This window comes from Microcaecilia unicolor, chromosome 7, assembly GCF_901765095.1.
Source record: "Microcaecilia unicolor chromosome 7, aMicUni1.1, whole genome shotgun sequence".
NCBI classification, from domain to species: Eukaryota; Metazoa; Chordata; class Amphibia; order Gymnophiona; family Siphonopidae; genus Microcaecilia; species Microcaecilia unicolor.
In genome coordinates, this window is record NC_044037.1 from 157,704,852 (window position 1) to 158,713,345 (window position 1,008,494).

Below are 1,008,494 nucleotides of genomic sequence, written 5' to 3' on the forward strand. Positions count from 1 at the left end.
AAGTCTCCACCCCTATCACTCCAGCAATATACCCATTCCCTCCAGGTAAAGGAAGACCACTCGGTTGCATGGCCCCACCCAAACTCCCTTGGGACATCAAACCAGCACCTAAACCCCCAGGGTGCATTAATGGGACCCCATACAACCCTCCCAACAGTGGGCCTCCACCAAACACCATCCAGGCCAGGCTCCAACCCAGAGACACTGGCGGCATAAAACCCCAAGGCCCAGAAGGTATCCAGTCATAATTAAAAGGCTGTGGCCACTCCAAAGTACTAGTAACCTCCTCCTGCTCCCCCCACAGGCACTTGCTGCCCAGGCTGCAGTGCAGCCACTGCACCATTCTGATTCCACTGCTGTACAGGGACACATAGCCAAAGCCTCAGGAGCAGCACTGCATGTCCCAAAAATGCCATGCCTCCCAGCATGACCCATGGCCTGCACCTCCTCAACTCCCTCATCTTGCCTTCCAAGCATTGGTTCCACACCAATCCCTTCCTGAACCTAACTCCATTCTTCCTGCCTTTGCTTACTCCCCCAGATGACCCCTTTTTTACCCCTCTTGCCAAAGCTTGAGGCAACTGCTTCAATAGCAGATAATACATTAGGTTTGGATCTGTAAGGTAACAGAGGTGTCATATCATGAGTACTTACCCTGCACTCAGAGCTCAACTCATTGAAGGAGTCGCCTGCGCATAGTGACACCTCCACACCCTCACTGGAAGCCTCCATTATGGGGTCCATCACTGAAAGAAGTCTGGAACGCTGCCAACAACGAAAGCCACCTCTGAGGAGCAGGAAAAGCCCTGTGCCCAGAGGCATTCCTTTATATAACCTTACCTACCTCTCCCCATCCGGAACTCTTGTCCATTGCCTGCCAACCAGCTCATTCCCCGGCTTGGCTTACGCTTTAATTGCCCAAAGGCAAGCCAAGTTGTCAGCAACTGCTGCCACTTGACCTTACTCCCTCCCCCCCTCCCATTCTCTAACTTCCTTATCTTCCCACTACTGCATACCCTGCCAATACCGCTGGTAAGGAGGGACCCCATCCTTCACTTAAGGGACGCCCTCCAGACAGGCTCTCAGACTAGTCAATTCTTTTTAATCTTTAACTCAGGTACTGGTCTTGATTGCAACCCTCCTCCCCCCACCCCTGTCCCCACAACCCCTCTTTGTTGTGCTGCTGTGACAGGGGAACTAGAGGGTTCCCGCTTCTTCCTCTCACAATTGCTATTGTATTTATAAAATGCATTGACAGCTTTTGCAATGAAATCCAACCACAGAGCAAATTCAAAGTGGGAATAAGAATAAAAATCAGAGGATTATTGTTGTGGTACTTGCAAAGGAATGACTGAATTGTTAATGGAACAAGACACTTTAGTAAAGAAAACTAGAGTGGTTAATGAAACTTGGCCATTGATTTTGTGCAAGTAAAATCTGAAAACTTGAGAATTAGCTTAGTTAAAGTTTAACAATCTTTGGCATAGGAAGAACATAAAGAATACTAATGAAGTGAATGACTAATAGGTTAGAAAAGTATGGGGAAATAACAAAGTAAAAAGACTTTATGGTATTTTATTTAAATTTTCTTGAACAGTTAAATAAAGTGTTTTTGTGAGGAATAAAGCAATAGAGAAAAACGATTATCCATTTCACTACAGTTACGCAGTGTCAGACTGAATCATGCAATAGATCATTCTGGGGCCCTTTTACAAAGGCACTGGAGGACTAACATGTGAGTAGCGTGTGCAAAATTGGCACTACCACCGGTAGTGCGCCAGTGGTAATTCCAAGGTTGGCATGTGCCGAATCCCGTGGTAGGAAATATTTTTCTATTTTCTACTACAGGGGGCGTTCCTGGCATTAATTGGCAATGTTGGCATGCGCTGTATGGTTACTGTGCGGGTAGTGCATGAGTCCTTACCGCTAAGTCAATGGCTGGTGGTAAGGGCTCAGGCCATAAATAGGTTCATGCTAGTTTTAATTCTTGCGCATACCTATTTCCCGGCCTATTAAAAAATAACCTTTTTCCCAGTCGTGGTAAAAAGTGGCCAAGCACACACCCAAATGACTTGCCCACACTACCATAGGCCACTTTTTACTGTGTCTTTGTAAAAGGACCCCTCTGTGACAGAGGGCTTAAGTGTGTTGCAATTTATGTAATTCAGAACTCATATACACAGGAGCACTTGCCAATCACAGAGCTTTCTATGAATAGCTCCAGAAATAACATTTTGACTCTAGTTTGCAGCAGTACCTCCTTAGGCCCTAAGGTGAAAGATATCAGAAGCATGAGGTGCAGCAGGATGGAAGGGGCTCCTTAAGGGTTATTCCTTCCTTCCAAGCCAGCACTGAACCAAGTTCAAGTTCTATTTTTTTTATAATCCAATCGTTTTTATTAAGCCAGATAGAAACCAACAAGTCAACTATGTAGATGACATTTTAACATTAATTCCAACAACCCCCCCCCCCCAAAAGGAACTATTGAAGGGTAGTGCTGAGTCCATCGCTGTCTAAACAGCGTGTCCGTTATATATTGAGCAGTCTACTCCGTGCAGTGGGATTTAGTGTGGCCCAAAATGGGCTCCAACATTTCTGAAAGTGGTCGCCTGCAGTAGAAGAAAAATCTTGAATTTCCAAATGTTCTAGTCTCAACAGGCAGTGGCATAGCAAGGGGGGCGGGAGGGGCGGTCCGCCCCGGGTGTCAGCTCGGGGGGGTGCTCCCTGCCAGCTCCTCCCCCCTCGGCGCATTGACACCCCCCCAGTGCCCACCCTCCTCCGTCCAACCAGCTCCCTACCTTTAAAAAAATATCGAATCCGAAGCGAGGCGCAGCGCCTCGCGCCTGCACATAAAAGAAATGTGCACCGTCTCATCGGGCCTTCTCTCGCTCTGTCTGTCCCCGCCCTTGCGGAAATAGGAAGTTGTGTCAGCGGAGGGCGGGACAAACAGAGCAAGGGAAGGCCCGAGACGGTGCACATTTCTTTTACGTGCGCTTTGGATTCCGATATTTTTTTAAAGGTAGGGAGCTGGTTGGACGGAAGAGGGTGGGCACTGGGTCGGGGGGGTGTCAATGCGCCGAGAGGGGTATGTCATCGTGCTGCACCCGGGGGGGATGCAACGGCGGATAAGATGACTTGTTTCGCAGTTAGTGTTGCCCTCTGCACAAAAGCTGTATACCCCGCGGGGGCGGGAGGCCCAGCTTTGGAAGACCAAATAAGAGTGCTGAGTCATAATGCCATCCCATCTGCCACATTTTGGAGACTTGTAATAAAATTGCCTTCCAAAAAGATGCAATGACAGCGCACTTCCAAAACTTGTGTCCCAATGTTGCTCTATCTGCTCCACATTTCAAGCAGAATCCTCATGGGGAGAGGCCTATATGAAAAGCCCTGCGGGGGGAGGGGGGGGAGATGTACAAGCGTAATGCAAATTTATATTGACGTTCCCAATGCACTGCAGATGTCGTCAATTTGCGGATGGTTAATATATGATTTTTAAATTGCACTACACTTAAGGTAACCTGGATGTCCCTCTGCCACACTGAAAGCAAACTTTTGTAATCCAGCTCTGGAATGGTGTCTCGGATATGTCTATAATGGAATGAGAGTGGTACGTTTTGCTGTGCTTCTAGAGAGAACGCCGTTACAAGCGCCTCTTGTACATCCTCTGCTAGAGCCTCCTACGGCAAAGATCGCACATAATGTTTCAGTTGAGTATAACAGAACTCATCCCTCCACTCAAGAGCAAATTCCCCCTGGAGATCCTCAAATGATTTAGGTTTCCCTTCTCGGGTCACCATATGATGTAGGTGAATGATTTCGCGTCTCCGCCATCGGGAGGAAAGGCCGGGTTGTTACAGACAAAAAGGAACAGTGTCATCTTGGAAGAGAACTGATGCAGTTTGCAGACCCATTGCCACGTAGCCTTGGCGGTGGGGACTATGGAAGAGATCTTTAGAGGTTGGGGAATAGGGCCGCCCGCCGTGTGCAGAAGGTGGCTGAAATGGACATTAGGTGATAACTGCAGTTCCAGAGTGGTATTGGAATATTCTGCGTGGATCGAAACCAGTCAATGTACCTCATGCCACTTGCTATTGTTATATGGCGCATACTTATAAGTTCCAGACCTCCATACTCCACAGGAAATCACATGGTGGTTAATGAGAGTAGTGCCCTCCTCCCTTTCCATAGAAACCTGCGAAGCATTACATTTAACTTTCTCTCATCAGACAGCTTCAAGAACAGTGGTAATTGTTGGAAAACATACAACCATTTAGGGACAGTAATCATATTATACAAGGATATCCGGCCCAACAGAGAAACAGGAAAGGCATCCCAAGACCTGAGTCTCTGTTGAGTGTCATTCAACTGATATAATTGAGATAGATCTGCTGAAATTTGTACCCCAAGATATTTAAGTGAATTCTGGACCCACTTAAGGGGAAAATCTGCTCGGCTGAGCCCCTGAAAACCAGGTAGGGAAGAGAGTACTCGAGACTTATCCAAATTTAATTTAAAAAACATCAAATTTCCCAAATTGCTGTATGCATTCAAGCAAATTGTTAAGTGAGTTAGCGGGATCAGTTAGCACAGCCAACAGGTCATCTGCGTATGCTTTGATTTGATGACCAGAAAGAGATACCCCCCTCACCCCCTCTAACAGGGAAAGTTTCCTTAGCAGTGGCTCCAATGATATTATAAATAGTAACGGGGAGAGCGGGCATCCCTGCTGAGTCCCTCTTGCAATGGGAAATCTCTTTTCTTTAAGACCATTAATCAGTAAACAAGCCAAAGGGCTGCTATATAGGGACTTGACCGCCTGTAAAAACCAACCCCGAAATCCCATGTGTGACAAGGTGAGAAATAAGTAATCCCATCCCACCCTATCAAAGGCTTTGTCTGCATCCAAACTCACATATAAGGATGGCGTCCCTGAATCCTGACAATGTGCCATCGCCAGTAGTAAACAACACACATTGTGAGCGGGCTGTCGCCTGCGGACAAATCCTACTTGCTTAGGTCCTATCAACCTAGGGAGACATTGAGCCAATCGTTCCGCCAATATTCTGGACAGCAATTTAACATCTACATTCAGTAAAGATACAGGCCTGTACAAATTGGCAATCTCTGGAGGCTGGCCTGGCTTAGGTATGAGTATTATCAATGCAGTGTTAGCATGATCAGGGAAACATCCTCTCTCTATTACTTCTTCAAAATAAGCCAGCAATGCCCCCAGAGCCTGGGGGCCTAGCATTTTATAGTACTCTCCTGCAAATCCATCTGGTCCTGGAGCAGAATATAGTTTTAAAGCTTTAACTGCTGCTTGCAACTCCAAAAATGATAATGGGGCATTTAGGTACTCTAGTTCTGTTGGAGTCAACATGGGAAGACCCAGTGTGGACAAATAACTCCTGAGGATTCGGTGGCGTTTCTGTCGCATAGAGTGAGGAAAAATGGTCTGTGAAAATTTTTATCTTTTCTAAGTTGTTTGTGAGGACTCCCTGATTGTCTCATATAGATGTCACCGACCGTGGCCCGCCCCAGATTTTAATAATTTGGGCCAGCATTTTACCTGGTTTATTACCAAATCGATACAGCCTGTATTTGCGATATAACAGCGAGTGAGATTCTTTCTCGTGTAACATGGTATTAAGCTCAGCCTGAGTGACGCGTAGGCTCTCCAATGAAGCTCTTGTCACCAGCTCCTCTCACCCGGGTTATCGGCTCTCGCTCCCACACTTGTCCATGCTGTTTGCTTCCGACACCACACGTGTCAGTGCTGTTCGCTCTCACCTCCACACAGTTCAGCTAGCCAGGCTTTTATACACAGTTCAGCCAGCCAGGCTGTTTTACACAGTCCAGCAAGCCAGGCCTTGTAACCCCATTCAACTAGCCAGGCTTTTATACGCAGTTCAGTTAGTAAGGCCTCAGAAATCAGCAAGGCCTCAAAACTCACTTCAGCCAGCCCAGCTTTAAACACAGTTCCACAAGCCAGGCTAAAAATGATCCACCACCCACAACTGTCAACAACTTATCTCTTGACATCCACCCACTGGATCTCTCCTGACTATTATACTTTCCTTGTTACTTTGGGCTCCTCCAGAAGTCACTCTTCTTCTCCAGTCACTTCCTCTCCCACCTCCATCTCTTCTACCACCCCTTCTCCTTCTACGTGCTCCTCCCATTCCATCCTCTCATTCTCCACCCCCTCACTCAGGTGTTCCACCCTCTCCTCAGCTGATTCCATTTCCCAATCAGCCCCTTCTCTTTCCTTCTCCTGCCACTCAGGTTCTCGTTTGTCATGATCCCTCTTATTCTTCCAGGCAGTCTGAAATCTATGTTCTCTATACTCCTGCCTTCTCCCCTCCCGCAGTGCATTCTGGGTTCTGTAGTTGTTCTGGTCTTGTCTTTTTCTCCCCTGCAATGCATTCTGGGATCTGTAGCTTTTCTGCTCTGGCTTTTCCCTCTCCCGCCATGCATTCTGGGATCTGTGGTTTCCCTGATTCTCATACTCTAGTGGGACACCTAGCATGGGCCAGTCTGGTTCTTCTCAGCTGAGATTCTAAGTGAACAATACCTGCTGCTAGTCGCTTCTTACGGGCTTGTACGTATGCTATTATGTCCCCCCGAATTACTGCCTTCGAAGCCGACCAGTAAAGGGAGGGTTGGTCTACATGTAAGGCATTATTGGTGGTATATTCAATCCACTTCTCTTGGATGTAATGACGATTGTCATGGCGGCATAATGTAAGCCAAATTGAGCATGTAAAAAGGTGGGAAAATGTGGGATACAAATGCAGCAAATAAATAAATAGGATGGATAGTGCCATCCCGTACCACCTCTTACATCTGCAGCTGTTTCCATATCTACCCACAGTAAAGCATGGTCCGAAATCTCTTCAGGGCCAATCTCTGCAGCCATTAACCTTGGAAATATTGTTTGCTCTACCAGGATGTAGTCCAGCTGTGCTAGTGTACCGTGTGCCCGAGATCTGTGTGTATAATCGCATTCACCAGGGTGTAATGTACACCATGTGTCAATTAAATTTAGTGTTTGCATAAAGTTGGCAAAAGTTTTTGTTCGCAGCCCCCTGTAATGCAGCAAAGTTGGGTTAGAACAATCTAAAGTAGGGTCGGAGACCATATTAAAGTCACCCAAGACAATCAATTGTAATGAACTATGCTGTGAGCATTGCTGCAGCAGTGAGTGATAAAAGTTAGGGTTATGTTGATTTGGACCGTACAAGACTAACAGCAAGAACTCTGTACCTTGAATCCAAATATGTAATAGTAAATAGTTCCCATCCGCACCTTTAAGCAGCAGTGAGGACTTGTAGGGCAACCCTTTTCTGAACAGAACTGCTACCCCTCCCCATCTACTCTGAGAAGAAGTTGAAAACACCTCTTCCACCCAGTGATGCTGTAATGCTGCATGTTCTTCGGATGAGAGCCATGTCTCCTGCAGGCAGGCAATGTCTACTTTGTGACGCTTCAGGGCCATCAGAAGTTTTGAGCGCTTAATTGGGAAAGTTATACCTCCCACATTCCATGAGGCTATTCTGGTAGGAATAGGGCTACCTGTGAAAACTAAAATGTAAAGAAACAGCTCTGATCTGCTAATAACATCCCTGGTGCCCAGCCTCACCTGGGATTGCCTTCTCTAAGCCCACTGACCGCACCAAAACGCAGCGTTGATTTCCTACCCATTTGTATATAATTGGTTCACATGTTATTTTGCATTGCACCACTTTCCCTAACTCAGCACTCGCCCCTCTCAAACACACATTTCCAAAACATAACACCTCTCCAACTCCCTGAATCTCACGGAAACCCACGTGACCCCATCCCTTAACCCCTAACCAACCCATAGTCATTCGCACTGATTCGGATCTAGGGAGAATGCAGGTATACACACTTATGATGCAAGGGACCCCCACCCCTCTTTGTGAAACATGTCCGAGCAGAGAACTTCCCCACACATGGAAAACCAACATTATCAGCAAAAAATAAAAAGAATAACTAGAAATACTTATCTGATGCCATTAATTGTTCATTGAATCGGGATTTCAATGCTGTTTTCTGCCAGCAAAGTTCTTGCCTCAGTCACCGACTTAAAAGATTGCCACTGTCCTTTCAAAAAAACTTTTAAATGTGCTGGGTACAACAACATAAATCAGATTCCCGGGTTGCTGAGGAATTGACACAGTGAATGATATTTTCAGTGCCGCTCTTGTACAGCTGGTGAAAAATCCTGAAAAATCAGAATACGTTGACCTTCATGGGTTAAGGTTTCTCTCTTTAAACGGAAACCTTGCAGGATTTCTAGCTTGTGACTGTAGTTTAGTAGTTTTAGCATTACCACTCTGGGCCTCTTTCTATCCTCGTTCAACCGGCTCACGTGGTATGCACGCTCCACCACTAAGGGGCCCATCGAGTCTCTAATCGCCAGTTCCTTTGACAGCCAAGATTTGATCCAAGAGGTCAAAGTCCGCTCTAGGATGGTCTCTGGAAGCCCTACAATCCGCAAGTTGTTACACCTTGAACGATTTTCAAGATCTTCTAATTTGGTAAGATGTTCTTCAAGCTGCTTTGACAGGCGAGCTAAATCTGGGCCCTGTTCACATGCATTGTCTTCCAGCGCTGAGACAGTTTTTGGGTAAGTTCTTCCCAGCAAGGCTCCAATGCTTTCGTTATTGCCATAGTTAACTGCAAGAGCTGAGTTTCCATAAACACCGCAGCATCGGGTGCCTCCGCCATCATGGCTTTGCCATTACAAGTTTTGGTCCTCTCCTTTCTCAGTGAAATTTGAGCCATTAGCGATGAACTCTTATCCAGATACTTGTCCATAAGGTATTTAATGGAACTGGCTGTCAAATGCGGGCAACTCCACTGTAAGGGTTGCTAAATTAGCTTAGTTGAGGGCTAGGGGTCCAGGAGCTTCAGCAACTCACAACCGCCCTGCTCAGTGCATCACGTGGTCTCCTCTATTTATTTTTATCAACTGCTTACAAGATAAATCCACCAGAGCGAAGTACAATACATAAAATATACAAAACAAATATGAAAAGAACACCAATAAATCAATAGAAAAGAACAGTACAAGTAAAAACAAATTGCTGTGTCCCTAGGACCCAAATGAACAATCCCCCTTACTGATTGCCCCAACATGAAATAAGCAGGCCCTATATCTCTGTATTGAAGGCCTCCATAAAAAGTGAGGCTTCAGTAAATGCTTAAATGCTAATTAGGAACATTTTTCTGTCTGCAAAAATCCAGGTAGCCAGTTCCATAACATGGGACCCACCAAACTAAACATCACGTCATGTATTCAGCTCAAGGAAACCTGGTGAATCAACGAACCAGTTAATAAGTATTGCTGACCGGACATCAAAGCTTGGGTTGGAGTGCAGGGTAATAATAATTGCCTAAGACAAAATGGACACCCTGTCTGTAAGTCAATACCAAAATTTTAAACAAAACACAGAAGTTTACCGGCAACCAAGGTTCCTCCCTTAAAAGGGGGGGGGGGGGGTTACATGGTCAAAATTCTTAGCCCCATACAAAAGTTTTACTGCCACATTCTGGATTACCTGAAGCCATTTAAGCTCTCTCTGAATATGTCCCTTAAACAAAGCATTACAGTAGTCTAAATTTAAAAGAACTACTGCGTGAATAATAATGAGCAATGTGTCCTTATCAAACAAATACTGTAATGAGTGAATTTGTCTCAATTTAAAATAAAACACTTTTTAACCGCCAAAGACACATGGGATCTGAAAGATATCTGAGAGTTAATATCCCCCCCCAGTACCTTCATTTCCTGAGAAAGGGAAATCTGCATCCCATCAATTAATAACAGAACAGAGAAAATTGTATATGTAGATCTACAAATACACACTGCCTGTGTTTTATTCATATTCAACTGCATTCTGTGTGTTCCCAGCCATTGAATAATCTGAGAAAAAACAAAACTCAAACCATTCAAGGACTGGATATCCCACACATCCAAAGCCACTAAACTTTGGATATCATCTGTATTTATAGGGTGCTTTTATCCCTCCCAACATCACATAAATATAGGGGATAAACCCCAAAGATTGAATCAGCACTGCTAAGGGTGCCAAAAAGATGCTGAACAAAATTGGGGCTAACAATGAGCCCTGAGACACCCCACATGGAAGGGAAAAGCCCAAGGAATATTCAGACCCCCAGAGATTCTGATAAAAACAGATACATAAGAATGAAACCATTGTAAAAGATTGGCAGGCAAGCAAGTATCCCACAAGCAGTTTAGCAGTAACTGATGGTCCACTAAATCAAACGCTGAAGAAAGGTCAATAGATAACGATAAGGCAATTTTCCCTTCACTCAGTATTTCTCGAATATTTGTCACAAGACCTACCAAACACACTCAGTACTATAATTAGTACGAAATCCCATCTGATTTGGGTGTAATACAGCATACTGATCCAAAAAAGAATTTCAGTAATCAGCCACCCAATATTCAGCAAGCTTTGAAACAAATGGTCTCGTGCAATATTTCACAGTCCGCAAGGTTGTTAAAACACATGTGGACTGTGAAATATTGCAGGAAGACCTTAGGAAATTGGAAGACTAGGTGTCCAAATGGCAGATGAAATTTAATATGAACAAATGCATGGTGATGCATATTGGAAAGAATAATTCGAATCACAGTCACCTGATGCTAGGGTCCACCTTGGGGTCAGCACTCAAGAAAAGGATCTGGGTGTCGTTGTAGATAATATGCTGAAATCTTCTGCTCAGTGTGCAGTGGTGGCCAAAAAAGTAAACAGGATGCTAGGAATTATTAGGAAAGGAATGGTAAATAAAACCAAAAATAATACTATAATTCCCTTGTATCGCTCCATGGTGCACCTGCACCTTGAGTATTGCGTTCAGTTCTGGTCGCCGTATCTCAAAAAAGATATAGAGGAATTAGAAAAGGTTCAAAGAAGAGCGACTAAAATTATAAAGGGGATGGAACTCCTTCCGTATTAATTGCATTATGGGACTGATATAATTTACATTGCCATATACTGATCATGGGCTTCTTATATTTTCAGTTTGGAGGTCTTTAAATATCCAGCGGGCACATGGTTCAGAGAGGTTTTCTTGTAATTTAGCATCCTTGACAGAGGAAACTATCAGGCTCATTTTCGAAAGAGATGGACGTCCATCTTTTGACATAAATCGGAACGTGGACGTCCATCTCTCAGAGACGTCCAAATAAGTATAATCGAAACCCGATTTTGGACGTCTCCAACTGCAGTCCGTCGCAAGGATGTCCAAATTTCAATGGGATGTGTCGGAGGCATGGTGAAGGCGGGACTTGGGTGTGCCTAACACTTGGATGTCTTTGAGCCATAATCGAAAAAAGCAAGGACGTTCTAAAGTAAAATTTGGACATTTTCATCCAGACATGTTTTTTTTTTACGAATAAGGCATAAATATTGAAAATAACAAATAGAAGGTTTATTGATTTTGCAACAAATAAAAAGTCCAGAATATGAAAGCAATTGTTCAAATATCAGCCTTAAAGGATTGCATGATTCTTCTGCTTGCACATAGAGGTCACGGAGGAGCAATATTTAGGTCTATTTTGTTTGAATGTTCTTGTAAGTATTTCCAGTGGTATTTTATATCCCTCCCTATGTGTGGTCATTGGAGCAACGTTCCTGGACCAGGACAATGCACTATGGCTCTTTTGTGAACCCTGCAATCATAGCTCTGAATCTGGCCATTAGGTATCACTCATTAAAGGACCATAACCTTTTCTCTCCCACTTCTTCTCTCAAGACTGTGAACATTGTCTTTACAACATTCTCATCCTCAGCTAATTTGGGACCAGAAGACTCAAATCATGGACCAATGTAATGAACTGCACTATCCTTTAGTGTTGCAACTTACTCCTGATTTTCACATGCTAATGTAAGCCCCACCAGGGAGCCAAACCATACCCTACCTTTAACTTATATTTGTAGTCTGTGGCCTATACCTCAGGTGTGATTTTATTTTCCCTGAAAGATGGCCTCATATAAACAATATAGAAATTCGGGAGAGAGAATACATTAGGAAATATGGAATTCTCACAGAAGGAATGGGGTAAATTTTCACCTTTACTTAAATTATACAAAAACATTAATAAATCTCAAGAACACAAAACTGTAAACAAATGATGTTATATATATTTTTATTATATATATATATTTTTTTAGTGTCCCAACTGGATCCAGTTTACAAACCAAAACATATACAGACAAGAAAATGTTTTAACATCAAAAAGAAGCTGTATCAGATAAGTGCCTCCTCCTCTTTAGTTTTTCTTTGGTTAAACTTGATATTAGCAACTAAATATTCAAGCTATGAGCTGATTGTGTCAATTTCTTGTTTTCCAGAACCAACACCCACCTCAGGCTCAAGTCTCTCAGGTAAGTATGACTCTGTATTTGTACTTAGTCTATCTGCTTTTAAATGTCTGTCACCTTTCTGTCTTCTCTTTGGTCTTTCTTGTAAAATTTCTTTTCTTCTCCTTTCTTTAGTTGGAACTCATATGCCATCTCTCTCAGGACTCTTCTGCCTGACTTTAACAAACCAAAAATGCAATACACTGCAACTATTCTAAGATGTATTATATTACTAAAACTTCTTATAACCCTAAACTTTAGATTGTAAGCTCTTCCGAGCAGGGACCGTCCTTAATTGTTAATTTGTACAGCGCTGCGTAACCCTAGTAGCGCTCTAGAAATGTTAAGTAGTAGTAGTAGTAAACTAACTAGGAAAAATAAATGGTTAATTCAAGTATCCCTTCTAACCCACCCAAATTGTATTATCCACATTCAGCACTACTACATTGCCTCACTTAAAACGTTGTTTTCCTTTTGCAAAAAAGATTGTTTAAAATTAAATAAACTTATGACCAGTATCCTCCAATAAGCAACTCAACACTGTCAAACTCCAACAGCAAGATAATGGTATAGAACTCAAAGACCCTGTCCAACAGCGATCATTTTACCACTGGTTTCTTTTATTGGCATTTTTTTTTTTTAAGACAGTGACTTTTTCCATTTAACTTTCACTATCTCCTCCCTGTTAGCCAAAACTACTGACCAGTTCAATAATGTTGGGCAACCATTACAAGCACGGAAGATGTCACAATTTTTGGGGTTTTTTTTTTTATTTGACTGGCAGCAACCCAACAATTATTTATTATTCCCACTGGTTAAATTTTAACAAGGGACTATTTCCCCTTCTTCTAACCTATCACAGCTTGTCAGTACTGGCATTTAAAATATTTGATTTAAAATCCATCAGAATTCACTTAAAAACCTAAGAGCCACTGACAGTTGGAGCTGTGGAAAATAGTTTTATTATTGATTTTCCCTGAGACCTCTTTGACATTTAAGCTCAATGCTCAGGAAAATAACTTTGCTCTTCTATACAGTCAAACACTCTCTCCTGAAGCCATAAAACACGCGGAGCTTCCAAGGCTAAACTAAATCATTAAGACTCCTTTCACACCTTCATTGTATATTACATTTTTATTTACATATCACTTTTTTTAAACACTGACTGACAGACATTGGCACACACATGTCTCATTCAGTCAAGGTTATCCTCCCAACTAACACGGCAGTTTTGGACCCTGCCCGCCGCTCTGTCAAAGTTCTGGGCACATGCTGCACATATAAAATTCTGACACAATTTTTTTTATACTCTACTTTTAAAAATCTCTAACCTCAAATAAAACAGAAAAAGCCAAGGCTCGTACCTTTCCCTGAGGAGGACACATCTCATTACACGGACCCACCTTTCACCGCACGGCTCTGCTCACAAGCACAAATGGCTCTGCCCAAAAGCCTGCAGCTTCCGATGCTGTTCTGTGCATCTCAGGAAACACCCCCCCCCCCCCCCAAAAAAAAAAAAAAACCAAGAGGCTCACCGGAGCTCTTCACATCTTGCCCAATCCATTTTACAGCAGCGCCCCACCACCAAAACCAGTCCAGCACTCCAAATGGTGCCGGTTCCTATGTAGGCCTGACTCCTATCACTTCTGCAAATGCGCAAACACACACATGCACCCAGACACCTGACGCATGCTGCTCACTCCGTTCCCTGCCAGAGACACACCCCCACAACGCCACCCGCCACCACAACACCCTCCACAAATGCTGCTAAAAACACTGCCCCCACATCAATACCCGCTCTTCCCCTTCTGGTGCCTCCCAGCACTGCTCCAGGCCGCCCTCAGGAACACCAGCAACACTGAATACTCCAGTGCTATGGCACACAAATGTGGTACCTGCGGCAATGCTCCAGTTCAGCCGCAGTCCTACACCCAACCCCGGACCCCACTAGGTATTTTAAAACATTTTTAACCCAACTGGGTTACATTAAGCTTACGTGTAATGTAATATGATTGAGGGGGGGGGGGGGGTTGTCATGGAAATTCAGAAGTATAGCCATTGCAAAACTCATGCAAAATTCTGAATCTGAAATTGCTTCTGATGTAAAAAAAAAATCATGCTAAATTTTGGTGTGGTTTTTAATTCTGTCGGTGATGTTGAATCTTTACCCCAGGTTAGGTTTGGAGCAAAAATTATAGTGCACAATAAAAGGATCATCTGAGGTAAGTGTAACACTTCACCTCAGATGATCTGTTCAGTCAAGATCCCTGGTGGCCTAGTGGGCCCCAGATATCCCCACCACCACACACACTTGCCTCTGAAAGGAGCGCCCTGGTGGCCCAGTGAGCTGTTGGCCATGGACCCTCTTCCCACACTCCTAGAACCCTCACCTTGAATCAGAAGGCAGGAGTTATGCCTATTTGTACCTACTTCTGCTGCCACATCTTGAAAAATTGTGTTCCTTGACCCCTAGTGATGTATTTTGATGCACTGCTACGTAAGGGAAGCCAGTTATTGTGCCAGATCAGCTGCGGCAGGAGTGATCCTCCAAAATACGCTCCTGCCCATGTAATCTCTACTCTCCATACAGAAAGTGACTATCATAAGTTTCAGCGGCAGCCTCACGAGATTGCCACAGGAACTCACAGCAGCCATTTTCAGTACAGAGAGTGGAGTGCATGGGCAAGAGCGAAGGAGAATCACTCCTGCCCCAGCTGACCACTGGACCACAAGGTGTGTGTAAGGTAGGCCCCGGGGAGAGGTAGAGGATTTGGGTTTGGGTTTTGAACATGCTGCCTGCTGTATGAGGGAGAGAAGAGGATAAGCTACATGGATGAGAAGGAGAGAAGAGGACAAGCTGTATGGATAAAGAGGAGAGAAGTGGACATGATGCAGTGGATGAGAAGGAGAGAAAGGGACAAGCAGCAGTGGATGAGAAGGCAAGAAGGGGGACAAGCTGCACGTGGATGAGAGGGAGAGAAGAGGTCAACTGTATGTGGATGAGAGGGAGAGACGGGAACAAGCTGTGTGAATGAAAGGGAGAGAAGAGGTCAACTGTATGTGGATCAGAGGGAGAGAAAGGGACAAGCTATGTATGGATGAGAGGGAGAGATGGGGGTCAACTGTATGTTGATCACAGAGAAAGAAGGGAGACTAGCTGCATGTGAATAAGAGGGAGAGAAGAGCAAGGAGAAGGAGATAAGTCGTACATGGAGAAAAGGAAAAATGGAGAAATACAACTCATAGAAGGGGATGGAGAGGAGAGGGAGATATGTTGCTCATGGATGGGAGGGAAAGGAAAGGGGAATATATTATTCATTGTTATTTGCTTTTTTGAAAATATATAGTTTTTCTAATTTTGTATTTAGCGGAGCATGGAAGAAAATGTATTTACCAGTATTTTCACTGCATATAGAATTTTGCTTTCTTAGGGGGTCTTCAGTTTTTGTCTGCATGTTTTTTGTGACCCCCCTATTTTGTATCAGTTGAGGGTCTGTCCATGTTCTGTATGTGCAGCTGAGGTGAAGGATTCTGCTGGCATGTAGTTTCTGTGTAGGAATCTGTAACAGTCCAGCTTGTTCCAGTTTCAAATTTAATGTCAATAAATTCATTGTGAAAAGAATTAGTAGATTGGGATGAATAGCAAACATCTTAGTAACATAGTAAATGACAGCAGATAAAGATCTGAACGGTCCATCCAGTCTGCCCAACAGTCACACTCATTATCAATTCATGATCAAATCAACAATGAATGTGATATTATATACTTTATCACGAGTCTTTCTTTGGCATTTGGCAGACATAGATTGTAGAAGTCCGCCAGGCTCTGTTCTTATGTTCCATCTACTGGAGTTGCCATCAAAGCTCACTCCAGCCTATCAAATCTGTCTTGTTATTGCGGGACCCAGACCATAAAAGTCTGACCAGCATTGTCCTCGGTTCCAGCTACTGAAGTTGCCATTGAAACCCTTTCCAGCCTATCCTAAACTGGATTACCATATACAGACACAGACCTACAAAGTCTGCCTGGCACCAGCCTTAGTTCTTCAGAGCCAGAGTAGCCGTCTAAGTGTCACTCACACATCCACCCTGTCGCGTGCTCGAGGACCTTGGCATACTGTCAGGCTTCTTCCCCGGGAGCACTGGGTTCGTGAGCCCATGGGCCACTACCGTGGAGCGGCAGTGGCAGGCAAGATCACCTCCAAGGTAGAGATGAGACAAAACTGGACCGGAACCCCGGACTGGAGTTCTACACCGGAATACACGGAACTGGAACGCACCGGACGGGTGTGCACTGGAGTGGAGCCCGCTGGACTGGAACACACTGGAGGGCCCCACAGGACTGGAATATACAGGAGTGAAACCCGCTGGACTGGAACACACTGGACCTAGGCTTCACCTACGCTTGACCACCTTTCCCCGAGGGTTGAGCCCTCAGGTTCTGGCAGCCGGTAGGACTTACAGGAAAACCCGGAACTGGAATTTGCAAGCAGGAACAGCAGGAATGAAGATCCAGGAGTGCCCCCTGGCACCTAGGCGCAGGCAAGGCCGACAGGCAGGGACTGTCCGGGTTCTGGCAGTCGGCAGGTTTAAACACAATGACTAGTAAACTGTACCTAGGCTAATAGAAACGCTATACCCAGGCAAACCAGTCATACACAAGAAACATACACAGAGCACACTCAGGAGACTTGAAAGCTATACACCAGCTAACAACAAAGCTGTGCCCAAGCTAACAAGTCCTGCACTGGAAACAACCACAGAGCACTAGCAAAGCTATACACAGGCTAACAAGCCACACGGTGCCTAAGCTGGCTAGTCTAAACAAACACAGAGCACTAGCAAAGCTATACACAGGCTAACAAGCCACACGGTACCTAAGCTGGCTAGTCTAAACAAACACAAAGCACTAGCAAAGCTATACACAGGCTAACAAGCCACACGGTGCCTAAGCTGGCTAGTCTAAACAAACACAGAGCACTAGCAAAGCTATACACAGGCTAACAAGCCACACGGTGCCTAAGCTATCTAGTCAAACATAGACACTCACACAGAGCAAACACTGAAACAGTGTACAGAGCACTCTATACACCAGGGCCCTAAATGAAATGCAAAGGCCAGGGCTGTAGTCTCTAAGTGATTAATAAAGCCCTTCCACACCAGTGGCACAGCTCCAGCAATCACCTTGCATCCAAACAGAGGCTTGACACACAGAGAAGTCAGCCCAGCGGGAGCCATCTTGGATACTGGCATAGAGGAGTCGGCGGCAGCCATCTTGGAAAAGGCATAGCCCACACAGGTGAGGTTCAGTAGGGCAATCAGCACACAGAGCCAGGGAGAAACTAAGACAGAGACAGACACAGAGACAAGCAGAAGCCAGCACAGCCACTGACTCCCAGAAACAGGGTAAGTCTGAGGGTGGTCACGGCCACAGACGTAACACACCCCCTGCAGCCATTTAAGATTTTTTTTTATTTTGCATTTATTTTTGTTTTCTACCATCTATTTTCTAAATAGGGTTCCTCTGTATTCATCCCATGCCTTTTTGAATTCCATTATTGTTTTTGTCTCTACCAACTCCCTCGGGAGGGCTTTCCAGGCATCAATCACCCTCTACGTGAAAAAGAATTTCCTGACATTACTCCTAAGTCTACCACCACACAACCTCAGCTCGTGTCCTCTAGTTTTACCATTTCCCCTTCTCTGGAAGAGATTTGTTTTTATAGTAATACTTTTCAAGTATTTAAACGTCTGTATCATATCTCTCCTGTCCCTTCTTTCCTCTAGGCTACATATATTCAGGTCTTCCAGTCTCTTCTAACATGTCTTATGGCAAAGGCTCCATATCATTTTTGTCGCCTTCCTCTGGGCCTCTAAAACTGAACACAGTACTCCAGATGGGGCCTGACCAACTACCTGTACAGGGGCATCAAAATCTCCTTTCTTTTGCTGGTTACTCCTCTCTTGATGCAACCTAGCATCCTTCTGGCTAAGGCCACCTTTTTGTCATGCTGGGTTTTTTTTCACTTTAAGGAACTCTGACACCATCACCCCAAGGTCCCTCTCCCAGTCTGTGCATATCAGCCTCTCACCAACAAGGATATACAGCTCCCTTGGGTTTCTACTCCCCAAATGCATCACTATGCATTTTTGTTTTTGCATTTAATGTTAATTGTCAAACATTAGACCATTCTTCTAACTTTTACAGATCCCTTTTCATGCTTTCCACTCCTTCCAGGGTGTCCACTCTTTTATAAATCTTACCTTTTAATCCTTCAGCAATGTCACTCACAAATATATTGAACAGAATTGGCCCTAGCACCTAGCACCGATCGCTGATGCACTCCGCTAGTCACCTTTCCTTCCTCGGAGTGAATTCTATTGACCACCAATCTCTGGCGTCTGTCTATCAACCAGTTTCTAATCCAATTCACCACTTTGGGTCCTAACTTCAGCCTTGCAAGTTTATTTAAGAGTCTTCTATGAGGGACCATGTCAAATGCTTTGCTGAAATCCAAGTAGATTACGCTTAGCACACATCCTTGATCCAGTTCTCTGGCCACCCAGTCAAAAAATTCAATCAAATTCGTTTGGTATGATTTACCTTTGGTAAAACCATGTTGCCTCGGATCTTGTAACTCATTGGATTCCAAGAAATTCACTATCCTTTCCTTTAGCAACGCTTCCATTACTTTTTTAACCACCAAAATGAGGCTTAGCGGCCTGTAGTTTCCCAATTCTTCTCTGTCAGCACTTTTGTGAAGAGGGACCACATCCATTCTTCTCAAATCCCTCGGGAACCTCTCCAATCTCTAAGGATTTATTAAATCTTTAAGAGGACCCACCAGAATCTCTCCAAGCTCCCTCAATATCCTTGGATAAATAACAAACATACCCTCTTGTTTATTAAGCTGCACTGGTGATGCGCTAATGCCGACACAGCCCATTCACTTTGAATGGGTTGTGTTGGCATTGCCGCGTGGCTTAGTAAACAGAGGAGCATAGGTTGGCTACAGATACAACAGAGTGAGGAAAATCAATTGGCCGTGTGGAATTTACAGTAAAGAATATTATATGTTTTAATATTATTTGTAAATTAGTTTCTGCCTGCACATATCTTTTGTACCAATAGAATGTATAGCACAGTTACGTACATATCTACAGGTGGTCTTTTTTTTTTTTTTTTTTTGGAAAGAGTGCCCATTGTTAAACATTTACCAGCACACCGCTACTCCCAGGCCTACCTCATATCCATGGTGGTCCAGTGAAGGCAATGGAGGCAGGAACAAAGCCCATTTGCTTCTGCCCCTTATAGCTGTTTAAAGAAAATGGAGGAACGTTCTGCCTGTCGCGGGCTAATGGGAGGGCACCCAGAGAAGGGGACCCTGCATTGGGAGGCAAGAGAGGGATTGAGGGGAGTAAAAAAGCTTTAAATAGTTAAGTGGGTCCGGGATGATATTCAGCCAGGGCCTGGATAACTGTCTTATTCGGTCCCTAGCTGAATATTGGCTGGGACCCACATAAGCTCTGGCAGCCCACCCCAGATAGTTAATGCCAGTGCCCAGACATAGCCCAGCACTGAATATCTGGGGCTAATTCTGCCCACAGCTGTCAGTATTTTTAAAAATGCTGACTGCTGTGGGCTGAATATTATCCCCTTAGCTGGTTAGATTCAGCTGAGTTTTCACCTGACAATAACTGGCTAAAATTATCTGATTATCCTACCCACTCACTGAGTCTTTGCATACCTACTGCCTTGTGACGTAGCTAGCTGGCAGCTGTTTGGGGATCTGTGAATTCACTCGGGTATGGTTTAGTAGCCTCTCTCCTTACTAACTTTGCTTTAAGGCTTAAACAGGTGCAAATGTTACTTTCTCTGTGTACCTAATACTCTTGTCCCACTCTATCTACAATATAAGTTCCTATTATGTTTATTGTACCTAATTTACCTCCATGCTACTGTTCGGCTTAATGGCACTGCATTCCTTTTTTCCAGTATGTAATGTAGTATATCTTAAATCACAAAAGTTTACAACTGACCTCTGCAAGAAGCACTGCTAGGTACTTAAAAGATCCAGTGTGCAGGCCCATGGATCCCTCTCTTTCCACCCCTCAGATTAGAAAGAAATTTAAAAATCATGATTGCCTCCTTCTTTCAAGCACAATCCTGTAAAAACGCATTACACATCCTACTAGCATATTATTCCATACTGTAAAATGCTACTTATTGCTATGTTAAATGAAATCAAAATCTCACTGGATGAAGATAGGCTGGTAGTCCTGGTCTCCTTAGATTTCTTATCAGCCTTTGGTCTAATAGATCGCTCTGTGTTGCTCCAACATCTTCAGGACCTTGACACAAATACTATGGTTCTATAATGGTTTACTTTGTCTCAATTTCAAACTCATTGTACTTTCAGGTTGCTTCAGGTTCATCCCTGTCTACGAAACAACAGTACTTTGCGATGTTCCACAGGGGTCACTGTTTGCTCCAATTCTCTAACATATTTTTTGCCCCACTAGTCACTGTGTTTCAATTGTGCAGATTCACTTGTTACATCTAGGTCAATGATTTTCAGATTCTTTTCTCTTTGGAGTCCATTACACATGACATTTACCATCAGCGGTCATTTCTTCAGGGAGCCAGTGAGTGGCTTCAGGGACATCACCTTATTTTCAATCTTTTTCTGTTCCAACCCTTTGGGGGGCGAGGGTTCCTATTGCCCTCTTTGGAAATTAAATTGGACTCAGATCGTAGTTGTAGTACAGTCTTCTTTCTATATAGTATGTAAAACCATATCTATTAAGCCTTGGTTTAAATTCAAGGTTCTTGCATTGGTCTTTGAAGCACTATATATTGATCACCCTTACTATTTAGCAAAATGTTAAAAAGAAAAAAATTTGAACACTGTATATTTAATATCCATAAAAACCCCAAAGAAACCAGAAACTACAATTCAACAAAATATTGTGAACAAAAAAATATTTTGCAAACGTTTCTTGAAATAACTTTAAACTGTCGAATGAAAAGAGAAAAGGAGGCTCAAGAATATTTATATCACTGTTGCTATCAACTATCTAATAAAGGAAGTATATTCTATGGTAAAAACTTTCGTCGGTGTCTCATACTTCAAAAGTGTTCTTTTTATATTACAATTTTCTCTGCACATTTTTTCCATGCACCATCAGACTTCATGTATCCAAATTAGACCAGAATAATATAAAGTCACTTATCTCAAACTGATATGTGACCCACTTCACTTTTATAGCATACTGAGCATTGATTGTCCCTTTGATTGCCAATCATTTAGTACCATATTCCCCATCATGTAGTCTTCACTTATTACAGGCTTTGCTGCTGTCACTTCCTCTGGTTTCCCATCTCCCTATGATTCTGCTTTTTCTTAACTAGGTCCCTTGCTTTGGAATTCATTACCACTTTATATTCATCAAGACTCTTGCTTTCATAAGTTTAAAAAGGCTGTAAAGTAAGAGCTTTTGGATATGACCTTGGGGTTTGGGTGCTAATCTGAGATGCCTTTCTTATTATTTCACTTTTGCTGTCATTCTGATTTTGTTTCCTTCCTTTAAAAAAAAAAAGATGTTGCCCTTTGTAAATTATTTCATTCTTTCTAGGTTTTTATTATTGCTGCTGTAAACTACATTGATGTTCTTTGAGTCTAAATGGTGGTCTGTCACATTTTTAATTAAGAAATAAAAGAGAACTGGGCTGGGCAGGCTGTGTTCACATCAGGCTCCTGCAACTTAGATTAAATAAACACTTTTTGTTTATTTACAATTCAAACTTTTACAACCTTCTGTTCAGTCTATGTTGAGGCACCAGTTCTAAGTTTTATTTCAAACTTCTTTCATTTATTTTGTCTGGAGAAAGGGAGAATTTATATTCTCTTCATATTACAAAAAAAGCTCGCCTCATGTCCTATGATCTGAGCAGGATCTTTATTTACTTCTAACCCTCCTCCTGGACAACAAAAGTAAAAGCTTACAGCAACCTGCCTCAACTGGACCATCCAAGGATATCAGAGCTAGAAACTACAAAGTGCATAACTACAATCTGTGAGTTGACATTTTATGTTAACTACATAATTATTTTTAAGATTCTGATTTTGTTAAAACTAAAGTCCACCATCAACCCCTCTGCATCAAAATCTCCAAAGAAATTCACACAGAAGTGCAAAGTACAATAATTTGTTTCTCTGTTACTGGAAGCCTTTGATCTCTCAGACTTGGTCTGAATGTACAACTTTAAAAGATCTGTTTTCTCAAACCTGTTGACTTAAAGCCTTTAATCATACAGTGCCAACCAGTGGCGTACCAAGGGGGGGCGGGGGAGCGGTCTGCCCCGGGTGCACGCCGCTGGGGGGTGCCGCACGCCGTCAGCTTCGTTCATTTCCATGCTCCCTCTGCTCCGGAACAGGAAGTAACCTGTTCCGAGGCAGAGGGAGCATGGAAACGAACGAAGCTGACCGGCGCGCGGCACCCCCCCCCAGCGGCGTGCACCCAGGGGGGGTTCTTTCGCCGGGGTGGGGGGGGCCTTTCACCGGGGGGGTCACGCTGTACTGGGGAGGGTGCTGCACCCAGGGGGCGGGGTGCATCGGCGATCCGCCCCGGGTGTCAGCCCCCCCCCTAGGAACGCCACTGGTGCCAACTAGTAAAATTGCTAATCCGGAGTCTTTTAGGACTGCAGTGCCACCCAGTGAAATTTGCCTAAGGAGCTGCTGACACAAAGAATGTGCCTTGGCCCAGCAGACCAAGAGACCTCTGGGAACTCAGTGGTTTGTGGGAGAGGAAACTATAATCCCCACCAACCAAAGGGAAGACAAAAGTGCAAGAAGTCAAACACTTACATAACAGTACTTAAAAGTTCACCTCAATGCTATTCTAAAACTACCCCCAGCACTCCCAGACCACCCTTTGGAACTATAGGATTGGTGAACTCCAGATCAGTTGCTAAGAAATGTATTTATTTATTGATAAATTTATAAACCACGTGGAGGGGCATAATCAAAAAGGACACCCAAGTTTTGCTGAGGATGTCCTCGCAAAACGTCCCGATGGAGGGGCAGGGAAACCCGTATTATTGAAACAAGATGGACAACATTTCAATAATACAGTCGGGGATGCCCAAATCTTGACATTTAGGTCATCCTTAGAGATGGTCGTCCCTAGACTTGGTCGTTTCCAATTTTTGGCAATAATGGAAACCAAGGACGCCCATCTCAGAAACAACCAAATGCAAGCCTTTTGGTTGTGGGAGGAGCCAGCATTCGTAGTGCACTGGTCCCCCTGACATGCCAAGACACCAACCAGGCACCCTAGGGGGCACTGCAGTGGACTTCATAAATTGCTCCCAGGTACATAGCTCCCTTACCTTGTGTGCTGAGACCCCCAACCCCCCCCCCCAAAACCCACTACCCACAACTGTAAACCACTACCATAGTCCTTACGGGTGAAAGGCAGCACCTATATATGGGTACAGTGGGTTTGTGGTGGGTTTTGGAGGGGGCTCGCTGTTTCCTCCACAAATGTAACAGGTGGGGGGGTATGGGCCTGGGTCTGCCTGTCTGAAGTGCACTGCACCAGGGACCTGCATACTGCTGTCACGGACCTGAGTATGACATATGAGGCTGGCAAAAAATATTTTTAAAGATATTTTTTGAGGGTGGGAGGGGGTTAGTGACCACTGGAGGAGTAAGGAGAAGTCATCCCCGATTCTCTCTGGTGGTCATCTTGTCAGTTTGGGCACCTTTTTGTGCTTTGGTCATAAGAAAAACAGGACCAGGTAAAGTCGTCCAAGTGCTCGTCAGGGCGCCCTTTTTTTTCCATTATGGGTTGAAGACGTCCATGTGTTAGGCACGCACAAGTCCCGCCTTCGCTACGCTTCCGACACGCCCCCATGAACTTTGGTTGTCCCTGCGACGGAAAGCAGTTGGGGACATCCAAAATCAGCTTTTGATTATACCAATTTGGGCGACCCTGTGAGAAGGACGCCCATCTTCCGATTTATGTCGAAAGATGGGCGTCCTTCTCTATCAAAAATGAGCCTGATAATCTACAATTCTAAACGGTTAACAATATACATATAAAATATTCACATATATAAAAAGAGTTACGTTAACAAACCATACTATACACTAAATCTTCATTTAGACATTAAACCAAATAAATTACCATTCTCCACTTCTTCACTCATTTTAATCTTTCACATAACCATAATAAAAATACTCTGATACAGGTGAGTTTTTAAAACTTTTTTAAAATGGTCATGCTTATCAGTCATTCTCAATGACAAAGGAAGATCATTCCACATTTAGTAGTATTCCACAACATAGGCCTGAAAACATTAAAAAATTGAGGACCTGTATCTCTCCAATCGAATCATCTTAAAAGAGGGCACATCTAATACCTCCGATGATGCTGACCTTAAAGATCTTGTTGGTTTGTGCAACTAAAAGGTAGTTGAAATTACCGGTGGCATTAAATCTATTAAAACTTTAAAAACCAATAATAAAATCATGTATCTAATCCTAAATTGTACTGGAAACCAATGTAAGCTAGCCAATACCCCTAAGATGTGATTATACCTGGACAATCCACACAAGACTCTAGCAGTCACATTTTGTTCTAACTGTAAAGCCCTCAACACCTTTTTTGGCATTCCTATCAATAGACTTACAATAATCAAACTGTGGTGTTATGCTACTTTGCATAACTTTCCTCAGTGATCCATGATGCCATCCATGAATAGCATCTTGATATTTTAGGAATAAGTGAAACCTGGCTAGATGAAAGCAGGACTGAACTATGCCCAACAGGTTTCAACATCCAACATCAACCAAGACCAGGAAGACGCGGCAGCAGTCCTGACTCGGGATACATTCAAACTGTGCAGAATCACTATTCCCCAGCTAAGGGGTCCTTTTACTAAGGTATGCTGAAAAACGGCTTGTGGTAATGTAGGTGTGGGTTTTGGGCGCACGCCAATCCATTTTTCAGCGTGCCTGTAAAAAAATCATTTTTTATTTTTGCTGAGGGTCTGAGACCTTACTGCCAGCCACTGACCTAGTGGTAAAGTCTCACATGGTAACCGGCCGGTAATGACCTATGCGTGCCAAATGCCACTTGGGGCACATAGTGTTGGATTATTTGTAGTAAATAATTAGCAGATTTTTATACACACAGCTTCAGCTTTAGAAATGTTAATTTCTTTTCTTCATCTCTCTCACATACACCCCAGAATAATTCACTGCTGAGTCACTTTAAAGTTGAATTAACAAAACATCTGTTTACTCACAGTTTTAGTTAGATTGATATTCAGGCAGGCTTATTTAACATAATACAATACATTTGGATTATCAGCTCTTTCCATGTGCTTAGATGGTAATGGATGCTCACACCACAGATTCTCAGGTTAGGAGAGATCATGAGCTCCATGTGCTGTTCCTAACCCCCACAGGAAGTTGCATGGGTGTGACCTCTCTAGGCAATTCACATCAGAGGTCACAGAGTAATCACAGAGAAAGAAAAAAACATTGCTGACAGACAATGCATGTAAAACACAATACATTATTCCAACAAACCCCTTCTCATGCATAACTGTCATGCAATTATTAATTCATACAAAGTCCAAGCTTTATTCGCAGATTCTCAAAACGTTCTCTGGGTAACGGTTTGGTCATGATGTCAGCTGTCATCTCACTGGTGTGACAATAGTCTAGACTGATGACCCCTTCTTTCGCCAGCTCTCGCACGTTGTGATATTTCGTTGCGATGTGCTTGGTGCGTGACTGAACCTTGTCATTCTGTGACAGTCTGATGCAGCTCTGATTATCTTCCATTATCTGGATTGGTCTCTGTTCATCTATTCCAAAATCCAGCAAAAGTTTTTCAATCCACATCAGTTCTCTGCATGCTTCTGATACAGCCACATATTCAGCTTCTGTAGAAGACAGACTCACAATACTTTGTTTATGACTGGCCCAAGAAATTTGTACATTTCCATACATAAACACATATCCACTTGTGGATTTATAATCAGAATGATCCCCTGCCCAATCTGAATCACAGTAACATATTAGTTTTGGATTACTATTGGCTGAAATCTTTAATTTACAATCAATGGTACCTTTTAAATACCTTACCATCCTTTTAACTGCAGTCCAATCTGATTTGGTAGGTGAGCTGACCCTTCTGCTCAAAATTCCTACTGCATTTGCTATATCAGCCCTGTATGTGGTAGTTAGATATAAAAGCTTACCTATGGCTGATCTATATTGGATGTTATCTGGTAAAGGTTCTCTTACTGTTTCATCCTTCAGAAAATCAGTGATCATGGGAGTGCTTACAACTTGGGCATCTTGCATACCTAAACTTTCAATAAGCTCATTTATTTTCTGCTTCTGGCTTAGAAGATAAGAACCATCATTTTGTTTCTCAATTTCTATACCAAGATAGTATGACACATTACCAAGTTCTTTTATCTCAACATTCTGGTTTAAATATTTTACAATGTCCTTGTACTCTTGCTCACTTTCGCTTGCAATGAGCAGATCATCAACAAAAGCTAAAATGTATGCATATTGTCCATTTCTGCACCTAGTGTACAAGCATTTATCTGCTTCACCTTGCTTAAATCCTAAATTTGTCAATATTTCATGCAATTTGTCATTCCAACATTTTGCACTTTGCTTTAATCCATAAAGGACCTTTGTTTAATTTACACACTAGCTGTCTTTGTTTTGTATTTATGAAACCTGTTGGCTGTTCCATGTACAAGTCTTCAGTTATATCTCCATGAAGAAATGCTGTTTTCACATCAATGTGGTTGACTTGCATGCCTTTTGAGACTGCAATGCTCAGAAGTGTTCTAATTGTCGTGTGTTTCACTACAGGTGCAAACACTTCATCAAAATCTTCTCCATATTTTTGAAGATATCCCTTTGCGACTAATCTGGCTTTATACCTTTCCACTTTTCCTTGTGCATTCCTTTTTAACTTGAATACCCATTTGCATCCTATAGCTTTCTTGCCAGGAGGTAATTTTGTAAGAATCCAAGTTTTATTTTTATGCAATGCATCAATTTCTTCTTGTGCAGCTTTATGCCATTCAGCAGCTTCTTCTGCTGGCATTTTCTCAATCTCATCCCATGTTAAGGGCTCTTGAGCTTCTGCTGACTTTGTTAGGTAAGACAGTCTTGGGGGTGGAACACCTTTGTTTTCCCTGGATGAGCGTCTGACAACAGGTTGGTCCGACCTTTCCGCATCCTCTAAATCTGAGAGTCCTTCTCCAATTGATTCCCCTTCTCCAACTGTACTGTCTTCTGCAATGATCCTTTCTGTGTCTGCTTCCTCTGCCTGTTCCTCGTTAGATACAGATGAGTTGCTTTCAGACATCTGCCTTGGTATGGCATTTATATACACTGGCATGTCTATTATGGTTCTAGTTTCATATTCTGGATGATAAGGCTCATCTGGGATAATCCAGCCTTTATCAACCCTTTTGTTTTCATCAAAATATGTAACATGTCTTATGCCAACAATGCCAGTTTTCAGATTCAAAATTCTATATCCTTTGTGTCCTGGAGCATAGCCAACTAAAATGCCCCTTTCTGTTGTGGAATCCAGCTTATGCCTTCTTTGCTTTGGTACATGAGCATACGCTGTACTTCCAAATGTTCTTATGTGTGACAGGTTTGGCTTCCTACCATGCCATGTCTCATGTGGTGTGCGCTCAGCGCCTTTAGTTGGCATTCTGTTTTGTAGGTACACTGCTGTGAGAATGGCTTCCCCCCATAGTCTTTTAGGGAGATTGCTATCTGACAGCATACATCTGGTCATTTCCACAAGTGACCTAAATTTTCTCTCTGCAACAGAATTTTGCTCTGGTGTATAAGCTACTGTTGTGATATGCTGAATGCCTTCTTGTTCTAGAAATGTGCGCATGCTTTGTGAAGTGAACTCACCACCATTGTCGGTCTGAAGAACCTTTGGTTTTCTTTCAAATTTATTGCTCACCATGGCTACGTATTTCTTCAGCATGTCTGTGACTTGACTTTTTTCTTTCAGCAAATAGGCCACACAGTATCTAGAGAAATCATCCAAGAATATTAGCACAAATCTGTTATTTCCCAATGATGGGATATTAAACGGTCCACATAAGTCACTGTGTATTAAGTCCAGTACTTTATTACTCCTATTTCCTGTGTATGCAGGAAATGAGGGTCTCACACCTTTTTGAGTAACACAGTCTATGCATTTCTCCATTTTACCAGTATCTTCACTTATTTGAATGCCTGTGGCAAGTTGCTCACTGTGAAGATCCTGGATCACCTTAAAATCACGATGTCCCAGGCGGCGGTGCCAGATTTCCAGACTACATTTACCATCATTCTTCCTTACTTGCGCCAGATGTGAGGCTTCACCTGAAATGCTCAGTTTATAAACATCATTATGCATAAAAGCTTCAGCATACACTTCATCATTTTTAGAGATTGTGCACTTACTGTTTTCAAAATGAATCACAAATCCCTTCTTATCTAATGTAGATACACTAAGCATATTGCAAACTGCTTGGGGAATATACAAGACATCACTTACAGGAATTTCTTTAACTTCATTAGACACTTTGCATTTTAAGAATCCAATGCCTTTTGCTTGGATCTTAGTAGTCCCTGCGTTTGCAGTATGAAGAATTCCTTCTTCTGGACTCATTTCCTGAAAGAAATCCTTACAATTGGTTAAATGGCATGTGCTCCCCGAATCCAAAATCCAAGTACTTTCATTTGAATTATTATTTACCATAGTCAAAGATTTTTCTACCATTAGAAAGCTCTTATGTTTATCATTGTTCTTTATACATTTCCTGCTTGGAAAATTCTTTTGTTCCATTGGCTTAGGTGAGCTAGAGGGGGTGTTTTGTGTTTCCTTACACCATTTAGATACATGTCCCTCCTTTCCACATGAATAGCAAATCAGCTTGCCCTTGGGTGGAGTTTTCCCATAGCTCCGCCTTCCTCTATTCCTTGCCAAGAAATTTGTTTCATTTCTCTCTGACTGTCTTTGAGAACACATCTCCTCAGAATCATTAATTATGCATTCCTGCCTCAGTTTTGATGCTGCCTGTTCAAAAGATTGCCCTTCAATGGCTTCATTTACAGACCTAAAAACATCAAACTTCTTTGATAGTGAGGTAAAAAGAAATGCTCTTTTCAATGCATCACACACGGGAATTCCAGAAAGTTCTAACTTTTGAAATGAAGACATAAGATGCATAATGTGATCATTACACTTACTTTTATCCCTTAATTTGGTTCATTCAACTCTGCCAACCAAATTGGTTGCTGTTTTGCATATGTAGTTGCATACATAGTTCTCAGTTTATCTAAAATTTCCTTTGCTGTATCTTTTGCCTCCACCAATATGGCTTGTTTCTCTGAGAGAGCTTCAAAAAACATGCACTTCACATAATAGTTTGCATTGTCCCATTCAGCCATATTTTCAGCTGTTCTGTTTTGGTCTAAACATATACTTAATTTCTTTGCTTGAAGGAGACATCTGAATCTTAGCTCCCATTGCTGATAATTATATTCAGTTAATTTAGGCACCTTGAGAGAGTGGAAAAATGGTGAATTTCCTCCCTCTGCCATTGCTTAGCCTTGCCTTCTGTTTGGTGTGTGGGGGGGAGAGAGAGAGACAGACTGAATCTTTCTTTTAAAACTTAAGAGAAAAATTTGGCTTTTTCACTGCCTGGTAATATTTCTCTTCTTCCTTTTTCAATTCCTGGGCTGGGCCCATAACCCTTTTGTTGGATTATTTGTAGTAAATAATTAGCAGATTTTTATACACACAGCTTCAGCTTTAGAAATGTTAATTTCTTTTCTTCATCTCTCTCACATACACCCCAGAATAATTCACTGCTGAGTCACTTTAAAGTTGAATTAACAAAACATCTGTTTACTCACAGTTTTAGTTAGATTGATATTCAGGCAGGCTTATTTAACATAATACAATACATTTGGATTATCAGCTCTTTCCATGTGCTTAGATGGTAATGGATGCTCACACCACAGATTCTCAGGTTAGGAGAGATCATGAGCTCCATGTGCTGTTCCTAACCCCCACAGGAAGTTGCATGGGTGTGACCTCTCTAGGCAATTCACATCAGAGGTCACAGAGTAATCACAGAGAAAGAAAAAAACATTGCTGACAGACAATGCATGTAAAACACAATACATTATTCCAACACATAGCTGATTGTATTGCTGTAAAAGTACAGCCTGCTTACTTTATCACTACAGACTGCTCAGAGAATAAATTACTGCAGATTCTTTTGGATTCATATTGGGTAAATGAGACTATTTATTAGATATAGATTCACCTCAAAGTGGAGAGTGTATAAGTCATTATTGTCTGAAATACACAATGATTAAGATATATACAATGATTAAGCTATATACCCAAAAAGAAACAATACTTATCTATAGTTAAAAGAAGCAATCATTACATCACTGCTCATTAATTACTACATTCAGGCTTTTTACATCAGCTGAGAGAAGCCCCTTTTCAGTGAAGCCAGGGTCTGACCAGGAAAAGAAGCAATAATCATTATACATGCATCCATCACTGGTCCTTAATCTCTACATCCAGGCTCTTTACATCAGCTGAAAGAAGCCCCTTTTTCAGTGAAGCCGGAGTCTGACCAGGAGTCTGGTTCCATGAGATGCGTCCACCCAAAGATGAGCCTCTGACTTCACTGTTCAAAGCTCTCCTTTTTATTAGTTTTTTTCAGAGCCAAGGAAAATTGCAAAGATGTGCAAGAGAATGTAGTCTCATGCTCTTGGTTTCAAGTAAACAAGCCGCTGGCCAGATGGATTATCTCTTGAACCTTAAACATGCTCCACTTCCCTTTTGCACAAAATAAATCAGAGACATGACTTCATCTTGTTTTGCAAGAAAAATTAGTTTCAGTCAGAAAACAGGAACTTTAAAGTAGACTGTCAGTTTAGAGCAGAATTGAAAAACAATCTTTAAAATCTTTAAAATATTCAATTACACTGACACACACCAGAAAATAAAAAATATTTTTGGGGCACGCCTAGTGGATGTGTGCCAAAAATGAAATTACCGCAAGGGCCACACAGTAGCCACGTGGCAACTCCATTTTGGCGCATGTTGGGCGCATGTAGACGCATACACGGCTTAGTAAAAGGGCCCCTAAATGAATCAGAATCTCTTTTAATCCAGCCTGTGATAACATGATCTGCTAGGGAGGAATGGAACCCTCAGAAACCACCAGAGGGCAGTGTAAGGTCAAGAGGAAAACTTTAGTACTAGGTACATGGGAAACTTTCCTCACAGGTTCAATACTCATAACCATAGTTCAGCAAGCAAGGGATACTGAGCCTACATTGGCAGTCTTCTCCCTTACAAGCACTTAACCCAGGAATTCCTTCACATATAAGCTTGAGACTTCTCAATCAGCATACAAGGTCTAATCTAGGGGCACCCTTCTTCCCTGGAACTCCAGGCACTACGGCATAAGCCAAATCACTTTGTGAGGATCCTTGCCCTCAGGGCATCTGCATGCGACCTTTTGCCACCCCTATGACTCAGCCTTAGGCTTGGCAGGCTAGTGCCACCTGCTACAAGGTGGCTCAACTGTATCACCAGTAAGGTAGTGCTCTTTACTATATCATTCTCTTCCTCACATACCTTCATCCTCAGCTCAACCCTCACAGATTGAGTGCCTGCCACAACCACAGGCATCCCCCCAAGGGCTGAGGGTAACCATCCCATATGGCATCCAGGACCCCCACTACCACTAGGAATCCCTGCGACCAGCATGACCAAAATACCATCCTGGACAAGCTATGCCTCATGCACACCCACGTGAACAGAGCAAGATAAATACAGCAGCTATTAGGCCAATGACCACAGACTGTCCAAATCCCCATCACAAGTATATCCAGTCCAGTAGGAGACAGGTGGACTGCAATCTTCCTATCTAGCAGGCAACAGTAATCTTCATCTTGGAACCTGTTATCATTTCCAAAAGACAGCACTTCCTCCAACACAGGTGCCTTCCTTCTCCATTCCGTTGGTGAGGCCCCACCTGGAGTATTGTGTTCAGTTTTGGAGGCCGTATCTTGCGAAGGATGTTAAAAAAATGAAAGCGGTGCAAAGAAAAGCTACGAGAATGGTATGGGATTTGCGTTACAAGACGTATGAGGAGAGACTTGTTGACCTGAACATTTATACCCTGGAGGAAAGGAGAAACAGGGGTGATATGATACAGACATTCAAATATTTGAAAGGTATTAGTCCGCAAACGAACCTTTTCCGGAGAGGGGAAGGCGGTAGAACTAGAGGACATGAAATGAGATTGAAGGGGGGTAGACTCAAGAAAAATGTCAGGAAGTATTTCTTCACGGAGAGAGTGGTGGATGCTTGGAATGCCCTCCCGCGGGAGGTGGTGGAAATGAAAACGGTAACGGAATTCAAACATGCGTGGGATAAACATAAAGGAATCCTGTTCAGAAGGAATGGATGGTCAGCAGCTTAGCCGAGATTGGGTGGCAGAGCCAGTGGCGGGAGGCGGGGCTGGTGGTTGGGAGGCGGGGATAGTGCTGGGCAGATTTATACGGTCTGTGCCGGGGCTGGTGGTTGGGAGGCAGGGAAAATGCTGGGCAGACTTATATGGTCTGTACCAGAGCTGGTGGTGGGAGGCGAGGCTGTTGGTTGGGAGGCAGGGATAGTGCTTGGCAGACTTATACGGTCTGTGCCCTGAAGAGGACAGGTACAAATCAAGGTAGGGTATACACAAAAAGTAGCACATATGAGTTTATCTTGTTGGGCAGACTGGATGGACCGTGCAGGTCTTTTTCTGCCGTCATCTACTATGTTACTATATTACTATGTATTCCAACACTAGATCAGTCTTCATCACTTGAGCTCTTTTCCTTTGCTATAGGCTAATAATCTTTCCTCTGGGGTCTCCGACAATCCCCACAACCAAGTCCTCATGAGTGACTGGGCTTGACTCCAGGATTCCCTGATCCTTTGACACATCCACAACTGGGAACAAGAAGAAGAATGTAAGCCTATCAAATCCTTTTGGACTACCCCACTTCCCTTTGAGGCATCTCTGTCTTGACACCTTCCATATCCCGAGCTCTCTACTCATGGCTTTAGGCTTCCTCTTTCAAGTGACCTTTCCACGTACTGGGCCTCCCTTACCCAAGGCGCTGACCATATTCACAAGGGAAAGGTCTTGACAGGTCAACTGATTTTTGCCTCTGATGCAGAGACAATATTCAATAACTCCTCTGTAGGCCTGACAGACGGGTTCCCATTTCCTCATCCATGCACCCCATTCCTTCTCCAGTACCTTTTTTTAGGCTACTTGTTCCTCCTCACATATTTCTAAATTCCTATCCAATAAAGGTTATCAATAGAAATCAAACAAAATAAAACATGGAAAAGAAAATAAGATGATACCTTTTTTATTGGACATAACTTAATACATTTCTTGATTAGCTTTCGAAGGTTGCCCTTCTTCGTCAGATCGGAAATAAGCAAATTTGCTAGCTGAGAGTGTATATAAGTGAAAACATTCAAGCATTACTATGACAGTCTGACAGGGTGGGAGGATGGGGGTGGGTAGGAGGTATGCATGGGGACATCAAAGCATATCATTGATATTCTAACAGGATGGGTGTGGATAGGTGAGGGGTGGGGTGATCAACAGAGACATACAGCTTTATGGTTTATAATGGGCTAGGAACCCCAGATCCTTGTTAAGTCCTTTCTGTTGGGTGTTAAAATATTCAATCATTTTGACTTCAAAGGTCTTACGTTCTTGTATGGTTTTAAAGTTACCTTGCAGGATTCTCACTGTGAAGTCACTGGTACAGTGTCCTGGTCCAATAAAGAAAGCATCTGCCTTCTTCCTAAAATTCAAGTAAGCTGTCACACTCCTCACTTATTTCAAAAAGCCTTCCATGGTCTCCAGCAGCCTCCCATGTCTGTTCTACTTTCTGGAACTGTGCACTTCCTATCATAGCCCTGTAAGATGATGCTGACTGATGACATCACATCCTGCCTTAATATATAAGAAAGTTCCGTGCACTCAACCAGTACCTCGGCAACAGGCTTCCTGATATCCTATAGACTTCAGTGTGCATTGCCTTGTTCCAGCATTCCTGCCTGTTTGTTCCTGCCCTGCCTTGTTCCATCATTCCTTGCCTGCTCAGTGCCTGCCTAGACCACTGCCTCATTCCTGACCTTGCTTGCTTGTTGCCTGCCTAGACCTCTGCCTCATTCCTGAGATTGCCTGATCGCTGCTTGCCTATATCTCTGGCCTATTCCTTACCTCAACTGCTGTCTGCCTAGACCTTGGGTCTGCTCCAGTCCTTGTCTGTCTGCAGCTGGCCCCAGCCTTCATCATTCCCAGCTTAGAGTCACTGCTGGATCCTGGACTTCATCAACATCTGTGTCAGCAGTCAGCAGCGAGAACCTGTGCTGTGCTTACGTCGCACACAGCCAACCTTGCTACGGTCCAAGGGTTCACTTCCCTCAAACCGTGACATAATCATTCTCGAGATGAATTTGATTAGTCAATTTATTCCCAAATTACAGGGGAAGGTACTACAAAGGTTCTAGGTTTAATTTCCACCTTCTTTTCTTCCTTACAGATGGAGTATTGAGCAGATTTTGTCCAGCAGAATGAAGGACCCAATCAAGAAAATACAAAACAAATTTTTGTTTAAAATATGTAGGACCAAACTTGGTCAAAACGTTTAAACCAAACTATCCTATTGAACTGGAAGCCAATGCAACTGTCATAAACTAAGAGCAATCTGTTCACATCTAGCTACTTCCATTAACATCCAGGCTGTAATATTCTGTATTAACTTTAATGATCTCATAACAAAAGCTGGTAATCCCAGTAATAATTAATTACAATAATCCAAATAACCAAATACTGTAGACTGAAGAATTGTACAAAAATCATCTGGTTCTAAAATAGATTTAACTTATGAAGCATCCAGAATCTATAAAATGCTTTATGAACTATGGCCTTTACTTGAGATTTAAACTTTGGATATTACAAATCACACACAAGGATCCAATCCCATGTTGATTTGGAATTTTATAGCCTCCAGTAATAATTGAACTAGACAAATCTTACCCTTCTGAATGTGAGATAATTAAAATTTCAGTCTTCTTGATTCAAAGCTGATTTATTTTTTTTTTTTAACCAAGTAGCAATAATTGTTAAGCACTCTGCTACACATGCTAATGTAGAGGAATTGTCAATGGACACCGGCCACAATAATTGAATGTCATCAGCATATAATCAAAACTGGCATCCTAACTTTCAAAACAAAGAATTAACTTAAGTAACTGTAATGATAATGAGGACTCCTATGGTAATAGCAGTATATATCTCCATCCAATATAATTCCTGCAATCCCCACTGATCTTAAACTCTATAGGGCCGCCAAGAGTAGGGTTACCATATGGCTCCAGAAAAAGGAGGACGGATTGAGCCAGCCGGGTTTTACTTCCATTGCTTTCCATTGAAAGCAATGGAAGTAAAACCCGGCTGGCGCAATTGCTTTCCATTGAAAGCAATGGAAGTAAAACCCGGCTGGCTCAATCCGTCCTCCTTTTTCTGGAGCCATATGGTAACCCTAGCCAAGAGGCCCCCCCCCCTCCTTACCACCGCACAGCCAGACTACAAAAATTGGGGCAGCTGGAGCCCACGGGGGGGGGGGGGCACATTTTGCCCCACCTCCCTGCACCCCGGCGCAACTCCACATACCTTGGCTGGCAGGGGTCCCCAAGCCCTGCCAGCAAAAGCCTTCCTCAAGTGTTGTTCTCCACCACATTGCCTGCCCTGCAGCTGCTTTTCCTCTCACATCTGTGACGTGAGGGGAAAAGCAGCCGCAGGGCAGGCAATGCGGTGCAGAACAGTGCTGGAGGAAGGGTTCTGTTGGCGGGGCTTGGGGAGCCCCGCCAGCCAAACCAGAGGCCCTGAAGCCCTGTGTCTACTCCTCCCAAGCCTTTAAGGGGGCTCAGTGCTGGCATTTCCTCTATCCTGCTTCTGTCAGGACGCAGTCACCCGGGTCCCATCAGGAGCAGGTGAGAGACAGACCCTGGTGCTGGTCCCCCCTTGGAGGATGGGCCCGGGGGAATCATGTCCCCTGAAGCCCTGTCTATAATATAATGGTATGAGTGATGGTATCAAATGTGGATGATATATCCGAAAACAGCATAATCATAAATTCTACCAGCATTCAAACCCTGACACTTAATAATATTAGTTTATCTAAGTATTAGGAATAGTTCTGGATCCCATGCTAACTTTTTATAGCCATGTATACCAATTGAGCAAAACAAATATTTTTGAAAGTTAAAACAAAACCATCAAGTAAGAAATTATTTCACCTCTGACAATTTTTCTTTGATAGTTCAATCATTTGTGATTAGTTAATTGAATTATTGTAATGCACTTTATGCAGGCTTTTTTTATATATAGATTGATGTGAAGATTGCAAACCATACAAAATACAGAAGCTAGAATGGTATGTCGAGCAAAGAGATATGATAGGGTCTCATCACTTTTAAAATGTCTTCATTGGTTATCCATGGAAGCAAAAGTAACATTCAAAGTTTGTACCATAGGGGTCCTTTTTCAAAGGTGTGCTAAAAATAATCATGCGCTAAACGTTAAAGATACCCATATATTTCTATGGGTGTCTCTAGCATTTAGCATACGCTAATCATTAGTGTGCACTAAAAATGCTAGCACTTCTTTGTAAAATAATTTTAATGTTACCCATGGTAAAATACCCTTGCTTATTCTAGCTGTATTTACTTCTTCATCCAAACGAAAATCATTACACACAAACGGTTCATTTGCCCTTTCTTTTCCTATTACAATACAAATACAGAACAAATGATTTCACAACCTTTTATTTTCTTATCAAGCCGCTATAACTTGGAATAACCTTCCAATATCTGTAAAACCTGAGACAAATTATATGGTGTTTAGAAGAAAGCTATAAACAAAAGAAACAGGAAGCCTATATGGTTCTCCAAACATGTAGCTGTAAAAATAAGCAAAGAGGCTTTGTTCAAGAAATACAGAAGACCGCAATGAGAGGATCATGGAAAAGATTATCGGATTAAACTCAAACAAAAAGGGAAATACAGCTAGCGAAAGCACAAGTAGAAGAAAAAATGGCTAAATAAGTAAACAGAGGTGACAAGACCTTTTTCAGATATATTTGAGAAAGGAGAAAAGATAGGAATGGAATTGCAAACCTGAAAGATAATGAGAATGGTTATGTGGAGAGTAATGAGGATAAAGTGAACGTGCTAAACAGTGTTCAAGGAGGAAAATCCTGGTGAAGGACCACGGTTGACTGCTGAGGGATGAGCAGATGTGGTCCATCTTCACAAAAGTGGAGACAGGGAAGAAGTGGGAACCTACAGACTGGTGAGTTGGTGGTAGGAAAAATAATGGAGTCGCTGCTGAAAGAAAAGATAGTTAACTTTCTAGAAGCCAACGGGTTACAGGACCCAAGGCAACATGGCTTTACCAAAGGAAAATCCTGCCAAAGGAATCTTATTGACTTCTTTGACTGAATGACCAAAGAACTGGATGAAGGATCTGCACTAGATGTAATCTACTTGGATTTCAGCAAAGCCTTTGATACGGTCCCCCAAAGAAGACTTGTGAAAAAGCTGAGAGGGCTGAACTGAGGACCAAAAGTGAGGACCAAAAGTGGTGAACTGGGTAAGAAACTGGTTGACCAACAGGTGGCAGAGGGTGGTGGTAAACAGAATCCGCTTGGAGGAAAGGAAGGTGAGCAGTGGAGTTCCTCAGGGGTTGATGCTGGGGTCGATTCTGTTTAATATATTTGTGAGAGATCTTGTTGAAGGGTTGGAAGGAAAGTTTTGCCTTTTTGCGGATGACACAAAGATAGCCAATAGAGTGGATACCCTGGAGGAAGTAGAAACAATGAGAAGGGATCTCCAAACATTAGAAGATTGGTCGACGGTCTGGCAGTTAAAATATACAAAAATCACTGCTGGAGAGTGTGACAATTATTCCCCCTGTGCTTACACATCTTCCAAATCACAGGTATAAATATACATAGAATACACTGTTTAATTCCGTAAATACACTCCTATAATTTCATATCCATCTGAGAAGAGATAATCTATCAAACATATGCTGCTGTAGTGCACATGTTTAAATGACAGATTGTTTAATAAAATCAATTCACTTACGATTCTTGAATTGAGCATTATATCTGAGCAATCAGGTGCCCCCTCCAAGCCAATGCAATTATTGGAAGTGGAGTATTGAAGGGAATTGCTTATGACAGTGCTTCAGCCTTAAAGAGTGAATAGATCAAGGAATTTGTGGTATGGATATCACTTGATGTCAATCAGTTTATTTTGTGTGATATCCAAATAGATGGGAAAATGTGGGATACAAATGCAATAAATAAACCAATTGCTCAGATATAATACTCAAGCCCATCAAGCCCAGCATCCTGTTTCAAACAGTGGCCAATCCAGATCACAAATACCTGGCAAGATCCCAAAAAAGTACAAAACGTTTTAATTGCTTATCCCAGAAATAGTGGATTTTCCCCGAGTCCAATTTAATTGTGGTCTATGGACTTTTCCTTTAGGAAGCCGGCCGACCCTTTTTTAAACTCTGCTAAGCTAACCGCCTTTACCACATTCTCCGGCAACAAATTCCAGAGTTTAATTACACGTTGAGTGAAGAAAGATTTTCTCTGATTCATTTTAAATTTACTACTTTGTACCTTCATCGCATGCCCCCAGTCCTAGTATTTTAGGAAAGCATAAACAGACGCTTCACATCTACCCGTTCAACTCCACTCATTATTTTATAGACCTCTATCTACCCTCAACCGCCTTTTCTCCAAGCTGAAGAGCCCTAGCCGCTTTAGCCTTTCCTCATAGGGAAGTTGTCCCATCCCCTTTATCATTTACATCGCCCTTCTCTGCACCTTTTCTAATTCCACTATATCTTTTTTGAGATGCGGCGACCAGAATTGAACACAATATTCGAGGTGCGGTTGCACCATGGAGCGATACAAAGGCATTGTAACATCCTCATTTTTGTTTTCCATTCCTTTTTTCTAATTATACCTAACATTCTATTTGCTTTCTTAGCCGCAGCAGCACACTGAGAAGAAGGTTTCAACGTATCATCAATGACGACACCTAGATCCCTTTCTTGGTCTGTGACTCCTAACGTGGAACCTTGCATGATGTAGCTATAGACTGAATGGCAATTTTGTTTTGAACTGACTTCATCTGGGTATCCCCCACATGATCCTCAGGGAATTCCTGAGAGAGGATAAAAGAACTATATATTTTTTGCCTTCAGACTATTAGGTAGTTTCTGAGCCACTATCGGGATTGGTATAGTGGCTTTAACAGCAAGGTTTGCAAGTGAATTGATTTTATTATACAATCTGTCAAAAAAACATGTACACTACAGCAGTATATGTTTGATATATTATCCCTTCTCAGATGGATATTAAATTATAGGAGTGAATTTTCACATAGGTTATCCCATTTAATCATGAAGTTGTTGTCTGCTGGAGGAAGAGAAGGATTATTCAAGACGTTAGACCAGAACGTTATGGTATTTATTTTTCCTCTAGTTTTGTGAGGAATCGTAATACTTTTATTTTTCATTGATTTTTGTATTTTCCCTCCAGGAGAGGGAAAACTCAAGTTTACTGTGACCTGACCAGGGAGTTTGAGTCCAAGTATGGTTATGCACTGAACAGGGGCGGGGCACCTCCATTTTGTTCCAGGTGGGCCCAGAGGCAGAAGGAAGGAGGTGTTTCTCCTGCCCCTCCTGCCTTCAATTTGGTAAGGTATGGGAAGGGGAAGAAGAGAGGGGCAGGCAGTACTAGACCACCAGGGTAGATCTTTGCAGGGGAGGATTCGAGAGGGGGTCAGGTCCACTGGACCACCAGGAGGGGAATAATCGAACAGCGCCGGCAAAATAGAATGCCGGCGATCTATTTTGGCAGCGCCGCAAACAGCTGGCCGAACCGTATTATCGAAAAAGATAGCCGGCCATCTTTTCTTTCAATAATACGGTTTGGCCTGGCCAAATGCCAGAGTTCGCCAGGTTTGAGATGGCCGGTTTTGTTTTTCAGCGATAATGGAAACTAAAAGCGGCCATCTCAACCCTGGCTAAATCCAAGGCATTTGCTTGTGGGAGGAGCCAGCATTTGTAGTGCACTGGTCCCCCTAACATGCCAGGACACCAACCGGGCACCCTAGGGGGCACTTCTAAAAATTAAAAAATATATATACAAATATCTCCCAGGTGCATAGTTCCCTTACCTTGGGTGCTGAGCCCCCCAAATCTCCCCCAAAACCCACTCCCCACAACTCTACACCACTACCATAGGCCTTATGGGTGAAGGGGGGGCATCTACATGTGGGTACAGTGGGTTTTGGGGGGGTTTGGAGGGCTCAACACTTACCACCACAAGTGTAACAGGTAGGGGGGATGGGCCTACTACTACTACTACTATTTAGCATTTCTATAGCGCTACAAGGCATACGCAGCGCTGTACAAACATAGAAGAAAGACAGTCCCTGCTCAAAGAGCTTACAATCTAATAGACAAAAAATAAATAAAGTAAGCAAATCAAATCAATTAATGTGAACGGGAAGGAAGAGAGGAGGGTAGGTGGAGGCGAGTGGTTACAAGTGGTTACGAGTCAAAAGCAATGTTAAAGAGGTGGGTTTTCAGTCTAGATTTAAAGGTGGCCAAGGATGGGGCAAGACGTAGGGGCTCAGGAAGTTTATTCCAGGCGTAGGGTGCAGCGAGATAGAAGGCGCGAAGTCTGGAGTTGGCAGTAGTGGAGAAGGGAACAGATAAGAAGGTCTGCCTGTCTGAAGTCCACTGCAACCAACAAAAACTGTTCCAGGGACCTGCATACTGCTGTCAGGGAGCTGGGTGTGACATTTGAGGCTGGCATACAGGCTGGCAAAAAAGGTTTTTATTTTTTTTAGTGTGGGAGGGGGTTGGTGACCCACTGGGGGAGTACGGTGATGTAGGGGTATTTCCCAGTGTGTCTCACCTTGCTGGTCTTGGCCTGTATAATCCTTTGACATCAAGATGGAGTCTGCAAGCTATGACCTGCACATCAGTGATTTAGCTAACTCAGCTTTCTGGAAAATCACTAGCAGTCATGTAGCACCAAGGACATGCTGTGGGCAACCAGCCCCCTTTATCTCCCTGAGAAGCTGAGAGGGAGTGAGACATGGCTCCAGCAAGCCGGGTGAGAAGCAGAACATGCATACCACAATGTAACAACTTGAAGGTCAAGAACAACGGTCGCTTCTTGCCATGCAGTGAGCTGAGGAGGATCCAGATTGGTCCCATCTGGTCACCTGTGAATCAGGGACTCAGGAAAGCGGGAACAGAAGGAAGTCAGTTGTTCAGAATCCCTGGAAGAAGGTCGAAGCTGACAAGAAGACGAGAGAGAGAGACCTGAAAAGGTCCACCATCTTGTGAACTGTGTATCTGGAGGAAGTATCGTTGGTTCAGCTGTACCAGCACGGGGTGACCTGTGCCCCCTGTTTGATGGAGAGTACCTGTCCTATCTCAGAGACTAGGACTCGCTGTGAAAATCAGCTTGAGTCTAGAGAAGTATCCTGTGCCAACTCCTGAGAGACTGCCCGAGAGACAGCCTGGTGAGAGAGACAGTGATTTATTTCCTATTAGTCTGGGTTTAGTGAGTGGTGATTACCTGAGCATAAGGCTGGTTTATAGTCATAACCGTGGTCAGGAGATAAGCTGCTAATAACCGTACTACCTCGCAACATAGTTGTAGCATTACCAGACATGTTTTGTAATTTTACCTAGTAACCAGTAAGAATTAGTGTGTAGTTGTGACAATATATTTTGTAACAGTTATTTTTGTATTGCATATCAGCTAATGCAGAGTTTCTATTTTGTATACTTTCCTTTATATATCTATACTAAAATCTAATATATATTCCAGCTGGGTTTTGCAGTTCTGTTCATATTGGAAGCATTGGCTTGGCGCCAATCCAGATTCCCGCCCTCCCCTAGACAGAGATCAGGGTAATTTGCTTGCAAATAATTCTGTATTGGGAATCTGGGCGCAGATGAGATTGGTGGGAGGTTTCTCCTATAAGTATCATTTGTGACTACCTACAGTGATCCCCCATTTCCTCTGGTGGTCATCTGGTGAGTTGGGGCACCTTTTTGAGGCTTGGTCGTGAAAATAAAAGGACCAAGTAAAACCGGCAAAATACAGATTAACGCCGGGGTTTTTTTTTCCATTATGCGCTGAAGCCGGCCATCTGGTAGCCACGCCCAAGCTCACCCATGCCCCGCCTTCGCTATGCCGCTGACACGCCCCATTGAACTTCCGCCGGCTCGGCAATGGGAAAGCGGCAATGGTGTCAAAAAAGCAGCTTTCAATTATACCGATTTCGCCACTTTTGAGAAATCGCCGGCCATCTCCCGGTTTATGTCGGCAGATGGCCGGCGATCACTTTCGAAAATAAGCCCACTGGGTGATTTAATGAAAGGGGCAGTGTCACTAAACTACCAGGGAGTTTCTTGAGTTGTGCAGGGGAGGGGGCATTTCTAAAATCTGTGCATGTTGTTATAGAATGCACCTGCTCTTCTCCTAATTTAGGCATCGGGATTTACACCAAGTAAAACATGGCGTAAATGGCTGTGACTAAATTTGGTCATGTGGAGAGGCGCTCAGCGTATTCTAAATACCGTACGGAAATTTAAGTTTATTCTATAAAATTTAGGCGTACTTTAGAGAATACACCTAGGTGTATTTTTTTTTCCACGTGGAACTTTCAGACACCATATGTACATTTAGCTCGATATGCCTTTATTTTTGCTTATGATGAGAATAAATATATTTCTATATAAAAACAATAGCAAACGCTTATGACTGCCTGTGTGTGTGTGTGGGGGGGAGGGGGGGGTAGCTTTTTTATTGATTTCTAAAATTTATGCGCATTGTTATAAAATACACCCACTCTGGGGGGATTCTATATATAACACCTAAAAAATCAGAAAACATTTTGCTTAAGCGTATTCTATAAAGGCACCTATATTTAGGCACAGTATAGAGAATATGCTTAGTTGATATCCCAGTGCCTAAAACCGCGCACATCCATTTACACCAACAAAAATATGGCATAAATCCCAGTACGTAGATTTAAGTGCACGGTCATATTCTATAACTATGTGCAGGGCCGGTCCAACCCAGTAAGTGAGGTAAGCATGGCAGGAGGGCGCCGACCTCTGGAGGGCGCCGCCGCGCCATGTTGACCCTCGCCGCTTACCTCAGCTCCCAGACCCCGACAGCAGCCCTGCCTTTGGTTTCCTGCTCCGGTACCCACGCCACCCTAGGGCATTTAAATCTTGTATTTAAGTTTACCTCCGACGTCGCAGCAGCTGCGCAGCATCAGTGAAAGCGCTGCTGCCCGACATCTCTAGCTTTCCCTTCGCTCGTTCGTTCCCTTCTCAGTGTCCCACCCTCGCAAGGAAATGAAGTCAGAAGAAGGCGGGACACTGAGGGAACGAACGAGCAACGGGAAGGCTGGGAGACGTCAGCAGCAGCACTTTCACTGATGCTACGCAGCTGCTGCGACGTCGGAGGTGAATTTAAACCTGAGAAGAGGGCGGGCAGGTGGACATGGGAGCGGGAGGGCAGGGGAGAGAGGAGCATTGATCGATGGACATGGATGGGAGGGCAGAGCCCAGGGAGACAGGAGAAATTGCTGGACATGGAGGGGAGGGAGGAGAATTGCTGGATATGGATGGATGGAGGAGGGAAGGGGAGAGAGGAGCATCGATGGACAAAGATGGACATGGATGGGAGGACAGGGCCCAGGGAGACAGGAGAAATTGCTAGACATGGAGAGGAGGGGAGGGAGGAGAATTGCTGGATATGGATGGATGGAGGAGGAAAGGGGGGAGAGAAGCATCGATGGACAAGGATGGACATGGATGGGAGGACAGGGCCCAGGGAGAGAGGAGAAATTGCTGGACATGGAGGGGAGGGCAGGGGAGAAAGAGGAGAATTGCTGGATATGGATGGATGGATGGATGGATGGATGGATGGAGGGCAGGGGAGTTGCTGGACATGGGTGGATGGACGGGAGGGCAGAGAGAGAATTGTTGGACATAGATGGAGGGAAGGGAAGACAGGTGTAATATTTTCAATGATGCCATGGCTAGTAAAAGGGGTGTGACTACTATAGGGGCGGAGCCATAGTGATCCTGCCCCTGGATGGGTAGGGGCGCCGACTAATAGGCTGCAGGAGGGCGCCAGAAACCCTAGAACCGGCCCTGACTTTGTGCGTAAATTTTGGAATGCCCATATGGTAATAAGAACATAAGAATAGCCATACTGGGTCAGACCAATGGTTCATCTAGCCCAGTATCCTGTTTCCAACAGTGGCCAAGCCAGGTCACAAGTACATGGCAGAAACCCAAATCATGGCAACATTCCATGCTACAAATCCCAGGGCAAGTAGTTGCTTCCCCATGTGTGTCTCAATAGCACACTATGGACTTTTCCTCCAGGAACTTGTCTAAACCTTTTTTAAACCCAGATATTGTAACCGCTGTTACCACATCCTCCAGCAAAGAGTTCCAGAGTTTAACTATTTGCTGAGCGAAAAAATATTTTCTCCTATTTATTTTAAAAGTATTTCAATGTAACTTTTTTGAGTGTCCCACCACTCAGGATTTTGCAGACCTCATTCATTTTTCCCCTCATCCGTCTCTTTTCCAAGTTGAAGAGCCCTAACCTCTTTAGCCTTTCCTCATACAAGAGGAGTTCCATCCCCTTTATCATTTTGGTCACTCTTCTTTGAACCTTTTCTAATTCCTCTATATCTTTTTTGAGATATAGCAACCAAAACTGAATACAATACTCAAGGTGCGGTTGCGCCATGGAGCGATACATAGTAACATACAAAGTAGATGACGGCAGAAAAAGACCTGCAAGGTCCATCCAGTCTGCTCAACAAGATAACTCATATGTGCTACTTTTTGTGTATACCCTACTTTGATTTGTACCTGTGCTCTTCAGGGCACAGACCATATAAGTCTGCCCAGCACTGTACCGACACAGAGGCATTATAGTATTTTCAGTCTTATTCGCCATACCATTCCTAATAATTCCTAGTATCCTGTTTGCTTTTTTGGCTGCCGCCGCACACTGAGCAGAAGATTTCAGCATATTATCTACAATGACACCTAGATCCTTTTCTTGAGTGCTGACCCCTTTCCAATGTGCATTACCTTACATTTGTCCACATTAAGTTTCACCTGCCATTTGGATGCCTAGTCTTCCAAATTCCTAAGGTGTTCCTGCAATATTTCACAACCTGTTTGTATTTTAACAACCTTGAATAGTTTTTTGTCATCTGCAAATTTAATCAACTCACTCGTCGTTCCAATTTCCAGATCATTTATAAATATGGTAAATAGCACTGGCCCCAGTACTGATCCCTGCGACACTCCACTGTTCACCCTTCTCCATTAAGAGAAATGACCATTTAACCCTACCAATTGCTAATCTACATCAGAACCTTGCCTCCTATCCCATGACTCTAATTTTTTCAGTAGTATCTCAAGAGGAACTTTATCAAAAGCTTTCTGATAATCTAGATACACTACATCAACCGGCTCACCTTTATCCACATGTTAATACTAGAGCCCAGCTAAAGAACAGGTTATTTTGAGTTAGTCTTCTCTGGACCAAACTTGCTTGCCTTGTGCCATCACCATTCAGTAGGATAGGCAGTGCCTTAAAAAGTGGAGGATAAAGGATTTTTTTTTTTTTACATGTGAATCCCACATTTTCCCAGGGCCGGTTTTAGACAGGCTGGAGCCCAGGTCAGAAATTAAGGAGGGCCCTCCTCCCCACCAACCATTACTGTCGCACATGAAAAAACTTTAAATGGCTTCTTCACACACAAAACACAGACAGACCTTCACCAAATACAGAATAAGGGATTAGAAATATGAACACCAAAATTGGAACTTGATAAGTACTGCAACACTGAAGAAATAAAAGCAGAAATGCACTTCCTTTTGTATTGAACAGAACTGGTAGCATCAACATAGGTCCCCTCTAATTTTGGATTCAGACCCCCCCCCCCCCCCTCAAATTAGCCATCACCCTTACTGTGGCTGGCAGAGATCCCCAAGCTGTGCCAGCTGAAGGCCACCTCCTCTAGTCCAGCAGCCAGAGCTTTCCAAGCTTTCATGTATGCAGAAAAACTACACATCAACAGGGGTGGGTCAGCAGTGGTGGCAGCAGCTCAGGGATACTGCTGCTGGCTGCAGAGCTTGGAGAGTTCTGTCTGTCGAAACAGCAAAGGAAAAGGAAGCCTTCACCTGGAGGGGCCTTGAGATCCCTGCCAGCACAGGTATTCATATTTTACATGCAGGTGGGGGGGGCAGGTGGCAGGGAGAAAATTTGGTGCCCACCCACATTTGAGTTCAGCTCTGCCCCCTCTCCAATGAACCACCTGACTATGCCACTAAACACGATACAAAGTCATCTATGATACACAAATTCCAAAATTAACATAGTCCTGTTAATAAATTCAAAATAAAACACTTTTTTCTATCTTTGTTGTCTGGACATTTTATTTTTCCATCATATTGGCCCCAGTTTCTCCATCTTTCTTCTGTTAATTTTCTTTACAGTGACCTTTTCTTCTCTCTCCTGTCTTGTTCTATTTCTTCACTATAACTGTCTCTGACATATTGATCCTTCACTTATCGGTTTTTCTACCCTTCTTTTCTTTTCAGCCTCTCTATCCACTGAGATTTCATCTTCTTTCTCACCTTTCTCCTTCTTTTAACTTTTCAGCTACCTATTAACTTTCCATATTCTTCTTTCATTCCTTAGCTATCCCATTTCCCTTTACTCCTTCCTCAGCCTGCTATTCCCTTCCATCCAGTGGTGTGCTGGTAAATTTTTAACAACAGGCTCTCTCCCCGGTCCACCTTGGCGCCTCCCCCCCCCCCCCCCCCCCCCCAAAATTGCAGAGCTGGCCATAGCCGGGGGGAGGGGGCAGTGCATTACTCTCTCCAGGAAAAAAAATTAAATGATCCCAGGTTTTATCCCATGTTTAATATGGGATAAAATGCCATAAATAAGTAAATAAATATAAACTTTTAACGTTCAGCACCTGATTCTCAAAGTGGACATATTCCAAACACTATAATGAAAATAAAATTATTTTTTTCTACCTTTGTTGTCTGGTGACTTTGTTTCTCTGATCATGCTGGTCCAGTATCTGATTCTGCTGCTCTCTATCTGTTCCCTTGACTCCGTTTCCAGGGCTTCCTTTCCATTTATTTCTTTTCTTTCCTCCTTTCTTCTTCATTTCTGATCCTCCGCAGACTTGACTGTCCAGTGGATCTAGCTTCTTCCTATTTTCTCCATCCATGTGCAGTTTCTCTCCTCAATTCCTTTTCCCTCATCTAATCTCCTTCCTCTATCTTCCCTCCATGTCCAGCATTTCTTCTCTCTCCCTTCCCTCCCCTCCATCCATGTCCAGAATTTCTCTTGCTCTCCCCTCCATCCATGTCCTGAAACTCTCCTCTCTCCCCTGCCCCCTCTCCCCATCCATGTCCAGCAGGTCTCTCCCCATCCATGCCCAGCAAGTCTCTCCCCTGCCCCCTCTCCCCATCCATGCCCAGCAAGTCTCTCCCCTGCCCCCCTCTCCCCATCCATACCCAGTGATTCTCCTCCCTCCCCTGCCCTTCCCTCCCGCTCCCAAACATGTCCAGCGAACGATGTCCTTCGCCCCCACCCTTCCCTCCCGCTCCCTTCTGTCTTTCTTAATTACCTCCATCGAAACCGCTATTTAAAGCCCTGCTGCATGCAGGCCATCTCTCCAGGATTCCCCTGCTTGCTTCGGTGATGTTCGTGTCCTTAGTCCCGCCTTCGCGGAAAAAGGAAATGACATCAGAATGACGTCAGAAGGCGGGACTAAGGGCGCGAACGTCACCAAAGCAAGCAGGGGAATCCTGGAGAGACGGCCTGCACGCAGCAGGGCTTTAAATAGCGGTTTCGACGGAGGTAATTTAAAAAGTCAGATGGGAGCAGGAGGGGAGGGTGGGGGCGAAGGACATCGTTAGACATGCCTTGGAGCGGCAGGGGAGGTAAGCATGGCCTGTGATGGCGCCCTCCTGCCATGCTTACCTCCCCCAATGGAGCCGGCTCGCCCCCAACAACAACCGGCTCGCAAGAGCTGTCAAAATTTAACAAGCGGCTCTTGCGAGCCGGACAGAGCCGGCTCCAGCACACCACTGCTTCCATCTTTCATCTACCCTCCATTACTACCTCTGTATTCACTATCGTCCTGTCCAGGGCTTTTTTTGTGGGGGTACTTGGGGGTACTGAGCACCAGCACCTTTTCCATTGTCTGCTAAAATTGACCCATGGTTCCCAAGTTTTAATGAAAGAACTCAGACTCTACACACCAATTCTGCCTTGCCATAGATTCTGTGACTGGTTGCAGGGGGCCTGGCTATTGTAGGGTGTGTCCCTCAGTGATCACCCCACCCCAAAGGGTGGCCCTGGCATCACTGGTGCTGTGTCGCTGCCGACGCCGCCTTAACCCCGAGCAGGAATGAGTTTAAAATTTCAGAGGGGGGGCGGGAACTGGACGGAGCGTGTGCCAACAGAGAGGGGAACGGGCGGGTGACCTGGTGCTCGGTAGGAGGGAGGGAAGAAGGCCTGATGCTGGGTGGGAGGGAGGGAGGCCTAGTGCTTGATGCTGGGTGGGTGGGAGGGAGGGAGGGAGGCCTGATGCTGGGTGGGAGGGGTGCCTGGTGTTAGGTTGGATGCCTGGTGGGGTGGGAGGGGTGCTTGATGCTGGGAGGGAGGGAGGGAGGGATGCCTGGTGCTTGATGCTGGGTGGGAGGGAGGGATGCTTGGTGCTGGGTGGGATGCCTGGTGTTCGGTGGGATGCCTGGGCTATAACACCTCTATGATCAAAGCTAATAGCATTCAAATTTATGCACATTATTAACTCTGATCATAGGGGTACTTCTGCTGAAGGATTGTGTCTAGGCATTGTTTTTAGGTCTTTTTAGCCCCCACCCCAAATTATTAAATATCCACTATCCAATAGATGGAATGAGGGAAGACCAAGGCTGCATATGAGAAAGGTTATGTTTTTTATTTGCTAAGTACAAATTACAAGCTATAGTTTCTCATGGGAGACCCGGCTGCTACACAACTGTGTTAGCTGCACAGAGTCTCCAATCATATATCTGGTATAATCACTTTTATACAGTTATTTTTGAACAACAGTTCATAGGCAGTTAATATGTTAATAAGGTGGTTACATGATAATAGGTTAGTTAACACTTCTTAGAAACTTTGTCATTTTCCTGTGGGAATTCATTGTTCTGTTTTTCTCCTGAACATCTGTTACCACAAGTTTGCTAGCCCCTGCAGTTCTGCTCTTGCACCCCTGCTCCTTCCTTGTTCTTGCTGACACTTGCATGTCTCAACAGATCATGAGTTCTTGAGCCACACTGGAGTTGAGTTCAGGGTCACTACCACTAGAGCCTGTCAGATAGTTAGTCTTAGCAGGCCTTGAACCAAAGTTCATGGTCAGGCTCATATTATACAGCATGTGCCCAAGGTACAATCCTCCCACAGAAGTTGTTTGACAGGTCTGGGCTGTCACAATCCTCCCACAGAAGTTGTTTGACAGGTCTGGGCTGTCACAATCCCAGACCTGTCAAACAGCAGAACAGGTTTGACAGGGCCGGGATTTTCTCCCAGACCTTTCAAACATAAGCCTACCCCCCGCCCCCCCCCCCCAAACACCTGGGATGCACTAGGCAGGGTAGGATGCTGCCATTTTGAAAAGGCGCCGGAAGAGGAGGGAGGGAGTGCTAGTCCCTTCCACCTTCAACTATGGACAAGGTAGACTGCCAATGGGGGGAAGGGGGTGCCTGGGGGGACAGAGGAAGGGAGAGAGGGCTAGCGGTCCCACTAGACCACTAGGCCATTTTTTTCAATGTTGGGGAGAGTAGCAGTCCCACTGGACCACCAGACTATTTTTTTCAATGTTGGGGGGAAGTAGCAGTCTCACTGGACCACCACACTATTTTGTGCGATGTTGAGGTAGAAGTAGGGGTCCCACTGGACCTCCAAGCCTTGCATTTGGGGGTGGGCGAGCTTAGGTTTGACAGGTTCAGGAGAAAGTCCAGGACCTGTCAAACCTCTTCTGTGGGTCTCCCCATTCCTCCCTTGCTTGGAAACCCTAACACCAACTCCGAGCTTGCATAGGGTTCGCAGAGGGATCAGCGCCTTTGTTTGGCACACTGCCTGCTGATCATTAGGGAGGAATGTGGGAGACCCTCGTTTGCATGCATTTGCATGCAATTTATGATCAAAGCTGGCAAGCATGTTGTTTCACGAGCTCTGATCCTGGGGCGCAAGCAAACGCGGGTGCAAGTCTGGCGCTAATGGCCTCTAGATCCCATGTTTGCTTCTGACCATTGGGGCCTGAGTACGTTATCAATGAGAGTTTGCTCTCACTTTTTGAATTATTTGGACCTGTGATGGGTTATTTCATTCAGAGTCCTCATATGTGACTGTTCAAAGCAATGGTGACCACTTGGGTGGGTGGGAAGTGTACTCGTTTGCATTTTACTCTATGCTATGTTGGTGATTTAATAGATATTTCAACATAAAAATATCTACCCTTGTATTGAAAACATTGTATTGTGGGGTAGGAGCAAAAGACATATGTGTCTATCACACATGAACCTTATTCTACCACAACATCACTTTATTTGTTCATACTGTAATTGATGAATGCCGTTACAGTACTATGTAAGCCACATTGAGCCTGCAAATAGGTGGGAAAATGTGGGATACAAATGTAACAAATAAAAAAATAAATAAAATACCCTTTTCCAAAATAGTACTCTCATTTGCTGTAAAATGTCTGTCTGATAAGTTAAATACTCTACATCTTGTCTTATGTACTTGTGCTAGAGGGAGTGGAGGAGTAGCCTAGTGGCTAGTGCAGCGGACTCTGATCCTGGGGAACTGGGTTCAATTCCCACTGCAGCTCCCTGTGACTCTGGGCAAGTCACCTAACCCTCCATTGCCCCAGGTACAAAATAAGTACCTGTATATATGTAAACCACTTTGAATATAGTTGCAAAATACCACAGAAAGGCAGTAAATCAAGTCCCAATTGCCCTGAAATCTGTTTTGATTGTTCCAATTGTTTTGTTCCTTTTCTGGTTGTAACCCTGTCTTCTGTTCTGATATACTCACCCCCTGCCTCTTCCCCCCCCCCCCCCCCCCTCCCTCTTATTCTGAATAAATCATACTTTGGTCTTTCTTGTTCTCTCTGTACTGCTTTCTCTAATGTTGTGTCTCTTCTCCACAGTTCTTCCATCCCAAAAACCCAATGTTTTACATTACTCCTTAGCGGTAAAGGGAGGCAGAGGGGTCAACAATCTCCTCAGATTCATTCATGCTCCTTTTACTATTCCTTTCTTGTATTGGGCTGTTGCTAGTTACTTCTCTCAATGCTCTCTCTTTTGACTTATTTGCTAAATTGTTTTGCCCAAAACTTACTTGTTTCTGTCCTTTCAACTTATCTTTACCTTTATGCAATGGATAGCCCATTTTGGTTCCATAATTACTACTACTACTACTACTTATCATTCCTATAGCACTACTAGACGTACGCAGCACATGGAGGAGTGGCCTAGTGGTTAGGGTGGTGGACTTTGGTCCTGGGGAACTGAGGAACTGAGTTCGATTCCCACTTCAGGCACAGGCAGCTCCTTGTGACTCTGGGCAAGTCACTTAACCCTCCATTGCCCCATGTAAGCCGCATTGAGCCTGCCATGAGTGGGAAAGCGTGGGATACAAATGTAACAACAACTGTACACTTGAACGTGAAGAGACAGTCCCTGCTCAACAGAGCTTACAATCTAATCAGGACAGACAAACAAGAGATAAGGGAATATTAATGTGAGGATGATAAAATAAGGGTTCTGAACAAGTGAATAAAGGTTAGGAGTTAAAAGCAGCATCAAAAAGGTGGGTTTTTAGCTTAGATTTGAAGACGGCCAGAGATAGAGCTTAACGTACCGGCTCAGGATAATCATATTCATCCCTCTTAAACTTTTCATATTTCATTTGTTTAGTTCCTTCTTAAAACCCTCTGTTTGCTTATTATAATCTTCAAGCAATACTATAAAACATGGATCTCTGTCTTTCAGGAATGTCAATTCATTATCTAACTTCTCTTTTGCCTCATTAGATTTAATAGTAGCTGTCTGAATAATCAGCAGCATCAAGTCCAGGGAGCATTTGTTTAAAAGAGCCTCCCACTTACTCATGAAATCATTATTTTCAGAGAACACTTTGAGTCCTTTATTAATTCTTAACCCTCTTGGAATGTGCTTGTATCTACAGTAATCTAATAAAGATGAGGCATGAACAGGGCCGGATTAAAGCATAGGCAAACTAGGCAAGTGCCTTGGGTCCAAAAGTTTTAGGGGGGCCCTATCAGATGTGCTGAGGACTAAGGAGCCCCTGGATTGACAATTGTCTGGATTTTTTTTAGGATTCTACACATTTGATAATTACTAGGCTCAAAGTCACGGTGATGGCTAAAGTGTCTGTATATTTTTCACAGTTTAGCCATCTATAACTCTCCAGTCCTCCCCCCTTCCAGTGTAAAGACTGTGGTAGGATCCAGCCAATGGAGAGGCTTTAGTCACAAGAAGGAGGGGCTGAGCTGCACCAGGTTTTGGAGAGAACTGTGGAGTAAAGTTGCCAATTCTGCAGTAAAACCACGGAATTGGGCTATTTCCCGTTTGTTTGTTTTTTTGAAAGCCTGCAGGTTGAGGCTTTTGGGGCTATTTTTATCATGGGTTGGGTGATTTTTCATCACTGTGGCCGCGGGTTGGCTGCTCCTTAACTGTTTGCCTTCCTATGCCCTGTTTAAAATGCTGCCCGCGAATGCCTTTTTTTTCTCTCTCTCTCAGCTCTAAACTCTGAAAGTGACTGACATGGCCCGTGCCCTGCACTGACTGCACTTCTCAACCGGAGGTGAGGTGACTGCAAGGCCCGAGGCAGGAGACAGACGTCGGTTGGGACGGTGTTGGCTCTGGTGGCAGGTCCCCTCCTGATCTGCTCTCTGATCTGCACCCCGTCTTCGTCGCCTTCGTCGCCCGACCTCCCCCACCCTCCTCCGCACTCTCCTGCTCCTCCTCCTGCTATCCGCGGGAGACATTAATCCTAATCCAGGCCCCCCCCTCACCTGTCCTCCTCCTATTCACGCAAATGATTCCGTGATGCCTCCAACCTCGTCTCTATTCCCCTCCTCCCCCCCCTCTTCCCTCCCCTTCTCATGTGCCTTGTGGAATGCCCACTCGGTCTGCAACAAACTGCCCTTCACCCACGATCTCTTCATCTCTCGTTCCCTTCATCTACTCGCCCTAACCGAAACCTGGCTCTCCCCTGACGACTCTGCCTCAGTCACGGCCCTTTGTCATGGAGGTTATCTCTTCTCCCACACTCCCCGCCCAGATGGCCGCGGTGGAGGCATCGGGCTACTTCTCTCGCCCTCCTGTAGTTTCCAACCCCTCCTCCTGCCGCAGTCTCACTGCTTCTCGTCATTTGAAGCTCACTCCATCCGACTATTCTACCCATTACCACTCAGAGTTGCTGTCATCTACCGCCCCCCTGATAAGCCCCTCTCTTCATTCCTTACTGACTTCGATGCTTGGCTCACCGTCTTTCTTGATCCCGCATCTCCATCCCTCATTCTTGGTGATTTTAACATTCACGTTGACATCACATCCAACTCCTACGCTTCTAAATTCCTCACTCTGATATCCTCCTTTAACCTCCGACTATCCTCTACCACCCCTACTCACCGTGATGGCCATTGTCTTGACCTCATTCTCTTCTCTTCCTGCTCACCTTCTAATTTCTGCACCTCAGTCCTTCCTATCTCAGATCATCACCTAATCACCCTCACACTTCATCACCCTCCCCCCTCAACCTCGCCCAACTATAACCACTGCCTTCCGGAATCTCCAAGCTGTCGACCCCCCTACCCTATCCTCTCACATCTCCAATCTCTTCCCGTCCATCTCGTCTTCTGAATCTGTCGACACGGCTGTCTCTACCTACAATGAAATTCTCTCCACTGCTCTGGATACCCTAGCACCATCTGTCTCTCGCCCCACTAAGCGCATTAATCCTCATCCCTGGTTAACCCCTTGCATCCGTTACCTTCGCTCCTGCACCCGATCTGCTGAACGACTCTGGAGGAAATCTCGCACCCTGTCAGAATTCATCCATTACAAATTCATGCTATCCTCCTTCCAGTCCTCCCTATTCCTTGCCAAACAGGAATATTATTCTCAATTAACCAATTCTCTTTCCACTGCTACTGTCCCTAACACCTTCAAGCACGCTGTAGTCACACCACTTCTCAAAAAACCATCACTTGACCCCACCTGTCCCTCCAATTACCGTCCCATCTCCCTCCTACCCTTCCTCTCCAAATTACTTGAACGCGCTGTCCACAGCCGCTGCCTTGATTTCCTCTCCTCTCAGGCCATCCTCGATCCGCTTCAATCCGGCTTTCGCCCACTACACTCAACAGAAACAGCACTCACCAAAGTCTGTAATGACCTGTTCCTTGCCAAATCCAAAGGTCACTATTCCATCCTTATCCTCCTCGACCTATCCGCCGCCTTTGACACCGTCAATCATTATTTACTTCTTGACACACTGTCCTCATTTGGGTTCCAGGGCTCCATCCTCTCCTGGTTCTCCTCGTATCTTTCCCAACGCACCTTCAGAGTATTTTCTAATGGCTCTTCTTCCACCCCCGTCCCACTCTCTATTGGGGTTCCTCAAGGATCTGTCCTTGGACCGCTTCTTTTCTCGATATACACCTCTTCCCTGGGCTCGCTGATCTCATCACATGGTTTCCAGTACCATCTCTATGCTGATCACACCTAGCTTTATCTCTCCACTCCCGACATCACAGTCGAAACCCAGGCCAAAGTTTCGGCCTGCCTCTCAGATATCGCCGCCTAGATGTCCAACCGGCATCTGAAACTGAACATGGCAAAGACTGAGCTCCTTGTCTTTCCACCCAAACCCTCCTCTCCTCTTCCCCCACTCTCCGTCTCTGTTGACAACGCCCTCATCCTCCCCGTCTCGTCATCCCGCAATCTCGGAGTTATTTTCGACTCCTCCCTCTCCTTCTCTGCCCATATCCAGCAGACAGCTAAGACCTGTCGCTTCTTCCTCTATAATATTAGCAAAATCCACCCATTCCTCTCTGTACAGACCACCCGAACCCTTGTCCACTCACTCGTTACCTCTCGTCTTGACTATTGCAACCTTCTCCTCACTGGTCTCCTGCTTAGCCACCTATCCCCCCTTCAATCTGTCCAAAATTCCGCCGCACGTCTTATCTACCGCGTGAACCGCTACTCTCATATCACCCCTCTCCTCAAGTCGCTTCACTGGCTCCCGATCCACTACCGTATACAGTTCAAGCTTCTCCTAATGACCTTCAAATGCACTCAATCTGCAGCCCCCCCATTACCTCGCTTCCCTCCTCTCCCCCTATGTCCCCACCCGTAACCTCCGCTCTCAGGACAAATCTCTCCTATCTGTACCCTTCTCCACCACCGCTAACTCCAGACTCCGCCCCTTCTGCCTCGCATCACCTTATGCCTGGAACAGACTCCCCGAGCCCATACGCCATGCGCCCTCCCTGCCCATCTTCAAGTCCTTACTCAAAGCCCATCTCTTCTCCCTTGCTTTTGGCGCCTAACCACCTTCCCCATTCATGATACCTACACTGACTACATAGCTTGTTACCTTTAGATTGTAAGCTCTCTTGAGCAGGGACTGTCCTTCCCCATGTTTTAACTTGTACAGCGCTGCGTAACCCTTGCAGCGCTATAGAAATGCTAAGTAGTAGTAGTAGTAGTAGTGATCTATCTGCTGCTTTTGACACAGTCGATCACAGCTTACTCCTCGATACGCTATCCTCGCTTGGTTTTCAAGGCTCTGTTCTTTCTTGGTTTTCTTCTTATCTCTCCAAACATACTTTTAGCGTATACTCTGGTGGATCCTCCTCCTCTTCTATCTCGCTGTCAGTTGATGTACCTCAGGGATCTGTCCTGGGACCTCTACTCTTCTCCATCTATACTTCTTCGCTTGGTACTCTGATCTCATCCCATGGTTTTCAGTATCATCTTTATGCTGATGACTCCCAGATCTACCTCTCTACACCAGAAATCTCAGCAGGCATCCAGGCCAAAGTTTCAGCATGCTTGTCTGACATTGCTGCCTGGATGTTTCACTGCCATCTGAAGCTAAACATGACCAAGACTGAGCTTCTTATCTTTCCACCTAAACCGACCTCTCCTCTCCCCCCTTTCTCTATTTCTGTGGATAATATGCTCATCCTTCCCATCTCCTCAGCACGTACCCTTGGGGTCATCTTCGACTCCTCCCTCTCCTTCACTTTACATATTCAACAGACTGCTAAAACCTGTTGTTTCTTCCTCTATAACATCACCAAAATTTGCCCTTTCCTTTCTGAGTATGCAACCAGAACACTCATCCACACTCTTATCACCTCCCACTTAGACTACTGCAACTTGCTTCTCACAGGTCTCCCACTGAGCCATCTCTCTCCTCTTCAATCTGTTCAAAATTCTGCTGCACGACTAATATTCCGCCAGTGTCGTTATGCTCATATTAGCCCTCTCCTCAAGTCACTTCATTGGCTCCCTATCCGTTTCCACATTCAGTTCAAACTCCTCTTACTGACTTACAAATGCATTCACTCTGCAGCTCCTCAGTACCTCTCCACTCTCATCTCTCCCTACACTCCTCCCCGGGAACTCCGCTCACTGGGCAAATCTCTCTTATCTGCACCCTTCTCCTCCACCGCTAACTCCAGACTCCGTTCCTTCTATCTTGCTGCACTGTATGCCTGGAATAAACTTCCTGAGCTGGTACGCCAAGTCTCATCTCTGGCCATCTTCAAATCTAAGCTAAAAACCCACCTTATCAATGCTGCTTTTAACTCCTAAACCTAAACCTAACCCTTCAACTGTCCCCTATCCCTGATATGTCCTGTCTGTCCTAATCCTTATCCCTTACTTGTCCTGTCTGTCTGTCATAATTAGATTGTAAGCTCTATCGAGCAGGGACTGTCTCTCCATGTTGAAGTGTGAAGCGCTGCATACATCCGGTAGCGCTATAGAAATGATAAGTAGTAGTAGTAGTAGTATACTGTGTACAACACGGGGAAATGCATAAATGCATCTCTCTCCGTTTCTCTGATGTTGTGCTACATGCAAGGCTGATTTCTTTATCTACATATTTTCATTTTTAAATTGAGGTCAGTTATTTTATGTATGGGATCTGTGTTCTATTTCTGTGACTGGAACCAGGTATTCTGCTAGCATGAACTTTCTATTTACTAATCTGAAGTAATTTGGTTTGTTCAGTTTTCTCGATAAATGTATTGATTCTCTATGGTGTTGAGGCTGTATGGCAAATTTACTGAATCCCATGTTGTAAATGTCACCGTATGCCACTGGCTTTTTATTATCACCATGCTCCAGCAATTCTAAACAATGTTTCTTTTGTTGGTCTAATTGTCTGTGTTTCTTTTCTGGCCATTATTATTATTCATTCAATTTTGTCATACAGAGAAAGGGGTGTTAAATAATGATGCACTGACCACCAGAGACCCCTCGCATGCAAGAGGAGATCATGAGGCAGCGCAACTTTTCAGAGAAAGTGTGTGACCTCCTGGCACTCCTAGTGATACAGAATGAGCACTGGTTGCTCCGGGAAAGCAAGCGGAGGGGTAAGGACACATACTGCCCACAAGCCCCCATGCTTATCTGACACCAAGGCAAGCCACACAACATGTACCAAGCTGAAGTCAGATGAGGTCACAGCTGAAGACAAATGGTCCACAGTACACTGTTACACTGCACACATGCTGCCTCATGCGGCTTATATGTAGTAGAACACATCCCTTGCCTTTAAAATCCAAAACACACATATCCAGCACGTCTACCTGCAACATCCAGCCCAGCCTTGTCAGGACAGCCTACAATGGACAGGTCTCCCTGTCACACCCCTTCTCTCCCCCCCCCCCCCCCCCAAATCCACTGTGCTGTGACAGAAGATGGTAATTGTAATGGTAATGCTAACAGTGCATGTAGTCCACCAGCTCTCAGTCAAAGGTTCAAAACAGATAACACAAGAATTAACTTACACAATAATGAAAAGAAACAGATACCAGAAAAGACTGCCTGATTTGGAAATTATGTTGATAGAGATTTCTTAAATCTTACTTTTACAAATGATGAAAAATAATGAAGGCTTGAATCTATAGCACATGATGAAATAGGAGATAGTGGAAATGAAAATAAGAAAATAAGTATTCTAGACATATACCATAGAACATCTTGTATACCCAACATGCAAGCCTAAAAATAATTCAGGCTTTAATGGGTAACCAATGGAAATTGATCAATGTAGGTGTAATGTGATCCAATCTCTTTTGTCCTTTGATCATCTTAGCTGCAGTGTTTTGCAATAATTGCAGTCTAGCAGTCAAGTTGGCTGAAAGAAGACAATATAAGCCATTACAATAATCTAATTTAGAGAGGATCACAACTTGAGCCAAAATCAAAAAATGTTTCATCTCAAAGCAAGAATGAATTTTTCTTTAACAATATAACATAAAAATAGATTTTACAACTGCATCAACATGAGACTTTAAAGATAATGAAGTATCTAAATATACACCTAATATTTTTGACACCCTGTCAATCTTTAATATGGCGCTATCAGGGAATATTAAATCTGAAGGTATATTCTTGACCACTCTATCTAACCAGAGCAACTCGGTTTTATCCTTATTGAGTTTAAAACCATGTGAAGAACATAACATTTCTATCTTCCTAATGCAAGACAAAATTTGCAAATAGGGCAACTATGCTAAGTCATGAAAAAGTATCAACAGGAACATATCATCAGCATATAAAAAGAATTTAGCCCCTGAATTGATTTGCACTTTTCTGACCACTGACAGACCCATTATGACCCATGAACTGCACAGCTCAAACTTAAAATGCCTGAAAGCTGAATCTTTCTGTGCTCTCTGTACTTTCTGCTGGAATCTGTAAATTCGAGGTCATGCTGATTCAGCGAGGAGCACTCTTCCCCTCCCTGACAGAGCTGACTGACTATCACAAGAACACAAAGAATGTACACAGTTTGAAAGTGAAGATGTGTTGAGATTTCTAGACAAAACAATGATAAAACTGGGTCTTGGAAAGATTCCTGTAGCAAGTGGCGACTACAATCTCCTGTAAAAGAAACCTTGGACTTGTTATAAGATGCTGTGTTCCATAAACATTTAGATATTGTGTTCTATATTCCATAACATTCAGATAGTGTTTTCCATTTTATGTAAACAATAAAGCAAGACAGAAATTAGCTGAAGTTACAAGGTTGTATGATTTGGGAGGGGAAATGATGCACAATCCACTGTATATAAAGCACTATTGTACTGTATTTAGACAGAGGCTGAGATGATCATAAGTGAGTAACTTTTTACAGCAGTGATCTCTCTCTCCCTCTCATAACAAATTGCTATTTCTTATTAGCTGATTGCTTTGTTATTATCTGGATTGGTAAGTAATAAAAACTTTCTACTTGGAAGAATATGTACATAAGTAATGTCACACTGGGAAAAGACCAAGGGTCGATCAAGCCCAGCATCTTGTCCACGACAGCAGCCAATCCAGGCCAAGGGCACCTGACAAGCTTCCCAAACGTACAAACATTCTATACATGTTATTCCTGGAATTGTGGATTTTTCCCAAGTCCATTTAGTAGTGGTTTATGGACTTATCCTTTAGGAAACCATCTAACCCTTTTTTAAACTCTGTCAAGCTAACCGCCTTCACCACGTTCTCTGGTAATGAATTCCAGAGTTTAATTATGCATTGGATGAAGAAACTTTTTCTCCGATTTGTTTTAAATTTACTACATTGTAGTTTCATCGCATGCCCCCTAATCCTAGTATTTTTGGAAAGCATGAACAGACGCTTCACATCCACCCGTTCCACTCCACTCATTATTTTATATACCTCTATCATGTCTCCCCTCAGCCGTCTCTTCTCCAAGGTGAAAAGCCCTAGCCTCCTTAGTCTTTCTTCATAGGGAAGTCGTCCCATCCTCGCTATCATTTTAGTCGCCCTTCGCTGCACCTTTTCCAATTCTGCTATATCTTTCTTGAGATGCGGCAACCAGAATTGAACACAATACTCAAGGTGCGGTCACACCATGGAGCGATATAATGGCATTATGACATCCTCACACCTGTTTTCCATACCTTTCCTAATAATACCCAACATTCTATTCGCTTTCCTAGCCGCAGCAGCACACTGAGCAGAAGGTTTCAGTGTGTTAACGACAATGACACCCAGATCCCTTTCTTGGTCCGTAACTCCTAACGTGGAACCTTGCATGACGTAGCTATAATTCGGGTTCTTTTTTCCCACATGCATCACCTTGCACTTGCACACATTAAACGTCATCTGCCATTTAGCTGCCCAGTCTCCCAGTCTCGTAAGGTCCTTCTGTAATTTTTCACAATCCTGTCGTGAGTTAACGACTTTGAATAACTTTGTGTCATCGGCAAATTTAATTACCTCGCTAGTTACTCCCATCTTTAAATCATTTATAAATATATTAAAAAGCAGCAGTCCTAGCACAGACCCCTGAGGAACCCCACTAACTACCCTTCTCCATTGTGAATACTGCCCATTTAACCCCACTCTCTGTTTCCTATCCTTCAACCAGTTTTAATCCACAATAGGACATTTCCTCCTATCCCATGACCCTCCAATTTCCTCTGTAGCCTTTCATGAGGTACCTTGTCAAACGCCTTTTGAAAATTCAGATACACAATATCAACCGGCTCCCCTTTGTCCACATGTTTGTTTACTCCTTCAAAGAATTGAAGTAAATTGGTCAGGCAAGATTTCCCCACACAAAACCATGCTGACTTGGTCTCAGTAATCCATGTCCTTGGATGTGCTCTGTAATTTTGTTTTTAATAATAGCCTCTACCATTTTCCCCGGCACCGACGTCAAACTCACCGGTCTATAATTTCTCGGATCTCCCCTGGAACCGTTTTTAAAATGGGCGTTACATTGGTCACTCTCCAATCTTCCGGTACCACGCTCAATTTTAAGGATAAATTGCATATCACTAGCAGTAGCTCCGCAAGCTCATTTTTCAGTTCTATCAGTACTCTAGGATGAATACCATCCGGTCCAGGAGATCTGCTACTCTTCAGTTTGCTGAACTGCCCCATTACGTCCTCCAGGTTTACCGTGAAGTCAGTAAGTTTCTCCAAATCGTCCGCTTGAAATACCATATCCGACACCGGTATCCCATCCAAATCTTCCTCAGTGAAGACCAAGGCAAAGAATTCATTCAATCTCTCTGCTACATCATTGTCATCCTTGATCACCCCTTTTGCCCCTTGGTCATCCAGCGTCCCAACAGATTCTTTTGCTGGCTTCCTGCTTTTAATATACCGAAAAACATTTTTACTATGTTTTTTGCCTCTAATGCTATCTTTTTTTCGTAATCCCTCTTTGCCTTCTTTATCTGCGCCTTGCATTTGCTTTGACACTCCTTATGCTGCTTCTTGTTATTTTCAGATGGTTCCTTCTTCCATTTTCTGAAGGCGTTTCTTTTAGCCCTAATAGCTTCCTTCAACTCACTTTTCAACCACGCCGGCTATGTTTTGGACTTCCGTCTTTCTTTTCTAATTTGTGGAATATGTTTGGCCTGGGCCTCCAGGATGGTATTTTTGAACAGCGTCCATGCCTGTTGTACAGTTTTTACCCTCTCAGTTGCCCCCCTAAGTTTTTTTTCACCGTTCTTCTCATTTTATCATAGTCTCCTTTTTTAAAGTTAAACGCTAACGTATTTGACTTCCTGTGTATAGTTACTTCAAGGTTGATATCAAAACTGATCATATTATGATCACTGTTATCAAGCGGCCCCAGTACCATAAAGTCCCTCACCAGATCATGTGCTCCACCAAGGACTAAGTCTAGAATTTTTCCTTCTCTCGTCGGCTCCTGCACCAGCTGCTCCATAAAGCTGTCCTTGATTTCATTAAGAAATTGTACCTCTCTAGCATGTCCTGATGTTACATTTACCCAGTCTATATTTGGATAATTGAAGTCACCCATTATTATCACATTGCCCATTTCCTTTGCTTCTCTGATTTCTTTTATCATTTCTGCGTCTAGCTGCTTATCCTGGCGAGGTGGACGGTAGTACACTCCTATCACTGTCCTTTTCACTTTTATACATGGAATTTCAACCCACAATGATTCAAAGGTGTGATTTGTGTCCTTCTGAATTTGTAATCTATCTGAGTCAAGGCTCTCGTTAATATACAATGCTACCCCTCCACCAGTCCAGTCCACCCTATCACTACGATATACTTTGTACCCCGGTATGACAGTGTCCCACTGGTTATCCTCCTTCCACCAGGTCTCAGTAATGCCTATTATATCCAATTTTTCATTTAGTGCAATATATCCCTACTCTACCATCTTATTTCTTAGACTCCTAGCATTTGCATATAGACATTTCAGAGTATGCTTGTTGTTCCTATTTGCATGATGCTTAGTATTTGGCACTATTGATTTGCCATCTTTTGTCTGATATTTAGTTGTATTTAAGGGCACCTGGCCTACCATGGTCTGTTGTGCAACCTCAATATCCAGAAACCCTATCTTCCCTGTTTGTGAGGTATCCTTGTAAGATACCTTATCTCGAACCATGCGCTTTTGAGTGTCAGCCTTTCCCCCATTTCTAGTTTAAAAGCTGCTCTATCTCCTTTTTAAATGCCGATGCCAGCAGCCTGGTCCCACCCTGGTTAAGGTGGAGCCCATCCTTTTGGAATAGGCTCCCCCTTCCCCAGAATGTTGCCCAGTTCCTAACAAATCTAAAACCCTCCTCCCTGCACCATCGTCTCATCCATGCATTGAGACTCCGGAGCTCTGCCTGTCTCTTGGGCCCTGCGCGTGGAACAGGTAGCATTTCAGAAAATGCTACCTGTTGCGATTGTGGTTGTGACCCCTCTCAAACTTACCTTAGTTCTGGTGGTCAGCTTCTTAGCTGGCTGCTGTCTGTTCTTCCTGAGTTAGCTCGGTTTCAGTGTGCTAGTTGCTTCCAGCGTGACTCTGATTGCTTCACTATACTGCACCTGTGTGTGTTGCCTGAGTTAGCTCTGCCTCTGTGTGCTAGCTGCTTCCAGCATGGCTTTGATTACTCCATTATGCTGCACCTGTGTGGGTTAAGCCTCTCAGTGTTTCAGTATGCTTGCTGCCTGTGTCCAGGAGTTGTGACATCATCAGTCAGGGCCTTGATAAGGAAGTGGTGTTCTTCCTTTCAATGCCTTTGCAAATGCTAAAGGTCCAGGTTAGTGTTTGGTTCAGTTGCACTTCTGCGTTGTTTTCAGGGCCAGTCTTAGCAAGTGCAGGGCCCTATGCAGACCAATTTGGTGGGGCCCCACCCTAGCCCCGCCCCCACGTAGCTCCACCCCATTGATAACATTATTCCATTTTAGAACATTTTTTTATTTATGAAATTTCAAATAAAGACAAATGAAGCTAAACTTGTACAAAAAAAACTGATTGAAATAATAAGCACAATGCTATCATGAAACCTCCCCTCCCCAGAAATTATTCAGTTCAAGTCCACTACAATTAGTAGTTCCAATTCTCATAACAAAGGAGAATAGAGGAAAAATATTAAGAAAAGATCCAGTACTTTCAAATTCCCCTATTACTCTGTAACCCATCAAACCAGAGAGGCAAGTAGCCACATCAGTTACTAAAATAGTTTGAACTGATTGTACCTACTTTATATCAGATTTTGCTACTTCATGATTTCCATTCTCAGATTTTAGCCTAGTAATCTTTTCTTCCTGTGATTGCAGTATAGCTTCCAAATGATTAATTCGAGGTGTCATATCATTAATTACTGGAAGCAGTGTTTTAGCTAAATATGCTATTGCCATCCAAATTTTTATCAGGAGAAATATCTGCAGATCTATGTGAAAATAACCCAGATATGTTAGGAACAGCCTCTTCCAAGCCAGAAGATCTTACTTGCTCAGCTTCTCCAGCAACTAATGTTGTTGGGCCAAATTCCTCTCAGGGAGGCAGACATTTCCAACCCTTGCACCGTCCGCAAGTGTCGTTAGATGAGAGAGACACTTCTGATCTCCTGCCTGCATGGAATCCAATTTCGATTTGGCATAAGTGCACAACTGTTGGCGTCAGCAATGATGGCTCACCTCACGTCCTCACCACCTCCGACCAGGCTCCAGCTTTTCCCGCTCAGTGACTCCCGCCCTCGTATCCGGAAACAGGAAATACATCAGAAGGCGGGACATTGAGCGGGAAGCTGGAGCCTGGAGGTGAGCCGTCTTGCTGCAACTGTCTGTCGTCGCCGTCGGGAGCGGGGCCGTCGCTGCCTGGGCTGGCATCGCTCAGTTAGTTGCCGGGGTCCGGGGACTCGGGGAGCTGATGGCGGGCTCAGCGGGCCCAAGCCGGGGGTGGGCGCCGCGCCGGTGGTGGTGGGAGCAGAGCAGCTGAGCCGCGGGAATGGGGATAATCTCAGGTGACTAAGGCGAGCAACGGCAGAGGTCGGAGCGGAGGCACAAGCGAGGCAGAGTTGAGGTGCGCTGCATGGGGGCCCCCTTAGGCGCGCAGTGCGGGGCCCCCTTAGGCACGGGGCCCTATGCGGTCGCCTTGGTCGCCTCTGCCTAAGACCGGCCCTGGTTGTTTTGCTTTGCTTTGCTTTATAGTCTTGCTGTAGTTTGGATTCCTTGCTATTTGTCTCCTGTTTCCTTTCTGGAATCCAGTTTAGATGGTTCCCTTCCCTTTCTGTCTGAGTTCCCTGAACCCCTTGTGCAGTTATCACTGCAGCCCTACTGTTGCCTAGGTGCCTGTGGGCACTTCTGAACCCTGTCTGCGTTTGGCTTCCTTCCCTCCTGTCTGAGAACCCTGAACCCCTTGTGCAGTTAGCACTGCAGCCCTGCTTTTGCCTAGGTGCCTGTGGGCACTTCTGAACCCAGTCTGTGTTTGGCTTCCTTCCCTCCTGTCTGAGAACCCTGAACCCCTTGTGCAGTTAGCACTGCAGCCCTGCTTTGGCCTAGGTGCCTGTGGGCACTTCTGAATCCTGTCTGCTTTTGGCTTCCTTTCCCTTCTGTCTGAGAACCTGATTCCCCAGTGCAGGTTGCACTTCAGCCTTGCTTTTGTCTGGGTGCCTGTGGGCACTTCTGTATCCTGGTTCCCTGGTCACCTTGGGTGTCTACCCTACCCTGGTTAGTCAAGCTTGTCTGAGGTCCTTTACCCTGTATAGTATCTGTCCTTCCTCTGTTTGTGGCTGGCTGTCTTCAGCTTCAGTTCCCCTCCTGCTTGTGTCTGCCCTGCTTGCTTTCAGTTTCCTTCCAGTCTGGTCTGTTGGGAAATCCTGAATCCTGATTCCTATCCTGACCCCTGTTTTGGCCAAGCTTGTTTGTGTCCCTTCTTGTGTGAGTATCCCGGTGTTCCAGCCTGCTAGTTCCAGTACCAGTTTTCCTTCAAGTCCTGCCGGCTGCCTGCACCCAGGTGCTCAACCCCTGGGGAACGGCGGCTAAGTGTAGGTGAAGCCTGATTCTAGCCCGTGTGTTCCAGTCCAGTGCGTACCAGTCCAGTGCGTTCCAGTCCAGTGCGTTCCAGTCGGTGTGTTACGGCTCGTTGGTCTGCATCTGCAATCCTAGCCTTGCCGGTGTGCTAGCCCAGAGTTGGTTGGTGGGTTTTGCCTGCTGCTGCCACTCCTCATCAGCAGCCCAAGGGCTCACGATTACTCTAGAGTCCGTGCCTGTGTGCTCCGAACCTGAGAACCTAACACTACCCTAGAGGATCTGGATTTGAGCTTTCTACCTAAGAGCCTAAATTTGGCTTCCAGGGCCTCTCTCCCACATTTTCCTATGTCATTGGTACCCACATGTACCAAGACAGCCAACTCCTCCCCAGCACTATCTAGAATCCTATGTAGGTGACGCGTGAGGTCTGCCACCTTCGCAACAGGCAGGCAAGTCACTAGGCAATCCTCACGTCCACCAGCCACCCAGCTATCTATATGCCTAATGATCGAATCACCAACTACAACAGCTGTCCTAACCTTTCCCTCCCGGGCAGCACTTGGAGACATATCCTCAGTGCGAGAGGATAGTACATCCCCTGGTGGGCAGGTCCTGGCTACAGGAGTACTTCCTACTTCACCAGGGTGATGTTCTCCTTCTAGGAGACCTCACTCCTCCAAGGTAGTACAAGGGCTACCAGACTGGAGGTGCGACGTTTCTACAACATCCCTGTTGGTCTCCTCTATGTACCTCTCTGTCTCCCTCAGCTCCACCAACTCTGCTACTCTAGCCTCAAGAGAACGGACACGTTCTCTAAGAGCTAGGAGCTCTTTGCATCGGGCACACACATATGACATCTCACCAACCGGGAGATAATCATACATGTGACACTCAATGCAAAAGACTGGATAGCACCCCTCTCGCTGCTGGACTGCTGACTCCATCTTAGTGTTTTTGAGTTTTTCAATAATTTAAAACTTGCTAAGGTATTAAGGATATTAGTCTAATATAAAAGTGTCTTTAATTTATATAGTATATTGTATGATTTATTTAGTGTTTCCTTCTTAGATGGTATTGAAATGTATTTAAAACTCTGTAAGAGCACTCCTTGCTTGTTACCCTAATTACAATAGCTGACTATAAATGAAGAGTTGTCTTAGGGGTGGGTGGAAATACTAAATTAGATCCTGCAGTGCCTGTTAGATTCTATCTGTTAATGCTGTGGTACAAAGCTTTTAAAACTAAGTGGGAAAGACTATGGAGATTAGTTGTTAAAATTTGCTTTTTATATTTTTATTTTGCCTAACACTAACCTACAATTCCTCCTTTAAACCCCAATCTTTAAGTTCCCAAAGCACAAAGCAAAGTAGCGTTCACTTACCAGAGAAATGTCCTCTTCTCTCAGAACTTCTCATAGCTTCTGTCTTTTCTGTCACCCCATATCTTGGGGGTGCCTGGTCCACTGTATCTTGGGGTGGGTGTAAGGAGGCAGAAACCCTATTGGTATATTTCTTATGGTAAGTAGAAATATCAGAGACTGGGTGGTTAACAGAGGGGACCATATAACCCCAGACTCCACTATAAACACCCCAAATGCAGAAAACAGACCACAGAAAGATGTCATATATATTAAATAATATGGGAGATAATGGCGATCAATGAGGTTCTCCACAAGGTGGAGTCCAGTTGGTGGAAACTTGATCAGACATTTTAACTCTATAATATCAACATGAAAGAAATTCTCCTACCCAAGATAAATCTTTACCAGAGATTCTTAATAAACTCAATTTATACAATAATATGTCATAATCGACTGTATTAAATGCAGCAGTCAAGTCAAATTGTAATAAAATAGCTGATTTACCATAAGCAAATAAAGATTTTATCTCAGAAATAATAGCCAATAGGACGGATTCTGTTGAGTGGTATGGTCTAAAACCAAATTGTAATGGATATAGAAATCAAATCTCATTAAATAATCTGACAATAATTTAGATACATATGCCTCAGCCATCTTAACAATCAATGGAATATTTGCCATAGCTCTATAGTTTACTGCTAGGCATGCATCAAGTGTGGCATTCTGTATAAGAGGAGTTAAAATAATACCACCCATAGTAGATGGAAAGTGTCCTTCATTGAAAAATAATTCTGAATTTGTGCAATCCATTGAGCTATTTGAAAAGACAGATCTGTCATTAAGTATGCAGGGCAACTATCCAACGCGGTGGAGGCGTTGGGTTTCTTCTCTCACCCTCCTGTAGTTTCCAACCCCTCCCCCTGCCACAATCTCACTGCTTCTCATCCTTCGAAACTCATGCCATCCGGCTATTCTACCCGACACCACTCAGAGTTGCAGTCATCTACCGCCCCCCTGATAAGCCCCTCTCTTCATTCCTTACTGACTTTGACGCTTGGCTCACCGTCTTTCTTGATCCCTCATCTCCATCCCTCATACTTGGTGATTTTAATATTCACGTTGACAACCCATCCAATTCCTACGCTTCTAAATTCCTCACTCTGACATCCTCCTTTAACCTCCAACTATGCTCTACCACCCCTACTCACCGTAATGGCCATTGTCTTGACCTCGTTCTCTTCTCTTCCTGCTCACTTTCCAACTTCGGCACCTCAGTCCTTCCAATCTCAGATCATCACCTAATCACCCTCACACTTCACCACCCCCCCCCCCTCAACCTCGCCCAACTATAACTACTGCCTTCAGGAATCTCCAAGCCGTCGACCCCCCTACCCTATCCTCTCACATCTCCAATCTCTTCCCTTCCATCTCGTCTTCTGAATCCGTCGACAAGGCTATCTCTACCTACAATGAAATTCTCTCCACAGCTCTGGATACCCTAGCACCATCTGTCTCTCGCCCCACTAAGCGCATTAATCCTCAGCCCTGGTTAACCCCTTGCATCCATTACCTTGGCTCCTGCACCCGTTCCGCAGAACGACTCTGGAGGAAATCTCGCACCCTGTCAGACTTCACCCATTACAAATTCATGCTTTCTACTACTACTACTTAACATTTCTAGAGCACTACTAGGGTTACGCAGCGCTGTACAAATTAACAATTAAGGACGGTCCCTGCTCAGAAGAGCTTACAATCTAAAGGACGAAATGTCAAGTTGGGGTAGTTAAGATTTCCTGAGAAGAGGTGTAGTGATTAGGTGTCGAAGGCGACATTGAAGAGGTGGGCATTGAGCATTGATTTGAAGATGGGTAGGGAGGGGGCACGGCGTATGGGCTCAGGGAGTTTGTTCCAGGCATGGGGTGAGGCGAGACAGAAAGGGCAGAGCCTGGAGTTGGAGGTGGTGGAGAAGGGTACTGAAAGGAGGGATTTGTCTTGCGAGCGGAGGTTACAGGTAGGAACGTAAGGGGAGATGAGGATAGAGAGGTAAGGAGGGGCCGCAGATCGAGTGAATTTGTAGGTGAGTAAGAGAAGCTTGAACTGTATGCGGTATCTGATTGGGAGCCAGTGGAGTGACTTGAGGAGAGGGGTGATATGAGTATATCGGTTAAGGCGGAAGATAAGACGTGCGGCAGAGTTCTGGATGGACTGAAGGGGGGATAGATGGCTAAGTGGGAGGCCGGTCAGGAGTAGGTTGCAGTAGTCAAGGCGAGAGGTAATGAGAGAGTGGATGAGAGTTCGGGTGGTGTGCTCGGAGAGGAAGGGGCGAATTTTGCTAATGTTATAAAGGAAGAAGCGACAGGCCTTGGCTATCTGCTGGATATGCGCAGAGAAGGAGAGGGAGGAGTCGAAGATGACACCGAGGTTGCGGGCAGATGAGACGGGGACGATGAGGGTGTTATCAACTGAGATAGAGAGTGAAGGGAGAGGGGAAGTGGGTTTGGGTGGGAAAACAATAAATTCAGTCTTATACATATTCAGTTTCAGGTGGCGGTTGGACATCCAGGCAGCAATGTCGGATAAGCAGGCCAAGACTTTGGCCTGGGTATCCACAGTGATTACTGGTGTGGAGAGATAAAGCTGGGTGTCGTCAGCATAAAGATGATAGTGGAAGCCATGAGAAGAGATCAGGGAGCCTAAGAAAGAGGTGTAGATTGAAAAAAGAAGGGGCCCAAGGACAGATCCCTGAAGAACTCCAACAGAGAGCAGGATAGGGGAGGAGGACGAACCATGAGAGTGTACTCTGAAGGTACTCCTTCCAGTCCTACCTATTCCTTGCCAAACAGGAATATTACTCTCAATTAACCAATTCTCTTGGCTCCAACCCTCGTCGCCTCTTTGCCACACTCAACTCCCTACTTAAAGTGCCCTCCGCTCCCACCCCCCCCCCCTTCATTCTCTCCTCAAACACTAGCTGATTACTTCCGCGATAAAGTGCAGAAGATAAACCATGAATTCACTTCCAAGCCTTCTCCTCCCTGTGACTTCTTAACCCACTCCCTCAACCAACCTAACCTGGCCTCCTTCTCCTCCTTCCCTGAGATCACCGAAGAGGACACTGCTCGCCTTCTTTCTTCCTCTAAGTGCACCACCTGTTCCTCTGATCTGATTCCCACCAATCTGCTTAACAACATCTCTCCTACAGTTATCCCCTCAATCTGTCACATCCTCAACCTCTCTCTCTCCACTGCTACTGTCCCTGACACCTTCAAGCACGCTGTAGTCACACCACTTCTCAAAAAACCTTCACTTGACCCCACCTGTCCCTCCAACTACCGCCCCATCTCTCTTCTACCCTTCCTCTCCAAAATACTTGAACGCGCTTGTCCACAGCCGCTGCCTTGATTTCCTCTCCTCTCAGGCCGTCCTCGATCCGCTTCAATCCGGGTTTCGCCCGCTACACTCGACAGAAACAGCACTCTCCAAAGTCTGCAACGACCTGTTCCTTGCCAGATCCAAAGGTCACTATTCCATCCTCATCCTCCTCGACCTATTGGCCGCCTTTGACACCGTCAATCACAATTTACTTCTCGACACACTGTCCTCATTCGGGTTCCAGGGTTTTGTCCTCTCCTGGTTCTCGTCGTACCTTTCCCAACGCACCTTCAGAGTATTTTCTAATCGCACTTCTTCCACCCCCATCCCGCTCTCTGTTGGGGTTCCTCAAGGATCTGTCCTTGGACCGCTTCTTTTCTCGATCTACACCTCTTCCCTGGGCTCGCTGATCTCATCACATGGTTTCCAGTACCATCTCTATGCTGATGACACCTAGCTTTATCTCTCCACTCCCAACATCACAGTCGAAACCCAGGCCAAAGTTTCGGCCTGCCTCTCAGACATCGCTGCCTGGATGTCCAACCGGCATCTGAAACTGAACATGGCAAAGACTGAGCTCCTTGTTTTTTCACCCAAACCCTCTTCTCCTCTTCCCCCACTTTCCGTCTCTGTTGACAACGCCCTCATCCTCCCTGTCTCTTCAGCCCGCAATCTCGGAGTCATCTTCGACTCCTCCCTTTCCTTTTCTGCCCATATCCAGCAGACAGCTAAGACCTGTCGCTTCTTCCTCTATAATATTAGCAAAATTCGCCCTTTCCTCTCTGAACAGACCACCTGAACCCTTGTCCACTCGCTCGTTACCTCTCGCCTTGACTACTGCAACCTTCTTCTCGCTGGCCTCCCCCTCAGCCATCTATCCCCCCTTCAATCTGTCCAAAATTCCGCCGCACGTCTTATCTACCGCATGAACCGATACTCTCATATCACCCCTCTCCTCAAGTCGCTTCACTGGCTCCCAATCCGCTACCGTATACAGTTCAAGCTTCTCCTATTGACCTTCAAGTGCACTCAATCTGCAGCCCCCCACTACCTCTCTGCCCTCCTCTCCCCGTATGTTCCCACTCATAACCTCCGCTCTCAGGACAAATCACTCCTATCTGTACCCTTCTCTACCACCGCTAACTCCAGACTCCGCCCCTTCTGCCTCGCATCACCTTATGCCTGGAACAGACTTCCCGAGCCCATACGCCCTCCCTGCCCATCTTCAAGTCCTTACTCAAAGCCCATCTCTTCTCCCTTGCCTTTGGCGCCTAACCACCTTCCCCATTCATGTTACCTACACTGACTACATAGTTTGTAACCTTTAGATTGTAAGCTCTCCTGAGCAGGGATTGTCCTTCCCCATGTTAAACTTGTACAGCGCTGCGTAACCCTGACAGCGCTATAGAAACGCTAAGTAGTAGTAGTAGTAATATGCAAGCTGATTTAGACAATCTTTTCAGTAAGATTTTAATCTTACTAATACTGATAAATGGGAATGAGGCCCAATGTCTATCCGCTGGGCAAGTCTCAGCAATACAACCTACAGAACAGCATATTACCTCTTCTGATTTGGGTGGAATAGCTGATCTAATTTTCAAGATCTTCTCTGAAAAATACTGAGCTAGTGCTTCAGCAGAAAGACAAGAATTTCCATTACCATATATCTATTGTCAATGTTAATTATCTATTTAAAAAAGGCCTATTCCCAAAGGACAGAGGAAATATCCTACTAACTCCCATCCCAAAAGACACCAAAAAAAAAAGCAGAAGACACGTCGAATTACAGACTGATAGCATCCATACCCCTAACAACCAAATTGACAGAAGGCATAGTCGCCAAACAACTAACATAATACCTCACTGATTTCAACATACTTCACAAATCTCAATCTGGTTTCAGACTTCACCACAATACAGAAACAATACTAACCACACTCCTGACCAGATTCAAGCAGGAAATAGCAAGGGGTAAAAACATCCTCCTACTCCAATTTGACCTATGAAGCGCATTCAATATAGTCGACCACCACATACTACTGAGAATCCTCGACAAGATAGGAATTACAGGAAAAGTACTCTCCTGCATCAAGGGATTTCTGACATCCAGAACATACCAAGTCAAATCAAACTCAGATATATCTCCACCTTGGAAAGCGCAATGTGGAGTACCACAAGGATCACTGCTCTCACCTATATTATTCAACCTAATGATGACACCACTGGCTAAATCTCAATCCAAACAAGGCCTCAATCCATTTCTCTATGCAGATGATATCACCATCTATATTCCCTTCAAACAGAACCCCACAGAAATCACCAAGGAAATAATAAACAGCATGGCCATCATGGAATCCTGGGCATCGGCATTCAAGTTAAAACTCAATAGAGAAAAAACCCAATGTCTCATTCTCTCATCCCAATACAATAATGTTCCCCCCTCAGCAATTAACACACAGGGTTCATCCCTCCCAATCTCAGACTAGTTGAAAATCTTAGGCATAACAATTGACCGTAACCTAACGCTAGAAAGCCAAGCTAAGAGCACGACCAAGAAAAATGTTCCACACTATGTGGAAGCTCAAACGTATAGAAACTTACTTTCCCAGGGATTCATTCCGCAACATGATCCAAACCATGGTGCTAACCCATGTAGACTCCTGCAATAGTATTTACATAGGCTGCAAAGATCAAATTATAAGAAAACTACAGACAGCACAAAACACAGCTGCCAGACTCATCTTTGAAAAACATGCTTTCAAAGCGTGAAACCCCTCCTAAGAAGCTTACATTGGCTTCCTATTAACGTGCGTATAACTTTCAAAATATGCACAATAGTCCACAGAATCATCTAAGAAACTCGCACCAGATTACATGATGGAACTTATCGATTTGCCAATAAGAAACGTGACGAGAACAGCAAGAACCTACCTAACCCTTCACTACCCCAATTGCAAAGGTATAAAATACAAATCTTCACATGCCGCCAGCCATAGGCGCCCGGTATAAGAGGCTTGGGGAGGCTATGCCTCCCCAGCCACAGCAGGATGGATCAGCTGTTTCTATAGAAATGCTAAATAGTATTAGTAGTAGTTCTCCTGCCAGTCCTGCTGCTCTGGGGGGGTTAAAAAGCAGCAGCTTCAGTGAAAGCCGTCTCTAGCCTTGTGTATAACCAGTTGTAATTTGATTATCTTACTGCTGGAAGAGCAGAGCAGTGGGGTTGGCTGGAGGTGTCCTGGGTTGCCAGGGAGATATTTAACTAGGATCATGAATTCCTGCACATGAGCAGTTCACACCAAAGAGACTTGCACTGACCCCTGACATTTTAGAAGTGCTAAAAATAAGTTTTAAAAGTATTTACATTAAATCTAATTGCAGAATTTAGGTGCTAGGAAGTGGGATTGGTATGCTCTGTACTCAAATTTGCTCAAGCCATATGCAAATTAGTCCATTTTTGGGAGGTTCTCATTTGCATATTTATGGGTAAAAATTGTTTGAAATGTTTACAGCCTTAATATGTTAGGGCATGGCTCTGATAAAAAATGTGAACTTTGATCCAAAAATGAAGGGTTTAGGTAGTGTTTTTGATTAAAAATTCCCATTAGAGTGTCTGTATGTTAATCTGCATTCAAATAGAGCTCTCTGATTGGATGAGCAGCTCCTGTTAGAAAATCTGCCCGGGAACAGAGAGGAGAGGAGAGAATCAATGGGTGGGTGGGTGTGGATGGCTGGAGGGGGGGCAGGGGAGAGGAGAGAATCAATGGGTGGGTATGGATGGCTGGAGGGGGGCAGGGGAGCGAGGACAAGAAATGAAAAAGAAAGGCAGAAAGTAAAGAAATAAATGGAAAGGAAGCCCTGGAAATGGATTTAAGAGGACAGATAGCAGCAGAATCAGATACTGGGCCAGCATGATCAGAAAAACAAAGTCACCAGACGACAAAGGTAGAAAAGATCATTTTATTTTCATAATAGTGTTTGGAATATGTCCACCTTGAGAATCAGGTGCTCAACATTAAATGTTTGTATTTATTTACTTATGTATGGCATTTTATCCCACATTAAACATTAATTAGGATGTTTTGTGGCTCTACATGAGAATTGTGATATTATGATCCTTGCTTCATATATTGTTAACGGTCTGCATTTTCCGTATGGGTGGTATATTGGTGTATTAGGTTCTGCCCAGTGTAATATTTATGGTACAGTAAGGTTCTGAGTGTGTTTTTGCACAAAGTTGTGCATAGTGTTTTGTAGTTGAGCGATAGTGGTTAGTATATGCTTTGAGCACCACTTTATTCTTTGACATATGATACATATCTAATATCTAAATTTAATAAAATGTATTAATTGTGACTTTTATTTTATTTATTTTTTCTATGTGTTATCAGACAATTATGGATTTAAGCTCCACCCCTGGCCCCACCCCTAACCCCGCCCCTTTAGCCTCCCCAAACAGTTGGGCCACCGACCGCCTGTGCCGCCAGCTTCTCGTTTATAGGCACACATCTTTGGAACTCACTACCCAAAGACCTGAAACTCACAGAAAACTACCTACAATTCAGAAAAAAACCTGAAAACACATCTTTTCAAGAAGTCTTTCCCCCTGGATCTGCCTAATCCCACACCACCATACATCACGAAAAGTTCAGAAATGGAAAACAATAATATTAACCTCTCTCACGATATGCTAATACATCAACCTAAGTGTCGTCGTCGATGATACGCTGAAACCTTCTGCTCAGTGTGCTGCTGTGGCTAGGAAAGCGAATAGAATGTTGGGTGTTATTAGGAAGGGTATGGAGTCCAGGTGTGCGGATGTTATAATGCCGTTGTATCGCTCCATGGTGCGACCGCACCTGGAGTATTGTGTTCAGTACTGGTCTCCGTATCTCAAAAAAGATATAGTAGAATTGGAAAAGGTACAGCGAAGGGCGACGAAAATGATAGTGGGGATGGGACGACTTTCCTATGAAGAGAGGCTGAGAAGGCTAGGGCTTTTCAGCTTGGAGAAGAGACGGCTGAGGGGAGATATGATAGAAGTGTATAAAATAATGAGTGGAATGGATCGGGTGGATGTGAAGCGACTGTTCACGCTATCCAAAAATACTAGGACTAGAGGGCATGAGTTGAAGCTACAGTGTGGTAAATTTAAAACGAATCGGAGAAAATTTTTCTTCACCCAACGTGTAATTAGACTCTGGAATTCGTTGCCGGAGAACGTGGTACGGGCGGTTAGCTTGACTGAGTTTAAAAAGGGGTTAGATAGATTCCTAAAGGACAAGTCCATAGACCGCTATTAAATGGACTTGGAAAAATTCCGCATTTTTAGGTATAACTTGTCTGGAATGTTTTTACGTTTGGGGAGCATGCCAGGTGCCCTTGACCTGGATTGGCCACTGTCGGTGACAGGATGCTGGGCTAGATGGACCTTTGGTCTTTCCCAGTATGGCACTACTTATGTACTTATGTACTTTATTGTACTTCTGTATTATGTAGTAGACTTCTACAAATCTAAATTTTGTAACTACCTTTTTAGCAATATGTAAGCCACATTGAACCTGCCATACGGTGGGAAAATGTGGGATGCAAATGCAATAAATAAATAAATCTTCTCCAAAACTTAAAACATCTTTCCACAGTGAAAAAGACATCATTCCTCAGCAAACCAACAGAGAAGTCCAAAAGAGGAAACAGTAGTCTGCAGATCATACAAAGCAGTGCACAAAAGCAGAACACACGTCTTCAGTTCTTAAAAAGGCTTTATTCACATCATATAAAATAACATCGTCTGACGTGGCCACGTTTCACCTTCTAAAAGGTTGTGTCAGGGACTACACTCTATGGCAAAAGATATACAAGAACAAAATATAAATAAAATATCAAATAAAAATCCATATAAACAGTAGCGTTCCTAGTCTGTTCGCCAACGGTGGTGGGGCGCCACTGCACCCCCCCCCCCCCGGCGCATCACCCCCAAAGCACATCACCTGACCTTTTCTCCCAGCAAGGGAGTGTATAGAGCAGGCGCGTGGCTATCAGCTCTGCCAGTCCCCTGCCCCAGAACAGGAAGTAACGTTAGAGGGGGCAGAGGACCAGCAGAGCCAACAGCTGCATGCCTGCTCCACTGACCCCCTTGCTGCCTGTACCCAGGGCAGACCGACCCCACTGCCCAACTCTTGGCTCACTACTGCATATAAACAAATCACTATTAATGTAAAATAGCACTAATGTTAGTAAAACACAGACAGGTAGGCAAGCTCATATCAATACTAAAATACAAAACAAGGCAGACTTATTCAAATCACAGCTCCAGATAAAACACCTGACTAACATCAAAGTCAGTTCACAAAAAGTTAACTAAAAATACAATCAATAACAATTAAAAGAAAAACATACTGTTCTGTCCCCATATTTATAGAGGATAGAGGATTTATAGAGGATATTGTGATGTATATTTGATATGAGTATTATTTGTATTTAATTGCATTGTTTGTGTAATAGTTAGCACTGTGTATTAGGACTACTTTTCCTATAGTTTGCAGTTCCTGTGGTTGATTCCTTATGAGCTTTCCCTATTGGCTATTAGCTCTGAGCTAGGGCCAGCCCTCCCTCTCTGCCCCTGCGGGCTGTGTGAGAGAGCCCAGTCTTCCTAGCATGCCTGTGTGATCAGCTGCTGTTCTAAGAGCTGATCCCTTCATAATCTACTGTAATTCCATCAAACGTTTCACCATCTCCTTAAGTCATCTTCTCAAGACATCTCCCAAACTCATTTTAGCTCAAGTCATTCCCCATTTATTTTTCTCTGAGTTCACCTTATTTCCTTGAGTGTTACAGCTGTCCTCTCAGCTGGGCTGAGGTTCTGGTCATCTCCTTGCCTCTGAGGTGGCTAGATACAGACTCTATGAGCAGAAGGTCACAATTCTTTTACATGCAACTGAACTGTGAAATGGATTTTCTTTGTTTATTCTGAGTACTACAGTAAAGAAGATTTGCTTAAGAATTGAGAGTCCCAAAGGGCACTTGCACTTAACAGTAAATTGTTAATCAAGACACACACAGCAAAAAATAGGAACAGTCTAAAAACAAAATAAAAAGAGGGGATTAGTAAAAGGAGTAAAAAAGTGAAAGCCAAGGCTAATAACCAAATAATAAAAAAAGAGCATTAACTTACAGCTGGCAACAGAGTCTCCTCTCACAAAGTGACTCCACCTCATTCAGGCATAAACCTGGAAAGCATTAAACAAGCAGGCTGTTTTATACTTCCTGTATGGGGTCAGAATACATTGACTTAACACACTCAAAACAACTGACACAAAACTGGCTGAAACAAAACACATTACTGAAAGCAGTACAACTGAAGAAAAATAGTTTTTAAAAAACACCAATTGGAATAAAAAATAAAAACGATCCGTGGAAAATCCAAAAATCTGAAAAGCCAAAGCAAAAAAATAAAAGATTCAATGCACCCCACTGCCAAAGGTCCATCAAGCCCAGCATCCTATCTCCAACAGTGGCCAATCCAGGTCACAAATACCTGGCAAGATCCCAAAAAAGTACAAAACATTTTATACTGCTTATCCTAGAAATAGTGGATTTTCCCCAAGTCCAATTTAATAATGGTCTATGGACTTTTCCTTTATGAAGCCGTCCAAACCTTTTTTAAACTCTGCTAAGCTAACTGCCTTTACCATATTCTCTGGCAACGAATTCCAGATTTTAATTACACGTTGAGTGAAGAAACATTTTCTCCAATTTGTTTTAAATTTTCTACTTTGTAGCTTCATCACATGCCCCCTAATCCTAGTATTTTTGGAAAGCGTAAACAGACGCTTCACAGTCTACCCATTCAACTCCTCTCATTATTTTATAGACCTCTATCATATCTCCCCTCAGCCACCTTTTCTTCAAGCTGAAGTGCCCTAGCCACTTAAAAATCAAATCAAAATGTTGCTTAAAACACTCAAAATAAAAAGAAAAATTATGCCTTCCAGGCAGCCATTTTGAAATGTGTTCCCATGACATCATCGGAACAGGGGACAAATGCAATTAGAAGCAGAACTGACCAAACTCATAATGAAAGTGGGGAACTACTAAAATCATAAAGGAAATAGCAAATAATGCAATCAAACACAAAAAATAGGCAGAAGGGTGGGCATGCAGAAATCTAGTACATTAAAAATAGCTAATATAAATATATAAATAACTTAGATATAAGAATCACAAATAAATAATTATCAATAAGAGTAGTTACTAACAAAATTAACAGAATAATAAAAACATCATTCATAAATACAACAAATAATATTAGACTATCTAAAAACACAGATATAACAGAAACAAAACTAAATATCCTTAATAAATATATAATAACATAAAATACAAATGTGCATGTACATCCTAATGCAAAACATATGACTCTCTTTTATTATAATCGTAGCAGGGTTAAAGACATTACTAAAATCTTCCCTATAGGAAAACTGACAAATCAATTTCTTGATTTAACCCCATAGGGGTTAATTTCTGCCATCTAAAGATAAATTTCTGTTCAGCTTGCAAAATCACTTTGTTTATATCTCCACCCCTCTATGAAATCATTGATCTATAGACAACTAAGAACCTGTAATCTTCAAATCTATGGTTTGCTTTCACTGAATGTTCAACCAGTGACTTCTCTATTATTTTCCTTTGACTTGCACTTTTGTGTTCTATTATTCTTTTATTAAGTGCTTTCTTTGTTTTACCTACATATAAGAGTTTACATGGGCACGATGCCAAATACACAACCTTATCTGCCTTAGAAGTAGTGTATTGTCTTACCTCATATCTTTCATTGGTGGTGGAGAAATAAAAACACCTAACCTTTAAATTAACACTGCACACTGAGCAGTTCCCACATGGGAAATGTCCCAATACCTTCTTGATACCACTAGAGTTGTTTAGTGGGAGTACAGATTGTGTTAACAAATCCCTAGGTTCTGATTTTTCTTATATGCTACTAGCAATCGTTTATCACTGAGTGCTTCTGTGTTCTGAATATTGTGCCAGTGTTTCTTTAAAATCTTAACAGGTAACATAGTAGATAACAGCAGATAAAAACCTGTACGGTCCATCCAGTCTGCCCAACAAAATAAGCTCATTACATATGGTATGTGATATTTCATATGTATACCTGATCTTGATTTGTCCTTACTATTTTCAGGGCACAGACCACAGAAGTCTGCCTTCACTTTCCTTGTTCTAAAATTTCTGAAGTTAATGCTACGCTCCAGGCCATCCAAATCTATTCAGCCATGATCAGGACACAAACCATAAAAATCTGCCCAGCACTAGCTTTGCTTCCCAATTACCGGTGTTGCCACCCAATCTCTAATACTACTACTACTTAGCATTTTTATAGCGCTACAAGGATATGCAGCGCTGCACAAACATAGAAGAAAGACAGTCCCTGCTCAAAGAGCTTACAATCTAATAGACAAAAATTAATCTAATCTTCTGTGGATCTATTCCTTCTAAACAGGATTCCTTTGTGCATTCTTGAATTCTGTTACCATTTTCATCTCCGATCTCCACCACCTCCCGCGGGAGGACATTCCAGGCATCTACCACCCTCTCCATAAAAAAATACTTCCTGACATTATTCTGAGTCTACCCCATTTCAACCTCAATTCATGTCCTCTAGTTCAACCACCTTCCCGTCTCCGGAAAAGGTTTGTTTAAGAATTAATACCTTTCAAATATTTGAATGTCTGTATCATATCACCCCTGTTTTTCCTTTCCTCCAGGGTATACATGTTCAGGTCAGCAAGTCTCTCAATGTACTTCTTGCAATGCAAATCCCATATCATTTCTGTAGCTTTTCTTTGAACCACTGCAAGTCTTTTTACATCCTTAGCAAGATACGGCCTCCAAAACTGAACACAATACTCCAAGTGGGGCCTCATCACCTCCTTTCTTCTGCTGGTTATACCCCTCTCTATGCAGCCTAGCATCCTTATGCCCACAGCCACTGCCTTGTCACATTATTTCATCACCTTCAGATCCTCAGACACCATCACCCCCAGAATCCTCTCCTGAGCCAATCTCTTTTGGGTTTCTGCACCCCAAGTGCATCACTCTGCACTTCTTGGCATTAAATTTTAACTGTCTCTCATCAAGAACCTTTCTAGTCTTCCAAATCTTGATCACTTAAATTATTAATTACATTTTTATAATTATACTCTAGAATTGAAAATGCAGAGTTCTGTAGTTACCACTCTGTGATAAAGTTCACAGTGGGATGCAAGAAGATAATCAAGTGCCATACAATTATAGGAGGTAATTGGCATATTAACAAAACATTTGATCACAGGATACAAAATAAAAAATACAAAACAGTAAACTAGTATCAGGGAATCTTATAGGAAATAATAGAACAAGGGATTAGGAGAAAGATAATGCAGTAATAAAAATAGAAAACTAGGAAAAGTCCATAAGGTTTTGTAAATATACAAAGAAGCCAGACTCTGCATATAATACAACAACCAGGGAAAGAGAAGCAGTGACACATGTCCCCCTCTGCTATGCGAAACATAAAGATAGCAGATGTAGATTTCAAAAACTGACATATTCCAATCATTACAATACAAATTGGGAAATTAAAAAAAAACAGGAAAATAAGGTGTTACCTTTTTATTGGACTAACACAGTATACCACATCAGCAATATACAGTCCAACCTGAGGAAGGAGGCTTTGGCCTTCAAAAGCTAGAAAACTATTCTTTTCTATTCTTCTATATCGCCTTTAACAAAGTCTTCAAGGTATTTTACAAGCAAGAAAATATCCTGACTGGACATGACCAACAATAATTTCTACAAACTTCCAATCATCAGTATACTAGGCGAACAGATAAGATTTTAAGGCCTGTCAAAAAAGACTGTACTTTGGAAACATCCATTTTGAAACTGGTATGTTATTCCAAACTTTTGAGCCTTGAAAAGAAAAAGAATGTTCCTAGACTGATTTCACTTTCAGATTCTGTAGAAAAGGAACATCAAGTGTCGGATTTTTAGAGCTCCTCAGATGACCTCTCAAACCCAAAGTTGGTAATAATTGTCCCACCATAATCAAATTCATCCCATAGACACATTTATAAACTTGACAAGCAATTATAAATTGAATGCACACTTCTATTTTCAGCCAATGCAATTGCTATAATAAGAGACTAGCCTCAATATACTTTCCCAATCCTAATATCAAATGAGCAGCTGAGTTTTGTAACAAATGTAAACGATGCAATTGCTTTTTATTAATATTATGATATAATACTACTACTACTACTACTATTTAGCATTTCTATAGTGCTACAAGGCGTACGCAGCGCTGCACAAACATAGAAGAAAGACAGTCCCTGCTCAAAGAGCTTACAATCTAATAGACAAAAAGTAGTCAAGTAAAGGGATCAAAATTGCCTGTGCTATAGTTCTGAAACTAGATGGACTCAAAGAGGATTTTATAATTCACAATTCATGTAAATGGAAAAAGAACGTCCTCAAAAAAATATTTAGTCCAATAAAAGGGTATCATCTTATTTTCCATTATTTTTCTTTTTATTTATTAACCTTTAAAGTGGCCTAACTTAGCTACCACATTACTTCATCCTAAATTTAAAATAAATTTCTTTTTCTACCTTTATTATCTGGCTCAGTCTCTGGTTATTGCTATCTATCTTCTTTTATTTCTCTTTCCAAAGATCTCCTGCCCATTTGTCATTTTTCTTTCTCTATCTGTCTTCTTCATCTCCTCCACTACATCCTGCTCCAGCACTTATCTGATCCTTTCAGCTTTCTTCCATGATTTTTTCTGCATCTCTATCCATTCAGATTTCATTCATTCTAATAATTCAGTACTCTCTCTTGTTACTGTGTCTACCTACAGCTTTCCATCTGTTTCCCTCACCTCAGCCCTCCCATTCTCCTTCCTTTTATTCCCCAGTCTTTCACTAACTTTTTCCTCTCTCCCCACCCCCTCCCATCCATCTTCTTTCTCTACCACCTGCCATCCAGCATCTTCTCTCTCTCTGTCTCCACCACCTGCTATCCAGCATCTCCGCTCTGTATATTCCTCCCCTTATCTAGCATCTCTTCTGTCTCTGGCCCTATTTTGGTTTTGTAGTATGACCTTTTGGTTTGTCTTATTGCATATTTGTATTTTCTTTGCATTTGTTTCCATGTGTTGTGTATTCATCTTTTATTTTATTCCATGCTCGTTAAAGCCTCCTAACTTGTGTTTTTAGTTTTTTCAGTTGTTCGTTGAACCATGGTATTGAGTTGTGTCTTCGTGAGGTTCTTGTTTGTAGTGGTGTTATTTTGTCTAATATGCTTCAGCACCTGTTGTCCCAATTCAGAAGATAGTGTTTCGAATCCATTTGTGGTTTCCAGTCGTTCTTGTAGATCTGTTGCCAGAATGTTACAGGGTCAATTTGGCCTTTTGTGGTGTACGTTTTGCGTTCTTGATTGTGGTATGAGCCTTTCTTTCGCCATTGTAGGGATAGGTTTAATTTGTGGTGGTCTGGCCATGGTATGTCTGTTTATTTTGTATCTGTTAATATTAGGTTTATGTTTGAGGACAGTTTGTGTGTGATGAGGTCGAGTGTGTGTCCTTTGACATGGGTTGCTTGCATATTTGGCCAGTTGAGGTCCCATAGTTGGAGGAAATCTTTGCATTCACATGCATTGGTTGAGTTAGGGTCTTCTAGGTGTAGGTTTATGTCCCCTATTATAAGTAGATTGGAATTAGATACACAGGTATTCAATATGAAATCCTTGAAGTGTGGTTGGCATTCATGCCAGTTACCTGGAGGTCTATAAAACAAGACAACGTTTCGGTGGTCAAGCAAGGTTGTATGGTGGATTCTGACTGAAGCAATTTCAAGTTGGGGTGTTATGGATTTGGCTGTTGTTGTTACGGTGAAGTGGGATCTATGGATTAGTGCTATGCCTCCTCCTCTTTTTTCTTTTCTTGTCCAGTGAGTGATTTTGTAGCCTGGGGGCATAGATCTAAAAGTATGGGGTCCTCATGATCGTGGATCCAGGTTTCACTGATGAATAGTAGGTCAAGGTTGTCTGCCATGATCCAGTCTGTTATTATTGTTGTTTTGTTGACTACTGATCTGGAGTTTATGTATCCCACTTGAATTGTTTGGTAGGGGTCAGCTAGGTTTGAAGTTGTATTGATTTTTGTTAATTGTCTATTCTCTTGTAGTGTGGGTCTGTTGTGTCCTTTCTTTCCTTTCTAATGATTTTGTCCACGTATAGTAGTTCTTCCATTGTTTTAGTTGTTGTTAGTTTGGTGAGATGCATTGTATCTGGGTAGTCTGTTGAGCTTGTGTATTGTGGGTATGTTGTTGGTATCTGTCAGAGGGGTGGTTAGTGTATGGTGAATTAGGGATAGAGAGTAAATTATTAGGAGCAGTTTGGTGGTGTTCATTTTGGTGTTGGTTAGCTTTGGGCTGTTAGATGATAAGGTATGACAGCCTGGCAGCTGTGTTTTGGGCTGTCTGGAGTTTCTTCATAAGCTGTACATTACATCCCACATATAATCCATTGCAGTAATCTGCGTGGCTCAGAACCATTGATTGTATCAAGTTACAGAATATTTCCCTCGGGACGTAAGGTCTTATACGTTTAAGTTTCCACATACGATGTCCTCAAATGTGACCTACTTCTGAGCAGAAGCCCCTGCAGGCATTTTAGTCTCTTCTTTTGCAGTTTGCAGGATTAGCATTGAATTTGGGGCGCTCTGAGAAGCTGACTTGTCTCCTGCAGTGCCTCAGCTCTACCCACTTATCCAGCAGCCTCTTGTCATTGAATTCACATAGGAGGCCAGAAGAAGTTATGCAGAAAGTGCTGTCAGACTTCTTTCCCCTTCCACATGCCACATCGGTGAAGAAATTATTCCTCAACTCACCCAACAAGCCTGAGCAGCCCAACAATGGGACGGTTGTATTCACCTGTGAGCCTTAGAATCATCATCTCTACTGCAGCCTTTATCCCAGCAGCAGTAGCGGCCTGTACTGGGTCTTCTAATCTTCTCGCTTTGTCAACTCTGGTCTCCACGTTGTTATCGCTGCTCCGGTTGTCTGGCCATGGGGCGCTGTTGGTCGGGCCTTCGGCGGTTCTGTTCGGCCTCTCCACGAGTGCTCTTGCATTTCCCGGCACTCCGACGTCCGAGGTGTCCACGCTGGTGTCGGGTCCTCGCTCTCCACTGCCCTTTCCAGATTGGCGGTGAGTTGTGTAAGTGCCGGCACACGGCCGGGGACAGGTGCCGTGGGTCCCGGGAACGGGGAGGTTTGGTCGCCACTCGTTGCGTTAGGAGCGGGCGGGCAGGAAGCAGGTCAAGCGCTCGGGTAAGTCAGTTTATTAATATTTAGTGTTAAGTGTATTGTGCACGCGCTGGTGTCTTTGGAACAAGAGTATGCCATCAGCAGAGAGGTTTGGATTCCCGACCCTGATGTGGCAGATGGTATATATTTTGGATCTGTACTAGTTTTTGTAGTGAGTTTGGTTAGAATTAGATTTTTGTGTTTTTATTTTCAGAATTTGGTCTCCTGAGGAAATACATTGTGAAACATGGCCCATGTCGAGACCAAGGCAGTACTATTTTAACTAAAATCCTCTGTTGGAGAACTTTGGAAGTAATAAGCTCTTTGTTGAAGAGCCTTGGAAGCAACAAGTTTCGTCATCTATCGACGGAGTGCAGCGATGAACTTAATTTGAATGCAAAAAAACTCTTTAAAGAGTTCCGTGGTATCTTTACCACTTACTGAGTTTTGAAGAATGTTTGCAGAACACCACAGTTGTTGGTAAATGCTCAACAGCTTTTAGGACTTTAAGGAGTTAGTTCCGTTGTGGAAGACACTTTTGAGCTTAAGTGTTTGTTGCTATTTGTAATCTAACATCATGCTCTGGGATAATGTCTAATGATGCATATATGTGAAGACATAGTTTTTGATTACATATTTTGTACTTGTAGAATGGCATTGTATGATGATTTGTATTGGGATGTAGCATGAGATACCAAGAAGGGGGTGGGTTTGAAGGTTTCTTTTATCACAGCAGGGATTTATGTGATGAATGTTTTAGGGTTTTGATTCAAGTAAAATAAAAAGTATATATTTGGAGTTTTGTTAATAGATTATTTTTTTTATTGTTTTAAAATAATTATAGTTTCATATTTTCAACCAAGTATATATTGATTTATTTTCATTGCTGATTGATTTGCTTGTATTATCATTATATATATTCATTGTGGAGATCCTGAAAACCTGAATGGCTGGGGTGCTTCCAGGACCAGGTATGGGAACCACTGTACTATCCAAAAAATGTTTGCTACTCCTGTTTACTAGGGAGCACAACAATCAAAATATAAAGAATTCAAAAAATAAGAATTGAAACCTCAAAGCTCTGGGATTAGCAGCTATACAAATTTCACAACCTCATATCACAGTGGTTCCCAAACCTGGTCCTGGAGGCACCCTAGCCAGTCAGGTTTTCAGGATATCCACATCGAATATTCATGAGAGATATTTGCATGCACTATTTCCACTACATGCAAATGTCTCTCCAAACCCCGGGATTAGCAGCTGTACAAATTTCACAATCCCATATGAAGACCCATGTCTTACCATCGGTTTCTCATTTTAAACCACAGAGAAAAAAAGAACAGTAGTAAAAACTCCACAATGCTCAAAAATACAATCTGTGGAGAAAAAACAACTGTTCTAAAAAACAAATGCATCTCTCAACGTACAAAAAATACTTGTGCTGCTTAGTAACATAACATAACAATAAGGCCCTTTTTTGCCGAAAATGGATGTCAGGCAAAATAAAAATCAGCGCGCGTCCATTTTGGGCCTGAGACCTTACTGTCATCCATTAACTTAGCAGTAAGGACTCATGCGTTAATCGGTGGTAATCATCAGCATATGTACACTGCCAATTACCGTGCAGTTAGAGCCATGTGGTAGAAAATAAAAAATATTTTGTTCTGCACTTGTAAAAAATGTAATTACTACCCGGGGCATGCGGTAGCCGGGCAGTAGTTCCAAATTGACGCACGTTGGATGCACATTGGCGCCTACATGCCATAGTAAAAGGGCCCCTCAATGAGACATTTTACAGTAGATGAAATTATTGGATTAGTTGTAGACATTGTTTTTAGGCTGCTTGTATCCCTTCTCAAATTAGCATGAACCAGCCATTCTCAACTGGGAGGGGTAAAAGAAACCAATGTTAAGTGCATATGAGAAAGTACCTTTTATTCACTTACCAATACAAATACAATAGTTTCTCATGAGAGATCAATTCAGTAACATAAAAAGCTGTTCACTGAAACTGCTTCTCTGAAATACTCTTCTGAGACGGCAGCTTATATCGTTTGTTTCAGACAATGATTTACATGACTCTTTTTCTGCAAACTGTCCTCACAGATTATTATCCGATTCCCAGCGTCTGGTTCTCTTAGGCTGCTTGGGCAACATTCTTCTGCTGTTTATACTATCCTCTTTTCCACGGTCTCCCTTGCTCGTAAGGGTATCATAAATACCACAGATCATGCAGGCTCATCAATCTCTGATAGATTCCTTTGTCACACAGACTTATCAATCTTTGGCCTTTTAACCAATTCCATAATGCATATCTGTGCTCATAATTCTATAACATCTCACAAGAAGAGCTAGAAATTAGATAACATGGCTTGAAAGGTTTCAAAAGCACCTCTTCAACAAATAACCATAAGGGAGTGTAATCAGAAGCTGTAAAGAACCAAGTACAACCTTGCTGCAACATAAATGCCTTGTGGTAAATAAGAAAGTATGGAAAAGCAATACCTCCATTAGAGCGTAATCTTTTCAATTTTTTGAGAGCAATTCTTGGTTGTTTAGATTTCCATAAAAAGGAAGCCAAAACTTTATCTATTTGAGAAATAAAAGGCTGAAGAAAAAAGAACAGAAATGATACTGAGAATTAAGTTAATTTTAGGTGCCACCATCATTTTCAATGTTTCCAATCTGCCCCATCATGACAATTGTAAAAGATGTCAAGAGAGTAATAAAGACGAGAAAATTAAGAATGTAGTCACTGTTGGGCCCCTTTTACAAAGCAGCGGTAAGCCCAATGCAGGCTTACCGCTCACTAAAAAGTAACTACCGCCGGGCTACAGCAGCAGCCTGGCAGTAGTTCCCACCCAAAGCGCCCCATCATATACAGCGCTATAAAAATATATTTATTTTTATAGCACCAGGATGTACCCGGCAGTAATCAGGCAGTGTGCTATGCGCCGCTGCCCAGTTACTGTCAGATTAGCATAGGAGCCCTTACCACCTCAATGAGTGGCGGTAAGGGCTCCCCCCACAAAAAAAATGGCCACGTGTCAAGTGCTTTACTTGGCACACGGCCATTTCCTGCAAAAAAGAAAGACCTACCTTTTACCCGGCTGCGGTAAATGGGGGCCTCGGCACACATCAAAAGCATGCGCCGACACCAGCGCAGGCCTCTTTTTGCCGCAGCTTGGTAAAAGTGGCCCTGTTGTTTTTTAAACTATCTTCCAGATTCATAAACAAATCAGTTCCCAAATATCTAACTTTCTCTTTAGAACATACAAGATTAAATGAGTGGACAATATCAGAGTGAGAGAGATGATTAAGAGGAAGAATTTCAGTTTTTTGCTGATTAACTTTGTAGCCTCAGAAAACAGAAAATGTTTGAATTTGTTGAAATACTGCAGGAATGGAGGTTTCAGAATTAGTTAGGTATAGGAGAACATCATCAGCATATGCTGAACAGTTAACTTTTAGATCTCTGATAGATATACCGACAATTAGGGGATGAGTTCTTTGGGCAGTAAGGAGGGGTTCTATTGCAATGTTAAATAAATAAGGAGATAGTGGGCAGCCCTGTCATGTACCTGGTTTGAAATGTATATCATCAGACAAATTATTATTAGTCAGAACCCGTGCAGTTGGGTTTACATAAAGAACTTTAACTTTCTGTATAAACTGAGTGGGAGCACCAAACCACTGTAAAACTGAAAAAAGGTAGTCCAACTCTACTCTGTCAACAACTGTCCCTCCTGCATACCTTATAAATAGCAGATCTTCGCCTGCAGGAAGCAGCGACTGATGCATACTGCTCACACCGGCCCCAAAGTCTTCCCCTCTGATGTATTCCTGCCTATGCAGAAACAGGAAGCTGCATCAGTGGGAAGGATGTGGGGTCAACATGAATACTGTGTATTAGTTGCTGCTTACTGCCAGTGAAAATCTGCTATTTAAAAGGTGTGCAGGAGAGGGGGGATATTTGAGAGACCATATGGCATGCAGGAGAGAGAAGGAGATCACCTGTGGGATGGGGTGGGGTTCTTCTTGCTGCTGGACTACTGTCTGCATCTTAATATTACAGATGAATGTATCGGCCAGGCAGGCAGCAGGTCAAGAGAGTAATCCAGGTACAAGCGGCAGTCAGTAGGCAGGCAAGAGAGTAATCCTGGTACAGGCAAAAGTCAGTAGGCAGGTGGCAGGCAAGAGAGTAATCCAGATGCAGGCGAAAGTCAGTAGGCAGGTGGCAAGCAAGAGAGTAATCCAGGTACAGGCAAGTCAATAGGCAGGCAGCAGGCAAGAGAATAATCCAGGTACAGGCAAAGTCAGCAACGAGGGACCAGTAGATAAGAAGCAGAGTTGGAAACACCTACCAAAGTAGAAGCCGACGCATGGAATCCAGAGAGAGCTCAGCTGATAAAGTGCTGGCGTCTGACATCAGCATGGAGAAGGGGCACAGCCATAGGACAAGAGCAGGGGAAGGAGGAACCGGAAGACCAATAGGAGAGAAGCAAGGGAAGCCAGGCAGAGGAAGAGCAGACCCAGGTGGGTGGAAGCAAAGCAATCAAGGAGCCTGCAACCACCACTTTCTGAACAAACCCAGAGAGGACTACACACACATGGCTCAGGTAGTGCCAGTCAAGTGTGCATGTCGACAGGACCCCACACAGCCCGAGGACGCAGCTTGCGTTGAGATAGGGGACATGAAACAATATCTCACAATTCCTCTTTTAAACCCTTATCTTTTTTTTTTTTTTTATTCTTTATTTATCAATTTAGATATATTAAACAAGCAAAAATAAACTTGTCAAGTAAATAACATCACTGTTTAACTATATAAGGAAATCAGTTAATATTCAAACATTTACAGCATGTTAATTAAAGTCCACATTATTGAGATTCAAAAATTACATCATGGATTCCAAAAGAAAATAATTAAGGAAGCTTTCCTTTATCGGATGCTCATAGAAGATATCTTCTCTTAATATATAGGGTTCTAAGTTAATTACTCCCTTGTCCTTTTGCAGCTAAGAATGAAGAAAGCTGTGCCGGCTCATAAAACACATATTTATTAGATTGATATTTAACTAGGCATTTGCACGGGTACTTTAGAAAAAACATACCTCCTAACTGAATTACACCAGGCCTCATAAGTAAAAATCTCTGTCTACGTTTTTGAGTTTCCTTAGTCACATCAGGGAAGAGACTAACTTTTAAACCAAGGAAAGTCTTATCCTTATTTTGGAAGAAAAGTCTCATCAGCCAGTGTTTATCTGGCGACAAGGCTACTGTGGCAATTAAAGTAGAAGCTTGAACTAGTTCAGTATCTGAGGATTCCAGTATCAATGAAATATCCAATTCTGACTTTTCTTGAGGCACTGGGCGCTTCTGGGGCAGGTAATATATTTGTGTAAATGGTGGAACCATTTCCTCTGAAGCGCCAAGTGTCTCAGTAATATACTTTCTAAGCATTTCCCTTGGTAAAACTCCAACTTTTTTTGGAAAATTTAAAAAGCGGATATTATTGTTTCTGGTTACATTCTCCAAGAATTCAGTACGTCTCCTCAAGGAAATTAAATCTTTAATCATAGTCTCTTGGTTTAAATGAACCTCTTTCACTTGTTTTTCCAATTCTTCTTGACGATTCGATATTGTCTCTACCTTGAGTTCAGTCTGTTGAACCTTGTGGTCCATATTAGACATTTCTTGAGATAATTGTTTAATTTGTGGGCTTAAGGAACTCCCCAAGTCCACAATCAAAGTGTATAGAGTCTCTAATGTAATTTCAGTGGGTTTCTGGGATTTAGGAAATTGTACCTCTGTAACTGCAACAGCGGTCTGTAGTGCTTTATCTCCGGTCACAGCTTCCATCTGGTGCTGGTTGTTAGATGTCATATCTCCCCCTCGAGAGGCACCTAGATCACAAAAAAGGTCCACACTGTCCGCAGTTCGACTCTCCTCCTCGGTCCTGTGGACAACTACACTCTTCGGTGGCGTCCTGTTAGGATCCGGCGTCGACGTGCTCGCTCCCGAGGGTTGCGGGGGAGGCGCCCTATCACCCGGTCGACCTAGCAGACCTGCTCCCGGTGTTCCTGATATCTGTGCTCCACGAAGGTAATCAATCATTGTGGACTGTAAAGGAAGACTTTGCCGTGGAGGGGCAGCGGCGGAGGACAAGCGGCCCCTTCTCTTTGGCATTTTTCTTTCCTGGAGCTTTCTGAGCATCCGAATTAGTCAGCGGCCATTTTGAATCTCTAAACCCTTATCTTTAACCTGTGGCCCATATCACCCTTGCATCTCACTGGTCACCTTACACCACCCTCTCCCAAAGCATTGTAGGGAATGTAGATGGGGAAAGAAATATGTAAAGTGCAGAAGGGGTCAAGGTGGGCCATTGGGTGGGAATGGGGGAGGATGGAGGGTACATAAGGATATTTCTTTGTTGGCTATTTGCATTGCAGTCGGCAAAACACCAATACACCATTATAGATATTTTATCCAATAAACAAATTGTGTCTGGATAAGTTGATTTCACACAACCAGTGCACACTGTAGGCCTTTAGGAGCTAATTGTTCCTTTCCTTGGCCAGCTTTTCTCTCCTCGTCACTTTCTGGCCATGCTAGGATATCTTGCATAGGTTCAGGCATCCTCTTCTGTACTGCTAGGCTGTAAAGCATGTAGTAGGCCTTTGCTGGAATGTAGAGCAATTAACCTCCAAAGCCTGTTCAGGCACCTGAATCCGGATTTCAGCATTCCAAAAGTTCATCCAATTACAGCCCTGATCCTGCTGTGGGCTTCATTATAGCAGTGCTCTGGGCCACTTTCTAGCTACACTGTAGGTGTCATTAGCAATATCCGTGATGGGTAGCCTCGGTCACCTGCAGGGTTGGAATAATGGGACATGCATGAGAATATTAGCGTGCAGTACTGTGACTTGGCAGCACACAGCATTGCAAGTGGTAGAGCTTAACAGCTATGTGAGTTACATGCTGCTGAATTCAAGGAGGAGGGAGGAATTAGAGGGTACCAATACCGCAGCTAGGAGTGAAGATGGGTGTTGTGACCTCAAAACAGTCATTTATTCCAGATTGGCACAATATATAGGAATCATGGCATCACCAGGCTAGCATGTACAGACGTCTGTTATAATATTTTATGCATTGCAGATCACTTGCATATTTATGAAATGGAATCCTTTTCTATTCCTGTAGATATGCTCCTTTCCTGAAAGTGGTCTAATGTGCACATGTGCAGTCAGTGGCCCATGGATGCATACAACAAACACAGAAGAACAAAGGACCCTCGCACAGGTAAAAGCAAGCAGATGAACACAGCAAAGGTGACAAGGATGATGAAAAAACGTCCAACAGACTCAACGAGTTCACATCAGAAGTTTATTCTCAAAATGCAATGGACTCAACACGAATCGTGCTTCAGCCACAGAGACCTGCCTCAGGAGTCTGTAAACAATATAAAATATATTTAAAAAAATAAATATATAAAAAAGAATCATAAACGTTTATTAAGCATATTAATAAAACATCTTTATATAAGGATTATATATATATATATATATATATATATATATATATATATACACTATATATAAAAATGTATAAAGTAATCAAAGTAAAAGCAAAATAACACCAGTAAAGCATGAATATAAAAATGTCAAACGTATCAAAATAAAACAAGTAAGGAATGCACATAGACATGACAGTAGGAATTATAATGTCCATAAAAATGAGCAGTAAAACTATAAAATGGGAAATGTAGTAATAAAACAAAACTGTATGAATATAGGGGCATAAAAGACAGAGACAAAAAATAAATCAATATTGAAAGGCACCTAGAAAGTGATATTAAAAAAGGTATATACGTATACGCATATCATGGAACTTGTTATAAATTTGTCATGCAGACCATATTAAAGGATATACTGTGCCACTTAGAGGCATATTTTCAAAGCACTTAGCCTCCCAAAGTTCCATAGAAACCTATGGAACTTAGCCTCCCAAAGTGCTTTGAAAATATGCCTCATAGGGTTATAGATATGATTTATATATGAAATGGAACCAATCTAAAATTGGTAATATGGAATCATGTAGATATGTAGGAAGAATGCAATGTGCTCAAAGAGTACATAAAAATAACACAAAAAATGTCCTCAGAAAAAGAGCGTGCCAAATAAAGAAAATACTGACAAACAAAAACAAAAAGAAATACAACAGCGTATATGTGGAGATCTTGACCAAACTATCAATCTGTACCTTTAGTGTGTAAACATAAGATGTTCTGAGTGCTATACAGAGAAAGGAGACAGCGCACCTAGAACAAAAAAAAAGGAATGTTGCAAGGACCAAACACAATGAAACCAAAAAATAAAAAACAAGGTGAAAAAAATATATAAAATCAATAGCACTAAGTGTAACTAAACAGTGCTAATGAGCACGAGATAAAAAGTGCTAATGAACAAGAGATAAAAAGAACCGGACAGAAACGGGCTAAAAGAAAAAGAACAAAAATATATATATTTAAATATATATTGTAAACAAGGTGAGACTAGGAATATTGTGAGTAAATGAAGTGCAAAAAATAAACTCCTAAAAACACCGTGAGGAAAGGTGAGAAACTGCAACTGCTTGTGAAGACAAGACCCAAAGCCAAGAGAAGCATCAGGTCTGATAAACAGCTACAGATGTAGCCAGACTGTGGCGCTACAAAGAAATCTATAAATATTTGAAACCACATACTGACGGAAGCTGTTGTACAGACTAGGTGTAGGAGAAGAATGTGACGATAGCAACTCAACCATGTAGATTGTGAAAGCATAATAAAATAAAAAATTATAAAGATAAAAAACTGTAAAATACAGACAAACCTACCGGGGCATAGATTTGCATTCCAAGGAAGAGGTGCATGCAAATTTTTCTCATGCATATTTATTGTGAATATTCGAAAACCTGACTGGTTGCATGTGCCTCAAGGACTGAGTTGAGAACCACAGCCCTAGTGAATATGAACCAATCAAATCCCATTTTATTTTAATCTCGGATTCTCTTTTCAACATGGCTGCTTTTCTAAGCTTGAGAAAACTGTATCTGCTTAGAGTATAAAAAGAAAAAGAAGTTAACTGATACAGGATGAGTATTATAGAAAATGTCCTCCTTGGCTGACCATTTGTAATTGACATTTCTTTTGCCATAGACTTTATTCTGTTTCTAGGCTTCTACTCTTTTGTACTATCAGTAATGTCCCTTTATATCTGGCACACGAAGGATTGACATTTCTTTTGCTATAGATCTTACTCAGGGTGTCACAGTGATGTTGCAGTCAGCACTGATTCTATATGAGGTAATTGTTCTGGACACATTCTGCGCCTACAGGTTCAGGATAATTGTAGGGAAGCCAGTTTAAAAATAATGATTTGTAGTCAAAGTTTTGATTATTTCAGGGAATACAGCTCCTCAGTGGCTGACACTGAGTTGCTCTTGCACAGATGAAGTGTTCTGAAACAAAGAAAGTGCTTCTTTTAAAATAACATCAGTTTTTAATCATTTTCAGCCATTTGTTTTATTCTGGAGGTAGCAGTGCTGCACTGAGTTGTCATCAAATACAGTATAAACCTTTGATAAAGAATGGGTAATGACATTAAAATGGAGGACCTTAAGTGCTTTTACTGGAGGATAATTATATTATGTTTCTTTTTTCTAATCACTCACTATTATCTTAAACATATTCCTTATGCCAACTATAACAAAGACTGTGTGGTACGATTATGATGCATGCCGTAGAGGATGTTCACCTAACATCTTTTAGAATACTTTAACTGTGGAATCCAAATCATGATCTGCCAATCTAATATCAGATAGCCTCCAATCACACCACAATCTCATCCATTATAAGATGAAAAATGCTTTTTAAGCACCAACTTGATCTGATTCACTGTACATCATACTTTCAACTGAGCTACAAGTCAAAACTGGAAGACTGCACCACAGAATTTCTTTTAAACTGAGAAAGGATATGCAGATTCAATTGGAATCAGCTCAGGCATTTGAAGAGAATAAGTTTGACATCATTTTGCTTATTGAACTACTTTTAAAATTTATTCCCTTCTTTAAAATAAACAAAAAAGCTTGACTGTTAAAAAATTCTCCTCTTGTATGTATTTCATAGCAGGGAAGGCATGAGGATTTCTTTTAGTATTGCTCAGTTTTGCAAGCCATATCTTGCTAAAGATGTAAAAACACTGGAAGCGGTGCAAAGAAAAGCTACAAAAATGTATGAGATTTGCATTGCAAACCGTACAGGGAGAGACTTGCTGACCTGAACATGCATAACTCGGAGGAAAGGAGAAACAGGGGTGACATGATACAGATGCACAAATATTTGAAAGGTATTAATCCGCAAACAACCCTTTTCTGGATACGGGAAAGTGGTAGAACTAGAGGACATGAATTGAGGTTGAGGGGGGCAGACTCAGGAGTAATGTCAGGAGGTATTTTTTCACAGAAAGGATGGTAGATACATGGAATACCCTCCCGTGGGAGGTGGTGGAGATGAAAACAGTAATAGAATTCAAACGTGTGGGATAAACACAAAGGAATCCTGTTTAGAAGGAATGGATCTATGGAATCTTAGTGTCAGGTTCTGTCAGGTTCTGAGCCCGCGGGACCGGGCTCTGGAGCAAACGTGAGCCCTTGGGCTGCTGACGAGGAGCGACAGCAGCAGGCAAAACCCACCAACCAACACTGGGTAAGCACAACGGCAGGGACTGCAGGCACTGCCCAGCGAACCGGAACACCTGGACTGGAATCCCCCGGACTGGAGGACACAGGACTGGAACACTGGACTGGAGCACACCAGACTGGAACACACACCGGACAGGAACACACTGGACTGGAACCCGGACTGGACCTAGGCTTCACCTACACTTGACTGCCTTCCTCCTCGGGTTGAGCCCTCAGGTTCTGGCAGCCGGTAGGACTTACAGGAACCGCAGGAATGAAGGTCCAGGAGTGCCCCCTGGCCCCTAGGCGATGGCAAGGCAGACAGGCAGGGAATGTCCGGGTTCTGGCAATAGGTAGGTTCAAAGCAATGGTCACAGAAGGGCTGGAAAGCCACAAGCGATAAACACAGAAGGGCTGAAAACCCACAGCGCAATAAACACAGAAGGGCTGGAAACCCACAAAGCGATAAACACAGAAGGGCAGAAAACCCACAGCGCAATAAATACAGAAGGGCTGGAAACCCACAAAGCGATAACCACAGAAGGGCTGAACACCCACAGCGCAATAAACACAGAAGGGCAGGGAACCTACAGAGCAAAACACAGAAGGGCTGGAAACCCACAAGCGATAAACACAGAAGGGCTGAAAACCCACAGCGCAATAAACACAGAAGGGCTGGAAACCCACAAAGCGATAAACACAGAAGGGCAGAAAACCCACAGCGCAATAAATACAGAAGGGCTGGAAACCCACAAAGCGATAACCACAGAAGGGCTGAACACCCACAGCGCAATAAACACAGAAGGGCAGGGAACCTACAGAGCAATAAACACAGAAGGGCTGGAAACCCACAAGCGATAAACACAGAAGGGCTGAAAACCCACAGAAGGGTAGGAGACCCACAGAGTAAATAACACAGAAGGGTAGGAAGCCCACAGAACAATAAACACAGAAGGGCTGAAAACCCACAGAGCAAAAGACAAGGAAAGCAAACGGTGCTAACAGCACACTAACCTCGGGACCTAAAGCACTGCGGAGGGAATGGCAATGCAAAGGCCAGGACTGTAGTCTTCAGGTGACTAATAAAGCCCATCAAGACCAGAGCCACAGCTGCAGCAATCACCTTGCAACCAAACAGAGGCTTGACACACAAAGCAGTCATTCCATAGGAAGGAACAGCGGGAGCCATCTTGGAAACTGGCAAGGAGGAAGAGGCGGCAGCCATCTTGGAAGAGGCATAGCCCACACAGGTGAGGTTCAGTAGGGCAATCAGCACACAGAGCCAGAGAGAAACTAAGACAGAGACAGACACAGAGACAAGCAGAAGCCAGCACAGCCACTGACTCCCAGAAACAGGGTAAGTATGAGGGTGGTCACGGCCACAAACGTGACAGTACCCCCTCCTCAAGACCCCCCTCTCGGTCCCCCTGAGGAGTTCAGGTGTCCAGGGGTAACTATGGTGAAACCTCCTGATGGGTCTCAAAAGCCCGACATAGATCACTGGACTGGAAGTCACAAAGAAGTTCCAAAGTGGCAGACAGGAGCGGAACTTGTCAACAGGAGGCTCCTTCCAATCCCCGCTGGGCCAACTCAGGAACTTGGAAGCATCAAGAGGAACCTCATTCAAAAGGCACCCTTCTCCGAGGGACCCCAGACTGAACTCAGGAAGCAAACCGGGACTGGGACCCGGACTAGAGTCAAAAGCAAACCGGGCCTGGGACCCAGGTGGGCGTCAGAAGCTTGACTGGAACTGGAACTCAGAGCAGGCTCAGCATCTTGGCTGGAAGTGGAACTAGGAACGGACTCAGCATCTTGGCTGGAACCGGAGCTAGGAGCAGGGTCAGCATCTTGGCTGGAACTGGAACTTGGAACAGACTCAGCATCTTGGCTGGAACTGGAGCTAGGAGCAGGGTCAGCATCTTGGCTGGAACTGGAACTTGGAACAGACTCAGCATCTTGGCTGGAACTGGAGCTCGGAGCAGGGTCAGCATCTTGGCTGGAACTGGAGCTTGGAGCAGGGTCAGCATCTTGGCTGGAACTGGAACTTGGAACAGACTCAGCATCTTGGCTGGAACTGGAGCTCGGAGCAGGGTCAGCATCTTGGCTGGAACTGGAGCTTGGAGCAGGCTCAGCATCTTGGCTGGAACTGGAACTTGGAACAGACTCAGCATCTTGGCTGGAACTGGAGCTAGGAGCAGGGTCAGCATCTTGGCTGGAACTGGAACTTGGAACAGACTCAGCATCTTGGCTGGAACTGGAGCTAGGAGCAGGGTCAGCATCTTGGCTGGAACTGGAACTAGGAACAGACTCAGCATCTTGGCTGGAACTGGAGCTCGGAGCAGGGTCAGCATCTTGGCTGGAACTGGAACTTTGAACAGGAGTTGAACCGGGACTGGGACCCGGACTGGAATCAGAAGCTTGACTGGCAGCGCCCCTCAAACTGGACTCAGGAGCTTGGCTGGGAGCGCCCCGCGAACTGGACTTTAACTGAGGCTTGGCAGAACACACCCTTTGGACAGGGATCGGAGGCTCGAGCGGAAGCACCACTCGAACTGGCCTTCGGAGCTTGATTGGAGGTACCCTCCAGACTGGAAGCGGAGGTGCCACCTGAACCACCCTGTGGACTGGCATCGGAGGCTTGGTTAGAAGCCCCCCTCGAACTGGATTCAGTGGCTTGACTGGACGGGTCACTTGAACAAGAACCGGAGACTTGACCCGAAGCGCCATTTGCACAGGAATCTGATGCTCCATCGAAGGCTTCCCTCGGACTGGACTCGGAGACTTCAAAGGGCGTGCCATTTGAAGGAGGACTGGAGGCTCGACCCGAAGCGCCACTTGCATAGGAATCTGAGGCTCCGTCAGAAGCACCCCACGGACTGGACTCCGAGACTTCAAGGGGCGTGCCACTTGAACAAGGACTGGAGGCTCGACCTGGAGCGCCACTTGCATAGGAATCTGAGGCTCCGTCAGAAGCACCCCACGGACTGGACTCGGAGACTCGAATGGAAGCGTCACCTGAACTGGCATCGGAGGCTCGGTCAGAAGCGTCCCTCGGACTGGACTCTGAAGCTTGGCTGGACGTGCTGCTCGGACTGGATTCAGAGGCTTGTCTGGGCGCGCTGCTTGAATGGGACTGGACTCCTGCTGGGCCCAGAGCATGGAATTCCCAAGACGTCTCCTCTCTGCGACAGCTTCAGGAGTATCCCACAAAGCTGGATTCAAGACCAGGCTGCGGCGATATTCAGCGAGCGTGATAAAAGGGTCCATATCTGAAACTGGGTTTTCAGCGATTCCAAGCCACCGGACACGTTTTCTCTCAGCTGCCGCTTCAGGGGTCTTCTTCAAAACAGGATGAGACAAAAGTTTCCCACGATACTGACGAAGAGTCATAGAAGGATCAAGAACAACGATGGAGCTGGACCCCAGCTGGGTCAGCTGGGTGGGGGTTCTTGCCGGGCTCATGGCCTTTGCATTCTGTCAGGTTCTGTCAGGTTCTGAGCCCGCGGGACCGGGCTCTGGAGCAAACGTGAGCCCTTGGGCTGCTGACGAGGAGCGACAGCAGCAGGCAAAACCCACCAACCAACACTGGGTAAGCACAACGGCAGGGACTGCAGGCACTGCCCAGCAAACCGGAACACCTGGACTGGAATCCCCCGGACTGGAGGACACAGGACTGGAACACTGGACTGGAGCACACCAGACTGGAACACACACCAGACAGGAACACACTGGACTGGAACCCGGACTGGACCTAGGCTTCACCTACACTTGACTGCCTTCCTCCTCGGGTTGAGCCCTCAGGTTCTGGCAGCCGGTAGGACTTACAGGAACCGCAGGAATGAAGGTCCAGGAGTGCCCCCTGGCCCCTAGGCGATGGCAAGGCAGACAGGCAGGGAATGTCCGGGTTCTGGCAATAGGTAGGTTCAAAGCAATGGTCACAGAAGGGCTGGAAACCCACAGAGCAAGAACACAGAAGGGCAGGGAACCTACAGAGCAATAAACACAGAAGGGCTGGGAACCTACAGAGCAAAACACAGAAGGGCTGGAAAGCCACAAGCGATAAACACAGAAGGGCTGAAAACCCACAGCGCAATAAACACAGAAGGGCTGGAAACCCACAAAGCGATAAACACAGAAGGGCAGAAAACCCACAGCGCAATAAATACAGAAGGGCTGGAAACCCACAAAGCGATAACCACAGAAGGGCTGAACACCCACAGCGCAATAAACACAGAAGGGCAGGGAACCTACAGAGCAATAAACACAGAAGGGCTGGAAACCCACAAGCGATAAACACAGAAGGGCTGAAAACCCACAGAAGGGTAGGAGACCCACAGAGCAAATAACACAGAAGGGTAGGAAGCCCACAGAACAATAAACACAGAAGGGCTGAAAACCCACAGAGCAAAAGACAAGGAAAGCAAACGGTGCTAACAGCACACTAACCTCGGGACCTAAGGCACTGCCGAGGAAATGGCAATGCAAAGGCCAGGACTGTAGTCTTCAGGTGACTAATAAAGCCCATCAAGACCAGAGCCACAGCTGCAGCAATCACCTTGCAACCAAACAGAGGCTTGACACACAAAGCAGTCATTCCATAGGAAGGAACAGCGGGAGCCATCTTGGAAACTGGCAAGGAGGAAGAGGCGGCAGCCATCTTGGAAGAGGCATAGCCCACACAGGTGAGGTTCAGTAGGGCAATCAGCACACAGAGCCAGAGAGAAACTAAGACAGAGACAGACACAGAGACAAGCAGAAGCCAGCACAGCCACTGACTCCCAGAAACAGGGTAAGTATGAGGGTGGTCACGGCCACAAACGTGACACTTAGCAGAGATTGGGTGGCAATGCCAGTAATTGGGAACCAAAACCAAAGCTGGGCAGACTTTTACGGTCTATGCCCTGATCGTAACTGAATAGATACAGTGGGGGAAATAAGTATTTGATCCCTTGCTGATTTTGTAAGTTTGCCCACTGACAAAGACATGAGCAGCCCATAATTGAAGGGTAGGTTATTGGTAACAGTGAGAGATAGCACATCACAAATTAAATCCGGAAAATCACATTGTGGAAAGTATATGAATTTATTTGCATTCTGCAGAGGGAAATAAGTATTTGATCCCCCACCAACCAGTAAGAGATCTGGCCCCTACAGACCAGGTAGATGCTCCAAATCAACTCGTTACCTGCATGACAGACAGCTGTCGGCAATGGTCACCTGTATGAAAGACACCTGTCCACAGACTCAGTGAATCAGTCAGACTCTAACCTCTACAAAATGGCCAAGAGCAAGGAGCTGTCTAAGGATGTCAGGGACAAGATCATACACCTGCACAAGGCTGGAATGGGCTACAAAACCATCAGTAAGACGCTGGGCGAGAAGGAGACAACTGTTGGTGCCATAGTAAGAAAATGGAAGAAGTACAAAATGACTGTCAAATCGACAAAGATCTGGGGCTCCACGCAAAATCTCACCTCGTGGGGTATCCTTGATAATGAGGAAGGTTAGAAATCAGCCTACAACTACAAGGGGGGAACTTGTCAATGATCTCAAGGCAGCTGGGACCACTGTCACCACGAAAACCATTGGTAACACATTACGACATAACGGATTGCAATCCTGCAGTGCCCGGCAAGGTCCCCCTGCTCTGGAAGGCACATGTGACGGCCCGTCTGAAGTTTGCCAGTGAACACCTGGATGATGCCGAGAGTGATTGGGAGAAGGTGCTGTGGTCAGATGAGACAAAAATTGAGCTCTTTGGCATGAACTCAACTCGCCGTGTTTGGAGGAAGAGAAATGCTGCCTATGACCCAAAGAACACCGTCCCCACTGTCAAGCATGGAGGTGGAAATGTTATGTTTTGGGGGTGTTTCTCTGCTAAGGGCACAGGACTACTTCACCGCATCAATGGGAGAATGGATGGGGCCATGTACCGTACAATTCTGAGTGACAACCTCCTTCCCTCCGCCAGGGCCTTAAAAATGGGTCGTGGCTGGGTCTTCCAGCACGACAATGACCCAAAACATACAGCCAAGGCAACAAAGGAGTGGCTCAGGAAGAAGCACATTAGGGTCATGGAGTGGCCTAGCCAGTCACCAGACCTTAATCCCATTGAAAACTTATGGAGGGAGCTGAAGCTGCGAGTTGCCAAGCGACAGCCCAGAACTCTTAATGATTTAGAGATGATCTGCAAAGAGGAGTGGACCAAAATTCCTCCTGACATGTGTGCAAACCTCATCATCAACTACAGAAGACGTCTGACCGCTGTGCTTGCCAACAAGGGTTTTGCCACCAAGTATTAGGTCTTGTTTGCCAGAGGGATTAAATACTTATTTCCCTCTGCAGAATGCAAATAAATTCATATACTTTCCACAATGTGATTTTCCGGATTTAATTTGTGATGTGCTATCTCTCACTGTTACCAATAACCTACCCTTCAATTATGGGCTGCTCATGTCTTTGTCAGTGGGCAAACTTACAAAATCAGCAAGGGATCAAATACTTATTTCCCCCACTGTATGGATGGGCTGGAGTGTAAATTTTAAGGGGCTTCGATTTTAGCTTCAGAACTTTTAGTTCAAGAACAGTGCTGGGCAGAATTCTACGGTCTACCCTGAGAATGACAAGATCAAATCAAACTTGGGTATATATATAAAGTATCACATACCATGTAAAATGAGTTTATCTTGTTGGGCAGACTGGATGGACCGTTCAGGTCGTTATAAGCCGTCATTTACTATGTTACTATGTTTTACTCAATATAGATAAGAACAGCAGTAAAGGTACTACAGGAAGCTGGTTTTACTTGCATGTTTATGATCTTAAATTCAGATCACTAGTGAACCTTTTTGTGTTTGGGTCTTAACCCAGCTCTCAGGACACACCCAGCCAGTCAGGTTTTCAGGATATTCACGATGAATATGCCTGAGATACATTTGCATACAATGCAAATAGTGCATGCAAATGTATCTCATATATATTCATTGTGGATATCCTGAAAACTTGAGAGACTAGGGTTATCCTAAGGATCAGGTTGAGAAACCCTGGTTTAGTTCAATATAAAAAGGGCACCCCATAGCTACCAAAACATGCTTATGAGATGCATCCAAATTTGGCAATTACTTTAAGCTGCTTCTAGATTGTATAGTTCATCCTTATTTGATACACCACCCTTCATGAAATATCCAAGCAGTTTACATAAAAAGAAGGTAGAATTCATAACAAGCATTAGCACCTATTTAACAATAAAATAATCAATTTAATGAAAAAAAATAAAATATCAAACATTATAGAAAACCTAATGAAACATAATAGAAAACCATCCTACTATATAAATGAAGACTGACCGACGTGCTGTGCATGCGTCACTTCACAGGTCTCTCCCAACGTGCCCTGCGCATGTGTCACCACACCCTAACAGATCTGACAGCAGCGTGGTTATCCGCTGCTTCACAGAGAAGAGACTAAAGGAAAACGAGCTTCAGTGCCCATAGCAGCAGAAACAACAAGACCCCCAGGCCCAGATCTGTGCCTCTGCTCGATCAGTTTCTCTCTTCCCCCTCTCCTCTTTCTCCCTCCCTCCTTATCCGGCTCTGTCTACTCCTCTCCTCTCTCAGAACAGAATTCTGGTTGCCGATCACTCCCTCCCCCGTGCTGTATCCATCCGCCTCTCACCGGCAGCCACGAGAAGATCTCAGCTGATCAGCAATGACAGAAATATCGTCCAGGCCGCGGGGAAGCGTAGAGAGGCGTGGGTGCTATAGACGGGTGGCATGTTTATATTTACAGTAACCTTATACTCAATGGTTCCCTCCAACTCCCCTCCCCCCTGGTCGTTTGCTGCCACTTTCTTCGCGTAAATCCTGGCCTTGCTCCACCAAGAGAAGCAGCTTCCCTCTCCCTCGCCTCTGAACTTAACTCGCCCAAACTCCGCAATAGGAGGCGTCCCTCTCCCAATGCAAACGCGTCAACAGCGAGCAATGAAGAGGCAGGGGCACCTTTGGAAGCTTTGACCCCAGAAGCAGCTCCCACACACACTCTTTTGTTGTTCATATGTGTGTGTTTATATATTTTTTTTCTCGGAGTAAAACTACAACACAGCCCCGACTGCTCTTCCGCCCTGATTCATCTACCCGCTCCGGGAAAGGAGCAAGAGATTACAGTAGTATCAGACAAAATGAACGCACGAGGGCTTTATTTTTATTTATCATCCCAAGAGCCAAAAGGCAGTTACCAGTGTCACTCTGCACCACCCCCCTCCCGTCACTCCAGCTCCAACAGATTCTTCTCAACGAAAGCTGACAATGCCTCCCATCCACGAAACTAGATACCTCTCAACAACAGAGGATATACTTTGCCCCTCCCCCCTCCAACACCATCGCATTAGGCTTGGAGAAGAAGGGATAAACCAAAGGGAGGGAGGGGAAACGTGGATTACTACTAAAAATGTTAGAAAAACCTGGCCTCATCGCCTGCTGTCTCTTGGATCCAGCTCGGTTCGGCTCTTCCTTTCAGAATTGTAAGGCCACACACACTCTCACTCTCTCTTTCTCTTTCAGACAGACACGCACACTTTTTCTGTGTGTGTGTGTGTGTCTCTCTCTCTCTCACGCTCTCTCTCTCTCATCAACTTTTAAATTACATTTCAGAAATAAAAAATCTTGCCCCTTTTAATGGGCTTAACGGCTTGTTATAAAATATTATGTAGAGAACACATATTAGGAAGGCAGGTAATACCCAAGTGAGACAAAGACAGTAAAGACAAAGAGAGTTACCACCCACAAAGGATCACCATGGTGCATAAACAGTAGCCCAGACTAGTCAGGCGGGAACACCAGAATGAAATAATAAGTTTTTCAATGCTGCTTTAAAACACTGAAGCGAGGATTCTGAGCGCTTGTACAAAAGAAGGTAGTTCCACAAGGCATGAGCAACTACATTGAAACAAGCATTCCATATATGGTCCAACTGAACTTTCAGATGAGAGGAAATAACCAAAAGGAATTACTGAGATGAATGTAGTGGGCTCACTAGAATATAAGGAATTAAGGTGTTGAACTGGAATTGTGGGGAGCCTGAGTGGAATGTCTGGTGGCAATAACAAGAATCCAGAGATGCCAAGATACCCAGTTCCAGGTTGGAGATTTTGCATCAGTCTTCAATTTCTGACCACTCCATCCTGGTGCATTATGAGACTTGCAACACTGATTTCAATAGGCACTACAAATCCCACACTGCTTTGGGATGTAGTTCAAAACCAAGACTGTCCCAAAATCTCCAGCCTGGAACTGGGTAACTTTGCCTCTCTGAGGATCTTGAATGGAATTGGAAAAGCCACTGGTAGCCAGTGCTCAACATATAATAAAGGAGTGTATCCTTTGTTCTGGGTGTTACAGCTTGGTTGTGGGCCCTGTATTTTTGCAGGTCAGATTCTAGCACTGCGAGCTGAGCATTGAGGTAACAAGGTGGCAGAGGGGAAGGAAGCCAGGGCTAAAATGTACAGTGAAAACAAAAACAACTAAGGTCAGATTTAAGGGGGCCAGAAAACACTAGAAGGCTAAATCAACAAATTATCAACATATAATTCCAAAAGATGGTCAGCATCCACAGAGGTGTTTTGATATAACCACCGTCAGCAAATCATTAATCAATAATTACAGGCCCTTATTTCAAATGAGGAATAAAGGAATAAGAAGACAAGATGTTCTGTGTACTAAAATGCAAACCACCTCGTTAACAGCACACAGCCTCACATTGCATAACAAACTGTCAGGCTCCCAGTTAAGAACCCAGTGGTCCCAACTCAATTTACAGTACAGGTAGTTCTTGCTAAGCTCTTTAAAATCATTTAGTAGATAAATAAGTAATAGGTCTGTACAACGCTGCTGTTTGGCAAAGTCAATGTGCTCCAGCAAATCAAATCCCATTGGATCCCATTTCAGCAAGCTGTAGCCTGCATGATGAAGCTCAATTCTTCAATGCATAATGAAGGGTGTCTCCAGCGAGGAAGCATTAATTCTTTAAATGCTGACAGTTGAAATCAGAAGCAAAGGATACTAAATTAAAGGCATGAATAGAAAAGATGGATTTCAGGAATAGGGGGTAAATAATATTGAAATGTAAAAAAATATGAACTACAAATTTCAGTGCATCCCATTAAAAGAGTATTAACTAAAGTTTACCATTTTTTGTATTATATAAGAACATAAGAGTAGCCATACTGGGTCAGCCCAATGGTCCATCTAGCCCAGTATCCTGTTTTCCAAACAGTGGCCAAACCAGGTCAGAAGTACCTGGCAGGAGTGGCCTAGTGGTTAGGGTGGTGGACTTTGGTCCTGGGGAACTGAGTTCGATTCCCACTTCAGGCACAGGCAACTCCTTGTGACTCTGGGCAAGTCACTTAACCCTCCATTGCCCCATGTAAGCCGCATTGAGCCTGCCATGAGTGGGAAAGCACGGGGTACAAATGTAACAACAAAAAAAAAACTGTGGCAACACTCCATACTACAAATCCCTACTTATACACAATAGAATCATTAAAAAAAAGTCTTTTCCTGGGATTTTATATACACATACTTGCATAATTCTGTTCATATTTTTAGTTCCTTTCTATTTCTACCTCTCACGAGAGTATGCCCTCTTATCATTGCTTTTACTCAAGTAATACAAAATGATGGTTACCACTGTAAAAGCTACTTAAGCCAGTAACCTCATCCAAGAACTGTTTATTTTGATTCTAGGGCAAAACATATTTCATTTTTGTGTTCTAGCCTGGCAGGTTACTTGGGAGCAAGATGTCACCTTTCTAGATTCTTTATTTTATCCAATTAAAAGAAACTTCTTAGTTCCTAAGGGTTTTATTTTAGTTTTCACTGCTGCTGATCAAGGCCTCCCACATGAAAAATGCCTGTGTGCAGATATGCAGTGCCACCTAATGGACAAATGTGTAAGCATAAGCATAATGAAGATGTGCATGCAACATGCATTATCTTTTAAGCACAGCAGATGCTTCAGAAGGCAGCTTCTCTGTTATCTTGGAAAGAATGCACACAAAACAATTATCAAAGACTGAATGCATTCAGAAAATATTAGAATTCCATTATGTAGCTCTTTGGGTAAAGCACATAACTGTGATCCTTTTTATATTACTAGACCTTTATAAACCATCCAATCTCTCTTTTCTTAAGCTTAACTTGTAAACTATATGTAAATATAATTCATCTTCTACAGTGCAGGATGCAAATGGCTACCTGGGGCAGAAACTACAGGAAAACGTCTTTACAATACCATTGCCATCTCAGGTCTGCACCCCTCCTGTTTCCCTCTTTGGACCACCACTGCCCTTCAATATGGCTTTATCCACTGCAGCCTCACCATCCCCCCTCCAAACATTCACCGTTTCTCCTCTTCACAGCCTTACCTTCCTTCCCAGCACTCTTACTACTACTACTTAACATTTCTAGAGCACTACTAGGGTTATGCAGCGCTGTACAATTTAACAAAGAAGGACGGTCCCTGCTCAGAGGAGCTTACAATCTAAAGGACAAAATGTCAAGTTGGTGTAGTCTAGATTTCTTGAGTAGAGGTGTGGTGGTTAGGTGCCGAAGGCGACATTGAAGAGGTGGGCTTTGAGCAGTGATTTGAAGATGGGCAGGGAGGGGGCTTGGCGTATGGGCTCAGGGAGTTTGTTCCACGCATGAGGTGAGGCGAGGCAGAAAGGGCGGAGCCTGGAGTTGGCGGTGGTGGAGAAGGGTACTGAAAGGAGGGATTTGTCTTGAGAGCGGAGGTTACGGGTAGGAACGTAAGGGGAGATGAGGGTAGAGAGGTAAGGAGGGGCTGCAGATAGAGTGCATTTGTTGGTTAGTAGGAGAAGCTTGAACTGTATGCGGTATCTGATCGGAAGCCAGTGAAGTGACTTGAGGAGAGGGGTGATATGAGTATATCGGTCCAGGCGGAAGATAAGACATGCAACAGAGTTCTGAATGGACTGAAGGTGGGATAGATGGCTAAGTGGGAGGCCAGTGAGGAGTAGGTTGCAGTAGTCAAGGCGAGAGGTAATGAGAGAGTGGATGAGAGTTCGGGTGGTGTGCTCAGAGAGGACAGTGCTAATTTTGCTAATGTTATAGAGGAAGAAGCGACAGGTCTTGGCTATCTGCTGGATATGTGCAGAGAAGGGGAGGGAGGAGTCGAAGATGACACCGAGGTTGCAGGCAGATGAGAAGGGGACGATGAGGGTGTTATCAACTGAGATAGAGAGTGGAGGGAGAGGAGAAGTGGGTTTGGGTGGGAAGACAAGAAGTTCGGTCTTGGCCATGTTCAGTTTCAGGTGACAATTGGACATCCAGGCAGCAATGTCGGATAAGCAGGCCAATACTTTGGCCTGGGTTTCCGCAGTGATGTCTGGTGTGGAGCAGGGGCATAGCCACGGGTTGGCCTGGGTGGGCCCAGGCCCACCCACTTTCCCTCCAGGCCCTCCCATCCATGATCCGACATCTTCTCCACCTTTGTGCCAAGTCTCCCGCATCCCGCTTTGGCGGGTCATCTCCCGGTCTCCCGCTGAACTCCACTGCTGCAGCTGCCGCCGCCGCCGCTTCTCTCCTGAGCAGCAGCAGGAACAAAAACAGGCGCTTCGCCGAGCCACCACTTCAGTTCAGCCGGCAGAAATAACTGTCTAGAAGGAAGGGGAGATAGAGGGAGACAATGGATGGATGGATTGGGAGAGGGTAATAGGTGGAAGGATGGAGAGAGAAAGAGGGATGACACTGGATGGAAGGGTAGGAGAAAAAGAGGGAAGGTGCTGGATGGAAGGTTAGGGAGAGAAAGAGGAGACTGGATTCAGAGAGAGGGAGAGACACTGAAAGGATAGGGAGAGAAAGGGGGAGAGGATAGAGTTAATGAAAGACTGGAGAATAAGAGGAAGGGGCATGGGGAGAACAAAAGTGAGGAAAAGATGAAAAGGGATAGGTAGATGAAGTAAAAAGAGGGAAATTAAAGAATGGATAGTAAGAATTAATTAAATCTGGACAGAGAGTGAGACAGAAAAATAAATTGAAGAAAACAAAGACAAAAGGAGAGAAAAATTACAAATGAACAGGAAACCCTGGCAAGAGAGTTAAGAGAAGACAAAGGAATGCAGAATCTTGACTGGGACCAACACAATTAGAAAAAGTAAATGGCTAGACAACAAAGGTACAGAAAATAATTTTATTTTTAATTTAGGATAAAGCAATGTGGTAGCTGTGTTAATGAAGGCTAATAAATGCAAATAAAACATAAAATAGAAAATAAGGTGATACCTTCACTGATTTTTAAAACACTTTTGATTAGTCTTCAGAGACCAGCACTTCCTTCCTCAGGTCAGGAGAGGATGTCCTGACCTGACCTGAGGCAGGAGGATTTGGCCTCTGAAAGTTAATTGAAAAGGGTATTAGACTATTTAATAAAATATTTTCTGAAATGGCAGTGGGATTAAGGTGTGTCAGGGCGTGGAGCCAATACAGAGTAGGGCAGGGCTGGGGTGTGTACTAAAAATCTCCCTCTCAAAAATTGGGACCCCTTGGCAGCTCTGAATGCGCCCAGATCGGATGAAAGTTCCGGAGCGCGGAGCTGCCTGGAATGAATGGCGGCACCCGCTCAGCTGCCAGTCCAGGACTCCAGTACAGCCCACCACGTGCACGCCATGCAGTGCACGTTTTACAGGAGGGTTGCGGAGCGGAGGTGAGGAGCACGAGCCTGGCCCTGGAAGGTTCTTCTTCATGATTCGACATTATTTCGAGGCAAGCCCAGCCCAGCAGCAATAGGAGCCGGTAATAAAAATTTAAATACTTTTTTTTTCATCATAATTTTTAACATTGTGTAAGGTGTGCTGTGTAATTTTTTTTAAATTGAGCTAGCCAGTGATTGAGGAGAGAGTGAGGGGGTTGTGGGAGCGGAGGGCACTTTGAGGAGGGAATTGAGGGTGGCAAAGAGACGACGAGGGTTAGAGCTGAGGGAATTGGTCAATTGGGTGGTGGTGGAGCTCACCTGGAGGTTGAAGGAGGAGGTTAGAGTGAGGAATTGAGAAGCATATGAGTTGGATGGGTTATCAGTGTGTATGTTGAAGTCACCAAGAATGAGGGATGGGGATGAGGGCTCAAGAAAAACGGAGAGCCAGGCATCAAAGTCGGTAAGGAAGGAAGGGAGGACTTATCGGGGGGGGGGGGGGGGGGGGGGGTAAATAACTGCAACTCTGAGTGGCAGTGGGTGGAATAGACGGATGGAGTGAACTTCAAAGGATGAGAAGCAGTGAGACTGAGGTAGGTGGAGATGTTGAAAACTGCAGGAGGGCGAAAGTAGTAGCCCGACACCGCCACCGCGGCCAACTAGGCGGGGCGAATGGGAGAAGAGATAACCTCCGTGGCATAGGGCAGCGATTGAGGCAGAGTCGTCTTACCACCCAACTCTCCTTCTGTTCCCTTTCTCCCAAATCAGGGAGAAAACACTGTTTACTGTTATCAGTGCATGACACTGGTGACAACACTCCCAACCCTCGAGATGACTGACAGCCAGATGCACTAAATCCACAGAAAGAGCCCTTCCCTAACCAATCCCTTAGCGAATCGGTAAAAAAATGGACATGCATGAAGGAAATCGCATGCAAATGAGCTGCTCGCTGTTAGTTCATTTGCATGCAATTTCCTTCCTAAGGAGAGGAAGCCAGTTGGCCAGCCGAGCATGCGCAGAGCAGCCAATCGTTAAGCTGGCTGCTCTGCGCATGCCAAAGACGGCTTCATATACGTCACTCTCAAAAAAAAACTGACGTCCCTGATGAGCACTTGGACGTTTTTTTCTTCAGATTTTGTGATGGGCGTCCTTTTTGGATGTGTTTTTCTTACATGCCCAAAATGACCACCGCCAGGGAGAATTGAGGATCAGGACGTGCGAGGACGTCCAAATCAAAACTATTTAGATGTCCCTTTCGATTATGCCCCTCCAGGTCTCTCTCAGTCCATCACAAAATCTGAAGAAAATAAATGTCCAAGTGTTCGTCAGGGATGTCCTTTTTTTTTTTTTTTGAATGAAGGGCTTGAAAGTACATCCCTGACGAGCACTTGGACATTTTTTTTCTTCCGATTTTTGCGATGGGCGTCCTCCTCTGCATGGGTCCCGCTCACAGGAGCCCCAACGAGAGGTGCAGACCTCCCGTTAGGTTTTCCACAGTGCATGGGGACGGAAACAATAGTACATCACATTGCATTATAATAGTAATTAGCTCATTTGCATTCTGTTTTTGTTAGCTGCTACCGTGACAGGAATATGGCTTGGAGAACCCTTTTGTGCATGTCCCAGTTTACTACTTTTTATTATTTATTAGATTTTGCTCACACCTTTTTCAGTAGTAGCTCAAGGTGAGTTACATTCAGGTACTCTGGATATTTCTCTGACCCAGGAGGGCTCACAATCTAAGTTTGTATCTGAGGCAATGGAGGGTTAAGTGACTTGCCCAAGATCACAAGGAGCAGCAGTGGGATTTGAACCAGCCACCTCTGGATTGCAAGACCGGTGCTCTAACCACTAGGCCACTCCTCTGTACTAAACTGGCTAGAACCAGTTTAAAAACCACGTTGCTGGCTCGTTAAGTTTAGTGTCTGGCCCTGAGTTTTGGCAAGCACTAAGAGTCTCCATGGCGGTTCCATTTTCTCTGTTTCAAACAAGAAACCCATAAAAGTGAAGGCGAGGCTGCTACTGGAACTATGAGCATACACTGGTTCACAATTCCTGTGTTTAAGGAGGGCATGTTGCTGCCTGCTGTACATTGATAACAGAGGGACAAAGGGTTATTCTGCAGCTGTGAAAGGAAGTCACCAGTCTGGGAAGGGGGAGGAACCATGCTGCGCAGTTCTGGGAAACAAGAGAAAAAATGGTATAGGTGTGTGAAGGCAGTGGGGAGAAAGGGTACCAAAGTTTAAAGAGGGGCATTTTCTAAAGAGACGTCCAAGTTGCGATTTGGATGTCCTTGCAAAACGGCGAAATCCAGGGGCGGGGAAACCCATATTTTTGAAACAAGATGGACGTCCATCTTTCGTTTTGAAAATACCGTCAAAGACGTCCAAAGCCTTAAACTTGGCCATCCCTAGATTTGGACGTCCCCAGACATGGACGTTTCTGACTTTCAGCGATTTTCAAAACCAAAGACATCCATGTCAAAAACGGCCAAATGCAAGCCATTTGGTCATGGGAGGAGCCAGCATTTGTAGTGCACTGGTCCCCCTGACATACCAGGACACCAACCGGGCACCCTAGGGGTGTACTTCATAAAATGCTCCCAGGTACTTAGCTCCCTTACCTTGTGTGCTGAGCCCCCCCCCCCCCCTCAAAACCTACTACCCCCAACTATACACCACTACCATAACCCTTACAGGTTAAGGGGGGCACCTAGATGTGGGTACAGTGGGTTTGTGGAGGGTTTTGAAGGGCTCACTGTTTCCTCCACAAACATAATAGATAGGGGGGATGGGGCTGGGTCCGCCTGTCTGAAGTGCATTGTACCCACTAAAATTCCTCCAGGGACCTGCATGCGCTGTCATGTACCTAAGTATGACATCTGAGGTATCATAGAGGCTGGCACAACATATTTTTAAAGATGTTTTTTGAGGGTGGGATGGGGTTAATGACCACTGGGGGAGTAAGGGGAGGTCATACCCAATTCCCTCTGGTGGTCATCTGGTCATTTCATGCACCTTTTTGTGCCTTAGTCATAATAAAAACACATCCAGGTGAAAATATCCAAGTGTTCGTCAGGGACGTCCTTGTTTTTTTCTATTATGGGTCAAGGATGTCCAAGTGTTAGGCACGCCCAAGTCCTGCCTTCTCCACGCCTCCAACATGCCCCCTTGAACTTGGGCCGTCCTAGCGACGGACTGCAGTTGGAGACGTCCAAAATCGGGTTTCGATTATACCGATTTGGACGTCCCTGGGAGAAGAACGTCCATCTTCCGATTTATGTCGAAAAATGGATGTCCTTCTCTTTCGAAAATGAGCCAAAAAATCACCTATGATGGCAAAATTCTATTACTATCCCTGATACAGTACTGTTCTGTTTCCCAGGCAAGACCAAAACCTGTAGCTTTCTAATCTACCAGATAGTCAAAGAGAAGCGCTTTCTGCTAATCAAGACTTTATTTCATTATCAGGCTCATTTTCAAAAGAGATAAACATCCCAAAAGTGGCATAAGTCCTTATTTGGACTTTTTTCTCACAAAAACGTCCAAATCAGCATTCTTGAAACCTATTTTTAGACGTTTTTCTCTGAAGTCCTTCAGAAGTGTGTTCAAATCTCAAGGGGGAGTGTCAGGGGCATTTTCAGGGTGGAACTATGGCGTTCCTAAGACTTAGATGTTTTTCAGCCATTATAGAACAAAACAAAAACATCCAGGACTAAAACTTAGACATTTTGAGCTAGACTTGTTTTTATAACGAATAAGGCACAAAAAGGTGCCCTAAATAACCAGATGACCACTGAGGGAATCAGGAATGATCTCCCCTTATTCCCCCAGTGGTCACTAACCCCCTCCCACCCCCCAAAAATGTGATGAAATGGATTCTCTGGTGGACTGGTCTAGCATTGAACCATAGGATCCATTCAGAAGTTAAAACAGTTGCATATAAAAAGTGTGGTAAAAGCGTAATTGAGGACAGCCTCATAGTCCATCAGAGAATCCATGTTGCAGTGAAACAATATACATGCCCTGAGTGTGGTAAAGGCTTTAGGCAGAAGGCAGACCTCACAATACACAAGAAAATCCACAATACAGTGAAACCACTTACATGTTCTGAGTGTGGAAAAAGCTTTGGTTGGAAAGAAAGCCTCACACGCCATCAGAGAATCCACACAGGGATGAAACCATTTACATGCACTGAGGAGTTAAAAGCTTCAGTTGCAATGTTATAAAAAAGAGAAAGCTTGGCATCAGGTAGAATAATGGAAAAGTGAGATCCCTGGAAAGCAATAGGGCCCCCAAGGGGGCAATGCAGTGGACTCCGTAAAATGCTCCTAGGTACACATCTGACCATTGCTCCCTTGTCTGCTAAGCCCCCCCCAAAACCCACTACCCCCAATTGTATACCACTACCATAGCCCTTACAAGTGAATGGGGTCACCTATATGTGGGTGCAGTGGGTTTCTGGTGAGTTTTGGAGGGCTCACAGTTTCCTCCACAAGTGTAACAGGACTGATTCTACAACAGTTTGAACTTTGTTATCCTCTATGAATGCTTTCCTCTGACTGAAACTTTTCTTATGTTCTGTATCCTAATGGCTTGATTTGTGTGTTTTGCATTTGGACTTTTTTGTTTGAAAATGGACTGACGAGTGAGTGGGGCGTGTCAAGATGGCGGCCTTGCAAGTTTGTTAGCAATCAGTGTTTGTCTGCTGGCGTTACCTTTTTCCTGATTTCCTTAAACAATGCCTCACACGAAAAGAAAAGGGACGGTGAAAGCCCGACTGCCATCGGACAGGACTTCGTCCCTGGTCCAGCAGACTTTGGACCGCTATACAACTGCTGCTTCTCTAATTGGAGTGAAGACTCCCGCTGAAAGAATCGAGACAGGAGAATTGATCCTTCTGGAAAATGAAACATCACTGTCTCCTCCAGATCTCAATCCTCCACCATGTCCTGTGCTTAATCGTGGTGAGGCAGGAAGTGCAGAGGCGTCAGAGGTCAGTGCGGACTGTGCTTTCGTTGGCAGTGCCTCTCCCATGGACACAGAGGGGAAGAAAATGGAAGCAGTTAATGCTCCCGTGGTGATAAACCTGGAATCCATTTGGAGTGCTCTACAACGACTAACAACAATGGTTACTACCTCAGTACAAGAAACGGCGCTGCTGGTCAACAAAGTTGATAGTCTTGTATTATCGATGGAAGAAATTAAATAAGAAACAAAACAACAAATTACACAGCTACAAACAGAGGTAACAAATATAAAAACTGTTTCAAATGCAACAATAGTGGGCATGACTATGATACGTCGTAAATTGGAACAGATAGAGAACTATAACCGTCGCCTGAATTTAAGGATCTTAAATTTTCCAATGGCAGTGGGTATAAATTCGATGGATTTCTTTAAGAAATATTTGCTTGAAGTTTTACATTTTCCCTCAGAAGCAATTCCTCCATTAAATAAAACTTTCTATTTACCAGTAGCGAATCGAAACCTAGTAGAACAAGCCGACATAGGAAATAAGGTCCAAAAATTTGGAATTGAGCAAGGTTTACAAGACATTTCAGCTATATTAGAAGACTCACTGACAGATATAACTCAAAGGTCTACATTAATAGTTTCATTTGTCTTTGAGCAGGATTTAAACTCTGTTTTAAAGATGTACTTTAAGAATTCTTTAAAGAATGTTTTGTGGGTATAGAGTTTGGATCTACCCCAACGTAACAAAATCCACGCAAGATAGAAGGCGGAAGTTTCTAGCACTTAGAGAAGAAACAAGGTCTGTATTATTTAGATTGTAAGCTCTTTTGAGAAGGGACTGTCTCTTTGTATCAGGTGTTCAGCGCTGCGTGCGTCTGGTAGCGCTATATAAATGCTAATAATAATAATAAGAGCAAAATTCTTGTTAGTTTACCCGTGTAAATGTATAGTAAAATATTTGGAAAATAAGTATGTTTTTTGGGAACCTGAACAACTCAGTGCCTTTCTGAAATTAAAAAGAGCACCCACTGGATCCAAGGAAGGAGAAAAATGAGACTAAGAAATAGGAGAGGAAAAAATGGCCAGGCCAATTTCTAATATATGTTTCTTTTGTTTTATACTCCTCATTTTTTCACATGTCCACCTCCCTATAAGTGGTCTAAGGAAGAGATGTATGATTTTCTTTGCATAACATGTACATGCCTAAACTTAATTTCTCTATATTGCAATTTGCAAGTGAATTTATATAACTTGTAAAGTTTAATTGAAATTAATAAAAATAAAATAAAAAAAAAAAAGAAAATGGACTGAAAAACAAAATGTTCAAATCATAAAATGTTTTTCAGAGCAGTATTTTTGGAAGGAAAACAGACCTTTTTTTGTTGAAAATGACCTTCTTTCCTGTTCAGAATTTGGACGTTTTGTGTAAAACGTCCAAATTCAGATTTAGACTTCATATTGAAAATGCCCTCACAGACCCAACACCACAACCCAGACAGAGAGACAATAAACTAATTATTGTTTATTGTCTTTTAAAAATCAAACAGTGGAAATAACAGATGGAACAGAAGGAGCACAGTGACACTAGTGGTCCGTAGAAGAAGATCGAGTGGTCAAGAATAATTTAAAGTTTCCCGCGCTGAGTATAAATCCCTAAGCTTTGTCCACCTTCAGATTCTCATGCTGTTTATAAACTCTTTCTTCCGTAAACGACGCAGTATCCACTCCATTTCCAGATGTTCCCTCGGCAGCCGACCGTAGTCGTCCTCCAGGATTTTACCCTGTGAACACTGAAGAAAAGTAATCGTTTAGCACATTTGCTTTATCCTCCTCACTCTCCACATCGGCATTCTCATTATCTTTCAGTCTTGCAATTCCATTACTATCTTTTCTCCTTTCACCAATATATCTGAAAAAGGTCTTGACACCTCTCTTTACATCTTAAGCCATTTTTTCTTCTGCTTGTGCTTTAGCTAGCTGTATTTCCCTCTTCGCTTCTTTGAGTTTAATTCGATAATATTTTCTGTGATCTTCTTGTTGTGTTATTTTGTATTTCTTGGACAAAGCCTCTTTTGCGCTTATTTTTTCAGCTATTTGTTTGGAGAACCATATAGGCTTCCTGTTTCTTTTGTTTACTTTCCTTGCATAAAAATCAGTAGCCATATTTATAGCAACCTTTAGCTTTGACCACTGATTTTCCACTTCTCTCTTACGCCTTCCCACACCAAAAGCTCCTTCTTCAGGTATTCCCCCATTTCATCAAAATCAGTACATCTGAAATCCAGTACTTTGAGTTGTGTGTGTCCGCACTACACCTTTGCCCTTATGTCAAACCATATGGTGTGATGATCACTATTACATAGGTGGGCACCCACCTGGATATTAGAAACACTTCCTTCATTCGTGAGCACTAGATCCAGCATCGACCCTTCCCTCGTGGGTTCTGTCACCATTTGTCTGAGCAAGGCACTTTCACAGGTGTCCACGATCTCCCTACTTGTTTCCAATTCTGCAGACGGGATGTTCCAATCCACATCAGACAAGCTGAAATCTCCCAACAGTAGCACCTTCCCTTTCAAACCAATCTTTTGAATATCATCTATCAGATCCTTGTCTAGTTTATCCATTGTGCCGGAGGTCTGTAGATAACCCCTCGTGTGGAAACAGGTTCCATCTTCTCTTTCCAGGACTATCCATAAATCTTCTTCCTTTTCCCAGGTTCCCCACATTTCAGTCACTCTGATATTGTCTCTCACATACAGAGCCATTCCTCCCCCTATTTGGCCCTCTCTATCCTTCCTAAAAAGATTATAGCCTGGTATGGTCACATCCCATTCATGGGAATCATTGAGCTATGTCGCTGTAATAGCAACAATATCCAAGTTTTCTTCAGACATCAGACATCTTTTTACTTAGGCTACGAGAATATGTGCTCATTGCTTTCCGTGTGCTTAGTGAGTTTAGGTACTTTTCTATATTTAGTTGACCTTTCCCTCTGCCATCATGTTTATTCTGGGGGTGACTTTCTGAATTCCCTTGTTTCCTTTTGTCACCCCGCCCTCTAGTTTAAATGTCTAGGAACATACTATCTGAATTTCTCCCCAAGGATCCTTTTTCCTGCCATAGAAAGATGTAGCCCATCATTACAGTACAGCCCGTTATTTTTCCACATGCTCCTATGTATCTAAAACCTTCTTCTTTACACCAAGACTCAAACCACTTATTGAACCCATAGCCTCACAAAACTACCTCACCAATCCTTCCAATTATTAAAGTCCACCTTCCATAATATCCTCCATACTATCCTGCCTAACACCTTCCTTCTCTCTTCCCTTACTTAATCTCTATACAATACTAAGTGTATCTGATATCATGGAATGACTATGTCATAACAAACTCTGTAAGCCACATTGAGCCTGCAAATAGGTGGGAAAATGTGGGATACAAATGCAATAAATAAATAAAAATTCCACTGTTTTGTGTAGTCTTTCCTCTCCCTTTCCCCAAGAAGGAATTACTTCAGAAAAAGCCACAGTCCGAACCAAAGATTTCAGTCCCTCCCCAAGCTTCTGGAATGCTCTCTGTGCTGTAAACTTGCTATTGTTGGCCAGGTCATTTGTCCCCAGGTGAATTACAACATCAGTATTTGAAGCCTTGCTCTCTTCCCTGATCACTTTCAGTATTTGGTCGCTGAAAATCCTGGAAGGCATTTCACTAGGTTGGAACCCTTGAACTGTGTTCTTAAGTTAATGACTCTGATAATGGAGTCTCCGAGTAGTAAGAGTTTTCTGCTTTTCACCAATCTGTCATTGTTTAGGGGATGTTTCCTGGGTTGTGCTACTTTCAATGCCTCTGGTTTCACCACAATACTTCTTTTTTCACCATCGTAAGGATGTAATGCAGCAAAAGAATTTGACAGGGGCAAAGACTGGGAGGGTGAGTTGCTTCTGTGTCACAGATCTTAGTCTAACAGAGCCTACTGTTGTTTCATTCTCTGTGGTAGTGGTGGTGGTGGTAAATTGGCTTGGAATTGAGAAATCTTGGATGCTTATTTCATTGTAGCTAATTCCTTCTTGAGTTTGTTGATCTCATCTTTCAAAGCTGATATTTGGAGACAGATAGGACAAGCTCTAAGATTCCAGATAGTTTGCCTTAGGATTAAAGCACAACATGTATTGCACTGAATGAAGGACATATTGTTGTGATTCAAAAGAGTGAAAAGGTGAACTATGATAGGGAACAAGGAGTAGGATTGACCAATTATGGTGAAATGAAGATATTTGCCCTTGTCTTTTCACTTGCAAAGGGACTATAGTGTCATACCTTTGCAAGTGAAAAGACAGGTCTACTTTTTTTTTAATAGGATAGAATAGGAGGTAAAGTCAGCAATTTATCAGGTAACATCATTTTACAATCAAACCAAGTCTGAAAATGCCCAGCTTAGCTCAGACAACTCTCAGTGTAAAATTAATTGCCCCTCCTCCAGAGGTATGCAGGCTATGAGTCACCAGATGCTATGTAACCAAATTGATCGATTTAAGTCTCTGGCACTAAAGACTCAAAACACAATTCTAATAAATACACCTTTAAGACAGACACCAGTTTCACCAGTCACCAGATTCTGTGTAACCAAATTGATTGGATTAAGTCAGTTGACACAGGTTCAAAACACCGTTCTAATGAGAGCACCTTTAAGAGAATTCCAGCCAGCAACTGCTGGGTAATTTTAAAATTCAGGTCAATCAGAGCCCAGTCAACAAGTTTTAAAGGTATACTGCTCACAGTACGGTAGATTCACTTCACTGAGGCCCAGCTGCACTAAACCTTAACAACCCTTTAACAAAGAAATTCCTAACCGTTGCATGCATTAAAGGCCTTTTTCCGACGAAGCAAGCAGCTAACAAAAACGGAATACAAACGAGTAACTACCATTGTAATGTGGACGATTCGGGATGCACTAACAATACCGACGACTACACCGAGTCACTTAACGCAACATATTTAACGTATGGTCAGAGCAGTTACAAGGGCCAGAGCTGTCATCTCCCCACTTCCCCCTGCACCATAAAAACCCAAGCTGGCATGTTTAAAAACAAAAGTGAGATAAACAACACCTCCCCGCTTTCCCCTGCATAAAATCCAAAATCTAAACAAAAATCAAAAAAGGATCGGGAGGGGGCAAGGCGCTCATCAGGAGCGTCCTGTATGGATGGCCTTGCCCCCCCCCCCCCCGCGCTGCTCCCCGCTTCCCGCCGCTTCCCCCTGCACGAAAAATCTTAATTTTAGCAGCCCCGGTTCCCTTCCCTTCCTGTTCCTTTCTGTCTTCTCTGCCAAAGCGCCGCCTCCCGTCATCCTCTGCCCCCGTGCCCCGCCCCCACCCCCCCTGAGGTCGTCGCTGCCGCTCCCCCCCTCCACCGGGACCCCCCTCCGCATTATCGGGCCCGTGCAGCGCCTCTCACCTCTGTCTGAAGGCGCTGCACGTGCAGGAAGATCTGTTCGTCGCCAAGTCTTCATGATGTCTCTCCTTCTCTGGCCTAGGCCCGCCCCCTTCTGACGTAAGTAACCTACGTAGTTACATACATCAGAAGGGGGCGGGCCTAGGCCAGAGAAGGAGAGACATCATGAAGACTCGACGACGAACAGATCTTCCTGCCCGTGCAGCGCCTTCAGACAGACGTGAGAGGCGCTGCGCAGGCCCGGTAATGCAGAGGAGGGTCCCGGTGGAGGGGGGAGCAGCGGCGACGACCTCAGGGGGGGTGGCGGGGGCGGGGCACGGGGTGGAGGATGAAGGGAGGCGGAGCTTTGGCAGAGAAGACAGAAGGAACAAGAAGGGAGGGGGACCGGGGTTGCTAAAATTAAGATTTTTTGTGCAGGGGGAAGCGGCAGGAAGCGGGGAGCAGCGCGGGGGGGGGGGCAAGGCCATCCATACAGGACACTCCTGATGAGCGCCTTGCCCCCTCCCGATCTATTTCAATTTTTGTTTTATTTTCTTCTAGTGCAGGGGGAAGTGGGGAGCCACGTGTTTGTGTTGTAGGTTTTTTTTTTGTTTTCACGTTTGTGGCATGCGCAGAGCAGCCAGCATAACGCTTGGCTGCTCTGCGCATGCTTTAGGGGCCGATTACCAACGGGGATTACAAATGTTTAACACATTGTGCTTTTCAATACCGCACCGAACGTGTGCGACTTGTTTTTTTGGTGCATTCTACGTTTTTTCAAATTCGTTAGGACTTTTACGTATTAGTTTTTTTAAACATTTGATTGATGCATCTGGGCCTGAGTGAAACTAAAAGACAGCATTCACTTTTCTGTAACAGCTTTAACATAAAACATGCACCACCTGCTGGCCAAAGAGAGAAATGCACTTCAGAATTGATAAAGGCAGTTCTTCAGGCTTAAAACACACTGTTCTATCACAAGAGGATCTTGGGATAAAGTTTATACTAAGTTTTAACACACCTGAGCATGTGGCATGGCACCCCAATAACCCACAGCCATATCTGGTACCTTTTCTAATGGATGCCACTGAAGCTTTTTGTGGTATATCCTCAGGCCACTGAGAGATGTAAGGTTACCTTAACAGAACTTGCATGTCCCATGTGCAAGCATGACATTGTTAATTGAATACCATTGCAAAGTAATGGATGTTATGTCTTTGAGCCTAAACATTCTGTTGTCAATACAGGGGCAGCCCTGCTACCTCACTTGGACCCTGATCCTGTGGAATACTGTGTAATCCTGTCCCTTGCCCCTGGGGAGGGAAAACACTTCAGCCCTACAGGCTGGAATAAAAGAGACAATCAGACTTAGATATAGGTGCAACCAGTAAAAATCTTTATTGGTATCTCACTAAGCCAATACAAAATAATTGTTCTCTCTGGAGCAGGTTGTCACACAGAAAAGCCAGGCGCAAAGATTGAATAACAAAACTGCTCAGCAAAAGCCTTCCTAGCCATCACATATATACTGTTGTTTCGTTTCTCCTAAATCATGTGATTTCTCCTAAACTAACTTCTGATCATTTATGGATTTTCCTGTTTCCTTCCATCACACAATATAGTAATATTAAAAAAATGGCAATTTCCTGTATTCTACCATCCTCTCTAACTTGTGTTCACATGCACACTTTGTGGCAATTGGCTACTGCCTTATCAGTAACACGTAATCACAGCGTGCAAAAAACCATGTAGCAAGCTAGTATGAAGTACCTGGTGTCCTTCCTCTCTGAACACATATTTCTATTGGAACATATTGGAGTCTGCAGAGTCCTCAATCTCTCATCACCACCAAGGTTATATCCATGTGTATCTGCCATATATGGGCCGCATAGCCTCAGTTCCTCCTGTTACCTTGACATGTAACATGTACTTTCCATTTACTCAGAAAGCACTGTAGCTTACATGCAGCTGCAGGGAGAAACTAAAAATATGTTGATGACAGCAAACTAGGAAATCTGAGGACTAGCAGGGCCATCTTACAGGCCTAGTATAGGGAGGAATATACAATACCCACAAAGTACCAATTTCCCCACCCATAGCCACGTCCCTTTTGAACTGCACACTTTAGAATTTAGGCGCAGTCCATTAGAGAATCTGCTTAGAGTTATGCGCGTAAATTCTAATAATAGCCAATTAGTGCTCATTATTGCTTAAGTGCTGTTAAATACGTTGAGTGGCTTACTAAGGCAATTAAATTATTGTCAGGTTCTCAGGTTCAGAGCCCACGGGGCCAGGCTCTGGAGCAAACGTGAGCCCTTGGGCTGCTGCCGAGGAGCGACAGCAGCAGGCAAAACCCACCAACCAACACTGGGCAAGCACACCGGCAGGGACTGCAGGCACTGCCCAGCGAACCGGAACACATGGACTGGAATCCCCCGGACTGGAGGCCACAGGACTGGAACACTGGACTGGAGCGCACCAGACTGGAACACACACCGGACCGGAACACACTGGACTGGAGCGCACCAGACTGGAACACACACCGGACCGGAACACACTGAACTGGAGCACACTGGACTGGTCCGTACAGCTTCACCTGTGCTTGGCCACTACCCCCCGCCCCCCCAAGGGTTGAGCCCTTGGGTTCAAGTGGCCGGCAGGACTTACCGGATACCGGATGACACAGGGACCAGGACTGGAAACAGAAGAGACAGCAGTGCTCCAAGGAACCGGACTAACCAGAGCACTCCTAGGCCTACACTAACAAAAGGACTTCCTAAGCCCTATACTAACAAGCTAAACATAAAACTAACAAGCTTTCTAAGCACTACTCTAGCAAGCTAGACACAAACTATCAAGGGGCTTCCTAAGCACTACTCTAGCAAGTTAGATACAAAACTAACAAGGTGCTTCCTAAGCACTACCCTAGCAAGCTAGACACAAAACTATCATAGTAACATAGTAGATAACGGCAGAAAAAGACCTGCACGGTCCATCCAGTCTGCCCAACAAGATAACTCATATTTGCTGCTTTTTGTGTATACCCTACTTTGATTTGTACCTGTGCTCTTCAGGGTACAGATCATACAAGTATGCCCAGCACTATCCCCGCCTCCCAACCACCAGCCCCTCCTCCCAACCACCGGCTCTGGCACAGACCGTATAAGTCTGCCCAGCACTATCCTCACTTCCCAACTACCAGCCCTGCCTCCCAACCACCGGCTCTGGCACAGACCGTATAAGTCTGCCCAGCACTATCCCCGCCTCCCGATCTTGACTAAGCTCCTGAGGATCCATTCCTTCGGCACAAGATTCCTTTATGCTTATCCCACGCATGTTTGAATTCCGTTACCGTTTTCATTTCCACCACCTCCCGCGGGAGGGCATTCCAAGTTAGTTGCTGTTGAGACTTGGAAGGAGGAGGAAGTGCTGCCAGAGGCTCTGCAGGCTTCCAGGGGGAAGGGAGTGAGGCCTAGCTCCTTCCCCAGAAATGAGGAAGGTCCCTGGGGAGCGGTCCTCAGGAAAGCCCCAGGCCAGGGGGTCTCCTGGGGCCAGGGACCAGAAGGCCAGGAGAAGTAGTTCCCTCTCTGGCAGGGCTCCAGAGAGGAGGGAAAGGAGCCCTGTGGATCGAAGAGTGCAGGCTTCCACGGGAGGAACCCAGACCGGTACCCCCCTCACAGTGGCACGCCATCTAGCAGGTGAGGGGGGGAGAGAGCTGGGGGAGGCCCCAGAGAACAGATTGGAGAAGGAGAGGGAGGAGAGAGCAGAGGTAATGGAGATCTGCCGGGAGGCCCTACCGGTTTCAGAGGAGGAGGACAGTGACTCCTCAGAGGAGGAAGATTTCACAGACTATAGTCAGGATCCAGAGGACCCGACCAGTGGCCTGATTCAAATGGTGAGAAAGATAAAAAGCACAGAAAAAGAGGTGGTGGAGTTGGGGAAACGGGTTAAAATGGCAAAAGCCCTGTGCAAACTAGCCCCAGTGGAGCACCGCAAGACTTATACAAAGGAGGTAACCCGTTTGCTCAAGCTTCTTCAAAAGAAAGAACATTTGCTGGGGGCATTGAAAAAGGGCCCTGGGAACCCTCTGAGAGAAGTTTACATTAACCGAGAAAGAATGGCCTTGGGGGGAAAGGCCCTGACAACCTTCAAACAGTCACAACAGCAAACAGAGAAGGAGAGTAGGAGCTCAGACCTTGGACCCCAGAACACCCAGGGGCCAGAGGAGCTTCCTGGGCCCAGTACCCAAAAGACATTACAGTATATGCAGTACCTTGCTAGTCAGTCTGGGTCCCTTCTGGCAGCTTCTGGAGCAAGCAGGGCTGGAGAAGCATCCTCGTTAAGGGAACCTGAGGTTGGAAAAACTGAACAGGAAAAAAGTTTTAAAACCCAGACTTTTCCTCTTGTAGAAACAGGGGCTGGAAGTTCAGGAGAGAGACTCTTTTCTACACCAGTGATGGTGGAAGCAGAACTGAAAAACTTACTTGAGCAAGAAGCAAGAGGTCAGCAGAGGCAGTTGCAGCCACAGGTTTTGTGCCCATTGCCTGCAGCAGGAGTTGAGAGCAGCAAACAAACACTGACTCCATTGCAGCTGGGGAGGCCCCGCCCACGCAGCACTGAGGGGCTGGAGGTCACGGCCAGGCAGGCTGCAGCACTGCCAAAGACTGAGAATGCTGAGGTTTTAGCAGAGGAAAACCTGGTGACAGAGAATGCTGCAGCTGGACAAACAGCAGGTGAAAAGGAGGGGTTCTCGATGAAGAAGGCACAGGAGGATCAGGAGTGTTTGCAACAAACCGGCCTGGCAGCAGAGCAAGAGGCTCCAGCCAATCGGGCTGTGGGAGCAGGAAAGACTGCAGAACAGCTACAAAGGCTGGCAGGAGAAATAGCTGCAGCGCCAGAAGATTCCCCATGTGTGAGAGGGCAGGCACTTCTGGAGTGTGGGAAGCCTCGTCTGCTTGGTGAAACAGCGGGGCTGGAGGATCCGACGGAGCAGAACGTTGGGGAAAAAAGGGACCCGGTCCAGAGAGCAGGTTTTGGGCAGGAGGGAGGGGTGCTTGCCTTGCCATGCGCACCAGAAGTAAACTTAACTGGTGGTACTAGGGATTCTGATTCTGGCCAGGCAGCGGGGTGGTTGGTTCTGGGGGGAGGGGTTGATTCGACGGGAGGGGGAGGGGGGCAGGGGCACCGGGAGGGGACCGGTTATATAGGGGAACCTGCTCTCAAAGTTCCTACGGACCAAATCGATGGGGAGACAGGCAGGGTTTCTGTTGCAGGAGGCATTGAACTGATGGACACTGTGACTGCAGGGGATACGAGTGCTCAGGGGGTGAGGGGTGCAGGGGACCAAGGTTTGCTGGTTGAAGGGGTACAAGGCATGTTGGGGGGAGGGATAGGGAGGGAGGCTGAGAAACGGGGAAGGCAAGAGAAAGAGGATATGGTGCATCAGGAGCGGGGGGGTCCCCGCGCTGGAGAAGGGGGGGGACGGTGGGGGGGCGGTCCGTCCTTTGCGGCGGTGGTGGGTGGAGGAGGCGGGCGCAGGGGAACTAGGGGGGTAGGGGGCAGCGGGGAAGGATGGGGAGGGGGGTGGGGGGGAGGCCAGGTTCCCAAAAGGAGGAATGTGGTACAATTGAGATGGGTGGGGGAGGGGGGGATGCCAAGCAGGGATGTGGTCCTGAGATTGGTCCTTGGTCTAGGATTCCTCCCAGAGGACCTCTATGCCTGTATTCATCCGGTGAATATACCAGAATACGATATCAGCTTTCTAACCCAGAGAGGCATGGAGGTCTTCTGGGAGAGATACGAAGGGGTACGGGGGAGAGGGGACTGGAAGAACTACCGGGCCGTACCGATCAGCAGACCCGACCTGGTGCAGGTAACCCTTCTGGTTTGAAATGAGTCTCTATCAGGGGCGGACCTGGCCTTCTGGCTACAACGGTACGCAGAATTGCGTACCCCCTTGTCCAAACTCCCGGACCCCAGTAGGGTGTGGGCTGGAGGTTGGGGTGCGCAGGTTAGGCTGAGGCAGGCAGGGCATGTCACCCAGCACATTCCCTCCTCGGCGTTCATCGGCAGGGATCGGATTCTCTGCTTTTATAAGGGGCAGCCACGGCAGTGTCACAAGTGCGGGTCGTTTAGACATTTTAGTATGTCATGCCCGGTTGTGCAGTGTGGAAAGTGCGGGTCTAAGGAGCATCCCACGGAGTCCTGTATGTCTATTCGGTGCAACTTGTGTGGGGGTCTGGGGCATGCATTTCGAGCCTGCCCTTGGGCCTCCCATAATGGGGGTGAGGAGGAGATAGATAGGGATGGTTCAGGTCAGGGGGAGGGGGGAGGGGGGAGGGGAAGCAGACCATGATCAGGTTCCCGGGGCGGGGGGGAAAGGGTCCAGGGAAGGACAGGTAGAGGGGGGGGGGCTTGGGGGAGGGTCGGAAGCGGCAGGAAGGGGAGGATGAGGGCTGGACGCGGGTGTCCAAGAAACAGCGGAGAGGAAAGGGGGGAAGGGGGGTGGGAATGGGGATAGAAGTAGGGAATAGATTCAGGGGTTTGGAAGAGGAGGGAGGGGTTGAGGAACTGGCTGGTGAGGAGGTAGAGGATGGGGGTAGCCGGCAGGATGGGTTGGGAGGTAGGGGAGAAGGAGTGAGGGGAACAGCGGGTAAGAGGAAAGAGAAACGGGGGGGGAGAGTTTTGAGGGACAAAGAAGGGGGAAGGGTAGGGGGGGAGGTGGGTGGATCGGGGGAGGTGATGGCTGATGCAGGGAGGGCGGGAGAGGAAAGGAAGGTAAGAAAGGATGTAGTAATGCAGGCCCGTGAGGGGAGGGAGGAAGGGTCGGAGGTGGGATTGATGGGAAGGGTGGAAGAAGAGGAGGTAGTAGGGGTGGAAGAGGGGGGAGAGGAGGGGGGCAGGTCGGTTGATGATCCCCAGGGAGGGAGGGAGGTGGGTGAAGACAAAAAGAAGATAGGGAGGAAGAAAGCAAGGGTGGGGGAAGGGATGTTTAAGCTAGGGGTCCGGGATTGGGCGGAGGAGGAAGAAGAGGGTGGAGGGGAAGGGACCATGGATGATGGTGTGGAGAGAAGGGAAGGCAGCCAGGAAGGCGGGGGGTGTGGTAGCGAGGACTGATGGCGGGACTGCTATTGGTGTTCGCCACACTTAATGTGGCTAGTGTCGCCTCCCAGAGGGCAAGAAGCTTGGCATTTGATGGCCTCTCTGCTGTGGAGGCGGATTGTTTCCTCCTCCAGGAGACCCGGTTGCAGACGCTGGAGGACATCCGGCGGGAAAAGAGGGCCTGGAGATGGGGACCCTCTATCTGGGGTCTGGCCGGGGAGAGGTATGGGGGGATAGGCATCCTCTTTAAAACCAATAAAGTAGAGATTCAGAGGGTGGTGGAGCTGGGTATTGGTAGGTGTTTGGTGTTGGACGTAATATTGAGGGGGGTGGCCTTGCGGGTGATTAATGTGTATGGACCGCAAAGCAAACAGGGAAGGTCTGCATTGTTCAACAAAATTAAGCCTTACCTATACACTTCAAGGCAGTTGGTGTGGGGAGGAGACTTCAACACTATCTTACGGAAAGAGGATAGTGGGGGGCGGGCAACACAAGTACGTTATGATGGGGTTCGACTAGCGGGGATTATGAAAGGAGCAGGGCTGGTGGATGTACATATTGCACTTGGTGGTGGGAATCAGGGTTTCACCTTTTCACGGGGCACCTGTAGGAGCAGAATTGACCGGTTTATAGTTCGGGAAGGGGCATGTAGGCAGGCACCTAGGGTGGTGGAAGTAGATTTCTCTGACCACAGGATGGTGATGATAGAGTTGGGGGGAGGGGGGGCGTGCAAGCTAGGGAAAGGGTTGTGGAGATTGAATCTCAAATGGTTGAAGGAGGGGGTGTTGCACCAGGAGTACCTGGAATTCCTAGCAGACCAGGTGTCCATTCAGGGTGTCTTCCCTTCCCTCAGGGACTGGTGGGAAGTACTGAAACACCGCACCAGAGGGTTTTTTCTCCGTCAGGCAAGGCGGGAGGGAAGGGAGGCCACCCGGTTGGGGATCGCCCTGAGGAAGCGACGGGATAATCTAATTTCCCGGGGGGGGAGGAGGGAGGATATTGAGGTACTACAGCAGGAGGTTGAAAGAGTACAGTACAACCGCTACTCTTCCCTCGTCTACGAGCGGGACTTCGGGAAGCTGCTTGGTCCGGACCCGTATGACTGCTGCAAGGAACGAAGGGAGAGGAGGGTGGTGGTGGGGTTTAGGGATGAGGGGGGGGGGGGGTGCTCCAAGAGTCCAGGGAAGGTATTTTGCGGGTGGTGGGAACGCATTTTGGGCGGGTTTTCTCGGACCTACAGTTGGGGACAGAGGCCATGGGAAGATATATTGAGGGGACCCCGGGGGTGGGTAACTGGGGGCCCCATCTTCAGGTCTTAACGCAGCCGTGGACGCTGGGTGAGGTGGAGGAGGCCATTGGGGCCTTGCGGCGCAGAACAGCGCCGGGGCCGGATGGACTTCCGGCGGAGTTTTACCAACGGTTCAGGGACCAGCTGGCGCCGCTCTTGCTGGAACTCTGGGAGGAGGCGCGAACAGGAGGATCCTTGCCGGAGTCTATGGGAGGATCAGCATTGGTCCTCCTTAGCAAAGGCAAGGATCCTCAAGACGTGGCGAACTGGCGACCAATAGCACTATTGAACAGCGACCGGAAGATCTTCGCCCACATGCTTCATGCTCGCATGAGGAAGGTCTCCGGTGAAGTGCTAGCAGTCTCGCAGAGGTGTGGGGTCCCAGGAAGGGGGGTGCTGGAGGCAGTAGCCTGGGTGAGGGAGGGCTTGGAACATAGCCGGGTGGGAGATGGTAGGTTGGTCGTGGCCTTGGACCAGGACAAGGCTTTTGACCGAGTGCAGTGGGAGTTCTTGTGGAAGGTCCTGGATCACTATGGCTTCCCGGGGGAGTGGATCGCACAACTGCAACTGTTGTATGCTGGGGCGCGATTTTTTCCCCTGGTGAATGGATGGAGGGGGGCGGAGGTGGGGGTCACGGCAGGGGTACGGCAGGGTTGCCCATTGAGCCCCCTGCTGTACGCTTTTGCCATAGATCCCCTGGTGCGGAGGCTAGGAGGAGGGGGGGAGGGAGGGCTCAGAGGGGTAGAGGTTGGCAAAGGGAACGTATTGAGAGTCATCGCTTATGCAGACGATGTCACCGTTTGGGTGGCAGACCAGAGGGAGGGGAGGATGCTGCGGGAGACCCTTGAAGAATATTCCAAGGCATCGGGGTCACGGGTAAACCTGGGTAAGTGTACTAGCTTGTGGGTGGGTCCAGAAGAACGGCGATTTAACCTAGGGGGCGGATTTCCTGCAGGGATTGAAAGAATGCGGGTGTTGGGAGTGTATTTTGGGGGGGGGGATTACGGGCGGGAGAGTTGGGAGCAAAAGATATCGGAGGCAAGGGAAAAGGTGGATCGTTGGAAGGGGTGGCGGATGTCCATGGCAGACAGGGTCCGGTTGTTGAAGACCCAGATAGTCCCCATGTTTCTCTTCTTGAGTTACATCTGCCTTTTGCCGGAATGCTGTTTCACTTCATTGTACAGCGTGTTTTTTCAACTTTTGTGGGGCAACAGGATGAACCCGGTAAAACGCAATATTACTTACCGGTCGCGGGAGGAAGGGGGGGTGGGGATGGTAAACCCTGTCTTGCTATTCTCCTCCCTGTTCATCCAGTTTAACCTCGGGTGGGGGGGAGGGCTGGAGGCCCCAGGGTGGGCACAAAGTGTTGTGCAGTGGTGGGAGGGATTTTGGGGCCCTTGGTGGGGAGGGGGGAAGGTGGGGAGGTTGCGGAAGGGTTTCCCAGAGGGGGTAGGCTACTACAAATCCTTAGTAAAGCTGGTCCGGTTGTGGGACATTACATGGGAGGAAATAAGGGCGGGGCAGAGGGAGAGCTGGGTGGAGCGGGTTCGCTCCCAGCATTTCTCATCTCCCCTGACTCTTAGGGATGCTCCAGGGCCCGTGCTGAGGCAGGGCCTGGGCTTTATTTCATCTAGACGACTCCCGAACAAGTACAGGGACATTGCCTGGCTGTCCCTTCACGGTAAATTATATGTTAGGGCAAATATGCACCGAAGCATGCAGGACCGAAACTGCCCGAGGGGGGAGTGTGCTGGTCAGCTGGAGACGATGGACCACTTCCTTATGGAGTGTCCATTCTCCAGAGCAGTTTGTGGAAGAGTGGCCGCCTTGTTGGCCATCCCCAGCTTCACGTCCTACACCTATGCAGACTGGGTGTACGGGAGGCAGCAAGGGACGGGGCGGCTGGAGCCAGGTACCGCCTTCCTCATATCAGTTATTATCAGGTACTGCCTGTGGGTGGCCCGATGCAGGGTGTCTATGCGCCAGGAGTGCAGGTCGGCTGAGCAGGTTTCCTGGGACGTTGTCCGAGCCGTCCAGGAATTGGCACGCTGGGAAAAGGTGGAGGGGGGGGGGTACATAATTTTGGGGTTTGGTGGAAGCATGTACGCTTGAAGTTGATTTGAATGTATGGTGTGGGGGGGATTTGGGGGGGACGGGTTTTATCGGGTTTGTATTTTTTTGTATAAAAGTGTAGTGGGGCTGGTTTTACAACGGCATGATGTAATGTCTTGAATATTGGTTTTTTCCGTTTTATTTAATAAAGGAATTCTCCAAGCATCCACTACTCTCTCCGTGAAAAAATACTTCCTGACATTTTTCTTGAGTCTGCCCCCCTTCAATCTCATTTCATGTCCTACCATCTTCCCATCTTCGGAAAAGGTTCGTTTGCGGATTAATACCTTTCAAATATTTGAACGTCTGTATCATATCACCCCTGTTTCTCCTTTCCTCCAGAGTATACATGTTTAGTTCAGCAAGTCTCTCCTCATACGTCTTGTAACACAAATCCCATACCATTCTCATAGCTTTTCTTTGCACTGCTTCAATTCTTTTTACATCCTTAACAAGATACGGCCTCCAAAACTGAACACAATACTCTTGGTGGGGCCTCACCAACGACTTATACAGGGGCATCAACACCCCCTTTCTTCTGCTGGTCACACCTCTCTCTATACAGCCTAACAACCTTCTAGCTACGGCCACCGCCTTGTCACACTGTTTCGTCGCCTTCAAATCCTCAGATACTATCACCCCAAGATCCCTTTCTCCGCCGTACCTATCAGACTCTCCCCGCCTAACACATACGTCTCCCGTGGATTTCTATTCCCTAAGTGCATCACTTTGCATTTCTTCGCATTGAATTTTAGTTGCCAAACCTTAGACCATTCTTCTAGCTTCCTCAGATCCTTTTTCATGTTTTCCACTCCCTCCCGGGTGTCCACTCTGTTACAGATCTTAGTATCATCCGCAAATAGGCAAACTTTACCTTCTAACCCTTCGGCAATGTCACTCACAAATATATTGAACAGAATCGGCCCCAGCACCGATCCCTGAGGCACTCCACTACTCACCTTTCCCTCCTCCGAGCGAATTCCATTCACCACCACCCTCTGGCGTCTGTCCATTAACCAGTTCCTAATCCAGTTCACCACATCAGGTCCTATCTTCAGCCCCTCCAGTTTATTTAAGAGCCTCCTGTGGGAAACCGTGTCAAAAGCCTTGCTGAAATCTAAGTAGATTACGTCCATAGCTTGTCCCTGATTCAATTCTCCTGTCACCCAATCAAAGAACTCAATGAGATTCGTTTGGCACGATTTCCCTTTCGTAAAACCATGTTGTCTCGGATCTTGCAACTTATTGGATTCCAGGAAATTCACTATCCTTTCCTTCAGCATCGCTTCCATTACTTTTCCAATAACCGAAGTGAGGCTTACCGGCCTGTAGTTTCCAGCTTCTTCCCTATCACCACTTTTGTGAAGAGGGACCACCTCTGCCGTTCTCCAATCCCACGGAACCTTTCCCGTCTGCAAGGATATATTAAACAAATCTTTAAGAGGACCCGCCAAAACCTCTCTGAGCTCCCTCAATATCCTGGGGTGGATCCCGTCCGGTCCCATGGCTTTGTCCACCTTTAGCTTTTCAAGTTGTTGATACACACTTTCTTCCATGAACGGTGCTCTATCCACTTCATTCTCAATTGTACTATTTCCAGTCCATCGCGGTCCTTCTCCAGGATTTTCCTCTGTGAAAACAGAACAAAAGTATCTATTTAGCAAATTTGCTTTTTCATCATCATTTTCCACATAGCGGTTCGCAGTATCTTTCAGTCTCACAATATCCTTTTTAGTCATTCTCCTTTCACTAATATACCTGAAGAAATTTTTGTCACCCCTCCTTACATTTCTAGCCATTTGTTCTGCTTGCACTTTTGCCAGTCGTATCTCTCTCTTGGCTTCTTTCATTTTCATCCGTTATTCCTCCATGTGTTCCTTTTCTAGAGTTTTTCTGTATTTCTGGAACGCCAACTCTTTAGCCTTTATTTTCTCAACCACTTGCTTGGAGAACCATATCGGTTTCCTTTTTCTCTTGCTGTTATTTACTTTTCTTACATAAAGGTTCGTGGCCCTATTTATAGCTTCTTTCAGCCTGGACCACTGTCCTTCCACTTCTCGTACTTCCTCCCAGCCCATCATCTCCTTCCTCAGGTATTCCCCCATTTTACTAAAGTCAGCACGCTTGAAATCCAGGACTTTGAGTTTTGAGTGGCCGCTCTCCACTTTAGCTGTTATATCAAACCAAACCGTTTGATGGTCACTGCCATAGGCGCCCCGTATAAGAGGCTTGGGGAGGCTAAGCCTCCCCAGCCCAGCTCTGACCTTCCCCGCGGCCTGCCCCTGCCGAAATCTTCTGCTGCTGCCGCCGCTTCTATTGAGCAGCGGCATCCAGGAACGACATCTATGCAGCTGATCCGCTGCTGCCGCTTCTCTCAGAGCCAGCACAAGAAGAAAAAGCAGCACGGGGCCGCAGTAGCGTTCAGACATGCGCTGTCGGCTCTGCCGGTCTCTGCCCCGTGACGTCAATTTCCCGTTCCGGGGGTAGAGGACCGGCAGAGCCGACAGCGCATGTCTGAACGCTACTGCGGCCCCGCGCTTCTTTTCCTTCTGTCAGCTAAAGAGGCCCGGGCCGGAGGGAGAGAAGAGAACGTGGCCACTGGCTGGAAACGGTAGGAGGGGAGAGAAGGAGAGCAGGGGAGAGCCAGGGGACATGGCCAGTGCAGTGGAGAGCCAGAGAGCAATAGGGAGAGAAAGAGGGGCCATGGAAAAGAGCAGGGGAGAGCCAGGGACATGGAAAAAAGCAGGGGAGAGCCAGAAAGAGATGGGGAGAGAAAGAGGGGCCATGGAAAAGAGCAGGGGAGAGCCAGGGACATGGAAAAAAGCAGGGGAGAGCCAGAAAGAGATGGGGAGAGAAAGAGGGGCCATGGAAAAGAGCAGGGCAGAGCCAGGGACATGGAAAAAAGCAGGGGAGAGCCAGAAAGAGATGGGGAGAGAAAGAGGGGCCATGGAAAAGAGCAGGGGAGAGCCAGGGACATGGAAAAAAAAAGCAAGGGAGAGCCAGAAAGAGATGGGGAGAGAAAGAGGGGCCATGGGCAGGAGAGAGAGAGAAGCTGCTGGGGAGAAACTGGGGGAGACCCTAGCTGTCAGACTGAGAAATGCTGGCTGGATGAAAGGAGGGAGAAAGAGGAAAAATGCTGGAAGGAGGGAAGACTCTGGTAGGGAGGGAAAGAGGAAAGACACTGGAAGGATGGGGTGAGAGAGGACATGCTGAATGGAAAAGGGTCAAGAGAGAACTGTCTAGAAGGAAGGGGAGATAGAGGAAGACAATGGACGGAAGGATTGGGAGAGGATAATGGGTGGAAGGATGGAGAGAGAAAGAGGGATAACACTGGATGGCATGGTAGGAGAGAAAGAGGGAAGGTGCTGGACATGGATGGAGGGGAGGGGAGTATATGCACATGGATGGAGGGAAGTGAGGAGAAATGATGGATATGGATGGAGGGGTAACTGTTGAATTTAAGAGCTGGATAGGGACATGGCTACAGTTGGTAGACAGGACGCATAAGGACACAGGAGGATGGTGGACATGGTGAGAGAAAAAATATCAAATGGAAAGAAGACACTGCATAAAACAGAAGACACTGGGACCAAAGCGAATAGAAAAACTAAATGATCAGACAACAAAGGTAGAAAAAAGTATTTTATTCAGAATTTATTAACTGGAATATGTCAGCTTTTGGAAATGTGCATCTGTGATGTTTTGCATGTAAATTTCAATTTTTCTAGTATTGCTGCATGCTGAGTCTGACTTCTTGAGGTAACTTTCCAGTTCAGTATTTTGCCTTCATATCTGTTGTGTCATGTATTTTTCATGTGTGATCAAGGTGCAGTATTCTGCTAGCGTGTAGTATTTTCAGCCCTTTTTGGGTTTTTTTTTGTTTCACTAGGTTGTACACTGGAGTTTTAGAGTCCCGTGTAATTACAGTGCTGCCTTTCCACGCATAAGGTTTAGCTCGTCCTGTCCTTGGAATTAGTACTGTTATGGTTTGGTAAGGCTATATGAGTGTGTTTTTGCACAAGTTTGTGTATAGTGTTTTGCAGTGGAGAGATTGTGTATTGGCCTTACTAAGGTGGCACCAAATCATCAGAAAGGGTTTTAGAGCCTAAATCATGACACACTACCTCTTGAAGGATCTACATATAGTCATTCATAAAAGGAGCTCATTGGGAACACTTTCCACCCTAAAAGGGTGTTTTGTGGCTCTACATGAGAATTGTGATATTATGATCCCTTGTTTCATATTGTTGACGGTCTGCATTTTCCGTATGGGTGGTATATTGGTTTATTAGGGTCTGCCCAGTGTTATGGTACAGTAAGGTTTATGAGTGTGATTTTGCACAAATTTGTGCATAGTGTTTTGCAGTTGAGCAATTGTGGTTAGTACATGCTTTGAGCAACCACTTTATTCTTTGGCATATGATACATATTTGATATCTAACTTTAATAAAAGGTATTAATTGTGACTTATTTTTACTTATTTTTTTCTGTTGTCAGACAATTATGGATGTAAGCCCCGCCTCTGGCCCCACCCCTAACCCCGCCCCCTTTAGCCTCCCCAAACAGTTGGGCCACCGACCGCCTATGGTCACTGCTGCCCAGGTGGGCAACCCACTCGGATATTTGACACGCTATCCCCATTTGTGAGCACCAGATCCAATATCGCTCCCTCCCTCGTGGGTTCCATCACCATTTGTCTGAGCAAAACACTTTGGAAAGCATCCACGATCCCTCACCTTCTTTCCGATTCTGCAGACGGAACCTTCCAATCTACATCCGGCAGAATGAAATCTCCCAGCAACAGCACCTCTCTCTTGCTTCCCAACTTTTGAATATCTGCGATCAGGTCTTTATCTAATTCCTCCAATTGTGTCTGAGGTCTGTAGACAACACCCATGTGGACAGAGGTTCTATCATCTCTTTTTAAGGTGATCCATATCGCTTCTTCCTTTCCCCAGGTCCATGTCATTTCAGTCGCAGTGATATCATTCCTCACATACAGAGCTACTCCGCCACCTTTACGACCCTCTCTATCCTTCCTAAATAGATTATAGCCTGGTATGTTTGCATCCCATTCATGGGAACCATTTAGCCACGTCTCTGTGATTGCAACAACATCGAAGTCTGCCTCCAACATCAGGGCCTGAAGGTCATGAACTTTATTGCTTAGACTGCGAGCATTTGTGGTCATCGCTTTCCATCTACATTTCCTGGTATGCGTTTCAACATTAGTGATTTGGGGGTTTCTTTCCTCTTTGGGTAACTTCATATCTTTTTGTTCCACTTTTATTATTTTTTCTTTGGCTTCCGTTCTGTTTTCAAGAACATCACAGTGCTGTAATGGAGTAAAAGAATTTTGTAGGGGTAACACTTGTGAGGTCGGATGTTTTCTTGTCACATAACGAAGTCTGCCTGAGCCTACAGTGATCCATCTATTTTTAGGTGGTTTTATCCTTTGTGGTAGTGGTGATAATTTGGTATGATTCTGTGCAGTATGATATTGTGCGGTCCTAGATGCTGCTTTAAGTGCATCTAGTTCCTGTTTTACTTTACTGAGCTTGTGTTTTAATCTAGTGAGTTGCAGACAGATAGTACAAGCCTTAAGTCTCCAGATAATTGGTCTTGAAACTAAAGCACCACAATTATTAAAGAGAATAAAAGTCATCCTGATTGGTTGAAATGGGTATCAACAGGTGTGATATAGTGAGAACAGCAGCCTATGGATCTGTTGGCTGAGATTCTTATTATTAGAGCAGTAATCCTTAGCTGGTGAGTAGAAGACTGGGGATTCCTGTAATAATGAGGGGTTTTCTTTTCAGAGACAGTTGTAATATGGGTGGAGTTCATTTGTGATAAGTAGTGTATTTGGGGAAGTTATTTATGAAGTGTCCGTCTTGGGGTGGGTGGGCTTAAGCTTAAGGCTATAGGAATGCCTCCGCTGTAACCTATCCGAAGAGCTGCACTTAAATTCACCAGAAGAAAAGTCCAGGTGTACAGCTCTAAGGATTGGGACATGCAAATCACAATTTTAGCAGAGTAGTGCTTCCTAAGCACTACTCTAGCAAGCTAGATACAAAACTAACAAGGTGCTTCCTAAGCACTACTCTAGCAAACTAGATACAAAACTAACAAGGTGCTTCCTAAGCACTACCCTAGCAAGCTAGACACAAAACTATCAAGGGGCTTCCTAAGCACTACTCTAGCAAGCTAGATACAAAACTAACAAGGTGCTTCCTAAGCACTACCCTAGCAAGCTAGACACAAAACTATCAAGGGGCTTCCTAAGCACTACTCTAGCAAGCTAGATACAAAACTAACAAGGTGCTTCCTAAGCACTACCCTAGCAAGCTAGACACAAAACTATCAAGGGGCTTCCTAAGCACTACTCTAGCAAGCTAGATACAAAACTAACAAGGTGTTTCCTAAGCACTACCCTAGCAAGCTAGACACAAAACTATCAAGGGGCTTCCTAAGCACTACTCTAGCAAGCTAGATACAAAACTAACAAGGTGCTTCCTAAGCACTACCCTAGCAAGCTAGACACAAAACTATCAAGGGGCTTCCTAAGCACTACTCTAGCAAGCTAGTTACAAAACTAACAAGGTGCTTCCTAAGCACTACCCAGCAAGCTAGACACAAAACTATCAAGGGGCTTCCTAAGCACTACTCTAGCAAGCTAGACACAAAACTATCAAGGGGCTTCCTAAGCACTACTCTAGCAAGCTAGATACAAAACTAACAAGGTGCTTCCTAAGCACTACCCTAGCAAGCTAGACACAAAACTATCAAGGTGCTTCCTAAACCAAGAGGGAAAAGCAGGAAAGCTAAACACAGACACCAGTGCCCACTGCACTAACACTAACCTGGACCTTAGCAAAAGCAAGCAGGGAAACTAGACACAAAGTGAGAAGTGCACACTGCACCACCCTACCTAAAGCAAACACAACCGTTGCAAAGGCTCTGAAGGAAAGAACACCACTTCTTTATCAAGGCCCTCCCTGATGATGTCACACTCCCTAGACCCAGGCAGCACACAAACACAGAGAGCACACTGAAACCCATAGAGGCCCAACCCACACCAATGCAGCACCGTGAAGCACTTTTTTTTTTTTTTTACATTTGTACCCCGCGCTTTCCCACTCATGACAGGCTCAATGCGGCTTACATGGGGCAATGGAGGGTTAAGTGACTTGCCCAGAGTCACAAGGAGCTGCCTGTGCCGGGAATTGAACTCAGTTCCTCAGTTCCCCAGGACCAAAGTCCACCACTCTAACCACTAGGCCACTCCTCCACTCCTTGAAGCCAGTACACCCAAAGAGAGGTAGAGCTAACTCAGTCCACACACACAGCTGTAGTAAAGTGAGACAATTAGAGTCATGCTGCTGGAAGCTGCCAGCACAGAGAGCGAGAGAGCCAGCTCAGAAAGGACAGACAAAAGAAACAGAAGCCAGCTAAGCTGACCACCAGGAAAAAGGTAAGTTTGAGAGGGGTTATGACCACAATCATAACAATTATGTGCATTGTTATAGAATATACTTGGATTTCGGCACAGATCTCTAAGTATGCTATATAGACTCCAGCAGTATATGTGTATGTGTTCCACATGTAGCAGTGTTGTGGAATAAATAAACAACAAATCAACCCTCATGAACACATATGATGTCCGTTTATGGTGCACGCAGAAAAGTTTGCTTTACGGCAGGAGACTACCTCAAAAGTGTCAGGATCCTTTTCTCTCACTATAAAACTTTGTTGCAATAGAGGCACGTTCTTTACAAGTCTATGATATAGTTGTTACCATAGTGCTTTTGTTTCTTAGGCATGAGCAGAACATCGATGCTTACCGCAAGACTAGTCTGTGTATGTGCTAGGTGCTGTCTCTACCAGGCTGCATGTGCACTTTCTTATTTGCATTATTTGTCGGTTTCTGTTCTGTTTTTGCATTGATTCTGTGTGGTTGGAGTTTGCCTCTTTTTCTCCATTTGTGTATAGTTGAACAGTCTCTCTTTGTGGATAGAAGGTCATTATTTTTATGTTTGGTTTTATGAGCACTATATGTTTTTATGGTATGAGTAAACAACACTGAACAGATCACGTGTAACTTTGTAAGCCAATAATGAGCACCAAAAAGTTCTAAAAGCAGTATAGAAATTATATAAATAAAGGAATAATTATCACATGCTATCTGCCATGGGACCCATTACATAAAAAGGACCCTGTGATAGATAATGTATGTTCATTTATTACATGATAACCATCTATTTTCAATATCAGGTCTTTGATGTTTTGCAATTTTAATGGCAAAATATAACAATTATTTTAGAAGCCATATTTGTGAATTTCACATGCACAAACTGATATTTAAACATTTTTCTAATCCCAATTTTAGAAAGCTGAACTATACACATCCAAATTGCAAATATCTGCATATTGCAAGAGGGTGTGGTCTGGGCATGTTTAGGGTAGGACTCAATTATATATTTGCATTCCCCATTTCAGAAAGGAAAAGCACATTCGTGTCTATGGAGATCAAACATTATGATTTACAGCTGCTCCCGTGTACATTTAGATTATGTTAAGGTGTTCATTTTGTGGCCCTTTTACTAAAGGGTTGGTGCACGGTGACAGGCTTGCCACACGCCAATCCAGAACTACTGCCAGGCTACCGCAGGTGACTGGAGGTAGTTTCCACACCCAGCATGCACCATTTCCAGCGCTATAATAATATTTTCTATTTTTGTAATCGGGCATCACCGCACGGTGCCCAGTTACTGCCAGGTTAGCATGAGAGCCCTTACCACCACCTCAATGGGTGGCAGTAAGTGCTAACCCCATGAAATGGCAACGCAGCAAGTAGTTCACTTAAGGCATGGCCATTTCTTTTTCAGAAAAAAAAAGACAGCCTTTTACCAGCTGTGGTAAAAGGGGGCCTCAGCGCATTTCAAAAACATGCACTGATGCTAGTGCAGGCCCCCTTTTACTGCAGATTAATAAAAGGATCCCTTTGTGTGGCACACTACTGGAGGGATTAGGGGAGGTTGCCCTCTTAATCTCATAGTGATTTTTTTGTGCACACACCTCCCTCCCTCCTTAAAAAAAAAAAGAAAGAAAAATGATACTGGCAACTGTACCAATAGAGACCTGTATGCAGTGGTGTGCTGGAGCCGGCTCGCACCGGCTCGCAAGAGCCGCTTGTTAAATTTTGACAGCTCTTGCAAGCCGGTTGTTGTAAGGGGCGAGCCGGCTCCATTGCACGAGGTAAGCATGGCAGGAGGGCGCCATGCTTACCTCCCCTCCCATCCATTTGTAGCGATGTCCTTCGCCCCCCCCCCCCCCCATCCTCCCCTGCTGCTCCCATCCGTCAGATTCAAATACCTGCCTGGAAGCGCCGCCTTATTTAAAGCCCTGCTGCCCGTCTCCAGCTGCCTTTCCTGCTTGCTTCGCAGGAGTTCGGTTTGCGCCCTTAGTCCCGCCTTCTGACGTCATTCTGACGTCATTTCCTTTTCCCGCGGCGGGACTAACGGCACGAAGAACCAAACTCCTGAGAAGCAAGCAGGAAAGGCAGCTGGAGACGGGCAGCAGGGCTTTAAATAAGGCGGCGCTTCCAGGCAGGTATTTGAAACTAACGGATGGGAGCGGCAGGGGAGGATGGGGGGCAAAGGACATCACTACACATGGATAGGAGCGGAAGGGCAGGGGAGGGAGGAGAACTGCTGGGCATGGATGGGCAGAGGGGGGCAGGGGAGAGAATTGCTGGGCATGGATGGGCAGGGGAGAGAATTGCTGGGCATGGATGGGCAGAGGGGGGCAGGGGAGAGAATTGCTGGGCATGGATGGGCAGAGGAGAGAATTGCTGGGCATGGATGGGCAGAGGGGGCAGGGGAGAGAAGAGAATTGCTGGGTATGGATGGATAGAGAGGGGCAGGGGAGAGAGGAGAGTTTCAGGACATGGATGGAGGGGAGAGCAAGAGAAATTCTGGACATGGATGGAGGGGTGGGAAGGGAGAGAGAAGAAATGCTGGACATGGAGGGAAGATAAAGGAGATTAGATGAGGGAAAAGGAAGTGAGGAGAGAAACTGCACATGGATGGAGAAAATAGGCAGAAGCTGGATCCACTGTACAGTCAAGTATGCGGAGGACCAGAAATTAAGAAGAAAGGAGGAAAGAAAAGAAATAAATGGAAAGGAAGCCCTGGAAACGGAGTCAAGGGAACAGATAGAGAGCAGCAGAATCAGATACTGGACCAGCATGATCAGAGAAACAAAGTCACCAGACAACAAAGATAGAAAAAAAATTATTTTATTTTCATTATAGTGTTTGGAATATGTCCACTTTGAGAATCAGGTGCTGAACGTTAGAAGTTTATGTTTATTTACTTATTTATGGCATTTTATCCCATATTAAACATGAATTAGATTGGAACCTGGGATCATTTAATTTTTTTTTCCTGGAGAGAGTAATGTGTTGGCCGCCCCCCCCCCCCCCCCCGGGTATAGTCAGCTCTGCAATTTTTTTTTGGGGGGGTGCAGAGGCGGGGGGGGGGGGGCGCAGTGGTGGATGGGGGCGCCGAGGTGGACGGGGGGGGGGGGGGGTGCCGAGGTGGACCGGGGAGAGAGCCTGTCGTTAAAAATTTACCAGCACACCACTGCCTGTATGTGCCAGCACAAACAGGTAAATGTTGCCGTATTGGCCTTATTGGTATTTAGATGCTGACATTTGTAAAATGGGTGCTGTCACTACACGTAGCCAGCACAAACACATTTATTTCTGCATATATTTTAGAAAAGGCTCTATATCAGCAAATCTTTATCCAAAATACTAGTGGAAATTGACAGATACTGACCTGGACATTTCAAATCCAATTTGCTACAGAGAAAACAAGTTGCCACTCAGTCTTACTTCATTAGATCCCAGTCTTAACAGTAACAGAATATTAATTGAAAGGCAGGTACAGAAGCTCCTCAGATGTCACATGCAGGAATTTTTGTCCTTCCTGATAACAAAGAAAGACTGGGGATAAAAGTTCATGGGGACATTTTATTCTATTAACAGCAATAAAACAAATGCTACATACTAAATCTAAACTGACTAAGCTGCTGAATCAGAGCACAAAAGAACAGATAATAAACAACTTCTACATGAACTAACCCACATTACAGGAAAATGTAAAGATGGGAAAAGTACAGGATGATCTTTTCAGAATAAGCAGTTTTATTATGAAAAGGGTAATAAGTAGACAGATTGTTAGCAATTAAATTTTAGAAGAGCATGCCAGCAAAGGCCAATTACATTTATTAAAGACCAAACAGGAATTAAAAAAAAATAGGTCAACAATTTCAGCATTGTGAGCAACTTAATAAAATAGAAAACAAAATGCCAGAGAGACCTAAGATAGTGTCAAAGTTTGGATGCAGTGCATTGAACTTGAGGCTGGTTCTAATAGAGAAGCATAAGGGAAAACTTTGCTCTTACCCCATCTGGGAGTGGCTCGCCTTCAACCCTGGTACTGGTCCAAACATCTATTGCAAGGTATGCTGGTTTGGCACCAACTACTGCAGCAGTGGAAGTCTGGGGGTAGGGGCTTAAAGGAGGAGGTTCAGTCCTTGGTGTTTGTGATGTGTTACTTAGTCCAAACTGCGCACAATCTCTCCAAGGCCAAAGACTGGACCACCACCAAAAACTGAGCAAGTTCTCCAGGTATCTAAGAACTTATTAATACCTATGATGAGAGCTTTTTATGTTGCTTCCGAAACAATGGGTGGCCTGGGGGGGGGGGGGGGGGGGTGAAAGGGCAACTGAAGAGGATAGTTTGGATGCCACAGGTTTTCTGGAAAGCTAGCCATATTATCATCTAAAACCACTTCAAAAGGGGGCAAAAAGTCAAAATCGTTTCTATACTCTATACAGATTACAATTAAACTACCTGCTTCCAGTAACTTACAGGACAGGTGTGGGAAAAAATAGGGTTGGAACTTTGGTAGGCCTCTTCACTTCTTTTATACACAGGTAATAAATAGCTCCTACAATTGTAGTATAGCAAAGAAACATTGTACCCTTAAAGCCGCAGCTCTCATTACAGCTCCTGCCTCTGTCCAGAATGAATGCTTGGCCCAAGAAAAGATTCTGGTTTCATGCAATAGATGCATGCACATTGAATCCCTCATGAAAGAAGTGCAAGAACTAAGAGAGGAGGTGGCAAAACTAAGAAGCATCTGTGACAACCAGAAATTCATCCCAGAGATGCATGATGGAGCACTGAGGATCACCAGCAAATGGAGAGAAGATTTTGTGCAGAAAGAGGTCAGATGGACACAGGTCACAAAATCCTGCAAAATCAACCCCCAACTATTTTTGTTGAACTGAACAATCGGTTCGTAGCCCTGGAGGCAGAAGAACTGAAAACCTCTAGGGAACAGGAGGAAGCAACAATTAAAAATCCCAAGGCCACCTGATTTATGGCCAATAAGAAGCGAAAGGTAGTGGTGGTCAGTGATTCTCTTCTGCTGGGTACTGAGGTGCCCATATGCCAACCAGACATGATGTCCAAAGAGGTGTGCTGTCTGCCTGGTGCCAAGATTTGAGATGTAGCGGAAAGATTGCTTAGACTTATTAAGCCTACTGACCACTATCCTAGGCTGCTAATCCATGTGGGCACAAATGATACTGCTAGGAATTCTACTGAAAATATTAAACGTGACTTCATGGCTCAAGGTCAGAAGGTACAGCACCTAGGTGCACAGGTGATATTCTCATCAAGTCTTCCTGTCGAAGGTAAAGGCCGAATGAGGGAAGCTCACATCCTGGAGCTAAATGTGTGGCTGCATGGATGGTGCTGACACGAGCGCTTCGGTTTCCATGACCATGGGATGATTTTCCAAGAGCTACTGAGCAGCGATGGTGTCCCATTTTTCAAGAAAGGGATGAAGCGTCTTTAGTAACAGACTGGCTAAAGTACTTGAGAGCTTTAACCTAAATTTGATGGGGATGGGTGAGAAAAGCCCCAAAGTTATTAAGAATCCTTAGGAAGGTAAGATATCAAATAGCCCTATAGAAAGGGGAAAAAAGGGTAACATCTGGAGATCCTTAGATCTAGAGACTGAAATGATAGAAGCAGACTTGGATATAGTGGTGGTCACAGAGACATGACTCACGGAGAACCATGACTGGGATATAATCTATTCAGGAAGGATAGGATAAGAAAAAAAGGGTTGAGGAGTGGAAATATATGTTAAGAATAATATCCACGTGACAGAACTGCAGCACATATGGGGTAAGGAAGAAGCGCTGTGGATTAAACTGGTAAGAGGAAAAGGAAAATGTATTTGCATTGGTGAAATATACAGGTCACCTTCACAGTCAGAAGAAATGGACAGAGGCTTAATTGAAGATATCCAAAAGATAGCTAGGAAAGGGGAAGTACTACTGATAGGTGATTTTAATATGCCGGATGTTAATTGGGGCATCCCTGCTGGGGGGTCGACTAGAAGCAAAGGGATCTTGGATTCTCTACAGGAAAAATTGTTTCAGCAGTGGGTGAGGAAACCGATGAGAGATGGAGCTATTCTAGACCTAGTGCTTACAAATGAGGACATTGTTTCTGATGTTATGGTGGGAGATCATTTGGCATCTAGTAATCACCAAATGGTATGGTTCAATATTAAGACAAAGGGGGAGAGGGCTTATTTGAGACTGAAGGTCCTAGATTTCAAAAGAACTAATTTTGCTGAGATGGGGGAATTTCTCAAGGAAGAGTTGATTGGATGGGAACAGCTGAAGGAAGTAGAATAGTAGTGGGTGAAACTGAAAGGAACTATTTTAAAGGCGACAAACCTTTATGTTAGAAAATTACATAAGAGTAAGAGGTAAAGAAGGCCGCTCTGGTTCTTGAACGCAGTAGCTGAAAAGGTAAGGGAAAGAAGATAAGCCTTCATAAGTTACAGGAGGACTCAGAAAGAGGAAGACAGGCAAAAATACCTGGAATAGCGCATCAGTTTTGAACTACCACCCGGCTACTGCATGGCCCGGGTGGTAATTTCATTTTTTACGCATGTCCGCTAAGCGTGCCAGAACCTTTCTGGCGTGTGGTGCTAACCAGGCAGTAATCGGCATTGTACGCATGTAGAACATTACCGCTTGGTTAACGCATGAGACATTACCACTAGATCAATGGGTGGTGGTAAGGTCTCAAGCCCAAAATGGATGTGCGTCAATTTTTATTTTGCCACTTGCCCATTTTTGGCACACTGAAAAATGGACCTGCACGTGGCCAATACATGTGTCTACACCAGCGTAGGCCATTTTTCAGCGCACCTTAGTAAAAGGACCCCTTAGAGAAGTTGTCAGGAAAGCGAAGAGACAAATGAAAGAAAAGGTAGCTGATACGGTAAAACTGGGGACGTTTCTCATATATATAAGTGACAAGAGGAAGTGCCAAAATAGCATTGTGAAGCTCAAAGCTGAGGGGAAGAAATATGTAGAAGCCGATAAGGATAAAGCTGAACTGCTTAATTATTTCTGTCCTGTGTTCATGAATGAAAGGCCAGGGGTTGGACCGCAGAAAACAAATGCTAAGGGGAATGGATGTGTGGTAGACTGGGACTGATTCTCAGAAGACTGTGTTCGTGAGGAGCTAGCTAAAGTAAAAGCAGACAAAGTGATGGGGCCTGATGGGATACATCAGAGGGTACTCTAGGAACTTAGAGATGTTCTGGCAGTTTCACTGTCTGACCTCTTCAATGCCTCCTTAGAGTCTGGAGTGGTCTCGGAGGACTGGAGAAGGAGGATGTTGGGAATTACACATCTGTTAGTCTGACCTCTGTGTAAGTAAACTAATGGAAACGCTTCTAAAGTGGAGGATTGTGAGGTCTCTCGAATCGAATGGACTGCAAGACCCGAGGAAGCATGGCTTTCACTAGAAGCAGGTCGTGTTAGACAAATCCGATTGATTTCTTTCACTGGGTGAACAAACAGTTGGACATGGGAGAGGCGCTAGATGTGGTGTACTTGGATTTTAGCAAAGTCTTTGACACGGTTCCGCACAGGCAACTGATAAATAAACCGAGTGCCCTTGGTATGGGTCCTAAAGTAACTGACTGGGTTAAAAACTAGTTAAATGGGAGGAGACAGAGGGTAGTGATAAATGGAGCTTGCTCTAAGGAAAGGGATGTTATCTTTGTGAGTGATATTGCAGAGGGGCTCTCTGGTAAGGTTTCTCTCTTTGCGGATGATACCAAACTCTGTAATAGGGTGGACACCCCAGAGGATGTGGATGGCATGAGGAAGGATCTGGAAAAGCTTGAAGAATGGTCTGAAAATTGGCAACTAAGATTGAATGCAAAGAAATGTAGGGTCATGCACTTGGGTTACAATAATCCAAGGGAACGGTACAGTATAGGGGGTGAAGTGCTTCTGTGTACAAAAGAAGAGCAGGACTTGGTGGTGACTGTGTCTGAAGACCTTAAGGTGGCCAAGCAGGCAGAAAAGGCTACGGTTAAAGCCAGAAGGATGCTTGGGTGCATAAGGAGAGGGATGACCAGCAGGAAAAAAGAGGCGATAGTGCCCTTGTATAAGTCTCTGGTGAGGCCTCATTTGGAGTACTATGTGCAATTCTGGAGACTGAACCTACAGAAAGATATAAACAGGATGGAGTCGGTCCAGAGTGTGGCTACCAAATTGGTAAATGGTCTCTGTCATAAAATATATAGGAACAGGCTTATGGACCTCAACATGTGTACCCTGGAAGAGAGGGGATATGATAGAGATGTTTGAACACCTCAGTGGTGTTAATGTACAGGAGGTGAACCTTTTTCAAATGAAGGAAAACTCTGGAATGAGAGGGCATAGGATGAAGTTAAGAGGAAATAGGCTTAGGAGGTATCTGAGAAAATACTATTTCACGGAAAGGGTGGTGGATGCGTGGAATGGACTCCCAGTGGAGGTCATGGAGATAAGAACTGTGTTGGAATTTAAGAAAGCATGAGACAGGCACATGGGATCCCTTAGGAAAAGGAGGAGCTAGTGGTTACTGAGGAATGGCAGGTTGGATGGGCCATTTAGCCCTTATCTGCTATCATGATTTTGTGTTTTATCTGAATGAAGGAGCAATTTTCAAAATGTTTTCCTCTCATGGTTTATCCATTTGAATTTTGCCCTCTCCATGTCCCCTAAAATGGAAGATCATCAAGTACAATCTTTTGAATACTTAATTACCAATTTTGCCACTCTAATTCAGAGTTTTGGTTTCAACTGTTTCATATGTTACAGATAATATCAAGTTGTTGGGCACCATGAACACCAACAAAGAATCACAGAACATAATGGCAGGTAAAGACCATATGGTGTATCTAGTCTGCCCATCCGTACCAACTACTAATCTCTATTATCCTTTCCTGATATTCAGGTACCTTTCTTCTAATGGAGGCCCAAGGCAATAGAAACATGATGGCAGATATGTCACATGGCCTATTCGGTTTGTCCATTCATACTATCTATTATTTGTTCCCCTCCCTAAGAGATCACACGTTCTTGTCCCATGCTTTCTTGAATTTAGATACAGTCATTGTCTACACCGTCATCACCGGGAATCCATTCCAAGTATCCACCACTGTTTCCATAAAGCAGTATTTCCTTAGATGACTCCTGTCTCTTTTCAGCTTCATCCCCTGGTTCCGGACCTTTCTTTCAATTGAAAAAGATGTCTCCTGTGTATTTATGTCACAGAGTTATATATCTCTGCCACCTTTCTTCCTAAATACAGATCTTTAAGTCCACCTTAAAGATTCTTTACAAAGGTTCTTTTACAAAGTTGTGCTAGCACTTATAGCTTGCAGTAAAAACCAGCTCACAATAAGCCTGTAATAGTCCAATGGGCATCTCAACATTTACCGCCAGCTGATTTTTACCGCAAGCTAAAAACACTAGCTTTGTAAAAGACCCCCTTTATGATGAGGACCACAGACTATTTTAATAGCCTCCCAATGGACCAACTCCATTCTGAGAAAATTGAGAGAAAATTAGTAAGCACTGTGAGTGCTTACTAATGAGCACTTCCAAACAGTAAAATCCTGCAAGAATGAATCAACAATTGTTATATTTTAGAATCAAACATTGTTTTCCTCGAGTACTGAATATAAATTAGCTTAAAAAAACCCTTTGGACTTTTTCCTTGTTTGTATAGAAACAAAGATAGACTTGCAAACAGAACAAAGCTATGAAAAACCATACAATAAGGGCACAATGCATTTATTAAATACTAGTAAAAAAAGGCCCGTTTCTTAACACAATGAAACAGGCGCTAGCAATGTAATGAGTTCCTGCCATTAATGTTTCCACGGTTGTATTCTGAATATAATTGTTGTTTACATGTGTAAGATTTCTTTATATACAATATTTTTTGTGTAAACTGTGTTACAATGTGGTAAAAGTTTTCCTTGTTCAGGCCCTTCAATCAGTTTAACGATCACATCAGAAGAGCTCCTTACTGGTGAGAATGCAACATACAGTTGCCCATGTGAGAGACTGAGAGTGACAGTGTGTTTTACAGACAGTGTAAGAGAGAGATACACAGAGTGATTGTGTGTGTGTGTGTCTCTGTGTGTGTGTAGTGTGTGTGTATGTGTGTGAGTGACTGTATGTGTGTGAGTGACAAAGTGATTAAATGTTTGTCTTCCCTTCCGTTCTGTGCACTTGCCTCCACTGATGTTCGTACCTCCCTGTATATGATTGTTTGTTAGAGATTCAATCCACTCCACTTCCCTCCTCCAAGTTCCGTTCTGTCTGATTGGTTCTTCGTTCCTGTGACGTCACGTTTGTTGGCTTGGCACCTATGCAGCATTCCGTTTCCTCGACATGAGGGCGGGGACAGTGAGAGCCAATGAAACGCTGAACTACAGACTTACGAACCCTACACTGCCACAGTGCCACAGAGTCAGTTTCAGAATGTTGGAGGTGCTTTTTATTATATAGGACTAGATTTGCAAAGAAAATAATAATTTTAAAAAACCTACAAAGCAAAATATTGAGCATTACATGTTGTACAATTTAGAGCTCAAATCCTGACTCAGTGCAGACAGAACTGTATTAGATTTGCTTCCTCTCATCAGCTGTCTTGATGCTGTAGCACGTCAGCTGCTACAGTATATAGCAGTCCTAAATCCTTAAAATCTGAGAACATTTCGTTCTCATGGAAGAAAATCATCTTAGACCTAGCACCACTGGTAACGTTATCTCTTCAAAGAAACATTTTGTGATTCTTGGGAATCAAGTTGATTCTGACCTAACTTTTAACTCAGAGATCTTTGCATAATTTGGTTCTCCTTTAAGTTCCTTCAAAAGATATGTTCCTTGAGACATCCTTTTGCCTATAGATGACTCTAAATGCATCATGCATGTGCTTGCCCTCAATACATTGGATATGGTTATGCAGTTTTAAATGGCTTGACTTGTTTCCTTAAAAAAAAAAAAAAGTACAACTCAATCAGAATGCTATCATTATGCCTCTTCCTCCCTGTTGCCTTTAGTTTTCAAAATCTTTTTCTTAACTCATTGAAGGGCCAATGCAGAAAGCGTTGTGATGAAGCCTGCTTAGCCCTCGGCTCTACCATGAAATTACCGCTCAAAAAATACTATAAGCAATTAGCATGCATATTACTGACGCATTAAAATCATGGCAGTAATCTGCAGCTGATTGTGAAAACATCACCTTTCCTGTCAGGAAAGGTGACATTTTTAAAAGAAAATTGCTGCCAGGCAGTCTGCATGGGCCATCATCTTCCTCTCCCTTGCCCCTTACCCATATTTAGAAAAAAACAACAAAAAAAACCCCATTTTCCATCTGGTGTCCACTGGCACCCTCCCCCTCTACATGACCAGCTCTCCCTCCCTTCCTCTTGACTTAAAAATGTTGCCCTTTTGAATCCTTCTCTCCCTCTCCCAACCTCACCTGACCTTTTTTAAAAATTAGTCCCTGGATATCTAGTGGGTCCCCTCCCTTCTTGCACTTATAATCCTATCCACTAACCCCAGATTCTATATAACATGACTTAAGATCGACGCATAAATCCAGTCATATTCTGGATTTGAATGCACAATGTAATTAGTTAGCAAGCCAATCAGTGCTGATAATTGCCACTTAACAAGCAATTATTGATACTAACTGGCATTAAGGTAAAATTATGTATCATACCTGATAATTTTCTTTCCATTAATCATAGCTGATCAATCCATAGACTGGTGGGTTGTGTCCATCTACCAGCAGGTGGAGATAGAGAGCAATCCTTTTGCCTCCCTATATGTGGTCATGTGCTGCCGGAAACTCCTCAGTATGTCGATATCAAAGTTCCATCCGCAGGACTCAGCACTTAGAGAATTACACCCACAAAGGGACACTCTGCCCAGCTCACCAACCCCGAAACGGAGGAGGGGAATTAACCCAGCTCATCCCCACACAAGTGGGGGAGGGGAATCCGTCTAGCTCATCCCCGCGGAGCGGGGGAGGGACACCACCCCGCCGATGCGGGGGGATCTGGCTTATCCTGCAACCGCGGGAGGAGCTGACTGACCCTAACACCGCCGAAGCGGGAGGGGTACAAAGCTGCCCTACAGCCGCACGAAGAGGGAGGGAGCGCCGGCAGAATTTAGGTCTCAATCCAGCCCCGTAAAACGGGGGGGAGAGGAATGCAGCAGCTCACTGTAACACAAAATCGTCTCAACTCCTGAAGAATCCAATCGAAAAAACTTGAACACGAAGTCCTCCTGAACAGGAACTGAAGACTAAACTTGAACCTGAAATGCAACCAGAATATAAACAGTACAGATATCTGGGAGGGGCTATAGATTGATCAGCTATGATTAATGGAAAGAAAATTATCAGGTATGATACATAATTTTACCTTCCATATCATCATGCTGATCAATCCATAGACTGGTGGGATGTACCGAAGCAGTACTCACCCAGGGTGGGACACAGAAATCCATGACCGCAACACTGAAGCTCCAAACCGGGCCTCCGCCTGAGCAGCCACAGTCAAGCGGTAATGCCTGGAGAAGGTATGAGCCGATGCCCAAGTTGCCGCCTTGCAAATCTCTTCCAAGGAGACGGACCCGGCCTCTGCCATCGAGGCCGCCTGCGCTCTAGTGGATTGAGCCTTCAGCTGGATAGGCGGCATCTTCCCCGCAGCCACATAAGCCGCTGCAATGGGTTCCTTGACCCATCGTGCCACTGTAGGCTTGGCAGCCTGCAGACCCTTACGAGGACCTGCAAACAGCACAAACAGATGATCCGACTTCCGGAATCATTGGTCACTTCCAAGTATCTGATGATGACTCGTCTCACATCTAGATATTTGAGAGCAGAGTACTCCTCTGGGTAGTCCTCCCTACGAAAGGAGGGTAGACAGAGCTGCTGATTCACATGGAAGCGAGGACCAATCTTGGGCAGGAAGGAAGGCACTGTGCGAATAGACACCCCTGCCTCAGTAAAATGCAGAAAGTACATAAGTACATAAGTAATGCCATACTGGGAAAAGACCAAGGGTCCATCGAGCCCAGCATCCTGTCCACGACAGCGGCCAATCCAGGCCAAGGGCACCTGGCAAGCTTCCCAAACGTACAAACATTCTATACATGTTATTCCTGGAATTTTGGATTTTTCCAAGTCCGTTTAGTAGCGGTTTATGGACTTGTCCTTTAGGAAACCGTCCAACCCCTTTTTAAACTCTGCTAAGCTAACCGCCTTCACCACTTTCTCCGGCAACGAATTCCAGAGTTTAATTACACATTGGGTGAAGAAAACTTTTCTCCGATTTGTTTTAAATTTACTACACTGTAGTTTCATCGCATGCCCCCTAGTCCTAGTATTTTTGGAAAGCGTGAACAGACGCTTCACATCCACCTGTTCCACTCCACTCATTATTTTATATACCTCTATCATGTCTCCCCTCAGCCGTCTCTTCTCCAAGCTGTATAGCCCTAGCCTCCTTAGTCTTTCTTCATAGGGAAGTCATCCCATCCCCGCTATCATTTTAGTCGCCCTTCGCTGCACCTTTTCCAATTCTACTATATCTTTCTTGAGATGCGGCGACCAGAATTGAACACAATACTCAAGGTGCGGTCGCACCATGGAGCGATACAACGGCATTATAACATCCTCACACCTGTTTTCCATACCTTTCCTAATAATACCCAACATTCTATTTGCTTTCTTAGCCGCAGCAGCACACTGAGCAGAAGGTTTCAGTGTGTTATCGACGACGACACCCAGATCCCTTTCTTGGTCCGTAACTCCTAACGTGGAACCTTGCATGACGTAGTTATAAGTCGGGTTCTTTTTTCCCCACATGCATCACCTTGCACTTGCTCACATTAAACGTCATCTGCCATTTAGCCGCCCAGTCTCCCAGTCTCGTAAGGTCCTCTTGTAATTTTTCACAATCCTGTCGCGATTTAACGACTTTGAATAACTTTGTGTCATCAGCAAATTTAATTACCTCGCTAGTTACTCCCATCTCTAAATCATTTATAAATCTATTAAAAAGCAGCGGTCCTAGCACGGACCCCTGAGGAACCCACTAACTACCCTTCTCCATTGTGAATACTGCCCATTTAACCCCACTCTCTGTTTCCTATACTTCAACCAGTTTTTAATCCACAATAGGACATTTCCTCCTATCCCATGACCCTCCAATTTCCTCTGTAGCCTTTCATGAGGTACCTTGTCAAACGCCTTTTGAAAATCCAGATACACAATATCAACCGACTCCCCTTTGTCCACATGTTTGTTCACTCCTTCAAAGAATTGAAGTAAATTGGTCAGGCAAGATTTCCCCACACAAAAGCCAAGCTGACTTGGTCTCAGTAATCCATGTCCTCGGATGTGCTCTGTAATTTTGTTTTTAATAATAGCCTCTACCATTTTCCCCGGCACCGACGTCAGACTCACCGGTCTATAATTTCCCGGATCTCCCCTGGAGCCTATCATCTCGACATGATAGCGCCTGGAGCTCGGAAACTCTTCTGGCTGAAGTGATAGCCACCAAAAGACTGCTTTCAACGTCAATTCTTCCAGAGATGCCCTCGACAAGGGTTCACAAGGCGGCTTCTGCAAGGCTCTTAGCACCAGATTGAGATTCCACGCAGGTATCACTGCGTGCAGAGGAGGGCGCAGGAGAATAACTCTCTTGAGAAAGCGCACCACATCTGGCTGCAATGCCAGGGAAACACACTTCAGGTGACCCCTGAAGCAAGCAAGAGCCACTACCTGGACCTTAAGGGAACTGAGCAACAGGTCTTTTTCCAGACCTTCTTGCAGGAACACCAACACTGATAAAATTGGAGCAGTGAAGGGAGAAAGTGAGCCAGCCTCACACCACGATGCAAAGGTACGCCAAACCCTGGCATAAGCAGTAGAAGTAGAGCACTTCCTCGCTCTCAGCATAGTGGCGATGACCTTGTCTGAGAAGCTCTGCTTGCCCCGACGCTGCCGCTCAATAGCCAGGCCGTAAGACCAAAGGGGGAGGGATCCTCCATCACCACGGGACCCTGATGCAACAGGCCCCGCTCCGCTGGCATCTGCAGAGGTCTGTCCACTGAGAGCCTGATCAAGTCCGCATACCAGGGACGTCTGGGCCAATCCGGACTCACCAGGATTATCCGGCCCGGATGCTTTGCCACCCGGCCTAGCACCCTGCCCAACATGGGCCAAGGCGGGAACACAAAGAGGAGCTCCTGTGTCGGCCACTGTGGGAGAAGAGCATCTACTCCCAGAGATCGAGGGTCCCGTCCTCTGCTGAAAAAGCGCGGCACTTGGCAATTGGCTGAAGACGCCATCAGATCTAGGCTCGGCTGGCCCCAGCGCTTCGTGATGTCCAAGAACGCCTGAGCAATATTCATGACTCACCAGGATTATCCGGCCCGGATGCCAATCCGGACTCACCAGGATTATCCGGCCCGGATGCTTTGCCACCCGGCCTAGCACCCTGCCCAACATGGGCCAAGGCGGGAACACAAAGAGGAGCTCCTGTGTCGGCCACTGTGGGAGAAGAGCATCTACTCCCAGAGATCGAGGGTCCCGTCCTCTGCTGAAAAAGCGCGGCACTTGGCAATTGGCTGAAGACGCCATCAGATCTAGGCTCGGCTGGCCCCAGCGCTTCGTGATGTCCAAGAACGCCTGAGCAATATTCATGACTCCCGCAATGTGGGCCGCTGACAGCTGTTCCAGGTTTGCTTCCGCCCACAGGCATAGCTTCATGGCCTCCATGGCTAGAGGGACGCTCCTGGTACCTCCCCGGCGATTGACATAGGCCAGAGCCGTGGCATTGTCCGACAGGACCCGTACTGGCTTCAGCGCCAGGCCCGGGAGAAACTCCAAAGGCGCCAACCGAATGGCTCTGAGTTCTGGGAGGTTGATAGACCACTCTGCCTCTGCAGGGGACCAGAGCCCCTGCGCTGTCCTTCCCAAGCAGTGGGCTCCCCAGCCCCACAAAGAGGCGTCCGCCGTGACGAAAACCCACTCCGGGGTCACCAGAGGCATTCCTGCGGACGGCTTGTCTGGCCTCAGCCACCAGCTCAGCGCCTTGCGCACCGCTGGATCCAAGAGAAGGCGCACAGCGTAATCCTCCGAAGCTGGAGTCCATCGCTGCAGCAGAGAGAGCTGTATAGGTCTCATATGCGCCCTGACCCAGGGCACTACTTCCATCGTGGCCGTCATAGAGCCCAACAGCTGCCCATAGTCCTGAGCCCGAAGAGAAGAGGCTGCTGGGAACTTGTCCACCTGAGCCTGAAGCTTGACAATCCGATTGTCTGGCAGGAACACTCTGCCCACTTGGGGGTCGAATCGAACTCCCAGATACTCCAGGGACTGAGTCGGGCGCAGCTGGCTTTTCTCCCAGTTGATGATCCACCTCAGAGAGCTCAAAAGAGCAATCACCCGGTCTGAAGCTCTGCCGCACTCTCATAAGAGGGGGCTCAGATCAACCAGTCGTCCAGATAAGGATGGACTTGTACTCCTTACTTGCGTAGGAAGACCGCAATGACCACCATAACTTGGAGAAGGTCCGCGGAGCAGTAGCCAACCCGAAAGGGAGGGCTCTGAACTGGGAGTGTCCTCAGAACTGCAAAACGCGGAAAGCGTTGATGAGGAGGCCAGATGGGAATATGCAAGTAAGCTTCCTTGATGTCCAAGGATGCCAGGAACTCCCCTGCCTTCACTGCCGCTATAACAGAGCGGAGAGTCTCCATTCGGAAGTGCCGAACTTCCAAAGCCCGATTGACCCCTTGAGGTCGAGGATAGGCCGGACAAAACCTCCTTTCTTAGGTACCACAAAGTAAATGGAGTAACGTCCCTTGCCAGGGTGATCTTCTGGCACCGGAACGACCACACCCAGGCGGATCAGATTGTCCAAAGTCTGCTGTACTGCCACAGCTTCACCGGAGACTTGCAGGTAGAGTGCACAAACCCGATTCTTAAGGGTCAGCAGAACTCTAGCTTGTAGCCGTCTCTGATGACTTCCAGCACTCAAGCGTCTGAAGTTACCCTGGTCCACTCACCCAGAAACGAGGATAGGCGTCCTCCAATCTGCTCTGGGCCATGGACCAGCGCCCCGTCATTGGGTACGAGACCCTGGGGGAGGACCGGAGGAGGCACCTCCGGGACGGCGGTCTCTGCGAAAGGAATGCTGCTTGGGGGAGGAATTCCTTTTGATGGAAGAGGGGGCAGAGGAGCTCGACTTGCCCGGGCAATACCGACGGGCTTCTTGAAACCGTCCTTTGGAGGAACCGGGGCGGGCACCATTGGCCCGATCCCTGACCTCCGGTAACCTCTTGCCCTTAGACGTGCCGAGATCGGTCACAATCTTGTCCAGCTCGACCCCAAAGAGCAGCTTGCCTTTAAAAGGCAACTTAGCCAGGCAAGACTTAGAGGCGTGGTCAACAGACCAATGCTTCAGCCAAAGCCACCGCTGTGCAGAGACTGTCTGAGCCATACCTTTAGCCGAGGCTCTCAAGACATCATATAGCCAGACTGCCAAGTAGGCCAAGCCCGATTCCAGGGCTGGCCAATCAGCCCTCAAGGAAGGATCCGAGGGGGAAGCCCGCTGCGCAAGCGTCAGGCACGCCCTGGCCACATAGGAGCCACAAATTGAGGCCTGTAAACTTAAAGCAGCCGCCTCGAAGGACGACATTAAAGCTGCCTCCAAACTCCTGTCTTGGGCGTCCTTTAGGGCCGTGCCACCTTCCACCGGCAACGCCGTTTTCTTAGTCACCGCAGTGATTAAAGAATCCACGGTAGGCCCAAGAAAGGCCTCCCGTTCACCTTCAGGCAGAGGATAGAGGCGGGCTCCCATTGAGCCAAAATCAAGGTGTGCATTCATGCACATGGAAGGTTCTAGGCGGGCGCTTAGTCCCCCGCATAATGGCAGAACCAACAGAGGCTGAGGGAGAGACGTCCTCCGGAGAGGAACTCTTCAAAATGCTCATGGCCTGCACTAACAGGTTGGGCAAATCCTCTGAGCGAAAGATCCGTGCTGCAGAGGGTTCATCTGCTCCATCCGAGTGGGAATCCGTCTCCTCCAAGGAATCCCCAAAGGACCGTTGGGAGAACTCAGATACGCTGCCCTCATCTACATCAGAGGAGACCGAGTCCTCTAGGGCCTGGAAGTCCACCCGAGGGTGTTTGCTTCCGGAGGCCTCAGCCCTTTGATTAGAGGGGGGAGCCGGGGCAGCGTTTATCATAAGAAAAGCCTGATGCAGCAGCAAAAAGAACTCAGGGGAGAAACCCCCTAGACTGTGCACTTCTGCCGTCTGGGCCACGGCCCTAGACGCACCCTCAACCGGCGCTCGCAAGAGCGGGGGAGAAACATGCTGCACATCCAAAATGGCGTCTGGCGTGAAACTCTGAGGAGCCGCGTGGGAAGAACGGCGCTTAACTTTCGCCGCTTTCTTGCCGTCACCCGAATCAAGGGTGACCATAGCATTAACGTCTCCCAGCTCGAGGGCGGCCCAAGAAGAAGCCGTCCGAGCAAAGTGGCCGGCCAACATGGAGTGGGTGAGCAGCGGGGGATGGGCGCTTATGGCGGGAAAAACCGCCGCACCGTAGGAAGAACCGGGACACTGTCCGGATTCCAAACTGATGCCCAACAAAGGCGATTCATGCTTTGAAAACCCCCGCATCCCTGCTAGACGCACACACGCGGTCCGGGGAGCGAATCTTCGCGCCCTCGTCCTCCGACGCCATAAGCCACGTGGAGACCGAACAGGGAACCCCCTGCCCGCTATAAAAAGGTAAAATTACCTGCTTCTCGCTCCGAGCTGTAACGAACTGGTGTCCCAGTGAGCAGCTGCAATAAACGCTGATATAAACGTTGAAATAAACGCCCTTAAAGGACGTCCACATTTTTTTTTTTTTAAACGGAGCCAGCGGGAGGGGGGAGAAAAGGAGGGACCTGGCACCACCAGGTTTGCACTTGCTCAAGAAGAGCCCTCAACCCCAGGTACTCAACAAAACCTAAAGATTAGGCTTGGAGACCTAGCCAGAGCTGCTGCTGTGTGTGACCACCACCTGCTGAGATAGAGAACATACTGAGGAGTTTCCAGCAGCACATGACCACATATAGGGAGGCAAAAGGATTGCTCTCTATCTCCACCTGCTGGTAGATGGACACAACCCACCAGTCTATGGATTGATCAACATGATGATATGGAATTAGAATTTATGTGCAGAACTGTCTAAGCATATTCCATAACGAGACGTGCATAAATTCTAAGTCACGTAGTTGAAAAGGGGGCATAGCCATGGGTGTGGAATGTGCAGGTCATGGGCATTTCTAAAATCTATGCACGTTGTTATAGAATATACCTGGTCTGCGCATAATTTAGGCATCAGTATTTACACAAAGTTTTATTTGGTGTAACTGCCTGTGACTAAATTTAGTCATGCTGAGGCACGCTCGGCATATTCTATAAACCACATGGAAATTTAGGTTTATTCTATAAAGTATGTCTAAATTTCTATAAAGTATATCTAGGCGTATTTTGCTTCGTCGTGATATATAGAATCTAGTCCTAAAAGGGTAACAGTAAAAACATATACAATAAAAGTACAAACACATACAACAGTATAATAGTATAAACCTACAATCCTCACCCCACTTCACATGGTCTAGTAGGCCCTCACCCTTTCCCCCTCCATGACCTGCCTGCCCATATGCCCCCGAGAGTAAAAAACAAAACAAAACACTTCATATGTCTAGTGGCATCCTAGAACCCCTATGGTTAGTATTGGTCCCATCTCTCTCCCCTCTGCCCCATAAAAATGTAAAAAATAATCTGGCACTCTCCCAACCTTCAAAATAATTGGTACCCCCCTTGACAAGTCTGGCCTCCTCCATCCCTAAAATATTGACCTATGACACCCCCCGACCTAACCTGACCTGGAGTTTTTAAAAAATTAGTCCCTGGTGGTCTAGTGGCCCGCTCCCTTCCTCGTCTGACTCACCCGCTCTCAACAGTAAAAAAAAATTTTTAAAAACACTCCCTGGTGTCTAGTGGTGCCCCCTCCCCACCCACTCAGAGGCAGGAGTAAGTGGGTAACTTTGCTGTTTATTCAAGTACCAGGGGGCTGCGGGGCTCACAAAAGGGGCTGGGGTGGGCAGCCACCACTAGGCACACCAGGGAGGTTGTTTTACTGTTGAGAGTAGGTGAGTCAGGTGGGGGAAGGAAGGGGCCCTCTAGGCCACCAGGGACTAGTGTTGTAATAATTAAGGTCAGGTCGGGGGGGGGGGGGTCACGGGGCAATATTTTAGGGATGAAGGGGGAAGGTCATTTCAGGGGGGTGGTGCCAGTCATTTTGGGGGTTGGGAGAGTGCCAGAGGAGGATTTATTTTACATTTTTATAGGGCAGAGGGGGAGAGAAATGGGACCGATGCTAACCATTGGGGCTCTACACCACCTCAGACCTGGCAGTAGGTTGCTGGTGTTGAGACACAGCAGATATTAAGGCACAGTCCTGCATTGCTATGGGGTAGTTGATAGGCTCTTTAGTATGTATTTTAATAGACTGTGAACTGATGTCTACCACAGGAGTAAACCTCAGCACAGAAACATTTTTAACATGCAGCGGCCATTAATGAGCAGGTAAATTGCTTGTTACAGATGAGCTGCAGCCCACGGTAGCTTTCTACATCAGTCCCCATCTTTTACACTGGAACTATCCAGGCTTCTCTCCCTAGGAACTCCACCTCACAAGGCAATTTTATGACCATTCTGTCCCCCAAGAGTATATGTTTAGACCTTACCCTTTGTTTATCTAGATCACTCGCTCTGGAATAGTTTGTCAGAGTATCTCAGATTAGAGTCCTCCTATGTGAAATTTAAAGCAAGTTTGAAAAGGTTTGAAAAGTTGGCAGACTTTCCTTTCATGAAGTCTCTTTTTGCTTAGCCTTGTCCTTTTGGTTTCAGCCAGTAGCCACGTGACTGGTCCTTCCTCCCTCTGTGATGGGCATCAAAGGCACAATGTTCCTTGATTATGCTGAACTTCTGCACCCTCTAGTTTTTATTGCACCATCATATCCCCACCTGTCTCCTTTATCTTTGATCTGTGTTATCTTAATTGCTTAATTAAACCAAGACCTGTGTTAATATTGATTTTGTTTGTATACTGCCTTGTTGTACTGTATGTTCTCAAAGATGGTCAGTCAAATTTATTAAACATGTGCAGCCTCATTTTAGATAGAACATAGAAATCAGAATTAAGATGTCCAGGTTGGAATGTGTCCAGTTCAAGTAGAATTTTAAAAAAGAGTCTGCCAATGTGGAGCCTTTTCTAAAATATATGCAGGAATGCACTTCTATGTACCAGTTATGTGCAGCAGGAGCAACCACTAGCCCCGGGATTCTATATATTGCACCTTAATTTCTGTGCAGAAATGGAAGTGTATTCTATAGAGTGGAGGAGTGGCTTAGTGGTTAGGGTAGTGGCCTTTGGTCCTGGGGAACTGAGGAACTGAGTTCGATTCCCACTTCAGGCACAGGCAGCTCCTTGTGACTCTGGGCAAGTCACTTAACCCTCCATTGCCCCATGTAAGCCGCATTGAGCCTGCCATGAGTGGGAAAGCGCGGGGTACAAATGTAACAAAAATAAATAATTCGTGTAACTTAATTGTTTAACTAGTTAATCAGCACTGTTAATTGGATATTAACAAGCAATTATCAGCATTAACTGGCATTAAAATTTATGCACACAACTCACTAAGCATATTCTGTAACGTGGTGCGTGTAAATTCTAAGTTGCATAGTTGAAAAAGGGGCATGGGTGGGCATGGGCATCTCTAAAATCTATGCACATTGTTATATAATATACCCGCTTTGGGCCTAATTTAGGCATCAGGATTTATGCCACGTAAAACATGGTGTAGCTACGACTAAATTTGGTCATGTGGAGAGGCGTCAGCGTAATTCTATATACTGCATGGAAATTTAAGCTTATTCTATAAAATTTAGGCGTACTATAGAGAATACACCTAGGCATATTTTTTCTGTGCAGAATTTTCAGGTGCCATATATAGACTCTAGCCTTATATAATTGTCAATGTCTAAAATATCAACAGAAGTAATTCACCAACATACATATGTAAGTTGGTACTTCATAGAACTTAGATATATACGTGCATAGACACATATGTGTGACATTTTGAATATCTACATGTCTAAATCATCTCAATTAAATATAAAGTTTTCAATCATATGGCACTATCAATTTTGGGGGAGAAAATGAGCACTCTTTACAAACATTATGCATACCCAGGAGCAGCTGTAAATCCCAGAGTTGATTTCTGTGATCAGACATGCATTTCCTTTTCAGACATGGGGAATACGCATGCATTTTTGGTTCTGCTCTAGTCTCTCCCAAACTATATTCCTTGCCATATGGATGTAGTCCAGATTTACCATATGTAAGGGGGTCTTTTATTGTAAGCTAAAAATGCTATCAATACTTAGTAAATGTGGAGGAGTAGCCTAGTGGTTAGAGCACCAGTCTTGACATCCAGAGGTACCCAGTTCAAATCCCACTGCTGCTCCTTGTGATCTTGGGCAAGTCATTTAACCTTTCATTGCCTCAAGTACAAAATTAGATTGTGAGCCCTCCAGGGATAGGGAAATATCCAGAGTACCTGAATGTAACTCACCTTGTTCTACTAGTGAAAAAGGTGTGAGCAAAATCTAAAAAAAACCTAAATCCTGGCTTTCTAAAATTTTGGTTTCTATATGCTAAAATGCCAGTATTTACAGCTGTAAATCATAAATAGGGTTCCTACAATAAAGGCCTAAACATTTAAGTAAGCCTTTTATAAAATACTATGGTAGTTTTGTATTTACAAACCTAAACATCAGCTTTCCAACCAAGGCGCAATATAAAAATTAGACTGTTATAAAATACAAAATACATATATGCTATGAATGAGAATATGATTTCAGAAAGCGAATGCTACATACCTGTAGAAGGTATTCTCCGAGGACAGCAGGCTGATTGTTCTCACTGATGGGTGACGTCCACGGCAGCCCCTCCAATCGGAAAACTTTACTAGCAAAGGCAAGATGCGGGAGACACCCTCTGACAGACCCAAAGAGGCAAAGTCTACGCTCTCAACATCCAGGCCGTGAGAGCCAGAGACTGGAGGTTGGGATGCAGAAGCGCCCCTTCGTCCTGTGTGTTGAGGGTCGGAAAACACTCCAATCTCCACGGTTCTTCGGAGGACAACTCCAGAAGAAGAGGGAACCAGATCTGACGCGGCCAAAACGGAGCAATCAGAATCATGGTGCCTCGCTCTTGCTTGAGTTTCAACAAAATCTTCCCCACCAGAGGTATGGGAGGATAAGCATACAGCAGGACCTACCCCCCAGTCCAGGAGGAAGGCATCCGATGCCAGTCTGCCGTTGGCCTGAAGCCTGGAACAGAACTGAGGGACCTTGTGGTTGGCTCGAGATGCAAAGAGATCTACCAAGGGGTGCCCCACACCTGGAAGATCTGTCGCACTACTTGGAGTTGAGCGACCACTCGTGAGGTTGCATAATCCTGCTCAGTCTGTTGGCCAGACTGTTGTTTACGCCTGCCAGGTATGTGGCTTGGAGCACCATGCCGTGACGGCGAGCCCAGAGCCACATGCTAACGGCTTCCTGACACAGGGGGCGAGATCCAGTGCCCCCCTGCTTGTTGATTTAATACATGGCAACCTGGTTGTCTGTCTGAATTTGGATAATTTGGTGGGACAACCAATCTCTGAAAGCCTTCAGAGCGTTCCAGACCGCTCGTAACTCCAGGAGATTGATCTGCAGATCGCGTTCCTGGAGGGACCAGCTTCCCTGGGTGTGAAGCCCATCGACATGAGCTCCCCACCCCAGAAGAGACGCATCAGTAGTCAGCACTTTTTGTGGCTGAGGAATTTAGAAAGGGCGTCCCAGAGTCAAATTGGACCAAATCGTCCACCAATACAGGGATTTGAGAAAACTCGTGGACAGGTGGATCACATCTTCTAGGTCCCCAGCAGCCTGAAACCACTGGGAAGCTAGGGTCCATTGAGCAGATCGCATGTGAAGGCGGGCCATGGGAGTCACATGAACTGTGGAGGCCATGTGGCCCAGCAATCTCAACATCTGCCGAGCTGTGATCTGCTGGGACGTTCGCACCCGTGAGATGAGGGACAACAAGTTGTTGGCTCTCGTCTCTGGGAGATAGGCACGAGCCGTCTGAGAATCCAGCAGAGCTCCTATGAATTCGAGTCTCTGTACTGGGAGAAGATGGGACTTTGGATAATTTATCACAAACCCCAGTAGCTCCAGGAGGCGAATAGTCATCTGCATGGACTGTAGAGCTCCTGCCTCGGATGTGTTCTTCACCAGCCAATCGTCGAGATAGGGGAACACGTGCACTCCCAGCCTGCGAAGCGCCGCTGCTACTACAGCCAAGCACTTCGTGAACACTCTGGGCGCAGAGGCGAGCCCAAAGGGTAGCACACAGTACTGGAAGTGACGTGTGCCCAGCTGAAATCGCAGATACTGTCTGTGAGCTGGCAGTATCGGGATGTGCGTGTAGGCGTCCTTCAAGTCCAGAGAGCATAGCCAGTCGTTTTCCTGAATCATGGGAAGAAGGGTGCCCAGGGAAAGCATCCTGAACTTTTCCTTGACCAGATATTTGTTCAGGGCCCTTAGGTCTAGGATGGGACGCATCCCCGTTTTCTTTTCCACAAGGAAGTACCTGGAATAGAATCCCAGCCCTTCTTGCCCGGATGGCACGGGCTCGACCGCATTGGCGCTGAGAAGGGCGGAGAGTTCCTCTGCAAGTACCTGCTTGTGCTGGAAGCTGTAAGACTGAGCTCCCGGTGGGCAATTTGGAGGTTTGGAGGCCAAATTGAGAGTGTATCCTTGCCGGACTATTTGAAGAACCCAGCGGTCGGAGGTTATCAGAGGCCACCTTTGGTGAAAAACTTTCAACCTCCCCCCGACCAGCAGGTCGCCCGGCACTGACACGTTGATGTCGGCTATGCTCTGCTGGAGCCAGTCGTGGGGCCTTGCTGAGGCGCACGCTGCTGACGAGAGCGAGCGCGCTGGGGCTTAGCCTGGGCCGCAGGCTGTCGAGAAAGAGGATTGTACCTACGCTTACCAGAAGAGTAGGGAACAGTCTTCCTTCCCCCATAAAAACGTCTACCTCTGGAGGTAGAAGCTGAAGGCTGCCGGCGGGAGAACTTGTCGAAAGCGGTATCCCGCTGGTGGAGCTGCTCTACCACCTGTTCGACTTTCTCTCCAAAAATATTGTCCACTCGGCAAGGAGAGTCCGCAATCCGCTGCTGGATCCTATTCTCCAGGTCGGAGGCACGCAGCCATGAGAGTCTGCGCATCACCACACCTTGAGCAGCGGCCCTGGACGCAACATCAAAGGTATCATATACCCCTCTGGCCAGGAATTTTCTGCACGCCTTCAGCTGCCTGACCACCTCCTGAAATGGCTTGGCTTGCTCAGGAGGGAGCTTGTCCACCAAGCCCGCCAACTGCCGCACATTGTTCCGCATGTGTATGCTCGTGTAGAGCTCGTAAGACTGGATTTTGGCCACGAGCATAGAAGAATGGTAGGCCTTCCTCCCAAAGGAGTCCAAGGTTCTAGAGTCCTTGCGCGGGGGCGCTGAAGCATGCTCCCTAGAACTCTTAGCCTTCTTTAGGGCCAGATCCACAACACCAGAGTCGTGAGGCAACTGAGTGCGCATCAGCTCTGGGTCCTCATGGATCCGGTACTGGGACTCGATCTTCTTGGGAATGTGGGGATTACTTAGAGGCTTGGTCCAGTTCGCCAGCAATGTCTTTTTTAGGACATGATGCATGGGTACTGTGGACCAGTGGCGTAGCTATGTGGGGCCTGAGGGGGCCGGGGCCCCCGCAGATTCACCCCAGGACCCCCCTCCCGGCGAACCCGCCCCCGCCTACCTTTACTTTTGCTGGCGGGGGATCCCACTCCCCGCCAGCCGACGTCTTCTCAGTCCTTCCTGCTCTTCAATTTGTTTGCTGATGTCCTGCACGTAATTGTACATGCAGGACGTCAGCAAACAAATTGAAGAGCAGGAAGCGACTGAGAAGAAGACGTCGGCTGGTGGGGAGTGGGATCCCCCGCCAGCAAAAGTAAAGGTAGGCTGCAGCGGCGGTGGGTTCGCGGCGGGAGGGGGGGGCGGCACCGGGGGAGGGCTAAAATGTGCCCCTCCCCCCGGGCTCTGGACCCCTCCCCCACGGAAGGCTGGCTACGCCCCTGCTGTGGACGCTTCCTTAGGTGGAGAAGGATAGTCCAGGAGCTCACACATTTCAGCCCTGGGCTCGTCCTCCACAACCACCGGGAAGGGGATGGCTGTAGACATCTCCCGGACAAAGGCCGCAAAAGACAGACTCTCGGGAGGAGAAAGCTGCCTTTCAGGGGAGGGAGTGGGATCAGAAGGAAGGCCATCAGACTCCTCGTCAGAGAAATATCTGATGTCCTCCTCCTCCTCCCACGAGGCCTCACCATCGGTATCAGATACAAGTTCATGAACCTGTGTCTGAAGCCGTGCCCGGCTCGACTCCGTGGAAACACGGCCACAGTGTGAGCGTCGAGAGGTAGACTCCCTCGCCAGCACCGGTGAAGCTCCCTCCGCCGACGTTGTCGGGGAGCCTTCCTGGGAGGCGGCCGCAGGCGGTACCGCAAGCAGCACCGATGTCGGAGACCTCACCCTGGGAAAGGGGCCAGCTGGCGCCTCACTCGATGGTACCGGTGGCGCAAGCACCCCCAGTACCGGAGGGGAAGGGCGCAACAGCTCTCCCAGGATCTCTGGAAGAACGGCCTGGAGACTCTCGTGCAGGGCGGCTGTGGAGAAAGACATAGAAGCCGATGCAGGCGTCGAGGTCAGAGTCTGTTCCGGGCGTGGAGGCTGTTCCGGGCTGTCCAAGGTGGAGCGCATCGACACCTCCTGAACAGAGGGTGAGCGGTCCTCCCGGTGCCGATGCCTACTGGGTGCCAACTCCCTCGGCGACCCAGAGCTCTCGGTACCGATGCGGGAAGGAGATCGGTGTCGATGCTTCTTTGATTTTTCAAACGAAGCATGTCACCGGAACTTCCCGGTACCGACGAGGACGTAGAATCCAACCGTCGCTTCCTCGGGGCCGAGGCCGAAGAAGGTCGGTCTCGGGGGGGGCTGTACCGCAGGAAGGGTAGGGGGAGACCCACCCGAAGGCTCACCGCCACCAGCAGGGGAATGGACAGCCCTCACCTGCACTCCAGTCGAAGCACCACCATCCGACGACATCAGCACTAGTGGAGGTCCCGGTACCACCGACGCCGACGGAGCCTTTCGATGTCTCGGTACCGATGATGCAGAGGGTCGATGCCTCGATGCAGTCGATACAGTCGATGCCGAGGTCGAAGGTCTTGAAGCTGTTGACGTCGATGCACTCGATACTCCCGGTGCTGTTGCCGAAGAAGAGCCCGAGAACAACACGTTCCACTGGGCCAATCTCTCTGAGTCCTCTTCTGTAAAAGGGCGCAAAGACTACAGGCCTGCGGGCGGTGCCCAGCCCCCAGACACTGAAGACACGACGCATGCCTATCAGTGAGTGAGATTACCCAGGCGCACTGGGTGCACTTCTTGAAGCCGCTGGAAGACTTCGAGGACATGGGCGGAAAAATCATGCCGGCGAAATCAAAACTCGTAATGGCGGTAAAGGCACCAAAAGAGGGAGAGAAAAACTCGAACCGAGGCCTCAAAAGGGCCTACCCCGAAAACGAAAGGAAACTTAGCGGGGCAAAAACTGGAAACACGGGAAGGGGAAAAAGACCGAAAAGGTCTTTCTCCAAGATCCCTTTTTTTTTTTTTTTAAGCAAAAAGCTCAAAGACGCGCGAGGGTCAACTTAAGGGGCGCGAACGGCGCAAACACGACCGTCCCGAGCGCGGACAAAAGAAGACTGACCAACACGAGCCGGTTCGGGCGGGAAGACGGCCGCGCATGCGCGGTGCGCATCGGCGCGCGAGGACTAGCAAAGGCCTTTGCTAGTAAAGTGTTCCGATTGGAGGGGCTGCCGTGGACGTCACCCATCAGTGAGAACAAGCAGCCTGCTTGTCCTCGGAGAAATATAAGTTACACTCTGTTATTCCCAAAGGACATAACGTATGTATAGACTAGAAACCAGTTTTATAAGGTATAGGGATGACATTAAAACCATCAGGAATTCAGTAATCTCTTTAAAAATTTTAAGCAACCCGATAGTTGGTTTAACTTACAGCATCTATTTAAATCCTTAGGAGCCATTTTTGCAGCATGTAGTGACTGATCCTATACAGAAATGAAAGCTGGTCTGAGCAAAGGTACTGTTGAGAAATTGTTTTATAAAGTACATTTTAGTCCACAGTACAAAGTTTAGAAAACGAGCCTTTATGTTTTGTTTTAGGACTGATCAGCGACAATATAGAATAAAGCTCCTGAAACAGCTGCAGTGAAACAACAGCGCTCTGTTGAGTTACTCGGTGTAAACCGGAGGTTCTATATGCCATATAATTCCCAACTGAAAAGTGGTAACTTATCTTAAATAAGAGTTATAAGGGAACAAAAAGTATTTTTTTCTTACATTTGTACCTCGCGCTTTCCCACTCATAGCAGGCTCAATGCGGCTTACATATTATATACAGGTACTTATTTGTACCTGTGGCAATGGAGGGTTAAGTGACTTGCCCAGAGTCACAAGGAGCTGCCTGTGCCTGCATTGGGAATCGAACCCAGTTCCCCAGGACTATGGAGGGGGAGGGGCTATGGATTGATCAGCTATGATTAATGGAAAGAAAATTATCAGGTATGATACATAATTTTACCTTCCATATCATCATGCTGATCAATCCATAGACTGGTGGGATGTCCCGAAGCAGTACTCACCCAGGGCAGGACATAGAAATCCCTGACCGCAACACTGAAGCTCCAAACTGGAGTGTAAGTTTTAAGGGGCTTCAACGTTACCTTCAGAACTTAGTACAAGAAGAGTGCTGGGCACACTTGTGCGGTCTGTGCCCTGAGAATGGCAAAGACAAATCAAACTTGGGTATACATATAAAGTATCACATACCATGTAAAATGACTATCTTGTTAGGCAGACTGGATGGACCACACAGGTCTTTATCTGCTGTCATTTACTATGTCGGCTCAGGGCAGCAAGTGAAGGACCGCACAGCGGAGAGCAGAGAGTAGCATCCAATGAATATCACTCAGCAAAGATAAGTGTAATAAGTATATATTGGATAGTGTGGTATGCTCGCTCCAGTGGTGATCTACGTACAGAAGACATATTATTCCTTTAAAACAGCACAAATTTTTATAAAATTTGTCTTTTGACCACAGAAAAAGTTTTTTTTCGGATCTGTGGTTTCAGGGTTTTTTTTGCCTATGATGAAGAGAAGACTATAGTGTCTACTTAAGTTCCGTTGGATTGATGTTTGATCTTGGAGCTCTTTGAGGCTTCTTCCCTGTAAACAGAGTAATTTGTCATTTTTTTTGTGGATTGTTTGATTGTTTTGGTCATTTACTATGTTACGTATAGTGCCGACTGAAGATACACACATAGGTTGTGACTGCATAAAAGTGCTGGTGATTTGATAAACAAACCGCTCCAGATGAGGAACATACCTGTGCATATAGCATCATTTCCACATACATACATACATACAACAAATTTTATAAATTTGTACACACAATACATGGGCAGAAGAGAACCTTCCTCAGATAGATAAACTTTGCTGCTGGGGAGATGAGATTTGCTAGTTGGAAATGAATAAATCTTGGCCATCAAGTATTGCTTCAGATCTTAGATCTCAAAAACAAGCCAGTCAAGAATTATGTGTAATTCCAAACAGTGTAAATGCCAAGGTATATGTGTGTCACTATTGTTTTAGTATATAGGGGCCAAATGCAGTTTTGCATCACCATTTTCTTATTAGAAAATGGAATGGTGGTACTGACCAATTAGTTATCAGATTCAGCATGCCTTAACTGACATAAAAGCTGCAGGATCTACCACTTCTCAATTAAATAATTTTCATTTAAAATGTCCATATTTAATAGCAATAGTCTCCTCAACTGAGATCATCATGGGCAATTATCTCATGATAAAACTGGCTGAGTGGCAAACAACATTTAATATTAACTTTCAAGTCCAGCAATAAAATAAAGAGAAGGCATACTCTATTATTAGTCTTAGTTTATTGACATTATTTATATACAATTCTTCAATTGGTCAAGGCAGTAGGCTAACCTTTTAAATAGCTCACTATGTCCTACTGTACAAAATACTACTAGAATCAAGTTCAAGTAGAAATGTATAGAGTGTATTATTACATATTGAGTATTCTGAACATCCGGCTTATCTTTAAGTGCTCAATAAACACTGTGCTATAACAAAAACAGAAAGAACAGTCTGATCCATTCCAGACATGTAAAAAAAAAAAAAAATTAAAATCTCTCAAAAAGTCATCATACATTAATACAAAAGAGAAAATTGAGTGGGAGCTTATTTCTGCATCAATAATGTCACTGTAATATATATATATAATTATATATTATACGGTACATAGATATATACACACATATACATAATTTATGCTACAAAGCAAATTAGCTATTGCAACTGCTTGTATATTGTGTGAGTTGAGACTATAAAGCCAAACAAAAATGTATTCATTGTGCCATTTAGTAGATTAATTTATTAACACTGTGAGGCCAGTGGGACACTACGGGGCTCATTTTCAAAGCACTTAGACTTACAATGTTCCATAGGTTACTATGGAACGTTGTAAGTCTAAGTGCTTTGAAAATACACATCAATATCTACTAGAGTTGTTTCTCAGCCACCAGCTCAAATCATGATTGGTTCCCAAACAGCTAACGGCTTGGATTTTCAGTTATGTAATGCAGTAGCTTGAAGCCATCACTTTTACCAGCTCCAGCACACATGAGCAGCACTAATGGATTGTGCCAGTTTCTCTAAAGCATTCTGTTCCTTAGAACACCTAATTCAAGTTCCCAGTATACTGTTTTTCTATGAACACTGCTAACAAAGCAACATTTGTATTTACTCCTGAAAAGTATTTTAACTGTACTATCTTTAAGAACTGAGGGGCTCTTTTACCAAGCTGTAGCAAAAGGGGGCCGGGCACTGGCGTCGGCATGTGTTTTACACAGCTGGTAAAAGGGAAGGTCTCGCTTTCCTGCATGAAATGGCCAGGCGGCAAGTAAAGCACTTGTCGCCTGGCCATTTTTTTTGGGGGGGGGGGGGGGGGGGGGGGAGGAGCCTTTACCACCACCCAATGAAGTGGTGGTAAGGGCTTCCACGCTAACCTGGAGGTAACCGCCGGGTACAGTCTGGCACTACAAAAATAAATGTTTGTAGCACCGGAAATGACGGCGTGGTAGGGGTGGGAAGTACCGCCAGCCTGCTGCGGGTAGCCTGGCAGAATTTCCTTTATAGTGAGCAGTAAGTCCGCATTGGGCTTACCACCGCTTAGTAAAAGGAGCCCAGAGAGCTTGTTTGAACAGAGGGTCCAGATTTATCCAAGAAAATGGGAGACTCTTATGTGCTTATGGGATAAATCTTGTGTAAATCAGGTCTGATGTGTCTTCTACCATCCTAGTTTCCTGGCCACTTTACCTAGAGCTTTCAATTGGAATCAGAGGTCTGTTTTTCCATGAACAGATGTTCTTCTTTTCAATATGATTAATATACTGTATCACAATCCCAAGAAAGTCTTTAAAAATTAAAAGAAACGAAAAGAAAAGAAAAGAAAGAAAAACACTATTTGTGGAAAACTGAGAACTCAGCCAAGTCTTCTGAAGACATTGATTACCTGCAACCAAATTACTTCCGTCAGTTTTACCAGAAAGCTCTTCTCAGTATAGGCCCACTTTGTGCCTGTAAATCAGTAGTACAATCTGTATGGCTCAAAATGTCAATGTGTTTCTTGACCGTTTCGTCCTTGTTTAATCTCACTCCTACGTTTTATGGTTTGCTCTGTTATTGCTGGAATAAAAATTATCTGCTCCTTGTTCTTAAAGATCTTTCTTTTCAAAATCAGTCTTAGTTCTTTGCACATTATTCATAGTTTGTGTGTGTATTGTTGTGATGCTTTTATAAAGTTGGGATGACAGCATGACACCTTGTCCAGTTCACTTAAATCCATAACGGTGAAAGGACTTTTGGATACCTTACCCTCAGAAACAAAACCAAAATGGGGGGGAGAGGGCATATAAGTTTGTCTGTCTTAACTCTGACCTGAGTTATCTATTTTTCCCTCTCTATCACTGATGTGTTAAGTGAATCAATTGCTATGCTGCCTCTTGCTCACCCAATGGAATATACATTACAGATGGTAATATCCAGTAGAATGTTTCTGGAAAAGTCACCCATAATGTTTTAAAGCTGACTTTTATCCCAAATGTCAAACGTTTTGTGGATCTTAAACAAATTCAACAGCAGTGGGGTTGAAAGGTGGTATTAGGATAGACCAAATATCCCTTTCCAGGTGGCTCTCTGGTTCCATATTTTGGTATGTCTTAAAGTGGATAATTCAAGATGGGTTCTTTTATGGATATTCTTGACATTACAGCTAGACAGCTCATGGCTCCTTTACAAGCTCATCCATTATTTCATCAGAGTCAACGATGTATTAAAAGCTATCATGACGATGTGAACAAAATGGACTGCAGCATGGACATTTCAAATGTGGAGATTGGAGCACTTGTAATATGATGTTGGAATGTAATGAGTTTATAAATCCTGCAGACAATAAATGTCATCAGATTTTTTCCAACTACAGACTGCACTTCCAAGTACATAATATATGTCCTTCAATGCCCCTGCTGTATAAATAAATTGTATTGTTTTAATGCAAAAGACGGTCTTTTTGATAGATAATAAGTGAGCCCTAATTAGTCAGCAGGCTTGAATGCAGTAATGAAATGAATAATTGAATAGATAGGTATTTTTTCTAATACATTAAATTATTCATTATAGGATTTTTTTTTTCATCTGTGTAGAATGTGAGAACTTTTATAAGTATTTTGCTTTGCAAAGCTTGTTCTTTTGTTACTTATCAAGCACCATAGTTTTATGACATCACAAATCGGGTGTTTGTGTCTTAGTTAAAGACACCGTGTAGGACAGTTTCTGGTGTTGAATATGAAAGTAACAGAATGCTGAGTACACAATTCTTTTGAATTGCTTTTTGGATGTTAAAAATTTACTGTATGTGAGCCACCTTAAACACTTAGTTACATCTATAGTTTTATATTTGGATTTCAGACCATTTCTGGGCACACTCCCTTGATAAAGTTTTGGGTGAAACGGGACCCCGTCATGACTATAAGATAAATGTGCTTGAAGTTTTGATCATATGAACTATGCTGGATGCACTATAAAAGTGATTTTTATTCATAAGAAAATTTACTAAAAAGGACTATGTTACACATAATAAAGTGACTGTGTATAAAAAGAAGTTTTTTGGTCTTGATTGCAAGTCTTGGTGGTGACTAAGTTTATGTGTGAAAGCACTGAAGTACCACTGGTGATTTATGAGGCCTTTTTCCTTCATTCTTTCATGTTTGTAACATATAGTGTTCATTTAACCCACAATATTTTCTGATATGAAATCTGTACAATAGGGACCTGCTGTTTTGTCTAAGAAAATATAGCAATTTAAGAAAAGTTGAACTGGTATTAGGAAGCATGCCTCTAACTATGGAATGCCCATATACATACATATATACACTTCAAGAGATTTCTCCCCATTCCTTGCCTACTGGAAAACCTTTGATTCATATGGCTTAAAGTGCCCTGATTTAATAAGCTCTATTTTTACTTGCGACACGCTGTGGAAGAATAATTAAATAAAAAATAAAAAAATAAATAAAAACTGTTTGCTCATACAGTGTAAAATCATATTTTAGAATGGCAAATAAAGAAAATCTGTAACAAACACTAATCTTTGAAACAAAGCAAAACCCACCCCAGCTGTTGATGTAATTTGTTAGAATGCAGGAAAGCAAAATGCAGAGAACTGGCCATAGCATCAACAGCTATGGAAGAATATGTCCAATGTATTTATCCAAGGAGTCCACAACAAAATTTTCCAAGTAGTAACTCTAAAGAATGATGACTTTCAATTTATCAAGATTTTGTCTCAAAATGTTGCATTTTAATGCAGTACTAGTTATGAAAATATTGTACTAGGACATTAAAAAAAAATGTACATATATACTTATGTCAACTGATAAGCCTATTGGGATGAATCTAATTTCAGGACTTTCACACATTGAGGCATATTTTCAAAGCACTTAGTCTTCCAAAGTTCCATAAAACCTTTCTCAGATAAAGGCCCAGATAAGCAACAGGTTTCACTCCACTTCTTTGGATTTTCATGTTTGAAGTATCTTAACATCCAACCTGTGAGAGAACCTAATGTACTTGTAAACAAAAAAAAAAATCCCAATCCCTTAAATTCTGACCTCCATATAACAATTACTGTCACCCACTGGTTGGACAAAAGCTAATTACACAAAGTACTTTACAGAAGCCTAATGTGAGATAAATTAATAGGTTCCTGAAACAGGGCAAGAAGAGAGATGAAGCAATTGCATCATTCAACAGTGCCACACCAGAAAGGTCATATTTACAGTATCACAGGACTGCAGACTACCACTGTTTACATTTTTACAATGCAGGGTTTATACATTATCACTTAATGCTGCACAACAAGCTTTACTGAAATGTGCAGGCTCTCTCTTTACAGGAATGCTCATTTTAAAGCAGCATCACTAGGAAGATCAGACATTGCTTGCTTTCCCCATCTTTGCCAACTATATTTACAACAGAGGTTCTCAACCCAGTTCTCAGACACATCTAGTCAGTCACATTTTCAGGATTTTCACAATGAATACGCATTGCATAAATTTGCAAGCACTAACTCAATTCTATTCAGATCTCTTTCATGCATATTCATTGTGGATGTCCTAAAAACCTGACTAGCTAGATGTGTCCCAAGGACTAGGTTGACATCTCTGCTTTACAAGTACTCCATTTCAGATCATTCAGTCGTTTGGTAAAAGGATTTATTCTATGCATGTTTAGAAATCCGAATTTGTAAATACTACCACAGCTCAGTGGTGCAAATTAGTTCAGGTCTGAGACACCAACATTTACAAATGTGCAAGTCTATTTATAAAGTATCCTTCACAACACACGATTTTGTGATTAACTAGGTTCACTGGAAACACTATTTCCCCCTTTCCTACACTTTGAAAACAGGTGGCTGCATCTTATGTCAGTGTCTAGGGGGTGTAGATCTTTCAGCTTATTTCATTGCCCATACTGTATTTCTCAACCTGCTGAAATGACAAAAAGGTAACCTCTGTATGACTTCCAAAAGTCTGAAAATGTAAGTGATACCATTAAATGTCAATAAAGATGAATTATATGATTCAGTGGCTCACTGTTGTCCTATCTGGGTGTTACGCATGCAATGAGTTGCATGTTGTTTTTTTGGATCAGGAGGCGAATGAAGATAAAGCATAGACAAAATACCATTATCAACTAGAAATTAAAGAAAGCAATGGATAAATCTATTAACTCTCTGCTTCTCAAATAACTGAACCAGCAATACAATGGATGTCAACCAATGAATATTTAGGAGGTCAGTTTGCTTGCATTTTGGAAACCACTCTCCTCACCTGGTGTTGCTGCTGTATCTTCTGCATTGACAGTGCTGTGAATGGCTTACATTATGGAAGTGATAACATCAAATAGGGGACAAAGCACAATTAAGAGCTCTTAAAAATGCTTCTCTCAAAATTAAGCTTCTAGAAAAATAAGTCACAATAAGTAACCACTGCTCCACATATGACAGGCATTCAGTCTGAAAATTCTATCGGGTTTAAAAACTACAGAAAAAGCAACCACAGTCATTTGTGCCCTTGTTTACTCTCAGAGACAAAAAGTGAAATATACAGCATGTTCACTGGCTTCACCACTGTTTGTATTCTAAAACATTGTGTCTTTAAAACTTGGAAAGGCTCAATTTCCTTTCAGTGCTTTGGGATGAACTGTGCAAATACGATCCTGTTTGTGTGTGATGTTCTCTTTTTCAAGTTTGGATTACCAGCTCGCATGCTGCCTTCCTGTCCTCTTCAAGCAATGCCTTGGACTTCGGATCCTCTTACGAAGTCTTGACATTGCTCTAATTTAAGATGGATATATAGCAGTGTCCTGCAATTTCTGAGTCCTTCCCTTCTCTTCTCAGGAAAGGTCTGCTAAAGTGCAGTAAAAGAGGGAAACTGGCTGTAAAGGTCTTGATGTGTTATTTTCTTTCAATGAAGATCTGCACAGGAGTGTTTGGGATCCATCTGTACTCTCCTTTCAAATGACTAAATTCCCTGTTGTGATTTACGTTACAGCTCACTACCAGCTCAGCAGTTCAAACCCAAACCTGTCCAATGGTCAGGTACCATGAGAAAATACTTGTCCATTGCTTCACAAAACCTGGACCGGTACAGCTCTGGAGAGACCACTGTTGGCATCTTACCTAGTGTTCAAAAGAAAAAGAAAAGAAAAACCATGAAACAGCTATCCTACTTAAAAAAAAATAACAACAGGCTATCATCAGAGTTGAGAAGTAGCCTAATGAGAAGCTGTCATCAACTTGTTATGAGATTCTGCTTTCTAAGATATCTTATTTCCTTGCAACCCTAAGTGGTGTCTTCTTGGCTGGGCAATCGCAGAGGATTAAAATGGCAGGAGTCGTATCAAACAGCTCTGTCTGGCTGCTGCAAAGACAAGCATTGCTTCTCACTGGAAACAAAGCAGTGGACCCACGTCACACAGTTGGATGGTGAAAATAAAACTGGTAGCAGAATTGGAGAAATTGACTGATCACCAACTAGGGCGTTATGATTCTACCGCAGATGAATGGACACATTTAGATCGACTAATAGGAGAACTTTGAAGGTTTAGGGTGGGGGGGGGAGGGGTGGGCTTATTAGTTTGCTTAGAGGGTTCGAGGGGGATGGGAGGATTCTGGAGAGATATTAAATTGTAATTGGTGTCTGATATCGGTTGTGGGTACTCTATCTTCATATCAGGGAGAAGGTACTTTATTGTTATACTGGAGCACTGTTGAGATATGTATCCATCTGGCTGCGATTTGTTATCACTTTAAAAATTTTCAATAAAAAATTTAAAGTTAAAAAAAAAAAAAAGTTTGAGGGATGGGATTTTGTATCATCTGAAATTCTCAGACTTATTCTAACTGCCAACACATCACCAGATCATAGGCGGCTGCACTCGTATTTGAGAAATGTCCCTTTGATAATGAACCTGCTGAAAAATGTCTCAGTAGAAATATCACTGCATGTAGAGCATTCCTCGTTCGATTCCTGAATCGAACCTTCCACAGACTGGTTTAGCTGCAGCTACCAAGCTCCTGGAGAAAGAAGAAGCAGAGGATGGGCAAATTGTGGTCATCATTAACCTGACACTTGATGGCTAGATTTAGAGTCTGTGATACGAAGTTCCAGAAGGAGCCCTGGTGCTTAGCGCTCTTGACTGTCCATTGCTATAATAGAGCAACTAGGACCAGTCCTCCTTAACAAACAAAAAAATAACAGAGTCTTGCAGTGGTGCCATGGCATTAATGACATTCTGGTCCAGTCTTTGTTAGCCAATGTCCCTCCCAATTCAGCCTCTAGGACACAAAGTCATATAGAAGTAATTTGCTGCTGACATGGAAGTCAGAGAACTAAGATTGGGCAAATAGATTATAATGTCATGGAGAGCACATAGTTCTGACTGTTATGAGGTAGGATCATAACTCAGTTTTTACTTCATTTACCTGCTATTGCTTGATAATTATTCAGTTGTGGGTTTTGCATTTAGACTAAATGTTAGATATCTAATAACTATGCATCAGTTCAACCTCTTATTAGGCTTTATGTTTATGTTATACCAAACTTCTATTCCACAGATACCTTAAAAGTTCTATGCGGATTACAGAAATTCAAGACGACTCGATAAACATTCCTGGAATTACAATGCACCTGCCAAACACGTGCAGGGCCCATGAGGCGATGGTGCAGGGAGGAGGGTTTTAGATTTGTAAGAAACTGGGCAACATTTTGGGGAAGAGGGAGCCTATTCCAGAAGGATGGGCTCCACCTTAACCAGGGTGGGACCAGGCTGCTGGAAATTGGCATTTAAAAAGGAGACAGAGCAGCTTTTAAACTAGAACCTGAGGGAAGGCGGACAATCGTTCAAAAACGAATGTTTTGAAACAAGATATCTTTCAAACATATCACCAAAACAGGGAAGACAGGGTATCCCGATAGCGAGGTTGTAAAAGAGACCATAGTAGATTCAAGTGACCTTAAGTAAAAAAAATCAGACAAAAGATTACAAATTAACACTGTCAACTAATGAGTAAGATGTAAATAGGAACAACATAGTTTGAAATGTCTATATGCAAAAGCCAAGATGGGAGAGTTAGGATATATTGCACTAAATGAAAAATTAGATATAATAGGCATGTCTGAGACCTAGTGGAAGGAGGATAACCAGTGGGACACTGTCATACCAAGGTACAAATTATATCATAGTGATTGGGTCAATCGAATTGGTGGAGGGGTAGCTTTGTATGTTGAGGAGGGCCTTGAATCAAATAGATTGAAAATTCTGCAGGAAACAAAACACATCTTGGAATCCCTATGGATTGAAATTCCACGTGTTAAGGGGAAAAGTCCAGTGATAGGAGTGTACTACCGTCCACCTGGCCAGGATGAACAGACGGATGTAGAAATGTTATCAGAAAGTAGGGAGGCTAACAAACTGGACAACACAATAATAATGGGTGATTTCAATTACCCCGATATTGACTGGGTAAATGTAACATCGGGGCATGCTAGGAAGGTAAAATTCTTTGACGAAATCAAGGACTGCTTTATGGAGCAGAGGGTACAGGAGCCAACAAGAGAAGGAAAAAATTCTACACCTAGTCCTTAGTGGAGCGCATGATCTGCTGCAGGAGGTAATAGTGATGGGGCCGTTTGATAGCGGGGATTATATTATGATCAGATTTGATATCGGCTTTGGAGTCAGTACACACAGGAAATCCAATACGTTAGCATTTAACTTTCAAAAAGGAGACTATGATAAAATGAGAAGAATAGTGAAAAAAAGACTTAGAGGAGTAGCTGCGAAAGTCAAAAATTTATATCAGGCTTGGATGCTGTTCAAAAATACCATCCTGGAAGCCCAGGCCAAATATATTCCATGTATTAAAAAAGAGGAAAGAAGACCAAACGACAGCCGGCATGGTTAGAAAGTGAGGTGAAGGAAGCTATTAGAGCTAAAAGAAAATTCTTCAGAAAATGGAAGAAGGAACCAACTAAAAATAATAAACAGCATAAGGAATGTCAAGTCAAATGCAAAGCGCTGATAAGGAAGGCAAAGAGACATTGAAAAAAAGATTGCGTTGGAGGCAAAAACACATAGCAAAACATTTTTTTACATATACTAAAAGAAAGAAGCCAGCAAAAGAATCGTTTGGACTGCTAGATGACTGAGGGGTAAAAGGGGCAATCAGGGAAGACAAAACCATAGCAGAGAGATTAAATGAATTCTTTGCTTCAGTCTTCACCGAGGAAGATTTGGAAGAGATAACGGTGCCAGAAATGGTATTCAAAGCTGACGAGTCAGAGAAAATGAATGAAATCTCTATAAACCTGGAGGATGTAATGGTGCAATTTGACAAATTAAAGAGTAGTAATTCTCCTGGACCAGATGGTATTCATCCCCGAGTACTGATAGAATTGCGGAACTACTGTTAGTAATATGTAATTTAGCTTTAAAATCAAGCGTGGTTCCGGAAAACTGGAGGGTGGTCAATGTAACATTGATTTTTTAAAAAAGTTCCAGCGGTGATCCAGGAAATTATAGACCGGTGAGCCTGATGTCGGTGCTGGGCAAAACGGTACAGACTATTATAAAGAACAAAATTACTGAGCATATTCAAAAGCATAGATTAATGAGACAAAGCCAACATGGATTTCATGAAGGGAAATCTTGCAATCTACTACATTTATTTGAAAAGGTGAACAAACATGTGGATAAAGAAGAGCCGGTTGATCTTGAGGCATATTTTCAAAGCACTTTGGGAGGCTAAGTTCCATAGGTTTCTATGGAACTTTGGGAGGCTAAGTGCTTTGAAAATGAGCCTCATTGTGTACCTGGATTTTCAAAAGGTGTTTGACAAAGTACCTCATCAAATTGGAAAGGTTCCCTAGGGGTCTGTGCTGGGACCGCTGCTTTTTAACATATTTATAAATGACCTAGAGATGGGGGTAACTAGTGAGGTAATTCAATTTGCTGACGACACAAAGTTATTCAAAGTCGTTAAATTGCGGGAGGAAAAATTACAAGAGGACCTTACGAGACTGGAGTCTAAATGGCAGATGACGTTTAATGTGTGCAAGTGCAAAGTGATGCATGTGGGAAAGAGAAACCCGAATTATAGCTACGTCATGCAAGGTTCCATGTTAGGAGTCACCGACCAAGAGAATGAGAGTGTGTGCAAGTGCGTTAAGTGAGAGACAGTGTGAGAGAGTGTGTTTCACACAGATACAGTGTGTGCGAGAGAGTGTGTGTGAGACACAGACGCTCTGTGAGACTGAGTGTATGAGACCAAGAGAGTGTGTAAGTGACTGTGTGACACATAGAGAGTGAATGTGATACAGTGTGAGACATACAGTGTGTGAGAGTGAGAGAAAGACATTGACTGTGAGAGACAGAGAGTGTGTGAGACAGTGTGTGTGTGACAGAGATACCCCCCTCTCTGGTGTCAGGCCCCCCCCCCTCCCTCCCTCTGGTGTCAGGCCCCCCCCCCCCTCTCTTTCTCTGGTGTCTGAGTGTTACTGTGCAGGACGCTGAGCTCTGGCTGTGCTTCAAGGAACTGACCAATCCTATTTAATAGAATGCACCTCCAACATTCTGAAGCCGAGAAACCTCGTGTGGTTGGTCACTTCTGCTTGTGACGAACCCGGAAGTACATGTCAATTCAGGAGATGGATACAGAGAGCAGGAATGCCTCAGCCATGCAGTCAGCTTCAGAATGTTGGAGGTGCATTTTATTATATAGGATTAGGAAAGATATGGAAAACAAAAATGAGGACGTTATAATGCCTTTGTATCGCTTCATGGAGCAACCGCACCAAGAATATTGTGTTCAATTCTGATCGTCACATCTCAAAAAGATATAGTGGAATTAGAAATGGTACTGAGAAGGGCAACGAAAATGATAAGGGGATGGGACAACTTCCCTATGATGAAAGGCTGAAGTGGTTAGGGCTCTTCAGCTTGGAGAAAAGACGGCTGAGGGGGAGGATATGATAGAGGTCTATAAATAATGACTGGAGTGGAACAGATAGACATGAACTGCTTATTTACTATTTCCAAAAATACTAGGAGGCATGCAATGAAGCTAGAAAGTAGTATATTTAAAACAAATTGGAGGAAATATTTCTTCACTCAACGTGGAATTAAACTCTGGAATTTGTTGCCAGAGAATGTAGTAAAAACGGTTACCTTAGCAGGATTTAAAAAAAGGTTTGGAAATAAAAATGTTCTCAGATTTTCCTAAATAATCAGGGAGTAATCGAATCTGAGATGGAAGTGAATTCCAGACTAAAACTGCTTGATACTTGAGCGAGGAATTAAATATCTTATGTGATTTAATCCTCCTTACCAATGGAAAGCACAACAACATCTGGTTACAAGTCCTATGAATAAGACCTTTTTGAAGAAATGCAATCCAATCGTATAGATAATTGGGAACATCACCATTCATAATTTTAAAATAATAGTATATAACAATCTGCATCCTGGCTTTATTGGGAGCCAGTGTAGTTCCACAAAAAAATGGGAGAACAGAACTGAATTTGTGGGATGTATATATCAGCCATGTCGCTGTATTTTGTTTGACCTGTACCTAATCTGATTAAAGCTTTGGAGCATCCAACATAGATAATATTACAACAATCTATTCTACATAGAATTTACGTCTGGACTGGTAATCTAAATTTCACTGGTTCAAAGTATTATGGATTGCTCTCAGTTTTTTCAGCATATAAAAAGACCTTTTGTACTACAGATTTCACAAGAGAGTAAATGACAGTGAGCTATCTCTCTCTACTCCACAATTTTAGATAGAAACTCAAGGTGAAAGTGTTTTGATGGTAAAACTCTGAGGGAAACCCAATCCTATCAAATGAACCTCTCCACATAACCTAGTTTTGTCTTGATTTAATTTAAGCCATTGGGCCAAGATCCAATCCTCAATCAACTGCTCACACACTGAGATGTGCTCAATGTAGTAGTCCAATCACTGGTCAATGGAAGTACAGTGATGTCATCTGCATATATAAAAAAACAAAACACCAAGTTTGACCAGAGCTACTTCTAGGGATTGGAGTAGAACATTGAACAGAGATGGAGATCTGCTTTATGGTGCACTGAAAGTTTATTCTCTTAGGTCCACTAACTGCTTGATGAACAAGATGTCTTATTTAATCTTTGATAAGTGGCTTTACACAGAGAAACCCATTTTCTTCATGCTCAGTTGTCACAATCACACTGAAACATACTGGAGTTTCCTTGTCACTCCGGGCAAGTCACTTAACCTTCCATTACACCAGGTACAAAATAAGTACCTGTATATGTAAACTGCTTTGACTAACCGTAGAAAGGCAGTATATCGAATTCTATCCCCTTTCCTTTTATGTAAAAAACCACTGAGAAGCATCAATTGTCATTGGATTAGTCTGCTGTGTTCTTAACTAAAAGAATGTGTAGTGAAATTTTTTGCTTCCAATCAAACAGATTTTACCAGCGTGAAAAGGGATAACTAATCAGAGACAAAAGAATGAATTTCTCTCAACAGTTGTTTAAAAGGAAACTATGCCCAGCATGCATTTTAGAATATTTCAAATGTATACAAGTCGGGCAGAAACACACTGCATGATGCATTTCCTTTTAAAGTAACTATTGCTTTTTATGCTATTAAACAGAATTGGGGTAAGCAGTCATGTTCAAAATAGCTTTAGATTGGATCTATTTAGTCCATATTATCCATGATATGATGACAGACATCTGACATACACAACACGAGCAAATCCCACACTAACAGATATCAAACATACCTCCTCCATGAGAATTTTTGAAATTGTAGGAAAGCATCTTCAACAAAATTCAGTTCTAATATTTCAAAAGTAACATTTTTAAATGACAAAGGGCATTTAACACTACTTGCTTTCTGGATTTCCAAAACTTTATACAATAACTAGGCTACACACTGGTTTGTGAAAAAACAACTGGTCCAACAGGACCTCTTAAGTCCTTTGTCTTCACTCCCAACCCTCGAGGGCTGCCAGCGGGCCAAGGTTTTCAGGCTATCCCTAATGAATATATATGAGCGAGTGATGCATGGAAATGCAGGGGGAGGAGGCCACATGAGCCCTGGCATCACCACAATAATTCATGCCGTGTCCGCTGCTTCTACCTGCCCCAGCACCTCTAAGTCTACTGCAAAGCAGCGAGCTTGTTCTTCACTCCAGCTGCTCTGTCTGTCCTCTGACTGCTAGCATCATGTGGGCTGTTAAAATCAGACAGCAACTTTTTCCTGTTTCTTATGCCATACAGGAAGTAGTTACTCTCTGCTTTCAACTCCTGGGTGGTGATGGCGGCCAAAGCAGAGACAGAGAGGTTAGAGCAAAGAAATGAGCTTTCTGTTCTGCAGCAATGCTGGGCAGGTAGAAGGGGGCTGATGTTGAGAATGTGAAAAGGGTACTGGGATCTCGGGGCTTACAAGGGGGAAAGGTAGGATATGGCATATGGGTCTGATGCATTGCTGGGTATGTAAAAGGGAGCTTACACTGGCAGATGGTAAGAGTAACGGAAGGGAGTTGATATTGGGGGCAAGTGGTAGAACACTCAGATCTAACATGTGGACTAGGAATAGGAGAAAGGACAGGAACTAAGGGATTAGAGTGCAAGAAAGGATCTCATACTGGGCCTGGCAGAAGGGGGCTAACAAGAGGGCAAGTGGGAGAGGGTGCTTGGGCTTGGAGATAGCTGGATGTTGAGGACTGAAGGAGGGGTTTAAATTTGGAAGAAGGAAGACAGATGCTTATATTGTATATGATTTATATAAAACTACGTTCAAATTGGGAAGGAGTGGAGGACTGGCCTAGTGGTTAGAGCACTGGTCTTGCATCCAGAGGTGGCCAGTTCAAATCCCACTGCTGCTCCTTGTGATCTTGGGCAAGTCACTTAACCCTCCATTGCCTCAGGTACAAACTTAGACTGTGAGCCCTCCTGGGACAAGAAATATCCAGTATACTTGAATGTAACTCACCTTGAGCTACTACTGAAAAAGGTGCGAGCAAAATGGAAAAATAGAAATGGATGGGAGCTGGGGTGAGCTTGCTCCCCCCCCCCCCCCCCCCCCCCCCGCTAGGAAAAGGATTTCTACCACCCTTGCATAGATAAGTATTATTTAATCTTTCTAACCCAGTGAGCCTTTCTTGAATAGGGTGTATGCATACATTACAAGGGTGGAGACAGAAAAACAGAGGCAAAGGTGATGAGACTGATGGGTTTAGTCAAATGCACATACATACAACCATACCACAGCAGTGCAAAATAAAGAATGTTACTTTCTAAGAGAAAAAAATTTCTTATGCAACTCCAATTTGCAGTATACTAACAATATTTCTTGCCCCCACCAAAGTGCCAAGCTTGAATGGCAAGGGATATTGTGGGAGATCTGTCAATTTCCATGAAATCATGATGCTGTATATAGAGCCTATAGTGCTGAAAATGACTGAGACCCAGAAACACCAGGAACTCCAATAACCATCAACTAGCAAAACCTGAAAACTAGAATCCTGCAAGGAATAAAAGTTTTCAAGCTCTTCTTTACTCTCACCTTGTCCGCCCAGAATTCCTGTTGATTTCACAACCATTTCAAGCTTTTTATCCCAAGTAAAAGTACGAATGTAATCTGTAGGGAAACAATTGAGATACACAAACTATTATATTTCATATTAGCATGTTTCTATTTGCAAATCAAATAGGACTTGACGTTAAAGCATTTTAGAAACACTAATTTGGTGAGGACTGCTTTATGTATATTGGGAAAAGAGGGGTTGAGATGAATGTTACATTGGAACTTGCTGAAAACCAACAATGCCGCTTTCATAGCTATTTTGTTTTCTGTGATTAATTTTTTTCTATTGATTTTATTTCTCATAGTTTCACAATCTTTGATGGGCGAAGGAAAATGTACAGGCCTATTTATGGTCACAGTAATAGGCCTGTACATTTTCCTTCGCCCATCCCTTAACTCAGCATTTTCCAAACCTGGTCCTGGAGGCATGCCAGCCAGTGAGGTTTTCAGGATCTCCACAATGAGTATTCCTGAGAGAGATGTGCATGCATTACCTTTAGTGCATGCAAATCTCTCTCATGAATACTCATTGTGGAGATCCTGAAAACCTGACTGGCTGGCTGGCATACCTCCAGGACCAGGTTTGAGAACCATTGTGTAAACTAGAAAAAAACTTCTTCCCTATAGATGCTTGTGATACACTCATTTTTTCCGAGTAGCATATTAAAAGCATGCAAACAGATCCAATAAGAACTGGTGCAACAGTGCCCTGATTCAATTGCAGTGGTTACAGAAACTCTATAATCCCTAGAATGTCTTTCACATTTTCTCAGTGCATCAGATGTGCAGGCATTTAAATGAGGTGAGATTGTTTTTTTCTATTCACCAACACCATCCCCCAAATTCTACATATTGCAACTCAATCTCTGTGTGGAAATCGAAGCATATTCTATAACAATGTGCGTACCTTAATTGGTTAACTAGCTAATTAGCACTGTTAATTGGATGTTAAGCAATTATAACTAATTGGCATTAAGTATTTTATAACGTGGGCACGTAAATTCTAAATCACACTTGAAAAGGGGGTGTGGCCATGAGAGGAGCATGGGCATTTCTAAAATCTATACACATTATTATAGAATACACCCGTTCTGTGTCTGATTTAGGCACCAGGATTTATGCCAAGTAAAACATGGCCTAAATGGATGCAACCAAATTTGGTTCTGTGGAGAGGCGCTCAGCATATTTTATATACCACACAGAAATGTAAGCCTATTCTATAAAATGTAGGCATACTTTAGAGAATAAGTTTAGGTGTATTTTTTAAAACACAGATTTTTCTGGCGCCATATATTTCAAGAGAAAAAAACGTTTTACTGGAGGATAAAGAATATACCCAAAACACAAATCTGAAATGCAACAACTGGATAAGTCTCCACACCTCTTAGTGGAAGCACCTTTGGCAGCAATTACAGTTGCTAGTCTGTTGTGATAGGTCTTCACCAACTTTGCACACCTAGATTTGGTAACATTAGACCATTTTTATTTACATGATCCCTCACATTGTATTCTGTATTCACGAATATCAAAGAGACAAGATTTTTGGTACAGATGGATGGAAATCCAAGTCATAACACAAATTTCAGATTGGATTTAGGTGGGGTTTTGATTAGATCACTCAAGGATATTTATATTTGTGCCCTTAACCATGCCACTGTAGCTTTAGCCGTGAGCTTTGGGTCATCTTGCAGAAAACTAAACTACTATTCCAGGTTCTGCTTTCTTGCACAAGGCAGCAGGTTTTTCTCAAGGACTTTTTTTTGTAATTTTCTCTATGTATTGTCCCTTCTATCTAGACAAGTGTCAGTTCTTGCTGATGAGAAACATCCCCTTAACTCAATGCTGTCACCACCAACCCCTGATGTATGCTTTTTCACGACTTTGTCTGGGAGTTCTTTTGAAATGCACTAACCATCAGAGGGAACTAAAAGAAACTGTTGTATTTATCTTGTCATTATGTGACTCATTATAATTTAACACCAGTAGGGTCAATTAATTTGGTGTGCGTTTTTGAAGGCTGTTACACCAGAGCTTATGGGGTAAATTCTATATGGGTTGCTAAAAAAGTCAGGTGCTAAGCTAGTTTTCTATAATGCCAGAAATGCATGCCAAACTGCTATAGAATACTATTTATTTATTATATTTGTACCCCGTGCTTTCACACACATGGCAGGCTCAATGCGGCTTACATAGTAATAATATAAATAATTATAAAGTCGTAAGAAGAATATACAGTTTGTGGTAAATGCAAAACTAATGGGGTTAACGGAAAGTAAGTTAAACATAGGAGGAATTGGGTTCAGAACAGTGGTGTGCTGGAGCAGGCTCTCACAGGCTCGCAAGAGCCGGTTGTTAAGTTTTTAAGGATTTTGGGAGCCAGTTGTTAAAGTAGGGCCCTCCATGACTACTTTAACAACTGGCTCTCAAAATGTGGGCTTGGGCCCCCTGCTGAATTCTCTTTTACTTTACTGGTGGGGATGCTGAGCCCTGCCAGCCAAGTAAATAGACTGCTGCTGCTCCCCGCTCTTTGTTTCCATCTCTGAGCAGCAGGCTGGGACTTCTCGAGCATGTGAAAGAAGTTTTTTTTTTTTGTTACATTTGTACCCTGTGCTTTCCCACTCATGGCAGGCTCAATGCGGCTTACATATTATATACAGGTACTTATTTGTACCTGGGGCAATGGAGGGTTAAGTGACTTGCCCAGAGTCACAAGAAGCTGCCTGTGCCTGAAGTGGGAATCAAACTCAGTTCCTCAGGACCAGAGTCCACCACCCTAACCACTAGACCACTAGCATGCTGCTCAGAGCAAGATGTTGGGAGTGGTGGCAGTCCATTTATTGGCTGCCATGGACTGCCAGCAAAGGTATGCCTAGCGTGCCCGCACGAAGGGAGGGAGTAGAGAAAGGCAAGTTTTGCTCTCCACCCCCCCCCCCCCCCACCCCTTCCAACTGCAGAGCTGGCTACGTCTGGAGAAAGAGCCTGTTGTTAAAAATTTACCAGCACACCCCTGGTTCAGAATGAAAAAGCGCGTTGGGAGGTAGGAGTAGAAAGATGGAAAGGAATGGATGTGGGGTAGTAGAAAGGATATAAAAACTATAAGTTCACAGTTAAGCACCAAACTTTAGTTACAACCACTTATGCCATGTCTATGGCTGTCATAAATGGTGGTGCCTAAATATGGCAGTTTGGCACATACATTCAACTACTCTATAAAGCACACGCAAGATTAGTCAGAACACCCCTGACATGTTAATGCCTCCTTTGGATTAGCCCACAAAAGAAGTTAGCATTTATACACAGGCTAACACATCCAACAGCAAATTAGTGCCTATTAGTGCATGTTTAAAGACAATGATCAGTATTTATCATAAACTATTTGCCAATATAGTGCCAATTACTTAATAATATTACACATATAACTTGCCCTATTCTCTAACTTTTGGCACCATTTATAGAATTTGGGGGACAGTATTTAGGATAGCTTCAGAAGTACAGGGGCAGGGGAGCAGACCTTAATTCTACCAACTTATTCCATTTAATCTTTCTTTCAACTTCATTTTCTAAGGATTTCTGGGATAGCGAATGATACATACCTGTAGCAGGTGTTCTCCGAGGACAGCAGGCTGATTGTTCTCACGACTGGGTTGACGTCCACGGCAGCCCCCACCAACAGGAAGAAAACTTCGTGTGCGGTCCCGCACGCAGGGCACGCCTACCGCGCATGCGCGGCCGTCTTCCCGCCCGTGCACGACCGTTCCCGCTCAGTTGAATGACAAGCAAAGGAATGAGCAAAACGCAACTCCAAAGGGGAGGAGGGAGGGTAGGTGAGAACAATCAGCCTGCTGTCCTCGGAGAACACCTGCTACAGGTATGTATCATTCGCTTTCTCCGAGGACAAGCAGGCTGCTTGTTCTCACGACTGGGGTATCCCTAGCTCTCAGGCTCACTCAAAACAAGAACCCAGGTCAATTGAACCTCGCAACGGCGAGGGCATAACACAAAATTGACCTACGAAGAACAACTAACTGAGAGTGCAGCCTGAACAGAATAAAATCGGGTCCTGGAGGGTGGAGATGGATTCAAACCCCAAACAGATTCTGCAGCACCGACTGCCCAAACCGACTGTCGCGTCGGGTATCCTGCTGGAGGCAGTAATGTGATGTGAATGTGTGGACAGATGACCACGTCGCAGCCTTGCAAATCTCTTCAATAGTGGCTGACTTCAAGTGGGCCACTGACGCTGCCATGGCTCTAACACTATGAGCCGTGACATGACCCTCAAGAGCCAGCCCAGCCTGGGCATAAGTGAAGGAAATGCAATATGCTAGCCAATTGGAGATGGTGCGTTTCCCGACAGCAACCCCCTTCCTATTGGGGTCGAAAGAAATAAACAATTGGGCGGACTGTCTGTGGGGCTGTGTCCGCTCCAGATAGAAGGCCAATGCTCGCTTGCAGTCCAATGTGTGCAACTGATGTTCAGCAGGGCGGGTATGCGGTCTGGGAAAGAATGTTGGCAAGACAATTGACTGGTTAAGATGGAACTCTGACACCACCTTTGGCAGGAATTTAGGGTGAGTGCGGAGTACTACTCTGTTATGGTGAAATTTGGTATAAGGAGCATGAGCTACCAGGGCTTGAAGCTCACTGACTCTACGAGCTGAAGTAACTGCCACCAAGAAAATGACCTTCCAGGTCAAGTACTTCAGATGGCAAGAATTCAGTGGCTGAAAAGGAGGTTTCATCAGCTGGGTGAGGACTACGTTGAGATCCCATGACAATGCAGGAGGCTTGACAGGGGGCCTTGACAAAAGCAAGCCTCTCATAAATCGAACGACTAAAGGCTCTCCAGAGATGGCTTTACCCTCTACACGATAATGGTAAGCACTAATCGCACTGAGGTGATTCCTTACATAGTTGGTCTTGAGACCAGACTCTGGTAAGTGCAGAAAGCATTCAAGCAGGTTCTGTGCAGGACAAGAACGAGGTTCTAGGGCCTTGCTCTCACACCAAACGACAAACCTCCTCCACTTGAAAAAGTAACTCTTTTTAGTGGAATCCTTTCTAGAGGCAAGCAAGACGCGGGAGTCACCCTCAGACAAACCCAACGAAGCAAAATCTACGCCCTCAACATCCAGGCCGTGAGAACCAGAGACTGAAGGTTGGGGTGCAGAAGCGCTCTGTCGTTCTGCAAAATGAGAGTTGGAAAACACTCCAATCTCCACGGTTCTTCGGAGGACAATTCCAGAAGTAGAGAGAACCAGATCTGACGGGGCCAAAAGGGCGCTATCAGAATCATGGTGCCGTGGTCTTGCTTGAGCTTCAGCAAGGTCTTCCCCACCAAAGGTATGGGAGGATAAGCATACAGGAGGCCGGTCTCCCAATGAAGGAGAAAGGCATCCGACGCCAGTCTGCCGTGCGCCTGTAGTCTGGAACAGAACAGAGGCAGCTTGTGGTTGGTCTGAGAGGCGAAAAGGTCCACCGAGGGGGTGCCCCACTCTCGGAAGATCTTGCGTACCACTCTGGAATGGAGCGACCACTCATGCGGTTGCATGACTCTGCTCAGTCTGTCGGCCAGACTGTTGTTTATGCCTGCCAGGTATATGGCTTTGAGAAGAATGCGGAACTGGCAAGCCCAACTCCACATCCCGACGGCTTCCTGACACAGGGGGCGAGATCCGGTGCCCCCCTGCTTGTTGATGTAATACATTGCAACCTGATTGTCCGAATTTGGATAATTTGGTAAATTTGGTAGGACAGCCGATCTCTGAAGGCCTTCAGTGCGTTCCAAACCGCTCGGAGCTCCAGGAGGTTGATCTGAAGATCTTGCTCCTGGAGGGACCACAGTCCCTGGGTGTGGAGCCCATCGACATGAGCTCCTCACCCCAGGCAAGATGCATCTGTCGTCAGCACCTTTGTGGGCTGCGGAATTTGGAATGGACGTCCCAGGGTCAAATTGGTCCGAATCGTCCACCAGTGCAGCGAATTGCGGCAACTGGCAGACAGGCGGATGACATCTTCTAGATTCCCAGTAGCTTGGCACCACTGGGAAGCTAGGGTCCATTGAGCAGATCTCATGTGAAGGCGAGCCATGGGAGTCACATGAACCGTGGAGGCCATATGACCCAGGAGTCTCAACATCTGCCGAGCTGTGACCTGCTGAGACGCTCTGGTCTGGGAAGCGAGGGACAGAAGATTCTGCGCCCTTGCTTTGGGAAGAAAGGCCTGAGCCGTCTGAGAATTCAGCAGAGCTCCTATGAATTCCAGAGATTGGACTGGCTGGAGATGGGACTTCGGGTAATTTATCACAAACCCCAGCAGCTCCAGAAGGTGAATAGTGCATTGCATGGACCAAAGAGCTCCTGCCTCTGAGGTGCTCTTGACCAGCCAATCGTCGAGATATGGGAACACGTGCACCCCCAGCTTGCGTAGATACGCCGCAACCACCACGAGACACTTCGTGGACACCCGTGGTGCAGAGGCGAGCCCAAAGGGCAGCACACAATACTGAAAGTGCCGTGTCCCCAGACGGAATCGGAGATACTGTCTGTGAGCTGGCAGTATTGGGATATGAGTATAAGCATCCTTTAAATCCAGGGAACATAGCCAATCGTCTTTCTGAATCATGGGTAGAAGGGTGCCCAAGGAAAGCATCCTGAACTTTTCTTTGACCAGATCTTTGTTCAGGATTCTCAGGTCTAGGATGGGGCGCATCCCCCCTGTTTTCTTTTCCACAAGGAAGTACCTGGAATAGAATCCCTGCCCTTCCTGCCCGGGTGGCACAGGCTCGACCGCATTGGCGCTGAGAAGGACGGAGAGTTCCTCTGCAAGTATCTGCTTGTGATGGGAGCTGAAGGATTGGGCTCCCGGTGGGCAATTTGGTGGGGTGGTGACCAAATTCAGGGTGTATCTGCACCGCACTATTTGGAGAACCCACTGGTTGGAGATTATAAGAGGCCACCTTTGGTGAAAAGCTTTCAACCTCCCCCCGACCGGCAGGTCGTCCGGCACGGACACTTTGATGGCGGCTATGTTCCCATGGAGCCAGTCAAAAGCCCGTCCCCGGCTTTTGCTGTGGAGGCGCAGGGGGCTGCTTAGGCGCACGCTGTTGACGGGAACGAGCGCGCTGGGACTTTCCCTGTGCCTGAGGAGGCCTTCGGGCCGGCTGAGTGTACCTATGCTTGCTGTAGGCGTAGGGTGCAGCCTGCCGGGCCCGGGAAAAACGTCCACCTGCAGAGGTAGATGTTGAAGGCGCCCGGTGGGAGAGCTTGTCGAGGGCGGTTTCCCGCTGATGTAGTTGGTCTACCAACTGCTCGACCTTCTCGCCGAAAATGTTATCCCCCCGGCAAGGGACATCCGCCAGCCGCTGCTGGGTACGGTTGTCCAGGTCAGAGGCACGCAGCCAGGAGAGTCTGCGCATCACTATACCTTGGGCCACAGCTCGAGATGCCACATCACAGGTGTCATAGATACCCCTGGACAGGAACTTTCTGCACGCCTTCAGCTGCCTGACCACCTCCTGAAAAGGCCTGGACTGCTCCGGGGGGAGCTTGTCGACCAGGTCCGCCAGTTGCCTCATATTGTTCCGCATGTGAATGCTTGTGTAGAGCTGGTATGACTGGATGCGGGTCATGAGCATGGACGATTGGTAGGCCTTCCTCCCAAACGAGTCCAGAATGCGAGACTCCCGCCCTGGGGGCGCCGTGGCGGTATCCCTCGAACTCCGTGCTCTCTTGAGAGCAGAGTCCACGACCGCCGAGTCATGAGGCAATTGAGGCCGCATCAACTTTGGGTCAGAGTGGATCCTGTATTGGGACTCCGCTTTCTTGGGGATGGTGGGATTAGATAATGGCTTCAGCCAGTTCCGAAGCAGTGTCTCTTTGAGGACATTGTGCAACGGCACTGTGGAAGACTCTCTAGGTGGTGATGGATAGTCGAAGACTTCGAGCATCTCAGCCCTCGGCTCATCCACAGTGACCACGGGAAAGGGAATGCAAATAGACATATCCCTGACAAAGGAGGCAAAGGAGAGACTCTCAGGGGGCGAGAGCTTCCTCTCCGGTGAAGGAGTGGGGTCGGAGGGAAGGCCCACAGACTCCTCTGAGGAGAAATATCTGGGGTCCTCCTCCTCCCCCCATGAGGCCTCCTCTTCCTCGGTGTCAGACATGAGCTCTTGCAGCTCAGACCTCAACCGGGCCCGTCTCGACTGCGAGGAACCACGTCCTCGATGATGGCATCGAGCGGTGGACTCCCGCGCCGGTGGGGACGAAGCTCCCTCCATCGACGTCGACTCCACCTGCGTGGCGGTCGACACCGGTGCCACAAGCGGCGTCGGCGGCCTCGGCATCGGGCTAGAGCACACCGGCGCCTCCATTAACGGAGCCGGGGGCTCAAGCACCCCGGTGCCGGCAGAGCCCGGCATATCAGCCCTTCCAGAATCCCCGGAAGGATGGCTCGGAGGCACTCGTCAAGGCCCGCTGTCGGGAAAGGCAGGGGGGCCGGTGTGGGTGTCGGAAGCTGCTCGGGTCCAGGAGACGGTACCGAAGTACCCGCGGACTGACGCAGCGACACCTCTTCAACCAAGGGGGAACGCTCCTCTCGGCACTGCCGCTTCCTGGGCATCGAGTCATCCCTTGAGGTACCGGAGCTGGCAGTCCCGTGCACCGTGGGCGACCGATGACGGTGTTTCTTTGCTTTCTTTCAATGGCCATCATCGGCGCTCGGCGGCAGAGACGAAGAGGAGGTAGAACCCCCCCCCCCCCCCCCGGCCTCGAGGAATCGGATCAAACACGGTTCGGTCCCGATGGCCCTGGGTAGAGGGAGTGGCCGGGGCCGACTGCCCGCGCGGCCGCTCATCCCCGCCGTCAACAGCAGGCCGGCGGGCCAACGGTACCTGTACTCCTGGGGTCGGTGCCAGAGTCGGCGCCGATTTCGTCGACATCGGTACCGGTACCGAAGATCCGGCCGTCGACACCGATGCCGTCGAAGTCAACGTCGAAGGGCTGGCGCAAGTTCCGAAAAGACGGTCCCGAAGAATTTGCCTCGCCACCTGTGTCCACTTCCTTAAGCTCCGGGCCGAGGCACTGGAGGCACCAAGCGTGGGTATCGGTTTGCGAGATCTGCCGGCCGCACCGACCACACTTTTTGAATCCGCTCGGGACCTTCGAGGATATCGATGGAAAAATCGTGTCGGCGAAGTCAAAGTCGTCGATGGTGGCGGTGAAAAGCACACCCGAAAAGAAAACTTCTTTTTTTTTTAAAGCGATAGAAAAAATTCGCAAACGCAATCCGGTTTCCGGGGCTGACAGAGAGATGATAACATGTCTCTCTCCAGCGCGGAATAGAAAAAAACTGAGCGGGAACGGTCGCGCACGGGCGGGAAGACGGCCGCGCATGCGCGGTGGGCGTGCCCTGCGTGCGGGACCGCCCATGAAGTTTTCTTCCGGTTGGTGGGGGCTGCCGTGGACGTCAACCCAGTCGTGAGAACAAACAGCCTGCTTGTCCTCGGAGAAACATTTTTCACATGGCTGTTGCAGGGTAGGGTATGCCAATACATGATACAAAATCCTGTTCTTATTGCATTTTAGTGAACAGAAAATAACAGAGATAGACAAGGAATGGAGGAAATGCCACAGGAACTGTGCGACATAGATAAAAGTTTATTTTATTATTATTATTTTTTAAATATATCTTTATTTGGAGTTCACAACTCAGTTATCCAAAGTACATAGATGGTAGTGCTTCAACATTCAGCACAAGAAAAACAAACTTGTACAATCAAATTGCAAAATCATAACAGACCGCCATCACAAAATACAAAATACAAGTTCACATAGGAAAGAGTAACATCCTAACCAACCACTATTAAACTCCAGCAGCAATTTTCTAGGTTTTCACCACCCCCCCCCCCCCCATACCTTCCCTCCCTCCCTCCCAGGACAAGACCAGACAAACCTCACTCCCTTCACTACCGTATTCCTGCACTTCATCTTCCCCAATACCAGGATTCAGACCCAGGGGACATCCTACAGGATACACAATCATCTACTCTAGTAGTAATAATGACAAGTGTTATAGAGGTGATATACAAAGTATACACAGCTGTAAATAAAAACTGTAAACATGCAAACATGATATCACCCCCCCCCCCCGAGGTCTCCAGCCCCCCAAGTCACTTTTACCCATTGAGGAGCAGACTACGTTCTCTATGCGAGATACTAAGCCAATAGGGCTCCCAGATGTTTTAAAAGCCTGTCCATTGAGCCTCCGCCCTCTGGTCCACTCCATGCCGCTCAAAAAGTGCCATTTCAAACATAAAGGTCTTCCACATATTGATTGAGGGAGCTCCATGCATACGCCAGTGCACCAGTATTACCTTCTTTGCTAACATAAGTGCCTTTGTCACAAACAAGTATTGTGCCACTGAGTCCAATAATAACCCAGCCTTATCATAAAACAAGAGACTAATTGGCTGATGTGGCATGGGCCTACCCAAACAAGTGGATAAAAAACCCCGGACCCCCACCCAAAACAATTGTGTCTCTTTGCAGGCCCAATACATATGCCCCAGGGAGGCAGCATCCATCCCACACTTAGGACAATGTCCCGACTCTGCAAATCCAGCTCGAAAAGCTCTTTTGGGCGCTATATGCATTCTGAAAAGGAATTTATATTCCTGCTCCCTGTGTAGCTCATTAATAGAAGTCCGCACAATGTTGGCCAGGAATTCCTGAATAATCCCCATAGTTACCAACCCATGCAAGTCAGCCGCCCAAGCCTCCACCACATGTTGCAGAGAAACCTCGGGCCGCAGCTCACAAAGAACACGCATGTAAGAGGATAACCTCGGGTGTGCATCATCCTCTAGTTTTAAACCCTCCATTACCCTCTGGGTAAAAACCGGTTCAAGCTGAGTTCCAGGTAACGAGCCCACATAATGCTGCACCTGCAGAAACTTGAACAGCTCTAGACCTCCCCACCCATGCTTCTCACTCAAAGTCTTAAAAGGAAGCATCTTCCCCTCCAAATCTAACAAGTCACCTATCCATCGAATCCCCGCCTCCCTCTCCCAACCCACAAACTTATCGCACTCAACCCCGGGTGAAAAATCCAAATTACCCGTCAGGGGCAGAAAAGGTGACACCACACTCACACCTCCAAACATGCGACACAAGGCCCTCCACACCAGTCTCATATATCTCCACACTACGTGCTGCTTATATTTCTCCTGCAAACTTGTCCGCCCGAGCATGAAGTAAATAGGGTGCCGACAAAGGATACATACAGCTCGACTCCACCTCAAATGGCGTATAACCCGACGTACCCAACAGCCAATCTCGAATATGTCTCATACCGCAGCCCGTTATACTGCCGCAAATCCAAGAGTCCCAACCCTCCTTTAGACCTAGGATTCATAAGTGTGGTCAACGGTACCCGCGCCCTCTTACCCCTCCACAAAAAAGAATTCAATGCTTTGTAAAGTTTCCTCAAATCAGTCTCCCTCAGCCAAAGCGGTAATGTCTGCAACACATAGAGCCACCTAGGCACTATAATCATATTATATAAAAAGATACGTCCGACCAACCCTATAGGAAGTCCCGTCCACATACGTAAGCAATCTACCGTCTTCCGTAAGAGCGGGCCCACATTTAACTCATAGAGTTTGCTCGAGTCCACCGCCACATGTGTTCCCAAATACCTCAAAGCGCCCTCTGCCATCTTTAGAGGAAAATCCACCCCCAACTCCTCTAAGTTAACATTAACTGCCAACGCCTCCGATTTGGATACATTTAATTTGAGCCCAGACAACAATCCAAATTCCCCAAACAGCTGCAATACCGGTTTCCAAGCTGTGCTAGGCTCAGTCACCAAAAGCATAATATCGTCCGCAAAAGCCATACATTTGAGTGGGGCGCATCCCTGCTGCAGTGCTATCCCCGGTATTCGCTCAGCCGCCCTTAGCCTCACCAAAAGAGGTTCCAAAAATAAAATATACAGCAAAGGTGAAAGAGGGCAGCCCTGCCGAGTCCCCCTCCATAGCTTAAAAAACTCCGATTGAGCCCCATTGATCATAAGAGCCGCCGAGGGATTAGCATACAATGCCTGTATGGCCTGTAAGAAAAAACCAGGGATTCCATAAAAGCCCAGCAGAGCAAACAGGAAAGACCATTCTACTCTATCAAAGGCCTTCTCAGTCGAAGCTAATGGCCAAAGCGGGAATACGCAACTGCACACACCTCTCCAGACCAACTATGAGCTTACGCACATTTACTCCAGCGTGCCTTCCTTTCACAAACCCCACTTGATCATCCACTACCAAATTCGGAACCACCCTTGCAAGTCGTTCTGCTAAAACCCTCGCAAACAACTTGAGATCAACGTTGATAAGCGAGATGGGGTGATACGATCCCGGCTGCAGGGGATCCTTCCCAGCCTTGGTAAGAACTGTAATCAATGCCTGATTAGCATCCTTGGAAAAAGACCCTCTTCCCACCACCGCCTCAAAGTGATCGCACAAAATTCCCAAGACCGGATCACTCAATAATTTATAAAACTCCCCACTATAACCATCTGGCCCTGGTGATTTATGCAATTTAAGACCCTTAATGGCAGCCTGTACCTCGGCTGCCGAAAAAGGCTCATTTAACTTCGCCTTTCTTCATCTGACACCTGTGGTAAATTACACCCTCGAATAAATTCCTCCACTTTTTCCTGTTGGCCTCCCCCCTCCGCCGTGTACAGGGAAGCACAGAACTGAACAAAAATCTGTTCCATCTTCTCTTGGTCAGTTTCTACTCGCCCCTGGGAGTCATATAAAGCGGAGATCTCAGATGTGCCCGACCACCTTTTGGTGAGATCCGCCAACAATCTACCCGGTTTGTTCCCATATTTAAATAATTTAAGCCTGTAATAAAAGGCATTCTTTTGAGCCTGTGTCTGCAAAAGACCATTAAGAGTCCCCTGCAGCCTTTCCAAAGCATGTTTACCCGCTACCGTGGGATGAGTTGCCATCCATCTCTTAAATATGCGAATCTGCCTTTCCAGCTCTACCATTCTGTTAGCCTGCTGCCTCTTTCTTTTTACAACATATGCTATGATGTCCCCTCTGATGACAGCTTTCCCAGCTTCCCATACTAAAGTGGGATTTGCAAGGTGTTCTTTATTATACTGCAAATATTCCTCCCATTTGACGCTCAGGTAGGTTCTAAAAGCCCGATCTGTATATAAGTGCACAGGAAATTTCCACCTCCCCCGTGGCTTCCCCCCTGTACCTCCTAGCTCTACAGTAAGATATACTGGAGTGTGATCAGAGATCACCATGGGTCCAATATCAGCCTTCTGCACCTGGTAGAATATGTCCTGGGAAATGAGGATGTAATCTATTCTAGATTTTGTAGCATGAGCCCTGGAGACATGAGTAAAATCCCTCTCCTGGGGATGCAATGTCCTCCACGTGTCCACCAAATCTAAACTTTGCAAAAAGACTCCCAATCCCTCAGAAGTGAGAGATCGGGACCTCTGCGGCCCTGCTGTAGTATCCCTAGCTGGGTCTAGGATTGTGTTAAAATCCCCTAAAATGATCTTGGGCCCAGTGATCCCCGATAGTGTTGCAACTAACTGCTTGAGAAAAGATTTCTGGGCACTATTAGGTGCATAGACAGACACCAATGTGAGCCGTGTTCGGTGCAGAGTACCTTCCACAATCACATATCTCCCCGCCACATCAGCTGTAACCTTGTGCTGTACGAAAGGTACCTGCTTGCTAATGAGAAGAGCTACACCCGCCGTGCTCTTCGGTGCTGAGGCCCAGTAACATTGCGCCACCCAGGAGCGCAGTAACTTCTGATGCTCAATGTCATTTAATTTTGTCTCCTGGAGCCCAACAATGCCAACATGGTGTGCCTTGAGATACTGCAAAATTTTTGCCCTCTTTATAGGTGAATTAACACCAGAATCGTTCCACGACGCACACACTACCCCCTTAGGTGACCCCATCATGCATTGAAAGACCCCGGTATGTCTGTCCCAACCTGATTGTATGGTATCCCCACTCTGAGGCCCAGCCTCCCCCACAGTGGGTTCGCTCAACACTGCACATCACTCCATCCATCCAAACCCTCAAACATTCACACTGCTCATCCCTATGTCTCGTCCACCCCATGTCCCCCCCCCGCCCACATATCCCCCCCTCCAAACATCCCCCCCCTTTCTCCCACTATCCCCTTACCCCTCAATAACCCTCCATAACTTCCAGGAATCATACCGCGACACATCTCAGCCCCCTCTTATCACAGCACAAATATCTTCCCCACTCTCTACCAGCCCAGGTCACAAGCAAAACCCTCAACCATACTCCAAAATCAACCCCCATACCCCAAAGGCATTAACTGACAAAAATGACAAACAGTAAAACCACAATAATACATTGTACACAGTTCCCCACCACACTCTCTCAATAGGAGGTAATCATCTTCTCACTCCGGATCCAAACACAACAGTCAACTGGGAAACCACTGCTGCACCTGCTTCCTGGCTTCATCGCTGTTCTCAAAAGTATGGACGCTTCCATCCTTAGTCACTCTAAGCTTCACTGGAAATTGTAAGCTAAAGCGCACTTGTTTCTCCACGAGTTTCTTGCAGACATCAGAAAAACCCTTCCGTAGTTGGGCGACAGAGAATAATCCTGGAACAATAAGATCTTAACATTCTGAAACTTTAGATCTTGTATGGAATGACATCTCCTCATGATGTTTTCTTTCTGCGCAAAATTAAGAAATCGCACCACTGCCACTCTCGGCCTGCTCGCTCCTTCCAGTCGCCGACCCACACGATGGGCATGCTCTATGATGATGTTTCCCGCCTCCGGATCTGCCGCCATTAATTCAGTGAACCATTTCTCCAAAACTCCTTTCAGGTCATGCTCACCCGATGCCTCAGGCAGACCCACCAGCCGCACATTATTCCGCCGAGATCTGTTCTCCAAATCATCCAGCTTAGAGGTACAGCCTTCCATTTCACGTTTCAATGTCGCCAGCTCTTCCAGCACACCATTCAGTCCGTCCTCCGCGGTTCCCACACAAACTTCTAGTTCAGATACCCGCTGGTTAAAATCGGCAACTGCTTGCGTGAGACCTTGTACACCGGCCTGAATACCGTCTAATCTGGCGCTCAACGCGGTGCTTACTGCCAAGGAAATCTTTCCGATCTGCTCTTCTGACATCACCACGCTATCCCCTGTATCATTCGCCATCTTGCTGTCCATCTGTGCTCCCGAACGCACCTTAGTTTGGTCTTTTTTAGTGCTCTTAGCAGCCATATCAGCTCCTGGTTTCAACAGAAATCTGTCCATAAGCGATGGGGCTTTCTTTTGCTGTTTACTCCGATGCACTATTCAACCGGGAAGATAGTTCAAAGCTCTTTGCTGACAGAGAGGGCCGAGGAGCTCAGAGAGAATGCTGCCTCTTAGCTCAAGCGCATCACGTGTCCCCAAAAAGTTTATTTTAAAGTAACCCAAATATGGTTGTACTTTGGTGAATGCCTACGTCAGGGGGTCCCTATCATGACAGAAGATTTATTTATCATATTTATATCCCTCTTACACCTACGTGGTTAACAAGAAACATACATAACATAAAACAATACCTACCAAAACAAGCATGAAACAGCAGACTGCTCTATCCATCTGTCCTCAAATTGCTTGTCCACCACACCAGTATTCAATTTCCTTTTAAATACATTAAAAGATGAGAAAAGACAGGGCCAAGCTTAACCATTAGACCAGGTGAGACTCTGGCCCAGGGTGCTGGCGATTAAGGGTGCCGGTGACTAAGGGTGCCAAATACCCAGCCTCTGACCTCACCTGGTCTACAGGTTAAGCCCTTTCTTCCCCCCACCCCCCTGCCAAGTCACTCATCTCTCTGAGTCCCCCACTGTCCTGTAAAGTTTATCTCAGTTGCCGGAAGGGCAGCAGCAGTATGACAGGCTACCTTCAGCTAGCCCCTGGATCTTTGCCACATCCTGCCTCTTCTGATGCAATTTCCTGTAGGTGGGAGACAGTAGAGGGAAGACCCAGGGGCTGGCCAAAGACAATCTGTCATGTTGCTGCTGCCACTAGCTACCAGCATAAACTTTATAGGACCATGGGGGAGTAAGAGGTGAGGGAGTAGTGCTGGGCCAGCAAGGAGGGAGAAAAGAGACTGGACTGGAAGGGGGGGGGGGGGGGGGAGAAGAAATGCTGAACCTGTGGGGGAGGGGCACCGGAAGCAATGTGATGGATGGGGGCACTACCAAAGCAAATTGGCTCAAGGCGCCACTATCCCTTGGGCCAGCACTGACAAAAGACAAAGCACCAGGAAGTTTATTCCGAAGTAGGGGTCCAAAAATGGACATCTCACTGTGGCTAATGAAATAGCGCACCCCTGGCAAATAAGGCACCACAAGTTGTTTTGCGCCAGTGAATTGCAATGGTCTGGCAGGGGCATAGAGTTACAGAGTCTGCTTGAAATAGTCCGGAACCAGTCCGTTCAGTCTTAAAAACAAGTGCCATTAATTTACAGTCTGTCCTGAACTTACTGGGAGCCAGTCACATGATCAGTTCAACCCAATCCCATAATTAATCTCACAGAAGCACATTGTGTTATCTCATTGGCTCGCAAACAAGACAACAATTTCATATACAGACTGTCACTATAATCCAGTCTGGTCAAAACAAGACTTCATACAACCACACAGAAGTCCAAAAATGGAATCATGGGTTTAACCTTGCTCAACACATGCAATTGATAAAAACATGCCTAAACAACTCTATCAATATGAACATTAAAATTCAACTGTGAATCTAATATCACTCCTAAGCTTGTAATCTTTTCCTTAATAACAATATTTCCTCTGTTGTCCATTCTTGTTTTTTCTCACTTCGTCTTATCTGGTCCCTCTGCAGCTATACAGACAATTCTGCTTGTGCCTCTCTCCTTTATTCATGTGTCTCAACCCATCTTGACTATTGTAACATTGTTTATTCTGGTCTGCCGGTCAGTTCTCTTAGGCACCTATAGACTGTTCAGAACACAGCTAATAGGCTTCTCACTCATGCTACCACACTCCTCATGCAAACACCACTGGCTCCATGTTTCTTTTTGTATTCATCACAAAATTCTCACATTGGTACATAAGGTTCTGTTGAGTTCCCTTTATATCTCTCCCTTACACCCCCTTCCTGTGCCCTTAGGTCTGCCACTGCACACCAGTTCTCATCTAGTATCTACTCGGCACTCTGCCTTCATACGTACATAAGTATTGCCATACTGGGAAAGACCAAAGGTCCATCAAGCCCAGCATCCTGTTTCCAACAGTGGCCAATCCAGGTCACAAATACCTGGCAAGTTCCCAAAAAAGTTCAAAACATTCTATACTGCTTATCCCAGAAATAGTGGATTTTCCCCAAGTCCATTTAATAATGGTCTATGGACTTTTCCTTTAGGAAGCCGTCCAAACCTTTTTAAAACTCCGCTAAGCTAACCACCTTTACCACATTCTCTGGCAACAAATTCCAGAGTTTAATTACATGTTGAGTGAAGAAACTTTTTCTCAGATTCATTTTAAATTTACTACATTGTAGCTTCATCGCATACCCCCTAGTCTTAGTATTTTTGGAAAGCGTAAACAGCCGCTTCACATCTACCCGTTCCACTCCACTCATTATTTTATAGACCTCTATCATATCTACCCTCACCCGTTTTTCTCCAAGCTGAAGAGCCCTAGCCGCTTTAGCCTTTCCTCATAGGGAAGTCGTCCCATCCCCTTTATCATTTTCATCGCCCTTCTCTGCACCTTTTCTAATTCCACTATATCTTTTTTGAGATACGGCGACCAGAATTGAACACAAAATTCAAGGTGCGGTCGCACCATGGAGCGATACAAAGGCATTATAACATCCTCATTTTTGTTTTCCATTCCTTTCCTAATAATACCTAACATTCTATTTGCTTTCTTAGCCGCAGCAGCACACTGAGCAGAAGATTTCAACATATCATCAACGACGACACCTAGATCCTTTTCTTGGTCTGTGACTCCTAACGTGGAACCTTGTATGATGTAGCTATAATTCGGGTTCCTCTTTCCCACATGCATCAAATGTCATCTGCCATTTAGACACCCAGTCTCGTAAGGTCCGCTTGGAATTTTTCACAATCTGTGCGTCTTGGCTAGATTGTAAGCACTAGAGGAAGAACTCTCTCTGATATGAATCTCTATAGTACTATGTACATCTGGTAGTACTATAGAAATTACTAATAGTTAACACAGCAGCAATCATACAGACCAAATTTTGAAATGCACAACAAGTATCTCACCTATTTGCTCTTAATATTTCTGTGAAGAGGAAAATTTGGAGGACTGCACTATTTTCCTCTTCCCATTAAAAACAATTAGCCTTGAACAAACTGCTAATTACTGTGACTACAAATCAATTTTTAACAATCATGAATATTTATAACATGTATAACAGGTTGTCAGATTGTGTTTTTTTAAAGCCTGCTGATGAACTTTTTCTTTTAAATTTCAGATTCTAAAGCTCTTTCAAAACTCAATGAATCATATTTTTCTTGATTACAAATGTGAACAGATGTCATACCCAGGCATAAATCAAACTGTTGCCCTGCCAAAAATTGGGAAGGGAAGCAAAGTCAGATGCATCTTAAAACAAGAATGATATGAACTGTAACACATATAATACCTAAAAGCTGTCCAAAGAGGCAAAAAGGAGAGTGGTACCTAGAAGATTATTTCAAAACAAGAATCCCATCTATCTCCTTTTCCCTTTATCCTCCTTGCCCTGTTCTCCCTTCCTTTCTGCTTTTGTCCATGTCCATCACTTATGTAGTTTTCTTCTCGCTTTCCCACTTTTCTTTTTAAGATTGAAATTTGCTTTCTTCCTTTTAAATTTTCTTTTGGATCCTCACTTGGATTTCAGAACTCCGCTCTTTTCTGGTTTTCTTCTTATCTCTCACAGTGTACTTTTAGTGTATACTCTGGTGGATCCTCTTCTTCCTCTATCCCGCCGTCAGTGGGTGTACCTCAAGGATCTGTCCTAGGACCTCTTCTTTTCTCCATCTATACTTCCTCCCTCGGTGCTCTGATCTCATCCCACGGTTTTCAGTATCACCTTTACACTGATGACTCCCAGATCTACCTCTCCACACCAGAAATCTCGGCAAAAATCCAGGCCAAAGTATCTGCCTGCCTGTCTGACATTGCTGCCTGGATGTCTCACTGCCTCCTGAAGCTCAATACGTCCAAAACTGAGCTCCTTATCTTCCCACCTAAACCAACCTCTCCCCTTCCTCCATTCTCTATTTCTGTGGACAACACGCTCATTCTTCCTGTCTCATCTGCTCGTAACCTTGGGGTCATCTTCGACTCCTCCATCTCCTTCTCTGCACATATTCAGCAGATTGCTAAAACCTGTCGTTTCTTCCTCTATAATATCGCCAAAATTTGCCCTTTCTTTCTGAGCATGCTACCAGAACCCTCATCCACACTCTCATCACCTCTCGCTTAGACTACTGCAACTTGCTTCTAACAGGTCTTCCACTCAGCCATCTCTCTCCTCCTCAATCTGTTCAAAATTCTGCTGCACGACTAATATTCCGCCAAAGTCGCTATGCTCATATCAGCCCTCTCCTGAAGTCACTTCACTGGCTCCCTATCCATTTCTGTATACAATTCAAGCTCTTCTTATTGACCTATAAGTGCATTCACTCTGCAGCCCCTCACTACCTCTCCACCCTCCTTCCCAGGAACTCCGTTCACTAGGTAAATCTCTCCTAACTGCACCCTTCTCCTCCACCGCTAACGCCAGACTCCGTTCCTTTTAGCTTGCCGCAACTTATGCCTGGAATAGACTTCCTGAGCCGCTACGTCAAGCTCCATCTCTGGCTGCCTTCAAATCCGGGCTAAAGGCCCACCTGTTTGATGTTGCTTTTTGACTCCTAACTTTTCACTTGTTTGTAACCTTTATCTTGTCTTCCTCTCTTCAACAGTCCCTTATCCCTATGGGGCTCATTTTCCAAGCACTTAGGCTTACAAAGTTCCATAGGTTACAATGGAACTTTGTAAGTCTAAGTGCTTTGAAAATACGCCTCAATGTGTCCTGTCTGTCTGTCCTACCCTTATCTGTCCTGTCTGTCTGTCTGTCCTGAATTAGATTGTAAGCTCTCTTGAGCAGGGACTGTCTCTTCTTTATGTTCAATTGTGAAGCGCTGCATACGACTGGTAGCGCTATAGAAATGATTTGTAGTAGTAGTAGTATTTTGTAAACTGCCTAGTGGCACATTCCTTCAATTAAACAAATAAATACAGTTGTGTGCAACAGTTTAGGCATCTCTGGTGAAACTGTATCCTTCACGAACCTTTAAGCAAATAGAAGCTGACACAATCTCTACATGGTACAAAGTTAAACAGTACAGGGCTAATAGGTATTTATCCTGTTAGCAGCACCTGCTAATCAAATAAGCGCTGGCCAGTGGAATAGTCAGTAAAACTAACAGGATAGTGTTGCTGAATATTTCCTCTGACCACCTTGGAATAATGCTAGGACATTTTGGGCGATGGCCTTGGACAGAGCTGCAGGTTATGGATTATTTTCCATAGTGTAGCATGTGGTAGACCAGCATAGATAATATTGCAATAGTCAAGGCATGTTGTAAGGAAAGCAAATCAATCATTCAGAAACCTCAATGTCAATCAAAAACCTCAATGCAATACCATAATGTATTCTTCCTTACCATGTATGTATGCACCTTAACGCAATACCATTTGTAATTCTGTACCCGTAAATGGCGATCGCCATCATGGCATAATGTAAGCCACATTGAGCCTGCAAATTGGTGGGAAAATGTGGGATACAAATGCTACAAATAAATAAATAAAATGAGTGGAAATTGGAAGTATCAAAGAGATGATGACAGTGGCGTTCCTTGGTCGGCTGCCACCCACACTTCGCCGCTGCGCACCTCCCCTCCCCCCGGGTGCAGCATTGTCCGCCCCCCCTGGGTGCATCATGACACCCCACCCAGGTGCAGTATTTCCCCCAGTGTATAACCTCCAAGCCCCCCCCCCCCCCCCGGTTGCATTCTTCTTACCTGCTGGGAGCAGCCACGCGGCTATCAGCCCCGCAGGATCCCTGCTCCCTCCGCTGTTACAGAGGGAGCAGGGAACCTGTGGAGCTGACTGCATCCCTCCTGCAGCGTGCACCTGGGGCGGACTGCCCCCACCGCCCCACCCTCGGTACGCCACTGGATGATGAATAGCTCTAACTTGACAGAAGACAAAAAAAAAACCTGGTCTTTGTTAGATGTGGAATTAGTGGAAGAAAAGAAAGAGAGGAGTCGAGGATGATACCTAAAGATTGAGAATTAGACACTGGGGTGATCAGAAAAGAGTAATAGGAGACAGTGGCGGTCAAGGAGCACAAGAGAACCAGAATGCAACAGTTTTATCAGTATTTAGTACCAATTGATGTTCTCTGAGCCAGCTGGCAACTGACTCGAGGCAAGCACTGAGTAGGGCAAGAGAAGATGATGGGGAGGTGGGGTATAATAAGAGAATGTCATCCATAAAGAAGTGCACCGAAATACCAAAAGACTGAATAAGAGTGGAGAGAACTAAAAAATAGATTAAAAAGAAGAGGGAAAGAATTGAGCCCTGCTGTTAGCACCTAAGCCAAAACTGGTTAATTTGTGGGCGGTCAATAGGTGGGAGTCTTCACTTGTGCAGTTAAGAGCCAATATTCAGTGCTTAACCGCATAAGCTAACTGCATAAATAGGACCGCATAAAACACAGTTCTACCTTTATGCAGTTAAGTGCTAAATATTGCACTTAAGTGTTAGCTGGTCACATATGCTCGGATATTCAGTGCTAGAGCCTGAATGTGGCCTGGCATTGACTATTTGGGGATAATGTGGCTGCGGCCAATAAAATGATGACTGCCACCAACTGAATACTTAACCCTTTTCATTTTTCCTCTAGACAGTTACTAAAGTTACTTTCAATCTCTACTTACAGAAGCTTGCTTATGCATGCCATACTCAAAGTGTCAGAAAATAAAATCTCTCTCAACCTACCCAAACACAGATTGTTAGGAGAGATGTCTCAAAAAGAAAAATCATTCAACTTAGTTGTCAGTTATTCCCAGGAACAGCAGCCTGGGTTTATTCATTAAAGGGCCAGGAAAAAAAACACACCTCCTTTGCACCCCCCCCCCCCCCCCCATTTTTCATTTAGGTCTGGATTTATGGAATAAAAGCAAACTTTACTTTTTTTTTCCTGGCTGTATAAACTGGATGACCATAGGAAATCCAAACTTTTCTGATCCAAGAAATCCTGTATCTCTGGTTTAAGCAGAAAAGAAACTAAAAATGTAGTTTTACGTAAAATCTTATCTTCAGTTTGCTAAAGATTTTGCATAACTGTTAATCCCTTAAGTGTTTAACTTAAGGGATTAACAGTTATGCAAAATCTTTAGCAAACTGAAGATAAGATTTTACGTAAAACTACATTTTTAGTTTCTTTTCTGCTTAAACCAGAGATACAGGATTTCTTGGATCAGAAAAGTTTGGATTTCCTATGGTCATCCAGTTTATACAGCCAGGAAAAAAAAAGTTATTTCTAGATAAATACAATTTATATGGCCACAGAATTGTAAGCCACTTTGAGCCTGCAAACATGTGGGGAAAAGTGGGGCATAAATGTGCTAAATAAATAAAATAAACTTGATGCCTGCCTTTGTGTCCAATAAAAATAAAGTAATTGTGGGGGGGAGGAGCCAAGATGGTGGTCTGACCCTTTGGTTGTCGCTCAAATAGTCTGCTGTTTGTTTACAAATCGTTGTTCTTCATGCCTCATACGAAGAGAAAGGGATTGGTGAAAGGCCAACTGCCGCTGGTCAGAACATCTTCCCAGATTCAGCAGTCGATAGACAGATACACAACGGCAAGTTCACAAGCAGCTGGAGTGATTGAGCCCTTGCTGAGAGCCGAAGGAGGAGCTTCGGCTCCCCAGGGCAATTGAAACATCTTTGTGGCCTCCTCAACTTAATCCCCCTCTGTGTCCTGCTTATGCTGGGAGAAATGCAGGGGCCCTGAATGTCTCTGAAGTCAATCAGGACTCCATTTGGCAGTGCACAAACCCAGGGAGCAGGGAGAGAGAACAAGGAGCTACTAGCGCCCACAGAGATTAACCTCGAGGCTATTTGGAAGTCTTTACAAGATCTGACTGAAATGGTAACAAAAACAGCCCAGACACTTCAGCAATTGTGAGTAAAGTTGATTTCTTAACTCAATCTTTGGAAAATACTAAGCAAGAATCTAAGAACCAGATTATGCAAATTCAACAAGATATAAAAGAAATTAAAAACACAGAGGAAGTACTGATAAAAGATAAAATTATCATTAACAGAAAAATTGAACAATTGGAAAACTTTAATAGACGTTTAAACTTAAGAATCCTCAATTTTCCTGTGGTGGAAGGTATAAATCAAATGGAACTATTTAGAAAATACCTAACAGATGTGTTAGCTTATCCAAACTCAGTTATTCCTCTGGTGAATAAAATATATTATTTGCTATTGCGGCCACTAACTGGAACAGAATCTTCAAAAATGGAAAATAAACCAACTGAACCACTGAATAAATCAGCTTTATTAGAAGACTCCCTTTCTGATGTTACTCAGCGAAGAACTTTAATTGCGTCTTTAGTATTTGAGCAAGATCTGAATTCGATTATAAAATTATACTTCAAAAACTCTTTAAAAATTTTTTGTGGACAGAGGATTTGGCTCTTCTATGACGTCACGAAACCAACACAGGATAGAAGAAAGAGATTTTTGGCTCTGAGAGAAGAAACAAAAAATCTGGGGGCAACATTTTCTTTAGTATATCCATGTAAATGTCTGATGAAGTTCTTGGGGATAAAATATGTCTTTTTTGAACCGGATCAGCTTCAAGTTTTCTTAGATAGTAAAAAGATTCCAGATAATGAAGAGGTTTAGAGAATAAGATTTCTGATTAAGATTAAAAGTATGTGAACTGACCAGGCCATTTTCCTTAAATTGGTGTTACTATATAAATATTTCCTCATTTATAAAGCTCCCCCCCCCCCCCCCCCCCCCCGCTTTTCTTCTAAGAAGGTGGTCTAAGAAGGTGATTGACTGTGGATAAAACATATTCTTGCTTTTATTTCTTTGCAAGTGACCCTTGTAAAATGAAATATTATAAATAAAGTAATTGTTATACATCTGTTATATTTTCACTACATTAGCACTTTAAATTGCTTTTCTATTGTAGTTTTTGATACTTATTGTAGTTTTTGATTCTTACTTTTATAACTTCTTATAATTCTGGGGCTTGAGCTTCTTGCTTTATTTAGGAATTTGTACATTAGAGAAACTATTTGAGTTTATGGTTTGAATTTGTAAGTGGACTTTTTGCCCATGTTTTTACCCTTTCATGAATGTTTTCTTAGACGTTTAAAAAATTCCTTGCATACATAAATTAAACTGATACCAGAAAACATATCAGAAAAATTATTTTGACAAAGCCACTTGAAAGAATACTTTTCAAAATGTAACATCATAGGTAGTGTACCACGCCACCTTGGCTGCAATGTTTATAGAACTGTAAAGGAGTCCTTTCCAGTGTTGGAATGGGAGGCTGCAACAAAACAAGCCCTCAAAATGCAAAACAAACAAAAAAACTACTGCAATCTCCAACTGTAATTCCAGTCCGGGATTTCAGTCTGGCTTCATCAAGACAAAGTAGAACTCAGTATTCCTTAGCATAAATAGTAATTTCAGATTGCACAGCACTCTGTAATATTAGTCCTCCTATGGTTTAAATCACTCCTCTTCTCCAGGGTAGAAAAAAACCCTCCTGGACAAATAATTTGTTGAGGGCCTGTTTTTCTGCAGGCTTCAAAAACTTTCAGGGAACTTAAATCTTCCCCTTCTAAGCACAGTCTTTCTGCAATTTTGAAACTTATCAGGAAACTTAAAGGTGGTCCACTTTTAAACACTGTCTTTCTGCAAGCTTGAAACTTATCAGGAAACTTAATTGGCTCACACCTCTAAGCACAGTCTTACTTCAAATAAATACAAAAGGAAAACTAAGAGGCAGATGCAGCAACCAAACGTAAAAAAATCTAAATCATTAAAGTCCCTAACGATTTTAAAATAACGAAAAATGCACCAAAAAAAAAAGTCACACATGCTGAGATCGGTAGTGAAACGTACAATGTATCAGAGAATCACAATACACATCGTTAATCGGCCCCCAAATCATGCGCAGAGCAGCCAAGCGTTATGTTAGCTGCTCTGCGCATGCCACAAACAGTCAAAACACAGTCAAATCGCAAGCACATGGCTCCCAAATAAAAACAAAAATAAAAAAAAAAGCGTCGGGAGGGGGCAAGGGCGCTCATCAGGAGCGTCCTGTACAGACGGCCTTGCCCCCCCCCCCCCGCTGCTCCCCACTTTCCGCCGCTCCCCCCACCCCGAAAAAGCAAAATTCTAGCAGCCCCTGCCCCCTCCCCACTTTCCGCCGCTCCCCCACCCCGAAAAAGCAAACTTCTAGAAGCCCCTGCCCCCCTCCCTTCCTCACTACTCTCTCACCTCAGCTCCGCCTCCCGACATCCTCCATCCGTGCCCCGCCCCCTTTTGGGGTCGTCGCCGCCATTCCCCTCCTCCATCGGGCCCCCCTTCCTCTTACCGGGCCCGTGCAGCGCCTCTCTCCTCTGTCCGAAGGCGCTGCACGGGCAAGAAGAAAGCTGAATCAGCTGATGCCTGCCTTCGCCTAGCTTCGATAGAGCGTCTTTCTCCTCCTGGGCCCGCCCCTGTCTGACGTCAGTAACCTACGTAGGTTACTGACGTCAGACAGGGGCGGGCGCAGCAGAAGAAAGACGCGCCATCGCGAAGGCAGGCATCAGCTGATTCAGCTTTCTTCTTGCCCGTGCAGCGCCTTCGGACAGAGGAGAGAGGCGCTGCACGGGCCCGGTAAGAGGAAGGGGGGCCCGATGGAGGAGGGGAATGGCGGCGACGACCCCAAAAGGGGGCGGGGCACGGATGGAGGATGTCGGGAGGTGGAGCTGAGGTGAGAGAGTAGTGAGGAAGGGAGGGGGGCAGGGGCTTCTAGAAGTTTGCTTTTTCGGGGTGGGGGGAGCGGCGGAAAGTGGGGAGCAGCGGGGGGGGGGGCAAGGCCGTCCGTACAGGACGCTCCTGATGAGCGCCCTTGCCCCCTCCCGATCCTTTTTTTATTTTTATTTTTTTATGTGTTTTCTGAGGTCCTTTGGACCAATCACAGCGCTTTTAGCTCTGCTAATGCGCTGGGATTGGCTCAAAGTTTGTTTATTTTTTCACTTAACACTTTTTCCTGCCACGGAGCTGTCCTAACGAGAGGTCCAGACCTCTCGTTAGTTTTCCTGCCTTTTTCCTGCGTAAAGGCAATCGGAAAAGGTTAGTGCATGTCGTTTCAATGGGGTTTTCACACTAATTGCTCATCTCCATTCCGTTTTCGTTAGCTGCTACTGTCGTCGGAAAATAGGCTTAAGTGCATGGAAAGGATAGGAAATTCTTCCCTGAGGGCTCATTTAACGATGAAAAACGTTTAGTGCATCTACCTCTAAGAGCATTGCTACTGCTTATCAGTTAAAGATCATTTCTCAGTTCAAAACAGTTCAGAAATAGTTAATTGCTTTTCACACCTCTTGCTGACAGACCCAGCCTTACACTGGGTGTTTTAGGGAGATGCATCAAGCAAACGTTAAAAAATCTAAATCGTTAAAGTGCTTAACGAATTTGAAACAACGAAGAATGCACAAAAAAAAACAGCTCAGAAATGTTCGGTGCGGTATTGAAAAGTACAATGTATCATACATGTTCGTAATCCCCGTCGGTAATTGGCTCCTTAAGCATGCGCTGAGCAGCCAAGCGTTATGCTGGCTGCTCTGCGCATGTCACAAACAGTCAAAACAAAAAAAACACGTGGCTCCTAAAATAAAAACAAAAAAATGAAAGGATAGGGAGGGGGCAAAGGCGCTCGTCAAGAGCGTCCTGTATGGACGGCCTTGCCCCCCCCTGCCCCGCCCGAGGTTGCCGCTGCTCCCCGCTTCCCCCTGCATTATAAATTAAAGAGCAAAACAAAAATCAGCAGCCCTGGCCGGCCCCCTCCCTTCCTCTCTACTCTTTCACCCCACAGCTCCGCCTCCCGACATCGTCCACCCTGTACCCCGCCCCCTCCAGGGGTCGTCACCGCCATTCCCCCCTCCACCGGGCCCCCTCCCTCTTACCGGCCTGTGCAGCGCTGTGTGAAGGCTGAAGAACAGCTGATGCCTCTGTGTACCCAGTCTTCTTCCTTCGCGTTTCTCTACTCTTGGGCCCGCCTCCGTCTGACGTAAGTAACCAACTTAGGTTACTTACGTCAGACAAGGGCGGGCCCAAGAGGACAGGATGTCCTCCTTTGCTCCTGGGCCCGCCCTTGTCTAACGTAAGTAACCTATGTTGGTTACTTACGTCAGACGGAGGCGGGCCCAAGAGGAGAGAGACGTGAAGGAAGAAGACTGGGCACACAGACATCAGCTGTTCTTCAGCCTTCACACAGCGCTGCACGGGCTGGTAAGAGGGAGGGGGGCCCGGTGGAGGGGGGAATGGCGGCGAAGACCCCTGGAGGGGGCGGGGTACAGGGCGGACAATGTCGGGAGGCGGAGCTGTGGGGCGAAAGAGTAGAGAGGAAGGGAGGGGGGCCGGCCAGAGCTGCTGATTTTTGTTTTGCTTTTTAATTTATAATGCAGGGGGAATCGGGAGCAGCGGCGACTTCGGGCGGGGCGGGGGGCAAGGCCATCCATACAGGACGCTCTTGATGAGCCCCCACTTTTTTTTTTGTATTGCTGCATTTTTGTTTACATTAGTTTTTAGCCGGACAGCCCTAACGAGAGGTACAGACCTCTCGTTAGATTTCTCGGCGTTTCGTTCGGTTTTCCTGCGTTAAACAAATCGGAAAAGGTTAGTGCATGTCATTTCAATAGGGTTTCTACACTAATTGCTCATCTGCATTCCATTTTCGGTAGCTGCTACCAACGTCGGAAAAAGCGCTTTAGTGCATGCAACGATTTGAAAATTCTTCATTAAAGGCTCATTTTTGGCTTGCTAAAGCTTAGTGCATCTGGCTGTTTGTCCCCAGCTCCCACTTTACCAGTTTTAACTGGTCCGGTACTCCCACAGGGACTGTGTGAAAGCAGAATGTACACATTGCATTGAATCATTGAAACTGCCAGCAACTATATTCAATCATTCTCTGTAGCTACCTCCATCCGTTCCTCCTCATCTGGAAGTGTGATCTCTGAAGCAGTTTGGGACACTTCCTGATCAACCCAATCCATCTCCTCACTTCCTGCCTCCTCCTTATTAGCCCCTGGGAGTGGGAAATGTAAATAATTGTCACAAATTGAATGCAGTGAAAAACAGGTTCAGGCTTCCTAAAGCAAACTAGGCCTGTAAAATCATAGCATCTCTCAGTCCTGATACAGTGAAACCTTGGTTTCGTTGACTTCGGATTTCGTCGGTTTCGGTTATCATCAATTTATTTCGCAAAATTTTCGTCTTGGTTTTCGTCGGCGTACCCACGCAGCTAATCTTGCGTTCTCACGTGTCGTTCTTCTGGGGCGTTGTTTTCGGTTGTGGGATCACACTGCTGCTGTTTTATGAACAAAATTTTGTCGTTTTGCCACACTACTGCTGCTGCTGGTTGAGTGCCTGTATAAAAGTCCCTGCTGGTTTTTTACCAAATTTTCGTTGTTTTGCCACACTACTACTACAGCTGGTTGAGTGCCTGTATAAAAGTCCCTGCTCTCATCATGGGACCCAAAAACGTTTCTATAGGCAGCAGTCCTTCAAAGAAGAAGGACAGGAACACGATTGAGTTGAAGAAGGAAATCACTGAAAAATACGAGAGTGGCATTAAGATTGCTGAAATCGCCCGCATGTACGGGAAGTCACCATCCATGATAAGTTCAATTGTGGCGAAAAAGGAAGCAATAAAGGAGGCAAAATTAGCAAAAGGTGTGAATGTGATATCAAAACAGAGATCACAAACAATTGAAGATGTGGAACAGTTATTAATTTGGATCAATCAAAAAACAGATGGTGATTCTGTTTCTGAGGCCATCATATGTGAAAAGGCCAGACTGCTGTATGCCGATCTCATTAAGAAAATGCCCGGGACGAGTGCTACTCCACTAAGAGATTTTAAGGCCAGCAGAGGCTGGTTCCAAAAATTCAAGAGGCGCACTGGCATACACAGTGTTACTAGGCACGGAGAAGCTGCGAGTTCGGACAGGTCTGGTGCTGAAAACTTTGTGTCTGAATTCAAAGATTACGTAGAGGCTGAAGGATTCATCCCCCAACAAGTCTTCAACTGTGATGAAACTGGCCTGTTTTGGAAGAAAATGCCAAAGAGAACGTTCATTACATAGGAGGAAACGGCACTGCCAGGACATAAGCCTATGAAAGATAGGCTTACTCTTTTGCTGTGTGGTAATACTAGTGGTGATTGTAAAGTGAAGCCCTTACTGGTGTACCATTCAGAAAGTCCTAGAGTATTTAGCAGAAACAATGTGATCAAAAGTAAACTGTGTGTGATGTGGAGGGCAAACAAGAAAGCATGGGTCACGACGGCAATTTTCATTGAGTGGATGAATGAAGTGTTTGGCCCGAATGTGAAAAAATACCTCCAGGAAAATCGTTTGCCCCTTAAGTGCCTCCTGTTAATGGACAATGCTCCTGCACATCCTCCAGGTTTGGAAGATGCACTGTTGGAGCAGTTCAGATTTATCACTGTGAAGTTCTTGCCCCCTAATACCACACCACTCATCCAGCACATGGACCAGAATGTCATTTCCAATTTCAAGAAGCTGTACACAAAAGCATTGTTTCAAAGGTGCTTTGAGGTGACATCAGATACAGAATTGTCCTTAAGAGAGTTCTGGAAAAACAACTTCAACATTCTCAACTGCATCAGCCTCATAGATAAGGCTTGGCAGCAGGGGCGTATCTGCGTGGGGCCACAGGGGCCTTGGCCCCCGCAGATTTCGCCCTGGCCCCCCTCCCCGCCGTCAACCCTCCCCCGCTGCTTACTTTTGCTGGCGGGGTCCGACCCGCAATCTCCATATTTCGGCTTCCTCCGTGGCCATGTGCTTCCAGGAAGTAACGCTGCAGTGCTGATTCGTTGAATCCAGTTCGGCGTCTGACGTCCCAGCACGTCAGACGCCGAACTAGATTCAACGAATCAGCGCTGCAGCGTTACTTCCTGGAAGCACATGGCCACGGAGGAAGCCGAAATATGGAGATTGCGGGTCGGACCCCGCCAGCAAAAGTAAGCAGCGGGGGAGGGTTGACGGCGGGGAGGGGGTGGAGAGAGGCGGCGGCGGCGGCGGCGGCGGGGGGGGGGGGAGGCAAAAATGTGCCCCTCCTCTCTGGCTCTGGCCCCCCCTACCGCCGGATTCCAGATACGCCCCTGCTTGGCAGGGAGTGACATCCAGGATGATAAACTGTGGCTGGAAGAAATTATGGCCAGGATGTGTGCATGAGAGAGACTTAGAAGGGTTAGATCCTTCACCTGATGACCCTACACATGTTGTGCAGTCAATTGTTTATTTAGGTAATTCCATGGGTTTGGAGGTGAGTGGTGAGGATGTGGAAGAGTTGGTGGATGACCACAGTGAAGAACTCACCACTGAAGAGCTGCAAGACCTTCAACTAGAAGTGCAACAGACAGCAGATGAAGAAGTTGCTTCGGATAAGGAGGAAGAAACAGTAGAGAATGTGCCTTCTTCAGAGATTAAGGACATCCTCTCCACGTGGAGTAAAGTACAGGTGTTTGTGGAGAAAAATCACCCAGACAAAGCTGTTGCAAGCCGTGTCTGCAACTTGTTTAATGATAATGTCTTGCCCCATTTTAGGCAAATCTTAAAGAGGTGACAGAAACAAACCTCTTTGGACAGGTTTCTTGTGCGGCATTGGTTCACAGACTCTGAATCTGGTCCTAGTGCCAAAAGAACAAGAAGGGAAGTAACCCCCCCAGAAGCTGGTCCTAGTGCCAGAACAACAAGAAGGGAAGTGACCCCCCCAGAAGCTGGTCCTAGTGCCAAAAGAACAAGAAGGGAAGTGACCCCCCCAGATAGTGTCCTTATGGAGGGGGATCCCCCTTCCAAACAATAATCTCTGCTCCTCTCTCTCCATCTTCCATACACCTAGAAGAGTCTTCAGAAAGGTAAATGCCATGTTAAATGTTTATTTATTCTATACATTAGTCTTTTTTATTCATTTCAAAGAAAAATTGCTTGTTGCCTTGGTTTTCGTCGATAGTTTTTGGACGAATTATCGACTAAAACCGAGGTTTCACTGTACTTCACTGAAGAAATGTGACAGCCTGATTAAGCTTGGCAGAGTTACAAAGTTGGCAAGGGTTATGTACAGCTGGACATAGGCATGCGGAGAAACTATAAGAAATAATTGGGCAAAGATAAGGCCAGGTGCAGAAAAGTTAAATTTAAGGATGAGCGAAGCTTGGAGAGATAAGAAAGTTGAAAATTGGTCCTAATTGGATGAGAGATAAGCAAACTTGCTAAGGTTGAAACTTGGTCCTAATTGGATGAGAGATAAGCAAACTCTCTGAAGTTGGAACTTGGTCATAATTGGATGTATGTGCCAATTATGACAAAAGTGCAGGTGGGAAAGTAAAATGTTCATAGGGATCTATGGGACCAAAAAAAAAGTATAAAAGGTCTGCTACTAAGCAGTGCCTGGGAAGAGAGAAAGAGAAGAAGCCAGTAACCTTTGAAGGCACATATCATCTGTCGTGAAGTGCTGCTCCACTATGTGAATATCTGAGATGCCTGATTTGCCTTGTGCTGCCTTTGGGTAAGATACTGATGCTAATAAACAATCTTGCTATATCTACTGACTATTGGGTTTCTTTCTAATTATGTAGTTTGCTACTGCCCAGACTGTGTAAAACTGTCATGAGCAGATACAAGGTTGGGGTAATTATGTATTTAGGGGGAGCCTGCAATCCTTTTCAGGATAGTAGAAAGCCCATGGCTTCCGCTGCCCAAACAGAGGTGGCAGACCTAATTATATTCAGAACTTCTCCCCCTCCCAGCTGCAGCCTGTGTCCATATTAAACTGCTTGGTAAGCCAGGGAGCTTCAGCTTGTCAGGTTCTCAGGTTCAGAGCCTGCGGGGCCAGGCTCTGGAGCAAACATGAGCCCTTGGGCTGCTGCCGAGGAGCGACAGCAGCAGGCAAAACCCACCAACCAACACTGGGTAAGCACACCGGCAGGGACTGCAGGCACTGCCCAGCGAACCGGAACACATGGACTGGAATCCCCCGGACTGGAGGACACAGGACTGGAACACTGGACTGCAATCCCCCGGACTGGAGGACACAGGACTGGAACACACACCGGACCGGAACACACTGGACTGGAGCGCACCAGTCTGGAACACCCACCGGACCGGAACACACTGGACTGGTCCGCACAGCTTCACCTGCGCTTAGCTACTAAGCCCCCCAGGAGTTGAGCTCCTGGGTTCGAGTAGCCGGCAGGACTTACTGGATACCGGACGACACAGGGACCAGGACTGGAAACAGAAGTGCTCCTAAACCTAAACTGATCTACGTGCTCCCAAGCCCTAAACCAGCAGGAGTGTTCCTAACAGTAAACTGACAAAAGGACTTCCTAAGCCCTATACTAAACAGGATCCCCTAAGCCCTGCTCAAGAAAGGGACTTCCTAAGCCCTAAACTAACAGAGCAGGGAACTAAACACAAAGCTAACACAGGTGCTACTAAGCACCAAGCTACAAGTGGAGCTCTACAACTCTAAACTAAGGTGCTCCTATGCACCAAACAACCAGAAGAGCTCCTACCACTAAAAGGGAAGACGGGAGCCACAAGGAAAAAGCAGGGAAGCTAACACATAAGTCAAAAGTGCTTCCAAAGCACCAGACCCAACCGTGCTGCTAAAGCACCAAACCCAAACAGCAAAGACTGCAATGCTCCCAATAGCACAAACACCAGAAGTACTTCTAACAGCAAACTCTGCAGTGTTCCTAACAACACCAAACCCAGGAGTACTTCTAACAGCAACAGAGCTTCCAAAGCCCTACACACAGCAAAGCTTCCAAAACCAAGAGGGAAAAGCAGGGGAACCACAAGGGAAAAGCAGAAAAGCTAAACACACAGACACCAGTTGCCACTGCACTAACACTAACCTGGACCTTAGCAAAAGCAAGCAGGGAAACTAGACACAAAGTCAGAAGTGCACACTGCACCACCCTACCTAAAGCAAACACCACTGTTGCAAAGGCTCTGAAGGAAACAACACCACTTCCTTATCAAGGCCCTCCCTGATGATGTCACATTCCCTAGACCCAGGCAACAGCACACTGACCCAGAGAGCACACTGAAACCCATAGAGGCCCAACCCACACCAATGCAACACCGTGAAGCACTTGAAGCCAGTACACCCAAAGAGAGGTAGAGCTAACTCAGTCCACCCACACAGCTGTAGTAAAGTAAAACAATTAACCCCATGCTGCTGGAAGCTGCCAGCACAGAGAGAGAGCCAGCTCAGAAAGGACAGACAAAAGAAACAGAAGCCAGCTAAGAAGCTGACCCCCAGGAAAGAGGTAAGTTTGAGAGGGGTTCTGACCCCAATCATAACACAGCTATATAGTGTCGAGAATTAAGGGGTCCCGAGCCCCCCCCAAGAAGGCTTAAATGACCTTAATCTGACTCCATCTCTGAATAGCCCTAGAACTGGGGCAATCAGGGGGTTGTGAAGTTCTAAGAGGAGTTGCCACTGAAAGAGACGTTAGATCTAAGAGACCCGCATTAGTCCGCCTCTCAGCACTGGCAAGAAACAGATACCAGCCTTATGACAAACTGGATTTAGGTTACAAGTTATATAATGCAGCGAGTGATAGCCTGATACAGCAGAAGCATTTATACTTACAGCCTTTCATCATTAAGTTAAGCCCACAAATCATCATTTCGAATAAGGATTTTATTTGTACATCAGACTTTAATCAGGTACATTCAGCAGACAGATTCTGGGTACAACCGCACAGGGCTTCGCCGTCTGACAGCTTTGGAGAAAAGACTCTCAAACTAAGCCAAAATCCCCCCTCTTTTATACACAAACCTCTCCATAGAAGTGAATGGTGAGAAACCTTGCTCCTAATCTTTCTCAACTTCCTGAGATCATACTTTCCCATGCGATCTGCTATCTGATGTACCCACCTCCTTTGGTTCTCAGCTACTGCTAATTATCAACATGTTTTGGGAAGCGTTGAGATAACAGTTTCACATCTTCCGGCTGCAATACGTCTCATACCTTTCTCATGAACTCTGTATTACCTCTGTATCATTGTATACCAAAACTAATAAGCTCCATTTTATTCATCTGATCTTTCATTACAGGTGCTATATTGGATTTAAAAATTGTACCAATTTTGTATCAGGACTCATTGTTCAGACCTGCTTTTTGCAGATTCTCAAATATTAAATCACTTGCTTGCTGTTTGGCCTAGTCAGTACTTTTTAGCAGTTTAGGCTGTTTAAGGTATGTAAATTGACCCACCACTATTCCAGTGGATGGATCCCAAGCGGGGACACATATTAACTTACAGGAAATGCAAGTCCTTGCTCAGCCAGTCATAGATTTTTAAACCTAGCTGGTATTTTTACAGCCTGAGTCCTAAAATCTGGCCTTCACCCTTCCGGTGGGCATCCAGTGAGGGCCTCTTGCTGTAGCATAATTATACATTCCCCACTTGTCACCCCCTCTGGAGAGGGGTGACACAAAGCTCGTCAAGCTCGTCATCATCCATTCCAGAAGGTGGCAAGCTATCAAACGAGAGGGGGAGTTTTGGTCTTACAAATTGATAGAAGGTATGGTGCAAGACAAGAAACTTCATTCTTAGGTGGTATATTTTTGGGCATATGGAATTCCCTTTATATTACCCAAACCCTTGGGCTTAATCTTGATGTTACCCCTCTTGAGGTGTACTGAAACCTGTAGTGAGAGAGGTTTTATGAATGGGACAAAACCATGAGCTCATTTACAAAATCCCATGAAGTATAGGTATACGGGTAATAGCAATTTCAGGTGGATCATACTAATAAACACTTTCAGGTCTTTCTATGGCTTCTATTGTATCTGTAGCATAGTGCATGGGGAGATAATCTAATGTATGTATCTCAGTGGTTTTGATTAAGCATGGTTATGGGCTCAACAAATAGTACTCTGATTGCAGGCTGTTTAAGGTTGTAGGTATTCAGAATCCTTAAACAGGTATGAGGTTGTCTTATACAGGGAAAAAAAAAAAGGGTCAATCCTAGGAAAATTTATATTAACAAAGGTCATGCATGGATTCTGACATATGCATAATGACCTGGAAGTATGGGAAGCATTGTATACATCCGTTACCCCACTTGGAGCTTAGTCAAACCTACACCAAAGTTAAACAATTGATACTAACAGAGTTTACATCTACATTATGATATCTTAACCAGTATTAGGGTTTGATGTTACCCTTGTATCTGAGCAATATCAATTTCAATTTAAATTACATAAACAGAAATAACAGGGAAACTCTTAGAAAAACAATTAGAGCAATAAAGGAAATAATAGGAAAATAAAAATAAAACCTTTTCAATATCTAGACAGGATTGCTGCTAAACTGAAAATAAAACAAAATATGAATCTATAATGTCCATAAACAGTAACAGTAGTTCTCAAATTAAGTTCGCTTTCATCGATCATGGTTGAGGCGGTGGAAGCGTTGAAGGATCTGGACGGAGTTCTGGAAGATTTTCAGGCTGGTCTGCTGAAGGAAGGGGCCGGTCTTGAGATGGTTAGACTGGTAACATCTGGTTTTGCGGCTGAGTAAACACGTATATCTTTCACATGGACCCAGGACTTGTGGTCCAGTAGTTTGCAAGGTGTAAAGGTCATTGCCACAACCTTGGGGGATCTAACATCATTTGGACCAGGATAGACTTTGAAGACGTACTTATGGTGTACAAATTGGGATCTTTCCATGTCTTTATTCTAGGCATATACCATCAACTTAAAATTAAATAAAAAATAAAAAAAATTGGAATTGGGATTTGCATAATATATCCCCACTTCTGGCTTGCATAATGTGCGAGACAGATTGGTAACTTTTAGAAAGACATGATCAAATAACAATGGGAAAGTATATGGAACAAAAGAGAAAAACAATTAAAATTTAGAGATGATGGTAAATGTTCAATTATTGATGTATGGAGGGCAATGCGTCGCCATTTATCGCCAATAGATATGGAATCTTCACCTACGATGACTACCATTCACCAAGGGTTGAGCCCTCAGCTGCAGGAGGCCAGCAGGACTTACGAGTTAGATGATTCAGAAAGAAGGGTAGCTTAGGAAATAGTCATATTCAGAGCAGAAGTCTAATGTGCAGGAATTTAAAATGCACAACTAGTCCAGGTGATGGAAGTATCTTCTGGAATCACGATCGCTGTCTGTTGTAATAGAGAGCTCGTATGTAAAGTGCCATGTAAGTTCTGGAAAAGATGAGCCTGCAAAAATATTTAATATAGCAGAATATTTAAGAGCATAACCAAGAAGGTCTAAATTAAGGACCTCATTTGGACAAAAGAAAATTCTCATTGGAGAAGTTGGTGCTCCTTTTTCTTGCCAGAGGTCAGTTGCAGTAGAAGTACTAAACTGGAATAGAGGCGGTAGATCAGGAATTGGATTTGCAGTCTTCAGTCAACCTACAGTACTGATTAAATAGAGATGAGATACGAGTAATGCCTAGTAGTTAAATCTTAGCACAGGATCATTAGAAAGAAAAGTCAAAGAATGCATTGCTAGTTCTTTGGTGCACCAGTATGTGGAGTATAGACTCAATATATAATATCACAAATTACAAGTAGAAAACAAGTTTTCTCTGAAGAGTTGATGGTGCTGGCACAGGAAGTCAGCAGAGTCTGAGGAAACACTGTGGTCAGAGTCTGCTCTTAGGAAAATACAACAGCCTTTAATATGATATTTAGAGAGATAGAGAAAAGCCAATATCAGAAAAGAAAGATGTAAAAACCATATATTTCTATGAGGCCTCCTCACGTGACCTTTACAAGGTTTAAATAGGTCAAATGAGAAGGACAATAACCTATAGTCCTCTGTAACAGTTCAGAGCCAATTTGGAAAATGAAAATTATATTAAATTTTAAACTGATCCTTTCTATGCTTTCACAATTTGGGCCCTAAATTATGACAGCATATCAAGATTCACATTCAGAGGGATAGCTAAAAATAAGCTTATATATTCCCAGGAATCAATTTACAATTTAAAGTATATTTTAAATACAGAGGAGGAGCCAATTTATAAGCAGGAGACACGTAGGAGCATTTCTTAAAACATTTTAGTAAAATTCAAGGATATAATAATAATTTTTATTAATGCAATAAATGCATAAATTGACCCTTAGGGTATGTTCATATGGACCAGTATGATAAATGGAACAGCTTGTAAGCCTACATTGTAAATTGAATTCTAAACAAAGTAACAAGGATAACACAGAATCATAGAATAACCCATCCAGTTATTAAAAATCTGAAACACGTAATGAATTCCTGCATCATATAAAGATGAACTTTAGAGAAAATAAGAACTACAAGGGTTAATCTCTGTCATTCGGTCTTAAGGATATCATGAAATAACGGTGCTTCCTGTGTCTAATTTGAGTTTACTACTCACTACAAGCATTGGACATTATGGTGACTGAAGATAGGATTATACATCAGACAAAAACTGTAAGTTCAAGTTTTCGTATTAAAACTTCATGCTGGTGGAATAGGTCTTCATAGAATTAATACTTCAGGAGAGGAAAAGGAGGAAGAGAAGGTTATTACTGTATCTGCTTCCAGAGATACGGTTCTCAATTGTAGCTAGTCTTATCTGAACATAGCTCTGAAATAATAGCAACCTGAATTTCTTTAGTTCTGATTTACCAGTTAGTTATGTTATGCAAGGGTTAATCATGCAAGGGTTAATCTCCAAACCTTATTGAGAACCAGAAATGCTGGAACTCTGTCTTAAAACCATAAATCTTTAAGAGGCAGGGAAGAAAGTTTGAAAGTTGTAGATAAGACGTGAAAAGAAAAAATTAAAATACTTAATACATTCTTACGGAACACATCCCCAATAAAGAGCCAGGAAGTGAACATCAGCACTAGTTATTTTAAACAACGTCACAAATAAACAGTGTTTTTGATGGCATATAATATAGAACCTTTCATAGTAAATATCTGAAATAATTATGCAATTTTCAAAGAACACATACACGGACGCACACCTATAAAATTAAAACTAAAAAGTGCTTGTATTTCTAGTGAAAGCAATTTACCAGAAGTCAAAAACAATCAGGTATGTACCATCGCGTTATAAATCAAACAAACATTGCTTAAATGAAATAATATACAATCTTGGAAAAAAACACTCCTTTGAGATTTACTACCACTGCAGTTGATAGGCAATCTCGCAGAGTAACCTTAAAGCACTAATTTAAAACTAAAGAAATGATTCCTTAATAACTAGCTGGTTTAATATATGCTATAGGAAAATGAACTAGATTAGCAATATATATATATTGATTAGATCTAGAACCTAGTACAAGGTCAGTGGTTCACAAGGCAGCTTCAGGGATAGCAAGGAGATCTAAAAATGATAATGTGCTAACAGTTTACAAAAACATGCAATGATTATCCTAATAGTAAAACATGCAGAGACATAACACAATCATACTCACGCATCTATTAATGTGCTCCAACAAAGGGATCCAAAATAAAAATTACTAATTGGCGGAAAGCTCAACGCTTTTACCGCAGATTAAATTAACAGACAAATGACAGTCACAAAGAGGAAAGGAGAGTTTAAGAAAAAAGTACAAAAGTAAATGGTGTCAGCTATTATGTATCTATACTACTCTAATAAAAGAAAACTGTTCCCCAGGGTAGGCTTCTACAATTAGGATTCTGCTCTACTAGCTGCCAAGATGCAGCTCCATTGGCCATGATTCGCTCCAATGGTAGAACCCTCAAAGGAGGGGAGACTACTACCCCTGAAAGTGCTCAGGAAGCTGCGAAACTAGTTCCCTGAACTCGGAGAACAGATACCCTATGGATTTTCGCCGGTTAGGAAGATTCTGCTCTATTCAAATGAAGATTCTGCTCTATTCAACTACCCTCCATAGGATATTTTAATATACACCTAATAATTTTGAATGAAGAGTCTGCTCAATTCAACTGAAGATTCCGCTCTATTCGTCAAACCGAAATACACCTAATAATTTAGAATTGCCCGAGTCAACCTGTATACAATCTCAACCAATGCCTTAGGCGTCCCTTTATTGTCACAGCGATCATGTATACAAGTAACCCCAATATGGGCAATAATGCCGAATCCGCAGGCCACTCCGAAAATGGAATGGAATTCTGCTCAAAATCTACTAATTAAGATACTGTCATCCATTGAAGGATTTGTGACCCTCCAATAGGTGTAAGCCCCAGGCATCAGTATCGTCAATGGTTATAGCGTGACACTGGTAAAAGAAATAATAATAAAAAATTAGAAAAGGAAAAACAGAGAAATAAAATAAAAAGATATATGGTATGTTCCTAGAAAGAATCCCTGAAACCTATTCCAGAGATAGCAAGTAAAAAAAAATAAAAAAAAAGAAATAAAACACATGTAAGCTCTTCGGGGAAGGTACTACCATAAAAAAGTCATTAGTTGGAACACATTAGTCAGAACAAAAAATGTGAAAAATTACACGTTCATCATTCGCTAGACAATATGTTTTCCACTCAACAAACCACGAGAAGGAAACTCAAGAGCATTAAAGAGGACACAAGAAATTGAGCAAGGACGGGGCAAATAATAAAAATAAATTCATCCATACAGTTATACCTGTAGTACAACAGGAAAGTAATTTATATGTAAAGATAAAGTGGAGAAATAAAAAAAGTTGTGTAGCAATGACCATAAAATTAAAACACAAAACTTGAGCGCAAGCATAAAAGTCTGAAAAATATCTGACATGCAGAATATGGGGAAGTGGGTGGGACTTAGAGATTGATGGACAGGCATTGCGGACCATTAATCAAGCAGCTTTATATTCTCCCTAGTACCGGGGAGTAAAGGAATGAGCAATAAACAAACAAAATAAACATATAGAGTATACATTAAAAAAAGAAAGGAAACAGACTGTGGGGATAACCATATATGTTACTGAAACACCGATTTCAACAAAAGGCAAGAAAGGCATTGTAACATGTGTAGTCCAGAGCTGTACCCCTAGAATAAATGAAATAAAGGAAAATACATATTAAATGCTTTTGGGGCGGGTACCAGATAGATTGGAAGTAGCATCTAAACAGGAAAATATAATAAATTGTGAAACAGGACACCAGAATCGTGGTGCAAATATCACAAGTTAATAGCCGAATGCGATGGCAGGAAACTTCTGTGCCTAAACAGGTGAAAGGGGGAAAAAAACAAATTAAAGCATGTGATTCTTACACCAAGAACTTCCAATGATACGGCATAAAACATACATATTAGTCAGTGATTGGAATGATATGTATAAATGATGACAAACAGAACAGCTGCAGCATTAGAAGGAAAGAAAAGGTGGGTTGGGTTATAAAGAAACAACAGGAAATAACTTGAGATGTGAAGCAACGCTGTATTATCATGGCACGCAGCCATCATCTTCTCAAACGGCAATTTCATTACTACCAGCATATTGCTTGATTCTGTTAAGTAAGGGTTAATTTTTAGCTTCCGGACTAAGGCTTCCTAGACGATTACGACAGGATTTATGTGCTAAGAAGCATTGTAATGTGATCACAGGAAACCACACTAGGACAAAGAAGGAGAAAGCTGGTTTTTTTAAAGGGGAAAGTCAAGTAATGTATGTTTGAAGGAAAGATACCCTTTTAAAACTTTGTAACCACATGGTGTAGCACAATAAGGTCTATCAAGATGTCAATTGCAGCGCAAAAAAAGAAAAACCTGTCTCGGGGTTAAAATCATGGCTCAGAAACAGAATGAGAAAGCCTTTGTTTAAGGGAGATGGAATGAAATAGAGAGCAACACCCAAAAGTCAAAGCAGTATGAGCAGTGAATATTGGGGAGTGGGAGATAACGTCCTAATAAAATGACACAAAAGAGGAGAAAAAAGTATGCCCTGATAAAAGGAGAATGCAGAGTAAGACTAAGATACAGTGAAAGCAAAGAAATACATCCGTACATTCTTATATGCTCAGAAGTGCACTTACAACGGACTTGGCAGCATGAGGCATGAAAAGATAAGTCATTTTACAATTATGGTGCCTGCTTAAGGAACCAATTTTGAGGGGAAACCGGAGTTGAAAGATATCTGTGTAAAAGACTGTTGTACCACTTCAGCATAGAACAGGGACAAAAACGAACGGAAAAGGGGGAGAGGAAAAGAAAAAAAATCACTTTCTTAGCTTTTAAAAGTGAACTGTAGAGCCTCTTCTGCCAAAGCAGTGCTGGACTGATAAGGCAGCTAAAGTGGGCAAGCTTCCCAGACTCTCATGTCCTTGAGATAGTGAACTACAGCACTTGTTAGGGAAAACCTTTAAAAGCTACAGAAAGAAATGGCAGTTTCGGAAGCCTGGATAAGGATATCAAAAAATGTGAGAAAAAGGGGTTTAGAACTTACAACTCTTCGTGCGAATTTAAATAGATTTACAAAGGCAGAATCGAAGCCCAAGAGGGAGTATATATCCAATATGACAGTTACTAGTATTGTGATAAGCTTTGTTCCGGAAAGAAAATTAAAACCCACACTATCTGGGGCTAGAAAGAAAAAAGGAATGGCTTTGTAGGAAATAAAAAAGTAAAAGGTGATATCAATATTTTTGTAGCTTGCACAAGAAGCAAAGAGGGTGTATGTAAGGTGTAAAGTCAACCCGATTGGCAGCAGGCGGGCCACATCCTTATATGAGAGAAATTCTACACGGACGGTGTAGGAGTCGGTAGAGCATCAGAGAGGAGGGCAGGGAGGATTATAGTGGCAGAAAAAGGGGGACAAGAACAAAATGTTGTGGAGGAAGGGATTCAGATTGGACTTAAGGAAAGAAAAATGGCTATGAGGGTGGGGTAAGAGCACAGGACTGAGCAGCTGTGAAAAAGAGCAATCAGTTGAACTACGCAGTAAATAATAAAGATTTTGACAGGTGGAAATGAGAAATAAGAAAAGCAGAGACGGAACAGGATAGTTCACGCAAAAATACAATTCAGACAGAGTGCAAAGACACACACAAAGATGCAAAAGGAAAAAGAACGGAATAAGAGATACTACGCAGTTATTCATGCTGCACTATGAAAAAGAGCCGAGAAAAGTGTGGACAAGAAGGGGGGGTGTGGGCTGAGTGGTTAGAGAGAAAGCATAGTTCAGAAGACTGAAGGAACTGATTAGATAAGAGGAAAACAGCAGTTGGACGACGGTAAACAGCTACAAAGCTGAACACCGTAATTACTGTTTTTAGCTACAAAAAGAAAGAGAGTTGTAGGAAGTCCAACAGAAAAAGTGAGGAAGAATATTAAAAGGGACAGTCTCGAGACATTGAAAAAACAAAATCTCGTGGATAGCAGTTTCAGCACAAGATCTAGTGTAAGTGGAAGGCAATAGCAGATGTGAAAAGGTGGGGGCTGTCTGTCAGTTTTGAAGAGTGATTATAAGAACAGAGAAACCAGAAGGATTTTAAGGGAGAGAGCAATTTGAAAGCGTGCTGTTCTCCTAGAATAAAGGGACTTCCTCCGATACGGGAACATACAGAAGAGAAAAGAGCAGAATTAGACCCAGGGGAGTAATAGGAAGAGGTTGGTAGAAGAAGTTAGGATGAAGGAGAACAGGATAAGGGATTGGGGAGGAAAATAAGGTCAACAGAAGAAGAAAGAACAGAATACATGATAAGAACAGGGGAACAGGGATTTGAAAAGGAGGGATTAAGACAGAACACAGGGTGGGATTGGAAGCAGAAAAATGCGCAATCTCTAAGGATTGTTAAGCGAGAATTGCTAGCATAAAGACCAATCCAAAGATTTTGAACATTGAAATAAACTTACAGCAAAACCCAAATCGCAGTCGCCTGGATTCGTTGTTATGCTTCATTCACACAACAAGCACACTCTTGCGCACATCACGCAAATCAAAGAGACGGACAGGATGGGAGAAAGAAAAAAAGGGGTGAGAAAGAACAGAACAGAATATTGAAAGACAGTGATGGGGCAAGAAAAGGCAAGAAAAGGACAGCAATCAATTGGAAGATAAAACAACAGAATTTTAGTCAAGAGCTAGAATCTATCCCCACTTTGACAAAAATTTGCATGGCGTGTTTAAATCGAACGCTGGGTCACCAATGTCGAGAATTAAGGGGTCCCGAGCCCCCCCCAAGAAGGCTTAAATGACCTTAATCTGACTCCATCTCTGAATAGCCCTAGAACTGGGGCAATCAGGGGGTTGTGAAGTTCTAAGAGGAGTTGCCACTGAAAGAGACGTTAGATCTAAGAGACCCGCATTAGTCCGCCTCTCAGCACTGGCAAGAAACAGATACCAGCCTTATGACAAACTGGATTTAGGTTACAAGTTATATAATGCAGCGAGTGATAGCCTGATACAGCAGAAGCATTTATACTTACAGCCTTTCATCATTAAGTTAAGCCCACAAATCATCATTTCGAATAAGGATTTTATTTGTACATCAGACTTTAATCAGGTACATTCAGCAGACAGATTCTGGGTACAACCGCACAGGGCTTCGCCGTCTGACAGCTTTGGAGAAAAGACTCTCAAACTAAGCCAAAATCCCCCCTCTTTTATACACAAACCTCTCCATAGAAGTGAATGGTGAGAAACCTTGCTCCTAATCTTTCTCAACTTCCTGAGATCATACTTTCCCATGCGATCTGCTATCTGATGTACCCACCTCCTTTGGTTCTCAGCTACTGCTAATTATCAACATGTTTTGGGAAGCGTTGAGATAACAGTTTCACATCTTCCGGCTGCAATACGTCTCATACCTTTCTCATGAACTCTGTATTACCTCTGTATCATTGTATACCAAAACTAATAAGCTCCATTTTATTCATCTGATCTTTCATTACAGGTGCTATATTGGATTTAAAAATTGTACCAATTTTGTATCAGGACTCATTGTTCAGACCTGCTTTTTGCAGATTCTCAAATATTAAATCACTTGCTTGCTGTTTGGCCTAGTCAGTACTTTTTAGCAGTTTAGGCTGTTTAAGGTATGTAAATTGACCCACCACTATTCCAGTGGATGGATCCCAAGCGGGGACACATATTAACTTACAGGAAATGCAAGTCCTTGCTCAGCCAGTCATAGATTTTTAAACCTAGCTGGTATTTTTACAGCCTGAGTCCTAAAATCTGGCCTTCACCCTTCCGGTGGGCATCCAGTGAGGGCCTCTTGCTGTAGCATAATTATACAATAGGGATCCGAGTCTGGCTTTAAGAGTTGTCCCTGAAATGGCATGGAATTTGGCTGTCTGAATACCTTCCCTCTCTCTTGCCAGGCCAGGTTTTCTACCACCTCCTTCAAAAACCTAGGCTGTGGTCAAGGGTAAAACAGGTAGGAATTTTCCATGCTCTGCCTGCTGGCTTTAGGCAGAGCTACTGAGTCATCACAGTAGACTTCAACGAGCTCTCATAAAGCTCTCATACGTAATACATTCTCAGTGGTGAGAGATGGTTTATGCATTCTACCTTCAGAAATTAGAAATGTTGTGAAGTAATTACCATATGCTGTCACAAAAACAATGGAGAATACAGGATCCTTTGCAGGTTAATAATTTTCACTGGGCCTACATAAATGTATTAAAAAAATGATGGTGTAAATGAACTTGTGGAACTAAATAGGCCTCTTATCCAGAGACCTTCTCTTTATTGATGGTCACTGGTGGTTGAGCTGAAAAACATATATGTTGGACAAGAAAACAGTTGGAAGGACAGGGAAGCCAGAGTGTTGTGTAAAAGGAGATATGCAGAGAAAAGGCGTTAACAGTAAAGCGAGGTTACTAACCTGTAGCAGGTATTCTCCGAGGACAGCAGGCTGATTGTTCTCACGATTGGGTGACGTCTGACGGCAGCCCCAGGATCGGAAGATCTTCCTAGCAACAAGCTTTGCTAGCCCCCACGTGAACATGCGCACTGCACATGCGCGACCGTCTTCCGCCCACAGCGCGAGCGTGCCCCTCAGTCAAATAGAAAGCAAAAGACAAGGGAAGACACAACTCCAAAGGGGAGGAGGGCGGGTTTGTGAGAACAATCAGCCTGCTGTCCTCGGAGAATACCTGCTACAGGTTAGTAACCTCACTTTCTCCAAGGACAAGCAGGCTGCTTGTTCTCACGATTGGGGTATCCCTAGCCCCCAGGCTCACTCAAAACAACAAACATTGGTCAACTGGGCCTCACAACGGCGAGGACATAAATGACATTGACTTAAACAACAACAACTAACTGGGAGTGCAGCCTGGAACAGAATAAAAATTGGGCCTAGGGGGGTGGAGTTGGATTCTAAACCCCAAACAGATTCTGCAGCACCGACTGCCCGAACCAACTGTCGCGTCAGGTATCCTGCTGTAGGCAGTAGTGAGATGTGAATGTGTGGACAGAAGACCACCTCGCTGCCTTGCAAATCTCTTCAGTAGTGGCTGACTTCAAGTGGGCCACTGACGCTGCCATGGCTCGAACACTATGAGCCGTGACATGGACCTCAAGAGTCAGCCCAGCTTGGGCATAAGTGAAGGAAATGCAATCTGCTAGCCAATTTGAGATGGTGCATTTCCCGACAGCCACTCCCCTTCTATTGGGGTCAAAAGAAACAAACAATTGGGCGGACTGTCTGTGTGGGCTAGTCTGCTCCAGTTAGAAGGCCTATGCTCACTTGCAGTCCAATGTGTGCAACTGACGTTCAGCAGGGCGGGTATGAGGACGGGGAAAGAATGTTGGCAAGACAATTGACTGGTTCAGATGGAACTCCGACACCACCTTCGGCAAGAACTTAGGGTGAGTGCGGAGGACTACTTTGTTATGATGAAATTTGGTATAAGGAGCATGAGCTACCAAGGCTTGAAGCTCACTGACTCTGCGAGCTGAAGTGACTGCCACCAAGGAAACGACCTTCCAGGTCAAGTACTTCAGATGGCAAGAATTCAGTGGCTCAAAAGGAGGTTTCATCAGCTGGGTGAGAATGACATTGAGATCCCATGACACTGTACGAGGACCTTGCGAGACTGGGAGAATGGGCGTGCAAGTGGCAGATGAAGTTCAATGTTGACAAGTGCAAAGTGATGCATGTGGGTAAGAGGAACCCGAATTATAGCTACGTCTTGCAAGGTTCCGCGTTAGGAGTTACGGATCAAGAAAGGGATCTGGGTGTCGTCGTCGATGATACGCTGAAACCTTCTGCTCAGTGTGCTGCTGCGGCTAGGAAAGCGAATAGAATGTTGGGTGTTATTAAGAAGGGTATGGAGTCCAGGTGTGCGGATGTTATAATGCCGTTGTATCGCTCCATGGTGCGACCGCACCTGGAGTATTGTGTTCAGTACTGGTCTCCGTATCTCAAAAAAGATATAGTAGAATTGGAAAAGGTACAGCGAAGGGCGACGAAAATGATAGTGGGGATGGGACGACTTTCCTATGAAGAGAGGCTGAGAAGGCTAGGGCTTTTCAGCTTGGAGAAGAGACGGCTGAGGGGAGATATGATAGAAGTGTATAAAATAATGAGTGGAATGGATCGGGTGGATGTGAAGCGACTGTTCACGCTATCCAAAAATACTAGGACTAGAGGGCATGAGTTGAAGCTACAGTGTGGTAAATTTAAAACGAATCGGAGAAAATTTTTCTTCACCCAACGTGTAATTAGACTCTGGAATTCATTGCCGGAGAACGTGGTACGGGCGGTTAGCTTGACGGAGTTTAAAAAGGGGTTAGATAGATTCCTAAAGGACAAGTCCATAGACCGCTATTAAATGGACTGGAAAAATTCCTCATTTTTAGGTATAACTTGTCTGGAATGTTTTTACGTTTGGGGAGCGTGCCAGGTGCCCTTGACCTGGATTGGCCACTGTCGGTGACAGGATGCTGGGCTAGATGGACCTTTGGTCTTTCCCAGTATGGCACTACTTATGTACTTATGTACTTATGTACTTATGACGGGGGCTCTGACAAAAGCAAACCTCTCATGAAGCGAACAACTAAAGGCTGTCCAGAGATCGGCTTACCCTCTACACGATAATGAAAAGCACTAATTGCGCTAAGATGAACTCTTACAGAGTTGGTCTTGAGACCAGACTCGGACAAGTGCAGAAGGTATTCAAGCAGGGTCTGTGTAGGACAAGAACGAGGGGCTATGGCCTTGCTGTCACACCAGACGGCAAACCTCTTCCATTTGAACGAATAGCACCTCTTTGTGGAATCTTTCCAGGAAGCAAGCAGGACTCGGGAGACACCCTCAGAAAGACCCAGGGAGGCAAAGTCTACGCTCTCAACATCCAGGCCGTGACAGCCAGAGACTGGAGGTTGGGATGCAGAAGCGCCTCCTCGTTCTGAGTGATGAGGGTTGGAAAGCACTCCAATCTCCACGGTTCTTCGGAGGACAACTCCAGAAGAAGAGGGAACCAGATCTGACGTGGCCAGAAGGGAGTGATCAGAATCATGGTGCCACGATCTTGCTCGAGTTTCAGCAAAGTCTTCCCTACCAAGGGTATGGGAAGATACGCATACAGGAGGCCCTTCCCCCAATGAAGGAGAAAGGCATCTGACACTAGTCTGCCGTGGGCCTGAAGTCTGGAACAGAACTGAGGGATCTTGTGATTGAACTGAGTGGCGAAAAAATCTACCAAGGGGGTGCCCCACGCTTGAAAGATCTTGCGTACTACTTTCGAGTTGAGAGACCACTCGTGAGGTTGCACTACCCTGCTCAACCTGTTGGCCAGACTGTTGTTTACACCTGCCAGATATGTGGCTTGGAGAAACATGCCGTGCTGGCGAGCCCAAAGCCACATCCTGACAGCTTCCTGACACAGGGGGCGAGATCCGGTGCCCCCCTGCTTGTTAATGTAGTACATAGCAACCTGGTTGTCTGTCTGAATTTGAATAATTTGATGAGACAGCCGATCACTGAAAGCCTTTAGGGCGTTCCAGACCGCTCGCAACTCCAGGAGATTGATCTGAAAACCTGTTTCCTGGAGGGACCAACTCCCTTGAGTGTGAAAGCCCATCGACATGAGCTCCCCACCCCAGGAGAGACGCATCAGTCGTCAGCACTTTTTGCGGCTGAGGAATTTGAAAGGGTCATCCCAGGGTCCAATTGGAGTGAATTGTCCACCAATGAAGGGAGGTGAGAAAACTCATGGACAGTTGGATCACGTCCTCTAGATTTCTCGCAGCCTCAAACCACTGGGAAGCTAGGGTCCATTGAGAGGATCGCATGTGAAGACGGGCCATGGGAGTCACATGAACAGTGGAGGCCATGTGGCCGAGCAATCTCAACATCTGCCGAGCTGTGATCTGCTGAGATGCTCGTACCCAAGAAACAAGGGACAGAAGATTGTCTGTCCTCGTCTCAGGAAGGTAGGCATGAGTAGTCTGGGAGTCTAGCAGAGCTCTTATAAATTCGAGTCTTTGTACTGGAAGATGGGACTTTGGATAATTTATCACAAACCCTAGTAGCTGTAGGAGTTGAAGTCATCTGCAGGGACTGTAGAGCTCCTGCCTCCGAGGTGTTCTTTACCATACAATCGTCGAGATAAGGGAACACATGCACTCCCAGCCTGCGTAGAGACGCCGCTACGACTGCCAGGCATTTTGTGAACGCCCTGGGCGCAGAGGCGAGACCAAATAGTAGCACACAGCACTGAAAATGCTGTGCTCCCAGACGGAATCAAAGATACTGTCCGAGATGTGAGTATAAGCATAAGTCCAGAGAGCATAGCCAATCGTTTTTCTGAATCATGGGAAGAAGGGTGCCTAGGGAAACCAACCTGAACTTCTCTTGGACCCGATATTTGTTCAGCGCCCTTAGGTCTAGGATGGGATGCATCCCCCCTGTTTTCTTTTCCACAAGGAAGTACCTGGAATAGAATCCCAGCCCTTCTTGCCTCGGTGGCATGGGCTCGACCGTATTGGCGCTGAGAAGGGCGGAGAGTTCCTCTGCAAGTACCTGCTTGTGCTGGAAGCTGAAGGACTGAGTTCCCGGTGGCCAATTTGGAGGTCTGGAGATCAAATTGAGGGAGTATCCTAGCCGGACTATTTGGAGAACCCACCGGTCGGAGGTTACAAGAGGCCACCTTTGGTGAAAAAACTTTAACCTCCCTCCTACCGGCAGATCGTCCGGCACGGACACTTTTATATCGGCTATGCTCGCCTGGAGCCAGTCAAAAGCCTGTCCTTTGTTTTTGCTGGGGAGCTGAAGGGGCCTGTGGAGGCGCACGCTGTTGACAAGAATGAGCGTGCTGGGGCTTAGCCTGAGCAGGCTGGCGAGAAGGTGGATTGTACCTACGCCTTCCCCCATAAAAACGTCTACCTGAAGAGGTAGATGCTGAAGGCGTCCGGTGGAAGAGCTTGTCAAATGCGGTGTACCGCTGGTGGAGCTGTTCTACCACCTGTTCGACGCGCTCACCAAAAATGTTATCCCCCCGGCAAGGAACATCCGCAATCCGCTGCTGGACTCTATTCTCCAGGTCAGAGGCACGCAGCCATGAGAGTCTGCGCATCACTATACCTTGAGCAGCGGCCCTGGACGCAACATCAAAAGTGTCGTAAACACCCCTGGACAGGAATTTGCGACACGCCTTCAGCTGCCTGACCACCTCCTGAAAAGGCTTGGCCTGCTCCGAAGGGAGCTTATCGACCAAGTCCGTCAGCTGCCTCACATTGTTCCACAAGTGGATGCTCGTGTAGAGCTGGTATGACTGAATCTTGGACACGAGCACAGCAGAATGGTAGGCCTTCCTCCTAAAAGAGTCCAGAGTCCTAGACTTCTGCCCCGGGGGTGCCGAGGCATAATCCCTAGTACTCTTGACTTTCTTGAGAGCCAGATCCACAACTCCAGAGTCATGAGGCAACTGGGTCTTCAATAACTCTGGGTCCCCATGGATCCGATCCTGGGACTCAATCGTTTTGGGGATAGTGGGGTTATTTAAGGGTTTCGTCCAGTTCACCAACAATGTCTGCTTCAGGACATTATGAAGGGGAACAGTGGACGACTCCTTAGGTGGCGAAGGATAGTCCAGGACCTCGAACATCTCAGCCCTGGGCTCGTCCTCAGTAGCCACTGGGAAGGGAATGGCCGTAGACATTTCCCGGACAAATGACGAGAAAGACAGACTCTCGGGGGAGAAAGCTTTCTCTCTGGGGAAGGAGTGGGATCAGAAGGAATACCACAAGACTCCTCGTCAGAGAAATATCTTGGGTCTTCCTCTGCCTCCCACGAGGCCTCACCCTCGGTATCGGACACAAGTTCACAAACTTCAGTCCGAAGCTGAGCCCGTCTCGATGCGGAGGAAATAGGTCCTCGATGGCGGTGTCAAGAAGACGACTCCCCGGCGGCGACGAAGCTCCCTCCAGCGATGCCGACGGGGAGTCAACTTGAGTGGCAGCAGGCGCCGATGCCGCAAGCGGTACCGGCGCCGCAGTCCGCACCATGGGCGGGGAGCCAGCCGCCACATCTCTCGATGGTACCGGAGATGCAAGCACCCCCGGTACCGGAGCAGATGAACACAGCAGCCTTTCCAGGATACCTGGAAGGATGGCCTCAAGGCGCTCGTCCAGAGTGGCTGTCGAGCAAGGCTGTAGGGCCGGTACCGGCGATGATGTCAGAACCTGTCTGGAGCAAGGAGGCGGTACTGGGCTGTCCTGAGCAGTGCGCATCGACACCTCTTGTATAGAGGGTGAGCAATCCTCTCGGCGTCAACGCTTCTTGGGTGCCGACTCCCTCGGCGTCCCGGAGCTCTCAGTACCATGACGGGAAGGTGACCGATGGCGATGCTTCTTCGCCTTTGCTCGAAGCACGCCAGCTGCACCTCCCGGTACTGAAGAGGAAGACGTAGAATCCAAACGTCTCCTCGGAGCCGAATCCGAAGGTGGTCGGTCCCGGGAGGCCTGTACAGCAGGAGCCCTCGAGGCAGGTAGAGACCCACTCGATGGCTCACTGCTACCAGCATGGGATATCTGGGCAGCCATCATCTGCGCTCCGGACGTCGATGCACCCTCCGATGCCGACATCGATACCAGCGATGACCTCGGTACCGCTGGCTCCGTTGACGTCGAAGGACCGGACCTGGCTCCGAACAGCAAGTCCCACTGAGCCAATCTCGCCGTCTGGGTCCTCTTTTTGAGCTGAAGACACAGAGTGCAGGTGTTGGGACGATGGCCCGCTCCCAAACACTGAAGACACGAAACGGTCAGTGAGATGGTCCGGTTGCACCGCGTGCACTTCTTGAAGCCGCTGGTAGGATTCCAGGACATGGGCAGAAAAATTGTGCCGGCGAGGTCAAAGTCCGCGATGATGCCGAAAAAGCACAAAAAAAGGGACAAAACCCGTACGGGCGGCCAAAATGGCCGCTACCGAAAAAGAAAGGAAACTTAAGATGAAAAAACCTGAAAAACTACAGGGAAACAAACTTCTTTTTTTTGAAAACCAAGAAAAGACGAGCGAACCCGTCAAGAACACTGACAAGCGTCAAAAAAGCGTTGAAAAAACACAGCGGGGGCCTCTCTGGGGCACAGACTGACCGTAAAACAGCCGATCCGAGCCACGGAAAAGAAGAGACTGAGGGGCACGCTCGCGCTGCGGGCGGGAAAACGGTCACGCATGCGCAGTGCGCATGTTCACGCGGGGGCTAGCAAAACTTGTTGCTAGGAAGATCTTCCGATCCTGGGGCTGCCGTCGGACGTCACTCAATCGTGAGAACAAGCAGCCTGCTTGTCCTCGGAGAACTTATTTTCATTTATATGACACTTTACAGAGGTCTCCTTATATGAAAACTGCAAGAAAATTTTCATGCAGTTTTACAAATACTGAGTACATATAAAAGTGGAAGGCGGAATAAAAAGTTCTAACGTTTGGACATGTGAACCTGGAAACAAGGTTTTGGAAGCAGAATTGGAAAAGAGGTGCCGTGGAACTGTCTTCAATATCAAGTCACAATTTGTTCCAGGCAGTGAGAGAAAGCCAGATTAGTGTAGGGAATAGAGTGTAGTACAGAGTGTGTGACTGGGAATACAAAGTACAAGAAACAGAACAGTGAAAGAGAGCAGATAAGGAGGAACAAGCCCATGAAAACATTTACAGGTTAAAAAAAAAAAAAAAAGAATACCTTGAAACGTGGAAGAGGAGTCTGGCACAGTGGCACAGTCATGGGGGACTTGGGGGCCTGTCTCCCTCCCACAAACCTGTAGCACCCCGTTAAATGGCTGGTGGATATGCCAAAGCCCTGCCAGCCAAAGAAATTCTGTGCCCGAGCCACTCTTCTTCTCCTTGGGCTGCTGCTGTAATGTGGAAATCAGTGGCGTAACTCCAGCTGTCAATGCCGGGACTTCTCCTTTTGCATGCTCAGTTTGCACATGAACTGAGCATGCTTGGGGAGTCCCGAAGTCGGTGGGTGGAGACATGCCACTGACTTCCACATTACAGCAGCAGAACAAGGAGAAGGGGATCAACTCAGGCACCAAATTTCTTTGGCTGGCGAGACTTCAGCATCCCCACCAACAAAAGAATTTTTAGCACCCAGTCCACCCCTGGGCCCTCTTGTTTAAATATATTTTATTGAAGAGACAACTTCCATTTTGCAAGCTAACACAGAGAAATAGAACAATTAACTTTGCTCTCCAAGAACATTTTATATTTTCTTTCCCTCCCTTCCTCCCTCCCCCCCCCCCCCCAAAATCTCCAACAGTTTTATTGATAATACTTCAGAAAGAACATTTCCAAGTAACAAATGGAAATAAGATATACAGTACATATGTGTGTGCGACTCTCGTAGAATAGAACAATCTACCATTAAACATTTCTCCCAGCATTCTCCTCCCCCCTCCGAAATTCCTCATAAACTGCTTTTCACATTGTATTGAAATCCATTTATGACCTTCTAACATAAAACTATATTGCAATGTTGCGTCACAAACATAAATAGTAGAACTTTCAACTATCACAGCAGTATTTAAAAGTCCCTGCTCTAGCAGAGTGCCTGAACTCTGATGACACTCCACCCTAATTAAGTGTCTATTAACCCCCCCCCCCCATGACCCTGTCCAAACCCTCACTATTAACGCAATTTCCCATTTCCTGTGTCTTTATTCTTCCTGACTGTCACCGACCAAAAAAAAAAAACAAAAAACACACATCTCTTCCTATCAGAGCTTGTTAAATATTAAACTGCGAGCTTTATGTGACAAGGATTGTATATAGGGTTCTGTATAATTATACTACAGCAAGAGGCCCTCACTGGATGCCCACCGGAAGGGTGGAAGGCCAGATTTTAGGACTCAGGCTGTAAAAATACCAGCTAGGTTTAAAAATCTATGACTGGCTGAGCAAGGACTTGCTTTTCCTGCAAGTTAATATGCGTTCTAGTTTAAGATCTATCCACTGGAATAGTGGTGGGCCAAGCTACATAGCTTTGTACAGCTGAAAAGCACTGACTGGGCCTGATAACCTACTAATGGCCTTATAGATGAGTCTTAACAAAATCAGGTACAAATTGAATGTAGCACTTATTAAAATGGAGTTTGTCTTTCTATAAGATGAAACTGAGATCATAAGATGATAAAAAAAAGAGGAAGTGAAACTGATATGCTAAAAATAAGATGTTCTGGCAGAAGAGAAAACATGTTGACAAAAGAGGATATTGCACAATAACTTGCAATAGCTAGAACGGAAGCACCTGGCCGGATAGGAAAGTATGATCTCAGAAATTGAGAAATATTAGAAAAAAAGGTACCTCACAATTGACTTGAATTGGGACCAGGGGCTATAAAAGAGATAAGATTTTGAGAGAGAGTTGGAGTCCTCCCCAACGCTTTCTCAGACGGCGGAGCCCTATGCGATTGAAACCAGATCTGTTTGATGTCTGTACTTAATTGAAAACTTGGTAAGAATAAAGTCTTCTTTCTGAAATCTATCTCTGTCTTTATTTCCAATAATTCTTTACCTGTCATTCTAACTAAAAACTAAGCCACATACGATTAACACACACTTCTTACACTAATTTTTATAGATTTCTAATACCATATATATGGGAACATAAATGGGCAAAGATATACTTAGATCCTGATAGACAGAAGGCCATGGTCATGGACATTATCCTAGACTTACGTCTTCTGGTATCTACACAACAGAGATACCACTGGGATGGAATATCAAAAGGATTTAGGCAGGCGGCCCAATATATAGTGGAGGCGCAGACCCTTTGTCCCTGGAGAAGGGTATTCCTGGGGTGCAAAGAGGGCCTTTAAAATTTACATTTGGTGACCCCGATCGCTGACCGGTACCGCTTACCTTCCCGCCCGCCATTTGAACGCAAGAGGGGATACTTTAATCTGTGCGTTCAATGCTTTATTCCTGTCACTCAATATTCCTTTCTCTTTTTCTCTCATATTCCCCCCCCCCCCCCTATGATGTCCTTTCTCTGTCTTTCCTTATTTTTCTTTTCCTGCCTCTCACGGACATTGCCCATTTGAGGGGTACTGGGCACTGGTATTCTGTCCGTTCTTTTTCTCACCCCTCCCTCAAATACTCTTCTATCTTTCTGCCTTCTTCCTCTGTTCCCTTAACGCCTTATTCTCCTGCGCTGGACTGGCGCACTTGTTTCTCTGTTCCTGTCTTTTTGTGATTCTGTCCATCTGATAACTGTCCTTATATCTCTTCTTTTATTCATCATCTATATACTGTCCCTTTCGAGCGCTTGGTGTGTGCAAGGGTACGAATGGCATCTAGGTTCTAGGCTGGGAGACCACGCCTAGCAGATGCTGGCTGTTTTTTTCTTATTTCACCACGATTGTCATTAGCGGTCTTATGCTGGCTATTCTTAGCCTAACGCCTTGACATTTCGTGTCTTAAGTCTCTGTCCTCCCTTTGTCTTTCTAGGCTATCCGGTATATGTTGAAGTTTATGTTCCTTAAATTCTTTGCCATCCCTATCTGTTGCTCATGTGTTCTTTCTTTTCCCTGAAATCTTATATCTCTCCTTACAATTCATTCTGGTTTGTGTGTTTTCTGAACTATGCTTTCAAACTTACAGCCCCCCCTTTCCTGCTCACACGCTTCAGTTTGTCTATTTTTCTCTTGCCCTTCCCTGCCCTCTAAAAATACTTCGGCTCATTTTCTTAGCGCTGCACTGAAACCTCCGATTTGGTTTTCTCCTCATGCCTGTTTGAAACTGTATTGCAGTGCTTCTGTGAAAGATTTATAGTTTCAATCTTATGATTCTTTGCAATCTTTTAAGTTTCTGTCTTTCAATATTCTGTTCTGTTCTTTCTCACCCTCTTTTCTTTCTTCTATCCTGTCCATCTTTTTGATTTGCGAGATGCGTGTAAGTGTGTGATTGTTGCGTGATTGGTGCATTACTACGAGACGAGGGGACTCCGATCTCGTGTTTGCTGCCTGTCTATTTCCCGCTCAATTCTTTGGATGGGTCTTGATGCGAGCATTCTGGCTCAACGATCCTTAGAGGTTGCGCGTTCTCTTTTTCTCTTTCCTGTTCTCTTCTCTCCTCTTTTATACCCATACGTTCTCTGTATGCTTTCTGGCTCACTACAGATGTTCTGCCTGCTTCAGATGCGTTTCTGTTCCCTCCCCATTCTATTCTCGGTTTTCCTTTACTCTTACATCTATTGCCTCTACCTATGAGCTCCCCTACTTGTCCTTCTGACTTCCTCTGTTCTTTTTCCTTGTGCGGTTCCTTCGCCGCCTCCTTTCTGTTCTTAACTTTTTTGTCTTTCCCTCAATACACCTGTATTCGTGGGATGCAGTGCTTTCTCTCTGTTATGTCTTCTCTGTACTTATATGTCTGAAGATCTTGGGTTGAGTCTGATCCAGACACAGTTCTGTTCCATCTTACCCAGAATATACTTTCTGTTCTTTCATGTCCCTTATATAAGTTTTTTTGCTCCTACTCTCTATGATTTCACTTTTTCCTGTGGTTATCTCCTCGCCACTTGCTCTTCCGTTATACTTTTCTATTACTGTCAGTGAACTCTATAACCTTCGCATATCCTGCAGTGCACTCTATGCTTTCTCCGCTCCTTTCTCCGTACTTGGTTTTGTCATCTGTTCTTTGTCTGCATCTACGCAGACCATTTGTCATTGTCATTTTTGACCCGGTGGTTTTACCCTGGTTTGCACCACTAAAATTCCTTGAAACACTATGCCTATTCTCTAAAATCATTTTTGTTTGTGACTTTTCACACCACTCCTCAGAGCTGACAGCCCCCGCTTCCCTGCTTCTGCTTTTTCTTTTTCTTCTGCGACACAGACTTTAGATCTTGTACGGAGAGTGCTATCCACGAGATCTGGGCTTATTTCCCCTGTGCGGTACTTAAACCTCCGAGAGGTACTTAACCTCTACCTTGCATGTCTCTCTGATTCCGTTTCTGGCCAATATCAATATTGACTTCTCCCCACCCTTGTTAGAAATTTTCCTGATGTGTCTTTGTGAAAGATTTATAGTTTAAACCTAACAATTCTTTGTCCGCTTCTTAGCTGCACTTCACCATTTTCTGCTTCCTTATTTTGCTGTTATTGCCAAGCTCTATGGGCAGCATTAGAACTATGCTTCAACACTGACAGGCTTGCCCCCACCTCTGTTCCTGCTCCCCCAGATGCTCGCTCTTGCCTATACGCTTTTGTTACCTCTGTCTGACCTTCAACTGCTTAATTCTGACTCAATCGGGTGTTAGATTGGGTTACCTTTTACTGTCACTATGTTGTTTGAAAGCTCCGGTTCACGGTGCTCAGCATTCTAGCCACTTACAGGCATCGTACTTCTGCCTATTTCCTATCTATGGCTGTGGGTTTTTGTCTGCACTATTTAGTTCTTTTCTCTTGCTCATTTTAGTGTCATTCTCCCCCTTCCTCTGTTTTATTTTTGCTTTCTAAAACTGTTTCTGAGACTTTCAGAATTAAGATGCTTTATTTGGCAATCTAATCTGTTGCCCGGTTTCGTTAAAACTCAGAGACAGGTTTTTTTTGTTTGTTTTATGCTGCAAGAGACAGTTTGGTAGATCTTATCGTGTTCCACAATGTGGTTATGAAGTTTTAAAGGTTTGCTTAATACAGGAGTTCTCGATACTAAATCTTATCTCTATTTCTCCTGCGCAGTCCCTTTCCTTTTTTACTGCGACATTTTTTCACTTCCCCTTTTCTCGCTTGGGCGTAAACTTTTTTCCTGTTGTACTCCTGTAGAGACTGTTTCTAAGATGCTCATTATTACTTGGCAACAGTTTCCGGTGCTTATTTCCTGTTTCACTGAATCTATTGCCAGTCTGTCAGCCTGATTTCAATTTGTTTCTACCTGGGATTTTTTTTTTTCCCTACGTCCCTTACATTCTTTTTTTTCAAGTGGATAGAGCCCCTGTTATTGCAGCATGAATTTTATGGTTTCTGCATTTAGCACTTAACTGGTGATTATTTTAGCAGTTTTTTTTCCCCTTCTCCTCCAGCACTGCCCCTCCCTTTCTTGATGGTTGCTCTGTCTCAGTCTCTAGTGGTTTTACACTTTTTTTTTTCCCTTGCTATCCTTTATTTTAGCTTAAATAAGACTTGCTCACCATGCTGTTACAGGGCTTTCAAAATTTATTTTGTGTATATCTCATGGACTGCTTATTGATTGGTATGTTAAATCCATTTCTCTGAGCTATCTGCCAGTGTTAAGTTTAGCTCAGCCTTATACAACTGCTTACTTATTGGTTCGCTACGGTTGTCTGTCAATATTTTTAATCCCACCCACTTCCCTCTTTAGGCATGATACTTTTCTTTCAGACTTTCGTGCTTGAATTGCAGTGCTCATTTTTGTATTTTGATTTGTGGCTGAAACTGCACAACTTTTTACTTGTTTATTTCTAATTAAATTGTCTTTTTCACTCCTGACATAACTGAACGAATGAATTTGTACTGTTTGCTTTTGCATTATAGGCTTCTTCACTGTCAGCTGTTCCGTTCTAATGCTTTTGAGTTTCCTTCTCGTGGTTTGTTGAGTGGAAAATCTATTGTCTAGTGAATGATGAACGTGAAATTTTTCACATTTTTGTTTCTGGCTTATGTGTTCCAACTAATGACTTTTTTTATGGTAGTACCTTTCCCGAAGAGCTTACATGTGTTTTTTTCCTTTTTTTATTATTATCCTTTCTTGCTACCTCTGAAGTAGGTTTCAGGGATTCTTCCTAGGGATATGTCATACTTTTACTCTTTCTTTTTCCTTTTATTTTACCAGTGTTATGCTATAACCATTGGCTTTGATACCGATGCCTGGGGCTTACACCCATCGAAGGTGACCCTTCAATGGATGACGGTATCTCAATTAGTAGAAGCAGACTTCCATTCCATTTTCGGAGTGGCCTGCGGATTCGGCATTATTGCCCGCATATGAGTTACCTAGTACAGATGAGCGTGGGAGCAATATAGAGACGTCTGACGCTTTTCATTGCGAGTTTGGACTAGTTGACTAGGGCCTTCAAATATTTTTGAAAGGTTAGTGGTAACAGAGAAAAATTCCTAGTCTTTCAATGTTTTAGTTGGGTTAGTGGTAACAGAGAAAATTCCTCACCATAAATTTGTCTGTGTTTTGTTGTAAACGAGAAACATTCCAAACCACTGTAGGTCCATTGGAGGGGTTAGTTGTAAAAGAGAAGATTCCTAATCTGCGGGAATCCAGTGGACCACTGCTCTTCAACTCAGAAAACCTTATTCGCGGGTTTTCTTAGTTCATTTTGGGAGTGTTTGCAATGTCCCTTTTTGGGGGCTCTATCATGGGCTGGAGCTCATGGCCAATTGTAACCGGAATAATTCTTGGCAGGCAGTAGAAACCGAGATTTATTCCTGTCTTTAGAAGCACACTCTGGAGAGTAGTTTTCATTAATTAAGGATAGAGTAGTTTTAGTATAATATGGTTGACACTGCTCACTCTTGTACTTTTTTCTTAAACTCTCCTTTCCTCTTTGTGACTGTCATTTGTCTGTTAATTTAGTCTGCGGTAAAAGCGTTGAGCTTTCCGCCAATTAGTAATTTTTATTTTGGGTCTCTATGTTGGAATTCATTAATAGATGCGTGAGTATGATTGTGTTATGTCTCTGTATGTTTTACTATCAGGATAATCATTGCATGTTTTTGTAAACTGTTAGCACATTATCATTTCTAGGTCTCCCTGCTATCTCTGAAGCTGCCTTTTGAACCACTGACATTGTACCAGGTTCTAAGTCTGGTCAATATATATGTATTACTAATCTAGTTCATTTTTCTATAGCATGTTACAGGTCTGGAGTTTGTTTGTAGACCACTTGCCCTGTACTTTGTATTTGCCTCCGTTGGTTACTGCTACGGCACCTTTCTTTTCTTCTGGCTATGTTCCCTGCTCCTGTATACAGGCTATCTGTCAGTAAGGTTACGTTTTCTTCTATGTTAGTTATTTCTCAGCCATACCATTTTGTCAGTTATTTCTTTGATTATAAATATTCCTATGACAGGTCTGTTGCCAGTTCTAAGTATTGTTAACCGGTGTCTCTATTTTGCAAGTGCGTCTCATGCTTGCTTGCTGTCCGTTCGTGCGCTGTAAATGTTTTGTGCCATTACTTTTGACAGCCTGTCACCATCTTCCGCTTTGATAACTCTTTCTTTCCCCCCCCCCCCCCCCCTTCCTTCCTGTTATACTGCTTTAGACTTCATAAACCACACTTATTTCTATGGCCGTCTGCATTGGAAACTCCCATCTGAAACTTTCATGATATTATAAATCTCCGCTTGAGAAGTCCCGGTCTGTATTCTGTCTCTGTTCCCCGTAGCCACTTTAGATGCTTCCGGGTTTAATTTTCGCTGCATAGACCCTGTCTCTGCCACTTTCGGCACCTTTCTGCCATACTGACTATATATGAAACTGTTACTATGCTCTAAGCCCTCTACCTTTGTATTTTGTCTTTGCTAAAAGTCCCAAACGTCCTACACTAATCCTGACAGTTGTCTGCCTTAAGCTCCCGTTGTTACTGCTTCTCTGAGTGAATTTGCCACCTCTTTTTTCTGCCTATGGATAAAACGATAACTTTTCACCCCCTCTTTCCTGTCACAGCCTCGGTTGTAAGACTTTTAAATTTATCTCACTTCCACCTATACTTTTTCCTTGCAAAAGATCTCTTGTCCATTATACAGCATTCTCCTGTCCCCCGGCTCTGTGATTTGTTTTTCCAAGCTATCTGGACTTCAGAAGCATGCTCTTCTCCTTCATGTATTGTCAGTGCTTTATACTATAACTTATGGCTGGCTGTCAAACTATACGGCCATCTTCCGGTCTGATTAATGCTTTTTCTTCTCCTTTTACAGTTGTAATTTTAATTTTGTACTTGTCCTAGTAGCTGTTATCACACCCTTTTAATTTACATTTTGTTTTGGGACAATGTTATACTTTTAATTAATAATGCTTAAGGTTTGTCACTTATTTTCCTATTTGACATTTGCTTTTGGTCATTTCTAGCTTGTGTAATCTGAATTCACTTTTATTTTAAGGTTTCCTGTTGTTGACAATGCCAGCCGATGTCCTTTCTCCCAAGCGGTGTATAATTTCATATATAATTGCTGAGGTTTTCCTGAATTTGTAGTTTGAAATGGGGCTTTATTGTGACATAATTAGGAAACATATCTTTACAGTTTGCTGTTTAGACACTATATAGATTATATCCTGCTCTCGTTATAAGCTAGGCGCTATGCTGTCCCCGCCCATCAGCTTCTATTGCTTGTACTATATATGGACATTTCACTGTTTATGTTATACTGCGCTAGATATGAGGAGATCTTATTCACTCTCTAGATAAGATTCTCATATGCTTTGCATTTCCGAAACTTATATAGTTCTGGTTTCTTGTGCTCTGTTTTAATGGCGTATTCGTTTAAGAGAAATATACGTTGTAGCCCCAGCACCGTGCTATCGTGTTGGTTCATGGTTTGTCTTCAGGAAACATGGGTTTTTGGATCCCGGTTTTGAACAGTATTATAGATTGTCAGAATTATAAATTGTCCTCATATTTTAGTCTCATTTGAAGGATGCTTTTTGATAATTTTAATAACCGGTGAGCCTGACTATATTATAACGTTATCTACAGGAAATATTGCACTTCCTCGCTTGCATTGTGGTTTTCGTCCTCCGAGTGCATACAACTTGGACTGGCTTATTTTTAACACTTGCAGAAATGACTTATGTTATAATGTTTCCTAATGAATATTTCCACGTCCTGAGAATGACTATCACTTTTAAATAATATGGTTCTATAAAGAATTAAATTGAGTAAGTCTTTATAACAAGTTTTCTGTTTTTACTCGACAGCATTGTGAACTAGGATCCAACACAGAAAGTTACTTGAAATTACAATGGTTTATTGTTACATTAAGAGCTAGATAACCCCTTGTATAACTTATATGATAGTAGAAGTAATATGTACTATATAGAAACATTTCTTTGCTTTTACCTTAATAGATATGTATATAAAATAAGTTTTTCCTTTCCGGTTGAGAAGATGATGGCTGCGTGCCATGGGAATACAGCGTTGCTTCACTTCTTCAGTTATTTCCTGTTGGTTCTTTATAACCCAACCCACCTTCTCTTTCCTTCTAATGCTGCAGCTGTTCTGTTTGTCATCATTTAGACAAGTCATTTCAGTCACTGATTAGTATGTATGTTTCATGCCGTATCATTAGAAGTTCTTGGTGTAAAAATCACATGTTTTAATTTGTTTTTTTCCCTTTCACTTGTTTAGGCACAAAAGCTTCCTGCCATCGCATTCGGGTTTATTTTATTTACTATGTTCCTTTTCTGAGTGTATGGGTATTAATTTGTCATATTTATGGGTATTCACTTGTCATATTTGCACCACGATTCTGGTGTCCTGTTTCACAATTTATTATAATATATGCTTCTCTTATATTTTCCTGTTTAGATGCTACTTCCAACCTATCCGGTACCCGCCCCAAATGCATTTAATATGTATTTACCTTTATTTCAATTTTTCTGGGGGTATAGCTCTGGACTACACATGTTACAATGCCTTTCTTGTCTTTTGTTGAAATCGGTGTTTCAGTAACATATATGGTTATCCCCTGTTACTCTTATTATAGTATGTAGAAGTATCATGTCTTGTTTAATGTCTATATTTTGTTTCTATACACAGCTCCCAATATAACTTTACAGTTTATTATTTGCCTTACATTACAAATAGGGTAGGCCCAGTTTTTACCATATAATATGTACACTTTACTTTTATTTCGCAGCTGGATCCTTAAAGTCTTCAGAATCGGCTGCCGCCCTTAAGGTGCCCTACAGTTCGTCCCTCATATACGTAAATATACAGACATGATGCCAGGCTCTGCTGTTCCAGGCTGGAGATTATTGCCAGGTCCTTGTTTACATTTTGTAACTTAAAGTTGGGAAATTTTTACTCCAATTCCCTATACTCTATACCTTTTCTATTTCTATATCTTTATCTTGCAATGAGATAGAACAATTGACAATTACTGGTACTGGCTGGGATTGCGGTAAACCACCCCATATTGGGACTAATATCTGCCATAAGCAGGTTAACCGTGGTTGGGGTGACAGTAACTAAAAATATAGATTTTGGAATATACACCTGTTTTAAGGTGTCCTCTAGTGAGGTGTTTGATTTTGCGTAACTGGTATATTTGGCCCCCTTGGATATACTTATAGCTGGTGTCGATCAGTTGCTTGGGTTTAATTACTGATCTAGAGATTAGTCGGGAGGGTGCCTGTCCTAATTCCGGCAGGGTATATCCTGGATTTCTGAGTCTAGAACACTTAGGAACGTTAACTGGGGGTGTGTATAGCTCAATGATGCGTTTATGGGGCTCTTGACTATGTATAATCCCTACTCTTCAGACTTTTTTCTTTAATACTTTTACCAATTTTAACGCTTATATTGGGTTGTGAGCAAATATTTGTTCTCTGTCTCTCCAAATTATGGGGATTCCTTTACCATCCATTTTGTGAGTAGTTAAATCTTGTACAAGTACTTTGATGGTGGAGTGAGTTCTTATTTCTTTGGACAGACTACATAAGGTCTAGACATTAGAAGATATTTGAGTTATGAAAGATACATAAGAGTTATTGGATTTATTACTGAAGATACATAAGAGTTATTGGAGTTATTACAGAAGATACATAAGATGTTTGATATAGTGTAGAAACAGTTAGATAGAGTTCAGGGACTGATGCTCTGCGAAGCTTCCACTTGCTGAGGGGCAAATTCTTGTGTTGTCCCTATGGTAGGTGACAGTGCCTAGTTAGGGGTTTAGATACAGCTAGGGTACTAACACAAACATAGTTTTAGGGACATGTAAATACTTGGATATAGCTTAGGTACTAACCCGGATTTAGTCAGAAATAGTGTAGGGAATTTAGCGAGCATGGTTAGAGTAGTTAGGGAATGACGGAACGGACATTTGAGTCCTTTAGCATAGATTTTGCACGGTGCGGTGTCCCCCGCCTTATATCTATCTGTCTACCCAACGCAGGGTAACACAGTAGTGGGGGTGTGCCGTTAAGGTATCCCCACCGAGACGGTGGTGTGACCTTTCGGATTTCCTCCGTGTACCTGTAGTTTATTGTCACGTTAGTTGTGATAACCTACGGTGTTGGTGATTTTTAGTTGTATTCATATTCGGATTTCTATTGGCAATTTTATATTCGGATTTCTTGTGGAGATAATAGTAACAGATAGTAGTGATATAGGTGTTGTATAAGACTAGATTTGCCAGTACAATTTTGACACAACCCAGATATCGGTGTTCTACCATACCAGAGTTCTGGTACCCAATTCATTATGCTGCCTCTTGAGAGAGTGATAAATCACTTCCCAGGAGACCACATAAATCTTATAAAGTTTTGCCAAATATGGCATTCCTGGAATAAGTTTCAGCCTGGACTCTCGTGGCCCCGTAAGGGCACCTTTAATACCAAAACTCTGCAAAGGTTATTAAACTTTATTTACACATACACACCCGATTCCACCCGTCATCTCCACTTTCAGATTCTCAGTAGATGGGTATCGACTATCATTGATCACGTGATCCCAGACACTGTCGATTTGACATTGTTATTGATACCTGGTGAGGTCAATCTTAATCCGCGGCCTAGTAGACGGCCCCCTGCAAGAGCCGATTCACTCATTCCACATAAATCCAATGCTCCTAGTGCTAACAATCAGTGCCGGGACTATCGCTCTCAGCCTACTCCCAGCCACCGAACAGAAGTACAGTGCAACCGTTGTTTCCAATTGGGACATTACGCCATGGAATGTCCATGCTGGCACCTTCCTCATAGTCAATACCGTCAACCTCCTTCAGACTCCCCATCGCTACGTGTCTCCCGGATGCAGATACGACAGCCACAGAGAGACCGCAGGCGACCGAGTGACCTCCCCTCGCTAGATAACCCACATTGCCAAAACTGTAGGAATGATTACCCTGATAATCGTGGCCGCCGGTCTCAACTTGAAAAAGGCCCACCCATCACTAATATACGATCTAGAGACTACCATTCTGGCCCTAGTCCTGATCGCTACGCCAATGTCCAGTGTTATCGCTGCCAGCTATATGGCCATTATGCCTTTCAGTGTTCTCAACCACCACGTAATCTGCCCCGAGCTCAAGTTCGGGCAATGCGGCTATTACGCAACCGTCTGTCCGCGACCACGACTACGCGTACCTATAAAACACAGATCTGATTTTGCTGCTCTCAGTTACTCATACTACTCAGCTCCTCATTTGATATCCAGAAACCATTTATCTGTATATGTGTTGGTGTGATGTTTCTGTTTCTATTACAGGTGACATGTTTTTATTTTATATTTCTCTTGGTTTAATTGCATGTGTATATTTATGGTACCATACAAATGACCTAACTGAGTCAGCAAGTTATTTATTTGCTTCTATGCATACCCTCCCTGGGGAGTTCTTATCAACTGCAGGGATGAGCGATCCCCAGAGGATATTCATTTTATGTTTTTTTTATATATATACCTTCACTGACTTATTTATGCCATTTTACGCTATACAGGATCCCTTTTAAATAAAAGCTGTGTATTGCTCATTGTTAACATGTTTTTTTGCTTTAACTGTTGCGCTGTTTAAATTGATGTGACATTCACTTCTTTAGTTTCTTCATGAATATAAAGCCTTTATTTTTGAAATCTCTTTATGGTATGTGTGATATCTGAAAGCTTTTCATTATTTCCTTGTCTAAGAAAGAAGCAATATTTAATAACCATTATCCGTTCTATGGAATAAATGCGAGAAATATTCCCTTGAACTGGCCATTCGGGGGAATATTTTGCGCTGATCATAGATTCTGTAGTATTCTTGAACAGAGAATTGGTGAAGCTTTCAGACATAAAAAAAGGAAATTTATGCACTCCACTTTCTGATTCCTTTCTATTTAAAACAAGTTATCACAATAACCCCTGGAATGCCAACTATTGCGCTTTTTTATCTCTCTGTCTTTCACTGCGAGTGATTGTGAGACAAACTGGTGTAGATTATTTGTGTGCAACGGTCATGGAATTCATGCCTTGTGTATTTAACTAACACCTTGCTTCAACTAACTCTTGCCACGTGGTGGTTTTGTCTTGAAGCGATATGCTTCTTCCTACTTCTTTGATGGATTAAAAAGGGTTACTTAAACTCTATGTGAAGGTCAATCAAGGGTGGCTGCACTTTTGAAAGTTTTTTTCTTCAATTTATCTTTTTCAAGGAACCTTTTTCTTGCATTGCCATCTGAATATGCCTTGCTGCAATTCAGATGTATAATATTTTGTTTTATTTTTATTTTTTTTTATCCCATTTTTATCTTACACCCCTCAGGGTGGTTTTCTAAAATTTTTTTTTTTTTTTAATTTTTCATTTTCGATGCTTTGTTTCTTACCCTGCCTCCTTTCTGGCCCCCATTTATACCCACGACCCGCCTCCTAATTCTTGTATTTAAGCAATGCTTCTTCATGACTCCCGCTAGCATTATGACTTCTTCCAATAAATTAACCACATAAATTGCACTACTGGTCTGTTTAAGTTTTGCCTTTCCCCAGATGGATACAGAAATTCCGTTGATGTCCCTCACCGAGGAGACGACCGCTAGCAAAGAAGAGCTACCCGCTAATGTATCTGATCTGAAGGCTATGTTGCAGCAAAGAATCGCTAGATTAAAGGACAGATGCACAGACCCCAACATTACCCGGTGTGAGATACGAGACATTATTGAGCGTGAGTTTCAACAGATGCATCGATTGGTCCATGAGCGAAAGAGACAGGCTCTCCACTTACTGGAGTTGCAAGAAGCTTTGGCCTCTACCCTTCTTTCTGAATCGTCTAGCTCGTAAGTCCTGCTGGCCTCCTGCAACTGAGGGCCCAACCCTTGGTGAATGGTAGTCATCGCAGGTGAAGATTCCATACCTACTGGCCATAGATTGCAACGCATTATCCGTGCCTTTAGACTATTTTTGTTCACCATATTTTTGACCCTCCATACATCAATAACTCGAACAATCAATTTTTATTGTTAGTTTATTTGTACTCTTTTCTTTTGTTCCATAAACTTTACCATTGTTATTTGATCATCTCTTCGTAATGATTACCAATCTGTCTTGCACATTATGCAAGCCAGAAGTGGGGATATATTATGCAAATCCCAATTCCTAGTATTAAGAGGGTTTAAGTTGAAGCTCTGACCCCTACCAATCAGGAGATATTATTTCATATATACTATTGCTATTTATGTAAATTGGCTTTTCATTATCGGACCCTTATGGTTTCCCTTTTGCTTTTGCACATAATTAGCACTGTTTTCTCCATGTTTACATTGTCTTTCATGTCTCTTGACATCTATATATTATTTTTGCTTATTCAGTTTACGCTGATTATGCCCACCAAGATATAGCAATGTATCATTCAGGCATACAGTCATTTTGCTTATTCCTTTGCCAACCTCTGACTCTTGATGGGCTGATTATGATGGTGCATGCCTAGAATAAAGACATGGAAAGATCCAAGTTTGTACACCACAAGTACGTCTTCAAGATCTATCCAGGCCCAAATGATGTTAGATCCCCCAAGATTGTGGCAATAATCTTTACACCTTGCAAACTACTGGATCACAAGTTTTGGGTCCATGTGAAAGATATACGGGTTTACTCAGCCACAGGACCTGAGGTTACCAGCCTAACCATCTCAAGACCAGCCACTTCCTTCAGCAGGCCAGCCTGAAAACCCAGATCTCCGTCCAGATTCTTCAACGCTTCCACCGCCTCAACCATGATCGATGAAAGAGAATTCAGAACTGATACTTAATTTGAGAATTACTGTTGCTGTTTATGGACATTATAGATTCATATTTTGTTTTATTTTCAGTTTAGCAGTAATCCTGTCTAGATATTGAAAAGGTTTTATTTTTATTTTCCTATTATTTCCTTTATTGTTCTAATTGCTTTTCTAACAGTTTTCCAATTATTTCTGTTTATGTAATTGGAATTGAAGTTGATATTGCTCAGATACAAGGGTAACATCAAACCCTAATACTGGCTATGATATCATAATGTAGGTGTAAACCCTGTTAGTATCAACCAGTTATGCAATTGTTTAACTTTGGTGTAGGCTTACTTAAGCTGCATGTCTTTCTGTAGATTTGACTAAGCTGCAAGTGGGGTAACGGATATATAAAATGCTTCCCATACTTCCAGGTCATTATGCATATGTCAAGATCCATGCATGACCTTTGTTATCCACTTTTTAGTGCTCATGATTGGATGCTAATGATGAGTAATAGTAAGGTCCAGGCATTCCGACCTGTTTAAGGATTCTGAATACCTACAACCTAAAACAGCCTGCAAACAGAGTACTAACCATATATTTGTTGAGCCCATAACAATGCTTAATCGAAACCACTGTTCCTTCTCAAGACCACTGAGATAGATACATTAGATTATCTCCCCATGCACTATGCAACAGATACAATAGAAGCCATAGAAAGACCTGAAAGTGTTTATTAGTATGATCCACCTGAAATTGCTATTACCTCAAGAGGGGTAACATCAAGATTAAGGCCCAAGGGATTGGGTAATATAAAGGGAATTCCATATGCCCAAATAATATATCACCTGAGAATGAAGTTTCCTATCTTGCACCATACCTTCTAACAATTTGTAAGACCAAAACTCCCCCTCTCGTTTGATAGCTTGCCACCTTCCGGAATGGATGATGACAAGCTTGACGAGCTTGGTATCACCCCTCTCCAGAGGGGGTGACAAGTGGGGAATGTATAATTATACTACAGCAAGAGGCCCTCACTGGATGCCCACCGGAAGGGTGGAAGGCCAGATTTTAGGACTCAGGCTGTAAAAATACCAGCTAGGTTTAAAAATCTATGACTGGCTGAGCAAGGACTTGCTTTTCCTGCAAGTTAATATGCGTTCTAGTTTAAGATCTATCCACTGGAATAGTGGTGGGCCAAGCTACATAGCTTTGTACAGCTGAAAAGCACTGACTGGGCCTGATAACCTACTAATGGCCTTATAGATGAGTCTTAACAAAATCAGGTACAAATTGAATGTAGCACTTATTAAAATGGAGTTTGTCTTTCTATAAGATGAAACTGAGATCATAAGATGATAAAAAAAAGAGGAAGTGAAACTGATATGCTAAAAATAAGATGTTCTGGCAGAAGAGAAAACATGTTGACAAAAGAGGATATTGCACAATAACTTGCAATAGCTAGAACGGAAGCACCTGGCCGGATAGGAAAGTATGATCTCAGAAATTGAGAAATATTAGAAAAAAAGGTACCTCACAATTGACTTGAATTGGGACCAGGGGCTATAAAAGAGATAAGATTTTGAGAGAGAGTTGGAGTCCTCCCCAACGCTTTCTCAGACGGCGGAGCCCTATGCGATTGAAACCAGATCTGTTTGATGTCTGTACTTAATTGAAAACTTGGTAAGAATAAAGTCTTCTTTCTGAAATCTATCTCTGTCTTTATTTCCAATAATTCTTTACCTGTCATTCTAACTAAAAACTAAGCCACATACGATTAACACACACTTCTTACACTAATTTTTATAGATTTCTAATACCATATATATGGGAACATAAATGGGCAAAGATATACTTAGATCCTGATAGACAGAAGGCCATGGTCATGGACATTATCCTAGACTTACGTCTTCTGGTATCTACACAACAGAGATACCACTGGGATGGAATATCAAAAGGATTTAGGCAGGCGGCCCAATATATAGTGGAGGCGCAGACCCTTTGTCCCTGGAGAAGGGTATTCCTGGGGCGCAAAGAGGGCCTTTAAAATTTACAGTTCCCACACCGCCAAAAATGCTTTTCGCCTTCTGGGGGAAGACCCAACTCCCCTGCGTTCCAACAATAGAAGTTCATGTAATTTGTTCCTCCAATGCCAGTAATCTGGTGGGGACCCACTCGTCCAAGCGCCCATTATAAGTTTCTTCCCAACCAGACTGGCCTTGCGAATGAGCTGCTGGGTCCCTTTACCATGGAGTCAAAATACTTCATACTTATCCAATAATACCCCCTGTGGTGAGAGTGGAATCCATAGCTTCACCAGAGACTCTAGATAGAGAAATATCTGCCTCCAAAATGCCTGAATCTTATGGCAGGTCCACAGGGAATGCACTAGCGTACCCTCCCCCTGCTCACATTTCGCACAAAGTGGATCTACAACCCCCCCCCAAATTTGAATAATTGACTTTTGGCCATATACGCCCTGTATATTATACGGTACTGACACTCCCGAAGACCTGCATTAACCGTTAACTGGGGAATACGTGCTATCAGTTTAGGGAAATCTAATTGCAAGTTCGGTTGTCCCAAATCTACTCCCCATCTTTGGCGAATAGCCTCCGTATTTCTCTGTCCCTCCTGCACCCCTATAGCTTTCTGCAGGCCCGATATCGACAATCTATCTCCGGGGACTATCCCAAAAAAGGCCCTAATTCTACGCCCATGTCCACTTTCCAGCTTACTTTGGTTCAGAGACCGTACATAGTGAGTCAATTGATGATATGCGAATAGGTGATTCATACAAATACCTACTCCTAAGGCTCCTAATGATAGGATCTTCCCCCTTGTATCCAGAACGTGCTCAAGCCTCGTGATTCCCAAATCCGCCCATTTGCGAAATATTTTATTTTCAGACCCTGGGGCAAATTGTGGGTTGTCCTGCAGTGGCAGTAGGTCTGAAACATCTGCCTCCAAGCCCCATATCCTATTCAAGTCCCTCCAAACCTCCCGTAGGGGGCCCAATAGCATACTATTTCGCATGTATATCGGAATTGCTCTCCTCTCGCAATGCAATAGGTAATGTGGATGAAACGGTTTAAAAAACTCATATTCCATATCCCGTGGTGTATAATCCTGCCTCCCCATTAGCCAGTCCCCTAAGTGGCGCAGCAGACAAGCTTGGTTGTATCTGCGGATATTAGGAAGTCCCATACCTCCCTCCCTCCATGAGCCCATGAGTAAGTTCAAAGAAAGTTTCGGTTTAGCATCTCTCCAAACAAACCTCCTCAGGTATCTATAAAGCTGACCTAGGTCTTTACGCCGAAGCCACAGGGGTAGTACCTGGAATGTGTATAGCCACCTCGGGAATTCAGCCATTCGAAACAGATGTATCCGCCCATGTAACGTAAGCGGTAATGTCCCCCACAAGCTCAATCGACTCTTTAGCTTATCTAACAGATGATTGAAATTTAGTTGGTATAACATGGACGTTCTCATAGAGACCCTCACTCCTAAATAAGGAAGAAAATCCGAAGCCCACTTGAGCGGGAATCCAGCTCCCCACTCTGTCTTCACACTTGTGTGAGCTGTCAATGCCAAAGATTTAGAATAATTGATTTTGAGCCCTGCAAAATCGCCGTACTCCTGAAACAATTCCAACAGAGCTCTCAACGATCGAGCGGGGTGTGTTAGATGTACTAATATGTCGTCCGCAAACGCGGAAACCTTGAACGATGAAGTGCCCCATGTCACCCCCTCCACTTCTGGGTGGTTCTCAATTTCCCTGAGCAAAGGGTCCAGAGCTAACACAAACAGCAGTGGGGACAATGGACACCCCTGCCGGGTGCCTCTTCTAATCTGAAACCGTGCCGAGTTCTCCCCATTAACCCACATGTAAGCCTGTGGGTTAGAGTAGAGCGCACCCACTGCCCTACGAAAATACCCATCCACTCCGACTCTTTCCATAACCGTGAAATTCCATATCACCCGATCAAAGGCCTTCTCTGCGTCAAAACTGACCAACAGGGAAGGCCTTTTCCGCCTCTCCACAATCTCCAGGGATGCCAGTAGTGCCCGAACATTGCTCCCCACCGACCTGCCTTTTACAAATCCCACCTGTGGGGGCGCAATCAAATCTGGCAATACTCGTGACAGCCTGTTGGCTAAGATCTTAGCATAAATTTTGACATCGCAATTTAGTAGAGATATGGGCCTATACGACTCCACCTCAGACCCGTCTTTCCCAGGCTTCAATAACACTATTACTTTTGCTACATTCAAGGCATCTGACATTGCCCCAGAAGTTGCCATGTCATTATAAAGATTTAACAAAGGGATTGTCACCTGGTCTTGGACTAACTTGTAATATGCTATGGTGTATCCATCAGGCCCCGGTGCCTTTTGTATATTACTCTGCTGGAGCGCCAGCATCAGCTCACCCTCTGTAATTGGACCATTTAAATACAACTTCTGGGATTCTGATACCCGAGGTAAGGCCTGGTTAGTCAAATACAGCGTACTGTCTTCCATTGTGTCTAGTGGCTCCCTGTACAATTTCTCATAATACCGTTTGAAACATTCTGCAATGTCCTTAGACTTTCTGCAAAGCTGACCACCCTCATCCTTTACCTCTAAAATTCCCTGGGTACCTCTTTTCCCCCGCACCAATCTCCCTAGCAGTGCCCCAGCTTTGTTACCATGAATGAAAAATTGATATTGATAATACTTATGGGCCTTGACAGCCCTCTGATGGAGTAATTCATTCAGTGCTTTCTGAGTGGCTAAGAGAGCTCCCTTCTCCCCAGGTGTCATACGTGCCCCACATCTAATCCTCTGTGAACGGACCTCCTTTTCCAGTCTGATGATCTCTTTATCCCTCATCTTCTTGACTCTAGCCCTATAAGCAATTATCTCTCCCCGTATCACCGCTTTTGATGTTTCCCAATATAAACTAGGTTGGTTTTGATGTTGCTTATTGTGAGTTGCATATTCCTTCCATTTGTCATTTACATATGCTTTAAATTGGGGGTCCCAAAATAACTCAAAGGGGAATCTCCAACCTCCCCCTCCTCCCCCAGCCCCGAGACCCTGTAGCTGGAACCAGATGATTGCGTGATCCGACACCTCGCACGGCCCTATCTCCGCTACTGGTACTTTTGAAAATAGAGCTCTCGAGATGAAGAAGTAATCTATACGCGATTGCGTGAGATGTGCTCTAGATGTATGAGTATAGTCCTTTACATTCGGGTGCAACACTCTCCATACATCAATCATATCCAATGTGGAGCAGAGAAAGGGTAAGCCCCCCACCCCTGGGCTCTGACCTGAAGCCGAGGGACCTGTTTTATCCATCTGAACATCATACACCAGATTAAAATCTCCTCCCAGGATCACATTTCCCCCCTGATAGGGACCCAACAGCTCAATGAGGGATCGGTGGAACTTACGGTCATACACATTGGGTGCATACATATTACATAGAATATACATAGATTGCCCCAATTCCACTTCAACTAGTACATATCTGCCCTCGGAGTCCCGCTTGACTCGTTTTACCCGAGCCTGTAAGCCTTTCCGGATTAATATCAAGACCCCCCCCTTTCTTACCTACCGCTGGGGATCCTACTGCCTGTTCCACCCATCCCTGCTGAAATTTATTGTGTTCCTGAGTTGTCAAATGTGTCTCCTGCAACAATGCAAGATCTGCTTTGTGCCGCCGCAGGGCCTGCAGCACCTTGGTGCGTTTAATGGGAGAGGATATCCCCCCCCACGTTCCAGGAAATTAATTTAACTGATCCCATCGGTCAGTAGGACTCCTGTGCTATATATAGATTGTAGAACTTTCCCTGTGAGACCGCACCCCCCAGCCCCTGGGTGCAACCTCCATCCACCATTCCATTGGAAACAGAACATTTCAAATCTTTCAACCTTTGCTGCTCGGAAGGAAGAATTACAATAAGAAAAAAACAACATAACAAACCATACTAGACACAGAAAATATTTAAGCACATACTTATACTCCCCCCCCCTCTCCCTCTTCCCCAACCCCTCCTCATTGGTAACTGCGTCCTCACTGAGAACTGGTCACGCCCCCTGCCCCTCCCCTCACCCGGCGACATCTCCTTACAATATAACTTTTCATAACTCAGCTTTAGAGAAAGTTTTCAAATTATCAGCATATAGCTTTCTAAATTACTCTCATGCCCACCAGTAATTGACACCTTCAGTGCACTGTCCTCAGTTGCTCCTGGTGCGTCTTCTCAGTGATCTTCCCCCTGCAACTTGTGTTTCTCTTTGCTTAGATCTTTCCCCACCGGGCGCTGACCCGGCAGATTGCCAGATACCTCTCCATCACCACTCTCCTGCTCGTGAACTTCCATTCGTTTCACAAATTGCTTCGCCTCCGCAGGGGATGTGAAAAAGTGTGGCTTGCCTTCAAACTGGATGCGCAACTTGGCGGGAAATAGTAATGCAAAACGTGCTTGCCTCTCGTAGAGCTGCTTGCAGACCTCCGTAAACTGTCTGTGCTGGGCCGCCACCGCTGCTGAAAAATCTTGGAAACAAAGTACTGTAGAAGCTTCATACTGGATCTTGCCCCGCGTGCGCCATGTATGTAAAATATCCTGCTTGTGGGTATAATTCAGGACTCTGCATATTACAATTCTTGGTCTCTCCTTCCCTTGTCTGGTACTGCCCAGCCGGTGTGCCCGCTCAATCTTCAAACAGTTTTCCAGTTCTTTCAAATTCAAAGCTTTAGGCAGCCATTTCTCCAAAAACTGCCTGAGATCCACTTCCCTAATGGACTCAGGCAGTCCCAGAAACCTTAAATTATTACGGCGTGAGCGGTTCTCTAAGTCTTCAAGCTTGGACTCTAGGCTTTCCAGTCTTTTTAGCATCTCTTTCTGTTGGCTTTCATGCTGCATACTTTGGTCTTCCATATCAGAAAGGCGCTGCTGAAAGCCTGACATGTCCGTTTTTAAGCCTTCTATTTTTCCGTCCAGCTGCTCAATTTGGTCTGAGATCCGTTGCAATTTCTTGTCCACCGATACCTCCAAGAGGCTCGATACTTCCCCCGCAATCTCTGTTGCCCAGATCGAGCTCAGCGATTCACCCGAGGAGCCTGCGTCCGCCATTTCGCCATCTCCCACGCAGCTCCTCGTTCCTTCCTTGCGGCTCGATTTTGACGCCATTCCAGCGGCGATTTCGATAGATTTTGTTGCCGGTGAGTTCCCACTGCTCTTGCGGCGGTTTCGCTGAGTTTTTCCCCCGATTTTGATGTCGCTACGGGTCGATGTTTCCTGAGGATCCGCGGAGCTGCTACGTGCGGCGTCCTCCCTTTAGCCTAGCATCACGTGACTCCCCCCTGGGCCCTCTTAAAATTGGAGAGCTGGGTATGCCCCTGGCTGTCAACACAGTGAGTGAAGTTAATGCAGGGAGATCAACAAGGTGGCTATTAGAAGTCTCTGTAGATAAAAGCAACCTATGTATAATGGTGTAGGCCACAATATGCTCTTTAAAAAATACACTGCGTTGTTAATGTCTTTTGATTGGGTTTTTTTTGCTCATTTTGAAACTTGACCCCATGTGAGGTCACATGCCTGTTTCCCCGTGGCCTGGGACCACTGGGAAGCTAGGGTCCACTGGTCCAGCCTCAAATGGAAGCGTGCCATGGATGTGATGTGAATAGTCCAGGCCATGTACATAAGTACATAAGCACCGCCATACTAGGAAAAGACCAAGGGTCCATCAAGCCCAGCATCCTGTCTCCGACAGCGGCCAATCCAGGCTTCAAGAACCCGGCAACCTCCCCCCCACCCCCCAAAAAATTTTTTTTTTATAATGTTCAATGGACTTTTCCCTCAGGAATCTGTCCAAACTCCCTTTAAATTCCGTAAGGCCAGCTGCTGTCACTACATTCTCCGGTAACACGTTCCAGAGTCTAACTACACGCTGAGTAAAGAAAAACTTTCTCCTATTTGTTTTAAATCTACCATATTCTAGCTTCATCTTGTGTCCCCTGGTTGTTTTGTTGTTTGAATGTGTAAACAAATGCTTCACATCTGTCCGCTGTACTCTGCTCATTATCTTGTAGACTTCTATCATATCACCCCTCAGCCACCTTTTCTCCAAGCTGAAGAGCCCTAACCTTCTCAGCCTTTCCTCATAGGGAAGTTGGTCCATTCCCTTTATCATTTTCGTCGCCCTTCTCTGAACCTTTTCTAATTCCTTTATATCTTTTTTGAGATGCGGCAACCAGAATTGGACACAATACTCGAGGTGCGGTCGCACCATGTAGCGATAAAACGGCATTATAACAGCCTAGCAATTTCAACATCTACTTAGTTGATACCTGCTGGCTCAGAACCACCCGCAAGTGCTATGAAGACCAATGCCTTCATTTGCTGATCCAGAAGAAAAGCATGGGTTCAGTGTCTAGCAAGGCATTATAACATCCTCACACCTGCTTTCCATACCTTTCCTAATAATACCCAACATTCTTTTTGCTTTCCTAGCCGTAGCAGCACACTCCAATTGTTGGAGCCTTAGCACCTAAAATAGTTCTACTACTACTACTACTATTTAGCATTTCTATAGCGCTACAAGGCGTACGCAGCGCTGCATAAACATAGAAGAAAGACAGTCCCTGCTCAAAGAGCTTACAATCTAATAGACAAGAAATAAAGTAAGCAAATCAAATCTTTTATTAAACCTTTTATTTTCCTCGCAGCAATGTCAGCGAAGCACACAACACAGCAGGCCTGCCTCCAGCCCCTCCCCTCCCTCAGTGTCCCGCCCTCGCGGAAATAGGAAATACATCATCGCAAGAAGATCAAGTATATGTGTACAGTATCATCTCATACCTTATACTATGAGTTCTGTGTGCTGATTCTTGAGCGTCTTCCTTTGATGTGCTCTTTACCTGCCAATTGTCTAGATAGAGAAAACTAGTGTACTCCCAGTCTGCCTGGCGATGCTGTGACTAAAGCAAGACATTTTATGAAAACTCTGGTAACTGAAGTGTGGCCAAAGGGCAGAATGCGATACCAGCAGTGGTGTTTCCCAATGCGAAAGACACGCTCAACCACACTGGCCTGTGAAAAAGAAGAGAGTTCCGGTCTAAGCAATTCTTGGTGCTGAGAGCTTAACATTGATGCTCTTGGTGGGCAATTTGGAGGGATCTTGCTCAATGAAGAGTGCAATCCATCTGGACTATTCTGAGAACCACTGACCTGAGGGGTTTACAGTCCATCCTATCTGGGAACTGCTTTGCTGCATCCCAAAGTTTCTGGACTGGTCTGGTATGGATACTAAGGAAGGAGAACTTACATCTTGCCTGATAATTTTCTTTAGTCCTACCAGACCAGTTCAGAAGCCTTCCCTAGCTAAATATTAATGAACATGCTTTCATTCTAAATTGTTCTTCTATTTTCCTATAATTTCTCAGTTCAAACTGCTTTTATTTTACAATTCCTCTAACTTATCTCATTGGATAAGAACATAATAGTAGACATACTGATTCAGACCAATGGTTCATCTAGCCCAGTATCCTGTTTTCCAAAAAGAGGCCAAGCCAGGTCACAAGTACCTGGCAGAAACCCAGATCATGGCAAAATTCCATACTACAAATCCCAGTGAAAGCAGTTGCTTCCCATGTCTGTCTCAATAGCAGACTATGGACTTTTCCTCCAGGAATTTGTCCAAACCTTTTTTAAACCCTTATAAGCTAACCACTGTTACCATATCCTCCAGCAAAGAGTTCCAGAGCTTAACTATTCATTGAGTGAAAAAATATTTTCTCCAATTTGTTTTAAAAGTATTTCCATGTAACTTCCTCGAATGTCCCCTACTCTTAGTACTTTTGGAACGAGTAAAAAAAAAAAAAAAAAAAAAAAATCGATGTACTTCTACACCATTCAGGATTTTGTAGACCTCAGTCATATCTCCCCTCATCCGTCTCTTTTCCAAGATGAAGAGCCCTAACCTCTTTAGCCTTTCCTCATGCAAGAGGAATTCCATTCCCTTCATCATTTTGGTCATTCTTCGAACCTTTTCTAATTCCGCTATATCTTTTTTGAGATACAGTGACCAGAACTGAACGCAATACTCCTGCAATCACACCATGGAGCAATACAAAGGCATTATAGTATTTTCTGTCTTATTCACCATCCCTTTCCTAATAATTCCTAGCACCTTGTTTGCTTTTTTTGGCCGCCACCACCACAACACACTGAGAAGATTTTAGCATATTATCTACAATGCCACCTAGATCTTTTTCTTGAGTGCTGACCCCCAAGGTGGACCCTAGCATCAGTTAACTATTATTCAGATTATTCTTTCCAATGTGCATCACCTTGCATTTATCCACATTAAATTTCATCTGCCATTTGGATGCCCAGTCTTCCAATTTCCTAAAGTCTTCCTGCAATATTTCACAGTCCGCATGTGCTTTAACAACCTTGAATACTTTTCTATCTGCAAATTTAATCACCTCACTCGTCGGTCTGATTTCCATATCATTTATAAATATGTTAAATAGTACCGGTCTCAGTACAGTTCCCTGTGGCACTCCACTCTCCTCCATTGAGGTAAATGACCATGTAACCGTACCCTCTATTTTTTTTTGTTACATTTGTACCCCGCGCTTTCCCACTCATGAATTCCTAATCTACACCAGAACCTTGCCTCCTATCCCATGGCTCTTTCATTTTCTTAGGAGTCTCTCATGAGAAACTATCAAAAGCTTTTTGAATTTCTAGATACACTACATCAACCGGCTCACCTTTATCCATAGGTTTATTCACGCCTTCAAAGAAATAAAACAAACTGGTCAGGCAAGACTTCTCTTTGCTGAACCCATGCTGACTGTCCTAATAAACCATGCTTGTCTACGTGTTCTGTAATTTTATTCTTTATAATAGTTTCCACTATTTTGCCAGGCACCGACATCAGGCTTACTGGTCTATAATTTCCCATATCACCCCAGAACCCTTTTAAAAAAATCAGTGTCACATTGGGCACCCTCCAATCTTCAGGTACTACAGACGATTTTAATGACAGGTTACGTATTTCTAACAGCAGATCAGCAATTTCATGCTTGAGTTCTTTGAGTATCCTTGGATGTATGCCATCTGGTCCAGGTGATTTACTACTCTTTACAGGGCCAGTGCTAGGGTTTCTGGTGCCCTCCTGCAGCCTATTAGTTGGCGCCCCTACTCATCCAGTGGCGGGATCACTATGGCTCCACCCCTACAGTAGTCACACCCACAGTAGCCACACCCCTTTTACCAGCCACGGCACATATAGGCATCATTGAAAATATTACACCAGTATAAGAGAAAAAAAAACTTGTGGTTTTTTTTTTGTTTTTGTTATAAATAATTTCTGTAAGCTGCTATAGCTCCACTATACCCAAAATGACAGAAATCAAATTAGCATACAGACCAGGAATTAGGAGAACAGTCTTGCCAAACCAGAAACAATATGCTATCAAAATCTCAGAACCTAACAAACAGATTCCTATTCAGACACTTGGCCTTGCAGTCACACATACAGAACAGTGATAGCCCCTCTTCAAATTCTTCAAACATTAACCTGAAATCCTAAGAAGTTAGACTCTGAATGCAGACAATACCAGAAAAACAGAAAGAAACACATTGCTATACATTGCAAAATAAGACAGCAGATGTAAATTCTCAAAGTGGACATATTCCAAACACTAAAATGAGGAGACTGGGAAAGACATTACAGATGAACTGACTAACAGACCTCCTTCCCCCAAGAATACAAACCTTCATAGACCTCAAAGAACCATGAGGGGCACCTTAATATATCAGCCTGTGGGATCCATTTATACTCACTGAGAAATACTATGGAAGAAGCTTTAATAATAAGTGGTACCACACTTCTCCCAATGCACTGATTATTCCCCGACAGGCAATGATTTGGCCATATCACAAGTGTGGTGTTACTTCAAAAAATGTATAAATACCTTCTTTATATTGTGTCTATATTTCTAAGCACATTACTTATCTGGTCCAGTCTCATTCCCCAGATCAGCTGGAGAAGACCATCAAACCACCACTCAAAAGAGAACAATGAAAAAGAATCAACACTATAATGGAGACGTTCATAGCTAAAGATTGTTTTGCTCCATGGATTGATATAGATTGCCAGATGGCATTCCTTTATTGAAGAGTGATCTGAACCCATTCACTATATATATTCAGAAGACAACTGAAGTTTTGATCATGGCTGTAGCCAGATGGGGGTGGGGGTAGGCTCTGATAAATAGCAAGCAACTGCCAAAGCTTTTAGCAGATGGAAACATTCAGAGATGATTTTCAATAAAAGGAACATGCAAGCAGCTTTATGATATCCAGGGCTGGGGCTCTCCTTAACCAACTCCTCTTCAATTTTGGTTCTATGTACAATTCATATTTAAGTGGGATCCTTTGGTCCTAGCTATCTTTCACCATGCTTACTGGTCGAATGTGGTTCTCTTGCTTGAAATGTGGGCCTTTATATCCTGGTGACCAGCACAGTTCTATTACTATTTCGTATGTCTTTCCTTTCAATCAGACTTGGATTCCTTGAACAAAGTTAACACCATTCACCTCTCTCTACATAACCAACCAGCACATCAAAGGATACTTATTTATTTTACATATTTTCTTAATAATCAAATTTATATAATGGTATTACAAATGGGTGTTAGAAAACAAATATGGAGACCCAGGAATGTATGCTAAGTCCCAACAAGCCTGAAGAAGCCAACAAATGGTGGCTTGTGCCGAGTTCTAATACTCAAGAGTGTACAATTCCCAAATGGAACTGACATTTTGGCAAACCCAGCAACTCACAAATCTACTAATTCCGCATATTTGGCATTCTATAGCACCCAGGTTTCAAACTGTACTAGCATATCATATATACTCTCACACTCAGACTCATTATCACAACACAACCAAGCCATTTAGTCATGGAAAACAGAAAACGGAGGAAGGAAATATTCAGAGGAATGTAAAAGGTAAAACAGGTCAAACTATTCAAAGATAGTAAGGGAAAAAACGGCCTGTTGAATTCCGACTATAAAATTGCAGTGTTACATACCAATGATGCCAACCACCAGCTCATCACTGGTGTCATCACGGCCCACTAGCAGCGAGTAGTCAATGATGAGGTGGCTAGAGAGGAAGTGGGAGTCGCTGTGGATAGAGGTCCTTAGCACTGACTTGCAGTGAGATCGGATATACAATGGATTATCCCGCACCATCTTCAGTAAGTTCTCATCCAGCAGCACCACATCACAACTCTCCTTCCCCGTATCAGTCTTCACATTCCGATTTCTCAAAGAACCTTTCAAGTCAAAAACCTGCCACAGAATGAACAGTAGAGCTGTCATTGGATTTTATCAACTGCTTTAGTTATTTTTGATCAACCTTGTTTAAAGAAATATAGGAATACAGAGCAGTGACGGAAGCTCATCCTATTGTCAGTGAGAGATAATGTGAGAATACAGAGAGCTTAAGACTGGAATTGTACGTTTGACTGCAGCACTCTAAACAATTATTAAAAACTATGAGCCAGATAGTTGGTGGGACCTCTGAACTACTGTGGTACAACAAATACTATTTTTCTCTGGGAAGGATCAATGATTAAATTCCATATAAGAAATCTCCCACTAAAAACGTTTTGTGTTGTTTTTTTTAATGATGGATCCTCAGGTGGGCTCAACCAGAACTCTGTATTAGCCAGTCACCATATTCCTCATAGGTTTATTCCATATATTGTTTTTCAATTATATAGATTTTTTCCAATACTTACCTACAAGATAATAACCCATAAAATTATTAAGTGGTATTTTTATGCTTAATGGAGGATTTGAAAAAGTACTGAAAAAATATCTAAATGAAAAAAACATATGGAATGGACCTATGAGGAATATAGTAATTAGCTAACACAGAGTTCTAGTTGAGCTCACCATCTGAGGAAGCAATAATTAAAAAAAAACTTTTTAATGGAAGATTTCTTATATGGTTTTTTATAAATACAACCTATGCATGTATGTGCCTTTACAAAACAGACTATCCAAAAAGCTCTCTAACTTTGTGTATGTAAGTGCCCAGACTGGGAAGAAATGAAAGTTTCTTGTAAGACACGTGTGTACATGCCAATCATGCCCCTGGGAACAGTGTGTGTATATATATATATATATATATATATATATATATAAATATCTAGATAGATATATCTATATATATATATATATAGAGAGAGAGAGAGAGAGAGAGAGATCTCATATAAATGAAGGTGCCATGTTTTCTGTGCTCCATCTTTTATGAATGTGTACAGGCAATATAGTTTATCCCTATGTGAACATCTACAGCTGATTTCTGAATGACTCTGCCTGGCTTAGATTGCAGCTCTCCTTAGAAAAAGAAATATGTAAAACAGTGAAGCAGTGATGGTGGTGGGGCTGTCAATAATTAAAGAATGCTATTTAATTTCTTACTGTACACAGTTGCCATGCGATTATTGCTAGCACTGGGAGTCAATTTATGGCATCAATGGGCACCATGTATAAAGAAGAAAGCCTGCAGCTGAGCTCTCCTCTGCTCCCCATGTAGTGTCTGTGCACAGAGATACAGCTACTCACCTGGGCCATTTTCCTGCCATAAAAAAGATTCTCCATGACCAGCAAGTCCAACTTTTTCTCAGTGTTGTTCTGTGAGTTCTTGTAACCAATTCGAAACACACCAAGAATCTTAGCTAAGGCAGTAGGTCTCTGGGGAAAAAGGAAGAGCCAAACACACAAATCACTATACTGTGTTCCATTTTCACAATCAGAAATACTACTTAATCACAGCAACAGTCACTTGGATAAATCTAAACTGTGCTTTCTCCAGGCTCACTCAACAAATAACATGTACATGTATCTGCACAATAATTCCAAACACTACCGCAACAACCTACATAAATAATGGCTTATGTGCAAAAGATGACAATGTGGATGTTAGGATGGAAATAAATGGTTTTGTCCAGTATTTGTAGGTAAAGTGAATTATTCAAATCAGAGAACAATGGCTTTGCACCATATTTCTGGCATCACACTATATGACATCTGCTGAGAGGAGAGACAAGAAGAAACAATGGAGTTGATAGTCAAAATGATTTAACCAGAAAGGAGAGGCGCCTGCCTGGTTAAATCATTTTGGTCAGCATTTTATGAATCACTGAACGCCAATATTATTATCAGGGGCTGTAAATTAGAATTGGGTAAGGTTGAGGCACAGTGATATATAAGTGATTTGTTCAAGGTCATAGAATTATTCTGTGTCCTGAACACTAGAGGATATAGGAAAGAAAGAGGAATCCTTCCATAACAGGTTAGATGCATACATTTATCCTCTCCTACCAGAAGATAGAGACCGAGAACCAGTGGATTGATGACATCACTCCATATAGGGTCCTGTGCAGTCCACACCTAAGCAGTATTTCTGTATCAATGCAACATGAGAACATTCCTCCTCACATGGGTGAAGAATCAACTGAAACCAACTCAGAGTTTAGTCCACTGATCAACAATTAACGCAATGTGACAAAATACTAACAGCACTAGCTCCCCCTCTAGTCCTAGAGTATGACCCCTCTTTTCCATACACTACTCCTGCAGGACGCATTACTGAGAGGCAGGTCCTGGACTGGTTTGGAGGGCCTCAAGGGAAGGAAATTAGCAAGTGAGATCTAATTCCTCATTCCAGACCCAGCCCAGACAAGTGCGAAGTACCAAAGCAATGTAACAATGAGGGATCCTAAACAGGCCTGCCTCTAAAATATGTCCTTGTCCCTTAACAAACCCAATCACATTCTCAACAACATTGCCTTTTCTTCCACTGTTCTCTTGAATATGATCTTTCGGTTCGGCCTCTGGATCTCGCTGCTGCTTGGCAGGCTGCCTCACTTCACCAGACACTTCATCATGATCACTTCCCCTCTCGTCCTCCTCCCGCCTCTTCTACCCCCCCCCCCCCTCATCTCCCTCCCCACCCACCCCCACTTTTGTCATCCTTCTCTGCCAGATTCTAATGATACTCAATATGCCACCACTTCCTCCACTTTCCTCTGTCTAGTCATCCTTTAAACAACCAACAGCCCTCATGATTTCTAAAGCGCTCACCTCTCTTAATCCAGCCTCCTCTTTGTTACACCCTTGGCCCGCCCGTCTATTCAAATGTCTTTCTTCCCAACTTGTTACTTTTTTCTTCCTGTCAACTCCTCTCTCACCTCTGGCACAGTTCCCTTGTCTTGGAAACATGCACTTGTCCGTCCACTTATTTAAAAACCCCATCTCGATTCTTCCCCTCCAGCTTTCATCCTATGTCCAATTTTTCGTTCCTGTCTAAACTTCTAGAGAAACTTGTTCACCAGCAGCTTGTCTAACATACTGAAAATTGTAATGTACTTCATCCTTTTCAATATGGTTTTTGACACCATCAAAGCACAGAAACCCTCCTCCTTGCTCTTCTCAACTTTCTTCGCTCTTCTCTTGATCAGCGTTGTTCAGCGATTCTTCTCTCCTTTGATCTCTCATCTGCATTTCACCTTGTTGACCATTCTCTTCTTCTCTGTTGCCTTAAGTCTATTGGCCTCACTGATACCATACTCACCTGGTTTTCAAGTTATCATAGCAACAGTACATATCAACTGTCCTTCAGCAAGTCATCTCCCCCCCCTTTCCTTCTACTATCAGGTGTTCCCCAAGGCTCCATTCTCTCCTCTATACTCTTCAATATCTTTCTGGCCCCCCCTTATATCATTCAAGAACACTCTTGCATCCCCCTTCTGCTATGCAGATGATATTCAGATCGCCTGTAGAATCTCCAACAATTCTGCCTTTATTCACCTTAACTTTGGTCTTTTTCAGGTTTCCTTTTGACTCAAATTTAACCTGCTTTTCCTCAATAGCTCAAAGCGTGAGGCTTTTTTATTTCCTTCCTCCCAGTCCTCCCAGTTGGTCTCTCTTTCTCCCTCCCCCTTCCTGGATTACCACCCTATTCCCCTTCATGATTAGGTGCGGATCCTTGGGGTTACTTTTGACTCCTCGCTGACTTTCAAATTGCAAATTAATGCTATCTTATGCTTAAGCCTTCTTTCCTCTTCGTGTTCGCTCTGTCTTTTTTCCCCCGACCATCTTCGCCCAGTTGTCTTGAGTCTAGTAATTTCACATCTCAAGTACTTTAACTCCCTCTATGCTGGCCTCCATCTTCAGTCACTTCAAGTTGTTCAACCGCCGTTAAGCTCCTTCACAATGTACACTGCTCTGATCACGTTACCCCCCCCCCCCCCCCTCTCCATGCAGAACACTGGCTTAGAAACATGACGGCAGATAAGGACCATATGGGTCATCCAGTCTGCCCATCCTCAGTAGCCGCTAACTCCTCCTTTTCCTAAGAGATACCACGTGTCTGTCCCACACCTTCTTAAACTCTGACAGTCTTTGTCTCCATGACCTCCACTGGGAGGCCATTCCACATATCTGTGAAAAAGTATTTCCTCAGATTCGTCCTAAGACTATTTCCTTTTAACTTCATCTTATGCCATCTCATTCCAGTGGTTTCCTTCATTTGAAAAAGGCTCACCTCCTGTACATTAATGTCACTGAGATATTTAAACATCTCTATCATATCCCCTCTCTCCCAGCATGTACATGTTGAGGTTCATGAGCCTGTCCCTATATGTTTTATGACCAAGACCGGTGACCAATTTTGTAGCCACCCTCTGGACCGGCTCCATCCTGTTTGTATCTTTCCTTAATTGAGGCCTCCAGAACTGCACACAGTATTCAAAATGGGGCCTTACCAGAGACTTGTACAAGGGCACTATCACTTCTTTTTTCCTGCTGGTCATCCCTCTCCTTATGCACCCGAGCATCCTTCTGGCTTTGAGCGTTGCCTTTTCTACCTGTTTGGCCACCTTAAGCTCATCATACTCAATCACTCCCAAGTCCTGCTTTTCTTTCATACACAGAAGCTCTTCACCCCCTAAACTGTACCTTTCCCTTGGGTTTTTGTGACCCAAGTGCATGACCCTGCTTTTCTTAGCATGAAAACTTAGTTGCCAATTTTTGGACCATTCTTCAAGCTTTGCCAGATCCTTTCTCATATTATCTACACCCTTCAGGGTGTCCACCCTATTACAGAGTTTGGTATCAGTCGCAAAGAGACAAACCTTACCAGACAGCCCTTCCAAAATATCACTCAAAGATGTTAAAAAGAACTGGCCCAAGGACTGACCCCTGCGGTACACCACTTGTAACATCCTTTTCCTCTGAGCAAACTCCATTTACCACTAACCTCTGTCTCCTTCCATTTAACCAGTTTTTAACCCAGTTAGTCACTTTACTACTACTACTACTTAACATTTCTAAAGCGCTACTAGGGTTACGCAGCGCTGTACAATTTAACATAGAAGGACAATCCCTGCTCAAAGAGCTTACAATCTAAAAGAAGCGTGAGCAGTCAGACCGATAGGGGCAGTCAAATTGGGCAGTCTGGAGTTCCTGAAAGGTAAGAGTTAGGTGCCGAATGCAGCATTGAAGAGGTGGGCTTTAAGCAAAGACTTGAAGATGGGCAAGGAGGGGGCTTGGCGTAAGGACTCGGGGAGGTTGTTCCAAGCATAGGATGAGGCGAGGCAGAATGAGCGGAGCCTGGAGTTGGCGGTGGTAGAGAAGGGTAATGAGAGGAGGGATTTGTCCTGTGAACGGAGGTTTCGGTCCTATACCGAGGGCACTCAATTTACTTATCAGTCGCCTGTGCGGAATTGTGTCAAAGGCTTTGCTAAAATCTAAGCACACCACATCTAGCGCCCCTCCCATGTCCAAATGTTTGGTCACCCAGTAAAAGAAGTCAATCAGATTTGTCTGACAAGATCTGCCTCTAGTATAAACATGCTGCCTCAGGTCCTGCAGTCCATTCGATTCAAGAAACCTCATAATTCTCCACTTTAGAGGCAGTTCCACTACTCACCATTGAGATCAGACTGACCAGTCTAATTCGTAACCACCTCCTTGCTTCTGCCCTTGTGATGAAGGACCACATCTGCCCCTCTCCAGTCCTCCGGGAACACTCCAGATTCTAGGGAAGCAGTGAACAGGTCAGACAGTGGAGTCGCCTGAACTTCTTCAAGCTCCATGAGTAACCTCGGATATATCCCATCAGGCCCCACCGCTTTGTCTACTTTTAGTCAGCTCCTCATGAACACAGTCTTCCGAGAATCGGTCCAGGTCTACCATACCTTATTAGCATTTGTCTTCTGCAGTCCCGCCCCCGGCCTTTCATCCATGAACACTAAACAGAAATATTTGTTTAGCAGTTCAACTTTACCCTTACCAGCTTCAACATATTCCTCCCCCTCAACCTTCAGCCTCACAATGCTAGTATGGCACTTCCTCCTGTCGCTTACATATCTAAAAAGTGTCTTGCCCCCAATATTACCGTATCAGCTATCTTTTCTTCCGTTTGTGGTTTCCTGACAGCTTTTCCAGCTTCTCTGAGCTTTTCCAGGTATTTTTACCTGTCTTCCTCTTCCTGAGTGATCTTACAATGTATAAAGGCTAACCTTTTTTCCTTTACCTTTTCAGCTACTACGTTTGAGAACCAGATCGGCCTTGTTTTCCTCTTACTCTTATGTAATTTTCTAACATAAAAATTTGTCGCCTTTAGGATAGCTCCTTTCAGTTTTGCCCACTGATGATCTACTTCCTTCAGTTGTTCCCATCCAACTAACTGTTTCCTGAGAAATTCCCCCATCTCAGCAAAGTTAGTTGTTTTGAAATCTAGGACCTTTAATCTTGAATAAGCCTTCTCCTCTTGTGTCTTAATATTAAACTACACCATCCGGTGGTCACTAGATGCCAAATGATCTCCCACCATAACATCGGAAACATTCTCTCCGTTTATAAGCACCAGGTCTAGAATCACTTCATCCTACATCGGTTCCATCACCCACTGCTGGAACAATTCTTCCTGCAGAGAATCTAAGATCCCTTTGCTTTAATATGATCCTACAGCAGGGATGCTCCAATCGATGTTCGGCATATTAATGTCAACTATTAGTAGTACCTCACCTTTCTTTGCTATCTTGTGAATGTCTTCAATTAAATCTCTGTCCATTTCTTCTGACTGTGAGGGTGACCTGAATATTACACCAATGTAAATACATTTTCCTTTCCCTTTTACCAGTTTAACCCACAGCACTTCTTCCTAACCCTGTATGTCCTGTAATTCTGTCACTGTAATATTATTCTCAACATATAATGTCACTCCTCCACTCTTTTTTCCTACCCTGTCCTTCCTGAATAGATTATAGCCAGGTATAACTATATCCCAGTCATGGTTCTCTGTGAGCCACGTGTCCATGACTGCCATGAAATCCAATTTGGCTTCTATCATTGCAGCCTCTAGATCTAGAATTCTGTTTCCCATAGTATGGGCAATGGTATATAAGGCTCTCCAGATTTTACTCTTTTTCCCCTCTTCTATAAAGGTATTTGATGCCTTGCCCTTCTGAGGGTTATTAATGATTTTGGAGGGGGGGGGGGGGGGGGGGTTCTCATCCTTCCACAGCCAATTTAGTCTCATCATGTATTATATTCAAAATTCTGGTATTGGTACATAAAGCAAGACTCCCATCTGCTCCAGTCTATTTGAACAATCTCCTAATCCTATCAGTGCTCAGCTGATAACACTTTCCCTTCTCCACCATGCACCTGCCTTTCCTCTACCCGTGTCTCTCTTTTCTGTTATCTTAACCTTAAATTGTGGAATGACCTGCCACTATCCATCAGGAATCAAACCCTCTCTCTCCAAATTTAAACAAGCCCTTAAAATCCATCTCTTTTCTATCTTCTCCTCTGGCCTTATATGGTATTTTCCCTGCTGTTTTATTAGTTATTTTATCTTTTCCTGTTTTAACTTTTTAGATTGTTTTTGTTGCTTTTAACTTTTTATATGCTTCCATGTAAACTGCTTTTATGCCTATGCCCTAGGCCTTAGCGGTATATCAAGTCTGTGTAAAATAAATAAAACCAAGCCCTGCTTACCCTGCACATCTGATCTGTAAAGACAAATAAATGGATGCAAGGAATACCAAGTGGCCACCCTGCAAATGCCCTGCAGCAGCACTAAACTAAAACTTGCCCAAGAAGAGGAATGGGCATACATTTAAGTAAGGTGCAATAAGGTGCATCTTGCTTGCATTACATATAAGTTGATGTAATAACCTTCTTTATCCAATGCTTTTTATGTGGCCTCACCCTTTCTAGACCCACTGAATAGAAAGTAAGTAAAAAAGAGAAGTGATCTTCAGCAATCACCACAAATTCTGATGCTAGAGCTGAAGAAAGACACAGCAAAAGCAGCAGGGCCTATCAGCTGATAAAAATACCTGATGTGGTCACATTTTAGCCTCTGCCTGCATCAGGGGTTACAAAATAATCTGTGAACTTTTAAATAGATAGAAATCACTACACAGAACAAAAAAAATTAATTAAAAATGACATTAAAATACAAAATAAACATAAGATCATGATCCCCCAAAGGCACTACCACCCACCAGTGGAGACTTAAATGCTTTAAACCCTTCAAAAAAAATGTCTCGAATCCAGGTGAGCAGTCAAAGGATGACTCTACACAGGCCTCTTAAAATAGAGAACTTCAAGGGAACGGGGTTTGTGGGAATCCAACAGAGTCCACAGGAATGCCTTCCATGGCCGTGGGAGTGTTGCAGGCATCCCCTCCGGGTTTGTGGAACTCCTGTTGGGTCGGAAGCAGACCCTGCGCGGTTTCTGTGGAAATGCAGCCAGCCTTGCTCTCACTTTAGTGCCACTTCCACCTCGCTCCGCCTTCACCTTGCTTGAGCGCACTCTCCCATAACTCTTTCTGCTCCCAGCCCGGGCATGCACGAGCCAGCCCAGCATAAAAGGTCAGGTCACCTGACCTGGTGTGTGCATGTGGTGACCTCAGTTAGCAACAGTGCCAGAGAATCAGAGACAGAGTCACTCTTGTCTGTTTGTCTCTAATTCGCTGGCACTGTTGCTAATAGTCGCCACCACATGCACACGCCAGTAGGTCTTACATTCTTCAGTGAATCTTCCAGAAGACCATCAGTCCAAACCAACCAATCAATGAGACCGCAGCCCATGATGTAACTGTATGGGCTGCGGTCTCATTGGTTGGTTGGTTTGGACTGATGATCCAATCGCATTGCTCTTTTCCTGATCAGCTGTAGCTCATTTAAAAGCAAGGTTCGCGTAGAAACGCCGCGGCCATTTTCTGATATACAGGGTTATATGCAGGATGAAACGGTAATGATGTTATCTTAATGTGAGAAAGCTGATGGTTGCTTTTGTTAAGTGCGAACAGTAATGTTTATATGTTTTATGTTGCAGAGAGCCTCTTCCTTGATAAAGCATTATGCGAAACTTGGCCATGTCGGCGGGGGTTCCCTGTTACTGTTAAATCTCTGCCTTTTACAGATAAGTGAATGTTTGGAAACAATGCATATATTTATTCATGTGAATTTGCACAGTTTTGGTATACAAAAGATGTAAGAACATAGATAAAAGAAGTAAGGGGATTATATGAGGATTTGCTCCATACCATTTAGCCTTTGCGAGAGAACAATATTGTTCATATGGTTGTGAGAAGCAACAATATACAATGGCACACTGCCACGCAAGCTTTCCATGAGTGTGTAACAGTAATACCATCCATTCGCTAACAATGTTAAAATAAACACCAATTCTACTTCAAGTTTTTTAATTTTTAATACTTATAACTTCCTCTATTCTACCCCCCTTCCCCCCCCCCCCCACCTTTCCGAATGCTCTGTACTCAAACCAATTAATCGGAACAATTTTTTAGAAAGGGTTCCCACACCCTTTCCCATGCAGGCAAAGTTTTGGCTCTCTGGGCAGTCAGTCTCTCCATTTCACATATGTATCGCACTTTGGTGTTCCACCTCACCATTGAAGGTACCGATGGTGACTTCCAGTGTTGTGCTAAGTTCAAACAAGCTGCATGCAGGGATCCTCTCAACAGAAGCCACTGATCTGACGTAAGGCCTATAGGTCGCTGCCCAAGTAAGAAAATTAGAGGATGCCACCTCACAGACTTGCCAACCCACTTCTGAATACGGGCTTGTACCCCCTTCCAATAAGCCTTTGTTTTAGGGCAAGACCACCAAATGTGCCCCATAGTCCCCTCTCCCCCGCAATTCCTCCAACATTCCTTTGGCACTCTAGCAAACATGTGGTGCAGTCTTACCGGCGTCAGATACCATCTGTAAAATACTTTAATAGCATTCTCTTGCATACTCACTGCTCGAGCTGATTTCAAAATCCTTTTCTCCGGTGTCACCCAGTCCGCCTCCGGTAAAGTGAAATGTAATTCTTGCTCCCACCTCCTCCTGTGTTGCACATATGGTCTGGCATTGGCCACCAAGTGTGCGTACAGGAAGGATATCAGTCCTCTCTCAATCTTAGAGTCTACGCATATTTCCTCCAATGGATGCGTCTCTCGCTTCAGGCTTCCTCTGTAGGCCTGGCCTGTCAAAAAGTGCTGTACCTGTGTGTAGGCATAATAGTCCTTATCCCTGATCCCAAAATCATCCACCAGCTGTACAAAAGGCACTATTTTCTCCTCTACATGCATCTGACCTAACATGTCCAGCCCAGAGTCTGCCCATCTCCTGAAGGTAATATTTCCTATACCTGACTTGAACATTGGATTATCTGCTATGTGACCTAAGCCAGATACCGGCGGTTGAAATTCTGAAAACATAAGATCCCAATAGTAGAACGTAGCTTGTACTGTGGGCAGGAACATATCAACTCTGCCCCTATATTTGTTAGGAAGCCACATTAAATGGGCTAATTTCCGTGATCCCACTAAATCCTGTTCAATATCAATCCACAATTTATAACTGTCTTTCCTAAACCAGTCCACTGCCGCTCTGGTCTGTGCCGTACAATAGTACCAGAACAAGTTCGGCACTCCCAACCCTCCTAACCTTTTACTTTTATATAGAAGAGCTCGTGATAACCTTGGTCTTTTCTGGTTCCAGATAAAGCGGATCAACTTATCCTGGAGACCTGATAAAAAGGTTCGGGGTATTCGTAATGGAAGAACCTGGAATAAATATAAAAGACGGGGCAAAATATTCATCTTAATCGCCACAATCCTCCCGAACCAAGACAATCCCATAGTTGCCCATTTGTCTAAGTCTTTCTGCACCTCCCTCTTCAGAGCTGGGTAATTAGCTTCAAAAAGCTCTGATAGGTCACTCGTAATCTTAACTCCTAGGTAACATAATGCACGTCTCTCCCATTTAAATGCAAAAGACGTCTTCAATGTCTCCATCAATCCCCGTGGAACTCCCACAGCTAAGCCCATAGATTTGCTAGCGTTCAATTTGTAGCCCGAGACCCGTGCATATTCCCCTATTTCTTTCATTAATTTAGGCAAAGAAACCAGTGGATTCGTTAATGACAGCAGCACATCATCTGTGAAGAGTGCAATTTTATACTCCTGCCCTCTAACCTGCACTCCAGTAATATCGTTATTCTCACGAATAGTTGCTGCCAGGGGTTCCATCGCCAGAGCGAACAATAATGGAGACAACGGACACCCTTGTCTGGTTCCGCGCCCCAACACAAATGTCACTGAATTCCCCCCGTTTACTCTCACACAAGCCCTCGGCAAAGAGTATAAGGACTGGATCCAGGCTCTAAAATGCTGTCCAATTCCCACTCTATGCAAAACCTTATCTAAATATCCCCAGTGCACCTGGTCAAACGCCTTTTCCGCATCCAGACCGAGTAGCACTGCGGGCCGTGTTTTTTTCTGTGTTGTGTATATAAGATCTATTGTGCGGCGTATGTTATCCATGGCCTGTCTCTTGGCTATAAATCCCACTTGGTCCGGGTGGACCAAGCAGGGGAGCACCCTCCCCAGACGGTTAGCTAACACCTTGGCCAGGATTTTGACATCTGTATTAAGGATCGAGATGGGTCTGTATGAGGCACAGTCAGTATGGTCCTTGCAAGGCTTTGGTATTACCGCTACCCACGCCTCCATCATCGTCCTAGGGAAAGGTGCCCCCTCTCTGACAGCATTGATTATCATCGTCAGGTAAGGCGCTAGCTCCATCACATATGCCTTAAAGAACTCATTTGTGAAGCCGTTTAATCCTGGCACCTTCCCCCTTGGTAATGCTTTCACCACTTCTATCACCTCCTTTACCCCCACCGGGTCCTCCAGTTCTCTCTTTTGTGTTTCAGAGAGAGTTGGTAGCCCCCTTGTCCGTAAGTACCCATCAATTTCCCCAGTCTGTACAGCAGCATCCTCTCTATAGAGGTTCTCATAGTATTGGGCAAAGCAATCCCTGATCTGTACTGATTTGTGCTTCATGACACCCCCGGCACCTCTAACTCTTAAAATGTGCCGATCAGCTCTCAATTGTCTCAATTTGGTAGCCAGCAAGTGTCCAGGTTTGTTAGTGCAAGCATAATGAATCTGTTTCATCCTTGCACTCACAAACTTCAAGCTTTCCTCGTGCAGCCTCGCAATTTCCTATCGCACCTCTTGTAGTTTTCGATAGTCAGCTATTGAGCCTGATGTCTTATATTTATCCCCCAATATAGCCAGTCTAGCCATACATTGTGCCAGCCTCTCCCGGTGTACTCTGGCCTTTTGACTGGCACACTTAATAAAATGTCCTCTAGAGACTGCCTTGAATGCGTCCCACACGGTACCCAATGTAGGCCCCGAGTCCAGATTGATATCAAAGTACTCTCTTAGTATGGGAATAAAACTGGCTACTGTTTCAGGATCCTGCAGCAAACTATTATTAAATGTCCATCTTTTATCTCGTTCCTCCTCTCTCAGGGAAGGAACAACAAGCCAAACCGGGGCATGATCCGATATTGTGATGTGGCCTATATCGGATTCCTCCCCCCCTTCAGATAACGTTTTATCAAGAAAAATATAATCCAATCTGGAGTAAGTATGGTGCACTTGGGAATAAAAAGTAAAGTCCCTCCCTCTAGGGTTCCCCAAGCGCCACCCATCATACAGCCCCATCGCCTCAACAAGGTTATTTAATGCTCTAGCAATTCTACAGTCTGCCGGAGCAGGAGGAGTCGACCTGTCCAAGCCAGGCTTCATGGTCGCGTTAAAATCTCCGGCCATTATCACCTTCCCTCTAGCAAAGGCTTGCAGCTCCCTCTGGAGGTGCAGGAAAAAACGCTCCTGCCTTTCATTGGGCGTGTGTACACTAACCAGTGTATACTCCTCCTGCTCCAACCTGATATGCAGAAAGAGGAATCTTCCCTCCTTATCTCTTCTAGTATGCAAGATCTGCACTGTGACATTTTTATGAAACATTATGGCCACCCCTCTTTTTTTTAACTCCTAAGACATCTGAGGCGCACACCACATGTGGATAACATTTGGAATAAAATAATTTCTCATGCTTTTTAATGAGATGAGTTTCTTGTAGAAAAACCACATGTGGTTGCGCAAGATGCAGTTCACGCCAAAGGGCGTGCCGTTTATAAGGAGAATTTAGGCCCTTTATGTTATAAGTGAAGAACGTATAGCCCACCATTTACCAACTCTGTTCTGTCCGCATTTTCTAAGAAAGGTGTATACCCATCCCCCCCCCCCCAAATCCCCTCTGACTCTCGTCCTCCCTCCCTCCCTCCCCCTTTGACATCCACTCACCAGACAATACCCTCCGGCATTGCATGGGTAGCTAGAAGAAAGCAGCCCCGAAGGCCAACACCCCACCCAGTTCTGCCTCCCTACTTCACACATACCCCCTTCTTCAATTATACAGCATATGAACACACCCTCCTCCACCCTACCAGCTCACCTCACATTAGGCATCATTCAGTCTCATGCACTCAACCTCCATTTCCACCTCAAGTTAAACCTTATGCATAGTCTGTTCTTAAACATCAGAGTCCTCTTTGGGCTTTCAAGTCTGAAGTCTCGACTCTCTTCCAATTTTGCATGCGTGCTTTTATTGTCACCGCCAGCTCCGTGGGCACCGTGTCTGACACAGTCAACCCGGCCTCGTGCAGGCTTTTCCAGGCATCTGTCATCTTCCTTGTCCTACACTGTTGTCCCTTGATCACAAAACAAATGGCAAATGGAAAGGCCCATCTGTAAGCGATGTTTTCTTTGTTCAACACCTCAATCACTGGTCGCATGGCACGCCTCTGCATCAGTGTGAACACCGAAAGGTCTTGAAACACAGACTCTGGCTTCGTTATATTCCAGGGTTGGAAGCTGCCGGGCTTTTTGCCACACCATCTCTTTAAATATATAAGAGGAGAATCTCACAAGTATGTCTCTGGGTCTATTTTCGAGTCTCTGGCCCTGTACTCTATGCGCTCTGTCCATAGCCACTGCATCAGGGTCCCAGGCCTCTCCCATAATTTTTTCACATAGGTTCCTCACCAGCGCTTGGATATCTTCCATATCCCCACTTTCAGGGACTCCACAGAACCTCAGGTTGTGTCTTCTTCCTTTGTTCTCGAGGTCATCCATTTTATATTTAAGTTCCTCATATTGCTCCTGCTGCTTTGAAATGCGTGAACTCAGCAAGCTTTGCTGTTCCTCCTGCTCATCAAGCCTTTCCTCTAGAGTTTCTACTCTGCCACCCAGCTCTCTGAGATCCAAACTTATAGCATCGACATGTTCCAATATTTCGACCCGAGAGGCTTTTATTTCCTCTCTAATCGCGTCCAGGCATTTCGCCAAATCCGCAGAGGAGTGCTCCTTTGTAGCAGAGGGACTGGGCGCCACGTTTTTAGCCGGCGCTTCCGAGTCCGCCATTGCGGGTGAAGCTGGGCGCGAGAAGCTCTTCGCGGCTTGTTTCTTCAGCGCTCTTTCGCTTCCCCGCTGTGCCGCCGCCTCCGCGGTTTTGCTCATTTTGTGGAGCCTGATTTGCAGTTCGTCGCCCAATGTGGTGCTGGTCTAATGGTAGGGGAGTGCGGGAGCTAACAGACTAGGCAGCCATTCGCCTCCGTGACGTCACTTCCTCCCCCACATACTACATTTTTTAAAGGTATATTAAAAGCAAGAAGCCAGAAAAGAATAAGTTGGACCGTTAGATGACTAAGAGGTAAAAGGGGCACTCGGGGAAGACAAAGCCATAGCAGAGAGAAAGCTCATTTCTTCAAGCAAGCCCACTCTAATGTCCCAACCTCCACTCCCAATTCTGTTCTGACTTAGATACCGACCTCATCATTAGTTTTACTTACCCCACCTCCCCATTCCCCCTCTACTCATCCCATCCTTCTCTTCTCCATCTCTCCTTTATTATATCCCTCCTTACCCCTTTTCTCCCAACTTATACTATCCTATCTACCCTCTCTTATCCTAATCATACATTATCAAGCTCAACTTTATAATGTTTCATTACCGTTTTGAAATTTCTATTATAAGACTTTGCATTTCAAATTACTATGTAAGCCGCATTGAACCTGCATTGTGTGGCAAAGCGCGGGGTACAAATGTAATAAATAAATAAATTAAATGAATTCTTTGTTTTAGTCTTCATCAAGGAAGATTTGGGAGAGATATCGGTGCCAGAAATGGTATTCAAAGCTGATGAGTCAGAGAAACTGAATGAAATCTCTATAAACTTGGAGGATGTAATGGCGCAATTTGAGAAATTGAAGAATAGCAAATCACCTGGAACAGATGGTATTCATCCCAGAGTACCGATAGAATTAAAACATTAACTTGCAGAACTATTGTTAGTAATATGTAATTTATCTTTAAAATCAAGTATGGTACCAGAAGATTGGAGGGTGATCAAGCTAACAAGTCCCAAAGTCAGAAACTAGGAGATTATCAGGCATATTTTCAAAGCACTTAGCCTTCCAAAGTTCTATAGAAACCTATGGAACTTTGGAAGGCTAAGTGCTTTGAAAATATGCCTCTAAGTCTTTGCTTAAAGCCCACCTCTTCAATGCTGTGTTCGGCACCTAACTCTTACCGTTCAGTAATCCAGACTGCCCCAATTTGTCTGCCCCTTTCGGACTGACTGTTCACTTGTCTTTTAGATTGTAAGCTCCTTGAGCAGGGACTGTCCCTCTATGTTAAATTGTACAGCGCTGCGTAACCCTAGTAGCGTTTTAGAAATGTTAAGTAGTAGTAAGTAGTAGATAGGAAGAATAGGCAAGGAGCAAGCATATTGCTTTGAGAGTCAGCACTGAATTAATTGCTCCTGATTAGCCTAAGAGCCCATTCTTGGGGAATAAATCCTATTCCTTCCAGGATCTAAAAAGCGACTGCTGAGAAATTTGGTAGAAAAATCTGAACTTCTATTTTGATAGTTGGAAATAGTGTGTGTTTGTGCCATTCTGCATATAGAATACTAGACTCAATTCTGAGACTTCTTCTGGTACACTGTAGCTAACAATTTGAGGTACCGCTGAAGAGAACTCCAACGATCTGACCACAAGCATGGAGAGAACTGATCATATTTTCTAGTTCCATGAAATACACTTTCTTTGAAGGGCTGATTACTATCAGAGGTCCTGGGAGTGGCGTCCTGAAATCAGTTGCGTAGCCGTAAGATGTAAACTTTTATGCATAGAGAAAGCAAAGAAAGCAGAGAGAAGACTCTAATGCAGAGAAGACTCTAATGCAGAGGCCCTACCAATAGCCTCTGTGGATAAAGACACCCCAGCTGAAACATCTACAACAGAACCATGCTAACAATGTGCATTACTGTGCCATTTCCAACTAAGCTCTAGCTTTGGAAACTTAGTGTCCTTGGCAATTGCCAATACACAGGCATTCACAGTGAGTACATATAGTTCTCCCCTTATCATGAAAGGCCAAATGCCACTTGGCTTGGATTCTATCCTGTTATCCAGCTCTTAGAGTACTATGCAGTGAAACAGGAGTTGTAAGGAACTGAGGAACTGGAATCCTACTGGAGACCTTAATTCCCAAAAGGAAGAGGATTCCCCTTGCTTGTAAAATTGAAGCACTCCACAACTCAAGGGTTTAGAAATGTGAATGTAGACAAAGCTGAAACTGTGGCAAAATTGGACTCATTACTTCCACAGAAGAATTAAAATCTTCCCACTTGGTGCCTGATGCTGCAAAAACAAAAACTTTTTACAGAAATACTTAAGTAATATTCCAACAATGTGGAGAATTTTATATTCTTCTCCCCCCAGGGCACAACTGGGCTAAAAACTTCCACAGCTGTGCTGTAGAGAGAGAGATGTTCAATACGCAGTAGCCAAAACCTTGGTACCATTGATACCTTGGTACCATTGATACCCCTTGTTCCAAGGATGATTAACAATTCTTAATTAGACAAACTTTTTTTCAACTGTGCACATCACTGTCACATAGGTGACACAGAAAAACGTGCGTGATAAAATGGTAGCCTTACTGCAGCTTCTCTCTGAGCAATTAAAAACCACCAAGTATGACTATTACTTGGTTAAAAATAATTTTGTGCTTTCATCCGTGGGGCTTATAACCAGAGAAAAGCTGCAGAGACAAGAGGAGCACTATCACACCCTTCATCAGCTTTGCTCTCCTCCAGGGCTGCCAAGTGCAATGCATCTGCGCCTTACCTCAAGCACATCGACCGCTACTAAAAATGAGGCTAATGCTGCAGCCTAACCAGGAAGGATGAGCCCTCAGGGATTTACAAATAGTTGCCTGTCTGAGCTCCCTTGGTGATCGATTAACACAGCAAAGGTACTTTGAAGCAACATCCTTATGCTTGGTCTAGACTAAAATTTAACAATTGTCCTATCATGAAACAGTCCATTTCCTCTATAAGAAAGGCTATAATGTCAGACTTCCAATGTAGGTTGCTGAAAAGGGTGTGGGGGGTGGGGGGGTGGGAGGGAAGGGATCGTAGATTCCTCTGAGGTATCCTTCTCTCTCCACAAGAAAAGCTTTAAATGTTTTTGTTTGGAGTGAAGCTTCAAGAATTAAAATAGCACTCCCTGCTCACGAGTCTCAATCCTTCGACCAGATCACGAGCTTTAGTCCAGCCTATCCAGAAACTGCAATCTGCCCATCTCCATCTGTTTGAGACAGAGAGATACTGAAGACCTAAGGCTACACAGTGCCCTTACAGGGCAGAGCTCATAAGCCTTTAGTCTTGGTCTCCAACTAATGGTTGGCAGCCGTAACCCACAGGTTCTAGACTGGTCTGGTAAGGGTAAGGAAATTTGGGATGGCAAGTCAGAGCAATATGTCTACCATGAAATCACAGTCCCTTCCCCACCTTTATTATTAGCTATAAAATACAAGAAAAAGTTCCAAGGGTCTCCTATGCATAAAGAAACATCCAGCTACTATCAGTCACTCAGTAAATTATAACTGATAGTATCATTCTAATTCTTCTACATGGAAATGAAGTCTGGTTTCTGTTCAAGACTGGACAGAATCTGAACGAAATCTGCCCCTCCGGTTCTGTAACATTCTCTCAACATTCCTTAATAATGCAACTAGGATACTTCCCCCTACAAAAAAAAACAAAAAAGAACCCAATATTCAGACTATGTTTTCTCTTCAGGAGCAATGACACTCTCCTTTCACTGCCTGACATTTTGCATAATACCACAAAATCCTGCAAAAGGCCACTCAGAACCTACACAACAAATAATGGCAAGTACCCTATCTATGAAAAGGCATCACTATAACTATTACACCAGACCACAGAAAACCAATACACTTCTGATTGGGAAAACAGAACAAACAGGACTTCAACAGATACTTATACAGAAAATACAAGATAGTAGAATCTTTCACTTCAATTGTACATACAGAGCATGAATAGACCCTCAGCTAAGGGACTGCAAATTAAAAAAAAAAAAGACATATACAAAAATTGAAATAGAGCCCCACCCCCACCCCCACACCAAAACAAAACAACTTAGACTCTATAAACAGTACAAACCTGCAAAACTAGAAAAAGAGAAACAAAAATGCATTTTCCACCTTGATGTTTGGGCTTTTTAAAAATTGGATTAATTCCAGTCTATCCTGTCCAGGGTCTCTTTTCCATTTTCTTCTCACTCTTCCTGCTTCTCCCCATCTTCTCTATCTCTGTGTGACACAAATCTTCCCTTTCAACCTTTTTTCCATTTCTCTCTTTTCTGCCTCTCCACTCACAATTACATTTTATCCCTCAGTCGCCCTGAGTCTCCCTCTCTCACCTCCCTGCTCACCATTCCACTGTCCCCAGTCTCTCAGCTTCCTATCCTTCTGTCACCCATTTCCTAGTCCCCCATATCAATTCTTTGTACTCACCCCCTTCCCTTGCAAAACCGCAAGTGAGAAGAAGGTGAATTATTTCTGTGCATGAAAGAACAGGATCCGGGTATGACCATATCTAATGAATTTAAGGTAGCCAAAAGGTAGAAAAGTTAACAGCAGGAGCCACAGGGATTGGGTACATAGGGAGAGGAATGTCCACCAGAAAAAAAATGATGATAGTGTCTCTGTATAAATCTCTGATGAGAACTCATCTTGAGTATTATATGCAGTTCCGAAACCGAACCTTGAAAGGACAGGAAAATGCCATCCTAGACAGCAGATACTACAATAATTAGTGTTCCACATATGTTATAAAGCATATGCAGGCAAATATCTAAATATGTCACTTCAGAAAAAAGGTGAGGGGAGAGGAGATCTGATTGAGGTATTTTAAATGCCTCCCTGGTATAAATGAATAGGGGCAAGTCTTTTCTAATTGAAAGGAAGATCGGAAAAAAGGGGTCATTTGATGGGGATGAAAAGGAGATAGACTCGAGAATAATCCAAGGATAAATTTCTTTATGGAAAGAGTGGTGGATGCATGGAACAGCCTCCCAATGGACACAGTAGAGATGATATCTGAACTTAAAGCATGGGGCATGTACAGAGGATTTCTGAGGGAGAGAAAAGGGATTGTAGAGTTTAGTAGTTGATGTAAATGGGCAGACTGGATAGACCATATGGCCTTTATCAATAACATTTTGTGTTTCTCATAGCAGCATAATAGATGATGGCAGATAAAGACCTGTACAGTCCATCCAGTCTGCCCAACAAGAGAAACTCACATAAGGTATAAAGTGATACTACATATGCATACTTGATCTTTATATGTCCTTGCCATTTTCAGGAACAAATCAAGGTCTGCCTGGCACTGGCATCTACTTTCCAACATAGTTCTGTCATTAATCGTAGCTTCCCCTGGTCCCTCAACCTCTCCAGACATCTAACCCCCTTTCTTCCATTATTTCTACCCAGCTTCTCATTGCCCATCTTTAAACTACTACCCAGTTCTCCAGTTCCTTTATACATTCTTTCAACCGCTTCCCGTTCCCAGCCCTTGCAGATTCTTCGTACCATCTATTTACCCTTTTCCACCAGCTCTCTTCCTCACTGCATTTTTGTCTCCTTTCATTCCCATTCTCTTTCCTGATGCTATTCCTCTTTTATACTCCTCACCCTCTTTGTAGGCTCTTCTCCCTGCGTGAAACAGCTCCTCACTCAATTTCCTCTCGCTGTTCTTTTTCTTAAAAAAAAAAAAAATTTCCACGACCAAGAGAAGGGGCAAACAGAGGGCTTACCCTGCTCCCTCTGCGAGACAGGAATTAGGACTGATGGACCGTTTCAATGTTCCCCGTGTGAAATTGACTGGGCAACAACCCTTCCTGCAGGGAGGATCGATGACAGGTGAACCGTCCTCCCCGCCTGAGGGAGAGGTCACGCTGAGCCCAGAGGAACGGAGTCCTCCTTCGATGCCGGCAACGCTGACAGACCAAAGCCCTGGATCGACCAGACCCAATGAGATGTCTGATCTGGGAGCAGGGGCAGACGCTGCTAGCAGAATGCCGAGTACAGCAGTGCTTGTGGCTACTGCTGGGAATACCGAAAGAGTTGGATCACAGAAGAGCAAGACTGGCTCAGACGGAGGAGCTCAGGGAGAGGTAACATTGAAACTTTTTCCTTAAAAAAAAACCGGAGAAAATAACCCTAGAAAAAATTTGGATGCTTTGGAAAGTTTGGAAGATTCCCTAACCCAGAAATTATCTCCGATAGTTAAAGTTACTCAAATAAATCAAGCTAAAGTAGCAGATTTGGAAAAACAATTGGAACAAACTAAAACTTTTGAACAAAACGATTACACTTGAAACAAATCAGAGAGAGACAAATAACTTTAATAAAAGAAAATGTATATTTACATAGGAAAATAGAAACTTTAGAAAATTTACAAAGGATGAAAACATTGAGATTTATAAACTTTCCTAAAGTTCCAGCAGTGGCTCCTCTAATAACATTTAAAAGATATCTTTCTGAAGTATTAAAAATCACTGAACAATTGTTTCCACCTGTTGCAAGGATCTACTATTTGGCTCCTTATGTTAAGAAACCAAGTAAGCTTGTAATACCATCTATGGAGACTCCATTTGAGGAGCTAAATTTGAATTTATCTCAAAGAATTGAAGATGAACTATCTGGAGTACAACCTGCTACATTAATTATAGTCTTTGTCTTACAGCCTGATCGGGATTGGATCTTGAAAACTTTCTTTAAACATAGACATGAAGTTTTTTTGAACTGTAAAGTCAAAGTATTTCCTGATATTGCTAGACAAATTCAGAAAAGACGTCAGTCCTTTTTAAAACTTCGTGATCGTGTACTGTTGCAGGGGGGAATTTTCTGGCTTAATTTTCCTTGCAAGTGTGTTAAATTTCAATCAATTAAATATATGTTTTTTGAGAGTGACCAATTAGCAAAATTCTTGGACTCCAGACAAGAACCAGCTGTAAACTCTCTGGTGCTTCCTCCAGTAGTATCTACTCCGTGATAGTATAAGCGGGATTTTGTTCTATTCATTTTTTTCTAGTTAACCAATTTTTGAATAGTGCCCTGCCTATATTGTGGACTTTAGCAGTAATTATTTAATAGATATTGTTTATAAAATATTTTCTTGTATGGTATGATAATACTCCTTTTCTATACAAGTGTTTCTCGTAAAATTTATTAAAATTATAAAGAAAGAAAAAAAAAAAAAAAGTAGAGCTCTACAGGCAATACCCAAATCATACCAGCTACCCAAAATTCACACGGCCGGCCCTGTAACTACAGGATAACTTTGAAGACCCGAGTCTGAAAGCAGAATCCATTTTTATTAACCCTGCAGGTCATGCAATTTTGTGCAAGAACCACTGAAGTACCTTAAAGTGCAATAACTAACATCAATGTTACACAGAAGTTGAAGATCATGTATCTCATAGGCAAAGTGCAGGGAAAAAGCAATTTGGGACAAAGCGGGAAGGTTTTGAAATACAATTGCATATAGAATTGTGTGTATAAATCCAATACTACTACTAGATTATCAGTACATACCAGACTATCCAAATAAAAACACTTCCAAAGAAAATATTTATAAGTATAAAGATGCAACTAAATCTTTTCCCTGAAATGTAACATTTTGTCATTATGGTAGGCTGCAAGCTTTCAGAGATTGTTATTTATCTGAGTATGTGAAGAGCTGATGTTGCTCCATTTATCTATGCATCCTTTAGTATAGAGCAAAGTCTTTAAAAATTTAATTTTATGTTGAAATATTGAATGGCATATAGTGGTTGTAAAATCACTGGTCCTGTATCTTATGCATTTTCAATTCTTGTATCTCATTCCACATGCCACAAGGTAGAGATCGCTTTAGGAAGACACAATTAGAGTCGCTAGAAGAGAAATTTTCTCAGCCATTTATCTGGAAGTAGCAGCTTTTTGAAAACTGTCCAGTCCTCATCTGACTTAAGAAGTACATGTCGGGATTCACAATGTGCATACTTTTAGCCTGGTACACAAGTAAACAGAGCTGGGAGCATCACTTGGTCAGAGAAGGAAAATAACACATTTAGATAAAACATATTGATTTGAAAATGTTTTGTATGAAATATACCATAAAAAAATCAATGTGGAAATCTCTACAATTACTTATTCCTAAGACAATTTTCAATGCAAAAGCATGCTTATACTTTAACTTTAAAAAATTGGTGCATATCTCATGAGTAAAACCATCTGTGGATGTTGCATCCATGTGGGCAGATTTGAAAACTACCTCATTTGAAATTAAAATAAAAATTCTTGCTTCAGTCGCACTGTGACTGGTTGAATTTATTTGTTGCATTTATTTGTTGCATTTGTATCCCACATTTTCCACCTATTTGCAGGCTCAATGAGGCTTACAATCACTGTTTGGATCACATATACAAAAAGACTTCAATGCCAACACATCCATTGTCTTGACCCTGCAATATTCCTCCATTTGGACCTGTTTGCTTTACCTGAAGCTTCTGCTGGAACACAAGTTGAACAGCTTTCAGCTCTTACCTTCATTTGAACAGCATTGGTGATGTAAGTGAAGTAATGGGGAGCAAAATCAAGGAAGGACTGCACCTCCAGGCGAGGCATCTGCTTCAGAATGAACCTGTCATCTGAAAAAAGGATTAGTGCATATCATCATACGTGTGGATAATATTTAACAAATGATTGTGAACCATCCTGGAATGTGATTTCTCAGTGTCAAATACTCTTGCATTGAAATCCTGAGATGCATGATCTAGACATGAGGAGTGCAATTATCAAAAGTATTTCCACAGGTAAAACTAAAGTTACTTACCTGTAGCATTCTTTGTGAACCACAGGAATAAAGCTCTCACAAGCCTAGTAAAGAAAGGTAGCTACCATAGCCTCAATCAATTTCTAGAAACTTTTAGAACATGATGGCACCTGTACCATACTTTCAGCACAGTATGCTGCTAAACTGTTAAGTGGTCTCTGTCATAAAAAATATAAGGACAAGCTTATGAACTGCTGGAAGAGAGGCAGGAGAGAGGGGATATGATAGAGACGTTTAAATAGCTCAAGGGGCCTGATGTGAAGGTGTTGTGTATACTGATCAGTCATCAATAAAATGTTGAAATATAAATAGCTCAAGGGCATTAATGTACAGGAGAGCCTTTTTAAAATGAAGGAAATCTCTGGAATGAGAGGCGTAGGATGAAGTTAAGAGGAAATAGGCTTAGGAGGAATCTAAGAAAATACTCTTTCACGGAAAGGGTGGTGGATGCCTGGAAAGGCCTCCCAGTGGAGGTTGTGGAGACGAAGACTGTGTCAGAATTTTAAAAAGCACAGGACAAGCACATGGGATCCCTTAGGAAAAGGAGTTAGTAGTTACTGAGGATGGGCAGAGGGGATGGGCCATTTGGCCCTTATCTGCAGTCATGTTTCTATATTTTATCACACATTTATTTATTTATTGCATTTGTATCCCACATTTTCCCACCTATTTGCGGGTTCAGTGTGGCTTACAATACATTGTGAATGATGGAAATACAATTTGTTACAACTCGGTTATGGATTACATTGTGAGGAGTTATGCGAAGACAAAGTCAGAGTATCGTTGAGGGAATAGAACAATGAGAAAGAACAATGGAACAATGGAAAGAAACAACGGGAAACTGATAGGGCAACAAAACAATAGTAGGAGAGCATTCGGTATAACATTTTTCTGTGAGTAAAGGTATAAATTAAGGGGGATAAGAATTCAGAAGAGAATGTATTGATGCATTACTAGCAGTGTGCGTGGACTTCATGTGTTTTGATCCTTTCAATAAATTTTATCAAAGAGATGAGTCTTCAATAATTTGCGGAAGTTGGTTAGTTCGTAGATCGTTTTCAGGTTGCGTGGTAGTGTATTCCAGAGTTGCGTGCTTATATATGAAAAGGTTGATGCGTGCAGCGCTTTGTATTTTATGCCTTTGCAATTAGGGAAGTGAAGGTGAGGAAAGTTCGGGATGATCTTTTAGCGTTTCTGGGTGGTAAGTCTATTAAGTCAGACATGTAGGCTGGGGCTTCACCGTGAATGATTTTGTGGACTAATGTGCATACTTTAAAAGTAATGCGTTCCTTGAGTGGGAGCCAGTGTAGCTTCTCTCGTAAGGGTTTTGCACGTTCGTATTTTGGTTTTCCGAAGATGAGTCTGGCTGCTGTGTTCTGGGCTGTTTGAAGTTTCCTCAGTATTTGCTCTTTACAACCTGCGTATAGTGAGTTGCAGTAATCCAGATGGCTGAGTACGAGGGATTGCACTAGGCTGCGAAAGATGGATCTTGGGAAGAATGGTCTTATTCTTTTCAATTTCCACATGCAGTAGAATATCTTTTTGGTTGTGTTGTTTGCATGAGTTTCAAGTGTTAGGTGGCGGTCAATAGTGACTCCAAGGATTTTTAAAGTTTCTGAGATTGGAAGGTTTAGTTTTGGTGTGTTTATAGCGGTAAATTCAATCGTGTTGTATTGGGAAGTGAGTATCAGGCATTGCGTTTTTTCTGCGTTTAGTTTCCTCAGTTGCTATCTAGCTTACTAGAATACAATTCTTAGGATAAAGACGTGAATCCTGCTGTCCGTGGACATTAGTTATAACGTAAGGAACTTTGTTTTCTCCAAGGACAAGCAGGATACTTCCTGTGACTGAGATGTCGCTCTGTGTGGGTGTATTTTTTTTCTTTTAAAGAGGATGAATGATGTGTTAGGTCTTTTCTTTGTGATATATGGAGTTCATTTCCATTTATGTTTTATATTGTATTTATATTTTATTGAAAACTGCCGTGATCCACTAAGGCTGGGTGGTATATCAAATTTTAATAAACTAAACTTTAATTCCAGAGATCATTAACAGTCTCCTTTTTGAAGGAAAAAAAAAAACAAGGTGCTCAGAGAAACCACCTTGAACTCTTCTTGAACCAGAAACTTGCTCAAAGGCTCTTAGATTTAGAATAGGATGGAATTCACATTTTCTTTGTGACCATGACCTACCTGGAGTAAAATCCCTGCTCTCTTTCCCCTGGTAGAATGGTTTTGTAGCCTAGTGGTTAGTGCAGTGGACTTTGATACTGGGGAACTGGGTTCAATTCCCACTGCAGCTCCTTGTGGCTCTGGGAAAGTCACTTAACCCACCATTGCCCCAGGTACAAAATAAGTACCTGTATATAATATGTAAAGCGTTTGATTGTAACCACAGAAAGGCGGTAAATCAAGTCTCATCCCCTTTTGAATGCATTGGTCTCTAAGAGAGCAGAGAGCTCCATGCCAAGTACTCATTAATACTAGAGTTTGACCATGTACTCCTGCCTAGACCCTTGACTGTCTTGGATTAGGCGATCTAGTAAATTTTTAATAAACATGTTACTCGCAGTGGGCAATTTGGTGATATGTCAAATAGATGGCATTTGCACTTGTAGTAAACAATCTGTAGAACCCAACAATTGAGCTGGTTGGAAATGAAAGGATAGAGGATGCTTATTCCTTTGAGAGTAACAAGGTTTCTCCCACCCCCTACTATAAACCACTTAGAAAAGGAAGGCGTAGGTTAGACGTGAGAGAGGAATGGGTGTTTTGAAATGCTCTTTTACGAAAGAAGCTCTCTCTCTTCCCTTATTCCCAAAGAGATTCTGTCAAAGGCAATTTCTCCAAACCGGTTAGTTTTTTGAATATTGTGGCAGGAAAGAACCTCACTCCTAAGCTAGGGCATGTGGAGTATGATCTCAGTCTCTCAAATTTACTGTTAACGCTCTCCACAGGAGCCAACTTTTCAAAATTATTGGGGGTGCTAAGCCCAATGGAAATAACCTCTCCATGGCCACATACAAGGAATTTTCTCAATAGTGGGGGTGCTCAAGCACACACAGCACCCACAGAGCCAGCTCCTATGACACTCTCTATAAAACTTGCATTGTGTCAAAGACAGCTTCCCTCTGGAGTTCGTAAGATGTAACATGTATAGGCAACCAATCCGGGTGTGTTTGAAAATTCTTTTTGATCAAGCCTGTGGCACTCAAAACAGTGGGAAATATTTCTGTATCTTTCAGGGTGCCTCAGGCTCCAGATTATGGCATGTCATGCACAGTACATTGTTACAGAAGTGTGAAAGTTCTCAGTGCTGTCTCAAAAACATCAAAAGTATTTCTTTTTTTTTTTAAATTATTTATTTATAAGCATTTTAGTTTACATGATATTCATTCAAGAATAATAATACACAATGCTTGAAAAATATAAGGAAATAAAATAATTAAGAAAATGACAAAATTCTTATCGACCACAAAGTTAAAGAAATGATCCAAGAATTCGAAATACAGAACAACTATTAATATCCAGTTTATAACTCTATTAAACCAAAGACTGTGCCTTGCTCTGCTAACTAACTCCAAGCTGCTTTACAGTGTTACATTCGGGTCTAAACTTTCACAATTATACTCTCTTTTCCTTTTAAAAAATCATCCAACTGTTGGGGTTCAAAGAATTGATATTGTTTTGTGTGTAACAATATCCTACACACACAAGGAAATTTCAAAAGAAAATGTGCTCCCAGGGCTATTACCCTAGGACGCAAAGCAAGAAATGACTTACGTCGTTTTTGGGTTTCCCTAGATAAATCCGGGAAAACCCTTACATTTGAACCCAAAAATAAAGAATTTAAATGCCTTAAGGATAATCTGAGCATTGCATCTCTATCTAGTTCTAGTGCAAAGGTAACTAACAAAGTAGTCCTTTGCATAACTACCTCCAATGATGATTCCAGGAAGGCCGTCAGATTCATTGCATTTTGAGGGTTTAAATTTTCTAGAACTTGCCAAGGAATTTGAATATAATATGCTCTTGTAATTGGAGACAATGAATTCTCGGCCATTCCCAAAATATCGACAAGATATTTCTTAATCATTTGTACAGGGGACAGCAATGGTGATTTTGGAAAATGTATAATATGAAGATTAAGTCTCTTAGACTGATTCTCCAAATATTCCTTGCGTCTAGAAGCAAAGTTCCTTTCTTTAATGAATGATTTTTCCACAAGTGACATTTTTTCAACCTTTTCAGAGAGGCTTTTTACTTCAACCGCCTGGAGCTCATTCATATGCAATTGTTTAAGTGCAGTCTCAGCCAAAACTTTCATAGTTTCAGTATTCTTTGAAATAGCAGACTGCAAAGTAGAGAGAGTTGTGGAGTTCAGATCCCAAAGTGACTCCAAAGTCACTACAGCAGGTTTTCCAAGTATCCCTTCAATAGAAACCAGGGGAGTTGTATGAGCGATTTGTCCCAGGGTACTCACAATTGTAGAAACCACAACTGGAGCTGTTTTCTTCTCTGGGTCAATCAATCGCTCAACCGATGTTCCTGCTGCCTGCAAGCTCCCTCCCTGCTCACTCCCTTCACCACTTCGGTTGGAAGCGGCAGGACTCGCCTGGTAGCTATCTCTTCCTGGTTGAGGGGGCGCTGCACGTATCACAGGGCTTAAGGAAGCCCCGTCGCCACTGTCGGTCAGGACTGAAATGTTGACACCAGCTGCAGGAGTAGAAGTTAGTCCAGAGCCGGATGCAATTCCAAAATGTTCGAGCGTCTGCTGTACGAGTTGAGGCTTCCAGCCAGGGTCGGAGGGAACATCCCTGACTTTTTCTCGCCGCTTTCCCATCGAAACGACAGGTAAAAGAACTCTTTCCAGGTACCACTCGAGCACAATTGATAGCGCATCCGTAGGTACACATTAAACCGTCGCCATCTTGGATCAGCACTGCCAAAACATCAAAATTATTTCTGATCTACTTCCTTCCCTTGCCCACTGTCGAGCTGTGATTGACCAACTTGTGCTCAGGGGAAAAAGCTGTGAGCTTCTGTGTCTTACACAAAGTGTTTTGCATGTATTGGCTCATGAAAAACTGGTAAGAAGCTATACAGGAAGAGAACACAGTATTCTGAAAAATCTTTCTTCCATGAGGGTCCAACATGCAAGTGGAACGCAGGGCTTGGTGTGAGGGGTAATTTTTGTATTGGGACCACTTGGCAATAGTGATTATAGCATAATGAAATTTGAATTAATAACTATGTGAAGACACTAAATAAATCTTCTACATCAGCTTTAACTTCCAAAAGGGCAACTAATATAAAATGAGGAAAATGGTGAACAAAAGCTAAAAGAAGCAACTGCAAAGGTTAGGAGTTTGGACGTTGTTTAAAAATGCCATCTTTGAAGCTCAAACCAGATGCATTCCACATATTAAAAAAACGTGAAAGAAAGGCCAAAACATAGCCACCATGGTTAAAAAGTGAGGAGAAAGAAGCTATTAGCACCCAAAGAACACCTTTAAAAAATAGAAAATGGATCCAAATGAAGAAAACAGGAAGCAGCATAAGCACTGTCTAGTTAGATGCAAAGTATTGATAAGGAAGGCTAAACAGAATTTGAAAAGAAGTTTGCCATGCAGGCAAAAATCATACTAAAAACTTCTGATAGATATATTAGAAGCAGAAAGCAGGGGATAAAAATACCGAAGGAAAGGCACAAAAAAAAAAAATAAAATCACTCCAAAGGTTTGTCATGCACCAGACACTGTGAGAAGCTGCGAACACTGTGTTCTCTCCTCATGGCAGATGAGAAAAGACTGCTGGCCCCGTGCTCTCACGGCGGGCAGGAAGGCACTTGTGCAGTGGAAAATGCTAGTGTGTGGCTCTTAAAAATTATATAAGCTATTAAAGCATTCTGCACCGGGCGACGTGGATGACGTCACCTACATGTGAATATTAACTGGCCTGTTTGTCCTCGGAGAATAAAAACTTCTTCAGATAGATTAGAAGCAGAACGCCTGTCATGCAGTCAGTTGGATTGTTAAATCGTCAAGGAGTAAAAGGGGCACTCAGGTGGACAAGGCCCTAGTGGACAGACTAAATGAATTATTTGCTTTGGTTTATACTGAGGAAGATGTTAAGGGAGCTGCTTGTGAAAGAAATAGTATTTAAGGGTGACAATATGAAGCAACTCAAACAAATCTCAACAAGCCTGGAAGATGTAAATAAATCAAATTGACAAGCTTAAGTGCAGTAAATCACATGGACCTGATGGTATACATCCCATATTATTTATTTTTTATTAATTAGTATTTATTTACTGTCTTTTTGAACGAATTCACTCAAGGCGGTGTACAGGAAGAACAACTCAAACATAAGCTATAGACTATTATAGCAGTAAAATTATTCAAACAATACACAAAGCATGGCACAGTATACTACATTACAATGTAAACACAACACACAGTAAAAACTCCAAAAATTTCAGATCTACTATTACTGATCTGAAATCAGTCATTAAAATCACACACGGTACCTGTAGTGCAAAGTGGCCGATGTAACGTCAATTTTTTAAAAGGTTTCCAAGGGTGATCCAGGAAACTACAGCCAGATCGGAAAGCCTCATGTCAATGTGAGGCAAAATGGTAAAACAATTATAAAGAATAAATTACTGAAAACATAAAGAAACATGGTTTAATTAGACAAGATTCAACATGGATTCAGACACGGGAAGTCTTGCCTCTCTAATTTGCTACATTTTGTTTGAAGGTTATAGCTTATTTGAACTTACTAGACCACTCTAGCTGCCAAGGCACAGCAGCGCGGTGTACAGACTACAATAAAGGAACTCCAATTAAAGACAATAAAGTTATACAATCACACAGAAAATGTGGAAGGTGGACACAGGTAAAGACAAGGGAAGTGGGATCAGGAGGCAACCTCTAGCTGGTGAGCCTGGTCAATCTTGACCCTCCAAAAGCCTGCTTAAAGAGCTAAGCCTTTAGGTTAGCTTTAAAATTCTTAAAGGAAGGTTCACTACGGAGAGAGGGAGACTGTTCCAGATGTGAGGTGAAAGAAAGACAAAAAGAACTATGACTAGCTGATTCAATGAGCAAACCTGGGACTAGGAAGGGCAAGATAGTGATAATTAAGGGAGTGAAGTGTTCTAGTAAGTGAGTAAGGGATGGTGAGGCAGGGAGGTCCATTCTGAGGTAGATGAAGGTTAACATTGATACCTTGTAAGTTAATCGATGTTCAATTGGCAACCAATGATGACGTTTTAGTAGCAGGGCGGTATGATCTGAGTGGCGGGTGTGGAAAAGTAACTTAATAGCAGTGTTTTGGAGGGCTTGCAGTTTGAAGACCGGGGTAGACCTACGTAGACAGCCGTCATTCCTTTACACTCAAAAAAAAAGGAAACCTAGGAGCTGCTTCTCATTGCCGTTTTTACAGCTGTTTCCACTGGACAAAAGGAGAGGGGAGACACACAGACCCTGCAACTGGGAGGGGGGAGCCTGCAACTGGGAAAAAGGGAGGGGGGAGCCTGCAACTGGGAAAAGGGGAGGGGGAGGGGGGAGGGAGGACCCTGCAACTGGGAAAAAGGGAGGGGGAGGGGGGACCCTGCAACTGGGAGGGAGGGAGAGAGGGGGGACCCTGCAACTGGGAGGGGGGGACCCCTGCAAATGGGAGACATACCGGGGGGGGGGACGACGACCCTGGAGCTGGAAGAGAGGGCGGACCCTGGCACATTCTCTCATTCTCACACACACACTCGTACCCAGTCTCACTCTCTCTGTCACACACACACACACTTGCACATTCACACTCTCTCAAACATACACACTCTGAGGAAAACCTTGCTAGCGCCCATTTCCTTTAAAACAGAAACGGGCTTTTTTTTACTAGTTTTCAATAAAAGATTAAAAGTTTTAAACGATTGCTTGGCATGGAGAGGTAGGGGAAGGGAATTCCACAGCAAAGGTGAAGAAAAGTAAAAAGCACGGTGCCTAGTTGATTCCAGTTGGACATTTCTTGGGCTAGGAAGAATGAGACAAAAATCATTTATGGAATGAAGCAAACAAATTGGGGAATAGAGGACTGTGAGGATTGATAAGTACAGAAGGATAGCCATCTTAAAAACCTTGAAAGTCAAATTGAGTAACTTGAAAATGATATGCTGTTATACAGGGAGCCAGAGGTATTTCAGAAAAAGAGAGGCAACTTGATCAGATCTACAAGTGTGACAAAGGAGAGGAATAGCAGTGTTTTCAAGTGATTGCAGACGCTTAGGGGATGTCTGTCTGCACCCCAGGTAAACAATGCTACAGTAGTCTAGTCTTGTAATCAAAAGGGATAAGATGAGAAAGTGAAAAGAAGATATTTTCTAACAGAGCGGAGTTGAATTAAATATAGGAAGGACAGAGAGGGCAGAAGAGGTGGATGAGTAGTGCTGTGTGTGAAAAATAATATCAGAGCGGCTGAAACGCAGGGGACCTGGGGAAAGGAAGAAGATTATTCTGGAAAGAGAAGATGGAACCAGTATCCACACGGGTGTTATCTCAGATCTCCGGTACAAAAAGAGAAGCTGGACAAGGATCTGACTGAAGATATCCATAAGCTTGGTAGTAACATAGTAGATGATGACAGAGAAAGACCTGTACGGTCCATACAGTCTGCCCAACAAGATAAACTCATATGTGCTGCTTTATGTGTATACCTGATTTTGATTTGTATCTGCTATTATCTGCCATTTTCAGGGCACAGACCGTAGAAGTCTGCCTAGCACTAGCCCCGCCTCCCAACCGCTAGCCCTGCCTCCCACCACCGACTCTTCATTGAACTTTCCTTAATCAGCAAAAAATATCACTTTACTTCCCCCTCTGCATATCCTCAGGGTGTCCAGCCACAGTTTGTTCTTCACATCTCTTTCTTTATCACTGTTGTATAGCCGCAATGAAAGCCTCGTGAAAACTATGCAGACAATAAGAGGAAACTGAAACACAGATTAGCAGAACATGTTAGTAACATCAAACATTCAAGAATGGAAGCCCCTCTTGTGTCTCCTTGTGTGTCTGCAGGACACTCATTAGAGGACCTAAAGTCTGTGGTACTTTTGCAAATAATACCAGAGAGAGGAGGGAATGTTTCAGATATTCTGATTAAGGTGCAGCGGTTCATTTTCCAATGGAACACTGTGGTTCCTTGTAGGTTAAACTTAGAGATAGAATGGTGATTTGTTTGTTGGGAATGGCATTTAAGGCAACACTTCCGGGGATTGCAGTAACACAGAAGTGCTGATTTAAGCAGCATCTCATGGCGTTGCGAGGAATCTCGACACCTGTGCCTGGATTTTTTTTTTTTTTTACCTCTGGTAAGCTGCTGAATTTGTATTAGGAAACATGTTGCTTAGATTTCATTTACTAGTTCATTATTTAAGGTGTTAATTAAAGGGACAATGTTATAACTAAAGGACTTCAATTATAATCAGTCTCTAAATATTTGTCTAAACCAAAACTCACAACAGAGACTCTCTTTAGTTAATCAATATTTATAGCAATAATACTTTATTTGCAATCTAATTAAAAACTTTCCAACCACTGTTTTACAAAATATTGTTCTTAATTACAAAATCTCTTAAATGACATGTAAATTATCCATTATTCATATACACCAGTATCCAATACTCCATATCTTCTCTTTTTCATATAGAGCAAACCTTTAATATACACAGTACAGGTATTTAGCTTTATACTGGTGTGTACATCAATACACGTCACTAGTATTTTCTTAGACTTCCAATATTAACCCCAGTCCACCTATTTCAGTTCTTTATGATACTTCCAGATGCAAATCTGTGATCTCTGAAAATGTTCTCTATCTGCTGTCCATTAAGCTGATATTCTCAGTTTTGATAGAATCTCTACATGGGTTCATGTTTCGCAAAAAGAGCCATTGGGAGATTCTACAATATATCACCATTTACTCATATTAGAATCCATTCTATCCAATCCCATTAGTAACAATAGCAGCGAGAGACTCGATGCCCGTCGAGGATTAAAAGGCAAGCGTTACTGATGATGTAGCATGCATTGCTCTCAATGTGGGCGGAGCTCTGTTAGTGCCCACTGGGGTATGCGATTGCAAGGAGGTTTGAAAGTTTGTTTTGCTTTGTAAGTACTTTGGAATATGTGTTGGGTGCTCCAAGTATACAATATATCTGGTTGAAGGATTTGATTTAAGTATGTATGTGTGTATGTATGTAGGTTCCCCTTCTGAAGAAGCAACCGCGAAACTCGGCCAGGGTTAAGGGGATTATCTGTTATGAAGTGGACTGAGATATGAAACTGCAAGGAGAGTGTTCACTAAATAAAGGAGGAAAAACATCTCTAAGAGAAGTAAGATTTAATATCTTATACAATTAAGACTATGAATACTGCTTTTGTTCACTTTAACATCTGATGTATAAATGTATATGTGAGTATGATACAGCAGTTTTAAAGGGTTTGCAATGAGCCATCATTTGGTAGCAGAATTTGGGCGTTGAGCATAGCATTTTTTTTATATTGGAAGAACTTTGCACTACTACAACGTTTTGTATGTACATAGGGGTTTTCTAAAATTTTGAAGAAATGTTTTTTAACAAAATGTTACAATGTAATAGCAGGATTTAAGTGTGAAGGAAGACACAGTTAGTGTGTTATCTAGCCATAGGAGGCAACAGTGTATATACATACCTGGTTATGGGATTGGATTGATATTATCACTGATGGATTAAAAATGAGTTATATATATTTAAGAAGTGTTGTATGAAAAGTGAGTAGGAGTTATGTTATGTAGGATATTGTGTGTGTTTGTTTAGGTTGGTGATTGCGGTTCTCCTGAGGAAGCCTTGAGCGAAATGCGGTCTCGCATTGAGAACCGAAAGTGAGAACAGGCTGGATTAAGGACGCGCTGCAGGTGCTCGCAGTAGCTGGATCCCCTTATCATCGATGGTTTTAAAATATAGAAGATTACACTCATGGATGCTTCATTTTTCTATTTTTTGGGGGAAAAAAACATTTAAAGCTCCTTGTTATTGAGGAGGGTGACTAACAGTCGAAGCTGGTTGGTGCAGGACTTTTGATGTATTGAGTAGTATACTGACTACCACGTGGACTATTTTGAAAAATCTTATACCGATAATAATCAAGGGTAATCCTGTATACCTGTGGGTTATTAATTTTGGAATATGCAATAGGAAATGTTTTTTTGGGGGGAAAAAATAGTATCAGCTTTTAAGTAGCTGGGTATATTTTACAGTTGTTGAAAGATGATATATATATAACCGGGATTGGGGAAGAACCTCCAGCAACGCTGGGAGCACTGTGGGGCTATATATGTTATATGTTTTATATTGAGATTTGTATTCCTATATTAAAATCATTAAAATTACTTGAATATGTAGAATTTATTAAATAACAGGGAGTACAAGAGATATTTGAGTGTTTAAAAAAAACGTACTTTGTTTCTAAAATATAAGTTTTCCCAATATTTGTTATTATTGACACGTGTATGGGAATATGGCAACTGCCCGGTGGGATTCCAAGTCTGGGCTGTCAGAGGACAGAATTTCAGAATTATTAGGAGGGACACGGCTGTTTTCAGATCCTCTCCAGCAGCAGACATGCGGTTGGGAGGAAATTTTAAGAACACATAAGGCACTGGTGAGAACGGAGTTACATTCTGCTGCCCTGATTGAATATTGCCATGTACAAAGGGTCCCAAGGGGACTGCGCATCAATAAAGAACCACGTTTTTTAGGTAATGAGCAATATGTAGCACAATGGAACTCCGTAATCACTAGGTGCTCACTAGATCTGATGTTGTTGACCATTGACGTTCTCCAAGAGGAGATGGTTAAGCTACAACAGGAGTTGAATATAAAAATTGAAAGTATTAAGCAAGTCTATGAAAAGTCAGTGTTTGATAAACAATGGGATGAACACAATTCCAGAATTGATCAGTATCGAAATCAACAAAGAGAGTTAAAAATATCGAAGTATAAACGTGATGAGTATGACTATACAAAGGGTTTTGTGTACGGATGGATGGATAAAAGAAGTAGAGGACGCAGAGGCCGGGGGACTACTACTACTACTACTATTTAGCATTTCTGTAGCGCTACAAGGCGTACGCAGCGCTGCACAAACATAAAAGAAAGACAGTCCCTGCTCAAGGAGCTTACAATCTAATAGACAAAAAATAAAGCAAATCAAATCAAATAATGTGTACAGGAAGGAGGAGAGGAGGGTAGGTGGAGGCAAGTGGTTACGAGTCAAAAGCAATGTTAAAGAGGTGGGCTTTCAGTTTAGATTTAAAGGTGGCCAATGAAGGGGCACAACTTGCTCCAGGTCATGGCTTGAGTTGGGAGAGGATGTGCCCATACAAAACGCTAAATAGGGTAGGCGTTTCTATTTCTGACAGAGGACAATTTTTAAAAGGCATTTAAACAGCTATTTACCAAATGCAAGTGGCTTTACTGAAGACTGCCCTCTCCAAATGCAGCTAGAAGAATATATGAAATCCATTAAGGGCAATTCTATAACTTGGCAGCTACACTGACATGCCACATAAACTGCGTCAGAGGTGCCAAACTTGGCAATTACATGTGTAGTACCACTGTTCTTTCTAAGCTGAGCAGTCCAACTGCATCGCTGCCAGTAGGGGGTGCTCTTCCAATACTGTGTTTTCAATGGTTAGGGACAGGCAGGTTTCCTGGAGTCCTGCAAAGCTTGCCTATGCTTCACTATTGATAGAAGAGTTCAATTTAAGATGTCATCAAGTGACTCCTCAGGAGAGGAGGATAGTAAACGGGGTAAAGACCAGCAGAGGGCTCTGGGGGTCCTTGATAGTTCAGATATGGATAATCTTTTACCTGGGTCTTTTTTACGGTTACTGCCTCAGGCTCAGGAAGTGGTAAGCGAGATCAAACCAGTAACAAGCAAAGGCGGAGCGAGGGGACGCAAAATCAAGAAATGAGTACGGTAATTAATTTATCTAATTATGCTCTTTCTCAATATCATGTGGAAGTATTAAATAAAGGGCTGTCTTTTGTCCCTTATTCGGCATATGATGCGTTTGCCACCAGACAAGGACTTTATAATTTTTTTAGAGAATTGAGATTACGTTTATTTTTTGGTACTCCTCAGATTAATGCAGAAGAGGGCGGGTTCCTGCCCCTTACAGGAGTTAAGTCCCGGTGGTCCCCGCCGGGTCCCCCAGACCCCTCTATTATGGCGTTTCAAAAATTGGTATTGAAAGAATTAGAAAGAATGGAGACGGTTAAGACGCCTCATAGACATAATCTTACGTTGGATCAATATCTGAGCATTCAACAGCTGGCTAATAATGAACAAATAGTGATAACACGGGCCGACAAGGGAGGGTCCACTGTGGTTTTAGATAAAAATATGTAGAGGAAGGGTTGCGTCAGCTACAGCAGGGGGAGTTTTATGATAGCTTAAATTATGACCCCACTGAATATCTTAAAGATTTGATTGTGAGCTATGTGGGGAGAGCGGTGATGAATGGTATTCTTTCGGCAAGGGAACAGCGGTTCCTTTGCCATCCTAATCCGAAAATTCCCTATATATATTTCGTTCCGAAGGTGCATAAATCCATGGTGGACCCCCCGGGCCGGCCGATAGTATGTACTAGGGATTCAGTATTAGAACCCCTTTCTAAACTTGTGGACAGGTTTCTCCAGCCCTGGGTTAGTAAAGCAGCTTCATATGTCCGTGATTCCACGGACTTCATACATACTCTGGACCAAATTAAAGATCAAAGTTTGGTGAAGGATACTACCCTATTGGTAGGCTTGGATGTAGTAGCCTTGTACACTAATTTGCCCCAGGATGGTGTTATAGAGGTAGCCTGGTCTTTTCTGGAACAGTGTGATATCCCTAATGACAAGAGATTGGCTTTACGTCAATTCTTAGTTTGGGTTATTGGGTTTAATTACTTTCAATTTGAGAAGACGTTTTATGTCCAAAAGAGAGGTATAGCCATGGGGGCTACAGTTGCTCCCTCATTGGCTTGCCTCTATATGACAAAGTTTGAAGAGAAACACGTCTATTCCTCTCCATGGCACGATAATATTGTGCTTTGGCGGCGGTATATAGACGATGTGATATTGTTATGGAAGGGCTCTGAGGAAGATTTGGGAAAATTTATAGGCGATCTGAATAGGGCAGACCCATGCGTTAAATTTACGGCACGAGTTTCCAGGGAGGCTATCGAATTTTTAGATATTAAAATTAGTAAAACGGATTTTGATAGTTTATCTACCTCCATTTATAGGAAGAGTACCGACAGGAACACCCTTCTACATTATTCGAGTTTTCATCATGTTGCTTTGAGAAGGGGAGTTCCTGTCGGACAATATCTGAGATTACGTAGGCTATGTTCCTCCCTGGAAGAATTTAAAAGTCAGGCACAAACCATGACGGAGAGATTTGTCCAACGAGGATACCCCCTATCAGTGCTAAAACGGGCTTATAAACGGGCCCGGTATGCCCAGAGGGACTGGCTTTTTGTCCCGAAACAGAAGGCGATGGTCAAACCAATTGCATGTGTCCTTCCTTTTTCCCATAGGGCTCCGATGATTGGACATATAATTCATAAATTCTGGCATATCCTGAGTGTCCACCCAGTCTTTAAAGAACATCCTAAAATGGCTTATAGCCGTAAATCTAATTTAGGAGAGCTTTTGAAACGACCCAGTGGGAAGAGAGATGGGGGGCATCATTCCTCATGTAATAAATGTGTATACTGTAAACATGCTATCATTACGAATGCTATAAAAATTCCAGGATCTCATAGATTTTTTTATCTTCGATCTGTAACCAATTGCAATAGTGAACGTGTTGTTTACTGTATAATATGCCCGTGCAACAAATATTACATTGGTCATACTAGGAGGAAATTAAAGAACAGATTAGCTGAACATATAAGCAATGTTAGGAATTCAAGGGATGATGCCCCCTTGGTCACACACTGGGTGGAATATAAACATACAATAGATGATATTACATGTATGGCATTGATGCAGGTCCCTTTATCAGATCGGGGAGGAAATGTGAGTGAGGTTCTATTTAATATTGAACAGCGCTTCATTTTCCAATGGAGAACTGTGGCGCCTTTAGGGTTAAACCTAGAGGTGGAATGGATCTGAGGCTCTTACGTATTTAAGAGGTGTGGTCTGGGGGTATATATTAGGTATACCGGCACTAACAGATAAATGAGTGTCGTCATTTCCTGTCCGCTCAGAGTTGGAAATCAGCCCGCTGGGTAAGTTGCCAAGTAAACTGATATTATCACTGATGGATTAAAAATGAGTTATATATATTTAAGAAGTGTTGTATGAAAAGTGAGTAGGAGTTATGTTATGTAGGATATTGTGTGTGTTTGTTTAGGTTGGTGATTGCGGTTCTCCTGAGGAAGCCTTGAGCGAAATACGGTCTCGCATTGAGAACCGAAAGTGAGAACAGGCTGGATTAAGACGCGCTGCAGGTGCTCGCAGTAGCTGGATCCCCTTATCATCGATGGTTTTAAAATATAGAAGATTACACTCATGGATGCTTCATTTTTCTATTTTTTTGGGGGGAAAAAAACATTTAAAGCTCCTTGTTATTGAGGAGGGTGACTAACAGTCGAAGCTGGTTGGTGCAGGACTTTTGATGTATTGAGTAGTATACTGACTACCACGTGGACTATTTTGAAAAATCTTATACCGATAATCATCAAGGGTAATCCTGTATACCTGTGGGTTATTAATTTTGGAATATGCAATAGGAAATGTTTTTTTGGGGGGAAAAAATAGTATCAGCTTTTAAGTAGCTGGGTATATTTTACAGTTGTTGAAAGATGATATATATATAACCGGGATTGGGGAAGAACCTCCAGCAACGCTGGGAGCACTGTGGGGCTATATATGTTATATGTTTTATATTGAGATTTGTATTCCTATATTAAAATCATTAAAATTACTTGAATATGTAGAATTTATTAAATAACAGGGAGTACAAGAGATATTTGAGTGTTTAAAAAAAACGTACTTTGTTTCTAAAATATAAGTTTTCCCAATATTTGTTATTATGGGATTGGAACACCTAATGTGCAATGATGGTTTCATCTATGACTCTGCCACATGTTCCTTTGGGGATGTAATGGTAGGAATGGGTATGAACTGAGCACATTAATATCACTATTATCTACAATTATATGCATATAATGATATTAGATTTAATACTGAGGATTAGAAGTGACTCATATCAAGTGATTATATTAAATGTTCTTCCAGAGTTAATTTGTTTAATTAAATTTTAACTGCCAGACCCTCAACCATTCTTCTAACTTTTGGAGATCTCTTCTCATTGTTTCTACTCCCTCCAGGGTATCCACTTTATTGGCTATCTTCGTACCATCCACAAAAAGGCAAACCTTTCCTTCCAATTCTTCAGCAATATCTCTCACAAATATATTAAACAGAATCAGCCCCAGCATCGACCCCTGAGGAACTCCACTGCTCACTTTCCCTTCCTCCGAGCGGATTCCATTTACCACCACCCTCTGCCACCTGTTGGTCAACCAGTTTACTATCCAGCTCACCACTTTTGGTCCTAATTTCAGCCCTTTCAGCTTATTCACGAGTCTTCTGTGGAGGACCATATCAAAGGCTTTGCTGAAATCCAAGTAGAATACATCTGGTGCACGTCCTTCATCCAGTTCTTTGGTCACCCAGTCAAAGAAGTCAATAAGATTCCTTTGGCAGGATTTTCCTTTGATAAAGCCATGTTGCCTCGGCTCCTGTAACCCGTTGGTTCCTAGAAAGTTAACTATCCTTTCTTTCAGCAGTGACTCCATTATTTTTCCTACCACCAACGTGAGACTTACCAGCCTGAAGTTTACCACTTCCTCCCTGTCTCCACTTTTGTGAAGAGAAACCACATCCTCTCGTCGCCAATCTTGCAGAACCTCTCCCGTCTCTAAAGATCTATTAAATAAATCTTTAAGAGGCCCCGCCAGGACCTCTCTGAGTTCCTTCAGTATCCTGGGATGTATCCCATCCGGCCCCATAGCTTTGTCCACCTTCAGGTTCTCCAGCTGTTTATAAACTCTTTCTTCCGTAAACGGCTCAGTATCCACTCCATTCCCAGATATTCCCTTGGCAGCCAACCGCGGTCCTTCATCAGGATTTTCCTCTGTGAACACCAAAGAGAAGTATTTGTTTATCACGTTTGCTTTATCCTCCTCACTCTCCACATAGCCACTCTCATTATCTTTCAGTCTTGCAATGCCATTTCTATCTTTTCTCCGTTCTCCAATAAATCTGAAAATGGTCTTGTCACCTCTCTTTACATAGTTAGCCATTTTTTCTTCTGCTTGCACTAGCCGCATTTCCCTCTTCGTTTCTTTGACTTTAATCCGATAATCTTTTCCGTGATCCTCTCATTGTGTTCTTTTGCATTTCTTGAACAAAGCCTCTTTTGCTCTTATTTTTTCAGCTATTTGTTTGAAGAACCATAGAGGTTTCATATTTCTCTTGTTTTTGTTTACTTTCCTTCTGTAAAGATCAGTTGCCATATTTATAGTGGCCTTTAGCTTTGACACTAATTTTCCACTTCTCCTATGCCTTCCCATGCCAACTGCTCCTTCTGCAGGTATTCCACCATTTTATCAAAATCAGTACGTCTGAAATCCAGAACTTTGAGTTTTGTGCATCCGCACTACATCTTTGCCCTTATATCAAACCATATCGTGTGATGATCACTATTACATAGGTGGGCACCCACCCGGATATTGGAAACACTTCCTCCATTCGTGAGCACTAGATCCAGCGTCAACCCTTCCCTCGTGGGTTCTGTCACCATTTGTATGAGCAAGGCACTTTGACAGGCATCCACAATCTCCCTACTTCTTTCCGATTCTGCAGACGGGATGCTGCAATCCACATCAGACAAGCTGAAATCTCCCAACTGTAGCACCTCCCCTTTCATACCAATCTTTTCTATCAGATCCTTGTCTAGCTTCTCCATTTGTGCCGGTCTGTAGATAACCCTCGTATGGATACAGGTTCCATCTTCTCTTTCCAGGACGATCCATAAAGCTTTTTCCTTTCCCCAGGTTCCCCGCATTTCAGCCGCTCTCATATTGTCTCTCAGATACAGCGCCACTCCTCCACCTCTTTGGCCCTCTCTATCCTTCCTAAAATGATTATAGCCCGGTATAGTCACATCCCATTCATGGGAATCATTGAACAACATCTCTGTAATAGCAACAATATCCAAGTTTTCTTCAAACATCAGGGCTTGCAAATCTTATACCTTTTTACCTCATTGCTTTCCATGTGCTTAGTGAGTTTAGGTGATTTACTATATTTACATGACCTTTCCCTCTGCCATCATGTTTATTTTGGGGGTGACTTTCTGAATTCCATTGTTTCATTTTGTCCCCCCCCCCCCCAGTTTAAACATCTAAAAACATATGGTCTGAATTTCTCCCCTAGGATCCTTTTTCCCATCATAAAAAGATGTAGCCCATCATTACAATACAACCTGTTATTTTTCCACGTATTACCCCATGCTCCTATGTATCTAAAACGTTTACACCAAGACACAAGCCACTTATTGAAAACCACTGTTTTGCCTAGTCTTTCCTCTCCCTCCTCATGTTGGAATTACTTCAGAAAAAGCCACAGTCTGAACCAAAGATTTCAGTCCCTCCCCAAGCTTCTGGAACACTCTCTGTGCTGTAAACTTGCTATTGTTGACCAGGTCATTTGTCCCCAGGTGAATTATAACATCAGTATTTGAAGCCTTGCTCTCTTCTCTGATCACTTTCAGTATTTGGTCAGTACATCTGGTAGCTGAAGATCCTGGAAGGCATTTCACTAGGTTCGAACCCTTGTTTGTAATACCACAAAGCTTTGTAATACTACTAAGCACACGTCTGATTCCATATGCTGAGCTTTAATCCAATGATCAACTAAAGGAGCTTCACTCCTGTTGTGGTGTAAATTATATAAATATTCAGCAATTCTCAACTTAATTTTTCTCTTAGTTTGACCAATATAAATAAGTCCGCAAGGACACTGAATGGCATACGGCACCTGTTCCGAATTGCAATTAGTTTTGCTTCTTAATCTAAACTAACCTTTTCAAAAAGGCATACCCCACCGACCCAACATAAAAGCCTGAATACCTGCAACACAATGAAATGGAATGGACATAACCAATTCTTCCCCCCTAAAATCCCCTAACGAGTCTGTCACACAGGAACCTTATTATACCACAATATCACCTTGTATTTTTTCATACCGGTATTGGCGAACGTCGATGCGGTAATATGTAAGCCACATCGAGCCTGCAAATAGGTGGGAAAATGTAGGATACAAATGTAACAAATAAAAATAAATAAATAATTTGTTTGTTCGTGGAATTTGAATTTTTTTTTTTTTTTTAACAGTCATAGCATATTGACAATATCTGAACTGCTCACATGGAGAATGCCCTGTCTCCTGGGATTCTAAATATATAGGAGAAATGCTACTAGCCAATTCTCCCAAATTCTTACTCCACATATATACAAACTTTGGGAAATCCTGAAAATTTGGTACCAATTGCAATACGCTCCAATGCTTATGAATTATTTTACTAATATTCTGTATTTGTTGTGAATAAGATAAAATACACACTGGGACATGTCTCTGTGTGATTTGTTGTCTCTGTGAATGGTTAACACCATTGTCTTTTAGCACTGGAAGCTTTTTTAAATGTTTTTTTAATAACTTTACTAAGGTATCCCCTTTGTTTATATCTATTTGTCATATCCATAGAGTATCTGAAAAAGGTCCTCCTTTTGATTGCATAACCTTTTATGCAGAGGAGCTGGCTCTGAGGAATACTATCCTTTAGTTTTTTTGAATGATGACTTTTATAATGTAGAAGTGTATTTCCATCCACTTCCTTTCTATATAGAGATGCTATCAACTCATGTGAGAAAGTTATACGAATATCTAGAAAATTTACCTCAAATCCCATGAAACATGAGCCCATGTAGAGATTTTATCAGAATTGGGAATATCAGCTTGAGACAGCAATCATCTGCTATGAGTGTTAATGGACAGTGGGTAGAGAACATTTTCAGCGATCACAGATTGGTGATGTATTTACATCTGGAAGTATTGTAAAGAACGAAAACAAGTGGACTGGGATTAATATTGGAAACATTTTATCCTGGACAACTTTACTTTCAAAGTCTCAAGAAAATACTACTGACGTGTAAAATATTTGAATTGATGGACACACCAGTATAAAGCTACATACTTGTACTGTGTATATTAAAGGTTTGTTCTATATTAAAAAGAGAAAATATAGAGTATTGGACAGTGGTGCATATGAATAATGGATAATTTATATTTCATTTAAGAGATTCTGTAATTAAGAACAATATTTTGGAAAACAGTGGTAGGAAAATTTTTTTATTAGATTGCAAATAAAGTATTATTGCTATAAATATTGATTAACCAAAGGGAGTCTCTATAGTGAGTTTTGGTTAGTTAAAAGGGATGCATATTTGTTTATGTTTATTTTGTTTAGGGAATATGTGAGAAGTGCAGCTGAAGATTATCTCATGCTGTTATTTAAAGTTCAGTCAGTCATTCATATATCTTTTGACACTGGATTTATTTATCAATGTATTTCTACCCCACATTATCCCCACAAAGATGCAGGCTCAGTGTGGCTTACAAAACCAGAGAGAGAGAGAGACTGAGATCTCTGGGTGATATCAGAGACAAATTAGAAATGAAGAGTAAAAGTGCAAGAAAGAAAAGACACTTTACATAGAACGGTACAAAAGAATGGGTCCAACCAGAATCCACGTTTGCATGCTTGCAGGGGTTATAGTCCTACATAGGTCTTGTAGAAAATGTTTTTGCAAACAGATGCGTTTTTAGTGCCTTGCGAAAGAGAAGGTAGTCACTTAGACTGGTTATTGCTCTTGGAAGTGCATTCCAGTTTTACACACTAATAGAAAGCTTGACGCCTGAATAGAGCCATGCTTACATCCTTTCCAGCTTGGGTAATGCAGTTTTACAGTTTTTTTTGTGAGGAGGCTTTGATTGCAGATATACAACAAGACTAGCAGTTTGCTGAAGTGAATTGAATCTGTTTCAGGTTCTTTCCTGCAGTGATAAAGAGATGTAAAGAATGAACTGTGGCTGGACGGCCTGAGCGTATGCAGAGGGGACGTAAAGTGATATTTTTTTCTGATTAAGGAAAGTTCAATAAACACTAAACAAGCTGTGGTCTGGCCTGTTTAGAGGGCTAACTAAGGTGCTGTAAAAAGCATTGATTCACTAGTAATGAAAAACCTGTGGGTGGGTGGCTGGAGATGAATGAATGGTTTTGTGTGTCCATGTTTAATGATTTATAATAAATAGAAAAATATTTGATATGATTGTCTAGAGTTTAATCAGTCAAAATTTAATGCAAAGAACTGCAGAGTGATGCACTTGGGATGCAGGAATCCAAAAGAGATGCACCAGATAGGAGGGGAGAGATTGGTAAGCTTGGCTCAGGAGAGGGACCTTGGGGTGATGGTGTCTGAAGATCTCAAGGTGACGAAACAATGTGATGAAACAATGTGACAAGGTGGTGGCCATGGCCAAAAGGATGGTAGGCTGCATAGAGAGGGGTATAAACAGTAGAAGAAAGGAAAGAGGTGTTGAAGCCCCTGTACAAGTCGTTGGTGAAGCCCCACTTAGAGTATTGTGTTGTGTTGAGGCCACACCTTGCTAAGGATGTAAAAAGACTGGAAGCAGTTCAAAGAATAGCAATGAAAATAGTATGCAGTTTGCGTAGCAAGACATATGAGGAGAGTCTTGATGACCTGACATTAATACCATGGAGGAAGGGAGAACATTTCCTTCTGCACCCAGTTCCTCCTATGTTCAATTTACTTATCCGTTAACCCCATTAATATTTGCGTTTACTACAAACTGTATATTCTTCTTACGACTTTGTAATTCTTTATATTTTTACTATGTAAGCCGCATTGAGCCTGCCTTGTGTGGGAAAGTGTGGGGTACAAATGTAATAAATAAATAAACAAACAAGGGGTGATATGATCCAGATGTTCAAATATTTGAAATGTATTAATCCACAAATAAACCTTTTCCAGAAATGGGAAGGTGATAGAACTAAAGGACATGACTTGAGGTTGAAGGAGGGACGACTCTGGAATAATGTCTGGAAGTATTTTTTCACCAAGAGGGCAGTGAATACCTGGAATGCCTTCCCACAGGAGGTGGTGGAGATGAAAACCTTAACAGAATTCAAAAATGCGTGGGATAAACACAAAGGAATTCTGTTTAGAAAGAATTGATTCAAATAAGCGTAGTGGAGACTAGGTGGCAACATTGGTAATTGGGAAGCAAAGCCAGTAACTGGGCAGACTTTTATGGTCTATGCTCTGATCATGGCTCGATAGATTTGGATGGGCTGGAGTGGAGCTTTCAGGGGCTTCGATGACAATTTCAAAAGTTTGAGGAGGACAGTGCCGGGCAGACTTCTATGGTTCATGTCCTGAAAATAGCATTGACACATCAAGATCAGGTATACATATGGAGTAACACATCATATTTTATGTAATGAGTTTGAGTTTATCTTTTCGGGCAGACTGGATGGACTGTACAGGCCTTTATCTGCCATCATCTACTATGTTACTATGCATCGATGCCAATACTGCTGAAGCATTACAATGAGCAAAGATACAGAGTTATACTCTTGATGATGTTCCTGTCAAGCTCCTTAAAGATTGCCGATGTCAAGGAGCAAAATAAATGAGGTAATGTCTTCTTTAGTGACTTAGAGAGTATTGGTGACCTCTTTCCAGGATCTTGAAGGATGTTAAACCCTTTCTGACATTAAGGTGGATAACAAATGCTCCATCCAGGGGTTCTTTGTAGATAGTGCAGTTGACAATGACACTGTACCCTCGTAAGGATCAATGTTGATGCTTCTTGCTTCTGCTTGATGCCATTGGTATCTTCAATGTCAATGAAGAACTGAAACCTTCTTTGGATGGTTATTAATTAATATTTGATTCTAGAAGCCTTTATCAAAGCTCTACATCAAGACCAATAATTCCTTCATGTTGTAGCATCCACGGCATGCGGCTCAGCTGATAGACCCTTTAGAAATGATGCCACCGATGATGATCACAGTGGATCAAACTTAGAAGTTCTGAAGATTTGTTCTCTTTCTTCTTCACAGCCCCAAGCACCTCACCGAGTCATCAAGGAAGAAAACTGACACTGAGAAGGTTTGTGATATGGGTGAAGGAACTGCAAACACTAGTTATTAGTATCCACTCTGGATATGGTCTGAACCACCTGCATTTGTTAAAGCTGTTGGAGGCTTTCTTCTGGGATAGGCTGCCAAAAAATATAGAACCCATGAAAATCAAATGACTCAGTTTTCAAAAATAAAAGGCCTAACTGGGACATCAAGCACCAAAAAAGGGGTGAAGGGGAAAGATGGTAAAGAGGAATAAAACTTCAAAAAGACTGAAAACCTAATAGTTCTATAGGGTATGTAAGCTTTCACACACAACACAGACAAAAATATTTCATTTGATTTGGCTGAGTCACACAATAAATCTTCTGTAAAGGAGATCACAAACTCTGGATATTTCAATACAGTTCTCAAAGAGCAAACAAACAGAACCTTAGGAGATGAAAGATTGGATTGGAAAGATTCTCCTCTGTTGGATGTTTCAGCTATTTTAGATGTACACTACTGGTATCATTTGTATTTCATCAAGATAAAGAGTCAATATTAAGACTGTATTAAAGGTCTGTTGATACTAATTTCTTAGGTGCAAAGGTTCAGATGTTTCCAAATGTCTCCAAGTGGACTCAGACTAGAAGAAAGAAATTTCTTCTGTTAAAGCAAGCAGTTATCTCCTTCGGAATCACTTTTCAGTTGAGATTTCCTTGTAGGTGTATTGTTTCTTTTCAAGACTGTTATATATATTATGAACCATCTTAGTTCAGGTTTGGGTTTGTTTGTTTTTTTTTAGGGAAAGGGAGCTACCATTTGTTAGGTTATTTCAGGTCTTTATTTACAGCAGTAATTTCCATCCATTTTTTTTGTATTATTGGTTGTCAACTCTCTATGACTGGTGGACTTGGACATCCGCTAATGTGGATTATTTAAACTGTATACTTCCTATTTTCATTAGTCTATTTTCTTGTTCATTCTTTTGAATTTCTTTTTCACAGTATTGTACTTTGAATTTTAAAATGCAAATAAAAATGAAAAAATAAATCTACTGACTGTGATGAGATGCATTCCAGAAAACAAGAACTGAATAAGTGTCACATCACAACAGAGTGCTGGAAGCATGGCACATGCATGGTGACACTCTAAAAGCTTCTAGAAATTGACCAAAGCTATAGATGCTTTTTTTGCCCATACTGTGCTCCATTCGACAATGTTACTACTAATTCTATCTGTATTAGAACCACTGACTTTGTGGTGAAAAACTCTTTCATTCATTCAATCCTATGAATTACTCAGTGTCCCAACGAAGAGTAAAGTTCTAAGCAACTTGACAAAGAAGACAACCCCTAGATACCACTAACCTTATAGGGAACAATCCCAGAAGAAAACCCTATTGTAAGGGGTCATCATATATTCATAAAGCTCATAATATCAAAAATTGATCATTATATAACAAGTCACCTATGTGTGAACATAATGCAGGTACTTATTTTTAACCTAGAAAGTCATATAGGTGCCTATATGTTTTTATACAACATTAGCTCAAACCCTGCAGAGAGAGAGGCCAGATTGAATCTGCAGACATTAATGCCTACATGTGGACAGGCATAAATGTTAATGTATAAATTGCAACTCCACCTCCTCCCCTGAGCATGTCTACTATAAAGTCACATTCAAGTATGCACCCCATTACATTACACATATTTTTATGATTAAGATAATTTTATAATGAGTCTTTTCCTAAGTATTCTGACATATGTACAATAAATGTACAATATGTAGAATTGCTGCAGAAACATGCATTACCTTCTGTGGCATAGAAAGCTGCTCCTGATTTGCCCCCACGAGCTTGCCAAGGCACACAGTGCGCAAGGGAACGGATGAAGTCCTCCTCACTGCTACCCAAAATCACCTCCCGCATATGGTGGAACTCTCCCGCATAATAAATTCGGCAGTAGAATTTGGCATTGGCATCAGAAAACTCTGAAAGGAAATACCAAGATGAACAGAAATCCTAAATAATGTGAGAAAACACCAAATTCCCACAGTTCATGGCTAGCTGAGTACTATTGGACAAGTGTTACTAGCTGACCACTTCCTCATAGGACAGTACAAATACTGAAACTGCATTAAACCACTGGAAATGGAAAAGTGGAAGAGAGTGGAGGAAAGCTAGAGCAGGTTATGTATACTAGGTTTGATGTGAGCGTAGAGAGGTTCAAGCAACTTCCATGCTCACCTCCTAATTACTAGAGTATTATATGGCTTCTTGACCAGGAGAGCTCAATATTCAAATGCGAGGACAGCTGTAACAGACTTGATGAAGGTAGGGCTGCCAATGGGGAGGGGGGAGGGGCAAGATTTCCCAGGCCCAGCCTTCAAGGGGGGACCTAGCGCTGGAGTCTGTCTCTCTCCTACTCCTGTGTGTCGGGACCCAGATGACTGTGTTAACACAATAACCAGGGTCCCGGCACACAGGCGCAGGCAAGTGATTGACCGAGTGAGGAGTAGACGCAGGAAGGTAAGGGGGCGGGGGGGGGGGGGGGGGCGGTCCTGCCCAGGACCAGCACTGGCTCTCGGCGGCCCTGGCTGAAGGTCACACAGCTCTTGGTGGAGGTGGGATTGGAACCTGTGACTTTATAAAGAATGGTTACAGCAGTGGGCTGAGAACCAGGGAAGCCAGGGATCAAATGCCACCGATGCTTCCTGTAACCTTGGCAAGTCATTTAACTCTCTATTACTTCAGGTACAAACTTAAACGGCAAGTCCTCTAAAGACAGAGAAATACAAATAACTAAATGTATCTGACTCAGAACTAATTCAGAAAAAGGTGTGAGCTAGATCAAAAGGTTATATCAGTAGTACAAATTAAAATTTTGCACTGTCAGAACAAAAAATTATTCTGGCTTTCAAACTTAATCAGTTCTTATTTGTAATTTTTACAAATAAATAACTCTGATATTCATAGCCATTTATCTAATTCACTTCAAGTTATCCAGATAAAAAGGCTGATTTAAAAATTTGAGGTTTGCTGGCCTGAAAGTCTGACAGATTACTGTAAATACATTTTAATAAGAATTTTTCAAGATACAACCAAATGAAAGTACGTGCATAGTCAGCCAGTTTTAAATCTTAGTTGCTCTCCAGCAGACATCCCCAGAATTTAAATTTTAAATTTATTTACTTGTTCTTTCCAAATATGAGATCTGGGAAAGTCAAAATCAGGTACACACGTTAATTCCTTGGCCAAGTGGGTTTGCATTCTAAGTTGTACTTGATGTAGTGGAGGTTGAAAACACTTGCCCCAAGTTCATAAGGAGCATCAGTGAGAGAAGCAGAATTTGAATTCTGGCTTCCCTGATTCGCTTCTTGCTACTCTAACAATTAGGCTGATCTTCTTACTGATGTAAGGCACATCCATTCCGTGTCAGCAGCAGCAGTAGTAACATTGCTACATTAAGTCACCCCAGTATCTTGTGCTAAGAGGTAAGGAATCAGTCCCACTGACTGCTCTGAAGCTAACACTCCACAACACTCCACTCTAGGCTAACACTCCACCTCAGGAAACAGCTGTGGGAAACATGGTTTAAAAAATAAATGCCAGTCTGCCAGGTACTATCATTTGGCTAGATCAGATAACAGCCTCTAAATTTTACCTTGAATGAGGTCCTCCAACACCAAAAATGCTACAATGGTTAGGATATTATACATATAAAAACCACAACACAATCACTCAAAACTGCAGAGGGGAAGGGGGAAGTGACGGCCATTCCCCTACAGACTGCCAATATCAACATAACGCAAGGTAAATGCACAATAAGATCATAAGGCAATCAGGGGTGTCTTCCGATGAGAAAAGACCCCAATTAAACTGTAATGCAAACACAAAACTGTAATTTAAAATATTAAAAAAAAAATTCTCTCCTACTCACGAAGCTCCACGTGGGGGTTAGCTACTTGCTTCTTCTGCTTATCTCCTCCATCTGAATCATCTGCAAGGTGAAAATAAGATGTACCACACTGGGTCAGACCAAAGGGACCAAAGGTCACATAGGCCAGCTTCCCATTGCCAACAATGACCAATCCAAGTTAAAAGTCCCAAAAGAACCCCAAAGATTAGCTCCACTCCTCTGTTCAGTCCCAGCAATAAGCAGCTGCTTTTCTAAATCTACACAACTAATATGAACATCCGCCAGGGAACTGTTTAAACCATTTTTAAACTCAGGTATGCCGACTGACAAATCTACATCCTCTGGCAAGAAATCCTATAACTTAATTTTGCACTGATTGAAAAAAAATGCTTTCTTTGATATGTTTTAGTTTCATGGAGTGCCCCTAATCATAGTTTTACATGACTAACTCAAAGAAATGAGTAGATATTCAGCCAACTGTTTAATTTAAATATATAAGATGTGATTTTAGAAAAGCAATGCTTAATTACTTGTGTAAAATGCTGATTTATAAGTGTAAATTTGCACATATGCATATACATAAAAGCAGCAATTTTAGAAAAGTGGAAGCATGCATAAATTTTAAGGGGTGTGTTGTGGCCATAGTTTGGGGAGAGGGATCCTTCAAAGTATACATCTGTATTTTAAAGCACCAATACATGTATATTGCAGAAAATGTCCTCATCTGCATTTATACCCACTTTGAGTCAAGTAAAACCAGTGGCTAACTGTTTGTACCAGGGATTTGGAGAAAAGCTTGAAGAGGGAATGATACTTATTTCTCAGGAGTGCAAAACCACCTCAATATACCAAAAAGTTGAGTTTAGAAGATCAGATCCTTATTTGGTTCCTCTTGGACTTGCCCTTCTACATATAAATAGCAGTCACCGCTTACATATAAAAGTAGCAATATTTAGACATGCAAAACACCAATTGCTGCTGCTCTGTTTTTCAACATTTTCCTTTGTAAAATGGATTCTTCAGGGTGGTTGGAAGGGTGTTTTTTTTATACCAATGATGAGGAAGACCTGCTCGACCAGCTTATTGCTGGGAGCTTCTTGAGGCCTTTTCCTCCCTTGCTTTCTTTGCGCTTACTGCTTTTTATGAGAACCTATATTTATAATACTATCATTGTCTCTTGGGATTGGTTCTCATTCCAGTGTGTTATTTTGTAGTTGAATTCAGTGGTGTGCTGGAGCCGGCTCGCAAGAGCCGGTTGTTAAATTTTTTAAGTTCTTGCGAGCCGGTTGTTGTGGCAGGCGAGCTGGCTCCCAGGGGCGGCGCAACCCGGCGGTGAGGTAAGCATGACAGGAGGGTGCCACAAACCATATTTACCTCATCCCCCGCCGCTCTGGGGGGTTTAAATTGTTGATTTACCTCCATCGCAGCAGCTGCAGTGAAAGCCCGTCTCTAGCCTTCCCTTCGTTCCACCTTCTTCTGATGTCATTTCCTCTTTCCACGAGGGCGGGACACTGACAGGAAATGAATGGAAGGCTAGAGACGGGCTTTCACTGCGGCTGCTACAACGGAGGCAGGGGTGGGTATGGGTGGCTGGAGGGGGGGCAGGGGAGAGAGGAGAATCGCTGGGTGGGTATGGATGGCTGGAGGGGGCAGGGGAGAGAAGAGAATCGCTGGGTGGGTATGGATGGCTGGAGGGGGGCAGGGGAGAGAGGAGAATCGCTGGGTGGGTATGGATGGCTGGAGGAGGGCAGGGGAGAGGAGAGAATCGCTGGGTGGGTATGGATGGCTGGAGGAGGGCGAATTGCTGAGGGGGGGCAAGGGAGAGGAGAGAATCGCTGGGTGGGTGGGTATGGATGGCTGGAGGGGGGCAGGGGAGAGGAAAGGAAAGGAGAGTTGCTGGACATGGATGGAGGAGAGGGAAAGGAAGGGAGAAGAAATGCTGGACATGGATGGAGGGGAGGGAAGAGTGAGGAAGGAGATGAGGGAAAAGGAAGAGAGGAGAAAAACTGCACATGGATGAAGAAAATAGGCAGAAGCTGGATCCACTGGACAGTCAAGTCTGCGGAGGACACGGCTTTTACTTACAGATGTAGGACAAGACATGAAGAAAGGCAGAAAGTAAAGAAATAAATGGAAAGGAAGCCCTGGAAATGGAGTTAAGAGGACAGATAGCAGCAGAATCGGATACTGGGCCAGCATGATCAGAAAAACAAAGTCACCAGACAACAAAGGTAGAAAAAAAATCATTTTCATTATAGTGTTTGGAATATGTCCACTTTGAGAATCAGGTGATCAACATTAAAAGTTTATATTTATTTACTTATTTATGGCATTTTATCCCACATTAAACATGAATTAGATTGGAACCTGGGATCATTAATTTTTTTTTCCTGGAGTAATGCATTGCCCCCCCCCCCCCCCAGGCTCTCTCCCCGGCTATAGCCAGCTCTGCAATTTGGGGGGGGGGGGGGGCGCAGAGGTGGATCGGGGAGAGAGCCTGTTAAACATTTACCAGCACACCACTGGTTGAATTCTACTTTGAACATCTGGGTAAATTATAGCAACAGAGTCCTGGAAAACCAGACATAGATTTTCTTAAGAGCATGTTTCGGATATGCATAAATGTCCTTCTCTTATGCAAATGGATCCCTCTATAGCCTTCTCTATTTCATGGTCTGCAATTCTGAACCTCTTGAAGAGGTTGGCGAGAGCTGAGTTGCATGGTACTACACTCATAGAATACTGTAAAAAAAAAGTTTATCCCAAGGGGTCTGCAGATAGCTAAACCACCTAAGCTTTTTTTGGATGATGCGGAATTCCTTCAGAAGTGGGCAGGGATCCTGACTAAATGTTCCCTGGATCTCATGGTGCTCATTATAAATAAAACCAAAGAAACTGCTACTGTAATTATGACGGGGATTGATAAACATTTGACAATCTGAAGCAACAGAGTACAATGGATGTTTTCAATAAGCAGAATGAGGAATTAAAGAGCAAGATTGAATCGTTTCGTCACACTTTACAAGAATCTAAGATCAAGAAGTTCCAGTGTGATGAAAGAGATTACGAACAAAAGATCGTGTACATTTGGCTTGAAACTGATAAAAAGAGTGAGTTGTCCTCCTTTTGATGAAGACGATGGCAACCGATCGAGTGGAAGCTCTTCAGGCTCTGAGGGATTTATTTTTTAGAGAGCGGCAGAGGAAGCAGGTCCTGACGAGGAAGGAGAAGAGTGATGCGAATGGACCAACAGCATGTGCCAACGATCAAGCAAGATTATCCTCAAACTCGATCACAATGATGAAGGATTCCGTGTCGATTAATCTTTCATTTTATGCTCTTTCAGTTCTTGAACTACAAGTTCTCTCGAAAGGCTTATCCTTTGTGCCTTCTCAAGGTCATGATGCTTTCCAATGTCGAATAGATTTGGAGAAATTTATAAGGAAATTACAAATAAAATTATTTTTTGCTCAAACAGAGGTGCAGATGGTTGAGAGGTACCAGGTGATGTCTTAGTAGACCTGGATACCATCTGGCCCCCTTGATCCCACTTTGTCAATTTTTAAGCACATGGTGCTTAAAGTCTTGGAATGAATGAAAGTGGAAAAACCAAAATGCTATAAGAATTTGTCAAAAATGGAACATGCTATGTCTGGTTTGATGAAGAACTTGCAAATTGTCATTCGGAGGGTGGACAAAGATGGGGCATTGGTAGTACAGGACTGAAAATCTTATGATAAGGAAGTGCTACATCAGTTAAGTAGAGAAACTGATTATGTTGATCTAGAAAAGGATCTTACCTCTCTTTTACAGACAGAGATTTTTCATTTGACTGCTGAGGAATACGCTAATGATTTCATCACACAGAAAGAATTTCAGTTTTTGAATGTGGCACAGGCCAAAATACCAGTGTTTTACATTCTACCTAAAGTGCATTAGACACTGGTTGACCCCCCCACCCCCACCCCAGGGAGGCCTATTGTTTCTAGTCAAGAGGTCTCTTTTGGAACATCTATCGATATACATAGATACTTTTCTGCACCCCTTGGTGGTAGAAGGTAGATCATATATAAAAGATTCTACACACTTTATGCCACATCTAATGAACTTGGACAGTTCATTATAAGAATGTCTGCTAGTCACTTTGGATGTCCTTTCTTTGTACACGATTATTCCACAGAAGAGACAGCCCTAACTGAATCAAAGGAAGTCTCAAGATGTTCCCACCTCATTAATTTTGAGTCTAGCATCATTGGCCATGAAGAAAAGTTTTTTTCCAATATGGAAAGAGGATTTTTCAACAAATATCTGGAGTAGCCATGGGGGTGACCATGGCCCCCTCTTTGGCAAACCTTTTTATGACATATTGTGAAGAACAACATGTTTATCCCTGTGGGTTTCAGGATAACATTAGACTATGGGTTTGATTCATAGATGATGTTTTTTGGATATGGCAAGGTGAAGTAGATAGACAAAGATTTTTTTAGTTACCCGAATTTATGTCATTCTCGGATTAAGTTCACTATGCAATATGAAGAGCGTGTGATTAGGTATTTAGCTGTACTGGTCCAGAAAAATATCAACTATTTTGAGACAACAGTTTTTCGAAAGAAGACTGATGCGAACACTTTGCTAAATTATTCAACTTATCATCCTAAGTCCTTAAAAAACAGCTTGCCATTTTCCCAATTGTTGAGGTATCAACGGGATCTGTTCAGATAAGGACTTTAAAGAACAAGCACATAGTCTTTGTGACAGATTGAAACTTCTGTAGAAGATGATATTTTTACTTGTGTTTTGAAATACACCTCTGCAGTTGCCAGTGTTGTGAAAGTGATCAAAAAACATTGGAATATTCTAACTACATTGTCTACTTTTTCACAATCAAATCTTTGCTTTGCTTATAGCAGAGGGAGAAATTTGAGCTTTTATGCCCTCTGTTCTGCCGATTGATGAGCAAGTTTAAAGGGTGTTTAGTGGGCGTATGAAGTGTAATTTGTGTACAATGTGTTATATGATGATTGAAACTGCAGTGTTTGTAGATCCACAAACAAGAAATATCAGTTATTCACAATACCACCTGTCAGTTTGAGTATGTGGTGTACTGTACTGTATGTCCCTGCCCGAAGCTCTATGTGGGACAGACAACACAATGTTTGTGTGTTCATCTGGTGGAGCACAAGAGTACAATCAACACCTGGAAGATAACATCTCCACTAGCAGTTGATTATGCAGCTATACTTTTGATATGCTACGGTGTGCAATATTACAGCAGATACGATCTTTTTCTAGAAGAAGGAAACAGAAGACGAGTCATTTTACAATGGGAACAACAATGGAACTTAAGGCACAATTATATAGCTCCATCTGGTTTAAATGCCAGAATTGAAAGGTGCCATTTTTTCTAAAGGCATTTTTTCTGATCAGCAATTTTTACACCATTTTTCTTTAAGCTGGTTTTGCTTCCTGATTGGTGCATTTGTGTGTTGGCATCTGACGTCACATTATATAAGCGCTTTTAGCGGTTTTGACTGTGGCTGCCTTTTTTGATCTAACAAGGTGAAGTGGAGCCATACTGAAGTAAGCCATACTGAAGTAAGCCATACAGAATTTATTATTCTGAAAATGTTGCCCAGAGCTGTACTGGCAAATACACTCGTCTTTATTTTTTCTTTTACAGATCCACGACTGTTTGACCCTGACGCAGATATAACAAAACGCTGGCCATTGTCAGCCACAGTCTGTGTTGAATTTAGAGAAAGACATTATGCAGCTAAGTATTTTAAAGTTTTTATAACTACTGAAATTGAATAAAAAATTTACATTGCATTGGGAGGTTTTTCATGTCCTGCTCAACCAGCTAATTGTAAAAAGAAGGCCAGTATGTACAAACCAAAGTCACTGTTTACTACAGAACTCTATATGTATTAACAATAAAAGCCTTTAGATAAGAGAGGTTAAAGAGGGTCTGAAACTGACCAATATTTATGATAGATGTCTCATTTTGGAAAAGTAAATCATACTGTGTGTTTAACTAAAGAGAACAGGTTATAAATTTTAGTCTATTATTAAATGTAGTTGAGAAACACTATGTAATAGGTTTTTTCCATTGTACTATGCCCTTATACTTTTAGTATATTTGCTTAGATTAAATTCAGCATTCTAAAAAGATGTTTTGCTGATGCTATGGAATTCTGTGTAGATGGATCAATTACCTCATACGTGGTTGTGCGTATAAATGTGAGCATTTGGATTGTCAAACTTCAGGGGGAGTTGGCAGAAGAGATTTCTCTCTCAGTCTTCCATTCTTGTTAACAAGATATACAGTGCACTCCATTTAAGTGTACGTCGGATAAGCGCATGCTCTGTTTAACTGCATGCCGTACTTCAGTCCCGTTTTTGGCGCCATCAATTTCTATGGGGATAAACTTCAGTTTAGCGCACCAATGATAAGTGCAAGATTCGCCTATATGCATGGTTTAAGACCGCTCCTCTGCAGGAAAGACTCCGCATAAGTGCACACGGAATATGGAAGCCGATTGGCGCGTGACAAAGGGGCAGTAAATCTGAAATCTCGTTGCTTAACTGCTACAGGCAGAATAAGCGAAAGAATTTTGTTAGAGTGTACACTGGAGTCGTCATCGTTGTCGTCATCGTCGCGCAACTGTAAGACTAACACGGCTGAACGAATAGAAGTTCTTTAAAAATTAGAAAACAAACAAGCATCTATTGCTAAAGAATTTGGTGTCAATCCTAGTCAAATTTCACGTATCTTGAAGCAGAAAGATGGAGCAGACAGTTTCCTGTCAGTGGTCCACTGCTTATGGAGAAAGCTAATCAGCTAGCTGAAAGTCTTGGACTAATTGAATTCAAAGCCACTGTTGGATGGTTGGAAAGATGGAAGGAGAGGAACAACATAAAATTCAAGAAACAGCTTGGTGAAAAACAAGATGCTGATGACTTTGGTGCTGAAAATTGAATTGTTTCAGTTCTTCCTATCATCTTGAACGAGTTTGCACCTCGTGACATTTTCAATGTTGACGAAAACGGACTCTATTGGCGAGCGATTCCTGATGGAACTCTTGCATTCAAACAAGCTGAAACTACAGGAAGTAAAACATCGAAGGACCGACTGACGATCCTCCTTTGCTGCAATATGGATGGGAGTGAGAAGTTGGAACCACATCATTGGAAAGAGCAAATAGCCTCGTTGTTTCAAGAATGTTAAGCGACTTCCTGTGTCATAAGAGGCTAACGCAAATTCATGGATGACTGGAGAAATTTGGAAGCAATGGCTAAAGAAGTTAGACACTAGAATGTGGGCACAAAAGCGTCAGATTTTGTTGCTTTGTGATAATTGTGCTGCACACAGGGATGATGTCAGGCTGTCTAACGTCAAAGTGGTCTTCCTGCCACAAAACACTACCTCTCTGATCCAACCTATGGATCAGGGCATAATAGCCAATTTCAAACAACATTATCGGGCTCTTGTGCTACGTTGTCTGAGAGTGTTATGGATGACCAGACTGGCAAGGATAAACGTGCTGTTGAATTGCCTCGTAATCTATCACTGCTGGATTCCCTACATATGCAGAAAGAAACCTGGAATGATGTTACACAGGCAACCATTGTGAACTGCTACAAGCGGACAAGCTTTGTTAGGGATGTGGAGAGAAACGAAACAGATGCAGCTGTTGCAAACGCATCAGATGAACAGGCTATTGACATCCCAGCCGGTGTTACTGAAGAGGAGTTTCATCACTACGTAGCTGTAATAATAAGAAAGTAATCGAATATGCAACATATAAAACAACAGAGATAATAAAAAGATTAAATAGAGTCCATGAATTTTGCTGTAACAAAGAAGAAGTTAGGTTGAGTCTGGAAGGTAAACCTTCTTGAACAGGGTGGTCTTCAGTAATTTCCTGAAATTTAGATGGTTCTGAATTGATCTTAAGATTTTGGGTAGTGCATTCCATAGCTGTGTGCCTGTGAAGGAGAAGCTGGATGCGTAGGTAGATTTGTATTTAAGGCCGTTGCAATCTGGATAATGTAAATTTAGGAAGGATAGGGAAAAGCAGGAACTATTTCTGTTTATCAGATGTCAAACTTCTTTTTTGGGTCACAACGGTTAAGTGCACGCTCCGGTTAACTGCATGTATTTCTTTGGTCCCAGACCCTTGCACTTAAGCGGATTGCACTGTATTATGCAGTTTTACTGATCTCTTGTAGTATAATGTACTTTATTAACTTTCCACAATACATCTCTGGGAATGCTACTTTTTATACATATATACTTCTACACAATTTTAGAAAAGTCATTCTATGCATGTAAAGCACACTTTACAAGCAGAAAAAGCTTTAAAATATTATACCCCCTTAAATTTTTAACTGGCACTTACAGTTATATGTTTGGTGCCTGACTTCTCTTTGTATAAATTGCAAAGTACTTAATATAGCACTATATTCCTGTGAAGTGCAAAGACAATATTAATAAGAAAGGGAAAAGCCTCTGTGCCCAAGCCTGCACCCAATATATTTTTCTAATTAAGGTATGGATGAAATAACATGGGTCCAAATTTATCATCGGCATAGAAATCCCTTGTCTCTTTTACTTTTTATAGCTAAAATCTTCACAGGAATGGCCTCTTGTAACCTCCGATTGGTGGGTTCTCCAAATAGTGTGGTTAGGATACTCCCTCAATTTGATCTCCAAATTGCCCACCGGGAGCTCAGTCCTTCAGCTTCCAGCACAGGCAGGTACTTGCAGAGGAACTCTCCGCCCTTCTCAGTGCCAATGCAGTCGAGCCTGTTCAGGAAGGGGGGGTGCATCCCATAGGAAAGGGTCCTGAACAAATACATAGTCCGACAAATACCTGGTCGGAGAAAAGTTCAGGATGCTTTCCCTGGGCACCCTTCTTCCCATGATTCAGGAGAAACGATTGGTATGCTCTCTGGGCTTAAAGGATGCTTATACACACATCCCGGTACTTCCAGCTCACAGGAGGTATCTTCAATTACATCTGGGAGCGCAGCATTTCCAGTATTGTGTGCTGCCCTTTGGTCTCGCCTCTGCGCACAGGGTATTTACCAAATGCCTGGCAGTAGTTGCAGTGTCACTACACAGACTGGGTGCATGTGTTCCCTTATCTCAACGATTGGCTGGTGAAGAACACCTTGGAGGCAGCAGCTCTACAGTCCATGCAGATGACTATTCAATTGCTGGAGCTACTCGGGTTTGTTATAAATTACTCGAAGTCCCATCTTCTTCCTGTTCAAAGACTGGAATTTATTGGAGCTCTGCTGGATTCACAGAGGGCTCGCGCCTATCTTCCCGAGAGGAGACAATCTTCTGTCTCCAGTTTCCATGGCCAGAGCGTCCCAGCAGATCACAGCTCGGCAGATGTTGAGACTTCTGGGCCATATGGCCTCCACTGTTCATGTGACGCCTATGGCCCATCTTCACATACGATCTGCTCAATGGACCCTAGCATCCCAGTGGTATCAAGCTGCAGGGAATCTAGAGGATGCGATCCAGCTGTCCACCGAATTTCACAGTTCCCTTCAGTGGTGGATAATTCGATCCAATTTGACCTTGGGACGTCCCTTTCAAATTCCTCAGCCTCAAAACGTGCTTACAACTGATGCATCCCTTCTGGGGTGGGGAGCTCATGTAGATGGGCTTCACACTCAAGGAGCTTGGTCCCTCCAGGAATCAGGTCTTCAGATCAATCTCCTGGAGTTGCGAGCGGTCTGGAATGCTCTAAAGGCTTTCAGAGATCAGCTGTCCAATCAGATCATTCAAATTCAGACAGACAATCAGGTTGCCATGTACTACATCAACAAGCAGGGGGGCACCGGATCTCGCCCCCTGTGTCGGGAAGCCATCCAGATGTGGCTTTGGGCTCACCGTCACAGCATGTTTCTCCAAGCCACGTATCTGGCAGGCGTAAACAACAGTCTGGCCGACAGGTTGAGCAGGATTATGCAACCTTACGGGTGGTCGCTCAACTCGCGCATAGTGCGCAAGATCTTCCAAGTGTGGGGCACCCCCTTGGTGGATCTTTTCGCCACTCAGATCAATCACAAGGTGCCTCAGTTCTGTTTCAGGCTTCAGGCCCACGGCAGACTAGCGTCAGATGCTTTTCTCCTTCATTGGGGGAGAGGCCTTCTGTATGGATATCCTCCCATACCTCTGGTGGGTAAGACTTTACTGAAACTCAGGCAAGACCGTGGAACCATGATTCTGATTGCTCATTTTTGGCTACATCAGATTTGGTTCCCTCGTCTTCTGAAGTTGTCCTCCAAAGAACCATGGAGATGGGAGTGTTTTCCAACCCTCATCACTCAGAACAAGGGGGTGCTTATGCATCCCAACCTCTAGTCTCTGGCTCTCACGGCCTGGATGTTGAGAGCATAGACTTCGCCTTCTTGGGTCTCTCCGAGGGTGTCTCCTGAGTCTTGCATGCTTCCAGAAAAGATTCCACGAAGAGGTGTTACTCTTTTAAATGGAGGAGGTTTGCCGTCTGGTGTGACAGTAAGGCCCTAGATCCTCACTCTTGTCCTACACAGACCCTGCTTAAATACCTTCTAAACCTGTCAGTCTGGTCTCAAGACCAACTCCGTAAGAGTTCACCTTAGTGCGATTAGTGCTTTTCATTATCGTGTAGAATTTTGTTGGGCTTCAGGGAGTTATCTTTGAGCAGGTGAAGAGGGGAGGGGTGACCACCTGAGACACTTTTTTGAGGGAGGCAGTGAAGGTTTTCTCTGCATATGCCTTGTAGCGCTATATAAGTGATTGGTGCCTTTTATAAAAATAAATAAAAGCAAGCAAGCACCTCACGGCCTGGTCACATTAGCACTGTGGTGTGACGCTCAAACTTGCCTCTGGTAGCAGATTCCCAAATGGGGGTGAGTATGAGGGTCTATGCCAGAGCCGGTGGTGGGAGGCGGGACTGGTGTTTGGGAGGCGGGGATAGTGCTGGGCAGACTTATATGGTCTGTGCCGGGGCTGATGGTTGAGGGGCGGGGATAGTGCGGGGCAGACTTATACGGTCTGTGCCCTGAAAAAGACAGGTACAAATCAAGGTAAGGTATACACAAAATGTGGCACATGTGAGTTATCTTGTTGGACAGACTGGATGGACCGTGCAGGTCTTTTTCTGCCGTCATCTACTATGTAAAGTCATGGATCCAAAAAAAAAAAAAAAAAAAGTGAAAAAAAACTTAGCTTGAAAAACAGTAGACACAAACATGCAGTAGGTCAGTCACACAGACTGTGGCCAGAGTTTTGCTACCGTGGGCTATCTCAAGGCGTGCATGATATCCGTAACTTTAGTGGGGTAAGTCTCCCTTCCCACCCACTCCCCATACCTTAAAATCATCTTTGTTGCAGTCTTCATCTGGACTGCCTGCACCAAACTACCACCCTAAATCGTCCTGCCCCCTTCTGATGCAACTTCCTGTTTTGTGAAGGATGGGATGGTTCAAGGAGGAAGTCTCGGTGCAGGCAGCCTATGAGTGCTGCTGCCGCTGCCAAGGTGAAAACTGAAACAGAGGATTTTAAGGTGTGGGCGGGGGCCAGGTTTGACAAGGGGTGTGTGCATGCCACTGAAGTACCTAGTTTAAATACGTCACTGCAGAGTAAAACCCAAAGAGTAAAGAACATCTCTACACAAGTAACATCTGTATATTTGGGTTTTAGGATGAAGTTTGAGCACTGAAAAATATTTTCTTCTGCAAATCCAGGAAAAAGTATAATACCCAAAACCCAGACATGCTACAGTGATCTGTCAGAGATGGTGGGATGAAGCTCCTCAATGAGACACTTACCTACTTACCCACTAAGTGTCAATGTGTACACAACAATTTTGGGGGGCAGTTCTAGCAAAGATAGATACCCTTACAAGCCGGTGCCAGAGCTAACACTACTGAGCACCAGCCTCTGAGGTATGAGGCAGGCTCCATAAATCACTTCAACTTTAGTACCTTACCCTCCTAAATAGCAAAACATGTATACATGTTGCTTTCAGGCCCACGTTTTACATCTGCTTACACATCAAAGCTAAAAATCAGCTACAGTTTATAGCCTTATACATATACAAATGTCCCCCCCCAAAAAAGGATAGAAATAGAAAGCATGCGGTCAGTGACCCTGGAAAAGAGAGAAAGTTGCTGTAATGTACCTTGGGGATCAGCGCTTTGGTTTTCTGTCCCCTCCTTTCCCATCTGCCCAACCTGATAGTAGGCACTATCTGCACCACGCAAGGTTTCCTTCTTATGGGCAGACAGGTCAGGGCTCTTCCCTCCAGTGCCACGAAAGAAGGACAAGACACCAGAAGTCTTTCTTGCTAAAAGGACAAATATGCATGTAAAGCAATTAAATAAAGTAATAAAGTAAATGACGACAGATAAATATTAATGAATACCTCCAGTTTGTCCATCAGCAATTTATGCACTCTGCATGGATGCACACACAAATTGATATATGAAACTTGACACCCACTACTACTACTGCTGCTATATCACTTATCCAATCTTTCAAAAGTAGTAGCATTGTTTGTCAGGGCTGCAATTGTTGCTGTATGTAGGTTTTTTGAATTATACCACTGCCTTTTTGGGCTGTTTCAACAACACTGTATAGTTTACCTCACTGCTTCATCTTCTTGCCACCAGGTATCCTCTAAAACCTTCAGCTACTGTACATTTACTAAATTACATACAAGTAGAGTAAGAATATAAGCCTTTGACAGTATGGGATTTCAAAAAAAATTATCACTACAGGGACTAGTGTTTTATGTATAAAAAAAAAAGCCTTTTCAATGCTTGCTAAGACATGTCTTCTACAAATCTGTACTTAGAATTTGTCAGTCATTTCCTGCCAGGCCCCTTTCATTATCCTTTCCCATCACGGTATTAACATACATGACTGTCAGTCCTACATTATTGCAACATACAAGTCATTTACGGCTATGACCTTCTGCAATGCTTCAAAGCAACTTCCAATACACTTCTCTGCCTGCCCAGAAGGTGTTATAATATATGTGGTAATTGGTTTAGCTCTTTCACCCTCCCATACTTGGCCTAGCTCTCTCCCTTCCCCTGTAGGGTGTGCACCACTACCATCAGGTCTAAGCAACTAGAACCTGATCATGAAATCAAAGCCAAATCTGCAGCCAGGCAACTAACTGAACCACTGAGCCTTAAAACTGACCTAGCCCATATTTTCCTATGAAAAGACTTTATGTGCGAAAACAGCAATCACAAATCAACTCTGAAGAGTCTTCATTTATTTAAGCTCCTTCACCAGTGAGCTAGTTTTCTGGGTCTGTTACAATAAATCAGGCAGCCATGAAGGACAAAAATGCATGTGATTGGCATCTTTATTGTTTTCTTTGTACTACCAGTGCATTAAAAAAATGAAAGTATTGTCTGCTTTGAGCTGGGCTATGATTACTAGTAGAAGTCACCATATTATGCCACATGGGTCCAACATAAAGCACCTTTTCCCTGCCCTCCCTTTCCTGATCTACATCATTTGGAGCTGGACTTCTCAGTACTGGATAGAATCTGGTAGAGCAGGCCAACCAGCTGCAATGCAAGGCTCATGTGACTACAGGAAACCAGCCACTGGTTACTTTGCTAACATTTCTATTAATTTAATTTGAGGATTTATACTCTACTTTAATCTTAAAGTGGATTACAATATTATAATTGTCATACATTGTAATTACAAAATTTAGCAAACATGTATTCTCCAAGGACAAGCAGGCATAATATTCTCACATGTGGGTGACGGCATCTATAGTGCTTGGTTTTGGTTCTGGAGGGCGGTCACAGGGGAGGGACATCAGCAGGTTTTTAAGGTTTTGGGGGGTTAGGATTGGGGTTATAACATGAACCTTTAAACTTAAGGTTATGGGTTCATGTCCTCCCTTTTCTGCAGGATTTGTTTGCCTTTCTATTTAATTTTGACAGGCCTGGTTGGACTTTCACACAACCTAGTATTCACATACTTTCCATGTACAACTGTAGTGTAAGGGTTAAAGGAGCTGCCTATGAACCAACCTAGAGCACTGAAATTTGGTAAATTAGAAACTTAACATTTGAATTGCACAATGCTAAAATCTGTGAAACTATTTGATTTATGGTATCATTTTCTGGTTAGTCATTGTATGATGTCAGTGTGATGTCTTTTACATAACCCCATGACGCCTGATACACTTCTACCTGTGACCACAACACAACCTTGTATTTGTTATCAACCGTAATGGCAATCGCCTTTATGATACTTTGTAAGCCACACTGAGCCTGCAAATAGGTGGGAAAATGTGGGGTATAAATGTAACAAATAAATAAACACTGCCAAGTGCATTTTCACTTTAAATCTTTGAGGCAGTGCCCCCACCATGCATGTGCCTTCCTGCCTGATGCTGGAGCATGGGACCAGCAAGCGATCGTTTTCTAATCTCTCATCAGAGCGTCAAACTTTTGCCTTTTGGTGCCTTATTTTTTTCCAGGTATTTTTCTTCATATTTTTCTTTTCTGTATTAATTTTGTTGTATTTATTCAATTTCTTTTTCATTTTTCGGCCGTTTGGGGCCACTGAGCCCTTCCTCTGGCCCAGGAAACATCGACCATTTGTGGGTACACAACTACCTTGCGTCAGCCATTTTTCTCTCCATGTCAATGAGAGTGCCAAGTGGCTTTAAAAAGTGTACTCAATGCAATAGGACTATTTCAGGCACACACCCCTATAACTGGTGTGTTCAGTGCTTGGATCCAGAGCATCGGGACATACAGTGTAGCCTCTGCCTTCACATGCAAACAAGGGCCCTTAAAGCCTGAAGAATCCAGCATGAAAAATGTTTTGGTTGTGCATCGACATCAGCATCAAGCATGGTAGGAGATGGTCTGACACTGGACTTGGTACCGTGAACATGTAAGGACTCCATGTCCTCTTCAATTGTGCTGCATGCATTGACCTGAAGCAGAAAAAAATTGAAGAAGCATCGCAATCATTTTCCCTCAAGTCACTCTGCCAACATCTCCTCTGCATAGACGTCCTCTATGCACAAGAAGTATCCATGCCGCAGTGACAGTTCTCCTTCTCTCCAACTTATTTCTCATCAAGAACCTTTGAGGTCTCCTATGCCTGCAAAGCTATAACTCAGGCTGCATCCACACTGCTTTCTTTGCTGGTACCACTGGGCTATGCTCAAGGAGGAGCTCTCAGGGCTACTGCATTCTGAGTCTATACAGGAATAAAGGGTAATTGTGCCCATCGGTACATCAGAGAGACAGTCACAGGAGAGGTCCCACTCACTGGCTCAGCACCGAACGTCAGGGGAAGTACGAACCCGACCAACGCATGGATCAGCAAAGGAATTTTTCCCACCGTGGAGATTCATCTGCCTCAACGTACCTCAACGCAGAGTTGATGCTCTTTTGACACTCTCTTCCACCTACTTCCCATGAACAGTACTTTGAAGAGTCAGACTTAGACCTCTCCTGGGAGACAAATCAGGATCCATTGGACCTCTCAGCTGAAGAATCCTATGGCATCCCATCTGATCCTTCTCTGCCACCCGAGAGACGTAGGTCTCTGCCAGAAAGTATATCCTTTCCTGGCTTCGTCCGTGAGATGGCTCAAGCCACACCTTTCAAACTAGAGATAAAGAATCTCCTTCAAAACACTTTGAGGTTCTAAATTATTGACTCTCCTCCTAGAGAAGGAATCACTGTTCCACTTCATACAATTATGAAAAATACTCTAATCAAAAACTGGGAGACTCCACTGACTGTTCAAGTTGCCCCAAAGAAAATTGATGCAAAGTAAAGAATACACTTTAAAACACACTTGCAGTGCAAGCTCTCATGCTTGGTTCATTGCTGAGAATTGTCAAGACATGTTTTTTGAACATCAACTGGTATTTATATGTATTTTTATATTTTCATTGTTTAATTTTTTAACTACAGAGTTCTACCTCTAATTCTTATTTGTATGAAGGCCCGTGTTTCGGCAAATGCCTGCATCAGGGGTCTATGTTGGGTTTTAGAATTAAAGATTGCTCCCTTTGAACATTGTATCCACCTGGTTGTTCCACTTGTGGCCTTGGCAACTTCCTTGTGTTATTCCCTCTGATTTGCTTTCTCTGTAAATATTTGGTAAGGCAAACCTTTGATAACTCTTCATGTATTTCCACCTTAGGAGTAGCAATGAGACATCTTTCCTGGCTCAGGGTTTTCGACTTCGAATGTGCTGTCCAGGAACATCTAGTGGACGTTTGGTGACAAATCAAGAAAGTGGCTAACCTAATTAAAAAAAACAAAAACAGAAATACTATAAAATCTCTATCCAGGCCACAGACTTCTGCTACCGCTTCTTCTTCTAGAAGGTTTAGAGGAGGATTTGGACACTCAAATTACACTATGCCTAAGCATCATTACACTCCTACTCCTCCTCCACCTCAAGAGACTAAGTCCTAGAGCTTACATCAAAGGCAGCAGCAGAAACAAAAATTCCAGACTCATTCTCAGTCTAAACAGATGCACAGTTTTTAACTTCTTCGTAGACAGCATTACCACCATACAATTGTCCGTGCCAAGTGACCTACCAGTAAGGAGGAAGACTCATCCTCTCAACAGAGGTGGCCTCTCATAATCTCCAACCATTGGGTGCTATTTACCGTACTTCATATTTCAACTCCCTCCATATGACACTACTTTGAGAGGAGCTCTCGGTCCTCCTCCCTCCTCTGGCAGAATGCAACAGAACCAGTTCCTCTGCTGGACAGGGCTCGAGGGTTCTAGTCTAAATATTTTATCATACCAAAAAAGATGGGAGGAGTACAACCAATTCTCGATCTGTGAGACTTAAACAAATTTCTACTCAAAGAAATTTTGCATGGTTTCTCTGGAATCACTGCTTCCCATGATACAAGTCAACAACTGGCTTTGCTCTCTAGATCTCAAAGAGTATACATGCACACATCTATTCTCCCTGCACATAGAAAGTTCCTCCACTTCCACTTACATTACCAGTACAAGGTTTTATCATTCAGCCTGGCTTCAATCCCTCAAATCTACCCAATAGTGGTATTTACAACACTTCGCAGGACGGCATATACATCGTCCCCTACCTAGATGACTGGTTAATCAAGTCAGCCTCCTGGGAATTGGCACATACCTCTATTCTATCCGCCAAAAGGCTCCTAACACTCCTCATGATTGTGATTATCCCAAATCACATCTTCAACCAGTTCAGACCGTAGAGTTCTTAGGGGCTCTCCTTGATACTACTGAAGTCCAAGCCTTCGTTCTTCAACTGAGAGCAAACAACATACTGGATCTCTCCACTCAAGTGTTCAAATCCACCCAAATATCTCGTCAGATGCTCCACCTACTCAGTCACACAGCTTCAACAATCCATGTAACACCATTGGCTGAACTTCACTTCCAAATTCCTTAGTGGACACTCTCCTCTCAGTGACCCCAATCCACAGGATTATTCTCAACCTGTATTCGAGTCACTCCATAGCTACGTCACTCCCTACAGAGGGATGGTGTCCCAGAATCTCACCTGGGGTGTTCCATTTCAGCCCCCTCCACATCACAAGGTCCTCATCATGGATGCCTCCATGGTAGGTTGGGGTGCTCACATCGACGGTCTCCACACACAGGATTCTTGGTCCCCACAGGAGAAATATCATATCAACTTCCTGGAACTGCAAGCGGTCTGGAACGCCCTCAAAACCTTCCAAGACCACATCCTCGATCAGGTAATACTCGTTCGCACAGGCAATCAGGTTGCAATATATTACCTGACCAAACAAGGATGATCAGGTTCTTACCACCTCTTTCAGAAAGTAATCCAGATATGGACTTGGGCAGCTTCTCGAAATATCTCAGAGCTATTTACCTAGCAGGCAAATAGAATGCTGTAGCAGACAAATTGAGCAGAACCCTTCAGCCTCATGAATGGTCCCCTCAGCATCTCTATAGTTTGTTGAATATTCCAGAAGTAGGGGTTCCTAGCAACAGACCTCTTCACTTCTCCTCAGAACAACAAGCTTCCCTGCTTTTTGTTCCAGTATATATGTTCTTAATCATACAGCCCCAGATGTCTTCTTGCTCCACTAGGTAACACATCTTCTATATGCCTTTCCCCCACTACCTCTCATAGGAAACTCTTTTCAAACTGCATCAAGAGCAAGGGACCATGATTCTAATTGCTCCCTACTGGCCGCGTCAAATCTGGTTCCCTCTTTTCCTAAAGTTATTGTCGAGGGAACCATTGAGGTTAGATCATTTTCCAACCCTAACAACACAGAACTCGGGGTCCCTCCATTCATCTAGACCCTCAGCTCTCAAGCCCCGATGGCTTGGTTCCTGACGACAGATTTACGTTCCTTAAACCTTCCAGAAGGATTTTCTAGAAAACTCCTAGCCTCTAGGAAATCTTCTATGCAGAAATGTTACTGTTTCAAGTGGAAAACATTTTCCCATTAGTGTGCAGTCAGATCACTTGACCCTGCTAGGAGCTCTCTGACTACCCTTATGGAGTACCTAATCCATCTTTCAGATTCTGGCCTCAAAACTAACTCATACACTCATTAAAATTTTTCACTTCAAGGTTGTTAATAAACCAGTTTCTGTTCATCCCCTGGAAAGGAGGTTTGGGAACTCAATGCCATTTTCACAGCTCTCATGAAACCTCTTTTTGAACCATTTTAATCCTGTTCTATGAAGTTCCTCACAAATAAGGTAGTGTTCTTAATAGCTCTTACTTCTGCCAGAACAGTAAGCGAACTTCAAGAACTTATGACAGACCCACCTCACAACAAGTTCTACCAAGAAAGGGTTGTTCTCCAAGCCCAACCCAAATTCCTCCCTAAAGTGGTTCAACTTCAACCAGTTCATTGTACTTCCTGTCTTCTTCCCTAAGTCACACTCTCAACCTGGAGAAGCAGCACTGTATACCTTAGATTGCAAGCTAGTGTATTATCTGGAGTGTACAAAACCTCATAGGAAGTCCTCCCAGCTTTTTGTATCCTTCAACTCCAACAGATTAGGAATGCCCATCATCAAACATACGATCTCTACTTGGATGGCTAACTGTCTCTCCTACACGTATACTCAGGATGGGCTGACCCTTCATGGTCAGGTCACTATTCACAATGAAAGAGCAAGGGCAGCTTCAGTAGTCCATTTCTGCTCTGCCTGTATTGAAGACATTTGCAAGGCGGCTACGTGGTCTTCACACCTTCACTGCTCACTACTGTCTGGAGCAGCATTCTAGACAGGATAGCCGGTTTGAAAATGCCAACTCTGCCCTACGGTCCTTTTTTTTATCAGACTCACTAACTACTTAGTTGCCAGAAATTCATTTATGTTGTGAGCCTGGTAGCTAGTGAGAATATTCTGTCTGCTTGTCCTTGGAGAAAGCTAAGTTACTGACCAAGGACAGCAAGCATATATTCTCATATCCCTCCTGCCTCCCCTTGGAGTTGTCTTTTTAGCTTTAGTACCGGTACTGCTGGTCCCACGCTCAAGTGTCAGGTGAGAAGGCAGTTGGGGAACTGTCTCAAAGATTTAAAGTGACAGTGCATTGGGAGTGTCCACACTGGGCTCCTTGGATAACGTCAACCACATGTGAGAATATATGCCTGCTTTCCTCGGAGGACACCTGCTACAGATTAGTAACTTAGCATTACTAACCCACAACAATATCATCTTCCTTTCTTTTCCCAGCTTTGACCCACAGTCCCAGCTGTATCCTGAAATAAGTCCTCTTATAGACTAAAACATCTGATAAAAGAAATCTGTTTCCGTAACTTCCAACAGTGAAGATTTCCCGATTACTGTGTCCTGGCCTATAATAGTCTTTTTTCTTATTTCACATTAACAGAAGATCTTTGAGAAGCAGTAGTTTAAGACAGATATCAGCCTAGGACCACAAGTGTCATATAGGGACATAACCAGTGGTACGCACCGGTATGGCGTACTGGCACCTTTTTTCCTCCGGCAAGTCCTGCACCCTTCCTCTCACTCCCCTACTTACTACTACGTCGGACTCGGCAGCGCAAACGGTGCAGGCAGCAATTGAGAGAGGCTGGCAGTGTCCCAGGACTTGTAGAGGGAAGCTCCAACGCTGCCAGCCTTTCTCAATCGCTGCACCGTTTGCACTGCTGAGTCCGACACTGGCAGCCTATTGCTTCGCTGGCACGCAGTGGAGGAGGATGGGCTGGGGAAAGAATTGCTGGACACGGGAGAGGGGAGGGCAGGGGGCAGAGGAGAATCGCTGGACACGGATGGGAGGGGAGGACAAGGGGCAGAGGAGAATCGCTGGACACGGATGGCAGGCGAGAACAGGGGGCAGAGAAGAATCAATGGACATGGATGGGGTGGGCAGGGGAAAGAGAAGACATACTGGACATGGATAGGAGGGGAGATAAGGGAAGAGAGATTCGCTGGACATGGATGGAAGGGGAGAGCAGGGGAGAGAGGAGAATCGTTGGACATGGATGAGAGGGGAGGGAAGGGGAGAGGAGAATCCCTGGACATGGATGGCAGGGGAGGACAGGGGACAGAGGAGAATCGGTGGACATGGGAGGGGAGGGCAGGGGAGAGAAGAGACATGCTGGACATGGATGGAGGGGAGGGAAGGAGATGCATATGGATGGGAGGGCAGGGAAGAGAGGAGAAATGCTGGAAATGGATGGAGAAGACAGCAGGAGATAGAGGAGAATTGATGGACATGGATGGATGGAGGGGCTAGTGGGGAGAGAGGAGAAATGCTGGACTTGGATGGAGGAGAGGGGAGAGAGAATTATTACTTTACTAGTAAAAGAAGCCCGTTTCAGAGCAAATGAAATGGGGGCTAGCAAGGTTTTCGTCGCCAACACCCCCCCTCCCTCCCTGGCCAACCCCTTCGTTGTTCTGGCACTGCTCCGCCCCCAACGTCACGACGTTTGATGCGAGGGCGGGGCCCGGAGCAATTTCCCACCCACCCCGACTCCCTCCCTGCCAACCCCTTCGTTGTTCTGCCATTGCTCCGCCCTCGAGGGCAGGGCCCAGAGCGATTTCCCACCCGCCCGCCTCCCTCCCTGCCAACCCCTTCGTTGTTCTCCCATTGCTCCGCCCACGAACCTTCGAACCTTTCTGAAGGAAGTCAGAGCTTGGCTTCACTGACGTCAGTGTTCTCAGAACGTTGAGGGTGAGTTTTATTATAGTAGATATGGATACAGGGGAGGGAAGAGAGGAGAACTTCTGGACATGGATGGAGGGGAGGAGAGAGGAGAAATGCTGGACATGGATGGAGGGGAGGAGAGAGGAGAAGTGCTGGACATGGATGGAGGGGAGGAGAGAGGAGAAGTGCTGGACATGGATGGAGAGAAGGAAAGAAAAAAGAAGATGCGGGAAGAGAGGAGAAAAACTGCACATGGATGGAGAAAATAGGCAAAAGCTGGATCCACATTATGCCTCCACCAGTCAATTCCATGGAGGAGGACCCAGCTTTTACTTATGAATGTATGGCAAGAAATGAAGAAGAAAGGAGGAAATAAATAAATAAATGGAAAGGAAGCCCTGGAAACGGAGTTATGGGAACAGATAGAGAGCAGCAGAATCAGAGACTGGGACCAATATGGATAGAAAAACAAAGTCACCAGACAACAAAGGTAGAAAAAAAATCATTTTATTTTCATTTTAGTGTTTGAAATATGTCCAATTTGAGAATTTACATCTGCTGTCTTATTTTGCACTGGGTATACTGGAGCTGTAACAGCTTACAGAATTTATAATGAAAATAATCACTTTATTTTTTTCTCCTATACTAATATAATATTTTCAATGATGTCTGTTTATATGCGCCATGGCTGGTATAAGGGGTGTTGCTAATGTGGGCTATCATAGGGGTGGAGCCATATGTGGTCACCGCACCCATAATGAGTACTGGCACCTTTGTTTCTACCAAAAAAGCACTGGACATAACGAAATAACTAATGCTCCTAGAGAGTGACCAATAGTTTTACATGTAGTTTGAGCAGGACTGGATTTGAATACATGAAGCATACTGGGCAGGATCTATAGGGGAAATGGCTCCTTTGGAGGGAATCTTACTTTGCAATTCTGCTTCTGAAGTACGATTATTCTGTGCAGGGGTCATCTCAGGAACTCGCGCTGGGCTGCTGGTCTTTGATCTGTTGTCCATTAGGCTGACGTGAAAAGATGCAAAAAAAAAAAACAAACAAAAATGTGAACAAAAAATGATAAATGACGGATAATTAGGTAGAAATGCAGTTCTCTTTTTACTGGGCATTAAATCCAATGTATCTCCATTGTTTTGCAGTTACACTGATTCCCAGTTCAACTTTGAATTCAGTTCAAATATTGATTCTGACATTTAAAGCTCCACATAATGGCGCTCCTAAATCATCTGTCTGTTCTTATCATTCCGTACATCCTAGATCAATTTCTCTGCTCTCTGAATGACCACATAATTTTTCTCTGTGGCTCTTCCTATGCACATTGGGAATCCATCTGAAATTGTGCTGTTTTTTCCCCCTTTGCACCCTTTCTTTGGAATAACCTGCCCTTACCATTTCGCTCAGAGTTATCCTATAAACACTACGGAGCTACTCTTAAAACTCAACTATTTAACATTGCTTTTGGCCTACAGGGGACTTACTTCATTAATGTTTAATATCTCTCCCTTTTATGAAGCAAGCAGAAGAACAAAGGGTAATTAAAGCAGATCACCCCTTACATTTTAACAACCCCCTAGACTCGATTCCCAAATTAGGCAATACAGCAAATTGTTTTATAAACAATATACATTTTAAGACCCTAAGAAAAGCCATGCTATGTCAGATCAAGGTCCACATCTTTCCCAAAAGAGAATAGCTTGGATGACAAGTACCCAGGAGATCCTAAAATTTAGATCTATTTCTCATAGCCGATTTCAGAGATAAGCAATGGGTCTCAAGTCTATGTTTATTAACGCTTGGCCAGCTCTCACATTCCACCCTGTGGATAAGTTATGACTGAGCACCAGGAACCTTTGGCTTAAGGTGCCCTTTCATAAGTTCGCACACAGGTTCATCGGTCCTTTTGCAGTGCAATGTCAGCTGGCTCCAGTTATGCATCAATTATGTCTTACTCCCAACATGCGCATCCACAACAACCTCCATGTCTCCCTGCTAAAGCCTGTGTTGTTATTGAGGGTGGCAGCTAGAGACCCTCCACTGCGACGGTGGCACCGTCTATCCTGGCAGTTGACTCTGACCCAGAGTTCGAGGTATGGGACACACTAGACAGTAAGAGAATCAGGGGAAGACTACACTATCTCCTTGTCTGTAAGGATTACGGACCAGAAGATAATACATAGGAACCTGCTGTCAATGTGCGAGCCACGGTATTCATTAGGTGTTTTCATTGCCTTTATCTTCTTAAGCCCAAACCTAGGGGGTCAGGGAGGGGGCTTTGGGAAGGGGTGCTGTCACGCCCCTCACCTGGTTCAGGAAACTGTTAAGAGTCCTGCAGCATTCCATGCCTAGATTCTTGTGAGTCTTTACTTACAGGTTGCTGCACTTCCCTTTTATAGCCCTAGATAGGGTGCTGACAGATAATCTCACTTACTGGATAAGGGATATTTAAGGAAGTGCTCTACACGCCACCAGTGCTTCAGCAACAGGCTTCTAAAGTTGTTGTTGCTCCAGTATTTGTTGCCTGGCCAGTTCCTGCTTCAAGAACTGTTTGTTCCAGCCATCCAACCCTGCTTGTTCCAGCCTTCTAGCCTTGCTGTTCCAACTACTCCCCTGCCTCGACTATGTCGGGCCAGCCCCAAAGTGCTCTTTTAAGAGCCACTCTCTGCCTTGACTTGTCGGGGCACACTCAAGGGCTCTTAAGAGCTATTCCCTGACCTTGATTCTCTCAGGCCAGCCCCTAAGGGCTCTTTTAAGAGCCAACCTCTAGACTGTCCCTGTTGTTTTCCAGCCAGTCTGCTAGGCACTGTCTAGTCCTACACTTCAGCCAGTCCAAGTCAGGTCCTGACTTCTGCAGCTCCCGGACTCTGCCAGGTGGTCCCCATCAGCAACTGTCGAGGGCCTGCGTGGAGCTTACATTGCACAGGTAGAGCTAACTTCATCACGGTCCAAGGGCTCACTTTTCCCAACCATGACACTTTCTATGATTTGTTTTCATCTGCTAGTCATTAGTATCAAGCAGCATCCTCTTGCTTTAGCATTGTTTTAAAGGTTAAACACCATTCCCTATTTCAACTTTTTTATAAACTTCTATCATATACCCTTTTCAGTTGTCTTTTTTTTCCAAAGCTGAAGAGCACAATTTATTTAGCCTTTCTTCATAAGGGAGGTGTTCCATCCCCTTTGCCATTTTTGTTACCCTTCTTTGAACCTTTTCTAGTTCTGCTATATCTTTTTTGAGATACAGCAACCAGAACTGTACACAATACTTAAGGTATAGTCACACCATAGACCTATAGGAATGTATAATGATATTGTTTAGTTTTGTTTTCCACTCCTTTTTAAATAATATTTCATTTGATTGTTTTGGCAATCACAGCATACCAGGCTGAAAATCTTTATATTTTGTCCACAATGACCCCAAGGTTTAACTCTTGGGTGGTGACCTCAAACTCAGGACTCAGCATTTTGTACCTAGAGATGGGGATCTTCCATTCTGTGCATCACTTGTCCACATGAGCAGAGAATTATGATTGCCATGTTAGTCTGCTTGGATATGTGGAAATAAGGGTCAAGAACCAAGTTGTAGGTGATACATTTTTATTGGACTATGTCATGAGATGCCTAGCCACCTACCTGCAACCACCTGGAGGGTCTGTCCTGTAGGAGTATTTACCTGCGATCTCACCTTTGCTGGTCTGGGGCCTATACAAGCCTGAACGATTCTATTATAACAATATGGATACTACAGCCTGTGGCCTGGATACATCTGTAACCATCAGAAACCAGCTTTTCTACAAAGGAAAATTACTGCTGGGCATACCAAGATGACTTCATCCAAGGACATATTATTTATTGCAAAGTAGCCCTAGTTATCTCCTGGGAAGAATGGAGGAGAGACACACAGATGGCTCCAGGAGTATGGGATCCATCATTGAGGTTTGCATGCCATCTGATAACAGGTTCTTTACTATAACAAAGGCCTCTCTTCATGACCATGAATATGGCTGGACATCATTACACAGTCTGTGATTGGTCCACAGGTATCATCTGACTGATGGATGCCAATGTTGGACTGAAGGAGAAGACTAGAAGATCTGCGGGAGGGTAGAAGGCTAAGAGAGAGAGAGAGAGCAGGAGACTGATTTTCTAAACACCAGTGATCTGCATACCTTGTAACAAACTCACAAGGTTAGCTCAGCTACAATACACGGCCTCCCTAAAGACTGTGCCATCTGTATCCAGAATACAGACCTTGGACTTTATTCCTGGACTGAGAGACTCGCTGAGGCTTCAGCTTCAGTTTCAGAGGAGGAATCCACTTCTTCACCACTGGAAGTCTGCCATAGCAGACGGTAAGGTGAGATAACGGGATATACTACCTATGATCATGGGGATAGTTAGTCCTTGGCTTTTGTCTGTGACAGATTGGTTTTATTTCAGGATTTATGGTCAGTGAGTAATTAGCTAACTGTGTATTTTGCATAAGACATGTGGTGTAAGTTCTTATAATAATCATTAGGATATCAGTATTGTGATTGGTTGTGTAAACACTCATTTAGATAGTCCGTTTGGATGATCATATATCTTTGTATATATTTTGGTGACAATCTATTTTTGGTACAAGCTATTTTTGTAATCTGCTTTGCAATTTGCCACATATATATAACAATTATTTTTCTATTCCCAATAAATAATACATATTCCATCTGTGGCACTGTTCCTTTCATTAGTACAACTAGCTAGCCATAGGGCCAAAGAGGTACGCTTCTCCTAGAAACATGTCCAGAACAATTGTTATTTAGTAGTGTTCTGTCAGCTAAGTACCTCTGGATATATATTAGGAGTTTACCCTTCTAATATATCCCTACATATTGGGGGCTTTGTCCTCTTGTGTATACTCTTACAGTCCTTAGGCACTGCTCAGGTCCGCCTGCACCTGCCGCTTGTGCTATACACTAGCACCCTCCACCCCACCGACTGGGTCCCACTTGCCTCTGGGTGAGTCTCCCACTCTCAAGGTATTCCCTGGTAATTTGTAGGACACTGGGGCCACACTCTCAGGAATCCTGTAGGGGTATTTACCTGAGAACTCACCTGAGCTGGTCTTGATTCATACAAGCCTGACATCCTGTTACAACAAGATGGATTCTATAACCTCTGACCTGAGCACATCTGTGTCAGCAAGATCCAGCTTTTCAGCTTTTGGAAAATCACTGGCAGGCATGCCACAGCCAAGGACATTCTGTGTTACAACCACCCTGTTATCACCCTGAGAAGCTGAAAGGGGAGTGAGACCCATGGCTCCAGTAAACCTGGTTAGAGACAGATACGCAGACCCGAAAGTATCAACTTCAGGGTCACGAACAAAGGACTCTTCATGCTCATGGAGTTAGCTGGACAGGATTTTGATTGGTCCCTGAGACCATCGGACAGTTGGGAAGACAAGCAAGGTTATAAGGCTCGGAGGCAGCAAGAGACTGTGTTGTTCTAACCTTGTGAACTACATTTCTGGTGGAAATACAGATTGGCTCAGCTACATCAGCTCTGAAACACGGCACTGAATGACTGTGACACCTGCTTTCAGAAGATACACCCTGAACTGAATCCAAGACTGTGACTCGCTGTGGATATAGCTAGAGTCTAAGAAGAAATCAGCACCTACCTCATTGAGAGACTGCTTCAGAGACAGAGTGGTGAGATAACAGTGATTTACTTTCTATAGTCTGGGATTAGTGAGTGGCATTTGTCTGAGATAAAGATTGGTTAGGTCATAACTCGTGGTCAGGGAATACGCTGCTAATCTTGTATTTTACATAAGTATGGGATACGTTTTCATGACAACAAACAAATCAGGATTGTGTAATTACTTAGTATTCCAGTAAGAATCAGTTGCATAGTCTTTATTTTGGTAATCATCTAGTTTTATTAGCAAGTTATATATTGTATTTTGCTAAGCCTTGCTGCTGTTCTATTTATACATATTCTCTATATTTTATAATAAATATATACTATCTGTGGCTTTGGTTGCATTCTCTCTAACTCAGCTAATTTTGGTTAGGTGGCAAAGTAAGGTCCTGTTTCCCCTAGCACGAGTCCAGAATATTTGCTTAGGCAGAGTTCTGTAATCCAGGGCTTTGGCATAAATAATTCTGTTAGGAGTTGTTTTCCTATAAGACTTATTTATACTACCTACAGTCCCACAGTTCCTATGAAAACACCCACAGACCCAAAACATAAACCACTAGGATTCTAGTCAGTCCAGATCATCAGAGCCAATACACAATTATGCTTATTTTCATAAAAATATTGAACAGTGAACCATAAAAACAGATGGGAAAAATAGCACACAATAACAGTTAAACTGAAATAGGATTACTAAACTAGCTAAACATTTTGGGTAGCACCTGGGGAGTTTCAGGACATTATCTGCTCATAAATCTTGAAAAGGATCTCAGGACAGAGATGTTAACCTCTGTGCTCCCAGACTGAGATTGAGAGAAAAACCAGCAACTCCTGGCTGTTATCTCAACTCCAGCCAATCAGAGCCCAGAACAACAACTTTCAAATATGGCTAGCCACAGGACTGAAGTAACTTCTTCTCTTGTGCTAAACTAAAGAAGAAAACAGCCTTTCTGTAAAAGCTTAAAACTGAAAACAAGTGCCATCTGCTGTCCAATAAGGAGAAATACACTTCACTAGTAAAATAATAGTTTACAGGCTTAGAAACCCACTGTTACATCACAGACTAGCTAAATATATCTTTGACAAGCTTATTAGATCTAAAGAAGAGAGGATAACTGAAAAGCTTGTCAAAGATACATGAAATTAATCTAATAAGTATCACTAGAGCTTGGTTGCTAACCCTTATTTCCACTTGTCCACATTAATTTGAAAGGCACTCAGTGTACCTTTAACTAAAGAACTTTTTTTCCGGTGTTATAAACAGAAGCAAGAGAAGGCAGCAAGTAGTGGAGAAAAAAAATGCAGGTATAAATGTGGAAACCTTAACAAACAGGGCAGAATAAATCAAAAAATGAAAATATCTACAAACTGAAGAGTAGCAAATCTCCTGGACCGGATGGTATTCATCCCAGAGTACTGATAGAACTGAAAAATGAGCTTGCAGAGCTATTGTTAGAAATATGTAATTTATCCTTAAAATCGAGCGTGGTACCAGAAGACTGGAGGGTGGCCAATGTAACGCCGATTTTTTAAAAAGGTTCTAGAGGATATCCGGGAAATTATAGACCGGTGAGTCTGACATCTGTGCTGGGCAAAATGGTAGAGACTATTATTAAGAACAAAATTACAGAGCATATTCAAAAGCATGGATTAATGAGACAAAGTCAACATGGATTTAGTGAAGGGAAATCTTGCCTCACCAATGTACTACATTTTTTTGAAGGGGTGAACAAACATGTGGATAAATGGGAGCCGGTTGATATTGTGTATCTGGATTTTCAGAAGGCGTTTGACAAAATACCTCATGAAAGACTCCAGAGGAAATTGGAGAGTCATGGGATAGGAGGTAGTGTTCTATTGTGGATTAAAAACTGGCTAAAAGATAGAAAACAGAAAGTAGGGTTAAATGGTCATTATTCTCCATGGAGAAGGGTAGTTAGTGGGGTTTCCCAGGGGTCTGTGCTGGGACCAGCTGCTTTTAACATATTATAAATGACCTAGAGACGGAAGTAACTAGTGAGGTAATTAAATTTGCTGATGACACAAAGTTATCAAAGTTGTTAATCAAGAGAGGATTGTGAAAAATTACAAGAGGACCTTACGAGACTGGGAGACTGGGCGTCTAAATGGCTGATGACGTTTAATGTGAGCAACTGCAAAGTGATGCATGTGGGAAAGAGGAACCCGAATTATAGCTACGTCATGCAAGGTTCCACGTTAGGAGTCACGGACCAAGAAAGGGATCTAGGTGTCGTCATTGATGATACGTTGAAACCTTCTGCTCAGTGTGCTGCTGCGGCTAAGAAAGCAAGTAGAATGTTATGTGTTATTAGGAAAGGAATGGAAGACAAAATGAGGATGTTATAATGCCTTTGTATCGCTCCATGGTGCGACTGCACCTCGAATATTGTGTTCAATTCTGGTCGCCACATCTCAAAAAAAGATATAGTGGAATTAGAAAAGGTGCAGAGAAGGGCGATGAAAATGATAAAGGGGATGGGACAACTTCCCTATGAGGAAAGGTTAAAGCGGCTAGGGCTCTTCAGCTTGGAGAAAAGGCGGCTGAGGGGAGGGCTGAGGGGCGGCTGATAGAGGTCTATAAAATAATGAGTGGCGTTGAACAGGTAGATGTGAAGCGTCTGTTCATACTTTCCAAAAATACTAGGACTAGGGGGCATGCGATGAAGCTACAATGTTGTAAATTTAAAACGAATCTGAGAAAAATTTTCTTCACTCAACGTGTAATTAAACTCTGGAATTCATTGCCAGAGAATGTGGTAAAGGCGGTTAGCTTAGCGGAGTTTTAAAAAGATTTGGACGGCTTCCTATAGGAAGTCCATAGACCGTTATTTAATGGACATGGGGAAAATCCACTATTTCTGGGATAAGCAGTATAAAATGTTTTGTACTTTTTGGGGATCATAAGTACATAAGTAGTGCCATACTGGGAAAGACCAAGGTCCATCTAGCCCAGCATCCTGTCCACCGACAGTGGCCAATCCAGGTCAAGGGCACCTGGCACGCTCTCCAAACGTAAAAACATTCCAGACAAGTTATACCTAAAAATGCGGAATTTTTCCAAGTCCATTTAATAGCGGTCTATGGACTTGTCCTTTAGGAATCTATCTAACCCCTTTTTAAACTCCGTCAAGCTAACCGCCCATACCACGTTCTCCGGCAACGAATTCCAGAGGTCTAATTACACGTTGGGTGAAGAAACATTTTCTCCGATTCGTTTTAAATTTACCACACTGTAGCTTCACTCATGCCCTCTAGTCCTAGTATTTTTGGATAGCGTGAACAGTCGCTTCACATCCACCCGATCCATTCCACTCATTATTTTATACACTTCTATCATATCTCCCCTCACCCGTCTCTTCTCCAAGCTGAAAAGCCCTAGCCTTCTCAGCCTCTCTTCATAGGAAAGTCGTCCCCATCCCCACTATCATTTTCGTCGCCCTTCGCTGTACCTTTTCCAATTCTACTATATCTTTTTTGAGATACGGAGACCAGTACTGAACACAATACTCCAGGTGCGGTCGCACCATGAGCGATACAACGCATTATAACATCCGCACACCTGGACTCCATACCCTTCCTAATAACACCCAACATTCTATTCGCTTTCCTAGCCGCAGCAGCACACTGAGCAGAAGGTTTCAGCGTATCATCGACGACGACACCCAGATCCCTTTCTTGATCCGTAACTCCTAACGCGGAACCTTGCAAGACGTAGCTATAATTCGGGTTCCTCTTACCCACATGCATCACTTTGCACTTGTCAACATTGAACTTCATCTGCCACTTGCACGCCCATTCTCCCAGTCTCGCAAGGTCCTCCTGTAATCGTTCACATTCCTCCTGCGACTTGACGACCCTGAATAATTTTGTGTCATCGGCGAATTTAATTACCTCACTAGTTATTCCCATCTCTAGGTCATTTATAAATACATTAAAAAGCAACGGACCCAGCACAGACCCCTGCGGGACCCCACTAACTACCCTCCTCCACTGAGAATACTGGCCACGCAATCCTACTCTCTGCTTCCTATCTTTCAACCAGTTCTTAATCCATAATAATACCCTACCTCCGATTCCATGACTCTGCAATTTCTTCAGGAGTCTTTCGTGCGGCACTTTGTCAAACGCCTTCTGAAAATCCAGATATACAATATCAACCGGCTCCCCATTGTCCACATGTTTGCTTACCCCCTCAAAAAATGCATTAGATTGGTGAGGCAAGACTTCCCTTCACTAAATCCGTGCTGACTTGTCTCATCAGTCCATGTTTTTGTATATGCTCTGCAATTTTATTCTTAATAATAGCCTCCACCATCTTGCCCGGCACCGACGTCAGACTCACCGGTCTATATTTCCCGGATCTCTCTGGAACCCTTCTTAAAAAATCGGAGTAACATTGGCTACCCTCCAGTCTTCGGTACTACACTCGATTTTAGGGACAGATTGCATATTTCTAACAGTAGCTCCGCAAGTTCATTTTTTAGTTCTATTAATACTCTGGGATGAATACCATCAGGTCCCGGTGATTTACTACTCTTCAGCTTGCTGAACTGACCCATTACATCCTCCATAGGTTACAGAGAATTTGTTTTAGTTTCTCCGACTCCCCCGCTTCAAATATTCTTTCCGCACCGGTGTCCCCCCAAATCCTCCTCGGTGAAGACCGAAGCAAAGAATTCATTTAATTTCTCCGCTAAGGCTTTGTCCTCCTTGATCGCCCCCTTTAACAACCATTTTCGTCCAGCGGCCCAACCGACTCTTTGGCCGGTTTCCTGCTTTTAATGTATCTAAAAAAATTTTACTATGGTATTTTGCTTCCAACGCTATTTCTTCTCAAAGTCCTTTTTTGCCCTCCTTATCTCCGCTTTGCATTTGGCTTGGCATTCCTAGATCTATCCAGTTACTTTTCAGTTGGTTCTCTTCTCCACTTTCTGAAGGATTGTTTTTTGGCTCTATGATTTCCTTTATCTTACTGTTTAGCCCGCCGGCTGACGTTTAGTCTTTTTTCCCTTTTTTCTAATACGTGGAATATATTTGTCCTGAACCTCCAGGATGGTGTTTTTAAACAGCATCCACCCTGATGCAAGTTTTTACTCTGCGAGCTGCTCCTTTCAGTCTTTTTTTCAACCATTTTTCTCATTTTGTCATAATCACCTTTTCTATAGTTAAAACGCTAGCGTACTTGATTTCCCTAGTTTCACTTCCTTCAATGTCATATCAAACCGATCATATATGATCACTGTTATCAAGCGGCCCTCGTATCGTTACCCCCTGCACTAGATCATGAGCACCACTAAGGGACTAGTCTAGTATTTTTCCTTCTCTTGTCGGCTCCTGAACTAGCTGTTCCATGAAGCGTCCTTGATTTCATCAAGAAATCTTATGTCCCTTGCGTGTACAGATGTTACATTAACCCAGTCTATATGCGGGTAATTGAAATCCCCCATTATTATTGTGTTGCCTAGTTTGTTTGCGTCCCTGATTTCCTTTAACATTTCCGCATCCGTCTGTTCGTCCTGGCCAGGTATTTGTGATCTGGATTGGCCACTGTTGGAAACAGGATGCTGGGCTTGATGGACCTTTGGTCTTTCCCAGTATGGCAATACTTATGTAGATACAGGTGAAAAGCAGTGTTGTTCACCTTTAACAGATGTTTTCATAGACAGAAAGATTGATTAGACATACAAGTGTGTGATATCATCTGATGGAATAGGGATGAACTATTCTCCCATAGTTCATAACTTCAGTTCAGATTTCTTTAGTTCAATAATTTTTATTGTTTTGAATAAACAAAAACATAGAAAGATAATTATAATACCACCTATAGAGGCTATACAAAAATTAACATCCCTCATAACAATAATCAGCAACATGACCTGAATAAAATATAAGACAAAACAATCATGTCATTAATAATAACACTGATAGTAACAGTGACCACTGGCGCGTTTAAACAGGCACTGGAGTGTTATAAAAGTAAGCAATGGTGACCACGTTCATTCAAAGGAGGCCAGAGCTCTAGATTTTTGTACATCAACTTTCTCATATTTAACATATTGACAAATGGTTTTCTACCATATGTGGACATCTAATTTAAAAGAATCTTTCCAATTGGAAGTATTTTATGGCTATTAATAAACTTGGTTAATAATTTTGTGTTATAATGATCAAGTTTGGGGGTCAGGGCCAGAATACCATATATAAATACACAATATGTAATTAAAACTTGTAAATGTAAAAATGGTACAAATAATCTTCAATATTTTTTCCCAAAATGGGAGAACATTCTTACAGTGGAATAACATATGATTTAGTGTTCCAATAGCATTGTGACAAGACCAACAAGAGTTAGCATTAGATACAGCAATCTTAGAAAGTTTAAGAGGAATCCAAATGCTCTATGTAAAAGAAATATGAAGGTTGAACTATCGAATCAGCTTTTAACGATTTAAAGAAATAAAGCCACAACTGTTTGCCATAGTGAGTACTTCCAAATAAGTAGATGTGTCAAAAGACCAGATGTCATAAAGAGCTGAAAGCTCAGAAAACTTTTCCAGTCTGAACAACTTAGAACACTTTGAAGCCTCCTTGGAACAAGATGCAAGTTGTCTACACAATGCAATACAGTCAGGCTATTGAACCAATGATTGTGGGGTGTGTAGTTTTTGAGCCATGAAGCTATACTACGAGTTAACTGTAGTCAACAAAAATATTGTGATGCTGGCAAGTTGTTTAATACCTCAAGTTTCATAAAGGGCATTATCGTCTTATCCTTCAAAAATTGGTCCCTAAACCGGCCATTTTCCAGGTTAACCAATTTACTGAATGATTGTGGATTTTTACAACAGTATTATTCCATAGTGCAGCAAGTATGGAATCCTTTCATTTAACTTAACCAGTTTTTCTAATTCAAAAAAAGTCACTTTTGTAGATTTCACCACAGGATCAGACTCTGGCATCTTGAAATCTAACATATAAGGCAGATATTTAAGTTGATTATTATTATATTTCTGCTGTACAAAAGAGTAGCCTCAATGGCACAGTCTTTGAGTCAGAATTCACAATCCATCCAGTTCTGTGCCCGAGTATGAAAGCAACATGGTAGCCAAAAAAGCTAGGAAAATTAACTCCACCTTGTAATTTACCATTCCATAAATATTTGTTAAACAGTCAATTTTTTTGCAGGTCTGCGAAGGTAGTATACATGGAGGTGTATTTTCAAATCAGTTAGACTTACAAAGTTACATAGTAACCTATGAAACTTTGTAAGTCTAAGTACTTTGAAAATGAGCACCATAGTAACATACTAGGAAAGTAACTTAATTGAGGCACAATGACCATTTTTATTGATTCAAGCCTACTCCACCAGGACATATTTAGAGGACACCACCTTGATGTTAAAGATTTCACCATGTCCAAAATTATGATTGAGTTATGTTCCAATGTAACATCCATTGTAGGACCAAAATAAACTCCTAAATATTTCAGCCTATTGGGAGACCATTGAAATTTAAGATGATCAAAATCAGCTTTATATGTAGAACTGTTCAAGGCATGATCTCAGTTTTGGAAATATTTAATTTATTTCCAGATAGCTGTGCATATTGTTCAATAACATCCAATATTTGTGGAATAGAATTCAAAGTAGTATACAGTAGAATATCATCAGCATAGGCAGAAACATTTGCAATAATGTCTCCAGATCTTATACCTTCAATAGAAGGGTTGCGTCTAATTGCCAGAAGCAAAGGTTTCGACGCAATGTTCAATAATAAAGGTGACAGGGAACAACCCTGCCTTGTACCCCAAGAAGCTCAGAAATAAGTTCTTTAGTTGTACTCGAGTTGTGGGAGCTGTATATAATCCTTTAATCAGATTGATAAAGCATGGTAAGAAACCAAACCATTGCAAAGTTTTGAAAACAAATGACCATTTGACTCTATCAAAGATCTTTTCTATATCAAGGCCTGTTAATAAACGGGCCTGTAAGATGATATTTGAAAGTAGTCTGGTATTGTCACAAGATAATCTTCTTTTCATAAATCTAGTTTTGTCAGGGTGAATTATTTTTGGAAGCACGGTTTGTAATCGATCAGCCAACACTTTAGCAAAGATCTTCACATCCACATTTAGGATAAAGGCCTGTAATTCTGGACATAGAGAGGATTTTTGTTAGGTTTTAATAATACAATGATGGTGGCCTCAGTAAAAGTACTAGTTATCTGGTAGAAATCAGATAGTGATAGTACTCATAATAATAATAAAATTCAACAGGAAAACCCATCAGGGCCTGGGGATTTCTTTGTAGTCATATTTTGAATAGCACTTATAATCTCTTGATAATCCAAGGGAAGATCCAGAGATGCATTATCCATATCTGTAAGAAGAGGATGAGGTAAAGAGGCCATGAAATTAATGCCAGTATTGTCAGCAGTTTGTTCAGAAGTGTATGATGATTTGTAAAAATGTTGAAACTGGTGTGCTATTTCATTGTCTTCAGCTAATATGAAGCCATTATCATCCTTAATCGCAGGAATGTTAGTTTTTTCATTGTTTATTTTAAAATATTTTGTTAAGTGATGACCATTTTTGTTGGCCTCTGCGTAATAATTTGCAGATTGAAGAAACAATTGGTCTTTTGCAGTAGTGCTCAAAGTTTTTTTTATAATTGAACCTTGCTTTGTGCAGAGATTCGAGAAGTGATAAATTATTAGGATCAGATTTGTGTTGATATTCCAATTGCCCAATTAAAAGTTCAAGATCTTTCTGTTGTTTCATACGTTCTGTGGTTTTCCTCACAGTAAAAGATATAGTGATTCCTCGAATATAAGCTTTAAAGGAGTCCCAAACAATAGGTCATGAAATATCTTCAGGTATATTGATCTGGAAAAATTCTGTTATACAGTTATTGATCAATTGAATATAATCCAAATCAGATAATAAAGCTGTATTGAATCTCCAGGAGGAGGACTTATGTGGTTTGCATAGTTGTTTCAGTTGTAATGAAACAGCAGCACGATCAAATATCATGATTCCATGTATTGTGGCTGTTTACACAAATTTGGCCAAGGAGTGACTGATAAGAAAAATATCTAATCTGGAATAAGATGCATGTGGTGGTGAAAAGAAAGCACAATCTTTATCTTTCTGATGCAGTAGACACCATGGATCAAACAGTTTTAGTTGAGATACTATTTCCTGTAAATGTAGCCAGTATTTGGAAGGTCTAAAAGGTACCTTCGAATTTCTGTCAACATTTGGATTTAAAATAGTATTGAAATATCTTCCAATTAGAGGTAGGGATCCCTTAGCTGTAAACAAACTAGCAATATCAGCAAAAAAATAAAAGTAGGATCATCTATGTTAAGACCATACAAATTAATGACATTAAGATGAATGCCATTTATTTCCAGCTGTATATTTATCCAGCGACCCTGTGTGTCTGTTTTGTGAGATAAAATTTTCAAATCAGAGTGTTTCCTCACTAGGATTGCCACTCCATTCTTTTTTCCTACAACTGGTGAGAAAATGGTCCGTTGCGACCATTTAGTGACTAATTTTGCAGACTCAGAAGCTGATAAGCAAGTCTCCTGAAGAAACAATATGTCAGGCTTAAAGTTGCTAACATAATTTAAAATGTTCTTTCATTTTACTGGACTATGGAGTCCCTTAACATTTAGGGATAAGAAGACTAGAGCAATGAGGTAAGTACAATAATTTGCATCCTAATCAAAATGCACAAGTGGTTCACTTCACAGTAAGGAATATAACAATACAACAGTTCAATTTCAGTCATATTTGTTTTTATGGATCGAAAAGGTATAGTCGGGGAAAAAAAAACTTATATTAAAATTAGTACTGAACACACAAATAACCTGTGGATTAGTAAAATCACAGTGAGTGCCAAAGTCCCTATGGCGCGAGAATATTTAAGTTCATCATATTATCATGATATAAAGCTACAGCATTGCCAGGGCTGGTGCTAGGTTTTCTGGCACCCCCCTGTAGCCTATTAGTTGATGCCTCCTACCCATCCAGAATCTCCTCTCTCTACTTTCTCCTCACAACCCATCCCATCTCCCCATCCAGGAAAAAAGGTACTGGTACTCATTATGGGTAACCTTTGGGGCGGGATCACTATAGTTCCACCCCTACAGTAGCCACACCCATTTTACCAGCCATGGCGTATATAAACAGGTATCACTGAAAATATTACACCAGTATAGGAGAAGAAAAATAACTTCTGATTTTTCTCATTATAATTTCTGTAAGCTGTTACAGCTCCAGTATACCCAAAATGACACAAACAAAATTAGCCCACAGACCAGGAATTAGGAGAACAGTCTTGCTAAATCTGAACCACAATATGTTATTAAAATCTCAGAACCTAACAAACAGATCCCTATTCAGACACTTGGCCTTGCATTCACACATGCAGAACAGAAATAGCCCCTCTTCAAATTCTTCAAAAATTAACTGAAATACTAAGAAGTTAGACTCTGCATGCAGCACAATACCAGAAAAACAGAAAGAAACATGTTTCCTCCTATTCAGTTCAAAATAAGACAGCAGATGTAAATTCTCAAATTAGAGATAATCCAAACACTAAAATGAAAATAAAATGATTTGTTTTTCTGATCATGTTAGTCCAGTCTCTGATTCTGCTGCTCTCTATCTGTTCTCTTAACTCTGTTCCCAAGGTTTCCTTTCCATTTATTTCTTTACTTCCCTCCTTTCTCTTCATTTCTTGTCCTGCATCCATAAGTAAAAGCTTGGTCCTCCGTGGACTTGACTGGAGGAGGTATAGAGTGGATCTAGCTTTTGCCTATTTTCTCCATCCATGTGCAATTTTTCTCCTCTTTCCCTCCCTTCCATCTATATGCATCTCCTTCCTCTCTCTTCCCTTTCCTCCCCTCAATCCGTTATGCATCTCCTTCCTCTCTCTTTCCCTCCCCCTCCATCCATGTCCAGCATTTTTTCCTCTCTTCTCCACTCCATCCATGTGTATCTCCTTCCTCTGTCTTACCTCTCCTCCATCCATGTCCAGCATTTCTCCTCTCCCCTCCATCCACGTGCATCTCCTTCCTCTGTCTTCCCTCACCTCCATCCATGTCCAGCGATTTCTCCTCTCACCCCTGCCCCTCCCCTTCATACCATGTCCAGCAATTCTCCTCTCTCCCTTGCCCGCCTCCATTCATCCATGTCCAGCAATTCTCCTCTCTCCCCTGCCCTTCCATCCATGTTCAGCGATTCTCCTTCTCCCTCCATCCATGTCCAGCACGATTCTCCTCCCTTCCCCTAACCTCCCCTCCATGTCTAGTAATTCTCCTTTGTCCCCTATCCTCCTCTCCCATGTTCCAGCAATTCACCACAGCCCCCACCTGCCCCCCTTTTCAGCCCTTGAGTTCCAACCTTAGCCCCCTTCTCAGCTGCTGTTTCATTTCCAAACCCAGCCCCTCCCACCTGCCCGCCCTCTTCTCCAGCGACAACCTCCCTTTTGTTCCCTCCACAATGCATTTAAATGTTTTACCTCAAAGTCAAAGTGACAGTGGCGTTAATGAGAGCACCATACATAGCACACATTATCAGTGAACGCTTAAAGATAAATTGCAGATTATAAGGTTATAGTATTGAAATAAATTGTACTTATTAGTTGCAGTTCAAACTCTGTCTATGTTGACAGGATTCACACTTCCAATGAAAGAAGCCATAGCCATCAGGTAACAAAAATCTTATGTGGTGTTACTGAGCTTTACTGGAAGTCTTGCAGGATAAAACATACCATATTTAGCTCCCATATTTTTTTTTTTAAATTGTGGACGATATGCTAATAATTTGTTTCCTAATTTTAGCTCTGTGTGTGCTGAGATCAGGCACAAAATGTATGGTATTGCCCTCATATTTAATCAGAGCATAAATGCCAGAACTTTGCATTTACCCAGCAGACAGAATTTGGACCAATTTCGAGACATTATCAGAGGATATCATCTCCCAAACGTTCAAAAGATATGCTAAATCTCACTGCAAGCTAGACATATGCACAAACAACCTTATGACATCCGCTCCCCAACAATTTATAACAGACATTACGAAACACTTGAATTATATGTTACAAAATGAACTCTTCCCGAAGGAGAAAGGAAACATCCTACTCACCCCCATACCCAAAGACGCAAAGAAAAGTGCCAATGAACTAACCAACTACAGACCAGTAGCATCCATCCCCTTAATAACTAAACTAACGGAAGGGTTAGTGACCAACAACGCACAAATTATCTAAATAAATTCTCAATACTCCACGACTCCCAGTCAGGATTCTGGTCTAACCACAGCACTGAAACAGTACTGGTTACCCTTATGACCAAATTCAAACAAACGATTGCAACTGGAAAGAACATACTACTTCTACAATTTGACATGTCAAGCGCTTTCGACATGGTCGATCATGGAATACTACTACATATCCTTGAGTACTTTGGAATTGGAGGTAACGTTCTCACATGGTTTAAGGGATTCCTAACCACACGATCATACCAAGTGACATCTAATTTGACTACCTCAGCCACATGGATACCTGAATGCAGAGTCCACAGGGATCCCCCCTTTCACCAACTCTATTCAACCTAATGATGACACCCTTAGCCACACTATTATCAAACCAAAACCTTAACCCATACATTTATGCTGACGACGTAACGATCTACATCCCATTTAAACATGATTTAAAAGAAATTTCCAATGAGATCAACCAAAGCCTCCAGACCATGCATTCATGGGCAGATGCATTTCGGCTGAAACTTAATGCAGAAAAGTACCCAATGCCTAATACTCCCCTCTCAACATAACAAGAACGAATTCAACACACCAAATCTGAACCTTCCAATCTCAGAAACCCTGAAAATTCTTGGAGTTACCACGATTGACACCTAACACTCGACAGCCACGCGAAAAACACAACCAAGAAAATGTTCCACTCAATGTGGAACACTAAAAAGAGGTAAGAGCCTTTCTCCCAAGGACTGTTTTCCGTACCTGGTACAATCAATGGTGCTCGGTCACCTAGATTACTGTAAACGCACACTACGCCGGCTGCAAAGACAAATAATTAAGAACCTTTAGACAGCCCAGAACACTGCAGAGGACTCATATTCGGTAAAACAAATATGAAAGTGCTACAACCCTTACGAGAAAAACTACACTGGCTCCCAATTAAAGAACGCATCACGTTCAAAATATGCTCCTTAGTCCACAAAATCATTCACGGAGATGCACCAGCCTACAATGTCAAACCTGATAGACTTACCACCCAGGAATGCCAAAAGATCATCCCGCACATTCCCAATCTGCACTACCCTAACTGCAAAGGTCCTAAAATACAAAACTAATGCACGCGTCAAACTTTACCTATTTGAGCACACAGCTATGGAACGCATTGCTACGCAACCTAAAACGATCTACGAATTAATGAACTTCCGCAAACTGCTGAAGACCCAACCTCTTTAACAAGGCATACCACAAAGATCAACCAATGTGAACACACACAATTCCTCCACATATATTCAAAACTGTCTCATAATATCTGCTTGTTATGCTATTATCTTGCTTTATCATAATCATATTGCTTGTTATACTATTATCTTGCTTTTTTCATTATCATATTGCCCAAGATTCCTCTGTAATACTAAATGTATATTTCTAACGTCTTCTATTTTTCAAGATGTATTGTAAGCCACATTGAGCCTGCAAAAGGTGGGAAAATGTGGGATACAAATGCAATAAATAAATAAATAAAAGGTTAGCTCGAGTTATCTGCAGCAGGTCCCACTTTATTCCTATGGGTCCTGCTGCAGATAACTTGAGCTAATCTTTAGTAAAAGATCCCTTCAGATTGGGACAGAAAAGGAGCGAAGCCTGGAGTTAGCAGTGGAGGAGAAGGAGGACAAGAGAGACTTGTCCAGTGAGCGGAGTTCACTGGGAGGAATGTAGGGAGAGATGAGAGCGGAGAGGTAATGGGGGGCTGCAGAGTGGATGCATTTAAAGGTCAGTACGAGAAGTTAAACTGAATGCGGAAGCGGACAGGGAGCCAGTGAAGTGACTTGAGGAGCGGCTAATGTGGGTATAACGATTCTGGCGGAAAACAGAGTCGTGCCGCAGATTTTGGACAGATTGGAGAGGAGAGAGATGGCTGAGCGGAAGACCAGTGAGAAGTAAATTGCAATAGTCCAAGCGAGAGGCGACAAGGGTGTGGATAAGGGTTCTGGCAGCGTATTCAGAAAGGAAGGGCAAATTTTGCTAATATTGTAGATAAAGAAGCGGCAGGTTTTGGCAATCTGTTGAATATGGGCAGAGAAGGAGAGAGAGGAATCAAAGAGACTCCAAGGTTACGAGCCGAGGAGACAGGGAGAATGTGAGAGCCATTAACAGAGATAGAAAAAGGGGGAAGAGGGGAGGTGGGTTTAGGGGGAAAAATGATAAGTTCCGTTTTGGTCAAATTGAGCTTTAGATGGCGTTGAGACATCCAAGCAGCAAGAGATAAGAGGGATTGTGTGCCTGATCAAAGTACACCTGTTATATGGGAGAAAATTGCTTTTCCTGTCATCGAGCAGGATTAAGACAGGCGCAAAAGTGGAGGATTCCCAAGTTTAGGGCTGCTCATACTGGGTTTTTGCTTTGTTTATTTATAATTTTGAGAACAGTCTGAACTGACAGAATGAGAGAGTTGCTAGCTCAAAAGGGCAAATTGGCCAGAACAGGTTATCCAAAGGCACTATCCCGTTCTGAAGCTTGGTCCAGTCGAAATACGAAGAAAAGGTATGGAATGAGGACTGTGTCTCTGCTTCTGCAGAGGGTAACAAGCAATGCAGACTTCAGCAGGGCAATTGTGGCTGGAGTAGCTCTAATCTGATGAGACTTCACTCTGGAGATGAGACAAATATCTGCTTGTTGATAATAGAATTAGATGCAGGAAGCAATCCAGTTTTGCTAGAGCTCTTTTTGTGACTGGTACGCCAGTACTATTGGCATAGGCGCCGACTCCGTGGGTGCTGTGGATGCTCGGGCACCCCCAATATTTTGAAACCTGCCCTCCTTGCTTTCCTGCAGCTCAGCCAGCGCTTAAAACTGATTTTACCTGACTGAACAGCAGTGAAAGCAAGCACAAACAGCACAGCAGGCTGCCTCGTCAGTCTTCTCTCCTTCCCTCTCTCAGCGTCCCGCCCTCATTTCCTGTTTAGACAAGGGCGGAACGCTGAGAGAGGGAAGGAGAGAAGAATGACGAGGCAGCCTGCTGTGCTCTGCTCTGCTTTCACTGCCGTTCAGTCAGGTAAATCAAAGCAATAGATTTTAAACTAACAGGAGGTAGAAAAAAAGTTTAATTTGTGTCATCCTCTTATTTTCATGAAAAAATGTGTCTTTGAAAGTGAGACTAAGTGTCCTAAGGGCTGTCTCCTTGTTTGAGTTTTACATTAAACTCAGATTTGAATATTATTTATCTTAATATTTATAATAAATTTCTCCTGCCTTGTCTTCATTACATATTGCTGTACTTTCCTTTGAACTCCTGCCTACACCCCTCAAACAGACTGCAAGCACTGAGTCTTTCCCGATTAAATAGTGCTCTGTGTTTTTATTTTATTTTTATTTTTTTATTAAGAAGTCTTTATTATGCATTTTCAAAAATACAGATTTGCTTTGATACAATACAAATGATGCACTGTCCACAAATCTTACAGAAACATAGGCAAAACCAGTACACTTTTCGTATACAACTGTAACATTCAAATCCAAACCTCAGTAGACTTCAGAAATTTTCTTAAACTTTTCAATATTTGCTAATTATCCCACCTGCATCCTACCCGCCCCCCCCCCCATTCCCCCTTTCCCCCTTCCCTCCCTCCCATTTAATTTAGCGATGTAACTGTACAGGCTGTTATCAATTATAACATCACACTACAGAGTTTGCATAGTGATCAGAAAAATGTTTCCATATCGATTGCCATTTATTCATCTGCGTTTTCTTACAGCTATCAACCTCTCCATCTCACACACATAGCTCAATTTGTTATGCCATTTTTTGATTGGCGGGACCCCTGTCTGTTTCCAGTGGGAAGCTATGTGACTCTAGCAGCCCCCAGAGCCTGTTGCACCAAGATTTGTTGGGGCTTCTTGAGGCCTGGAGGTTTTACTGAGAAGAGAAAGAGCTCAGGAGTCCACGGAATTGAACATCCCACCCACTGCTGTAACCGAGCATGAACTGACTTCCAAAATGCCCGAACTTTTACACATCTCCACCACACATGACCCATATTCCCTCTTTGTCCCGCATCCCCTCCAGCACAGCCCGGAAGAATCCGGAAATATGCGCTGAAGGCGATCCGGGGTGAGGTACCATCTGTATAATACTTTCATTGCATTTTCTTTAAATGGGACATGGCTATACACTCCGGCCACCTGTCTCTCTATTCTCTCCCACTCAGTCTCCCCCAGGGCCATTCCAGTCTCTTTCTCCCAACTCTTCCTATGTAGAGTATAGCTTGATACTTGTGCAGCAATACTGTGATATAATCGACTGATCAATCCCCGTGAGAAGGCAAATTTCTCACATATGTCTTCTAGGCACAGCCGTTCCCTTTTTATGACCTTACGTACAGCCTCGGTTTTAAGGAAATGGGCTAATTGACAATAGGCAAATTCATCCCCATCCTCTATGGAGTACTTGATCTTCAGGGTCTCAACAGGATCAGAGAATCCTCCTCAACATCTGACCCCCAATTGCTCAGGCCCTCCAAATGCCACCGCTGAAAAGCCCCCGTTTCGTTCCCAGGTAAAAACATGGGATTAAATGCTATAGGGGCCATACGTGTTAGTATACAACGCCCTTTTGGAACATGCTATCCCAATAGTGAAGAGTGACACATAGGGACGGACACATACCCTCCCTCAGCACTCTGAAAGGCTTAGGAAGCCACATAAGTGATCCCAAGGGCCTCGTCCCCAAGGAATGTTGTTCAATATGCACCCATTGTATCAGGGTAATTCTGATGCCATTCAATCGCAGCTTTCCCCTGAGCGGCCCTGTAATACCATAGAAGATTTGGGACACCCAATCCTCCCTTTCTCCTAACCTGGTAGAGCAACTGGCGCGCTAAACGCGGACGTTTACCCGCCCAGACGAATCGCATAATAGAGTCTTGCATGGATGCAAGGAGTCGCCTGGGCAGCATTACAGGTAGCGCTTGAAATAGATATAACAGACGGGGTAACACGTTCATCTTAACAATGGCTATCCTTCCGAACCACGAAACCTCCTGATCTCCCCAACGCTCTAAGTCTAGCTTGATGGTGCGGGTCAGCCCTTTATAGTTGGCCTCGGTTAGTTCAGATAGGTTGGAAGTAATATGTACTCCCAGGTATTTAATGTGTTTTGTAGCCCACCGGAACTGATGTTGTGCCTTCAAGGTCTCTACTATGTCCTCTGGAAGTGAAACATTCAAAGCCTCCGACTTTGTCATATTGACTTTGAAACCAGAAACTGCTGAATATTCCTCTATAAGACACAAAAGGTTAGAGAAAGTGGGCACAGGACGAGTGACATATAATAAAATATCATCCGCGAAAAGAGCTGCCTATGTGTTCTATCCGCTACACGGGCCCCATATACTCCCGGATCTGACCTTAGTTTGGAAGCAAACGGCTCCATAACCATTGCAAATAAAAGGGGTGACAACGGGCATCCCTGCCTAGTTCCCCTTTGGAGTCCAAACAGATCTGAATTACTCCCATTGATCCGAACACCACGCTTGAGGAGAATCATATAGTGCCTGGATCCATTTCCTAATTGGGCTCCAAACCCCATGGCCTCCAGAACTTTATACATGAAGGGCCAATGGACCCTATCGAAAGCTTTTTTCTGCGTCCAAGCTAAGTAGACACAGAGGCCGTTAGTATTTTTTGCTAGATATATAAGGTCCAGGGTACGCCTGATGTTATCTGTGGCTTTACGGTGCGACACAAAACCCAACCTGGTCGGGATGTATGAGTGTCGGCATCAGTGGCGCCAGTCTGTTTGTCAGCACTTTAGCCAGTATTTTAACATCTGAGTTCAAGATTGAATAGGTCTATAAGAACCACAGTCAACCGGATCTTTATCTGGCTTAGGCAATACCGCAATCCATGCCTCCATCATTGAGGTGGGCAACTTCCCCCCCCTTCCCACCTGATTGAACAGGTCCGCGAGAAGTGGGGCCAGTTTCTATTGCAAATTTCTTATAGAATTCATTCGGGAGCCCATCCAATCCGGGCGACTTACAGGAGGGCAGGCCGCGCATTGCCTCCTGTACCTCAAGTGGAGTAATGGGTTTATCTAACAATTCTCGGTGCTGGAGTGTAAGGCTTGAAATCTCACTATCAGCCAGGTATGTATCGATAGATTCCGAGGGGGGGTGCGATCTCTTGTGTATAGAGGTTTGATAAAATTCCCTAAAGCGTTTACGAATAAGGTCTGATTTATATATTGTGGAACCTGTGCCATCACGTATCTGCTTTACTGTACGATCAACTTTTGCCTCTTTAATTTAATAGCCAGGAGCCGGCCAGCCTGTTGGCAAATTCGTATACTCCAGCCCTTAACCTCTCTCGGCCCATGTTAAGCTGTTCTGTATAGATGGAGTCCAGCTTCATCCGTTCTCCACGCAGTTGGGTCAATATGTGAGGTGATTTATTAGCTTTGTGTTGGCCCTCCAGCACCTGTATCCGGTCCATACATCTCGCTATTTGGAGTTTACGTGCCCGCGAGCGTGTGCTTGCTAGTTTTAAAAAATAACCCCTTGAGACCGCCTTCATTGCATCCCACACAATAGCTAAGGATGGGCCTGAATTAAGATTGAACTCTAAGTATTCCTTCAACAACTTTCTATAGCCGTCTTCCACCTCCTGTTCTAGCAACAAGCTTGTGTTCAGTGTCCATCTCCTATCCTTTATTTCCAATTTTATATTCGGCAAGGTGACCCATACAGGTGCATGGTCGGAGATCGTTATGTTGCCTATTCTAGCTGTTGGACCTTGCTCTACCAGTGAGACATCTACAAATATATGGTCAATACGAGAATAAGAATTGTGCACTGGGGAGTGATATGTATAATCTCTGTCCGCCACATGTGTCAATCTCCATAGATCTAGTGTACCTAGGGAATGTGCCAATGACTCCAGAGCTAGAGCCTCTCTTCTCCCTTCCGTATTGATAGGTCCCGTTCTATCCAAATCTGGGTTAAGGACTGCATTAAAATCACCCCCCATTATTAAAGGGCCCTGCATAAATAAGGCTAGCAAATTCTTCACCCTAGTAAAGAACTCTGCCTGCCCACTGTTGGGGGCATATACAGACGCTATCGTTAAGTCAACCTGGTCTATTTGGACGTGTAAGAATATAAACCGCCCTCCCGGGTCTTTCTTTATTCGTAGCACCTTTACCGCTACTGCTGAGTGAAACATTACAGCCACCCCTCTTTTCTTGGAGGCCTCAGATGAAGCACAATAGACCCCAGGGTATCCCGAGCAGGAGAGAAGTTTTTCATGTTTGCTTCGGAGGTGTGTCTCCTGCAGGAGAACCACATGTGGCTTCAACTGTTGTAGCTCTTTATAGAGCTTCTGCCTCTTTTGGGGCATATTCAAACCTTTAACATTATAGGATAATATTTTTAATTCAGCACACATTATTCAAGATGTAAATAGTGTGCAACTTTGATATTGACAGCAGCTTTACATTCCAATTTGCATCACAATATAAGCGTAAGAACATTTCAGTCACCCAGCATTTAGTACAGTCTATACATAAGTTCCTTTCAGTCACCCCGTCCCCCCCTTCTATGACCTTACCCCAAGATCCCTTTCGTAATCGCATCCCTCCCTCCTCCCATTGTTCTCCCCCCTTCCCTACCCTCCCTTCTAGTTCCCAACCCTTGAAAGCCCTCCTAGTTCCCCCACTCCCACCAGGTCTACCTAATTCCATCCCCCCACCAGACAGTGCCTTAGGCACCGAATGGGTTATCAGAGAAAGAACCTCTCCGACCAGGTAGGCCACCCTTCCCCCTCCCTCACAAAACACAGCTCCCCTCTCTTTAGATCTATAGCTCATGATGCTATTCATCTGTGGCACACCCACCCCTTATAGGAGCATATACCACTTGAAAACTTTCCCACTTCCAGACAGTTTGATAAATCCCATTATGCTGACATCAATACTTATAACAGAGTTTACCAGTGTACAAACCAATTCAGTTCCTTTATTTCTGAGTCTTCTGACCCACACGCTTCCACTTCTGCAAGCGAGCTTTCGTGGAAGGCGCTATCTCTGTTGCAGCGCAGATGTCGGGGTCAGGCCTGCATCGTGTAAGATCTGCCATGCTTCAGAGACCCGGCGAAGCCGGAGCTGTTTGCCTTTTAATTCAAACATACAGCAAAAGGGAAGCTCCAGCGATATGCAATTTTTTCCTTATTTAGGATCTCCAGGACTGGTTTCATTGCCCTCCTTTGAGCCAGCGTGTACAATGAAAGGTCTTGAAACACTGTAATCCGCGCTTCTTTTATATTCTAGCGTGGTCAGCTGGCGAGCCCGCTGCCAGACCCGTTCCTTAAATGTGAAGGATGTAAAGCGCACAATTATATCTCTAGGCCTGTTTGCCATTGTTTTACCCAGTGCCCTGTGTGCACGATCTATCTCCAACTCTCCAGGGGTGTAACTCTCTCCCATGATGTGTTCGCAGAGAGTTCGCACGACAGTTGGAATATCTTCGCCGCCGCCATTTTCAGGTACTCCCCGAAATCTCAAATTGTGTCTGCGCCCTCTATTTTCTAAATCATCCAGCTTATATTGTAGCTCCTCAGCCTGGTCAGCCAGTTGACCGATGCGTGCGTCCATGCCCGCGTTAGCCTCTGCTTGTTCGTCGGCTCTCTCTTCTAATGTCACCACGCGGCCTCCCAGCTCCCGTAGATCCATGCTGATGGAGTCCACGTGTTCCAGAATTCCACCCTGGATGCCTTAATTTCTTCGCGTATTGCTTCAAGGCATTTCGCAAGATCTTTAGGGTAACTTTTCTTTTTAAGCGCCGAACTTCGCCGATCCACGTGGGAAGACGCAGTGTCAGAGTCTGATGAGTGCCGCTGCTCCGGGGAAGCATGGCGCGACAGGCCTTTCGCCGTCTGCCTTGTCAAGTGGCGTTCTCCCTCCCGCGTCTGCGAGGGTCGTAATTTTGCTCATTATGTGGAGCAGGCTATTCCAACCTTGTCCACCCGATTTGGCACTGGATTTGTAATGGGGGCACCACAGAAAATAGCTCTATTCAGCGGGGAAGTGCAGGAGCAAGAGTTTTAGGCAGCCATCTAATCTCGTGACGTCACTTCCTCTTCTCTGTTTTATTTTTGACTGCTGTTACAAATGTTTAAAAAGGTCAAATGTCGTTTGAACCTTAAACTGCTGTGACATATAACTGATAAGAAACCAAAAGGAGATTGTGCAATGGCAAGAAAAACATTTTTTGTTCTCTGTTTTAAAATTTTAATTGAAATGCTAAAGAAGAGTTTATGGTTCTTGTAGCCAGAGAATGTAGAAAAATCACTTTGCATTTTGAAAAGAAGTAGACTGTTCAGAAGTTTAGGCAGACATTAGCAAGGATCTGGGCAGGGTTAGTGTCTTTGTGCTGCACTTTTAATAGGAGTGGTATGTTAAGCCTTATTCGTTTACTATTGGAACCAGCTGCTACTGAGCTTTGTGTAGTAGACTATACATTGTATTCTGAGCATAATTTGAAGAATGGTGGTTGCACCAGGGAACTATCCATAAATAGTAAAATATGCACAGTGTTTCCTTTGAAATACAATCTCAAAATGAGAATAGGATGAAATGTAGAATAAAAAGCCCTGAATTTATTGTTCCTCAAAGAGCTTCAGTGCTGCTTTATGTCTTGGAACATGGTATGTGGAGAAAGTGTCCTGCAAAATCAGACAGGGTTCTGTATAAATGTGTGGTATGGTTACTCTTCACCTGTGCCACACTGCAGTGAACACAGAATGATGGATGTATCTGGTTCTAGATTGTAAGCGCTTTGAGCAGGGACTGTCTTTTTGTGTATGGTGTATAGCGCTGCGTATGCCTTGTAGCGCTATAGAAATGATTAGTAGTAGTATGGATGGGAGGGGCAGGGGAGAGAGGAGAATTACTGGATATGGATGGGGGGAGAGGGCAGGGGAGAGAGGAGAAAAAACTACACATGGATGGAGAAAATAGATGTTGGATGGAAAGAGGGAAGAGAGGGGGCAGATGCTGGATGGAAAGGGGGAAGAGAGGGGGCAGATGGTGGACGGAAAGGGAGGAGAGAGGGGGTAGATGCTAGATGGAAAGGGGGGAGAGAGGGGGGTAGACGCTGGATGGAAAGGGGGGATGTTAAAGATCGAGGAAAGAAGAAACAGAGACTGGGACCAACACAATTAAAAACAGTAAACGGCCAGACCACAAAGGTAGGAAAAAATGAATTTTATTTTTAGTTTAGGATAAAGTAGTGTGGTAGCTGTGTTAATAAATACAGAAAATGGCAGTAAGGTGATATCTTTACTGGACTAATTTAATACATTTTTGACTAATGTTTTGGAGACCAAACCCTCCTTTCTTATGTCAGAACAGAATACCATAACAGCAGTAATTACTATCACTGACCTGAGGAAAGAGGTTTTTGACCTTGTGAAAGCTACTTGAAAATGTATGTCCACTAAAATGATATATATTTTCCATTTTTTGTTTTATTTGTATTGTTAACCTATAGTATAGTGATTGAACAATATGTCAGTTTTTGAAATTTGCAATCTCTTTATATTTTGCACAGTACAGGGGGACTGAGGGGTGGACTGTTCAGGAAGAAGTCCTTGTGCAGGTTGCAGCCAGCCTATAAGTGGTGCTGCTACTGCCCAGGTGAAGACTGCAGTAGACAGAATTTTAAGATGGGTGGGGGGGGGGGGGGGGGGAGACGCACGCCTGTAAAAAAGAAAAAAAAATTTTCAGCACCCCCAATCCTTTTTGAAAAGTTGGCTCCTATGACTATTGGGATCAAAGGAGAGTAAAAACTGAGCAGACTTTCTGATCAGCTCAGTATTTTTTTAAAGGTAGTGTGCAACTGTGTGCTTACAGCCAAGAATATGAAGGGCCTTCTGACATGAGTTTTTATGTAGTTTGGAAACAAGGGTAGATGTGGAAAAGGCATAACCACCCACAGCAAGAGGACCTTGAGAAAGTTGACACAATTTGAAGGACATCACGATAACAGAAGGAGGAAAACATCTGATATAAGACATTCTTATTTGAGGTTTTTTTTTTTTAAACATTCAGTGGAAAATGAATGTACACAGAAAAAAGAGGCCATCTGGGTCCTGAAAACTAATAGGGGTGTCCTTTCAAGAATTAGTGAAGTTCAAACCAAAGGAACAGCAGAAGGAGATATCTAAGTGGTGCCCTGAGAAGGAGTTGGAGGAATCTGAAAAAAACAACAACACACTATGCCTTCTTGAGGACTGCGTTGATGCAGACAATATGGGTGATTAATGATGGTGTACTGATGCTTCTTGGGCTTGGAGTGTATGCTGCATGACTTTTTGTGGTTGTGGTGATGGGGTCATTGGGGAGGAGTGAGAGTAGGTAAATGTAGAGAACAGCAATATGATGCAAAAGTAGAATAGTAGTAGTGATGGCCGAAGCCTGGGGGAAAGGTGGTCACAACCTCAACTAAGGTGATCTGATGGGAAGGTGAAGGTTTAGCCATGCAGATGGGATAGAGGAGGGGGGACAGGGTAGGTGGAAAAATGAAATGATTTGGTGGCCTATTCACTCAATTTCAGCAGCTTGACAACACTATCCTTATAACAATTCTATTTATTTAGTTATTCTAAATTCTTAGTACTTACTTTGAATATCAGCTGGATTTATTGTACTTGACCACCCCTGGAGTGTACACACAGTTTAAGAGTCCCAACTCTAAGCATTCTGGGATTTGTAGTTTGTCTCTGATCTGAGAAGCAGAACTACAATTTCAAAATATTTAGAAGGAAAAGGAAGATTAGCTCAAAATGCTCTTGACAGCTTGGAAATAGTTGCAAAGTCTGGAAATATTAAGCTGTGCACAAGTCCTAAAGTAGAGAATCTGATTAAGCTGTTCTGGAGGTTAGACACTACAAGTATGTGTGCTTCCCACAGTTTAGCACCAGATCAGGTCGCCAAGCATTTGCTATGAGGATCACTAGCACACATTTCTCCCTTTTTAAACTAACTTTTGAGGACAAATACTGAATTTCTGTAACCCAATGCTTGATTTAATGCATTTCTCTCTGAAACACACATTACCATGAGACAAAAAGGATTAGAAAGCTCTCTTATCACTAATTACTACATGCCAGAATTCCAGTCACCTGTTTTGCGGAGGTCCTTCTTCTGTACTGCTCTTCAGAGAGGCTTTGACAACTCATCTAAAGCATTTCTGTATTCTTTGCAACTGAAAGCAGACACAGGGAGAGCTGCATATTATATCAGCATTTAATTAGTGATTCATTTGCAAATATGGTGAAAAAGTGAAGCTAACATTTCTTTCAATCACAGTAGTTGGATCACGGTCTTCTGACTGAAACACTACAGTGACTTTGAATCAAGCCCTGGCTTTTTAAAACTACTAAAAGCAAGACTATGACCCTGAACAGCTTAAGATAGGGCTTTAAATAACCCAACTAAGAACTGAGCTCATAAGTAGTGTGTGTGAGTTGATCCTTGAATTTTGTTCTGTTCTATGTGCCAGACAAGGCTGGAGATGCTGTGCAGGCAGTAGTGACACTCCCTGAAAGCGACGAACTCCTTGCTACTGCTCACCTAGATTCCTGATGGCTCCCAGAACCAGCCCCCAATAACATGCAAATGCCTATGCACAAATTTACATCTGATCTGAAAAAGGTGTAAATGTGTGTGTGTACATTGCAACTGTGCTTCTACTTTGCCCAAAACAATTTTCCCCAGAATATCTATGCATAGATCATATAAAGGTAGTTGCATACTTCCTTGTACCCCACTTTTTACATGGGGGTGTGGTTACGAAGTTTCATAGAGTCCTTTTCTGAAGGACGTAAGTCCAGAAAGCTTTATAAAAATCAGGCTATATGGGGAAGTCCAAAAGGCACCTATTTTATATAGGCAACATAGGCATCTATGTGCGTTATAAAGTACAAACCTAGACTAGCTCCTATAATATGCAAATACTGACATACATTTGCTCCTGCTCCAACGCTGGCATAAATGTGGGAGCGCACATTCTATGAATGGACTCGCTGTCCCTGCTCCGCCCAACTATGCCCCTGAAAATGTCTACATGTGGTGCATGTGTAAGTTGCCATCTTGCTGTGTTTACTTGTATGCATGTGTGTAATTTTATAAAAGGCATTTTCCACTGTACAAGAGAAATTAGATTTATCTGCTAACTTTCTTTCCTTTAATCAAACCAGGACCAGTCCTGATCATGTGGGGTTATGTCACTGGCCAGCAGACGAAGACAGAGAACAAAAGCTTTGAGGTTGCCCTATAAGTATTTTGACTGACCAAGCAAGTAATGTGAACATTATTCCTTAGAGTTGTCCTGCTTGAACATTATCTTTAACCAATTTATAACAAAGACAAACTCCAATGAAGCAAAAGAACCCAGTAAACATTAAACATGAGAAGAAACTTAGGGGGAGTGGCCAAGATGACCACGAGTGTAGGCGTTATGTTCCTGAGCTTGAATTACTTTGTTCTTACTATGCCAATACAAAAAGAAAGGGGACCGTCAAGGGCTTACCTTCACTGGCTCGGATATAATCCCAGTTTAGCAATCGATCGACCGCTATGCAGTTTGGAACCTACAAGAAGCACATGACACATGGCATTGATGCTGGAGGAAGGAGCCTCTAGCACATTTGGGAAAGACATGACGTCGACTCCACCAGAATTCAGCCCTCCACCCTGTCCTGCTGAGGAAGTGGGCAAGGCATGCAAGCTCTGAAGAGGGCTGATGACACTGTGCAAGTGCTAGCAGTGAAGGGAGCAAGCCCAAGAGATGGTGGATGAAGTTCGAGAACGCTGAGGGAAAAGATTTCTCCTATCCCTCTAAGTTGTTATCTCTGAGGGGTACTTTGGAAAGCCACTTAAGAAGCTGGATGCTTCAACCCAGGAAACGAAAAACTTTAGTGAGTAAAGATGAATTCTCTCTCACATAATTATGAAAACGTATATAAACAAGATTCCACAGAGACTACTCAGCAGTTTCAGACTGAGATTAGTCGGTCAAGGAAACTATAGCTGAATTTGTGAAAGATAACATTAAGTTGTAGAATGGAACTGATAGAAAAACTGAATAGAAAGCTGAATCTCAGACTTTTCCCTAAGGCCGAAAGGAGTGACCCCATTGGAACTGTTTAAGAAATATCTGCAGAGAACTTGACATTTTCCCTGACAATATCCTCCCCATGAGTAATACTTATTATTTGCCTATTACGAACTTAGGGGGTACCTCCAGAAGGCCAACTGTAAATCTAGAAGGAGAGAATGTTCTTCAGAATCTGTCAGCAATTAAGAAGATTATCAGAAGTTTCTACAAGAGCCACTTTGTTGGTCTAGTTTGTTTGAACACGATCTTAATGCAGTAATGAACTTTTTTTTTTAATAAAAATTAACAACTTTTACTCTTTGGTCAGAAATTATGGATGTTTCCTGATGTTACAAAGTCTATCCAGGATAGAAGAAAGCAATTTTTATTATTGAGGAAGTTAGAATCCCTGGGGGCCTCCTACTTGTTAGCAAATCCGTGTAAATGTATGTCACTGAGTGTGAAATATGTTTTTTTTTTAATATACTGGAACATCTAAATCTTTTGTGGACCTGAGGAAGATATCTGTTAGTTCTGGAACAACTTAATTAGACTGATTGAAGTTTTTTTGGAATTGTGGGGTTATTTAGGTAAGGCCTTTACCTCTTTTAAAATTATGTTTCCTATTAAGAGCCTCTTACCTTTTGTTCACATCCCCCTTGATATAGTGGTCTAAGGAAAGGTTACATTATTTGTAATATTTTTTGCTTGTTTTGGGAATTTACCTTCTTTTCTTGTTTTTCCTTTGATAATATGACCTTGGTTTGCTTGGAACAAGTGTGAATTCTTGTTAAAAATGCAAGTAAAAAAAGTGTTAAAAAAAAAAAAAAAAAAGAGAGCTTATCCCTGGGAATAAACTCAAAGAGGAACTGAAAACCATCGTTTATTTTGTCTAGTGGAGATACCGCTCTTACTTCTGCCCACAAGGGTTGCTATGTCTCTGGTACAATATGCTCTTAGATATTGAGGAGAATGCTTTCCCATTAGCAAATACACAGAGGAGACTGGTTCTTTTAACCAGCGCACTAATGTAGCCTTAGAGGCTGTCTCCCTTCTATGTCCTCTGGAAAGGACAAACAACCTATCTGACTTACAGAATTTGTTTGTCACCTCTAAATACCTTATGAGTACTCTATTAGCTTCTAACAAATGTAATGCTTTCAATTCTTCACCATAATCTTCTCTACAAAACATCAGGACTAGAGTCTTATTGATACAGAAAGAATATGTCATTGTAGGCAAAAGGAGGGAAAACCAATCTAAAACACCCACTTCTGAAAATTGGAGAAACGGATCCCTACATGACAAGGTTTTAAGCTCAGAAATTCGAGCTGAAGGAATAGCTACTAGAAATACTGTCTTGAATGTGAGATCCTTCAGGCTTGCAAGAGGCTCAAATAATGGCCAACCCAAGGCTTTTAAAACAAGATTGAGAATCCATTCCAGAAAGGAAAAGATAAAGCAGTGAATGTGTGAAACAGCTCTGAGAAACTGAATCTCATCCGAGTAAGCCGCTATGGAAGGTTTATCCAGCCAACCTCTAAAACAGATAAGGCCACCAGTTGAACCTATAAGGAACTTAATGCCAAACCTTTCTGAAGGCCTTCCTGAAGAAAAGCCAAGATATGAACTACTGAGGCTGAAAAGTGAAGTATGTTGCTGAGCACACCAAGACACAAAATCTCTCCAACTCTAGCACAAGCTGTCAACACAGAATACTTCCTCGCTTGTAGAAAAGTAGCTATGACCTCTTCTGAATATTCATGTCATCTTAGATGAGACTGCTCAAGAGCCAAGCCATAAATGAGAAAGACTGCCAGGTCTTCCATCATCACTGGGTCCTTACAAAGAAGGCGTATTTCCAAGTGGCAGCATGATGATGATTGATGTATCTTGAGACAAACCAATCCACCCTCCAGGGTTCCCTGAGTTACTCTGGAGCAATACAATTGCCCTACCAGGATGAGATGCTATTTTCTGACCTACTGTCTGATGATGAGAAGAGAAGGAAACAAGGTGGTCCTATTGAAGCCATGGTGGAATTGGGGAACAAGATCCTCAAAACCATACTTTTTTCTTCGACTGAAGAAGGGTACCTTGAATTCAATCCTGGTTGCCATAAGATCCGTAATTGGTTGTCCTCACTCGTCAACTTCTGAAGACAACAAGAGAAAGCTCCCACTCCTTAGATCAGGAGATATCCGTTTAATAAATGGCCTGAACATTGCTGGCTCCTGCTACATGTGCTGCCAAGAAAGCTTGCAAGTGTCTATCCACCCAATGGAACAACTAAGATGCTTCCTTGGCTTCTTCTACACTCTTGGTTCCACACTGCTTGTTTTGCATTCCATTGTAGTAGCATTGTCCAAAAATAATCTCACTAGTATTCCATGCAGATGTTTGAATGCTTGAAACAGCTAGACAAACATCTTGAGTTTAATTGATTGATTGACCAAAGGTCTCTGTCTGAGACCAGGTCCCCGTGCCAGTTGATTCTGATAGTGAGTTCCCCATCTATCAGACTGGCATCGGCTGTCAAAATGATCCAGTTTGGAAATGCAAGACTCACTCCTCGAAGCAGATGAGAGGAAGAAGGCCACCAAGCTGTTCTTTGCTTGCAATACCCATTACAATCTTATCTCATAACTGAATTTGAAGTAACCAAGAGGACAGAAGAGTCTCGTAAAGGTCTCATGTGGGCCTGTGCCCATAGAATCAAGTTTATGGCAGATGCCAATAAATCTAGTACCTGCATACAGTACCACACTTAAGGTGCTCCCTACTGCAGAATTCCCTGATCTGAAACTGGATCTTGCATATTCTCTACTTGTGTAGGAAACTGGCTCCTCATTCAGTGTCAAATCTCACTCCCAATTATTCCAAATGCTGAGAAAGAAGCAGCTTGCTTTTTTCTAGATTCAGTATTCAATCCAAGGACTGCAAAATAGCAGGAACCAAGGCTGTTTTCTTGCTTTCTTGAAAGGAGTTGGCTCGGACTAGCTAGTCTTCCAGATATGGATGCACTCTGATCCCCTGCTGGCGCAAACTACTATCATCTACCTATGAAAAGGTTCTGGAGGCCTCAACTAGCCCTAAGGGCATTCCTTGAAACTGATAATGCTGTCCAGTATCGCAAACCTCAAGTATTTTTGATGAGGCTGAAAAACGGAATGTGCAGGTAAACCTTTTTGAGATTTAGGGTTGTTAGCTACCCTTGTTACATAGCTGCAATAATTAATCTTAAAATGGGATGAAATGGTATTTATTCCAAGGTTGATGTCATCAGTAATTTCAGCGAAGCTCGCACGAAATGGGATGTAAATAGTGACATCGTCCGCATAGATAAATGGGTGGAGACCAAGTTTTGAAAGGGCTGCAGCCAGGGGAATCAGCATTATGTTGAAAAGAGTAGGAGAGAGCAGTGAGCCTTGGGGCACCCCACAGACCTGGTGCCACGGAGAGGATAGCTGTGAGTCAGACTTCACTTGGTAGGTCCTGGTGGTTACGAAACTGGCTAGCCAGGCTAGAACATTCCCACCGACACCGAAGCAGTCGAGAAGCCTTAACAGGATGGTGTGGTCTACCATGTTGAAAGCACTTGATAAATCAAATTGAAGTAAAAGAATGCTCCTCCCAATTGCTATTTCCTGCTTGAAGCTTTGTCATATTGCCCTTTCGAAAAGTAAATGCTGCTACAGCAGATTTCCTTAGTGACTTTTCTCCAGATATCAGCTCAGATTTGATCATGTTATCATCACTGTTTCCCAGCAGATTCAACACTGATAATTCTCATACCATGCCCTGCATTCCACTAAGAACTAGACCTAAAATAGTACTCCCTCTTGTTGGTTCTTGGACATTACATCTAAAAATTGTACCTTCCTAGCACTACCTGATCTAACATTTATCCAGTCAATACTGAGGTAATTAAAATCATCCATCATTATACCATTGCCCAATTTGCCAGCTTTCCTAATTTCTGTAAATATTTCTTCGTCTGTCTGTTTGTTCTGTCCCAGCAGACGGTAATACAGCCCCTACCAGTACGCACTTTCCCTTCACACAAAGAATTTCTATCCACAAGGATTCCATGCTACTTATTTCATGTAGAATATTTATTTTCTTTGACTCAATTCCCTCTAACATACCGTGCAACCCCCTCCAATTTGATCCACTCTATCACTGCGATATAATTTGTACCCTGATAACACAGTATCCCATTGATTGTCCTCCTTCCACCAGGTCTCTGAGATGTCTACTGCATCTACCTCTTCATTTAGTGATAAATATACTCAAACTCTCCCATCTTATTTTTTAGGCTTCTAGCATTTGTGTATAGACACTTCAAATTGTGTATCACATGCAATGGTGGTACATGAAACAAAAAGGATATTAGCTCATCAAGCATGTCACACAGCTGACAGCATGCTTCCACAAGGGAGACTTCTCATTTTTGGCAGGGATGTACAGTAGTACTTTCATGAACTGATTTACTAAATCTTCAGACACAGAAAGGGAAAAGAATGGGAAAAGAGCCTTAGTAAACCAGTTTCTAAAGAAGTTGCTGGTGATCTCAAAGGCTCCCCCCCCTCCAAAAAAAAACACTTCACTGTGGACCATGAGGGTATGCGCTGGAGGGGAAACAAAAGACATTTCTGCTGCTGGCACCTAAGTTTTGGAGCAGTCTCCTGGATTCAGTAGAAGTTTGTCAAGGCCTGCAATAATCCATAATGTGTAAACAAAGCTTTCAATAAAAAAACAAATATCTGGACTTCATATCCTAATGACAGAGCAGTAAATTCATTCTTGCTACTAGGTCCCACAATCTACCTGTATTTGTCAAAAAAAAAAGTCATTAAAAGACAAAACAGAAACTAATTTTCCAGAAAGACGACACGGTTCTAAAATATAAATAACAAAAGGAACCATACCTGAGAGCAAAGGCTATGATGGAACTGGGTTCCTTCTCACAAACTGCGATGGGCACACGCTCATGTTCATACATGAGATAGTGCTTGTCTGGCTCGCTAAACAGGAAAAAGAACAGAATATTTAATTCCAATCACTGACAAGGGGCACCATAGCTAGAATCTTGCCAGCAAGTGGAATATCTTGAATATTGTCTCAGTAAGGATATACCCCCCCGAATTCTATATATGGCACCTAAAAATCCGCATGGAAACCGAAGCGTATTCTACAACAATGCACGTAACTTAATTGGCTAACTAAGCTAATCAGAACTGTTAATCTGACAGTAGCAAGCACTGACATTGAGATTTACACGCAAAACTCGTTAGTGTATTCTGTAACCTTGTGTGCCTAAATTCTACTGCATAGTTGAAAAGGGAGTGTGACCAAGGGCAGGGCATAGGTTTTCTAATCTATGTGCATTATTATAGAACTAGCCATTAAGCCCGTAACAACGGGCTAGTTTTTTGTTTTTCCTATGGCCTCCCCCCGTTCACCAACCCTGCTCTCTTCCCCTGCGCTCTCCCAGCATCTGTTTCCCTCAGTTCCGCCGCCTCCTTCCCTCCCTGCTCCCTCCTCCTCCAATTTCCATGCCCATGACCAAGCCCTCCTCCCTATTGGGCTGTACTGCTGGTGGAGGCGGGGCTTGGACTTCTACACTCTCAGCGTTCCGACTCTACTACGCATTTGCAGGTGAGGTCGGTCACTTGCCTTTTATATGTTTGATACATCCAATCTGTGCCTAATTTAAGTATCAGGATTTACACCAAGTAAAACGTGGCCTAATTGGATGCGAACAAATTTAGTCTTGTGGCAAGTCGCTTGGCGGTAATCGATTATACTGCCCGGAAATTTAAGTCTATTCTATAAAATTTATGTATGCTTTAGAGAGTATGCCTAGGCATAATTTTTTTCTGTGCAGATTTTTCAGGCCCATATAAAGAATCTAGCCCATAATGCCTATATATCCCATACAGAAAATAAATTGGTTTACCAGTGTTATTATGGCCGTTTTTCTAAAACTCCTCTTTTCAGGATGACAACATACAAAGATTATTAACAGTACTTACAATGGAAAAGGAATGGGATTGTAGCTGTTTCCTGGGAGCAGATTAGCAAAAATGGTCTTCATAGTTGATTTCTCCTTCACCTGGTTGTCTGTGGATCCCATCAAATGCCCATCAAATACATCTGTAATTAGATCATGAGTGGTATAAATCTATTATGTTCTTGGCAGCTGCCATGGATAGACATCAAAAGGGATAAGAAACAGACAACTCTATACCAAAATCAGAAATTATTTGTACCTAAGCTCAAAATTTGTTTTGTTTTCCATGTTATCTTTAACACTACAAGCAACAAAGACAAGATATGTTCATAATTTAAGTACAATGAAAAAGCAAAATTTGTACAACAAATTATTAAACTATCAAAAAAAAAAACGTCTCATATTATAAATGGGAAAAAAACCCAATAAGCCCAGCTGTCATCCTCATCAGCTTGTAAAGCAATACCAAACCCACATATTCCTACTGTGCAAAATCCTTGCACTCTCATTGCCCAAACGCCCTTATGAAGGGTTGCACATTGCTTCAAATTCAGCTTCTAACCTAGGATGGCATACCCATAGATTTTTCTTATGGGAAATTAACCTTCTTCCAAAAAGAAGCCAAATTAAGTTTAACTGCATTCAAACAGTGCCTTACGAAAAGTTCATTAATACAGGTTAAGTCCAGGTACTCAAATGTAAGAGAAGGATTCTAGGGTCCAAAGGTATATCTATACATATCAACCTACATATTCTAAATGGGATGGGCTCAATATGCTCAAGCCTTTGGGCAGGCAAGCCAAATGTGAGGGAGTGAGGTACCATTGGTACAACACTTTATTGCTGTATTCCTGGATATGAACAGAAAAGGAAGATTTACAGGCAGCTTTCTCAATTTGTTCCCATTGCTTATCACCATAATCATGCCCCTATTTGCACTGCCAACTGACTCTATGGATCAACAGAGAGGGCTGTCTAGCATGAAGAAATTTGTACAACACTGAAATCAGACCTTTAGTTGAGGACCAGGCATCATATAAACCCAATAACTCAGAGTTACTGTTAATGATAATGCAATTTATCCTTCAAATCGAGCGTGGTACAGGAAGATTGGAGGGTGGCCAATGTAACGCTGATTTTTAAAAAAGGTTCCAGGGGAGATCCAGGAAATTATAGACCGGTGAGTCTGACATCGGTGCCGGGGAAAATGGTAGAGGCTATTATCAAAAACGAAATTACAGAGCACATCCGAGGACATGATTACTGAGACCAAGTCAGCACGGCTTATGTGTGGGGAAATCTTGCCTGACCAATTTACTTCAATTCTTTGAAGGAGTAAACAAACATGTGGACAAAGGGGAGCCGGTTGATATTGTGTATCTGGATTTTCAAAAGGCGTTTGACAAGGTACCTCATGAAAGGCTACAGAGGAAATTGGAGGGTCATGGGATAGGAGGAAATGTCCTATTGTGGATTAAAAACTGGTTGAAGGATAGGAAACAGAGAGTGGGGTTAAATGGGCAGCATTCACAATGGAGAAGGGTAGTTAGTGGGGTTCCTCAGGGGTCTGTGCTAGGATCGCTGCTTTTTAATATATTTATAAATGATTTAGAGATGGGAGTAACTAGCGAGGTAATTAAATTTATTGATGACACAAAGTTATTCAAAGTCGTTAACTCGCGACAGGATTGTGAAAAATTACAGAAGGACCTTACGAGACTGGGAGACTGGGCGGCTAAATGGCAGATGACGTTTAATGTGAGCAAGTGCAAGGTGATGCATGTGGGGAAAAAAGAACCCGAATTATAGCTACGTCATACAAGGTTCCACGTTAGGAGTTACAGACCAAGAAAGGGATCTGGGTGTCGTCATCGATAATACACTGAAACCTTCTGCTCAGTGTGCTGCTGCGGCTAGGAAAGCGAATAGAATGTTGGGTATTATTAGGAAAGGTATGGAAAACAGGTGTGAGGATGTTATAATGCCATTGTATCGCTCCATGGTGCGACCGCACCTTGAGTACTGTGTTCAATTCTGGTCGCCGCATCTCAAGAAAGATATAGTAGAATTGGAAAAGGTGCAGGGAAGGGCGACTAAAATGATAGCGGGGATGGGACGACTTCCCTATGAAGAAAGACTAAGGAGGCTAGGGCTTTTCAGCTTGGAGAAGAGACGGCTGAGGGGAGACATGATAGAGGTATATAAAATAATGAGTGGAGCGGAACAGGTGGATGTGAAGCGTCTGTTCAAGCTTTCCAAAAATACTAGGACTTGGGGGCATGCAATGAAACTACAGTGTAGTAAATTTAAAACAAATCGGAGAAAATGTTTCTTCACCCAACGCATAATTAAACTCTGGAATTCATTGCCGGACAACGTGGTGAAGGCGGTTAGCTTAGCAGAGTTTAAAAGGGGGTTAGATGGTTTCCTAAAGAACAAGTCCATAAACCACTACTAAATGGAGTTGGGAAAAATCCACAATTCCAGGAATAACATATATAGAATGTTTGCACGTTAGGGAAGCTCGCCAGGTGCCCTTGGATTGGCCGCTGTCATGGACAGGATGCTGGGCTCAATGGACCCTTGGTCTTTTCCCAGTGTAGCATTACTTATGTACTTATGAACAATGCAACTTACTACACACCTTTCTACTCATTAAGTGCACAACCTAAGCATACTGTGAAGACAGGAGTTGGCATTCCCGCTGTAAAGTCACAAATGTAACCAACACACCCTCCTCATATATCTGGGCCATGGCCCACAACTGTCCACGCCTTAAAAAAACCAGGAAGTCAATGTCTGGAGGGGGGGGAACATTATGTTACCACATACTGGTGTCAAAGGAGATATATTACCTGTCTAGAAAATAAAGCTTCCCCAAAAGGTTATTTATTTGCAGACCCCCTTCTATAGATTATGGGAATACAAAGCAAGTACCCCAAAAGTACAGGACTCATGAGTTCTTGGCCTACAGCTATTCATATCTTATCCTGAGTGGCTTACTCCACAGCAGCTTTGAGCTGCGCCACCTGATGGTATAACTGAATTTGGTATTCCCAGATCCCCTTTTCTCTTACCCAAGTACAGTGCCCTCCAAGCAATCCTTGGACCCCTCTGCTCCATATAAAAGCCAATATCTTACTCTGGAGTGACCTATGTTCTTTCCTTGGAACATGTATCAGTAAAGTTTGAAACACATACAATAGTATAGACAGAACATTCATTTTAATTGCTGCCAAGAGAATGTTAATTTGGACTAAGTCTCCAATTATGGATTTAAACGAAGAATAACATGCCCTATACAGGGGGACAACCTTGAGTTCGATAATTTAATAACACAAATATCTATGACTCTCACCTGCTCACATACAGGGAAATGCAGCCTACAAATGTTAAAGTAGATCACTTCCAAGATTGAGATTTAAAGCCTGAGATTTATGCATATTAATTTTAAACCTCGAGACAAAAGCATATTTCTTCAAAGTTCAGAACAAGTTAGGAAAAGCTTAAGGAGAGCAGAGAGGGTGAGGTGGTGATGAAAACGGTAATGGAGAAGATGGCCGCTGAGCGAAGTTGCTAGCAGGCAGCATTGTTACAGCTCTCTGAAAAATTCCACTTACTGAGATGCCGAAGCGACGGGGCAAATCAGCCTCCTATGCACCGCAGCGACAGACTCCCTCCTTGCTCCGAACTTTGTTACAGACTCCTGTAACTCCATCTACTGCAGTGCTTGGAGTGTCGGAAGGCAGCCCGCTCATACGCGCTAGTGCGAATGGCGGCACGGTAGCGTCCCCTGGGCTAGAGCTGACGCTAAGCCCCGACACAAGGGAACTGCCCACTCAGCCTCTGACCTACAGCACTCCAACAGAAGCAACTCTCAACGGATCTCCCAAGAGTGGTGAAAACGAACAGAGTCGGGAGGAAAAAGATCAGCCTGCTGGAATGCAAGAAGCCTTGACGGGAACATCGACACCAAGGACAGCTATGGTGGGAAATGCTGCTATCTCGAACCCGGAGTCAACATCAGAGAACGAGGTACCACCACCACTATTTTTTTTTGCAATGCACAAACCAACTGAAGTAACCTTAGACTCTTTGTGGACCTTAATAGTAGACCTAGGGAAATCATTAGCACCACAGATACAGAAATTAAACCAAGAAATGATAAAACAAGAGGAAAAAAAATAAAGACTTTGGATTTAAAGGTAGAAAAACTGGAACAACTAGAGCTTAAAAAAGATTTGGATATGAAAAGAATGCAATCCCAACACGAGTCTATGATAAAAGATTTGACTTCACTAAGAAGAAAAACTGAATCTCTTGAGAATGCTGTTAGAAGTAATAATCTTCGCTTGTTAAATTTCCCTAAACAACTTACTAAATCTCCTAGGGAACTTATTCCTCCTTTTACCCAGGTTTATTACCTTCCAATTATAGAGCATGGTGACCAGAAAAAACAAGAACAAGTGCTGAATGTTACTGAATTACTTGAATCAACTGATTCTGAAATTGTAATTCCAACAACTCTAATTGTAACAGTGGCATTGGCACCAGATAAGTTTTGGTTAATGTCTATGTACTTTAAAAATAAAGATAAATTGTTTCTTGGTCAAAAAATACAAATATTTCCTGATATCTCTAGAGAAACGCAAAAGCGTTGAAAACAATTTCTTTTAATGAAACCAGGTGTAATTCAGCTGGGTGCTACATTTTACTTGAGAAATCCACGTAAGTGTGTGGTGAGATATCAATCAAATATTTTTTGACCTGGCTCACGTAACAGTATTTCTAGCATCAAGGCTAAATAGGGGTCCTTAAAAATATCAATTTCCCTTAAATTGAAATAAATAACACTGTGTAATGTTAACCTGCTATCTTTCTGTTAGCTCTATTTCTGATAATTTTTTTCACGAAAAAATATATTCCATTTCTTAACATCTTGCTCCATTATGTGGACTTGAGCAAGAAATGTCAATTTCTCTTTCTTATGTTTGTATTCTTTTAAAAATTATGGAGAAATGTATTGCTTTTCAAAACAAGCTTTGCTTGATTATAGATGTAAAATTGCAATAAACAAATAATAATAATAATAATAATAATAAAAAGAAAACGGTAATGGAATTCAAACATGCGTGGGATAAACACAAAGGAATCCTGTTTAGAAGGAATGGATCCACGGAATCTAATGATATGCTTTTCTGTCTAAACTTTTTTTAGCCAAAAAGCCAGAAGTCTATTTGCTTTATCATCCCATTCATGATACCATCATCCCATTCATGATACCATTGCTTAAGTCACAAAAGTTTAAATTCCAGCTCTTCCTGTATCAACTGGTCCAACTGCTGCCTAGCAATACATAGTTGCTTAAGAGAAGCTCAGAAGCCCGATTATTTATGGACCTTCTCATACTCTGCTATCTGGGCCCTACACTTTTTTCTATTGTTGCTGACACTTTTTCAAACATGCCGTCTACAAAAAAAAGAACAAAACCCATGATACCATCTTAAAAGCAATCCAAACTGTCCCCATGGATAGCGAATGCTACATACCTGTAGAAGGTCTTCTCCGAGGACAGCAGGCTGTTTGTTCTCTCTGATGGGTGACGTCCACGGCAGCCCCTCCAATCGGAACACTTTCTAGCAAAGTCCTTTGCTAGTCCTCGCGTGCCGATGCGCACCGCGCATGCGCGGCCGTCTTCCTGCCCGAACCAGCTCGTGCCGGCCAGTCTCATATGTAGCAAAACAAAGAGAAGGGAAGACACAACTCCAAAGGGGAGGCGGGCGGGTTTGTGAGAACAATCAGCCTGCTGTCCTCGGAGAATACCTTCTACAGGTATGTAGCATTCGCTTTCCTCCGAGGACAAGCAGGCTGCTTGTTCTCACTGATGGGGTATCCCTAGCCCCCAGGCTCACTCAAAACAACAACCATGGTCAATTGGGCCTCGCAACGGCGAGGACATAACTGAGATTGACCTAAAAAATGTACCAACTAACTGAGAGTGCAGCCTGGAACAGAACAAACATGGGCCTAGGGGGGTGGAGTTGGATTCTAAACCCCGAACAGATTCTGAAGCACTGACTGCCCGAACCGACTGTCGCGCCGGGTATCCTGCTGCAGGCAGTAATGAGATGTGAATGTGTGGACAGATGACCACGTCGCAGTTTTGCAAATCTCTTCAATAGTGGCTGACTTCAAGTGGGCTACCGACGCTGCCATGGCTCTAACATTATGAGCCGTGACATGACCCTCAAGAGCCAGCCCAGCCTGGGCATAAGTGAAGGAAATGCAATCTGCTAGCCAATTGGATATGGTGCGTTTTCCCACAGCCACTCCCCTCCTGTTGGGATCAAAAGAAACAAACAATTGGGCGGACTGTCTGTTGGGCTGTGTCCGCTCCAGATAGAAGGCCAATGCTCTCTTGCAGTCCAATGTGTGCAGCTGAAGTTCAGCAGGGCAGGAATGAGGACGGGGAAAGAATGTTGGCAAGACAACTGACTGGTTCAGATGGAACTCCGACATAACCTTTGGCAAGAACTTAGGGTGAGTGCGGAGGACTACTCTGTTATGATGAAATTTGGTGTAAGGGGCCTGGGTTACCAGGGCCTGAAGCTCACTGACTCTACGAGCTGAAGTAACTGCCACCAGGTCAAGTACTTCAGATGGCAGGAATCCAGTGGCTCAAAAGGAGGTTTCATCAGCTGGGTGAGAACGACATTGAGATCCCAGGACACTGTAGGAGGCTTGACAGGGGGCTTTGACAAAAGCAAACCTCTCATGAAGCAAACAACTAAAGGCTGTCCTGAGATCGGCTTACCTTCCACACGGTAATGGTATGCACTGATTGCACTAAGGTGAACCCTTACAGAGTTGGTCTTGAGACCGGACTCAGACAAGTGCAGAAGGTATTCAAGCAGGGTCTGTGTAGGACAAGAGCGAGGATCTAGGGCCTTGCTGTCACACCAGACGGCAAACCTCCTCCATAGAAAGAAGTAACTCCTCTTAGTGGAATCTTTCCTGGAAGCAAGCAAGATGTGGGAGACACCCTCTGACAGACCCAAAGAGGCAAAGTCTACGCTCTCAACATCCAGGCCGTGAGAGCCAGGGACTGGAGGCTGGGATGCAGAAGCGCCCCTTCGTCCTGTGTGATGAGGGTCGGAAAACACTCCAATCTCCATGGTTCTTCGGAGGACAACTCCAGAAGAAGAGGGAACCAGATCTGACGCGGCCAAAAAGGAGCAATCAGAATCATGGTGCCTCGGTCTTGCTTGAGTTTCAACAAAGTCTTCCCCACCAGAGGTATGGGAGGATAAGCATACAGCAGACCCTCCCCCCAGTCCAGGAGGAAGGCATCCGATGCCAGTCTGCCGTGGGCCTGAAGCCTGGAACAGAACTGAGGGACTTTGTGGTTGGCTCGAGATGCGAAGAGATCTACCAAGGGGGTGCCCCACACCTGGAAGATCTGTCGCACTACACGGGAATTGAGCGACCACTTGTGAGGTTGCATAATCCTGCTCAACCTGTCGGCCAGACTGTTGTTTACGCCTGCCAGATATGTGGCTTGGAGCACCATGCCGTGATGGCGAGCCCAGAGCCACATGCTGACGGCTTCCTGACACAGGGGGCGAGATCCGGTGCCCCCCTGCTTGTTGACGTAATACATGGCAACCTGGTTGTCTGTCTGAATTTGGATAATTTGGTGGGACAGCCGATCTCTGAAAGCCTTCAGAGCGTTCCAGATCGCTCGTAACTCCAGGAGATTGATCTGCAGATCGCGTTCCTGGAGGGACCAGCTTCCTTGGGTGTGAAGCCCATCGACATGAGCTCCCCACCCCAGGAGAGACGCATCCGTGGTCAGCACTTTTTGTGGCTGAGGAATTTGGAAAGGACGTCCCAGAGTCAAATTGGACCAAATCGTCCACCAATACAGGGATTTGAGAAAACTCGTGGACAGGTGGATCACGTCTTCTAGATCCCCAGCAGCCTGAAACCACTGGGAAGCTAGGGTCCATTGAGCAGATCTCATGTGAAGGCGGGCCATGGGAGTCACATGAACTGTGGAGGCCATGTGGCCCAGCAATCTCAACATCTGCCGAGCTGTGATCTGCTGGGACGTCCGCAACCGCGAGACAAGGGACAACAAGTTGTTGGCTCTCATCTCTGGGAGATAGGCGCGAGCCGTCCGAGAATCCAGCAGAGCTCCTATGAATTCGAGTTTCTGCACTGGGAGAAGATGGGACTTTGGATAATTTATCACAAACCCCAGTAGCTCCAGGAGGCGAATAGTGATCTGCATAAACTGCAGGGCTCCTGCCTCGAATGTGTTCTTCACCAGCCAATCGTCGAGATATGGGAACACGTGTACCCCCAAGTCTGCGAAGTGCCGCTGCTACTACAGCCAAGCACTTGGTGAACACTCTGGGCGCAGAGGCGAGCCCAAAGGGTAGCACACAGTACTGGAAGTGACGTGTGCCCAGCTGAAATCGTAGATACTGTCTGTGAGCTGGCAGTATCGGGATGTGCGTGTAGGCGTCCTTCAAGTCCAGAGAGCATAGCCAATCGTTTTCCTGAATCATGGGGAGAAGGGTGCCCAGGGAAAGCATCCTGAACTTCTCTTTGACCAGATATTTGTTCAGGGCCCTTAGGTCTAGGATGGGACGCATCCCCCCTGTTTTCTTTTCCACAAGGAAGTACCTGGAATAGAATCCCAGCCCTTCTTCCCCGGGTGGCACGGGCTCGACCGCATTGGCGCTGAGAAGGGCGGAGAGTTCCTCTGCAAGTACCTGCTTGTGCTGGAAGCTGTAAGACTGAGCTCCCGGTGGACAATTTGGAGGTTTTGAGGCTAAATTGAGGGTGTATCCTTGCCGGACTATTTGGAGAACCCACTGATCGGAGGTTATGAGAGGCCACCTTTGGTGAAAAGCTTTCAACCTCCCTCTGACTGGCAGGTCGCCCGGCACTGACACTTGGATGTTGGCTATGCTCTACTGGAGCCAGTCAAAAGCTCGTCCCTTGCTTTTGCTGGGGAGCCGAGGGGCCTTGCTGAGGCGCACGCTGCTGACGAGAGCGAGCGCGCTGGGGCTTAGCCTGGGCCGCAGGCTGTCGAGAAGGAGGATTGTACCTACGCTTGCCAGAAGAGTAGGGAACAGTCTTCCTTCCCCCGAAAAATCTTCTACCTGTAGAGGTAGAGGCTGAAGGCTGCCGGCGGGAGAACTTGTCGAATGCGGTGTCCCGCTGGTGGAGCTGCTCTACCACCTGCTCGACTTTTTCTCCAAAAATATTATCCGCACGGCAAGGCAAGTCCGCAATCCGCTGCTGGATTCTATTCTCCAGGTCGGAGGCACGCAGCCATGAGAGTCTGCGCATCACCACACCTTGAGCAGCGGCCCTGGACGCAACATCAAAGGTGTCATACACCCCTCTGGCCAGGAATTTTCTGCACGCCTTCAGCTGCCTGACCACCTCCTGAAATGGCTTGGCTTGCTCAGGGGGGAGCGTGTCCACCAAGCCCGCCAACTGCCGCACATTGTTCCGCATGTGTATGCTCGTGTAGAGCTGGTAGGACTGAATCTTGGCCACGAGCATAGAAGAATGGTAGGCCTTCCTCCCAAAGGAGTCCAAGGTTCTAGAGTCCTTGCCCGGGGGCGCCGAAGCATGTTCTCTAGAACTCTTGGCCTTCTTTAGGGCCAAATCCACAACTCCAGAGTCGTGAGGCAACTGAGTGCGCATCAGCTCTGGGTCTCCATGGATCCGGTACTGGGACTCGATCTTCTTGGGAATGTGGGGATTAGTTAATGGCTTGGTCCAGTTCACCAGCAATGTCTTTTTCAGGACATGATGGATGGGTACTGTGGACGCTTCCTTAGGTGGAGAAGGATAGTCCAGGAGCTCAAACATTTCAGCCCTGGGCTCGTCCTCCACAACCACCGGGAAGGGGATGGCCGTAGACATCTCCCGGACAAAGGAAGCAAAAGACAGGCTCTCAGGAGGGGAAAGCTGTCTTTCAGGAGAGGGAGTGGGATCGGAAGGAAGACCCTCAGACTCCTCGTCAGAGAAATATCTGATGTCTTCTTCCTCTTCCCACGAGGCCTCACCATCGGTGTCAGACACAAGTTCACGGACCTGTGTCTGCAACCGTGCCCGGCTCGACTCCGTGAAACCACGGCCACGGTGGGAGCGTTGAGAGGTAGACTCCCTCGCCCGCACCGGCGAAGCTCCCTCCGCCGACGTAGTCGGGGAGCCTTCCTGGGAGGCTACCGCAGTCGGTACCGCAAGCGGCACCGATGTCGACCTCACCCCGGACAATGGGCCAGCCAGCGCCTGGCTCGACGGTACCGGAGGCGCAAGCACCCCCGATACCGGAAAGGAAGGGCGCAACAGCTCTCCCAGGATCTCTGGGAGAACGGCCCGGAGGCTCTCGTGCAGAGCGGCTGTGGAAAAAGACATGGAAGCCGATGCAGGAGTCGATGTCAGAACCTGTTCCGGGCGTGGAGGCTGTTCTGGGCTGTCCAAAGGGGAGCGCATCGATACCTCTTGAACAGAGGGCGAGCGGTCCTCTCGGTGCCGATGCTTACTGGGTGCCGACTCCCTCGGCGACCCAGAGCTCTCGGTGCCGACACGGGAAGGGGACCGGTGACGATGCTTCTTCGATTTTTTGTAACGAAGCACATCACCGGAGCTTCCCGGCACCGACGAGGAGGACGTAAAATCCAGCCGTCTCTTCCTCGGGGCCGAGGCCGAAGAGGGTCGTCTCGGGGGGGCTGTACCGCAGGAGCCCTCAGGGTAGGGGGAGACCCACCCGAAGGCTCACCGCCACCAGCAGGGGAATGGACAGCCCTCACCTGCACTCCAGACGAAGCACCACCGTCCGACGACATCAGCAAACGAGGAGGTCTCGATACCACCGACACCGACGCAGCCCTCCGATGTCGCCCCGATGCAGAGGGTCGATGCCTCGATGCACTCGATGCAATCGGGGGCGAGGATGAAAGTCCGGGCGCAGACGACGTCGAGGCAGTCGATACTACCGGTGCCGATGCCAACGAAGAGCCCGAGAACAAAATGTTCCACTGGGCTAACCTCGCTACCTGAGTCCGCTTTTGTAAGAGGGAACACAGACTACAGGCCTGAGGGCGGTGCCCAGCCCCCAAGACACTGAAGACACGACGCGTGCCTGTCAGTGAGCGAGATTACCCGGGCGCACTGGGTGCACTTCTTGAAGCCGCTGGAAGACTTCGATGTCATGGGCGGAAAAATCGCGCCGGCGATATCAAAACTCGAAATGGCGAAAATGGCACCACAAAAATAGGGGGAAGAAAAACTTCGACCGAGGCCTAAATAGGGCCTACCCAGACGACGAAAGTAAACTTACCGGGGCAAAAAACTCGAAGTACGGGATGGGAGAAAACCAAAAGGCCTCCTCCCGACACCTTTTTTCTTCTTTTTTTTTTTAGAACAAGTCGAAGAACGACGCGCGAGGTCAACTTTGGGGCGCGAACGGCGAAACACGACCGTACCGAGCGCGGACAAAAGAAGACTGGCCGGCACGAGCCGGTTCGGGCGGGAAGACGGCCGCGCATGTGCGGTGCGCATCGGCGCGCGAGGTCTAGCAAAGGACTTTGCTAGAAAGTGTTCCGATTGGAGGGGCTGCCGTGGACGTCACCCATCAGTGAGAACAAGCAGCCTGCTTGTCCTCGGAGAAACCCCTTTACGCAAATTAAACTGAAGGTATTCTTGCCCTACCTTCTGATAATCCTTGAGAAGCTTCTCTTTCTTTAACGGCGTTAACACCCATCTTCCATCTGCTTAATCAGCATTATTGCCCTCAATACTCATCCAACAGGGGGCATGGTCTAATCAAGTAATATGATCTATGATGGCAGCAACAAGGATGCACCTAGCTGTCATATTATTTGTTTCTGGTTGACAGAAGACTCATATGAGGGAGATTAATAAGTACAGTCCTTATCTTGAATATGCAGTACCTTCCAGATATTAAAAATACCCAAATCTCTTGTCAAAAGAATGAGATCTAATATGCTTCAGATTCTCCTGTCATGTTCCCTGAGAGGTATGCTCAGTAGATAACATACAACGATTACACTTTTCCTGCACAGTCAAAATTACTTTAGCAAAGGACATCAAGGTTCTTATTTTGATAATCTGAAAGTACAACATTAGGAGCATAAAAGTAGCAAAAATATACATTTGTCCTCTACTCTAACAACCACATCTGCAAATAAGAGTATGCCCTTGGGGATCGGGGATCTCATTTATTAGGATTTATTTACCATCTTTTTCAAGAAATTCACTCAAGGTGGTGTACAGCTCAAACACATGCTAAAGAATTACAGAAGAAAAAATATTCAAACAACATACAAAGTATGGCACACTATGCTACATTACAATTTCAACACAATACACAAAAGAACATTTTAATAGACAGCATAGGGTGTAAGCAAAGGTAGAACATATAGACAGATAAGATAGAGTAACAGAAGTAAGGAAATAAGGGACTAATTTAAAGAAAGTTGCAAATGAGGTCAGAAAGGTGCTTAAACATTACATTAACTATGGTAGGAGAGGATAAACATATCCTGCTATAGTATATGCAGCAGAGCCAAGCTTTCACCTATTTCCTGAAATAGAGATAGACTTCGCTTAACATGAGACTTTCAGGGAGTGCATTCCAGAGTGTGGGGGCTTCTCCGGAAAGGCTTGCTTGCGGGTATCACATCGTGTGATATTCTTTAGAGACAGTGTGGTTAGGGAAACTCCTTGAGAGGAACTTAGTGACCTTACACTACTGCAATCTGCTTCTTGCTGGCCTCCCACTTAGCCACCTCTCCCCTCTCCAATCGGTTCAAAACTCTGCTGCCCGTCTTATCTTCCGCCAGGGTCGCTTTACTCATACTACCCCTCTCCTCAAGTCACTTCACTGGCTCCCTATCCGTTTTCGCATCCTGTTCAAACTTCTTCTACTAACCTATAAATGTACTCACTCTGCTGCTCCCCAGTATCTCTCCACACTCGTCCTTCCCTACACCCCTTCCCGTGCACTCCGCTTCATGGATAAATCCTTCTTATCTGTTCCCTTCTCCACTACTGCCAACTCCAGACTTCGCTCCTTCTGTCTCGCTGCACCCTACACCTGGAATAGACTTCCTGAGCCCCTACGTCTTGCCCCATCCTTGGCCACCTTTAAATCTAGACTGAAAGCCCACCTCTTTAACATTGCTTTTGACTCGTAACCACTCGCCTCCACCTACCCTCCTCTCATCCTTCCTGTACACATTAATTGATTTGATTACTTTATTTTTTGTCTATTAGATTGTAAGCTCTTTGAGCAGGGACTGTCTTTCTTCTATGTTTGTACAGCGCTGCGTACGCCTTATAGCGCTATAGAAGTGCTAAATAGTAGTAGTAGTAGTACTTAGAGGTGTGTAAAGGGAGATCCTGTTCTTCAAGTACTCTGGGACATTTTCTTTAAGAGCCTTGAAGGTTAAACAGAGTTTCAAATTTGGCCCTGTACTGTACTGGTAGCCAGTGAAAGTTTTGCAAAAATGGTGTGATGTGGTCACATCGCTTACAACCTTCTATTAGCCTTGCTGCAGCTTTCTAAATCAACTGGAGCTGGTGTAGACCCTTTGTAGTCACACCAGTGTAGAGTGCATTACAGTAATCCAGTCTTGAGGTCATCATGGCATGCACAACTGAGAAAAGGCTTTGCTTCTCAATGTAAGGAGACAGGCAGCGTAGTTGTTGCAAGTGATAGAAGCTGCTCTTGAAGGTTGCTTGGATTTGGGGGATCACATTAAGTATTGAATCAAGCTGTATTCCAAGGTTCCTGAGGGGGTAGTTCATATTTCCAAAAAAGAGATTTTGATGTCAGGTATGAGCCCACTGGTGTTAGGGACCCAAAGAAGCTCAATTTTACTTGGGTTCAGGCAAAGTTTGTTGTTTTTAGGCCATTCTTGAATTGATGATAGACAGGTAGTCAGTTTATTCAGGGCTGTGGGTAAGTCATGTTTAATAGTTATCAGTAGCTGCATGTCATCCACAAAAATGTAGAACTGACCAAATCAGCTTGGCTACTGGCTTGAGGTAGATATTGAACAGAATAGGTGACAATATCGATCCTTGTGGTACCCCACAGGTCAGTGCCCATGGTGGTGAGGAGGTGCTGCCAAATACTATGGACTGTTGCCTGTCTGATAGATAGAATCTGAACCACGCAAGTACTGTTCCACTGATATCGGTTTCTGCCAGTCATGTTAGCAGGGCCGTGCCTAGGGTCTCTGGCGCCCCCTGCAGCCTATCAGTTGGCGCCCCCCCCCCCCCTGTAGACTATCAGTTGGTGGCGGCAGCGCCCCCCCCCCCCCCCCCCCCCGTGAAATGATTGCTCACCACTTGCCACACTGACAGGAATTGTCAGCAATATTCTTAGAAACAAATTGCTATACATTGCAAAATAAGATAGCAGATGTAAATTCTCAAAGTGGACATATTCCAAACACTAAAATGAAAATAAAATGATTTTTTTTCTACCTTTGTTGTCTGGTGACTCTTTTTCTGATCATGCTGGCCCAGTATCTGATTCTGCTGCTATCTGTCCTCTTAACTCCGTTTCCAGGGCTTCCTTTCCATTTATTTCTTTCCTTTCCTCCTTTCTTCTTCATTTCTGGTCCTCAGCTTCTGCCTATTTTCTTCATCCATGTGCAGTTTTTCTCCTCTCTTCCTTTTCCCTCATTTCATCTCCTTCATCTCTCTTCCCTCCCCTCTATGTCCAGCAATTTCTCCTCTCTCCCTGAGCCCTGCCCTCCCAATCCATGCTCCTCTGTCCCCTCCATTCATCCCTTTCCAGCAATTCCCCTCTCTCCCTGAGCCCTGCCCTCCCAATCCATGCTCCTCTGTCACCTGCCCCCTCCATTCATCCCTATCCAGCAATTCCCCTCTCTCCCTGAGCCCTGCCCTGCAATCCATATCCATCCATGCCCATCTGTCCCCTCCATTCATCCCTATCCAGCAATTCCCCTCTCTCCCTGAGCCCTGCCCTCCCAATCCATGCCCATCCATGCTCCTCTGTCCCCTGCCCCCTCCATTCATCCCTTTCCAGCAATTCCCCTCTCTCCCTGAGCCCTGCCCTCCCAATCCATGCTCCTCTGTCACCTGCCCCCTCCATTCATCCCTATCCAGCAATTCCCCTCTCTCCCTGAGCCCTGCCCTGCAATCCATATCCATCCATGCCCATCTGTCCCCTCCATTCATCCCTATCCAGCAATTCCCCTCTCTCACTGAGCCCTGCCCTCCCAATCCATGCCCATCCATGCTCCTCTGTCCCCTGCCCCCTCCATTCATCCCTATCCAGCAATTCCCCTCTCTCCCTTCCATGACCCCCCTCGCATCCATGCTCCTCTCTCTCCTCTCGCTCCCATGTCCCAGCCTGGCCCGCCCTCTTCTCCCCCCCCCTTCGCATCCATGCTCTCGTTTCTCCCCTGCCCTCCCGCTCCCATTGTTCAACTGCCCGCCCTCTTCTCTCTCCCCAACATCCCTTTTCTTTTTTTTCTTTTTAAATTTACCTCCGTGGCGGTTCCAGCAGCGCAGCGTCAGGGAAGGAGGCGGCGGTCCCGACGTCTAGCCTTCCCTTCGCTGTGTTCCGCCTTCTTCTGATGTCATCCTTGACGTCAGAAGAAGGCGGAACACAGCGAAGGGAAGGCTAGAGACGTCGGGAGCACCGCCTCCTTCCCTGACGCTGCGCTGCCGGAACCGCCACCACGGAGGTAAATTTTAAAAGAAAAAAAAAGAAAAGGGATGCTGCGGGAGGGCGAGCGAGGCGAGCATGGTGCGGCGGTGCCCCCCAGAGGGAAGCGCCCCCCTGCCATGCTTACCTCGCTTACCATGTTAGCACGGCCCTGCATGTTAGCATAATATTGTGGTCCACAATGTCAAAAGCTGCTGAGAAATTAAGCAATACTAACACTGAGGCAAATCCCCTGTCTCAGTTTCTGTGAAGATCATCTACTAGGGATACGAGGACTGTTTCTGTTCCATAACCAGGTCTGAATCCAAACTGACATTGATCTAGCCAGTTTCTCTCTTCTAGCCAATCACTGAATTGATCACAGACTGTTTTGTTCTATAAGATTTCCTAAAAATGGGATGTTGGATACTGGCCGTTAACTTTCAAGTTTGTCCTGGTCAAGGTTGTTCTTTAGCAAAGGACGCACCCTTGCACTTTTTAAATGCTGTTGGTAGTTGCCCATTAGAAAGAGAGACATTCACGATTTTTGTGGTGCCTTCTATGAGGCCCCTGCTTGCCTGCTGCACTAACTTTGATGGGCAGGCGGAGAGGGAACAGGTAGTTGGTCGAAGGTCTCTTAGGATTTTGTCAAGGCCCTCCTCTGTTATTGGGTTGAAAGAATTCCATATGACTGTCAGGAGAGAGCATGTTTGTGCGCTCCTGGTTAGCTGATAGGAGACTGGGTGGACTGCCTGTAAATCCTGGTGGAGACTTAATTTTGTTGGCAAAGTATGCAGCAAAATCACTGCAGTTCAGTTGTGACTTGGCAGGCTGGTTCTGTTGTGGGAGTTGCAGTAGGTTATTTACCATGATGAATTGGCAGCCATTAATACATAAGTTTGCATTATATTATCTGTGGGGGAAGGATTGGGGTGGGGGGTTGGTTGTCCATGTTGAGAGACGTTCTTGCTTTGGGAAGAGCTATAAGAAACAAGGCCTTTCTATAATCATTGTTTCTTGGAATGTATCATGCCTCATATTGAGTTCCTATGTTTTTGTGGTTTATTGTATTGCTGTTTTTGGAAAATTTTTAACCTTTTATATATAGAGCTCTACTTGTCTTTTGATTGCACCCGCGTCTTAATTTCCTATAAGTGTTTTAATTACCATTGAACATTGTTACAATAGTTGCAGTGAGTCAATAGTCACTATACAATTTTCTCTTCTCTGTTCACTGTAAGTACTACTACTATTATAAATCATTTGAATAGTGCTACCAGTCGTACGCAGCGCTTCACAATTTAACATGAAGAAAGTCCCTGCTCAAAAGAGCTTACAATCTGAATCAAGACAGACAGACAGGACAAATAAGGGATAATCAACAAATAAGTACAACACACATTCACTAGTGACAGGTACAAGACACTGGGCAACTAATGGCACTTGTTCAAAAGCTAAATTCACAACCTTTGTGTTACAGTACCTGGGATCTTTCAGTCTGAACCAGTCAAAACAATACATTAATTTACTGGAAAGTTGTTTTGAAAAATAACGTACTATCAAAAGTATGATTTCTTCAAATATTCAAATGTCAGTGAAGAATGAAGAGTATTATACTAGCTCAAGCAGAAAGTGTGAAAGTTCTGAAGACATCTTTGGGGACCATGCCAGAGGAAGCTGATTCTCTGGAAAACTTCATGACAGATTAGACACAGATCACTCTTGTTTACAAAGTAACTCAGCAAAAATCATGAGCAAATTATAGCCTATATACTGTCTCTTGAAACCCAGCTACATCATGTCAGCTATGAAAAAAATAAATTAGTAACAGAACTCTATTAATAAAAAAAAATATGTACATTAATCAAACCAAAAAAGTTAACCAGGGAAAACAGTAGAGGCTTGGAAGCTTAGAACACTAGAGAATCCCAGTGGTAACTGCAGCATCACTTGATTTATTCAGAATATAAAGTAACCTACTAAAAGCTGTCTGAAAATTCAAATCTCAATTTGATTCTCAGTCTAAGCCTTGTGAGCTCCATTCTTTTCAACTGTACATCTTAACATCCATGTTTTGCAGAAAAACATTTCAGAATAAAAATCAAGAAAAAATTTTTAACAGTACAATGATTTGAAACATCATGGTGCAATGAAAATGTTTGTGCTATTATTCACTTATACTAGAAAAGCTGGGGGAGTGGAATTAATATAGTATTTTCATTTGTACTCATGGAGCTTCTTGTCTGTATGATACCAAGAGCACAGAAATCTCCATATCAATTGTATCTTTGTTTCAAACCCTTTATTTCATTACAGAAAAAATTGTGGTATGTAATCTTAACTACCGATTAAAAAAAAAAAAAGAACTGTGAAATTCATGGGACATATATACATATTTCTTGATATATTCCAAAGGTTTATCCCTCAACCAGAAAAATTCATCCTTATCAAATTTAAGAAGGGATACTGTCTTTCTGTGGTACAACCAAAGTGGTTTACATGTATTTTATACAGGTACTTTGCCCCTCTTGGGCTCACAATCTAAGATTGTGTACCTGGGGCAATGAAAGAATAAGTAACTTGCCCAGGATCACAAGGAGCAACAGTGAGAATCACACCCAGTTCCCCAGGTTCTCAGCCCACTGTGCTAACCATTAGGCTATTCCTCCACTGCACAAGAATTTACCAAGCACCGTTTCATTTTCCAGAATCTAGTACGAATCATAGAACAAAGATACCAGTCCTCAATTTATTTATTGCACTTGTATCCCACATTTTCCCACCTATTTGCAGGCTCAATATGGCTTACAAAGACCTGTTATGGCATCACCATTTCAGGGTACAGAAATACAATTGGAGTTACAAATATATTAAGAGTAACAAGGCTAACAAGTCGATCTAATCAAGCAATTGTGGAAAGAAGGCAGTTATAGTAAGGGCGGAGTGGTGAAGTGTTGTGGTTAGTTATGGATTTTCGTGGTAGGCTTTGGTGAAGATAGGTTTTCAGCGATTTACGAAAGTTTGTTATTTCGTTAATTGTTTTCAAGTGATTTGGAAGTGCATTCCACATCTGCGTGCTTATGTATGAAAAGCTGGACACGTGAGTTAGTTTGTATTTTAATCCTCTAAAGCTGGGGAAGTGAAGATTGAGAAAGGTGTGGGCAGATCTTTTAGCATTTCTGGGTGGGAGGTCTACAAGGTCAAGCATGTAGGACGGGGCGTCTCCGTAAATAATTTTATGAACAATCGTACAGATTTTGAACGTGGTCCATTCTTCAAGTGGGAGCCAATGTAATTTCTCTCTTAGGGGTTTTGTATAGTATATAATCTTAGTTTACACTTTTTCAACTGTGTGTTTTTTTTTTAATAGTCTGATAATAATAGCATATGATGCTTCTATCAAGTGTAAAGATTATATACAGTTGAGAACTGGTGCAAGGAGTGAGAGGTGCCTGCATGGGATTGGGGGCAGGAATGAGAGGTGCTGCAACGGGGTGGGGGGGAGCAAGGAAGGAAGGTGCAGGATAGGAAGGGAATTGATCCAATGAGGGGATACGGAAGAAAGACCGGGGGCAGTGAGGGAAGAGGTGTTGCAGGGTGGGGAGGGACAAGGAAAGAGAGAGCTGCCAGGACCTATGGGGAAAGAAGGACGAGGTGAGGTGCTGGTCCTGCAAAATGGAGACAGAACAGAAGCGAGGGAAGAGAAAGGAACACTTGCTGGACCCCTGGGGGGGAGGGCACAGGGAGGAAAGACTGAGGGAGAGGCTGGCCAGGAGAGATGGGAGGGAAGAAAGAGAAAAAAAATGGATAGTTTGACATGAAGAGAAAAGTGCCCAATGGACGAGGTGACTCTGGCAAGACAGTTAAGAAAAGAGATTAGAACATAATAAGGAAAATAGATTGACCAGACAACAAAGGACAAGAAAAAGTGAAATTCTTTCCTGCCTCGAAAAGGCTACTAGACCACCAGGGCACATTAAGGAACGAGAGGAGAGGGCACCCTGAGGCCCACCAGCAGTTTGCCCGTCTGTTTTAGGGAAAGGGGTGGTGCACTGCACTGTGTTGCAGTGGGAATGTTTGTTAGATATTGCCTTTCAGCAGGAAATAGACACGGACAGAACAGATGCTATTTTGGAGAATCTAGATACCTTGGAAAACAATATGGTAGGGCCCCTATGCTTCTCCTTGTGAATGCAATGGAAATGCATACTGTGCAGGGACAGGGCAGCACTTATTTGTTGGAGAGGGAGAAAATATTGTTTAGACTCTAGGAGTTCTGGTGATTTCTGAGGAGCGAGGAGAAAAAGGAAAATCCTTTGAGGATCCGCTCCTGGAAGGGATCAGAAAGTCAACTAGAACCCTTCCTTCCCAGAGGTCAATCAAGGATTTGATCACTGCAGAATGGGAGTTGCTGGTTTCTGGCTTGAAGGTGCACAGAACTACGAGTAGACTTTATCCCATATAGGTAGACGTGAAGGAAAAGCTTTGGATCGTTAAAGTGGATGCCTTGGTATCTGCTGTGACTTTAAGATTATAGTTATGGTGGGAAGAGGAGGTACAGGCCTGGAGCATCGAAATGCTCTTAAAACAGGCCTTTGAAGTAGCTGGTTTGTCTCTGCATACAGCAATGTACAGTGGCTACATAGCCAGAGCCTCTTTCTTCTCAATTCTGTACCTGATAATTCCTAAGGGAGTCTACTTCAGGAACCATGAAGGTAGTCTGAGACTGCCTCCATGGTGGATGCATGGAATGATTATCCGTATGTTGGCCAAAATATGGCTATAGCAGTCACAATCCAGAGACTCTTATGGCTGTAAAATTGTTTGGCAGATTCAGTGTTCAAGATGTGTCTGAACAATCTCCCATTCAAGGGTAAACTCCTGTTTGGGGAATACTTGGGGAAATTGATAGGCTGCCCAAGGATAAGCTGTTGGGATCCTTTAAGTCATTTCCATTTAAAGGGCAATTCAAGGACTGCAACATATCACCCCAGAGGGAGCATTCTAACTGGGGGCTCAGTCCCTTCAAGGAGGAAAGAAGGGTGGAGAAGTGGGATACCTTTAGCATAGGAAGTACACAAATCACCCAGTAAAGATTTGGATGCCCAGGCCAAAGTGCTTCATATAGGTGGTCACCTGGTGGAATTTCACAGAAGGTGGGCACAAACTTCTTCAGACTGATGGGTACTGAAGGTAGCAAGGGAATAAGTTGTGTTAGAATTTGCATATCCCCTTTTTGGTGTCCCCGGGTGTCCAAAGAGGTAGTAAAATTGACTCTGGATCGCCTACTTTAAATGGCCAATTTGCAGTCAGGACAGGTATTCTATCTATTTTGTAGTCCCCAGGTAAGAGGGCAGCTTCTCTGTCACACTGAGTCCGTACTACTACTACTAATTTCTATAGCGCTACTAGACCTATGCAGCGCTGTACACTGAACATGCAAGATACAGTCCCTGCTCAACAGAGCTTACAATCTAATCAAGACAGACAAACAGGACAAATAAGGGATAAGGGAATTACTTAAAGTGGAAATGATAAAACAGACATGGGTACTGAACAAGTGAATAGGAATTAGGAGTTAAAAGCAGCCTCAAAAGGGTGGGCTTTTAGCTGAAGTTTGAAGTCGGCCAGAGGTGGAGCTTGACGTACTAATTCAGGAAGTTTATTCCAGGCATATGATGCAGCAAGATAAAAGGAACGTAGTCTGGAGTTGACAGTGAAGGACAAGGGTACAGATAAGAGAGATTTACCTGATGAACGGAGTTCCTGGGGAGGAGTGTACAGAGAGATCAGAGTGGAGAGGTACTGAGGAGCTGCAGAGTGAGAGCACCTGTAAGTCAATAAGAGAAGTTTGAATTGTATGCGGACACGGATAGGGAACCAATGAAGTGACTTGAGGAGAGGGCTATAGGAGCATAGTGACACTGACCCATCAAAAGGGCCCTTACGCATACCTTGTTTTTGCATGTACACTCTAAATTCAGTGATGATGGCAGTAACACAGGGGAAATTCCCTGACTTTGTTGAATAGTTTTGTATCATCTGCAAATTTGATCACCTCACTCATCATTCCAATTTCCATATCAATTATAAATATGTTAAATAGCACCGGTCCCAGTACAGATTCCTGCGGCACTCCACTGTTCACTCTCCTCCACTGAAAGAAATGACCAGTTAACCCTACCCTCTGTTTTCTGTCCAATAGCCAATTCTTAATGCAGACCAGAACATAAGTATTGCCATACTGGGAAAGACCAAAGGTCCATCGAGCCCAGCACCCTGTTTCCAACAGTGGCCAATTCAGGTCACAAATACCCAGCAAGATCCCCAAAATGTACAAAACATTTTATACTGCTTATCCCAGAAAAAGTGGATTTTCCCCAAGTTCATTTAATAACTGTCTATGGACACTTGCTTTAGGAAGCCATCCAAACCTTTTTTAAACTCTGCTAAGCTAACCGCCTTTACCACATTCTCTGGCAACGAATTCCAGAGTTTAATTACACGTTTGAGTGAAGAAACATTTTCGCAGATTCGTTTTAAATTTACTACATTGTAGCTTCATCGCATGCCCCCTAGTCCTAGTATTTTTGGAAAGCGTGAACAGACGCTTCACATCTACCCGTTCAACTCCACTCATTATTTTATAGACCTCTATCATATCTCCCCTCAGCCGCCTTTTCTCCAAGCTGAAGAGCCCTAGCCACTTTAGCCTTTCCTCATAGGAACCTTGCCTCCTATCCCATAACTCTCAAATTTTCTCAGGAGTCTCTCATGAGAACTTTAACAAAAGCTTTCTGAAAATCTAGATACACTACAACAACCTGCTCACCTTCATCCACGTTTATTCACGTCTTCAAAGAAATAAAGCAAATTAGCGAGGCAAGACTTCCCTTGGCTGAACCCATGCTGACTCTGTCCCATTAAACCATGTTTGTCCACGTGTTCTATAATTTTATTCTTTATAATAGTTTCCACTGTTTTGCTCAGCACCAACGTCAGCCTTACCGGTCTATAATTTTCCGGATCACCTCTAGAACCCTTTTTAAAAATAGGTGTCACATTGACCACCCTCCAATCTTCAGGTACTACAGACAATTTTAACAACAGGTTACATATTACTAACAGCAGATCAGCAATTTCATGCTTGAGTTCTTTGAGTACCCTTGGATGTATGCCATCCAGTCCAGGTGATTTACTATTCTTTAATTTGTCAATTTGGCTCAGTACATCTGCCAGGTTCAACGAGATTTCTTTCAATTCCTCAGCATCATCACCCTTGAAAACCATTTCCAGTACAGGCAGATCTCTTATATCTTCTTCTGTAAAGACAGAAGCAAATAATTCATTCAGTTTCTCTGCTATGGCCTTGTCCTCCCTGAATGCCCACTTTTTCTCCTTCATGATCTAACAGTTCCACGGAGTCCCTTGCAGGCTTTCTGCTTCTGATGTACCTGAAAAAGCGGTTTTAAATTTAGCCCTGAATTATACTGGTATCCAGTGAAGTTTTTGCAAAAATGGTGTGATGTGGTCACGTCCCTTGCAACCTTCTATGAGTCTTGCTGCTGCATTCTGAATCAACTGGAGCTGGTGCAGACCCTTTGTACTCAGACCATTGTATAGTGCATTGCTGTAATCCAGTCTTGATGTTACCATGGCATGCACAACTGGGATAAGATTTACCTTCTCGATGTAAGCAGAGAGGCAGCATAGCTGTCACAAATAGTAGAAGCAGCTCTTGAAGGTTGCTTGGATTTGGGGAGTCAGAGTAAGTGTTGAATCTAACTGTATTCCAAGGTTCCTGACTTGTGATTTGAGGAGGAGTTTGTACTTCCCAAAAGGGATTTTGAAGTCAGGTATGTATCCACTTGTGTTAGGGACCAAGAGAAGCTCGGTTTTACTTGGGTTCAGGCAAAGTTTGTTGTGTTTAGCCCATTCTTGAATTGACATTAGACAGGTAATCAGTTTATTCAAGGCTGTAGGTAAGTCAGGCTCAATGGGTATGAGTAGCTGCACATCATCCGCATAGATATAGAACTGAGTGTCCATTGACCGAATCAGCTCAGCTAGTGGCTTGAGGTAGATATTGAACAGAATAGGTGATAGTATTGATCCTTGTGGTACCCCACAGGTCAGTGTTCATGGTGGTGATGAGTTGTTGCCAAACATTATGGATTGTTGCCTGACTGATAGATAAGATCTGAACCAGGCAAGTACTATTCCATTGATACCTGTTTCTGCCAGTCGTGCTAGCATGATATCATGATCTACAGTGTCAAAAGCTGCTGAGAAGTCAAGCAGTACTAACATTGAGGCAAATCCCTTGTCTCAGTTTCTGTGAAGATCATCTACTAGGGATACAAGGATCGTTTCTGTTCCATAACTGTGTCTGAATCCAGATTGACATGGATCTAGCCAGTTTCTCTTTTCTAGTCAATCATTAAGTTGAACACAGACAGTTTATTGGAGGAGTGGAGGAGTGGCCTAGTGGTTAGGGTGGTGGACTTTGGTCCTGGGGAACTGAGGATCTGAGTTCAATTCCCACTTCAGGCACAGGCAGCTCCTTGTGACTCTGGGCAAGTCATGTAACCCTCCATTGCCCCATGTAAGCCGCATTGAGCCTGCCATGAGTGGGAAAGCGTGGGGTACAAATGTAACAAAAAATAAAAAATAAAACATTTATTCTAAGAGTTTCCCTAGAAATGGGATGTTGGATATTGGCAGGTAACTTTCAAGTTTGTCCTGGTCAAGGTTGTTTTTCTTCAGCAGCGGGCAGACCACTGCCCTTTTTAACGCTGTTGGTAGCTGCCCATTAGAGAGAGAGGTGTTCACAATTTTTATGATGCCATCTATAAGTCCCATACTTGCCTGCTGCACTATTTTTGATGGGCAGGGATCGAGGGAGCAGGTAGTTGGTCAAAGGTCTCTCAGGATTTTGTCAAGGCTCTCCTCTGTCATTGGGTTAAAAGTGTCCCATCTGTCTCTGTCAGGAGGGGGCATGTTTGTGCACCCCTGGTTGACTGGATGGGGACTGGGTGGGATTGCCTGTAAATCCTGGTGGAGACTTTTAATTTTGTTGGGAAAGTATGCAGCAAAATCATTGCAGTTCAGTTTAGACTGGGCAGGCTGGTTCTCTTGTGGGGGCTACAGTAGGCTGTTTACTATACTGAACAACTGCTTGGTTGAATTGGCAGCCTGTGCAATGCATTGAGAGAAATAATGTTTTTTGGTTGCTGTTAAGGGTTGGCGGTACTTTGCCATGTGCTTCCTACAGTTTAGTCTGTCTTCATCCAGGCGAGATTTGCGCCATCTCCTTCCTAGTTTTCGTCCTTCACATTTAAGGATCCGAAGTTCTGGAGAAAACCAAGGTGAGCATTTGTGAGTGGGGCATAAGACCTTTTTTAGTGGTGCTGTTTTCTCTAAGGTCTTGGCTAAGTGTGTATTCCAGATGTCAACTTGTTCTGACACTGCTGTTGTCTTTTCATCCACATGTGGATAGTCCAAAGCCTCTAGGAAATTCTTAGCGGTCAGCATTTCTTTTGTCTCTGATCTCCTTCCAAACTCTGGGAGGTGGCATTTGTTTCCAGTGGTCACTTAGGGAGAATTTAATTAGAAAGTGGTCTGACCATGATAGGGGTATTATTTCAATACTGTGATCCCAGAAGGGATATCCACCCCTTTGTGAATACCAAGTCTAGTATGTGACCCTTTTCATGGGTTGGAGTTTTGAAAGTATCAACACCTGAACTATTATTGTTTATCATTTCTTTTACTTGATATACCATTTTCCTTGTAGTCAAACCAAAATAGTTTACAATATAGCAATAAACAAAAAAAACAAAAAAAAAACAATACACAAAACCTATAAACAGTGGAAATCCATTATGAATAGGAAAGTTCATACACTCGAGACCAACCATCATAATGCAGGCATACCTCATATTCAAGCCACTGACAAACTGCTAATTAAAATCCAGATTTCATCTTGTGAGGCTTATCACAACTAAATAAATACAATTTCCTGTTCCCATTGCAGAAGTTCGACTAGGCAAACCACTCCGTAAGCCAGATGATGAGAAAAAAAAATTAAAAATCAAATTTTAAAAAATAGGTTTTCAGCAAGACTCTAAAAGATTCATATGACTGTGTAAGTTGTAAATGACGAGGAAGCGAATTCCAGAGAGTTGAGTCAAGAAGAAAAATAAAACAGCCAAACAAGTTAATTTTCAATGGGCTCTTAGAGGAGAAGGAAGAACTAATCTGTTAAGGAGCGAAGTGTATGAAACAGCATATAAGGAATGATATGGCTAGCAAGGTAGGATGGAGTGGCTGTATGCATAATTTTAAAAGTCATCGTAAGGATTTTGAATTTAATCTGGGATTCAATAGGAAGCCAATGTAGGAGGTGTAACAGAGAAGAAATATGATTGTATCATTTAGCATTACCAATAATGCATGCTGCAGTATTTTGTAATGTTTGCAAATGTTTGAGTTTAATTTTGGTAACACCCGCATAGATAGAGTTACAATAGTCATACTGGGAATTGATGTAAGCATAATGCAGTGAACACAGAGAAGGCTGATCCAAGATGTTATGAATTGCTCATAAACGACGCAAAAAGAAAAAAAAAACCCTGATTTTTAAAAACAGATGTATTTAAAAAATTTCCAAATAGCTCTTAATTTCTTCAATAGCACAAAAGAATCTCTTACCAGTTTATGAACCTGTGCACCCAAAGATAGTTGGATGTCCACCTCAATTCCTAAAATTCTAGAAGAAACATTCAGTTTTATCTGTGAATTATTAACCTGTAGCATCATATCACTGAAGGTTAAATGTGGACCTACCCATAAAAACTTTGTTTTCCCTTTGTTAAGCTTCAATTTATAAGCAGAAACCCATGTATCAACCTAAGTCCAAACAATCACCAAGAGTGGCAAAACAATATTATCATCATCTGCATATGTAAATGATTGAATCTTAGAGTTCTCCAGACATTTAGCTAATGATTGCATCAAGATATTAAACAGCGTTGGGGATAATGAGGAACCCTGAGGAACTCCACAAGTAGGTCTCCAGGACTCCACCATCACCCCATGCATTTTTACCCTATATAATCTGTCTAGAAAACTTCTGATCCAGTACAAAACAAGTCTCAACATATAATGAAATGATGCATCAAACTCCTTACCAAACAGCATAAGATCAAATTTCAGTAAATTATACCTTCTGAGCCACTGCCAGAGTCTAGTTCAGTGGCAGTAGGAGCTGTGCTTAAGTTTGTTCCCATAAGCTGGTCTGACACCATTTCAGGAGGAGTGGGCAGCTGGAGGTGGGTGAATCCTGTTGAATTTTGACTTAAGGCAGTCATGAAGCGATCTTCTGTTAGGAGATACAAACACCATAGCATATTAGGGGGAAAGATGTGTGGCACTCTTGAAGATATCCCCGTCACTGAACTAGATATATTATCCACAACTCAGTTCTAGCAGTAGAAAACCTCTTTAAGATAGATCATAATTATCCTCTTTGTACTATACAGAAGCACAGTCAACAAGACTTTCCAATAAAGGAAATAAAAGAATTGCTAAAAACAAATGGATGTTTCCAGCAGCAGTGAAGTTCTCTTAAATGCATTTAATCTCAAAATCGAACTGGGGGTAAAACATATTGTCCAACCAGAGAGGCACTTTCCCTTGGCTGGACAATATGCTGTCTTGACCTTTACCTAATAAATCACTATTATACCTAATACTGCACACAGTGAAGCATCATATCATATTAATAGGCTTAAAATCTAATATACAAATGAAACTCTTTCACCCAAGGGAGTCACTTACTTTGTAATATCATCACTGACGTGAATTATACGCCATAGGGTCCATTACATAAAGTTAGTCTTGTGACAAATAATGCATATTAACAGTGTTAGAATACATTATCTGTTAGTAGATGATATTGAAAATGACAAATAGCTAATCAGAATGCAACACTTCAATAATCATGCATTAAACACCACAGTCTGGCATCAAAAGAAGAAATAATGCACACTTTACTTTCAAGACATAATATGCTAACATAAGAACAATGATCTACCTATAATCCTATTATTACAGTTTTCATTCTCTGTTCTCAGCATAATAAGGTTCACAGTGATAGATAAATGTTGTACCATTGGATGTGAATTTACAAATAAATAAGCAAAGATTCTTGGGTTGGGTATCAAGAAAACATGCTTCTCAAGAAAGTCTTCTTTAAAGCTAACTAGTGTAAAGCGTTCTCTATATATTGGAAAATATAAAATGTGTGCTCAACAATCATTGCTAGACAAGAAGATTTTTTCTGTAGCTGAAGATCAAACTCTGGAACAATTCTAAATTTTTACATCAGGTCATTCTCAACTTTTTGATTTGCAGTTCTTCCTCCTCTTCTTGGTCCCTTTGGTGTTTTATCATTCTTTTTTTCCACAACTTTTTTTTTTTGCTTTTTAATTGTGTACTGGTAGATGACAGCAAATAGTGAACAATCATCTGTACAGTCACATTCATCAATTCAAAATTAATCCGTGTCCCATCCCATTTTTGGGACACGGAATGCAGAAGTCTACCTGGCACTGTCTTTATGAGCCTAAGTACTGGAGTTGCTGTTAAAGTCCATTCCAGCCAATCCTGATCCGTCTTGCTATACATGTGACACAGACTACAGAAGTTCACCCAGCAATATCCTTATGTTCCAATTACTGGAATTGCCATTGCACCCTTCTCCAACACATCCTAATCTGTCTTGCCATACACGGGACACAGACCATACAATTCTGCCCGTTACTGGCCTTAATTCCTCATAACCAGAATCACCATGTATACCCTGGAGGAAAGGAGAAACAGGGGTGATATGATACAGACGTTAAAATATTTGAAAGGTATTAATCCGCAAACAAACCTTTTCCGGAGATGGGAAGGCAGTAGAACTAGAGGACATGAAATGAGATTGAAGGGGGGCAGACAAGAAAAATGTCAGGAAGTATTTTTTCACGGAGAGAGTGGTGGATACTTGGAATGCCCTCCTGTGGGAGGTGGTGGAGATGAAAATGGTAACGGAATTCAAACATGCTTGGGATAAAGGGTGGTGGTAAATGGAGTTCGCTCGGAGGAGGGAAAGGTGAGTAGTGGAGTGCCTCAGGGATCGGTGCTGGGGCCGATTCTGTTCAATATATTTGTGAGTGACATTGCCGTAGGGTTAGAAGGTAAAGTTTGCCTATTTGCGGATGATACTAAGATTTGCAACAGAGTGGACACCCGGGAGGGAGTGGAAAGCATGAAAAAGGATCTGAGGAAGCTAGAAGAATGGTCTAAGGTTTGGCAATTAAAATTCAATGCAAAGAAATGCAAAGTGATGCACTTTGGGAGTAGAAACCCAAGAGAGACTTATGTGTTAGGCGGGGAGACTGATAGGTACTGAGGGGGAGAGGGATCTTGGGGTGATAGTATCCGAGGATCTGAAGGCGATGAAACAGTGTGACAAGGCGGTGGCCGTAGCGAGAAGGTTGCTAGGCTGTATAGAGAGAGGTGTGATCAGCAGAAGAAAGGAAGTGTTGATGCCCCTGTACAAGTCGTTGGTGAGGCCCCACCTGGAGTATTGTGTTCAGTTTTGGAGGCCGTACCTTGCGAAGGATGTTTAAAAAATGGAAGCGGTGCAAAGAAAAGCTACGAGAATGGTATGGGATTTGCGTTCCAAGATGTATGAAGAGAGACTTGCTGACCTGAACATGTATACCCTGGAGGAAAGGAGGAACAGGGGTGATATTATACAGACGTTCAAATATTTGAAAGGTACAGTGGTGGAAATAAGTATTTGATCCCTTGCTGATTTTGTAAGTTTGCCCACTGACAAAGACATGAGCAGCCCTTAATTGAAGGGTAGGTTATTGGTAACAGTGAGAGATAGCACATCACAAATTAAATCCGGAAAATCACATTGTGGAAAGTATATGAATTTATTTGCATTCTGCAGAGGGAAATAAGTATTTGATCCCCCACCAACCAGTAAGAGATCTGGCCCCTACAGACCAGGTAGATGCTCCAAATCAACTCGTTACCTGCATGACAGACAGCTGTCGGCAATGGTCACCTATATGAAAGACACCTGTCCACAGACTCAGTGAATCAGTCAGACTCTAACCTCTACAAAATGGCCAAGAGCAAGGAGCTGTCTAAGGATGTCAGGGACAAGATCATACACCTGCACAAGGCTGGAATGGGCTACAAAACCATCAGTAAGACGCTGGGCGAGAAGGAGACAACTGTTGGTGCCATAGTAAGAAAATGGAAGAAGTACAAAATGACTGTCAATCGACAAAGATCTGGGGCTCCACGCAAAATCTCACCTCGTGGGGTATCCTTGATCATGAGGAAGGTTAGAAATCAGCCTACAACTACAAGGGGGGAACTTGTCAATGATCTCAAGGCAGCTGGGACCACTGTCACCACGAAAACCATTGGTAACACATTACGACATAACGGATTGCAATCCTGTAGTGCCCGCAAGGTCCCCCTGCTCCGGAAGGCACATGTGACGGCCCGTCTGAAGTTTGCCAGTGAACACCTGGATGATGCCGAGAGTGATTGGGAGAAGGTGCTGTGGTCAGATGAGACAAAAATTGAGCTCTTTGGCATGAACTCAACTCGCCGTGTTTGGAGGAAGAGAAATGCTGCCTATGACCCAAAGAACACCGTCCCCACTGTCAAGCATGGAGGTGGAAATGTTATGTTTTGGGGGTGTTTCTCTGCTAAGGGCACAGGGACTACTTCACCGCATCAATGGGAGAATGGATGGGGCCATGTACCGTACAATTCTGAGTGACAACCTCCTTCCCTCCGCCAGGGCCTTAAAAATGGGTCGTGGCTGGGTCTTCCAGCACGACAATGACCCAAAACATACAGCCAAGGCAACAAAGGAGTGGCTCAGGAAGAAGCACATTAGGGTCATGGAGTGGCCTAGCCAGTCACCAGACCTTAATCCCATTGAAAACTTATGGAGGCAGCTGAAGCTGCGAGTTGCCAAGCGACAGCCCAGAACTCTTAATGATTTAGAGATGATCTGCAAAGAGGAGTGGACCAAAATTCCTCCTGACATGTGTGCAAACCTCATCATCAACTACAGAAGACGTCTGACCGCTGTGCTTGCCAACAAGGGTTTTGCCACCAAGTATTAGGTCTTGTTTGCCAGAGGGATTAAATACTTATTTCCCTCTGCAGAATGCAAATAAATTCATATACTTTCCACAATGTGATTTTCCGGATTTAATTTGTGATGTGCTATCTCTCACTGTTACCAATAACCTACCCTTCAATTATGGGCTGCTCATGTCTTTGTCAGTGGGCAAACTTACAAAATCAGCAAGGGATCAAATACTTATTTCCACCACTGTATTAATCTGCAAACAAATCTTTTCCGGAGATGGGAAGGCGGTAGAACGAGAGGACGTGAAATGAGATTGAAGGGGGGCAGACTCAGGAAAGATGTCAGGAAGTATTTTTTTCACGGAGAGGGTGGTGGATGGTTGGAATGCCCTCCCGCGGGAGGTGGTGGAGATGAAAACGGTAATGGAATTCAAACATGCGTGGGATATGCATAAAGGAATCCTGTGCAGAAGGAATGGATCCTCAGAAGCTTAGCCGAAATTGGGTGGCGGAGCAGGTGGGGGGAAGAGGGGGTGGTGGTTGGGAGGCGAGGATAGTGGAGGGCAGACTTATACGGTCTGTGCCAGAGCCGGTGATGGGAGGCGGGACTGGTGGTTGGGAGGTGGGAAGTACTGCTGGGCAGACTTGTATGGTCTGTGCCCTGAATAAGGAAGGTACAAATCAAGGTAAGGTATACACATATGTTTGTCTTGTTGGGCAGACTGGATGGACCATGCAGGTCTTTTTCTGCCGTCATCTACTATGTTACTATGTAAACATAAAGGAATCCTGTTCAGAAGGAATGGATTCTCAGAAGCTTAGACAAGATTGGGTGGCGGAGTCGGTGGTGGGAGGCAGGGCTAGTGCTGGGCAGACTTTCACGGTCTGTGCCCTGAAAATGACAGATACTTTTTGTGTATACCTTACCTTGATTTGTAACACATATGAGTTTATCTTGTTGGGCAGACTGGATGGACAATGTAGGTCTTTTTCTGCCATCATCTACTATGTTACCATCTTAGCACCACTTAGCCCATCAACATGCATGCAGCCATTTAAATTTCACTTTTATACCATCCTCTTTCCAATTAGGGATCTTCTGTGTTCATCCCATGTCTTTTTGAATTCCACCACTGTTTTTGTCTCCACCACCACCCTCAGAAGGGCATTAAAGGCATTGACTACCCTCTCTATGAGAAAGTATTTCCTGACGTTACTCCTAAGTCTACCACTCCACAATCTCAATTTATGTCCTCTGGTTTTACCATTTTCCCATCTTTGGAAAAGATCTGTTTGTATACTAATACCTTTCAAGTATTTAAATGTCTGTATCATCCCTCCTTTCCTCTAGGGCAGTCATGTCGAACCTTTCAGAGACCGGGTGCCCAAACAGCAACCCAAAATCTAATTATTTATCGCAAAGTGCCAACAAGGTCCCCCCTCCCTTCGAGCACCAGGCCCCCTCCCTCCAAATTTTAAAAGTAATCTATCTTACCTTGTCGGGGTTAGGGTGGCAGCAGCGGTAAAAAGCATGCAGGCTCAGCTCGGTGCTTAGTTCAGTTTTCAGTTTTCCCTTCTCTCTCTCTCAGCTCTGGTCCCGCCCTCATTTCCTGTTTCTGCAAGGGCGGGACCAGAGCTGAGAGAGAGAAGGGAAAACTGAACTAAGCACCGAGCCAAGCCTGCATGCTACTGCCCTAACCCCAACGAGGTAAAATAGATGACTTAAAATTCGGAGGGAGGGGACCTGGAACTCGAAGGGAGGAAGGAATGAACTTCCAGTGGGTGAACGAACTTCCAGTGGGTCTCTCCTCCGCTCCGACACAACTTTGAACTGCTAGCGTGATCGCGCCAGCAGCTCATAGCGGCAGTACAACTCTGGCTGAGCGACGGCGCGCGTGCCAACAGAGAGGGCTCTGTGTGCCCTCTCTGGCATGCGTGCCAAAGGTTCGTCATCACTGCTCTAGGGTATACATAATTCAGGTCTTCCAGTCTCTTCTCATACATCATCTGGCACAAACCTCATATCATATTTGTCACCCTCCTCTGAACCACTTCAAGTCTTTTTACACCCTTAGCAAGATACAGCCACCAAAAACGAACACAATACTCCAAGTGGGGGCTTTACCAAAGACCTGTACAGCGGCATCATCAACTCCTTGCTTCTGCTCCTCCTCCTCAGCCATCATCATTTCTTTCCATCTCCTCCCAAATCATCTTTCCTTTTATTTCTCCTCTCTATAAACTTGTTGCACCTCTTCCTTCATTGCTTACTCCTCAAACTTCTGGTTTTCTCTCTTTCTAAATGGCTTTCCCCCCTTTCCTCTTCATTCCTTTGAGTACTGTCTCCTCCCATTCCTGCTTCCTCTTTGGGTTTCTTTCCCTTTCTTTACTATATTGGCCTGAGGAAGTAAGGTTTCGGTCTCCGCAAGCTAGACAAAAAATGTATTAGGTTAGTCCAATAAAAAGGTATTGATTTATTTGCCATTTTTTGTTTTATTTTCATTTATTAATTTTTGATGTTGTGATTGGAATGCAAATTACAGTATTCTATAAGCTTGGAGCCTAAGTGTATGACCTACTCATGCCCCACCCACAAGCACACCCCATTTGCAGTTACGTGATAAAGCACTTAGGCGCTAATTTATAGGTGCCTGCCATTTATGCTTGTTTGGATATTTAACTTTCAAACGGGTGCCTAACTTGTGGCACACTATACAGAATTAGGGGGTTTATGATTGCCATGATTTTTGTTAGAGTGCTGCTGAACATCACTATTCACATGGCCAACAGGAAGATTGCAGATTAGGGGCTAGGGCTGACTAGGAGCCGAGTGGTAAAGAATCTGCATATATTTATAGAATACTGCACATACTGTTCTGTTTAATGTATATTATTCTGATTTTTTTATATATAATTTCCAGGAGTGTATTCAGTATGCACATTACCATCAGTAACAGAGGTGCTAGAGAGGAGGCAGCTGGTGCAGTTGCTCCACAGCAACACAGTGAAGGAATCCTTCCTTGCTGTGTTCTGAAGTGCCCCCAATATCACTTTACTGCTGACATAGGTGTTTCCCACCCACCCCATCTCAAGGATTTTAACTTGTCCCACCGTACTTCACTCCCCCATCATCCTAGCCTCACTCCACCCCACTTTAGCCTCCCCAAAGAGTCACCGGCTGCCTATGTTACCACTTGTATTCCACATATTCCAAACAAGGCCTACTCACAGCAGACTACATAAACAACCATTTAGAAACCAATTTAAACACACAGTCCCCCAAATTCTATAAGTCGTGCTTTAAAAATTGTGTGCACAATTTAATTGAATAACATATCAATTAGCACAGATAACTGGGCCCAATCAATTATCGATGCTAACTGGCATTGATTGAAATGTATGCGAGCATAAATTTTAACATGCTGCACATAAAAGGGACACGGTCATGGGAGGACCATGGGTGGATCAAGGATGTTCCTGCAATTTATAAAGAATAAGGGGGATCCACACCTAATTTAGGTATGAGAATTTACACCAGGGTTCAACTGTGTAAATGCGCATACAAGTAGTCATGGATCCCAGCGTTAAGCACTATTCTATAAATGGTATCTAACTTTGAGTGTCGTTTACAGAATAGTGTTATGCACTATTTTTTTTTCAGCGCCGAACTTTCGGTGCAATTTATAGAATTTGGTCCTATTTGTGCAAAAATTTCAATGTCGTATATGAGGTCAAATATGGCTACAATAACTTACATATATTCTGAATATAACAAACTGATACATTATTTTAAGTATATCTATACAATAAATTAAATATACCTTTCATAAAGCAGAGATATCCATAATCAGATAAACAAATACCTCTTAAAAGAATACAAATAAAATTCCTGACTAGCTATATTAAAAATGGCCAATCACAACTGATATGTAAGAAACCAAAACAAATATTAAGAAATCCCACCTAATTTTAAACCCCAAATGTTTAATAGAAGGATTTTACATTTCTAATTTTATTCACTTATCAGGCCCCATTCAAAAACAAGACTATTGTTGTAAGGACCCTGGAGGGGACCCAGGAAAACTAGAGTTAGGGTCTACAGGGGATAAGGGAGAAATGGGAAGTCTGTGTCAGTTATATAATGAAGGAAGTTTAAGTTTTTTCTGAAGCTGAAAAGAGTGGCCTTGAAGACTATGAACTGTGAATGTTTGGCTTAGGCTAATTGTCTGTTGAACCAAACGTACTAGCAAAAGGCCTTGAAACCTAAGCCTGAAAGAAACAGAAAAAAATGGTCTACAATGTAGGCAAAGAAGGATGTATGTGGGCCAACATAATATGGTGTACCTATTGATGGAAGAGACAGGGCCTGAGAAAGGGAAAAGTGTGTTGCCTGCAAATTATGTTATCATGCCAAGAACAAATCTGTATTCTGAAATTTGCTAATAAAGCAGCTCAACTAAAGGAGAGATCAGAGACCTCAAAGCTAATGGATTTTGCAGCTGGGTGATAGTCTCTCCTTAAGCTGGCTTTAGTTACAGCTGTAACCTGTTTTGTGTGTTTATTTCCACGAACATACCTTGGGCTCTGAAATATAAGAGCCCAAGTGATGGCTGTTGGAACCCCCAGGTTCCAACAGCCACCACTATCACCAATACTACTCAAAGAGCCAGGTTTTTAATTACATACTGAAACAACTAATTTGTTTCCAGGAGCAGCACAGAGAGAGTTTCATAAAGTGAGAAGTGCCCCTGTAAATGTCCTATCCCTGTTTCCACTTAAACATACATCTTTTGAGAGTAATTATAAATGGGTTTCATAGCATGATCTACTACTATATGATGACTCACACCAAGAAAGTGGTTCCCTCTAACAGCCTGGGCCAGATGAAAGAGAGAGGCTGTATCCAGCCATGTGGAATCTCCTTGAGCATAAGAACAGAGTACTCATTTATGATTCCTGCAGGCAGGACTGGCCTTATTAATTGTGGTGCCCTGTAGGGACCAGTTTGGGGGGGCCCCTCCCCCTAGTGGTCCAGAAGCAGGAAGTTACATCAGAAGGGGTCAGATGCAGCACAGAGCAGGTTCCAGAGTTGGCGGCATATGGTCTATGCAAATCACTGCCACTGCCCTGAGCCCTCTACAAAGCGACGTACACATTAAGAACGGGGCGGGGGGAGTTCAAAGACAGAGGGACATACTAGGACAGGGTCCTGTAATGCCACCCCTGCTTAACACCAGCCTTGCCTGCAGTTTCCTCTTTAAACAGGAGGCTCCTAGTAGAAAGTAGAAATAGCTGCAAGGATTACAAGAAGTGCTGCATTCCCACACTGTTGTTTTTGCTGCTTGTGGGGAGATGAAAGAGTGGATAAATGCATATAATTAAATGGACTCTTGTCCTCAAAAATTCCTGCCTTATGAGTGTAAAATGGTTAATCTATGTGGTGCAATCAGCCTCCCTCCTCTGAAAGTTTTCATAGGAAATAATGCCAAATGAAGAACAAAATGGTCCATCCAGAAGGGCTGAAATGTAAACTTAAGGAAAACAGGTTCAGTTTGTTCCTTATGGCACAGAGCTGCCTAGTCACCTTAAAAAAAAAACAACAACAAAAAAACTGCTTTTATCCTGTCCTCTTCAAGACCTCATCAGTAAATAGTGCAACACACCTTTTTCGCAATTTTGTTGTGCTGGAGAGGAATTGCGTGGAGAGGCATCCATCGTACTACTCTGTGAAATTAAACAGAGAAAAAAGTCACATCCATGTTCAGCTTAATAAGAAAACAAAACAAGGTATCATATCTTTTCTACTAGAGAATATTATAATAAGCACAACACTGAACAGCTTAATAGACAGTGGTTGCTGCTTTGTACTGTGAAAGAAGGAAGATGAATCAGAATCAAGAATCAGCCCATTATTCTTCCAATTGAGGTGATAGCTACAGATGAGACCTAGGGTGGTTAATAACAAGCCCTAGCCAGTGTAAGCATTTTGTAAACACCCACTGAGCTATTCCAAGGCCAGAAGGTAATTTGAGGTACTAGTGATGAGGTGTCCTATTAAAAATCTAAAGATATCTGTTGTGAATCAGTTGTCTCTTTAAATGCCTCCTTAAAATCCAGTAAATGCAGCTGTTTCCTATTTAAAATGATTAGAACAGTGCAGTTTTAGGTATTTCTATCTCAAATCTATCTTTTTTAGAATCAGTAATTACCAAGGGTAAAAATCTCACCCTCTCGCCTTTAATCATATATATCAGGGGTTCTCAACCCAGTCCTCACGACATACCTAGCCAGTCAGGTTTTCAGGATACCCACAACGAATATGAGAGAAATCTGCAGGCACTACCTCCATTTTATGCAAATATATCTCATGCATATTCATTGTGGGTACATGAAAACCTGACTAGCTAGGTGTGTCCTGAGGACTGGGTACAGATTGAAGTGCTCTGAACAGCAAGAGGGAGGTGATTTATGGCCTGAGTATGTCCTGGTTTTGGATAACCTGATGCACTTTTAGGGACATAAGTTCTGGAAGATCACCATAAAAGATACAACCTGTAACTGTCTCATCATCTGGACAGCACAGCTGTTGAAGGCTATAACAGATCAATGGTTTGCAAAAACCTAGGTGCTTTCCCTAATTTCTATCCCATTGGATGATACTTCTAGATCAGATTCTGGAATACTGGCTTTTTCCCCTGGAACCAGCCAAATTCCTAACTGGTTTTGAAGGTGGCAGTTGTGGGGGGCTTTGAGCTCTTCTAATCCAGGTGGCAATTTTTTTTACACACTGACACACGTGGCAGCACCCTAGCAATATATATATATATATATTTTAAGACTGCTTCTTTAGAAAACCACTCAGGTACCTCCAGGGTGCTGAAGTTATTTTATATTCAGCAGGAGAAAAAGTCTGCAGAAAACAATGTGATCTTCAAAAAGATTCATTGCTTCCTTTAACTTAGATCTTTAAAAAGATTTCCCCTGCTCAAACAACATACTAGCAAGCCTTTCATGTGTCTTCACAAAGGTTTGAAGCTTGCAGCCTGCCTATGTATTCTAGTATAGTGCTTATTGTAGAGGCTCTTGATGGAATCTTTAGGTCTGGTAAACTAGATTTTTTTTTTTTTTTTTACATTTCTCACTTTTTCTCTTGAGGGTGTATAGCGAAGATACTTACCTGTAGCAGATATTCTCCGAGGACAACAGGCTGATTATTTTCACAGTTGGGTCGGTAATCCGCGCCAGCCCGGGAACTGACATTTAGTACAGCAAAAAAGTTTGCTGGAGCCTTCCAGCGTGCCGTGCAGCAGAGTGCCTTCCTGCCTGACACGCTCCTCAGTCCAGTCACGAGTAAAAGACAGATAGAGAAGACAACTCCAAAGGGAGGTGGGCGGGTTTGTGAGAATAATCAGTTTGCTGTCCTCAGAGAATACCTGCTACAGGTAAGTATCTTCGCTTTCTCCAAGGACAAGCAGGCTGCATTATAGTCACAGTTGGGGTATCCCTAGCATCCAGGCTCACCCAAAACAACAAAGGTTGGTCAATTGGACCTCGCAACGGTGAGGACATAACAGATTAACCTGAAACTATATACAACTAGCTGGAACAGAACAAAAAGGGCCTAGGGGGTGGAGTTGGATTCGAGACCCCAAAAAGATTCTGCAGCACTGACTGCCCAAGCCGACTGTTGCGCTGGGTATCCTGCTCAAGGCAGTAGTGTGATGTGAATGTGTAAACTGAAGACCACGTTGCAGCTTTGCAAATCTCTTCAATGCAGGCTGACTAAGTGAGCCACCAACGCAGCCATGGCTCTGAAATTATGAGCCGTGACATGGCCCTCTAGAATCAGCCCAGCTTGGGCATAAGCGAAGGAAATGCAATCTGATAGCCAACTGGAAAGATTGTGCGTTTTCCAATGGCGACTCTCCTCCTGATGGGATCAAAAGAAAAACAACTGGGCAGTGTTAGGCTCTCAAGTTCAAAACACGTAGGCACGGACTCTGGAGCAATCGTGAGCCCTTGGGCTGCTGACGAGGAGTGGCAGCAGCAGGCAAAACCCACCAACCAACATTGGGCTAGCACACTGGCAAAGGCAAGGACTGCAGACGCAGACAAGCGAGCCAGAACACACGGACTGGAACACACGGGACTGGAACCAGGCTTCACCTACTCTTGGCCGCCGTTCCCCAGGGGTTGAGCCCCTGGGTGCAGGCAGCCGGCAGGACTTGGAGGAAAACTGGTACTGGAACTAGCAGGCTGGAACACCAGGAAACTCACACTAGAAGGAACACTAAACAAGCTTGGCCAAAACAGAGCTCAGGATAGAAATCAGGATTCAGGATTCCCAAATAGACCAGACGGGAAGGAAACTGAAAGCAAGCAGGGCAGACACAAGCAGGAGGGGAACTGAAGCTGAAGACAGCCAGCCACGAATGGAGGAAGTACAGATACTATACAGGGATAAGGACTTCCAGACAAGCTTGACTAACCAGGGTGGGGTAGAAGCCCAACGGGAACAGGGAACCAGGATACAGAAGTGCCCACAGGCACCCAGACAAAAGCAAGGCTGCAGTGCAAACTGCACTGGGGAATCAGGTTCTCAGACAGAAGGGAAAGGAAGCCAAAAGCAGACAGGGTTCAGAAGTGCCCACAGGCACCTAGGCAAAAGCAAGGCTGCAGTGCTAACTGCACAAGGAGTTCAGGGTTCTCAGACAGGAGGGAAAGGAAGCCAAAAGCAGACAGGGTTCAGAAGTGCCCACAGGCACCTAAGGCAAAAGCAGGGCTGCAGTGCTAACTGCACAAGGGGTTCAGGGTACTCAGACAGGAAGGAAAGGGAACCAACAGAACGTTACACCCATGACTCATCTTCACATGAGATCAACCCAGTGGACCCTGGCTTCTCAGTGGTGTCAAGCCACAGGGAGCCTGGAAGATGTCATCCAAGTGTCCCCAGAGCTTATACATTCCCTTCAGTGGTGGACCATTTAATCCAGTTTGATTCTGGGACTTTCATTCCAAATTCCTCAGCCAGAAAAGGTGCTGACGATGGATGCATCTCTCACTGGGCTATAAAGAACCGGAGCAAACCAGACCGACAGGAATTGTCAGGAGCCTCAGGCAGTGCTCTTTTTAACCTAAAAGCCTTATGCATCAGCAGCACAAATTCAGGGGAAAAAAAAACTCACCCTGTACATCCGCCCCCACATTGGGGGAAGCGGAGGCAAAAGCTCCTTTAGAAACCTCGAAACGAGGCATCCCCCTGCACTCAGACCCCTCCGCAACCGCGAGGATCGAGTCACGTGGCGCCTCCAAGATGGCAGCCGCTGCCAACTCCGGCAGGCGGGAAAAATCACCACCCGCCATGCTCGTGCCAGCATTAGCATCTAGGCAGCATGTGCAGCAAAGCCCCGCTGCCGATCTGCGTTTCCCAAAGTCGGAGCAGCGCTTAACCCCTTCAGCAGCCCTCAAATACAGAAAACAAAATGGCACCTTTGCGCCAAAACTTACCCCGCACAGAGCGTTGTCAGCGGGAACCTCCCCAGATATGCTGGGCACCTCTCTCACCTCAGGAGATCGAGTCAAATGAGCTGCGGTCAAGCTGCACCGAACCAGGAGCTCAGGAGAAAGCCTCTCTCTGTTTTGTTTTTTTTACTGTGAGGAAAGTTAGAGGCAGGCAGCCATAGAGGAACTCCGGGAGGAGGGGGAATGGGGTAAGGCAGGGAAAGGGAAAACCAAGTATGCCTTTAATGTGGGCACCACCAGCCACAACACCCCCTGCTCTACTGGCACAGCACAGGAGCCACCCCAGGCAGAAATCCAGGAGCTGAGAAGCGACGTCCACACCTGCTGGGAGATAGAGATATACTGAAGGCAGAGGGGATTGGGCGTCCTGGAACACCATGTGCTTTCAGTGTTCTCTATCTCCACCTGCTGGTAGGCAGATACAACCCATCAGTTAATGGATTCATCTGCTGTTGATGACAAGGAAACACTATTATCAGGGTACAAATTATATTCCAATGATATAGTGGATCAAACTGGAGGAGGGGTGAGATATAAGTACATAAGTAATGCCACACTGGGAAAGACCAAGGGTCCATCGAGCCCAGCATCCTGTCCACGACAGCGGCCAATCCAGGCCAAGGGCACCTGGCAAGCTTCCCAAACGTACAAACATTCTATACATGTTATTCCTGGAATTGTGGATTTTTCCCAAGTCCATTTAGTAGTGGTTTATGGACTTGTCCTTTAGGAAACCGTCTAACCCCTTTTTAAACTCTGCTAAGCTAACTGCCTTCACCACGTTCTCCGGCAACGAATTCCAGAGTTTAATTATGCGTTGGGTGAAGAAATATTTTCTCCGATTTGTTTTAAATTTACTACACTGTAGTTTCATCACATGCCCCCTAGTCCTAGTATTTTTGGAAAGCGTGAACAGACGCTTCACATCCACCTGTTCCATTCCACTCATTATTTTATATACCTCTATCATGTCTCCCCTCAGCCGTCTCTTCTCCAAGCTGAAAAGCCCTAGCCTCCTTAGTCTTTCTTCATAGGGAAGTCGTCCCATCCCCGCTATCATTTTAGTCGCCCTTCCCTGCACCTTTTCCAATTCTACAATATCATTCTTGAGATGCGGCAACCAGAATTGAACACAATACTCAAGGTGCGGTCGCACCATGGAGCGATACAACGGCATTATAACATCCTCACACCTGTTTTCCATACCTTTCCTAATAATACCCAACATTCTATTCGCTTTCCTAGCCGCAGCAGCACACTGAGCAGAAGGTTTCAGTGTATTATCGACGACGACACCCAGATCCCTTTCTTGGTCTGTAACTCCTAACGTGGAACCTTGCATGACGTAGCTATAATTCGGTTTCTTTTTTCCCACATGCATCACCTTGCACTTGCTCACGTTAAACGTCATCTGCCATTTACTACTACTACTACTACTTATCATTTCTATAGCGCTACTAGACGTACGCAGCGCTGTACACTTGAACATGAAGAGACAGTCCCTGCTCGACAGAGCTTACAATCTAATTAGGACAGACAAACAGGACAAACAAGAGATAAGGGAGTTTTAAAGTGAGGATGATAAAATAAGGGTTCTGAACAAGTGAATAAGGGTTAGGAGTTAAAAGCGTCAAAAAGGTGGGCTTTTAGCTTAGATTTGAAGACGGCCAGAGATGGAGCTTGACGTACCGGCTCAGGAAGTCTGCATATGGTGCAGCAAGGTAAAAGGAACAGAGTCTGGAGTTAGCGGTGGAGGAGAAGGGTGCAGATAAGAGAGATTTACCCAGTGAACGGAGTTCCCGGGGAGGAATGTAGGGAGAGATGAGAGTGGAGAGATACTAAGGAGCTGCAGAGTGAATGCACTTATAGGTCAATAAGAGGAGTTTGAACTGTATGCGGAAACGGATAGGAAGCCAGTGAAGTGACTTGAGGAGAGGCTTAATATGAGCATAACGACCCTGGCGGAATATTAGTCGTGCAGCAGAATTCATTTAGCCGCCCAGTCTTCCAGTCTCGTAAGGTCCTCTTGTAATTTTTCACAATCCTGTCGCGCGTTAACAACTTTGAATAACTTTGTGTCATCAGCAAATTTAATTACCTCGCTAGTTACTCCCATCTCTAAATCATTTATAAATATATTACAAAGCAGCGGTCCTAGCACAGATCCCTGAGGAACCCCACTAACTACCCTTCTCCATTGTGAATACTGCCCATTTAACCCCACTCTCTGTTTCCTATCCTTCAACCAGTTTTTAATCCACAATACGACATTTCCTCCTATCCCATGACCCTCCATTTTCCTCTGTAGCCTTTCATGAGGTACCTTGTCAAAAACCTTTTGAAAATCCAGATACACAGTATCAACCGGCTCCCCTTTGTCCACGTTTGTTTACTCCTTCAAAGAACTGAAGTAAATTGGTCAGGCAAGATTTCCCCACACAAAATCCAAGGCAGCAGTTCAGGAAGCAATATCAATAACATATGCACTAGGCAAAGTACTTATCTGAATGCTGAGAACATCATACACCCCAGGGTTCTGAAAGAACTCAAACATGAAATTGTTAGTGATCTGTAACCTGTCGTTAAAATCGTCCTTAGTACCCATCTGTAAGCTGTAGTTAAAATTGTCCTTAGTACCTAAAGATTGGAGGGTGGCCAATGTAACGCTGATTTTTAACAAGGGCTCCAGGAGTGATCCAGGAAATTACTAGGACTAGGGGGCATGCGATGAAGCTACAATGTAGTAAATTTAAAACAAATCGGAGAAAATGTTTCTTCACTCAACGTGTAATTAAACTCTGGAATTCATTGCCAGAGAATGTGGTAATGGTGGTTAGCTTAACGGAGTTTTAAAAAGGTTTGGACGGCTTCCAAAAGGAAAAGTCCATAGACCATTATTAAATGAACTTGGGGAAAATCCACTATTTCTGGGATAAGCAGTATAAAATATTTTGTACATTTTTGGGATCTTGCCGGTATTTGTGACCTGGATTGGCCACTGTTGGAAACAGGATGCTGGGCTTGATGGACCTTTGGTATTTCCCAGTATGGCAATACTTATGTACTTATAATAAGCCTGACTTCTGTGCCAGGGAAAATAGTGGAAACTATTATAAAGAACAAAATTATGGAACACAGAGACAAACATGGTTTAACAAGACAGAATCAGCATAGGTTCAAGCCAAGGGAAGTCTTGCCTCAGCAATCGGCTTCATTTCTTTTAAGGTGTAAATTAACATGTGGATAAGGGTGAGCCAGTTGACGTAGTGTATCTGGATTTTCAGAAAGATTTTGACAAAGTTCTTCATGAGAGACTCCTGAGAAAATTAAAAAGTTATGGGATAGGATACAATTGTCTTTCTGTGGATTAGGAATTGGTTATTGGACAGAAAAAAGAGGGTAGCGTTAAATGGTCATTTTTCTCAATAGAAGAGGGTGAATAGTAGAGTGCCACAGGGATCTGTACTAGGAACGGTGCTATTTTACATATTTATAAATTATCTGGAAATCGGCACAAGTGAGGTGACTACATTTGCAGATGGCACAAAACTATTCAAAGTTGTAAAAATGCATGCAGATTGTGAAAAATTGCAGGAAGACCTTAGAAAACCGGAAGACTGAGAATCCAAGTGACAGAAGAAATTTAATGTGGACAAATGCAAAGTGATGAGCATTGGGAAGAATAATCCAAACCATAGTTACCTGATGCTAGGGTCCACCTTAAGAGTCAGCACTCAAGAAAAAGATCTAGGTGTCACTGTAGACAATACCCTGAAACCTTCTGTCCAGTGTGCAGCAGCGGCCAAAAAAGTAAACAGAATGCTGGGAATTAGTAGGAAAGGGATGCAAAATAAGACCAAGAATATAACAATGCCTCGGAATCGCTTCATTGTGCGACGTCACCTTGAGTACTGCATTCAAATCAATTCTAGCAAAATTTTAAAAGCTTCAAACAAGAGAGACCAAAATGATAATGGGGATGGAACTCCTCCTGTTTGAGGAAAGACTAAAGGGGTTAGGGCTTTTCAGCTTGGAAAACAGACGGCTGAAGTGGAAAATGATTGAGGTCTATAAAATGCTGAGTGGTGTATAATGGGTAGAAGTGAATCGATTTTTCACTCTTTCAAAAAGTACAAAGACCAGGGGACACTCAATGAAATTACACTGAAATACTTTTAAAACAAATAAGAGGAAATTTTCACTCAAAGAATAGTTAAGCTCTAGAACTCACTGCCGGAGGATGTGGTAACAGCGGTTAGGGTATCCAGATTAAAAAAAAAGTTTTGGACAAGTTCCTGGAGGAAAAGTCCATAGTCTGTTATTGAGATGGACATGGAGGAAGCCACTGCTTGCCCCAGGATTCGTAGCACGGAATGTTGCTACTAATTGGGTTTCTGCCAGGTACTTGTGACCTGGTTTGGCCACTGTTTGGAGAATAGGATACTGGGCTAGATGGACCATTGGTCTGAACCAGTATGGCTATTCTTATGTTCTTAAGATCATTTTTAAAGCGAGATCTATTGACTTTAATTCCCAAGGATTGGAATGCTTGGTTCCCCATAACTGGAATATTGTTGGGAATTCTTATATTATTATAGTGGCTCTGTAGCTTCACTGAGCTATCTTTTTCTAAACTCAGGCCCACCCTAGTCTTTGTACTTTTGGAACGAGTAAAAAATCAATTTACTTCTACTCATTCTACACCACTCAGGATTTTGTAAACCTCAATCATATCTCCCCTCATCCTTTTCTTGTCCAAGCTGAAGAGTTCTAACCTCTTTAGCCTTTCCTCATATGAGAAGAGTTCCATCCCCCTTGTCATTTTGGTCGCTCTTCTTTGAACCTTTTCTAATTCTGCTATATCTTATTTTCCGTCTTATTCACCATCCCTTTCCTAATAATTCCTACCATCCTGTTTGCTTTTTTTGGCTGCCGCCACACTCTGAACAAAAGATTCTTACTCACTCGGGTGCTTATAAATCTGATCTTCTCAGGGTGGGCAGTGTAGAGGCATGAATTGCTGATGTTTTTCATAAGAATGTAAGCATTGCCATACTGGGTCAGATCATCAAGCCCAGCATCCTGTTTCCAACAGTGGCCAACCCAGGTCACTTCTTTCTTCTTTTAACAGTTTGCAATTTTATTGTAAACTCACTGTTAATTGTTGTGATTGAAAGGTTACATATCAAGCTTTTCAACTTTACCAAAAAGATCTAGAACATTTGTTCCACTAGGAGCAATGCACGGTCGTGTGACACCATTGATTGGTGAACCTTTGAATTTGTATGTAGCACACACTTTTTCAGTGGTGGCTCAAAGTGAATTACACTGAGGTACAGTAAGTGTCTGCTTGTCTTCAGAGAACAATGACATGAAATCTTATGTAATCTGTGTTTTCTTTTGGGTTCTAATATTGATCTGTTTGTGTGGAAATTTGAAGCCTTTTATTCAGACTTTGGCTGCCAATATCTGTAAAAAAAAACCTTTTAACCCATCAGATTGTATATTTTAAAGAGTGGGAGCCAGATGCTATCAACACTTCAATGCTCAACACTCAGCAGCTACATGTATACCACTGACCTCATAGCGACTCTTTTCACATGGGCAAACCACCTAGGGCTCTCGCCTGCCTCTTCATTGGCCCAAATACATGACTTAACTTGCTTATTTTTATATATTCTTTATATATTTACCTGAACTTTATCAAATAAGAAGCTTCAACTTAGCTTATTTCTCTGGTGTAGATCTGTAAAAACGGATTAGCCAAGCCTATTCAGACAGTGGCACTGAATATCATTACATACCGCTGGGAAGTATGAGGATGGAGCAAAGGCAGCAGCAGAGGTTACAGCAATATTCAATCTGCTAAATGGATAACTAACCGAACAAAATTAGGAAAACAAAAAGTATGCATATGTGTGTGTGTGTGTGTGTGCGTGTCTAGTTTGTAACAGCACACCTTTTTGTAAGGAAAGTAAATAAAAGAGGAGAGGAAAAGGAAGCTGCTTTGGTTCTCAAAAGTAGTAGCTGAAAAGGTAAGGAAAAAGAGGTTATCCTTTATAAACTATAAGAGATCACAAAAAGAGGAAGACGAGCAACAATATCTGGAAAAGCTAAGAGAAACTGGTAAAGTAGTCAGGAAAGCAAAGATGCAAATAGAAGAAAAAAATAGCCAATAAGTAAAATGGGGAAGGACAAGGCATTTTTTAGATATGTTAGTGATAGGAGGAAGTGCAAATGTGGCATTGTGAGACTCAAAGGTGAAGGGGAGAAATATGTAGAGCTGATAAAGGTATAAAGGTAAGGAAGAACTGCTTAACAAATATTTCTGTTCTATAGTCACAGCTGAAGGGCTAGGAGCAGGACCACAGAAGACAAACACAAATAGGAACGGGGTGGGAGGGTTACTCCCTGAACAATTTTCAGAGGACTGTGTTCCTGAGGAGCTACCTAAACTAGGTGGACAAGGCGATGCAACCGGAGAGGATACTTAAGGAACTTAGGGAAGTTCCAGTAGCTCCTCTGGCTGACTTTTTAAATTATTCTCAAGTCGGGAGTGGTCAGACTGGAGAACAGCAGATTTGGTACCTCTCCACAAAAGCGGAAGGAAGAGGTTGGGAAATACAGACCAGTAAGTCTGACTTCTGTGGTAAGTAAATTAACAGAAATACTTTTAAAACTGAGAATAGTAAAGTTTTTGGAATCCAATAGATTACAGGACCAGAGGCAATATGGTTTCACTAGAAGCTGATCTTGTCAGACAATCTGATTAATTTCTTTGACTAGGTGACCAGAGAGTTGGATCCAGGGAGAGCACTAGCTGTTGTGTATTTAGATTTTAGCAAAGCCTTCGACACGGTTCCACATAGACAACTAAAAAATGCAGCATCGTGCATCTGGGCTGCAAAAACCTGAGGGGATGGTATAGGTTAGGGATTGAAGAACTTTTGTGCATGAAAGAGGAGCAGAACTTGGGTATGATCATATGTGATGAGCTTAAAGTGGCCAAACAGGTAAAAAAGGTGACAGCGAAAGCTAGAAGGATGCTTCAGTGCATAGGGAGAGGAATGGCCAGTAGGACAAAGGAGGTGAAGATGCCCCTGTTTAAGACTCTGGTGAGACCTCATTAGAATATTGCATACAATTCTGAAAACCATACCTTCAGAAAGATATAAATAGGATGGAATCAGTCCAGAAGTTGGCTACTAAAATGGTCAGTAGTCTTCATCATAAAGCATATGGGGACAGACAAATATCTCAATATGTGTACTTTGGAAGAAAGGCACAAGAGGGGAGATATGATAGATACATTTAAATACTTATGCGTACATTTAAATACTTATGCGGCATAAATGCACAATAGGCAAGTCTCTTTCAATTGAAAGGAAGCTCTGGAATGAAAGGGCATAGGATGAAGGTGAAAGGGGGTAGACTCGGAAGTAACCTGAGGAGATCCTTCATGGAAAGTGTGGTGAATTCGTGGAATGGTCACCTGGTGGAAATGATGGGAGTTGAAAACAGCATCTAAATTCAAGAAAGCTTGGGACAAGTACACAGATCTTAGGGGGTGTGATGGGGAAAGTAAATGGCATGGATGGAAAGATTGGATAGGCCATATGGTTTTTATCTGCCTTCATTTTTCTATATAACATATCCAGATGTAGAAACAGCCATAACCTCCACTTAGTCTTCAATCTTCCATATGCTTACATCCTGCGACACCTGTCCTTTCCCCATCCATCTCTAATCCAAATATCCCAAATCACATACCTCTCAACTGGAAATACATTGCACTGTAAAGCTATCTGTGTCATAGTCAAATCCGACTCTCCCCCTCCACCCCTACTAAAAGTTCAGATTTTTGTACTTTTAAAACTAACATTTTCAGTTAATCAGTCTGAAATAGCTAATAATCCTTCATTCAGCATGGCTAAAACTGACACTAGGAGGCATATTTTCAAAGCACTTAGCCTTCCAAAGTTCCATAGAAACCTATGGAACTTTGGAAGGCTAAGTGCTTTGAAAATATGCCTCTAGGTCTATCCCCAATAGGATGGCCTGTAGATCATCATCAGCATACAGAAATCTTAAAAAAAAATCTAATCTCCTTTTCAACTTACCTAACAGCAGGAGAAAAATATTGAAGAGCAGTGGGTATAGGCAAAACCCCTGTGGACTAGCTAGCTTGAAAAACACAGTTAACTGACCATATACTGCCACACAAGCCACACAAGTTGGAGGTAACGTTCTAAACTGGTTTAGAGGCTTCCTGACCACAAGACCATACCAAGTAATATCTAACTTGACTACATCAGCCCCATGGATACCTGAATATGGAGTCCCCCAAGGATCTCCCCTCTCACCGACCCTCTTAAACCTAATGATGACACCCTTAGCCAGGTTACTATCCAATCAAAACCTCAATCCATATATATACGCAGATGACGTCACGATCTACATCCCGTTCAAACATGACTTAAAGGAAATCACCAATGACATTAACCAAAGCTTCCAAAACATGCACTCATGGGCGGATGCATTTCAGCTGAAACTTAATGCAGAAAAAACACAATGTCTTATACTTACTTTGCAACATAACACAAGCAAATTCACCACAATAACCACACCAAACTTTTCCCTTCCCATTTCAGACACCCTGAAAATTCTTGGAGTTATCATTGATCGAAATCTTACACTAGAAAGTCATATGAAGAACACAACCAAGAAGATGTTCCATTTAATGTGGAAGCTTAAAAGAGTAAGACCTTACTTCCCAAGGATCATCTTTCGCAACCTGGTACAGTCAATGGTGCTGAGTCACCTAGACTACTGCAATGTACTCTACGCTGGTTGTAAAGAGCAAATTATCAAAAAACTTCAAACAGCCCAGAACACTGCAGCTAGACTCATATTTGGAAAAACAAAATATGAAAGTGCAAAACCCCTACAAGAAAAGCTACACTGGCTTCCACTTAAAGAACGTATCGCGTTCAGGGTATGCACTCTAGTACACAAAATCATTCACGGAGATGCCCCGGCCTACATGTTAGACCTGGTTGACTTACCACCCAGGAACGCTAACAAATCATCCCACACATTCCTCAATCTTCACTTCCCCAGCTGTAAAGGACTAAAATACAGACTAACACATGCATCCAGCTTTTCCTACATGAGTACGCAGCTGTGGAATGCACTGCCACTTAACCTAAAAACAATTTACGAACTAATTAACTTTCGTAAATCTCTGAAGACCTCTCTCTTGAACAAGGCATACCACAATGATCAATAATTGCAATCGTAACATAGCACCACTTTACCTTATATTCTGAATTGTTTTCTTCCAAGATTTGTTTGCTTAATTGTTTAACTCTATTATGTCATCTTTGTTCTCTATGTAACACCAATTGTTATCACTCTGGAATGGCAACTGCCATAGCGAAGCATTGTAAGCCACATTGAGCCTGCAAATAGGTGGGAAAATGTGGGATACAAATGCAACAAATTAAATAAAAAATAAAAATAAATCCTATTCTGAACAAAAGATTTTGGTGACTCCAAGGCCTTCCCTACTATTCAATCTCCTCACACCAGTAGAACAGCTACTCAAGTTCAACCAAATCAGATGCCATTGCCAGATCCAATGACTTCACAAACACCTGTTCACCGTTATCAATATACTGCAACAGATCATCCTGTACCACCAACATAAACATCTCCATGCTATGGCCATGGCAAAACCCTACTTGGATCTCTACCTGCTGTGTATCTTCCACAAACCCATTCATCTTCAAAAATATTGTATGTTTTAAAACTTCAGCTAAAAGAGACAAATTTGTTACCTTTCTACATTTTGACAATTCTGAGGGTCTAAACCTGGTGTCTTCAACAGTGGAGAGATAGCCAACTAACACAATCTAAGAGGTACCACACCGCCCTGTAAAGACCTCCATACCATTTTTGCAGTAGGCCTAAGTATCTTTTCGGGGGGGGGGGGGGGGAGGGCTTTCAACAATCCTGTACAGCATGGATCAAGAAAAAAAAAAAGGAAGTTACATACCCATAAATATCTGTGTAACTAAAAGGAGTCAAAATATATGAAACACTCTCTAACTAAAACCTCTCCACTATCCCTTCAATTTCCCTCCAACCACTGGTCCTTCCTTCCAGCCATCACAAACTTTCATTATTATTATTATTAGTTACATTTGTATCCCACATTTTCCCACCTTTTTGCAGGCTCAATGTGGCTTACATATTACCGTTAATGGTGTTAGCCGATTCCGGTCTGAACAAATACATGGTATGAATGAATACAATGTGATATTGTGGTACAATGAGGTACATGTATGGTAGGAACAATTGGGGGGAATTAGAGAGGGAAAGGGGGAAGAAGAGTCAGGTAATGTCCGTTATGGTCTTTGGTTACATTGTGTCGCAAGTATCCAGGTATTTTTATGTTGGGTCAGTGGGGTATGCTCTTCTTAACAGGTCTGTCTTTAGTGCTTTCCGAAAATTTAGGTGGTCGAGCGTAGTTTTTACTGCTTTTGGCAATGCGTTCCATAGTTGTACGCTTAGGTAGGAAAAGCTGGATGCATAAGTGGCTTTGTATTTGAGTCCTTTACTGCTTGGGTAGTGGAGGTTTAGGTATGATCGTGCAGATTTTGTGGTGTTTCTGGTTGGCAGGTCGATGATGTCTGTCATGTATCCCGGTGCCTCGCCGTAAATAATTTTATGAACAGTCGTGCAGATTTTGAAAGTGATACGTTCTTTGATTGGTAGCCAATGCAATTTTTCTCGGAGTAGTTTGGCGCTGTCAAAACGCGTTTTTCCAAATATAAGCCTGGCTGCTGTGTTTTAGGCGGTCTGAAATTTCTTTATGATTTGATCCTTGCATCCCGCATAGATTCCATTACAGTAATCTGCGTGGCTTAGTACCATTGACTGTATCAGGTTACAAAATATTTCTCTCAGGAAGAATGGTTTCACGCATTTGAGTTTCCACATTGAGAAAAACATTTTCTTTATGGTGGATTTCGCTTGGGTCTCTAGTGATAGGTGTCACGCTTCCCGTGCCTACCTGCGCTCCCGGGGTGGGGAGCGATGGTCGACGGGCCTCGCGGCATCCAGGGCTGCGGGGACGGACCTCCGGGGAAGCCGGCGCTGCCGCGGGTCGGGCCGAGCCCGGCGACCCGCTGGAACAAACGCGGGCCCCAGGAGAGTGGATCGTTGCGCCGGCCAAGATGGCGGCGTCGGCGCCGACGATTCCCTTGCCCTGGGCAGATCGGTGCGGAGGCTCCTCCCACAACACGCCGGATTGGCGCACCGGGACTCAGACTCCGCCTGGAGGGCGGGCCGGCCAATCCTCAAGCCCCATCATCTTCCGGGTCCGGGTTGGTTGGTGCTCCTCCCGACGAGGGGGCGGAACGGCGCAATATTTAAACATGGGAGCCAGAAGACTCAGTGCTTCCGTTTCGTATATCAGAAGCCTGCACAGTGGGATTGTATGGAGTGCTAGCCGCCCTTGCTAGCTACCTTTCAGAGACTGTGCTACTTATCCTTACGGAGTGCTAGCCGCCCTTGCTAGCTACCTTTCAGAGACTGTGCTACTTACCCTTACGGAGTGCTAGCCGCCCTTGCTAGCTACCTTTCAGAGACTGTGCTACTTACCCTTACGGAGTGCTAGCCGCCCTTGCTAGCTACCTTTCAGAGACTGTGCTACTTATCCTTACGGAGTGCTAGCCGCCCTTGCTAGCTACCTTTCAGAGACTGTGCTACTTATCCTTAGGGAGTGCTAGCCGCCCTTGCTAGCTACCTTTCAGAGACTGTGCTACTTATCCTTAGGGAGTGCTAGCCGCCCTTGCTAGCTACCTTTCAGAGACTGTGCTACTTATCCTTAGGGAGTGCTAGCCGCCCTTGCTAGCTACCTTTCAGAGACTGTGCTACTTATCCTTACGGAGTGCTAGCCGCCCTTGCTAGCTACCTTTCAGAGACTGAGCGTCCTAGACGGTGTTACTGACTACCAGCCAGGTCAGCCGTCACCCCGCGGTTCCAGCAGTCCTGCTGGCCGCCTGCAGCTGGGGGCCCAACCCTTGGTGAACGGCGGCTGCCGCGGGTGAAGATTCGAGGTGCACGGCTGTCCTCTAAGGACCTGCGGGGCCTTAGGGAACCTAAGGGCTCACCAATCACAGAAACAGGACAATAGGTTATGGTCGATTGTTACTCCGGGAATTTTCATGAATTCCATATTTTATACACACACACACAAACCGGTTAAAACATCTCCCAGTAGACGGCAAACTATCTTAGCCCCTAACTTGTTTTTTTCTCAATAACCAGTTTTCTGAACTCTTTATATGGGAGGAAAAGTAATGCTTTTTACTCTATACAATCACCCTAATATATCTATTTATTGCCTTCCTCTATTCCACTCTATTACCCATAGTGGGCTGTCTTCTCCAATTAAGCTCCAATTTTTATACCAACCTTCTATCTCACAACCTCCATCATCGGAGACACATAACTCAAAATCTCATTAACTTATTCATACTAATCAGCCTCACTTAACATCCTCAATATTTCTCACAAAAATTTCTACCTCTATCTTCTCTCATGTCCTAAATTTCTCCCCCTACTCACAGCATCCTCAATATTCTCTCTCCCTGCCTGAAAAGAAAAAAAAAACACACAGACCAGTGATCTCATCAGGGTACGTATCCTTGCGCTTTGCAACTTCTCTCCCCACTCTTGCACCATTAATTTTTTTTAATTATTAATTTCAATAAACATTCAAAAAAAATTTGAATAAAAAAAACAGACATTCAGTAGGCATTACAAGATAACCTCAGTCAATCTATAGGTAATAAACCTGAAAACAATCTGCTAGGCCACATATGAAAGAGAGACCACAATTCACATATTAAAAGGAATATCATAATCAGAAAAAAAAATAATAAGATGCACAATTGACCCCCCTCTATGACATATATGATTGAACTTGAAAGAGAGAAACCCGCTAATATCTATCACAGCCCTGTTGCTCCTCTACCTTCAAGAAAAAATTGAAGCTGTATGGGGACACAGAAAACATAATGTTGGTCTAAATAGACTAAACATTTACCCGGGTACCTTAGTTGAGGTTGAAGGTGGGCAGACTCAGGAGTAATGTCAGGAAGTATTTTTTCACAGAGAGGGTGGTGGATATGTGGAATGCCCTCCCACAGGAGATGAAAACGGTAATGGAATTCAAACATGCTTGGGATAAATACAAAGGAATCCTGTTTAAAAGGAATGGATCCACGGAATCTTAGCGGAGATTAGGTGGTGATGCGGTAATTGAGAAGCAAAACCGGTGCTGGGCAGACTTCTACAGTCTATGCCCTGATCATGACTGAATAGATATGGATGGGCTGGAGTGTAAATTATAAGGGGTTTCGACGTTAGCTTCAGAACTTAGTATAAGAACGGTGCTGGGAAGACTTCTATGGTCTGTGCCCTGAGAATGGCATGAACAAATCAAACTCAGGTATAAAGTATCATATACCATGTAAAATGAGTTTATATATGGACCATACAGCTCTATATCTGCCGTGATTTACTATGTTACTATGTTAAAGCAATAACATGGAAAACAGCAAAAGTAGAAGCTGACAAATGCGCAAACCAATAGGGTGATAATATCAAAAACCAGTTTATTCATATCAAGGACCCGACACGGTCCGTGTTTCGGCGCCAAAGCACCTGCCTCAGGGGTCACAATCAACTTTCTCTGAGAAGAAGCTGATAGGCTTGAACACGTGGTGTTTGCTGATCTTTTGTTCTCTCTGTGGATTAACTTACATACATAAAGGAATTATTCAAGCCTATTAGCTTCTTCTCAGAGAAAGTTGATTGTGACCCCTGAGGCAGGCGCTTTGGCGCCGAAACACGGACCGTGTCGGGTCCTTGATATGAATAAACTGTTTTTTTTTATATTATCTTTTTTTTTTTTTTTTTTTTTACATTTGTACCCCGCGCTTTCCCACTCATGGCAGGCTCTATGCGGCGGGCAATGGAAGGTTAAGTGACTTGCCGGGAATCGAACTCAGTTCCTCAGTTCCCCAGGACCAAAGTCCACCACCCTAACCACTAGGCCACTCCTCCGCCTATTGGTTTGCGCATTTGTCAGCCTCTACTTTTGCTGTTTTGCTTTGACTTTCCGTGGAGGCTCCTCCTGTCTTCTTGGATTTGCTCTAAAGCAATAACATGCAACAGAAATTTCTTCCTCCTATTTTGAGTCCACTTAGAAATGTCCGGAAAGATAGAGATTTTTCTTTCAAATAAAGGAACTTCAGAGGACCTAAAAATGAGGCGCAGAAGTGTGTCCTTATCCTGCTGAAATACAAAAATTACAAGCAAATGTAGATCTGGAGACTACCTCCTCAACCGAACTTTCCAAAACATTACTTATATTAAGACTATCAGAGGACAGTTCTACCAAGGCATTGCCTGCAAGAGAACTAGTACATCTAAGAACTGGAAAATAATATATTTTGTGTAGTGATGGAAGTTCAGAATCTGAATATTTAAGTTTTTCTTTCAAAAACCTATAAAATAGGTCTTTAGGGGTAGCAGTCAATATTTTAGGAAAATTCAAAAGTCTTAAGTTCAAATTTCTAGTAAAGTTATCCAAATTAATTTATCTTGAACCAAAGTCATCTGAACACTCCCCGACTTCTGAAAAGAAGAATCTAATAAATTCAACTTATCTGTCTGGATCTTCAACGCTTCTTTCAGCTTATCTGTCTGGATCTTCAACGCTTCTTCACACCTGGCTATCCTTTGTGCCTGCTGATAAACTTGAGAATAAATTCCTACACATATTGTGTAAATGGAGTCCAGGACTGTCCACATGGTATTGGAGTCTCACCAAGGAAGGGGCAGTTGGAATAGTCCCATCTACGCCCTTCTATCAATTCTTCAGGAGATTTAAGGGCTTGACTCCTTTCCCTCTTCGTTGTTTCTACCGCAAGCACTCCCTGGAGAACCGGCATGCCCTTGGTCGCATCAGGCAGCATACACTGTGATGTCTGGTGCAAACCCCATGTCATAGTATTTTGCGGCTGTGGAGGAAGTGCTGGTCCTGAGGGACTGAGCTAAACTTTGCTCCTGAGGCTCGATGGTTCCTTCAACAACAGGCCAGCCACTACACACCTAGATATGGGCGTCATGAAGCAGCTAATCATTGTCTGCTGAGCCAAAGGGGTGTCCTGCTGCGGCTGGGCAGAATCCACTTGCTTTCACCATCTCTTCGGCATGAGAAGGAAAAAAACGCCAACAAAAGATAAGGTAATTTACATAAGGCAGTAGCGAATTCTCCAGTGTCCTCACTGTGCGGCCATCAAACTGATGGAGTGTGCGGGTTCGTTCACTATCTAAATAAATGTACAATCCTCAACACGCTTCAAAAAATTCTGAGCCTTTGTACAACTCAAGTTGTTAACATGCAAGTTAAAATCACTCACTATGATCAAAAGTCATATTAAATTGTTATTGTTACAATCAGTTCACATATGCAATCCAGAGCATTTTGAGAGACACCAGGCTATAAATACAAAACAAATTCCCACCCGCTGTTTGACCATCATAATTTCATCAGTCTCTTCAGGCACCTCCATAGGAAGTTGCTGTCAAGGCCATCAAAGATGGACTATTGCTGCCACTTGAAGTGTTGCCTGTACATGCAGAACAAAACACACAATAAGGGGAAATAGGGCAGCCCTAGTTTGCTTTTCCTCTCTGTACTCAATTAATCATATTTGTTTTTGGTTGTGCAATATCATGTGTTTACCTTGTTCTCATCACCTTGTCTCATTTTTCCAGGACTAGGAGGTACAGAGGGACGCTTTCTGCCTTTCTCCTGCTGGAAAAGATCCTGCAATCTGGAATGAAGACATAAGTAATATTTCCACTACAGACATTGATTTTACATTATAAGTGAACTTGCATATGAGAGAAAACTTAATGTATCATTAATATATCCAGTCTTATGCACTCAAAGTAGTAGAATTTAATGCACATTTGAAATCTTTGAACAGTAGCACCAAACCATGGTTCAAACTTGACATAGTAGAAAAACTTTGCTCTATATGTGACATACACCACATAAATAGCTCAAAAAGCGAATGCTACATACCTGTAGAAGGTATTCTCCGAGGACAGCAGGCTGATTGTTCTCACTGATGGGTGACGTCCACGGCACCCCCTCCAATCGGAATCTTCACTAGCAAAGACGTTTGCTAGTCCTCGCGCGCCGATGCGTACCGCGCATGAGCGGTCGTCTTCCCGCCCGAACCGGCTCGTGTTCGTCAGTCCCATATGTAGCAAAACAAAGACAAGGGAAGACACAACTCCAAAGGGGAGGCGGGCGGGTTTGTGAGAACAATCAGCCTGCTGTCCTCGGAGAATACCTTCTACAGGTATGTAGCACTCGCTTTCTCCGAGGACAAGCAGGCTGCTTGTTCTCACTGATGGGGTATCCCTAGCCCCCAGGCTCCCTCAAAACAACAAACAAGGTCAATTGGGCCTCGCAACGGCGAGGACATAACAGAGATTGACCTAACAACTTATCCAACTAACTGAGAGTGTAGCCTGGAACAGAATAAAAAATGGACCTAGGGGGGTGGAGTTGGATTCAAACCCCAAACAGATTCTGAAGCACCAACTGCCCGAACCGACTGTCACGTCAGGTATCCTGCTGCAGGCAGTAATGAGATGTGAATGTGTGGACAGATGACCACGTCGCAGCTTTGCAGATCTCTTCAATAGTGGCTGACTTCAAGTGGTATATATATTACTGGGGATAAATATTTAAACTAGAAGAACAGATCCCAAAACTATATCACAAAAAACGTTCTTCCTTTAAAATATTTAATTCCTTTTATTACAATACATATATCACATAAAACCACTTATGCTGTGTAAGTTCCGGAACTTGCCCAGTCACACCCTTCACTTCACCACCCATTCACATGACTTCAAGTGGGCCACTGACGCTGCCATGGCTCTAACATTGTGAGCCGTGACATGACCCTCAAGAGCCAGCCCAGCCTGGGCGTAAGTGAAGGAAATGCAATCTGCTAGCCAATTGGAGATGGTGCGTTTCCCCACAGCCACTCCCCTCCTGTTGGGATCAAAAGAAAAACATTTGGGCGGACTGTCTATTGGGCTGTGTCCGCTCCAGATAGAAGGCCAATGCTCTTTTGCAGTCCAATGTGTGCAGCTGACGTTCAGCAGGGCAGGAATGAGGACAAGGAAAGAATGTTGGCAAGACAATTGACTGGTTCAGATGGAACTCCGACACCACCTTCGGCAAAAACTTAGGGTGAGTGTGGAGGACTACTCTATTATGATGAAATTTGGTATAAGGAGCATGAGCAACTAGGGCTTGAAGCTCACTGACTCTACGAGCTGAAGTTAATGCCACCAAGAAAATGACCTTCCAGGTCAAGTACTTCAGATGGCATGAATTCAGTGGCTCAAAAGGAGGATTCATCAGCTGGGTAAGAACGACATTGAGATCCCATGACACTGTAGGAGGTTTGATGGGGGGCTTTGACTAAAGCAAACCTCTCATAAAGCGAACAACTAAAGGCTGTCCCGAGATCGGCTTACCTTCCACACGATAATGGTATACACTGATTGCGCTAAGGTGAACCCTTACAGAGTTGGTCTTGAGACCGGACTCACACAAGTGCAGAAGGTAGTCAAGCAGGGTCTGTGTAGGACAAGGGCGAGGATCTAGGGCCTTGCTGTCACACCAGACAGCAAACCTCCTCCATAAAAAGAAGTAACTCCTCTTAGTGGAATCTTTCCTGGAAGCAAGCAAGACACGGGAGACACCCTCTGACAGACCCAAAGAGGCAAAGTCTACGCTCTCAACATCCAGGCCGTGAGAGCCAGAGACCGGAGGCTAAGATGCAGAAGCGCCCCTTCGTTCTGGGTGATGAGGGTCGGAAAACTCTCCAATCTCCACGGTTCTTCGGAGGACAACTCCAGAAGAAGAGGGAACCAGATCTGACGCGGCCAAAAAGGAGCAATCAGAATCATGGTGCCTCGGTCTTGCTTGCGTTTCAACAAAGTCCTCCCGGTATGGGAGGATAAGCATACAGCAGGCCTTCCCCCCATCCAGGAGGAAGGGATCCGATGCCAGTTGGCAGTGGGCCTGAAGTCTGGAACAGAATTGAGGGACCTTCTGGTTGGCTCGAGATGCGAAGAGATCTACCAAGGGGGTGCCCCACTCTTGGAAGATCCGGCGCACTACTCTGGAGTTGAGCGACCACTTGTGAGGTTGCATAATCCTGCTCAACCTGTCGGCCAGACTGTTGTTTACTCCAGCCAGATATCTGGCTTGGAGAAACATGCCGTGACGGCGAGCCCACAGCCACATGCTGACGGCTTCCTGACACAGGGGGCGAGATCCGGTGCCCCCCTGCTTGTTGATGTAATACATGGCAAACTGGTTGTCTGTCTGAATTTGGATAATTTGGTGGGACAGCCGATCTCTGAAAGCCTTTAGAGTGTTCCAGACCGCTCGTAACTCCAGGAGATTGATCTGTAGACATTGTTCCTGGAGGGACCAGCTTCCCTGGGTGTGAAGCCCATCGACATGAGCTCCCCACCCCAGGAGAGACGCATCCGTAGTCAGCACTTTTTGCGGCTGAGGAATTTGGAAAGGGCGTCCCAGAGTCAAATTGGCCCAAATCGTCCACCAGTGGACAGGTGGATCATGTCCTCTAGATCCCCAGCAGCCTGAAACCACTGGGAAGCTAGGGTCCATTCAGCAGATCGCATGCGAAGACGAGCCATGGGAGTCACATGTACTGTGGAGGCCATGTGGCCAAGCAATCTCAACATCTGCCGAGCTGTGATCTGCTGGGACGCTCGCACCCGCGAGACGAGGGACAACAGATTGTTGGCCCTTGTCTCCGGGAGATAGGCACGAGCCGTCCGAGAATCCAGCAGAGCTCCTATGAATTCAAGTCTCTGTACTGGGAGACGATGGGACTTTGGATAATTTATCACAAACCCCAGTAGCTCCAGGAGGCGAATAGTCATCTGCATGGACTGTAGAGCTCCTGCCTCGGATGTGTTCTTCACCAGCCAATCATCGAGATAAGGAAACACGTGCACTCCCAGTCTGCGAAGCGCTGCTGCTACCACAGCCAGGCACTTCGTGAACACCCTGGGCGCAGACGCAAGCCCAAAGGGTAGCACACAGTACTGGAAGTGACGCGTTCCCAGACGGAATCGAAGATACTGTCTGTGAGCTGGCAGTATCGGGATATGCATGTAAGCATCCTTTAAGTCCAGAGAGTATAGCCAATCTTTATCCTGAATCATGGGAAGAAGGGTGCCCAGGGAAAGCATCCTGAACTTCTCTTTGACCAGATATTTGTTCAGGGCCCTTAGGTCTAGGATGGGACGCATCCCCCCTGTTTTCTTTTCCACAAGGAAGTACCTGGAATAGAATCCCAGCCCTTCTTCCCCGGGTGGCACGGGCTCGACCGCATTGGCGCTGAGAAGGGCGGAGAGTTCCTCTGCAAGTACCTGCTTGTGCTGGAAGCTGAAAGACTGAGCTCCCGGTGGGCAATTTGGAGGCATGGAGGCCAAATTGAGGGCGTATCCTTGCCGGACTATTTGGAGAACCCAGCGGTCGGAGGTTATAAGAGGCCACCTTTGGTGAAAAGCTTTCAACCTCCCCCCGACTGGCAGATCGTCCGGCAAGGACACTTTGATCTCGGCTATGCTCTGCTGGAGCCAGTCAAAAGCTCGCCCCCTGCTTTTGCTGGGGAGCTGTGGGGCCTTGCTGAGGCGCACGCTGCTGACGAGAGCGAGCGCGCTGGGGCTTAGGCTGGGCCGCAGGCTGTCGAGAGGGAGGATTGTACCTACGCTTACCAGAAGAGTAGGGAACAGTCCTCCTTCCCCCATAAAAACGTCTACCTGAAGAGGTAGATGCTGAAGGCTGCTGGCGGGAGAATTTGTTGAAAGCGTTATCCCGCTGGTGGAGCTGTTCTACCACCTGTTCGACTTTCTCTCCAAAATGTTATCTGCACGGCAAGGGGAGTCCGTAATCCGCTGCTGGAGCCTATTCTCCAGGTCGGAGGCACGCAGCCATGAGAGTCTGCGCATCACCACACCTTGAGCAGCGGCCCTGGACGCAACATCAAAGGTATCAAATACCCCTCTGGCCAGGAATTTCCTACAAGCCTTCAGCTGCCTGACCACCTCCTGAAACGGCTTGGCTTGCTCAGAAGGGAGCTGGTCCACCAAGTCCGCCAGCTTCCGCACATTATTCCGCATATGGATGCTCGTGTAGAGCTGGTAAGATTGAATCTTGGCCACGAGCATGGAAGAATGGTAGGCCTTCCTCCCAAAGGAGTCTAAGGTTCTAGAGTCTTTGCCCGGGGACGCCGAAGCATGCTCCCTAGAATTCTTAGCCTTCTTCAGGGCCAGATCCACCACACCAGAGTCATGAGGCAACTGAGTGCGCATCAGCTCTGGGTCTCCATGGATCCGATATTAGGATTCTATCTTTTTGGGAATGTGGGGATTAGTCAGAGGCTTGGTCCAGTTCACCAGCAATGTCTTTTTCAGGACATGATGCATGGGTACTGTGGATGCTTCCTTAGGTGGAGAAGGATAGTCCAAGAGCTCAAACATTTCAGCCCTTGGCTCATCCTCCATAACCACCGGGAAGGGGATGGCCATAGACATCTCCCGGACAAAGGCCGAGAAAGACAGACTCTCGGGAGGAGAAAGCTGCCTTTCAGGGGAGGGAGTGGCGTCAGAAGGAAGGCCATCAGACTCCTCGTCAGAGAAATATCTGATGTCCTCCTCTGCCTCCCACGAGGCCTCATCATCGGTATCAGACACAAGTTCACGGACCTGTGTCTGAAGCCGTGTCCGTCTCGACTCGGTGGAACCACGGCCATGGTGGGAGCGTTGAGAGGTGGACTCCCTGGCCGGCAGCGGCGAAGCTCCCTCCCCCAACGTCGTTGGGGAGTCCACCTGGGAGGCAGCCGAAACCGGTACCGCAAGCGGCACCGGTACCGGGGACCTCACCCCGGGCAAAGGGCCAGCTGTCGCCTCACTCGACGGCACTGGTGGCGGAAGCTCCCCCGGTACCGGAGGAGAAGGGCGCAACAGGTCTTCCAGAATGCCAGGAAGAACGGCCCGGAGACTCTCGTGCAGAGCGGCTATAGAGAAAGACTGGGAAGCTGGTGCAGGCGTCGAGGTCAGAATCTGTTCCGGGCATGGAGGCGGTACCGGGCTGTCCGAGGTAGAGCGCACCGACACCTCCTGGATGGAGGGTGAGCGGTCCTCCCGGTGCCGATGCCTGCTGGGTGCCGACTCCCTCGGCGACCCAGAGCTCCCGGTACCCAGTCGGGAAGGTGACCGGTGACGATGCTTCTTCGACTTCTTCGAGCGAAGCATGTCACCGGAACTCCCCGGTACCGATGAGGAGGACGTTGAATCCAGACGTCTCTTCCTCGGGGCCGAAGATGGTCGATCCCGGGGGGGGGGCTGTACTGCAGGAGCCCTCAGGGCAGGAGGAGACCTACCCGAAGGCTCACCGCCACCAGCAGGGGAATGGACAGCCCTCACCTGCACTCCAGACGAAGCACCACCGTCCGATGACATCAGCACCAGAGGGGGTCCCGGTACCGCCGACGCACTCTTCCGAAGCCTCGGTACCGACGATGCAGGAGGAGGACGCCTCGATGCAGTCGATGCCGATGCTGACTCCGAAGACTTCGGTGCTGCCGACGCCGATGCAACCGACGAATCTCTCGATGCCGATGCCGTTGAAGCGCCGGAGAACAGAACGTTCCACTGGGCCAATCTCGCTACCCGAGTCCTCTTTTGCAAAAGGGCACAAAGACTACAGGCCTGCGGGCGGTGCCCAGCCCCCAGACACTGAAGACACGAGGCGTGCCTATTAGTGAGCGAGATTACCCCGGCGCACTGGGTGCACTTCTTGAAGCCGCTGGAAGGCTTCAATGTCATGCCGAGACAAAAAGGGGGGGAAAAAACCCGTACGAGCGGCCAACAAGGCCACTGCCGAAAGCAAAAGAAAACTTACGCTGGGAAAAAGCTAGCAATACGGGAAAAAGGTCTCTTTCTTTTTTTTTTTTTGAAAACACGAAAGACGCGTGAGGGTCCTCTGAGGGGCACGAAACGGCGGCAAAAACACGACCGTCCCAAGCGCGGACAAAAGAAGACTGACGAACACGAGCCGGTTCGGGCGGGAAGACGACCGCGCATGCGCGGTACGCATCGACGCGCGAGGACTAGCAAACGTCTTTGCTAGTGAAGATTCCGATTGGAGGGGGTGCCATGGACGTCACCCATCAGTGAGAACAAGCAGCCTGCTTGTCCTCGGAGAATTTAACTTAAAAAAATAACAAAAAATAAAAAGAGGAGAAAAGGACCTCAGACTACAAAGCCTTATTGGTATCACTAACAGGTCAACCGTTTTTTTCATCAGTCCTGAAAAATTCCTCTCCCAATTCTTCAATGCAATGTTCCACAGTCTCTGTCCATAATAACATCATTCAAAGTAATCACATATGTGCGTATTACTCTGTAAGCCACATTGACCCTGCAAAAAGGTGGGAAAATATGGGGTACAAATGCAATAAAATAAATAAATAAATAAAGCTATATCAAAAAGTGCATCAACTGCAAACATTACAAAATTGAGCAAAAAATATATAGCTTTATCACACTTGAAGGAGGAATCATTTCACTAAAACTGCTACATCAAGGGCTTTCTTTTCAGCTACTTATAGCACCACATAAAAGCTCACAGTGACATTGTTTACTAAAGGCAGTGGAGTTGGAACAGCAAAAGTTATCACTGTCAAAGACTTGATGAATCAACATGTACGGACCTTAATAGGCACAACTATCCCCAGAATTGTGAGTACTTTATCTCACAATAGCACCTCCTTTAACTTCAAATAAGTGAAAACATAGCCCCCTCCCCCCCCCCCCCCCCCCCCCCCCCCCACCAAGTCCATGATGTTTTTGCGAGAGGGGAACCTAACCTTCACTGGTGAGGGTCAGGGGCATAGCCAGACACCAAAGTTTGGGTGGGCCTGGGCCCAAGATGGGTGGGCAGAAGAACCCCGCCTCATCCCACAGATGATGTGATCCCTCCTCTCACCTGCATGCCATATGGTCTCTCAAATATCCTCCCTCTTCTGAATACCTTTTAAATAGCAGATTTTCACCGGCAACGGGCAGCAACTAATATACACTGCTGATGTTGGCTCCATACCCTTCCCTCTGATTCAACTTCCTGTTTGCGCATAGGCGGGAATACATCAGAGCGAAGGCTATGGGGCCGGTGCGAGCAGTATGCATCAGTCACTGCTCACTGCAGGCGAAGATCTGCTATTTACAAGGTATGCAGGAGGGACAGTTGTTTCGAGTTTTCGGCTGGTGGGGCTTAGGGATCCCTGCCAGCCACATTATAGCTATGCTGGTACTGGGTGGGCCTGAGCTCAAAGTGGGTGGGCCTGGGCCCACCCAAGCCCACCCTTGGCTACGCCACTGGTGAGGGTAGTTTACCTAAGCCAGACGTTCCTTTGAGGGAGGATGACTCATAGATCTGTTGTAGGGTCTAACGTTGCTGACTATTCCCTTACTGGTTACAGTTCAGATGTCTGCTTATTAAATTTGAAGGTAGACACAAGACCTTCTCTCCCCAGAATAAAGAAATTACTTTGCAAAACATATGGAATGCAGCATCTCTAACTGAGAATGCTCTGCAAATAATATTGTCTCAGCTTTGTAAATTTTCTGAGGAACCTGCAGCTAAATTTTCAGAACATACTACTACTACTATAAATCATTTGTATAGCGCTACCAGTCATACGCAGCACTTCACAATTTAACATGAAGAAAGACAGTCCCTGCTCAAAGAGCTTACCATCTGAATCAAGACAGACAGGACAAATAAAGGATAATCAAGACAGACAGACAGACAGGACAAATAAGGGATAAGGTAGGACAGATAGGACATAAGGGGAAAAGGGACAACTGAAGAGAGGAAGACAAGATAAAGGTTAAGAGCAGGTGACAAATTAGGAATTAAAAGCAGCATCAAACAGGTAGGCCTTTAGCCCGGATTTGAAGGCGGCCAGGGATGGAGCTTGACGTAATGGCTCAGGGATTCTATTCCAGGCATAAGGTGCGGCAAGATAAAAGGAATGGAGTCTGGAGTTGACGATGGAGGAGAAGGGTACAATTAGGAGAGATTTGCCTAGTGAACAGAGATCCTGGGAGGGAGTGTAGGGAGAGATGAGGGTGGAGAGGTAGTGAGGGGCAGCAGAGTGAATGCACTTATAGGTTAATAAGAGGAGCTTGAACTGTATATGGAAACAGATAGGGAGCCAGCGAAGAGACTTCAGAAGAGGGTTGATATGGGCATAGCAACTTTGGCGAAATATTAATCGGGCAGCAGAATTTTGAACAGATTGAAGAGGAGTGAGATGGCTGTGTGGAAGACCAGTGAGAAGCAAGTTGCAGTAGTCCAAGCGAGAAGTGATGAGAGTGTGGATGAGGGTTCTGGTAGCGTGCTCAAAAAGGAAAGGGCAAATTTTGGCAATATTATAGAGGAAGAAACGACAGGTTTTAGCAATCTGTTGAATATGTGCAGAGAAGGAGAGGGAGAAGTCGAAGATGACTCCAAGGTTACGAGCAGATGAGACAGGGAGAATGAGTGTGTTGTCAACAGAAATAGAGAGTGGGGGAAGGGGAGAGGTTGGTTTAGGTGGGAAGATAAGGAGCTCAGTTTTGGATATATTCAGCTTCAGGTGGCAATGAGACATCCAGGCAGCAATGTTTCTTGAAATGGATACACTAATAAATTAGAGAGGCAAGCTGTTGCACTGCAGTCTGCTGCTACTTCTAATGTCAAAAATAGCTTGCCAATACATGCCCAGTTGGAAGCTGTTGGGCTATTTTCCTGCTATCTCACCTTTGCTGGTCTGGGGCCTATACAAGTTGAACCATTCTTTTATAACTAATATGGATTTTTCCAGCATGTGGCCTGAATACATCTGAAACCATCAGAAACCAGCTTTTCTACAAAGGAAAATTGCTACTTGGCATACCCATGACGACTTCATCCATGGACACGTTATCTCCTGGGAAGAGCGGAGGAGCTTACTTCACAGAGACCATGGCTCCAGGAGTATATGTGAATCAAGAGGGAGGTTTGCTGCCATCCGCCTCACCTGATAAGTTTCTTTGCTAATAACAAAGGCCTCTTTTTATGAATTCTGCTGGACAGAATTACACCATTTGTGATTGGTCCATAGGTATCACCTGACCCAGAAAGATGCCAACATTGGATTGAAGAACAAGAGGAGAAGGGAGAAGAACAGAAGACTTGTTGGTGAATAGTTTGCTCTGAGAAAAGAGAGAGACAGAGAGAGAGAGAGAGAGAGAGAGAGAGAGAGGATTTTCCTAAACACCAGGGAACTAGACTTCTCGTGATAAAGCTGACAAGGTCAGTTCTGCTGCAGCACTGAGGCCTTACCCAAAAAGACTATGTAATTAGTATACAGAGTCAAGAACTTGGACTTTATTCCTGGACTGAGATAGACTTGCAGAGAAAATTCTGCTAGAGTCTCAATGGTGGAATCCGATTCTTCATCCACTGAGAAGTCTGCAATACGAACTGCAGGGTAAGGAACAGGATTTATTACCTACAGTCGGGCTAGTCTATGACATTTATCTGTGAAAGACTGGTTTTTCAGGACTAGTGGTCAGTGAATTACTAGCTGCTAAGTGTTTATTTTCCACAATATATTTGTTATAATCTCTCATACAGAGTTATTTAGCTGATCAGATTTCTTTATATATCTATCTTGGTGATAATCTATATTTTTGGTAGTACAAGTTTATTTTTGTAACTTGTTTTGCATTTTGCAACATTTTTATATCTAATAAATTATATATTTCCATTTGTGGAATTGTTCGTTTCATTGGTACAGCTAGTCAGAAGAGTCTAAGGACAAATAAGAGGTACACGTATCCCTAAAATTGCTATTTAGTAGTTTTCTGCCAGCCCAAGTACCTCAGATTATATACTAGGAGTTTATCCTCTAATATACATCCCTACAAAGCCATGCATAATATACTACTACTACTTAGCATTTCTATAGCGCTGCCAGGGTTACGCAGCGCTGTACAAGTTTAACATGGGGAAGGATAGTCCCTGCTCAAGAGAGCTTACAATCTAAAGGTTACAAACTATGTAGTCAGTGTGGGTAACTTACAACTTATGTAGTCAGTGTAGGTAGCTTACAATCTAGAGGTTACAAACTCTGTAGTCAGTGTAGGTAACATGAATGGGGAAGGTGGTTAGGTGCCAAAAGCAAGGGAGAAGAGATGGGCTTTGAGTAAGGACTTGAAGATAGGCAGGGAGGGCGCATGGCGTATGGGCTCTGGAAGTCTGTTCCAGGCATAAGGTGATGCGAGGCAGAAGGGGCGGAGTCTGGAGTTAGCGGTGGTAGAGAAGGATACGGATAGGAGTGATTTGTCCTGAAAGCGGAGGTTACGGGTGGGAACATACGGGGAGAGGAGGGTAGAGAGGTAATGGGGGGCTGCAGACTGAGTGCACTTGAAGGTCAATAGGAGAAGCTTGAACTGTATACGGTAACGGATCGGGAGCCAGTGAAGCGACTTGAGGAGAGGGGTGATATGAGAGTATCGGTTCACACGGTAGATAAGACGTGCAGCGGAATTTTGGACAGATTGAAGGGGGGATAGATGGCTAAGCGGGAGGCCAGCGAGAAGAAGGGCGAGGAATTTGAGATTACTAAATTTTCCTGTAACTCATTATCTAGCCTCACTTGAGCTTTTCAAGAGGTATTTAAAACATGTATTGCAGTATCCCTAGCTAGACTTGCTAGTTGTGGATATTATTTTCTGTTTAGCAAGGGGAACTAGAGCAAATAATGAAGAGACATTTTTAGATCAAATAGCCTCTCCTGACAATTTAGATTATTTCTCAATTTTTAGAATCTTAGGATTTAATTTTAAAGCATGCTACATTTATAGTTTCTTTTCAATCAGAGGGTCAGAAGAAATCTATATTGATGCTATGTTTTGCTAAGAAGCATGTGCCTTTTGTGGTCAAGTGATAAGTATGTTCCTGATGTAGCCAGATCAACTCAATTAAGAAAAGCTTTTCTACAGATGAAGCCTAATGTTTTGGCTATGGGTGCTTTATTTTCCCTTAAATTTCCCTGCAAGTGTCTCGTCACACATGAAAACAAATCAATATGAGTTTTTAGATCCCTACTCATCTAGAGAATTTTCTCTAATAAATCTCCAAGTTTTATTATTATTTACTAACTCGCCTCAAAAGGAAGACCATCTAGGCAGCTTACAATTATAATGTGAAACAACATCAGGACAGAGATGAGAATGATGGTGATGGGAAAGGGGGGAAAGAACTCCATTATAGATAGGCCAGAGAGGGAGAGGGGAGCTTACAGTAGAGAAGTTAGAAGTCTCTTCAGGTTGCTCCAGGAGAACTCAAATGAGTTAAAAAAAAGGAGGGATTAACAGAACACATCGTTAAATAGAAACATTTTGCAAGATATTTTTACTTAAATTATTCGGGAGCAGAGATAAAAGTTGTTCTACATATGTAGTTTATATGTTATACAAGTTATTTCTGAGCTGATGAGGTATTGTTCTCACAGTTAAATTAGTTGGTTCCCATGATGTTGGCTAGGTGCTTAGTAATGTAGCAATAAATATTTCTTTCTTTCTTTGAATTTGTTTTTCATTTTCTTGGTGAATTCTATGCACAATACATTAAGGGGTATATTTACTAAGGTGCGCTATAGGTGCGTTAGTGTTTTCAACGCACATTAATGGTTGACATGCGTTAACCGCTAATGTGCCAATAGGAATGTATTGGCATGTTAGCATTTAACACACCTTAACTTTAAAGGCACGTTGTCAAGAAATGCCTAGCCACTTAGAGGGTCCTGTGGCCACTTAGAGGGTCTACCCCCAGCACAGTTCAGGTCCGCCTGCACCTGCCGCTCATCCTCTACACTAGCACCTTCCTCCCACTGACTGGACCACAACTGCCTCTGGGTGAGTCTCCCACTCTCAAATTATCCTCAGTGATTTCTAGGTTACTGCAGCCACACTCCCAGTGGTCACACAGTTCGCAGAAAGCACTCACAGATCCCACACACAAATCATCAGGATTCTTTATCAGTCCAGACAAAAGGGCGAACGAACAATTATGTTTATTCTCTTAAAAAATATTGAAATGTGGAACAAAATAGTGCAATTGGCAAGCAATAACAGTTAATAAATAAGGATCAATCATAACACTAACTAAGCACTTGCATACTTCCTAGAAAGTATCTGGGAAGATCAAGGCATATATCTGTTAACAGAGCTTCAGCAAAAGAGATTTCTCTGTCCTCCTCCCAGGCTGAAACTGACACAACAGCCAGCCACTGCTGGGTAATTTCAAAACTTCAGGCCAATCAGAGCCCAGAACAGCCAAGTTTCAAATAAAAACTGGTTACATCACTACAGGGACTTCCTATTATCTGTGTGCCAAATAAAAGAAACAGAAGTCAGTCCTCTGTAACAGCTTTAAGAATAAACATGCACCATTTGCTGGACAAACAGGATAAATACACTTCAGACATATTTAAGACAGGAAAATATCCAATACATTTTACAGGCTTAAAACACAGTTTCTTCACACAGGCTAAAAACACTAATGCGCCTTAGTAAACATACTCCTAAAAATTTTAATAAAATAAAGAGAGGACTATAAAATATTAAGTGGCGTGGAACTGGTAAATGCAAATGATTTCTCTCTGTTATTAAAAAGTACAAACACTAAGGGACACTATGAAGTAACACAGTAATACATTTAAAACAAATAGATGAAAACACATTTTCATTCAATATAAAGACTCTGGAACTCATTGCCAGATGATTTAGTAAAGGAAGCTTAGTGTAGCTGGGTTTATTTTATTCTGTTACATTTGTACCCCGCACTTTCCCACTCATGGCAGGCTCAATGCAGCTTACATGGGGCAATGGAGGGTTAAGTGACTTGCCCAGAGTCACAAGGAGCTGCCTGTGCCTGAAGTGGGAATCGAACTAAGTTCCTCAGTTCCTCAGGACCAAAGTCCACCACCCTAACCACTAGGCCACTCCTCCAGGTTTAAAAGAGGTTTGAGTAAATTCCTGGATGAAAAGTCTATAAACTATTATTAAGGCAGAGCTGGAGAAAGCCACTGCTTATCCGTAGGGGTGTAGAATGGAAATTACCACATTTTGGGATCCTGCCAAATATACTTGAGACCTAGATCTGATATTGCTGTAAAATAGGATACTAGGCCTGATGGACTTTTTGGTACGACCTAGTATGGCAATTTTTATGTTCATGACCACACCAAAAGTCTAAAAGCAAACCTGGAGCCAACATTTTTAAAAATAAGTCTTTGAACTTATATTTTGAAGATCTCTCACTATAATCAATATGAAGATGCAATTCAACATACAAACACTATTAGAAAAACAAAATAAAAACTTTGGACCAGTGACGATCTGGGAGCAGAACTGTGATGGTGGAAAGTTTGTTTCTGCATTCAATCCCACTACTGAGGTCCTATAAACCTTAGATAGGAATTGCATATAAACCCATTTTCTATGTTTGTAGGACACTTTAATTCTTATATTCAGCCATTCATGGTCATAAAGGGGCAATGATGGATACTTGACAAAATTGGCTCAGGTGACCTTAGATTTTATTTCCTTGCAGGAGGATTATCAGCTATGACTGACCTGTTATTCCAGGCTTGCAGCATTTCACACAGTGTCTGCTTTTTGGCTATGAGAGACTCGAAGACCGAATGCAGTTGCTGAGGTGTATCCATTGACTGTGACAACATCCTTGCCTGGATCTTCTCAATCCAGTTACGAAACTCCACCTCCTCCATCTACATCAACAACACAAAAAATAAGTCATGTCAGGAGATCCAGCTCCAAAGTGAAAGAACAAGAGCCAGATATGAAAATGTATGCTGGGAAATTTGATAACTTTGATGAACACAGCCTGCCATATAAATTCCTGCCTTGACTCTTGGAACACTGCAATCTGTAAAAAATCTCCACTGCTCTTCAGGCAAAACCTGCATTTAATTCTGTCATTTTCTCTTTCTTTTATTTAGAGTACAGACTAAATGAAGACACGCTATCCTGAAGTAAAATGTTTACTTGAGATACTTGTTTCAAGTTCCTGTGTGTCAGCTATTTTGAACTTCACACATTCTCCTATGTGCAAAATTTTATTTTAATTTAGCAATAAAGAGAGGCTGCAATTTAGGAGCCTTTTTATTAAAAGTGGAGTAGAGGAGTGGCCTAGTGGTTAGAGTGGTGGACTTTGGTCCTGGGGAACTGGGTTCGATTCCCACTGCAGGCACAGGCAGCTCCTTGTGACTCTGGGCAAGTCACTTAACCCTCCATTGCCCCAGGTACAAATAAGTACCTGTATATAATATGTAAGCTATATTGAACCTGCTATGAGTGGGAAAGCGCGAGGTACAAATGTAAGAAAAATAAAGCTTAGCAATGTGCTAAATGCTAAGAAGCCCACAGGTATAAAATGGGCTAATTCCATTAGCATGCATTAAACTTTAATAAAAGGGTCCCACAGTTTATGCACTGCGGCAGTACCAAATTTTCTTACAGAGGTTTGCCACCCAGTTTATTTACAGTGGTAGAAAATCTACAGGAAATCCTATGCATTAGTACATTGGCTTCTACTGGTGTGGGGTGGGGGGGTGGGAAATGGAACCAGAAGAGGAACTTTTATCCTTTATCAACAATTAAAGCATGTTTATCATGTAAAGATTTTTATAAATAAAACTGTGGGTGTATATGTGCACACTAACAGATGTACCAACTAGAGAATGATGCTTTTATGTGATCCACATCCCATGTCCACATGATGTTACAATGTATGCATGTACTTTATAAAATGTGTGTACCGGCAGAGAGTACAGTGCTACTTTTACTTTTGGGTAAAAAGGGACAGTGGCCCTGTGCCATGCATTATTGGAGGCTTTTCTTTAATATCAAGTGAATATCTAACTATATAAATGAGAGGTGACCGACTCACCCGCAAATGCGCAGTAGAGAGCAGCTGTCATCAACGTTCCACTCATGCATTGGACTCACAGAACAGCTGTTAAGGGAAGTGTGCTGTTCTGCACATGCGCGGCACGTCACAGGTTTCTCCCGACGTCAGCTGATCATAACCGCAACACCTACTACTACTTATTTCTAAAGCGCTATACTAAACGTAGGCAGCGCTATACAGCGACCCTCCTCTGTCCCCTGCCCCCCTCCAACCACCCATGTCCAGCGACTCTCCTCTGTCCCCTGCCCCCCCTCCAGCCACCCTCCTCTCTCCCCTGCCCTCCTCCAGCCATCCAGGTCCAGCGACCCTCCTCTCCCCCTGCCCCCCCCTCCAGTCACCCAGTTCCAGCGACCCTCCTTTCCCCCTGCCCCCCCTCCAGCCACCCAGGTCCAGCGACTCTCCTCTCTCCCCTGCCCCCCCCCCTCCAGCCACCCAGGTTGTCCAGCGAATTCTTCGGGGCAGGCAGGAAAGATCCCCAGTCTTGCCTGCCCGCTGCCGGCGCTGACCCTCCCCCACTGCCGGATCGCTCTTCAACATGGCCGCCGAGACATCAGCAAAAGTCTCGCGAGGCCACCGCTGGAAGTCTCGGCGGCCATGTTGAAGAGCGATCCGGCAGCGGGAAGGCAAGACTGGGGATCTTTCCTGCCTGCCCCAAAGAATTCGCTGGACAACCTGGGTGGCTGGAGGGGGGGCAGGGGAGAGGGGAGGGTCGCTGGATATGGGTGGCTGGAGGGGGGCAGGGGAGAGACGAGGGTCGCTGGACATGGGTGGCTGGAGGGGGGCAGGGGAGAGAGAAGAGTCGCTGGACATGGGTGGCTGGAGGGAGGCAGGGGAGAGAGGAGGGTTGTAGTATATAAAAGTGTACTGTAGACATCCACTCATTTCTTGCTTTGGCTATTTCATTACATTTTTCACAACAAAAATGTCGCCCGTTTTAACGAGCTTAACGGCTAGTACTCAAATAAAGAGACCATTACCACACTGCTGTTTCCTGTGGTTGATATCTAACTCTACATTCTGTCTGCAGTTTGTGTGTTAGATCTTGCCTCTGCCACTGACTGCATTATAGGGTGCCTTGTGTTAATGAACCTACTGCCCAATGTAAAGTCAAAGCAACAGAGAACAGACATCTGCTTCCTGCTCCAGTTCCTCCCCCTCTAAGGCAGGGAACTGAACTGAACAGAGAGGGAGAGGCCAGAGTGAGCACAGTGCAGATCAGAAGAGCCAGTCTGCGCCCTAGTTTAACCCTTTTCCACCTCCTATTACCCACCCCTCTTGTCTGCAGGAACAGTGAGGGAGTGGATAACAGAGCAAAGGAGAATATGGTTTGTGTCCTCATATTTCTAATTTGTGGTCACCTGTTCTGTATTTAGAGAAGGTCTGTTTTCTGCATACATGGGGTAAGGTATTCCGTTAACATCTAAATTCTGCACATAGATTTATAGCAGTCTAATTTATTCTGTTTCATATTAGGTGGTGGTTTTGGCTTTTTAGGGCCCCATGCAATATTTGCATAGATGCCTTTTCATACATGTTTTAGTTCTGGGAATTAGTGTTCTTTTAGTATGGCAAGTTTGTTAGACTCTGAGTAACTTGTATCCAGGAATTTGTATTCCTGGATTTCTATCAATTCACAAATTTATGTCTGCCTCAAATTTTTTTTTAGCAATTTTCCTTGAAAAAACATAGACGTGATTGTGAGACACTGTGATGTGAGATTTATACTTGTATTATATTTGTACATATGTTAACATTTAAACACATGAAAATAGATTTCCAAAGGATGCATATTCAGTCATTTTTGTACAAGACAGAACAGCACTGGTGGAGAGATCATAATTATTGCAAAGTTTAATTATGAAAATCTCAGGGGGGAGGGGAGCAAAGGTCTGAAAATTAATTGGAGGGTGCAAGGCTTAAAGTTCTACTAGGATTCCCAATACCCTTGCACTGGCTCTGCCAATTGCACAAGGCTCTTAATACTATGCTCAAAACTTGCACGGGCCAGAAGGAAGAGGCCTCCGGCCACACTTATGCTGGGCATCATGGGCCAGAGGAAGTTAGAGAGATGCTTGCATCGATCCTCATAGGCCAAAAGAATGACACGATATGCATGTGTCCTCCTCTCCCATTAGCCAGAAATGAGGAGGAAAGCAGAAGTGGTGGGCTAACAGTATTATATTAATTGGGGGGGGGGGGGGGGGTCAAGTAGAAAAGGGAAAATGATGCTCAATAAAGAAAATATAAACATATGTCAAAAACACAAAAAGGGGTTATCAAACAGACAAAACAATAGTAAAGCACACTCCTGTATTGTATTAAAAAGGTTTTTTTTAACAACTTTTGTACCTATATATATTTAGTCATTATGAAATAAGTATTGCAAATATCGAAACTCTTTAGAGAAAGTTTTGAAAAAAAGAGAGAATATCAGATATAAATGTGAAAATGTATACAACTGGTCATCATATCTTGTCCAGACCTGTTTCACTTATACACCATTGTGCACTTTATTAATGTGTAAGTAATTATATAATTTTGAAATGTCTTAATATACTCATGATCAAAAAATCTTAAGTATAGGTCATAAAGTATTGAAGAAAAAGCACATGATTTTTTTATTTACATATTTGTATGTTTGTTATGCCACCTTTCAAATGAAGGCTGTTTACAATAAAAGATTGACAGAGGTAGGTTTTTTTTTTTGGGGGGGGGGGGCAGTTCTTCAGTGGTTCTCCTCCTTCTTAACTGGTCGTACACACCAGGTCTCTCTTCTTGATATACATTCTACCCCTTATGATCTTTCTTGTGGTGTGCCTCAGGGGTCTATCCTTTCCCCTCTTCTTTTTAACGTCTTTGTATGCACACTAGCCACTTTGATTCAGTCTTAGATATAAAATTTCATTTTTACGCAGATGATATCCTTCTAGTTTCCCCCCCAAGGTCCTTTATACCCTGGCCTGCTGAAACTCCAGCAGACTCTCAACGTGGTTGATGACTGGCTATAGCCATCGTCTGATCCTTAATCCCACTAAATCTGTTGCCCTGTGGATTGCAAGTGAGTCCTCTGTGCCTTTCAATATACCTTGACTCTGTTCCTCTCCATTGACACAAGTGGATACTTTTAAGTACCTTGGAGTAACTCTAGATAGTCAACTATCCTTCCACCCACATATTTCTTCTGTGGTTAAATCTCGTTTTTTATTATGTCTTATCCTATCACTCAGATATTACTTGGACACTAAAGCTTATACCACTCTCTTGCATGCACTAGTCCTATCAAAGCTGTAATATTATTATTATTTATATCATTTATACCCCACAACTTCCCACCACTGGCAGGCTCAATGTGGCTTACAACATTTAGGTAACAAAAAGGAAAGTACAATAAATGGAAAGTGATACGGGCGGAAAGGTACAGGGTTAAGAGAAAGTAGTTAAGGCCACAAGATCTTTAGAGGAGTTGGAGTCCAGGAATTGCGAGGCAGGACGGGATTTTTAGGGTAAGCTTGCCCAAATAAGTAGGTCTTGAGAGACTTCCTGAAAGTCAGATGATCTCGAACCGTTTTTACAGATTTAGGTAATGTATTCCACAAATGAGTGCTGATATAGGAAAAGGAGGAAGCATATGTGGTAGCATTGTCTTCGTTGGTCTGCCACAGATTGCCTTGAGAAGACTACAATTGATACAACATACTGCTATTCGTCTACTACTACTAGCATTTATATAGCGCTACCAGACGCACGCAGCGCTGAACATCTGACTTACAGAGACAGTCCCTGCTCAAAGAGCTTACAATCTAGATAAAACAGACAGACAAGACATTACGGGCAAGGGAATTACAGGGTAAAGAGGATCAGGGGAGGAGGAGGGCAAATGAGTAGCGGTTAGGAGCCAAACGCAGTAGTGAAAAGGTGAGCTTTCAGCATAGATTTAAAAACAGGTAGAGACGGAGCTAGACGTATGGGTTCGGGAAGACGGTTCCAGGCATAAGGTGCCGCAAGATAAAAGGAACAAAGTCTGGAGTCAGCGGTGGAGGAGAAGAGGGATGGCAAGAGAGATTTGTTCAGAGAGCGGAGTTCACGGGGAGGAATGTAGGGAGAGATGAGAGAGGAGAGGTAATGAGGGGTCATTCGCCTCCTTACAAGTGCGTCTCATTTTGACCACGTAACCCCTTCTCTTGGTTCAGCACCACTGGCTCCCCATCCCATTCTGGTTACAATACAAAACTTTGGTTCTTGCTCATAAGGTACTTCATACTGCTTTTCCAGCCTTTCCTCTCCAATTTTCCATTATTGCCCGGCAAAAGAATCTCATTCAGCATACTGCCTTCTGTCCACTATTCCAGTCTTCAGGCAACCCATCATTCTGTTTTTTTCTGCACTGCTCCGTATTTGTGGAATTTCCTCCCACCTATTTTATGCTCTGAATGTTCACTTCCCAGGTTCAAATCTGCTTTGAAAACTTATCTATTTACCTTGGTGTTTCCAGATTTCACCAACCCAGAATAGCGACTTAATGGTGTATTCAGGATTTTTTTTATTGGGGGGGGGGGGGGGAGGGGGGGAAGGTGTATATGCTTTATTTCTCTTTATCCTGTCCTTCCTGTCAGATTTTGTAGTTCCTTTCCTTTTCCTTTTAGACAGTACATCACTTTGATTTTCTTTGGAAAGCTGGTTAAACAAGAAACCAATAAACTAAACTAAAATAAATAACTAGAACACACACACACAAAAGAAAACATAACTAAGGACAAATAAATGAAACAAAAAAGGAGGGAAAGTAGACTATACAACAATAATTTCCATAAACACTGTTTAACCAGAAACACAAAAAGCTAATCAACTCTAATACTATAAAGATAATGAAGATACATACCTGTAGAAGGTATTCTCCGAGGACAGCAGGCTCAATATTCTTACATGTGGGTTGTCGTCCGTGACGGCCCAGGAGACGGAAGGAACTTCAAAGCTCAAAAATGTTCCCGAATGTTCCACCGAGCGGGCAGACCCACCGCGCATGCGTGGGCGGCTTCCCGCCCGCGACGTGAACGTGCATTGATTAGTTAATAAAAAGCAAACATTATAAAAGGAACAACTCCAACGGGGAGGAGGGAGGGTTGTAAGAATATTGAGCCTGCTGTCCTCGGAGAATACCTGCTACAGGTATGTATGAAGATAATTTTCTCCGAGTACAAGCAGGCTCAAATTCTTACATTTGGGGTATCCCTAGCCCCCAAGGTTCAATCAAAACAAAAAACATTGGTCAATTGGGCCTCACAACGGCGAGGACGTAACAGAGATTGACCTACAAATAAATCCAACTAGGTGAAAGTGCAGTCTGGAACAAAACAGAAATGGGCCTAGGAGGGTGGAGTTGGATTCTAAACCCCGAACAGATTCTGGAGCACCGATTGCCCAAACCGACTGTCGCGTCGGGTATCCTGCTGAAGGCAGTAGTGAGATGTGAATGTGTGGACTGATGACCACGTTGCAGCCTTGCAAATCTTCAATAGAAGCTGACTTTAAGTGAGCCACTGACGCAGCCATGGCTCTGACATTATGAGTCGTGACATGGCCCTCTAGAGTCAGTCCGGCTTGGGCGTAAGTGAAGGAAATACAATCTGCTAGCCAATTAGAGATGGTGCGTTTACCGATGGTAACTCCCCTCCTGTTGGGATGAAAAGAAATAAACAACTGGGCGGACTGTCGATAGGGCTTTGTCCACTCCACATAAAAGGCCAATGCTCTCTTACAGTCCAAGGTGTGCAACTTGTCTTCACCAGGGCGGGTATGAGGATGGGGAAAAAATGTTGGCAAGACAATTGACTGGTTCAGATGGAACTCCGACATTACCTTCAGCAAGAACTTAGGGTGAGTAAGGAGGACTACTCTGTTATGATGACATTTAATATAAAGTGCATGGACTACCAAGGCTTGAAGCTCACTGACTCTACGAGCTGAAGTAATGGCCACCAAAAAAATGACCTTCCAGGTCAAGTACTTCAGATGGCAGGAATTCAGTGGCTCAAAAGGAGCTTCCATCAGCTGGGTGAGAACGACGTTCAGATTCCATGACACTGGTGGAAGTTTGACAGGGGGGCTTTGACAAAAGCAAACCTCTCATGAAGCGAACAACTAAAGACTGTCCAGAGATAGGCTGACCTTCTACACGTTGATGATAAGCACTAATTGCACTAAGGTGAACTCTTACGGAGTTGGTTTTGAGACCAGACTCTGATAAGTGTAGAAGGTGTTCAAGCAAGGTCCGTGTAGGTCAAGAAAAAGGATCTAGGGCCTTGCTGTCACACCAGACGGCATAACTCCTCCATTTAAAAGAATAACACTTTTTCGTGGAATCTTTCCTGGAAGCAAGCAAGACTCAGGAGACACCCTCCGAAAGGCCTAAAGAGACAACTTCTAAGTTCTCAACATCCAGGCCATGAGAGCCAGAGACTGGAGGTTGGGATGAAGAAGCAACTCCTCGTTCTGAGTGATGAGGGTCGGAAAACACTCCAATCTCCTCGGTTCTTCGGAGGACAACTCCCGAAGAAGAGGAAACCAGATCTGACAGGGCCAGAAAGGTGCAATCAGAATCATGGTTCCATGGTCTTGCCTGAGTTTCAGCAGAGTTTTCCCTACTAGAGGTAAGGGAGGATACGCACACAGAAGGCCTGTTCCCCAATGTAGGAGAAAGGCATCTGACGCTAGTCTGTCGTGGGCCTGAAGCCTGGAACAGAACTGAGGGACCTTGTGATTGATCTGAGTGGCAAAAAGATCCACCAAGGGGGTGCTCCACGCTCGGAAGATCTTGCGGACAACGTCCATGTTCAGTGACCACTCGTGAGGTTGCATTATCCTGCTCAGTCTGTCGGCCAGACTGTTTACGCCTGCCAGATACGTGGCTTGGAGAAACATGCCATGGTGATGAGCCCAAAGCCACAGAGGGCAAGATCTGGTGCCCCCCTGCTTGTTGGTGTAATACATAGCAACCTGATTGTCTGTCTGAATTAGAATAATTTGATTGGGCAGCCGATCTCTGAAAGCCTTGAGAGCGTTCCAGATCGCTCGTAATTCCAGGAAGTTGATCTGAAAATCCTTCTCCTGAAAGGACCAAACTCCCTGAGTGTGGTCCATCTACATGAGCTCCCCACTTTAGGAGTGATGCATCCGTCTTCAGCACTTTTTGTGGCTGAGGAATTTGGAATGGACGTCCCAAGGTCAGATTGGATCGAATGGTCCACCACTGAAGGGAACTGCAAAAGTTGGTGGAGAGATGGATGACATCCTCTAGATCCCCTGTGGCCTGGCACCACTGGGAAGCTAGGGTCCATTGAGCTGATCTCATATGTAGGCATGCCATGGGAGTCACATGAACTGTGGAGGCCATGTGCCCTAAAAGTCTCAACATCTGCCGAGCTGTGATCTGTTGAGACGCCCGAGCCAAGGACACTAGGGCCAGAAGATTGTCTGCCCTTGCCTGGGGAAGATAGGCTCGAGACGTCCATGTATCCAACAGAGCTCCAATGAATTCCAATTTCTGCACTGGTACAAGATGGGACTTGGGATAATTTATTACAAACCCCAGTAGCTCCAGCAGTTGAATAGTCATCTGCATGGACCATAGAGCCCCTGCTTCCGAAGTGTTCTTCACCAGCCAATAGTCGAGATAAGGGAACACATGCACTCCCAGTCTGCGTAGCGATGCTGCGACAACCGCTAAGCACTTTGTGAAGACCCTGGACGCAGATACTAGGCCAAAGGGCATTCCCAGCTGAAATCGAAGGTACTTCTTGTGAGTTGGAAGCACTGAGATGTGAGTATAGGCATCCTTTAAGTCCAGGGAGCATAGCCAATCGTTTTCCTGAATCATGGGGTGCCCAGGGAAACCATCCTGAACTTTTCTTGGACTAGGAATTTGTTCAGGGCCCTTAGGTCTAGGATGGGACGCATCTCCCCTGTTTTCTTTTGCACAAGGAAGTACCTGGAATAGAATCCCAGCCCTTTTTCCCCTGGTGAAACGGGTTTGACCGCATTGGCCTTTAGAAGGGCGGAGAGTTCCTCTGCAAGTACCTGCTTGTGCTGGGAATTGAAGGATTCAGCTCCCAGTGGGCAATTTGGAGGCTTGGATGCCAGACTGAGTGTGTATCCTAACCGGACTATTTGAAGAACCCACCTGTCGGAGGTTATGCCACCCTTTGGTAAAAAAATATCAACCTCCCCCCGACAGGAAGTCGCCCGGTACAGACACCTTTACTGTGGCTATGCTGCACTGGAGCCAGTCAAAAGTCTGTCCCTTGCTTTTCCTGGGGAGCCCTAGGGGCCTTAGGCGCACAGCATTGACGAGAACGTTCATGCTGGGACTGAGCCTGAACCGGCTAGCGAGAGGCAGGAGTGTACCTACGCCTATTACAGGAATCGGGAGCACTCCCCCTCCCTCCAAAAAACCTCCTGGATGAGGAGGCAGTAGCAGAAGACGTCCAGTGGGAAAGAGAATCCATGGCATCATGATGCTTTTTCATTGATCAACCATATCCTCTACTTTCTCTCCAAAGAGATTATCCCCCCGGCAAGGAACATCTGTTATTTGCTGCTGGGTCTTCTGATCCAGGTCAGAGACACGCGGCCATGAGAGTCTGCGCATCACTATACCCTGAGCAGCTACTTGGGATGCTACATCAAAAGTGTCGTAAGACTCCCTGGCCAGGAATTTGCGACATGCCTTCTGCTGCCTGACCACCTGGTGTAAAGGTTCAGCAAGCTCCAGAGGAAGTGCTTCAACTAAACTGGACAGTTGCCTCACCGAGTTCCGTAAGTGAATGCTCGTGTAAAGCTGGTATGTTTGGATCTTGGCGGCGAGCATTGCGGCCTGATACGTTCTCCTCCCAAAAGAATCCAAGGTCCTAGACTCTCTGCCTGGGGGCGCAGAGGCATAGTCTCTAGTACTCTTGGCTCTTCTGAGAGCAGAGTCCACTACCATGGAATCGTGAGGAAGTTGGGCCTTCACCATTACAGGCTCTCCATGGACTCTGTACTGGGACTCGGACTTCTTGGGGACCACTGGGTTAGAGAGAGGGCAAGACCAATTCCGCATCAGCACTTCCCTGAGTGTATTGTGCAGGGGGGCCGTTGCAACCTCTGCAGGTGAAGGATAATCCAGGACCTCGAGCATCTCAGCCCTGGGCTCATCCACAACCGCCATAGGGAATGGAATGTCCTTAGACATTTCCCGCACAAAGGGTGAGAAAGTAAGACTCTCAGGTGGAGACATCCTTACTTCAATCGGTGGAGTAGGATCAGAGGAAGCCCACAGGACTCTTCCTCCAAAAAGTACCTGGGGTCTTCCTCTTCTGCCCATGAACGTTCCTCTTCATTATCGGACAGAAGCTCCCTAAGAGCAGCCCGAACCTGAGCCTGCCTCGACTTCGAGGATCGACGACCTCATGAGGGATGCCGAGAAGTCGACCCCTGTCTGGACTCCGGTGAAGCTTCCTCCACCGACGTCGAGGGGGAGTCGACACGGGTGGCAACCGGCTCCGGTACTGCATGCGGCACCGAGGGCAGGGACCACCTCGCAGGTGATGGCCCAGATGCTGTCTACACAGTCGGTACGGGAGGCGAAAGCACCCCCGACACCGAGGCAGACTGACAAAGCAACCTTTCCAGAAGCTCTGGAAGAACGGCCCGGATGCACTCGTCGAGAGCTGCCATCGGAAAAGGCAATGTAATCAGATTACAAGTTGCATACATTTTCACATTTATATCTGATAATCTCTCTTTAAAAAAAAAAAAATTCTCTATAGGAATTTCAACATTTATAATACTCATTTCTTAATGACCAAATATCTATAGATTCAAAAGCTGTTAAAAAACTGTTTTTTTAAATACCATACTAGAGTGTGCTTTCCAATTGTTTTGTCTGAAAAATAAAAGTATGTCCATGCCCCTTTAAGCTCCAATAAAGTACAAACATATATACATACACCTGCCTTACAGTATGCATAACTTTGTGCAAGAGCCTCTCTCAAAGACACATACATGCACATGTTGCCTTTTCAATTTGAAAGAATGACAATACACCTCAGTATAGCTGAATTTTTAGCTGAATTTTTCTCAAATTATGTTGAATGCTGAATTATGATGCATCTAAAATAACCTTTAGAAAAGAAATTATAATTGCCCCTATTCTCTTTGAGTAAAAGGGATAGGGCCAGAGAAAACAGAGCTGACTAGCTATGCACAAAGATAAAAATCCTCATAGGTAGTTAATGACACAGATTTTGTCCCTGCTGCAAAGCAGGTGCAAACTCCACAGGTACATTACCTTCTGCAGTGTGGCTCTGCCAATTCATTTTCAAAGGGATGCTCCATGGGGAATTTGCCTTCAAAAATGTATTTTCAAGCCTAAGCAACAAAGTATCCATAGGCCTGCTAGCACCAAATGGGTTTTCAAATTTCCTCTAAAAGCCTTACAATAAGTAAAAGCATCTTTGAAACACACAGGGAGGTTAGATGGTACATTCATGCAGGTTCCAGAAAAGTAAAATAGATTGGTTTGGAGATTTAGAATCACTAGATATCAGATATTAGTTTACCTACTGGGTACATTTTAAAAACTGAAAATAAATCCAGAGTATGAGGCATAATTTTGGATTCCAAACTTACTTTTGATACAAATTACTTAGGGCCCTGTTTATTAAGCTGCGCTAGAGGCGCGTTAGTGCTTTTAGCGCACGCTAACTGTGTAGGCGCCCACAATATTCCTTTAGACTCCTTCACAGCACGCGCTAATTTTGTGCACACGCTAAAAACGCTAGCACACCTTAGTAAACAGAGCCTTAAGTAGAAAAACGTTTTCTAGTTAAGCCAATTACATGCAATTAGATCTTCTTTGAGTTCAGAAAACTTTAGAATTATAGTTCAATCTATTCTTTTGCCTCAGTTTGATAATTGCAATTCTTTATATAACAATGATAATTCAAATTTAGAGTCCGCTTTTACTTTGCAGTAGATCTAAGCAGATTACAGTTTAAGAGAGACTGGAACATAAACTAGGAATTACAAAAATCTAATCAAGCAAGGAATACTATATGACACATTACAATCTATCATGTAATACAAATTTTTGAAAAAAGAATGTTTTAATGTTTTCTAAAATTTTATAAATTGAGGATGTTGCCAGAATATTTGAAATTTCCTTACCTAATCTAGTGGCTTGAAATGCAAATAAGCCATCCATTAATTTCAGTCTTTTCTTGCCTTTTTCAGATGGCAGAATAAAGAAATTAAAATTCATTTTCTGACAGAGTTTGAGAGAATTGTAAAAGAGAAAATGATTGAATAGATAATTTGGTGCTAAACCATATAATATTTTATGAAGAAAACATGAGAACTTGTTGTATGATGTACAGCGCTGAGTATGCCTTGTAGCACTATAGAAGTGATAAGTAGTAGTAGCAGTAACTTAAACAACACCCTGGCCTCCATAGGAAGCCAGTGACGTTTCAAATAAAAGTGAGACACTTGCTCATGTTTCTTCAAAGAAAAAATTAATCACAGAGAAGTATTCTGTATGACGGTTTCATAACAGTTGTTTGGAACAACCCAGAAATATAATGTTACAATAATCTAATTGACTAACTAAAAACGCTTGCACAACTGAAATTGATCTACCTCAAAAAGTTTACGAATCTGACAAAGCTTTCTCATTAAGAAAAAAGTTTTTTTTAATTAAAAAATTAGTAGTATGAGTTTCTAAAGGAAATGTCTGAACCAAGTAAACACCTAATTTTATACCTGTTTCTTATCAATGTATAAAATAAGGAATGAGATTCCATTACTGATTAGATATATTCATTCATATACCTTATTTCGGAAAGTTTTAAAGATATTTCTTTTCTCAAAATTAGAGGGTACAAAATTTTAATATAAATTTATTTTCAGATAATTCAGGTTATTATAACCTCTCTTCATCCTGTAGAAGACTTCTTATATTGTAATCCATCTTGAATTCTAATGAAATAAGGCAAAATATAAATTGAAGAATAGAATAGAACAGAAACGTTGCATTAAATTACATTAAAATAGCAGAAACCTTGAAAATTATGAAGGTGTATATTTCTATGAGTCGACACTGGTCAACAATGAACTAGCAGTGGTCAGCATTTTTATAAACACTGACTGCCACAAGCTAATTTAGACCTAAATATTCAATGGAAATTGAAAAGAGACTAACTCTCCCAGACAATCATTCCGTCTAATAGTACAATGCAGCATACATAGGATGCAAAGAAAACACACTAAAATTGCTGCAGACCGTTCAAAACACAGCAGCAAGACTGATTTTCAAAAAGTCCAAATATGAAAGAGAAACCTGTAGAAACACTTAGGAGAGACGTTCCTATTATGTAAACAGTAGGACGAGCCCCTAATTATATACGCTAAGGTACTTTGGCTGGCAAAAAATTACTAAATAGCAATTATTCAGGACACGTTTCTAGAAGAGGCATGTACCTCTTATGTGGCCCTTAGGTTTCCGCCAGACTGCCAATGAAAGGAAAAATGCCACAAATGGGAATAGCGAATGCTACATACCTGTAGAAGGTATTCTCCGAGGACAGCAGGCTGATTGTTCTCACTGATGGGTTGACGTCCTCGGCAGCCCCCTCCATCGGAAAGTTTACTAGCAAAGGCCTTTGCTAGTCCTCGCGCGCCCATGCGCACCGCGCATGCGCGGCCGTCTTCCCGCCCGAAACCGGCTCGAGCCGGCCAGTCCAGTATGTAGCAAGACAATACACTTCAAGGGAAGACTCAACTCCAAAGGGGAGGCGGGCGGGTTTGTGAGAACAATCAGCCTGCTGTCCTCGGAGAATACCTTCTACAGGTATGTAGCATTCGCTTTCTCCGAGGACAAGCAGGCTGCTTGTTCTCACTGATGGGGTATCCCTAGCCCCCAGGCTCACTCAAAACAACAACCATGGTCAATTGGACCTCGCAACGGCGAGGACATAACTGAGATTGACCTAAAAAATTTACCAACTAACTGAGAGTGCAGCCTGGAACAGAACAAACAGGGCCCTCGGGGGGTGGAGTTGGATCCTAAAGCCCAAACAGGTTCTGAAGAACTGACTGCCCGAACCGACTGTCGCGTCGGGTATCCTGCTGCAGGCAGTAATGAGATGTGAATGTGTGGACAGATGACCACGTCGCAGCTTTGCAAATTTCTTCAATGGAGGCTGACTTCAAGTGGGCTACCGACGCAGCCATGGCTCTAACATTATGAGCCGTGACATGACCCTCAAGAGCCAGCCCCGCCTGGGCGTAAGTGAAGGAAATGCAATCTGCTAGCCAATTGGATATGGTGCGTTTCCCTACAGCCACTCCCCTCCTATTGGGATCAAAAGAAACAAACAATTGGGCGGACTGTCTGTGGGGCTGTGTCCGCTCCAGGTAGAAGGCCAATGCTCTCTTGCAGTCCAATGTGTGCAGCTGACGTTCAGCAGGGCAGGAATGAGGACGGGGAAAGAATGTTGGCAAGACAATTGACTGGTTCAGATGGAACTCCGACACGACCTTCGGCAAGAACTTAGGGTGAGTGCGGAGGACTACTCTGTTATGATGAAATTTGGTGTAAGGGGCCTGGGCTACCAGGGCCTGAAGCTCACTGACTCTACGAGCTGAAGTAACTGCCACCAAGAAAATGACCTTCCAAGTCAAGTACTTCAGATGGCAGGAATTCAGTGGCTCGAAAGGAGGTTTCATCAGCTGGGTGAGAACGACATTGAGATCCCATGACACTGTAGGAGGCTTGACAGGGGGCTTTGACAACAGCAAGCCTCTCATGAAGCGAACAACTAAAGGCTGTCCTGAGATCGGCTTACCTTCCACATGGTAATGGTAAGCACTGATTGCACTAAGGTGAACCCTTACAGAGTTGGTCTTGAGACCAGACTCAGACAAGTGCAGAAGGTATTCAAGCAGGGTCTGTGTAGGACAAGAGCGAGGATCTAGGGCCTTGCTGTCACACCAGACGGCAAACCTCCTCCAATGGAAGAAGTAACTTCTCTTAGTGGAGTCTTTCCTGGAAGCAAGCAAGATGCGGGAGACACCCTCTGACAGACCCAAAGAGGCAAAGTCTACGCCCTCAACATCCAGGCCGTAAGAGCCAGGGACTGGAGGCTGGGATGCAGAAGTGCCCCTTCGTCCTGTGTGATGAGGGTCGGAAAACACTCCAATCTCCACGGTTCTTCGGAGGACAACTCCAGAAGAAGAGGGAACCAGATCTGACGCGGCCAAAAAGGAGCAATCAGAATCATGGTGCCTCGGTCTTGCTTGAGTTTCAACAAAGTCTTCCCCACCAGAGGTATGGGAGGATAAGCATACAGCAGACCCTCCCCCCAGTCCAGGAGGAAGGCATCCGATGCCAGTCTGCCGTGGGCCTGAAGCCTGGAACAGAACTGAGGGACTTTGTGGTTCACTCGAGATGCGAAGAGATCTACCAAGGGGGTGCCCCACACCTGGAAGATCTGTCGTACCACACGGGAATTGAGCGACCACTCGTGAGGTTGCATAATCCTGCTCAACCTGTCGGCCAGACTGTTGTTTACGCCAGCCAGATATGTGGCTTGGAGCCCCATGCCGTGACGGCGAGCCCAGAGCCACATGCTGACGGCTTCCTGACACAGGGGGCGAGATCCGGTGCCCCCCTGCTTGTTGACATAGTACATGGCAACCTGGTTGTCTGTCTGAATTTGGATAATTTGGTGGGACAGCCGATCTCTGAAAGCCTTCAGAGCGTTCCAGATCGCTCGTAACTCCAGAAGATTGATCTGCAGATCGCGTTCCTGGAGGGACCCGCTTCCTTGGGTGTGAAGCCCATCGACATGAGCTCCCCATCCCAGGAGGGACGCATCCGTGGTCAGCACCTTTTGTGGCTGAGGAATTTGGAAGGGACGTCCCAGAGTCAAATTGGAGCAAATCGTCCACCAATATAGGGATTTGAGAAAACTCGTGGACAGGTGGATCACGTCCTCTAGACCCCCGGCGGCCTGATACCACTGGGAGGCTAGGGTCCATTGAGCAGATCTCATGTGAAGGCGGGCCATGGGAGTCACATGAACTGTGGAGGCCATGTGGCCCAGCAATCTCAACATCTGCCGAGCTGTGATCTGCTGGGACGCTCGCACCCGCGAGACGAGGGACAACAAGTTGTTGGCTCTCGTCTCTGGGAGATAGGCGCGAGCCGTCCGAGAATCCAGCAGAGCTCCTATGAATTCGAGTTTCTGCACTGGGAGAAGATGGGACTTTGGATAATTTATCACAAACCCCAGTAGCTCCAGGAGGCGAATAGTCATCTGCATGGACTGCAGGGCTCCTGCCTCGGATGTGTTCTTCACCAGCCAATCGTCGAGATATGGGAACACGTGCACCCCCAGCCTGCGAAGTGCCGCTGCTACTACAGCCAAGCACTTTGTGAACACCCTGGGCGCAGAGGCGAGCCCAAAGGGTAGCACACAGTACTGGAAGTGGCGTGTGCCCAGCTGAAATCGCAGATACTGTCTGTGAGCTGGCAGTATCGGGATATGAGTGTAGGCATCCTTCAAGTCCAGAGAGCATAGCCAATCGTTTTGCTGAATCATGGGGGAGGAGGGTGCCCAGGGAAAGCATCCTGAACTTTTCTTTTACGAGATATTTGTTCAGGGCCCTTAGGTCTAGGATGGGACGCATCCCCCCTGTTTTCTTTTCCACAAGGAAGTACCTGGAATAGAATCCCAGCCCTTCCTGCCCGGATGGCACGGGCTCGACCGCATTGGCGCTGAGAAGGGCGGAGAGTTCCTCTGCAAGTACCTGCTTGTGCTGGAAGCTGTAAGACTGAGCTCCCGGTGGACAATTTGGAGGTTTTGAGGCCAAATTGAGGGTGTATCCTTGCCGGACTATTTGCAGAACCCACTGATCGGAGGTTATGAGAGGCCACCTTTGGTGAAAAGCTATCAACCTCCCCCCGACCGGCAGGTCGCCCGGCACTGACACTGGGATGTCGGCTATGCCCTGCTGGAGCCAGTCAAAAGCTCGCCCCTTGCTTTTGCTGGGGAGCCGCGGGGCCTCGCTGAGGCGCACGCTGCTGACGAGAGTGAGCGCGCTGGGGCTTAGCCTGGGCCGCAGGCTGTTGGGAAGGAGGATTGTACCTACGCTTACCAGAAGCATAGGGACCAGTCTTCCTTCCCCCGAAAAATCTTCTACCTGTAGAGGTAGATGCTGAAGGCTGCCGGCGGGAGAACTTGTCGAATGCGGTGTCCCGCTGGTGGAGAGACTCTACCACCTGCTCAACTTTTTCCCCAAAAATGTTGTCCGCACGGTAAGGCGAGTCCGCAATCCGCTGCTGGAGTCTATTCTCCAGGTCGGCGGCACGCAGCCATGAGAGCCTGCGCATCACCACACCTTGAGCAGCGGCCCTGGACGCAACATCAAAAGTGTCATAAACTCCTCTGGCCAGGAATTTTCTGCACGCCTTCAGCTGCCTGACCACCTCCTGAAAAGGCTTGGCTTGCTCAGGGGGAAGAGCATCAACCAAGCCCGCCAACTGCCGCACATTGTTCCGCATGTGTATGCTCGTGTAGAGCTGGTAAGACTGGATCTTGGCCACGAGCATAGAAGAATGGTAGGCCTTCCTCCCAAAGGAGTCTAAGGTTCTAGGGTCTTTGCCCGGGGGCGCCGAAGCATGCTCCCTAGAACTCTTAGCCTTCTTTAGGGCCAAATCCACAACTCCAGAGTCATGAGGCAACTGAGTGCGCATCAGCTCTGGGTCCCCATGGATCCGGTACTGGGACTCGATCTTCTTGGGAATGTGGGGATTACTTAATGGCTTGGTCCAGTTCGCAAGCAATGTCTTTTTCAGGACATGATGCAAGGGAACAGTGGACGCTTCCTTAGGTGGAGAAGGATAGTCCAGGAGCTCAAACATTTCAGCCCTGGGCTCGTCCTCCACAACCACCGGGAAGGGGATGGCCGTAGACATCTCCCGGACAAAGGAAGCGAAAGACAGACTCTCAGGAGGAGAAAGCTGCCTTTCAGGAGAGGGAGTGGGATCAGAAGGAAGACCCTCAGACTCCTCGTCAGAGAAATATCTGGGGTCTTCTTCGTCCTCCCACGAGGCCTCACCCTCGGTGTCAGACACAAGTTCACGGACCTGTGTCTGCAACCTCGCCCGGCTCGACTCCGTGGAGCCACGTCCACGATGGGGGCGTCGAGAGGTAGACTCCCTCGCCCGCATCGGCGAAGCTCCCTCCGCCGACGTAGTCGGGGAGCCTTCCTGGGAGGTGGCCGCGGTCGGCACCGCACGCAGTACCGACGTCGGGGACCTCAACCTGGGCGATGGACCAGCCGGCGCCACGCTCGACGGTACCGGAGGCGCAAGCACCGCCGGTACCGGAGGGGTAGGGCGCAACAGCTCTCCCAGAATCTCTGGGAGGACGGCCCGGAGGCTCTCGTTCAGAGTGGCTGCAGAAAAAGGCTGAGAGGTCGATGCAGGCGTCGACGTCAGAACCTGTTCTGGGCGAGGAGGCTGTTCCGTGCTGTCCAGAGTGGAGCGCATCGACACCTCCTGAACAGAGGGTGAGCGGTCCTCTCGGTGCCGATGCCTGCTGGGTGCCGAATCCCTCGGCGACCCAGAGCTCTCGGTGCCGACACGGGGAGGAGACCGGTGTCGATGCTTCTTCGACTTCTTCCGAAGCATGTCACCGGAGCTCCCCGGCACCGACGAGGAGGACGTAGAATCCATCCGTCGCTTCCTCGGGGCCGAGACCGAAGAGGGTCGATCCCGGGGGGGCTGTACCGCAGGAGCCCTCAGGGTAGGAGGAGACCCACCCGAAGGCTCACCGCCACCAGCAGGGGAATGGACAGCCCTCACCTGCACTCCTGACGATGCACCTCCGTCCGACGACATCAGCAGACGAAGTCTCGGTACCACCGACGTCGATGCAGTCGCCCGATGCCTCGGCGCCGATGCAGAGGTCCGATGCCTCGATGCAGTCGATGGAGCGGCAGCCAAGGAAGATGGTCCGGACGCTGACGACGTCGATGCACTCGATGCCTCCGGTGCCGATGTCGACGAAGAGCCCGAGAACAAAACGTTCCACTGGGCTAATCTCGCTACCTGAGTCCGCCTTTGTAACAGGGAACACAGACTGCAGTTCTGAGGGCGGTGCTGGGCCCCTAGACACTGAAGACACGCAGAGTGCCTATCAGTGAGCGAGATTACCCGGGCGCACTGGGTGCACTTCTTGAAGCCGCTGGAAGGCTTCGATGTCATGGGCGGAAAAATCACGCCGGCGAAATCAAAGGCCGAAATGGCGAAAATTGAAGCACCAAAATTTAAAGGGAGAAAAATCTCGACCGAGGCCAAACTAGGCCTACCCCGACAACGAAAGAAAACTTACGGGGCAAAAGTGTGAAAATTACGGGAAGGGCAGAAAACCCGAAAGGGTCTTCCGGAACACTTCCGGAGCGCTTCCCGAACTTTTTAAAAGAAAAACAAGGAAAAAACACGTCGAAAAGGACGCGCGAGGTCGACTCTCTGGGGCACGAACGGCGTAACACGACCGTACCGAGCGCGGACGAAAGAAGACTGGCCGGCTCGAGCCGGTTTCGGGCGGGAAGACGGCCGCGCATGCGCGGTGCGCATGGGCGCGCGAGGACTAGCAAATGCCTTTGCTAGTAAACTTTCCGATGGAGGGGGCTGCCGAGGACGTCAACCCATCAGTGAGAACAAGCAGCCTGCTTGTCCTCGGAGAAATATTATTATAGATATAAAAATAACAATGTGGCAAAATGCAAAGCAAGTTACAAAAACATACTTGTGCACTACAAAAATATAAAGATATATGATTGCAGCTAATATCCTAAGGAGATTAGAGACTACACAACTAAATATATATTGTGCAAAATTTCACTTAGCAGCTAGTTATACCAATACTGACCACAAATTCTGAGACAAACCAGCCTTTCACTGACAAAACCGTGGACTAACTTACAATGAACTATAGGTAGTAAATCCTGCTTCTCTTACTCTGCAGTCCTTATTGCAGACTTGAAGTGGTAAAGAATCTGATTCCTCCGTTGAGACTCTAGCAGAAGCCTCTGCAAGTCTATCTCAGTCCAAGAATAAAATCCAAGTTCTTTACTATGTATACTGATTACACAGTCTTTTGGGTAAGGCATTTGTGCTACAGTGGAACTGACCTTGTCAGCTTTATCTCAAGGAATTCAGTTCACTGGTGTGTTTAGGAAAATCAGTCTCCCTCTCATAGAGGGGCATTTTCAAACGGGGACGACCATCTCTAAGGGTGCCCAACTCTAAGGACGGTGCCGCGAAGGGGCGGGGCAAAGCGTATTATCAAAACAAGATGGACGTCCATCTTTTGTTTCGATAATACGGTCAGGGATGCCCAAATTTTGACATTTAGGTCATCCTTAGAGATGGTCGTCCTCAGTTTTCGGCGACAATGGAAACCAAAGACGTCTATCTCAAAAACGTCCAAATCCAAGCCCTTTGGTCATGGGAGGAGCCAGCATCTGTAGTGCACTGGTCCCCCTCACATGCCAGGACACCAACCGGGCACCCTAGGGGGCACTGCAGTGGACTTCACAAATTGCTCCCAGGTGCATAGCTCGCTTAACTTGGGTGCTGAGCCCCCCAACCCCCCCCCCCCAGGTCCGCCTGCCTGAAGTACACTGCACCCACTACAACTGCTCCAGGGACCTGTATACTGCTGCGATGGACCTGAGTATGGCATTTGAGGCTGGCATAGAGGCTGGCAAAAAAGTATTTTAAAACTTGTTTTTTTATAGTGGGAGGGGGTTAGTGACCACTGGTGGAATAAGGGGAGGTCATCATCGATTCCCTCCGATGGTCATCTGGTCAGTTGGGGCACCTTTTTGAGGCTTGGTCGTGAAAAAAGATGGACCAAGTAAAGTCAGTCAAGTGCTCGTCAGGGACGCCCTTCTTTTTTCTATTATCGGCCGAGGACGACCATCTCCTAATCACGCCCCAGTCCCGACTTCGCTACCCTGTCGACTCGCCCCCATGAACTTTGTTCGTCCCCACAATGGAAAGCAGTCGAGGGTGTCAAAAAATTGGTTTTCGATTATGCAGATTTGGACAACCTTGCAAGAAGGATGCCCATCTCCCAATTTGTGTCGAAAGATGGGCGTCCTTTTCTTTCGAAAATAAGTGTGATAGCCAAAAAGTCTTCTGTTCTTCTTTCTTCCTCTTCAGTCCAACATTGGCATCTTTCTGGGTCAGGTGATCTGTATAGACCAATCACAAACGGTGTACTTCAGTTCAGCCGAATTCATGGTGGGCAATGCAAGGCCTTGTGACAGCAGCAATGAAATTCTTATCAGTAACGAGGCTGATGTTAGCAACCTCCCTCTTGATTCACATATATTCCCAGAGACATTTGTCTTCTGTGAGGTAAGCACCTCCGCTCTTCCCAGGAGATCTGGAGGCTAGTTTGCAGTAAACAACGTGTCCTTGGATGAAGTATCATGGGTATGCCAAGCAGTAATTTTCCTTTGAAGAAATCTGGTTTCTGATGGCTTCAGATGTATTCAGGGCACAGGCTGTAGAATCCATATTAGTTGGTAAAAGATGGTTCAGGCTTGGATAGGCCTCAGACCAGCACAGGTGAGACAGCAGGAAAATAGCCCTACAGCTTACAAACCCCACTGCAATGTTACACTGGCTTGCAATTAAGGTTAGAATATTTTTTTAAACCGGCAGTCTCATTTTCAAAATATTGTTTGGTATGTCTCCTGATTATATGTTAGACCTGATAGAACCATCACCACGAAATGCAAGTCCAGGAACCAGAGGCTACCTACTACTCCAACTACTCAACTGCAGAAACATGATATACAAATCCATTTAAATGGCTGAATTCAGTTATATCTGGGTTCCAGATGGTGGAATTCAATTCCCAAGGTCATAAGACGTATTACCAACTACCTTCAGTTCAGAAAAGAATTAAAAATCTATCTTCTTAAGGAATGTTATGGTTGATCATACATGCTACAAATGTTCCATATTGCCTGTAATTGTAAAACAATACTATAACTTCTCCTAACCAATAATTATAATAACTGTAAGCCACATTGAACCGAAACTTTGTTTTGATTGTGGGATACAAGAAAGAAAGAAAAAGAATGAATAAATAAATGTCGGAGCATGTTCAGGCACCAGCACTCAATATCCACATCAGCAGTGTTACCGAGAAGTTATGTGGTATGACTGACATTCAGTGCCGTACCTGTATAGTTAGCTGGGCAATGATAACACTCCTATTTAAGTGGTCCTACTTACCCAGCTGGCTATGCGGGCACTGGCACTGATTGTCGTAGATGCTTGCATAACTCCCGCCTCTGCCCTGACCGTCCCAGCAGCACCATAGCAGTCAGAGCGAATATTCATCTGAACTACCCAGTTAAGTAATGCTGAATATTCTCTCCTTACCTGCTCAGTGTGATTTCACTGGGCAGGAGCCTCCCCTGCCTGGTTATATTGGTTTGGACATCCTAATGTAATTACACAAGGTTTCTGAAAACTTCCAAACACCTTCAAAAAATAACTTTCAAAATACTTTATCTTTATAAACTAGAATCATAATGTTATTTTAATATCCAAACACATGAGAACTCTCCTCAAAACAGAAAGATGGGATTTGATGCCTGCTCCCTGAATGCCAACAGAAATCCTTCTATAACTAAGAGAGTTATAGAAGATCCTATCAAACAACAGGATGGGGCACAATAACCATTACCTCTTTTTGTGCAAAGAGGTCCTCCATCTTCTCCTCCCGAGTTTTATTGAAGGTGTCGGTTTTCAGAGAAGTGAGACGATCATCCACTGCTAGATACATCTGAGACACTCTATATACACAAGAAGAGAAACAACCTATTAACAGCTGTAACAGCCACCATGCAGCACAAAGGAAGCTTCCACTCCCCACCACAGATCTCAATTATGAGTTACTCAAGTTTTCTGGCAAGAGAACAGAAGTTAAATTGTTTTGGGTCACACTATTTGACAGCATGGGGCACATCCTCAACATGTAGAGACTCATCTGGCTGCAATTTCATAAAACATAGAGACATATATAAGTTATCATACCCTGGGATATGAATTGTTTGAGCACATTCAAAAGAGCATAAAAGTGTACATTATATTAGGGCACCAGATTACTAGAACAATCTCTTCTAAATGAACAAAAATAAACTAGAGAAAAACTTTTCCTAGTTATTTGTGTTAAAACTGGTAGACCATGACATTATTGACAAATAGAATACATAAGAAGAATATTCTACAGTCCTCTATGAAAAACTAGCAATCAGGGCTGGGTCAAGGGACTGTGGTGCCCTAAAAACTTTTATATTGGCGGCCCCCTCAACCACGCACAATCCAGTATCTCTATCTCTCCACTCTCTCCCTCTCTCCTCGCCCCTCCCTCACAATCCAGCATCTCCTCTTCTCTCAACTTTCCTGTCTAGTTAAATCGCTCCTGATCACCTGAATACCAATATTCAGCGACACTTAACTGGATAGTGTTGAGGAATATCACCACAGACCACTCCTACACTGTCCGGTTAGTGTCGGGGAGATCAGTAGGCAGAGTATGAAAAAAGTTGGGATCTGACTGGTTAGCGATCATATTCAGATCACTAATCAGTTTGTTAAACGAGTAAAGTTAAGACAGCAAAAAGATCGTCCTAACTTTAGCCACAAAGCTAGCCAGGCTCTGGTCTGAATATTGGCCGGTGCCCAGTTAGCTTACGGTTTCTGGCACTAGCACTCCTGAATACCCTCATGACCCCAATCCCCACTCCTTCCCATCCTGCACATGTTCTAAGGTGGCTCGAGGTCCCCCCCCCCCCCCCCCGGGCCTACCCGTGAATACCTGGAGGCATATTTTCAAAGAACTTAGCCTTCCAAAGTTCCATAGAAACCTATGGAACTTTGGAAGGCTAAGTGCTTTGAAAATATGCCTCCTGGTGGTCCAGTGGGGGTCGTTTGGGCAGGAGTGATGCCTTCTCGCTCCTCCCAGTCTCAGCAGCTACTGTAAAATGGCTGCCATGACTAGTGGAAGTTTCATAGTACTAGTCTCGGGACGCCTTAGAGTATGTACAGGGTGAGAGAGGGAGGAGATTGTTTGGAGCAGACAGCACCTTATGCAGGTTCCAGCTGATATTCAGCCAGGACCCACAAAAGCCCCGATGGCTTCCTGAACTTTATTTAGGCCCAAATATGCAATGCCTGTGCCCAAACATGGCCCAGCATTAAATAATCAAGGCTATTTCTGCCAATGGCAGTGTTTTACACAGGGGCATAGCTACGGATGGGCCTGTGTGGGCCCAGGCCCACCCAATCTTGGCTCAGGCCCACCCAGTCTTTTTTGGCCCTTTTCATCCACCCGCCATCCAGCACAAGATCCCTCCCGTTGCACCTCGCTGGGTCCGCACTAATAAACAAACAAGGCAGAGGCATAGGACCATGGCTCTCTGCCTGCCGCTATTGCTTCCTTTGCCGGCACGGAAGTTTACTTCAAAAGAAGCAGGACCGGCACAGGAAACAGTAGCGGCAGGCAGAGAGCCAATGGTCCTGTGCCTCTGCCTTGTTTGTTTATTTGTGCGAACCCAGCAAGGTGCAACGGGAAGGATATTGTGTTGAATGGCGCTTGGATGAAAGGGGAAAGAGAGAGAAACGTGGCGAGGGGAAAGTGGTGTGAGTGTGTCGCCGCTCCAGTTTATTCCATCTCAGGAGGTAAGAGCGAGAGCCCCGGCATTAGCCACCCTGAGTAGCTTGGCAGTAATGGTCCTTGCCCTGGTCAGCTGTGTCCTTGATTTGTGCCCCCAACTGGGCCCACCGTCCTTATCCCATTAGATGCCTGATCTCCTGGGGTGCGGCCTCCTTTTCCCTCGGTTCTCCAGCCCCTCCCCCTTTGTCTTCACTGCCAGGGGAGGGGGGGAGGAAGTTTGTTGGTGGGTTTCTGGGCAGGGATGGGCTCAGTACCAAGATTAAAATAATAATTTAAAAAAGGTTGTATGTTTTATGTTGGTTGTTGGGTGGGGGTGATCTCTGCAGCAACAAGACATTAAAAAATAAAATGTTTTATATTTAATGCTGGTTTGCTTCATGGTGGAGAGAGAGGGAGATTGGGAAGAGCAGGGGGAAGAGCAGGGTAGATGCCAGACTATGGGGGGGGGGGGGGGGGGGATAGGTAGAGGGTAGAGCAGGGCTGACGCTAGGCTACAGGGAGAGATGGGAGAGTTTGGGTAGAGCTGATGCCAAGCTGTACGGATAAATGGTAGGAAAAGGAAGGATAGGGCTGATGCTGGGCAATGAGGATGGATGGGAGTGATGCCGGCTATGGGGATGGATTGGGGAATAGGGAAGGGCTGATGACGGGCTACAGGATAATTTTTAATTTTTGGTCCTCTATTCTGTAATTGATAAGGGTTGGTATGTGTTCTGCATGTGACCGATATGAGAGATTCTGCTGGCATATGGTTTGTGTTGTATTTATTTATTTTATTGCATTTGTATTCCACATTACCCCACCTATTTGCAGGCTCAATGTGGCTTACAGAGTTTTGTTATGACATAGTCATTACAGGAAATCAGATACAATTGGTAATGTACAGAGTTTTGTTATGACAGTCATTACAGGATATCAAATACAATTGGTAGTATACAAAGATTAAGTAAGGGAAGAGAGAAGGAGGTGTTAGGGAGGATAGTATAGAATGTGGACTATCATAGCTGGGTGGATTCGTGGGGTAGTTTTGTAAGGCTATGGGTTCTCTTTGTAGGCCTTGTTGAAGAGATGTGTCTTCAAGGATTTGCAAAAATTCATTAATTCGTCAGTAGTTTTCAGGGCTGTAGGTAATGCATTCCACAACTGCGTGCTCATGTAAGAGAAGGTGGTGGAGTGTATCAGCTTGTATTTTAGTCCTTTACAGCTGGGGAAGTGCAGGTTGAGAAATTTGGGGGATGATCTTATGGCATTTCTGGGAGGTAGGTCCACGAGATTTAGCATGTAGATTGGGCGTCTGCGTGAATGATTTTGTGCAGATCTTGAAAACAATGCGTTCCTTAAGTGGGAGCCAGTGAAGTTTCTCTCTTAGGGGTCTTGCACTTTCATATTTGGTTTTTCCAAATACGAGTCTGGCGGCGGTATTCTGGGCTGTTTGGAGTTTTTTGATAGACTGTTCTTTGCAGCCTGCGTATAGTGCGTTGCAGTAGTCCAGATGACTTATTACCATTGATTGTACCAAAATCCGCCCCTTTCTTTCCGAGCACTCTACCAAAACCCTCATCCACACCCTTGTCACCTCTCGTTTAGACTACTGCAATCTGCTTCTTGCTGGCCTCCCACTTAGTCACCTCTCCCCTCTCCAGTCGGTTCAAAACTCTGCTGCCCGTCTCATCTTCCGCCAGGGTCGCTTTACTCATACTACCCCTCTCCTCAAGACCCTTCACTGGCTCCCTATCCGTTTTCGCATCCTGTTCAAACTTCTTCTACTAACCTATAAATGTATTCACTCTGCTGCTCCCCAGTATCTCTCCACACTCGTCCTTCCCTACACCCCTTCCCGTGCACTCCGCTCCATGGATAAATCCTTCTTATCTGTTCCCTTCTCCACTACTGCCAACTCCAGACTTCGCGCCTTCTGTCTCGCTGCACCCTACTCCTGGAATAAACTTCCTGAGCCCCTACGTCTTGCCCCATCCTTGGCCACCTTTAAATCTAGACTGAAAGCCCACCTCTTTAACATTGCTTTTGACTCGTAACCACTTGTAACCACTCGCCTCCACCTACCCTCCTCTCTTCCTTCCCGTTCTCATTAATCGATTTGATTTGCTTACTTTATTTATTTTTTGTCTATTAGATTGTAAGCTCTTTGAGCAGGGACTGTCTTTCTTCTATGTTTGTGCAGCGCTGCGTATGCCTTGTAGCGCTATAGAAATGCTAAATAGTAGTAGTAGTAGTAGTAGGTACGGAAGATGTATCTCAGGAAGAAAGGTTTTACTCTTTTGAGTTTCCACATGGAATGAAACATCTTTTTTGTTGTATTCTTCACGTGGGTATCGAGTGTGAGCTTTCGGTCAATGGTAACTCCAAGAATTTTCAGATTTTGTGAGACGGGAAGAAGCAGTATGGTGTGGATATGGTGGAGTATTTGTTTGTGTTGTGTTGTGTTGTGAGGTGAGTACAAGACATTGTGTTTTTTCTGCGTTGAGTTTTAGCTGGAATGCATCCGCCCAGGAGTGCATGATTTGGAGGCTTTGGTTGATCTCGTTGGTATGAGTCTGACTTGTCTGAATTTTCCAATGGAATGTGTATTGCTGCTATGTATATTCACCTCTTCCTTTATAAAAGTATACTGTTGTTGGTATTCATGTTCAGAATTGGTGTTAAGGAGCTTCTTTGCAGGCTTTAGTCTTACTTCACAAAGTACTTGGCAGTGAAGGGATTTTGCATTGCTATTATTGAGGTACTACCAGAATTTGAAAACATTTTTCCGATGTAATTATATTGCAGGATCCTGCCATGAATGTTGAAATGTTTGCCATTGTAGTAGACTTATGTATGGTCAATTTTAAGATATGGGATAATGTATTCATATTTAAAAATATCAATTTCTACATTAGATATGTGTGTAGTTATGTTGATGCAGGGCAGCTGTTGGGCAGACTACTCAGAAATCCATTATCAAGTGAATTCTATGGCATTATTTTGTAGTATCACAAGAAACACTACTATATACACAGTGCTCACCCAAAATCTCAGGACTGGCTACGCCACTTGTTTTACAAAACCACAGACCACTGTGGGCTGAATATCAGCCAGTACCTGTCATAGGGACGTGTTTAGTAAGGTGCAGAAAGCAGTTAGGGTGGATTTTAGTTCATGCTAGTCACAAGTTGCTAGCCCCTGCTAACATCCATCAAGCAGCCTGTGTGGTAAAAATCTTATGCTAACTGTTTAGACTGGGATAAAGAAGGGTATGGACAGAAATTGGGTGTGGATAGTACATTGCAGTCAGCATGTGGTAGGTAGAGTGGGCTGTTAAAAGTTCAGTTAACAAGCGCCCACCTAATACCACGTCAGTGGGTGGCGTTAGCTGCACCCATACTCGCTGCACTTGAATATAAAACATGTTATGGAACATATCTGTGTAGAAACTGCAGTGGCAATGCTGGACACACCCAACAGTTAACACAGAAAGGCCGATATTCAGACCATGGGAGGTAGCTGGGCTGCCTCCTATGGCTGGTGCCGAGCCCAGATATTCAATCCCGGGCTTTTTCCAGTGACTGTCATTGAAAAACCAGTTTATACTTAACCACCTGAGTCAATGTTCAGCGCTGGCCGGTTAGGTTGAAGACGGGCAAACATAGGCCTGCTACTTTGGAGGCCTAATTTGGCTGCCAAACTTAGCCAGCGATGCACTGAATATTAGCAGATAGCCAGTTAAATTGCATGATATAGCAAAGATACTTACCTGTAGCAGGTATTCTCCGAGGACAGCAGGCTTCATATTCTCACAAGTGGGTAGACGCCATCCTGCGTCGCCCGGTTCAGCAATATGCCACAGAAAAAATGAGAGCTTTTTGCAGCGCAAGCAGTGCTCCAGTGTGCATGTGCGATTGCCTTCCTACATCCAGCGCGACCACACTTTTCACTTTAATACAAAAGCAAAAACCAAATAAAATATAAAAAAGAGACAACTCCAAGGGGAAGTGGGCGGGATTGTGACAATATGAAGCCTGCCATCCTCAGAGAATACCTGCTACAGGTAAGTATCTTTGCTTTCTCCGAGGACAAACAGGCTAATATTCTCACAAGTGGGGAATCACAAGCATCCAGGCTGAGCCAAAACAACAAACATTGGTCAACTGGGCCTCGCAACGGCGAGGACTTAACGCAGATTAACCTATATACAAACTAGATGAGAGTGCAGCCTGGAACAGAATAAAATGGACCTAGGAGGGTGGAGTTGGATTCTAGACCCCCCAAAAGATTTTGCAACACTGTTTGCCCGAACCGGCTGTCACGTCGGGCATGCTGATTAAGGCAGTACTGACATGTGAATACGTGGACTGAAGACCATGCAGCAGCCTTGCAAATCTCTTCAATGGAGGCTGACTTCAAGTGGGATACTGACGCAGCCATGACTCTGACATTATGAGCCATGACATGACCCTCCAAAGTCAGCCCAGCTCGGGCATAAGCAAAGGAAATGCAATCTGCTAGCCAAATGGAAATGGTGCGTTTCCCGATGGCGACCCCCATCCTGTTGGGATCAAAAGAAACTAAAAGCTGGGTGGACTGTTTGAAGGGCTTCAACTGCTCCATATAAAAGGTCAACACTCTCTTGCAGTCCAAGATGTGCAAGCTGCTTTCAACAAGATAGGCATGAGGTCGGAGAAAGAACGGAGAAAGAATGTTGGCAAGACAATCGACTGGTTCAGATAGAACTTCGACACCACCTTCGGCAGGAACTTAGGAAGTGTGCAGAGGACTACTCTGTTGTGATGAAACTTAGTATAAGGTGCATCTACTACTAAGGCCTGAAGCTCACTGACCTTACAAGCTGAAGTAACAGCCACCAAGAAAAAGACTTTCCAGGTCAAGTACTTCAGATGGCAGGAATTCAATAGCTCAAAAGAAGATTTCATCAGCTGTGTGAGAATGACGTTAAGATGCAATGACACTGGTGGCTCTGACAGGGGCCTTTAACAAAAGCAAACCTCTCATGACGCGAACTAAAGGCTGTCCAGATATAGGCTTACCTACTACATGCTCGTAAGCACTAATTGCACTAAGGTGAACCCTTGCAGAGTTGGTCTTGAGACCAGACTCTGATAACTGCAGAAGGTATTCAAGCAGGGTCTGTGTAGGACAGGAAAGGGAAAGGAAAATGGGACTTGAAATACCGCCTGAGGTTTTTTGCAACTACATTCAAAGCGGTTTATTTATTTATGTTACATTTGTATCCCACATTTTCCCACCTATTTGCAGGCTCAATGTGGCTTACATAGTACCGTAGGCATTCGCCAAGAACGGTAGGGGAACAAAAAATACAAGGTGATACTGTGTTCGTATAAAGGGTCCATTTCTTTGAGGCATAAGGGGGATTAGAAAGAGGGAAGGTTAAATAGTGTCCGATACGATATATATTTTGCATATATTCAGTTACTTACTTTGTACCAGGGGCAATGGAGTGTTAAGGGACTTGCCCAGAGTCACAAGGAGCTGCAGTGGGAATCGAACTCAGTTCCCCAGGATCAAAGTCCACTGCACTAACCTCTAGGCTACTCCTCCACTCCAGGGTATCTATGGCCTTGCTGTCACACCAGACGGCAAACCTCCTCCATTTAAAAGAATAACACTTCTTAGTGGAATCTTTCCTGGAAGTCAACAAGGCCCAGGAGACACTCTCCGAAAGACCCAAGGAAGCAAATTCTAGGCTCTCAACATCCAAGCCATGAGAGCCAGAGACTGGAGTTTGGGAAAAGGAAGCGACCCCTCGTTCTGTGTGATGACAGTAGGAAAACATTCCTATCTCCATGGTTCTTCGGAGGACAATTCCAGAAGAAGAGGGAACCATATCTGTTGAGGCCACTAGGCTGCATCAGAATCATGGTTCTGCAGTCTCGCTCGAATTTCAACAAAGTCTTTCCCACCAGAGGTATCAGAAGATACACATACAGAAGGCCTGTCCTCCAATGTAGAAGGAAGGCATCTGACGCTAGTCTGTTGTGGCCCTGAAGCCTGGAACAGAACTGAGGGACCTTGTGGTTGATCTGAATGGCAAAAAGATCCACCGAGGGAGTGCCCCACGCTCGAAGATCTTGCAAGCTATGCCCATATTTAGAAACCACTCATGAGATTGCATTATCCTGCTCAGCCTGTCGGCGAGTTGTTGCTTACGCCTGCCAGATATAAGTGGATTGGGGAAGCATGCCGTGTTGGCAAGCCCAATGCCACATCTGGACAGCTTCCTGACACACACGGAAAGGTCCGATGCCCCCCTGTTTGTTGGTGTAATACATCACAACCTGATTGTTTGGATTAGAATAATTTGATGGACAGTGGATCTCTGACAGCCTATACAGCATTCCAGATCACTCTTAGTTCCAGGAGACTGATCTGAAGACTCGTTTCCTGGAGGGAACTAGCTCCTTAACATTGAAGCCCATGTACATGAGCTCTCCATCTCAGGAGAGAAACATCCATCATCAGCATTTCTTGCGGCCAAGGAATTTGGAATGGAAGTCCCAAGGTCAAATTGGGCCGAATTGTCCACCACTGAAGAGAACATACAAGCTCCGGGGACATTTGGATGACATCCTTTAGATCCCCCATGGCTTGATGCCACTGAGAAGTTTGGGTCCATTGAGCAGATCTCATGTGCAGGCGTGCCATGGGTAATGTAAACTGTGGAAGCCATGTGGACTAACAATCTCAACATTTGCCAAGCTGTGACCTGCTGCAATGTCTAAACCTTGGATGCTAGGGAAAGAAGTTTGTCCGTACGCACCTCCGGGAGGTAGGCTCAGACAGTCCGTGTCGAGCAGGGCCCCTATGAACTCTAATTGTTGAACTGGATGGAGATGGGACTTGGGTTTGTTGATAACAAACCCTAGTAGTCCTCGCACCCGAATAGTTATCTGCATGGACTCCTGAGCACAGTCCTCAGAGGTGCTCTTCACCAGTCAATCATCTAGATAAGACAATCATCTAGATAAGTATGCACAGCAACGCTGTGACTACCGCTACACACTTGGTAAAGACCCTAGGAGCTGACGAGAGGCCAAAAGGCAACATGCGGTACTGAAAGTGATGTGTTCCCAGCCAAAACTAAAGATACTTACGATGGGCTGGAAGTATCAGGATATGTGTATATGCATCCTTCAGATAGCATAGCCAATCGTTTTCCTGAATCATGGGAAGAAGGGTGTATTCTAGCCGGACCTGGTGAAGAACCCACTGGTCGGAGGTTATGAGAGGCCTCCTTTGGTGAAAAAACATTAACCTCTCCTCAACCGGCAAGTACTTTGGACTGTGGCTATGCTCTGCTGAAGCCAGTCAAAAGCTCGTCCCTTGCTTTTGCTGGGGAGCAGCAGATGCCTTCGGTGCACACCACTGATGAGAACGAGTGCACTGGGGATGAGCCTGAGCAGGCTGGTGAGCCGCAGGAGTGTACCTATGCCTAGAGAAGAAATAGGGCGCACTCTGTGACTTACCAAAATATCTTCTGGAACAGCAAGCAGTTGCAGAAGACGCCCAGCGGGAGACAGAAGACATAGCATCGGTGTGCTTCTTGATTTGGTCAGAGACCTCTTCGACCTTCTCTCCAAAAAGTTTATCCCCCCAGGCAAGGGGCATCCACCAACTTCTGCTGAACAGAATGTTCCAGGTCAGAAACACACTGCAATGAGAGTCTTTGCATTGCTATACCTTGGGCAGAGATCCTGGATGTCACATCAAAAGTATTGTAAGTGCCCCTGGATAAGAACTTGCAACACACTTTCTGCTGCTTTACCAGCTGGCAAAACGGCTCGGCCTGCTTCAGAGGGAGTGCATCGACCAAGTCTGACAGCTGCCGCACTGAGTTCCGCAAGTATAAGATTGTGAAGGGTTGGTATGACTGGATACAGGCGATAAGCATAGAGGCCTGATACATCTTTCTCCCAAAAGAGTCCAGGGTTCTAGCTTCTCTGCCTGGGGGAGCTGAGGCATAGTCCCAAGAACTCCTGGCTTTTTTGAGAGCGACATCTACCAACATGGAGTCGTGAGGTAACTGAGACCTCACCAAATCAGGTTTCCCGTGGATCTGATTCTGGGTATCAACATTCTTGGGGACCACAGGGACAGACGGGATGCCCAGTTCCTGACGAGGACTTCCTTGAGTACCTCATGGAGAGGAGCAGTCACTACCTCCTAAGGAGGGGAGGTGTAGTCCAGGACCTCAAGCATCTTGGCCCTGGGCTCATCCTCCACTTCTACAGGGAATGGAATAGCCTCAGCCATTTCCCGCACAAAAGAGGTGAAAGAGAGGCTCTCAGGTAGAGACAATCTCCTCTCAGGTTGTGGGGAGGTGTCAGAAGAAATCCTGTAGGGCTCATCGGAAGTAAAGTACCTGGGATCCTCTTCTGATTCTTATGAGCGCTCCTCGTCGGTGTCGGAGAGAGCACCTCCCTGAGGGATGTCCGAGATCGAGCCTGCCTCAATGTCAAGGACCCATGTCCTCATGAGCGGCGTCAAGAAACCAGCTCCCGTCTCAACTCCGGCAAAGTTTCCTCCACCAACATCGAGGGGGTGCCGGCCTGGGTGGCAGTCGACACCAGGGCTGCAAGACACACTGCTGACTGAGGGCCAGGCGAGGGCCGCAGCATGGGGTATGGTAGGTGCAAGCACCCCCAATACTGATGCACATCGCTGCATAAGGCCATCCAGCTTAGGGAGTAAAGCCTGGATGCGCTCATCAAAGGTTCCCATCAGGAAAGACTCCGGGGTGCCAGGGCCGATGCAGGTGCAAGATCTTGGCTGCCTGGAGACACAGGCATTGGCACCTCTTGAATGCAAGGAGAGCAGTCCTCCCGGCGCCGACGCTTCTTGGATGCCGAATCCCTTGGCGCTCCGGAACTCCCGGCACTGAATGTCAATGGAGATCGGTGATGGTGCATCTTGGCCTTCGACCAATGCACATCACCCATGCTCCTCAGTGCCAACAAGGATGACATCGAATCCTCACATCGCCTCTGGGTTAGGTCCAACTATGGACAGTCCCGAGGGGCCTGCATAGCAGGAGGCCTCGAAATAGGTGGAGACCCACTCGATGTCTTGCTGTTCCCAGTGTCAGGGTCTCAAAGCTGTTCCCAGTGTCAGGGTCTCAAAGCAGTCATCCCTATCGTGACTCCCAATGCCGGTGCAGCACTTGATGCCGAAGAACCGGACCTGGCTCCAAAAATCATTTTGCATTGAGCCTCTTGGGAAACCTAGGCCCTTTTCTTCAAACAAAGACAAAGGACACAGTTGGCAGGGCCATGGTCAGGCCCAAGGCACTGGAGACACCAAGAATGGGTGTCTTTTCCTGAGATGGTCCAGTTGACCCCTTGAAGCCACTGGGAGTCTTTCTGGACTTGGAAGAAAAAATGGCTTTGGTTAAATTAAAAGTCACGATCGTGCCTTCCATAGTAACATAGTAAATGACGGCAGATAAAGACCTGGTACAGTCCATCCAGTCTGCCTGACAAGATACTTTATATGTATACCCGAGTTTAATTTGTTCTTGCCTTTCTCAGGGCACAGACCATAGAAGTTTGCCCAGTACTGTTCTTGTACTAAGTTCTGAAGCTATCATCAAAGCTCCTTAAAATTTACACTCCAGTCCATCCCTATCTATTCAGTCACGATCAGGGTGTAGACCGTAGAAGTCTGCCCAGCTCTCGTTTTGTTTCCCAATTACCGGCGTCGCCACCCAATCTCCACTAAGATTCCGTGGAACCATTCCTTCTAAAAAGGATTTCTTTGTGTTTATCCCACGCACGTTTGGATTCCATTACCATTTTCATCTTCACCACCTCCCACGGGAGGGCATTCCACATGTCCACCACCCTCTCCGTGAAAAAATACTTCCTGACATTAGTCGTGAGTCTGCCCCCCTTCAACCTCAATTCATGTCCTCTAGTTCTACTGCCTTCCTGTCTCCAAAAAAGGTTCGTTTGTGGATTAATACCTTTCAAATATTTGAACATCTGTATCATGTCACCCGTTTCTCCTTTCCTCCAAGATATACATGTTCAGGTCAGCAAGTCTCTCCTCATATAGTTTGCAACGCAAATCCCATACCATTTTTTTTAACTTTTCTTTGCACCACTTCTAGTCTTTTTACATTTTTAGAAAGATACGGGCCTCCAAAACTGAATACAATACTCCAAGCAGGGGCCTCACCAATGACTTGTAGTGGGGAATCAACACCTCCTTTTTTCTTCTGGTTATGCCCCTCTCTATGCAGCCTAGCATCCTTCTGGCCACAGCCGTCGCATTATTTCTTCACCTTCAGATCCTCAGACATCAACACCCCAAGGAGGGGCATAGTCGAAAGGGGCGCCCAAGTTTTCCTGAGGACGTCCTCGCAGGATGTCCATGCGAAGGGGCAGGTCAACCCGTATTATCGAAACAAGATGGGCGTCCATCTTTCGTTTTGATAATACTGTCGGGGAAGTCCAAATCTCAACATTTAGGTCGACCTTAGAGATGGTCGTCCCTGATTTTTGGCGATAATGGAAATCGAGGACGCCCATCTCAGAAACGACCAAATCCAAGCCATTTGGTCATGGGAGGAGCCAGCATTCGTAGTGCACTGGTCCCCCTCACATGCCACGACACCAACCGGGCACCCTAGGGGGCACTGCAGTGGACTTCAGAAAAAGCTCCCAGTGCATAACTCCCTTACCTCAGGTGCTGAGCCCCCCAACCCCCCCCCCCCCAAAATCCACTCCCCACAACTGTACACCACTACAATAGCCCTTAGGGATGAAGGGGGCACCTGGATGTGGGTACAGTGGGTTTCTGGTGGGTTTTGGAGGGCTCACATTTACCACCACAAGTGTAAGAGGTAGGGGGGATGGGCCTGGGTCCGCCTACCTGATGTGCACTGCAGTACCCACTAAAACTGTTCCAGGGACCTGCATACTGCTGTGATGGAGCTGGGTATGATATTTGAGGCTGGAAAAATATTTTTAAACATCTTTTAGGGTGGGAGGGGGTTAGTGACCACTGGGGGAGTAAGGGGAGGTCATCCCCGATTCCCTCCTGTAGTCATCTGGTCATTTAGGGCACATTTTTGTGGCTTGGTCGTAAAAGGAAAAGGACCAAGTAAAGTCGTTCAAGTGTTCATCAGGGACACCCTTCTTTTTTCCATTATCGGTCGAGGACACCCATGTGTTAAGCATGCCCCAGTCCCGCCTTCGCTATGCTGTCGACATGCCCCCGTGAACTTTGGCCGTCCCCGTGACGGAAATCAGTTCAGGACGCCCAAAATCGGCTTTCAATTATGCCAATTTGGGCGACCCTGTAAGAAGGACACCCGTCTTGCGATTTGTGTCCCAAGATGGGTGCCCTTCTCTTTCGAAAATAAGCCTGAAGGTCTCTCTCCTGAGTCAAGCTTACTAATTTCTCCCCTCCTATTCGGTATCTCTCTTTTGGGTTTCTGCACCCCAAGTGCATCACTCTACACTTCTTGGAATTAAATTTTAACTACAAGTACTCCAGAAAGCCCAAAAGTATAAAAAATAATAAAGAAAAGAAAAGAAATTTTTTTGAAAAATAAGGATGAAAATAAAATATATGTCCAAAATAATTATTTATATAAAGTGTAAAGGGTGCTCAGTTTTTATAGCGCATTACACAAACCTTGGTCTCATGTAACTGTAATGCGGACCACCACAGTACAGCACCATAAGATAAGTGCCACCATTCTTCATACGTTACATACTGTCTTTTATAATATATGGTTGAATGAGGATGGTTACTGGTGCAATGATGGGGACATGGTGTCATTACAGTTACATGAGACCAAAGTCTGTGTAATGGGCTATAAAAACTGAGCACCCTTTATACACTTTATATAAATTATTATTTTGGACATATACTTTATTTTTATCTATATTTTTCAAAAAAATTCTTTTTGTTTCTTTTCTTTATTATTTTTTATACTATTGGGGTTTCTGGAATACTTGTAGTTTTATCTTTGTAGAAACCATTCTGACATTTAACCCATTATTAGATTTAGAGTACTGAATTTTAACTGCCAGACACTCGACCATTCTTCTAAGGTTCGGAGATCCCTTCTCATTGTTTCTACTCCCTCCAGGGTACCCACTATATTGGCTCTTTTTGTGTCATCCGCACACCTTTCCTTCTAACCCTTCAGCAATATCTCCCACAAATACATTAAACGGAATAGGCCCCAGCACCAACCACTGAAGAACTCCACTGCTCACCTTCCTTTCCTCCGAGCGGATTCCATTTACCACCACCCTCTGCCACCTGTCAGTCAACCACTTTCTTATCCAGTTCACCACTTTCGGTCCTAAGTTCAACCCTTTCAGCTTATTCATGAGTCTTCTGTGGGGGACCATATCAAAGGCTTTGCTGAAATCCAAGTAGATTACATCTAGCGCACATCCTTCATCCAGTTCTTTGGTCACCCAGTCAAAGAAATTAATAAGATTCGTTTGGCAGGATTTTCCCTTGGTAAAGCCATGTTGCCTCGGATCCTGTAACCTGTTGGCTTCTAGAAAGTTAACTATCCTTTCTTTCAGCAGCGACTCCATTATTTTTCCTACCACCGATGTGAGACTTACCGGTCTGTAGTTTCCCACTTCTTCTCTGTCTCCACTTTTGTGAAGAGGGACCACATCTGCTGGTCTCCAATCCCACGGAACCTCTCCCGTCTCTAAAGATCTATTAAATAAATCTTTAAGAAGTCCCGCCAGGACCTCTCTGAGCTCCCTCAGTATCCTAGGAAGTATCCCATCCGGCCCCATAGCTTTGTCCACCTTCAGATTCTCAAGCTGTTTATAAACTCTTTCTTCCGTAAACGGCGCAGTATCCACTCCGTTCCCAGATGTTCCCTCGGCAGCCGACCACGGTCTTTCTCCAGGATTTTCCTCCATGAACACCGAGAAATAATTGCTTAGCACGTTCGCTTTATCTTCATTACTCTCCACATAGCCATTCTCATTATCTTTCAGTCTCGCAATTCCATTCCTATCTCTTCTCCCTTCTCCAATATATCTGAAAAAGGTCTTGTCAACTCTCTTTACATCTTTAGCCATTTTTTCTTCCGCTCGCACTTTCGCTAGCCGTATTTCCCTCTTCGCTTCTTTCAGTTTAATCCGATAACCTTTACCGTGATCCTCTCATTGTGTTCTTTTGTATTTCTTGAACAAAGCCTCTTTTGCTCTTATTTTTTCAGCTACTTGTTTGGAGAACCATACAGGCTTCCTGCTTCTCTTGTTTTTGTTTACTTTCCTCACAAAAAGGTCAGTCATCATATTTAGAGCAACCTTTACTTGGACCACTGTTTTTCCACATCTCCTGCACCTTCCCATGCCAACAGCTCCTTCTTCAGGTATTCCCCCATTTTATCAAAATCAGTACATCTGAAATCCAGTACTTTGAATTTTGTGCGTCTGCACGCCGCCTTCACCCTTATATCAAACCATACGGTGTGATGATCACTATTACATAGGTGGGCACCTACCCGGATATTGGAAACACTACCCTCATTCGTGAGCACTAGATCCAGCATCGACCCTTCCCTTGTGGGTTCTGTCACCATTTGTTTGAGCAAGGCACTTTGACAGGCATCCACAATCTCTCTACTTCTTTCCAATTCCGAAGAACGGGACTTTCCAATCCACGTCAGACAATTTGAAATATCCCAACAGTAGCACCTCCCCTTTCACACCAATCTTTTGAATATCTTCTATCAGATCCTTATCTAACTTCTCCTTTTGTGCAGGAGGTCTGTAGATAACCCCGTTGTGGATACAGGTTCCATCTTCTTTTTCCAGGAAGATCCAAAAAGCTTCTTCTTTTCCCCAGGTTCCCCGTATTTCAGCCCCTCTGATATTGTCGCTCACATACAGAACCACTCCTCCACCTTTTCGGCCCTATCTATCCTTCCTAAAAATATTATAGCCCAGTACGGTCATATCCCATTCACGGGAATCGTTGAACCACGTCTCCGTAATAGCAACAATATCCAAGTTTTCTTCAAACATCAAGGCTTGCAAGTCTTGAACCTTTTTACTTAGACTATGAGCATTTGTGCACATAGCTTTCCATGTGTGTAGTGAGTTTAGGTGGTTTACTATATTTATATGACCTTTCCCTCTGCCATTATGTTTATTCTAACACTTGAGAACCATGCGAAAAACATAACTAAAAAGATGTTTCATTCAATGTGGAAACTAAAAAGAGTTAGACCATTTTTTCCAAGGACTGTCTTCCGCACTCTGGTACAATCATTGGTACTCAGTCATCTGGACTATTGTAACTCACTCTACGCTGGCTGCAAAGAGCAAATACTTAAAAAAACTCCAGACAGCCCAGAACACGGCAGCCAGACTAATATTCGGCAAATCAAAATATGAAAGCGCGAAACCCCTATGAGAAAAACTACACTGGCTCCCACTTAAAGAACACATCACGTTCAAACTTTGCACCCGTGTCCATAAAATCATCCATGGTAACGCCGCAGCCTGCATTTCAGACCTAATAGAACTACCACCCAGGAACGCAAAAAAATCTTCTCGCACATTCCTTAATCTTCATCCTCCCAAGTGTAAAGGTCTGAAATACAAATTAATGCACACATCTACCTTTTCCTATATGAGCACGCAGCTCTGGAACGCGTTGTCATGTAACCTGAAAACGGTCTATGAATTGACCAATTTCCGTAAACTATTGAAAATCTATCTCTTCGACAAGATATATCACAAAGATCAACACGTGTAACTGTATAATCTTTAAAATATCCAGAAATGTCTTATAATGTCTTTTGCTTTAACACTATCATGTATTTCACCACCATGTAACCCGAAACCCTCTGTAAAACCAAATGTATATTCTCTTCTATTTCCAGTATCCATGATGAATTGTAAGCCACATTGAGCCTGCAAAGAGGTGGGATAATGTGGGATACAAATGCAATAAATAAATAAAAATAAATAAATTCTGGGGGTGACTTTCTGAAATCCCTTGTTTCCTTTTGTCACCCCCACCCCTCTAGTTTAAATGTCTAGAAACATATTGTCTGAATTTCTCCCCAAGGATCCTTTTTCCCATCACAGAAAGATGTAGCCCATCATTACAGTATAGCCTGTTATTTTTCCACGTATTACCCCATGTTCCTATTTATTTAAAACCTTCTTCTTTACACCAAGACTCAAGCCACTTATTGAATTCCTCTGTTTTGCGTAGTCTTTCCTTTCCTCTCCCCCATGTAGGAATTACTTTAGAAAAAGTCACAGTCCAAACCAAAGATTTCAGGCCCTCCCCAAGCTTCTGGAACGCTCTTCATTGCTGTAAACTTGCTATTGTTGGCCAGGTCATTTGTCTCCAGGTGAAATACAACATCAGCATTTGAAGCCTTGCTCTCTTCTCGGATCACTTTCAGTATTTGGTCGGTACATCTTGTAGCTGAAGATCCTGGAAGACATTTTGCTAGGTTGGAACATCTGAACTGTGTTCCTAAGTTACTGCCTCTGATAATGGAGTCTCTGAGCACTAAGAATTGTCTGCTTTTCACCATTCTGTCATTATTTGGGGGGTGTATCTTGGGTTGTGCTGCTTTCATTGCCTCTGGTTCCTCCACAGTACTTTTTTCGCCATCATAATGATGCAACGCTACAAAAGAATTTGACCAGGGCAAAGCTTGGGAGGTCGAGTGTTTCTGTGTCACAGATCTTAGTCTACCAGAGCCTACTGTGACCCAACTATTCCTCTGATGTTCATTCTCTGAGGCAGTGGTGGTGGTAAATTAGCTGGGAAATGAGTAATCCTAGATGCTTCTTTAATTGCCTTAAAAAGGGAAGAAGGCAAAAAAAAGAGACCCAACCAAGAAGACCGAGAAGACCTAAGAACGTCCCGCATTGAAAAAGAAAATAAACTTAGCCACGGGCAAAAAAGCTAAAGACAGTAAGGGATTTATTTTTTGTTTTAAACAGGACAAAAGAAAATAAAGGCGGGTAGCAAAAACACCGCCGAAAGGCACAGAAAAACAGCTCTCTCCTGGACGTGTGAGGAGCAAACGAAAAAAGCCGCTGCTTCTCACGCAAAGAAAATGAAACTGAAAGGTGCGGTCGCACTGCGGGCGGGAAGGCACTCATGCATGCACACTGGAGTGCTCCAAAAAGCTCTTGTTTTTTTTACATGGCATATTGCAAAACTGGGCGACGCGGGATGGCGTCTACCCACTTGTGAGAATAATAACCTGCTTGTCCTCGGAGAAAACCGGTTACCAGCTAAGCGCTAACCAGCAATATTCAGGGGGAGATAGCCAGCTATCTTCCACTGAATATTGCCGGATAACCAGTTAAATGGTTTTAAACATTGGGCAGAGAGTCTTTGCAGTTAAGGTGCTTTGCTTTGGGCTGTTAACCTGCATTAAGTGCAAAACCCTAATGCTATTTAGTAAAGAGACCCCCACAGAATCCAAAAGAAAGGGAAAATAAAATAAAGCTTGAGGAAACATTACTGCTTCTTGTAGCTGAAAAGTTATGTGCCAACCCCTTAAGCCTCAAAGTTTGACAAGGTTACCCCGCCCTTGCAATGTCTTCATTGGATTCCAATTAAATACAGAATTAAATTCTAAGTTCTCACTTTAACACATAAGGCAGTTCATAGGGCCACTCCAACATATCTTGCAGCCTTAACCAGGGCTTTTTTTGTGGGGGTACTGAGTACCAACACCTTTTCCATTGTCTGCTATAATTGACCCATGGACCCCAAGTTTTAGTGAAAGAGTTCAAGCTCTACACACCAATTCGGCCTTGTCATAGATTTTGTGGCTGGTTGCAGAGGGCCTGGCTATTATAGGGTGGGTCCCTCAGTGATCACCTCACCCCAAAGGGAGGCCCTGGCATTTGAGTACCGGCACCTTTTTCAGTAGAAAAAAAACGCACTGGCCTTAACTATTCCATACACACTGACAAGACAACAGATTGACGGTACCCACGCCTTACAGAGCTAGATAGGAATCTAATCGTGCAGCACCTTTTATTTTTTTTATCTCCCACACTGTGGAACTCACTACCACAGCAAATCAGATTGGAAGCGGCATTAAAAACACATTTTTTTCAACAAGCTTTTGAGACTTAGAACCTGCATAGCCTTCTTCATTAGGAATATGAGATCTGATTCAAACAGAGGAATTATATTATATATGTTGTAAGACTGAGATTTGTGTGATGTATGTGATGCTCTCCAGAATGTAAGAGTGGAGGAGTGGCCTAGTGGTTAGGGTGGTGGACTTTGGTCCTGGGGAACTGAGGAACTGAGTTCGATTCCCGGCACAGGCAGCTCCTTGTGACTCTGGGCAAGTCACTTAACCCTCCATTGCCTGCCGCATTGAGCCTGCCATGAGTGGGAAAGTGCGGGGTACAAATGTAACAAAAATAAAATAAAATAAATTTGTTCTTTCCTGTATTTTATGGCATTCCTATTTTACATTTGTTAGTTAATTAATTTGATTTATGTCATTTATTGCTTGTATGTAAACCATTCTGATGTGTTCTCAATAAGTAATGGTATAGTAAAATGAATAAACAATAACACTACAGACTTATACTACAGTGTAAAATGCCACAACAACGAAGACAATTCTGATTGGAATTTGCGAGCCATGATATATGCACTCTCCTTTACTTGATCCTTTAGGATGAGTTCCTGTGTACAAACATGGTGGTGGGACACTGTTTCCTCAGGACCTGGAAAATTTGCCATTATTGAAGGAACCATGAATTCTGCATTCTACCAAAATATTCTTAAGGAGAATGTGTAGTCCATAACCGGGTTATACAGCAAGACAACGATGTAACACACAAAATTAAATCTACATCTGAATGGCTAAGGAGAAACAAAATTAGCATTTTGAATTGGCCTAGTCAAAGTTTTTACTTGAACCCAACAGTAAGGCAGGACCTGAATAGCGTGGTTCATGCACAAAAATCTATGAATGTGTCTGAATTAAAGCAGTTCTGCAGAGAATGGGCTAAGATTCCTCAACAGCGATGTGAAAGATTGGTCTCAAATTATAGGAAGCGTTTGGTTGCAATTATTGCTGCTAAAGGTAGTACAACCAGTTAAGTTTAGGGGGCAGTTACTTTTTTACATGGATGATATAGGTGTTGGATAACTTTGTTCCTTAAATAAACAAAGTAATTATTTAAAAACTATGTTGCACGTTTACTCGTATTATATTTTCTTTAAAGATTAGAAACCATCCAGTTTGACATATATGCAATAATAGGGAAAATCATGAGGGGAGAAAACTTTTTTACATCATTGTAAGCCAGTTGAAGCAATTTCTCTAGTGATGGAAACTAATAAAAAATTTAAAGTTCATAAAACTAAGTGAATTAAAGCAGAAAGTCAAATTAGCAGAATTTTGGAGTGGCCTAATGTTTAGTACAGCGGGTTGCGGATCTGAGGAACCAGGTTTGATTCCCACTGCTGCCTAATGGTCGGCAGTGGGTTAAGATCCTGGGGAACCAGGTTCAATCCTCTCTGCAGCTCCATGTGACCCTGGGCAAGTCACTTAGCCCTCCATTGCCCCAGGTACAATATAAATAGATTGTGAGCCCATCAGGGAAGTGCAAGTACCAGAATAGCTATATAAAATCCACCTCGATTTGTGCTTCAAAAGAGGCGGTACATCAAATCGATAAACTTAATATCTGTATATCTAAAATTCAAAGTATTGCTTATCTATAAAAGCTGGTGCCAATAATAACATATTTGGGAACATAAAAGCATCATTTTTTCACTGTAACACAGGCATACTTTCTTAGTGCCATGTACTTATATCACTTTTTGCATAGGATGTGGTTCAGTCATTATATCATTACATTACTAGCACAACACTCTACTTGAAGCAGTTTGCATCTTAGGAAGGTGCTGCATAAGCGGTGGCTCATTGCCAGAAAAATTCTGGGGCCAATAGTGTAACCCCCATTTGTTTCATAGACTCTTTAACCAGTCTAATCAGATACAAAGTCAATTTAAGCAGTGCAGTGTATGCCACAGATCATCCAGATGAAATGAGCTTAGTCAGCAAAAGTTATGGTATCAAAGACTTATTTCTCGTCAGCTCTCTTAAAATTAAGGCGAGTTACAGCAAATCAAAAATGAAAACCTGATAAATTATCAGCAATAAAAAATAGAATGTATAATAAAATAAGATTCAGAACCCCCAGGCCTAGCATACAGATGAGTTTTTAAGGCTTTTCGAAATAAGAAATAACTTATCAAACATAACTCAGATGGAAGATTTTACTTTGCAGCACTGCCTTATTGGAACAAAGATCGAGAAAAGGCTGCTTTAAATTGTATACCTTTAGTCAATGGAAAAGAATGGATGCATGAAGCCCTGGCTACAAAGCAATACACTGAACTCTAGACCACAGGAGACAGCAGGGAAGGAGAATACATGAGAAACCTTGTAAAGAATACCCATCTTTGGAGGAACTACTAGAAAGAACCTCTAAAAAGTAATAAAACACAGAAAATTGCCTCATTTAGCCTTGTCTGGATTCATTGATCTTAAAGAAAAAAAAGTAAAAAATAAAAAGGTTCTAGGGATGAGATTTTGAGAGAAGAAGGGAAAAAAAACCTTCTCATTGTAGGACTTGGTAAGTAATTACAAATCAAATAGATGCAGGACACTTGTAAGTGACACAGAGAAATGTAGCAATGAAATGCAACAATATTCTTAAGGTGCTTTCAGTTTGATTGTTCAATAAGTGATCGAAAGAGAAGATTTTTGAAAAGTGAATAGCTCCTATTCTTTTTGAGAAGAGATAGAAGCAAATTGGTGGCTCCAATGTTAGGAACTTTGTAAAAGGCAGGCCTAAACACAGAAGCTTTCTTAAATAGGAAGGCTATATAATTGCATCCTAATTTAGAATCCGTTCTCTTTCTAATGACTGAGGAAGAACCAAGATTAGTAATACACCTAGAGACGTGGCCCAGAAATAAACAGCAATAGAAAGAAAAAACAGCAAGGCCATAGGGACTTCCTGCTACCTCACTCTGGCCTAAGAAAAAAAAACAGGTTTTTAAAAATTCTGCACCACTAGAAAATTCTGCTAACGTAACAAGAGGTCCAAGCAACCAGAGGGGGCCATCATACGGCTTGAAACACTTCTTTACATGTGAAAGGAAGGTACTAGAAACAGAGCATTAAAAATGCTCAGATTGTTCTTCCTTGCAGGGGAGAGACAAAAGCATAATGCACTAAACTAACCCCCTTATATAGAAGATTAAAAAAAGATTCTCAAGCTGGAATGAGAATTCCAGCACTAAACAACTGTAATTGGTAGCACTTTAGCCTAAGAAGCTGGTTTAATCAAAAGGAAGCCTGTAGACTTCAAGCAGACTGAAGAAATAAAGGTAGGATTCCATACTGGATTTTCCCTCTACATAAATAGATAACCATCGGAGCTCTGGTACACTGGCCAGACGGCACGCAAGATTAAAACTCGTATTGCGGAGCATTTAAGCAACATCCGGTTGCAATGCATGGAGGCTTCCCGCGTTTCTCACTGGCATTGTACAGACCATCAGATACAAGAATTGAAGTTTCTAGTTCTGCAGACGGTGTCTGTACCCAGGGGGGGACGACAATGTTCCATTGATATTATTGAGAAAGGAACAGCGAATGATATTTCAATGGAACACTGTGGCCCCCTATAGGTTAAATAGAGAAATAGAATGGACAGTCATGTGACAGGTAGGGTATTTAAATGGATTTTTCCCACCATGCAGTTATGCGCATGTTTGGGCGTTTTTGAGCGCTCAGCCCGTCAATGGGCTCTGGTTGGGCTTCCTGGACACTCGTTTAGGTCAGTAATATTTTTTGAATATGGAGGTTGAGATATTTAAGACATTTAAATTTGTGTATGAATGTGGTAGGTGGTGACTGATGTAACTATTATATTTTGAATTACATAGACCCCTGAAGACACTCATTTTGAGCGAAACACGGCATCGTGTAGGGTCAAAGAGGAGCTATGAAGGATATCAGGTACATCATGATAATCTGAAGATTGCATGACTTTTTGAATGCTGTTACAACTCATTTGGAGGCACGATACAGCGAATGCTACATACCTGTAGAAGGTATTCTCCGAGGACAGCAGGCTGATTGTTCTCACTGATGGGTGACGTCCACGGCAGCCCCTCCAATCGGAACACTTTCTAGCAAAGTCCTTTGCTAGTCCTCGCGCGCCGATGCGCACCGCGCATGTGCGGCTGTCTTCCCGCCCGAACCGGCTCGTGCCGGCCAGTCTCATATGTAGCAAGACAAAGAGAAGGGAAGACACAAATCCAAAGGGGAGGCGGGCATGTTTGTGAGAACAATCAGCCTGCTGTCCTCGGAGAATACCTTCTACAGGTATGTAGCATTCGCTTTCTCCGAGGACAAGCAGGCTGCTTGTTCTCACTGATGGGGTATCCCTAGCCCCCAGGCTCACTCAAAACAACAACCATGGTCAATTGGGCCTCGCAACGGCGAGGACATAACTGAGATTGACCTAAAAAATTTACCAACTAACTGAGAGTGCAGCCTGGAACAGAACAAACATGGGCCTAGGGGGGTGGAGTTGGATTCTAAACCCCGAACAGATTCTGAAGAACTGACTGCCCGAACCGACTGTCGCGTCGGGTATCCTGCTGCAGGCAGTAATGAGATGTGAATGTGTGGACAGATGACCACGTCGCAGCTTTGCAAATCTCTTCAATAGTGGCTGACCTCAAGTGGGCTACCGACGCTGCCATGGCTCTAACATTATGAGCCGTGACATGACCCTCAAGAGCCAGCCCAGCCTGGGCGTAAGTGAAGGAAATGCAATCTGCTAGCCAATTGGATATGGTGCGTTTTCCCACAGCCACTCCCCTCCTGTTGGGATCAAAAGAAACAAACAATTGGGCGGACTGTCTGTTGGGCTGTGTCCGCTCCAGACAGAAGGTCAATGCTCTCTTGCAGTCCAATGTGTGCAACTGATGTTCAGCAGGGCAGGAATGAGGACGGGGAAAGAATGTTGGCAAGACAATTGACTGGTTCAGATGGAACTCCGACACAACCTTTGGCAAGAACTTAGGGTGAGTGCGGAGGACTACTACTACTACCAGGGCCTGAAGCTCACTGACTCTACGAGCTGAAGTAACTGCCACCAAGAAAATGACCTTCCAGGTCAAGTACTTCAGATGGCAGGAATTCAGTGGCTCAAAAGGAGATTTCATCAGCTGAGTGAGAACGACATTGAGATCCCATGACACTGTAGGAGGCTTGACAGGGGGCTTTGACAAAAGCAAACCTCTCATGAAGCGAACAACTAAAGGCTGTCCTGAGATCGGCTTACCTTCCACACGGTAATGGTATGCACTGATTGCACTAAGGTGAACCCTTACAGAGTTGGTCTTGAGACCAGACTCAGACAAGTGCAGAAGGTATACAAGCAGAGTCTGTGTAGGACAAGAGCGAGGATCTAGGGCCTTGCTGTCACACCAGACGGCAAACCTCCTCCACAGAAAGAAGTAACTCCTCTTAGTGGAATCTTTCCTGGAAGCAAGCAAGATGCGGGAGACACCCTCTGACAGACCCAAAGAGGCAAAGTCTACGCTCTCAACATCCAGGCCGTGAGAGCCAGGGACCGGAGGTTGGGATGCAGAAGTGCCCCTTCGTCCTGCGTGATGAGGGTCAGAAAACACTCCAATCTCCACGGTTCTTCGGAGGACAACTCCAGAAGAAGAGGGAACCAGATCTGACGCGGCCAAAAAGGAGCAATCAGAATCATGGTGCCTCGGTCTTGCTTGAGTTTCAACAAAGTCTTCCCCACCAGAGGTATGGGAGGATAAGCATACAGCAGACCCTCCCCCCAGTCCAGGAGGAAGGCATCCGATGCCAGTCTGCCGTGGGCCTGAAGCCTGGAACAGAACTGAGGGACCTTGTGGTTGGCTCGAGATGCGAAGAGATCTACCAAGGGGGTGCCCCACACCTGGAAGATCTGCCGCACTACACGGGAATTGACCGACCACTCGTGAGGTTGCATAATCCTGCTCAATCTGTCGGCCAGACTGTTGTTTACGCCTGCCAGATATGTGGCTTGGAGCACCATGCCGTGATGGCAAGCCCAGAGCCACATGCTGACGGCTTCCTGACACAGGGGGCGAGATCCGGTGCCCCCCTGCTTGTTGACGTAATACATGGCAACCTGGTTGTCTGTCTGAATTTGGATAATTTGATGGGACAGCCGATCTCTGAAAGCCTTCAGAGCGTTCCAGATCGCTCGTAACTCCAGAAGATTGATCTGCAGATCGCGTTCCTGGAGGGACCAGCTTCCTTGGGTGTGAAGCCCATCGACATGAGCTCCCCATCCAAGGAGGGACGCATCCATGGTCAGCACTTTTTGTGGCTGAGGAATTTGGAAAGGACGTCCCAGAGTCAAATTGGACCAAATTGTCCACCAATACAGGGATTCGAGAAAACTCGTGGACAGGTGGATCACGTCTTCTAGATCCCCAGCAGCCTGAAACCACTGGGAAGCTAGGGTCCATTGAGCAGATCTCATGTGAAGGCGGGCCATGGGAGTGGAGGCCATGTGGCCAAGCAATCTCAACATCTGCCGAGCTGTGATCTGCTGGGACGCTCGCACCCGCGAGACGAGGGACAACAAGTTGTTGGCTCTCATCTCTGGGAGATAGGCGCGAGCCGTCCGAGAATCCAGCAGAGCTCCTATGAATTCAAGTTTCTGCACTGGGAGAAGATGGGACTTTGGATAATTTATCACAAACCCCAGTAGCTCCAGGAGGCGAATAGTCATCTGCATGGACTGCAGGGCTCCTGCCTCGGATGTGTTCTTCACCAGCCAATCGTCGAGATATGGGAACACGTGTACCCCCAGTCTGCGAAGTGCCGCTGCTACTACAGCCAAGCACTTGGTGAACACTCTGGGCGCAGAGGCGAGCCCAAAGGGTAGCACACAGTACTGGAAGTGACGTGTGCCCAGCTGAAATCGCAGATACTGTCTGTGAGCTGGCAGTATCGGGATGTGCGTGTAGGCGTCCTTCAAGTCCAGAGAGCATAGCCAATCGTTTTCCTGAATCATGGGGAGAAGGGTGCCCAGGGAAAGCATCCTGAACTTTTCTTTGACCAGATATTTGTTCAGGGCCCTTAGGTCTAGGATGGGACGCATCCCCCCTGTTTTCTTTTCCACAAGGAAGTACCTGGAATAGAATCCCAGCCCTTCTTGCCCGGATGGCACGGGCTCGACCGCATTGGCGCTGAGAAGGGCGGAGAGTTCCTCTGCAAGTACCTGCTTGTGCTGGAAGCTGTAAGACTGAGCTCCCGGTGGACAATTTGGAGGTTTTGAGGCCAAATTGAGGGTGTATCCTTGCCAGACTATTTGGAGAACCCACTGATCGGAGGTTATGAGAGGCCACCTTTGGTGAAAAGCTTTCAACCTCCCTCCGACTGGCAGGTCGCCCGGCACTGACACTTGGATGGCGGCTATGCTCTGCTGGAGCCAGTCAAAAGCTCGTCCCTTGCTTTTGCTGGGGAGCCGAGGGGCCTTGCTGAGGCGCATGCTGCTGACGAGAGCGAGCGCGCTGGGGCTTATCCTGGGCCGCAGGCTGTCGAGAAGGAGGATTGTACCTACGCTTGCCAGAAGAGTAGGGAACAGTCTTCCTTCCCCCGAAAAATCTTCTACCTGTAGAGGTAGAGGCTGAAGGCTGCCGGCGGGAGAACTTGTTGAATGCGGTGTCCCGCTGGTGGAGCTGCTCTACCACCTGCTCGACTTTTTCTCCAAAAATATTATCCGCACGGCAAGGCGAGTCCGCAATCCGCTGCTGGATTCTATTCTCCAGGTCGGAGGCACGCAGCCATGAGAGTCTGCGCATCACCACACCTTGAGCAGCGGCCCTGGACGCAACATCAAAGGTGTCATACACCCCTCTGGCCAGGAATTTTCTGCACGCCTTCAGCTGCCTGACCACCTCCTGAAATGGCTTGGCTTGCTCAGGGGGGAGCGTGTCCACCAAGCCTGCCAACTGCCGCACATTGTTCCGCATGTGTATGCTCGTGTAGAGCTGGTAGGACTGAATCTTGGCCACGAGCATAGAAGAATGGTAGGCCTTCCTCCCAAAGGAGTCCAAGGTTCTAGAGTCCTTGCCCGGGGGCGCCGAAGCATGTTCTCTAGAACTCTTGGCCTTCTTTAGGGCCAAATCCACAACTCCAGAGTCGTGAGGCAACTGAGTGCGCATCAGCTCTGGGTCCCCATGGATCCGGTACTGGGACTCGATCTTCTTGGGAATGTGGGGATTAGTTAATGGCTTGGTCCAGTTCACCAGCAATGTCTTTTTGAGGACATGATGCATGGGTACTGTGGACGCTTCCTTAGGTGGAGAAGGATAGTCCAGGAGCTCAAACATTTCAGCCCTGGGCTCGTCCTCCACAACCACCGGGAAGGGGATGGCCGTAGACATCTCCCGGACAAAGGAAGCGAAAGACAGGCTTCTCAGGAGGAGAAAACTGTCTTTCAGGAGAGGGAGTGGGATCGGAAGGAAGACCCTCAGACTCCTCGTCAGAGAAATATCTGATGTCTTCTTCCTCTTCCCACGAGGCCTCACCATCGGTGTCAGACACAAGTTCACGGACCTGTGTCTGCAACCTTGCCCGGCTCGACTCCGTGGAACCACGGCCACGGTGGGAGCGTCGAGAGGTAGACTCCCTCGCCCGCACCGGCGAAGCTTCCTCCGCCGACGTAGTCGGGGAGCCTTCCTGAGAGGCTACCGCAGTCGGTACCGCAAGCGGCACCGATGTCGGAGACCTCACCCCGGACAATGGGCCAGCCAGCGCCTGGCTCGACGGTACCGGAGGCGCAAGCACCCCCGGTTCCGGAGGGGAAGGGCGCAACAGCTCTCCCAGGATCTCTGGGAGAACGGCCCGGAGGCTCTCGTGCAGAGCGGCTGTGGAAAAAGACATGGAAGCCGATGCAGGAGTCGATGTCAGAACCTGTTCCGGGCGTGGAGGCTGTTCCGGGCTGTCCAAAGGGGAGCGCATCGACACCTCTTGAACAGAGGGCGAGCGGTCCTCTCGGTGCCGATGCTTACTGGGTGCCGACTCCCTCGGCGACCCAGAGCTCTCGGTGCCGACGCGGGAAGGGGACCGGTGACGATGCTTCTTCGATTTTTTGGAACGAAGCACGTCACCGGAGCTTCCCGGCACCGACGAGGAGGACGTAGAATCCAGCCGTCTCTTCCTCGGGGCCAAGGCCGAAGAGGGTCGGTCTCGGGGGGGGGGGGGGGCTGTACCGCAGGAGCCCTCAGGGTAGGGGGAGACCCACCCGAAGGCTCACCGCCACCAGCAGGGGAATGGACAGCCCTCACCTGCACTCCAGACGAAGCACCACCGTCCGACGACATCAGCAAACGGGGAGGTCTCGATACCACCGACACCGACGCAGCCCTCCGATGTTGCCCCGATGCAGAGGGCCGATGCCTCGATGCACTCGATGCAATCGGGGGCGAGGATGAAGGTCCGGGCGCCGACGACGTCGAGGCAGTCGATACTCCCGGTGCTGATGCCGACGAAGAGCCCGAGAACAAAATGTTCCACTGGGCTAACCTCGCTACCTGAGTCCGCTTTTGTAAGAGGGAACACAGACTACAGGCCTGAGGGCGGTGCCCAGCCCCCAGACACTGAAGACACGGCGCGTGCCTGTCAGTGAGCGAGATTACCCGGGCGCACTGGGTGCACTTCTTGAAGCCGCTGGAAGACTTCGATGTCATGGGCGGAAAAATCGCGCCGGCGAGATCAAAACTCGAAATGGCGAAAATGGCACCACAAAAATAAGGAGAAGAAAAACTTCGACCGAGGTCTAAATAGGGCCTACCCCGACGACGAAAGAAAACTTACCGGGGCAAAAAACTCGAAGTACAGGAATGGAGAAAACCAAAAGGCCTCCTCCCGACACCTTTTTTTTTTTTCTAAACAAGTCGAAGAACGACGCGCGAGGTCAACTTTGGGGCGCGAACGGCGAAACACGACCGTACCAAGCGCGGACAAAAGAAGACTGGCCGGCACGAGCCAGTTCGGGCGGGAAGACGGCCGCGCATGCGCATCGGCGCGCGAGGACTAGCAAAGGACTTTGCTAGAAAGTGTTCCGATTGGAGGGGCTGCCGTGGACGTCACCCATCAGTGAGAACAAGCAACCTGCTTGTCCTCGGAGAATGGCAGTTAAAGAAACCCTCCAGGGAGGAGGTGGATCTGTGTAGTCCCACGAGATGGATACAGTGTATGCAGTTTGTGATACCGACAGTGGAATTCTTCAAAATTGTCTGGCTGTTTACAAGAATACAGACATACAAAAGGGAAGTGATACGCTTTAAAAACAGTGCATACATTCCAATGAACTATTTCCTGTTTGTGTAAGCACTGGACAGATTGCTTTTACTATACCACAAGGTTTTTGTAGTTTTCAGCCAGTACAGTCTCCAAAAGGATGATATATTTTAAATGATGTTACAGCATTTGTTGAATACACTTGGTGAGAATGGAGCATGTTTGAGGAGTTGTATAGCAGTAGTGAGGACATTTTTTTTATGTGATAATAATAAATGTTGTAACTGCACATAACTGTGACTGGTGAGATATATAGTTAATTTTACAGCTACATTGGAATAGTTTTACCCAGCAATTTTTGGCTAAAGATGAGACTCTCACAATTGGCTCACCTGAAGACTCAGTGCTAAAAGTAGCCTTGCTGCCACTATCAATTTTGCTGACCGAAACATCTCCCCTTTTCTTTTCCTCAAATTAAATTCAAGTACAGAAAGGCACTGGGGGTGTAAGTAACCCTACTCCTTTCAAAATCCTCATTTATAATTTAGGAGCTTAAAACCTCCTAAGAAGTAACACTCCTGCTCAACAGATTCCCGGTTCTCCAATTAGGTCAAAAGCTTATTTATCAAACAGTCTACAAGCCACATGATATATTGTTACCACCCGCACAACACAAAAATACTGATTATCTGTGACTGCCCGATGCCTTTAAGAAGTGACACAGAATTATTTTACTTCTCTGTTTCCATCCACAACAGACAGATCCCACAATTTTGGACTCATCTAGTGAGGATAAGTGATGTTCACTTTGGAATTTTGCAGAATTGAAACCAAACTATCTGAGTATACCTCACTGTATTTTCGCAGGTTACATAAAAAGTATTTGGGCCACATTAAAGGATATTTTTGCAGATTTTCTGTTTAACTTTATTAGAGCATGAACATTTTTGTCAATGGACTGCAACTGGTTCTAGTTCAGTTCCTTCTGGGAAGAAATTTAGTTTACTTTATTGGCTTAATATACTGCCTACTACTACTATTTAGCATTTCTATAGCGCTACAAGGCATACGCAGCGCTGCACAAACATAGAAAAAAGACAGTCCCTGCTCAAAGAGCTTACAATCTAATAAACAAAAAAAAAATAAAGTAAGCAAATCAATTAATGTGAACGGGAAGGAAGAGAGGAGGGTAGGTGGAGGCGAGTGGTTACAAGCAGGGGCGTATCTGCGTGGGGCCACAGGGGCCTGGGCCCCCGCAGATTTCGCCCTGGCCCCCCTCCCCGCCGTCAACCCTCCCCCGCTGCTTACTTTTGCTGGCGGGGTCCGACCCGCAATCTCCATATTTCGGCTTCCTCCGTGGCCATGTGCTTCCAGGAAGTAACGCTGCAGCGCTGATTCGTTGAATCCAGTTCGGCGTCTGACGTCCCAGCACGTCAGACGCCGAACTAGATTCAACGAATCAGCGCTGCAGCGTTACTTCCTGGAAGCACATGGCCACGGAGGAAGCCGAAATATGGAGATTGCGGGTCGGACCCCGCCAGCAAAAGTAAGCAGCGGGGGAGGGTTGACGGCGGGGAGGGGGTGGAGAGAGGCGGCGGCGGGGGGGGGGGGGGGGAGGCAAAAATGTGCCCCCCCTCTCTGGCTCTGGCCCCCCCTACCGCCGGATTCCAGATACGCCCCTGGTTACAAGTGGTTACGAGTCAAAAGCAATGTTAAAGAGGTGGGCTTTCAGTCCAGATTTAAAGGTGGCCAAGGATGGGGCAAGACATAGGGGCTCAGGAAGTTTATTCCAGGCGTAGGGTGCAGCGAGACAGAAGGCGCGAAGTCTGGAGTTGGCAGTAGTGGAGAAGGGAACAGATAAGAAGGATTTATCCATGGAGCGGAGTGCATGGGAAGGGGTGTAGGGAAGGACGAGTGTGGAGAGATACTGGGGAGCAGCAGAGTGAGTACATTTATAGGTTAGTAGAAGAAGTTTGAACAGGATGCGAAAACGGATAGGGAGCCAGTGAAGGGTCTTGAGGAGAGGGGTAGTATGAGTAAAGCGACCCTGGCGGAAGATGAGACGGGCAGCAGAGTTTTGAACCGACTGGAGAGGGGAGAGGTGACTAAGTGGGAGGCCAGCAAGAAGCAGATTGCAGTAGTCTAAACGAGAGGTGACAAGGGTGTGGATGAGGGTTTTAGTAGAGTGCTCGGAAAGAAAGGGGCGGATTTTACGGATGTTGTAAAGAAAGAAACGACAGGTCTTGGCAATCTGCTGGATATGAGCAGAGGAGAGAGAAGAGTCAAAGATGACCCCAAGTCTCAATTGCACAATACAGCAAGGCAGTTTACAATTTAAAAAATATTGATAAACACAAAATAATTACAGAGAGAAACCAATGGGCAAATCTGCAGCTTGCCCTCCCTTCCTTCCTTCCCACTGCTCCATAACCACTACCTAATCCCCAGAGGCCTGAGTAAATATGTGCATTTTTAGGGCAGCTTTGAAACATGAGAAATTTGACTCTGATCAAAGACTTAGAGGTGAAGCATTCCAAAATTGGTTAGCAGCGTAGCTAAATGCAGTCTGCTTAGTTACATTAAATCGGATCTGAGTGGGAGCTGGAAGGGAAAACTGACTGACCTTCTGGGATGATGGTTATTAGGATTTGAATTTTAGTTCACACCTTTTTCAGCTGTAGTTTCTGGCAAGTTACATTCAGGTATGATGTTCTTAGAGGGCTTACAATCTAAGTTTGCATCTGAGGCAATGGAGGATTAATTGACTTTCTCAAGGCCACAAATGTCAACTGGATTTGAACACAGGCTTCCCTGGTTCTTACTCCACTGTTCTAATCATTAAGCTATTTCTCCACGCCTAGCTTGTATCAAAAGGAGTTAAGTAAAAATTATTTGGATTTGTGCTAGGTGCATAACTATGGGCTCTTCCAGTTCCCCACAGAGCCCAAGTAAAGGGAAAAGCAACAGCAGCTGGTGGAAGCCGCAGAGAAGTCTAGAAGAAATGAGAACTGGCAAATATAGGCATGCAGAGGTGCTAGTACTTGTCTCATGATGGTAGATGGAGCACTTCAATGGTGTAAGAGCTGCAAGTCCTTTGAAAGGAAAGAAGAATAGAGGAAGAGGGCTGGTGTAGCACGCCGTATTACTGCTCTTTATAGGGGAATGATGTGCTAAGTAATGTGAAAGCGAAGAGTAGATGTGAGAGGAAGAGAAAGAAGGGGCCAAGACAATAAGAATGAGAGATTATCTGCAAAACAAAGGAGGCAAGGAGGAGAGAATCAGCAATAAGGCACACACAATAGACGGAAAAAGGGAGCAAAGAGAAGATAATCAGAAGAGAGAGGGCGAAGTAAGGCAGCAGCAGAGAGAAAGAGACAGGGAAAGGGATGCAATGTGAGGAGGGGATGATCAGTATATCTAGCATCTTTTGCATTTTGCTCACTATCAAATTAGTGGGGGACTGGGAAGAGGTAGAACAATTTACTTATCCTTTTACAGGATATACTGCAGTGCCAGAAATTGCCAAGTTGGTACTAATGCCAAAATTAAAACCGTTACAGATTTTCTATGACACCGTTCTGCTATAGCAATTCTTACCAGCAGAGAGGGAGAAAATAAAAGAAAACAGAACACGACCAAGAACAGTAAAAACATACTTTTGTGAGAAGTCCTTTAGGTCCTGCAGAATGGAGACTTTGGCTGGAGTCCGACGCTTGATGTAAATTTTGGGAAGAGGGACACATACCTCAAGCAGCCTGATAGAAGAATAACTGAAGGCAAGAATAAAAAAGCACTTAAATTCCCAAAGGAAAAAAAAATCAACTGTCTCTACAGGGTTAAATAAGCCCTCTATGCATTTGAACTGGCTTTAACATAAAGCAGTAATTTCCTAACAATGTTCTGGTTTTGAATTACTTATAATTTAGATAAAGCAGATGCAGTTTGTAATGCATACTATATACTACATGATCCCAAATGGAAATTCTTAAAACACCTCTTCCACAAAAAATAAATACTTTAAGTTACTGAGGGCTTCTTATCAAGCCTCACTAGCGGATCCTGCTGCGGTAATGCAGACAAAGTCCATTCATTTTGATTGGGCTATGTCGGCATTGCCACACAGGAACCGCTAGCACAGCTAGACAAAAGAAGCCCTTAGGCAATAATACATAGCAGAGTGGACTAGTACTAGTAGGTAATCACTTATTAACTGATGCCCAAGTTCAAAACAAGTAAGTGAGAATGAGCTGCCAGTTGTGTGAATAGTTAATGTAAAGAAAGTGTTTAAGAGGCTGAATAGTTGTAAAATAGGGTCATGCCTGACAGTAATGAATTGAACTTAGCTTGTTATTTTTGTTCCTGGAAATAAAAAACATTTTGAGACATAACCAGGGCTTACAGAGAATTTACATGAAATTATATAACTTCTCTATGCAGAACTCTACAAAAACACCACAAGAAAACCTGAAAATATATTTAAGAGGGAAAAAGGAATAAATTATGAATGATTACATTTGTTGGTTCTGCCAAGGAATTGGTATTGTTTTCCTATTAATTCTGTACTAAATTAAATTCCCAAAATGTCATTTTTTAAAATTCTTACCTATCGTTACACGTGACGGGAATAGAGCGAGGTAAGGGAGTTCTGCCAAACCAGTACATCCATGGGGTAGAACTTCTATACAGTACATAGCATGGAGCAATTAACAGTATGTATAAAATTATTATAAATCCTGGCTAGTAATGAAAAAAAGCAAGTCCCAGAAAAACATCTGAATAAATGTGGAATATATTCTATGAGAACCAGCGTACCCCTGTATATATTCTATGACAATTAGCATACCCCTGCACAATAAAGACAAATAAAGACGAGCAGGACGGGCTTTTCTTCAAGGGTACTCGATTATGCCCCTCTCCAGGTCTCCCTCAACCAATCACAGCGCGTTTTAGCTGTCACTGGTATCAGCTAAACGCGCTGTGATTGGCTGAGAGGCCGTGGGGGGGGGGGGGGGGCCTCACAATCATCCATTAGCCCTCTCTTCAGCTGCCGATAAGGAAGGGAAAAATTCTCAAAGGAAGATTTAAAACAGAAGAGCGAGAGTAAAAATTAAGAAGTACGACGTCCTTTTTTGGTTGGTGTTGTTTTGAGTGAAGCACATCCATAAAGGACGTCCCGGACGAGCACTTGGACAGTTTTTTCCCCCCAATTGGTTTTTTGTTAAATTTAATCAAGAAGTACGACGTCCTTTTTTGGTTGTTGTTTGAGTGAAGGACGTCCAAAAAGGACGTCTTTTTGGAGTGGGTTTTTATTATAATAAGTGAAGGATGTCCAAAAAGAACGTCTTTGTAGTGGTTTTTTTTTTTAACAGGTGAAGGACGTCCAAAAAGGACGTCCCTGACGACATTTTTTTCTTCCGATTCTTTCCTTTGCCCCAACGAGAGGTGTAGACCTCCCATTAGGTTTTCCACGGTAGGGGGGGGGTCAGAAAACGATAGTGCATCTCATTATAACAGCCTTGCAATGGTAGTGCAGCTCATTATAATAGCCTTTGGATCATTTGCATTGCATTTTCGTTAGCTGCTACCGTGATAGGACAATGCCCTTTTGTGCATCCCTGGTTTACTACTTGCACATTAAACTGGCTAGAACCAGTTTAAAACCCACGTTAATGGCTCGTTAAGTTTAGTGCATCTACCCCTATGTGTCTAAGAAGGCAGTGATAGGACTGACGTTATTGGTGAGTTGATCATTAGGAACATAAGACAAATAGGAGGCTGGTGGCCTTGAAGATTAATTCGGCCCTCTTCAAAGACAGCAGATCTAATGCCCTGCACTGCAGGAGAGATACAAGGGTACAAAATAAATCAAAATGACAGAGCAGATAGAATTGTTGTTGGTGGCATGGTATTACACTTTAAGGATTCCTTAGAGTCAAAGCAGGATACAAATTTCACAGCAAAACAAATTGCATTCTCAAATTTCAATGAAAATAAACTATGATCATAAGAACATAAAGTGAAGATACTTACCTGTAGAAGGTATTCTCCGAGGACAGCAGGTTGATTATTCTCACACATGGGTCGATGTCCACGTTGGCCCGGGAATCAGCATTTTACAATAGCAAAAAAATAAAGTTTTGCCAGAGTCTTCCGGTGCGCATGCAGCGCGTACCACGCATGCATGGACTGATTTCCCACCCATCGCATGAGCACGTACCTCAGTTAGATCAAAAAGCATAAGAAATAACTCCAAACGGGAGGTGGGAGGGATTGTGAGAACAATCAGCCTGCTGTCCTCGGAGAATACCTGCTACAGATAAGTATCTTCACTTACTCCAGAGGACAAGCAGGCTGCTTATTCTCACACGTGGGGTATCCCAAGCATCCAGACTCACTCAAAACAATGAACATTGGTCAATTGGGCCGCGCAACGGCGAGGACGTAACATAAGTTAACCTGAAACTATATACAGCTAGCTGAGAGTGCAGCCTGGAACAGAATAAAACAGGCCTAAGGGGGTGGAGTTGGATTCTAAACCCCAAAAAGATTCTTCAGCACTGATTGCCCAAACCGACTATTGCGTCGGATATCCTGCTGAAGGCAGTAGTGAGATGTGAATGTGTGGACTGATGACCACGTTGCAGCCTTGCAAATCTCTTCAATAGAGGCTGACTTTAAGTGAGCAACCGACGCAGCCATGGCTCTAACAATATGAGCCCTCCAGAGTCAGCCCAGCTTGGGCATAAATGAAGGAAATGCAATCTGCTAGCCAATTGGAGAATGTGCATTTTCCAATGGTGACTCCCCTCCTGTTGGGATCAAAAGAAACAAACAACTGGGCGGACTGTCTGAAGGGCTTCGTCCGCTCCACATAAAAGGCCAATGCTCTCTTGCAGTCCAAGGCGTGCAAGTTGCTCTCGCCAGGCTGGGCATGAGGACGTGGAAAAAATGTTGGCAAGACAATTGACTGGTTCAGATGGAACTCCGACACAACCTTGGGTGCGTGCGGAGGACTACTCTGTTGTGATAAAACTTAGTATAAGGTGCATCAACTACTAAGGCCTGAAGCTCACTGACCCTATGAGCTGAAGTAACAGCCATCAAGAAAATGACCTTCCAGGTCAAGTACTTCAGATGGCAGGAATTCAGTGGCTTAAAAGGAGCTTTCGTCAGCTGGGTGAGAACGACGTTGAGATCCCATGACACTGGTGGAGGTTTGACAGAGGCTTTGACAAAAGCAAACCTCTCATGAAGCCAAGAACTAAAGGCTGATCAGAGATAGGTTTACCCTTTACACGTCGATGATAAGCACTAATTGCACTGACATGTACCCGTATGGAGTTGGTCTTGAGACCAGACTCTGACAAGTGTAGAAGGTATTCAAGCAAGGTCTGTGTAGGACAAGAGAGAGGATCTAGGGCCTTGCTGTCACATCAGACGGCAAAACTCCTCCATTTGAAAGAGTAACACCTCTTCGTGGAATCTTTCCTGGAAACAAGCAAGACTCGGAAGACACCCTTCAAAAGACCCAAGGAGGCAAATTCTAAGGTCTCAATATCCAGGCCATGAGAGCCAGAGGCTGGGTAGTAGAAGCGGCCCCTCGTTCTTGTGGGCAACGTCCATATTCAGCGACCACTCGTGAAGTTGATTTACTACTACTACTTATTTCTATAGCGCTACAAGGCATATGCAGCGCTGTACACAATACACAAAAAGACAGTCCCTGCTCAAAGAGCTTACAATCTAGATAAGACAGGTAAACAGACAGAACAATAAGGGTAAGGGAATACAGAGATGAGGATAAAAGGACAGGGCAAGTGAGTAATGGTTAGGAGTCAAAAGCAGTGGTAAAGAGGTGAGCTTTAAGTTTGGACTTGAAAACGGCCAAAGACGGGGCTACACCTACAGGCTTGGGTAGTCTATTCCAGGCGTGAGGTGCAGCAAGATAAAAGGAATGGAGTCTGGAATTAGCAGTAGAGGAGAAGGGGACAGATAAGAGAGATTTATCTACAGAACGGAGTACCCGAGGGGGAGCGTAGGGAGAGCCAAGAGTGGAGAGGTACTGGGGAGCAGCAGAGTGAATGCACTTATAGGTCAATAAGAGAAGTTTGAATTGAATGCGGAAACGGATAGGGAGCCAGTGAACTGACTTAAGGAGAGGGCTAATGTGAGCATAGCATTACTCTGCTCAGCCTGTTGGCTAGACTGTTGTTTACGCCTGCCAGATACGTGGTTGGAGAAACATGCCATGATGGCGTACCCAAAGTCACATCTGAACAGCTTCCTGACACAGCGGGTGAAATCCGGTGCCCCCCTGCTTGTTGGTGTAGTACATCGCAACCTGATTGTCTGTTTGAATTAAGATAATTTGGTTGGAAGCCGATCTCTGAAAGCCTTCATAGCATTCCAGATTGCTCGCAATTCCAGGAGGTTGATCTAAAGACCTTTTTCCTGAAAAGACCAGGCTCCCTGAGTGTGAAGCCCATCTACATGAGCTCCCCACCCTAGGAGGGACGCATCCGTCGTCAGCACTTTTTGTGGCTGAGGAATTTGGAATGGACATCCCATGGTCAAACTGGATTGGATCGTTCACCACTGAAGACAATTCCGAAAGTCGGTGGACAGTTGGATCACATCCTCTAGATCCCCCCAGCTTGATACCACTGGGAAACTAGGGTCCACTGAGCTGATCTCATATGTAGACGTGCTATGGGTATTTCATGAACTGTGGAGGCCATGTGCCCCACGAGTCTCAACATCTGCCGAGCTGTGATCTGCTGAGACGCTCGAACTGTGGACACCAGGGACAGGAGGTTGTCTGCCCTTGTCTCGGGAAGATAAGCCAGAGCTGTCTTCGTGTCCAGCAGTGCTCCAATGAACTCTAATTTTTGGACAGGAATGAGATGGGATTTGGAATAATTTATTACAAACCTCAGTAGTTCTAACACCTGAATAGTCATTCGCCTGGACTCCAGAGCACATTCCTCTGAGGTGCTCTTCACCAGCCAATCTCCGAGATAAGGAAACACACACCATCCCAGTCTGCGTAGTGATTTTTTTCCCCAAGATTTTTTATTGGTTTTAATATAATACAAATAGTACATAACAGTAACCAAAATGGTACAATATACTAATAATACATAGTAGTGGAAAGTGTGCCAGTGAATTATACAAATATAATTATATTTTCAAGATAGATATTTATATTCATCTATGTAGTTTCATAAGTAATGGAAGCAAGGTAGGAAGCAATTGGAGACCATACAATATTTGTTTTAATTATTGATCCAGTAAAACTGGCTGAGGTCAATTCAAGCTTTTGGTACATTAAAACAGATTGCCACCAGAAATGTTCATTAAGCATTGAAGAGGTTTTCCAGTCTGCGTAGTGATGCTGCGACTAATGCTAGACACTTTGTGAATATTCTGGGCACAGACGCCAGGCCAAAGGGCAGTACATACTACTACTACTACTACTATTTAGCATTTCTATAGCGCTACAAGGCATACGCAGCGCTGCACAAACATAGACGAAAGACAGTCCCTGCTCAAGGAGCTTACAATCTAATAGACAAAAAATAAATAAAGTAAGCAAATCAAATCAATTAATGTGAACGGGAGGGAAGAGAGGAGGGTAGGTGGAGGCGAGTGGTTACAAGTGGTTACGAGTCAAAAGCAATGTTAAAGAGGTGGGCTTTCAGTCTAGATTTAAAGGTGGCCAAGGATGGGGCAAGACGTAGGGGCTCAGGAAGTTTATTCCAGGCGTAGGGTGCAGCGAGACAGAAGGCGCGAAGTCTGGAGTTGGCAGTAGTGGAGAAGGGAACAGATAAGAAGGATTTATCCATGGAGCGGAGTGCACGGGAAGGGGTGTAGGGAAGGACGAGTGTGGAGAGATACTGGGGAGCAGCAGAGTGAATACATTTATAGGTCAGTAGAAGAAGTTTGAACAGGATGCGAAAACGGATAGGGAGCCAGTGAAGGGTCTTGAGGAGAGGTCTAGTATGAGTAAAGCGACCCTGGCGGAAGATGAGACGGGCAGCAGAGTCTTGAACCGACTGGAGAGGGGAGAGGTGACTAAGTGGGAGGCCAGCAAGAAGCAGATTGCAGTAGTCTAAACGAGAGGTGACAAGGGTGTGGATGAGGGTTTTGGTAGAGTGCTCGGAAAGAAAGGGGCGGATTTTACGGATGTTGTAAAGAAAGAAACGACAGGTCATGGCAACTGGATATGAGCAGAGAAGGAGAGAGAAGAGTCAAAGATGACCCCAAGGTTTCGAGCTGAGGAGACAGGGAGAATGAGAGAGCCATCAACAGAAATAGAAAACGGGGGGAGCGGGGAGGTGGGTTTGGGGGGGAAAATGAGAAGCTCGGTTTTGGTCATATTTAATTTCAGGTGGCGTTGAGACATCCAGACAGCAATGTCGGACAAGCACGCTGAAACTTTGGTTTGGATGCAAGATGAGATATCAGGGGTAGAAAGGTAGATTTGGGAGTCATCAGCATAGAGATAGTACGAAAAGCCATGGGATGAGATTAATGAGCCAAGGGAAGAAGTGTAGATAGAAAAGAGGAGGGGACCAAGAACAGAACCCTGAGGTACGCCGACAGGCAGAGGGATAGAAGTAGAAGAGGATCCACCAGAGTGAACACTAAAGGTGCGGAGGGAGAGGTAGGAAGAGAACCAGGAAAGGACAGAGCCCTGGAATCCAAGTGAGGACAGGGTATCGAGAAGTATGCTGTGATCGACAGTGTCAAAAGCAGCGGAAAGATCAAGAAGAATGAGGATGGAATATTGACCTCTGGATTTAGCCAGTAATAGGTCATTGGAGACTTTAGTAAGCGCAGTTTCGGTTGAGTGGAGAGGGCGAAAACCAGATTGTAGTGGGTCAAGAATAGCATGTGAGAAGAGAAAATCAAGGCAGCGGCGGTGAACAGCACGCTCAAGTAATTTGGAGAGAAAAGGAAGGAGGGAGATGGGTCGGTAATTAGAGGGACAAGTAGGGTCGAGTGAAGGCTTCTTAAAGAGAGGTGTGACCACAGCATGTTTAAAGGCAGCAGGGACAGTTGCAGTGGAAAGTGAGAGGTTGAGAATGTGACAGATAAAAGGAATAAGAGTAGGAGAGATGGCATTAAGAAGGTGGGTGGGAATGGGATCAGAGGGACAGGTGGTACATTTTGAGGAAGAAAGGAGAAGTGTAGTTTCCTCAATAGTAACTTCAGGAAAGGAGGAAAGGGAATGAGGGGAAGGAGAGAGTGGGGAACGGACTAGTGGAGGGAGAGGTGGTGAGGTAGAGAAAGCAAGGTTTATCTTTTGAACCTTGTTGTGAAAGAATTCAGCAAGGGTCTGAGGAGATAATGAAGGGGGAGTTGGGGGAGGGGGCACCTTGAGGAGAGTGTTCAATGTGGTGAAGAGAAGTCGAGGATTAGAGCCAAGAGAGTTGGTCAGTTGGATATAATAATCTTGTTTGGAACGTAAAAGAGCAGATTGGAAGGAGGTCAGCATGAACTTAAAATGTAAGAAATCAGCAAGGGCCCGAGATTTCAACCAGAGGCGTTCGGCGGAGCGGGTACAGGAACGTAGGTAGCGGATATTAGAAGTCAGCCAAGGTTGGGGTTTTGTACGCCTTACAGGGCGGGTCATCAAAGGTGCAAGAGTGTCTAAGGCAGAGGATAGAGTATTGTTGTAAGAAGCAACAGCCTCGTTGACAGACGTGGATGGTGCCACAGTAGAGAGGAGGTTTGAAACATGGGAGGATAGAGATGAAGGGTCAATATCGTGAAGATTCCTAGATAAATTAGATAGGATAGGACGGGACTGGGAGGGAGGAGATTTAAGTGTGAAAGTTATAAGATGGTGATCAGAGGAGGGATGATCAGAGGCAAGGAAACTAGAAGGTGAACAGTTGGAGGAGAAGATGAGATCAAGACAGTGACCATTTTGATGAGTGGGGGAGGTGGAGCATAGTTGGAGATTAAAGGACGACGTTAAAGCGAGTAACTTGGAAATATAAGAGTTGGAAGGATCATTAGCAGGAATATTAAAGTCACCAAGGTTGAGAGAGGGGGAGGAAGGATCATGGAAGAAGGCAAGCCATGCGTCAAAGTCACTGAGAAAGGATGAAAGGGACTTATCAGGGGGACGATAAATGACCGCTATTCGAAGAGGCAGAGGAGAGAAAAGGCGGATAGAGTGGACTTCAAAGGAGGAAAAACAGTGACATTGAGGTGGAAAAAGGGGTTGAAATCTGGAGGAGGGAGACAGAAGTAGTCCAACACCGCCCCCACGGCCAGCAGGGCGAGGAGTATGTGAAAATAGATAACCGCCATGGCACAGGGCTGCGACTGAAGCACAGTCATCAGGGCAGAGCCAGGTTTCTGTTATGGCGAGCAGATGGAGGTGACGCGAGATAAAGAGGTCCTGGATATAGGGGAGTTTGTTACAGATAGAGCGGGCATTCCATAGGGCGCAAGAGAAGGGCAGAGAAGAGGAGGGGAGTAGAGGAATAGAGATGAGGTTAGAGAGGTCACGGTGAGATCTGTAGAGTTTGGATAATAGTTGGTGAGGAGGGCCAGGATTGGGATTGATGTCACCAGCTGAGAGTAAGAGAAGGAGTAAAAGAGAGCGGAGGAGAGTAGGAGAGGTGTGGCCACGAAGGCGTCGAAGGCGAGAGGTATTTAGGTGGAATGGGGAAGGCAAAATGGAGGGAAGAAAGAGACGGAGATTAAAAGCCAAGAGGGAGGAAGAGGGTAGGAGAGAAGGTGAGGTGATGGAAGTCAATGGATGGGAAGTGAGTTCCTGTAGCGGAGAGAGGTAGGGGGTGAGGGAAAAGATTAGGAAGGGACAGAGCTAGGAAGAGAATGTGAATAGGGGCCATAAATGATTAAGGTACTTTAGCAACTGGAAAAAGATTAGATACAAAGAGAAAAATGCCCCGCGCACCGTTAGGCGCGTGGCACCTAGAGCGGAGGCCCTGAGTGGATCGGAGTGGACCTGGGTGTCACCCCGGAGAAGGCTGTAAGGATATGCAGATGAGCTGCAAGTCCTCCACAGCACCTGAAAGGCAGCCGGTGGTAGAGCTGGGCACCTCTCAGCTGAGGAAAGGCTTACCAGGGGTTAGGCCGAAGCCAGCATTCCTCCCCCTGAGGGTCGCTTGATCCTAGCCAAAAAGCACCTGGAAACTCTGTGCACTTGGAGAGAAGGCCCTGGGAAGATCGGGGTGGAACTGGAGTCACCCCGGATACAGCTGTGAGGAAATGCAGAAGGGCTGCAAGTCCTCCACAGCACATGGTACTGAAAGTGTTGTGTTCCCAGCCGAAATCGAAGACACTTCCTGTGAGCTGGGAGTATCGAGATGTGTGTGTAAGCATCCTTTAAGTCCAGAGAGCATAGCCAGTCTTTCTCCTGAATCATGTGAAGAAGGGTGCCCAGAGAAACCATCCTGAATTTTTCTCGGACTAAGAATTTATTCAGGGCCCTCAGGATTATGATGGGGCGCATCCCCCCCCCCCCCCCCCCCCCCGTTTTCTTCTGCACAAGGAAGTACCTGGAATAGAATCCCAGCTCTTCTTCCCCTGGTGGAACGGGTTCGACTGCATGGGCCTTTAGAAGGACAGAGAGTTCCTCGGCAAGTACCTGCCTATGCTGGGGGCTGTAAGAATTAGCTCCCGGAGTGCAATTTGGAGGTTTTGATTCCAGATTGAGAGTGTATCCTAACTGGACTATTTGAAGAATCCACCAGTCGGAGGTTATGAGAGGCCACCTTTGGTGAAAAAATATTAACCTCCCTCCAACCGGCAAGTCATCCGGCACGGACACTTTTACTGAGGCTATGCTTAACTGGAGCCAGTCAAAAGCCCGTCCCTTGCTTTTGCTGGGGAGCAGCTGGGGCCTTAGGCACATGCTGTTCACGAGAACGAGCGCGCTGGGACTGAGTCTGGGTAGACTGCCGAGAAGCCGGAGTGTACCTACGCCTAGCGTAAGAATAGGGAGCACTCCTCTTCCCCTCAAAATGCCTCCTAGATGAGGAGATTGTAGCATAAGGCGCCTTGCGGGAGAGAGAATCCATAGCATCATTATGCTTCTTGATCTGATCAACAAGATCCTCTACTTTCTCACCAAAAAGATTGTCCCCCTGGCAAGGTACATCCGCCATCCGCTGCTGGACCAAATGAACCAGTTCAGAGACACACAGCCATGAGAGTCTGTGCATTACTATACCTTGAGCAGCAATTCTGGATGCCACATCAAAAGAGTCGTAAGTGACCCTGGCCAGAATTTACGAGACGCCTTCTGCTGCCTGACCACCTGGTAAAAAGGCTCAGCCTGATCCGGAGGGAGGGAATCGGCCAAGCTAGACAGCTGCCTCACTGAGTTCCACAGGTGTACGCTTGTGAAGAGCTGGTAGGGCTGGATACTGGCAGCGAGCATGCCTGATACGTCTTCCTCCCTACTACTACTACTATTTAGCATTTCTATAGCGCTACAAAGCATAAGCAGCGCTGCACAAACATAGAAGAAAGACAGTCCCTGCTCAAAGAGCTTACAATCTAGTAGACAAAAAATAAAGCAAACAAATCAATTAATGTGTAGAGGAAAGAGGAGAGGAGGGTAGGTGGAGGCGAGAGGATACAAGTGGTTACGAGTCAAAAGCAATGTTAAAGAGGTGGGCTTTCAATCTAGATTTAAAGATAGTCAAGGATGGGGCAAGACGTAGGGGCTCAGGAAGTCTATTCCAGGCATAGGGCACAGCAAGACAGAAGGAGTGAAGTTTGGAGTTGGCAGTAGCAGAGAAGGGAACAGATAAGAAGGATTTATCCAGGGAACGGAGTGCACGGAAAGGGGTGTAAAGAAGGACAAGTGTGGAGAGATACTGGGGAGCAGCAGAGTGAGTACTAGCTTCTCTGCCTGGGGGGCGCCGAGGCATAGTCCCTAGTACTCTTGGCTCTTTTGAGGGCAGAGTCCACCAACATGGAATTGTGGGGTAACCAAGACCTCATCAACTCAGGTTCACCGTGGATCCAATACTGGGAATCAGCTTTCTTCGGGAACGCCCAGTTCCGCATAAGGACTTCCTTCAGTACCTTATGTAGAGGAGCCGTCACAGCCTCCTTAGGTGGAGGAGGATAGTCCAGGACGTCAAGCATCTGAGCCCTGGGCCCATCCTCAACCTCCAAAGGGAATGGAATAGCAGTAGCCATTTCACAGACAAAAGATGTAAAGGAAAGACTCTTAGGAGGAGACAGTCTCCTTTCAAATGGAGGGGAAGGTTCAGACAGAATCCCATATGACTCATCAGAAGAAAAGTATCTGGGATCTCCCTCCGACTCCCACGAATGCTCCTCTTCAGTATCGGATAATACCTCCCTTAGAGAACTCTGAGACTGAGCCTGCCTCGACGCCGAGGATCGACATCGCCATCTGATGCCCGCATGGACTGTGGCGAAGCTTCATCCACCGTCGTCGAAGGGGAGTCGACCTGGGTGGCAGCCGACACCAGTGCCGCTTGACAGGGACCTCACCGCAGGCGAAGAGCCAGACGCCGCTGTAGCAGATCGTACAGAAGATACAAGCACCTCCGACACCGCAGCAGACTGGTGCAGCAGTCCATCCAGAAGCTCTGGAAGCAGGGCCTGGATGTGCTCGTTGAGAGCCGCCATCGGAGAAGGTTGTGGGGTCGGTGGAACAGCTGGTAGCAGAAACTGCTGAGGCTCAGAGACCAGTGCATCAGGAGGGGGAGCGATCCTCTCGGCGCCAATGCTTCCCAGGTGTCGAATCCCTCGACACCCCAAAGCTCCCGGTACCGTGTGTAGAAGGAGATCGATGACTGTGCTTCTTCACCTTCGCTCGATGCCAGTCATAGAGACTCCTAGGTACCGACGAGGACGGCATGGAATCCTCACGTCTCCTCGGGGTCTGGTCCAAAGATGGTCAGTCACGGGGTGCCTGCATAGCAGGAGGCCTCGAGGCAAGTGGAGACCCACTCGATGCCTCACTGCTCCCAGCGTGACTTGGTCTCTCAGCAGCATTACCTCTGCTCCTGATGTCGATGCATCCCTCAATGTCGACGCCGCTGACCTCAGTACCAATGTCGATGCCGAAGGACCAGACCAAGCCCCAAAAAGTTTCTCTTGTTGGGCTTCTCGAGCTACTTGGGTCCGTTTCTTCATACGAAGACACAGATTACAAGCAGCTGGGCTGTGGTCGTGCCCAAGGCATTGGACACACCAGGAATAGGTATCGGTACCTGAGACGGTCCGGTTGCACTAAGTACAACGTTTAAAGACGCTGGGTGTCTGGAAAGAAAAACGGCCTCAGCAAAATCAAAAGACACGATTGTGTCAAAGTGAAAGGGGCACAAAAAGGGGAAGAAGTCCGACCGCGGTCGAAAACAAAGAAAACTTAAAAATTAAGAGACAAGACTAAGGAAAACTAAAAGGGTTATAACTTCGTTTTGGTTTTTTTTGTTTTTTAAACAAACCAGCGATTAGAGGCGAAAACAAAGACTCCTTTCCCGGGCCTCAACAAGGAGCACAGAAGGAACCTGCCGCATCTCATCTTGGAAAAAGAAAAACTGAGATACGCGCTCACGCGACAAGAAATCAGTCTGCACGCTCGCCAGAAGACTCTGGCAAAACTTTTTATGTTTTTTTGCTATTGCAAAATGCTGATTATCGGGCCGACGCGGACATCGACCCAAGTATGAGAACGAGCAGCCTGCTTGTCCTCGGAGAAGAATAACTATAATGGTCTAGCTAGCCCAGTATCCTGTTTCCATCAGTGACCAATCCAGATCATAATTTTGTTATCAAGGCTGGTTGATATTGGCATTTCAGGTTCCATATCCAACTGGTTTCGAGATTACCTGGGGAACCGCAGCTATTTGTGTAAGACAGAACAAAGAGCTTTCCAATTATTGTGTTCCCGAGGGTTCACCTTTATCACCAGTATTGTTTCTTTATGTCCTTTTTGAAAAAATCAGCTTGAATACTGGAAAAATGCTACTATTAAATGCTAATATCTTGCTTCTCTTGCCAATACCTTTTAATATTTCGGAGTTACATGATATTGTTAGCTTAGGATTTAATAGGAGTCATGACTGATCATCCATAAACAAACACATTAAATCCAAGTAAAACAAAGATCTTTTGGTTCAAAAGACCTGATGTAGCAGTACCTTCCTCCCTGGTATTAGGTGACAGTAAGATACTCATTACTGAAATTGAATCTCATGCGTTAGGGCTCATTATGCATTATTCAAATCGAGACAGCTGAGACTGATACGTTCATTTTATTTTATTCTGGAGGCTTTTTCACTTCTTGTCCAGATGAAGATTTTACCTCATCTAGATTATTGCAATGTATTTTATTTAGGGTTAAGTTCTAGATAGCTCAAAAAACTTCACTTTATACAGAAAACTTTGAGACTGATTTTTAAAGTAAACAAGTTTGACTTCCAGTTGAGTCATGGAGCAGTAAGGTAGCAGTGGTTTGCTGCTCCCAAGGCCCCCCCAAACTTCTGCATTTGATAGTGCCTTGCTCCCTCGATAAATCAGCACATTATCAGGCAGAGATTGTGTATCATGCCTCTCCTGCTTGGCAACTGTTTTTGCTGGGCTTGTACATGGCATCTAAGCCCATGTAGCGAGATGAGGAGAAAGGTTGGGCCGCAGCTCCAAAGATGGTGGATACTAACATGCTGCCATCTCCCTCACACAGCTCTCATTGGACCACCAAAATAACCGTGGAAGAGCAACTGATTTTGGACAAATTGGACGGCAAGGAGAAAAGGTTTAAAACAATGTCCACCAAGCTCTAGGCTGAACAACACTGAGTGGGAGCCCTGGAGGACAGTGTTCAGATGGTAGTGTCAGAGAGGCCCCCACTGCTGACTCACCTTAGCGAGCTTCAAAATAAAGTGGAGGACGTGGATAACCGAGCCAGGAGAAACAACCTCAGACTAACTGAATTTCCAGAGTCTGTCCCAGATCATGAGTTGAGGCGCCACATTGCAACATAGCTTCCTACTGCCCTATTCATGACGACATCTGCAGTGAAACGGGCACACCGCCTGGGACGGAAGAGGGATACATAGGACCACCCATGGGTAGTGATTTTTTTTGTGCCTTGAATTATTGTCATAAATTGGAAATTCTGCAGGTTTGGGAGGAGGGGCTGTATTGAAATACCAAAAACACAGAATTCTGTGTTTCCAAGACTACTCTAGTAACGTCTCCGCCACTAAAAGGGTCTTTGCACCTCTGAGTTCCAGATTGTTTGTCAGCGGTGCATTTTAGCCTGTAAAACTCAAAATAGTGGATAATGGCCATGTTCACTATTTTGATAGGGTCCCGGAAGCCTCTACATATGTGAACAGGATGTTGGCTTCTTCTCAGAGAGAAAATCCTTGAACAGAGAACTAATGGCATGAACATACTCTTACTTTTTATTGTGATCCTTGAGCCACAGTTGCTAGGGAGGTTTATGGTAAGCAAGAAGTGAGATCGGAATTATCCGAGGAGTATTTAACGGTAGGCATTGTCGTGGTATACACCATCACCTTTGCAGGTTAGATTATAACAGCTTTGTCCTTCTTTGCACTCTTTGAGAAGGATCCCGCTTCCTATGTGAACCAGAATGGCGCCATTTGCAGTACATGAGCATGAGATCCAGTCTTTTGGGACATTTCTCGAGTTTTAACACCACTTAACCACTTTTACTCTATTTGCATTGGGTAATTTGTTAAGCCATTTGGTGATGTGGACTGCGTTTGCTGTGGGTGACATGACACAACATTTCTGAGTGGCTTGTAGACTTTGGGAGCACCATGAGCATTTGGCTCAGCTTCAGTCCATGTTGGGGTTTTTTCCTTTTATGTGTTGAGTCATAGTTCCTTATTTAGGTTATGGATAACCACTGTTTTTGGCAACCTTGGCTTCTCTGCATGTACTGAACACTGGGGCGTATTTGGTCTGGAGCCATTTCTTCCTTGTTGCTGACACTTCGGATAGGAGAGTGGAAATTGATCAGCTACTCATGCCTTGTTTGGGCTATATGATTTTATGTTCTGTTATGAAGATGTGCAATTCTAGGCAAGGTAACAACAATGCACTGATAACAGCAATAAGGAATTTATGACTGCACAGCCCCATCATATATATCTTACATTGTTTTTCTTCCTCTCTAATGCCTCTTTTTCTGTTATTTTCTTGTTTGCAGCTTGCCTTATTTTGTTTTCTTCTCTATGCTGATGGGGAGTACTAAGTAACTTAGTTTGTATTTTGGGGTATCTTGAGATTCTGCTAGGAGGTTGCACTTATAAGTGTGTTCAGTAGGTATAGGAGTGTTTGGGTGGAGGGAGGGACGGGGAAGGGAGAGAGGACGATAGGGAGGAGGGTTGGGGTTTGAGTCGTTGGTCAGGGATAATAGTGGGTAAGAGAAAACTTAGGGCTCACGTGAAGGCTTGGGCATTGCTCTTTTCTTTAATAAGGTAGTAGTATTCAGGGGGGCGTAGGCTGGGACACCCTCCTGGGTATGTTGAGAAATATGGAGGCTTTGTGTTTAGTGGACATTTCTCAGGTTTTGGTGTCACTTAAAGTTCATACATGGAATGTGGAACGTATCCATTCTCCCATAAAAAGACATATTGAAAGCTCTTAATGATAAAAAGGTCTCAATTGCCTTTTTGCAAGAGCCCCATTTAAAAGCCACTGATCATGCCAAATTGAGTCATTAGTGGGTAGGACACATTTTTGAATCACCTGCAGTTGGGAAAAAGGCAAGTGTGATCACTTTAATCTGCAGGGGCTTTCCTTTGGAGACTCGGGGGGAGGGTAGTTAGAGACCCAATGGGCAGATTTGTCCTGGCATTGGTGATTTTGGATCGTCCACCTCTGCTGTTATGCAATGTTTATGCTCCTAATACCTTTGATAAATCCTTTTTCAGGAGCTTCTCCACCACCATTTGGGGATATCCCCATCTTGTTGGGTGGAGAGTTCAATGAGGTTGCAGAACCTATCCTGGACAGATCTCACCCAACTGGGAGAGTGCTCTCCTGAACTCTGAGGGGAGTAAGCATGCTATGTGCATCCCTAGGCATGGTGGATGCATAGAGAACATTACATCCACTGGAGAGGGATTATACTCGTATCTCCAGAACTCACTCCACCATGTCCAGGATTGATTACTTTCTTCAATCTCCTCAGTGGACCCTCTACCGATTGAGCCAATCACGATTTCGGATCATGCGTGGGTGGAATTGGAGCTGACCATGGCTCTCAGCATGTGGGAGGTGGGTTGTGGAGATTCCCCACACATTTATATAAGGACAATATGTTCTTGCCCATTTTGCTTTCCAAATGGAAATTATTCACAGAATGTAAGAGAGACCACCTGGATGACATCACATTGTACTGGGAGACTGCTAAGGTGGTGCTCTGGGGTAACTTATTTTCTATACCATTTTTCAGAGAAAAGAACGTCATTGAGAAGTGCTCCACCTAGAACGACAGGTGACCAATCTGCGTAGGAGAAATGAGTGTCAGCCTTCTATGCAACAAGACTCAATTACTGGAGACTCGACAGACACTGAATGAGCTTCTCCATCAGAAAGCAAAGAAATCCATTGGTTATTATAAATATAATCTTTACAGGTTTGTCGTAGTTTACTTACTAAGTTGGTAAGGCATAGTACAGGCCCAAGCAAGACTGCTGCACTGAAGGATTCCCAGGGAGAGTTGGTGCATAATGATCTTGCTATCAATGCTATATTGCAATATGTTTTTGATAAAAACTCTATTCCCCCCCTGAGGACCCGTGTTGGATAGAGAAACCTATTTATCAAGCGTAGATCTACTTCAACTTTTGGGCGCTGACACTGCCGTGCTTAATGCGCCTTTACAGGTTGAGGAAATTGAATGGACTATTCAGCAGAGTCCATTGGGGAAAGCACCAGTGCCAGACAGGTTGTGGAGTGAATTTTATAAGCTGTTGAAGGAGGAGATAGGTCTCTTTTTTACTTCCATTTTCAATAAAAATATTCTCCAGGGTTTCTGCCTCCATCGCTAAATTTGGCACAGATTGTGGCTTATTGAAACCCGCAAAGGCTACGGATCGCTCAGAGTCTTATCACCCAATCTCTTTAGTAAACTATGAGGCCAAATTGCTGGAAAAAAGCTTAGCCAATTGGCTGGCAATGCTGTTGCCTACATCAGTGGCAGAGCCACAGGTTTTACCTTTGGTCGCACAATTTCTAAAAACATGCAGCGGATTCTAGTAGCTCTGGAATCGGTACATTCTGAGGGGGGGGGGGGGGGGACACATGCCTTACTCATCAGTTTTGACACAGAAAAGGCTTTTGACAGAGTGGAGTGAGGGGTTCCTATTTGGTGTCTTGAAAGCCTATGACCTGGATGGTTTCTTTACTAGTGCAGTAAGGGCATTACATGCTGAACCACGGGCGCAGATTTGTGCAAATGGGATAATGTTTAAACCTTTTGTTATTGGTAGGGGCACGTGCCAAGGCTGTCCATTATTACCATGATTATTCATGTTGACACTTGACCAATTGATTTGGGAAATCTAAGGTAACCCCAAGATTCAAGGTATGAAAGTTGGAACTTAGGTCTTTAAAATGTCGGCCTTTGCTGATGACTTGCTGGTGTTCCTTTCTGAGTCTTGCTCCTCTCTCCCTGCATTACAGGAAAGCTTTGGCAAATAAGATGACTTTTTCATTTTTTTAACTCAATCTGGACAAATCAGAAGCACTGGTAAGCTCCAAATCTCTTAGATGGGACTGGGGACCCTTCTTTCCATTACACTGGCGGATGGCTCTTTTCACTATCTAGGAGTGCAACTGTCTATAGATCCTGGCTTGCTCTATAGATTAAATATAGATAAGTTGCTTTGTGATACACAGGATCAGCTGGATTACTGGAGCAAATTGCTTTTGTATAGGAAACTAGAAGACTTACCATTCAAATGCCAGATGAAATTTAAAGTAGACAAATGCAAAGTGATGCACATTGGGAAGAATAAACTGAATGTCATGTCTGTGGCCCTGCCCCCTCTCAGACTCACCTTATTTCCTGTGGTCAGCTTCTGAGCTGGCTTCTGTCTGTTCTTTGTGAGTTAAGTTCTGTCTCTGTGTGCTGGCTGCATTAGATTGTCTGTGTGATGTCACCCGTTCCAGATTTCAGCCCAGTCCGGTCCGGATCTTCCAGACTGCCAGACCTGCTTGTTTTGTTTGAACCTGCACAGCACCCTTAGTTGCCTGGTGATCGTTGCAGTGAGTCTCAGCTGCTGCTGGGCTTATTAGCCATTTTGAAACCTTTCTCCTTTGCCTTTGCATTGCGTCTAAGGCCCTGGTATGTTGGTGCTTTTGCACTTCAGCCTGAGTTTGGTTCCTTGCTCTAGTTCTTGCCTGAAGTCTTGCCTGTTCTAGTTAGTCTATGTTTAGTTTAGGGTATTGCTTGTTTTCTATATTGCCTGTTTCCCAGTCTTGTGTCTTGTTTGTATGTCTTGCCTAGTTCTGGGTTTATCTTGGTTTGTTCCCTGCTTCAGTGGCTGCTTGCAGCTTTCAGTTCAGTCTCCTGTCTAGCTGTGTTGGTTCCCTGTTTCAGTGGCTGCTTGCAGCTTTCAGTCCTGTCCATTAGCCTATCCTTTCCCTGCCTTGCTGTCCCTGTTTATTCCTTTTCCCTCTGACCCTCAGTCTCTGTGCTGCCTAGCTGATATCCAGTCCCGGCCCTGACAAGTAAGTCCTGCTGGGCACCTGAAGCCAGGAGCCCAACTTCTGGTGGAAAGCGGCCAGGTGCAGGTGAAGCCTGTTTGTCAGAGATCTGACCTGTCTCTAGTGTGGGGTGGTTTTGCCTGCCACTGCCGCTCCTCGGCAGTGGACCAAGGGCTCACAAACCCCGTTCCAGCTTTGTAAACATGACACTGAATCATAGTTATCTGATGTTAGGGTCCACTTTAGAAGTCAGCACTCAAGAAAAAGACCTAGGTGTTGTTGTAGACAATATGCTGAAATCTTCTGCCCAGTGTGCGGCAGTGGACAAAAAAAAGCAAACAGGATGTTAGGAATTATTAGGAGAGGGATGCAAAATAAGACCACAAATATTATAATGCCTGTGTATCGCTCCATGGTGAGACCTCATCTTGAGTACTGCATTCAATTCTGGTCGCCGTATCTCAAAAAGGATATAATGGCATTAGAAAAGGTTCAGTGACCAAAATGATAAAGGGGGATGGAACTGCACCCATATGAGGAAAGGCTAAAGAGGTTACAGCTCTTCAGTTTGGAAACGAGACAGCTGATGGGGGATATGATTGAGGTCTACAAAATCCTGAGAGGTGTAGAATGGGTAAAAGTGAATCGATTTTTCGATGTTTCACTCTTTCAAAAAGTACAAAGACCAGGAGACGTTCAATGAAATTACACAGAAATACATTTATAACAAATAGGAGAAAATATTTTTTCACTCAAAGAATAGTTAAGCTCTGGAACTTGCTGCCAGAGGATGTGGTAACAGCAGTTAGCATATCTGGGTTTAAAAAAGGTTTGGACAAGTTCCTGATAGAAAAGTCTATAGCCTATTGAGATGGACATGGGGGAAGCAACTGTTTGCCCTGGGATTGGTAGCATGGAATGGTGTTACTAACTGGGTTTCTGTCAGGTACTTGTGACCTGGTTTGGCCACTGCTGGAAACAGGATACTGGGCTTGATGGACCACTGGTCTGACCCTGCATGGGTATTCTTATGTTCTTAATCTGAAAACTGTATGGTGCTCTTCCCTCGTTGGCTATATGTGTTGCAATCTCTGACACTCTGCTTGTTGTATAAAGACCTCAAGGCCCTGCAACAGCTTCCAGCGTGGTTTTGTTGGGGAGGGGGTGGAAGAAGCCTAAAATGGGGTGGAATTATATGGTTGGTTCTTGGAGAAAGGGAGGTCTGGGAGTCCCAGATTTGAAGAGATAGAATCAAGCTCGCTTTTAAGTTCTGACACTTTCACGGATGTTTCGCTTGAGAGAACCTTCTTCCATCTTTGGCATCTTAATTATGTTGTTCATGCTAATTTGGGAAGGCTACCCTCTGGGATACATCTGAGTTTGTTATTCAGACCGTTATGTGCTCTATGGAGCAGCTCCCTCGGTGGAATCAGGTGGCCACTAATACTGTTTTGCTTCCCTTGGCAAGTAAAGCAGAGAGCTTACTGGGGATGGAGAATAAAATCTTTAAACGATGGAAAGCATATGGCATTTTTCTCTTGGAACATCTAGTAAAAGAAGATAGGACGTTCCTCACCTTCCCCGATTTGCAACAACGATGTCTCATTCTAACTTGGCAGATAGGTTTGCCTATTTATAATTATCACATTATATATCCTCTTTGCCTCAGCACAGTTTGTCCCTTAGGTTTGGGGTACAGTTGCGAAAATTTTTAGAAAGGTCTCTGTCCCCTGGTTCTATAGGGAATTATCTAAATGTGTGTCCCTGAAGGATTTTCGGAGGTAGGTTGAGTTGTGGGAATGGGATTTGGGACAGCGCCTTCAGGCCTCCCATATATCAGACATTGTTCGAGTGATCCCTCGGCTTATTCATAGCACAGAGTTACAGGAGTGTCACTTTCACACCATTCATAGGGCTTATTTTTCTCAAAGAAGAGCCTAATTGGTGGGTTGTGCAGATACGCCCCATTATCGGAAATACCAGGTGGTCAAAAGCGCATGGTTCGAAATAAGGTATCTTTCAAAAATATCATCAAAACAGGGAAGATAGGGTATCCTGACAGTGAGGTTGCAAAAGAGACCATAGTAGATCAGGTGTCCTTAAATAAAAATCAGACAAAAAATTGCAAATTAATACTGTCAAGTAATGAGCATGATGTAAACAGAAACAACAAACATAGTTTGAAATGTCTATATGCGAATGAAAGAAACCTAAGAAATAAGTTGGGAGAGGTAGAATATATTGAACTAAATGAAAAATTAGATATAATAGGCATCCTTGAGACCTGGTGGAAGGAGGATAACCAGTGGGACGTCATACCGGGGTACAAATTATATTGTAGTGATAGGGTGGATCGAATTGGTGGAGGGGTAGCATTGTATGTTAAGAAGGGCCTTGAATTAAACAGAGTAAAAATTCTGCAGGAAACAAAACACATCTTAGAATCCCTACGGATTGAAATTCCACGTGTAGAGAGGAAAAGGATAGTGATAGGAATGTACTACCGTCCGCCTGGCCAGGATGAACAGACAGATGTAGAAATGTTATTGGAAATTAGGGAGGCTAACAAACTGGGCAACACAATAATGGGTGATTTCAATTACCCCGATATTGACTGGGTAAATGTAACATCAGGACACGCTACAGAGGTAAAATTCCTTGATGAAATCAAGGACTGCTTTATGGAGCAGCTAGTACAGGAGCCGACAAGAGAAGGAAAAATTCTAGACCTAGTCCTTAATGGAGTGCATGATCTGGTGTGGGAGGTAACAGTGATGGGGCCGCTTGATAACAGTGATCATAATATGACCAGATTTGATATTAACTTTGGAGTAACTATACACAGAAAATCCAATATGTTAGCGTTTAACTTTCAAAAAGGAGACTATAACAAAATGAGAAGAATGATGAAAAAAAAAAAAAAGGAGCAGCAGCTGTGAGGGCAAAAAATTTACATCAGGCTTGGATGCTTTTCAAAAATACCATTCTGGAAGCCCAGGCCAAATATATTCCACGTATTAAAAAAGGAGGGAGGAAGACCAAACGACAGCTGACATAGTTAAAAAGTGAGGTGACAGAGTCTATTAGAGCTAAAAGAAAATCCTTCAGAAAATGGAAGAAGGAACCGACTGAAAATAATAACAAACAGCATAAGGAATGTCAAGTCAAATGCAAAGTGCTGATAAGGAAGGCTAAGAGGGACTTTGATAAAAAGATTGCATTAGAAGCAAAAACACATAGCAAAAATATTTTTAGGTATATTAAAAGTAAGAAACCGGCAAAAGAATCGGTTGGACCACTAGATGACCAAGGCTTTTAAAATGGGCAATCAGGGAAGACAAAGCCATAGAGGAGAGATTAAATGAATTCTTTGTTTCGGTCTTCACCAAGGAAGATTTGGAAGAGATACCAGTGCCAGAAATGGTATTCAAGGCTGATGAGTCGGAGAAACTGAATGAAATCTCTATGCACCTGGAGGATGTAATGGGGCAATTTGACATATTGAAGAGTAGCAAATCTCCTGGACCAGATGGAATTCATCCCAGAAAACTGATAGAATTGAAAAATGAACTTGTGGAACTGTTGTTAGTAATATGTAATTTATCTTTAAAATAGAATATGGTACCGGAAGATAGGAGGGTGGCCAATATAACTCCGATTTTTTAAAAAAGGTTCCAGAGGAGATCCGGAAAATTATAGACCGGTGAGCCTGAAGTCGGAGCCGGGCAAAATGGTAGAGACTATTATAAATAACAAAATTACAAAGCATATTCAAAAACATGGATTAATGGGACAAAGCCAACATAGATTTAGTGAAGGGAAATCTTGCCTCACAAATCTATTACACTTCTTTGAAGGGGTGAATCGGTTTGTGAGTACGGTTAAATGATCAGTATTCTAAATGAAGAAGGGTAGATAGTGGGGGGTTTCCCAGGGGTCTGTGCTGGGACCCTGATTTCTTAACATAATTATAAATAATCTAGAGATGGGCGTAACTAGTGAGGTAATTACATTTGCTGATGGGTAATTAAATTTGCTGACGACACAAACTTATTCAAAGTTGTTAGATCAAGAGAGGATTGTGAAAAATTACAAGAGGACCTTACGAGACTGGGAGACTGGGCAAATAAATGGCAGACAACGTTTAATGTGAGCAAGTGCAAAGTGATGCATGTGGGAAAAAGGAACCCGAATTATAGCTACACAATTCAAGGTTCCACGTTAGGAGTCACTGACCAAGAAAGGGATCTAGGCATCGTCGTTGATACATTGAAACCCTCTGCTCAGTGTGCTGCGGTGGCTAAGAAAACAAACAGAATGTTAAGTATTAGTAGGAAAGGAAAACAAAAATGAGGATGTTATAATGCCTTTGTATCACTCCATGGTGCAACTGCACCTCAAATATTATGTTCAATTCTGGTCACCGCATCTCAAACAAGATATAGTGGAATTAGAAAAGGTGCAGAGAAGGGCGACAAAAATGATAAAGGGGATGGGACGACTTCCCTATGAGGAAAGGCTGAAGCGGCTAGGGCTCTTCAGCTTGGAGAAAAGACAGATGAGGAGAGATATGACAGAGGTCTATAAAATGAGTGGAGTGGAATGGGTAGACGTGAATCATTTGTTTACTCTTCCCAAAAATACTAGGACTTGGGGGCATGCAATGAAGCTACAGAGTAGTAAATTTAAAACTCAACGTGTAATTAAACTCTGGAATTCATTGCCAGAGAACGTGGTAAAGGCAGTTAGCTTAGCGGGGTTTAAAAAAGGTTTGGACAGCTTTCTAAAGGAATAATCCATAGACCATTATTTAAATGACTTGGGGAAAATCCACTGTTTATTTCTGGGATAAGCAGCATAAAATGTATTGATTTTGGGGGGGATCTTGCCAGGTATTTGTGACTTGGATTGGCCACTGTTGGAAACAGGATGCTGGGCTTGATGGACCTTTGGTCTGTCCCAGTGTGGAAATTTTTTTTTTTTACATCGTATATACAAGTACTTATTTGTACCTGGGGCAATGGAGGGTTAATTGACTTGCCCAGAGTCACAAGGAGCTGCAGTGTGAATCAAACCCAGTTCCCAAGAATCAAAGTCCACTGCACTAACCACTAGTGGTTAGTAAAATTATGGCACTTTGAGAAGCTCTGGAGTACTTACACTTTGTCTTGGGCTATCGCCTCGGAGTCTCCATTAAGGGAGTTCTTCTGGGTTCCACTGAGGCCATAGGGTTTGAGAAACTTTGGGGATAGATTATTTGTCAACAAATCTTGTATTTTGGGGAAGAAAATGTATCCTGTATCACTGGTTGTTAGATTAGCCACCCTCTACTTGGTATTGGAGGAACAGGATTCTCACCTTGATGTTATGGGATCATTTGGGTCTCAGTTACCTCCATGACGGCAGAATCAGCAGAAAAGATTTATCTGTCTTGGGAACTGTACCTGCAGAAGATATCTCCCACAGTGCATAGTCAGGTTCTAAATCAATTTTTTGTTACCCATTGGGATCCTGCTAGAGAGCCTTGAGCCCCTTGGGGGCGGGGGGGGGGGGGCGGGGGCGGGGAGCGTATATGTGTATCTATTTTAGTTTGGGGCCTATGAGCTGTGGCACCCGGCTGTTCTTGTGTTTTTCACCTTATATGGTTTGCTGTTATTCGTCTGATGAGGGGCTGTCACCGGGTTGAGGAGGGAAGGGGTTACTTTCATGCCTCTATTCAGGAAATCTAGACTGCCCCAATTTGACTGCCCTATTTGACTGCCTGTACACTTGTCCTTTAGATTGTAAGCTCCTTGAGCAGGGACTGTCCTTCTCTGTTAAACTGTACAGCGCTGCGTAACCCTAGTAGCGCTTTAGAAATGTTAAGTAGTAGTATGTAGATTGTCGTAGATGTATTTGTTTATACTTTAATAAAAAAGAGTTTAATAATAAAGTAAACAAGTTTACTAGTGTCTCTATATTTATGGTAAGGCTACACTGGCTTCCAGTAGCCGAACATATCTTGTTCAAGGCACTTTGCTTATTACACTGCTCAGTTGCTAATATATATATAATTGTTAAAAATTTATTTGGGTACTCTGTTACGTTGCAGGATAAGCTTTTTCTTTGTCTTCCTTCTTTTAGTAAAATATGCTTTTTGAGAATAATAAACACCATCTTTTCTGTCATTGCTATTCCTGAATGGAACTCTCTTCCCTTTGGTTATTCGAGTACAGCAAAACTATCTGAACTATCGGAATATGTTGAAAACGTACCTTTTCGAATGAGGGGTAATCTCTTGATTTACTAAAATAACGTTTGAAATTTTTTTTTGTTATTTGCTCTTTAATACTACCTTTTTTTTTTTTTTTTTTAACTCCACCGTAAAGAAAATGTTTCATTCGATGTGAAAACTCAAGCATTTAAAACCTTTCTTCCCAAGAGATGTTTTCCGTAATTTAATTCAAAGGTATTAAGCCACGTTGATTACTGCAATGGAATCTATGCGGGATGTAAGGAACAACTCACAAGGAAACTCCAGACGGCACAAAACACACAGCAGCCAGATTGATATTTAGTAAGACACGATTCCAAAGTGCCACACCACTCCGTGAAAAATTGCACTGGCTTCCTATCAAAGAACTGTTTTTATCCCCCCTCTGTTAGACCTCTTTCTGACTCCGTCACACGGGGGACTAAAGGTACTTAGTTCATATATCAGGTTCTGTATAGTTTCTCTAACCTCCATTGTCACCCAATCATAAGGGGGTGGCATTAGGAGCCGTAATTGAAAACTAATTCCCATAACTACTGCTTTCTGTCCAAAACTGAGTATCACTTGTATGTGATCTACCTTAGGCTAAATGTTAGGTAAAGAGAAGATAGAATCAATAAAAATAGAGACAGAGATAGGTTTAAATAGATAGGTACATTTTATTCCTTACCCAAAGACAAGTCTTTAAGTTGATACAAATACAGACATCAGATTCTGGGTTTATCTGCACAGCGCCCTGCCGTCTGAGAGAAGCGTTGGGGAGGAGACCAAAACTAAGGCAAAATCTCCCCTCTTTTATACACAAACCTCTCCATAGAAGTGAATGGTGAGAAACCTTGCTCCTAATCTTTCTCACTTTCTGAGATCATACTTTCCCACGCGGTCTTATCAGCATGTTTTGGGAAGCGTTGAGATAACAGTTTCACATCTCCCTGTTGCAATACTTTTCACACCATCTTAAGAACTCTGTATGACCTCTGTATCATTTTATACAAAATTAATAAGCTCCATTTTATTCATCTGATCCATCATTCTTTCATTACAGGTGCTGTATTTGATTTAAAAAGTTGTACCAGTTTGTGTCAGGACTCATTGTTCAGACCTGCTTTTTGCAGATTCTCAAATATTAAATCATTTACTTGTTGTTTGGCCTAGTCAGTACTTTTTCAGTTGTTTTAGGCTGCATAGCTTTGGCCATCACTATTCCAGTGGTAGCCTTAAAGCCAGGCCATATATTAACAGAACGCATCTTTTTCAAAATCTGCACCTTAGTCCATAAGATTATCTATGGTGAAGTCCCAGGTTACATGATTGACCTAATCATCTCCCAATCAGAAATAGTACCAGTTCGTCATGGTCTTACCTGAATCTCCATTACCCAAATTGCAAAGGACTAAAATACAAGACAACCCATGCGTCCAACTTCTCTTACATAGGCACGCGCCTGTGGAACGCATTGCCACAAGTGGTGAAAACAACTTATGATCACCTAAAATTCAGAAAATTACTAAAGACTCACCTATTCGGAAAGGCATATCCGAATGACCCAACTTAAGTGACTCAACCCTGCAACACTTCACTATCAAAGATCGTATTGGTCATTGACAAACTCTTTTACCTCAACCCAATTTGATTGAATCTTATCTTCCCTATCCTAATACATTTTGTACTTATCCCGTACCGGAATTGGTGAATGCCTTTATGATATTATGTAAGCCACATTGAGCCTGCAAATATGTGGGGAAATGTGGGATACAAATGTAATAAATAAATAAATAAATCTGTGGACTGGAGAGTAATCAATTTAATGCCTGTTTTCATAAATGTATCCAGGGTAAAGTCATAATTATAGACCCATGGGCCTGGCATCGGTGTTGGTTAGAATAGTAAAACCTATTGTTTTGAACAAAATTACTAAATGGGGAAGAGCCCACCTGGATTTGGAAATAGAGGTTGTGCCTTAATAATCTCTTACAATTCTCTGAAGATGCAAATAAGCACATGCATAAAAGTGTCTAGTTGATGTGAAGAGTAATTTTATAACAGGTGCCTAGGTAAGAAAAGCATGTAAGTGATTATGTTGCTCCTATTTTATAAAGGCAAAATATGCACAAATTTACACCTGATCTAAGGGAGATGTAATTATGTATGTGCCATTAAGAATAAGTACATAGGTGACTTAAAAATAAAATGTGTGTCCTTTATTTGGTCCCTAAAGTGAGTGTCTGAGTTAGAAACGGGCTGAATGCCACAGGAATTGAACTTCCGGTACCACACTCGATTTTATGGATAAATTACATATTACTAACAATAACTCTGCAAGTTCATTTTTCAGTTCTATCAGTAGTCTGGGATGAATAACATCTGGTCCAGTAGATTTGCTACTCTTCAGTTTGTAGAACTGCCCCATTACATCCTCCAGGTTTACAGAGAGTTCATTAAGTTTCTCTGACTCGTCAGCTTCGAATACCATTTCTGGCATCGGTATCCCACAAAATCTTCTTCGGTGAAGACCGAAGCAAAGAATTCATTTAATCTCTCTGCTATGGCTTTGTCTTCCCTGATCGCCCCTTTTACTCCTCGGTCATCTAGCGGTCCAACCGATTCTTTTGCCGGCTTCCTGCTTTTAATATACCTAAAAACATTTTTACTACCGTATTTTTCGGACTATAAGACGCACTTTTTTCCCCCAAAATTTGGGAGGAAAATGGGGGGTGCGTCTTATAGTCCGAAGGTAGATTTGGCTGGCTGGCAGGCCGCCCGCCCTCCAAGTTCGGGATCGCCGTCAGGGTTACCTCCTCCCCCCCCCCCCCCCGGCTCTGTCACCACTTCTCCCCTTACTCACGCGATCTTCCCTGGTGGTCTAGTGACGTCGGGGCAGGAAAGAGCCCCCTCTTTCCTGCCCAGCGTGCTGCTCTCCATCCTCCTGTATGCATTGCTGCCTGACGGTCTCGGCGAGATTCAAAATGGCCGCCGAGAATTGCAGTCTCGGCGGCCATTTTGAATCTCGCCGAGACCGTCAGGCAGCAATGCATACAGGAGGATGGAGAGCAGCGCGCTGGGCAGGAAAGAGGGGGCTCTTTCTTGCCCCGACGTCACTAGACCACCAGGGAAGATCGCGTAAGGGGAGAGGTGGTGACAGGGCCGGCGGGGTGGGGGAATTTGGTAACCCTGACGGCGATCCCGAACTTGGAGGGAGAGATTCGGACAAGACGCACTGGAGCACCTAGGTTTTAGAGGAGGGAAAAAGGAAAAAAAATTTTTTCCTATTTCCCTCCTCTAAAACCTAGGTACGTCTTATGGTCTGGTGCGTCTTATAGTCCGAAATACGGTATGTGTTTTTGCCTCCAACGCAAACTTTTTTTCAAAGTCCCTCTTAGCCTTCCTTATCAGCGCTTTGCATTTGATTTGACATTCCTTATGCTGTTTCTTATTATTTTGTCGGTTCCTTCTTCCATTTTCTGAAGGATTTTCTTTTAGCTATAATAGCTTCCTTCACCTCACTTTTTAACCATGCCGGCTGTCGTTTGGTCTTCCGTCCTCCTTTTTTAATACGTGGAATATATTTCGCCTGGGCTTCCAGGATGGTATTTTTGAACAGCATCCACGCCTGATGTAAATTTTTGACCCTAGCAGTCGCTCCTCTAAGTTTTCTTTTCACTGTTCTTCTCATTTTTTCATAGTCTCCTTTTTTAAAGTTAAACGCTAACGTATTTGATTTCCTATGTATACTTCAAAGCTAATATGAAATCCGATCATATTATGATCACTGTTATCAAGCAGCCCCAGCACCATTACCTTCTGCACCAGATCATGCGCTCCACTAAGGACTAGGTCTAGAATTTTTCCTTCTCTCGTCGGTTCCTGTACCAGATGCTCCATAAAGCTGTCCTTGATTTCATCACGGAATTTTACCTCTGTAGCGTGTCCTGATGTTACATTTACCCAGTCAATATCGGGGTAATTGAAATCACCCATTATTATTGTGTTGCCCAGTTTGTTTGCGTCCCTTATTTCCTTTAATATTTACGCATCCGTCTGTTCATCCTGGCCAGGCGGACGGTAGTACATTCCTATCATTATCCTTTTCCCCTTTACACATGGAATTTCAATCCACTGTGATTCCAAGAAGTGTTTTGTTTCATGCAGAATTTTCAATCTATTTGATTCAAGGCTCTCGTTAATATACAATGCTACCCCTCCACCAATTCGATCCACCCTATCACTACGATATAATTTGTACCCCGGTATGACAGTGTCCCACTGGTTAGCCTCCTTCCACCAGGTCTCAGAGATGCCTATTATATCTAATTTTTCATTTAGTGCAAAATATTCTAACTCTCCCATCTTATTTCTTAGGCTCCTGGCATTCGCATATAGACATTTCAAACTGTGTTTGTTGCTCCTATTTACTTCATGCTTAGTACTTGACAGTACTAATTTGCAATCTTTTGTCTGATTTTTATTTAGGGACACCTGATCTACTACAGTCTCTTTTGCAACCTCACTATCAGGATACCCTATCTTCCCTGTTTTGGTGATATTTTTGAAAGATACCTTATCCTGAACCATGCGCTTTTGAGCGACTGTCGGCCTTCCCCCCATTTCTAGTTTAAAAGCTGCTCTATCTCCTTTTTAAATGCCGATGCCAGCAGCCTGGTCCCACCCTGGTTAAGGTGGAGCCCATCCTTTCGGAATAGGCTCCCCCTTCCCCAGAATGTTGCCCAGTTCTTCACAAATCTAAAACCCTCCTCCCTGCACCATCATCTCATCCACGCATTGAGACTCTGGAGCTCTGCCTGTCTCTTGGGCCCTGCGCATGGAATGGGTAGCATTTCAGAAAATGCTACCCTAGAGGATCTGGATTTGAGCTTTCTACCTAAGAGCATAAATTGGGCTTCCAGAACCTCTCTCCCACATTTTCCTATGTCATTGGTACCCACATGTACCAAGACAGCCGACTCCTCCCCAGCACTATCTAAAATCCTATCTAGGTGACGCGTGAGGTCCACCACCTTCGCACCAGGCAGACAAGTCACCAGGCGATCCTCACGTCCACCAGCCACCCATCTATCTATATGCCTAATGATCGAATCACCAACTACTACTACTCAACAGCTGTCCTAACCTTTCCTTCCCGGGCTGCACTTGGAAACGTATCCTCGGTGCGAGAGGATAGTGCATCCCCTGGTGGGCAGGTCCTGGCTACAGGAGTACTTCCTACTTCACCAGGGTGATGCTCTCCTTCTAGGAGACCTCCCTCCTCCAAGGTAGCACAAGGGCTACCAGACTGGAGGTGGGATTTCTCTACAACAGCCCTGTAGGTCTCCTCTATGTACCTCTCTGTCTCCCTCAGCTCCACCAAGTCTGCTACTCTAGCCTCAAGAAAACAGACATGTTTGCTCAGAGCTAGGAGCTCTTTGCATCGGGCACACACATATGATATCTCACCAACTGGGAGATAATCATACATGTGACACTCAATGCAAAAGACTGGATAGCACCCCTCTCGCTGCTGGACTGCTGACTCCATCTTAGTGTTTTTGAGTTTTTCAATAATTTAAAACTCGCTACAGTATTAAGAATATTAGCCTAATATAAAAGTGTCTTTTAGTTTATGTGGAGGGGCATAATTGAACGAAAACGTCTATCTCCATGGGCGTTTATCTCCGAGAACGGGTCCGTGAAGGGGTGGACCGAACCGTATTTTCGAAAAAAAAAATAGACGTCCATGTTTTATTCGACAATTTGTGAGCTGGGCGTTTTTGTTTTTCAGTGATAATGGAAAATGAAAGCGCCCAGCTCAAAAACGAATAAATCCAAGGCATTTGTTCGTGGGAGGGGCCAGGATTCGTAGTGCACTGGTCCCCCTCACATGCCAGGACATCAACCGGGCACCCTAGGGGGCACTTTTACAAAAACAAAAAAAAAAGGTAAAAGAGCTCCCAGGTGCATAGCACCCTTCCCTTGTGTGTTGAGCCCCCCAAATCCCCCTCAAAACCCACTGCCCACAAGTCTACACCATTACTATAGCCCTAAGGGGTGAAGGGGGGCACCTACATTGGGGTACAGTGGGTTTGGGGGGGTTGGATGACTAAGCATTAAGCAGCACAATTGTAACAGGTAGGGGGGGGGGGATGGGCCTGGGTCCACCTGCCTGAAGTCCACTGCACCCTCTAACAACTGCTCCAGGGACCTGCATACTGCTGCCAGGGAGGTGGGTATGACATTTGAGGGTGAAAATAAAAAGTTGTGAAACATCATGTTTTCTGGTGGGAGGGGGTTAGTGACCACTGGGGGAGTCAGGGGAGGTCACCCCCATTCCCTCTGGTGGTAATCTGGTCATTTAGGGCACTTTTTGGGCCTTATTCGTGAAAAAACAGGGTCCAGGAAAAGTGCCCTAAATTCTAGCTACAAACGCATACTTTTTGTCCATTGTCGGCGAAAGGCGCCCATCTCTCCTCGGCCGATAACCACGCGCCCCAGTTCCACCTTCGCCACGCCTCCGACACGCCCCCGTCAACTTTGTACGCTTCCGCGATGGAGTGCAGTTGAAAACGTCCAAAATCGGCTTTCCATTATACCGATTTATTCGTTTTTGTGAGATAAATGTCTATCTCCCGATTTGGGTCGAAATCTAGGCGTTTTTCTCTTTCAATTATAAGGTGGATAGTATATTGTATGATTTAGTTAGTGTTTCCTTCTTAGATGGTAATTAAATGTATTTAAAACTCTGTAAGAGCAGTCCTTGCTTGTTACCCTAATTACAATAACTGACTATCAATGAATTAAAGAAGTTCTGTGAACAGCAGTGGGCTAAGATTCATCAACAGGCCAACCCAATCTTGTGTGACCCTTTTCATCCACCCGCCATGCATCACGAGATCCCTCCCGTTGCACCTCGCTGGGTCCGCACTAATAAACAACCAAAACAGGGGCGCGGGACCACGGCTCTCAGCCTGCTGCTACTACTTTCTCTGCCATCCCAGAAGTTTACCTCAGAAGAGGCAGGACCAGAACAGGAAACAGTAGCGGCAGGCAGAGCACCACGATCCCGCACCTCTGCCTTGGTTGATTATTAACGCGGACCCGGCGAGGTGCAACGGGAGGGATATCGTGCTGCATGGTGGGAAGATGAAAGGGAAGAGAGAAATGTGGAGAAGGGAAAGTGGTGTGAGTGCACCGCTGCTCCGGTTTATCCTGTCTCATGAGGTAAGAGCGAGAGCCCCGGCATTAGTCACCCTGAGTACCCTGGCAGTAATGGACCGTGCCATGTTCAGTTGTGTCCTTGATTTGTGCGCCCAGCTGGGCCCACCGTATTTATCCCATTAGATGCCTGGTCTCCTGGGGTGCGGCCTCCTCCTTTTCCCTCAGCTCTCCAGTTCCCCCACCTTGTTTTCACTGCCGGTGGGGGGGGGGGGGGGGGGAGGTATGTTTCTAGGCAGGGATAGGCTCAGTGCCAAGATTAAAATAATAATTTAAAAAAAAAAGGTTGTATGTTTTATGTTGGTTGTTGGGTGAGGGTGGTCCCTGCAGCAACAAGACATTAAAAAATAATATGTTTTATATTTAATGCTGGTTTGCTTCAGGGTGGAAGGAGAAGGAGATTGGGAAGAGCAGGGTAGATGTAAGACAATGGAGGGATAGGTACAGGGTAGAACAGGGCTGATGCTAGGCTACAGGGAGAGGTGGGGAAGTTAGGGTAGAGCCGATGCCTAGCTGCAGGGATAGATGGTGGGGAAAGAAAGGATAGGGCTGATGATGGGCTATGAGGATGGATGGGAGGAAAAAAAGAAGGGAAGGGTAGGGCTGATGCCAGGCTATGGGGATGGATTGGGGGGTAGGGAAGGGAAGAGAAGGGCTGATGCCGGGCTACAGGATAATTTTTAATTTTTGGTCCTCTATTCTGTAATTGATGAGGGTAGGTATGTGTTCTGCATGTGACCGAGGTTAGAGATTCTGTTGGCATATGGTTTGTGTGGTATGAGTCTGACTTGTCTGAATTTTCCAATGGAATGTGTATTCACCTCTGCCTTTATAAAAGTACTGTTGTTGGTATTCATGTTCAGAATTGGTGTTAAGGAGCTTCTTTGCAGGCTTTAGTGTTATTTCACAAAATACCTGGCAGTGAAGGGATTTTGCATTGCTATTATTGAGGTACTACCAGAATTTGAATACATTTTTCCTATGTAATTATACTGCAGGATCCTGCCATGTGTGTTGAGAAGTTTGCTGTTGTAGTAGACTTATGTATGGTCAATTTTAAGACATGGGATAATGTAATCATATTTAAAAATATCCATTTTTCCATTAAATATCAATAGAAATCAAACAAAATAAAACATGGAAAAGAAAATAAGTTGATACCTTTTTTATTGGACATAACTTAATACATTTCTTGATTAGCTTTCAAAGGTTGCCCTTCTTCCTCAGATCGGAAATAAGCAAATGTGCTAGCTGACAGTGTATATAAGTGAAAACATTCAAGCATTACTATGACAGTCTGACAGGGTGGGAGGATGGGGGTGGGTAGGAGGTATGCATGGGGACATCACAGCATATCATTGATATTCTAACAGGATAGGTGTGGATAGGTGAGGGGAGGGTGATCAACAGAGAAATACAGCTTTATGGTTTATAATGGGCTAGGAACCCCAGATCCTTGTTAAGTCCTTTCTGTTGGGTGTTAAAATATTCAATCATTCTGACTTCAAAGGTCTTACCTTCTTGTATGGTTTTAAAGTTACCTTTCAGGATTCTCACTGTGAAGTCACTGGTACAGTGTCCTGGTCCTGTAAAATGCTGACCAACAGGGGTGGGAGCCCTACTGGCACCAGTATTGTTCATGTGATGTCTATGTAAATTGAATCTTGTCTTAAGCATCTGGCCTGTTTTTCCAATATAGCATCCTTCGTTACATTTTTTACACTGAATGATATATACCACATTGGAAGATGAGCAAGTGAATGATTCCTTTATGTTGAATATCTTTCCTTTGTGGATGACTGTGGGGTCCTGTGAAATGTTTTGGCATAGTTTGCAACTGGATAAATTACAGGGAAGTGTGCCCTTCTGTTCCTTTCAGTCTGTGATGGAAGTTTACTTCTGATTAGCTTGTGTTTTAAGTTGGGTGGCTGTCGGAAGGCCAGTACTGGTGGGGATGGGAATATCTCTTTCAGTAATTCATCCTCCTGGAGTATAGGTTGTAGATCTCTTATGATTTTCCTCAGCTTTTCCAGCTCTGGATTGTATGTCACTACAAGGGGGATTCTGTCTGTAGCTTTTTTTCTCCTTGTACTGTAGCAGATTCTCCCTGGGTGTTTTAAGGGAGGAGGCAATATTCTTGGAGATTATTTTGGGGTTGTAGCCTGTTTGAAGGATGCAGTCAGGCTTTTAAGGTGTCTGTCTCTGTCCCCTGGGACAGAGCAGATACGGTGGTATCTTGTGGCTTGGCTGTAAATGATGGATCTTTTTGTATGTGAAGGATGGAAGCTGGAGTTGTGGAGGTAGCTGCATCTGTCTGTGGGTTTCTTGTATATAGATGTTTGTATACAGCCATCACTGATTGAGACTGTGGTGACCAAAAAATTGACTTTTTCTGGGGAGTAGTCAATTTTGAATCTGATTGTAGGATGGTATGTATTGAAGGAAGAATAAAATTGTTTCAGAGTTTCTTCATCCTCCGTCCAAATCATAAAAATATCATTGATGTACCGGTAGTATTTTAGAGGTTTGGTCTGGTATGAATTCAGAAATGTCTCTTCCAGCTCGGCCATAAAAAGGTTGGCATATTGGGGTGCTGTCCTGGTGCCCATCGCAGTGCCCATTATTTGTAGATAGATATTGTTAAAGCGGAAGTAGTTGTGAGTTAAAATGAATTTGATTAATTTTGTAATAGTTTCTGGTGAGTATTGATGGTCCAGTGTTGATTTTTTTAGGAGTCTTCCACATGCAGCTATGCCGTCCGCATGTGGAATGTTGCTGTATAGTGATTCTACATCCATCGTGACCAGAAGGGTGTTAGGTGGTAGTTGCTTGATATTTTTCAATTTATTCAGAAAGTCTATGGTGTCTTATATGAAGCTGTTAGTTTTGTGTACGAGAGGTTTCAGAATATCCTCTATGAATCCAGATATTTCTTCCGTGAGTGTGCCAATACCTGATATGATTGGTCTGCCAGGGTTTCCCGGTTTGTGGATCTTGGGTAGCATGTAGAATGTGCCCACAGAAGGCTGGTTTGGTATGAGTTTCTTCAGGTGAGGTTGCGCTTGTGTAGGAAATGTTTTGATAAGGTCTTTCAGCTGTCTTGTATAATCCTGTGTGGGGTCCTCAGTTAGTTTCCTGTAGTATTTATTGTCTGAGAGCTGTCTGTGCCCCTCTTCAATGTATTTGGTTATGTATGTGGTTATGATGATGCAGGGTAGCTGTTGGGCAGACTACTTAGAAATCCATTATCAAGTGCATTCTAAGGCATTATTTTGTAGTATCACAAGAAACACTACTATATACACAGTGCCCACCCACATTAGCTCTGGGCCCACCCAAAATCTCAGGTCTAGCTACACCCACTGATCTACATGTTATGTTTGTGTGTGTTTACTATGCAATTTTATAAGAGTCTATTCAAGAATTTAAAGCATTTTATGTGCTCAAGTCTCTCAGATAAAATTACAGTCAAAGTGTACATTGTACTTTATATATTCATAAGATACTGCTTAAAATACTTTTGTCAGTGACTCCTCAGAAAATTAAAAAGTCATAGGTGAAGAAAAGACTAAAATGGGAGATTACAGACATTTAAAAATCATGGCTGGAGTGAAATTGATACAGAGTTTTTTTACCCCAAGAAGGATGAGGACTAAGGGATATTCCATGAAACTACCACACTTGAAATAATTTATTATTCATATGACCTACAAATAAGCTGTGGATTTTTTTTTAATTGTTTGTTTATATTGGAGGATGTGGTCAAGGCATCCAGCATAGCTGGATCTAAAATGGTTTTGGAGAAATTCCTAGGAATGTGCATTTTCATTTTGTTTTGGCATGCGCTAGAACAAAATAGCACACAACATGAAACTGAAAAAAAAAAAACTGTATACCCTGACAAGTTCTTCAGAAATAAAAATCCAAAAATAATTATTAACCTGGTAAAGTTGAGGAAAGCCAGGATTATCACTGGAAATGAGCAACAAGAAATGGATCTACACTTTGGGATCTGCTAGGCACTTCCTAATGATCTGGACTGGCCACTGTTGGAGACCAGTTGGGGTTTGATGAAACTTTGCTATGACTCCCGCATAGCATGTCTTATATTCTTGTGATTATCCTGGGTGAGTTTGGAATGGGATATAAAATATCATGAAAAATAAACACATGTGGGGGGGGGGGTAATATTTAGGGGGAGATGCTCAAACCAAACCGACCTTGCAACATTTCATTTAGACCGGTTTTAGCCAGCCTAAATGAAACATTATTATGCGCCTAAATGCACAAAGGCTTTCAAGCGCTGCTTTTACCATTCACAGAAACAACATCCGAAAGCCCTATGCAACCTAGCTTCACTGTTGTCAGTAGTCTTGCAAGAGCGCTTTGCTTTGAGTTGAAGGTCTGTAAATATTTGCTCCCCTCATCAGTTTGAACTTGTAGCCACACCTCCTAACATGGAGGAAACATGGCTGCACGGCACACTTCCTCACACCAAGTCTGTCGCCTGAACATCGCTAAACAGCTTCTGCTCCTCAATCACTTCCTCGATCCCCAGAATCCATCCCGCCAGACCTGGAGTCCATGAAAACATCTCCAGACATAAGGGGCAAAACAGAGCCCAGCATTTGCAGTACCTGTTGACTGGGTATGCAAGACAAGAGCAGTGAATACCGCACAGCTCTTAACATCTAACGCTCAACACTAACAGTGCACACAAAATTTGCATGCTGATAGTGTTGAGCATTGGTCTGTATTTCACTTTTGTTGTGACAGCCAGAATTTTCCGGCACTGTTCCCTACAGCACTGGAGTTCAGTGCATAGTCAGCAGCAGTCAGAGTTTTTTTAAATGCTGACCATCACTGGCTAGATGTGCTCCAGATATTCAGTGCCGGGCCATGTCCGGGCATTGGAGAGGGACTAAATCTGGTGGGGCTAGCCACCGGAACTATGCACTGAATATTGGCCAGGACCCACATAACCAGTTTTGCAGTGTTAAGTCCCTCACGATTCCCCTTTAACCACCCAAAAAGAGTTCCCCTCCTTCCTACCCCTCCCCCCAACCTGTGAGACTCAAACCCCTATCCTCCCCCAGTCCAGACAGACACCTTGAGGACCTAACTGACAGACCTGGTGATCTTAGTGGAAGTGATGGGGGCAAAAGCGAAGCCCACTCGCTCCTGATCCTTGTAGCTGCCATGAGAAGCAGTACTACACAAGTACCTTGAGCTGCTGCGAGAGGTTGCAAAAGACATTTTCCAACGGCAAACAAAACAGGCAAGAGGCAGAGCCCCCACTAGGATCACCAGGGCTATCAAAAAGGCTGGGGAGGTTAGTCTCACGGGCTGGGGGAAGGAGTAGGATAGAGGGGGGCTCTTTTGGGAGGTCAATAGAGTGATCAGGGGACCTAAGACTGTAAAACTAGTTATGTGGGTCCTAGCTGATATTCAGTGCCGGGGCCTGCATAGCTAAGCAGATGAATTTAGGACAGCTTTTAAGCTGACCTAAATTCATCCGCTTAGCTATGTGGGTCTCGGCACTGAATAGTGTCAGCACCCACATGATCCCTGGCTCCTCTTCAACACTACCCCCTATACCACCCCTAACCTGCCCACTTTTTCTGGAGCTTGATTTAGTGCTGCTGAACATCAGGATTAGGCAGCCCATGGCAATTTAAGTGGACAGAAACCTCTCCTGCCCCTTTAAACTGCTTTGAATCTTGGGTAGGTGGGGAGGTAATAATGTATAAACTCTCATGGTACTAGATAATTTAGCTGAAATCTAACCATAACTGAAATTGGCAACTTACCTGAAAGAAGCCACCATCTGGTTGTAGGAAAAGTACTGGTGGTAGTCATGATGTATGGAGTGCCCACATGGCTCAATGTTGGCCCTACGGGTGTACTGATTCCCATAGAACCGAAGTTCTAGGTATTTTGCAAATGACATGGACCAGGAATCGTTAGAAATGGGAACAACTGGCGTCACCTAGAATTCAGCAGAATAGTTCCATCAGATTATGTAAGAAGACTCAGCAAAAAAAATTACCAGATTCATACTCTGATAATTACAGCATCTGTCTTACTTAGGAACAGATGCTGGAATAATGATTTTCCTTTAAGCTGTGGGCCTCAGCTCAACAACAATACAGATCACTCTCATGCTGAGCGCCTACTTCCAAAGTCTACTCTAGATTTCCAAAAGTGGTAGCTGCCAGAGATGTGCATTTTCAGTTCTGTTGTGTGTTAGTGCGAGCTAAAAGAAAACTGCATTAAAAAATTTTTAAAACATGAACAACCCAGTAGCTGCTTTGGATAGTTATCATGAAAAATGCTTTGCCTCTTAGAACAGACCAACCAATGGCTAGAAGATTGTACAAATCAAACACTAAGTTGTATTTGAAGCAAACAATGCTATCCATAGTTCCTATTGGTGGTTAAGGGACTGCACAAATACAGCATTCATACTCAGGAAGGGAAAACAACTAAGAGAAAGGGAATGGGACTTGATATACTGCCTTTTTGTATTTTTTTGCAACTACATTCAAAGTAGTTTACATGGTATATACAGGTACTTATTTGTACCTATGGCAATGGAGGGTTAAATGACTTGCCAGAGTCACAAGGAGCTGCAGTGGAAATCAAACCCAGTTCCTCAGGATCAAAGTCCACTGCACTAACCACTAGGCTACTCCTGTGTATTACCATTTCAGAAGGACTGTTTTAATTGTGTCAGCATACTACTGCTGAGAAATTGAAACAGTGGCTCATGCAAAATCGATGCATCATGATTAGCTAGCCTAGATTAAGCAGAAATACATGTGGTTTATTTTTGATGATAGCAAATTAGCATAGTCATGCATATGAACCACCCAACCAGCAATGAAAGTGTTAAAAGGAATGTTTAGAGTTTTAAAGATAAACTTTTTAAGTACGCACAGAAAGAAATATCTATTTGATACCAGATAATCTGTCACCAACAGCAAAGATAGAAAGTAATATAGAACAACTCTCAACAGGGAAGGAGGATAGATTGCATGACTCTACTGACCTGTCATTATCAGGAAGGTAAAATTATGTATCATACCTGATAATTTTCTTTCCATTAATCATAGCTGATCAATCCATAGACTGGTGGGTTGTGTCCATCTACCAGCAGGTGGAGATAGAGAGCAATCCTTTTGCCTCCCTATATGTGGTCATGTGCTGCCGGAAACTCCTCAGTATGTCGATATCCAAGCTCCATCCGCAGGACTCAGCACTTAGAGAATTACACCCACAAAGGGACACTCTGCCCAGCTCACCACCGCCGAAACAGGGGAGGGGAATTAACCCAGCTCATCCCCACACAAGTGGGGGAGGGGAATCCGTCCAGCTCATCCCCGCGGAGCGGGGGAGGGACACCACACCCGCCGATGCGGGGGGATCTGGTTTATCCTGCAACCGCAACCGCGGGAGGAGCTGACTGACCCTAACACCGCCGAAGCGGGAGGGGTACAAAGCTGCCCTACTGCCGCACGAAGCGGGAGGGAGCGCCGGCAGAATTTAAGTCTCAATCCAGCCCCGTAAAAAGGAGGGGAGAGGAATGCAGCAGCTCACTGTAACACAAATTCGTCTCAACTCTTGAAGAATCCATTGAAAAAACTTGAACACGAAGTCCTCCTGAACAGGAACTGAAGACTAAACTTGAACCTGAAATGCAACCAGAATATAACCAATACAGATATCTGGGAGGGACTATGGATTGATCAGCTATGATTAATGGAAAGAAAATTATCAGATATGATATATAATTTTACCTTCCATATCATCAAGCTGATCAATCCATAGACTGGTGGGATGTACCGAAGCAGTACTCACCCAGGGCGGGACATTGAAATCCCTGACCGCAACACTGAAGCTCCAAACCGGGCCTCCGCCCGAGCAGCCACAGTCAAGCGGTAATGCCTGGAGAAGGTATGGGCCGATGCCCAAGTTGCCGCCTTGCAAATCTCTTCCAAGGAGACGGACCCGGCCTCTGCCATCGAGGCCGCCTGAGCTCTAGTGGAGTGAGCCTTCAGCTGGATAGGCGGCACCTTCCCCGCGGCCACATAAGCCGCTGCAATGGCTTCCTTGACCCATCTTGCCACTGTAGGCTTAGCAGCCTGCAGACCCTTACGAGGACCTGCAAACAGGACAAACAGATGATCCGATTTCCGGAAATCATTGGTCACTTCCAAGTATCTGATGATGACACGTCTCACATCCAGATATTTGAGAGCAGAGTATTCCTCTGGGTAGTCCTCCCTACGAAAGGAAGGGAGACAGAGCTGCTGATTCACATGGAAGCGAGAAACAATCTTGGGCAGGAAGGAAGGCACTGTGCGAATAGTCACTCCTGCCTCAGTGAACTGCAGAAAAGGCTCTCTACATGAGAGCTGTAGGAGTATTTCCCTGTGTGTCTCACCTTGCGGGCCTTGGCCTGTATAATCCTATGACAGCAAAATGGAGGCTGTACACTCTGACCCACATCTCTGTGTCAGCAAGTAACAGCTTTGCAGCTTGTGGAATATTCCAGCAGAAGCTCAACACCAAGGACATGCTGTGGGCAAACCAGGCCCCCCTTATCTCCCTGAGAGGCTGGCTCCAGCAAGGCGGGTGAGAAACAGAAAATGCATACCAAAATGTAACAACTTGAAGGTCAAGAACAACGAACTGTTCTTGCCACGCAGTGAACCAAGGAAGATCCAGATTGGTCCCGGCTGGTCACCTGGGCATCAGGGACTGAGGAGAGCGGGAACAACGAGAGAAGAGTTAGTAAGAAGCCTTGGAAGAAGGTGGAGGTGGAAAGAAGACCAGTGAGACCTAATAAGGTCCACCAACTGATGAACTGTGTATCTGGAGGAAAGTATCGTGGTTCAGCTGTACCTGCCCTGCGTGACCTGTGACCTCCTTATCTGCTGCAGAGTTCCCTTCCAGCTGCGACTGAGACTCGCTGTGAATCCAGCTTGAGTCTGTGAGGTGTCCCGTGCCAGCTCCCGAGAGAAACGACCCTGAGGTCTAAGCCTGGTGAGAAACACGGTGATTCATTTCCTACTAGTCGGGGGCTAGTTAGTGGTATTTACCTGAGCAGAAGGCTGGTGCTGTCGTACTTGTGATTAGGAGAAGCTGCTAATAACTGTACTACCTCGTAACATAGTGTGACTGATCAGTGGTGTAATTTTACCTGGTAACCAGTAAGAATTAGTGTTTAGTAGTGTGACGTATGAGTGTAATTTTTATCAGCCAGTAATTTTGTAATCAGCCAAAGCTTGCAGAGTTCTATTTTGTATACCTTAGCTCTATTTTCTTACCTGACATACTATAATAAATCTAATATATATATATATCAGCCTACAGTCTCAGCTACAGTTCTTTCTAACGGAAGTATTTGGCTAGGTTCCAAGGTTCCCACCCCTAGACCTAATTCAGGATTATTTGCTTGCAGATAGTTCTGCTTAGGGGAACCTGGACACAGGTAATTTATTATCTGTGATTTATCCTACAGAGCGCCTGGAGCTCGGAAACTCTTCTGGCTGAAGTGATAGCCACCAAAAAGACTGCTTTCAACGTCAGGTCTTTCAGAGATGCCCTCGACAAGGGTTCAAAAGGCGGCTTCTGCAAGGCTCTTAGCACCAGGTTGAGATTCCACGCAGGTACCACTGAGTGCAGAGGAGGGCGCAGGTGATTAACTCCCTTGAGAAAGCGCACCACATCTGGCTGCGAAGCCAGGGAAGCACCCTTCAGGCAGCCCCTGAAGCAAGCCAGAGCCGCTACCTGGACTTTAAGAGAACTGAGCGACAGGCCTTTCTCCAGACCTTCTTGCAGGAACGCCAACACTGAAGAAAATTGGAGCAGTGAAGGGAGAAAGAGAGCCTGCTTCACACCACGCTGCAAAGATACGCCAAACCCTGGCGTAAGCAGTAGAAGTAGAGCGCTTCCTCGCTCTCAGCATAGTGGCGATGACCTTGTCTGAGAAGCCCTTCTTTCTCAGACGCTGCCGCTCAATAGCCAGGCCGTAAGACCAAAGGGGGAGGGATCCTCCATCACCACGGGACCCTGATGTAACAGGCCCTGCTCCACTGGCAGCCGCAGAGGATCGTCGACTGAGAGCCTGATCAAGTCCGCATACCAGGGACGTCTGGGCCAGTCCGGACCCACCAGGATTATCCGGCCCGGATGCTTTGCCACCCGGTCTAGCACCCTGCCCAACATGGGCCAGGGCGGGAACACATAGAGAAGCTCTTGTGTCGGCCACTGTTGGAGAAGAGCATCTACTCCCAGGGATCGAGGGTCCCATCCTCTGCTGAAAAAGCGCGGCACTTGGCAATTGGCCGATGATGCCATCAGATCTAGGCTCGGCTGGCCCCAGCGCTTCGTGATGTCCAAGAACGCCTGATCAGATAGCTGCCACTCTCCGGGCTCCAAGGTATGGCGACTGAGAAAGTCCGCCTTGACATTCATGACTCCGGCAATGTGGGCCGCTGACAGCTGTTCCAGGTTCGCTTCCGCCCACTGGCATAGATTCATGGCCTCCTTGGCTAGAGGGGCGCTCTTGGTACCTCCCTGGCGGTTGACATAGGCCACAGCCGTGGCATTGTCCGACAGGACCCGTACAGGCTTCAACGCCAGTACCGGGATGAACTCCAAAAGCGCCAACCGAATGGCTCTGAGTTCCAGGAGGTTGATAGACCACTTTGCCTCTGCAGGAGACCAGAGCCCCTGCGCTGTCCTTCCCAAGCAGTGGGCTCCCCAGCCCGACAGAGGCGTCCGTCATGACGACAATCCACTCCGGGGTCACCAGAGGCATTCCTGCAGACAACTTGTCTGTCTGCATCCACCAGCTCAGCGCCTTGCGCACTGCTGGGTCCAAGGGAAGGCGCACAGCATAATCCTCCGACATCGGAGTCCAGCGCTGCAGCAGAGAGTGTTGTAGTGGTCTCATATGAGCCCTGGCCCAGGGCACTACTTCCATCGTGGCCGTCATAGAGCCCAACAGCTGCACATAGTCCCAAGCCCGAAGAGGAGAGGCTACTAGGAACTGGTCCACCTGAGCCTGAAGTTTGACAATCCGATTGTCTGGCAGGAACACTCTGCCCACTTGGGTGTCGAATCGAACTCCCAGATACTCCAGGGACTGAGTCGGGCGCAGCTGGCTCTTCTCCCAGTTGATGATCCACCCCAGGGAGCTCAAAAGAGCAACTACCCGGTCCGCAGCTTTGCCGCACTCTGCATAAGAGGGGGCTCGGATCAACCAGTCGTCCAGATAAGGATGGACTTGTACTCCTTCCTTTCGCAGGAAGGCCGCGATGACCACCATTACTTTGGAGAAGGTCCGCGGAGCAGTAGCCAACCCGAAAGGGAGGGCTCTGAACTGGAAGTGTCGTCCCAGGACTGCAAAACGCAGAAAGCGTTGATGAGGAGGCCAGATGGGAATATGCAGGTACGCTTCCTTGATGTCCAAGGAAGCCAAGAACTCTCCTGCCTTCACTGCCGCTATAACAGAGCGGAGAGTCTCCATGCGAAAGTGCCGCACTTTCAAGGCCCGATTGACCCCTTTGAGGTCGAGGATAGGCCGGACAGAACCTCCTTTCTTTGGTACCACAAAGTAAATGGAGTAACATCCCTTGCCAATCTGATTTTCTGGCACCGGAACGACCGCACCCAGGCGTATCAGGTTGTCCAAGGTCTGCTGCACTGCCACAGCTTTGACCGGAGACTTGCAGGGAGAGAGTACAAACCCGTCTCTTAAGGGTCGGCAGAACTCTAACTTGTAGCCGTCTCTGATGACTTCCAGGACCCAAGCGTCTGAAGTTACTCTGGTCCACTCGCCCAGAAACGAGGACAGGCGTCCTCCAATCTGCACTGGGCCATGGACCAGGACCCCGTCATTGGGTACGAGACCCTGGGGGAGGACCGGAGGGCGTACCTCCGGGACGGCGGTCTCTGCGAAAGGAATGCTGCTTGGGGGAGAAGTTCCTTTTGAAGGAAGAGGGGGCAGAGGAGCCCGACTTGCCCGGGCAGTACCGACGGGCTTCCTGAAACCGTCCTCTGGAGATACCGGGGCGAGCACTGGCCCGAGCCCTGACCTCTGGTAACCTCTTGCCCTTAGACGTGCCGAGATCGGTCACGATTTTGTCCAGCTCGACCCCAAAGAGCAGCTTGCCTTTAAAAGGCAACTTAGCCAGGCGGGACTTAGAGGCGTGGTCCGCAGACCAATGTTTCAGCCAAAGCCAGCGCCGCGCAGAGACTGTCTGAGCCATGCCTTTAGCCGAGGCTCTCAAGACATCATACAGTAAGTCTGCCAAATAAGCCAAGCCCGATTCCAGGGCCGGCCAGTCAGCCCTCAAGGAAGGATCCGAGGGGGAAGCCCGCTGCACCAACGTCAGGCACGCCCTGGCCACATAGGAGCCGCAAACTGAGGCCTGCAAACTTAAGGCAGCCGCCTCGAAGGACGACCTTAAAGCCGCTTCCAATCTTCTGTCTTGGGCGTCCTTTAGTGCCGTGCCACCTTCCACTGGCAACGCCGTTTTCTTAGTCACCGCAGTGATTAAAGAATCCACGTTAGGCCAAACAAAGGCCTCACGCTCACTTTCAGGCAAAGGATAGAGGCAGGACATAGCCCTAGCCACTTTGAGGCTCGCTTCCGGGACATCCCATTGAGCCGAAATTAAGGTGTGCATGGCATCATGCACGTGGAAGGTTCTAGGCGGGCGCTTCGTCCCCAGCATAATGGCGGAGCCAACAGGGGCTGAGGGAGAGACGTCCTCCGGAGAGGAAATCTTCAAAATGCTCATGGCCTGCATTAACAGGTTGGGCAAATCCTCTGAGCGAAAGATCCGTGCTGCAGAGGGGTCATCCGCTCCAACCGAGCGGGAATCCGTCTCCTCCAAGGAATCCCCAAAGGACCGTTGGGAGAACTCAGATACGCTGCCCTCATCTACATCAGAGGAAACAGCGTCCTCTAAGGCCTGGGCATCCACCCGAGGGCGTTTACTTCCGGGGGCCTCAACCCCTTTATCTGACAAGGGAGAAGGGGCAGCGTTCTGCATAAGGAAGGCCTGATGCAGCAGCAAAATAAACTCCGGGGAGAAACCCCCCCAAACTGTGCAATTCAGCAGCCTGGGCCACAGCCCTAGACGCACCCTCAACCGGCGCTCGCAAGAGCGGGGGAGAACCATGCTGCGCATCCAAGATGGCGTCCGGCGCGACACTCCGCGAAGGAGCCGCGCGGGAAGAACGGCGCTTAACTTTAGCCGCTTTTTTGCCATCGCCCAAATCAAGGGCGGCCATGGCATGAACGTCTCCCAGCTCAAGGGCGGCCCAAGAAGAAGCCGTCCGAGCAGAGTGGCCGGCCAAGATGGCGGAGGCGAGCAGCGGGGGATGGGCGTTTATGGCGGGAAAAACCGCCGCGCCAGAGGAAGACCCGGGACACTGACCGGCCTCCAAACTGACACCCAACAAGGGCGAATCAGACTTTAAAACCCCCGCATCCCCGCTAGAAGCGCACACGCGGTCCGGGCAGCGATTCTTCGCGCCCTCGCCCTCCGACGCCATAGGCCACGTGGAGATCAATCGGGGAACCCCCTGCCCGCTATAAAAAGGTAAAAATTACCTGCTTCTCGCTCCGAGCTGTAACGACCTGGTGTCCCAGTGAGTAGCTGCAATAAACGTTTAAATAAACGTCGAAATAAACGCCCTTAAGGACGTTCAAAAATTTTTTTTTTTTTTTTTTTTAACGGAGCCAGCGGGAGGGGGGAGAAAAGGAGGGACCTGGCGCCACCAGGTTTGCACTTGCTCAAGAAGAGCCCTCAACCCCAGGCACTCAACAAAACCTAAAAATTAGGCTTGGAGGCCTAGCCAGAGCTGCTGCTGTGTGTGACCACCACCTGCTGAGATAGAGAACATACTGAGGAGTTTCCGGCAGCACATGACCACATATAGGGAGGCAAAAGGATTGCTCTCTATCTCCACCTGCTGGTAGATGGACACAACCCACCAGTCTATGGATTGATCAGCATGATGATATGGAAATTAAAATTAATTTCCAAACAGGAAGAAATGGAAAAAGATCCTAAGCAGTCAACATTATAGTATTATCCTGAGAAAAAAAAACCTTATGGCGGCAATCTCACTGGGAAGAAGTATCAAGGAAATAATGTTCAGAGAAGGTATGCAAAGCTAGGTATAGTATAATATGGAAAACATGGGAAATACAGTTCTAGATCTAGAGACTGTACTAAAAGAGGCTGACTTGGATTTAGTGGCAGTCACAGAAACATGAAACAAAAAAACAATACTGGAAAATAGTTGTACTGGGACTATATGCTATTGTTTAAGGACAGAGTAGGAAAGAAGAAAGAAAGGGTGGTGCTATATATAAAAAATATCATTAACGCAACAGAGCCGCAGGACTTATGACATAACGAGGACATACTGGACCAAATTCTATAAACAGAACCAAAAAAATCGGTGCTGGAATAAAACCGCACTAAGTGCTATTCTATAAACCGCATTGAAAGTTAGGCACCGTTTATAGAATATGCTTAGCGCCTAACTTCAGACATGAGGATTTACACCAAGTAAACCCTGGCATAAACCTTTACGTTTAAATTAGGCACAAATCCCCCTTATCCCACAACAGTGCACATAAATTCTAGGAATGCCCCTAATCCACCCATGATCCTCCCATGGCTATGCCCCCTTTTAGGAGCCGCGCAACTAAAAATGCACACACAAATTTCAATTAGGGTCAATTAGTGATCATTATTCGCACCCAATTATCAGTGCTAATTGACTCAATCAAATTGTGCATGCAAATTGGGTGCATGCCCAAACTTGCGTACATAATTTTAAATGCCTATAGAATTTCAGAGACTATGGGTAAACCTGTCAACAGAGGAATGCCTTTTGTCATGTTGATCTCAGGTATCCCTAAAGTAAAGTATTAAGAAAGCATATCACCTTGGAGCCTAGATGATAGGACACACTGAAATCAAGCAAAGAACTTGGCCCAGTGGATTTGCTGAGGGTTCAGGTGCCTAGCAGCCTTAATATAGAGAAGAATCCTATGACTGATCAGAATGAGACTAGGAAAGTGACACCCTCTATCAAATGCCTCCATTCTTTCAAGGCCCACTTCATGGCAAGAAGGTCCAAATTCCCTACATTGTAGTGATGCTTGGTAGAGGAGAATTTCAAAGAAAAGTAACTATATGTGTGCAGCTGAGCTTCAGTGCCTGGTGACCCTCAGGGGGAGGAATGCTGGCTTCGGCCTAACCCCTGGTAAGCCTTTCCTTGGCTGAGAGGTGCCCAACTCTACCTCCGGCTGCCTTTCAAGGTGCTGTGGAGGACTTGCAGCTCATCTGCATATCCTTTACAGCCTTCTCCGGAGTGACTCCCAGGTCCACTCCGATCCACTCAGGGCCTCCGCTCTAGGTGCCGCGCGCCGGGACATTTTCTCTTTACATTTATTTTTCTCCAAGTTACTATTTATGGCTCCAGTAGACTTTTTCTTCTTGGTACTGTCCCTTCCTAATCTGTTTCTCCATCTGAAACCACTGTAAACTGCAGGAACACACTGTCCACCCTCTGAATTCATCATCTCACCATCTCTGTTTTCCTCTTTCTTTTTCTCAGCTCTCAACCTTCAACATTTCCTTTCTTCAATTCATCCATCTCCTTTCTATCTGAGTACATCTCGCCTTCGTTGCTGTCGTCATACCTCTCCTACTCTTCTCCGTACTCTCTTGCTCCTTCTCCTGCTCTCCACTGGGGACATTAATCTCAATCCTGGTCCGCCACATCAGCTCTCATCTTATTTGTGCAGGTCACACCGTGATATCTCCAATCTAATTTCTGTTCCTCTCCCCCCCTCCCCCTTCTTTCCTGCTTCTTGCGCTCTGTGGAATGCCCGCTCTGTCTGTAACAAACTTTCCTACCTCCATGACCTCTTTATCTCTCGTACTCTCCATCTGCTTGCCCTAACTGAAACTTGGCTTTACCCTGAAGACTCTGCTTCAGTCGCGGCCCTATGCCATGGAGGTTATCTTTTCTCCCATACTCCTCGCCCAGTTGGCCGCGGAGATGGTGTCGGGCTACTACTTTCACCCTCTTATAGATTTCAACCTCTTCTTCCACCTCTCTCACTGTTTTTCTTCCATCAAAGTCCACTCCATCCATCTATTTGCTCCTCTGCCTCTCCAAGTATAAGTCATTTATCGACCCCCTGATCCCATTCATGCTAATGATCCCTCTGACTCTTATGCTTCTCAGTTTCTTGCTTTAACATCCTCTTTCAATCTTCAACTGTGCTCCACTGCCCCCACTCACCAGCATGGCCACTGTCTTGATCTTATCCTCTTCTCAAACTGCTCACTCTCCAGTTTCTGTGCCTCAACTCTTCCCCTCTCTGACCATCATCTGATAACTTTCACACTTAAACACCCTCCTCCCCAGTCCTGTCCAATCTTAACCAATACATTTAGGAATCTTCAGGCTAATGACCCTTCTACTCTGTCCTCCAGTGTTTCAAATCTCTTCTCTACCATTATGCTACCCATGTCTGTCAATGAGACTCTCTCTTATAATACTATTCTCTCCTCTGCTCTGGATACTCTCGCTCCTCCCATTCCCCGTTCTGTAAAAGGTACCAAATCCCAGCCTTGGCTGACCTCTAGAATCCGCTACCTACATTCCTGTGCCCGCTCTGCTGAACGCCTTTGGCTAAAATCCCGTGCCCATGCTGACTTCATACATTTCAAATTCTTGCTGACCTCCTTCCAGTCTGCTCTTTTACTTGCCAAAGAGGACTACTACATCCAGTTGAGAAATTCTCTTGGCTCAAACCCTCGACGTCTCTTTACCACATTGAACTCTCTCCTCAAAGTGCCTTCACCTCCAACACCCCCTTCACTTTCCCCCAGACTCTGAGTACTTTCCTGATAAGGTTCACAAGATTAAACTTGAATTCTCAACCAGGTCACCTCCACCTCTCCTTCCCTTAGTCCATTCTCTAAACCCTCTAACCCCTGCCTCCTTTTCTTCCTTTTATGAAATCACTGAAGAGAAAACTACACATCTTCTTTCCTCCTCGAAACTAACTACCTCTTCCTCTGATCCTATTCACACCCAGCTACTTAACACTATCTCTCCTACTGTCATCCCTTTTATCTGTCATATCCTCAATCTTTCACTTTCCACTGTGACTATTCCTGATGCCTTCAAACATGCCGTAGTCACACCACTCCTTAAAAACCCTTCATTGGACCCTACCTGTCCTCCCAACTATTGCCCCATCTCCCTCCTCCCTTTCCTATCCAAGATATTTGAACGTGCTGTTCACCGCCGTTGCCTTGACTTTCTTTCATCTCAACCTATCCTTGATCCACTTCAATCTAGCTTTCGCCCTTTTCATTCAACTAAAACAGCGCTTGCTAAAGTCTCCAATGATCTGTTCCCGGCCAGATCCAAAGGTCTCTATTCTATCCTCATCCTTCTCGATCTATCTGCTGCTATTGACACTGTTGATCACAGCCTACTCCTTGATATGCTGTCCTCACTTGGATTTCAGGTCTCTGTTCTTTCCTGGTTTTCTTCTTATCTCTCCTAGTGTACCTTTAGTGTATACTCTAGTGGATCCTCCTCTACTTCTATCCCACTTGTACCTCAGGGATCTGTCCTTGGACCTCTTCTTTTCTCCATCTATACTTCTTCCCTTGGTACTCTGATCTCATCCCATGGTTTTCAGTATCATCTTTACGCTGATGACTCCCAGATCTACCTCTCCACACCAGAAATCTCAGCCGAAATCCAGGCCAAAGTATCAGCCAGCCTGTCTGACACTGCTGCCTGGATGTCTCAGCGCCATCTGAAATTAAACATGACCAAGACTGAGCTTCTTATCTTTCCCCCTAAACCAGCCTCTCCTCCTCCCCCCCCCCCCCCCTATTCTCTATTTCTGTGGATAACACTCTCCTCCTTCCTGTCTCATCAGCTCGTAACCTTGGGGTCATCTTCAACTCCTCCCTCTCCTTCTCTGCACATATTCAGCAGACTGCTAAAACCTGTCGTTTCTTTCTCTAATATCACCAAAATTCGCCCTTTCCTTTCTGAGCACACTAACAGAACCCTCATCCACACTCTTATCACCACTCGCTTAGACTATTTCAACTTGCTTCTCACAGGTCTCCCACTTAGCCATCTCTCTCCTCTTCAATCTGTTCAAAATTCTGCTGCACGACTAATATTCCGCCAGTGTCATTATGCTCATATTAGCCCTCTCCTCAAGTCACTTCACTAGCTTCCTATCCATTTCCGCATACAGTTCAAACTCCTCTTATTGACTTATAAGTGCATTCACTCTGCAGCTCCTCAGTACCTCTCCACTCTCATCTCTCCCCCGGGAACTCCATTCACTAGGTAAATCTCTCTTATCTGCACCCTTCTCCTCCACTGCTAACTCCAGACTCCGTTCCTTTTATCTTGCTGCACCATATGCCTGGAATAGACTTCCTGAGCCGGTACCTCAAGCTCAATCTCTGGCCATCTTCAAATCTAAGCTAAACGCCCACCTTTTTGATGCAGCTTTTAACTCCTAACCTTATTCACTTGTTCAGAACCCTTATTTTATCATCCTCACTTTAATATTCCCTTATCTCTTGTTTGTCCTGTTTGTCTGTCCTGATTAGACTGTAAGCTCTGTTGAGCAGGGACTGTCTCTTCATGTTCAAGTGTACAGTGCTGCATACGTCTAGTAGCGCTATAGAAATGATAAGTAGTAGTAGTAGTCTCTGCAAAAAGACCACCCCTAGTTCCAACTTCTAATGTATCCACTTCCAGGGTGAATAGCTTGGATGTCTTATCTCAATCACAGAGGCAAAGAGCTGTATCAATTTCTCAAAGGCCTCCTGAGGTTTAAGATTCCAATAATTCTTAGTTCCTTTTTGAGACAAGGAGGCTTTTAAATAAACTGGATGGGCTGAAGATAGGACCCGAAGTGGTGAACTGGATTAGGAACTGGTTGACGGACAGACGCCAGAGGGTGGTGGTTAATGGAATTCACTCGGAGGAGGGAAAGGTGAGTAGGGAAGTGCCTCAGGGATCGGTGCTGGGGCCGATTCTGTTCAATATATTAGTGAGTGACATTGCCGAAGGGTTAGAAGGTAGAGTTTGCCTATTTGCGGATGAAACTAAGATCTGTAACAGAGTGGATACCCCGGAGGGAGTGGAAAACATGAAAAAGGATCTGAGGAAGCTAGAAGAATGGTCTAAGATTTGGCAATTAAAATTCAATGCGAAGAAATGCAAAGTGATGTACTTAGGAAGTAGAAATCCACGGGAGACGTATGTGTTAGGCGGGGAGAGTCTGATAGGTACGGACGGGGAGAGGGATCTTGGGGTGATAGTATCTGAGGATTTGAAGGCGACGAAACAGTGTGACAAGGCGGTGGCCGTAGCTAGAAGGTTGTTAGGCTGTATAGAGACAGGTGTGATCAGCAGAAGAAAGGGGGTCTTGATGCCCCTGTATAAGTTGTTGGTGAGGCCCCACCTGGAGTATTGTGTTCAGTTTTGGAGGCCGTATCTTGTGAAGGATGTAAAAAGAATTGAAGCGGTGCAAAGAAAAGCTACGAGAATGGTATGGGATTTGCGTTATAAGACGTATGAGGAAAGACTTGTGGACCTGAACATGTATACTCTGGAGGAAAGGAGAAACAGGGGTGATATGATACAGACGCTCAAATATTTGAAAGGTATTAATCAGCAAACGAGCCTTTTCCGGAAATGCGAAGAGAGTAGAACGAGAGGACATGAAATGAGATTGAAGGGGGGAGCAGACTCAAGAAAAATATCAGGAAGTATTTTTTTCATGGAGAGAATGGTGGATGCTTGGAATGCCCTCCCGCGGGAGGTGGTGGAGATGAAAACGGTAACGGAATTCAAACATGCATGGGACAAACAAAGGAATCCTGTTCAGAAGGAAGGGATCCTCAGGAGCTTAGCCGAGATTGGGTGGCAGAGCCGGTAGTGGGAGGCGGGGATAGTGCTATGCAGACTTATACGGTCTGCCAGAGCCAGTGGTGGGAGGCAGGGCTGGTGTTTGGGAGGCAGGGATAGTGCTGGGCAGACTTATATGGTCTGTGCCAGAGCTGATGGTGGGAGGCGGGGCTGGTGGTTGGGGGGCGGAGATAGTGCTGGGCAGACTTATACGGTCTGTGCCCTGAAAAAGACAGGTACAAGTCAAGGTAAGGCATACACAAAAAGTGGCACATATGAGTTTATCTTGTTGGGCAGACTGGATGGACCGTGCAGGTCTTTTTCTGCCGTCATCTACTATGTTACTATGTTATATGTATTAGAGGGGCCACTACCTTAGAAAAGTTCAATATGAATCACCTATAATACCTGGCAAAGCAAAAGACTGATAAGCCTTAAGATCCACCTGTTCAATGCACTCAAACACAGCAGCAACTTTATTGGAGTACATCTCAAAATCTTTATCTACGACTACATATCCTAGAAAACTGACTTACTTCTGCTCAATTTTAGTGAAGAGTTTGGGCTGGTGCAGCCAGTAAAGGACTTCCCAAACATGCTGCCTATGGATGGACAGGTCAGAATTTGTCAAAGTAGACCACCACATACTGCATAAGAAAATCTAATTGAGAAACAGAAAAATGTAGCCAAATAAAGACTATATATGGCTTATCCAGTCTGCCCATCCATGCCATCTACTCTCCCTATCACTCCCTTAGAGATCATATGTACTTCTCCCAAGCTGTCTTGAATTCAGATACTGTTTTCATCTCTACCACTTCCACCGGGAGTTCGTTGCAGGAATTCACCACCCTTTCCATGAAGAAGTATTTCCACAGGATATTTCTGAATTTATCTCCTTTCACCTTCATCCTATACCCTCTCATTCAAGAGCTTCCTTTCAATTGAAAGAGACTTGCCTCCTGTGCATTTATGCCGCATAGGTATTTCAATGTCTATCTTATCTCTCCTCTCCTGCCTTTCTTCCAAAATATACATATTGAGATCTTTAAGGCTTGGAAGATGGAAGAAGGCTGGGGCATTAAAGGCCAAATATTATCACAATATACTAATAATAGTCATCTTGTAAAATGAAGGCAGTCCTCCACTTATCATCCTATCTGATTTGGCCATTGCAGAAGGCATTACCAAGGTCTCATTCAAGCCTGTCTCCACAGAGACTGTGAGGAATTCCACTAAGTACTGGCCAACTGCATGTGTCCTGTTCTATCTGGAGGAGCATGGGGTTGACAAAGCCAGACGTCCTGGATTATCTAACGTTCATTTGAAAGCATGAATGAAAGCATCATAATGTTCAACAATTGAATCTTGTTTCTCCCAGATTGGAGAGGCCCAGGCCAATACCTCCATGGTCAATAGTGAGATAATGTAGGCTACCATAGACTTGTGGTGTGGGAGGCAGAAGGAGTGTAACATACACACAGTGAAATACTGATTCAGGAATCCAAAACGTCTTCTGGTGTAATTAACAGGGGAGTTGTCATATTTTCATTAAAGCACTTAGGCACTGCCACCATCTCCTCTGGGATATCCAGACACTTCTGAAAACTTAGTAGTGCACTAGGTTTACGGAGTCCGCATGAAAAAAAGGATAACTATCTAGTTTTTGAATGAATGTGGTAAATTATATATTCACAGGTAGACTAATTACCAGCTGGCTGAAGATTTGGATCTCAAGGCCACCACTGAAGTCTGATAATCTAGACTAATAGGAATCACAGAATTCTGATTGCTTACGATGTCTGTTCAACTGAAGATACTAAAGCTGAGAAAGCAACTATCTTACAAGCACATGGACTCTCACAGGATTACAGTATTAGTGAGAAGGCCAGTGATATGAATCTTCATAACAGATAAGGCCTCAGTGAAAATCTGGTTCAGAGAATGGCACTGTCCCATAAGACACTCAATATTAAATTTATAGAATCATGGGAAGGAATCACAGTTCCCCTATTGCAATACCCTATTACTTGTGCTCTGAAGTGTGGATGATGTTTCAAGAACTTCTTGAGTGACCCTTTTCCATGTGAAATATAATCTTCCTTACAAGCTGGCTTATTTGGAGTAAAGGCATGAAGTCCATAAATATGCAATATTGAGTAAGTCATCAAAGGATGGGAACTTCTACCAGGTAGGAGTTCTTTGAACCATACACTGCTAGGCAGAATCAACCTCTCTATTCCAGAGGCTCCCTTTTTCTCTCTTCTCCAAGGGAGAAAATTCCAAGCATGAATCACCACACTTGTTCACTCTCTCTCTCTTTTGTTTTTTGCCTATCGCCTCTCCCTGATTCTCTTATTCTCTTCCAGTTTGATCTATGCTTTGAGCTCCTTGGAAAACTTCAGCAGCAAGAGGATAAAAACTTTGTTCTGCACCTCAGCCTTGTAGTAAGGGCTATTTTTGCAGGGATTGCCCACAAGTATAACTAAAGACAAACTAATCTTTTAAAAACAAAGTAGTTCTGAAGGCTAACTTAACAGACCCATACTGCTAAAAAAACATCATCAAGAATTAAGTCACACCTTAAGATGCAACCATAAAATTGCTAATTCATGATGGATATCTTGTACAGCCTTCAGGTACAACCTTTGTACATACTGGCATTCTCCCTCCATGAACCTCATTAAGCACAAAATAATTCAAACACAGAATGATTTTTTTTCCATAAGACATCTCTTGCAAAGGGAAAAAAAACATTAATTCACTAATGTGTGTGCTGTGATTGACAAGGCATTAAGCAATTAACACATGGGCTACCATGTGGCAGTATTGCAATTACCATGTAGTAACATATTTATTAAGTGGTTTTCATGTTAGAAGGTATGGGCAGAAAATAAGTGAGGAAGCATTAACCAGGTAGTGTGTTGCACTTATCGCATGCTAACTGGCTAACGTGTAGTTAACACGGTACCTTTTACCATTTACCAAATGTTTTCACATCAACTGCGGCCAGGTACCATGCAATAAATAGCACTGAGGAAAATGGAGGTTCTGCTCTCCTGGTTGTAGAATAAAATTTGCAGTACCTCATGGTAAAGTCCTGCATTAAGCTGTGGTAACTGCAAATTTTACCAAACTTTAGTAAAAAGGCTCCATAGTGACTGAAAAAAAAAAAAAAAAAGCTATTTGGGTTCTTTTTTAATATTTCTTAAGACATACAGGGCTCCTTTTACAAAGCCACACTAATGATTCTGGAACGGCAAATGCGACAATTCCTATGGGCCCAGTCAATTCCTATGGGCTTCGCTGCTTTGCTGCACCAGAATTGCTAGCACAGCTTTGTAAAATGAGCCCTTTATGTCTTGTTAAGAAATATTCAAAGAGCCCAAATAATAAAAATGAAAATTCAACAAAAAAGGTGATACTACTACAATACTACATAGCAGCAAAGGGAAGGGAAAGGGGACTTGATATACTGCCTTTCTGAGGTGTTTTTGCAACTACATTCAAAGCAGTTTACATATATTCAGGTACTTATTTTGTACCAGGGGCAATGGAGGGTTAAGTGACTTGCCCAGAGTCACAAGGAGCTGCAGTGGGAATCGAACTCAGTTCCCCAGGATCAAAGTCCACTGCTCTAACCACTAGGCCACTCCTAGCAAAACTATTTTCAGAAAATGAACCATGTTAAAATGGCATAGGAGTTGGTTTGGTATCACATATTCCAATTTCTAAACAAAAGCATGATTGCATTCACCTTTGACAGTTTTAATTAGAAAAGCAGACATTTGATTTGATACTTTTGCTGGAAAGCTCTGTAAGGGAAGAGGTTTATCAATGTAGGCTACTGTTAAGACGGGTTATTTTACCACAAATCATGCTATTTTAGCATGACTTGAGTATTGTGTTCCGTTCTTGTCACTGTACCTCAAAAAAGATATAGCGGAATTAGAAAAGGTTCAAAGAAGAGTGACCAAAATGATTAAGGGGATGGAAGTCCTCTCATATAAGGAAAGGTGAAATAGGTTTGGGCTTGTCAGCATGGAAGAGAGACAGATGAGGGAGATATGATTGAGGACTACAAAATCCCAAGTGGTATAGAATGAGCAGAAGTGAATCTATTTTTTACTCTTTCAAAAGGTACAAAGACTATGGAACACTCAACGAATAATTGAGCTCTAGAACTCTTTGCCAGAGGATGTAGTAACAGTGGTTTGCATATCTGGGTTTAAAAAAGGGTTTGGACAAGTTCCTGGAGGAAAAGTCCATAGTCTGCTATTGAGAAAGACATGGGGAAGCCACTGCTTGCCCTGGGATTGGTAGCATGGAATGTTGCTACTGTTTGGGTTTCTGCCAGGTATCTGTGACCTGGACTGGCTACTGTTGGAAACAGGATACTGGGTTAGACTGACCATTGGTCTAACCCTGTATGGCGATTCTTATGTTTGTATGTCTCCTTACATAAAAGTAGCCTAGGTTGATAACTTCCTCACTAAACGTTCTTGTGATAGCATATATGACAGAGGTGAAATAGCCCAAATATGCTTGACCCACTGATGTTGTCTGCAAGAGAAAAAGCAACTGAATCATTTGTTGCCTTTCATAACCGTATGAGACAAAATAGGTTTTGAATGGTTGCTTAATTAAATTACGTGATTGTTTAAACATTAAGCTGTAATATGTAGAAATATACTGTCACTTGCTCTCTCAGTGAAATACAGGCCAATGGCTCAGGCTAAAAGCTAGGCTTCTTAGAATCAAAAATCATCTCTGATACAAAATACATTTCACTGCAGCAAAAGCTGAAGTGAGTTCCCAGAGAGCTGACAAGGGAGGGGGACTTTGCTCTTGTCAACAATGCTGGGACTGGCACCTGAGAGAAGTCATGAGCGAAGATGTTTTGGCTAACGCAAGATAGTAGTGGGTCAAGTGCAAGTAGAGGGAGGGGAGCTGAGGAGGGCAAAATGACGTGTGAAGTCATTTCTTCACAGATGTTGTCCTAAACATAATTTGTTTATACTTAGAGTTTGGGAACATGTGAAGTCATTCTTATCAACTGATAAGGGCCAAGGGCTCTGGTGAGAAAGCTAGGGTCCACTGAAATGAGTAGGGTTAAAATGGTATAAAAAAGGGGAGTCTGAAGGGTATTAGATCAGAAGAGAGAAGACAGAAGAATCCAGAAGGTTGTAGACGTTGTCGTGAATTGCTGTTCTACCATGTGACTGCCTGATTTGTCTGTACAACTTTTGGATAAGATACCAATGCTAATAAACTGTATTACTATATCTACTGAATACTGGGTTTCTTTCCAATTGAGGATCCTGCTACTGCTCTGTCTGTGTAAAACCGTCATGAGCGGATACAAGGTTGGGGTAATTAAGTATTTGGAGGGAACATGCAATCCTTTACAGGATAGTAGAAAGCCCATGGCTTCCGCTACCCAAACGGTTCTGGCAGACCTAATTATATTCAAATACAAACTACACAACAATCAGTTTTTACATATTGTGGAATGGAGTAACTCAATGGTTAGTGCAGTGGCCTCAGAACCAGGGGAATTGGGTTCAATTCCCACTGCAGTTCCTTGCAACTTTGGGCAAGTCACTTAACCTTCCATTGCCCCAGGTAACAAAATATGTACCTGTATATAATAAACTGCTAACTGTAACCACAGAAAGGTGATATATCAAATCCCATCTCCTTTCCATTACACAGTAACATAGCAAAGGATGACAGATGGACCATGCAGCATGGTCTATCCAGTCTGCCCAGAAAGGTGGTCAGGTTGAACCTACCACTCCATGCATGTTACCACCTCTATGCTCTCTCTTTACTTTTATTCCATCCTCTTCCCATATAGGGATTTTCTGTGAATATTCAACAACTTTTTCTTTCCCATCACCTCAAGGAGAAGAGCATTGTTTCTTTTCAGTTTCTCCCCTTGCAGCTTAATTTCATTCCTCGAGTTCTATAGTCTCTCTGGTTTTGGAAAAGGTTTGTTCATTTATATACCTGTATTATACTGTATCTCCCTTATTCTTCCTCTCCTCCAGTGTAATAAATTTCAAGTCTTCAAGTCTCTTCTCATTCATCCTCTGGAGGACACCCATATAATTTTGGTCACTTTCTTTTCTCTCAAATTACCCATCTCTTGTTCCCTCCTAGGCTATATGAAGAGGATCCTTGGCCCCATACTCATTCCTTCCTTTTCCTGGGTCCCAAGGAGAAAATCCATATTCCTGTGTTCGCTTACCCTCTTTCTTGGGACATGAAAAGGAGATTCACATCCTGTCTCAATCATTTTCAATCAAGCTCTCTTTTCTTGCAACTCATTTCTGTTTTACCAGGATGGAGATCCCTAGCCCCATGCTTGCTTGCTTGCTCTCTCTCTCCTTCTCCTGAGACCAAGGAAAGACCCCCTCACTGGCACTGGTCATGACACAGAAACCACTGCGCACCGTGCATTGGCCATTTTTATAGTAGTTTTTTAAAACCCAATACCTAGACTACTTTTTCTTCTTTAACCTATGCTATGTTTAAATAAATAAACAAACAAAGGGGAGAAAAGTTTCAAGCATCAGTTCATCTCAATGCATTTCTTAGGGTGAAATACCCAATTTTGTGTCCCACCCTTGCCTCATCAAAAGACATCCCCCCAATAGTCTACTCCCCACCAAGTACTGGTGAGCAGGTCCAGCCATTCAAAAGTTAATAAGAGGGGCACATGCACATATAACAAATAGTATCAAATACAGTCATCAGTAAGTATGATAAACTTTATACTTCCAAAAGACACCTTAACCATGATTGTTGTAGCTGTCTGGGTTTTGCCATGTCCGAGATCGCTGAAAAGTCGGTTCCACTTACTCAGACACAGCAAGACCTGGACAACCACAATAATCATGATGCCAGCTGCGGAAGCCTAACAGAACACACCTTAACCATTTGGACATGGTAACAGTATAGATAATTTAAGTGTCCAAACAAATATGGAGAGGCAGGAGTTTCCTATTAATCTATAGACTGTGGGGAACTATGGTATCATCAGATAGCTGCAAATAAAATGAACAGTCTTTCTTTCTTATTCTTTACCTGTCTGCAAATCCTGCACCATGAATAGGTGAGAATTGTGTGCTGGTAGCCAGGGACTGGTGAGTCTAGCTCCTTCAGTATTATCTGTACACAGCCATTCCCATGGACAAAGCGACGGATGTGGTGCACCATGGGGGTTTCACAGAACATACTGGGGCATTGATAGGAAGACCTTCAAAGACAATATGACATCAATTAAAATAGAACTACAGGATAGCAGATCTATGACTTGAAATTTCAGGTCAAACATGAATAGTCTAGGGTAGAGCTTATTTTTGAAGTTTGTAAAAATGGCCTTCTTATCCCATAATTTTGTTTGTATAAATGAAGAAACATTTCAGGAAAACATCAGTTAAATTGATGAACATTTAATTATAGCTCAACAACACTGAAGCTTTGAAGGCATCAAGTAGTAATAATTCCGCAATCCGCATAAGACATTCTTAAATATGGGCAGCTATGAACCAGATTAAGCTGTCAATATTTTGTAAACTATAGGGGAACAAATTGAACAACAAACTGAATATGCAATTCCATCACACGTCACTCAGTATGCTTACATCATCACTCATCAGCTGATGATGTAAGTCGTTAATTTTGCTGTGAATGCATAATGCATTTCTCGATGTAGACTCAGACATGTGGGAGTCAGAAGGACTTCCAACAGGCTGTGGAGACAGTGCTTCTCAATGCACTGAAAGTGCATTCTGCACAGAGCTGAGGAACTATCTAAAAACAGCTATCAGGAGCACTGGACAAATCCTCTTTAATAGATTTGAGTAGTTTAGGATAATTAGCTGAAAAAAGTCCAGAAATCCTAGCTGTCAGGATACACTCCTGGGTATTTCATACTATTCCCCATCCACTGGAAAGGGAAGGAGGATCATAGGCAGTCCACCTCAGCCTTCTCCAAACTGATATTGAAGGCCTCAGTCTTACCCATGTTTACTTTAAAGCCAGAAGTTCAGGCATAGTTGTCTAACTCCTTCAATAAGTTAGGCAATCTGCAAACAAACTTTAAATACATTGGGGCTCACCCTGGTCCCACCCCCCTAATATCTGGGCTATGTCATATTGCTAAAGCTATTGGCTCCACTGTCAGTGTGAACAGCAACAGAGACAATAGGAACCCCTTCCCTGTGCCTCTCTCAAGCGTGAACATAGTGGAGTTGCCCCCTGTTGATCCTAACAGAAGCTCTAAGCTCTATATAAAATCATAAAATACCTGGATCTACCCCTGAAAGTACTTTCCAAATCCCATCTTCTGCAACACCCCAAGTAGGAAATCTTAGTGGACTCTTATCAAAAGCCTTCTCCGCATCAATTCCCAAAAGGAACACTAAGTCTCCTGCAAGTTGCTAGAGATATAAAGTTTATCACCCAGCGTATATTGTCAGCTGCCTGGCGCCCCAATATAAACCCACTTGATTTGGATGAACCCAGGAAGGAAAGATATTCCCTACCCTCACTGCCAAAACTTTGACCAATATCTTTACAACAGCTCTGAGGTATCGACTGGGGTTACAAAAGCCGATTTACAGGCATGGACAAGTGAGATGAAGACAGATATCCTCAGTCAACAGCCAAATTAAAGATGTGGTACAAGAACTTAAAACTGACCTGATAGATATGGGAGTAAATATTGATGGAATGGAGTCCTATATGGATGGATGTGAGGACACTGTGTCTGAGATGCTGCAGGGAGTTGAAGCACTCTGAGAAGAATATCAGGATTTGGTGAATGAAGTAGAGAATATTGAAAAGTGGATTAGGTGTAATACTGTTCAGTTGCAGGGAGTGCCTGAAACAACAGACTTTAGAGATAAAGAGGAGGTGATCAAGTAATTTGCTGCCTGGTTTTTGCAGGATAAGACACTGACTCTCTCAATAAGAGGGCACATAAATCTCTGGGCCCTTGGAAAGCGGACAAGCCATGCAACGCAAATGCCCATTTTCATAAATTCACAGATAAGGAGAAGTTGATGTGTAAGGACAGAGAAATGGGAACACTGCAGCAGGACAGTATGAAAGTGCACTCCAGAAACTCAAGGTTTATCATTAAGCGACCAAGGACATGGTGCAGAACTGTAAGTACAAATGGATATTCCCCTTTGGCCTCTTTGTAATGATTAATGGAGTGCATAAGCGAGTGGCTACTGTCGATGAAGCCTGGGACCTACTGGGAAAGGAGGGTGTGGAAGTAAGATCAGGACCGGCTAAGGTCCAAAGAGTCTGGATGTTTGTCAGCAGCTGGCAGATTTCTGCTGACCTATCCACACCCATCCTGTTAGAATATCAATGATATGCTTTGATGTCCCCATGCATACCTCCTACCCACCCCCATCCTCCCACCCTGTCAGACTGTCATAGTAATGCTTGAATGTTTTCACTTATATACACTGTCAGCTAGCACATTTGCTTATTTCCGATCTGAGGAAGAAGGGCAACCCTTCGAAAGCTAATCAAGAAATGTATTAAGTTATGTCCAATAAAAAAGGTATCATCTTATTTTCTTTTCCATGTTTTATTTTGTTTGATTTCTATTGATAACCTTAAGAGTGGACTAACACAGCTACCACACTCATCTACAAAAGATGGAGAGAAATTATAAACGTAAGGGCGGTGGAAGCAACAGTGAAGAGTTTTCTGGACTGGGCTGAGAGACCTTCAAGTGTTGGCTTCCAACTTTAAAGACATTGCCATGTGGATTGCTGTTCGGACAATATTTGACTGCAGATATTAGTGGGATGGAGAAATGGCGGATGTCTGGAAGTGTGATTTTGAGTGGACTCTTGGTTTGGTGGGGGGGGGATTACTAATGGGAAAGGAACTGTATACATTTTTGTGTGGATGGGTAATGTGGGGAGGGGGAGAACTGAGGGGGTGTGGATATTTTGACTGGGCTACTAAAGGGTGTTACTTCCTTGCTATGAGATGGGAATTATTTCAATTTCCCATGGAAGCTCTGTTGGGGGGGGGTGTGAATTGAATAAGGGGGATAGGAATGGGTTGGGGTGGAGGGGGTGCAGTTGGGGAGTATATTGGGAGGGAACATGAGCTTGTTGAAGGGCTTACTCTTGTTATAAAATTTGGGGACCCCTCATTTGAAAGTTTTAATCTATAATGCTCAGGGCCTCAGTTTTCTGTTTAAACAAAAACTGTTGAATTGTTTAGAGTGCATGGGTCTGTTTTATACAGGAGACTCATTCCTTGAAAAAACACAAACATTATGTGGCTGACCCAAGATTCCCCAAAGCTTTGTGCTTCCACTTTTGGAACGAGTAAAAAGGCAGGAGTGGGTATTCTCTTTGCATGGGGGGGGTCTTGTGGTAGAGGTATTGTGGGTGAAGTGGGATGACCAAGGCTGCTTCCATTTAGTGGTGGTATTAGTGAATGGTGTCTATGAATGAAGTCAAATATACTTTCATAAATTTATATGTTCTGAATGGGAATCGGGGGGGCTTTCTTCTCCAGTACCTTGACATTATCTTACAATACCAGGGGGAGACTAACTTGACTGTTACACTGAAACTTGACAATATGGGGAGGCAGGCCACCTATAGTAGCACTGAGAGGAAAGGACTGATGAAATTTGTGGATTCCCTTAATGTGGTGGATGGGCGGAAGTGGATCCATTCAGCGAAAAGGGATTTCACTTATTACTCAAATGACCATCAGTCGTATTTCAGGACCAATTATTTCTTGACAAAGATCATCATCAGTTGAGAGCTCTAGAATTGAGCCTTCTGCTTGGTTGGATCAACCTTTGGTTTTGGTGGGATTGAAAGAGGGGTGTAAAGCCCAAGGTCTCCTGTACTAGCAACTAAATGATAGTTTGATGGATGATCCAACTATAGTGAAGCAGCTGAAACAGCATTTAGGAGAATATATAGCCTTTAATACCACAGCTGATACCTCCCCAGAAGGGTTATAGGAAGGTTTAAAGGCCACTATGAGAGGGAACTTGAAATCTACTGCAGCAAATAATAAGAGAAAGAGAACAGAGGAATTTCATAGCCTCCATCATACTATACAAAAATTGGAACAATCGCAAACACCAACAGAGAAGGAAAGATTTGTGTGGTTGAGGTTAGAGGAGGCATGTAAGAAACTCAGGGATAGGAAAACGGAGGTGGAGGAATTACAGAATCGGTTACAATGGTTAAAACAATGGACTTTTGAATTTAATAATAAAACTAGTAGGTTAGTAGTCCACTGATTAAACATTTAAAAAAATAGTGTCTTACTAAATGTAGGGGGAGGGAGAGATATAAGATCATTTGTGGAATTTTATAAGGCACTATACACCACTGAACATAAGGTAGAGGGGGCACAGATTGACAAATATTTGGACACTATCACCTTGGGGAAGGTGGGCCCTCAGGATGTGGTTCTTTTGGATAGATAAATCAATAAGGCGGAAGTCCGTCACGCTCTTCGCACAATGTGACGTGGGAAATCTCCAGAGCTTGATGGGTACACCGTAAAATTTTATAAATTGTTCCAAACCCATTTTAGGAATTTTTAATTCTCTGCAGTGGGGAGGCTTCCGTATTTTAAGCAGCAAGAAGGAAGAGAAAGATATTACATTTTGTGGTTCTTACTAGCTAATCTCCCTCCTGGATGTAGATACAAAATTTTTTTACAAAGAATATGACAGACAGAACATAGAGCGGAGAAACTGAATGAATTCTTTGCTTCTGTATTAAGGAAAAAGATTTGAGAGATCTACATGTACCGGAAATGGATTTCAAGGGTGATGAAGCAGAGGAACAGAAAGAAATCTCTGTGAAACTGGAAGACGTACTGAGCCAAATCACCTGGATCAGATGGTGTACACCCTTGGGTACTGAAAGAACTCAAATATGAAATTGCTGATCTGCAGTTATTAATCTGTGACCTCTCATTAATATTGTTGAAGACTGGAGGATGGCCAATGTAACGCCAATTTTCAAAAAGGGTTACAGGGGTGATCCGGGAAATTACAGATGACTGACAAGCCTGACATCTGTGCTGGATAAAACGGTGGAAACTATTATAAATAATAAATTTATGTAACACATAGATAAAAATGATTTAATGGGACAGAGTCAGCATGGATTCAGCCAAACAAAGTCTTGCCTTACCAATTTGCTTCATTTCTTTGAAGGTGTGAATAAACATGTAGATAAAGGTGAGCCAGTTGATGTAGTGTATCTAGATTTTCAGAAAGCTTTAGACAAAGTTCGTCATGAGAGATGTGAGAAAATTGAAGAGTAATGGGATAGAAGGCAATGTTCTGTTGTGGATTAGAAACTGGTTATTGGACAGAAAACAGAGGGTAGGGTTAAATAGTAGTTTTTCTCAATGGAGGAAGATGAATCGTGGAGTGCCACAAGGATCGGTGCCATTTAACACATTTATTAATGATCTGGAAAACAGAACAAGTGAGGAGCTTAAATTTGCAGATGACACAAAACTATTCAAGGTTGTTAAAAATTGCAGGAAGACCTTAGGAAATTGGAAGACCGGGCATCCAAATGGCTGATGAAATTTAATGTGGACAAATGCAAAGTGATGCACATTGGGAAGAATAATCTATATCAGTTACCGGATGCTAGAGTCCACCTTGAGGGTCAGCACCCAAGAAAAAGATCTAGGTGTAATTGTAGACAAAATGTTAAAATATTCTGTCCAGTGTGTGGTGGCAGCTAAAAAAGCAAACAGAATGCTAGGAATTGAAATTGCCTCAACAAGAATTAATCATCCAAACCTACTAGGACATCTTAAAGCTATTCTATTCTACAGGCCACCAGGAAAATGGCAAGATGCCCAAACACAACTTATGGACTTCATCTCAAGTACATGTGTCTCTGCCTCAAACATCCTCATAATAGGAGACATCAACCTACACCTTGAAGATGACACCTCAACAAGCACACGAGAATGCAAAGACTTTTTAAAACTTTGGGATCTACACGCACCTAACACTCAACCAACACACAGAAAAGGACACTCACTAGACATCATCACACACAAATTCGACCCAGACTCAACCATCCTACTCACTGGCAAAAGATGGACACCCACACCATGGTCAGACCACCACAAAGCACATGTCTCCCTTCACTGGTGAAAAACACACAGAAACGCAATCAACAAACATGAGCGAACAACATACACCACGAGAGGAAAAATAGACCCCACAACATTTTGGCAGCAGATATACCAAAATGAATGGTCAACAAATGCAGACACCATCCAATTCCTCCAAGAATGGGACGATATATGTAAAACAACATTAGACAAAATCGCCCCTATCCAAACCAGAACATCACATAAGAAAAAATCAAATCCATGGTTCACCGAAGAACTGAAAAAACTCAAAACACAAGTCAGGAAACTAGAACGCGCATGGAACAAAAAGAAGGATGAACAAACACTAAATGCCTGTAAACTACTTCGGAGGAAATACAAATACACCATAAAACAGACTAAAAGACTACACTACAAAGAAATGATTGGACCAAACTACAAAGACACACACAAACTCTTCGACCTTGTGAACAAACTACTAGACACCACACCAGTTACTAACAACAGCAAAGACACACCAAATGTTGACAACCTTGCGAAATACTTCAAAGAGAAAATTATACAACTACGACTTAAAATACCCACCAGCCCTACAGAATACGCCACACTACTAGACTGTCTAGACCCAGTAGACGGAATATACCCAGCAGACAGAACCTGGACGGAATTCGAACTACTATCAGAAGGCCTCATCTCTGAAACACTCAAAAGATTCGCCAAATCCTACTGCAAACTAGACATATGCCCAAACAACCTCATGAAATCAGTCCCTCAACAATTCATAACAGACCTAACGAACCATATAAACTCCATGCTGCAAAACGGACTCTTCCCAAAAGAAAAAGGAAAAATTTTACTTACCCCAATACCCAAAGACGCAAAGAAAAACGCAAGTGAAATAACTAATTACAGACCAATAGCATCCATACCACTAATAACCAAAATAACCGAAGGGATGGTAACAAAACAACTCACAAAATATCTTGACAAGTTCTCGATACTGCATGATGCCCAATCAGGATTCCGATCGAATCATAGCACTGAAACAGTACTAACTACACTAATGACTAAATTTAAACAAATGATTGCAACCGGCAACAATATACTCCTCCTACAATTTGACATGTCAAGTGCCTTTGATATGGTCGACCACGGAATCCTACTATACATACTCGAATATTTTGGCATCGGAGGCAATGTCCTAAACTGGTTCAAGGGGTTCCTAACCTTACGCTCATACCAGGTCACATCAAATTCATCTACATCCGCAGCATGGACACCAGAATGTGGAGTACCGCAAGGATCACCCCTCTCACCAACCGTTTTCAACATAATGATGATACCCTTGGCAAAACTTCTTTCGAGCCATAACCTTAACCCATATATATACGATCCTTAATGAAATCAACCAAAGCTTACACATCATGAACACCCGGGCAGATGCATTCCGATTGAAACTGAATACAGAAAAAACTCAATGCCTGATACTTACCTCCCAATACAACATGAATGAATTCACCGCTATAAACACACCAAAACTAAATCTCCCTATTTCAGAAACTTTAAAAATACTTGGAGTCACTATTGACCGCCACCTAACATTCGAAACTCACGCAAACAACACAACCAAAAAGATGTTTTACAGCATGTGGAAACTGAAAAGAATAAGACCATTCTTCCCAAGATCCATCTTCCGCAGCCTAGTGCAATCACTCGTACTCAGCCATCTGGATTACTGCAACTCACTATACGCAGGTTGTAAAGAGCAAATACTGAGAAAACTTCAAAGAGCCCAGAACACAGCAGCCAGACATCTTCGGGAAACCAAAATACGAAAGTGCGGAACCCTTACGAGAGAAGCTACACTGGCTCCCACTCAAGGAACGCATCACTTTTAAAGTATGCACACTAGTCCACAAAATCATTCATGGCGAAGCCCCAGCCTACATGTCTGACTTGATAGACCTACCACCCAGAAACACTAAAAGATCATCCCGAACTTTCCTCAACCTCCACTTCCCCAATTGCAAAGGCATAAAATACAAAGTGCTGCACGCATCCACCTTTTCCTATATGAGCACTCAATTCTGGAATAAACTGCCACGTAACCTGAAGGTGACCTACGAGCTGACCGACTTCCGCAAATTACTGAAGACTTATCTTTTCAAAAAAATCTATCAAAAGGATCAAAACACATGAAGTCCACTCACGATTTCAGTAATGCATCTATACTTTCCCATCTATACTCTCATCCCCCGTAATCTTAACACACTTACACCTTAATCTACAGGTAATAAGGTTATACCCGAACGCTATTATTATGTAATCCTATCAATGTCTGTTGCTCTTTCATTGTTCCATCGTTCTGCTCCATTGTCTTATTCCCCTTAGCGATACGCAGACTTTTATTTTAACCTAACCCCTCACATGTAACCATAATCGAGTTGTAACAAATTGTATTTCCATCAACACAATGTATTGTAAGCCACACTGAACCCGCAAACAGGTGGGAAAATGTGGGATACAAATGCAATAAATAAATAAATACTACTACTACTAAAGGAATGGTAAATAAGACCAAGAATATTATGGTGCCTCTGTATTGCTCCATGGGACAACCTCACCTTGAGTACTGCGTTCAGTTTTGGTCGCTGCATCTCAAAAAAAGATACAGTGGAATTAGAAAAGGTTCATAGAAGAGCGACCAAAATGATAAAAAGGATGGAACTCTTCCCGTATGAGCAAAGGCTAAAGAGGTTAGGGCTCTTCGGCTTGGAAAAGAGAAGGATGAAGATGTGGTAACAGCAGTTAATATATTTGGGTTTAAAAAAGGTTTGGACAAGTTCCTGGAGAAAAAGTCCAGAGTCTACTACTGAGACAAGCATGGGGAATATACTGCTTGAATATAAACAACACAAATACCCCACCCTGAACGGTAAGAAAAAGTGCAAGACCAGTATTTTAAGGTTAGTTCAGCTGTGCAGTCTCATCTCATCTCCTGATCAAATACCATCTGGACCCATGGACCAACGGTTGCTAATAAGTTCAAGTGTCACTTAGCTTTCATATGCTTGCCCTGGGATTGGTAGCATGGCATGTTGCCACTATTTGGGTTTCTGTCAGGTACGTGTGACCTGTATTGGCCACTGTTGGAAACAGGACACTGGACTAGATGGACTATTGGCCTGACCTAGTATGGCTATTCTTATGTTCTTATGAGAAGCAAGTATTGTCTTTCGTGGGTGGAAGAATAAAGGCGATATAAGGTGCTATACCTTTTTCACTCTCTGCCTATGCCAATCGAAGATAGGGTATTGTTTGTGGAAGGAGTTATTTGTAGTTTACTCCCTTGTAATTTAATAAAGAATTTGAGCTACAGTTCCAGCCCCTTTCTATCCCAACTGTGATTGAGCACTAAATTAAAATCACTACCTACCCACAGTAAGCTCATGTGCTTCCACTGCTACCAAGTCAAACAATCTCTGATAAAAGGCTTTTGCTTTCCCATTGGGCTCATTTGTTTATCAAAGTTATAGATCAAGGTGGTTGCTCCACTTCATTGTCATGCTATCCCTGATATTACACCACATATAAAACTTGTCTTTTACCTATCCATGCCCCCATTACTACTTCATGTGTTACTTATATTGAGTAATTCAAAGCTTCTCCTGCTATTTCATTATAAGGCCTATTTACTAATCCATGCTAACAGTTAACAGTGTCTTAACAACACATGTTTTAAACAGCCCATAGAATGGGGGCGAATAAAAGGTGGGGATCACATTTTGAACAGTAACACAAAGATCATTACTACACAGCAGATAACGCAGAGCAGTTGAGGCAGTAAGTTACACCTCTTGATGTAGCATTATGTTACATGCTGTGCAGTTAACATGCACTAACTAAATTTCTGTCAGCATTAACAGTGTGACAAAAGGCTGGGAATATCCTAACAGTTAACACAGACGGTCTGCAGTTGTGCATTCATTTTTGCAATAATCACATAAGTGCAAAACGTTAGCACATTTAGGGCCTCTTATCAAGCTACGCTAACGTTCCAGCACAGCAATGCTGACTCAGCCCATTCAAAATGAATGGGCTTTGTTGGCATTACCGCACTGGGAGCCGCTAGCACAGCTTGATAAAAAGAGGCCCTTAGTAAATGAGGTTCAATGTTTTATAAATTTCTTTTCTTATCATCTTATAAAAGGTGTGCCTATTGAATATTTTAAAACCCTCATCAGCTAAATGTTTAATAATGAATTTAAAGGAGAAAATTTGAAACCATTAGCCTTACCTGAAACAATACCTTTCTAAGAATACTCCAAGGGTGAGGTCATTCTTTCCATAAAACTCCATAGTCACAATCCTAAATTAAGAAAACCAAAGTTATTAGGAAAAGAATTTGTATAACACGTTTTGTTTTTTTTGTTACATTTGTACCCCGCGCTTTCCCACTCATGGCAGGCTCAATGCGGCTTACATATTGTATATAGGTACTTATTTGTACCTGGGGCAATGGAGGGTTAAGTGACTTGCCCAGAGTCACAAGGAGCTGCCTGTGCCTGAAGTGGGAATCAAACTCAGTTCCTCAGTTCCCCAGGAGCAAAGTCCACCACCCCAACCACTAGGCCACTCCTCCACTCTTAGTTTAGGTGGGATATGAAGGTGGTCCCTCCTCAAATGCTTTGGATGCTAATGCTTTTGGCCCCCTTCCCCCACTGCCAATATGACTCTCTCACCCCTTCTTTCTCCCCCTTCAACTTGAAGCAGGTAGGCAAACTACACAATGGGAATTCTGCACATTTTGGGAAGCATCACATCAGGTAAGAAGCCACAGAGAAAAGTCAAAGCCATACTTCTTTAGCAATTAGTTGCAATGGCCTTTCACAAAGCATCATCTTATGCAGCCAAAATGCCAACACAAAATTCAATGGGCCTACATTTTAGCCATTGCAAGAGCACAAAATATTTATTTTATATTTCAAACATGTGTGCATATGCACTAATTCTGCCAGCACATACAAGAACAAAGTTACTCCTGCCTCCTCGCAATTTGGTCCCATGGGGACCAAGAACCCTGTGTGTGACGACCATTTAGGTGAGCATCCAACCAACCATGGAAGCATCTGTAGTGAGGACCCTGTGATGCTGAGGGGGCTGAAGCAGAAGACCCCAGGTGAGATTCTGGGATACCATCTGGCTTTGTGGATGAAATCACCCAAATGGGAGAATATTATGCCTGCTTGTCCTCGAAGAAGTAATAGTTAGAGCAACAGACAGAACCACGGAAGTCATGATTCAAATCCCACTGTTGTTCATCGAGAACTTAGACAAATCACTTAAACCCTCCAAGGACAAGAAAATACCTACTGTAACTGAACTTGTGCTTCTACTGATAAAGGTGTGGACTAAATCCAAATCCGAAATTCAGTACAAGGCATACTGTGAAATAATATAAAAACCCTACAAAAGTCACTCAGGACCTATAAAGCAATTCTATCATACATAACAGTGCTAACTTCCAGGAGACACACAAGGTCCTACCTAGGAAAAGGCAGCACTGTAAACAATGCAGTGAGTAGTAGCTCAATACAACTAATGGGAAAATTAACAAGATGGATTACCACAGATCAATCCACTCCCAAATTATCACATCACTCATACCTTTAATCACAGAAAGTTATAAACCAAATGACTTCACGTCTTTTTATCGCCCCCCAAACTACCATTGCATCCTTCCAAAGTTGCAATGCCTATGTCCCATTAGTACATCCCTAACGACACCTCAACTGCTTCGCTTAACCCTGCATAATCTAATCTCTAACTATCTGTAACAAATTGTATTTCCAACATTCAAATCATATTGTAAGCCACACTGAACCCGCAAAAAGGTGGGAAAATGTGGGATACAAATGCAATAAATAAATATATACACATTCAATGCTAAAGGAATACCCGGCCTTTTTCAACACACAGAATACACAGACAGACCCTCAGCATGTACAGAGCCACAAACTAAAAATAGAAATATTTGTTTGGATTTAGCGCAAACCTTTTTCAATAGTAGCTCATTTGGATACACTAGGTATTTCACTGCCCCCAGAAGGCTTATGAGCTAGTTCATTTTGTACCTGAGGCATGAAAGGTTAAGTGACTTCCCCATAATTGCCAGCAGCAGGATTTGAAACTGACCTGGGGAGGTAGTTTTGACCTCTGAACGCTACTTTAAAAATGTATTAAATTAGTCCAATAAAAAGGTATCACCGCAGTTTCAAGTTTTTAAAAAATTTTTATTCATAAACTTTCAAAGTAGACTAAAAATACTACTTCATCCTAAATTAAAAATAAAAATGTTCTTTCTAGCTTTGTCTGGCCATTTAATTTTTCTAACCGTGTAGGTCCCAGTTTCTGGTTATTGCTTTCCTGTATTAACTTTCTTTCCAGGGACTTCACAGTCCATTTGTCATTTTTTTCCTGTCTTCATTTCCTCTAAAACATCAATTTCAAAGTACTTCTTTCACCATTCTGTTACACTTCCCTACTTTTAAACTTAATTTTAAACTTACTTTTAAACTTAATTTTGTGGAATTAGCTTGGTTTTTCCTTTTTCTTTGTAATATAACTGTTATTGACCTTTTCTTATCACATATATATAATACTGTAAGATAACACTGAATCATTTCATACTGCACAATTTCACAACTGGACCTTCTTTTCCTATGGAACATGCAAAAAATCTAACTAGTATCAGAGTTTTTTTTAACTTCCTTGATATGATGTAGAGAGAGAATGGTACAGAAAAGCCCTCATAAAGCCTGCTAGCCAAAGCTGGATTAAAAACTTAAGGACAAAATAATGGTAAAATTATGTCTTACCTGATAATTTTCTTTCTTTTTAAAGCAGCAGATGAATCCAGGAATTAGTGGGTTAAGTCCGCCTACCAGCAGGTGGAGATGGAGATAAACAAACTAAAGGCAATGATGCCAGAAGGCCAAGTTCCTTCCTCAGTTAGTATGTCATTCATAAGCATTTGCCAAGGCCAAAAATATGAAACCAATAACAACCAGAAACCATCCTCACTATGAAAAACAGAGAACCAAATAAGAACTTTGAAATAACTGCAACTTGTTCCAGAAATCGGAATCCTTTCCGTGTTCCCATACCTGTCTTAACTCTGCAAAAGAGAACCCGGAAGGAAAAAATAGCCACACTTCGCGGAAAATGAAAAAACAGTCAGCTGAACTAGGGAGGGATCCTGGATTCATCTGCTGCGTTAAAGGAAAGAAAATTATCAGGTAAGACATAATTTTACCTTCCTTGTCACTTGCAGCAGATGAATCCAGGAACTAGTGGAATGTACCAAAGCATTCCTTAAGTAGGGTGGGAAGCCGATGCTCCCCGTGCCAACACTCCCGCCCCAAAACTCGCATCCTCCCGAGCAGACACGTCTAGCCTGTAATGCTTCGCAAAAGTATGACAGGACGCCCGAGTAGCCGCCCGACAAATCTCTTCCAGAGATAAGGCTGCCGCCTCCGCCCAAGAAGCCGCCTGTGCCCAAGTAGAATGCGCCTTCAGGGCCACTGGAGACACCCACCCTTGTAGCAGATACGCTGCTCCAATGGCTTCTCTAATCCAGCGATGAACGGAAGCCTTAGAAGCCGCCTCACCTCTTTTCGATCCAGACAATAGCACAAAGAGATGATCCGAGCGTTGAAACTCGTTAGAGATCTGCAAGTACCGAAACAAGGCTCTCCGCACATCCAGGAAACGTAGTGAGGCAAACTCCCCCGGATAATCCTCTCTTCGAAAAGATGGAAGATAAACCGCCTGATTGACATGGAAAGCCGAAACCACTTTAGGTAGAAACGACGGCACCATCTGGATCGACACCCCTGCTTCAGAAAACTGCAAAAAAAGGATCTCTGGAAGACAAAGCCTGAATTTCAGAAATCCTCCTAGCCAAAGCAATGGCCACCAAAAACACTGTCTTAAGTGTTATATCCTTCTCAGAAACCTTATTCAACAGCTCAAACAGTGGGGCCTGGAGGGCTCGCAGTACCACATTCAAATACCACGCTGGGCACGGCTGCCGCAGAGGAGGCCGAAGCCGAAGAATCCCGTGTAGGAAACGGACCACATCAGCTGCTAAAGAGGAACCATCCAGTTTGCCCCTAAAACAAGCTAGCGTGGCCATCTGCACTCGAAGGGAATTATATGCCAATCCTTTTTGAAGACCATCCTGAAATAACTCCAGAATAACCGGAATGTCCGCCAGAAAAGGCGATTCAGCACACAAATCACACCACACCGAGAAAGCTTTCCATACTCGTGCATACGCTGCTGAAGTAGACTGCTTCCTTGCACCCAAAAGAGTGGCAATGACTGGTCCTGAAAATCCCTTCTTCCTCAGCTGCTGCCTCTCAATAGCCAGGCCGTAAGATCAAAGCAGGAGGGATTTTCCATCTGAACTGGCCCTTGATGCAGCAGATCGGGAGTCACCGAAAGTCGCAATGATGGCTCTTAGAGTACTTGAATGAGATCCGCATACCACAGCCGTCGGGGCCAGTCTGGGGCCACTAGAATGACCGGCCCCCGATGCCACCCTATGCGGCAAAAAATTCTCCCTATCAGAGGCCATGGAGGAAAAACATACAGTAGCTGTTGTTCCGGCCATGGCTGGAGAACAGCGTCCAATCCTGCGGATCCTGGCTGCCGTTTGCGGCTGAAGAACTGGGGAACTCTGGCATTGCAAGCCATGGCCATGAGATCCATTACTGGTCTTCCAAATGTTGACAGATCAGCCGATAAGCCGAGTCCGACAGCATCCATTCCGCTGCACCCAAAAGAGTCCGGCTGAGAAAATCCGCTTGAACATTGTCTTGACCTGCAATGTGTGCTGCCGACAGACTCTGAACATGCGCTTCCACCCATACTAGAAGATGAGACACTTCCACTGTCAAGGGAAGACTGCGAGTGCCCCCCTGCCAATTGATGTAGGCCACCGTCGTGGTGTTGTCCGAGAATACACAAACCGCCTGCCCCTGCAGAAGGTCCTGAAAACTCCGCAGCGCATTCACGACTGCTCGCAACTCCAGACGATTTATCGGCCAAGTCGCTTCGAGAGGGGTCCACGATCCCTAGGCTACTCGATGAAGACAATGGGCTCCACAGCCCGCAAGGCTGGCATCCGTCACGACTACCACCCAATTGGGAGATGCCAGAGAAACACCCTTCTGCAAATTGGCTGACCGGAGCCACCACGTGAGACTGTCCCTGGCCCAACCAAGGAAGGCGTCGTTGATAATCCAGCGACGTCGGCGACCATCTGCTCAAAAGGAAATTCTGAAGAGGCCGCATGGAACCGAGGAGCTCAATATAGTCCCACACTCGGAGAGCGCGCGACTCATTAAGGTCCATACCTGAGAAAGCAATTTGATCCTTTGCCCCTCGGGGAGAAACACCTTCCCTCGCTTCGTATCTAATTGCACTCCAAGATACTCCAGACTCTGAGTAGGAACCAAATGACTCTCGTCCATATTGACCACCCAACCTAAGGATTGCAACACCGCAATCACTCGGTCAGTGACCACTCGACTCTCATCTGTCGTTGCCCGAATCAGCCAGTCATCGAGATATGGATGCACTCGAATCCCCTCCTTCCGCAGGAACGCCGCCACCACCACCATGGCCTTGGAAAAAGTGTGTGGGGCAGTGGCCATTCTGAAAAGAAGGGCCCAAAATTGGAAGTGCTGACCCAGCACCGCAAATCTGAGAAATCTCTGATGGGGCTGCCAAATGGGAATGCGCAGGTAAGCTTCCCTCAAATCGAGAGCCGTTAAAACTTGCCTGGTTGAACAGCAGCAATAACTGCCCTTGATGTCACCATGTGGAAGTGACAAACCTGTAAAAACTGGTTTACTTTTCTGAGATTGAGAATAGGCCGAAAAGCCCCTCCCTTCTTTGGAACCACAAAGAAGATGGAGTACTGACCTGTGCACCTTTCGAGAGAAGGAACAGGCACAATAGCCACCACGGGGGAAGCTGCAGGCGACTGTATGCAGGACCTCTCCTCAGACCCCAAAGAAAGCCTAGGCTTTTTAAGGGAAAAGAAATCCTCTGGAGAAAAACCCAAAATCTCTTGGTTACCCCCAGACCCCCTGAGAAAATCAAAGACCGAAGCTGTCGCAGCTGCGTGAGGGGGGGGGGGGGGGGGCAAGGCCCTTGTCAACAAAAACACCTGATGGAGTAGCAAAATAAACTGGTGAAAACCCCTCCCCCACAATGGAGGTCGCAGCCATGGCACCTGCACCACTGCCCACAGTGCCTGACGCCCCCCCCCCCCCCCGACTCCCCTACCAGCGGAGAAGAAGCTTTGCCCAAAACCGCTACCGGAGCAGGCTCAGCGACTGATCGCAAAATGGCACGAGAATTGCCAGGCTCTGGGCGGGAAAGCACGCTCTCGGGGGTGGGGGGGCCACCGCTCCGTCGAGTCCCGCAAAATCAGCGCACCCCGTGCTGCAAAGGCCTGCACAGCCGAACGCCATTTCCCACATCGAGAACAGCGTCTTATCGCCTCCGCTGCCATCGCCCGTCCCCCCCCAGCAGGACTTACCCCGGACCGGGAAAGTACAGGAACTGATAGCTGAGCCGAACAAAAAAAACTCTCCAACTCCACTTCGAGGCAGGCTCAGACAAGCAGTCAACAGAAAACAGGACTCGGACAGCAGTAACACAAACCTGCTCTCAGCAACACACTTCCCTGTGCGTCTCTGTTTCTCTTTTAAATAAATTCTATGGTTCTCTTTTTTTTTTTTTTTTTGTAGTGAGGAGGCAGAAACAAACAGGGAAGGAAAGGAACAGCAAAAGCCTGTTCAGAGGGAATTTGAGGTGCAGCAGGGACTCAGCAACTGCGTATGCTGCCAAAGGGGACACCACCAGTCCACTACCCTGGCTCAAACTGCCCACCGGCCCAGGAGCACACTCAGAGGCCTTGGGCCCAGGAGCTGAAGAAAAAGCCGTTCACCACCTGCTGAGATAGAGACATACTAACTAAGGAAGGAGCTGGCTGTCTGGCATCACTGCCTTTAGTTTGTTTATCTCTATCTCCACCTGCTGGTAGGCAGACTAAACCTACTAGTTCCTGGATTCATCTGCTGCAAGTGACACGGAAAAAAGGCTACAGGACAATATCACCTCATTGAGAAAGCAATTACAAATCAATTTTGGGAGATTTCAGATGAAGAGATGAGAATTCCTACCTCAATATATCACAGCATTGATGAGACAAGACAGGCAAAAGCAGGACTACAAATACATAAGATAAAGGACACTTCCTATGTCTACAGGGGGAAGCTTTGCTCTCAGGGGTTCAAGAAACATTGTCCTGTTTGACTGCCCTGTAATTATGTCCACTTATGTTAGGATGAAGAGGTCAGGAATACTATCTACATGAGGACTAAGTTTCTTTCTCTCATAGAACCAGAATAGGACAAGTGTCTTAGTAAAGCAATCACCAATATAGGTTTACTCATAACAACAAGCAAAGGGGAAAAAAAACATTAATTCCTTACCACGGGCTAACACAGGAACTTGGAGCATTGCTGGACTGGGCAGAGGAGCTGCTGAAGAGAACACACAGTTTCTGGTGATTGACAGGGCTTAAACAGTCTACCTACAAATAAAAGTATACCTACAGTTAACAGGGCAGGAGAGAAAAATCTGACAAACTGCAAAATATTAAAAAAATAAAACCACTACCCCTTTTGTAATCTTAGGTATTTTGATAATTTCTTTATGCCTCATTTGACAATAAAGTTACATTTTATCAAAGCATAAGGCCCAAACTCTCATAATGCACTGCAGGTGGGGGTGTTCCTTTGACCACAGCTGGAAGAGATCTACATGATTGTCAGTCAAAAAAGACTGCTGATAAATAGAGATAAAATCATTAAGAGGCCTAAGCAGACTACCCATTAAGATAATTATATGTAGACCACATAACCTCTACACATTCTACATGTTACTGATCTAAAGGGCCATAAGAGGTTAGCCCAATATACATTCAATAGATGCATCACCTCAGTATCCAAAAGATTGGTTCTACATAGGATCATGACTCTCCCACCACCCTCTCAAGACACTAAAGGGTCCTTTTACAAAGATGCACTAAAAAGGGGCCTGTGCTACTTTTAGCAGGTGATTTTTCTGTCCGCTCAGACCGCCACTTATGCAAAAGCCAAATTTCTATTTACAATAATGGCCAGGCACTAAGTCCAAAATTAGCACCTGGCCATTTACCACTTAAGTCCTTACTGCCTCCTATTTATTTGGCAGTAAGGGCTCACACGCTAACCCCACAGTAATCAGGCAATGTGCGGCAATGTGGCCACGCAGCTGATTACCACCAGGAATGCCCCCTGCGGTAGAAAACAGAAAATTATTTTCTAGTGTGGGAAACTGTGCATGCCAACTTCAGAACTACTGTCAGGCTCCTGTGCTACCCCAGCGATAGGGCCGATTTGGTGCACACTACCCACGCAGTAGCACTATCACACCATTTTTAAAAGGGCCCCTAAGGGAGTAATTTTATAAATTCATTTTTCCACATAAGTGGCGTAAAAGTATGCATGTTGACATAACAACATGTACTTTGCTGGCAGGTGTGTACAAGAGCAGATTTTGAGGGCAGCATGGATGAAGCTTCACAAGTACATGAGAACATTTTTTAACTAGTGCATAAATTAGCATTTTTTATAATCTAGACATGGACATTAGACCTGCTGTCAAGCAACGTAAATGTTCATGTCTGCAATATACTGTATATACTCAAATATAAACTGAGATTTTTGGGCTAACAAAATGGAAGTCTCTGTTTATATTCGATTCCCCACCCGATGACTAGCGTTTTGTCCTCCCCTCCCCACCAGATAACCGGCACTACTGTCCTCGTAGCATCCACCATTCCCTCCTTTCTCTGAAGTGTCCTGCTGTGGCTGGCTCTGCCCCCAGCCCCTCAACTGGAAACTCCCACTCGCTCACTCCTGCCATTGTAAAGAGAACACCCCACTCCTCCTTCCGGGTCTACCATACAGTCCTGGTGGACCTGTGGTGAGCATAGGCAGGAGCGATCCTCCTACGCTCCTGCCCATGCAGTCTCCGTACTGAAAATGGTTGCTGTGATTTCCTGCAGCAATCTCACGAGACACCAGGCCTATGGTGGGTCCAGGAGGTGGAGTGTTCTCTTTACAACTGAGGGAGTAAGCCAGTTTCCAGTTGGGGGGGGGGGGGGGGGGGGCTGGGAGCAGAGCCAACTTCGGCAGGACACCTCAGGAACAGGAGGGAACAGCAGGAATGCTGGATGCCATGGGGGAGGAAGGGAAGGAAAGAGAGAGAGAATTACTTAACCATTAGTTTATATTCAAGTTAACATTTCCCCCCTCTCCTTTTTAGGATAAAAATGTTATCTCAGTTATATTCGGATGGGTTTATATTTGAGTATATACAGTAGGTACAACTTCTGCTACTTCTGCTAGTATTTTATAAAGATATATAGGGGCCTATGTATCTTTATAAAATAGTGTCTGTAGGTGTCTATTTTCCTTTTGTGATGGAGTATTCCCCTTAACAACCTCACAGAGCCAGATTAAATCCTGCAGTTCAGAGCAGAAAGGGTGTGGCTCAGTCAAAGCAGAATAGGGAGGGCGTGGTTCAGGCAGCCAGATAAAAACTCTGAGCAGACAGACCAGAGAGGCCCAGGGAAGACAAGAACAGCCCTGCAGCATATGGTAGTTAGTGCAGCGGACTTTGATCCTGGGGAACTAGGTTTGATTCCCACTGCAGTTCCTTGTGACTCTGGGCAAGTCAATTAACCCTCCATTGCCCCAGGTATAAATAAGTACCTGTATATACTATATACACTGAATTGAAAAGTTGTATATCAAATCCCACTCCCCTTCTACAGACGTGCAAGCAGCAGAAGTTGAATGCGGGTAGATGAAATCTCTTGTGAAATCCTGGAGATCAGGCCACAGCAGACGGTGGGGAAAAGGAAAGGGGAGAGGAATAGATTTGTCTCTTAAGTTGTATTTATTTATTAAGTTCTATTTGGAAAATGCTTCAATAAATATTAAATTAAAAAAAAAAAAAAGTACTGAGCTCCTCTTTATGAAACAACCTCAGTACTTTCAGATCATCACCCCTTCCTCAGGAAGAAGCTCTCCCTCCTCTAACAGTTCCTTCCACAATGGCTCCTCTGAATAGAACGAGGCCACATCAGATAAGGAGGGAGAAGCAGAGATAGCCTTACCTGCCCACTCCTGGAGGTCTAAACGATATCTCATAGGAGCTGGAAGGCCTGCAGGACAAGAAACTGAAGCAACTTGAGCAACTCTGACTGTCCCTGCTTTCGTAAACAGGCCTGGTCCAAGAACAATATAAACTCCAGAAAAAACAAAGGTCCCAATGAAGCTGAATGCTCTATTGGACCCTGAGGCTGTAAAATGGCAGCTGTGCTCCATGCAAAATCAGACACAAGCTGCTTCACATTGCCTACTGGCCCTGACAAAATGGCACCTGTTCCCACACTCATTTATCACACTGCACACCGGCCCTGCCAGAGAGCCCAAAGCCCCCAGTATATTCAGATGTTGCACCACAAAGACGTGCTGCCGTAAACCGTTTTCTCTGCATTCCGCGGGATTCCTGGCTTGCACGCACTACAACACCCCAATGCCGGCTATAGGGTCCCACAACAGGAACATATTTAACTGTCTCAGTGGGAGTTGCCATTCACTCCGACTGTCAAAAGTGCAGCACAACATGTCTCACGAACTGAGTCAGGATTCCCCTCCCCCCCCCCCCCCCCCCCCCCACAACCCTCAAAGTGGTTCCGAGTCAGACTTCCAACTGCTGGCTGCTCCCCTCCCAAGCTCACAGTCTCCACAAGTCTTACCACAGATGAAAAAGGCTCAGGACTAATACTCTATCCCAGGGGTAGGCAACTCCGGTCCTCGAGAGCCGCAGGCAGGTCAGGTTTTCAGGATATCCACAATGAATATGCAGGAGATAGAATTGCAAGCACTGCCTTCATGGTATGCAAATCTATCTCGTGCATATTCATTGTGGATATCCTGAAACCCTGACCTGCCTGCGGCTCTCGAGGACCGGAGTTGCCTACCCCTGCTCTATCCCATGTTCTCTCGGAAACATCTTTCCTTCTCCTTTATTTTTTTAGCGTTGCTGTGTTGCAAAAGTAGATCTCCACAGAAAACAGGGGAGAGGCGAAAAGAGGGAAGAAGTAAATTTACAGGGCAACAGAGTCAGGGATCTGAAGACCTCCAGATACGACTCTGCAGACTCAAGCCACCCACAAAGTTCAACTGGAGATCAGTTGGCCAACTGGACCAGGAGCAAAGCACTCAGAACCAGAGGGAGCAAAGCACTCAGAACCAGAGGCTGAAAAGTGTGTCCAGCCACCTGCTGGAGATAGAAAATACTAAGGAGCTAGACTGGATGCCAAGAGAGAAATGTCTCAGCTCAGTTTCAAGCCAGTAGTTCTCAGTTTCCATCTGCGGGTAGGAGTGTGTATACTCACACGTCTGGAATGCCCAGAGGGAAGCTAAGAAAACAATGCTTGAAGCTTTTTGGACTCCCAGATTCTCTTCACAAAATTCTTACAAAAGTAACTTAAACGCCCTTTCACTAATGAGCACTAAACAGAATGTGAATTGGCATGCATCTCTGCTAGTGTACAGGCACAGTAAAGGGTATGATACATACCTGTAGCAGGTGTTCTCCGAGGACAGCAGGCTGATTGTTCTCACGACTGGGTGACGTCCGCGGCAGCCCCCACCAACCGGAAAGAAGCTTCGCGGGACGGTCGGCACGCAGGGCATGCCCACCGCGCATGCGCGGCCGTCTTCCCGCCCGTGCGCGACCGCTCCCGCCAGTTGAATGACTAGCAAAAGATGAAACACACAACTCCAAAGGGGAGGAGGGAGGGTAGGTGAGAACAATCAGCCTGCTGTCCTCGGAGAACACCTGCTACAGGTATGTATCATACCCTTTCTCCGAGGACAAGCAGGCTGCTTGTTCTCACGACTGGGGTATCCCTAGCTCTCAGGCTCACTCAAAACAAGAACCCAGGTCAATGGAACCTCGCAACGGCGAGGAAACAACAGAAATTGACCTACGAAGAACAACTAACTGAGAGTGCAGCCTGACCAGAATAAATTCGGGTCCTGGAGGGTGGAGTTGGATTTACACCCCAAACAGATTCTGCAGCACCGACTGCCCGAACCGACTGTCGCGTCGGGTATCCTGCTGGAGGCAGTAATGAGATGTGAATGTGTGGACAGATGACCACGTCGCAGCCTTGCAGATCTCTTCAATAGTGGCTGACTTCAAGTGGGCCACCGACGCTGCCATGGCTCTGACACTATGAGCCGTGACATGACCCTCAAGAGTCAGCCCAGCCTGGGCGTAAGTGAAGGAAATGCAATCTGCTAGCCAATTGGAGATGGTGCGTTTCCCGACAGCGACCTCTAGCCTGTTAGGGTCGAAAGAAATAAACAATTGGGCGGACTGTCTGTTGGGCTGTGTCCGCTCCAAGTAGAAGGCCAATGCTCTCTTGCAGTCCAATGTGTGCAACTGACGTTCAGCAGGGCGGGTATGCGGCCTGGGAAAGAATGTTGGCAAGACAATTGACTGGTTAAGATGGAACTCCGACACCACCTTCGGCAGGAACTTTGGGTGAGTGCGGAGCACTACTCTGTTGTGATGAAATTTGGTATACGGAGCATGAGCTACCAGGGCTTGAAGCTCACTGACCCTACGAGCTGAAGTAACTGCCACCAAGAAAATGACCTTCCAGGTCAAGTACTTCAGATGGCAGGTATTCAGTGGCTCAAAAGGAGGTTTCATCAGCTGGGTGAGGACGACGTTGAGATCCCATGACACAGTAGGAGGCTTGATAGGGGGCTTTGACAAAAGCAGGCCTCTCATGAATCGAACGACTAAAGGCTCTCCAGAGATGGCTTTACCTTCCACACGATAATGGTAAGCACTAATCGCACTAAGGTGATTCCTTGCTGAGTTGGTCTTGAGGCCAGACTCTGATAAGTGCAGAAGGTATTCAAGCAGGTTCTGTGCAGGGCAAGAACGAGGTTCTAGGGCCTTGCTCTCACACCAAACGACAAACCTCCTCCACTTGAAAAAGGAACTCTTTTTAGTGGAATCCTTCCTAGAGGCAAGCAAGACCCGGGAGACACCCTCAGACAGACCCAACGCAGCGAAGTCTACGCCCTCAACATCCAGGCCGTGAGAGCCAGTGATTGAAGGTTGGGGTGCAGCAACGCTCCGTCGTTCTGCGAAATGAGAGTCGGAAAACACTCCAATCTCCACGGTTCTTCTGAGGACAACTCCAGAAGAAGAGGGAACCAGATCTGACGGGGCCAAAAGGGCGCTATCAGAATCATGGTGCCGCGGTCTTGCTTGAGCTTCAGTAAGGTCTTCCCCACCAAAGGTATGGGAGGATAAGCATACAGGAGGCCGGTCCCCCAATGGAGGAGAAAAGCATCTGACGCTAGCCTGCCGTGTGTCTGAAGTCTGGAACAGAACAGAGGCAGCTTGTGGTTGGTCTGAGAGGCGAAAAGATCCACCGAGGGGGTGCCCCACTCTCGGAAGATCTTGCGTACCACTCTGGAATGGAGCGACCACTCGTGCGGTTGCATGACTCTGCTCAGTCTGTCGGCCAGACTGTTGTTTACGCCTGCCAGGTATGTGGCTTGGAGGAGCATGCCGAACCGGCACGCCCAACGCCACATCCCGACGGCTTCCTGACACAGGGGGCGAGATCCGGTGCCCCCCTGCTTGTTGACGTAATACATTGCAACCTGATTGTCTGTCCGAATTTGGATAATTTGGTAGGACAGCCGATCTCTGAAAGCCTTCAGTGCGTTCCAGATCGCTCGGAGCTCCAGGAGGTTGATCTGCAGATCCTTTTCCTGGAGGGACCACAGACCCTGGGTGTGAAGCCCATCGACGTGAGCTCCCCACCCCAGGCGAGATGCATCCGTCGTCAGCACTTTCGAGGGCTGCGGAATTTGGAATGGACGTCCCAGGGTCAAATTGGTCCGGATGGTCCACCAGAGCAGTGAAGTGCGGCAACTGGTGGAGAGGCGGATGACATCTTCTAGATTCCCGGTGGCTTGGAACCACTGGGAAGCTAGGGTCCATTGAGCAGATCTCATGTGAAGACGAGCCATGGGAGTCACATGAACTGTGGAGGCCATATGACCCAGAAGTCTCAACATCTGCCGAGCTGTGACCTGCTGAGACGCTCTGGTCTGCGAAGCCAGGGCCAGGAGATTGGTGGCCCGTGCTTCGGGAAGGTAGGCCTGAGCCGTCTGGGTATTCAGCAGCGCTCCTATGAATTCCAGAGACTGGGATGGCTGGAGATGGGAGTTTGGGTAATTTATCACAAACCCCAGCAGCTCCAGAAGTTGAATAGTGCACTGCATGGACCGGAGGGCTCCTGCCTCCGAGGTGTTCTTGACCAGCCAATCGTCGAGATATGGGAACACGTGCACTCCCAGCTTGCGTAGGTACGCCGCTACCACCACGAGGCACTTGGTAAACACTCGTGGGGCAGAGGCGAGCCCAAAGGGCAACACACAATACTGAAAGTGCCGTGCGCCCAGGCGGAATCTGAGATACTGTCTGTGAGCTGGCAGTATCGGTATGTGAGTATATGCGTCCTTTAAATCCAGGGAACATAGCCAATCGTTTTTCTGAATCATTGGCAGAAGGGTGCCCAAGGAAAGCATCCTGAACTTTTCTTTGACCAGGAATTTGTTCAGGCCTCTCAGGTCTAGGATGGGACGCATCCCCCCTGTTTTCTTTTCCACAAGGAAGTACCTGGAATAGAATCCCTGCCCTTCCTGCCCGGGTGGTACGGGCTCGACCGCATTGGCGCTGAGAAGGGCGGAGAGTTCCTCTGCAAGTACCTGCTTGTGATGGGAGCTGAAAGACTGAGCTCCCGGGGGACAATTTGGAGGCAGGGAGGCCAAATTCAGGGCGTATCCGCACCGCACTATTTGGAGAACCCACTGGTCGGAGGTTATGAGAGGCCACCTTTGGTGAAAAAATTTTAACCTCCCTCCGACCGGCAGATCGTCCGGTACGGACACTTGTAGGGCGGCTATGTTCCCGTGGATCCAGTCAAAAGCCCGTCCCCGGCTTTTGCTGTGGAGGCGCAGGGGGCTGCTTAGGCGCACGCTGTTGACGAGAACGAGCGCGCTGGGGCTGTCCCTGTGCCTGACGAGGCCTTCGGGCCGGCTGGTTGTACCTACGCTTCGCAAAAGAATAGGGTGCAGCCTGCCGGGCCCGGGAAAAACGTCCACCTGTGGAGGTGGATGCTGAAGGCGCCCGGTGGGAGAGCTTGTCGAGAGCGGTTTCCCGCTGATGCAGTTGGTCCACCATCTGCTCGACCTTCTCACCGAAAATGTTATCCCCCCGGCAAGGGACGTCAGCCAGTCTCTGCTGGGTGCAGTTGTCCAGGTCAGAGGCACGCAGCCATGAGAGCCTGCGCATCACTATACCTTGGGCCGCAGCACGAGATGCCACGTCACAGGTGTCAAAAATACCCCTGGACAGGAACTTTCTGCACGCCTTCAGCTGCCTGACCACCTCCTGATAAGGCCTGGACTGCTCCGGCGGGAGCTTCTCGACCAGGTCCGCCAGTTGTTGCACATAGGTCCGCATGTGAATGCTCATATAGAGCAGGTATGACTGGATGCGGGTCACGAGCATGGAGGATTGGTAGGCCTTCCTCCCAAACGAGTCCAGAGTGCGAGACTCCCGCCCCGGGGGCGCCGAGGCGGTATCCCTCGAACTCCGTGCCCTCTTGAGAGCAGAATCCACGACCGCTGAGTCATGGGGCAATTGGGGCCGCATGAGCTCTGGGTCAGAGTGGATCCTGTACTGGGACTCTGCTTTCTTGGGAATGGTGGGGTTAGTTAATGGTCGCACCCAGTTCCGGAGCAGCGTCTCCTTCAGGACATTGTGCAGCGGTACCGTGGAGGACTCTCTAGGTGGTGATGGATAGTCGAGGACCTCGAGCATCTCGGCCCTCGGCTCTTCCACAGAGACCACGGGGAAGGGAATGCTGATAGACATATCCCGCACAAAGGAGGCAAAGGAGAGACTCTCAGGAGGTGAGAGCTTCCTCTCCGGTGAAGGCGTGGGGTCCGAGGGAAGGCCCGTAGACTCCTCTGAGGAGAAATATCTAGGGTCCTCCTCTTCCCCCCACGAGTCCTCATCCTCGGTATCGGACATTAGCTCATGTAGCTGAGTCCTGTACCGGGCCCGGCTCGACGTCGAGGCACCGAGGTCTCGGTGTCGTCGAGCGGTGGACTCCCGCGCCGGCGGGGACGGAGCTCCCTCCATCGACGGGGACTCCACCTGCGTGGCAGTCGAGACCGGCACCGCAAGCGGCGGCGGTGTCGACAGCCCCGGCGCCGGGCTAGAGCTCGCCGGCGCCACAGTCATCGGCGCCAAGGGCGCAAGCACCCCCGGCGCCGGCACAGCCTGGCGCATCAGCCCTTCCAGGATCCCCGGAAGGATGGCTCTGAGCTACTCGTCCAGGCCCGCTGCTGGGAAAGGCGGTGGGGCCGGTAAGGGTGTCGGTGCCGGAAGCTGCTGGGGGCCAGGAGACGGCACCGAGGTGCCGGAACCCCGACGCGTCGGTACCTCCACCACCGACGGAGACCTCTCCTCACGACGATGACGCTTCGGCGTCGTCTCCTCTCCGACATCGGGATGCACCGAAGGCGACCGGTGACGGCGCTTCTTGTCTTTCTTCCGATGCACGTCACCGGCGCCGGAGGGCATGGAGGAGGAGGAGGTCGATCCCCCTCGGTCTCGAGGTACCGGGTCAGACAGGGTTCGGTCTCGCGGCCCACAAGCTGAGGGCGTGACCGGGGCCGACTGCCCACGCGGCCTCTCACCCCCACTCTCACCGGAAGACCGGCGGGCCGACGGGACCTGTTCTCCTGGGGTCGCTGCCATCGGTGCCGATGTCTCGGGCATCGATACCGGTACCGAAGGGCCGGGCGTCGATACCGATGCCTTCGAGGTCGACGTCGAGGGGCCGGCGCAAGTTCCAAAAAGACGGTCCCGCAGAACTTGCCTCGCAACCTGGGTCCGTTTCCGGAGACCGAGACACAAAGAACACGACTTGAGATTGTGCTCCGGCCCGAGGCACTGGAGGCACCAAGCGTGGGTGTCGGTCTGCGAGATCGGCCGGCCGCAGCGACCACACTTTTTAAATCCACTCGGGACCTTCGAGGACATCGACGGAAAAAATCGCGTCGGCGAAGTCAAAGTCGTCAATGGTGGCTAAAATCACACCACGAAAACCAAACGACCGAGCGGCCACTAGGCCGCAATGTGGCGTCCCCGCTGGAAGCGAGGGAAAAAAGGGAGCGCGTGTCCCACACGCGCAGTGTTTCTTTTTTTTTTTTTTTTTTTTTTAAAAGGAAACCGGGCGGTAACTCAACCGATAAACAAAGAAAAAATACGATCAGCGTAAACGCGATCGAACGATCCGGCGGCTGAACAGAGAGAGCGCAAAACACGACTCTCTCCAGGCGCGGAAAAAAAGGAACTGGCGGGAGCGGTCGCGCACGGGCGGGAAGACGGCCGCGCATGCGCGGTGGGCGTGCCCTGCGTGCCGACCGTCCCGCGAAGCTTCTTTCCGGTTGGTGGGGGCTGCCGCGGACGTCACCCAGTCGTGAGAACAAGCCAGCCTGCTTGTCCTCGGAGAATTGTTATTGCACTGGCATGACAGCACATGCTAATTCGCACACTAACTGCATACTCTGTTATAGCAAGGGATATTGGCACTGAATGCACATTGCAGTTAGCACACACTAACTTACCATACACTGACATATTGCTAATAGCGCACATGACCTTACTGCCTCTTAATTAGGAGGCAGTAATTGAATCCATGCTGTCAGTACACTTACTGAATTGTAAAGATTCATTCTTTGTGTTAACTGTACGGAAAGATGTTGGGAACACCTCCAAATGCACAAATTTTGTATTTTCCACACAGCAATTCAGGCACTTAAAGAGTGCTTACATTTATACACCACTTGTGCACATAAACATACATGTGTACACTTATGTGTGTAAGTGGCAGCAAAGATACTAAGCGCTATTGTGTAAGGTAAGGGTATGCCTAAATGGCATAGCGTGTAACCGCAAGGGGGCATTCACATGGGCGGGATATAGGTTGAGCAACAACTTGAGTGCAACTTAAACAATATAGTAAGTTTGGTGCACCCTTGCTGCATTTATGTGCCCACAGTTGCACCAGTTCTACGGCTGGTGTAACTCCAGGTGCACAAATGTAAGTCATGTCTATGCTCAATTATTCTAGTAGTCTATAATGGAACCTGGGCATCCAGAGCTGCCACAGAATAGGCTTTCACTGCACAACATCTGGACATCCAAAATGAACTGCCCAGTTATGGAATTACCCCCTTACTGCAAAGTAAGTGCAAAACAAGAACTTTAGTAAAAGGGCTCTCTCAGTCATATTAAAAAAAAATTGCACCTTTTCATTAATCTAATAAAAGGTACTCTTTCTACCCATCTGCTTTGCTAATTTTAATAACTTTCAAAATGATAAATTAATTTAGTGGAGTTCAGGGAGAAGCTGAAAACAGAAAAATTAAGCTTTTATTTATATCCATTGTAAAAGTTTGATTGGGTAACATAGCTTCGTCTGTAATTTTGGTAATGTTAATGTATTCACTATAGGTCTTGGGTAAACTAAAAATATACATATTCAAACACAGACATGTATTGTAAAGCACCTAGAATTTTAAACGGTTTTCAGTAAAATAGGCGTTGTTGCTGTTGTCTTATTATTTAGCTCATGCCTTTTCATTGGCAATTTAAGACATATTACATTCGGGTATAGTAGGTATTGTCCTGTCTCCAGAGGGCTTACAATCTATTAATCTCATTTATTAACTTGTGTTAGCATTTTAATGAACTTTAAGAAAAGTTAACATACATTATTTAATATATGCCTCATTATACTCAGTTGGGCCCATTTACTAAGTGCAAAACTCACATTTATTAAAAGATGTATAGACCATCTCACCAGTCAAATTGACTGACCTAAGCGGTGTACAATGCATAACACTCAATAAAATAATTCATATTAATAACAATAAAACAAATAGAAATAAAAAATTAACAACTATCACAAAAAAAAAAACAACCATCAGCAACAAATCATACCCATAAGACACATCACCTATCAAGGAAAGAGCCACATCTTCAGTTCCTTACAAAAAATCTTTCATTTTATTTCTTGTCTCTGCCCCTCCAGAGTACTATGCGATAACCTAGGGGCTGCCACTGAGAAGGTTAGTAAATGAGGTTTTAAATTTGTACCTGTGCAACTGGAGAGTAAAGTAATTTGCCCAAGGTCACTGTGAGGGAGTGACACAGTGGCAGGCATCCCTAGAAACACTCCCTCACTGAGTTTATAGTTCAGCCTTACAGCAGGTGGCGCTAAACCTACCATGTCAAAGGAGTGGGGCTCAGGCAAGGAGGTTAAATTCTCTTAGCCAGAACAGTTCAGGATGGAACCCTGAGGCAAGAAGTCTCTGGAAGAGAAGGCCCTGAGAGCAAGAATCCTTCAAGCATATCCTGTTAGGCTGCAATACCTAGTGAAGTGGAGTGCTCTTCAGTGGATATTGTTACCATAAGTTTGTGTGAAGAAGTGGTTCCAGTAGGGTAGGAGAAATTACTTGGAACCTAAATAAAGAAACTCTGAGAAGTGACTGTTTAACCTGTGAGAGCTATGTCTGGGACAAGCTACCAGTGCCGATTCATGAGGGAAAACAGTATACAGTGAAGTGTGGAACAGAGTACAAGGATTGTATTTGAGAGACTTTATTGAGGGTGCAGAAACTATGAAGAAACAGGCCTATTTTCCTTTTGTACAGAAATAGCTTTCCTTTTGACCTTTTCCAAACCCACTATCTGTATTTTATGAGGAGCCCATGCCTTCCGGTTGCTCATCAGGAGCATCAGCAGCAGGGGCGTATCTGAACTGCGGCGGTAGGGGGGGCCAGGGCCAGAGTGAGGGGGCACATTATAGCCCCCCCCCCCCCCCGCCGCCATTGCCGATCCCCCCCCCCCCCCGCCATTGCTGTCGCCTACCTTCACTGGCGGGGGACCCCAATCCCCGCCAGCCGAGGTCCGCATCCTCCTGCCGCTGCCGGCTGCCTTTAAAAGAATTCCGTCAGCTAGCGGGGGACCCCCAACCCCCGCCAGCCAAGCCGAGGTCCTTTCATTTCTTCCACTAAAGCTGGCGCCGAAAGTTTCTTTTGAGTCTGACGTCGCTGCACGTTGTACGTGCAGGACGTCAGACTCAGAAACAGAATGAAGCTCATTCTGTTTCTGAGTCTGACGTCCTGCACGTACAACGTGCAGCGACGTCAGACTCAGAAGAAACTTTCGGCGCCAGCTTTAGTGGAAGAAATGAAAGGACCTCGGCTTGGCTGGCGGGGGTTGGGGGTCCCCCGCTAGCTGACGGAATTCTTTTAAAGGCAGCCGGCAGCGGCAGGAAGACGCGGACCTCGGCTGGCGGGGGTTGGGGTCCCCCGCCAGCGAAGGTAGGCGACAGCAACGGAGGGGGAGGGTTGGCAGCAGTAGGGGGGTCCAGGGCGAAATCTGCGGGGGCCCAGGCCCCTGAGGCCCCACGCAGATACGCCCCTGATCAGCAGGATTTGAATCCTGGCTTCCCTGATTCTGAGACTGCTGCTCTAACCTAGTAATTCCCAAACTTGTCCTCAAGCAAGTCAGGATTTCAAAATATCCACAATGAATATGAATGAGAATTGTCTTATAATATTTGCTATTATACTATTATCATGCTTTACCACTATCATGTTACCCAAGATCCTTCCGTTATAGTAAATGTCTAATTCCTTTTGTATTTCCACTATTCACAATGTATTGTAAGCCACATTGAGCCTGCAAAGAGGTGGAAAAATGTGGGATACAAATACAATAAATAAATAAATGAGATGTATCTGCAAACCAAGGAGGCTGTGTAAGAAAATCGATCTCATGAATATTTATTGTGGATGTCCTGAAAATCTGACTGGCTAGGGTTCCTCTAAGGTCAGATTTGGGGATCACTGCTCTAACCCGTAGGCTACTCATCATTTAACAGCCATGGCACAGCAAGCTACATCACAAATTTCTCCACAAGTACACATTAATACATCTTAGCCAATGCCAGAAGAATCACTTTCAGGTACGAGTACACTGTCTTACTAAATCTGTTAACTAGTGTGTACACATGTGCCAACAAGCAATGTGACCTAATTAAGAATCACTTAATTCCATATAAACCAACAAATGGTTTTCAGATGTTAAAATAATTTAGTTAACAGACTATGTACTATGCGTGACAACATAATAAGTTATGCTGTTTCCCTTAACCTTTTTATGCTATCACTTCTTAAAACATAAAATGCACATCATGGTCCTGCCATATGTACTTTACCTTTGAACTCCATGCAAATTCATTCTGAATTAATCCCCTCTGCTCATCTCCTTCATTTTTTCCTGCAGGTTTTCCACCACATGTATCCTTACACTGAGTAAAGGGATCATCATCTTTCTGCCTTATCCTGCCTCCTCTAGCTCTGTAATCTGCCAGCATTCGGGCGAGGCTCTGGCTGTCACCCAAGTGGTCAGCAATTTTGGTGCTAAGCAGCTCATGGGAAGGTAAAACTTGGATGGATCTGCCCCGGACACTTCCATTCATCCCCTGCAGGCCTGACAACTCTCGTAGAATTTGTTTCTTTCTTCTGCTCTCTAGTTCCTTGAATTCTTTGTTCAGGAGAGGAGACAAGTAGACCTGCTCTGGAAAGTAATCCCTGGCAGGGCACCTCATGCCCTTTTCTGTCAATATAAAAGGCTCCTTAAAACTGATAAATGGGGAGATGCATAATATAACATCTTTCAGTTCCTGCTTAAAGCACACAGAATACATCTTCAACCGGTCTTCAGAGGTTACTTCCTCAGTGATATACAACCCAGTATCATCTTGGAGAGGATCTCTGAAGAGTCTTATTTGACTTTTAGGCTCCTGTGGATCAGCTTGTTGCTGCACCACCTCAATCTGCTCATTATCCAAACTGCCCTGCTCATGGCCCATAAAGAAAAGCAGTTCTGGTACAGTTGAGGGACAAAATGTTGATGCTGTAGGTGTAGATACCACTGTGACAGGTTCCTGCTGACTCAAACACTCATGATTTGGAAAGAAGCTTTCATCATCAACATCATCATCATCATTACTTTCCTCCTCATTAAACAGAACTTTTTGGTCTGAAGAGTTAACATCATTTGAGAGCACAGATTCAGATATAACAGGCAACCTGTCAGAGGACAGGTCAGCTTCCCTGGTAATGCCTGTAAATTCATTCCCATTAAACAGATCTTGCTGGCCACTCCCATCATCCCTCTCATCTATTAGTGAATGGAAAGAGTTGCTCTTGGTCAAGGTTGGGGGCATGGCAAATTCATCCATGAGAAAGGATATCTCCAGTTGTGAGTGGTATGCTACACAAACCATAAAGATAAGGATCTCCTTAACTCGAGCCAACTCATATTCTGAAGCTCCACAGAGTTTGATCGTGCACCCCAAGTGCTGTAGGCACCCTTCAAAGAACATCAAGGTTTTCAACTCATCTGACAGACAAAAAGAAAAAAAAATTATTATATATCAATGACACAGGGCTTGGTCCAGAAAGCTGTCTAAGAATTAACTGTTTTATTTGTTAGAAAAAGACTAGAAATCAGTCTTAACTTCTGCAATAGCTATACAAGAACTTGCCTAACCACTCGTGCCTTATTTTGCCTATCCTCACAGCTTCCAGTTTCCTGAAGTAGCTTGGGGGTAGATTCTGCAACAGAGTTAGAAAATTCTGTGGCACATTTGCATACACAGGATTTTGCATATTCAGCAAAGTTACTTACCAGTAGCAGATGTTCCCCGAGGACAGCAGGATACATAGCCTTACATCTAGTTGAAGTCATCAATGGAGACTGCTTGGGTAGACTCTCCAGCTTGTTGGGCAGAAACATTTGAGAGCTTTGCACCATGTGCATTCTCACCTGCTGCTATCACACAGGACCTAGCCAGTCATATAAATAGCTTATAGAATACAACTCCTAGGAGGAGGTAAGAGGGTATATAAGGTTAAGTAGCCTACTATCCTTAGAGAACATCTGCTACAAGTATTTGCTTTCTCCAAGGACAAGAACAATAGCTTTACATCTGGGACTCCATAGCTACAGACTGCCTTCAACAACAAAAAAGGAAATAAGCAGAAAACCATGCTACAGGCAGAGACTAATAAACAGTGATAAAAGTAGCAAATAGGAATGAGTAACAACAACTTTGTATTTTTTATTTGGAAGACAGTCTGGAACAGAAAAATAACTGGACCGGGGGGGGGGGGGGGGGGGGGTGGAGTTGGACTCTAGAACCCAAGTAGGTTCTGCAGGAGTGTCTGGCCAAACAAATTGTTGTGATGGGAGTTCTGTTCCAAAGAGTAATGAGTCCTGATCCAAAGAGTAATGAGATGTGAATGTGTGGACTGAAGACCACCTTGCAACTCTGCAAATCTCTTCAAATGGAGGCTGATCTCAAGTGGGCTACTGACACAGTCAAAGCTTTATTAAAGAGTCTCAATCCAGTGTTTGGAAGACTTGACGGCTGTTTTGGCAACTGTGCCTGCATCAGGAGTCTCAACATTGAAGGTAAATTCAGGTTATGATTGTTCTGGTATGTACTGGAAGTAGTGGACTCAAGTGAACAACTGGGAAAGTCAGCAAAAAGCTTGGCACGCATGCAAGTATCAACAGCATCTCTGTAACTGATTTTCCGAGTTGTTCCCTTGAGTCCAATTCTTCCAATACATACCAAAGCCTTCACAACCTAGGTTTATCTTCAAAGTTGAAAGACTCCCAACACACGCACATTTGACAAAACACAGCCATGTCGTCTTTCCAACATTGTGAATTGTGCCTCTCTATAAATTTTTGACTCACTTCTCCTTTGCTGCAGCATACCTGTGAGGCCCACATCTCCTCTTCTGTCTTGCAGTCATAGCTTTAACATTAAGAACTGCGACTACCTTTGAGAGATAGCCTTGCCTTGGCATAAGCAAAAAAAAAAAATGAAGTTTGCTAGCCAACTGGAAATAGCATGTTTGCCATTGGCAGCCTCCATTCTGTTCAAGTCAAAAGAAAATAAAAAGCTAGGTGGACTTTCTATGGGCATTAGTCCTTGCTAGATAGCTCAAGCCTCTCTTGCAGTCTAAAGTGTGCAGGGTGCTTTCATCTTTATGGGCATGAGGTCTTGGGGAAAAAATGCTGAAAGAATAATTCACTAAGATGGAATTCCAACACTACCTTAGGATGGAGTTTGGAATGTGTGCACAGGGCCACTCTACTGTTGTAAAACTTTGTATAAGGTAGACCTGTTTCTATGGACTGGAGCTCAATGACCCTGTGTGCTGAAGTGACCACCACCAAAAACAGGACCTTCCTTGCCAGGTACTTCAAATGGCAAGTATCCAGTGGCTCAAAAGGAGCATTCATTAGCTGGGTTAAAACAACAGCAAGATCCTATGACACTGCAGGAAGATTCAATCAAAAGTAAGCCCTGCAAGAAGTAAAGAAGTATTGGCTGTACAGAGATGGGTTTACCTTCTACATAATGATGATAGGCTCCAACTGCACAAAGGTGAACCCTAATAGAGCTGATCTTGAGAACTAAATGTAGAAGATATTCAAGCAGTTTTTGTGTAGAACAGGAAAAAGGATCTAGGGCTGTGCCTTCACATCAGAATGCAAACTTCTTCCACTAAAACCATATGATCACCTAGAGGAATCTCTTCTGGAAGCCAGCAAAACGTGGGAGACCTTGATACGCAAGTTTAAAGAATCTACTACTACTCTTTCAACATCAAAGCTGTGAGGGCTAGGAACTAGAGATCAGGGATGTAGCCGAGATCTTTGATCCTGCGTTATCAGAGCTGGAAAAAACTTCCAGCCTCCAAGGATCTCTGAAACAAAGTTCCAGAAGAGGGAACCATGTCTGTCTTGGCCAGTAAGGGGTGATTAGTATCACGATCTCTCATCCTGCTGCAGTTTCAACAGTGTTTCTGCTATGAGAGCTACTGGCGAATATACATAAAGAATACCCTCTCCCCCAATAAAGGAGGAAGGCATGTAAGGCTAGTCTCCATGTGATCCTAGTCTGGAGCAGAACTGAGGGTCTCTGTGGTTGCAATAAGAATTTGAATTTGTTACGGTTGGATGCTGAACACATTTTGACCAAGTGATAGATACTCATGCGCTCCATCATCAATCGATATATAGCTGAGCACTCATCGATTGACCCCAGAGGAAGGCTTTTGTAGCCGAAACACAGACCGTGTAGAGTCCAAATAAAGTTGTGTTTGGAGCATCTTATCCTGGTGTTTGGACTGATTTCTTGGACTTGGTTCTTTTCCACCCTGTTTTTGTTGTGTCAACTTCTACAAGCTGACAGCTTCCTGACACAGGAAGAACATGTCTGTCCCTCCCTGCTGGTCATATAGTGCATTGCCACCTGGTTGCCCATCTGAATGAGAATCTCTGAAAGCCTTTTAGAGTATTCCATATTGCGCTTAGCTCTAGAATGTTTATCTGAGTGGACCAGAAGTCCGAGTACAGAGCCCATCTACATGCGCTTCCAATACCAGAAATGGATGTATCTTATCCATTGTGAATGTCTTCTGAACTTCAAGAATAAGGAAGGGGATCCCTTCTGTCAAATTGGAGTGGACCATTCACCAAGACAGCGAGTCCTTGAGTGACGTGGTGACTGAGATGACATCTTGAATGCGACCTGAAATGGGCTCATGAAAAATAAAGGAAACTTATCAAAGACAAAAAAATTAACTAAGGGGCTAATCAGGACCAGAATCAGTCCCAGTGCGACATCAAAAAGACTTATGTAGAACAGCAATCAAAAAATGAAATCTAAAGTCAGGGGGAAAAAAATCTGGAGTCAACAGGAGTACAGAAGAGTGAACCTTAATGCTCCCTGGAAAAAAAGGGAACTGGCTAGGACCCCGCAACAGCAGTAGGTGAGAAAGCACATGCATGTACAGCACAATGCCCTCAAAAGTTTGCTGTAAACAAGTTGGAGAGCATTTCCACACAGACTCCATCCGATCACGTCACCCAGATGTAAATCTATGCTATCCTGCTTGTCCTTGCAGGAAAAAAATGTAAATTATTTTTACATAATAACAGTTTTTTCAGCTTGCATATGTTCTTATGGGAGTTTTATGGATGGGGAATGCGAAGTACCAATGTGAAGGAGAAAAGGAAGATGTCTTGTAAGATTATGTAAGGGATAAAGGGATAGGAAAGAAAAAATGAAAAAAAGAAAAAGATTAGAGATGGGAAGAAAGGGAAGAAATTAAAGAGGATTTGAGTATGGGAATGGTACAGGAGGGAAAACTGTTGAGAATTAACCATTGAGAAAGAAGGAAGATAGACTGAAGTAGGGGAGGAGACAGGAGGAAGGTTACACATTTGTTTGTTCTTTTTAATCTTTTGTGTTGCATGAATGGATCATTCCTATTTTTAAATTGACATTTTAATTTTTGTGTGTTATTTTATCGTCAACCACACTGTGAAGTACACAGTAAGAATGGTATATAAAATTTTAAGTAAACAATAATCCATTAAGAAGATGGGAAAATCCACTGCTTATTCCTAGGATAAAAGACAAATTCTGTTTTACTCTTTTGGGATCTTGCTACATTCTTGTGACCTAGATTGGCCACTGCTAGAAACAGGATACTGGGCTTGACAGACCTTCAGTCTGTCCCAGTATGGCAATGCTTATGTACTTAAATCAAGTGTAATTTTGTTTAATCACTGCTTAGAATAATCAGTACAGAACATGGAAACTCTGAAGAAACAGAGCATTACTTCTCCAGAATGGTACGGACAAAAACCATTCCAAATAAAGGATTCTTTCAGATAATGTAAATTTTATAATAAAAGAATCCTGAATAATCAATTTTTCTAGATAACTGTTTTTTTATATTATGTGCCTTGATTTTGTAAGCTACCTAGACTGGTAGATAGAATGGGTTATAATTATTTTAAACAAATGAAATACATAAACATATTAAGCCTAGAAGGGTGGAATATTTGGAAGAGGGAACTTAATATGGAAAAATGTTGAATTTTCCACAGTTTTATTGTCTTAATATGTTTTTATGAATAGTATTTAATGTGATAACTTGCCCCCGTTATGTATAACATCAATAAAGATGGTGAGCCTCCTACTGAGAAAGAGCTGACTGGAACAGGACAAGCTCGAAAACTACCAACCAGTCTCTAACATTTCTTTCCTGGCAAAACTTATAGAAAGGTGAGTCTGCAGTCAACTCAACGACTGGCTAATTGAAAGTAGACCCACGGCAATCCGACTTTAGACCTGGGTATGGAACAGAGACAGCTCGTGTCCCTTCTTGATGATTTGCACAGAAACAGTGACAGGGGATCTGCCTCAATACTAGTGTTGCTCGACTTCTCGGCAGCCTTCGACACCGTGGATCATAATATCATGCTTACAAGACTGGCGGAAATAGTCAGTTCTGCTCAGCAATAAGACATCATTACCTTGGGCACTGGACTGTGGGCTGCCACAGGAATCTATAAAGTCTCCCATTTTATTTAATATCTACTTCAAGCCTCTGGCTGAGCTGCTTCTGTCAACAGACACAAAATTCTACATCTATGCTGATGATGTGCAACTGCTGATACCCACTGAACCAGATCTACCCACAGCTTTGAGTAAACTGACTGCCTGTCTAACCACAACTCAAAAATAAGCAAACAATAACAAACTTTGCCTGAACCCAAATAAAACAGAGATTCTATGGGTACCAAACACAAGTGGAATAAATACACAACTTCAAAACACCTTTTGGGAAGTATGAACTCCCCCTAAAATCACAGGTCAGGAATCCTGGGACAATGCTAGACTCATCACTCACTCTGATTCCACAAATTCAAACAACCTTCAAAAACTGTCTCTATCACCATATGGCAACTATGAAATCTCTCTCCATATATAGAAAAGACAAGTCTGACCACAGCCATGATAACATTATGACTAGACTACCATAATGCACTGTACACTGGCCAAACCAAAGAGTTTATATCAGCTCCAACTAATTCAGAATGCTGCAGCACGACTGAAAGAACGCTGCAAGTGGCTTGACCACATCAAACCCTTCCTGCAAAAGCTACACTAGCAACCAGTACCTTACAGAGCCAAATTTAAAATTCTGTTTGATTTTCAAGTTCCTCAGACAAAATGGGCCAGAGTATTTAAAGAATAAGTTAGCCCTTTACACACCTTTACATCCTTTAAGGTCCTCTGAAGGATCATCGCTATCTGTACCCTCATCAAAAGAAATTCTACAATGTGATACCCACCAGCAAGCCTTCTCAGGAGTAGCCCCCATGCTCTGGAATTTACTCCCAGAGAGGCTACGTATAACTCGAGACTACCTCTACTTCAGGAAGAAGGTGAAACCCTGGCTCTTCTCCCAAGTCTTTAATACATAGAGTGGATGACTATACACGCATTCTGCACATGGACTAGCTTGCTACACATACTGTAAATTATATCAATTTCTTATCTCTTGCTTAACTATACAAAAAACTTGCCTTGAGTTTAGCTAACCATCAAATTATTCCAACTGACTCTGTACCACACCTCTTGTTCCCATCATGTATCTGCTCTTGGTCCCTCAGCTATATGGTAAGCCATATTGTAGAAAATCTTTAGCATCATATCTATGTTAGTTGAATGTTCTAATGCATGCTTTATTAGGTGTATAATTAGTATTATGCTAACATTATATATCTATGGTATTTGAATTCCAGTGATGTTAAATGTGTATATTTTTGATGCTGTTTCACGGTAGTTCAATTATCAGGTTTCAATTTACTGTTTTCAAGTTTAACTCATTTATTGTATTTATGTTTAATCCTAGTTATTTTACCATTGCTATGCTGTTAACAAAATAGTAAGTTTTATGTTAAACTGTAGATGCTATACAGCGCGCCTTGGGTAAATCTCTTCATAAAGGCAGTTAATAAATCCCAAGGGGGGAAAAAAAAAAAAAAAAAGATATATATATTTTTTCAACAAATTTTCAGATATTAGTAGCTTTTTCTGGATAATAGACAGGGTCTGGAACCCTTTTTCTTTCCTCCCACCCAAAAATAATGAAAGGTTTTGGTAAATACATACCTGTAGCAGGTATTCTCCAAGGACAGCAGGCTGATTGTTCTCACTGATGGGTGACGTCCACAGCAGCCCTGAGGTCCGGAAATCTACCTAGAAACAAAAGTTTGCAAGAGCCTTCGGTCGCAGCCATCTTCCCACCCATCACGCGGGGACACCAGTTAGATCAAAAAGCAAAGATGAAAAGAAGGAACAACTCCAAAGGGGAGGAGGGCGGGTTTGTGAGAACAATCAGCCTGCTGTCCTTGGAGAATACCTGCTACAGGTATGTATCTTTGCTTTCTCTGAAGACAAGCAGGCTGCTTGTTCTCACTGATGGGGTATCCCTAGCCCCCCCAGGCTCACTCAAAACAACAAAGAAAGGTCAATTGGGCCTCGCAACGGCGAGGACATAACAAGGATTGACCTATGAAGAAAAAAACTAACTGAGAGTGCAGCCTGGAACAGAACAAAAATGGGCCTAGGGGGGTGGAGTTGGATCCTAAGTCCCAAACAGATTCTGTAGCACCGACTGCCCAAACCGACTATCGCGTTGGCTATCCTGCTGAAGGCAGTAGTAAGATGTGAATGTGTGGACTGAAGACCACATCGCAGCCTTGCAAATCTCTTCTATAGTGGTTGACTTCAAGTGGGCCACTGACGCTGCCATGGCTCTAACACTATGAGCCGTGACATGACCCTCAAGAGTCAGCCCAGCCTGGGCGTAAGTGAAGGAAATGCAATCTGCTAGCCAATTGGAAATGGTGCATTTCCCGAAAGACTCCCCTCCTCTTGGGATCAAATGATACCAACATTTTGGGCAGACTGTCTGAAGGGGCTTGTCCACTCCACATAAAAGGCCAATGCTCTCTTGCAGTCCAATGTGTGCAACTGACGTTCAGCAGGGCAGGTATGAGGACGGGGAAAAAATGTTGGCAAGACAATTGACTGGTTCAGATGGAACTCCGACACCACCTTCTGCAAGAACTTAGGGTGAGTAAGGAGGACTACTCTGTTATGATGAAATTTAGTATAGGGAGCATGGGCAACCAAGGCTTGAAGCTCACTGACTCTACAAGCTGAAGTAACAGCCACCAAGAAAATGACCTTTCAGGTCAAGTACTTCAGATGGCAGGAATTCAGTTGCTCAAAAGGAGACTGCATCAGCTGAGTGAGAGCGACGTTGAGATCCCATGACACTGTTGGAGGTTTGACAGGGGGCTTTGACAAAAGCAAACCTCTCATGAAGCGAAAAACTCAAGGCTGTGCAGAGATAGGCCGACCTTCTACATGTTGATGGTAAGCACTAATTGCACTAAGATGAACCCTTACAGAGTTGGTCTTTAGACCGGACTCTGACAAATGTAGAAGGTATTCAAGCAGGGTTTGTGTAGGACAAGAACAAGGATCTACGGCCTTGCTGTCACACCAGATGGCAAACCTCCTCCATTTGAAAGAATAACTCCTCTTAGTGGAATCTTTCCTGGAAGCAAGCAGGACTCGGGAGACACCCTCAGAAAGACCCAAAGAGGCGAACTCTATGCCCTCAACATCCAGGCCGTGAGAGCCAGAGACTGAAGGTTGGGATGCAGAAGCGCCCCTTCGTTCTGAGTTATGAGGGTCAGAAAACACTCCAATTTCCACAGTTCTTCGGAGGATAATTCCAGAAGAAGAGGGAACCAAATCTGGCACAGCCAGAAAGGAGCAATCAGAATCATGGTTCCCCAGTCTTGCTTGAGTTTCAGCAGAGTCTTCCCCACAAGAGGTATGGGAGGATATGCATACAGAAGACCCTTCCCCCAATGGAGAAAAGCATCTGACGCTAGTCTTTCGTGGGCCTGTAGTCTGGAACAGAACTGAGGGACCTTGTGATTGAGCTGGGTGGCAAAAAGATCCACCAAGGGGGTGCTCCAAGCTTGAAAGATCTTGCGCACCACACGCGAGTTGAGACATCACTCATGAGGTTGCATGATCCTGCTCAATCTGTCAGCCAAACTGTTGTTTACGCCTGCCAGATGCGTGGCTTGGAGAAACATGCCTCGACGACGAGTCCAAAGCCACATCTGGACGGCTTCCTGACACAAGGGGCGAGATCCGGTGCCCCCCTGCTTGTTGATGTAGTACATGGCAACCTGGTTGTCTGTCTGAATTTGGATAATTTTGGTTGGATAGCCGATCTCTGAAAGCCTTTAGAGCGTTCCAGATCGCTCGCAACTCCAGGAGATTGATCTGGAGACCTGATTCCTGGAGGGACCAAGGTCCTTGAGTGTGAAGCCCATCTACATGCGCTCCCCACCCCAGGAGAGATGCATCTGTGGTCAGCACTTTCTGTGGCTGAGGAATTTGGAATGGGCATCCCAAGGTCAAATTGGATCGAATAGTCCACCATCGAAGAGAGTTGCGAAACCCGATGGACAATTGGATCACATCCTCTAGATTCCCTGTAGCTTGATACCACTAGGAAGCTAGGGTCCACTGAGCTGATCTCATATGAAGGTGTGCCATGGGAGTCACATGGACTGTGGAGGCCATGTGGCCGAGAAGTCTCAACATCTGCCGAGCCGTGATCTGTTGAGACGCTCTGACCATAGAAACAAGAGACAAAAGATTGTCTGCCCTTGTCTCGGCAAGATAGGCCTGAGCTGTCGTTGAGTCCAACAGAGCTCCTATAAATTCTAGTTTTTGAACTGGAAGGAGATGGGACTTTTAACAAAACCGAGTAGCTCCAGGAGTTAACAGTCATCTGCATGGACTGTAGAGCTCCAGTCTCCGAGGTGCTCTTCACCAGCCAATTGTCGAGGTAAGGGAACACATGCACTCCCAAGTCTGCGTAGCGACGCTGCGACCACCGCCAGGCATTTTGTAAAGACCCAGGGTGCCAAGGCCAGGTCAAAAGGCAGCACACAATACTGGAAGTGTTGCGTTCCGAGACGAAATCGAAGATACTTCCTGTGAGCTGGAAGTATCGGAATGTGGATGTAAGCATCCTTTAAGTCCAGAGAGCATAGCCAATCATCTTTCTGAATCATGGGAAGAAGGGTACCCAGGGAAAGCATCCTGAACTTTTCTCGGACCAGGAATTTGTTCAGGGCCCTTAGGTCTAGGATGGGACGCATCCCCCCTGTTTTCTTTTGCACAAGGAAGTACCTGGAATAGAATCCCAGCCCTTCTTGCCCGGGGGAAACAGACTCGACCGCATTGGCGCTGAGAAGGGCGGAGAGTTCTTCTGCAAGTACCTGCCTGTGCTGGGAGCTGAACGACTGAGCTCCCGGTGGGCAATTTGGAGGTGTAGAAGTCAAATTGAGAGTGTATCCTAACCGGACTATCTGAAGAACCCACTGGTCGGAGGTTATGAGAGGCCACCTTTGGTGAAAAAATTTTAACCTCCCCCCGACTGGTAAGTCGTCCGGTACAGACACGTTTACTGCGGCTATGCTCATCCGGAGCCAGTCAAAAGTCCGTCCCTTGCTTTTGCTGGGGAGCTGTAGGGGCCCGTTTAGGTGCATGCTGTTGACGAGAATGAGCACGCTGGGGCTGAGCCTGAGAAGGCTGTCGGGCAGGTGGAGTGTACCTACACTTATTATAAGAATAGGGAGCACTCCTCCTGCCCCTGAAATAACATCTACCAGTTGAGGTAGATGCTGAAGGCGCCCGGTGGGAGAGGTTGTCGAGGGCGGTGACCCGCTGGTTGAGCTGTTCTACAACCTGCTCGACCTTCTCGCCAAAAATGTTATCCCCCTGGCAAGGAATATCCGCAAGCCGCTGCTGGGTCCTACTTTCCAGGTCAGAGGCATGCAGCCATGAGAGTCTGCGCATCACTATACCTTGAGCAGCGGACCTGGATGCAACATCAAAAGTGTCATAAGCACCCCTGGACAGGAATTTACGACACTCCTTCAGCTGCCTAACCACCTCCTGGAAAAGGCCTGGCGTGCTCCACAGGGAGCTTATCTACTAGGTCCACCAGTTGCTTCACATTGTTCCGCATATGGATGCTCGTGTAGAGCTGGTAGGACTGAATCTTGGACACGAGCATGGATGACTGGTAGGCCTTCCTCCCAAAGGAGTCGAGAGTTCTAGATTCCCGCCCCGGGGGCGCTGAGGCAAAATCTCTAGAACTGCCAGCTCTCTTCAGGGCAGAGTCCACAACCATAGAGTCGTGAGGTAACTGGGTCCTCATCAGCTCAGGTTCTCCATGGACCCTATAATGGGACTCAATCTTCTTAGGGATGGTGGGATTAGTTAAGGGCTTTGTCCAGTTCCTAAGCAAAGTCTCCTCAAGAACCTTATGCAAAGGAGCCGTGGACGACTCCTTAGGTGGTGAAGGATAGTCAAGGACCTTGAGCATCTCAGTCCTGGGCTCATCCTCAGTAACCAACGGAAAGGGAATGCCCACAGACATTTCCCGGACAAAAGAGGAGAAAGGAAGATTCTCTGGTGGAGAAAGCTTTCTTTCAGGAGAGGGAGTGGGGTCAGAAGGAAGACCACAAGACTCCTCGGATGAGAAATACCTGGGATCCTCTTCCTCCCCCCACGAGGCCTCCTCCTCGGTGTCGGACAAAAGCTCCCGAACAGCAGTCCGAAACCAGGCCCGTCTCGACTCCGAGGAACGATGTCCTCGATGGTGTCGTTGAGATGTCAACTCCCTCAGCGCTGGTGATGAAGCTCCCTCCAACAACGTCGACAGGGAGTCGACCTGGGTGGCAAGTGAAGCCGATGCCGCAAGCGGTACCGGTGTCGGGGACCTCACCACAGGCAAGGAGCCAGCCGGCGCTTCTGCCAGCGGTACCGAGGGCGTAAGCACCATCGGTACCAGTACAGACTGGCGCATCAGAATTCCAGGAGACCCGGAAGAACGGCTCAGAGGCGCTCGTCCAGAGTCTCTACCGGAAAAGGCAGGGAAGCCGGTGCAGGAGTCAAAGGCAGAACCTGTAAAGGATGAGGTGGTACCTGGCTGTCCGATGACCAACGCATCGACACCTCTTGAATAGAGGGAGAGCGGTCCTCTCGGCGTTGACGCTTCTCGGGGGCCGAATCTCTTGACGCCCCGGAGCTCTTGGTACCATGTCTAGAAGGAGACCGATGCCGATGTTTCTTGGCCTTCGCCCGAGGCACACCATTGGTACTCCTCGGTACCGACGAGGAGGACGTCGAATCCAAACGCCCCCTCGGGGTCGGGTCCGAAATTGGTCGGTCCCAATGGGCCTGCAAAGCAGGAGTCTTCGAGACAGGTGGAGACCCACACGACGACTCACTACTCCCAGCGTGCAGTGGTCTGCAGACAGCCATTACCTGCACTCCCGACGTCGATGCTTGCTCCGGTGCCGACATCGACACTGCCGAACTCAGTAACCTTTTGTTGACGTCGAAGTACTGGGCACAGCTCCAAACAGACGGTCCTGCTGAGCTTGTCTCGCCGCTTGTGTCCTCTTCTTTAGACTGAGACACAATTTACAGGCGGCTGGGCGATGTTTGGGCCCAAGGCACTGAATACATCACACGTGTGTATCAGAACCAGAGATTGCCCAGCTGCACCGACCGCACTTCTTGAAGCCGCTGGGAATCCTCGTTGTCATGGATGGAAAAATAGCGGCGGCGAAGTCAAAGTCGGCGAAGGTGCCAAAAAGAAGGCACGAAAAGGGAGAAACCCGAACGGGCGGCCTAAGCGGGCCACAACGGTGGCGAAACGAAACTTAAACCGGCCAAAACAAAAAGGCTAAGGAAAAACTATTTTTTTTTTAACCAAAGGCTTCTCAGGACACAGAGAGGGACGAAAAACACCGTCTCGCTCAACTGCGGACAAAAAGAAACTGGTGTCCCCGCGCGATGGGCAGGAAGATGGTCGTGCAAGCGCGGTGTGCGCGCCCGCGTGTGACCGAAGGCTCTAGCAAACTTTTGTTGCTAGGTAGATTTCCGGACCTCAGGGCTGCCGTGGACGTCACCCATCAGTGAGAACAAGCAACCTGCTTGTCCTCGGAGAAAGAATAATACATCACATACAACAAAAACTGCAAAACTAGTAACAGGGTTTCTCTCTTCAAGGAAAATGATACACTAAACTTTTCTTCTCCATAATACTAACTGGGGAAAAGCATTAGTTCCAAGGATATTAGACTTTTACATACCATTAGGTAACTGGAACACCTGCACGTAAAATTTGTGGCAGGTTCCAAGGCGTGGTTTGGTGAGCAATTGATCCATTGACATCACTAAATCTCCCTGAGTCATCCGACTGACTTTGTCTAAAATTTGCTATAGATCAGGATAAAAAATGAAAAAATATAGTTTAGTTGTGTATTCTGGTCATGAGCAGGATAGTTTCCAATGCTACACAATCTATCTTAACCAATGCAAGGGAGACTTCAAGAGAACAGACATGAAAGTTAACAGATTTTTGTTTGTTTAATTTAGTGCATGCAAGACCATCAAGGTGACAAAGAAATAAAAACAAAACAAAAACTGTCCCCTCTCCCAGCCCTCTACTTGGCTATCCACACTCACTGGTTTGACATTAATAACTAAAGTGATGCCATGTTCCAGCAACATATCCTGAGCAATTCGTGACACTGTCTTTTCAACCAGGACCAACGTAGGGCGCACATCCACTATCCGTTGCACATAGTTCTTCAAAAATTCCTTTTCCTGGAAAAGAGGAAGAGAGAAATGCAATTCTGGCTTAAAATGGTGAAAGAATGACTAAGAAATGAGTCTGAGATAATCTAAGAGCATACCGCAGACGGTAAGAAGTAAAAAAAAAAAAAAAAAAAGAGTTGTAAATAAAAAGGAATTCATACATAATCAGGAGAATGAGCCATAAGAATGATTTTAAACATAATTCTGCTATAAATAGGGAGCCAATGTTGCTTAAAAAAAAAAAAAAGAGGGGAGATACGGTTGTACTGCTTAGTATCATGGGCATAGTTTGAGGGGGGGTGATAGGGGCAAAGCATCCCCAAATGCTTGGAGCTAGCAATTGAAAGCCCACACGGGTTCCAGTCCATATAAAATTTAGTCTCCCTCCAAATGCTGTCACCACCACTTTGTTCTCTACTACCCTGCTCACCCCCAGAGCCCCAGCATGTTTATTTACTTCTGCATTTGTACCCCACATTTTCCAATCAGGTAGTCAGTTCAATGTGGCTTACACATTACTTCAGTTATACATGTTACAAAGACATTATTAGTAGCCGCTTGTCTTTGTTCAGTTTCTGTTAATGATCCGGTATCATCGTGTGCCCACTAAGTCAGTTTATGTGGGTTCATCGAAGGAGGATTGTTTAAAGAAGTGGGCTATCCATTCTCAAACCTTGCAGGGGATCCTTTTCAGTGAGACAGCAACAACAAAATTAACCAAAGAAAAGCTCTGTGGAGCCCAGTGGCGTAGCCAGACCTGACATTTTGGGTGGGCCCAGAGCTAATATGGGTGGGCACTATGTATACAGGTATGAGTAGTGTTTCATGGGATATTACAAAACAATGCCTTAGAATGCACTTGATGAAGGATAAGTAAATAATCTGCCCAACAGTTGTCCTGTGTCAACATAAACCGCGTATATACTTTATGGAACACCACCATTTTAAATTTATTATAAAAATTTCTATCCTGCACTATCCCACAATTCTAGGCAATTACTAGACAAACAGCACTTAAACTTGACCAGACATAAGTCTACTATAATGGCAAACATCTCAACACACATCACAGTATCCTGCAAAATAATTACAGCAATGGCACATATTCATCAAACTTTGCTTTATAACAAATGTAAATGCCTGATTAAACTGTGTTAAAACCACCTTTTTTAAAAACTTTAGATAAAAATGGCAAATTGGACACTGGCCTAAAAATATTTGGCAGCTCTGTCATAGTCCACAGCTAAGATGTTTCCTCTTACAGTTTTCCACTGAAAAAAAGTGTATTCAAATTCTGGTAGGACCTTAGTAATAACAACATTGTCAAAATCCCTTCCAGATTCTTTGTGAAGTAACATTAAATCTTATGACGCTTCTTAGAGCCTATGTAGCAAACCTTAACACCATCAATTCTGAACACACAAATATCAGTAACAGTACCTTTAAGAAGGCAGCAGTGAATATACACAACAGCAACATATGTCCCATTGTAAAAGCCAGACAAGTCAGATTGATATAGGTCCCCACACAAAGCACATGCCAAAACACAGAACAACTCTCACCAATTACAGAATAAAGGATCAAAAATTAGGAATTGTCCTATAGCCCAGCATCAGCCCCCAAGATGCCAAGTTACCCAGTTCCAGGCTGGAAATTTTGGGGCTGTCCTGCATTTCTGCCCACTCCATTCTATTGCATTATGGGACTCGAAGCACTCAATGGGCACTACAAATCCCATACTGTTTTGGGATATAAGTTCAAAGCCAGGACTACTCCAAAAAACTGGATACCTTGGCATCTCTGCAGCCCTGCCCTTCCCTAACCTTCATACCCCAGCAACAGCCCTACCCTTGACTACTCCTTTCCCCATCCCTCCTTGTAGCTCGGCATCAGCCCTGTCTTTTCCCTACCCCTCCCCCCAAAGCTCAGCATCAGCCCACCTCTATCTACTCCTCATAGTCTGGAAACAGTACTTCCCTTCCCTCTCTCTTCCCCCATAGTTTAACATCCCCTTTTCCCTTCCCAATCACCCACCCCCACCCAGAAGCCCAACATTATATATATATATATATATATATATATATATATATATATATATATACATATATATATATATACATATATATATATTTTTTTTTTTTTTTTTTACCCTGGCCACTGCAGAGCTCACCCCCACCCAGAAGCCCACCAACAGAAAATATACAGCTTTTCATTACACTGAACATTGTGAAGACCACATGCACCCAGAAGCCCACCACCATTAAATATAAAACTGTTTTTATTTTCTTTCTTTTACCCGAGTCCTGTGCAGAGAAAGTATCCTGTAGATTTCAGGGAAGTCTACAGCCTCGATCAGTGTGTGCACGTGGTTCAGTGCTGGGGAGAAGGCCCAAGTTGGCTCCTAGCAGTGGCTGAGGTTGGCAATGGGGGGTGTAGACTTCAATCCAATACAGATACAGTGGCTACTGACTCACTCCTGGTGCCTGGGGCTGGAGGATAATGAGTGCCCAGATTTCCCCAGCTGCTAAGTTCAGTGCAGCACCGGCCTCCAGGACTTCCGACTCCCTGACTTTACAGCAGGTTTGGGTCATGGCGGGGGCTGAGACCTGAGCTGTGCAGGATGGAACAAACAGTGAGGAAACACTAAAAGGAATTGCTGTTTTTTAACCTTTTGCCCATTAGGAATGGAAGCAGAGCAGCCGAGGGAGGTAAGCACTTTAAAAGCACAGCAGGGAGCGAACTAACAAAGACCCCATGACCAAGTCCAGAGCAGAGCAAAGTAAAGTAGCAAACAGGGCAGTGCAGCAGGAGGGCTGCTACTTTGCTTGCTGAAAATCTGTTGTAGTGCTGGTAAATTTAAAAAAAAAAAAAAAACAACACCACCAGAGCTGCAGGGCTCAGCTCACAAGATTTGTTTCACTACTTTCTACACATAGCTGAACTGACTGAGCTAAGCGATTGGAGCAGCGGTGATGTGATGTGCAGGGCAGCTGGCACCTGATTGGTGATCACTGAAACTGGGTGGGCCCATAGCTACGCCCCTGGTGGAGCCTTTGTGTTTCCATGCTGTGAAAGACTTTGCTGTTTCCCACCCCATATCACAATAAAAGTGCACATCATAGGGGGCGGCAGAGTCTGATTTCTGCTTTTAATTTTGCTATTGCTGCCTCACTAAAGTCCCAGCATGAAGAGAGATTTGAGAAGGGAACATACTGGACAAACTGGAGAGAGATGAAAAATGTGCTGGACCTGGAAGGAAGGGGAGAATAGGGAACGGAAAAGATGATGGATGTGATGGGTGGGGCAGGGAAAGGGCACGAGTGGGAGAGATGCTAGACCTGCTTGGGGGGGAGGGGTTAAGGTTAGAGTGAAATGCTGAAGCTGGAAGGAATGGGGAGAATTACCATAAAAGGGAGAGTGAGTGTGCTGCCGGTGGGGGGGGGGGGGGGGTGCCAAGACACAGAATGTACCAGAAAGAAAAGGGGACAGTCTGGGAGAAGAAAGGGGAAAAGGGAATAGAACTTGATATACCGCCTTTCTTTGGTTTTTGCAACTATATTCAAAGTAGTTTACATATTATATAGAGGTACTTATTTGTACCTGGGGCAATGGAGGGTTAGGTGACTTGCCCAGAGTCACAAGGAGCTGCAGTGGAAATTGAACCCTGCACTAGTCCACTGCACTAACCACTAGGCTACTCCTCCACTCCACAGATAAATGAGTGAGAGAAGATGGAAGGAAGAAAGACTGATCAAGACAGGAGAGGGAAAGGGAAAAGGAGAGAGATGAGAAGAACTGAAAAGGCAGATGAGTGGGAATGACCAGAAGTGGAGAAAGAAGGGAGGGGTGGAAGAAGAGATACAAGAAATAGGTGAAGATGGGGAAGGGTCAATGATTGTGAAGGCCAGGAGCAAGGGAAATGCATGTGAGCGAGAGAAGAGAAGAATGGAAGAATATAGGTTGGAAAAAGTAAAACAAAATAAAATAAATGAAACCTATAACATAAGCAAAGAAAGAGAAGATGAAAAAAATCTAGAGCAAATGCTTAGCGAATAAAATGAGTAACAGAAGAAATCAGAGGGGAGAGAAAATATAGGAAAGAAAATAAAATAAAATAAAAAAAAGAAAGACAATATGAAATAAAAAGGTTTGAAAACATGTCATTGTATCCCTCTGTGGCAGCTATAACTAAAGGTTGAGACTGGTGGAAGCAAGCCTTGGAGGGGGAGACAGAAAGAAAGGGTAAATGTCAGGGAAGAGAAAGTTAATGCTAATTTGAGGAGGAAGGAGAAGGTGAAGTCCCCCTCCTCTCCCCAAAAAAGTTAAATTTTGTACTAACTGTAAGCATTTAAGTTGGTGGAGAGGAGCCCCAGCCAGTAAGGAATTACAGTAATCCAGTTGGTTCATGATAACATGCAAAAGGTTCAACATATGGCAATATTCTTTACTAAACAGATAGAGTCAGTGATGGTGCCAAAGATGCCAATGACAACTTAAAATTGACCAGAGTTCAAAATTGGACCAGATCAAACTGGGAGCTCTTGACAAAAAAAAATTCTCCCCAACGCATTTCTATGGGAGAAGCAATTCTAGCTTCTGCACCACAGAAACTTTGATACAATGAACACAATAGTTACGGAATGGTATTCATCCTAGAGTACTGATAGAACTGAAAAATGATCTTGCGGAGCTACTGTTAGTGATATGCAATTTATCCTTAAAATCGAGCGTGGTACCGGAAGATTGGAGAGTGGCCAATGTAACGTCGATTTTTAAAATAGGTTCCAGGGGAGATCCGGGAAATTATAGACCGGTGAGTCTGACATCGGTGCCGGGGAAAATGGTAGAGGCTATTATTAAAAACAAAATTACAGAGCACATCCAAGGACACGGATTACTGAGACCAAGTCAGCACAGCTTTAGTGTGGGGAAATCTTGCCTGACCAATTTACTTCAACTCTTTGAAGGAGTAAACAAACATGTGGACAAAGGGGAGCCAGTTGATATTGTGTATCTGGATTTTCAAAAGGCATTTGACAAGGTACCTCATGAAAGGCTACAGAGGAAATTGGAGGGTCATGGGATAGGAGGAAATGTCCTATTGTGGATTAAAAACTGGTTGAAAGATAGTAAACAGAGAGTGGGGTTAAATGGGCAGTATTCACAATGGAGAAGGGTAGTTAGTGGGGTTCCTCAGGGGTCTGTGCTAGGACCGCTGCTTTTTAATATATTTATAAATGATTTAGAGATGGGAGTAACTACCGAGGTAATTAAATTTGCTGATGACACAAAGTTATTCAAAGTCGTTAACTCGCGAGAGGATTTTGAAAAATTACAAAAGGACCTTACGAGACTGGGAAACTGGGCAGCTAAATGGCAGATGACATTTAATGTGAGCAAGTGCAAGGTGAAGCATGTGGGAAAAAGAACCCGAATTATAGCTACGTCATGCAAGGTTCCACGTTAGGAGTTAGAGACCAAGAAAGGGATCTGGTGTCGTCATCAATAATACACTGAAACCTTCTGCTCAGTGTGCTGCTGTGGCTAGGAAAGCAAATAGAATGTTGGGTATTATTGGGAAAGGTATGGAAAACAGGTGTAAGGATGTTATAATGCCGCTTATCGCTCCATGGTGCGACCGCACCTTGAGTATTGTGTTCAATTCTGGTCGTCGCATCTCAAGAAAGATATAGTAGAATTGGAAAAGGTGCAGCGAAGGGCAACTAAAATGATAGTGGGGATGGGACGATTTCCCTATGAAGAAAGGCTAAGGAGGCTAGGGCTATTCAGCTTGGAGAAGAGACGGCTGAGGGGAGTCATGAAAGAGGTATATAAAATAATGAGTGGAGTGGAACAGATGGATGTGAAGCGTCTGTTCACGCTTTCCAAAAATACTAGGACTAGGGGGCATGCGATGAAACTACAGTATAGTAAATTTAAAACAAATCGGAGAAAACATTTCTTCACCCAACGCATAATTAAATTGTGGAATTCGTTGCCAGAGAACGTGGTGAAGGCGGTTAGCTTGGCAGAGTTTAAAAAGGGGTTAGACAAGTCCATAAACCACTACTAAATGGACTTGGGAAAAATCCACAATTCCAGGAATAACATGTATAGAATGTTTGTACGTTTGGAAAGCTTGCTAGGTGCCCTTGGCATGGATTGGCCGCTGTCGGGGACAGGATGCTGGGCTCGATGGACCCTTGGTCTTTTCCCAGTGTGACATTACTTATGTACTTATCCTCCATTATCTCTAATCTCCTCCCTTCCATCATGTCCTCCGAGTCTGTCGACAAGGCTGTCTCCGCTTACAATGCCACTCTCTCCTCTGCTCTGGACACCCTTGCACCATCCATCTCCCGTCCCACAAGACGTACTAATCTTCAGTCCTGACTGACCCCTTGCATCCGTTACCTTCGCTCTTGCGCCCGATCTGCTGAACGCCTGTGGAGGAAATCTCGTACTCATTCAGATTTCCTTCATTACAAATTCATGCTATCCTCCTTCCAGTCCTCCCTATTCCTTGCCAAACAGGACTATTACACCCAATTGACCAATTCTCTCAGCGCCAACCCTCATCGTCTCTTCGCCACCCTTAACTCCCTCCTCAAAGTGCCCTCCGCTCCCACCCCACCCCCCTCACTCTCACCTCAATCACTGGCTGACTATTTCCGCAACAAGGTGCAAAAGATCAACCTTGAGGTACCAAGGTACCAAGGCACCTCTTCCTCTTCACCCTTCAACCCTCTCCCTCAACCAACCAACTCAGGCCTCTTTCTCCTCCTTTCCTGATATCACCGAGGAGGAAACCGCCCGCCTTCTTTCCTCCTCGAAATGCACCACTTGTTCCTCTGATCGCATCCCCACCAACTTACTTAACACCATCTCTCATACTGTCACCCCCTCCATCTGTCATATCCTCAACCTCTCTCTCTCTCCACTGCAACTGTCCCTGACACCTTCAAGCACGCCGTAGTCACACCTCTCCTCAAAAAAACATCACTTGACTCTACCAGCGATCTTCTGTACTCAGCTGTTCATCTGGTGCCCTCACCTACATCTAGGTTGTATACCAGCTCTGTTATTACTAAAGGGTAATGATAGAAGGTCTGTTTCTTGGTCTGACCTAGGTTTTATATGTGCTCACTCTGGCCTATTCTCTGAAAAGAACAGTTGTCCTTCATTTTCCCGAGTTATCTTGAATTTGTGTGTAATTACATGTAATTTCCAGTTATTCATGTTTTCACTTTTGTCAGTTTCACTTGGTTATAAATAAATAATCTTTATTTATATAATAATTGGTAGCTCTGCCTACATACCTGCTTGTGCTGAATGCCAAGAGATGAGTGATGACTCTCTCGGTGGGCAACTTGGTGGTGCTTTGACACCAACACAAGGTGTAACCAAGATGGACTATTTGAAGAACCCACAGGTCAGAGTTTACAAAGGGCCACCTATGATTGAACAGACTTACCCCTACTGGCAAGCTGTCCTGTATGGTTACTATGAGCATATCCATGTTCTCTTGAAGCCAGTCAAAAGCCTGTGCCTTGCTTCAACTGGGGTGCCAGCTGGGGCTTCTGAGGTTGATGAGGTCGGGAACGCTGGGCCTGGGGCTGCTGAGCACAGCAGGAAGGTGGTGGGAACCTACGCCGCCTTTGAGATTAATAGGTTCATTGTCTAGGCCCACTCAAAAACCTTTGTGAGGAAGAGGATGCACCTAGATGGTGCCAAAAGAGAGTTTGAATGATGACCATAGGTTTCTTTATGAGGTCAGTGACCTCCTCCATCTTATCTCCAAGCAAGTTGTCACCTTGACAAAGAACGTCCGCCAACCTCCCCTGAATCACTGGTTCTAGGTCAGAGAGTATGCGCATCACCGCACCCACAGTGAAGAGTCTGGACGCTATAATCAAGAGTCATAGGTGCCCATGAACAGATATTTCCTACACTCCAGCTGCTTGCTGGCCAACTAGCAAAACTCTGCAGCCTGCTTCTGTGAGAGAGCATCTGCCAGAAGTGTACTATGGACCAAAGACTGGAAGTAAAGGTTCATATAGAGCTGGTAGAACTGGATGCGGGCGACGAGCATCAAAGCCTGAAAACGTTTCCTCCCAAATGAGTCGTGTCCTGGCCTCTCTACCTGGGGATGCTGAGGCATGTGTTCTGGAGCGCCTAGCTCATTTGAGAGCAGATTTGTCCCCCAAAGAGTGGTGTGGCTGTTGAGCCCTCTCAAATCTGGGAGTTGTTTTGGATACGGTACTGCGTATCCACCTTCTTAGGTGAAAACTGCACTGAGATTCCCAGTTCTTTATCAGTGTATCTTTAAGGATAGGGTACAGTGACCCCTTCATTTGGAGAAGACAAGTAGTCCAGGATAGTAAATATTTCCACCCTGGGTTTCTTCCTCTGTTTCTAACAAATGGGATGGCAGAAACAGTCTCCCTGATAAAACCAGTGAAAAAACATCTCTCTTGAGGTGGGGAGGGATCAGAAGGTATCCCATAAGACTCCTCCTCCGAGAAGTAATGGGGATCCTTCTCAGAATCCCATGAACGGTCCCCCACTGAGTTGAGGCAGGCACAGACTCATTCAGGTTGTACTGAATGAGTGTGTGCCAGCCTCAGCTCAGTGGATCCATGTCCAAGCCCTGAAGAGCACCGAGGTACAGCCCTACTCTCTGTAGGAGAAGCGTCCTTCCCCAACATCGAGAGTGGCATGTATGCATCGATGTCAACACCCTTCAAGGTGCCGGTGTCAAGGATCTCTACACCAAAATGGAAGGAGCCTCAGGAAGAACTTGGGGCTGATCCACAGCTGGCGCAAGCACCCTCAATACTTCAGCAGTTTGCAACTGCAGCATTTGTGCCAGCTTCTCCCTAAGCGCGGCTTGGAACCACTAATTGAAGGAAGTACATAAGTAATGCCATACTGGGAAAAGACCAAGGGTCCATCAAGCCCAGCATCCTGTCCACGACAGCGGCCAATCCAGGCCAAGAGCACCTGGCAAGCTTCCCAAACTTACAAACATTCTATACATGTTATTCCTGAAATTGTGGATTTTTCCCAAGTCCATTTAATAGCGGTTTATGGACTTGTCCTTTAGGAAACCGTCCAACCCCTTTTTAAACTCTGCTAAGCTAACCGCCTTCACCACTTTCTCCGGCAACAAATTCCAGAGTTTAATTATATGTTGGGTGAAGAAAAATTTTCTCCGATTTGTTTTAAATTTACTACACTGTAGTTTCATCGCATGCCCCCTAGTCCTAGTATTTTTGGAAAGCGTGAACAGACGCTTCACATCCACCTGTTCCACTCCACTCATTATTTTATATACCTCTATCATGTCTCCCCTCAGCCATCTCTTTTCCAAGCTGAATAGCTCTAGCCTCCTTAATCTTTCCTCATAAGGAAGTCGTCCCATCCCCGCTATCATTTTAGTCGCCCTTCGCTGCACCTTTTCCAATTATACTATATCTTTGAGATGCAGCGACCAGAATTGAACACAATACTCAAGGTGCGGTCGCACCATGGAGCGATACAACGGCATTATAACATCCTCACACCTGTTTTCCATACCTTTCCTAATAATACCCAACATTCTATTCGCTTTCCTAGCCGCAGCAGCACACTGAGCAGAAGGTTTCAGTGTATTATCGACGACGACACCCAGATCCCTTTCTTGGTCCGTAACTCCTAACGTGGAACCTTGCATGACGTAGCTATAATTCGGGTTCTTTTTTCCCACATGCATCACCTTGTACTTGCTCACATTAAATGTCATCTGCCATTTAGCCGCCCAGTCTCCCAGTCTCATAAGGTCCTCTTGTAATTTTTTCACAATCCTGTCGCAATTTAACAACTTTGAATAACTTTGTGTCATCAGCAAATTTAATTACCTCGCTAGTTACTCCCATCTCTAAATCATTTATAAATACATTACAAAGCAGCGGTCCTAGCACAGACCCCTGAGCAACCCCACTAACTACCCTTCTCCATTGTGAATACTGCCCATTTAACCTCACTTTCTGTTTCCTATCCTTCAACCAGTTTTTAATCCACAATAGGACATTTCCTCCTATCCCATGACCCTCCAATTTCCTCTGTAGCATTTCATGAGGTACCTTGTCAAATGCCTTTTGAAAATCCAGATACACAATATCAACCGGTTCCCCTTTCTCCACATGTTTGTTTACTCCTTCAAAGAATTGAAATAAATTGGTCAGGCAAGATTTCCCCACACAAAAGCCGTGCTGACTCGGTCTCAGTAATCCATGTCCTCGGATGTGCTCTGTAATTTTGTTTTTAATAATAGCCTCTACCATTTTCCCTGGCACTGACGTCAGACTCACCTGTCTATAAGGCAGGAACAAAGGTGGAGGAGCCGAAAGAGAGGCAGCCTGAGAAGGTGTTCGTGTCAGGCCGGTTGCAGGAACCTGGCTGCTGGTACACTTGCACACCAGCACCTCCTTCCAAGGAGGTACCAATGCATCTTGGGTACCGGCAAAGGCAATGCCTTCACACTCCCGACACCGTGTGTGGAGGACCGATGCTTGGACTTCCCCCGATGCACAGCATCGCAGTCCTTCAGTACAGACGAAGATGATTGGTCCTGGGGCCTATGCTCAGTGCCTGATGTTGAGAGAAATGGAGATGATCTCAATGCCGGTGCACTTCCAGTGGATGCTTAAGTCTTGGCAGCCATTGAGGTCAATGCTTCTAAGCGTCTCGTTAAACCTGCTGTGCCCTCAACTGCATTTGCAGTCCCAATGCACCAGTTGTAAGGGTCGATCATGGAAACCACCAATTAGATTGGACATTGAAAAAAGAATTGAGGCCAAAATAAGCGCCTCGATTTTGTACTGGAAAAAGGGGACAGCGTTCAAATTGAGGTTGGGACTCCAGGCTTAACAGGCCTAGCAATACACAAAAAAAAGGAGAAATTATCCAAATGGGAAAAAATCCACATGGGAAATAACTATCAGAAAGCCCAAAACGTACAGTAAGGAGAACATGATGATGCATCCTCCCTGCTAGGTGAAAAACGAAGACTGAAGGACCCACACTCACACACCGGGCGTCAGGCAGGAAGGCACCAGCAAATGTACAGTGAGAAACTACTAGAAAGTTCTTGAAGTCATTAGTCAATATGCACACCGGGCTCCATCAGATGACATCACCCAGCTGTGAGAGTATGACAGCCTGCTTGCTCTTGGAGAAGAAATTTTCCTGCTGTTCACGGACAGAAAATACCACATACCCGATAGCATTCTTAAACCTCAGGAGCCCAATTTTCACATGAAAAGGCTCATACACTGCAAAATAAATGTTGGCTTACATGAGAGATATAGAACAGGAAGAGAAATAATATAATCATTATACTTGCTGTTCAGATGACTACTAGCCTTATTTCACTCTGGAAAGCTGCTGGTGCCGGGGGGGGGGGGGGGGGGGGGGGGGGGGGGGGGGAAGGACCTGGAACAACCAGGTATTATCAAAGCTCCTTGAGGAAGATCAGATAAAATGTGAGCAAAAACAACCAGCCAGATCCCCTGCTCAACTGCCACCTGGAACCACAAGGTCAGAAGCTTCCAGACAAGCACCAAGAAGGAGCTGCATGATCCATCCACCAGAGAGAGAAAATACTGAACATTCCAGACTGCACAATACCCTTAAGGGGAGAATTACTTGGAACTATTTTCTCCGTCTCCTTCCGCTGGTGGGTGGATAGAACCCATTGGTCTGGACTGGTATGGATGAAAAGGAAGTAAGCTATAAATTCTATCACAATTTATATTTCATCCTTACTTTCTTTTTTTTCTTATAACTGTTGTTCCTCATTTGTCTTTGGATCTCAATCAACTCAAATTTGTTGGCTAATTTAAAGCACAATATTATGTGTAAAGCACATTTACTTTTTTTCTTTTTTTTTTTTTGGAAAGCTAATTATGTTTAGTGCTTCTAATTTTTAGTTGTAACCAGAAATCCTAAAAATTATCCTCACATGACCCAACTGCTGTCATCATAGCCGAAAGGCATCATCAGTGGGACCTCAATCCCTCAATCCCCACCCTGGGATCCTGCCAGGTACTTGTGACCTGGATTAGCCACCATTAGAAATAGGATGTTGGGCTTGATGGACCTTCGGTCTGTCCCAGTATGGCAATACTTAAGTACTTATGTAACCCACTCAGGAGAGTCAGTATCAGAGATGTTGCCATTCTTCTACTTGGTCTCTTTCATGTTCCATGGAGCTACACTAGGAGCTGGAGATAGGGAGGTGGTAAAATATAATGAGGAGGGGGAGAGGGAAAGATCTCTGGGCAACACCTTTGCATGCATTTACTATAAGACATGATCTTCTCTCGGCCACACTGAAATTCATTGGCGATAAGACTTGTTCCTTAGTTCCTTCCACATGTCTGCTGTAGGCACTGACCCCTTTACCAGCCTCCATCTAAAAGAGCAGTCACAAGTTCCCTGTACTGTCTTTCTTGAGGTGATAACTATCCAGCTCCAAAAGAGGATCAGGGAAGCAGGTAGATACTGAGCTGCTCTCTGCCACTGTTTAGTGCAACAGAGAATGACCCTGCTCCACTAATCAAAGGAAGATAAGCAATGGGGGTCAGGGGGAGTTTGGGGGGGGGGGGAGAGGAGAGAGAGAGAGAGAGAGAGAGAGAGAGAGAGAGAGAGAGAGACTACTGCAAATGCAAGGACAGAGGATTGCAGCAGTTGAGGGGACAGAGAAAAGTGTATGACTGCAAGGGACAATGAGTCTACAAATTAAAAAAATGTAATGTAAAAAACAGATCCACCTTTAAATGCGAATGGTGCAAATTATAAATATTTAAATAAATAAAATATGCCTCAAAGTTAATTCCCCAGTGTGAAACACTGAGATACACAGATTTTGAGAACATTCCCCAAAGCACATACTTAGTATGAAAACACCTACATTTTATAATGTATAAATCCTAGAATCAAAAGCTCTAATTGTGTTCCTTTTTCTTTCAATTGTCATTGTCAATATAATATTTACCGTATTTTTCGGACTATAAGACGCACTTTTTTCTCCCAAAATTTGGGAGGAAAATGGGGGGTGCGTCTTATAGTCCGAAGGTAGCGTTTTTGGACCTCCGTCCCGTACTTACACGATTCCATGTTCCCTGGTGGTCTAGTGACGTCGGGGCAGGAAAGAGCCCCCTCTTTCCTGCCCATCGCGCTGCTCTCCGTGCTCCTCAATGCTTTCTGACGGTCTCGGCGAGACCATTTTGAATCTCGCCGAGACCGTCAGAAAGCATTGAGGAGCACGGAGAGCAGCGCGATGGGCAGGAAAGAGGGGGCTCTTTCCTGCCCCGACGTCACTAGACCACCAGGGAACATGGAATCGTGTAAGTACGGGACGGAGGTCCAAAACTCGGACAAGACGCACCGGAGCACCTAGGTTTTAGAGGAAGGAAAAGGGAAAATTTTTTTTTTCCTATTTCCCTCCTCTAAAACCTAGGTGCGTCTTATGGTCCGGTGCGTCTTATAGTCCGAAAAATACGGTATTATGAAAAGTTAATATGAGGAGGGGGGAAAAAAACAACTTTTTGCTCAAAGGGAATGTGATGTTCAAACAGTGCTTGCACAAATAAAATTATCAATCTCAGAAACCTTCCTTCAATGTGAGGAACCCTAGGTACCTCTCAGAAAATATCTCTGTTGAATACTGTTATTCAGTGTCATAGAAGCTCTCCTCTGTTTGGCACTACACCAGCTCATAAGCAAGATTCAATGGTTCCAGTCAACCAGTTACGAAAAGAACCAGCCAAGGAAACCAAGACCAGGGAGATTAATTATGAAACAATTACTAGATGAATTTGTAACTTAAACACCTCACCATGTCACTGACAAACAGGCCTACACTCTTACATTTGTACCTCCCTCATCACATGCAGTGGTCTGGGACTGATCTATGGAGGACTGTAGTCCTGTGCTTGAAGATATGACCTGTGAGAATTTCAAATGATGTTTGATCAATGGATCTTTGTAGCAGTTTGTATTCTGAGTGTTGTGTTTTTAAGAATATGCATATTTTTTGTACTCTGCCTTGGATAAAAGTGAAGTACAAGTAAACTATAAACTATATCAATTGAGAACAATGAAGACCCTTTTCTCTTACGAGGTGGCTGCAAATTTGTGTAAAGGATCAGTAGTGACTAACCTTTCTTCATTCCCCAATAAAACCACACCAACATATGATACAGTTCACTAAACATTAACATGCCGATTCTGACCTGCAGAACAATGGGCTCTATGCATGTAAACTTGGTTTCTTCTCGATACAGATATTCAATCGAGCACTTCAACAGCAGTATCTTGGGATTTTTAATATAGGCATTCATCTAGGAAAAAAAAGTTATTAGGTAAGATGTGAACAAAATACAGAATAAGAAAATGTATTTAAATTGAAACATCGCAAGTCATGAACTCAGTAAGCATACCATCTATTGTCTCTTGGTTTCAAAATATTTGGAACATACTTAACCGGAGATGGAGCAGCTTTTCTTTTTGCTCAAAGACACTTATCTAGATGTCTTATGAAGTCTAAAACTGTTTAGGGATGCAAGGAAAGAGGGGTACATATCAGTAAACACTGGTTCATTAATATTTATTATGCAACAGATGTAGCTAAGTGTTCTGGGCTGATGTTTGAATTTTGGAAGTCCAGAGTTATAAAAAAGTGAATTTCTGATGCACTTATCTATTTGTTTACTGTAGTATTTTAGATGTGCTTACCATGGATGTTTGCTTTTTTTGTGGGGGTATAGATGTAAAACTTTTCAGTAAAAAAAAAAAAAAAAAAGAAGAAGAAGAGAAAAAAAGCCCTGGAACAAGAATTCAAGACTCATCACAGACTCCCTGTGACCTTGGGTTAGTCTCTTTTCACATGTTATGTCTCTGGAATTCAGATGAAAACAAGCATTTATCTTAACCTGGCTTTTTAAGTTATGGTATCACTAAAACTGGTGTTCTGTAGGAATCAATATATTGGCTATGTATACAGAGCATCAGTTAATATACAGGGGAGGGCTTAGAGCAGTGTTTCCCAAAATGTGTGCTGCAGAGGGAGCTGGGAGATGCACGCACAGCTGCAATGAATCCTGGGATCCACCATACCAGAGGTTGAGGAGGCAGAAGGCTGCAAAGGAACAGCGAATCCTGCACCCCCCCCCCCCCCCAAGAGGAAGAGGAGCGGCAGTAGAAAGCTTCCCGGCAATGATTCCCACACACTGCCTTGCCACTAACCCAGGGGCAGGACATGGCACAGAGGAGACTTCTGGGTTAGTGGCAGGTAGCATGTGGGAATCACTGAAGTATGCTACTAATTTGCTCTGGAGCTCAGGCCTCGAGCAGTGGACCTCATTTGTGGGCAGGGTTTGGGCATCACTGTCAACAAAGGTAGGACTCAATACTAGTGTCAGCAGCAGCGGGGGTGGGGAAGAGGGGGAGGGTACCTGAGAGGAAATGTGTGCACCACAAACTGAAAAGGTTTGGGAACCAATGCCTTTGAGTATCATCTTGATTATCATGGCAAGTGGGAGAGTAGCAATTGAGGATTGCTCCTTTCCTGAAGAGTGACAGTTGCCCTGGGATAAATACAGAGACCAGGGGAAGAGTGCTAGCAGATAAGCACAGGGAGCAAGACAAAACAAGACTGCCATCCTGAGGATGGCAGGTACAGAGAGAGAGACCCATGGCCCAGCTGTCATGGAGGTGGAAGAAGCAAAGTTAAGCCATAACATTGCATTCATCATATTTGATATGCATTTCTATTAGCTTTAAAAAACAAATATCAGAAGGTACATAAAACTAAGTTCTTTGAAACAGCATGTGCTTACGTGCATCTGAAACAGTTGGACTACAAAGATATCCTGACTCACATTAATGCTGGGTAATTTGACTTAGGTTAACCATTGGTTTACCTTCTTGTGGGCAATGTTCTTAGTACATACAAAGCCATTCACCACCATAGAATCAAACTTCTTTCCACTTGAGATCTGAAACCATTTAAAAAAAAATTTAAAAAGACATTTATATTGGTAAAGGTCCATAAAATTACTATTTGTAACTTGAATGAGCTGAAGATCTTTTTTTTTCCCTTGAAACTGTTATTACGTTCCATAAGAACAAACACTCTGGAACACCAAAGCCAAGGTTACAACTTAAACAACAGTGAAATGACAATATATGAATAGACGGGTGTCCACACAATAATAACCACGGAATAAATGCTCCCCCCACACACACACCAAGCGTACATAAATATAATCACTTGTTCAATCTTGATACAGGCCCATAAATTATATTGTGATCAAGGAAAAATTATGTCTTACCTGATAATTTTCTTTCCTTTAGCCTTACCAGACTAGTCCAGACTACTGGATTATGTCCCTTGATCAGCGGATGAAGACAGATAAAAAGGTAGTTCTGTATGAGTCTCACCTTAAGGGTATTGTGCAGCTTCTAATGCTCAGTATTTCAACTAGCCTAGCAGTGGTACTCATGACCATAATGTTGGTTACCACTGAAAACGTGAGACTATATGTGCCATTCAGCCAATAGCTTCACCAATAAAGAAGGCATATACTCAACTGACATACAGGTTACTTACCCAAGTCAGGTGGTGGCTTATACTCTACTGATATGAAGATATTTCAATGAGCCAGGAGATGGTTGAGACTGAGCTCAGTGAAGAAACTTGAAAATAGGATGAATGAAAGCTGTCAAAAAGAGAAAAATAGGAAAGAATACCACATAGCAGAAATAAATGAATGAAGCAGGGCAGGTTTCTGGACTGGATCAGTAGGACTAAAGGAAAGAAAATCATCAGGTAAGAATTTTTCCTTCTTTAATGTCTATACCAGACCAGTCCAAACTATTGGGATGTAGCACAGCAATGCTAAAAAAAAAAAGGGTAGAACTAGGAGACTATTGCAATTAGAAAGATAGAAGAATCACTCCTAATGCAGAGAAAGTGTGCTGTTTACGCCATCTTAGTACCACACTGAAGAAGGTATGAAGGAGTAGATGGACTGTTAGGTCTTACTCTATCATCATCAATGATGATATTATGTTAAGAAACACTGTTACTGAACTGGCAAAAAAGAAAATGTAACCCACTGTGCCCTACAGGAGAGGTATGAAAAAAACGTGTCTGGTGGTTGGAGAAGCTATGTCTTCAAGCATAGAGTTAAAGCCATGTGAACCAGAAGCTTGCCACTTCTATGCCACACTGCTTGAAGCTGTAATTGTGAAACATAAAACTGTAGGCAGATAACAACCATATAGCTTATCCAGTCTTCCAATTCATGTCATCTATTCTCCCTATCAATCCCTTAGATATCCTATGTACTCATCTCAAGCTCTCTTGAATTCAGATAATGTTTTCTTCTCCACCACTTCCATGAGGAGGTGGTTCCACGAATTTACCACCCTTTCTGTGAAGAAGTATTTCCTCAGATTACTTCTGAATCTATACCCTTTCACCTTCATCCTATGTCCCCTCGTTACAGAGCTTCCTTTCAATTCAGAGATTAGCCTCGTGTGCATTTATGCCTCATAGGTATTTAAAGGTCTCTATCATATCACTCCTCCTCCACCATTTTTCCAAAGTATGCGTATCGAGATCTTTAAGTGTGTCCCCTTATGATGGATCATTTTAGTAGCCGCCCTCTGGACCAACTCCATCCTGTTTATATTTATTTCAAAGGTGTGGTCTCCAGAATTGTACACAATATTCTAAACGAAGTCTCACCAGAGTTTTAAATAGGGGCATCATCACCTTTTTCCTACAGGCCATTCCACTCTCTATGCACCGTATCCTTCTAGCTTTTGCCATCACATTTTCTACCTGTTTGGCCACTTTAAGGTCATCACACACAAATCACACCCAAGTCACGCTCCTCTTTTGTGCACAGAAGTTCTTCACCCCCTAAACTGTACCATTCCCTCAGGTTTTTCCATCCCAAATGCATGACCCTGCATTTTTTTTTAGCATTAAATCTTAGCTGCCAAATTCCAGACCATTCCTCTAGCTTTGTTAAGTTCTTCTTCATGTTATCCACACCATCAGAGGTGCCTACCCAATTGGAGATTTTAGTATCATCCACAAAGAGGCAAACCTTACCAGTCAACCCATCAGCAATATCGCTTACAAAAATGTTATAAAGAACTGGCCCAAGAAATAAACCTTGCAGCACCTCACTGGTAACATCCTTTTTCTCAGAATGAAAACCATTTACCACTACCCTCTGCTGCCTTCCACTCAACCAGTTCCTAACTCAGTCACTGAGGGCCCATACCAAGGACACTCAGTTTATTAGTCGTCTATGCCGAACCAAGACACCACATCTAGCGCTCTCCCTTGATGCAACTCTCTGGCCACCCAGTCAAAGAATTAATCAGCTTTGTCTGACAAGACCTGCCTCTAGTGAAACCATGTTGCAGGCCTGTAGTTCCCAACCTCTTCCTTACTTATGCTTTTGTGGAGAGGAACCACATCTGCTCTTCTCCATTTCTCCCAAACCACTCCTAACTTTGGAGAAGCATTGCATTGCCGCTAGAACTTCCCTAAGTTCCTTCAGTATCCTCGAACGTATGTGACAAGGGGAACTACTGGAGCTTAAGTTCCCAGAACTCTCAAAGCTAACCACAATAGAGGGAGAAAAATGAATATTCTGTTAGCCATTCCAATCTATAAAGTCAGAAAAAGGCTCTGCCTAGGAGGAATTTCCAAACAAGGTAAAATGGAGAATTCAATAAAAGTAATGCTGCACATCTATAAAACTGCCTAGACTCGGACTAAAGCAGACTAAACATTTGAGAAAGGAAATAAAAGCAAAAATCTTATTCTCAGAAAATCCAAAAGGAAGAGGGGAAAAGTAAAAGGCTGTTCAATAACTTTTGACCAGAAAGTTAAGCAAGCTGACAGCTATCGAAGAGGCCACACCCCTACACTCGACAGAAACAGCACTATCTAAAGTCTGCAATGACCTGTTCCTTACCAAATCCAAAGGCCACTACTCCATCCTCATCCTCCTGGACCTATCCGCCGCTTTTAACACTGTCAATTACAATTTACTTCTTGCCACACTGTCCACATTTGGGTTCCAGGGCTCTGTCCTCTCCTGGTTCTCCTCTTATCTCTCCCACCGTACCTTCAGAGTACATTCTCATGGTTCTTCCTCCACCCCCATCCCACTCTCTGTTGGAGTTCCCCAGGGATCTGTCCTTGGTCCCCTTCTTTTTTCAATCTACACCTCTTCCCTGGGCTCCCTGATCTCATCTCACGATTTCCAATATCATCTTTATGCCAACGACACCCAGCTATATCTCTCCACACCAGACATCACTGCGGAAACCCAGGCCAAAGTATCGGCCTGCTTATCCGACATTGCTGCCTGGATGTCCAACTGCCACCTGAAACTGAACATGGCCAAGACCGAGCTTATTGTCTTTCCACCCAAACCCACTTCTCCTCTCCCTCCACTCTCTATCTCAGTTGATAACACCCTTATCCTCCCTGTCTCATCTGCCCACAACCTCGGAGTCATCTTCGAGTCATCCCTCTCCTTCTCTGCGCATATCCAGCAGATAGCCAAGACCTGTCGCTTCTTCCTCTACAACATTAGCAAAATTCACTCTTTCCTCTCTGAGCACACCACCCGAACTCTCATCCACTCTCTCATTACCTCTCGCCTCGACTACTCCTCACTGGCCTCCCACTTAGCCATCTATCCCCCCTTCAGTCCGTTCAGAATTCTGCTGCACGTCTTATCTTCCGCCTGGACCGATATGCTCATATCACCCCTCTCCTCAAGTCACTGCACTGGCTTCCGATCAGGTACCGCATACAGTTCAAGCTTCTCCTACTAACCTACAAATGCACTCGATCTGCAGCCCCTCCTTATCTCTCTACCCTCATCTCCCCCTACGTTCCTACCCGTAACCTCCGCTCTCAAGACAAATCCCTCCTTTCAATACCCTTTCTCCACCACCGCCAACTCCAGGCTCCGCCCTTTCTGCCTCGCCTCACCCCATGCTTAGAATAAACTCCCTGAGCCCATTTGCCAGGCCCCCTCACTGCCCATCTTCAAATCCTTGCTCAAAGCCCACCTCTTCAATGTCGCCTTCAGCACCTAATCACCATACCTCTATTCAGGAAATCTAGACTGCCCCAACTTGACATTTCGTTCCTTAGATTGTAAGCTCCATTGAGCAGGGACTGTCCTTTGTTAAACTGTACAGTGCTGCGTAACCCTAGTAGCGCTCTAGAAATGTTAAGTAGTAGTAGTAGTAGTAGTGCTGCTGCTAAGGCTGCACCATGCAGCTGGCTGCTCTTGTTGAAGCTGTGTTATGCTGCTGTCCACTGACTTCTGTTGAAACTGTGTCATGCAGATGTTTTTGTTGATAAAGCATGCTGTGCTACTGCTCAGGCTGTGCTATGCAGTTGGCTACTGATGTTGATTCTGCATCATGCCAGAAGCTGCTGTTGCTGAAGCTGCGTTATGCACCTGACCTCTGTTGAAGTTGTGCCATGCTGCTAGCCGTTGTTGTCGTGGTATGCAGATGACATTTGGTAAATCTGAAACATGATTTTGGCCTCCACTGCCAAAACTGAGCCACATAAGTGACTGCTGCTGCTGCTGAAGCTATAAGGTTGATTGCCATTGATGTCACATGCATTAGGCTGCTACTGTCGCACCATACAGCTGTATTTCCTGAAGCTGGAACATTCATTTGGCTTCCACAGATGAAGCGTCAAGCAGATGGTTGTTGCAGCTGCGGGTATGCCATGTATTGTACTACTGCTAAAACTGCATTATGCAATTCATTCCTGAAGCTATGGCATACTGATGGACAGAATCATATCATGCAGGAGGCTGCTACTGTTGAAGTTGTACCAATGCAGCTGACCACTGGTGGAAGATTCACCCTTTAGCTGGCTTCTGTTGAAGTCACATGATGAAGACGGCTGTTGCCCAAGCTGCCTGATGCAGTTGACTGCTGTCTAAGGTAAATGATGCAACTGACCGCTGCAAAAAAATGTGTCTTTGAGCTAGCTGCAGCTGAGGCTGTACCAAATTGCTGGCTATAAAGCCATTATATTCGGCTGGGTGGCACTGAAACTATCTGACAGGTGACTGCCAGCTTTGCCAAATAGATCATTGATGTGGCTGTACCTTATAGGCAAATACCACAGCAATAACAGTTGCAGGAATGCATATAAGCTAATTAGCTAGCTGCTTGAGCTATGACAGAGCGCTATAGAATGTGCTGCCATTGTGCCACCACATTTGCTGCAGTGCTAATTAAGGAAAACAGAACAGCCAAATATCATGTGTGCAATGCAGGAAAAAGAATACTCGAGGGACTGAGACCTGAAAAAAAAAAAAATACGAGCAAATTTCAAAAGTGGGGAACCACAACATACTCCAATCAGGGAGATAGTTGAGTGGCTTTTGTCATCGTCTTCTTTTTTTCTTTTAAATTCACAGCTCAGAGTGGATGAGCTGCTGGAATTTACAAACAACATTCGGTGCAGCATAGCCCAACCACTAGAGAAACAAAATACAGGGGAAGGGGGGGGGGGTGTCACAAAAAATAATATAAATGTGAGCAAGCTTGTCTGTGTTAAAATGTTACAAATTCTACAATACCAAACCACTGTATGTTGAGTAGATACATTTTGAGAATATCTTCAGCTCTGAAGAAGGAAGTAAATATAAGCAACTTGACGTGGCACAAATTATTTTTGTGTGCTGCAAACACCTTCAACAACCTAGAAAGGAAAAATAGAGCCCACATAATGCTCTCTGAAAAGTGCTGATTGGCCAGCAGCGAAAATTAAACACACTTTTTTTTTCTTTTTTACAGAGGTAAAATCTGAAACAATTGTGCCATTCTTAAGGAGACTACAACAGAATTAGGAGACTAAGGAAGAAGCCCTGCTGAAAAGCTACCTCTTCTACAAGAAGGATAGCAAGATTCATGGCATTTAACTAACCATGCACACAATTAATTGCAGTAATGAAGTTTAAGCCTGGCAACAGAACACATAACAGAATTACACTGGCTCCCACTTAAGGAACGCATCACGTTCAAAATATGTTCACTAGTTCACAAAATTATCCATTGAGACGCACCAGCTTACATGTCTGACCTAATAGACCTACCACCTAGGAATGCCAAAAGATCATCCCGCAAATTCCTTGATCTGCACTTCCCCAGTTGCAAGGGAATGAAATACAAATTAATGCATAGGTCAAACTTCACCTACTTGAGCACACAGTTATGGAATGCACTGCTGAGCAACTTGAAATCGATATACAAAATAGCGAACTTCCGCGCACTACTGAAGACCTATCTCTTTCAAAGAGCATACCAAAAAGATCAACCCAAGTGAATATGCACAACTCGCCTATTTAATTTTAGAACTGTCTCCTAAAATCTGCTTGTATACTACTACTTTGCTTTTCTCATCATGCTGACCAAGAACATGCAATACTAAATGTTTATTACTAACATTCTTCCACTACTCATGATGTATTGTAAGCCACTTTGAGCCTGCAAAAAGGTGGGATACCGAATGATACATACCTGTAGCAGGTGTTCTCCGAGGACAGCAGGCTGATTGTTCTCACGACTGGGTTGACGTCCATGGCAGCCCCCACCAACCGGAAGAAAACTTCGTGGGCAGTCCCGCACGCAGGGCACGCCCACCGCGCATGCGCGGCTCTCTTCCCGCCTCTGCGCGACCGTTCCCGCTCAGTTGAATGACAAGCAAAGGAATGAGTAAAACGGAACTCCAAAGGGGAGGAGGGAGGGTAGGTGAGAACAATCAGCCTGCTGTCCTCGGAGAACACCTGCTACAGGTATGTATCATTCGCTTTCTCCGAGGACAAGCAGGCTGCTTGTTCTCACGACTGGGGTATCCCTAGCTTTCAGGCTCACTCAAAACAAGAACCCAGGTCAATTTAACCTCGCAACGGCGAGGGCATAACAGAAATTGACCTACGAAGAACAACTAACTGGGAGTGCAGCCTGAACAGAACAAATCGGGTCCTGGAGGGTGGAGTTGGATTCAAACCCCAAACAGATTCTGCAGCACCGACTGCCCTAACCGACTGTCGCATCGGGTATCCTGCTGGAGGCAGTAATGTGATGTGAATGTGTGGACAGATGACCATGTCGCAGCCTTGCAAATCTCTTCAATAGTGGCTGACTTCAAGTGGGCCACTGACGCTGCCATGGCTCTAACACTATGAGCCGTGACATGACCCTCAAGAGCCAGCCCAGCCTGGGCGTAAGTGAAGGAAATGCAATCTGCTAGCCAATTGGAGATGGTGCGTTTCCCGACAGCGACCCCTTTCCTATTAGGGTCGAAAGAAATAAACAATTGGGCGGACTGTCTGTGGGGCTGTGTCCGCTCCAGATAGAAGGCCAACGCTCGCTTGCAGTCCAATGTGTGCAACTGACGTTCAGCAGGGCAGGTATGTGGTCTGGGAAAGAATGTTGGCAAGACAATTGACTGGTTAAGATAGAACTCCGACACCACCTTTGGCAGGAACTTAGGGTGAGTGCGGAGGACTACTCTGTTATGATGAAATTGGTATAAGGAGCATGAGCTACCAGGGCTTGCAGCTCACTGACTCTATGAGCTGAAGTAACTGCCACCAAGAAAATGACCTTTCAGGTCAAATACTTCAGATGGAAGGAATTCAGTGGCTCAAAAGGAGGTTTCATCAGCTGGGTGAGGACGACGTTGAGATCCCATGACACTGCAGGAGGCTTGACAGGGGGCCTTGACAAAAGCAAGCCTCTCATGAATCGAACGACTAAAGGCTCTCCAGAGATGGCTTTACCCTCCACAAGTTGATGGTAAGCACTAATCGCACTAAGGTGATTTTTTACTGAGTTGGTCTTGAGGCCAGACTCTGATAAGTGCAGAAGGTATTCAAGCAGGTTCTGTGCAGGACAAGAGCGAGGTTCTAGGGCCTTGCTCTCACACCAAACGACAAACCTCCTAGACTTAAAAAAGTAACTCTTTTTAATGGAATCCTTTCTAGAGGCAAGCAAGACACGGGAGACACCCTCAGACAAACCCAACGAAGCAAAGTCTACGCCCTCAACATCCATGCCGTGAGAGCCAGAGACTAAAGGTTGGGGTGCAGAAGTGCTCCGTTGTTCTGCGAAATGAGAGTCGGAAAGCACTCCAATCTCCACGGTTCTTCGGAGGACAACTCCAGAAGTAGAGGGAACCAGATCTGACGGGGCCAAAAAGGCGCTATCAGAATCATGGTGCCATGGTCTTGCTTGAGCTTCAGTAAGGTCTTCCCCACCTAAGGTATGGAAGGATAAGCATACAGGAGGCTGGTCCCCCAATGGAGGAGAAAGGCATCAGACGCCAGTCTGCCGTGTGCCTGTAGTGTGGAACAGAACAGAGGCAGCTTGTGGTTGGTCTGAGAGGCGAAAAGGTCCACCGAGGGAGTGCCCCACTCTCGGAAGATCTTGTGTACCACTCTGGAATGGAGCGACCACTCGTGCGGTTGCATGACTCTGCTCAGTCTGTCGGCCAGACTGTTCTTTACGCCTGCCAGGTATGTGGCTTGGAGAAGCATGCCGAACCGGCAAGCCCAACGCCACATCCCGACGGCTTCCTGACACGGGGGCGAAATCCAGTGCCCCCCTGCTTGTTGATGTAATACATTGCAACCTGATTGTCTGTCCAAATTTGGATGATTTGGTAGGACAGCCGATCTCTGAAGGCCTTCAGCGCGTTCCAGACCGCTCGGAGCTCCAGGAGGTTGATCTGAAGATCTTGTTCCTGGAGGGACCACAGACCCTGGGTGTGGAGTCCATCGACTTGACCTCCCCACCCCAGGCGAGATGCATCCATCGTCAGCACTTTCGTGGGCTGCGGAATTTGGAATGGACGTCCCAGGGTCAAATTGGTCGGAATGGTCCACCAGTGCAGCGAATTGCGGCAACTGATGGACAGACGGATGACATCCTCTAGATTCCCGGTAGCTTGACACCACTGGGAAGCTAGAGTCCATTGAGCAGGTCTCTTGTGAAGGCGAGCCATGGGAGTCACATGAACCGTGGAGGCCATATGACCCAGGAGTCTCAACATCTGCCGAGCTGTGACCTGCTGAGACTGGTCTGAGAGGCAAGGGATAGAAGGTACTGCGCCCTTGCTTCGGGAAGGAAGGCCTGAGCCGTCTGAGAATTCAGCAGCGCTCCTATGAATTCCAGAGATTGGACTGGCTGGAGATGGGACTTTGGGTAATTTATCACAAACCCCAGCAGCTCCAGAAGGTGGATAGTACACTGCATGGACCGAAGAGCTCCTGCCTCTGAGGTGCTCTTGACCAGCCAATCGTCGAGATACGGGAACACATGCACTCCCAGCTTGCGTAGATATGCTGCAACCACCACGAGACACTTCGTGAACACCCATGGTGCAGAGGCGAGCCCAAAGGGCAGCACACAATACTGAAAGTGACGTGTCCCCAGACGAAATTGGAGATACTGTCTGTGAGCTGGCAGTATCGGGATGTGAGTGTAAGCGTCCTTTAAATCCAGGGAACATAGCCAATCGTCTTTCTGAATCATTGATAGAAGGGTGCCTAAGGAAAGCATCCTGAACTTCTATTTGACCAGGTATTTGTTCAGGCCTCTCAGGTCTAGGATGGGGCGCATCCCTGCCCTTCTTGCCCGGGTGGCACGGGCTCGACCGCATTGGCGCTGAGAAGGGCGGAGCGTTCCTCTACAAGTACCTGCCTGTGGTGGGAGCTGAAGGATTGGGCTCCCGGTGGGCAATTTGGTGGAGTGGAGGCCAAATTCAGGGTGTATCCGCACCGCACTATTTGGAGAACCCACTGGTCGGAGGTTATCAGAGGCCACCTTTGGTGAAAAACTTTCAACCTTCCCCCATCCGGCAGGTCATCCGGTACGGACACTTTGATGGCGGCTATGTTCCCATGGATCCAGTCAAAAGCCCGTCCCCGGCTTTTACTGTGGAGGCGCAGGGGGCTGCTTAGGCGCACGCTATTGACGGGAACGAGCGTGCTGGGACTGTCCCTGTGCCTGAGGAGGCCTTCAGGCCGGCTGGGTGTACCTACGCTTGCTGTAGGCGTAGGGAGCAGCCTGCCGGGCCCGGGAAAAATGTCCACCTGCAGAGGTGGATGCTGAAGGCGCCCGGTGGGAGAGCTTGTCGAGAGCGGTTTCCCACTGGTGCAGTTGGTCCACTAACTGTTCGACCTTCTCTCCAAAAATGTTATACCCCCGGCAAGGGACATCCGCCAGTCGCTGCTGGGTGCGGTTGTCCAGGTCAGAGGCACGCAGCCAGGAGAGCCTGCGCATACCTTGGGCCGCAGCATACCTTGGGCCGCAGCTCGAGATGCCACATCACAGGTGTCATAGATACCCCTGGACAGGAACTTTCTGCACGCCTTCAGCTGCCTGACCACCTCCTGAAAAGGCCTGGACTGCTCCGGTGGGAGCTTATGTACCAGGTCTGCCAGTTGCCTCACATTGTTCGGCATGTGAATGCTCGTGTAGAGCTGGTATGACTGGATGCGGGTCACGAGCATGGAAGATTGATAGGCCTTCCTCCCAAACGAGTCCAGAGTGCGAGACTCCCCCCCGGGGGCACCAAGGCGGTATCCCTCGAACTCCGTGCTCTCTTGAGAGCAGAGTCCACGACCGCCGAGTCATGAGGCAATTGAGGCCGCATCAACTCTGGGTCAGAGTGGATCCTGTATTGGGACTCCGCTTTCTTGGGGATGGTGGGGTTAGATAATGGCTTCAGCCAGTTCCAAAGCAGTGTCTCTTTGAGGACATTGTGCAACGGTACCATGGAAGACTCTCTAGGTGGTGATGGACAGTCGAGGACCTCGAGCATCTCAGCCCTCGGCTCATCCACGGTGACCACAGGAAAGGAAATGCAAATAGACATATCCTTGATGAAGGAGGCAAATGAGAGGCTCTCAGGGGGAGAGAGCTTCCTCTCCGGTGAAGGATTGGGGTCGGAGGGAAGGCCCACAGACTCCTCTGAGGAGAAATATCTGGGGTCCTCCTCCTCCCCCCACGAGGCCTCTTCCTCAGTGTCGGACATGAGCTCTTGCCGCTCAGACCTCAACCGGGCCCATCTCGACTGCGAGGAACCACGTCCTCGGTGATGGCGTCAAGTGGTGGACTCCCGCGCCGGCGGGGATGAAGCTCCCTCCATCGACGGGGACTCCAGCTGCGTGGCGGTCAACACTGGTGCCGCAAGCGGCGTCGGAGGCCTCGGCATCGGGCTAGAGCACACCGGCACCTCCATCAACGGCGCCGGGGGCGCAAGCACCCCCGGTGCCGGCATAGCTTGGCGCATCAGCCCTTCCAGAATCCCCAGAAGGATGGCTCGGAGGCACTCGTCCAGGCCCGCTGTCGGTAAAGGCAGGGGGGCCGGTGTGGGTGTCGGTGCCGGAAGCAGCTCGGGTCCAGGAGACGGTACCGAAGCACCCGCGGACTGATGCAGCGACACCTCTTCATCCGAGGGGGAATGCTCCTCTCGGCACTGCCACTTCCTGGGCGTTGAGCCCCCCCTCGAGGTGCCGGAGCTGGCAGTCCCGTGCGCCGTGGGCGACCGATGACGGTGCTTCTTGGTTTTCTTTCAATGCCCGTCATCGGCGCTCGGCGGTAGAGACGAAGAGGAGGTTGAACACCCCCCCCCCCCGGCCTCGAGGAATCAGATCAGACAGGGTTCGGTCCCGATGGCCCTGGGTAGAGGGAGTGGCCGGGGCCGACTGCCCGCGCGGCAGCTCACCCCCATCGTCACCGGCAGGCCGGCGGGCCAACGGTACCTGTACTCCTGGGGTCGGCGCCGATTTCGTCTACATCTGTACCAGTACCAAAGACCCGGCTGTCGATACTGATGCCTTCGATGTAGAGGGGCCGGCGCAAGTTCCAAAAAGACGGTCCTGAAGGACTTGCCTCGCCACCTTTGTCCGCTTCCGTAAGCCGAGACACAAGGTGCACGTCTTGGAATTATGCTCCGGCCCGAGGCACCGGAGACACCAAGCGTGGGTATCGGTTTGCGAGATCTGCCGGCCGCACCGACCACACTTCTTGAATCCGCTCGGGACCTTCGAGGACATCAACGGAAAAATCGTGTCGGCGAAGTCAAAGTCGTCGATGGTGGTGGTGAAAAGCACACCCGAAAAAGAAAACGACCGCGCTGCCACAAGGCCGCAACGAAGCGCCCTCGCGGCTAAAAATGACGAGGACACTGATTTTTTTTTTAAACAATTGAAAAAGAAAAGAAATACGCGAACGCATACGTAGAGAAGGAAAAACCGCGGCTAGGCCGCGATCCGGTTTCCGGGGGTGACAGAGAGAGAAACGATAACATGTCTCTCTCCAGCACGGAATAGAAAAAACTGAGCGGGAACGGTCACGCACAGGCGAGAAGATGGCCGCGCATGCGCGGTGGGCTTGCCCTGCGTGCGGGACCGCCCGCAAATTTTTCTTCCGGTTGGTGGGGGCTGCCGTGGACGTCAACCCAGTCGTGAGAACAAGCAGCCTGCTTGTCCTCAGAGAAAAGGTTGGATACAAATGCAACAAATAAATAAATAAATATAAATTGATAGAAAAAAAAATCTCCCCGAGCAAATGTTCCGATTTGCAGTATTAGGATCGATAAGACCCCAACCAGGCAGATGATCCTAGAAGGGAGCCACTGCAGGGCCGCAAAATTGGGGCACTGGAGAGCAGAGTTGAAGGTGAAAAATGTATGCACTGAAACAAAAAGAAATCAAGTCGATAACACGAAAGCCATGTCCACGGAGTACAAGTGGTCAGTAGTGGAGTACTGCCACTCAAAGTGACAAACTGGAAGGAATTAATAAACTAAAGTCTCTTAAAATGAGATTTCTTGCCTTCATTCCAGCTGTTGAGAAAAACATGCAAGGGAGTCTCTTCAGAAGGGCATGAGAAATACAACATTTGAGAAATACAACATTAAATAGGAAATTTAAAATAGTTAAGAAATTCTTGACAGTCAGAAGTCTCTCTCACAAGTCTGTTCTAACAAACTCCTCACGAAGTGTAGCCCTGAGGAGGGACTCAGCACTACCGAAAGTCACCCAGCTGCAGATCCAATTTCATCCATCTGTAAACCCCCTGCTACATATCAGCTATCAGCTAGGTCAGGAGTTGGATAAGAGCACCAAAGATGAGAAGCACAGTCTATCCGTTTGGAGACAGAGAAAAACACTGAATATTCTAAGCTGCACAATACCCTTAAGGGGCAACTCACAAAGAACTACTTGCTTTCCTCTGTCCCCATCCCCTGGTTGATGGACATAACCCAATAGTCTGGACTGCTCTGGTATGGATGCGAAGAAAATATTTATTTATTTATTTATTACACTTGTATCCCGTGCTTTCATTTGTTGCAAAAGATCCCAACATTTCTCAAAGAGTGCAGCCTATTGGTCCTGATAGCTGCAATTTCCAATTACGGATCCAGATTCATGAATAGGTCTCCAAAAAGCCATAGACATGTCTTGAGACAAAACATTATATTTGTCACTCAATCAAGAACATATGTTTGGAATAACTGGAGTGGAATAGCTGCCTTAGGGGTTAGAACAGCAGCCTGAGAACCAGGAAAACTGGGATTAATTCCCATTGCAGTGCCTTCTGACCCTGGGCAAGTCACTGAACCCTCCATTGTCCTGTAAACAACTGACTGTAACCACAGAAAGGCCATATATCAAATTCCATCTCCTTTCCCTTTATGCTTTCATCATCTTGTTTAGAGCATTGAGCAACACCGTATTTTTGTGCCCTCCTGAGACAGTCACAATTCAAAACTGAGATCACAGGGTTACCAGTGTCATTCCTCTGAGATTACGTTTGCTCAGGTTCCTAATTAAAATCCCTTTCTATAGTCTGCTACTGAAGAAAATAAAAAGAATAATTGTATTAGACTTCCCACTACCATGAAATCTGATTGATTTCAACTCAGTGAACACATATGGGACTCGTGACTTTCAAAAGCATTTCAGAAGTAAACACTTGTCTGTTCAGGGATGGTCGAGATTATAGAAAATGCTAGACTATTTCAAATATCAGCCCCTAGGATGCAGTCTCTTGGTATGAGACACCAACCAACAATCAGCTGGTGTATTATCCATCACAGGAGAAATAATATTACTTTCAAAAGGAGAAATTAGATATCTGCTAACTTGCTTTCCTTTCGTCCCTCCGGAACAGCCCAGAGTGCAACTGATGAGTTGTGCACGCCTTCCAGCAGGTGTAGACTGAAAACTCTGATTCTAGAGAGCCAATAAGAGCCATGTGTTTTTAATTACCCCCTCTCTAGACCCTCGCTGGACCCTTGTCCACGGGGGTGAAGAGGGAGTTCCAGAAGGCTTTATGTCTCTCAAACATGACCTCTGCTTTCTGACTCCTGACATCTAAGAGCATCTTTGTGCATATGCTCTCCCACATAATGTGCTAATGAGTAGGAGTTTACTTGCTTATGTGGATATTATAGAGAATAATTTGTCTGTGTAGGTGTATTCAGAGAAATAGGTATGTAGCCAAGAAACAGATACAGACAAGGGAGATAGGTGTTTACATTGAATTTATTCTTACCCAAAGTGATATATCAATCAGGCACGCTCATCAGTCAAAGTCCCAGGATAACCGACCGTAGTTCTGCCCTCTGAGTAGAGTTGGGGAATTCTCCAAACTCCTCCCAGATTCACACTTTTTAAATACCCTTTTCGCTCATTAATACAGTATATTTTAGTATGCAAATCTAGTTTTTCCTTACAGTCGCTAACCACAAGCTAGATCGGAAGACCAAATTTCCCCCTTCTACCTATTTCCCAACTCTTGCTACATCCTTTGTAATAAACTTTACTTTTTCTATCTCAAATGCTAGACATGAATCCATCTTGTGAAAAGGACTCCATTTTAAATTCAATTGCTTGACCTAACTTTTAGCTATTCAAGTCATTTAATCCTTCATCTAAACTTTAAAATTGTATTTGGAAGTTACACCAGATCCTGATTAGGCTTGTCAGTTAGGCCCTGCTTCAGCAAGTACCTAGTTGCAAGTCATTATCAGATTTTCTGGCCTGGTCAGTGCTTCTTAGCAGCCTAGGCTCTATGGCAGAGCCCACCACTTTTCCAGTGGAGGGGCCTCTAGCCGTAACACATTTTAACACATGGCTAACTGGAAATAGACAGTATTATCTTAAAGCAGAAGAAAAAGAAAGGAAGCCTATTCTGTACCACAGGGAAACTTGAGCAGCCACCCAGGACATACTGCCAATGAACAAATGTCTCTTGCATAACGTGCCTGAACCAAGCAATTTTTCCCCCTGTTTTCCTTTGTCTTGTGTATTGTACCCTTTTTTTATTTTTTTTTGTCAAACAATAAGACTGCAAACGTGCAAAGCAGCTCCATGGAAAAAAACAAAGCAACAACAAAAAAAACCAGACATCTCTGCAAATACGTAGCGGGAGGGATCTGGCCCAGTCTGGAGGAACTAAAGGAAAGCAAATTAGCAGGTAATATCTAATTTCTCCTTCTTTAGCGTACCTCCTGACCAGTCCAGAATGCAACTGATGGGAAGTAACAAAGCAGTATTTTCATGAGACGGACCCTAGCAAACCTGTCGTGAGAACGTGCATGCCAAAAACTGCCTCCTGACGACACTGAACTTCTAACCGGTAAACAAATGCAAGGAGGACTACGTAACTGCCTTATAAATTTCCACAGGAGGCACCAGGAAACGCTCCGCCCATGACTAAGCTTGACCCCTGGTTGAATGCACTTTCACACCTTCTGGGATAGGTTTCCCAGAGAGCAGGTACGTGGAAGCAATCTCCTTAAGCCACCTGGAAATAGTAGGCTTAAACGCTGACAAACCTTTCCAGGACCCTCCGAGCAGCAGGAATAGACTATCTGTGCGCCTAAATCTCTCAGTAGATTTAACATAGTTAAACACCGTACGCGGTGCTGATCCTCCGAACTGGAGGAAGAACCTAAAACAGGCAAAACTACTGACTGAGACAAATGAAACCGTGACAAGACCTTAGGGAGAAAGGAAGGAACCGGGCGTAAAATGACCCACTCCTTACAGAATTCCAAAAATGGAGATCGACAAGAAGAAGATTGCATCTCCGATACTCTCCGAGCCAACGGCTACCAAAAATACTATTTTAAGTGTTAAACCCTTCAGACAGCAGGAAGCCAAGGGCTCAAAGGGTGCCCTAGTAAGAACTGACAAGACCAAGTTCAAATCCCAAACCAGAAAGATAGCCCTAGGAGGAGTACGAAAAAAACTTGCTCCCCAAAGGAACCGAGAAATATCCGGATGGCTAGACAAAGCCTTACACCGAATGTGCCCTCGAAAACACGAGATTGTCACTATTTGGACTTTAAGAGAAGCTAGCGCCAAGCTTTTATCAAAATCCTGCTGCAAAAAATCCAAGACCTGAGGCACAGAAACATGAACCGGAGAAATGCCACAATCCGAACACCACGCCTTGAACACCCACCAAGTTAATATAATTAAGAGAAGTATAATGACGATGCGAATGAAGTATCGTGGCAATTACATTGGCAGAGTAACCTCCTCTTTTTGTCAACAGAGCCCACTCAAGGGCCAAGCCGTAAGACAAAATCGAGCCGGGTCAAGGTGAACCACTAACAGTGTACCAAAAGCCTGCGAGACTCCAGCAACCTGAGCAGAGGGCCAACAAGAAGGCGCATGAGATCGACATACCATGGCCTAAGAGGCCAATCCAGAGCTATCAAGATTACAATAACTCTGTGTGCCTTGATTCTTTGGGGCCATGAAGGAAAAGCATACAGAAGCCCCGAAAGCCAGTACTGAAGAGCATTCAGCCGCTCGCATTGGGGTCTCTCCTAAAGAAGTATTGAGGCCCTTTCACGTTGAGATTTGAGGCTAAGAGATCCATGACGGGAAGCTCCCAGTGATCCATGGTTGTTTGAAATGCCTTCGTCCCGAGAGCCAATTCTACAGGGTCTAGTGTGTGGAGGTTGAGAAAGTCCGCCTGAACATTCGCCGACCCTGCTACGTGAGACACTGAGATAGCAGATAGATGACTCTCCACCCAACTCATGAGCTGCGCTGCTTCCTGTTCCAACAGGCTACTCCTTGTTCCCCTTGTCGACTGACATACGCCACTGCCATGGCATTGTCCGAAAGGATGCACACCAATTTGCCTATGAGCAGAGGGTGAAACGCTTCCAACGCCAACCAAATTGTCCTGGTTTCCAAGAGGTTGGTCGAGCAGGAAGTCTCCTGGCGAGACCACAGACCCTGAGCATACTGATCATGACAGTGAGCTCGCCGACCTTTGAGGCTGGCATCCGTTGTGATCACTATCCACTGTGGTGGGTCCAGAGCCATTCCCCTGGACAGGTGGAGTTTCCGTAGCCACCAACAAAGACTGCTGCATTCCCAAGCTCTCAAAGGCAATTTCACTAGTAGGGAATTTCTCTGCAGAGACCATCTGGACAGAAGACTTTTGTACAGGCCTCATGTGCGCCCTGGCCCATGGCACTGCTTCTATCATTGCTGCCATAGAGCCCAACATTTGAAGATAATCCCTTGCACAGGGAACCGACCTGTGTAGGAAAGCCTGAATCTGGGCCTGTAATTTGCGGATTCTGTTCTGTGGGTGAAACTGTCCTAGTGTCTACAATAAACTCATTTAAACAAGCAATTGCAACAGGTAACAACATACTCCTCCTACAATTCGACATGTCCAGTGCCTTTGACATGGTTGACCATTAAATACTACTACATATACTGGAATACTTCAGAGCAGGAGGCACAGTTCTCAAATGGTTCAAAGGATTCCTGACCACAAGATCATACCAAGTAACAACGAACGCGGACAGATCACTCCCATGGACACCTGAATGTGGAGTCCCCCGAGGATCCCCCCTTTCACCAACTTTATTCAACTTGATGATGATACCTTTGGCCAAATTCCTAACCAATCAAAACCTCAACTCTTACATATATGCAGATGACATCACGATCTACAACCCGTACAGACATGATCTAAACGAAATAACCAACGAGATTAACCAAAGCCTCCAAATAATGCATACCTGGGCAGATGCATTCCAGTTGAAACTTAATGCAGAAAAAACACAATGTCTTGTACTCACCTCACAGCATAACACAAAAAACTTCTCCACCGTAATCACACCATACTGTTCTCTGCCTATCTCTCAAAACTTGAAAATTCTGGGAGTCACCATTGATCGAAACCTCACTCTCGATGCCCACGTGAAGAATATGACGAAAAAGATGTTCTACTCCATGTGGAAACTGAAAAGAATAAAACCTTTCTTCCCGAGATACATCTTTCGCACCCTGGTACAGTCAATGGTAATAAGTCATTTGGATTACTGCAATGCACTGTAAGCTGGCTGCAAAGAGCAGAATATAAAGAAACTCCAGACTGCCCAGAATACTGCTGCCAGACTCGTATTTGGAAAAACTAAATATGAAAGTGCAAAACCCCTAAAAGAGAAACTTCACTGGTTCCCACTTAAGGAACACATTGCATTCAAGATCTGCACGATTGTACATAAAATCATTCATGCAGACGCCCCAATCTACATGCTAAACCTCATAGACCTACCTCCTAGAAACACCACAATATAATTTCTCAATCTACACTTCCCTAGTTGCAAAGGACTAAAATACAAGCTGATGCATGCCACCACCTTCTCTTACATGAGCACACAGCTATGGAATGCATTACCTAGAGACCTGAAAACAATCAAAGAAACAACTATCTTTCGCAAATCTTTCAAGACATATCTCTTCAACAAGGCATACAATGAGAATCCAGCACCTCATTAATCCACTTCACCAACCCATTCAGTTATTAAAGTCCACCTTCTACAATACCCTAATAAATCCCTTCCTTCTTCTCTTCCTCTATTCCCTTAATCAATTTCTGCCTAACAATAACTGTACCTGACATCCAGGATTAACTATGTTAACAAAACCATGTAAGCCACTTTGAGCCTGCAAATAGGTGGGAAAATGTGGGATACAAATGCAATAAATAAAATAAACACTTGACCCTGAACCGTGTCAAAGGAAACCCCTAGGTAGTCGAGGGACTGAGACAGAATTAGGTGGCTCTTGAGAAAGTTGACCACCCAACCCAGGGACTGCAAAAACTGAACCACTCGATCCATGATCTGTAGGCTCTCTTGATAAGACTTTGCTCTGATCAGCCAATTGTCCAGGTATGGATGAACTAAAATGACTTCCTTCCTGAGAGCCGCAGCCACCACCACCACCATTGTTTTTGTGAATGTGAAAGGAGCCGTAGTGAGTCCGAAAGAAAGAGCACGAAACTGGTAATGCTTGTCCAAAACCACAAACTCGAAAAAAACGCTGATGCATGGGCCAAATTGGGATATGCAATAGCTTCTGTCAAGTCCAGTGCAGTGAAAAACTTCCCAGACCTGACCGCCATTATGAATGACTGAAGAGAGTCTCCACACAAAAACAGGAGACTTTGAGGGCCCGAATGACCACCAGGATGGGAAGTGGACTGGAAGGAAGCTCCTGAGTCCCTGCCTCCTCTTCAAGCCCCACGAAAGAACCAATTCCTCTGAAAAAAACCGAGACCGCTGAGCCAGAGCCACTCGCCCCTGCCCCTAGCAGTGAGTGGAGAACGACCTATCGCCCTAGGCCTGTCCTCAGGGAGCAGAGGCACTTTAGTATCTCCCAGACTTCGGACCAACTTGTCCAACTCTTAACCAAAAAGAAGACAGCCACGAAACGGGAACTTACTCAACTTCGACTTAAAAGCTGGACCAACCTCACAGCCACAGCGAGTTGCTACAGTTAAGGCCATAGACTTAGACGAGGCTCTTAGCAAATTGTACAAGGAGTCTGCCAAAAAAATGCGGAGCCACTTCAGCATCTATTAAGGCCAAATCATCTGAAGCTCTGTCCAAAACCCGCTCAGATCAGTGGAAACATGCCCTAGCAACCAAGGAACCATAGATAACCGCTGGAACTGGAGACATCAAAACTGCTCTTTAAGAGAGCTTCCATACGCCTATCCTGAACATCCATAAGAGCCATGCCCCCATCCACGGAGACCGTATTCCTCTTCGTAACCACCAAGACCACCGCATCAACCACAGGGGGTTTAAGAAGGGACTTGTCAGCATCTGAAACAGGATACAGATTAACCATCAACCTAGCGAGTCTAAAGGGGAAGTCTGGCACATCCCACTGAGCCCAACTAATATCTCGAATATCCTGGTGCATAGAACAGGTCTTACCTGGTCTTCTAATAGCCTTCACCAGAAGATCCAACTTGCGGCTCTCCACGGCCGTGGACTGTTGCTCTTCAAAATGCAAGGTAGTAACCACCAAAGAAAAGAGCTCTTGCAAAATCTTCCTTGTGAAAAATCCAAACCACCGAAGGATCCTCTCCTGGTTCCATCATTCTGGAGTCCTCAGAGAGCATCCCCTCTCTCCTATATAGTCTGCCCCCTCCAAAGAGGGCATGCCCTGATCTGGATCGGACACCAGATCCCCCTCCAGATCCCAGGCTCCCCTGGGACGCTTTGCAGGTAGTCTGCCACTCCAAGCCCTCACCAAAGGGGCTGAAAGGGATTGGTCCACTGCAACATAAAGGCCTTATACATCTGCAAAACAAATCCAGGCAGGAACCAACCTCCCCCCCCCCCCCCCCCCCCGAGGGATAGATCAAGGCAAATCTGCCTGTTCTAACAACGGGAGCTGAAAAGCAGCAGGTCTGACTACTGGCACTGCCTGAGTTAAAATGGCAGCGCTTCCTGCCTCTACTGGAACCGGCGCTGGTTCCGAGCCGCCCAAATTCCGAGAAACTGCAGTCATAGCCGGCACTGAAGAAATGGCCCGCGAAGGACTGGCCACCACCTTTTTATCCACTGTGGTGCGATATTTACAGACCCCGGTAGCCGCCAGACTGCACCGCAGACACACCGAACATCTTTTAAGCTTCTCTGCCATGGTGCTTAGTGAAAGTGCCGGCGTGGTTTTTTTTTTTTTTTTTTTCAAAACTGCACTGAAAAGAAGTCAAAAATAAAAAAAAGATTTAAAAAAAGCAAGCCACCGATAACCTAGGTGGACACAGAGCTGCCCCTGCTCATTCACACCTGCCGTTTGTAGTTCTTTCACTTTGGGGGGGTCGCGGCTGCCTCTCGCAAAGCCTAAAAAACTCTTGCCTCAAAGAGTTTAAGGCCAGCTGACAACCTGCAGGAAATTAAGCAAAGCAGGGAGACCAAGGAAGGAAGGGGGGAGGGACCCAGCCACCCAAGCAGGACACACCCCACAGTGGGAACCCCATGGATCTCAGCCTCCAGACACTACAAGAGACACTGGGGCACAGAATAAAGAAAACTCAAGACACTCTCTACTCTAGAATAAAATATCCTAAATATATTTATAAACCCAGAAAAAAAGAGAAGAGTAGAGAGAGAGACTGAAAGGGCTCACCACCTTCCACCTGCTAGAGACTGATAATACTGAGTCTACTTCCAGTTAGCCAGGGCTCTTATTGGCTCTCTCTAGAGTCAGAGTCTCCACCTGCTGGAAGGCATGAACAACACATCAGTTGCATTCTGTGCCGGTCCAGAGGGATGCTTACGAATATACATTGGTTAACAGCTACAGACCAAGTTGTATCCCTAATTCCACCTACTTATCCTTTCCTACCTATTTCTTAATGGAAGAGGCATGGAACTCAGGACAATGCAGGGTTTCCAGATTTGCAAGGGCACTACCTACATGCTCATTACCATAGGGAAATTTTAATAAAAGGTTTTGGCTCTCGTCAGTTTATACTTTGTAGTAGGGAAATGCTAGGTGGAACAGCAATTTTAAAAGAACAAATCCAGGAGTTCAGTATGTTTTTCTTTACTTGTTTTTGGAATCCTGTAGACTGTTACAACTATTTTTCATAGTAGTTTGCAGACAAGATTGAGGGCTAAGCTAGCATGACCCCTGGTTATGTATATATTTGACTCACTTCAGAGAAACATTTCTAGCCAATAAATAATTATAGATGAACCCATAGTGACATGTTAGCTGTCAATAGCAAAATGCTAGCTTTTAATGCTCTTCCATAAAGAAAATGTCAAAGGCATGCTTATTAGACCAAAACAGCAACACAAATGCCAGGAAAATTAAACCAACAACACAAACTCCAGGAACATTAAACCATGGCAAAATACAAAACAAGTCACAGTGTTTCACAAACAGAAAAGCCAGGCACAGAAGAAATCTACTTATACAACCCCCTCCCCCCCCCCCCCCCCAAAATAAACCATGAGGCCACTTGCATAGGGCTTAAGCATTAAGCAGTGTACTACGAGCAGTCGAAAAGAGTGAGTTCAAGAATGGTTCCCAAGTCAAACAAAAGTGTTTTCCAGAGGACGAGTACAACTCAGGAACTTCATGGTGCTCCAGGGATGCCTATGCAATGATCAGTATACATCACTGGGCCAATGAAGGAGCCTCCACAAGAAGCCAGCATTGAAGGATGCATTCATTCCTCATCAAAACAGAACGTTTCATAAATCTTGTAATGCTCCCTGGCATAGGCCGAACAATGTCAAAAGTAGAAAACAAAGATTGGGGTCTCGGAGTCTGTTGCAACTTCCACAGATAAGAAACAAGAGCCCCTACAGTCTGCTAAAAGTTCAGTACCAGGGGACACATCCAAAACATATGGCCAAGCATTACCGTAGACTGATGACACTGCAAGCAATGATTAGTAGCACCAAACATGGTTTTATATGTTCTATGAGGAAAAATGTACAAAATTTGTATTGCAACTCCCTATGTAAAATATTCTTTGTTAAAGAGCAACAGATTCAAGGCTACATTTTATGTGTTTACTGGGCTATGTTTATTCCTTTCTGACTAGCTTTAAAATTAGGTCAAAACAAAATAAATTAAGGATGATATATATTCAGCCAATAAGTTATAATCACCTCTATATTCAAGCACTATCATCCTTAAATGGCTTTGCACTATCAGGTTAGCAGAACTCTGGAAAGATAGTCACAAAAACAACTATACATTATACCTGTTGACCTACACAGATTAACATAGCAACCACATTGCTTTATACTCCCCCCCCCCCCCCCCCCCCAAAAAAAAAAAAACAATGCCTGAGAAAACTGGTATTTAAAAAAAAATTAACACTAGTGATCACACTAGCTACAACTAATTAAATTACATTAAAATTCATGCTAGGATTCTCTGCTGAATGACTGGATGTCATCCCTTTGGTTGGTTTTACTCCTGCTGCCGTGTCAACATTACACCACACCTACTGGCCAAATCAAAAATCACCTTTTTTATGTGCACATACTGTCGAATGTCCATGTCATCATCTCTGTTCTTAACATCCGGCCGAACAGTTTGGACCACTTGGCAGACCACAGGAACAATGATGTCCTTCCAAGACAGTGACAACGATTCATTGTACAGCAGTTGTTGAAGCAGTGCCATCATGTGGTTATGGTTTGCTGAACTGCAATGAAGGGAAAGAATGTCAAATACAACTCAGAAGCCATAACAGTCATAATTTTAGCCTTGCAGGACTCAGGTTTCCTTAAAGAGCCAATTAACTCATGCAATAAGTCCCACAGAGCCACATTCCAAAGGGATGTTATTTAACAACAGTAAAGTGCTTGTACTGCCATGCAAAAGGTTCTCATTACAATTCTCCAGTCGAGGCTTCCACAGCCTAGGTCGGCTGGGAATGCTGGGATGCTCTGGATGTAGTGTTGAAATCCATGGTAGGGAGGGAGTTCCAATCAATGCTAAGGATTCAGAGCCCATGACGGCACAAGTCAGCAGCCTCAGTGCATGGCCCCCAACAAAGATCATTGCTGAAATAGCCAGATTGTTACGTTAGTGGCAGGAGTGATATAAAATTGGAGGGAAAATCCCTAGGTAGATGCAGGAGGAAAATGCCATGTCACTTGTACAAAAAGATAACTAAGATCTACCCTTTTAAAACAGCAAACAACTATTTACTTTAAAACTTAAAACAAATAAATTAAATTGATGACACACAATACAACTCATTTTCTACTGTTCTGGTGTTCTACCAGGTTAATTAGGTTGCTCTTGCTCTGGGCATAGTTCTCCAGTAAGCCCAAGTAACGGACCTTATTAACAGCTAAGCAAACAGAGCTAGTAACTTTCAAATTGTATGTGGGGTTACAGTACAGAGATGCACCCCTAAGAGGAAGTATTTTAGTCTCACTTCAGGTTTAACTTTAAAATAAAGCACTTAAGAGTAAGCTGCCAATCTGACAGCTAGAATGCGTGAAATGGCATCTCCAGTCCAACTTAGCTGGAAAAAAAAGAGACAGAGGCATTGAATCAACAGGAACAAGTAAATTCACTTCTCTAAGGTCACTATTCCGCAATAGCTATTCAATTAGCATCATCTGCTATCCACATACATGCCACTGGCTGGGATATTCAGCAGCACTATTTGGATAGCACCACCAAATAACCCTCTAGACCCACTATCCAAATGGTGCCAGTGCATTATGGGATGGACCGAGGGCAGAGCTGGAAGATATTTTAGTGATTACCTTCAAACGTACAATGGAATATCTTTAAAAGAAAATTCATAAAATACCCTTAAAAGTCTAATTATCTTCAAGGAAAAAAAATTGACATTGTTCGAGTTTCAATATATAGAATACATATAAAAATTGGACTGGCAGCTGGCTAAATTGTGAATCATTGTTACTTTCTGAGGTTCTCTTTTACTTAATGCAGATGTGCCAAAAGCCTACATCATATTAAATTGTTTCCGTAAGGTATCATTTCAGTTTTTCAGAAGATATTTTGTGAATTCGCTGAAGATTTCTAAGCCAAAGGTCCCCAAATTTCAAAAGGAAGGCCACACTGAATATTTCAAATCACCAAATGAGCTAAGAGATATCCCCCTTGGAGTTCACTAAGGGGCAGATTTTCAAAGAGGTTTTAAACCCCAATTAGCGAGCCAGGAGGGCTTTGCAGTGGCATTTTACCAGGCATTACCACTGAATATCCCCCCCCCCCCTCGACCACGTTACTGTCCAGTTAGTATTGGGTGATCCTGAGGCCGAGTCAGGGTGGAGCCAGCAAGGTGGAGCAATACCAGTACCTGCATATCTAACTGGATGGATAGGACTGCACGAAAAGCAGTCCAATCTTTGCGTACTTAGGTATGCTGGTTTTGATACCTAATATCAACTGGCATTCACGTTAACTTTCACATTTATGAATTACATGGATATTCAATGCTGGTGCCCAGATATGACCATGACTTTAAAACTTCTGACTGCCATGGGCTGAATATCACCCAGTAAATTTCTAGCCATCCCATATTACTATTATCTTATTTCATTGGTAGAACCTAGGAACCCCACTAGCCTTGCTGCCTTCACTAGTACATGCACATTGAAAAAATAAAAAAATAGAACTTCTTCTACAAGAAAAGCATGGTAGGTCATAAAAATTACCTTTGTGGGCCATACATTTTGGATCTTTGCTCCAAAAACAACCTAAACCTTTGCTCCTATGTTTTCAAGCCAGCCTCCTCCCTTTCCCAGCATTCCCCACTCCCAATAAGCTGAAGGAGGTATGTTTACCTCCTGATTCAGCACAAAGTTCACATTGATACCGGTAGCAGTGTTGCCCACTGCTGTCACTGTCAACTTAGTGCTGAAGAATACCACCTCCTGCCTACAAGATAGTGAAGGGCAAGTTGGAGACATGCTGAAGCTTTTAGGGTTGGGATCAGAGTTCAGGATTGCAGCCGCAGGCTTTCCTTCAAGACTGCTTCTGGGATCCCTGCAATAATTGGTTCTGAATCCTGACACCAGGTGGAAACATAGAAACTCTAGGCTGCCTGGTGAGGGGGTGCCGTTCTCGGACAAGAGTTTGACAAGGCTGAAAGTAGGAGCTAAACTCTGAAACTATAGGCTTTACATATTAGAACTGATAGGTTCTGGGAAGGAGGCTGATTGCCAGTTCCTAGTGCAAAGGGCTACATGGCCAGATATCCTTACATCTAGTTTTCAGTTCTTAAACACCCACATTTGACAAAATCCATTCTCTGGGTTAATTCTAACCACCAGCTTTAGACACTTTTCAAAGAGGCCAATCTAGCCACCTAAGTTTCTGGTTAGGCAGATAGATCTTTTGAAAGCAGACCCAAACAACGTGATATAGGGTAAAAGTACTACTGAAATATTACAAAGTACATAGAAGGTATAGCATTTGTTCAGACAGTCCCATGAATGGTGCTTAGAGGCACTTGAAAACACAGAATTTTGGAAAAAGAGATACAGCGGAGCACTAATAGTACACAGTAGATGGGAGGCAAAGACCTTGAAACCACGTACAATTGGTGCGCGTATAAGTGAATCTGCCTCCAGAGTGGTCTTACAAAAGTCACCAAAGAAGCACTCACACAACTCTGGAGGCAGGTGTGAGCCCACCAAAAAAACTTGTGTGCATGCTTTTTGGCAACTTTTGTAAGACAACTCTGGAGGCAAGTAGGAGGCTGCTAAAAGAAATCTAGGCATCAAGGACTACAGTACTGCATGTACACTGTACAAATGAGTCCTGCATTCAAACCCAGCATCATCGGGAGGCATGTTGCCGTTGTGTATAATCCGGACCCGCACAATAACAATGAGCGTACAAGCAGTGTTTCACAGTATTTAGGTTCATTCACTACAGGATTTACTCTACCCTGCCTCCCCACTGTCAGTGTGTTGCATTCATCACAATAGCTATACTAGCCTTAGGAAGTGCAGGTGGCCTGCAGTGAACACTGATATAGAAAAAACGGCATGATACAATATTTAGCGACTCTCGCTATCCCATATACATCTAAACACCTTCTTCGATCACTAAATGATCACCACCTGGTACTTCCCAATCCCAGATCTACTCAATTTGAATTTACGAGACACCACACATTCTATTTTATGGCTCCTTTTATTTGGAATTCCCTTCCTTTGCATATCCACGCCAATCTTTCCTGTCAAAGTTCTAAAGCAGCCATAAAAACCTAGCTATTTCAACAAGCTTTCAATATTACCTAATTACTCTGCTTGTCACGACTGTCAGTCAAAAGGTTATCACCCCAGATGCCTCTATCCTCCTACCCTCCTTGTTTGTTCTTCCTTCTCTTTTTCCCTCCCAACCCTCCCTTTTACCTAATGCACATAATCAGAATTCCATCATGGAATGGCCTAGAGGTTAGAGTACCAGTGATTAGAGCACTTCCTGGGTGCGTGAAGCAGATGCCCTAGAGCTTCCAGTACCATGCCTCAAGGAGGACCAATTCTTATACTTTTTAGGCTTCAGCCACTGTCGAGCACCAGGATCCCTCAGTACCAATGAGAAAGAGGTTGAATCCCCATGCTTCCTTGGTGTCGAGTCTGACACAGAGCAGTCCCGGGGAACTATCACAGCACCCAATACTGAGGCAGGGGGAGACCTCCTCGATGCTGAAGCATTCCCAGTGTCACAGGTAGTCGCCGCAGATATCGGGACTGACGCTTCCAATGCCAATGTTGATGGACCGGACTTAGCGCCAAAAACTCCCATGCTGAACTTCTCTGGCTCTCCGGGTCCTTTTCTGCATACACAAGCAAAGGACACAGGATTGAGAATCATGGTCTGCCCCACACACTGGATATACCAGCTATAGGTATCAGTCCCAGACGTGACTATTAAGCAGGCACAGTGCTTGAAGTCACTGGGAAATTGGAACCTTCTGGGACATGAAGGGAAAAACAGATAATGCAAAATCAAATGGCTCAATGGTGAGGGGAGAAAAATAAAAATCCATTCACCCCAGAAAAAGGTCAATGATACCCAGCTGAAACTCTGGCCTAAGAGGGCCTGTAGAGCCCAAAAAGAAAGAAACCCAGGTTTAACACACACTAAGGACACTAGAAGGGTAAAGAAACAAGAAAGATTAAGGCAAAAGGCAAAAATACCCGCAGGAAAGGGACCACAAAAAGCCAAAAAGTCTGACACAGAGGAGAAATCACAGATGCGACCTCTCTGCTCCAAGGAGAATTTAAGACTGCTGGACCTGCACTCACACATCGGGCGGGATGCTATCTAAGGCTTCTTAAAGATGCAGTGCACTGGGCAGCGTTCACAGTGGGCTCCATTGGATGATATCACCCAGTTGAGAGTACATTACAGCCTGCTTGTCCTCAAAGAAAGGGATGTTATCTTGACATTGTCAGTCTTATGTTCATTTGGAGAACACCAAGTCTAGCATGTGACCCTTTTCCTGGGTTGGAGGTTTGACCCCCCCCCCCCCCCCCCCCCCCCCCTCTATGTGAATAGCCAATGATCACTAATCTAGTGAAGCTCAGATTTACTTCCATCACCAGATCCAGGAGTTCTTGCACAGATGAGACATAGTTGTGTTGTACTCAGACTAAGAGCATCCAGAATGGCTCCTAATCTCCTAGCTGGATGAAGCTACATTCTAATTCAGACAGGTTAGGGATTACATCTCTGCACAGTTTGCCTCTCGGATCAGGTCTGCTATATTTCCACACCGCTTCCCTGGTCTTAGCTGATGCTGGATGATGAATCCTATTGGGCATAGTTCAGTCAGTAGAACAACTTTGCTTTCACCCAGCCAGGTCTCAGTTATTCCCAGGATGTAACATAGTAACATAGTAGATGACGGCAGAAAAAGACCTACACGGTCCATCCTGTCTGCCCAACAAGACAACTCATATGTGCTACTTTTTGTGTATACCCTACTTTGATGTCTAGGTGGTATTCACTGATGACATCATGAATTATAAGAAATCTTTCATTGGTTAACCTGGCATTCACTAGGCCTCAATTTCCAAGTAGTGATCTGTAACTGATGGAGATAACTAAATGGTGCAATCACATTGGTATAGTTAGATAAATAACATAGTAGATGACGGCAGAAAAAGACCTGCACGGTCCATCCAGTCTGCCCAACAAGATAAACTCATATGTGTGTACCTTACCTTCATTTGTACCTGCCTTTTTCAGGGCACAGACCGTACAAGTCTGCCCAGCAGTATTTCCCGCCTCCCAAGCACCAGTCCCGCCTCCCATCTCCGGCTCTGGCAGACCGTATAAGTCTGCCCTCCACTATCCTCGCCTCCCAACCACCAACCTCTCTTCCCCCACCTGCTCTGCCACCCAATTTTGGCTAAGCTTCTGAGGATCCATTCCTACTGCACAGGATTCCTTTAAGCACATCCCACGCATGTTTGAATTCCGTTACCGTTTTCATCTCCACCACCTCCCACGGGAGGGCATTCCAAGCATCCACCACCCTCTCCGTGAAAAAATACCTCCTGACATCTTTTTTGAGTCTGCCCCCCTTCAATCTCATTTCATGTCCTCTCATTCTACCGCCTTCCCATCTCCAGAAAAGATTTTTTTGCGGATTAATACCTTTCAAGTATTTGAACATCTGTATCGTATCACCCCTGTTCCTCCTTTCCTCCAGGGTATACATGTTCAGGTCAGCAAGTCTCTGCTCATACATCTTGGAACGCAAATCCCTTACCATTCTCGTAGCTTTTCTTTGCACCGCTTCCATTTTTTTAACATCCTTCGCGAGGTCGGCCTCCAAAACTGAACACAATACTCCAGGTGGGGCCTCACCAACGACTTGTACAGGGGCATCAACACTTCCATTCTTCTGCTGATCACACCTCTCTCTATACAGCCTAGCAACCTTCTCACTACGGCCACCGCCTTGTCACACTGTTTCGTCGCCTTCAGATCCTCGGATACTATCACCCCAAGATCCCTCTCCCCCTCAGTACCTATCAGACTCTCCCCGCCTAACATAAGGCTCTCGTGGGTTTCTACACCCTAAATGCATCACTTTGCATTTCTTCGCATTGAATTTTAATTGCCAAACCTTAGACCATTCTTCTAGCTTCCTCAGATCCCTTTTCATGCTTTCCACTACCTCCCGGGTGTCCACTCTGTTGCAAATCTTAGTATCATCCGCAAATAGGCAAACTTTACCTTCTAACCCTTCGGCAATGTCACTCACAAATATATTGAACAGAATCGGCCCCAGCACCGATCCCTGAGGCACTCCACTACTCACCTTTCCCTCCTCCAAGCGAACTCCATTTACCACCACCCTCTGTCGTCTGTCCGTCAACCAGTTCCTAATCCAGTTCACCACTTCAGGACCTATCTTCAGCCCATCTAGTTTATTTAAGAGCCTCCTGTGGGGAACCGTGTCAAAAGCTTTGCTAAAATCTAAGTAGATTACGTCTATAGCACGTCGATGATTCAATTCTCCAGTTACCCAATCAAAGAATTCAATGAGATTCGTTTGGCACGGTTTCCCTCTGGTAAAACCATGTTGTCTCGGATCTTGCAACTTATTGGCTTCTAGGAAATTCACTATCCTTTCCTTCAGCATGGCTTCCATTACTTTTCCAATAACCGAAGTGAGGCTTACCGGCCTGTAGTTTCCAGCTTCTTCCCTATCACCACTTTTGTGAAGAGGGACCACCTCCGCCGTTCTCCAGTCCCTCGGAACCTCTCCCATCTCCAAGGATTTATTAAACAAATCTTTAAGAGGACCCGCCAGAACCTCTCTGAACTCCCTCAATATTCTGGGGTGGATCCCGTCCGGTCCCATGGCTTTGTCCACCTTTAGCTTTCCAAGTTGTTGATACACACTCTCTTCCATGAACGGTGCTATATCCATTCCATTCTCAGGTGTACTTTTGCCAGTCCCTCGCGGTCCTTCTCCAGGATTTTCTTCAGTGAAAACCGAACAAAAGTATCTATTTAGCAAATTGGCTTTTTCTTCATCATTATCTACATAGCGGTTCACTGTATCTTTTAGTCTCACAATTCCATTTTTAGTCCTTCTTCTTTCACTAATATATCTGAAGAAATTTTTGTCGCCCCGCCTTACATCTCTAGCCATTTGTTCTTCCACTTGCGCCTTCGCCAGATGTACCTCTCTCTTGGCTTCTTTCAGTTTCATCCGGTATTCCTAACCGTGTTCCATTTCTTAAGATTTTCTATATTTCTGGAGATTTTCTATATTTCTGGAACGCTAACTCTTTAGCCTTTATTTTCTCAGCCACTTGCTTGAAGAACCATATCGGTTTCCTTTTTTCTCTTGCTTTTATTTACTCTCCTTACATAAAGGTCTGTGGCCCTATTTATCACTTCTTTCAGCCTGGACCACTGCCCTTCCACTTCATGTACGTCCTCCCAGCCCATCATCTCCTTCCTCAGGTATTCCCCCATTTTACTAAAGTCAGCAAGCTTGAAATCCAGGACTTTGAGTTTAGAGTGGCCGCCCTCCACTTCAGCCGTTATATCAAACCAAACCGTTTGATGGTCACTGCTTCCCAGGTGTGCATCCACTCGGACATTTGACACACTTGCCCCATTTGTGAGCACCAGATCCAGCATCGCTCCCTCCCTCGTGGGTTCCGTCACCATCTGTTTGAGCAGAGCACTTTGGAAAGCATCCACGATCTCTCTACTTCTTTCCGATTTAGCAGACGGAACCTTCCAATTTACATCCGGCAGATTGAAATCTCCCATCAACAGAACCTCTTTTTTCTTTCCTAATTTTTGAATATCTGCGATCAGATCATTATCTAGTTCCTCTGTGTCGGGGGTCTGTAGACAACACCCACTTGGACCGAGGTTCTATCCTCTCTTTTTAAGGTGATCCATATTGCTTCTTCTTTTCCCCAGGTCCCTGTCATTTCAGTCGCCATGATATCATTCCTCACATACAGAGCTGCTACTCCACCTTTACGACCCTCTCTATCCTTCCTAAATAGATTATAGCCTGGTATGCTTGTATCCCATTCGTGGGAACCGTTGAGCCATGTCTCTGTGATTGCAACAACATCTAAGTCTGCTTTGCTTCTGGAGTTTGTGTCTTCTTGGTGAATAGGGGAGGTTACAGTTACTTCTTACCCAAACTACTGGGATATATATATGAATCTTCAATTTACTTGGCCAGAACACATTCTTATTTTTAAGGCAGATGAAGGATTACAAGGCTCTCTTGCTATGTATGTCGGTATTGCATGGTATAAGCACACATTATTGGCCAAGCAATGCAGAAAAGGAAACATTGTTTGAGTCCTAGACAATGTAGGAAGAGTTGTTTGAGAGGATTTTGGAAAGAAAGGGTTTTTTTTTTTTTTTTAATTGCCCTTGCTACATGCTCGAACAGACGAGAAACGCAAGTTCCAGTGAACTTCAGAGTCTGGTCAGTGCCTATCATTTGTGAGCTTAATTATATGCTTCCATGCTTGCAAGGCACCACAAATAAACTGGCATGCACAACTACCTGGCATTACATACGCTTTAGCATTCACAACATTTTTTCAGAACTTTCTTGCTTTCTGGCATCAACCATATTTCATTGTTCCAGGGCTGTGGAGTCGGTACAAAAATCCTTCGACTCAGACTCCTCAGTTTTATGGTACCTCCGACTCCTCAGTTTTTAATATGTTTTTTTTTTTGCATGTTGACTGAAAGAGTGCAGCATGCAAGGCTGCATGTTAATGTTTGGGTTTAAAATCTATGTCATTGTGACTTTTTATTTTTATTAAAGAAACTATAAATATTCATTAATCCTAAAGTTTAAACAAAAAAACACACATTAAAAAAAAAAGGTTATGTTTATTTTTTTTTATCAAGTATAAAGTCATCATAGCATTAGCAAGTATAAAAATCTGGAACAACCACATCCTTTGGAAATTCTAGAACATCCTCCTTTGGAAATTAGAACAAAATCAAAGTTAAACTACATAAACCAAAAACATTTGGAAAACCTAAAACAACTTACATATTATTTAAACTTGGCATATATAGCTGTAGAATACCTGTTAAACATAATCCAAAATTAACTAATATATTGTTCTTAGAAACAGAATTGCTTCTGCCAGATCCTCCTTCATAGAAGCCCTTAAATTTGATTTGATTATTTTCAGTGCTGAAAACAGTCTTTCAACATTGACTTGGGTGGGTGGCATTGCTGTTACAGTTCTAGCTGCATCACTGACAATCTCTGGATAAACAATGATGGCTTCTTCTATAGTCAGTTTTGATGAGCGGTCAAACTTTTCCACTTCTTTTAATCCTTTAAAAAACTCTTGCATGAATTTCTTTATATGGACATTTACAGGTTGCTTTTCCATGCTTAACCGACATCGCTTTGCTTTTGAAGCTTCCATTTTGTCCAAATAGGCTTGAAAATTCTCTTCTTCATTTGAAGAGGATGAACCTGAGTTACCATTACCACCAGTATTTATAGCTTTAGCTTCATCCAGTGGTTTATGAGTTTCAGGTAGCAACCCTTTCATGCGAACTGCTATGTCATAGAGTGCCTGTTTTCCTGTAGCAATTTGGTCACTGCTCAACAAAATTCAGCTCATTGGATCAACATAAATAGCAGCTAAGAGAATTTGATTATCCAGCAAGAGCTCCTCTCTTTTCCTCATTGAAGATACAATGCCATCAGCAATTAACCCCCCACTTTTGTTAAGGTTATATATCAAGCCCTTCCATTCCAAGAAGAATTTACCTGGTGTTAAATCTTCATATTGCAGCTTCTTGGTAACAGCAAAAGGGTAAGAAAGTAGCCTAATTCTGTAACTTGAGCCCACTGGTTTTCTTTTAATGAAACATTTACATTGTCCAGTTCTTCAAGAAAGTCTTTTAGTTCAAGCAAACGCTTTATCATCAAGTGCTTCCCCTAGCGCATTGCTTGATCCAAAATGGCTCCTTTTCCAGCATGCCTCTTCAGAATAGCATCTGTTTTAGGGATCCTGGCTGCAACAGCTACTTGCCTCAACTTGCTAATTAGTGTAGCCGCATGACGATCCTTCAATCCATCTCTTATTGCTAGTTGCAAAGTATAAACAGCACAACGCATATGTTGAATGGTAATAAGCTTAGATGCTTCTTCAGCAATATCATCCAAACTTTCACAGCTTTCTTGAATTGCAGAACTGTCATCTTCTGATATTTGTATGCTGCTTTCTTCATCAACTTCCTTCATTTTTTCAATTGTGCTTAACAAATTTGAAGCATTATCAGTTACAATACATAGAATGTGTTCCTTTTTAATTTCAAAATCTTCTAAAACACCTTCCACTAACTTCTGCAGATACTCACTGGTATGATGTGCCTGAGTGTCCTTTACTCCTAATGTCCGGGTTATTCTTTTTTTGTTTTCATCAGCAAATCTAACATTAATTGCAAAATAATTGACTCTGTGACATGTGCATGCATCCATTTTAATAAAGACAAAACGTCCCTTCAGACTTTTTCTTAGTTCTTCCTTCTTACATTTGGCCTCTTCAAGTATAAGTTTCCTTATACTTTCTTGTTCCAGAGAAACTCCAAGCTTTTTAGCCATTTCTCCATTTAAGCCTAAAAAGGCTGGTTGTGAAAAAAAAAGATAGTGGTATACTATTCTTTACTGCCATTTCAATGATGTGGTTTTTGAATTTTTCTGGTGTCATTGTTATAGTAACTTTGTCAGCTGTAAAAAATCTTGATAGTTGTGTCTGGCCTCCAGTAGATTTCTGATCTTTTATTGACCCTGAAGTAGATGGAATGTTTTCATTGCTATCTTTCTCATTCACAGCTTCTAACACTTTAGGATGGAAATGCTGCCAGTGTCTTTTTAAATTTGATGCTCTTGTAGGTGCATTTTTTTCATAACCACTGAAACTGCTAATTGTTGCATCACATGCTTTTTCACCATCATCATCTTTTATAATACATTGACATACATAATGTTTCCCATCTGTTGATATTGTAAAGTGTTCATAAACAGCAGACTTTGTCATGTTTCCTGACATTCTTTTTGCAATTGTGAATGGTGTGCCACTTCCACTAAAATATAAAGCTCTTCTTGCAGAGAGAGAGGAAGTTGGGTGGAGTCTCTCTGCTGCCTTATCTGTGTGTGCTGAATGATCTTCTCTTGGAGCTTAAGTTCACTGTGGGATCAGAGAGTAGGTGCTCTACAGCAGGTCAGTAAATGCAAAGGGAGATTGAGCAGAGGGAAGCTCTCCAGCAAAATAGTTCAGCTTAGGGTTACCATATGGCTCCAGAAAAAGGAGGACGGATTGAGCCAGCCGGGTTTTACTTCCATTGCTGTCAATGGAAAGCAATTGCGCCAGCCGGGTTTTACTTCCATTGCTTTCAATGGAAAGCAATGGAAGTAAAACCCGGCTGGCTCAATCCGTCCTCCTTTTTCTGGAGCCATATGGTAACCCTAGTTCAGCTGGACTTCACACTAGTGAAACAACTAGGTACTAAGCTTTATTCACAGCAGAGAAGTACTTTATTCAAATGTATGAGGAGTCGGAGTCGGTACATTTTTGCCGACTCCAACTCCGACTCAATGTACCCAAAATTGCTGCCGACTCCGACTCCACAGCCCTGCATTGTTCACCCTTTTATTTATTACTTATTTATTTTTTAAGATATTTTGGAGATATTTTATTGTAAAACAGAAAACGCTAAAAATATCTCCAAAATTGCAGTGAACAATTTTTTTTTTTAATATATATATATTACTGGCACATGTTCTGGAATATAGGCACATGTTTAAAATGGAACTCCCATAATCTGCAGATACATAAAGCTAAGAAGCCAGATTTCTGCAAGAATTGATTTGGGTGCTGTTAATTATATGCAAATATTAAGCACATGTGCAAAAAAAAATTTTTGTAATGAGCTGATTAACCTATAATTTGAAATGCGCACCCACACGGTTATAGGCACAAACCCTTGCGTTTCTCGTGTATTTGAAAATGTAGCTAGGGCTACAGAATATTTGAGCCCTTCAGAGCAAAAACGGGCCATGTTCACTTTTTGCATTATTTCAGCTATGCGCTGATTCGTAGCCTTTATGGCCTCAGGAGTAGCCTAGTGGTTAGTGCAGTGGACTTTGATCCTGGGGAACTGCGTTTGATTCGCACTGCAGCTCCTTGTGACTCTGGCCAAGTCACTTAACCCTCCATTGCCCCTGGTACAAAATAAGTACCTGAATATATGTAAACTACTTTGAATGTAGTTGCAAAATCCTAAGAAAGGCAGTATATCAAGTCCCATTTCCCTTTCAAGACTTAGAAGAAACATCAGACCATGTCCATACCTAACCAATATACAGGAATTTGTAACAAATGATTACTCTGTACATCCTGATTTTATGAATACCTTACAACTTAGATTGCCAATATGCCCAACTGTAACAAACTGAACTTGGCCTGCTTTTGTTCTCCAGGGCTCATTTAGGCACCATGTTATAAAATTACCCCCCAAGTGTAATCATTTCTGATTCTAAAGGAAAATTAGTGGAAATAGGAAAGACTCGGTGGCATTTGGGGATCTCTGTTCTGCAACTGACTTTTTGTATGACCCAGCATCATTGTTCCTTCTTACAAAACTAAGTCACATCCTACCCAGTTTTCTTGGTTTCCAAATTTGATTCTCAAGGGCTGCAAACCAGTCTGGTTTTAAGGATTTCCACGATGAGTATGCAAGAGCTAGATCTGCATGCACTGTTTCCACTGTGTGCAAACATTACTCGTGCATATTCATTGTGGAGATTCTGGAAGCCAAACTGGTTTGCAGTCCATAAGGACTGGATTCGGAGGCCACTGCTTTAAGGCGACAGTGTGACGGATTAGTTTGTCCCAACTTACAGAAGCCGCTCCATGGCTTGCTTCTCCCCATTCTCCTCTCTCAGCTGCTCCAAGTTGCTGTGGTGCCAGCCCAAAGGAGTGAAAAGGATGTCCTTGGACTTCTCCTCCACCCTTCGATTGAACAGAGACTCTTAAAAGAAAAGAAAAAACAAACTCTACTAAACTGGATAAGAGAATCTGCGGAGAATTTTAGATGCTCTAGGATAAGGATTCCAAAACTGAGAATTTGAATTTACTCGCAGGCCCCAGAAAAACTGCAGATGGCTCACATGATAAAAGCCGTGGTTATTCATTCTGGGGTTTTTTGAATGAGTCTTTTGATGACATTAGAGTTTAAAAATGCACCCCGATTAGGTACATTTGGGAAGCACTGTAGCATGGATAAGTTTCCCTACCCTGTTTAACACAGATTTTCATAATCCTGACAAATTTTCTGTACAACTTCTTTTGGGGAATTCAGACAGATGCAGCAAAATCCACCGACAATGAACTTTGTTATCGCAAAATAGTCTGCTATATGCAATGTTTAAAGATTCGTTTTGTGTATTTTAAGTGAGAAAATATCTTGCTATAGTGCACATACTATGGGAAGAAAACTTTGCACTAAACTTTCATGTTTTTAGGCTTCTTACAGATGGGGGCAAAAATAGGCATGATTTGTGGCAGGTTGAGGGCAGCAAAAAAAAAATGTATATGTTGAATGGTAGAACTCAGCTGTGGAGTATGTAAATTATCCATCTAAGATTTAACCTTAAGTGGATATGTTATTCATTTAAAATCATTGGGGCCTCTGAAAATATGTACAACTTACATGGATAACTCATCAATTTAAAGTTCGACAATTTATTGCTGCTGAGAACTGGCCTCCGCTTATAAGGATAGAATCAGAATTTGATGCAAAAATCACCATTTAGAATCACTGTCCTAAATCCTGTCCAGCATTGAAATAGTCTAGCAGAGTCTCTTTATTTTTCAGTTACATGGGTGGATCTAATGATTTTTAAACACAGAACTTCAATGATTTTACAATGTAATCAACTAAAGTTATAAGTTTATCAGCTGCAAATTTTAAAATACCACCACTTGTGGACAACACTACTACAAAAATACCAAAACTGCTTTTCTGGACAGCACTACTGCAAACCACAATACTGCTTTTCGTCATCATTCTGACAGTGGTTGATGAACATACTTCATGAGTAAATCACAGAAAATATGTCAATTAAGTTGGACATAGAAGGGTGTATGTGTGCTGTTGTGAAATACACACCTAGTAAGAGCAACTGTAGACTGGAAGTTATAACAATAATTAAAAAAAAAGACCTTGTGGTGTTTGGTTTTTAAATCTTAAAACAATTTTTAGGTCTCCATTTCAACTCATAATTATCAAGTAGGTCACTAGCAAGCAGGAGATCTGGTTTCTGCTCCCAAAGCTGGCTTATGCTTTTCAAATTAGCGAGTATTGGAGGTGCTGTGAATGTAGAAGCATTATGTAAATTTTTATGTTCTAGAAGACAAACATTTGCAAGTACCAAAAATCAAGAAATATTCTCATGAGTCAGTCAAAATAAGATATCAAAATGTCAAAAAAGCATATTTATTTGGAAGCCAAGTATAAGAAACATACAGCTTCAAAGGAAGTTACAGGAGAGTCCAGAAGACAGGCTCTTTTGAGATTCTGTGGAATGTGAAAAATCACTGTGACTTTCCCATCTACCCCTCCCAATACTCTAGTCATATTGCTCTAGGATAATATCCTGTGCTAACCCAGTTACTATTTTTTCTAACAAACTCTTTCATTAAGGTCTACATCTCATGCAAGTAAATCATACTTGACTAGGTAACATGGCAGAGGACCATGCGTGCGAATAGATGTGGAAAAGGAAAAGATCTACTTCTTCCCCAGAAAATGATTTCGGTTTTGATGAAATATTGTGAAACATTAAACTTACTATAAAACAGTGTTCACTACTATAATCAGGCCCCTTAAGTTCAGCAAAGCAATTGCTTCCAGAGAAAGTGCCTTCTTTCAGCACAGCAATCTAATATTTCAAGTTTTGATTTTCACTTTACCTTTGATAAAAGCATCGCTTATTGCAATCATCTGCTGTGATCCATCGTCAGATACTAGGAACTCTGCAGGAAAGAGAAAGAAAAAGATAGAATGCTCTGATGTCCCATTATAATTAAACGGAGTATACACCCTCCTGACAAGAATGGGCAAATCTTATTCATTCTGCTTAGTCACTGCTGTAGCAACATGCAATACAAGTTTAGGATAACAAATTCATGCCCTTGAATCAGATATGTTTAACAATGTCTTCCTTTCTGACATACTTCCAGTCAAAACAAAGCTCAGCAAATTATAAGTAGCACCCGTCAATGAACGAAAACAGTTTCCGACAGTAGATCAGGACCCCAAAAGGGGCTATAAAACCCATGTTTTGGTCAAAACATGAGTGGCTATCCTCTCCAGGAAGTCTCATAATTTTATTTGGCCGTGACCATACAGTAACAACCACAAAAAAAATTGATAAACACTGGACTAACAATGTATTTATGACCACCTTTCAAGAGTTATCCTTTCATCAGCTCTCAAAAGCTAGCCACAAATGTATAAATTTTTTTTACTAGAGAGGAATTGCCTAACTTTCACCTTTATTTTTATATATCCAAATGAACTAATAAATCAACCATACTACTTCAGTCCAAACTGAAAAAAAATCTCTATTTAAATGCTTGATTCCTGCAAACTTCTTTCTAGAGATTCACTATTTTTTTTCTTACTACATAACTACCTAATTTTGAAAGGCACCGAATTGTAAATAAAACAAATAAGTAAAATAGAAACAAAAATTCTGGTGTTACATATAAACATGTGGCATGGACTAAGTACATGTAAAATTAAAAATAACATTACTTTTTTTTTTTTTTTAGAGAAACACAAAAGAGTATACATATTTCTAACCTGAAAGAAAGTGAAAGTGGTCAGTGACAAAACTGCAGAGCTATCCACCATCACTGGTTTCAAGGTTTTGCTAAGGAAAGTCATGAAATATGAGTATCCATTATCATTCATCTACTTAAATACTAATTAATCTTATAGCATAACAACCAGGGTCCAATGCCTGAACAAGCTTTTTCCAGAGACAGAACATGACATGTCAAAATGTATGCAAGGTATCTAAAGCAGTTAAAATAGAGAACTCATAATTCTGCACCTCAGGATTCTACCATTTTACCTGTTCATCTCATACCCTCCTAAAGCATGCAATATTCTTAAGCATGATCTTATAAATGCTTGCAGAGCAGCAAGGTTATTTCTGGCTTCCCATTATCACATCCTCATTTCATGCACACAAGTAACCATCCATTGCAAACTGAATTTGTTGATAGAGTAATCAGTTAATCCATATTATTCTGAACACTGTTTGCCCAACAAGCTGTTTTTACTATACTTTTATTCTTGCAATTAGGCAGTTCTTACACTTGAAATTTTTCCTGCACCCCACATCCCTCCTTTCCAAGAAATTCATTCTAAATATTCTAAGGATCTTGTGACAAAACAGTGTGTTTTAAGCCTGTAACGTGTATTGGGTATTTCCTGAAGTGTATTTCTCCAGTTTGGCCAGCAAGTGGTGCACGTTTATATTTTGAAGCTGCTGCAGAACCAAGGCCATTTTCTTTGTTTATGCATTTTGGAAAGGCAGTCTGCAGTATATTTTCAACCTTGTTGTTCTGGGCTCTGATTGGCCCAGGCGCTCAATTTTATATGGAGTGTACTGGCTATTGCCCCAGTCTTAGTCAGGGAAAAGAGAGAGACAGGCCTCTTTGCTGAGGCCCTGTCATCAGTTATATTTGATAATCTGGTGAGCAGCATATTTCCTGATCACCCCAGGTACTTTTTTAGAAAGTCAAGAAATGTCTAGTTAATGTTATAATTGATCCATATTTCAGTTAACCTGTTATTGTTTACTGATTGCACATTTTCTGTTCATTGTGGTTCGGACAATAATTTTAGTTTGTTGACTTTGCCTGTCTGGACTAATACAGAATCCTGGTGGTTTGTGTGTTGGGTCTGTGAGTGCTTTCTGGTAACTGTGGGATCACTGGGAGTGTGGACCCAGTAACCTAGAAATCACTGGGGATAATTTGAGAGCAGTAAGGATAACCTGACAATGAGATAATCACCCAGAGGCTGTCGTGACCCAGTCAGTGAGAGGAGGGTGCTAGTGTACAGTACAAGCGGCAGGTGCAGGCGGATCTGAACTGTGTTGGGGATAGACACTAAGTGGCCGCTGGTGGCTAGTCGTTTCATGACAGGACTTTTGTGCTCAAAGGCCCTGACAGTTTCTGTGGCAAAGTGTTGTTTTAACAGAGAGTTAGGTTTGGGGGAGCATAATGGGGGGGGGGGGGGTAATATTTGTATTATATAGGATTGTATCTCTTGTACTACTTATTCCTACAGGGTTTTAAAAGCAATTGGTACATGAAATTAAACAGGAAAGCATGTATGTACAGCATATATCCTCCTTTCTTATTTCCAGTGTACTCTACTGTCCTTTTCCATTCTGCCTTCATTCTTTTCTATACTGTCTCTCTATCTTAACTCTTCTACTTTGGTTATCATCAGCATATAAGCAGAGAGCAATCGCACTCGGCCTGTGTCTGTACACACAACATTAGTTTGTTAAGAAACAGAAACAAAAAGACCAGAACTGTCCAGAAAAATAGCATGTACTTAATATGACCAGTGCTGATCGATCTTCTGCTGCCTGCAGCGCTTTCACATGAAGATGAGAGGCGCTGTCATGTCAGTGCAGGGGGCTCGTCATGGAGGGGGGTGGGAGCGGCAACGTCGGGGAGGGGGGGTGGAGGTTGGTGCTTCGGTGACCTCAGGGAGGGTGGTGGAGGGTGTAATGCCGGCGGCGGCGTAGTTTGGGGGCCCAGCACGGAGAGGGGCGTGAGCGGCGGTGACATCGGGGAGGGGGGGTGGAGGTTGGTGCGCCAGTGACCTCGGGACGCTGGGCTCTCAAAGGCGGTTCCCACGGTGGACTCTGCGGCCGTCCGGTTCTCAGAGAGGGGGGCTGCTGCTGCTCTTTCTGCTGTCTCCCTCCCCTTAGCAATGCACATAGCCTCTGTCGGTGGAAGGGGCAGGACAGTGACGCCGGCAATGGATCACTGTGACCTGCTACGCATGCGCGGAACGTTGCTCTCTCAACATTCGGGCTCTACTGCGCATTTTCGGGTGAGTCAGTCCAAGCTCATCTATATAGACTGATATAAAAGGCTAAGGTTTGTGAACACATTCAGGCATATTTTCAAAGCACTTAGCCATACAAAGTGCTAAGTGCTTTGAAAATGAGCCCCATAGTGTACTCACACTGAAAAACAAGGACCCTTGACACAGGCAAGTGTCAATATATTGGGTCAACAATAAAATTAAATTACCAGACTGTGGCTCCAGTGGTATCATTATTCCCCTGGCGGTCTCCATTTTTTGCCGTTACTGCTATAGTGCTGTACACACAAGCTACCTGCAAACAGAATGCTGCACCACAGTCATATGTAAAACACAGACAACCATTCAACAAATAAGAACTAGAAATATGAAAACAAAAATTGAACTGGGAACTCTAAGTCAAACTCAGCATGTACTGCAATACTGGAGAAATAAAAACCGAAATGCATTTCGTTTTCTACTGAACACAATACAAAGATATCTGCAATCCACATTTCTCAAAGCTAACATATGAAAATTAATAAATTTAAAATAAAAAATTTTCTACCTTTTTCTGGACATTTTATTTTTCCATTATTTTGGTCCCAGTTTCTCTTTTCTGCTTTCCTGTCTGTCTTCTGCTAACTCTCTTTCTAGTGGCTTCTGTCCATTTCTCACTTCTTATCTCTCCTCCTATCATGTTCCATTCACTCACTAAACCTATTTCTGGTATATCGATCTCTTTCAGCTCTTTCCTCTTTTTTTCTGCTTCTCTATCCACTATAATTTCACCCTCTCACCATCCTCCTTATTACTTTTCCTCTACCTATCTACATTCTATCTTCTTATCTCACCCCCTAGCTCTCACATTTTCCCATATCACTTCTTCCCCAACCTCCTAATTCCTTTTTCTTTCATCTACTCTCCATTACCACATTTCTACTTTCTACACTCACTATCCTCCTCTCACTCCATCTCCTTGATAACTCCTCCATGGACCCTCCCACATGGTTGTACCATTTCCATGCGATGAAACTACAGTGTAGTAAATTTAAAACAAATAGGAGAGCATTTTTCTTCACTCAATGCGTAATTAAACTCTGGAATCCGTTGCCAGAGAACGTAGTGAAGGCGGTTAGCTTGGCAGAGTTTAAAAAGGGGTTGGACGGTTTCCTAAAGGACAAGTCCATAGACCGCTACTAAATGGACTTGGGAAAAATCCACAATTTCGGGAATAACTTGTATAAAATGTTTGTACGTTTAGGTAGCTTGCCAGGTGCCCTTGACCTGGATTGGCCGCTGTCGGGCTCAGGATGCTGGGCTCGATGGCCTTTGGTCTTTTCCCAGTATGGCATTACTTATGTACTCTTGAAGCCCAACATTTCCTCCCTCCTTAATCCTTGACACCACCCTGTCCCTTCCCATCCACCCCCCAGTATTTCTGTACCCCATCTTTCTTCCCATAGTTCAGCATCTTTCCTTCTCTCACCTCCTCTCTCCCACTGTCCAGATTCTCTCCTTCACTTCCCAGGTTCAATATCTTTCCCTCCCCCTTTCTCTCCCTCTCAGGTTCAACCTCGTCCCCTAACTTCCATATCAAGGTCCATCATCTCGCCCTCCCTCCTACTGCCCAGCATCTGTCCCTCCCTCCCTCCTACCTTCAGGTGTGAAATCTCTACCTCTCTCTTGCCTTCCTCACCTCACCCCCTACATGTGGTCTGATACGTCTCCACACAATGCCCTCCTTTCATGTGGTCTAGCATCTCCAACTCTCTCTCAACTCCAGCCCCCTGGTCTACCTTAAAATATGAACCACATGGTGGCTGAACACACAAATCCTACAAAAAAGGACAATAAAAGAACAACAGAGCAGGAAACAGAAGAAGGTTCAACAAATGCTGGGACTTAAAAACAAAGTATATTTATTCATAAAACACAAGTTCCTTTACTGTTGTTCTATAAGAGACTCAACATGGCACCGTGTTTTGGTTCAAAACAGCCTGCCTCAGGTGTCTACAAAAAGAACAAAACCAAAATGGGTGCTGGTTGAGTGGTTGCCTCCTCATGCCCTGTGATCGGAGCTGGATCTAACCCTCCTCCTGGACAACAAAGAAAAAGCCTACAGCAACCTGCATCAATTGGACCATAAAGGATATCAGAACCAGAAAATATAAAGTTCATACCTACAATCCGTGAGTTAAAGTTTTATTTTAACTACATAACTATTTCTAAAATTCTGAATCTTGTTAGATTCCTTAAAACTAAAGTCAACCATCATCCCCCTGTGCATTAAGTCTCCAAAGAAATTCACACAGAAGTGTAAGTACAGCCATTTGTTTCTCTATTGCTGGAAGCCTTTGATCTCACAGGCCTAGTCTGAATTTACAACTTTAAAAGGTCTGTTCTCTTAGATTATTTAAAGCCTTAACCCTGCATTGCCAACTAGTAATATTTCTGACTTAAATAAGACTGCTTAAGTGCATTTACAAATAGAGCTAAACAAGAAATTGAGATGAATAAAGATATGTAAATGTATCTATCAAGAAGTTTTGTGGAGATTTAAAACAAGCATTGTGGAAGCTTTTCTCATAACTGTATTCGAAGAGGTGTTTAAGGTCAATCACTCTCCTTTGTCTCACAAATGCCTGGCTTACCCATCAAACCTCTCCCCTCCCTTCTCCACTGTCTGCAATAATTCCAAACCAGCAAATTGAAAAAGAGAATTGTGCATTTGTAACATTCCTTCAAACATCAAAAAAAGAAAACTGATGCATCTTTGAAAATAAGAGCTACAATGTGGCCTGTCGCCCACTCTAAACTATCCCTTCACAGATGCATGACTGTCTATGGAAGAACAGCAACCTGAAAGGGAAACCCTATCTAATAACAGGGAGAAAAACACTCTATTCATGGAACCTACCTAATAACAATGAGGCATAAGTTTTATGGAGATTTAACACAAGCACTGTGGTAGCTTTTTCTCATAGCTGAATTCCAATCTTAAAGTCAATTACTTCCCTTGGTCTTACAAATACCTATCCTGTTCAGCTCTCCTCCCCCTCCCCATTGCTTGAATTCCAAGCTGGCAACTTAAAAAAAAAAAAGAAATGTTTGCATTTGTAACCTTCCTTCAAAAAGCAAACTAAGGAAATTGTCAAATCCATGAACTTAAGAGCTACACAGTGGCCTGTAGCCCACTCTAAACTCTCTCTTCACAGCTGCACAACTGACTATGGAAGAACGGCAACCTGAAAAAGAAACCCTACCTAATAACAGGGAGACAAACACTCTTCTCATGGTCTCTGTGTCCTGCTCCGATTGACTTCAGAGCCCCCTAGATACAATTGAGACGGAACTTGTGACAGGAATCTGATCTGTCTTTACAACATACAATTTGCACCATTATATATCAGGGATAAACTGTAGAATAAAGCCAAGTTTAATAAGCGATTTGACACCACTCTACCACAAGTCCCACAACATATCCCATTATGGCCAATATTAGATCATGGTTTTTCTACTGAATGATAAATACTATGGATAACTGGGTTGCAAGCTGCCTCAGTCAACGAATGGAACAAAATCCCTGTACTTATTACAGGAAGATGACGCCCCCCCCCCCAACCAACTTGAAATACCAAACTATAAAAATCAAAACAAACCAGAGATCAATACCCTAACCCATGCCAAAAAGATAAGTACAAACAAAAATCACAATGGCCGCAACATCAAAAAAGATAGAATGCACAGATATTTACAGACTGTTTACACCAACATCAACACCGATACATATGCACCCATTCCTATAGGTTACATAAATGCAAGATTAGCAGCTAATAATTCAACCATAATTAGACACTGGATTGAAAATGAGCAATTAGGTATACTATTCATAACAGAGATGACACGTCTCCACACAATGCCCTCCCCTCATGTGGTCTAGCATCTCCAACTCTCTCTCAACTCCAGCCCCCTGGTCTACCTTAAAATATGAACCACATGGTGGCTGAACACACAAATCCTACAAAAAAGGAGATGTGGCTGCAAATGCGAGACAACCCAGTACTGCTTGACTTATGCCCACCAGGATATAAAATAACACAAATCAACAGAACTAAAAAGAAAGGAAGCGGGGTCGCCTTAATGTACAAATTCTTCTTTACAGTAGAAACCATAGCTGAACATATATCCTCCTGTGATTGAAATCATGGCATGAAAAAATAACAGACTCAGCATTAACTGATCAATTATGCAGTATACTTTTCTACCGCCTGCCTGGAAGATGGTCCAATGCCCAAGACTACTTCATAGACTTCATGTCAAACACATGCACAAACTTTTCAAATGTCCTTCTACTAGGTGATATCAATCTACACCTTGACAAGCAACAAGATGCCAACACTAGGCTTCTAACAAACTTCCTCAACCAATGGAACTTCAAAACGGCACCAGCCACCTTATCTCCTGAAAAAGGTCACCAATTAGACATTCTATCTTACAGACTCTTAGCCAATAACAACCATATAATAGAGAATCATAAATAGGCAGGGGTGCCATGGTCATTACATAACAAACTCACCTTCACACTTCAATGGAAAGAGAACGTGAAGATACTTAACTGTAGCAGGTATTCTCCAAGGACAGCAGGCTGATTATTCTCACAACTGGGTTGGCGATCCGCGCCGGCCCGGGAGCCAGCATTTCACACAGCAAAAAGTTTGCTACAGCCTTCTGAGCGCATCGCACTGCGCATGTGCCGAGTGTCTTCCTGCCCGCTGAGCAGCCATGCTCATTAGTTCAATAAAGAGTAAAAGAGAGAAAAAAAAGAAAAAGGCGACAACTCCAAGGGGAGGTGGGCGGCTTTGTGAGAATACTCAGCCTGCTGTCCTCAAATACCTACTACAGGTAAGTATCTTCGCTTTCTCCAAGGACGAGCAGGCTGTATTATACTCACAACTGGGGTATCCCTAGCAGCCAGGCTCACCCCAAACAAAAGTTGGTCAATTGGACCTCAACATAGATCAACCTGAAACTATATACAACTAGCTGAGAGTGCAGCCTGGAAGGGCCTAGGGGGGTGGAGTTGGATTCTAAACCCCAAACAGATTCTGCAGCACCAACTGCCTAAACCGGCTGTTGCATCAGGTATCCTGCTCAAGGCAGTAGTGTGATATGAATGTGTGCACGGAAGACCACGTTAAAGCTTTGCAGATCTCTTCAATGGAGGCTGACTAAGTGAGCCACCGATGCAGCCAAGGCTCTGACATTATGAGCCGTGACATGGCCCTCCAGAATCAGCCCAGCTTGGGTAAAAGAGAAGGAAATGCAATCTGCTAGCCAACTGGAGATTGTGCGTTTTCCGATGGCGACTCCCCTCCTGTTAGGATCAAAAGAAACAACTGGAAGGACTGTCGGAAGGGCTTTGTCCACTCCACGCAAAAGGCCAATGCGAAAGGAATGCTGCTTGGGGGAGAAGTTCCTCTTGAAGGAAGAGGGGGCAGAGGAGCCCGACTTGCCCGGGCGGTACCGATGGGCTTCCGGAAACCGTCCTCTGGAGATACCGGGGCGAGCACTGGCCCGAGCCCTGACCTCTGGTAACCTCTTGCCCTTAGACGTGCTGAGATCGGTCACAATTTTGTCCAGCTCGACCCCAAAGAGCAGCTTGCCTTTAAAAGGCAACTTAGCCAGGCGGGACTTAGAGGTGTGGTCCACAGACCAATGTTTCAGCCAAAGCCACCGCCGCGCAGAGACTGACTGAGCCATACCTTTAGCCGAGGCTCTCAAGACATCATACAGTAAGTCTGCCAAATAAGCCAAGCCCGAATCCAGGGCCGGCAATCAGCCCTCAAGGAAGGATCCGAGGGGGAAGCCCGCTGCACAATCGTCAGGCACGCCCTGGCCACGTAGGAACCGCAAACTGAGGCCTGCAAACTTAAGGCAGCCGCCTCGAAGGACGACCTTAAGGCCACCTCCAATCTTCTGTCTTGGGCGTCCTTTAGGGCCGTGCCACCTTCCATCGGCAACGCCGTTTTCTTAGTCACCGCAGTGATTAAAGAATCCACGGTAGGCCAAAGAAAGGCCTCCCGTTCACTTTCAGGCAAAGGATAGAGGCGGGACAAAGCCCTAGCCACTTTGAGGCTCGCTTCCGGGACATCCCATTGAGCAGAAATTAAGGTGTGCATGGCATCATGCACGTGGAAGGTTCTAGGCGGGCGCTTCGTCCCCAGCATAATGGCGGAGCCAACAGGGCTGAGGGAGAGACGTCCTCTGGAGAGGAAATCTTCAAAATGCTCATGGCCTGCACTAACAGGTTGGGCAAATCCTCTGAGCGAAAGATCCGCGCTGCAGAGGGGTCATCCGCTCCATCCGAGCGGGAATCCGTCTCCTCCAAGGAATCCCCAAAGGACCGTTGGGAGAACTCAGATACGCTGCCCTCATCTACATCAGAGGAAACAGAGTCCTCTAAGGCCTGGGAATCCACCCGAGGGCGTTTACTTCCGGGGGCCTCAACCCCTTTATCGGACAAGGGAGAAGGGGCAGCGTTTTGCATAAGGAAGGCCTGATGCAGCAGCAAAATAAACTCGGGGGAGAAACCCCCCAGACTGTGCACTTTAGCAGCCTGGGCCACAGCCCTAGACGCACCCTCAACCGGTGCTCGCAAGAGCAGGGGAGAAACATGCTGCGCATCCAAGATGGCGTCCGGCGCGACACTCCGCGAAGGAGCCGCGTGGGAAGAACGGCACTTAACTTTAGCCGCTTTTTTGCCGTCGCCCAAATCAAGGGCGGCCATGGCATTAAAGTCTCCCAGCTCAAGGGCGGCCCAAGAAGAAGCCGTCTGAGCAGAGTGGCCGGCCAAGATGGCGGAGGCGAGCAGCGGGGGATGGGCGTTTATGGCGGGAAAAACCGCCGCACCGGAGGAAGACCCGGGACACTGACCGGCCTCCGAACTGACACCCAACAAGGGCGAATCAGACTTTAAGACCCCCGCATCCCAGCTAGAAGCGCACACGCGGTCCGGGGAGCGATTCTTCGCGCCCTCGCCCTCCGACGCCATAGGCCACGTGGAGATCGATCGGGGAACCCTCTGCCCGCTATAAAAAGGTAAAAATTACCTGCTTCTCGCTCCGAGCTGTAACGACCTGGTGTCCCAATGAGTAGCTGCAATAAACGTTTAAATAAACGTCGAAATAAACGCCCTTAAGGACGCCCAAAATTTTTTAACGGAGCCAGCGGGAGGGGGGGAGAAAAGGAGGGACCTGGCGCCACCAGGTTTGCACTTGCTCAAGAAGAGCCCTCAACCCCAGGTACTCAACAAAACCTAAAAATTAGGCTTGGAGACCTAGCCAGAGCTGCTGCTGTGTGTGACCACCACCTGCTGAGATAGAGAACATACTGAGGAGTTTCCGGCAGCACATGACCACATATAGGGAGGCAAAAGGATTGCTCTCTATCTCCACCTGCTGGTAGATGGACACAACCCACCAGTCTATGGATTGATCAGCTATGATTAAGGGAAAGAAAATTATCAGGTATGATACATAATTTTACCTTCCATATCATCATGCTGATCAATCCATAGACTGGTGGGATGTACCGAAGCAGTACTCACCCAGGGTGGGACACAGAAATCCATGACCGCAACACTGAAGCTCCAAACCGGGCCTCCGCCTGAGCAGCCACAGTCAAGCGGTAATGCCTGGAGAAGGTATGAGCCGAAGCCCAAGTTGCCGCCTTGCATATCTCTTCCAAGGAGACGGACCCGGCCTCTGCCATCGAGGCCGCCTGCGCTCTAGTGGATTGAGCCTTCAGTCTATGGATTGATCAGCATGATGATATGGAAATATTGATTATGATGATTTTAATAAGGATCATGATTTAGATTTGGACAAGTCTCACAGAACATTCCAGCATCCTATTATTTAGTGCCCAGTCTAGCACTGGTTATTGCCATGAGTTCCTTATTTCACTTATCTGCAGGTGTTACAATCAATTCACAGAGTGTTAGGCAGGGTTTCCCAACTAGTGTGCCTTCAGGCCTGCTCAAAATATGCCAGGTGCCCAGACCATCACCTTGCATCAACAGAAACAATATGCAAGTTTCTATTTGGGCACATGTGTAGTCGCACACATCTTGCCTTCCTAGATAGAGCATGAACCAAGTGTGGGAACTAACAAGTCACATGAAGAACTAATAGCCAGGACCTGCTTTGTGCAGCACACTCCACCTTCTCCTCTTCTCTCCTCTGATCCTCCTCCTCTGAATCCTTCCACTGAGTTTGAATGTCTGATACTATTTTATCCTGTGTGAATGGTTTGGTTGATCTTAGAATTGATTTTATGCTCCTTGTATGAAAATCTTGTGGATGGAATCTGTTCTATAATTTTATGAAATCCTTTTCTTACTATGGTGTATTTTACTAAGCCACGGTAGTATTTTTAGCACACGCTAATGATTGGCATGCGCTAAATGCTATCGCGGCTTAGAAAAAGACCCCCTATGTTTGATTATATTTTTATATTATGTAAACCGTTCTGACTTGCACTGCAAATAGAAATGGTATAGGAAAATTAATAAATGATAAACATGGGGGGGGGGGAGGGAGGGAGAGCTTCCAAAGGTTATTTAAGCTTTTCTTTTGCCCATATAAGTTCTCACCCATGTCTACACAACCTGCTCCACAGAAACAGATGTGGTATACAATATTTTTGAAAATGTAGTCGGGCATGAAATGGTTGAAAAACACTGTTTGCAAGGTGATTATCAGAACTAGAGACTAATGGTATTTCAACTGCTGTTACTCAGGAAAGTAGACTGGTGTTCTGCTAACTGGACTAAAGCTTTAGTACACAGAAAGCCGATGTGCCAGGGGAGGGGATAATAAACATGTCATACTGTAGGAGTGGATTACTGAACACTGGATACCACTAGACCAACAGGACAACCTCAAGCTCTGTGCATACTACTGATGGACTTTACTTTGTGCATACAACCTCTGGATCCTGCCTTTTGTGGCATACTCTATACTTGAATGTACTGAACATTTAAGATCTCTCGTATTGTGCCTTAACCACAACCTGTCAGCTCTTGCTGCTTAGATACTTAACTGTTCGAGACAGGATGCAGGTGCATTAGATAAACAGCTTGTAACAGTTAGTTGCCAAGGCTTGCACACAGAATCCAGCCTGCACGTAGACGCCACATGAATAGATGGCCTGTGAGGGTGTTGCCACCCCCCCATCCTGCATCTCTGAGCCTAACGAACCTTATCTCCTCTGTGAGAAAGAAGCATTGTATTATGTGTGTGTGTAGAACAAGATGTTAAGTTTCGTTTCCTTTGCCAGTATCATTTCAGTATTATGACGTGTTTATGTACTGTGAGAACTACAAAAACTACAAATGTTTACTGCGCATGTCAACTGTGATGTATAAGGGGCCTAATGCGCAGGCCCACCAGGGAGGTATAAATGTGAGTGTCAGATGATTTCTGACACACGGTATCCTAAGACTGAACTCAGTACTGTTCATTGCTAGCAATAAAGCTGCATTGCTTTTGGAACCAATTTGCCTTTTGTCTCCTGATTTACTTAGCCGAGGGCTCTGTTTCATATTAACAATGTCATAAGCATGATTCAACTAATAAAAGGCAATTATATAAAGAGAGAGATTCAACATATATAAAACAATCCTTTAAGAGTTCTAAAAAAAACATGTATAGACATACATGATATCATCTGTAAAACAAATATTTATAATTATCATTAAAATCATACATCACATAAAATTTTTATCAGAACATCTACAATTACTCATATCACATTTGTAACTCTCAATAAAAAATGTTAAGATCATACAATTAGAATCAAAACATTTCAATGAAGAGGGGAAGAAATTTCTTTATACATACCTATCAAAAGTGTATGTAAATATATCATACACACTAGTAGTTCCAAAAATCTAGTTCTACACAGATATAAAAACAAAAAAATAAAAATATCATCAGACAAGAAGCATATCTAAATGACGCATCGAACAACAGGAATAGCAGATGGCCCTTGACGCGGCCCGGGGATATCCAGCATGAAGAGACCGGGAGGGCAGAGTCCCCACTGACCCTCTGGTGGAAATCCGAGTGGGGACACAACTGATGAAGGCCCTACTAGACACTGGGGCCCAACGACCTGTCATCACCACTGCCATAGCCCCGCCCACGAAAGAAACCATACCGATTGTGGGAGCTTCTGGAAAGTCACTCACTGCTCCGCTCCTCAAGGAACGCCATGTCCAGATCGGAGGGACGATGGTGTCTCACCAGTTCATACATATCCCCGAATGTCCAGTCCCCCTGATTGCACGAGACCTACTGTGCAAACTCCAGGCCACCTTAAAATTCAAGACTACAGGAGAAGTAGAAGCTCACTTTGAAGACCGGCCTGTGACGCTTATCTGCCCTGTACAGGAAGAATGGAGACTGCACGCCCCCTTAATTGCAGGCCCTGACGACTGCCGGTATTGCCAGGATACCCCTTTTGCACGGCAGAGAAGAACCCTTATGGCTGGGGTGCCCGGCGTGTGGGCAGAAGTGAACCCCGGCGGACTTGCTATCAACGCCATCCCCATCTGGGTCGAACTCAAACCAAATGCCCAGATCATCAACCAAGGACAATACCACATCCCTTATGCAGCCCGGCACAGTATGCAAACGCATCTACAGAAACTCCTTCAACAAGGGGTCCTCAAACCGGCCAGATCTGCTTGGAACACCCCACTGCTGCCCGTTAAGAAGCCAGGAACATCAGAGTACAGACCTGTCCAGGACCTGAGGAAGGTCAACAACCAGGTGTGGCTGACATAGTTGCCCTCGTACCGAACCCATACTCCATCCTAGCCCAAGTGCCAGCCCAAACCAAGTGGTATAGTGTCATTGATCTGAAGGATGCCTTCTTCTCCATCCCTCTTGCTGCCGACAGCCAGCAGTTGTTTGCCTTCACGTGGGAAGACTTACAGACTGGGAGTAAGCAGCAATTTACATGGACCCGGCTTCCCCAGGGATTCAAGAACTCACCTACCCTCTTTCAATACCACCAGGAAAACCAACTGAGCCTTCAAACTTAGAGGTAGCTGGAAAAAAAAATAAAGCAAGATATCCCTGGAAACTTAAAGACTACCTGGCCCCATTCCTGGACTTCTTTTATTCTTCTGTGCCTTATTTCATCACATTTGTCATCAACCCAGCTGTTTTGTTAAATTTCCCCTCCCCCCCCCAATTGTGCCTTAGGTAAAGATAACCCTTTGATATTTATGGTTCACATATGTATTAGAGATTATATTTACACAACCGATAGGTTTTTTGAAAATTTGTTCAGTTGTAACCTAGGCCTCCTATTGTGTACTCTAATTTTATAATTCTTTAATCATATTATCCTATATAATAATTCTCACCTCCAACAGGATGTGCTTGGGACCGTGCCTGCCGGAAGTGGTCTGCTAGGCAGGCACGCACTGACCTCAGTGACATCAGTGACAGACAATCTGGCAAAGCAAAACAATCGGAGTGCTGGCCATTAGGACACAGGGTTGATAGGAGAGTTTTAAAAGACTGAAGGAACCGAAAGTGTTAAATGGGGAGAGGGGGGGAGTTCTGAACAACTGAAAGACATGAACCTTTGGGAAAGGAAAACAATCTAAATGCTGGCCATTAGGACACAGGGTAGATAGGAGAGTTTTAAAAGACTGAAGGAAACGAAAGTGTTAAACTGGAGAAGGGGGGGGAGGAGTTGTGAATGACTGAAAGACATGCAAATTTGGGACAGGAAAACAATCTCAATGCTGGCCATTAGCACACAGGGTACATAGGACAGTTTTAAAAGACTGAAGGAACCAAAAGTGTTCGGGGGGGGGGGGGGGGGGCAGTTCTGAATGAATGAAAGAAATGAAAATTTACGAGAGGAACACAATCTGAATGCCGGGCATTTGTACACAGGGTAGATAGGACACTTTTTAAAAAAAAATGAAGGACGTGAAAGTATTACATCTTGGGGGAGGGGTGAGGCGGAAAGCGGTGGGGTATCTGGATACTGGGCGTTAGGGCCATGGGGGTACATAGACTTTTGAAAGCCTTAAGGAACCCAAAGTGTGGGAAGGAGGAGGAAAAGGAGGGGAGGGAACGGGGTGAGGGGCATTAGGAACAGGGGAGGGGGCCCTGTCACACACACTCTCATTCTCACACACAGTCACACAGACAGTCTCACTCTGTCACACACCCGCACATTCACTCTGCCTCTCTCTCTCAAACATACACACTCCCAGGAAAACCTTGCTAGCGCCCGTTTCATTCGTTCCAGAAACGGGCCTTTTTTACTAGATGTATTATATTGTACACCGCTCAGATAAGTAATTTTATAGGTGGCATATCAAATAAGATTAACTATAAACTAGGAGCTATATATAAAGGCACACAGGTATTCCATGTTTAAGAAAAAAAATCTAGATTTCTTTACCGATACTGTGACACAGACAGGACTTATTACTCAATTTTTTTTAAATACTGCTTGCCTCTGCAAGACCTGTCCTGAGCCAGCTATGAACCCCATGGACTAGCCCTGGCACCCTCATGCCTTGATGGGAAGGGGGTGTTGCTCTGTTGTCCCAGGTTGGGAACCTGAGAGTAATTAATCAAGGGAATCCCAAACACACAAACACCTGATTAATCAGTCCCAGGCCTATTACAGTATAACAGCTTAACAATATTGCTTTCTTTCAGTTCCACTACAAATCTGAATGACATCTAACATATAAGAAAAAGAGAATACCAAGTTAGAAGGGGGGAACCCAGGACAACATTTTCAAAAGGGAAATGGGACTTGATATACTGCCTTTCTGAGGTTTTTGCAACTACATTCAAAGCGGTTTACATATATTCAGGTACTTATTTTATGCAGGCACACAAAGCAGTTGCACTGAGTAACATTTGCATACAAGAAAATGAGGGGAAAAAAAAAAAAAAAAAAAAAAGAGTACAAAGGGACCTATTATAGGAGAAGCAGTGCACTATGCTGCTGTACAGACAATTGTGGTTTCCCTGCACCAGTGCTCCCACAAGCCTGTTTGCCAGCACACACAGGTTCCTCCATAGGCAGTCGATGGCCCAACTGTTTGGGGAGGCTAAAGGCGGCGGGGGTTAGGGGTGGGGCCAGGGGCGAGACTTACATCCATAATTGTCTGACAACACACAGAAAAAAAATAAGTAAAAATAAAATAATCACAATTAATACCTTTTATTAAATTTAGATATTAGATATGTATCATATGTCAAAGAATAAAGTGGTTAGTCAAAGCATATTTTTTTTATTTTTGTTACATTTGTACCCTGCGCTTTCCCACTCATGGCAGGCTCAATGCGGCTTACATGGGGCAATGGAGGGTTAAGTGACTTGCCCAGAGTCACAAGGAGCTGCCTGTGCCTGACGTGGGAATTGAACTCAGTTCCTCAGTTCCCAAGGACCAAAGTCCACCACCCTAACCACTAGACCACAATTGCTCAACTGCAAAACACTATGCACAACTTTGTGCAAAAACACACTCATAACCTTACTGTACCATAAATATTACACTGGGCAGACCTAATACACCATTATACCACCATACGGAAAATGCAGACCATCAACAATATGAAACAAGGGATCATAATATCACAATTCTCATGTAGAGCCAAAAAATACCCTTTTAGGGTGGCTAGTGTTCACAATGAGCTCCTTTTATTAACGACCATAAGTAGATCCTTCAAGAGGTAGTGCGTCATGATTTAGGCTCTACACCCTTTCTGATGTTTTGGTGCCACCTCAGTAAGGCCAACACACAATCTCTCCACTGCAAAACACTACACACAACCTTGTGCAAAAACACACTCATAACCTTACCAAACCATAACAGCACTAATTCCAAGGACAGGACGAGCTACAACCTTATGCGTGGAAAGGCAGCCCTATAATTACACCTGGCTCTAAAACACCAGTACACAACCTAGTGAAACAAAACAAAAATGGCTGCAAATACTACACGCTAGCAGAATACTGCATCTTGATCACACATGAAAAACAAATGACACAACAGATATGAAGGCAAAATATTGAACTGAAAAGCTACCTCAAGAACTCAGACTCAGCATGCAGCAATACTAGAAAAATTGAAACTTGCATGCAAAATATCACAGATGCACAGTCCCATGATCCCCCCTCCCTCCCCCTCCCTCACAAGATAGTTCCATGGTCCCCCCTCCCTCACAGACAGTTCCAGGGTCCTCCCTCACAGTTCCAGGGTCCGTCCTCCCTCCCTCCCCCCCTCACAGACAGTTCCAGGGTCCCCCCTCCCTCCCACAGACAGTTCCAGGGTCCCCCCTCTCTCAAAGACAGTTCCAGGTCCCCCCCCTCACAGACAGTTCCAGGGCCCCGCCTCCCTCACTCACAGACAGTTCCAGGGTCCCCCCCTCCCTCACAGTTCCAGGTCCCCCCCCCCTCACACATAGTTCCAGGGACCCCCTCTCTCAAAGACAGTTCCAGGTCCCCCCCCTCACAGACAGTTCCAGGGTCCCACCCTCCCTCACAGGCAGTTCCAGGGTCCCCTCCCTTCGAGTTCCAGGCTTCCTGCAAATTTTAAACATCATCTATCATACCTCGTTGGTGTTAGAGCAGCAGAAAAAGCATTGCAGGTTGGGCTCCGCCTCTGTGCTTTAGTTGTGTTTTGCCTTCTGTCTGTCTCTCAGCTCTGGCCCGCCCTTGTAGAAACAGGAAATGAGGGCGGGCCAGAGCTGAGAGACAGACAGAAGGCAAAGACACAACGAAAGCACGGAGGCGGAGCCATAGGCATAGTTTGACTGTTTTATTTGGGGGGGGGGGGCGGCAAAGGATGGGGCGGAGCATATTAGCATATTCATTTGCATATATACATATGCAAATGAATATGCTAATATGGAGGAAGGAAGGGAAAAAGAACTGGCTTTTTTGGGGAATAACCATAATGAATATGTATGAGATATCAAGCCAGCTTTCTCTCCCTTCCTTCCTTCTTTCCTCCTTACCCAGCACTCCCTCTTCATCTCCAGTAGTATTTCCCCCACCCCCTTTCCCATACATACCAGTGTTGACCTTAGAAATGCATAGGCTCTATATGTAGATCCTTCAAGAGGTAGTGTGTCATGATTTAGGCTCTACACCCTTTCTGTTGTTTTGGTGCCACCTCAGTAAGGCCAACACACAATCTCTCCACTGCAAAACGCTATACACAAACTTGTGCAAAAACACACTCAAATCCTTACTAAACCATAACAGCACTAATTCCAAGGACAGGCGAGCTACAACCTTATGCGTGAAAAGGCAGAACTGTAATTACACCAGGCTCTAAAACACCAATACACTACCTCATGAAAAAAAGCAAAACAAAAAGGGCTGCAAATACTACACACTAGCAGAATACTGCACCTTAATCACACATGAAAAACACATGACACAACAGACATGACACAAGGAACTAGAAATAAGAAAGTATGAAGGCAAAATACTGAACTGGAAAGTTAACTCAAGAAGTCAGACTCAGCATGCAGCAATACCAGAAAAATTGAAATTTACAGGCAAAATATCACAGATGCACATTTCAAAAAGCTGACATATTTCAATTAATAAATTCTGAAAATACTTTTTTCTACCTTTGTTGTCTGATCATTTAGTTTTTCTATTGCTTTGGTCTCAGTGTCTTCTGTTTTATGCAGTCTTCTTTCCAGTAGGCTTCCCTCTGCTCCCCACCCCTCCCAGTCCCATCCATCTTCCCCTCTGCTCCCCACCCCTCCCAGTCCCATCCATCTCCTGCTCCTTCCCTCTGCTCCCCACCCCTCCCAGTCTCATCCATCTCCTGCTCCTTCCCTCTGCTCCCCACCCCTCCCAGTCCCATCCATCTCTTGCTCCTTCCCTCTGCTCCCCAACCCTCCCAGTCCCATCCATCTCTTGCTCCAAGCGACCCACCCCTCCCAGTCCCATCCATCTTCCCTCTGCTGCCCCCCCCCCCCCCCGCGAGGTCCAGGATCGTGACTCCATTTACCCCCTATCTTCCTCCCTCCTTCCGGCGCAGGCAACAGTCTTTTTCAGCTTTTCTGTATTCCTGGCAGCGGTAGCGACGTACACGCTGCCTTCGGTCTGCCCCGGAAGCCTTCTCTTCAAGTTCCTGTTCCCACCTATGCGGGAACAGGAACTTGAAGAAAAGGCTTCGGGGCAGAGCCGAAGGCAGCGTGTACGTCGTTACCGCTGCCAGGAACGCTGAAAAGACTGTTGCCTGCACCGGAGGGAGGGAGGAAGAGAGGGGATAGACAGACACGCTGGTCTCCGTCCGCTTCGCTTCCCTGCCCTCTCTATCTGCGTCCCACCCGAAAGGAAATGACATCAGAGGAAGGCGGGACGCAGACAGAGAGGGCAGGGAAGCGAAGCGGACGGAGACCAGCGCGTGCCTGCTTGTTTTTTTTTTCCACTACTGGCGCCGTCACGTCATCGTCGTTTGGGGGGGCATTGCCCCCCCTCCCCCCCAGTCTACGCCCATGGGCGGAGCCCAGCCTGCAATGCTTTTTCTGCTGCTCTAACACCAACGATAGACGCTGCATCGGGGAGATGAGAGAGAGAGACGCTTGGGGCTTGCGGCTGGGGAGGCTTAGCCACCCCAAGCCTCTTATACCGGGCGCCTATGGGTTCCTCTACTAACCCATTCAAAGGGCCAGCGACAGCAAAATGTGGGACTCCCATGTCATGTCTCTGGCTCCTTGGATCGGCTAAAGCACCAATGGTCAGGAGAGTGCTGGTGATTTATTTATTTATTTTTGTTACATTTGTACCCCGCGCTTTCCCACTCATGGCAGGCTCAATGCGGCAGGCAATGGAGGGTTAAGTGACTTGCCCAGAGTCACAAGGAGCTGCTTGTGCCGGGAATCGAACTCAGTTCCTCGGTTCCCCAGGACCAAAGTCCACCACCCTAACCACTAGGCCACTCCTCCACTCCAGTGATGGCACTTTGTCTAAGAGCAGAACTAGAGCAGAACAAAATAGTCACTAGAAAGATCCTAAAATGTCAACCTTAGGGTTCCCTCTTACTTTGGAAATATATAAAATGACTGATTATGGAAGGTTGCAGGAAACAACTCACAATGACAACAGCTACACATGAGGATTTAGGAGCCTAATATGAGATGTTCCAATCAGGAACTGGTGAGACACATGGATCAAATAGGTTCCTGAGTACAAGAAAAAAAAATAGAAAAAAAACAGAAGGCCCAACTTCCCAGGCCCCCTCACCCAAAAGGAAACAAAAAATAAAAAATAAAGATAAAGATAATTCAATTTTCTTAAGTACATCTGCTGACATAGTTAAAGAAAATAATGTAAAAGAAAAAGTCAAAAAAATATATCTCTGGTCACACGATAAGCAGTCAATAAAGGCCACCATGTCATCACACCTATTTCCCAAAGACCTGGCTCTTCACTTTGCATGAGCTCCGTACCTCGTACCTTTCTGGTCGGCAGGGTGTGGAGGCACGTGAGGGTACTTGGATGGCTTCTTGATGTGGAAATTGACATTGTCCAGCTCTACATTAAGGCTGATGGAGGCCGCTGAATCGCTGTCCATGGCAGACTGGAAGCTGCTGACTGAAGTGCGCTTGCTGGGGCTGCCAGAGTCTTTTAGGGGTAGGAAGGGAATATGGGGGAAAAAAGAGAGATGAGGGGAAGAGTGTACACAGGAGATGAGGGGGTTGATGGGGAAAGGGAGAAAAACTCTTTAATACACAACACCCAATCCAAGGGACATACACAGGGATTACACATTTTAGGGAAGTTTTATCCTCTTTGTGGTCTCCTTCTCTTTTGATTTCCCTATTCAATTAGCATCAACCTCTATTGAGTTACAGTGCCATAATCCTTCATTTGTAAATATCCTCATCTAGCCTAGCTATTTTAGTGGCATTTCTTGGTCACTGGACCATAGAAAACAGCTCCCTCTGAAAACTAATAAACATATGCCTCCAGTCTGATCAATACACGTCACTTTTGTGCAACAGCTAAGCATTTCTGCCCTCATGGAACATGAATACCGACTCTGGCTTCTCCCAGTCTTAGCTGGCTCAAGCAGTAGAAGCTAGGCCCTAGAAATGAACCTCAGCCTACCACAGAGTACTGTACAGCACTGTCATTAAGCCACAAGAACAAGCTCATCTTGATTAATTTTCTAGGAAAAATTTAGTACTTGTGAAAAATACTGAATTGACAGTACTAGAAACCAAAGCCCTCCGTTTAGTCATAAAATGGTTAAGGCACAGGCAGTGGTAATACAAGCTTCCCCACACTGTCCTTTCAATGGGCCTCAGACCTGCCCTGGAGAGAACACCTCTAATTAGAGAAAAACTCTTGTCTTCATGCTCTTTATTCAGCTCAGACTTCCAATAAAGGAGGCAAATGAAGGTGGGTGAAGAAACATTATTATGAAAATGTTGACATTTTAAATAAAGTGGAGGCATAATTAAATGTCAAGCAATTAAGTTGTTCAACCATGTCTCTAAGGCCCTTTTTTTGTTGTGCTTTGCAGCTAACACAGCTGTGACGGACATACAGCATCCCACAGAAGAGATGAAATCTTAAAAGATATTATGGTTTTATTTCAAATATTTAAATGTTAGAAAAGATCTTGGGAAACAGTTTCTCTATTTTTTTGAATTTTAGTGGTTTGGAACATTTTATCAGTGTCTGATAATAATCTATTTATAATATGAAAAATAAATTTTCAAGTACTTTCAAAGCAAACTTTTAACTATCTTCACGATTATAAAGAAACAGCATGTAGAATAGAGACAAAGCTGAAAACAAGTTAGATCACGAATAAAATAACCATTTATCTGCCACATATAGAGGGGCATTTTCGAAAGAATGTCCAAGTCAAAATTGGGACGTCCTGCTCATAATATAAAAAAAAAAAAAAAACATCCATCTCTCAGCCATTTTTGAACAAGAAAAACGTTGAGTTTTCCTGTTTGAAAATATATGAGATGAGCATTCTTGAGCTGAAAATGTCCAGAATAAACAGCCATTTTCCAAAATGAAACATTGGAAATAAGAATGCCAAAAATGCAGGAACAAAAGCATCTGGCATAATTTCTACAAAAATGGCCACACAGATGTCTTACAGAGCAGAGGGACAGCCTAGTGGTCAGTGCAGTGGACTTTAAACAACAGGACCCAGGAACAAATCCAACCTTAATTCCTTTATATGTTATTGTGAGCCCTCCAGAAACAGACAAAAATCTACTGTACCTACAGGTATACCATTACAATAGCCTTTGTCCTATAAATTCATACACAGTAGGTATGTGTGTGCCAAGAGAGCACACATATTTGTACAGAAATATGAGAGTTAAAGTGGGAGCTACACCTGGGTCCCGTCATTCAAAGTCTACTGCACTGACCATTAGGCTACTCCTTACACAAGTTTGCTGCTCTATTAGGAATGGCTATAATACCTGAAGCTGTCATAGAGCCTGGTATCAACTGTCACTTTCATTTCTTGGGGGGGGGGGGGATGGGTCATGCCTTCATCCCTCCAGTGGTCAGCTGCTCAATCAGGGCACCATTTTGTACACTGGATGTGACTAAAACAGGTCTAGATGAAAACAGCCGTTTGTTTTTTTTAGGCTTCGATGTTTCTTTTCATTCCATTATCGCTGAAAGACATCCTAATTTTGGGCCTGCCGTAGTCGTGCCCAAAACATACCTCCAACAAAGCCTCTTGCTATTTGGATGTAAAACGCCCAAATTCTACATTTTGAAAAACACGATTTGAATGTTTGACAGATGGACTTACTTTTGGTCATTTTGAGATGTTCATCTGCTTCAAAAATAAGCACAACAGTACTGTATATACTCATTATAAACCGAGATTTTTGGGCCGAAAAGAAAGAGCCCAAAATTTGGGATCTCGGCTTATAGTCAAGTAGGCACAATCTGTCCTCCTCCCTCCCCCTACGGTGACAAGCACATCTCCCCCCCCCCCCCCCCCCTCCCAATGGTAACCAGCATTTCTCCTTACCAGTAAACCTGGACACTGACTGACACAGAACTGCAAGCAGGGCCAGTAGGGGCCCAGAGTATGTGCTTAAGGCCCCAGACTGGCCCTGCTTGCAGTTACTTCTGAATCATTGTCAGCGTCTAGACTTACCAGTAAGGAGAAATGCCGGTCACTTTCGAAGGGTAGGAGGGGGAAAGAAAGAGAGACACGTGCTGGTAACCATGAAGGAAAGGAAGGAAGGGGAGTGTCAGTCACCACGGGAGGAGGAGGGACATGGAAGAGGGAGAAAAATGACGTTCACCACAGGAGGAGAAAGGACAGGGAAGACTAAGAGAAATGTCGGTCACTACAGGGGAGGAATACTTGGATATAAACCCTTGGCTTACAACTGAGTTAAGATTCCCCCCCCCCCCCCCCCCCAAGTTTTTGGCTTATATTAGGATGGACTTGTATTCGAGTATATATATTATCTGGGATTATATTTGTTCTAAAATGGACAAATTCTTTTCCTTTGTATCCGATATCCTGTTATGACAATGTTATCAAATCTATGTAAGCCACATTGAGCCTGCAAATAGGTGGGGGAATGTGGGATACAAATGCAATAAATAAATAAATAAATATTAAATCTTCATTCCTTGAGCCCCTCCAGATGCATGGGTCCGTGCTCTCCTGCATGCAGACAGAGACTGAGAACCACTAGCTTGATGATATCGCCCTGTGCAGTCTACAGCCATACAGTATTTCTGTAAATAAAGTAAACTAAACATCTTATTTCCCTTACAAGCACAATGAGGAGGACTGGAATCATTTGCCGCATGGGAATCACTAGTGTGGTGGAGCGGCCCTGACCAGACCCGACACTCGCACACGGCCGCACCAGGAAATCTGAGGTCAGCAGCCTGCAACGATACGCCTCGGAACATCCTATGCGAAGGAATCGGCGCTAAATCGGGGCAGAAACTAATGCGGATTAACATAAGATGACCGCTGAATAGAAGGTCGAAGGACCCAGCTCCGTTGAAACCCAACGGACCAGCTAACGACCGATCAGGCCCACTTCCGCCGAAAACTGCAGCGAAAGAGGCTGTAGAGCCGAATCTGGCTCTTGACTACCCAATCGTTCCGGAAACATTGAAGAGGGACTGGTGAGAACGTCCGCACCGGAACCACGTGACATCTCGACCCTACTCTAGATGTAGTCCGCCTGCATACACCTCCAACACCACCGACCAGTACACCTGGCCACGACCACCCCTACGCCACTGGACACCAGACGCCATGGAGCACTCTCGACAGAGGCCCGGGATCAGCTGTCCATTCCTAACGCTGCCGATTAGGCCGTCGGAACCGATCATTGCGGAGGAACTCGGCTGGCACGAAAGAGTGGACCGGATCAGCTGCTCGTTCCCGGCGCCACTGATTGGCCCACCGGAGTTGATCATTGGGGGAGGCGCTCGACTGGCGCGAGAGAGTAAACCGCAGAACGGAGCAGGGGAGGACGAGGAAATAGGTGAGAGGAAAAACTTCTTTAAATGATCGGAGGGACATAGTGGAACAGAGAAGACTAGCAACACTACATGCACAGCGCGGGAGAGACGAAATAACCTGTGATCATGGCATTGCACAGGCCAGGAGAGTGAACATGCACAGCGTGGGAACATGCTGAATGAATAACTACCTCTAAATGCTTCCAATGCTGTAAATGCCTAAAGATCTCACTAAACTTTAAACTCTAATAGATACTGTAGAGGAATCTGAACCTCTGCCTCCTGTAAAATAGCTCATAACATCTTTACTGTAACACATTATTCTGATATTAGAATTGTAAATTGTTGTAGTCAATATTCTGCAAACTAAGCATGACAATATCCTAAACTACTGTATTTCTGATATAGCTAATGACCTAATCTTCTAACGCTTCATAAAATAATGCACTAAACACTATCTACATAAATAACAAGGATAATACTTTAAAGTAATAGCATTACTGTTTCAGAACCGAATCCACTAACGCCTTAAACACACAAACTAATACACAAACTAACACTGATATGAACTCCAGCAAACTATTCCTAATTATCTACAGTCTCTCACTAACCCACCACGCACTCACAACCCCTAATAAGGACAACAACACTCCCACAAATCACAAACTACCCACACAACCCATACACAACATGCCTATCCACAGTCACCATCAACAGAAAGGAAAGAAAGGACATAAACTCACACAACAAGAAGACAGACAGCTGATAGAAATTATCACCACCAACAAATACAAATAGGATACATCAATGCCAGATCAGCAGTTAATAAAACCACGATAATAACCGACTGGATCACAGCAGACCATCTCGATTTCCTACTTATTAGCGAAACTTGGATCCATGACTCCAAAGATCCAATAATTTTAGAGCTCTGCCCTCCAGGATACAAAATTACCCACTGGACAAGAGAAGGAAAAAGAGGAGGAGGCATAGCAATAATCTATAAATCTCAATTCACAGTCACAACAGCAGCAGAATCTATTCTTCCCCAACTCGAAATAGCCTCAGTCAGAATCAACCACCCCAACCTACATGATCACCTAAACCTAATCTTATTTTACAGACCCTGGGCAACTGGCAAGATTTACAAACGCACTTTCTGGATTTCATATCGAACACTTGTGTTTCCACCCAGAACCTTCTCATAGCAGGAGACATCAATCTTCACCTTGAAGATACTAACTCAAGCAATGTACGCGAATGCAAGGACTTCCTCCAACTATGGGAGCTCCATTGGCCAAATATGCAACCCACCCATAACAAGGGACATACACTAGACATCATTACCCACAAATTCGCACCAGAACCAAATCTAACATTAATAGACATAAAATGGACAGCCACGCCATGGTCCGATCACTACAGTGCAAACCTTTCCCTCCACTGGAGAACAAAAAAGATACAACAAAAACAAGAACAACAAACCTATACTACAAGAGGTAAAATAGACCCACTAATATTCTGGCAATAATTCTACAACGATGAATGGACAACACCTATAGACTCACCCCAATATCTCCAAGAATGGGACAACAGATGCAGAATAGTACTAGACAACATAGCACCACTTCAAACCAGAACATCACATAGAAAAAACTCAATACCATGGTTTAACGAAGAATTGAAAGAACTAAAAACACATGTCAGAAGATTAGAAAGAGCATGGAGCAAGAAAAAAAGACGAACACACACTCAAAGACTGGAAGCAACTACAAAGAAAATACAAATACACCATCAGACAAACTAAAAGGACGTATTATAAAACTAAAATAGGACCAAACTACAAGGATGCACACAAACTCTTCTCACTCGTAAATAATCTCCTAAATACCACACAAGTTAACTCTAATAATACAGACATCCCATCAGCAACTAATCTTGCAAAATACTTCAATGAAAAAATCATAAAGCTCTGACTCATGATACCCACCAACATAAGGGATTACACAAACATCCTTGAATGTCTAGACCCAAAACCCGGGGAATACCCAGCAGATCGATCATGGACCAACTTTGACATGCTCTCGTCAGATGAAATCTCACATTGGCTCGGAAAATACGCTAAATCGCAATGCAAATTAGACATTTGCCCTACCAGCCTAATAAGAACGGCACCCAAACAATTCAAAACAGATCTCGCGAATCACGTAAACCACAGGCTTCAAAATGGGCTCTTTCCCACGGATAAAGGAAACATCTTACTTACTCCGCTGCCAAAAGATGCCAAGAAAAGCACAATGGACCTAACCAATTACCGCCCAGTAGCATCTATCCCACTCATAACCAAACTCATGGAAGGCATAGTGACGAAACAACTCACTGAATATCTAAATAAACACTCAATTCTGTACGAGTCTCAATCAGGATTTCGGTCAAATCACAGCACCGAAACTGTTCTAGTATCCGCAATGAACTCATTCAAACAAGCAACTGCAACTGGTAACAACATACTCCTCCTACAATTCGACATGTCCAATGCCTTTGACATGGTTAATCATGGAATACTATTACATATACTAGAATACTTCGGAATAGGAGGCATAGTTCTCAAATGGTTCAAAGGATTCCTGACCACAAGATCATACCAAGTAACAACGAACGCGGACAAATCACCCCCATGGATACCTGAATGTGGAGCTCCCCAAGGATCCCCCCCTCACCAACCCTATTTAACCTAATGATGATACCTTTAGCCAAACTTCTAGCCAATCAAAACCTCAACCCCTACATATATGCAGACGATGTCACAATCTACATCCCGTTCAAACATGATCTAAATGATATCACCTACGAAATCAACCAAAGCCTCCAAATCATGCACATCTGGGCGGATGCATTCCAACTAAAACTTAACGCAGAAAAAAAACAATGTCTTGTACTCACCTCACAAAACAAAAACTTCACCATAATCACACATACTGTTCTCTTCCCGTCTCTCAAAACTTGAAAATTCTTGGAGTTACCATTGATCGAAACCTCACTCTCGATGCCCACGTGAAGAATATGACGAAAAAGATGTTCCACTCCATGTGGAAACTCAAAAGAGTAAAACCTTTCTTCCCGAGATACATCTTCCGTACCCTGGTACAGTCAATGGTAATAAGTCATCTGGACTACTGCAATGCACTGTACGCTGGCTGCAAAGAACAGACTATCAAAAAACTCCAAACAGCCCAGAATTCTGCCGCCAGACTCATATTTGGAAAAACTAAATATGAAAGTGCAAAACCCCTAAGAGAGAAACTTCACTGGCTCCCACTTAAGGAATGCATTGCGTTCAAGATCTGCACGATTGTACACAAAATCATTCACGCAGACGCCCCAATCTACATGCTAAACCTCGTGGACCTACATCCCAGAAATGCCACATCCCGCAAATTTCTCAATCTACACTTCCCCAGCTGTAAAGGACTAAAATACAAGCTGATGCACGCCACTAGCTTCTCCTACATGAGCACGCAGCTATGGAATGCATTACCTACAGACCTGAAAACAATCGACGAAATAACCAACTTTCGCAAATCTCTGAAGACTTATTTCTTCAACAAAGCCTACAAAGAGAACCTACAGTCCTACTAATTCACTTCACCAACCTACCCAGTTATGAAAGTCCACCTTCTATACTTATACGCCTAACACTTTCCTGCTTTCTTCCTTTACTTAATCTTTGCACATTACTAATTGTATCTGATAACCTGGAATGTCAATGTCATAACAAAACTATGTAAGAAACACTGAGCCTGCAAATAGGTGGGAAAATGTAGGATACAAATGCAATAAATAAATAAATAAAAGACTAGGGCTTCATGTTAATAGTGGTTAATGTCATGAGTTCAATTCCCACTTCAGGCACAGGCAGCTCCTTGTGACTCTGGGCAAGTCACTTAACCCTCCATTGCCCCATGTAAGCCGCATTGAGCCTGCCATGAGTGGGAAAGCGCGGGGTACAAATGTAACAAAAAAAATGATTAATGCGTTATTAATCACTATTAAAAAAATTTAATTGCGATTAGTGATTGACCACGTGCTGCCCGATGTCATTCGCTCCCTTCCCTTGGCTGTCCCTACCACATTTCTCCCCCCCCCCCCCCCCCAGTACCTTTTGAAACAGCAAGTCTTCGGTCCTGTTGGCCAGTGACAGCCGTATTGAAAGGCTCCCTGCGGCATACACCAGGCCTTCCCTCTGACAAGGCCTGCCCCTTCTGCAAACAGTCTCAATGATTCCAAACCTCCTCATTGTGCTTGTAAGGGAAATAAGATGTTATGTATACTTTGTTTACAGAAATACTGGGGAATGGGGGTGTGTGGCTGGGGAAAAGGGAGACCCGCAGTCAGGTCCAGGAGGAGAGGGGAGAGGACCAAAGACTTTAAAAAGGTACTGTAGGTGCAAGGGGTGAGGGGGCTTGATGCGGGAGGCCTGAGAGAGCCGCCACGGGGGGGGGGGGGGGGGGGGGGGGGGGAGAGAGAGAAGGGAGCCCATGAGAGACCCGCCACGGAGGGGGGAGAGAAGGGGGCCCATGAGAGAGCTGGGGCGGGGAAAGGGAAAAAGTGGGGGGTTTGAGAGAGAATCGCGGACAGGGCTAAAAGGGGATGAAGAGATAGTGGAATGTGCAGAAAGGAAAGGGGAAATAGGGAGAGAAACTGAACTGAGGGCAGTGGAGAGAGGGAGAGATGTTGGCTCAGAGGGCGGGAGAGAGAAAAAGATAATGGACATGAGGTGGTGAGAGTGGAGGGAAGGAATAAAAAGAGAGAAGTGTTGGACAGGGGAGTTGGGAGAGAGGGAAGAGAGAGAGATAATGGACCTTAGGGAGGGCAGTGGAGAGAAAAGACAGAAAGGAGGAAGAGAGAGATAATGGACCTGGGGTGGGGTGGTGGGGTTGCTGAAGTCCTGCCAGCTGAAGAAGTCTGCTGCCTAAGTCACCCCCTTCCTCCTCACACTGCCTCAGGAACAAGGAAGTCAGTGGCGTGCCTCCAGCCACTGATGCTTGCACGCCCCAAGTTCATGCATGAACTGAACATGCTCAATGGCTGGAGACACCCCGCCGACCTCTTCGCTCCTGAAGCAGTACAAGGAGGAAGGGGGCCACTTTGGCAGTGGACTTCTTCAACTGGGCAGGCTGAATGGGAGTAAGCAATTCCCCCACATCTAACAAGTTCAGAAATTCTGGGATGGGTTCTGGACTAGAGGGACTCAAGGAAAGAAAATTAGCAGATAAGGTCTAATATCTCCTTCCTCATCATCCCTACAATCCAGTCTAGACATGTGGGAAGTACCAAAGTACTACATAACAAAGGGGGGGCGTGGGGAAGGGGGAAACAGACCTGCATGCAAGAAATTTGCTCCAAAAGACATATCCTGTCTAGCTTGAACATTTAACCTATAATATTGGACAAAAGAATGTAGCCCAAGTTTCCACCTTGCAAATCTCCTGAAGAGGAGGAAGTGACATCAGCAATTCTGATAGCAGCCTAGATCAGGGGCTCCGTCTGAGCATTTATAACATCTCTTCCCATCAGGGCGCACACAGTTGCTGATTGCTTACCAGTGGATATAGTGTGATCCAGACATTATTGGTAACCTGTTTGGGTGCTTTGTGCATCCATTAGTGTTGGAGCCGCAGTTCGAGTTTGTGCTGAGTAGTGTGCAGCATGGCCTGTTTTCAAAGATGGCACTGATTCTGTCCGAGAAATTGTAAGGAGATTACAGCATGGATACTGAAAGGCCTAAAATATTGAGGCCAGCATGGAAATTACAGAAATGGATGTAAGATCTTAAAACTGATTTTGGTTTGGTGCAAAAGGAGATCAAAATGGCCTTGGAGGATATCAAAGGGTATAGCCATCAATTATGTGATCATCAGGAAGAAATGGAACAGAGTCAGGGGATGCAAAGAATGGCTAGAGATGCTTCAGGATCCCTCTAATTCAATGCAAAAAGATATGCAGGCTTTCTGGGAGAAAGCAGAGGGCCTCGAGAACAGGTCCTACCGTAATAATCTTAGGGTCAGAGGTGTCCCGGAAACTGATGTGTTTGCAGATTGTGGAGTTATTATACAGCAGCTTGCAGAGGCAATTCTGGAGCAGGATGGTGCACCACAGGTTGGTGGTGTGATTAAAGTGAAGAGAGCACATAGGGTATATGGTGCACATTGTGAGGGCCAATGCTGGGACATTGTTGCATGTTTTCAGGATTTCCCCATTAAGGAGCGGATCTTAGCTGCTGCTCGTGCTCAAAGTAGTTCGCTGGAAAGTTCTGCACCTTGAGACTTTCCTTGATTTGTCTCAGACGAAGTTGAGGAAGAGAAGGGAGTTTTGAGGGGTCACTGCGTATCTTCATGAAGCATCACTCCAGTATCGCTGTCTCTTTCCTGTAGGTCTCTTAATCATGGAAAGGAGAACACTATAAAGTACTTTCAGCAGATGCTGCTTGGAAAAAACTTGTGGACTTGCAACTCCCTAATCTTCCTGACAGTATGTGTGGTGCAGTGGGTGAAGTGAAAGCTCGAGGTGGAAGCAGCTGGACAAAGGCCGAAGGTGGTCTCATTTATCTGATACTGCTGCTCAGAAAATACATCAGCTTTCTGATAAGGGGAGTGGAGGAGGTCGCTGGAATGGACCGGGTCTCAGTGGTGTGAGCTGAATGATCTGGTCTTTTATGATAATCTAGGACCTGGATGTTTTTTGAACTGTTAGTATGGACAGTGTTCTGCTGTTTCTACTGCTGAGCTGCTTTGTCAGTGCTTCTTAATCTAGTGCCTGTCTGTAGAGTTGAAAGAGATTATATTTTTCTGGATATTTATAAGTTTGTTTTGGATCACTTCTGTGTGCTTCCTGTATGGGAGTGTGGGATTTTTGCATCTGGATGTCTGTGTTGCTGGGGGGGGTGGGGGGGATGTGCATGACTTTTTGTTTTTGAATGTGCTAGGGCATTGATGGGTAGTCAAGTCCTGGGTTTCCTGTGTGGATGAAGAGTATAGGGACAGGGTTGAGGGGATGTGGGGAAGGAATGGGGGGGCTGGAGGAGATAGGTGTAATAGCTCAGTTCCAAAGAAGAGCAGGGAGGGCATTTGATGGGTGTTGGGGGGGGGGATTATTGGTAGTTCTGCTTGGTGGGTGGGTACTTTTAACTTTAGGGGGGGGGTGAATACACCTAGAAAGCGTTCTTTATTGTTAAGGTTATCTCTCCGTTACGTGTTGATATAGTTTTTTCGTCAGGAGACATATTTTAATAGAAAAGGCGAGTATTATTTTATAAGAACTATACTCAACGTTATTTTTGCTCTTTAGGGGGGGTTAAGAAGAAATGCCTACTTCCTCGATTCCTCCACGTATTGCAGCCTAGCCTCAGATAGCACAGGTCTACGCAACTTCCATTTGCTAGAGACTGAGAAATACTTGGCTGTAGACTTCACAGGACCCTCACAGGGTGACATCATCAAACCAGTGGTTCTCAGTCTCCATCTGATGGCAGGACAGCATAAACCTACACATTTGGACTGGTCTGGAGGGACAAGGAGAAATGAAGCAGATTGTTCAAGTAAGCAATTAAAGCATGTTAACAACTGATTTCTGTGCAAAACAGGTTTTCAATTAAACTAGCAATTGATAACATGAATCTCTTCATAATGACAGTTAATGAATCCCAATACACACATACATACATACTTGCCCTCCTTCGAGCACTACTGAATATTTCAGAAACACATATAATGGGAAACTAAAATTCTTTGTGCAGAAAATAACTTTTAAAATTTCCGTCAGCTGCCCCTCTGTCCACTGAAAGCAACCATATTCAGAACACATGACTTTCATAGAATGAGTATTAGTAAATGCAACATGTACGCTGTCTCCTGTGATATCACACAATATGGATCTCTCAGACCCATGGATATGTGAAGAAATTTACAGCTCTTTCTAATGTGGTCATTCCCAAGGGTTCATAGGAATTATACGCAGCAAGCTTCAAAAACTTAAAAAGGAGTCAACAGTACCATGTTGAATTCAGAGAGAGTGAACATTACTAATTGCGTGAACTTTTTGAGAGTACAGCTTTCTTCTGAAATAGACCTGAGTCCCATTTAAGCTATTTTTCGGTAAGAATAAGTCTGTTCAATTGCCTTCCAGAAAGGTTTTCGTATTGAAAATAAAACCCAGCAGCAACAATTACAAAAAAGGGAAAGAATGGAAAAGAAAAGAAAAAGAAACAAAAATTAAGGGCCAAATGCATAAAGCTTAAAGTGCTATTAACATTTGCTTTAGACTGGTTCTAGCCAGTCTAAAGCAAACAATTATGTAGCTAGTAATGCACAAAGGGGTTTTCCGTGGCTATAATGTGTGCCGTTAGGAGCCACCGAGAACCCCATGCAAATGTATTACAATGAATTCATTAGAATTCTACTGAGCTCATTAGTATATAACTAGCCATTAAGCCCGTAACAACGGGCTAGTTTTTTGTTTTCCTATGGCTTCTCCCCCCCCACCCCGTCCACCAACCCTGCTCTCTCCCCTGCCCTCCCCCCAGCGTCTTTCCCTCAGATCTGCCCCCTCCTTCCCTCCCTGCTCCCTCCTCCTCCGATTACCACGCCCATGTCCAAGCCCTCCTCCCTATTGGGCTGTACTGCTGGTGGAGGCGGGGCTTGGACTTCTACACTCTACTGCGCATTTGCAGGTGAGTCACTTGTCGTTTATATGTTTGATGTGTATTCCAGGAGATACACCGCTCCAGAGCAGCAGTAAGTTAATGAGCAAATTTTACAGCTGTTCTGGAGCTGTCGAACAGAAGCACAAGCAGGCAGCTGCAAAGGCTGCCTGCTTCTGCTTCCTACTTCTCACCTAATAGATGTGTCAAATATGTTAAGATCAGCAAGTGAACAGGGTAGCATCACAGCTAAAGAATATAGGTACTTAATGCGAATAAAACGGAGTATTCCATGTATTTATTTTACACCAAAAATACATAAATGGCTAGTTAACCCCACGGGCCACCCCAAAGTTTCAGCAATAGTTCTATTTGAACCCTTATCGCAATTTTTGGACCATCATTTGCAATCTGAAGTGTTTAAAATTCAGTCATTTGTTAGGGATTCCAACGACATGCTAGAGTTTTTTAATTCTGTACAAATACCCTCAGAACAATCAGTTATTTTAGTGATGCTAGTCATCACTGCTTTATATACAAGTATTTCACAAAAAGCATGTCTTCGAATCACTGAACAGGTGTTAACATGTCAGGATTTATCACTTGCTAAGATTCAGTTGCTGCTACAAATGGCCTCTTTAGTGAATGAAAAAAAATTATTTTAGATTCCTAGAACAATATTACCTGCAGATTAGAGGAGTCACCATGGGGGTGACTGCCCATGGTGGCTTGCCTCTATATGGCAGAATATGAATCCCAGCATGTGTACACTTCTGAATATGCACGGAAAAATATTGTAGCTTGGGAAAGATACACTGACGACGTGTTCGTTATATGGTCAGGTACTAGGGATGAAGTATGTGCATTTGTGAGCTTTTTGAACAGTTGTGATTCCAACATCCAATCTGGGGTGCAATCGTTGGGGAGCACAGTGCAATTTTTAGACATTGATACTTGTTATGCATGCAATCCATTCACAACAAGTGCTTACCGCAAACCCACAGATAGAAATACCATCCTACATTTTGGTAGTCATCATTCCCGACAGTTGAAAGAAAGTATACCCATTGGGCAGTTTTTACAAATTAAAACGCTGTGTTCAGATAACAAGCAATTTGTTCAGCAAGTTCAAATAATGGCAGAGAGGTTTCAACAGCGAGGATACCCCCTATATACCATCCGGTCAGCCTATAAAAGGGCAAAATATGCACAGCGATGCTGGTTAACAAAAAGAAGAGAGACAAATGAAAACCAAGGTGGGCATATTAACTGTATACTCCCGTATTATAAGTAAACACGGGCGATTCAAAATATTATAATGAAACATTGGTCAATACTGTCATTACATCAGGGTTTATTTGATAAGCCCAGGTTTTCTTGTACTCAGGAAATAAATATGGGGGAAATTTTATCTTCAAAAATCCTTTAATTCACAGGTAAGGGGAGAGTCAATTGGAGGGCATATGCAATGTAATGCATGTGTGTATTGCAGGCATGCAATATGCACAGATAATATTTTTATTTAAAAGCCAGAACAGATTGTAACACACAAAATGTAGTATATGGTATACGTTTGCCCTTGCCAGTTATGGTATATAGGCAAAACAACACGCAAGATCAAGAGGCACATAGCGCAACATTTAAGAACATCAGACTACATAAAAGTGACACTCCTTTAGTCAGTCATTGGCTGCAACATCAACATTCTATACACGATTTGCAATTTGTAAAGAACAATTAGGCTCAGCTGCCCAAAGCAGAGGCATTGAGTATTGCTGAGGGGCTATAAGAACAAAGCCCCCCCCCCCCCCCCTTATTGATATATGTAGTTGATTTGTGTTTGGCCTCGTGGAGAATGTTTTTATTTATCATGGTGTGGATCTTTGTCTTGATGTTGGATTGCTAATAAACAGATTTAAATATATTTAATTGGAACACTGTGGAACCCAACGGACTTAATAAGGAGATTGATTGGCCCCTGTTAATGTAATTATACAAGGGAGTAGAGTCTAATGTAGAGTCATCTGATTTAATGTGATGACGTTATCACGCTGGAAGCTGGAGTAGGTTATGGTGTGCCTGATGCTCAAGTGAGGCTGCTTAAGGTATCTGTTTAAAATTGATTTATATTTAAGAAGTGTATTGTATGCAACTTTGTGTAATTATATGTTGCTTTTATAAGGTCTCCTGATGAAGCTATAAGAAACACGGCCTGTGTTGAGACCAAAGAAAGATATTGATTTGTGTGTTGGAACGTGTGAAAAAATCCAGATTAAGTTCGACTAGGGATTGCCCTATTGGTGGACTTTTGTTTCAGCTGCTTGGATACAGCATTGGACAATTTGGACACGTCAAGTGTGTCCGGATTACAAGACAGTCATCTATTGTATACGTATGATTTACCATTGCTGCTTGGACATATGATTGGGCAGTGTAAGTTGAATACACTAGTTGCGCTAAGATTATAAGACCAATTTTTAGTGGACATACAGCATTGGATGTATACAATTATTGCAGCTGGTTTTGGGATTTTGCATATGGAAAAGACACACGTTGGACTTTATCGGTTGTGTATGAAAGAAATGTCTTGATAATAAATGTTATAGATGTTGTAGTATATATCATTGACTACAAATGTATGATTTCAATATTGAACAAATATTAGTCAAATAATATGGAGAGTTGAGATTTTGTGACTAAATAGTGTATGTTTAACCCATTTATTAGCAGTAAGTTAATGCCTAGAATCTGAGATCTGGTTTATTAACAGCCCCAAAAATGAGGGATGAAATTGACAAAGTTCCAGATTTTAGGAGCTTTTAAATCTGACCTACAAAGACAAGATAATAAAAATCCTAGCTGATGGAAAATACCTGAATAATGAGCAGGATTTAAAAGACTGGGGATTCATGTCTCACCTCCACAACTTTAGATTAATGTCTTAAAGTTCAAACAACTGTTATGGCACAATTTACCATTGTTTCCCTAAGATGGCAGTACCTCTGTAGACTTCTCCAAATACCAGAAGGCCTCAATCCAGGGTAACACCTCAAACTTCCTCCCATCTAAGAAACTGTCAGCACTGTGCTCCCAAGAAACCAAATCTTGGACTCTAACCTGCAAGCTACAAAATAAAACTAATGCCCAAATTTATGTTCAAAACTACAATTATTCCATTACTATATGGGAGTAAACTGATAAACACATTTTGAGAAAGTGCTTTACAATATTATGAAATATTAGAATTAGTTTTTCCTGGAAAAGATAGATGTGGGAACTCACTGGCCAAGTTATCTTCTCCTTCATCAGCAATTTGCTCAGTGTCACTGTCGTCAAATTTTATGTCCTTGAACCAGGATGGCTCAGAGTGGCCCTCAACGGAGTTTACAGAGTCGCTGTCTGGAGAGGGTGTTTCGGAGAACTCTGTGCTCTGGAAAAGTTGAAGCAGGATGAGGTTACTATGCACAGAGGAAAAGCATGCCTAACCTATGACAGAAGCTGAAAAAGAAACTGAATTTATTGCCAAATAGTACTTGGCAAAGGCTAAGGATAAATGCTTCCAGACACATTCAAACCTTTATCCAGTGCACACCTCCTTCATAAACGAGTCATATGCCAGAAAAAAATATTTTGATAATCCAGCCTTCTTTTTGTTCTAAATCCCTTACACATATATTAAAATGCCTTATAAAAGTGTTCATACTCTTGCACATTTTTACATTCTGCTGTTTAAAAATTACAATTCAAAATGCATTAAAGAGTTTGTTTCATTGATGTACATAACACCCACTTTCAATGCAAACAAAAATATAAATATTCAAAAAGTAATTAAGAAAACAAAAACTTGATTGTGTAAGTCTTGACACATGCTAAAGGAAAGGATAGTGAATTTCCTGGAAGCCAATAAGTTGCAAGATCCAAAACAACATGGTTTTACCAAAGGTAAATCGTGCCAAACAAATCTCATTGAATTCTGACTGGGTGACCAGAGAACTGAATCAGGGATGTGCTATAGACGTAATCTACTTAGATTTCAGCAAAGCTTTTGACACGGTTCCCCACAGAAGGCTCTTGAATAAACTTGACAGGCTGAAGATAGGACCCGACGTGGTGAACTGGATTAGGAACTGGTTGACGGACAGACACCAGAGGGTGGTGGTTAATTGAATTCGCTCTGATGAGGGAAAGGTGAGTACTGGAGTGCCTCAGGGATCGGTGCTGGGGCCGATTTTGTTCAATATATTTGTGAGTGACATTGCCGAAGGGTTAGAAGGTAAAGTTTGCCTTTTTGCGGATGATACTAAGATTTGTAACAGAGTGGACCCCCGGAGGGAGTGGAAAACATGAAAAAGGATCTGCGGATGCTAGAAAAATGGTCTAAGGTTTGGCAATTAAAATTCAATGCGAAGAAATGCAAAGTGATGCACTTAGGAAGTAGAAATCCACGGGAGATGTATGTGTTAGGCGATGAGAGTCTGATATGTACGGACGAGGAGAGGGATCTTGGGGCGATGGTATCTGAGGATCTGAAGGCGACGAAACAGTGTGACAAGGCGATGGCTGTAGCTAGAAGGTTGCTAGGCTGTATAAAGAGAGGTGTGACCAGCAGAAGAAAAGAGGTTTTAATGCCCCTCTATAAGTCGTTGGTGAGTCCCCACCTGGAGTACTGTGTTCAGTTATAGAGGCCGTATCTTGCTAAGGATGTAAAAAGAATTGAAGCGGTGCAAAGAAAAGCTACGAGAATGGTATGGGATTTGCGTTCCAAGACGTATGAGGAGAGACTTGCTGACCTGAACATGTATACCCTGGAGGAAAGGAGAAACAGGGGTGATATGATACAGACGTTCAAATATTTTAAAGGTATTAATCTGCAAATGAACCTTTTCCGGAGATGGGACGGCGGTAGAACTAGAGGACATGAAATGAGATTGAAGGGGGGCAACTCAAGAAAAATGTCAGGAAGTATTTTTTCACGGAGAGTGGTGGATACTTGGAATGCCCTCCCGTGGGAGGTGGTGGAGAAGAAAAAGGTAACTGAATTCAAACATGCGTGGGATAAACATAAAGGAATCCTGTTCAGAAGGACTGGATCCTCAGAAGCTTAGCGGACATTGGGTGGCAGAGCCGGTGGTGGGAGGCGGGGCTAGTGCTGAGCAGACTTCTATCGTCTGTGCCCTGAAATGGCAGATGCAAATCAAGGTCAGGTAATACACAAAGTAGCACATATGAGTTTATCTTGTTGGGCAGACTGGATGAACCGTGCAGGTCTTTCTCTGTCGCCATCTACTATATTACATTATGTTACTATGTAACATTACATGTTACAAGTCAGATGCAAAGCGCTGATAAGAAAGGCAAAGAAGGATTTTGAAAGAAAGATAGCATTAGAGGCAAAAACTACTACTACTTAACATTTCTAAAACGTTACTAGGGTTACGCAGCGCTGTACAATTTAACAAAGATACATTAAAAGCAGGAAACAAAAGAATCAGTTGGCCCACTGGATGACCGGGGTATAAAAGGGGCGATCAAGGAAGACAAAGAAATAGCAGAAAAACTAAATGAGTTCTTTGCTTCAGTCTTCACCGAGGAAGATTTGGGTGGGATACCGGTGCCAGACAGGGTATTCGAAGCTGAAGAGTCGGAAAAACTTACTGAAATATCTGTAAATCTGGAAGACGTAATGGAGCAGTTCTGCAAACTGAAGAATAGCAAATCTCCTGGACCGGATGGTGTTCACCCTACAGTACTGATAGAACTAAAAAATGAGCTGGCAGAGCTACTGTTATTGATTTGTAATTTATCCTTAAAATCTAGCATGGTACCGGAAGATTGGAGGGTGGGCAATGTAACGCCGATATTTTAAAAAGGTTCCAGAGGAGACCCGGGAAATTATAAACCGGTGAGTCTGACATCGGTGCCGGGCAAAACGGTAGAGACTATTATCAAGAACAAAATTACAGAGCACATTCAAAACCATGGACTAATGGGACAAAGTCAACATGGATTTAGTGAAGGAAAGTCTTACCTCACTAATCTGCTGCATTTCTTTGAAGGGGTAAACAAACATGTCGACAAAGGTGAACCGGTTGATATTGTGTATCTGGATTTTCAGAAGGCATTTGATAAGGTCCCTCATGAAAGACTACAGAGGAAATCAGAGGGACATGGGATCGGAGGTAGTGTCTTACTGTAGATTAAAAACTGGTTGAAAGATAGGAAACAGAGAGTAGGATTAAAAGGTCAATATTCGCAATGGAGAAGTGTAGTTAGCGAGGTCCCGCAGGGACCGGTATTGGGACCTCTGCTTTTTAACATATTTATAAATGACCTAGAGATGGGGGTAACTAGTGAGGTAAATAAATTTGCCAATGACACAAAGTTATTCAAAGTAGTCAAATCGCGGGAAGATTGTGAAAAGCTACAAGAGGACCTTACTAGACTGGGTGTCTAAATGGCAGATGACGTTTAATGTGAACAAGTGCAAATTGATGCATGTGGGAAAGAGGAACCCAAACTATAACTACGTCATGCAAGGTTCAGCGTTGGGAGTCACGGACGGAGAAAGGGATCTAGGTGTCATCATTGATGATACGTTGAAAACTTCTTCTCAATGTGCTGCTGCGGCTAGGAAAGCAAACAGAATGTTAAGTATTATTAGGAAAGGAATAGAAAACAAAAATGAGGACTTATAATGCATTTGTATCGCTCCATGGTGCGACCGCACCTCGAATATTGTGTTCAATTCTGGTCGTCGCATCTCAAAAAAGATATAGTGGAATTAGAAAAGGTGCAGAGAAGGGCGACAAAAATGATAAAGGGGATGGGACAACTTCCCTATGAGGAAAGGCTAAAGCAGTTAGGGCTCTTCAGCTTGGAGAAAAGGTGGCTGAGGGGAGATATGATAGAGGTCTATAAAATAATGAGTGGAGTTGAATGGGTAGATGTGAAGCGTCTGTTCATGCTTTCCAAAAATACTAGGACTAGGGGGGCATGCGATGAAGCTGCAGTGTGGTAAATTTAAAACGAATCGGAGGAAATGTTTCTTCACTCAACGCGTAGTTAAACTCTGCAATTCGCTGCCGAAAAAGGTGGTTAAGGCAGTTAACTTAGCGGACTTCAAAAAAAGGGTTGGGCAGCTTCCTGGAGGAAACAGCCATAGAATGTTATTGAATGGATGAGGGAATAATGCAGTATTTCTAGGACTGGTGGGACGAACTGCCTGTTCTTTTGGCCGCTGTCGGTGACAGGGTGCTGGGCTCAATGGACCCTTGGTCTGTCCCAGCATGGCGATGCTTACGTACTTATGTACATTTTCATAGGTCCATTTCACAAAATCACCTTAACAAGACCCATACTGAGTTTAACGGAGTCCACTTTGACCAATCACAGTTGCTGAGCTGATGCTAACGCTCTTGATTGCATACTGAGTTTAACGGAGTCCACCTTGACCAATCACAGTTGCTGAGCTGATGCTAACACTCTTGGATGAGCAACAAAGCTGTTTCTATTGTATGAACATGCCAAACATGAGCTGTCACAAGAACACCAGGATAAAACTGTTCAAAGGTACAGTTTGGGGACACGAAAGAACCAGAAAGCAGCCCAGCCACCAAGACCCTGAAGCAGCAAAACAAAACGATGGCCATCGTCGGCTTGGGGCGAGGGAAAGAAAGAACGTGCAAACTTTCATTGAAGAACTTCCTAGTGCTGGCAGCTAGCCGGTTTGAAAGACAAGTGGTCTTTCAATACCATATTTTTTGCATTACAGTGTAGACCGTTTCAGCATTATTGCTAAAATTTGAGTATTATTTAATATAGCAGATCACCTCTTAGTGATATTAAAACACGATATATCACCTCGAGAAGGTTTTTTGGCCAATGATGATCTATCTAGACCCATTTAAGTTCCAATCGATGATTACAATCTAGGAGCTCTGTGAGGCCTTTTTTCCTTCTTACATTACCTATTGAACGGCACTACATTTAGAGAACTTATTCATTTTCATTTGGTGGAAATTTATTTACTTTGGTAGTAATTTTTATAGATATAGTTGATACTGTCAACAACTCAGCCAGACAAGGTATATAAATGTGGAAATAAATGTTTTATTCACCTGGGCCTTGTTACCTCACAGGCCAGGGAATCTCAGATGCAACAGTTTCTCTGGTTTAGTAACAGACTTAAGTAGACCTCTGGCTAGCAGGCCAAGCAATCTATGGCTGGTGGAGCTAACCTCCCCCAAACACAGCCCACCAGTTCTCAGGTCTTCCAATACTTGGGTCTGGCTCCAACCAGACCTCAGCAAGGTTTGTAAGTCTTAACAAGACCACAAACCCACACCACTAACATTAACCTTACCTCAATCCTTCCCCCACACCGCTCCATTTTATCATTTTCTACTCAACTTGTTATTTCTTTAAGACTTTGTAACTATACATTGTGTTATCCTTGTAATACTTTGTGCTCATTCACTGTTTAGCCGCACTGAACCTGCTACTGAGCGGGGAAAGAGCGGGGTATAAATGCTACAAATAATAAATAACAAAGTTGTGATTATTTAGAGCGAACAACTCCCAGAGACTTGAGCAGCATCCCGAAGATTGCATTGAAGGGGAAAGGTCCCTGAGGTATGCCGCTGAAGAAGGGACTGGAGTGATTCCGTTTTTCGATGGATCAAAGTAAGAAAACGCCAGTGGCATCAGCAGGGCCAGAGAGGAGTGAAGCAAAGATGGCGGCGAGTCCGGCTGCTGAGGAGGGACTAGAGGCAGGCGAGATTGCAAAATCGGAAGTAGTGGCTTGGTTTCAAGACTTGAAGGCCAATCTGGCAGGGGTCCGAAAGGATATACAAACTGCCCTGAGAGAAATTAGGGCTGAAAGTCACAACTTGGGAACGCGTGTCGGTGAGGTGGAGGAGGGGATGGAGACTCTTAAGCAGGACATGGGGAAACTGCATAAAGTGGTGAATGATGATACGCGGGAATTACAACAACTCAGAGAGCAGGTGGAAGACCCGGAGAATAGGTCGCGCCGAAACAATTTGTGATTCAAAGGAATCCCCGACATAGATATATTTAGCAACTGTGAAGCAGTGATTTGAGAGTTGTGTGGGTTCATTTTGAATTCTGAGGAAGATGGTCAACTACCAGACCTCTGCATCCAGAGAGCACACAGAGTGGCTGGCCCGCAGCGAGAAATCTAACCTGAGGGACATTGTAGTGTGTTTTGCTGACTTCCCCATGAAGGAGAAGATATTGTCTAAAGTGAGGCAGCAAAAAGAGATTCTTTGGAAAAACTGTAAGATTGGAGTGTTTCAAGATCTGGCATGGACTACTTTGCAAAAGAGTCTATCCTTTCGAGAAGCCATGATATTTATGAGGTCAAAGGGGATCCGGTACAGGTGGCTATTCCCATTTGGGATGTGGCTAACAGTGGACGGTAAATCACATAAAGTAAAGACCCCGGATGAAGCATGGTTAACATTGCAATCTTTGGGGTGTAGAGATGTTCCAATTCAGAAGGAGTTACTGGAGACCGCTAAGGAACCCAGAGCAGATGCAGCGTGGCAGAGGGTGGTGGATCGGGGGAAGAATTCTGACAAGCAAGCTTCCTGAAGGAACACAGACTTATGCGGACTAGTGGAAGATTGATTAATTCTTTGAGAACATTATGCAGATAAGCAATTTTTTAGGGGGTGCTATTTATAGGGGGTCTGCAGGGGAGAGGGGAGGGAGGGCAGGGTACCCTGGGGAGTATGGGGAGCACATGAATATGTTGGAAGCTGGTGAGGGGTGAGGTGTGAGATGGAACTGGAGGGATTTTGGGTGAGGGAATTAAAATTATGTAAGTTTGAGGATGGAGGGAGGTTGGGTAGAAGGGTATGGGGGATTTAGCTTTTGAGAGGTTAAAGTCCCGGGAGAGTGCGCTGATTCTTCATGGGATGGCTGATTTACTGATAGGGAGATATGCTAAAGGGAAGGGGAGGATGTGGGGGGGATATGTTAGAGCAGAGGAGAGTGGGTTTGGAGCAGGGAGGAGGGAAGAGATCGCCTGTGGGGAAGGGGAGGGGAGAGACCTTATTGGTGGGTACATGGAATGTAAACGGGCTAAATAATCAGGGGAAGCGCAGTAGAGTATTTAAGAAGTTGGGCAGGCTGAAGTGGGACGTAACGTTTTTGCAAGAAAAACACATAAGACCGAGAGATACTCACATGCTGCATCATAGGCCTTTTCGGGAAGTGGTGGTACATCAGGGATTAGGACCAAAAAGGATGGGGGGAGTGGCCATTTTGATAAGACAAACTTGTGGGTTTGTGATTAAAAAGGTGTTTCTAGATACCAGTGTGGCCCTCAGAGGGTGGTTGCAGGGCAAGGAGCTGACACTGATTAACATTTATGCTCCAAATGTGGGGAAGAGGAAATTCTTTCAAACATTAAAAGAAGAAATTTTGGGATTTGTAGGAGGGCAGGTCGTGGTAGGGGGGGGATTTTAATATTGCCCCGGATGCAAGACTAGATCACTAGACAGGAGGAGGGCAGCAGAGTGGCCCTGGGCGGAAAGCATTGTTACAATATTTTAAGGGGTTGGGAGTGGTGGATTGTTGGAGGTTGTTACATGGGGTGCAGCGGAATTACACCTTTTACTCACATGCAGCGCAGACTTATTCCCGGATAGATGGGTTATGGGTGCATCGCAATGGATGGCATATGGTGGGGGCTGCTGAGATAGAGACCTTTTGCGCTTCTGATCATGCGACAATGTGGATTAAATTAACTGGGTTGGGTCAATGCAGGCAACAAGGAGTGTGGAGACTTGGAGATGAGAAAGTGCAGGAAGATATTAAGCTTACTATTCAAGAGTTCTGTCGCTTTAATAACAATGGGGAAATAACTGATGCGGTGTTATGGGATGCGATGAAAGTAGTGGTGAGGGGTGCCTTGATCAAGTGGGGGTCGCAAGAAAATGGAAAATGGGCAGCACTCGCTGACTTTACAGATGAGGTTAAATAAATCAAGTACAATGTTGGCCCATTATTTACAGGTGAGGAGAGGGCGCTCCCTTATTCAAAAGATGAAAGATGATAGGGAAGGTTGGCACTATGCTGATCCAGACATTGGAAATTGTTTTGTGAAATACTATCCAGATTTATATAGTGTTTCTGAGGATACACTGGCTGCAGATATAGCTCGGTATTTGGACCAGGTTCCATTACAACGATTGCAAGAGTCTGAAAGAGCTCAGCTTGGGGAACCCATTAGACTAGGGAAGGTACAGGGCGTGATAAAACAGCTCCTTAATGGTAAGGCACCAGGTTCTGGATACTCGGTGAGGTTTTATAAATGTTTTGTGGAGGAGCTGGGAGACTTATTGGTGCGGGTGGGAAATGGAGTTTTGCAGGGCAATGGGCTCCCGGTATCCATGTCTGAGGCTGGGATAACGGTTCTGCCTAAGCCTGGGAAAGATCCCGTGGTTTGTGGTGCCTATAGGCCTATTTCATTTCTGAATGCGGATGCAAAGATAGTAGCCAAGGTCCTGGCTAACAGGTTGGCTAGGGTGTTGCCGAAATTGATCCATATAGATCAATCTGGGTTTATCCCAAAGAGGCAGGTAGGGATAACATAAGGTGTACTCTCCATTTAATATGGGAGGCACAAAGATCCCGGTCTAGTATAGCTTTGTTGGCTATAGACGCAGAGAAGGCCTTTGACCGGGTAAGCTGGGGGGGTTTCCGAGAAGTGATGAATCGCATGGGCCTGGGAGATAATTTTGCGGCTTGGCTGGCAGCCTTGTATACAGCTCCGAAGGCATGCCTTGATATTAATGGGGGGTATACACCCTTTTTCCCCCAATAGGTAGAGGGACTAGGCAGGGATGTCCCTTGTCGCCCCTCCTCTTTGCACTGTACATAGAGCCGTTGGCACTAATTTATTTATTTATTATTTGTTACTTTCCCACCTATTTGCAGGCTCAATGTGGCTTACATAATGGGCCAGGTACATTGATGACGTTTTTTTGATTTGGAAGGGGGACATCCAACTACTTCAAGCGTTTTATCATCATCTCAATACACGTGAACCGAATATTGACTTTGTGATTCATGTGGGAGGCTCTAAAGTCAATTTTTTGGACATCTCCATCGAGCTACAAGAAGGTCGCTTTGAGGCATATTTTCAAAGCACTTAGCCTTCCAAAGTTCCATTGAAACCTATGGAACTTTGGAAGGCTAAGTGCTTTGAAAATATGCCTATACAGCACCCAATTATTTCATAAAGAAACAGATACGAACTGTGTGCTACACTATTCTGGTTTTCACCCTGTATCACAAAAAGAAGCTATCCCGTTTGGACAATTTTTAAGGGTGAGGAAGATATGTGACACCAAAGAGGGTTTTCGCAAGCATGCTATGTACGTCGGATAGATTTGTCCGGCGAGGATACCCACATAAGATTGTAAGGAAGGCACAGAAGACGGCAGCTAATGTTCACAGACGTTGGCTATTTGAACCCCGGCATGATAGTAGACGTGCCGTGGATGAGGATATTGTTACCTGTGTGTTGCCTTTTTCTTCAAGGACGTCTCAGATCAAGAGAATTATTAAATCCCACTGGCATATGTTGCGTTTAAGTGGTATCACCACTGTGCCCCGTTTTGCTTATACGCGGTCACGCAACTTGGGAGAGTTACTTAAACATAGAGACTATGTCATTACTCCATTCCAGGATAGAGGACATCATCGATGCCAAGGTTGCATTTATTTTATTTTTGTTACATTTGTACCCCGCGCTTTCCCACTCATGGCAGGCTCAATGCAGCTTACATATTGTATACAGGTACTTATTTGTACCTGGGGCAATGGAGGGTTAAGTGACTTGCCCAGAGTCACAAGGAGCTGCCTGTGCCTGAAGTGGGAATCGAACTTACTGCCCATATGCATGGGTCACGACAAGTTACACACCCGGTCACCAAACGAACCATCTATTTGAAGGACAGTACGAATTGTGATACTGCACAAGTTATTTATGGTATCCAATGTCCCTGTTCCTTGTGGTATATTGGGCAAACAAAGAGGAGAATTAAACAGAGAATTGGGGAACATCTGAGTAACTTGCGTACCCATAAGGAGGCTCCGCTGGTGAGCCACTGGGACCAGGAGGGGCATAAGGAGGAAGATTTGAGATTCCTTGTCTTAACATGCGTTCACCTACCTCGAGGTGGCAACATCGTATCCCATTTGCTGAAGAGGGAAGCTCAATACATCTATTATTGGCAAACTACGTATCACAGAGGCCTCAACAAAGCCATTAATTGGTGGGCGGTTACCCACCTATAAGCAAGCCACATAGGATATAATTACAATGTGCATGCGTTGGCGTCTTGCCGACTTGGATCTGGACTGCTGTTTGGTCTGCTTATTCAGTAAGATTATTATAGTTTATATGTTCTAATTTCTTGAAAAGATGAGTATTATGAGCATGACAGTTTGGACTACTACTTTGTGTTTTAGATCCCATTCTCCTGAGGACGCCATTCTCCTGAGGCGAAACATGTGACTGCATGTTGAGAGCGTGAGAGAGAATGAAGAAGGATATGTTTTTCAATTGTAAAGCGCTGCGTACGTCTGGTAGCACTATATAAGTGATTTATAGTAGTAGTGTATACACTGTTTTAACCTCTAAGGATTGCACAGCATTAAAAAAAGCATAAAAAATGAATCACATCTGATTGGGACCAATAGAGCTGTTCATCGTTTCCTGCTGCAAGTATATAGTGTTCCGCCAGCCTGAGCTAAGTACACTTAATATTTAAAGTTATATCTATATTATTTTATCGGTAGAAAGGGAGGGCTGACTGTGCAGTAATGCTGTGTGTGGTAACGAGTGTACTGCTTGACAGCTTTACTTGTGTACCCAAGTCTGAGCACTGTTCACTATAATTATTTAATTTAATTTTGTTTTATGAGAAATGAGAGGTAATTGTGAGGTAGTTCTTTTTTGTTTTTGTCTCTAAAAATCTTTTTGATTTGACAGGGATTAAGACTAAGGTTGCCGTTAACAGGTTTCTTTTCTTTTGGTATTGAAAAATTGTGGAGAAACCTTATAATATATATATCCCCAGTTTCTGTGTATTTACATAATGATATGTCAGCATCCAGATTTTCAGGGTATTAGGGTTGGGGGCATGAAACATTGTATTGCTTTGTTTGTGGATGATGTTCTACTTTATGTGGTGGATCCTGCGCAGACACTACCTGCGGTGCTGGAGATTCTTAGGGAATTTGAACGATATGCTGGCCTAAGGGTTAACATGGATAAAAGTGAGCTATTGGGGATTTCCTTGACCCATGGGGAGAAAAGTAGATTGAGAGCATTGTTTGCGTTTAAGTGGGCCAAGCACCACATTCAGTACTTGGGGATTCAGATTCCTAGGAACTTGGGAATGGTGTACAATCTTAATTATAGGAAGATAATAGACCAAATTCGGGTGGAGTTGTCCCGATAGAAGGTATTGAGGTTTTCATAATGGGGGCGTATGGCAGTGGTGAAGATGAACGTGCTGCCTAGATTGTTATTTCTGTTTCAGGCGTTGACAGAGGCAGTTCCGAGACGGACACTTAAACAATTGCAGGGTTTTTTTGTCACAGTTTATATAGGAGGGTAGGCATCCCCGTTCGGATGGACGAGTATTGTGGGGGGCTCCTGAGAGGGGGGGTAGAGCAGTGCTCAATATTGAATAATATTAATTTGCTGCCCAACTGCGGATGATCATGGACTGGGAGAGGGGGATAACCAAGCCCACTAGTCGGAGCAGTCATATAGCCCGCATAGGCCGGTGTGATGAAGCAGAGAACTACAAGGTCCAGAATGCACTGCAGCAGCAAGAGAATCAGAGTCAGGGGGAGGACTCTAGCCAGGAGAGTGAGAAGCCAGCCGTTGATTGGGAAATTGAACCAGGTGTGAGAGGGTTGCAGGCAGCTTTAATAGGAGAGTGGTGGAAAGCTGTAGGAAGTAGATGGAAACACTGGGGAAGCTCTCTCTGGAAAAGGTGACAGCTCTGAGAAGGAAAGCAAATTCTTTTGTTTTGTTTTTGCGGATGACACCAAGATTTCCAACAGAGTGGACACCCCGGAGGGTGTGGAAAACATGAAAAACATGAAAAAAGATCTGAAGAAGCTAGAAGAATGGTCTAACGTTTGGCAATTAAAATTCAATGCGAGAAATGCAAAGTGATGCACTTAGGGAGTAGAAATCCAAGGGAGACGTATGTGTTAGGCGGGGAGAGTCTGATAGGCACGGACGGGGAGAGGGATCTTGGGGTGATAGTATCTGAGGACCTGAAGGCGACGAAACAGTGCGACAAGGCGGTGGCAGTAGCTAGAAGATTGCTAGGCTGTATAGAGAGAGGAGTGACCAGCAGAAGAAAGGAGGTTTTAATGCCCCTGTATAAGGCGTTGGTGAGGCCCCACCTGGAGTATTGTGTTCAGTTTTGGAGGCCGTATCTTGAAGGATGTTAAAAAAATGGAAGCGGTGCAAAGAAAAGCTACGAGGATGGTATGGGATTTACGTTCCAAGACGTATGAAGAGAGGCTTGCTGACCTGAACATGTATACCCTGGAGGAAAGGAGGAACAGGGGTGATATGATACAGACGTTCAAATATTTGAAAGGTATTAATCCGCAAACGAATCTTTTCCGTAGATAGGAAGGCAGTAGAACGAGAGGACATGAAGTGAGATTGAAGGGGGGCAGACTCAGGAAAGATATCAGGAAGTATTTTTTCACGGAGAGGGTGATGGATGCTTGGAATGCCCTCCCGCGGGAGGTGGTGGAGATGAAAACGGTAACGGAGTTCAAACATGCGTGGGATATGCATAGAGGAATCCTGTGCAGAAGGAATGGATCCTCAAAAGCTTAGCTGAAATTGGGTTGCGGAGCAGTTGGGGGGAAGAGGGGGTGGTGGTTGGGAGGCGAGGATAGGGGAGGGCAGACTTATACGGTCTGTACCAGAGCCGGTGATGGGAGGCGGGATTGGTGGTTGGGAGGCGGGAAATACTGTTGGGCAGACTTATATGGTCTGTGCCCTGAAAAGGACAGGTACAAATTCAAGGTAAGGTATACACATATGAGTTTGTCTTGGGCAGACTGGATGGATCATGCAGGTCTTTTTCTGCCGTCATCTACTATGTTACTATGTTACTATGACTGTTTGAGTTTGAGGAACTGTCTTAAATTTAAGAAGGGTTTAAGTAGCAGGCTCTGAGTAAAGTGCCTTTTTGCTATGTTTGACTTGAAGAAATGTTTATGTTAAAGACATTAATAAAACCCTTAATTACAAGAGACCTGGTGTTGATGAGCGTTTTGTGAAGGGAGAAGAGGAGGCAGAAAGCTCCCCAGTGTTTGAGACAGAATCCTGTGAGTTACCGAGAAGGCTAGAGCCCAGCAGTGACCGAGTGTGTGTGGAGGAAGCTAAGCAGGGTCAGCCCTGGCTGGAGTCTGGAAGGGTGACCAGCTCACAGCCGATGAGTTCTTACTTGTGGACTACTGGAGTGGGAGTGATCTTGGCTGGGATACAACATCCATATGTGAGGCATTTGGTGGAATTGTGGGGAGAAGTGCGGAGGACATGGGGACATACTGATAGGGTATCGACACTCGCACCTTTGCGAAGGGAGCCAAAATGCCATATTTGCGCAGTGGGAACAAGTGGGTATCTTGAATTTCCGAGCTGTGCTGCAAGGGGGGAGGGTGAAGAGTTTTGATACGCTGTGCTCCATGTATGGCCTGCCGGGGGGGGGGAGGGGACCCTCAGGAGACGGAAAGTCTGGAAAATCTGTGGTATATAAATGTTTTTTAGGGGATGTGATCCCAGACCATTTGGTTTTCAGGGGGCCTTGGAGGAAGATTTAAATTGCCGTTTTCCTGATCAGGAGTGAGAAGCTATTTGCGGGGAGGTTCAGAAAGCTTTGGTATGTGTTTTGGTGCAGGAAAATGCATATAAAGTCCTATCCAGATGGTATTACACACCTGAGAGATTGAAGTGGATGTACCCTGGTACATCAGCAGACATATGCTGGAGGTGTAAATCACAGCTGGGTTCTTTTCTACATATATGTTGGACCAGCCCAAGAGTGGTTCCCTTCTGGCAGGCCGTTATGAAAGCGTGGAGGAGTGGCCTAGTGGTTAGGGTGGTGGACTTTGGTCCTGGAGAACTGAGGAACTGAGTTCAATTCCCATTTCAGGCACAGGCAGCTCCTTGTGACTCTGGGCAAGTCACTTAACCCTCCATTGCCCCATGTAAGCCGCATTGAGTCTGCCATGAGTGGGAAAGCGCGGGGTACAAATGTAACAAAAATAAATTAAAATTAGTAATATTGACTGAATCATCATTGGTGTGTAGTCCTGTGGTATGCCTCTTGGGTTTGCATAACGAGCGGGATTCTTGGGAGGAGAGCAAATGGCTGCGACGGGGGTTGGCAGAAGCCAAGTGCCTAATAGCACAGCATTGGAAGAAGGTAGACCCCCCGACATTGGGTGATTGGAAGTGCAAACTGAGTCAGTTAATACAAATGGAGCGCCTTATGGCTTATCACAGGGAGGGGGTTCTGCGACATAAGAGTGGGTGGACTCGATTCCAACAGCGATTACTACGCATTTAGGATGGTGCAGAATTAGAGGATGTTGATGGGCTTGGAGGGGGAGGGCCAAGGGGGGGAGGGGTGAGACAGCGTGCCTCAAAGAACCAAAGGGCATTTTCAAGTTATGAAGGAGCCGGAAGCGGTTGGAGGGTTGGGAGGGGGGTGGCGCATATTATTGGCGCACAGTCTATTTGTGGTGTGGAAGTTGATTAAGGGACTGATTTTATAACAAATGTAGAAGAGTTCAACTAGATGATAAGCTTGTGTGTGTATTAGTCTAGAAATTGTTAGCCCCTGTGTGGGCTTGAGTAAGCAGGAAGTGCTCTTTATGAAAGTTGACTGATACAAAATTACTATAATAAAAATTTAAAGTGGAAAAAAAAAAAAAAGTTGGCTTACTTCAGCCAGGTCACAAACTGTACACAGCAACTGCAGCCACATCTGCTGAGGCTCTTAATCTTCCTTCCCTGGGCCTCCATAACCTCAGCCTGGCCTGTCTTTTAAACTAAAGAAAATCTGGGTGTGGACTAATACAAAATCGTTAGATATAACTAAACAATGGTATCCATGTGTAGAAAATGTTTAAATAGCATAGATATTTACACCGAAGGAAAAAATGGCCTCACAGAGCTCCTGGATTAATACAATCTAATAGAGCTAGAACGGATCTTCATATGATCCTCTGGTCATCATAGGCCTTAAAAAAACCTTTGAGATTGCTATACAATGCATAGAGAAATATTTCTTAAACTCTCAATATGCTGAGCTGAAGTGTATAGAGAATTCATATAGTTGAAAGATCACTTATCTTTCAAATTTTCTGGCTACCGACACTGTAGCTTCTGTTAGTAGAGCTAATTTCATCTCCCTTCCCCCCAAGCCCCAAGGGAGATGAAATTACACTTCAGCTCAGCATATTGAGAATTTAAGAAATATTTTTCTATGCATTGTATAGCAATCTCGAAGGTTTTTTAAAGGCCTATGATGACCAGAGGATCATATGAAGATCTGTTCTAGCTCTATTAGATTGTATTAATCCAGGAGCTCTGTGAGGCCATTTTTTTCCTTCGGTGGATACCATTGTTTAGTTATATCTAACGATTCTGTCTTTTAAACTCCCAGGTATCGACTTTGCCCTCCTGGTTCACTTTCTTCAGGGGCGAGACCATTATTGTTAAGGTGACCCAGGCTACTTAGAGAAGGACTTTTTTTTTTTTTAAGGGTGAGGGGCAGTGTTCTATAAACCCCCTCACAGAAGCCTAAAAGAAAATATGAAGAGAAACTTGCCCCAGAAGTAAAAACTCACAATAACAACTTTTAATGGATCATCAGAAGCAAAAAGCCTGCGGAGGAATCAGTGGGACCATTAGATCATGAAGAAGCAAAAGGGGCACTAAGGGAGGACAAGACCATAGCACAGACACTGAATGAATTCTTTGCTTCAGTCTTTATGGAAGACTAGTAAAAAAGCCCCGTTTCTGATGCAAATGAAACGGGGGCTAGCAAGGTTTTCTTCAGAGTGTGCATGTGGGAGTGTGTGTCCCTGCCCTCTCTCCCTCCCCCCTCCGAGTCCAGTCCTTCAGTGTTAAAGTTTCCTGCTGTTCTGTGTTTTTGTTACAGAGAGAGTGAGGGCATCTCTCTCCCCTCCCCCCTCTGAGTCCTTCACTGTGTGAGATTTCGTGCTGTGCTGTTTTCCTTCACTCATGGGGAAACTGGATATCTCTGGCGCTTCACACTTCCGGCTGGAGGCTTCATAGAACGTTGGTCTTGCCTTTTATATATATATAGATGATTTTGATCTACCTGTACCAGAAATGGTTTTCAAAGGTGATGATGCGGAGGAACTGAAATGTCTTGGTGAGCCTGAAAGACTTACTGAGCCAAATCAACAAGTTAAAAAGAGTACTAAATTACCTGGACTGGATAGCAAGCATCCAGTGGTACTGAAAGAACTCAAACATGAAATGCTGATCTTCTGTTAGTAATCTGTAACCATAGCAGTGGCGTACCAAGGGGGGGGGGGCGGTGGGGGCGGTCCGCCCCAGGTGCACGCCGCGAGCCTGCTGCGAGAGTTCGCTAACTTCTCTCGTTCGCTGCAGCTCCCTCTGCCCCGGAACAGGTTACTTCCTGTTCCGGGGCAGAAGGAGCTGCAGCGAACGAGCAAAGTTAGTAAACTCGCAGCAGGCGCGCGCTGTGGCACCCCCCCCCCCCCAGCGGCATGCACCCGGGGGGGCTCTTTCGCCGAAGGGGGGGGGTCCGCTGCACCCGGGGGGGCGGGGGGCGGCCCCGGGTGTCCGCCCCCCTAGGAACGCCACTGAACCATAATACCAGAAGATTGCAGGGTGGCCAATTTAATGCTGATTTTCAAAAAGGGTTCCAGGAATGATCTGGGAAATTACAGACCGGTAAGCCTGACATCAGTGCCAGGAAAAATAGTGGAAACTATTACAAAGAATAAAATTACATAACTCATAGATAAAATATGATTTAATGGGACAGAGTCAGCAAGAATTCAGCCAATTTGCCTCATATCTTTGAAGGCATGAATAAACATGTTGATAAGTGTATCTATATTTTAAGAAAGTTTTTGACAAAAAGTTCCTCATAAGACTCCTGAGAAACAGTGGCGTAGCCAGACCTGACATTTTAGGTGGGCCCAGAGCTAATATGGGTGGGCACTATGTATATAAGTATGAGTAGTGTTTCTTGGAATAATACAAAATAATGCCTTAGAATGCATTTGATCATGAATTTCTAAGTAGTCTGCCCAACAGCTGCCCTGCATCAACATAAACCACATACATACTTAATAGAAAAAACAAAATATTTTTATATAGTTACATCATCCCGTATCTTAACCTTGACCAGACATAAGTCTATTATAATGGCAAACACCTCAACATATGACAAGATCTCCACCATCCATCCTGTAGCTAGGCATTAGCCCTACCCTACCCCCACCCCTCCCTGTAGCCCAACATCAGCCCAGTCCTAAGCCCTACCCATCCTCTGTCTTGCATCTCCCCTGCTCTTCCTAAGCTCACCCCCACCCCACCTTAAAGCACACTAGCATTAAATATAAAACATTTTGTATTTTAATGTCCTGCGCATGGCAGAGCCCACCTCCACCCAGAAACCCACCTATATTAATACAAAATGGGTTTTTTTTCCATCCTGGGCTCTGCAGGCCCAGGTTCAAATAATATTTTTTTAACATTTTTGTATTTAATGTTGGTGGGTTTCTAGGTGGGGATAGGCTCTGCAGTGCCCAGGTTAAAATTAAAATTTAAAAGCGACCATCCACACCAACATGAAATCTACAACCTTTTTTTAAATTTTATTTTAACCCGGGCACTGAGCCTATCCCCACCCTGAAACCCACCAGCAGTCCAGCATTACACATAATAAAAATTAAAACATTTGCTTTTACCTGGGCTTGAATGTTAATGCAGTTATGCACACTATGCAGTCAGTGTGCACGTGGAGCAGAGCACTGCAGACTGCGCTGGATCCTGCACCTGGCCCTGTTTGTGGCAGCGGGGGGAGTGCTGAGGCCCGTCTGAGGCTGAAGTGACACAGCATCGCGGATGCTAATGCCACTGCTGCCGTAGTGCTTTGTCTGCACTCTGCAGCTACTCTCACCGGTGCCTGCTGCCCTGTCCCCCACACGCCCCCTCCCCCCGCAGCATGAATGCGGCTCGTTGGGCCTGGTCTCTTCCAACTGTGCCTGTGTTCCACTGCCAGTACTGAGCTCCTCCTAGGATCCGACCCAGATTCGGGACAGGTCCTAGGAGGAGCTCAGTGCTAGCAATGGTACACAGGCACAGTTGGAACAGATTGGGCCCGACGAGTCGCATTCATGCCGTGGGGGTGGGGGGCAGGGCAGCAGGCACCGGTGAGAGCAGCTGCAGAGTGCAGACTAAGCACTATGACAGCAGCAGCATTAGCAGCTGTGATGCAGTCAGCGATGAGCTAAACTACCATGTCAGAGTAGGTCTTCCCAGCTGCTGCAGACTAACTCCACTACCGACTTAGACTGAGCGATCCGGACCCCAGCATTACAAGAAAACCGGTAACGATCCAGGCTTGTGTAGCTTAACCGGCGCCTAGAAGATCGGCACCAATTGGTGGATCAGACAAACTGGGTGGGCCTAAGCTGAGATTGGGTGGGCCTGGGCCCACCCATAGCTACGCCCCTGCTGAGAAATTTAAAAAGTCATGGGATACGGAAGCAATGTTCTGTTGTGCATTCGGAATTGGTTATTGGACAGAAAACAGAGGGTAGGGTTTAATGGTCATTTCTTTCAATGGAGAAGGGTGAACAGTGGAGTGCCACAGGAATCTGTACTGAGATTGGTGTAATTTAACATATTTATAAATGATCTGGAAATTGGAATAAGTGAGGTATTAAAACATATGAGGACTCTGAAAAATTGCAGGAAAACCTTAGGAAATTGGAAGACTGGGCATTCAAATGGCAGATGAAATGTAACGTGGACAAATGCAAAGTGATGTACACTGGGAAGAGCAATCCAAATCATAGTTACCTGATGCTAGGATCCACCCAAGAAAAAGATCTAGGTTTCATTGTAGACAATATGCTGAAATCTTCTGCCCAGTATGTGGTGACGGCCAAAACAATAAAGAGGATACTAGGAATTATTAAGAAGGGGATGGAAAATAAGACTGAGAATACTATAATGCTTCTGTATTGCTCCATGATGCGACTTCACCTAGAGCATTGCATTCAGTTCTAGTCGTCGTATTTAAAAAAAACATAGCGGAATTAGAAAATGTTCAAAGAGCAACAAAAATGATACAGGGGATGAACTCCTTTCATATGAGGAAAGACTAAAGAGGTTAGAGCTCTTCAGCTTGGAAAAGAGACGGCTGAGGAGAGATATTATTGCAGTCTACAAAATCCTGAGTGGTGTACAACAAGTAGAAGTGAATCAATTTTTTACTCTTTCAAAAAGTGCAAAGACTAGGGGGCACTCAATGAAATTACATGGAAACACTTTTAAAACAAATAGGAGAAAATATATTTTCACTCAACAAATAGTTAAGCTCTAGAACTCTTTGCCGGAAGATGTGGTAAATCTGGGTTTAAAAAAAGGTTTGGACAAGTTCCTGGAGGAAAAGTCCACAGTCTGCTACTGAGACAGACATGGGGAAGACACTGTTTGCCCTGGGATTGGTAGCATTGGTAGAATGGAATGTTGCTAATATTTGGGTTTCTGCCAGGTACTTGTGACCTGGTTTTGCCACTGTTGGAAACAGAATACTGGGCTAGATTAGAGTATTATGTTCTTATCCCTAGCCAACTTAAAGGAATCTGAGCTATTCTTCCAAGAAGAATGGGTGAAGGCTGTGCCATTCCACTTTACAAAGTTGGCAGACAGTTACGCTAAATGACTCCTGGCTGGTATTGCTGTGGGGCTTTCACTAAGTACTGAGTCAAAGGGTATGAAGACATGCAATCATTCCAGTTCTCAATTGCTTTCTGAGTATTTCAATAATTAATATTTCATCTTGAAATTACAGAATATGTTATATAGGTCAGTGAAACAAACTTCTAACTTTACTGCATTTTCATTTGTATGTTTTGGACAGCAGAATGTTAACATTTTTGCAACGCAACAATTATTTATTTATTGGTTGCATTTGTATCCCACATTTTCCCACCTCTTTGCAGGCTCAATGTGGCTTACAATACATCATGAATGATGGATATAACTGATATATAAGGAAATATACATTTAGTATTACAGAAGGATCTTGGGTAACATGATAGTGATAGTACATATATAAGAAAATATACATTTAGTATTACAGAAGGATCTTGGATAACATGATAGTGATAGTACATATATAAGAAAATATACATTTAGTATTACAGAAGAATCTTGGGTAACATGATAGTGATATTACATGATAGTAGTTTAACAAGCAAGTATTGTAAGACAGTACTGGGTATATGTATAGGAATTTACGTTTGTTGATCTTTGTGGTATGCCTTGTTAAAGAGCTGGGTCTTCAGTAGTTTGCGGAAGTTGGCTAGTTCATAGATCGTTTTTAAGTTGCGCTGCAGCGCGTTCCAGAATTGTGTGCTCAGGTAAGAGAAGGTTGACGCATGTGTTAGCTTGTATTTTAGACCTTTAAAATTGGGGAAGTGAAGATTAAGGAATGTGCGGGATGATCTTTTGGCATTTCTGGGTGGTAAGTCTATCAGGTCTGACATGTAGGCTGGGGCTCCTGCGTGAATGATTTTGTGAACTAGGGTGCATATTTTGAACTTGATACGCTCTTTAAGTGGGAGCCAGTGTAGCTTTTCTCGGAGGGGTTTAGCACTTTCATATTTTGCTTTACCGAATATGAGTCTGGCTGCAGTGTTCTGGGCTGTCTGAAGTTTCTTGATTATTTGCTCTTTGCAACCAGCGTAGAGTGCGTTGCAGTAGTCTAGGTGACTGAGTAACATTGATTGTACCAGGTTGCGGAAGACGTTCCTTGGGAAGTAAGGTCATACTCTTTTTAGTTTCCACATGAGTGGAACATCTTCTTGGTTGTATTTTTCGCATGACTCTCTAGTGTTAGGTGTCGATCAATGGTAACTCCAAGAATTTTTAGGGTATCCGAGATTGGAAGATTCAGCTTTGGTATGTTAATGGTGGTGAATTTGTTCGTGTTATGTTGCGAGGTGAGTATTAGACATTGGGTTTTTTCTGCATTGAGTTTCAGTTGAAATGCATCCGCCCATGTGTGCATGATATGCAGGCTTTGGTTGATGTCATTAGAAATTTCCTTTAAATCTTGTTTAAATGGGATGTAGATCGGTACATCATCTGTGTATATGTATGGGTTGAGGTTTTGGTTTGCTAGTAGTTTGGCCAAGGATATCATCATTAAGTTGAATAAGGTCGGTGAGAGAGGGGATCCCTGTGAAACTCCACATTCAGGTATCCATGCAGCTGATATAGTCGAATTAGATGTCACTTGGTATGATCGTGTGGTTAGGAACCCCTTAAACCAATTGAGAATGTTGCCTCCAATTCCGAAGTACTTGAGGATGTGTAGCAGTATTCCATGATCTACCATGTCGAAGGCGCTAGACATATCAAATTGTAGCAGTAGTATGTTCTTGCCAGTTGTTATCGTTTGTTTAAATTTGTTCATGAGAGTAACTAGTACCGTTTCTATGCTGTGGTTAGACCAGAATCCTGACTGTGAGTCGTGTAGCATTGAGATTTTGTTTAAGTACTTTGTGAGTTGTGTGGTTACCATCCCTTCCGTTAGTTTGGTTATTAAGGGAATGGATGCTACTGGTCTGTAGTTGGTTAGTTCGCTGGCACTCTTCTTTGCATCTTTTGGTATGGGGGTGAGTAGTATGTTTCCTTTCTCATTCGGGAAGAGTCCAGTTTGTAACATATAGTTCACGGATTCGTGAGGTCTGTTATAAATTGTTGAGGGGCAGATGTCATAAGGTTGTTTGGGCATATGTCTAATTTGCAATGAGAGTTGGCGAATCTTTTAAGTGTTTGGGAGATAAGATCCTCCGATATCTCAAAGTTGGTCCAGGTTCTGTCTGCTGGGTATACACCAGCGTCTGGGTCTAGACAGTCAAGGAGCTCGGCGTAATCGGTGGTACTGACTGGTATTTTATGTCGCAATTGTACGATTTTCTCGTTGAAGTATTTTGCGAGATTGTCTGCTCCTGGTGTATCTTTGCTGTGATTGGTGTGACATCTAGTAGTTTATTCACGAGTTGGAAGAGTTTGTGTGTGTCTTTGTAGTTTGGTCCAATTTCAGTTTTATAGAATAATCTTTTAGTTTGTCTTATGGTATATTTGTATTTCCTTTGCAGTTGTTTCCAGGCGTTAAGTGAGGGGTCGTCTTTCTTTTTGTTCCACGCACGTTCTAGTCTTCTGACTTGTGTTTTAAGTTTTTTCAGTTCTTCATTGAACCATGGTGTTGAGTTCTTCCTATGTGATGTTCTGGTTTGAGTTGGGGCAATGTTGTCTAATATTGATCTGCATCTATTGTCCCATTCTAGGAGGAATTGGTTTGTGTCTGCTTTTATTGTCCTTCCATTGTGGTAGATCTGTTGCCAGAATGTTACCGGGTCTATTTTTCCTCTCGTGGTGTAGGTTTTTCGTTATTAATTTTGTCTTTAATTTGCCATTGTATGGAGATGTATGCTTTATAGTGGTCTGACCACAGTATGGGCGTCCATCTTGTGTCTGTTAGTATAAGGTTTGAGTCTGGATCGAATTTGTGTGTGATAATGTCTAGTGTGTGTCCTTTATTGTGAGTTGGTTGTGTGTTTGGTACGTGTAGATCCCATAGATGTAGGAACTCTTTGCATTCCTGGGTGCTTGTTAAATTAAGATCTTCGAGGTGTAGGTTGATATCTCCTATTATGATAAGGTCTGAGGTAGAAACACAGGTATTCGAGATGAAGTCCATAAAGTGTGTTTGGGAATCTTGCCAATTGCCTGGTGGTCTGTAGAGTAGGACTGCATTAAGGTGTTCCTGTAAGTTTGGGTGGTTGATTCTTACCGAGGCGATTTCGAGTTGTGGTAGAATGGATTCAGCTGTGGTTGTGATGGTGAATTCGGATTTGTATAGTATGGCTATTCCTCCTCCTCTTTTTCCGTTCCTTGTCCAGTGGGTAATTTTGTATCCAGGTGGGCATAAATCTAATATTATGGGGTCTTTGAGGTCGTGGATCCAGGTTTCAGTGATGAATAGGAGGTTGAGATTGTCTGTGGTGATCCAGTCAGTTATGATCTCTGTTTTATTTACTACTGACCTGGCATTTACCTACCCCATTTGGATCGACTTGTAAGGTTCGGTTTGGGACATAGATGTGTTGATTTTTATTAGTTGCCTATTTTCTTGGTATCTGGTTTTGTTGTTTCCTTTCTTCCCTTTCTGTTGGTCATTTCTGTATGTGTTTGTTTTTCTTTTTAGTTGGTTGCTGTACTTTTGGTCTGGTGAATTGTTGATGGGTTGTATGTAGGTTTTGTGCATTGTGGGTAAATTGTTGTTTAAGTTGTGAATAGTCCATGCGTGATAGATTAGGGATAAGAGGTAAATTATCATGAGTATTTTTGTTGGTATTCATGTTGGTTGTGATATTTGTTACTTGGTTGTGCCTGAGGGTATTGGTGAATGAACTTGTGTATGAGCTTTAAGCAGTGTCAGCGTTAGGCAGTGTCGTCATCAAGCAGTATGAGCACTTGAATAGTAAGTAGATGTGATTTCAAGCAGTATCCGCATTAAACAGTCTATACATCAATCGGTATCAACATTAAGCAGTATCAACATTTGAGTATGTGTGATAAGAATCTCATTTATAGTCCATGGTGTGGTTCTCATCTATGGCTTAATTTGGATTAGTAGAGTGCATCTAGTGCGTATGGAGCGATCAAGGCAAATAGGTCATGCATTGTTTCTATAATTCGTAGTGCAGTTCTCATCCAAGCATGATTAAGACATACAAACTATAAGCTTTGAAATTTCATAAAGTATTTAAATCATATAAAGCAGTTGAAGGTGTAAAGCACTCACAGCATATAGGGCAATTAAATCATATTTAAATCATATAAAGCAGTTGAAGGTGTAAAGCACTCACAGCATATAGGGCATTTAAATCATATAAAGCAGTTGCAGGTGTAAAGCACTCACATCATATAGAGCAATTCAGGATTTGTATAGGACAGTTCTAGGCAGACTTCACCATTCTGTGCCTTTCCTGTGTACTCTAACAAACGCCGCAGAGCATATCAACATACCTTGGGCATGAATTCTGGAGCAAGTCTCTATTCATCTACCGCCATGATGCGATGACGTGGAGTTCACGAGGTTCCATTACGCCCTTTGTCCCATCCACAAGGTTCCGTCCTGCGTTACCTTTTCTTTGCTTCGGTTGCGTTTGGACGGTTCTTTGTATCCACGCTTTCTCATCACAGTCGCATGTGCGCCGCTTCCTTTCTGCTTTGTTTTCAATCAGTCAGTGCCTCTCGCGTTCCACGGAGGCTGCTCTGATCATCGGCGCTGCCGGCGTTGCTCCCCTGGACGGATGGAGTCCATGTCGGTGGTCAGTTGCAGCGGTTCTCGGCTCAATCGTCAGGTCAGATTGCTATCTAAATCCTTAATTCGGTTGTTCACATCGGGTTCGTGCGCTCGGTTGCAGTCCCCGTGTACGTCCAGCGGATGTCAGCTCGGGCCGGCGGATGGTAATATAAAATGAATTAAATCAGAACACCTGGGCATGAGGCCTGTGAGTGGATTAGGAAACACTGTGAATGGACCCCTAATTTCCCCACTGTCATTGCTGATACTAGATATATATTGAAGTTAATTTGGGAGTTTGGAATTCACAAACAAAACTGCTCCACAGCTTTCCACTTTCCATAATACCAAAAGTGATTGGAATATGACACAAAGTGAGTAGCCAATAATGTTACCGTATATACTCTACTATAATCTGAGATTTTTGGGCCCCACAAATTGGAGTCTCAGCTTGTTCTTGAGTATATACATTAACATTGTTGGCTACTCTCTTCGTGTCATATTCCTGCGTTCCCCTCCCCCGCAGTAACTTCTCTTTTGCTTCCCACTCCCCCTGCTGCCACTACGGCGACCGGCATTTTTCACTGTTCCTTCCTGGCTACTACCACTGCTGCCAACAAAAGAGAAAGAAAGTTTGGCTGGTGTGGAGCCTTGAACACCTGCACATGCTCAAAGCCTCCCGGTTCCCACCCACTCTGAGATGATAGGAGCCAGGTGGTCTAGAGCATGTGCAGATGCTCAAGGTCCCACACCAGCCCAACTTGCTTTCTCTTCTGTTAGCAGCAGTGGTGGCAACAATAGCAGCATCAACCAGGAAGGAGGTAAGAAATGCCAGTCACTGTAGCGGACAGGTGGGGGCGGGATGCAAGAGAGAAGTGTCAACATGGGGGGGAGGAGGTAGGAGAGGGAAAGAAGTGAAGCACTTGAATATAATTTCCTCACTAGTTACTCCCATCTCAGAGACCCCAGCAGGATGAAAATTGAAAAATGAGAATTCCTGAAAAGAAGATATAATTTGAACAACTTAATACTGAAAAAAGAATATGATAATGTCCAGAAAAAGGGAACGGCACCAAAATGACAAAAGTTTGACGCACTGAGGAGAGATTAAAATGTCAACCTCTCTGCTCTGTGGAAAACAGACTGCTGGTCCTGTGCTCAAGCGTCAGACAGGAAGGCACCCATGCATGTGCGCAGTGGGGGCACTGCCTCAAAAATTTAAATTGACAGTGCATTTGGATGACGTCGCCCGCATGCGAGAATATTATGCCTGCTTGTCCTCAGAGAATTGCTCTCTTCCAAAAAATTTTTTTCAAATTTCTGTGATGATGAGGAAGAAGGGGCAGGAGAGGAAGTAAAGGGGGGAGGGAGAGACCTGGCACCACCAGGTGTGCTCCAATGTCAGGCACCTCTACTGGCCTAGGCACCCCAAGCTCAACTGAAGCAGAGAAACTGAAACAGGAGCCACAGAAGGAGAAAACAGAAGCTTGTAAAAGATTGTCCACCGCCTACTGGAGACAGAAAATACTGACTGACTAAGGAACGTATCATCCTATGTGGCATAGTTCAGTTTGGTACTTTCTACTTCCACCTGCTGATAGATGGTCATAACCCACAAGTCTCTGGATTTGTCTTATGCTGATGACAAAAGAAATAGCAATACACAAACTAACATACAAACTCTTGCACACACACTCTTTAATTGTACTATTTCACAATATACTAAACACATTTTATTTTAGTGGGCAATATAATGTTCCTTGTGTTTAGTGGGAACATTACACCCAAACAGAATACTCTACTTTGCCAGTACCTCAATGCACTTTTTGAATGTTATACCAGAAGTAACCTGAGGAAATACTTCTTCACAGAAAGGGTGGTGAATTCGTGGAACAGCCTCCCAGTAGAAGTGGTGGAGACAAAAACTGTACCTGAATTCAAGAGAGCTTGGAACAAGCACATAGATCTCTATGGGAGTGATAGGGAGAATAGATGGAATGGATGGGCAGACTGGATGACCTATACCGTCTTTATCTGCCTACATTTTTCTATGTTTCTGTGTTTCTATCAAGTTTTATCTTTATGTGTCAACGGTTTTTATTTGATAACAAATCAGAGCACACAACTTCACCCTAGCACATTAATAACACTTTGGTCAGTAACACAACAGAAACACAGCATTGTTATCAAACTTTTTACATTTTACCCCTCCCCACTCAGCTGTGCATAATATTTAACCTTTTTATTGATAACTCCATCCAACTGGCATGGACTGCAAACAAGCAAAACCACAGCAACCCCCCTCACTTAGCAGATTACACAAACCGCCGAGCTGATCTTCCACCCCCAGATACTTTTATTCCCTCCATTACTGGAGGCGGTCAGATCACAACAAAATTTGCTATATACTTCAAAATACATGACAATCGCCCGTTGACCATCTGAACAGCATTGATTTCTTTGCATCATTACTGTCCCCACCCCCTACTCCTGTCCCTTCCATCCCTACCGCCCCTTCCCCCTCGACCCCCCAACCCTCCCTCTGCCAAATTGGGTTACGTGTCCAAAGGTTGAGACTGCACCCTACCCACCCCTTGCGGGACTGCACTCCAGATATCACTCACTCCACTCACTCTCAGTAAGCTAACCCAGCACATTCAGAACCTGACTCCGTGTCCGTGGGGATATTTTGCTCTAAGTAGGCCCCCCAGACCCGTATAAATCTTTGCCTTCTTTTCGGTGTGTACCTAGCATCCCGCAATTCCCATAGCATAAGCTCATGAAGTTTATTCCTCCAATACCAATATGATGGAGCCCTATCCAAGACCCAATGGTTGAGAATGCATTTTTCCCCAGGATACAGGCCTTACACAAAAATAACTTCTCCTCCCGCGATCCCCTGATCCGAAACTGCACTTGAGCTAAACATCGCTCATTCAAAGGAGATGCTTACCCGATACCGCAGAACCCATGACACAAACCGAGAGAGAGCTGTCCAGAAGGCCCGGATGTCCCCACATTGCCACATGCCATGATATAACAAGGTTCTCCTCATTGAACACTTTGGGCAGGCATCCACCTCTACTATGCCCGCATGCCATGCTTGTCTGGTGGAAAAATATGCTCTATGGATGGTTCTAAAATGGCATTCCTGCAGCTCTGCGCTATGCACCACCCACCCATTCCCCTTCAATGCTGCCAAAAGTCTCCCCTCTGTTACTCTCCCTCCCGATTCCTGACTCCACCGCTCCACCACCTCCTGAACTTCCCTCTTGGACCTATGTTCTTTCATGGCTTTATGGAACCATGACACGGAAACCTGTCCTGCCGCATCCCCAGTCAAAAACTCTCTCAACTGTGCCCCAAATGCCAATGGCAGACTCTCACTAGGAAGCCATTGCATGTAGTGTGTCAACTGGCGGTAGGCAAATATCGTCATCGGCTCCCCAGCGCAACGCCCTGCAAATTCTGAGCATGAGAGAGCGCTTCCATCCTCTTTTAGAAAATTTTCCAGAAGAATAACTCCACTACACTCTAAGTCTCTAAAGACTGTTTTCCCTTCCCGGCTGAAAGTCTATATTACCAGTCACCGGTAGTAACACACTGCTTTCTGGGTTCTGCCCCCAGAGTTTCAGTAGATCCCGCCACACTAGTCGCAGTGCGGTTAACAAGACACTATCCCTCATCAGAGCGGGGAGGGATTTTCGCTTAGCATGCAGTAAATAATTGATGTGCCATGGCGCAAAATAGGCTTTCTCCAGATCCATATCTGTATAAGTTAACATGTCCAGCACCCAATCCCTTAGGTGCCGCAGCTTACATGCCTGATTGTATTCTCGCATATCAGGCATACCTAGCCCCCCATCTACCTGAGCCCCACACACATATCTCCATTGCATTTTGGATTTTTTGCCAGCCCAACAGAAACGAGCCACCATCCCATGAAGCCTCTGCAAGTCTCTCTTCAACAAACGAATGGGAGTAGATTGTAATACATAAAGCCATTTCGGGAATATCATCGTACACCTGCAACCTCCCCATAAAAGACAATGGGAGGGATATCCATGAGGACAATTGTGCCTTGGTCTCTCTCAGCAGCCTCGAAACATTCCTCATATAACTGAGCTGGGTCCATAGGCATCTGAATACCCAAGTATCGGAAGGCTCCAGTCACCCAGCGTAGGGGGAACTGATCCCAATCTGCTCTTTTAACCCCTGGACTCACCATAGCTTCCGACTTTGCAAGATTCAATTTGAACCCAGCAAAATCACCATATTCCCTTATACTTTCCATAAGATATTCCAAGGAGCTCTTCGGGTCCTGAATTAATACCATCAGGTCGTCTGCAAAAACTGCCGTTTTAAACACCCGAGTTCGGATTTGTACCCCTTTTTATATCCACGTTAATGCCTATCTCCCGTAACAAAGGGTCAAGAGACAGTACAAATAAGAGTGGGGACAGAGGGCAGCCCTGCCTGGTGCCTCTACCGATGGAGAACCACTCCGAGAACTCACCGTTGACCGCAACTCGAACTCTAGGGTCGGTATATAAAATTCTAACTGCCTGCGCAAAGAACCCTGTTATACCGTATGCCCCCAAGGTTGCAAATAAAAACCCCAGTCCACTCTATCGAAAGCCTTTTCGGCATCGAAGCTGATCAACATTGCGGGCCTGTCCTCCCTACGCACGGTTTCTAACGCTGCCAATATTCTCCTCATATTCTTCACTATCTTTTTCCCTCTGACGAAGCCCACTTGTGATTCCTCCACCAGCGAAGGGAGGTATCTGGCTAACCGATTTGCCAAAATTTTTGCCAAAAATTTAGTTTCGGAATTTAATAGTGAAATAGGGCGGTAGGACTCTGGCTGTGTTGCCTCTTTACCCTGCTTCAACAGCACCGAGATATGGGCTTGGTTTAAATGAGCCGGCATATATCCCCGCTGCACGATGATATTGAATGTCTCCGCCAGCACCGGGCTGATTTCATCTTGTAGAAGCTTATAAAATTCATTACTCAGGCCCAGGAGTTTTCCCTAGTGGGCTCTGTTTAAGCACCCAAGCTACCTCATCTTCAGAAATGTCTGTGTTTAACACCTGTAATTCTACATCAGATACCTGCGGGAGATCTACGCTTGTTAGATATGCTTCACTGGGCGTTACGATTTCTGCTTGTGGGGTATATAAATGCTCAAAAAACTTCTTAAATATGTTGATCTCGCCATCTGTGTGAGTTAATCTCCTTTGGGCATCTACTAAAGCTACAATTTTACGGGCTCCCTCCCTTCTATTTATTAGTTTCGCCAAAAGTCTTCCCCCCTTGTTAGCAAACTTATATAATTGGTATTTATAGTACGCTGTAGATTTCTGTTGGTGTAGCAGCTCATTAAGGGCTTGTTGCGTCTCTAGTAACTGGATCCGAATACTATATAGGTGATCTCTGCTGTATTGCCGTCACAGCAGTGTGACACGCCTCTCCAACCGGAGCATCTCTGCGCGTCTCACCTTTCTCTTAAAACTGACGTACGGTATTATTTCACCCCTGAGGACAGCTTTTGCAGTTTCCCAAAATAGTACCGGATCCCTCCTATGAGCCTCATTATGACTCTTGTATGTCTTCCAGCAGTTTATTAGGTGTGGCAAAAACTGACTCTCTCTATATAACCATGTTGGGAAGCGTCACAAGTAATCCCCCCTGAGTCTACCCCTTAGATTTAGCCTCACCGCCACTCAAGCATGATCCGATACCACTATGGGGCCTATTTTGGTGGACTCCACCTGTGTGAGCAACTCCCTAGTGAGGAATATATAATCAATCCGAGATAGTGTGGAGTGAGCCCTTGAAACATGCGTATAATCCCTATCCAATGGGTTTAGGGTCATCCACACATTCACAGGGTCCAATGCCTCCTCCAAGGCTACAATTCCACTCTTAGCCCTAGACAGCTCTCTCCCCGTCGGCCTGGATCTATCTATGATCGGGTCCGCCACCTCATTGAAGTCCCCCCCCCCCCCCCCCCATTACTATAGGGATCTCTCCTAAACCCTGTATCCTCCGGAGGACCTACCTATAGAACTGCTTCTCATATGTATTTGGGGCGTAAATGTTACATAATATCATGGGTTGCCTCTCCAGCACCACGGATGCCAAAACCCACCGCCCCTTGGGATCTCCTATTACTTTTTTCACTTCCACATGTATCCCTTTCCGGATCAGGATTATCACTCCACCTTTCCTGCCCAACGCGGGAGCCTCAAGAATCTCCCCCACCCACCAACGCTTCAACTTCACATGCTCTGATTGGGTTAAATGGGTTTCCTGTAAGAAAGCTATGGAGGTTTTCTGCTCATTAAGGACATTCAAAATTTTTTGTCTCTTGACCGGGGAGTGTATACCCCCAACATTCCAGGTGACTATGTGCAGTGTTGTCATGTCTCCCCTATTTGGTCTTCAAGGTTGTCCCACTGCATACCTCTATTCACACCTGAGGGATGTCCCAGCCTCCATCCCCCCCGGCATGGCCCTCCACGCCTGCATCTGTAGTGTCCCACTTCGTTGCACAGTCAACCGTCCCTCGCACACCCACAGTCTCAACTCACAGATTCTCGTTCCCTCTCTCCCTCCTTTACCCCCCTTCCCCCCACCCTTGCCCCCTCCCCACCCCCCTATCCCGAACCCCCCCTCCCCTCTCCTCCATCCCCATACATTACCCCTCTCATGGCACCAGGCACTGAACCCCCACGTGTAGGGATCGATAGACCCACTTAGCATGTTGAGGGGGCAAACCCTCTTACTGTCCCTCCAAGGTATTCTTCTCTGTCTTCCTGTAGACTCCTGCCAACACAACCCGGGTCATAGTCTCGCAACTTGATTGACTGTCCTTGAGGCATCTGTAGGTCCATTTTTCCCCCTTCCTTCTCAAAACCCGAACTCCCCCTTGTGCAAGTCCACAGTTAAGTATTATGTGCTCTCCTTAATGCCACCCAGACCATAACTATAGTCCAGAGGTCCTTTACCACGTCTTCACTCACTGTTGGGTGATATGGTTAGCTTATCCACAAAAGCCTTAGCCTCTTGAATCTTGTCAAAGAAATGGGCTTGTCCATTATGGATCACCTTCAGCCGTGCTGGATACAGTAGACTAAATTTATACTTCATCCCAAACAGCTTGGAACAAAACGGGGCGAAGCCTTTTCGTGCTGCAGAGACCTTTGACGACTAATCCTGAAAGCATTAAATTTTTGCGCCCTGATATTCCAAGGTTTTTCCAGCTCGTAAGGATTGCAAGATTTCCATCTCATGAGCATAGTTGAGCACCTTTAAAATAACCACTCTAGGCCAATCAGAATTTTCTCGCCTGGGTCCCAGCCGATGGGCCCTCTCTATTTTCAGCCTCTCTGCCAGGCATGCATCCGGGTGTTCATGTGTCAACCATTGTTCCAAAAATTGACAGAGGTTTCCTTCCGGTAAATTTTCAGGCAGACCCACCAGCCTAAGGTTGTTGCGCCTAGAACGATTTTCTAGCTCCTCCACCTTGTTTTCAAGCTCCAATAATCGGGCAGCCATTTTAGGTTGTTCCTCTGCCACCTTAAGGATGTCTTCTTCCACCTTCCCCAGTCTCTGCTGCGCCTCAAGAAGATCTGTCGCCAGGGCCGTGTGCCTCTCTTCGATACCATCCAACTTATCTAGAATGAGCTGCAGTTTCCTCCCTACCGCTTGCTCAACTGCCGCCTTGACTTCTTCAGTAATTTCGGTGGCCCACAGCGAGCTTGGCGTGGGAGAAGACGGAGCTCCCCAATCCGCCATCTTAGAGTCTCCAACCCCCGCATTCTTCTTCACCTCTTTTCGTGCCGTTTTCGTCACCATCGGCAGCTCCGCTTATATGGTTTTGTGAGCCAGAGGTTAGCGATTCAATGCGCTCCGTTTTTCCTCCGCTTTTAATGGAAGGGCAGCTGTTTCCGAACGCAGATGCTGTGGGTGTATCAGAGCAGCGATTCCCTGCGACCTCGCTACTCCACTCCCCAACCGGAAGTCTCCATCAAGTTTTATCTTAAACGCTGCCTTATGAATAAATAACTGATTTTTAAATAATTAAGTTTTCATGTTCAAATCTAACAGATGCAATGCTCATGAAAAGTGTTGAACTGACAGTACTGGAAATGCATACCTTCCATTTATTTTCTGTAATTGTTCCTTATTCATTGTTTACTATATTATTCATTTCCTTCAGTTTTATAAACTACCTCGACAGGCCTTTTTCTGAAAGGCATCAAGCCAGTTACCACAGAATATATACCACATTAACAGTGACAAAGCACATTCCCCCTACTGTGCCTCAGACCTGTTCAGGGGAGATCACCTCTAAGGCCGTGGAGGCTAAAAAATCTCTACACTTGTGCAATCTGGTAGTGACAAAAGTCACTGCAACACCAAAAAGGAAAAGGAACCCCTACGTGTAAAACATCCAAATCAAGAAGTAGGAGTGAACCAAGGAGGCACTCACAGCCAATTGGGTAGAATACAAGTCTATTTCGACGTGAAACACCTGCCTGCCTCAGGGGTCACTCACTCCAAAAAAATAAAATAAAATAAGGAAGAAATGTCTTATATGAGTAGGTGCAAAAACAAAATCTCAGAACGCAGAAACTACTTGTATCAGCAATCTATGGATGAACGCCATCAAGACCGCCAAAAGATGTTTGACTTTTGGTAGTCTTGACGGCGTTCATCCACAGACTGCTGATTCAAGTAGTTTCTGCACTTGAGATTTTGTTTTTGCACCTACTCATATAAGACATTTCTTCCTTTTTATTTTTTAAGTGACCCCTGAGGCAGATGGGTGTTTCCCATCGAAACAGGGCCCCGTGTCGGATCTGATGCAGACTTGTATACTACCCAATTGGCTGCGAGTGCCTCCTTGGTTCACCCCTACTTCTTGGTTTGGAGTGACAGTCACTACCAGTCTCAGCCAAAATGAAGCAGGACTGAAGTGAAAAACTAGTGCCCTGCCCTCAGAGTCCCTTCAGTTGCCTAGTCCCCAGCATGAAAACAAGAGGAAACTGGTCAATGAATCTGGGGATGCAGTTACAGAGCAAAAAGATGTCTCTGACAATAAGAGACTTTGCCCAGTCTTAAGTTCCCTTTAGCAGTGGTTCCAGAGTGTGATATACCTGCAGGGGCTTGTAGAGGGCGTACTCATCCCTAAAGATCTGATCATGATGGGTAACACAGTCCAGCCAGCGACCATCCACAAGAGCTTGTCCGATTGCTATGGCTTGTGCTCTAAAAAGAATACAAAAATAAATTTAGAGATGTTATTAGAGAATGCAAGATAAATGATATGATAGCCTTTAAAACAATTATTTAACAACAGCAGCACAAGTCAAAAGTTAAGTCAATGCAGGCATCATGGTCCTCACTTGTATTTGACACTAGTATGTACGGATATCATTCAGGTATTTCTTAGTGAATCTTTACACTTCCTTGTAAAGTGGATTGTGGCTTTTTTGACCCATAGACCCCACAAGGAGGTCCCATTTCCTGATCAGGACTTTCATGTTACCTCTCTTTACATGAACTTGTATTTCACCTCTACTTCAGCACTGGAAGCATCAAAAACAAGGGCTAATGGCATCAAACTGTGAGGTAACATAGTAGATGACGGCAGAAAAAGACCTGCATGGTCCATCCAGTCAGCCCAACAAGATAAACTCATATGTGCTACTTTTTGGTAAGGACTAGGCTGGGCTTGCCAATTTCACTTCACTTGACATCTATGCAAGGGTTAAACTACTGAGAACAAAGCACCACTGGCATGTTACCACTTGCCCCCTTTCTTCAATCCCAGGCCCTACATGCCTGCTGTACTGCTCTCTTCCCCACTCCATAAATCCCCTTTCCTTGCACTAGGTGAACCATTTTTCTGTTTATGCCACAGACTAGAAATAAAAAAAGTCTATCTTTCACAAGCTAAGAAAAGTACTTATAGAATCAAATACAGGCAAGTATTGTTTCATCTCAATTAACATTTTCATGAGTGTACAAAAGTGCAGCTGCGAATGCTATGCTGTAGACAGCCATGTACCTTATGGTAACATGCCCATTCCTAATGAGCCAGTTGACCAGTTCTTTTCCCACAATACAGTTAGGATGTGTCCGCAGCCAATATCGATGGTCCTGAAACTCCATGCCACTGCTGTGGTGGCAGATCTTCTTCCAAAGTTCCTTTAGTTGGACAGAGTCCTAGGTAAATAGAGGAAGAATACAAGCAGAGTGCAAGACTGCTTCAGAGTTTGGAAAGTGATGTTCATTTGCTATTATTCACCAATATACTACCAGCTTAAGTGTAAATAAATTCCACGATAACTAGAATGAATATGCATCAAAGTACAGTTAATTTGCCTATTACTTTGCAAACCAGAATGGAGCAGCACTATCTACCAATTATCTAGTGCTCTTAACCCAGTGATTTTCAGTCTGGATTTCAGGATTTCCACAATAAATATGCATGAAATAGATTTGCATGTTGAAATTAGGTCTTACTGGCTAATTTTCTTTCCTCTAGACTCTCCAGACCAGTCAAGATGCTTGAGTTATGCATGCCTACCAGCAGAGGGAGACTGAGAACACCTGATTTTGAACATTGTTTATCTTTCCTGTGCAGAACCTCAACCAGCCAATTTTGTGGGGGGTTCAAGTACAGGATAAACACACACCAAAGAATCCTGTACTTGAACCCCCCACAAAATTACCCAAGCTACCGCAGACAGAGCACAACCAGTGACCTGCCCTGCACCAGTCTTCCACCAGAAACTAGGTCTGGTATCTTTTTGACTGGTATTACACATGTGTACTAGTAAACAGCCACAGCAAAGTCAGGCTCAAACACAAGAAACAAACACCATAATGAAAAACAGGGTGGGCTCTTGACCGGTCTGGAGGGTCTAGAAGAAAGAAAATTAGCTGGTAAGGCTTAACTGCATCTTCCTCAGCAACCCTCCAGACCAGTCAAGACACTTGGGAAGTACCAAAGCAGTAAACCTCTAAGGGCGGGACCCCTGAAAACCAGAAGACAAAACTACTGCTCCAAAACCAGAATCCTCTTTCACCTGCACATCGATTCTATAATGCTTCACAAAGGAATGCAAGGAAGACCACACTGCTGCTCTGCAAATGTCCTGCGGTGAAATGAAACTGCCCTCTGCCCAGGAGGAAGCCACCTCGAGTGGAACGCGCCTTAAGCACCAACAGCACATCGCGACCCTTGAACAAATAAGCTGAAGCAATGGTCTCCTTAAGCCACCGGGCTAGCATCGCCTTAGAGGCAGCCGCCCCCTTCTTAGGACCTTCATACAGAACAAACAATCTATCCGAAGTACAAAAATCCTACATCGTCCTCAGATAGTTGTACTCAGATAATGCCACAAGACTCTTTTCACATCCAATTTCATTAAACAACGCTGAGTCAAATCCACTGCTCTATTCCCCAGAACCGGCAAGGAGATCACCTGATTCACATGAAAGTCTGAAACAACCTTGGGCAAAAAGGATAGGACTAGTTTCGGCAAAACTTTCTCCTTGGAAAAGGACAAGAAAAGAGCCCTACAGAACTAAGCCTGCAAGTCCGAAATCCTTCGTGCCGAAAAACTGGCAACCAAGAACACTGTCTTTAAGGTAAGATCTTTACAGGTGCTCGCCTCTGTCAGGATGGCTGGACATACTTAAAATTAATATAGAGTAATATTAAACCAGCTTCTGACCTCTGAGAACTCCCCCCTCCCTCAGGAATCAGAGGATGGCAAAATGGACCAAATGGTGTTGAGCTGCCTGCTAGCCCTGTGTTTAATTACTCCTGATTAAGATACCTTTTTGTTCCATCTGGGAGCAGAGCTCTCTTTGAGAACAAAGGAGGCCAGACATAGAGGCTCCATCACTAGGGACTTCAAACAGGAGAACCTGTGAAATTGGTCACCTTTCCTGACTTCAGAGAAGGTACACTGGAGTTTGGCTGGGAAGGAAAATAATGGAAAATTAGGTTCTTACCATGATAATTTTCTTTCCTTTAGTCATAGCAGATGAAGCCATTACATATGGGTTGTGTCCATCAACCAGCAGGGGGAGATAGAGAGCACTCAATTTTTCACAGTGCCTCATGGCCAGCTAGCTCCACTGCCTCTTCAGTATTTGAAGCGTCCAAAGCAGTATCGCAAACCGCAATGGGAATAACATGAACTTTCCTCACAGCGAACAATGGCCCCTTAACAAGGGCATAAACTCCAAATAAGGAGGGAATGAACTCAACCTCCTGGAGGGAATAAACTCGTCCTCCACTTTGTATAAATGGAGGGAATACTTGCATCCTCCTGGAGGGAATAAACTCATCCTCCCAAAACATGAACTGAAGGGAATGAACTCATCCTCCTATAACTGTAACAAGAATCCTGAAGACTGTTTTACGACTCCCCAAGGAAGGAATATAACTTCAGGAAACAAGAACAGCACCTAAAATCAGAATCACTGCAATACAGACAATCATACAGGGAGGGCTCATGGCTTCATCTGCTATGACTAAAGGAAAGAAAATTATCATGGTAAGAACCTAATTTTCCCTTCCTTGTCATCAAGCAGATGAAGCCATTATGTATGGGATGTAACAAAGCAATCCCTAAATAGGGTGGGAACAAGCCACACCACGCGCTAGCACCTGTGCTCCAAAACGCGCATCCCCCTCCTGGCAGCCACATCCAGCCTATGTCGGGCGAAAGAGAGCTTAGAAGCCCATGTTGCAGCAGTGCAAATCTCATGAAGAGATAGTGCTCCAGTTTCCGCCCAGGAAGAAGAAATCGCTCTTGTGGAATGTGCCTTAAAGGCTTCAGGCGGCGCCCGGCCAGACAGCAGATATGCTGAAAAGATAGCTTCTTTGAGCCAACGGGCAATAGTGGCTTTAGACGCTGAAGACCCTCTGCGAGGACTTGCAAACAGCACAAAAAGATGATCAGAGGTCCTGAAAGAATTTGTAATTCGCAGATACTGCAACAGAGTCCTGCGCACATCCAAAAGGTGCAACTGCCCAAATGAATCTGGAAACGCCTCCTCAACAAAGGAGGGAACAAAACAGGCTGGTTTAAGTGAAACGCTGAAACCACCTTAGGCATGAAGGAAGGCACGGTCCGAACCGTGACTCCGGACTGAGAATTGCAGAAAAGGGTCTCTACAGGACAGCGCCTGGAGCTCTGACACCCGTCTCGCTGAGGTAATGGCCACTAAAAAGACGGCCTTCAGTGTCAAATCTTTCTCTGAAGCACGCCGAAGCGGTTCAAAGGGAGCCCCCTGAAGGGCCTTCAATACTAACCCCAGGTTCCAAGCTGGACAAGGTGCCCGCACGGGAGGACGGAGCCAAAGCACCCCTCTAAGAAACCGTGCCACATCTGGATGAGCAGCTAAAGACACGCCTTCAATCTTGCCACGCAGGGAGGCCAATGCTGCCACTTGCACCTGCAGGGAATTATAGGCCAAGCCTTTGTGTACACCATCCTGCAAAAAGTCCAGAATCGGCAAGAAAGGAGCCTGCAACGGAGAAAGCGCTCTTGAAACACACCAGACTTCAAACTGGTGCCAAATCCTGGCATAAGCCATGGAAGTGGAGCACTTACGAGCCTGCAGGAGAGTGGAAATTACCTTATTTGAGTAGCCTTTATCTCTCAATTGCGCCCTCTCAATCGCCATGCCATAAGACCAAAGCGGCAGGCGTCCTCCATGGCCACTGGACCCTGTGACAACAGGTGCGGAACCAGAGGTAACGGAAAGGGAGACTCCAACAGCATCTGTCAGAGGTCCACATACCAAGGCCTCCTGGGCCAATCCGGGGCGATGAGCACCACTTCTCCTGGATGCAGCCGAATCCGCAGGAGCACTCGCCCTATCAAGGGCCACAGAGGGAAGACATACAGCAAGCCCAGGAGCCAGGGTTGAGCCAAGGCATCCAACCCGGCAGAGCGATGATCCCTCCCGTCTGCTGAAGAAGCACGGGACTTTGGCATTGGAACTGGTCACCATAAGATCCATTACTGGCTTTCCCCATTTGGCACATATCTGCAGGAATACATCGTCTGCTAGTTTCCACTCCGCTGGATCGATCTGATGCCTGCTTAGATAGTCGGCTTGCACGTTGCTCTGACCTGCAATGTGAGCTGCTGACAGGGACTGTAGACGCAGCTCGGCCCACTGGCTAATTGGTTCGGCCTGCGCGGCTAGAGCTCTGCACTGAGTGCCGCCTTGTCGATTTATGGAGGCCACTGCTGTCGTGTTGTCCGACATCACTCGGACAGCCAATCCTTCCAGGGTCACTTGAAAGGCCAGAAGAGCCAGAAACACCGCTTTCAACTCCAGGCGGTTGATAGACCACTCCGACTCGTCAGGCGTTGTATAATTATACTACAGCAAGATGCCCACCGGAAGGGTGGAAGGCCAGATTTTAGGACTCAGGCTGTAAAAATACCAGCTAGGTTTAAAAATCTAAGACTGGCTGAGCAAGGACTTGCTTTTCCTGTAAGTTAATATGTGTCCCCGCTTGGGATCCATCCACTGGAATAGTGGTGGGTCAATTTACATACCTTAAACAGCCTAAACTGGAAAAAAGTACTAACTAGGCCAAACAACAAGCAAGTGATTTAATATTTGAGAATCTGCAAAAAGCAGGTCTGAATAATGGTACAACTTTTAAATCAAATATAGCACCTGTAATGAAAGATCAGATGAATAAAATGGAGCTTATTAGTTTTGGTATACAATGATACAGAGGTAATACAGAGTTCATGAGATGGTATGAAAGGTATTGAGATGGTATGAAAAGTATTGCAGCCGGAAGATGTGAAACTGTTATCTCAACGCTTCCCAAAACATGTTGATAATTAGCAGTAGCTGAGAACGGAAGGAGGTGGGCACATCCGACAGCATGGGAAAGTATGCTCTCAGAAATGCGAAATATTAGCTAGGTATTTCACCATTCACTTCTATGGAGAGGATAGAGTATAAAAGAAGGAAGATTTTGGCTTGGTTAGAGAGTCTTCTCCAAAGCTTCTGTCAGACGGCGAAGCCCTGTGCGGTTGAAATTAGAATCTGATGTCTGTATTTGTATCAACTTGAAGACCTGTGTTTGGGTAAGAAATAAAATGTACCTATCTATCTAAACCTATCTCTGTCTCTATTTTTATTGATTCTATCTTCTCTTTACCTAACATTTAGTCTACAAGGTAGATCACATACGAGTGACACTCAGTCTTTGCAGAAACTTAGACAGATGTTTAATAAGATTTAGGTGGGAACATAAATGGCCCAGAATATACCTAGATCCAGAAAAACAGAAAGCAGTAGTTATGGGAATTAGTTTTCAAGTACGGCTCCTAATGCCAACCCCTTGTGATTGGGTGACAATGGAGGTTAGAGAAACTATACAGAACCTGATATATGAAATAAGTACCTTTAGTCCCCCGTGTGACGGAGTCAGAAAGAGGTCTATAAGAGGGGAGATTAAAACAGTGGTGAGCCCTGAACGCTGACAGTACTCGCTGACCTTCTTTATCTTCTTTTGAACGCAAGAGGGGATACTTCATTTTGTGCGTTCAAATGTTCTCTGTTTCTCTCTGTCACTTTATTTTCCTTCTCTCTTTTTTCTCTCATACTCACCTGCCTCTCCCTACCGCTACTTTCTGTCCTTCTGCCTCACAAGGACATTGGCCATTAGAGGGGTATTGGGCACCTATGTTCTGTCCGTTTTCCCCCCTACTTTAAATACTCTTCTATTCTTCTGTCTTTTTACTTTCTTCCCTGACTGTCTTACTGCCCTGCGCTGCACTACTGCAGTGGGGTTGAATATTTGTGTTCAAACCTTCGTTTCTGTCTTTCAATATTGTGTTCTGTTTTTCTCACCCTCTTTTCTTTCTCCTATCCTGTCCATCTCTTTGATTTGCGTGATGTGCGCAAGACTGTGCTTGTTGTGTGAATGAAGCATAACAACGAATCCAGGCGACTGCGATTTGGAGTTTGCTGTAAGCTTATTTCAATGTTCAAAATCTTTGGATTGGTCTTTATGCTAGCAATTCTCGCTTAACAATCCTTAGAGATTGCGCATTTTCTGTTTCCAATCCCACCCTGTGTTCTGTCTTAATCCCTCCTTTTCAAATCCCTGTTCCCCTGTTCTTATCATGTATTCTGTTCTTTCTTCTTCTGTCGACCTTATTTTCCTCCCAATACCTTTTCCTATTCTCCTTCATCTAAACTTCTTTTACCTACCTCTTCCTATTATTCTTGCTCTTTTCTTTTCTGTACAGTTTCTTTGATGTTCCCGTATCGGGGGAATTTCCTTTACTCTAGGAGAACAGCACGCTTTCAGATTGCTCTCCTCTAAAATCCTTCTGGTTTCTCTGTTCTTATAACCACTCCTCAAAACTGACAGCCCCCACCTTTTCACATCTGCTATTGCCTTCACTCTGTGTGTGCGACTCTATTCCTCCTCATTCTTTCTATTGGACTTCCTACAACTTTCTTTTTTGCTGAAAACAGTAATTTACGGTGTTCAACTTTGTAGCTGATTGCCGTCGTCCAATTGCTGTTTTTCCCCTTATCTCTCTAAGTATTCTTTCAGTCTTCTGCACTATGCTTTCCCTCTAACAGCCCACAGCCCCCCCTTCCTGTCCACACTTTTCTCGGCTCTTTTTCATAGTGCAGCATGAATAACTGCGTAGTATCTCTTATTCCGTTCCTTTTCCTTTTGCATCTTTGTGTGTGTGTCTCTGCACTCTGTCTGATTTGGACTGCTGAAGCGCATTTCCTGTTCTTTATTATTTGCTGCGTAGTTCAACTGATTGCTCTTTTTCACAGCTGCTCAGTCCTGTGCTCTCACCCCACCCCCCATAGCCATTTTTCTTTCCTTAAGTCCAATCTGAATCCCTTCCTCCACAACATTTTGTTCTTGTTCCCCTTTTTCTGCCACTATAATCCTCCCTGCCCTCCTCTCTGATGCTCTACCGACTCCTACACCGTCCGTGTAGAATTTCTCTCATATAAGGATGTGGCCCGCCTGCTGCCAATCGAGTTGACTTTACACCTTACATACACCCTCTTTGCTTCTTGTGCAAGCTACAAAAATATTGATATCACCTTTTACTTTTTTATTTCCTACAAAGCCATTCTTTTTTTCTTTCTAGCCCCAGATAGTGTGGGTTTTAATTTTCTTTCCGGAACAAAGCTTATCACATTACTAGTAACTGTCATATTGGATATATACTCCCTCTTGGGCTTCGAATGCTTCCCCTGGCAATGTGTGCCCCAGCCCTTCAGGCTGGCATCGTCACCACTAGGCACCAATCGGGGAGCGCCAGCAGCATTCCCCGCCGCAACATGCTGTCCGAGAGCCACCGCTCCATACTGAGGCGGGCCGCAGGGAGCCAAGAAAGTCTGCACTGATAATCCTGAGATACTGGAGACCATCTTTGAAGTAGGGAATACTGTAGAGGTCTCAGGTGCGCTCTCGCCCATGGCACCACTTCCAAGGTGGCCGTCATCGATCCCCACAGCTGGACAATGTCCCAAGCTCGCGGGCGGGGCATCCTCAGGAGCAGACGGACCTAATTCTGAAGCTTGCACCGCCTTTGCTCGGGAAGAAACACATAGCCCGAGGCTGTGTCGAACCTGGCCCCCAAATATTCTAGAGATTGCGAGGGGGTCAGGTAACTTTTGGCCATATTGACGACCCAGCCCAGAGATTGAAGGACTGAAACCACTCTGGCTGTGGCTAGATGACTCTCTTTCTCTGAGTCTGCTCTGATGAGCCAGTCGTCTAGGTACGGGTGAACCCGGATACCCTCTCGCCTGAGAAAGGCAGCTACTAACACCATTACCTTGGAGAAGGTTCGAGGAGCTGTGGCGAGGCCAAAAGGCAAGGCCCGAAACTGGAAATGTTTTCCCAACACCGCAAACCACAGAAACTTCTGGTGCGGGGGCCAAATTGGGATGTGCAAGTAAGCTTCTTTCAGGCCCAGAGACGTGAGAAACTCTCCTGGCCATACCGCCGCAATGACGGAGCGCAGGGTTTCCATGTGAAAATGCCGCACTCTTAAGGACTTGTTTAGCTCTTTTAAGTCCAGGATCGGGCGAAAAGACCTGCCTTTTCGTGGCACCACAAAGTAAATGGAGTAGCGGCCTAGACCTTGTTCGGTAGGAGGCACCGGGGTCACAGCTCCTATCTGGCACAGACTGTGCAAAGTCTCCTCTACCACCGCCCGTTTGGCGGCAGAACCGCAGTGGGACTCCACAAACATGTCTCTCACCGGGGCATCGAATTCTATTCGGTATCCGTCTCTGATCAGGTCAAAGACCCGCTAATCTGCGGAGATTTTTGCCCACTCCTCGAAAAAGAGGGAAAGTCTTCCTCCGATGACAGGAAACGAGGAGGGGGCTGGCGCACCATCATTGAGAGGGTCGCCCCTGAACTCCAGGCCTTGAACCGGCAGCTGCGGAATGTTTGTCCGAGTTAAAGGAGTTTCTCTGCTGAAAGCGGGCATGCGAAGTGAACCCAGCAGCACGCCCCGGGTGGTACCTTCTAGCTTCACGGAAGCAAGGTCTGTAAGAGGAGCGGACCGCCTGACCCTTAGAGGAAGGCTTCGGCCTTTCTTTGGGCATGCGCTGAGGTTTGGAATCCCCCAGGCCTTTAAAAATGTTTTCCAGCTCCTCACCAAACAGAAGGCCTTGAAAGGGCAACTTCACCAACCTTTGCTTAGAAGCCATGTCCGCCGCCCAATGTCGTAGCCAAAGAGTGCGGTGAGCCGTCACTGCTACAGCCATTTGTTTAGCCGAAGCTCTGACCATATCATAAAGGGCATCAGCCAAAAAGGACGACTCCATCCGCGGAACCACTTCAGATAAGATCTCCGCTCCATCACCAGGCTGTTCCACTGCCTGCTGTAACCAAGCCAGGCAGGCTCTAGCAGCATAACAACTGCATGCAGACGCCCAAACAGTGAGACCTGCCAAATCAAAGGACCGCTTCAGAGCTGAATCAAGCCTGCGGTCTTGAATATCCTTCAGGGCAACACCTCCTTCCACAGGGAGGGTAGTTCTCTGTCACAGCCGTGACCAGGGCATCCACTTTAGGCATTGCAAAGCGAGCCAAATGTTCCTCACTCAGAGGGTATAATTTCCCCATAGCCCTGGCAACCTTCAAAGGTCCCTCGGGGTCAGCCCATTGAGCCGAAATAAGTCTTGGATGGAGTCATGCAAAGGAAAGGCTCGAGCAGGCTTTCTGGTACTAGCCATCCTTGGATTAACAGAGGAGGCTGTGCCACTCCCAGGATCTTCAATCGAGAGGGCTTGTAAGGCATCTGAAATAAGCGCTGGCAGCTCCTCGTGGTGGAAAATCCTCACCGCAGACGGACCATCAAGCTCCTGTGGCAATTCTGCACCTGACTCTGGCTCCTCAGCCCAAGAAGTTCTGTCAGACCCCTCAGAATCCTCATAGCCCAACCACGGGGGGGGGGGGAAGGGGGGGGCGCCACACTCAGAAGGGGAATTAGCCCTTCCGCGTTTATCAGGAGGATAAGAAACAGGCAAAGCCAACTCCAAAAGGCCAGGATCCACCGGGGGGGGAGGGGGGGGGCAGGCAGAGGGTCCGAAGAACCCTGTGGAAGAGCTCTTTTAAGCATGTTCGCCCTATGCAGCATTAAAACAAAATCAGGGGAGAAAACTGCTCCCTGACCGCCTGGATCCTGCCCAGGGCTTTCAGCTCTATTATTAGCCTCACTCAGAGGACCCCCCCCCCCCCCCACGATTCAGGGCTCTCCGTCGCAACGGAGGCCGCGCCATGTGGAAAATCTAAAATGGCGTCCGCTGCCAGCTCAGAGCGCAAAAGATCGCTGCTCGCCATGCTTGGGCCGGCTCTACCGTCTGTAAAGCACGGATTACAGAGCCCCGCTGCTGATTTGCGCTTGCCACATTTAGAACAGCACTTTACAGTCTCCGCAGCCATCGCTGAAAACGGCGGTAAAATTCAAAAATGGCGGTTCACGCTAAAAACGTCCCGATCGCGGGCCCACCCTGGAGGAGTCAGAAAACACTCTTACCTCACTAGACCGAGTATCACAGCTCCGGTCCTGCAGAAGAATCTCAAGAAAAAAAAACCCTCTTTTCCAAGATTGCTGCGCTAAAGCGCGACGCGACTTTAATTTTATTTTATTTTTTTTAATGCTGTGAGGAAAGCAGAGGCAAAAGAGGTAAATAAAAACACTCTGGAGGCTCAGATAAGTGGGAAAGGCAGGGAAAGGCGAACCAATGTGCCTGCATCCACTGAGTGGGAAAGGACAGGGAACAGCAAGCTAATATATCCACATCCACGGGGGCATGGGTAAGGCAGGGAAAGGGCTGATCTATGTGCCTTCAAAGTGAAGCTGCTATAGCCTCTAACACCCCGGCTAACAACTGGCAAGCCAGGAGCCACCCCCAGGCAGATTTTTGATGGAGCTCGAAGAAGCTGCAGCCACCCTGCTTGGGGAGATAGAGAATACTGAAGAGGCAGTGGAGCTAGCTGGCCATGAGGCACTGTGAAAAATTGAGTGCTCTCTATCTCCCCCTGCTGGTTGATGGACACAACCCATACGTAATGGCTTCATCTGCTTGATGACAAGGAGGTTTTTTGATCTCTTTCTGTTCTGGAGGCTTAAAGGAGAGCACATGGTGCTCGGGGCACTTCTCTCTGTCCAGGGCACTACGTCTCTCTCTGTCTTTCTCTGGGCAGCAGAGCATAGAACTCTGCTTGCACTTCTCTTTTATATAAACCAGTCAGGCCCCGGTACCAATAAAAGTATTTTCAGCAGCCTCAACCATGGACGCTTTTGATCTGAAAGAACTAAAGGTAATGGTACAGACTTATTGTAACAAAAAGGGAGGCCCATATGAAGGGGAATTCCCAGAGGATTCCTGGTATAACATTCAAAAACAAATGGTACACCATTCCCAAGAGTTCAAAAAGAAAAATAAACGGAAATGTCTTTTTATACAAGGGCTATGTAGGGGGCTCATTAGTTTGAAACAGGAAAATGCAGACCTGACCACTCAGTTAACCAGGGACCTCGAGGAGGCACAAGTGTGCATCTCTATGCAACGGGCACAGGTTGTGGACCAACCCTAGACAACGATTGCTGACAGCCTCCAGCGGTTCAAAAGGAGCACACACTAGAACATCCAAAACTAGATTCGGAGGCACCAATGGACGCCGCGGGGGCCTAAGAAGCTTCATTCCATGCAAAAATTGAACCACAACCAGAGCAAAAGTTAAGGACACCCCTTGAACTTTCCCCCGGAAACAAGTCAAGGCCACGACTTGCATTTGCAGGGAGGACAGAGCTAGATTCTTGTCCAAACCAGAAACGCTAAAATCTCTGCGATAGAAGCAAGCAAAGGCCGATAAGACCACTGTTAACGCCAACCTTCAAAAATACAACACACTTGCACAAAGGCCAAAAAGGTAGACCTTTTGTGCAACTGCAACATAGTAGAAATTACCTTGGAAGAATAACCTTCCCTCCTCAACCGGTCCCTCTCAAAAGGCAAGCCATAAACAAGAACAGACGGGACAGGCATCACGATAGGACCCTGATGCAACAAGTCCATCTCCCCGTGCAACGACAATGGATCCCACCCCGCCAGATGTACCAAATCTCTGTACCAAGAACGACGCAGCCAGTTTGGAGCAAACAAAATCATTGGACCCGAGTGTAGCTCAATCTGCTGAACCACCCGACTCACCAAGGGCCACAGTGGAAACACGTAAAGCAACACCTAAGGAGGCCATGGAAGAACCAATGACTTGATCCCTTCAGAACAAGGATCCCTCCGATGACTGATGTACCGAGGACTTCACATATAAAGCAGTAACTATTGGGCTTCAAAAGAAATTTATGGAAAGAGGTTATCCTAAGAGGTCATGAAAAATGCTTACAAGCGAGCATTATTTAATAACAGGAAAATATTATTATAGCCTAAGAGACAAACTGTACAAGATCCAACAATAGCATGTGTTTTAAAGTATACAGCCATAACTTCGAAGATAGCCAAAATAGTCAAGCAACATTGGGCACTGCTTTCTGTACATGAAGTGTTCCGATGATCTAGCTGTATCATTGTCTATTCTCGTAACAAAAATTAACAGATCTGTTGTCTAACTCAGATGTGTGGACACACTGGAGTGGAGGAGTGGCCTAGTGGTTTGAGCACCGGTCTTGCAATCCAGAGGTGGCCGGTTCAAATCCCACTGCTGCTCTTTGTGATCTTGGGCAAGTCACTTAACCCTCAGGTACAAACTTAGATTGTGAGCCCTCCTGGGACAGAGAAATATACAGTGTACCTGAATGTAACTCACCTTGAGCTACTACTGAAAAAGGTGTGAGCAAAATCTAAATTAAAAAAAATATGAAATTATTAGAGACATAAAAAATGTGGCCAATATGCAGTTTGTGGGATTATGGAAGAGGGTTGAGATTTTTGGTGGCCTACGGGTCAGTGTAAAATTCAAGTACGCTGTTCTACTACATGCCAGTCTAAAGGTCTTATCTATATGATTTGATGCCTTTGTGATTTGTTATACATAGGTCAGAATAAACATGCTTTGAAAACAAGGCTGGCAGAACATAAGCCTTGTATTACTTCTCAAAAAATGACAGTTCCCATAGTGAAACAGTGTGTGGAGTACTGTCATCAGTTCGTGAATTTCAGATATATAGGGATTGATCAGGTTGTGGTAAACTGCAGAGGAGATCTCTCTAAACTTTTGCGACAGCGTGAACAATGTTGGATTTATACATTGCGCACAATGTGTCCTGGTGGATTAAATGGACCCATAGAATGGGATGCATTCTTTTATTTTTTTGTTTGTTACATTTGCATCCCACATTTTCCCACCTATTTGCAGGCTCAATGTGGCTTACATAGTACCCTAAAAGCATCAGCCAATTCCAGTATGAACAAATACAGTAATGTTGTGGTAGAATAAGGTTTGTGTGTACAGACACATTAGGGAATCGTAGATAGGAAGAGTTATTATATGTCCATTACGAGCTGCTAAGAACTTTGGGTGCGATATACCTTTAAGACATCTTCACAAGCTGATTGGAGAATTCATGCTGCCATTCTTAAGCAGTTTTGTCACCATCTTGGAGCAGTTGGATTGATAGTATTCTGTTCCTCCTCCTGAAGTAGTTCACGAAACAAGGGGGCCCTTTATCAGGGTTCTTCTGGATTTGAGCTGGGAGCGGCATGTGAAAAATTTGGACAGCACAGTGTGGAGTTGTTTGAAACGATGTTTTTCTTCAAAGTTAAGTGATGTCAGAGTGCAAGTTTATTTTCACTCCAGCTCTGTTTCATTGGAACTAGGAATTTGTATTTTTGGAGATCGAGTGCAGAATACACTTTATCTATTTTAACTCTATCTATACTCATGACTGTTTTTTTTCAGTAGTGTTTTTTTTTCTCCTCATTTGAGGAGTTATTTCCCCACTACTGTTTTTTCAGTCTAGAAGAAGCTGGTGATAGTAAACCCTATAGAGGTTTTCAAAAGTCTGAGACTGCAGACGAGGGAAGTGATGTCACACCAGTGAATGGCGGGGTGAATCCGAAGCTCCGGGGATAAAGCCTTAAAAGTAGCTAAAATAAGCACCACCTCACGGTGAAACGCGCCCCAACAGATAAGGGAAACAGAGCAAGCGCTGCGCTCGGATATGTCTGTTTCGTGGATCAAGCCTCCCGCTGCAGCGGCATTGTCTGACCAGCAGAAGGTGAAGGCGCAGGAGCAGCAAGACCAGGAAAATGGCGTCCGTGAGAAATGCTTGGGCCAGAGAGAAGGAGAGCCCTTAAGTGAAAAGTGGCTGAGAGAGGGAACAGAGTCCAATCAGGAGATCTGGACTCAACTCTGCGGATGGTTCCAAGAAATAAAAACGGATATTAAAGAAATGCGCCAAGACTTTGCCCAATTAAGAGCGGACTTAAGAGGGGAAATAACCGAACTAGGCAATCGCGTGCCAGAGGTTGAAAACGGCATGGAAGAGCATGCGGAGACCATATCAGCAATGGAGCAGCAAATACAGGGTCAGAAAACGGAGACTAGATTCCTGATGGACAAAGTTAAAGATTTGGAAAATCGGAATCGCCATGCCAATATTCGAATACGCGGGGTCCCTGAATTACCTGAATTCATCGACTGTATGGCAGTGATGCAGGCGATAGCAGCACAGCTGCTCTCCTCGGAAGCGGAACCATGCACACCATCACCTATACGCCTGGAACAGGCCAATCGGGCTCTAGGAGTGAGGAGGTCTAACCAGCCAAAGGACATTGTGGCATGCTTCACTGACTTTCAACAAAAAGAGGCAGTGATGAAAAAAGCAAGAGCAGCAAGTCCTCTCACATGGGAAAGCTACCCTGTTGAAATATATCAGGACTTAATGGACTTAAAGAAGCGAACTGCGCCCACTGACAGCCCAACTAAGAGAGGAGGGGATACCATATAAATGGCAGTACCCCTTTGCCTTGATATTCTTGCAAGAGGGCAAGCAGCGACGAATGGTGTCGATAGAAGAGGTAGGAGTACCTGCGACAGCCTGGACCGGATGAGTCAGCGCAGCCGAAAGTCGGAATGGCAAGGGCTAATAAGCCGAAATGGCAGAGAGTCTCACATGGTCGGGGCCACCTGCGGAAGCAAGTCTCGGGAAAGCAGATGACTGACCCGGTGGGAGCACAATGAGATTGGAAAAGTACCTGAAGATGGGTGGCCCCGGGTGGACTGAAAAGGCGTGAACAGAACTGAACTATAACAATCGTGAGGTGGACTAGTAAAATAGGCTGGCAGAGAGCTGGAAGCGACACTCGTTCCGTAGAGACAGGTCTCAGGATGGTAATTGAGCATGTCTTATAAGGTTTTGGAGGGGGAGGAGGGGTAGGGGGCAAGGGCAAAGCATCAGGTGGAGGCTGAATAAAGGCAAGCATATTGTTTGGAAACTAGATTATGTTTAAATGTGTAACACTGAATGTTAAGGGCCTAAACTCTCCAATGAAATGCAAGAGGCTGTTTAAAGGCATGACGTGGTTGAAAGCTGATGTCATTATGGTACAGGAGTCGCACCTGAAGAGGTGTCATGAATATTTAGTGGCCCATAGGAGATATCCCAAGGTACTCCACGCCACAAATGCACTATCTCAGAAAAAATAAAAGGGGGGTGTGCTTATGGCATTCTCTGATGCACTCCCTTGGCAAATAGTTAAAACCATAGCAGATAAGAAAGGAAGATACCTCTTGGCTGTAACATCCCTCTATAATGTGACATATACACTCCTAACAATATACGCACCTAATGAGGGGCAGGGGGAGTTTGTTGAGGAGCTGGAGAAGGTATTACAGATGAATGCACAAGGCTTATTGGTGATGGGAGGGGACTTTAATCTCACGATAAATCCCTCACTTGACAACTCGGGGGGACAGGTGAAATATGCTAAAAAAGATAGAGCCACACTTGGAGAGTTTATGGCGAGATCTGTGGCGAGTGACTCACGGGCAAGAGAAGGACTTCACATATTTCTCTCCAACTCATAATACCTACTCTAGGATAGATCTCTTCCTGGGGGATGGGGCAATGGCTAGGGCGCTGCAAGCAATACATATCAAGCCGAGAACATGGTCCGACCATGCCCCGGTAGTTATGGAGCTGAGGGTATCAGGGCGGCCAACAGGAACGAGATATTGGCGGCTGGATGAGGCCCTATTGAGGGAGCCTAACAATATCTCGGAGATTGAAAAATATATAAGAGAATATATAGAATTTAATGATGTGGGGGGAATACATCCAGTCAGTCTATGGAAAGGATTGAAGGCAGTCATGCGGGGTTGGTTGATAGGTTGCGGGCTTTCTTGAGTAAGACGTGGGAGGCACAGGAAACCACAATAAGACAGAATATAGTACAATTAGAACAGAAGCACAAAACGAACCCGTCTGATGTCCAGGTCACTGAGAACCTGCATCAATGCCGGATGCGACTTAATACTACTACTACTACTACTATTTAGCATTTCTATAGCGCTACAAGGCATACGCGGCGCTGCACAAACATAGAAATGAATGAGTTGCAGTTAGCTGACTTAGCGAACCAACTACACCAAACTCAACAAGAATATTTTGAATTTGGAGACAAAGCAAGTAGACTATTAGCTAATAAACTTAAAAAGCAGCTGCCGTAACTATACAGGGAGCCTTAGGGTTCAGGAGGGCCAGAGCACCAATGAGGTGGAGCAAATTCAAACCTTATTCTATGAATACTACTCCAAGTTATACGAGTCAGAGCAGACCGCATCTGGGCAATGGATAGCGAAGTTCATCAAGGAATCAGGCATGTCCCAGCTATCACAGAGGGAGTCGGCGATGCTATCCGTTCCAATAATCCTAGCAGATGTGGAATGGGCTATCACGGAGCTCCCCTCAGCAAAGACACCAGGCCCGGATGGGTTTCCGGTGAGATTCTATAAACTAAGAGAAATCTCCAATGAAATCAACCAAAGCCTACATATTATGAATTCCTGGGCAGATGCATTTCAACTGAAACTTAATGCAGAAAAAACCCAATGCCTAGTACTCACCTCGCAATACAATAAGAATAAATTTACCACCATCAACACACCTAAACTAAGTCTACCAGTTTCAGATACCCTAAAAATTCTTGGAGTCACCATTAACCGACACCTAACACTTGAGAATCATGCGAAAAACATAACTAAAAAGATGTTTCATTCAATGTGGAAACTAAAAAGAGTCTAACCATTTTTTCCAAGGAATGTCTTCCGCAACCTGGTGCAATCATTGGTACTCAGTCATCTGGACTATTGTAACTCACTCTAAGCCGGCTGCAAAGAGCAAATACTTAAAAAAATTCCAGACAGCCCAGAACACGGCAGCCAGACTAATATTTGGCAAATCAAAATACGAAAGCGCAAAACCCCTACGAGAAAAACTACACTGGCTCCCACTCAAAGAACGCATCACTTTCAAACTTTGTACCCTAGTCCATAAAATCATCCATGGTGACGCCCCGGCCTACATGTCAGACCTAATAGAACTACCACCCAGAAACGCAAAAACATCTTCTCGTACATTCCTCAATCTTCATCCCCCCAAGAGTAAAGGACTTTTCCTTTATGAGCACGCAGCTCTGGAACGCGCTGCCACACAACCTGAAATCGGCCCATGAATTGACTAATTTCCGCAAACTATTGAAAACCTCTCTTCGACAAGATATATCACAAAGATCAACACGTGTAACTGTACAATGTTTAATATATCCAGAAATGTTCTATAATGTCTTTTGCTCTAACACTATCATGTATTTCACCACCATGTAACCCAAAACCCTCTGTAATACCAAATACATATTCTCTTCTATTTCCATCATCCATAATGAATTGTAAGCCACATTGAGCCTGCAAAGAGGTGGGATAATGTGGGATACAAATGCAATAAATAAATCAATAAATATATAAAATACTGCTGGCACCCCTATTGTTAAGGCTTTTTCAGTCATATGATGAGGCGCAGAAGCTCCCATACTCGTGGCGTCTGGCTGCGATAACATTATTGTTAAAACCAGGAAAGGTCCCGCATGAGTGCGGTTCGTACAGACCAATCTCGCTGCTCAAAGTGGACTATAAAATATTCACAAAAATACTAGCTAGACGACTGCTTACTTCATGTCATACAGCAGGTAAGGGATGAGCAGGAGTCGGCAGTAGTATTATCGATCGATGCTGAGAAAGCGTTTGATCGAGTAGAGTGGTCCTTCCTGTTCGCCCATCCTGCGGTGGGAGGGGATAGGGGGACGTTACATGAACTGGCTGCAGCTGATATACCAGGCCCCACTAGCTATATTGAAAATCAATGGATCATATACTAAACCTTTAGAATTGCATAGAGGGACCAGACAGGGATGTGCGGTATTGCCGTTACTGTTCGCCCTGTTTATGGAACCCCTAGATTGCATAATTCGGGCAGACAAGAGTATTAGAGGGGTGGTGAGAGGGTTGAGGGAACATAAGCTTATGCTATTCACGGATGATGTACTATTAACTTTGACGCATCCTACAGTAAGGAGAGTAGTAGAGGTAATGGTGCAATATGGGACCTTATCGGGTTTTAAGGTAAATATCACCAAATCTGAGCTTTTGAACTTGATGTCCTCTCCTCAGGAGGTCTCCCACCTTCAGAAGGCTCTCCCAGTTGCATGGGCTACCAAGTCTATAAAATATCTGGGGGTGCAGGTTACGCCAAAAGTGGAAGATTTGTACAAGGCAAATTTCCCAGCAAAAATGGCAGAGCTATGAGTGGAGCTGGATAGATGGGAAGGTCTGAATGTATCATGGATAGGGAGGATACATGCAGTAAAAATGATACTACTACCTAAAATGTTATATCTTTTCATAGCTCTTCCCATCCCAATTCCACGCAGCTTTTTTGCACAGCTTAACAGTAAGATATTTGCCTACATTTGGAGAAAGCGTTCCCCGAGGGTGGGTCGAGCAATTATGTCACAGCCGCACGGGAGGGGAGGGATGGGGGTCCCAGACTTCTTCCTTTATTACCAGGAGGCCCAGATGAGGATATTGGCAGATTGGAACCCATACCTGAATAAGAAGTGCTTACATTGGGAGAGAGCATGGGTGGGGGCACGAGCGCTGGGTGATGTGCTTTGGCTCCCAGGGAAAGATCTATTAGCAGTGATGCGCAGGATCCAGACAGCCATGAATCATATCCTGGCCACTTGGTACCAAATAAGGAGGAGGTGGTTCTCAGAGCCAAGATACTTCCTTCAAACAGCAATCAGTAGGGCCCCGGGGTTTAAGCTGGGAGAAACGGAGCAGGTATACAAGGAGTGGTCAAAGGTGGGGCTGCATACGTTGGGCCAACTATGGGAGAATGGGGAGATGGTTAGCTTTGCCACCCTTCAGGAGGATTATGGGCTCCCTCCTTGAGATCAGGTATTCTATTGTAGTGTCCGGCATTATATTAATATACGAGCTAGGGAAGACTTGGAATTGGAGGAAACTGCAATAGAAGGGGCGCTGAGAAGTGGGGGAGGTAGGGGCAGTGTGTCTCGTCTCTACAGGGCCTTGCTACAATAAGCAGATCCTCAAAAGCGATATATAAAAAGGTGGGAGGAAGCAATGCATAACATATTTACACAGAAGGTGTGGGAAGGGGGCTACAGATACCTATTTAAGCCATCCTTGGCACAATCAACGATAGAGAATGGGTTTAAAATTTATTACTGGTGGTACTATACACCAGATAGGATACAGCGCATCTATGCGGGGGCCTCGCCTGAGTGCTGGCATGCATGTGGGGGCAAGGGGAAAGTTCATGCACATGTGGTGGGAGTGTCCAAGGGCACAAGTATACTGGAAAGCAGTGCTAGCCCAGATAGGCCAAGTGTTGCAATACGAATATCCAGATAAGGTGGAGCACTGCCTATTGCATTTTAAACCTAAAACAGTTAAAGCCTCACACCACAAGCTGGCAATTCAATACCTAGTGGCAGCGAAGCTCGCACTTGCAAGGGCATGGAAACAACGGACTCTCCCGGATGTGTTAATGATAAATCATAAAGTAAGCTACCTTTATCAAATGGCAAAATTAACAGCATTAGAGAGGGGTAACATGGAGTCATTCAATAAAATTTGGCAACTATATGAACAATATCAAATACGAGTACAGCCACACCCTGATGCGGGGCGAAGAGAGGGAGGGGGAGGGATGGTTAGTATGGGGAGGTAGTAAAAGAGGGATTAATTACAATATATATTTGCTGTCGTTGAAGCTGATGTTTAAGTTGATGTGTTTGTATAAAAACAATGTGCAAAGAGAGCTGAAAACTACTGTAAACGTTTGATTGTAGCTTGTATTAATAAAACCTTAAATAAAAAAAAATAAAAAAAAGTCTGAGACTGCTCGGGGTAGTTGAGGCTTCTATTTGAATTAAAATATTTATTTTAGAGCAGCAGATGTAGTGCATTCTGTAACAGACCTTTAGGCAAAAGTAGATTTAAATAATTATGTCAAACTTTTGCTTTCCATAGATGATAAGTCACTATTTAACAAACCAAGAATCTCCTTAAAGTACTTTCTCAAGAGTATCTCCAAAGACAAATAATGAATAGGAAAATTCAAAAAGAACGGATTCCTAGCTCTAAGAGTTACAGACTTAATCTTATGATGCAAAACCAAGGAATCTTTTATAGCAGAAACAGACGTAGAAGTAATTTTTGTCTCGTAAGACTACACCTGAGATTCAATAAAGGAAACTAACATCAAGCATAAGGTCAACTATACCACATAAAAGATATATAACAGTAATAAAAAGAATTCTAATTTCCATCACACATAAAACTCCCATTAAAAAAAAAATTTTAAGGCATTGCCTAGATAAACGAGCCCATTATAAAAAAATGTCTTAAAGTAAACCATTAAAAAGATGTCTTGTCAATAAATAGAATATGCGACATATTGCAGTGGTTCTACGTACCCAACTTTTTGTGCTCGAGGATACAGATGTCAAGAACGTCCTATGACTGCTAAGCTATCCACCAACCACTGCTGAACATATTGTTCCAAGTCAGAAACACAAAGTCATGAGAGCATTGCTATACTTTGAGAAGAGATCCTGAATACCACATCAAAAGTGTCATAAGTGCCCCTGGCCAAGAACTTGCGACACGCCTTCTGCTTCTTAATCAATTGGGAAAAGGCTCAGCCTACTCCGGAGGGAGCGCATCAACAAAGCCTGACAGCTGTCTCACTGAGTTCCACAAGTAAACGCTTGTGAACAGCTGATATGACTGAATATGGGAGACGAGCATTGAGGACTGGTACATCTTTCTCCCAAAAAAATCCAGGGTCCTAGCTTCTCTGTCTGGAAGCACTGAGGCTTAATCCCTAGTATTCCTGACTCTTTTGAGAGCAGATTCCACCACCAAGGATTCATGAGGCAACTGAGGCCCCACAAACCCAGGCTCACCGTGGATCTGATACTTGGTGTCAATCTTCTTGGGGGCAACAGGGACCAACAGAGGGAATGCCCAGTTTCTGATGAGGACTGCCTAGAGTACCTCGTGGACAGAACCCGTCACAGCCTCCTTAGGAGGAGTTGTATAGTCCAGCACCTCGAGCACCTTGATCCTGGGCACACCTCTACAGGGAATGGAACGGTATCAGTCATTTCCTTCATAAAAGATGGGAAAAAGAGGCTCTCCAGTGGAGACTGTCTCCTCTCAGGCGGTGGGGAGGGCTCAGAAGGAATCGCATAAGGCTCGTCCGAGGAAAGTATTTGGGATCCTCCTCTGATTCTCATGAGCGCTCCTCCTCGGTGTTGGATAAAAACTCCCTATGAAATGTCCGAGACCGAGCCTGCCTTGATGTCGAGGAGCCATGACCTTGAGAGCGGCGACGAGAGACCAGCTCCCGCCTCAACTCCAGCAAAGCTTCCTTCACCAACGTCGAGGACATACCAGCCTGGGTGGAGTTGATACCGGGGCCACAAGCGGCGCTGGCATCAGAGGCCGCACCGCAGGCCGAGAGCTAGGCAGGGCTAGCAGCAGGAGGTATGGCAGGCGAAAGCAACCCTGATACAAAGCACATCACTGCATGAGGCCATCCAGCAGCTCAGGGAGCAAGACCTGGATTCCCTCATAAAGGGCAGATATCAGAAAAGGCTGGGGCTTCAGCTGAAGCACAGGTTGCAGAACTGCTGGGGTCGATACGGGAGCAGAATTTCGACTACTTGGAGACAATCGCATCGGCACTTCCTGTATGGAGGGAGAATGGTCCTCCTGGCGCCGACGCTTCTTAGGTACCGAATCCCTCGATGCCCCAGAGCTCCCGGCACCATGTATTGAGGATGACCAATGACGGTGCTTCTTGGCCTTCGCCCGAAGCACGTCAACCATGCTCCTCAGCGCCAAGGATGACGTCAAATCCTCACGTCGCCTTGGGGTTGGGTTCAATAATGGATGGTCCCAGAGGGGGGGGGGGGTGAGGCCTTGAGATAATACTTAATTTTAAATAACAAAAAAGGATTTTTAATCTAACACGCTGTACCCTGCGGGGCTGAATTCAGAGTTGGTGGTCGGTTATCTGATTGGACAGAAGAGGTGGGGTGTGCTCACCAATCATGGGCCAGATGACGCTGATCAGCTGACGAGGTCTTAATGGCCAGCGTACAGAAAAGAAGCCGCAGTCATTTTGTCAAAGATGAAGAGGATGTTAGGAGAACGATAGAAGTAGGTAGTGGAGGGAGTAAGATACAAAACTTCAGTATTAGTAGGGTGGGTGTATGAGATATTGAAATTATAACTAATATATGTATTGTTGTTTGCAGAGTACCTCCATGACGAAGCTGCGAACCTGGCCAAGTCGGTTGAGGTTCCTGTGCATACAGTTTGCTGCCAGTTACCAGCTAAGTAGTTAAATATGTTTAACAGAGTATATCAGTCCAAATTAAAAATTTGTTCCTAGTGGCAAGGGAATAGGAGACATTTTTGGAAAAAAATGGAGGTGAAAAAGCAGTAAAAATAATTATGAAAGAAAAAATGTTTTGGGGAAAAAAAAAGGTGTTTCACATGCTAATGGATCAATGAGGATTTGATCTGATTGCTTGAAAAACTCAAGGTTAGCAATTAAGAGGCACAAAGTCTGAAGATCCTTCACAACACTCACCATCTGTTTGAGTTATTAATGAGTTTAATGTGTGCTTGGGAAACTTGGAATATTTGGACATAAGTTAATCCCGTACTGTCTTAATGAACATTGTTCAGATCTAGGTGATTTATCGATTTGTTGAACTGCAAAAGTCTTGGCAGGTTACAAATCGATATAAACATATATCACCAGTACTGAAGAGTTTGCACTGGCTTCCTATACAGTATGCTTAGGTTTTAAGAACAAAATGGATCAGGTTTCAAAAGTGCTGGTTGCGAAGTTACACGTATTATCAACCGCCAAGATTTTTAAGATCTGCTGACCAGTTAACATTGGATATGCCATCACACTGGTGAGATTAAATCAATTTAGATCCTCAATTTTTTTATGTGGCAGGTCCCTCAATGTGGAACAATCTGTCATTGAGATTAAGAAATATTCAGAATGTAAAGCAGTTCAAGAGGGACTTAAAAGACTTATCTGTTTATACAGGCATATGGTGAGATGAGAGAAGCGAGTTAAGCAAACAGATATAACAAGTTTAGAATATTGAATGCACGGAAATGTTAAGATGTGTTGAATGCATTGAAATGTGAAGATGTATTGAATGCTTAATTTATTTTTGAGGCCTTTGTATTTGTTAAGGAGTATATGTTACTGTAAGTTTGTTTTTTTTTTAAGATTGTGAGTGTTATTATTGTTCTCCCACAAGAACATCTGGTTTGTGCAGAATACAAGTTTTTAAATAAATGATAAGTTGGGGTGTAAGATTTCTGGGTGGGGTAGGGTCAAGCCCAAGTAGGGAGTCAGCTAGGGAGGTGTTAGGCCTGAGGCAGACAGAGAGGCCTTTATTATAGGGAAATTCTATATAAAAAAATTATAAAGGATGCAGAACTTTAAAATATCATGTGCAGAATTCACCAAGGTGTAACTTCCTGAATCCCCAGTTCTAAAATATTGCTGCCTTTCTACAGCAAAAGGTGCATACCAGCAAAATTTTCCGCTCATCATCACTGGTTTCACCTTTCACATATGTGCGAGTGGCCTGGGGACTGATGCACGTGTCATACGTAGGAACCATGGGAGAACCAGAGCGATCTAATGACAAGGTGGTGATGCTGGCTGACCTGCAAGAAAAAAAAGCAAGTTAACACATACTGCCTCCAATCCTTGAAAGAACAAGCTTGGAGGAATGACTGTTATAAAGTCGCACTGTAAAGTTACTGGTTCTTTTTTTTTTTTTTATAATAAGTTACTGGTTCTGTGCCTGTAATCACTCAAGACGACACACATTCTCTCTTGATTTAAGAAAACATTCCTTCCTAAAACTCTTTAACCATGAACTAAAATGCATGTTATAGCCCATTTTTCAGGCAGTCAATTGTTATTTTAGCATTAGCTGCTAGCTTTGCATATCTCAATGCAAGAAGCGCCACAGGGAGAAATTACTCTATGACTCTTACATGCAAATGCATGTACAATTTGTTTGTCTTTAATTTAAAATATTTGATTTTCTGCTTCTTACCCATAAAAATCAGAGTGGTTTACAGAAATCAATTAAACATGGACAGTCAGAGCTACATAGTTACTCAGTTCCAGGAGGGAGAGATTTGTCAGAAATCCAGAAACTATCTTAATCTGATGCATTTATGGGCCCCCACAGCACTAATTTCCATGGCCAGAATCAGAGACTAAATACTGCACTGCTTTGGGCTTTAAGTTCAAAACCAGGACTGGCCAAAACCTCTCCCTCCTGAACTAGGTAATTTAGCAGTTCTAAGTCATACATACCCACTCAGCAAGACTGGGGCTCTTTCTGACAGGTATTACATTTTGAGCAACAGCAACTTTATATTTCCCAAGGATGCAGTTAGAAATTGGATATTAAGGAGAGATTTTGTTAGCTCAATGCACTGGCTGCAATGACTGGGGCTCTGTCTGATAGGTATTACATTTTGAGCTTCTCTTCACTGCGGCTAGGAAAGCGAATAGAATGTTGGGTGTTATTAGGAAGGGTATGGAGTCCAGGTGTGCGGATGTTATAATGCCGTTGTATTGCTCCATGGTGCGACCGCACCTGGAGTATTGTGTTCAGTACTGGTCTCCGTATCTCAAAAAAGATATAGTAGAATTGGAAAAGGTACAGCGAAGGGCGACGAAAATGATAGTGGGGATGGGACGACTTTCCTATGAAGAGAGGCTGAGAAGGCTAGGGCTTTTCAGCTTGGAGAAGAGACGGCTGAGGGGAGATATGATAGAAGTGTATAAAATAATGAGTGGAATGGATCGGGTGGATGTGAAGCGACTGTTCACGCTATCCAAAAATACTAGGACTAGAGGGCATGAGTTGAAGCTACAGTGTGGTAAATTTAAAACGAATCGGAGAAAATTTTTCTTCACCCAACGTGTAATTAGACTCTGGAATTCGTTGCCGGAGAACGTGGTACGGGCGGTTAGCTTGACGGAGTTTAAAAAGGGGTTAGATAGATTCCTAAAGGACAAGTCCATAGACCGCTATTAAATGGACTTGGAAAAATTCCGCATTTTTAGGTATAACTTGTCTGGAATGTTTTTACGTTTGGGGAGCGTTCCAGGTGCCCTTGACCTGGATTGGCCACTGTCGGTGACAGGATGCTGGGCTAGATGGACCTTTGGTCTTTCCCAGTATGGCACTACTTATGTACTTATAATCTAATGTTGAACATATAGTGAATGATACATACCTGTAGCAGGTGTTCTCCGAGGACAGCAGGCTGATTGTTCTCACGACTGGGTGACGTCCGCGGCAGCCCCCACCAACCGGAAAAAAGCTTCGCGGGACGGTCGGCACGCAGGGCACGCCCACCGCGCATGCGCGGCCGTCTTCCCGCCCGTGCGCGACCGCTCCCGCCAGTTGAATGACTAGCAAAAGATGAAACACACAACTCCAAAGGGGAGGAGGGAGGGTAGGTGAGAACAATCAGCCTGCTGTCCTCGGAGAACACCTGCTACAGGTATGTATCATTCACTTTCTCCGAGGACAAGCAGGCTGCTTGTTCTCACGACTGGGGTATCCCTAGCTCTCAGGCTCACTCAAAACAAGAACCCAGGTCAATTGAACCTCGCAACGGCGAGGGTACAACAGAAATTGACCTACGAAGAACAACTAACTGAGAGTGCAGCCTGACCAGAATAAATTCGGGTCCTGGAGGGTGGAGTTGGATTTACACCCCAAACAGATTCTGCAGCACCGACTGCCCGAACCGACTGTCGCGTCGGGTATCCTGCTGGAGGCAGTAATGAGATGTGAATGTGTGGACAGATGACCACGTCGCAGCCTTGCAGATCTCTTCAATAGTGGCTGACTTCAAGTGGGCCACCGACGCTGCCATGGCTCTGACACTATGAGCCGTGACATGACCCTCAAGAGTCAGCCCAGCCTGGGCGTAAGTGAAGGAAATGCAATCTGCTAGCCAATTGGAGATGGTGCGTTTCCCGACAGCGACCCCTAGCCTGTTAGGGTCGAAAGAAATAAACAATTGGGCGGACTGTCTGTTGGGCTGTGTCCGCTCCAAGTAGAAGGCCAATGCTCTCTTGCAGTCCAATGTGTGCAACTGACGTTCAGCAGGGCGGGTATGCGGCCTGGGAAAGAATGTTGGCAAGACAATTGACTGGTTAAGATGGAACTCCGACACCACCTTCGGCAGGAACTTTGGGTGGGTACGGAGCACTACTCTGTTGTGATGAAATTTGGTATATGGAGCATGAGCTACTAGGGCTTGAAGCTCACTGACCCTACGAGCGGAAGAAACTGCCACCAAGAAAATGACCTTCCAGGTCAAGTACTTCAGATGGCAGGTATTCAGTGGCTCAAAAGGAGGTTTCATCAGCTGGGTGAGGACGACGTTGAGATCCCATGACACAGTAGGAGGCTTGATAGGGGGCTTTGACAGAAGCAAGCCTCTCATGAATCGAACGACTAAAGGCTCTCCAGAGATGGCTTTACCTTCCACACGATAATGGTAAGCACTAATCGCACTAAGGTGATTCCTTACTGAGTTGGTCTTGAGGCCAGACTCTGATAAGTGCAGAAGGTATTCAAGCAGGTTCTGTGCAGGGCAAGAACGAGGTTCTAGGGCCTTGCTCTCACACCACACGACAAACCTCCTCCACTTGAAAAAGTAACTCTTTTTAGTGGAATCCTTCCTAGAGGCAAGCAAGACCCGGGAGACACCCTCAGACAGACCCAACGCAGTGAAGTCTACGCCCTCAACATCCAGGCCGTGAGAGCCAGGGACTGAAGGTTGGGGTGCAGCAACGCTCCGTCGTTCTGCGAGATGAGAGTCGGAAAACACTCCAATCTCCACGGTACCCCGGAGGACAACTCCAGAAGAAGAGGGAACCAGATCTGACGGGGCCAAAAGGGCGCTATCAGAATCATGGTGCCGCGGTCTTGCTTGAGCTTCAGTAAGGTCTTCCCCACCAAAGGTATGGGAGGATAAGCATACAGGAGGCCGGTCCCCCAATGGAGGAGAAAAGCGTCCGACGCTAGCCTGCCGTGTGCCTGAAGTCTGGAACAGAACAGAGGCAGCTTGTGGTTGGTCTGAGAGGCGAAAAGGTCCACCGAGGGGGTGCCCCACTCTCGGAAGATCTTGCGTACCACTCTGGCGTGGAGCGACCACTCGTGCGGTTGCATGACTCTGCTCAGTCTGTCGGCCAGACTGTTGTTTACGCCTGCCAGGTACGTGGCTTGGAGGAGCATGCCGAACCGACACGCCCACGCCACATCCCGACGGCCTCCTGACACAGGGGGCGAGATCCGGTGCCCCCCTGCTTGTTGACGTAATACATTGCAACCTGATTGTCTGTCCGAATTTGGATAATTTGGCAGGACAGCCGATCTCTGAAAGCCTTCAGTGCGTTCCAGATCGCTCGAAGCTCCAGGAGGTTGATCTGCAGATCCTTTTCCTGGAGGGACCACAGACCCTGGGTGTGAAGCCCATCGACATGAGCTCCCCACCCCAGGCGAGATGCATCCGTCGTCAACACTTTCGTGGGCTGTGGAATTTGAAATGGACGTCCCAGTGTCAAATTGGTCCGGATGGTCCACCAGAGCAGTGAAGTGCGGCAACTGGTGGAGAGGCGGATGACATCTTCTAGATTCCCGGTGGCTTGGAACCACTGGGAAGCTAGGGTCCATTGAGCAGATCTCATGTGAAGACGAGCCATGGGAGTCACATGAACTGTGGAGGCCATATGACCCAGAAGTCTCAACATCTGCCGAGCTGTGATCTGCTGAGACGCTCTGGTCTGCGAAGCCAGGGCCAGGAGATTGGTGGCCCTCACTTCGGGAAGGTAGGCCTGAGCCGTCTGGGTATTCAGCAGAGCTCCTATGAATTCCAGAGACTGGGTTGGCTGGAGATGGGACTTTGGGTAATTTATCACAAACCCCAGCAGCTCCAGAAGCTGAATAGTGCACTGCATGGACCGGAGGGCTCCTGCCTCCGAGGTGTTCTTGCCCAGCCAATCGTCGAGATATGGGAACACGTGCACTCCCAGCTTGCGTAGGTAGGCCGCTACCACCACGAGGCACTTGGTAAACACTCGTGGGGCAGAGGCGAGCCCAAAGGGCAGCACACAATACTGAAAGTGCCGTGCGCCCAGGCGGAATCTGAGATACTGTCTGTGAGCTGGCAGTATCGGTATGTGAGTATATGCGTCCTTTAAATCCAGGGAACATAGCCAATCGTTTTTCTGAATCATTGGCAGAAGGGTGCCCAAGGAAAGCATCCTGAACTTTTCTTTGACCAGGAATTTGTTCAGGCCTCTCAGGTCTAGGATGGGACGCATCCCCCCTGTTTTCTTTTCCACAAGGAAGTACCTGGAATAGAATCCCTGCCCTTCCTGCCCGGGTGGTACGGGCTCGACCGCATTGGCGCTGAGAAGGGCGGAGAGTTCCTCTGCAAGTACCTGCTTGTGATGGGAGCTGAAAGACTGAGCTCCCGGAGGACAATTTGGAGGCAGGGAGGCCAAATTCAGGGCGTATCCGCACCGCACTATTTGGAGAACCCACTGGTCGGAGGTTATGAGAGGCCACCTTTGGTGAAAAAATTTTAACCTCCCTCCGACCGGCAGATCATCCGGTACGGACACTTGTAGGGCGGCTATGTTCCCGTGGATCCAGTCAAAAGCCCGTCCCCGGCTTTTGCTGTGGAGGCGCAGGGGGCTGCTTAGGCGCACGCTGTTGACGAGAACGAGCGCGCTGGGGCTGTCCCTGTGCCTGACGAGGCCTTCGGGCCGGCTGGTTGTACCTACGCTTCGCAAAAGAATAGGGTGCAGCCTGCCGGGCCCGGGAAAAATGTCCACCTGTGGAGGTGGATGCTGAAGGCGCCCGGTGGGAGAGCTTGTCGAGAGCGGTTTCCCGCTGATGCAGTTGGTCCACCATCTGCTCGACCTTCTCACCAAAAATGTTATCCCCCCGGCAAGGGACGTCGGCCAGTCTCTGCTGGGTGCGGTTGTCCAGGTCAGAGGCACGCAGCCATGAGAGCCTGCGCATCACTATACCTTGGGCCGCAGCACGAGATGCCACGTCACAGGTGTCATAGATACCCCTGGACAGGAACTTTCTGCACGCATTCAGCTGCCTGACCACCTCCTGATAAGGCCTGGACTGCTCCGGCGGGAGCTTCTCGACCAGGTCCGCCAGTTGCTGCACATAGGTCCGCATGTGAATGCTCATATAGAGCAGGTATGATTGGATGCGGGTCACGAGCATGGAGGATTGGTAGGCCTTCCTCCCAAACGAGTCCAGAGTGCGAGACTCCCGCCCCGGGGGCGCCGAGGCGGTATCCCTCGAACTCCGTGCCCTCTTGAGAGCAGAATCCACGACCGCTGAGTCATGGGGCAATTGTGGCCGCATTAGCTCTGGGTCGGAGTGGATCCTGTACTGGGACTCTGCTTTCTTGGGAATGGTGGGGTTAGTTAATGGTCGCACCCAGTTCCGAAGCAGCGTCTCCTTAAGGACATTGTGCAGCGGCACCGTGGAGGACTCTCTAGGTGGTGATGGATAGTCGAGGACCTCGAGCATCTCGGCCCTCGGCTCTTCCACAGAGACCACGGGGAAGGGAATGCTAATAGACATATCCCGCACAAAGGAGGCAAAGGAGAGACTCTCGGGAGGTGAGAGTTTCCTCTCCGGTGAAGGCGTGGGGTCCGAGGGAAGGCCCGTAGACTCCTCTGAGGAGAAATATCTAGGGTCCTCCTCTTCCCCCCACGAGTCCTCATCCTCGGTGTCGGACATAAGCTCATGTAGCTGAGTCCTGAACCAGGCCCGGCTCGACGTCGAGGCACCAAGGTCTCGGTGTCATCGAGCGGTGGACTCCCGCGCCGGCGGGGACGGAGCTCCCTCCATTGACGTCGACGGGGACTCCACCTGCGTGGCGGTCGAGACCGGCACCGCAAGCGGCGGCAGTGTCGACGGCCCCGGCGCCGGGCTAGAGCTCGCCGGCGCCACAGTCATCGGCGCCGAGGGCGCAAGCAACCCCGGCGCCGGCACAGCCTGGCGCATCATCCCTTCCAGGATCCCCGGAAGGATGGCTCTGAGGCACTCGTCCAGGCCCGCTGCCGGGAAAGGCGGTGGGGCCGGTAGGGGTGTCGGCGCCAGAAGCTGCTGGGGGCCAGGAGACGGCACTGAGGTGCCGGAACCCCGACGCGTCGGTACCTCCACAACCGACGGAGACCTCTCCTCTCGACGATGACGCTTCGGCGTCGCCTCCTCTCCGATATCCGGATGCACCGAGGGCGACCGGTGACGACGCTTCTTATCTTTCTTACGATGCCAATCACCGGCGCCGGAAGGCATGGAGGTCGATCCCCCTCGGTCTCGAGGTACCGGGTCAGACAGGGTTCGGTCCCGTGGCCCACGAGCTGAGGGAGTGACCGGGGCCGACTGCCCACGCGGCCTCTCACCCCCACTCTCACCGGAGGACCGGCGGGCCGACGGGACCTGTTCTCCTGGGGTCGCTGCCATCGGTGCCGATGTCTCGGGCATCGATACCGGTACCGAAGGGCCGGGCGTCGATACCGATGCCTTCGAGGTCGACATCGAGGGGCCGGCGCAAGTTCCAAAAAGACGGTCCCGCAGAACTTGCCTCGCAACCTGAGTCCGTTTCCGGAGACCGAGACACAGAGAACACGACTTGATATTGTGCTCCGGCCCGAGGCACTGGAGGCACCAAGCGTGGGTGTCGGTCTGCGAGATCGGCCGGCCGCAGCGACCACACTTTTTAAATCCACTCGGGACCTTCGAGGACATCGACGGAAAAATCGCGTCGGCGAAGTCAAAGTCGTCAATGGTGGCTGAAATCACACCACGAAAAGGAAAACGACCGTGCGGCCACTAGGCCGCAATGCAGCGTCCCCGCTGGAAGCGAGGGAAAAAAGGGAGCGCGTGCTCCACACGCGCAGGGTTTCTCTTTTTTTTTTTCCCCAAAAAGAAACCGGACGGTAACTAACCTAAATAAACAAAGAAAAAGCACGATCGGCGTAAACGCGATCGAAAATCCGGCGGCTGAATCAGAGAGAGCGGCGGGGCACGACTCTCTCCAGACGCGGAAAAAAAGGAACTGGCGGGAGCGGTCGCGCACGGGCGGGAAGACGGCCGCGCATGCGCGGTGGGCGTGCCCTGCGTGCCGACCGTCCCGCGAAGCTTTTTTCCGGTTGGTGGGGGCTGCCGCGGACGTCACCCAGTCGTGAGAACAAGCAGCCTGCTTGTCCTCGGAGAATGCATATTACATATTACAATCTCCTCTCATAAATGTCCATATGTTTTTAAAATGTCATGTTTAAACTTCTCTATAGATATTCCTTACAATGAACCAGTCATATAGCTTGTCCATCATACCGTATTAGATTGTTTAGTACTGGTAATAATCCTTCTTCAGCCTAAAAAAGCTGATCAAATAAACATTCATTTGATAATGTTCATATATTTCTCCAATGATTTCCTTGTGAAGCAATAGAAATCAAACAAAATAAAACATGGAAAAGAAAATAAGATGATACCTTTTTTATTGGACATAACTTAATACATTTCTTGATTAGCTTTCGAAGGTTGCCCTTCTTCCTCAGATCGGGCAACCTTCGAAAGCTAATCAAGAAATGTATTAAGTTATGTCCAATAAAAAAGGTATCATCTTATTTTCTTTTCCATGTTTTATTTTGTTTGATTTCTATTGATAACCTTAAGAGTGGACTAACACGGCTACCACACTCCTCTACTTGTGAAGCAACAATTCACAGCTCTACACAGTGCTGTGTTTCGCCATTGGCATCCTCAGGAGCTGTTCATAATTCGCTGTATTAGCGACTTATCAATGTGGTTGATCCTTTAAACAATAGTTTTTAAATAACGGTAGCTGAAATTAGAATATAATATGATAATGATCTCATATGATTCCTCATAGTATAATCATATTCATTTCACATTGAATATTAAGTTACTTACAATCTGACAATATTCATCTTTGCTTTTCACTGACACATTTCTTCAGACAGGAGACCTATCTTCGTAGGTTCATCCTGTATTCATTTGATCAGTGAAACAAATGGCACATGCGCATCAGGTTACTATCAGTCGATTAAATACTATGCACGGGAACAACCCTCCATCTGCTTGTTAACTAGATATTCAATCACCACTGATGCACTTACAATTAAACCAAAAACAATTCTAATTACAATATTTCAGACCACTCTACTTCCTTGTTAAGCCCATATGGATGGACTGTTTTCCAGGTGAAAATAATGCGTTGCTCTGTGATCAGCAATTTCTGACTCACATTACCACCCCTACCTTTCATATAGCGAATGACACATACCTGTAAGCAGGTGTTCTCCGAGGACAGCAGGCTGATTGTTCTCACGACTGGGTTGACGTCCACAGCAGCCCCCTCCAACCGGAACAAAAACTTTGCGAGCGGTCCCACACGCAGGGCACGCCCACCGCGCATGCGCAGCCGTCTTCCCGCCCGTGCGCGACCGTTCCCGCTCAGTTGAATGACAAGCAAAGGAATGAGGAAAAACGCAACTCCAAAGGGGAGGAGTGAGGGTAGGTGAGAACAATCAGCCTGCTGTCCTTGGAGAACACCTGCTACAGGTATGTATCATTCGCTTTCTTCGAGGACAAGTAGGTTGCTTGTTCTCACGACTGGGATATCCCTAGCTCTCAGGCTCACTCAAAACAAGAACCCAGGTCAATTGAACCTCGCAACGGCGAGGGCATAACAGAAATTGACCAACGAAGAACAACTAACTGAGAGTGCAGCCTGACCAGAATAAATTCGGGTCCTGGAGGGTGGAGTTGGATTCAAACCCCAAACAGATTCTGCAGCACCGACTGCCCGAACCGACTGTCGCGTCGGGTATCCTGCTGGAGGCAGTAATGTGATGTGATGTGAATGTGTGGACAGATGACCACGTTGCAGCCTTGCAAATCTCTTCAATAGTGGCTGACTTCAAGTGGGCCACTGACGCTGCCATGGCTCTAACACTATGAGCTGTGACATGACCCTCAAGAGCCAGCCCAGCCTGGGCGTAAGTGAAGGAAATGCAATCTGCTAGCCAATTGGAGATAGTGCGTTTCCCGACAGCGATCCCTTTCCTATTGGGGTTGAAAGAAACAAACAATTGGGCGGACTGTCTGTAGGGCTGTGTCCGCTCCAGATAGAAGGCCAACGCTCGCTTGCAGTCCAATGTGTGCAACTGACGTTCAGCAGGGCGGGTTCGTGGTCTGGGAAAGAATGTTGGCAAGACAATTGACTGGTTAAGATGGAACTCCGACACCAACTTTGGCAGAAACTTAGGGTGAGTGCGGAGGACTACTCTGTTATGATGAAATTTGGTATACAGAGCATGAGCTACCAGGGCCTGCAGCTCACTGACTCTACGAGCTGAAGTAACTGCCACCAAGAAAATGACCTTCCAGGTCAAGTACATCAGATGGCATGAATTCAGTGGCTCAAAAGGAGGTTTCATCAGCTGGGTGAGGATGACGTTGAGATCCCATGACACTGCAGGAGGCTTGATAGGGGGCCTTGACAAAAGCAAGCCTCTCATGAATCGAACTACTAAAGGCTCTCCAGAGATGGCTTTACCCTCTACACGATGATAGTAAGCACTAATCGCACTAAGGTGGTTCCTTACTGAGTTGGTCTTGAGACCAGACTCTGATAAGTGCAGAAGGTATTCAAGCAGGTTCTGTGCAGGGCAAGAACGAGGTTCTAGGGCCTTGCTCTCACACCAGACGACAAACCTCCTCCACTTGAAAAAGTAACTCTTTTTAGTGGAATCCTTTCTAGAGGCAAGCAAGACCCGGGAGACACCCTCAGACAAACCCAACGAAGCAAAATCTACGCCCTCAACATCCAGGCCATGAGAGCCAGAGACTGAAGGTTGGGGTGCAGAAGCACTCCGTCGTTCTGCGAAATGAGAGTCGGAAAACACTCCAATCTCCACGGTTCTTCGGAGGACAACTCCAGAAGTAGAGGGAACCAGATCTGACGGGGCCAAAAAGGCGCTATCAGAATCATGGTGCAGTGGTCTTGCTTGAGCTTCAGTAAGGTCTTCCCCACCAAAGGTATGGGAGGATAAGCATACAGGAGGCCGGTCCCCCAATGGAGGAGAAAGGCATCAGACGCCAGTCTGCCATGTGCCTGTAGTTTGGAACAGAACAGAGGCAACTTGTGGTTGGTCTGAGAGGCGAAAAGGTCCACCAGAGTGCCCCACTCTCGGAAGATCTTGTGTACCACTCTGGAATGGATCGACCACTCGTGCGGTTGCATGACTCTGCTCAGTCTGTTGGCCAGACTGTTGTTTACGCCTGCCAGGTATGTGGCATGGAGAAGCATGCCGAACTGGCAGGCCCAACGCCACATCCCGACGGCTTCCTGACACAGGGGGCGAGATCCGGTGCCCCCCTGCTTGTTGAAGTAATACATTGCAACCTGATTGTCTGTCCGGATTTGGATAATTTGGTAGGACAGCCGATCTCTGAAGGCCTTCAGTGCGTTCCAGATCGCTCGGAGCTCCAGGAGGTTGATTTGAAGATCCTGTTCCTGGAGGGAACACAGTCCCTGGGTGTGAAGCCCATCGACATGAGCTCCCCACCCCAGGCGAGATGCATCCGTCGTCAGCACCTTCGTGGGCTGCGGAATTTGGAATGGATGTCCCAGGGTCAAATTGGTCCGAAGTGTCCACCAGTGCAGCGAATTGCGGCAACTGAGGGACAGGCGGATGACATCTTCTAGATTCCAGGTGGCTTGGCACCACTGGGAAGCTAGGGTCCATTGAGCAGATCTCATGTGAAGACGAGCCATGGGAGTCACATGAACTGTAGAGGCCATATGACCCAGGAGTCTCAACATCTGCCGAGCTGTGACCTGCTGAGATGCTCTGGTCTGGGAAGCAAGGGACAGGAGGTTGTGGGCCCTCGCTTCGGGCAGAAAGGCCTGAGCCGTCTATGAATTCAGCAGAGCTCCTATGAATTCCAGAGATTGGACTGGCTGGAGATGGGACTTTGGGTAATTTATCACAAACCCTAGCAGTTCCAAAAGGTGAATAGTGCACTGCATGGACTGGAGAGCCCCTGCCTCCGAGGTGTTCTTGACCAACCAATCGTCGAGATATGGGAACACATGCACTCCCAGCTTGCGTAGATACTTCGTGAACACCCGTGGGGCAGAGGCGAGCCCAAAGGGCAGCACACAATACTGAAAGTGCCGTGTCCCCAGGCAGTATCGGGATGTGAGTGTAAGCGTCCTTTAAATACAGGGAACATAGCCAATCGTCTTTCTGAATCATTGGTAGAAGGGTGCCCAGGGAAAGCATCCTGAACTTTTCTTTGACCAGGTATTTGTTCAGGCCTCTCAGGTCTAGGATGGGACGCATTCCCCATGTTTTCTTTTCCACAAGGAAGTACCTGGAATAGAATCCCTGCCCTTCCTGCCCGGGTGGTACGGGCTCGACCGCATTGGCGCTGAGAAGGGTGGTGAGTTCCTCTGCAAGTACCTGCTTGTGATGGGAGCTGAAGGATTGGGCTCCCGGCGGGCAATTTGGTGGAGTGGAGGCCAAATTTAGGGTGTATCCGCACCGCACTATTTGGAGAAACCACTGGTCGGAGGTTATCAGAGGCCACCTTTGGTGAAAAACTTTCAACCTCGCTCTGACCGGCAGGTCGTCCGGTACGGGCACTTTGATGGCGGCTATGTTCCCATGGATCCAGTCAAAAGCCCGTCCCCGGCTTTTGCTGTGGAGGCGCAGGGGGCTGCTTAGGCGCACGCTGTTGACAGAAACGAGCGCGCTGGGACTGTCCCTGTGTCTGAGGAGGCCTTCGGGCCAGCTGGGTGTACCTACGCTTTTGTAGGCGTAGGGCGCAGCCTGCCTGGCCTTGGAAAAACGTCCACCTGCTGAGGTGGATGCTGAAGAAGCCCAGTGGGAGAGCTTGTCGAGGGCGGTTTCCCGCTGGTGTAGTTGGTCCACCAACTGCTCGACCTTCTCGCCGAAAATATTATCCCCCCAGCAAGGGACATCCACCAGCCATTGCTAGGTGCGGTTGTCCAGGTCAGAGGCACGCAGCCATGAGAGTCTGCGCATCACTATACCTTGGGCCGCAGCTCGAGATGCCACATCACAAGTGTCATAGATACCCCTGGACAGGAACTTTCTGCACGCCTTCAGCTGCCTGACCACCTCCTGAAAAGGCCTGGACTGCTCCGGGGGGAGCTTGTCGACCAGGTCCGCCAGTTGCCTCACATTGTTCTGCATGTGAATGCTCATGTAGAGCTGGTATGACTGAATGCGGGTCACGAGCATGGAAGATTGGTAGGCCTTCCTCCCAAACGAGTCCAGAATGCGAGACTCCCACCCCGGGGGCGCCGAGGCGGTATCCCTCGAACTCCGTGCTCTCTTGAGAGCAGAGTCCAAGACCGCCGAGTCATGAGGCAATTGAGGCCGCATCAACTCTGGGCAATTGAGGCCGCATCAACTCTGGGTCAGAGTGGATCCTGTATTGGGACTCCGCTTTCTTGGGGATGGTGGGGTTAGATAATGGCTTCAGCCAGTTCCGAAGCAGTGTCTCTTTGAGGACATTGTGCAACGGCACCGTGGAAGACTCTCTAGGTGGTGATGGATAGTCAAGGACCTCGAGCATCTCAGCCCTCGGCTCATCCACAGAGACCATGGGAAAGGGAATGCAGATAGACATATCCATGACGAAGGAGGCAAAGGAGAGGCTCTCAGGGGGTGAGAGCTTCCTCTCCGGTGAAGGAGTGGGGTCGGAGGGAAGGCCCTCAGACTCCTCTGAGGAGAAATATCTGGGGTTCTCCTCCTCCCCTCACGAGGCCTCTTCCTCGGTGTCGGACATGAGCTCTTGCAGCTCAGACCTCAACCGGGCCCGTCTTGACTGCGAGGAACCAAGTCCCCGGTGACGGCGTCGAGCGGTGGACTCCCGCGCCGGCGGGGATGAAGCACCCTCCATCGACGTCGACGGGGACTCCACCTGCGTGGAGGTCGACACCGGTACCAAAAGCGGCGTCGCGGGCCACGGCATCGAGCTAGAGCACACCGGCGCCTCCATCAACGGCGCCGGGGGCGCAAGCATCCCCGGTGCCGGCAGAGCTTGGCGCATCAGCCCTTCCAGAATCCCCGGAAGGATGGCTTGGAGGCACTCGTCAAGGCCCGCTGTCGGGAAAGGCAGGGGGGCCGGGTGTGGGTGCCGGAAGCTGCTCGAGTCCAGGAAACGGTACCGAAGCACCCACGGACTGACGCAGCGACACCTCTTCAACCGAGGGGGAACGCTCCTCTCGGCACTGCCGCTTCCTCGGCGTTGAATCCTCTCTGGAGGCGCCGTAGCTGGTAGTCCCATGCGCCGTGGGTGACCGATGACGGTGCTTTTTGGTTCTCTTTCGGTGCCTGTCATCGGCACTTGGCGGCAGAGATGACGAGGAGGTAGAACCCCCCCCCCCCTCGAGGGATCGGGTCTGACAGGGTTCGGTCCCGATGGCCCTGGGTAGAGGGAGTGGCCGGGCCGATTGCCCGTGCGGCTGCTCACCCCCGCCGGCAGGCCGGCGGGCCAACGGTACCTGTACTCCTGGGGTCGGTGCCATCGTCAGTGCCAATTTCGTCGACATCGGTACCAAAGATCCGGCCGTCGACACCGATGCCGTCGACGGGCCGGCGCAAGTTCCAAAAAGACAGTCCCGAAGAACTTGCCTCGCCACCTGTGTCCGCTTCCGCAAGCCGAGACACAAGGTGCACGTCTTGGTATTATGCTCCGGCCCAAGGCACTGGAGGCACCAAGCGTGGGTATCGGTTTGCGAGATCTGCAGGCCGCACCAACCACACTTCTTGAATCCGCTGGGGACCTTCGAGGACATCGACGAAAAAATTGCATTGGCGAAGTCAAAGTCGTCGATGGTGGCGGTGAAAAGCACACCCGAAAAAAGAAAACCGCGCGGCCACAAGGCCGCAACGAGGCGCCCCCGCGGCTAAAGACAACGAGGGGACAAACTGCTTTAGCTTTTTTTTTTTTTTTAAACAGAAAAAAGGAAGAAGCGCAAACGCGTACAAAAAGAGAAAAAACTCGCGGCCGGTTTCCAGGGCTGACAGAGAGACAATAACACGTCTCTCTCCAGCGCGGAATCGAAAAAAACTGAGCGGGAACGGTCGCGCACGGGCGGGAAGATGGCTGCGCATGCGCGGTTGGCGTGCCCTGCGTGCGGGACCGCCCGCAAAGTTTTTGTTCCGGTTGGAGGGGGCTGCCGTGGACATCAACCCAGTCGTGAGAACAAGCAGCCTGCTTGTCATCAGAGAACTATCTTGACTAAGATAGAAAATTTAAGATCTGTAAGTGTATGATTTTTATCCTGCCAATGTTGAACTAATGGCGCTTCTAAATTTCCCCTCCTGATGTTACTTAGATGTTCTCCTATTCTGATTTTTAATTTTCTCTTACTTTGACAGGGGCACACTACAACATAGACTACCCCCCTCCGTGTTGCAATCACCTGAACATTTTAATTGGAATGTTTTATTCCTGTTGATTATAGATAGTGTCCCCTTCAATTACTTGACTACAATAACAACACTTCATACAAGGTTTAAATCCACATTGTGATGAATTTTGCATATTATTCATATATCTGGAAGCTGACATTAATTCTCCTAGGTTTTTATTCCTGCGATATGCAAAAGTTGGTTTATCCTTAAATACAGGATAAATTTGTAATATGTTCCAGTGACGAGTTATAGCTTGTCGTAATTGTATATTATGTTTTGAATATGGCAAAACACATACTAGGGCTTGCTTCTCTTGTGTTCGTTTTGGATTTTGCAACAACCACTCCCGGTTGGCATAACGTGCTCGTTTATACGTCTGTTTGATTACTTTTTTAGGATATTTTCTCTGCATAAATCGCTGTTTTATAATTTCAGCATGTGCTTGAAAATTATGTTGCTCAGAGCACAATCTTTTCACCCTAAGAAATTGTCCTGTAGGTATGCTTTCCCTTAATTTTTTTGGATGATAACTAGTGAAATGCAACACAGAATTTCTGTTTGTTTTCTGAACAACGATGTATGAAATTTATTATCTTGCAAATATATAGTTAAATCTAAGAAATGTATTGTTTGAGAATTGCTTTCCATATTAAACGAAATATTCTGATCACATTGATTAATATAATTAAGGAATTCAAACAGTTGAGATTCTGTACCTGTCCATATCAATAAAACATCGTAATGAAACGTTTCCAAGTCAAAATATGTTTAGCATATTGAGATGAATATATATGTAGCTCTTCATATCTGACCATATAAAGGCAGGCTACGGTAGGGGCTACCGTAGCCCCCATAGCCACACCTTTCACTTGTAAATACAATGTATCCTCATATTTAAATGTGTTATTGTCAATAATTAATTCTGACATATCCTTAATCAGCTGTTGGTGAGCTCCAGTCAGAGATGTTAATTCTATGTAATTAGATATAATATTTTTTGCCCCTTGTTGGGGTATGTTAGTATAGAGGGCATTAACATCTAACGATGCTAAAATTATAGAGGAGTTAGGAGGAATAGATACTTGTTCCAATATGTCTATCAAATGTGTTGAGTCCTGTATATAAGATTTAATTTGGGGGACAAACCCTTGTAAATGATAATTAACATACTGAGACAAGGGCTCAAATAGTGATCCAATACCAGAGACGATAGGGCGCCCTGGAAGATTTGTGGCAGATTTATGTATTTTCGGGGTGAAATATATAATAGGAATTTTAGCATGTTCTCTATATAAGTATTTAGCTTCTTTAGGTGTAATTGTCGCAACTGCTAAAGCTTGTGTTATCATAGTTGCTACTTGTTCTCGATACTCATTGAAAGGATCTCGTGTTAATTTTTTATAATATCTATGATCATCCATTTGCTTCCTAGCTTCCTGTTGATAGGTTACTTTATCCATAACCACTACTCCACCGCCTTTGTCTGCTCTACTAATAATCAATGTAGGATCATTCATTAATTGTGTTAAAGCTATACGTTGTTTTTTGGACATATTGTGTATTAATTTAATATTACGATCCTGTTCTATTTCCTCCAATTCCTTCAGCACCAACTGTTGAAATGTGAAAATAATGGAATCACACGGTCCTGGGGGGCACCATCTAGAAGGCTTTTTTTTTTTTTGTCCTATACAGGTTGTAAAAATCACACAGCAACGCTAAGACACAGCAGGTTTACAAAGGTCTTTTTCAAGACCAATCAACTTCGAGACTCATTGCAAATACCAAGGATCATTTAAGACTCCTGAGGCAGGCCTGTGGTCGAAACACGGTACTGTGTCGAGTCATTGAATAAAGTGATACCTTGTAGACTTGCATCCCGTTTTCCCTGGAGTCATTGGTCCACTCCCCACTTCCTTTTACACATCCATCATGGATTCCATTAACTTACCTGTTACGAGCTGGAGACTTCCCAGTATCCTCCTGCACAGGGGCAAGACGTGTGGAAAGCGAGGCAGCTGATGGCTCCTGATGAATCAGACTAAAAACAAATCAGAAACAATATAACTCTGTACATCAGCAGTGGAAAGACATCAGCAACTCATCACGTCACCAGACACACGCTTCTGCTTTGCTCTTTTTAAGAGGGACAAGTCAGATAGATGCTACAGCACAGAAATTCCTGCAGTGGAGAAGTACTGGTTAAGAGCACCAGGCTGGCAACCAGGGAAGCCCGGTTCAAATCTCACTGCTATGCCTGGGCAAATCACGCAGAAAACTTAGGGGTTCTTTTACTAAAGCCATGGTAAAAAGTGGCTATTTATTGCCTGAGGCCTTACCACCACCCACTGACCTAGCATTAAGAGCTCATGTGCTACATGCGCAGTAGTCATGCACATGCACCAATGTGGCCACGTTACCGATTGGCCACATTACCGATTCCCACTGGTAACGCCCACCATGGTAGAAAATAGAAAAAGATTTTCTACCGCCGGAAACAGCGCGCCAACTTCGACATTACAGCCAGGTGGGCACACTACCTGTGTCAATTGGGCGTGCACAGTAGCCTTACCTCAACTTTGTAAGAGGACCCCTTAGATAGTAAGCCCTCCAGGGACAGCAAAATACCTAGTGTACCTGAATGTAACTCACCTTGAACTACTACTGAAAAAGGTGTCAACCAATGCAAATTTATTAAAAAAAAAAAAAGAACCTACTTCATAAATTAGCTAACTCTTTATAATCTGCTTGTCCTCTTATGAACATTTAATGCATTACCAACTTGTATTTCCTCATACCGGAAATGGCGATCACCACTACGGAATAATGTAAGCCACATTGAGCCTGCAAATAGGTGAGAAAATGTGGGATACAAATGCAACAAATAAATAAATAAACAAATCGCAAAAACAAAATACAACAGCAGATAAATACCACATAGTATCACATAGGAGTGACCTAGTGGTTAGAGTGGTGGACTTTGGTCCTGGGGAACTGGGTTCGATTCCCACTGCAGGCACAGGCAGCTCCTTATGACTCTGGGCAAGTCACTTAACCCTCCATTGCCCCAGGTACAAATAAGTACCTGTATATAATATGTAAGCCGCATTGAGCCTGCCATGAGTGGGAAAGCGCGGGGTACAAATTTAAGAAAAATAAATAAATAAATCTATCCAGATGACAGGTCTGACATTTTCATACATGAATTTGATTACTCTCACCTTTCCAAACAAGTGCTCAAGGGAAGTTAAAATTCAAATTCATCAGACAGGGCTTACAACCTGAATTAGTGGCTGGGATAATGAAAGATAAAGTAATTTGGCCACAACGAGCATCAGTAGGAGAAGCAGAATCTGAAAACCTGACTTCCCTGGTTTAAGGTCCATGTACAAAAAAATTAACTACACCTGTTCAAATATATTTCACACTACACTTAACTAAGCAGATCTTTTTAGAAAGCTTGCACAGCATAAGAGTAAATAATCTGGTTGACATTCAAAATTATTTAACCAGCCAGAAATGGCTGCAGACAGATGAAATTGCCTGTTCAGGGCTATCTGCTAATTTTCAGCAGCACTTAACTAGTTATCACTGCTGAAAATTAGTGGTTAGCGCCTAAGTGAAAACTGGCTATTTTGAGGGTGTTCTGGTGGTGGAGTCAGCAATTTGCCAGTTAAGTGCCACTATTAAGCACTTAACCAGCCATTGTAACTGTATAAATGGGACCACAAAAAACAAAGTCCTATCTTTATGCAGTAACCCACAGCCGCTTAAGTTCTGAATATAGACTTAGCCAGCTATGTGTTAGCTTACTCCGTATAAACAGAATATTCAATGCCAAAGTCCAGATATGCCTGGCACTGAATATCTAGGAATAAAACTGGCAGCAGTCAGCAAAATACTCATGGCCGGCGGCTGAATATTGACCCCCAATGATTTTAGAAAGCAGTTATTTACATACGTTCACAGCATACGCCATTTTAAAGGGAGAGCGTCATGAATGTACTAGCAAAATATGCATGTATTTCCAATTTAATAATGGAAATAATGGCATGCTTAAAAAAAATCTAGATGCCAGCACTTATATTTACTCGGAGGAAGGGGTAAGCATTTGAACTTGGGATTTACATCAATGACTGAGGAGGCAATTTTTGAAAATACTTCAAAAAAAAAAAAAAAAAAAAAAAAAAGTCTTGCACATGGCTCCTTAGTTGGCTCTTCCTGAACATCTAGATTTTTTAAAAATTGGCACTTACACATTTAAGCACTGATACCCAAACAATTCAAAACCTCCAAGAGATGCCTTTTTTTTTTTTTTTTTTTTTTTACTTTTTTTAATAAAATGACTGTTCCTGTGAGATGTGCAACAATCTTCACTTTTAATGCCTATGTCCTTAAATACATTTAAAGAAAGGCTTTGTGTTCAACAGCTTTTTGTCCGGACCTGAACATCCTGATTTCTACCTAGAAGCCCTATGCAAACATCAGGCTCTAAAATTTCACAAAATCAATACAGAAAAACTCTGGCTCTAAAATTTCACAAAATAAATACAGCAAATTACAAATTTTAAATGGCAGGGTAACAATACCCCAAGCACCCAGGACTTCAGGGATTATGAAAGGTCTCAAGCTCTCCTGATGCAGAAATGCTCAATGCACCACACTAAAGAGCAAAGAAACAAGCAGAAGCATTTCACGATCAGTGGCTTTTTTATCCTTCAAAATACACTGAAGGATCTAGTGAACAATATTAAAAAAAAAAAAAAAAAAGTTTCAAATCAATGAGGTACATCACAATATCTTATGTGCTCATAGTGTCCTACTCTACATAACCAATGCAAAGAAGTCAGGTCTGAAGCTTTGGATCAGTACAAAGATCTTTGTGATTAAACTATCAATTTCAACAACACTGAGATGTTCCGTGTTAGCATGTCAGGATGGAAGACTCCAGGCTAAGACAGTGCATGCAAATCTCTCACATGAATATCCATTGTGGATATTGTGGACTGGCTGGGGTGTCTCCAGGATCAGGTTTGAGAACCAGTGTGCCAAGCAATTTCAAGCTGGCAATAAGGAAGTGTGCATACCTGGGTATCACCATCGTATCTATAAGGGATTGCTGGTGCATAAATACAGGTCTGACTTTTCAGATTAAAACAACATGGAATACAATAGCCTATATTTGTTTGGAAACAACATTAAGGTGGGGAAATCCATGTAACAGCCTTTAGTTGTTATATTCATACAGGACTTGCTTCAACTAAAGCCTCCCATCAAGCCTCCTGCTCTGTCTTGAAATCTCAACACAAAAAAAATGAACATACCTAAGCTATTTTACTTTTTCCAGCATATACCTTGCCAAACTTCTACTAAAATATTCTCAGAAAATAAGCAGGCATCTTTCTAGTTTTATAAGGAAGTATGATTTATTTGTTGCATTTGTATCCCACATTTTCCCACCTATTTGCAGGCTCAATGTGGCTTACATAGTACCGTGATGGCGATTGCCAATTCCAGTAAGAGAAATACAGTAACATAGTAACATATATAGTAGATGACGGCAGAAAAAGACCTGCATGGTCCATCCAGTCTGCCCAAGACAAACTCATATGTGTATACCTTACCTTGAATTTGTACCTGTCCTTTTCAGGGCACAGACCGTATAAGTCTGCCCAGCAGTATTTCCCGCCTCCCAACCACTAGTCCCGCCTCCCATCACCGGCTCTGGTACAGACCGTATAAGTCTGCCCTCCACTATCCTAGCCTCCCAACCACCAACCCCTCTTCCCCCCACCTGCTCCGCCACCCAATTTCAGCTAAGCTTCTGAGGATCCATTCCTTATGCACAGGATTCCTTTATGCATATCCCACGCATGTTTGAACTCCGTTACCGTTTTCATCTCCACCACCTCCCGCGGGAGGGCATTCCAAGCGTCCACCACCCTTTCTGTGAAAAAATACTTCCTGACATCTTTCCTGAGTCTGCCCCCCTTCAAATCTCATTTCATGTCCTCTCGTTCTACCGCCTTCCCATCTCCGGAAAAGATTCGTTTGCGGATTAATACCTTTCAAATATTTGAACGTCTGTATCATATCACCCCTGTTCCTCCTTTCCTCCAGGGTATACATGTTCAGGTCAGCAAGTCTCTCTTCATACGTCTTGGAACGCAAATCCCATACCATCCTCGTAGCTTTTCTTTGCACCGCTTCCATTTTTTTTTTACATCCTTCGCAAGATACGGCCTCCAAAACTGAACACAATACTCCAGGTGGGGCCTCACCAACGTCTTATACAGGGGTATTAAAACCTCCTTTCTTCTGCTGGTCACTCCTCTCTCTATACAGCCTAGCAATCTTCTAGCTACGGCCACCGCCTTGTCACACTGTTTCGTCGCCTTCAGGTCCTCAGATACTATCACCCCAAGATCCCTCTCCCCGTCCGTGCCTATCAGACTCTCTCCGCCTAATACATATGTCTCCCTTGGATTTCTACTCCCTAAGTGCATCACTTTGCATTTCTTCGCATTGAATTTTAATTGCCAAACGTTAGACCATTCTTCTAGCTTCTTCAGATCTTTTTTTCATGTTTTCCACTCCCTCCGGGGTGTCCACTCTGTTGGAAATCTTGGTGTCATCCGCAAAAAGGCAAACTTTACCTTGTAACCCTTCGGCAATGTCACTCACAAATATATTGAACAGAATCGGCCCCAGCACCGATCCTTGAGGCACTCCACTACTCACCTTTCCCTCCTCCGAGCGAACTCCATTCACCACCACCCTCTGGCGTCTGCCCGTCAACCAGTTCCTAATCCAGTTTACCACTTCGGGTCCTATCTTCAACCCGTCTAGTTTATTTAAGAGCCTCCTGTGGGGAACCGTGTCAAAAGCCTTGCTGAAATCTAAGTAGATTACGTCCATAGCACGTCCTTGATTTAATTCTCCTGTCACCCAGTCAAAGAATTCAATGAGATTCGTTTGGCACGATTTCCCTTTGGTGAAACCATGTTGTCTCGGATCTTGCAACTTATTGGCTTCCAGGAAATTCACTATCCTTTCCTTCAGCATGGCTTCCATTACTTTTCCAATAACCGAAGTGAGGCTTACCGGCCTGTAGTTTCCAGCTTCTTCCCTATCACCACTTTTGTGAAGAGGGATCACCTCCGCCGTTCTCCAATCCCTCGGAACCTCTCCCGTCTCCAAGGATTTATTAAACAAGTCTTTAAGAGGACCCGCCAGAACCTCTCTGAGCTCCCTCATTATTCTGGGGTGGATCCCGTCCGGTCCCATGGCTTTGTCCACCTTTAGCTTTCCAAGTTGTTGATACACACTCTCTTCCGTGAACAGTGCTCTATCCACCTCATTCTCAGGTGTACTTTTGCCAGTCCCTCTCGGTCCTTCCCCAGGATTTTCTTCAGTGAAAACAGAACAAAAGTATCTATTTAGCAAATTGGCTTTTTCTTCATCATTTTCTACATAGCGTTTCGTTGTATCTTTTAGTCTCACAATTCCCTTTATAGTCTTTCTCCTTTCACTAATATACCTGAAGAAGTTTTTGTCTCCCCTCCTTACATTTCTAGCCATTTGTTCTTCAGTTTGCGCCTTCGCCAGACGTACCTCTCTCTTGGCTTCTTTCAGTTTCATCCGGTATTCCTCCCCGTGTTCCTCCTCTTGAGATTTTCTATATTTCTGGAACGCTAACTCTTTAATCTTTATGTTCTCAGCCACTTGCTTTGAGAACCATATCGGTTTCCTTTTTCTCTTGCTTTTATTTACTTTCCTTACATAAAGGTCTGTGGCCCTGTTTATTACTTCTTTCAGCCTGGACCACTGTCCTTCCACTTCTCGTATGTCCTCCCAGCCCATCAGCTCCTTCCTCAGGTATTCTCCCATTTTGTTAAAGTCAGCTCGCTTGAAATCCAGGACTTTGAGTTTAGAGTGGCCGCCATCCACATGAGCCGTTATGTCAAAACAAACCGTTTAATGGTCACTGCTTCCCAGGTGTGCAGCCACTCGGACATTTGACACACTATCCCCATTCGTGAGCACCAGATCCAACGTGGCTCCCTCCCTCGTGGGTTCCGTCACCATTTGTCTGAGCAGAGCACTTTGGAAAGCATCCACAATCTCTCTACTTCTTTCCGATTTCGCAGATGGAACCTTCCAATCTACATCCGGCAGATTAAAATCTCCCAACAACAGCACCTCTCTTTTCTTCCCCAACTTTTGAATATCAGCGATCAGATCTTTATCTAGTCCCGCCAATTGTGTCGTGGGTCTATAGACAACACCCACGTGGACCAAGGTTCTATCCTCTCTTTTTAAGGTGATCCATATCGCTTCTTCCTTTCCCCAGTTCCCTGTCATTTCAGTCGCTGCGATACCATTTCTCACATACAGAGCTACTCCTCCACCTTTACGTCCCTCTCTATCCTTCCTAAAAAGATTATAGCCTGGTATGTTTACATCCCATTCATGGGAACCATTGAGCCATGTCTCTGTGACTGCAACTATGTCCAAGTCAGCCTCCAAAATCAGGGCTTGAAGGTCATAAATTTTATTGCTTAGACTGCGAGCATTTGTGGTCATTGCTTTCCATCTACATTTCCTAGTATGTGTTTTGGTTTTAGTGATTTGTGAGGGTGTTTTCTCTTTGGGTACCTTCTCATCTTTTTGTTCCCCCTTCCTTGCTTTTTCTTCCGCTTCAGTTTTATTTTCAGGAACATCACAGTGCTGTAGTGGAGCAAAAGAATTTTGTAGTGGCAACACTTGTGCGGGCGGATGCTTCTGTGTCACATGACGAAGTCTGCCTGAGCCTACTGTGAACCATCTGTTCTTATGTGGTTTTATTCTTTGAGGCAATGGTGAGAAGTTATGATTCTGCACAGTCCTATAAGTTGCTTTAATTGCATCTCATTCTTGCATTACTTTACAGAGCTCTTGTTTTAAAGTAGATAGCTGAAGACAGATAGGACAAGCTTTAAGTCTCCAGATGATTGGCCTTGAAACTAAAGCACCACAATTATTGCAGAGTGTATCCTGATTGGTTGAAATGGGTATGAACAGGTGTACTATGTTGGAGTAACAGCCTGCAAGACTGCCTGTGTACGATTGAATAAAGTTAATGAGGTTTGGTTTGTCTATAAATGAGTGGAAAACCCTGGGGTGGGTGGGATTATAAGTCCCAAAGTGTCAGCTAAGTGCTCTTATCAAGGGAATACTCTAGCTGAATGGACCCAAATGGTACAGTCTGAGCAAAGATTTTTCAATTGATTTAACTTTTAAAACTGCCCTAGATATTACTAACTTTCCTTTTAAATAAATCTAAATATTCCCAATAATTAAAGCAGTTTCAGTAATGTAAAATGCCTCTCCTCTCTATCAGAGTTTGGCAGGAACAGAAAGAAAGAAAGAGAGGTTTCACAGTGCTAATTAAATTTATTAAGCAATAAGCATTAAAATTAAAGAGATTATCAGGTATCTCACCTAAAGCCAGATAGTTGAGAAGTTTGGGATTTAGAGGTCAGAATTAAACCTTTCCTTTGCAGGAGTTTGGTTCAGTTCCAGCACCTCGAGTGGTCAAGTGTTAATGATCATAGATGACAGAGTATATAAGTATACAAGAACAGAGAGTTAAGCTTTGTCCAATTCTGGTAGTAGTTTCGATTGTGTTGGAGGGTTCAGGTGTTTAGGTTAGTTCATTCTGGTATGCCTTTGTGAAGAGGTTGGTTTTTAGCGATTTCCAGAAGTTTGTTAGGTCGTGCATTGTTTTCATGACGTTTGGAAGTGCATTCCATATTTGCGTGCTTATGCATATGTTGTTTTATATTTTAGTCCTTTGCAGCTGGGGTAGTGGAGATTTAGATATGTGTGTGCTGACCTTTTTGTGTTTCTGGTTGGTAGGTCTATAAGGTCTGCCATATAGACTGGGGCCTCGCCGTGAATGATTTTATGAACCAGGGTGCAGATTTCGAACGCAATTCGTTCTTTGATTGGAAGCCAATGTAGTTTTTCTTGTAAGGGCTTGGCACTTTCATATTTCGTTTTGCCAAATATGAGTCTGGCTGCGGTGTTTTTGGGCAGTGCATCCAGCATAAATTGCATTGCAGTACTCTAGGTGACTCAGAACCATTGATTGTACCAGGCTGCGGAATATTTCCCTCGGGAAGAAAGGTTTTACTCGTTTGAGTTTCCACATTGAGTGAAATATTTTCTTTGATGTATTTTTCGCTTGGCTCTCTAGCGTGAGATTTTGGTCAATTGTCACTCCAAGAATTTTCAGGCTGTCTGAAATAGGAAGGGTGTAATCTGGGGTGTTTATATGTGTGGGTTTTTTCGTGTTGTGTGGAGATGAGAGGACGAGGCAGTATGTTTTTTCTGCGTTGAGTTTTAATTGAAGTGTATCATCCGCCCATGAGTTCATGATTTGGAGGTTAAGTTTGATTTTGTTTGTGATTTCTGCTAGGTCATGTTTGTGTTTCAACGATTTTTATTGATGACATTCCTAAACAAAAATTCTCATCCACATTTTGAATATACAATAACACAAACATGTGTAGGTGAACAATCAAAACAGTATGCTGCATACAATAACATTGCAACAACGAACTATCCCACTTAGAGTCACATAAGTTGTCTATCACCTTGTCTTCTCTGTGGGTGCATTTTCAACCTGTCATCAATTTTTATATATAAATCGCTCTTTCCCCCTCCCTCCCCTCCCCTCCCCTTACCCTTCCCTCCTCTCACAACTAGTGTGAGAATGATCTATTAAAATTCTTGTTTATTCTTAAAAAATACCAATTCTATCTACCTTCCTAAGCCCTTCCCCACTCCTTGCCCTATCCTGCCCTTCCCTCCCCTCCCCCCTCCTACCTGTTGCATGTTTCCTACTTTAATTTGTTCGATCTCTTCCAGTCTCCAAGGGTAGTCTATTATGCAAATGACTGCGTGCTCGGGGTGATGTGATATATTTAGATATTTCCCCCAGATACTCAAGAAACGCATTTGTCTTTTAGGGGTTAACCTCGCTCCTCTCGCTTCCCATAACATTAACTGATGGAGCTTATTCCTCCAATACCAGTAAGAGGGAGGTATATCCATTATCCAGTGATTAAGAACGCACTTTTTCCTCACTATGCATGTCTTGCTCAAGAATATTCTTTCTCTCTGTGTACCTATACCCCAATGCCCAGGTATACCCAACAACATTCTCTCAAAAGTTAGGACAACCCGAGATCCCAGCGCTTCTCCCACAAATTTGCCTAGCCTCCCCCAAAAGGTTTTGATGAATCTGCATTGCCAAATGCAGTGTGCTATAGTTGCCTTTCCCTGCTTACATTTTAAACAGTTATCAGATTGTGTGACTTTTGCATGGAACGCCCTTCCCGGAGAAAAATAGGCTCTATGTAACATTCTATAATGACACTCCTGTAACTCCGTGTTCTGAACTATTCTCGGTGTTCCTGCCACTGATTGGTGTATGTGACACTCGGAGATCTGGTGCGTGCTTCTGCACTCCATCTTTCTGCTACCTCAGTTACCTGCCTCTCCCGCTGACCCTTCACTAACTCCCTACAGAACCAAGACACCGAGACTTGGCCCAGTGCATTCCCTTCCAGAAAGGCTCGAATCTTCCTTCCAAACCCAGGGGCTAAACTCTCTTTTGGGTGGCTATGCACATAGTGATTTAGTTGGTGGTAAGCTAGTATCTGAGCTGGCCCCCCTGAACATCGTTGCTGGAATTCAGCAATGGGGAGCACAGTACCATCTTCTTGGATGAAACTTTCTAGCAGTTCTACTCCTTGTTCCCGTAATTTACGAAATACTGCATTATCTCTACCTGGCGTGAAATCCCCATTACCATCTAATGGCAATAATATGCTGCAGGTTGGGTCCTGATCCCACTTAGCTAATAATTCCCTCCACATGTACCATAGCGGCTCCAACACTATGCAATCTCTAATTCTTTCCGGTATTTGTCTTTTTCTCTTAGTATGCAATAGATAATTAACATGCCATTGAGAGAAATACACGCGTTCCAACTCCACATCTGTATATGTAGTTGTGCCTAAAATCCAATCTCGCAAGTGTCTTAAGAGGCAGGCCTAATTATATTCACACAACCCCAGTCCCCCCCTTCTCCAATTCCCAAGTAGATATTGCCATTTCATTTTAGGTTTCTTCCCTGCCCAACAGAACGTAACCACCATTCTCCTCAACGCCACTATTTCTCATTTGGCCAACCTCAGTGGTAGTGTTTGTAATACATATAGCCACCGGGGGAAAACTATCATGCGAAATAACTGTATACAGCCCATGAGAGACACTGGCAACACCTCCCACCTTGCCAGCTGTTCCCCCATGTCCCTTAATAGTTGGGTGACATTTATGTCCTGAATCCGCCTAATGTCCATGGGGAGCTGTATTCCCAGATATTTAAAAGCTCCTTGCGCCCACTTTAATGGGAACCTATCCCCCCACCTCTGCTTAAGTTTTTCTGTGCTAGCCAAAGCCTCAGATTTCAAAAGGTTTAACCGAAACCCAGAAAAGTCCCCATATTCCTCTAAGCTTTCCATAAGGTGTGAAAATGATCGCTCAGGGTCTGTAAGAAGAACTAACAAGTCATCTGCGAACGCAGCTGTCTTAAAGGTGAAGTCTCCAACCCTAACCCCTCTAATGTCTGTGTTCTTATGGATTTCCCGTAGGAGAGGATCTAGCGCCAAGATAAAAAGGAGTGGCGATAGTGGGCAGCCTTGCCTCGTGCCCCTCCATATCGGGAACCAAGCAGACGAGCCCATTTGCATATATCTGAGCCATAGGGCTCGCATATAAGGCCCAAACAGCCCGTGCGAAAAATCCCGTGATGCCATAGGCCGTCAATGCTCCAAATAAATAGGTCCAGTCTACTCGGTCAAACGCCTTTTCCGCGTCGAAACTTATTAACAAGGCCGGGATCTGTTCAAGCCTTACCTTCTCTAAGGCCACCCATATCCAGCGCATATTCTTAGCGATCACTCTCCCACGTACAAATTCCACTTGGGAATCCATAATCAACTCCAGTAAAAACCTCACCAGCCTGTTTGCCAAGATCTTAGCTACATATTTTAACTCGACATTCAGCAAGGAAATAGGCCTATATGAGTCTGGCTTATTAGCTGGTTTGCCCGGTTTCGGCAGTACACTGATTTCGGCTCTATTAAGATGCCTCGCCATCTGTCCCTGTTGTATGGCTACATTAAAGACCTTGGCCAGCAATGGGCTTATCTCTGTATTTAAGATTTTATAAAATTCATTCCTAAGACCGTCCAGCCCTGGTGCCTTACCTAACTTACTCCATTTTATTACCAGCTCCACCTCCTCTTCTGCTATTGGCGCATTTAGTACTTCCACCTCCTCCACCGAGACCTGTGGTAAGTCCATACTATGTAAGTAGGCCTCACTAGGTCGCACCAGGTCTTCCTGTTGCATATACAAATTTCCAAAGAACTCTTGCAATATATCAACTATACCTTCATCCTTATTTACTCTACCACCCGTGCTATTCTCCATGGTAAGTATTTTCTTAGCACTAAGACTCTTGTGTGCTATCCTAGCCAAGAACCTCCCACTCTTATTGGCAAATCTATAAAGTTGATATTTATAATATATGGCCGATTTCTGAGTCCTTTCCTGTAATGTTTCATTTAAAGTCTGTTGGGTTTCTAACAACTGTCTGCGGATGCCTAGATCATGTTTTTGCCCATATTTCTTCCGCAATGCTACCACTTGCCTTTCTAATCTGATCACCTCCCCATCTCTAGCCCTCTTTTTCTTTGCCAGATAGGATATGACATCCCCCCTGAGGACCGCCTTCGCCGTCTCCCAGAAGAGGACTGGGTCTGCCCTATGCTGGTCATTATTCGTACTATACTCTTTCCACTTCTGCAGCAGGAAAGGCAGGAACTGGGCATCCCGATACAAATGAGCTGGAAATCTCCAAGCTCCAAATTGTGGTCTCCCCGCACCTATCCACAGTTGCAGCCTCACCCAAACATGATCTGAGATCATTATAGGGCCAATTTGAGCCTCCTCCACCTTTGTCATTACGTCATGAGATCAGTATATAATCGATTCTAGAAATTGTTTGATGGGCTCTGGATAGGTGGGTGAAATCCTTGTCTACTGGGTGCAGCGTCCTCCACACATCCACCAGCTCCAAAGCGCCACATATCTTAGATATACCTCTTTCCTTTCTTGCCAATTCCTTCCCCGTGGGTTTAGATCTATCCCACTCTGGATCCATTACATCATTCATGTCTCCCCCTATCACCACCGGTAAATCTCCTAGTACATGCATTTTCCTAATGATTTGTGGAAAAAATTGCCTATCATAAGTATTTGGAGCATAAATATTACAAAGCAATAGCAGTTGGTGTTCCACTATCACAGATGACAGGACATACCTACCCCCCACATCTGCCACCACCTTTTTAACCTCCACATTAATAGTTTTTCTTATTAAGATCGCTACGCCTCCCTTTTTTCCTACCGCTGGGGCATCATATATTTCTCCCACCCACCATGTTTTCAGTTTAGCATGTTCCTCTCGAGTCAGATACGTCTCCTGCAAAAATGCTATTGACACTTTTTTGTCATTCAATATTTTCAATACCTTTTGTCGCTTAACCGGTGAGTGTATACCCCCCACATTCCATGTCACTATTTGTAATGTTGTCATGTCACTCCTCTCTCAGCCCTATGATATTCCACCAGCTGTTATCATGTACTCCATTTTGACAAAGAGAGTGTCCCAACTCCACCCCCTTGGCCCATTTTACCACTAGTGTCCGCATTCATTGGACTACCCACGATTGTGTGTGCCCTACCCATTTTATATGATAACATGCATCCAGGACTTCACCCTCCCTCCCTGCTTTTTCATACCCCCCTCATTCCCCCCCTCTTGCCATCCCTTCATGCCACTAGGCATAACTTACTGTTTTCCCAAGGCTCGGGCGCCTCTGTAACTTTGTCTATTTTGTTACCCATCTGTCTTTTTCATGCGTCTCTCTTCTCACCAATCTTCTGAGAGCTAGGTGCAGTCCTCTATATAGTTCCAAACATTCAGTATTCTCATTATATATACCCAGCTCTCTCCACTCTGATGCTTTTCCTTGGCATTCTACTCTGCCGAGTGTCCTGGTCTCCTCCAACGACCGGGCCCGCTCAAAACTCTCAATAACCAAACAGCAGCAGTTGATCTCAGTTCTCGAAGTACTGACTCCTTAGCCGTTTATTCTCCGTCCACTCCAATCTCTCTGTCAGGCGAACTCTGCTACAGATTATAACTTTTAACTTTTATAACGTAATTCCTGCAGTTCAAACATGACTGTGATTTACAGTGCTCAATACAAGTCGTTTCCCTTCCGCAGATCTACTGCCCAGCCTCAGCTTTCACGTCCCGTAGCCAGCAGTCGATCTACATATGCGGTTGCTTCTTCCACTTTCTCAAAATAGACTGCTTGCCCATTTTCCATCAGTTTTAACTTGGCCGGGTAAAGCAGGCTGAATTTATACTTGTGCCCAAAGAGTTTAGTGCACAACGGTGCAAATCCTTTTCGAGCTGTGGACACTGCAGTAGAATAATTCTGGAAGCATAGGATTTTCTTTCCTTTGTACTCGAGCTGCTTGCCTGCACGTAGTTCTTGTAATATCATCATTTTGTGGGCATAGTTCAAAATCTTAAAAATCACCACTCTGGATCTTCCCGTGTCCTACCTTCTCTGTCCGAGTCTGTGCGCTCTTTCCACCTGCAAGGCCGTCGTCAACTCCGCATTATCCAGCGCCTCTGGTAGCCATTTTTCCAGGAACGCACATAAATTCCGTTCTGGCAAGATTTCAGGCAGCCCCACGAAGCGCAAGTTATTCCTTCTCGATCGATTTTCGAGATCAAGTTTTGGCTCCACCTCTGCTAGGCATTTCTGCAGTCTAGGTTGTTGTTCTGAAACCTTTTGAATACCCTTCCTCTGCCTGCCCGATTCTCTGCTGCACCGCTTGAAGTTCATTAAAGAGCTGCATATGTTTCTCAGTCAGTCCTTCTAGTTTATCCAATATGAGCTGTAGCTTAGCTCCCACCGTTTGTTCTACCGCCGCCTTCACCTCTTCGGTAATCCCTGCAGCCCAATTGAGCTAGGGGACGGTGATGTCGGCGCTGCCCTGTCCGCCATTTTGTTTTCTGTGGCGCAGGTCTTATCTCTGGGGTCTTTACGGCCCGATTTCGCTGCCATCCGCTTCTTCCCAATCACCGCAAGTCGCCAGGTATACACTCCAGTCCTTCTTTTGATTTTATTTCGGATTTGGGCGAGTGGTCGGTTCTACTAGTGCTGATTTATAAATACGCCTCGGAGCAGTGCTGTCTTGCATCTTCACCGCTCCATGCCTCCACTGGAAGTCTGCTAGGTCATGTTTAAACGGGATGTATATCATGACATCATCTGCATACATGTAGGGGTTGAGGCCTTGGTTGGATAGGGATTTGGCTAGTGGGGTCATCATTAGGTTGAAAAAGGTCGGTGATAGCGGTGATCCTTGGAGTACTCCACATTCTGGTTTCAATGGTAGTGATGTGTTCGAGTTTGCTATCACTTGGTATGTTCTTGTGGTTAGGAAGCCATTGATCCAACTGAGTATGCTTCCACTGATCCCGAAGTATTCTAGTATGTTTAGTAGTATTTTATGGTTAACCATGTCGAAAGCAATCAACATGTCAAATTGAAGGAGAAGTACACTCTTGCCAGTTGCAATTTCTTGTTTGAATTTGGTTAGGAGAGTGTTAGTACTGTTTCGGTGCTGTGGTTTGAGCGGAATCCTGATTGTGATTCGTGTAATATTGAGAATTTGTTCAGATGATGATGGATAAAGAGACAAGCTCTTTTTAACCCCAAGGATGGTGAAAAAATGGGATAGTCCAAGAAAGCAAAAGGGCAGACGGTCTGCAAACTCCAAGATGGAAAATCAACAAAGCAGATCGTTATGAAAAAATGTAATTTATTGATATTAAAAATTATATACAGTACAGCCCGACACAGGCCATGTTTCGCCCAGCAGGGCTGCTTCAGGGGCTACACAATGATCCTCTACTGTCAAAATATGGTTGATTTGATGAAACCAAATGTACTGAAGACCGCAGTCGTGAATCTTCTAGTATATGTATTGAAAAAAACAGCTCAACCGAATAAACCAGAAAAAATGTATTGACATAAGATGTCGGACACTCTCTTGATTCTGGTAATGCTGAAGAAAAAAAAAACGAGGGCGGGCCACGGAGAAAAGGAGGGAAGTCCGAAGGGAAGCGATCAGCTGTTGCATGCTGCAGCGCCTTCACACAGAGGTGAGAGGCGCTGTGAGGTCCCGGTCCGGTGGCAGACGGAGGGGGCGGGGCCACAGGGGTGCGGAGGATGGCAGGGAGGCCGGGGCTGCGGGAAGCTGTCATTTCAATGCAGGGGGGAGGGGAAGCTGAGCTAAATGCGCTGTGAGAGACTTCCAGGTCTCTCAGCCGAGTGAAGCACATCCATAAAGGATGTCCCTGACGAGCACTTTTTTTCCCGATTTTTTTTTTTGTAACACTTATAGACGTTTTTCAATCCCTCGTAGCCCCAACGACAGGTACAGATCTCTGGTTAGATTTTCCAGCTTTAGAGCAATCGGAAAAGGTTAGTGCATCTCATTACAATAGGGTTTCTACACAATTTGCTCATCTGCATTCAGTTTTCATTAGCTGCTACCGTTGTCGGAAAATGGCTCGGAGAAGTCTTTAGTGCATGCGAGGGTTTACTACTTGCTCGTTAATAGCTCGTTAAGTTTAGTGCATCTGGCCCAGAGTTCGGAGAACAGTAGGAGAGGCATGACGACAGCAACGAAGGCGAGATGTACTCAGACAGAATGGAGATGGCTGAATGGAAGGAAGGAAATGTTGAAGGTTGAGAGCTGAGAAGAAGGGAGAAGACAAAAGAGATGGTGAAAGCAGAAGGTGGGCAGTGTGTTCCAGCAGTATACAGTGGTTTCAGATGGAGAAACAGATTAGGAAGGGAAAGTACCAAGAAGAGAAAGTATACAGGAATCATAAGAAGTAACTGCCAGTGAGAGTGCTGTTTCAATATCACATGTTCAGCAGCAAGGTTCACGCAAGTTCTACAGGACTCCATAGGCCTGTCCCTTGCAATTCAACCCACAAAACTGAAGCACAATCCTCCATGGGCAGCATTGTATTTGAAGGATTCCCACACAGCTTAGAGCCCTAAGCACTATTCTATAAGGGTGTGCTAACTGCTATAGTATATAATTGCAAGAGGGTATACATGTCAGTGGCCACAGCACAACCACTAAACAAACATAAAAATAAAATTACAGAATTTTTAATGTAAGAAATAAACATTTGACTGATGAAAAATATGTGTATGACAAAACAGGTAAAAAAAAAACTTTTAAGTATAATTATCACATAAAATATGTAAGACTAAAATAGACATCTAAAAATGTATAGTATGTATGTTTTGTATATATCTGTATCTATAAAATACACACATACCCTTGTACCATGTGAATGAAAACTAACCTCAAGGAGCATGAGAGGCACAGGGTTAATTTCTGAAATATGACTATATTAATATAAGTTCTGTATGGAAGTACATGGGGTTTCTAGGGTGCAGCTATTTGAGATTTATTAACCGCCTTTATGAAGAGATTAACACAAGGCAGTGTACAGCAGGTACAGTTTAACATAAAACTTATAATTTTGTTAACAGCATAACAATAGTAAAATAACCAAGAATAAATATATATACAATAAATAAGGTAAACCTGAAAACAGTAAATTTAAACGTAATAGAACTACCATGAAACAGTATCAAAAATATACACATTTAACAGCACTGGAATTCAAATATCAGAGCTATAATACAGTATTAGCATAATTCTAATGATACACTTAAGAAACATGTATTAGAACATTCAACTAACAGATATGCTAAATATTTTCAACAATATGGCTTACCAAATAGCTGAGGGATCATCAAGAGTAGATAAATGATGGGAACAAGATGCAAGATACAGAGTCAGATGGGATAATTTGAAGGTTAGTTAAACTCAAGGCACGTTCTTTGTATAGTTAAGCACAAGATAAGGAACTGATCTAAGTTGCAGTGTGTGCAGCAAGCTAGTCCAGATGCAGAACGGGTGTACATTATTATTACTATTATGTTACATTTGTATCCCACATTTTCCCACCTTTTTGCAGGCTCAATGTGGCTTACATATAACCGTTAACGGTGTTAGCCGATTCCGGTCTGAACAAATACATAGTATGAATGAATACAAAGTGATATTGTGGTAGAATGAGGTACATGTATGGTAGGTACAATTGGGGGGAACTTAGGGAGGGAAATTGGGAAGAAGAGTCCGGTAATGTCCATTATGATCTTTAGTTACATTGTGTCGCAAGTGTCCAGGTATTCTTATGTTGGGCCAGTGGGGTATGCTCTTCTGAACAGGTCTAGTGCTTTCCGAAAATTTAGGTGGTCGGGCGTAGTTTTTACTGCTTTTGGTATAGTCAGTCACCCTTTATATTAAAGGCTTGGGAGAAGAACCAGGCTTTTACCTGCTTCCTGAAATAGAGGTAGTCTCGAGTTATACATAGCCCCTCTGGGAGTAAATTCCAGAGCTTAGAGACTACTCCCGAGAAGGCTCTCTGGCGGATATCACATCGTACAATTTCTTTTGATGAAGGTACAGATAAGTGATTATCCTTGAGAGAACCTTAAAGGTCTTAAAGGTGTGTAAAGGGCTAACTTATTCTTTAAGTACTCTGGCCCATTTTGCCTGAGGACTTGAACAAAGTAGTCCAGAAGTTGCTATCCTTGATTCCCTGTTCCAGATCCTGGAAGTAGTATACGACAACTCTTAAAGAAAGTCCTCTGGGAGATAAAGGAAATGTCCCATCAAGGAGTATGCTGCCGAGTTTAGCCAATGGAGCTCACATGCCAAATGGAATTAATGAACCCTAATGAAGCAGTATAAGATGGTGTTAAAGGAGGCAGTGAAGCAGGGTCTATCCCATATAGTTGAACTCCCCACTACCTTAGATGGCTTGATTCAATTAAGCAGATTACAAATGGCAGAAAAGATCAGGTCCTATAAACTCTCAAACAACTGAGCCCGATCCAAGATGGCTGCCACTACCTAGACACGCTGAGGACCTCATTCCCTAAGCAGTGAATTTTGCCGAAAAGAGGGGGAAGGGCTGCAGCCCGAGCTTTTGTGCTGCCTTCCCCCTTACCTTCAGGTCCGACTGATCGATATTTGAGGACCTTGGGACACGATATAGTGACTGGGAGTGGACCCATGATAGACACCGGGCTGGTAAAAGAATTATCGGCGTCTTTCAGGCAGGACTCCGCAGCCCCGGTTGACCAGCTCTCCTTCCAAAGGATCTGAGGGACCTCCGCCACAGAGCGTCGAGGAATGCCCTATGAGAGAAGCTAAAATCCAACTAGAGGGAGAGATAGAGGGGCAGTTGGAGACCCACGGGATGACCAAAACCGAGGTAAAATCTGCGGGACAGAGAGGATATGGAATTTTGAAGAATCCAGAACATTTTGAGATTACTCTACCTAAAGTATTGGAGAAACCGCCTGAGGTAACTCTCGATTCTTTATGGGATTTAATGTCTCAAGTTGTACAGACTTTTACTAATCAAACTAATAATTTATCCGAGAAAGTATCTTTGATTGAACAAAGAACGGTTAATAATGAATCTGATATAAAGCTATCAAATGAAAAAGGAGAAAAAATGGATAGAGAGATTTCAAACATTGGAAAACTACTGAAAGATACTGTAAATATGAGAAAGATGGAGATTTATGACAATTATATGAGATACAATAACCTCAGATTTATAAACTTTCCAAAGGTTAAAATGGTGAAACCAATAGATATGTTAAAAAAGTACCTTCAAGAAATTTTGGAAACTCCTCAAGAAAATTTACCACCTTTTAACCAAGTTTATTATGTTCCACAAAAAGAACTGGTTCAGCAAGAACAAAACGTATCTTTAGATGTATCTGCACTTGAGACTTCTGAAACACAACAAGTCAAACCAGCAACTTTGATAGCCACATTAAACACCAGATAAAGCATGGCTCTTTAGGCTGTTCTTTAGTAACAGGGATAAATTATTTCTCGGATTAAAAATTAATTTGTTTCCAGATGTCTCAAAAGAGACTCAAAGAAGAAGAAAACAATTTCTTTTGTTAAAACCAGCAGTTCTCCAATTGGGAGGAGTATTTTGAGATTCCCCTGTAAATGTGTTATTCAACATAATTTGATTAAATATGTTTTTTCAGATCCTTCACAATTAACATCTTTCATAGTCTCCAAAAGTTCAACTGGCTTATAATAATTTAAATTTCCTGTTAATGTCTAGGTATTTACTGTATTATTAATATATTTGTTCCCTTTGAATACCTCTTGAGATCTGATTCTTGGATACCCCCATTCTTGTGGACTTGAGAGTTATATTTCAATTATTATATTGTAATTGTTTAAAATGCCTATAGAGATTATATTCTTGAAATATTTAACACTTTTCAAATTCAAGTGTATAACTTTGAAATATGATGTAAATAATTATAAAAATAAAACTCCAGAGCCCCACCTCCTTTTATTATTATTAACATTTGTATAGCGCTACCAGACGCACGCAGCGCTGAACACCTGACACAGAGAGACAGTCCCTGCTCGATAGAGCTTACAATCTAAAGAAATGGTGGAAAGGGACACCTTATTTGTAACTGCCCACAGAAGGTAGAAAACCTCCACATTTAGATGGAACTGGGGGGGGGGGGGGGGCATATCTAGGCAGCCAGAACTTAGCTCTTTCTACCTATGTCTGTAAGGTCTCCATCTGAAACCATCCACTGTAAAGGCCAATCCACCATAGCTTGGGCCTTTCTGGACTTAGATGCAGCACATAACTTTATGAGCATAATAATTGCCAAATAATTAGGTCTCCAATGGGAGACACTGCCTGTGCCAATTCAGGTAGTGGCTGTCAATGAAAGGTCCTTGACCAAGCTGCTATCACTCCCAAGATTGAACTTGCAAATGGGCTGCCTCTGCAAGGCAGCAATGGCTTTTAATCTCATGCTGTTTCCCTCTTCCCCCAATCATCTTAGGATCACCGTACCTACAAACCTTCCACAGAATGAAGATGGGGGAAGATATCCCTGCTTTGAGCTCAAGTGTTATAAAACATTTATTACCCATCTTGTAAAAATAGCTACCATTCTGTACCTTGACAGGTAAAAAAATATTCCACAATTGCTATGAGAATCACTAATATGCAAAGTTTATAAAATGCCTTCTTGGGCATCTTAATAAAACTAAAAATTAACTCTTGGGGAGGTGGGTGGGACTGAATCCTGCTGTCTATAGAGAACACCTGTTATTGGTAAGTAATTCTTCTCTCTCTGTTAACAAGCAAGAAAGAATCAGGCAAACAAGGATTTTTTTGGTATGGGAGAGATTAATTGGCATATTTCACCAATAGGATTTTTTTTTTAAGTTTGCATACATATGCATGGATAAACTGTACAGCTGTCACTGTACATCAGACAATGACCTGTTTCAATAGAAATTACTAATTATATAAAATAATACTGTAAGCTGCACACACCTCATGTCACATTTAAGAGTCCACAGTTCAACCAACTCTGTGGCTGGTCTAATTGTGGGTACCAGTTTATACTAGTATTCTATAACACAATCTGAGTGATCAGTTGTTATAGAAAAGACCTCTCACCACACAGCATCAGGGCATCTACAATGAGGAATTCACTTATAGAACTGTCACTATAAAAGGTCTACGTGCTGTAAAAGAACAGATGTGTTTATCAGACTTCTACTCCATAGAGATAGTTTTAAAAAAAAAACTTTTTCCATGTATAAAGCCTGCTTTGCATGCAGTAAAAGGGTTTTTACAAAACTGCACTACTAAATACACCTGAAAAAGAAGATGTGTGTTAGTCAACAGGTGGCTCTCTACACCATTTTCCCCATAGAGAGAAGGTAAAATTATGCCTTACCTGCTGATAATTTTCTTTCCTTTAGTAGCAGCAGATGAATCCAGAACTGGTGGGTTGTGTCCATCTACCCGCAGGTGGAGATAGAAATTACAAAGCTGAAGGCAGTGATACCAGACCATCAGCTCCTCCTTCACTTCAGTATATGTCTCATCACCAAGCAGAATCAGACAAGAAACCAGGAAGCCTTCCTCACCAAACAAACACAACAGAAACTCGTCAATCCGACTTAGTGAAACCGTTATCGCAATAGACTCTTCAGTGGTTTCTGTTCTCTCTCTCATTTTTTTTTTCTTTTTGAAACAAAAGACCAGGAGAAGAACAGACAGGCAAAACAAACGCGGCTGACAGAGGGTGGGATCCTGGATTCATTTGCTGCTACTAAAGGAAAGAAAATTATCAGCAGGTAAGGCATCATTTTACCTTCCTTAGCATATGCAGCAGATGAATCCAGGAACTGGTGGGATGTACCAAAGCAATCCCTAATTAGGGTGGGAAGTCGCCGCTCCCCAAGACAGAACAGCCACTGCAAAGGCATCATCCAAATAGCGAAAGCACACCTGTTCCGCCCAAGAGGTAGATAGCAACCTTGTGTAAGCTCCTAAGCAAAGCCTTCTGCAAAGGATCAAAAGGCATACGAAGCAATGCTCGGTAGACAAGGAGCCCCAAGCTACGCTCGGAGAACAAGAATGAGGTTTCCGGGCAGACAAGATCGCAGCAGCAGAGGAGCAAAGCACTCTGCAAGAAGTGTTCCACGTCCGGGTATGAACCCAGAGAACAGCCCAACACTGTCTCCCAGAAGCAGGCTACCACCACCTGCACCTGAAGCAAATTAGAGGCCAGGCCCTTCTGAAACTCATCCTGCAGAAAGAAATCAATCCATAAGGAACAGACACCCAAAATGGCGACCAAGTGTGGGCCACAACCATGCCTCAAAAAATCCTCCACACCCGAGAATACGCGAATACGCAGTCAAAGTGGACCACACAAAAGCTCACAATAGAGCAGTAAACACTGTGTCTGAAGAACTCTGTTCCTCAGAGTCAACCTCTCAAAAAAACCCAGGCTGTAAGCCCAAAGCAAGAGAGATCCTCTATTCTGTAACGAACCCTGAAGGAAGAGCCCGGAGTAGAGTGGAATTAGAAATGGAGGTTCCACCAGGAGCCACACCAGATCCATACACTAAGGGTGCTGTGGCCAATCCGGAGCTACCAGAATGACTCGACCCCGGTGGAGAACGATCCGAAAAGAACTCAGCAGCAGAGAGGCCACGGAGGAAACATTATCGAAGAACATCCTCCAGTTAAAGCAGCTTAACAACCAGCCCTCCGATGACAAAAGAAAGAAGGCACCTCGGTGTCCAGCCAGGACACCGGAGCTCTCTACCTGAGGCCAAACTGAAGAAGCACTGGTGCGGAATAATCATTCCACCGAGACCAGGAAGACGGCAGAAAAAGAGCTCACTGTAGAAAAAGACCGCAAAGTGGGCCACGGAGAAATGGAACACAAGGTCCTCTGGTGGCCAGGGTCCGACTGAGTCCACCCTGTCGAAGAAGCCACCACCATTGTGTTCTCCGACACCACAAGCACCACCTGGCCCACAACAAGTCCTGAAAGTCTAAAAGACAAAACAGAACCAAAAACAGGTCCAGGCGGGAGATCAGCCACTCCGTCTCACATGTCACCCTCCACCCTGAAGGCAGAAGGAGGAGGCAAACGGCTCTCCAGCCCAAAAGATTTGCATCCCTGGAGGCAAAAGGAGGCAAAGGGCTCTCCAGCCCAAAAGACTTGCATCCGTGACCACCACCATCCACTGCGGAGGTGCCAAGGCATTCCCTCCACAGGGAGGAATTGTGGAGCCACCAGTTCATGTGCAGCTGTGCTGAGAAAAGCCACAAAAGACAGCGCTGACACTCCTGCGACACAGGAGACCACCTGCCGAGAAGCGAGAGCTGTAGATGTCGCATGTGAGCACAGCCCATGGCACTACCTCCAACTGTGAACACAAATCCGGTTGTATTCTGGATTTGTGCATGCAATTTAATTACTTAACAGGCATATTCTGTAAAGTGGTGCACATAAATTCTAATGCATGCTGCCAAAAAAGGGGGCATAGCCATGGGTGTAGAAAGCAAATAGAATGTTAGGTATTATTAGGAAAGAAATGGAAAACAAAAATGAGAACATTATAATGTCTTTGTATCGGTCTATGGTACGACCGCACCTCAAATATTGTGTTCAATTCTGGTAGCCGCATCTCAAAAAATATATAGTGGAATTAGAAAAGGTACAGAGAAGGGTGATGAAAATGATAACAAGCAGTGGCAGCACTAATGCTTCTTTTGTACGCTGGAGGAGGAAAGGTATTTTATATCTTTTTCATGTGTTAACAGAAGAGGGTCAATGCAAATCCTTTGACTGTTTATGAACAGAATGTTCTTTGGAAACCTGTGATATTTTAGAATATCTGCAATTGAAACAGTATGTTCAGTCCTTGCCCTCTTCCACCTTGATGGAAGACTTGCAAGAAAATTGTCCACAACCTTTTCTCTGGGTGACAGCAGCTTTGTTTCATAGATCTTTCATCACAAATCTCTCCAGGAGTAGTTGTTGGACATTGATTATGGGTCACCCGCAGCTGCCTTGGGACGAGACTTGAATATCGAAATTGAGGCTACTTGGATACCACATTGCTTGGGGAGCACCTAGGCTCTTACCGACATCACACTTTGGGAATTACAATAGAAAGAATGCAACTGCACATTTCACCTTCACGAGCTTACAATGCAGCTTTTCGTTCAGATGAAAAATGTCTGAAATGTTCAGCATCTCCAGCAAAATTGGGATACATGTTTTGGTGTTGTCCCAGGATCCAACATTTCTGGACTAGCCTCAAGGCCCATATTGCTGGTATGTGGAAGGCTACCTGGTGTTTGTACCCCAAAATTTTGTTTGATGTTTTTTTGGTTCACATATCCTATTTCACCAGGCCTGAAAAGCTTCTTAAGACAGGTGATTTTGATGGGGGAAAAGTACATTTTGCGGTGTTGGTTGTAGCTGGACCCACTCTCCTTGGCCCACTGAAAGTCAAACATGATTACTTTATGCTCCATGGAGAGGCAGTGGATTGGTGATCTGAACTCTGTTCGAAAGAAGCAGTTTATTGTTTTATGGGAACCCTTTTGGACATCGCCTGCAGCCAGAAGTAGAATTCTAAATGGGTGACAGATTGTTGAGCCTTTGGGTGTGTCTTGCAATCATGTGGGGTGTGGGGCGGGGAGTACATAAGTACATAAGTACATAAGTAGTGCCATACTGGGAAAGACCAAAGGTCCATCTAGCCCAGCATCCTGTCACCGACAGTGGCCAATCCAGGTCAAGGGCACCTGGCACGCTCCCCAAACGTAAAAACATTCCAGACAAGTTGTACCTAAAAATGAGGAATTTTTCCAGTCCATTTAATAGCGGTCTATGGACTTGTCCTTTAGGAATCTATCTAACCCCTTTTTAAACTCCGTCAAGCTAACCGCCCGTACCACGTTCTCCGGCAATGAATTCCAGAGTCTAATTACACGTTGGGTGAAGAAAAATTTTCTCCGATTCGTTTTAAATTTACCACACTGTAGCTTCAACTCATGCCCTCTAGTCCTAGTATTTTTGGATAGCGTGAACAGTCGCTTCACATCCACCCGATCCATTCCACTCATTATTTTATACACTTCTATCATATCTCCCCTCAGCCGTCTCTTCTCCAAGCTGAAAAGCCCTAGCCTTCTCAGCCTCTCTTCATAGGAGGGAGAAAAGTTTGAAAACCTTTGGTATATTTTAGTTTGTTATATGGTGATATGTAGTCCTATTGGGAGACTTCTGTTGATATTGTGCATATTAATGTTACTGTTTTGTATTTGTGGAATAAAGAGATTTAAATATAAATATGAAGTTTATTCTTAAAATGCACTGGTAAGTGCATTTCTGGCTAGCAACACCTCCCCTTCAAGGTTCCCACAAAAACTCTGATGCAAACAATATACCAGTTTAATTTGGAAGATTTGAGATAGTGGCTTAGCTACAATGACTAGTTTAAAAAAAAACTGTTGCATGTTTGCTAGCAAATGGACCACAGGCTCTGCAGCATTATCAGCCCACAGATCTAAATTCTGTTACATCTTGCCAGACATCTCCTCTAATTCACAATATGAGAGATTTCCTGATCTACCAGTCATATGTAGCTCAGAGGCCTTTGCCTAAAACTCAAACCTGTTCAGCTAGATAATGCCAATTAAATAAACAAGAACTCAGTGTCATCTGGTGAATACCACAGTGAGCTCTAATTCTTCACCTTGCAGCCAATAGACAGGAAGATAAATACCAGAAGACACTACCTCTGCCAGGCCAGGTCTTCCTCTAGAAATATGTTCCGACTAGCTTTCCTGCCCCCTACAGGTGTGCGTGGCTCACTGGGGTCCAGAGCAGACAGAGAGGAGGAGGAGTCTGACAGTGTATTGAGGTCCTCCCCAATGGTGCTACTGTCTGCTGAGTGAGCATAGTTCAGGGCAATTTTGCGGCAGTAAGTGCATGCCCGAAGATCCCCTGTAAGAGAAGGAGAAAATAGGAAGGTTGGTATAACACTCTTGACTCCATTTTCAGAAATTAATAGTAATGAATGTGAGGAATTTCTTAAATTGTGCATTTATCTTGGCCATTCAAGCTTTTAATTTTCTTAATATGAACACGTTCTAAATTACAATACCCAAGTACAACTGCACATTCAGATATACAAAGAGATCTATCTTACCCTGTGTCAATGGAAAAATGCTTAGTAGATCTGACCATAAATGCATAAGTGGCTCAGGTAAGGGCAGCAAAGATTTAACATCTTTTGATTAGCAGTTTTCTTTCTTTCTTTACAAGTAATCTGATTTATGGCAACAGGCAGCTAATATACACTCCAGAATACTGAAAGAGCTCATGAAAAAGTGCTGGCTACACCTCTCGCAGCTCTCTTAACTAGTCTTTAGAATAAGTGGTGGTTCTTAGAGACTGGAACAGATTAGATGTAGTCCTACTCCACAAAAGTGAAAGTAGAAGATGAAACAAAATTACAATCCCAGTGGTTTAACATGAAATGAAAGGCAACACAAAAGTGTGTATCTATAAAAGGTGTTTTTTGTAGATAGCAGGATTAATCAGGCATAAAAGTGGATGAAACTGCTCTCCCAGAGTTCAAAGCATGCATGGTCCTTCACATGAAGCAGTCCTTTCAGTTTATTTAAAATTCACAATTGACTCTTGGGGAGGTGGGTAGGACTGTGTGATTAATCCTGATGTCTACAGAGAACACCTGCTATTGGTAAGCAGTTTTGCTTTCTCTGATGGCAAGCAGGATTGAATCAGGCAGGCACACAAATACCAAGTCTAGGGCTGCTCCAGCATCTGAGAAGATTGCCCCACTGGTGAGGAGTAATCTATCTGAAAATGTAAGCATGAGTAATAGGATTATATAGACAGATTATTAAATACTGCTTCACCAAAAAGCACTATCACTGGTCCAGGCAATAGTGTGAAATAAATGTATGGAGCAAAGATCAAGTAACTGCCTTGCAGATGCTTTCTGCAGATTTTAAGAGAACTACAGCAGTGGCTCTGATTTGATGAGGTTTAACTTTGAGTCGGAGGAGTACCAGCTTTATTACAGCAGATTTGAATAGGTGATGCTTACCAATTTGACAGGGTACATTTTGTTACCATCAAAGAAGTCGAAAACTTGCAGAAACTTCCTGAAGGAATATATCCTCTTCAGGTAGTATTAGTATGCAAGAGCTCTTTTACAGACCAAAGTGTGGCATCTTTTCTCACATTGGTGCCCATGAGCTTTAGAATAGAATGTAGGTAACACTCCCATTGCACTGATGTGGAAGGTTGCGACTATCTTTGGTAGGAGCTTTGGATTTGTCTGTAAGACTCCTCATAGTGCTGAAATTGTGTGTACGGTTCATATATGATTAAGACATGAAGTGCCAAGTGACTGCTACTAGGAAAAAGTTTCTTCCATGTCAAATATTTCAGAGATAAAAAAAAAATCCATCAGCTCAAAAGCATATTTCGTGAGGGAAGAAATTACAATGCTCAGGTTGCGTGAGACTTGTGGCTTTTGGATTGGACATTTTATTTGATGACAAACTCTCATGAACTTGGAAACAACTGGAAAATAGAAAACTGGCTGATACGATAAACAGATAGATGTTTGAAGTATAGCATAGCATTCATTCTTCTATTCCGCATATACCATGAACTAGCTCAATGCAGATCATAATTACAAAACTAGCCAGGTATAGCCAGCAAAAATTACAACAAACAACAGCAGGACATAATAATCAAAATCATAATCTGTGACCCGTTACAAATTTCTCAAATAAAAAAAAATCTTTAAACACTTTCTAAAGATTTTATTATCTGTAATGGACGTTAGGTCTTCTGGAAGAATTTTTCAAAGTTTTGCTGCCTGAAATGAAAGAGAACTCAAATGAGCGAGAAGATTTCAACCCGCTAGGGTTTGGGAAAGCAAAAGGGCTCACCTCCCACAATGCCCAAGATCTTACCAATGGAACAAAAGCAAATAAAAAATACATGTACAAAGGACCACTAGCTTGCAAAATCTTAAATTAAAAAACAAAACAGTAAAACTTAAATACCCTAGCCTCCACTGGAAGCCAGTGGAAGCAAAGAAAAAAAACATTAAAAAAAAAAACAGAATCAGATAATGAGATCAATCAAACTGCTGTGTTCTGGATTGTCAAGCTTATTAAGGGCATTTTCTGAACAGTTTAAACAAATGAAATTACAATAATCTATTTGGGATAATAAAAGTGACTGAACCAACAATCTCAAATGGACAGTGTAAAAAATAAATTATGAATTTGGCATAAATTCTCAGTAGATAAAAAGATTTCTTAACTACAGAGTTAATTTGAACATCTAATGACAAAGTTTGATCCACTATTACACCCAGAACTCAAACAACAGATGAAAAAGTATACTCCAAATTGTCAATTTTAAATAATTTATCACAAAGTGGATTGAGACCCTATTAACATGAATTTCATTTTCCCATTGTTCTGTTTTAATCAATGTTGTAACAGTCCTCTGTTAACTGCATAACACTTCTAATGATTTCTTTAGAGGCCTCAAACAATAGTAAAATAATTCGCAAATAACACAGTAATGTTGTCAGCATAAATATATGTCAGATATCCAGGCCTTTCCAGAGTGAAACCAAGAGAAAGCAAATGCTACATACCTGTAGAAGGTATTCTCCGAGGACAGCAGGCTGATTGTTCTCACTGATGGGTGACGTCCACGGCAGCCCCTCCAATCGGAAAACTTTACTAGCAAAGGCAAGATGCGGGAGACACCCTCTGACAGACCCAAAGAGGCAAAGTCTACGCTCTCAACATCCAGGCCGTGAGAGCCAGAGACTGGAGGTTGGGATGCAGAAGCGCCCCTTCGTCCTGTGTGATGAGGGTCGGAAAACACTCCAATCTCCACGGTTCTTCGGAGGACAACTCCAGAAGAAGAGGGAACCAGATCTGACGCGGCCAAAACGGAGCAATCAGAATCATGGTGCCTCGGTCTTGCTTGAGTTTCAACAAAGTCTTCCCCACCAGAGGTATGGGAGGATAAGCATACAGCAGACCCTCCCCCCAGTCCAGGAGGAAGGCATCCGATGCCAGTCTGCCGTGGGCCTGAAGCCTGGAACAGAACTGAGGGATTTTGTGGTTGGCTCGAGATGCAAAAAGATCTACCAAGGGGGTGCCCCACACCTGGAAGATCTGACGCACTACACAGGAATTGAGCGACCACTCGTGAGGTTGCATAATCCTGCTCAACCTGTCGGCCAGACTGTTGTTTACGCCTGCTAGATATGTGGCTTGGAGCACCATGTCTTGGCAGCGAGCCCAGAGCCTCATGCTGACGGCCTCCTGACACAGGGGGTGAGATCCGGTGCCCCCCTGCTTGTTGATGTAATACATGGCAACCTGGTTGTCTATCTGAATTTGGATAATTTGGTGGGACAGCCGATCTCTGAAAGCCTTCAGAGCGTTCCAGACCGCTCGTAACTCCAGAAGATTGATCTGCAGATCGCATTCCTGGAGGGACCAGCTTCCCTGGGTGTGAAGTCCATCGACATGAGCTCCCCACCCCAGGAGAGACGCATCCGTAGTCAGCACTTTTTGTGGCTGAGGAATTTGGAAAGGACATCCCAGAGTCAAATTGGACCAAATCGTCCACCAATACAGGGATTTGAGAAAACTCGTGGACAGGTGGATCACGTCTTCTAGATCCCCAGCAGCCTGAAACCACTGGGAAGCTAGGGTCCATTGAGCAGATCTCATGTGAAGGCGGGCCATGGGAGTCACATGAACTGTGGAGGCCATGTGGCCCAGCAATCTCAACATCTGCCGAGCTGTGACCTGCTGGGACGCTTGCACCCGCGAGACGAGGGACAACAAGTTGTTGGCTCTTGCCTCTGGGAGATAGGCACAAGCCGTCCGAGAATCCAGCAGAGCTCCTATGAATTCGAGTTTCTGCACTGGGAGAAGGTGGGACTTGGGATAATTTATCACAAACCCCAGTAGCTCCAGGAGGCGAATAGTCATCTGCACGGACTGTAGAGCTCCTGCCTCGGATGTGTTCTTCACCAGCCAATCGTCGAGATATGGGAACACGTATACCCCCAGTCTGCGAAGTGCCGCTGCTACTACAGCCAAGCATTTCGTGAACACTCTGGGCGCAGAGGCGAGCCCAAAGGGTAGCACACAGTACTGGAAGTGACGTGTGCCCAGCTGAAATCGCGGATACTGTCTGTGAGCTGGCAGTATCGGGATGTGAGTGTAGGCGTCCTTCAAGTCCAGAGAGCATAGCCAATCGTTTTCCTGAACCATGGGAAGAAGGGTGCAGAGGGAAAGCATCCTGAACTTTTCTTTGACCAGATATTTGTTCAGGGCCCTTAGGTCTAGGATGGGACGCATCCCCCCTGTTTTCTTTTCCACAAGGAAGTACCTGGAATAGAATCCCAGCCCTTCCTGCCCGGATGGCACGGGCTCGACCGCATTGGCGCTGAGAAAGGCGGAGAGTTCCTCTGCAAGTACCTGCTTGTGTTGGAAGCTCTAAGACTGAGCTCCCGGTGGACAATTTGGAGGCTTTGAGGCCAAATTGAGGGTGTATCCTTGCCGGACTATTTGGAGAACCCACTGATCGGAGGTTATGAGAGGCCACCTTTGGTGAAAAACTTTCAACCTCCCTCCGACCGGCAGGTCGCCCGGCACTGACACTTGGATGTCGGCTATGCTCTGCTGGAGCCAGTCAAAAGCTCGTCCCTTGCTTTTGCTGGGGAGCCGAGGGGCCTTGCTGAGGCGCACGCTGCTGACGAGAGCGAGCGCGCTGGGGCTTAGCCTGGACCGCAGGCTGTCGAGAAGGAGGATTGTACCTACGCTTACCAGAAGAGTAAGGAACAGTCTTCCTTCCCCAAAAAAATCGTCTACCTGTAGAGGTAGAAGCTGAAGGCTGCCGGCAGGAGAACTTGTCGAAAGCGGTATCCCGCTGGTGGAGCTGCTCTACCACCTGTTCGACTTTCTCTCCAAAAATATTATCCGCACGGCAAGGCAAGTCCGCAATCCGCTGCTGGATCTTATTCTCCAGGTCGGAGGCACGCAGCCATGAGAGTCTGCGCATCACCACACCTTGAGCAGCGGCCCTGGATGCAACATCGAAGGTGTCATACACCCCTCTGGCCAGGAATTTTCTGCACACCTTCAGCTGCCTGACCGCCTCCTGAAATGGCTTGGCTTGCTCAGGGGGGAGCTTGTCCACCAAGCCCGCCAACTGCCACACATTGTTCCGCATGTGTATGCTCGTGTAGAGCTGGTAAGACTGGATTTTGGCCACGAGCATAGAAGAATGGTAGGCCTTCCTCCCAAAGGAGTGTAAGGTTCTAGAGTCCTTGCCCGGGGGCGCCGAAGCATGCTCCCTAGAACTCTTAGCCTTCTTTAGGGCCAAATCCACAACTCCAGAGTCGTGAGGCAACTGACTGCGCATCAGCTCTGGGTCCCCATGGATCCGGTACTGGGACTCGATCTTCTTGGGAATGTGGGGATTACTTAATGGCTTGGTCCAGTTCGCCAGCAATGTCTTTTTGAGGACATGATGCATGGGTACTGTGGACGCTTCCTTAGGTGGAGAAGGATAGTCCAGGAGCTCAAACATTTCAGCCCTGGGCTCGTCCTCCACAACCACCGGGAAGGGGATGGCCGTAGACATCTCCCGGACAAAGGCCGCAAAAGACAGACTCTCGGGAGGAGAAAGCTGCCTTTCAGGGGAGGGAGTGGGATCCGAAGGAAGGCCATCAGACTCCTCGTCAGAGAAATATCTGATGTCCTCCTCCTCCTCCCACGAGGCCTCACCATCGGTATCAGACACAAGTTCACGGACCTGTGTCTGAAGCCGTGCACGGCTCGACTCCATGGAACCACGGCCACGGTGTGAGCGTCGAGAGGTAGACTCCCTCGCCCGCACCGGCGAAGCTCCCTCCGCCGACGTCGTCGGGGAGCCCTCCTGGGAGGCGACCGCAGTCGGTACCGCAAGCGGCACCGATGTCAGAGACCTCACCCCGGGCAAGGGGCCAGCCGGCGCCTCACTCGACGGTACCGGCGGCGCAAGCACCCCTGGTACCGGAGGGGAAGGGCGCAACAGCTCTCCCAGGATCTCTGGGAGAACGGCCTGGAGACTCTCGTGCAGAGCGGCTGTAGAGAAAGACATGGAAGCCGATGCAGGTGTCGATGTCAGAGTCTGTTCCGGGCGTGGAGGCTATTCCGGGCTGTCCAAAGTGGAGCGCATCGACACCTCCTGAACAGAGGGTGAGCGGTCCTCTCGGTGCCGATGCCTACTGGGTGCCGACTCCCTCGGCGACCCAGAGCTCTCGGTACCGACGCAGGAAGGGGACCGGTGTCGATGCTTCTTTGACTTTTTCAAACGAAGCATGTCACCGGAGCTTCCCGGCACCGACGAGGACGACGTAGAATCCAGCCGTCGCTTCCTCGGGGCCGTGGCCGAAGAAGGTCGGTCTCGGGGGGGCTGTACCGCAGGAGCCCTCAGGGTGGGGGGAGACCCACCCGAAGGCTCACCGCCACCAGCAGGGGAATGAACAGCCCTCACCTGCACTCCAGTCGAAGCACCACCGTCCGAGGACATCAGCAGAAGTGGAGGTTCCGGTACCACCGACGCCGACGCAGCCTTCCGATGTCTCGGCCCCGATGCAGAGGGTCGATGCCTCGATGCACTCGATCGCAGCCAAGGACGGAGATCTTGACGCCGCCGACGTCAATGCAATCGATACTCCCGGTGCCGATGCCAAAGAAGAGCCCGAGAACAAAACGTTCCACTGGGCCAATCTCGCTACCTGAGTCCTTTTCTGTAAAAGGGCGCAAAGACTACAGGCCTGCAGGCGGTGCCCCCAGACACTGAAGACACGACGCGTGCCTGTCAGTGAGCGAGATTACCCGGGCGCACTGGGTGCACTTCTTGAAGCCGTTGGGAGACTTCGATGACATGGGCGGAAAAATCACGCCGGCGAAATCAAAACTCGTAATTGCGGTAAGACACCAAAAAAGAGGGGAAGAAAAAAATTCGACCCGAGGCCTCAAAAGGGCCTACCCCGAAAACGAAAAGAAACTTAACGGGGCAAAAACTGGAAATACCGGAGGGGGAAAAAGACCGGAAAGGCCTTCTTCCGAAATCCTTTCCCTTTTTTTTTTTTAAAAGCGAAAAGCCAAAAAGACGCGCGAGGTCGACTTAAGGGGCGCGAACGGCGTAACACGACCGTACCGAGCGCGGACAAAAGAAGACTGACGAACACGAGCAGGTTCAGGCGGGAAGACGGCCGCGCATGCGCGGTGCGCATCGGCGCACGGGGACTAGCAAAGGACTTTGCTAGAAAAGTGTTCCGATTGGAGGGGCTGCCGTGGACGTCACCCATCAGTGAGAACAAGCAGCCTGCTTGTCCTCGGAGAATATATAAAGCACTCCATATGGAATAACCCAGGCAGATAACATGAAGACTGGATTACTGTAATGCACTCTACAATGACTACAAAGGATCTGCACCAGCTCCAATTAATTCAGAATGCTGCAGCAAGACACACAGAAGGTTGCAAGCAATGTGACCACATCACACTATTTTTGCAAAACCTTCACTGGCTACCAGTACAATACAGCACTAAAGTTAAAACTTCACTGGCTACCAGTACAATACAGCACTAAATTTAAAACTCTATGTCTGATCTTTAAAGCCATTAAAGTAAATGGCCCCAAGTACCTGAAAAACAGGATGACACTCTACATCTCCAAGGACACCAAGGTTCTCCTAAGAGGTATCCCTAACCACACCCTCTTCAAAACACATTACACAATGTGATAACCGAAAGAGAGCCTTCTCCGGAGTAGCACCCTCCACTCTGGAATGCACTCCCTGAAAGGCTCCGCTTAACTTAAGACTCTCTCTACTTCAGGAAGCAGGTGAAAGCTTGGCTCTTCAACCAGGTCTTTAATGGAATTAGTAACTAACTTCTTAGTCTCACTCACATACAAGGAGTGACACAGGCTGCACATACTGCAGCAGGACATGCTTAGCCACTCCTACCCTAGTTAAGATCATATTTAATCATCTCTCTGACCTCATGTGCAACTTTCTTTAAATTAGTCGCCTGATTTTCTTACTCCTCTTACCTACCGTATTTTTCGGACTATAAGACGCACCGGACCATAAGACGCACCTAGGTTTTAGAGGAGGGAAATAGGAAAAAAAAAATTTTCCTTTTTCCCTCCTCTAAAACCTAGGTGCTCCGGTGCGTCTTGTCCGAGTTTTGGACCGCCGTCCCATACTTACACGATTCCATGTTCCCTGCTGGTCTAGTGACGTCGGGGCAGGAAAGAGCCCCCTCTTTCCTGCCCATCGCGCTGCTCTCCGTGCTCCTCACTGCTTTCTGACGGTCTCGGCGAGATTCAAAATGGCCGCCAAGAATCTCGGCGGCCATTTTGAATCTCGCCGAGACCGTCAGAAAGCAGTGAGGAGCACGGAGAGCAGCGCGATGGGCAGGAAAGAGGGGGCTCTTTCCTGCCCCGACGTCACTAGACCACCAGTGAACATGGAATCGTGTAAGTACGGGACGGCGGTCCAAAAACGCTACCTTCGGACTATAAGACGCACCCCCCATTTTCCTCCCAAATTTTGGGGGAAAAAAGTGCGTCGTATAGTCCGAAAAATACGGTATATGTTCCATGTTTGCTTATGCCCTACACTGTCCATTAAAATGTTCTATTACGGGGGATCACATGATGCAACGCGGCTGAACGGACGCTCACGATCCGGCTCCGCTCCCGATTCCCCGTAAATTGTTTAAATTAACCCACAGAATCTGTAAAAAAAAAAAGAAATCAACCTGAAGGTTAATGCCGCAGAAGAGCTGGGCTGTGCATCTGTGCTGCAGAAGGAGAGATAGAGAGGTCGGGAGCCTGGCATGCCCGCAAAGAATCACAGGCTCAAAAAGACCCACATGTTGGAACTGAGCGCCAAAATGGCAGCGGCGGAGGCCAGCCAGCCGGCAGATGCCTTCAAGGAGCTGATTCAGCAGGTTACCACCATACTGGAGGAGAAATTATCTAAATTTCAATCGTTGGTGGAGCAGATAAGAGAGGGAGTGGAGAGACAAGGGGCTAGACTGCAGCAACAGAGGAGCGAATATCCAGGCAGGAGGACAGGGCAGAGGTGGCGGACACGAGGCTTGTGGCTCTTGAGCAAAAGTGTGGAAAGCTGGAGCAGCAGTTAGATGATCTTGAGAATAAGAGTAGGAGAAACAATGTGAGAGTTGTGGGTCTCCCCGAATCAGTGAAAGATAAAGACTTATGGCACCTAATGGAGTCGTGGATACCAGAGCAGCTGGCCTTTCAGGGCCCTGAGAAAGCAGTGAAGGTTGAAAGGGTCCATAGAATTGGCTTGCTGAAAGAGGGAGAAAAACGGACACAGACGGTTATTGCCAGAATACTCAACTATGCTGACAAGGAGAAACTCCTGCAAGCGTTTAGAAAAAAAAGGGAGATGGAGTTTGAAGGCAATAAAATCCTACTGTTCCAAGATTATTCAGCTGCTGCATTGGAGCAACGCAGGAAGATGGGGCAGCACTGCAAGCGGCTGTTTGAAAAGGGAGTGAAGTTTGCAATGCTTTTTCCAGCAAAACTGCGGATTCTACAGGACAACAAGGCGATATTCTTCACAGATCCCAAAGAATTATGGGCATACGTGGAGCGTCTGCAGAACTGAGCCCATGAGAGGAGGCTGCAGCTGTTTGGACTGATCTGGCTGGTAGTGGATAAATGGCAGTTTTCTGTACCCTAAGCGGAGTCAAGATGGACAGAGGTATATTTTGGCTGGAAAGAGCACCTGAGCAGTTTGGAGTCGGCAGGCAGGAGGTGCCCACTGTGGTTGGGCAGAAACAAGAACTGACTTAGCAGAAGCACTCTCGGAGATGGGTAGCTGCTCTGACGGTCAAGATGTGAAGGACGTCATCTATGCGTTTTACCAACAACGAACTGGCATCAAGCGCGTGTGAACTGAGTGGGATTGCAAGTATTTATGCCTCTCATACCTCGTTTCATGTTTTGCTACTGTTTGTTATGGCAATGTAATGTCTCTGTTATTATTTGCAGTGGGGCTAATATTTTAGTTTCCACGCACACGGTATAGTTATGTTTTGAACTAATTTGGGAAAGGCAGGGGTGGCGCAAGGGAAAGGGGAAGCGGGTGGTGCTGGGGAGAAGGATACAAGAGAGTCATTGGAAAAAGTGGGTAGCAAATGGGGTCGGGGGAGTTGGTACTGATCAGGGGAATGAGTGGGGTGTCACGGATGAGGGTGTGGATGTGGGGGTGTATGGTTCACGAGGAATGGAAGGCTGGAGCAGGGGAGGCCTTTCTAGGGAGGGGGGATGGGAGTGGAAGGGGTTGGGGGAGGGTTTGTCCACTGAACAGGAAAGGGAGGCAGTTATCGCATCTCATGTTGGATATAGGAATGCCTGGGGGGTTTGGCTGGGAGACCCCTTAAGGGTAGCTACTGTGGAAATAATTCTTAGTAGAAGACTGTGGAGGTCATTTTCAAATGGCTAGTCTGAAAGTTGTTTCTCTAAACATAGATGGAGTACACTCACCAGTTAAAAGATTTAAGATACTGCAGGTGCTGCGAAAGCAACAAGCTGACGTTGTTTTACAAGAAACGCACTTGGGGAATGCTGAACATGTCAAACTAAGGAGGGACTGGGTGGGGGAAGTATACTATGCCTCTTATAACAGCCAACAGAGAGGAGTAGCAATATTATTAAAAAAAGAACATGGCATTTGAAATGCACAGAATGTATCAGGATCCAGATGGCCGCTTTGTGATAGTGGCAGGCCTCTTGCAGGGAAACAGGGTGGCCTTATGTAGCATATATGCGCCTAACATATACTCACATAAGTTTTTGTTCTATTAGTCGCTAAGCTTATTTAATTTGATGACTATCCGCTCATATTGGGGGGAGACTAACATCACCAGTGACCCACTCACAGACTGCAAACCACCAAAGCAAGCGGGTAGGGATCATGAGGGGAAGGGGGTGAACTTCATAGTTAATGAATTGGGAGTGATTGATATCTGGAGGCTCCATCACTTAGAAAAAAAGGAGTACACATTTTTTCTCACCCACACGGGGTCCATGCGCGCCTTGATTATGTGCTTCTGAGTCAGTCCCTGGTGAGAATGACAGAGCGAGTGGAGATTGGAGAGTCTGTTATTTCAGATCACACTCCAGTGTGGGTCCAAGTCAGGTGGGGAGAGAAGTCGGGGATGAATAGGTGGCTTATGAACCCTGCTCTTTACCAAGACCAAGCTTTTTGTAAATATCTCAGGCAAGCATGGTTAGACTATATAGAGGAGAATAAAGATAAGCCGGTAAATGATAGAGTCTTCTAGGAAACAGCGAAAGCGGTGGTGCGCGGTAAGATAATGGCGTACACTATGGCTCTTCACAAACAGCGGGACAGGGAGCTTCAAAGCCTTATGACCAAGCTGAAGGGAGCAAGGAGAGATCTTGTTCTTTCTCCCTCTGAGGCAAACAGGAAAGTGTATATGGAGACAAGGAAGCAAGTGCAGGCAGTATTAGATGCCAGGGCACAATATGTTATTAGACTCTACAAATAACGTATGCACCGGTGGGGTAATAAAACTGATAAGTTACTAGCGTCACTGGTTAGGCAACGGTCTGGAAAGAGTTATATTAGCAAAATAAAGAATACACAAGGTAAAGCTCAGTCAGTCGGGGCGGGAGGAGATACAGCAGGAGTTTGTCCGTTTTTATTCTTCACTGTATGCAAAGGGCTCTTTTTTGGAAAAAAGCTGTGAGAAATTCTTTGACGGCCTTCAGTTGTCAACTTTGACGGCAGCCCAGGTGGCAAGTCTTAATGGGCTGATTCAGGGGCAGGAAGTGCAGAAAGTTATAAAACAGTTGAAGTTAGCTAAAGCTCCTGGACCAGATGGGTTGGGGACAGAGTTCTATAAGATCTTGCAGAATGAGATCGTTCCCTCGTTTGTGGCTATGTGTGCAGAAGTGCATGATTCGCAGAATATGGGCACAATTCTGAATCATGTGTATATCACGGTATTACCTAAGCCGGGTAAGGATGCAGAATTGGTGGGCTCCTACCGCCCCATATCATTGTTGAACCAGGACATTAAAATCATGGCAGCAGTACTGGCGGCTAGGCTAGGTGAAGTGGTACCACACCTGGTTCACAGTGATTAGGTGGACTTTGTGAAGGGACGGTATGCTTTTGCCAACATATTGAAGGTCAGTCGCATTTTGTTGGAAGGTAGCAGGGAGGCTGGTAACAATATTCTGGCAAGCTTAGATGCCAAAAAGGCTTTCGACAAAGTAGTTTGGGACTATTTGTTCTGGGTGCTCAAGAAATATGGGATCTTAGGTGAATTTTTGGAGTGGGTTCGGGTGTTATACAGCAATCAAACTGCCCAGATTATGATTAATGATATGCTAACACCAATAGTGCACTTGGGGGGAGGCACCAGACAAGGGTGTCCACTGTCGCCTCTTTTGTTTATTCTTACTCTTGAACCATTAGCAGCTAAAATTAGGCAACAGCCGAAACTGGAAGGCATGCGAGTGGGAGGCAGGGAATATCACATAAATTTGTTCGCTGATGACATGTTACTCATTGACAATGCATCAGCAGGTATTTTTCAAGTAATGGAGATCATCAAGGAGTTTGGAACGTTCTCAGGTTTGAGCATCAATTTTGGTAAATCTGAAGCTCTGCCGATCAGCAACCCCTGCGCATGTGCACGGGCGTCAGGCTTCCCACTGGTGTGGACCCGGGAAGGGATTAAATATCTGGTGGTATACTTGAGTGCAAACACATCCTGGGTGTACAAGAATGTGGTTGATAGATTGGAAGCCATTAAGAAAGTATGCTGGAAATGGAAAGACTTGCCAATTAGTTTTATGGGGCAAGTGGCTTTAGCGAAAATGGTCTTACTCCCTAAAGTACTGAATCCACTCCAGATGGTGCCATTGTGGATACGTAGGAAGGAGGAAAACCAGTACCGTAGTATAATTATGTCCTTTATATGACATGCGAAACGGCCCAGAATATCATTTGCTAAGTTGGCACTTGATAGAGCGAAGGGGGGTCTTCAATTGCCCGATGTCAGGGCAATTCAAAAATTCAAAAATTAATAACCATTCAAGGAGTATTTTATCAAATAATAATTTAAAAGAGCAGTCCTTCTTTAATAGTACTCCCGTATCCACCAGCCGGGTCTCCTGGTAGCAGAGGGCATATAATGTGGCAGCGCTAATGCGCTGGCTTCATGAACTTCATATGGAAGCGGAGTCTTTTTCGCCGGCTGATTTTTGGAAGAGTTGGTGTTCTCCGCTGGATCTGTTTGCGATTATAGATTCAGCAAAAATTAGCAGATTGGGAAAGGTTAGGATGAATCCATATTTGTTAGCAATGAGGAAAGCTTGGAAGTGGTGGAAAGAATTAGGGGGAGCGGGCCCTTCGTGACCTTGACAGGCAACATGGCTTTCCCGGCGGGTCTGTGAACATCTGTCTTTCGTGAGTGGCGAATGAAGGGGTGTAGGTACATAGGGGATTTTCGTCGTGGGAGGGCACATATTTCAAACGTTTGAACAGATCAATCGCGCATGGAATGTCCCAGGTTCCCAGTTCTTTGCATTCTTACAATCCAGAGATTATGTGTTGTCTCTTGAGAGGAAGAAGGGGGAACAAGTGGTTTTTGGGAGATTGGACTCTATGTTCCTGCAGTTGCCACATACCTTAAGTGGCATCAGCTAATTCAGGACAACAGGAAGGTCCAGCATATACAACAGCTAGCTAGCACTTGGAGCAGAGACATAGGAGATACAGTGTCTGTGGAGGGTATTTGGGGAACTTAGTAGTCTCACGCCGAACGGAGCATTGCAAGATATTCAATTCCATGTTCTGCATAGGGTGCACATATCTAAAGCAAAAGGGAAAGTATGGGGTTAAGGCCTGATGATGTGTGTGTGCAATGTGGAGCACATGTGGGTACTTTATTGCATTCATTTATGGAATGCCCAAAGTTGGCAGAGCTCTGGAAGAGAGCTCTAAGACAGATAGAAAACATAGTGCAAAGCGAGTTTGAAATTACATATTCAGTGACTTATCTGGGCAGTTCTGCCAGCCTGAGGGAACAGGGGTTGAATGAGGCCCAGTGTAAGTTCATATTAGTAGCCACCATGTTGGTTAAAAAATGCATTCTGATGTCATGGGTGGACAGGTCACCCCCTCAGATAAAGGTGTGGTTGAGCATGATGAGGGAGATGGCCAGCTGGGTGCTGGAATCACTTAAGTTTAACGCATCCGCAAGATTGAGACAATATAGAGACATGTGGGGCAGAATTCCTGATGCTGACATACTGTTGCAGGGTAAAGCAGTATTCGTTGCTCTGGTGAGTGTGGAGGTGGCGAGGGTGGTGGTCTATGAATGGGTATCCGCTATAGGAGGAATCGAGGTGTTCATGTCAGTGGACGGGGGGGGGGTGGGGGGGGCTGGGAGAGAGGGGAAGTTTGCATTATGCTCTAACTAAAAGTCATGGGTGTTTTGAGCAACTTGATGTAAACATGTTATCAGCCCTTGGACGTAGATGTAAATGCAGATGTCCCTGTTAACATTTTGTTTTAATTATCTTGCTTGTGGGGAAGTGGAGTAGTTAATTGTTATGGTTTTCAACACATCAATGACTTAAGATATTTTTTAAAAAAAGTTCTATTACATATTGTGTTGACATTGTATGTAGTATACTATAAAGAAACTATCAAACATCACTCCAATATAGTGTCACAGTGGGGATTCAGATCTGAAAGATAAAATATATTAAATTTTAAAAAATAGCCTCAGTGTAACAGGGAGCCTGACTTTTATGCTTCACTGTAAATATTACCATCACAGGCTTCCACCACCTTCAGAAAAAAAAAAGAGAGAGAAAAACTCCCAGAATATTTCAAAAATTGTTAAGAAGTGGGAGAAAAGTCTGTGTTTAAAAAACAGAAGGGAGGGTAACACAATTTAACACAATACAGATCCAAATACCCACAACACTAAATCTCACTATGAATATGAATCACCCAAATAAACACTAATTAACAATCCCTCACTAGATTAAATCTTCATTCAAAAAGAGAAGCCTGCCTGCAAGTAAAGAGAACTCAAAATAGAGCAAAGACTCTTATAACATTCCTAGAATTGCTTAAACTTCCATCCTTACTAACGAATGGATTCTAATTCTAACAAAAAGTAAACTTTACTTAGCTCAGAACATCCAAATTGTCCTGACAAAGGTAGTCTCATAAGATTTTCACAGTCTGTGGGGTTTCTCCAAAATTGAAGTGTCCAATTTATATTATCCTTCTGGCAAAAATGTCCAATTTCCTTGTTTCTCAACAGTAGGAAATCCTTCTGTTTCGCTATCTTCATCAGGAGAAATACATAGCAGTGCATAAAAACTGCTTTACAAGTTAGAATTAGAATCCATTCATTAGTAAGGATGGAAGCTTAAGCAATTCTAGGAATGTTATAAGAGTCTTTGCTCTATTTTGAGTTCTCTTTACTTGCAGGCAGGCTTCTCTTTTTGAATGAAGATTTTAGTCTAGTGAGGGATTGTTAATTAGTGTTTATTTGGGTGATTCATATTCATAGTGAGATTTAGTGTTGTGGGTATTTGGATCTGTATTGTGTTAAATTGTGTTACCCTCCCTTCTGTTTTTTTAAACACAGACTTTTCTCCCACTTCTTTACAATTTTTGAAATATTCTGGGAGTTTTTCTCTGTGTTTTTTTTCGGAAGGTGGTGGAAGCCTGTGATGGTAATATTTACAGTGGAGCATAAAAGTCAGGCTCCCTGTTACACTGAGGCTATTTTTTAAAATTTAATATATTTTATCTTTCAGATCTGAATCCCCATTGTGACACTATATTGGAGTGATGTGTTTGATAGTTTCTTTGTTATAACTACACACTCGTTGCAGATTGTTTATTTGTGAGAATGTAATATACTATGCCATACTTTGTACTGTTATCTGAATATTTTTACTGCTGTAATTGTATGTTTGATTTATTTTTACTGTACACCACCTTGTGTGAAATCTATCAAAAAGGCGGTAAATAAATCCTAATAAATAAAATAAATAAAAATAACTCATTTTCACCTTACAAGTTCTTGGGGAAAAAAAACCCAGAACCACAAGAAAGAAGGAAAAAACCTCCACAAATGGAATAAATCCAGATAGGAAACAAAAAGTGGAGTCCACGATATAGATAAGGAACGAAGTATTCTTCATTGCCAGCATTAGTTATATGACCTGACACAGCTGCGCTTTTGGCATAAACATATGCCTGCATCAGGTACATAAGTACATAATTATTGCCACACTAGGACAGACCAAAGGTCCATCAAGCCCAGTATCCTGTTTCCAACAGTGGTCAATCCAGGTCACAAATACCTGGCAAGATCCCAAAAATGTTCAATACATTTTATGCTGCTTATCCTAGAAATAAGCAGTGAATTTTACCCAAGACATTTTAATAATGGTCTATGGACTTTTCCTTTAGGAAGCCGTCCAAACCTTTTTTAAACCCTGCTAAGCTAACCGCCTTTACCACATTCTCTGGCAGCAAATTCCAGAGTTTAATTACATGTTGAGTGAAGAAAAAGTTTCTCCGATTCAGTTTAAATTTACTACTTTGTAGCTTCATCACATGCCCCCTAGTCCTAATATTTTTGGAGAGTAAACAAATGATTAATTTCTACCCATTCCACTCCACTCATTATTTTATAGACCTCTATCATATCTCCCCTCAGCCGCCTTTTCCCTAAGATGAAGAGCCCTAGCCACTTCAGCCTTTCCTCATAGGGAAGTCGTCTCATTCCCTTTATCATTTTCGTCGCCCTTCTATGTACCTTTTCTAATCTAAAAACCATAAAACATAAAATGACAAAGCAATCACAACAGCTGGCTGGCTGGGTTCAAATCAGGTTCTGCAACTTAGATTAAATAATTACATTTTCTGCCTATTTATAACCCAAACTTTTATTGAATGCTGCTCAGTCTGTCTTCAAGCACCAGTCACCAATCTTACTTTGAACTGCTTTCATTTATTTTGGATGGAGAAAGGAAATTTTATCTTCCCTCGACATTGCAAATACATATCCTCATGCCCTGTGATTGGAGCTGGATCTTTATTTACATCTAACCCTCCTGGACAACAAAGAAAAAGCCTACAGAAATCTGCATCAATTGGACCATCAACTGGACCATCCAAGGATATCAGAACCAGAAACTCTAAAATTCATACCTGCAATCCATGAGTCAAAACTTTTTTTTAACTGTATAACCTATTTCTAAAACTCTGAATCTGTTAACTAAAGGCAAATAACATCAATCCCCTCTACAAAGCAATTCACACAGAAGTGCTAAGTACAGCCATTTGTTCTCCTATGTTGCTAGAAACCTTTGATCTCACAGGCCTGGTCTGAATTTACAACTTTAAAAAGGTCTGTTTCTTTCAGAATATTTAAAGCCTCAACCCTGCATTTGCCAACTAGTAAGACTGAACTTCACAGAGTGGAAAGTAGTGCCACCCAGTGAAATTTTGCCTAACTCATTTCTGACACAAAAAATGTGCATCGAGCCCAATCATCATGCAAGTATCCCAGTGGTAGGGTTACCATTTTTTGTCCTTAAAAAAAAAAAAAAAAGAGGACACATGCCCCGCCCATGCCCCGCCCCCATTTCACACCATCTCCACGTCCCTTTCATGCACTCGCCCCACCCCTTTCTGCACCTCACCCCGCCCCTTGTCGCACTTCGCCCCGCATCGCATTTTCCCTTCCCCCTGGTCACCCCTCGGCCTCACCTCCCGTCCCCTCCCCGTCACCACCTCTCCCCTTACTCACGATCTTCCCTGGTGGTCTAGTGACGTTCGGGGCAGGACCAAACATAAAATCAGTTTTCAGAAACATCATACCTTTCGGCGTCTTTGTCCTGAATTAGTTTCCTTGAAATAATGATGACAAAGTCTGCGTATCATCCGTTCGTTATCTTGTGCTTCTACCTGGGGTTTCGGTGACTTTGAGTTTGGAGGGGAGCCTGCTCCACCATTTCTTTTGGGAGTAGATTTCAGGGACATTGAGTGAGCTTGTGCTTCTGCACCTTCCTTGCTTATTGATGGAAACGTGTGCGCGGGGTCCAAATGCTGGGACGGGATTAAAAAGGGCCGGTGCGCCTGGTTTTCTAGATCTTTCTTATTTGTTGCTGATGGCACACGCTCGAGGTGTGATATTTTCAGAATCAGTTTTCTGCTCTGGGTGTAGCTTTAATTCTCCAAAAGAATGTACCTAGACAAATTAGAGGCTGCTCCATATGATATGACTGGCGGGCTGAGAAGGCGGCAAGCTGCAGTACAGCAGCAACTGCGCCTGCGTGCAGTGTCATCATCAGCTGATCAGGCAGGCGCTGGCTGGCACGCACACAGACGCTGCCTGCCTATGTAGCCTGCCTGCGCTGCATCGGCCCACGCATCAGAGGACGAGGAGTCGAGGACAGAGATTATGTGTTACTGTTGCCAACCCCCTGGTAAGTGAAGGGCGGAGTCGGCGGACCCTCTCGGCAACGGCCGCGTTACAGGATCGCAGTAGGGTTACCATTCGTCCCGACGAAACCCGGACAAATCAGGGAAATGCGGAAATCCGCCCGGACTCCCCACGGTGCCCTCAAAAAGAGGACATGTCCGGGGAAATCCGGACAAATGGTAACCCTACCCAGTGATGTGTGGGAAAGGAAACCACAACCCCCATAAACCAAAGAGAAGAAAAAAGTGCAAGAAGTCAAACGCCTACATAACAGTGATTAAAAGATCACCTCATTGCCACACCAAAGCTACCCCAAGACCACCCCTGGGAACTATAGGACTGATGAATGCCAAATCAGCTGCAAAGAAATCCTCGGTGATCCATGATGCCATAAATGAACAGCATCTTGACATCCTAGGACCCTGATGGCGAACCTATGACATGCGTGTCAGCACTGACACGCGTAGCCATTTTCGATGACACACGGCGCCGCCGCAGTGTGGTCCGCCCTCCCTCCTCGCTCCCGGAAACTAACCTTAAAGCCTCCTTTCACGTCGCAGCAAGCAGCAGCAGGGCAGGCCACTCCTTCCTTCCGTGTCCCGCCCTTGCCTGATGTAACGTCCGCGAGGGCGGAGCACAGAAGGAAGGAGGAGAGGTCTACCCTGCTGCTGCTTGCTGTGACGTGAAAGGAGGCTTTAAGGTTAGTTCTGGGCCCGGTAGCGGGTGGAAGGGGGGCCCAGCGACCTCGGGTGGGCAGCGATCTCGGGTAGGGGGGGGCCCGGGGACGGTCCTAGTAGCAGTGATTTTTCTCGAAGTGACACACCACCCGAGTTATGCTCGGTTTTTTGGCGAATTTTGACACACCAAGCTCAAAAGGTTGCCCATCACTGTCCTAGGAATAAGTGAAACCTGGCTAGATGAAAGTGGGGGTTTACCACTGGCTGAACTATGCCCAACAGGTCTCAACATCCAACATCAACCAAGACCAGGAAGACGGGGTGGCCGGTTTACAGAGCACCTTGTAACAACACATCATCTGTACAAGAATCCCTAGACCTGATTACTCAAGTGACCCTGAATTACCCTAGGCTGGTGATCATGGGAGACTTCAATTTACACATCAAAGCCCCAGATACCACCACAGCTGCCTTCTTGGACACGATCAAAACTACAAAACCAAAGATCTAGTACTGATTATGTGGACTAAAAGCATCATACCAGTGAACACTTTCTTCAATATTATTGTTTTTTTGAAAAAATTAAATGTCCACACTCTCCTAATCAAGTTGATTGTTTGAAAGAGAGCCCTCAGAAACAACCACCACTTTTAAGGCAATATCATTTGTTTTTGCCCGGTGGCATAGCACATCTTTCATAGGGCTATCTCTTATATGTAAGTGTACGTGCTATCCACATGAGGATGAAAAGACAACAACAGTGTCAGAACAAGTTGACATCTGGAATACACACTTAGCCAAGACCTTAGAGAAAACAGCACCACTAAAAAAGGTCTTATGCCCCACTCACAAACGCTCACCTTAGTTTTCTCCAGAACTTTGGATCCTTAAATGCGAAGGATGAAAACTGGAAAGGAAATGGCGTTAACTCTCGCTTGGATGAAGACAGGCTAAACTGTAGGAAACACATGTCAAAGTATCGACCAAGCCTTAACAGAAGCCAAAAAACAATGTTTCTCTCAATGCATTGCACAGACTGCCAATTCAACCAAGCAGCTGTTCGGTATAATAAACAGCCTACTCCAATCCCCACAACAGAACCAGCCTGCCCAGTCTAAAATGAACTGCATGAAGATCACGTGATGCAGTGAGGGGAAGACGACGTGCGTTTCTCCTCTCTGGGGGCCCCACTCGCTCCACTTAAAAATTAAGCCGATTGAGACCTAGTACGTGTAATCTCTGGAACGCCAAAGGCTGCAAGAACCTGCATAGACAAATATATCCGAAATGGGGAGATGACAGGCAAAACCCAGAAAATGGTGAAAAAAAAAGCGCGAGTGGGGGAGACAAAGATGGCGGACAGACAGCCGGAGCCCGTGGAATTTACAGAGCATCAAGTAACGCAAATTACACAAAGGCATTAGGACAAGCACTCGAACCTAAGTTTCAAACACTCTCAGGTCAGATAACCAGTTTGGAAGCATTGTTAGCTGAAACGACGAGAAGAGCAGGATAGCTGGAAAATCGAGTTTCGGCATTAGAAGACTCAGCAACTGCAGCGACAACAACCACAGAGAAGCTTACTCAGCAACTGCGGGACCAAGCCCAGAAGCTGGAAGATCTAGAGAACAGATCTAGGCGAAGTAATCTTCGATTAATAGGGCTACTGGAGACAATTGCTGAAGGATTATTGTCAACAGAACTGGAGCGATGGCTGTCCTCAGAGTTGGCACTTTCAGACAGTAAAGGCCCATTTTGCCTAGAAAGCGCGCACAGAGTGGGTCGGCCCCCCCAAAATAAGCGGAAACCGTGCATGGTGGTGATAAAAGTTCACAATTATATTCACAAGATGGAAATTCTGAGAGGCTATCAGCAGAAAAAAAAAAAAAAAAAGATTCCCCGACATATGATGGAATACAAATAAAACATTTTCAAGATTATTCTGCATCAGTCCAGGAAAGGAGGCAGAAGTTTTCACCATTATGTTCTAATCTGTTGGCACAGTGAGTGTGCGCTTTGTCTTACAATATCCGGCAACTCTGAAAGTATCAATGGAAGGAACATGGCGCTCCTTTGAATCGCCGGAATAAGCAGAAGCGGCCTTGGTAGGCAAAGAACTTTTGGAAGCAACAAGAACCTGACGCCTGGAACACACTAGTATGGCAGAAGGAAAAAGTGTTTTACTGGCTTGTATTGGTGGACTACAGAGACAGCGAAGATAATATGGTATGGTCAGGTCTCATGGGTATGGGATCGTTTGGTTACTGAGGGGGGTGAGCGGGCCCCCTTTGCACAAAGTGATCTTAGGTCCTTCATCACAGCTGTGGCACAGGAGAATTAGGGGTACTGTAAAAGGAGAGGGGAGGGGGGAGGCAAAGGAACAAGGAACTGGGGTGGGGGAGGAGTCAAAGAGTAATACAAGGGCTGTGAAGTGGTGGTATGAAAGTGATGATCGACTGGTGTTGGTGACTGAGCAGAGCCTCTGGGGAGAGGGCTGGGATCCCAGGGGCTGGGTACGCGAGAATGTTCTTACGATAATTCGACTTCAAATAGGGAATACGTGATGCCTACACAGCATAGCATGCGCCTTTTAACCTGGAATGTGGAGGGAATCACGTCTCCCATAAAGCGCACTAAGATATTACAGGCACTGCAGTGCCATAAGGCAGACGTAGTGTGTATACAGGAGACTAGACTCTTTCAGCAGGAGCATTTGAAGATGAAGGTTCATTGGGTGGGAGAAGTCTACTGTTCCCCAGCAACCGGTCATAGGGGTGGAGTGGCGATTCTCATAAGGCGTTCGGTACAATGTACGGATCCAGGCGAGAGGGAGAGAATTCATAGTTCTTACAGTTTATGGCCCGCTAGAGGAAGATAGGAAATTCTTCTCCACTTTGCTCAGTAGGTGCCAGGCTCTCCCTCGCCTTCCTTTAATTGTAACGGGAGATATGAACCAGGTAATGGATCCTCTCATGGATCGATCGGCTCCCGTAGATAGGGGCAGGGGTCACAAAGCCAACACCCTGGGAAATTTCTGTGAATCTTTACGGTTGATTGATGCATGGAGAGCACTTCACCCACTAGAAAGGGACTATACACACACCTCAAGGGCGCACCGCACGCTGTCTAGAATAGATTACATCCTGGTCCAGGAAGACTTCTTTCAGAGTATAGAGCAGGCTCATCAAGGAGTTGAAGAGATCTCAGACCATGTGCTAGTATGGATTGGAATTGATCCTGACTCTTATTTTCATGCTCAGGGGGGCTGGAGGTTTCCATTCTACCTTTTTCATGACGACGATTTTAAAAGATTTTTGTGCCAAAAATGGGAAGTGTTCCTGTTAAATAACCAACACGCAGATTCCCCTTTATTATTTTGGCCAACAGGGAAGGCGGTACTGAGAGGGGACATAATTGCATACATAAGCGCGAGGAACAAAAGACTCACTCAAGGAATTGTAGAATTAGAAAGGAAGCTGCGAGTGATTAGGCGGAAATATGCTAGATCACATCTACCAGAACTGTACAAGAATATGCTGGCTACCAGAGCAGCTTTAAATAGCATGATACATGAGTGGGCAACTAAGAGGCTCTTATACACGAAACATACATATTTTATGCAAGGGAATAGGTCAAGGAGGCTACTGGCAAACTTAGTAAGGAATAAAGATGCCTCTAAATACATATCGTGCATAAGACATAAGGATGGGAGGGCAACCAATAATCCCCAAGACATAGCAAATATATTTCAGAAGCATTTTGAAGACTTTTATAAGCAAGAATCACAGTCCTCAACCCTCACGGTAGATATACAAAATTACTTACAAAGATCAGGTATACCCACTCTACAGAAAAAGGCAAAAGCCTGACTAAATATGCCATTGGCAGCAAAAGAATTACAAGGGGCCGTGCACAAACTTAAACTGTATTCAGCTCCAGGCTCAGACAGCTACTCAGGCGAGTTTTATAAGATGCTGCAGACACAACTGATAGGACCATTATTGGACTATTTCGACTCAGTGATAGAAAGGGGATCCTTTCCACATGAACACGGCGTTAATAACCTTGATTCCAAAACCGGGACGCGATCTTACCCAGCCAGCCACATACAGACCCATCTCCTTGATAAATGTAGATGTGAAGTTATTATTGAAAATATTAGCTGACAGGTTGACAGAGGCCCTACCAACAATTATAGCAGAAGGTCAAGTAGGATTTGTGAAAGGGCGACATTCAGTGCTCAATGTAAGAAAACTATTACCAGCCATGTCGCAAAGCATAAAGCAAAGTATACCCATGATTCTAACCAACTTAGACGTGGAGAGAGCTTTTGACCAGGTGAAGTGGCCCTTCTTAATTTGCACGCTGCGCCATGTGGGAATTGGGGGCTGGTTTACGGAGGCAGTGGAAAGCCTATATGCAGACATGACAGCATCTGTGCAGGTCAATGGGGTAGGCTCGGCACACTTTCCAATAGAAAAGGGGACCCCGGCAGGGGTGCCCGCTGTCCCCGCTTCTCTTTACACTTGCTTTAGAACCTTTGTTGTGTATGCTGCATGGCTCAGATGAGGTGGCTGGCGTGACTGTTGGAAGGGCAAACTTAAAAGTATTAGTATAAGCAGATGATCTGTTATTAACTCTGACAGCACCATAGTCATCTTTGGAATCTCTATTAAAGGAACTACTACTACTACTACTACTTATCATTTGTATAGCGCTACCAGACGTACACAGCGCTTCACACTTGAACTCCAAATATATGGGCGGGTGTCTGGGTTTAAATTGAACATGAAGTCACAGGTGTTCCCAGTGGAAAGGGAGGGAGAGTGTGACTGGGATGGGAGATCTCAGGTATCCTGGACGGGGGGAACCCATTAAGTACTTGGGCGTTTAGATACCTAGGAATCAAACAGCTGTTTGCATGTAATGTGGCCCCACTCTTGCAGGACACGATTGGACTGTTGCAACTCTGGGTGGCATACCCCCTATCACTGCATGGCACAATAAATCTATTTAATATGATGCTCACCCCAAGATGGATATATCTTTTCCAGCTGCTTCCTTTGTTTTTGCGAACTAGAGATGAGCGAGCACTTAATAGAGCCGTGCAGTTTTTTTGTGGAGGGGGAGGAAGCCCAGAGTGTCAATTGCTGTCCTCCAGAAGCAGAGGTCACATGGAGTCCTGGGCTTGCTGAATGTGCGATATTTGTCAGTGGCTTGTGCTATGAGGCATATCAATGACTGGTATAGAGGAACAAGCAATTTTTCAGCAACAACATTAGAGCTTGCAAGTCTGGGACCTAACCATTTCAGATGGCAGATTCATACGATTCTAAAACGGAGACCCGTGGTGTTGGGATCTTCCCAGTTCCTCAGGACGGCGAGGGCAGCTTGGAGATGGCTTTGTAGACGTCATAGATTTCAGCAGCGAGCACGCCCTACTTGGCCTTGCACCGCAACCTTGATTTCCCACCAGGCATGGACTCGGTAGAGTTCGCACGTTGGCGTACTAAAGAACTAAGCTACTTGTATCATGTGTTAACGGAGGACGGACAACGGCACAAGTTTGCAGATTTAAGAGAAAAGTATGGTTTACCACAGACATTTTTGCAACTAAATCATTATGTGCAGAGCTCAGGCTGGGAAAATCTTAGCGAGGATGTGCAACAGACTCTTCAAGAGGCCTTAACACTGGAAGCTCAGACCCATGTACCCTTGAAATTCCACCACAGATTCTTGAGAGAGACTACAGAAGATCTTAACTATGATCTCTTTGCATCCAGTTGGTCAGAAGATTTGGAGGTTGTGGTGTTCAGGACACAGCTAAAGGACTGCTTTTTGGCTGTACAGTCATGGGCACAGGATGTACAACTATGGGAACTACAATTCAAATTACGTTTATATAGAGCGCCTACATGGGCTTATAGGGCGGCACTCAGGACCTCAGACAATTGTGCTAAATGTGGAAGATCTCGGGCGACGCTGGGACATATGTTTTGGCACTGCCCTGTAGTAGCTGATTTCTGGCTCCAGGTGTTTGCCCAGGTATCAACTATGTGGTTGCGCAAAGTCACCCCAACACCATCTTTATTATTTGATAGATTCCAAATAGCAAAGCCACGAGCTCCAAGCCTGACTGTTTTTCTGAAACGGGCTGTCCTGATGGGGAAGAAAGTAATTCTTATCTGTTGGTTAGACTCGGTAGTGGTGTTTCCATCGTTTTGGTGAGCACAGATGACAACATTGTTGACAATGGAGTGTTTGGGTATAAAAACCATAACTTCGGATAGAGGTGTTCGATTCCAGCTCGTTTGGGATCGGTTCTGGACCAATCTGTCACCGGTGGCGCGGGGCCGCATCCTGAACCGGTAAGCCCAGGTCCTCCAGGCCTTGTTGACTGTAACTTGGAAAGAGGAGAAAGGGAGCAAGGGGCAGGAAGGTGAGGGGGGAGCTAGGGGAAGTAGGCTGTGTTAAGGGTTTGGTTAGGGGAGGGTGGAATAGGACGTTAGTAGGGGAGCAGCATGACATTGTAATCATGCGGTGGTATTATTCATTAATAAAACTGTTGTATGCACAACTGCATAGTGATAGGACCGGTACAAATATAGGATGGGATAGGTAGGGGATGGAAGGATACAGGGCTCGTTACTTTTGGAAATATATTTGATGATATTTGTATAAATGCTACTTGCATTTGTTCCTTATCTGTCATCAATAAAAATGATTTAAACAAACTGAACTGCAATGATTTTGCTGCATACTTTGCCAACAAAATTAAAAGTCTCCACCAGGATTCACAGGCAATCCCACCCAGCCCACAACCACAACCAGGGGTGCACAAACTCGCCCCCCTCTTGACAAAGACAGATGGGACACTTTTAACCCAATGACAGAGGACAGCCTTGACAAAATCCTAAGAGACCTTCGACAAACTACCTGTTCCCTCGATCCCTGCCCATCAAAGATAGTGCAGCAGGCAAATATGGGCCTCATAGAAGGCGCCACAAAAATTGTGAACACCTTTTTCTAATGAAGCAGATCGTTAGAAAACAAAATGTAAATTTATTGATGAAAACAAATTAAAATATATGTATATACAAACAGCCCGACACAGGCCGTGTTTCGCCCAACAGGGCTGCTTCAGGGGCTACACAACAATCCTTTACTGCCAAAGTGCAATGAATATATACTGGATATATATTGAAATGAAATGTACAGAAGATCACCTTGATATATGTTGAAAAAAACAGCTCAGAGATGCCAAAAAAGAATTCTGACGTGAAGTCAATCCGACAGTCTCATATCTCTGAAAGCGCTGTACATTTCATTTCAATATATATCCAGTATATATTCATTGCACTTTGACAGTAAAGGATTGTTGTGTAACCCCTGAAGCAGCCCTGTTGAGCGAAACATGGCCTGTGCCGGGCTGTCTGTATATACATATATTTTAATTGGTTTTCATCAATAAATTACATTTTGTTTTCTAACAATCTGCTTCGTTTATTTTCCGTCTTGGAGTTTGCAGATCGTCTGCCTTTTTGCTTTATTAGACCCCCACCTTTTTCTAATGGGCAGCTACCAACAGCATTAAAAAGGACAGTGGTCCGCCCTCCGCAGGCCAGTAGCCAACATCCCGTTTCTAGGGAAACTCATAGAACAAACAGTCTGTGTTCAACTTAATGACTGGTTAGAAAAGAGAAACTGGTTAGACCCATGTGAATCTGGATTCAGACCTGGTTATGGTACAGAAACAGTCCTTGTATCCCTACTAGATCTTGACCCTACCTGCCCCTCCAACTATCGCCCCATCTCTCTCCTACCCTTCCTCTCCAAAATACTTGAACGCGCCATTCATAGCCGCTGTCTTGATTTTCTCTCCTCTCATGCCATCCTCGACCCACTCCAATCCGGCTTCCGCCCTCTCCACTCGACAGAAACAGCACTCTCTAAAGTCTGCAATGACCTGCTCCTGGCCAAGTCTAGAGGCCACTACTCCATCCTCATCCTCCTCGATCTCTCTGCCGCTTTTGACACTGTCAATCACGATCTACTTCTCGCCACTCTGGCCTCATTTGGGTTCCAGGGCTCTGTCCTCTCCTGGTTCTCCTCCTATCTCTCCCACCGCACATTCAGGGTGCACTCTCATGGATCTTCCTCCACTCCCATCCCGCTATCTGTTGGTGTTCCCCAGGGATCTGTCCTCGGACCCCTTCTCTTCTCTATCTACACCTCTTCCCTAGGCTCACTGATCTCATCTCATGGCTTCCAGTATCATCTCTACGCTGATGACACCCAGCTCTATCTCTCCACACCAGACATCACCTCAGAGACCCAGGCCAAGGTATCTGCCTGCCTATCTGACATTGCTGCCTGGATGTCCAACCGCCACCTGAAGCTGAACATGTCCAAGACCGAGCTGCTCATCTTTCCACCTAAGCCCACTTCTCCTCTTCCCCCACTCTCTATCTCAGTTGATGGCACCCTCATCCTCCCCGTCTCATCTGCCCGCAACCTCGGGGTCATCTTCGACTCCTCCCTCTCCTTCTCTGCTCATATCCAGCAGACTGCCAAAACCTGTCGCTTCTTCCTTTTCAACATCAACAAAATTCGCCCTTTCCTCACTGAGCACACCACCCGAACTCTCATCCACGCTCTCATTACCTCTCGCCTCGACTACTGCAACTTGCTCCTCACTGGCCTCCCTCTCAGCCATCTATCCCCCCTTCAATCCATTCAGAACTCTGCCGCACGTCTTATATTCCGCCAGAACCGATATACTCATATCACCCCTCTCCTCAAGTCACTTCACTGGCTTCCGATCAGATACCGCATCCAATTCAAGCTCCTCCTCCTTACTTACAAATGCACCCGGTCTGCTGCTCCTCACTACCTCTCTACCCTCATCTCCCCCTACGTTCCTGCCCATAACCTCCGCTCACACGACAAATCGCTCCTCTCAGTACCCTTCTCCACCACTGCCAACTCCAGGCTCCGCTCATTTTGCCTTGCCTCACCCTATGCCTGGAACAGTCTTCCTGAATCCCTACGCAAAGCCCCCTCCCTACCCATCTTCAAATCCTTGCTTAAAGCTCACCTCTTCAATGCTGCTTTCGGAACTTAACCTTTCGAACATATAGGTTGCCCCAATCTGCCTGACCTTTCAGATTAACTGTACATTTGTCTTTTAGATTGTAAGCTCTTTGAGCAGGGACTGTCTTTCCATGTTAAATTGTACAGCGCTGCGTAACCCTAGTAGCGCTTTAGAAATGTTAAGTAGTAGTAGTAGTAGATCTTCACAGAAACCGAGACAAGGGATTCGCCTCAATGTTAGTATTGCTTGACTTCTCAGCAGCTTTTGACACTGTGGATCAGGATATCATGCTAGCACAACTGTCAGAAACAAGTATCAATGGAACAGTACTTGCTTGGTTCAGATCCTACCTATCAGACAGGCAACAATCCATAACGTTTGGCAGCAACTCATCACCACCATGGACATTGACCTTCGGGGTACCACAAGGATTGATATTGTCACCTATTCTGTTCAATATCTACCTCAAGCCACTAGCTGAGCTGATTCGGATGATGTGCAGCTACTCATACCCATTGAACCTGACTTACCTTCAGCCTTGAATAAACTGATTACCTGTCTAACATCAATTCAAGAATGGGCTAAATACAACAAATTTTGCCTGAACCCAAGTAAAACCGAGCTTCTCTGGGTCCCTAACACAAGTGAATACAAACCGGACATCAAAATCCCTTTTGGGAAGTATGAACTCCCCCCTCAAATCAAAAGTCAGGAACCTTGGAATATAGTAAGATTCAACACTTACTCTGATTCCCCAAATCCAAGCAACCTTCAAGAGCTGCTTCTACTATCTGCGACAGCTACGCTGCCTCTCTCCTTACATCGAGAAGGTAAATCTTATCCCAGTTGTGCATGCCATGATAATATCAAGATTGGATTACTGCAATGCACTATACAATGGTCTGACTACAAAGGGCCTGTACCAGCTCCAGTTGATTCAGAGTGCAGCAGCAAGACTCACAGAAGGTTGCAAGCGACGTGACCACATCACACCATTTTTGCAAAAACTTCATTGGCTACCAGTACAATACAGGGCTAAATTTAAAACTCTATGTCTGATCTTCAAGGCCCTGAAACGAAATGGCCCCGAGTATCTGAAGAATAGGATGATCCTCCACACACCGCCAAGGACACTATGGTCCTCCTAAGGACTTTCACTAACTACACCCTCTCCAAAAGACATTATACGATGTGATACCTGCAAGTGAGCCTTCTCCAGGGTAGCCCCCATACTCTGGAATGCACTGCCTGAAAGGCTGCATTTAACACAAGACTATCTCTACTTCAGGAAGCAGGTGAAAGCTTGACTCTTCAACCAAGCCTTTAATGGAAGAAGTAACTAACTTGTTAGTCTCACTCACAAACACAAGGATACTGTAGTAGGACATGTTTATCCACTCCAAGCCTAACTGAGACAATATTTAACCATCTCTCTGACCTGATGTGAAACTTCCTTCAAATCAGTCACCTTACTTTCTAATTCTTCCTACTTTCTTACTCATATATATGTTACAACTTTGCCTTACTCTTCACTACCAATTATAATGTTCTATTACGGATTGTGTTGTCATTGCAAGTAGTACACCATACACAATCTAAATTACGGGAACCACTGGTTTAAATTCTATTTCTTAGTACTCCTCCCAGTTGGTAAATAAGTATTTTCCTCCCAGCTTGTGCTTAACTTATTAGATGTTTGTTTACCCCTAGACTGTGCCATTATTTACACATTTATGCCCTAAACTGACTAACAGGGGTCACATGATACTGTTTACCTTCATAGTGCCAATACTATGTGATCTTTAGATTTGTTAGGAACTAGGCTTTAGATTTGTTAGGAACGAGGCAATGTTCTGGGGAAGGGTGAGCCTATTCCTGTAAAATGGGCTCCAAATTAACTAGGGTGGAACCAAGCTGGTGGCATCAACATTTAAAAAGGAGATACAGCAGCTTTTAAACTAGAAACTGGGAGAAGGCCGACAGTCACCCAAACGCACAGTTAGTCTGTAAGGTTATACTGGCATTCAAGACTGTGTTATATTATGGTTCAGTACAAGGTATCTTACGTAAGTACATAAGTATTGCCATTCTGGGAAGAAACAAAGGTTTCCAACAGTGGCCAATCCAGGTCACAAATACCCAGCAAGATCCCAAAAAAGTACAAATCATTTTATACTGCTTATCCCAGAAATAGTGGATTTTTCCCAAGTCCATTTAATAATGAACTATGGACTTTTCCTTTAGGAAGCTGTCCAAACCTTTTTTTTTTTTTTTTTTGCATGGAGTCTTTATTGACAAGCAATACAATATCCAACAGAGCAATACAGAATGAACCTCACCTTACATTTCATGGTAACTTAACACAAGTCATGTATAACAGTTGGCCATTGCTAACACTTCACGCCTCCCGTTGTTAACAATTTGGGTTCAGTATATTTCACTTGTGTGCAATTGTGCCAAAACACATATATAACCTTCAAAACTCAAGTCTTTATAAATTTTTAAACTTTTATTAAACACTAGTAAAAAAGGCCCGTTTCCGAAACCAATGAAACGGGCGCTAGCATGTGTTTTTTTTTTTGTGTGTGTATGTGTCACAGAGTTATATTTTGTGTGTGTGTGTGTGTGTGTGTGTGTGTGTGTGAGTGAGTGAGTGTGCGGTGTGTGTGCAGATTGTTGATATGTGTCTTTTTTTGTTTTGTTTTTTGCTCGGGGGGTTGGGGGATGTGCTGTGCTGTGCTGGCAAAGTGGGTTGGATTGGTGTGTGGCTTTGAGGGTGTGTTTCTGTTGTATTGTGTGTGTGTGGTTTTGTCTGTCAAGGAGGTTTGTGGAGGGGGGTCTTTCTGTTGGTGAAATGTAAATGTGGTTGTGGGGGGGGGGTCAGCCTTTGTTGAGTGTTGTTTTTTTTTCCATGTTTTTTTTTTTGTGCGGTGCTGAGGCAGCAGTGTTGTTTTAGATGGGCGGAAGGTAGAGGAGCATGTTCTTTGTCTGTCGATATTTTTTAGCCGTTTCAGGGCTGCAGTAGGGGAATGCTGGAAGAGAAATGTGCTGTTGGAAGCAGCGCCATCTTTTTCCATTGGGCTGGGGTTCTGGGCATCCTGGAGGTGGGTGACGGCTTGCCTGAGGACGGGGATGGTTGTTTTAAGTTGGCGGAAGGGAGAAGAGCACGATCTCGGGCCGTCGGGGGGTGATCCGGTATGTTTGGTCCATTTCAGGCCGGCTGCAGGGGAATGCTGGAACATTTATGCGCTGCAGGAATCAGCGCCGTCTTTTTCCGGGTGCTCGGGGAATCCCCGAGGTGGGAGACAGCTTGCCTGAGGCTGGGGATGGTTGGGCACGTCCTTGGCCGCTTCGGCAAAAGGAGAAGAGGAAGGGGGTGGGGAGTTACCTGCAGCCGCCTGAGAAACCATGTATTCTTTGTTTTGTATTATTAGTTTGCATTTCTGTTGAAGAAAGAGTGGATGCCTTTCGAATGATGGAGGTGGTGCGTCGGTGTGCGGTTGTTTCGTTAGTTTGGCAGCCAGTCTCCAGCGATTCCTAGGCAGGGAAGGAGTACTCCTCCCCCTTCCTTGGTCGCTGTTTGCTGCTGGCTGGGTCGCGGGTAATCCTTCCAGCTGGGCCGCAGCTTGTCCTGTTCGCCCACGTCCCAGATGGTGACAGGCACGTTGTTTTCCGGCTCATCTGACTCCATGTCAAGCGATCCCAAATATAGTCTTTGCTGTAGGCCCTCTGGCATTCTTCAGTACTGGCATTAGGCATTTAAAAATTTCTTCTCCCCCCCCCCTCCCCCGGTCTATTTTTGCACATACCCACAGCAGGAATATTCTTCTCTCGTTCCAGCGATGGTTCTGTGCTCTCCGTGCTGCACAGATAATGAGCCATTCTGCTGGGGATTGCTCCTCCCTTATTGTCACGTAGTTTCCTCTGATTGGTCCGTCTTACGTTGCCTAGTGTTGCCATGGTCCTTTGTGTTTCAGAATGTTGAGGGTGTTTTTTCTGATTGGTCCGTCATGCAAGGGCGGGGCAGAGAGATATGGTCAGTGTTGTGGCTTCACCACCATGAATCCATGAACCCTTCAGTGAGTGACTGAGTGACTTCAGAACGTTGTCTTCAGAACGTTGAGGGTGAGTTTTATTATAGTAGATAACCTATACCCTTGACCCACCCGCTATCCCAGCCTCCCCCTCCCCTTCCCCCCCTAACAGAACTCGCACTACTCCAGCCTGAAACTTCATAGTGGTTGTACATGACAGATAAAGGGATCCCATATAGAGTGCCACTTAGTTGTTTGATTGTGCCTCTCAGCCACTAGCCTTTCCATCTCACAAACATACTCCAATTTTTGGAGCCATCTGGCTAGCGGTAGAACTATAGGCTGTTTCCAACAGGTGGCTATAACAATTCTGGCTGCACATGTGGCGTAACGCATCAAAATTTGTTGGGTGGAAGAAAAGCCCGCTACTTTAGAAGAGAATAAAAAGATGGTTGGGTGCCATGGAATCAGGCCACCCAACCACACCTGCAGTCTGCTGCGGATCGCTTTCCAAAATGCCCTAATCTTCCCACAGTTCCACCATATATGCCCCATAGAACCCATGGAACCACAACCCCTCCAGCACAGCCCCGACAGCTCCGGGTAAATGCGCCCGAGGCGTTCAGGTGGCATATACCACCTAAACAGCACTTTAATGGCATTCTCTCTAAAAGGTACATAAGACGACACCCCCGCCGCGGCCCTCTCCATTCTCTCCCATGCCTCCTCCTCCAGCTCTATGCCCAGCTCCCTCTGCCAGCTCTTCCTGTGAAGGGAGTAGCGAGGTGTTTGCTTATTAATAATTTGGTATAGGCGTGATATCATCCCCCTGGTCCCTCACAGATTTGCTCAATGGTTGTTTGTTCCCTTTTCATCACTTCCCGGACTGCCCGTGTATTAAGAAAGTGAGACAGTTGTATGTAAGCATACTCATCATTCCCCACGGTCGGGAATTTCTCTCAGGCTTCTGGAAAGGACATAAGTGATTCCCCCTCATACAGTTGTCCCCACATCCGCAAGCCTCCCTCATACCATCTGGTAAAAGCTCCACATTCCGTCCCCGGGTAAAACATTGGGTGATATGCTATTGGAGACAGACGAGACAGTGTACATCGGCGATGTGGAAAAAGACTATCCCAGTTAGATAACGTGACATAGCTAGATGGGCATAGGCCCTCGCCCAAAGACCTGTGGGCTTTCGGGAGCCACATAATCGCCCCCAAGGCCGAGCGCCTACTGCATATTGTTCCAAGTGTACCCACTGACGATCTGGGTAGTCCTGGAACCATTCTACGGCCGCACGTGCCTGTACTGCCCGGAAGTACCAAATTAGGGACCCCGAACCCTCCCGTGTTCCTATCCTGATACAGAAAAGCCCGCGCTAACCGCGGGCGTTTGCCTGCCCAAATAAAACGCACAATACAGTCTTGTACTACAGCTAAAAATTTGCGGGGCATCTTAATCGGAAGTGCCTGGAATAAGTATAGCAGGCGAGGTAGAATGTTCATCTTAACTGCAGCTATACGGCCAAACCAGGAAAGCTCAATGTCACCCCACCTGTCCATATCTTCAGTGAGTGCTCGGGCCAGCCCCTTGTAATTTTCTGCAAAAGGTTCCGAGAGTTTAGCCGTTATGTTCACTCTCAGATAACGCAAGCCCTTACTAGCTCACCTAAAGGCGTACAAGGACTTTAGTGCTTCAACTAGAGTACTGATATAACTGAAAAATGAGCTTGCGGTGCTACTGCTAGTGATATGCAACTTATCCTTAAAATCGAGCGTGGTACCGGAAGATTGGAGGGTGGCCAATGTAACACCGATTTTTAAAAAAGGCTCCAGTGGAGATCCGGGAAATTATAGACCGGTGAGTCTGACGTCAGTGCCGTGGAAAATGGTAGAGGCTATTATTAAAAACAAAATTACAGAGCACATCTGAGGACATGGATTACTGAGACTGAGTCAGCACGGCTTTTGTGTGGGGAAATCTTGCCTGACCAATTTACTTCAATTCTTTGAAGGAGTAAACAAACATGTGGACAAAGGGGAACCGGTTGATATTGTGTATCTGGATTTCCAAAAGGCATTTGACAAGGTACCTCATGAAAGGCTACAGAGGAAATTGGAAGGTCATGGAATAGGAGGAAATGTCCTATTGTGGATTAAAAACTGGTTGAAGGATAGGAAACAGAGAGTGGGGTTAAATGGGCAGTATTCACAATGGAGAAGGGTAGTTAGTGGGGTTCCTCAGGGGTCTGTGCTAGGACCGCTGCTTTTTAATATATTTATAAATGATTTAGAGATGGGAGTAACTAGCGAGGTAATTAAATTTGCTGATGACACAAAGGTATTCAAAGTTGTTAAATCGCGACAGGATTGTGAAAAATTACAAGAGGACCTTACGAGACTGGGAGACTGGGCGGCTAAATGGCAGATGACGTTTAATGTGAGCAAGTGCAAGGTGATGTATGTGGGAAAAATGAACCCGAATTATAGCTACGTCATGCAAGGTTCCACGTTAGGAGTTACGGACCAAGAAAGGGATCTGGGTGTCGTCGTCGATAATACACTGAAACCTTCTGCTCAGTGTGCTGCTGCGGCTAGGAAAGCGAATAGAATGTTGGGTATTATTAGGAAAGGTATGGAAAACAGGTGTGAGGATGTTATAATGCCGTTGTATCGCTCCATGGTGCAACCGCACCTTGAGTATTGTGTTCAATTCTGGTCGCCGCATCTCAAGAAAGATATAGTAGAATTGGAAAAGTTGCAGAGAAGAGCGACTAAAATGATAGCGAGGATTGGACGACTTCCCTATGAAGAAAGATTAAGGAGGCTAGGGCTATTCAGCATGGAGAAGAGACGGCTGAGGGGAGACATGATAGAGTTATATAAAATAATGAGTGGAGTGGAACAGGTGGATGTGAAGCGTCTGTTCACGCTTTCCAAAAATACTAGGAGGCATGCGATGAAACTACAGTGTAGTAAATTTAAAACAAATCGGAGAAAAGTTTTCTTCACCCAACGTATAATTAAACTCTGGAATTCGTTGCCGGAGAAAGTGGTGAAGGTGGTTAGCTTAGCAGAATTTTAAAAAGGTGTTGGACGGTTTCCTAAAGGATAAGTCCATAAACCGCTACTAAATGGACTTGGGAAAAATCCACAATTCCAGGAATAACATGTATAGAATGTTTGTATGTTTGGGAAGCTTGCCAGGTGCCCTTGTCCTGGATTGGCCGCTGTCGTGGACAGGATGCTGGGCTCAATGGACCCTTGATATTTTCCCAGTATGGCATTACTTATGTACTTATGTACTTCTTCCCCAGGGAGCGTCACATTTAGGGCTTCAGATTTCGACATATTCACTCGAAATCCTGATACTACTGAATATTCTTCAATATCCTGCATAAGCCCAGGAAAGGTGGTCAGAGGGCGGGTAACAAATAACACATCATCTGCAAATAAGGACAACTTGTGTTCCCTCCCCGCTATGGTAATGCCAGTGACATCCGGGTTGTATCTGACCCTGGATGCAAAAGGTTCCATGACCATGGCGAACAGCAATGGAGAGAGGGGACATCCCTGCCTGGTGCCTCTATGTAAGATGAACATGTCAGAATTACCCCCATTAACTCTAATACATGCTTTGGGCGAGCTGTAAAATGCTTGAATCCACCCACGAAACCGTGGTCCTATCCCAAAAGTCTCCATCACTTTGTACATAAATGGCCAATGCACCCTGTCAAAGGCCTTTTCGGCGTCTAGACTGAGGAGACACATAGGCCTTCTCATTCTATTGGCCAGGTGCAGTAAGTCGACCACACGCCTCGTGTTGTCTGCTGCTTTCCTGTAGGGAACAAAGCCCACCTGATCGGGATGGATAATCGCTGGTAGCAGCGGGCCCAGCCTGTTGGCCAAAACTTTAGCTAGTATCTTAACATCCGCATTTAGTACTGATATGGGGCGATAAGAGCTACATTCCGTGTGGTCCTTATCCGGCTTAGGGAGCACCGCTATCCATGCCTCCAGCATGGAGGCCGGCAACGACTCCCCCTGCCCTATTTGGTTAAACAAGTCAGCCAGAAGTGGAGCTAATTCAAGGGCAAAGTTCTTATAGAATTCATTGGGGAGCCCATCCAATCCAGGGGATTTACTAGATGGCAAATGCTGGATGGCTTTTTGGATTTCAACTGGAGTGACCGGCTCCTCAAGGATTGCCCGCTGTTGGTTTGTCAGGTAGGCAAGATCACTCTCCGCTAAGTATTCTGAAATAGATTCAGCTGAAGGGTTATAGTCTCTCGGGCGTATAACTCCTGATAAAATTCGCAAAAACACCGCCTTATGGCCTCCGAAGTATTCAGTGTATCTCCCCTCCTCCCCTTGATGTGGGTTACTGCCCTTTCCACTTTTTGCCTGCGCAGCTTAATGGCCAGGAGGCGGCCCGCCTTGTTTGTAAATTCGTATGAACGTACCTTCGTTCTTGACTGGAGCTGGCTTAAGTGCTCTGAGTAAATAGAGTCCAGCAGGAGACGCTGGGCTCTCAGCTCTTCCTGGATTTTCTGAGACCCACACGCCTTATGTTGCGCCTCTAAAGTCCGAATCCTGTCCAAGCATTGGGCCAGTTGGTTCCTACGGATCCTAGCCCGCTTGCTAGCTATTTGTAAAAAGTATCCTCTAGACACTGCTTTCATAGCATCCCACACTACACTGAGAGGGGGACCAGACTCCCTATTAAGCTCCAAGTACTCTTTTAGCACTTTCCTACATCCCTCAACAACCTCCCCTTCTTGTAGTACACTCGCATTAAGAGCCCATCTCTGATCCTTGATCTCCGCTTTGATAGTTGGCAGCGTGACTCAGACCGGTGCATGGTCGGATTGAGTCACACTACCAATACCTGCATTCGGGCCCCTTTCTGACAGTGCTACATCAAGAAAAATATAGTCGATACGTGAATAGGAGGCGTGCACTGCGGAGAAGTATGTATAGTCCCTCACATGTTCGTGAGTCAGCCACCACACATCCAAAGTCCCCAACGAATGTGCTAGGGAGCTCAAGGCGAGAGAGTCCCTGCTCACTGGGTTACCCCGGACCGGTCCATCACCGGGTCCATAACTCCATTAAAGTCACCCCCCAGGATTATGGATCCCTGTGCGAAAGTAGCTAGGAGGTGCTTCACCCTGGAATAGAAGGCCCCCGGTGTTCATTAGGTGCATAAATTGAAGCTAAAGTTAGGTCTACCTGGGCTATAACTATGTGACGGAACAAGAAACGCCCGCCCGGGTCCCGTTTGGTCTTCACTATGTGGGGTGATACTGACTTATGAAACAACACCGCCACGCCTCGTTTCTTGGAGCCTTCAGTGGAGGAGACAAAAAGGGCCCTGGGATAGCTAGGATGGGAGAGAAGTCCCTCATGCCTTCGGCGAAGGTGCGTCTCCTGCAACAGAACTATGTGTGGCTTCAGCTGTTGGAACTCCTTAAATAATTTCTGCCTTTTTTGGGGCATATTCAACCCTTTTACATTGTATGACAAAATCTTTAGGTCCACACTCAATTTTAAGTAACAAAACTTCTTGTGGCAAGCCTTGCAGGATAACCCCCTACCTGCATCTGCACCCCCCAAAACCTGTAGTGTGCAAGTCCAATCCCTACCACCCTACTAAAGTCCACTACCCCCCTCCTCCCCGTAACCCCCCTATACCCCTCATCCAAACACCAACCAGAGGATATAGACCCCCTATGTGGGAACGGAGAAAGCGACCCAACCCGGCCCAGGCCTCCCAGCCCCTCCACCCCCACACCCCTATGGCCATCAGACATCAACCATGGCCCAGATCCCTTCTGGGCTTACCTTTATGTTTAAACTGTTTTATTAACAATTCTCACAATACAAAGTGATGTAGAATATGCATACAGCATTGTTTGATATATAAAAACAGCATTTTTACAACATATTCAACTTCGCCAAACACTTTTCATCCCCAATTTTTTCCCCCCCTTCCCCCTCCCCTCTTGATAATTCCTTGTCCCATGCTAACATTAGGTTTTGAGTGGCTCTTGTTCCTAATATCATACTCTTGAATACTTCATTAGGTAAAATAGTGCTTATCACAAAATATCAGTAACTAAACATCAAAGCTCTAGATCACTGCCAAGCTTAGCCATTTACGTCTCACTCAACCCCTCCAAACCCCCCCCCCCCAATACCTCCCCCCCTTGCAAGCAGAATTCCACTTTAGATTAAATTATCTACTCCAGGCTATCCGTATTCCCCATTATTCTACTATTTATCAGGCATTAACAAGCAGACTACGTCCCCTTGGACTAAGCATTTGCAGGTATGGTGCCCAAATCTGCAGAAATCGCACTCTTCGTTTAGGCGATCGTTTTGAATCCCTAGCCTCCCAAGAGGCCAGGAGATGCACCTGATTGCGCCAATGCCAGTAAGCTGGCCCTTCCGATGAGACCCAGTATTGCATAATGCATTTTCGCGCTACCAAGCTCAGCTTTCTGCATAGTGGGCTTACCTTTATTAAGAACATCCATTACTTACGCCCCATCTCCCATTAGACCCTTAATTAACTCCCCGTTCATCCCTCTTATCATACATACCCTCACATCCTTTAACATTCCACTCCCAATTACTTCACCCAGAACATTCAGCAAAAATGCATGCAAGAATCTTGAACATAATACATCTAAGTATACTGGAAACATGGCAAGACATGGATGACTCGTCACTATTCACTAATTACCACAAATTTGTCCATCTTCCCTCCGACCACCACGGAATTGGCATAGTTCGTATTGTAGACCCCGACTGTAGTACTTTACCAGAGCTCAGGTCGCTTCTGCCGCAGTTTTCCGTTTTTGGATTTCTCCTCTTGGTGGATTCGGGGATCCGTTGCCATTTTTGTAATTTCGCTTTGGTTGCTGGCGCCACCGCGCCTGGAGGCGCCTTGAAAGTCACCAGGCTCGCCACGTGCAGGGATGCCCAAGCTTCAGTTAGTGAGTAAACTCTGTATTTAACCCCCTTTACAGTAAAATTCAATGAAAAGGAAAAACCCCACCGATATGGGATCAGCTCCTTGATTAGGATGTCTAAGCCTGGTTTCAATTGGCATCTCTGTTGCAAGGTGAACTGCGAGAGGTCCTGGTATACAGTTATTTTAGCCCCTCCAAACTCCAGGTCCTGTTTCTTCCTGGCGCAGGCAAGTATTTGCTCTTTGACTTCGTATTTGTGGAATCGAGCAATCACATCTCGCGCTCTATTTTCCTGTCTCTAGCCAAGAGCTCTATGTGCTCTGTCTAGCTCTATCGCTACTGTTGCCGCCTCCGCACCCAGCAGATTAGCACACAGGGTCTGCACTATTTGCGGAACATCCTCCGTCTCACCGCCTTCAGGAACCCCTCGGAATCGGAGGTTGTTCCGCCTCCCTCGATTCTCTAAATCATCCATTTTGTAGGTCAGTTCCTTTGCTTTCTGATCCAATTCTTTCAATTGCGCCTCCTGGGAAGTCGAGGACTCTGCGTGCTCTTCCAGCCTCATCTCCGCATCTTCGACTCTTCCCCCCAGCTCACGGAGGTCCGAGCTCAGTACCTCCATCCGGTCCAGTATTTCTTCTTTTGATTTTTGTATATCAGCCTGGATACCGGAGAGGATCTGGTGAAGTTCGACCGACACGCCCTTTTTTGCCTGGGGCCTCCGCGATTCCGCCATCGATAGGGCTGAGTCTGAATCGGAGGGTGAGACCTGCACCAATGCCTCGTGGCGCTTCGGGGTTTTGTTTTCCCCGTGTCTTTGTTCCGCGCGGGTTGCGTTTTATTCATGGCGAGTCAGGTTAGTGTCTTCGGAGGACACGCTAGAGGCTTTCAAAAAATCTGATGGCTGCTTTTAGTATCTTTCAATCGTTGCGAGGAGCGGGAGCTCTGAAGCTAAGCTGCCATTGCCAGCGGTGACGTCACTTCCTCTTGTCCAAACCTTTTTTAAAGTCCACTAAGCTAACCGCCCCAACCACATTCTCTGGCAACGAATTCCAGAGTTTAATTACACGTTGAGTGAAGAAACATTTTCTCAGATTCATTTTAAATTTACTACATTGTAGCTTCATCGCATGCCCCCTAGTCCTAGTATTTTTGGAAAGCATAAACAGACACTTCACATCTACCCGTTCAACTCCACTCATTATTTTATAGACCTCTATCATATCTCCCCTCAGTCGCCTTTTCTCCAAGCTGAAGAGCCCTAGCCACTTTAGCCTTTCCTCTGTCCTTTAATTTTTAGCTATAAGCTATAAAGTTCTACTTCAGGTATGCTGCACTATTTCCCATTCCCCATCTCTCTTTTCCTATCAGCCACATGAAGGAATTTCTGGCTGGTCACATGCTCTGATGGGGCCTCTCATGTTGATAGGGAAACTCAGCTACCTGGTATAACTTGTTAAAAATGTAATTTACTGAAAAGAGGTTATGGCAAGGACACCAATTGCAAATCTCCAGCACATATGAAAGACCCAAATACAAGTCTCCAGCACATATGCAGCACCTATGATTGGTCCAGGGTAGAAGAGAGGTGGATGCTCATCACAGCCTATAAAACCATGCTGCAGACAAAAAAAACTCTGAAATAGTCCAGAAGGCGGGAGGGTTTCATATCCTTGTCTCAGTCTATTTCCAGGAGGAGGGTACTCCCCCCCACCCCGACAGAAACTAATTTTCTATAGCTAAGATTCTCTCTTTCTTCCTTTCTTTCTCTTCTCTCTGTTCTGTGACCTTTGTTTGAGGAACAAACTTTCCTTCCTTCTTTTTCTCTTCTTTATATAATTAGTCTAATTACTTATAATTACCAGAGGTACTGATGTTAGCTTTTGTAAGTCTGTTATAACTTTACAACTGATATCTGATGCTGTGCTGGTGGGTGAGTAATTAAAGACTTTTCTCTCTAATTCCTGTTGAGTTTTTTGCCTGTAATATTTTCTAACATGTTTAGAGAATAGCAAACAAAATGCGCAGCCTAGTACACTCACAGGGAAGTCATCCCACCCCCTTTATCATTTTCATCACCCTTCTCTGTACCTTTTCTAATTCCACTACATCTTTTTTAAGATGCAGCAACCAGAATTGAACACAATATTCGAGGTGTGGTTGCACCATGGAGCGATACAAAGGGATTATAACGTCCTCATTTTTGTTTTCCATTCCTTTCCTAATAATAGTTATCTTTAAAAGATATCACCTAAAAGGGGAAGATAGGGAATCCCGATAGTGAGGTTGCAAGAGAGACCATAGTAGACCATGTAACTTTGTAAGTCTAAGTGGAGGAGTAGCCTAGTGGTTAAAGCACCAGTCTTGACATCCTGAGCTGGCTGGTTCAAATCCCACTGCTGCTCCTTGTGTGTCACGGTGGTGACTGCTTCCTTGTCTGTGCTCACCTTGCCCTCTGGTGACCTGAACTGGTGGCTGCTATGAACTGTCACACGTTCCAGACTTCAGCCCAGTCCGGTTCGGATCTTCCAGGCTGCCAGACTTGCTTTTCTTGTTTGTGCCTGAACAGCACCCGTAGCTGCCTTGTGATTCCTGCAGCTAAAAACTTCAGCTGCTGATGGGCTTTATTAGCCACCTGGAAACTTCTGTGTTTGCCTTTGCATCGTCTAAGGTCCCTGGTATGTGGGTGTGCTCTGTGCACTTCTGCCTAGTCCAGTTCTAGTCTAAGTTTCTTGTCTGGTTCTAGTTTGTTTGTGTGTAGTTAGCTTTGGTTTTATTGCTTAGTTCCTAGTCTTGTTTCTGGTCTGCATTTCCTTGTCTTATGTCTGTGTTCCTTTTTAGCCGCTGTTTGGCAGCTTTCAGTCCTGACTCTCACCTGTATGTGTTTCTGTCTTAGTGGCTGCCTGGCAGCTTTTAGTCCTGACTGTTGTGTGTTTCCTGTTGGTATCCAGTTCCTGCCCTGTAAGTCCTGCCGGCCGCCTGCACCCAGGGGCTCAACTCCTGGGGAACAGCGGTCAAGCGCAGGTGAAGTCTAGCTGTTCCTGCTCTGCCTGTCCCAGCTTGTTTGCTTCTGCTGCAACTCCAGTCCGGGGGTTCCCGTCCTGTTCTGCCTTGTCTCTGGTTTGGGGGTGGTTTTGCCTGCCACTGCCACTCCACGGCAGTGGTCCAAGGGCTCACAAACCCTGTGCTTCCATGAGAAGCCGTGACATTGTGATCTTGGGCAAGTCACTTAACCCTACATTGCCTCAGGTACAAAATCAGATTGTGAGCCCTCCTGGGACAGAGAAATATCCAATGTATCTGAATGTAACTCACCTTGAGCTACTACTGAAAAAGGTGGGAGCAAAATCCAAATAAATAAATAAAAGTACTTTGAAAATACACCTCTAGGTCTTTAAATAAAGAGCAGACAGACTTTAAAGATTGCAATTTATCACTGTCAACTGCTGAGCAAATTGTAAATAGGAACAATGTCAAATCTCTACATGCAAATGCCAGAAGCCTGAAATAAAATAGAAGAGTTAGTATATATTGCATTAAATGAAACGATTGGTATAATAGGTATCTCTGAGACCTGGTGGAAGGAAGATAACCAATGGGACACTGTCATACCAGGGTACAAATTATATCGCAGTGATAGAGTGAATTGAACTGGTGGAGGGGTAGCATTACATGTTAAGGAGGACCTCGAACTGGGAGACAAAACATCTTGGAATCCCTATGGATAGAAATTCCATATGTAAAGGGGAAAAGGACAGAGATAGAAGTGTACTACCATCCACTTGGCCAGGATGGACAATTATCCCCATACTGACTAAGTAAAATGTAAAAATCAGGGCATGCTAGGGAGGTAAAATTCTTTGGTGAAACCAAGGACTGCTTTACAGAGCAGCTGATTCAGGAACCAACAAGAAAAGCGCTTGACCTAGTGAAGAGGTAATGGTACTGGGGCCACTCGATAACAGTGATCATAACATGATCAAATTTGATATCTCTGGAGTAAGTACACACAGGAAATCCAATACATTAGCATTTAACTTTCAAAAAGGAGGCCTTTATAAAATGAGGAGAATGTCCAAAAGAACACTTAGAAGAGCAGCAACTTAGAGGAGCAGCTGCAAAGGTCAAAATTTTATATCAGGCATGGATAAATTTCCTAAAATAAAGTCCATAAGCCATTATTAATATGAACTTAGGAAAATCCACTGCTTATTTCTAGGATGAGCAACATAAATTCTGTCTTACTCTTTGGGATCTTGCCAGGTACTTAGACCTAGATTGACAACTGTTGGAAATAGAATACTGAGCTTGATGGACCATCAGTCTGTCAAAGTATGGCAATGCTGATGTGCTAATTATGACCTACCCTGAATCGCAGCAGCAGGCTTTAGTTAGGAGAGACCTATATGCAATTATTACATTATTTTAATTCATTAGACCAAAGGGAATTCAGTCTAGATTTGGGAGTAAGCTACATGAATATTTTGAAAACAGATATCCCTAGCTGTATGACTATTTCCGATTTAAACCATGCATTATATGAATACAATATGCCTACAAATTACAGACAAACAGCGGGAGTCTATGATCCAGGATTTTCATTGTGGGTTATAAATGTTAAAATATTTATTTTGAGGATCTCAACCTTTATATATAGTGCAAACTTACATGAATGGCAATTTAGTGTACTACACAGGGCATATTTTTCACAAAGCTATCTCCCATTTGTCTTAAGTGTAAATCTGAGAAAAATACATTGTTACGTGCTTTTTGGGCCTGTAGAAAGATTAATAAAAAAAATTAAAAAAACCACACCTTTTGGACATTTCTTATTCAATAACTGGAACAAATGTCAGGGCTGTCAATTAAGATATCACCATTGGGATTACTGTTAGAGAACATGAAAATTTGAGTGCTTGGTAGACAAAAAAAATGTATTTTGCAAGTTTCAATGCAGGACAGTCCACCCTCATATTGGTAGTGGTAACATCAATTTCATACCCTCCTCACACTGAAAGTACAAGATGCCAAACATACTTTGAAACATAAGACAACATTTTTATTGATATGGGACAAAGATATAGGACTCATTATTCATTGCTATTTAATCAGCCAGGAATTGCTCCTAGCCAGCCCGACATTCAGCACTATTTAACTGGCAAGGAACAGCTCCTAGCCAATTAAACACAACTTAGGGTTGGGTAGGGGGAGGGGTTGAAAATGTGTTGAAAATGGCAATTAAAGGATATAAACCAGCTGTAACTGTTTTGATAATATGGATTTGTTTGTTAAATGACAGTTTGATGGCTTCTGTTAATGTTTTATTCACCAATAATAATGTGAAACAGTAACCATCAGCCATGAGAAACTGCTACTTATTTCAATTTAATATCATACCCCACGAATCAAGACCAAGAGTATGACCAGATTTTAAATTATAAAGACACCTGTCTGCTTAAGATGTTCACTGCACTCGCAGTATAACCTTACCTGTATACCCCATAAACTTGCCAGGGATCTCTTGATTGCAGCAGCGGCTACAAAAGATTTGGCCACATAGTCGGCAATGATGTCTTCGACGAAAGGTGGTAAATTTCTCACTACAGTCATAGCACTCCTTGCACTGACTGTCCGGCATCCAGTACTGCTTCAGATCACTGTCCTACAAACAGATCAGGCAAACCTGAGAATGTAGGAACTATTCAAATATGGATATTACCCCTCAAAGTTATAATAATGCATTTAATGCACTGCATCCTTCTCATATGCAAAAAATGTCAATGCCCTGTCATCTACAAAATTTTTAATATTTAGTTATTGGTGTAACACAGGTACATTAGCATACACATAAAACCTGCTCTACAAATAGAGAAAACACAGATAAATAAAGTTGACCAGACAAGATATGGTCCTAGTCACCCCCATCTCTAAAAGAATCTAGCATAACTAGAAAAAGTTCAAAGAAAGGTGAGTGAACTGATGAAAGGGGATGGAACACCTCTTTTATGAAGAGAGGCTACACAGGTTAGGGTTCTCCAGCTTAGGAGAAATCAATTCAGAGAGGATGCGATACAAGCTTACAAAATCATGAGTAGGATTTTCCCAGGATGCACTGGGCAGGGCAGGATGCCACCATTTTGGGAAGGCGCCCAAAGAGGCAGGAGAGAGCGCTAGTCCCTCCCTCCTCCAACCACTACCACCACTACAGAGAGGTAGGCCGCCGGGGGGGTGGAGAGAGGCAGATAGCAGTCCCACCGGACCACCAGGGTGTTTTTGTACGATGTGGGGGGGTGGGGGGGGGAAGCTAGAGGTCCCACTGGACCACCAGGGTTTTTATGCTTTGGGGCTAGGGGGCCTGGAGGTCCACTGGACCACCAGGGTTTTTGTGCTTTGGGGCTAGGGGGCCTGGAGGTCCACCAGACATCCAGGTCTTCTGTAATGGGGGGGGGGGGCTTAGGTTTGACAGGTCCAGGAGAAAATCCTGGACCTGTCAAACCTCTTCAGTGGGTCTCCTTCATTCCTCCCTCGCTAGCAAACCCTAACGCCAGCTCTGAGCTGGTGTAAGGTTTGCTGCGGTAGCAGCACCCTTGTTTGGCGCGCTGCCCGCTGATCATGAAGGATGAATGCAGGAGACCCTTGTTTGTATGCATTTGATGCAATTAGCGTTCAGAGCCGGCAAGCGTGTTATTACATGCGCTCACCAACTCTGATCATCGGGCGAGAGCAAACACAGGCGCTAGTATGGCGCTATTGGCCTCTAGCAACTGTGTTTGCTTCTGATCATCGGCCCATAAAATAGGGGCACTCGGACCCAGATGGAAAGGAGCAAGTTGACTCCAATCACAAATTTTTGCTGGATTCTAATATGTTGTCAAGTACTATTGCTGCTACTGAATAACAACTTGTTTACTAACTATTCTAGCAATATCAATCTAACAATCAATAATCCACAATCAATTTGATGAAGAGCCCAATTCTAAATGCTGATCTGTTCTACTTAACTACAGACTAAAGGACTATTATGATTAATGCCTCAAAATCAGTCTACAAAATTGATTTTGCATGACACACTTGGCCATTAAGTTAGAATACTGCTGATGTATGCATTTTGTGAAAATGAATGTACAAGTTGGAAACATGGCACTTTCCTACTGCCAGAAAGGGTGCTGAATGACTCAGTTACCTGAAAAACCACATACACTGCATGGCAATGTTCATGCTTCTCAGTGGCAGACATTCTATTTCAATGAACTCCAATATCTGAGCATTTTCCAAAGTTGGAGAGTGTATCATAAGAACTTGGTATGAATTTAAAAAGGGGGTCTCACTTTTTACCATTCTCTCCAAACTCAGCTTCACCAACTTCTTTTGCATACTTTATAAATGTCCAGTGCTGTTCTTTCTGAATCTTTGATGTTTTCTATTTTTTTGTTTAGCAGTATCAAAACAAAACAGTGAGCAGATCCTATGTGCCCATTCAGAAAAACCAAATTCTGTTTCCAAATTCCTGGCCAAGTATGACTTCTATTTCAACACAGAGTTACCCTCTATATGCATAAGCACCCTGGAGCCCCAAGCAGAATAGATGGGCTCTGTTACTAAATAGAACTGGATAATACATCTTTATTGTTTAAGAAGATAAAAAGAGATAGCAAAAATCCCTAATAAAAATAAAAATATGTAAGAGATCTGTTTCAGTGTGAAAAAGTATCAGCCAGGTTGGATCCTTCCTCAAGCTCTGTTCTTTAACATAGGTAGAAGAGTGGAGCCTAATGGGTAAGGATGGGAAGACAAAGGTCAAAAATTTACATCAGGCGTGGATGGTGTTCAAAAATACCATCCTGGATACCCAGGCCAGATATATTCCCTGTGTTGAAAAAGGAGGAAGGCAAGCCAAAAGATAGCCAGCATGGTTAAAAAGTGAGGTGAGGGAAGCTATTAAAGCTAAAAGAAAATCCTTTAGAAAATGGAAGAAGAATCTGACTGAAAATAATAGGAAACAGCATAAGGAAATAAGTCAAATGCAAAACACTGAAAAGGAAGGCAAAGAGACTCTGAAAAGAAGATTGCGTTGGAGGCAAAAACACATAGTAAAAACTTTTTTAGGTATATTAGAAGAAAGAAGCTGGCAAAACAATCTGTTGGACCACTAGATGACAGAGGGGTAAAAGGGGCACTCAGGGGAGGCAAGGCTATAGTGGAGAGATATAGGGTCCCTTTTACAAAGGCACACTAATGTTTTTAGCATGTGCTAAAAATAAGTATGTGCTAAACACTAGAGACACGCATATATTCCTGTGGACTCCCAAAAATTTTCAATGGAGAAGATTAGATAGCGGGGGACCACTGCTTTTTAACATATTTATAAATGATCTATAGGTGGTTAAATTTGCTGACAACACAAAGTTAATCAAAGTTGTTAAATAGCAAGAGAACTGTGAAAAATTACAAGAGGACCTTACGAGACTAGGCATCCAAATGGCAGATAACGCATTTCACATCAGCAAGTGCAAAGTGATGCATTTGTGAAAGAGAAACCCAAACTACAGACACATAAGGCAAGGTTCCACATTAGGAGTCACCGACCAGGAAAAGGATCTAGGTGTCATCGTTGATGATACTTTGAAACCCCCTGCTCAGTATGCAGCGGCAGCTAAGAAAGCAAATAGAATGTTAGGTATTATTAGGAAAGGATGGAAAGCAAAAATGAGAACGTTATAATGCCTTTGTATCGCTCCATGGTGCGACCGCACCTCGAATATAGTGTGTGCAATTCTGGTCACTACATCTCAAAAAAGATATAGTGGAATTAGAAAAGCTACAAAAAAGGGTGACGAAAATGATAAAGGGGATGGGACAACTTCCATATGAGGAAAGGCTAAAGTGGCTAGGGCTCTTCAGCTTGGAGAAGAGACAGCTGAGGGGAGATATGATAGAGGTCTATAAAATAATGAATGGAATGGGTGGATGTGAATCTTTCCAAAAATACTAGGCCTAGGGGGCACACAATGAAACTATTAAGTAGTAAATTTAAAACAAATCAAAGAAAATATTTCTTCACTCAATGTGTAATTAAACTCTGAAATTCATTGCCAGAGAATATGGTAAAAGCAGTTAGCTTAGCAGGGTTTAAAAATTGTTTGGTTAACTTCCTAAAAGAAAAGTCCTTAAGCCATTATTAAGATGGACTTGGGGAAACTCTGCTATTTCTAGGATAAGCAGCATAAAATCTATTTTACTGTTTTGGGATCTTGTCAGGTACTTTCAACCTGGATTGACACTGTTGGAAACAGGATACTGGGCTTGATGGACCTTCGGTCTGTCCCAGTATGGCAACATTTATGATCTTAAGAGAAAATATAGGCAGCTCCACAAGGCTTTGCTTTTGCAGGAGAAGAGGGAAAAACAGAGGATAGGATGTGTCCTGAAATGCTGCTCGTCTCGCACGACCCTCTCAATAAGGCCTGTGCCCTAAACTGTGATCCGTAGAGGACAGAGCACAGACTAGAAAACCATTTCATGGACAAGAGGGACAATTCTCTTTGTAAGCACCCAATGCACTACAGAAATTAGGAAAAAATGAAATATCCTCATCCTGAGTACAACACATCAAAATAAAATAAACTACAAAACAAAATCAAAGTAGCTACAGATATTTTGTACATCTAGGACTGGAAATAATGATTTGTGGCATGCAGTAGAAATCATAGGTTTAAATTCCCTGCTCACCATTCAGTGTGTGACTGAGCATGTCACTTACTGAATCTTCCCTCTTCCCCTAGCTCAAATTATAAACCCATCAAAGAAAGGAAACCTAGGATCATGTGAGTTAATCTCTTGCATACACTGTTAACAGATATGTTAATGATAAATAGTATTACTGTCAAATACTCACAAAGGCTTATATAAGACAACAGCATTAACATTCACATACTAATAGCAACACTCCCTGTTTGCGTGACATATCTGTTAATATGTTTCTCACTGTCCTGCATACATGGTTGCTACATCTTTGCCATGGAAGTGCACCCAGGCTTCTCTATACTGTGCTCAGCGCTAATCTAGGAATCCCTCTTCTGGTCTCCCATGAGGAAAGAGGTACTGAGCATGACATCTAGCAGATGTCAACCATGGAATCCAGAAGCAGAGACAGAGTATGGGTGGTAGCTTCCCCCCCCCCCCCCCCCCCCCAATTAAAAACCATTTCTGCAATTTCCATTTGTTCTTAATTCAGTTGGCTGTTAAATTGTTACGATTATACTACTACTACTACTATTTAGCATTTCTATAGCGCTACAAGGCATACGCAGCGCTGCACAAACATAGAAGAAAGACAGTCCCTGCTCAAAGAGCTTACAATCTAATAGACAAATAATAAATAAAGTAAGCAAATCAAATCAATTAATGTGAACGGGAAGGAAGAGAGGAGGGTAGGTGGAGGCGAGTGGTTACAAGTGGTTACGAGTCAAAAGCAATGTTAAAGAGGTGGGCTTTCAGTCTAGATTTAAAGGTGGCCAAGGATGGGGCAAGACGTAGGGGCTCAGGAAGTTTATTCCAGGCGTAGGGTGCAGCGAGACAGAAGGCGCAAAGTCTGGAGTTGGCAGTAGTGGAGAAGGGAACAGATAAGAAGGATTTATCCATGGAGCGGAGTGCACGGGAAGGGGTGTAGGGAAGGACGAGTGTGGAGAGATACTGGGGAGCAGCAGAGTGAGTACATTTATAGATTAGTAGAAGAAGTTTGAACAGGATGCGAAAACGGATAGGGAGCCAGTGAAGGGTCTTGAGGAGAGGGGTAGTATGAGTAAAGCGACCCTGGCAGAAGACAAGACGGGCAGCAGAGTTTTGAACCGACTGGAGAGGGGAGAGGTGACTAAGTGGGAGGCCAGCAAAAAGCAGATTGCAGTAGTCTAAACGAGAGGTGACAAGGGTGTGGATGAGGGTTTTGGTAGAGTGCTCGGAAAGAAAGGGGCGGATTTTACGGATGTTGTAAAGAAAGAAACGACAGGTCTTGGCAATCTGCTGGATATGAGCAGAGAAGGAGAGAGAAGAGTCAAAGATGACCCCAAGGTTTCGAGCTGAGGAGACAGGGAGAATGAGAGAGCCATCAACAGAAATAGAAAACGGGGGGAGCGGGGAGCTGGGTTTGGGGGGGAAAATGAGAAGCTCGGTTTTGGTCATATTTAATTTCAGGTGGCGTTCAGACATCCAGACAGCAATGTCAGACAAGCACGCTGAAACTTTGGTTTGGATGCAAGGTGAGATATCAGGGGTAGAAAGGTAGATTTGGGAGTCATCAGCATAGAGATGGTAGGAAAAGCCATGGGATGAGATTAATGAACCAAGGGAAGAAATGTAGATAGGAAAGAGGAGGGGACCAAGAACAGAACCCTGAGGTACACTGACAGGCAGAGGGATAGAAGTAGAAGAGGATCCACCAGAGTGAACACTAAAGGTGCGGAGGGAGAGGTAGGAAGAGAACCAGGAAAGGACAGAGCCCTGGAATCCAAGTGAGGACAGGGTATCGAAAAGTATGCTGTGATCGACAGTGTCAAAAGCTGCGGAAAGATCAAGAAGAATGAGGATGGAATATTGACCTCTGGATTTAGCCAGTAATAGGTCATTGGAGACTTTAGTAAGCGCAGTTTCGGTTGAGTGGAGAGGGCGAAAACCAGATTGTAGTGGGTCAAGAATAGCATGTGAGGAGAGAAAATCAAGGCAGCGGCGGTGAACAGCACACGCTCAAGTAATTTGGAGAGAAAAGGAAGGAGGGAGATGGGTCGGTAATTAGAGGGACAAGTAGGGTCGAGTGAAGGCTTCTTAAGGAGAGGTGTGACCACAGCATGTTTAAAGGCAGCAGGGACAGTCGCAGTGGAAAGTGAGAGGTTGAGAATGTGACAGATAAAAGGAATAAGAGCAGGAGAGATGGCATTAAGAAGGTGGGTGGGAATGGGATCAGAGGAACAGGTGGTACATTTTGAGGAAGAAAGGAGAAGTGTAGTTTCCTCAATAGTAACTTCAGGAAAGGAGAAAAGGGAATGAGGGGAAGGAGAGAGAGGGGAACGGACTAGTGGAGGGAGAGGTAGCGAGGTAGAGAATTCAAGGTTTATCTTTTGAACCTTGTTGTGAAAGAATTCAGCAAGGGTCTGAGGAGATAATGAAGGGGGAGTTGGGGGAGGGGGCACCTTGAGGAGAGAGTTCAATGTGGTGAAGAGAAGTCGAGGATTAGAGCCAAGAGAGTTGGTCAGTTGGCTAGAATAATCCTGTTTGGCACGTAAAAGAGAAGATTGGAAGGAGGTCAGCATGAACTTAAAATGTAAGAAATCAGCAAGGGCCCGAGATTTCCGCCAGAGGCGTTCGGCGGAGCGGGTACAGGAACGTAGGTAGCGGATATTAGAAGTCAGCCAAGGTTGGGGTTTTGTACGCCTTACAGGGCAGGTCATCAAAGGTGCAAGAGTGTCTAAGGCAGAGGATAGAGTATTGTTGTAAGAATTAACAGCCTCGTTGACAGACGTGGATGGTGCCACAGTAGAGAGGAGGTTTGAAACATGGGAGGATAGAGATGAAGGGTCAATATCATGAAGATTCCTAGATAAATTAGATAAGATAGGACGGGACTGGGAGGGAGGAGATTTAAGTGTGAAAGTTATAAGATGGTGATCAGAGGAGGGAAGATCAGAGGCAAGGAAACTAAAGGGTGAACAGTTGGAGGAGAAGATGAGATCAAGACAGTGACCATTTTGATGAGTGGGGGAGGTGGAGCATAGTTGGAGATTAAAGGAGGACGTTAAAGCGAGTAACTTGGAAATATAAGAGTTGGAAGGATCATTAGCAGAAATATTAAAGTCACCAAGGATGAGAGAGGGGGAGGAAGGATCATGGAAGAAGGCAAGCCAGGCGTCAAAGTCATTGAGAAAGGATGAAAGGGACTTATCAGGGGGACGATAAATGACCGCTATTCGAAGAGGCAGAGGAGAGAAAAGGTGGATAGAGTGGACTTCAAAGGAGGAAAAACAGTGAGATTGAGGTGGAAGAAGGGGTTGAAATCTGGAGGAGGGAGAGAAAAGTAGTCCAACACCGCCCCCACGGCCAGCAGGGCGAGGAGTATGTGAAAATAGATAACCGCCATGGCACAGGGCTGCGACTGAAGCAGAGTCATCAGGGCAGAGCCAGGTTTCTGTTATGGCGAGCAGATGGAGGTGACGCGAGATAAAGAGGTCCTGGATATAGGCGAGTTTGTTACAGATAGAGCGGGCATTCCATAGGGCGCAAGAGAAGGGCAGAGGAGAGGAAGGGAGTAGAGAAACAAAGATGAGGTTAGAGAGGTCGCGGTGAGATCTGTAGAGTTGGGATAATAGTTGGTGAGGGGGGCCAGGATTGGGATTGATGTCACCGGCTGAGAGTAAGAGAAGGAGTAAAAGAGAGCGGAGGAGAGTAGGAGAGGTGTGGCCACGAAGGCGTCGAAGGCGAGAGGTATTTAGGTGGAATGAGGAAGGCAAAATGGACAGAAGAAAGAGGCGGAGATTAAAAGCCAAGAGGGAGGAAGAAGGTAGGAGAGAAGGTGAGATGATGAAGTCGATGGATGGGCAGTGAGTTCCTGTAGCGGAGAGAGGTAGGGGGTGAGGGAAAAGATTAGGAAGGGACAGGGCTAGGAAGAGAATGTGAATAGGGGCCATAAATGACTGAGGTACTTTAGCAACTGGGAAGAAGATTAGATGTAAAGAGAAAAATGCCCCACCTAGAGCGGAGGCCCTGCATGGATCGGAGTGGACCTGGGTGTCACCCCAGAGAAGGCTGTAAGGATATGCAGATGAGCTGCAAGTCCTCCACAGCACATGAAAGGCAGCCGGTGGTAGAGCTGGGCACCTCTCAGCTGAGGAAAGGCTTACCAGGGGTTAGGCCGAAGCCAGCATTCCTCCCCCTGAGGGTCGCCTGATCCTAGCCAAAAAGCACCTGGAAACTCTGTGCACTTGGAGCGAAGGCCCTGGGAAGATCGGGGTGGAAATGGAGTCACCCCGGATACAGCTGTGAGGAAATGCAGAAGGGCTGCAAGATCTCCACAGCACCTGGTGGGAGCGCTGGGCACCTAGAGCGGAGGCCCTGAGTGGATTGGAGTGGACCTGGGTGTCACCCCGGAGAAGGCTGTAAGGATATGCAGATGAGCTGCAAGTCCTCCACAGCACCTGAAAGGCAGCCGGTGGTAGAGCTGGGCACCTCTCAGCTGAGGAAAGGCTTACCAGAGGTTAGGCCGAAGCCAGCATTCCTCCCCCTGAGGGTCGCCTGATCCTTTATTGTTCTGGTTTCTGTTTCTGTCTCAAGAGATAGTGGTAGTTAAAGCTTTTGGAAGCTCTGCCTGTCACTCCCAGCTCTGGGTGCACTTCCATGTAATATCAATTCCTTAAGTTCTCAAAAAGTTTCCTGAAAATATGCCACATATTGGAATATTTTCAAGAAACTTTTTGAGAACTTAAGGAATTGATATTTACAGGATTCAGATAAGTTTGTTTCCTTTTGTCCTTTTCCAGTGCATTGTAGAGTATAAATGTGGCAAGAGTAACCTCAGTTTCACAAGATTCAGAGTTATACCAATAGGTTTATATTGTTTGGACACACACTTCACATAAGTATTTTGATTTAAGTTGTAATTTCACAAAAAAACAGGGGTAACACGCTAGAGAGTCAAATAAGATGTATGGAGCGTGTTAGTGCCAGTGAGCCACTTTGCGGCCAGACTCACTAAGGTTAGCTCGGCAGGGGTAGTCAGGGCCTGGTGGTCCCATGGACCTCCAGCCCCCATGTTTGACAAGTTTGGGATTTTGGCAGCCCAGACCTGTCAAGTAAGGGAGGATTGTGCCGAATTCGCCCACACTTCTACCCCATGATCAGAGACAACTGCGCTGCTTAAATCTGCATGCATTATCTCTGATCATCGGTGCAGTAAAGCCCCATGCTGTTTCAGCGCTATTTTAGAGCGCTGTTTGGAACAGCGCGGGGCTTTTGATCATGAGGGTGTAAGTCTCTAGAAAGTGACTAAGTGCAGTTACAAATGTAACTGCAAATTAGTGCCAATTTGCACTAATTAACTACAGTTATCAGTGATTTTTGTTAATGCCAGTTAGTACCTTGGCTTAAAGCTCACAGACTCATTTTGAACCCTGCTCCAGAATACTGCTTGCTGGATTACTGCCTCTTTCAACTCCTACAGTTTCTCTTATTCTTTTTAATCAAGTTGTGCAACCTGTTCAATCTGAGCATTATTTTGGATTCAGAACTATCTTTTGTTCTACCTATTTCCTCTGTTCTTAAGTCGGGTTTTTGTTTTCTTTGTAGGTTCCATTCTATTCGTTCTTATTTTGACTTTACTTCTTTACACACTCTGGTGCATGACTTTATTACCTCTGAACTTGACTACTGGAATTCTATCTTTGAAGGTCTCCCTAATTCTCAATTAAAAAGACTGAGGTCATTTCATAACTCTGCTGCCTGCTTTCTTTGTACATAAGTAATGCCACACTGGGAAAAGACCAAGGGTCCATCGAGCCCAGCATCCTGTCCACGACAGCAGCCAATCCAGGCCAAGGGCACCTGGTGAGCTTCCCAAACGTACAAACATTCTATACATGTTATTCCTGAAATTGTGGATTTTTCCCAAATCCATTTAGTAGTGGTTTATGGACTTGTCCTTTAGGAAACCGTCTAACCCCTTTTTAAACTCTGCTAAGCTAACCGCCTTCACCATGTTCTCCAGCAACGAATTCCAGAGTTTAATTGCACGTTGGGTGAAGAAACATTTTCTCCGATTTGTTTTAAATTTACTACACTGTAGTTTCATCGCATGCCCCCTAGTCCTAGTATTTTTGGAAAGCGTGAACAGACACTTCACATCCACCCGTTCCACTCCACTCATTATTTTATATACCTCTATCATGTCTCCCCTCAGCCGTCTCTTCTCCAAGCTGAAAAGCCCTAGCCTCCTTAGTCTTTCTTCATAGGGAAGTCGTCCCATCCCCGCTATCATTTTAGTCGCCCTTCGCTGCACTTTTTCCAATTCTACTATATCTTTCTTGAGATGCGGCGACCAGAATTGATCACAATACTCAAGGTGCGGTCGCACCATGGAGCGATACAACAGCATTATAACATCCTCACACCTGTTTTCCATACCTTTCCTAATAATACCCAACATTCTGTTCGCTTTCCTAGCTGCAGCAGCACACTGAGCAGAAGGTATTATCGACGACGACACCCAGATCCCTTTCTTGGTCCATAACTCCTAACGTGGAACCTTGCATGACGTAGCTATAATTCGGGTTCTTTTTTCCCCACATGCATCACATTAAACGTCATCTGCCATTTAGCCGCCCAGTCTCCCAGTCTCGTAAGGTCCTTCTGTAATTTTTCACAATCCTGTCGTGAGTTAACGACTTTGAATAACTTTGTGTCATCAGCAAATTTAATTACCTCACTAGTTACTCCCATCTCTAAATCATTTGTAGAGCTAAGCGATCTGATCATGTCATTCCTAGGTTTTTCAACTTCACTGATTGCCTTTTCCTTATAGGTCATTAAGATTCTTTGGTTCATAAAACTTATCATACTGGTCTCCCTTCCTTTCTTCTTCTTTGATCATTCCTTACACTTCTTCAAGATGCTAACGTTCCATTGATTCTCACAGTTTAGTTCTTCCTGCACCCAAATTGGCTCACCTGGAATCCACACAACACACTGCTTTTTACTTTCTTGGGCCCAAGCTCTGGAATGATCTACCCCCTTTTATCTGTTCTGAACCATCATTTAAGAAATGTAAACCTCTGCTCAAATCTCATTATTTTCCTGTTGCTTTTGAACTATCTCTGCAGCAATATTTTTCTTAACTACGGTTCCACCTGTTATTTATTTTTAAGTGCTAAACGATCTTGGTCTGTGTGTTCTCTTTCCTACTGTAATGGAATTCTGTTTTCTTTGGGGGGGGGGGGGGGGTTCTTTGTTTTTATTTGTTATAACTTTTCTTGTAAACCACCCTGACCTGTTTGTTCAGAAAGGGCGATATAGCAAATTTTAACAAACAACTTGCCAACTAAATTGCATGCATAACTGGCACTATTCTATAACCTGCGTGCACAATTTTGCATACTATGTGCACGCAAGTTTATAAAGTAAGAGTAAGTGTGTGTTGTCCCCTCAAATTCCTTGCCTTCTCCTAGTAGCTGAGATGCATTCAGTTACAGGAAAGAGACAAAAAGATTATCTCCTTTTTAAATTCACCTCCCCCTTCCACATCTCTTTGTATGGATGGCATGCTGTAGGTTGATGAGTGTAATGGAAGTGAATTTTAAAGATTGTTTTTCAACCATGTCTTGAACGACCAGTGCACTCGGGGTCTGTATTGTTGATTGGAAGTAATTCTGTTTAAAAATGATTGTTTAAAGGATTGCTTTTCAACCCTGCTTTTGTCCGACAATACACTCAAATCTTGTCTTTGACCGAAAGTAACTTTTCTTGTATGTAGAAGATAAGACATAGCTCTAACTAATTTGGTATGCAAAGGGGAGGATGGCACTTATTTCCCAGGCCCAGCTTGGCCACCTGAACTTGGGAAAGCATATGACCACGGTAAGCATTCTGTCATTTTCCATAGAAGCTTTCTGTAACTTTCCTTAACTCTGGACATAGGCTCAGAGCTTAATAAAAGGGAGGGCTTGCCACAGTAAGGTGGGGTTCATCTGTGAGTAACGTTCGGACTGCGCAGGTTTGTTCCTGGTCCAAAGCTCCTAGCTCTTGCTGTGTGAACCGGGCCCCCCCAGCTGTTGATAAGAGCCTGGATGATGGAGACCAGTGATGATTGTATGTATAGTGTAATTAGTGTTTCTTTCCTGGGCTAAGAACTCTTTGCATTGCTTAGATGTAGAGACTAGTGACGCAATGAATGTATATATGCTAACCATTGTTATCTATATATATATATATATATATATATATATATATATATATATATATATATATATATATATATAGATATAGATAGATAGATATAGATATATATAGATAGATAGATAGATAGATATAACATAGTAACATAGTAGATGACGGCAGAAAAAGACCTGCACGGTCCATCCAGTCTGCCCAACAAGATAAACTCATATGTGTATACCTTACCTTGATTTGTACCTGCCTTTTTCAGGGCACAGACCGTACAAGTCTGCCCAGCAGTATTTCCCGCCTCCCAACCACCAGTCCCGCCTCCCATCACCGTCTCTGGCACAGACCGTATAAGTCTGCCCTCCACTATCCTCGCCTCCCAACCACCAACCTCTCTTCCCCCACCTGCTCCGCCACCCAATTTCGGCTAAGCTTCTGAGGATCCATTCCTACTGCACAGGATTCCTTTATGCATATCCCAAGCATGTTTGAATTCTGTTACCGTTTTCATCTCCACCACCTCCCGCAGGAGGACATTCCAAGCATCCAACACCCTCTCCGTGAAAAAATACTTCCTGACATCTTTTTTGAGTCTGCCCCCCTTCAATCTCATTTCATGTCCTCTCGTTCTACCGCCTTCCCATCTCCGGAAAAGATTTTTTTGCGGATTAATACCTTTCAAGTATTTGAACATCTGTATCATATCACCCCTGTTCCTCCTTTCCTCCAGGGTATACATGTTCAGGTCAACAAGTCTTTGCTCATACGTCTTGGAACACAAATCCCATACCATTCTCGTAGCTTTTCTTTGCACCGCTTCCATTTTTTTAACATCCTTCGCAAGGTACGGCCTCCAAAACTGAACACAACACTCCAAGTGGGGCCTCACCAACGACTTGTACAGGGGCATCAACACTTCCTTTCTTCTGCTGATCACACCTCTCTCTATACAGCCTAGCAACCTTCTTGCTACGGCCACCGCCTTGTCACACTGTTTCGTCGCCTTCAGATCCTCGGATACTATCACCCCAAGATCCCTCTCCCCCTCAGTACCTATGAGACTCTCCCCGTCTAACACATAAGTCTCTCGTGGGTTTCTACTCCCTAAATGCATCACTTTGCATTTCTTCGCATTGAATTTTAATTGCCAAACCTTAGACCATTCTTCTAGCTTCCTCAGACCCCTTTTCATGCTTTCCACTCCCTCCCGGGTGTCCACTCTGTTGCAAATCTTAGTATCATCCGCAAATAGGCAAACTTTACCTTCTAACCCTTCGGCAATGTCACTCACAAATATATTGAACAGAATCGGTCCCAGCACCGATCCCTGAGGCACTCCACTACTCACCTTTCCCTCCTCCGAGCGAACTCCATTTACCACCACCTTCTGTCGTCTGTCCGTCAACCAGTTCCTAATCCAGTTCACCACTTTGGGACCTATCTTCAGCCCATCTAGTTTATTTAAGAGCCTCCTGTGGGGAACTGTGTCAAAAGCTTTGCTAAAATCTAAGTAGATTACGTCTATAGCACGTCGATGATTCAATTCTCCAGTTACCCAATCAAAGAAGTCAATGAGATTCGTTTGGCACGATTTCCCTCTGGTAAAACCATGTTGTCTCGGATCTTGCAACTTATTGGCTTCTAGGAAATTCACTATCCTTTCCTTCAGCATGGCTTCCATTACTAATCATTGTAGAATTTAGCTTCCCTAATAAAGGTTTCATTTACTTGTCACGAATCCAAAAGAATCCACGGTAATTATTGAGAAGTCTGTGTTAGTGAGACAGGCTGTAAATCCATAGCAGTTCATCTTGGCGACGAGGGTGGGATTCGTACAAAGAATGACTCCTTTGTAAGAGGAATGCAGGGGAGAGTTTAAAGAAATCATTGCTTTGTTGCAGGCAAAATGTTAAAACAGAAAAGGAGAAGTATGTTAATGAGTTTATCTTGTTGGGCAGACTGGATGGACTGTACGGGTCTTTATCTGCCGTCATTTACTATGTTACTATGTAACATTTATCTGAAAACCCATTAGAGCCGGGATAATAGGAATACAGAATGAAGTGTGTGATTTACAGCTAAAATGCAGAATACTTTACTAACTGAGCATGCCGTTGTAAAGTGTGACACAGTTAGAATGCTGTGTGATTTATGCAATTAAAATAACTGAGCGTGCCGTGCTTTTGTAAGTGTGACGTAGTATATGTTTAGACTTATTTGTTGTTATTAATTGCACATATGAAGGGAAAAGGTATAGGAGTTAAATCTTTTCAGGCAGGGAAATTTAAACTGTCAGACATAGGAATGTGTTAATTATGATAAATAGGTTTTTTTTTATTATACTCAGATAGAGATAGTTTACAAGTAGAAATTAATATAGCATAATTTACTACTTGCATGTTGTAACATTTGTCCTTATACAACGGAATAAGGCTCAAGCTGACTAACTCTGAACACTTGTGGAGGTGAATTTCACCGGTGGGTTCCTTCCACAACCTGATTAATAATTTCAAATACTGCCTTGTGCACTGACCTCTTTTGTTATGGGCAAATTGTGTAGTTTAGTGTAACTAAGCAGCGTGTATTATTTGTAATACTGAATTTTGGTTCGTTATTAGTGGGCAGCATTATTACTATTTGCCCTTGGATTATACTTCCTGTTAATTTTAGTATGCTTGTTGAAATTAGTGCTCAGTATATTATTAGTTAATTATACTTCCTACTAATTTTAGTAAATTTGTTGAAATTAGTGCTCAATATATTATCCGTTTGTATAATCTGTCTTGTTACTTTTTGTTTGTTTTACCTGATGTAAACCAATGACTTATGTATGAGCTGTCGTTCAGACAGAGTTGAAAATCAAGGACCGATTGTAATGGAAGTGAATTTTAAAGATTGTTTTTCAACCCTGTATATTTGTTGAAATTAGTGCTCAGTATATTATCAGTTTGTATAATCTGTCTTGTTACTTTTTTTTTTTGTTTTACCTGATGTGAAGTTATATATATATATATATATATATATATATATATATATATATATATATATCTTAATCATTGTAAAATTTAGCTTCCGTAATAAAGGTTTCATTTACTTGTCACGCATCCAAAAGAATCCACGGTAATTATTGAGCAGTCTGTGTTAGTGAGACAGGCTGTAAATCCATAGCAGTTCAATGAGCTGACTGCCAACTTGTCTTAGTGCTCTGCTTCCTCTTTTGAGATTTCATTATAAAAAACGTTACTGTATTTTAACCCAAAGCTCAGAAGTCACATGTGGTTTGTTGCTTACCACAGGAATCACAAAAGAGCACAGAACAAAGAGCAACCTGAATGTCATAGGATGTCTGGTCACAAGTCATGCTATAAAAAAAAAATAATGCCCCTGTATTGTTTTGTTTACATTTGTCTGTTACTTTCAGATTACATGTATTCAGTTTCTTGATAAAAAATAAAATGGCAGCTAGCTCTGTTTTTATAATCACTAGTTAACTGCCAAGCTCCCAGATTTCTGTCACAATGGAGTTCATAATTAAGCAGATGATTTATAACACAGAGGCCTAGATACCAAAGGGTTTTTTTTCCCATGCATAGGTGTCAGCTCTGTGCATGCAATGGGTACTAAGCACCCCCAATATTGAGCAAGCTCCTTCACTGTGTCCAGGGAAGGGTAATTTGTTTTGCATTGGCACCCCTAATATTTAAAAACAAATTGGCTCCTACACCATGTGGATGCTAATTTTATAACGGGGCACATGGATTAAGAGGGCAGGTAGGCATCTATTTAGGTGCCTACCTTGCACATATAAATATTCATACCTAGAAATAGGATAGTGGGCTAGATGGACCATTGATCTGACCCAGTATGGCTGTTTTTATGTTCTTATGAAATCAAATCATAAAAGGTTGTTCTTCATGTACTGTATAATTTAAGCTGTGGAAGCTGTTACCAGAGAATATTGTCAACGCAACTAATGTTGCAGGTTTCAGAAAAATTTGGACAAGTTCCTGGTAACATAGTAACATACATAGTAGATGACAGCAGAAAAAGACCTGCACGGTCCATCCAGTCTGCCCAACAAGACAACTCATATGTGCTACTTTTTGTGTATACCCTACTTTGATTTGTACCTATGCTCTTCAGGGCACAGACCGTGTAAGTCTGCCCAGCACTATCCCCGCCTCCCAACCACCGGCTCTGGCACAGACCGTATAAGTTGAAAAGTTCATAAAAAATTATCCAGGTAGACTCAAGAGAGCCATTGCTCATCCCTGGGAATGAGTTATAAGTAATAGATCTACATTTTGAGATCTGTTGGGTACTTGTGGCCTGGATTGGTCACTGTTGGAGAAAGGATGCTGGGTTCAAAAGACTTTGGTCTAACTCAGTATTGTTTTTCTTATGGCCTTATGTTCTTCATACATCTAGCTCTGCTGTCTACAACTAATCATCTCTCTTTCAACAAGCAGGATGAGTCAGCGTCCAGTGTATATCATAAAGGCCATGAAAAGGTGCAAACCATACATATTTCTAATATTGCTAGTTTGCTTTTCTTGAGCTGGGAGCAGACTTCAGAGTTGCAAGAGAATTATAAATGTGCTTTTTCTAAAAAATACCTAAGGCTGTAGAAATTTGTAGTTTGACATTTTGGCCTGTGCTAGCTTGTGATAAGTTGCTGGTCAGCAACTAAAGCCAGAGACTCCTATGACTAAGGACGCCTGCTGTATCCAGATAAACAATCAAAAGGAGAAGTGGGTGTGACCAAAATTGTAGCCATAGCACGAGGGTGGGGGTAGTAACTTGGTAACATACCCATTGTCTAAAGAAAACTTATGCTTATATGCATGACAAGCCCTAACTGCCAATATAGTAAGAGAATAAATGATAGAATTTGATGGATGATTCATAACAGGAAACAGAATATTCTGGAAAGATGCATATTCATTAGGTAAGAAGGGTAATTATAATTAAGATAATGAAGGTGGACATATTGACAGCTCCCAGGGAAAACTCTGTTTTTATTTGCTACATATTATACTGTATTGGGAGTTTATTTGTTACTATTTCAATAATTACTGATTGGCTTCTTTGACAATTTTAATAAACGTTTATGTCTAATACTTTATTTATTTATTGCATTTGGATCCCACATTTTCCCACCTCTTTGCAGGCTCAATGTGGCTTACAATACATCATGAACAGTGGAAACATATAAGAAAATATACATTTAGCATTACAGAAGGAACATGGGTTATATGATAATGGTAAAACATATTAGTAGTTTAACAAGCAAATATTATTTATTTAGTAGCCAGAGTTTTTCTTGCCTGGAATTCTGCCTGGGAGAGCAAAAATTTACTTGACGCCAGGAGATCTTCAGAAGGTTACTTCTGTTGCAGAGGCAAGACAGACATGAACACCAGGTACAGTTCAGGTTTCTCTTACTTACCAATAGGTGAACTCATTGTGCAGCTGCTTATTAACTCTTGTCTCTTATCTGTCCCTACACTCCTCTTTGGATGATCCACTCATTGGGCAAGCCACTCTTTATCTGTGTCCTTCTCCTTCATTGCCAACACTGTGCTTTCCACCTTTCTATGCCATACACAATTCTCTGCTCTGGCCTTCTTCAAATCCAGTCTAAAAATCTATCTTTGTGAGGCTGCTTTTAATTCTTAACCCTGTTTCTACTGATTAATCTGGTTAACTATTTTCTAGTAAAGGCAGTGGTGTGCTGCAGCTGGCTCTCACAAGCTGGTTGTTAAATGTTTTGGAATCTTGCGAGCCGGTTGTTCTGGGAGTGCAAGCTGGCTTGACTCTCCTCATCCCACCCCACAACCTGCAGGGTCACAGACTCCCAAGCACCGGCTCACCTGCCCGCCCTCAGCTCCCCAATAGCCCTCCTTTCCTTCCTGCCACCACCCTGCCTTTAAATATTTTATTTTACCTCAAGTTGCGGCGGCGGCACTGAAAGCAGCAGGCTCGGCTTGCCACCAGCCTTCTCTTCCCTCTCAGTGTCCCGCCTTCTTCTGATGTATTTCCTGTTTCCGCAAGGGCGAGACACAGAGGGAAGGGAAGGCTGGAGGCGAGCCAAGCCTGCTGCTTTCAGTGCCACCACCGCGATGAGGTAAAATAAAATATTTAAAGGCAGGGCGGTAGCAGGAAGGAAAGGAGGGCTATCGGGGAGCTGAGGGCGGGCAGGTGAGCCGGTGCTGGGGTTGGAACTGGAACTCGGGGGAAGGTGGAGGCTGGGGCGAGTCATTGCACATGGATGGGAGGGGAGGATAGCGGCAAAGGAGGATCACTGGACATGAGAGGGAAGAGAGAGAGAGAGGAAGGAGATGCCTACTACGGATGGATGAGAGGGAAGAGAGAGAGAGAGGAAGGAGATGCCTACTACGGATGGATGAGAGGGAAGAGAGAGAGGAAGGAGATGCCTACTACGGATGGATGAGAGGGAAGAGAGAGGAAGGAGATGCATACGGATGGAGGGAAGAGAGAGGAAGGTGTCGTGCGAGGCCGCCCTTGTAAGTCTCGGCAGCCATTTTAAAGAAGATGCGGCAGGAGGAGGGTCCCTGTTTCCCAGGCAGGGGGAGGAATACTCCCCTTGCCTTGGAATCAGCTGTCAGTGACATCACTGACGTCAGTGCATTCTAAACTGCCTAGCAGACCACCTCCGAGGGAGCCACGGTACCAGGCACATTAGAACGTTGGAAGTGAGAATTATTATATAGGACCTGCATAATGCTGTATTTGTCAGAGTCATGGAAAGAAAAGTTGCTTCCGTAGACAACAGGATAAATCTGAAACACAAGTAGTTGGTGTCATCTAGTGGCACTGACATGGATGATTCTCACAGAGCTCAGAAAAACCAAGCATTTTTTTTTTTTGGGGGGGGGGGGGGGTGTGACATCTGTGCAATCATTACCTCATGAGTCCCGAGTATATATTCCATCTGAGTTATTGCATGGATTTGGTTTTTGTCAATCTACAGATTATTTTCTGGCTGCTAGTCACTTCATTTCCTTTTTTCAGTTTCTTTCTGTAAGTTTTGCAATCTTCTCTGCCCCCTCCCCATTCCCTAGTGAACTGACTTTTCAACATACTCGAGATCTTAAATAAATGTCCCTGTGGATGGAATATGTACTATACAGACACCCATCAGAAATGTTAATCACTGTATAGAACCTGACCACGACTAGAGGCTGGCCAAATATTGGTTTTGGCACTGAAACTGGCCTTAAATTCGTATTCAGCCTTTTTTGGTATTTGGCTGGAATCGAAACTTTATGCTGGGTCTTCTAGCTGTCCTTTCTTTATGCTGGGCCTTCTAGCTGTCCTTTCCTCCCTCCATGACAGCCCTCCTTCCTTCCTTCCTTCCTTCCCCTCACCCCCTGCCAGGCCTACCGTACATCCCCTGGTGGTCCTGTAGCTAGTCAGAGCAGGAACAATCCATAGTCACTTCTGCCTGTGCCAGCCCTAATCTCAAAATGGCTGCTGTGACCGCCCACATGGGCACGCTGCCGGTTACAACCAGGAACGCCCCGCCCCCCCCCCCCCCCCCCCCCCCCGCAACAGAAAATAGAAAGTTATTTTCTACCGCAGGATTTGGTGCACACCAAAATCGGAATTACCACCAGGCGCACAAACTACCCCAAGCAGTAGTGCCGATTAGGCATGTGCTACCTGCGTGTTAGCCCTCCCGTGCCTTTATAAAAGAGCCCCTAAACTCACTAGTAAAATACTCCAAATATCACAATGGATGCAGTTTCTTCTGCAGAACAAGAGAACTGAAAATGTTTCTGCTAGAATGGAAGCAATAAAATGCTACAAATTAAATGAAGTACAGGTAAAACAGCAACTGTCCACATGGAGCAAGCAAGCTTGGGATTCCTTCAGTCTGTATACCATACCTGACTTTTACCCTCCATAATTTCTTTCAGGCGCTTCAGGACGGTGCTGATACTCCTAAGCTGAACAGCTGTCCGAGGGTCATGACCTCCTGGAGGAGGATCTACTTTCCGTCTACTTTCTGGTCAGGGTGAGAGGGAACAAAAAAAAAAAAAAAAAGATATTTAGGCTCATTTAAGATGAGCACAAACTGGAAGGCATCGGACAGTCCTCCTTAGAAAGATATCCATTATCAGGTGCCACATTCCTAAGGAGGCGAGTAAAGTTTTAGTGTCTATAAGTAACAATGGCAAACACCCTGTTCTCATTAGCAGAGACCTTGCCATTTATAATAAAAGGACAGTAAGTCCAGAGAAAAGTTTACAAGTAGCAACTATTCTGTTACCTCTCTGTTTCTATCCTGTGACACCTCCCCCCCCATGTCACGTAAATGAAAAACAAAAAAAAACTTCTCTATAATGCTGCATAGTGACCTTTGAACACAGGCAGCAGGTCTTGCAAGAGATCATATACAGTACAAATTTAATGGTGGAAACCCTTACAATGAAGTGTGTTTAGTAATTCCAAAATATTATCTGCATTTCCATGAAATCAGGCCACAACACTCCATGAAGACAGTGCGCTTAGACATAGGGAGGGAGAGAGTGTGGTGGTGGCTGATGCAGTGGAAGCTCTTAATAGTTGATAACTGGTAAAAAGGGTGTCCTTAAAAGGTAGTACCAGACCAACTAGTGTTAAAAAAAATCCAATATACTGAAAAAAGAAAGGAGCAAAAAATGAAGACACCACTCACCCACAGTCTGGCTAAATCACTTCTAGCTACAATTTCCTTGTATCATGATCAATTTAGATCAACCCAATAAAGTTAAGAACTGTTAAGTGTATCTTCATTTTAAGAAATCTGTAACAAACTGAGGCTCAACTGCATATACTGAATCTAGAGATGATAAAGGGTCAATCAAAATGTTGCTGCGATCTCAAAAGCAACTGAGCAGCAACAACTAATCTGAAGATCTTTCAAAGAAGCAGCACAATGTACTAAATGCTCTACAAAAGGGTTGTCAAACTGAAATCTTGAGGGGGCCATAAGTCAGTCTTTTTTAATCTCTCTCATGAATATTCATTAAGGATACTTGCATACAACAGAGGTAGTGCATGCAAATACTCATATATATTCTTTAGAGAAATGCTGATTGGTTTGCAGTTTCATACCTTTGCACTAACAGATATACATATTATACGTAAGAACATAAAATAAGTGTTGCCAATAATGGGACAGACCAAAGGTCTATCAAGCCCAGCATCCTGTTTCAAACAGTGGCCAATCCAGGTTACAAGTACCTGGCAAGATCCCAAAAAACAGTACAATACATTTTATGCTGCTTATCCTACAAAAAAGCAGTGGATTTTCCCCAAGTCCATCTTAATAATAGCTTATGGACTTTTCTTTTAGGAAGCTATTCAAACCTTTAAAACCCCACTAAGCTAAATGCTTTTACCACATTCCCTAGCAACGAATTCCAGACTTTAATTACATGTTGAGGCCAAGTTGGCTTTAGGGAACAAGAGAAACTGAGACCAAAGCTGAGAAGGAACCCCTGAAGTGTACTGATGCGGAATCTGGCCCATGGGAGAATGTCCAAGAAGCGACCATTGCATCTCAAACTTGAACCTATTCCCAGACTCCCGGACCTGATAGGGAAAGTAGAACCTGACTTGGGTTGGCATCTGTTGCCAAGGAGCAAAAGGAAGAAAGGACTTCCCAAGCCTATGTGGAATATCACTCCCAGATATGCCAAGATTTGTGTTGGAAACAACTGACTCTTGGTGAAATTGATTACCAGTCCTAAGGACTGAAGAAGTGTAGCTATCTTGGATGAAATCTGCAGTCTCTCTTGATAGAGTCATAAATCACGGAGTATGGATGAACCTGCAATCCATCCTCATGAAGGAAAGCTGCCACTATCACCATGACCTTGAAAAGAATGTACTTGATGATGTGAAAAGCCTGAAAGACAGTCAAATTGATAATGTTCTTCTGCGGGAAGGTGCACTGGGAATTGGAAAGTACACTTTCTTGAGATCCAGGAAGATTAGAAACTCTCCCTGCTAGAAAAACTATTACACACTGCAAAGTTCCCATTCTGAAAAGTTGAACCTTAAACACTGTAGATTCTTATGACATCCAAAATCAGCTGGAAAGAAGCTCCTTGGCTATAAGAATAACACAAAGGAACAACTTCCTATTCTCCCAATTGCAACTGGGGACCAGACTCGACCATGTCTAAATGAAGAAACGTTTGCAAGGTGGCATGGACTGACTGATATTTGGGCTTCAGCTTGCATGGAGAATCCAAGAAAAATCTGCAGTGAAATGGGAGAACTCCAGTTTGTAACCCTGCATTAGAAACTCCAAGACACATTGGTCTGAAGCAATCTTGGCCCACTCCTCATGAAGTCCTGCTATCATGAAGCCAGAGGAGTGAACCTTCTACAGCATTCCAAGTATCCACCACTCTCTACATGAAGTATTTTTTCACGGAGAGAGTGGTGGATACTTGGAATGCCCTCCACGGGAGGTGGTGGAGATGAAAACGGTAACGGAATTCAAAAATGCGTGGCATAAACATAAAGAAATCCCTGTTCAGAAGGAATGGATCCTCAGAAGCTTAGCAGAGATTGGGTGGCAGCACCGGTGGTTGGGAGGCGGGGCTAGTGCTTGGCAGACTTCTACGATCTGTGCCCTGAAAATGGCAGATACAAATCAAGGTCAGGTATAAAGTAGCACATACGAGTTTATCTTGTTGGGCAGACTGGATGGACCGTACAGGTCTTTCTTTTCCGTCAATTACTATCTTACTATGTAACCGAGACCCCATCATTGGGAGATGCAGCAGGCATAGGTATATCTGGAGTTGAAGCCGCGATCATTCTGCCAGCATGCAAGGCAGCGTGGGATATGCATAAAGGAATCCTGTGCAGTAGGAATGGATCCTCAGAAGCTTAGCCAAAATTGGGTGGCAGAGCAGGTGGGGGAAGAGAGGTTGGTGGTTGGGAGGCGAGGATAGTAGAGGGCAGACTTATATGGTCTATGCCAGAGCCGGTGATGGGAGGCGGGAAAAGGTGGTTGGGAGGCGGGAAATACTGCTGGGCAGACTTGTACGGTCTGTGCCCTGAAAAAGGCAGGTACAAATCAAGGTAAGGTATACACATATGAGTTTATCTTGTTGGGCAGACTGGACGGACCATGCAGGTCTTTTTCTGCCATCATCTACTATGTTACTATGTCATAGTGGAAGTGGAAACCCTGAAAGTGGTTTTCCTGGCCTGGAGCATGTGGCCTCACAAATCCTACAACTAAACAGAAGATTTAAAAGAATCTTTAGACTCATCCATTGGCATTCCTCAGGTCTTACTACTACTACTTGACATTTCTAAAGCGCTACTAGGGTTACGCAGCGCTGTACAATTTAGCATAGAAGGACAGTCCCTGCTCAAAGGAGGTTTACCCAACTTCCCTAGATCTTCTCCAAGCACAAGATTACTTCTAAAAAAATTGATTGCTAAATGTGACTTGGAAGCCACATCAGCTGTCCGATGCCTAAGCCAAAGCTAACTTCTTGCAGAGAGGGTCAAAAATCGGCTGGTGTGGCTGCAATAGAACTGGCTGCACACTGGAGCTAACAAGTGTGGCTGAAAACCAGAGCTAGATGATGTAGCAGAATATCGCTGTTTTAACCATTGTGAACTACAGATAGCAAGTTGAAGCAGGACATGAACCAGCAACCACTAGATCTCTGTGCTCGCTCTGTGCTTAAACTATTAAGCTACCTCTACACTGAAGTACTGCCTTAATAAACACTAGCTGTCCCATACAATAAAAAGGTGCAAAAATGCAATAGGAGCAATTAGAGCCACTAGTGACGCTGCAGATACCGTGGTGGCTGGAGCTACTATGCAATAGTTTGGCTAGTATCAGTGTGCAAAATGAGAGAGAACAAACCTTTAGTACAGTAGTGTAGTGATAACTGTTCCAGTCATGTAATGAACTGCTTGGCAAGGCAAGCAATAGGAGAGAATGAAAAAAAATGCCCCATTGGAAACAGAGCTGAGTCCACAGCTTCTAATATGATGAATAAACCAGCCTTGAAACTGTGACCTTCAGGTTGAAAGCCAGCCACCTTCCAGAATAAAACTATTTGAATGTAAACACTGCACCCAGAGAAACCATGTCAGCACTGAGAGTGCAGGAGTATCACGGAGACCAAAAGAAACCTGGGAGGAGTGACCTAGCTTCAGAAATTAACTCAAAATGTTACATTTCTCCCAGAAACATGGAGTCAACAGCACTAAGCCTGACTCTAAACTAAACACCATCTGTACTGCAATGCTCTGAAAAAGGGTAAGAGTGAAAAACCTAGAGTAGGACCTTTCCCTAATCCCTTTCCCCCTTCCTTTCATGTTGCACACACACCATAAACCACCTCGAAGAGGGTACCAAGCAGAGGTAAATCAATAATCCTCAGAAGCTTAGTGGAGATCGGGTGGCAGAGCCAGTGATGGGAGGCGGGGCTAGTGCTGGGCAGACTTCTACGGTCTGTGCCCTGAAAATGGCAGATACAAATCAAGGTCAGGTATACACATAAAGTAGCACATACGAGTTTAGCTTGTTGGGCAGACTGGATGGACCGTATACGTCTTTCTCTGCTGTCATCTAAATATTTTTTGTGTCCAACTTCAAGAGGGTGCACACAAACCATAAACCACCTCGATGCGGGTACCAAAGGTAAATCAAGTCAGAAATATTCTTAGTGATCAACTGCAAGAGACAGTGCACAGTCATTGTCCTCAATAATACACTTGCAGTATAATCATTACCTGCCAAACTGCAGTCATTAAGCTTGGGATTCAGCAGAGGGAAATCTTGCCTCACCAATTTGCTTCATTTACTGGAAGGGGTAAATAAACATATGGATAAAGATAGCCAGTTGATGTAGTATACCTAGATTTTCAGAAGGCATTTGAAAATGTCTCTCATGAGAGACTCCTAAGAAAATTAAAAAGCCTTGAGATAAGAGGCAATGCTCTATTGTGTATTGGGAACTGGTTAAAAGATAGAAAACAGAGGGTAATGTTAAATTCCATTTCTCTAAATGGAGAAAAAAGTTTATTAAATCTCGGGTCCACATGTTCAGAGAACTCGACATGGCCATGTTTCAGCAACAGTGCCTGGGTCAGAAATCTTTCAACCTATTTATTTCTGGGGCAACCATGCCAAGAAATCGCTGAGCTCCTGTGTTGATTATCTAAGCTCACTACCTCCAATATTAGCACATGGCAATGTCAATTCCTCTGAACATGTAGAGCTGAGATTTAATAAATTTCTTTGATCTTAAATTGTTGGAATCCTTGTTTTTGATGCCTCACTTCCTCTTGCTGTTGGAACTCTGAAAAGACACGTTCAGGGACTATGGACTACTGGAAATGAGATTATGCTTGAGAACATTATTGCATATTGAAGTATGTAGACAGGCTACTGAAACTGGGACTGTGCTATAGAAGACTATTAGAAGTACCAAGCCTGTGAGGAAACCGAGCTGACTTCCTTTATGTACTAAAATGCTTTGACTTTTAACTGCAATGTGTGTGCCACACGCGAGGTCCTGCACCCAGCTGCTAAATCCACACTACCATAGATAGAAAATATGATAACTATAAATTCCTCTGTAACACTCCATGGTGCGACCTCACATTCAGTATTGTATGCAATCAGAGTCACCATATCTCCAAAAAGACAATTAGAAAAGGTTCAAAAAAGGGTGACCAAAATAATTGAGTGGATAGAACTCCTTTCATACAAGAAAAGGATTAAGAGGTTAGGTCTCTTCAACTTGGAGAAGACTGATTGGGGTGGGAGGAGGGAACAGAGAGGAAATGATAAAGCTGAATGGAGTACAGCATGGACATTAATCAATTGTTTACACTTGAAAAAAGTACAGACGAGGGGACACTCCATAAAGTTACATGGTAATATTTTTAAAATAGGAGAAAATATTTTATTTCACTCAGCAAACAGTTAAACTCTGGAACTCATTGCCTGCCAGAGGATGTGGTAACAGCAGTTAACCTATAAGAGATTTTTTTAAAAGTTTGGACCAGTTCCTACAGGAACAGTTCGCAAACTGCTATTAAGGTAGACACTGGGAAAGCCACTGCTAAATCCTGGGATTGGTAGCATGGAATCTTGCTACTCTTTGGGATACTGCCAGGTACTTGTGATCTGGATTAGCCACTGTTGGAAGCAAGACACTGGGCTAGACAGACTATCAGTCTGGCCCAACATGGCTATTCTTATATACTTAAATATTTGGATAAAGGGTTTGTCAATTTCATAGGGAAATATACTGGGTAGAGGAAATCTTCTACCTAAAGTACTATGGAATTTTTTACCAGAAAGTACTAAATATTGAGAGAAAGAAGAAGATCCCAAAACACCCATTGCAATGATTTGGACTGGATCATTTTCTTTTTGCGAGTTATTTCCCCTTTTTTTTAGGAAAAAACAAAACAGAACGAAACACAGGAAATTAAATCTCTTTAAAAAAAAAAAGGAACCATTTCAAACCTGTATAAACAGCATTACAGGCATGTCAACTTTTGTTGTTCAGGATTTACATACAGTTTACAGTATTTTACCCACCTGACAATTACTAAAGAAATATGCCTATTTTTCCTACTTTTCTTATGCCAAAGATATACGGTCCATTTTTTGGACAATTCATTTCTTGAGAATTTATTAAACTTTGTTGTAATTCCTGTTGAAGTAATAAGTACATAAGTATTGCCATATTGGGAAAGATCGAAGGTCCATCAAGCCCAGCAACCTGTTTCCAACAGTGGCCAATCCCGGTCACAAATATCTGGCAAGAGCCCCAAAAAGTACAAAACATTCTATACTGCTTATCCCAGAAATAGTGCATTTTCCCCTAAATCCATTTAATAAAGGACAATGGACTTTTTCTTTAGGACGCCATCCAAACCTTTCTTTTTTTTTTTTTTTTTTTTAACTCCGCTAAACTAACCGCCTTTACCACATTCTCTGGCAACGAATTCAAGAGTTGAATTACACGTTTGAGTGAAGAAACATTTTCGCCGATTGGTTTTAAATTTACTACATTGTAGCTTCATCGCATGCCCCCTAGTCCTAGTATTTTTGGAAAGCGTAAACAGATGCTTCACATCTACCCGTTCAACTCCACTCGTTATTTTATAGACCTCTATCATATCTCCCCTCAGCCACCTTTTCTCCAAGCTGAAGAGCCCTAGCCGCTTTAGCCTTTCCTCATAGGGAAGTCGTCCCATCCCCTTTATCATTTTCATCGCCCTTCTCTGTACCTTTTCTAATTCCACTATATCTTTTTTGAGATACAGCAGCCAAAACTGAACACAATATTCGAGGTGCAGTCGCACCATGGAGCGATACAGAGGCATTATAACATCCTCATTTTTGTTTTCCATTCCTTTCCTAATAATACCTAACATTCTATTTGCTTTCTTAGCCACCGCAGCACACTGAGCAAAAGGTTTCAACGTATCATCAACTACGACACCTAGATCCCTTTCTTGGTCTGTGACTCGTAACGTGGAACCTTGCATGACGTAGCTATAATTCAGGTTCCTCTTTCCCACATGCATTATTTTGAACTTGCTCTCATTAAACGTCAACTGCCATTTAGACGCCCAGTCTCCCAGTCTCGTAAGGTCCTCTTGTAATTTTTCACAATCCTCCCGCGATTTAACGACTTTGAATAACTTTGTGCCATCAGCAAATTTAATTACCTCACTAGTTACTCCCATCTCTAGGACATTTATAAATATGTTAAAAAGCAGCAGTTCCAGCACACCACTGGGGAACCCCACTAACTACCCTTCTCCATTGAGAATACTGACCATTTAACCCTACTCTCTGTTTTCTATTTTTTAACCAGTTTTTAAATCCACAATAGAACACTACCTCCTATCCCATGACTCTCCAATTTCCTCTGGAGTCTTTCATAAGGTACTTTGTCAAACGCCTTCTGAAAATCCAGATACACAATATCAACTGGCTCACCTTTATCCATGTTTGCCCCCCCCCCCCAAGAAATGCAGTAGATTGGCGAGGCAAGACCTCCCCTCACCAAATCCACGCTTTGTCTCATCAATCCATGCCCCCGAACATGCTCTGTAATTCCGTTCCCCACAACCGTCTCCACCATTTTGCCCGGCACCGACGCCAGACTCACCGGTCCACAACTTCCCAGATCTCCTCTGGAACCTTTTTTAAAAATCGGCATTACATTGGCCATCCTCCAATCCTCCGGTACCACGCTCGATTTTAAGGATAAATTACATATTACTAACAATAACTCCACAAGTTCATTTTTCAGTTCTATCAATACTCTGGGATGAATACCATCTGGTCCAGGAGATTTGATACTCTTCAGTTCATAGAACTGCCCCATTACATTCTCCAGGTTTACAGAGAATGCATTAAGTTTCTCAGACTCGTCAGCTTCAAATACCATTTCTGGCACCAGTATCCCACCCAAATCTTCCTTGGTGAAGACAAAACAAAGAATTCATTTTCTCTTTCCGTTATGGCTTTGTCTTCTCTGATCGCCCCTTTTACTCCTCGGTCATCTAGCGGTCCAACCGATTCTTTTGCCGACTTCCTGCTTTTAATATACCTAAAAAAAAATGTATTATGTATTTTGGCCTCCAACGCAATCTTTTTTTCGAAGTCCCTCTTAGCCTTCCTTATCAGCGCTTTGCATTTGACTTGACATTCCTTATGTTGTTTCTTATTATTTTCAGTCAGTTCCTTCTTCCAATTTCTAAAGGGTTTTCTTTTAGCTCTAATAGCATCCTTCACCTCACTTTTTAACCATGTAGGCAGTCGTTTGGTCTTCCGTCCTCCTTTTTTAATATGCGGAATATATTTCGCCTGGGCTTCCAGGATAGTGTTTTTGAACAGCATCCATGCCGGATGTAAATTTTTGACCCTCGCAGCTGCTCCTCTTTTTTTCACTGTTCTTCTCATTTTATCATAGTCTCCTTTTTTAAAATTAAATGCTAACATATTTGATTTCCTATGTATACTTACTTCAAAGCTAATATCAAATCCAATCATATTATGATCACTGTTATCAAGCGGCCCCAGCACCACTACTTCCCGCACCAGATCAAGCGCTCCACTAATGTTTATTGTAATCTAGGAGTATATCAAAACATGCATCATTATCCTTCAGAAAAACTAATTCTTTGACTAGCTTCTCTGTTTCCAATTTCCTGATATTTGTATGAGCAATATCATTAAATCAAGAGAACATTTATTTAATATCGCTTCCCATTTTGTCATAAAATCCTCATCTGTAAAAAGTTTAGAGACTATTGTAATTCTCAAACTTCATAGAATTTCTTTTCTTTTTTTTTTATCAGCAGCAGTCCAGCAGCGTAACTCAGTTCTTACCATTCGCTTGCTCAATTTGATAGTCTCTTCCCAATAGTCTAGGAAGTCATTTTTTCCCTCTGATTCTTTAAAAAAAAATGTTTCTCTGGGTAACATATTCTGTAAGACATCCTCACTGAAGCGAAGTATGTCATGCCAAGGGGAAAATGACATTGTGCCTCAATTAACCAAAGGTATCAGTACAGGAGAGGCCAGTGGGATCCACAACCAGTAGCAATAAAAAGGAAGTAGATCGCAAGGATGGAAGCTTAAAATTGTATTTTATTTAAAATTGCCCATGTATATGTTAGGTCTAGGTGGTAGGCGAAATCTTTGCGCACTACCACCCCTGAATGCACCAGCGTTTCAAGGTGACTGGTTATGTGACCTACTATGTAAGCACGCTGTCTTCCAAAATGTCTTTCCCTGCAGATCTGTGCTTGGCAGGCTGTGATTTGAACTTTACTTTTGTCTCACTGTGTGTATGATTTACCTCTGCTCTATTGTAGTGAGTACTGGTGGGAGACAAAATGTTTGAGCACTAGCTCCCCTGAATGCACCCGCACTTCAGGGTCCCTGGTCACGTGACCTACTATGTAAGCAGCCTGATTTCTGAAATGTTTTTCCCTGTATTGTAACTGTGTTTAGCAGGCTGTGTGGGGGTGGCGCACTCCACTAAGTCTCTCTCCCCTACAGTAATAAAGATGTCCATAAAAACACATTTTTTCTGTATTTTTTTGCTTTTCTCTAGATTACTTTCAGGATGTCTCTCTGCTCTTCCTAGTCCTTCTACTTTACAACAGGGATTCTTTATCCAGTTATTGTTGGAAATCACCATATTGCTTCTTCCCTCTCAAGTCAGTTTCCTTGCATTAGTCACCTCCTGTGTCAAACTCCCCACCTTCGATCACAGTATCTGTATCAGTTTACTGCTGTAGATCACCGTGTTCAAAAACCTCCTTAATCTGCGACTATCATTTCACACTCATTGGATGTTTTTTGCCTCACAAAGACGTAGATTAGGAACAGTGAGGATTCCTATTTATATCAGTGCCTCCCCGAGGACTATGATGGTCAGACCATCTAGATCTGGAGGTAAATTAGCCATCTTCTATTCTACCGAACTCAAAGTTCTCAAGCTCCCGAACTTATTTTCCTATCCAGAAGCCTTAGCCATAAGACTTTATGCGCCGACCCCCCCCCCCCCCTTGTCCTTTTCATTTTGTACTGTCCACCATCTCTCACCCAAATGCAATGGGACTCTTGTTAATCAGACAATTGCCAATGCTTCATTTGGTTATCCCAACATCATCTAACTGGGCAGGGCCGTGCCAATACGGTAAGCCAGGTAAGCGCCGCAGGGGGGCACCTGCCTTCAAGGGCGCCGTCGAGTTGAATTAAAAAAAAAAACCTTACCGCGTTGGCGAACTAGCGGGCGGGGCACCAGTAGTAAAAGCAACAAGCAGGCACGCTCGTCTCCGACTGCTTCCCTGCCCTCTCAGTGTCCATCAGAGGAAGGCGGGACGCAGAGAGGGCAGGGAAGCAGACGGAGAGACGAGCGTGCCTGCCTGCTTGCTGCTTTTACAACTTTCCTTCCTCGTGCACGTATTGATGCGGTGCTATTTACAAAACTGTGACTCACAATAGGAGAAAAGTTGCTGCTCTAGTATTAGCTCAGATCAGATTTCAGTTTCACAGGCTGCTCGCAGCAGGAGAGAGGCTGCCTGCGCCTTTAAGTGGTTCAGGAAGTGTGAGGTTCAGGAGAGCCGAGGCACGCACAGCCCCCCGTCTTTACTTCTGTGTTAACAGAGAGTGCTGCCGGAGAACGTGGTACGGGCGGTTAGCTTGACGGAGTTTAAAAAGGGGTTAGATAGATTCCTAAAGGACAAGTCCATAGACCGCTATTAAATGGACTTGGAAAAATTCCGCATTTTTAGGTATAACTTGTCTGGAATGTTTTTACGTTTGGGGAGCGTGCCAGGTGCCCTTGACCTGGATTGGCCACTGTCGGTGACAGGATGCTGGGCTAGATGGACCTTTGGTCTTTCCCAGTATGGCACTACTTATGTACTTATGCTGCTGCTGCTGTGCCCATTGCTAAGCTGCACAGACACAATGTGGCTGTTTATCACATTTGGCATTGGTCCAATTGGTACTACTGCTTTTGAAAGCATGTTTTTCCAGGAAGAAGTCCCTGAATCCATTTGCTTTAGACTCCCGGAGACCTCCTGCATCGCTGGTGATTGACAAAGCAGAGAGGAGAAAAGTGATCAAACAAGGTAAAGGTCACAGGCTGGACTGGGCACTCTCGTGTCCTGGAGAGGTGCTGATAGAGCTTAAGAAGACGATCATAATTCCAATTCCAAAAAAGTTCAAAGTTGAGGTTGGGGATTATTCCACTTATCAGCCTATTTCAAACCTTTCCTTATTGTCTAAAGTTTTAGAAAGGTTTGTACTTTGATTGTGGGCTGTGCAATAACTGGTTCCTTTCAACATAATCAGCCAGTTGTCCGACTATAGACGTCATCATAGTACTGAATCTTTGTTATTGGCAATTGTGGATAGTATCTTAGTGAAAGCAGATCATGGTTGCAGCTTGATTTAACTGTGGCTTTTGATACTGTATTTCATCCCATACTGTTAAAATGTTTGCAGGATATGGGGCTAGGTTCCACAGTTTTAACATGGTTTAGTTCTTATTTTACTGATTGCAAAACAAACTGTGCAATGAAACAACACAATTTCTTCCCAGAAAACTTTGTCAAGGGTTGTTTCCCCACTAATATTTGAACTCTATCTGGCATCATTAGCTAAGATAATTGGAAACTGGGAAGTAGAGTTTCATTTCTTGTGATGATATTCAGTTGATTTTTTTGTGTAAAAGATAAGCAAGTGCTATGATCCCATGTCGATCCATGGCACGGAGGAGAACGAAGCGTTAATTTATGGTTTGAAGGTACTATTCCCAAAATTTAATCAGTCCCCCATTCTCAAGAGTTAGTGATCAGAAGAAAATTGAAATTATGAAGAAAGGCAGGGCATCCTGCTTAAATAATGAATGACAAGTGCATATAAGAGACTACATTTTACTGTTAGTATGTCAAGGTATTTTGTTCCGGACATATATGGTATAAGCATAGCAAGCAAGCTTTCCTGTTCAATTTTGCTACTTAAAACAACAATTACTGTACTTTTAACAGTGCAATAACTGATTCTACATGATCCTTACAGTTCTGCAGCCCTGTGCTTCAGGAAAAAAGGAAAAAAGGTTTTCTCCTTTGCAAAACAAACAGAGCCCAAGGCTATTTGCTGTGATTGACAAAGTAGGGCATTGACCCTGGATGAAACATAGAACAGACACTGATCATTTTAAAAACACTTTACATGTTGATAGTAAGGAAATTTGCTAACACTGCTAGCCGAAATTCACCAAAGTGCATTCTACAGAATATGCTAATATGCTCCACCCCATCCTTTGCCCCCCCCCCCAAATGAAACAGTCAAACTACGCCCATGGCTGCTGCTGCCTTCCCGCACGCAGCGCTCGGCTCTTTGGCACCGCCCAGCTCTTCCACGCACCTTGGAGCCAGGCAGGTCCGGGGGGGGCGCCCCAACTGATAGTCTGCAGGGGGGCACCAGAGACCCTAGGCACGGCCCTGCAACTGGGTGACTAACATCTATGTAGACACCCCTGACCTTCCTCATCCTAGAAACTTTCTATTTTTCCTTTCAGACTTTGGCCTTTTTCAATGGGTCTCTTGTCCCACTCATTAAGCTGGTCACACCCTTGACTTGGTCCTTTCCCTGAGGATTCTCTTTTACCTCTTTCCCATTACTCCAATCCCATGGTCTGATCACTTAGCTATCCATTTTTTATTGTGTCTTGACTCCCCAGTTCGGCTATGTCTGTCACTCAGAAATTTTCCAGACAGCTCTCTCGGATTGATCCATCTAAACTTGCCCCAACTATTTTCTCTTTTCCCTCTCATTTTGATGCCCTGCCAGTTGGCAAGCAGGCAGACTGCCTATACTCTGTTCTTTCTGATACTATTCACTATATTGCCCCCATGAAACCCATCCAACATCCGCTTTCTCACTTGCACCATAGTGGTCTACAATTACTAAAACAGCAGCTCTGTTGTGCTGAATGCATTTGGAGGAAATAAAAAATGTAGAGTAACTAAGGGCCCCTTTTACTAAGCCACGTAAGTGTCTACATGTGCCCAATGCATGCCAAAATGAACTTACCACCTGACTACCGCATGGCTTTTGAGGTAATTTCATTTTTGGCACGTGTCCGCTATGAGCGTATGAAAAATATTTTTTATTTTCTGGCGCATGTCCCCAAGTGGCATCTGATGCGTGTAGGTCATTACCACCCAAATTCTTTACCGTTAAGTCTATGGCTGGCAGTAAGGTCAGATACCCAAAATGGACGCGTGGCAATGGAGGCTACCTCCCTCCTCCAACGAAGGTAGGGGGTGGGGAAGGGCCACTAGACCAACAGATGGGGGGGGGGATTGACCTGAGGCCCACTGGGTCACCATGGCCATCTGAGGGAATGCTAGGGGGGCTTAGGGAGTGGGAAACCCACCGGATCTCCAGCCCCCTATGAACCTGGGGGGAGGGGATCAGGTTGGGGTTCCTGCTAGCATGCAACTGCATGCTGGACAGGGCTCATCATTCATCCCCAATGGTCTGCAAACCCTAACGCCAGCTCTGAGCTGGCGTAGGGTTTGCCACAGACAGTGTTTCAATGTTTGGCGGGCTGCAAGCTGATCATTGGGGGGGGAATACATTTAGCATGCGTTTGCATGCTACTTGCGTTCAGAGCCCGTGAGCCCAGTGTTTCACATGCTCGGGGGCTCTGATCATGGGGCAGTAGCAAATGCAGGCGCTAGGTGGTTGAGAGGCGGGGACAGTACTGGGCAGACTTATACGGTCTGTGCCCTGAAAAGACAGGTACAAATCAAGGTAAGGTATACACAAAAACTAGCACATATGAGTTTATCTTGTTGGGCAGACTGGATGGACCGTGCAGGTCTTTTTCTGCTGTTATCTACTATGTTACTATGTTAGTATGGCGTTAACAGCCTCTAGCACGTGTGTTTGCTTCTGGGAAATTATAGACCGGTGAGTCTGACGTCGGTGCCGGGCAAAATGGTAGAGACTATTATTAAGAACAAAATTACAGAACATATTCAAAAGCATGGATTAATTAGACAAAGTCAACATGGATTTAGTGAAGGAAAATCTTGCCTCACCAATCTACTACATTTCTTTGAAGGAGTGAACAAACATGTGAATAAAGAGGAGCCAGTTGATATTGTGTATCTGGATTTTCAGAAGGCGTTTGACAAAGTACCTCATGAAACACTCCAGAGGAAATTGGAGAGTCATGGGATAGAAGGTAGTGTTCTATTGTGGATTTAAAAACTGGTTAAAAGATAGAAAACAGAGAGTAGGGTTAAATGGTCATTATTCTCAATGGAGAAGGGTAGTTAGTGGGGTTCTCCAGGGCTCTGTGCTGGGACCGCTGCTTTTTAACATATTTATAAATTACCTAGAGATGGGAGTAACTAGTGAGGTAATTAAATTTGCTGATGACACAAAGTTATTCAAAGTCATTAAATCGCGGGAGGATTGTGAAAAATTACAAGAGGACCTTACGAGACTGGGCGTCTAATTGGCAGATGACGTTTAATGTCAGCAAGTGCAAAGTGAAGCATGTGGGAAAGAGGACCCCGAATTATAGCTACGTCATGCAAGGTTCCACGTTAGGAGTCACGGACCAAGAAAGGGATCTAGGTGTCGTCGTCGATGATACGTTGAAACCTTCTGCTCAGTGCACTGCTGCGGCTAAGAAAGCAAATAGAATGTTAGGTATTACTAGGAAATGAATGGAAAACAAAAATGAGGATGTTATAATGCCTTTGTATCGCTCCAAGGTGCGACGGCACCTCGAATACTGTGTTCAACTCTGGTCGTCACATCTCAAAAAATATATAGTGGAATTAGAAAAGGTGCAGAGAAGGGCGACGAAAATGATAAAGGGGATGGGATGACTTCCCTATGAGGAAAGGCTAAAGCGGCTAGGGCTCTTCAGCTTGGAGAAAAGGTGGCTGAGGGGAGATATGATAGAGGTCTATAAAATAATGAGTGGAGTTGAACGGGTAGATGTGAAGCGTCTGTTCACGCTTTCCAAAAATACTAGGACTAGGGGGCATGCGATGAAGCTACAATATAGTAAATTTAAAACGAATCGGAGAAAATCTTTCTTCACTCAACGTGTAATTAAACTCTAGAATTCATTGCCAGAGAATGTGGTAAAGGTGGTTAGCTTAGCGCAGTTTAAAAAAGGTTTGGACGGTTTCCTAAAGGAAAAGTCCATAGACTGTTATTAAATGGACTTGGGGAAAATCCATTATTTCTGGGATAAGCAGTATAAAATGTTTTGTACATTTTTGGGATCTTCCCGGGTATTTGTGACCTGGATTGGCCACTGTTGGAAATAGGATTCTGGGCTCGATGGACCTTTGGTCTTTCTCAGTATGGCAATACTTATGTACTTATGATCATCGGCCCATCAGTGAAAAAGATTGTGCTTAGGCCCAGCAAACCAAGAGACCTCGGGGATCCCAGTTGTGCGTGGGAGAGGAAACTGTAATCCCCACCCACCAAAGAGAAGGCAAAAGTGCAAGAGGTCAAACACCTACATAACAGTGCTTAAAAGATCACCTCACTGCCATACCAAAGCTATCCCCAGATCACCCTTTGCAACTATAAGACTTATGAACACCAGATCAGCTGCTAAGAAATCTTCAGTGATCCATGTCGTCATCCACAAACAGCATCTTGACATCTTACCAGTGGCTGAACTATGTCCAACAGGTTTCAACATCCAACATCAAGCAAGACCAGGAGGACAGAGTGGAGGGGTAGCAGTACTGATTCAGGATACAATCCAACTGCGCAGAATCACCGTTCCCCAACTAAATGAATCAGAATCTCTTTTACTCCAGCTTGAAGAGGAGAAACCAATCTGGCTGCTCATGGCATACTGAGCACTTCATAACAATACATTACCTGTGTAAGAACTCCTGGACCTGATTACTCAAGTGACCCTGAATTATCAAAATATGGTGATCATGGGAAATTTCAATCTACACACTTAAGTAGAGGAGTATGGTAGCCGTGTTAGTCCACTCTTAAGGTTATCAATAGAAATCAAACAAAATAAAACATGGAAAAGAAAATAAGATGATACTTTTTTTATTGGACATAACTTAATACATTTCTTGATTAGCTTTCGAAGGTTGCCCTTCTTCGTCAGATCGGAAATAAGCAAATGTGCTAGCTGACAGTGTATATAAGTGAAAACATTCAAGCATTACTATGACAGTCTGACAGGGTGGGAGGATGGGGGTGGGTCGGAGGTATGCATGGGGACATCAAAGCATATCATTGATATTCTAACAGGATGGGTGTGGATAGGTGAGGGGTGGGGTGATCAACAGGTGATCTACACACTGAAACCCCAGATACCACTACAGCTGCCTTCCTGGATACAATGACAGCATTAGGATTCACACAGGTGATCAATTCTCCAACTCATAAAAAAGGGTCACATACTAGGACTCGCTGTTCTACAATAAGGTTGAGATCCCAGAATTCCGGAACAGCAGTATTGAAATAACACCCCTATTATGGTCAGACCATTTTCTAATTAAGTTTTCCTTAAGTGACCACCTGAAACAAATGGCACTTCCCAGAGTTTGAAAGGAGATCAGAGACATAAAAAAAGCTGACCGCTGAGAATTTCCTAGAGGCCTTAGACTATCCACATGCGGATGAAAAGACAACTACAGTGTCAGAACAGGTCAACATCTGGAATACAAACTTAGCCAAGACCCTGGAGAAAACGGCACCACTAAAAAAAAAAGGTTTTATGTCCCAGTCACAAACGCTCACCTTGGTTTTCTCCAGAACTTCAGATCCTTAAATGCAAAGGACACAAACTGGAAAGGAAATGGGGTAAATCTCGCCTGGATGAAGACAGGCTAAACTGTAGGAAGCACACGACAAAGTACCACCAAGCCTTAACAGCAACCAAAAAAACAATGTTTCTCTCAATGCATTGCACAGACTGCTAATTCAACCAAGCAGCTGTTTGGTATAATAAACAGCCTACTGCAATCCACACAACAGAACCAGCCTGCCCAGTCAAAATTGAACTACAATGACTTTGCTGCATACTTTGCCAACAAAATTAAAAGTCTCTGCCAGGATTTACAGGCATTCCCACCCTGTCTCCAATCAGCTAACTAGGAGTACATAAACTCACCCTCTCCTGACACAGACATATGGGACACTTTTAACTGAATAATAGAGAGGCAGGGGCGTAGCCAGACAACAGATTTGGGTGGGCCTAGGCAAGAAGTGGGTGGGCACCAAATGTTGTCCCCCCCACCCCCCAAAAAAAAATAAATAAATAAAACACCACAAAAATATATCTCAGCTGGCAGAAAAATGCTTCTTTCCATCTTGGCAGTCTGCAGCAGGCATGCGCTGAAAACTGAGCATGGAGAGTAGCATTTTCATTACCAACAGGGGGAAGTCTTCAGCTGGCAGAGCTTAGGATCTCCACCAGCTACCGCTAAACATGTGCTACTGTTGGGTGGACCTGAGCCCTAAGAGGCCCACCCAGGCCCACCTGTGGCTACACCGCTGCAGAGAAGAGCCTTGATAAAATACTAAGAAACCTTTGACCAACTACCTACTCCCTCGACCCCTGTCCATCAAAGATAGTGCAGCAGACAAGCAGGGGCCTCAGAAGGAGTCACAAAAATTATGTACTCCAATCTTTCTAATGGTCAAGTACCAATAGCATTAAAAAGGGCAGTGGTGTATCCTTTGCTAAAACAAACAAACAAACAAAAAAAAAAAAACTCTTGACCAGGACAGTTACCAGCCAGTATCCAACATCCCATTTCTAGGAAAACTTATAGAACTGCCTGTGTTCAACTCAGTGATTGGCTAGAAGAGAGAAACTGGCTGGATCCAAGTCAATCTGGATTCAGACCCAGTTATTGAACAGAAATGGTCCTCGTAACCCTACAAGATGATCTTCACAGAAATCAAGACACAGGATTTGCCTCGGTGTTAGTACAGCTAGATTTCTCAGCAGCTTTTGACACTGTGGATCATGTTATCATGCTAGCACAACTGGCAGAAACAGGAATCAATGAGAGAAGGGAAAAAGGCGTTGGACCATTGGTTGAGGAGGGAGGGCTGGCTGGGAGCAGGGAGAGAGACACTGTACCCATAGGAGAGGAGCTGCTGGAGGAACAGAGGTGCTGGACCCTTGCCCAACTGCTGGAGGGAAGGGACACAGAGGAGCAATGTCAGACATGGGAGGAGGTATATGAATACAAAGGGAAGACGCTAGACATAGGAAAACACAGAAGGGAGAGGCTGGACATGGAGGGGGGAGGGAGAGACACAGAGAAGTGGTGCTGGACATAGGTGGAGAGGATAGGGACAGAGTGGTGGTGATGAATGCGGGGAGATGGACACAGAAGATGCTGGACAAGGAAGTATATGGGGCACAGAGATGATAGATGCAGAACAAGGGGAAAGAAAGGTACACAGAAATGGAAGATGGATGGTGGGCATGGAGAAAGAAGAAATGTCAAATGGGCAGGAGATCCTGGTGAGGGAGTTGAGAAGACAGAGGGAAACAGAAACCAGAGTCTGGTACCAACAAGATTTGAAAAATAAAATGGTCAACAAAAAGAAAAAATTTTCCTCTATTTTGTAATTAGAATATGTCATACTTGAAAAGTGTATCCTATCAGCGCTGGTGGTTTAGGGCTCTCTCTGGCCAGGGGGCAGTTGTCCTAATTGCACCCCCCTAACATCATTTCTGAGAGAGAGAGAGAGAGAGAGAGAGAGAGAGAGTGACAGTTGTACAAAATATTGTTTCTTTTTATACTTTAATAAAATGATATAAATTCAGAACTGTTCGAGGCTTATGTGGATGGGATCCGACAAGAGCTCACAAGGACAAACTGTCCCCGCATCACTCTCTACTGCGGGGTACCACAAGGATCAATACTGTCACCTATTCTGTTCAATATCTACCTGAAGCCTCTAGCCGAGCTTATTCAGTCGGACAGACATTCAGTTCTACATCTACGCGGATAATGTGCAGGTACTCATATCTACTGAACCTGACTTAACTACAGCTCTGAATAAACTGATTAGCCCATTCTTGAATTGATGTTATATAGACACAACAAAGTTTGTCTGAACCAAAGTAAAACAGAGCTTCTCTGGGTCCCTAACACATCTGGACACATACCAGATATCTCTTTTGAGAAGTACGAACTCCCCCTCAAATCATAAGTCAGAAACCTTGGAATACAGTTAGAGTCAACACTTACTCTGATTCCCCAAATTCAAGCAACTTTCAAGAGCTGCTTCTACTATTTGCAACAACTACGCTGCCTCTCTCCTTACATTCAAAGCGGTTTACATATATTCAGGTACTTATTTTGTACCAGGGGCAATGGAGGGTTAAGTGACTTGCCCAGAGTCACAAGGAGCTGCAGTGAGAATCGAACTCAGTTCCCCAGGATCAAAGTCCATTGCACTAACCACTAGGCTACTTATCTCAGTTGTGCATGCCATGATAACAGCAACACTGAATTACTGTAGTGCACTCTACACTTGTCTGACCACAAAGGGTCTGCACCATCTCCAATTGATTCAGAATGCTGCAGCAAGACTAATAGAAGGTTGCAAGCGAAGTGACCACATCACACCATTTTTGCAAAACCTTCATTAGCTACCAGTACAATACAGAACTACATTTAAAACTCTATCTGATCTTCAAGGCCCTTAAAGTAAATGGTCCTGAGTACTTGAACAGGATGACCCTCTACACACCTCTAAGGACACTCCTCCCTAACAATACCCTCTCCAAAAGACACTACACAATGTGATACCCACAAGCGAGCCTTCTCCTGAGTAGTCCCGCACTCTGGAATGCTCTCCCTGAAAGGCTCCGCTTAACACAAGACTATCTCTACTTCAGAAAGCAGGTGAAAGCTTGGCTCTTCAACCAGGCCTTTAATGGAAAGAATAACTAATTTGATAGTCTCATACGCACAAAGAGTGACATGGGCTGCACATACTGTAGCAAGACATGTTTATCCACTCTTACCCTAGCTGAGATGATATTTAATCACCTCTCTGACCTCATGTGCAACTTTCTTTAAAATTAGTCCCCTTATTTTCTAACTCCTCTTACCTATCTATATGTTCCATCTTTGCTTATACTGTACACGGTCTATTAAAATGTACTAGGTTGACACTATAAGCAGCATACTATGCCATACTTTGTATTACTATTTTAATATTTTTACTGCTGCAATTGTCTATTGCTTATGTTTGTTATTCCTACCATACACCACCTTGAGTGAATTCCTTCAAAAAAGCAGTAAATAAATCCTAACAAATAAACAATAAGACACCTAAAACAAGGCACCCACTTACAGAATCACCTTATAAGGGTATGTTATTATAAGTTGCAGAAAGCACTAAAAAGCACCTATTTTAGAAAAAGCGCAAATGCCCATCTATCTTTATATAACTGGCTCTCAAAACCAGCCAGAACAACCTGGAAATGATCATGCACTATTTACATCTGCTCCAAAAGAGGTATACATTTGTGTATATTCTTACATACATACTTATGTATTTTATAAAATATGCACGCACATCACAATTCTACCTCTGATCTGCCCAATCTATGCTCCCAGGAGTGTCTATGAACAGACAATTAATTATTTCCACACACCTACTTTTTAGACATATACACACATGCAATTCTATAAAAGCACATTTCTAAATATACAACAGCAAAAAATTATTAAAATACTCTATTTGTACTTAACTGAAAAGTTTATGCAAGACTAAACGGTTTTTAAATATGTTTGCTTTATAATTTGAAATTGTACCAGTAACCCAAACTCTCTCTCTCTCACTGCTCTTATGTGGCTTTAGTTTACCTGAGATTATGGAGTGTTGTTGGAGCTCTCCTGCAAGCTGCTTCTTGTATGGAACAGGAGATCTGGTTGGGGTCTTTGGACTGGGCCAATTCACTCTCAGGGCTGCTGGGTCACCCTGTCCCGACTCTATAGGTCTGCCTTCATCTGAAACATTACAGGAAGATAAAACAGACACTGCAGCATGAAGGAAAAGAAAATAAGGCAATAGCTTCTAACAATGGCAAAGGACTATCTTCACTTATAGTTTATTGTATTTATACTATACTAGGCTTTTTGTTTAAAAAGATCACAGCAGTGTAAAAAGTTAAAATAAAAACATACCAGAAAAGAACTACAATAATCAGATAGAAAAAACATCATACAAGATCATGATTACTTTTACTAAACAAATCACTGCAGATACCCAAGACCCAACCCCAGTTGAACTTCAGAAAGATCAGCTCCAAATGTCAGGACAAAATAATGAGCTCATTTATACCGCCAAAGGAAGTGCATTCAACCAGAATGGTGCTAAATAAAAATAAGCCCCCTTTCTACTGGCCTCTAAATAATTTCTAGCCACTGGAGGAACTGATATTTAACATATCATGGGAACGTTAATGGCCTGGTTGGTTTATATGGTCATATTAACTTAACAAGCATCTGAGGAACCTTTTCACAATGGCAAAATTAGGTTCTTACCATGATAATTTTCTTTCCTTTAGTCATAGCAGATGAAGCCATTACGTATGGGTTGTGTCCATCAACCAGCAGGGGGAGATAGAGACAACTCAACTTTTCACAGTGCCTCATGGCCAGCTAGCTCCACTGCCTCTTCAGTATTTGAAGCTTCCAAAGCAGTATGGCAAACCGCAATGGGAATAACATGAACTTTCCTCACAGCGAACGATGGCCCCTTATCAAGGGCATAAACTCCAAAAAAGGAGGGAATGAACTCATCCTCCTGGAGGGAATAAACTCGTCCTCCACTTTGTATAAACGGAGGGAATACTTGCATCCTCCTGGACGGAATAAACTCATCCTCCCAAAACATGAACTGGAGGGACAGAACTCATCCTCCTATAACTGTAACAAGAATCCTGAAGACTGTTTTCCGACTCCCCAAGGAAGGAATATAACTTCAGGAAACAAGAACAGCACCTAAAATCAGAATCACTGCAATACAGACAATCATACAGGGAGGGCTCATGGCTTCATCTGCTATGACTAAAGGAAAGAAAATTATCATGGTAAGAACCTAATTTTCCCTTCCTTGTCATCAAGCAGATGAAGCCATTATGTATGGGATGTAACAAAGCAATCCCTAAATAGGGTGGGAACAAGCCACACCACGCGCTAGCACCTGTGCTCCAAAACGCGCATCCCTCCTGGCAGCCACATCCAGCCTGTAATGTCGGGCGAAAGAGAGCTTAGAAGCCCATGCTGCAGCACTGCAAATCTCATGAAGAGATAGTGGCTCCAGTTTCTGACCAGGAAGAGGAAATCGCTCTTGTGGAATGTGCCTTAAAGGCTTCAGGTGGAGCCCGGCCAGACAGAAGATATGCTGAAAAGATAGCTTCTTTGAGCCAACGGGCAATAGTGGCTTTAGACGCTGAAGACCCTTTGCGAGGACCTGCAAACAGCACAAAAAGATGATCAGAGGTCCTGAAAGAATTTGTAATTCGCAGATACTGCAACAGAGTCCTGCGCACATCCAAAAGGTGCAACTGCCCAAATGAATCTGGAAACTCCTCCTCAACAAAGGAGAGAAGAAAAACAGGCTGGTTTAGGTGAAACGCTGAAACCACCTTAGGCATGAAGGAAGACACGGTCCAAACCGTGACCCCTGACTCTGCCCCTATCTGGCACAGACTGTGCAAAGTCTCCTCTACCGCCGCCCGTTTGACGGCAGAACCGCATCGGGACTCCACAAACACGTCTCTCACCGGGGCATCGAATTCTATTCGGTATCCGTCTCTGTTCAGGTCCAAGACCCACTGATCTGCGGAGATTTTGGCCCACTCCTCGAAAAAGAGGGAAAGTCTTCCTCCGATGACAAGAAACGAGGAGGGGGCCGGCGCACCATCATTGAGAGGGTCGCCCCTGAACTCCAGGCCTTGAACCAGCAGCTGTGGAACATTTGTCCGAGCGAAAGGAGTTTCTCTGCTGAAAGCGGGCACGCGAAGTGAACCCAGCAGCACGCCCTGGGCGGTACCTTCTAGCTTCACGGAAGCGAGGTCTGTAAGAGGAGCGGACCGTCTGTCCCTTAGAGGAAGGCTTCGGCCTATCTTTGGGCAAGCGCTGAGGTTTGGAATCCCCCAGGCCTTTAACAATGTTTTCCAGCTCCTCACCAAACAGGAGAAGGCCTTCAAAGGCGTACAAAACCCCAACCTTGGCTGACTTCTAATATCTGCTACCTACGTTTCTGCACCCGCTCCGCCGAACGCCTCTGGCGAAAATCTCGGGCCCTTGCTGATTTCTTACACTAAGTTCATGCTGACCTCCTTCCAATCTGCTCTTTTACGTGCCAAACAGGATTATTATATCCAACTGACCAACTCTCTTGGCTCTAACCCTCAACTTCTCTTCACCACATTGAACTCTCTCCTCAAGGTGCCCCCTCCCCCAACTCCCCCTTCATTATCTCCTCAGACCCTTGCTGAATTCTTTCACGACAAGGTTAAAAAGATAAACCTTGCATTCTCTACCTTACCACCTCTCCCTCCACTAGTCCGTTCTCCTCTCTCTCCTTCCCCTCATTCCCTTTCCTGACGTTACTATTGAGGAAACTACACTTCTCCTTTCTTCCTCAAAATGTACCACCTGTTCCTCTGATCCCATTCCCACCCACCTTCTTAATGCCATCTCTCCTGCTCTTATTCCTTTTATCTGTCACATTCTCAACCTCTCACTTTCCACTGCGACTGTCCCTGCTGCCTTTAAACATGCTGTGGTCACACCTCTCCTTAAGAAGCCTTCACTCGACCCTACTTGTCCCTCTAATTACCGACCCATCTCCCTCCTTCCTTTTCTCTCCAAATTACTTGAGCGTGCTGTTCACTGCCGCTGCCTTGATTTTCTCTCCTCACATGCTATCCTTGACCCACTACAATCTGGTTTTCGCCCTCTCCACTCAACCGAAACTGCGCTTAATAAAGTCTCCAATGACCTATTACTTGCTAAATCCAGAGGTCAATATTCCATCCTCATTCTTCTTGATCTTTCCGCAGCTTTTGACACTGTCGATCACAGCATACTTCTCGATACCCTGTCCTCACTTGGATTCCAGGGCTCCTCCGCACCTTTAGTGTTCGTCTCTGGTGGATCCTCTTCTACTTCTATCCCTCTGCCTGTCGGCGTACCTCAGGGTTCTGTTCTTGGTCCCCTCCTCTTTTCTATCTACACTTCTTCCCTTGGTTCATTAATCTCATCCCATGGCTTTTTCTACCATCTCTATGCTGATGACTCCCAAATCTACCTTTCTACCCCGGATATCTCACCTTGCATCCAAAGTTTCAGCGTGCTTGTCTGACATTGCTGTCTGGATGTCTCAAAGCCACCTGAAATTAAATATGACCAAAACCGAGCTTCTCATTTTCCCCCCCAAACCCACCTCCCCGCTCCCCCCGTTTTCTATTTCTGTTGATGGCTCTCTCATTCTCCCCGTCTCCTCAGCTCGAAACCTTGGGGTCATCTTTGACTCTTCTCTCTCCTTCTCTGCTCATATCCAGCAGATTGCCAAGACCTGTCATTTCTTTCTTTACAACATCCGTAAAATCCGCCCCTTTCTTTCCGAGCACTCTACCAAAACCCTCATCCACACCCTTGTCACCTCTCGTTTAGACTACTGCAATCTGCTTCTTGCTGGCCTCCCACTTAGTCACCTCTCCCCTCTCCAATCGGTTCAAAACTCTGCTGCCTGATTCGTCTTCCGTCAGGGTCGCTATACTCATACTACGCCTCTCCTCAAGTCGCTTCACTGGCTCCCTATCCGTTTTCGCATCCTGTTCAAACTTCTTCTACTAACCTATAAATGTACTCACTCTGCTGCTCCCCAGTATCTCTCCACACTCGTCCTTCCCTACACCTCTTCCCGTGCACTCCGCTCCATGGATAAATCCTTCTTATCTATTCCCTTCTCCACTACTGCCAACTCCAGACTTCTCGCCTTCTGTCTCGCTGCACCCTACGCCTGGAATAAACTTCCTGAGCCCCTACGTCTTGCCCCATCCTTGGCCACCTTTAAATCTAGACTGAAAGCCTACCTCTTTAACATTGCTTTTGACTCATAACCACTCGCCTCCATCTACCCTCCTCTCTTCCTTCCCGTACACATTAATTGATTTGATTACTTTATTTTTTGTCTATTAGATTGTAAGCTCTTTGAGCAGGGACTGTCTTTCTTCTATGTTTGTGCAGCGCTGCGTACGCCTTGTAGCGCTATAGAAATGCTAAATAGTAGTAGTAGTAGTAGAAGGCCTTGAAAGGGCAACTTCATCAACCTTTGCTTAGAGGCCATGTCCGCCGCCCAATGTCGTAGCCAAAGAGTGCGGCAAGCCACCACTGCTACAGCCATTTGTTTAGCCGAAGCTCTGACCATATCATAAAGGGCGTCAGCCAAAAAGGACAAGGCCAACTCCATCCGCGCAGCCACTTCAGATAAGGTCTCCACTCCATCACCGGGCTGTTCCACTGCCTGCTGTAACCAAGCCAGGCAGGCTCTAGCAGCATAACAACTGCATGCAGACGCCCGAACAGTGAGACCTGCCAAATCAAAGGACCACTTCAGAGCTGAATCAAGCCTGCGGTCTTGAATATCCTTCAGGGCAACACCTCCTTCAACAGGGAGGGTAGTTCTCTTTGTTACAGCCGTGACTTTAGGCATTGCAAAGCGAGCCAAATGTTCCTCAATCAGAGGGTATAATTGCCTCATAGCCCTGGCAACCTTCAAAGGTCCCTCGGGGTCAGCCCACTGAGCTGAAATAAGCTCTTGGATGGAGTCATGCAAAGGAAAGGCTCGAGCAGGCTTTCTGGTACTAGCCATCCTTGGATTAACAGAGGAGGTTCTGCCACTCCCAGTATCTGCAAATCGAGAGGGCTTGTAAGGCATCTGAAACAAGCGCTGGCAGCTCCTCGCGGTGGAAAATCCTCACCGCAGACGGATCATCAAGCTCCTGTGGCAATTCTGCACCCGACTCTGGCTCCTCAGCCCAAGAAGTTCTGCCAGACCCCTCAGAATCCTCATAGCCCGACCACGGGGGGGGGGGGGGGGGAAGGGGGGTGCGCCACACTCAGAAGGGGAATTAGCCCTTCCGCGTTTATCAGGAGGATAAGAAACAGGCAAAGCCAACTCCAAAAGGCCAAAATCCACCGGGGGGAGCAGGCAGAGGGTCCGAAGATCCCTGTGGGAGAGCTCTTTTAAGCACGTACGCCCTATGCAGCATTAAAACAAAATCAGAGGAGAAAACCGCTCCATGCTCGGGCCAGCTCTACCGTCTGTACAGCACGAATTACAGAGCCCCGCTGCTGATTTGCGCTTGCCACATTTAGAACAGCGCTTTATAGTCTCCGCAGCCATCGCCGAAAACGGCAGTAAAATTCAAAAACAGCGCTTCGCGCCAAAAACGTCCCGATCGCGGGCCCACCCCGGAGGAGTCAGAAAACACTCTTACCTCACTAGACCGAGTATCACAGCTCCAGTCCTGCAGAAGAATCTCAAGAAAAAAAAACCTCTTTTCCAAGATCGCTGCGCTAAAGCGCGACGCGACTAATTTTTATTTTTTGTAAACGCTGTAAGGAAAGCAGAGGCAAAAGAGGTAAATAAAAACACTCCGGAGGCTCAGATAAGTGGGAAAGGCAGGGAAAGGCGAACCAATGTGCCTGCATCCACTGAGTGGGAAAGGACAGGGGCGTTTAAGAAGGAGATAGAGCAGCTTTTAAACTAGAAATGGGGGGAAGGCCGACAGTCGCTCAAAAGAGCATGGTTCGGGATAAGGTATCTTTCAAAGATATCACCATAACAGGGAAGATAGAGTATCCTGATAGTGAGGTTGCAAAAGAGATTGTAGTAGATCGGGTATCTTTAAATAACAATAAAAATCAGACAAAAGATTGCCAATTAATACTGTCAAGTACTAAGCATGATGTACTTAGGAACAACAAACATAGTTTGAAATGTCTATATGCGAATGCCAGGAGCCTAAGAAATAAGATGGGGGAGTTAGAATATATTGCAATAAATGAAAAATTAGATATAATAGGCATCTCTGAGACCTGGTGGAAGGAGGATAAACAGTGGGACACTGTCATACCGGGGTACAAATTATATCGTAGTGATAGGGTGAATCGGATTGGTGGAGGGGTAGCATTGTATATTAACGAGAGCCTTGAATCAAATAGATTGAAAATTCTGCAGGAAGCAAAACACTCCTTGGAATCACTGTGGATTGAAATTCCATGTGCAAAGGGGAAAAGGATAGTGATAGGAGTGTACTACCGTCCGCCTGGCCAGGACGAACAGACGGATGCGGAAATGTTAAAGGAAATCAGGGACGCAAACAAACTGGGCAACACAATAATAATGGGGGATTTCAATTACCCGCATATAGACTGGGTTAATGTAACATCTGTACACGCAAGGGACATAAGATTTCTTGATGAAATCAAGGACAGCTTCATGGAACAGCTAGTTCAGGAGCCGACAAGAGAAGGAAAAATACTAGACTTAGTCCTTAGTGGTGCTCATGATCTAGTGCAGGGGGGTAACGATACGAGGGCCGCTTGATAACAGTGATCATAATATGATCGGTTTTGATATTGGCATTGAAGGAAGTGAAACTAGGAAATCAAGTACGCTAGCGTTTAACTATAGAAAAGGTGATTACGACAAAATGAGAAAAATGGTGAAAAAAAGACTGAAAGGAGCAGCTCGCAGAGTAAAAAACTTGCATCAGGCGTGGATGCTGTTTAAAAACACCATCCTGGAGGTTCAGGACAAATATATTCCACGTATTAGAAAAAAGGGAAAAAAGACTAAACGTCAGCCGGCGTGGCTAAACAGTAAGATAAAGGAAATCATTAGAGCCAAAAAACAATCCTTCAGAAAGTGGAGAAGAGAACCAACTGAAAGTAACAGGATAGATCATAAGGAATGCCAAGCCAAATGCAAAGCGGAGATAAGGAGGGCAAAAAAGGACTTTGAGAAGAAATTAGCGTTGGAAGCAAAAATACATAGTAAAAATTTTTTTAGATACATTAAAAGCAGGAAACCGGCCAAAGAGTCGGTTGGGCCGCTGGACGAAAATGGTGTTAAAGGGGCGATCAAGGAGGACAAAGCCGTAGCGGAGAAATTAAATGAATTCTTTGCTTCGGTCTTCACCGAGGAGGATTTGGGGGGGACACCGGTGCCGGAAAGAATATTTGAAGCGGGGGAGTCGGAGAAACTAAACAAATTCTCTGTAACCTTGGAGGATGTAATGGGTCAGTTCAGCAAGCTGAAGAGTAGTAAATCACCGGGACCTGATGGTATTCATCCCAGAGTATTAATAGAACTAAAAAATGAACTTGCGGAGCTACTGTTAGAAATATGCAATCTGTCCCTAAAATCGAGTGTAATACCGGAAGACTGGAGGGTAGCCAATGTTACTCCGATTTTTAAGAAGGGTTCCAGAGGAGATCCGGGAAATTATAGACCGGTGAGTCTGACGTCGGTGCCGGGCAAGATGGTGGAGGCTATTATTAAGAATAAAATTGCAGAGCATATACAAAAACATGGACTGATGAGACAAAGTCAGCACGGATTTAGTGAAGGGAAGTCTTGCCTCACCAATCTAATGCATTTTTTTGAGGGGGTAAGCAAACATGTGGACAATGGGGAGCCGGTTGATATTGTATATCTGGATTTTCAGAAGGCGTTTGACAAAGTGCCGCACGAAAGACTCCTGAAGAAATTGCAGAGTCATGGAATCGGAGGTAGGGTATTATTATGGATTAAGAACTGGTTGAAAGATAGGAAGCAGAGAGTAGGATTGCGTGGCCAGTATTCTCAGTGGAGGAGGGTAGTTAGTGGGGTCCCGCAGGGGTCTGTGCTGGGTCCGTTGCTTTTTAATGTATTTATAAATGACCTAGAGATGGGAATAACTAGTGAGGTAATTAAATTCGCCGATGACACAAAATTATTCAGGGTCGTCAAGTCGCAGGAGGAATGTGAACGATTACAGGAGGACCTTGCGAGACTGGGAGAATGGGCGTGCAAGTGGCAGATGAAGTTCAATGTTGACAAGTGCAAAGTGATGCATGTGGGTAAGAGGAACCCGAATTATAGCTACGTCTTGCAAGGTTCCGCGTTAGGAGTTACGGATCAAGAAAGGGATCTGGGTGTCGTCGTCGATGATACGCTGAAACCTTCTGCTCAGTGTGCTGCTGCGGCTAGGAAAGCAAATAGAATGTTGGGTGTTATTAGGAAGGGTATGGAGTCCAGGTGTGCGGATGTTATAATGCCGTTGTATCGCTCCATGGTGCGACCGCACCTGGAGTATTGTGTTCAGTACTGGTCTCCGTATCTCAAAAAAGATATAGTAGAATTGGAAAAGGTACAGCGAAGGGCGACGAAAATGATAGTGGGGATGGGACGACTTTCCTATGAAGAGAGGCTGAGAAGGCTAGGGCTTTTCAGCTTGGAGAAGAGACGGCTGAGGGGAGATATGATAGAAGTGTATAAAATAATGAGTGGAATGGATCGGGTGGATGTGAAGCGACTGTTCACGCTATCCAAAAATACTAGGACTAGAGGGCATGAGTTGAAGCTACAGTGTGGTAAATTTAAAACGAATCGGAGAAAATTTTTCTTCACCCAACGTGTAATTAGACTCTGGAATTCGTTGCCGGAGAACATGGTACGGGCGGTTAGCTTGACGGAGTTTAAAAAGGGGTTAGATAGATTCCTAAAGGATAAGTCCATAGACCGCTATTAAATGGACTTGGAAAAATTCCGCATTTTTAGGTATAACTTGTCTGGAATGTTTTTACGTTTGGGGAGCGTGCCAGGTGCCCTTGACCTGGATTGGCCACTGTCGGTGACAGGATGCTGGGCTAGATGGACCTTTGGTCTTTCCCAGTATGGCACTACTTATGTACTTATGTAAAGCAAGCTAATATGTCCACATCCACAGGGGCATGGGTAAGGCAGGGAAAGGGCTGACCTATGTGCCTTCAAAGTGAAGCTGCTATAGCCTCTAACACCCCGGCTAACAACTGGCAAGCCAGGAGCCACCCCCAGGCAGAGTTTTGATGGAGCTCGAAGAAGCTGCAGCCACCCTGCTTGGGGAGATAGAGAATCCTGAAGAGGCAGTGGAGCTAGCTGGCCATGAGGCACTGTGAAAAGTTGAGTGCTCTCTATCTCCCCCTGCTGGTTGAGGGACACAACCCATTCGTAATGGCTTCATCTGCTTGATGACAAAGAAATGCCCTATAGGTAATCACCATCAACTTAAATAAGATCCTGCACTGCAACCAATGATAATATGGATTAAAATGTTCAAACTTATGAGCTAAAAATCTTCCTCTTCCCAAAGACTGCTTCATAATAATCCATCACGACTTCTACTTCCTAGTATCATCCATCATCCTTTGCTTTAATGTTTTTAGTCTCATGCATTACACCAATGGTCTCTAATGTTTCTCATACCTCACACTATCTGCTTTTGTCTCACCTAGAATGTAAACCGCACTGAACCCTGGAAAGGGGATAATAGCGGTATACATGAATTGAATTAGCTCTAACTAGTATTCAGCAGTATTCTGCAACATCTGTAACTTCCTTAAATACCCAGCTTTCATGCAGTCATTACAATGAGACCTTTGCTGCTGGGAGTTAATAAGAATTCTTCTCCAAGAATGGGTTCTGAAAATGTCTAAGGCAAAAACCAAGAATATGCAAACTGACTGCAATAGCTCTCTCAATTACAAACTAACAGACCTAGGTTTGATTCCCAGGCTGAGCTTCAGCTCCCTGGACTATCCACAATGCAACAGAGAAAAACATTTCAGCCATCATTTTTTAACAAGCATCCTCAACTCAGCCAATCAGATTTTCAGGATATCCACAATGAGTATGCATGAGAAATCTGTATGCCCACCTCCATTTTATGCAAATCTCTCATATATTCACAAGCAAAAAAGCCCGTTTCGCTAAAAAATTAAACGGGCGCAAGCAAGGCTATTGATGTAGACCACGTTGGAGTGTGCCTCTGCTTCTCCTCTCTCCCCTGCTCTCCCATCCATGTCCAGCGATTCTCCTCTGCCCTACCCTTCCATCCGTGTCCTGCGATTCTCCCCTCACCTCCCATCCCATTGATGTCCAGCGATTCTCCTCTGCCCTCCATGGCCAGTGACTGTCCTTCCTGCCGCCCTGCCTTTAAGCCGTTCATCTTACCTCCATTCGCAGCGGCAGCAGGCTGGGCTCGCGTCACCTCCAGCTTTCCCTTGCCTTCCCTCTCAGTGTTCCGCCCTCCTCTGACATTTCATCTTTCTGCGAAGGCAGGACACAGAGAGGGAAGGGAACGCTGGAGGCGAGCTCACATCAGCATGCTGTTACGAACCCAATGACTGGCTAGGTGTGTCCCAAGGACTATGTTGAAAACTATTGTTCTATGATAATACCTAGTGGCCAAACTTAAGATCCATGTTAACTGGGTTCTGTAGTATAAAGGGTCACGGACTTGTCTTTCCATGGTACAATCAAAGTGGTTTACATATTCTATGTAGTACTTTCTCTGTCCCTACTGGGCTCACAATCTAGGTTTTTGTACCTGGCTCATAGCCAAGAACTCTCACTGCTATAAGTGAACTAAGGTGGGAGAGGGGATATTAGACAAGAGAAAAATACCACAGTAGCAAATGAAAGCTAAACAGTGTCATAACTTGATATGAGCCAATTCTGACTCAGCCGAAAGCCCAAAGAGAAAGTGGAACCTGCTAAGGATGGGTGGGGGGAGGGGGGTTCACATGATGCCTGCTGCCTGAGAGGACATGGAGAAGAGTGGCTCCTCGGGAGATCTGCTAATTTCAGCTAAAAAAAGTCAGATTTACTGGCTGAAACTGACCTTTGAGGGAGCTGAGCGATCAAGCAAGAAGCAGAGCCCAGAAAACGATACAACTTCGAGCGGATCCTTGAGGCATGCCCATAAAATCGCAGCGGGGAGCCAAAGCCTCGGACACCTTGGCGCCAAACAAAAATGGTGGAGACATCACCACAGCGAGCGTGGAGCGAGATCGACCCGCATGCAGGAGAGTGGATTGCGGAAATCACGCGCTCAGTGTCGGAGGCACTAGAAAACCGGCTTGGCAAATTATAAACAGCGGTGGATGAAATAAACGGCAAATTTGATGCACAAGCCCAACGCATTGCTGAGTTGAAGAAAAGGATAGCGTCCGGAGAGGATGACATGCGGAGCATGGAGGCTCAGATTTCAGCGCTCCAAAAAGAAACGGGAGACTTACGAGATCGTCTGGAAGAACAAGAAAACAGAGTAAGGAGAAATAACTTGCGAGTTGTCGGTCTTCCTGAAGCGGTACCGGACAAACAACTATATAACTTATTTGAAACCTGGCTCCCAGATCAGTTGGGCATCGCAAAGGACAGAACTAAAATAAGCTGCGACAGGGCACACCGGATCGGGGCACGAAATGAAGGGAATGCCAGAGCTCGAACTGCAATCGGACACTTTACCAATTGGCAGGCGAAAGAAGAGATACTGAGGGCTTCCCGCTGAAAGACAGCACTGTCATATGAACGCCACAGATTGCTCATCTTTAATGACTACTCCATGAGAGTAGCATTACTAAGGAAACCCATGGCGCCCACGTGCACTGAACTGCACAAAAAAGGAATCAAGTTTGCCCTTCTCTATCCAGCGAAACTGCGGGTTTGGCATGAAAATCGGGCGATTTATGCTAGCGAACCGAGAGAAGCGAAGGCGCTACTGGAAAAAATCAACGGGGCTGGAACTCATGAGGAGGGACAGGATCCATGACTGAAGTAGATCGGCATTGCAGCAGTACAGGAAACTCCAGCTACAAGCAAACACACGTGCTCCTATAAAACGACTGGGACTACTCTGAATTCTGAGTACTTGGACACGCTACTTGGTGGCATTGAACTTTATCAGTTGGAACAAGGAGAGGGAGGTGGTCTAAGTAGCGGGGAGATTGTTTGGTTTTTTTGTTTGGTTCTTTGAGATGTTCTTGTTTGGTTACAGCCATTTGGGGGGGGGGGGGGGAGGGCTAGTTCTGTGGTTGTAGCGGGAATGGGTTTTAGCAGCGTAACTAAATCTTAAGTTTATGGTCAGATTACTGTCATAACACTCTTGGTAAGAGGAACTCCCGGGGAGGCACCTGATGCTCTGCGGGTATCAGGTAGGAGAAGGATGGGAGGTATGGAAGGGAAGGGATCGAGTAAGGAGAATGAACGGAAGGGGGAGGGGGGAAGGTGTCTGGATGCAGAGGACGGGGGGTGTGGATGTGGTCGATGTATGTGAGGGGTGGGAGGGACAGGAATATGAAAAGTACAATACCTGTGACAGTCTGTTCACTAGAAAGGCCGAATGTAGACACTCGCTGGTCGGGCTGGGAGGCTGGCGGGACATACAGCACTCACATTTATGTTATTGATAACACATTTTGATCATGGTTAATTTAAAAATAATTACTCTAAATGTAGATGGCATGCACTCACCAGTTAAGAGAACTAAATTCTCTCATGGTTGCGGAGGGGGGGGGGGGGGGGGGACATAGCCTTCCTGCAAGAGACCCACCTGTCAGCGATAGAACATCAAAAATTACGAAGGAGCTGGGTGGGGGAGGTAGGATACTCCTCCTTCAATTCCAGGCAAAGGGCAGTAGCCGTGCTAATACACAAAAATATACCCTACAACACCCACAAAGTGGTTCAGGACAAAGAGGGGAGATATGTGTTAATTCTGGGCGAAATGTGGGGGCAACACATTCTCTTATATAGTATATATGGGCCTAATACTTACTCCCCCAAATTCTTCTCGGACATCGTGGCTAAAGTAGTGGCCTTCCTGGACTGCCTAATAGTGATGGGGGGAGACTTTAATGTGGTGGCTGACCCTCCATTGACTGTAAACCCCCGAAGGCCAGAGGAGGGGCGTGGGAGAACAAGGGGGTGAACTTTGTGGCCTCTCAACTGGGGCTAGTGGACATTTGGCGTCTGTTGCACCCACACGATCAAGAATGTACGTTTTACTCACACCCACACAATGTGTACTCTAGACTAGATTATATGTTAGTCACTACTTCCTGGTTACACAGACTCTCTAAAGTGAGCATACTTGACACGGCACTGAGCGATCACTCTGCAGTTACCTTGAACATTTCATTTGCATCAGAACCAGAAGAGAGGGTGTGGAGATTTTCTCCAACCTTATATAACAATAGAGAATGTCACGAGTTTTTAAGAAACAAGTGGCTCGAATACCAAAGGCACAATCAGACATCAGGAGTGGATGTGGGCACATATTGGGAGGCCTCGAAGGCAGTGCTGCAAGGCGACATTATAGCATATACAGCAGGGCAGAGGAAAAAACGGGAGGCCGACCTCTTAAGGCTGTCTAAAGAATCACCAGCTGCGGAGAGCCCACACGGGGTCCCTATCTGCAACTATATATTAGAGAGATATATATTTCCAGCGTTTTAGGCTGTTTAAATGGGGCAATAAAGCAGGGAAATTACTAGCTAATTTGGTACGACCGCCCCTCTAAAAGGCAGATCATTACCACCATTAAAGATCAGGCGGGGAAGGTGCATACTGAAGAGGCCCACATAATGCAGCAATTTGTACACTTCTACAGCTACCTGTACCAGGCTCGGGAGTTCGATCCTGAGGCGTGCAAGAGGTTCTTTCGAACAATACACCTACCACAACCCACAGCGGATCAGTTGCACGCTCTAAATGCACCTATTTTGGGGCAGGAGATTAAACAGGGCATAAAAGTTTTGAAGCTGACTAAGGCTCCAGGACCGGACGGGTTTGGCCCGGAGTACTATTGTATTTTGGCTGACCTTGTCGTGGAACCGTTGAGAGATTGGTTTAATGGAATAATAGGAGAGGGGTTGGCATTTCAGTGCAACATGGCCCATGTGGTATTACTGTGGCGCAGGTAGGTTCATATTGCCCCATCTCGCTTTTAAACCAGGACATCAAATTACTACAGCCATAATGGCCAAACGGTTGAATGTAGTAATCCCATCCCTGGTACATGCAGATCAGGTCGGATTCGTTCCGGGGCGATATGCATCCATGAACATTATGCGGGCCATGTTGACAATTCAGGAATACAGAGAGAGCAGGGGAAAGGAAGCCATTGTGGGATTGGACATGGAGAAAGCTTTTGATAGCATCTCCTGGCGGTACCTATTTTGGGTCCTGGAACGGTTTGGGATAACGGGGTCATATTTATCCTGGATTAAAGCTCTTTATACGAAGCCCCTAGCCAGGTTGTTAGTCAACGGGAAATTTACAGAGAGCTTCGCGCTACAAAGAGGCACTCGATAGGGGTGCCCCCTCTCGTTCCTTCTTTTTCTACTGGCAATAGAACCGCTTGCAATAAAAATAAGGAGCAGGGGGATGATCCGAGGGCTGCGAGTGGGACGCAGGGAATTCAAAATTAACCTATTTGCCGATGATATTTTATTATATGTGGCCCATACCCCTACGGACTTGCCAAAGGCTTTGGCCATAGTGGCCGAATTTGGGGATTTGTCAGGGTTGCGGGTAAATTGCTCCAAATAGGAAGTACTTCCCCTATCGGGGCAAACTGGGGACCCAGGAATAGTGGAACTGCCGATACCATACGCCAAGGGAGCAATGAGATACCCGGGCATTTTCTTAAGCGCCAGCGTGGGGACGTTCTATCGCAAGAATGCAATAGACCCTGTGGAAACAATTAGGCAGTTGTGTGCCAGCTGAAGGACCTGCCGCTGTCCCTGATGGGGAGAATAGCCCTTGTGAAAATGGTCCTGTTGCCCAAGGTTCTCTACCCCCTCCCCTACAAGCAGCTCCTATTTGGCTCTTACGGAGGGAGGAACGTTTGTTCCGCTCTATAATCCACTCTTTTATTTGGCATGGAAAGGGAGCAAGGATAGGACACCAGAAACTTTCGTATAACAAGGGGGCGGGGGGCCTGGGATTACCGTATTTTTCGGACTATAAGACGCACTTTTTCCCCCCAAATTTGGGAGGAAAATGGGGGGTGCGTCTTATAGTCCGAAGGTAGAGATTTAGCAGGCCGCCCGCCCTCCCTCCGAGTTCGGGATCGCCCTCCCTAAGGTTACCTCCCCTCCCCCCAGCCCTGTCACCACCTCTCCCCTTACTCACGCGATCTTCCCTGGTGGTCTAGTGACGTCAGGGCAGGAAAGAGCTCAATTCTCGGCGGCCATTGTGAATCTCGCCGAGACCGTCATCACAGGCAGCATACAGGAGGATGCAAAGCAGTGCGCTGGGCAGGAAAGAGGGGGCTCTTTCCTGCCCCGACGTCACTAGACCACCAGGGAAGATCGCGTGAGTAAGGGGAGAGGTGGTGACAGGGCCGAGGGGAGGGGAGGTAACCCTAGGGAGGGCAATCCCGAACTTGGAGGGAGGGATTCGGACAAGACGCACTGGAGCACCTAGGTTTTAGAGGACGGAAAAAGTGTGTCTTATAGTCCAAAATTTTTTTTTCTTATTTCCCTCCTCTAAAACCTAGGTGCGTCTTATGGTCCGGTGCGTCTTATGGTCCAAAAAATACGGTACCTGACCTGCACATATACAATGTCGCAGCACTAATGCGCTTCATCTTTGAAGGGTTGGCAGATCACTACCAGTTTTTACCAAACAGAGGGTTGGAAGATTGGAGTCGACCGTGGTCCTTCGTAAACTTAATTCACATGCGGACAAGTACGAATCCACAACTAGTGAGCAAACTGGTTTTTTTGAGACCATTCAGGAGGGCCTGGGTCTGGTGGAGAGGGCATCAACATCGATCACCTGATGCGTCTCCCTTTATGGGCCTTGTGGGCAATGCGGAATTCCCAGAGGCATGGGATACTCGATGTTCACTAAGTAGCAACAGAATGGGTGTAGGATACTGGGCCATCTCGTAACCACTCGCCTCCACCTACCCTCCAAGGAGGACCTTGCGAGACTGGGAGATTGGGCGTGCAAGTGGCAGATGAAGTTCAATGTTGACAAGTGCAAAGTGATGCATGTGGGTAAGAGGAACCCGAATTATAGCTACGTCTTGCAAGGTTCCGCGTTAGGAGTTACGGATCAAGAAAGGGATCTGGGTGTCGTCGTCGATGATACGCTGAAACCTTCTGCTCAGTGTGCTGCTGCGGCTAGGAAAGCGAATAGAATGTTGGGTGTCATTAGGAAGGGTATGGAGTCCAGGTGTGCGGATGTTATAATGCCGTTGTATCGCTCCATGGTGCGACCGCACCTGGAGTATTGTGTTCAGTACTGGTCTCCGTATCTCAAAAAAGATATAGTAGAATTGGAAAAGGTACAGCGAAGGGCGACGAAAATGATAGTGGGGATGGGACGACTTTCCTATGAAGAGAGGCTGAGAAGGCTAGGGCTTTTTAGCTTGGAGAAGAGACGGCTGAGGGGAGATATGATAGAAGTGTATAAAATAATGAGTGGAATGGATCGGGTGGATGTGAAGCGACTATTCACGCTATCCAAAAATACTAGGACTAGAGGGCATGAGTTGAAGCTACAGTGTGGTAAATTTAAAACGAATCGGAGAAAATTTTTCTTCACCCAACGTGTAATTAGACTCTGGAATTCGTTGCCGGAGAACGTGGTGCGGGCGGTTAGCTTGACGGAGTTTAAAAAGGGGTTAGATAGATTCCTAAAGGACAAGTCCATAGACCGCTATTAAATGGACTTGGAAAAATTCCGCATTTTTAGGTATAACTTGTCTGGAATGTTTTTACGTTTGGGGAGCGTGCCAGGTGCCCTTGACCTGGATTGGCCACTGTCGGTGACAGGATGCTGGGCTAGATGGACCTTTGGTCTTTCCCAGTATGGCACTACTTATGTACTTATGTACTCCTCTCCTCCTTCCTGTACACATTTATTGATTTACAGGAAACACAATACAAAATAATGCATAGAGCTTATATCACCAAAGCCAAAGGAGCAGTTATGGGTTTATGGAGGGGATGGACAATGCGACAGTTGTCACTGGTGAGGGGGCACCTTTCTCCACTCGTTCCTGGAATGTTCGAGCCTCTCTATCTGGAATGAGGCATTTCAACTAATACACCAGGTCACTCACAAGCAGACAGAGTGGGACTATACAACATTGCTGTTGGGAGATCAAACTCTTTTGCTAACGCAGGGTTTATTGCAACCATATAGGAGATTCATATATATGACATTACTGCTAGTCAAAAAGACTATTATACAATTTTGGACCTCCGCTGAGAGCATACCAATCGAAGCCTGGAGGACCAGGATGCAAGAAGTAGGCAAGCATGAAAGCCGGATCTATGCCAAATCCTTAAAATCCAGGAATAAGCAATACTCGAAGGTGTGGACAGATTGTTTACAGCAGTTAGGGTAAATAGGGAAGGGGGACGGGACGGGAGGGATGGGGGGTGGGGTCTGTTTCTGTAATGACTGGTGTGAGAAGTAATGGGAGGGAAAGGGATGGATGAGATGAATGGATATAGGGTATTCGAAAAAGCCGATATGCATATGGGATTGCAATGCCTAAATTGATGGATTTTTGTTTAATACTGGATGCTGTTCAGGATATATACTGTATTGAATTGCTTTTGATATCACCCGCAACATTGGGGATGTGACTATGTATCGTATTAGTGACAATAAAAATTAATTAAAAAAAAAAAAAAAAAAGGATGGGTGGGGGCAGAAACGTTAGTCTATAAACTGCATTTCTGAAAATACTAGTAAAAAAGGCCCGTTTCGAAACGCAATGAAACGCTAGCAAGGGAAATTCCCACCCATCCTCCCTCCCTGCCGAGTTCCATACCCCCCTCCGTCCCTCCGTTTCTCCCTCCCTCTCGAGTTGCAGACCCCCTCCCTCCCAGTTCAAGGCCCCCTTCAAGCCCCTCCCACCGAGTTGAACCCCCTCCCCCTTGGCGTTACTGCCTGCCCCCCCCCCCCCCCCCGTGGCACCCTTTCGTCCAGAAAACCTCCCCCGAAGCCTGTGCGTACCTCTGCTGACGGAGGCGAACTTCTCTTCTCGGCTGCGGGGCGTTCCTTGTTGAATGAGCATCTGTTGAAGTTTCTGCTTGTGCGTCTGATAGACGCATGCACAGAGACTTGGACAGATACTCCATCAAGCCACGCCCCGCAGGCGAGAAGAGAAGTTCGTCTCCGTCAGCAGAGGTAGGCGAAGGCTTCAGGGGACGTTTTTCGGAGGAAAAGGTGGTGTCCAGAGGGTCGTGGCAGGGGGGTCCAGGGGGCAGTAACGCGGAAGGGGTGTGCTGCAATCGGAGGGAGGGGGGAGTGTGTAACTCGTTGGTAGGGGAGCGTGTTTCCCTATTCCTGCATTTCCGTTGCGTTCCTTTCGTTCACCGAAATTGTTCCACCCTCAACGTCATCACATTCAACACGAGGCCGTGACAGAGAGACATGGTCAGTGGAGAGGCTTCACCACCACGCACTAACGAACCCTTCACGGAAGTGGGTGGAGCTTGGGGCTTCATTAGAATGTTGGGGTTGCGAATTATGTCTGGATGGGGCGTGGCTTAGGGCGGGTGTATGAGTAAGAGTGAGAGTGAGTGGTGCTGACAGGCTACAACAGTACAGGGCTTCAGTGTTTCCCTGCCACACAGTGAGCTTCAGAATTGGAGGTGAGAATTATTTATACAGAAGAGGTGCATTAGAGCAGTATAAAAGCTAAGTCATTCTCAGGTGTCCAATCACAGCAGCAAAAACAGATTATGACCGTGGATAAGGACCACAAGGCTTATCTGGGCTGACCAATTTCCATTCCTGATGCAATACTATGGCCAAGGCAAGCAAAGTGGTAGGCCCTATATAAATAATTGGCTGAAATACATATGCAGACTGCTATCAGAAATATGGGACACACAACAGGGAAAGGAACAAATACATTTTTAAAAATGAACACTCCTAGGTGTAAAAGGGCATGCTCAATGAACAAACATAAGGGTGTTGGCTTTTGCGGACGATCTTTTCTTGACCCTCACGCAACCTGCCCTCTCGGTTCCCCATCTGCTAGAGGTAATAGATGAGTTTGGGTTCTTTGCCGGGCTATCATTAAACCTACAAAAATCAGTGGCACTCCCGGTTCAACCGGCGGTAAGAGAGGACTGGGTGGGCTGAGGGAACAGTTCGTTACCTGGGAGTGTTAATCCCCTCAGCCCTCGCTTGCTTATACTCGGTAAATCTGGGGCCATTGAAAGATAGCCTGTCGGCCACTTTACAGGGGTGGAGGGGGCTGCCAATCTCACTACACGGCCGTATAGCCCTATATAACATGATACTGTTCCCTAAGTGGACGTATATCCTGCAAATGCTCCCGCTTATCTTGGGTTACAAAGAAGACAAATGGCTCCAAAAACAGCTTAATGGGTTTTTATGGCAGGGGAAAAGAGCACGCATTGGGATTAAAACACTCATGCAGCCAAGGGAGAAGGGGGGACTGGGGCTTTTAGATCTGAGACTCCTTTCCATGGCAAGTGGTTTATGTCACTTATCAGACTAGTTCCGATCTACTGAATACTTTTCATGTACAAGGATTAAAACCACTCTGATAGAGCCCCTCCACTCTGTGTATTGGCTACACGCACCATCAGACCACTTAACCCCGGTATAAATATATCTTGTACCCCCTGCGCAAATCGTGGAAATGGCTAAGCAAAATCTTTAAATGGAATAATTTGGTGTCGCCTTTGTTGCCGATTCAGGGTAACCCGGCATTTCCGGAGGGGGGGGGGGTCATCCCTCTTGCTGAGAAGATGGACTACCCGGGGGATCCAATTTTGGTCCCAGGTGGTAACAGAGCAGGGGACTATTAAAACTTTTCAGGCCCTGTGTGAGGTATATAATCTAGAGCGGGGAGACATATTTGCTTACCTACAAATGAAACATTACATTCAGTCACTGCCTGCTGACTCCCTGATGCAGGGAGTTTGGGAGCGTCAAGATGAGCTGTTGTGGTTTAAGGGATTCCTAACCACACACGATCATACCAAGACATCTAACTCAACTACCTCAGCCCCATGGATACCAGAATGCGGAGTACCACAGGGTTCCCCCCTCTCGCCATCTCTATTCAACTTAAAGATGATACCCTTGGCGAAGCTATTATCAAACCAAAACCTCAACCCATACATATACGCAGATGTCGTAACGATCTACATCCCATTCAAACAAGATCTTAAGGAAATTTCCAATGACATCAACCAAAGTCTCCAGATCATGCATTCATGGGCGGATGCATTTCGGCTGAAACAATGCAGAAAAAACTCAATGCCTAATACTCACCTCTCAACATAACAAGAACAAATTCACCGCCATTAATACACCAAAACTGAACCTTCCAATTTCAGACACCCTAAAAATTCTTGGAGTTACCATTGATCGACACCTAACTCTTGAGAGTCACGCAAAAAGCACAACCAAGAAGATGTTCCACTCAATGTGGAAAATAAAAAGAGTAAGACCTTTCTTCCCAAGGACCATCTTCCGCAACCTGGTACAATCAATGGTACTCAGTCATCTAGACTACTGCAACGCATTATACGCCGGCTGCAAAGAGCAAATAATCAAGAAACTTCAGACAGCTCAGAAAACAGCAACTAGACTCGTACTCGGAAAAACAAAATATGAAAGTGCAAAACCCCTACGAGAAAAGCTACACTGGCTCCCACTTAAAGAACGCATCACATTCAAAATATGTACCCTAGTTCACAAAATCATTCACAGAGATGCCCCAGCCTACATGTCAGACCTGATAGACCTACCACCCAGGAATCCTAAAAAATCATCCCGCACATTCCTCAATCTACACTTCCCCAACTGTAAAGGTCTAAAATACAAACAATCGCATGCATCAACCTTCTCCTAATTGAGCACACAATTCTGGAACGCGCTACCGCACAGCATGAAAACAATCTATGAATTAACTTCCGTAAACTACTGAAGACCCATCTCTTTGACAAGGCATACCACAAAGATCAACAAATGTGAACTCCTACATATATATCCAGAATTGTCTTGCAGTGTTTGCTTGTTACACTACTGTAATGTTACGTCAATGTCATGTTACCCAAGATCCTATGTTAATACTAAATGTATAGTCTCTTTTATGTTTCCACCATTCATGATGTATTGTAAGCCACATTGAGCCTGCAAATAGGTGGGAAAATGTGGGATACAAATGCAATAAATAAATAAACAGAGAATCCCGCTGAAATATTTTCATGGCTGCCTAAGGGACTCTTTAGAATCATTTCATACCACACTTATTTGTACTTTGTGGAGTCATAAACTGAAAAGGCGACTGGAGCCGCAACGAGTAGAGACCTGCCTGAAATCCATCCACAAGGTGACTGAGAATGCAGTCTGGAGGGAGTTGAACTATAAGTTTATATTACGATTGCATATTTCACCTCACAGGGCTTACAGAGCATCACTGAGAGAGACAGATGATTGTCCAAAATGCATGAGAGGGGGGGCCTCCCTGGGCCACATGTTCTGGTCTTGTCCAGCAGTGTTAGCATTCTGGTCAGCCTTGGGTCAGCAGGTGTCTGCGATGTGGAAGGTGCGATGGTCACCCACCCTTGGACAATTGTTTGATGTCTTTTTGGTACGGGGGCACAAACCGGAGGGCCTGACAGCGTTTTTGAAGAGATCAGTGTTGATGGGGAAAAGAACCATCCTACAGATGTGGCTTAACCGGGAGGCCCCTTGCACATCACACTGGCGCTGGGCTATGATGCAATGTTGCTCACTGGAAAGGCGGGGGGTCAGTGACTTGGCTTTCAGTAAGGGAGACCAGTTCTGTAAGATTTGGTCACCGTTCTGGGATTCACTCACTCCTATTGCAAAAAGCAGAATACTGAATTGCTAAGGGGGGGTGGGGAGAAAAGTAAAATACGAATGCCTGGCACTTTCTCTGTAATAGTAATGTGACTGCCACAGTTTTTATAATAAGTTATATTGATTATGGTATTATTGTATGCATAAATGTTGTGCCAATAAACAGATTTAATACAAAAAAAAAAATGAGATCCATGTTTTTAGGTTGTGGTTGTTATTGTTATATAAGGAAAATTTAAATACAGAGATCTGAACCTGAAAAACTTCTCTTTAAACATGTCTGAATACATACTCCTTCGGTGTAGTCCATGTTCTGGCACAGTGGGAATGATTCATAGGAAAATCTTTAAAATGAGAACTGAAGAGATGAAAAACCCATTCTTTTCTTGTGCGAGTAATCTGCATTCCAAAATTATCCTATGAATCAGGCCCACTAAGCCAAAACAGAGACCAAGTGAGGAAAAATTCTATACATCTTTTTTTAAATTGTATAAATATTTTTTAATGCTCTGCCCTTTCCCTACAGCCTCTCTCCCTCATTCCTCCTTTTTAAAAAATTGAGCGTCTGCTCCTCATCTCAGCTCCTGTCACGGCTGCACCAGTTTACAGGCCCGGCAATCTATTTTCTGACCTGGGCAGTTGTTTCTGCACCACAACCCAGCAGATAATTCTCCACACAGACTGGGTAGCTGCTTCTACACCAAGTTACTAATGCAGCTTACTCCACTTTCCCTAACAGCTGGTATTTTTCTTCCATGCCAGGCAGCGAATGCTGCATCACCTGGTCCCAGTCCTGGGTTCTCAAGCACCATGCATTGTATTTTAGGAAAAGGGGAAAGTGAAATGGGACTTGATATATCGCCTTTCTGTGGTTTTTGCAACTACATTCAAAGCGGTTTACATAGTATATACAGGTACTTATTTGTACCTGGGGCAATGAAGGGTTAAGAGGTCCTTTTACTAAGGTGCACCAAAAAATGGCCTGCGCTGTTGTAGACACGTATATTGGACGAGTGCAGGTCCATTTTTTTAGCACATCTACAAAAAAGACCCCTTTTTTGGCCGAAAATGGACGTGCAGAAAAATAAAAATTGGTGCACGTCCATTTTGGGCCTGAGACCTTACCGCCACCCACTGACTTAGTGGTAAGATCTCTCGCGTTAACCAGACAGTAATCGTCAGCATGCATACACTGCCGATTACCGCCCGGTTAGCACCACATGGTAGAAAATACAAAATATTTTTGAACGCGCATAAAAAGTGGAATTACTGCCCAGGGCTCATAGTAGCCGGGTGGGAGTTCCAAATTGACACATGTTGGACACGCGTAGGCACCTACGCACCTTAGTAAAAGGGCCCCTAGGTGACTTGCCCAATCACAAGGAGCTGCAGTGGGATTCAAACCCAGTTCCCCATGATGAAAGTCCACTGCACTAACCACTAGGCTACTCCTCTACTCCTTTTAGATACCTGGGGTTAACTTGGCACTTGCTTGTTTTTTCAGCCCCACTTTGAAGTATCTGAATGTCTCTATCACATCCCCCCATCTCTCCTCTAGGGTCCTCAAGTCTCATCTAACTTGGTGAAGGTGAAATTCTGTAGTGCTTTGGCAGTCTCTCTGTGCTTCCTTCACCCTTTCTATATCCTTCTAAAAGTACACCTCCAGAATTGGACCGCAAAGGAACCAACTTTTCAAAATGGACGTGCTCAACTCGGCACAAATTACCAAGTCCATATAAAGAAAATTAAAGCATGGTTGGTTGTGAACACAACTGGTCAGGCTGTCTTTAAATGAAGAGTACAGTAGGTGGTGCACACACATGGAGAACTTGTGGGTAAAGATATGCTAGAGTTAGCACTGCAACTCTCACCAGTTTCTCTTCCTCCCCAACTTATCGCCATAGTTTACCATCCTACTCCCAACTCTTATATACCACACTCACGCTATGCCTTCCAGTCCACCCTGGCCTATATACAGTGGGGGAAATAAGTATTTGATCCCTTGCTGATTTTGTAAGTTTGCCCACTGACAAAGACATGAGCAGCCCATAATTGAAGGGTAGGTTATTGGTAACAGTGAGAGATAGCACATCACAAATTAAATCCGGAAAATCACATTGTGGAAAGTATATGAATTTATTTGCATTCTGCAGAGGGAAATAAGTATTTAATCCCTCTGGCAAACAAGACCTAATACTTGGTGGCAAAACCCTTGTTGGCAAGCACAGCGGTCAGACGTCTTCTGTAGTTGATGATGAGGTTTGCACACATGTCAGGAGGAATTTTGGTCCACTCCTCTTTGCAGATCATCTCTAAATCATTAAGAGTTCTGGGCTGTCGCTTGGCAACTCGCAGCTTCAGCTCCCTCCATAAGTTTTCAATGGGATTAAGGTCTGGTGACTGGCTAGGCCACTCCATGACCCTAATGTGCTTCTTCCTGAGCCACTCCTTTGTTGCCTTGGCTGTATGTTTTGGGTCATTGTCGTGCTGGAAGACCCAGCCACGACCCATTTTTAAGGCCCTGGCGGAGGGAAGGAGGTTGTCACTCAGAATTGTACGGTACATGGCCCCATCCATTCTCCCATTGATGCGGTGAAGTAGTCCTGTGCCCTTAGCAGAGAAACACCCCCAAAACATAACATTTCCACCTCCATGCTTGACAGTGGGGACGGTGTTCTTTGGGTCATAGGCAGCATTTCTCTTCCTCCAAACACGGCGAGTTGAGTTCATGCCAAAGAGCTCAATTTTTGTCTCATCTGACCACAGCACCTTCTCCCAATCACTCTCGGCATCATCCAGGTGTTCACTGGCAAACTTCAGACGGGCCGTCACATGTGCCTTCCGGAGCAGGGGGACCTTGCGGGCACTGCAGGATTGCAATCCGTTATGTCGTAATGTGTTACCAATGGTTTTCGTGGTGACAGTGGTCCCAGCTGCCTTGAGATCATTGACAAGTTCCCCCCTTGTAGTTGTAGGCTGATTTCTAACCTTCCTCATGATCAAGGATACCCCACGAGGTGAGATTTTGCGTGGAGCCCCAGATCTTTGTCGATTGACAGTCATTTTGTACTTCTTCCATTTTCTTACTATGGCACCAACAGTTGTCTCCTTCTCGCCCAGCGTCTTACTGATGGTTTTGTAGCCCATTCCAGCCTTGTGCAGGTGTATGATCTTGTCCCTGACATCCTTAGACAGCTCCTTGCTCTTGGCCATTTTGTAGAGGTTAGAGTCTGACTGATTCACTGAGTCTGTGGACAGGTGTCTTTCATACAGGTGACCATTGCCGACAGCTGTCTGTCATGCAGGTAACGAGTTGATTTGGAGCATCTACCTGGTCTGTAGGGGCCAGATCTCTTACTGGTTGGTGGGGGATCAAATACTTATTTCCCTCTGCAGAATGCAAATAAATTCATATACTTTCCACAATGTGATTTTCCGGATTTAATTTGTGATGTGCTATCTCTCACTGTTACCAATAACCTACCCTTCAATTATGGGCTGCTCATGTCTTTGTCAGTGGGCAAACTTACAAAATCAGCAAGGGATCAAATACTTATTTCCCCCACTGTACAACCTATATTCTCCCCCTCTCAGCCAGTCCTCAATAGTCCCTTCTCATTACCTAACCTGTCCACACCATACACTTGTTCTCTCAAACTATCCCCACTTCTTTCTCAGTCCCTCCCCACCTTAATTGTCTACTTCTTCCTCTCATTCTGTTTTTCCCTCATTTTTTTTCCCAATGCAGTTTTACTTTTATTTTGAAATTGGATGCTTATCCCCCCTCCCCCTGTAACTACACCACTCCCCCATTCTATATTTCTCTGTTCTCTACTTCTGAGCTGACCTGCCTTGCTCCCTACTAATTCCTCCCCCAATTTTGCTGACTACAGGGCTGGAGGAGAAGGGCAAAAATAGCTATTGCCTACTCTTGATCTAGCCCAGCTGAATCAGAAATCTTTACTAAAAACTTGAGAGTTTCTCAACCTTTGTGTCTGTGTTTCTCTCTGACCTTATGTTCCTTCTTTTATCAAGTCTTCCTCCCATGTCATCATTTTTCTTTCCTCCATGTATATTTGTCTCTCTGTGGTTTTCTCTACGGCTTCTCTCATCTCACTTTCTTCTAATCTTATTCCTTCCTCGTCTATTCACTCTTTTCTCACCTTCATGTCTCTTCTCTCCACCATGACCCTCCCTTTCCCTCACTCTTTTTTCCCAGTCCCACTCTCCATCTCTTTCAGCTCCTCTTCCTTCTACAGCTTGTGTCCCCTCTGCCTGCTCTTCTTCCTCTCTCCCAGATGATGTAGTCTCCTTTCAGCAACCTCCCCACACACACACAGCTCAGGCTCCCTGCGAGTTCCTCTGACCCTCATAGCCTGCGTCTACTCCTGACCCATAGGTCCACAATAATTCCCTGCCCCATCACCCAGACTCTCTTCCCTTTACAGCTTCTTTCTGCCTCTTCCAGCATTTCAGAGCAGCATTGTCTCTGTTAACCAGTAACCCCTTTGCTTTCCCTTCACCCCTTCCTTGCCCCCTTTATTCCTCTCCCAGTACTTCTCTGTCTTTTTCATCTTAACTGTTATACGTACTACTTTGGCAACATAGGTAAAATTGTCATGTCAATAAAGTTACTAAATCTATCTATTCCTTTTGTCGATGTGTCTACCTGCTGCACTTGCCTTCCCCACTGGCAGCAGCTAGGCTACAGTAAGTTGCAACTCCCTTCTCTCCTGCAGTCTGTTGGAAAGACACCTCCAGCCAAGTCTGCAGAGGGGAGAGAGAATACCGAAGCACTTCCTTCCCATCTTTTCCTGTAGCTCTGCAGTATAGAACTTGCTGCCCCAGATCTACAGACTTACAAGGAAAAAATATTAGGGGTGCTCAGGAACCCACAGAGCTGGCGTCTATGCTGGACACAGTATTCCAGCTGAGGTGTCACCAATGGCGTGTATTAGAGCATTATCGCCTTTTTCCAAACTGTTATACTTCTCCCTATATACACTCTTTCACGCTGTTCTGTAACCTCGAGATCATCAGAGATCAGCATCTCAAGATCTGCTGCACATCACACAGAACAGGTCAGGTCTACAGAAAAAAAATTTGAAACTTAGGACATGAATCCATGCTCTTAACAAGCAGTTTGTGTGATCCTGGACAAGTCAGTCATTCTCCATGCCTTGGCATAAACAACCTGAAAGGGACAGAATTAAAAGTTCTGCCTCTCCTGATTTGAAGCTTTAGTACATTTCTAGAGCCAGAAACTGGAGTCATTTAGTTTTTTGTGCCCAAGACACCATAGCACAGATACTTTCAAAATGCTACAGTTAGAGCATACACTGAGAACCTGCTAGGTTGATCAGCATGATATAAATGTAACATTCTTTTACCTTTGTTGAAACGAAAGAGGCTCACAAAGGAACTGTAGACAGATTTGAAGGGTGGTTCCTCCTGATCTGGGGTGAGTGGTTTGAAGTGAGTGAGGTGGGAAAGACTGCTCGGGGAATCTGTCAAGTCACTGGTACAGTCCGGTGTTGGTGATGACTTGTCATCTGTGGCCATTTCATGGGTCCTGGGAAAAAAAATGCCAGCAAGTGATAATCTGCTCACTTGAGAAACAGAGAAAGTCAAGCCCAATTCCATCAGCTGTATCAATACATTAAGATTACACTTAGTGTATATATTGGAAGGCTGCAGTCAATGAATCACTGAACCTTCTTCAATCCAACCAGTTACATACGTTATATGAGATAGGGGAACGAGATCACAAAATAATCTGAGACCAACAGAGCTTGCAATACTTTATAACCTTCCTGGGTGGATTCTACTAAGCCTGAATAAGCCTGATTGTGCCTGAACCTTAATCGACCACAACATCACCATGTATTTGTTTCTCTACCGGACTTGGTGAACGCCTTTATGGTACTACGTCAGCCACATTGAACCTGCAACTAGGTGGGAAAATGTGGGATACAAATATAACAAATAAATAAATAAAAATAAAATATACGAGACAGCAGGAAAAAAGGGGGAGGAGATCACAAAATAATCAGAAACCAACAGAGCTTGCAATACTTTATAACCTTCCTGGGTAGATTCTTATAAGCTAGATACGAGACAGCAGAAAAAGAGTAAATATGTGGCAGCTCTACCACATATCAATGTATTCATTTTTTATAAATTTACAGTATATTTGACTGCTTTTGTTGTACAACACTAACAATTTAAAATAGGGGAAACTGGATGTTGCAGGAATTGATCCAGTGATTTTGTTTTGAATGCCTTGGAAAGATAAAAGTTGTGAACCACCAGGGCTAAAGAGGGGGGGGGGGGGGAATAAGATCACCTAAGCATCTAAAATTTGGTGCCTGACATAGGACAGCGCAGCTGTAGCTGGAAAGATGAGTAGTGCATGTCAAGCTGAAGAAGAAAAAAAAGGTGGTGGGAGGAGGAAAAACTCAGCTCCAAAATCTGTATATCTCAGGGTCTTCTCCTAGATTTATTCCAGTTTATTTAATTCAGCACATAGCCTAAAGGTTTATTACACCATCAGAACAACGAGAATGAGGCCATTAAAGGAATAAGAAATTAAATTTCCAACACCACATCTTCCTCCTTTAAAATACAAACCAAGTTAGGAGGACAGTGTAAACGCCAACTAACAAACTAATAAGAAAAATATATATAAAAACGATGTCAAAAGTCAAAAAGAAAACCTACTACATTAGCAGAACAGTCAGTTTTGTTTTTATACTACTAATCATCATTTCTATAGCGCTACTAGATGTTCGCAGCGCTGTACACTTGAACATGAAGAGACAGTCCCTGCTCGACAGAGCTTACAATCTAATTAGGAAAGACAAACAGGACAAACAAGAGATAAGGGAATATTAAAGTGAGGGTGATAAAATAAGGGTTCTGAACAAGTGAACAAGAGTTAGGCGTTAAAAGCAGCATCAAAAAGGTGGGCTTTTAGCTTAGATTTGAAGACGGCCAGAGATGGAGCTTGACGTACCGACTCAGGAAGTCTATTCCAGGCACAAGGTGCAGCAACATAAAAGGAACGGAGTCTGGAGTTAGCAGTGGAGGAGAACGGTGCAGATAAGAGAGATTTACCCAGTGAACTGAGTTCCCGGGGAGGAATGTAGGGAGAGATGAGAGGTACTGAGGAGCTGCAGAGTAAATGTACTTATAGGTCAATAAGAGGAGTTTGAACTGTATGCGGAAATGGATAGGAAACCAGTGAAGTGAGGAGAGGGCTAATATGAGCATAACGACACTGGCGGAATATTAGTCGTGCAGCAGAATTTTGAACAGATTGAAGAGAAGAGAGATGGCTAAGTGGGAGACCTGTGAGAAGCAAGTTGCAATAGTCTAAGTGAGAGGTGATGAGAGTGTGGATGAGGGTTCTGGTAGTGTGCTCAGAAAGGAAAGGGCAAATTTTGCTGATATTATAGAGAAAGAAACGACAGGTTTTAGCAGTCTGTTGAATATGTGCAGAGAAGGAGAGGGAGGAGTTGAAGATGACCCCAAGGTTACGAGCTGATGAGACAGGAAGGGTGGGAGTGTTATCCACAGAAAGAGAGAATGGGGGAGGAGGACAGGTTGGTTTAGGGGGAAAGATAAGTTATTAGAAATACTTGCTCCACTGTGCTTCTCACAGTAAGTCTTAACTACTACTCAACCACACTAACTGTATAAAATACAAAAGTTGTCTTTAAAAGTCTGACAAAAGGTGCAAAGTGTATGGTACTCTGGCCTACCAAGCACCCTTCCCCACACTCATGTCTTTTCTAGAGGAAATATATACATTAAATGTAATCTGTCATGCATATTCATTGTAAGTATCCTGAAAACCTAATCGGCTGGGCATGTCCTGAAAACTGGGTTGGGAATCCCTTCTTTAGAGTGAAACTAGCAAACAAAATAAAAGCACTGTTTTGCTGGGTGGGGGGGCCAGGCTGGTGTCAAGTTAAGTACCCTAGGGAAGCCTTTCACCTTGTGTGCATCCCTTCCATTTACTTTCAGACTCCATGTCCCTTTGCCTTGAGATAAAAAACATAAAAAATCACTATATCACCCATCCCAGAATAATCCTGTAAAACACAAATAAACACCATGTTATCATCATGAGGGCAATTTTCAAGTACTATTTGAATAAACAGCTTTTGAACATTTTTTACTGCTCCCCTTAAGGTGCAATACACAGTGATGGCTCACCAAGTGGGTGGCTTTCAGACTTCTTTTCCTTTGAGTGCAGCTATTCTGTACTACCCACTGAAAAGCTTCCACTTTAGATAAAAGGGAAGTGGCCACTGCAGACTCAACACTAACAGAACCAACCAGAATGTTCATTGAAAAATGTTTCCAAATCTTTACATATATATTTTCTGCGCTGTACTAGTTTTCCGGACTGAATGACCACATTGTATGATCCATTTGTACATCTTGAACATCCCAGTCTCAATTTGGCACCAATAGCCACTTTGAGCCTGCAAATAGGTGGGAAAATGTGGGATACAAATGCAATAAATAAATAGCCTCATCAATGACTATGACAGTATAAAACGGCCACATACTGTGGGCTGCCTGCCACCCCCCCCCCCCCCCAAACATATCTAACTTGCAAAACAGAAGGTAAAATTATGTATCATACCTGATAATTTTCTTTCCATTAATCATAGCTGATCAATCCATAGACTGGTGGGTTGTGTCCATCTACCAGCAGGTGGAGATAGAGAGCAATCCTTTTGCCTCCCTATATGTGGTCATGTGCTGCCGGAAACTCCTCAGTATGTCGATATCCAAGCTCCATCCGCAGGACTCAGCACAGAGAATTACACCCACAAAGGGACACTCTGCCCAGCTCACCACCGCCGAAACGGGGGAGGGGAATTAACCCAGCTCATCCCCACACAAGTGGGGGAGGGGAATCCGTCCAGCTCATCCCCGTGGAACGGGGGAGGGACACCACACCCGCCGATGCGGGGGGATCTGGCTTATCCTGCAACCGCAACCGCGGGAGGAGCTGACTGACCCTAACACCGCCGAAGCGGGAGGGGTACAAAGCTGCCCTACTGCCGCACGAAGCGGGAGGGAGCGCCGGCAGAATTTAAGTCTCAATACAGCCCCGTAAAACGGAGGGGAGAGGAATGCAGCAGCTCACTGTAACACAAATTCGTCTCAACTCTTGAAGAATCCATTGAAAAAACTTGAACACGAAGTCCTCCTGAACAGGAACTGAAGACTAAACTTGAACCTGAAATGCAACCAGAATATAAACAATACAGATATCTGGGAGGGGCTATGGATTGATCAGCTATGATTAATGGAAAGAAAATTATCAGGTATGATACATAATTTTACCTTCCATATCATCATGCTGATCAATCCATAGACTGGTGGGATGTACCGAAGCAGTACTCACCCAGGGCGGGACATTGAAATCCCTGACCGCAACACTGAAGCTCCAAACCGGGCCTCCGACCGAGCAGCCACAGTCAAGCGGTAATGCCTGGAGAAGGTATGGGCCGATGCCCAAGTTTACACCTTGCAAATCTCTTCCAAGGAGACGGACCCGGCCTCTGCCATCGAGGCCGCCTGAGCTCTAGTGGAGTGAGCCTTCAGCTGGATAGGCGGCACCTTCCCCGCGGCCACATAAGCCGCTGCAATGGCTTCCTTGACCCATCTTGCCACTGTAGGCTTAGCAGCCTGCAGACCCTTACGAGGACCTGCAAACAGGACAAACAGATGATCCGACTTCCGGAAATCATTGGTCACTTCCAAGTATCTGATGATGACTCGTCTCACATCCAGATATTTGAGAGCAGAGTATTCCTCTGGGTAGTCCTCCCTACGAAAGGAAGGGAGACAGAGCTGCTGATTCACATGGAAGCGAGAAACAACCTTGGGCAGGAAGGAAGGCACTGTGCGAATAGACACTCCTGCCTCAGTGAACTGCAGAAAGGGCTCTCGACATGAGAGTGCCTGGAGCTCGGAAACTCTTCTGGCTGAAGTGATAGCCACCAAAAAGACTGCTTTCAACGTCAGGTCTTTCAGAGATGCCCTTGACAAGGGTTCAAAAGGCGGCTTCTGCAAGGCTCTTAGCACCAGGTTGAGATTCCACGCAGGCACCACTGAGTGCAGAGGAGGGCGCAGGTGATTAACTCCCTTGAGAAAGCGCACCACATCTGGCTGCGAAGCCAGGGAAGCACCCTTTAGGCGGCCCCTGAAGCAAGCCAGAGCCGCTACCTGGACTTTAAGGGAACTGAGCGACAGGCCTTTCTCCACACCTTCTTGCAGGAACGCCAACACTGAAGAAATTGGAGCAGTGAAGGGAGAAAGTGAGCCTGCTTCACACCATGCTGCAAAGGTACGCCAAACCCTAGCGTAAGCAGTAGAAGTAGAGCGCTTCCTTGCTCTTAGCATAGTGGCGATGACCTTGTCTGAGAAGCCCTTCTTTCTCAGATGCTGCCGCTCAATAGCCAGGCCGTAAGACCAAAGGGGGAGGGATCCTCCATCACCACGGGACCCTGATGCAACAGGCCCTGCTCCACTGGCAGCCGCAGAGGATCGTCCACTGAGAGCCTGATCAAGTCTGCATACCAGGGACGTCTGGGCCAGTCCGGACCCACCAGGATTATCCGGCCCGGATGCTTTGCCACCCGGTCTAGCACCCTGCCCAACATGGGCCAGGGCGGGAACACATAGAGAAGCTCCTGTGTCGGCCACTGTTGGAGAAGAGCATCTACCCCCAGGGATCGAGGGTCCCGTCCTCTGCTGAAAAAGCGCGGCACTTGGCAATTGGCCGATGACGCCATCAGATCTAGGCTCAGCTGGCCCCAGCGCTTCGTGATGCCCAAGAACGCCTGAGCAGATAGCTGCCACTCTCCGGGATCCAAGGTATGGCGACTGAGAAAGTCCGCCTTGACATTCATGACTCCGGCAATGTGGGCCGCTGACAGCTGTTCCAGGTTCGCTTCCGCCCACTGGCATAGATTCATGGCCTCCTTGGCTAGAGGGGCGCTCTTGGTACCTCCCTGGCGGTTGACATAGGCCACAGCCGTGGCATTGTCCGACAGGACCCGTACTGGCTTCAACGCCAGTACCGGGAGGAACTCCAAAAGCGCCAACCGAATGGCTCTGAGTTCCAGGAGGTTGATAGACCACTTTGCCTCTGCAGGAGACCAGAGCCCCTGCGCTGTCCTTCCCAAGCAGTGGGCTCCCCAGCCCGTCAAAGAGGCGTCCGTCGTGATGACAATCCACTCCGGGGTCACAAGAGGCATCCCTGCAGACAACTTGTCTGTCTGCAGCCACCAGCTCAGCGCCTTGCGCACTGCTGGGTCCAAGGGAAGGCGCACAGCATAATCCTCCGACACCGGAGTCCAGCGCTGCAGCAGAGAGTGTTGTAGTGGTCTCATATGAGCCCTGGCCCAGGGCACTACTTCCATCGTGGCCGTCATAGAGCCCAACAGCTGCACATTGTCCCAAGCCCGGAGCGGAGAGGCTACTAGGAGCTGGTCCACCTGAGCCTGAAGTTTGACAATCCGATTGTCCGGCAGGAACATTCTGCCTACTTGGGTGTCGAATCGAACTCCCAGATACTCCAGGGACTGAGTCGGGCGCAGCTGGCTTTTCTCCCAGTTGATGATCCACCCCAGGGAGCTCAAAAGAGCAATCACCCGGTCCACAGCTTTGCCGCACTCTGCATAAGAGGGGGCTCGGATCAACCAGTCGTCCAGATAAGGATGGACTTGTACTCCTTCCTTTCTCAGGAAGGCCGCGATGACCACCATTACTTTGGAGAAGGTCCACAGAGCAGTAGCCAACCCGAACGGGAGGGCTCTGAACTGGAAGTGTCGGCCCAGGACTGCAAAACGCAGAAAGCGTTGATGAGGAGGCCAGATGGGAATATGCAAGTACGCTTCCTTGATGTCCAAGGATGCCAGGAACTCCCCTGCCTTCACTGCCACTATAACAGAGCGGAGAGTCTCCATGCGAAAGTGCCGAACTTTCAAGGCCCGATTGACCCCTTTCAGGTCGAGGATAGGCCGTACAGAACCTCCTTTCTTTGGTACCACAAAGTAAATGGAGTAACGTCCCTTGCCAAGCTGATTTTCTGGCACCGGAACGACCGCACCCAGGCGGATCAGATTGTCCAAGGTCTGCTGCACTGCCACAGCTTTGACCGGAGACTTGCAGGGAGAGAGTACAAACCCGTCTCTTAAGGGTCGGCAGAACTCTAGCTTGTAGCCGTCTCTGATGACTTCCAGCACCCAAGCGTCTGAAGTTACCATGGTCCACTCGCCCAGAAACGAGGACAGGCGTCCTCCAATTTGCACTGGGCCATGGACCAGGACCCCGTCATTGGGTACGAGACCCTGGGGGAGGACCGGAGGGCGCACCTCCGGGACGGCGGTCTTTGTGAAAGGAATGCTGCTTGGGGGAGAAGTTCCTCTTGAAGGAAGAGGGGGCAGAGGAGCCCGACTTGCCTGGGCGGTACCGATGGGCTTCCTGAAACCGTCCTCTGGAGATACCGGGGCGAGCACTGGCCCGAGCCCTGACCTCTGGTAACCTCTTGCCCTTAGACGTGCCGAGATCGGTCACAATTTTGTCCAGCTCGACCCCAAAGAGCAGCTTGCCTTTAAAAGGCAACTTAGCCAGGCGGGACTTAGAGGCGTGGTCCGCAGACCAATGTTTCAGCCAAAGCCACCGCCGCGCAGAGACTGTCTGAGCCATACCTTTAGCCGAGGCTCTCAAGACATCATACAGTAAGTCTGCCAAATAAGCCAAGCCCGATTCCAGGGCCGGCCAATCAGCCCTCAAGGAAGGATCCGAGGGGGAAGCCCGCTGCACAATCGTCAGGCACGCCCTGGCCACGTAGGAGCCACAAACTGAGGCCTACAAACTTAAGGCAGCCGCCTCGAAGGACGACCTTAAGGCCGCTTCCAATCTTCTGTCTTGGGCGTCCTTTAGGGCCGTGCCACCTTCCACCGGCAACGCCGTTTTCTTAGTCACCGCAGTGATTAAAGAATCCACGGTATGGCCAAAGAAAGGCCTCCCGTTCACTTTCAGGCAAAGGATAGAGGACATAGCCCTAGCCACTTTGAGGCTCGCTTCCGGGACATCCCATTGAGCCGAAATTAAGGTGTGCATGGCATTATGCACGTGGAAGGTTCTAGGCGGGCGCTTCGTCCCCAGCATAATGGCGGAGCCAACAGGGGCTGAGGGAGAGACGTCCTCCGGAGAGGAAATCTTCAAAATGCTCATGGCCTGCACTAACAGGTTGGGCAAATCCTCTGAGCGAAAGATCCGCGCTGCAGAGGGGTCATCCGCTCCATCCGAGCGGGAATCCGTCTCCTCCAAGGAATCCCCAAAGGACCGTTGGGAGAACTCAGATACGCTGCCCTCATCTACATCAGAGGAAACAGAGTCCTCTAAGGCCTGGGAATCTACCCGAGGGCGTTTACGTCCGGGGGCCTCAACCCCTTTATCGGACAAGGGAGAAGGGGCAGCGTTTTGCATAATGAAGGCCTGATGCAGCAGCAAAATAAACTCGGGGGAGAAACCCCCCAGACTGTGCACTTCAGCAGCCTGGGCCACAGCCCTAGACGCACCCTCAACCGACGCTCGCAAGAGCGGGGGAGAAACATGCTGCGCATCCAAGATGGCGTCTGGCGCGACACTCCGCAAAGGAGCCGCGCGGGAAGAACGGCGCTTAACTTTAGCCGCTTTTTTGTCGTCGCCCAAATCAAGGGCGGCCATGGCATGAACGTCTCCCAGCTCAAGGGCGGCCCAAGAAGAAGCCGTCCGAGCAGAGTGGCCGGGCAAGATGGCGGAGGCGAGCAGCGGGAGATGGGCGTTTATGGCGGGAAAAACCGCCGCACCGGAGGAAGACCCGGGACACTGACCGGCCTCCGAACTGACACCCAACAAGGGCGAATCAGACTTTAATACCCCCACATCCCCGCTAGGAACGCACACGCGGTCCAGGGAGCGATTCTTCGCGCCCTCGCCCTCCGACGCCATAGGCCACGTGGAGATCAATCAGGGAACCCCCTGCCCGCTATAAAAAAGGTAAAAATTACCTGCTTCTCGCTCCGAGCTGTAACGACCTGGTGTCCCAGTGAGTAGCTGCAATAAACGTTTAAATAAACGTCGAAATAAACGCCTTTAAGGGCGTCCAAAATTTTTTTTTTTTTTTTTAACGGAGCCAGCGGGAGGGGGGAGAAAAGGAGGGACCTGGCGCCACCAGGTTTGCACTTGCTCAAGAAGAGCCCTCAACCCCAGGCACTCAACAAAACCTAAAAATTAGGCTTGGAGACCTAGCCAGAGCTGCTGCTGTGTGTGACCACCACCTGCTGAGATAGAGAACATACTGAGGAGTTTCCGGCAGCACATGACCACATATAGGGAGGCAAAAGGATTGCTCTCTATCTCCACCTGCTGGTAGATGGACACAACCCACCAGTCTATGGATTGATCAGCATGATGATATGGAATACACAATTTAGTAATTTAAATGCCCAGAGTAACACTGATCTCCTCAGCAGTTAACTACTGAATAATTGATAAGATCCCACCTATCTTACCAAGCCCATCATGGTCAAGTTATCTTAATGAATTAACTATGCTATTTTTTCTAGCAATTGTATTTTATCCCATTTCCTATGTAACCTGTCCTTGAGCTCACTAATCCTAGATTAGATTACATTATATCAGTACAGTAGACTACGATATTACGTTATAAAGTACAACCTTACTCTGTAAAACCCTTCCATTTCAAATAGTATTCAACTTTTCCATTCACAACACGTCTATCTAGGACTTTCTCCACAACAAATTCTTCTGGTTCGGCCTCTTCCACCTTTTTACCCGCTTTATACATCCTTTACCTTTTGCCCCAAAGTTAATACAGAGATAACTTCTTACAGGCGGTTCTAAGGGTGGTCACCCACTAAGTATCTCAGCAAAATCATGGTAAACATTGTAAAACACAGCAAATGACGGCAAAAAAAGACCAACTTACCTAGTTAAGTGGTACCTTGCTACTGTCCCACACACATTATAAGCAGTGCTTCAAGTGGACTCCAGAACCAGTTAGCATAACATAAAAAATGCCAGGGAGAGGAGCCAACATCCAAGCCACCCTCCTGCTTCGACCACTACGCCAAACCAATATTTTTCCGTCTTTCTGTAACTACCAAGCTTTCAACCTGAATGGAAACAGCTCATTTCCATTTTATCTTAATTATATCATCGCCTCTATTAGCCGCGGGAGACAACTTTAAAAATCCAAACTAAACACCTTGTACTAATAACAAATTCATTAACAAACCTAACTATATCCTGGATGATTAACCAGTATGCGCGCGCAAAAACGTATAAAATCGGTGTGAAATTACCTGAGCGCAGTGGCTCAAAGCTGCAGGACTTCCGGGGTGAACCATAGAGAACAAACAGCCAGAATCAGTCTGGCAGATCATAGAGAGGAAAAAGTCTGCAATACGACTGGGCACAGGAGGAACTGCCTAACCAATAAGCTTGCTACTTGTTCTTCACTGTTTGTGCTTGGACCAAGGAGGTTGGAGAAATGCAGGATCGGCATGACGTCACAAAGATTAAGCTGGTTTCTCCAGCAGCCGCCATATTACTACACACGAAACAAAATAGGGAGGCTATGAACAGCTGTATCCACGTTGTCGTTCATTGTTATTTTACCTTAGTTATATTTAGAAACATGCCGGCTTGTGCAACCTACTGGTGTTCACAGAAGAGCTATCACAACGGAATAACCTTTCATCTGTTAAGAGTGGTAATTTGTTCTAAATCGTAATCATTGTGCAATTTTGGGGGGCTGGTTATGGACACCCTAGCAGCCGTTTTATTGGTTCTGAGATTTTTTTCATCTAGTAAGGCCACTAAAACAGACATCATGTATGTTAATGGTTCTCTCCCTTATTTCTGTTCTGACACACCTGACAGAGTAGACAGTGTTCATGTATGTGACACACAGGGCTTTTTTTGAGGGGGTGCTGAGTACCGGCACCTTTTCCATTGTGTGCTGAAATTGGCCCAAGTTTTAATGAAAGAGCTCAGGTTCTACACACCAATTCTGCCTTGTCATAGATTCTGTGACTGGTTGCAGGGGTCCTGGCTATTGTGGGGTGAGCCCCTTAGTGATCACCTCATCCCTGAAGGGTGGCCTGACATTTGAGTACCGGCACCTTTTTTTGCTAGAAGAACACACTGGTGATACACCAAATACAAAAGTGAAAGCACAAGAACATAAGTGTTGCCATACTGAGACTGAAGGTCCATCAAGCCCAGCATCCTGTTTCAACAGTGGCCAATCCAGGTTACAAGAACATGGCAAAATCCCAAAAGAGTACAATCCATTTTATGCAGTTTATTCTAGAAATAAGCAATGGATTTTCCCCAAGTCCATCTTAATGATGGCTTATGGACTTTTCTTTTAGGAAGGTAGCCAAACCTTTTTTTAAACCCTGCTAATCTAACTGCTCTTACTATGTTCTCTGGTAAATAATTCCAGAGTTTAATCACATGTTGAGTGAAGAAATATTTTCTCTGATTTATTTTAAATTTACTACTTTGAGTGCCCCCTAGTCCTAGTATTTTTGGAAAGAGTAAACAAGTGATTCACGTCTATCTGTTCCACTCCACTCATTATTTTATAGACCTCTATCATATCTTCCATCAGCCATCTTTTCTCCAAGCTGAAGAACCCTAGCCACTTTAGCCTTTCCTCATAGGGAAGTCATCCCATCCCCTTTATCATTTCCATCGCCCGTCTCTGTACCTTTTCTAATTCCACCATATCTTTTTTTGAGATGCAGTGACCAGAATTGCACTGAGTATTCAAGGTGTGGTCGCACCATGGAGCAATACAAATTCACAGCTGAAGAAATCATGCCTAAACATTTGATTGGTTGACTATAAGTTTAGTATGAATTTGACTGCCCCATATCAAAAAACTGTATGCAACATATCACTCCCAGATTTCTCATTTATACAACGAAACACGTATATATTCACATTCTGGTGCCACCTCAGTAACAGCAACACAAAATCCCTCTATTGCCAGATACTGTGGCCCTCTAAAAGTTCATGCCACATTTCGCTATGCTCCTTTTTTCAATTAAAACCACCTGGCATTTTAACAGCCAGGATCTTGATATCTCTTTTTGAGGCGGCATGGGCATAATTATATATATATAAGAAATCATATTAATTGTTAATTCTGTTTAAAAATCTGGGGTTTAAAAGCTTGGTGTTTGAATTCAACTTTTCACTTTGCAAGTGAAGGAATACCAGCTGGATTTAATTACTTAGAAAGTCTAGCTTTGGCTAAGCTAAAGGTTAGAAAGGTCAGAGAGAGAAACTTCTTTCACCCTTTGTGAGTGATGGAGGGTGAAGGATAGTTCAAAGATATTACCTTACCACATACATCTATATACTATTATGAACAAGGCATGAGCCAGACATGCTGTAGTTTAAAAGTAGGCTGAATGCTGTTTAAATAATTCTTGATATGTAGATTTTGTTATAAGGAATTCTGATTTCTGTGTATTTTAGAATATGTCTTATAAGGATGCTTATTTTAGAATATGTTTTATTCTGTGTAGAATGTTTGTTCAACTCTTTGCCTTACGTTCTGAGTAGGACTGCAGTGAAAAGGTCAGCATATGGTTTGACTTAGCCACAGTCCTAGCTAGTTCAGTGTGTGAAGCTAATAGGTGAAAGAGGTCAGAGAAGTCAACTCTCTTCTCCTTGATTGATTAGCTAAGTATAGGAATGGTCCTGAAAGTAATAACAGACTATATCTGTATGCTATTAAATAAGACTGGCCCTTGACCCCTTAATGAATGCCAGAGTTCAGTTAGCAGTTAGTATGAAGTTGACTAGGAATATGAGAATGTCCCTTAGCCCCTAAATGAACTCAGTTTAAGCTATAGCTGAGAAATTAATCATAATGAAAATGTAAGAGATGGGAGCCACAATGTCTAGTGTGAGAGGCCCCAGGTCATAGGTCAGTTTAGGATATGTCTGGAACCTATGTAACATATTTTGAACATATGTATAGAGATGATTGGTTGAGACAAGGTAATTAATCTATTCTTTACCATCTGGAGAGTAAGGGGGGCTAGGAGGGGGACAGAACGGTATATAGGTGGGAGCAGAAGCAGCTTACGTCAGAAGGAACAGACAGAAGAAAGAGAGCTGAAGGAAGACAGACAGCAGAAGAAGAGAAGCAGCTGAGACAGAAGCCATAACATCCAGAGAGCTAAGAGAGAGAGAAGAGAGCTAGAACTGATGTCCTACTTTGTTTGCTGGCAAATAAAGAAGATTTCTCTCTCATTCTGGTGTGTGCTGTTTGACTCCTGAAGTACCACAGATTCTGCTAACAATAGGGGTAATTCATGCATCAATTCCTGCAACAATTCTTGGTGGCAGCGGTGGGATCCCGGACCCTGCATCAATTTCTGGCACCCAACTGACTGAGGAACATTAGCCGGGTATGTATTCTGTATTCTGTATTGTAATCCTAGCTAGGAAACTGTAAACCAGCCCCTCATAAATTGAGGGAAGGGGAGTCTGATCAACTCTCAGCGAAGGCCTTAGTAGCTTTTAGTCTAGTGGAGATTAGAAGCGAAACCGCTTGAGCTTATCTGTATCTGAGAAATTTGAAATTGTTGGGTGGGATTTTCTGTATGGAATGTGTGTGATGCTTGAATGTTAAAGAGTGCGGACTTCTTATAGCTGCGTTTCCAATTAACGCGAGTTCAATTGGCCAGTGACGGAAGGAAGCGATTGTTGTTTGTGTTACCTTGTGTCTCGGATCTGTGGACCCCTTACCACAAATCCAAAAACTCCCTCCCTTTTGTGTGTTGTAACTGTAAGCATTATGGGAGGGACATCATCTAGAAAAATTGATACTCCCCTAGATTGTATGCTTAAGAATTTCAAAAAAGGATTTTTAATTAATGATTATGGACAGACTTTAAGCTCAAGTACTTTAAGAACCTTGTGTGAAGTTGAGTGGCCATCTATGGGAGTGGGGTGGCCCCCTAGTGGCAGCTTAGATATTGAAGTAATCCGGAAGGTCTATAGTATAGTTGTAGGAGAACCAGAATATCTTGAACAACTCCCCTATATAGATTCCTGGGACAGCCTTGTGACTGACCCTCCCTCTTGGTTGAAAACTTATATGGGATCCCCAGTAAAATTCATGTTGGGCCGCGTTCAAAGAAAGATTAGAAAATCTAAACTGGAAGAGGGAAAGAGCCCTAGGAAGCCTACCACCCAATCGGTGGCTTCCGCCCCTACCCTGTCCGAGAAACCTATACTCTCGGATGACCCCTCAGATCTTGAGCCACCACCTTATGGCCCATTGTTGGGGTTCCGTGCCACCCCCAGAGATCCACGCCGCCCAGCCCAAGCTTCTCCAGCACAGGCTTCTCCGGATAGCTCCTCTTCTGTGCAAACCCCGCCACATCCTAGGGTGGACCTTTCAGCCAGCCTCTACCCTCCTTTGCCACATTCTCCCCTGTTAACCTCCCAAGACCCGCTTTGGGCTGCACCCCCTGACTCCTCAACTCCCGACAGCCCAGCCTTTCCCTCTAGTACCCCTACCCACTCATCAGGGGCCCGGCATCCTTTTCAATGGACTGAATCACCTGTGACCACCTCTCAGTCTATGAGTACCCCTCCTCATCCCTCAGGGGTTCAACATACCTCCACTGAATGGGTTAGACCTGCTGCAATCACTTTTGAGCATGATAGGAGGATAGCTCCTAGCTCTACCTCAGGTTCCATTCCCACCTCCTCGAGAGTTCTGCCCCTGCGTCAGGTAACCACCACTCGACCGGATCCTAATAATGAGGGTCAGGTTATTCAGGCACAGGCCTACCAGTATGTACCCTTCACAACCACCGATCTCCTGAATTGGAAGACGCATTACCCCTCTTATACTGAAAAGCCTCAGGCAGTGGTGGACCTAGTGGCTAGCATTATGGCCACCCATAACCCAACCTGGACTGATTGTCAACAACTTCTCCTGACCCTCTTCACAACTGAGGAGAGGCGGAAGATTTTGCAAAATGCTGAGGCTATCACGCGAGCGCGTGCCCCCGAGAGGACACCGGACCTAGAGGAATGGGTTAGAACTCGGTTCCCTCGCGCAGCTCCAGCTTGGGATCCAAATAATGGGCAGCACTATGAACTGTTGTCTGGCTATTGCCAGGACTTGCTGGAAGGTATGAGGAAAGGCATAAAGAGGCCCATTAATCTGGCAAAGGTCTCTGAAATTCTCCAAGGGGCAACTGAATCCCCTGGGGCCTTTTTAGAGCGACTAATTGAAGCCTACAGAACATACACCCCATTTGACCCTGAGGCACTAGAAAACCAGAGAATGGTGAATAGTGCATTGGTGGCCCAGAGTATGCCAGATATCCGGAAGAAGTTGCAGCGTCAGGAGGGATTCGCAGGGATGAATACCACCCAGCTAATTGAGATCGCAACCAAGGTTTTCATTAATAGGGATCAGGAGGTGCGCCGAGAGGCTGACCGGAAGATGCAGAAGAAGGCCGACCTTTTAGCAGCAGCCATTACTAATTCCACCCTTAACCGAGGTCGACCTCTAGCTAATGGAAAGCCAAAGTGGGACCCCGGACCACCAGCCAGGCCCCGAGATTCCTTCAATCAATCCCGGCCAAGGGGCGAGAATCCCAGACCAAGATTGGAGAGGGACCAGTGTGCCTATTGCAAGGAAAGAGGGCACTGGAAAGATGAATGCCCCCAGAGGCGCCAGGGACTGAGAAGGGGACCAGGAGATCGAGGAAGCCGAGGCCGAGTTCGAGAGGGGAGGTATGAGCCTCCTGAATCTGACATCATTGGGATAGCCGAGATGGCAGAATGGGACGAATAGGACAGACCGGGTTCCTACAAACTGGGCTCCCAGGAACCTATGGTCAAGTTAACTATAGGGAGCCGCTCAATTCCATTCATGATTGATACAGGAGCTGAACATTCTGTTGTGACGGAGCGATTAGCGCCTGTGTCTGGAAAAACTGTCCGAGTGGTGGGAGCCACGGGGGTGCAGAACCGGAGGCCCTTTCTGACGACCCGTAGATGCCAATTAGGCTCACACACAGTCACTCATGAATTCCTGTATATGCCAGACTGTCCAATCCCTTTGTTAGGTCGAGACCTGCTGTCCAAGCTTAGGGCCCAAATTTCCTTTGACTCTGATGGCCAGACTTCAGTCTCCTTTCGGCCCCCGATATCCAGCCCTAAGGGTATATTGAGTTTCTGCTGCCCTCTTGAAGAAGAATGGCGGCTGCATCAGTCGCATGGCCAAGTTGACCTACCCCTGGCAGACAGCTTTCAGGTTAGTGGGGTATGGGCAGAAGATAATCCCCCAGGGTTGGCCCGAAATATTCCTCCTGTTCATGTAGACTTACTTCCAAGTGCCCGGCCAATCCATCTTCGCCAATACCCAATTCCCCGAAAGGCTCTGGAAGGGATTCAAGCACATCTGAATCGTTTGTTATCCCATGGAATTATTCATCCTTGTCAGTCTCCATGGAATACGCCACTGTTGCCAGTTCAGAAGCCAGGGACTGAGGACTACCGGCCAGTCCAAGACTTACGAGTGGTCAACAAATCCACTATCTCATTACACCCTGTAGTGCCTAATCCATATGTCCTGCTAGGATTGATACCTTCTGGAGCTACCCATTTCACGACACTAGACTTAAAAGATGCCTTCTTTTGTATTCGGGTGGCCCCCGCCAGTCAACTGCTCTTTGCCTTTCAATGGGAAAACCCAGTAACAGGAAGGAAGCTTCAGTATACATGGACCCGCCTGCCACAGGGGTTCAAGAACTCCCCCACCATTTTTGGGACAGCCCTAGGGCAAGACCTTAAGACTTTTAAATCTGAGCCTTCCAGGCGAGTTTTACTCCAGTATGTAGATGACCTCCTGATTGCAGCAGTGACCCAGGAAGAGTGTTTTGAGGCTACCAGAGAATTGCTGGAGCTACTCTTGGATGCAGGCTATAAGGTCTCACGCTCAAAGGCCCAACTTTGTCAGTCAGAAGTGAAATATCTGGGCTTCTGCATTTCCCAGGGAAGTCGGAGACTGGATGTCAGTAGGAAGCAAGCAGTTGCTGCAATTCCCCAACCCAAGTCCAGAAGGGAAGTTAGGGAATTTCTGGGAGCAGCCGGATTCTGCAGAATTTGGATTCCAAATTTTGCATTGATGGCGAAACCCCTTTACCAGGCCACAAAGGGGGGTGAAAAGGAACCATTTGAATGGGGACCTATAGCTCAACAATCCTTCATTGCCATAAAGAAAGCCCTACTCCAAGCCCCTGCGTTAGGCCTTCCTGATGTGGAGAAACCTTTCTCACTGTATGTCCATGAGCGACAGGGGGTTGCTCTGGGGGTGCTGACCCAGATGATGGGATCCTGGCAGAGGCCTGTTGCATACCTGTCTAAACAGCTGGATGGAGTGGCTAAAGGATGGCCAGCCTGCATGAGGGCTATTGCAGCAACAGCCTTACTGGTCCAGGAAGCTGACAAGTTGACCTTGGGGCAAGAACTGGTTGTTAAAGTCCCCCACGCAGTTCTCACCCTCATGGAGTATAAGGGCAACCACTGGTTTACAAATAACCGTATGGTTAAGTACCAAGCTAGCTTGTGTGAGAATCCACGGATACACCTGGAAACAGTGGCTACATTCAATCCGGCCACTCTTTTGCCAGCATCTGAGGGACCACCGGATCATGACTGTATCCAAACTATGGATGAAGTGTACTCTAGTCGACCAGATCTCAAAGATGTTCCTTGGAGGGACCCAGATGTAATTTATTTCACAGATGGAAGCAGTTACGTGGAGAACTCCAAGCGATTGGCAGGCTATGCTGTGGTGACAGAGGACAAGGTGATATAAGCAAGAGCCCTGCCCCAAGGAACTTCAGCCCAGAAAGCAGAACTTGTGGCCCTCATACGAGCTCTGGAGCTAGCAGCAGGACTGGTAACCAACATTTATACTGATTCCAAGTATGCCTTCACAACTCTACATGCTCATGGAGCTTTGTATAAGGAAAAGGGACTCATAAATGCCGCAGGCCAACCTGTTAAGTATGGACCTGAAATACTTCAGCTGCTAGAGGCTGTTTGGGCCCCTAAGAAGGTAGCCGTCATTCACTGCAGGGGACACCAAAGGATAGATACTCCAGTGGCCCGAGGGAACCGCCATGCTGATCGGGTGGCCAAGGAAGCTGCTCGAGGACCCTCAGCAAGTACTGTGACTCCCCTGTTCCAAATCCGATTGCAAGAATGGACGCCTATGTACACCCAAATGGAAGAGAAATGGGCTCAAGAGGAAGGTGCAGTAAGGAGACCTGATGGCTGGTTACATCTCCCTGATACCAGAGTTCTGGTGCCACGCCACCTAGCTTGGCCTGTAGTGTCTCAAGCTCATGACCTATCGCACTTAGGGAAAACAGCACTAGCCCGCCTACTCAGTCGAGTAGTGGTGCTGGAAGGATTGGATAGTCTGGTTGCCACTGCCTCTGCCCGATGTACTCTCTGTGCCCAGAATAATGCTCGTCAGGGACCCCGTATTCCACCAGGAGTTCAGTCCAGGGGACTAACACCCTTTGAGTCCCTAGTTATAGACTTCACAGAAATGCCCAGGAGCGGTAGGCTCCGATACCTCTTGGTCATGGTTTGCACTTTCTCTGGGTGGGTGGAAGCATATCCTACAGTCACTGAGAAAGCCACAGAAGTAGCTCGAGCCCTCCTTAGGGATGTAATCCCCAGGTATGGACTGCCCCTTGCCATAGGTTCAGATAATGGTCCCGCCTTTGTTGAAGCTACACTTCAGGCCCTGTCCCGCGCATTGCGCATTACCTGGAAATTGCATTGTGCCTACCGTCCCCAGAGTTCAGGGCAGGTTGAGCGGGCAAACAGAACCTTGAAAAATAGCCTAGCAAAGATTTGTCAGGAAACCCAACTGAAATGGCCACAGGCACTGCCATTAGCCCTCTTCCGCCTCCGATGCACCCCAACTAAAGGAACAGCCCTCTCTCCCTTTGAAATTGTGTATGGGAAGCCCCCAGCCATTTTGCAGGGAATTAAGGGAGACATAGGGATTTTAGGGTCTGCCCAGGTGCAGGAGCAGGTAGCCCTCTTGGGCAGGATAATTTCTGAGCTTCAGTCTTATGTGAGAGAAATAAACCCTGTCCCCTTCCAGGCTCAGGTACATTCCTTCCTGCCAGGGGATAGAGTTTGGGTGAAAGACTGGAGGCTCCAGCCTTTGGGGCCCTGATGGAAAGGACCTTTTACTGTTTTGCTTTCTACCCCTACAGCTGTGAAGGTCGCAGGGATAACTCCATGGGTCCATTGGTCTCGAATTAAGTCTGCTGACCAGACTGAGCCCAGCACGGATCAGACGGAGCCTAAACAGTGGAGAGCAGAAAGTGATCCAGCGGAGCCATTGAAGTTGCGCTTGACCCGAACCAAAGAATCTACTAGCTGAAAAGAAGGGTCAACTGCATACTGCAGGAGCTGCTGAACTTCGGCTTCACACTGAGACTCTTTCTTGCCCTGATTCTGGCTTTCTTGGAATTTGAGAGCTTGATCCTTGTCAGTTGAGGGTCTATCCCAACTGATATAAGAACTCAAAGACTGAGAACATTATATTAGAGTAATCTGTGATTAGCACAGACTGTTGAAATATTATTGCTTAATTAGTTTGCTGTATTTGTTTTAGATTAGGAAGAAAGAAAATGTTAGTAGTTTGGATGCTTTTGTTGTTTTCTACTCCTTGCCTCCTTGTTCCTAATACCCCAACTCGCTCCAATCTTTGGTTACACTCTGTCCAGGAACTAATTAGCCAGGCAAAGATTACTTCCCCTTGTATTGTGTGTTCCCGATTTTCTCCTTATACTACAGATGTCCCAGCTGTTCCTGTCCCTGTGCAGCTCCCAGCTCTTATACCTCCCTACTTTTCGAGTTCAGGCCCTTGGAGCCAGGATTATACTTGGTGGTCCTTTTATAATGCTACCTCCCCCTCTGAATCTTCTCTAAGGCCAGTCTTTACGTCTCCCTATCCAGCTTCTGGAGTGTTTTGTTTAACAAGAAACATCTCAACTGTTCTTCCCATTCCCTGTAACTATACTAATGTTCTCCCAGAAAAAGGGGAATCTGTGTGGGTAGTTTCTCCAGGTACTCCTATGTGCCCTACTACCATACCTGCAGATTATGACCAAGGTGATTATCTGGCTCCTAACCGTATTACAGAGAAGACTATAGTGTCCCGGCCTATTTTCTACTTTCATAAGTCCCCGGGGTATGAAAGGTTTACAACATATGAGCAGCTTGTCACAATTGGGGATTGGCACCTATGGTGTACAAAGTCTCCATTTCTTCTTCGTTCCCCCTGGGATAGGGGCTCGCATTATGGGCATCCTAATGTCCATCCTGTGCCAACATTTATTGGGAACTTTCCTCGCCCTCTCCTTGGTCATTACTGGCTCTGTGATAATGTCCTCCACATGATTCTTCCCCCCACATATGATTTTTGTGTATTGGTAACCTTGAATTATTTTCCTAAAGTTATTCCTCTCCTCAGGCCACCATCCCCGCACCGCTCTAAGCGAGAGGCCTTGTCCTTACCTTCCTCCGTTGCCACAGAGGATGAGGCGATTGAATTAGCCCTCCAGTATATCAATTCTACTTATCCTCTGACTAAAAAGAGACTTGTAGCCCTTTCTGCCACGGCCTGGATTCCAATTGGGGGTCCGGTAGCGGGTATTACTGAACTAGGCATGGCTACCCGGCGACTTCAGTCCCTACTCCATGTTTTAGTTCATGAGCTGAACGTGGTAGTCAATGCATTGCAGGATCAAATTAATTAATTAAGTATAGTTTCTCGGTATAACCGTATGGGTCTTGACTACCTCTTTGCAGCCCAGGGTGGCCTCTGCACAGTGCTAAATTCTTCAGAGTGCTGTACCATTGTCATAAATAGGACGCATGTAGTTAGGCATGCTATGGATAAAGTCCTACAGTTGGCCAGCCTTAATGTGGAGGATTACCGAGGAGGATTAGACCTTACCTCCTGGTGGTGGTCATTGACCTCATGGATACGTCCCTTGTTCATTTCCCTAATAGTCTTAGTTTTAGCAGGGTTGTTGTTTTGTTTCCTGGCCTCATGTGCTTCGGCAGTATGCCGTCGGACCTTAACAAGTAGGGTAATGGTGATTCACAAGCCTATTCCTAGTTAGAATCACTATAATCTCCAGAGTTTGAGTTGTGAGACTTATCTCTGCATAAGCTGATTTTAGTCTCAAAGGGGGGAATGAGGCGGCATGGGCATAATTATATATATATAAGAAATCATATTAATTGTTAATTCTGTTTAAAAATCTGGGGTTTAAAAGCTTGGTGTTTGAATTCAACTTTTCACTCTGCAAGTGAAGGAATGCCAGCTGGATTTAATTACTTAGAAAGTCTAGCTTTGGCTAAGCTAAAGGTTAGAAAGGTCAGAGAGAGAAACTTCTTTCACCCTTTGTGAGTGATGGAGGGTGAAGGATAGTTCAAAGATATTACCTTACCACATACATCTGTATACTATTATGAACAAGGCATGAGCCAGACATGCTGTAGTTTAAAAGTAGGCTGAATGCTGTTTAAATAATTCTTGATATGTAGATTTTGTTATAAGGAATTCTGATTTCTGTGTATTTTAGAATATGCCTTATAAGGATGCTTATTTTAGAATATGTTTTATTCTGTGTAGAATGTTTGTTCAACTCTTTGCCTTACGTTCTGAGTAGGACTGCAGTGAAAAGGTCAGCATATGGTTTGACTTAGCCACAGTCCTAGCTAGTTCAGTGTGTGAAACTAATAGGTGAAAGAGGTCAGAGAAGTCAACTCTCTTCTCCTTGATTGATTAGCTAAGTATAGGAATGGTCCTGAAAGTAATAACAGACTATATCTGTATGCTATTAAGTAAGACTGGCCCTTGACCCCTTAATGAATGCCAGAGTTCAGTTAGCAGTTAGTATGAAGTTGACTAGGAATATGAGAATGTCCCTTAGCCCCTAAATGAACTCAGTTTAAGCTATAGCTGAGAAATTAATCATAATGAAAATGTAAGAGATGGGAGCCACAATGTCTAGTGTGAGAGGCCCCAGGTCATAGGTCAGTTTAGGATATGTCTGGAACCTATGTAACTGATATTTTGAACATATGTATAGAGATGATTGGTTGAGACAAGGTAATTAATCTATTCTTTACCATCTGGAGAGTAAGGGGGGCTAGGAGGGGGATAGAACGGTATATAGGTGGGAGCAGAAGCAGCTTACGTCAGAAGGAACAGACAGAAGAAAGAGAGCTGAAGGAAGACAGACAGCAGAAGAAGAGAAGCAGCTGAGACAGAAGCCATAACATCCAGAGAGCTAAGAGAGAGAGAAGAGAGCTAGAACTGATGTCCTACTTTGTTTGCAGGCAAATAAAGAAGATTTCTCTCTCATTCTGGTGTGTGCTGTTTGACTCCTGAAGTACCACAGATTCTGCTAACAATAGGGGTAATTCATGCATCAATTCCTGCAACATTTTAAGTCAAGTTTCTTTCAACACAATATAACAGGTACATGGCACATTTATTACATGAGCATTGCTTATAATATAATAATGATTTTTTTTTTCTTTTTTTCCATTTTCATCTCTACCGATATAATCTAATATGATTCAAAGTGTTGAAAAAAAATAATTGTATATGTATTTTTATTTTTTAAAGAATCGTATAAGTATTGATTTTATTATGTTTATGGCTTAATAAGTTATGTTTTATTTAAGTGTCACTCATTTTTATTTCTATTTATTGATCGTTGTATTTACATATATTTGTATTACTTTTATGTTTTAGATTGGTTTGACCCCTGAGACAGGCCTTTTGTGCTGAAACATGGCCATGTCGGGTCGGTTTTATGCCTTATACAATAAAGACTTTTACATTTTTATATCCTCTCTGAATCAGCCTCACTCTTTTGTTTTGCTGTTCACATTCACGTGAGGCACCTTTCCTCCTTTTTCTTCCCAGATACTTTGAAGCAACACAAAAACCTGAAAATGTGCTACTCAGAAACTATGTAGCAAACAGAATATATGGACAACAGAACTGAAACATTTTAAGTTAGGGCTGGAAGCAGCAGTTACTATTGGGGGTACTGGAGAAACAGAAACAGAGACCAGTTACTGGAATTTTAAGAACCGGACTCTCAAGATTGCTGGTCTCCCCAGCTTGCAGGTACTGATGGTTGTAAAAGAAAAACAGACTTGCTGTCTACACCAGATTTTTTGGAACACACCTCCCACCTCATGGGGACACACTGGTTGAGAAACACTGTGTTACGAGAATCGGGTGCTCAACATTCGGGGCCCTGTTTACTAAGCCGCGCTAACATTTTTAGCACATGTTAAAAATTAGCCCACACTAATGTTGACAGCCATAGGAATATATGGCGTTGGAGTGGAGGAGTGGCCTAGTGGTTAGGGTGGTGGACTTTGGTCCTGAGGAACTGAGATTGATTCCCACTTCAGGCACAGGCAGCTCCTTGTGACTCTGGGCAAGCCACTTAACCCTCCATTGCCCCATGTAAGCCGCATTGAGCCTGCCATGAGTGGGATAGCGCGGGGTACAAATGTAATAAAAATAAAATAAATAAAAAATATGAATGTCTGTTGCATTAGCACACACTAATTTTTGGCATGCACTAAAAATGCTAGCACACCTTAGTAAACGGGGACCTTCAGAGTTTTTATTTTTAAGTACAAAGGGGTTTTTTTTTTTTTCATTTTAATTAGGTTGAAACCTGGGAGCATTTAAAATCTTTTTTCCTGTGCGTAGATCAAAAGAGAAAGATGGTATGTGGGAACTTGGTCCTTTTATTTTGTTGAATGCAGTGGTATATTATAAAAATGCACTTCCATATCATCATGCTGATCAATCCATAGACTGGTGGGTTGTGTCCATCTACCAGCAGGTGGAGATAGAGAGCAATCCTTTTGCCTCCCTATATGTGGTCATGTGCTGCCGGAAACTCCCCAGTTCGTTACAGCTCGGAGCGAGAAGCAGGTAATTTTACCTTTTTATAGCGGGCAGGGGGTTCCCCGTTTGGTCTCCACGTGGCTTATGGCGTCGGAGGGCGAGGGCGCGAGGATTCGCTCCCCGGACCGCGTGGGTGCGTCTAGCAGGGATGCGGGGATTTCAAAACCTGAATTGCCTTTGTTAGGCATCAGTTTGGAGTCTGGTCAGTGTCCCGGTTCTTCCTCCGGTGCGGCGGTTTTTCCCGCCATAAGCACCCATCCCCCGCTGCTCGCCTATTCCATGTTGGACGGCCACTCTGCTCGGACGGTTTCTTCTTGGGCCGCCCTCAAGCTGGGAGACTTTAATACTATGGTCGCCCTTGATTCGGGCGACGGTAAGAACGCGGCCAAAGTTAAGCGCCGTTCTTCCCGCGCGGCTCCTTCTCGGAGTTTTGCGCCGGACGCCATTTTGGATACGCAGCACGTTCCTCCCCCGCTCTTGCGAGCGCCGGTTGAGGGTGCAGCTAGGGCCGTGGCCCAAGCTGCAGAAGTGCACAGTTCGGGGGGATTCTCCCCTGAGTTCATTTTGCTGCTGCATCAGGCTTTTCTTATACAAAACGCTGCCCCTGCCCCCCTGTCAGATAAAGGGGTTGAGGCCTCCGGAAGCAAACGCCCTCGGGTGGATTTCCAGGCCCTAGAGGACTTTGTCTCCTCTGATGTAGATGAGGGCAGCGTATCTGAGTTCTCCCAATGGTCCTTTGGGGATTCCTTGGAGGAGACGGATTCCCGCTCGGATGGAGCGGATGACCCCTCTGCAGCGCGGATCTTTCGCTCAGAGGATTTGCCCAACCTGTTAGTGCAGGCCATGAGCATTTTGAAGATTTCCTCTCCGGAGGACGTCTCTCCCTCAGCCTCTGTTGGCTCCGCCATTATGATGGGGACGAAGCGCCCGCCTAGAACCTTCCACGTGCATGAAGCCATGCGCACCTTGATTTCGGCTCAATGGGATGTCCCAGAAGCGAGCCTCAAAGTGGCTAGGGCTATGTCCCGCCTCTATCCTCTGCCTGAAGGTGAACGGCAGGCCTTTCTTTGGCCTACCGTGGATTCTTTAATCACTGCAGTGACTAAGAAAACGGCGTTGCCGGTGGAAGGTGGCACGGCCCTAAAGGATGCCCAAGACAGAAGATTGGAGGCGGCCTTAAGGTCATCCTTCGAGGCGGCTGCTTTAAGTTTGCAGGCCTCAGTTTGCGGCTCCTATGTGGCCAGGGCATGCCTGACGATTGTGCAGCGGGCTTCCCCCTCGGATCCTTCCTTGAGGGCTGATTGGCCGGCCCTGGAATTGGGCTTGGCTTATTTGGCAGACTTGCTGTATGATGTCTTGAGAGCCTCAGCTAAAGGTATGGCTCAGACAGTCTCTGCGCGGCGGTGGCTTTGGCTGAAGCATTGGTCTGCGGACCACACCTCTAAGTCTCACCTGGCTAAGTTGCCTTTTAAAGGCAAGCTGCTTTTTGGGGTCGAGCTGGACAAACTTGTGACCGATCTCGGCACGTCTAAGGGCAAGAGGTTACCAGAGGTCAGGGCTCGGGCCAGTGGTGCTCGCCCTGGGTCCTCAAAAGGACGGTTTCAGGAAGCCCGTCGGTATCGCCCGGGCAAGTCGGGCTCCTCTGCCCCCTCTTCCTTCAAGAGGAACTTCTCCCCCAAGCAGCATTCCTTTCGCAGAGACCGCCGTCCCGGAGGTGCTTCCTCCGGTCCTCCCCCAGGGTCTCGTACCCAATGATGGGGCCCTGGTCCATGGCCCAGTGCAGATTGGAGGACGCCTGTCCTCGTTTCTGGGCGAGTGGACCAGGGTAACTTCAGACGCTTGGGTCCTGGAAGTCATCAGAGACGGCTACAAGCTAGAGTTCTGCCGACCCTTAAGAGACGGGTTTGTACACTCTCCCTGCAAGTCTCCGGTCAAAGCTGTGGCAGTGCAGCAGACTTTGGACAATCTGATCCACCTGGGTGCGGTCGTTCTGGTGCCAGAAGATCAGCTTGGCAAGGGACGTTACTCCATTTACTTTGTGGTACCAAAGAAAGGAGGTTCTGTACGGCCTATCCTTGACCTCAAAGGGGTCAATCGGGCCTTGAAAGTTCGGCACTTCCGAATGGAGACTCTCCGCTCTGTTATAGTGGCAGTGAAGGCAGGGGAGTTCCTGGCATCCTTGGACATCAAGGAAGCTTACCTGCATATTCCCATCTGGCCTCCTCATCAACGCTTTCTGCGTTTTGCAGTCCTGGGCCGACACTTCCAGTTCAGAGCCCTCACGTTCGGGTTGGCTACTGCTCCGCGGACCTTCTCCAAAGTAATGGTGGTCATCGTGGCCTTCCTTCGAAAGGAAGGAGTACAAGTCCATCCTTATCTGGATGACTGGTTGATCTGAGCCCCCTCTTATGCAGAGTGCGGCAGAGCTGTAGACCGGGTGATTGCTCTTCTGAGCTCCCTGGGTTGGATCATCAACTGGGAGAAAAGCCAGCTGCGCCCGACTCAGTCCCTGGAATATCTGGGAGTTCGTTTCGACACCCAAGTGGGCAGAGTGTTCCTGCCGGACAATCGAATTGTCAAGCTTCAGGCTCAGGTGGACCAGTTCCTAGTAGGCTCTCCTCTTCGGGCTTGGGACAATGTGCAGCTGTTGGGCTCTATGACGGCCACGACGGAAGTAGTGCCCTGGGCCAAGGCTCATATGAGACCACTACAGCTCTCTCTGCTGCAGCGCTGGACTCCAGTGTCGGAGGATTACGCTGTGCGCCTTCCCTTGGACCTAGCGGTGCGCAAGGCGCTGAGCTGGTGGCTGAGGACAGACAAGTTGTCCGCAGGGATGCCTCTTTTGACCCCGGAGTGGGTTGTCGTCACGATGGACGCCTCTTTGACGGGCTGGGGAGCCCATTGCTTGGGAAGGACAGCGCAGGGGCTCTGGTCTCCTGCAGAGGCAAAGTGGTCTATCAACCTCCTGGAACTCAGAGCCATTCGGTTGGCGCTTTTGGACACGGCTGTGGCCTATGTCAATCGCCAGGGAGGTACCAAGAGCGCCCCTCTAGCCAAGGAGGCCATGAATCTATGCCAGTGGGCGGAAGCGAACCTGGAACAGCTGTCGGCGGCCCACATTGCTGGAGTCATGAATGTCAAGGCGGACTTTCTCAGTCACCATACCTTGGATCCCGGAGAGTGGCAGCTATCGGCTCAGGCGTTCTTGGACATCACGAAGCGCTGGGGCCAGCCAAGCCTAGATCTGATGGCGTCATCGGCCAATTGCCAAGTGCCGCGCTTTTTCAGCAGAGGACGGGACCCTCGCTCTCTGGGAGTAGATGCTCTTCTCCAACAGTGGCCGATACAGGAGCTTCTCTATGTGTTCCCGCCCTGGCCCATGTTGGGCAGAGTGCTAGACCGGGTGGCAAAGCATCCGGGCCGGGTAATCCTGGTGGGTCCGGACTGGCCCAGATGTCCCTGGTATGCGGACTTGATCAGGCTCTCAGTGGACGGACCTCTGCGACTGCCAGCGGAGCAGGGCCTGTTGCATCAGGGTCCCGTGGTGATGGAGGATCCCTCCCCCTTTGGTCTTATGGCCTGGCTATTGAGCGGCAGCGTCTGAGGAAGAAAGGCTTCTCAGACAAGGTCATCGCCACTATGCTGAGAGCGAGGAAGCGCTCTACTTCTACTGCTTACGCCAGGGTTTGGCGTACCTTTGCATAGTGGTGTGAGGCAGGCTCACTTTCTCCCTTCACTGCTCCAATTTCTTCAGTGTTGGCGTTCCTGCAAGAAGGTGTGGAGAAAGGCCTGTCGCTCAGTTCCCTTAAAGTCCAGGTAGCGGCTCTTGCTTGCTTCAGGGGCCGCCTGAAGGGTGCTTCCCTGGCTTCGCAGCCAGATGTGGTGCGCTTTCTCAAGGGAGTTAATCACCTGCGCCCTCCTCTGCACTCAGTGGTACCTGCGTGGAATCTCAATCTGGTGCTAAGAGCCTTGCAGAAGCCGCCTTTTGAACCCTTGTGAAGGGCATCTCTGAAAGACCTGACGTTGAAAGCAGTCTTTTTGGTGGCTATCACTTCAGCCAGAAGAGTTTCCGAGCTCCAGGCGCTATCATGTCGAGAGCCCTTTCTGCAGTTCACTAAGGCAGGAGTGTCTATTCGCACAGTGCCTTCCTTCCTGCCCAAGATTGTTTCTCGCTTCCATGTGAATCAGCAGCTCTGTCTCCCATCCTTTCGTAGGGAGGACTACCCAGAGGAGTACTCTGCTCTCAAATATCTAGATGTGAGACGAGTCATCATCAGATACTTGGAAGTGACCAATGATTTCCGGAAGTCGGATCATCTGTTTGTCCTGTTTGCAGGTCCTCGTAAGGGTCTGCAGGCTGCTAAGCCTACAGTGGCAAGATGGGTCAAGGAAGCCATTGCAGCGGCTTATGTGGCCGCGGGGAAGGTGCCGCCTATCCGGCTCCTCCACTAGAGCTCAGGCGGCCTCGATGGCGGAGGCCGGGTCCGTCTCCTTGGAAGAGATTTGCAAGGCGGCAACTTGGGCATCGGCTCATACCTTCTCCAGGCATTACCGCTTGACTGTGGCTGCTCGGGCGGAGGCCCGGTTTGGAGCTTCAGTGTTGCGGTCAGGGATTTCTATGTCCCGCCCTGGGTGAGTACTGCTTCGGTACATCCCACCAGTCTATGGATTGATCAGCATGATGATATGGAAGGTAAAATTATGTATCATACCTGATAATTTTCTTTCCATTAATCATAGCTGATCAGTCCATAGCCCCTCCCAAATATCTGTACTTTTTATATTCTGGTTGCATTTCAGGTTCAAGTTTAGTCTTCAGTTCCTGTTCAGGAGGACTTCGTGTTCAAGTTTTTTCAATTGGATTCTTCAGGAGTTGAGACGATTTTGTGTTACAGTGAGCTGCTGCATTCCTCTCCCCTCCGTTTTACGGGGCTGGATTGAGACCTAAATTCTGCCGGCGCTCACTCCCGCTTTGTGCGGCTGTAGGGCAGCTTTGTACCCCTCCCGCTTCGGCGGTGTTAGGGTCAGTCAGCTCCTCCCGCGGTTGCAGGATAAGCCAGATCCCCCCGCATCGGCGGGTGTGGTGTCCCTCCCCCGCTCCGCGGGGATGAGCTGGACGGATTCCCCTCCCCCGCTTGTGTGGGGATGAGCTGGGTTAATTCCCCTCCCCCGTTTCGGTGGTGGTGAGCTGGGCAGAGTGTCCCTTTGTGGGTGTAATTCTCTAAGTGCTGAGTCCTGCGAATGGAGCTTTGATATCGACATACTGAGGAGTTTCCGGCAGCACATGACCACATATAGGGAGGCAAAAGGATTGCTCTCTATCTCCACCTGCTGGTAGATGGACACAACCCACCAGTCTATGGATTGATCAGCTATTATTAATGGAAAGAAAATTATCAGGTATGATACATAATTTTACCTTGATATTTGTTATTACTACTACTATTTAAGAGAGAGATATTGAATAATTAGGGAAGCGCTACCTTCATGCAGAAGTTCTGTCCAGTCAATCTAAATGTGCCAACATTTTCCAGTTCTGTTGTATATGTTTATGTCTTTTTAAAAATCTATTTGGATGTAAAATGTAAATGGCATGTTTTTTGTTTTTATCTTTGTCTCCTGGCTGTATATTAGTATTTAGATGAGTCCTGGTTTAGGAGCAAAACAAGCACTATGGAAGAGATTGTATATATGGCGCTGAAATCAGTACCAACTAAGCGTATTCTATAATTGACACCCAGATTTAGGTGCCAATTATAGAATACACTTAGTTAATATCTCAGAATTTGAATATATACGTGCATCCATTTACACCAATGAAAAAGTGGCGTAAATCCTGGCATGTAGATTTATGCACACTGGACCAAATTCAATAACTACACGTGTAAATTTAGAAAGCCCACAAAACGCCCATTTCCCCGCCCATAACCATGCCCCTTTTTGCCTGCATGCTTTGAGAAGTTCCGTGCACTTTGTTACAGAATACGCTTAGTGAGGTGTGTGCGTAAATTCTAATTAGTGCCAATTAGTGCTCATTATTGCTTAAGTGCTGTTATCAGCGCTCATTAGCTTGTTAAGTTACACGTGTTGTTATAGAATCCGCTTGGATTTTTGCACAGATCTCTAGGTGTGCTATATAGAATCTGAGGGTATATGTGTTCCTATATAACAAAGATATATGGGATTATAATACATGGCACTGTCCAGTATTAATAACCTGAGTTCAAAAATGCAGGCTCAAGCTTATTTCGTCTTTCAGTGCAAAGCCTGTTATTTGCTGAAGCTGCGATCTTGCATACAGACAAAGACTGCTGACAAGGGTCCTGATGTGCTAGAATAACAAGGTTGTTATCAGCATTGACATCATGGCCAGAACAGCCAAGGACTCTTGGAATTACCTTGCAGCTGTAGAGACACTGGCAAATTGCATATTGTTGATGAAACCCCAGCTTCTTGTCAAAGTGACTCCTTCAGTGTGGTGCCACTTAGACAATCAGTTGTCCCTTGAAACCACAATATTTGGAATAAACAAAGTTATGTGTTTATCACCCCCAGGGCCAGAATTTACATCATTAACACTGCTGTAGCCCACGATTGCTGTATACAAATGGGCTCTTATCTGAGGCAAGAGGCTGTTGGGTTAACATTCAAGTCTGCATCAGGTTATATGTGTGCCATATACTTTTGTATAAGTGTTGTGGGCTCAGTGTGACTCTTTTACATAGGAGTCTAGTTAGGGATTTATGTATGTTTGCTCTGAGCTGTGTCTTTATTATTGCCTTCTTTGCACATTATCTTTGCTGGCATTGTAAATAAATGCACACTCTATTTTTATAATAGTTGGTTGTGGAGTTAGTTCTTTCTGGGGCCTTTTTACTAAGATGCATCTATAGGCACTTGCGCATGCCGAATGCACGTCAATTTGGAGTTACCGCATAGCTAATGCGTGGCCCTTGCAGTAATTTCATTTTTGACGCGCATCTGCTACTTGCTCCGGAAAATAATTTTAATTTTCTGGCGCGCGGCAGAAACTGGGCTGTAATAGTCATTCTACGCACGTACATGATTACCGCACGGTTAAAAAGTGAGACCTTACCATTAGGTCAATGGCTGGCGGTAAGGTCTCAGACCCAAAATGGACATGGGCCAATCTTTATTTTGCCGCATTCCATTGTCGTCAAAAATTTAAAAATGGCCTGCGCCTATACTAGTGCAGCCAATTTTTCAGTGCACCTTAGTAAAAGGACCCCTCTATTATTTAGAGTGTAGTGAGCTTGGATCTAAGGATAAGAGGGAGCACATTTGCTTCTGACATTTCACTCATTAAGGCTGGTATTACCAGAGACCTGTTCCTTTTAGAATTTATGCTAAATGTCAGGTATCCCAATAACACTCCAAAAAGGGTTGTATCTGTATGCGCCCATACTAGGACTAATGATGGCTAAGGGAAAGCAGCAGTAGAAGAGTTGGAGCTGAATTACATTTATATTTTGAAAATGGTGATGCATAGCTTGATGGGATGTCCTTGTTATCAGAACAGAATAAATAATTTCTTAGCTTCTTGTTTAAAATCAACCGAGGAACAAATGTGGTGGAGAGGAAATGAGTCAGCATGAATTCAGCAAAGAAAATTTTACCTTAAAACTATTAGCCATTTGATATTCAGCTGAAGTTAACTGAGTTGACTTCAAGCTTCCTAATATGATTTAATAATAGCATTTACTCAGTAATTACCCATATCTGAACACAATTATAATGTAAATTATATGACCATGTCTGTCTCTGATAGTGGTTAGGCTAACCCATTCATACAATAATATCAGTTCACAATTTGGTAATTGTCCAAAGATAAAGATAAAGAGAGTGGTTCCCATCGCTGTTTTCATCACTACCGCTGTTACCGTCGATCTCCCTAGGACGGGGGTGTAGATGTCGTGCTCCAGCAACAGCATTAAGGCCGCAATTTAACGGTCTCCCGCTAGTTCAAGCGAAGTGGCCTTCCTTCAAATCTGCCGTCGATATTGAATGCTGTTGCCGCTTTTCACTGTTCCGGAAGAGGTGGAGCCCCGTCTCATCTGCCTAAACTAAACTGCCTAAAACGCTTGGTGAAGGAGGAGTCCGTCTTCGCGCTGTCAAGGAAGGAGAAGGAGCCTCATCCTACAACTAATCAGCTGTTCTGCGCATCTCCCTTCCTCCTGTTCCTGTTTGCCCTAAGTGTGGGTCTGTGGAGAGTAACCTGGGCTCTATTTACTCTGCTCGGAGGTGGCTGGGAGGCGTTTGTTGCACTCACTGTGGGGAGACCAATTAGATCTGAATTAGATCGGTACTTTACAACTTAAAGTAAAAAACAGCAAATAAGAAGCATATTATTTATCCTGCAACTACTCTGCTCTCTGTATCTCATTTTAATACTTATTCAAAGGAGTGAGAAATGCTTATTATACTGCCACTGTGAGACCTTGGAGGCGAAACTATGTATTTATGAAAATGGATTTAATACAACTAGCTTCCCAAAGTTGTGTTATGACTAGGATTTCATAAACAAATGTCCTGTCCCCTGTGCCTCCTTCCCATGTAGGTTAACTCTCATGGTAGCTCAACTTTCAACATTTACTCAGCTAGTTCGCAGTGCTTCACAGTTCGCCCTAAGTGCAGGACTGGACTGACTTATTACGCTAACCTGCAACCTGTGGTTTCCCCTGTGGATTTAATTTCAACCTTCTAGCATATCAGCTGTCCCTCTCATCTCAATTGCTGGATTACAGTCTTCGTCCATCTCACCTCCTGCTACCCCCTGGAATAATCATGTTCTCATCTTCTACAATCCAAATTCTCTACCTGTCAGCCCTGTTGCACTCTGCCCTAACTGCTACTGAACCCTCTTACGCTCACATTCCCATCATCTCTGGTCAGAGGAGACTCTCACCCCGCATGCCATCTCGTAGTTCGTCACAATTTGCCCAACTAGCTACCTCTGTTGCTCCTAAGCCCCACCCTCGCAAGCAATATCATCACACTCTGGTTCCCATTGTGCATGCGAATCAAGCGCAATTCCAATCATTTCATGTGGGCTATATAAATGCGAGATCTGTAGTGAGTAATCCCGAACTAATATCCGACTGGATTTCCTCAGATGCTCTAGACATGTTGTTCATCACGGAAACCTGGATAAGAACACCTAAAGACCCCATTGTGCTGGATCTCTGCCCAGCAGGCTACAAGATCATCCACTGGGACAGATTAGACAAGCGAGGGGGCGGGTTGGCGCTCATTTACCGCTCTCACCTCATAGTAGATGCAAGTTCGGTTTTGATCTCCTCGTCGCTGGAAGTTGCTGCTGTCAAGGTTCATCATCCCTCCCTTCATGGCCAGCTGGCCTGTGTGCTGTTTTACAGGCCACCAGTTACCTGGTCAAGCAGTCATTCTGCGCTTCTGGATTTCATCTCTAATATCTGCATGAACAACGCGAATATACTTTTCTTGGGTGATCTCAACCTTCATTTGGATAATCCCACATCCCCAGAAGTATCCCAATTCCTGGATTTTCTCCACCTTTGTGACCTCGAATGTCCTATCTCTGGTCCAACTCACTGTAAGGGTCACTCACTTGACCTCCTCTCATTTAAATTTTTAGACGATCAGAACTTTTCTGTTCATGATATTAGCTGGCTGGAAACGGCTTGGTCGGATCACTTTAAATTACAGTTCACACTACGCTGGCAAACCTCAGGCCCCCTCCGGCCTCGTCATTCTCACCAACATTACACCAGAGGGGTCATTGACCCCAGCTTGTTCTGGAGGTCTCTTTATAGTCATGGCTCGGATCTGCAACCATCCTCGCCCACTTATCTCACTGACTGGGACCACACTTGTAACGCAGTGCTGAATACAATTGCACCCCTGCGTCACAAATCCTCGCACATTCGTAGATTATCACCCTGGTTCTCAACAGACCTGAGAGCTTTGAAACGTGAGGTACGACATATGGAAAGAACCTGGCGAAAAGGTAAATCTGATCAGGCTCGGGAGGCCTGGAAAAGTAGTCACCGCAAATATAAACATGCCATCCGATTTGCAAAGCGCACCTACTTTTCATCTAAGATGCAGGTGGCTGGCCGGGACATCCGACAGATATATCAACTACTAAACACCTTTCTAGATACTCGCAAGCTAGAACGCTCCAGTGTTGATCCTCCCTCAGCTACACAACTTGGATCTTACTTCAAGGAAAAAATTCTTACCCTGCGGTCTTCAACCGTCAGCTGTCTCTCTGACGTGGATGACTTTCTGGCATCCTTGGACGTGCCTTCGGGTGCTTGCCCCGCTGACCGCTTTTGGACCAAATTCAATCGTCTGTTACCCGATAACGTGACTGCTGCTCTACGTAAATTCATAAATAAATGCTGCAAATTAGATGTATGTCCGACTCATCTCCTAAAAGTCGCACCAAATTGTTACATTGAAGAACTGACTTGTTACCTTAACAATATGTTAAGCGCAGGATTTTTCCCGCCAGGTCATGGAAACATCCTTCTCACTCCAATCCCAAAAAATTCAAAGATCAAGCCAGATGTCATCTCTAACTATCGCCCAGTGGCTTCGATACCTCTAGTTATCAAGCTGATGGAGAGCCTGGTCAATGTTCAGCTCAACGAATTTCTAACTAATTTTGATATCCTCCATCATTCGCAATCAGGTTTTCGAGCTCATTACAGCACGGAGACTGTCCTGGTTACCCTCTTATCCAACTTTCGACAAGAACTATCTGTTGGACGAAAGATTCTCCTGCTACAATTTGACATGTCTAGTGCTTTTGACATGGTGGATCATGAACTCCTGCTCCATCTACTGGATACTTTTGGTATAGGAGGACCAGTTTTGCATTGGTTCAAGGGTTTCTTGACCTCAAGGTCCTATCAGGTCATGGTGAATTCCCACACCTCTGAACCGTGGAATGCTTCTTGTGGGGTCCCTCAGGGCTCTCCCCTCTCACCTACCCTATTCAATATAATGATGATGCCTCTAGCCACAGCACTTGCAAATCTGGACCTCAACCCTTTCATCTATGCGGATGATATTACAGTCTACATCCCTTTTCAATCCACAGTATCAGAAGTTGCTAACCTCATAGATGCCTGCTTCTCCACTTTAGAACAATGGGCCAGGGTGTTTCGCTTCAGGCTAAACAGGGAAAAAACTCATTGTCTCATCCTCTCGTCCAAGCACGCACATGTAACAGACACAATGCTTCCAGTTCTGGGCTCTGCCCTCCCGATTGACAACAGCCTGAGACTTTTGGGAGTGCACCTGGATTCACATCTCCAGCTGGTTGATCATGTACACTTGGTCTCCAAAAAAATGTTCCAGGCCATGTGGAGGCTTCGACGTATCAGATACCTCCTTCCCAGAGACTTGTTCCGTACCCTTGTCCACTGGCTTGTCCTATCCCACCTGGACTATTGTAGTGGTATCTATGTGGGTTGCCAGGCCTCCTTACTGAAAACTTTCCAAACGGCTCAGAACACCGCGGCGAGGCTCATCCTAAACGAGCGGCGTTTTGCACACGCTGACCCCCTACGCTTTAAACTTCATTGGCTACCTGTACAGGAGCGCATTGCTTTTAAGATCTGCTCCCTAACACATAAAATCATCTATGGGGTTGCCCCGGAATACATGTTCCCCTTGATTGACCTTCCGCCTAGAAATGCCAACCCTGCTGCTCGGTCCTATCTTCACCTCCATTTCCCGAATTGTAAGGGAGTCAAGTATAAGAAAATCTTCGCCTCGTCTTTCCGTTACTGGAGTCCCAAATACTGGAACACGTTACCTCGCCACCTTAAAACTCAAGTGGACCATGCCCTTTTTAAGAAGTTGTTAAAGACATTCCTCTTTGCTAAGACTTATCCCTCAATTTACCATGTTGATTAAAACATCCCTTGTCCCTTACCCTACTTAGTTCACTCTGTTAGTTTCTTCCCCCATGTTTACTTCTTTATGCTTGCCTAAGCTGTTAAGTTTGTACTCTTATGTAATTCTCTGTAAGCCACATTGCGCCTGCATGTGTGGGAAAATGTGGGATATAAGTAACAAATAAATAAATAAATAATAAATGCTTGTGCACAATGATCTGCAAGATATTCTCCAAGGTAATGCCTGCCTCTGGAAAATATTCCTAGTTTAGCTATATCAAGCAATTACATAGCCGAAGTAACAACCGGTGTATAATTTTAGCTATAAGCTATAAAAGTTTACTTCAAGTATATTGCATTACTTCCCATCCCCCATCTCTCTTTTCCTATCAGCCACATGGAGGAATTTCTGGCTGGTCACATACTCTGATGGTGAAAATGTGGCTAAGGCAACTGACAACTCAGATACCTGGTATATCATGTTACAAACGTAATTTACTGAGAAAAGGTATGACAAGGACCAATTGCAAGCCGCCAGCACATATGAAAGTCCTAATTACAAGTCTCCAGCCCATATGCAGCACCTATGATTGGTTTCATTGAAAAGGGGCTATCCCAGCTGATGGACACTGAGATGATGCTGATTAAGTGTCACGTCTGTGGCCGTGACCACCCTCAGACTTACCTTATTTCTGGGGGTCAGCTTCTAAGCTGGCTTCTGCCTATCCTTTCTGGAGTAGTTTTCCTTCTGTGTGCTGGCTGCTTCCAGCATGGCTCTAATTACTCCACTCTACTGCACCTGGGGGTGCTGCCTGAGTTAGCTCTACCTCTGTCTCCAGCCTGGCTCTGTTTGCTCCTCTCACCCGCTGGTGGCCAGAGCCAGTGGCTGCCATAGTTTGTCTTGCTGTTCCTACCCGTTCCAGACTTTAGCTCAGTCTGGTCCGGTACTTCCAGGCTGCCGGACTTGTCTCTCTTGTTTGTGCCTGGACAGCCTCCGTAGTTGCTTACTGATGGCTGCAGCTGCTCCTCAGGTGTTGAAGGGCTTTATTAATCACTTAGAGACTGCAGCCTTGGCCTTTGCATCATCTAAGGTCCCTGGTATGTTAGAGTGCTCTGTGCACTGCTACCTTGTCCAGTTCAGTGTGAGTTTCTAGCTTGTTACTAGTAGCTTGGGCATAGCTTTCTTGTTGGCTTGTGTACAGCTTTACTAGTTCTCCTGTGTGGTGTGGTGTGGTGTGTTGTGTTGTGTGAGTTCCTAGCGTGTGACTAGTTAGCTTGGGCATAGCTTTGCTTGTTAGCTTGTGTACAGCGTTACTAGTTCTCCTGTGTTTTGCTTAGTGTGAGTTTCTAGCTTGTGACTAGTTAGCTTGGGCATAGCTTTCTTGTTAGCTTGTGTACAGCTTTACTAGTTTTCTTGTGTTTAGCTTTCTGGTTTTCCCGTGTGTGTTTTCCTTTGCTTCTGGAGCTTCAGCCCTAGTCCTGTCCACTGCCAGTACTCCTTGCTACTGGAGCACCAGCCACAGTCTTGCTGCTTGACCTGACCATTGCCTGAATCTGACTACTCTCTGCCTGCTGTCTGACCTGACTGCTGCCTGTACCCAGATATTCTCTGCTTGCTGCTTAACCTGACCATTGCCTCAGTCTGACTACTCTCTGCCTGCTGCCTGACTCGACTACTGCCTAAACCCTGATACTTGCTGCCTGACCCGACTACTGCCTGAACCCCGATACTTGCTGCCTGTGGCCAGACCTGACTATTGCTGGAACCCGGACATTCCCTGCCTGTCTGCCTTGCTTTCGCCTAGGTGCCTGGGGGCACTTCTGTATCCTGATTCCTGTTGTTCCTGCTTGCTAGTTCCAGTGCCGGTTTTCCTGTAAGCCCTGCCGGCTGCCCGAACCTGAGGGCTCAACCCTCAGGGAACGGTGGCTAAGCGTAGGTGAAGCCTAGGTCCAGTGTGTTCCTGTCCAGCGGGCTCCGGTCCTGTGGGTTCCAGTCCAGTGGGCTCCACTCCAGTGTGTACCAGTCCAGTGGGTTTCAGTCCAGTGCGCACCCATCCGGTGCGTTCCAGTCCTGTGTATTCCAGTGCAGAACTCCAGTCCGGGGTTCCAGTCCAGCCTTGCTTCGTCTCTGCTTTGAAGGTGACCTTGCCTGCCACTGCCGCTCCATGGTAGTGGTCCAAGGGCTCACAAACCCAGTGCTTCCAGGGAAGAAGCCTGACATTAAGTTTGGTAATATATATTTAAGCTGCCAATAAATGCCTGTAGTCTGTGTAAGTGTGGGTTTTCCTGCTTTTATTCATTAGAATCCAAATGGACCTAGTACATTTTTAGTGATGAGCATGGCTCCCGACATGTTTAAAAGCAAGAAAGATAAAGAAAAAGGGGTCGCAGCACAACCAGTAAGTTATCCTAGGATGGAAGGAGAGTATTTTTGCCTCCCTGGCTAGGGATGGGCAGAGAATGGGGGTTCAGCATAAGACTGGTCTGAAGCTGTTGGGGGAGGAGAACCCCATGAATCGCTACAATGTTTACAAAGTGTTCCTCTACCAAAAAAAAAAGAAAGAACCAGAGGCTATAGCTTGTAGGGGATGGTGCCTACATTCCGCATATTGGGAGCAAGTCTGGAAAACAGAAAAACTTACTAATGATTTGGTAGACAAAGACAAAGCTTTGGCAACCGCTCTGGCACAAGTTACGTTGTTGCAGTTTCAGAATAAATTGTTACTGGATAAGGTAGACACCTATCAGCAAGTAGCTAAAAGGGTGGATGTGAGTGGCTCAGTATAAGTACTGCAGAAGAGGAGAAAAAGATTTGAATATTTGGAAGGCCACAGAAATTTAAAAGGCATAAGGTAGCTATAAGTGGTTTGGGGAGAAGTTAACACCAGCAGTTTCAACTAAACTACTTATGCAGATTGGCAAATTGCCCATGAAGGAATATTTTATTTTAATTGTACTTGTTAAAGGATATGTAATTGGAAATGACATTTTGAAGGGGTTAGTTTTAAATTTAAGGGATGGGCAATATTCATTTTGGAGACCATTACATATACATGCTCAACCTATAATAGTGTGTAAATTACAAATGTCTCCAGTTCAAGCTGCCAGCTGTAACCCAAATTATTTGGATGAAACAATATAGACTACCTGGGGGACATGATGTAATATTGGAGAGGAAATTGGAGAGTCATGGGATAGGAGGCAGTGTTCTATTGTGGATTAAAAACTGGTTAAAAGATAGAAAACAGAGAGTAGGGTTAAATGGTCAGTATTCTCAGTGGAGAAGGGTAGTTAGTGGGGTTCCCCAGGGGTCTGTGCTGGGACCGCTGCTTTTTAACATATTTATAACTGACCTAGAGATGGGAGTAACTAGTGAGGTAATTAAATTTGCTGATGACACAAAGTTATTCAAAGCCGTTAAATCGCGGGAGGATTGTGAAAAATTACAAGAGGACCTTAAGAGACTGGGAGACTGGGCGTCTAAATGGCAGATGACGTTTAATGTGAGCAAGTGCACAGTGATGCATGTGGGAAAGAGGAACCCGAATTATAGCTACGTCTTGCAAGGTTCCACGTTAGGAGTCACGGACCAAGAAAGGGATCTAGGTGTCGTTGTTGATGATACGTTGAAACCTTATGCTTAGTGTGCTACTGCGGCTAAGAAAGCAAATAGAATGTTAGGTATTATTAGGAAAGGAATGGAAAACAAAAATAAGGATGTTATAATGCCTTTGTATCGCACCATGGTGCGACCGCACCTCGAATACTATGTTCAATTCTGGTCGCCGTATCTCAAAAAACATATAGTGGAATTAGAAAAGGTGTAGGAAAGGCAACAAAAATGATAAAGGGGGTGGGACGACTTCCCTATGAGGAAAGGCTAAAGCAGCTAGGGCTCTTCAGCTTGGAGAAAAGGCGGCTGAGGGGAGATATGATAGAGGTCTATAAAATAATGAATAGAGTGGAACGGGTAGATGTGAAGCGTCTGTTTATGCTTTCCAAAAATACTAGGACTAGGGGGCATGCGATGAAGTTACAATATAGTAAATTTAAAACGAATCAGAGAAAATATTTCTTCACTCAACGTACAATTAAACTCTGGAATTCGTTGCCAGAGAATATGGTAAAGGCGGTTAACTTAGCGGAGTTTCTGGGATTAGCAGTATAGAATGTATTGTACTTTTTTGGGATCTTGCCAGTTATTTGTGACCTGGATTGGCCACTGTTGGAAACAGGATGCTGGGCTTGATGGGCCTTTAGGCTTTCCTAGTATGGCAATACTTATGTCCAGGGTAGAGGAGAGGTGGATGCTCACCACAGCCTATAAAACCACGCTGCAGACAAAGGAACTCTGAAAGACTAGGCTTGGGGAGAGAGTTTCAGATCCGTCCAATGGCCTATGATTTTTCCCAAAGGGGTTTGCTTCCTCCCCCCTTTGTAGAATCTAATTCTCTATATCTAAGAATCTTTCTTTCTTTCTTTCTTTCTGTCTTTCTTTCTTTCGGTTCTGTGACCTTTGTATGAAGAACAAACTCTTCTTCCTTCTTTTTCTCTTCTTTGTATAATTAGTCTAATCCTATATAATAAAAAGCACCTCCAACGTTCTGAAGCTGACTCCGTGGCACTGTGGCAGTGTAGGGTTTGTAAGTCCGTAGTTCACCGTTTCATTGGCTCTCACTGTCCTGCAACGTCACAAGACAGAGGAGCCAATGAATGGTCAGAAACAAACCCGCCTGCCTTGAAAACATTAGCTAAAGCTGTTCCAGTTGGATAGAGAGTGCCTTCCTCAACAGTTTCCAGCTCCCGTGCCTCCTACCCTCGCAAAACGAAAGGGAGAATGGCAGAAACCGCTCCAGCAGCAGCAGCCGCTGCACCAACGGCGGCTCCAGGCACAGCAAAGAAAAATGTGAAGAACCCGGCTGGAGCGGCGAAAGCGCACGTCATCGGGCCCAAGCGTCTCCGAGCTCATCGTGAAGGCCGTGTCAGCTTCAAAAGAGCGCAGCGGCATGTCCCTGGCTGCCCTGAAGGCTCTGGCGGCGTCGGGCTATGACGTGCAGAAGAAACCGGCCGTGAAGAACCCAAAAGGCGGCATCAGTGGGAGTGACAAAGAGTCCGAAGAGAGCCAAGAAACCGTCAGCAGCCGATACCAAGACGGTAGCCAAGAGCCCCAAAAACCCAAAAGCGGTTAAACTCAAGAAAGCAGCTAAGAGCCCAGCTAAAGCAGAGAAACCGAAGGTGAAGAAAAGCCCAGCAAAGGCTGCCAAACCCAAACCCAAAAAGGGCGCAAACGGGGGTGCCTAAGAAAAAGTGAAGCTGTGCGTCTTGCTTGATTCTGTTAAAAACCCAAAGGCTATTTTCCAAGCCACCGCCACACAGATCAAAGAAAGAGTAAGATGAGTTTGGTTCTTATTAAATGACTTGAAAAGGCTGCTTCTGCACGGGGGGGGGGGGGGGGGGGGGGGAAGGGGCCTCAGACCAGAGGGGGGGAAGGGGTCCTCAGCCCTCAGAGGGGGGAGGGCCTGAGACCAGAGAGGGTGGGAGGTATCTGTCACACACACACTCTCTGTATCACACACACACTCTCTCTGTCTCTCTCACACTCAGTGTCTTTCTCTCACTCACACACACTGTCTCTCACTGTATCACATTCACTCTCTATGTGTCACACTGTCACTCTCACACACTTTCTCGGTCTCATACACTCTCTCGGTCTCACAGAGTGTCTGTGTATTGCACACATGCTCTCTCACACTCTCTCAATCTCACACACACTCACACACACTGTATCTGTGTGAAACACACTCTCACACTCACTGTGTCTCACATACGCACTTGCACACACTCTCATTCTCACACACACACACACTCTCTCTCTCTCTCATAGACACACTCGCACCCAGACTCACTCTCTCTCTCTCACACACTCGCACATTAACTCTCTCTCTCTCACATAGTCAGTCTCACACACACTCTCTCAAACATGCACACTCTGAGGAAAACCTTGCTAGCGCCTGTTTCATTTGTGTTAGAAACGGGCCTTTTTTACTAGTTACTTATAATTACCAAAGGTAGATTTTGTAAGTTTTGTTATAACTTTACAACTGATGTCTGATGCTATGATGGTGGGTGAGTAATTAAAAAGACATTTAATTCTCTCTAATTCCTGTACACTTTTTCTACAATATTTTATAAAATGTCATAAGTTGTTTAGAGAATGGCATCCAAACGCAGCCTAATACAAATGGTGACCCATGACGTCTACTGAAACATCTATCTGCTGGTCAGAGAGAAGATTGTAGTTTAATTTATAGAAATCTATTTTTAATGATATACTTTTTCCTGTCCCAAGTGTTGCATTTCCTGTTTGTAGCTAATGCAGTAAAGATCAGGAATTGTTCTTTATGACTGTAAATGAAGTGAAAGCCGTTGGCGCTAGCCTCCCCCATGCCCATTTCCCCCCAATTTCACCAGAATTAATAAGTATATAATTGCTATTCTGTTAGGGTATATATTTTTATGTAATTTGAGCTCTGTTTCAAATCTTAATTCTCATTCTTTTAATTTTTTCTTTGTTCCTAACCATGCTTCCTTTTTCTGCTCTGAGTCCTTGGATTACTAAAGCTACAGTCCTTTATAAAAAGGGAAAAAAGGCACATGATTGCTAGATAATCCCTTCTTTTTGGCCACAAGCTTCTTTACATCCTTGTTTTTTAAATGTTTGATTTAATGGCTTTAAAACACTGTAACTAGACTGAGAGCATAGATAAGTTGTTTCCTTTGTTCTGGACTGCATGGCTTGACCTAAATAAATTATGGGTGTCTGTTTTAACTATGTTTGAGAGCACTAAGCTTTTCTTTGAAATGATTACTATCTATTGTTATCTCCTTCACTGTGTGAGCCTTTGGAATCCTGCATTCCAGCAGTACTGATAAAGATTAAATTACCTTTTGTCTTTAGCCCAAAGCAATTAACTGCTGACCTGGCACTGCTTTTGCATCATAAAAGGAAAAAAAAAACAGTTTGCCAAGTTTGCCCTTTTGTGTATATGATTTCTAGATAACAATTTTGTTTTCCTGCTAAGAATTATACAGTTTTATTTTTAGGATATTTAAAATATTAGGAATATTTGGTCCACATTCCAGTATGATAATTTATGGTGGTTTCCCTGCTTGGTTTAAGAAACTATGGATGAAACATGTACATGTGTGTCCTAAGAATGACATAGCCAGACCAGTGGAATATAAAGAAATATTATTTGTAATATATTCCAAAGAGCCTCTTTATTACCTGCAGAAATAAAGAAACTCCAAGGAGCATTTAAACAGTACTATTGTACATTTTTTCCTACTTCTGGAGTAGCTGTGCCATATTATTAATTTTTGCACATAAGAAGTACTTCTAACCCTAGGACACTGTTTTGGTAATTTATCATACATACTTGTGTATAACACCATGTTTATTTAAAGGTTATGCCCAGTTCTGAATTCCAATAGCATGATCTAATTTACAACCTCTTAATTCTTTATCTTTTATTTGTTATTCTGTCTTTATGTTACCCCTTACATACAATCAGTATAAGTGATCACATCTGACTTTTTTTTCCAATTTTATGAGTAGTACAATCAGTACATATAAAAGGTTTCTCTCCTGAATACATATTAGTTGTGTATGCAATATAGCAAAATATTTCTTTTCTACATTCCCTCGTAGGCATGTTAACTACTTATATTCTGTCTCTTATCAACATTTTTAATGCATTAGTTACAGCTAAAGTGTAATTTTTTTACATTCAGTACAGAATTAGGGTCTCTTTTTCTTTAAGATAAACTTTTCCATAAAAGATTAGTTTTACCTGAAGATATCTTTGCCCCATCTTGATTGTAGAGACATATGTGCCATATTTCTTGCCTGATCTATGTGAATCTTTGTAAATGTTAGTCAAGGATGCAGCTTTTGTCTGCCTCATTAGGATTTTTCTTTTTTAAAACTGATTTTTCTTGGATTGGATTCAAAATTTTACATCCACATTTTAAATTCTGATTAGTATGTTTTCATACAAGGATAAATTTTACATTGTGAGATTTATTGTTTTGCTCATGCCTGTATTTTTCTGTTATGTCTATATGCTACATACTTTTACACTTCAAACTTTGTGATGCAGTTTTATTGTTCCCATATGGTTACATTCTATTCCTCCCTAATATCCCTGAGCAATCAGCTGTAGTTTGCAATTGAGATTCATCAACACAGGATTTACCACATTTACTTAATGTGTTTAGTTCTGAACTAATCTATATAAATGAGCTTGGACCCACTCACCTGCAAATGCGCAGTACAGCCCGATGTTGAGAGACCAAAAGTCCAAGCCCCGCCTCCACCAGCTCCAGAACCAGAAAGGAGGAGGAGTCAGAGGCGGGGCGAGGGGCGGAGAGTACAGAAAACAGCCCGAACGTAATGCAAACATTCTGTCTTTCACACACATGGAACTCGGAAGGGGAGGGAGGGTAGAGGGAAGAATGGGGTGTGGGAATCGGAGGGGGAGGGAGGGAGGAGGGCAGGAGAGGGCATGGAAATCAGAGGGGGAGGGAGGAACGATTGAAGGAGGGGGCGTGGGAAAACTGCGTCGCAGTCAAAAGGGAGGCTCTAGGGAGGGAGTGAGGCCAATAGCAGGAGCACTTGAACTCGACCAATAGGGAAGAACTCTGGCAGAAACATCAGATACAGCACTTGAAGCCGCCCCTGCATTGAGGCCATCCACGGCACCCGTTGCAGAAAGCCAGGAAGAATCAGAGGAAGAAAATGGCGCTGCCTCCACAGCCACATCAGGCGCGGCTAGTGAGATGCACGTGGCACTGTCTGATGAGCGAGAAGACTCCCTGATACAAGCCCCTGCTGCGGAACGGCGAGAGCCGCAGCGGGATCATCTTTTTACAACTTCCGCCGCCATAACACAGTCCGCCCCCTCTGGAGCCAAACACTAACACAGCGCAACTAAAAAGTACTCACCGGGGCTTAGAAGGAGCTCCCGACGGCAGCGGCAGCTCTCTGAAGGAGGCTAAAAGACACTCCTACTCCCTATAGCTCGACAGACATTAACCAGATAGAGCACAACTTTAAAAGGGCCCCCTTGGGTTTTTTGTTTTGTGCCAGCTGTAGGTAGGGTTACCATATTTTGTCCTCTCAAAAAGAGGACACATGTCCTGCCCCCTGTCCCACCCACACCCTGCCCATTTCACATCCTCGCCCCGCCCCCTGTCACATATTCCCCTCCCCTCCCCCCGGGTCACATATTCCCCTCCCCTGCCCCCGTCACCTCCCCTCCCCTGGGTCACCTCCCCTCCCCTTCTCTTACTTACTATCTACTGCCCTGGTGGTCTAGTGACCTCTTCGGGGCAGGAAAGAGCCCCCTGTTTCCTGCCCGGAGCTCTGTCCTTGCCCTGCATCCTGTTGCTGTGACGGTATCAGGATTCAAATTGGCCGCCGAAAGTTGAAGCGGCCTCGCGAGACTTCAACTCTTGGTGGCCATTTTGAATCCCAAGACCGTCACAGCAACAGGATGCAGGGCAAGGGCAGGAGAGAGGGGGCTCTTTCCTGCCCCGAAGAGGTCACTAGACCACCAGAGCAGTAGATAGTAAGTAAGGGAAGGGGAGGCTAGGATAGGCTCGCCTGCCCGTCCGGGTAAATCCGGACATATGGTAACCCTAGCTGTAGGCTGCAGTGCTGTGAGGACACACACACACATATACACACTCTCACTCTCTGTCTCTCTCTGACGGGGGTTGGTGGATGGGGGGGAGACCAAGGGAAAGAGGAGAGTGGCTGGACATGGGGGGAGGGCAGGGGAGAGAGGAGGGTTGCTGCACATGGTGGGAGGGCAGGGGAGAGAGCAGGGTTAGTGGAAGGGGGGAAGCCAAGGGAAAGAGGAGGGTTGCTGGACATGGGGGAGGGCAGGGGAGAGAGGAGGGCTGCTGGACAAGGGAGGAGGACAGGGGAGAGAGCAGGGTTGCTGGACATGGATGGATAGAGGGGAGAACAGGGGAGAGAGGAGGGTTGCTGGACATGGATGGAGGTGAGAATTAATATATTTACAACAACAAAAAAATCGCCCCTCAACTTTCATTTCTTCCTTTCGCTCTTTCATTACATTTTTTAAAACATAAAGTTTGCACGGTTTAACGGGCTTAACGGTAGTATATGTGTATATATATATATATATATATATATATATATATATATATACCCTGTTTCCCCGAAAATAAGACAGTGTCTTATATTAATTTTTGCTCCCAAAGATGCGCTAGGTCTTATTTTCGGGGGATGTCTTATTTTTTCATGAAGAAGAATTCACATTTATTGTTGAACAAAAAAAATGAACATTTATTATATACTATACAATAGTTGTCATCACAAACCAGCATAACCAAACAAACTGTGAATCCTATCAAGAATTTCTTGTTACTACCATTACCGGTATTTCCATGTACAACAATCTATGGTACATTTACCGATCCTGATATTTATGAACACAAAGCAAGATTTATTCAATGACAATGATGTCATCAACTTCTGGAACATCATCATAACAATCCAAACCCTGAATTTTCTCGTGAATTTCTTGTGACTCCATTTCTTTCAGAATCATTGGCCCAAATCTCTCATGTACTACTACTACTACTACTTATCATTTCTATAGCACTACTAGACGTACGCAGCGCTGTACACTTGTCTAGCAATAGCACTGTCCTTAAATGAGTACTTCTTGTCAAGGTAGCCTGCTCGTAGTGCATTTGCAATGCAACTGTCAGTGATTTTCTCCCATGAATTCTTCACCCAAGTCATACGGTAGTACAGGAGTCGCGGGTCAGATTCTCTGCCTCTTTGTTTAGGCCCCCTCCCCCCACAGCTGCAAGGCCCAAGGCCCCCTCTGTCCCTCCCTCCCCCCTTCCCAGCTGCAAGGCCCCCTGCCCTCCCTCCCAGTTCCAAGGGCCCCCCTCCCCAGCTCCAGGGCCCCCTGCCCCCCTCCCAGTTCCAAGGCCCCCTGCCCCCCAGCTCCAAGGACACCCGTGCCTCCCAGCCAGCTCAAAGGCCCCCTTCTGTCCACCCCTCCCAGCTCCAAGGCCCCCCTCATTCCCTGCCAGCTGTAAGGCCCTCTGTCCCTCCCAGCTGCAAGGCCCCCCCCGCACTCCCTCCCAGTTCCAAGGCCCCATTCCCTCCAAGCTCCAAGGGCCCCCTGCCCTTCACTCCCAGCTCCAAGGGCCCCCCTGTCCTCCCCCCAGCTCCAAGGCCCCCCTCCAGCTCCATGGCCCCCCAGCTCCAAGGCCCCCTGCTCTCCATCCCAGTTCCAAGACCCCATTCCCTCCCAGCTGTAAGGGCCCCCTGTCCCCCTCCCAGTTCCAAGGCCCCCTGCCCCCCCAGCTCCAAGGGCCCCCGTGCCTCCCTCCCAGCCATCTCAAAGGCCCCCTTCTGTCCACCCCTCCCAGCTCCAAGGCCCCATTCCCTCCAAGCTCCAAGGGCCCCCCTGCCCTTCACTCCCAGCTCCAAGGGCCCCCTCCCCAGCTCCAAGGCCCCCTCCCCAGCTCCAAGGCCCCCTGCCCTCCATCCCAGTTCCAAGACCCCATTCCCTCCCAGCTGTAAGGAACCCCTGCCCCCCTCCCAGTTCCATGGCCCCCTGCCCCCCCCCAGCTCCAAGGGCCCCCCATGCCTCCCTCCCAGCCACCTCAAAGGCCCCCTTCTGTCCACCTCTCCCAGCTCCAAGGCCCCCCTCATTCCCTGCTAGCTGCAAGGCCCTCTGTCCCTCCCAGCTGCAAGGCCCCCCCCCCGCACTCCCAGTTCCAAGGCCGCATTCCCTCCAAGCTCCAAGGGCCCCCTGCCCTTCACTCCCAGCTCCAAAGGCCCCCCTGCCCTCCCCCCAGCTCCAAGGCCCCCTGCCCCCCCAGCTCCAAGGGCCCCCGTGCCTCCCTCCCAGCCAGCTCAAAGGCCCCTTCTGTCCACCCCTCCCAGCTCCAAGGCCCCCCTCATTCCCTGCCAGCTGCAAGGCCCTCTGTCCCTCCCAGCTGCAAGCCCCCCCCCCGCACTCCCAGTTCCAAGGCCCCTTGCAGCTGCAAGGCCCCCCCTCCGTCCCTCCCTCCCAGCCAGCTGCAAGGCCCCCTCCTCAGACCTCCTATGTCTCCTGCCCCCTCCCCAAGGTCGCCGCTGCCGCCGCCCCTGCCCCTCACCCCCCCCCCGAGGTCGCTACCCCCCCCCCCCGGAGTCGCCATCGCCCCCCTCCACCCGGCCCAGGCCCTCTCATCGCTATTCAACTTACATCACCGAAACTGCAGCAAGCAGATCAGCTTCAGCTACCATCGGCCTTCCTTCACTGCCTCTGTCCCACCCACGTGTGACGTCACGTCGGCGAGGGCGGGACAGAGGCAGTGAAGGAAGGCCGACGGTAGCTGAAGCTGATCTGCTTGCTGCGGTTTCGGCGATGTAAGTTGAATAGCGATGAGAGGGCCTGGGCCGGGTGGAGGGGGGCGATGGCGACTCCGGGGGGGGGCAGTAGCGACCTTGGCGATTTTCTCCCTCAACCTTGCTAGGCCTTACTTTCGGGAGGAGGCCTTATATTTACAAAATAAGCAAAACCTCTACAGGGTCTTATTTTCGGGGGATGTCATATTTTCGGGGAAAAACGGTATCTGTGTCACTGTACCTCAGGTAACTGAGATTCCAGAGAAATTGCCCCGCAGGACAAGTGAATGTAGATAAATGTTTACATAAAGAAGAAGTTAAGATATTTTATGTGCCTTGAATGAAAATGTTTTGTACTGCCCCAGAACAAAGACACCTTTCTAGGCGACTGCCTAGTTTGTTCCAATTTGCTTAAATTGCCTTCTCTTTCACCATACTATCTCAGAAACAGGAGGGATAGTTCTACATCATGATAATGCTAAACAGCTGTCTATTTCCCCCCTTTTTTCTGTATTCTTTATGACCTTTGTTTAGTATAAATGGAGAAACTGTGCTTCTAACTGATACCTTGATGTCCTAATCTTCTTTGATATGCAAGCTATGAATTAGTTTTCTTACTACAAATATAGAACTTTATTTTCCCTAATTTCCACTGTTAACATTTGGATGCTGATGCAATTTTTAATTTTCCCTAATTTATTTTCCATAAATGAACTGTGCCTATCTTATTCTTTTAAGAAGCTTGTTTGTAATAGCCCTATGATAAAGATTTAAAAATAATGTCTTGAATTTTATGGAATACAATTGTGCAGAACTCATAAGCATTCTCCCATTCAATTTTGGAAAATTTTATGTAGAAAGTTACAGAAATGTTTAAACTAATGAGAAAGTGTATTTGTAATGACAGCTGAAAATATGCATCTGTAAACAAAATCTATGTAGAAATGTTTGTACAGGGACATGTATATGACTTCTGACATCCTTTTTTTGGTCAGACCAGTATGGCCATTGGTTTGTATTGTATCCTACATATACCTTGAACTGTGCAAAGCATGAATTCTGAGAATTGTTGTTCAGAAATTGAACAAACATTATATAGACTGTTTAACTTGCTGGAAACCATGAGGCCCTCTAAGTGGAAGCCTTCTAGATGCAACATGATGCCTTCAATTTGAACCCCTGCTAGTGTGAACCCTACAACTCTGTACAGACTGCTGCTTCATAATACCAGAACCTACACTGACCTCTGACAATTTGTCTGATGCCAGGATTGTCTACCTATCAAATCAACAAAATTTTAAGTGACTTTGAATACCCTGCTTTCTAGCTGCTTACATTTTAAAACCACACATTATGGACTTTTCCCAAAGATTTTATTTTTCTTACTGAATTATCTCCTTACGTCACAAGCTATTTTATGTTCTGTTGATGTTAATTGCTTATACATTGTTCACCATGCTATGGAAAAAACTTGTTACTCCTGCTACACCACATGTTGATGATTTTTTTTTAATTATTTATTTATTAATTTCAAATTAAATTGACACATAAATTTTTACATTGTCATGAAATACAGCATCATAATGTTATATAAAGTATATGGATACAGCTCAAATATAAAAGGAAGAAAAAAAAAGAAAACTTTTTCCCCCTAGCAACTAACATTTTTTTTTTCCATCAGTATCCACTAAACTATTAATCTGTAAGATTCAGTTATATTGCTTCCTTAGACCACATATAGAGGAGGGGGACGGGCAAACATATTAGAGAAGTTACTTATTATATTCAATTTTAAGAAGAACTGATGCAATCCCAAACTCATATCATAACAGGCTTTTTAGAATCTAAGAAGACTCTCAATTGGTCAGGCGAAAAAAAGACATACTTTGTTGAACCTAACCGAACTATACATTTACATGGGTAGGCCAGTAGGAAAGATCCTCCCAAGTCCAAAGTTTTTTGTTTTAATTCCAGAAAAAGTTTTCTTCTCTGTTGAGTAGTTTTAGTAACATCTTGAAACATCCAAACCTTGGCACCCGCAAATAGAGTAACTGAATTCCGAAAGTAAAGACATAAAATTGCATTAAGATCTTGCTCAAAAGTAAATGAGATTAATAAAGTCCTTCGCTCCGTATTAGCGTCCAAAGTTTGTTCTAATATTTCGGATATATTTGCCAAGTCCAAAGTTTTCTCTCCTAGACCGCCTGGTTCACCCGGCTCTTTTCCTTTCTTCTGGGGTAAATAAAAAATTTTACTTATAGGAGGAAAAACTTCCTGGGGTAACTTTAATATCTCAAAAGAAAATATTTTAAACATGTCCAAAGGTGATATCCCTGGGAGTCTTGGAATGTTCAGAACCCTTAAGTTTAGGCGCCTGTTGTAATTTTCAAGTTGTTCTATTTTGTTATGCACAAATAGTTTATCTTTTACAACAGTTGCCTTAAATTCAGTTAGTTGTTCTGATTCTTGCTGTAAATGTTTAACTCTATCTGAGAGTTCAGCTTGGATCTTTTCTACTGAACCTTGAAGTTCTCCAACCTTAGTGGTTAAAATTGTAACCTCACCTCAAGACTCCTGTAAAGAAGCCTCCATTTTCTTCAACACAGTCTCCAGATTCACCTCTGCAGCTCTTTCTACGCTCTCCACCAATACTGGGGGAGCTTGTTCCAGGCGTTTATGTTGCAATTCGGGATCCCGCTCAGGGTTCTTGCTACTCACACTTCCGGTGGAGCTCGAATCTCCTTCTCTTACTGCAATCGCTACTGGATGCGGAGGTATTTTTGGAGCCGGGGGAGGGGATAAAGATGTTTCATTGGCCCATAGAGAGTCCTCTTCTCCCGGGCTCTCTACTGCGGGTCCCGTCCCTCTCGTTCCGCGTTGGGATCCAGCAGTTAAGTAGCGCTTAAGAGTCGATTGTAGCGGAGCGGAAGATGAGGCAGGCGGGATTCTCATCCTCGTCGCGCCTTTCCTCTTTGTGTGCGGCATTTGTTTAGCGATATCAAAAAATGAAGAGAAAAGGTAAAACTTTCACAAAGAGGCTCCGAAGATCTAGGAGCGCTTCCCCAAACCGCAGGTTGCATCCGCCATCTTGCCATGCCCCACTATCCCCTTGTTGCAGGAATTACCACTATTGTTAGCAGAATCTGTGGTACTTCAGGAGTCAAACAGCACACACCAGAATGAGGGAGAAATCTTCTTTATTTGCCAGCAAACAAAGTAGAACATCAGCACTAAGTCTCTTCTTCTCTTTCTCAGCTCTCTGGATCTTATGGCTTCTGTCTCAGCTCCTTCTCTTCTTCTTAGCTCTCTCCTTCTTCTGACGTAAGCTGCTTCTGCTCCCAGTTATATACAGTTTTAAACCCCTCTAGCCCCCCTTACTTTCCAGATGGTAAAGAATAGATTGATTACCCTGTCTGAACCAATCATCTCTACACATATATTCAAAATATCAGTTACATAGGTTTGATATTTCCCAAACTGACCTATGACCTGGGGCCTCTCACACTAGACAATGTGGCACCTATCTCTTGGCATTTTATTATGATTAAATTCTCAGCTAACTTCATAACTTAGGTTCATTGAGGGGCTAAGGGGCCAGTCTTACATTTACCTATAATTAATCAAGACTTTCCCTGACCTCTTTCACCTATTAGCTTCCTACATAGAACTCGCTAGGACTGTGGATAATTCAAACCAGATGCTGACCTCTTAAACTGCAGACAAAGCTTCACTTGAAAAGTAACACTGAGTTGAACAGATATTCTACATAGAAATAGAACTTATTAATTACACAGAATAAAACATATTCTAAAATAAGCAGAAATCAGAATTCCTTATAAGACCAAATCTAAATACTTATAATGGTATCTATATCTACTCTATCTCCTTCTAACCAGCATTAAACTTATCCTTTTAAAACTACAGTATGCCTGGCTCATAATGGTATCCATATGTGGTAAATAATTACTTCTCTCTGACCTTTCTAACCTGTAGCTTAGCAAAAGTTAGACTTCTAAATAATCTAAACCAGATGGCATTCCTCCATTTTACAGGACTGAAAAGTTAAAATAGAATTAACAAATATAATTTCTTTTGCCCATGCTGCCTCATTCCCCCCTTTGAGACTAAAATCAGCTTATGCAGAGATAAGTCTCACAACTCAAACTCTGGGGATTATAGTGATCCCAACTCCATACCTCCTCCTGGGGCATAACGTCTAGGAATAGGCTTGTGAATCACCATTACCCTACTCGTTAAGGTCCGACGGCATACTGCCGAAGCACATGAGGCCAGGAAACAAAACAACAATCCTGCTAAAACTAAGACTATTAGGGAAATGAACAAGGGACGTATCCATGAGGTCAATGACCACCACCAGGAGGTAAGGTCTAATCCTCCTCGGTAATCCTCCACATTAAGACTAGCCAACTGTAGGACTTTATCCATGGCATGCCTAACTACATGCGTCCTATTTATGACAATGGTACAGCACTCTGAAGAATTGAGCACTGTGCAGAGACCACCCTGGGCTGCAAAGAGGTAGTCAAGGCCCATACGGTTATACCGAGAAACTATACTTAATTAATTAATTTGATCCTGCAATGCATTGACTACCACGTTCAGCTCATGGACTAAAACATGGAGTAGGGACTGAAGTCGTCGGGTAGCCATACCTAGTTCAGTGATACCCACTACCGGGCCCCCAATTGGAATCCAGGCCGTGGCAGAAAGGGCCACAAGTCTCTTTTTAGTCAGAGGATAAGTAGAATTGATGTACTGAAGGGCTAATTCAATCGCCTCATCCTCTGTAGCAACGGAGGAGGGTAAGGACAAGGCCTCTCGCTTAGAGCGGTGCGGGGATGGTGGCCTGAGAAGAGGAATAACTTTAGGAAAATAATTCAAGGTTACCAATACACAAAAATCATACGTGGGGGGAAGAATCATGTGGAGGACATTATCACAGAGCCAGTAATGACCAAGGAGAGGGTGAGGGAAGTTCCCAATAAATGTTGGCTCAGGATGGACAAGGTACTTAGGATGCCCATAATGCGAGCCCCTATCCCAGGGGGAACGAAGACGAAATGGAGACTTTGCACACCATAGGTGCCAATCCCCAATTGTGACAGGCTGCTCATTTGTTATAAACTCTTCATACCCCGGGGACTTATGAAAGTAGAAAATAAGCCGGGACACTATAGTCCTCTCAGTGGTACGGTTAGGAGCCAGATAATCACCTGGGTCATAATCTGCAGGTACGGTAGTAGGGCACATAGGAGTACCTGGAGAGACTACCCACACAGATTCCCCCTTCTCTGGGAGAACATTGGTATAGTTACAGGAAATGGGAGGAACAGTTGAGATGTTTCTTGTTAAACAAAACACTCCAGAAGCTGGATAGGGAGACGTAAGACTGGCCTTAGAGAAGATTCAGAGGGGGAGGTAGCATTATAAAAGGACCACCAAGTATAATCCTGGCTCCAAGGGCCTGAACTCGAAAAGTAGGGAGGTATAAGAGCTGTCAGCGGCACAGGGACAGGAACAGCTGGGACATCTGTGGTGTAAGGAGAAAATCGGGAACACACAATACAAGGGGAAGTAATCTTTGCCTGGCTAATTAGTTCCTGGACAGAGTGTAGCCAAAGGTTGGAGCGAGTTGGGGTATTAGGAACAAGGAGGCAAGGAGTAAAAACCAACAAAAGCACCCAAATTACTAACATTTTCTTTCTTCCTAATCTAAAACAAATATAGCAAACTAATCAAGCAATAATATTCCAACAGTCTGTGCTAGTCACAGATTACTCTAATATAATATTCTCAGTCTTTGAGTTCTTATACCAGTTGGGATAGAACCTCAACTGACAAGGATCAAGCTCTCAAATTTCAGGAAAGCCAGAATCAGGCAAGAAAGAGTCTCAGTATGAAGCCGAAGTCCAGCAGCTCCTGCGGAATGCAGTTGACCCTTCTTTTCAGCTAGTAGATTCTTTGGTTCGGGTCAAGCGCAGCTTCAATGGCTCCGCAGGATCACTTTCTGCTCTCCACTGTCTAGGCTCCGTCTGATCCGTACTGGGCTCAGTCTGATCAGCAGACTTGATTCGAGACCAATGGACCCATGGAGTTATCCCTGCGACTTTCACAGCTGTAGGGGTAGAAAGCAAAACAGTAAAAGGTCCTTTCCACCGGGGCCCCAAAGGCTGGAGCCTCCAGTCTTTCACCCAAACTCTATCCCCTGGCAGGAAGGAATGTACCTGAGCCTGGAAGGGGACAGGGTTTATTTCTCTCACACAAGACTGAAGCTCAGAAATTATCCGGCCCAAAAGGGCTACCTGCTCCTGCACCTGGGCAGACCCTAAAGTCCCAATATCTCCCTTAATTCCCTGCAAAATGGCTGGGGGCTTCCCATACACAATTTCAAAGGGAGAGAGGGCTGTTCCTTTAGTTGGGGTGCATCGGAGGCGGAAGAGGGCTAGTGGCAGTGCCTGTGGCCATTTCAGTTGGGTTTCCTGACAAATCTTTGCTAGGCTATTTTTCAAGGTTCTGTTTGCCCGCTCAACCTGCCCTGAACTCTGGGGACGGTAAGCACAATGCAATTTCCAGGTAATGCGCAATGCGCGGGACAGGGCCTGAAGTGTGGCTTCAACAAAGGCGGGACCATTATCTGAACCTATGGCAAGGGGCAGTCCATACCTGGGGATAACATCTCTAAGGAGGGCTCGAGCTACTTCTGTGGCTTTCTCAGTGACTGTAGGATATGCTTCCACCCACCCAGAAAAAGTACAGACCATTACCAAGAGGTATCGGAGCCTACCGCTCCTGGGCATTTCTGTGAAGTTTATGACTAGGGACTCAAAGGGTGTTAGTCCTCTGGACTGAACTCCTGGTGGAATACGGGGTGCCTGACGAGCATTATTCTGGGCACAGAGAGTACATCGGGCAGAGGCAGTGGCAACCAGACTATCCAATCCTTCCAGCACCACTACTCGACTGAGTAGGCGGGCTAGTGCTGTTTTCCCTAAGAGTGACAGGTCATGAGCTTGAGACACTACCGGCCAAGCTAGGTGGCGTGGCACCAGAACTCTGGTATCAGGGAGATGTAACCAGCCATCAGGTCTCCTTACTGCACCTTCTTCTTGAGCCCATTTCTCTTCCGTTTGGGTGTACATAGGCGTCCATTCTTGCAGTCGAATTTGGAACAGGGGGGGTCACAGTACCTACTGGGGGTCCTCGAGCAGCTTCCTTGGCCACCCGATCAGCATGGCGGTTCCCTCGGGCCACTGGAGTATCTATCCTTTGATGTCCCCGGCAGTGAATGACAGCTACCTTCTTAGGGGCCCAAACAGCCTCTAGCAACTGCAGTATTTCAGGTCCATACTTAACAGGTTGGCCTGCGGCATTTATGAGTCCCTTTTCCTTATACAAAGCTCCATGAGCGTGTAGAGTTGTGAAAGCATACTTGGAATCAGTATAAATGTTGGTCACTAGTCCTGCTGCTAGCTCCAGAGCTCGTATGAGGGCCACAAGTTCTGCTTTCTGGGCTGAAGTTCCTTGGGGCAGGGCCCTTGCTTCTATCACCTTGTCCTCTGTCACCACAGCATAGCCTGCCAATCGCTTGGAGTTCTCCACGTAACTGCTTCCATCTGTGAAATAAATTACATCTGGGTCCCTCCAAGGAACATCTTTAAGATCTGGTCGACTGGAGTACACTTCATCCATGGTTTGGATACAGTCATGATCCGGTGGTCCCTCAGATGCTGGCAAAAGAGTGGCAGGATTGAATGTAGCCACTGTTTCCAGGTGTATCCGTGGATTCTCACATAAGCTGGCTTGGTACTTAACCATACGGTTATTTGTAAACCAGTGGTTGCCCTTGTACTCCATGAGGGTGAGAACTGCGTGGGGGACTTTAATAACCAGTTCTTGCCCCAAGGTCAACTTGTCAGCTTCCTGAACCAGTAAGGCTGTTGCTGCAATAGCCCTCATGCAGGCTGGCCATCCTTTAGCCACTCCATCCAGCTGTTTAGACAGGTATGCAACAGGCCTCTGCCAGGATCCCATCATCTGGGTCAACACACCCAGAGCAACCCCCTGTCGCTCGTGGACATACAGTGAGAAAGGTTTCTCCACATCAGGAAGGCCTAACGCAGGGGCTTGGAGTAGGGCTTTCTTTATGGCGATGAAGGATTGTTGAGCAATAGGTCCCCATTCAAATGGTTCCTTTTCACCCCCCTTTGTGGCCTGGTAAAGGGGTTTCGCCATCAGTGCAAAATTTGGAATCCAAATTCTGCAGAATCCGGCTGCTCCCAGAAATTCCCTAACTTCTCTTCTGGACTTGGGTTGGGGAATTGCAGCAACCGCTTGCTTCCTACTAACATCCAGTCTCCGACTTCCCTGGGAAATGCAGAAGCCCAGATATTTCACTTCTGACTGACAGAGTTGGGCCTTCGAGCGTGAGACCTTATAGCCTGCATCCAAGAGTAACTCCAGCAATTCTCTGGTAGCCTCGAAACACTCTTCCTGGGTCACTGCTGCAATCAGGAGGTCATCTACATACTGGAGTAAAACTCGCTTGGAAGGCTCAGATTTAAAAGTCTTAAGATCTTGTCCTAGGGCAGTCCCAAAAATGGTGGGGGAGTTCTTGAACCCCTGTGGCAGGCGGGTCCATGTATACTGAAGCTTCCGTCCTGTTACTGGGTTTTCCCATTGAAAGGCGAAAAGCAATTGACTGGCGGGGGCCACCCGAATACAAAAGAAGGCATCTTTTAGGTCCAGTGTTGTGAAATGGGTAGCTCCAGAAGGTATCAATCCCAGCAGGACATATGGATTAGGCACTACAGGGTGTAATGAAATAGTGGATTTGTTGACCACTCGTAAGTCTTGAACTGGCCGGTAGTCCTCAGTCCCTGGCTTCTGGACTGGCAACAGTGGCGTATTCCATGGAGACTGGCAAGGTCGAATAATTCCATGGGATAACAGACGATTCAGATGTGCTTGAATCCCTTCCAGAGCCTTTCAGGGAATTGGGTATTGACGAAGATGGATTGGCCGGGCACTTGGAAGTAAATCTACATGGACAGGAGGAATATTTCGGGCCAACCCTGGGGGATTATCTTCTGCCCATACCCCATTGACCTGGAAGCTGTCGGCCAGGGATAGGTCAACTTGGCCCTGCGACTGATGCAGCCGCCATTCTTCTTCAAGGGGGCAGCAGAAACTCAATATGCCCTTAGGGCTGGATATCGGGGGCCGAAAGGAGACTGAAGTCTGGCCATCTGAGTCAAAGGAAATTTGGGCCCTAAGCTTGGACAGCAGGTCCCGGCCTAACAAAGGGATTGGACAGTCTGGCATATACAGGAATTCATGAGTGACTGTGTGTGAGCCTAATTGGCATCTACGGGTCGTCAGGAAGGGCCTCCGGTTCTGCACCCCCGTGGCTCCCACCACTCGGACAGTTTTTCCAGACACAGGCGCTAATCGCTCCGTCACAACAGAATGTTCAGCTCCTGTATCAATCATAAATGGAATTGAGCGGCTCCCTATGGTTAGCTTGACCATGGGTTCCTGGGAGCCCAGTTTGTAGGAACCCGGTCTGTCCTATTCATCCCATTCTGCCATCTCGGCTATCCCAATGATGTCAGATTCAGAAGGCTCATACCTTCCCTCTCGAACTCGGCCTCGGCTTCCTCGATCTCCTGGTCCCCTTCTCAGTCCCTGGCGCCTCTGGGGGCATTCATCTTTCCAGTGCCCTCTTTCCTTGCAGTAGGCGCACTGATCCCTCTCCAATCGTGGTCTGGGATTCTCCCCTCGTGGCCGGGATTGATTGAAGGAATCTCGAGACCTAGCTGGCGGTCCGGGGTCCCACTTTGGCTTCCCATTGGCTAGAGGTCGACCTCGGTTAAGGGTGGAATTAGTAATGGCTGCCGCCAAAAGGTCGGCCTTCTTCTGCATCTTCCGGTCAGCCTCTCGGCGCATCTCCTGATCCCTATTAATGAAAACCTTTGTTGCGATCTCAATTAGCTGGGTGGTATTCATCCCTGCGAATCCCTCCTGACGCTGCAGCTTCTTCCGGATATCTGGCATACTCTGGGCCACCAATGCACTATTCACCATTCTCTGGTTTTCTAGTGCCTCAGGGTCAAATGGGGTGTATGTTCTGTAGGCTTCAATTAGTCGCTCTAAAAAGGCCCCAGGGGATTCAGTTGCCCCTTGGAGAATTTCAGAGACCTTTGCCAGATTAATGGGCCTCTTTATGCCTTTCCTCATACCTTCCAGCAAGTCCCGGCAATAGCCAGACAACAGTTCATAGTGCTGCCCATTATTTGGATCCCAAGCTGGAGCTGCGCGAGGGAACCGAGTTCTAACCCATTCCTCTGGGTCCTGTGTCCCCTCGGGGACACGCGCTCGCGTGATGGCCTCAGCATTTTGTAAAATCTTCCGCCTCTCCTCAGTTGTGAAGAGGGTCAGGAGAAGTTGTTGACAATCAGTCCAGGTTGGGTTATGGGTGGCCATAATGCTAGCCACTAGGTCCACCACTGCCTGAGGCTTTTCAGTATAAGAGGGGTAATGCGTCTTCCAATTCAGGAGATCGGTGGTTGTGAAGGGTACATACTGGTAGGCCTGTGCCTGCATAACCTGACCCTCATTATTAGGATCCGGTCGAGTGGTGGTTACCTGACGCAGGGGCAGAACTCTCGAGGAGGTGGGAATGGAACCTGAGGTAGAGCTAGGAGCTACCCCCCTATCATGCTCAAAAGTGATTGCAGCGGGTCTAACCCATTCAGGGGAGGCGTGTTGAACCCCTGAGGGATGGGGAGGGGTACTCATAGACTGAGAGGTGGTCACAGGTGATTCAGTCCATTGAAAAGGATGCCGGGCCCCTGATGAGTGGGTAGGGGTACTAGAGGGAGAGGCTGGGCTGTCGGGAGTTGAGGAGTCAGGGAGTGGAGCCCAAAGCGGGTCTTTGGAGGTTAGCAGGGAAGGATGTGGCAGAGGAGGGTAGAGGCTGGGTGAAAAGTCCAACCTAGGATGTGGCGGGGTTCGCACAGAAGGGTAGGAACTATCCGGAGAAGCCTGTGCTGGAGAGGCTTGGGCTGGACGCCGTGGATCTCTAGGGGTGGCACGGAACCCCAACAATGGGCCATAAGGTGGTGGCTCAAGATCTGAGGGGTCATCAGAGAGTATGGGTTTCTCGGACAGAGTAGGGGCGGAAGCCACCGATTTGGTGGTAGGCTTCCTGGGGCTCTTTCCCTCTTCCAGTTTAGATTTTCTAATAATCTTTCTTTGAACGCGGCCCAACATGAACTTCACTGGGGATCCCATATAAGTTTTCAACCAAGTGGGAGGGTCAGTCACAAGGCTGTCCCAGGAATCTATATAGGGGAGTTGTTCAAGATATTCTGTTTCTCCTACAACTATGCTGTAGACCTTCCGGATTACTTCAATATCTAAACTGCCACTAGGGGGCCACCCCACTCCCATAGATGGCCACTCAACTTCACACAAGGTTCTTAGAGTACTTAAGCTTAAAGTCTGTCCATAATCATTGACTAAAAATCCTTTCTTAAAGTTCTTAAGCATACAATCTAGGGGAGTAGTAATTTGTCTAGATGATGTCATAAGTACATAAGTACATAAGTAGTGCCATACTGGGAAAGACCAAAGGTCCATCTAGCCCAGCATCCTGTCACCGACAGTGGCCAATCCAGGTCAAGGGCACCTGGCACGCTCCCCAAACGTAAAAACATTCCAGACAAGTTATACCTAAAAATGCGGAATTTTTCCAAGTCCATTTAATAGCGGTCTATGAACTTGTCCTTTAGGAATCTATCTAACCCCTTTTTAAACTCCGTCAAGCTAACCGCCCGTACCACGTTCTCCGGCAACGAATTCCAGAGTCTAATTACACGTTGGGTGAAGAAAAATTTTCTCCGATTCGTTTTAAATTTACCACACTGTAGCTTCAACTCATGCCCTCTAGTCCTAGTATTTTTGGATAGCGTGAACAGTCGCTTCACATCCACCCGATCCATTCCACTCATTATTTTATACACTTCTATCATATCTCCCCTCAGCCGTCTCTTCTCCAAGCTGAAAAGCCCTAGCCTTCTCAGCCTCTCTTCATAGGAAAGTCGTCCCATCCCCACTATCATTTTCGTCGCCCTTCGCTGTACCTTTTCCAATTCTACTATATCTTTTTTGAGATACGGAGACCAGTACTGAACACAATACTCCAGGTGCGGTCGCACCATGGAGCGATACAACGGCATTATAACATCCGCACACCTGGACTCCATACCCTTCCTAATAACACCCAACATTCTATTCGCTTTCCTAGCCGCAGCAGCATAATGCTTACAGTTACAACACACAAAAAGGGAGGGAATTTTTGGAAGTGTGGTAAGGGGTCCACACTCCTGAGACAAAAGGTAAACAAACAACAATCGCTTCCTTCCGTCGCTGGCCAGTTGAACTCGCGTTAACTGGAACCGCAGCTATAAGAAGTCCACACTCATTTAACATTCATTCATCACACACATACAAAAAATCCCACCCAACAATTTCAGATTTCTCAGATACAGATAAGCTCTGGCGGTTTTCCTACTAATCTCCACTAGACTAGAGGTACTAAGGCCTTCGCTGAGAGTTGATCAAACTCCCTTTCCCTCAATTTTTGAGGGGCTGGTTTACAGTTTCCTAGCTAGGATTACAATACAGAATACAGGATACAGAATACAAAATACATACCCGGCTAATGTTCCTCAGTCAGTTGGGTGCCAGAAATTGATGCAGGGTTCGGGATCCCACAGCTTCCACCAAGAATTGTTGCAGGGATTACCACTATTGTTAGCAGAATCTGTGGTACTTCAGGAGTCAAACAGCACACACCAGAATGAGGGAGAAATCTTCTTTATTTGCCAGCAAACAAAGTAGAACATCAGCACTAAGTCTCTTCTTCTCTTTCTCAGCTCTGTGGATCTTATGGCTTCTGTCTCAGCTCCTTCTCTTCTTCTTAGCTCTCTCCTTCTTCTGATGTAAGCTGCTTCTGCTCCCAGTTATATACAGTTTTAAACCCCTCTAGCCCCCCTTACTTTCCAGATGGTAAAGAATAGATTGATTACCCTGTCTGAACCAATCATCTCTACACATATATTCAAAATATCAGTTACATAGGTTTGATATTTCCCAAACTGACCTATGACCTGGGGCCTCTCACACTAGACAATGTGGCACCTATCTCTTGGCATTTTATTATGATTAAATTCTCAGCTAACTTCATAACTTAGGTTCAATGAGGGGCTAAGGGGCCAGTCTTACATTTACCTATAATTAATCAAGACTTTCCCTGACCTCTTCCACCTATTAGCTTCCTACATAGAACTCGCTAGGACTGTGGATAATTCAAACCAGATGCTGACCTCTTAAACTGCAGACAAAGCTTCACTTGAAAAGTAACACTGAGTTGAACAGATATTCTACATAGAAATAGAACTTATTAATTACACAGAATAAACATATTCTAAAATAAGCAGAAATCAGAATTCCTTATAAGACCAAATCTAAATACTTATAATGGTATCTATATCTACTCTATCTCCTTCTAACCAGCATTAAACTAATCCTTTTAAAACTACAGTATGCCTGGCTCATAATGGTATCCATATGTGGTAAATAATTACTTCTCTCTGACCTTTCTAACCTGTAGCTTAGCAAAAGTTAGACTTCTAAATAATCTAAACCAGATGGCATTCCTCCATTTTACAGGACTGAAAAGTTAAAATAGAATTAACAAATATAATTTCTTTTGCCCATGCTGCCTCACCCTGATGATTTTATACCTATTTCTATTGCTGCCTCTTCCTAGTGCTCTCTTATCACTTCCTATTTTTCTAATTTCCTTCCCTTTCTTCAAGGTTTCCTTCTTGAACTCCTTGGTTTTCTAGCTCTTCTCCTTATTCTCTTTTGCTCTTTCCCCTGTTTTCTCTCTATGTTTTAGAAATTGTTCTCTACACCTTTAACTACCAAAATTATGCTAAATGAAATTTCTGCCCTGATTTATTCTACCTCTCCATTTACCACTCCCTCTCATCACTCCCACATCATACCACACTTTCTTGCAGAAGAACCTGCCACTACCTCAACTCTGGTTTTGCCTCCCTTTTCTCTTTAATGGTAGCCAAAAGGGAAATATGTCTATAATTTTAGCTATAAGCTATAATGTTCTACTTCAGGTATACTGCATTGCTTCCCATCCCCCCATCTCTCTTTTCCTATCAACCACATGAAGGAATTTCTGGCTGGTCACATGCTCTGATGGTGAAAATGTTGCTAAGGCAACTGGCAACTCAGATACCTGGTATATCCTGTTACAAACATAATTTACTGAAAAAAGGTATGGCAAGGACCAATTGCAAGCCTCCAGCACATATGAAAGTCCCAATTACAAGTCTCCAGCCCTTATGCAGCACCTATGATTGGTCCAGGGCAGTGGCGTAGCTACGTGGGGCCTGAGGGGGCCGGGGCCCCCGCAGATTCACCCCAGGACCCCCCTCCCGGCGAACCCGCCCCCGCCGCCGCCTACCTTTACTTTTGCTGGCGGGGGATCCCACTCCCCGCCAGCCGACGTCTTCTCAGTCCTTCCTGCTCTTCAATTTGTTTGCTGACGTCCTGCACGTAATTGTACGTGCAGGACGTCAGACTCAGAGAACAGTTCTGTTCTCTGAGTCTGACGTCCTGCACGTACAACGTGCAGGACGTCAGCAAACAAATTGAAGAGCGGGAAGCGACTAAGAAGAAGACGTCGGCTGGCGGGGAGTGGGATCCCCCGCCAGCAAAAGTAAAGGTAGGCGGCGGTGGCGGCGGCGGCGGCGGCTGGTTCGCGGCAGGAGGGGGGGGCGGCAATGTCGGCGTTGTGGGGGCGGCGCCGGGGGGAGGGCTAAAATGTGCCCCCTCCCCCCGGGCTCTGGACCCCTCTCCCACGGAAGGCTGGCTACGCCCCTGGTCCAGGGTAGGGGAGAGGTGGATGCTCACCACAGCCTATAAACCCACGCTGCAGACAAAGGAACTCTGAAACACTAGGCTTGGGGAGAGAGTTTCAGATCTGTCCAATGGCCTATGGTTTTTCCTGAAGGGGTTTGCTTCCCCCCCCCCCTTCGAAGAATCTAATTCTCTATATCTAAGAATCTTTCTTTCTTTCTTTCTTTCTTTCTTTCTTTCTTTCTTTCTTTCTTTCTTTCTTTCTTTCTTTCTTTCTTTCTCTGCTTTCTCTCGGTTCTGTGACCTTTGTATGAGGAACAAACTCTTCTTCCTTCTTTTTCTCTTCTTTATATAATTAGTCTAATTACTTATAATTACCATAGGTACTTATGTGTAAGTTTTGTTATAACTTTACAACTGATGTCTGATGCTGTGATGGTGGGTGAGTAATTAAAAAGACTTTTAATTCTCTCTAATTCCTGTGCATTTTTTCCATAATAAACCTCAGCATCAGTCCTTAACAATTCTATTAGTAGATACAGAGGCATATTTTCAAAGCACTTAGACTTACAAAGTGCTATAGTAACCTATAGAACTTTGTAAGTCTAAATGCTTTGAAAATGAATCCCACAGTGTTATTGATCCTGAAGAAAGTGTAATACCAGACCATGATTACACTTATCTCCAAAGACCTGGCAATCTGTATATGTGCAGAGCTGCCAAGGGGTCCCAATTTTTGAGAGGGAGATTTTAGTACACACCCAGCCCCGCCCACTCTGTCTTGGCTCCACTCACTCTACATGGCTTCGCCCCATGGCACACCTCAATCCCACAGCCATTTCAGAAAATATTTTATTTACTAGCCTAATATTTATTTATTTATTTATTTGTTACATTTATATCCCATATTTTCCCACCTATTTGCAGGCTCAATGTGGCTTACAAAGTACTGTAATGGCATTTGCCATTTCGGTTGATAACAAATACAAGATTGTGTTGTGGTCAAGTGAGGTAGAAGTGAATCAGGTGTGGTTATCCTACACCTTTTTCAATTAGCTTTTAGAGGCCAAAACCTCCTGCCTCAGATCAGGACAGTATAATGCTGTTATGGTATCCTCTCCTGACCTGAGGAAGGAAGTGCTGGTCTCTGAAGGCTAATCAAAAGTGTTTTAAAAATCAGTGAAGGCATCACCTTATTTTCTATTTTGTGTTTTATTTGCATTTATTAACCTTCCTTAACACAGCTACCACATTACTTTATCCTAAATTAAAAATAACATTATTTTCTGTACTTTTATTGTCTGGCCATTTACTTTTTCTAATTGTGTTGGTCCCAGTCTCTTGATTCTGCATTCCTTTGTCTTCTCTTAACTCTCTTGCCAGGGTTTCCTGTCCATTTGTAATTTTCTCTCCTTTTTCTTTGTTTTCTTCAATATTTTTCTGTCTCTGTCCAGATTTAATTAATTCTTACTATCTATTCTTTAATTTCCCTCTTTTTACTTCATCTGCCTATGGCTTTTCATCGTTTCCTCACTTTTGTTCTCCCCATGCCCCTTCTTATTTTCCAGTTTTTCACTAACTCTATCCTCTCCCCCTTTCCATCCAACATCTCCCTTCTTTCTCTCCCCATCCTTCCAGTGTTTCTACTACTACTACTATTTAGCATTTATATAGCGCTACAAGGCGTACGCAGCGCTGCACAAACATAGAAGAAAGGCAGTCCCTGCTCAAAGAGTCTCCCCCTCTCTGCATCCTTCCATCCAGCGTCTCCTCTTTCTCTCCCTAACCTTCCATCCAGCACCTTCTCTCTTTCTCTCCTACCCTTCTATCCAGTGTCATCCCTCTTTCTTTCTCTCTCCTTCCTTCCACCCACCCTTTTCCTTCTCCCAATCCTTCTGTCCACTATCTCCTTCTCCTTCCATCCATTGTCTCCCTCTGTCCCCCCTTCCTTCTAGACAGTTCTCTCTCTCAACCCTTTTTCATTCAGCATGTCCTCTCTCTCCCCATCCTTCCAGTGTCTTTCCTCTTTCCTTCCCTACCCTTCCATGCAGCGTCTTACCTCTTTCTGCCTCCTCTTTCCAGCATTTTCCCCTCTTTCTCCCTCCTTGCATCCAGCATTTCTCTGTCTGACAGCCAGGGTCTCCCCCAGTTTCTCCCCAACAGCTTCTCTCTCCTGCCCATGTCCCCTCTTTCTCTCCCCATCTATCCATTCATCTCTCTCGCTCTCTGATCCCTCTTCCATCCAGCATCTTCTCTCTGCTCCCTCCTTCTAGCATTTTTCCTCTTTCTCTCCCGCCTTTCATCCAGCATTTCTCCTCTTTATCTCTCCATCTGACCAGCCAGGGTCTCCCCCTTGCTGCCCTTCCTTCTCAGCAGCCTGTCTCTTCCCTGCTCTTTTCTATGTCCCCTCTTTCTCTCCCAATCTCTCTCTGGCTCTTCCCTGCTCTTTTCCATGTCCCCTCTTTCTCTCCCAATCTCTCTCTGGCTCTTCCCTGCTCTTTTCCATGTCCCCTCTTTCTCTCCCCATCTCTCTCGCTTTCTCCCCATCTCTCTCTCTCTATCCCCATCTCTCTCTCTCTCTCTCTCTCTATACCCTCCAGTGGCCTCACTCTTCTTTCTCTACCCTCTGCTCTCTCTGGACACCTCTCTCTAGACACCCTTTCCCCCTTCCCCTACCCTTTCTAGCCATGTTACTCTCTCCCTCCGGGCCTCTTTGCAGCAGCGCTGACACAAGAACAAAAACAAGCGTGGGGCCGCAGCAGCCTTCGGTCCTCTGCTCCCAGAACGGGAAATTGACGTCAGCGGGGGCAGAGGACGGCAGAGCCGACAGCGCATGCCTGAAGGCTGCTGCGGCCCCATGCTTGTTTTTGTTTTTATGTCGGCTGTAGAGAGAAGCAGCGGCTCCTTTGTTCCTGCTGCTATAGAAGCAGTAAAATTCAGCGGGAGACTTTCCCGCTTTGGCGGGAGTGTGGGAGATGACGCACCAAAGCGGGAATCTCCTGCTGAATGCAGGAGATTTGGCAGGTATGTATCAGAAGCGTAGCCAGGTGGGGCGCAGCGGGAGCGGTTGCTCCCCCAAACAGCTGTTCCGAAAAAAGGCACCTATGCGCCCTGTGCCAATAATTTATTTTCTGCTCCCTCCTGAGTCCTATCGCTTCTGCCGGCGTCGGGGCCTCTTCTCAGGCGCGTCCTGCCTACTCTATTGCAACTTCCTGTTTTCCACAGAGGTGGGACGCACCTGAGAAGAGGCCCCGATGCCAGCAGAAACAAGGCTCACTCTGAATCGCCGGTGCTGTGCAGGAGGGAGAAGACAGGCAGAGGAGAACATGCTCCCGGTATCTTATAGAATTCCCTTTAAAATTAATATTCTCTGTCACCCGATTCAGTCCTCAGGCTTGCCTTGTTTTCTGTCTAGCCTTCTGGTCCCCTGCTGTCCCACAAGATCTTTGCAATCTGCTGCCCAGAGCCTCTTGTTTTGTCCCGTCCTTTCGTAAAGTCTTTTTGGATACTACCAGAAACTCTTGTTTCACTGTTGCTGGCTCAAACTTTTGGAATGTTCTCCCTCTTTATCTGAGACTTGAAGGCTCACTTATTAGGTTCAGATCTCAGCTTAAAATATTATTTTTCATTGTCATTTTTCTCCAGCTCTCGATCTTTAATTATTCTGTACTCTCCAGCTTGCGTTTTGCACTTTGTGTTTCTGGTGTCAGTCATCATTGTTACCTGTTTGTTTTCTCCCTTCTCTTGCTTACCTCTGTTTTAAAAAATTTTAAGTTTTGTCCCTAGCCTCTCTTATCCCTATGTCTCGTTTGTCGTGTTGATATTCTTTCCCCCTTGTCTTGTTATCCTACCCTCAGCAGTTTCCTATTTTCTTTGTAAACCACCTAGATTTCTTATTTCACAATCTGAATTAAACTAATGGGATAATGTAACCCGAGGGGTTAATAAAATAAGTAAAATTACTCAAGTTGTCCCAGGATTCCATTGTGGCCAGCAGCACAGATCTTAGAATTAGCTGAGAGCTGAGCTTCTGTTGGCTTAGCAACAGCTTGGCTTACTGTTACAGAGAGGCTCTCTGGCTGGCGTTTGGGAGATGGAACTGCAGCTGTGAAGTAGTGGCGTAGCCAAGGGTGCACTTTGAGCTCAGGCCCACCAGTAGCAGCACACCTATGATGTGGCCAGCAGAGATTCCCAAGATGAAAACTCCCAACAACTGTCCCTCCTGCATACCTTATAAATAGCAGATCTTCGCCTGCAGGAAGCAGCGACTGACACATACTGCTTACACCAGCCCCACAGACTTCCCTCTGACGTATTCCCGCCTATGCGGAAACAGGAAGCTGCATCAGTGGGAAGGATGTGGGGCCTACATGAGTAGTGTGTATTAGTTGCTCCTCACTGCCGGTAAAAATCTGAAATTTAAAAGGTGTGGAGAGGAGGGATATTTGAGAGACCATATGGCATGCAGGCGAGAGGAGAGACCAAATCACCTATGGGATGGGGTGGGGTTCTTCTGCCCACCCATCTTGGGCCCAGGCCCACCCAAAATTGGGTGTCTGGCTACGCCCCTGCTGTGAAGAGAGAGGATGTGAGAGGTTGGATGGCAGAGTCTGTGTGACTGAGAATTGAGGTTTTATTTCTCATAGAGAAGTGGGAAAGGGGTTTAAAATAACAGGGAATAATTTAAAGGAGGGTTGGAGTGGGTGATGTTGTACTGGGGAAAACTGATGTAGCTTTTGTCACAAAAAGGGAATAGCCTCCTGAACATTGGTAATGGAAAAGTGATTTTAAGTGATTTTAACTACTTTGATGGGAAAATTTTGACACAGAGAAGGATAAAAAGAGGATCAGTGTCATATAGATATATATAGGAGTAAAAAAGGTCACAAGGGACATCGGTTTAAATGATAGAATGCTCAGTGTATTGAGAGAATGATAGAGTGGCTGCAGAAGGAGGTGAGTGAATGAGCTGCAGGACCGCTTCTTAGAACAGGGTACCAGTATATTAGCATAGGTTTTGTAAGAGAGAGGAAATTGTTTATATTTTGTTTTAGCTAACCCCTGACCACAGTGTTGATAATATTAAGTCACCAGGTAAAAGGCATTTTATGTGAATAGGAAGTAAGGGTTTTGCCCCCCATTTTAGTTGCTTAAGAAAGGTTTAGGAAGAAGAAACATCTGGAAGACGAAACATCTGAACGAACGGGCCCCCACGCAAGCAAGGCTGGAGTCACACCTCCTCAGCTAAGTGGCATTGGTCACAAAATTGATAAAAGATACTGAAGTGGATTGGGAAAGTGTATGCTGAATTTATAAGTAAGCTGCAGAGTGATGCAAAGTTGTGTTGAATCCCTTGGGAAAAAAAAAATGAGATCAAAAGAGTATGGTTGCATGTCAAGTCTTCCTAACTAAACTGAGATTTACCAGTTAAAATTTATTACATTGTTGTACAGACACTGTTCAATTATACTTGCTATTGTGGCAAATGTTATTACTGAATGCATATGTGCAGTTAAGTTTCTAATTAGTAACAAATTCTTTATTCAACTGAAGAGTGAACTGGTGTGTCTTTTCCAAAATCAGGTAAAATCCCTACAGTTAGATTATTTTCCTCACCTATCCTTTGAGGGTAGGTGACGTGGTTAGTTTTTGTTGCTTGCTCTTCATTCCTGTGTGCTGGTTTCCGAGAAGTTGCCACAACTGCTAACATCTGGCTTCCCGGAATCCTGCTCCTACATAACATTATCCACAGGTGTGAGTGGGGCAAAGCTACAATAAAGCTGCAAGAGGTTAGGTCTCTACCCCTAAAACAATTTATAAAAGCAAAACAGAGCCAGAGAGCGGAGGGAATGGAATGGCTGAAGGATTCCAAAGCAGTTGCACTGGTAATACTTCCTGGCGAGTTAATTGCCATGAGAAAGATATCTGGCATTTACAATCAGGAAAATACCATTGCAGCAGGCCCCTAGGTTGTGCTATAGCAACATGCTGCACTGCTCTAAACTATTCTGACATGTCCTTTCTGCTAGGAAGGCTTCCTGTAGGTACTTTACATACGCAATTATAATTGCATTTTGGTCACTGTCTATTAGATATGAATGAATCAATTCAGATCAGGTTCAAGCTCCACGAACTAGGAAAAGAAGGCTGTGACTTGATCTGGATTATTTAAGACTCGGATGCATTTATGTATATCTGGAGGATGCTCAGTTTATTTCTGTGATTCTTTGCCTGATTTGATTCCTGCTTCTTGGCCTTACAGCTCAATAAGAATCAAGGTTGGGATCGGACAGTATGAGCTGTCATTTAGGGGATCTTCCCCCTACTTTATATCTACCACAATGCGCATGAGTTCATATGCACTAAGCAGTTTTATTTATTTTTATTTATTTATTGCATTTGTATCCCACATTTTCCCACCTCTTTGCAGGCTCAATGTAGCTTGCAATGTGTCGTTATTAGTAGATAGTAGATTAAAGAGATAACAGGGAGAATGCTAGTTCACACTAGGACTAGTTGAAAAATCTTCCTTCTGGAACTGGATCACTTGGCAGCTCTATACATAGCTATCTGATAGTGGGGACATAAAATGAAAGATCAGTGCCAAATAGATGTAGAGAAGGAAAGGAAGAAGATGAGGAGAGAGAAGAAATGGGAAGTCCAGCCTGGAAAAGAATTTGTAAGGCTGACTCATGGAACATGGAAAAAAAAAGACTGGGACCAGCCAAATTCCCAAACAACAAAGGTAAAAAAAAAACCACATTGTTTTTATTTAATACTTTGTAAGGACTGAGATGTACCTGCTTTGTAAAATGTATATTTTTTCTATTTTTATTTTGCAAAGTATAGGAGAAAATGCTTTTCTGTTTCTTTTTACCAGTATTGCGCTTTTTATAGAGTCTGGTTTTCTTGGGCAGAGAGGAGGGGGTCTCTATTTCAACTTTTGTTGTTGTTGGTTTTTTTTTTTTGTGGCTCCCTATTCTGTATTAGATTGGTAGGATGGAATGTTGTCATAGGTGGTCGGTGGCCCAACTATTTGGGGAGGCTAAAGGGGGCGGGGTTAGGAGTGGAGCCAGGGGCGGAGCTTATAGCCACAATTAACACAGAAAAAAATAAGTAAAAATAAAATAGTCACAATTAATACCTTTTATTAAATTTAGATATTAGATATATATCATATGTCAAAGAATAAAGTGGTTGCTCAAATCATATTCTAAGCACAATCGCTCAACTGCAAAACACTATGCACAACTTTGTGCAAAAACACACTCAGAACCTTACTGTACCATAACACTAGGCAGACCCTAATACACCAATATACCACCCATATAGAAAATGCAGACCGTCAACAATATGAAACAAGGGATCATAATATCACAATTCTCATGTAGAGCCACAAAACACCCTTTTAGGGTGGATAGTGTTCACAATGAGCTCCTTTTATTAACAACTACATGTAGATCCTTCAAGAGGTAGTGTGTCATGATTTAGGCTCTAAACCCCTTTTTGATGTTTTGGTGCCACCTCAGTAAGGCCAACACACAATCTCTCCACTGCAAAACACTATACACAAACTTGTGCAAAAACACTCTCATAACCTTAGCAAACCATAACAGCACTAATTCCAAGGACAGGACGAGCTACAACCTTATGCGTGGAAAAGCAGCACTGTAATTACACCGGGCTCTAAAACACCAGTACACAACCTAGTGAAACAAAAAAACAAAACAAAAAGGGCTGTAAATACTACACACTAGTAGAATATTGCACCTTGATTACACATGAAAAACACATGACACAACAGATATGAAGGCAAAACTGGAAAGTTACCTCAAGAAGTCAGACTCAGCATGCAGCAATACTAGAAAAATTGAAACTTACATGCAAAATATCACAGATGTACATTTCCAACAGCTGACATATTCCAGTTAATAAATTCTGAATAAAATACTTTTTTCTACCTTTGTTGTCTGATCATTTAGTTTTTCTATTCGCTTTGGTCCCAGTGTCTTCTTTCCATTTGATATTTTTTCTCTCAATATGTCCACCATCCTCCTGTGTCCTTATGCGTCCTGTCTACCATCTGTAGCCCTGTCCCTATCCTTTCTCCAGTTTCAGCATCTGCCCTCAAAGTGTTCCAATCCAGTCCTTAAATTCAGCAATTTTCCCTCCATCCATATCCAGCATGTCTCCCCTCCCCTCCCCTCCATCCATGTGCATGAACTTCCTCTGTCTTTCCTCCCCTCCATCCATGTCCAGCATTTCTCCTCTCTCCCTTCCACTACATCCGTGTGCATCTCCTTCCTTTGTCTTTCCTTCCCTCCATCCTGGTCCAACATTTCTCCTCTCTTCCCTCCCCTCCATCCATCCATGTCCAGCACCTTCCCTCTTTCCCTTCTACCCTTCCATCCAGTGTCATCCCTCTCTCTCTCTCCATCCTTCTACCCATTACCCTCTCCCAATCCTTCCGTCTATTGTCTCCCTCTCCTTCCATCCATTGTCTCCCTCTATCTCCCTTTCCTTCTAAACAGGTCTCTCTCTCGACCCTTTTCCATTCAGCATGTCCTCTCTATCCCCATCCTTCCAGTGTCTTTCCTCTTTCCCTCCCTACCCTTACGTCCAGTGTCTTCCCTCTTTCTCCCTCCTTTCATTCAGCATTTATCCGTCTGACAGCTAGGGTCTCCCCCAGTTTCTCCCCAGCATCTTCTCTCTCTCTCCTGCCCATGTCCCCTCTTTCTCTCCCCATCTTTCCACTAATCTCTCTCTCCTCTTCCATCCAGCATCTTCTTTCTGGCTCTCCCCTGCTCTCTTCCATGTCCCCTCTTTCTCTCCCCATCTCTCTCTGACTCCCCCCTGCTCTTTTGCTTGTCCCTGGCTCTCCCCTGCACTTTTCCACTTTCTCTCTCTCTCCTCCAGCGTCCTCATGCATCCCACCTTTCTCTTCCCTCCCCTTCTTCCATTCACTCTCACTTCTTTCTCCACCCCCCTTTTGCCATTCCCTGCCATTGCTTTCCTTCCTCCCTCTTCCCCTTAGATGTGGCACCTCACATCCTCCTCTCTCCACCCCCTTTTCCTTTGGTGTGGCAGCTGGCTGGCATGATGCATCGCTCCCCCCCCCCCCCGGACTAGTTCGGTATCACTCTCCCCCTCCGCTCCTGTCATGTCTTTGAACTTCAAGGCTTCCTTTGGTAGCAGCAGCAGCAGCATCGGCAATGATGTCAACGCTGCTTTCAGCCTGCCCCGGAAGCACTCTTTGTACAGTTTCCTGCGTAGGAGGGATGCTGTCCAGAGAGTGCTTCCGGGGCAGGCTGAAAGCAGCGCTTACATCATTGCCGATGCTGCTGCTGCTACCGGAAGGAATCCTCAACGTTCAAAGACGACGTGACAGGACAGGAGCGGAGGGAGAGAGTGATAACGCAGTAGTCGGGGGGGGGGGGGTAAAGATCGCAGGTCCACGCACCAGTTGGGGGGGGGGGGGAAGGGAGGGAGATGTTCAAGGCAGTGGGAGGTGCACCCGGGCGGTCCGCCCCGCCCTTACATAGTAACATAGAGGGGCATAATTGAACGAAAACGCCTATCTCCATGGGCGTTTATCTCCAAGAACGGGTCCGTGAAGGGGCGGACCGAACCGTATTTTGGGAAAAAATAGACGCCCATGTTTTATTCAACAATGTGTGAGCTGGGCGTTTTTGTTTTTCAGCGATAATGGAAAATGAAAGCGCCCAGCTCAAAAACGAATAAATCCAAGGCATTTGTTCGTGGGAGGGGCCAGGATTCGTAGTGCACTGGTCCCCCTCACATGCCAGGACATCAACCGGGCACCCTAGGGGGCACTTTTACAAAACCAACAAAAAGGTAAAAGAGCTCCCAGGTGCATAGCACCCTTCCCTTGTGTGTTGAGCCCCCCAAATCCCCCTCAAAACCCACTGCCCACAAGTCTACACCATTACTATAGCCCTAAGGGGTGAAGGGGGGCACCTACATGTGGGTACAGTGGGTTTGGGGGGGTTGGACAACTAATAAGCATTAAGCAGCACAATTGTAACAGGTAGGGGGGATGGGCCTGGGTCCACCTGCCTGAAGTCCACTGCACCCCCTAACAACTCCTCCAGTGACCTGCATACTGCTGTCAGGGAGCTGGGTATGACATTTGAGGGTGAAAATAAAAAGTTGAGAAACTTCATTTTTTGTGGTGGGAGGGGGTTAGTGACCACTGGGGGAGTCAGGGGAGGTCATCCCCGATTCCCTCCAGTGGTCATCTGGTCATTTAGGGCACTTTTTGGGGGCTTATTCGTGAAAAAACAGGGTCCAGGAAAAGTGTCCTAAATTCTAGCTAAAAACGCATACTTTTTTCCCATTATCGGTGAAATGCGCCCATCTCTGTTCGGCAGATAACCATGCCACAGTTCCGCCTTCACCACACCTCTGACACGCCCCCATCAACTTTGTCCGCATCCGCGACGGATTGCAGTTGAAAACGTCCAAAAATCGGCTTTCGATTATACCGCTTTATTCGTTTTTGTGAGATAAACGTCCATCTCCCGATTTAGGTCGGAACTTGGGCATTTTTCTCATTCGATTATAAGCAGGTTAGTAACATAGTAGATGACGGCAGAAAAAGACCTGCACGGTCCATCCAGTCTGCCCAAGAAGATAAATTCATATGTGCTACTTTTTTATTTGTACTGGCCTCTTCAGTGCACAGACCGTATAAGTCTGGCCAGCCCTATCCCTACCTCCCAACCACCAACCCCGCCTCCCAACCACCAGCTCTGGCACAGACCGTATAAGCCTGCCCAGCACTATCCCTGCCTCCCACCACCGGCTCTGGCACAAACCGTATAAGTCTGCCCAGCACTAGTCCCGCCTCCAAACCACCAGCACTATCCCTGCCTCCCACCACCGACTCTGGCACAAACCGTATAAGTCTGCCCAGCACTAGCCCCGCCTCCCAACCACCAGCTCTGCCACCCATTCTAGGCTAAGCTCCTGAGGATCCCTTCCTTCTGCACAGGATTCCTTTATGTTTATCCCACGCAAGTTTGAATTCCGTTACCGTTTTCATCTCCACCACCTCCCGCGGGAGGGCATTCCAAGCATCCACCACCCTCTCCGTGAAAAAATACTTCCTGACATTCTTCTTGAGTCTGCCCCCCTTCAATCTCATTTCATGCCCTCTTGTTCTACGGCCTTCCCATCTCCGGAAAAGGTTTGTTTGCGGATTAATACCTTTCAAATATTTGAACGTCTGTATCATATCACCCCTGTTCCTCCTTTCCTCCAGGGTATACATGTTCAGGTCCGCAAGTCTCTCCTCATACGTCTTGTAACGCAAATCCCATACCATCCTCGTAGCTTTTCTTTGCACCGCTTCAATTCTTTTTACATCCTTAGCAAGATACGGCCTCCAAAACTGAACACAATACTCCAGGTGGGGCCTCACCAACGACTTGTACAGGGGCATCAACACCTCTTTTCTTCTGCTGGTCACACCTCTCTCTATACAGCCTAGTAACCTTCTAGCTACGGCCACCGCCTTGTCACACTGTTTCATCGCCTTCAGATCCTCAGATACTATCACCCCAAGATCCCTCTCCCCATCCGTACTTAGCAGACTCTCACCGCCAAACACATACGCCTCTCGGATTTCTACTCCCTAAGTGCATAAATTTGCATTTCTTCGCATTGAATTTTAATTGCCAAATCTTAGACCATCTTTCTAGCTTTTTCAGAACCTTTTTCATGTTTTCCACTCCCTCTGGGGTGTCCACTGTGTTACAATCTTAGTATCATCCGCAAATAGGCAAACTTTACCTTCTAACCCTTCGGCAATGTCACTCACAAATATATTGAACAGAATCGGCCCCAGCACCGATCCCTGAGGCACTCCACTACTCACCTTTCCCTCCTCCTCGTTATTAAAACAGGTGTAGCCCAAAATGACTACGTTTTAGCTCTGGACATTTTTGCTTTATTCCATAATGGCAGAAAAACATCACGTGTTAGGAACGCCCAAATCCCGCCTGCAACATGCCCTCAAAACTCCCTCTTGTGATTTGGATGCACTACAGATGAACCGCATAGAAAAAAAAAAAAGGCTTGAAATGAGTTTTGAAAATACCAATTTTGACATTTTGGGGATTAAAAAAACCATCCAAATGCCACTTTGTGCCACTTTTTGGATTTTTTTTTTCTGTTTAAACTACTACTATTACTACTACTATTTAGCATTTCTATAGCGCTACAAAGCGTACGCAGCGCTGCACAAACATAGAAGAAAGACAGTCCCTGCTCAAAGAGCTTACAATCTAGTAGACAAAAAATAAAGCAAACAAATCAATTAATGTGTAGAGGAAAGAGGAGAGGAGGGTAGGTGGAGGCGAGTGGATACAAGTGGTTACGGGTCAAAAGCAATGTTAAAGAGGTGAGCTTTCAATCTAGATTTAAAGATGGTCAAGGATGGGGCAAGACGTAGGGGCTCAGGAAGTCTATTCCAGGCATAGGGCGCAGCAAGACAGAAGGAGCGAAGTCTGGAGTTGGCAGTAGCAGAGAAGGGAACAGATAAGAAGGATTTATCCAGGGAACGGAGTGCACGGGAAGGGGTGTAGGGAAGGATGGGTATGGAGAGATACTGGGGAGCAGCAGAGTGAGTACATTTATAGGTTAGTAGAAGAAGTTTGAACAGGATGCGAAAACAGATAGGGAGCCAGTGAAGCGACTTGAGGACAGGAGTAGTATGAGTAACGCGACCCTGGTGGAAGACGAGACGGGCAGCAGAGTTTTGAACCGACTGGAGAGGGGAGAGGTGACTAAGTGGGAGGCCAGCAAGAAGCAGATTGCAGTAGTCCAAACCAGGGGCGTAGCCACAGGTGGGCCTGGGTGGGCCTAGGCCCACCCAGTTTGGGTTCAGGCCCACCCAGCAGTGGAGGCAGCAGAGCGGAAGGAGCAGGCTGAGCTCCGTTCCTGCATCTGCCTCCCTCTCCCAGATGCTGCCTACCGCCGCCATGATCGCAGGATCTACCTCCCTCCGTCTCTCAGCACTGCCACTCATCAGCAGCAGCAGCGCCGGTAGCGAATCATACATGCTGCTTTCTTCTAACCCAGAAGCGTCTTCTCTGCCGCGTCCAGCCCCAGCAGAAATAGGAAGTTCTGATAATGGGGGCGGAACGCGGCAGAGAAGATGCTTCCGGGTTAGAAGAAGGCAGCGTGTATGATTCGCTACCGGCGCTGCTGCTGATGAGTGCTGAGAGACGGAGGGAGGTAGATCCTGTGATCATGGCGGCGGTAGGCAGCGTCTGGGAGAGGGAGGCAGATGCAGGAGCTCAGCCTGCTCCCAGTGTAAATTTTGGGGGGGAGAAGAGGGCGGGCAGGTGGAATTGAATGGGAGGGAAGGATGGAGCCCAGAGGGAATTGCAGGGGAGAGAGGAGAATCGCTGATGGCTGGAGGGAGGGGACAGGGGAGAAAATAGAATTGCTGGGTATGGATAGATAGAGGGGGGCAGGGGCAAGAACAGAATTGCTGGGTATGGATGGATAGAAGGGGGCAGGGGCAAGAACAGAAATGCTGGGTATGAATGGATAGGGGCAGGGCAGAGACGAGAATTGTTGGGTATGGATGGATGGAGGGAAGAGGAGAGTTGCTGGACATGGGTGGATGGAGGGCAGGGGAGAGGAGGGTTGCTGGACATGGATGGATGGATGGAAGGGCAGGGGAGAGGAGCGTTGCTGGCATGGATGGATGAAGGGGAGGAAAGAGGAGATAGGAAGGTTGCTGGACATGGGTGGATGGAGGGCAGGGGAGAGGAGGGTTGCTGGACATGGATGGAGGAGAGGGAAGGGAGAGAGAAGAAATGCTGGACATGGATGGAGGGGATGGAAGAGTGAGGAAGGCGAATAGAAGAGATGAGGGAAAAGGAAGAGAGGAGAAAAACTGCACATAGATGAAGAAAATAGGCAGAAGCTGGATCCACTGGACAGTCGTCTGCAGAGGACCCAGCATTTACTTAAGGATGTAGGGCAAGAAATGAAGATGAAAGGCGGAAAGTAAAGAAATAAATGGAAAGGAAGCCCTGGAAACGGAGTTAAGAGGACAGATAGCAGCAGAATCGGATACTGGGCCAGCATGATCAGAAAAACAGTCACCAGACAACAAAGGTAGAAAAAAAATCAATTTATTTTCATTTTAGTGTTTGGAATATGTCCACTTGAGAATCAGGTGCTCACATTAAAAGTTATATTTATTTACTTATTTATGGCATTTTATCCCACAATAAACATGAATTAGATTGGAACCTGGGATCATTTAATTTTTTTTTTCTGGAGAGAGTAATGCATTCCCTCCCCCCCCCCCCCCCCCCCCAGGCTCTCTCCCCAGCTATAGCCAGCTCTGCAATTTTGAGGGGAGGTGCACGGGGGGGGGGGGGGTGCAGAGGTGGACCAGGGAGAGAGCCTGTTGTTAAACATTTACCAGCACACCACTGTCTAGTGCCCACCCATCCAACCTGTTGGCCCACCCAAAAATTGACTTCTGGCTACACCACTGGTCCAAACGAGAGGTGACAAGGGTGTGGATGAGTTTTGGTAGAGTGCTCAGAAAGAAAGGGGCAGATTTAAAAATGAGCCCCATAGTAACATAGTAGATGACGGCAAATAAAAACCTGCATGGTCTATCCAGTCTGCCCAACAAGATAAACTCCTACTATATGATAACAAATGCATACTTGCTCTTGAGCTGTCCTTGCTATTTTCAGGTTACAGACCGTTTCTTAAGGATATTCTAGGGGCAGGCCCAATGGTCCAGCACAGTTTCACACTTCCATGAGAGGGGATGCAGATTCTGACTCCTAACTTGGACTAAAGAACTACAAAAAGAAAGCCAAGCTATTCCATCTGCTTCATCTAATTGCACCAATGTTACATCATCAGTAGCTATGACTTAACAGGTCTTCCTTTCACAGGTGGGCAAAATTTGTGTGGCACACAAGTTGGGAACCTTAGGATTAGGCTGTGAGTGTGAGGGGGCCATCAATGTATCATCACACGTCAGTGTTTTATATCTTTGTCTAAAAGAAATGCCAACAATACCATCTTCACCTCTTACAACGAAGCAGCCCATGAACATCCTCCTGTAAAAGAGGCAATGTACACAACAGATAAGATTCCATGGATGGCAGGTTATCTAGTGATCTGATAGGCTAATCACTCCATAAGTGAACAGTGATAGAAGCAGCATGATTGCTGCAGTGACACAAGTTCAGACCATCAAGGTTAATTTCCAAAATGCCGTGCAACACTGAAACCAATATGGACATGATTTTTTTTTAACTAGACTTACAAAATAAACAACATAAATAAATAACAGATGGGCAATGACCTCAGAACTCAGAGTATCTGTTTTAGCAGTTTCTAGTGTTACCACTCTCACCACTAGTAAAAGAAAAATGGCAGTCTAAATACATTTGATGTGCCAATGAAAATATTTCATTTGACAATAATTCTCCAACACATGACAATTAGAATATTCTAGCACAGAACAACACAACAGGATTTACATATTTCACCGATACCATCAGGAAGAGAGAACAAGAATAAGACAGAGGAAAGGAGATCAAGAAACAAATAAATTCAAAAGATGAGTCAATGCTCATTTCCAAATTATAGCATTGGAATTCTATTCATGGTTGTTTCACAAACATTCTTAACCTGTACCCCCCCCCCCCAATCAGATGCAGGGCACCATTAGCCATAATGATCTAACAGAAATCACAAATGAAATCAAACACAGCCTCCAAATAATGAGCTCATGGGCAGATGCATTCCAACTAAAGCTCAATGCAGAAAAAACACAATGCCTTATCCTCTCATCACAATATAACACGATCAAACACACCTCTATAAACACCCCAGATTACACCCTTCCGGTCTCGGACAGCCTGAAACTTCTGGGAGTTACAATTGACCGAAATCTCACACTAGAAAGCCACGCGAAAAATATAACAAAGAAAATGTTCTATGCAATGTGGAAACTCAAAAGAGTTACATAAGTAATGCCACACTGGGAAAAGACCAAAGGTCCATCGAGCCCAGCATCCTGTCCACGACAGCGGCCAATCCAGGCCAAGGGCACCTGGCAAATATAAACCTTTCTTCGCAAGGGAAATACTCCGCAGCCTGGTACAATCAATGGTGTTGAGCCACTTAGATTACTGTAATGCCATTTACGCCGGATGCAAAGAACAAATCATTAAGAAACTCTAAACTGCCCAAAACACTGCAGCCAGACTCATATTTGGAAAAGCGAAATACAAACGCGCCAAACCCTTAAGAGAAAAACTACACTGGCTCCCACTGAAAGAACGAATTACGTTCAAAATCTATACCCTGGTTCATAAAATCATTCATGGTGAGGCTCCGGCATACATGTCAGACCTCATAGATTTACCAACCAGGAATACAAAAAGATCAGCACACACATTCTTGAACCTCCACTACCCAAGTTGCAAAGGACTCAAATATAAATCAATATATGCATCTAGCTTCTCCTACATCAGCACGAAACTATGGAATGCACTACCAAAGGCCTTAAAAACAATGCACGACCTAACTGCCTTCCGGAAATTACTAAAGACCAACCTGTTCAAAAAGACATACCATAAGAGACATCATAAATGACCTAACATCAAAACTCTACCAGAACCAGATAAAACCGAATTCTTTACACCTGATTGCTTCAATCAATTTGTCACCAATGAACATTAACGTTCTACCCCCCTATCTCTCATGCCTGAATTGAACTGTTTATCCATCTTACTTTATAATTTACTTCTACATTTATGACCTTTAATGTAATAATACATTGTATTTCTCATTCCGGAAATGGCGATCGCCATTACGGCATACTGTAAGCCACATTGAGTCTGCCCTTGCTGCACTTCTGGCTGGGGAGGCTTAGCCTCCCCAAGCCTCTTATACCGGGCTCCTATGAATGTTGTCACAATTTGGGTTTCTGCCAGGTGCTTGTGACCTGGGTTGGCCACTGTTGGAAACAGGATACTAGGCTAGATGGACCTTTGGTCTGTTCCAGTATGGCTACTCATGTTATATAGATGAGGTTCTGTCCATGTTCTGCATGTGCGACTGAGGTGAAGAATTCTGCTAGCATGTAGTGTCTGTGTAGAAATGTGTAACAGTGCAGCTTGTTCTAGTTTCACAATAGTAGATATATTGGTGCTCCAGAACCCAGTGTAATACATATAGCACTGTCTTTTCATAGGTGGGTTAGGGCTGTTATGGGGTGGTACGTTTTGTGTTCTTGGGCAGTGTTTCCCAAGTTGGTTCTGGAGTACCCCCTTGCTAGTCAGGTTTTTCAGGATATCCACATTAAATATGCATGACATTGATTTGCATATACTGCCTCCATTACATGCAAATCTTTTTCATGCAGATTCATTGTGGATAGCCTGAAACCCTGAATGGCAAAGTGTCTAGCCCTATTTGAAAGTAGGCTCAGCCACTCTGGTCTTTGGTGACCCTTGTCACCCAAAATAAAAATCCTGAAGACTGGTGGTCTCCACATCCTGTAGAGTCACCTCACAAACAAAAGCCCATTTTTATTTAAACAAGGTGTCTAGCAGTGGAAGGAATGTGTGTTCTATTCCTGAGGCGATGGTCACGATTTGAATATTTTTACTTTGTAGTTAAGAAGACAGGTTGCCTGCTCTGGCCAGTCCAGAGACCTCTTCTGTGTCCTGCCTCGTGATGTAACTTACTGTTTCCTTGTAGGCAGGATGCAACAGAGACAGCCTGTATTAATCAGTGCCCGCCACAGCCCTTGAACAACAACACAGACACTGCTGTCTAGCTGACAGCAACCGGCGCCTATTTTATAAAAGTCTGCTCCCCCTGAGATCAAAACCTGGCTACGCCTCTGCGGTATCCCACCCAAATCTTCCTTGGTGAAGACCGAAGCAAAGAATTAATTCAATCTCTCCGCTACATCTTTATCTTCCTTGATCGCCCCTTTTACCATTCTGTCATCCAGCGGCCCAACCGATTCTTTTGCTGGCTTCCTGCTTTTAATATACCGAAAACATTTTTTTGCTATGTTTTTTTGTCTCTAATGCTATCTTTTTTTTCGTAATCCCTCTTGGCCTTCTTTATCTGCGCCTTGCATTTGTTTTGACACTCCTTATGCTGCTTCTTGTTATTTTCAGATGGTTCTTTCTTCCGTTTTCTGAAGGCGTTTCTTTTAGCCCTAACAGCTTCCTTCACCTCACTTTTCAACCACGCCGGCTGTCTTTTGGACTTCCGTCTTTCTTTTCTAATTCGCGGAATATATTTGGCCTGGGCCTCCAGGATGGTATTTTTGAACAGCGTCCATGCCTGTTGTACAGTTTTTACCCTCTCAGTTGCCCCCCTAAGTTTTATTTTTTACCGTTCTTCTCATTTTATCATAGTCTCCTTTTTTAAAGTTAAACGCTAACGTATTTGACTTCCTGTGTATAGTTACTTCAAGGTTGATATCAAAACTGATCATATTATGATCACTGTTATCAAGTGGCCCCAGTACCATAACGTTCCTCACCAGATCATGCGCTCCACTAAGAACCAAGTCTAGAATGTTTCCTTCTCTCGTCGGCTCCTGCACTAGCTGCTCCATAAAGCTGTCCTTGATTTCATCAAGGATTTGTACCTCTCTAGCATGTCCTGATGCTACATTTACCCCGTGCTTTTTTTGTGCTGGTACGCAACGGTATGGCGTACCGGCACCTTTTTCTGAGGGCTCACCAATTTTCCGTTTTTTCCCCCTGCAAATGTAATATTTAAGCGAAGTCCCAGCGCAAACCCGGTAGATAGTGAAAACAGCAAGCAGGCAGGCTCACCTCCTTCTCGCTTCCCTGCCCTCTCTCAGCTGCACAGCGTCCACTTCTGCATTCATCGCTGACTCGCTTCCCTTCCCTGCCGTAGTCTCAGCACAGTGTCCCGCCTTCCTGTGATGCAATTTCCTTTCCACTAGGGTGGGACGCTGTGCTGAGACTACGGCAGTCGGCAGGGAAGGGAAGTGAAGCGAGTCAGCGATGAACGTGGAAGTGGACGCTGTGCAGCTGAGAGAGGGCAGGGAAGTGAGGAGGAGGCGAGCCCACCTGCTTGCTGGTTTTACTGTCTACCTGGAACGATCTCGCGGGGGGGGGGGGGTAGGTGGAGGCTGGGGCGAGTCGCATTGCATAGCTGGACATGGAAGGGAGGGGGATGATGGGGGGGAAAGGAGAATCACTGGACATGGAGGGGAGGGCAGGATAGGGGCAAAGGAGAATCGTTGGCGGGGAGGGCAGAGGAGAATCCTGGACATGGATGGGAGGGAAGGGGGGAGAGGAAAATTGCTGGGCATGGATGAGGGGAGGGCAGGGGGGGGAGGAGACATGCTGGACATGGAGGGGAGGGCAGGGAAGAGAGGAGAATCGCTGGACATGGATGGAGGGAGGGCAGGGGAGAGAGGAGACTCGCTGGACATAGAGGGCAGGGGAGAGAGGAGACATGCTGGACATGGATGGGAGGAGAGGGCAGGGAAGAGAGAATTGCTGGACATGGATGGGATGGAAGGGCAGGGGAAAGAGGAGAATCGCTGGACATGGATGGGAGGGGAGGACAGGGGGCAGAGGAGACTTGCTGGACATGGATGAGAGGGGAGGGCAGAGGAAAGAGGATAATCGCTGGACATGGATGGCAGGGGAGGACAGGGGGCAGAGGAGACTCTCTGCACATGGATGAGAGGGGAGGGCAGGGGAGAGAGGTGACATACTGGACATGAATGGGAGGGGAGGTCAGTGAAGAGAGATTCGCTGGACATGATTGAAAGGGGAGGGCAGGGTAGAGAGGAGAATCGGACATGGATGAGAGGGGAGAGAAGGGGAAAGAGAAAAATCGCTGGGTAGGGGATAGAGGAGAATCACTGGACATGGGAGGGCAGGGGAAAGAAGAGACATGCTGGACATGGATGAAGGGAAGGAGAAAGGAGAAGTGCTGGACATGGATGGAGGGGAGGAAAGAAAAAAAAGATGCACATGGATGGAGATGAGGAAAAGGAAAGAGAGGAGAAAAACTGCACGTGGTGGAGAAAATAGGCAAAAGCTGGATCCACTTTATACCTCCTCCAGTCAATTCCATGGAGGAGGACCCAGCTTTTACTTATGGATGTCGGGCAAGAAATTAAGAAGAAAGGAGGAAAGTAAAGAAATAAATGGAAAGGAAGCCCTGGAAACGGAGTTAAGAGAACAGATAGAGAGCAGCAGAATCAGAAACTGGGGCCAATATGGATAGAAAAACAAAGTCACCAGATAACAAAGGTAGAAAAAAATCATTTTATTTTAATTTTAGTGTTTGGAATATGTCCATTTTGAGAATTTAGTTCTGCTGTCTTATTTTGCACTGAGTATACTGGAGCTGTAACAGCTTACAGAATTTATGTCCCGTTCCCCGGTCCTACCTGCGCTCCGGGTGTAGGGGGCGATGATTGGCGGCCCTCGCGACGCCCGGGGCTGTGAGGGGGGACCTCCGGCGAGACCGACGCTGTCGCGGGGACCGGCGACCCGCTACAGTGAGCGCCGGCCTCGGGGAGCGGGGCGTTGCGCCAGGCAAGATGGCGGCGCCGGCATCAACGCCTCCAAGGGCGGACCAGCGCGGAGGCTCCGCCCACCTCAAGCCGGATTGGCGCGCCGGTCCTGAAACCCCGCCTGGAGAGTGGGCCGGCCAATCCCGAGGCCCCATTGCCTCCGGGGGGCGGGTTGGTTGGTTCCTCTCCCGGGGAGGGGGCGGAACGGCGCGATATTTAAACCTGAAGACTAGGGGAACTCACTGCTTTCGTTTCGATGTTGCTGAAGCCGTCACAGTGGTTCTCCCTGTGTTAACGGCTAGCCGTCCTGCTAGCCTTCATTCTTCAGAGACTGTGCCTTTGGCTAGCCGTCCTGCTAGCCCTCCTTCTTCAGAGACTGTGCTACCTGCTGGCCGCCCTTGCCAGCCATCATCTAGAGACTGTGCTAACTGCTAGCCGTCTTGCTAGCCCTCCTTCTTCAGAGACTGTGCCTTTGGCTAGCCGTCCTGTTAGCCCTCCTTCTTCTGAGACTGTGCTACCTGCTGGCCGCCCTTGCCAGCTATCATCCAGAGACTGTGCTTTTGGCTAGCCGTCCTGCTAGCCCCCCTTCTGAGACTGTGCTTTTGGCTAGCCGTCCTGCTAGCCCCCCTTCTGAGACTGTGCTACTTGCTGGCCGCCCTTGCCAGCCATCATCCAGAGACTGTGCTAACTGCTAGCCGTCTTGCTAGCCCTCCTTCTTCAGAGACTGTGCCTTTGGCTAGCCGTCCTGTTAGCCCTCCTTCTTCTGAGACTGTGCTACCTGCTGGCCGCCCTTGCCAGCTATCATCCAGAGACTGTGCTTTTGGCTAGCCGTCCTGCTAGCCCCCCTTCTGAGACTGTGCTACTTGCTGGCCGCCCTTGCCAGCCATTCTCCAGAGACTGTGCTATTGGCTAGCCGTCCTCGCTAGCCGTCTCTTAAAGACTGCGTTACTGACTACCAGCCAGGTCAGCCGTCACCCCGCGGTTCCAGCAGTCCTGCTGGCCGCCTGCAGCTGAGGGCTCAACCCTTGGTGAACGGCGGCCGCCGCGGGTGAAGATTCGGGGTGCTCGGCTGTCCTCTGAGGCCTTGCGGGGTCTTAGGGAACCTAAGGGCTCACCACTAGAAACAGGACAGGAAACGGAAGCCATGAGCTCGCCTACGCAGCCTGATCTACAGGACCTGGCCAAGGTACTTCAGCAGCAGCAGGAACAGCTGAACGCCCTGTCAGGGGCGCTCCAGAACGTATGCTCTCAACTTTCAACGCTTCAGGTACAGAACCAGGCCGCTGCGGTCCAGGGGGCCGCAGCAGCTCCCCGTCTGGGAGGGTTCCGTACGGGACCTCGGTTCCCTGAACCGGCACGATATGATGGAGCCCCCGGAGGTTGTCGGGGGTTCCTCAATCAGTGCAACCTGGCCTTCCGGATGCAACCGGAAGCATTTGCTTCGGACCAAAGTAAAGTGGGCTACATTATGGGCCTATGCGAAGGGAAAGCCCTGGCCTGGGTGGCCCCACTAAACGAACAACAGGACCCCATCTTGGATGACTACAGTGAATTTCAGCGCCGGTTCCGGATGGTGTTCGACCTTCCTGGCAGACCATCTTCCATGGCGTCGGAACTGCTGCGGATCCATCAGGGTGAGGGGACGGTGGCCGATTACGCCATTCGGTTTCGGACCTTAGCCACGGAGCTGCGTTGGAACCCGGAATCCTTGATGGCAATCTTTATGGAAGGGTTACAAGAACGGATCAAGGACGAATTGGCAGGACGAGAGGTCCCAGGCCAATTGGATGCCCTGATTTCGCTCTGTATACGAGTAGATACCCGGTTCCAGGAGCGAGCCAGAGCCCAGGCGGAACGGCAAAAGTGGGCGCGGGGGACCTCCTGGATGGGCAAAGGGCCGTCCCCTCGCCGTGGGAACCGGGACTCCAAGGAGAATGGGGAGGAGCCGATGGTAATGGGCCGTCAACGGCTGGCTCCCTCCGACAGGAAGAAACGATTGTGGAACGGATTGTGCCTCTATTGTGGTGAGGCTGGACATTTCATCCGGGCCTGTCCTGCCCGGGCGGGAAACGCCTCCCCCAAGGCACCTTGAGGGGAGGGGTCTTGGGGCACTCTGCTCCCCTACCGGACTCCCTGATAACACTGCCGGTAATATTACGATGGCACGAGACCACGATCCAGACCCGGGCCCTGGTGGACTCTGGGTCAGGGGGTAACTTCATCGGGCACGAACTGCTGCAACAAATGGGCTGGCCTACGCTTCCGCGGAGGCCGGCGCTGCAGATAACCTCCATCCAGGGAACTACACTACCGCAGCCGGTCACGGAGATCACCCCCTTTTTGGGATTGCAGGTGGGGGAGGATCACCGGGAAGAAGTTCAATTCCTGGTACTATCCCGGACCATTCACCCAGTGGTCCTAGGATTGCCATGGCTTCGGTGTCACAGTCCTGTTATTGACTGGACCGGGGGAAGTATCCAGGCTTGGGGTAGTTCCTGTCTGGAGACCTGTTGTAAGGGCCGGACCGGCAGCTGCCCTGCATTAACTATTGTGCCCGGGGGGGCACGGGTAGAGCTGGGCTCCCTGCCTATGGACTATAGAGACTTTGCAGATGTGTTCAGTCCAGTGGAAGCGGAGGTTCTACCGCCTCATCGGTCTTTCGATTGTGCCATCAACTTGATGGCAGATACCATGCCACCTCGGGGCCGACTGTATACCCTGTCCCGGGGAGAGTCCAAGGTAATGCAGGAATACATCCGGGAGAACCTGCGGAAAGGGTTCATCCGGCCCTCTACGTCCCCTGCCGGGGCGGGATTCTTTTTTGTCACCAAGAAGGATGGGTCCTTGAGGCCCTGTATTGACTATCGGGGGTTAAATGCCATCACGGTGAAGGATCGCTTTCCTCTACCGCTCATTCCTGAACTCTTTGACAGACTGCAAGGAGCCCAGATGTTTACTAAGTTGGACTTGCGGGGGGCGTACAATTTAGTTCGAATCCGGCGAGAGGACGAATGGAAGACGGCCTTTAACACTCACGAGGGACATTTCGAGTACCGGGTGATGCCGTTTGGCCTATGTAATGCTCCGGCGGTGTTTCAGCGACTTATCAACTATGTGCTGGAGGATTTGTTGAACTCCACGGTGATTGTATACCTGGACGACATCCTGTTTTTTTCCAAAGACCCCGCTGAGCATACGAGTCACGTCCGCGCAGTACTGCAACGGTTACGGCAAGCCCGCCTATTCGCCAAACTCAGTAAATGCGCTTTTCATCAGCGGTCGCTACCTTTTTTAGGACACATTCTACTACCCGGGGGGCTACAGATGGAGCCGGACAAACTCCGTGCGATTTGGGAGTGGCCACAACCGCTGGGATTGAAAGCGCTACAACGTTTCCTGGGATTTGCGAACTATTATCGCCAGTTTATCCCTCAGTATTCCCAACTGACAGCACCGCTGACGGCGCTCACCAAAAAGAACGCGAAAGTCCGGGATTGGCCGCTAGAGGCGCAAGCGGCTTTTCGTCGGGTAAAGGAGGCGTTCAAGTCAGCGTCCATCCTGTTGGCTCCAGATCCCGAGAAACCCTTTATTGTGGAAGTGGACGCGTCCGCCTTGGGGGCCGGGGCGGTCCTCTCTCAAGTCAACCCCGAAGGCCGGCGTCAACCTTGCTCCTTCTTCTCGCGTAAATTCTCCCCGGCAGAACGTAACTATACGGTAGGGGATAGGGAACTCTTGGCATTGAAACTAGCCCTGCAGGAATGGAGGCATCTGCTGGAGGGAGCTGAACACCGATTTACGGTGATCACTGATCACAAGAATCTTCTGTATCTTCAAGAGGCCCAGCGGTTAAATCCCCGACAGGCCCGATGGTCATTATTTTTTGCCAGATTTCACTTTCAGTTAGTGTTTCGGGCGGCTACTCAGAATACCCCGGCGGACTCCCTCTCCCGATCATTTGAGGTTCCTGAGGAGACCAAGGAGGTCCACCCTATGTTGAATCCGGCATGTCTCAGTGCGGCCACAGGGGAAGTCGCGCCGACAAAGGAGTTAGTGCCGGCCGCCGACCGAGAAAGAATAATGCAATGGGGACATTCATCTAGATGGGCCGGGCATTTCGGGTATCAAAAGACCCTCCGGTTCATTGCAAGACAGTATCAATGGCCTCATATGAAGCGGGACATTCTCCAATTCGTTACTACTTGCCCTGTGTGCGCCCGGACTAAGCCACTGCTTGGACCTCCCGTGGGGGACCTGCAACCACTGTCCGTACCGACAGCCCCCTGGATGGAGTTATCCATGGATTTCATCACCGACCTCCCCAGCTCCCGGGGTCACACGGTGATTTGGTGGTGGTGGACCATTTCTCCAAGATGGCTCATTTTGTTCCATTACCAAGCCTTCCATCGACGGCCTCTTTAGCCCAGTACTTCATTCAACACGTTTTTCGGTTACATGGGCTGCCCATTCGGATCATCAGTGACCGAGGACCCCAATTCACCTCACGCTTCTGGAGAGCCTTGTGCACGGCTTTGGGGGTTGAAACTCACTTTTCATCCGCCTACCACCCCCAAACCAACGGCATGGTCGAAAGGATTAACCAAACATTGAAAGGATTCTTGCGGGCATTTGTCAACAAACGTCAAGATAACTGGGCCTCTCTGCTTCCATGGGCCGAGTTTGCATATAACCAGAGTGATAACTCATCCTCAGGAAACTCTCTGTTCTTCTTGGTATACGGACGACATCCTCGGCTTCCAGCCCCGTTCCCTTCTACAGCTCCAAACCCTGTGGGAAATCAAACTCGGGCAGATCTGCAGAAGGTCTGGGAGATGGCCCGGGAACAACTGCAGAAAACAGCTGCCAAATATAAAGTCTTTGCAGATCGCCGCCGGCGACCCGCCCCAGTGTTACAGCCAGGGCAGAAGGTATGGTTAAGCACAAGATACCTAAGACTCCGGGTGCCCTCCCGGAGGTTGGGACCTCGGTACATTGGACCATTTGCTATCCAAGCACGAATTGGAACAGTAACGTACCGGTTGCGGTTACCGAGGACCCTACGGGTACACAATGCCTTCCAAATTTCCTTGCTGAAGAAGTTTCGTGGGTCCCAATGGCACCCGCAACAACACGAGGATGATGCTCTCAAAGTCACTCCCGATCCAGAGTATGAAGTGGAAGAGGTGCTGGATTCAAAGAAGCGGTGAGGAAGGCTGTATTATTTGTTATCCTGGAAGCATTTTGGTCCCGAGGACAACTCCTGGGAACCCGCGGCGAACATACATGCGCCAGACCTGACAAGAGCTTTCCACGCCCGGTTTCCATCTAAACCCGGCCCCGGGGGAGAGGGGGCATCCGGGGAGGATACTGTCCCGTTCCCCGGTCCTACCTGCGCTCCGGGTGTAGGGGGCGATGATCGGCGGCCCTCGCGACGCCCGGGGCTGCGAGGGGGGACCTCCGGCGAGACCGACGCTGTCGCGGGGACCGGCGACCCGGTACAGCGAGCGCCGGCCTCGGGGAGCGGGGCGTTGCGCCAGGCAAGATGGCGGCGCCGGCATCGACGCCTCCAAGGGCGGACCAGCGTGGAGGCTCCGCCCACCTCAAGCCGGATTGGCGCGCCGGTCCTGAAACCCCGCCTGGGGGGCGGGTTGGTTGGTTCCTCTCCCGGGGAGGGGGCGGGACGGCGCGATATTTAAACCTGAAGACTAGGGGAACTCACTGCTTCCGTTTCGATGTTGCTGAAGCCGTCACAGTGGTTCTCCCTGTGTTAACGGCTAGCCGTCCTGCTAGCCTTCATTCTTCAGAGACTGTGCCTTTGGCTAGCCGTCCTGCTAGCCCTCCTTCTTCAGAGACTGTGCTTTGGGCTAGCCATCCTGCTAGCCCTCCTTCTTCTGAGACTGTGCTACCTGCTGGCCGCCCTTGCCAGCCATCATCTAGAGACTGTGCTAACTGCCAGCCGTCTTGCTAGCCCTCCTTCTTCAGAGACTGTGCCTTTGGCTAGCCGTCCTGTTAGCCCTCCTTCTTCTGAGACTGTGCTACCTGCTGGCCGCCCTTGCCAGCTATCATCCAGAGACTGTGCTTTTGGCTAGCCGTCCTGCTAGCCCCCCTTCTGAGACTGTGCTTTTGGCTAGCCGTCCTGCTAGCCCCCCTTCTGAGACTGTGCTACTTGCTGGCCGCCCTTGCCAGCCATCATCCAGAGACTGTGCTAACTGCTAGCCGTCTTGCTAGCCCTCCTTCTTCAGAGACTGTGCCTTTGGCTAGCCGTCCTGTTAGCCCTCCTTCTTCTGAGACTGTGCTACCTGCTGGCCGCCCTTGCCAGCTATCATCCAGAGACTGTGCTTTTGGCTAGCCGTCCTGCTAGCCCCCCTTCTGAGACTGTGCTACTTGCTGGCCGCCCTTGCCAGCCATTCTCCAGAGACTGTGCTATTGGCTAGCCGTCCTCGCTAGCCGTCCCTTAAAGACTGCGTTACTGACTACCAGCCAGGTCAGCCGTCACCCCGCGGTTCCAGCAGTCCTGCTGGCTGCCTGCAGCTGAGGGCTCAACCCTTGGTGAACGGCGGCCGCAGCGGGTGAAGATTCGGGGTGCTCGGCTGTCCTCTGAGGCCTTGCGGGGTCTTAGGGAACCTAAGGGCTCACCACTAGAAACAGGACAATTTATTTATAATGAAAAAAAAATCATGTTATTTTTTTCTCCTATACTAATATAATATTTTCAATGATATCTGTTTATATGGGTTGGTATAAGGGTTGTGGCTAATGTGGGTGTGGCTATAATAGGGGTGGAGCCATATGTGGTGACCCCGCCCATAATGAGTACCGGCACCTTTTTTTCTACAAAAAAAGCACTGCATTTACCCAGTCTATATTTGGATAATTGAAGTCACCGATTATTATCACATTGCCCATTTTGTTTGCGTCTCTGATTTCTTTTATAATTTCTAAACTAAATCTCTGTAGAAATGTTTGTACAGGGACATGTATATGACTTCTGACATCCTCTTTTTGATCAGACCAGAATGGCCATTGATTTGCATTGTATCCTAAATATACCTTGAACTGTGTAAAGCATGAAATCTGAGAACACCCTTGAGTTAATGGCATATTATTAAAGAATTGAGCAACTATTATCAGGGCCATGCCTAGGGTCTCTGGTGCCCCCCTGCAGACTATCAGTTGGCGCCCCCCCCCCCCCCCCCGTGTGGCACAAGATGCAAAGGAAATAGAAGCTGAAAGATGGAGTGCAACTTTGTGGGATTTGATGATTTACACCCTATATGTGTGTAAACAAAGAAACTGACACCTGTTATAAAAAGAATAATCAAAAAATTTTTATTTTTGTCGACTGCCCCCCATTGGACAGAAGCATCTGGGGAACGCCCAGATGGAAGCAAAATCTATTTTTATCAATAATACAAAGATATTTATATATATATGCTTAGCAGGAATACAGAGATATATTTGCTCAGCTTTGATATTGCTTTGCTTAAGTCACCTATATGCTGCTCTGTTTATATTCACTTTCTTTCACACTGAACCCAATGTGTACGTCATCAACCCTCTCTCTTTGAAGCTTGTTTTCACATTCATTCCTTATCTACAAATGGCTGCAATCAACATTCTTTCTGTCCAGCAAAGACTGTCTCTCCTCCCCCTTGCACTGTCTCTGCTTCGCACAAAGCTGCTTCTCAACTCAAGGTTAATATGACTCCCTCATTGCTTTCACGGGCCTGTGACTCATATCTCGTTTGCCTTAATGCCTACATTCCACTGACCATAGGAACTTCACACTATTCAACAGTTTCTCATTATATTTCTGTTCATTATTATTAACAAATCCTCCCTTGAACCTTGTAGAGCAAGGTTCACCAAAAATTTCATGGTTATAGTTTTCATCACTGTTAGACTGGGCATCATCCTATAAATAGGTAACACCTCAGGCCGTCCTGGCAATGACAAACATTTTCTATCAAACCACAGAACTTTCGGGAGTCATCAGTAACCCAGGACAGTTTGGTTCATAGTCACTGGTATCAGGCATTATATTTTGTATCTGAGTTACCATGGTCATTTTCAATGAATCTTGGCATGTTCGTCTCCAGCAACTAAGTAAACAAGGCAAACAACATAATAAGAGTCCTGCAACACATATGAAAACAATACATCCAGTCACAATCCCTCTTAACCATGGACCTAATCCTCCAAACCAATTTTTTATGGTATCCCACCATGACGTGTCCAATATCCCTTCATAATCACTTACTTTAATTCTTGCTAGAGAAAGAATGCGCTGCATTGCATTTTTAACAATTATTGATTTAATGCTAATTGTAAAGCTTGATCATCTCCTGTTAAAGCACTAAAGGAGGTACTGGAAACATCTCTTTTACTTCGTTTCTGACTATTAGAACCATGTGATGTGGCATTTAATGGAATGATCAAATCAAATAAATTTAGTTGAACAAGAGTGCAGAACTTATAACATGATGGAAGATAAGTGTACAGGATATTATCACATAACAAATAATCCCCTAACCGTAAAGACTGTAGAGAAGTTAGGTTATGATATAAAGCATAGGTTTGAGAAAAAGGAAAAATAGGATTATCTGGTTCCTTAACTGAAGAACAAGCAGTAGGTACAGCAGTAATAGCTTGCATGGAAGAGGCATTAAATTGACATAATGAAAAGAAGAAAGTCAAATTTGTGAGAGTAAGGTTAGTAGAGGTCACATAAGAGGTTGTCAGTGTCCGGTGACAAGTTGTTTTGTTAGCACAGGCTATAGATGTTGCAATCTGATTTATGACATAGGATCCCTGTAACACAGTCCAATTCCGGGATTGTATGTCATAAGTATAATTACATAAAACATAAACAAGCTCATTTTCAAAGCACTTAGCCTCCCAAAGTTCCATAGAAACCTATGGAACTTAGCCTCCCAAAGTGCTTTGAAAATATGCCTCTAGGTATCTTACCCTGAAGTGAACTAGAATTTATCAGACACCAATAGTTTAATGTAGGAATAGTATGAGCAAATAAAGAAGGCAGGCGTTGAGTAGTAACATTGGTCCAATATTGCCTGTGCTCATGACCCAGACCCAAATAGCAGGTACCATTACTGAAACAGTTATGAATACCTTGCAACTTAATCATAGAATAAGGGTGAACATGTGCTGGAATGGTAGTTACAGAAGTGACAAGTGGAGTGCAAACAATACAGTTAGTCAGATTAAGAGTCTTTAAGGCATGTTGAATTCTTTCAACATATGTATTGAGTCCATAAGTAAGTCCTACCAGCAGACAGATTACAAAAACCTTCATAATTCTTTTGCACTGATGATGTTGTTAATCAATGCCTTCTGGGGGTACAATGGTGGTTTCTATTTGCTCAGGTGGTCCTGGATCAGGAGCCTTGCGTAAATCAGATAGATGTATCCAGGTGGTATGGTCTGACAATTTTGCTGCTGTGCGAGTTAAATCAGTGATAGTGAATGGTCCCACATAAACTGGATCCTTCCAGGTTTTGTGAGTGAAGTTTTTTCTTAAGACCTGCTGTCCTATGGAAAAGGAAAGAGAGAGATCATCACCTCTGTCCCAATGAGACTGTTTCTGAGTTGGAATAGCTAAAGACTGAACCAGCTCCATAACAGGTTGCAGTTGCTGCCAGTAGACTTGCGGCGTATGCAATGGAGTAACAACAGGCGTTCTCATATGTCTGCCTGTTTGTAATTGAAAAGGTGAAATTTTTAATTTACTCAGTGGCGAGCTACGTATAGACATGAGAGCCACTGGAAGTAGATCATACCAATTGTACTTATTATGTGGAGCCACAGACTCCAAGTCATGCAACAATGTTCTCAATTTAGTTTTCAGTATACCATTGTATCGTTCCACCAGACCATTAGAGGTCGGGCTATATACTGACACCTTGCGGTGAGTAATATTCAAGATAGTCTGCAATTCCTGCATAAGTACATTATTAAAATGTGAACCATTATCTGAAACAATTTTATGTGGACAACCATGTGCTGGCATGATATGTCAAATTAAAGATTGTACAACCACATGAGCTGTCTCCTTAATACAGGGAAATGCTTCCACCCATCTTGAAAAAGCATCGACCCATAAAAGGATATAGCGTTTACCTTGGATGGGGTGAATCATATCAGTAAAGTCAATATGCCATTCAATACCTGGTCCTGTTGGGGTAGGCAAACATCCTGTGGGTATTGCTGGACCTCTACGGGGAATGGTCACAGCACAAGAAAGACATGTTTTAACAATAGATTCAGCCAATTCTCTAAGATTGGGGTTCCAATACAGTAAAGATAAAGAATCTACCAAAGCTGAAATAGAATCATGGTGCTCACTATGTATTGCAGTAAGTTTAGTAATGGCTTCAGCTGTGGACAAACAAGTTTTTCCAGAAGGATGTATCCAGCCAGTAGAAGTAGAGATACACCCTGTATTTTTCCAGATTGCTTGCTCCAATGGTGTGGGGGGTAAAATAGTCTGAGCAGTACTTTTACCAGTGCGTGTAACAACCATGCATAAGGGAATAGCCTGAGAACTAACAACTTCCGTAGCCGCTGTATCAGCAAGCTGATTACCACGGGCTTCAAAACTGTTAGCTCCTGTATGTGCAGGGACCCAAATAAACGCTGTCTTAACCCCTACAGCCTCACGAGCCTGAAGTAAATCAAAAAGCAATTCCCAATAACGGAGGTGCTGTAAAGTTTTACCATTAGATGTAATAAAACCTCTACGTTGCCATTTCAGGAGATGGTACTGCAATGAGCTAATAACATAAGAACTGTCAGAATATATTGTAGCTGACGTTTGCCGCGGCGTGTGTTGTATGGCGGTTATAACTGCTAGTAATTCTGCATGCTGTGCTGTGTGCTGAGGTGGACACAGTAGTTGGTGTTTCTGTATTATTTTTAAATCAGTGTTGACTTGTAATGCTGCAAGTGCAGAAATACCTTCATGGCTGGCACCATCTGTGAACCATATAAATCCTCCCTCTGCCGGGGCAAACTGTAAAGTTAGCCACGGTGGCTTAGATTCGGGATGAGTTAACAGTACTGAGGGGGGAAACAACAATGCTAATTGTTTTGACTGTTGCACTGTTATTGGTTTTGTAGTAATATCTTGACCTAGTAAAATAGCCTGATATTTTCCATACCGGGTACTAGTAA

General features: G+C 44.8%; 1 protein-coding gene across 1 annotated transcript; it reads right to left on the reverse strand.

The window, feature by feature from the left end:
• Nucleotides 1-173,038: 173,038 nt before the first annotated feature.
• Nucleotides 173,039-923,290, reverse strand: PIKFYVE (phosphoinositide kinase, FYVE-type zinc finger containing). Its single transcript, XM_030210724.1, is given in 43 exon segments — nt 173,039-174,899; nt 183,348-183,422; nt 264,196-264,457; nt 265,742-265,870; nt 287,532-287,635; nt 312,947-313,123; nt 315,073-315,132; nt 327,237-327,401; nt 337,174-337,268; nt 366,408-366,456; nt 366,459-366,490; nt 373,315-373,410; nt 374,422-374,542; nt 401,363-401,518; nt 410,979-411,039; nt 430,664-430,754; nt 444,727-444,881; nt 467,899-468,007; nt 500,938-501,051; nt 539,273-539,451; nt 560,568-560,739; nt 570,940-571,011; nt 578,216-578,316; nt 592,246-593,435; nt 606,186-606,312; nt 606,562-606,702; nt 620,973-621,080; nt 622,662-622,736; nt 646,170-646,350; nt 659,588-659,717; nt 661,661-661,723; nt 682,347-682,514; nt 698,362-698,509; nt 731,957-732,068; nt 732,871-733,028; nt 756,546-756,684; nt 773,541-773,630; nt 799,086-799,293; nt 844,245-844,416; nt 864,584-864,702; nt 886,146-886,289; nt 913,617-913,798; nt 923,255-923,290. Coding segments are annotated over 42 exon segments (6,336 nt in total). The 5' UTR covers nt 913,789-913,798; nt 923,255-923,290; the 3' UTR covers nt 173,039-174,783.
• Nucleotides 923,291-1,008,494: the final 85,204 nt, after the last annotated feature.